The 1153433-nt window shown below is 43.2% G+C and overlaps 1 protein-coding gene across 4 annotated transcripts; it reads left to right on the forward strand.

The window, feature by feature from the left end:
* Positions 1-402135: 402135 nt before the first annotated feature.
* fstl5 (follistatin-like 5) lies at positions 402136-955964 on the forward strand. Of its 4 annotated transcripts, none has more exons than XM_080193441.1 (16): positions 402136-402439; positions 442872-443010; positions 478186-478219; positions 561825-562073; positions 746778-746974; positions 769347-769467; positions 801481-801647; positions 832819-832939; positions 858634-858795; positions 874915-875049; positions 892597-892623; positions 898752-898870; positions 918406-918555; positions 943642-943749; positions 947167-947291; positions 954176-955964. In XM_080193441.1, the coding sequence occupies exons 1-16, from the start codon at positions 402390-402392 to the stop codon at positions 954876-954878; spliced, it is 2607 nt and encodes an 868-aa protein (XP_080049567.1). In that variant the 5' UTR covers positions 402136-402389; the 3' UTR covers positions 954879-955964. The 4 variants fall into 4 exon arrangements, with proteins under 4 accessions (XP_080049567.1, XP_080049574.1, XP_080049580.1 ...); XM_080193454.1 differs by having other exon boundaries at positions 402149-402170; XM_080193460.1 differs by lacking the exon at positions 402136-402439 and adding an exon at positions 403806-403850.
* The last annotated feature ends 197469 nt before the right edge of the window (positions 955965-1153433 follow it).

Below are 1153433 nucleotides of genomic sequence, written 5' to 3' on the forward strand. Positions count from 1 at the left end.
TAAATCTCCACAACGCCCTAGCATTAACTGAGTAAGTCCTGCCCTGGCTCAATTGACCAAAATGCATCATCTCACACTTACTTAAATTAAACTCTATCTGCCATTCTTTAACCCACTGGCCCAATTGATCAAGATCTGTTGTAATCCTAGATAACCTTCTTCACTGTCTACTATGCCACCAATCTTGGTGTCATCTGCAAACTTACTAACCAGGCCTCCTAAATTCTCATCCTAAATCATTAATATAAATGACAAATAACAATGGACCCAGCACTGATCCCTGAGGCACACCGCTTGTCACATGCCTCCAGTTTGAAAAACAACCCTCTGCAACCATCCACTGTCTTCTGTCATCAAGCCATTTTAGTATCCTTTTGGCTATCTCATCCTGGATCCTGTGAAATTTAACTTTATGAAACAACCTACAATGATGAGAGAACAAAATATTGCAAAATGCCCAAATCATAAGTTACATTAGTGGGATTTCCTATTGCAATTGTTTCCGACCCCACCAGTGATATAAGGGGCTCCCACAATGCTGTATTGGGAATCTTACCATAATACATTAACACCTCATTTCCACGCCTTCTTGCAGTACTTAACCAAGGCCTGCCCATAATGGTGTGACGTCATGATGGTCACATTTCTGAAATGTTTTTAAACTAGGAACATGGTAAGCTCACCTCCAAGATGAGTTTAGCAGTGGGTGCATTTTTATGTGGGGCCTTTGAATGAAACAAGGGGCAAATGCCGGCAGTTTACATGACAGGCGGGTTGCCAAAGCTATGGCTACTCTGTCAAGCTGAGTGAGGAAAGGATAATGTCGGCTCTTGTCCATTCTGGTGCTGAGTCATAGAAATGTAGAAAATAGGAGGAGTTTGAGGGACAGGTCCTCAGTTTGATGGCCAGCACAGTAGTCATTGCATGTTAAGATGTAGCTATCAAATGTGAATGGGCATAGGGACAACCCTTGGAGATGAAAGCTCGTTGTTAACTCTCTCTCCCTTTTCTTTTGCAGTAATTAGCAGGAGGGAGAGATGGAGCCTGGCGGACTGGCCATCATTCTTCTCGGGCAATGAGAGAAAAGAAGATATCAACGGAGATGTCCGGCTCTCCAGATACAGGAGGAAGGAGTTTCAGGGCCTGCTCCACTGCCAGAGGAGGGAGCCCAGTGAGTGGTTGCTCAAAGGCACCTGTATGAACTGCCTGAGGAGGAGATGGAGGAGATGGAGGCACATTTCCTTGGATGAGGAGGATGCCAAGGTGGATGACAGAGAGGAGGCCCTGGATGGCGAAGAGGTCAGCCATAAGGCAGCCACAGTGGGCAGTGGTAGAAGAGCACAAGATGTGCTCATGGATGGTGATGATGTGAACCACTGAGCATGATCACCTGCCTTCTGTGAGCACTGCTTCCCTGTCTGACAGTTGACAGCACTGATAAAGCTCCTATCATTGAGAGGGAGAAGTCGTCCTTATTTCCGGTGTTGCAGGAGAATGATGATGACTTACGCTGGGCATTTGTTCCTCAAAGAGCTCCTGTGAATGTCTGACTCATATCTGGTTGAAGGCTGGGTCATTGACATGGCAATCTCACGTAGAGAGTTTCATTTTTCCAAACCTATGATCCTCTTAGTGACCTCTGTCCTTGAGATTCATTGTCGCCAGGGGCTGAGGCTAATGTTTTATGCGGGTGAGTAGCAAGGCAATATGTGCAGGGAGCACACATTGACAATGACCAGGTTGACGGATGGTGGCCCTGTAAATTATGGGGGATGTGTTCATTATCGCTGAGAAACAGACATGACTGCTGTGTTCTTTCGCTGTGAGACAATGCCACCAATATGTAGGCAACCTTGCAGAGAGCAGATGGAGGAAGCTCTAAACTGAGCATCCTGCCTTTCTGTGGAACAATAATGTAGTTGAGATGTGCTTTTTCCCAAAATAGGGAATCTGAATGTATCTTACAACAGGTAACCAGGATCAGAATTGACTTTATTGCAAGTAGGACAGAGAACCAGAGGTCTCAATCATTCCTCAGGCACTTGGTGTTTTGTAGAGTTTGTTAGGGTATGCTACAAGCCTTGATCATACAAGATCAAAACATCATTATCATTGTAAGAGCTCAAAATTGAAATAATAGTTGTCCTCTCCATTTCAAAGCAGAATGCCTGTCAATGAATGGAGGGAAGCAGATCCTCAGATTTTATTTTACCTTTTAAAAGCAGGCCATATCTTATCACTGTCGGAACTGTCCGGACATTTAAATGTCATTGCCAAACATGAAAATGTGAGTTTACAAACACATTTTCTACACTTTTGAATGCATTATACATTCACAGTGTATTCAAGTGCACGTCAATATTTATACAATAGCGGTCAGTGTAATAGTTACACTGTAATTGTTAGGATGTTACTGTGGATCTGCAGTCATAGGTAGGCCAGACCAAGGAAGGATGGCAGATTTCCTTCCCCAAAGAGCATTAGTGACATGGTGGCACAGTGGCTAGCACTGCTGCCTCACAGCTCCAGGGATCTGTGTTCGATTCCTGGCTTGGGTCACTGTCTGCAGAATTTGCATGTTCTCCCTGTGTCTGCGTGGGTTTCCTCCAGGTGCTCCGGTTTCCTCCCACACTCCAAAGATGTGTGGGTTAAGTTGATTGGCCATGTTAATTGCTCCTTTGTGTCCCAGGATGCATAGATTAGCGGGATAAATATGTGGGCCGAAGGGGATAAGGGCCTGGGTGGGATTGTTTCAGTGCAGACTCAATGGGCTGAATGGCCTGGTTCTGCACTACAGGATTTCTATGATTCTATGATGGGGTTTTACGACAATTGACAATGGTTTCATGGTCATTATTAGATTTTTAATTCCAGATTTTTACTGAATTTAAATTTCACCATCTGCCATAGTAGGATTCAAACCCAGGTCCCCAGAGGATTATCCTGAGTCTCTGAATTACCAGTCCAGTGACAATACCACTAATCATCATTTCACGGCCTATGAGAAATTCACATGAAATGATACAGGGATTGAAAAGGCAGAGAAAAATATCCAGCAGAAAAAAAACTAATTTCAGTGCATTGCAAGTTTCACTCCTCCACTGGGAGATGAGAATCTGACCCGATGGGTAGAATTGTACCATCCCACCCATGGCGGGTTTGGTGGAGAGTGGGAGTGGAGAATCTAGTCAGAGCCAGAAATTCAGAAATCCACCAGTGTAAAATCATATGGCAGTTCTCCCAATGGTGAGTTAATGGCATGTTGGTTTTCCCACTGGCTACTGGCATGAACGTTATTTGCATTAATTTCCATCTCACAAAGTCATTAAATTAACAGCCCGCTGACATCCACTGCCGATACAAACCAGTTCTTACCTCCATCTCCATGCTGAACTGATCTTCATGGCTGATTGGATCAAGGAACAGACTTCTTATTGAAGCCTCTATCATTTTCCTCTCGATTCTAAACTATTAGCGGGGTTTTCAACAAGGTAGCAATTAGACTCAGGAAACCAATGTCATTTATATTAATGATTTGGATGTGAATATAGGAAGCATGGTTAGTAAGTTTGCAGATGACACCAGGAATGATGTCACCAAGACAATAAAGAAGGTTATGTCGGATTGCAATGGGATCTTGATCAATTGGGCCAATGGGCTGATGAATAGCAGTTGGAGTTTAATTTAATGTGAGGTGATACATTTTGTTGAACTGGGGCAGGACTTACTCAGTTAATGGTAGGGGACTGGGGAGAGTTACAGAACGAAGAGATCTAAGGATACAGGTTCATTGCTCCTTGAAAGTGGAGTCACAGGTGGACAGAGTGGTGAAGAAGGCATTCAGCATGCTTGGTTTCATTGATCAGAATATTGAATGGAGAAGTTGGGACGTCTTGATGAAGTTGTACAAGACATTAGTAAGGCCACACTTGGGATACTATGTCCAGTTCTGGTCACCCTATTAGAGAAAGGATGTTATTAAACTAGAAAGAGTGCAGAAGAGATTTACTAGGATGCTACTGGGACTTGATGGATTGAGTTATAAGGAGAGGCTGGAAAGTCTAGAACTTTTTCCTCTGGAGCGTAGAATGCTTAGGGGTGATCTTATAGAGGTCTATCAAGTAATGAGGGGCATAGATCAGCTAGAAAGTCAATATCTTTTCTCAAAGGTAGGTGAGTCTAAAACTAGGGAGCATAGGTTTAAGGTGAGAGGGGAGAGATACAAAAGTATCCAGGGAGGCAATTTTTTCACACAGAGGGTGGTGAGTATCTGGAACAAGCTGCCAGAGGTAGTAGTAGAGGCAGATATAATTTTGTCATTTAAAAAGCGTTTAGACAGTTACATGGGTAAGATGGGTATAGAGGGAAATGGGCCAAATGCAGACAATTGGGACTAGCTTTGGGGTTTTTTATAAAAAGGATGGCATGGACAAGTTGGGCCAAAGCGTCTGTTTCCATGCTGTAAACCTCTATGACTCTACTACAAAAGATATAACTTTTATTGGGAGAAGTTATTTTGATGGCCACAGTACAGAATACCTGGGCCTCTCGGACAAGTTCTGAAGTTATCAGTAAAAACAGAATAGTTATGCATTTTCTTTATCAGATTTCCCACCCTTCATTAGTTTAGAATTAATTTCATTTAGTATAAACTCATCTCCAAGCTCTGTGGCCTGGGCCTCGGCACCTCCCTCTGCGACTGGATCCTGAACTTCCTGACTCACAGACCACAATCAGTAACAATAGACCACAACACCTCCTCCACAATCATCCTCAACACCGGCGCCCCACAACGCTGTGTTCTCAGCCCCTACTATACTCCTTATACACCTATGACTGTGCGGCCAAATCCCTCTCCAATTCGATTTTCCATAGGGGGGGTCGGATCTCAAACAATGACGAGACAGAGTGAAGGAATGAGATAGAGAATCTGATGAACTGGTGCAGCAACAATAAAGTTTTCCTCAATGTCAACAAAACAAAGGAAATTGTCACCAACTTCAGGAAGCATAAAGGAGAACAAGCCCCTATCTAATTCAATGGGGACAAAGTGGAAAGGGTTGACAGCTTCAAGTTTTTAGGTTTCCAGATCTAGACAACATGTCCTGGTCCCTCCATGCCGATATTATAGTTAAGGAAGTCCACCAACGCCTCTACTTTCTCAGAAGACTAAGAAAATTTGGCATGTCAGCTACAACTCACTAACTTTTACAGATGCAATACTGAAAGCATTCTCTCTGCTGCTGTTGAATGGACTTTTGAATGGGCTTAGCTTGCATTAAGTCGATCTTTCCCTACCTCCTAACTATGACTGTAACACTACATTCTGCACTTTCTTGTTTCCTTCCCTATGAATGGTATGTTTTGTCTGTATAGTGAGCAGCGAAACAGACAATATTTTTCACTGGATGTTAATACATGTGACCATAATAAATCAAATAAAATCAAAAACATGTGTGTAAGCTATCCTCATTTTAAGAATCATTTAACTCTTTATTGTTGGCTCTGTCAATGTCTCTATGCTGTCTAAAACCTAAGAGAAATGTAAAATATTTATTTTCATGGACGTTCGGCCATGAAGGCAGATGGGCTGGGGTGAGTGATATGAGTGTGCTTGACTGATTTAAGTATGAACCAGGACCTTTGAACCTACCAGCTGATGATGGGCGGACATATCAGCTGCCAGGTGACTCAGAAGAGATATTTAATGAGGCTCCAAGTGTAGCATCTGGTGTGGGATTCTGCTATGCTCGCCAGTGAGAAAGACATCACCATAGCTCCTTGTCATTGCACTGAGGGTTGAATTCTCCTGCTCTGCCCGTGCAGGACCAATGCCTGTGAAAGGAGAGTGCCAATGTCTCAACAGGATCCCTTACCCAAAAGAAGCTCAGATCTGTAAATTGGCGTAACAGTGCAAAAACCTATCTAAATCCCTGCTCGGTTTGAGGTGAGATTCTGAGAACGTGAACTCAATGAATACACCAATATTAGTGGGCAACATGGTGGCACAGTGGTTAGCACTGTTGCCTCACAGTGCCAGGGAACTGAGTTCAATTCCCAGCTTGGATCACTGTCTGAGTGGAGTTTGCACTTGCTCCCCAGGTCTGTGTGGGTTTCCTCCAGGTGCTCAGGTTTTCTCCCACAGTCCAAAGATGTGTGGGTTTGGTGAATTGGCCATGCTAAATTACTCCTTAGTGTCAGAGGGATGAACTAAGGTAAATGCATGGGGTTAGTGGGTAGGTTTGTGGCTCATGCAGACTTGATGGGCATGAAGGGATTCTATGATTCTATGATTTGCAAAGATTGAATTAACAGAATAGAATAATTCTTTGTGTACAATTTGGTCTCTCATGGGCATCATGACATTTAGTTTATCTCCCTAGACAAAATTCTGTAAGGTTTCTCCATTATCCCCAAAAGCATTTAAAGGAAACGTTCTAATTTTTTACCACCTCCGCTTACTTCTCCATTATTAAATCACAGCATGCTGTTCCATGGAGTATATCATCATTGTATATTTATCCTCATAGCTCCCAAGAGCATTCTTGACTGTGTAGAACGCTTGTTATTAGAGTTAATTGATAAGGCATTAGACATTCTTATTAGAATTTTATATGCAATATCACTGGATAAAGTATTCTTCTAATCATGTCCGTTGACACCTACTATAATTTCACATTTATTATTTGATGGAAGTAAGGAAACCTCTTGTGTTTTTGTCTATTCTGTAATGTGTTCTATGTCGATAATGCCATGTGTTAGGTAGATCCTATGCACTGCATCACATCTAGCCATCTAGCCCTTTGAGTCTGCCCTGCCATTCAATAAGATCATGGCTGATCTGAAGTGGATCACAGTGAAGTTTATAACAGAAAACACAAATGAAATGACTATTTTTCAAATGACCAATACATTAAGATTGTTTCAATGAGATTTTATTTAACCGATTTTATTTTTGTATTCTTCATGCAATTCGTTCAATTATCATTGGTAAAATTAGCAAAAGTAAAGGTTTCTTCCAGCTGATTTGGGATCAGTGAATTCATTATTGGCTTGAAATTCCATGACATGTTTGAAGGGACAAAAGAGCAGTCGGATAGGGTGAGCCATCCCTCTGCTGCTTCACAATACAGCTGATCTTGCCCAAGTCCATCCAAAGGGATGAGTCATTATAGTATCTGAATACGCATTTATGCCTATTGATGTGTGACTGCAGTACCTAGCCTGCTGAGGTAAAGGTACTCAGAGTGGCAACCTGCACTTTTAGAGCCCTGAAGCTACTGTAAAATTCCCTGACTCCAGATCTCTGGACAGAACTCTCCTAAAAAATTCTAAGTGCTGAATTTGCTTAAAAACTGGAATAATTCATATTGTTTGGCATGGTAGCACAGTGGTTAGCACTGCTGCTTCACAGCTCCAGGAACATGGGTTTGATTCCCAGCTCAGGTCACTGTCTGTGTGAAGTTTGCACATTCTCCTCGTGTCTGCGTGGGTTTCCTCCGGGTGCTCTGGTTTCCTCCCACAGTCCAAAGATGTGTGGGTTAGGTTGATTGGCCATGTTAAAATTGCCCCTCGGTGTCCTGAGATGTGTATGTTAAAGGGATTAGCGGGTAAATATGTAGGGATATGGGGGGTAAGGCCTAGGAGGGATTGTGATCAGTGCAGACTCAATGGGTCAGATGGCCTCTTTCTGCACTGTAAGGTTTCTATGATTCTGTGGTGTTTTCAGTGGAAGTTCAGACTAGAATTTCCCACACACAGTACACTGCAGAGGCCATTGGCATGAATAGCATTATAAAATCAGTGGGCGGGGCCTATTCCCATCCGGGAGGCTGAAACCAGTGTGGGGCTACTGTCAGCCTCCTAATTGTTGGCCAGCTGGCCGATCCCCTGGGGGACCCCAATTGCTGCCCTTCACCTCAGCAGGGTTGGGCCACTACTCTCCGAAAATGGAGACTTAGTGTAATCCCTACTGGAGTGAAACGCTCTGGTAGGCGGGAGAGTCTAGCAGGCTGGAGAATTCAGTCCTGGGCCCATTAATAGCATTTAAATCATATTTGAAATATGATTTAAATGCCTGTGCCACCTCCCCACTGATGTTCTGCGCCAGAAATCAGGTGCTGGGGGATGCTAGCAAGGCGCAAACTCTCGCGGAATCCCGCACATCTCCCCCCGCTCCCACCCCCGCCATTATTCTCCCAGCCCACTGCGCTAATATTAGTGCAGTGGGATGGGAGAATCACGGCCTATATTTACATTCTACATGGGACTAGCAGGGTGGCTCTTCTAAGAGGTGGTGCAGTCATGATGGGATCTCACTGGAACAATGGAGGTTGCAGGGTGACCTGATAGAAGTCTACAAGATTATGAGGGACATGGACAGCTCAGCTGCAGAGCAATTCCAGCACCTTGTTTTTATACAGAAAATTAACCTCTTCTTTTATGAACTCAAAACCTCACCAAATGCTCATGCAACCAGAGTTTCTGTGCTGTATGTTAAAAGGTAATGCACTGCTGGAAATAAATGAATTGTAAATAAATATTTTAAGCATAAATTGTAAAAACCAAGCTGCTCACCACAGTTGATAATAGAAAATTTTACAAAGCTATTTTAATGTTAGTCACTTCTGACTAGACAGCAAATCTTTGGAGATTTTCATCAACCGTTTAAATGTTGAAATAAATATCAGTTCAATTCATCATTAGGTTATTTCACAAACATCTTCAAACACATTTTGCTATTCAGGATTTGAGTGTTAAGAGGGCAGATTAAATAATTCAGTTTGTAAACTGAATAATTATTAAAATTTCTCTTGATTTGTTTCCCTCAAATTTTAACCATTTTAGATCTTTATTATATATTTTTTGTTATTAATGTGTCATGCCCTTTGTTGTTCCAAAACTTCACTCATTCAATTATATCTTTTCACAAGAGCCTTCACTGGTGCTCTTCAGTCACCCACAAATTATCTTGTTCTCTTCCAGTTGGGGAACACTACAGCGGTCATAGGCATTTGGCCTCCGATCTTCGGGTAAGCATTCTCCAAGGCGGCCTTCACGACACACAACAGTGCAGAGTCGCTGAGCAGAGACTGAGAGCCAAGTTCTGCACACATGAGGACGGCCTCAAACAGGATCTTGGGTTCATGTCACAATATCTGTAACCTCCATGACTTGCCTGGACTTGTAAAATTACACTAACTGTCCTGTCTGGAGACAATACACATCTCTTTAACTTGTGCTTAAAGTTCTCTCCACTCACATTGTCTGTATCTTTAAGACTTGATTACCTGTATAGACTCGCATTCCAAACGTTATTTTGTAAATTAAGTTTGTAACTTTATATGCCCTGTTTGTAAATATAACTCCACTCACCTAATGAAGGGGCAGTGCTTTGAAAGCTAGTGGCTTTTGCTATCAAATAAACCTGTTGGACTTTAACCTGGTGTTGTGAGACTTCTTACAGTGATTGCCCCAGTCCATTGCCAGCATCTCCACATCAGGTATTGCAGAATGCAGGGCAGATTGAAAATCTGGGCCAGAATTTTTCCAGCCGTTCACACCGGTAGGGTTTTCTGGCTCTGCTGCAGTGAATGGAGATTTGGTTAAGTGCCAAATTCTCTGTCATTGCTGGCAGCAGCAGTGGGGCATGAATGGCTGTAAAATTCAGGCCCTGGAGTCATGTTCACCACCGCTGGTACATCACAATTTTAACTTGGCTCTTTAAAATCATGGAAGATCCTTTGAGGCTTCAACACAGCTGCAAAGATCATGAAAGAAGAGTCAGGCTAAATATAAAATACACAATTAATATGACCAAACTCACCTCCTCCTCTCCCCTCTCTGCCCCTCCCTTCCCTTACCCTTCTCCCACTGTCTCCTCTCCCTATGCCTCCTCACATCCATCCATTCCTCCCTCATTTACTTTCTTGTTTACAGAGACAACAGAACCTTTGTGCTAAAATAAAAAAAATTGATCATTGTATAAAGAGCAAAAATATATTTTAATGCAAAAAATTTGAAAAGATGAGACAATTAAAAGAAATGTCATAAGGTAGCTGCTAAAGTTAAATGTTCAGTTAAATGTTAACATGGTATCAAAATTTTGTATTGAGAACGTTATTTTTGTTAATAGATGTTTTCCATTCAACTTTGCAAATTTTCACTAATGCTTTATTAAAACATTAAAACAAAACATTTTAATATGAAATTAGAGAAATGCATTTATTAAAACATCAAAACAGAACAGTTAAATATGAGGGAATTATAAATGAAGAAGAATACTAAGGATACATGTGGTGACTTAGATTTTCCATGGCTCGAAATGTGAACTCTCTTTTGCTCAACCTCATGTAATAAGGTCTTCTTCCCAATTACATTTTCAGTTTCCAAATTCTAAATGAAAACATACAAACATTGATGAGCATATAAAGTTATATAATAATTTAATGCAGATTTAAATAATAGCTTCACAGATTTAAAACCATAACAAAGCTGATATTAATTTATACAGATTAAATGATCATCTTCAATCATAAAAATATTAAAATTACACTTTTAATGAGCCAACAACAATAGCTCAAAAGAAATAACAAGAAAACCCCAAAAGGGACAATAAGGGTGGTCTCCAAAGCCATGTGACATCAGCTCATGGTGACTCATCCCAGGTATGTCTTCTGCCATTGGTAGACTCTGGCCCAATGATGTGTCCTCGGAGCAACTATTCTCTGTGGTGCAGCATCTGGCACCACAACAGGTCCAGCCATCCCCTCCTCCTCACTGTTCTGCTGCCTTTGGGAAACAGAAAGTTGGTGCTGACATTGTCTCTCCTGCATCACAGCTAGAAGGATTACTGTCAATTTAGCTGGCTTCATTTGAGTATCTCTCCACTAACTGCATGAGAAGAAAGAAAATGAGTGACCATTGAAGAATCCTGTCCATGTCCTGACCCATTGCCCATCCAACCATGCGAGCATCCGAGGCTGGCACCGGAGGGATCTTTTTCTAATTGGAGGTCTGTGACTGGTGGTGTTCCGCAGGGCTCTGTACTGGGACCTCTGCTGTTTGTGATATATATATAAATGATTTGGAAGAAGATGTAGCTGGTCTGATTAGTAAGTTTGCGGATGACACAAAGATTGCTGGAGTTGCAGATAGTGATGAACATTGTCAGAGAATGCAACAAGATATAGATAGGCTGGAAAATTGGGTGGAGAAATGGCAGATGGATTTAATCCGGATAAATGTGAAGTGATATATTTTGGTAGATCTAATGCAGGGGGGAGCTATACAATAAATGGCAGAACCATCAGGAGGATAGACAAATAGAAAGATTTTGGTGTGCAAGTCTGCAGACACTTAAAGGTGGCAACACGGGTGGAAAATGTGGTGAAGAAGGCATATGGCATGCTTGCCTATATTAGACCAGGCAAAGAGTATAAAAGTTGGCATATGATGTTGCAGTTATATAGAACGTTGGTTAGGCCACATTTGGAATACAGCGTCCAGTTCTGGTTGCCACACTACCAGAAGGATGTGGAGGCTTTGGAGAGAGTGCAGAAAAGGATGTTGCCTCGTATGGAAGATCTTAGCTATGAGTTGAGATCGAGTAAGCTAAGGTTGTTCTCCCTGGAAAGACGGAGGTTGAGGGGCAACCTAATAGAAGTTTATAAAATTATGAAGGGCATAGATAGGGTGAACAGTTGGAGGCTTTTTCCCAGGTCGGAAATGATAAACAGAAGGGGTCACAAGTTCAAGGTAAGGTTAGGGGTGGGGAGTGGCGAGGTTCAATACTGATATGCAGGGGACGTATTTTACACAGAAGGTGCTGGGGACCTGGAATGCACTACCAAGCAAGGTGGTTGAGACAGACACGCTAGGATCATTTAAGACTTATCTAGATAGCCACATGAACAGACTGAGAATAGAGGGAAACATCAGATGGTCTAGTTAGGAACACATGATCGGTGCAGGTTTGGAGGCCAAAGGGCCTGTTCCTGTGCTGTTTTGTTCTTTGTTCTTAATGAGCCAGCGCTCAATCGTTTGGGCTGTCTCCCCTTTATGACTTTGCCAGAAAAGGCTCGCGCCAGCGAGGAATAGATATGCTCCCCATGAATGGGAAGCAGTCAATTTGGCCTTGCTGGTGGAACCGGATGCCATTGACGCTCCACCAGGGAGGCCAAGGGCAAGAGGGAGTGCCCATTTGGCAGTGCCAGGTTGGCAGTGCCATCCTTGCACCTGGTCAATGCCGGTCTGGCACTTGAGCAATGCCGACCAGGCAGTGCTGAGCACAGGGCTAATGGGGTGGGGGGGGGGCAATGTTGGTGGGGCCAGTAGGTGCTGTGCTGGCCTCTCTGTCTCAAGACTGGGCTACCATACATAACTCCTGGCTAGCATTTCTGTCTTTGAAATCTCAGTGTGGCTATGGTGTAATTTCATAAATATTGGCAGGGTACCAACCTGGTAGTGCCAGCCTGTGACAGGGCAGTGCCGGAGGTATTGCCAGGGCATTGCCTGGCTATGCCCCTCTTGCCAAGGGGCTATACTCACCTCTAAACCCAGAGGGGCATCCCCATGACAGACTCACATCTGGATGAACCTGTTCACGTCAGTGAGGTTTGGAAATACACCTCCGGCTCAATAAACAGCGAGGGCTGTTTTTAATAACATGTTAATGTATTGAAATGTATTGAAATCAGGGCATGAACCTGATTATGTCACTAGCAAGTGGGTGGTGAAATTCAGAATTCATAATCTCGCCGGCGAGATTCAAGATCTCTAGTTTTGCCGGATTCTGAGAACCTGCCACTACTCCCACGGACTGTGAGTGTGGGCTTTCCTAGTACTTTCCTGGTTCCCTCATCACTGCTCCCAGGGACCTCACCAATACAATGAAAATTAAATTCATGTATCCTTCTTCACCTTCTACAAGATCAATGGCATTTCCCATTTTTCTGGATAAACAGAAACAGAACAGACCTGGTGACCTGATTATGAAATGATTTATTGTCCGAGATCATTTTCCACTTGAATGTCTTTTCCTGAGCTTTGCTGATTTATTTGTCTCATGTGAATATGATTCTTTTTAAAAAATGTTAGTTGACAGGAATGTTTCCATTTAGCGGAATTTAATTCATTAAAGTCACTTCATGTTTGCATCCAATTCCTAACCTCTGGTTGTTTAACTATGTCAATCACTAATTAAGATTATAAATCTATTTGAAGAGTAATGGCTGTAACTGCTTTAAATATAAAGGCTGCAATTTCAGAGAAATTAATTATTCAATAACTACTCCCTCCAGTTCATTGATATATTTCCCCAGTAAAAGGCAGGCTATGTTTTCAAATGAATTTTCTTACCAATATTTGAAAATAATTATAATTTAATAGTCTTCAATGAGTTTAGCTGCCTGCAGGCATAGACAATGCTTATATTGTATCCACAACTTAAAAAGCTAATTGTCAGATTTGTGGTAACTTCATAATATGTAGTAAGCAGATAAAACTTAGGTTTTTAACCAAGGTAAGAAGCTCCAAGAATATCATTGGATCCAGATTTATGTTTTTAAACAAGAACCTTGTTGTTTTTTGGTATCTCGGTTGTAGTACAATGGACTATGTTAATGTGTGATGTACAATACTGTTCCCAGATCAAAATCAGGCTTGCTGGCAAACACATTCAGTGGCCCACTTTCAAACTGTCTCACAGTGGTGTATTCTAATAAACTCTCCAGCAGAGGATCAGAACACTCAGATCTAAGTAACAGTGTTCAGGGTTAATTCCACAAGTCCAGTAAATTTTTGGCTTATGATAAAAGGTGGTTGTATTGAACAAATTGGTTTTATTTCTTTTTATTTTAGGAACCACTTGTATCTGAATCTTAAAGCTATGTACCATGTCACTCCAGAATGTTCATAAATGGAACCTTTTGGCTACTGTTTCGATTATGATATTTAAGTCACAGGAGCTTAAATTGCAAAGCAAACATAATTTAATCTGACAATATTATAATTGATGATTGACAAGTGACCAAGCAACTTAGCCAGTCTCCATGGCAACTTGAAGTTTCAGACTGATGCCTTTGCCCTTTCTTAGGTACATGTGCTGCTTATAAAGTTAAACATGTCTCTTAATGGATTTCTCAGAGACTAGCAGAATAAATTTGTCACTTCAATGACAGCTGCTTAAAAATGTTTGAGAATTGTTGAGAATCACGCTCGACAATCACCAGGTAGGAGTGTTCTCTTCCTGCTGGGGGACACTTCAGCAATCATGGGCATTCAGCCTCTGATCTTCGGGCAAGCGTTCTCCAAGGTGGCCTTCACGACACACAATGCAGAATCACTGAGCAAAAACTGATAGCCAAGTTCTGCACACATGACCATACCTCAACCAGGATTTTGGTTCAAGTCACACTATCTGTAATCCCCATGACTGCCTGGGCTTGCAAAATCTCACTAACTGTCCTGGCTGGAAACAATACAAATCTCTTTAACATGTGCTTAACCCTCTCTCCACTCACATTTGTCTTTACCTTTAAGAGTTGATTACCTGTAAAGACTCGCATTCCAACCATTATCTTGTAAATTGAGTTTGTGCCTTTATATGTCCTGTTTGTGAACAGAACTCCCAGTCACTTGATGAAGGAGCAGTTCTCCAAAAACTTGTGGCTTGTGCTACCAAATAAACCTGTTGGACTTTAACCTGGTGTTGTGAGACTTCTTACTGTGCTTACCACAGTCCGACTCCAGCATCCCCACATCTATGCAGAAATATCAGTCTTCCTTCACATACAGGGAGCTATCGAGTGCACCCATATCACCATAAGAACACATAGTCATCAGTCATAAACCTTCATAAACAGAAACACCTTCCAATCCTTTAATATCCACTTGTTGTGGGACCACAACAAGGTATGTGCATGTTATCATGTTATCCTGGAAGCTGCCATGGTTCTTTTATCTAAGGAATTTGCAGCTCCCTCAGATTTTTCAGATGCCAACATAGGTCAATGTTTGACTGAGAATAGAACCATGGAATCCCTACAATGTAGAAGGAGGCCATTTGGCCCCCCAAAAGGGCATCTTGCCCAGACCCATTCCCCCCTGCCCTATCCCCACACATTTACCAGGTTAATTCACCTAAATTGCACATTTTTAGATTCTCAGTTGAAACCGGAGCACCCGGAGGAAACCCATGCAGACACGGGGAGAAAACATAGATAGTCACCCAAAGTCAGAATTGAACCCAGGTCCCTGGCGCTGTGAGGCAGCAGTGCTAACCAAAGTGCCGCCATGCCATCCAGTAGGGGAGGTGGAGATGAATAATGACCTCACAAGCAGAATCTGAAAGGCATGATAATTACAGCCATGTGCTAACCTATTTGAGCAGGCTATTGGCATTTAAGTGTTTCAACTGTCCTAAAGGATATGATTGCATCTTCCTGCCACGATGTTCAGGATAGCTGTTGTGTGCTGCATTGTCTAGGTCAGCACAGTGGCCTAGAATCAGAGAGGACATAAGCCAGCCCATAGTTATATATCTGAGAGTATGGAGGCCTTGTCCAGACTAATGGAGAAGACACACAGGAGAAGCGAGAGGGTGACGATGGAAGACGAGCTAAGGGGAAGGTCCAAGCAGCCATGGCAGATTCCCTTCAGAAGGGGCAATTGCCAAAACTTCTTAATACAGAGAAGATTCTCGTAGGGACTTAATTTGAAAATGGGAGCTTTTTGCACTTATTTTTTGGCAAGTCACAGACAGCACTTTTTCGATGTTTAGTGCAATAAAAGGGCTGCCGGGTGATTATCGCCAGAATGAGTCCTCCAGGCATATGACTTGCCCAAAGTGGCCAGTGCTGTATGGCATTAACAATAGAGAGCTGCATATAAACTCGAACGATGGACTCACAGTCAGTCACACCAGACACCATGCTTCATAGAGGGGGAGCAGGGCCGTCTGATGGACGCCACGGAGGCACAGAGGATTGGTGCCCAATGTTGGAAGAAGTTAATTTTTTTGTAATTCATTCGTGGGACACAGGCATCACAGGCTAGCCAGCATTTATTGCACATCCTTAGTTGCCCTTGAGAAGGTAGTAGTGAGCTACTACAGTAAACAAGGAGGTCAAGGACAATATAAAGACAAAATCTAAGACATTGCAAAGACCAGTGTCAGGTTGGAAGATTGGGAAACTTTCAAACATAAACAACAGGATACTAAACAAAAACGAAAAGAGCTCAGGTAAATTATGAAAGAAAACTAATGCAAAATATCAAGAAGAATAGCAAAAGTTGCTATAGGTATATAAAAGGGAAAAGAGTCGCTAGGTCCTTTAGAAGATGAGAACAGAGAGTTGATAGTAGGGAACAGTGAAATGGCAGAGATGCTAAATCAATACTTTGCCTCAGTTTTCATGGAGGAGGACACTAGTAGCATTCCTACAGGAACGGGAAAGTCAGAGGTAGTAGAGTAGAACTTAAAACAATCAACAATCAACGATAGGAAAAATTTACTCAGTGAACTATTGGGATTGAGGGCAGATAAGTCACTTGGGCATGATGGCCTACATCTTAGGTTATTAAAAGAAGTGGCAGTGTAGATAGTGGATCCATTGGTTATAATATCCCAAAATTCCCTGGACAACAGGAAAGGTTCCAATAGATTGGAAAATTGCTAATATAACGCCCTTATTTAAAAAGGGAGGGTGGCAAAACGTGAGAAATTACAGACCAGTTAGTTTAATATCTGTTGTCTAGAAAATGTTAAAGTCAATTATCAAGGAAGAAATATCAGGACATTTGGAAAGTCAAAATACTATCCATCAGAGTCAGCATGGTTTTATGAAAGGCAAATTATGTTTGACTAATTTGCTAGAGTTCTTTGAAGATGTAACAAGCAAAGTGAATAATGGGGATCCTGTAGATGTGGTATATCTGGACTTCAGGAAGGCGTTTGATAAAATGTCACCCAAAAATTTAATTCACAAGATTAGGTCACATGGGATTAGGGATAATTTCTTAACTTGGATAGATGACTGGCTGGTGGACAGGAGACAGAGTCAGGATAAACATTTTTTTTCTGGATGACAAGAAGTAACTAGTGGGGTGCCACAGGGTTTGGTCCTTGGGCCTAGCTATTTACAATCTATGACTTGGATACAGGGATATAAGGTTCTATAGCCAAATTTGCAGATAACACAGAAATAGACAGGACAGTAAATTGCAGTGAGGAAATAAGAACCTTATAAATGCATGTAGATAGGTTAGAAGAGTGGGCCAAAATGTGGCAGATGGAGTTTAACATGGAGAAGTGTGAGGTCATGCATTTTGGTCACAAAAATAGGAAGTTGACTTATTATCTAAATGGGGAGAAACTTCGAGCTGCTCCAGTGCAGAGGAATCTGGGTGTCCTCATTCATAAGTCACAGAAAACTAGCATGCAGGTACAGCAGATAAAATGAAAGCGAACGGAGTATTGGCATTTATAGCTAAAGGAATAGAATATAAGGAAGTATTGTTGCAACTATACAAGGCATTGGTGAGACCGCACCTGGACTATTGTGCACAGTTTTGGTCCCCATATTTGAAGAAAGATGTCGTGGCATTGGAGCCAGTTCGGAGGAGGTTCACAGGATTGATTCCAGAAATGAGCTGTTTGGTGTATGAAGAGAGATTGAACAATTTAGGCCTATACTCTCTGGAATTTAGAAGAATGAGGGGAGATCAAATTGAGGTACTCAAGATGATAAAAGATATGGATAAAGTGAACATGGAGTGGATGCTTCCACTGGTGGGGCATTCTAGGATGAGAGGTCTTAGGATAAGAGATAGCAAATTTAAAACAGAGTTGGGGAGAAACTATTTCTCCTATAGGGTTGTGGATCTGTGGAAAATGCTACCCCAAAATCTGGTGGATACTGGGACAGTGAATAAATTTAAGGGGGAGTTACAGATTTTTAATTGGTAATGGTTTGAAAGGTTATGGGGAGAAGGCAGGAAAATTGGGATGAGGAGCATATCAGCCATGATCGAATGGTGGAGCGGAGTTGATGGGCCAAATGGCCTAATTCTGCTTCTATATCTTATGAACTTATGAATAGTCCATGTGTGTGGTTAACCCACAATGCCACTCAGAAGGGAATTCCAGCATTTTAACCCAGTGACTGCAAGGGAACGGCGATATATTTCCAAGTCAGGATGGTGAGCGGCTTGGAGCAGAACTTGCGGGTGATGGTATTTCTATGTATTTGCTGCCATCTCCTTCTAAATGCAATCAAAGAACAAAGAAAATTACAGCACCGGGACACGCCTTTCAGCCCTCCAAGCCTGTACCAACCCTGCTGCTCAACTGAATTAAAACTCTCTCCCCTTCCGGGGGTCATACCCCTTCATTCCCACCCTACTCATGTACTTGTCAAGACATCCCTTAAAAGTCACTATCATATCATCAGTGAACATCCACACTTCTGCCATTGATGAAGAGGTTCAATTCTGGCTTCGCATAACTATCTGTGTGGAGTTTGCACATTCTCCCCGTGTCTGTGTGGGTTTCCTCCGTGCTTTGGTTTTGTCCCTCAGTTCAAAGGTGTGCAGGTTGGGCTGACTGGCCATGGTAAATTGCCGCTTAGTGGCAAGGGGATTAGCAGGGTAAATTCATGGGGTTACAGAGATAGGGCCTGTGTGGGATTGATGTTGGTGCATCCTTGATGGGCTGAACAGCCTCCTCCTGCGCTGTAGGGATTCTATGATTCCATGAAGCAGCTGAATATGGTTGGGCCAAGGTTCCTACTCTGAGGGACTCCTGCAGGTAAGTCCTGGAGCTGAAATGACTGACCGCCCCCCACACTCCTGACACAAACACCACCATCTTCCTATGTACCAGGCATGACTCCAACTAGCATAGAGTTTGCCCCCTGATACCCACTGATTCCAATTTTTCTGAATGATCTCCCCCGGGTAGGAAGGGTGAGTGTCTATTTCATCCTGACATCAGTCCCGTCTATCGCACCTGCAATACTGATTCAACCCTTGACACCCTGCGGGCATCCAGCACCCAACAGTCTAGCACGTTCCTCCAACCCCTCAGGCATCTCCTGTCATAACCCCTCCCAGCTGAGGCACAGCCCTATCAGACCGCATCTAACAAACGCCACCCCCGACACTCAAGGCCCTTCCAGTCTTTCAACACTCTCTTCTGTCCCCACAGGATCAATGGTCCTGTAACAGGAGGGAGCAGGTAGAAACAGGAGGTGGGGTCCTCGAGCTGTGTTTCCTCATTCCCTTTGAGGAGTGTGCATTTGATCTGTTGGGGGAGGGCAAGGAAAGAACAGTGAGTGACATCGAGGTCGGAGTGTGACCAGGAAATGAACAACTGCAAAACTTTCAATCATATGACATATCTCAAGTTAGTGGCATGCTGCCCACTTACCTGTCCCTCCCTTGCACTGCACCCTGATGCATCTGACACTCTCCCCTCGCCCCCTGCTCACCACACGCCTCTCCCGCTGAGACACCCATGGCAGCTCGGACAAAACCTCAAAGGGAGGCCCTGAGATCTCAACGACTTCTCCCTGCCACCTTCCAATGCACTTCCTTGCATAAATCACAGAGGGTGTCCTGTCTGCTGTCCAGTCATGGTGACTGCACCAACTACTCCCCGACTTTCACTCAGTGACATCTCCCTGCATCCCTCTGATTTGCCTATTTTGCTATTATTTCTAACAAATCTCTGCATTCCTTTAAAAGTTAAGCAGTTTTCTGGTTCTACCATTGGGTTACTTATATTCCTGCATCTATCCAATTTTTTTAAATTTTCACCATGCGTGCATCTTGCGAGATTTGACCTAATTCTTAACTATTTAGAACACAAATGAAACTCCCATCTAATTAATTTACCAACAATTGAAGTATGTCTAATTTTTCTATCATTTTCTGGACTTTATTTGGTGTAATTTTCAATTTTGGCACAGAGGTTAAGGCGGGGGGTGGTGGAATCTCAGATCAGTGAGTGGCCAAATATACAACCTGCCTCATTTTCTTTTCTATTGAATTCAGTGGAAAGTAAAATTGGGTGGGTGTATGATTGGCGGCTAATCTGATATCACGCATTTTGCAGCCAGGTTAAAAATCAAAGGTCCTTATAATAAGGGTGGCACGGTGGCACAGTGGTCGGCACTGCTGCCTCACAGTGCCAAGGACCCAGGTTTGATTCCGGGCTTGGGTCACTGTCTGTGTGGACTTTGCACATTTTCTCTGTGTCTGCGTGGGTTTCCTCTGGTTTCCTCCCACGATCCAAACACGTGCGTATTATGTGACCATGCTGAATTAGTGTCAGTGGGAACTCCCATTCACCTGATGAAGGGGCAGTGCTCTGAAAGCTCGTGCTACCAAATAAACCTGTTGGACTTTAACCTGGTGTTGTGAGGCTTCTTACTGTGTTTACACCAATCCAACGCCGGCATTTCCACATCTTGAGTACCATGACCAGCACACTGAGTTTATGCTGGTGAAGAGCACCATCTTCTGGTCAAGCACTGCATTGTTGAGGTAATTCAATAAACTTACAAATAACAATTTGTCTCTACATTGCACCCTGTATGCATCTATCTTTTGGTGTGCAATACAAAAATAAGAGATGGAAGCAAGTATGGCACCCTGAAAATATAACAAAATCGAAGTTAATTAGAATTCAATGGTTGGGGGCTGGAAATCTCCACTGGTAGGAATCACACCTAGCGTAACAGATGATGGCCATGATTGGAAACAAATCATCTCACTCTCAGGACATCACTGCAAGAGTTCTTCCAGTTAGTTTTCTTGGTCTAACCATATTTAGTTGCTTCATATGCTTCCCTCCATCATAAAGTCAGAAGTGGCCATACTTACTCATGATTTCACAGCATTCAATACTATTTGAGATTCCTCAGATACTGAAGCAGTCTGTGTCCATTTGCAATGAGAGCTGGACAACATTCAGACTTGGCTGACAAGTGACAAGCAACATTAAGTTTTATGTTTGTGTCATAAGTAGGCTTACTTGTGACACAAACTACAATGAAGTTACTGTGAAAATCCCCTAGTTGCCACACTCCAGCTCCTGTTCAGCTCCACTAAGAGAGAATTTAGCATGGCCAATGCACTTCACCAGCATGTCTTTCGAACTGTGGGAGTAAACGGTGTACCCGGGGAAAACCCAACATGGACATGGGGAGAATGTGTAGACTCCACACAGACAGTGACCCAAGGTCGGAATTGAAATAGGGTGCCTGGTGCTGTGAGGCAGCAGTGTTAACCACTGTGCCACTGTTCCACCCCACATAAGTGCCAGGCAATGGCTATCTCTAGGAGGAAAGAATCTAATCTCTTGGCATTCAGCATCATTTCCATCTTTGAATATCCTACCAACAACATCCTGGTAAATGGAGTGGTATTCATCATTGACCATAATACTTGACCACATTATTACTGTGGCTACAACAGCAGGTTTGGAATTCTGCAATGTAATTCACCTCCGGACTCTGCAAAGCCTGCTCACCATAGACAAGGCACACGTCAGGAGTGTTATGTTTTTCTCTTTGACCTAACTTTAAATGTGAAGTCACAATCACACCCATTTATCACTACATCTAACTTTGCAGTCTACCCCATTTGTTACCTAAAAGAGAGAATTTCAGGTAGTGTATTTTGAAGTTGAGCTTCATTTATAATTGATCTTCAAATATTGACTATATTTTATCTGGATTTTTGAAATGGTCATTGGAACATGTTCAATCTCTGGAGGTAGTCACTGCAGATAGTCAATTTTAATTTTTTAGTTTGTTTATGTGGTTCTGAAATATTGAGATCCAAATGCACAGCTCTATATATTTTTGGAACCAGGTAAACTCAGATATAAGATCAGCTGTGTTCCAATTGATTAGTCATAGAGTCAGAGACATTTGCAGCATGAAAACAGGCCCTTTGGCTCACCTTATCCACGTGGCCCTTTTTTTTAAACCGCTAAGCTAGTCCCAATTGCCCACATTTGGCCCATATCCCTCTATACCCATCTTTCCTATGTAACTGTTTAAATGCTTTTTAAAAGACAAAATTGTACCTGCCTCTACTACTACCTCCGGCAGTTTCAGTCAGTCACCACCTTCTGTGTGAAAAGAATTGCCCTTCTGGATGCTTTTGATTGTAAAGAAAATGGTCATTTTTTAGCTTTGTCAAATTTTTGACGCTATCTGGAAGTGTCGGACAGGCTAAAATGACTTTTCCTAATTTGATTTGATTTATTATTGTCACATGTATTAGTACACAATGAAAAGTATTGTTTATTGCATGTCATATAGACAAAGCATACCGATCATAAAGAAGGAAAGGAGGCAGTACAGAACGTAGTGTTATATCATAGCGAGAATGTAAAGATCAACTTGTTGTGAGCTAGGTCCATTCAAAAATCTGATGGTAGCAGGGAAGAAGTTATTCTTGAGTCAGTTGGTATGTGACCACAGCCTTTTGTATCTTTTTCCCAATGGAAGAAGCTGGAAGAGAGTATGTCCGGGGTGCATGGGGTCTTTAATTATGCGGGCTGCTTTGCCAAGACAGCGGAAAGTATAGATAGAGTCAATGGATGGGAGGCTGGTTTTCATGATGGATTGGGCTACATTCATGACCTTTTATTGATTCTTGCGGACTTGGGCAGAGCAGGAGCCATACCAAGCTGTGATACAATCAGAAAGAATGCTTTCTGTGATACATCAGTAAAAGTTAGTGAGATTCATATCTGACATGCCAAATTTCCTCAGTCTTCTGGGAAAGTAGAGGCTTTGGTGGGCTTTCTTAACTATAGTGTCAGCATGGGGGGGGACCAAGGCAGGTTGTTGGTGATCTGGACACATAAAAACTTGAAGGTCTCAACCATTTCTACTTTGTCCCCACTGATGTAGACAGGGACATGTTCTCCACCAAGCTTCCTGAAGATTATCTAAGTTCTAAGATTAATTTAGCTCGGAGTTCCATACCTTCGGTGACTTAGAATCATAGAATCTATGGCACAAAGACAGGCCCTTTGGCCCAAACTGGTCCATGCTGACCAAAATGTCCACCTAAGCTAATCCCATTTGCTTGCATTTGGCCCATATCCTCCTAAATCTTTCCTATCCATGTATCTGTCCAATTGCCTTTTAAATGTTGTCAATATCTCTGCCTAACCGCTTCCTCTGGTAGCTCATTCTACATATGTACCACCCTCTGTGTAAAAAAAGTTGCTCCTCAGGTTCCCATTTATTCTTTCCCCTCTTAACTTAAACGTATGTCTTCTAACTCTCAATTCCTCAACCCTGGGAAAAAGACTGAGTGCATTCACCTTATCCATGCCTCTCATGATCTTATACACCTCTATAAGGTCACCCCTCAGTCTCCTATGCTCCAAAGAAAAATGTTCTAGTCTGTCTAATTTCTCCCTAGAGCTTAGTCCCCTGAGTCTTGGCAGCATCCTTGTAAATCTCTTCTGCACTCTCTCCAGTTCAGTAAGACTTTTGCTATAGCAAGGCAACCAAACACAAAACTCCAGGTGCGGCCTCACCAATGTCCTGTACAATTGTAACATAATTTCCCAATTCCTATACTCAGTGCCCTTACTGATGAAGGCCAGCATGCCAAAAGCCTTCTTCACTGCCCTATCTACCTGTGACTCCACCTTTAGAGAACCGTGTCCCTCTGTTCCACGATACTCCTTAACGTCCTACCATTCACCATGAAAGTCCGACCTTGATTTGGCTTTCCAAAATGCAACACCTCACACTTACCTTCATTGAACTCCATTTGCCATTTCTCAGTCCACTTCCCCAGCTGATCAAGATCCTGCTGCAATTTTTGATAACCTTCCTCATTGTCTACAGTACCACATAGAACATAGAACATAGAACATAGAACATTACAGCGCAGAACAGGCCCTTCGGCCCACGATGTTGCGCCGACCAGTTACAAAAACAATGACCCACTAGCCTATACCAATCCCTTTTCGTCCATAAACCTATCCAGAGATCTCTTAAACGCCCCCAAACTAGACGCATTTACAACTGCAGCAGGCAGGGCATTCCAATCTTACTGATCATTCAATAAGTTACTGTACATACCGTGCATTCTCATCCAAACCATTGATATAATAACAAACAGCAATGGGCCCAGCACTGACCCCTGAGGCACATCACTAGTCACAGCCTCCAGTCCCAAAAGCATCCTTCCACGATTACACTCTGCTTCCTACCATCAAACCAATTGTATATCCAATTTGCCAGCTCTCTCTGGATCCCATGTGACCTAACCTTGCAAAGCAGCCTATCATGTGGAACTTTGTCAAAGGCCATATAGACTATGTCTGCCGCTTTGCCCTCTATCAAATTTGTAAGGCATGATCTCCCATACACAAAACTGTGCTGACTACTCTTAATCAAACCCTGTCTTTCCAAATGCCTGTACGCCTTATCCCTCAGAATTCTCTCAAGTAACTTAGCACAGATGTCAGACTTAACGGTCCATAATTTCCAGGTTTTTTAGAAAAGGGCACAACATTTGCTACCCTCTGATCTCCTGGGTAATTCACCCATGGCTAACGATGATGCAAATATCTCAGTCAGGGCTCCTGCAATTTCTTCTCTAGCCTCACACAGTGTTCTTGGATATGCCTGGTCAAGGCCCGGAGATTTATCCACCTTCGTACATTTTAATACGTCTATCAGCTCCTCTATTGTAATGCAAATTGTCTGCAATATATCGCCACTAACTTTCTCTCCCAAGCCTTCATGTCTTTCTCCACGGTAAACACAGAGATGAAATGTTACTGAGAACCTCGACCATCTCATGCGGTTCCATGCATATATGGCCACTTTGGTCATTGAGGGGTCCAAATCTATCTCTAGTTATTCTTTTTCCTTTAATGTATTTAAAGAATACCTTTGGATTTGCCTTAATCCTCTCAGCCAAATCTTTCTCATGCCCCTTTTTTGCCCTCCTAATTTCCTTCTTGAGAACACTCCTGTATCCCCTGTACACCTCCAGGGAATCCCTTGATTCCAGATGCTTGTATCTGAGCCATACCTCCTTTTTCCTGGCCAAAACCTCAATATGTTTTGTCATCCAGGATTCCCTACTCCTGCCAGCCTTGCCCTTCACCCTAACAGGAACAGATCTTCCCTGAACTCTAGCTATTTCAATTTTAAAGGTGTCCCACTTGCTAGAGATCCCTTTGCCCTCAAACATGCTACTCCAAATCAACCCTTGAATGTAGAGTTACAGCTATAGCTAGGGTGTAATGAAAGATCAACTTAGTGCAAGGTAGGTCCATTCAAAAGTCTGATGGTAGCAGGGAAGAAATTGTTTTTGAGTCGGTTGGTACGTGACCTCAGACTTTTGTATTCTTTTCCCAATGGAAGAAGGTGGAACAGAGTATGTCTGGGATGTGTGGGGCCCTAAATTATGCTGGCTTCTTTTCCGATCACACCATCTAAGACTTCCTTCTCCACCAAGATGTTAATTGTTGTCGGCACCGTGCACTATTTGCCAATTGTCAGAATGGGAGACAAGAAGTTTCTCAATAATAATAGAAAATAAAGGGAAAAAGAGAGGGAAAAATTTAAATATTTAGAGCAGAGGTGGATAGATTCTTTCTACTCAAGGAGGGGATAGGTTATTGGGCTAAGTGGGATGCAGATTTGATGTTGCTATCAAGGTAGCCATGATTTTGTTAAATGGGCTCACAGGGCTGAATGGCCTGCTCCGGCTCCTTGTTTTCATGTTTGTATGTTTGTTTCTTAACATTCTAAGGCAGCATGGTGGCACAGTGGTAGGGTGGCACAGTGGAAGAGTAGTTAACACTGCTGCCCACGGGGCCAGGGACCCAGATTCAATTGTCAGCTTGGGTCACTGTCTCTGCAGAGTCTGCACGTTCTACCTGAGTCTGCATGGGTTCCCTCCAGGTACTCTGGTTTCCTCCCACACTCCAAACGACATTCTGGTTAGGAACATTGGCCATGCTAAATTGTCCCTCATAATACCTGACCAAATGCGGCATGTGGCGACTAGGGGATTTTCACAGTAACTTCATTGCAGTGTTAACATAAAACCTACCTGTGACACTAATAAATAAACTTTAAAATAATATAACTTTTTCCAAGAAGTTTACAAATCCTGGCAGATCCTCATCATTCAATTTCCTCTGACATTTCTCACAGCCTGCGGAATAGTGTTGTTAACAATCACACCATCTGACTTCCTTCTCCACCAAGGTGTTAACTGTTCCAGGCACCCTGCACTATTTGTAGATTGTCATGGTGGAAGACAAGAGGTTTCCCAATAATAATCTTGATTTCAGACAAAGCTCGGCCTGTACTGTGCTATATTGTTCTATGTTCTTATTAGAAAATTAGGGGAAAAAGAGAGGGAGCAATTTAAAACAATTGCAATTAGAAGAGGAAAATCACCAGGTAAGCTAATGCAACTAAAAGCTGCCAGTGTCCTGAATGTGATGATTCCAATGCTAAGGTTTTAAAAGAAGTGGCTGCACAGATAGCAGATCCATTGGTTACAATTTTCAACATTTCTTAGATTGTGCAAGGAAACCCACAAATATCATAGAATCCCTACAGTGCAAAAGGAGGCCATTCAGCCCATCGAGCTTGCACCAAAACAATCCCACACAGGCCCTATCCTCGTAACCCCACCTACTTACGCTGCTAATCCCCTGACACTAATGGGCAATTTAGCATGGCCAATGAACGTAACCTCCACATTTCTGGACTGTGGGAGGAAACCAAAGCATTCAGAGGAAACCCACAGAGAAACGGGGAGAATGTGCAAACTCCACACAGACAGGCTGGATTTGAAAGTCGGTCCCTGGCGCTATGAGTCAGCAGTACTAACTACTGTGCCACTAGGCATATAATACATCTATTCGAGGAAGGGGGAGACAGAAAGTGGGGAACTGTAGGCCACATAATCTCACATCTGTCATTGGGAAAATACTGGAATCTGTCACCAAGGAAGTAGTAACAGGACATTTAGAAAATCACAGTACAATCAGGCAGAAACAACATAAAGTTATTTGAAGATGTGGTAAGTATGGTAGGTAAAGGGGAACAAGTAGCTGTAATGTATTTGGAATTCCATATGGCATTCGATAAGGTGCGACATAAAGCATTACATGATGTTTGGGATGAAATATTAAAATGAATAAGGGATTAACTAACTAACAGGAAACAGAGAGTCAGAATAGATGAGTCATTTTTGGTTGGCAGACGATGGATGCGATCTTACCAAAACAATTCTAAGGGCACAATCTCAGCAAAAAAAATACTCTTGCCATAAAAATCTGAAAACTGGAGTGTTTCAGGTCAGTTTATTTTTTGAGAGCTCAGCCGTGTAACCTTCTCACACTCCGTCAATATTTTTTGACAGTCGGGAGATTCACACAAATGGGAGAAGAGGGGGTGGGGGGTTTGTAGTGTGTAGTGGGGGTGGGGGAGGGTGGGGCACTGAGCATGTGCCAATGAAGCCGGATTCAGAGCGCTCAGGCGGCATTCCGCACTGGGAGACCTCCTGCCAGCAGCCCCCCACATTGATGTTGCACCCCTGCTCCTCCATCATTGGCAGCAGTGTAACCACTCCCCATAGCAACAGTATCACTTGGACTTCAGGACCCTCCCAATGAGTCCCCTGTCATCACCCCCTCCACAGCCTCCACTGCATACCCTCCATCTGCTGATCATCCCCCATCTGCCGATCAGCCTCCGCCCCACAGACTCCCCTTGCAGAGATCCCCCGCTTGTATGCTCCCTGCAGAGCTCCTCATGGCATACTCCCCTTGCAGAGATCCCCCACTTGTATGCTCCCTGCAGAGCTCCTCATGGCATACTCCACTTGCAGAGATCCCCCACTTGCATGCTTCCTGCACAGTTCACCACATTGCGAACCCCCTCCTGCAAAGCTCCCCCGTTGCCTACCCCCTGCAGAGCTTCCCCCTGCACACCTCCCTCCGTCTGTCAAGCCCCACCCCTTCAGAACTGCCCCGGCACATGTATGATGAGCTGTGAGCACTGCCAGGCTGGTGCTGTGAGGCAGCAGTGCCTTGATCCCTTTAGCTCCAAGAGCTATATTCAATTACTTATTGACACCACATAATGTTTTGATCTCAGCTACTTTCTGTGGTAATAAATTCCACAGATTCATCACTCTCTGGGTGAAGAAATTTCTCCTCACCTCAGTCCTAAAAGCCTCTTATCTGCAAATAGTGGCATGGTTACACAGTGCTTAACACTGCTGCCTAACAGCGCCAAGGACAATTCTGGCCTTGGGTGTCTGTGTGGAGTTTATACATTCTCCTCATGCCTGCAGGGGTTTCCTCCAAGTGTTCCAGTTTCCTCCCTCAGTCCAAAGGTTTGCAGGTTAGGTGGATGGCCATGGTAAATTGCCCCTTATTGTTTAAAGATGTGTAAGTCTGATTGACTGTCCATGGTAAATGTGTGGGTTACAGGGAGAGGGCCTGTGTAAGACACTATGTTAGAGAGTCAGTGTAGACTTGATAATCCGAATGGCCTCTTCTGCAAGGGATTCTATAATTCCATGACCTCGGGGTCCTTGTGCATGAGTCGCAAAAACCCAGCCTGCAAGTGCAGCAGGTGGTCAGGAAGGCGAATGGGATGCTGGCCTTCATAGCGAGGGGGATTGAATATAAAAGTAGGGAGGTCTTGCTGCAGCTGTATAGGGCATTGGTGAGGCCGCAGCTGGAGTACTGTGTGCAGTTTTGGGCGCCGCACCTGCGCAAGGATATTTTGGCCCTGGAGGGAGTGCAGAGGAGGTTTACTAGGCTGATACCGGAGTTGAGGGGGTTGAGCTATGAGGAGAGGCTGAATAAACTAGGCTTGTACTCGTTAGAGTTTAGAAGAATGAGGGGAGATCTCATTGAGACGTATAAGATGATGAATGGGATGGATAGGATAGAGGTGGAAAGACTCTTCCCGCTCAAAAAAGACAGTAGGACTAGGGGGCACAGCCTCAAGATAAAGGGGGGGCGGTTCAGAACGGAGTTGAGGAGGAACTTCTTCACTCAAAGGGTGGTGAATCTCTGGAATTCTCTGCCCGTTGAAGTGGTGGAGGCTGCCTCGCTAAATATTTTTAAGAAGCGGGTTGATGGGTTTTTGATAAGAGAGGGGATTAAGGGTTATGGGGAGAGGGCGGGAAAGTGGAACTGAGCCACGACAGATCAGCCATGATCTTATTGAATGGCGGGGCAGGCTCGAAGGGCTAGATGGCCTACTCCTGCTCCTATTTCTTATGTTCTTATGTTCTTATGACCCCTAGTTCTGGACTGCCACACCATCAGGAACATTGATTCTGAATCTACCATTTCTAGTCCTGTTAGAATTTTATAAATTTCTATCACATCCCCTCTCACTCTTCTAAGCTCTAATGAATATAATCCTAATCATAGAGTCATAGAGTCATAGAGATTTACAGCATGGGAACAGGCCCTTCAGCTCAACTTGTCCATGCTGCCCTTTATTTTAAAATCCCAAAGCTAGTCCCAATTGCCCGCACATGGCCCATATCCCTCTATACCTATGTCTAAATGCTTTTTAAAAGACAAAATTGTACCCGCCTCTACTAATGTATCTCGCAGCTTGTTCCAGACACTAACCACCCTCTGTGTGAAAAAAATTGACCCTCTGGATACTTTTGTATCTCTCCCTACTCACCTTAAACCTATGCCTTCCAGTTTTAGACCCCCCTACCTTTGGGAAAAGATATTGACTATCCAGCTGATCTATATCCCTCATTATTTCATAGGTCTCTATAAGATCATCCCTCAGTGTTCTACGCTCCAGAGAAAAAAGTCCCAATCTATCCGACCTTTCCTTATAACTCAATCCATCAAGCCCTGGTAGCATTCTAGTAAATCTTTTTTGCACTCTTTCTAGTTTAATCATATCCTTTCTACAATAGGGTGACCAGAACTGTACACAGTTTTCCAAGTGTGGCCTTACTAATAGAACATAGAACATAGAACATAGAACATTACAGCGCAGAACAGGCCCTTCGGCCCATGATGTTGCGCCGACCAGTTACAAAAACAATGACCCACTAGCCTATACCAATCCCTTTTCGTCCATAAACCTATCCAGAGATCTCTTAAACGCCCCCAAACTAGGCGCATTTACAACCGCAGCAGGCAGGGCATTCCAATCCCTCACCACCCGCTGGGTAAAGAACCTACCCCTGACATCCGTCCTGTAGCTACCCCCCCTTAATTTAAAGCCATGCCCCCTCGTGCTAGCTTTCTCCATCCGAGGAAAAAGGCTATCACTATCCACCCTATCTAAACCTCTAATCATCTTATATGTTTCAATAAGATCCCCTCTTAGCCGCCTTCTTTCCAACGAAAACAACCCTAAATCCCTCAGTCTCTCCTCATAGGACCTCCCCACCATACCAGGCAACATCCTAGTAAACCTCCTCTGCACCCTCTCCAACGCCTCCACATCCTTCTTGTAATGCGGGGACCAGAACTGCACACAGTACTCCAAGTGCGGCCGCACTAGAGTACAACTTGTACAACTCCAACAAGACATCCCAACTCCTGTATTCAATGTACTGACCAATGAAACCAAGCATGCTGAATGCCTTCTTCACCACTCTGTCCATCTGTGACTCCACTTTCAAGGAGCTTTGAATCTGTATCCCTAGGCCTCTTTGTTCTGTAACTCTCCCTACTGCCCTACCATTAACTGAGTAAGTCGTGTCCTGGTTCAATTTACCAAAATGCATCACCTCGCATTTATCTAAATTAAACTCCATCTGCCATTTGTCAGCCCACTGGCCCAACTGATCTAGATCCCATTGCAATCGGAAATAACTTTCTTCACTGTCCACTATGCCACCAATCTTGGTGTCATTTGCAACTTACTAACCATGCCCCCTATATTCTCATCCAAATCATTAATATAAATGACAAATAACAGTGGCCCAGCGCTGATCCCTGAGGCACACCGCTAGTCACAGGCCTCCAGTTTGAAAAACAACTCTCTACAACCACACTTTGGCTTCTGTCAAGAAGCCAATTTTGTATCCATTTAGATGCCTCACCCTGGATCCCGTGAGATTTAACCTTTTGTAACAACCTACAATGTGGTACCTTGTCAAAAGTCCATGTAGGCAGCATCAACTGCACTGCCCCCATCTACTTACTTGGTACCCCTTCAAAAAACTCAATCAAATTTGTGAGACATGATTTTCCACACACAAAGCTATGCTGGCTGTTCCTAATCAGTCCTTGTGTCTTTAATTGCCTGTCGATCCTTTCTCTCAAAATACCTTCCCACAACTTACCACCACAGATGTGAGGCTCACTAGTCTGTAGCTCCCAGGCTTTTCCCTGCAGCCCTTTTTAAACAAAGGCACAACATTTGCCACTCTCTAATCTTCAGGCACTTCACCTCTGATTATCAATGATTCAAATATCTCTGCTAAACGACCCACAATTTCTTCCCCAGCATCCCACAATGTCTTGGAATACACTCCATCAGATCCCGGGGATTTATATACCTTGATGCGTTTTAAGACTTCCAGCACCTCTTTCTCTGTAATATGTACTCTCCTCAAGTCACGACTATTTATTTCCCTAAGTTCTCTAATATCAGTAAATACTGATGAGAAATATTCATTTAGGATCTCACCCATCTCTTGTGGATCCGCACATAGATGACCTTGTTGATCCTGAAGAGGCCCTATTCTCTCCCTTGTTACTCTTTTGCCCTTTATGTATTTGTATCATGTAGAAGCTGCTTGGATTCTCCTTTGCTTTATCGGCCAAAACAATCTCGTGTTTTCTTTTTGTCTTCCTGATTTCTCTCTTAACTCTACTCCTACACCCCCTATACTCTTCAAGGGATGCCAGACCTTGCATCCCAGGAATCAGACTGGTAAACCTCCACAGCAGGAACATCCTTCCTCAGACAAGGATACCAAAACTGCACACAATACTTCAGGTGTGGCCTCAACAACACCCTGTATACTTGCAGTAAAATATCCCTATCCCTATTCTCAAATTTTCTTGCTATGTAAGTCAACATGCCACTTGCCTTCTCTACTGCCTGCTGTACCTTTGCACTTACTTTCAGTGACTGATGCACGAGGACACCAAAGCCTCACTAAGTATTCACTTCTCTCAATTTAGACCCATTCAAATAATAATCTGCCTTCCCATTTTTGCTACCTGGATACATTGGATTTTTTAGCATTTCTTTACTATAACATTACAAATTAATTCTGCTTCATTACATATTTTGGATCTAATTGGTTCCACAATCTATTGTTCAAAGAAATGTTGCAAAAATATTCTGCAAACTCATCATCTAGACCACTTTTGCCAGTTTGCTTGCCTTTATGCACACCACTATACTGCTGTGAGAGCTTAGCCTTTCTGATTGGATTTCTAAACCTCCCTTCACCTCACTCAACTACCAGCACTACCCCTCCCCCTACCCCTCCGATGGTTGAAAACTCTATCTACAATCTAGTAGTGTGGTAAAATTAGTTTTACAAGATGTGGGAGTCATTGGCTAGGCCAGTATATATTGCCCTTCTATAGTTGCCTTTGAGAAGGTGGTGGTGAGCTGCCTTCTTGAACCGCTGCAGTCCCTAGGTGTAGGTACACCCAGAGTGCTGTTAGGGAGAGACTTGCAGGACTTTGACCCAGTGACAGTGAAGGGATGGTGATATATTCCTGTGTCAGGATTGAAACTGGCTTGAAGGGAAACTTCCATGTATGGTGTTGTCAGGCATCTGCTACTCTTATCCTTCTAGGTGGTCATGGTCATGGTTTGGAAGGTGTTGCCCAAGGAACATTGGTAGCAACAATGGCTTCATCGAATAATCTAATAATGCAGTGCATCTTGTAGTTGGTACACATGGTTGCCACTGTTTGTCAGTCATGGAAAGAGTGAACGCTTTTTGAAGGGGTAGCAATCAAGTAAGCTGCTTTGTCCTGGATGGCATCAAGTTTCTTGAATGTTGTTGGAGATGCATTCATCCAGGCAAATGGAGAGTATTCTGTTACAAAACTGACTAATGCCTTGGAAATGGTGATCAGTCTTTGAGGGATCAGGATGTGAGTTACTGACCACAGGATGCCTAACCTTTGACCTGTTCTGGTAGCTACAGTATTTATATGGCTAGTCCCATTTCATTTCTGATCAATGATAACCCCAGGATGTTGAAAGTGGGGGGATTTAGTCAGGGCAATGCCAAGGGGGATTGTTAGATTCTCTTTTATTGATGATCAGCAGCAGGATCTGTAACAACAGGTGACGCCTTACACTGCAGGAGCAGAAACTGCAGCTCCCTTTTCCAAAGTCACATACAGCTGCCCATGACAAAGCAAAAGGACACATAGCTCCAGCCGGAAGAAGAGGATCCACACATTAAAACGGTGTCAGCTTTTTCAAAATGATGGAAAAACAGCGGTTTAATAATCTCAGGCATTTCTGGCAGGTTGCTGCTGTGAAGGTCATCGCAGCTCTCAATGTCCTCAGTTCACAGCCTAAAAAATGTGTGGGTTATGTTGATTGGCCATGCTAAATTGCCACTTTGTGTCAGGGCCAAGACGTAGGGTTACAAGGATTGGGCCTGAGTGGGATTGTTGTCGGTGCCGGCTCAATGGGTCAGATGGCCTCCTTCTGCACTGTAGGCATTCTGTGATTCTGATTCCTCATGACCTGTTGTTAACATCTCAAGGACCTCTCAATCTGCTGCCTGTTAATGCCTATCCCAGGTGACCAATGTTTTGTTTGCCAAGGCTGCTATTTACCTTTGTCATGCATGAAGCAATTACACAGAGCTGGACTCCCATTGGCACAGCAAGCCACATGAGACAATCAATGTGCCCTCAGATCAGTCTGGAATCTTCATCAGTTACATATATTTTGCTTCCTTAATGTTCAGATTATTTGTGATCACTGGAAGATTATCACACATGACTCTGTTAGGTACCCTGGAAGCTGCCATGATTCATTCATTCTATGGCAGTCACATCTCCTGCAGGTTTTCACTTCTGCAGCTTTTTACTCCTGCACACAGAGGCGGCTGCCTTCGGGAGACCAGGGCTAACCTCTGATGACCTGACTGGCCTGTCCTGCAAAGAACTCCCCAGTGAACCAGAGGAGAGGTAACAAGAGCCACAAGATGATCACTGAGCAAGTGTTGTGTTATTGAAGATGCAATTCACATGTTTTGACAGATCTGGAAGTTACCTTCACGTTATACCAATAAGGGTCTCCAGAAAAATTATAAATAATTTTTGGCCTAGCCAGCCACATCCACATCCCATCATTGGAGCTGTAGGGAGACAAAGGTTCTGTCGGCAGAAACGTTCATGGGGGAAGTAGAGGAGGACACAGTTGTGGTCATGGTGCCTGCAGCCACACACCTGGCTGCCCGAGAAATCCATGGTAGCGTCATCCAGGCACGCTTTCTTTATTGAGCGTGTGAGGGTAGCTGACCTCAGAAACCCTGTGGTAATCCCTTCTCAACACAATTAATTTCTGTAGTCTGTAAGGAGTTGTGAAAGTCCCTTTCAGAGTTTCAGTTAAATTCAAAGCCTTACTCTGGATATAACAGATTAGAGACAAGGACAAGTGTACCGTTAAAATAACAGCTTTATTAAATAATGATAATAATGACAATTATAATTGATAATACATTTTTTAAAATGAGAAAGCAAAAAGGAAGAAAGATAACCACACTGTGGCATGCTGGTTAGCACTGCTGCCTCACAGCATCAGGGACTTGGGTTCAATTCTGGTCTCAGGTGATTAGCTGTACATTCTCCTCGTGTCTGCACGTGTTTCCTCCGGGTGCTTCAATTCCCCCGACATGCCAAAGAGGTGCAGGTTAGGAGGATTAGCCATGCTAAATTGCCCCTTCGTGACAGGGGATTAGCAGGATAAATCTGGCTTGCCTGCAGAAGGCAGAGAGTGGCTGTGGATGGGTCTTTTTCTGCATGGGGGTCGGTCACCAGTGGAGTGCCCCAGGGATCTGTTCTGGGACCCTTGCTGTTTGTCATTTTCATAAATGACCTGGATGAGGAAGTGGAGGGATGGGTTGGTAAGTTCACCGACGACATGAAGGTTGGTGGTGTTGTGGATAATCTGGAGGGATGTCAGAAGTTGCAGCGTGACATAGATAGGATGCAAGACTGGGCGGAGAAGTGGCAGATGGACTTCAACCCAGATAAATGTGTCCATTTTGACAAGTCCTATGGGATGAAGAAGTATAATATCAGGGTAGAGCTCTTAGCAGTGTCGAGGATCAGAAGGACCTTGGGGTCCGGGTCCATAGGACTCTTAAATCGGCCTCGCAGGTGGAGGATGTGGTCAGGAATGCATATGGTGTACTGGCCCTCATTAATCGAGGGATTGAGTTTAGGAGTCGGGAGGTAATGCTGCAGCTTTATAAGACCCTAGTCAGACCCCACTTGGAGTACTGTGCGCAGTTCTGGTCGCCTCAGTATAGGAAGGGTGTGGAAGCTATTGAAAGGGTGCAGAGGAGACTTACAAGGATGTTGCCTGGATTGGGTGGCATGCCTTATGAGGATAGGTTGAAGGAGCTAGGTCTTTTCTCCCTGGAGAGGCAAAGGACGAGAGGCGACCTGATAGAGGTTTATAAGATGTTGAGAGGTATAGATAGGGTGGATTCTCAGAGGCTATTTCCCAGGGCTGAAGTGGTTGCTACAAGAGGACACAGGTTTAAGGTGCTCGGGAGTAGGTGCAGAGGAGATGTCAGGGGTAAGTTTTTCACTCAGAGGGTGGTGGGTGAGTGGAATCGGCTGCCGTCGGTGGTGGTGGAGGCGAACTCGTTGGGGTCTTTTAAGAGACTTCTGGATGAGTACATGGGATTTAATGGGATTGAGGGTTATAGACAGGCCTGGTAGGTATGGATATGATCAGCACAACTTGTGGGCCGAAGGGCCTGTTTGTTCTGCAGTGTTCTATGTTCTAATACATGGGATTATGGGAATAAGGCCTGTGTGGGATTGTTGTTGGTGCAGGCTGGATGGACTGAATGGCTTCCTCCTGCACTGTACGGATTCTATGATTCTATGAACTTTATTGAAAGGGGGAAGTATTGTATCTGAAAAAAAGAAAGCAGAGGTGTGTTTAAACACAATAAATAATCATAATTTGGTCTCTGACACATCAGCTCCCCAAATTGGTACACAGATCACTGCCTCATGCACACAGATTGCTGAGTATTTCCAAAGGTGGGTACTATGGTCAGGCACTCTATTCCTGGCCTTTCCTCCTGTCTTCTAGACTATTTCACTATGGCTACAGCATCAACTCTGTGGAGCAACACCCCTTTTAAGGCAATCATCTGGCTGCATTCCAGCCTTTTGACGCTTAGTAGTCTTTCCAAAGACAAATCTAAGCTCTTACCAGTGCTTCTCACAGGTCTGCAAGGCCAGACAGACTTTGCAATATCCAAGCTGTTAATACAGCCGTTGATGTTATGTCTGTTAATTAAACATCATCTTCTAATGCTTCAGGAGACCCCCAGAAAAGATTACACATTGTAGTACTTGTTCTGTTGTTCTAGGATCACAGAGTGCAGTAGAACAGTATCTCTGATCACAATAAAAAGCAGCTCATTTTATTATTCCAGCTTCAGAAAGTAGTAAAACAAAATATTTAGTCTAAACACCAGCTGTGTTGGCCAGTACAGAAAGCAAACAAGGTCTCGCAAATAGGTCACGACTAATTATTATTGATTAATGAGAAGACAATAATAGTTGGGCTGAGATCAAGAGCAACCAAGTAAGAAAATACAAAATGACTTTAAAAATTCATTATAGGCTTAAAACCAAAGTGGAGCAGAAATAAAATGCAACATTTCAAAAATTAGTAGCTGCTGTCCTCAGGCCTACAAATCAACAAACCAACCATTACATTCACATCCTTTACTTCTCATTAAAGCTGATTATACCATTCACCAGGGTGAATGGGAATGTCAACAAAATAGAGAACAGGCAGAATTTCACACGCCACAGCATGCTCAGGAGGCAGATTTAGAAAAGGCTGTGAATCCCGATCCAACCCGAGAGCAATTGAAAACCACAATATTAAATTGGCTGACCACGTAAATAAATTGCAGTTACATTGAGCCACAGTGTTCTAAGGGGGCAGATGTGTGGCAGCCCATCACCATCCACTGCCCCCCACCCCCTCCACCTGCCCCATGTCCAATGGTGGCCCACAGCAAAGTTTAAAGGCAGCATGAAGGCCCCTGAGGAATCATGGCCTGCAGAATGGGGAACACTGGTAGATACAAATTTGTTCGAATTTTTTGAGGAGGTGACCAGGTCCCCAACCAGAAAGAATGCACGGTGGTACAGTAGTAAGCACTGCTGCCTCACAGCACCAGGGACCCAGATTTGATTCCCAACTTGGGTCAGTGTCTGTATGGAGTTTGCACATTCGACCCATGTCTGTGTGGGTTTTCTCCGGGTGCTCCAGTTTCCCCCCCCAGTCTGAAAAATGTGCTGGTTAGGTTCATTGGCCACGCTAAATTTTCCCTCAGTGTACCTGAACAGGCGCCAGAGTGGGACGACCAAGGAATTTTCACAGTAACTTCATTACAGTGTTGATTTTAGCTGACTTGTAACAAATAAATAAACTTTAACTTTAAAAGAATGCTTTCTATCTGTAAAAGTTGGTGAGAGTTGGAGCTGACATGCCAAATTTCCATCATCTTCTGAGAAAGCTTTGGTGAGCTTTCTTAATTACATGTCGGCAGTGGGGGACCAGGACAGGTTGTTGGTGATCCGGATACCTAAAAACTTGAAGCTTTTGACCATTTACGCTTCATCCTCATTGGCATAGACAGGGGCATGTTTTTCACGCTTCCTGAAGTCAATGACAATCTCCTTCTTTTTGTAGACATTGAGGGAGGGATTATTGTTGTCGCACCAGTTCACCTGATTCGCTATCTCATTCCTGTACTCTGTCTCCTCATTGTTTATGATCCAATCCACTATGGTGGTGTCATCAGCAAACTTGAAAATCATGTTAGAGAGGAATTTGGCCACAAAGTCACAGGTGTATAAGGTGTATGTGGGGGGCTGAGATCACACAGCCTTGTGGGGCACTGGTGTTGAGGATGATCATGGAGGAGTTGGTGTTGCCTTTCCTTCCTGATTATCATCTTCGGGTTAGGAAGTTCAGAATCTAGTCACAGAAGGAGGAGTCGTGGCCCAGGCCACGTGGTTTGGAGACGAGTTTCGTAGGAATGATGGTGTTAAAAGCTGAGCTGTAGTCAATAAATAGTCTGACGTAGATGGCTTTGTTATTTAGGTGCTCCAGGGTTGAATGCAGGGCCAGGGAGTTGACATCTGCTGTGGACCTGTTGCAGCAGTGGGAGAACTGTAGTGGATCCAGGCAATCCAGAATGCTGAAGTTGACTTGTGCCATGACTAACCACTTCATAATGGTGGATGTCAGAGCCACCTGACAATAGTCATTAATGCACAATGCTTGGCTTTTCTTTGGTACTGGGCTGATGGTCATATTCTTGAAGCAGTTAGGGACTTCAGATTGTTGTAAAGAGAGGTTGAAGATGTTTGCGAATACCCCCACCTGCACAGGTTCTGAGTGCCCCTCCGGAAACTCTATTCTGGCCAGTTGCTTTCCGTGGGTTAATCTTTGAGAAGACTGACATTTGCAAGGGTGACCTCAGATGCAGGTTCATCCAAGGCTTTCAGGTGGAGGGTATGGTCTCACTGACCTCTTGCTCAAAATGTGCGTATATTGTACTGAGCTCATCAGGGAGGGGTGTGTTGGAGCCGGTGATTTTACATGTCTTCATCCTGTAGCCTGTTATGTCTTACAGACCTTGCCATAGTCAGCAGAGGCCTGTGTGACTAGCCTGGGACTCTATCTTGGTCCTGTACTGTCTTTTAGCATTTTTGATGGATCTTTCGAGGAATTGAGTTTAGGAGTCGAGAAATAATGTTGCAGCAATATAGGACCCTGGTCAGATCCCACTTGGAGTACTGTGCTCAGTTCTGGTCGCCTCATTGCGGGAAAGATGTTGAAGCCATAAGAAAGGGTGCAGAGGAGATTTACAAGGATGTTGCCTGGATTGGGGAGCATGCCTTATAAGGATAAGGTTGAGGGAGCCCAACCTTTTCTCCTTGGAGAGACGAAGGATGAGGGGTGATCTGATAGAGGATTATAAGATATTGAGAGATGTTGATCAAGTGGATAGTCAGAGGCTTTTTCCAAGGGCTGAAATAGTTGTCACAAGAGGACACAGGTTTAAGGTGCTGAGAAGTAGGTACAGAGAAGAGGTCAGGGGTGAGTTTTTCACTCAGAGAGTGGTGGGTGCATGGAATGGGCTGTCAGCAATGGTGGTGGAGGCAGATTCGATAGGGTCCTTTAAGAGACTTTTAGATAAGTACATGGAACTTAGTAAGATAGAGGGTTGTAGATAAGCCTAGTAATCCCTAAGGTAGGGATATGTTCAGCACAACTTTGTGGGCTGAAGGGCCTGTATTGTTGCTGTAGTTCTTCTATGTTCTCTATGTTTTATGTTTTCTTAGATCATATCTGCTTTCTTGTATAGTAAGAAGACCGACAACACCAGATTAAGGTCCAACAAATTTATTTGGTAGCACAAGCTACTAGCTTTCAGAGCACTGCTCCTTCATCAGGTGAGTGGGAGTTCTGTTCACAAACAGGGCATATAAAGACACAAACTCAATTTACAAAATAATGGCTGGAATATGAGTCTTTACAGGTAATCAAGTCTTAAAGGTACAGACAATGTGAGTGGAGAGAGCATTAAGCACAGGTTAAAGAGATGTGTATTGTCTTCAGCCAGAACAGTTAGTGAGATTTTGCAAGCCCAGGCAAGTCATGGGGGTTACACTTAGTGGGACATTAATCCAAGATCGCAGTTGAGGCTGTCCTCATGTGTGCAGAACTTGGCTATCAGTTTCTGCTCAGCGATTCTGCGTTGTCGTGTGTCATGAAGGATCGCAACAGACACCTCCAGACCTAGATTTCAGCAAGCAGTGGGTATACCTGTTTGTGAACAAAGAACAAAGAACAACACAGCACGGGAAACAGGCCCTTCGGCCCAACGAGCCCGCGCCGCCGTCCTACTATCTCAGTGACCTATTCATGATTTTAGTCTACGCCTAACGTGCGAGGATCAGGGAGGTCCAATTTAGGGACAATTTAGTACCCAATCAATCAGCCTAAAAGCACATCTTTGGGGGATGTGGGAGGAAACCGGAGCACCCGGAGGAAACCCACGCAACCACGGGGAGAACGTGCAAACTCCCACAGACACAGGCCCAAATCCATGTGTCCGCACAGCAACAGAGATAGTCTCTGAACTGTCATGTTGCCCTCGAGATGGTCCAGTTTAAGCACACTAACGACATGAAGCAATAGGCAACTCCCGAAGCAACATCCAAGAGCAGCCCACTACAACCTGCCGCCTGCATGCCCCTTGCTGGACTTAAATGCCTGTGGAGACAAAAAAATTCATTATTAAACAGGCAAAGACTAGCATTCCTGAGGCAAAACGTATTCCCAAGCCTACAATGTTCAGTAAGGCCTACTATATCCCCCTATATGTAGCCCGCTCATATGGCTGTCTAAGTGACTCTTAAACAACCCTAGCGTGCCTGCTTCCACCACCTTACTCGGCAGTGCATTCCACACCCCCACTACCCTTTGCGTGAAAAACTGCCCTCTAATATTTGTCTTATACCTAGCCCCCCTCACCCTAAGCCTGTGACCCCTCGTTCTATCCATTTCTTGTAGCGGAAAAAGCTTACCACCATTTACTCTATCTATCCCCTTCATAATCTTATAAACCCCTATTAGATCCCCCCTCAGCCGACGTCTCTCAAGGGAAAACAGCCCAAGTTCATTCAATCTTTCCTCGTAAGACAGCCCTTCCATACCAGGCAACATCCTGGTAAATCTCCTCTGCACTCTCTCCAGGATCTCTACATCCTTCCGGTAGTACGGCGACCAGAACTGGACGCAGTACTCCAAGTGAGGCCTAACCAACGTTCTATACAACTGCAACATCAGACTCCTACTCTTATATTCTATACCTCTTCCTATGAAGGCTAACATACCATACGCTTTCCTCATCACATTCTGCACCTGTACCGACACCTTCAGGGACTTGTGCACTTGCACCCCCAGGTCTCTCTGCGTATCTATACTCCGGATAGTTCTACCTTTTATCGTATAACTCCCCTCCACATTATTCCTGTTCATCCATGGTTTCTAGTTGGGAAACAAGCAGATTTGCTTCTTTGGCAATCAGTCTTCTACACACTTACTAATGAAGTCAGTTGCTATAGTGGTATACTCATTCAGGCTGGTCACAGAGTTTTTAAATACTGAGCAGTCCACTGACTCAAAGTCCCGTAAGAGATCATCCGATTCCTCAGGCCAACGTTGTACGACTTTCTTTGAAGGATTCTCCCGCTTCAGTTTTTGCTCGTAAACTGGAAGCAAGAGCACAGTGTTGTGGTCTGATGTGCCAAAGTGTGGATGGGCAGTAGAGCAGTAGGCATGTTTGATATTTGTGTAGCAGTGGTTCAGGATATTTGGACCCCTGGTGGAACATGAGATGTGTTGGTGGTAACTTGATGATATGCTCTTGAGCTTGGCCTGATTGAAGTCCCCTGCCACAATGAAAAAGGCCTCAGGTTATTTTGTCTCAAGGCTATTTGTAGCATCATATATTTCATCCAGCATGATGTTCAAGACCACATGGGATGGGATGTAAACTGTTGTCAGGATAACGGAGATAAACTCTCGTGGAAGATACTAAGGGTGGCATTTTAGCATCAGGTATTCTAGGTCTGGCGGAGCAGAAACTCGCCAGTGTTGCTATGTCTACCACAAAGTGTCAATTATGGAGCAGACCCCACCTCCCCAAGCCTTGCTTGAGGCCAATCTATGGTCTATTTAATGAATTGAGAAGCCCTCTGGTTGTAGGGCACAGTCTGGTGACATAGGAGTGAGCCAAGCCTCCATGAAACAGAGCACACAGCAGTCCCTCAGTTCTCTTTGGAAAGTGAGTCTGGTTTTAAGTTCATCTAGCTTGTTTTCCAGAGATTGGACATTTGGAAGGAGTAAACTGGGGATGGGAGGATCCTTGGAACCATATTATTTCACTCTCACCTACAGGCCTGCATGTTTTCCACACTACCTGGAGTGACTGCTTCTTTTTGAGGTTGGGCGAGAGTAGTTTGCGGTGTAAAGGATATAGTTGTATCCAATGAGGTTCTTCACCCTGTTCTGTGTTTGGATGGAGGATTTATTGCCTTGCTTGTGGTTCCTGTGTCGGTAGATGCTCACATGCTCGCTGGACATCATGCTCGCTGGTGCAGATGGTGGAGATAAGGAGGGCTCAGAGATTCAGCCGTCGGAGACCACAACCGTGCTGAGCGTCTGGATTTGTCCACAAGGCGGCAAAAGCTGAATGTACAGCAGGATATGTGGAGAAATCTAGCAGATTTCTCCACATATCTGAGGGTCGAAGCTATATCTAACTCTTTCTTGAAAACATACAATTTTTTGGACCGAACTTTCTATGGTAATGAATTGCACAGGCTTACCACTCTCTGGGTGAGGAAATTTCTCCTCATCTCTTTCCTAAAAAATTCATCCCGCATCGTTAGACTATGACCCATGGTTCTGGACACTTCCACCATCGGAAACATCCTTCCTGCAACTACCCTGTCTGGTCCTGTTAGAATTTTATAAGATTCTGTGAGATTCCCCCTTCATTCTTCTAAACTCGGATGAATATAATCCTAACTGATTCAATCTCTCCTCATGCACCAGTGCTGCCGTCCCAGGAATCAGTCAGGTAAACCTTTCTGCATTCCCTCTGGAGCAAGAACATCCTTCCTCAGATAAGGAGACCAAAACCGCACTCAATATTCCACGTTCAGCCTCACTAAGACGCTGTATAATTGCACTGAGACATCCCTGCTCCTGTACTTGAATCCTCTCGCTATGAAGGGAAACATACCATTACTTCTTCTGCACCTGCATGCTTACCTTCAACGACTGGTGTACGAAGATACCCAGATCTCATTCCATATTCGCCTCTCTTACTTTATGGCCATTCAGATAGTAATCTGCCTTTCTGTTTTTTTTTACTGAACTGGATAACCTCACATTTATCCACAATTATACTGCATCTGCCACGTATTTCCCCACTCACCTAGCTTGTCCAAATCACACTAACGCATCTCTGCATCCACCTCAGAGCTACCCTCCCACTGAACTTTGTGTCATCTGAAAATTTGGAGATATTACATTTAGTTCCCTCATCTAAGTCACTAATATACCTTGTGACTAGCTGGGGTCCTAGCACTGATCCCTGTGGTACGCAACTGGTCACTGTCTACCTGCGAAAAATGATCCATTTATTCCAACACTTTGTGTCCTGTTTGCCAAACAGTTTTCTATCTATCTCAATACACTATCTCATCTGTTTTAATTTTACACGCTGATCTCTTATGTGGGATTTTGTCAAAAACCTTCTGAAAGTCCAAATAAACCATATCAACTGGCTCCCCCTCATCAACTCTACTAGTTACCTTGAAGAATTCCAGTAGATTTGTCAAGCATGATTTTCCTTTTGTAAATCCATGTTGATTCAGTCTGATTTTACCATTGTTTACCAGGTTGTCTGCTATAAAATCTTTGACAATGCATATTAAAATTTTCCCTAGTAGCAACATCAGGCTGACTAGTCTGTAATTCTCTGTTTCTCCCTACTTCCCTTTTTGAGTACTGGACTTACATTACCAACCCTCCAATCTGTAGGAACTGTTCCAGAGTCTATAGCATTTTGAAAGATGACCACCAATGCATCCTTAAATAATCTGGGCTGTTGACTATCAGGCCCTCAGGACTAATCAGACTTCAATCCCACCAATTTCCCCAACACCATTTCTCTGCTAAGACTGATTTTCTTTAGATCCTCTCTCTCACTAAACTCTGTGTTCCCCAACACTTCTGATGTTATTTGTATCCTCCTTTGTGAAGACAAAACCAATGTATGTACTTCATTAATCAGCTTTTACTTTGTCCCCATTATAAATTTCCATTTCTGATGGTAAGGGACATTTGTCTTTCTCTCTTCACATATCTACAGCCTTTACAGTCAGATTTTATGTTCTCTGCTGGAAAATAGACATCAAAGGAGTTGTTTAGTGATTATTAGCAGGGAATCAGCAGATGGGCTGAGGGCACAGACCGACAATTGGAAATTTATCATAGCTATTATTGAAACATGCCTTTTCGGATATAATAGGAAGGGGGAAACACAATACAGTTAAAAAAGACGAGTTCAGGTATGAGGAGAGATAATAGGTGAGGAGGGAACTTCGAATGAAGCCACATAGATTAAACTTATCACTATGTAAGTGGCAATCATAGGAGAGCATAAAACCATAAACAGTCCTAAACGGATCCAAACACGGGATGATAAAGAAGCAAATCTGTGGGCATATTGCTGAGAAGTGCAAAAACATTGGATGGAATTTACTAACAAGAATGAGGCTGGAAGTGAATGCCTGTTCATTTATCAGAAGCCATCATGTATCCAAATGATGAAGTAAATTGTAAGTGCAGTGGGTATCTGTCATTATGCAGTGAGGGCAGGCAGGAAATGTCTGCCTCCATCACCGACTGGTTCAATTTCAAGTTTGGGGTGGGCTATAAACATAAGAACATAAGAACATAAGAAATAGGAGCGGGAATAGGCCATCTAGCCCTTTGAGCCTGCCCCGCCATTCAATAAGATCGTGGCTGATCTGAAGTGGCTCATCCACTTTTCTGCTTTCTCCCCATAACCCTTAATTCCCCTGTCTGTCAGAAACCTATCTACCTGTGACTTAAATATATTTAGCGAGGTAGCCTCCACCACTTCAATGGGCAGAGAATTCCAGAGATTCACCACCCTTTGAGTGAAGAAGTTCCTCCTCAACTCTGATCTAAACTGCCCCCACCCTTATTTTGAGGCTGTGCCCTCTAGTCCTGCTATCCTTTCTAAGCGGGAAGAATCTCTCTACCTCTACTCTATCTATCCCCTTCATTATCTTATGTGTCTCTATAAGATCCCCCCTCAGCCTTCTAAACTCCAGCGAGTACAGACCCAGTCTATTCGGTCTCTCTTCATAGTCTCTCTTCATCTCCGGTATCAGCCTGGTGAACCTCCTCTGCATTCCCTCCAAGGCCAATATATCCTTCCATAAGTGCGGCGACCAAAACTGCACACAGTACCCCAGCTGCGGCCTCACCAGTGCCCTGTACAGTTGCAGCAAGACCTCCCTACTTTTATATTCTATCCCCCTCGCTATAAAGGCCAACATTCCATTCGCCTTCTTGATCACCTGCTGCACCTGCAGACTGGGTTTTTGCTATTCGTACACAAGGACCCCCAGGCCCCTCTGCACCATAGCATGCTGCAGCTTTTCGCCTTTTAAATAATAATCCCTCCTACTATTATTTCTGCCAAAGTGGATAACCTCACACTTGCTAACATTATACTCCATCTGCCAGGTCCTTGCCCACTCGCTCAGACTATCCAGATCTCTCTGCAGACTTTCCACACCCTCCATGCAATTTGCTTTTCCACTCATCTTCGTGTCACCAGCAAATTTCGTTACCCTACACTCAGCCCCTTCCTCCAGATCACCTATATAAATGGTAAATAGCTGAGGCCCCAGCACCGATCCCTGCGGCACTCCACTAGTCATCAACTGCCAACCAGAATAGCACCCATTGATTCCAACTCTCTGCTTCCTGTTAGACAACCAATCCTCTATCCACGCTGATGCCTTACCCCCAACTCTGTGCACCCTAACCTTTTGTAGCAACCTTTTGTGAGGCACCTTATCAAATGCCTTTTGGAAATCTAAAAACACCACATCCACCGGTTCCCCTCTGTCTACCACAGTAGTGACATCTTCAGAGAAATCCAATAAATTTGTTAAACATGACTTCCCCTTAATGAATCCATGCTGCATCTGCTCTATCAAACCATTCTTTTCTAGGTGCCTCGCTATTTCTTCTTTGATGTTGGATTCAAGCATTTTTCCAACTACAGACATTAAACTAACTGGCCTATAATTCCCTGCCTTTTGTCTGCTACCTTTTTTAAACAGTGGCGTAACATTAGCAGTTTTCCAATCTTCCAGCACTTCCCCGGAGTCCAGTGAATTTTGATAAATAAATACTAAGGCATCCGCTATCACCTCAGCCATGTCTTTTAGAACCCTGGGATGCATTCCATCTGGTCCTGGGGACTTGTCCACCATCAGTCCCATTAGTCTATCAAGCACTACCTCTCTAGTGACAGTAATCGCATTCAGGATCTCAACTCCTACCATCCTTCTATCTTTAATATCCAGCAAACTAATTGTGCCCTCCTCCATGAAGACCGAGGCAAAAAACTTATTTAAAGCCATTTCCTCATCGCCTACTGCTAAATCCCCCCTCTCGTCCTCCTAGGGTCCAACATTCACTCTAGCCAGTCTCCTCTTCTTTATATATTTGTAAAAACTTTTACTGTCATTTTTTAAATTTAGAGCTAGTTTAGCTTCATAGTCTATGTTTCTTTTCTTTATCACCTTCTTAGTCATTCTTTGTTGATATTTAAATCTTTCCCAATTTTCTAATTGCCCACGATTTTTAGCCACTCTGAACGCATCAGCTTTTAATTTAATACTCTCCTTTATTTCCTTCGATAACCACAGCTGGTTATCCCTTCTCCTACATTCCTTCTTTACCATCGAAATATATTTCTGCTGAGCACCAAAAAAGATCTCCTTAAAAATCCTCCACTGTTCCTCAGCCGTCCTACCAACCAATCTGCGCCCCCAATCTACATTCGCCAATTCCTCTCTCATCCTATCATACTCCCCTCTGTTCAAACAGAGGACACAGGTTCGGGACCCTATTTTCTGATCCTCCATCTGCATCAAAAATTCAACCATACAATGATCACTCGTCCCAAGAGGATCCCTCACAACAAGATCCCTAATTCTACCTGCCTCTTTACACGCCACCAGATCTAAGATAGCTCGCTCCTTCGTAGGTTCCGTCACACACTGTTCAAGGAAGCTATCCCGACAGCATTCCAAGATCTCTTGCTCAAGCCCACCGCGTCCGACTTGGGTCATCCAATCAATATGCAGATTAAAATCCCCCATAATTATTGTCGTTCCATTTCTGCACGCATCATTTATTTGCTTGTTTATAGCCCGCCCCACCTCCAAGTTATTATTTGGGGGCTTATAGACCACAGCCACCAGCGTCTTCCTCCCCTTACTGTTCCTTATCTCCACCCACAGCGATTCCACGTTCTGCTCTTTGGCGCCTATATCTTCCCTTACTATCGCCCTGATATTATCCTTAATTAACAGAGCTACCCCACCCCTTTTTCCTCCTGTCTATCCTTCCTAAACACTTGACACCCCTGGACATTCAGCTCCTAGTCCCTGTCACCCTGCAACCACGTTTCCGTAATGGCCACCAGATCATATCCATTAGTGCTGATTTGCACCATCATTTGTGCTGATTTGCACCATCATTTGTGCTGATTTGCGCCACTGAAAGGCCCACCTCTTCAAGCATCTGTTTCTGCAAATAGAAAGAAGCAATGCAGCCTGCGAGAAGTGATCATTCACCCACAGGCTGCGTGTTGGAGCTCTTCATTTCCAGACAGCCTTGTTTACTGGATTCAGTTTGCTTCATATCAGAGATAGATAAATGCTGGAAACAAGCTTCTGAGGGGTGAAAGGCTTCAGGCACATTTTAGGTCAATGTTAATTGAACATTTAGTAATTAAAAAGCTGCCTGACATTAAGTATAAAGACGTAAGTGGTATCTCAATACAGTAACATGGATTTTTTTAACTGCATTTGCTACCTGATTGCCTGTAGGTGGCATACTTTCCGTACAAATAAATCTGTTTTGTAAAAATATGTATATCTGGCTCATGTACAGATCATTGTATAATAATTGATTTCTTCCATGGAAATTGCTGAAGGACAATTTTTATATAAATTATACCTCATTCTTCCTGGGATTGTTCTCTGGTTGTTTCTGACTTAAATTCTTTTATCTTCCTCTCTCTCTCCATATCCCCATTAATATTGAATGCCTGGCATTTTCCATCAGAGCTATTTGAGCTAGGCCTCTGAAAATCTCTCCTGTATTTATGTTTGTCCTCTCCTCCATTGTCTCTCTTTTTCTCTCAGTGTAAACAACGCTTACTTGTTTCTATTCCTTACTATTTAACTGCCTCTGTCTCCAATTATATTTCATCTGCCACTTTTTAAAATCCTTTTCCTCTCTCTTGTGGTCTCAGATCTTGCCAACTCCTTGCCAAGATTTTGCCAAGTGCTTACGAATGCACCTAATTACCTGCTTTCTGTTTGTCTCTCACACCAGTTTTAATACTGATATTTTTCAGTCTGTACTGTTAAGAAAAGGGCCAGCTATTATAAGTCATTCAGCCAGAAGTTATAACATGGGCAGAGGACAAAACAGTCAAAGCTGCAGGAAGAGGGGCAAAGACCATACAGGGATTCGATACAACAGATAAGAGTGAAAAAGAAATTGGACCCAGGACCAAGGATCAGCCTTCTTATGGTGCTTCTTCAGGGGAATTAACTTCAGTGAAGATGTTACTTTCTTCACCTCAGCAAAGGGAGCAACTTGTAGACCCCAAGAGAAGCGCAGGAAAGCAGAAAAGGCTCGTATTCGTACTTTTATCATGATAATAAGTTATCTCAAAGTGCTTCCCAGCCTTTGAAGTATTTTTGAAGTGTAGCCAATGTAGAAAGTAAATTTCTGCATTATAAGATTCCACAAGTCAATGTTCAGATATCCTGTTTTAGTGTGACTGAAGATTAAATGGTGGATAGGGAACCAGGAAATTTAATTGTTGTTTTAAAAAAGTAGTGCCCTGGTATATTTGACATCCACCATTCTCCAGACACTGTACTGAAATGTCAGGCTTAAACATGTACTCTGGCCTGTGGGCCATTTAGCGAAGGTGGGCAATCTTTCGGAATGCTTTGAGGAAGTTGTGTCACATTCCACATGATCCACTGTGACCCTAAAGGAAGTTGTCCTTGGACCACAGTACCATCTCATTCATCTGAAAACTGCATGGGGTTATGGGGATAGAGCCTGGGTGGGATTGTGGTTGATGTAGACTTGATGGGCCAAATGGCCTCCTTCTGCATTGTAGAAATTTTATGATTCTATGTGCAGGTTAAGTGGATTGGCCATGCTAAATTGCCTGTTACTGTCAGGGGTACCAGCAAGGGTAAATCATCTCATTCATTCGAAAACCTCAGCTAAAAATCGATCACTTCAGAGCCTTCTGTCACAATTGAAAAAGCAATGATTGGAAGGATACTTTGAATAGAAACCATAGGAAACCACAATGGTTTGAAACAGTAAGAACATTGACCAATTTGATATCAGCAAGTTTTTATTAAAATCACAGGGAGTGCAAAACTGATTTGAAGCAAGTCTGAATGGGGGAATGTCAAGATGATCTTGAAATGTGACCCCTCGTTTTGCTACATATCAACTTGATTTATTGCCAGAAGTGTATTATAACAGCAAATCACTTTTTCTGTAGCCTCAGATCTTGCCGACTGCTTGCCAAGGTTTTGCCAAGTGCTTACTAATGCACATAATTAGCACTTCTTTTGCTTTGTGACAGGAAGCCGGAGCACCCGGAGGAAACCCATGCAGACATGGGGAGAATGTGCAGCCCCACACAGACGGTCACCCAAGGCCAGAATTGAACCCAGATTCCTGGCACTGTGAGGCAGCAGTACAGACCACTGTGCCACTGTGCTGCCCTGTGCTGTGCAGCTGGCACATCTCAAATGTCAGAACAGAAAAGTAAAGCCTTTGAAAGAGTAGCCAAAGTCCTGTGCAACCACACCTGCAGCTGAGGAGGTGTGGGGGCCTGTGGGTAGGAACCAGAGAACATCTTTCATTACTGTTCAGATCCTCCTCCTTAGAAGCAGAAGACCTCATGGATTTCTGAGGCTCAATGTACAAAAGTGAAATTTATGAAGAATTTTAACATCCATAAAATGCTTCAAAGAAATTTTGAGGAAAATTTAACAAAACTTTAAGAATGTCCAAGCTAACATTGATTTAAAATAATACGAATACATTTGCCCAGTGGTTTGATCTGTGCAGCATTTCTAGCCCATCACAAACATGTCTCAATAGCTCTTTCCATCAGAGACTATGGAGCAGAAAATGAGGGAACTGAAGCCCTGCAGCAAGCTGCAACCAGCTGCCATAATTTCTACGTAATTGGGTAGGGACGTGGGGACACATTGATTTAGATGTCTGCCCAAGAAGCCTGAGGAAAATCTGCTGTCATTGTTGGGTAGAAGCCGGTCAGTGACTCTAATTACCTCACCCCACAATTTTCCAATGTTGGATGCTCCAGAAACATGCAAAAATAAAAGCAAACCCCGGACTTTCATGTTAACACATCAGCATCTGTGAAATTACAGACTGCAACTAGAGAGAAAGAATCTTAAAAAAACACTTCTGCTGCTATTCCCATGTGTCAGGAAAACAGTTGCAGGAACTTGCCACCAAATGCAGAACAGCTGTAACCTGTCTTATATGAATAGGTTATTTGGCCCAGCTGAAGTACAATACAACACTTGTAGAAACACGAGTCTATAAAACATAACCTTATGCCCCTGACAGTTTATTCTCCCATTCATACATGTGAATTACCAGAAATAATGAAACAACATTAAATATTTAAACTAAAGGGGCAGCACAGTGGTACAGGGGTGGCGCAGTGGTTAGCACTGCCACCTCATGCGCCAGGGACCAGATTAAATTCCAGCTTTGGGTGACTGTCTGTGTGGAGTTTGCACATTCATAGAATCAGAAAATCAAAGGATCCTACAGTGCAGAAGGAGGCCATTCGGCCCATCAAGTCTGCACCGACCACAATCCCATCCAAGCCTATCCCCATAACCCCATGCATTTACCCTCACTGATCCCCCTGACAGTAAAGGGCAATTTAGTATGGTCAATCCATTAACCTGCACAAAGAATCATAAAATCTCTATAAAGCAGGAGGCTATTTGGCCCATCGAGTCTGCATCAATCTCAATCCCACCCAGGTTCTATATCCATAATCCCATGCATTTACCTTAGCTAGTTCCTGTGACACTAAGGGGCAACTAGGATGGCCAATCCACCTAACCCTCACATCTTTGGACTATGGGAGAAAAACAGAACACCCAGAGGAAACCCACACAGTCACCTGAGGCTGGAATTGAACCTGGGACCCTGGCACTGTGAGGCAGCAATGCTAATCACTATGCCATTGTACTGCCCTTTGAACATCTTTGGATTTTCTTCCTGTGTTTGCGTGGGATTCCTCCGGGTGTTCTGGTTTCCTCCCACAGTCCAAAAATGCACAGGTTACGTGGATTGGCCATGTTAAATTGCCCTTACTGTCCAAAGATGTGTAGGTTAGATGGATTAACCGTGGGAAATATGCAGAGTTACGGAGATGGAGCAGAGGGGAGGGGTGCTTTTTTTGAGAGCTAGTGCAGACTTGATGGGCCGTATGATGTCTTTCTGCACTATAGGGATTCTATGATCATATGAAACATAGTATTATGGTACAATACACCTGTTATAATATGCCAGTTATAGTTAGAACATAGAACATAGAACATTACAGCGCAGAACAGGCCCTTCGGCCCACGATGTTGCGCCGACCAGTTAAAAAGCAATGACCCTCTAACCTAAACCAAACCCTTTCCATCCATAAACCTATCCACGGATCTCTTAAACGCCCCCAAACTAGGCGCATTTACAACTGCAGCAGGCAGGGCATTCCAATCCCTCACCACCCTCTGGGTAAAGAACCTCCCCCTGACATCCGTCCTATAACTACCACCCCTTAATTTAAAGCCATGCCCCCTCGTGCTAGCTTTCTCCATCCGAGGAAAAAGGCTATCACTGTCCACCCTATCTAAACCTCTAATCATCTTATATGTTTCAATAAGGTCCCCTCTTAGCCGCCTTCTTTCTAACGAAAACAACCTCAAATCCCTCAGTCTCTCCTCATAGGACCTCCCCTCCATACCAGGCAACATCCTGGTAAACCTCCTCTGCACCCTCTCCAAAGCCTCCACATCCTTCCTATAATGTGGGGACCAGAATTTAATCATAAATTCACCACAAAAGGTATATGGCCAAAATTTTACCTTTCAGCCCACTATGGGAACCGAAGTGCGCAAAAGGTGGTCCTGTTGACGTCAAGCAGTTTCTGGTTTCTGGTTTCAGTGCAAGTGAGGCTGGAAAATCCCACCCTATTTACCATTACCCAGTCAACCTCCCTGCTGATCGTACCTGTCGTGGCTAAACAGACTGCTTGGCTAAGATGTGAATCATCCTTTTGCAACAATTTTAACCCTTTTCTTTCCAAAGTGGATAGGATGTTATATTGACAAAACCATACTGCCCTATCAATGTCAAAGTGATTCAATAATGAGGCATCAAATACTTTGTTCAAACTTCCAATTGGCTGATAGCTCTCAGCAGACAGGACTTCCAATCGGAGTGTTTGATCCTGGGGAAAGCCCTCCGCTGCCCTTTTAATTCATGAGTGACCTTTATCTCATCAAGTTTTCTGGAAAAGAGACAGTGAGAGTCCAGTTGCCTCCATTAAATACAGCCCAGGCTATGTGCTCAGATACCACCCAGGAAATGGCAGAGTACCATTTCACTCTGAGTACTTGCGAGTTAAGTGTGAGAGATTAGGAGAATTTGAAGAGAATTAACCTTAAATATTTTTCTTAAATCCAACACTAACAACTGGTAACTTTATTGGTTTACACATTGCTGGTGGAAATTTGAAAAACTTTCAGACCTAAAGAAGGTGAAAACAAGATTCCTTAGTGGGATTAGCCAGATGATTAATTTAGGGCAGTTAGATCAGGCTGTTTTTATATACAAACAGGGGAGACTGAGACTATAAAAACAAACTGGAGTGCCATTTTAGTCTGACTGTTGAGGAGTTCAGGTAATTATGGGAGTTCAGGAACGCGGAGGAAGGGGGGTCTCGTTTTCTTTATTGTGTTCACGGGTCAGTGAGGACAGTTGCCAACCAAGGCAGGAAAAGTGAACAACTCTGTGTGAAATCATAGAAAAGTGACTGGTAGATGAATCTTTCTCTCTTCTAACTTTCTGACTTTGGAAGTGAAGGCTAGCTGGGAAAACAGAAATTGCAGAAAGTATTGGTATAAATAAAACAAATATAAGCAAGGCTTGGGAATTATTTGATTTATTTCCTTTTAAAAAGTATTCTAAAGTTTTTAAACTTAAAACGGTTTAGTCATGGTAGGAGAGCTCGAAGTCATGGTAGATTTAGTCTCCTTGCTCCATGGCACGTTTACAGTGCCGGGGGCCATTGTATTGGTACAGGAATTGTGTCCAGCTGAAGCTCTAGAAGCTCAGGTTTTTGAGCTGGAACAGCGGCTAGGGACACTGTAGAGCATCATGGGTCTGAGAGCATTGTGGTAAGTACACTTAGGAAGGTGATCACACCACAGCTGAAGGGTCCTGATGCTGGTGAGGTGTATTCACAGACATCTTTAACCTCTCTTTACAACAGTCTGAGGTCTCTAGCTGCTTCAAGAAGACGATCATCATCCCTGTACCTAAGGAAAACCAAGCAGCGTGCTTCACTAACAATCAGCCTTTGGCTCTGACATTCATCATTATGAAGTGCTTTAAAAGGCTAGTCATGGCACAAATCAATTCCAGCCTCCAGGACTACCTGGATCCACTATAGTTTGCCTATTGCTGCAACAGATCCATAGCAGATGTCATCTCTCTGGTCCTGCACTCAACTCTGGAACACCTATGATTATCTATTTCCTCTGTACATATAAAGCAAAAGGAGGCATAAATATATTTGTTTATTGACAGTTTTTAGATGTTATAGCCCATTGCCTTTGCAATCACTGAGGGGTGAAACCATCGAACGACAGTTACACCATGCAGAGTGCATGGTTTTCTGTACTGGATCTAAATTATTGATGGTCCATCTGGTTGAATAGCTTCTACAAGTCTCAACCACAATTTTGATTAAAAGTATAAGTCAGTCAAAAATATTACTGTCTTACAAGTGTCCTCAGGCATTTAGAAGATAAGAGTGAGGATGAACTATCAGTCACCTTTACTAGTGAGGCAGTGCTCACAGCAGCAAAGTGGAAAAGGAGAGGAGCAATATGCTTTGATCATAAACATCAGTTTACAGCTCAGGGGAACATAATCGTTGCCTTTAATCCCCTAGAAGATAAATCTAACTCTATGCTCCACTGTTCTGCTTTGTTATCTTAGCGAAGAGCTCACGTTTAGCTCTGTAGTTTTATGTTGCAGCATTTCTGGATGACTTTTGCACAACAAATCAATGTTATACCAGGATGTAATGCCATATTTACTCTTCCAGTAACGTAAAATCACAGCAACAATCCCCGAAAGACAGCTGTATCATATCTTTATTCACCAGTGTCTCCTCTGCTAATGGGTTTGTTACTCACTGGAATAGCATTGTGTTGATGTCAGTGTTACAGCTGTAGAGAATGCAATGCCCAGAAAACAATGCAAGTCACAGAGGTTGGGTCCTGATTCCCATTATTCAGTATGGAGATTTACAATAAATCTCCAGCTTTATTGGATTTATGGAGACTTAAATGCATTCTCAAATGCACCCCAAACAACCCACACCTAAATTATCTGAAAGAGCCACCAGAGCCTAATTCATCTCACATTTGTGGAGTCAGGGAGTCATTACTATATACTAAGGTCACATTGAGTCAAGTTCTGCTCTATATTTGTCCCAAATAATTACGGCTACAAAGGTGATCAAAGGTGAACTAGCTAGATGGATACAGAACTGGCTTGGCCATAGTAGACAGAGGGTAGCAGTGGTGGGATATTTTTCAGATTGGAGGTCTGTGATTAGTGGTGTTCTGCAGGGCTCTGTACTGGGACCTCTGCTGTTTGTGATATATATAAATGATTTGGAAGAAGATGTAACTGGTCTGATTAATAAGTTTGCAGACAACACAAAGATTGCTGGGGTTGCGGATAGTAATGAGCATTGTCAAAGAATACAACAGGATATAGATAGGCTGGAAAATTGGGCGGAGAAATGGCAGATGGAATTTAATCCAGATAAATGCGAAGTGATGCATTTTGGTAGATCTAATGCAGGGGGGAGCAATACAATAAATGGCAAAACCATCAGGTGTGTAGACACACAGAGGGATCTGGGTGTGCAAGTCCACAGATCCTTAAAGATGGCAACACAGGTGGAAAAGGTGGTGAAGAAGGCATATGGCATGCTTACCTTTATTGGATGGGACATAGAGTATAAAAGTTGGCGTATGATGTTGCAGTTATATAGAGCGTTGGTTAGGCCACATTTGGAATACTGCATCCAGTTCTGGTCGCCACACTACCAGAAGGACATGGAGGCTTTGGAGAGAATGCAGAAAAGGTTTACCAGGATGTTGCCTGGTATGGAGGAGGGTCTTAGCTGTGAGGTGAGATTGAGTAAACTAGAGTTGTTCTCCCTGGAAAGACGGAGGTTGAGGGACGATCTAATAGAAGTTTATAAAATTATGGAGGACATACTTAGGAGGCTTTTTCCCAGGTCAGAAATGACAAACACAAGAGGTCACAAGTTCAAGGTAAGGAGGGGCAAGGTTCAATACGCATATGCAGGGGACGTATTTTACACAGAGGGTGATGGGGACCTGGAATGCACTACCAAGCAAGGTGGTTGAGGTAGGCATGCTAGAATAATTTAAGACTTACCTAGATAGCCACATGAACAGACTGGGAATAGAGGGAAACAAACGGATAGTCTAGTTAGGAACACATGATCGGTGCAGGGTTGGAGGGCGGAAGAGCCTGTTCCTGTGCTGTATTGTTCTTGGTTCTTTGTACATTCCCACTGAGTGTCCCTGATGAGGGAGCCTGCAGTGTCCATGGCACTATTGAGGCCTTCCATGCCCTTTGGGCACCACTGGGACTGGAGTGCATTATTGAAGCTTTTAATCACCTTTTGATTCAACGTTTTAAGTTTCATTTGTGATTTGTTATGTTTCAGGTGGTTTAAGGTACGACCCTTTTTATTTTGTCCTTCAGTTTATTTCAATTAGTTTATTTGGTTAAACTCAAAAGAGGTAGGAGTTGTAGAAATATTGCTGGGATACAAACCATTCTGAAAATGGCATTTTGTGCATTATTATCTGAGGATTGACACTGCTTGGCCTGTATATCAATATGCTCAGTATTTTATGTTCATATTCTTTCAAATTCAGTAAGCCTTGCTCAAAGTACAATTACAAAGTACAAAGTACTCCACATCAAAGTACAATGTTGCATCGGAAGCATGAATTTCCAAATAGAAATAATTCTTCTGTCATGAACAAGAGGAGAATGAGGATATGGAAGAGGGTGAAGTGGCAGTTCCTAGTGTCAGACTTTAACTTGGAATAAAATCCCTGTGAAAGAAAGGCACTAAAATTAATATGGACATGGGAATAGGCAAGTGTGCCCTGAGGCTAACATGCAATAAGCATGCAACATTGCAGATCTGAGGATTTTAAAAAAGAGCCCATATTTCACAACTGAAGCTAGTGAGTGAGCATGATAAAAACATGCACGATACAGTTTCCTGGTGATTTCTTACAGACCTATTGCAGCACTGAAAGCTGTTTGCAAATGACTAGAATTTGTAGTAGCAGAAAGCCAGTGATGTATGGCTGTATGGAGACGAAAGGCTGTCTCTCCAAATGCTTCCCAGGATATTTTACTGGGTGCAATAAGGGTCAAGAGGGGGCTATTCTTTCCCAGTGGGCAACAAAGCCTGCTGCCGGCACTGAAAAGTCTGGGTGGAGGAAGCAGAAAAGGTGACTTGCAGGAGCGTGACAGTGCGACACTGGGCGCAATTCTCCCAACTTGGTTCAAAGTGCTGATGCCAGCAGGAAGCACGACATTTTCCCCCACCCGAATCATGCTGATTTCCCAACTCCACTGGTACCTGATTCGCTGGAGTTGGGAATCAGCTTGTATCCCTCTATAGGTGAGTCCTTTCTTCAGCACCCACTTTCATTCCAACCAGCAACAAAGCAACAGAAGAGCTGCCCCCTAGATTCCTGGATGCAGTCATGGACCAGATGCTTGATCCCATGGAGGGAGGAGGGTCTCCCTATTTCCAAGGTAGTCCCTGCCAACGTGGTGTCCGAGACCTGGGGTGTGGTAGCAGAATCAGTAAGCTCCAGCAGCATCACCAAGAGAATTAATCTTCAATGCTGCAGGAAGATATGAGTTGCAAGGATAAGTACCCAAATGTCTACACCTGGCATCATTCCCTTCCCTAACCTCTGGCAACTCATCTTAAACCTTTATAACATTCAAACACCTGAACTACAAGCATCCCCCTCCCCAGCAATCCCCATCACAAAGCTTATGAAGATGGCGCAATACCCACACATGCCACCTGCTGTGTCCCACCCACCCATGCCTGCCATGGCACTGACTCCCAATGTCATCTTTCTGTCCCTGTAGGACAAGATAGTCTAAAACAGGGTTGAGTGTGAGAAGAGGGCAGGGCATGCCTGAGCTATGCACCCTCACCCCCTTTGAGGAAAGGGCACTGGACAGCACAGGGGAGGCCCCAGAGCAAGATGTGGCAGAATGCAAGGTTGGAATGCTCTGACGAAGTGAGAGTCCAATGCACCTTTATCCACATGATTTATCCCAAACGAGTCTATCGTTTTCCATGTTGTCGAAACTCCCAAATGCTAACCCCATGTCCATTCTCTTCCAGGATCTCAATCCAATAAGGCTAGGCCATCAAGGGTCACAGCCTCCTGTCAACCTCTCAGAGCACCCTGGACCATAAGCCTGGGGAGGACATCAAATTTTCAGCACTGCTTTCGCCAGCATCACCACCAGCGCGGATACATTCACTGCGATGGGACAAGTTGGTGGACAGGCTTTTGAGGCACTCTCTGGTGAACACTACACAGGTGATGATGCACATCAGATAGAGGCAGGAACTTCCCAAGGGAGCAGGTAGTTGGAGGTCTGCTGGCTCCCACAAAACAACTGCCCCCAAGCTAGGTGTTGAGTCTCTGGAAAATGCTATCCCATCACTGTTTGTGATGCAAAAGCAGAGCCAGATATTACAGGAAGGACTTTCAGCAATAGTCCTGCACATGCAAAGTCAGCTGGAGGAATCAGGAAGCCTTTTCACACAGGAGATGGTGCCGGCATTATGTGGCACCCAGGCCAACATTGCAAGTCTAGCATCTACAGTGGTAAGACTGGGCAATGTATGGACAGCAGGGCCCAGTTACACATGGACATGTCGCAGACACAGGAGGACATTGCTGAGGTGCTCCAGAGTTTGGCCTAGTTGCAGAGGGCAATGGCTGAGGGCATCAATGAGATGATACAATCACTGAAGGATGTGTCTCAGTCACAGAGATTCATAGCTGAGGGCATCAACTGCATGGCCCACTCGCAGAGAGAGATGACCCAGTCACACAGGGCAATTTACAACTGTGGACCTCCAGGATTGACAGGCCCAGATGCTGTTGAGTTTTTGGAGTTCACTCCAGCTGCCCCTCCATCCAATGTGCTTCTAGCACCCTAAATGAGGAGGAAGAACTGGACCCTATCCTGGGGCCTTCCACCACACTGTTCCTGGGCTGGCTCATCTGGTTCTGGGTCAAGCCTGGGTTGGCCCTGGCACTCTCATCACTGCTGCTCTGCCTCAGCAGCAATCAGCACAATTAAATCTAGTTAGCCTGGCTGGAATCTGGTATTCATCTTCAATCTGTGAGGAAGTGGAAAGGAAACAGAGAGAGACTGTCAGCAAAGTCATCCATCCAATACTCCTCAAGTCATCCCTAATCCCACCATTATCCAATATATAAAATCTGACCAACCCTCACCATTCCCGCTGCTACAGGATAAAGGTTACTCGCATTCCAACCATTATTTTGTAAATTGAGTTTGTGTCTTTATATGCCTTGTTTGTGAACAGAATTCCTACCTACCTGACGGTGGGGCAGCGCTCCAGAAGCTAGTGGCGTTTCCTACCAAATAAACCTGTTGGACTTTAACCTGGTGTTGTGAGACTTCTTACTGTGTTTACCCCAGTCCAACGCCGGCATCTCCACATCGTGAAGGAGGATGACAGGTGTATGATCTGGAGTGACCATCGCATCATCTTCTCCCTGGGTAGTTGCCACATTCCAAACTTCTGCACAGCCACAGTATGAGCTGGCATCTTCACATCGAATGGCAGACCACTATTTGAGAACCACCACCAACACAGGCCTGTGAATCTGACCATTAAATCCAGTGTCACAAATGGTTTCACATCCTGACTAGATCAGGAAAGGTCAGCAGTTATCCACGTTTCCCTCCATCAAGGAATGCACTATGTTTTGTCAAGAATTCACACTATTCTGCACCCCCATTTCACTTTCATTAAAAGCCATTGTATGATTATTTACCACTCTCTCATCTTCACTCTATTCATTTGCATCACACTTACTCCCTCCACCACTTCTAATCACCCCAATCCACATTTAACCCATCATCTCATTCTACTCTACCCATTCCCTGAAATGGCTTATAAATATGTTCCTCAATGGCCTATCTGTCCCAAATGGCATTGTCACCATCATAGAAGGCGCACATGCCTCAAGGCCATGCCTAAGTCTGTCATGCTACACTTAAACTCACTGTGCTCTCTCTCTCTCCACTGCTTCCTCTATCCCACTGTGTTCTCTTTCTTCCCCCCGCCCCTCCACCATTGCTCCCTCTACCTTACTGTGCTCACTGTCCAGTGTACCCGCTATCTCACTGTGTTCTCTCTCTCTCTCTCTCCACTGCTCCCTCTACCTCATTGTGCTCTCTCCATCCACTGCTCCCTCCATTTCACTGTGCTCTCTCTCTAAAGTCTGTTCCCTCTATCTCGCTGTGCTTTCTCTCTGTCCACTGCTCCCTCTATCTCGCTATGCTCTCTCTCTCCACCCACTATTCCCTCCATCTCACTGTGCTCTCTCTCTCTCTCCACTGCTCCCTCTATCTCATTGTGCTCTCTCCATCCACTGCTCCCTCCATCTCACTGTGCTCTCTCTGTCTCTCTCTCTCTTTCCCCACTGCTCCTTCTATCTCACTGAGCTCTCTCTCTCCCCTCTGCTCCCTCTATCAGGTTTAAGTCCAACCAGTTCATTTGATAGTAATCCCACAAGCTTTCGGAAACTTCCTCTATCTCACTGTGTTCTTCGTCAGATGTGTGGAAGGTTCTGATCAGAGAAAGGCATATAAAGACACATACAGTTTACAGATTACTGATTAGAATGCAAGTCTTTGCAGCTAACCTGCTATTCAAGTCCTAAAGATGCAGACAATTTGAGTGGAGAGAGCATTAGCATAGGTTAAAGAGATGTGTTGTCTCCAGACAGGACAGTAAGTGAGATTTTGCAAACCCAGGCAAGTCACGGGGGTTACAGATAGTGCGACATGAACCCAAGATCCCCGTTGAGGCCATCCTCACGTGTGCGGAACTTGGCTATCAGTCTCTGCTCGGCGATTCTGCGCTGTCGTGTGTCATGAAGACCGCCTTGGAGAATGCTTACCCGAAGATCAGAAGCCGAATGCCCGTGACCACTGAAGTGTTCGCCAACAAGAAGGGAACAGTCTTGCCTGGTGATTGTCGAGCGATGTTCATTCATCCGTTGTCATACCATCTGCATGGCCTCCCCAATGTACCATGCTGAGTACATTGGATATCCTTTCCTGCAGCGTATTAGGTAGACAACGTTGGCCAAGTTGCAAGAGTATTTATCGTGTACTCATCAATCGACAGTTCCGACACGCCACAGTGAAATATTGCACCAACCTCCTCAGAAGACAAACATGGGCCACAGTGGACTGAGTACCCTTCGTCATCCCGTACTTCCCTGGAGTGGAGAAGCTACGACATCTTTGCCGGAGTTTTCAACATGTCTTCGATGAAGACGAAGATCTCGCCAGGGCTATCCCCACACCCCCACTTCTTGCCTTCAAACAACCACACAACCTCAAACAGACCACTGTTCACAGCAAACTACCCAGCCTTCAGGAGAACAGTGACCACAATACCACACAACCCTGCCACAGGAACCGCTGCAAGACATGCCGGATCATCGACATGGATGACATCATCACACGTGAGAATACCATCCACCAGGTACATGGTAAATACTCTTGCAACTCGGCCAACATTGTCTACCTGATACGTTGCAAGAAAGGATGTCCCGAAGCATGGTACATTGGGGAGGCCATGCAGACGCTACGACAACGGATGAATGAACATCGCTCAACAATCACCAGGCAAGACTGTTCCCTTCCTGTTGGCGAACACTTCAGTGGTCACGGGCATTCAGCCTCTGACCTTCGGGTAAGCATTCTCCAAGGTGGCCTTCACGACACATGACAGCGCAGAGTTGCTGATCAGAAACTGATAGCCAAGTTCCGCACACATGAGGACAGCCTCAACCAGGATCTTGGGTTCAAGTCACATTATCTGTAACCCCCATGACTTGCCTGGGTTTGCAAAACCTCACTTATTGTACTGTCTGGAGACAATACACATCTCTTTAACCTAATGCTCTCTCCACTCACATTGTCTGCATCTTTAAGACTTGAATAGCAGGTTAGCTTGTAAAGACTCGCATTCTAATCAGTATTCTATAAACTGTGTGTGCTGTTATATGCTCTGTCTGAGATCAGAACTCTCCACTCACCTGACGAAGGGGCAAACCCTGAAAGCTTGTTGGTTTACTATCAAATAAACTGGTTGGACTTTAACCTGGTGTTGTGAGACTTCTTACTTTGTTAAAGAATACAGACAGTAGCAATGGAAGCGTGTTTTTCAGAATGGAGATCTGTAACTATGGTGTTCCACAGGTATCAGTGCTGGCACCCCTGTTGTTTGTAGCATATATAAATGATCTGGAGGAAAATGTGGGTGGCCTGATTAGTAAGTCTGCGGATGATACAAAGATTGCTGGTATTGCCAGGAATTGTCAGATGATACAACAGGATGTAGACAGATTGGACACAGAATGACAGATGGAGTTTAATTCAGACAAATGCTAATAAGTGATGTATTTTGGAGGATCAAATTTAGGTCTGAATTATACTGTAAATGGCAGAACTCTTAGGAACATTAACATATGGAGGGATCTGGGTGTGCAGGTCTACAGATCCCTAAAAGTGGCGACATAGATGATTAAGAAAGCATATGGCATGCTACCTTCATCAGTCAGAGCACTGAGTACAGGAGTTATTTAACACCTTAGTTAGGCCTCATTTGGAGAATTGCCTGCAGTTCTGGTCATAACACTACCAGAAGGACATGGAAGCTTTGCAGAGAGTATATAGAAGGTTCGCTAGGATGTTGCCTGGTTGTGAGGTTGTTGGCTGTGAGGAGAGGTTGAATAAACTTGGATTGTTTTCATTGGAAATTGGGAGGCTGAGGGGAGTCCTGACAGAGGCCTACAAAATTATGAGAAGCATAGACAGGGTGGATAATCAGAGGCTTTTTCCAAGGATGGAAGTGTCAATTACAAGGGGGCACAGGTTCAAGATGACAGGGAGATGTTTAAGGGAGATATACAGGCAAAGTTTTTCACACAAAGAGTGGTGGGAGCCTTGAACGTGCTGCCAGAGGAGGTGGTGAAAGCAAACATTTGAGAGGCATCTGGATGGGTACATGGTTAGGGAGAGAATAGAGGGATATGGACCAAGTAAGGGCAGAAGGTTTCTTCTTTAGTTTAATTAGGGCATCATAATCAGCACAGGCTTGGAGGGCCTATGTTCCTGTGCTGTACTTCTCTTTCTTCTTTGTTCTTCATTCTATGTACATCCTTTATCTCACTGTGCTCTCTCTCTCTCCATTGCTCCCTCTATCTCATGTGCTCTGTCTCCCTATTGATCCCTCTGTCTCACTCTGCTCTCTTTCTCTCCATTACTCCCTCCATCTCTCTGCTCCATCTTTCTCGTTGTGTTCTTGGATGTCCTGTTGATTTTCATTCTGACACAATATTTGCTGCTCTCTGTGTTAAGAACTGTATCTGTGGCTGGCAGTGTTATTTTTGGTGACTTTTTAAAATGTTAAACTGGTAAATGCTGTTCATAATTTTAACATGAATGTCGTGATTTACACATAGTGGTGGAATAATGTTTATGCTTTACATCAGTAATTAAATGGCTCAGTCGCCTTGTGGCAATTCCCTCACAGTCAGTTAACTGGTAAACCAGAAGCATTTGCATGCACCTTTAACTAATTGATTTAGCTTCAACTGGTGCAACTGACACCACACATTAAATTACACATGCAAAGAAGTAACAGATGGAGAGCGGGAATAAAATGAGAAACTGGCAAATTGGTAGTTAGCAGCAGGTTGCTCTAAGCTTTCAGCCTTCATTGAGCAAGTCATCTAATGAAGGCCTCTATCTCTCTTTTGGTTGTGTTATCAGCCTCGCTGTATTATGCCTGATTGGATTATCACTCTCTTTGCTAACTGCACAATTCTGGCCATTAAAGGTTATTCTATTGAACTCGCTTCTCTCTCCAGTGAAGATTGCTCCTGAGATTGTCAGAAAATTACTGTAACATATTTGAGCAACAGGGATGAGCACTAAAATTATTAAGTAATGTGTTTTCATTAAATAAATTTGGAATTTTTGATCTGATTGAGGTAGACTTACATTCTGGTGTGCAATCCCTTGGAGAAAAATGCCCTGATAATAAATGAATTGACTTTTATTTCATCAGTCTCTTTTCAATTTCATGCTAAAGTACTCCCAGACATTCATTATTGTTTAATCATCATTATCTCAGGTTGCCTGATGTGCAAGAGACAAGAAATCACGTCCAGAAGCAAATTTTCAATGTGAGATGTTTCTAAATGAGAAGTCTGCCTTAATACACAAATTTCATTCCATTTTATGATGTTGGCAAAGATAACAATAATTGCATCATTTACAAGCTACTTCTGCTCAACTTTTAGAATAACAAATTCAGCAAAAAAAACTAAAAATGCATATGTTCCAATGTGCAGGAAAATGGAGTCTTTGGAGTCACCTTTTGGGCCACGATATCTAGATCATCAGCAGCAGGTGTGTAGCAGAGTTCCTGAGGCAGTGGAACCTCCTGGACTGCAGTCGGAGGCATCCATCACCCTCATGAGCTCCACATTTTCCCAGGGGCTCAACCATATGAGTTCTGACCAAGAGAGATTGGCCAAACTCATGGAGAAGCATTTCCAACAGCAGTCAAAATGGATGCAAGAGCAGTGACTCAGCCAGGAAAGGGTGCAAGCTTTCCTCAGTAGTCTGGGTCCGACTGCTTAGGGTAAGAGCACTGACACCCATGGTATACGTGAAGAGCTGTGTACCCTCAACATGATGGTTACACTATTGTCAGTGGAAAACAATGGAACACTATAATGCACCAAAAACCAACCCCATTGGTGGGTCGCTGAGAGGTGGGGGAGTGGCGTTGTTAGTTAAGGATTGCATCATAGCAGTGCAGAGGGAGGGAGGTATAGAGGATATAGGAATCGAGTCGCTTTGGGTGGAGTTGAGGAATAGGAAGGGAGATGTTACTATGTTGGGTGTGTACTGCAGACCGCCCAACAGCCCGAGGGCTGTGGAAGAAGGGATAAGCAGGGATATTCTAGATAAGTGCAGGAAGAATAGGGTGGTGGTAGTGGGAGATTTTAATCTCCCCGGGGTAGACTGGAAGGTGCCGAGATCAGAGGGTGCTGATGGGGAGGAATTTGTACAGTGTGTAATGGAAGGATCCCTGGAGCAGTATGTGGATAGCCCGACCAGAGAGGGGGCTATACTGGACTTGGTTCTGGGGAATGAGCCTGGGCAGGTGGTTGACGTTGAAGTAGGAGAGCAGGTGGCTAACAGTGACCACAACTCTGTCTGGTTTAAGATATTAATGGATAAAGATGAAGCCTGTCCTAAGGGGAGGGTGTTAAACTGGGGGAGGGCTAGATACAACCGGATTAGGCAGGATCTTAAAGATACGGACTGGGGTAAGCTGTTTGATGGCAGGTCGACGCTGGGTATGTGGGAGTCTCTCAAGGGAAAACTAAAATCTTTGCAGGAAAGACACCTGCCGGTCAAGAGGAAGGATGGGAAGGGTAGGATTAGAGAGCCGTGGGTAACTAGGGATATTGAGGACCTGGTCAGGAGGAAGAGGGAGGCGTACATTAGATCTAGGCATTTGAGGACAGAGATAGCGTTAGAAGAATACAGAGAATGTAGGAGAGAACTTAAAAGGGGCATCAGAAAGGCAAAAAGGGGCCACGAAATGGCTTTGGCAGGTAGGATTAAAGAAAATCCTAAGGCATTTTACTCCTATGTTAGAAATAAAAGGATGGTTAGAGGGAAGATTGGTCCTCTCAGGGACAGAGGAGGGGAACTATGCTTGGAGCCTGGGGGAATGGGGGAGATCCTGAATGAATACTTTGCGTCGGTATTCACGCAGGAGAGGGGCCTGATGTCTGGTGCTGTGCTTGAGGAGTTTGAGGATCCGTTGAGGGATATAGTCATCACGAGGGAAGAGGTGTTGGGACTTTTAGACAGTATAAAGACGGATAAATCTCCGGGGCCTGATGGCATCTATCCCAGGCTGCTAAGGGAGGTAAGGGATGAAATTGCTGGGCCTCTGACGCAAATCTTTGTCTCTTCTTTGGACACAGGTGAGGTCCCAGAGGATTGGCGGATTGCAAATGTAGTACCGTTGTTTAAGAAGGGTCAGAGGGATAACCCAGGGAATTATAGGCCGGTGAGCTTGACTTCAGTTATAGGCAAGCTAATGGAGAGGATCCTCAAGGATAGGATGTATGAACATCTGGAGCGCTGCAATCTGATCAGGGATACGCAGCATGGCTTCGTTACAGGGAGGTCGTGCCTTACGAATCTAGTGGAATTTTTTGAAGAGGTGACAAAAACGGTTGACGAAGGACAAGCCGTTGATGTCGTCTATATGGATTTCAGTAAGGCGTTTGACAAGGTCCCTCATGGTAGGCTGATAGAAAAGGTGAAGGCTCATGGGATACAAGGCCAGGTATGTAGATGGGTGGAGAACTGGCTTGGGAGGAGGAGACAGCGAGTAGTAGTGGAAGGCTCCTTTTCCAATTGGAGGTCTGTCACCAGTGGTGTGCCGCAGGGCTCAGTACTAGGACCTCTTCTATTTGTGGTATATATTAATGACTTGGAAGAGGGGGTAGGTGGTGTGATCAGCAAATTTGCTGATGACACTAAGATGGTTGGATTGGCGGGTACTGAGGAGCAGTGCCTGGCAATGCAACAGGACATAGACAGGCTGGTAGATTGGGCAGATAGATGGCAAATGGAATTTAATCCAGAGAAATGCGAGGTGATGCACTTTGGCCGGAATAATGTGGAGGGGAGTTATACGATAAAAGGTAGAACTATCCGGAGTATAGATACGCAGAGAGACCTGGGGGTGCAAGTGCACAAGTCCCTGAAGGTGTCGGCGCAGGTGCAGAATGTGATGAGGAAAGCGTATGGTATGTTAGCCTTCATAGGAAGAGGTATAGAATATAAGAGTAGGAGTCTGATGTTGCAGTTGTATAGAACGTTGGTTAGGCCTCACTTGGAGTACTGCGTCTAGTTCTGGTCGCCGTACTACTGGAAGGATGTAGAGATCCTGGAGAGAGTACAGAGGAGATTTACCAGGATGCTGCCTGGTATGGAAGGGCTGTCTTACGAGGAAAGATTGAATGAACTTGGGCTGTTTTCCCTTGAGAGACGTCGGCTGAGGGGGGATCTAATAGAGGTTTATAAGATTATGAAGGGGATAGATAGAGTAAATGGTGGTAAGCTTTTTCCGCTATTAGAAATGGATAGAACGAGGGGTCACGGGCTTAGGGTAAGGGGGGCTAGGTATAAGACAAATATTAGAGGGCAGTTTTTCACACAAAGGGTAGTGGGGGTGTGGAATGCACTGCCGAGTAAGGTGGTGGAAGCAGGCACGCTAGGGTTGTTTAAGAGTCACTTAGACAGCCACATGAGCGGGCTACATATAGGGGGATATAGCAGGCCTTACTAAACATTGTAGGCTTGGGAATACGTTTTGCCTCAGGGATGTTACAGTCTTTGCCTGTTTAATAATGAATTTTTTTGTCTCCACAGGCATTTAAGTCCAGCAAGGGGCATGCATGCGGCAGGTTGTAGTGGGCTGCTCTTGGACGTTGCTTCGGGAGTTGCCTATTGCTTCATGTCGTTAGTGTGCTTAAACTGGACCATCTCGAGGGCAACATGACAGCTCAGAGACTATCTCTGTTACTGTGCGGACACGTGGATTTGGGCCTGTGTCTGTGGGAGTTTGCACGTTCTCCCCGTGGTTGCGCGGGTTTCCTCCGGGTGCTCCGGTTTCCTCCCACATCCTCAAAGATGTGCTTTTAGGCTGATTGATTGGGTACTAAATTGTCCCTAAATTGGACCTCCCTGATCCTCGCACATTAGGCGTAGACTAAAATCATGAATAGGTCACTGAGACAGTGGGACGGCGGCGTGGGCTCGTTGGGCCGAAGGGCCTGTTTCCCGTGCTGTGTTGTTCTTTGTTCTTTGTTCATTAACCCTATTTGAGGAGCTTCTCAGAACCCTCATCTTCTTCTACCTCCCAGCTCCTTGTAACCAATAATAACCAACTTTTTAGTGGAGAGACTCTGAGTGTAACTTTAGTCTGCTCCCATTTTGTGTGCCCAATTTCATAAAATTTGTTGTCCGATAACAGAGACTTGGATGGAGAGATGGCAGATGGACTTTAAACTAGAAAGGATGGGGGGAGGGAATTGTGATGGGGGAGACTGGGACGGAGGAGGTTAGCTCCCAGGTAGGAGAGGACTGCAGGCAGTATGAGAGGGAGGTTAGACAGGGAGTGGAGAAGGGTAATGCCCAGACTGAGGGGCTGAAGTGCATATATTTTAATGCCAGGAGTGTAGTGAATAAGGTAGATGAGCTTAGGGCGTGGATTGCTGCTTGGGAATGTGATGTGGTGGCCATTACGGAGACTTGGATGTCTCGGGGACAGGACTGGGTACTTCAGGTGCCGGGATTCAGATGCTTCAGGAAGGACAGGGAGGGTGGCAGAAGAGGTGGTGGAGTGGCACTGTTGATCAGGGACAGTGTCATGGCTGCAGAGAAGGAGGATGCCATGGAGGGACTATCTACAGAGTCACTGTGGGTGGAAGTTAGGAACAGCAAAGGGTCGAAAACTTTGCTGGGTGTATTCTATAGGCCGCCCAATAGTGACAGGGAAGTTGAGGTGCAAATAGGGAAACAGATTCTTGAGAGATGTAGTAATAACAGAGTTGTCGTGATGGGAGACTTCAATTTCCCAAACATCGACTGGAATATCCCTAGGGTAAGGGGTTTGGATGGGGAGGAGTTTGTTAGGTGTGTTCAGGAAGGTTTCCTGACACAGTACGTGGATAAGCCCACGAGGGGAGAGGCTGTACTTGACCTGGTACTGGCGAATGAACCAGGACAGGTGATGGATCTCTCGGTAGGAGAGCATCTTGGGAATGGTGATCATAATTCTATCTCCTTCACAATTGCATTGGAACGAGATAGGATCAGGCAGGCTAGGAAGGTGTTTGTCTGGAGTAAGGGGAAATACGAAGAAGTCAGGAAGTTACTTGGACAAATAAACTGGAAGGAGGCGTTCTTAGGGAAAAGTACCAAAGGAAGGTGACAGATATTCAAGGAATGTTTGTCTGGAGCTCTGCATGACAACGTTCCGATGAGACAAGGGGGTTTTGGTAGGTTGAGGGAACCGTGGTGCACGAAGGCTGTGGTGAACCTAGTCAGGAGGAAAAGGAAGGTGTACAAAAGGTTCAGGGAACTAGGAGATGTTAAGGATCTTGAGGAGTATAAGGACTGTAGAAGAGAGCTTAAAAGGGAAATTAGGAGAGCCAGAGGGGTCATGAGAAGACCTTGGCGAGTAAGATTAAGGAGAATCCCAAGGCCTTCTATAAATATGTGAAAGGTAAAAGGATGAGAAGAGAAGGGATAGGACCTATAAAAGGTGAAGGGGGAAAGGTCTGTGTGGAACCAGAAGAAATGGCAGAGGTGCTTAATGAGTACTTTGCCTCAGTATTCACAGTGGAAACTGATCTGGGAGATTTTGCTAAGGATTTGCAGCAGATGGAAAAGATTGAGTATGCGGATATTAGGGAGGAGGATGTGTTAGAACTTTTGAATTCTATCAAGATAGATAAGTCGTCGGGACCAGATGGGATGTACCCCAGGATACTGTGGGAGGCGAGGGAAATGATTGCAGAGCCCCTGGCGATGATCTTTGCATCGTCAATGGAGACGGGAGAGGTTCCGGAAGATTGGAGGATTGCGGATGTAGTTCCTATTTTCAAGAAAGGGAACAGAGATAGCCCAGGAAATTACCAACCGGTGAGTCTGACCTCAGTGGTCGGTAAGCTGATGGAGAGGCTTCTGAGGGATAAGATTTACGAGCATTTGGAGAGGTTTGACATGATCAGAAATAGTCAGCATGGTTTTGTCAAGGGCAGGTCGTGCCTTACGAGCCTAGTTGAGTTCTTCGAAAATGTGACTGAACACATTGACGAAGGAAGTGCAGTGGACGTGGTGTACATGGACTTCAGCAAGGTGTTTGATAAGGTCCCCCATGCAAGACTTCTTGAGAAGGTGAGAGGACATGGGATCCAAGGGCCTTTGGCCTTGTGGATCCAGAACTGGCTTGCCTGCAGAAGGCAGAGAGTGGTTGTGGGTGGGTCTTTTTCGGCATGGAGGTCAGTCACCGGTGGAGTGCCCCAGGGATCTGTTCTAGGACCCTTGCTGTTTGTCATTTTCATAAATGACCTAGATGAGGAAGTGGAGGGATGGGTAAGTAAGTTCGCTGATGACACGAAGGTCGGTGGTGTTGTGGATGGTCTGGAAGGATGTCAGAAGTTGCAGCAGGACATAAATAGGATGCAGGACTGGGCAGAGAAGTGGCAGATGGACTTCAACGCGGATAAATGCGTAGTCGTCCATTTTGGCAGAACCAATGGGATGAACGAGTACACTATTAAGGGCAGGAGTCTTAGTAGTGTTGAAGAGCAGAAGGATCTTGGGGTCCGGGTCCACAGGACTCTTAAATCGGCCTCACAGGTGGAGGATGTGGTCAAGAAGGCGTATGGTGTACTGGCCTTCATTAATCGAGGGATTGAGTTTAGGAATCGGGAGGTAATGCTGCAACTTTATAAGACCCTTGTCAGGCCTCATTTGGAGTACTGTGCACAGTTCTGGTCGCCTCACTATAGGAAGGACGTAGAAGCTATTGAAAGGGTACAGAGGAGATTTACAAGGATGTTGCCTGGACTGGGAGGCATGCCTTATGAAGTTAGGTTGAGGGAGCTGCGACTCTTCTCCCTGGAGAGACGAAGGTTGAGAGGCGACCTGATAGAAGTTTATAAAATGTTGAGAGGAATAGATAGGGTGGATTCTCAGAGGCTATTTCCCCGGGTTGAGATGGTCGCTACGAGAGGACACAGGTTTAAGGTGCGGGGAGGAAAGTACAGAAGTGATGTTAGGGGTAAGTTTTTCACTCAGAGGGTGGTGAGTGAATGGAATCGGCTGCCGTCAGTGGTGGTGGAGGCGAACTCGCTGGGGTCTTTTAAAAGACTTCTGGATGAGTATATGGGATTTAATGGGATTGGGGGTTATAGATAGGTCTATAGATTGGTAGGTGTTGATGTGATCGGCGCAACTCGTGGGCCAAAGGGCCTATTTGTGCTGTAGTGTTCTATGTTCCATGTTCTATGTACATCTCTTTTAAATCTTGCCCCTTGCACCTTAAACCTATGCCCCCTAGTAATTGACTCTTCCTCTGGGAAAAAGTTTTTGATTATCTACTGTGTCTATGCCTCTCATAATCTTGTAGACTTCTATCAGGTCGCCCCTCAACCTCCGTCGCTCCAGTGAGAACAAACCAAGTTTCTCCAACCTCTCCTCAAAGTTAATGCCCACTATACCAGGCAACATCCTGGTAAATCTTTTCAGTACCCTCTCCAAAGCCTCCGCATCCTTCTGGTAGTGTGGTGACCAGAATTGAACACTATATTCCAAGTGCGACCTAACTCAGCTTCTATAAAGCATCAACACGATTTGCCAATTTTTAAACTCAATACCCCGGCTGATGAAGGCAAGCATGTCATATGCCTTCTTGACTATCTTCTCCACCTGCATTGCCACTTTCAGTGACATGTATACCTGTACACCCAGATCCCTTTGCCTATCAATACTCCTAAGGGTTCTGTCATTTACTGTATATTTCCTTTCTGTATTAGACTTTCCAAAATGCATTACCTCACATTTGTCTGGATTAAACTCCATCTGCCATCTCTCCATCCAAGTCTCTGTTATCGGACAACAAATTTTATGAAATTGGGCACACAAAATGGGAGCAGACTAAAGTTACACTCAGAGTCTCTCCACTAAAAATCACAAAGTAACAGACACCGATCAGTAGGCAAAAGTGTGCTTTTAGAATGCAAATGAGGGCTAGCACATAAACTGAAAAACACATCCCCACCCTATCAAAATTAGCACTTCTAAAACAGTAAAACAACCCATGGAGACACCTAAAATTAGCACAGTTAAGGAAACGTCCCTGGCCCTTCAAACCTCTTTTGAGATCCATGACACACCTATGGTTCAAACCCCAGAGATTCTAGACCATTGATAACCAACCAGACAAAAACAATTAACACACACTTAAAACAATTGCTCCAACACTCAAAAACATCAAAACAGGATGGCTGAAGTCAAATACTGTAAATAAAGGATTAGCATTTGAATCGCGTACTACACCGAAGTTCAGGTATAACTGTAGCCCGTTGTGGGGAAGTCTTTGGTGTGCTTTCGGGACAGTCCGATTGTATGCCCTGACTGTGCTTCTCCGTCGACGTAAAAGAAAATAAAGCTGTGCCGCTATTGAACTACACCCTGAGTCCGTAGTGGTCGTTTCGCCCACTTGCGCTAACATCTCCAACTGACATATATCCTGCTGTATCCTCTGATGGTCCTCATCATTATGTGCAAATCCACCAATCTTTGTATCGTCCGCAAACTTACTTATCAATCCAGGTGCATTTTCCTCCAAATCATTTATATATATTACAAACAGCAAAAGTCCCACCATTGATCCCTGAGGAACACCACTTGTCACAGCCCTTCATTCAGAAACATACCTTTCTAATGCTACCCTCTGTCTTCTTTGATAGAACCAGTTTTGTATCCACCTTGCCAGCTCACCTCTGATCCCAAGTGACTTCACCTTCTGCACCAGTTTGCCATGAGGGACCTTGTTAAAGGCCTTACTGAAGTCCACATAGACAACATCCACTGCCCTACCCTCATCAATCATCTTCGTCACTTCCTCACTTCCTCAAAAGACTTGATCAAGTTAGTGAGACACGACCTCCCCTTCACAAAACCATGTTGACTCTCATTAATACGTCCACTTATTCCAAATGGAATAAATCCTATCTCGAAGAATCCTCTCCAATAATTTCCCTACCACTGATATAATGCTCACAGGTGCTAATCATGCCTTGGATCTGGCAGACTCCTCCTTCCCAAGCCTGTGGACATTTTCGCCTCCAACTATAGCTGTGTGGTGATCACCAGAAAGTGCCCCACTAACCTGTCCCACAGACGTGACTGTATCTGTGCTGGTGGTTGTTGCATATAATGCTCGTGTCAACTGAGAATTGGTTTCCTCTGATGTTTCCTCAGAGCTTTATTCTGTTGTCCGAGGTGTCAACGGGGATCTCAGTGGGGGCCATGCAGGAGACTACAACTTCTGATGGCCCAGCCTCATTGGGATCGTTTCTTACAACAAAGGATATATGGTTCAGTGCAAGGCATAGACGAGTATCTGTGCAGATCGCAACTTATTGAGAAAGGTCATATGAATGAAGGTTCCATGATGAACCTTAACTTGGCTGTTCACCATGGCTCTGTTCTTGGCCTCTCCCAAAATCCCCAGTGCTCACTCCTTGAATGAGTTGAGGAGAAGCAGCTCAGGAAATCCACTTCATAGAACATAGAACATAGAACATTACAGCGCAGAACAGGCCCTTCGGCCCACGATGTTGCGCCGACCAGTTAAAAAACAATGACCCACTAACCTAAACCAATCCCTTTTCGTCCATAAACCTATCCTCGGATCTCTTAAACGCCCCCAAACTAGGCGCATTTACAACCGCAGCAGGCAGGGCATTCCAATCCCTCACCACCCTCTGGGTAAAGAACCTACCCCTGACTTCCAATCTTCTCCCCCTCCCTCCTGCTATAGATCACCTTCTTCCGGGAACAAGAGGGAGGATTGAATGCCTGATGGATGGAAGAGTGTGGGATGGCAGGGGTGGCAATCGGGTGGCAATCATCGGGGTTGGAGAAAGTTGGTAGGGAATCGGAAAGTGCTGGAAGGTTGGTCAAGATCTGCATCAGCGTGGACATTTCTGGCATTATAGACGGGACTGATGACTTTCTGAAAGCAGATCTGCCTTAGCAGTCATCCACCTACCTAGCCAGAACTCTACCAAACATTCCACATGATGACCATCCTTGCCAGAATAAACAGGAATGTATCCTCCATTCTCTGGATTGAACCTTGCTAGCTAAATCAAATATAAAGCTGCTGACAGACTTGTTTGATGAATTCTATTGCTTGTAAGTGACATATTGTGGCAAGCTGATGCAAGTTGAACAGCACAGTGACACAGTGGTTGGCATTGCTGACTCACAGCGCCAGGTTCCCAAGTTCGAATCCCGACTTGGGCCATTGTCTGTGTAGAGTTTGCACATTCTCCCTGTATCTAAATGGGTTTCATCCGGCTGCTCCGGTTTCCTCCCATAGTCCAAAGATGTGCAGGTTAGGTCAAACAGCCATGCTAAATTGCCCCTTAGTGTTAGGGGGTGCTAGCTAGGGTAAGTGCATGGGGTTATGGGGATAGAGCCCAGGTGGAATTATGGTCAGTGCAGACTCGATGGGTCAAGTGGCTTCTTTTTGCACTGTAGGATTCTATGTTCCTTGTGTCGTGACTAAAAGTATGTTCTCAGTGTAAAAGTTCAAGTACCCTCATGATGCATCACACAGTCACTGTTGGATCTGAGTCATTTCATCAGTGTGCATTTATTATACAGATCGTGAGGAAAGGAGACTGGAATAAACTTTCTGCTTTATTCTGAGAACTTTAATATCAACCTGAGCCATCAAAGTAAGCAGAGTCTCTGTGTAATCTCCCCAACAAACTATGGCATATATCAGACAATACAAAGCTGAATCATCATGTCCTGGAGCAAGAGTTCAACGCACAAACCTCCAAATCCATCAGTAAAGCTGACCTGATATTGCGCTTTAATTAGAGGTGATGTTTCTCTTAGTTTGTTCTCTACAAAATGAAAAGCAGAGAAACTATCTGCTCTGACAAACAACCTTTTCTTTATCATGAAAAAAGGAAGCAAGGCCCCCTCAGCATAAAACCATAACCCATTAGTTTAAGAAAATAGAAAATTCTGCAAACATTTAGGAGTGCAGACAACAGCACCTGTCATTTTGTTATCTGTAGTTCAGCAATATTACTGAAGACTAATGCTTCTGAACTTGCCGTGCCTACAGCTAAGTGTTCCAGTCCAGCTATAGCACTGGCATCTACCCGGCAATGTGCAAAATTGCCCAGGTATGTCCTCTATTTAGAAACAGGACAAATTCAACCCAGCCAATTATCTCCCCATCAGTCTACTCTTGATCATCAGTAAAGTAATGGAAGGGTTCAGTAACAGTGCTCTCAAGCAGCACCTGCTCAGCAATAACCTGCTAATGGATGCTCAATTTGGGTTCCACTAGGACCACTCAATTGTTAACCACATTTCAAGCTTCATTCAAACATGAACAAGAGCGATGACTACTGCGAAAGTGACTGCTCTTGATATCAAAGCAGCATTTAGCACAGGGTGGCATCAATGAATCCTAGCAAAACTGGAGTACAGGAGTGAATGAGAATTATGGGGAAAACCCTCTACTCGTCATATCTGCCACAAATGAAGGTGGTAGTGGTTGCCAGAGGTCAGTCATCTCAGCTCCAGGACATCACTGTAGGAGTTCTTCAGGTTATTGTCCTTGGCCCAATCATCTTCAGCTGTTTCATCAATGACTTTCCTTCCATCATATTAAAAATGGGGATGATGACTAAGAACCGTTTGTAACTCCTCAGGTATCGAAACAGTCTGTGTTCAAATGTAGCAAGACCTGAACAATATTCAGGCTTGGGTGACAAGTGGCAAGTAACATTCATGCCACACTAATGCCAAGCAAGGACCATTCTTTCCTTCTCCCTTATGTACTCTAGCTAGAGTTTCCCAGACTAGCTAGGGTAATTGCATTGGTTATGAGGATAGGGCCTGCTTGGGATTGTGGTCAGTGCAGACTTGATGGGCTGAATGGCCTCCTTCTGCATTGTAGGATTCTATGTTCTATGGACGGTATGTTTTGACTGTATAGTGTGCAAGAAACAATACTTTTCACTTCCCCAACATGTGACTATAATACATCAAATCATATCCACAAAAAGAGAGGATCTAACCATTTCAGCTTGATGTTCAACGGCATTGTCAATGTTGAATCCCCCACTATCAACATCCTGTAGGGTTATCATTGACCAGAAGCTGAACTGGATCAGCCATAGAAATATTGTGGCTACAGGAGTTGGTCAGAGGCTAGGAATCCAGTGGTGAGTAACTCACCTCCTGACTCCTTAAAGCCTGTTTACAATCTACAAGGCACAAGTCATGAGTGTGATGGAATACTCTCCACTTGCCTGGATGGGTGCAGCTCAGACAACACTCATAAAGCTTGACAGCATCCAGGACAAAGCTTGGTTGGCATCGCAACCACAAACATTCACTCCCTCAACCACCAATGCACAATAGCAGCAGTGTGTGCCATTTATAAGATGCAGCTTTATAAAACTTTGTTGAGGCTGCATTTAGAGTATTATGTTCAATTCTGGAAGCCACATTACAGGAAGGATCCGGAGGCTTTGGAGAGGGTGCAGATGAGGTTTACTAGGACACTGCCTGGATTAGAGGGTATGAGCTCTTAGGAGAGACAAACTAAGGTTGTTTTCTCTGGAGCAACTGAGGCTGAGGGAAGACCTAATAGAAGTCTATAAAATTACGAGAGGGATAGATACATTGCCGGTCAGAATCTTTTTCCCCAGAATTAAAATATGTAATACTAGTTAAAAGCAAATTACTGTGGATGCTGGAACCTGAAGCCAACAGAGAAAATGCTAGAAAATCTCAGCAGGTTTGACAGCATCTGTAAGCACCTGAGCTACGACAAAGGGTCATTTAAACTCGAAACGCCAGCTCTTTTCTCTGCTTGCAAATGCTGTCAGGCTTGCTGAGATTTTCCAGCATTTTCTCTTTTGGTAATATGAGAGTGGCATGCACTATAAGGTAAGAGGGGGAAAATTTAAAGGAGATGTGCAGACAAATTTTTTATACAGAGATTGGTAGATGTCTGGAACACGCTGTCGGGGTGGTGGTAGAAGCAAATACAATAGGGGTGTTTAAGGGACTTTTAGATAAGTACATGAATATGTAAAGAATAGAGAGATATGGACCAAAGACAGACAGAATTTGGAATCATATTCAGTACAACATCATGGGCCTAAGGGCATGTACCTATGCTGTACTGTCCTATGTTCTATGTTCTAACTCATCAAGGCCCTTGGGGCTGCAATCATCTAGATTGAAGATAAGTGGCAGTATGTGCAGGTGGGACATGAGGAAGAACTTTTTATGCGGGGAATTTGCTGCCCAAGTTGGTAGTGGAGGCAGAGACCCTAAACTCTTTTAAAAATTACTTTAAGTGCTCTAATGCACAGGGCTATGGGCCAAGTGTAGGACAAGATGGGCTGAATGGCCTTCTTTTAGACACTAGATACATGGAAATACCACCACTGGAAATTCCCGTCCAAGCCACTCATCATCCTGACTTGAAAATATATTTCTGTTCCCTCACTTTCACTGGATCAAAATCCTGAAACTCACTCTCTAACAGTACTGTGGAGGCTTTGGAGAGGATGCAGATGAAGTTTGCCTGAATTCAACCTGATGGCTAGAGCTTCATGAGTGGATAGAAATCCACGGGAATTCTAAGGTGTTGAGGGGAGTTTTGCTGGCTCATTTTAAATTAGAGGGTATGAGATATAAGGAGAGGCTGGACAAACCAGGGTTGCTTTCTCTGGAGTGGCTGAGGCTGAGGGAAGACTTGATAGAAGTCTATAAAATTATGAAAGGCATAGAGGGCGTTGCCAGTCAGAATCTTTTTCCCAGAGTTAAAATATTTAATACTGGAGGGGCATGCACTGAAGGTGAGGGAGGGAAAGTTCAAAGGAGTTGTAAGGGGCAAGTTTTTTTACATAGAGAAGCACACACCCCACGAATGAATAAGGGATAATGAAGAAGGAGCAACATTCTGAAAGCTTGTGCTACCAAATAAACCTGTTGGAGTTTAACTTAGTGTTGTGACACTTTTTACTGTGAATAAAAAAACCCAGAGGATATCTTCTCCCGATGGTCATGCCACTCATTAACTTTCTATCCAAGTTCCTACTGACACCTTTTACTAGTTTTAACTATAATTTAAAATGAGCCAGCAAAACTCCCCTCAACACCTGAGAATTCCCATGGATTTCTATCCAGTCATGAAGCTCTAGCCATCAGGTCAAATATACATGAATTATTATTTCATGAGGTAGATTAATTCCACTCAAGTATAAAAATTATTATTCTTTGAATGGTAATCCTCCACGTCGCATAATTCCTGCTCTCTCAGTAATGTAAGGATGTGTGTGATACATTTTAATGTGTGTATTTTCATAAATCAACAGATGTCTTTGCACCTCTAATTTAGGGAATACTATTGTCATATTATTTACATTTTCACTCGTTTATATATCAGCCCCCTCCCCCTCACAATAGTTTGTAGATTGTGGTGTACAAGTTGAACTTGGCTTCGAAAATTTTTCCGAAAAGGGGCGGAGTTTAAAATGTGAACCGCCAATAACGTTATGGAATCATAGAGGTTTACAGCATGGAAACAGGCCCTTCGTCCCAACTTGTCCATGCTGCCTTTTTTTTAAAATCCCTAAACTAATTCCAATTGCCCGAATTTGGCCCATATCCCTCTATACCCATGTAACTATCTAAATGTTTTTTAAAAGACAAAATTGTACCCGCCTCTACTACCTCTGGCAGCTTGTTCCAGACACTCACCACCTTCTGTATGTGAAAACATTGCCCTTCTGGACGCTTTAGTATCCCTCCCCTCTCACCTTAAACCTATGCCCTCTAGTTTTAGACTCCCCTACCTTTGGGAAAATATATTGACAGTCTAGATGAACTGGGCCCTTCATTATTTTATAGACCTCTATAAGATCACCCCTCAGCCTCCTATACTCCAGAGGAAAAAGTCCCAGTCTGTCCAGCCTCTCCTTATAACTCAATCCATCAAGTCCAGGTGATCCTGATAAATCTTTTCTGCACTCTTTCTAGTTTAATAATATCCTTTCTATCAATAGGGTGATCAGAATTGCACACAGAATTCCAAGTGTGACCTTACCAATGTCTTGTACAATGTTGGTGTAGAAGGATCTATTTCTGTCTTTAGTTGTTATGTACATTCTCCTCTGTATGGTGTGCCTTATAATCCTACACATCCTCTTGGTAACACTGCTTGAGGAATAGGTGTATTTTACTGCAATTGTAAGGCCACACCTAGAATATATGACAGACCTGTCATCCCAGGAATCAGCCTGGTAAACCTTTGCTGTATTCCCTCTACAGCAAGGACATATTTCCTCTGATAAGGACACCAAAACTACACAATATTCCAGGCATGGACTTACCAATGCCCCATTCAATTGTAGCAAAACATCCCTATTTCTATGTTCAAATCCTTTTGCTATGAAGACCAACATACCATTTGCCTTCTTTACTGCCTGCTATACCTGTGCACTTTCAGCGACTGATGCACAAGGATACCATGGTGTCTCTAAGTATTCACTTCTATCAATTTACACCCATTCAAGTAATAATCTGTTTTCCTATTATTTCTACCAAAGTGGATAACCTCACATTTATCCACATTATACTGCATCTGCCATGCATATGCCCAGCCACACACTCAGCCTGTCCAAACCACGTTGAAGTATCTCTGCATTCTCCTGACAGATCAGTCTCCCACCCAACTTTGTATCATTTACAAATTTGGAGATAGTACATTAAGTTCCCTCCTCCAAATCATGAATATAATATGAACAGTTGGGGTCCAAGCACAGATCCCTACTAGTCACTGATTGCCAATCAGAAAAATCAGACTCAGAAAAACACTTTGCTTCCTATCTGCTAACCAGCTTTCTATCCATCTCAAGACATATCTTGTAATCCCATGTGCTTTAACTTTACATGATAGTCATGTGAAATGTGAGACCTTGTCGAAAGCCTTCTAAAAGTCTAAATAAAACAAATCTGCTGGTTCTCCTCAGTCAACTCTACTAGTTGTATCTTCAAAGAATTCCAATAGATTCATCAAGCACGATTTCTCTTCTGTAAATCCATGTTGACTTTGTCCGATTATACCACTGCTTTCCAAATGTTGAGTTATAAAATTCTCGATAATGAATTCTAGCAACTTCTCCAGTACTGATATTAGGCTCGCTTGGCTAAAGTTCCCTGTTTTCCTCTACCTTCCTTTTTGAATAACAGGCACTCTCCAATCTGTAGGATTAGTCCAGACCCCAAAGAATTTTGGAAAATAACCACCAATGGATCTACTGTTTCCAAGGCCTTAAGTTTCCTCAAGTTCTCTGGGATGAAGATTATCATGATCCGGATATCTATCCACCTTCTGTCTCACCAATTTCTCTAAAACTATTTTTCTATTTATGCTGATTTTCTTCAGCTCTTCACTAAAACTTGTTTCTCTCAGAACTTCTGGTACATTGTTTCAGTCTTCACAAAGGAAGACATGAGTAATGTATGAATTTAGCTCACCAGCCATTAGCAATTAATACCAAAATTCAATTTGCCTTTGTTATTACCTGCTGCACTTGCATACTAAATGTCATGCACAAGAGCATCCGGATCCATCTGCATCAAAGCATTTTGAAGTTTCTCTCCATTTAGTTAATAAGTTGCCTTTTTATCGTTCTGACCAAAATTTATCCATATTAAATTCCTTGTGCCAAATTTTGGCCACTCACCTATATCTATTTGTAAATTTCTTATTTCCTCATCGTAACTTGCACACTTTTAGTGTCATATGCAAGTTTGGCTATGGTACCTATTATCCCTGCGTCCAATTAATACAGATTGTAAATAGTTGGGACCCAAGGACTGAACCCTGTGGCACCCCACTAGTTACATCTTGTCAACCAGAAAAAGAACTATTTATTTCCACCTCTGTTTTCTGTTGACTACTCCTCTAGCCAAGCTAATAAATTACCCCCAACTCCATGGGATCTTACATTGTGTATTCACGTGTTGTATGTAATTCTCTGACAAAGCTATGATTGGAATGTGTATCAGACAGAAACCTTTCTAAACTTCTGTAAATTGGCTTGACCCCATGGTAACTAGTTCCCAGTTTTGAGCACCAGGAGAATGTGAGGGGGAGGATTAAGTGAGGTGGGAGACATAGAGATCTGGAAAGGATAAGCATCAGGGCCCCTGTCTCTGCCAAGCCACAGCAGAGTAAGAAGTCTCACAACACCAGGTCCAAAAGGTTTATTTGGTAGCACAAGCTTTCGGAGCGTTGCTCTTTCCTCAGGTGAGAGAAAAAAGTTGTGTTCACAAACAGGACAAACATAGATACAGACTCAATTTACAAGATAATGGTTGGAATGCGAGTTTTTGAAGGTAATCAAGCCTTTACAGGTACAGACAATGCGTGTGGAGAGAGGGTTAAGCACAGGTTAAAAAGCTGTGTACTGTCTCCAGCCAGGACAGTTAGTGAGACTTTGCAAGCCCAGACAAGTTGTGGGGGTTATAGATAGTGTGACTTAAACCCAAGATCCCAGTTGAGGCCTCACGTGTGCAGAACCTGGCTATCGGTTTTTGCTCGGCTATTCTGCGTTGTTGTGTGTTGTGAAGGCCGCTTTGGAGAACGCTTACCTGAAGATCAGAGGCTGAATGCCCGTGACTGCTGAAGTGTTCCCTGACTGGAAGTGAACACTCCTGCCTGGTGATTGTCAAGCAGTGTTCATTCATCAGTTGTTGTAGCATCTACATTGACAAGACAATGTACTAAGCCTCGGAACATCCTCTCCTGCAGCGTATCAGCCAAGTTGCAAGAGCATATACTGTGTACCTGGTGGATGGTGCTCTCATGTGAGATGATGGCATCTGTGTCGATGATCTGGCATGTCTTGCAGAGGTTGCTGTAGCAGGGTTGTGTGGTGTTGTGGTCACTGTTCTCCTGAAGGCTGGGTAAAGTGCAGTTGTTTGAAGACAAGAAGTAGGTATGAGGATGGCCTTGGTGAGATGTTTGTCTTCATCGATGACATGTTGAAGGCTCCGGAGAAGATGTCGTAGCTTCTCCGCTCCTGGGAAGTACCAGATGACGAAGGGTACTCTGTCCACCGTGTCCCGTGTTTGTTTTCTGAGGAGGTCAGTGCGGTTTTTCACTGTGGTGCGTCAGAACCGTCAATTGATGAGTCGAGTGCCATATCCTGTTCATATGAGGGTATCTTTCAGCATCTGTAAGTGTCTGTCGTGATCCTCCTCATCTGAGCAGGTCCTGTGTATGTGGAGGGCTTGTCCGTAGGGGATGGCTTCTTTAAATGTGTTTAGGGTGGAAGTCAGATGTGGATATGTCGCTTGACTCATCCATCAGCGGTTCTGGTACATTGGCAAGGCGATGCAGACGCTACAACAATGGATGAGTGAACACCGCTCAACAATCACCAGGCAGGAGTGCTCTCTTCCTGTTGGGGAACATTTCAGCAGTTACAGGCATTCAGCCTCTGCTTACCCGAAGATCATTCTCCAAGGCGGCCTTCACAACACATGACAATGCAGAATCGCTGAGCAAAAACCGATAGCCAAGTTCCACACACATGCAGACAGCCTCAACCGGGATCTTGGGTTCGTGTCACACTATCTATAACCCCTACAACTTGCCTGGGCTTGCAAAATCTTGCTAACTGTACTGGCTGGAGACAATACACATTTCCTTAACCTGTGCTTAACCCTCTCTCCACTTACATTGCCTGTACCTGAAAAGACTTGATTACCTGTAAGGACTCGCATTCCATCCATTATCTTGTAAATTGAGTCTGTGTCAAATGTGTGCCCTGTCTGTGAACACAACTCTTCACCCACCTGAGGAATCAGTAACACTCTGAAAGCTTGTGCAACCAAATAAACCTGATGTTGTGAGATTTCTTATTGTGCTTACCCCAGTCCAATGCCGGCATCTCCACATCATTGCTACAGCTGCCCAAGGAGAAAGAGAGTGAATAACAGTAGTGTTGATGAAGAAACATTGTTGTTTGATATGCCACCTGCAGCCACAAGTCCAGATTCACAAAGAGACCAGTATAGAGTCAAGGTCTGCACTTGATGAAATACTAGGCATGAATATGCTGCAGCCAAGTCAGGGGAAAGGGTAGTTCATGTGCCAGTTCATTGGAGGGCAGGGTCACTCAGTACTCAGATGAGAACTGTGATAAGGTGACTCACAGGAAAACACTAATGCATGTGCAACATCGAGATGCTTAGTGCATTGATAGGCCTGCTATCCAGTCACTGTCAAAGAGCATGATGATCTGATCTTTAAAAACCTGTGATTGGCAGGGAAAACCCTCCTCCTTCTCCAATGGCCCCCCCTCCCCCCCCCCTTTTGTAGAGTTTCCTCCCTCTACAGACTGAGCTCCAGTTGTTGGTTGGGCTGTAGGCCTAGAGGCACTACTTTTCAAAATACCTAAATATACAGAACTAATTGATAAATGAATGCACAGCATTAAACAACAAAGTACAGGAGAAACTAAATCAAAGTCATTACTGATAAAATAATTTACAGCTGTGGAAAGTTCTTATTGGAGGTAGACCGTGGTGAGTGAACTCAAACTTGTGATAATCTGTGGGCTAGATGAAATGGGAAATGACTCGTGCCTTACCTCATTAATGTCACTAGCCACCAGCCTGCTATTGCCGCATATCAGAGTGTCAAGCCCGATAACAATCTTCTGGTATTTGTTGCTAGAGGCATAGATTCCTCATCATCAGGGCACTTGGAAAATGACACCTAATCATTCCACAACTTGTCAAGTCTCAAAGCAGAACCATTCTCATATCCTCCATCTTTGATTCTTCTGTAAAACACTTGCTGTGAAAAATAGATACATTTAATAACAAAAGTTTGGGAAAAGTTAGAACATGTTGGAATCTATCATAAAAGGCAACAGGATACTTAGAAAATATCACCAGGATTAGACAAAACCAACATGGATTTACAAAATTAAATCACGTTTGACAAACCTACTGACGTTTTTTGAGGATGTAATTGTAGAATGGATAAAGGTGAAACAGTGGACGTGCTGTGTTTAGATTTTCAGAGAGCTTTTGATAAAGTCCCACGTCAGAGGTTAATGTGCAAAATTAAAGAGCGTAATATTGGGGAAAATATATTAGCATGCATTGAGAATTGGTTAGAAGATAGGAAGCAGAGTGGGAATAATTGGATCTTTTTCCTAATGGGAGACAGTAACTAGTGAGGTACAACAGGGTCAGTGCTTGGACCCCAGCTGTTCATGATACACATCAGTGATTTCGATGATAGAACCAAAAGTAATATTTCCACATTTGCTGATGACACAAGCTCAGTGGGAATGTCAGTGGCGAGGAAGGTGTTACAAGGCTCCAAGGTGGTAAAGACAAGTTGAGTGAGTGGCAGGTGCAATGTGATGTGGATATGTGTGAAATTGTCAACTTCAATGGAGAAACAGAATGGAAGAGTATTATTTAAATGATAATAAATTTGGAAACATTGATGTATAAATATCAGTCGCTGAAAATAAACATGCAGATTCAGCAAGCAGTTAGAAACCAAATGATATGTTGGCCTTCATTGAAAGTGGGCTTGAGTACAGGGGCAAGGATTTCTTACTGCAGCTGTACAGGGTCTTGGTGAGACCACACTTGGAGTATTGTGTGCAGTTTTGGTGTCATTATCTAAGAAAGTGTAGACCATGTGGTTACATGGTGACATTGCTACAAAAAGGATCACATGACAGGAGCATGGGAATTTTCTCTGGAGTGCAGATAGAGCATAAGAACTAGGAGCAGGAGTAGGCCATCTAGCCCCTCGAGCCTGTTCCGCCACTCAATAAGATCATGCTGATCTCTTTGGCGACTCAGCTCCACTTACCCGCCCACTCACCAAAACCTTTAACTCCTTTACTGTTCAAACATTTATCTATCCTTGCCTTAAAAAAAATTCAATGAGGGAGCCTCAACTGCTTCACTGGGCAAGGGAATTCCACAGATTCACAACCCTTTGTGTGAAGAAGTTCTGCCTCAACTCAGTCCTAAATCTGCTTCCCCTTATTTTGAGGCTATGCCTCTTAGTTCTGGTGTCATCTGCCGGTGGAAACAACTTCCCTGCTTCTATCCTATCTATTGCCTTCATAATCTTATATGTTTCTGTAAGATCTCCCCTCATTCTTCTGAGTATTGCCCCAGTCTACTCAGTCTCTCCTCATAAGCCAACCCTCTCAACTCTGGAATCAACCTAGTGAATCTTCTCTGCACTCCCTCCAGTACCAGTATATCCGTTCTCAAGTAAGGAGACCAAAGCTGTACACAGTCCTCCAGGTGTGGCCTCACCAGCACCTTATATAGCTGCAACATAAAAACAATGAGGTTAAACTCCATCCTTCTGGCAATAAAGGACAAAAACTAATTTTCCTTCTTAACTACTTGCTGCACCTGCAAACCAACTCCTTGAGATTCCTGCACAAGGACACCCAGGTCCCTCTGCACAGCAACATATTGCAATTTTTCAATCATTTAAGTAATACAGCACAAGCTAGTGAATAAAAGTGTTTTTGTTACAAGACTTTGTTGTCAGTGTTTGGGAACTCAGCACTTCTACTGAAAGGATATATTTGTTTTAGAGGGAGTACAGTGAAGGTTCACCAAACTGATTGCTAAAATGGCAGAATGGTCCTGTGAGGAGAGATTGGGTCAACTGGGCATGTATTCACTGGAATTTAGAAGAATGAGAGGGGATCTCATTGAAACATTTACAATTTTGACAGGGCGATACAGACTGCTTGTAGGGATGTTGTTTCCTGTGACTAGGAGGAGTCTAGAATGAGAGTTCACAGTTTCAGGAAATAGGGTTGCAACTTATGACTAGGAAGAGGAGAAATTTCTTCACTGAGGGTGGTGATCTTATGGAATTTCTTACCACAGAAAGCTGTGGAGACCAAGTTATTGAGTATATTTAAGAGGAAATGTATAGATTTTTTAGTCTATAGGCATCAAGGGGTATGGGATTTAGATAGAGAATCTGCCATGAGCCAGCTGAATGGTGGAACAGGTTGAAACAACTAAATGGCCTATTGCTGTTCCTATTTTCTATATTTGACAGTGTGAGAGGGAGGTTAGACAGGTGATGGAGAAGGGAAGCACCCAGACGAAGGGTCTGTGGTATGTCTATTGTAACGCCAGGAGTGTAGTGAATAAAGTGGATGAGCTTAGGGCGTGGATTGCCACTTGGAAATGTGATGTGGTGGCCATTACGGAGACTTGGATGTCTCACGGACAGGACTGGGTACTTCAGGTGCCGGGATTCAGATGTTTCAGGAAAGACAGGGAGGGAGGCAAAAGAGAGGTCAGAGTGTCACTGTTGATCAGGGACAGTGTCATGGCTGTAGAGAAGGTGGAAGCTGTGGAGGGACTGTCTACGGAGTCTCTGTGGGTGGAAGTTAGGAACAGCAAAGGGTCGATAACTTTGCTGGGTGTTTTCTATAGGGCGCCCAATAGTGACAGGGAAGTTGAGGTGCAGATAGGGAAACAGATCCTAGAGAGATGTAATAATAACAGAGTTGTCGTGATGGGAGACTTTAATTTCCCAAACATCGACTGGAATATCCCTAGGGTAGGGGGTTTGGATGGGGAGGAATTTGTTAGGAGTGTTCAGGAGGGGTTCCTGACACAGCACGCGGATAAGCCTACGAGAGGAGAGGCTGTACTTGACCTGGTGCTGGCTAATGAACCAGGACAGGTGTCGGATCTCTCGGTGGGAGAGCATTTTGGGGATGGCGATCATAATTCTATCCTTCTGCTCCTCAACACTGAACATTAATGTGAACGTTAAGAAAGAAGATGTGTTGGAACTTTTAAATTCTATCAAGATAGATAAGTTGCCAGGACCGGACAGGACGTACCCCAGTGGGGAGGTGAGGGAAGAGATTGCAGAGCCCCTGGCGATGATCTTTGCGTTGTCGATGGAGATGGGAGAGGTTGCGGAGGATTGCGGATGTGGTTCCTATTTTCAAGGAAGGGAACAGGGATAGCCCGGGAAATTACCGACCGGTGAGTCTAACCTTAGTGGTTGGTAAGTTGATGGAAAGGATACTGAGGGACAGGATTTATGAACATTTAGAGAAGTTTAGTATGATCAGAAATAGTCAGCACAGCTTTGTCAAGGGCAGGTCATGCCTTACGAGCCTGGTTGAATTCTTTTGTCAATGTGTTCAGTCTCATTTTCAAGGAAGAGCGGTGGATGTGGTTTACATGGACTTCAGCAAGGCGTTTGATAAGGTCCCCATGCAAGACTTCACGATAAAGTGAGAGGGCATGGGATCCAAGGGGCTTTGGCCTCGTGGATCCAGAACTGGCTTGCCTGCAGAAGGCAGGGAGTGGTTGTGGATGGGTCTTTTTCTGAATGGAGGTCGGTCACCAGTGGAGTGCCCCAGGGATCTGTTCTAGGACCCTTGCTGTTTGTCATTTTCATAAATGACCTGGATGAGGAAGTGGAGGGATGGGTTAGTAAGTTTGCCGACGATATGAAGGTTGGTGGTGTTGTGGATAGTCTGGAGGGATGTCAGAAGTTGCAGCGAGACATAGATAGGATGCAAGACTGGGCAGAGAAGTGGCAGATGGACTTCAACGTGGATAAATGTGTAGTGGTCCATTTTGGCAGGTCCAATGGGATGAAGGAGTACATATCAAGGGAAGGACTCTTAGCAGTGTTGAGGAGCAGAAGGACCTTGGGGCCCAGGCCCATAGGACTCTTAAATCGGCCTTGCAGGTGAAGGATGTGGTCAAGAAGTCGTACGGTGTACTCGCCTTCATTAATCGAGGGATTGAGTTTAGGAGTCAGGAGGTAATGCTGCAACTTTATAAGACCCTTACTAGACCCTTCTTGGAGTACTGTGCGCAGTTCTGGTCGCCTCATAAGAAACATAAGAAATAGGAGCAGTAGGCCATCTAGCCCTTCGAGCCTGCCCCACCTCACTCCAAGAAGGATGTGGAAGCTATTGAGAGGGTGCAGAGGAGATTTACAAGGATGTTGCCTGGATTGGGAGGCATGCCTTATGAGGATAGGTTGAGGGAGCTAGGTCTTTTCTCCCTGGAGAGACGAAGGTTGAGAGGTGACCTGATAGAGGTTTATAAAATGTTGAGTGGAATAGATAGGATGGATTCTCAGAGGCTATTTCCCAGGGCTGAAATGGTTGTTACGAGAGGACACAGGTTTAAAGGTGCTGGGGATCAGGTGCAGACGGGATGTCAGGGGTAAGTTTTTCACTCAGAGGGTGGTGAGTGAGTGGAATCGGCTGCCGTCGGTGGTGGTAGAGGTGAACTCGCTGGGGTCTTTTAAGAGACTTCTGGATGAGTACATGAGATTTAATGGGATTGAGAGTTACAGATAGACCTAGTAGGTATGGATATGATCAGCGCAACTTGTGGGTCAAAGGGCCTGTTTGTGCAGTAGTGTTCTATGTTCTATATTTCTATGAAATAAAAAGCTGACACAGTTCGAACACAGTGCCAGGAATATTCTCATGTCTCAAATGCAACGTTCACCAGTTGAATGGAAAGCTGACTTTGGATCATTCTGGAAAGACAGCAGAATTCTATGCCGAGTAAATCATTATGTGCGAGGAACACAACAGCCATCATGTTCACTTCCTGCAGCCAATGTCAGCAGGAGAGCTATAAACTAGCAACCTCAAAAAGCATCATGCTTGGGAACATTGAGTAGAATGCATTTGCTTAAAGCTAATGACAGTATATGCAGGCAAGCTGTCACAGTCTTTCAATAAACTAAGATAGAAACTGAATATTGTTAGACTCTGCAAAGTTTGTGTGGAAAGTAATGGCAAGTCAAGCATGGGAAGGACTGCCTAACGTAGAAGTGTCTGCAGGTAAGATACAGAGTGGGGAACAATCAACCCTCTATTTAATGACTGGTAAAGTGGATGCATTGTTATATAAAGTGGGTATGAGGCGATTTCCCTGTTCAGTTCACCAGAACTCTCTTCACAAGACAACTTTTAACTTTGGTCAAAATTTGGCAAATATGTCCAAAGTTGTGTGCAGTATTTAGGAGATCAAGTAAAGGATTTAGAAGCGAACTTATTATGAACAAACTTGACAAGGTAAACTATTCCACAGCACCATGTACCCAGGTAGATAAAGAACAAAGAAAACTACAGCACAGGTACAGGCCCTTCAGCCTCCAAGCCTGCACCGACCGTGCTACCCGACTGAACTAAAAACCCCTTCTGGAGACCATATCCCTCCATTCCCATCCAATTCATGTATTTGTCAAGATGCCCCTTAAAAGTGACTATCATTTCTGCTTCCATTACTCCCCTGGCAGTGAACTCAAGGCACCCACCACTCTGTAAAAAATCTGTCTCGTATATCTACACCACCAGAAGGACATGGAAGCTTTGGAGACAGTGCAAAGAAGGTTCACCAGCATGTTGCCTGGTTGTGAGAGTGTTGGCTATGAGCAGAGGTTGAATAAATTAGGATTGTTTTCACTGAAAAGATAGAGGCTGAGGGATGACCTGATAGAGGTCTACAAAATTATGAGAGGCATAGACAGGGTGGGTAGTCAGGGCCTTTTCCAAGGGTGGAAGTGTCAGTTACAAGGGGACACAGGTTCAAGGTGAAAGGAGGAAGGTTTAAGGGAGATGTGCAGTGGACGTTTTTCGTGCAGAGTGGTGGATGCCAGAGGAGGTGGTGGAAGCAGGTATATTAGTAACATTTAAGAGGCATCTGGATGGGCACATGAATAGGGAGAGAATAGATGAGTCATTGCAGAAGTTTTTTTTTCGTTTTGTTTGGTCATCATGATTGGCACATGCTTGGAGGGCTGAAGGGCCTGCTCCTGTGTTGTACTTTTGTTTTTTGGCCCATCATGAAGAACTAGATGCTGCTTGCTTGGCAACAAGTGATACTCATTGTATATCTGGCTGATGGCACCCCTATACCATCCGAACACATTTGGCCAATGCTTCCACAGTGACAGCCATGCAATCACCAAAAAAGTTCTGGAGCAAAGTATTGTCATCCTGAAACAGTAGTTGAGCTGAATGAACAGTTCAGGAGGGAATGCTGGAGCATTCATCGGAGCACATCTCCGTGATTGCACATCCTCCACAGCTTTGTATTGTGAAGGCGCCAGCTTTGCACCAGACTTTCACGTTCACCTAGGGAAGGGGAGGAAGGAGATGGCAAGAGAGCAATGAGGAGGAGGATAGTGAGAGGCATCTGGCATCCCTTCTCTCAAACAGTCTGTCCATGAATGGATATTCCTGACACTTCATTCCCAAACCACAGTTGATGCACAATTTCTCATCTTTCCTTCCATCAATCACGGACCATCAGAATGTCCTTTTGGCTAAAATCCTGAAATAAAATCCAAAGTAAAAGATTCTATACTAACTTTATTTAGCAACACCGTCAATAATAAAAATCTTGGCTATTCAATTTGTACATTTCATTAGTTTCTGGGTGCCTTTACCTGTCCTAGTGCTTATGTGCAGTAATATCACAGTGGCTGCAGCATAGCTGGCTTATCAGTGGGAAGAGATAATCTTGCAGGATGACCTCAAGTAGCTCAGAGCCTTAACAGAGGCCCAGTCTCAGACTGCTCCACCTTGGTGTCAGTGGCATTAGTCTGGGCTGGTTGACTGAATGGCAACAGCAAGAACATAAGAGCAGAATGGCAGTACTGGTATCACTAAGAGAGGACAGCAGATTCATACACTGTGGATCACTGACACTCCCTGCAGGGCAGCAACCCTAGGCAACTTGCTGGAGCACAGCTTGCTGGACCTCAGAGTCCTTTGAGCACTGGTATGGTCACAGCCTACCAAGCACCAAGCAAGGCTTTCATGATAACAAACATTCAGGATTCAGGAGCTGAATCTGAGCTTTCACTGCAGCACTCAAACATGGCTTCTGCTTGTGCTGCAACAGAAATGGAAACATTGGCCATAAGATACCACATGTTTGGATCTGTAAGTCCTGCCATTAAGTTGTTCCACGTTTCACACTGAAACAGATGGGCTCCAAGTTCTTCATTTACTTGCCTTAAACTTTTGGCCTTTATGGGAAGAATACAAGCTATAATTCACCTTTAAAGAATCTCAGAATATGTATCACTTGACAATTAAACTCACAATAAACTGTAATGAATGAAAAGATACGAATCATAGAACATTCATACATTCATCAGTCATCAAATATCTTATTATTTTCTAACCCTAGTATTACACAGTCAAGGAAACTGAGATGTAATTAAGTATCTCTAAATTCGGAGAATCATACACAGAAATGTCATTTCCCCCATGACTCTGTGAAAGACCTATCTATTCTTTCCTCACGCATTTGTTTTTTTTTGTATGTGGGAAAACTTCTATTTCTTGCTGTTTTATTTCATGGCTTGTAACAACAGAACTTCAACTCATATGCATAAACTTTTACTGCCGGTCTTGGCCTTTCCTTCATATCTTTGCTTGCTCTCCCAAGAAACAATAATTGACTTTAACTTTGTCTATCTGATAATCCTTTACAGACTGTGGATAAGAACCTTTAACATCTACACAGGATACCCCAATGACAGCATTCTGTTACCTGAGTGGAATTGCTTTCCCAAGCACATTCCAGTAAACTCTTCCTTTCTGCTGCCTCCCTTGATTGCCTATCCTTGCACAGGTATATCTCCAATTTACCAGCCTGCAAAAAAAAATTCAAATATTCCTCCTAAAAACGTCCATGGTAACACATTCTCTAGTTCTCAGCTTTATTCAAATCTAAATAAAGTGCTCTCAGCCTGACACTAACCAACATTGATGCATGCAGAGATAATCTAATCCTCTCAATCTGTGCCCATTTTTCCTGCAAGTTAATTTTGAATCACTCCAGTTTCTGCCCCCACTCCAAATCAGAAACAGCCGTAATCAAAATCACATATGTCATCCTCTGCGACATTAATATCTCTCTTTGTAATGTCAGATTGGTTGTCATTAAATGCAGGGCCTAAGAACTGTTCTTGGCCTTGTAATAATCTTGCTAAGGCCATTTGTCCATCACCAACATCCTTTATTTAAAATGAGCATGAAGTCCACTTCTGTGGCTATAGTGTACAAGTCAAGCTGATCTCAATGGAGCCAGTGAACCCCACTACTTCTTCCGAATGGCCGAGTCTTTACTCTCTTGATAGGTGAGCTTGTACTCTGCAAGGCCCAGTGGAAGATCTATTGATGATCCCCCATGGCCATCGTAACATCCCTGTGCTCTCAAATCCATTTCCTCCCCATACCTCCACCACAGGAGGGCCTGTTCCACCTCTTGGAGATTAACCTAGGTTGCTTGAAGGCAGGACCGGATTGGGGGTATGAAGCGGATCGGAGACCTTCTTTTTCCAAGGGAGGACCATGAAACCACGTGCGGCACGGTAGCACAGTGTTAGCACTGCTGCTTCGCAGCTCTGGGGACCTGGGTTCAATTCCTGGCTTGGGTCACTGTGTGTGGAGTTTGCACATTCTCCCTGTGTCTGCGTGGGTGGGTTTCCTTCAGGTGCTCCAGTTTCCTCCCACGGTCCAAAAGTGTGTGAGTTAGGTTGATTGGCCATGCTAAAAATCACCTCTTGGAATCCTGAGATGCTTAGGTTAGAGGGATGAGCTGGTAAATATGTAGGGATATGCCCCTGTGGGAGGGCCGGGGTGGGATTATGGTCAGTGCACACTCGATGGTCTGTATTGTAGTGTTTCTATGATTCTAAGCCATAGACATTGATTCTTCCTGAAGTCTCACTTCAGTTAGGCTGCTGGCCTCTTCTGCTTCCATTTCAGAATCTGTGTCCTCATCACCGGAAAGGGCAGACCTCGGGTTAACTTCTACCTGTGGCTTGGTGCTGATTGTGGTTGACTCCGTGGCTGGTAGTGAGGACTGCACTGGTGCACATTCCCTACTCCTGAGATGGTCCAGGTACTTGCTTATAAGACACAGGCTTCATTTTTCTGTTACGATGTTGCAGACCCAACTGAGACTGTCCTGAAGTTCCTCACATGGATCAGGCCATTGGTTTTAAGTACTCTTTCTGCTCTTGCAGAATCATATTTCTTCTCCAGTCTCTCTTATTGGGACTTCCCCACCCCCCAGGTTTAGGAACAGTAAACTTAATCTTGTTCAAGGTGCCATCCATTAACAATTCTACTGGAGTGATGACTGTCATTGTGTGAGTCCGAAAGACGTGCTGGTTATGTGCATTGGCCGTGCTAAATTCTCCCTCAGTGTACCCAAACAGGCACCAGAGTGTGGCATCTAGGGGATGTTCACATTAACTTCATTGCAGTGTTAATATAAGCTGGCTTGTGACTAATAAGTAAAACATTATACTTTATCTTTGGACACTAAGGGGCAATTTACCATGGCTAATCCATCCATCCTGCACATCTTTAGACTGAGAGGAAACCAGAGCACCTGCAGGAAACCCATGCAGACACAGGGAGAATGTGCGAACTCCGCACACGCACACACACACACACACACACACACACACACACAGTCACCTGAGGCTGGCATCAGGCCCGGATCCTTGGTGCTGTGAGGCAGCAGTGCTAATCACTGTGCCACCATGTTATCCTTAACTTCCTGGTGATGCCGCTCAGGCTCCAACACTAAGGAATTCTGTGATATTTTGCTGATATCATCACTCTCAGTTGAGGGATGTATGTTGCATGATGCCTCTACCCCCAATCAGAGAACACTGCTGTCTGACATCCCCTGTAGTTCCTGAACTCCTTTTTCTACATTCTCTTTTGATAGAGTTCCCTATTGATACAAAAGATTCCCCTGAATACATTTTAAGAAATCCACCCCCTATAAACCCCCAACACTACGACTATCCCAATTTATGTTGGAGAAGTTGAAATCTCCCAGTAATATTATCTGATCATTATTCTTACACACCTCAGCGAACTGTCTACGTATCTACTCCTCTATTTTCTGCCGACTCTTTGAGGGGCTTATAATACACTTCTAGCAATGTGGCTGCCCTTTTCTATTCCTAACTTCTACCCAAAAAGCCTTGTTTGAAGACCCTTCCATGGAAGGCATGGTGGCACAATGGTTAGAACTGCTGCCTCACAGCGCCAGGGACTTGGGTTCAATTCCAGCCTTGGGTGATTGTGTGGAGTTTGCATGTTCTCCATGTGTGTGTGTGGGTTTCCTCTGGGTCCTCCAGTTTCCTCCCACAGTCCAAAGATGTACAAGTTGGGTGAATTGTCCATGCTAAATTGCACCTGAGTGCCTGTAAAATAGATGGATTAGCCATGGTAAATGTGTGGCATTGCGCTGGGTAAAACACTTTGTCAGAGAGTCAGCGCAGACTCAAATGGGCCTAATGTTCTTCTTTAGCACTGTAGGGATTCTGTGATGTCATCTCTCCTATTGCATTAATTGATTCCTTAATTTTTAGTACCACACCACCTCCTTTTTCATACCTCTGCTGTCTCACCTAAAGATCCTGTACCTCTGAATGTTGAGTTGCCAGTCCTGCCCTTCCATCAATGATGTTTCTATGATGACAATTGTATCACACTTCCATGCCCTTAACCCAACAGTCTTACCCGTTAAACACCTAGCATTAAAGTAAAAACCATCTAACCTTACCTTGACACTCAACATAGCTGAACTCACCACTTGTTTCCTTCACTAAACATGAAGTGTCTCATTTTATTAATGTTCTGTGTCCTTGCCCCCTGCCAGACTAGCTTAAAACCCTCCGAACAGCACTAACAAACCTATCCACAAGGAGGTTAGCCTCAATTTGATTCAGGTGTAGATTGTCCCATTTGTACACACCCCACCTTCCACAGGAACGGTCCCAGTGATCCAGGAATCTTAAACCTCCCTCCTGTACTAACTTCTGATTCACACATTCATCTGTCCTCTTTTCCTATTTCTATACTCGCTAGCACATGGCACCGGGAGTAATCCAGAGATTACAACTATTGAGATCCTGCTTTTTAACATACTGCCTAACTCCTGCATTCTTGCTGGAGGACTTCATTTTCCACTTTGCCTATATCACTGATACCAACATATAACATGACTTCTAACTCATTATCCATCCCTTTCAGGATGCCCAGGTAGCTGCTGTGGAGCTGCCTTGGGAAGCTGAGAAACTGTATAAACAAAATGAGTTTAAAGAAATGCTGTAAACTGTGTCTACACTGTAAATTCAACCCCTGAACAGCAGATTTCATTGGGCCTCAGCCCCTAAATGTCTTCTTTGACATGTCGAGATATTTCATCCCATCCTGGAATGTGTTTGTTGCAAAGATATAAAGGGGAGTTAAGGTTAAGGTTTATTAGTGTCACAAGCAGGCTCACACTAACAATGTAATGAAGTTACTGTGAAAATTCCCTAGTCACCACGGGAGTCAGTTCACATACATTGAGAGAAAATTTAGCAAGGCCAATGCACCTAACCAGCATGTCTTTCAAACTATGGGAGGCAACCGAAGTACTAGGAGGAAACCCACACAGACATGGGGAGAATGTGCAGATTCTGCACAGACAGTGACCTAAGCCAGGTCCCTGGCGCTGTCAGGCAGCAGTGCTAACCATTGTGCCACCATGCTGCCCATCTGCCAACCATAACAGTGGACAGGCCACAAAATCATTACTAATTGCCTCCTTAATAGGCTTAATTGCCCATTTGTCAGTGGGTGTACTTCAGACTCTCGCATGTGCCCACCAGCCATAGCGTTGCACCCACTCAATATAAAATTCTGGCCTTGAAGTGGGATTAGGCCCCTTATTTGCTTGTGAAAGGATTTCCCATCTCTTTTAGGACTGAGCCCTGAATGACCATTTTTATTCTTTTCCGAATGCAATATCCAGCAGGTGATGGTGTACAAGTGTGAGTACATGTCACAGCTGCCATATTAAGGGTTTAAAAAGTCAGTTACTGTCTGAAAAGCAAGCGCTGTATAGCTGAATTTGCATATACATTTGTCGTATGATGTTCACAGAATTATATGTATGCCTTGTGAATAGAATTTAATGTACCACGGCTAGCTAGGACTTGGATTACTTCATATACATTATGTCAGGTTTACCGTATAAAGTACAGAGAAGATATGTTCTCTTAAGTTAAAGCTTGTTAATTATTTTGAATCCCAAGATTATATTCTCAGCTCTGTCCTTCTGCTGTTTATCTGATGTTTTATATTACAAGGAATTTTCATAACTTCCACCAATTTTTTACCATTTCTGCTGATGCAGAACCAGAACCACGCAGAATACTAGACTGCTGGCATACAATTACACAAGAATTTACACAATATTGATTCCTTTCCAAGAATGGATTAGAGAACAAAAATCAATGTTCTCTTCAGAATAAACAATGTCAAATAATACCAATTTTTTAAAAATCTATTCTTCCAGAAAATCTAATTTTTGAGGGCACAAGCAAATAAGGGAAGTTCCATCTTTCAATTCTCAAATTATCTTTATTGGAAAATGGATGAAAAATGTATTTAGTTTTATTTGTATATAAAAATATAATATAGTAATAATGTGGAGATGCCAGCCACTCACCTGCTGAAGGAGCAGCTCTCTGAAAGCTTGTGATTCCAAATAAACTTTTGAGTTTAACCTGGTGTTGTGAGACTTCTTACTGATATAACTGTATTTTATGGGGTGCTATTGAAACACTTCCTTATTTCTGTATCTGAGAGAAATTGGTATCATATATATTTTCATCTAATTTTGTTAAATTTTATGGGGCAAATTTTCATGTATCTAATATCATCAGGTGTGAAGGAGGACATTACACACCCATTACCTGTCCAGTAGCATGAATACAAAACTAAACTAGTTTCTTGCTTGGGCCTCATTTGAAAACCAAGCTGAGTTAACAATGCAGAACCATGCTGACAAACACAATCAGGGAGTGGCCATGAATCTTTTGTGTCTTTTCTGTGATTTCAGAGTGAAAAAGCAGCTTCAATGATGGAGAAAATGGATGGAATGGTCAGAAGCACAAAGAGTTTGATGGGACTCAGATGTTTCTAATTCCCAGTCTGCGCTTCTTTGGCTCTACCATCAGTGGCTATATGTGGTGTAAACATAGGATCTAACCACCCCTAGGCAAAAATAACAGCACCTATTATATATATATATTGCTTCAAAGATATAACGAGCAAAGTGGATAATGGGGACCCTGTACATGTAATATATCTGGACTTCTGGAAGGTATTTGGTAAGGTGCTGCACAAAAGGTTAAATCACAAGGTTAGATCGCATGGAATAGGGATAACTTAAAATTAACATTTATTTATTAGTCACAAGTAGACTTACATTTGTTAGTGTCACAAGTAGGCTTACACTAACAATGTAATGAAGTTACTGTGAAAATTCCCTCGTCACCACGGGTGTCAGTTCACATACATTGAGAGAAAATTTAGCCAATGCACCTAGCCAGCATGTCTTTCAAACTATGGGAGGCAACTGAAGTACTAGATTTATTAGTCACAAGTAGATTTACATAAAGAAAAAAACTAGTAAAAAGTTAGCTTTAAAAAAAATCGCTCTACTCACCCACAAGCTGTCCTCTCGCAAATCGTTGCCTCTCTTCAGTGCTCCCATGGAACGATGAGGTCGAATCCCCGAGGTGAGTAAACTTTTAAATGTTAAAAAAAAAACTCTACCCGAGTGTCTTTACAACTGCTTCCGGTATAAAATTTAAAGAAAAAAAAACTAGTAAAAAGTTAGCTTTAAAAAAAAATCGCTCTACTCATCCATAAGCTCTCCTCTTGCAAATCGCTACCTCTCTTCAGTGCTCCCAAGGAACAATAATTATACCTTTTTCTTATCAGCTTGCATGACTTTAGTAATACAAACAGTGGTACATCGAACAAAACAAATTCTGTGACCTTGGTTCTATGACTTCTTCATGCCTTGTTTTCTGTAATAAACAGTCCTGTGACTCCTTCATCCCTGACCGTATCTAATGTCTCATATGTTATAGCTCAGTATATGGAGTCAACCTTGTTAAGTTAGGCTTTCCTGGTGTTAATCATGTCTCACTCAGGCTGTGCAAAGTCAACCTTATCAAGACAGACTGAGGCCAAGCATTTGGCCTTCTCTGGTTGTAGTCATTTCTTTGTTCAGAGTCAGTTTTACAGGGGTCTGGCATTTTGAAGTGGCTTGGTCTAGTTTTCCTTATTTCATACTAAATACTTGACCATTTTTCCCATCATGCCACTGTTTCATTCGTACACTATCACAAAGGCAGGGGAATCTAAAACTAGAGGGCACAGCTTTAAGGTGAGAGGGGAGAGTCCAGAGGGGCAATTTTTTCACACACAGGAGGTGTTAAGTGTCTGGAACAAGCTGCCAGAGGTAGAACTAGAGATGAGTACAATTTTGTTTTTTAAAAAGCGTTTAGTCAATTACGTGGGTAAGATGGGTATAGAGGGATATGGGGCAACATGGACAAGTTGGGCCAAAGGGCCTGTTTCCATGCTGTTAACCTCTAAGACTCTATGACTCCTCTATGAATGGAGTTCAGAAGTATAAGAAATCTAATCATTTTGACTTGTAAACCACATCAACTTGTATATCAAAAATTACAATAATTCCATCTATGTTGCAAATATGCAGCTTTACAAATACATGTTACTGCAATCCTGGATGCTACTGCTGGTTGTACTGCAAAATTCCTCCCGATTAGTTTATATTTTGTGAAATTCCAGAATGCAGTCAAAAATTGCTGGGCAGGTAATATTTTGGAAAGCTACATTAATTTTTGCAAATACGGCATCCCCATGTGATACATGCCTCAGTAATATAATTGTGTTTCTCATTCTGCACCTTATCTAAGGACATTTTCTGCACCAAATATTCTGCACATATTTGGTGATCTTAGATTGGGGCACTGACTGAGAAACATTGTAAGAATGCATGGTCAAATCTGGGGTGGGCTGGGGGTATGGTTGGGTTTGCACATTCTGCTGGATGGTTATCAGGACAGAACTTTGGCAGAAAATATTTTAGCCATGTTGCAAAACACTAGGTTTGTCTTATTTCTGTGCCTTAAAGCCACTCCAAAAGTGGTTCAAAGGAAAATTAAATGCAATGAATGTTCAAGGAATTGTTAAATGACTTAGATTAGTGGCAGTGTGGTTAGCACAAATGCTTCACAGCGCCAGGGATCCAAGTTCAATTTCAGCCGTGTGTGATTCTGTGTGGAGTTTGCACATTCTTCCTTTTGTGTGGGTTTCTCCCGGGTGATCCGCTTTCCTCCCAGAGTGCAAAGATGTGCAGGTGAGGTGCCTGACCATAGTTGGGCATTGCCAGTGTGCCAGAGGAAGTGAAGCCTGAGTGGGGCCTACGATGGAGGGAACAATGAGAGGTTGTTCATGCAGGGGATGTCATGCCACTGTAGAATGTGAGGGGGGCTATGCAGGGGGGTCATGCAGGGGAAATCATGCAGGCGTGTAACATGAAGGGGAATCATGAAGGAATAGAGCATGAAGGGGTCATGATGGGGATCCTATTGGGAGGGCCCAATGTCCCAATGCCAGTGATTCATGTCAGGGACAGAATAGAGAAACATGGGGAGGTCCCAGTGCCTGTGGGGGGAGGGAAAGTTTTCCCAATGCATTGAGATCAGGACACCTTCCAAAACCCCAGTCACTTTGCAGGCAGGTTCGCTGATGTGTTTAGGCCCTGCCCCTCCCAGAACCAGCGCACAACTCAGTCTCCCAAAAAGTGACCAAGTGTGGGACAATTGCAGTCCGGACCATGCCTGGGTCAATTATCTTGCCATTATGAAATTTGGGAAAATCACACCATTGAATTTCCATTTCTCTGATCAGTGCTTCCTTCAACTGTGGTTTTCTCTGAAAACTTAGCCCAGCTGAATTTGCTTTTTAGTCTGCAGTTATATAATAAATGGTCTTGAGTTCAGACCTTGGTATCAACTGCAGTACATTGTTTATTCCAGCTTCATTAAGCTAGGTATAACATTGCATTACAAAAGCAAAATACAATAGTTAACTGCAATAATTATTTTAAAGCACATTAAATATTGTGCATGAGGTTACTGTTGGATTTTTATGTTATACATTTCCAGATTGCTGCAATGTTAGCTAATTATATTGTCTATGAAGTAGATAAACCCTCAGCTTGGTATTGCATCTACTCTAACTTTTCACAAAATGCTGGTGGGAAACAGGCACAGAAAATTGACTGTGTAAATGTCACTTGTAACAGCATCTAAAATTAACTAACATAACAAGCATTCGATTATGTTTTTCTAATTAGTTTGCTCATTCCGCAAGAGGTCACAATTAATCTCCTAGGGTAGGATGGGTTCAGTATTGGAGCAGCTGCTGTAAACAGCGATGACAGAAGTGAGGTATCTGATGTACATGTCCCTGTGGCAGGGCCTGTAATTTTTCATGCTGAAGAGCTCTTCTTTTATTATCCCAATTAGCTCCTGTCTGATTTTTAACAGCTTCAGCTGATATGCGAGATCTGCTCACTCTTCTGTCTTTTGTCACCTAATAGTGTCACAGATGGCAACTCTTCGTGAGTTCTTTTCCGTGTTTGAAGTGCAGTAATTGGAAGAAGTGTGTAAAATCACAAATATTTAACTCTTCAAGGGCTACCCCACTAAAAATTAGGATTATCATTTTTTCCCCCAGATCACTAAGGTAATTGCAAACGAGGGTGGCTATTTTACTTACTTGTTTCAAGTTTCCAGCTGGCTCAGATATATTGATCCCATTGCTTTAATCATTCAGCTTTTCACATTTTCCATGAAGAAAATGCTTATTGACATCAGTTTCAAACTTTCTAGTTACAAAGTTTGCCTTTAATTTCTTGGAATCATAGTCATAGAGTCATGTAGTGCAGAAAAGGCCTTTCAGCCCATTGAGACTGCACCAGCAATCATTACCACTAAAGAGGCACTAATCCCATTTTCCTGCACTTGTCCCATATCCTTCAGTGTTGTGTTATTTCAAGTGCTCAATCAAAGACTTTACAAACATTGTAAGGTTCCAGGCCTCAACTACCTTCTCAGGTAGTACATTCCAGATTCCCACCACCCTCTGAATGAATTTTCTTTTAAATCCCTCTGAATTTCTCCTACCCCTTATCCTAAAACAATGCCCCCTTGTGATTTACCCCTCAACCAAGAGGCTCCCTACTCACTCTGAACATACCCCTCAATCGTATACACTTCAATCACATACCCCCTCAGCCTTCTCTGATCTAAAGAAACAATCCAAGACCTATCCAATCTCTCCTTAAAGCCCAAATGCTCCATCCCAGGAAACATCCTAGTGAATCTCCTCTGTACCCCCTCTATAGGGCAACTACATTCTTTATAAAGATAGTTAACCAGAACTGTACACAGTACTCCAGTTGTGGCATAACCAGTGTTTTATACAGCTCCTACATAAACCTCTTTGCCCTTATACTCTATGCCAGGACCGATAAAGTAAATATTTCATGTGCCTTCTCAATTAACCTATTCACCTGCTCTGCTGCCTTCAGCGGGCAGTATGGTGGCACAGTTGTTAGCACTGCTGCTGCACAGTGCCAGAGACCTAGGTTCAATTCCAGTCTCGGGTCACAGTCTGTGTGAAATTTGTACATTTTCCCAGTGTCTGCGTGGATTTCCTGCATGTACTCCAGTTTCCTCCCACAGACCAAAGATGTGCAGGTTAGGTTGATTGGCCATGCTAAATTGACTCTAGAATCATAGAATTCCTAAAGTGCAGAAGGCGGCCATTCGGCCCATTGAGTCTGCACTGACAACAATCCCACCCAGGCCCTATCTTTGTAACCATATATCTTTCCCCTGCTAATCCCCCTGACTCTAGCGGATAACTTAGCATGGCGAGGTAGAAGTGGGGGCTGATTGTGTGTCTGACTGATGGGTCTAAGGTAGAAGGGGAACTGATTGTGGGTATGAGGCAGAAGGGAAGCCTGAAGGAGGGGGACCTGATTGGGGATGTGATGGGGATGGGGAAGGGGAAGTCGAGCTGAGTGGGGGCCTGATGAGGGTGGGGGCAGGTAGTGTCACTTTCATGCCTGTGAGGCATGGGAGAGGGGATGTGCATGAGGGTCACCCATTATTTGGATGGTGGAAGGGAGGATGCCCCTCTTTGAGGTGGGGTTGGTGATGATCCCTGGTCAGCAAGGGGGAGAGGGAAATCACTATTTCATTTTCTGTGCGGAGAGGGGTTTGTCTCTAATTGCAGAGATTGGAGCGGCTTTTTTTAAGGGACACCCCCAAACTCTGAATAGCAGGGATGGCCAGCAGGTTCCATGAGATGGCTTTATTTGCATCTTTCAGGTGGGTGAATCCCACCTTACAGACACTTCCAGGGCCAGTGGGAAACTCCGTGTTTTTCCACTGGCATAGCCACTTAGCCTGAAATAGAGTGGAGGAGCAGAGGGATCTAGGTGTATGTGTACATAGATCCCTGAAAGTTGGGAATCAAGTAGATAAGGTTGTTAAGAAGGCGTACGGTGTCTTGGCGTTTATTGGTAGGGGGATTGAATTTAGGAGTCGCAGCGTCATGTTGCAACTGTACACAACTCTGGTGCGGCCGCACTTGGAGTACTGTGTGCAGTTCTGGTCCCCACATTACAGGAAGGATGTGGAGGCTTTGGAGAGGGTGCAGAGGAGGTTTACCAGGATGTTGCCTGGTATGCAGGGGAGGTCCTATGAGGAGAGACTGAGGGATTTGGGGTTGTTTTCACTGGAAAGAAGGCGGCTAAGAGGGGATCTTATAGAAACATATAAGATGATTAGAGGTTTAGATAGGGTGGATGGTGATAGTCTATTTCCTCGGATGGAGAAAGCTAGCATGAGGGGGCATGGCTTTAAATTAAGGGGGGGTAGTTATAGGACGGATGTCAGGGGTTGGTTCTTTACCCAGAGGGTGGTGAGGGACTGGAATGCCCTGCCTGCTGCAGTTGTAAATGCGCCTAGTTTGGGGGCGTTTAAGAGATTGGTGGATAGGTTTATGGACAAAAAGGGATTGGTTTAGATTAGTGGGTCAATTTTTTTTTTAGAAATAAGACTGGTCGGCGCAACATTGTGGGCCGAAGGGCCTGTTCCGCGCTGTAATGTTCTATGTTCTATGTTCTATGTTAACAGGGGAATTCTGCCCTAAGTGAAACCATTTACACACTAAAATGTGCCTCTGCGCCCAATAAAAATTTGGACATTTGTGTCCCTTCTTAGTTAATGTCCAACACTTTAGTACAGATTTCAGTTGTTCGTTATATTAGAAACTGGTGAGAAGTTTGTGAAACTTGGAAAAGAACAAGGAGCAGTTTTTCAAAAACTGAGTGCAAATTGACCTTTAGATAAAATGCCTGAATTTACTTTTCATTGTTGTAAACAATGAAGGGGGACAGTGGCACAAAAGGTTAGACTGCTGTCTCACAGCGCCAGGAATACGGGTTTGATTCCCAACTTGGGTCACTATCTGTGTGGAGTCTGCACATTCTCCTGTATCTGTATGGGTTTCCTCTGGATGCTCCTGTTTCCTCCAGTAGTCCAAAAGTGTGCAGATTAGGTTGACTGGCCAAGCTAAATTGAGCCTAGTGTTGTATGGTTAGTAGGGTAAATAAATAGAGTTATGGGGATTGTGGTCGGTGCAGACTCAATGTGCTGAATGCCCTCCTTCTGCACTGTAGGGATTCTATGATTTTATAAAATGCTGAATCTGCATCACCACTTTGTCCCAGTTGGCAAGTTAAAAATACACTCCATAATCTCTTCTCTTTCTATTCATCCCTCATTAATTGCCATTATTGCCTGCTGTTCGTCATCACTCAGTGTTTCCCTGGCAATGCCACATTTACAGATTGTTTATTTCTAGCAAACAATCTGTAACTTTGTTAGGCCTTGTTGTGAGAGGTAGCTAACGTGCTGCTAACTATTTCTCTGCATCTGTGAAAGGTTTGCTTTTCCTTGTTTTGCAAGAGCATCAAATGGAAGATTAGGATTAGGTCATTGCCTGTATTCATTTTTTACTGCATTATCATCAGCCGAAATACTTTCGTATTGGTACGTATGGAAATGTTGTAGTAGCATATAGTGCAAAATGTGGAACACATGATCAATATAGAACATTCCAGTTGGATTTTGCAACGACACAACTTCAAAGATAGCACTTTTGAGAGTCTTCCTCCCTTTTGATTGCAGAATGCTCATTTCCCATGATATTAACAGGTTTGATTGAGAGGGTTCACCATCTGTTCCACTGTTTTTTTCTACTATTATTATTGCAAGCATGAGAGGTCTAAATTAAGATAAGCTAATTTGTCCTATTGAAAATAATTCATGACTAAAGTCTAGTCTCCATTGAATCATAATATAAAATCTATGTCCTTTATCTCCAGACAAGATGGCATGATAAGATTTAAATTCAGCCATTTATGAGGCTACAGTCCTCTGTTTAACATTTGATCTAACCTCCTTTGCTGATGTTGTATATTGTCTTGTCTCAGTGCTTCATTTTGGATCATGAAATGTCTGAACCTCTTTCTAAATCTTCTCAATAGCCAAGCATAAGATTGATTGCGAAAAAATATTGGAAAGACTGACGCTTACCTGTATTTATTCTTTATCCTTCAAAAACCTATTGAAGACAAGTTTCAAATTTCTGCTCATGTGACCCAAAGTAATTTTCACCAACAAAGCTCTACAGTGAGATTGCACATTTGTGAAACGATCCTGTTAGAGAACTGAAGCTTTCTGTGCTGAGTTTTAGGCATTGGCTGCTCATGCTAATCCCTCTATTCCTATGACGGTGACAAAGTTAAATAAATCCCTGTTCATTCTTCCTGACCTGCCTGCAACCTTTGACAAGGTTGGTCACACCATTTTCCTCTAATGTCTCTATACTGTTGTCTAGCTGAGTGGGGCTTCACTCACTTGATTCCATTCTTTTTTAATTAATTATAGCTAGAGAATCACCTGCTGTTGCCTCTCTCGTTGCTGTTGCACCATTACCCCCAGATTAAGTTTTTTTTTAAATGTTGAGTGTCACAAGTAGGCTTACATTAACAATGAAGTCACTGTGAAAATCCCCTAGTCACTATACTCTGCACCTGTTTGTGTAGACTGAGGGAGAATTTAGTATGGCCAATGTATCTAACCAGGATGGCTTTTGGACTGTAGGAGGAAACAGGAGCATCCAGAGGTAACATATACAGACACAGGGAGAACATGCAGACTCGACACGGATGGTGACCCAAGCCAGGAATCGAATCTGGGGTCACTGGGAGGCAGCAATGCTAACCACTTTCCACCATGTCATCCAAGGATCTACCTACTGTTGCTTATCTACATGCTGCCTCTTGGTGACATCATTTGAAAAGTGTTAACTTCCAAATGTACATTGACAAACCTAGCTCTACCTCCAGTCAATAAATAGGAGCCTGACATAGGTGTCCTTGTTATCTGGATGTTCCAGGGTTGAGTGTAGGGCCAGGGACTTGGCATCTGCTGTAGTAGGTGAACTGTAGTGGATCCAGGTAGTTTAAGGTCTATACAGTCTTGGAAACTAAGTTTGTTTGATCCCTCCAACAATTGGCACTTTGAATAGAGTTCTGCACTGGACAATTGGTGCCTGTGGTCTCAGATCACGTGTTTAATTTACCACCTAGTGAAGGAAGAGATCCCATAAGTCATTGGCCAGCTGTGAGTTGCAGTATCAATGGCCTAACCATGCGGCTAGGTTCAAGTCCACATCTGGGCATGGAGCCATGAAGGCAAATTCTGCATGCCTGGGCATAGTTGTGAAGGAGAATTCCTTGAGCCTGGACATATAGCCATGAAGGAGACTACTGAATCAAAGGAGGATTCTGCATGCCTGGACCTAGAGCTACAATGGAGAATTCTGCTGACTGGTCAAGAAAGTAGAAATGACCAAGAGTGATAAGGTCACTGTGGGGGACACAAAATGGGGGTCTGAGAAATCCATACAGACCATAGTAAAAAATAAGGATATAATTTGGAAGCCCTGGCCACTGAACAAAAATTTGGATGGGTCAAACCAAGTACAAATGAGAAAGGAGAAATGATAGCCATGGTAAAGTGTAAAAGAGCAACATGTAGCAAGAGTTGCAGCTGTAATATGTGCACAGGAGAACAATAGACCACACAGAATTTAGGGTCAATAGCACTAACAGCACCAAACTCAGGCAAGGACAATGATGACTGAGACAGTTCAGAGGAAGAATGAACATGATGATTATACATTCCTGTCTGAGGAGAAGTGTGAGTCAAACTGTATCTCCTTTGAATTGCAAGGAAAGGAGTTGGCCACACAGATGCAAGAGCCCTTTACGGCAGTTGATTTTAAATGAATTACACTGCTTAAAATGGCAAAATAATAATAGCCCTTTGGTTGACCCATGGGCCTCTGTTTGTCCAACTTATCCCAATGATATTCACTTACTGTTGAAGGCAAAGATCCATGTCAGTTTGGCCAGGCATGCTATAACCATAAAGATCGCACATGGATTACCCCAGTGTAGCAGGGGAGATACGGATGCCTGCTTTATGGCCTTAAGCAGTACAAAATGGCCTGGGAAGGGGAAGTCCAAACTGGATGTTGATCATCCTGGCTAAACAAGGACAAAACAACATGTAGGGAATTATGCAGAGAAATTGATGTACAAGCACCATTCAGGGGTAGCTTTCCCAAATCAACATGGTGAAATTTTCTTAAATGTTGGCCTATGAGATGGGGTCCCATTTGGAAATAATTACAATCAGATTCTAACCTGGGCTTTGAAGACAATTGAGTGCCCTCAAAAGGGGAAGGGAGAGATCTCTAGATATTTGTCTGCCTCCTAACACATGTCAATGCACAGGTACCAGGCCTTAATTTCTACAATTGGTATGAACTTACCCTTAACACAAGGCAACTAAAATTTGGGGAGTGAAGGTTAGAATTCTTGTGGCAAAATTGATTGAAGGCACTTTGTAAAAATTCCAATTTAAATGTGCAAGATTGCTAAAGATCTATTAGGAATGGATTGTTTTAACTGTTGTAGCCACCAAATCAAATGGCAGAAATTATATTCAGTAGATCAATGGGGAAGGAAAATATGGCACTCTGTAAAACCTATTGATTCAATCATCATAGCCTGTAAACAAAAGGGGATGTGGGGAATAAGCAGGAGAGGTTTGGACAAAACAGAAGATTGTGGGAGGTTGAAGGTGCTGCCTGTTACAATTGAGGACACATTCACCCCATAGGCTGTCCCATGAAGTATGGGACAATAAATGTGTTAGTCATAGAACATAAGAACATAAGAAATAGGAGCAGGAGTGGGCCATCTAGCCCTTCGAGCCTGCCCCGCCATTCAAAAAGATCATGGCTGATCTGAAGTGGCTCAGTTCCACTTTCCCGCTTTCTCCCCATAACCCTTAATTCCCTTGCCTACCAAAAACTTATCTACCCGCGTCTTAAATATATATAGCGAGGTAGCCTCCACCACTTCAACAGGCAGAGAATTCCAGAGATTCACCACCCTTTGAGTGAAGAAGTTCCTCTTTAACTCTGTTCTAAACTGCGCCCCCCCCCCCCCCCCAGCTTATCTTGAGGCTGTGCCCTCTAGTCCTGCTGTCCTTTGAGCGGAAAGAACCTCTCCACCTCTACCCTATCCAACCCTTTCATCATCTTACACGTCTCAATAAGATCCCCCCTCATCCTTCTAAACTCTAACGAGTACAAGCCCAGTCTATTCAGCCTCTCTTCATAGCTTGACCCCCTCAACTCCGGTATCAGCCTAGTGAACCTCCTCTGCACTCCTTCCAAGGCCAAAATATCTTTGCGCAAGTGCGGCGACCAAAACTGCACACAGTACTCCAGCAGCGGCCTCACCAGTGCCCTGTACAGTTGTAGCAAGACCTCCCTACTTTTATATTCAATCCCCCTCGCTATGAAGGCCAGCATCCCATTCGCTTTCCTGACCACCTGCTGCACCTGTAGGCTGGGTTTTTGCAACTCATGCACAAGGACTGCAGAAGCAGGGAATAATGAGTGATCCACTAATTCTGACTTGAACAGTGTGGAAATCAGATGGATCGTACCAGCTGACCACTAGAATAAATATGCTGTCAAAGGGTAGCACTGCTGCCTCAGCACCGGCTACCTGGGTTCAATTCCCAGCTTGAGTCACTGTCCCAAGTTTGCACATTTTCCCCATGTCTACATGGGTTTCCTCCAGGAGTTCTGGTTTTCTCCCACAGTTCAAAGATGTGCACAGTCTCTCAACATCAGGTTTGTTTGGTATCACAAGCTTTTGGAGCACTGCGCCAAAAGCTTGTGATACCAAATAAGGTGTGGGATAGAAGGAAATTTGGCCAATTGGATAAGTAACTGGCTGTATCATAGGAGATGGAGGGTGGTAGTGGAGGGAAAATTTTCAGACTGGAGGCCAGTTACCAGCAGTGTACCACAAGGATCAGTGCTGGGTCCTCTGCTTTTTGTGATTTTTATTAATGACTTGGAAGAAGGGGCTGAAGGGTGGGTTAGTAAATCTGCTGATAATACCAAGATTGGTGGAGTAGTGGATGAGGTGGAGGGCTCATGCAGGTTGTAAAGGCACATTGATAGGATGCAGAGCTGGGCAGAAAAGTGGCAGATGGAGTTTAACCCTGAGAAGTGCGAGGTGATTCATTTTGGTAGGACAAACTTGAATGTGGGTTACAGGATCAACAGCAGGGTTCTAAGGAACGTGGAGGAGCAGAGAGATCTTGGGGTTCATATCCACAATCTCTGAAAGGTTGCCACTCAAGTGGATAGAGCTGTGAAGAAGGCTTATAGTGTGTTGGTGTTTATTAACAGGGGGTTTGAGTTTAAGAGCCATGAGGTTATGCTGCAACTATACCAGACATTGGTGAGACCACACTTAGAAAATTGTGTTCAGTTCTGGTCACCTCACTATGAGGATGTGGAAGCATTGGAGAGAGTGCAGAGGAATTTACCAGGATGCTGCCTGGTTTGGAGGGTAGGTCTTATGAGGAAAGGTTGAGGGAGCTGGGGCTTTTCTCTTTAGAGCAGAGGAGGATGAGAGGGGACTTAGAGGTTTATAAGATGAGGGGGATTGATCATCTCTGCACGTGCACTCTATTTCCTCACGTGGATGTAGCTGTTATTAGGGGGCATAACTATAAGGTTCATGGTGGGAGATAGGAGGGATGTCTGAGGTAGATTCTTCACCCAGAGATTGGTTGGGGTGTGGAATGCACTGCCTGCTGTGATAGTGGAGTCAGACACTTTAGGAATATTCAAGCAGTTATTGGATAGGCACATAGAGCATTCCAGAATTATAAGGAGTGCGATAGCTTGATCTTGGGATTGGACATAGCTCAACACAACATTGAGGGCCAAAGGGCCTGTACTGTGCTGTAATGTTTTATGTTCTAAACCTGTTGGATTTTAACCTGGTGTTAAGATTTTTTATTGTCTTAGTCCAACACTTGCATCTCCACATATCAGTCCAAAAATGTGCCAGTTAGGTTGATGGGGAGTTGGGCCTAGGTGGGATTATCATCAGTGCAGGCTTGATGGGTCAAATTGTCTCCTCCTGCATTGTAGGGATTTGATGAATGTCCCATCATGCAAATCCAAGCAGAATGTTTTCAGTACAAGACATTGCTAATGTGTTCTGGTTATTCCTGGTGTATGGACAAATAGTCACTTACAGTAGGGAAAACAGTACACCTGGGACAGATTACCCCAAGGGCTTTAACAGTCCAGTTACGTTCCACCAGTATGTGGTCCACACAGCATCCAAGATTGATCTGAGTGTGACCTATAGTCCTGTATTGCAGTAGGTTGATGACATCTTGATATCCTCAAGAGGAGATAAAGACCACATGATCACCCTTACCTGAACTTCAGCAACAATACTGCAAGCTGGCCTAAAGATCAATCCAAGAGGTACATTTGTGACAAGACAAGCTTATGTACTGAAGCTACCACATTAATCAGGGAGAGAAGAATGTCCCATGGTGGGTGCAGGAAGAGAGAGGAGACTATCCCCTCAGGGGGAGAGAGCAATTTGAGATGCAAAACCTTAGACTATAATGGAGGTCAGGAAAGCTTTAGGGTTATAAACAGCTGTAGGAACTTCGTGGAAAACTATTCAGAACTCACAGCCTTTGCAAGAACTTACCTGGGGAGGTAGGTAGTCTGGAATGAGTGGAGTGGAGGCCAAAACAGGATGTTGCCTTTGAGTTGCCAGACTTGATTAAACCATTCCACTTGCATTACAACAATGGAAGGGGACACTATACTGCAGCAGTTTGTCAAACACGACAATACAGCCATGACTAATTCCTTGATGAGAAGGAGTCCCATGGTTGGCAGGACTATACCAGTGCACACAGACATTGGATTGTGCCTCATGGACAGTAGAAGTATCAACCAGTAACACCAGTGGGACTTGTACACGATTCCCTCACTTAGTACATTTATACTTGAAAGCAGGCAGATTGAGGGGAGGCTGTTGAGCCAAGAGGGAAAGTGTATTATTCCTGGTAGATAAACATATACATTTAGTGAAGGATTCAGCTCTCAACTAGACAGCCATGCCAGTTGGGGTGTGGAAAATCACAATTGTTCAGAGGAAGTTGAAGAAGGCAAAAGGAGCAGGGGAACAGGACCATTGGAAGGAGATGTGATAGAATTGTATCTAGAACGTGATCGGGTAGTGGATAAAAGAAACAAACAAACAGTCAGCTCAAGTTTTTTCTATTTGCTTTATTGTCACACTGTGCACTATCTAGACAAAGTATACATTCATGAATGAGAGGGTGCAGAATGTAGTGTTAGTTATAGCTTTGTTAGTCTTAACAGAAGACCATAACATAGGAGCAGAATTAGGCCATTCAGACCATAGGATCTGCTCCACCATTCAACCCACCTTTGATCCCCTTACCAATAATGAATCAGTCTCAAACACACTCAGTGACCTGGCCTCCACAGCCTTCTTTGACAATAAATCCATAGATTCACCACCCTCTGGGTGAAGAAATTCCTCACCTTGGTTCTAAAGGGTTGTACCTTTACTGAAGCTACACCCTCAAACCTTAGTCTTATCTACTAATAGAAACATTTTCCCCCACCCCATCCAGGTCTTTAGGTATTTGGCAAGTTTCAATGAGGATTGAACTAGGATAACCAGTTCCCAGCCCTGATTCCTTTGCAGCCACATCTGATGTGCACCACATGTACCTGGCGATTTCAATCTCAATGACTTTATTTCATATATGGCACACATTCAAATGCAACATCCTCAGTCCCCCCTTCTCAGCTGTGCCTGAAGTTAGATTCTTAATACTCTCCAAACATTGTCCTGTTTATTCTGGAAATATTAATAACTTCTTCCAAGCTCTCCATCCTTTGAACATTTTAGTTTTCCATGCAGTGGAACCACCCCCCCACAGACAGAACTTTTCCAAATATAACTTCTATAAACCACGAGAATTAAATTTGAAACTATAAGTGATAAAGTGATTCAATATTCACCCAACTTCACTACTTAAAAATCAACACATTTCCTGATGTCCTCTACAACTACAGTAGGACAAGACCACTCCTGGGATTTAAAAGTTAGAAAGGGAAGGAGTAAAAGCAGAAAGCAACTCTTTCTCCTCGGCACCAAGTTCCCATTCAACTCCAAATTTCCAACAGCCTTAGCCTTCACTCTAGCTGTTATTTCATTCCCACTAGTTATCCACAATCTCACTGGTCATTCACTTGCTAAAACCCCTGCCTTTAATACAGCTGAAATAAGCTGATTTGACTTGCACACCAGTTAAAATTCCTAAGTGTTCTCACTTATTGAGGCCCTAATCAGGCTTTAGTTAATTGACAGATAGCTGCCACTGAGCTAACTGGGTCAGCTGCTTATTGACCATTATTGACATTTAAACTAATCGACTGAATTTAAGGAGAAAAGCAGAAACACATATCAATACCAATAATTACCCACTCAGCTCCACAGTTCTCGCGGGTCGGTCTTGCGGGTCGAACCAACAAGCTTAAATTACGATTGGACAAAGAAAAAGGGGGCAGCTCCCCAAAAGGAGGGGGAACGGCCCGAACAGAAACAAAAAGTACAAAGGAAACTTAAGATGAGTCAAATCAAAATGTGATTATCGGGGTCTATAAGGCACCTCAGCACCTGCGGTGCCCAACGGGCACGGAAGGCCTCAACTGTGCCCGCGGACACCGCGTGCTCCCTCTCCAGGGACACCCGGCCACAAACGTAGCCACAGTAGAGGGGCAGGCAGTTGGGACAGACAGCCCCGTCGATCGCCCGCTGCCTGGACCTGTTGATGGACTCAGCTCCACATTTCCAATAGCCTTACCCCTCACAATGACTGTGGTCTCACTCCAGATGAGGTCTCTCTCCCGCTGGTCATATGCAAGCTCTCTAGTCCATTGCAACTAGCTAAGAGAGGGTAAACATCCATATTAAAAGTCGATACACTTTTGCTGTCGGGCATGACTATTTGATAGCTTAGGCTAAACAAGGATACATAACCTCCACAGATGGACAAGTGCAAAACAATGATCACACAGATGGGGCGGCTAAAGCCCTCACAGAACAAGGCCTGGGATTGCGAGAGGAAGGAGTGAAGCCAATACAAATAAGATTCAGATAGTGTAGAGAAAATCCAACAAGCAGCAGAAGTAGAGGAAGCAAGGGAATGGGAGTAGGATTCTGATAATTTTTGGAAAAAAAATGTATGGTAGCATATTAATGTATAAGACAGACCCTACTGAAAGTTTATCATGAGTTAGCACTCATGGAATTGAAGAGATAAAATGATCAAACAAATGAACAGGAGATGGTCATGGAAAGGAATGGGAAGAGAGTTAGCTAAACACTGGGCACAGACTATGTGCTGCTGGCAATGTGAGACAGGGAAAACCACCAAGATAAGCATGGGCATCAGCCTAGACCACAGGGACTGTAGGGACAATTACAGATGAAATGTTGTCTCTATTTTCTCTCCACAGATGCTGCGGACCTGCTGAGATTTTCCAGCATTTTCTGTTTTTGTTTCAGATTCCAGTATCTTCAGTATTTTGCATCTATCTGACAGACTTTACTGGATCGCTCTCAAAGTCAAAGAAGTATTGCTTACTGCTAATAGATAAACTCACCCAGTGGTACAATTCCCCTGCAGGGACTGCTCAGCTGGAACAATGGCTAGGATACTAGCAAAGGAAGTGATACTGCAGTCAGACTCAGATCAAAGCACTCACTTTGCAGGGAAAGTAATGAAACAGGCTATGCCGTCTGGGAATCAAGCAGTGGTTCCACATTCCATACCAACCACAAAGCACAGGAATGGTAGAAAGGACAGGCGGGACTCTTAAGAACTGCTTGACAAAAGTCCTAGCAGAAACTGGACATGGTTGGGTAAAAGTCTGAAAAGACAAATACTGCAGATGCTGGAATCTGAAACAAAAATGCTAGAAAATCTCAGCAGGTCTAACAGCATCTGTGGGGACAGAATAGATCCAACATTTTGATTCTAGGTGACCTTTCATCAGGACAAAGGATCTTACCTGCTTTATTAGTGAAGATGTGAGCCACTCCTACAGAATTAACAGGACTGATGCTCTTTGCGTTAGAGAGTGAGCCATGACACTCCAGAGGACATAGTGATTGGGGGGTGCACATCTTTGCAACATGAGAGCATTTAATTTTATCAGCTGCCTAATTGAACAACTGCATTGCCCATAGCGGGTTATGCAGAGGATTAACAATTGGGAAAAGAAGAGTACACCAAGGCTGGAGATAAAGTAATGGTCAAGGTACTTCCCAAAAGGACAAGTTTACAGACCCAACGGATGAGGCTTTATGTGGTAATTGTAGCAAGAAACACTTGTGTTCTGGTTGATATGAAAGGTTTGCTGAAGTGGAAACACTACATATGCGGCTGAAATCGTATAAGGAATCTAAAAGAACTAACAACCACCCGACAAGTAGGGATCAATGTTAATGTCTTAATAGGTTCCTTCTTTCTTTGGTGATGCTCACTAAAACATGGGAGTGCTGACCATATACATGGACAGGGATACCTGCTTACACCCAGGGCAATACATACAGCTACCCTAGGAGGAACAGGAGAATGGATTAAGAAACCTAACATTTGGATTTTGGACCAAGTGACCCCCGCCAGCCATCAAATGCAGGTAATCATACCATCAGGGAGGAAAAACCATGTCACAACATACTGTTTTAGTGTCCTTTGAAAAAACCTGGAGTGCCAATTAAAATCAAAGACCTAAGTTGAGTGGACTAATACAGAATGGAAATCTGGTAACATAAAACGTTTTCTAAAGGGACTAAAAGGGTCAATAGTTCACAACACCCTCTGAGCTGGGACTAAAAGCAGAAGAAGACTCAGGGGTATATCTAGTTATCAAAAGGATATATGATACATACATAAGATTGGGCATGTGGTGTTACATGTAACATAATAATCAAGGTGTATATTCAGTCCATATTTAAATTTAACAGAGGGATGGGCCAATCTTTCTCACTTTGTATGAGAACCTGGATTTGAAGGCCAGTAATGTCAAGAATACTCTAGACATGTAATAGACTCGATTGTGTTGACGTTCAATGTCATAATATTAGTACTTGTGGAAATCAAAGGCCTACCCATTGTCCTCAATTGGTTGAAGTCGCCCTGGGACTTAGGATTGGGAAACCTAAAACTTTGTTACATGATGTAACATCAGTGTCTTTAGAAGTAATATTTTTAGCTAATTAGAAGTTCTACAGTCTGTCACAACCATCCCAATGCTATTAAGTGGGTCAAAATCCAACTACAGGAAACCATTGATTATTATTTCAGAACAGCCCCAGAGTGAAGGCTACAAAGTCAAAAATAAAAGAGGCAGTTTAGGAGGCATTGGGGGACTATTTGACAATACTAAATCAGCAGTAAATTCAGTACAACTATCTGAAATAAACAGCTATTTCTCCTGTGTCATCATTGAAGTCACGAAAGGAACCTAGGGGACTGAGTGTGCATTGGCTGCCAGAAGTGTACAGGGAGAGGAGCTCTTGCATGCCTTGAACAAAGTAACTGCAGGAAAAATAAACACCACTGAAGCCCAAACAATGGGAAGAACATGTGATAACCTTGCTAGAGACTCAATTGATAGTGTTCAGGCTGACAATCGGGACTATCACATGTCACTCATTCACCTCCCTGTACAAATTGAATCTTCATAATATACACAAAGACAGACATGAACTTGTGGTCACCAGACCAAGCACAGGTCAATAGAGGGAGCAATAAAATTTATTATGGTAGTCTCACAAGAAAACCCAAGGGGAACTTTTAAAAATTGTTATAGATGTGAATCATTGGAAACAGAGGTTTACTGGACTGGATCAGAGGGATACAAAGAGCTGGTGAATGCTGTTCGGAATCAGTGCATTATGGAATGTGTGCCTGTCTGACCAATGAACCATTGACAAATAACAGCAAGATACTAGTTGTTGACCTGCAATTAGAAGAAGCTTTTAAAGCTATACAGGTAGTTTCAACTCAGTGGTGTTTCATCATGCCACTTATGGAGAAATGGAGATAATTTCAGGAGGCTTACTCTGAAAGTAATCATAGCTTCTGTCTGCAAGTAACAGACTCTTTAATAGTGGGAGAATTTCACCTTGTTGTAAAAATCAGCCTGTTTTAACCCTTATACGATGGACAAATAACTTTGAGCAGACGTCTTATTAGTACAAACAATATTTATTTAAACCCACACAATCAATAATCACCCAACCGACCAACAATAAGTTATCTTACAGAAAATACTAGAATTCAAGTACAATACAAGACCTTGACTTAACTGCGTGTGACTGACAAATACCCAAACAGATACTGGCCTTTATCTGTGTGCTGGTCTTGGTAGTTGTCTGCGTAGTCTGGTCCTTTAGTCTGGTGTGGTACCCTGGCTCTGATCCTCTTTCTTTCCTCCCTTCTCAGGTGTGGTGGCTCTCCGTCATTGTAGCTTGTTCGTGGGGTCAGAGAGAGAGAGAGATTCCTGGTTGTGCAGCATCCTTTATACCCCGTTCGGTTTCACGCCCTTTTTTTGGCCATTGCCAATCAGGACTTGATCACCCTGATCGATAAGAGTCCAATCAGGTGCTACCACACCGATCTCTGGGTGTGTCCCTGGCGGCCATGCCTGTAGGTGTTGTAGGCACATAGGCCACATACCTTCCTCCTGAATAAGGATTCACGGTGCCTTTACGTCTGGCACACAACCCAGTGTGATCAGAAAGTCTCTTTCATCCTGGAGATGGCCCATATCCTGTGTATTCATTCATCAGGGTTGCAGCCTGTTTGTCTCTGTCTTTAAACTGCAGCCTGTCGGTTTAGTTTCTTGCCTGGTTATCCCAGAGTGCTTTACAAAACGCCATTTTAGATGGCCTGTTTGGCTACAACCTCCTGACAAGAACATCAGGTTACCTATTTGGGGCTTGGTGGGGTGATTCACTGTACATTGATGAAACCCATGATGTGGAGATGCCGGTGTTGGACTGGAGTAAGCACAGTAAGAAGTCTGTCAACACCAGGTTAAAGTCCTACAGGTTTATTTGGCAGCATTAGTTTTCGAAGCCTCAACGGATGAATGGACACCACTTAACAATCACCAGGCAAGACTGTTCCCTTCCTGTTGGGGAACACTTCAGCGGTCATGGGCATTCGGCCTCTGATCTTCAGGTAAGCATTCTCCAAGGCGGCCTTCACAAGTCACTGAGCAGAGACTGATAGCCAAATTCCGCACACATGAGGATGACCTGAACCAGAATCTTAGGTTCATGTCATACTATCTGTAACCCCCACGACTTGCCTGGGCTTGCAAAATCTCACTAACTGTCCTGTTTGGAGACAATACACATCTCTTTAAACCTATGCTTAACCCTCTCTCCACTCACATTGTCTGTACCTTTAAGACTTGATTACCTATAAAGATTTGCATTCCAACCATTATTTTGTAAATTGAGTTTGTGTCTTTTATATGCCCTGTTTGTGAACAGAACTCCCACTTATCTGACAAAGAAGCAGCACTCTGAAAGCTAGTGGATTTTGCTACCAAATAAACTTGTTGGACTTTAACCTGGTGTTGTGAGACTTCTTATTATTGTTGGTTGTAACATTGTAAACCTTTCCTTTAATCTAACACTATCCTTAATTTCGTAAGTGAGCCATGGATGTGCCCCACTTGCAGAGCTTTTGTTCTTCGAATGCTTCAATATTTTTGAACATTTTGAATTGTTTCTTTAAATGTTTGCCACTGTTCATTTACCCCCCCCCCCACACTTTTTATTCTACTTATCTAATTAACATATGCCAGTTTTCCTCTCATTCCTATGTAATTGGCTTTGTTTAAGTTCAAGACTTTTTGTTTGAGATTCAAAAATGGCATTATCAAATTTAACATTGATTTGAATGGTATTATGATCACTATTTGCCATTGAATCTTTTATTCCACCCTCCTAAAGTTACAACACATAAGTCATTGGCCAGCAGGATTAAGGAAAGTCCCAAGGCATTTTATACATAAAGAGCAAAAGGGTAGCCAGGGAGAGGGACAGCCACTCAAGGACAGGGAGCGAATCTATGCGTGGAGCCAGAGGAAATGGGTGAAGAATTAAATGAGTACTTTGCATCAGTGTTCACCAAAGAGAAGGACTTGCTGGATGATGAGTCTGGGAAAGGATGTGTAGATAGTTTGAGTCATGTTGAGATCGAAAAGAAGGAGGTATTGGGGTTCTTGAGAAACATTATGGTAGACAAATCCGCAGGGATATACCCCAGAATACTGAGAGGCAAGGGAGAAAATTGCTGGGGCCTTGAGAGAATTTTTTTTATCCTAATTTACAAGGATGTTGCCTGGACTGGGAGGCATGCCTTATGAAGTTAGGTTGAGGGAGCTGGGACTCTTTTCCCTGGAGAGACGAAGGTTGAGAGGCGACCTGATAGAAGTTTATAAAATGTTGAGAGGAATAGATAGGGTGGATTCTCAGAGGCTATTTCCCCGGGTTGAAATGGTCGCTACGAGAGGACACAGATTGAAGGTGCAGGGAGGCAAGTACAGAAGTGATGTTGGGGTAAGTTTTTCACTCAGAGGGTGGTGAGTGAATGGAATCGGCTGCCGTCAGTGGTGGTGGAGGCAAACTCGCTGGGGTCTTTTAAAAGACTTCTGGATGAGTATATGGGATTTAATGGGATTGGGGGTTATATATAGGTCTATGGATTGGTAGGTGTTGATGTGATCGGCGCAACTCGTGGGCCTAAGGGCCTGTTTGTGCTGTAGTGTTCTATGTTCTAATTGGCTACAGGGGAGGTACACACAGTAAGAAGTCTCACAACACCAGGTTAAAATCTAACAGGTTTATTTGGTAGCAAATGCCACTAGCTTTTGGGGCTCTGCCCCTTCATCAGGTGACTCACCTGACGAAGGGACAAAGCCCCGAAAGCTAGTGGCATTTGCTACCAAATAAGCCTGTTGGGCTTTAACTTGGTGTTGTGAGACTTCTTGCTGTGTTTATCCCATTCAATCACTGGCATCTCCACATCTTGACTACAGGTGAGGTCCCAGAGGATTGGAGATTAGCCAATGTTATTCCTTTGCTTAAGAAGGGTAGCAAGAATAATTCAAGTAACTACAAGCCAGTGAGCCTTACGTCAGTGATAGGGAAATAATTGGAGAGGATTCTTCAAGACAGGATTTACTCCCACTTGGAAATAAATGGATGTATTAGAACATAGAACACTACAGCACAAACAGGCCCTTTGGCCCACGAGTTACGCCGATCACATCAACACCTACCAATCCATAGACCTATCTATAACCCCCAATCCCACTAAATGCCATATACTCATCCAGAAGTCTTTTAAAAGACCCCAGCGAGTTCGCCTCCACCACCATGGTATTAATGAGGGGCAACATGGTTTTCTAAAGGAAAGGTCATGATCGTGTTTTTCAAGGAAGTATTGAAGATGATTGCAGGTAGGGCAGTGGATGTTGTCTACATGGACTTCAGTAAGGCCTTTGACAAGGTCCCAGTTGGCAGGCTGGTGCAGAAGGTGAAGTCACACGGGCTCAGAGGTGAGCTGGCAAGGTGTATGCAGAACTGGTTCAGTCATAGACAGAAGGTAGCAGTGGAAGGGCGGGTTTCTGAATGAAAGGCTGGGACGAATCCTCAGGGATCAGTGCTGAAACCTTTGCTGTTTGTAGTATTTATATAAATGATTTGGAGGAAAATGTATCTGGTTTGATTTGTAAGCTTGCAGACGGCACGAAGGTTGGTGGAGTTACAGATAGTGATAAGGACCATCAGAGTTTACAGCAGGATATAGATCGGTTAGAGACTTGGGCAGAGAGATAGCAGTTTAATTCAGACAAATATGAGATAATGCATTTTGGAAGGTCTAATGCAGATGGGAAATATACAGTAAATGGCAGAATCTTTAAGAGTATTGATAGGGTGATGGATCTGGGTGTATAGGCACACAAGTCACTAAAAGTCGCAATGCAGGTGGAGAAGGCTTTCATCAGAAGGGGCATTGAGTTTGAAAATTGGCAAGTCATGTTGCAGCTTTATACAACCTTAGTTAGGTTGCACTTGAAATATAGTGTTCAATTCTAATTGCCACAGTACCAGAAGGATATGGAGATTTTGGAGAGGGTAGAGAAAACATTTAACAGGATGTTGCCTGGTATGGAGGGCATTACATGTGAGGAGAGGTTGGAGAAACTTGATTTGTTCTCACTGGAATGATGGAGGTTGAAGTGCAACCTAAAGAAATCTACAAGATTGAGGGGCATGGACAGAGTGAATAGTCTGAAGCTTTTTCCCAGGGTGGAAGAGTCAATTACTAGGGGCCATAGGTTTTAAGATGTGAGGAGCAAAGTTTAATGGAGATGTACGAGGCAAGTTTTTTTTATAGAGGGTGGTGGGTGCCTGGAACCCACTGTCAGTGGAGGTACTGGAAGCTGATACGATGGTGACTTTTAGAAGCATCTTGACAAATACATGAATAGGATGGTAATGGAGTGATATGGTCTCTGGAAGGGTAGGAGGTTTTAGTTCAGTCAAGCAGCATAGTCAGTGCAGGTTTGGAGAGCTGGAGGGCCTGTTCCTGTGCTGTAATTTTCTTTAGTCTTTTGTTCTATAACAGATTTGCCATCCGAATTTGGCATCTGTTTTGGACTTGCTCAAGGAAGGATGTGTACATCCCATACCTTTTGAGCACTCTGCCTTCTTTAAAACCTGCATGTTTTGCTTCCTGGCTGCTCAAAACCATTGCAAGTACCTGTGCACAGGAATAGGAAAACCTGACAGAGTGGAAACTGTTTTATTAGCATCAAGTGGTTACTTTCACTATAAAACAGAAAATGCTGGAATATCTCAGCAGGTCCAACAGCATCTATGGAGAGAGAATAGAGCTAATGTTTTGACCCTTCTCTTTTCACAGATGCTATCAGACCTGTTGATATTTTTCAGCATTTTCTGTTTTTGTTTCAGATTCCACAGTAATTTGCTTTTACATTACTCTTGGCTATTGACTTTCAGCAACTCTAGTAGCTCACAGTTTGTTTGAGTAGACTTTGATTAGTTCAATTGCCAGTTAACAATAATTACCTCAATGGAGATCAGGGCTGCAATTCTCCCATCCAACTGCACCAACCTTTTCAGCGCAATGAGCCGGGAGGATCCTATGTGGCTGCTTGCGCCTCCCAGTGTGGGATTTCCAGTGGTGTCTGCTCCATGCTGGGACTGAAGTCTCCGTGCCCACTAGCATCTCAAACCTCACCAGAGTATTTCATTCTAGTGGATATTACACTTGGTCGCCACTTTCGGAGCTAGCAGCCTGATCTAGCTAGAGTGAAGTGGGGGCAATTGGGCTTCACCCACCCCTCCTCCCCAAGGGTCAGGTGGGAGGTGCCCGCTGAGCACTGCCTCTTGTTCAGTGCCGAGGGCATTAGGCTAGCACTGCCAGGATGTCAAAGTGCCAATGCCCAAAGGACACCTTGGCACTGCCCATCAAGCATGGGGTAGTGGGCCGGGGGCCCCATTGCCACGCTGCAGTCAGGATCTCTGGGGGAAGGAGGGAGGCCAGCGATCGGGGATTGGGGGGGTGGGGTTGGAGGACAAGCAGCCTGATGGGAAGTTTGGCACTGGTTGGTAGGGTGGGGGTTAGCACTGAGGGGGTGAGTAACTGTCAGGGTTGGGCCTGGGATGATCAGGGTCCAGCGACTGTGCCATGAGGGATTGGAGAGCCAGTGTTGTGGGGGTCATGAGGGTGGGCAGCCATCGAGCTGGCCAGTAATCGGGAGGCCAAAAACACACTAATTTCAGCCTCTTCAGTGAGAATAGGGAATTTAATGATATTCATGCTGGTGGCCTTTTCAGTGTTCGGTGTGGGAGACTGTTTTCTGAACTCCCACTGAAGTATAAATTATCATAGAATCCCTACAGTACAGAGAGAGGCCATTCGGCCCATTAAGTCTGCAACGATCCAAATCCCACTCAGGCCCTATTCCTTTCATCCCACATATTTATCCTATTAATCTCCTGATTCTAAGGGTCAGTTTAGCATGGCCAATCAACCTAACCTGCACAGTTTTAGACTGTGGGAGGAAACCAGAGCACCCAGAGGAAACCCACACAGACAAAGGAGAATGTGTAAACTCTTCACAGACAGTGACCTGGGGCCGGCATGGAACCTGAGTCCCTGGCGCTGTGAGGCAGCAGTGCTAACCACCGTGCCACCTAGTTTTACTTCAGTTTTCATGAGAATTTGACACTTAGAATTTTTCTGGGTGAATTCCACCCCAGTTGCTCCACAGCAACTAACAGTGGCATCCATTTCCAGCAATGGCGATCAAAATGTTCCATTGGTCATAGTGCAAGTTGAGAAGACAAAGTACTAGAGCCAAGAATTCAAATTCCTGCCACAACAGTTCACACTCTTGCATTTCTGAATGCTAAAAAATGCACAACATACTCAAGGGGCTGAATAGCTTACTCCAATCCTCATGTTCCTAAAAATAAGGAGGCATAAATCGCTGGATAGTGATTCCCTACGAAGCACTGTCAAAGACAAGCAAATACCATAACATGAAAACACGGATACATGTAGTGACTGCATGGGAGAAAAATAGGATTTCAAAATTGAAAATGCATGCAAATATCACTGTCTGCTTTCATAAAGCAGCTGGAGATCATTGACTGTTACAAGTATTAATCACTATTCTAACATGTACATTTCAGCTGCTTTCTTCACTTTAGGGAGCAAAAACATTTTCAGATATCATATGACAGTGATCCACTTGTTGAATTGTATTATGGCAGCATTTAATATATATGCAAATCAATATTGCTCTATCACCATCTCATCTCATCTCTACTTCCATACCTCACTTTCCTTACCTGAGTCAATTACACCTGCTGTTCAAGTCTAGACATGATGTGGAGAGACCAGCGTTGGACTGGGGTAAACACAGTAAGAAGTCTCAACACCAGGTTAAAGTCCAACAGGTTTATTTGGCAGCAAAAGCCACTAGCTTTCAGAGCGCTTGCTGACCCTTTGTCAGGTGAGTGGGAGTTCTATTATTATTTTATAAATTGAGTTTGTGTCTTTATATGCCCTGCTTGTGAATACAACTCCCACTCACCTGATGAAGGGGCAGCAAGTGCTCCAAAAGCTAGAGGCTTTTCTACCAAATAAACCTGTTGGACTTTAACCTGGTGTTGTGAGACTTCTTACCAAGTCTAGACATCTGGGGAAAAAACTAACTTAATTACTGCAAGTGTCAGTAGCTGCTCTTCAAAATAAGAACATAAGAACATAAGAAATAGCAGCAGGAGTAGGCCATCTAGCCCCTCGAGCCTGCCCCGCCATTCAATAAGATCATGGCTGATCTGTCGTGGCTCAGTTCCACATTCCCGCCCTCTCCCCATAACCCTTAATCCCCTTGCCTATCAAAAACCTATCAACCCACGTCTTAAAAATATTGAGCGAGGCAGCCCCCACCACTTCAACAGGCAGAGAATTCCAGAGATTCACCACCCTTTGAGTGAAGAAGTTCCTCCTCAACTCAGTTATAAACCGCGCCCCCTCCCTTGTCCTGAGGCTGTGCCCTCTAGTCCTACTGTCCTTTCTGAGCAGGAAGAGCCTCTCCACCTCTATCCTATCCATCCCATTCAACATCTTATACGTCTCAATGAGATCTCCCCTCATCCTTCTAAATACTAACGAGTACAAGCCTAGTTTATTCAGCCTCTCCTCATAGTTCAAAATACTCAGCTTTGAAGAATATCACTTTAGTGGAACATAAGACAGCATAGAAAACGATGTAGCTATAGTAGCCCACAGCTCCTCTGGTGTCCAGTTTTATTCAGAAAGCTGATACCACCTTACTTAACTGTTTAATATTCTTGAAGCTCAAATAAAAAATTCTATCTGAATGTATTATGTAATTTTTCATTTAAATGTAGTTTTAACTACACGGTCTAGATCTCCCAATTCAATGTCATTTAATATAAATTACCCAATAATTCAATTTTAGCACACTTTTCTACTTTACATTGCGTAATTCAAATGATTGATTAAGTGGAGAGAAGTTGTTGGTGTGTGCATGTGGTTTTGCCAGGGGAGTGCGCTTTCCTATGGAAAGCCAGTGATTAATACTTGAACTATTGACTGCATGCACATAGATGTTTTGCAACCACCAAGGAATGTATAGCTGCACTTGCGTCTTTGTTCTTTAAAATGTCAATTACTAGGGGACATAGGTTTAAGGGAGAAGAGGGAAAGTTTAAAGATGTGAGTGGCAGGTTTTTCACACACTGGAATGTGCTGCCAGAGTGAGTGGTAAAAGCAGATGCACTAATAACGTTCAAGAGGCATCTTAACAGATACATGAATAGGCAGGGAATAGAGTGATATGGAGGCAAAAGGTCTTTAGTTTCGAAAGGTGGCATGTGTCAGTGCAGGTTTGGTTGGCCAGAAAGGCTTGTTCCTGTACTCTTTGTTTTTTCTGGTTACGCACAGATCACTAAGTCGCAGAATTCCTGCTATCCTGAAATCAGTTATGATGCTTCACCCAGGGTCAGCTATTTTAGCAACCTTCAAGCCACTATGTCAAACCAGAGAGTGGTTGCATGGTGACAAGGTCTACCATTGTACACATGGCTAATGACTCCTCTCTGCCATCCAAACATACATAGGCAGGTCTCCAGTAATCAGAGCCATGTTGTAACTAAGAATGTCATAAGGCAAACCATCAGTATCTTGAAACAATAGTTCCACTGCCTGAGCTGCTCAAGGGAAGCCTTCTAGCACTCGATAGAGTATCTCTCCTGAGTCTTGGTCATCCTGTGTGCGTTATAGTGATCATCAGGGCACCACCTTCGCCAGCAGACCTTTTGTTGGTGGGTTCTCAAGATGGCTGGGGAATGTCAGAAATTTCAGACAATACAAGACTTACGAAGTCATTGTTTCAGTTTAAAAATATGACCTTTATTTTGACCAGCAATCGCTAAGAAAATTATCAAAGAGTCCTAGGCCTCTCCGGGCCAAACATTTCCAATAAGCTCTGATGTATACAGTTCAAGATAGATCAATTATACACCTTTTTATCAATTGCCCTGGTCTTTCATTAGCTTTAAATCAATCATCCTCAATATAGTTGCAGCAGGACATAGATAGGATGCAGGACTGGGCGGAGAAGTGGCAGATGGACTTCAACGCGGATAAATGCGTAGTCGTCCATTTTGGCAGAACCAACGGGATGAACGAGTACACTATCAAGGGCAGAAGTCTGAGTAGTGTTGAAGAGCAGAAGGATCTTGGGGTTCGGGTCCACAGGACTCTTAAATCGGCCTCGCAGGTGGAGGAGGTGGTCAAGAAGGCGTATGGTGTACTGGCCTTCATTAATCGAGGGATTGAGTTTAGGAGTCGGGAGGTAATGCTGCAACTTTATAAGACCCTTGTCAGGCCTCATTTAGAGTATTGTGTGCAGTTCTGGTCGCCTCACTATAGGAAAGATGTAGAAGCTATTGAGAGGGTACAGAGGAGATTTACAAGGATGTTGCCTGGACTGGGAGGCATGCCTTATGAAGTTCGGTTGAGGGAGCTGGGACTCTTTTCCCTGGAGAGACGAAGGTTGAGAGGCGACCTGATAGAAGTTTACAAAATGTTGAGAGGAATAGATAGGGTGGACTCTCAGAGGCTATTTCCCCGGGTTGAAATGGTTGCTACGAGAGGACACAGATTTAAGGTGCAGGGAGGGAAGTTCAGAAGTGATGTTAGGGGTAAGTTTTTCACTCAGAGGGTGGTGAGTGAATGGAATCGGCTGCCGTCAGTGGTGGTGGAGGCGAACTCGCTGGGGTCTTTTAAAAGACTTCTGGATGAGTATATGGGGTTTAATGAGATTGAGGGTTATAGATAGGTCTGTAGGTTGGTAGGTGTTGATGTGATCGGCGCAACTCGTGGGCCGAAGGGCCTGTCTGTGCTGTAGTGTTCTATGTTCTATGTTCTATACATAAATCCTTGCCATATATTTAGCCAATCGCATCTTGCCCTCTGGCATAAAGTTATTTCATTTGTCTATAAAATCCAGATGTATCTTCCCATTTTGGCAAACTCAACATTCTGTATCCCTTAGTGACCAGACAACTGGCCACTAAGTTCCCTCCAGATTACTGTCAAGTCAGGCTAACATATGATTCCATGTTTGGGCATACATCCATCTTATTTGGAGAGTGAATATACCCTATTCATAAAGTTTGATTAAGTGTTCTGAACGTTCTTACCATTGGAAACTCTACTGATAAAACTTGCATATCCCCAAGGTTTCAATATTCTCTTTGAATATGGCTTTGTCTTACTACCCTTTACCATGATGCTTTACAGCAGTCTACCTTTGGCTAAAGTGAACTATAATTCATAAAAATACATTCAAAATATCAACACGTGTTTTAAATCATAATCACTTGTTTAAATTTCTTACTGCATTTTATATGTGTGTAAATTACTTCCTTGTTAGTTCATAAGTCTGTTTTAAAATCATGTAACTCAATGTTGGTACAGTTATCGGTGTCTTAATGTCTATTGGTTTAAAAATCTTTACTAGCCTATTAAGATTTTTTCCCCTTACACTTTTGTTGATCAATTCAGGAAAAGGAGGAAGAGAGAGATGAGAAAGAACTGTTTGTGAGCTCTGTTCTGCATCTAATTCCCCTGAAGAAATCTTCTGATCAACATTGTTCCATACTGCCCAACCTTTCTATCCCTCCATGGGCCTGACAACTTCCCAACAGTAGTACTGAAGATTTGTTTCCAGCCAAATCCCTGACAGAGCTGTTTCAGTACAGCTGCGACACTAGGCTCTATCTGGCAATGTGGAAAATTGTTTGAGTTTGTCCTGTCCAGGAAAAGCAGGACAAATCTAATCTGGCTAATTATCTCCCCTCCTCAATCTATTGTTGATCATCATCAACGTGGAACTTACAATAAGCTGCTCACTGATACTCAGTTGGATTCCACCAGAGTCACTTAGCTCAGAAAGTCCTTAGTCCAAATATGAATTTAAGAATAAGAGTGAGTGTGACTGTCTTGACATCAAGGAAGCATTTGAGCAAAGTTGACATCAAAGGGGCCGAGCAAAATTGAAATCAAAAGGAATCGGGGATAATATTTGTTCCTGAGTCATACCAATCCCAAAAGAAGAATGTTGCAGTTGTTGGATTAATGAGACCCTTTATAAGACCCTTGTCAGGCCTCATTTGTGCGCGGTTCTGGTCGCCTCACTATAGGAAGGACGTAGAAGCTATTGAAAGGGTGCAGAGGAGATTTACAAGGATGTTGCCTGGACTGGGAGGCATGCCTTATGAAGTTAGGTTGAGGGAGCTGGGACTCTTTTCCCTGGAGAGACGAAGGTTGAGAGGCGACCTGATAGAAGTTTATAAAATGTTGAGAGGAATAGATAGGTGGATTCTCAGAGGCTATTTCCCAGGGTTGAAATGGTCACTACGAGAGGACACAGATTGAAGGTGCGGGGAGGCAAGTACAGAAGTGATGTTAGGGGTAAGTTTTTCACTCAGAGGGTGGTGAGTGAATGGAATCGGCTGCCGTCAGTGTGGTAGAGGCGAACTCGCTGGGGTCTTTTAAAAGACTTCTGGATGAGTATATGGAATGTAATGGGATTGGGGATTATAGATAGGTCTATAGATTGGTAGGTGTTGATGTGATCGGCGCAACTCATGGGCCTAAGGGCCTGTTTGTGCTGTAGTGTTCTATGTTCTATGTTCTAATGAATCATGTTAATCCCAAGACATCACTACAGGAGCTCCTGAGGGTAGTGCCCTACCCCAATCTTTAGCTGCTTTATCAGTGACTTTTTCTCCATCATAATGTTAGAAGTTGGGGTGTTCACTGATAATGCAGAACATTCAATACCATTTCCATATCCTCAGATACTGAAACAAACACATACGCAGCAAGATGGGGACAACGTTCACCTTGGGCTGAAAAGTGGCAAAAAATATTAGATCATAGATCATAGAATAAATCATACAATCATACAGTGCAGAAAGAGGCCCTTCAGCCCATCGAGTCTGCACCGACCACAATATCCCCCAGGCCCTACCCCCATATCCCTACATATTTTACCCACTAATCCCCCTAACCTATGCTTCTCAAGACAATAAGGGGCAATTTTAGCATGGCCAATCAACCTAACCGCACATCTTTGGACTGTGGGAGGAAACTGGAGCACCCAGAGGAAACCCACACAGACACGAGGAGAATGTGCAAACTCCACACAGTCTTACAAGTGCCAGGCAATAACCATTTCCAACAAGAGAGAATTCAATCATCTTCCCTTGATGTTCGCTGCATTACCATCACTGAATCCCCCATTATCAAGATCCTGAAGGCTATCATTGACTACAAACTGAACTGGACCAGCCATATAAATACTTTGGCTTCAAGAGTATGTCAGTAGCTGGGAATACTCTGACAAGTAGTTCACCTTGTGGTTTCCCAAACCATGTCCACCATCTACATGACACAAGTCTGGAGTGTAACAGAATACTCTCCACTTGTTTGGATGCATGCAGCTCAAACAACACTTAAGGAACTTGACAGCATCTAGGATAAAGCACTTGATTGACAACCTCAACCAGCAAATTAAACATTCGCTACCAATGCACAGTGACAACAGTGTGTATCAAATACAAGAATACAGCAACTTGCCAAGAGTCCTACAACAGCATCTTCCAAGTCCACAATTCTTATATCTACAAGAGGGATACAGACACACCACCTGTAAGTTCCCCTCCAAGCCATACACCATCCTGACTTGGAAATATATTCCAATTTCATCATTGTCACGGGGTAAAAATCTTGCAACTCCTTTCGTAACAGCACTATGGATGTTCCTAAGACACAGACTGCAGTGGTTCTAGTTGGTAGCTCACCGTCACCTTCTCAAGGGCAATTGGGAATGGGAAACATTTTTTAACAACGCTCACATGAAATAATAATAAAGTTTTTTTTGTGTTTCATGTCTTTCCATTTACATTTGTATTTACATTTGCTATTAGAATATTTTCCATGCTTGGCCTTAGAATATATGAACATGGCATGAGGAAACTATTAGAATTCCAAAAGACTAAGAGCACATTAACAGCAAATCTAGTCTGCATACAGTTGCTTATCATTATCGGATGAGAAAATTATAAGCACTTATATTTTAATACTGCTGATAGTAAATGGTCTGAGGCGTGATGAGTGTAATTATACTTGTTAAGCTATCTGTTAATAATGAAAGTTAAACTATAATTATCTGAATTCCTAAATACCATACTTACAATGTATTGGTGGCCTAATAATTCAAGCACTTGAATACATTATTCTGATGAATGTGTTTCATCCTCAGACGTACCTGTCACTCAAGTATGGTTACATTGGTGACTGAATTTAGTCTGCGTCGAGATCTTAATATTAAATTCAGCTAGATATGTGAAAATGAGGTATGTCACTTAATTCTGTTTGAAGTAGCTAAATATAAAGCAGTGAATGCATGAACCAAGGTTTTTGGTCATGTTAATTAACCTCACCCCACTGATGCTGATCTGCAAACTGATTCTTGGATACAATTTCTTAAAGAAATTTTCGATTTTCAATTCTCTCTCGTAAGTATGGTAAATCATAAAGTAAGCCTCAAAAATCAAGTGAATCAAGCCAAAAACAATGGAATTATTTAAAAGCAAAATGCTGAGGATGCGGGAATCGGAAACAAAATCAGAAAATGCTCCACAGCATCCGTGGAGAGAGGATAGAGCCAACTTTTCAAGCATGGATGATCCTTCATCAGAGCAGAAGACAAGGAAAATAGGACAAGATTTATACTGTCTTCAGCTCTGGCATAGGGGTCAGCCAGACTCAACGGATTTATTGCCTGAGTGGTGGGAGACAAGTGCTGTGGGATGTGACCAAGTCTCCCCATGTTATCTCAGTATGAAAAGGCTTCCAGTCAACAACAGTTTTTAAAAAATAATTACTCTTCACTGCTGTTGAGGACATTATTTAACACCTGCTAAAGTATTCGTGTCACAAATGATTCTTATGGTGGCATTTTTGAAGTTTGTTTTCTTGAAAATTCTGCTTTATAAACATTATAGAAATACAATTCTGCTTGCACATTAAACCTGTTGGAAAAAAACAGAAGCTTTAAATTTTCTCTCTCAACTATTTATGCATAAACGTGCAAGAAAAGCATTTCCTTTAAATATTGTGTGTTAAAGAGATAAGCAGCCAGTAATTCTTCTGCTATTGGTGCTTTCTCAGGGTGTCTTCAAATTGCTGTTCCTTTCTCTCATCTGAAAACCAGGCTGTTGATAGTTGAAAAGCTGGTTTCATGTTTGTCCATCTCTTAGATTCCCAATGATGCAATTTTCGGGCAGTATGTAAATCAGCATGTTGATATGTTTTGAGAAAGAATACTTAAATGTGCAAACTGACATAAACTCCCAATTACAAATTTGAATGATAAATGCACAGAATGTGAGCAGCACACTCTCTGTACAGGGAGTCAGCAGTCAAACCAACAATCCTTAAATGAGAAGAGACTCAAGACAAATGCCAACATTTTATTTCCTTTTGTTTTTGTGGGGTCACAGAAGGCAAAACAAAATTACTCCAGCCTGCTGTTGGTTTGAGCTAGGTCTCTTCTGGGATAAAGTCATCATCCTCAAGCCTAGACCTGACATATCAGCCAACTCCAGGGAGGAACTGGCCGACTTCTTGTCCATTTGCAGCTGGCTGCAGCTTTCCGTTGTAGGCAGACTGAGCAGTCGCACTGCTGCTTGCTGGAGGAGACATGAAGCAGAAAGTAGCTGACACCTCCTGACACCAGTTTCTGGCAGAGACTGACTCCAGTCTTAAAAGAAAAGAAATCCCTTCTGTTTTTTTAAGTGGTAGCATGTTGAGAATATGTGCAAATTTAATGTTCAGTGGTATGCTGCTCTGTGTAGATTGGTTTAAATAATACAGGGCACTTAGCAGCTATATTGAAGCCTGTCAAGAAAGGCATGAGTGTTTGTAATGTTTGGAATTGTGCACAGTAGGAGATATTTGTGAGTAGATGGTAGCACAACATGTGGCTGGTGCTAGAAGCCTTCTTTGCTTCTGCTTAAAATAAATTGCCAGAGAGCAGAAGAGAGTATATGACTGAAGCTTGTTCTGCATTAACAAGAAGCTGGAATAGGAGCAAGAAACCTGGAAGAAGTGAAGAAAATGGATTTTTAATACTGTATGAAATGATAAATGAAGACAGGAAATAGGCAGATCTAATAGAGACAACAACATTATAAAATCATTATTGTTGTCTATGCATACATAGTAGGAGAGGCAGCATCACTGACTGCTGAGTATTTATTCTGGTCTCCAACAGAGTGAAGGATTTAATGTCCTTAGGGGGACTATCTAAAACCTATTTTTGGTACACAAAACCTAACCATTTTGCCGGTCAACCACAAGTGAGCTCAATAGAAATGATGCAGAAATGGATTTTGTATTTCAGTGCAACATTGCTCTGTCATGGTAAACTTCCATAATTGTTGTTATTGTTGTTTGATTTGCACCATATCCTCCTGTAAAGAGCTTTTAGATAACTGCAATTTTCACATGATAACACAGAGAGTGTATAATACATTTAAGAAATGTATTGCATTGTCATCCACATATGCAGCTTTTAAAGCCAATGAAGAATTGCCTGTATCTGATTGCTAGCCTCATAATTAAAACCACATTTTCACTATATAAACCAAAGCTAAAACATATAAAACTCTGCTGCACTTGCAGTCTACAACCCAATTCCAAAATGGGTGTAATGGCAGAATGAGAAAATGTGGAATGAAAACCACCAAAGAATCCAAATCAACTTATATTTATATAGCACCTTTGATGTAACTAAAGGTTCTGCACATGCCTGTTGCACCCTGTTGAAACACTATAATTAGACCCCAACCTACTTGTGCCAGAGCTGTCTCACAGAAATGCCCTCCATTGCCCTTTGCCACTGCATGGAGAGGTTTCTCGAATGGTCAGATACTGCACAATTTTCACTTCCTTGCCCTTGTCCATTACCCAGATACGCCTTGGCATGCCTTGTTACTGTCCAGTAGTAGAGGTCCCCAGTGGAGATCTCTCGACTGTAGAGTCCTCCCCCCAACATCAGGTAGCTGGTGTGGAGGGTGTTGCACACAGCACTTCCATATAACTGTAGATTGCACCCATTTCACAGACTCCCAAGAAATCTGCCCTTTTTGTGATCTTGTGAAGTCTACAGACCATGCTGTTACAGAGAGTTTTAAACTGCACTCCGCTTTCAGTTATTTAAAAACCCTTTTGTCACAGTTTTGTTCACACTTCAGCCCCACACTCCTAGTCTATGGTCACCTGGAGTAGAGAGGAACGGGGAAGGAGGACGACCTCCTTGTGAACCTGCTTTTGGGCCTCACCATCATCAGGTCTAGGCAGTGGCTGATCGAGGAGGTCATAGAACTGACCACATTCTACCCTCTACCACAGCAATATTCATGGCTGGATGTCCCTGGAGAGGGAGCATGTGGTGTTCAGGGGCACCGTCAACATCTTCTGTGCCTGTTGGGACTGCTTTTCTTTAATTTAGTTTAATTGTTTAACTCAAAAGACTGGGAGTGTGGGCTGCCTAAATCACAGTAGGAACAACAGCATATCATTTTTTATTTTCCCAAGTTTTCCTCTTGCTAATGGTCTGTTTGTTGGCACCATCCCTTTTGCATTAACATTTTTGCAATATCTATATTTTGTCTACATGCTGTGGTATAGATGCTGGTTTGTGCAACTTGTTGACATTGTTGCAGGGCAAGGTGCCAAAATTTGACCCTAATTTTGTTTCTTCACCATTCAATATAACAAAGTTGAAGCAGCTTGTATTCTACTAAATACCCACTCATTTTTAAATTTTCAATATTTTGAATAAAATCTGCTCCTGCTGTTGCTTCCTCCAGCTTCTAGGGCTCACTCACAAACTCTTCCTTTCTTGTTGTTATACTTATTTCCATTTTATAATTCTGCTGCTATTTTGTTTGTTCAAAGATCCAGCCACTGCCATAATCATTTATTTATTTAATTCTCCTTCAGTATTATTTTCCTTCCTGGCCCATTGTTGCTTATTTCATTCGATGGTTCCTATATATTTCATCCTGTGGTTCAAATATTATTGATTCAGCTTTTTGTTTCACATTATTTATTTAATTCATGGTTTCCATGAATTTTGTTGCTTAAGGACAAAACTCCTTAATCATTCAATTACTGGCTCAATGTTATTCTTTAAATTCAGGACCACTATATCATTTTGTTCAGTCTGTGGCTCTAATATTATTTATTTTACTCTGTGGTTCTGAAATTATTTAGTTAATTTTTCATCCCCTGTATTAATTTAATTCCAGCCTCCAAAATTATTTAATTAACTCCCAGACTTTTTCTCACTTTGCAGTTCAAAGTTTGTTTATTTAATAAATCTGTGCTATATTTGCTAGGATTGCCTAGACTTTTTAGACAGTGGTGAATGAACAGTACCAGCTGTTTATTAAATTTATACTTGCCCCCAGACACTCTGAGATATTACACAAGGATTTGCTATGATTTGAACATGATTGGCACAGAGACAAGCAAATGATTTGGTACCTGTGTGAAGAGATCTAGCAACTATACATCTCCTTAACCAATTAGTTTGAGGAATCCTCAGCCTGAACCAGGAAGTAACAATTTGTATATTGAATTCAATGTGAAATCATGTCTGAAAATGGAACAAAGAGAAGGAAAGGAAAATGGTATTAAGAGCTGGAGCAAAGAGACAAAAAGATGAAGTAGAACAGAAGCTTTTATATGTCACAGACCTCTGCATACAAGTGAGGTGACGGTGTGCTCCCAGGCAGTAAATTACATCCAGTTTGATGTGGGCTAGGCCCAGCAGGAAGCCCAGGCTGCAGGCTTTGCTGCCATCATCAGGATGCCCCATGTGCAGAGGGCTATTGATGGAATGCGCGTTGCCCTGCGAGCCCTGTACGATCAAAGGATGCCCTTCATTATTGGAAGGTGACTACCGATGAACATCATGCACGTGTGTGCACGGCACTCAGGCAGCATGCATGACAGTTACATCATGCACAGCTCAGACATCCCCAGGATCTTTGTGGACTACCTCAGGCTGCTGGAGTGGCTCACTGGGGACAGGGAGGTGAAACAATGGCTGCCCGCTGATGTCATGGCTGATGAGGCGTGAGACTGAGGCAGAGACCGACTACAGTGCCACCAAGTCCATTATCAAGAGGTGCTTCAAGCTGCTACAGTTGCATTGCCTGAACGACTCTGGCAGTGTCCTCCAGCACATCCCCCTGACAGTCTCCCACATCATTGTGGTCTGCTGTGTACTCCACAACCTGGCACTGCTGTGGGGAGACATCTTAGAGATGGAGGAGAGGGACAAGGGATATGTTGAGAATAAGACTGAGGAAGAGTCAGAGGATGGAGAACAGGCTGTGGCAAGTATCCAGCAGGTCACGAAAGTGAGGGAAGCCCTCACTGCCACTAGGATGCATGGGGTCCAACAACCCTAACCACCACCACCTGTCATCACCACTTGTCCATGCTTACTCCTCTGGGGCCTTCTAGCCCAACTCTCAACCATTGCCCACACCCCCCCACTGTGGGTCCCATTGACATCACACTAGGGTGACGGGCCTGGGTTGGCTATGTTAGGAGGATGATGGCAACTTGTTATGCAGTACACTGTGATGCTGCCCTGGTGCCACACACATCTGACTCCTACCTGTTCTCCGACTTCACACTGGTGCCCCTGCCCACATCTAATTAAGGGTCAGGCATGCAACCATGGGGCCCAAAAGGCGGAGCTGCTGGACTGAGCTCCAAAAACCTCTACGTCACCTGGCTCTACTAGTCCTGGAGCCCATCAATAAAACAGAAATCATAAAATGCTAGAAAATCTCATCAGGTCTGATGGCATCTGTGGGGAGAGAATGGAGCCAAAATTTCGAGTCTAGATGACCCTTCATCAGAGCTGATGTTGGATCTATTCTCCCCTGACAGATGCTGTCAGACCTGCTGAGGTTTTCCAGCATCTTCAGCTTTTATTTCCAATTCCAGCATCTGCATATTTTGCTTTTATCTTAGTGTTTGCCACCTGATGTCCGAGCCCTCAGCGATGGCCTTCTAAGTCTGGACAATCTCTGAAGCCCTTCCCTCAGTGATAGCCCTCCGAAACTGGGCCAAGCTCTTGAGTTCCACAGCCAAAGTGCACTGTGGCTGGACCATGCTCTCAAAGCCCACAGCTATGGTTCTCTGTGTATCAAACATGCTCTTGAGGCCCTCAGCCATTGTTCTCAACAACTTGGCCATACCTTGGGCACTGCCATCCACGCTGACCATTTACCTCAGTCCAAAGCCGGCACCTCCACATCTTGACCATTTCTTGCCCCCGTCTTTCCATTGCAATCACCAACCCTAGCTGTGTTGGCCTGGGTGCCACTCAATGGTCGTTTCACCTCCATCATCTAAAGGCTGCAGGATTCCTCCAAACAGCGTTGCAGTTTCTGGGACGTTACTGACACCCTCCTTGCAGTCATCGGCTCTGCCTCTATCTCTAGCAACTTTAGGAGAACTGATCCCAGCAGCTCGGCAGCTGGCTCGGGCTAGCTGATTCCTTGGCTCCAGCAGACCTCCAAACGCCCGAGCCCTCGGACATTCCTGCCTGAATCTGATATGCATCAATGTGATGCTCACCAGAAAGTGTCCCAGCATCCTCAATGCTAAAGTGTCCCATCATAGTGACAACATCGGGGCTGGTGGATGGTACGAGTGATGCCATGTCGACAGATAGATCCTTTCCGTGGAGCTTTCTTCAAAGCTTTCCTCCAAGGCTTCTTCGGAACTTTCCTCCAGGGTGTCAACGGGGATCGCAGCAGGAGTCTCAGCGGGGTGATGACTTCTGACAGCCCGGCATCATTAGGCACTGCAACACAAGACATATGTTTCAGTGCAAGGGAGGGACAGCTATCTGGCAGATTGCAACTTACTTGAGATATGTCGTATGAATGAGAGTTTTGTGGCTCCTCATTTCAGCAGCACATGCCAACCTGGCTGTCAGTCATAGATCTCTCCTCAACTTCTTTGGCCAGCTCCATGGTACACTCTCGATGGGAGTTAGGAGACGCAGCTCAGGGACCCCATAATCCACTTCCCCTCCTGTGGATCATCTTCTTCCGTGAGAGCGAAAATGAGGGATTGAAAGCCTGATGGTTGGAAAGGCGCGGGGTGTCAGGTGTGAAGGCAATCGTATGCTTTATGTCGGCAGCATACGTTGGCAGGCAGGACTGCCATGGAAGTAGGAGGAAGGTGCTAGGGTATCGGGTGCTGGAAGGCTGTGGGTGTCAGGAAGTGGATCGACATGGACATTCCAGGCATGACAGATGAGACTGGTGCCAAGATGGGATGGACAATCACCCTTGCTGCTGGAAGGAGTTTCTGTGTCAATGCGAGGCACTCACTGCTGCTGCCACCACTTCCCAGGCCACATTGCCAACCTAATCCCTGGGCCTTCAGCCATCTAGGAGGAAGAAGATGGCCCTCCTCTCCTTCATTGTGTCCAGCAGCCAATCCAGCTCTCCCTCTGTAAACTATGGAGATGCTGAAATGCAGTGCTGTCTTCCTGGCATGACTGACTGTGTGTGCATCATTTGTGTTTGAACGCAGCTTGCCTTTGTTCAGGATGCACAGCTGCAGCCCCTCTGGGCAAGTCATGTGCACAGAGACTGCATAGCGATTTACATGGAGGCTCTTGGGAGGGATTGGAAGGGGTCTTCCCACACCTACAGCTTCCTAGAGAGAGAAAGGGGAATCCCTTCTGCTAATGGAGTGCTGCCGTGATTGGAAGCCTTCAGCTGTTCAGAGGACATGTAGACTAAAGTGACCAGGTAACTTCAAAGTTTTTAGAGTCCACAGACCAGAATAAAGACTTTGCTCAGTCAGATTCTTGAAATCACCATGCCAGGACTGATTTTCTGGCTTCCCAGAGCTAGAAGGGCAGGCTAGTCACTAGATCCCTATCCTAGGCCAAGCTTAAGCCCTTGCCCCCAGCTCAAGCCCACCCAATCCCCAAGACCCTTGGGAGATGCTCCCTCTGCAGCCTGGTAGCAGCAGAGAGCATATGAGCATTGCACTTACTTGACCCCCTCAGGGTCCAATGTGACAGGTCCACAATTGTCAGGCCCTGCACCACTGTGCAGATCTCATTGAGGAAGTGAGATGGCGGGAGGTGGTTAAATTAAGCTTCCAGCTCATTAATTGAATGCAAATTGACTAACATGCATAATGAGTGCCAGCAGAGCAAGCTAGGAGACTCACAAATGGCTTGACACCCAGGAGGAATCCTGATTTGGTGCTCATGCTGGATTCAATGGGCCATCAGGATTCCCGGCTGTGGCTAGCAGACCTGGAGAATCCTACCCATATGTCCAGAACCTACCTTCTCATCTCCTTATCATTTGCCATCGAATTAATGGTAATGTTATTTATACACAAATGTTAAAGCTATTTCAGGCAGGAGCAGATCCACAGTTGAATGCAGGAATTCACATCTGTATAAGTATATTTCGTAATGTAATCAGTTTTATTTACTCTTAGTCAACTTCTCTCTGTCACTGAAAATGAACATAGCTATGGTACCTCATTCCTTCAAGTTTTAATTGTTGATGGCAATTTTGCAAATATTACATTTATTTTTTCCTCTTCTGTTCTCACTTTTTTCTTTCTCACTCTCAATCTAATCTTTCTTTCTCTCTCTTTGTTCTCTTTCTGAATCTTACTGGACATTGAATTCATCCACTCTAGTTTATATTTCCGTTTCAATTCTTGTGAAGTTAAAATCATTATACTTGGTTATGGAGATATGCAGTTGTTTGCCCTGTTTTCCTTCCTTTTCACACTTTGAACAACTTGCAGTCCAAAATATCATTGCAACTAAATAGGCAGCACAGCAAACTGCTTCAATGTTACTCTCCAGTTTTTAGTCAGAGGTTTTTATCATGCTTTAATTGTGAATAATATTTTTCCGACATGTGAAGACCCACATTATCGCTGAAGCACTTTTTAATAAAGCTGCAATGGTGACATGAATAGCCATTACCCCCTAGGCCACTTCATCCTTTTAGGAGTTGAACAGACATGCTTTATGTCTACGTTTAAAGTTTATTCATTATTAGTGTCATTAGCCGTCTTACATTAACACTGAAATGAAGTTACTGTGAAAATTCTCTAGTCACCTGTTCAAGTAAACTGAGGAAGAATTTGGCATGACCAATGCACCTAACCAGGGTGTCTTTCAGACTGTCGAAGAAAACATGCCCCTGTATACACCAATGGGGACAAAGCAGTAATGGTCGAGGGCTTCAAGTTTTTAGGTGTCCAGATCACCAACAACCTGTCCTGGTCCCCCCATGCCAACACTATAGTAAAGAAAGTCCACCAACTTTCTCAGAAAACTAAAGAAATTTGGTATGTAAGCTACGACTATCACCAATGTTTACAGATGCACCATTGAAAGCATTCTTTCTGGTTGTATCACATCTTAGTATGGCTCCTACTCTGCCCAAGACTGCAAGAAACTACAAAAGATCGTGAATGTCACCCAATCCATCATACAAACCAGCCTCCTATCCATTGACCCTGTCTACACTTTCACTTCCTTGCAAAATCAGCCAACATAATTATCCCATGTACCCTGGATATTCTCTCTTCCACCTTCTTCCATCAGGAAAAAGATACGGAAGTCTGAGGTCATGTACCAATCGACTCAAGAACTGCTTAGTTCCTGCTGTCATCAGACTTTTGAATGGACCTACCTTGCACTAAGTTGACCTTTCTCTACACCCGAGCTATGATTGTAACGCTACATTCTGCACTCTCTCCTTTCTTTCTCTATGAACGATTAGCTTTGTCCGTATAGTGAGCTAAAAACAATACTTTTGTTTCGGATGGCACGGTTTGATTGGACTGGTCCAACAGCGCGGGCAGTTGGAGCCGGTTGGAGGGCTTGGGTTGGTCAGACCAATCTGAAGACACGGTCAGGTCGGACTGCTCCGATGTGCGGGCCGGGTGGGAACGGTCCGAGGGCGTGGGCCGGGCGGGGTTGGGTCCGAGGGCGCAGGCCGGGCAGGGGTGGGTCTGAGGGCGCGGGCCGGGTAGTGGTGGGTCTGAGGGCACGGGCTGGGTGGGAACGGTCCGAGGGCACGGGCCGGGCAGGGGCGGTCCGAGGGCGCGGGCCGGGTGGGGGCGGTCCGAAGGTGTGGGCCGGGTGGGGGCGGTCCGAGGGCGTGGGCCGGGTGGGGGCGGTCCGAGGGTGTGGGCCAGGTGGGGGCGGTCCGAGGGCGTGGGCCAGGTGGGGATGGGTCCGAGGGTGTGGGCCGGGCAGGGGCGGTCCGAGGGCGCGGGCCGGGTGGGGGCGGTCCGAGGGTGTGGGCCGGGTGGGGGCGGTCCGAGGGTGTGGGCCAGGTGGGGATGGGTCCGAGGGTGTGGGCCGGGTGGGGGCGGTCCGAGGGCGTGGGCCAGGTGGGGATGGGTCCGATAGCATGCGCTGATCAGCAGGTCCAAGGGTACATGTCGGTCAGTCCGGTCCAATGGCGCAGTTTGGTCTGAATCGTTCCGACGGGGCGGGTACGTCAGAACAGTCTGACGGCGCGGGTTAGTCGGACAGTTCCTTCTGCGCAGGTCCATTGGACGGGTCCAACAGTGCAGGTCACTCAGCCGGGTCTGATGGCAGAAGCCATTTGAACCAGGGCAAAGGCGCCGATCAAATGGCGCAGGTCAGTCGGACCAGTCCAATGGGGCAGATCCGTTGGAACAGTGCGAAGTGTGGGTCATTCGGACCAGATCCGATGGCGCGAGCCATTTGGACTGGAGCAATGGCACGGGCTAATTAGACCGGTCCTACTGCGTGGGCCAGTTGGACCATACAGAGACATGGGTCGGTCGGACAGGTCAGATGGGTCCGATGGTGTCGGTCCAACCAGTCCGACGATGCGGGTCAGTCAGGCCGTGCGTTTCTGTCAGACAGGTCCGACAGCACGGGTCAGCCAGACCGGTCTGATGGTGCAGTTTGGCTGGACCGGCCTGACGCCGCGAATGAAGTCAATGACAATCTCCTTTGTTTTGTTGACATTGAAAGAGAGATTATTGTCGCTGCACCAGTTCACCAGAATCTCTATCTCATTCCTGTACTCTGTCTCATCATTGTTTGAGTTCTGACCCTCCTCAGTGGTGCCGTCAGCAAACTTGAAAATCGAATTAGAGGGGAATTTGGCCACACAGTCATGTATGTATAAGGAGTACAGTAGGGGGCTAAGAACACAGCCTTGTGGGTCATCAGTGTTGAGGGTGATGTGTGTGTGGGCTTCGGTGTGGATGGGGAAGATGTCAAGTTTTGAGACAGATGCTTCACATGCTGCGCCCAATAAAAAGGCAGTTACTTTTGCTCTTCATGGTGGTGCCCCTGGATACAAGTTGGAGTGGCCACTGGAGAACTCTGACCTTTGTACTGTAAATTCTGTTCATGTAATAGATAGCTGCAACAACCTTTAACTGCATTCACTTTGTGTAACCAGCAGCTATTGTTGTGTGCACTGTAATGTTGCCATGCTAACCTATCCTCTGGGCACCCAGCGACACCAGTCATTTGAAAGTTACTGACTTCTAAAGAACATCACGCAGTTCAACACAACAGTACAGTTCACTGCAGTATCTCTCACTTCAACTCAAGATAGTTTTCTCACCAACAACAGGTATTTTGATGCATTCTCCTTCAGAAGATGCTGCACATTTACCCCGAGTAACACCACCAAAGCCAGAAGGTTTGAATGCTCCTTGATGATCACAGGTATCTGATTGGTGATGCAGGCCAAGACAAATTGTGTTAATTGTTACGCAATTCTCATACTACCGTGCTTATTCTAGGCAAACTGTTTTATCCTCTTCCACACAAACAGCACCTTCACTTCACGATCAGTACATCTTACAAAGCTAATGTTTAGGAAAGCCATGACCACCACAGATCCTGACTTATGTACTTTCTTTATCTTTAGTCCCTCTTGGAAATCCTAGCTACTAGTTGTATCGCCCATTCTGGAATAATGTCCAGGTTTACCGAGCAAAATCTATTGTCTGTTTCTAATTTACAATAAAGGCACATTCTTACAATCATGCCCAATTCTGATTTGCTGATGTAAGTTTTAGGAATGCCTTAATAGATAAAGAGGAAGGTACCAGGCCGTACCATCATAAATTCACTTAAGATTCCTTTGTAAGTGAATAAGGCAATTAAGAGCAGTAATTTATCTTCCCTAAAAATCCTTTGTCAGTTTTATGAGTAATTAAGAAAAGCCCTATTGATAGCTTGTGCATGGTATAAATGAAGCCTGTCAAGCTTGTGTTGCTCATGTCTGAAGGCTTCTGGGTAAAGGTGGTGTCCATGAAACTCTGTTCTTTGTCTCAAATTTATAGTATAATGTAAATGTTCCTGTACATCCTTTTGGGTGGGTATGGTCTCATTGTTTGACATTTCAGGCTGCAGTGGAATTTTGTTCATGGCAGAGTGTGGCCTGTAGGAATTTCTCCACTCACCCTACCATGGCAGAGAGTCTCCTAAATGGCAGGCAACCATCTTTTAAAAGATTAAAAAACTGTTTACAAAAAGTTGTTGCACATCTTCCCCAAACTCTTCCTGACCTGGTCACGACTCAATGGAGAAAATATGTTGTTTTTAAGGTTCACAAAATGCCTCAGAGCAGAAGGAGGTAGCACGTGAGAGGAAATACAAAACTGCTACACTTGTCCATGAGGGTGACCCCAAAGTCAGTGGTGTGCATACAGGGTAGTAAAGTCATCTCAACTGTGAAAAGGTTACACAAAAATAACATGGAGTCAGGAAATTTCTGAATTTTTTTCTGGTTTTCCCAACTCCTTATCACTGAATCTGAGTTATGTCAGATATCCTCACTGAATTATAAACCAGGATTAATAAACTAGATTTAAATGATGTACAGGAAACAAATAAAGATTTAGAAAGATAAATGTGATTAAGACAGTGAGAGATAAAAGAGATATACAGAGAAAGCAAAAGAAAAATATCTAGTATTTAATATGTTCCTGATTCCATCTTCAGACATAAATCTGGCCTATGAAGAGTAATCTGATTTTAACTCTTTTTATCCATCTTTGCTCCAAATCCTTTAAAACCCCAAACTTAACAAAACTTTAATCTGTATTTTGCAGTCAGCAATGAAACAGTGCCATTCGTGTTTACTGTCCTTTAAGAAATCCAAAGAATTTTAATAGATTGTAATGTGCTTAAAGTAGTGAGAGATAAAAATGCTAAAGGAAAGGGATTAAACTCTTATTAAAAATAAATTAAATTTCAATGCTGGGGGATTGTTTGGCATTTATGGCTGTAAAAATTAACTTACAACTGAATGTACCAGCTGTAATTTTTCTTTTGCTGTATTTATTGGGTGACCAGTGTGTAGCTAACAATGCTAATACAGCTACAACACTGGCAGCTATCTACCTGACAATGTGGAAAATTGCTAAGGTGTGTCCTGTCCAAAAAGTCAGAACAAATCGAACTGTGCCAATCAGTTTACTCTTAACCATCAGAAAAGTGATGGAAGAGGTGCTATCAAATGACGCTTACTCATGTGTTCATTGATGTTCAGCTTGGGTTCCTCCAAGGCCACTCAATTCCAGTTATATATTTGGTCCAAGCATTGACAGAAGAACTGAACTCAAGAAGTAATGTGAGAACAACTGTCCTAGACATCAAGGCAGCATTTGACTTGGTGTTGTATCAAGTAGCCCTAACAAGACTATAATCAATGAGAATCTCTCCACTGGCTAGAATCATACATAGCAAAAAGGAAGATGGTTGTGATTGTTGGAGGTCAATTATCTTGGTTCCATGACATCACTGCAGGAGTTCCTCCAGATAGGCCCAACCATCTTCACCAACAAATTCATTTGAAGGATCCTGGTTTATAATTCCTTATAATTCAGTTCAGCTTCTGTCATAAGGTCAGAAGTGGCGATGTTTGCCGATGACCGCACAATGTTCAGTACAATTTGTGACTCCGTAGATACCAAAGCAGTCCATGTTCTAATGCAGCTTGAACAACATTCAGACTTGAGCTGACAAGTGGCAAGTAACACTTGCACCACACATGGGCAAGGTCAGATCCAACAAAAGAGGATCTGAGTGTTTCAATCAATATTGATTGATCTAATGACAGTACCATCACTGAAATCAATATCCTCAGGGTTGCGATTGATCAGAAATTTAACAGACCAGCCATATAAATACTGTGTCTACAACAGGTCAGAGGATGCAAATTGTGCAGCCAATAACCTCACGTCCTGATTCACAAATTTTTAAACTGACTTCCTAAGCATTTTCCCATTTAGAAAATAGTTTTTTTCCCATTTAGAAAATAGTCTAAGCCTCCATTCCTCTTTCCAAAATGTATATCCTCACACTTTTCCACATTGTATTCCATCTGCCATTTTTTTGCCCACTTTCCTAATCTGTCCAAGTCCTTCTGCAGCCCACACCCTGCCCCTGCCCCGCTTCCTCAATATTACCTGTCCCTCTACATATCTTAGTATTATCTGCAAATTTAGTAACAGCGCCTTCAATTTCTTCCTCCACATGTATATTGTGAAAGGTTGTGGTCTCAGCACTGACTTCTGAGGCACACCACCAGCTGCCATCTTGAAAAAGACCCCTTTTTCCACACACATATCTGCCTGTTCTGCGCTGTAATGTTCTATGTTCTATGTTCTGCCAGTCAGCCAAATCCATGCCAAGATCGTACCCTTAACACCATGGGCATTTAACTTATTTAACTGTCTCCTATGTGGCACCTTGTCAAAGGCCTTCCGGAAATCTAAATGAATCATGTCCACTGGTTCTCCTTTATCTAATTTCCTTGTTACCTCCCCAAAGAAGCCTAACAGATTTGTCAGAATGACCTTCCATTGACAAAGCAGTGCTGACTCAGTCCTATTTTATCATGCATTTCCAAATATTCTGCAATCTAATCCTTAAAAATTAACTAATTTTTTGGAGTTCTATGCAGTAACATAGATACAATGCTGCCACTGTGACAACAGCCATTCATTTTTATGGTTCTGGAAGCTTTCATTCTGCCACAAGGCATTTGTGCAATATTAATAAGGACCTGTTATTACGTGTATGGTGGATGTCCTGTACTTAGAGTTCCAGAAAGCATTCTTCTGGAGGGCAACTAGGAATGGGCAATAAAAGCTGACCTAACCAGTGACACCCACATTTTGTAAAATGAATTAAAACAAAATTGATAAGGTGCTACATCAAAGATAGTTACGGGAAATGAAAGCTCACGGTTTAGGGCTTAATATATTGACATGGATATATTGACAAGATTGGGCTAGCTAACATAAAGCAGATGCTTTTTGAGGAACATCACTTTTGAATAGAATTTTCATAAACATTCTAGCTATAACTCCAGTGGAATTTCACTGGAACCCCAGCAGAAATAATACAAATGGCATTCTCTGTCAATTATATCAATCTTTTATCTATAGCTATCAAAATTTAGAATCCATAGAATCCTACATGCAGAAAGAGGCCCTTCAGCCCATCAAGTCTGTACCAACCACAATCCCACCCAAGTCCTATCCCCATAATCTCAAGCATCCCATTTACCCTCGCTAATCCCCCTGACACTAAGGGGCAATTTAGCATGACCAATCCACCTAACCCACACATCTTTGGACTGCGGGAGGAAACAGGAGCACCCAGAGGCAACCCACACAAATGCAGGAAGAATGTGCAAACTCCACACAATGATCCCTAGTGCTGTGAGGAAGCAGTGTTAACCACTGTACCACCATGCTGCCACTGTGACAGCAGCCCTCCATTTTCATGATTCTGGATGACTTCAGGCTGCTGCAAGACATTTTTGTAACATTAATAAGGATCTGTTATTGTGTATATGGTGCAGGTGATGAATACTCACTTTCTTAAAGTAACCAAATTTCTGCATGTGCTCCCTTAGGCAGCAGAGGCACAGAACAAGGTGGCAGGACTCCTCAGGTTTCAACATACCACAATGACACATGCATGTACTGAGGGAACTAGTAAACATTCATTGACAGACATGCACAAAAAGAATTGCTATTCGCAGACTGTCAGTGTGTCTATGGCACGAGCCAGGCCTTGTTCACAGTTACCCCATCAAGGGACATCAGAAATCATATTGTGCAGGGCATCGTCATTAACCATTGCAGCAGGATCCCAAGTTAACTTCTTCTACATATCTCTTTGGACCAGTAAAGATTTCCCAGGTTTCCCCACCAGCTTGAAGTCTGAACAAACTGGTTTTCAGACTTCCTTACATTCATTAATAACCCAAACCACAAGACAAATGACTAGATATTTCAGGGCAAATGTTTCATTTATTGCATGTTAAGTTGGTGGAATGTTGTGCATGTGTGAAGGTATGGCTGATATTTTTATACTGGTGAATTGAGGCTAATTAAAATAATATTGTTATAATTCCCATGGGGATCCATAACCAACCAAATTTACTGAACCACCCTCAAAGAAAGAAACTTATTAAGCAAAATTTAATTTAACACAAACTAGGATCAACATGAATTAAACATAATCTACAGACAAATCACAATCTATAAATTAACTGCAATGTCCTGGAGTTTTAGGCTTTCGAGTCTGCCTGTATAACCATTTTCAACCACAATGTTCTTGCAATCCTGTATCCTCCTGGTGCCAAACTCCATTCTCTTTCCTTCAAGGAATTAGTTGATTCTCCACAGACAGAAGCATCTGTGTAAACATGACTTTACCTGTGAAATATTTCACACAATCATGCATATATTTCTGGAACCTTCACAATTCTCAGCTCCTATTAGTCATGGTAATGTGGTAACCAGAACTGCCTCCCCACTCAAACTCTCCTTTCTTCTCTGTGCAGTCTCCATATTTTATCTTCCGTCCTGTTGGTATTCCTTCCAAGTCAAGGGTCCCAGGGTCACATGGAACAGTATTTGTCATTCTCTAGAAAGTATAGTTGACTCCTTTACAGTGAGACAAACTTTCAAAAGTATGGCGGTGGGTGGTTCTCGCAACTCGATTCACATTGGCCAGAATGACATGAAATCGTATCTACTTGCATTCTTGGAACCTCATTAATTATGCATGAAAGAGTGTTTCTCCAAATCACCAGATGGGTAGGGAACTGATTTGTCTGCCCGCCTGCCATCAGGTTTGAAAGTCCATGCACCATATTTAATCGCCAGTACAACACACACACACACACACACCACTCTCTCTCCAATCGATCTGTTCTCAGGAGACTGGCTACAATGCCTGGAAGCCAGAAGTAGAAGGCTGAAGAAGAAGGCAGCACGTTGATTTAGCCATTAGGCCCTTGAAGCCTTAATCCATCAAGCCTGGGTGCAGAGGCTATCCTCTACCTGTGGGATGGCTCCAAGAAGCACCCGAATGTTCCCTCTCCAGGCTGAGAGGCCATTGCCCAGGAGGTCAGTGCACCCAGCAACCAAGCCCAGCACATAGGGCAGGAAGCAGATGAATGATCTCAACCACTCTGCAAGGGTAAGTCCTTAGCTCAATCCACTATCAAACTCTCAGCATGTCATCATGTACCCAAATGGTTACTCTCTTTAGAGAACTCACACATCCATTACTGGGGGACACATATCAACAATCACTTTCTCAAGGGCACTTTCACACCTGTCATGTTGCTCACATGCCATGCCCTGGCCCTTCCGGGGTTGGTTCACCACACATAAAGGATGTTAATTTGATCCAACTTCTGCTCCATCCCCTCTGATCACATGCCTTTGTTACATATTCATGCAAGCCAAGCTGACACGCACCAAGCAAAAATGAGCCCAGACCAGGGGAGAGACAGTAGAGAATTTGCAGAAGCTGCAGCCAGAGAGGACAGGGATTGTTCTTGGGGTGATGTGAAGATTGACCTTCCCCAACACCTAATACAGATCACAACCCTATCATTTCTTCAGATTAAAGTGCACGATGGAGGGATCTGTTTCTGTCTGATGGTGTGACTCCAACGTGCAAGTTCCTCAAGGTCACCATGGGAAGGTTAGCAACCATTATGGAAACCTTGGTCCAACAGGTTTTTCTGAATTTGCACTCAGCCCTGAACTCCATGGCCACAGACCCTGGTGGCATGATCAGAATGTACACAACATGGGGACAAGGCATCTTGATTCCCTCCATAGAATCACAGAATCGATACAGTGCAGAAAGAGATTATACAGCCCATCAAGTCTGCACCTACTCTTAGAAAGAGCATCCCATCCAGGCCCTCTTCACCACCATGTCTAATCCACCTAACCTACACATCTTTGGACACTAAGGGACAATTTAGCATGGCAAGTTCATCTAACTTGCACAATTTTGGACTATGGGAGGAAACCCACACACACTTGGGAGAATGTGCAAACTCAACACAGATAGTGACCCGAGGCCGGAATGGAATACAAGTTCCTGGCACTCTGAGGCAGCAGTGCTAACCAGTTTGCCACTATGCCACCCTTCAGATGCCTCATCTCCTGCAGGAGTCATGCATGCCTTTGGCCCCCACAGGGAGGATGAACTCAACCAGACACCCTGGGGCCTCCACTGAGGACACTCAAAATTGTGAGGCACAACGTGACCACTCAGAGGCCCTTCTGCCTATATCCTGCACGAAAGGAGATGTTAGGGGTAAGTTTTTCACTCAGAGGGTGGTGAGTGAGTGGAATCGGCTGCCGTCGGTGGTGGTAGAGGTGAACTCGCTGGGGTCTTTTAAAAGACTTCTGGATGTGAACATGGGACTTAATGGGATTGGGAGTTATAGATAGTTCTATATCCTGGTAGGCTATGGATATGATCGGCACAACTTGTGGGCCGAAGGGCCTGTTTGTGCTGTAGTGTTCTATGTTCTAATTCCAGCAGCACAGACTCCCGAGGACAATTCTTCCCTTGACCACTAGACCCATATCAGGCTGGGCCAACCCGAGTCTCGGGCCACCAGAGGATGTCTTCACAGGCATCAGGATGTAGCAGTTAGCAGGCTGCTTCAGCCCTGTTGCAAATTGTGGGGCTGCACCAAGGTGTAGTGATAAGGTTAGGAAAGTTAAAACATTTTGATATTTCATGGTTGTGCTGTCACTGTGAATTAATTGCATTTATTGAAATTCATTGGATTGATATAAATATTTGGTCAATTGTGATTTGGTATCATCTTTTGAATCATCTTATCTTGAGGTTTAGCCAACCTTAAGATCATAAGCTGTAGGAACAGAAGTAGCCTCCGCCATTCAATAAACTCATGACTAATCTAATATAATCCTCAACTCCACTTTTCTGCCTAATTCCCATTAGCCATGATTCCTTTACTGACTGTAAATCTGCCTTAAACATACTTAACAATCCAATCTCTATAGCCCCTTGCAGTAAAGATCCTGGGATACAACCCTGGGATCCAGGGAACTTTAAGGACTTTAGTAACATTAGCTTCCCTAGAACTTTTTCTTTAGTGAAAGTTATTGTATTTATTTCATTCCTCCCCCCCCCTCACCATTTTTCCCCTTGATTATTAAATATTTTTGGAATTTATGGAGCAGCATGGTGTTACAGTGGTTAGCACTGCTGCCTCACAGTGTGCAAAGATATGTAGGTTAGGGAAATTATCTACGGTAAATGTGAAGGGTTATGGGAGTAGAGCGGGGGAGTGGACTTGGGTAATATACTCTCAGAGAGTCAGTGCAGACTTGATGGGCCAAATTGCCTCCTTTTGCACTGTAGGGGTTCTATGATTCTCTTTTATGATTCATTTCTTCTACCATGAAGACTGACACAAGTCAGTCCTTAACTCCTCTGCCTTTTCCTTGTTCATGATTATTATTTCCACAGTCACATTCTCTAAAGGCCTATGTTCATGTTGGCCTCTCTCTTTTTTGTGTATTTAAAGAAGCTCTTGCTGTCCATTTTTAATTTAACTTGCTAGGTTACCCTTATAGTTTATCTTTGCCCTCCTTATTATCTTTTTGGTCATCTTTTGTTGTCATGTGACAGTGTCCAATTATAAATATGGCCATTCATTTGATGTCAACCTCAGTGCAGTTGTCTCTGTGTGTTGTCAGGACAGTGTGTTTAAATCTTTATTAGGAGTGTATGAGGGGTAGGTTTTGAACCCATATTGTTGAAGGAACAGAAATTGTTGAGGGCAGTTCATCAGCAATGATACTCTAACTACCTTTATTCTTAGTCCATACCCAAGGCTTTAGGATGTGATCCTTAGTTTGGCCTGCATCTCATTCATAGCAGTGTTTGCATCATTAGATGACGTCAGAAGCCTTGTCTCACATCACAGTCATTGCTCAATGGAATTGATGTTAACATAGTGAGCGCATTAGCAGGTTACTGCTGACCAAAGCTAAGATCGTGTCCTAGCGAGTCATGACATCAGAACGTTCAAGCATGAAATTCTCTTAGTGACAGTTTGATTGTGTCCTGATATGACTGGAGATAGCTTGGAAGGCTCGGGGAAATGTATCCACATTATCTCATTTAACTTTATCTAGAACCTGTCAGCTATTGAAATATCACACATCTCCCACTTCTTCCTTCCTTAATGACATTAGCACAATCATTCTGTCTCTCGCCAGTCTCTTGGACTTTCTAGACTTCTACATATTCATTCTTCCAAGGAATCAGAATTGTTATGATGCAGAAGGAGACCATTTAGCCCATTCTATCTGCACCAGCTCTTGAAATGAGTAGCATGACTTGTGCTATTGTCTTGCCTTTTTCCCATACTCCTGCATATTGTTGCTGTTCAAGTAATCATCTCTCATTCTCCTCCAGTTCACCACCTTGAAAAGGCTCACTTCTTTGCATAGCCATATACACTGGTGTGCTGGGATCCTCCATCATTGAGGATGGGAATACGGAGTCTCCTATTCCAGTCAGTTGTTTTAATTGTCCACGACTGGATGTGGCAGAACTGCAGAGCTTGGATCTGATCTGTTGATTGCGTCTATCTCATCTGTCTGGCATGTATATAATCCTATGGTTGTAGTTTCACTGTTAGTGCTGCTCTTAGTCTGCACTTTTCATTGAACCAGGTTGATCATCTGGCTTGATGGTGAAGGTAGAGTGGACGGATATGACAGGTTATGAGGTTACAGATTGTGGTTGTACAGAATTCTGCGGCTGATGGCCCACAGCGGCTTAGGTGTCAAGTTTTCAATTGCTAGAACTCTTCAAAATCTATCCCATTTAACACAGTAGTATGCCACACAACACAATATCCTCAATGTGAATACAGGACACTGTTCCCAAAAGGGATATGTAGTGATCAGTCCTACCAATACTAGCATGGGCAGATGTGCCTGTGAGAGCTAGATTGTGAGGATGAGTTTTTCCCTCTTGTTGGCTTGCTAACCACCTGCCACAGAACAGTTTAACAGGCATGTACTTCAGGACTCAGCCAGCTCAGTCAGTAGTGACACTAAGGGTCATAATGTTGTGGGTTTGGAGTCATATGTAGGCCATGCCAGGTGAGGATGGCAGAATTCCATACAGGGTGTCAGTGAACCAGATGGATTTTTATGACAACCAACAATGTCTTTATGGTCACCATTACTGAGAACAATTTTTATTTCGAGATTAATTGAATTCAAATTCCAACAGCTGCCATGGTGGTATTTGACCTCTGGATTATTCATCCAATGATGTTACCATTACGCCACAACATCCCCTGTTGATGACAACAGTTCTGCCATTTATAACGGCAGCTCTTTGCTTCGGCAGTGGGTGGCCTCCTCCTGTAACCCTCTAGGAAAATTACCTCGTCATCACCAATAACCCATGACCTCAAGCATCATCATCCAGATTGATTAACCCCATCCAGTGGTCAACAAGTTAGATTCTGCAGATACAATAGCAACACTTAAGAAGCATTATAATACATGAATACATGATACATGAACAGGCAGGGAATAGAGGGATACAGACCACATAGAAGCAAAAATTTTTTAGTTTAGAAAAGTGTCATGTGTCAGTACAAGCTGGGTAGGTAGGAGGGTCTGTTCTTGTGCTGAACTGTATGTTGTGTTTGAAAGAGCCCCTTAAAGAGGAAAATAAACATGCAGGTGGAGAGATTTAGGGAAGGAATTGCAGAATTCTGGCTCTCAGCAGCGAATGATGGAGCAATGACAATGATAGATGTGCAAGGGCCAAAATTAAAGGAGTACATCAGTCTTGTGGGGCTAAAGGAGGCTACAGAGACAAGATAGGCAGGGGCGAGGTGATGGAAGGATCTGAAATAATGATGCAAGCTTTATCATTTTAATTTCATGTAAAGAAGGTAATGGATCACACAAATCTTAATACATCTTAATGTGTGCTATTCTCACAGATATGGATGATAATTGGTCTCTCTGGCCTCTAGTATTTAAAAGCTTTTCAATGAGTGTTTCCTCTTTAGGATGTAGTTAATCAATGTAACATCTGGGATTTTGCCAGAATACTAAATGGAAGGTGGCTCATAAGTAAATCAGGCTTCATTTCGTCCAACTTCAATTTTTTTTCTACCCCAATAAATTCTTCATCTCATCAACTTACATTCTCAGGCTGGGGGCATTTCTGATTTTTCTAATACTGGTTCTGATATCTGCAGTATGTGACATCGGTTCTGTGCAAAATGGGCACCATCCGAGGCTACCACCTAATTGTTCAGCTTGGGGCATTGCTGTGTACCACTGCCACATATGATCTGGATCCTGACTGACCCCAGGTGTCAGAGAGTCGACTCTGTGAGTATTGTGATCATAGTGCCTTTTCTCACTTAAACAGCATTCCCTGAGGGCACTACTCACATTGCTTTTGAGTTTGGGCTGCAAAAGAGTCTTGACCGCAGGAATTGTGGTCTTGTTGCACCTGGAGAGTAGTCACTGTGCTGACAAGGGCAGACCATATCATGGCATGTTCCGCAGGCTGAGGAGTGCAGCGTAGTATTCTGTGCAATCCTGGCCTCATTTCTCTAAAAGATGTTTGGCTGAACAAACTACCCATTCCACCTAGCCATTGGTATAAAGGGCCACTCATGATGTGCTCAAAGTCCTATGTGTGTGCAAAGTTTCTGAATTTAATGGAGATCAGTTGGCGAACATTGTCTGTCATTAGTTTGTATGGAATATCATGAGTGGCAAAATGTCTCAAGTTTGATGGTGACTGTTTTACTTGTCATGTTTGCTAGCAGTCAACTTCAAATGACCCAGAATATGAGTTGACAAAGATTAAATGTTGCTTACTGTTCCATTCAAAAATTTCAACCGCTGTGAATGACATGGGAGATACAGGGCCTCATGTAGGTGCACGGTTCTTTAGTTTGATGCAGCTTGAATGCATTGCATGGTACACATCTGGAGATGGGAAACATGCAGTAAATGGCAGAACCCTTGACAGGCAGAGGGATCTAGGTGTACAGGTACACAGGTCACTGACAGTGGCAACGCAGGTGGAGAAGTAGTCAAGAAGGCAAATGGCACGTTGGCCTTCATCGGCCGGGCGTACAGTTTAAAAATTGGCAAGTTATGTTGCAGCTTTATAGAACCTTAGTTAGGCCGCACTTGGACTATAATGTTCAATTCTGGTCGCCACACTACTAGAAGATGTGGAGGCTTTGGAGAGAGTACAATGAAGATGTTGCCTGGTATGGAGGGCATTAGCTATGAGTAGAGGTTGGAGAAACTTGAATGACAGTGGTTGAGAGGCGACCTGATAGAAGTCTACAATATTCTAAGGGGTATGGATAGAGTGGGTAGTCAGAAGCTTTTTCCCAAGGTGGAAGAGAATTACCAGGGGGCTTAGGTTTAAGATGTGAGGGGCAAGGTTTAAAGGAGATGTACGAGGCAAGTTTTTTTTTTACAGAGGGTGGTGGGTGCCTGGAACTCGCTGCCAGGGGAGGTAGCGGAAGCAGATATGATAGTGACTTTTAAGGGGTGTCTTGATAAATACATGAATAGGATGGGAATAGAGGAATATGGTCCCAGGAATGGAAGGGGATTTTAATTCAGACAGGCAGCATGATCAGTGCAAGCTTGGAAGGCCGAAGGGTTTGTTCCTGTACTGTAATTTTCTTTGTTCTTTGTCTTCCCTCTCCATATTGGCATATATGGAGGTCCAGTATAGTGATTCCTTGCTCCTGTATAATGATTCCTTGGCCCTGTATCTAGTTGCTTCCAACCTGGTTGAAACTGGCCACACAATATTAGTCCATCATGATGAATTGTAAAGTTGTTTGCATGTGAGCGCTGCCTGTCAAGCATCCTTAAGCTTCTGGATTCTACAAGAGAACAGCACTGACACTGTCATCTTCCTCATAATCTTCCTGTAGTGGGTAGGAAGGCTTTCAGCTGAGGCTGTAATGTTGTAACTTTAGCACCATGAGCTGCAGTTGTGCAGACACAATGTGAAGAAAGCATCTGTTTTGGGATAGTTATGAGTGGTTGATGATCAGGTTTAACACTTACAGGACAACCAAATATAAAATCATGAAATTTCTGACAAGTGAAGACTAGAGTGAAGAGTTACTTTTTGCTCTGATCAGTATCAGTGAGGACTCATAATGCAAAGACTATTAGTCTGCCATTCTGATACAGACTGTGCCAATCCATGCATGGAGGGGTCTGCTAGTATGAGTACAGGTGCTCGAACATCAAAGGCCATTGGGTCTAAGAGTCCATCGGCAAACAATTGCTCCACTCCGCTCCATGCACCATTAGAAGACCTCACTGCCAGCCAATTGAAATCTGATAAAGCGCGGAGTGAAAATGATCCAACATTCATGTCTCTGGTACGCAGGTAAATTTTGAAAACTCTTCATCAAGTATAATCTGCCAGAACCCACACTTGCACCCAGAATGCAGAAAACCTTGGGTATGTCCACTATCATCTATTCCACTGTCTTTATAGGATGATGAGGTCTGAGCAGTGCTTTGTTCAAGTGAACTGGGTCAATGCATATCCTGACTGCCATTTTTCTTTACTGCAGCTCATTTTGTGGCTTTGGCTATGTTATGACACATTGTGTCCTCATCCAATGCTCATTGACTACTTTCTGCTTCATGACTATTGGTATTCCTCCCAGAGCACAAACTGTTGGTGGTTTCCAGTCATCTAGCCTTGTGAGGTATATTACTGGCAGCTTACCAAGGACATCATAATTGATCAGGTCTTTGTACTCATTGTGTTGCAGAGCATTACCTCTGGACCAAGTTGGATGAGCTCCAACATGATGCTGTCTCAATGATCTTACGTTCTAGTTGCCTTGAAACTGGGCAGTGTGCAGTGGAGAGTGACCACACCTTTCTCCTGGATGGTTTATCCACCATGGGTCATGAGGTCCACCTGGGTATTAGGGTCTGGTGCTGCATATGGATCTGGTTGCATTCATCTGGGCAATACATTACACATTGCTCCAGCATCTTACAAACTTACAATTTTGCATTGTGAGAAGTCCTGTTCAGGCTGATGAAGATCTCACCCTTTTCTGTGACAGTGTTGACACTCTCACAGTAATGTGTTGTTGGAGGCTCAATGGGTTGGTTGCTCTGGCTGAGCTCCAGTTCATCCGCTTTGCTGATGCTTCCAACCTTGGAGGACTGACCAGCTGAAATGTGGCTCTTGTCAAACTGTGATTTGGATCTGCAGTGTTTTGCAAAGTGATTCCACTCACCACATATATTACTGTGTTTACCGTATGCCAAATGTGTTGCTCGTTCTGAATGTGACGACTACCACAGTTGGGGCAGGGCATACCCTGTACCACAAAAACTTCAGTTTCTCTCTTAAACTCCTTGCTGCTTTTCCAGGCCGTTTGTTTAGCATGCAAATACTAATGGTTGATTAAAGTGTTAAATCTTTCTCCCTCAGCAGCTGCTTGTGAGCTATGTCACTTTGGACCCCACAGACGTAATTCATCCCTAATTCATCAACAACAGTGTCAAACGCATATTTCTTCCCTGAAGTTTTCAAAGTTAGAACCATAGAACTATAGAATCCCCACAGTGCAGACAAGGCCATTTGGCCCATCAAGTCTGCACTGACTCTCTGACAGAGTATCTTACACAGGCCCTCTCTTCCACCTGTAACACCACACATTTACCATGGCTAATCCATCTAGCTTACACATCTTGGGACACTAAGGGACAATTTAATATGGCCAGTCCACATAACCTGCACATCTTTGAACTGTCAGAGGAAACCCACGCAGACACAGGGAGAAAATGCAAACGCCTCACAACTCTTTGGCACTGTGAGGCCCTTGGGCTACCCCAAAAACGACAGCATCTAACAAGTTGTCATTTATAACTGTATTGATGTACTCTGCCCGTGCTCCAAGAAGAACGTTCGCGCATCAGACACATCTTACGTAATTGTGTCATCACATGACCACATGGTCTACATCAAGTGAGTTCAGACATATGTTGTGGTTCCTTATTTTGATGACATAAAAATAATTTTCATCTGCTTGAGTATTTCAGTTACTTAAGTTTGCACTTTTTTCAAGCTATGAAACATTTAATGGTTTCATTTGCCATTGAACCTTCTTGTTGATTCATCATGGCCTGCTTGCAAAGTGAACTCTATCATTCCCCAGGCTCTGGAACTTGATAGCAATATGGAAATATATAGCAACTGGTAAATGTAAGTCATTTCATTATTTTATAACTTATCATCAGCTAAATATTTGAAGATAAACTGTTGTCCAATGACAAGTAATAAAATTGAATAGCTGAGAAAGCAATTTTCAACACATTATTTGCAGCCAAAATGTAATGGATTGCTGTGTTTTTAACATTGTGTATGGCCCTAGACATTTGTATAGATTTACAAGGCTTAACATCAAGAGGATATGTAGAATATTTTTGCAAATGATCAGTCACAGGAAATTCTTTGGACTTTAAACATACAAAGGAGTTTTTTTAAACATTCAGAAGTGCTTGTGGAACACTTCACATGTCATCATTTCTAAAACTGAAAAATACTAATTATCCAATTAATTTTATTGACTAAGGTTTAAGCAATAAATTCAAAACCATTTCCAATTAGTAAGTTCACCTAAGTCCTATTTTCTTGACTTAGATGGTTTTTTCTGCACAAAAGTTAAAGTTTATTTATTAGTCAAAGTAAGGCTTACATTAATACTGCAATGAAGTTACTGTGACATTTCCCAAGTCGCCACACTACAGCACCTGTTTGGGTCAATGCACCTAATCAGCACATCTTTCAGACTAAGGGAGGAAACCCATGCAGACACAGGAGGGAATAAGCAAACTCCACACAGATAGTGACCCAAGCCAAGAATCAAACCTGGGTCCTTTGCGCTGTGAGGCAACAATGTTAACCACTGTGCCACCTGACTATTTCCTGGCCATAATTTGTTATTCTGTCTGATGTTGCTAACACAAAGTATATTTCTCCTTATTCACATAGTGCTCCAACCTTTTCCTCTTGTATTTTTTTTTGTTTTGTTTTCATACTGTTATGGACACATACAGTTTTAAATATAAAATACCCAGCAATAAACCACAGGTTATTTCTTGACAAACCTGCAGTAATGTTGTTACCAGCAGTAACCCTTTTATGTGAAGATAGTCAGACATCAAGACCAAAAGAACACTAGAAAACCACTGACTGAGAAAGCTATCTGACAAAAGGAATAAAATATAACATCAACAACATAAAAACTAAGACTACTGTGAATACAGTAATTGATTCAATGGGGGCAATTTTAACTCTGGAGCCAATTGGGAAGTGGGGATGGAGGAATGGATTATTATAATAATATTATGATAATAATCCATTTTACAGTCATTCCTACCAAAATGGATAACCTCACATTACCAACGTTGTACTCCATCTGTCAGACCCTCGCCCAATCACTTAGACTATCTATGTCCTTTTGCAGACTTTCAGCATCCTCTGCACACTTTGCTCTGTCACTCATCTTAGTGTCATCTGTGAATTTTGACACGCTACACTTGGTCCCCAACTCCAAATCATCTATGTAAATTGTAAACAATTACCGTCCTAACACTGAACCCTGAGGCACACCACTAGTCATTGATTGCCCACTAGAAGAACACCCATTTACCCTCACTCTTTGCTTTCTGTTAGTGAACCAATCCTCTATCCATGCTAATATGTTACCTTGACGCCATTCACCTTTATCTTGTGTAGCACTCTTTGGTGCGGCACCTTGTCAAGAACCATTAGAGATAGTCAACACGGTTTTGTGGAGGGTAGGTCGTGCCTCACAAACCTTATTGAGTTCTTTGAGAAGGTGACCAAAGAGGTGGATAAGGGTAAAGCAGTTGACGTGGTGTATATGGATTTTAGCAAAGCATTTGATAAGGTTTCCCATGGTAAGCTACTGCAGAAAATATGGATGAATGGGATTGAGGGTGATTTAGCAGTTTGGTTCAAGAATTGGCCAGCTGATAGAAGACAGAGGGTGGTGGTTGATGGGAAATATTCAACCTGGAGTTCAGTCACTAGTGGTGTACCGCAGGAATCTGTTTTGGGGCCACTGCCGTTAGTCATTTTTATAAATGACCTAGATGAGCGTGTAGAAGGATGGATTAGTAAATTTGCAGATGACACTAAAGACGGAGGAGTTGTTGAAGATGAGGATGGATGTTACAGTTTGCAGAGGGACATAGATAAGCTGCAGAGCTGGGCCGAGAGGTGGCAAATGGAGTTTAATGCGGAAAAGTGTGAGGTGGTTCACTTTGGAAAGAGTAACAGGATTACAGAATATAGGGCTAATGGAAGGACTCTTGGTAGTGTCGATGAGCAGAGAGATCTCAGTGTACATGTGCATAGCTCCCTGAAAGTTGGCACCCAGGTTGTTAGGAAGGCATACGGTGTGTTAGCTTTTATTGGTAGAGGGATTGAATTTCGCAGCCAAGAGATGATGTTGCAACTGTACAAAACTCTGGTGCGGCCACACTTGGAGTATTGCGTACAGTTCTGGTCGCCATATTATGAGAAAGATGTGGAAGCATTAGAAAGGGTGCAGAGGAGGTTTACCAGGATGTTGCCTGGTATGGTGGGAAGGTCTTATGAGGAAAGGCTTAGGGACTTGAGGTTGTTTTCATTAGAGAGAAGAAGGTTAAGAGGTGACCTAATTGAGGCATACAAAATGATCAGAGGATTAGATAGGGTGGACAGTGAGAGCCTTTTTCCTCAGATGGTGATGGCTAACACAAGGGGACATAGCTTTAAATTGAGGAGTGATAATTATAGGACGGATATCAGAGGTTTTTTACTCAGAGGGTACTAAGGGTGTGGAATGCCCTGCCTGCAGCAGTTGTGGACTCACCAACTTTAAGGGTGTTCAAATGGACATTGGATAGGCATATGGATAACATTGGAATAGTTTAGATTAGAGGGTCATTAGATTGGTTCCACTGGTCGGCGCAACATCGAGGGCCAAAGGGTCTGTACTGCACTGTAATGTTATATGTTTTATGTTCAATATCATCCAAGACAAAGCAACCCACTTGACTGGCACATCTACAAACATTCAGTTCGTCCGCCACCAACGCTCAGTAGCAGCTGTGCATACTACCTACAAGGTACACTGCAGCACTTCACCAAAGATCCTTAGACAGCACCTCCCAAACCACGACCACTTCTATTGAGGACAAGGGCAACAGATACATGGGAATACCACTACCTGCAAGTTCCCCTTCAAGCCAATCACCATCCTGACTTGGAAGTATACCGCTGTTCCTTCGCAGTCGCTGGGTCAAAATCCTGGAATACTCTCCCTAATGGCATTGTGGATCAACCCACAGAACATCGACTGCAACGGTTCAAGAAGGCAGGCCACCAGCACTTCTCAAGAGCAACTGGGGATGAACAATAAATGCTGGCCAGCCAGCGATGCCCGTGTCTCACAAATGAATATTTTTTTAAAAACTGATGAGTAAAAGGAGTGGACTGACACATGGAAGTGTGGTATTGTTACCATCACAAAAACAAGGTTGAGGGAAGGGCAGGATTGGTAACTCAACGCTCGAGGTTATAGAATCGTTAGGTGAGACATGGTGGCACAGTGGCTAACACTGCTGCCTCAAAGCCAAAGGGTTCAATTCCAACCTCGGTTGACTATGTGGGGGCTATTTATTCTCCCAGTGTCCTGAGTGCTCTGGTTTCCTCCCACACGCCGAAGATGAGCAGATTCAGTGGATTGGTCATGCTAAATTGTCCCTTGGTGGCCCACGATGTGTAGGTTAGATGGATTAGACATGATAAATGTGCGTAATAACAGGGATGAGGCAGGGGAGATACACTATCAGAGAGATAGTATGGGCTCAATGGGCCAAATGGCCTCTTCTGCACTGTAGGGAATCTATGAATCTATGACAGGAGGGGGCGTAAAGAGAGATGTGGTCTAGCATTATTAATGAAGGAGTCAATTACTGCAGTAAGGAGAGATGATGCCCTGATTCTCCCAAAAAAAAATTGAATGCCCAATGGATGGGAAAATGGAAGTATTTCCCGCCTGTTTTTTGGGGATACTTACCTGAATGAATCTCTGACACTTTGTGCATCACAGAGCACCTCAGGGAGATTCTGCTGGAAAGTAGGGGAGTGGGGCCTCATCCCCCTCGAGAGGCCAGAATACGCATGCTGAGCAGTCCACGACACATAAGTTGATCTGTCAGCATGCGCACTAGCCATCTTTTTGACAGTCTCCCGATATCTTCCCAGTTCTCCCCTTCCCGATCACTGCCCACGCCCTCCTGATCGCTGGCCTCCCAACCCCCACCTCCAATCACCGGCCTTCCTTCCGACAGCCCCCCCGCCCCGATCATTGGCCTACCAGACTCCCCATCCCTGGGACGACCTCTTCAGGGACAGCTCTGATCACCTCCTCACACCCTCCCCCACTGATCACATTGCAGCAGGTCCTGTCCCCAACACGATAACCCCACCCCTCAAGCATGTCCCGCCTCCCTCTGGCCTTCCCCATTGTGGGCAGTGTCAGGATACACCTTGAGCACCACCAGGGTGCACTCCCCCCCACCCCCCACCCCACGTCTGACCTCCCAGGGAGGCTCAATGGCCTCTGCCCTCACCAGCAGGGTGAGTATGCCCATTCCCCGTTGGTTTGGAACAGTTGTAAATCCCGTAAATGGGAACCTCTCCCAGCAGAGGGGGAGAACGGTCCTGAGACTACTGTCCCACACCCATTAATCAGATTGAATTTGAAATTTCAATATGCTAATCAGCTCTGCGCTAATTTTCAGCGCAGAGCTGTTTATGTGAAAAATAAAGAGTCTAGGAGACTTGTAAGTCCTGCTAAAGGCTTCCTGCTGATGTCTCCCAGCCTGTTGTCATACTTGAGCAGCTCAGTGGGCTGGGAGAATCCTACCCGATATCTTGGAAGGCTCTTAGAACATCGAAAAACTACAGCACAAACAGGCCCTTCGGCCCACAAGTTGCACTGAACATATCCCTACCTACTAGGCTTATCTATAACCCTCTATCTTACTAAATCCCATGTACTCATCCAAAAGTCTCTTAAAAGACCCGATCGAATCCGCCTCCACCACCACCACTGCAGCCAATTCCACGCGCTCACCACCCTCTGAGTGAAAAACTTACCCCTGACATCTCCTCTGTACCTACTCCCCAGCACCTTAAACCTGTGTCCTCTCGTAGCAACCATTCCAGCCCTTGGGAAAAGCCTCTGAGAATCCACCCGATCTATACCTCTCAACATCTTATACACCTCTGTCAGATCACCTCTCATCCTTCGTCTCTCTAAAGAGAAAAGATAGAGCTCTCTCAACCTATCCTAGGGCATGCCACCCAATCCAGGCAACATTCTCATAAATCTCCTCTGCACCCTTTCTATGGTTTCCACATCCTTCCTGTAATGAGGTGACCAGAACTGTGCACAGTACTCCAAGTAGGGTCTGACCGGGGTCTTATACAGCTGCAGCTAAATCTCCCGACTCCTAAACTCAATACTTCGATTGATGAAGGCCAGTACACCATACGCTTTCTTAACCACATCCTCTACCTGCAAAGCTGATTTGAGCGTCCTATGCACCCGGACCCCAAGACCCTTCTGATCTACCACACTGCCAAGAGTCTTACCCTTAATATTATATTCTGTCATCCTATTTGACCTGCCAAAATGAACCACCACATACTTGTCTGGGTTGAAGTCCATCTGCCACTTCTCCGCCCAGTCGTGCATCCTATCAATGACTCATTGCAACTTCTGATATCCCTCCAAACTATCCATAACATCTCCAACCTTGTGTCATCTTCAAATGACGCTTTACGGATAGAACTTAGGAATGTTAAGAAAGCAGCCACATTGAGTGTATTCTAGGGCCCCAAGAGTAAACGGGAAATAGAGGAGCTGATATGTAAACAGTTCAAAAAGTTGGGTAAGATATCAGGTAGGGGATTTCAACTTCTCCAATATAAATAGATGTAATCATTGTGTAAAATGTTTAGAGGGGGTAGATTTCTACTCAGCAGATTTTTTTGTATCGATATGTAGAAGGCGCAAAAAAGGAATGATGCAGTACTGGATCTGGTTCTGGGAAACAAAGTCATATAAGTGTTTCAATATGGCAGTGGGGGAGCATTTTAGAGATAGCGACCATAACACAGCATGGTTCAAATTTGTTATGGACAAGGAAAAAGATACCCAGCAAAAGAGGGCTTTGGTTTGCGGAAATGCAGACTTTATTAAAATAAGATGGAATCTGGCCAAAGTTGACTGGGAACAGTTCCTTGTGGGAAAGTCTACAGCGGAGCAGTGGGGGGCATTCAAAAAGGAAATGGGGAGAGTACACGTTCAGCATGGTCCCAAGACATGGAAATGTTGGAACAATAAGTTCAGAGAACCCTGGATGTTTCGGATAATTCAGGACTGGATAAGAAGAGAAAGTCTTTTAGCAAGTCCAGATGGGGGCAAGTCAGCTGCAACCCAAGAGATCATAGAATCCCTACAGTGCATAAAAAGTCCCTTCAGCCCATTGAGTCTATACTGACCACAATCCCACTCAGGTCCTATCCCAGTAACCCTGCTAATCCCCTGACACTAGAATCAACTTAGCACAGCCAATCAACCTAAGCTGCAAATCTTTGGGCTGTGGGAAGAAACCAAAGCACCCGGAGGAAACCCATATAGATACAGGGAGTACATGCAAAGTCCACACAGACTGTGATCCAAGGCCGGAATTGAACCTGAGTCCCTGGCGCTGTGAGGCAGCAATGCTAACCACTGTGCCACCCAATTGAGAGGAATATAGGAAGTGCAAGTGGGAACTTATGAAAGAAATTAGAAGAGTAAATAGGAGGCATGATAAAGGACTTGCAAACAGGATTAGGGAGAATCCTAAAATATTCTATAAATGCATTAAAGGGAAGAGCTTAACCATGTAGCCATTAGAGCCGATTAGCGATTAGGGGCCAATGTGTTTGTGAAACCACAGGACATTGGGTGTTAAATGAATACTTTGCTTCTGTTTTCAATCAGGAAAAGGAGAACCTAGGTACAGAATTAATGAAAAGGGACTGTGAGGAACTTGCACAATTTGACATAGGAAATAGGGAGGTATTGGAGGCTCTGATGGGTTTAAAAATGAATAAATCCCTAGACCCAGATGAATTGCACCCTAGGCTGCTGTGGGAGATGAGGAAGGAAATTGTAGGGCTCTGGCACAAATTTTTAATTCCTCTCTGTCCACGGGGGAAATGATGGAGGACTGAAAGATGGCTAATGTCATTCTACTTTTTAAAAAGGCTGGTAGAGATGAACCAGGAAATTACAGACTGGTGAGTCCCACATCAGTGGTAGAGACTCTTGGAGAAAATTCTGAAGGAAGAATTAATATCCACGTGAAAAGGCATGAGTTGATTACAGATAATCGGCATGGCTTTGTCAGAAGAAGGTCCTGTCTAACAAATCTGAATTTCCACAAATGTGACCCATCTCATGTGGATGTGTAGTTTGTATGAATTTTAGCAAAGCCTTTGACAAGGTCCCACATGGAAGACTGATTGAGAAGGTTGAAAGAAATGGAATTCAGGGAAACTTGGCAAAATGAATCCAAAACTACTTGATAATAGGACACAAAACGGTGGTAGTAGAAGGCTGTTTGAGTGACTAATGGCTGGTGTCCAGTGGCATACCACAAGGTTCAGTTTGGAGTCTGTTGTTGTTTGGTATGGGGTGGCACAGTGGCACTGCTGCCTTACAGCATCAGGGACCTGGGTTCAATTCCTGGCTTGGGCCACTGTCTGCGCAGAGTCAGCGTGTTCTCCCCGCGTCTGCATGGGTTTCACAGCAGCACAGTGGTTAGCACAGTGGTTAGCAATGGGCGGCATGGTAGCACAGTGGTTAGCACTGCTGCTTCACAGCTCCATGGTCCTGGGTTCAATTCCGGGCTTGGGTCACTGTCTGTGTGGAGTTTGCACCTTCTCCTTGTGTCTGCGTGGGTTTCCTCTGGGTGCTCCAGTTTCCTCCCACAGTCCAAAGATGTGCGGGTTAGGTTGATTGGCCATGCTAAGAAATTGCCCCTTAGTGTCCACGGATGCATAGGTTAGAGGGATTAGTGGGTATAATGTGTAGGGACATGAGGGTAGGGCCTGGGTGGGATTGTGTAAGGTGCAGACTTGATGGGCCAAAGGGCCTCTTTCTGCACTGTAGGGTTCTATGATTCTGTGTCTGCATGGGTTTGCTCCAGTTTCCTCCTACAGTCCGAAAGACAAGTTAGGTGGATTGACCATGCTAAATTCTCCTTCAGTGTACCCGAATAGACGTCGGAGTGTGGCAACTAGAGGATTCTCACAGTAACTTCATTGCAGTGTTAATGTAAGCCTACTTGTAACACTAACAAATAAACTTTATGTGATAAAGATGACAATGTGGGGAGAATGATAAGCAAGGTTGCAGATTAGTAGGGTGGTTTCTAATGAAGAAGGTTGTACGTAGAACATAGAACATAGAACATTACAGTGCAGAACAGGCCCTTCGGCCCACGATGTTGCGCCGACCAGTTTTTTTAAAAAAAACACTGACCCACTAATCTAAACCAATCCCTTTTCGTCCATAAACCTATCCATAGATCTCTTAAACGCCCCCAAACTAGGCGCATTTACAACCGCAGCAGGCAGGGCATTCCAATCCCTCACCACCCTCTGGGTAAAGAACCTACCCCTGACATCCGTCCTATAACTACCACCCCTTAATTTAAAGCCATGCCCCCTCGTGCTAGCATTCTCCATCCGAGGAAAAAGGCTATCACTATCCACCCTATCTAAACCTCTAATCATCTTATATGTTTCAATAAGATCCCCTCTTAGCCTCCTTCTTTCCAGCGAAAACAACCCCAAATCCCTCAGTCTCTCCTCATATGACCTCCCCTCCATACCAGGCAACATCCTGGTAAACCTCCTCTGCACCCTCTCCAAAGCCTCAACGTCCTTCCTGTAATGTGGGGACCAGAACTGCACACAGTACTCCAAGTGCGGCCGCACCAGAGCTGTGTACAGTTGCAACATGACGCTGCGACTCCTAAATTCAATCCCCCTACCAATAAACGCCAAGACACCGTATGCCTTCTTAACTACCTTATCTACTTGATTCCCAACCTTCAGGGATCTATGTACACATACACCTAGATCCCTCTGCTCCTCCACACTATTCAAAGTCCTCCCGTTAGCCCTATACTGAACACATCTGTTACTCCTACCGAAATGAATTACCTCACACTTCTCCACATTAAACTCCATCCGCCACCTCGCGGCCCAGCTCTGCAACCTATCTAAGTCACCCTGCAAACTATGACACCCTTCCTCACAATCTACCACACCACCGACTTTGGTGTCATCAGCAAACTTACTAATCCACCCAACTATACCCTCATCCAGATCATTAATAAAAATTACAAACAGCAGTGGCCCCAAAACAGATCCCTGAGGCACACCACTCGTAACCGAACTCCATGACGAATATTCACCATCAACCACCACCCTCTGTCTCCTATCTGCCAGCCAATTCCTGATCCAAGTACCTAGATTACCCCCAATCCCATACATCTGCATTTTCTGCAGAAGCCCACCATGGTGAACCTTATCAAACGCCTTACTAAAATCCATATATACCACGTCAACTGCCTTACCCCTATCCACCTCTTTGGTCACTTTCTCAAAGAACTCAATAAGGTTAGTAAGGCACGACCTACCTGCTACAAAACCATGCTGACTGTCTCTAATCAATTCATTACTCTCCAAATAACTATAAATCCTATCCCTAATAATTTTTTCTAAAACCTTGCCCACAACAGAAGTAAGACTCACCGGTCTATAATTCCCGGGGAAGTCTCTGTTTCCCTTCTTAAACAATGGGACAACATTGGTGTAGAGGGCAGGGATTTCGGTTCCTAGATCACTGGGACCTCTTTAGGGGTAGGTGGGACCTGTATAGTAAGGACGGGTGGCACTTAAATACCAGGGGGACTAATATCTTGGCGGGAAGACTGGCTAAGGCTACCGGGGGGACTTTAAACTAGAAAGGATGGGGGGAGGGAACTGTGATGGGGAAACTGGGACGGAGGAGGTTCGCTCCCAGGTAGGGGAGGACCGCAGGCAGTATGGGAGGGAGGTTAGACAGGCGATGGAGATGGAAAATGCCCAGACTGAGGGGCTGAAGTGTATATATTTTAATGCAAGGAGTGTAGTGAATAAGGTAGATGAGCTTAGGGCGTGGATTACTGTTTGGGATTGTGATGTGGTGGCCATTACGGAGACTTGGATGTCTCAGGGACAGGACTGGGTACTTCAGGTGCCAGGCTTCAGGTGCTTCAGGAAGGACAGGGAGGGTGGCAGAAGGGGTGGTGGAGTGGCACTGTTGATCAGGGACAGTGTCATGGCTGCAGAGAAAGAGGATGTCGTGGAGGGACTGTCTACAGAATCTCTGTGGGTGGAAGTTACAAACAGCAAAGGGTCGAAAACTTTGCTGGGTGTATTCTATAGGCCGCCCAATAGTGACAGGGAAGTTGAAGTGCAAATAGGAAAACAGATTCTGGAGAGATGTTTTAACAACAGAGTTGTCGTGATGGGAGACTTCAATTTCCCAAACATCGACTGGAATATCCCTAGGGTAAGGAGTTTGGATGGGGAGGAGTTTGTTAGGTGTGTTCAGGAAGGTTTCCTGACACAGTATGTGGATAAGCCTACGAGGGGAGAGGCTGTACTTGACCTGGTACTGGCGAATGAACCAGGGCAGGTGATGGATCTTTCGGTAGGAGAGCATCTTGGAAATGGTGACCATAATTCTATCTCCTTCACAATTGCGTTGGAACGAGATAGGATCAGGCAGGCTAGGAAGGTGTTTGTCTGGAGTAAGGGGAGATACGAAGAAGTCAGGAAGTTACTTGGACAAATAAACTGGAAGGAGGCGTTCTTAGGGAAAAGTACCGAAGGTAGGTGGCAGATATTCAAGGAATGTGTGTCTGGAGCTCTGAATGACAACGTTCCAATGAGACAAGGGGGTTTTGGTAGGCCGCGGGAACCGTGGTGCACAAAGGCTGTGTTGAACCTAGTCAGGAGGAAAAGGAAGGTGTACAAGAGGTTCAGGGAATTAGGAGAGGCTAAAGATCTTGAGGAGTATAAGGACTGTAGGAAGGAACTTAAAAGGGAAATTAGGAGAGCCAGAAGGGGTCATGAGAAGACCTTGGCGGGTAAGATTAAGGAGAATCCCAAGGCCTTCTATAAATATGTGAAAGGTAAAAGGATAAGAAGAGAAGGGATAGGACCTATAAAAGGTGAGGGGGGAAAGGTTTGTGTGGAACCAGAAGAAATGGCAGAGGTGCTTAACGAGTACTTTGCCTCAGTATTCACAGTGGAAGCCGATCTGGGAGATTTTGTTATGGATTTCCAGCAGATGGAAAGGATTGAGTACGTGAATATTAAGGAGGAGGATGTGTTGGAACTTTTGAATTCCATCAAGGTAGATAAGTTGCCGGGACCAGATGGGATGTACCCCAGGATACTGTGGGAGGCGAGGGAAGAGATTGCAGAGCCCCTGGCGATGATCTTTGCGTCGTCAATGGAGACAGGAGAGGTTCCGGAGGATTGGAGGATTGCGGATGTAGTTCCTATTTTCAAGAAAGGGAACAGAGATAGCCCGGGAAATTACCGACCGGTGAGTCTGACCTCAGTGGTTGGTAAGCTGATGGAGAGGCTTCTGAGGGACAAGATTTACGAACATTTGGAGAGGTTTGACATGATCAGGAATAGTCAGCATGGATTTGTCAAGGGCAGGTCGTGCCTTACAAGCCTAGTTGAGTTCTTCGATAATGTGACTGAACACATTGACGAAGGAAGTGCCGTGGACGTAGTGTACATGGACTTCAGCAAGGCGTTTGATAAGGTCCCCCATGCAAGACTTCTTGAGAAGGTGAGAGGCCATGGGATCCAAGGGCCTTTGGCCTTGTGGATCCAGAACTGGCTTGCCTGCAGAAGGCAGAGAGTGGTTGTGGATGGGGCTTTTTCTGAATGGAGGTCAGTCACCAGCGGAGTGCCTCAAGGATCTGTTCTGGGACCCTTGTTGTTTGTCATTTTCATAAATGACCTGGATGAGGAAGTGGAGGGATGGGTAAGTAAGTTCGCTGATGACACGAAGGTCGGTGGTGTTGTGGATGATCTGGAAGGATGGCAAAAGTTGCAGCAGGACATAGATAGGATGCAGGACTGGGCGGAGAAGTGGCAGATGGACTTCAACGCAGATAAATGTGTAGTTGTCCATTTTGGCAGAACCAACGGGATGAACGAGTACACTATCAAGGGCAGAAGTCTGAGTAGTGTTGAAGAGCAGAAGGATCTTGGGGTCCGGGTCCACAGGACTCTTAAATCGGCCTCGCAGGTGGAGGAGGTGGTCAAGAAGGCGTATGGTGTACTGGCCTTCATTAATCGAGGGATTGAGTTTAGGAGTCGGGAGGTAATGCTGCAACTTTATAAGACCCTTGTCAGGCCTCATTTAGAGTATTGTGCGCAGTTCTGGTCGCCTCACTATAGGAAAGATGTAGAAGCTATTGAGAGGGTACAGAGGAGATTTACAAGGATGTTGCCTGGACTGGGAGGCATGCCTTATGAAGTTAGGTTGAGGGAGCTGGGACTCTTTTCCCTGGAGAGACGTAGGTTGAGAGGCGACCTGATAGAAGTTTACAAAATGTTGAGAGGAATAGATAGGGTGGACTCTCAGAGGCTATTTCCCCAGGTTGAAATGGTTGCTACGAGAGGACACAGATTTAAGGTGCGGGGAGGGAGGTTCAGAAGTGATGTTAGGGGTAAGTTTTTCACTCAGAGGGTGGTGAGTGAATGGAATCGGCTGCCGTCAGTGGTGGTGGAGGCGAACTCGCTGGGGTCTTTTAAAAGACTTCTGGATGAGTATATGGGGTTTAATGAGATTGAGGGTTATAGATAGGTCTGTAGGTTGGTAGGTGTTGATGTGATCGGCACAACTCGTGGGCCGAAGGGCCTGTTTGTGCTGTAGTGTTCTATGTTCTATGTTCTATGTTCTATTCGCTGTCCTCCAATCTTCCGGTACTATACCAGAGACCAACGATGACCTGAAGATCAGAGCCAGAGGCTCTGCAATCACCTCTCTAGCCTCCCAGAGAATCCTAGGGTAAATCCCATCCGGACCAGGGGACTTATCTATTTTCAAGCCCTCTAGAATATCCAGCACATCCCCGATTTCAACTGCAATACTTTCTATTTTACACCCCTGCACCCCAGTGTCCTCCACAACTACATTCATGTCCCCCTGCGTGAACACCGAAGAGAAATATTGGTTCAATGCCTCTCCAATCTCTTCCGGTTCCACACACAACTTCCCTCTACTGTCTATAATTGGCCCTAATCTTGCCCTAACCAACCTTCTGTTCTTGACATACCTATAGAACGCCTTAGGATTCTCCTTAATCCTATCAGCCAAAGTCATCTCATGTCCTCTTTTAGCCCTTCTTAACTCCCTCTTCAACTCCCTCCTAGCCAATCTAAAGCTTTCTAATGCACTACCTGAGCCCTCAAGCCTCATCCGAACATAAGCCTCCTTTTTCTTCCTAACCAATGAATCAACTTTTTTAGTACACCACGGTTCCCTAGCCCTACCAAATCCTCCTTGCCTGACAGGGACATACCTATTACAGACCCGCAGTAGCTGTTCCTTGAAAAAATTCCACATTTCGGACGTTCCCAGTCCCTGTAATCTCATAGTCCAACCTATGCTTCCTAATTCTCTCCTAATAGCCTCATAATTACCCTTCCCCCAGCTAAAACTACTTACCCGAGGTTCATGCCTATCCCTATCCATCACTAAGGTGAACGTAACCGAATTGTGGTCACTATCACCAAAATGCACACCAACTTCCAAGTCTAGCACCTGGTCTGGCTCATTACCCAGCACCAAATCCAATATAGCCTCACCTCTAGTTGGCCTATCAACATACTGAGTCAATAAACCTTCCTGCACACTTTGAACAAAAACTGACCCCTCTAACGAGCTAGAGCTATAGCAATTCCAATCAATATTAGTAAAGTTAAAATCCCCCATAACAATTACCCTATTACTTTCACTCCTAACCAGGATCGTCTCCGCAATCCTTTCCTCAACCTCTCTAGAACTTTTTGGAGGTCTATAAAAGACTCCCAGCAGGGTGACCTCTCCTCTCCTATTTCTAATCTCCGCCCATACTACCTCAACAGACAAGTCCTCATCAAACTTCCTCTCTGACACTGTAATACAGTCCTTGACCAATAATGCTACTCCACCCCCCCTTCTACCTCCTTCTCTACTCCGACTAAAGCATTTGTACCCCGGGACCTGCAACATCCATTCCTGACCCTGCTTTATCCATGTCTCTGAAATAGCCACAACATCAAAGTCCCAGGTACTGATCCACGCTGCAAGTTCATCCACTTTATTGCGAATACTCCTCGCATTAAAGTATACGCATTTCAAACCCTGCTCCGCCCCACCCCCACAATGCTGTGCATTGCAGTCCCCAACTATGCCCCCCTCACTTTCACCCCCTCTACTCAGGATCCCACCCCGCCTCTGAATCAGTTTAAACCACTCCGCATAGCCTTAGCAAATTTACCCCCCAGGATATTTGTTCCCCTCTGGTTCAGGTGTAAACCATCACTCTTATAGAGGTCCCACCTTCCCCAGAATGAGCCCCAATTGCTCAAGTACTTGAACCCCTCCCTCCTGCACCATCCCCTCAGCCACAAGTTCAAACTTTCCCTCTCTCTATTCCTCTCTAAACTATCCCTTGGCACAGGCAAGAGTCCAGAGATAACCACTCTGTCTGACTTGCCCTTTAGTTTCCACCCCAACTCCATGAATCTCTGCTTAATATCTGCTTAATTGTAGGCTGTAGGAAGATAAAGATGGGTTGTCAGACGGACAGACCAGTGGCATTAATGAATGGTAGGACACTGGGAAGCTCAGAGGAACAGATGTACTTATTCACAGATTCCTGCAGGCAGCAGAGCAGGTGAATAGGAATGTTAAGAAGGCATATGGGACATTTGCTTTTATCAGTCATGGCATAGAGTATAACAGCAAGGAGGTAATATTGGAGCTGTAGAGAACATTGGTCAGGCCACAGCTGGAGTACAGTGTGCAGTTCTAGGTATCTCACTGTAGGAAAGATGTGATTGCAATACAGGAGGTTCACCAGGAGATTGCCTGTGAATGAGAGTTGAGCTATAACGAGAGACTGGATAGGCTTGGATTGTTTTCTATAACACAGAGAAGGCCGAGGGAGGGGACATGGTTGAACTGTATAAGATTGTGAGGGTTTTGGACAGGGTGAGTAGGAAGCAGCTGTTTCCCTTGGTTGAAGGGTCAATCACAAGGGGGCAGAGTTTCAGGGTGAAGGACAGGAGGTTCAGAGGGGAATTGAGAAAATAAAAGTCACTCAGAGGGAATCTGGAATGTACTGTCTGGGAAGGTGGTGGAGGCCTGAAACTTTATAAACCTTAAAAAATATTTGGATGGGCACTTGAAATATCATAACATTCAAGGATATGGGATGAGTGCTGGAAAATGGGATTAGTACGACATTAGTGGTAGTTATTGTCGATGCAGGCTCGATGAGTCAAAAGGCTTTTTCTGTGCTGTGCAACTATGACTCTGTGAGGCCCATGGAAGGACTGGTGTTGGTTGGACCATTCCTCCTGGCCCCAAAACAGTCATTTTTAAAACTTATCTGAATATCCCAGAGAGACCTCGCTTTAAGAGCTGTTATTCCAGCCAGCTCCAAATCCAGTCACATTGACAGGTGCTCATTTGCATGTGATATTTCAACAACTGGCATAGGACTGATACAAATCATGAAATAAAGCTGCTATTTGTTTCAGGTCTGTATGAACATTGAGTCTGCAGACCGGAGATGTTTCTTTTTATAATGTTATTTCCTAAGCACCATGCTTATCATTAAGAACAGAAGATACAGAACATGCAGTTCAGATGATTCTTCGAAATAACTTAGTGAGCTATGGCATTATCTGGATCACCTGATTAAAGTGCAGTTTTCTCGTTTTTCAAATTATGTCCATTATTCTCTATTTGTTATAAAAATGTTTTCTGTTTATTTCTATTTCTGCTTCAGTAGACTGCAGATGTTTTTAACTGAATTTAAATTTAGCACAGGCATTCAGATCTCAATATGCAAACCTTATTTCCAGAAGATAAATCTGGACTTCCATAAGCCATTTTGTTTGGTACTTCAGCATTCTCTCATTTCTCATCATAAGTGAATTTGTAGTAGCCAGAAAATAACCCATACCAATCTGATGAAGGTGGAAGGAGTCACTTGATCCAAATTACTTCCTTAGCAAATGAAATTCTGATCTTTAATTTCAATCTGGCTTCACCTCAGATGATCTTTGGCACGATCAATAATTTACAATACAGGAAGTTACAGTCCAGATTCCCTCACAGTGGGCTGGATTTTCACGAGCCAGGTCGAATCAGCGGAGGTGAGAAAATGGCAGGCTGTACCCTGATCCGGAATTTCCACTCCCATTCTCGGGCTTTCAGCAGCAGTTTGGAAGAGGGTGAGATATGAAGCACACATGCAGCCGTAATGAATTAGCCAGGCCATTAAAATGGTCAGGATATAGTCAAAGACTCCCTCTTGGAGGCAGTCTTCGCACTACAAATACCTGATTGCACCCAGGGGCCCTGGTACTTATTTGGAACACAATCATCAGATTTAGGCTCAGGGATAACATAGAACATAGAACATAGAACATTACAGCGCAGAACAGGCCCTTCGGCCCACGATGTTGCGCCGACCAGTTACAAAAACAATGACCCACTAGCCTATACCAATCCCTTTTCGTCCATAAACCTATCCAGAGATCTCTTAAACGCCCCCAAACTAGACGCATCTACAACTGCAGCAGGCAGGGCATTCCAATCCCTCACCACCCGCTGGGTAAAGAACCTACCCCTGACATCCGTCCTGTAGCTACCCCCCCTTAATTTAAAGTCATGCCCCCTCGTGCTAGCTTTCTCCATCCGAGGAAAAAGGCTATCACTATCCACCCTATCTAAACCCCTAATCATCTTATATGTTTCAATAAGATCCCCTCTTAGCCGCCTTCTTCCCAACGAAAACAACCCTAGATCCCTCAGTCTCTCCTCATAGGACCTCCCCACCATACCAGGCAACATCCTAGTAAACCTCCTCTGCACCCTCTCCAACGCCTCCACATCCTTCTTGTAATGCGGGGACCAGAACTGCACACAGTACTCCAAGTGCGGCCGCACTAGAGTAGTGTACAGTTGCAACATTACACTGCGACTCCTAAATTCAATCCCCTTACCAATAAACGCCAAGACACCGTACGCCTTCTTGACAACCTTATCTACTTGATAAAAACGGTACTCTTCTGGCTGACATGACTGACCAACAGCTCTCCCAGGTGTGACTGCCATCCATGGGCAAATGGAAGTCTCACTGCTGTCAATCAATGCTCAATTGGGTGTAAAATGGCAACAGGCCTGTCGGAATTGGCAACTCTCAGGTTGTCATCCTGAAAATTCAGGACGAAATTTTTACAGAAGTAACTTTTTTATTCCTCTCTGCCAAAACTTTAAATTTAGTTTGTTAAAAATCATTAGCTTTAATATGAATAAATATGTCATATTGATTACATATATCAATGCTACGTTAATTAGTGTCCTGGGATGTGTAGGTTGGAGGGATTAGCGGGTAATGTGTGGGGATATGGGGATAGGGCCTGGGTGTGATTGTGGTCTGTGTAGACTCGATGGGCTGAAGGGCCTGTTTCTGCACTGTAGGGTTCTATGTTCTATGTGTCCTATGTTAATCTCTCTCTGGCTACCATTTTACACATTCTGTCTCTTTATTTTTCTCTGTCTCTTTCCTTTCTGGTCCATCTCATGATGTTTCTCCTCAATTCTCTCTTACGTACACTGTTTTTGAAAAATATTTCAGTGGCAGTGTTGCTGCAGCCAGTTATATTAGGCCAGTGTGATACCACAGTTCCTCCCACACATGACTCCCACACTTTGTCAGCCAAACAGTTCAGTAAAATATTTCAGCAATCAGAGTATTTTGTTTCCTGAAACAGAGTAGGCACCAGTTTTTCTGAAATATTGCAAGACTTCAGCAAGCAGCATGCTTTTGCTCTCTGTAAGATCATAAAATTTGTGTCGATATTTAATTCATTTTGAAGGTTCATTCTAATGCAGGTTTTGAAATGTTCAGCTAATAATGTATGTATAATATATAATATAATAATATATAATATAATATAATAAGGTATGCCCCTGTCAGGCAAGGAGGAATTGGTAGGGCTAGGGAACCGTGGTGCACTAAAAAAGTTGATTCGTTGGTTAAAAAGAAAAAGGAGGCTTATGTTCGGATGAGACTTGAGGGCTCAGGTAGTGCACTAGAAAACTTTAGATTGGCTAGGAGGGAGTTGAAGAGTGAGTTGAGAAGGGCTAAAAGAGGACATGAGAAGACTTTGGCTGATAGGATTAAGGAGAATCCTAAGGCGTTCTATAGGTATGTCAAGAACAGAAGGTTGGTTAGGGCAAGATTAGGGCCAGTTATAGACAGCAGAGGGAAGTTATGTGTGGAACCGGAAGAGATTGGAGAGGCATTGAACCAATATTTCTCTTCGGTGTTCACGCAGGGGGACAAGAATATAGCTGAGGAGGACACTGGGTTGCAGGGGAGTAGAATAGACAGTATTACAGTTGATAAGGAAGATGTGCTGGATATTCTTGAGGGATTGAAAATAGATAAGTCCCCTGGTCTGGATGGGATTTACCCTAGGATTCTCTGGGAGGCAAGAGAAGTGATTGCAGAGCCTCTGGCTCTGATCTTCAGGTCGTTGTTGGCCTCTGGTATAGTACCGGAAGATTGGAGGTTAGCGAATGTTGTCCCATTGTTTAAGAAGGGGAACAGAGACTTCCCCGGGAATTATAGACCGGTGAGTCTCACTTCTGTTGTGGGCAAGGTTTTAGAAAAAATTATTAGGGATAGGATTTATAGTTATTTGGAGAGTAATGAATTGATTGGAGATAGTCAGCATGGTTTTGTAGCGGGTAGGTCGTGCCTTACTAACCTTATTGAGTTTTTGGAAAAAGTGACCAAAGAGGTGGATGGGGGTAAGGCAGTTGACGTGGTATATATGGATTTTAGTAAGGCGTTTGATAAGGTTCACCATGGTAGGCTTCTGCAGAAAATGCAGATGTATGGGATTGAGGGTAATCTAGGAAATTGGATCAGGAATTGGCTAGCAGATAGGAGACAGAGGGTGGTGGTTGATGGTAAATATTCGTCATGGAGTTCGGTTACGAGTGGTGTGCCTCAGGGATCTGTTTTGGGGCCACTGCTGTTTGTAATTTTTATTAATGATCTGGATGAGGGTATAGTTGGGTGGATTAGTAAATTTGCTGATGACACCAAAGTCGGAGGTGTGGTAGATAGTGAGGAAGGGTGTCATAGTTTGCAGGGAGACTTAGACAGGTTGCAGATGGAGTTTAATGCAGTTCTGGTCCCCACATTACAGGAAGGATGTGGAGGCTTTGGAGAGGGTGCAGAGGAGGTTTACCAGGATGTTGCCTGGTATGGAGGGGAGGTCCTATGAGGAGAGACTGAGGGATTTGGGGTTGTTTTCGCTGGAAAGAAGGCGGCTAAGAGGGGATCTTATTGAAACATATAAGATGATTAGAGGTTTAGATAGGGTGGACAGTGATAGCCTTTTTCCTCGGATGGAGAAAGCTAGCACGAGGGGGCATGGCTTTAAATTAAGGGGTGGTAGTTATAGGACGGATGTCAGGGGTAGGTTCTTTACACAAAGGGTGGTGAGGGATTGGAATGCCCTGCCTGCTGCGGTTGTAAATGCACCTAGCTTGGGGGCGTTTAAGAGATCCGTGGATAGGTTTATGGACGAAAAGGGATTGGTTTAGGTTAGCGGGTCATTGTTTTTTAACTGGTCGGCGCAACATCGTGGGCCGAAGGGCCTGTTCTGCGCTGTAATGTTCTATGTTCTATGTTCTATAACTAATTGCAGTGTTTTACATTGCATGAAAAAAGCGGTTGTGTTCCCTGTAGAAGTGCTGTGTTCCCAAAGATTGGCAAACAAGGACTTGTAACTGTTATGTTTTGTGTGGCTGGTGTTTACAATCATTAAGAGAGGCTTACGACCTTGTTAGCAAAAGGAAGGTACTTGTTGAATAGAGAAACTTAGATACAAGAGGTTTATGCAGCACGAAGGCTACCCTGGGACAGAGATTCAGCTGAGAGAAGACTTCACCCTCTGATGTGAACACTCACTCTCGGTTTCCACTGGTGATATATGTTGTCTTAAAGAGACAAACGCCACATACACAACAGTAACAAACAATACTTTATTTACTAGCTGAGCAACTAATACATGCTAATAATTTGCCTGCACTCCAGGAAGAAATCTCACCTCCGTCATGTGCGCACAAGTTTCCATGTCGATTAGGGCTTTGGATGCAAAGGGTATTGCGTTGCCATTTTGGAAAGAGACTATGCCAATTCTGTGCTTGGAAGCATCTGCTCATGACCAGAGATGAGATTTCTTCCCGGAGCGCAGGCAAATTATTCGCATGGAATAGGTGCTCAGCTCGTAAATAAAGTATTGTTTGTTACTGTTGTGTGTATAGTGTCTGTCTCTTTAAGACAGTACAGCACATCGAATGGAAACCAAGAGCGGGTGTTCACACCAGAGGGTGGATTCTTCTGTCAGCTGAATCTACTGGAAGCATGGAGTAAGCATTAGGGCTCTGTCCCATGGCAGCCTTCATGCTGCATAAATCTTCTGTACCTATAAGTACAAGTACTTGAACATCCAAGTATTGTAGCACCAGTGGGGCTGACAGTGCCTGTTTGAGTATGTTAAAGATCACTGTGTGGTGCTCCAACCAACACCATTCAACATCCTGGTGGAGAAGCTAACGTCCAGAGACCTCACTGTAACAAGGATTGAATTTAGAAAGATAGTTTGTACCAAGCTAGTGCTGTAAAGTGTGCTTATCCATGGTGATGGTGTAGTGTAGCCATTGTGTTAAATGCATGCCTGTCGAGCATTATATTCTTCGTCAGAAGGAAATGTTTTCAAACTTTTTTTAGAATTATTTCAGGGTCTTTTTTCTCCTCCATTTGAAAAAGAAATGGTACAAACTTATTGATGTTCTTGGAGCCCGCTAGATTTAGTAAGGTGTAAGCTTGTACCTTTTTTTGACTTGTCAGATAAAACGAAGGAGATAGTCATCAACTACAGAAAGTGTAGCCGAGGACACGCCCCATCAACGAGATGAAGTGGAAAGGTTGAGAGTTTCGAGATGTCCAGATCACTAACAATCGGTCCCTCCATGCTGACGCTATTGTTAAGGAAATTAAGAAATCTATTTTCTCAGGGGGGCGAAGGAAATTTGGCATGCCCACTACAAATCTCACCAATATTTACAGATGCACCATATCCTTTCTGGATGTATTGCAGCTTGGTATGGCTCCTGCTCCGACCAAGACCACAAGAACTAGAAAAGATCGTGAATGTGGCCCAGTCCGTCACGCAAACCAGCCTCCCACCCATTGACACCATCTACACTTCCTGCTGCCTCAGAAAAGTAATCAGCAAAATCAAGGACCTCACGCATCCTAGACATACTCTCTTCTTTTATCAGGAAAAAGACACAAAAGTCAGTTCATGTCCAACTCAAGAACAGCTTCTTCCCTGCTGCCATCAGACTTTTTAATTAAACCTACCTTATATTCATTTGATCATTCTCTAAACACTAGCTATGACACTACATTCTACACCCTCTCCTTTCCTGCTCCCCTACACACCTTATGAACGGTCATGTTTTCTCACAAGAAACAATACTTTTCACTGTAATACATGTGACAATAATAAATCAAATCAAGTAATCCAGCACCACAGTAAATATACTTCTCCTTTTAAAATTTGGCTCAACTGTCCACAATGTTTTCATCATAGAATAGAAACATAGAAACGTAGAAGAGTACAGCACAGTACAAGCCCTTCAGCCCTCCATGTTGTGCTGAGCTATGTCCAAATGACCGCTCAGTCTAGATTCTCCACACACCAATTGTGATGTATGCCCTAAGACCTATCCTCCAAAGAGCACAGTGGTTTCTCCCTATTTCACAATGTTCATGGGGAGGTTAAGGAAACAGACCACGCACAAAGAGGAAGGAAGTATACATTTTCACATTCATCATGTTTCATTTCAAGAGCCATTTTGATAGTGATTTGGGAACAGGTTAGATGCTTGCTTGTACTTACAGAAAAGGAACGGTGCTGCAAAGTGCAACTATAAACAAGGGGAGAAATACAACGTAATGTTAAATCAGTCTTGCGGTTTAATGGGGACACAGTAGCATAGTGATTAGTAAGGCTGTCTCTCAATGTCAGGGACCCAGGTTTGATTCTAGCCTGGGTGACTTGTCTGTGTGGAGTTTGCACGTGTCTACATGGGTTTTCTCCGGGTGCTCTGATTTCCTCCCACAGTCCAAAGATGTGCAGGTTAGGCCATTCTTAATTGCCTCTTAGTGCCCCAAGCTGTGTAAATTAGGGTAGATTAGTGGGGTAAATATGTACGGTTATGGGATAGGATAGTGGGTGGGTCACAGTAAGATATTCTGTTGGAGAATCGGTACAGACTCCCTGGGCCAAATGACCTCCTTCTGCACTGTAGGGATTCTATGATTCTATTGTTGTGATGCCTATAGGGAATCTGGGAAACACATTTTTTAATGGCAAAATTCAAGGGCATTGGTATAAAATTGATCTCGTGGTATTGCTAATTGATGAACTAAAAATGGTGTCTCATTTTCTTGAATGTAGGTCTATGATATTGTAAGATTTTACTAACTCTGCTAATTTTTGGAATTCTCAATATCCTGTATGCATTTTAATCTGTAACCACAGTTTAAAATTAAATGATTCACTTTTGACTTTTTGCTGGGCAATTGACAGTCAATGTTATTATGGAACAGAAAGAAACAAAAATTTTTTTATTGTTTTATGATGAAGCTCTTTTAATTTTTGAGCTAAATTTGTCTTAATGGCCAAATACAATTCAGTGTTTGTTTTTAAATCAATTTGAAGGAATAGCTAAAACATTGTGAACTTAAGATGACACTATGTTTAAGTAAACCATACAGTGTTTTAATTGATCTGTGGGGGGCACAGGTTCAAGGTGAGGGCAGGGGGAATTTTAAGAGAAATGTGCAGAAGTTTTTCATGCATAGAGTGGTGAGTGCCTGGAACGTGCTGCCAGAGGATGTGGTAGAAGAAGGCACATTAGCAACATTTAGGAGGCATCTGGATGGGTACTTGAATAGGAGGGGGGAATAGAGGGATACAGAACGAGTAAGGGCAGAAGGTTTTTTTTTAGTTTAATTAGGGCATCATGAATGGCATACGCTTGAAAGATTAAACGACCCATTGTTGTGCTGCACTTCTCTTTGTTTTTATGTAAAATCTTGCTTAATAAATTCTACTTGATTCATAAACATGAGTTACTCATGCCTAGCAAGTCAAGCACAACTGAAAACCTTAGTGGTAGAAATTACAAGTTCAGACCTGAAGAATTCATTTTAATTAATCACAGAATCCCTACAGTGTAGGAGGAGACCATTAGGCCCATCGAGTCTGCATCAACTCTGCCAGAGCATCCTTCCCAGGCTCTATCCCCATAACCTAGCATATTTATCCTGCTAATTCCTCTGACCTGCACATCTTTGGAGCTTGGTAGGAAACTGGAGTACCCAAAGGGAACCCATGCAGATGTGGCGAGAACATGCAAACTCCACACAGTCACCCAAGGCAGGAATCGAACCCAGGTTCCCCGTACTTTGAGGCAGCAGTGCAAATCACTGTGCCGCTATTCCTGCACAGGCACAGTTATGTACTTCAAAACCGTAAACCATACAGTACCTCAATTTTGATACAATACTGAGGGAGTGCTGCATTATCAGAAACTACTTATTCTGGTCATTACTAATCCCATGGTAGCATTTGGAAAATGAGTTTTGTCCAATAAATTGACCAACTTATCCCCTCAGTCAATACAGTCAAAACAATCATTGATTAACTGATCACCATTGTTTGTGGGTTATTGATGAATGCAAAGTGGTTGCTGCATTCTCCACTATATAACACTATATAACTTTCAAAGTCATTCATTTGTGATGTTTCAACATAAGATAAATTTAAAATTGTTCTTGCTTCAATAACTGTTTTTGGTTTCTTACTAATCTATAAATGTCTTTGTGTCATTATGCTCTGACTCTCATTGTCTCTTTGTATAGCAACAACATGTATTTTTTATTTGAGGTGCCTGTTCCCAGCTCATTTACTCCTTCATCAATGTCATTCTTTTTCTAAAGTGCTACATCCTTCAACCTTCTCTTTCTTGTTGCATGTATCCCAATGTATACAACTTGTATATATCCATTGACCATAGAGTTGTAGAATCACAAATGTTTACAGCATGGAAATAGGCTCTTTGATCTAACTTATCTATGCCATTCTTTTTTTAACCACTAAGCTAGTCCTAATTGTCTGCATTTGGTCCATATCCTTCTATATCCATCTTACCCATGTAACTGTCTAAATGCATTTTAAACGACAAAAGTGTACCTGCCTCTACTACCACCTTTGGCAGCTTGTTCCAGACACTCGCCACCCTCTGTATGAAAAAAATGCCCATGAACCTTCTATTTCTTGCCTTAAGGGCATGTAGCAAAATGAAAGCCAACATGAGGTGTTATGGTGCCAGTGCTGATCATCAGGTTCGACATTGTGTCTCATTCATCTTGAGGCTTGTATGTTTAAATGTGAACCATTTTATTTTTAATCTATAACTATTAACAAGTTCAAGTTAATGTCATGGTGCTGCTTTTCCATGTGGGGTGCTTCTTTCTAAAGTGTTCTCTCTCAGTCTCTTACCATATAACTTGATACATCATAGCATGGGTGCTGCAATTCTCTAGACTCTTTTCAACTCTGGCTCTGCCAAATACCTGAGTCATTTAGTATCTCACCCATTTCTTCTAAGATAATAAGAACATAAGAACTAGGAGCAGGAGTAGGCCATCTGGCCCTTTAAGCCTGCTCCACCATTCAATGAGATCACGGCTGATCTTTTCATGGACTCAGCTCCACTTATCCGCCCCCTCACCATAACAATGAAATAGTAGTTTTGATCCACCAACCTCTGTGTTACGTGCCCAGCATGTTTCTGCTGCACCACTCTGCTTCACTAAGTCAAACCTGCTCTGCTGCACCACGCTGGTTCCATGCATAGATTCCCTGGCTACCCGCTTGCTGATTACATACGTAAAAAAATGCCTTAGGTTTTTTCTTAATCCTGTTTGCCAAGGACTTTTCATGACCCCTTTTTGCCCTCCTAACTCCTTCCTTAAGTTCCTGCCTACTTTCTTTATATTCTTCATGGGCTTCATCTGCCTTTTAGACCTTATGAATGCCTTCCTTTTCCTTTTTGACAAGGCTCATAATATTTCTCATTATCCAAGGTTCCCAATACTTGCCACATTTATCCTTCATCCTCACAGGTACATGCGGTCCTGAATTCCAATCAACTGACATTTGAAAGACTCCCACATGTCGGATGTTGACTTACCCTCAAACAGCCTCTTTCAATCCAAACTCCTCAGATCCTGACTAATGTTGTTGCAGTAATGTTGTCTTCCCCCAATTTAACACTTTCACCCGAGGGCCACTCTTGTCCTTATCCACAAGCATCTTAAAACTTAAGGAATTATGATCACTGTTCCCATGAATAGAGTTTGCATGTTCTCCCAGTGTCTATGTGGATTTCTTTTGGGTGCTCCAGTTTCCTCCCATACTCAAAGGTGTGAAGCTTAGGTCAATTGGCTAGGTTAGAAGGATTAGTGGGTAAATATGTAGGGATATGGGGATAGGGCCTGGGTGGGATTGTGGTCGGTGCAGACTCGATGGGCTGAATGGCCTCTTTCTGTTCTGTAGGGTTTTTATGACGATTGTGTGATTCTATGTTAAATTGCCCTTAGTGCTGGGGGATTAACAGGATAAATACATGGGGCTATAGGATAGGACCTACGTGGGATTGCTGTCAGTCCAGGCTCAATGGCCTGAATGGCCTTCTTCTGCACTGTAGGGATTCTATGATTCTGTGTGTATCTCATTTAGCCCCATTCATGTTAAGGATTAGAACTTGTAATTGTTTCCTCAGTCAAGATATTTTCACTAGATATGTCAAAAGCTTGATTTCATTAAGTGTTACCTTTTCTAGATGAATGATTGAGTAGGACTCTGGTTCAGCTATACTACTTTCAGAGCCTTTTCAAATAGGGTTGATCAAGCATTTTTATTGAACCAGTGTAGGGTGAAGACAAGTGAAAGTTTTGCCCAGAATATATCCATTAATAAAGAATGTGAGCTAGGGGTTTGAAAGCCATTAGATACCATAATACTCCAACCATAAGTGAAACACACAATTCACTGCATTGTAAATGTCCACAACACAGTAAGTTATAAATCCAGAAATGGATTTTAGATGTTTGCAAAATTTGTTTCTTTATTGCGCAGCAGAGGACTGAATTTTACCAAGAATAAAAGTGGCAATTGCTAATTGTCATAGTTTGGCTCAGCAAATTGCAAACTGAACTGAAACATGTTCAAAGTTCAGGAAATATCAGTGGGAAATTATTTGGATGTTAGTTGGACCATAATGTAATGCAAGATTCTAAGACAATATAGGTAATTTTATAGCCATTTTATTAATATATTTCAGCATTGTTTATTTACATGTCAATTTATTTAATTTCAGATGGCAGGAGGAAGACATAGGGCTTGAGGAAAGGATTTTGAATCTGGACGTATTCTATCTGGGAAATCCTACACAATTGGGAAAGCAGTGTTGGAACTGATGCCAGTTAGTACAGGGGATTTAAGGACTGGTCATATCAGAGATGGGGGGAAAACGGGTGATTTAGACATTACAGGTGTCTAATTGCATGATATAAGTTTGTTGGGCCTGAGGGAAAGACACTTGCATTTCTCTATGGACAAGTAATGAAATAAAAGCAATTACATTATAAATATTGCCCTTTTACCTGCCGGAATTCCCAAGTCCCAGGAAATGTACTGGATGAGCTCAAAATCCAGTTAAAATGGAGGGAAGCAGCCTCCTTAAAATTTTTCAATAACTCACCCACTTCCCAAGAGCAGATTGGTTGTCTTCACTTCCTTCTTGCCCATAACAACCTCTTTATACTTTTAAATAGATGGATTGGGTGTGGGATTCAGATTTACAAAATGCTTATCTACCTGAAAGTTGAAATTCTGCTTAGTTCAATGGTTTCAACAAGAACATGTCAAAATGAGTTACAGCAAAATTGTTTCAGAAATTTGATTGTTTACTTTGTTACTTTCTAACTATCTATCTAAGATCTTACTATCTGTTACTTTCTAAATAATGGCTTTGAAAAAAATTGAGCAACTTAATTTCTATTGGCTGTTGGATATTGGTTGTTGTTTTTCTTATCTGTCCAGCAGAATGGAACTGATTTTCACTGGATGCATTTAACAGAAAGACTTGTGCATTTTTTTAATACCTTCACAATATTAAGGTATTTTACAACAGTTAAGTACTTCTAAAGTGTCATCATCATTGTAATGTAAGAAACATAGTAGCCAATATGCACACAGCAAGTTGGATATTTGAGCTAATCACAAGGCTATGTTAACACATTGTGGATGGCTGAGCAAAACATGATTTTCTTGCCATATAGATGAGTGACATCTGAGACAAAGCATTATTGGGAGTTGTGTTATCTCAGGCATGTTCTAGGTGTAAGGTTTTCAATTCAGTGATGGAAGTGTGGGAAAAACAATAAAAAAAATTGTAGCTATCTTCTTCAACTGTGCATGTTTGTGAAGATTAATCGCTACTTTAGCTGGTCCGCGATATAATAGCAAATGAAATTTTATTTTCAATGGAGTGTTCTTTATGTTCAATTACAGTACTGTTGTCTACAAGGAGGAAGAAGCAGATTTTTATCATCCATTGACTATGAGTGGCTGATAAATCTAGCCCAAAGCCACAATATAAATTTGCAGAGAGCCCTACTACCAGTGGGAGATCATATTGAATACATCATTCTGAAACAAAGAAACTGTGATGTATTTTTATTCAGGTGCAAATACTCAGTCAACAAAGAATGCATGCAGAACAAAAATGTTTGCCTCACGTAATTGTAAGTGGTCTAATGTTGCCTAAGTGCTAATGGTTACAATGAAGTTGCTGATTTGACTCTCCAATTGGAAAACTCAGTTTTTAACAATTGCTTTAATTAGTTCCAGACCTGTTATTCCACAATAAAACTTGCTGCACCATTCACAAGCAGAGTTATATAGACAAAAACAAAGCTTAGAATATGCTGTTCCTTCACCTCAAAATAACATTTTCCATTGTTATAATATTTTTGTTAAATTGTCATATTTTTATTAAATATAACACTGATTATTACATTTGCTCTCTGGAGTTTTCAGACACTGTCAGTTCGGGCTGCAATTGAAACTTAAATGCCATCATCTAAGTTAATTGTAGAAAGGATATGCTTCACAAGACATCCTATCTACTGCAGATCAGCCTTTATGGAATCTTTGCTTAAATATTTTAATTTATTTTAAAATGTATCATGACGCATGATCTTTATGCAATATAATATCTTCCCCCACAAACCATGAATGCAACAATTTTTTTGGGAAGTTTTAGGGGAAGTGATGTAATCCTTTCAAGATTAAATTATTATTATGGACGAAATTGTCCTGTTCCACCCACCACAGGAATCCTAGTGTGTGGGACACAGGCTACGCAGAGATCCATTGACCTCAGGTGGGATTTTCCATCTTTGTGGTGAGTGCGGCTGGGAAATCCTGCACCCAGTGTCTAAGAATGGAGAGTTTACTAATATGTGGAAATGTGAATTATTAATATTTATTTTATTAAGGAGCAGAGAAATCATTCTTGCACTGAATTACTGACAGTAATTTAATACAATAGTAAAATACCAATCTTATGCTTTGTGTTTCTGTTTAATTTATTTCTTAGAACTACATACCAGATGTTTCCGTTTTCCTTATTTTCACTTTGTCTTATTAATATTCAACAATATTAACTATTACATATATTATTATACTCTCTTGATACTATAAAAGTCAAAACTCATACTAAAGGTGTGTTTCAAACTTTTACAAATGAAAGAGGGGATTAAGTTAAACAGTTCTGATTATTTCTCTCACTTCTTGTCCATAAACAGAAAGTGTTTTTGATTTCTCTCTGGTGACATATTTTCAGTAAGAAGTCTCACAACACCAGGTTAAAGTCCAACAGTTTTATTTGCTAGCAAAAGCCACTAGCTTCCAGAGCATTGCTCCTTCATCAGGTGAGTGGGATTTCACTCTTCTGGTGAAGTCCCACTCACCTGATGAAGGAGCAGCACTCTGAAAGCTAGTGGTTTTTGCTACCAAATAAAACTGTTGGACTTTAACCTGGTGTTGTGAGACTTCTTACTGTGTTTATCCCAGTCCAACGCTGGCATCTCCACATCATGACATATTTTCCCAAGCCCTTCAGTTTTGAGTGGTCCAATTATCTCGTAAGACTCCACAGCAAACTTTGTAAAATAAGAGGGTTGGATTTTATACACACAAAATATGGGAAGGGATTTTCCAAAGCCTGCCCCTTTTTCATTTGTACAGAGGGATAAGTGAAAGAAGGAGGTACAGGGCAAGACCACAATAAAAATAACAGTTATGGTTATCTAGCATCAAAATTGGTGTATTTCTTTCAGAGGGTAGCAAGCTGACTGTCGCAGGGTGATCCATTTTTCCAGAAGCAAGAATCCTATGATGGAAAAAGGCACACACAGATGAATTAGTCTCAAAAGACACCAATATAGGAATACTCATATCCCAGCAATCTAAAATACAGATGAGGGCCAGACAATTTATCTGGGCAGAACTCTTTCAGCTGCTACCTGTTCAGTGATAAAATAGTAGACTGCATGAGTTCAGTTCCACACAGCAAGATTGCAGGTTCTAGCAGCTAGGGGAGGTCATGTGACATACCTCTCAGATCTTCTCCTGGGTTTGGACAAAGGATGCATTTCCCCAGGTCTGGAATTTTGAGAGACATAATAGAAGATTCAGGGTCCCTTTTATACTTGTGACCAGACCTTCTCTATGGCCATAACTCTGCTCTAATAAAGGGTATCAGTACATTTCTTTGGAATTTAATTTTCTGCAGTCATGGGGGCATTAGTGGTTCTTTAGAGTTAGCTACTGAAGGTTAAAAACTCTTCTGGTACGAATCATGGCTGGTCAGGCATGTCCGGGCAAAGGCTGTGTCCATTTCTAAAAGAATATAATAATTTATAAATGATGTTGATGTAGATACATATTTTCCTTCCTGACTTCTAGACGGGAAACAAGGGAGGCACAAATATGACTTTCGTGAGCCTTCTCCTAATATTTCAGTCTCTTAATTAAAAAGTGATATAAGCTTGTCTGTTTGTGTCTAGTTATTTTTCACTTTATCATCAGCTGCCCTATGACTTGCGACAGTCGTGTTCACTGCATATCCATAAGATTGTATATTGGATGACATGGCAAAAACCATGAAACACAACTAAGTATATAGAACCAGAGACAAAAGATAAGATAACCAAATCTACGACTCCTTGGATGACAAGGGAGATGGATAATATGATGAAACAAAAAAAGATTCTTAGCAGAATTCTCCCATAGCCCCGTCAGCAGGTTCAATGGCAGGTGAAAGTTGGGATGGGAGGAATTTGGTGGGAATGCAAAAGTCGGTTTCACATCAACATGAATTTCCCATGGTATCTGCTGATGATAGCTGCCTTGGTGGATCGGGAAACCCACCGGAAGCTGGCATGAAACTGATTGGTATCCTACTAATGGGAAGGCCAGACCAGAATCTTCTGACACACCTGATTGTCTATGATGCCAGTAGGAAAACACACTGATGCAAAACAAGTCTGGAACAATGTGATGTGAGTTTGGGGTGTACACTAAGGTATCAGATGAAGGGCAATCTGTTTTGTCCCACTGGTGGATTTGCACGAAGAAACTTTTGCAAGATGGGATGTATAAAGCAAAAACCAGATTAGTAGCCTGTGGATATGAGGAACGCTTGGAGAGGAGAGACATTCACTCACAACAGAGAAAGTGACACTGATTTTTTTTTTCATCATTCTAGCATCTAATAATTAAAGGCAGCATTTCTGCAGCGCAAAACATTTCAAAGAAAAGTTTTTTTGAGGCTGTCCAAGGAAACAGGTAATACACAGGGACAATTATGAAGATTAAGCAAATGCTTATACAGATTAAGTGATGCATCAAGGGATTGGTATTTCTCTGTACATTCTGTATTGCTGAAGACTGGCTGTATCCAGTTAAAAGCCGCTCCAGTAATGTTCTACTGGATGTCTGAAGGACAAGAAATGGGTGAGATCCTAAATTAATATTCTGATCAATATTTGCTGTTGAGAAAAGCATGGATGTTTGGGAACTTGGGGAAATAAATAGTGATGTCATGAGGTGTGTACATATTACAGAGAAGGAAGTTGGAAGTCTTAAAGCTCATGAAGGTAGATAAATCCCCAGGACCTGATGAAGTGTATCCCAGGACATTGTGGGAGGCTAGGGAGGGAACTGCAGGTTCCTTAACAAAGATATTTGAATCATCAATAGTCACAGATGACGTTCCTGAAGATTGGAGGGCCGCAAATGTTGTCCCTTCGTTTAAAAAGGGCTGCAGAGAAAAGCCTGGGAACTACAGGCCAGTGAGCCTCACATCTGTGGTGGGTAAGTTGTTGGAAGGTATTTTAAGAGACAGGATCTACAGGCATTTACAGATGCAGGAACTGATTAGGGACAGTCAGCGTGGCTTTGTGAGTGGAAGATCATGTCTCACAAATTTGATTGAGTTTTTTGAAGGGGTAACCAAGAAGGTAGATGAGGACAGTGCAGTATATGTTGTCGACATGGGCTTTAGCAAGGCCTTTGACAAGGTAACTCATGGTAGGTTGTTGCACAAGGTTAAATCTCACGGGATTCAGAGTGAAGTATCTAAATGGAAACAAAATTAGCTTGATGACAGAAGCCAGAGGGTGATTGTAGAGGGTTATTTCTCAAACTGGAGGCTTGTGACCAGCAGTGTGCCTCAGGGATCAGTGCTGGGTCCACTGTTATTTGTCATTTATATTAATGATTTGAATCATTTGGAGTTACATTAATGATTTGGATATTCATAGCTCCTTGAAAGTGGAGTCACAGGTGGACAGTGGTGAAGAAGACATTCGGCATGCTTGGTTTCAACAGTCAGAGTATTGAATACAGGAATTGGGACGTTTTGTTGAAGTTGTACAAGACGTTGATAAGGCCACACTTGGAATACTGTGTGCAGTTCTGGTCACCCTATTATAGAAAGGCTGTTATTAAACTAGAAAGAGCGCAGAAAAGATTTACTAGGATGCTATCGGGACTTGGATTATAAGGAGTGGCTGGATAGACTGGGACTTTTCTCTCTGGAGTGTAGGAGACTGAGGGGTGATCTTTTAGATAGTTACGTGGGTAAGATGTGACAGAGGGATATGGGCCAAATGCAGGCAATTGGAACTAGCTTAGGGGTTTTAAAAAAAGTGCGGCATGGACAAGTTGGGCCGATTCTATGACTTATAGGATTTAGTGTGAGGGAGAAATTGAAGGAAATCAATAGTAGTAGAGAGATGGTGTTGGGGAAATTGATGGGATTGAAGGACAATAAATCCCCAGACTTGATAATCTACATCCCAGATTACTTAAGTAAGTGGCTTGAGAAATGGTGGATAGATTGGTGGTCATCTCCCAAGATCCTATAGACCCTGGAACAGTTCCTGGAGAATAGCTAATGTAACCTCAGTATTTAAAAATTGAGGTAGAGAGAAAACAGGGAATTAAAGACCAGTCAACCTGAAATAACAAAGAACAAAGAACAACACAGCACGGGAAACAGGCCCTTCGGCCCAACGAGCCCGCGCCACCATTTTAACATTATGAGTCCCCTCTCCACCCATGACACTCGTCTATGCTTATGGCATTTCACATTGAGGGAAGACTAATTTAGGGACAATTTGTTACACCAATCAGCCTAAGAGCACATCTTTGGGGTGTGAGAGGAAACCGGAGCGCCCGGAGAAAATCCACGCAAGCATGGGGAGAATGCGCAAACTCCCGCAGACACTGGCCCAAATCCATGTATCTGCACATCAAACAGTGATAGTCACTGAGCTGTCATGTTGCCCAGCATCTGGTCCAGTTTAAGCGTACACTAATGGCGTGGAGTACTAGGCTATTCTCGAAACAACCAAGAGCAGCCCTCGTACAAACCATCACGTGTATGCCCCTTGTTGGACAACAAGGCAGAAAGAAGCACCTGTGGATTAAAAGAGAAAAACATTAGTATCATCCACATCCTTATACACACATTCAAGGGAATCCCCAAGTGAAACAAGTGAGCCTGAAAATATGTTGGAAGGTCCATAGGAATAATTAGGACATAGCGCGTGAGGGAAATTTTAGAATCCATTATTGAAGATTTTACATCATAGCACCTGATAAACAATTGTAGAATCAGAAAGAATCAACATGGATTTATGAAAGGGAAATCATGCTTGACAAATCTACTGAAATTCCTTGAGGACGTAACTAGCAGAATTGACGAGGGAAGCTCTCATCAACCAGATAAACAAGATGTGGTTTATTTGGACTGTCAGAAGACTTTCGGCAAGGTCTCACATAAGAGATTAACATGTAAAATAGAAGTGCATAGGACTGGGTATGGTAAACTGAGATGGCTAGAAAACTGGTTGGCAGACAGGAAATAAAGAGTAGGAATAAACAGGTCTTTTTCCAAATGGCAGGCAGTGACTAGTGGGGTATCCCAGCTATTCACAATATATATTAATGATTCAGATGAAGCACCTGAATTTAATATCCCCAAATTTGCTGATGACAAAAGCTGGGCGGGAGAGTGAGCTGCGAAGAGGAAGTAGAAATGCTTCAGTGTGGTTTGGACAAGTTGAGTGAATGGGCAAATGCAAAATAGATGCAATGTAATGTGGATAAATGTCAGGTTATCCACAAGGAAGCTTTGTTCCAGTAATGGCACCCCGCATGACCACGCCTTGCCCCTCCTCCATCCCCCTGCAGCCTCCCCATCCATCCCCTTGACTTGACTGCTTGCTATGAGATCATTTGGCCAGGCACTGGAATCCTAAATGCCAAAATTTATTTTCCACAATGTTATATTACATTCCTGTGATACTCATCACACCTAATGTTCATTGAGGAAACTATTTGACAGGAACCTGAGACTTCTCATATGTGAGCCTGCCAATGCCAGGACTGCGAGCTCCTGCAATTTGTCTCACTGCCAAGACCTAATTATTGTTCTGGGCAATTAATATGCTTGAAACAAGGAGTTTTATTAATGTCATTACTCAATAATGTCACATAAATGCAATTAACTGTTTCCCTCTCCTGATTCCCTGCATTAACATTGAAAGGCTCCTGATCTGTCTCAGATGTTCATCTATTTTCATTTGGGAGGTGTCAACCCAGTGAAGCTACAACACAGGACTAGAATCATAGAAGCCCCGCAGTGCAGTAGGTGGCCATTCGGCCTGTTGAGCCTACAATGACTCTCCAACAGATCATCTTACCCAGACCCTATCCCTGTAACAGTCACATATTTATCCCAGCAGCAAGTAATCAACAGAGTTAAGCAATTCCACAATGAACGGATACGATCTAAGCTCTGCAGTCCTGCCAGCATGGTTTTCAGGGAGTAGGAGGGCAACTCTTGATCTCCAGGCTAGTGCCGAGGAGGACAGCAGGACACCAACCAACCAAAGTAAAAACAGAGACCAGGGCACGCCAGACAAAGCTAGCAGCAGCAGATGCAGTCGTTGAGGCTTGAGGCCTAGTCACATGAGCAACAGCTGAGAACTGAGCACTCGGAAGGCACCAACATGGTTTTCAGGCAGCAACTGGGTGTCTCAGCCAGAGGCTAGTGCTGAGTGTAAGAGGGCTGGCCAGCAACCAGGCTGCTGAGAGCAGAGGCCAGGGCAGATAACCGGCAACAGCCAGGCAGCCAGTGAGTCACCAGTACATTGAAGGGAACAGCTCCAGGGGCAACCCAATCCCCAGGCCAAGGCTGTGGAGGGCTGTGCACACGAGAGTGAGGTCATGCCACAGCCAGGCGGTCTGAGCCAGCCATGAGGCAAGGTCACTGAGGTCAGCAAGGGCAACTTGACCCCCCACGGCAGAGGAGGGCAAAGAAGTCTGCTCTTTCTGAATATTCGTATTCATTGAAATCAAGACAGATCTGTCAATATGAAGCAACATTATGAATCTGGCAGTCAAAAATGCAGGAAGTTGAAGGTAAGGCAAGCAGACGAAGCTAGGCAAAAAGACAATATGGCACTTCATTTTAAAACATTTATTTTTTGTTAGTTTATTTTAAAGTTTATTTATTAGTGTCACAAGTAGGCTTACATTAACAGTGTAATGAAGTTATTTTGAAAAATCCCCAAGTTGCCACACACCGGCACCTGTTCATGTACACTGAGGGAGAATTTAGCACGGTCAAAGCATCTAACCAGTGTTATCGGACAACAAATTTTATGAAATTGGGCACCCAATATGGAAGCAGGCTAAAATTACACTCAGAGCCTCTCCACTAAAAATCACAAAGTAACAGACACTAATCAGTAGGCAAGAGCATGCTTTTAGAATGCAAATGAGAGCTAGCACACAAGGGAAGCTGGACAGGATGGCACCTACAGGAACTAAATTAAAAAACACACCCCCACCCCACCAAATCAGCACTTCTAAACCAGTCAAACAACCTATGGAGACACCTAAAAATTAGCATAGCTAAGGAAGCATCCCTGGCCCCTCAACCTCTTTGAGAATAATCACACACCCATTGTTCAAACCCCAGAAATTCTAGATCATTAATAACCAGTCAGACAAAAACGATTAACACACACTTAAAACAATCGTTCTAACACTCGAAAACATTGAGACAGGATGGCTAAAGTCAAATACTGTAAATAAAGTATTTGTATTTGAACCACATACTACACCGAAGTTCATGTATAACTATAGCCCGTTGCAGCGGACCTTTGGAGTGCTTTCAGGACAGTCCGATTGTATGTCCTGACTGCACCTCCGTCGTCGTAGAAGAAAGTAAAGCTGTGCCATCGTTGAACTACACCCTGAGTCCGTTGTGGTCGTTTCGCCCACTCGCGCTAACACCAGTATGTTTTTCAGAGGAAACCAGAGCACCCGGAGGAAACCCATGCAGACATGGGGAGAACGTACAGGCTCCAAACAGAAAGTGATCCAAGCCAGGAATCGAACTCGGGTCCCTGGCACTGAAAGGTTAGTCATAGCACGAATCAATTCCAGCCTCCCGGATGACCTGGATCCACTACAGTTTGCCTACCACCACAACAGATCCACAGCAAATGCTATTTCCCTGCCTCTGGAACATCTAGATAACAAGGACACCTATGTCAGACTCCTATTTATTGACGACAGCTCAGCCTTCAACACTATTACTCCCACAAAACTCATCTCCAAACTCTTTGGCATGGGCCTTGGTACCTCCCTCTGCAACTGGATCCTGAGTTTCCTAACTCACAGACCACAATCAGTGAGGATAGGCAACAACACCTCCTCCATAATTATCATCAACACCGTGCCCCACAAAGCTGTGTTCTCAGCCCCCTACTATACTCCTTATACACCATGCGAGATGATGCATTTTGGTAGCTTGAACCAGGGCAGGACTTACTCAGTTAATGGTAGGGCATTGAGGACAGTTACAGAACAAAGAGATCTAGGTGTACTAGAGATACATAGCTCTGTGAAAGTGGAGTCACAGGTGGACAGAGTGGTGAAGAAGACATTCAGCATGCTTGGTTTCATCAGTCAGAACATTGAATACAGGAGTTGGGATGTCTTGCTGAAGCTGTACAAGGCATTGGTAAGGTCACACGTGGAATACTGTGTACAGTTCTGGTCACCCTATTACAGAAAGGATATTATTAAACTAGAAGGAGTACAGAAAAGATTTACTAGGATACTTAATGGTTTGAGTTATAAGGAGCGCCTGGATAGACTGGGACATTTTCTCTGTATTGTAGAAAGCTGAGAGGTGATCTTATAGAGGTCTATAAAATAATAAGGGGCACTGATCGGCTTGATAGTCAATATCTTTTCCCAAAGGTAAGGAAGAATAAAAATAGAGGGCATATGTTTAAGATGAGAGGGGAGAAATACAAAAATTTCCAGAGGGGCAATTTTTTTCACACAGAGGGTGGTGTGTGTCGGGAATAAGCTGGTAGTAGTAGAGGCGGGTAAAATTTTATATTTTAGAAAACATTTAGACAGTTACATGGGTAACATGGGTATAGAGGGATATGGGCCAAATATGAACAATTAGGATTAGTTTAGGGGTTTCTAAAAAAAAAGGCAGCTGAAACAAGTTGGACTGAAGGGCCTGTTTCCATGCTGTAAACCTCTATGACTCTATGACTATGTGGTCAAATGCCCCTCCAATTCAATTTTCAACTTTGCTGATGACACCACCGTAGTGGGTTGGATCTCAACCAATGACGTGACAGAGTACAGGAATGATACAGAGAACCTGGTGAATTGATGCAGCAACAATAATCTCTCTCTCAATGTCAACAAAATGAAGGAGATTGTCATCAACTTCAGGAAGCGAAAAGGAGAATATGCCCCTGTATACGTCAATTGAGACAGAGTAGAAAGGGTCGAGAGCTTCAAGATTTTCGGTGTGCAGATCACCAACAACCTGTCCTGGTACCCCCATGCCGACACTGTAGTTAAGAAAGCCCATCAACACCTCTACTTTCTTAGAAGACTAAGGAAATTTGGCATGTCAGCTATGACTCTCACCAACTTTTACAGATGCACTATAGAAAGCATTCTGGTTGTATCACAGCTTGGTATGGCTCCTGCTCTGCCCAAGATTGCAAGGAACTACAAATGATTGTTCTAGCCTAATCCATCACGCAAATCAACCTCCCATCCATTGACTCTGTCTACACTTCCCACTGCTTGGCAAAGCAACAAACATAATTAAGGACCTCTCGCACTCTGGGCATTCTCACTTCCACCTCCTTCCTTCAGGAAAAGATACAAAAGTCTGAGGTCACATACCAACTGACTCATGAACAGCTTCTTTCCTGTTGCTGTCAGAGTTTTGAATGGACTTACCTTGCATTAAGATGATCTTTCTCTACACCCTAGTTATGACTGTAATAGTGCATTCGGCACTTTCTCGTTTCCTTCTCTAGGAACGGTATGTTTTTTCTGTATAGCACGCAAGAAACAATACTTTTCACTGTATGTTAATACATGTGACAATAATAAATCAAATCAAATTAAGCAGCAGTGCTAAGCACTGTGTAAATAGTGCCCAAACTCCAGATTCATCCACCAAACATCCACCAAAAATTTTGGTGACTTTGTCTGATGCCTTCAACTTGCCAATTTCTGGAGACAACACATCACCTGGAGAACTTGAACCAGAAGTGAACTGTGAAATGTGAATGGAACTACAAAGTACTTGGACTCTGGATTATCAGACTATCAATCCAGAAGCTCAGCTAATCAAAGAATCATAGAATCCCAACAGTGCAAAGGAGACCATTCGGCCCTTCGAGCCTATATCAATGATTTCATGATGTGGAGATGCCGGTGTTGGACTGGGGTAAAACAGAAAGAGAACTCCCACCCACCTGACAAAGCAACAACATTTTCTGAAAGCTTGGGGCATTTGCTACAAATAAACTTGTTGGACTTTAAGCTGGTGTTGTGAGAATTCTTTCTGTTCAATGGTTTCACCCAGGCCCTATTCCTGTAACCCCACATATTTACACTGCTCATCCCCCCAACACTAATGAACAAGTTATCAAGGCTAATCCACCTAATTCACACATCTTTGGAGCGTGGGAGGAAACCAGAGCACCCAGAGGAAACCCATGCAGACACGGGAAGAATATGCAAACTCCACACATTCACTGACCCAAGCTAGGAATTGTACCCGGGACCTTGGCATTGTGAGGCAGCAGTGCTAAACGCTGTGCCACTGTGCCTCATGTTCTGAGGACCCAGGTTCAAATCCCACCACAACAGATAGTAGAATTTGAATTCAATAAAAAAACCTGGAATTAAGAATCTACTGATGACCACAAAATTGATTGTCAGAAAAGCCCATCTGGTTCATTTATGAACTTTAGGGAAGAAAATCTGCCGTTCTTTCCTGGTCTGGCTGACATGTGACTCTAGAGCCATAGCAAGGGCAACTAGGGATGGACAATAAATGCTGGCCAGCCAGCAATGCTTACGTCCCACCAGTAAATAAAAACAATACTGTTCAAGCTCATTCTTCTACAGCTTAAGTGAGAAAAAAAACCTACCCTGAAGACATTGCCTTTTGGCCAAAATCTGTTCCACTGAGTTTGATTGAATATTTCATAATAAATAGACAAAAGAACATAGGCAGTATGGAAAATTTGAGAAAAGAATTTGAGATTCAAGGCCAAAAGCATTTTAAAAACCTTCATGAGTCCCATTTTCTGAAGGTGAAGAGAAATGGCATGACAGAAAAGAGAAATTGATTTTTTCAGAAAACTCTAAAGCAGTCTACTGTTATGTATCCAAATATTAATACCACCAGTAAATCGCTGCAAAATGTTGATACAACTTATAGAATGCTTCACAATCGTTAGTTTTAGTTAGAAGTTTTGTCATGGAAATTCAAAATGATTATATCTTAGTGAAAGCAGAGGCTTAACAAAGAACACATGTCACTCACATGATGAGAAGGGTTCAAGACGCAATAAGTTATTTTTTGAGGAAACGAGATACAATGAAATCACTTTAAAAGGGAAAGAGAAGATCAATGTTGAGACTTTCAGTGTTATTTGTGACACAATAATAGTGCAATTGCAGAGTAGAAGTGAAGCTGTGAAGAAAATTGTTGATTTATTTTGAGCGTTGTTCAACAGAAATTTGGATGAGAATGCTCAGAGCCGCTGCAGTGAGAAATTAACTGAATCCTACCTGGAGGACACAGACAAATCTTTTTGAAGATGAACTGAAACAATTCATTCATGTCTTTGATAATGATGAGCTTTGAGATGACCAGCTGATTTGTGCAGATTTGTACCTGATGATTTGCAAGTAACCTTTCAAAATGTGGGAATCATTCTGAAAATGTTTTAACAATACCTGTCACAAAGGCTTTCAGTGAACACTCCTTCTTTGTACTGAAAGGAGTGAAACATTATTCGCGAAGTACGATGAGTCAGGAGCATTTGACGAGTTCAGCAATTTTGATGATTGAAAATGCATCCTTAAAGATTTTACCGACAATTATATAATTGATGATTTTGTGAAGAAAGAAAGGAAGTAAAGCTACCTAAATGGCCCTGGATTAGATGCAGTTGATAAGCAAAGAAAACCTAAAAAAACTGTTCCATTACCATCTTCTCCAGTTTAAACCTGATCTTCAAAAGAGAACCGAACTGGTGTGACATAATGCTCATGAACACCAGCAGACAGTTAAAACAAGTAAGAAACTGCTATTCACTATCACTCTCTGTTCTGGCCTTCAGAAAATCTCTTCTGGACAACAAACAGAATCCTGCCCAATAGTTGCCAGCAAAGCCATTGACATTGACCTTGAACTGGACACTCCACTTCACTTCACTGGAATATTTGCTCCTGTACTGACCTTTCCTGGCTCATTCTGTCCTGAACTGCCCTTATGTTGTGCTGCAGTCATACCACAAAATCATAGAGTGCAGAAGAGGCCTTTTGGCCCATTGGATCTGCATTGATATGTGAGAACTTCCTAATCTACCTATTTAATCCATTTACCAGCACTTGGCTTACAGCCTTGAATGTTATGACACGCGAAGTGCTCATGCAGGTACTTTTTAAAGGATGTGAGGCAACTTGCCTCCACCAACCGCCCAAGCAGTGCAATCCAGATCATCACCACCCTCTGCACCCTTCCAGTGCAATCACATCCTTCTGGTAATGTAGCAACCAGAACTGCACATTCCAGCTGTGGCCTCACCAAAGTTACATACGACATCAAAATTACCTCACTGCTTTTGTAATCTATGCTTTGATTGATAAAGGCAAGTGTTCCATGTGTCTTTTTCACCACCCCACATACATGCCCTTCTACTTTCAGAGATCTATGAACAAACATGCTAATGCCTTTTTGTTTCACAGAACTTCCTAGTGACGTTCATTGCCATTCATTGAGTACTTCCTTGTCAAATTACTCTTTCCAAAGTGTATCACCTCACAATTTTCAGGATTAAATTCCATCTGCCACTTATCTGCCCATTTGACCAGCCTGTCTATATTTTCTTGTAGCTCATAGCACTCAACCTCACTGTTAACCACCCAGCCAATCTTTGTGTCATCCACAATCTTATCAGTCCTACCCCCACATAGCCATCTATGTCATGTATATAAAAAACAAATAATAGGGGATTCAGCATGGAACCCTGTCGTACGTCACTGGACATTGGCTTCCAGTCACTAAGGCAGCGTTCATTCACCACCCTCTGTCTCCTACAGCTTAGCTAATTTTGAATGAACCTTAGCAATTTACCCTGTATGCCATGCGCATTTGCCTTCTTTATAAGTCTTCATGTGTGAGCTTATCAAAGGCTTTGCTGAAATCCCTGTAAACTATACCAACAGCACTATCCTCATCTATACACTTGGTCACACCCTCAAAAGCTTTATTCAAATTTGTTAGGCATGACCTCCCTCTGATGAAACCATGCTGATTATCCCTGATCAAGCCTTGCCTCTCCAATTGGAGATAGATTCACTCTTGAGAATTTCCTCCAATAGTTTCCAAACCACTGATGTGAGACTCACTGGTGTGTAGTTCCCTGGTTTATCTCTATAACATTCCTTAAATAGTGGAAACACATTGACTGTTCTCCAGTCCTCTGCCAGAGAGGAATTAAAAATTTGAATCAAAGCCCCTGCAATCTCCTCCCATGCCTTCCACAGCAACTTGGGACACAATTAGTCTGGATTTGGAGATTTGTCCATGTTTAACCCTGTTTAACACCTCCTTTTCACTTCATACATCAATTTGCTCAAGAACCTCGTACTCTCTCTCCCTGAATTCCATATCTTCATCCTCATTCTCTTGGGTGATGATAGATGTGAAGTATTTGTTCAATACGTTTCCAATGTCCTCTAGCTGCATCCATAAATTGCCAGCTTGGTCCCTAATAGACATGACTCATTCCCTGATTATCCTTATCCCATTATACTTATAGAATATAATGGAATGTTCCCTATCTTTACCAGCCAGACCTTTCCCATATCCCTTATTTTATCTTATTTGAGGAAGGATGTGTGGCAGTGGAGGCAGTTCAGAGGATGATTCCCAGATTGATTCCAAGGATGAAAGGGTAGACGTATAAGGAGAGATTAAACAGTTTGCCCTTATACTCATTGGAGTATGGAAGGAAGAGAGGGGATCTGATTGAGGTGTATAAAATTTTAAAAGAGATTGATAAAATAAATGTAGACCAAAAGTTAAAGATTATTTATTAGTCCAAGGTTTATATTAATACTGCAATGAAATTATTGTGAAATTCTCCTCACTGCCACAATCCAGTGTCTGTACAGGTCAATGCAACTCACTAGCAATCTTTAAAAATGTAGGAGGAAACCAGAGCACCCACAGAAAACCCACACAGACACAGGAAGAATGTGCAAACTCCACACAGACAGTGACCAAAGCCAAAAATTGAACCCAGATCTCTGGTGCTGTGAAGCAGCAGTGCTAACCACTGTGCCACCATGCCCTCTTCTGGGGTAATCTAGAATAAGAAGGAACAGGTACAGGTTGAGAGGCTATACATTTGAAACTATGATAAGGAATTATTTCTTGCTGAGGATGGTGAATTTATGGAATTCGCTGCCCCATAGTGGAATCTGAATTGTTTAATGGTTTCAAAAAGTAGATATGTCTCTAATTAAAAAAAGATAAGGGGGTATGGGGAACCAGTGGGGAGATGGATTTGAGACCAGGGAGACATCAGTCATGATCCAATTGAGAGGCGCAGCAGGCTCAAAGGTCTGAATTTGCCTACTTCCGCTCCTAATTCCTATGTTCCATGAGGTCAATGCCACTTGTCACAACCCTCCATTCAGAAACACAGCCTTCCACTGCTTTTCCATGACTGAGCCAGTTCTGCATCCATCCTTTTTACCTCTGATCCTGTGCGACTCCACCTTCTGTACTAGTCTGCTGTGAAGGACCTTGTCAAAGGCCTTATAGAAGCCTATGTAAACAGCATCAACTTCCCTGTCCTTATCACTCATCTTCGTCACTTCCTCGAAATAATCGACCAGGTTAGTGAGACATGACCTCCCCTTCACAAAAAGCTTTATAGAACCTTAGTTAGGCCGGACTTGGATTATAGCATTCAATTCTGGTTGCCAAACTATCAAAATATGTGGAGGCTTTGGAGAGAGCACAGAAAAGATTTATCAGGATGTTACCTGGTGTGGAAGGCATTAGCTATAAGGAGAGGCTGGAGAGACTTGGTTTGTTCTCACTGGAACAAAGGAGGTTGAGGGGTGATCTGACAGAAGTCTATAATATTATGAGGGGCATGGACAAAGTGGATAGCCAGAAGACTGAAAGAGTCAATTACAAGGGGCATAGATTTAAGGTGTGAGGGGCAAGGTTTAAAGGGGATGTATGAAACAAGCTTTTTTTTTTAACACAGAGGGTGGTGGATGCCTGGAGAGGTAGTGGAAACAGATACAATAGTGACTGGACAAATACATGAATAGGATGGGAATAGAGGAATATAGTTCCCAGTAGGGTAGAGGGCTTTAGTTCAGACAGGCAGCAGGGTCAGTACAGGCTTGGAGGGCCGAAGGGCCTGTTCCTGTGCTGTAGTTTTCTTTGTTCTTTGTACAAAATTTTTCAAAAGTGTAAAAAATTTTTCCTCATGCTTCCTCTGGCTCTTTCGCAGTCAACTTTAATCTGTGTACATTGTTATAACTCTGTTAGACTATTTGGAAATAATCTCACTTTACTTGGTTTACTGAAATCTTTATCAATTTAAGCATCAGCATCAAATTTTCTCTTTGCCTTTTTCCCTCTGAAAAGAATAACATTGGCCTGTCCCGTCTAACCCTGTAACTGTAATCCCACATCCCTAAAACCATTATCGTACATGCTTTTTCCAAAGTCTCCATGTCCTTCCTGGGCTGTAGTGCCAGGATTTGGATACAATGGGCTAGAAATTCACCTGTTAACAGAGCCTTGAGCGGTCTTACAGCACTTTCTGCTTGCTGTGCAGACAGTGTGTCATTTTTGACAAAGGGAATACACAGCTTCTGCATGCAGAGGAAAGCCTTGAATGACGCTACCCTAATTTCACACAAATTAATTCACAGAAATGGCATCCAGATGTGCCATTCCACAATTTGCAACCAGAGTGATTTTAACTGAGTTGGTGGAAGCTCTGGCCAGGTTTGTGAATTTTTTTTTAGCCAGTTTCTGAATGTAGCAAAGGAAGAGAGAGAACTACCTGAGCGAGGTATGGGACATTGTGGTGCATCCTGGTCTGCAACATTACCAGGACAAGGAACCGAGAAGGCAGGGAGGCAAAGTTCTCAAGGAGGTAGAGAGAGGAGGAAGAGAAGAAGAAAGAGAGGCAATATTCCAGATCCTGTGTAAGCAGACAGACTGAGAGAGAACAAATTGAACGGCTTCACCTTCAAATGATCAAGGGTCAGTTTAACTCAGTTGGCCAGACAGTGATACAGGGAAACGCCAACAGCATGGGTTCAATTCCTGTACCGGCTGAGGTAATTCACAAAGGCCTCACTTCTCAACTGAGATGTGGTGATCTTCAGGTTAAATCACCATCAGTCACAGCCTATGGTATTCTGGGGCTTTGGCAATTTCACTAATAATTAGATAATCTGCTTTTGTGATGTTTATTGAGGACAAACATTGGACACCAGGCATAATTGCTGTATTTTGTGAAATCATGTCCGAGGATCACATTTGAGCAAAAGCACCTTCAGCAGTGCAGCACTTGACTGAAATGGAAACCTTGGTCATGATTCTCCCATTGCGACCCACAACTTTTCTGATGGGTCCAGGCACGTCACCGGCCTTGTACCGAGATTTGTGCATGCACCGGGAATGCATCTCCCAGTGCCGGTGAACAGTCGCTGATCAGACCACACTGGAAACCAGTGGGAAGGCAGGTAAGTAATTTGAATCTTTTTTAAAAAATGTTTTAAATACGCTTAGCAGTTCATTATCGGGAACTTTCAGGTCCCAGAGAACAAAGAACAAAGAAAATTACAGCACAGGAACAGGCCTTCCGCCCGTCCAAGCCTGCACCGACCAAGCTGCCTCACTTAACTAAAACCCCCTACGCTTTCAGGGACCATATCATATCCCTGTACTCCCATCTCATTCATGCACTTGTCAAGACGCCCCTTAAAAGTTACTACTGTATCCGCTTCCACTACCTCCCCCTGCAATAAGTTCCAGGCACCCACCACCACCCTCTGTGTAAAAAATCTGCTTTGTACATCTCTTTTAAAACTTGCCCCTTGCATCTTATACCCATGCCCCCTAGTAATTGACTCTTCCACCCCTGGGAAAATGCTTCTGACTATCCACTCTGTCCATTCCTCTCATAATCTTGTAGACTTCTATCAGATCTCCGCTTAACCTCCGTCGCTCCAGTGAGAACAAACCACGTTTCTCCAACTTCTCCTAATAGCTAATGCCCCCCATACCAAGCAACATCCTGGTAAATCTTTTCTGTACCTGCTCCAAAGCCTCCCTGTTCTTCTGGTAGCGTGGCAACCAGAATAGAACACTGTATTCCAAGTGCGGCCTCACTAAGGCTCTCTAAAGCATCAACATGACTCGACAATTTTTAAACTCAATACCCCAGCTGATGAAGGCAAGCATTCCATATGCCTTCTTGACTGCCTTCTCCTCCCGCATTGCCACTTTCAGTGAGCTGTATACTTGTACACCCAAATCCCTTTGCCTATCAATACTCTTAGGGGTTCTGCCATTTACTGTATATTTCCTATCTGTATTAGATCTTCCAAAATGCATTACCTCACATTTACCCAAATTAAACTCCATCTGCCATCTCTCCTCCAACTGATCTATGTCCTGCTGTATCCTCTGATGGTCCTCATCACTATCTGCAAATCCATCAACCTTTGTGTCTTCTACAAACTTACTAATAAATCCAGTTACATTTTCCTCCAGATCATTTATATATATTACAAACAGCAAAGGTCCCAGCACTGATCCCTGAGAAACAACACTTGTCACAGCCCTCCATTCAGAAACGCACCCTTCCACTGCTACTCTCTGTCACCAGTTTTGTATCCACCTTGCCAGCTCACCTCTGATCCCATGCGACTTCACCTTCTGCACCAGTCTGCCACGAGGGACATTGTCAAAGGCCTTACGGAAGTCCATGTAGACAACATGCACTGCCCTATCCTCATCCATCATCTTTGTCACTTCCTCGAAAAACTCGATCAAGTTTGGGAGACCTGACGTCCCCTTCACAAAACCATGTTGCCTCTCACTAATACGTCCACTTATTTCCAAGTGGGAATAAATCCTGTCTCGAAGAATCTGCTCCAATAATTTCCCTACCAGTGATGTAAGCTCACCATCTTGGAATTACCTGGATTATTCTTGCTACCCTTCTTAAACAAAGGAACACCGTTAGCTATTCTCTAACCCTCGGGACCTCCCCTGTAGCCAGTGAAAATACAAAGATTTCTTTCAAGGCCCCAGCAATTTCCTCCTTTGCCTCTCTCAGTATTCTGGGGTATATCCCATCAGGTCCTAGAGACTTGTCTACCTTGATGTTTCTCAAGAACCCCAATACCTCCTCCTTTTTGATCTCAATATGACTCAAACTATCTATACATTCTTTCCCAGATTCGTCATCCACCAAGTCCTCCTCTTGGTGAATACTGATGCAAAGTATTAATTTAATACCTTGCCCATTTCCTCTGACTCCACATATATATTCCCTCCCCTGTCCTTCAGTGGGCCAACCCTCTCCCTGGCTACCCTCTTGCTCTTTACATACATATAAAAAGCCTTGGGATTTTCCTTAATCCTGCTGGCCAATGCTTCTTTGTGGCCTTTCTTAGCCCTCCTTACTCCTTGCTTCAGTTTCTTTCTACTTTTTGCATTCCACACTTACTTTATGTGTTTCCAGCCTCCTAGCTTTGACAAATGCTTCCTTTCTCTCTTTGACTAGGCTCACAATATCTCTCGTTATCCAAGGTTCCCAAAACTTGACATACTTATTCTTCATCCTTACAGGAATATGCCAGTCCTGAATCCCTATCAACTTACACTTGAAAGCCTCCCACATGCCAGATGTTGATTTGCCCTCAAACATCTGCCCCCCAACCTACATTCTTCAGTTCCTGCCTAATATTGTTGTAATTAGCCTTCCCCAATTTAGCATCTTAACTTGAGGACTACACTTATCTTTATCCATCAGTACCTTAAAGCTTACTGCATTGCTGTTATTGTTCCTGAACTGCTCCCCTACTGAAACATCAACCATCTGGCCGGGCTCATTCCCCAATACCAGGTCCAGTATGGCCCCTTCCCTAGTTGGACTATCTATATAATGTTTCAGGAAGACCTCCTAGATGCTCCTTACAAACTCTGCCCAATCCATGCCCTAGTACTAAGTGAGTCCCAGCCAATATAGGGGAAATTAAAATCTCCCACCACAAAAACCCTGTTACTTTTATACCTTGCCAAAATCTGCCTACACATCTGTTCCTTAATCTCCCGCTGGCAGTTGTGTGGCCTATGGTAAACCCCCAACATTGTGACTATAGCCTTCTTATTCCTGAGCTCTACCCATATTGCCTCGCTGTATGAGCCCTCCGAGGTGTCCTCCCGGAGTATAGCTGTGATATTCTCCTTAACCAGTAGTGCAGCTCTCCCATCCCTTTTACATCCCCCTCTATCACACCTGAAACATCTATATTTTGGAAAGTTGAGCTGGCAATCCTATCCTTCCCTTAACCAAGTCTCAAAATTTGACAACAACATCATAGTTTCTAGTACTAATCCAAGCTCTAGGTTCATCTGCCTTTCCTGTTACACTTCTCGCACTGAAACAAATGCACTTCAGTTCATCACACCCTCTCTGATTTGCAATCCCACCTTGTCTGTTGTTTCTCTGACTCTTACTGGCCCTACTCTCTCATTCCCCTTCAGCTAATTCACCTTTGCTTTGAATCCCAGCCCTCTGTCAAATTAGATTAAACCCTCCTGTGTGACACTAGCAAACCTCCCTCCCAGAATATTTGTGCCCCTCTTGTACAGGTCCCATCTGCCTCAGAAGAGACCCCAATGGTCCAGATATCTGAAACCCTCCCTCCTACACCAGCTGTTTAGCCACGTGTTGAGCTGTACGATCTGCGTATTCCCAGCCTCACTAGCATATGGCACAGGGAGTAATCCTGAGATTACAACCCTAGTGTCCTGCTTTTTAACTTTCCACTTGACTCCCTAAACAGCTGCTGCAGGACCTCATCACGCTTCCCCTGCCTATGTCATTAGTACCAATATGTACCAATACGTACCACAACCTCTAGCTGTTCACCCTCTCCCTTCAAAATGCTTTCTGTCCATTCAGAGATATCCTGGACCCTGGCACCAGGGAGACAACATACCATCCTGAAGTCTCTTTCACGTCCACAGAAATGCTTATCTGTACCCCTACCTATAGCGTCACCTATAACTATTGCTCTAGTCCTCTTTGACCCTCCCTGCTTAACAACAGAGCCAGCTGTGGTATTACTGCTTTGGCTGCTGCTTCTGGTATCCCCAGATAGCCCATCTCCCCCAACAGTATCCAAAATGGTATACTTGTTAGAGAGGGGGATGACCATAGGGAATTCCTGCACTGACTGCCTGCCCCTTCTGGCAGTCACCCATCTATCTTGAGATCCAGATCTTCTGCTTCCCATTTCTTGGTAAATGTTGCTAGTTCGACTTCTCCCAGAATGCACCAGTGAAATCCCTCTGCTTCGTCTACTGGTCCCGATTGAATCTCCCACCCCGCCAGGAGTACTTCATTCTGGTGGGGTTCAGACTAGCTCCACATGTTTGAGGAACTAGTGGGAGACCCCACTGGAATGAATGGGGAGCAATCAGTGTCCCCCCAGGGGGTCGAGCAGTGGGTGCGTGGTGCCCCTGGGCATGGGCACCTTGGCAGTGCCAGCCGGTGTTCCTTGGTACTCCCCAAAGAGCAAAGTACCCACTGGGCATTGGACAATGCCAAGGAAGTGATGCCTATTTTGGTCAGGGTTTGGGGCAATTGGTGGGGCTGGGGTCTGGGATGGAGGGAGGGCAGTGACTGAGGGAGTGGGAGGGAAAATCGTCACTGCTGGGGAGGGAGATAGGCTGTTCATTGGGGTGCTTCAGGACAGGGAGGAATCAGGGCTGGCCCAGGAGTTGCTGTGGGAGCCACGATCAGGCTGTGGGGGTGGGGGAGGGAACTGGAGAGGCAGCACCGTGATCGGGTTGGCCAGCAAATGGGGAGTCTGACAGAGCGGGACCACTGCGCATGCGCAGAGTTCCAGAACCGTGGATAGGCCCCACCCTCCCTGGATTTTTAATGATATTCGTGACTGGGATCTCTGCAGAGCACAGAGTGCGGAAATTCAGGTGAGAAGCTGAACTGACAAAACAGACAGGATTTACAGCAATTCAGCACTTTTGGGAGAATCGCAGCTTTTGATTTTTGTGCTCAAGGTCTGGAGAGGGACTGGAGCCCAGAACCTTTTGACTTTCAGAAGTGAGAGTGTTTCCAGCTGGGCTACCTTAACACTGTGAAATAAATTTGAAATGCTGAGCTGAGTGCTAATCTAAAAGTAAACCTTATACACATATGCTATTCTTTCAGAAGCCAAATCTTCTGCATTAAATCAAGGTAGTCTTCAGTCTGCTTTTGTAGTCTCAATTTGCAGTTTTTATTTAAGATGCAAGTAGATCAGAAATAATGTTTGCATAATCATAAAATCATTGCCATATTAAATAGTATAAAATATTCAAGCCTGGGAATGATTAACAATTTCCACATTTCATTTGTGTGGTTTGAATGTTTTCAACTATTTAATGTCTATTCCAGGAATTTGAGTGGATATTGGTAATTTCAAAAAGCAATGTTAATAACCAAAAACAAATTCAATACAAAACATTAGAACAAAGCTGCTGATTTTTATTGAGTGGGAAGGATAACTGCTGCACAATGGGGTCGCAGGTGGGCACCAGTCAAAAATTCTTACATTAATCATGATCCCAATGTGTTTCAGCAGTCCTTCTGTTGAAAATATATGATCATGTACTAGGATTATAGAACATACAGAACATATAATTGCATATTAGGATTATAGATCCATAAAATTTCTGTAAATGGCCCAATGCGTTCAGGCATTTTGTTTAGCACTACAACAATTTCCCAGGGAAAAAAAATTGGTGGATAATTGAAGAAAATATGAAGATCAGCTCTAAATGTGTTATTATTTGTTTAAGTTGGGGCAGTCAAATGTGGCTCTCTCAGTAATATTTTCAAACAATCATAGAATCTCTACAGTACAGAAGAAGCCATTCAGCCCATCAATTCTGTACCAACTTTCTGACAGAGAACTTACCCAAGCCTTCTCCTCAACCTATCCCTACATCCCCACACATTTCCCATGGCTAATCCATCTAACATACACATCTTTGGACACTAAGGGGCAATTAGCATGGCCAATCAATCTAACCTGCACATCTTTGGACTGTGGGAGGAAACTGTAGCAGTCGGATGAAACTCATGCAGACACAGGGAGAAAGTGCAAACTTCAAGGCTAGAATTGAACTCGAGTCCCTGGAGCTTGCTAACCAGCGATGCTAACCAGCCATGCCATCATATTTGGTAATAGAAACAGCAAGGGCATAATTTCTGACTATCAGATTCAAAAGTATTTAAATGGTTTGCAAAGGTGATCAAGCACCAATGAGAAACAGCGTACCACTTTTATCTCTTCAATTGGCTGCCACTGAAGATTAACTTCCCCAGTCATCCGTGACATCAATAATCGCAGCTAGACATCACAACAGATATTAGACCCTTGAGTTTTATAACCATATGATGTATTCCTTGTGGGCAAATGATCGAAGCGTTCCTGAAAATACAGCTGAAAAAGAGGTGAAGTTAGAAGTGCTGAGATGGGATAATGGCTAGGATTTCCCCCAAAAAATGAATAAGTGTCATAATGGTGAGAAAACTGGAGCGATTCATGCCGGACCAGACCACAGTAGTCCTAGACTTAGTGCATTGAACGAACCCCTACGTGAATCATGCCAATTTGGAATCCCAGGTGTGTGACTCGTCCGAACTGGCTCGCAGCTGCCCGCTGTTAACAGGAGGGAGCATTTAAATGCTTCCTCTGCAGTCACAGCCAGTCATTCCAGGAGTATGGCAATAAGGGGAGCAGCTCCATACTTCACAGAGGCAGACCTCGAAAGTCTTCTAGATTTAGCAGTGAAGAGGCGGGCCACCCTGTACTCCAGAGGGTAGACAACACAGGAGCAAGGAGGCAAATGCAGTGGCTATGGCACTGGCATCCAATTCTGCAAGAAAATGAATAACCTAATTTGAGCTGCAAGAGTGAGTGAGCACCTATCTCCTCCTAGCATCAGTCCCATCTGTCACACCCGGAATGTCCACATCATTCCACTCCCTCACACTCCCAGCCTTCCGGCACCAAACAATCCCACCCCTGCCCCCCCACCCCTCCCTTTCCCCACGCCAAATGTGTAATTCTAAGTGCAGCACATACAATTTGCATTATATGTGCTTTGTGGTTCCTGACACATAAGTGGCAGTGTTGCCTTTTTCCTGACCTGCCATTGAGAATGAAGATCTTCTAATAAAATTCCACCCATGTATTCTGTTCACTGCACTTGGGCCAATATATGCACTGATGATACATAATATACATTATTACAGTGTACTGTCAAAACACATGTGATATATGACCTATGGTCCAGTCCCTGTAGTATTGCACTGTGACTGGATGATCAGCCTTGTAATTTCTGCTGATCAAGTAACTAAAGAGGTGTTAGTATTATACAAGAGCCAATTAATGTTACTAATTTCATTACTGTTGGCAAAAATAGCATTAACATTGTGTCTTTATTTGCTGACATTTCTGATTTAACATCTATTAGTTTAAACTCATTTGTCAGTTCCTGACATTTAGTGAAGTGGCTTCCCACTTAGATTTTATAAATGATTCATTTCTGCTCAGATAGAATCCCCATTGATATGATGCTCTCAATGTCCATCTCCATCCATTAATAATCACGTGTTAGTACGATCCTTTGTGACTGTCCTTCAACTTTTTCGTTATAAAAATTGATCTTTTGGTATTGTCATATTTTTGCTGTGCGTAGGAATCTAGGAAAAGCACAAGCTTTCTTTGTTCAAACAATAAAGACACGGCATATTACACCAGCAGTGTATTGTTCAGTTTGGTTTATGTTTGTGAAAGGCTCATTACTTTATGAAAGATTAATAAATGTAAGTGATGAGGCCTTCCTCATGAATAAAACAAACTTATGATATTGCATTTTGTTTATTACAATTAACATTATTTCTTATGTGCTTAATTCTTTAACCCATCCATTTTTTTTGCCTTGTTTTGATCTAATAATTCAAAAGGATATGGCTTGCAATGTAATACACAAGAATCAATTTGTTTCACTGTATACCAATACGCGTGACAATAATAAATCAAATCAAATTTTTTAAGATCTATCATTTTACTGCTGTATCCTGACTTTAGTGTCATTGGCATAAATCTTCGGGTCTCCAGATCGTGGGAGACTGGACATACAATGAAAGAATAAGGACTCTGCAGAAGTCCTGATACATGGCCTTATGTGGGAATTGCCCAAAAAATTTAGACTGAATCCTTGCTGCCCAGGACAGAGTGTCTCCCACCCTGAGACAGGAGAGATCTCTATGACTTAATAATTCCAAGGAAATGTTAGACAGATTAAAACTTGATCTAACAGCTAGTTAATTCCAGAACCCACTATCCCTTCCGTCCCAACACCCACCCACCACCAGACCTGACTAACTCCCTGCTATCCAACTATTCCCAGTAAAAAGTCTCACAACACCAGGTTAGAGTCTAACCAGTTTATTTGATTGTAATCCCACAAGCTTTCAGAAATGGTGTCCCTTTGTCAGGCGTGTGGAATCTGAACCCTTAGGCAAAGGGATCTGGGTGTACAGGTACTAAGGTCACAGAAAGTGGCAATGCAGGTGGAGAAGGTAGTCAAGAAGGCATATGGCATTCTTGCCTTCTGTATTAGACCTTCCAAAATTACCTCACATTTATCCTGATTAAGCTCCATCTGCCATTTCTCCGCCCAAGTCCCCAACTGATCGGCGTGGGCTCGTTGGGCCGAAGGGCCTGTTTCCCATGCTGTGTTGTTCTTTGTGTTGTTCTTTGTTCTTTGATCTATATCCTGCTATATCCTCTGATGGTCCTCATCGCTATCCGCAAATCCACCAACCTTTGTGTTGTCCACAAATTTACTAATCAACCAGTTACATTTTCCTCCAAATCATTTATATATATTACAAACAGCAAAGGTCCCAGCACTGATCCCTGAGGAACACCACATGTCACAGCCCTCCATTCAGAAACGCAGCCTTCCACAGCTACCCTCTGTCTTCTTTGAGGAGAATGGAGGATTTCATGGAGGATTTTAATCTACATATCAATAGGTCAAATCAGGTCAGTCAAGGCAGCCTTGAGGAGGAGTTCATAGAATGTATCCATGATAGCTTCCTTGAACAGTCTGTAATGGAACATACAAGGAAGCAAGCTATCCTAGATCTGGTCCTGTATAATGAGACAGGAATAATTAATTATCTTGCAGTTAGGGATCCTCTCAGAAGAAGCGATCACAGTATGGTTGAATTTAAATACAGATGGAGCATGAGAAGGTAAAATCCAATCCCAATGTCTTGTGCTTAAACAAAGGAGACTACAAAAGGATGAGGGAGGTGTTGGCTGACGTAGACTGGGAGCAAAAGCTTGACAGTGGGACAACTGAGGAACAGTGGAGGACTTTCAAAACAATCTTTCATAGTGTTCAGCAAAAGTATATACCAGTGATAAGGAAGGACTGTAGAAAAAGAGATAATCAGGCATGAATATCTAAGCAAACAAAGGAGGATATCAAATTGAAGAAAATGGCAAAGATTAGTGGGAACCTAGAAGATTGGTAAATCTTTAAAGGTCAACATAAAGCCATGAAAAAGCTATAAAGAAAAGTAAAATGGATTATGAGAGTAAATTAGCTCAGAATATAGAAACAGATAGCAAAGTTTTCTACAAATATATAAAATGGAAAAGAATGGCTAAAGTAAACATTGGTCCTTTAGAGGATGAGAAGGGGGTTGTAATAACTGGAAATGAGAAAATGGCTGAGGCATTGAACAGGTATTTTGTATCAGTCTTCACACTGGAAGACACAAATAACATACCAAAAATTGATGACAGGAAGGCTATGGCAGGTGAGGACCTAAAAACTATCATCATGAAAGAGGTAGTTTTGGGCAAATTAATGGGGCTAAAGACAGACAAGTCTCCTGGTCCTGATGGAATGCCTCCCAAGGTACTAAAAGAGATGGCGGGAGAAACAGCAAATGCACTAGTGGTAATTTAACAAAATTTGCTGGACCCAGGGGTGATTCCCGCAGATTGGAAAACAGCATATGTGATGCCATTGTTTTAAAAAAAGGTAGACAAAAGGCGGGTAACTATAGGCCGGTTAGCTTAACTTCTATTGCAGGGAAAATGCTTGAATCTATCATCAAGGAAGAAATAGCGAGACATCTGGATATAAATTTTCCCATTGGTAGTTCACAGAATGGGTTCATGAAGGGTAGGTCCTGTTTGACTAATTTGGTGGAATGCTTTGAGAACATTACATGTGCAGTGGATAATACGGAACTTGTGGATGTGGTGTATCTGGATTTCCAGAAGGCATTTGACAAGGTGCCGCACCAAAGACTGCTACATAAGATAAAGGTGCACGGTGTTACTGGTAATATATTAGCATGGATAGAGGATTGGTTAACTAACAGAAAGCAAAAAGTGGGGGTAAATGGATGTTTTCCTGGTTGGTGATCAGTGACTAGTGGTGTGTCTCAGGGATCAGTGTTAGGACAGACATTTTTTACAATTTACTGAGATGGTTTGGAATTGGGAACCAAGTGTAGCGTGTCAAATTTTGCAGATGACGCAAAGATGAGTGGCAGAACAAAGTGTGCAGAGGATGCTGAAAGTCTGCAAAGAGATTTAGATAGTCTAAGTGAGTGGCCGAGGGTCTGGCAGATGGAGTACAATGTTGGTAAATGTGAGGTCATCCATTTTGGTAGGAATAACAGCAAAATGGATTATTATTTAAATGGTAAAAAATTGCAGCATGCTGCTGTGCTGAGGGACCTGAGTGTCCTTGTGCAAGAATCACAAGGAGTTGGTTTGCAGATGCAGCAGGTAATTAAGAAGGCAAATGGAATTTTGTCCTTTATTGCGAGAGGGATGGAGTTTAAAAACTGTGAGGTTATAATGCAGCTGTATAAGGTGCTGGTGAGGCCACACCTGGAGTACTGTGTGCATTCTTGGTCTCCTTACTTGAGAAAGGATATACTGACACTGGAGAGGATGCAGAAGAGATTCACTAAGTTGATTCCAGAGTTGAGAAACCTGGTTTATGAGGAGACACTGAGTTGACTGGGGCTATACACATTGGAATTCAGAAGAATGTGGGGAGATCTTATAGAAACATATATGATTATGAAGGGAATAGACAAGATAGAAGCAAGGAAGTTGTTTCCACTGGCATGTGAAACTAGAACTAGGGGGCATGGCCTCAAAATAAGGGGAAGCAGATTTAGAGCTGAGTTGAGGCAGAACTTCTTCACACAAATGGTTGTGAATCTGAGGAAATCCCTGCCCAGTGAAGCAGTTGAGGCTAACTCATGCATGTTTTTAAGGCAAGGATAGATAAATTTTTGAACAGTAAAGGTATTAAGGGTTATGTTGAGCGGACGGGTAAGTGGAACTGAGTCCATAAGAAGATCAGCCATGACCTTATTAAATGACAGAGCAGGCTTGAGGGGCCAGATGGCCTACTCCTGCTCCTAGTTCTTATGTTCACTCACTCATTATCCACTGACACAGCTCACCCTCTAACCTGCCCATCTCACCAGCCAACTCAACCCCAACCTATCCATTCACCTATTCATGCATTTGTGCATTTACGCTTGGTATTAAAATACTGGACTTTTAAATACTAACCAGAATATGGTGCTGATGCAGTAAAATGGACGCATTCTGCGCTGTAATGTTCTATGTTCTATGTTCTATCCTCTTTTGGTGTTTCCAGGAGATGTTGTACTGTACATTGGCCTTGCTAAATTCTCCCTCAGTGTACCCAAAAAGGCACTGGAGTGTGATGACTAGGGGATTTTCACAGTAACTTCATTGCAGTGTTAATGTAAGCCTACTTGTGACACTATTAAATAAATTTTAAACTTTTAAACATTTCTTCTTCAGTCAAAATTAGAAGATTGAAGTAAGAAGAAGGAAAGAAATGCACAGTAGCATCAGTTTGGGAAAATCTTTGCAGGTTGTAGCAATGTGTGCAGCATTGCCACTCATTGGAAGGCCAGAGTTATTGATCATACATCACTGGGCTGTGACATTTTCCCATTTGTCAAAGAGAATTGCAACCACTTGAACCCCTATGCACTTCAACATAATTTCAATGTGATTAACAAATGGAAACAGGTGTCAGACCAGAGTGTGGGAGGGGAATGGAGGGGGAAGTCGAGTGGTTTCTAACCTTTACAGTAACATGACACACTTCAATGAAACATAACAATTCCATGGCGCACCCACTTTTATTCAGCGAAATCAATTACTCATTAACATCATATATACTTACATTTACTTTGGTTTCTGTCTTAATAGACAGTCGGCTGTCTTGGCAGTAGGAAGTTTCACATTGGTAAGGTGAGGGAGGAAGCTTAAGTCTGCCAGGGAAGCCGGCTGCAAACTGTTAGGCAGGTGTCCTCATCTCCCATATAAAATGCGCAAATCTACACAGTATGAGAGATCCGGCAACACTCCTACACATGGACATTGCACCTCGCCCCACATCTTCCCCACAGACTCCCCCTGATCACCACTCCTCCGCAGACCCCTTCCCCAATTACCTCTCCCCACAGAAACCCCCCATCACCATCTCCCATAGATGTCCCCCAACAGCCCCCCTCACTTGCCACACCCTCCAACAAACACCTCTCACAGACCTCCCCTCATACACTTCCCCAGAGATGGCCTCCCCCACCAACCAACAAAATCGGAAAGTCAAATGAGCCCAGACAAAACAGCCAGAGCTCACTAAACATGCAAATAAAAAAAGTGGTGATGAATATTTAAATCAATCTCATGAATCAGCCTTGTGCCCTTCCCAGTGCAAGGCTGATTAAGTCACAAAAATATGGTCTGGGAAGATTGTGACCGGCTGGATACTGAGTGGGATGCGGATTTTTTTCTTTCCTGCTGAAATTTCCTGCCCTGTTACATTACTCGACCAGGGCAGCAGGGTGGGAGTTTGTTTTACAATGACTTTCAAATTTTGTACAAAATTTTATGGCACACTTGGGACAGGCTTGAAGGAGTTATACATATTTTTTGTCGCCTAAGTCCTTCTTTTACATTTTTAATTATACCCCCATTAATTAATTAATGTCTTTCTTCACCAGGGAATAAAACATTAGGCAGGCTGTTGGATGCAAGGGGATTTCTAGAAAAGCTAGACATTCTAACATAATTAGGGGCCCTAAAATAGTGGTGCTTTGTCCCACACTCCTCAATGTGCAGCCTGCTGCATCTTTTCTAGATGTAGAAAACAAAAACTAGCTGATTTTAAAGATCTTCATTCTATGTGCAACCAGAAATACTGCTAAACCACTGGGGTTTGGACTTCTTATAGTCACACCCAACTCTTCCTCCAGCCCCCAACATCCCAGAGTTAAAAATGCTTATATTTATGGATATGTTGGAACAATTCTCCCAAAGAATCCCTAAGTGTGTCTCTGGCGAGAAACATCATGTAATTTCCACCAATTGGGTTGGTATGAACCCGATTGCAAACAGTCCACACTTAGATTTTTTTGAAACTTGGAGGTATTTGTGCCATGAATGAGCTGTGTGGGATCTAAAGACGCTGACAAAGACAGCTCCTCAGAGATCGCCCTTTTCAAAGGGCGCCCAATTTCAGAATACTGCTAGAGACCCTCCCCACTTTTCATTGGCAAGGACCCACACAACTGCCAGCATCAGATATTCCCCTCCCCAAAATCACCAGCATAGCACCCACCACCCCACCCCCAGTCTCATCTAATCGCTGGCATCAATATCCCCCCACATCACTGTGGGATCACCGAACGCCCTACCCCATTCAGGCCCAATCCCTTGGCATGCTAACAGTTCCAAGCTGGCAGTGTTGTGCCAAGAGCAGTGCCAGGGAACTGTCCAGCTATGTGCTTGACCATCCAGGGTTACAATGGCCACCTGACATGGTCACTATGTGTAAACAGGGAATTCTACAGTGGCTGCAAGAACATCCTCATTGAGGAACATTTGCTCTCTGGTGTCTGAATGGTGCCAGTTGCTTGTTATTGATTAGTACCAGCCTCCAGTAAAGGCATGTTGTCCCAGCATGAGAGGTGAAAAAAAAATCCCATTTAAAAATAAATGAACTCAGCCTGTATATCTGGTGATTTCTCAGAAGCAGTGTGAAAAATTGACCAGGTATGGCCTGTATAGAAAAAGCAGGATAAATTCAACCCAGCCAATTACCGCCCCATCAGTCTACTCTCAATCATCAGTAAAGTGATGGAAGGAGGCATCGACAATGCTATCAAGCGGCACCTGCTGAGCAATAACCTGCTCAGTGATGCCTAGTTTGGATTTCACCAGGGTCATTCAGCTCCTGACTTCATTACAGCTTTGGTTCAAACATGAACAAAAAAGTGGAATTCTAGAGGTGAGGTGAGAGTGACAGCCCTTTATATCTAGGCTGCATTCAGCCAAGCGTGGCATAAGGAGCCCTAGCAAAACTGGAATCATAGGGTATTAGGGGGCAAGCTCTAAACTGGTTAGAGTCATACCCGGCACGTTAGCAGATAGTTGTGGTTGTGGAGGGTCAGTCATCTCAGCTCCAGGACATCTATACAGCAGTCTCTCAGGGTAACGTGCTAGGCCCAACCATCTTCAGCTACTTCATCAATGAACTTCCTCCATCATAAAGTCAGAAGTGGAGATATACGCCAATGATTGCACAATGCTCAGCACTCAGCTCCTCAGGTACTGAAGCAACACATGTTCAAATGCAACAAGATCTGGACAATATCCAGGCTTGGGCTGACAAGCAGTAAGTAACATTCGCACCTCACAAATGCCAGGTAATTACCATCACCAATAAGAGACATTCTAACCATTGCCCCTTGACATTCAATGATGCTACCATCACTGAATCCCCACTGTCATCATCTTTGGGGTTACCATTTAACAGAAACTCATCTGGACTCACCATATAAACTCTGGCTATAAGAGCAAGTCAAAGTCCAGGAATACTGTGGCGAGTAACTCACCTCCTGACTCCCCAAAGCCTGTCCACCCTGCTACATTGGTCAAGTAGTGTAACAGGGCAGGAAATTTCAGCAGTAAAGAAAAAAATCTATAAGACACAAGTCAGGAGTGTGATTGAATACTCCCTACTTGCCTGGATGGTTGCAGTTCCAACAACATTCAAGAAGCTTGACACTATCCAGGACAAAGCAGCCAGCTTGATTGGCATCACTTTCACAAACATTCAATCCCTCCAGCACCCACACTCAGTAGTTGCAGTGTGTACAATCTACAACAAAGAAGCACCAAGGGATTGATTAAGAAGGGGAAAATACAGTACGAAAGTAAGCTTGCAGGGAACATAAAGACTGACACTAAGATTTCTGTAGATATGGGACGAGAAAGAGATTGATGAAGACACATGTAGGTCAGCTGCAAAACCGGGGGAACGTATAACAGGGGACAAAGAAATGGCCGAACAACTGAATACATTCTGTCTTCACAAAAGAGGACACAAATCAGATGCCAGAAATGTTGGAGAATGCAAGATTTAGTGTGATGGAAGAACTGAGGGAGATCAGCATTAATAGAGAAATGGTCCTGGGAAAATTGATGGCATTAAAGGTGGATAAATGTCCAGGGCCTGATAATCTACATCCCAGAGTACTTCAGGAAGTAGCTCTAGGAATAGTGGGTGCATTGGTTGTCACTTTCCAGGATTCTACAGACTCAGGAACAATCCCTGCAGATTGGAGGGTAGCTAATGTTTAAAAAGAGAGGTAGAGGGAAAACAGGGAATTATAGACCAATAAGCTTAACATCATAGTGGGGAAAATTCTCGAGTCCATTATCAAGGACTCAATAGCAGTACTCTTAGAAAGTAGTGGCAGGACCAGACAGAGTCAGAATGAATTTATGAAGGGGAAATCATGCTTGACAAATCTGTTGGAATTTCATGAAGCTGTAACTAGTAGAGTTGATGAGGGGGAGTGTGTCAATGTGGTATATCTGGACTTTCAGAAAGTTGTATGACAAAAGAGAACATGTAAGATTAGGGGATCGGTGCAGGGACCCCAGCCATTCACAATATATATTAATGATTTGGATAAGGGAACAAAATGTAACATCTCAAAGTTTGCAGATGATACCAAGTTGGGTGGGAGGGTGAACTGTGACAAGGATGCAGAGATCCTTCTGAATGATCTGGACAGATTGAGTGAGTAGGCAAATCAATGGCAGATGCAGTATACTTTGGATAAATGTGAGGTTAGAAGGCAGATTACTACCTGAATGGCTGTAAATTAGGAGAGAGGTGTGTGCAAGGAGTGGGTGTCCTTGTGCACCAGTCATTGCAGGTAAGCATGCAGGTGCAGCAGGCAGTAAGGAAGGCAAATGGCACGTTGGCCTTCATTGCAAGAGGTTTCTAGTACAGAAGCAGGGATATATTGTTGCAATTATATAGGGCCTTGGTGAGGCCACACCGAGAGTATTGTATGCAGTTTTGGGCTCCTTTTCTGAGGAAGGATGTTCTTGCTCTCAAGGGAGTGCAGCTAAGATTTACCAGGCTGATTCCAGGGTTGGCTGGACTGATGTATGAGGAAAGATTGACTAGGTTAGGATTGTTTTCGCTGAAGTTCAGATGAATGAGGGGGGATCTCATAGAGACTTATAAAATTCAACAGGACTAGACAGGGTAGATGCAGGGAGGGTATTCCCAATGGTGGGGGAGTCCAAAACCAGGGGTCACAGTCTGAGGATTCAGACCATTTAGGACGGAGGTAATTCCTTACCGCAGGAAATAGTTGATGCCGAAACATTGAATGTACTCAAGAGGTGGCTGGATAAAGCACTTGGGGCAAATTGGATCAAAGGTTATGGGGAAAAAGCAGAATTAGGCTATTGAGTTGGATGATCAGCCATGATCATAATGAATGGAGCAGGCTCAAAGGGCCAAATGGCCTCCTCCTAATCCTATCTTCAATGTTTCTATGTAAGATGCATGGCAGCAATTCACCAAAAGTCCTTAGACAGCACCTTCCAAACCCATGACCACTTCCATCTAGAAGGACAAGCACAGCTGATACATGGTAACGCCACCACCTGCAAGATCCTTTCCAAGCTACTCACCATCCTGAATTGGAAATATGTTACTGTTCCTTTGCATTTTCTGGGTCAAAATCCTGGATCATATTTGGATCAGGTTCTCACTCGTTCTGGTGGAATAGGGCAAGGGTTGTTTAATGCTGGCACAAATCCCATTTCAGGTCTCTCGCCAAGTTCACTGACCCAGTGCGATTTGTGCCTAGGGCTAACAGGGCCAGAAAATTGCCCATGTTTTGCTAATTAAGAACCGCTTCAGTATCTGTTCAGCACAAATTATGGAATATAGTAACTTCCTGGCATTAAAGTCCATACTGAAGCTAAAGTCACCTGCATCTTCATGGATTTCTCAGTTTTACATTAATGGGCATTTCAACTTCTAAGGCAAATTCCATTAAAGTATGATCATGCACTTCCAAAAAGTGCATTCCACCCAAAAAAAACTGTTTAAAGCATCAGAATAAATTTTCACACATTAAATCCCAACTTCAGCAGCACCCTATATAAATAGTGCTTTTGATTCACTTCAAAGGAGAATTTGCACGTAAGAAAGGCTTCTTCAGATTCAGAGTTCAGACTTGTAAATCATTTCAAACCAGATAATATAGCTGTTGAAAATTATTCTTCAGGAACTCCATTTACACAACAGAAACTCGAACCTGTCAATTACATTTGTACACAGCACAATTCATTTATGTTTTAAACTAGAATAATTACAGATTGACTATTTAGTCCCAGCACCTTTTTACACCTTCTTGGCCTGCTGCCAAATTGCAAAATTAAAAAACAAGAAACAGGAGAACAGCATATAATGTGCATTTTCTATTCGTTGTGGACTTACCTTCTAACAGGAAGCTCCAAAATCATCTCTTTCTCGGGGAGAAAGTGCAGAAGAATCCATCAAATTGAGAAACGGCTAAAAGGATGCAATTCCCATAATTGCAGATGAAACACTGTTAAAATACACAATTGGGAAGGTAATCTCAAAATCGGCAGGCTGCAGCCGTTTAAATTATTCACAGTTGTTGTTAAATTGGCCATGATGACAAGAGTAGATTGCCTGCCAGGGCTTTTGGTCAGGTTTCAGGGAACTTGGGGTTTCAATAAAGGTGGAAGCAGGTCTGTCTTCTGGAAAATTGAGAATGTGAAAATCCAGTCCCTATGCTGCAAATCACATTGGCTGAATGCAGTGCTGTCGAGCACCTGAGCTTCATGTGATGCTGTCAAGTACCGACATTTGATCAATTTATTGTCTAGTCACTTAAAAGACTGAACACACAAGCTTGCATAACTAGAGACACTACAAACACAAAACAATTGTTTGTCAAAGCATCAGGCACCTGGTTTTAATTCTGGCTTTGGGTGACTGTGTTTTTGTACGTTTTTCCCAGATTTGCCTGGGTTTCCTCCAGGTGCTCCAGTTTCCTCCCACAATCCAAGGATGTACAAGTTAGATGGTTTGGCCATGCTAATTTGCCCCTTGGATGTGTAGGTTAGATGGATTATCCGTGGTAAATGATAGGGCAGGTTGGTGGGCTCTGTCAGAGAGTCAGTGGGCCAAATGGCCTCTTCTGCACTGTAGAGATTCTATGATAATTCTGAAGCATGAAAAAAACTCACTAAGCCTCAAAACCTTTACCCAGTTAGTCTCAAGTGCAATCCCAGCACTCAACGTATTATATTGTATTGTGGAAAATATTCAAGAGGATACGTTCTCTACGAAACCACCTTTGAATTTTAAAGCCTGTGAAAGCTGGAAAATGATCTCAAGTTCTATATTCTGAATGGAATGTTGTAAATGTCTTGGAAATGTCTGATTTATATATCAGACCTTTAGTCACAAGCATATTTTTTAAAAAAGACTAAACAAATCTGGGGGCCACAATTATGCAAAGGACAATTTTGATTTCAAAGATATAAAGCTTTATTTGGTTTCTTCACAATCCTTTCTTCAGACGCTGGCAAACAAGTGTGCCCTTATGTTGTGTAAAATCCCCACAGATATCAGAATTAACTCACTAACTGGGTCCGCACCAGAGATCGTCAAATGAAGCAATAATGAAAACTTTATTGCTTTACAAAAAGAAATCTCCCTGAGGTCAGCCGGTGTTTTTCCAAGACAGGTAGATTGATAATTAGATTTTTCTTAATATTGAACATCTGGACAATTTGCCACATGAAATGCGGCTGAAAACCAGCTGAATGGTGATTTATGGCTAACTAAGAACAGCAGGTGTACAGCTTGGTTCCCAGGCTCCCATCCTTCAAGAGATAATGGAGGTCACAGGGTTGGGGATTGCAGCAAAACAAGTCTTGGCAACTTGATGCAGTGTACCTTGGGGATGTGAGATGTATAGCCTCAAGGGTAGCAATCAAATACTTTCATTTGAAGGAATTATTGCTCTGCTGGCGGCGCAAAGGGCATTTGAAAATAATTTCCAATAGGACTTGGAGACGAGGTGGTCCACGCGCGTCACACTTTGAAAGTTCTCACAGGTTGAAAACCACTGGCCTTGTCAAAGAATGAGTTTTCAGAGGGCAAGAAGAAATAGAAAGAGGAAAGCAGATTCAAGAGGGGAGTTTCTGAATGTGGGGCCAAGATTGCTAAAGGCTCAACTACAAATGGTGCAGCAAAAAGATGGATACAGACAGAATCAATGATTGTCAGCACTCGTTGGTCTAGCCATTATCCACTCACATTTTAAGCTTTTTTCTTTGTGTTTTTCTAGTTAATAACAATTAGATTGTTTTATTTCTTCCTGCTGATTTTGGATTGTAACTTTACCGTAAGCTGCAATGATTTCTATATCACATGTATCCCATGTGATAGTTTGGCTTTCATAATAAACATTTACAACATGTTCATTATTGAAGTCACAGTCTGCTTTAAAATTTGGCAATTTTGAATAGATCATGGAAATGGTGCTACCACATATTCAGTAAGGACAACACAGTTATTAGTCCTGCTGCTTCAAAGCCTGAGGACCCAGGTTCAATTCCAGCCTCGGATTACTGTGTGGAGTTTGCACATTCTCCCTGTGTCTACATGGGTTTCCTCCGGATGCTCCAGTTTCCTCCCACACTTCAAAGGTTTGCAGGTTAGGTTGATTAGCAATGCTAAATTGTCTCTTAGTTTCAGGGGATTAGCAGGATAAATATATGAAGTTATGGGTACAAGGCCCAGGTGGAATTGTTGTCAGTGCAGGTTCACAGGGCTGAATAGCCTCCTTCTGTTTTGTAGGTGTTCTATGATTCTAAAATTACTAAAATCTGAGGAATTATGGTACTCTGTTTCAATTTGTAGTAAGAAGTCTCACAACACCAGGTTAAAGTCCAACCAGTTTATATGACAGTAAACCCACAAGCTTTCGGAAACGCTGTTCCTTCGTCAGGTGTGTGGAAAGTTCTGATCAGAGAAGGGCATATAAAGGCACACACAGTTTACAGAATACTGATTAGAATGTGAGTCTTTACAGCTATTCAAGTCTTAACGGTGCAGACAATGTGAGTGGAGATAGCATTAAGCATAGGTTAAAGAGATGTGTGTTGTCTCTAGACAGGACAGTAAGTGAGATGTTGCAAGTTCAGGCAAGTCATGGGGGTTACAGATAGGGTGACATGAACCCAAGATCCTGGTTGAGGCCGTCCTCATGTGAGCGGAACTTGGCTATCAGTCTCTGCTCAGCGACTCTGCACTGTCGTGTGTTGTGAAGGCTGCCTTGGAGAATGCCGGCATCTCCACATCAATTTGTAGTGTCAGTTCAGATCAGTATTTTAATGTCTCTAGTGATTGGAGCTCTTTTGGTTGTGAAAATTTATTTCTTGGAATAGTTAGGGACCTGTCACACTGAGAATTATGCAAGAGTTAACTCTGGACAATGTAAATAAAATGCTGCAAATGCTGGAAATCTGAAGTAAAAACAAAATGCTTGAAAAACTCAAACAACATTAGTGCAGAGAGACAGAATGGTGATACTGTGCAGAATTTCACAAGCGATAAAAAACAAGAATCTCACTGGCAAGATCTTTTTTCAGTGGCGTAATGAGATTCCAGTCCTCATTTAAATCAATTATAATAAATATTACACCACATCCATCCTCCACATTGGCAATCTGGTGCTTTGCTGATAGGAAGTCACATCAGCAAGGATTACAAAAGATTTTTAAAAGCAGCAACATAGCAGAAGGAACTTGCCAGGGAAGCACAAATAAGACAAGCTCCCGGGGGACAGTGACTTGCATGGGCAGTACCCTGGCAGTGGCCCATAGCACTGTCCTTCTGGGGAATTCCACTGGGGCAGAGGAACTTTCCTTGTGCATGTGGGGGATTTTTGTGTATGTGGGGGTGAGTTCCTGCATTTTCTTTTAAATCAGAGATCATGTCAGCAAAGTTTACAACAGGTTCACACAGATGTAAACTTGTCGTAGGATTACCCCCGGGGATGTAAAGGTGGGGGAGAGGAACATGGTCAAGTAATGCCCAGACATTGCCCCCTGGGCACAGGTTGGCATTTCTGGGGAGAAACAGGCACAGGGAATCGTTGTACTGACTGCTTCTTACCCCTTATAACGGTCGTCCAAGAATCCTAATTTCTAGGAGGAACAACTTCTTGTAGTTTTTTCCTATAACTGTTTCTGCCTCTCAAATGATCCTGAGTTCATCCAGTTCCAGCTCCAGATCCCTAACATGGACTTCAAGGGGCTGGAATTGGGTGCACTTCCTGCAGGTGTACTCAGCTGGGACACTAATGGAGTCTCTCACCTCAAATATCCCACAGGAGGAATATTGCATTGCCTGCACTGCCATCCTTGCTAACTTCCCTTACTAAGAAGAGAATGAGAAAAGAAGAAAAGAAAGAAAAAAGCTTACCTGATCTCACACCAAGTTTTTTTTAGGTTAGAGGAGGGGGGAGGATGGCAGACATGTGTAATGTCTTAGGTTGCCTCACCATTCAAATTTACTGGGCAAAAACAAAAACCTTCCCAGATCTCTTTACATCCTGCTTCCAGTTCTCTACTCCTGGTTGCTCTGGAAAAATGCCAAAAAAAAGTAAGTTAAGAAGGGAGGCACAGTAGCACAGTGGTTAGCACTGCTGCTTCACAGCTCTAGGGATTTGGGTTCAAATCCCGGCTCAGGTCACTGTCTGCGTGGAGTTTGCAAATTCTCCTCATGTCTGCGTGGGTTTCCTCCGGGTGCTCCGGTTTCCTCCCAAACCAAATCCTCACAGTCCAAAGATGTGCGGGTTAGGTTGATTGGCCATGCTAAAATTGTCCCTTGGTGTCCTGGGATGTGTAGGTTAGAGGGATTAGCGGGTAAATGTGTAGGGATATGGGGGGGGGGGGGTAGGGCGTGGGTGGGATTGTGGTCAGTGCAGACTCGATGGGCCGAAGGGCCTGTTTCTGCACTGTAGGGTTCTATGTTCTAATCAACACTCTTACCAGCTCTCCTTGCAAGAATCACCTCTCTGCCTGCTCCACTGGAACAATGAGGTCCCTACTTCTACCAGTCTTGCCCTCCACTCTGAGAAGAATGTGCTTACCCTGAACCCTAGTTCTTTTGAAAGCTTTTAAGAGCCTCCCATTTACCAGACATCCCTTTGCCTTCCCAAAGACTCCCCTAATTGAAAGTTCCTACCTGATACCATCAAAATTGGCCTTGCCCCAGTTTAGAATTTTAACTTTTGAGCCAAACTTATCATTTTCCATAGCTATCTTAAAACTAATGAAATTGTGGTCACTAGTCCCAAAGTGATCCCTCACCAACACATCTGTTACCTGCCCATCCTTATTTCCCAAGAGAAGGTCAAGTTTGTCCTCTCTCTAGTTGGGCCACCCACACACTGAGTGACAAATTTCTCCTGAATACATTCAACAAGTTTCTCTCCATTCAACCCTCTAATATTATGGCTGTCCCAGTCAATGTTGGGAAAGCTAATATCCCCTACTATTACCACCCTATTTTTCTTGGAGCTAGCTGCATTATCCTTACGTATTTGCGTTTCAATTTCCCATCGACTATTTGGGGGCCTATAGTACAACTCTATTAAAGTGATTTCCCCCTTCTTATTTCTCAGTTCTACCCATATAGATTCAGTGGGCAAACCCTTGGAAATGTCCTCTCTCAGTACTGCCGTGATGTTTTCCTTAATCAAAAGTGCAACTCCCCCTCCTCTCTTGCCTCCAGCAACTGTACCCTGGAACATTGAGCTGCTGGCCCTGTCCTTCCCTTAGCCATGTTTCAGTAATTGCTATAATACCACAGTCCTATGTACCCATCCATGCCCTGAATTCATCTGCATTGCTTATCAGGCCTCTTGCATTGAAATAAATGCAGTTTAATCTGGACTTCCCTTGCTCTCTGTCTTGTTTTTGCCTGCTCTGTCTACACTATGATTACTGACACTGCCTTTACTACTTAATGTGCTCTCTTTAACTTCTGTGCTGTCCTTCTCTTTTGTTTATTTAAAGTCTGCGCAAAGACAGACTGAACAATCTGGAATAAAGTAGGCCTATTCCACGAACTGAGTGGGTTTAATAATACCTCCTTGCTCCAGTCTCTTAATTTCTGTTTGCAGTTATGCCTTTAAAGCAAACAGTACCATGTGGACCTTGAAAAATTGCAAATACTGCATCCTTTTTGTTCCAAGCCCTTCTCAGAACACTTCTCTGGCCATTCACACTGGTAGGATTCTCTAACCTCACTGACAGCAGCAGATTTTGCAGCAGCGCAGCATGACACCAATGAGAAATCCCATTGACAGCAGTGGGCTGGGTATAGGGGAATATGGACTAAATGCCGGCAGCTGGGACTAGCTTAGAGGTAAAAACTGGGTGGCATGGACAACTTGGGCTTAAGGGCCTGTTTCCATGCTGTAAACCCCTATGACTGTATGACCAGAGAGTCTCATCACCAGCAAATAGTACACCACTTATGCCATTGAGAAACTGGGAGGCTAAAGTAAAATCCTCCAATATTTGCAGGTTCACAAATTATATCAAAATATAATTGCCACATACACTTGTAGCATCAAGTTAACAATATGACTTAATGTTGTCACATGAACAACTGGTTTGGAATATAGCAAGCGTCCATTAGTGCAGCAGAGATTCTTATTGTGAGTTTGCATTGGGGCAAACTGCTGAAGAACAGATTGCAGAGAAACTCAACTATGCCTAACCTCGAAATATCTGCCAGGGGTAGAAAACTCTCTCCCTAACAGCACTGTGGATGTACAAAATACAAATGTGAAATAAACTTCTCATATCAAGGATGCAGCATAATGTGTAGCGCATTGAATTCACAATATGGTTTATCAAAGGGTAAAATAACGTAAACTTATGTCTATGATTTCTGAAATGATGAATTGCACATCTGAATCTTGTGCTATGACATTGCAGAGTCATATCTACATAATTTCTCATAAGAGAGAAAAAATAATCAACTGTAGAGGCACTGTGGTCTGATTTTTCACCTTTAATGGTCGATCATCAAGCAGTTTTAAAAAAGATTGATCTATTTATCCAGGGATGAAAAGACTAACTGAGGGAAAAACAATTAATACTAAAGAAGAAGTGTAAAAATTACCAATTGTGAGATGTTTTTTGCTATCAGTACTACAAAACTATTGCCCGTTATTTTTGAAAATATGATTTTTCAACAACTGACTGTAAATTTTACAATGTGACCTGAGACAGAGCGAACTGTTTAAAAATACTTACCTGATGAAGAAGCAGCACTCTGAAAGCTTGTGCTACCAAATAAACCTGTTAGACTTTAACCTGGTGCTGTGAGACTACTTACTGTGGCTACCCCAGTCCAACACTAGCAATTCTACATCTTAAAAATACAAGATCACATTCCACGGTGAAAGCAAGAAATCAGCAAATTAACCTCAGGGAGTAAGAAGAGAGACATTTCCAGAAATCCAGGAACTCATCAAAACTTGTCATTGTCCAAAGAGGAAACATTAAGAATGCAAAGTACTGGACCTTGAAACAATGGCTGCCATAGACAATCCTATTACACCTAGTATCATTCATAAGAATACAAGAATATAAGAAAATTCACTTTCTGTTAACCAGGCCATTTTCATTTCTCTAGGAGCACAGAGATGATCATATTTGCAATATTCAGTAGGTTCAGCAGCATCTGTGGAGAGAAACCACCAACATATCAGGTTGATGACTTTAAGGAGCTGCACGGTGGCACAGTGGTTAGCACTGCTACCACATGGCGCCAGGGATCCAGGTTCAATTCCAGTTTCAGGTCATTGTCTGTGTGGAGTTTGCATGCTCTCCCTGTGTCTGCATGAGTTTCCTCTGGGTGCTCCGGTTTCCTCCCACAGTTCAAAAATGTGCAGGTTAGGTTGATTTGGCCACGCTAAATTGCCCCTTAGTGTCAAGGGGTTAACAGGGTAAATATGTGGGATTATGGGGATTGGGCCTGGATGGGCATTGGCTTGATGGGCCAAATGACCACCTTCTGCATTGTAGAGATTATATGATTATCTTTGTTAGAAATTTAGGATAAAACATCATGATTAAATGTTAGTGACCTGAAATGTTAACTCTGTTTCTCTCTCTTACTGCCTAATCTGTTGATTATTTCCATCATTTCCTACTTCTATTGTACATTTCCAGCATTAACTTTATTTATTTTTTGCAATTATGCTTCAATATTGTCACACATCAGGATAATAACTTGCATTATATGTGCGCCAGAAATTTAGAACAAAATTACATATTTCCTGGCTTATGGGAAATATTATTTTCTCACCTTGTTAGCTGGAATTGTAGGTCAGATATGACAAACAGCTGCAAGAAGATTCTGCAAATGTCTTTCAGATCATTTTTGCTTTATTTCCTTACTTATTGTTCTGTTGTATGTATGGCCTTAATATATTACGAATCATGTAAATATTTGATTAAGTCTTACGTTGATGGACTGAAGCCATGACACAAGAGAAAGGAATGCTCAGGCATTCAGATAAACTGACGACGCATTATCTCTAAAGTGATGTTAATGATTATTTTTAGGATCCTTTCAATGATGCCAATGAGACTTTGTCATCTCCAAGGAGCAGAGCAATTGTGAAAAAAGCCAAGTCCATCTTGTTTCATTTCTATTATTCTATGATACAATGTCTATCTATAAGTGTACAATTGTTTCCACTGGCAGGAGGAGGGGCCAGTATGCATAGGGCACAAATTAAAAATAATTAGCAAATAATCCAAAATAGAAATATGAGATATTTTTTGACATGCTAAATTGTTACAAGATCAAATATTTTGCATGCAACACTGATGGAAGCAAATTCAATATTCACTTGGAAGTGGGAGTACATGAAAAGTAGGAATTTTCAGGGTTGTTTGCAAAAGAATAAAGAAGTGGAAATAATTGGATCAATTTTACAAAGCATTTGATACTGATGCTACACGGACATGATGGAACAAATAATCTTTTTCCATAAAGTACCAGTCTTTGTTTTTTTTAAATATGCCCAGATATGATGTGAGGCAAACTTCAGTGGTGGAAATTTTTCGAACCACAGGTCTAAAAGCATCTATTCTTTCCACCCAAGCATGTCACATTTCAAATTATTCATGTATTCAGAAAGTACTAGCTTATGTGCCCATGATTCTGGTGCTTTTTTTAAGTTATTAATATCGGCATGTGCACTCCCAAAGCCAACATTTATTGACTATCCCTATTGCCTTTGGGAAAGTGATGGGGAATTTTCTGCTTGAAACACTATAATCTATGTGGTGAAGTTAATCTCACAATGCTGCTTGGTAATATTTTGACTCAGTATCAATAAAGGAATGATGGTATATTTATAACTCTGAGTGATTGTTTAAAACCCTATTATTTATTTATTTTATTATTAGGGCGACACAATGGATAGCACTGTTGCCTCACAGCACCAGGCACCTGGGTTTGATTCCCAGCTTGGGTTACTATCTGATCAGAGACCGCACATTCTCCTCATGTCTGCATGGGTTTCCTCCCGCAGTCCGAAAGATGTGGTGGTTAGTGCATTGGCTATGCTAAATTTGCCCTCAGTGTATCCAAATAGGCACCGGAGTGTGGCAACTGGGGGATTTTCACAATAACTTCAATGCGGTTTTAATATAAGTCTACTTGTGACTAATAAGTAAACTTTACTTTTACTTTATTCTTTCATAGAATGTGAATATCACAGAAAGTCCACTCTTTTGAATCACTGTAATCCATGTGGTCTAGGTTCACCCTCAGTACTTTACAGAAGAAGTTCCAGGGTTTTACTCAATGACAATGAATACATGATGTTATACTAGCGTATCAAACGGTGCGTGACCTGATGAGGAGCTTGCAGATGGTGGTATTCAAGAGTCGTAGATAACATGCCAAATTTCCTTAGTCTTCTGAGAAGTTGAGGCTTTGGTGGGCTTTCTTAACTATGGTGTCAGCATGAGGGGATGAGGACCAGATTGTTGGCGATCTGGACACCTAAAAACTTGAAGCTTAGTTTGACTTTGTGAGCTACCACAGACCAATGCAGTAGGGAGACAGTTTCCAGTCAAAAAGACATATCTTCCAGCCACCTAAGGATTCTAGGAGATTCGCCCTGGCATGGGCCAGTGGAAGAAGAATCATCAAAATAGGTGTTAAAATTTCTCCAAAAATTGAGGAAAGTGCCTGGGGATGGTCACTTAAATTTACTATTCGGTGAAATAGGGATAAGGAAAGCCAATGAAATCTAGGAGTCACCTTGAACTGTTTGCCACAAAGACTGTAATTCTGGGGCCAAAGTCCACGACCCAACTCTGACAAACTCAATGACTTGAGTCTGACCTCTAACTGCCACAATGATCTTGCTCTGTTTCAAGTTGCATTCTAGTGACGCCAAGGTTTTCACATTGATCCCTATTATTCTCAGTGCTGTTAGGGTTCCATTGGGACATATTCAGTTTAATGTTGAATTAACCTGATCTAATGGGACTCTGTCCCCAATTCTATGGATTTATCTCATCTGACGTGTGAACTAACATTAATAATTTCTGCAGGGATTCTCCAAATTTCCCATCATAACTTTTGTGAAAGATTAGTCAAAACAACGCAAGTGGCTATTTACATAAGTTTGTCCAGATTCCAATTGCTTTTAAATTGCAGCAGAAGTTTTAGGAAATACGATAAAAATTATACACCATAGATCTCAGATGTTAGCTGATATATCACATTCTACCCAGAATTATGGCAAACGGTTCAAGGTTACTCCTAGATTCTATTGGCTTTCCTTATCCCTGTTTCACCAAGTAGTAACTTTAAGTGATCATCTCCATGCACTTTCCTCAGTTTTTGGAGAAGTTTTAACACCTATTCTGATGATTTTTCTTCCATTGGGCCATGCCAGGGCGAATCTGCCAGAATCCTCAGATGGCTGAAGGATTTGGAAATTGTCTCCCTATTGCATTTGTCTGTGGTAGCTCACAAAGTCAAAATAATCTTTTCTCTTTGCTGACTACACAAACCGCATTGATTTATAGGAAAGCCCATAAATAGATGTCAGAAATGTCTTACAGTGCTCGTTTCCCCTTCGCACCATGCAGGCAATAACCTTGCATTCAGATAGAATTGTTGATTTAGCTATCCTTGATCCCAACCCGCTTTCACCTTATATATAAATGGGCAGTTTACTGCACAAACTTTCATAAGCCCTTACCTGCGTACTCAAAGACTGCTGCTATTGTTTCAACCAAGAAGACTTTGCAATATCTTCTCAGTTAAACAAATCTAAGTCTTTCTTTCATCCTTAACAATCAAACCACCTAGATTTACTGTCAGACAGCAATGTCAGGTTACATGACCCTGATCATTTATCGAAAATGTAAAGATGCAAAGGAAAACATAATCTAATGAACCTCACAATTATGTCAGCCATAATGCAAGTACAGCATAGCAAGTGACACTGTCAAATATATGTTTGTCTGTAAGAGTAAAAATTCAATGCAGTGATTTCCAATTACAGTCCAGTTACATTTGCTAACCTCAGCTGAAAACTTTGCAGCACTAAATGAAAATGTGAAAAAAGCTTCTTTGCTCAGCATGATCCTCATCACACATTAATCCACGGTGTTAGAAGCACCTTCATGTAATGTAGCTCATACAGCATAGGCTACTGGTAGCTTTGAAGTGCCAACTGGTCTCTTATCAAGTCATATTTTGTCTTACATCCATCCCACAATGGGCATGTCCACAGAGTGAACACTAATAACTGAATATTGCTGAAAAAATGAATGTTATCAAAGCTTTCCATCTTGCACTCATCAGGACAATCCAAGAATGCCAATGTCAAGGAAAACAACAATTTTATACTGTATGAGAAGAGAGTGTTTTTCACAATCTGTCTCTGTCTTAGAAAAACATTCCTTGCAGCTGCTGTTACGAAAAGCTTGCTTGCCTGCATTGTGTATGCTTCAGGAATGCAGTCAATTTTTACCTAACCTTTAACCTTCTGATTCTATATGTAGCCAAGTTAGTAGAGTTAGTTGCATAGGCAAAACTATCTTAAAATTAAGTATTTGCACGGACTGAAGAAAACAATGCTAAATATACATAGGATCTCTCAGTGACATTATAACTTCTTAATATTACATGACCTAGTGCTAAGTTGATGTGTTCCCCTCCCCTGGGTTATACATCAGAGATGGACGCGATCAGCTGTGTTCTGTGCCCATGGCCTATGACGCTCTTGATGGGCATCCCCGCTGGAGGACTGGGACCTGGAGGGCCCTGGCCAACTTTCCATACTGCCACCTGTTCATCCCACTGCCCTCGAGATGCATGGATGTCAGGAGAGGGGAATCAAAGGCTTTGCGATGACAAAAAGTCCTGGCATCGGCGCCAGTCCTTCCTCCTCTCTCTGGGTGTCAATGGGCCCCTGGATCACTTCTTGGGATGACAGAGCAGCTGGACTGATCTTCAGAAGTCGTGGCATCACCTGGCCCTGCTGGTCCTGGAGGTCACACCCCATGGTGTGCGAGCCCTTGTCGATGGCCCTCTGAGCCTGGGTCAAGCCCTCAATGCCTGTAGCAAGTGCCTTCCAAGGCTGAGCCTAGCTTTGCAGCCCTTCAGCAATTACCTGCTGTGACTGGGCCAGACTCTCGAGGCCTGCAACCATGGCCCACTGTGTCTCCAGAATATCTCAAGCCCCTTAGCTATAGCCTGCTATGATTCAAGAATGCTCCTGAGGCCCATAGCTGTGGCTTACTGTGACTTGGCCATGCCTTGGATTCTGTCACTTATGGCAACCATTTCCTACCCAGGCTTTCCACTGCGGATGCGACCTTTGCAGTGTTGACCTGGATGTCATGCAATGCCAGCACCGCGTCCTGCACCTGAAGGCTGTGGGACTCCTCCCATAAGCCTTGCAGCTGCTGTAATGTTGCTGACTGCTGTTCCTGCAATCCCCAGCTCTGCTGATGCATCTCCAGCAGCTTGGTGAGAACTAATCCCAGCGGCCTGGCGCCTGGCTTGGGGCCAGCTGAATCCTTGCCTCCGGCAGACCTCCATGTGCCTGAGACCTTGAAGGTTCCTGCCTCCACCCAATGTACATCAACGGCTGCATCATGAACACCAAAGAGTGACCCAAACACACCACTAACTTGTCCCACTGTGGTGATCGTAACTGCGCTGGCGGACTGTGTGGTGGAAACCTGTGTCAATTGACTGGTGCTCACTTTTCAGGATTCCTCAGGGCTTTCCTCCGAGGTTTCCTCCCAGTTGTCGTGGGACATTTTGGCAGGAGCAGCCTGGGAGCGGGGAGGGTGGGGGGATCAGGGTCATTTCCTGCTGCTCTGTGTCGAGTAGTGTCAAGGATCAGAAGGACCTTGGGGTCCGGGTCCATAGGACTCTTAAATCGGCCTCGCAGGTGGAGGATGTGGTCAAGAAGGCGTATGGTGCACAAGCCTTCATTAATCGAGGAATTGAGTTTAGGAGTCGGGAGATAATGCTGCAGCTTTATAAGACCTTAGTCAGACCCCTCTTGGAGTACTGTGCGCAGTTCTGGTCGTCTCATTACAAGATAGATGTGGAAGCTATTGAAAGGGTGCAGAGGAGACTTACAAGGATGTTGCCTGGATTGGGTGGCATGCCTTATGAGGATAGGTTGAGGGAGCTAGGTCTTTTCTCCCTGGTGAGACGAAGGGTGAGAGGTGACCTGATAGAGGTTTATAAGATGTTGAGAGGCATAGATAGGATGGATTCATGGAGGCTATTTCCCAGGGCTGAAATGGTCGCTACGAGAGGACACAGGTTTAAGGTGCTGGGGAGTAGGTACAGAGGAGATGTCAGGGCTAAGTTTTTCACTCAGAGGGTGGTGGGTGAGTGGAATCGGCTGCCGTCGGTGGTGGTGGAGGCAAATTCATTGGGGTCTTTTAAGAGACTTCTGGATGAGTACATGGGATTTAATGGGATTGAGGGTTATAGGCAGGCCTGGTAGGTAGGGAAATGAATCAGTGCAACTTGTGGGCTGAAGGGCCTGTTTGTGCTGTAGTGTTCTATGTTCTATGATGGTCACACACTGAGCATTCCACAAGTGGAACTCTTAATGAAGGGCACCCTGATCATATGGGGCATACAGGATGACATACATGCCATTGATAGGCCCTTGCACATGGGACATTTCAGCAATGGCGCTGAAACCTGTGGCCTCAGCTTCCTGTTGGGCCAGACCCACAAAGTGGTCTGCCCAGGATTACAGGACATCCATCTCCTCATACGTACAGTTGTTTATAGAGGACTGGGAAATGTCACAGAGGTCACCGGTAGAGGCCTGGAAGGACCCAGTAGTGTAGAGGTTGAGGGCCACTGTGACCTTCATAGCCACCAGGAGCAGGTGTCCTCCCGCCACAGGAGATGCCAGGTCTGCAAGGAGCTGGCACAGATACCACAATGTCTCTAGAAGTGGCTGATATAGCACTTGGGGCAAATGGGATCAAAGGTTATGGGAAGAAAGCAGGATTAGGCTATTGAATGGCTATTGGATGACCAACCATGATCGTGATGCAGGTTCAGAGGGCCAAATGGCTGTGGCACACAGCATGCAGCAGCCCACTGAAGAACATGTGGGTCCTGTAGAGGTGGACCCTGCTCTGGTCCCTCCCTTCAGGCTGTGAGAAGCCACATCCTGGCCAGACTGGTGGGCCCCGTCCTTTCGCTACGGCCCCTGGTCTGTGCTGACCTTGCCATGGCCAGAGGTCTCTGTCCTCTGCCACATAAGCCACAAGTATAACTGCCGCGATTGGGGGTGGGGGGTGGAGGGGGTGGTGAGAAAGAAGAGTGAGAGCAAAAAAGAACTGTGCTGCAAAGTTAAATTAATGTATAAATTTATCACAGAACTAAAACTCAGTGATTGGTATGAGTAGTTCGGATTCACCATTATTTTTGTTGTATTCCTCAGAATTCACAGCATGTGCATCTTGAGGATCCTGTCTCTCTGTATTGAGATTGATTACATGATGATACAAAGTCACACTGGAGCACTTATAACTCTTATTGGACGTTCCTGTGATTCATTCACATTACTCTTTCCAATTCTGGAATCTGCTGCAATAGACAGATGTGTTAAAGGTGCTTCCATCCTCATTTCACCTGTCTTGTATTGAGGCCTGCATCTAATAGGAAGATCATTTCACAATCTATCAAACATTGGGTTTTCTATTCTTTGTGTCAGCACAGAATCTCAAACAATTAAGAGAATAAAAATAAATGACTTGCAGAACTATTGTGTGAAATTAACGTGCACACACTGGAGCTTTACTCATTTGCAGTGAGTTACTGATTCACACATTTGAACCTCCATTGCTAAGTGCCCCTTCCTTTCGCTGGGCTATAAGATATATACGGTATGTACTTGTGATTACAGTTAAATTAAAATGGTCAGTAGAAATACATTAATGTATGGCAAATTCATAACTTGAGTCACAATGAGTGATCACACTACATGTTAAAGTGCAGACTATGGGAGCTGGAAGTCATTACTTCCTACAACATACTATAGGGGAACACAAAGACAATTCATGCAGCTGACAAGGTGATTTACAGCATATAGGTTTCTAGTAGAATTTTGCTACATTATTATGCTGAGAATGTACGTTTGTCCAGCAGAGAAATATACCAGTATCCTATGTTATCTATCTTCTGCTTTAGTTCAAGAGAGTATGGTGGTGCTTCAGTTTAGAAACCTAACTGTTTTTGGGGTTGAGTGAGGGACACGTGTAAGAGTCAAATTGAAAATCATAGGCCGATGCTCAGCTATAAGGAAGTCATCTGCTTCAGATAGCAAAGCCTGCTGGACAAAGCAATAATGGGAACTGCACTCACAGAGTAAAGGTCCGAGATAAGGTAATCCACATTATGGATTGAAAAATCGAGACTACATTCATTCTGGAATCACTGATATACTGGAAATGATAGATAGATGCATCGACCTGATAATCTACTGTATTTATATAAGTAAAGAAAAATAGCTTGACAAAACAAATATCAGTTTATCATGGAAATTTTAAGCTTCAAAATAGAGGAAATTCTTGAACAGCTTCATTTCTATTTGTATTTTATGATTAGATAGCAAAATCATTTTTATCAAATTGGCTTTAAGTTGCAGAAAGCACCATCTGTTTCCAGGAAAACAGAGTATCGAGGAAATAAATAATTTGTATTTATATAGTGTTTTCATCATCTCCTCAGGCTGCACCACAGCACTTCAAAGCCATTGTGCAATCTGGAGTGAAGTTCCACAAACAACAATGAAATAAATGTCCAGTTTAATTTTTGTTTGTGACATTGACTGAGAGAATTCCTCAGCTGTCCTTTAATTAGTGCCATGTGTTGACATAACTTGACTGAACCTGTTCTGTTTCCCACAATTCTTCTGTCACCGCTTTCTCTCCCTCCCAAGACCACAACAGTCCTCACGCTCCATCCCACCAGCCTCTCCATTCATTGGATCACCCTCCACCATTTCTGGTATGGAAATTATTGGAGAGGATTCTTTGAGACAGGATTTATTCCCACTTGGAAATAACTGGACGTATTACTGAGAGGCAACATGGTTTTGTGAAGGAGAGGTCGTGTCTCACGAACTTGATCGAGTTTTTCGAGGACGTGACAAAGATGATGGATGAGGGTAGGGCAGTGGACGTTGTCTACATGGACTTCAGTAAGGCCTTTGACAAGGTCCCTCATGGCAGGTTGGTGCAAAAGGTGAAGTTGCATGGGATCAGAGGTGAGCTGGCAAGGTGGATACAAAACTGACTCGGTCAAAGAAGACAGTGGAAGAGTGTGTTTCTGAATGGAGAGCTGTGACAAGTGGTGTTCATCAGGGATCAGTGTTGGGACCTTTGCTGTATACATATGTTATATATATATAAAATGATTTGGAAGATAATGTAACTGAATTGGTTAGTAAGTTTATGGAAGACAAAAATTGATGGATTTGCAGATAGCGATGAGGATCATCAGAGGGTACAGAGCAGTTGGAGACTTGGGCAGATGGAGTTTAATCTGGACAGTCTAGGTCTGGAAGGTCTAATGCAGATAGGAAATGTACAGTAAATATACAGTAAATGGCAGAACCCTTAAGAGTATTGATAGGCAAAGGGATCTGGATGTACAGGAACACAGGTCACTGAAAGTGGCAATGCAGCTGGAGAAGGTAGTCAAGAAGGCATATGGCATACTTGCCTTCATTGGTCAGGGCATTGAGTTTAAAAATTGGCAAGTTGCAGCTTTTTAGGACCTTAGTTAGGCCGCACTTGGAATATAGTGTTCAATTCTGGCCGCCACACTACCAGAAGGATGGACAGGGTACAGAAAAGATTTACCAGGATGTTGCCTGGTATGCAGGGCATTAGCTATGAGGAGAGATTGAGGAAACTTGGTTTGTTCTCACTGGAATGCTGGAGGTTGAGGGGCAACCTGATAGAAGTCTACAAGATTATTAGAGGCATGTACAGAGTGAATAGTCAGAAGCTGTCTCCCAGAGTTAAAGGGTCAATTACTAGGGGGCACAGGTTTAAGGTGTGAAGGGCAAGGTCTAAAGGAGATGTTTTTTACACAGAGGGTGTTGGTGCCCAAAACTCAACGCCAGGGGCAGTAGTGGGAGCGGATACGATAGTGGCTTTTAAGGGGCATCTTGACAAATACATGAACAGGATAGGGATAGACGGATACGGTCCCCAGAAGGTTAGGGGGTTTTACTTTAATTAGGCAGCATGGTCGGTGCAGTCTTGGAGGGCGGAAGGGCCTGTTCCTGTGCTGTAATTTTCTTTGTTCGTTATACTCCTTGGGGTTTAGAAGAATGTGGGGTGACTTTATTCAAACATATAAGATCTTGAGAGAGCTTGACAGGGTAGATGGTGAGACGCTTTTACTAGTGGGAGAGTCTCGAACAAGGGGATATGGCTACGTAATAAAAGGTCGGTCATTTAAAACAGAGGTGTATAGATTTTTCTTCTCGCAGATGGTGGTGAATCGCAGGAATTCTCTGTCCCAAAGGGTGATGGAAGTTGGATCATTAGAAGTATCCAATGTGAAGGCGAATAAATATTTGATAGATTGAGGAATAAAGGGCTAGGGAAAATCGCACAGAAAAGGAGTTGAGGCCGGCATCGATCAGCTGTGATTGTATCGAATAGCGGGGCAAATTTGAAGAGCCGAGTGACCTACCCATGGATAGGAGCAGGAGGGGGAGGAGGCCGTTTGGCCCTTCACGCCTGCTCTACTGTTCATCACGATCATGGCTGATTGTCCAACTCAAAGCCTAATCCTGCTTTTTCCCCATAACCTTTGATCCTGTTTTATTTCTTGTGTTTGTGTATTCTCATTGTTGTCCAGGGAAGTTTCCCAATGAAAGACAAGGAGTTGGGCTGTAAGGCTGACCTGCTGCACGCTCCAATTTACTTAATTAAATGTCATACTAAGGGCCATTTTCCAGGGCCAGCAACATTTTGCCAATGACAGAATGCCCTGCCAATCACCACCTTCATAGTGGTAGCCTCCTTATGCAGCCTGGAACCCATCAAAGCTAAAAGTTCATTCACCTAAAGAAAGAATCATGGAAATGAAAGACAGCCCCTGCACCCCTGAGTGGTTTCTCCTCCATTCTGCAGAGCTAGCCACTAAATTTTAATTTTGATATGCTGATCCATTGAGGAATACTGCCTGCTCTAACCGCTGGGGCGCCTGAGGCTTCAGAGCAGCTGGCCTTATGTTTGGGCCAATTACATACAGTTCAACATCCTTGGTTGTTAATTAGGACACTGCTGTATTCAAATCACTGAGCCTGTCCTACTGCCAACAAGTGTGGTTCAGAAAATGTTGTTAGCCTGTCATTGGGGTTCCTAAGCCCAAGGTAAATTCAGCCCATCTATTTCAGTGCTCTCCAGGAAGGCCTTCCATCCCATATTGCAAGCTCTTTCATCAGTTTATCCAAAGCTCTAACGCTCATATGCTGATTTGCAACGATTTCCATGTTCCCATCACCTCTGTATTCACTAACCAACATTGGTTCCTGGTCAAAGCAGTTGCCTCACATTTAAAACTCTCATCCTTGTTTTCAATCTATTCATGGCCTCGTCCCTCTCTGTTTCTCCAGTCCTGCAAACTATCTAAATATCAGCATTCCTCCAAATCTGCTCTCTTGTGCAGATTGCATTTGTCCCAGCATTGGCAACCAGATTTACATCTGACACCAGTGGCAATCTAGCATGGCCAATCAACCTGATCCACACATCTTTGGACCATGGTAGGAAACCAGAGTACCCAGAGGAAATCCTCACGTACACAGGGACAATGTGCAAACTCCACACAGATAGTAGTTCAAGCCAGGAATCAAACCCAGGTCCCTGGCGCTGTGAAGCAGCAGTGCTAACCACTGTGCCACCAGCAAGTGACAGGCTCCAGACTGCACAGAAAGGCCACCTCTACGAAGCTGGTGATCGGATTGGTGGGGGGGGTGGGGGGGCGGTTGGGGAGTGCGGGTGTGGAAGTCTGTCATTAGCAAAATGTTGGTGGCCCTGAAAAATGGCCCTTAATAGGACATTTAATTAAGTAAATTGGTGCATGGAATTTTGTTAACTCCCTCCTTTTAGATACTTAGAAACTATCTCTGTGATAAGTCACCTGTCCAGATATGGCCTTACGTGGCGCTATACAAATCTAAGTTGTACTGGTGTTTTTCAAAATATTTTTCCTTTGGTCACTAAAACATCCAGTGCATTGAACGACTGGGAAAATGAAACATTTCTGCAATTTTTCCTAGAACTCTATGGTTATTACTTGAAAGTATTGTCACGGTGTTTTTCATTTGCTCATAGGATGTGAACAATGCTGGGAAGTCCAACATTTATTGCAAAGCTAACTGCCCTTGAAAATGTTGTGGAGGGGTGGGCACAATAAGAAGTCTCACAACATCAGGTTAAGGTCCAACAGGTTTACTTGGTATCATAAGCTTTCAGAGTGCTGTTCCTTCATCAGGTGAGCAGAGAGTTGGGTTCACAAACATGGCATATATAGACAAAGGCACAATGGCAAGATAATGGTTAGAATGCCAGTCTTAACAGGTAATCAAGTCTCTACATGTACAGACAATGTGAGTGTAGCGAAGGATAATCATAGTTAAAGAGGTATGAATTGTCTCAAGCCAGAACAATTTTGCAAGCCCAGGCCAAATGGTCAGGGTTACATGTAGTGTGACATGAAGCGAAGATCCTGGTTGAGGCCATTCTCATGTGTGCCGAACTTGGGCATCAGTTTCTGCTCAGCGATTTTGCTTTGTGTGTCTTGAAGGCTACCTTGGAGAACGCTTCCCTAAAGATCAGAGGCTGAATGCCTCGTACAAGGAACCCCCAGCTTCTGTTGCAACACTACTGACTTTTTACAAAAACTGAGCACCCATGGACCAGATAAGCTGGGAACACTCTTCGTCACAATGGATGTTTTGGCATCCAGGATCCCCCATGACGACACATTGCCGCAACATCCTTAGTACTCAACATCGACAACTGTCAATCTCTACAGCTCATCTGCTTCATCCTGGACAACAACGTCTTCACCTTCAATAACCAGTTCTTCATCCAGACACATGGAACAGCCTCAATACGCCAATATCTTTATGCATAAGTTCGAACAAGGCCTCTTCACGCACAGGACGTTCAACTGACACTATACACTAGAACCATTGATGACATTTTCTCCCTTTGGACTCACGGCGAAGAATCACTGAAACAATTACATGATGTCATCAATAAGTTCCTTCCCACCATTAGACCCCTCTCCAGAATCGGTTATATTCTTGGATACATGTACCTCCATCAAGGGCAATCATTTTAGCATTTCACTGTACTGCAAGCCCACAGATAATCTCACAATGTTCCACTTCTCCAGCTTCCACCTTAAACACGTTAAAGAGGCCATCCCTTATGGACAAGCCTCCATATACACAGGATCTGCTCAGATGAGAAGGAACAACAACAGACACCTACAGATGCTGAAAGATGCCCTTGCAGCAACAGGAAATGGCACTCAACTCATTTACTGACAGTTCCAACGTGCCACAGTGAAAAACTGCACTGGCCTCCTCAGAAGACAAACACGGGACACAACCAACAGAGTACCCTTCATAGTCCTGTACTTTCCCAGGGCAGAGAAACGATGATATCTTCTTCGGAGCCTTCAACATGTCATCAGTGAAGATGAACATCTCACAAAGTCCATCCTCACATCCCAACTACTTTCCTTCAAACAACCGCGCAACTTCAAACAGGTTATTGTTCGCAGCAAACTACTCAGCCTTCAGGAGAACAGTGACCACGAAACCACACAACCCTGCCACAGAAATCTTTGCAAGACATGCTGGATTGTCAACATGGAAACCACCATCGCACAAAGAACAAAGAAAATAACAGCACAGGAACAGGCTCTTCGCCCTCCAAGCCTGCACTAACCATCTGCCCAACTTAACTAAAACTCCCTACCCTTCCAGGACCATAGCCCTCTATTCATAGAACATAGAACATAGAACACTACAGCACAAACAGGCCCTTCGGCCCACGAGTTGCGCCGATCACATCAACACCTACCAACCTACAGACCTATCTATAACCCTCAATCTCATTAAACCCCATATACTCATCCAGAAGTCTTTTAAAAGACCCCAGCGAGTTCGCCTCCACCACCACTGACGGCAGCCGATTCCATTCACTCACCACCCTCTGAGTGAAAAACTTACCCCTAACATCACTTCTGAACTTCCCTCCTTGCACCTTAAATCTGTGTCCTCTCGTAGCAACCATTTCAACCCGGGGAAATAGCCTCTGAGAGTCCACCCTATCTATTCCTCTCAACATTTTGTAAACTTCTATCAGGTCGCCTCTCAACCTTCGTCTCTCCAGGGAAAAGAGTCCCAGCTCCCTCAACCTAACTTCATAAGGCATGCCTCCCAGTCCAGGCAACATCCTTGTAAATCTCCTCTGTACCCTCTCAATAGCTTCTACATCTTTCCTATAGTGAGGTGACCAGAACTGCGCACAATACTCTAAATGAGGCCTGCCATACGCCTTCTTGACCACCTCCTCCACCTGCAAGGCCGATTTAAGAGTCCTGTGGACCCGTACCCCGAGATCCTTCTGCTCTTCAACACTACTCAGACTTCTGCCCTTGATAGTGTACTCGTTCATCCCGTTGGTTCTGCCAAAATGGACGCCTACACATTTATCCGCGTTGAAGTCCATCTGCCACTTCTCTGCCCAGTCCTGCATCCTATCTATGTCCTGCTGCAACTTTTGCCATCCTTCCAGACCATCCACAACACCACCGACCTTAGTGTCATCAGCGAACTTACTTACCCATCCCTCCACTTCCTCATCCAGGTCATTTATGAAAATGACAAACAACAAGGGTCCCAGAACAGATCCTTGAGGCACTCCGCTGGTGACTGACCTCCATTCAGAAAAAGCCCCATCCACAACCACTCTCTGCCTTCTGCAGGCAAGCCAATTCTGGATCCACAAGGCCAAAGGCCCTTGGATCCCATGGCCTCTCACCTTCTCAAGAAGTCTTGCATGGGGGACCTTATCAAACGCCTTGCTGAAGTCCATGTACACTACGTCCACGGCACTTCCTTCGTCAATGTGTTCAGTCACATTATCGAAGAACTCAACTAGGCTTGTAAGGCACGACCTGCCCTTGACAAATCCATGCTGACTATTCCTGATCATGTCAAACCTCTCCAAATGTTCGTAAATCTTGTCCCTCAGAAGCCTCTCCATCAGCTTACCAACTACTGAGGTCAGACTCACCGGTCGGTAATTTCCCGGGCTATCTCTGTTCCCTTTCTTGAAAATAGGAACTACATCCGCAATCCTCCAATCCTCCGGAACCTCTCCCGTCTCCATTGACGACGCAAAGATCATCGCCAGGGGCTCTGCAATCTCTTCCCTCGCCTCCCACAGTATCCTGGGGTACATCCCATCTGGTCCAGGCGACTTATCTACCTCGATAGAATTCAAAAGTTCCAACACATCCTCCTCCTTAATATTCACGTACTCAATCTTTTCCATCTGCTGCAAATCCATAACAAAATCTCCCAGATCAGCTTCCACTGTGAATACTGAGGCGAAGTACTCGTTAAGCACCTCTGCCATTTCTTCTGGTTCCACACAAACCTTTCCCCCCTCACCTTTTATAGGTCCTATCCCTTCTCTTCTTATCCTTTTACCTTTCACATATTTATAGAAGGCCTTGGGATTCTCCTTAATCTTACCCGCCAAGGTCTTCTCATGACCCCTTCTGGCTCTCCTAATTTCCCTTTTAAGTTCCTTCCTACAGTCCTTATACTCCTCAAGATCTTTAACCTCTCCTAATTCCCTGAACCTCTTATACACCTTCCCTTTCCTCCTGACTAGGTTCAACACAGCCTTTGTGCACCACGGTTCCCGCGGCCTACCAAAACCCCCTTGTCTCATCGGAACGTTGTCATTCAGAGCTCCAGACACACATTCCTTGAATATCTGCCACCTTCCTTCGGTACTTTTCCCTAAGAACGCCTCCTTCCAGTTTATTTGTCCAAGTATCTTCCTGACTTCTTCGTATCTCCCCTTACCCCAGACAAACACCTTCCTAGCCTGCCTGATCCTATCTCGTTCCAATGCAATTGTGAAGGAGATAGAATTATGGTCACCATTTCCAAGATGGTCTCCTACCGAAAGATCCATCACCTGCCCTGGTTCATTCGCCAGTACCAGGTCAAGTACAGCCTCTCCCCTCGTAGGCTTATCCACATACTGTGTCAGGAAACCTTCCTGAACACACCTAACAAACTCCTCCCCATCCAAACCCCTTACCCTAGGGATATTCCAGTCGATGTTTGGGAAATTGAAGTCTCCCATCACGACAACTCTGTTATTAAAACATCTCTCCAGAATCTGTTTCCCTATTTGCACTTCAACTTCCCTGTCACTATTGGGCAGCCTATAGAATACACCCAGCAAAGTTTTCGACCCTTTGCTGTTTGTAACTTCCACCCACAGAGATTCTGTAGACAGTCCCTCCACAACATCCTCTTTCTCTGCAGCCATGACACTGTCCCTGATCAACAGTGCCACTCCACCACCCCTTCTGCCACCCTCCCTGTCCTTCCTGAAGCACCTGAAGCCTGGCACCTGAAGTACCCAGTCCTGTCCCCGAGACATCCAAGTCTCCGTAATGGCCACTACATCACAATCCCAAACAGCAATCCACGCCCTAAGCTCATCTACCTTATTCACTACACTCCTTGCATTAAAATATATACACTTCAGCCCCTCAGTCTGGGCATTTCCCATCTCCACCGCCTGTCTAACCTCCCTCCCATACTGCCTGCGGTCCTCCCCTACCTGGGAGTGAACCTCCTCCGTCCCAGTCTCCCCATCACAGTTCCCTCCCCCCATCCTTTCTAGTTTAAAGTCCCCCCGGTAGCCTTAGCCAGTCTTGCCGCCAAGATATTAGTCCCCCTGGTATTTAAGTGCCACCCGTCCTTACTATACAGGTCCCACCTACCCCTACCTCCTATTCATGTATTTGTCACGATCCCCTTAAAAGTCACTATTATATCCACTTCCACCACATGTAAGAACACCATCCACCAGGTACACGGTACATACTCATGTGACTCGGCCAACCTTGTCTAACTCATATGCTACAGAATAGAATATCGCAAGGCATGGTACATCAGTGAGACCATGCAGACGCTACAACAATCAATGAAAGGACACCACACTACAGTCACGAGGCAGGAGTGTCCCCTTCCTGTCAGGGAACACTTCAGCAGTCAAGGGCATTCAGCCTCCAGTCTTCAGGCAAGCGTTCCCCAAGGCGGCCTTCGAGACATACAACATAAAATTGGCAAGTGGAAATGGAAAGCCAAGTTCTGCACACACGAGGACGGCCTCAACCGGGATCTTGGGTTCATGTCACACTATGTGTTACCCCACCATTTGGCCTGGGCTTGCAAAATCCTACAAGCTGTCCTGACTTGAGACAATTCACGCCACTTTAACCTGTGATTATCTTTTCTCCACTCGCATTGTCTATACCTGTAGAGACTTGATTACCTATTAAGACTGGTATTCCAACCATTATCTTGCAATTGTGCCTTTGTTTATATATGCCATGTTTGTGAACTCAACTCACCATTTACCTGATGAAGGAGCAGCGCTCCAACAGCTTGCTATACCAAGTAAACCTGTTGGACTTTAGTGTTGGACTTTGGTGTTGTGAGACTTCTTATTGTGCCCTCGAAAAGGAAGAGATGGTCCATCTTCTTGAAGTGCTACAATCAATCTGGTTTATAGAGTCATAGAATCATTGAGGTTTATAGCATGGAAACGGGGCCTTCAGCCCAACTTGTCCATGCCGCCCTTTTTTTAAAACCCCTAAGTTAATCCCAATTGCCTGCATTTGGCCCATATCCCTCTATACCCATCTTACCCATATAACTGTCTAAATGCTTTTTAAAATACAAAATTGTACTCATCTCTACTACTCCTACTATGGCAGCTTGCTCTAGACACTTACCACTCTCTGTGTGAAAAAATTGACCCTCTGAACACTTTTGTATCTCTACCCTCTCACCTTAAACCTATGCCCTTTAGTTTTAGACTTCCCTACCTTTGGGAAAAGGTATTGACTATCTAGCTGATCTTTGCCCTTCATTATTTCATGGACCTCTATAAGATCACCCACATCCGTCTACGCTCCAGAGAAATACATTCCCAGTCTATCCAGCCTCTCTTTATAACATAAATCATCAAGTCCCAGTAACAACCTAGTAAATCTTTTCTACACTTTTTCTAGTTTAATATCCTTTCTATAAAGGGTGACCAGAACTGCACACAGTATTCCAAGTGTGGCCTCACCAATGCCTTGTACATGACGTCCCAACTCCTGTATTCAATGTTTTGACCAATGAAACCAAGCATGCTGAATGCCTTCTTCACCACCCTGTCCACCTGTGACTCCACTCTCAAGGAGCTATGGACATGCTTGTTCTGTAACTTTCTCCAATGCCCTATCATTAACTGAGTAAGTCCTGCCCTGGTTCAATCTACCAAAATGCATCACCTTGCATTTATCTAAATTAAGCTCCATCTGCCATTTGTCAGCCCACTGACCCAAAGATGAAAAGAACAAAGAACAATACAAACAAGAACAGACCCATCGGCCCTCCAAGCCTGTGCTGCTCATGCTTCCAACTAGACCATCCATTTGTATCCCTCTATTCCCACTCTGTTCATGTGGCTATCTAGATAAGTCTTAAACGATCCCAGCACGTCCATCTCAACCACCTTGCTCGGTAGTGCATTCCAGGCTCCCACCACCCTCTGTGTAAAATGTGTCCTCCACATTCTGTATCGAACCTTGCCTCCCTTACTTTGAACTTGTGACTCCTTGTGTTTGTCATTTCCGATCTGGGAAAAAACTTCCAACTATTTGCCCTATCTATGCCCTTCATAATTTTATAAACTGCTATTAGGTCGCCTCTCAACCACTGTCTTTCCAGGGAAAACAACCCTAGCTTACTCAATCTCACCTCATAGCTAAGACCCTCCATACCTGGAAACATCCTGGTCAACTTTTTCTGCACTCTCTCCAAAGCCTCCATGTCCTTCTGGTAGTGTGGTGACCAGAACTGATTGCAGTGTTCCAAATGTGGCCTAACCAACGTTCTATATAACTGCAACATCATATGCCAACTTTTATACTCTATGCCCCATCCAATAAAGGCAAGCATGCCATATGCCTTCTTCACCACCTTTTCCACCTGTGTTACCACCTTGATCAAATTGATCAAGATCCCATTGCAATCATAGATAATCTTCTTCACTGTCCACTATGCCATCAATGTTGGTGTCATCTGCAAATTTACTAACCATGCCTTTTATATTCTCATCCAAATCATTAATATAAATGACAGAAAACAGTGAACCCAGCACTGATCCATGAGACACACTGCTCGCTGGTCATAGGCCTCCAGTTTAGGCACATCCACATTGTTGTTAGGAATGAATTTTAACCCAATGTCTGTAAAGGAATGGGGATATTATCAGAGGAAGATGGTGTGTGAATTAAAAGGAGATTTACAGATGGAGGTCTTCTCAAAGGTGAGTGGTAATTGCCCTTCTACGATAAGGTCTGGGATTTGGAAGATGCTGTCAGTGGCCAGGTGCTCAGAAGATTGAAATGTTCTGAACAAGTGCAGAAAATAATCAGAAAGAGTAATGGAATGCTGGCCTTTATACATAGAACAATAGAATACAAGAAGTTGCCTTTCAATCTTGGTTAGAACGTACTGAAATTCTAGGTACTACATGTTAGGAAGCTAAGGAAATGTTCAGAAGCTTTGGGATACAGCACATATTTACCAGAGTAATACTTGGACTTCAAGATTTAAATTACAAGGAGTGATTATACAAACTGAGGTTAAGCACTGATTGGATCAAAGCTTCATAACATTAAAGCAAACAGATAGGGAAGCTTCATTGAGAAGTTTAAATCAGGAGATGTGAGATGGGATTTTCTAGCGCACATCCAAAGATCGGAAATTCACACCTGAGGTCAGCAGACCTTTAAATGATCCACCAAATTTTCTGTCCTGCCTGCTGTGAGTCCCGTGATAGGTGGGACAGGAAAATTCCACTAATGGTCAAAAAAATCAGAGCCAGATCTTTTGGGAGTGCATCACTGGTACACACAATAGCTAATAAAAGTTTAGAACCTTATTCTAAAATTGTTGTTAGTTTTTTTGTTGATAAAGGTATCAAGAGATATGAGGCATAATTTTAAAATTATTCATGGGATGTTGGCTTCAATAACAAGGTCAGCATTCATTGCCCATCCCTTAGTACCTTTGAGAAGGTGGTGATGAGTTGATCTTGAACCGCTGCAGAACATGTGGTGTAGGTACACCCACAGTGCTGTTAGGGAGAGTGCTCCAGGATTTGCACTCAGTCACAGTGAAGGAATGGTAATATGTTTACAGATCACATTGATGAGTGACTTGAGAGGAGCTTTCAGCTGAGGATGTTCTCACGTATCTGCTGTTGGAGGTGCCTTGATAAGCTGTTGCAGTGCATCTTATAGATGATCCACGCTACTGCCACTATGCATCAGTGGTGGAGTGAGTGAATGTTTGTGCAGGCTGCTTATCCTGGATGGTGTCAAGCTTCTTGAGTGCTGTTGAAGCTGCACTCATCCAGGCAAGTGAAATGCATTCCTTCACAATCCTAACTTGTGCCTTGTAAATGGTGGATAGGCTTTGGGGAGCCAGGAGGTGAGTTACTCACTGCAAGATTCCTCGCCTTTGCCCTGTTTTTTGTAGCCACTAGCTTTATATCGCTAGTTCAATCAATTTCTGGTCAATGCTTACACCCAGAATGTTGATAGTGGGGGATTCAGCGGTGGTATTGCCGATGACTATCACAGGATGATGATTAGATTATTTCTTGTTGGAAATGGTTGCCTGGCACTTGTATGGAGTTAAATCACAGATTAGCTATGATCTCTCTGAATGGTGGAACAAGCTCATGTAGCTTCACAACCTACTCCTGTTCCAATATTCCTATTCTCTTTCCTAAATTTCTCAAAAATAATGACGTTCATCATGGTGTGAGTCAGTGAATCAGGTTTATTATGCAATAGTTTAAAATGCAGCCTGTATCCAGCCAGGCTTCCCCTTGGAAGGACATTGTTGTCGAATTGATCCTTTAATTACATATTTGGATTCAACCACAATGTTCCTATGTAATGCTGGCATTATCAGATTTAGCGTTCTCAATGCCTACAATATGTAAAAGCTAAGAACAATAAACTAAATGAAATTGTTTTAAAAGCTTGCTGTTTGTAGTTAGAATGATGTATTACCATACATAATGAGAACACAATTTTTCTGGTAGGTTCTGGTAATTTCTTAACCTACAAGAGCAAAGATCATCTGCAGAGGGAACATTTTGATAGACATTACTCCACCTATTTACAATTGTTTTAGAAAAACAATACAAAATCTTGACTAAATGAAAATGAAACAAATGCCAAAGAAACCACGGCTGATCTGACATTGTTGGAAGTCTGAGTGGTTCTTATAACGGCATTAGTTCAAGAAAAGCTCACAAGACAGCATGATAAAACAAAAATTGCAGTACTGATTAACATTACAGGGAAAAAGAAGATTTTAGCTGGGAGGAGGAAATGAGGAAGATGGGTTTCCCAAATACCATGTAACTTTTAAACTTTTCTTTTCTGTTGAATTCCTGCAAATAGGCACAGCAATAGCCGGCCTTTCAGAGGAAAGCTTTCGTTACAAGGCTGAAGTCTATAATCACAAGTGTCTATATTGATTGCAAAAAAAAACCTGGCAGAAGGTGGAACAGATGTCTTCTGGTCACAGGGAAAGACACCATTTCCAGAGGATCCCAATCGTGGAGGGACTCCATTGTAGACACAAAGGTCTGGTGGTGGTTTGGGGTAACAAATGATGGTTTGGGATGGAGCCAAATGGCTGGATGGCTGAACTGTTGTTGTAGGGCAGTCTCCTATTATTGTTGGTGGGAGAACAGTTTGGGGGAGTTTACTACTCAACTTCTTGTAGCTTCTTGTACCTAGATAAACATTTCTGTTCCTTCTGGCCCATAAGCAGTGCTGCAAAAGCACTCAGTTTCCTACTTTTGAGCTGTTGGATTTACCAAAGCCTAGGAAATCCAGCTGACATGAGTTAAAAGTAGAATGACTGTTGAAAGGTTGGCGTGCAGCCTAATTACTAGTATTTAAACAGCCTATCCACTTTGATTCACATGGGGTTCCTGTTTCACAGTTTTAGCTTTTTAACCCCAGGCACAACTCCCAAACCCCAAAGTTTTGGCAATTAAGATCCAACACTTCTTACTTCCACATATGTTGTCCTTATATTTGTAACCAAGCAACAACACTGAAATAATGCAGATGTTTAGATTATAAGGCTGCCAGATTATACTGCCAATGATTTTGGGCAAGGGACGATCAAGGGCTGCGCCTCTGGCATCTTATACACATATAAACATTTCAATCAATCTGCCCTGAATACAACCAGTATATTGAGGAATATACCTTGACTTGACTCCTACCTGTCGTCCACTTATAAAGCCTTGGACACTCCTGCCAAACAGGTAGGTCAGTTGAAAAATACTTACAGGAATGTGGAACAGAAGCTTCATGATCTCCCTTGCTCCATTGCAGTATGAAAGCTGTTGCTGGCTGCCACTTTCTCCATTCCCAATTACTTCTCCCTCTCCCAAGAGCTGATAGCCAGGGGCACTGAAGCAACCCACAATCTGCTAAGTCTAAATCTTCTGATCGGGTTTGGAGCTACTGCATCAAACCCTGATCAGAGTAGAAGCCACCCACTTGGGACACATAAAAAAGGTCAGACTTCTGATCCCCAATGCAGAAAAACTCGCTCAGAGCAGAAATTGACTCAGAGCAGCGGAGAGAACAAAAGAAGAAACTCCTGCCTTGGTGCCTTTTTATGACATTTTTTAAGTCAGTGGAGTTGCTAGGTGGGTATGATTGTAGGTGGGTGAGGCAGCTAGGAGGGTTGGGGTAGTTGGGACAGGACGGGTTTCTAATCCGTTTTGGTTGAGAGATAGTCGGGTGGTAGGGGTTTATCAGGTCAGGTTGGAAGGGTGTTTGGGTTAGGTCAGGGTGGGAGAGCTGTGGGGTTGGCGAGGTTAGTTGAAGTGATTAAAGGGATAGTCGAGCAGGCAGAGGAGGTAGTCAGAGGGTTGATGTTCGTGATTGCGGGTCATTACTGTACTTATCCAAGAGTTAGACTAGGATTTTTGCGTCTAACATTTCTTGGATAACTGTTCAGGTAAGTCGCACAAAACTGTCTCCAATTCTAAGAGTTACAGACTTTTTGAAAGGGAAATTGTTCATCCAAAGTTTGAACTTCCTGGGCAGTTCTTATGGAATCAGAACTCTAACTGGGTCCCAACATGCATCTTGGGTCATACTCCCTGTCTCTGATGTTCCAGACAGCAGATTAATCAGTGATATGCTTGGGAGTACCAAGCAATCATTCATAATTTAATGGGGGCTGAGGTGCGTCATTGAATAAGTCTTGGGTATATCGATTCCTGCACAGGGATTGTTTTGTATCACAATATGTACTGACAGGTCAGCACAAATCAACTCAAGGCCTTACTTCCTGTCACAAACTGGTAATTTATTTAACTGGGACTTTTAGAGGTGCTCCTGTAATGATATAAACCAATTTCAATATTAAGATGATATAAATGGCAAATGTGATCGTCTAGTAGAGGGAAAATATTCTTATTCAGAAGGTTAATTATTTCACATTTATTGTAGAAAATTATTTTCAGTTCCACAGATGAAAATGACCAAGTGTAATTTAGGGTAATTATTTTTGAGAATTGAGTAATTTCACATTAAATATTTTCTCAGTTAAGGTTTTCAGTAAATGACTTGGAATTGCTTGATCAAATTGAAGATACTTAGAGCAAAACCTGTGTCTCTGACAAAGCAAGCTATTCAGAAGAGAAATACATTATTTCATAGATAAATAATCAGATAAGAAATGGTAACAGTAGAAAGGGATAATTTAAATTCATTGGTCATTGGAGAAGTATAGATTTTCAATCTGCATGCTCATTATTACATATTTCACATGTTGATGGTATTCCCAACCACCATCCACATACAAATGCACATATAGATACCAAGGAATTTTGTAATGTGGTTTTCTCTCCTCCCTATCCTAAAGATAGTGACTCATGCTAAGGTACAGTCTGACAGATATCAGCCACTCAGTACTCACTCAGGTGGCCAGACAGATCCTGGACTGTGTGTGTATTCTAATATGGTGTGCATATGACACAACTGCCTTCATATGATGATCATCTTTATGTGGGGTTTTGCACATTCTACCCATGTCAGTGTGGGTTTCCTTTGGGAGGTCTGGTTTCCTCCTGCAGTGATGTGTAGATTCGGGGAATTGGTGGGATAAATGCTTGGGGATATAGGGATAGGGCCTGGATGAGGTGCTCTGTCAGAGAGTCAATGCAGACTCAATAGGCTGAAAGGCCTCCTTCTGCACTGTAGGGATTCAATTCTATGAAATGTCTGTGCACCTTGCGGAAAAGATCACTGGATGTTAATTAGAAGTGCAGTTGCAGAACAAGTCATGGCCCTTCACTGAGGCTAATTGTAACACCCACTCCAATGCTCTCCTGAGATCAGCTAATTCAGTATGAACCAAGGACTCTTTCTGGTCAGCCTCAGTTTCATATGAAATGGTGCACTTACAAACTGAGTAATCTTGACAGCTTCTTTCTGCTGATTCTCATACATCTCTTCAACCTGTGAAATTTAAAATTGAGGTTGAACCACTTCCAGGTAGTACATTCCAGGCTCAAAATACTCACTGTGTGAAAAAGTTTTCCTCACGTCACATTGGCCTCTTTTGCAAATCACTTTAAATCTGTGCCCCCTCGTTCTTGATCCTTTCATGAGGAGAAACAATTTCTCCTTATCCACTCTTCTGCTCTGTTGAGCCCCCTCATGATTTTGAACATCTCTATTAAATCTCCTCTTAGCCTTCAGCTCTCCAAGGAGCACAATCTCAACCCCTCCAATCCATTAACACTTCTGCTTCACAGTCCAGGGACCCAGGTTCAATTCCAGCCTTGGGTGAAGTTTGTCTTCATGGGTCTCCTCCCACATTCCGAAGATGTGCAGGTTAGGAGGATTGGCCATGCTAAATTGTCCCTTTGTGTCAAGGGGATTAATGGGGTAAATATGTGGGGTTATGGGAATAGAGCCTGGGTGACATTGCTGTTGGTGCAGGCTTGATGGGCTGAATGGCCCCTTTCTGAACTGTAGGGATTCTGTGATTCTGTGATTGTATGCAATTGAAGCAGCTAGAAAACAAAGATTATTTTGATGATGTTGAATGGGAGATCAAAACACAAATAATCAAAGGTTATTTAGTCAACTATGTAGTAAAGCATTCAAAAAAGCCAGATCTGTCAGAACTGTTGGAATTAGCAAGATCATTCTCACTTTCGGGGTCCAGATCTACTGAAGTTCAGGCTGCCAACAGTATTGGTGCGCTCCAAGTTCAACTCCTATGAACATTGCTTTTCATTCATGGCTTTTGCTACTAAATAAACCTGTTGGACTTTAGCTTGGTGATGTGAGACTTCTTACTGTGTTTTATTCATGTGCCAGGGAAATACCAGCACAGAATTGCAACTTGTGCAAGCAATGTTTTCCACAGAAGCAGTGCTTATCCTGGACAGAATTTCCTGCTACTGACAAACAGTATAAAGGTTGTGAAAAACTCAACTACTTTGCTTGTGTTTTTCACTAATCAGTGAATCCAACGACAAAAATTCTAAGGGTGCCACATGCATGATCCACAACAAAAACATGAGAGATGACAACCAATATAGCAGTGAATGACCCTGAATATATTCCAATGCACTTTTTGAGATACAGCAACCAGCCACATATGACAGAAGTTTGCACATTCTCCCCATGTTTGCATGGGCTTTCTCCCATAGTCCAGGTTAGATGGATTGCCCATGATAGATGTGTGGGTTTACAGGAATGGAGAGAAGGGAAGGGGAGGTGTTGGGCTTGAATAAGATACCCTGTCAGAGAGTTGGTGTAGACTCAATGGGCAGAATGGCCTCTTCTGCACTGTGGGAATTTTTGATTTTCTGGTTCTATGGCCACTGACTTCTTAGAAAAAGATGTTCTCATAGATGCAGAAAAATCTGTGAGCTTGCAACAATCTCTGCAATCCAAAAGATACAAATGTTTGCCCTTACAACAGTGACAAGATACTGAAAATTTTCAGGACTTTTGAAACACCAGTTTTATTCAAAAACACGAGAATGAATGCTCTGTTTATGACACGCCATATTAGTTTCCAGAACATGTCTGCACAGCTAATCATGTAAGTGATTCCTGTGCAAACCATTAACATTCCTGAATCATATCCTGACTGAGCTATTGGGGTCTGCAAGCTGCATATAGCCCCAGTCATGTAACAATGGCGATGAATACTGTTTCGTATCAGGAAGCACAGAAAAAAGGAACTTCAGCCCCTATGTGACCTTGACATTATAGAGAAAGTTGGGGATGAGCCTACTGCTTAAGTCTCACCTTTCACACTGAACCACCTAGAAGAACATGGACAGCAGTGCATGAGAACAACACCATTTGCAAGTTCCTTTCCAACTCACACCATGGTTTACCACCACTTTTTCAAGAGCAATTAGGGACAGATAATAAATGGTGGCCTTTCCAGTGGCAGACACATCCCATGACCGAATATTTAAAAAAAAGTCATCAAAAAACCCAAGACCAAGAACCAGTTCCAAAGATGAAGTGATATTGCACCAAACCATGTAGTACAATGAGAAAGGCATTTGACATTGATGATCTATTTTATAGAGAAAGTGAATGACGCTAAACATTTTGCTGAATTTGACCTCAATACAGCCTACCACAAGTTGACCTTGCAGAAGAATTGAAGTATCGTACAGTATTCTCTGCTCACAACGGACTTTGCTGATGAAAGAGATTCAGTTTAGGGTTGAATTGACAGCTAAGGTACTTCAGCACATGATTTGGACAACAATTAAAGGACATGGAGGCACTCTGAGTTTCGATGATGACATTCTCATTTACTCGAGTGATGCTGACATGCAAGCCCTCAAAGTGTGAGAGAAACCCCAAAGAAATCACAGAAACCCTACAGCATGGAAAGAGGCCATTCAGCCCATCAAATCTGCACCAACCATAATCCCACCCAGGCCCTATCCCCATATCCCTTTACGTGGAGAAAAACTGCAGCAGGCGACGGTGCAGAGGGACCTCGGGGTCCTTGTGCATGAGTTGCAAAAACCCAGCTTGCAGGTGCAGCAGGTGGTCAGGAAGGCGAATGGGATGCTGGCCTTCATCGCGAGGGGGATTGAATATAAAAGTAGGGAGGTCTTGCTGCGGCTGTATAGGGCATTGGTGAGGCCGCAGCTGGAGTACTGTGTGCAGTTTTGGGCGCCGTACTTACGCAGGGATATTTTGGCCTTGGAGGGAGTGCAGAGGAGGTTTACTAGGCTGATGCCGGAGTTGAGGGGGTTGAGCTATGAGGAGAGGCTGAGGGATTTGGGGTTGTTTTCACTGGAAAGAAGGCGGCTAAGAGGGGATCTTATAGAAACATATAAGATGATTAGAGGTTTAGATAGGGTGGATGGTGATAGCCTGTTTCCTCGGATGGAGAAATCTAGCACGAGGGGGCATGGCTTTAAATTAAGGGGGGGTAGTTATAGGACGGATGTCAGGGGCAGGTTCTTTACCCAGAGGGTGGTGAGGGACTGGAATGCCCTGCCTGCTGCAGTTGTAAATGCGCCTAGTTTGGGGGCGTTTAAGAGATTGGTGGATAGGTTTATGGACGAAAAAGGAGTGGTTTAGATTAGTGGGTCAATGTTTTTTTTTTAAAAATAAGACTGGTCGGCGCAACATTGTGGGCCGAAGGGCCTGTTCCGCGCTGTAATGTTCTATGTTCTATGTTCTATGTTCTAAATTAGGCTTGTACTCGTTAGAGTTTAGAAGAATGAGGGGAGATCTCATTGAGACGTATAAGATGATGAATGGGATGGATAGGATAGAGGTGGAGAGACTCTTCCCGCTCAGAAAGGATAGTAGGACTAGGGGGCACAGCCTCAAGATAAAAGGGGGGCGGTTTAGAACAGAGTTGAAGAGGAACTTCTTCACTCAAAGGGTGGTGAATCTCTGGAATTCTCTGCCCGTTGAAGTGGTGGAGGCTACCTCGCTAAATATTTTTAAGACGCGGGTGGATGGGTTTTTGATAAGAGAGGGGATTAAGGGTTATGGGGAGAGGGCGGGAATGTGGAACTGAGCCACGACAGATCAGCCATGATCTTATTGAATGGCGGGGCAGGTTCGAAGGGCTAGTTGGCCTACTCCTGCTCCTATTTCTTATGTTCTTATGTTCTTATTCCCTCTAATCTACGCAGCTCAGGACACTAAGGGCAATTTTAGCATGGCCAATCAACCTGACCCGCATATCTTTGAACTGTGGGAGGAAACCGGACCACCCGGAGGAAACCCACGCAGACACAAGGAGAATGTGCAAACTCCACACAGACAGTGACCCAAGCCGGGAATTGAACCCAGGTCTCTGGAGCTGTGAAGCATCAGTGCTAACCACTGTGCTACCATGCCACCCAAAGGGACGTACCTGTTCAATGAAATCTTCATCATGTCTTTAAATGTGAGAGAATATCATCTGATCCACAGAAAATCCCAAGATATTGCAAATGCAGCAGATAGTATAAATGTGCAGGAACACGGGACTCTGCTTGGATCCATCATACCCATCTTCCCCCATTGCAAAAAAGAGTGCTGTTCCAAACTCCCCCCAAGGTAGTGAGTGCATTGGGCTGTTCCATGCCCTCCCAATAGTGGGTTCAATGGAATGTTCCATCAACCCTCCCCCACCCTCCAAAGTGGGGTATGATGGAGTGTTCCAGTTCCATCACCTATTGGGTGGACTGAGTTCCTCCCAATCTCAGTCAATCTCAATAACACTGGTCTGTCCATGATCCACAACAGGAAAGCCGTTATATTATTATCTACATTCCATACCTCTAGACAGGGAGGCTGAATGTTTACCATTTAATTGTGTGTGTGAGCCTCACTCCAATACCTGCCTGTTTGGGTTGCAACCTGAGGTGCTGGGCCAGATGAGGGCTGAACTGTCCACTACCCGGCTCTGAACTTGAGAGAACTGTTACTGAAACTGTGGCACTGGAAAGGCTTCCTCCATTGGCTGACTATGGAGAAAACACTTGATAATTGTTGGTGATAAGTTCTTTAACTCTCTCTGACTCGAGTGAGTGCAGGAATTTAACTTCCTGTATTGGGCCTTGATCTCAGAGGGGAGGGAATAGAAGGGGAAATGTTCCACAATGAAAAAAAATTCCATTACATTACTGTGTCTTATAGCAAAAAGCCATTTGCATGTAGATTGTTAATAAACTGGGTGAGCAGTTCTCTCATAAGTATGAGTAAATCTCTCTGGAAACGTGAATACACCCCTTTGAGTGGGTCAGTAGATGGCATTATGTGTGTGTGTGTTAGTGGATCTTACTGTGTTTGGATGGGTCAGTAGATGCCTCTGAGTGGATTGGCCAGCAGATGTCTCTGAATGGGTTGGCCAGTAGATTCCTCTAAGTGGGCGGACCAGAAGATCCCTCTGGGTGGGTAGACCAGTAGGTCCCTCTAAGTGGGTGGATCAGTGAATGGATGAGTCAATGGATCCGTCTGGGTGGATGGGTCAATGGGTCCCTATAGGCGGATGGGTTAATAGAACCCTCCGGGTGGATGGCTCAATAGATCCCTCTGGGCGGATGGGTCAATGGATTCCACTGGATGGATGGGTCAGTAGATCCCTCTGGGTGGGTGGGGTAGATGATTTTGTGTCTCTGTGGAAGGTTGATTAGATTATCTCATGCCTGGGTAGACAGGAGAATGTATCACCCCATCGGATATGAGGCTGAGTAAATTACTCTGCATCTGGATAGGACAGTGAGTAGATCCCTCTGCTGCCTGGGTGATGGGTTCACTTTCCAAACAAATCAAATTGGAATCGATCACATCTATCAGTCTGAGGACACACAGCTCACCTGGGCCCAGAGGCTGCTAGGGCTATAAGAGCTGAAACAATAGGAATAGGAATGGAGCTCAGGGCCCACTGAGTCTTCTCAGCCAGTCAGTACAATCACAGCTAATCACCGGGCTCACTGTCAAGCTCATTTCCATCAGAGGGTGTGTAGCTTCTGAATGTTTGTAGCTTTTAATCTGTAAGGATCACATTGAGGGCAATGAGATGACTAGTTAGAGAGTTGCTGTGAAGTTGAGGTTTTAACAGCAATTTTTTTTTAAAGAGCCAAAAGGGTGTATTTTTGCTGTGTGCATGTGTGTTAGTGAATCAGAGTCAGAGTGAGGTTTGAATTGGGCAGGTTATCAAAATATTACAGCACACGCTGTGAGCAGGATCCCAGAGCCTGAAACAATCTTTAGATCAGTCTGTCAATGAGGGGGAGACGAGGTCAGGGAGACCACAAGTTCATGCAGTGCTCAAGGGAGAGCTAATTGATAACCACACAGTGACTCTAGAGAGTGGGTTATACATTATCATGTGATTGATAGCAGCAGCTGATTCTGAAACCATGTCTGCTGTATAATACAGTAAGTTATGTGGTGAAGCAGTCAGAGACAACCCTCTGCAACACCATGGTGTTTGGGTCAATGCGGGAGGATAGGTCAGTGGAAGAATGCAACTTCAAAGTCATTTACGAATATTCCTCCCATTTACCAGTGACTGCTATCAAAACATTCACCCATTAACTTAACCTTTATCTTGATTTGTAAATGTAAATGTAGGGTGAAAATATTAAATGAAAGAATGAGGTGGATGAATTGGGAGGGAATATATAGAAGCATAGACCTCCTCAGTGACAATGCTATTTTTGCGCAGTTGCCTTTGGGAATAGATTGCAATTCAGTTGTAGCGTCAGTGGCTGGTTGGGACAAAGAGATAAGTTTCCCACACCTATTGCGGTCAAGCTCCCAGAATCACTCCATGGTGATACAATGGTTAGCACTGATGTCCCACAGCGTCAAGAACCTGAGTTCAGTTCCCAGTTTAGGTCACTGTCTCTGTGGAGCTGTACATTCTTCCCATGTCTGCAAGGATTTCCTCTGGGTGCTCTGGTTGCCTCCCACAGTCCAAAGATGTGTGGATTAGATTGATTGGCCATGATAAATTGCTCCTTATTGTCAGGGTAAATACATGGAGTTGTAGGGGCTGGGTTAGGGTTATAACCTCCTATTAGTTTTGAAAGACAATTGCCAGAATTCTCCTGTCTTGTCACAGGAGTGGATGTGACAAAAAATTTGGTGGACCGTTCAAAGGCCTGTTGAGCTGGGGTGAATTTCTGGTCTTGGGGTGCACGCGGCTAGTGAATTCCACTCAGTTTCTTTTATCTAAGTGTTCAGGATAAAACCTGGATACAATTCCATAGGAGTAACCTGTTTTAAATGAATTCTTTCACCTGTTATCTGCCTTCAGATGTTCATTACACGAGACACTTAATTGATTTCTGAAGAGGTTAGAAGATTACAGGAACAAGGAAATAGGAAAATCTTTATCCAATCCTGACCTATCAGGAGACATTTCAGAAAGGAGACAGTTGCATGTCACAATTTTAACTATCTGAAAGGAATCCATTTATTCTTCAAATGAGATCTGCTTGGACTTCAAAGGGAAGACAAAAATATAATTAGGTAGCAGCCCTATATTTTTGTGTCCCATACTTACATTACCTGTTCTTTGTGAGGCAATTAAAGAGGGGCTCCAGGGAATTGTTGTTCACATGGCATATAATGAGAGCCTGAAATGGAAGCTATTGAAAAAAGCTGCTAAAGTTTCGAGCTCTTTATTGTTTTTGGTGTTGTATAAGTGTTGTATAAATCAAATACTGTTGGCTACTCGCTCTATTATTTTCCTGCATTAGTTTCTTGCAGATCGATTGGAATAATTTAAATTGAAAGCAACCATCTGGTTTAGTTATATTTGTTATATGTGTTTCAGAGTTGTCAAGTTTGTGTGCAACACATATTAACTTGGGTGCATAATCCTGTTACGCAAAAGTAATTGTTAATCCAATGTATGTACCAAATGCACAGTTGCTTGCTAAGATTTTCAAAATTGCCATCTATTAATTCATCAGATCTTTGATTTGTAGAGTTAATTGGTAGTGTTGAATATAATGGGGGCAATTCTCCTAAAAAAAAATTTCTAAATGTAAAATTTGCAGGAAAACTGGGGTAATTCGTGCTTTTTTTTTCACTGGGAGTTCACTTTAGAACTAGAGAGGATGCGATATTGGTTCTCCTATTGGGAAATAGTTAGGGCAGGTGATGGGTGTGATTGTGAGGGAACACTTTGGATCCAGTGATCATAATGCCATTAGTTTCAACCTGATCATGGATAAGGATAGGTCTGGTCCTTGGGTTGAAGTTCTGAACTGGAAGAAGGACAATTTTGATGAAATGAGAAGGGATCTGGGAAGTGTGGATTGGCACAGACTGTTCTCTGGTAAGGATGTGAATGGAAAGGAGAAATTTTGAGAGTGCAGAGTTTGTATGTTCCTGTCAGGATTAAAGGCAAAGTAAATAGGAATAAGGAACCTTGGTTCTTGAGGGAGATTGTAACACTGATGAAGAGGAAGAGAGGAATGTACAAGCAGCAAGGAACAGATCAGATGCCCGAGGAGTATAAAAAGTACAAGAAGCTACTTAAGAGGGAAATCAGGAGGGCTAAAAGAAGACATGAGGTTGCTTTGGCAGGCAGAATGAAGGAAAATCCAAAGAGCTTCTGTAGGTATGTTAGGAGCAAAAGGATAGTGAGGGATAAAATTTGTCCTCTTGAAGACCAGAGTGGCAGACTGTGTATGGAACCAAAAGAGATGGGGGAGATACTAAATGGGTTTTTTGCATCTGTATTTACTGAGGAAACGACCCTATCCACTTTTAGGGAATTCTGTACCTGTATTCCCAGATCCATCTGTTCAACTGCATTCTTCAGAGTCCTACCATTTACTCTGCACGTTCTTCTTTGGTTTGTCCTTCCAAGATGCAATACCTCACATTTGTCTACATTATATTCCATTTGCCATTTTTCAGCCCATTTTTCTAGTTGGTCCAAATCCCTTTGCAAGTTTGAAAACCTTCCTCACTGTTCACTACACCTCCAATCTTTGTATCATCAGCAAATTTGCTGATCCAATTTACCACATTATCATCCAGATCATTGATATAGATGACAAACAACAACGGACCCAACACCACAATGGCATTGTGGGTCAACCCACAGAATGTGGATTGCAGTGATTCAAGAAAGCAGCTCACCATCACCTTCTCAAGGGGAACAAGGATGGGCAGTAAATGTTGGCCAGCCAGCGACGCCCATGTACCACAAATGAATTAAAAAGAAACACCTGATCACTACCTCAAACAAATCAGGTTTGTTAGACATGACCTCTCTCTGATGAAGCCATGCTGACTATCTCTGATCAAACCTTGCCTCTCCAGGTGGAAATAGATTTTCTCCTTCAGAAGTATCTCTAATAGTTTCCCTACCACTGACGTGAGACTCAGTGGTCTGTAGTTCTCTGATTTATCTCTACAACCCTTCTTAAATTGAGGAAACACATTAATTGTTCTCCAATCATCTGGCACTCTCCCCGTGGTCAGAGAGGAATTGTAAATTTGGGTCAGAGTCCCTGCAATCTCCTCCCTTGTCTCTTGGGTTATGAGGAAAGATTGAGCAAATTGGGGCTGTTTTCCCTTGAAAGACGGCGACTGAGGGGGGATCTAATAGAGGTATATAAGATTATGAAGGGTATAGATAGAGTAAACAGAGGTAAGCTATTTCCTATGTTAGAGACACACAGTACGAGGGGCCATGGGCTTAAGGTGAGGGGGGAGAGGTATAACACATATGTTAGAGGGAGGCTTTTCACACAGAAAGTAGTGGGGGTATGGAATGCTCTGCCAAGTAAGGTGGTGGAGGCAGGCATGCTGGAGTTGTTTAAGAGTAACTTAGACAGGCACATGAGTGGGTTGGAGATGGGAGGATATCGGAGATTGTTTTAAATAAGGTTTATTAGCATTGGGATGTCCCTGGTAATGTTAAAGGATGTGGTATGATAATAATGTTTTTTCTGTTTTCATTCACAGGTTTTAAGTCGGTCCGCCTTGTTGCCCAACGAGGGGCATACACGCGATGGGTTGTACTTGGGCTGCTCTTGAATGTTCGAGAGTAGCCTAGTGCTTCATGTCGTTAGTGCGTGCTTAAACTGGACCAGATGCTGGGCAACACGACAGCTCAGTGACTATCACTGTTTGCTGTGCAGACACATGGATTTGGGCCAGTGTCTGTGGGAGTTTGCGCATTCTCCCCGTGCTTGCGTGGGTTTTCTCCGGATGCTCTGGTTTTCTCCCACACCTCAAAGATGCGCTATTAGGCTGATTGGAAGTAATAAATTGTCCCTAAATTAGTTTCCGTCAATGTGGATTGCCATAAAACAATGGATAAGGGTCATGGGTGGAGGGGGATACTGGTAATGTTAAAATGGCGGCGCGGGCTCGTTGGGCCAAAGGGCCTGTTTCCTGGGCTGTTTTTGTTCTTTGTTCTTTGTCTCCCACGGCCTTGTGCACAATTCATCCAGACTTGGTGATTTATCACTTTTAAGGTTACTAACAACTCCAAAACCTTGTCCTTCTATATGTCAATTTGTTCAAGAAGCTTTCCCTGAATTCCAAATCTTCATCCTCATTCTCTTGGGTGAAGTCGGTTGTGATGTATTCATTCAACCTACTGACTCCTCTGGCTCCACCCACAGATTGCCCCCTTGGTCGCCAATGGGCTTTACTCTTTCCCTGGTTATCTTCTTCACATTGATATGTCCCTATCAAATCTTCATGCAATCTCCTTTGCTCCAACAAGATCAATACAATCTTGTCCAGCTTCACCTTGGAACTAAAATCCCTTAACCTCAGAACCATTTTGATTAAACTTTCATGCACCCTCCCAAGGATGCTTACGTTTTTTCTACAGCATGGTGACCAGAACAGGATGCAGTATTCTGATTGTAGCCTAACTAGAGCATTTGTTTTGTAAATTCCTTCACTTTTGTCCTCGACACCTCTTGTTATGAAACCCAAAATCTTAATTGTTCTGTCAATAGGTCCTGTCATTTTCAAAAAAACTGTGCATATCAATCCCATGCCACTCTGACCTGACACAGTTTTTAGAATTGTGCCATTTACATTGTCTCTCCCTATCCCTTCTCCCAAAATGCATTACCTCACACTTCTCTCTATTAATTCTATCTCTGACACTTGTGTGCCCGTTCTACTAACCTATCTATGCCCTGTTTCAATCAATTAGTATCATCCTCACTGTCAAAAGCTACTCTTTATTCTAATTTTCAAATCATTTCAATATTACAAATAAAAAGTGATTCTGGCACTGAACCTTGCTGCTTCCCTTCAGTCTGCAGTCTGAAAAATTACCATTTACTACAATTTGCTGTTTTCTGTTGGTAAGCAAATATTTAATTCAAGTGGACACTGACTGTCCTATTCCATGGGCCACAGTTTATTCACCAGCTTTAATTTTGGTATTTTGTCAATAATTCTTAAAATCTTTGTGGACAAAATCCACTATGTTCCCTTCATACAACTTCTCTGTTACTTCACCAAAAGGCAGCATGGTGGCACAATGGTTAGCATCAGGGTGGCATGGTGGCACAATGGTTAACACTGCTGCTTCACAGCTTCAGGAACCTGAGTTGGACTCCCATCTTGGCTCAGTGTCTGTGTGAAGTTTGCATGTTCTCCACGTGTCTGCGTGGGTTTCCTCTGGGTGCTCTGGTTTCGTCCTACGGTGCGGGTTAGGTGCATTAGCCATGCAAAATTGTCCCTTAGTTTGCAGGATGTGTAGGTTACAGGAATTAGTGGGGTAAATATGTGGAGTTATGGGGATAGGGCCTAGATGGGATTGATGTCAGTGTAGGCTTGATGGACCGAATGGCTTCCTTCTGCACTGTAGGGACTCTATGAAAAATGCAGTTAGATTAGTTAAGCACAATCTGCTTGATCTATCAGTGTTGGCTCTCCTTAATTAACTCAAAGCTTTCTGAGTGCTGTTGATTTGTTTTCCCTGATTGTTTTTAAAACTTTACTCATGACTGATGTAAATCCCAAGGCCTTTAAAAATGTGGGTGAGAGCGGATTCTGGGATCCCTGCCCCCATTCCTAGCTCCAGCAATTTTGAAGAGTATGGGTAGAGAGCCTGCACCTTGTATACCTGATCTGGCTGGTTCTTTTATGGGAGTAGACATCTCATATCCCTTTGTCCCTATAATTTTCATAGAACCAGGCCAGCTTATCAAGGATTCTTGGTTTACCATGTGTTTTTCTTCTGCTTACTATCAAACAAACATCAGTGCACCAATCATGAACCACAGTCTAGACTTGAAAGATATGTTGAAAAGATCTTGCATATCACACATCCCTACCCTGAATGTGCCTTCATGACCCCCATCCCTACCCTCATTGCCCCTAGCTCAAACATTACAGTTCTGAAGGCAGGTCATGAACTCCCAGACACTAGGGTAATACAAAGAACAGTACAACACAGGAAACAGGCCTTTCGGCCCTCCAAGCCTGTGCCGCTCATTGGTCCAACTAGACCATTTGTTTGTATCCCTCCATTCCCAGTCTACTCATGTGACTATCCAGATAAGTCTTAAATGATGCCAGCGTGTCTGCCTCCACCACGCTACTTGGCAGTGCATTCCAGGCCCCCACCACCCTCTGTGTAAAAAACGTCCCTCTGAGTTATACCTCACCCTTCTCACCTTCAGCCTGTGACCCCTCATGATACACAGATAGAGTAATCTCTCTAGATGTAGGCTGCTCCTTAGTTAGGTATGCTCCTTATGATCTGCATCGCTGGTGCCAAAGGAACAGCCCTCACATGGGTCCAGTCGTTGGATTACTTGGGCTGAGATTTTCCAAATGACTGGCCTTGGTCACAGGTGGGGGCAGGGCTGGGGGCTGGGGCTGGTTAGCAGAATGATACAGGCATCACTGCGCCTGTCGGTATGAGAGACCAACCCAATTCACCGACCTCCTCACAGACAGGAGCTGAAGGTGGTGCTGTTAGTCAGCATCTGGCCTTTAAATGACAGATGTCAGGGCATGCAGCCATCAAGTGAGAGTGGGGAGGCAACAAATTACATTTAATGTATTACTTAGGTGCTCATATACTAACATAAGTGATTAAGAAGTATAAGTGCCTAATATCACTAACGATGTCATACTATAATTTCTTTACATTCCTAGCCTTAATGCTATGTCTTGATGTGACCCCAAGGTCCATGACTGAAGTGGAGGTGGCTTTCTGTCTACCAGGTTTTATTGTCTGAGATATCCTCTGGAGGACCAGGACTGGAAGGCCCTGGCCTGCATTCAGGCTGTGCAGATGCCAGCGTTGGACTGGGGTAAACACAGTAAGAAGTCTCACAACACCAGGTTAAAGTCCAGCAGGTTTATTTGGTAGCTTTCAGTGTTGGACTTGAACCTGGTGTTGTGAGACTTCTTACTGCATTCAGGCAGCATGGGTGTGGTAGTGCCATTCTCCTCAGTGTGAGGGCTGGAGCTGTGTCAGTCACAGGAAGAGGGGAATCAGAGGAGCTAAACAGCTCCAGGTTCTCCTGGATGGAAGGCCCCAGGCTAACCACCAGCTGATCCTCTTCCCTATGGGTTCCTCCATGGGATAGAGGGGCAGCTGGAGTGAGATCCAGAAGCTCATCATCCTCTGGTGCTGGCAATCGTGGATACTCAAGTGCATGCACCATGCTATTGATGCCTGAACCATGGAGTTCATAATCTTAACCATGCAGTGAACATCCCCACCATGGAATGAATGTCCTGCACCAAGATCTCCAGGGTGGATGCCACCCTCACAGTGTTGGCCTGGTTGTCTCAGATTGCCAACACCATCTCCCTCTCCAGGAACGTCTAGCTCCAAATGTAGCCGCAGTCGGGTCAGCCAACCTCCTTGGTCACCTGCTGTCTAGCCCTGTTGATGGATCAAGGGGGCACAGGTGAAAGTTAGGTTTCATAGAATCAAAGAACCCCACAGTGCAGAGAGAGGTCCTTCGGCCCATCGAGTCTGCACTGAACACAATCCCACCCAGGCCCTACCCCCATATCCCTTCATATTTTACCCACTAATCCCCCTAACCTATGCATCTCAGGACACTAAGGGACAATTTTTTAGCATGGTCAATCAACCTAACCTGCATATCTTTGGACTGTGGGAGGAAACCAGAGTAAGAACATAAAGAACATAAGAAATAGGAGCAGGAGTAGGCCATCTAGCCCTTCGAGCCTGCCCCGCCATTCAATAAGATCATGGCTGATCTGTCGCTGCTCAGTTCCACTTTCCCGCCCTCTCCCCATAACCCTTAATCCCCTCTCCTATCAAAAACCCATCAACCCGCGTCTTAAAAATATGTAGCGAGGCAGCCTCCACCACTTCAACGGGCAGAGAATTCCAGAGATTCACCACCCTTTGAGTGAAGAAGTTCCTCCTCAACTCTGTTCTAAACCGCCCCCCTTTTATCTTGAGGCTGTGCCTCCCAGTCCTACTGTCTTTTTTGAGCGGGAAGAGTCTTTCCACCTCTATCCTATCCATCCCATTCATCATCTTATACGTCTCAATGAGATCTCCCCTCATTCTTCTAAACCCTAACGAGTACAAGCCCAGTTTATTCAGCCTCTCCTCATAGCTCAACCCCCTCAACTCCGGTATAAGCCTAGTAAACCTCCTCTGCACTCCCTCCAAGGCCAAAATATCTTTGCGCAGGTGCGGCGCCCAAAACTGCACACAGTACTCCAGCTGCGGCCTCACCAATGCCCTATACAGCTGCAGCAAGACCTCCCTACTTTTATATTCAATCCCCCTCGCTATGAAGGCCAGCATCCCATTCGCCTTCCTGACCACCTGCTGCACCTGCAAGCTGGGTATTTGCGACTCATGCACAAGGACCCCGAGGTCCCTCTGCACCGTCGCCTGCTGCAGTTTTTTGCCCCGTAAGTAATAGTCCTTCCTACCATTCTTCCTTCCAAAGTGGACCACCTCACACTTGCCAACATTAAATTCCATTTGCCATTTCCTGGCCCATTCGCCCAGCCTATCTAGATCCTTCTGCAGACTCTCCACACCCTCCGCACAATTTGCCATTCCCCCAATCTTGGTGTCATCAGCAAATTTCGACACTCTACACTCGGTTCCCTCCTCCAGATCATCTATATAAATGGTAAAAAGCTGAGGCCCCAGCACCGACCCCTGGGGCACTCCACTAGTCACCATCCGCCAATCCGAATAGCACCCGTTGACCCCCACTCTCTGCCTCCTATTTGACAACCAATCCTCTATCCACGCTAACACCCTACCCCCAACTCCATGTCCCTCGACCTTCTGCAATAACCTCTTGTGAGGCACTTTGTCAAACGCCTTCTGAAAATCTAGAAAGACCACATCCACCGGCTCTCCTCTATCCACCGCCCTAGGCACATCCTCATAGAACTCCAGTAAATTTGTCAGACACAACTTCCCTTTAATGAAACCGTGCTGCGTCTGCTCTATCAAGCAATTCCCTTCAAGATGCCTCGCAATTTCCTCCTTAATGACAGATTCTAACATTTTACCTACCACAGACGTTAAACTAACCGGCCTATAATTCCCCGCCTTTTGCCTGGCACCCTTCTTAAACAACGGCGTAACATTAGCCGTTTTCCAATCATCCGGCACTTCCCCGGAATCCAGCGACGTTTGGAAAATAACCACCAAGGCATCCACTATAACCTCCGCCATTTCTTTCAGAACCCTCGGATGCATTCCATCCAGTCCTGGGGACTTGTCCACAATCAGCCCCTCCAGTCTGTCGAGCACCGCCTCTCTAGTAATAGTAATGTCATTAAGACCCTCCAGTCCTACCACCTTTCCATCGCTAACACCCGGCAAATTATTCACGTCCTCCTCCGTGAAGACAGAAACAAAAAAGTTATTCAATACCTTAGCCATATCCCCATCCCCTACCACTAAGTCCCCCTTCTCATCCTCTAAAGGACCAACATTCACCCTAGCCAGCCTCTTCCTTTTTATATATTTATAAAAACTCTTGCTATCCTTTTTTATATTAAGCGCTAGCCCAGCTTCATAGTTTCTCCTACCCTTCTTTATCAACTTCTTTGTCAATCTTTGTTGACATTTAAACCTCTCTCAATCCTCTTCTTGCCCACTACTCTTAGCTACTCTAAATTCCTCCGCTTTTAGTTTAACACTTTCCTTCACCTCCTTCGTTATCCACGGCTTATTACCTCTCCTCCTACTGTCCTTTTTGACCATCGGAATAAATTTCCGCTGAGCACCAAGAAAGATCTCCTTAAAGATCCTCCACTGCTCCTCAACAGACCCTCCCTCCAACGCGCTCCCCCAGTCCACATTCGCCATTTCTTCTCTCATCCTACCATACTCCCCTCTATTCAAACAAAGGACGCGTGTCCGGGAACCCACTTTCTCCTCCTCCATCTGCACCAGAAACTCCACCATACAGTGACCACTCTCCCCAAGAGGATCCTTCACCACAAGGTCCCTAATTCTACCCGCCTCATTACATAGCACCAGATCCAAGATAGCTCGCTCCCTCGTCGGCTCCAACACACAGTGTTCGAGGAAACTATCCCAGCAGCATTCCAAGAACTCTTCCTCGAGCCCCCCACGTCCAACATGGGTCAACCAATCAATATGCAGATTGAAATCCCCCATAACTACGGCCGTCCCATTCCTGCACGCCGCACTTATTTGCGCGTTAACAGCCCGCCCCACCTCCAGATCATTATTCGGAGGCCTATAGACGACACCCACCAGCGTCTTCCTCCCTTTGCTGTTCCTAATCTCCACCCACAACGATTCCACCCTCTGCTCCTTGGCTCCAATATCATCCCTTGCTACCACCGTGATACTATCCTTAATCAGCAGATCTACGCCCCCCCCTCTTCCCTCCTGCCTATCCTTCCTAAACACTTGATAACCCTGTACATTCAGCTCCCAGTCCTTGTCACCCTGCAGCCACGTCTCTGTAATGGCCACCAGATCGTATCCATTTGTGTCGATCTGCGCCACCAGCTCATCCACTTTATTCCGAATGCTTCGTGCATTCAGGTAAAGTGCTTTCATCCCAGCCTTCACCTGGACCCTATTTGCCGCAACGCCACCAACTATACTCACGCCCCCTACTCCCTCTATTATTGGGACATCCTCGGCCTCTTCCCTTACATGTACACTCTCCTTAACTTTAGACCTCGTACCATCACCTACCCTCGCACCCTCCCCCCCCCAATTAGTTTAAAGCCCTGTCTACAGTCCTCTTTACTCGATTTGCCAGCACTCTGGTCCCAGCACAGTTCAGACCAACCCCATCCCGCCCAAACAGGTCCCACCTACCCCAATACTGGTGCCAATGCCCCATAAATTCAAACGCATTCCTCCCACACCAATCCCTGAGCCACCCATTCACTTCCTTAATCCTGTCAACCCTACGCCCGTCTGCACACGGTTCAGGCAGTAGCCCAGAGATAACCACCTTGTCGGTTCTACTTTTTAACTCCATTCCAAGCTTTTCATACTCCCTCCCCAGATCCCCAGTCTGCATTTTGCTTACGTCGCCGGCACCCACATGAACCACAACGACCAGATTCTCACCCTCCCACTCCAGGTTCCTCTGCAGCCCAGCTGCGACATCCCGGACCCGAGCACCAGGCAGACAACACACCCTTCTGTGCACTTTGTCATTGTGGCAAAGGACAGTGTCAATACCCTTCACCCCACCATCCCCAATTACTACTACGTTCCTTTTCCCTTTCTCTTTGCCTATGTCCTGCTGCAACACTGTACCATGTGCAGTTTGCTCACCAACCTCACCTGCCTCGTTCTCGTCCAGGCTGGAAGCAAGAACCTCAAACCTGTTATGCAGATTAAGAGGCTGAGGCCTCCGCTCCTCACCCCCCTTCCTCCTCCCAGCAGCCCCCTCTTGTCCCTGACCCTTAGAGTTAGCCAGTCCAGGAGGGGTGGATGTCACTTGCACCCCATTGACAATGGCACCCTCTCTCCCCCTGATGAGCCTCAGTGTCTGTAGCTCAGAGGCCAGTACCCGGAGGAAACCCACAAAGACACAAGGAGAATGTGCAAACTCCACACAGATAGTGACCCAAGCCGGGAATCGAACCCAGGTCCCTGGAGCTGTGAAGCAGCAGTGCTAACCACTGTGCTACCGTGCCGCCAAGAGGCATTGTTGAGAATCATGTACACCTGTTTTAATGCACTGTTAAATATCTGCACTTAATGTTATTGTACTGTTAGTTTCACCAATAAATATTATTGCGCCATACAACTGTGACTAATCTGTCTGTGATACACCTCCCACAGGGATAACTGAACCTCAACTGTCCCCAGAGAAGCTCAGAGTGTTGTTCTGCACAGAAGAGGCCCTTTGGCTTAGTGAGTTTGTGATCCCCAACTCCCAGACTCCTGTCTGGCCTGGAATTCCAAGCATTAATCCTAAAGTGTACCCAGTAGCGGGTGCCACGTAAGCCCACTGTCATACAGCCTGGCATGGCCTCCCGAGCACCTACCGGGCCCTAGGGCTGTCTCCTACCCTCACTGAGATGTAGGCCCAGGCACCAGTGCGTGGTCATAGAACAGGTAAGATGTATGTGGCACCGGGGCTGCAACACAGTGTGTCAAATTGTGAGTTGTCTTCACCCTGATGTGATGCCAATGGGACCCATGGTGTGGACAAGTGTTTGTGTTTGCAGGTTCCTGGGGAGACGGGATGGGCATTGGAGGTGGTAGATCATACGGCCCTTAGTCGTAGAACCTTGTAGCAATGAGGGCCTTCTTCGCCACCCTGCCGTGTCAGACCTATCTGCTGCATGTTCTCCATCCTCCAGCTCCTCCTCAGCTTCCTCCACCTCCTCATGGACTCCTTCCTCCTCAGGTGCATCTTTGGCACACCCTCCTCCTTCTTCAGGAAGTTTCCCCACTACTGTGCCAGATTGTGAAGCATACAGTTGACCACTACAATGTGGGATACGGATCAGGGGGCTGTACTGGAGAACCCCGTAAAAAGTCTGACAACACCAGGTTTTAGTCCAACCGATTTATTTGAGAAGAATTATCAATTATCAAATAATAATTATCAAATAAATCGGTTGGACTAAAACCTGGTGTTGTCAGACTTTTTACTGTGTTTACGCCAGTCCAACGCCGGCATTCCCACATCTGGAGAACCCCGCCAGAGCGGTCCAGACAGCAGAACTGCATCTCAGGAGTCCAATGCACCGCTCGACATTAGAACAGGTGTCAGCGCGGGCCTCATTCTAACTGGTCTCTGCCTGGGCCTCAGGCCTCCATACTGATGTCATCAACCAAGTCCTTAGCGGGTAGCCTTTGTCCCCCAAGAGCCATTCCTGCAGTCTGAGCTGGTCTTTGAAGACCCCGGAGATATCAGAGCACTGCAGGACGAAGCTATCATGTGTTCTGCTGGATAGGGTGCACACATGTATATGATGTCCATTCTGTGGTTACATACAAATTGCACATTCAAGGAGTGGAATCCCTTTCTGTTGAGGAACTGCAGTGCCTGACTTCTTGGGGACAGGAAAGTGACATGTGTAGAATCAATTGCCCTCTGCATGTTTGGCATGCTGGTGATGGCAGCAAAGCCTGCAGCTTGGGCTTGCTGCTGGGCCTGGCCCACAGAAAAATTGATGTATTGGCCTGCCCGGGCAAGTGTCAGACTTGTGAATCAAGAACAGGGAATTCTCAGAGAGGTCCCTGCTGGCCGCCTGGAAGCACCCGGTTGCCTAGAATTTGAGGGCTGCCATAACCTTCACCACAACCAGAAGTGGGTATCCACCTGTCTCAACAGGTGCCAGGTCTGTGAAGACTTGAGACCTGTGCTGTATCACCTCCTCACTGAGCCGGAGCCTGTGGAATCTGGCGGCTCTGTGAAGGACATGTGTGTCCTGAACTGCCAGACCCCCTGTCTCTGTCTCCTCTGTGGCTTGACCCCGCCCCGACCCCCGCCCACCCCTCCACCTCGGGCTGATGGATGCCTGCCTGCCTCATGTCCCTGACCAGCACCACCTTGTCCTCCTGCTGCAGCCTCAGACCCGGGCTGGCCCTCCTCCTCCACAGCAGCCATGAGAATGTCTGCCAGGTCATTGGCTCCATGCCAAAATCTATCTTTGCTGTAGGGACATCATGGGGTTGGGGTTGGAGGCGGGGACGGGGGTGGTGAGTGCAAGAGAGAGAGAGAGACAGTCCATGATGTCATAGAGGTTTACAGCATGGAAACAGGCCCTTCAGCCCAACTTGTCCATGCCACCCTTTTCTTTTAACATAAGCTAGTCCAATTGCCTGCATTTATCCCATATCCCTCCATACCCATTTTAGCCATATAACTGTCTAAACATTTTTTAAAAGGCAAAATTATAACTGCCTCTATTACTATCTCTGGCAGCTTGTTCCAGACACTCACCACCCTCAGTATGAAAAAATTACCCCTCTGGTCCTTTTCTCCATCGAAGGACCACAACTCCCTCCCATGTCCCCATGAGTCTGGATGGTGGCACCCTGACACCACTCTCAGTGCCATGCACCACTTCAACGGATTAGTGACTGTCATTGCACCCTCACCATGGGGGGCAAGGAGAGCATATGGGTGACTATGTGAGGATCCCCATAAAGAACCCCTGAAGCATAGACGTGGATGCACCCACTTGGATGTCTGTGCAATGACTTCCAGGAATGGCTTGCAGTACACACACAGGAGAGGGGAAGCCTTCTGACTGTCACAGGATGGGTTCTGATCAAGGGCAGCACTGTAGAGTCCATGCAGTGTGATGAGCTGTGTTAATACCTGCCGAGCTCCCTTGGTTGGAGCAGCAGCTGACAGACCTGATTCTGTTTACTGTTAGAGGGAGCTGGAGTGGGATATCAGCAGTCAGCCAGAGAGCAGATCGGTGACAGGGTAACCATGGTGATATCAGTGGGGTTGGGGGTAGACTTCATATGCAACCCCTTGAGTGTCATCAGTGGGCAGGGGGAATGTATACAACACGAACCCCAAGTCAGTGATGACCCCCAAGCATTGGAATCCCAGGCTGGCACAATCCCCCCAGCCGCTGCACCCATACAGGTCCCCTACCCCACCCTGCACCATGGCCATGGTTCAGACCCCCTTCCTGCACCCCAGAGGTTGCTGCTCAGTGATGCTCACCTCCTCACTCGCTTTCGTCACTGCTGCATCTGAAACTCACTTATATAGAGCAGTTATAATTCTCACTGGTGTGACGTCTGACCAACGAGATGGTTAATGTAAGTGAGGGGGGAACGATTGCGTGTTGCACTCACTAATAATATTGAAATGCATTCACTTGTATGCTAATACTCATCTCACCCATTTTGGATGCAAAGCTGTTCACACCTGGAAGAAGTGGCTGGTAAGAAGGGAATCCTATCACTTCACCATGCCCAACAGAAGGGGAGGGGGTGGATAACGCGGTTGTAAGATCACACACATGGTGGCTGGAAGTTTACCACCTTCCCCACCATGGGAATCGGAGCGGGCAAGGGATAGACAACGGGAAGGTCCATTGACCTCAGGTGAGATTTTACGATTTTGGGATGAGCGAGACCATAAAATCTCAGTGTCATAACAGCAAGACCATAGCAGTGTGTCATGCCCATCTCTCAGGCTGTGTATCAGCATCCTACACCCTAGAACCTTCCTCCAACCTCTCTGGCACACCCCCCATTACAACCCCTGCCTTTTGAGGCACGGTGCCAATATAGCCGCTCCATTTCCCCCATCCCCGACACCCCACGCCTTCCAACGAATATACTATCAATATCTCCTTTCTGTCCCTGTAGGAGAAGATGGCCCATAACAGAAGGAGGAAACTGAAGATGAGGTCCTCGAGCTGCATCTCCCAACTCCCTTTGAGGAGCGTGTGATGGAGCTGTCAGGGGAGGCCAGTGAGAGATCCATGACTGACAGCCAGGCTGGCGCGCACCACTGAAGCAAAGAGCCACAAAATCTTAATTGATACGACCTATCTCCAGTAAGTTGCAATCTGCTCAGAAGTTTGTCCCTCCCTTACACTGAACCATGTGTCTTCTTTTGCAGGAGAAGATCTTAATGAGGCCAGACCTTCAGGAGCTGGCCTCCCCTCATGCGACACTCCAGAGGAAGGGTCCGAGGAAACCTCAGAGGAAATGGGATCAGAGGTGACCTGGCAAGGTGGAAACAAAACTGGCGCGGTCAAAGATGACAGAGGGTAGCTGTGGAAGAGTGCATTTCTGAATGGAGGGCTGTGACAAGTGGTGTTCCTCGGAGATCAGTGCTGGGACCTTTGCTGTTTGTAATATATATAAATGATTTGGAGGAAAATGTAACTGGATTGATTAGTAAGTTTGCAGACGATACAAAGTTTGGTGGATTTGCACATAGCGAGGAGGACCATAAGAGGATACAGTAGGATGTAGATCAGTTGGAGACTTGGGCGGAGAGATGGCAGATGGAGTTTAATCCGGACAAATGTGAGGTAATGCATTTTGGAAGGTCTAATTAGAGATAGGAAATATACAGTAAATGACCGAACCCTTAAGAATATTGATTGGCAAAGAGATCTGAGTGTACAGGTACACAAGTCACTGAAAGTGGCAATGCAGGTGGAGAAGGTAGTCAAGAAGGCATACAGCATGCTTGCATTCATCGGCCAGGGCATTGAGTTTAAAAATTAGCAAGTCATGTTGTAGCTTTATAGAACCTTAGTTAGGCCCCATTTGGAATATAGTGTTCAATTCTGGTCATCATACTACCAAAAGGATATGGAGGCTTTGGAGAGGGTACAGAAAAGATTTACCAGGATGTTGCCTGGTATGGAGGGCATTAGCTATGAAGATTGTGAAAGGCATGGACAGACTGGATAGTCAGAAGCATGGACATCTGGTGCAATGTCTTCCAGGAATAGCTTGCAGTTCAGACAGATGGTGGAGAAGGACTCTCATAATTACCACAGGATGTGGGGCCATTGTATGGAGCACTGCAGAGACCATGCAGTGTGAAGGACCATGTTAACCCCTGCTGGACTCCCTTGATTGGAGTAGATGCCATACCCAGTGCTTATCACTCTTAGTGGGGCCTGGGATGGGATGTCAGCAGGTAGCTAGGGAGCCTGTCCTGTAGACAGATGGCAGGGCCACCAGTTTGACATAAGTAGGGTTCTGATTCACCTCATGTGAAACCCCTCGGGGGTCACTCAGCGGCCATGGCCAGGGGAAATGCGCGTCCTAAGTCACTGGCAACCCCCAACCTGAGGACTCCTATACCAGCATGAGCACCCTTCCCCCACCCACCCCTCCCCTGCAGCGCCCCCCCCCCCCCCCCCCCGCCCCCCCCCACCACCATTGCCCACACCAATGCAAGCCCGTTCTACCCAATAACATACCATGGCAGAGCCTAACATCGCCTTCCCCCCACCCCATGCTCATACAAAGAACAAAGAACAACACAGCACAGGAAACAGGCCCTTTGGCCCAACAAGCCCGTGCCGCCATTTTAACATTGTGAGTGCCCTCTTCTACCTATGACCTTCGTCTATGCCTATTCGATAAGGTTCACCATGGTAGGCTTATGCAGAAAATGCAGATGTATGGGATTGTGGGTAATCTAGGAAGTTGGATCAGGAATTGGCTATCAGATAGGAGACAGAGGGTGGTGGTGGATGGTAAATATTCATCATGGAGTGCAGTTACGAGTGGTGTGCCTCAGGGATCTGTTTTGGGGCCACTGTTGTTTGTAATTTTTATTAATGATCTGGATGAGGGTATAGTTGGGTGGATTAGTAAATTTGCTGATGACACCAAAGTTGGAGGTGTGGTAGATTGTGAGGAAGGGTGTCATAGTCTGCAGGGAGACTTAGATAGGTTGCAGAGCTGGGCCGAGAGGTGGCGGATGGAATTTAATGCGGAGAAGTGTGAGGTAATTCACTTTGGTAGGAGCAACAGATGTGTCGAGTATAGGGCTAACGGGAGGACTTTGAATAGTGTGGATGAACAGAGGGATCTAGGTGTGTGTGTACATAGATCCCTGAAAGTTGGGAATCAAGTAGATAAGGTTGTCAAGAAGGCGTACGGTGTCTTGGCGTTTATTGGTAGGGGGATTGAATTTAGGAGTCGCAGTGTAATGTTGCAACTGTACACTACTCTAGTGCGGCCGCACTTGGAGTACTGTGTGCAGTTCTGGTCCCCGCATTACAAGAAGGATGTGGAGGCGTTGGAGAGGGTGCAGAGGAGGTTTACTAGGATGTTGCCTGGTATGGTGGGGAGGTCCTATGAGGAGAGACTGAGGGATCTAGGGTTGTTTTCGTTGGGAAGAAGGCGGCTAAGAGGGGATCTTATTGAAACATATAAGATGATTAGGGGTTTAGATAGGGTGGATAGTGATAGCCTTTTTCCTCGGATGGAGAAAGCTAGCACGAGGGGGCATGACTTTAAATTAAGGGGGGGTAGCTACAGGACGGATGTCAGGGGTAGGTTCTTTACCCAGCGGGTGGTGAGGGATTGGAATGCCCTGCCTGCTGCAGTTGTAGATGCGTCTAGTTTGGGGGCGTTTAAGAGATCTCTGGATAGGTTTATGGACGAAAAGGGATTGGTATAGGCTAGTGGGTCATTGTTTTTGTAACTGGTCGGCGCAACATCGTGGGCCGAAGGGCCTGTTCTGCGCTGTAATGTTCTATGTTCTATGTTCTATGTTCTATTGGACTCCACAATAAAGGAATTATAACCAGATTGAGGGATGCCTAATTTAGGGACAATTTGTTAACACCAATCGGCCTAAGACCACGTTTTTAGGGTGTGGGAGGAAACCGGAACACCCAGAGAAAACCCACGCAAGCACGGGGAGAATGTGCAAACTCCCACAGACACCGGCCCAAATCCATTTATCTGCACAGCAAACAGTGATAGTCACTGAGCTGTCATGTTGCCCGTCAGCTGGTCCAGTTTAAGCACACACTAACAACGCGAAGCACTAGGCACATACTCTGGAGGTTGCTAATAAGTGGAATTCACCTCATTCTCCTTTGCTGCTGCTGCTCCTGAGCCAGACTTTTATTGTGCAGCAGCGATTCGCACCAGACTGATGTCTCGCTGAGCAGTTGGGAAACATATGTGTTGAGCTCGCAATGATACTGAACTCCAGTCAAATTCATGCAAAAAAATTTGTGCCCTTGCTGGGTGCCATTAAATTGTGGAAGATAGTAAATTGTTTCGCACCAGGCACGAAATAGATTTTTAGCATCACATGCTATTTTCCCAGCTGCCACACCTGGCAATCAGCATGGCGAGGTGGCAAGATCGCGCAGTAAGTGTCCAGACAGCGAGAATACGAGAGTGATCCATGCTGGTGTCTCAGGCACACTCTGCACTGCAATTGTCCCATATTGAGTTGCTTTTTGAGAGAGTGATGAGTTTTGCACTGATACTGGATTCTCTCCGTGCACTGGGAGGCCCCTCCCTCTCCCCATGGAGCTCAGGAGCCCCATTGCTTTCAGCCACATGTTCCCCCATGCTCTCCCTGACACATGTTGCCGGCATTGGGGCCCACCTGATGGGTCTCCTTGCCTGACCCCCAGCATGGCCTCCACATCATGATCTCTGACATGCTCCCCCATTGTGACCCCTAATATAATCCACCCCTACACCAACCCTCTGCCTGATTCCCCATCATATTCTCTTCATAGCCCCCACTCAGGCCCCACCCACTTGGTACTGCCTTTGACACTCTGGCAGTGCCCAATTCACTGGTCTCCAAGCCCTGGTGTAGCCAACACACCTGTAGAGACCAGTAGTGATTCTTGCCACCTCACACCTTAATAGTGAAGAAGTCACAGTAAGCTATAGATGGTCAGAAGATCCCGGGAGCTGGGAGAATCGGGTAGAATGGGCTAAGCATATTTAAATACTTCTTTAAATATGGGCACAACCCAATTTGTGCCAGTGGATCAGGATGGGGATGATTGCATACTATTTTGCACTGGAAGCAAAGCTGATTTTTAGGAGTGCACATTATTTTTCAGACGCAGATCGCTCCTTCATGTCCAGACTGTAATTCAACTCAAGGGAAAAAAGAAAACCAAAGGTGGAAAATTTGAAGATGACATCAAGCAGGTAAGTTAGAGATGTTTAAGGCATAAATGGGCAGAGTTGGCAAAGGCTCAAAAGTGGAAGCTAACTATTAACGTTACAATGTTTTCATGCCAAGTTTCAAAATTATGATGCACAAAACAACCAACCATCCTCTTGTGAGCAATTGTGCAAGCGTTTTATAACATATTTGAAAAGGAAGAAATTCATTTGTGTTAATGCACCATTGAAGGTGCTGACAATACAAATTAATTAACTTCTTGGCATTGCACCAGTTTCTAAATTCAGTATCTCAACAGTTGTGCTGATGCAAAGTGGGATTTAAATTAAGCACATTAAGCTGATCGATCTAACTGGATAGGGCACAAGGGATTCTTGTGGAAGGTTGTTGAAGATTTGTTTTCATTTTATTTAAATAGGTTGCCTGTAGTTTAGACGCATTTCAGCTGCAGCTGTCAGTCTTCATGATAATACAAATCCTTTGCATCATACCAGCAATTCTAGCTCTAGGAAAGTCAGCAGAGAGAGATTTCAGGCTCTGTACAATAATAAAAGGAAGGGGAATGATCAGTCAACAGAAATAGTCAGCATGGCTTTGTCAGAGGGAGGTCATACCTAACAAATTTGATAGAATTTTTCAAAAATGTGATCAAATGTGTGGACGAGGGAAGTTCGGTTTATATGTAGTTTTATATGGATTTTAGCAAAGTCTTTGACAAGGCCCCATATGGGAGACTGATTGAGAAGGTAAACTTCAGGGAAACTTGATGAGATGGATCTGAAACTGGCTTAGTAATAGGACTCAAAGGATGGTGGTAGAAGTCTGTTTGAGTGACTGGAGACCAGTATTCAGTGGGGTACCACAAATGTTCAGTGCTGGGCCCCTTATTTTTTTGTTATATACAGAAGTGATATAGATGAAAATGTAGGGGAATGATCAGCAAGTTTGCAGATGACACTGAGATTGGTAGGGTGGTTAATAGTGAAGAAGTTACAGTAAGATATAGATGGGTTGATCAGATGCACAGAGCAATGACAGATGGTATTTAACACTGTTAAGTGCAAAGTGATATACTTCAGAAGAAGTAATAAAACTGATCCCTGGTCTTGAATAAGTACAAGGACTTATCCCTGGTGAATAGAGTAGTTAAGAAATATGTGACACTAGCTTTTATCGGTTGTGGCATAGAGCATAAGAGCAAGGAGGTTATGTTAGAGCTGTTGAGAACATTGGTTAGGCCACAGCTGCAGTACTATATGCAATTCTGATCACTTCACTATAGGGAGGATGTGATTGCATTGCGTCGGAGGGGTGGGGGTACAGAGAAGATTCACAGGCTGTTGCCTCAGGTCGAGCATTTGAACTATAAGAAGAGACTGAATCGGCTTGGACTATTTCCTTTAGAGCAGAGAAGGCTTGAGGGGGGAGCATAATTGAAGTATATAAGATTATGACGGGTTTGGACAGGGTGAATAGAATGAAACTGTTCCTCTTGGTTGAGAGGTTAATCACAAGGGGGCATATTGTTTTTGGGTGAGGAGTGGGAGATTCAAAGAGGATTTGAGAAAAAACTTCTTCACTCAGAGAGTGGTGGGAATCTGGAATGCACTGCCTGGAAAGGTAGTAGTGGCCAGAAACTTTACAACCTTTAAAAAGTATTTGGATGAGCGCTTAAAATACCATAATATTCAAGGATATGGGAAAACATGCAGGAAAATGGAATTAATGTGACTTTAGTGTGAGTGATTGCTGGTGCAGACTTGATGGGCTGAAGGGCCTTTTCTGCACTGTATGGCTATGACTCTATGACTAAAAGTAACTGTGAGAATATCAGTGTTCATTTTTAATGAAGAGTAAACAGGGCAGCAATTCTACCTACCTACAGTTAAACGTAGAGTGGCCCCAAACCTCCAGAAGCTGCTTGGCACCAGTATCTCATCAAGAGACTTACTTGATGTCCCACTTTGAGAAAAGCCTGCATTTTTATTTCATTTTGTGCAAAGTCTCTTTCAGACCAAAGTGGATTGGAAAGTATTGTGAAAGAGCGTTCCTCGGTTTCCTGATTATGATACCATGCCCATGTGATTTGTGGTTGCCTTGGTGATGAAAATCTAATAAATAAAAGGTGAATAGAAATATAATTGTGGTGGGATGTGGTCAGCCTGTGTTTTCAACTTCAAAGTTCAGAATACACTGAGAATTTGTATGAGGCAAGTTTGGATAATGAGGGAGGTTTTAAATTAAAAGGAAGCATATGTAGTGTATAGGAAGTTAGAATTGGACAGGGCCCATGAGGCACTTAAGGAAAGCAGGAAAGAACTCAAGCAGGGAATTAGGAAAGGAAGAAGGGGTATGAACTGATCACGGCAAGAAGGGTTAAGAAGAATCCCAAGGCATTTTATACATGCATTAAAAACAAGAGGGTAACTCACTAGCTACTGGAGAGATCCCAGAGGACTGGTGAATAGCTGATATTGTTCCTCTGTTTAAGAAAGGAAAAAGGGATAATCCAGGAAATTATAGATCAGTGAGTATCACATTGGTGGTTGGAAGATACTTAGGGATAGGATTTACGCGCATTTGGAAAAGCATAGCCTATTAAGGGAAAGTCAGCACAGCTTTGTGTTGGCCAGATCATGTCTTACTAACTTGATTTTTTTTCAAGGAGGTGACAAAGATGAAGGTAGATGAAGATGAAGGTGACAAAGATGTTGCGTAATGGATTTCAGTAAGGCTTTTGACAAGGGCCCCATGGTAAGCTTATCCAGAAGATTAAGAAGCGTGGGATCCAGAGTGATTGGCTGCTTGGATTCAGAATTGGCTTGCCTATAGAAGTCAAATAGTAGTGGTGAAAGGGTGTTTTTGAGGTGCTGCACTTGGGAGGTCAAATATTAAGGGTAAGTATGTAGTTAATGGCAAGACCCAGAACAGCATTGATACATCAGGGTTTTGAGGTTCAAGTCCATAGCTCCCTGAATGTGGCCAAACAAGTAGATAGGTTGGTAAAGAAGACATACACCAGGCTTGTTTTAATTGGTCAGGGCATTGAGTACAAGAGTCAGGATGTTATGTTGCAGCTTTATAAAGCTTTGGTTAGACACACTTGACGGGGTATTGTATTCAATTCGGATAGCCACATGACAGGAAGGATGTGGAGGCTTTGGAGAGAGTGCAGAAGAGGTTTACCAGGATGCTGTCTGGATTAGAAAGCTATGAGGATAGGCTAGACAAGCTAGGGTTGTTTTCTCTGAAGTAGTGGAGGCTGAGGGGAGACCTGATAGGATTCTATAAAATGAAGTAAGGCTTGACAGTCAGAATCTTTTCCCCAGAGTTGAAATATCTAATACTAGGGGACATGCATTTAAGGTGAGGAGGGAAAGTTCAAAGGAGATGTGAGGGGCAAGTTTTTTACTCAGAAAGTAGTAGGTGTATGAAAAGTTTTTATTTTTATTTTATTTGTTAGCCACAAGTTGACTTACATTAACACTGCAAAGAAGAAACGTGCTGCCAGGGGTGGTGGTGCAGGCAGATACGATAGGGATGTTTAAGGGGCTTTTAGATAAGCACACGGATATACAAGGAATAGAGGGATATGGACCAAGGGCAGACAGAAGGGATTAGTTAATTTGGTGTCATGTTTGGCACAACATTGTAGGCCAAAGGGCCTGTTCCTGTGCTGTTCTATGTTGGCTTCAAATAGAACAATTTTCCATTTGAAAGCCTTTAAACATATTGTGATAGTAAAGCAGGTTTCTGAAAATAGTGCAAAGATTGTGTTACTGCGTGTGTTATACAGTTGGAAAGAATGGAGAGCTGAGCCAGGAAGGGCAAAAGATTATGGATTGGACAAGGCCTACTGCTGTTGCGTCTTTTTTTCCAAAGCTCAACAGATCATTTAAAGAGACTGGAAAGGTGCTGTCTAGATCCTGTATATCATCAGTACTGTCATAAGTCGAGTGAGAGAGGGCTCATGGATGGGCACATTTTCAGCAATAATCATTTGGACATCAAATAGGTATGTCCCTGTCAGGCATGGAGGATTTGGTAGATCTAGGGAACCGTGGTGCACTAAAAGAGTTGAGTCGATGGTTAAAAAGAAAAAGGAGGCTTATGTTCGGATGAGATTGGAGGGCTCAGATAGTGCACTAGAAAGCTTTAGATTGGCTAGGAGGGAGTTGAAGAGTGAGTTGAGAAGGGCTAAAAGAGGACATGAGAAGACTTTGGCTGATAGGATTAAGGAGAATCCTAAGGCGTTCTATAGGTATGTCAAGAACAGAAGGTTGGTCAGGGCAAGATTAGGGCCAGTTACAGACAGCAGGGGGAAGTTGTGTGTGGAACCGGAGGAGATTGGAGAAGTATTGAACCAATATTTCTCTTCGGTGTTCACGCAGGGGGACATGAATATAGCTGAGGAGGACATTGGGTTGCAGGGGTGTAAAATAGACAGTATTACGGTTGATAAGGGGGATGTGCTGGAAATTCTTGAGGGGCTGAAAATAGATAAGTCCCCTGGTCCGGATGGGATCTACCCTAGGATTCTCTGGGAGGCTAGAGAGGTGATTGTAGAGCCTCTGGCTCAGATCTTCAGGTCGTCATTGGTCTCTGGTGTAGTCCCGGAGGATTGGAGGATAGCGAATGTTGTCCCATTGTTTAAGAAGGGGAACAGAGACTTTGCCGGGAATTATATACCGGTGAGTCTTACTTCTGTTGTGGGCAAGGTTTTAGAAAAAATTATTAGGGATAGGATTTATAGTTATTTGGAGTGTAATGAATTGATTAGAAATAGTCAGCATGGTTTTGTAGCGGGTAGGTCGTGCCTTACTAACCTTATTGAGTTTTTTGAGAAGGTGACCAAAGAGGTGGATGGGGGCAAGGCAGTTGACGTGGTATATATGGATTTTAGTAAGGCATTCGATAAGGTTCACCATGGTAGGCTTCTGCAGAAAATGCAGATGTATGGGATTGTGGGTAATCTAGGAAGTTGGATCAGGAATTGGCTATCAGATAGGAGACAGAGGGTGGTGGTTGATGGTAAATATTCATCATGGAGTTCAGTTACGAGTGGTGTGCCTCAGGGATCTGTTTTGGGGCCACTGTTGTTTGTAATTTTTATTAATGATCTGGATGAGGGTATAGTTGGGTGGATTAGTAAATTTGCTGATGACACCAAAGTTGGAGGTGTGGTAGATTGTGAGGAAGGGTGTCATAGTCTGCAGGGAGACTTAGATAGGTTGCAGAGCTGGGCCGAGAGGTGGCGGATGGAATTTAATGCGGAGAAGTGTGAGGTAATTCACTTTGGTAGGAGCAACAGATGTGTCGAGTATAGGGCTAACGGGAGGACTTTGAATAGTGTGGATGAACAGAGGGATCTAGGTGTATGTGTACATAGATCCCTGAAAGTTGGGAATCAAGTAGATAAGGTTGTTAAGAAGGCGTACGGTGTCTTGGCGTTTATTGGTAGGGGGATTGAATTTAGGAGTCGCAGCGTCATGTTGCAACTGTACACTACTCTAGTGCGGCCGCACTTGGAGTATTGTGTGCAGTTCTGGTCCCCGCATTACAAGAAGGATGTGGAGGCGTTGGAGAGGGTGCAGAGGAGGTTTACTAGGATGTTGCCTGGTATGGTGGGGAGGTCCTATGAGGAGAGACTGAGGGATTTAGGGTTGTTTTCGTTGGAAAGAAGGCGGCTAAGAGGGGATCTTATTGAAACATATAAGATGATTAGAGGTTTAGATAGGGTGGATAGTGATAGCCTTTTTCCTCGGATGGAGAAAGCTAGCACGAGGGGGCATGGCTTTAAATTAAGGGGGGGTAGCTACAGGACGGATGTCAGGGGTAGGTTCTTTACCCAGCGGGTGGTGAGGGATTGGAATGCCCTGCCTGCTGCAGTTGTAAATGCGTCTAGTTTGGGGGCGTTTAAGAGATCTATGGATAGGTTTATGGACGAAAAGGGATTGGTATAGGCTAGTGGGTCATTGTTTTTGTAACTGGTCGGCGCAACATCGTGGGCCGAAGGGCCTGTTCTGCGCTGTAATGTTCTATGTTCTGTGTTCTAAATGTAATTCAGCTTCTGGTGAATGTGAGGGCCAAAACAATGAGTGGGAAGCAAGTGATCCTTTACAGTAGAGGCCAAGTTGGGAATAACGCGAAACTTCATGTGGTGCCACATTTGTGGAGGAAATAATAAGTGCTTGTGATCAGGTGATGTATATATTTGTTGCATAGACTCTTTAAAATGACTAAGCTCGCTGGGAAAACTGGCTTCAGAACAAACAGGCACCATTGCACATGGGGTCCACATCTCTCAGCGAATTGGAAGACCAGCCCCCCGACGGACATCAAACCCCCTTCCCATCATCAGCAGCATGTTGTTTGTTCTCCCACACCAACATGGATCGCTGGCATTGGGGCATCAGGACCCTTCCAATAAGTTCCTTGATGTACCCCCTCCAAACGCCCCTGCACACGCCCACAGCATAGCCCCTCCCTTGCATAGCCCCCCCTTGCATAGCTCCACTTTGCAGAGGTCTTCCTCAGTGCATGGCACTCCTTGCAGCCTCCCTATCCCCCCTCCCACTCCTTAAGCTGCTGTCATTGTGCATACCACCATCCCCTAGGTCTTAGCCCCATCCCCACTTAGGCCACACCCCAGTACTGCCCCGGCATACTTATGGTGCCCAACCAGGCACTGAAGGTAGCTATTTAGGGACTGATGGCTGGCACTGCCAGCTTCAATGGCCTCTGATTCCCCTCAGTGGGGCTATTAGGCCTGGTCTTCGCTGGTGGAAATCAGCAATGGTTCTTACTGTCATGACTGGGAAAAGAAACAGCCATCCTGGACATGCTAATAAGACTGAAATGTGGTCAATCCCATGCAGATCAGCTTCATGCTCTTTGCAGGCACGAAGCTGATCCTGTCAGAGAAACAGCGCCTGGAAAAGTGCGTCCGATGTCAAAACGGTTTGCACCTGGCCTTAATCTTGAGTTCTTTTTAAAAATTATTGTGAGCTTTCTGTACATTTTTAGCTGTCCTAATCCAGATTGATGAGAATTATTCAATCTGGTTAAGTAGATAAACAATTGCTTGCCCTTTTCACGCAGGTGCTAGATTTCCTGTAGATAGTGCAATGAAAAGAACTATCAGAGCAAGTTCCAGTGCGAGGGCCCATGGGAACATATAAGCAATAAAAGGTCTTGTTCATTCACTGCTGGCTATAAAATCCAATAATTTTAAAATTTTTAGAAATATTTCTATCAACCTTCATTTGAATCGTCAATAAACGCATCTCAAAATTTCATAATTTTTAATAGGCTTCACCATGTATTAAAACAGTGCTCTCCCCCATGCTTCTGAGGTGCTTATATCTTCCTGGACTATGGTTCCACAAGAACTGATTCTTCTCTGTTATCTTGCCCAGCTGGCATTCCTCATGTCGATAGCCAGAAAAGCATTTGCAGACCACAGAACTATTGGTGCATCATAATAGAATTCACTTCTGTCCTCATTCACAAGCAATCAATAGTACAAATTCTGGAATCTTTAATCCTTAATCCAGGAGTGCTAAATTCAATATAGGAAAAATACTCCAGGTATTAGAATCTGAAACAAAAACAGAAAAATGCTGGAAGATATCAGCAGATCTGACAGCATCAGTGGTGAGAGAATAGAGCCAAATAGGGCCAAGGGCCTGTTTCCTGTGCTGTACTGTTCAATGTTTTGAGTTAGCCTGCTTGTGTATCCCAGTTAAGCATTACCATTACAAGCTAGGTCATGACAGATTTATTTTACTCTTATTGTTCTAATTTGACCAGATCATATCTTTTTGTTAGTGCCTAATTAGAATGTCAGTCGTGCATGGGAAAGTCTGACAATTGGCTGGATCGAACACTACAGGAAACATTTAACTTTGCATTCATCTTTCACATGGTCCGGCACTAAAATGCAGCAGAAATCTTTCTAAACCATTGAGCTTGGTCTATTATGCAGTACCTAGACTATGGCATTTCTTAGCATTATCTTCAATTAATAATTTGATTTTTTTATTGATTCCCCGAATACTCAAAGTGCTTTGTTTTCACTATATTCTGAATATTATTCTGTGCCTTTCTTTGTCATTACTTCAGGCCTTTCATTTTAAGTTAATTTGGTGTCAAGTTCTTTTCAAATATATGAATTTAACTCAATGGATCTCATATTTTTAAGCTATCTGTTCTTTTGTAGTGCGTGAAAGGAATTTCAATGAATGACTACTGTGGTATCTACTGAGTGAAAACATCTTATAAACTTATTTCTTTTTATTTAATAATCATTCAATTTTGAAGAAACTTCTTTGGTGGAATTTTCACAAAAGAATTCTTGTCACATAAGTCTGAAAACTGGAGAGTTTACTCCAATTTTTTCAGCGAGCTACCACATGCAATTTTCCCACACTGTCAACTTTTTTGGCAGTAAGGAATTTCATACTAGTAGGGTGGGGGCGGCGGAGCCTAAGCTCCGGTTTTTAGACTGAAACTCTTCAGTTTTCAGACTGTTGTGACGCTTAGGGGGCTACCAGCAAGGCCATCACATTTGGTCTCCATTGGTGGAGATCAGCTGTGATCCTCGCTAGTAAGAACCTCCATCGGTGAGGTTGGAGAGCATTCGGAGCTCACTCAACTTATTTAAATCAGGTGATAAATATTTAAATAAGCCTGGTGCCCTTTCCCAGTGTAAGGTTGATCAAAGAACGAAGAACAAAGAACAACCCAGCACGGGAAACAGGCCCTTCGGCCCAACGAGCCCGCGCCGCCACATCACCCTACACCTATTCTACCCTGCGTATGTACAAATAGAACCCCTGACTTAGCCAGATTCAGGGGAGAATAGTGTCAATTTGGTAAAACCAATCAGCCTAAGAGCACATCTTTGGGGTGTGGGAGGAAACCGGAGCGCCCGGAGGAAACCCACGCATCCACAGGGAGAATGCACAAACTCCCACAGACACAGGGTCAAATCCATGTACCTGCACAGCTAGCAGTGCTAGTCACTGAGCTGTTGCGGCGTCCGTCTACCGGTCCAGGATCAAGCACACACACCGACACGAAGTACTAGGCCACTCCCGGAACCTCCAAGAGCAGCCCACGCACGACCCACCGTGTGCATGCCCCTCTTTTGACAACGAGGTGGACCTCCACCTGCGGAATAAAAAGACAAAAACGTTAATCACAAGCCTGCCTTTCCAGTGTCTCCCGAGGTTCTAACCCTTATTTAATAACCCCTACCATAACCCTCCATCCTCGTTTCACTCATGTGCCTATCTAACTGAACCTTAAACGAGTCCAACGTTCCCGCCTCCACCACCCTACTCGGTAGCGCGTTCCATACCCCCACAACTCTCTGCGTAAAGAACCTTCCTCTCATATCCAAATTATACCTCTCCCCCCTCACCCTTAAATCATGTCCTCTTGTATTTGTAACCAATCTAGGGAGCAGTCTCTCACTATTGACTCTGTCTATTCCCTTCAGTATTACATTACACATTATCCCTTCACATTACAAAAAGTGGCCAAAGGAAGATTGCAACCTGCTCGACGCTAATCTGATGTTTTTGGTTCATGTTCAAATTTCCCACCAGTGAAAGTAGAAGGATGGCACAATTATACGATAATATCTGATGTGTGGCACACTCTATTTAGTAAGTATTTGGGAAAAGGAATCAACAGTCAGTCCTTGTATTTTGTTGTGTAAAGGAAGTCAAAGTTTAGGCATTCAGATATTTTGGTCTCGATGTTGGAATTTTTCTTAATTTTCTAATCAAAGTAATTTCCCATCAAATTTCAGGTAAAATCCAACTTCCAATGCCTTCCTGTTTTTCATTTAAATTATTCATTTTCAAACATGATGCAAGTTGCTAACCTAGCTTTCGAGCTCACTTGCTCTCTTAATCATCTAATGGATAAAGGCACTCACTAGAATAACACTATCTAATACAGATCGAAAGGGCCAAATAAATGCAAGTGAGAGTCAGCACTACAACTGGGCAATGAGAGAAAAGCAGAGAAAATGGATAGATCAAAACCGCAGGTGCAATATTTTCTATTTCCTGTGTTTGGTTCTGTGTAAGAAGCAAGGACACTGTCACATAGAAGACCTGTCCACGGAGAAAGCAATTTACTATTTTTGTATGTCAACATGCAGCAGACACTGACCAACAGTTTAATAACGATAATATTTCTATAGCATCTTTAATACAATGAAACATCTCAAAGTGCTTCACAGCAACAATATAAAACAAAATATTTTATTGAGCCACATAAGAAGGTATTAATTTAGATGAGCAAAAGCTTAATTGAATAGCTGGTTTTAAGAACTATCTTCAAGGAGGAAAGCAAAGTAAAGGCGAACAGGTGTAGGGAGGTATTCCCAAGCTTAGGGTTTAGGCAACTGAAGGCACAGCCACAAAAGATAGAATAATCATTGATACAGTTAAAGCCGGACTCAAAAAACAGGAAATGCTGAAAAATCTCAGCAGGTCTTGACAGTATCTGTGGAGTGAAAATAGAGCCAATGTTTCAAGTCTAGATGACCCTTCGCCCCAGCTCTGACAAGATTATGAGGGCATCTCCACATCAAGATTATGAGGGGCATGGACAGCGTGGATAGTCAGAAGCTTTATCCCAGGGTGAAAGAGTCAATTACTAGGGGGCGTAGGTTTAAGGTGTGAGAGGCAAGGCTTAAAGAGATGTACGAGGCAAGTTTTTTTACACAGAGGGTGGTGGGTGCCTAGAACTCACTGCCCAGGAGAGGTAGTGGAGGCAGATACGTTAGTGACTTTTAAGGGGTGTGTGGACAAATACATGGATAGGATGGAAATAGAGGGATATAGTTCCTGGAAGGGTAGGCGTATTAGTTCAGAAGAGCAGCATGGTCGGTGATTCTCCCAATGCGGCTTGAATCATCCACAATTCTCATCAACAATTTATTTACTCCCCAATAGTTAGTTGCTGCTTGGAGAAGTAAGTAGTCACATTGCTAGCCACCAAAATATTATCTAGTCTCTTTATTGAGTGTTTGGAACCAACTTAATCGGTTGTCAAGGCCTTAATCATCCATGGGGTTACCATTCCTGGTACATACTTTAACTCTTTTACCAATGTGGTACCTTGCGCTAAAGGCAAGCTAAACCATGCCAGAGCTCAAGACTTAACTTGACTTAAACAACTGGTGCTACATCAGAGGTAATGGTTCCCCAATGGTTCTACAGTTTCTATATCCTTACTGCGATATCATTAATTAATTTCAACTGATAGCTTGCATTTTAATTTAATTTTTTTTCCATATTGCTGCCAGATAAGCCAAATAAAACTGCAATTCTGAACACTTGACCTTTAAAATGTTGCATGTTTAACCGCACATAATGAGATCAGAATTATGAATCTATTTCTGTGGGTTTAACTTCCAATGATGGACAGAGTTAATCTTTCAAACCCGAAGTAGCTTTTTCAAAACAATATAAAATGAATATCATCTGAAATATTGATATTCAAAAATATTCTGAAGGCTACCATATTGTCGAATGGAATAAACCCATAATTTGGACATGTCATGATAGCAAAGTGATTAGCGATGGCTATTATCACTGTGTAGAACCTTAGCAGCTGCTGCCATCTGCACAAATACAGTTAAGCATGGAAAACTGGAAACTGCTGCTAGTGATACCCTGCTGCTCTACGAGATGAGTTGTTCCAGTCCTCACTGATGAAATGGCTGATTAGCATAGGTCACCTCATAAACACTGCCAGTGATGTTTGGGGCATTATCCAGGCCCGTGAGCCAATCCCAGTTGTGATGCTATCTGTCACCAGACAGTTGTTTCCTGCACTAAAACTGACAGGCTTTGTGAAACTGATCAAATTCCGTTCAGCCATTCGCAATTCCCGCAGTTTGATTCACAAATCGCAATGGTCCGGAGAATCGGGAGTCAATAGGAGAGTGAGTTTTGCGGTGGTTACAAAACCCATCGCAACCCTCCCAGGCCTGAGTGGGTGGGAACCTGATGCTTTTTCAAATTTATACATTTAAATATAATTGGCAGGCTTGCAGTCCGAATCAAATGGCCCTTGCTATTCACCTGCTACCCCAGTGGGTCTGTACTGGGTAGGTTTTGGTACAGGCCCTCACAAGCAAGGACCTGGCATGCTGGGCTGAGGAAGCACCACCACCTCTCACTTCCTCTTAAACCACAGCCTGTCAATCAGGACTAGACTCTGTCTATATTGTGGTCAGGATCAATGGGATATTTGAGGTGCAGTCAACCATGAAGGGAAATCAAATCAGTCTTCTCGAATGTCAACCCATGGAAAGCGACTGGTCCAGGTGGGGTACCCAGACAAGTACTCAGATCCTGCATGGACCAGTTGATGGGGATAGTCACAGACATCTTTAACCTCCCCTTACACTGATCTGAGATGCCTACCTGTACCAAAGAAAAGCCAAGCAGTGTGCCTTAATGACTATTGCCTGTGGCTCTTATATCCATCATCATGAAGTGCTTCAAAAGATTAGTCATGGGACGAATTAATTCCAGCCTCCCAGATTGCCTGAACCACAGAATCATAGAATTCTACAGTACATTTCTGCTCTGTGGACAGTTCTGGTCACCCTATTATAGAAAGGATATTATTAAACTAGAAAGAGTGCAGAAAAGATTTACTAGGGTGCTACCTGGGCTTGATGGTTTGAGTTATAAGGAGAGGCTGGATAGTCAGGGACTTTTTTCTGTGGAGCATGGAGGGTTGAGGGGTGTTCTTATAGAGGTCTATAAAATAACGAGGGGCGTAGATCAGTTTGATAGTCAATATTTTTTCCCAAAGGTAGAAGAGTCGAAAACTAGCGGGGAGAGGGGAGAGACACAAATGTGTCTAAAGGGGCAATTTTCTCACACAAAGGGTGGTGAGTGTCTGGAACAAGATGTCAGAGGTAGTAGTAGAGGCAGGTACAATATTGTCTTTTAAAAAGCATTTAGACAGTTACAGGGTAAAATAGGTAAAGAGGGATATGGGCTAAATGTGGGCAATTGGGATGAGCTTAGTGGTTTAAAGAAGAGGACAGCATGAACAAGTTGGGCCAAAGGGCCTGTTTCTATGCTGTAAACCTCTATGACTTTATGCAGAAGGAGGAGATTTGGCCCACCAAGTCTACACTGACAACAATCCCACCCAAGCCTTATCCCCATAACCCCATGCATTTACCCTAGCTAGCCCCCGACACTAAGGAACAATTTAGCATGGCCAATCTACCCGACCCACACATCTTTGGACTGCAGATCACCTATCACTGCAACAGGTCCACAGCAGATGCTATCTCCCTGGCCCTACATTCAACCCTGGAACACCTGGGTAACAAAGACACTTATGTCAGACTCCTATTTATCGACTACAGCTCAACCCCTTGGAGGGCCGAAGGGCCTGTTCCTGTGCTATACCATTATTCCCACAAAATTCATCACCAAACTCCGTGGCCTAGGGCTGGGCTCCTTCCTCTGCAACTGGATCCAAGACTTCCTAACCCACAGAACGCAGTCAGTAAGGATAGGCAACCACACCTCCTCCATGGTTATCCTCAAATCCAGTGGCCTGCAAGGCTGTGTTCTTAGCCCTTATTATACTCCTGTGACTGCGTAGCCAAATTCCCCTCCAACTCAATTTTCAAGTTTGCTGATGACACCACCATATTTGGTCGGATCTCAAACAATGATGAGTCAGACTACAGGAAAGGGATACAGAATCTGGTGAATTGGTACAACGACAATAATCTCTCCCTCAATATTAGTAAAATGAAGGAGATAGTCATCGACTTCAGGAAACTTAGTGGAGGACATGCCCCTGTCTACATCAATGGAGATGAAGTGGAAATAGTCAACAGCTTCAAGTTTCCAGATGTCCAGATCAAAAACAACCTTTCCTGGTCCTTCCATGCCGATGCTATAGACAAGAAAGCCCATCAATGCCTCTATTTCCTCAGCTAAGGAAATTCAGCATGTCCATTACAACTCCCACCAACATTTACGGATGCACCATAGAAAGCATTCTTTCTGGTTGTATCATAGCTTGATATGGCCCCTGCTCTGTCCAAGGCCACAAGAAATACAAAGGGTTGTGATAAAGCCCAGTCTATGATGCACACCAGCATCCCATCCTTGACTCTTCTCTGCTCTTCCTGCTGCCTCAGAAAAGCAGCCAACCTAATCAAGGACTCCATACATCCCGGGCATACTCTCTTCCACCTTCTTCCATCAGGAAAAAGGTACAAAAATCTGAGGGCAAATACCAACCAAGTCAAGAACAGCTCTTTCCCTGCTGCCAGACCTGTGAATAGACCTACCTCATATTAATTTGATTTTTCTCTTCACCCTAACTATGACTATAACATACATACATACTCTCTCTTTTCCTTCTCTATGATTGGTGACTGGGCGAGGGGTGGGGGGGTGGGGTTGGCGGTGTGGGGAGGAGGGGTGGTGCGCGGACATGGATGTTAAATTTACGTAGCTACTTCAGAATTTCCAAGCTGACAGGCAAGAATGCAGAAACCGATCACAATACTGCCTGTGATCACTATGGTGTGGAGATGCCGGTGTTGGACTGGGGTAAATACAGTAAGAAGTTTCACAACAACAGGTTAAAGTCCAACAGGTTTATTTGGTAGCAAAAGCCACCAGCTTTCGGAGTGCTGCCTCTTCATCAGGTGAGTGGGAGTTCTGTTCACAAACAGGGCATATAAAGACACAAACTCAATTTGCAAAATAATGGTTGGAACGTGAGTCTTTACAGGTAATCAAATCTTAAAGATACAGACAATGTGAGTGGAGAGAGCGTTAAGCATAGGTTAGAGAGATGTGTATTGTCTCCAGACAAGATAGTTAGTGAGATTTTGCAAGCCCAGGCAAGTTGTAGGAGTTACCGATAGTGTGACATGAACCCAAGATCACTGATAGCCAAATTCCGCACAAATGAGGACGGCGTCAACCGGGATCTTGGGTTCATGTCACACTATCTATAACCCCCACAACTTGCCTGGACTTGCAAAATCTCACTAACTGTCCTGGCTGGAGACAATATACGTCTATTTAGCCTATGCTTAACGCTCTCTCCACTCACGTCGTCTGTACCTTTCAGACTTGATTACCTGTAAAGACTCGCATTCCAACCATTATTTTGTAAATTGAGTTTGTGTCTTTATATGCCCTGTTCGTGAACAGAACTCCCACTTACCCAATGAAGAGGCAGCAGTCCGAAAGCTGGTGGCTTGTGCTACCAAATAAACCTGTTGGACTTTAACCTGGTGTTGTGTGACTGCTTACTATAATCACCATGCCAGGGTTAGAAGGGACAATCCAGCTACGACACCCCTACCCCATTAGAGAGTGGCAAGTTCAAGCCCTTGCCCACTCAATCCCCAAGTCCCCTGAGGGATCCTTTCTCTGCAAGCCTGGTAGCAGCAGAGGGGCAAATGGCCACTGGACCCACCCTCCTTGAGTCCTTTGGGGTCCAAGGCCAGGGTATCAGTGCTAGGATGCAACAGGTCAGCACACTGTTGGCACCAAGTGCTTGGTCTGAAGGGAGGCTGAGTGGGGTCTGAGGGCTGAGCAGGGCTGTGTGAAGACATAAGAACATTAGAACGTAAGAAATAGGAGCAGGAGTAGGCCATCTAGCCCTTCGAGCCTGCCCCGCCATTCAATAAGATCATGGCTGATCTGTCGCTGCTCAGTTCCACTTTCCCGCTTTCTCCCCATAACCCTTAATCCCCTCTCTTATCAAAAACCCATCAACCTGCGTCTTAAAAATATTTAGCGAGGCAGCCTCCACCACTTCAATGGGCAGAGAATTCCAGAGATTCACCACCCTTTGAGTGAAGAAGTTCCGGAAGGGGCCTGAGGGGGGCCTGAGGAGGAAGGAGGGCCTGAGTGGCGGTCTGAGAAGAAGGGGCCCAAGTGAGGTGGTGAGGCGCTTAGGGTTGGGTCATCCTCATGCCTACATTGCGTGTGGGGATTGGGGAGGGGGTTACCTATTATATTTCAGTGGCGGAGGTTGCCCCTCTATGGTGAAGGGTTGGTGGAGCTCTCCTACTCAGTGTGGGAGGTACATGGTAAAGAGTTCAGAGATTGGGTCGTGCTTTAAGAATGGCAGTCCTGTCTCATAACAATGGGACTGATTGGCCAGTTACCCGACATGAATAAGTTCGTATCTGTCAGGTGGGAGAATCCCAGCTGATTGACACTGCTGACACCAAAGGGAAATCCTCCAGGCTTTGAGTGGCGAATGTTGTTCCTCTTCAAGAAAGGAAATAGAAATGATCCTGGTAACTATAGGCCATTTAGTCTTACTTCGGTGGTTAGAACATAGAACATAGAACATAGAACATAGAACACTACAGCGTTGGTAAGTTAATGGAAAGGGTCCTGAGAGATAGGACTTATGACTATTAGGAAAGATGAGGAGAGGCTGAATAAACTAGGCTTGTACTCGTTAGAGTTTAGAAGAATGAGGGGAGATCTCATTGAGACGTATAAGATGATGAATGGGATGGATAGGATAGAGGTGGAAAGACTCTTCCCGCTCAAAAAAGACAGTAGGACTAGGGGGCACAGCCTCAAGATAAAGGGGGGGCGGTTCAGAACGGAGTTGAGGAGGAACTTCTTCACTCAAAGGGTGGTGAATCTCTGGAATTCTCTGCCCGTTGAAGTGGTGGAGGCTGCCTCGCTAAATATTTTTAAGAAGCGGGTTGATGGGTTTTTGATAAGAGAGGGGATTAAGGGTTATGGGGAGAGGGCGGGAAAGTGGAACTGAGCCACGACAGATCAGCCATGATCTTATTGAATGGCGGGGCAGGCTCGAAGGGCCAGATGGCCTACTCCTGCTCCTATTTCTTATGTTCTTATTATGTTCTTAAGATGCAGTTTAATCCGGGATAGTCAGAAGGGATTACCTTTGTGAGACCTAAGTCCTGCCTCACAAATTTGATTGAATTCTTTGAGGAGGTAAGCGTGTAGATGAAGGTAGAGCAGTTGATGTTGTATACATGGATTTGAGTAAGGCGTTTGATAAGGTTCCCCATGGTAGGCTCATGAAGAAGGTAAGGAGGTGTGGAAAAGAAGGAAATTTGGCCGATTGGATAAGTAACTGGCTGTCTCATAGAAGTCATGATGTGGATATGCCGGCGTTGGACTGGTGTTGTCAGACTTTTTACTGTGTCTCATAGAAGACAGAGGGTGGTGTGGATGGAAAAGTTTCAGACTGGAGGCCAGTTACCAGTGGTGTACCACAGGGATCAGTGCTGGGTCCTCTTCTTTTTGTGATTTTTATCAATGACTTGGAAGAAGGAGCTGAAGGTTGGGTTAGTAAATCTGCTGATGACACCAGGATTGGTGGAGTAGTGGATGAGGTGGAGGGCTCATGCAGGCTTCAAAGAGATGTTGATAGAATCCAGAACTGGGCCAAAAAAATGGCAGGTGGAGTTTAACCCTGATAAGTGCGAGGTGATTCATTTTGGTAGGACAAACTTGAATGCAGATTCCAGGGTCAACAGCAGGGTTCTGAGGAATGTGGCGGAACAGAGAGATCTTGGGGTTCATATCCACAGATCTCTGGAGGTTGCCACTTAAGTGGATAGAGCCATGAAGAAGGCTTATCGTGTGTTAGCATTTATTAACAGGGGGTTTGAGTTTAAGAGCCGTGGGGTTATGGTGTAACTATACTGGACGTTGGTGAGACCACTTTTGGAATATTGTGGTCAGTTCTGATCACCTCACTATAAGAAGGATGTGGAAGCATTGGAGAGAGTGCAGAGGGGATTCATCAGGATGCTGCCTGGTTTGGAGGGTAGGTCTTATAAGGGAAGGTTGAGGGAGCTGGGGCTTTTCTCTTTGGGGTGGAGGAGGATGAAAGGCAACTTAATAGAGATTTATAAGATGATGGGGGGGATAGATAGAGTGGATGTGCAGAGACTATTTCTTCGGGTGGATGTAGTTGTTACTAGGGGGCATAACTTCTGCACTGTTGGATTCTATGATTCTGGCTATCAATACTGAATGTTGGCAAGGCACTAGGACCAGATGAGTTGCTTCCCAGGATATCAAAGTAAGGGGGAATAGAAATTGCAGGGGGTGCTGTCCATAAACTTCAAGTCTTCTCTAGGTTGAGGAAGAAGACTAGAAAGTTGCAATTATTATGCCCAGGTTCAAAAAAGATTGCACACATAGCTTCAGTAGTTACAGACCAATCATTTTAACATCAGTAGTGAGCAAGCTTCTCGAAACAATTATTCAGGATAGAATTAATAGATACATAGAAATATATAGAACCTTAGTTAGGCCGCAGTTGGAATATAGTGTTCAATTCTGGTCACCTCACTACCAGAAGGATGTGGAGGCTTTGGAGAGGGTACAGAAAAGATTTAGCAGGATGTTGCTTGGTATGGAGGGCATTAGCTATGAGGAGAGGTTGGAGAAACTCGGTTTCTTCTCACTGGAGCGACAGAGGCTAAGGTGTGACCTGATAGAAATCTACAAGATTGAGAGGCATGAACAGAGTGGATAGTCAGAAACTTTTTCCCAGGGTGGAAGAGTCAATTACGAGGAGGCACAGGTTTAAGGGGCAAGGTTTGAAGGAGATGTACGAGGCATATCCATTACACAGAGGGTGGTGGGTACCTGGAACTCGTTGCCGGGGGAAGTCGTGGAAGCAGATACGACAGTGACTTTTAAGGGGTCTTGACAAATACATGAATAGGATGGGAATAGAGGATATGGGTATGGAGGGATATAGGGTAGGGGGTTTTAATTAGGTAGGGTAGCATGGTCAATGCAGGCTTGGAGGGCCAAAAGGCCTATTCCTGCGCTGTAATTTTCTTTGTCCTTTGTTCTTTGTGGGTTGATTCAGAAGAGCCAGCATGGATTTCGAAAGGGGAAACTTGTCTGAGTTTTTTGTGGAAGTGACAATGAGTGTAACGCTGTTGATTTTTGGACTTTTGATACAGTGCCATGCAACAGACTTGAAAAAAAGTTATAGATCATGGAATAAAAGAGACAATATCAACATGTATATAAAATTAGCTGAATAATAGGAGGCAGAAAATAATGATAATTGGATATTTTTCAGGCTGGAAGAAGTTTTGTAGTAGTGTTCCTCAAAAGTCAATATTGGGGCCTTTACTTTTCCTGATATATTTCAGTAATCTAGATCTTGGTGTGCAGGGGACAATTTCAAAGTTTGCTGACTTTACTAACAGATGACACAAAACTTAGAACTATTGTACCTGTAAAGAGGATAATGCAGAACTTCAAAAAGACCTAAATAGGTGGCAGTTTAAAGTTCAATTTGGAGAAGTGTGAGGGGATTTCAGTAGGAAGAATATGGAGAGACAGCTGCCATCATGTGTTTACTATGCCATAGAGTCCCGACAGTGCAGAAAGAGGCCATTCAGCTCATTGAGTGTGCGCGAGTAACAATTCCACCCAGGCCCCATTCCTGGAACCCCACATATTTACCCTGCAAATCTCTGACACAAAGGGGCAATTGAACATGGTCAATCAACCTAACCTGCACATCTTTGGACTGTGGGAGGAAACCAGAACACCTGGAGGAAACCCATGCAGACATGGGGAGAATGTGCATATTCCATAGCCTGAGGCTGGAAGTGAACCCTGGTGGTATGAGGCATTAGTATTAATCATGTGCCACTGTGCTGCCCCGTTTATTGTTATATGTCACTGTTATATTTGGAAATGGACAATATATATTCCAAGCCTCCTGAAGTATCATATGGATACATAAAAATATAGGAGCAGGAGGAAACCAAATAGCTCATTGAGCCTACTCCACTATTTAGTATGATCATGACTGAACGTGCATTTCAATGGCTTTGTCCCCACACTATCCCCATATTCCTTCGTCATTGATACTCAAACATAGAAACGAAGAAAATAGGAGCAGAATGAGGCCATTCAGCCCATTAAGGTTGCTCCGTCACTCATTAGGATCATGACTCGTCATCCAACTCAATAGCTTGATTCTGCTTTCCCCCATATCCTTTGATCCCCTTTACCTCAAGTGCTATTTCTAACTGCTTCTTGAAACTATTCAATGTTGTGGCCTCAACTACTTTCCATGGTGGTGAATTCAATAGGGTGAAGAAATTTCTCCTCAGCTCTGTTCTGTATGATCTACCCTGTATCCTCAGAACGCCTGGTTCTAAACATCCCCACTATCCCCACAAGAACATCTTTCTTGCATCTATCCTTTCTAGTCATGTTAGAATTTTATAGGTTTCTACAAAATTCTCTCATCCATCTGAAAGCCAGCAAATACAATTCTAACCGACTCAATCTCACTTCTTATGTCCATCCCACCATCTCAGAAATCAGTCTGGGATACCGTCTCAGCACTCCCTCTTGTGTAGGAACATATATGGAGACCAAAACTGTATAAGATTTTCCAAATGAGACCTCACCAAGGCCCTGTATAACTGTATCAAGACATCCCTGCTCCTGTGCTCGAATCCCCTCACTATGAAGGCCAAGATACCATTTGCCTTTTTTAACTGTCTGCTGCACCTACATACTTCAGTGACTAGTGTAAGAGGACGCCCAGTCTCGCTGCACATTCTTAATGTATGACCGTTCAGATAGTAATCTGCCTTCCTATTTTTGCTAACAAAGTGGATACCCTCAAATTTATCGAAATTATATTGCATCTACCAATCATTTGTCCAAATCACACTGAAGGCCACTGTATCCTTCTCACACCTCACCCTCTCATCCAGTTTTATCATCAGCAACTTGGGAAAAATTCATTAGGTTCTCTCATCCAAATCATACAGTGCAGAAGAGGCCATTTGGCCAATCGTACTGCACCAATACATGAGAAACACCCGACCTCCTGCCTGATCTCATTTAAAAAGTAAGAAGTCTGACAACACCAGGTTTAAGTCCAACCGATTTATTTGATAGTAAACTCACAAGCTTTTGAGTTTGCCTCTTTGCCATCATGATCTCATTTACCAGCACTTGACCCATAGCCTTGAATGTTACAGTGCTAAATGCTCATCCAGATTCTTTTTAAAATATGTGAGGCAACCTGCCTCTACATCCCTGCCAGGTAATGCATTCCAGATTGTCATCATCCTCTGAGCAAAAAGGTTTTTCCTCACATCGCCCCTAAACCACCTGCCCCTCACCTTGAGCCTATGCCTCTCGTGACTCATCCTTCAACTCAGGGGAACAGCTGCTCTTTATCCACTCTGTCCATGTCCCTCATAATCTTGTACATCTCAATCAGGTTGCTCCTCAGTCTTCTCTGCTCCAGTGAAAACAACCTAAGCCTATCCAACCTCTCTTCATATGTTCCATCCCAGGCAGCATCCTGATAAATCACCTTTTCACCCCCTACAGTGCAATCACATTCTTCCTATAATGTGGTGACCAGAACTGCACACAGTACTCTAACTGTAGCCTCACCAAAGTTCTATACAACTCTAATATGATTTTATCAATCGAAGCATAAATTACAAAAGCAGTGAAGTCAAGTGTGTCTCCTGCCTTTTTCACTACCCTAGTAACATGCCCTCCTGCCTTCAAGATCTGTGGACAAACACAACTTCTAGTGTCACGCTGTTCATTGGAAGGAGTAATTTGACAAGGAAGTATTCAAAGTTATCACCCCACACTTTTCACAGTTAAATTCCATCTGCCCATCTGACCATTCTGTCCATATCTTCTTGTAACCCAAGACACTCAGCCTCACTATTAACCACCCAGCCAATCTTTGCATCAAACTTACTAATCCTACCCTCTTACATATGTCATTTATATAAGTGACAAATAATAGGTATGCCACTAGACACTGGCTTCCTGTCACTAAAGTAACCTTCTGTCATCACCCTCTGTCTCCTACAACTAAGCCAATTTTGGAGCCACTTTATCAAATTACTCTGTATCCCATGAGCATTTACTTTCTTTACAATGCCCTTATAAAACGGACTATTGAGTATAAAGCCTTTATACATCGGAGTATCGAGTATAAAAGTTGGAGTGTTATGGTAAGGTTATATAAGGCATTGGTGAGGCTGAATTTAGAGAATTGTGTACAGTTTTGGTCACCTAGTTACAGGAAGGATGTAAATAAGGTTGAAAGAGTGCGGAGAAGGTTCACAAGGATGTTGCCGGGACTTGAGAAGCTGAGCTACAGGGAGAGATTGAATAGGTTAGGACATTATTCCCTGGAGTGTAGAAGAATGAGGGGAGATTTGATAGAGGTGTATAAGATTTTGATGGGTATAGATTGAGTGAATGCAAGCAAGCTTTTTCCACTGAGGCTAGGGGAGAAAAAAACCAGAGGGCATGGGTTAAGGGTGAAAGGAGAAAAGTTTAAAGGGAATATTAGGGGAGGCTTCTTCACGCTGAGAGTAGTGGGAGTGTGGAATGAGCTGCCGGATAAAGTGGTAAATGCGGGATCACTTTTAACATTTAAGAAAAACTTGGACAGGTTCATGGATGTGAGGGGTGTGGAGGGATTTGGTTCAAATGCAGGTCAGTGGGACAAGGCAAAAAAATGGTTTGGCACAGACAAGAAAGGCCAAAAGGCCTGTTTCTGAGCTGTAATTTTCTATGGTTCTATGGTAATTCTCGCATGTAGGACCTTGCTGTAATCCACATAAACTATATCAACTGCACTACCCTCATCTAAACACCTGATTACCACCTCAAAAAATTCAATCAAATTTGTTAGGCATGACCTCCCTCTGATGAAGCCATGCCGACTATCCTTAATCAAGCCTTGCCCCTCCAAATGGAGATGGACATTCTCCTGCAGAAGTCTCTCCAATAGTTTCTCCTGACACTGACATGAGACTTGCTGGTCTGTAGTTCCCTGGCTTATCTCTCAAACCCTTCTTAATTAGCAGAACCATATTTACTGTTCTGCAGTCCTCTAGCATCTCATCTGTGATGTGGAGATGCCAACATTGGAGTGAGGTAAACACAGTGAGAACCCTCACAACACCCGGTTAAAGTCCAACAGGTTTATTTGTTGCAAAAGCCACTAGCTTTCGGAGCGCTTGCTGTCCTTTCGTCAAGTGAGTGGGAGTTCTCTTCACAAACAGGGCACGTAAAGACACAAACTCAATTTACAAAATGCGAGTCTTTACAGGTGGTCAAGCCTTAAAGGTACAGACAATCTTAGTGGAGAGAGCGTTAAGCACAGTTTAAAGAGATGTGTATTGTCTCCGGACAGTATCAGTGAGATTTTGCAAGTCCAGGCAAGTCATGGGGGTTACAGATAGTGTGACATGAAACCAAGATCCCAGCTGAGGCCGCCTTCATGTGTGCGGAACTTGGCTATCAGTCTCTGCTCAGTGAATCTGCGCTGTCACAGAACATAGAACATAGAACATTACAGCGCAGAACAGGCCCTTCGGCCCACGATGTTGCGCCGACCAGTTAAAAAGCAATGACCCTCTAACCTAAACCAAACCCTTTCCATCCATAAACCTATCCACGGATCTCTTAAATGCCCCCAAACTAGGCACATTTACAACTGCAGCAGGCAGGGCATTCCAATCCCTCACCACCCTCTGGGTAAAGAACCTACCCCTGACATCCGTCCTATAACTACCACCCCTTAATTTAAAGCTATGCCCCCTCGTGCTAGCTTTCTCCATCTGAGGAAAAAGGCTATCACTGTCCATGTGTCATGTGTCATGAAGGCCGCCTTGGAGAATGCTGAATGCCTGTGACCACTGAAGTGTTCCCCAACAGGAAGAGAACAGACTTGCCTGGTGTTTGTTGAGCGGTGTTCATTCATCCATTGTTGTAGCATCTACATGGTCTCCCCAGTGTACCATGCCTCGGGACATGCTGTCCTGCAGTGTATCAGATAGACAATGTTGGCCAAGTTGCAAGAGTATGTACCTTATACCTGGTGAATGGTATTCTCATGTGAGATGATGGCATCCGTGTCGATGATCCAGCATGTCTTGCAGAGGTTCCTGTGGCAGGGTTGTGTGGTGTCGTGGTCACTGTTCTCCTGAAGGCTGGATAGTTTGCTGTGGACAAGGGTCCATTTGAGGTTGTGTGGTTGTTTGAAGGCAAGAAGTGGGGGTATGGGGATGGCCTTGGTGAGATGTTCACCTTCATCAATGAAGACTCTGGAAAAGATGTCGTGGCTTCTCTGCTCCAGAGAAGTACTGGATGACGAAAAATACTCTGTCCCTCGTGTCCCATGTTTGTGTTCTGAGGAGGTCAATGCGGTTTTTCGCTGTGGTGTGTCGAATCAATCAACAGTTCCGATGCACCACAGTGAAAAATGACATCGACCTGCAGGAAAGGATGTCCCGAAGCATGGTACACTGGGGAGACCATGCAGACGCTACGACAACAGATGAATGAACACTGCTCGACAATCACCAGGCAAGACTGTTCTCTTCCTGTTGGGGAACACTTCAACAGTCATGGGCATTCGGCCTCTGATCTTCAGGTAAGTGTTCTCCAAGGCAGCCTTCACAACACACGACAGCGCAGAATCGCTGAGCAGAGACTGATAGCCAAGTTCCGCACACATGAGCACAGCCTCAACCGGGACCCTGGGTTCATGTCACAGTATCTCTGACCTGGGAAAAAGCTTCCCACTGTTCACCCTATTTATGCCCTTCACAATTTTATACACCTCTTTTAGGTCACCCCTCATCCTCTGTCTTTCCAGGGAGAACAACCCCAGTTTGCCCAATCTCTCCTCATAGCTAAGACCCTCCATACCAGGCAACATCCTGGTAAACCTTTTCTGTACTCTCTCCAAAGCCTCCAAGTCCTTCTGGTAGTGTGGCAACCAGAACTGGATGCAGTATTCCAAATGTGGCCTAACCAACATTCTATATAGCTGCAACATCATTTGTCAACCATGTGCATCATATGTCATGATAGAGACTTTGGTACAAAGGTGTTGTTAAATTAACAATACATCAACATGTCCATTGGTACAGCTACAGATTGCTCCATTATGAATAGAGAGATGTACAAAAGTAAATTCAATGATCCAGTTCGAGCTGATGTGCCAGTTCAATTGAAAACCTACTGTAGTGTGTACAAATAAAGTGCAATGCCCAGTATTATAGTGGAGAGTCCTTTCAGTCACCCAAGAGCAAAATTTTGTGGATGTTGGAAATCTGAAATTAGAAAATGCTGGAAATAATCAGCAAGTCTGACTATGTGTGGAGAGAGAAACAGAGCTAATGTTTCGGGTTGTGGCTTCTCTTTGGTCTTCACTCTGGAAAAGGAGAACATAGGCACAGAATTCAGGAAAAAGGACTGAGGAATTTGCACAGTTTGATATAAGAAATGGGGAATTATTGGAGGCTCTGACAGGCTTAAAAGTGGATGAATTGCATCCTAGGCAGCTGTGGGAGCTGAGGCAGGAAATTGCAGGGGCTGTGACACATTTTCAGTGGTAGGGAAACTTGGGAGAGAGAGGCATGGGTTAATTAGGGATAGTCAGCATGGATTTGTCAGAGGGAAGTCATGCCCAACAAATTTGTTAGAATGTTTTGAAAATGTGATCAAGTGTGTGGATGAGGGAAGGTCAGTTGATTTAGTTTAATATGGATTTTAGCACAGCTTTTGACAAGATACCACATGGGAGTCTAATTGAAAAGTTGAAAGCATGTGGAATTCAACAAGATTTAATGAGCGCGGTATTATAGCACAGTGGTTGCACTGCTGCTTCATAGCTCCAGGAACCTGGGTTCAATTTCTGACTTAGGTCACTGTCTGTATGGAGTTTGCCCATTCTCCTCATGTCTGCGCGGGTTTCCCCTGGATGCTCTGGTTTTCTCCCATAGTTCAAAGATTAGGTTGATTGGCCATGCTAAAATTGCTCCTTAGTGTCCGGAAATGCGTAGCTTAGAAGGATGAGTGGGTAAATGTGTAGGGATATCGGGGTAAGGCCTGTGTGGAATTGTGGTTGGTGCAGACTCGAGGGGCCAGATGGCCTCTTTCTGCACTGTAGGGTTTCTATGATTCTAGATGGATCAGAAACTGGCTTAGTAATAGGACACACAGTGCAATGGTAGGCTGTTTGAGGGACTGGAAGCCAGTGTCAGTGGTGTATCACAAGGATCAGTACTGCAACCCTTATTGTTTGTTTTTTACATAAGTGTTGAAAATATGAGTAGAATGTTAAGCAAGTTTGCAGATGACAGATGGGCAGAGCAATGGCAGATGGTATTTAGTGCAAAGTGATACACTTTGGAAGAGAAATAAGACAAGGAAGCATTTAATGAATGACAGGACAATAGGAAGCTCAGAGGAACAGATGGATCTTGGAGGTACTTGTTCATGGATCCCTGAAGTCTGCAGAGCGCATGAATAGGTTAATCAAGAAGACATAAGGGACAGTTGCTTTTATCAGTTGTGGCATAGAGCAAGAAGATACAGTTCTACAGAGCATTGGTTAGGCCACAGCTGAAGTACTATGTGCAGCTCTAGTTACCTCACTATTAGAAGGATGTGAGAGCATCAGAGGGGTTACAGAGGAAGTTCACCAGGATGTTGCTTAGAATTGAGCATTTGAGCTATAAGGAGATACTGAATGGGCGTGGATTGTTTTTTCTACAGCAGAGAAGGGGAACAGACATGATTGAGGTATATAACTTTGAGGCGTATGGACAGGGTGAATAGGAAGCAGCTAATTAACAAAAACATGACATTTTCATTCAGAAGATGGCAGGAGTCTCGAATGCACTGCTTGGAAAGGTAGTGGAGTCCAGAAACCATACAACCTTTCAAAAATATTTGGATGAGCACTTGAAATATCATAACATTCAAGGGTGTCGCTAGCTTGGCCAGCATTTATTGCCCCTGAACTGAGTGGCTTGCAAACCATTTCAGAGGGCAATAAAGAGTCAACCACATTACTGTGGGTCTGGAGTCACATGTAAGCCAAACCAGGTAAGGACGAAAGGTGAGTGAAGCAAAAGGGTTTTTTTTTCACAACAATCAATCATGCTTTCAGGGTCATCATTCGACTTTCCAGATTTTTATTGAATTCAAATTTTAACATCTGCCATGGTGGGATTTGAACCTGAGTTCCCAGAGCATTACCTGGGTCCCTGGATTACTAGTCCAGTGATCATATCACTATACAACTGCCTTCCCCATATTTTGTGGGAACCTTCAGGAAGGGATACTTCCCCCAGCACATATTTGGGGAATACCCCAAATATGATGCCCCAAGGCTTGGAAGTTACAGGCCTGCTTCCTTCCTCTTCCAATGCTCTAAATGCAGAGCGGCAGCGGGTTGCCTGCCAATGAGCCCAGCATGCTAGTTTACAAGGGGCAACCTCCCTTGCCTCCAACCTCCCAGGGAGTGGAGGGGGAGGGTCAGGATGCATGTTCTCTGTTAGTGGGGAACGGTCGTAAATCTGCTGGAGTAAACCACACTCAGGAGCGGGAGGGAGAAGGAGATAGGAGTAGAGGTGGGATGTTAACAGGCCTGTAGATTACTGTATACGGCCCACTAATATTGAGATTCTAATTTCCATATTGTGCTAATTGCACTGAAAAGAAGCACCTGGGAGATGCCGGTCATGAACCTCACTGTCTCCCGACCCAGATTCTCAACATAAACTTCTGAAAATGAGACTGCAAGATTTAGAATTTAACTGTTAGCTGAGTTTTTCTGTTGAAGGTAGGCAAGTGCTGGATCCTGGAGGTGAGTGCCTTTACACCTATGCCTGGATCTCCTCAAGAAGGCATTCAATAAGCTAAGCACTGCCCCAGTCTTCCCTCCTGAGATTTCCCATTCCAAGTTCACCAAAGCCCCTAATCTCCTACCAACCCACCCCACTACCACCAATTCAGGCCTCTAATTTGTCTCATCGCACCCAAGCCCCTCCCCCTGATTGCCCATTAGCCTGACCAACCATCACCAGACTTTGATTCTCCTGCCTCCACTTCAGTAACTCTGGGATCACCCCTTCGCCCTTCCCCTATTGTTCTCTTTCCCACCAACTCACCCCCACCCCCTATATATTGACCGCTTTAACATGCCCACCATAATTGAATTTGCAACCTCTTTTGATAGTCTTCAGGGATAAACTACTATTGCGACCTCTTTCCTTACCTCCTTGCCAGTGGAGCTTCATACTGGTGAGAATCACAGTCGGTCTCCATCAGCAGAGGATGGGGCTGTACCAGGGGGTGGGTGGCAGTCGATGGTCTCTTTGCAATAGCGCCCTAAGCTTCACAGGGCAAGCTTAGGCTCACCCCATACGGGTGAAAATTGCATCGGGGCTCTCTTTTGCACTGAATGCTGTAAAGATTGCAACTTGTGCCTCAACCAAAAAAAAAGGGGCTCTTCTCCCATTTTCTCACTCCTTTGGCACTTGGGGTGCAATCTTACAAAAAATCCTATGTATGTTTTGTGCTAAATTTATTATTTATAATCACCATTCAAGGTAACTGGTATTTTAGTAAATCATGTATATTGTTTCAAACCATTTTAATGTGCTTATTGTACTAAATCTTGTAAGATAGTAACTTCAGAATTTTATCATTGTCTTCAATATGTATGTTATTCATGTACAGAGAATGAAACAGCTGAGGTTTATTTGCTTAGATAACATTACAATATCAGAGCAGTGAAACTGGATCAGCAACAACGTTAACGTGTTCACAATTTTTCATTAAAACCTCTCATAATTTCATAAAGTTGGGGATATAATTATCATGCTGTTATTGATGACCCATTCACAAATTATGCTAATTGAATATAATCTGTTAAGTAAATTAATTAGATCTTTTTCTACTGAAAAATCTGTGATCTAACTTTATAAAGTGGGGTAATTAAACTAATTAAGGCAAGGAGAACTTACCTGCCTGGGAGCAGTGCTAATTAGATTGTTTCTGGAACAATAGATTGAATTCTTTAAAAAGAAAGCACAGTAGATCAAATATATACATAAAAATGGAGAGTATAATTTAATGCTATTTTGATAGATAAAATGTAAATTGCATATAATCTACAGGAGCAAATGTCATCTGCAAAACATCCAATTGTCATCTAATTGCTTTAAACTCCAAGTCTGTTTTATTAAATAAAATTCAGTGCATAAACAGGGCTATTAATAATGTTTTTCTTGCACAATACTGATTTAGATTTTAGGCTAATATAAGCTATAGCTTATTAAATGTCTTTAGATAATCTGTCAAAGGTAAGAAATCTGTTTAAAAATGAAGGATGTGCAAAAGATCAGGGTAGCCAAGAAGGTGAAACAAGGCTTTACCTGATTTGATTTATTGTCACATGTATTAGCATACAGTGAAAAGTATTGCTTCTTGCACGCTATATAGACAGAGCATACTGTTCACAGAGAAGGAAAAGAGAGAATGCAGAATGTAGTGTTACAGTCTAGGGTGTGGAGAAAGATCAACTTAATGCAAGGTAGGTCCATTCAAAAGTCTGATGACAGCAGGGAAGAAGCTGTTCTTGAGTCAGTTGATACATGTCCTCAAACTTTGTATCTATTACCTGACAGAAGGTGGAAGAGAGCATGTCCGAGGTACGTAGGGTTCTTAATTATGCTGGCTGCTTTGCTGAGGCAACGGGAAGTGTAGACCGAGTCATTGGATGGGAGGCTGGTTTTCATGATGGATTGAGCTATATTCACAACTTTTTGTAGTTTCTTGCAGTCTTGCACAGAGTAGGAGTCATACCAAGCTGTGATGCAACCAGAAAGAATGCTTTCTATGATGCATCTGTAAAAGTTGGCGAGAGTCATAGCTGACATGCCAAATTTCCTTAGTCTTCTGAGGAAGTAGAGACATTGGTGGGCTTTCTTAACTATAGTGTCGGCATGTGGGAACCAGGACAGGTTGTTGGAATTATATAGAATTCTACAGTGCAGAAGAAAAGAAATTTTATCTATCAAAATTCTGCCCATCAACTCTACACCGACCACAATCCCACCAGGCCCTATCCCCATAACCCCATGCATTTACCCTAGCTAGTCCGTCTGACACAAGGGGCAATTTAGCACGGCCAATCCACCTAACCTGCATATCTTTGGACTGTGGAGGAAACCGGAGCACCTGGAGGAAATTCACGCAGACATGGGGAGAACGTGCAAGCTCCACACAGACGAGCCGGGAATCGAACCCAGGTCTCTGGCACTGTGAGGCAGCAGTGCTAACCATTGTGCCACCGTGCCACCCGAATTTGGCATGGTGGCATAGTGGTTAGCCTCTCGACACTTTGTACTTCATGCCCGTTGATGTAGGCAGGGGCATGCTCTCTTCTACACGTCCTGAAGTCAATGACAATCTCCATCGTTCTGTTGACATTGAGGGAGAGATTTTTGTCGCCACACCAGTTCACCAGACTCTCTGTCTCGTCATTGTTTGAGATCTGTCCCACTATGGTGGTGTCATCAGCAAATTTGAAAATTGAATTGGAGGGAAATTTGGATGCACAGTTATAGATGTATAAGAAATATAGTAGGGTGCTGAGAACACAGCCTTGTGGGCCACCAGTGTTGAGGATGATTGTAGAGAAAGTATTGTTGCCTATCCTTACTGATTGTGGTTAAGAGAGTTAAGAAGTTCAGGATCCAATCGCAGAGGGAGGAGCTGAGACCCAGGCCATGTAGTTTGGAGATGCATTCTGTGGGAATAAGGCTGAGCTGTAGTCAATAAGTAGGAGTCTGACATAGGTTCCTTGTTATCTAGGTGTTCCAGGGTTGAGTGCAGAGCCGGGGAGATGGCATCTACTGTGGACCAGTTGCGGCAGTAGGCAAACTGGAGTGGATCCAGGTAATCTGGAGGCTAGAACTGATTTGTGCCATTACTAACCATTCAAAGAACTTCATAATGTTGGATGTCAGAGCCACTGGACGATAGTCATTGAGACACACTGCTTGGTTTTTCTCAGGTACCGGGATGATGGCCATTCTCTTAAAGCAGATAGGGGCCTCACATTGTTGTAAAGAGAGGTTGAAGATGTCTGCGAATACCCCAGCCAGCTGATCCATACAGGATCTGAGTGCTCATCTTGGTACCTATCCAGGCCAGTCACTTTCCATGAATTGCCCTTCAAGAAAGCTGCTCTGACATCTGCAATAGTGAGCCCAGATACAGGTTCATTCTGGTTCTTTTTGATGCAGTTTTTCAAAGCCATCTTGGCCTTTTGGCTAAAATTAAGTACAAGATCAACCCAAGATGAGGTTCAATGTCTTGGCCTTGGCCTTACCCTCACCCTCACTCTCGGCCTTGGCCTCGCCCTTGGCCTCGCCTTCCGAGACTATGATTGAATCTAATTTGAGTTGGCATGTTTGATTAGAAAGAAAGTACCGAAAAGGAAAAAAAATGAAAGAATCGATTCAGAAATATACATAAACACTGGTGACTAAAGCAAATAAGAGGCTATTCTGTGATGAATAGCTCCCCTCCTACCTTCCCCAAAGGCTGCTTGCTACAAGGCACAAGTGAGGAATTTTCATTCTATGCCCATTGGAGACTAGAGGCAAGGGAGAAAATCTTGTTAAAACATAATGTATTCTGAGTGAACTAAGCAATGTAGGTGCTGAGAGAATGTTTCCCCTCTTGGGGAAATCTGGAACCAATGGGCACACATTGAAAATGAGGGGTTGCCCACTTAAGATGGAGGTGAAGAGAACTTCTGAGAGGTCAGTCTTGTTTGAATTTCTGTCCCACAGTGAGGCTGTGTCACTATTCAAGGCTGAGTTGTACAGATTTTTGATTGACTAGGGAGTCCAAGGTTAAAGGCAGACAGAAGAGTGAAGTTAAATCCAGTAACAGATCAGCCATGATATAATTAAATGGCAGAGCAGGTTCGAGGGGTCAAATGTTTCACTACCACTCATGTTTCTTATGATCTTACGATCCATTGGACAACTTGTTCACTGTCCTAATCCCCCCTGTAGTCTTCATTTTAACTTGATTTTTTGAGTAGATGGCAATTGCATCTGGCAGAAGCCAGCTGGTGCCTTTTTTGATATACAGGTCAAGTTTGCAATTACCTCTTTGGCAAACTGCTGTTATAACCTGAGTGGAGTGCAGCTGCAAGGTAAGTAAAATCAAGGAGATTTATATAATACAGAGCATAGTCTTTATGAAGGTTTTAATTATCAGTTTACTTAGCCTCCATTAAGAAGAGACAGAATATTTAGCTGTCTCAAGGTGCAAAAATTATTCTGATGGCTAAGATTTAAGGAGTAATTTAATGACTTCATGCCCCTGGCAAACATCCTTGCCCACAGGGAGTATTAGTGAAAATTTGGACAAGATATCCATATAACTTTCCAATGATTAATTTAAATCATGCTAATTACCTTTAGTATTCTCCATCAGTCTGCAGATCCAGGATAATGAATAGCTTCAGTGTAGACACACAAGAACCTAGAACTTAAATGGTACTATACGTAAGCCTCCAATATGGTGAACAAAAAGCACAAGCTCATTATTAATTGGAAGCATGGTGCCTAACATAAATTTGGTGTGAAGAGTTTCTACCTGAAGTGGATGTTATTTGGCAAATAATTTGAGGCCCCAAGTATATAATTGGTTTGATCTGATGCAACTGGAGTCAGCTACATTTGAGAAAAGCACATGTCATTTGCTTTTAAAGGAACCATTGTAAACCTCCTCCAAAAAGGCAGTTCTGTTAAAATACTTATCTGAACACAAAGCTGATAGGAGCAGGAGTGCTTCTCCAACTTACAGATATCATTTTGAAGCCCTAGAACAATATCACGAGTGTTGTCTTTAAAAGATCTTTTGAATCTAGTGGAAGGACAAAAGAGCAAACATAAGCATCCTCCAATATGAGAGTCTCACATCGGCTGTGTAAGACAGGTCATTCATGTGAGGCACAAAGGAATTGCTTCAAGATGAATTTCAAAGTCTCTGCGAAGGTCTGATCCATTAACATCAAAACATGGGAAGCAGACACCCAATCGCAACGAAAATGATCAAAAATGGTGTCAAGGCTGTCCAATTATTAAGATCCACCCACTCCTGGCAGACCGGGAAAATAAAAATCCAGGCCCATATGTGGGACTACAAAAGAACTTTCTGGGAAGTCAGGCCACTCACCTGTACCAAATTCGAGTAACAAATAAGATCAGCATTGTTTACATGGAATAATCTTTTGAAATATGAATAAAAGGACATTGGCTAGATTTCCCAGCCCATCCCATCAGTGGGATCTTCTGGTCTGCCAAAGGCAAACTCCTGCAGTGTGTTCTCTGGTGGTGCAATCAGCAAGCAATGCAAATGGGCATTGACTTTGGGACTGGGAGATCCCACGTGTCAGCTGCCTCCACCACTGGAAAACCTGCTGTGGTTGGGGGATGTTAAAGGAGAAGGAAGGTGGAATATCTCAGCCTACATCTCTAATATGAGACAATTGGCCCAATAGTGGTTATTGAAATTACAAAAACATTCTGTATACAACCATTGGTCATCACCAAGCAACTTGCTGATGAAGAGGCTTTGTATGCTGCACCAGAGTTTCACTAGCACCTAGATTGAGAAAGGAAAAGCAATTGGGAAAGGGATTAGGAAATAAATATTGACCAAGGGGAGGAATCCAGAATTGCAACAGAATCTCGATCAATTGGGCCAGTAGGCCAGAATGGCAGGTGGAGTTTAATTTAGATGAGTGCGAGGTGATGCATTCTAATCGAATGAATGAGGACTTACTCACTTAGGATATTGGGGCAAGCCATAGAACCAAGATCTAGGCACACATGTTCATAACTCCTTGAAAACGGGGTCACAGATGGACAGAGTGGTGAAGAAGGCATTCAGCATGCTTGGTTTCATTGGTCAGAACATTGAATGCAGGAGTTGGGACATCTTGTTAAAGTTGTACGAAACATTGGTAAAGCCACACACTTGGAATACTGTGCAATTCTGGACACCCTAATACAGAAAGGATATTATTAAACTAGAAAGCATGCAGAAAAGATTTACTAGGATGCTACATGACTTGATGGATTGAGTTATAAGGAGAGGCTGGATAGACTGGGACTTTTTTCTCTGGAGCGTAGGAGACTTGGGGATGATCTAGTAGAGGTCTATAAAATAATGAGGGGCATAGATCAGCTAGATAGTCAATATCTTTTCCCAAAGGTAGGGGAGTCTAAAACTAGAGGGCATAAGTTTAAGGTGTGAGGGGAGAGATACAAAAGGGTTCAGAGGACCAATTCTTACACAGAGGGTGGTGAGTGTCTGGAACAAGCTGCCAGAGGTGGTAGTAGAGGCAGGTACAATTTTGTCTTTTAAAAGCATTTAGTAGTTACATGGGAAGATGGGTATATATGGATTTGGGCCAACCGTAGGCAATTGGTACTACTTAGTGGTTTAAAGAAAAAGGCAGCATGGACAAGTTGGGCCAAAGGGCCTGTTTTCATGGTGTAAACCTCTATAACAATCAAAAATTTGGCTCAGCATATGTGTGAGAGAAGAACAATTTGGTGGTGGCTTTCATGGTGTCCAGCTGTACCCACGTTTTTTGGAGTTAGACAATTGGCATTCCCTCATGTCAAGGATGAATTTTTTTCTTGCTGACGGCTGATGGAAGCATTATCTGAGAGTTTGCAGATGACTAAGGGGCCCGATCCTAACCTGCAGGCTCTCCTACAGGGGGGATGTTGCTTTTTAGCTGGTAGAGGCTATGCCAGATTGTTGACTCAGGAAGATGTCCTTTTTTCTGTGTTTGTTGCCATTCTCTTTCAGAGGCTGCAGGGATCCCAGAAGTCAGAATTCCTCCAAATGCTGCAGAATTCCACAAGGTTCATGAAACATCACCAATTAATTTCCTGGCCAAAAGCCACCCTAACTGACACACTTAGCTTCTGTTGAGACAGCTAGCCAGTATTGAAGATGCAGGACCAGTTGGTCCGTATCATGGTCGTGAACTGTGGTAAGGTCATCTTGATGTTGTGGCAAGGTATTTAACCTCACTGGTGGGTGTGGGGAGATGTCGACCCTGGAGGAATGCAATCTATCCTCACAGAAAAGAAGCATGATCAATTATGGGGATAAAGCATGGATCTTGGGATGGGGGGGCGGTCAATCAAGGGTGCATCCATGGCATTGATGATCTTAAGGTCCTGGAGAGTGATTGGAAGCATGTTGAGTGGCATTGGAGATCTGCATGGGCCAAATTCAGAGGAGAGTCAGATACCATGGTCTTTCTATGCCTTTGCTGCTTTTTGTCCTTCTCAGTATTAGGCTTGCCTGATGAAGGACAGTGCTCCGAAAGCTAGTGTTACCAAACAAACCTGTTGGACTTTAACCTGGTGTTGTGAAACTTCTTTCAGTATTAGAGGTAATGGGACATTGTCAAGGTGAGCTTGATGAGTTGCCACTTTACATTTAGTACATTTTGCAACCATGGTGTAGCATTATGGAGATGGTGCATTTCATTTGCAACTAAATCACGTAATCTGAAAGCTGGAAATATTAATTCAAAACAGAAAATTATGGAAATACTCAATCAGTCTGGTAGAATATGTACCAAGAGGAACACAGTTAATGAGTGGCAATCACTCTTTGTGTCAAGTACTGTTGAGGTGTTTAATTTTTCAGAAGTTTCTGACAATTATGGAAAGGGATTGAGAGCACCAAACTGGTGATTGACTTGATCCAGATTACTTAACCCCTGTTCTTACAGTCTGATACCATTAAAGCTGATTCAGTTAAAGTTCTGAACAATGCACATACACTCAATTTATCCAAAACACTATATTGGAGGATATTGGAAATCTGAAATAAAAACAGGAAATGCAAATCTGCAGCTTTGGCAGAATTTGTGGAGAAACAGAGTTATACTAATTGAATGTGTTTTGCCTCAAGGCAGGTCTTTGCTTTGTTGTCTTATGTGTCATCCTGAACTGTTTTTCTTGGTTGTTTTTGTCACTGGTGGTTTTCTTTCTACACTGGAGGTGTGGGGTTGGGGATGGGTAGGCAGGGCCAGGAAGTAGGTCCCAAGTCTGCCTCCGAAGTTGATCCACGCTATTGATATCATTCTGAACCCACACTCGGCATCTAGCTAACTAGCCCCCAGAAACAGAACTAATGGGTAGAATTTTCACCTCATTGATGGCTAACATGAGCTGGGATTGTTTTGATGTCAGAAACCTTTCTCCAGTGCAGAACTAAGTTAAAGTCCTGATTTTCATGTGGAGCAGCCATTAATTAATTTAGAAACAGGTTTCCTGTTCAATTGGAGCCAGCGTAGGGTGAGCGGAAGTAGGTCAGATGAAGTGGGGGACAGATTTAGACACCTCACAGCAGCTATCATTGAGGGTGCTAGTTATCCTAAGGGGGAAATTTGCTGATTGTACCAAAGTCTTTCACAACACCACAATGAGGTGGGAGTCAAAGAAGGGCAGGAGCCTTGACACCAAGGGAAGGGCCTGACCTTAAATCCTCAGAGACACAAAATCCAGGCCAAACTGGAGTTAATGTTGGAGACCATGAGGGAAAGAAAGCTGTGGGTGATGAAAGTTGGTCACTCTCAATGGTTGAATTCATGCACTTTTAGCCCTGGACCAAGGTGGTATACATGAGCTGATGGACTCCTCCATCGTCAGCTAATGACATTGTACTGCCTCAAGAAACTCACAACACGTTGGAGAACATGTTCTGCTGGTCTAAGTAAAGCCTCCTTTTTTATGACTCCTGAGTTTCTGCATCTGTGTCCAGCTGAGCTGTGTCTGTCCTCTCTCCTCCATGAGCAACTTGAACAGCTGTCCCTACCTCTGACAGTTCCTTTAGCAAGCTCATGGTCCTCACTCAGTGTCCCCAATCTAAAGGCGGGTGAGGACCCTGGTGAACAATTTGCTTGTAAAGTATGTTGGTAGTTTTTCCGAGCTTTGCTGGTCAACTTGGCATGTTGATGGAAAGGAAGAAGGACCTCTTGGGTGACACCTGCACTGTGATAAGTGCGAGGTGATTCATTTTGGTAGGACAAATTTGAATGCAGATTACAGAGTTAACGGCAGGATTCTGAGGAATGTGAGAGATCTTGGGGTTCATATCCACAAATCTCTGAAGGTTGCCACTCAAGTGGATAGAGCCATGAGGAAAGCCTATAATGTGTTAGCATTTATTAATAGGGGGTTTGAGTTTAACAGCTGTGGGGTTATGCTGTAACTGTACAGGACCTTGGTGAGACCACATTTGGAATATTGTGCGCAGTTCTAGTCACTCACTATAAAAAGCATGTGGAAGCATTGGAGACAGTGCAGAGGAGATTTACCAGGATGCTGCCTAGTTTGGAAGATAGGTCGTATAAGGAAAGGTTGAGGGAGCTAGTTCTTTTCTCTTCAGAGCAGAGGAGGATGAGAGGCAACTTAATAGAGGTTTATAAGATGATGAGGGGGATAGATAGAGTGGATGTTCAGAGACTATTTCCTCGGGTGGATGTAGCTGTTACTAGGGGGCATAGCTATAAGGTTCATGGTGGAAGATATAGGAGGGATGTCCGAGGTAGATTCTTCACTCAGAGGGTGGTTGGGCTGTGGAATGGAGTGCCTGCTGTGATAGTGGAGTCGGACACTTTAGGAACTTTCAAGTGGTTACTGGATAGGCACATGGAACACAGCAGAATGATAGGGAGTGGGATAGTTTGATCTTGGTTTTGCACAAAGCTCAGCACAACATCAAGGGCCGAAGGACCTGTACTGTGTTGTACTGTTCTATGTTCTATGTTCTAACCTGGTGTTGTGAGGCTTCTTACTGTGCTGACCCCAGTCCAACGCTGGCATCTCCACATCTTGAATAATTAAATCGTAACATCCTTACTTTTAGGTTCAATTCCTCTTATGATAAAGATTAGCATTCAATTAGCCTTCCTGATTACATGCTGAACCTGCATATAAATGTCTTGTGACTTGTAGTTAACACCTAGATCCCGCTGCACTGCAGAATTCTATAGTCATTCTCCATTTAAGTAATACTGTTTTTTATTCTACTTGCTAAAATGAAGAACTTCACATTTCCCCACATGATATTACTTCTGCCAGATTTTTGCCCACTTCCTCAACCTATCTATATTCATCTGTAAACTCTGTCTTCACAGCATACTTTCAAATGTCTTTGTGTTGTCATCAAATTTAGTTACCAAGCTATCACTCCCCTTATCCAAGACATTGATGTAAATTGTAAAAGTTGAGGCCCCAGCACAAACCTTTGTCACATCCTGTAAATCAGATAAAGACCTATTTATACAAACATTGTTTTCTGCCAGCCAATCAACCTTCAATCCAAGCTAATATGCTACCCCTACATCATGAGGATTTTCTTTTGCAATAATCTTTTGATGCAGCATTTTATCAAATGCTTTCCAAGCAAAGTACATCTACAGGCTTCCCTCTGTACGTAGCACATGTTACACCTTCAAACAACTCTAATAAATAGGTTATTATGATTTCACTTTCACAAAACTGTGATTCTTCCTAATTACCTTCAGCTTGTCTAAGTACCCAGCAATAACCTCTTTAAAAATCAACTCTGAAACCTTCCCTATAACAGATGTCAAGCTAACTGGACTACAATTCCCTGATTTCTGCCTCCATCTCTTCTCGAACAGTAAGAAGTCTCACAACAGCAAGTTAAAGTCTGACAGTTTATTTGGCAACATAAGCTTGTACTCATCAGAGTCCAGAAGGCTGAGGGGTGATCTTATAGAAACATATAAGATAATGAAGGGGCTAGATAGGGTAGAGGCAGAGAGATTCTTTCCACTTAGAAAGGAAACAAGAACTAGAAGAAACAGCCTCAAAATAAGGGGGGGGTCAGTTTAGAACAGAGTTGAGGAGGAACTTCTTCTCTCAGGGGGTAGTGAATCTCTGGAATTCTCTGCCCATTGAAGTGGTGGAGGCTACCTTGTTGAATAGGTTTAAGTCACAGGTAGATAGATTTCTGATCAATAAGGGAATTAAGGCTTATGGGGAGTAGGCAGGTAAGTGGAACTGAACCACTACAAGGTCAGCCATGATCTTATTGAATGGCGGGGCAGGCTCGAGGGGCTAGGTGGCCTACTCCTGCTCCTATTTCTTATGTTCTTATGTTCTTATGAGCTTTCGGAGTACTAAGTGGACTCACCTGATGAAGGGGCAATGCTCCAAAAGCTCGTGCTATCAAATAAACCTGTTGGACTTTAACCTGGTGTTGTGAGACTTCTTACTGTGCCCACTCCAGTCCAATGCCAGCATCTCCACATCATGGCTCCCTTCTTGAACAGAGAGTTAAATTTGCTAATTTCCAGTCTGATGGAATCTTTCTATAGTCTAATTTTGGAAAATCAACACAATCTTTCGGCCATCTCTTTCAAGACAGTGGGATGAAGTCCATCAGGACCCAAAAACTTATTTGCCCACAGCAGTGTAGCTCCTCTAGTGATTGTAATTTCATCAAGTTCTCCTTTCCCTTCCAGCTTCCAATTTACAGCTATTATTGCAATGTTTCTTGAATCCAAAGTGAGGACAGAAGCAAAATATTTGTTCATTTCATCCACCATCTCCCTATTATCCTCTGAGATCCCCATTCTCACTGTCTAGGACCAGCACACTCTATACTACATATTTCCTATTTAAAATATCTGTAGAAATTCCTCTTATCCATTTTTACATTTCCAGCCATGTTACGCTTACTTTGCCCTAATTGTGGTTACTGTTAAGGGGCCTGTAGACCACTCCCACTAGTTACTTCCTTCTCCCCCTATTCCTCATCTCCACCAGTGGAAAGATGATGGCCTAAAGGTATTGTTGCTAGACTATTAATCCAGAAACTTAGCAAATATTCTGGGTACCATAGGTCAAATCCCACCATGACAGATGGTGGGATTTGAATTCAATAAAAAATCTGGCAATAAGAATCTACTGAAGCCATTGTCGATTGTCAGAAAAACCCATCTGGTTCACTACTGTCCATTAAGGAAGAAAATTTGCTGTCCTTACCTGGTGTGGTCTACATGACTCCAGAACCACAGCTATGTGACTGACTCTCAACTGCCCTCAGGCAATTAGGGATGGGCAATAAATGCTGGCCAGCCAACAACGTCCATGTCCCAGGAATGAATAAAAAAAAACAAACCAATTCCATATCCTGATCTTCTGAAACAAGGTCATCTCTAACTATTATGCCAATGCAATCCTTGATTAAAAGTGCTACCCCTCCATTTACTTAGCTTCTTCTTCTTCTTGGATGTCATATACCCTTGAATATTCAAGACCCAATCTTTTCATCCTGCGACCATGTCTCCATAATGGGTATCAGATCATATTTACTTTCGTGTGTGCTAACAATTTGTTTACTTTGTTGTGAATGCTACTCACATTTAGATAAAAAGCCTTTCTTTACTCATTTTATTATTTTTGTAACATTTGTCTTGATTTTTTTAAACGCATTCTTAGGTTTTTTTTTCTCTGTCTATTCCTATCATATTTCAAACCTCTTTTCTTCTCTTTTATCATCTCCACTCTTTAACATACCCAATCTTTCCACATTTGGTCCCTTGCCCTCACTGTTTAGTTTAAAATGCTACTTCACTAGTTGTGGTGGTGGCATGGTGGCACAGTGGTTAGCACTGATGCCCCCCACCCCCCGCAGCACCCCAGGCTCAATTCCAATCTCAGGTCGCTGTCTGTGTAGAGTTGCTCCCCACGTCTGTTGGGGTTTCCTTCAGATGCTCTAATTTCCTCCCACAGTCCAAAGATGTACAGGTTAGGTTGAATGGCCATGCTAAATTGATCCTTCTGTCAGGCAGATTAGCAGGGTAAACGAGTGTTATGGGAATAGGGCCTGGGTGGGATTGTCATGGTCGGTGTAGACTTGATGGGCTGAAATGGCCTCCTTCTATAGTGTAGGGATTCTATGATTCTATAGTTATGCATTTTGCAAGAATACTCGTCCCAGCATAGCTCCAATAGACCATCCGTATAGTGCAGCCCCCGCTTTCTCCAGTCATGGTATCAATGTTCCACAGACAGGAACCCAGTTCTCCCACACAGCCATGTACCCTCTGCCATTTTGCACATGGCTCCAGAATTTATAAACTGTGAGGTTTTGATTAGTAATTTAGTGCTCAGCTACTCAAAATCTCTATGCAGATAGCTTTCCTAATTCTCTCTAAAGTTGTTGGTACCTACATGGGCCACAACAATGGGATCCTCCTCCTTCCACTGCAAGTTTCTCTCCAGCCCAGAGCAGACATCTGGAATCTAACTCTATGCTGAGAGAACAGCAGCAAAGTCCCTCACTTATACTATCTCCTATTACCACTGCAGTCCTTTTTGCTGTCCACAATTGAATGGCTTCCTGTACCATGGTGCCACGAGCAATCTGTTCATACACTCTGCAGCTTCACTTCCATCCAGACAAATTGAGAGGACCTCAGGCCTGTTGGATAATTACAGGGGCTGACATTTGGCTCTTGGGTCTCCTTACCTGCCTCACTCACTCACTATCACATCCTCTTGTCCCAGACCACTGACAAGATCAGAAGACCCTATCCTAAGAGGTGTAACTGCTTCCTGATACAAAGCATTCAAGTAACTTTCTCCTTCTCTGATGTACCAATGTCTGAAGCTCAGCTCTCAGCTCAATGACTCTGAGCCAAACTTCCTCAAGCCACAAACACTGCAGAAGTGTTTGTCCAGGATCACAATGTTCTCTAGAAGATGCCATCCTTAATGTGCTTTAAATAATTTCTTAATTAAATTATTTACTTATGGTGCTTTTTAATATATTTTACAACCTTTACCATTAAGTTGTATGGTAAATCTTCAGGATAGAGTGGAACTTACTCAAGTACCAGAATCGCACCAAACAGTTAACTCCTTTCCCTGTAACAGAGTAAGAACCAATTCTAAATGGTGAGAAAGATAGAAAATGTGAAGGAAAATTAACACCTCATTCCCTTCCCCTTTACTGACCCCCCCACACTTAGCAAAGTCCAAGCCATCATTCAGTTTACTTGTTACATTCTCCTCCAATTCTTCTAAACTCCAAAAAATATAAGTGTTCATTTACTCAGCCTTCCATCAGCCAACCCCCCCCATCCCAAAAACCAATTTCATGAATCTTTGTTGTACCACCCCCAATGCTCATGTATTCTTTCTTCAATGTAGAGACCAAAACTGCACACAGTATTCCAAACAGACTGACAGATAACCATTTACTTAGGCTGACAGATGGCACGGTATCACAGTGGTTAGCACTGCTGCTTCACAGCTCCAGGGTCCTGGGTTCAATTCCCGGCTTGGGTAACTGCCTGTGTGGAGTTTACACATTTTCCTTGTGTCTGCGTGGGTTCCCTCCGGGTGCTCTGGTTTCCTCCCACAGTCCAAAGATGTGTGGGTTAGGTTGATTGGCCATGCTAAAATTGTCCCTTAGTGTCCTGAGATGCATAGGTTAGAGGGATTAGTGGGTAACTATGTAGGGATATGGGGGTAGGGCCTGGGTGGGATTGTGGTTGGGATTGTACCATGCCTCGATGTCCCAAGGCATGGTACATTGGCGAGACCATGCAGACATTATAACAACAGATGAATGAACACTACCTGACAATCACCAGGCAGGATTGCTCTCTTCCTGTCAGAACACTTCAGCAGTCACAGGCATTCAGCTTCTGATCTTCGGGTAAGTGTTCTCCAAGGTGGCCTTTGAGATGCACAACAGTGCAGAATCGCTGAGCAAAAACTGATAGCCAAGTTCTGCATCCATGAGGATAGCCTCAGCCGGGACCTTGGGTTCATGTTACACTATCTGTAAAATCTCACTATCTCTCCTGGCTGGAGACAATTCACACCTCTTTCACCTGTGCTTAACCCTCTCTCCACTCACATTGTCTGTACTCGCATTCCAACCATTATCTTGCAAATTGGGTCTGTGTCTATGTATGCCCTGTTTGTGAATACAACTCTTCACTCACCTGAAGAAGGAGCGACACTCCAAAAACTTGTGCCACCAAATAAACCTGTTGGACTTTAACCTGGTATTGTGAGACTTCTTACTCTACATACCCCCAGTCCAATGCCGGCATCTCCACATCATGGGGAACCTAGAACCAGGGACAAATTTCAGGATAGGGGGTAGACTAGTTAGGGCTGAGATGAGGTAAAGTTTTTCATTCAAAAGGTAGCGAACCTTTGGAATTCTCCACCGCAGAAGACTGTGGAGGCGAAGTCACTGAACATATTCAAGAAAGAGAGAGATTTCTTTTGAGAGATTTCAAGAAAGAGAGATCTTAATGGCATCAAGGAGTATGGGGAGAAAGCAGGAATATAGCAATGCACGAGGATCAGCCATCTGCATCCTGAATGGTGGAGCAGGCTCAAAGGGCTAAATGGCTTACTCCTGCTCCTAATTTCTATGTTTCTATATATTTCCAGCTGCCCTAAACCCAGCCTGAAAGACAAGCTAAAAGAGATTGATAAATGGGACTAATAAAGAAAGTGACAACTCTGACAGACTGGATTAATGATGTGGAGTCTGGATTAACACATTAAGAAGTTTCACAACACCAGGTTAAAGTCCAACAGTTTATTTGGTAGCAAAAGCCACTAGCTTTCGGAGAGCTTGCTGCCCCTTCGTCAGGTGATGGGAGTTCTATTCACAAACATGGCATATAAAGACACAAACTCAATTTACAAAATAATGATTGGAATGCAAATCTTTCCAGATAATCAAGTCTTAAAAGGTACAGACAATGTAAGTGGAGAGAGCTTTTAGCACAGGTTAAAGAGATAAGTATTGTCTCCAGACAGGACAGTTAGTGAGATTTTGCAAGTCCAGGCAAGTCATGGGGTTTCACTTAGTGTGACATGAACCCAAGATCCCGGTTGAGGCTGTCCTCATGTATGCGGGACTTGGCTATCAGTCTCTGCTCAGTGACTCTGCGCTGCCGTGTGTCGAGAAAGCCACCTTGGAGAACGCTTACCCAAAGATCAGAGACCAATTGCCCGTGACCACTGAAGTGTTCCCCAACAGGGAGAGAACAGTCTTGACTGGTGATTGTCGAATGGTGTTCATTTATCCGTTGTCGTAGCGTACACATGGTCTCTCCAGTGTACCATCCCTCGGGACATCCTTTCCTGCAATGTACCAGGTAGACAACTTTGGCCGAGTTGCAAGAGTATGTACCGTATACTTGGTGTATGGTGTTCTCTCGTGAGATGATGACATCTGTGTTGATGATCCGGCACGTCTTGCAGAGGTTGCTGTGGCAGGGTTGTGTGGTGTCGTGGTCACTGTTCTCCTGAAAGCTGAGTAGTTTGCAGCGGACAATGGTCTGTTTGAGATTGTGCGGTTGTTTGAAGGCAAGAAGTGGGAGTGTGGGGGTGGCCTTGGTGAGACATTCATCTTCATCAATGACATGTTGAAGGCTCCGGAGAAGATGTCATAGTTTGTCCGCTCTGGGGAAGTACTGGATGATGAAGGGTACTCTGTCCACTGTGTCCCGTGTTTATCTTCTGAGGAGGTCGATGCGGTTTTTCACTGTGGCGTGTCGGAAAAGTCAATCGATGAGTCGAGTGTCATATCCTGTTCTTGTGAGGGCATCTTTCAACGTCAGGAGGTGTCTGTTGTGATCCTCCTCATCTGAGCAGATCTTCGGGTAAGCGTTCTCCAAGGCTGCCTTCACGACACAAGACAGCGCAGAGTTGCTGAGCAGAGACTGATAGCCAAGTTCCGCACACATGAGGATGGCCTCAACTGGGATCTTGGATTCATGTCACACTATCTGTAACCCCCACGACTTGGCTGGACTTGCAAAATCTCACGAACTGTCCTGTCTGGAGACAATATACACCTCTTTAACCTGTACTTCACCCTCTCTCCACTCACATTGTCTGTACTTTAAGACTTACCTGTAAAGACTCGCATTCCAAACACTATTTCGTAAATTGAGTTAATGTCTTGCCCTGTTTTTGAATAGAATTCCCACCCACCTGATGAAGGGGCAGCAAGTGCTCCAAAAGCTGGTGGCTTTTACTACCAAATAAACCTATTGGACTTTAACCTGGTGTTGTGAGACTTCTTACTGTGTTTACCCCAGTAATCTCCAGCATCTCCACATCAAGACTGGACTAACAGCATGGTAACAGTGAAACTAGAAAGCTGAGATTGTGCACACATCCAAAGAACTTCAGTAAAGCTTTGAGGAGATCTCACTGTCACGTGGCAACTATTGAAAAAATTTTGCCAGAACCTATCAAGTCTTTACTACTGTGGATGCAAAGGCAAATGAAGTTGAATGAAAGCAGCAGTTTCTTAATTATGCTCTGGACACCATTTGGGAGAGGTCCGCATAGTTGCACATGCTCTTTAGCATTTCTGCTGCTCTAGAAGAGTATAATCAGAGATAGTCACTAATCTTTCAAGAGTGAACATTAGTGCAAAGAAAATTACAGCACACAAACAGGCTTTTTGGTCCTCAAGCCTGTACCAACCATGGTGCCCATCTGAACTAAAACCCCCTATCCTTCCAGTGACCATATCCATCTATTCCCACCTATTCATGTACTTGTCAAGACACCCCTTAAAAGTCATTATCGTATCTGCTTCCACTACCTCCCCTGGCAGTGAGTTCTAGGCGCCTGCCACCCTCTGTGTAAAAAAAAACTTTCCTTGTATAACTCCTTTAAACCTTGCCTCTCGCACCTTAAACCTCTGCCCCCTAGTAATTGACTCTTCCAGCTTAGGCAAAACTTCTGACTATTTACTCTGTCCATGCCCCTCATAATATTGTAGACTTCTATCAGGTCGCCCCTCAACCTCTGTCGTTCCAGTGAGAACAAATAAGTTTCTCCAACCTCTCCTTGTAGCTAATGCCCTCCACACCAGGCAACATCCTGGTAAATATTTTCTGTACCCTCTCCAGAGTCTCCACATCCTTTTGCTAGTGTGGCAACCAGAATTGAGCACTATATCCCAAGTGCAGCCTGACTAAGCTTCTATAAAGCTGCAACATGACTTGCTAATTTTTGTGAAGACAAGCACGGTGGCACAGTGAGATCCATAATGGAGCCATGAGAGATTGATTGAACAAGCAACTTCTCTGTGGGTGGCACAGTAAGTAGCACTGCTGCCTCAGTGCCAGGAACATGAGTTCAAGTCCAGCTTCAGGTCACTGTCTGTGTGGAGTTTGCACATTCATCCCATGTCTACATGACTGATCAAATTCTTTCCCAATAGAAGGTAAACTTTTAATACTGAATATTTATTAACTTACTTCCTTGAATTTGATTCAACTCCTTTCTAATGCTATTATCGACCCACCTTCTTTCACTGGCAAGTTTCAGAAAGCTGATGAATCAAAGATGTGTTATTAATTGCACAGTGGCTACACTGCTGCCTCATAGCTCAAAGGACCTGAGTTTAATTCTTGGTTTGGATCACTGTCTATAAGGAGTTTGCACATTCTTCCTGTGTCTGCATGGGTTCCCTCCAGGCGGTCCAGTTTCCTCCCACAATCCAAAGATGCATGGGTTAGGTTGATTGGCCATACTAAATTGTCTCTTCGTGTCCTGGGATGTATAGGTTAGAGGGATTCGTGGAGTAAATGTGTGGTATTGTGGAGATAGGGCCTGGGGTGCGATTGCTTTTGGTACTGACCTGATGGGCCGAATGGTCGCATTCTGCACTGTAAGATTCCATGATTCTATTTCATATGCATTCTTGACCACTTTCTGTCCTGCATGGTGCACAGGCCCTTGAACAGTAACCATATGTTAGGACGGGGTATGAAGGAAGTAATAAAGGGAGGTTGTCAAAAAGGTATCATGATAATCACGGGGATTTTAACCTACATATAACCTGAACAAAACAGGTGGACAGAGGTAGACTAGGTGAGGAGTTCATCAATGTTTTCTGGATAGTTTCTGAGAACAGCATATTCTGAAGCCAACCAGAGAACAGACTAAACTATTATACAATGAGGTAAGATTAATTAATGACCTATTAGTGAAGGCAGTGATCAAAATATGGTAGAATTTAAAATTGAAGAGAAGAGTGGGCTAGAACTAGTTCTTTAAATTAAGTCAGTTATCAGACATGGAAGTGGAGTTAGTATTGAGGACCAGATCAGAAATTCCAAAGTATTTGATGGAATTAGACTAAAAACCAACAATTTTTGATTTTTGGCATTAATATGAGGATAAGGTGTTTTACTTCAGGTGTGATTCTATTGACCCACTAGGAAGCTTTTATTATTTGATTTACTACTATCACATGTATTGGGATCCAGTGAAAAGTATTTCTCTTGCATTATGCAGAAAAAAACCGTTCCTAGAGTACTTTGGGAAGGAGAAAAGGAGAGAATGTAAAATACAGTGATACAGTCATAGCTAGGGCACAGAGAAAGATCAATTTGATCTGCAATAGGTCCATTCAAAAGTCTGAAGTCAGCAGGAAAGAGACTGTTCTTGAGTTGGTTGGTACAAGACATCAGACTTTTGTATCTTTTTTTCCAATGGAAGAAGGTGAAAGGGAGTGTGTCCAGGGTGTTGGCTGTTTTCCCGAGCCAGTGGGAAGTGTAGATGGAGTCAGTGGATGGGAGGCTGGTTTATGTGCTGGACTGAGCTACTTTAGTCAGTTTCTTGCTGCCTTGGTCAGAACAGGGGACATACCAAACTGTGATACATCGGAAAGGATGCATTCTATGGTGCAGAAATAAAAATTGTTGAGACATGCCAAATTTCCTTAGCCTTGTGACAAAGTAGAGGCATTGGTGGACTTTCTTAACTGTAGTGCCGATGTGGAGGGACCAGGACAGGTTAATGGTGATCTGGACCCATACAAACCTGAAGGTCTCAATCATTTCCACTTCATCACCGTTTATGGAGTCAGGGCATATTCTCCACAAAACTCCCTGAAGTCGATGTCTATCTCCTTTGTTTTGCTAACATTGAGGGAGAGGTCACTGCCATCACATCATTTTGCCAGATTCTCTACCTCCTTCCTGTATTCCATCTCATTGTTTAAGATCCAACACACTATGGTGTCATCAGCATACTTGAAAATTGAGTCGGAGCGGAATTTGACCACACAGTCGTAAGGCCTGAAGGATACCGCCTTCCGGGGCACTGATGTTGAGGATAATCATAGGCGAGGTGTTTTTGCCTATTCCCACTGAGTGTGGTCTGTGGGTTAGGAAGTCTAGGATCCAGTTGTAGAGGGAGCAGCTGAGCCTTAGACCATGGAATTTGGAGGTGAGTTTTGTTGGGGTAAGGGCATTGAAGGCTGAGCTGTAATCAATGAAAAGGAGCTAACATAAGTGTCCTTGTTATCCAGGTGTTCCAGTGTTGAGGGTAGGGCCAGGGAGATGGAGTCTGCTGTAGACCTTTTGCAGCAGTAGATGAACTAGCGTGGACCCAGGCAATCTGGGAGACTGGAGTTTACGCTTGATATTAAAACAAACTTTAATTAATAATACTGTTTAACTATAACAAAAAAAAAGGTGATGTAACTTTTATCAATTGAAGTGCTTAAACATGAGAAAATACAATTCTTAACTGCTAGCCTATCTCTATTAGTTCTAATAATATTGGAGCAATTTTCCTCATAGCCTTAAACTCCTCTTCAGAATCAGTTAGCAGAATTATCACAGGCTTACATGGGTTGCCAGTCCCCAAGTCACTTAACACCTCTAGAGAGATACGATTTTCTAGCAGGCCTCAGACTTCAATCTTCAGAGAGAGTGAGAGACAAATAGAAGAGCTGCCACTCCTTCCAAATCCAAACTGAAAGTGCTTGCTTTCTCCCTCTAAACCTAGCTTCTCCCATTAGCAAATGATGCATTCTTGTCACTCAATCTAATTAAACCAGACTCTGAAACCCCAGTGGACAACCCAAACAAAGCTCAGATTATAACAAACACTCTCATATCTAGGATCAATTATGCTTCTACATTCTCAACATGTGGGTTGTCTGGAACAGACAAATCACCGCTATAATCGGAGTTGAAGTTTAAAACATTCCTTTCGCAAGAAATATGATGTAAACAAATATCTTTAAGGCACAATATTGTCACACCATCTAAAGTGAACTGAGAAATTAAATTAAAGATTAGGTCAATAGAATTGTAGTGGCAAACAGTTAAGGGTTATTTCAGAATATGCATTTCAAAACTAAAGACAAAATTCCAAAGAGGGGACGCTGTGCTCTGGGTCTAAATAGCAAGCTTAAAGAAAAAGCATACAATTGGCAAAGATGAGAATAGATCAGAAGATTGTACAGAACGTAACAATCAGCAAAGAATGACAAAGATCAACAAGGAGGGAAAAATAGAGTATAAGGGAAATCTAGCTAGAAATATAGAAGTAGGGAGTAAGAATTTTGGAAGATATTTAAAAAGGAAAAGAGTTAACAATGTGAGGGTTTCTCCTGTAGAATGTGAGTCTGGGGAATAATCATGGAAAATAAGGAGATAGTAGGTGAACTGAACAAGTACCTTGCATCGGTCAGAGGATATAAGATGATATAACTAACATCAACATACAGAGGATTTAGGTAACATCCCAGAAACAGTTGCAAATCGGGAAGTGGGAAGGAGGAACTCAGGAAAATTACTTTCACTAGGGAAGTGGTATTGAGCAAATTATTGAAGCTGCATTTTAACAAGTCCCTGGGTCCTGATGGATTATTGTCAGTAATTCTGCTGATAATCCATTGAGCTGGAATTTCGCCAAGAATGGGAAATGGGAGTCTTCAACATTCCTAACTTCCTAAAATGCTGCCAGTCAGAAGTGGGAGGTGGTGGTGGAAATAGGATTGGGCCTTTGGTTGATTCAAATATAGATAGGTTTGCCACACAATTAACAGTCATAAGAGCAGGAACAACAGTGATCAACTTCAGTGCAAGCCTGATTAAAACACCAGAGCAGCCATTACCACAGCTACCATTTGAGTGTTGAGTATACACAATGAATAAAGGTAGAGGCTGGGAACCAACAGCCTGGAATTCAGACACTGACCTCTAGGACATGCTGGAGACTGTGAGGAAAAGGAGGGAGGTTCTCATCTCAGAGATTGGTAGAAGGAAGCCAACCAAACAATCAAACATGCCTTGGTAAAAGTTACTGCCATTGTGAGTCCAGAAGCATCATGAAGAGAAGATTCATCCAGCGCAATGAAAGGTTCAATGACCTTTGAAAAGATGAATGCAAATAGGACTGTCAACCTTGAGTAGATGACCAGTCGAGGATCCTTTATGCATGCTACTCCTGAACATGGGAGAGTGTATGCTCACAACAATTACTGATCCCTCAGAATAGCACACAGCCAGAGTGCTGTTCAGGGCCATCATCACCAAGACATGCAGCTTTGAGTGAATTTGAACAGCTATCACTAGTCATAGAGCACCACAATACCATACTAATTTTTCTTTTGTCCTTGCAGAAGAAACAGGCACACAAGAGCTGCAAAAGGGTTCTAACAGATAGAGGCATAATCTTCCATTTTTTGATTTGATTTAGTATTGTCATATGTATTCTTTGTTCTTTGTATTAGTATACAGTGAAAAGCATTACTTCTTGTGCGCTATACAGACAAAGCATACCAAACATAAGGAAGGAAAAGGCAGAGTGCAGATAGTAGTGTTACAGTCATAGCTAAGGTATAGAGAAAGATCAACTTAATGCGAGGTAGGTCCGTTCAAAAGTCTGATGGCAGCAGGGAAGAAGCTATCCTTGAGTCAGTTGGTACATGTCTTCAGGCTCTTTTTGTATCTTTTTCCCAATGGAAGAAGGTGGAAGAGAGTATGTCCGGAGTGCATGGGGTCCTTGATTATTTTCCGATGCAGCAGGAAGTGTAGATAGTATCAATGGATGGAAGGCTGATTTGAGTGATGGACTGGGGTTCATTCACAACCCCTTTAAGTTTATTGCAATCTTTGACAGAACAGGAGCCATACCAAGCTGTGATACGACTGGAAAGAATGCTTTCTATGGTGCTTCTGTAGAAGTTAGTGAGAGTTATAAGGGATATGCCAAATTTCCTTAGTCTCCTGAGAAAGGAAAGGTGTTGGTGGTTTCCTTAACTATTGTGGCCACATGGAGGGACCATCACAGGTTGTTGGTGATCTGGATACCTTAAAACTTGAAGCTCTCGACCATTCCTACTTCGTCCCCATTGATGTAGACAGAGGCATACCCTCCACTATGCTTCCTGAAGTCAATGATAATCTCCTTCATTTTGTTGACATTGAGGAAGAGATTATTGTCACCGCACCAGTTCACCTAGTTTTCTATCCCTTTCTTGTACTGCGTCTCATCATTGTTTGAGATCTGACCCACAACGGTGGTGTCATCAGCAAACTTGAAAATCGAGCTGGGGGGGTATTTGGCCATCCAATCAAAGGCAGCATGGTTGGTGCAGGTTTGGAGGACCGAAGGGCCTGTTCCTGTGCTGTAATTTTCTTTGTTCTTTGTTTTTTTCTTTGTTGATGAGGAGTACAGTAAGGGTCTGAGGACTCAGCCTTGCAGAACACCAATGTTGAGGATAATCGTGGAGGAGGTGTTGTTGCCTATTCTTACTGACTGCGGTCTGTGGGTTAGGAACTCTAGGATCCAGTTGCAGTGGGAGGAGCCAAGGCCCGGGCCACGAAGTTTGGAGCTGAGAGTCACAGGAATAATGGTGTTAAAGATTGAGCTGTTGTCTATGAATAAGATTCTGAAATAGTTGTCTTTGTTATCTAGGTGTTCCAGAGTTAAGCGTAGGGCCAGGGAGATGGCATCTGCTGTGGACCTGTTGCTGTGATAGGTGAACTGTAGTGGATCCAGGCAGCCTGAGAGGCAGGAATTGATCTGTGCCATGACTAACCTTTCAAAGCATTTCATAATGATGGATGTCAGAGCCACCGGACAAATATTCATTAAAGCATGGCTTTTTTTTGGAATCAGGATAATTGTTGCCTTCTTGAAGTAGGTAGGGTATCAGGCTGGTATAAAGAGAGGTTAAAGATGTCTGCAAATATCCCCACCAGCTAGTCTACACAGGATCTAAGTGCTGCAGATGAGTACCCCATAAGACCCTGAGACATAGGAGCAGAACTAGGCCACTCGGCCGATCGGGTATGCTCTGCCATTCAATCGTGGCTCACATTTTTCTCATCCTCATTCTCCTGCCTTTTTCCCATAACTCTTGATCACCTCATTAACCAAGAACCTATCTATCTCTGTCTTAAAGACACTCAATGACCTGGCATTCACAGCCTTCTGTGGCAAAGAGTTCAATAGGTTCACCACTCTCTGGCTGAAGAAATTCCTCCTCATCTCTGTTTTAAAGGGTCATCCCTTAAGCCTGAGATTGTGCCCTCTGGTTCTGATTTTCCTACTAATGGAAACATCCTCTCCATGTCCACTCTATCAAGGCCTCAGAGTATCTTGTAAGTTTCAATAAGATCCTCCCTCATAGTCTATGCCTCCATTCCTCCTTCCAAAGTGCATAACCTCACACTTCTCTATGGCAAGCCTCAGGTGGTTAGGGGTAAGAGATTGGGCCTCGTGATTGGGGACTCCACAGTTATGGGGATGGATAGGAGAGTTGGAGGTAAGGGTAGGGACTCTGGGCTGGTGTGTTGCCTACCAGGGGCTGGGGTCCAGGATGTATCGGACAGAGTATTCAGGACTCTTAGGGGAGAGGGAGATCAACCCCAAGTTATAGTTCATGTGGGGACACATGACATAGGGAGATTAAGGGAAGGGGATATTAAGCAAAGATTTATGGAGTTGGGGTGGAAACTAAAGGCGAAGTCAGAAAGAATAGTTATATCTGGACTCTTGCCTGTGCCACGGGATAGTTTAGAGAGGAATAGGGAGAGGGAAAGTTTGAACTCGTGGCTGAGGGGATGGTGCAGGAGGGAGGGGTTCAGGTACTTGAGCAATTGGGGCTCATTCTGGGGAAGGTGGGACCTCTATAAGAGGGATGGTCTACACCTGAACCAGAGGGGAATCAATATCCTGGGGGGTAAATTTGCAAAAGCGATGCAGGAAGGTTTAAACTGATTCGGAGGGGGGGAGGGATAGTGAGGAAAGGGGGTGAAAGTGGGGGGGGCATAGTTGGGGAATGCAAGGCACGGCATAGTGGGGGTGGGGCGGAGCAGGGTTTGAAATGCGTGTACTTTAATGCGAGGAGTATTCGCAATAAAGTGGATGAACTTGCAGCGTGGATCAGTACCTGGGACTTTGATGTTGTGGCCATTTCTGAGACATGGATAGAGCAGGGTCAGGAATGGATGTTGCAGGTTCCGGGGTACAAATGCTTTAGTCGGAGTAGAGAAGAAGGTAGAAGGGGGGGTGGGGTAGCATTACTAGTCAAGGACTGTATCACAGTGTCGGAGAGAAAGTTTGATGAGGACTTGTCAGTTGAGGTAGTATGGGCGGAGATTAGAAATAGGAGAGGAGAGGTCACCCTGTTGGGAGTCTTTTATAGACCTCCTAAAAGTTCTAGAGAGGTTGAGGAAAGGATTGCGGAGACAATCCTGGTTAGGAGTGAAAGTAATAGGGTAATTGTTATGGGGGACTTTAACTTTACGAATATTGATTGGAGTTGCTATAGTTCTAGCTCGCTAGAGGGGTCAGTGTTTGTACAAAGCGTGCAGGAAGGTTTTTTGTCTCAGTATGTAGACAGGCCAACTAGAGGTGAGGCTATATTGGATTTGGTGCTGGGAAATGAGCCAGACCAGGTGCTAGACTTGGAAGTTGGTGTGCATTTTGGTGATAGTGACCACAATTCGGTTACGTTCACCTTAGTGATGGGAAGAGATAGGCATGAACCTCGGGTCAGCAATTTTAGCTGGGGTAAGGGCAATTATGAGGCTATCAGGAGTGAATTAGGAAGCATGGATTGGATTAGGGGATTACAGGGACTGGGAACGTCTGAAATGTGGAGTTTTTTCAAGGAGCAGCTACTGCGAGTCCTTGATAGGTATGTCCCTGTCAGGCATGGTGGATTTGGTAGATCTAGGGAACCGTGGTGCACTAAAAGAGTTGAGTCGATGGTTAAAAAGAAAAAGGAGGCTTATGTTCGGATGAGATTGGAGGGCTCAGATAGTGCACTAGAAAGCTTTAGATTGGCTAGGAGGGAGTTGAAGAGTGAGTTGAGAAGGGCTAAAAGAGGACATGAGAAGACTTTGGCTGATAGGAATAAGGAGAATCCTAAGGCGTTCTATAGGTATGTCAAGAACAGAAGGTTGGTCAGGGCAAGATTAGGGCCAGTTACAGACAGCAGGGGGAAGTTGTGCGTGGAACCGGAGGAGATTGGAGAAGTATTGAACCAATATTTCTCTTCGGTGTTCACGCAGGGGGACATGAATATAGCTGAGGAGGACATTGGGTTGCAGGGGTGTAAAATAGACAGTATTACGGTTGATAAAGAGGATGTGCTGGAAATTCTTGAGGGGCTGAAAATAGATAAGTCCCCTGGTCCGGATGGGATCTACCCTAGGATTCTCTGGGAGGCTAGAGAGGTGATTGCAGAGCCTCTGGCTCAGATCTTCAGGTCGTCATTGGTCTCTGGTGTAGTCCCGGAGGATTGGAGGATAGCGAATGTTGTCCCATTGTTTAAGAAGGGGAACAGAGACTTTGCCGGGAATTATAGACCGGTGAGTCTTACTTCTGTTGTGGGCAAGGTTTTAGAAAAAATTATTAGGGATAGGATTTATAGTTATTTGGAGTGTAATGAATTGATTAGAAATAGTCAGCATGGTTTTGTAGCGGGTAGGTCGTGCCTTACTAACCTTATTGAGTTTTTTGAGAAGGTGACCAAAGAGGTGGATGGGGGCAAGGCAGTTGACGTGGTATACATGGATTTTAGTAAGGCATTCGATAAGGTTCACCATGGTAGGCTTCTGCAGAAAATGCAGATGTATGGGATTGTGGGTAATCTAGGAAGTTGGATCAGGAATTGGCTATCAGATAGGAGACAGAGGGTGGTGGTGGATGGTAAATATTCATCATGGAGTTCAGTTACGAGTGGTGTGCCTCAGGGATCTGTTTTGGGGCCACTGTTGTTTGTAATTTTTATTAATGATCTGGATGAGGGTATAGTTGGGTGGATTAGTAAATTTGCTGATGACACCAAAGTTGGAGGTGTGGTAGATTGTGAGGAAGGGTGTCATAGTCTGCAGGGAGACTTAGATAGGTTGCAGAGCTGGGCCGAGAGGTGGCGGATGGAATTTAATGCGGAGAAGTGTGAGGTAATTCACTTTGGTAGGAGCAACAGATGTGTCGAGTATAGGGCTAACGGGAGGACTTTGAATAGTGTGGATGAACAGAGGGATCTAGGTGTGTGTGTACATAGATCCCTGAAAGTTGGGAATCAAGTAGATAAGGTTGTTAAGAAGGCGTACGGTGTCTTGGCGTTTATTGGTAGGGGGATTGAATTTAGGAGTCGCAGTGTAATGTTGCAACTGTACACTACTCTAGTGCGGCCTCACTTGGAGTACTGTGTGCAGTTCTGGTCCCCGCATTACAAGAAGAATGTGGAGGCGTTGGAGAGGGTGCAGAGGAGGTTTACTAGGATGTTGCCTGGTATGGTGGGGAGGTCCTATGAGGAGAGACTGAGGGATTTAGGGTTGTTTTCGTTGGAAAGAAGGCGGCTAAGAGGGGATCTTATTGAAACATATAAGATGATTAGAGGTTTAGATAGGGTGGATAGTGATAGCCTTTTTCCTCGGATGGAGAAAGCTAGCACGAGGGGGCATGGCTTTAAATTAAGGGGGGGTAGCTACAGGACGGATGTCAGGGGTAGGTTCTTTACCCAGCGGGTGGTGAGGGATTGGAATGCCCTGCCTGCTGCAGTTGTAAATGCGTCTAGTTTGGGGGCGTTTAAGAGATCTCTGGATAGGTTTATGGATGAAAAGGGATTGGTATAGGCTAGTGGGTCATTGTTTTTGTAACTGGTCGGCGCAACATCGTGGGCCGAAGGGCCTGTTCTGCGCTGTAATGTTCTATGTTCTATATGTTCTATCAGCGCTTCTTTGCCCACTCTCCTAGCCTGTCCAACTCATTCTTCAGCCCCCCTGCTTCCTCAGTACTACCTGTCCCTCTACATTCTTTGCATCATTTGCAAACTTAGCAACAGAACTTTCAGTTCCTTCTTCTAAATCATTAATGTATACTGTGAAAAGTTGTGGTCCAAGCACCGAAACCTGTGCAGTACCTGTGCAGTCAATGGAAATGAGGCTCTACGTAGACAAACAACAGATGTGTTCTCAGATTATATTTTCCCGAGGCCAGGCAGAGTCATAGATAGACTGACAAAGGAGCCACCTAGATGACATGCACCACCATGGTGTCGAGCTTTGAGCACATAAGCTCCTCAGTGGAGAAAGTAGTCAACCTAATGGCCATTGAATTGGCCATGATGGACTGGGAAACATGACAGGCATCTAAAGAGTGAATAGGTGAACTCCAGAAGTTGTTTGGCACAATAGTGGTTAGGGAATTGCAGCCGAACTATAGCTTACAAGGGAAATTAGAGATAGCATTAGATTAAATAAAGGATACAAATTGACAAGAAAAAGCACTGGGCCAGAGGATTGGGAGCAGTTTGAAATTCAGCAAAAGTAGATCAAGGGATTGATTAAGAAGGGAAAAATAGAATATGAAAGTAAGCTAGTGGGGAACATAAAAACTGACTGTAAAGAGAAAAAGCTTGTCATAAAAGAATGTCAGAACAGTCAGAAATGGGAGAATTCATAATGGCGAATAAAGAAATGGCTGACAAATTAAATTCGTACTTTGCTTCAGTCTTCACAAAGAGCGACGTGAACAATGTACACCATTAGTCACCAGCTGCCACACTTTCTGCCTTCTGCCAGCCAGCCAGTCCTCTATCCATGCCAGGATCTTACCCTTAATACCATGGGCTCTTATTTAACAATCCTCTATGCTGCACCTTGTCGAAGGCCTTCTGGAAGTCTAAATGAATCATGTCCACTGGTTCTCCTTTATCTAAATTCCTTGTTATCTCCTCAAAGAACTCTAACAGATTGGTCAGATGTGACCTCCCCTTGATGAACCGTGCTGACTCAGTCCTATTTCATCATGCACTTCCAAGTGCTCTGCAATCTCATCTTTAATAATGGACTCTAAAATCTTGCCAATTTCCTGTCTGACGCCTCTCCCCCTTCTTAAATAGTGCTGTTACATTAGCTACTTTACTGACAATGTATTGGGAATTTGGGGTGGCATAGTGGTTAGCACTGCTGTCTCACAGCACCAGGGATCTGGGTTCAATTCTGGCCTTGGGTCATTGTATGGAGTTTGCACATTCTCTCCGTGTCTGTGTGAATTTCCTCCAGGTGCTCCAGTTTACTCACACAGTCCAAAGATGTGCAGGTTAGGTTGATTTGGTCATGCTAAATTGACCCTTGTGTCAGGGGATTCGGAGGGTAAATATGTGAGATTATGAGAATAGGGCCTGGGTGGAATTGTGGTCAGTGCGGACTCGATGAACCAAATGGCCTCTTCCTGCACTGTAGGGATTCTGTAATTCTATGATTTAACATTTCATTAGTTGAGACATGACACAATAGACAAATTTAATGCATGATGGTTTGTCTTTCCCAAGGATTCAAGGACTTCTGGCATCTTCCCTTGATTAGTCAAGAGCTGAATTTCAAGGAACCATGTCCTTCAATGTTTTAGCTAAGCCAATTTAATTTTAACATGTGAATAGCTTTAAGGCTTCAGGTGTTGCGAATCCTATTCCAAACAATAACTTCCAGTCAACCTTAATTTGTGAAGCAATAAACTTCACAGCTGTCTGCTAAGTGTTTTCTCTCTTTCTCTATCTATTAAAGCAATTACTTTAGCCCTAGAAATCAGAGTGATCAGCAGGGTATATACATGGGGCTACAGAGATGTAGCCTGGTTGTCAACAAAGAACAAAAAAAATTACAACACAATTACGGGTGGATAGTCAGAAGCTTTTTACCAGGGTGGAAGAGTCAATTACTAGGGGGCACAAGTTTAAGGTGCGAGGGGAAAGGTTTGAAGGAGATGAACGAGGCAGATTTTTTGCACAGAGAGTAGTGGGTGCCTGGAACTCGTTGCTGGGGGACGTAGTGGAAGCGGATATGGTAGAGACTTTTAAGGGACATCTTGACAAGTACATGAATAGAATGGGAATAGAGGGATATGGTCCCCTGCAGGGTAGGGGGTTTTAGTTAAGTTGGGCAGCATGGTCAGTGCAGGCTTGGAGGGCTGAAGGGCCTGTTCCTGTGCTGTAATTTTCTTTGTTTTTTGTTCTTTTCCCCACGCACCTTAAATCTATGTCCCCTAGTACATTACTTTTCTACCCTAGGAAAGAGCATCTGACTATCCACTCTGTCAGGCCTCTCATAATCTTGTAGTCCTCAGGTCACCCCTCAACCTCTGTTGTTCCAGTGAGAACAAACCGAGTTTACCCAACCTCTCCTCATAGCTAATACCCTCCAGACCAGGGAACATCTGGTGAACCTCTTCTGTACCCTCTCCAAAGCATCCACATTCTTCTGGCGGTGTGGTGACCAGAATTGTACGCAATATTCTGAATGAGGCCTCACTCAGGCCTGACCTGCCAATTTTTATACTCAATACCCCAACCGATAAAGTAAGCATGCCATATGCTTTCTTGATGGCCTCATCCACATGTTGCCACTTTCAGTTATCGATGGACATGTACACCCAGAGCTCTTTGCCTGTCTATATTCCTAAGGGTTCTACCATTTATTGTATAATTCCTACATGCATTGGGTCTTCCAAATGCATTATCTCACTTCTGTGCTTATTAAACTCCATTTGTCATTTTTCCACCCTCTTGCTATATCCTCTGACAATCCTCTTCACTATTCGCAACTCTACCAGTGCAGGCTTGATGGGCTGAATGGCCTCCTGCACTGTAGAGTTTCTATGATAACCACCTATGTGCCACCGGCACAGCAGATCAGTTCACTCTATGGTGATGCTTGCATTCTGCCAAGAGTAGTGCAAATTTCCTTTATGTATAGTGATCTCACATGTGGCACTCCATAAAAACTAAAAGCAGGAGTAGGCCATTTGGCCCTTCACACCTGCTCTGCCATTCATTTTGATCATGTCTGATCATTGGATTCAATATCCTGATCCCCCGCCTTCCTCTCATATCCCTTGATCCCTTTAGCCCCTTAGCCCCAAGAGCCATATCTAATTTCTTCTTAAAATCAGACAATGTTTTAGCCTCAGCTGCATTCGGTGGTAGTGAATTCCACACATTCGCCACTCTCTGCGTGAAGAAATTCACCTCAGTTCTAAAAGGTTTACCTCTTATCCTCAAACTATGACCCCCTAATTCTAGACTTCCCCACCACTGGGTCCATTCTTTTTGAATCTACCCTGTCTAACCCTAATGGATTTTATGTTTCTGAAATCCCCTCTGACTCTTCTAAACTCCAGTGAATATAATCTTAAATGACTTAATCTGTCCTCATATGACAGACCTGCCACCCCAGGAATCAACCAGGTAAACCTTTTCTGTATTCCATCATTAACAAGGACATCCTTCCTCAGATAAGGACACCAAAACTGCATACAATACTCCAGGTGTGGCCTCACCATTGCCCTGTACAATTGCAGTAAAACACCTCTATTCCTATACTCATCCTTTCACTATGAAGGCCAACATACCATTTGCGTTCTTTACTGCCTGCTGTACCTGCGTGCTTTCTTTCAGTGACTGATGTATGAGGACTCTAAGGTCTCATTTCATATCCACCTCTCTCAAGTAATCTGTCTTCCTATTATTGCTACCAAAATGGTTAACCTCACATTTATCCACATAATACTGTATCTGCCATACAGATGCCCACATAACGTGGAGATGCAGCATTGGACTGGAGTAAGCACAGTAAGAAGTCTCACAACACCAGGTTAAAGTCCAACAAGTTTATTTGGTAGCACAAGCCACTAGCTTTCAGACATTCTCCTTCATCAGGTGAGTGGTAGTCACGTTCACAAACAGGATATATAAAGACACATACTCAGCCTCTTCAAATCACGCTTAGGCATTTTTGCATCCTCCTCACAGCTCACCCTCCCATCCATCTTTGTATCATTTGCAAACTTGGAGATAATACTTTCAGTTGCCTTTTCCAAATTATTAATACATAATGCAAACAGTTGGTGCTCTAGCACAGATCCCTACAAAACCCCACTAGTCACTGACTGCCAATCAGAAAAAGACCCAATTATGCCAACTCTTTGCTGCCTAGTTGCTAACCAGCTTTCTATCCACCTCAAGACATTACCTCCAATCCCATGTGGTTTAAATTTATGTAAAAGCCTGTTATGTGAGACCTTGTCTAAAGCTTTCTAAAAGTCTTAATAAACCACATCCATTGGTTCTACTGGGCCAACTGTACTAGTTACATCCTCAAAGAATTCCAGTTGATTCGTCAAGTATGATTTCCCTTTTGTAAATCTGTGCTGACTTTGTCTCATTTATACCACTGTCTTCCAAATGCTGTGTTATGAAATCCTTGACAATAGAATCAAACAGCTTCCCTAGGACAGACTTTAGGCTCACTGGTCTGTATTTCCCTGTTTTCTCTCTACCTCCTTTTTTGAACAGCAGGTTACATTAGCTGTTCTCCAATCCGTAAGAACCATTTCAGAGTCCAAAGAATTTTGGAAAATAACCATCATTGCATCTAATGTTTCCAGGGCCACTTCCTTAAATTCCCTGGGATGAAGATTATCAGGACCAGGAGATTTATCCACCTTCAATCCCATCAACTTCCCCATAACCATTTCTCTACTAATGCTGATTTCCTTCAGCTTCTTACTAAAACTTTTTCAGAACTTCTGGTACATTGTTCACGTCGCTCTTTGTGAAGACTGAAGCAAAGTACGAATTTAATTTGTCAGCCATTTCTTTATTCGCCATTATGAATTCTCCCATTTCTGACTGTTCTGACATTCTTTAATGTCAAGCTTTTTCTCTTTACAGTCAGTTTTTATGTTCCCCACTAGCTTACTTTCATATTCTATTTTTCCCTTCTTAATCAATCCCTTGATCTACTTTTGCTGAATTTCAAACTGCTCCCAATCCTCTGGCCCAGTGCTTTTTCTTGTCAATTTGTATCCTTTATTTAATCTAATGCTATCTCTAATTTCCCTTGTAAGCTATAGTTCGGCTGCAATTCCCTAACCACTATTGTGCCAAACAACTTCTGGAGTTCACCTATTCACTCTTTAGATGCCTGTCATGTTTCCCAGTCCATCATGGCCAATTCAATGGCCATTAGGTTGACTACTTTCTCCACTGAGGAGCTTATGTGCTCAAAGCTCTACACCATGGTGGTGCATGTCATCTAGGTGGCTCCTTTGTCAGTCTATCTATGACTCTGCCTGGCCTCGGGAAAATATAATCTGAGAACACATCTGTTGTTTGTCTACGTAGAGCCTCATTTCCATTGACTGCACAGGTACTGCATCTGTTTCCAACTGCGCAGGGCTAGACTCTCCTTCTCCTCTGAAGGGGGTTGCCCTTTGCTGCCTCTGTCATACAAGTGAAACTTCACAGAGCGCCACACTATCTAAAAGTGTGTGAGGACCTACACTGATGGAGATTGTGCTTATAATGTGTGACTGTGCTTTGCCAGTTCCTTCATGCTCATGGGGTCACAGAGGGAGTGGAAAAGGAGAAGCTTTCTTGGATTTGATGTCTGCACGAGTAGGAGGCACAAAAAGGGGTGACAAGAGCTATCTTAGAAGAACAGAGTCTCTGCGATGCTGAAGCTACCCAATGCAATTCAAGGTCTGGCATTCAGTTGGACATGGTGGAGTTGCATGATACCTTATAATGAGCACATTTCTTTTTGTAATCCTACTCCACTGTGAATCGATAAAATCCTTATAGTGTAGATGGAGGTCATTGGGCCATCAAGTTGCACCAACCCACTGAAAGAGAGAGCCCTCCCCTTCGCTGCAACGCCATGCATTTACCATGGCTAATCCATCTTTCCTACATATCTTTGGATAATAGGGGGCAATTTAGCATGGCCAAATTTGGACACGAAGGAGCAATTTAGCATGGTAGAGTCATAGATTGATTGACAGAGGAGCCACCTAGATGACATGCACCACTATGGCATAGAGCTTTGAGCACATAAGGTCCTCCATGGAGAAAATAGTCAACCTAATGGCCATTGAATTGGCCATGATGGACTGGTGCAGAGTTGATGGCCCAAATGGCCTCCATCTACACTATAGGGATTCTATGGATTCACAGTGGAGTAGGATTACAAAAAGAAATGTGCTTATTACAAGGTACCATGCAACTCCACCATGTCCAACTGTATACCAGACCTTGAGTTGCATTGGGTAGCTTCAGCATCACAGAGACTCTGCTCTTCTAACATAGCTCTCATCACCTCATTTTGTGCTTCCTACTTGTGCAGACATCAAATCCAAGAAAGCTTCTCCTTTTCCATTTCTTTGGAGCGTGGAAGGAAACCAGAGCATCCAGAGGAAACCCTGCAGACATGGGGAAAATGTGCAAGTTCCACATAGCCAACCAAGGCTGAAATTGAACTCTAGTCCCTGGCGGTGTGAGGAACCAGTGCTAACCACTGTGCCACCATGCCACCTGGGATCTGTAGGAATCATAATAATCTGTAGAAATGTGTGGGGTTATGGACTGAAAGAAGGACCTTTTTGGGATGATATTACAGAGACCTGGTGCAGAATTGATGGGCCAGATAGCCACTTTCTGCACTGTGGAGATTCTATGGTTCTATGGTATCCTGTCGGGGCCTTTTCTGTCATTATGCTTGGATGAAAGAGAGCTTGGTATGACACTCATGCAAGGACAAAAGAGAGCTTGATATGACACTCTTCACAAACAAAGACAGAAATGAAAGAGAAAAGTGGAAAGCAAAAGTAGAAGGCAGTGGAAACAAGGACTAGTGGTAAATAAGGCAATCATACAAAAAAGTGTTAAAATGTTAAAAAGACACGTCTAAAGGCACTGTATCTGAATGCACAAAGCATTCACATTAAGTCACATTAAATAGGTGAAATAACAACTCAAGTCAGTATGATATGATTGTGATTACAGAGACAGTGGGTGACCATGGCTGGGAACTGAATATCCAAAGGTGTTTCAAAAGGACAGACAGAAGGAGAAAAGAGTGGAGATGGTGGTGTTAGTTCAGGATGAAATTGGTGCAATCATTCAACTGGGTAAGACGGCCAAGGAAATCAGGAATAAAGGAGAGAGGATTTTAATCAACAGCAAAGAGTGAGAAGACATTAGAATGAACATCTTAATTTGAATTTGTGAATAATTATGAAGGAACCAGTTGTGCATTTCCAATAGTCCTTTTTTTTTAAATAAAGCTGAGGTGAACTGAGATGTCTCACACACCAGATAAACTTCAAACATATTCACATCTATTGAGGCCCTAATCAGGTTTCAGGTGATTGACAGTTATAATCAGAGGCTATTAAAGAATTAGTAGTCTAACGTGATTATTGAATAGAGGTTTTCAAATCCAAAGATTTTCATACCCAAAGATTTCAAATCTTTGGGTTTCATGGATCAGGGATGATGTTAACAAAAAAAATTCTGAGTATTGAATGAGTGTGGAAATGGGAGAGAATCATGCCCATTTTTTGGGCAAGCTCCCAGACAACTGCACAGCACTTAGGAAAAGAAATAAGGCAAAGTGTGATTCTCGCTTAGGGGGAGTAATAGACGGAGTTTATTCTGGCTGGGAAACCAGTTGAAGACTGTTAAGTGTGCTACTGCACATGCACCCAATTTGTCAGTCCACTGTGTATACAGTGTACTGAGAGATCTGTCACTCCCCCCACCTATCCCCAGCCAAATATTGCATCCACACACACACAAACACACACACACACACACACAGATGGATAAATTGATAGCACAAATTGCACCAGTACAGCCTTTAGTTTGGTGTTGGAAAGACAAAGTGCTAACCTGAGTGCCAGCACCTGCCTTTCCACTCCAACACTGCTCCATCCATTGCTTCAGTCAAATGAACAGTCACAGTCATGGCTGTCATAGTGCAGTTAAATTAGGTCAACACTTTTCACAGAGGCCTCCATTCCCATCCCTACCGGCCCTCCAGACAATTAATAGCCCACAGATGTAAAAAGTAGAGTCTGTTTCCCGACCCCAGAAGAAAATCAGCCCATAGCATCCCCAGGGGAGAAAGGAAGTGCTCAGTGCTTACTTGGGATCCCCTTTAGTCTGGATGAGAAATGTGAACAGGATAAGAGGCCAAATGGATAGAAGGACAAGGAGATTAACATGAAGTTATTGATTATGTGATATTCCAGTTTCTTCCACTTTCCTGTTCTTTTACGTTTGGTGTGATTGAGTCACCATAACATGCGCTGAGTAGGTGAGCTTTGGGATCATTTCTATTGTCATCAATCGTCGTCTGGTGCTTCCCCAGAGCGGGGAGTTGCATTGTCTTCTCCAGGGTCTTCGGCATGTCGTTGATGGGGCCAGGCATATCGCCGGGGCTGTCCCCACGCCCCTACTTCTTGCCTTCAAACAATCGGGAGACAATGAAATTGGGAGACAATGCCATAGTGGTAATGGCGCTGGATTAGTAATCTACAGACAAACCCTGGAGTCCTGGGTTCAAATCCCACCATGGCAGATGGTAAAATTTGAATGGAATAAAATCTAGAATTAAGGCAAAACTATAAGGTTCATGGTGGGAGATATTGGAGGGACGTCCGAGGTAGATTCTTCACTCAGGGAGTGGTTGGGGAGTGAAATATACTACCTGCTATGATAGTGGAGTTGGACACTTTAGGAACTTTCCAGTGGTTATTGGATAGGCACATGGAGCACACCAGAATGATAGGGAGTGGGATAGCTTGATCTTAGGTTTGGACATAGCTCAGCACAACAATGAGGGCCGAAGGGCCTGTACTGTGCTGTACTGTTCTATGTTTCTATTATTTCTATTTTGCACATTGACAGCAATTGAAAAAAGGTGTTATTTAGATTACATTTTTCCCAGCTGCAGTCCATGTTCAGGATGATCTATGTTGCACTATCTGTTCCAAAGAATTTTTCCTTGAATAAATGTCATGTTGAACTGAAAGAAGCTATTTGAATTTACAGAATAAAACTTCACTGCATATATTTACACTGCAGTTAACTGTTTGAATCCAAACCTCAAGTCAAGACTTGATCAGACTCTGAAATGGATGGAGACTCCTTTGCGAAGAAGTCTCACTCCACTTGATCCATGAGTCACATTGTGCTTTCACTTTGGATTTACATAACGCAAGTTTAATGTCAGTGTCAAGCGGAAATTGCTTTGAAAAGACATTAGATTTGTGAATGTACCCTCTGTTTTGTTTTGGACTTCAATAAATAGTTTTGCAGTCAGCAGTGTATATCTATTCATTTGCGTAATCAACATTTGTTACTATATATTAGCATATGTAAAGATTTAAATAATGTTAACTAACTTCTGATTGGATGTCTCATTTCATTGCTGCCAGTAGGTTAAAGTGCTATTTATCAGAAATTGAAGTAGTTTGGTCCATGAATGCAAATACTCATCCAACAATAACAATGCCATCAACTCAGAAAATCACCTCATGGGTTGCTGTGAGTTTAGCTTAGACTGTTTAATTAAATCAACCAGCACACAGATTTGTAAATCAGCACTTTTATTTCTCAGTTTGTAAAGGTTCTGCACAAACAGTCCTGATCCAAGCATAAATTTTCTCATAAACTAATCATGAATTTAACAGGATTCAGCCGTATAAGTAAATTTTATCAATATATGTACTGAAACAGATGGATAATACATCAAATACTCTATCAATTAACTATCTACTTGTTGTCAATGGGGGCTTAATTCTGTGTTGAGATTCTGGCTTAGTGCCATCATAATCACTAAACCATTTAGGGAACATCCTAACTTGAGTAGTATCATTTACTACTGCAAATCAAAGAGGTAATATTGTTGAAAGGAAAGAAGGTGTTAAATGGGTGCTGTATTAATAAATCACAACAGATTGAAATACCAATTTAGTACACAATGTTTGAATTTATCAATGATTATAATTTGAATATACAGCCACGCACTAAACAGAAACCTGTAAATTTAGCACTGGTGCTGAATAGATGCAGTTTTTATGGAGCAGTATATATTAACTCCTTGCACCTACTTCTACTGAAGGTGTGGGCTGCTCCCACTGAATCGTTGAGGTAGGTTTAGGATGATTTGGACAAAAGGAGAGGGTGCATAGATTCTCAGTCAAAATTACTGGTGAACCTGAGGGAGAGGGTCCATCTATGGAAAGAATACCACGCTCTGCTTGCTACCTTTTCCTGCCCCTCTGTCCAGCAGCAGCTGATTTGCTTGGTCTCTTGTGCTTCTCATACAGACCAAACAAGATTTTTTAAAAATATATTTGTTTAGGTATCGCTGACTAGGCCAGCATTTATTGTCCGTCCCTAATTGCCTTTGAACTGAATGCCTTGCTAGGCCATTTCAGAGAGCATTTAAGAGTCAATCACATTGCTGAGGATCTGGAGTCATATATAAGCCAGACCAGAATGGCAGATTTCCTCCCCTAAAGGACGTTAGTGAACCAGATGGGATTTTACAACAATCGACAATGGTTTCATGGTCATCATTAGATTTAAAATTCCAGATTATTATCGAATTCAAATTTCACCATCTGCCATGATGGGCTTTGGATCCAGGTCCCCAGAGCGTTACCCTCAGTTTCTGAATTACTTGTCCAGTGACCGTATCACTGTGCCATTGCCTCCCATGTCTAAGATTCCCTTTCTTTCTGAGGATCCTATAGGCCTGATTATCCTTCTGGGGTCAGGAAACAGGATACTCAGTGGATGGAGGGCAGGTGGGAATGGGAATGGAAGAAGAGCTGTGTGAAAAGTGCTGACCAATTCAACTACGTTGTGATAGCCATGACTGTGGTTGCAGTTTGACTGAAGCAACAGAGCAGAAGTGTTGGGGAGAAAAGACAGTGTGCTAGCACTCAGGATTAGGTAGCACCTCGTTTTGCTGATGCCAAACTCAAGGTCGTACTGATGCAATTTGTGCTATCAGTTTATCCACCTCATTACAAATGCTGTTGTGTTTTCAGATAAACAACTTTCATATCTGTCTTTTTACCATTTTCCCACTTCTGTTCTATTTGCTAGTGCACTCTTAAATTTGCATGCCCTTCTTGTCATAGAATCATAGAATGCCTACGGTGCAGAAGGAGGCCATTGAGCCCGCACCGACTACAATTCCACGCAGGCCCTATTCCCGTTTCCCCACATATTTATCCTCCTAATCCCCCTGACATTAAGGGGCAATTTATCATGGCCAATCAACCTAACCCGCACATCTTTGGACTGTGGGAGGAAAGCTGAGCACCTGGAGGAAACCCACACAGACACGGGGAGAATGTGCAAACTCCGCACAGGCAGTGACCTGAGGCCAGAATTGAACCTGGGTCCCTGGTGCTGGGAAATAGCAGTGCTAACCACTGTGCCACCGTGCTGCCCTGTACTCTGGTTATCTGTATTGTTTTCTCACTAACTTTTTAAATCTCCATGCTTGTGAACCCTCCTCCTTCTCTATGGCCAGGTTTATAGGATTTACCGGGATGTTGGTCCCAATGTGATTTAAGGGAAATCCGTTCCATTGATAGAGCTCCCACTTTTTCCAGTAACCCTTCATTCCATACCAGGCCAAGAGCCATGTGTTCAATTCTCTGATCTTATTTGTGCTGTGTGAACTTGTTTGTGGCTCAGGTAATAATCCAGGGATTGATTATTGCCTTTGTAGTGTCACTTGTTAATTTAGTTCCCTTCTGCTTACTCTTTCTTAGCAGAAGCTCTTTCTTATGCTATTGGTTCCTACCTGGACCATGACAACTGGATTCTTCCTCACCTTGGGCTAGATTTATGCTACGAAGGAAGGTAACTCAAGTTGGAAAATTTCCCAACTCAACAGATCTGCCTTGATATTAAGGGCCCTGTCAGATGCAATTTTGTCTCTGGGAAGGCAGATGTAGCATCAAGCCAGGCCCACCAATCTGGAGGCAGAATGGAGGTGGCAAATGGGGTGGTGCTAAGGTGAGAACGTTAGAAGACCCGTGTCAGAACTGCTGGACTTAATTCCTATTGTTTTAGCAGCTATTATACCCTCCAGCTCTCAGCCCCCATTGATTCTCAAAGCCACCTCCATATCCACTCAGCTCGTATCCATTATAGACAGACAAAGAACAAAGAACAACCCAGCACAGGAAACAGGCCCTTCGGCCCAACGAGCCCGCGCCACCGCATCCTCCTACACCTACCCCGCCCTGTGTGTATGTGAGTGGAACCCCTAATGTAGCCAGATTCAGGGGAGAATAGTGTCAATTTGGTATACCAATCAGCCTAAGAGCACATCACCCACCAATCCGAACCGGAAATACATCGCTGTTCCTCCATTGTCGCCGGGCTAAAATCCGGGAATTCCCGCTTATATCGGATGCAGCATATGACATGATATGAGAATGCCAGTGCGAGTGTGCAGATATGATTTATTACCTGTAGAGTAATTAACATGCAGAAGTGCTTGATGAACCTCTCCTGAAGGACAGGCCTCAGACTTGCTCAGCTACTGGACAACAGATAATACAACGGTTAAAAGGCTAGAAGAGTGTATCACTTTTTGCAAGTCATTAAGACATGCTCCACCTCATTGTAATAACTTTATTGAGGCCCACAAGGCCCACACTCTTGGAATATGAACTTCCTGTTTCAATCATAGCAGCAAGAAAACAGAGTCTTCCGTGATGGTCAGCCTGTCACGCTGGGCAGGGCCTAAAGAGGGTAGGCTGATTAGGGGAAAGGGAAGCTACAACTCTGCAATTATGATTTGGGGGAAGCCGGGAATGTTGTACACTCTGCAACAAACAACTGGGGCGGGATACACTCTGCAACCAGCAACTGGCCGGTCCATGTGGGGCATCTGTCTGGCAAAGTGGGGGAGCGGTGGGGTTGTAATCGACCACGAGGGCAACAGTAGTGTGGGAGGGAGGCCTAGTGAAGACCAGCCTTAACTGGGGGAGGCAGTGACTGATGCAATGGTGCCCTGAACTGCAAGCTGACGGTTTTCAGCAAGCTTATGCCCTGCCCCCTCCCCTAGTCGGCAGGAAACAGGTCTTGCATTATTTTTTCAGTGTGAGGTAAGATTCGATTATTAACTCACCCACAAAAAGTGTGATTCTCTCATTTTCAGGCTTGTTCAGACTTAGAATTTTTTGGTAAGATTGCCGCCTGTAATCTTATTCACCCATACCAATTTGCTCATGGCTCAGGTAATATCCTAGTGATTGTTGCTTTTAAGGTACTAATTTTAGGCCAACAATGCCTTAGCTAGCTACAGAGGGACCGGTGGTTACACTTCTATAGAATCCAGTCCAGAAGGAGGCTATTTGGCCACTGAGTCTGTACCAACTCTGAAAGAGCACCTTAACCAAGCTCACCACCATGCACTATACATGTAATCCCTCACATTTACAATGGGCAATCCAGTTAACCTGCAGATCTTTGGATAGTAGGAAGAAAAGTACCCTCTTTACTCAGAGGGTAGTAAGGGCATGGAATGCCCTGCTGGCAACAGTTGTGGACTCGCCAACTTTAAGGGCATTCAAATGGTCATTGGATAGACATATGGATAATATTGGAATAGTTTAGGTTAGAGGGTCATTAGATTGGTTCCACTGGTCAGTGCAACTTCAAGGGCTGAGGGACCTGTACTGTGCTGTAATTTTCTATGTTCTATGTTCTAAACTGGAGCATCCAGAGGAAAGCTATGCAGACATGAGGAGAATGACCGAACTCTTACACAGTCAGCCAAGGCCAGAATTGAACCTGGGTCCCTGGCGCTGTGAGGCAAAAATGCTACCCATAAATCAGAGTGGGGAATGTGGGCTTATAAATTGTGTAAGGGTTGGACCAATCTATGCCTGAAGAATGATTGTTCACCTATTGACACCCTAGCCCCTTTAACTGGACAATCATTCAAAATATGTTCCACACTAATGTGTGGGATGGCACAGTGGTTAGTACTGCTGCCTCACAGTGCCAGAGGTACGGGTTCAATTCCAGCCTCAGGTCACTGTCTGTGTGGAAGCCATGATGTGGAGATGCTGGCGTTGGACTGGGGTAGGCATAGTAAGTTTAAAGTCCAACAGGTTTATTTGGTATCATGAGCTTTTGGAGTGCTGCTCCTTCATCAGGTGAGTCATCTGTTAAAGGCATCTCCTCATTATGGCGACTACCACATAGTGGCTCATAGTGGAGAGAATCTCCAAGAAGATCGCGCGTATCGACATTAAACTCACCTGATGGAGGAGCAGTGCTCTTGATACCAAATAAACCCATTGGACTTTAAACTGGTGTTGTGAGACTTCTGTCTGTGTGGAGTTCGCACATTCTCCCTGTGTCTGTGTGAGTTTCCTCCAGGTGCTCCGGTTTCCTCCCACAGTCCAAAGATGTGCTGGTTAGGTTGATTGGCCATGCTAAATTGACCCTCGTGTCAGGGGTTTAGCAAGGTAAATATGGGGGGTTATGGGATTGTGGCCTGGGTGGGATTGTTGTTGATGTAGACTCGATGAGCCAAATGGTCTTCTTCTGCACTGTAAGGATTTTATGATTATCCGGGAACATGTCACTATTAATTACACCTCCCCAACTACAAGCAGAGCATTGGCAATGGTAGGACGCAAGCAACAATGCATTGTCTGCCGAGCTTACACTGTTCCTGATTTCCATTCCCATTGGTATTTCAAGAATTTTAAGCAGATCATTTTACATTTCTCATTTCTGCATACAAATCTTGCTATGGCTTTACTCCACTCGTATTTTACAACCTTCTGCAACTTTATGAACCTTCATAATCCAAAATCTATTTGACTAACTCTGATCATTTGTTCATCCCTCCACATAAACCAACCAACTTTTGCCTCATGATCACCAGTTGTGCTCTTCAACCACTTTGGATTTCCCATCCTAAACAGCACTCTCCATTTTTCTCGCCTCCTTTAAGACACTTATCAAAACTCAATTATTTGACAAAACCTTTGGTAAGTCCTCTTAATATCATAAGCAAAAAGAGAAAATCCTGGAACCCGTTCTGATACATGTTCTTTGGCTCTGCATTAATTTTGTATTTTGTCTTTGTGGGGAACCTTAGGGTGTTTTTACACATTGAAATTGCCGTATAAATGTGCAACATTATTGTTGTAGTCAGGTAGTCTCCAGATATCTGTTTTTGTGATGTTGTTTGAGAGATAAATATTGACCACAACACCCAGTTCTTCAAAATATTGCAATGTAATCTTTCACAACCACCTGAGAGGACAGATCAGGCCTTGGTTTAATATCTTACCCAATAAACATTGTTTTTCACAGTGCAGCACTCCTTCAGGACTGCATTGAAATGTCAGCCTAGATTAGATGTTGAGGTCTCTGGAATTGATTGTGAAACTACAGCCTTCTGGTTCAGAGAAATAAGTGCTATCCATTCAAAAAATAAAGTAACAAGGATGTTCTGTTTGAATCTGAAGCAATACTACATCACAAGCTATCAAACAGATAAAGTCACAATTCAATTCATGGGGAGCAAAGGTTTTTGTCTTTGGAACATGGTGGAAAGGAATTTGTCACAAAGTGCTTTGAAAGGGAAGGTTGGAAAATTTCATTGATATCCTTTTCCAATAAGTAAATCTTCAACGCCAGACTCTTAAGTGGCAAGGAAAATCCATGCACACCTCCTAAGATACTCACAATCTGGCCAAATGGGTCATATGTTGATAGGTTGAGGGAGCTAGGTCTTTTCTCCCTGGAGAGATGAAGGATGAGAGGTGATCTGATAGAGGTTTATAAGATGTTGAGAGGTACAGATTGGGTGGATTCTCGGAGGCTATTTCCCAGGGCTGAAATGGTCGCTACGAGAGGACACAGGTTTAAGGTGCTGGGGAGTAGGTACAGAGGAGATGTCAGGGGTAAGTTTTTCACTCAGAGGGTGGTGAGTGAGTGGAATCGCTGCCGTTGGTGGTGGTGGAAGCGAACTCGCTGGGGTCTTTTAAGAGACTTCTGGATGAGTTTATGGGATTTAATGGGATTGAGGGTTATAGATAGGCCTAGTAGGTTGGGATATGATTGGGGCAACTTGTGGGCCAAAGTGCCTGTTTGTGCTGTAGTGACCCTGTTCTATGACCCTCTGAGCACATATCCTTTAAAGGGGCATGTTACCATAGGAACATATTCAAAGTTAGAATTTTCTTCTTTATATTGAATTTCTGTTTGCTATCACTTTACACTCAGTTAGTCTTCCTGATGACTTCATTTCCAGCAAATCCAACTTCTGGAATCATGTAAAAATGAGCCCCTGAAAACATGTTCTGTTTTCACACATTCAGGGTAGTTGTATGGGTATTTCCTTCTTCATGCTGTTGTTTGAATGTTGACAATTTGACAGAGAAATTTGTAATGTACTGCCATTCATTCATGGTTGAGTGGAAAACTGCATGATATCAAATGAATTCCAATTCTGACAAACAGTGGCAAGAAAAGGCTTGCGGTAATTTGAATCAAACATTCAAAATGGACACTGAGTGGATCCACTTTTGTTCTAATCGCCCTGAGATAGGTCAGCAAAATATGAATGTTAATTTACAAGTAATTGACTATGTGGTAGACCAGAAGCAGTAAATGATTTCAAACTTGGAAGGCTGGATGGGGCAAAGTAATGCATATTATATAATGCATATTATACAATTGTTTTTTCATTATTATTTACTTTGTTGTCAGTTAGTCTTTTTTAAATTTGGTGCAAAAATGCTGTGGGAATAAGAATTAGGATGTAAGTCAAGTACAGAAGGATCATATCAGTTGTAATTTATATGCTAAATTCCAGTGCAACTGACTGCTGATGAAATGCATCCCACCCCAAAGTACTTCATGTGTGCAAAACAGGACAATGAGATCAATGTCTCAGTTCATCATTTACAGCAGAATGGCTTAACTTTAGCTATATTCTGGTAATATTATTTGTACGCACCAAACTAGAAAGTAGTCTAGTTCACACGCTTTGTATCTCTACAAATATCAGCTTTGACTGAAAAATTAGATTAATCCTCTGTTGTGCAGCTAGAAGATAATTCTGGAAAGATGCTTTCAGCAATTTCAGACAGGTGAAGTCAATTTGATTTACTTCTTTCTGCCTCAAAGACCTTATCATGGGTCTGACAATGAGCATTCTCATATATGTCCTTATATTGAAGGGTAGACAGGAAACAGAGAGAGAAATAAAAGGTATGCAGTGTAAGCATACACTAAAGGAGAAGACAACCAATAATTTTTTAAGAGCATCTTTAAAACACAGTAAAGGACTGCTGAAGGCGACATGGGAGAACCTCTGCCTCATTTTCAAATTGGCTTCCATACATTGAGTCATAGAGGTTTACAGCGTGGAAATTGGTCCTTCGGTCCAACTTGTCCATTCCTTCCCTTCTTTTTAACCCCTAAGCTAGTCCCAATTGCTCATGTTTGGCCCATATCCCGCTATACACATATAACCCATGTAAACGTCTAAACATTTTTAAAAGACAAATTGTACCCGCCTCTACTATTACCTCTGGCAGCTTGTTCTAGGCACTCACCACCCTCTGTGTGAAAAAATTGCACCTCTAGACCCTTTTGTATCTGTCCCCTCTCATCTTAAACCTAGTTTTAGACTCCTCTACCTTTGGGAAAAGATATTGACTATCTAGCTGATCTATGCCTCTCATTATTTTATAGGCCTCTACAAGATCACCCCTAAGCTTTCTATGCTCCAGCGGAAAACGTCCCAGTCTATCTACCCTCTCCTTATAACTCAAACCGGTGGGAAAGTTTGTATAGAACCGATAGAAATAGAAAAGGTGCTCAATGAATACTTTACTTCGGTATTCAGAGTGGAAAAAGACCTGGGTGGTTGTAGTGCAGGCTTGCGGCAGTCTGAAAAGCTTGAGTGTGTGGACATTAAGAAAGTGGATGTGTTGGAGCTTTTGAATAGCATCAAGATAGATAAGTCACCGGGACCAGATGGGACGTACCCCAGGTTACTGTGGGAGGCAAGTGAAGAGGTTACAGAGTCTCTGGCGATGATCTTTGCATCATCGATGGAGACGGGAGAGGTTCTGGAGGATTGGAAGATTGTGGATGTGGTTCCTATATTCAAGAAAGGGAATAGAGATAGCCCAGGAAATTATCGACCGGTGAGTCTAACCTCAGTGGTTGGTAAGTTAATGGAGAAGATCCTGAGGGACAGGATTTATGAACATTTAGAGAAGTATAGTAGTCAGCACAGCTTTGTTAAAGGCAGACCTTGTCTAACGAGCCTGGTTGAGTTCTTTGAAAATGTGACTAAACATATTGACGAGGAAAGAACGGTGGATGTGGTTTATGTGGACTTCAGCAAGGCGTTCAATAAGGTCCCCCATGTAAGGCTTATTGAGAAAGTGAGGGGGAATGGGATCCAAGGGGACATTGCTTTGTGGATTCAGAACTGGCTTGCCCGCAGAAGGCAGAGAGTAGTTGCAGATGGGTCTTTTTCTGCATGGAGGTCGGTCACCAGTGGAGTGCCACAAGGTTCTGTTCTGGGACCTTTGCTGTTTGTGATTTTTATAAATGACCTGGACGAGGAAGTGGAGGGATGGGTTGGTAAGTTTTCCAATGACATGAAGGTCAGAGGTGTTGTGGATAGTTTGGAGGGATGTCAGAAGTTGCAGCATGACATAGATAGGATGCAAGACTGGACGGAGAAGTGGCAGATGGACTTCAATCCAGATAAATGTGTAGTGGTACATTTTGGCAGATCAAATTGGATGAAGGAATATAATATTAAGGGTAAGACTCTTAGCAGTGTGGAAGATCAGAAGGATCTTGGGGTCCGTGTTCATAGGACTCTCAAATCGGTTTTGCTGATAGAGGATGTGGTTAAGAAGGCGTATGGTGTACTGGCCTTCATCAATCGAGGAATTGAGTTTAGGAGTCGGGAGATTTAGCTGCAGCTGTTTAAGACCCTTGTCAGACCCCACTTGGAGTACTGTGCTCAGTTCTGGTCACCTCATTACAGGAAGGATGTGGAAGCCATTGAAAGGGTGCAGAGGAGATTTACAAGGATGTTGCCTGGATTGGGTGGCATGCCTTATGAGGATAGGTTGAGCGAGCTCGATCTTTTCTCCTAAGAGCAACGAAGGGTGAGAGGGGACCTGATAGAGGTGTATAAGATGATGACAGGTATTGATTAGGTTGACTCTCAGAGGCTTTTCCCCAGGGCTGAAATGGCTGCTACGAGACGACACAGGTTTAAGGTGCTGGGGAGTAGGTACAGAGGAGATGTCAGGGGTAAGTTTATCACTCAGAGGGTGGTGGGTGAATGGAATCGGCTGCCGTCGGTGGTGGTGGAGGCAAATTCGATAGGGTCTTTTAAGAGACTTCTGGATGAGTACATGGGACTTAATAGGATTGAGGGTTATAGGTAAGCCTAGTAGGTAGAGATATGATCAGCGCAACTTGTGAGCCAAAAGGCCTGTTTGTGCTGTAGTTTTTCAATGATTCTATGAAACCATCTAGTAAATCCTTTTTGCACTCTTTCTAGATTCATTAAATCATTTTTATAATAGGGTAATACATCTTCTCAAAGAAGAGCATGGAGCAGATTTACAGCAGAATACTGAAATTATTGCAAAGTGTTCAAATTTGTGTTTTCTATTATCACCATGCCCATTCCTCGTTCCCCTGAAGCTTTCTTAAATGTAACCTGGTGCTTTGATGAGGTGCTATCTGAGAGCTATCAATGCTGTTCGGATGTGCTGTTGTATCCTGAATCTGTTGGGATTGTGCTGGCCTTTGTTTCAGAGGTTTACATCCTAGAAGAGTGCTCCATAGGCAGCTCATTCGTGGAGTTGGAGGGAGGAAAAGTGATGGTTTACATCCTAGAAGAGTGCTTCATAGGCAGGTGTATAGCTCTGGTGTGGCAAACATGCCTGGTCAGAGTTTCCAGGGGGCTGGCTAGGAATGTCACTGGAACATCCATTAAAAGAGACATCCTGGAGGTGAATTTGAGGAATGGCACATGCACTGAGTGCTGCTAGTTGAAACTGTGTTCCAGTTAATTAGTTGGGAGATATGATTTCCATCCTGTGAACTCCTATTATTCTTTACATATGATCCTCCATGGCCTAAAGTCCAGTGGTCAAAACATTGGCGCTGGTGTGGAAGTCTGGCTGTCAGGGGGATTTCTATTCCTCTGTGGGACATGGGCCTCACTGACTGGCCAACATTTATTGCCCATCCCTAGTTCCCAGAAAGCTGTTGAGAGTCAACCACATTGCTGTGGCTCTGGAGTCACATGTAGGCTAGACCAGGTAAAGATAGCAGATTTCCCTACAGGACATTAATGAACAAGATGGGCTTTTCCGACAATTGACAATGGTTTCTTGGTCATTAGTAGATTCTTAATTCCAGATTTTTTTACTGAATTCAAATTCCACCATCTGCCTTGGCAGGATTTGAACCCGGGTCCCTAGAATGTTAGCTAAATTTCTGGATTAATAATACCACTTGGCCATCGCTTCCTCTGTTTGCAGGTTTCTGTAGCAAATTTCACACAGTTTGCATTATTTTGAGTCCTTCTCAAATATTTTGCTGGAATGGTATTGACTGCATGTGAGTTTTGTGATAATCTGGCAGCATTTTAGAGCAGAACCACAGGCTCAGAAACTATGACTGACTCCAGACTTCTGTGGAATTTCTCCTCCCCATTGTCAGAACACACTTTCACCCCTGGATGCAACAGAGACCAAGAAAATAATAAAAGGTATGACACATAGAAAGCAAAGAGAGCAGGTCACGTACCATGGCTGCTCTGATGAGATAGTTAAATTTCCTTCTGCGCTTCAAAGAACTCCTAAGACCAAGGCAGTGCTGTCACTACCATGATAACTGCTGTTCCATAAAGTATGCATTACATTTTTCAAGGATTGATGTTCCACGACCTCAGCTTGTTGCTTGTGCCCCATTGCTTCATTATGATGACTTGCTGCCATCTGAGAGAGAAAATTAAGATCAGTAAAATGTAAAAGTAAAGATTGTAGGCCTGCTTTCTAAATCAATCATAAAAAGATCAATACTCAGAGGAAGCAGGAATGGAAAATTGCAGGGCTGTCTAACTTTTCATCCATTTATTTGAATGGGTCAAATATTAGGGCTGCGGGTTCCCAATTTTACAATTGCTGGCCCTTGCTGAAAGCAATCAATTGGAAACGAAGCCCTGGTATCACTAAAGAATCATAAAAATGACAATTATGTAATCTGGTTTACAATCCATGAGTTCAGGTATCTTGTTTAAAAAGTTTGGTTCAACTAGAACTAGTGAGCTTGCACACAAACTGGGAGAGACTTCATCTGGAGTGAGACACAGTGAGTGTGGGGTTATCAGGAAGTTGGAGCTGAGTGAGAATTCGGTGCAGAGGGGAAAGAGGCATCTTTTCCTTTTTGCTTTCTAACTTTTAAATCCTAGGAATGGTCTTGACCTGCTCCACGCGGGAGGCCGGGAACATTTCCAGTGCCCACAGCCCACAAGTGTGCAGGAAATGTCTCCAGTTGCAGCTCCTGAAAGCCAGCATTTTGGAGCTTGAGTGGCGGCTGGGGACACTGTGGAACTGGAGGGTATTGTGGATAGCTTGTATAGAGAGGTAGTCACACTGCAGTCTAATATTACCCAGACAGGAAATGAATGGGTGACCATCAGGTAGAGCAAAAGGGTGAGGCAGACACTGCAGGAATCCCCTGTGGCCATTCTCTTGAAAAACAGATTCTGGATACTGTTGAGTGGAATGGCCTCTCAGAGGAAAATAGCAACAGCCAAATCCATTGCACTACAATTGATTCTGTTTCAAAGTGGAGAAGTAAAAAGTGTGAGAATGCAATAGTGAAAGGGGATTCAATTGTAAAGGGAATAGATAGGTGTTTGTTGCAAATGAGACTCCAGGATACTATGTTGCCTCCCTGATGCTAGAGTCAAGGATGTCTCAGAGCAGTTGCAGGACATTCTGAAAGGGGAGGGTGAACAGCCAGTGGTCATGGTACACATTGATATAAAGAACATAGGCTTAAAAAAAAGGATAAGATCCTAAGAGTAGAATAGGAAGCAAACTGAAAAATCAGACTTCAAAGGTAATGATCTCAGGATTTGCAGATGATACAAGATGAATGGGAGGGTGAGCTGTGAGAAGGATACAGAGATGCTTTAGCATGACTTGGACAGGCTGAGTGAGTGGGCTTATGCATTATAATTTGAACAAATGTGAGGTTATCCATTTTGGTGGCAATAATCAAAAGGCAGCTCATCATTTGAATGGGTGTAAGTTGAGAGAGGTGGATTCTCAATGGGACCTTTGTGTCCTTGTGCATCAGTCACTGAAAGTATGCATACAAGTACAACAGGCAGTAAAGAAGGCAAGTGATATGTTGGACTTCAGAGTGAGAGGATTTAAGTATATGAATAGAAATGTTTTACTATAGTTGTATATAGCATTGGTAAGGCCACACCTGGAGTATTGTGTGCAGTTTTGCTGTCCTTATCTGAGGAAAGATGTCCTTGCTATAGAAGGAGAACAGTGAAGGTTTGCCAGGCTGATTCCTGGGTTGGCAGGTCTGTCAGGTAGGATTATATTCATTGGAGTTTAGAAGAGTGAGAGGTAATCTCACAGAAACTTGTAAACATTCTAATAGGGTTAGATAGGATAGGTTCAGAAAGAATGTTCCTGATGGATATGGACCAAGGCCAGGCAGAAGGAATTATTTAATTTGGTATCATGGCTGGCACAGCATTGTGGGTCAAAAACCCTGTTTCTATGCTGTACTGTTCCATGTTTTATGTTCTTTGGTGGAGGAGTCCAGAACTAGGGATCATAGTTTGAGAATATGGTGTATAAATTTGAGGACAGAGGTGAGGTGAAACTTCTTCATCCAGAGAATGGTAAACCTGTGGAATTCACTATCACAGAGAGTAGGTAAGGCCAAAATGTTGCAAGTATTCAAGAAGAAATTAGATATAGTTGTTGGGGCTAAAGGCAGTCAGGATATTGAGTGATGATCAGCCATGATCAAAATGAATGACGGAGCATGTCTGAGGGCTGAATGGCCGACTCCTGCTTCTAGTTTCTATGTTTCTATATTTCATTCATAAAATTTATGAAATCTTATGAGCAGCACGATGGCTTAGAGGTTAGGACTGCTGCCTCAGAGCGCCAGGGACCTGGGTCCAATTCCAGGCTTGTTCACTGCCTGCGTGGAGTCCGTACGTTCTCCCCGTGTCAACATGGGTTTCCTCCGGCTACTCTGCTTTCCTTCCACAGTCCAAAGATGTGCAGATTAGGTTGATTGACCATGCTAAATTGCCCATAGTGTCCTGGGATGTGTAGATTATAAGGATTAGTGGGGGAGATGTGTGAGGCTGGGGGGATAGGGTCTGGGGTGGGATGGTTGTCAGTGCAGATTTGATGGGCCAAATGGCCTCCTTCTGCATTGTAGGGGTTCTTAAAAAAAAATCACCTGAACCTACTTGGCAACTGTGCATTTCAGTGTGTCATCCAAAAAGGTACTTTTTATAGTTGTCCCTTTCTGAACCAATGAGAAATAGTTTTAGATGTGCAAAATGTTCTATCGTTGTTGCATTTTCTAGCTACATCCAGAATATTGGAAAGTAATTAAGTGAATGTTCACAAATTAAGAATCAAGGCTAAATTTGAATATATAAGAGTATTGGTATTTCTTTCATTACAAACGTCAGTAAATGTCCTCAGAAGGTTCTCAATGCAGAAATATCCTTTCTGTGACACATTATTGATTAACAGTCTGATTGTAATTACAATTGATTTATGAACACCACAGAACCTGTATTGAATGTAATGTGATGTTGTCAGGTATAATAGTTGGTACCAAATCCTCTGAAACATTCAGCCATCATAGGTTTTAGAGTTTGTAATTCAAATTGTTCATCCATTTATGACAGCTTAAGCTTTTGTCCCAGGCATTTTTATTTATTCTGTGTTTAGCATTATCATTTCGTAAATTATTGATGATAAAGGTGTTCTTTTCACCCACACGGGATCAGCTATGCTCATTTTATATATTTCTCGCAAATGTTTAGAAGTGTTTACGAACAAAAAAGAAGGTTCAGCATTATTTTGTTGCAATGTCATGTGGACAGTTAATTTTAAATATGTATTCCAACTGATAGGAGAACAACTGTAGTGTATGGTATATATTAGTTGTCAGCACTGGCTCAGTAGCAGTACTCTCTTGTGTAAAATATAAAACAGAATTGTGTGCTCAAGATTTCAGCATGCAAAATAGGCTAGTATTCTGTACAGTGCTGAATAAGTTTTTACTCTACTGAAAGTGGCCTCTTAAGATTTTTAATCAAATTCCCCCTTTTACATATAAAAGATCCCATGGCCAATATTTTTTTCACCAGAAACAGAATACCTGGCCACTTATTCATTGATGTTTATAGAACTTTACTATGGGCAAAATTGGTTGCAGTACAAAGGCCACACTTCAGAAATATTTCATGACTGTGCAGTGTTTTGGGACATCCTGAGACACTATATCAACATAAACTCATTTTTACTTAATTTAAAGGTATTGGTTATGTGCTATTGAGTGTTGTGATTTAAGATTCAAGTCATATAGCATAAGTTAGGCTTTAACTTTACCAGGCCAGGTAAGTTAATGCAAATAATGAACAGTAATATAGAATTGAGTTATGGTAGGTTTATTAGGGCAGAATAAAATGTGATCAAAGATTTTGTTCTATATTTTATGGAAACTTGCATGAAGAAAGACTGACCATCAAATGAAAACAGTAAGAAGTCTGACAACACCAGGTTTAAGTCCAACCAATTTATTTTATAGTAAACTCGCAAGCTTGTGGGGTTTGCCCCTTCGTCAGGTGAATGGAGAGTTCTGGCCTCAGACAGAGCATATAAAAGCACAGACAGTTTACAGATTACTGATTAGAATGCGAGTCTTTACACCTAACCTGCTATTCAAGTCTTAAAGAGGCCAACAATGTGAGTGGAAGGAGCATTAAGCCCAGGTTAAAGAGATGTGTATTGTCTCCAGATAGTACAGTAAGTGAGACAGTACAGACTTCTTACTGTATTTACCCCAGTCCAACGCCGGCATCTCCACATCATCAAATGAAAAAGCAGGAGAGAATGCACTCAGTAATTTGATGGCAGGATTAGCCTTAGGGAATGTTTTATTTGGCTATGGTTTACATCTACATGGATTGAGAAATCAATGTTGTGGAACCCAGCTTGCAAAACAAAGCTCCATTTGTTGATTTCACTATGTGCTTTGAATACTAAACATAATTCAGTTGCATTTGAGCATTTGAGTCCATTTTATTTTGTCTACTTGTTCTTCTAAAGGCTTTGTTTACCTTGGTGCACTGGGAGGCGAAGACAGCCAGAGCCAAGGATACTTTCACAAACTCTCAAAGATGTTACCTTACTCTGCTGAAAGGTTATGCAAATTTTACATCATCTCAGATTTTGCCTATTTCCATGCCAAGTGCGTGATCAAGCTTGTTGCACCAGTGATAAGACAGGGATGAAAGCAAATCTTGCTTGTCTGCAGGAAAACACTCTATGTAACCAATTCATGAATACCAATAGAATTGGAATATATTTTGGAGAGATTGCGTCCATCACCATTATAAAAATTGAGTAGAAAATTAGAAGCAGAGCAATTCAAGTGCAGTGAGGTCTGTGTTTGATTCTGAGACCTGAACTCCCCTAAGCAAATTGCCTTATCAGGTTGATGGCTTTGCTAATTTACTACTATATTTATTAGAGACCACCTTTGATTGTAGTTTTAATTGTTTTAATTGAACTTTAAATCTACATTCCATAGGGAACTCTCTGGTTCTAGAGCAGTAAATTCTCTTCCCTCCAGTGCCACAAGTTGCAGTCCAGCTTTCAGGTTTGATCACTTTGTTTTATCTCAAGACCCTTTAACGTGACAAGCAAATAAATCATAGTTAGATTACAATTCCCAATAGATGCCATCGTATGTGTATTTCTGAAAACCAGAACTAGTCACCTCATTTCTGTGAAACAGCTAAGAGGATTGAGATGTAAATATCAAAGTTGCCCTGAAGCATTGCCATATGAAAACTTATGATTGGAAAGGAAGAAAAGTGCAAATGATAAGTACTTATTCAGCCTAGAGCAATTGGAAATAACGAAATCAGCTACTAATGTCTCTTCTATACTGATACATTTCTTCATATCTTAGAAGCAAACATCTTGTGCATATGTTGTTTTATAAAATACTCTCAATACAAAGCTTTGGTCGACAAGACCTCTTATAGTGAACTTTCCATCTTGTCTGAGTTATCTGGGATTCTTGTGAAAATTTCAGTTGTCCTCTCTCTTGAACAGCATAAATTCCACCTCCCCCCTCCTCAAAAAATGAAAAAGCTGCTTTCGTGAAAATAATAAACACAGCCACAAAAATGTTGAAGTTCAGTCCTAATTTCTCAAATAGAATCTGTACAATGTTAATATTTCATTCTCCTTCTTCCCCAGACCCTCAGAATTGAGGATCATTTACTTACACTATGATCTATGAATTCTGAGGTGGCTAATGAGTTCAATTCATGATCTATGCCACATGTAGGGCAATATGATGCTTGAAGGATTAGGGTTGTTTGGACATTTTGTGCATTCCCTCCGATATCTTGACTTCACCCCTACATATTCCCAATGAATTCTTTTTCTGAGATGGCCATAGGCTGAACTGGCACATGGCACAGTAAGATGTCCTGTTGGAGAGTTGGTGCAGACTTACTGGGCCAAATGGCCTCCATCTGCACTGTAGGGATTCTGTGATTCTATAAGCTCTCTGACTGAGGTTGGAATGGTTTTTGAATAAAAGACCACATAGTTTGAGCAGTTTCTTGGCTGTTTTGTAGATTATCCCCATGCCTGTCGGTAATTTGCTGTGAGGTGAGCTGCAGTAAGGGAGAATGGGGTGGAAGTTGGCACAATGTCATATCTTTGTTTGACCCGTTTTCACTAAGTTTGGATTTATTGTGGTTCCACTGGCGAGGATCAGTTTGCATGTCATCATGCAATAGGCAGAGGATGCTGAGAAATTGAGTAGACAGCCACATCTGAGGAGAATACTCTATATGCCAATGATGGATAGTCTTCAGCTCTTTCAGAACACAAAAGATTCCGAATGCAGTCCATGAGATATTGCTCATGTGCAGGGTTGCCGCATTCTGCTGGTTAAGTCCACATGTTTTTTTTTCCTACCAGTATGATCAAACTGGTATGTACGTAAAGCAAGAGCATGTGAAGTGAGGTGCCTACTAATTACACCCAAAACTGACCGTGAGAACCACGTTTCCAATTTAAGGGTAAATATTTTTTCTGTTTTTACCATTTGAAGTTGTTAGCTCTATTAGTATATGAACAATTAAGCATTTTCTATAACTTTATGAAATATTTGACGTATTAAATTTTTTCAATTTTATTCATGAGGTCACAGAGAGTGAACATGCCCAATTTCAATCTTGTGACCCACTGAGATGAAGGAGAGCCACTCATGCCACCCACTCATGGCCTAGGTTACTCATTACTGATACAAGCCTTTGCGGATGACAGAGTCAAAAGCCTTTGTGAGGACAACATGGCCATATAATGTGGTTTGCGCTGTTTTTCTTGCACTTCCTTCAATTTGTCACGCAGTGAAGATTATGGACAGAATTTTCTGCCATGGCAGGTTTTCCCACAGCTGAGGTGGCGGGCTATTGGTTTCCAGAAGGATTTTCCAGTCTTGCTGAAGTTAATGGTAATTTGCATGGCTCACCAGCCTTGCCACTGGGCAACCTGCTAGGGAGCATCGATTTAGTGCGATCCTACCAGCAGAAAGGATTGGAAAATCTTGCCCCACATTGCCTCGCAATGGGTGAAAACCGCATTCTGCGTTTGGAAGGAGCTTCTCAACCATAGCGAGGAGATGGTTGAGGAGGATCCTATCTCCTGATTCCTGCGACAGACAGCAGGGCTACTCCTAAGTTACCACAATCTTCTTGAACATAAGCATGATCTCAGCTGGCTCTACTGTAGGACCTGGATTCTGTCTCTCTCTTGCTGATCTTCTGTGATATCTCGGGTCAGTTGACTATCTTTGCCTCATCACTGCAATGATTGGCAGACTTCAATCTCCTACTGATCCTGTTTGCTTGATTTTATTTCAGCTTCAGACTGTTCCTTTGCCCGTATATCATCATGCATAGATTGAGCTAATATTTCATGAAAGAACTCTGGCCTCCAATTGTCTTGAATCACCCTTGCCAATAGACCAAGGCTTCACCCTACCGAGACCGTGTAGCATTCAGCTTGCAGCAACCGCCCCACGTTAAAAAATATCACGCACAAGTGTCTTCCAGCCACCAAATTCCATCTGCGACCTGGCACATCAGGAGCCTTGTGGGTAATAACAACAGTGACACCCTGTTGTCAAAATGTCATCAAGGCTCAGGAACTTAGCTGCCTTGACATTGACACTGCTGCTGTAAGTGAGATATGCACTTACAGCAGCAACATCAACGTCATTGGAAAAACCCAACTGAAAACATGGTGACGGGAACACCACTTCCTGGCAGGTCTTTTCAGAAGAGCAACAATATCTCCATGATGTGGGCTTTGCCAAAATCAGCTTGTTTGGTGCTTCAGCGACTCTCCATGTAACATAAACAAGTGCCTCTTGGATACCTGGCTCTCTGAAATGAGGGATTATCAGCACATAAGCTTATGTACTTTAGGCAATAGATGACGCCAAGGAGGAATGTGAATAACTCTTAGCTCAAGCCCCATCAGACAATAATCTGATCCCCCTTGGAGATATGAATGCCAGTCAGGAAGGACTCGAGTTTCTGGAAGAGTATGGTAGTTAAGAATAGGGAAAGCAAATGGAACATAATCTTTGACATTGAGCTTTGACAAAGGGTAATCTGTACTCAACGTCAGCTCTTTTCTCTCCTTACAGAAGCTGCCAGACCTGCTGAAATTTTCCAGCCTGTCCTTTAGGCTGCAGCCTGCTGTTTTAGTTCTTACCCAATTGCTTTATAAATTGCCATTTTAGGTGGCCATTTTGGCCACATGACTCAGGGGGCCAGAAAGTGCCTGTGTGAATGCAGAGCTCATTCTTTCTGTAAATGGTTGCACATCCCCTGAGATGAAAGCATTGAGGCTTGGAGCGATGTGGCCACATTCCCTCATGTAACTTTACTCTTCCTGGAACCTGTCAGCAATGAAGGTATCACAGGCGTATCACCCACATCTTCCTTCCTCTATGGCATGATCATGCTCATACTGACTCTCAGCAACCTCCTGAGCTTCCTGGGATTCTGGATCTTAATCCTCCAATGAGTTTTCATTCTCCTTTCATTCCCCTGGCAAGGGATCACCTCTTTACATTGCCAGACTGTGAAGCTACAGCACACTGCATTGATGTGGGAAACCCCATTAGGAGTGTATTGCAAAAGCACACCTTCAGAAGCCCTATGGTCTGCTCTGTAAAGAAGTATGTGGAGCAGTTTTGCGTCTGTCCTCGGAATGACTCTTAAGGGTGATGCAAACAGCACTTGAGAAGTTAACTATTATTCCCAAGCAGCAATCCCTGCAGATGTACTGGCCCCACAAAAACCCCAAGGAAGGCATCTTCCAGGATACCGTGAACAGACGTGCAATAGGTGCTTCCAATGATCACACACCAATTATGCATTGATGGAATGGTAGCCCTTGCCTCCCCCCACCCCCCCATATCCTTTGGTCCCCTTTGCCTCAAGTGCTGTATCTAATTGCTTCTTGAAAACACACAATGTTTTGGCCTCAACTACTTTCTGTGGTGGTGAATTCCATAGGTTGACCACTCTCTAGGTGAAGAAGTTTCTCCTCATCTCTGTCCTAAGCAGTTTACCTATATTCTCAGATGATCCTGCTGGAAGGCTATCTCCTGGAGTGAGGGTAGAATGCCTCTGATCCATTCCATCCATCGGAGGATCCTCTCTGAGAAGTGAGGTGCTAGCTTCTTGGCTGTCATCCCCTGCCGATGCTGGGGAGCTGTATACATAGGTCTCCCCAGTGCTTGCAGCAGTTTAGTTGTTGCAGGGCAGGTGAATCAGAGGGAACATACCACAGGTGTGGCATGATTCTTGCAGGTGTAAAATTTATTACTAATGAGGCATAAGATTCGGTCCGAAATCACGGCATCGCCGTTAGCAGGAATCGTTCTGTTTTTTAACGCCAGAAGCAACACTGCCATTTTTTGTTAAGATTTTGCAGTTAGTCTCCAGAATAGTAGCTTCTACCTATTAATTTAGTTTAAACTTCACCATACTGGGATTTGAACTCAGGATTCCTAATCTATTAATATTAACGCTAGACCATCATATCCCCCCTCATCAAAAAGAGTTAATTTTACTCATATCACTTTGTGGAGTTTAAGAAAGATAGCTATCATTATCATTGATGTTAACAATAGTGAAGCAAGAGGGTTGGAAAAACTGGAAATGATCTGATTGACACTAGTGATTTCCATATTTTAATAGGTATTAAGGAATTCAATTGTGCATATTCATGTTTTAATTGACATTGATTGTGATGCTTAAATTTGAATTCATTTCAACATCACATTACACATTTTCAAAATTAGGGTGTAATGTGCTAATGAAGTGATAGCTAATACCAATTGAGTGGATATCATGCCATTGTTTTTTGAACCTGGGAATAAAATTTAATTTTTTTAATGACAGCTCATGTGACACGAAAGGATAGAAAATCGCTCCACTGAAAAGTCTTCAGTCCAATATGTAAGAGAAGCATTAAAAGTAATTGAGAGCACGGCAATACAGAAATAGCTAGAAAAGATTATGAATTGCCTTCAGCAAAATAGGGATAGAACTGACTTTTAAAAATTCAAACATCTTTTCCAAAGTTCATTTAGAGTCATAAAGTCATAGAGGGTTACAGCATGAAACAATCGGGCCCAATTTGTCCATGCCTCCATTTTTTTTACCCCTAAGCTAATCCCAATTGCCTGCATTTGGCCCATATCCCTCTATATCCATCTTATCCATGTAACTGTCTAAATGCTTTTTAAAAGACAAAATTATATTTGCTTCTACTACTGCCTCTGGCATTTGGTAACATAAACTCATATAGTACCTTAAATGTAGAAAAACCTCACAAGAATTTCAGTCATATGAACAAACATTTGTCACTGGACCATTGACAAAGGTATCAAGACAGGTAGTTAAAACTTAGTCAGAGATATGTTTTAAAGAGTATCTTGAAGCTAGAAACAAGTGGGCTGCAGAAATTTAGGGAGTGACATCCAGAGTGTAGGATAGGTAGCTGAAAGCACAACCACAATGGTGGAGAGATGTAAATTAGGTTAAAGGGACCAGAAATGGAGTAATATGAGGATTTCAGCGTTTTCAGAGCTGGATGAGGTTTTCAACATGGAAAGTCTTTAAAAACTATTCCTTTGACACCCCCCTCCCCCCAGCTCTTCATGACTCCCTTCATTCCCCCCTCTTTATGGCTTTCCTCAGGGCCCACCCCTTTGGCACTGTCAGGATGCCATGTGACATCGCAAGGCTGGCATTGTCAGGATGCCATATAGTACTACCAAGCTGGCACTGCCAGGGTGCCAGGTGGGCACTGCCCAGCGATATCCCCAATCACCCAGACACTTCAATGGCCCTCCATACCTCCCCCTCTCCCCCCAGATCTCCATTCCATTTCCCCTTCCCTTCAGACTTCCCCTCAGATCCTCCAGTCAGACTCACCTCCCCCCTCAGTCCCCCACTCCGGCTCCTCTTTCCCCCTCAGACCCTCCATTCCGCTCCCTTTCCCCACAGATCCCCACTTGCTCCACAGACTCCCCCACTCACCGTCCCTTTAGGCCAAGCATCTTGGCAGTGCAATCAGTGCACTGACCCCTGGCACTGACACATCTGGCATCTCGGGCATTCAAGGAAGTAGGTCCAGTGAACATGTATTCCTCTGCTGCTGCCAGGCCACAGAGGAAGGATTCCTCAAGAGTCCTTCGGGTTGGATGAGCAAAAGGTTTACCTTGCCATTCTCTGCCCAGATGGAGGTGTTGTGGTTGGCCTGCCCCCTCTAACCATAGTAAAAAGTCTGACAACACCAGGTTTTAGTCCAACCTATTTATTTGATAATATACTCACAAGCTTTCGGGGTTAGCCCCTTCGTCATTCACCTGACGAAGGGGCTAACCCCGAAAGCTTGTGAGTATATTATCAAATAAATAGGTTGGACTAAAACCTGGTGTTGTCAGACTTTTTATTGTGTTTACGCCAGTCCAACGCCGGCATACCCACATCATGCCCTCTAACCATGGCAGACCTGAAGATCACCCCTGTCCTAAATCATGTGATCAATATTTGCATTCCTGCCTCCCAGCTGTGCAAATTCCGAAGTGGCCAGGGCACTTTAATCTCCATGCCCCATGATCACTGGCAGGATTTTCAAAGAATCATAGAATCTACAATGCAGAAGGGGGCCATTTGGCCCATCGAGCCTGCACCGACAACAATCCCACTCAGGTCCTAGCCCTGTTACTCTATATGTTTACGCTCCTAATCCATCTGACACTAAGGGGCAATTTAGTATGACCATTCAACCTAACCCGCACATCTTTGGACTGTGGGATGAAACCGGAGCACCCGGAGGAAACCCATGCAGACACAAGGAAAATATGCAAAATCCACACAGACAGTGACCTGAAGCCAGAATTGAACCTGGGTCCCTGGCACTGTGAGACAGCAATGCTGACCACTGTGCCACCGTGCCTTAGGGGATGATTCACCCAAAAAATTCTAAGTGCTGAATTGGTGGGGAAAATGGTGTAATTCACAATTGTTTTTTCAGTGGGAGTTCAGACTCTGATCTCCCATATTCTGTGCAATGCAGAGGTCACAATTGGGAATTTCATTAAAAGCTCAGCAGTAGGGCCACTTCATGCCAGATTCTGTCAGTTCTGAAACTCTGCAAATACGCACTAGCCCCTAACTCTTTGCTGGCCAGCCCGGGAGCCCTGCAGTGTTTCCATCCAGCCTTCCCCATGGCCGATCGCAGTCCGCACAAGCATTCTCGGGCTGGCTACCCCACCTTCCCCCCGCATCCGGGAGCACTCTAAGCTCCAGCGCTCCGTCCAGTAGTGACAATCATCCCACTCCAGCAGACCACCCCAACCCCACCCCCCAGCCCGCCCTGATCACTGGCTTCCCTCCAATCCTGACTGGATCCAAATGGCAGCAGGACTGTCCACCATCCCCAGTGATCGCCCCTAGGCCATGCTCCCAATAGGCCCCCAACCCCGACTGAACCCACCTAAAAATTAGCAGGTCAGAATGAGAGAATTTCCGACCCCCCGACCCCCCTCCAAATCATTGCAGGACTATATTTTGCAACAGAGATTTTCCTTTCTCTTTGCTAAAAGCTGCAGGGGTGAGCAGACCCCATCCTCCAGAAATCAGTTGAGCTGGCAGTTCACTCTTTTATGAGGCACTGCACATTGAATTTGTTACAAATTAAAGGCTTAAAGTGCTGTGGAGAGGGTAACAATGATTTTGGCTTGCTGGGTAGACTCAACAACTTCAAATCAAAGCTGTGTGCGTACATTGGCGCTGAGTGCACAGCAATGCAGAATATGAGATGCCAATTGTAAAGGAGGAGAAGATAGTAAAAGAGTTTTGGACTATGATTGGTAGATAGGAATGAATCTGGCTGGATACTGGAAGAGAGATAGAGAGGAGTGTGATGTGGCCAACTGTGCCTGCATGTATTATAATGTAAAGATGCTCAGCAGAGCAAGGGTTAACACGGAACTAGAGTGTGACACCATCCATGGATGTATGCAGCCACACCATAAAATCCATGCAGTGCAGAAGGAGGCCATTTGGCCCAATGAGTTTACACTGACTTTTTAACAGAGTGTCTCAACTAAGGCCCTCTCCCCACCCTATTCCCATAACCTATTTACCATGGTCAGTCCACCTAACCTGCAGAGCTTTGGACTGTGGGAATAAACTGGAGTACCTGGAGGAAACCCATGGAAACATGGGAGGAATGTTCAAACTCCATACAGTCACCCAAGACCAGAATTGAACCTTGGTTTCTGGTGCTGTGAGGCAGCAATGTTAACCATTGTGCCACCATACTGCTCACATAGTGAGAGACATCAGAGAATAGTCTAGAAACATCACTCTGCAAGCCATAAGCCTACATGGTGGTGCACTCCCATGTATGATCATACCTTGATAGTTAAATAGTTAATGCCTTCCAATCAAGAGTTCATGTTTGTGCACATAAGGCTCAAGACCTCATCAATGATCCACCACCACTGCAGCATGAAGCACTCGTATTATGTTCATATTACGACACAGTGTCAGAACAAGATATGGCAATAGTACAATAGTGATCAACAGTGGCAGCTAAATGCAGGAGCACAGAACACTATTCAAGGTATAGAAAATCTGAAGCCTAACTAGAGTGACATGCACCTAAGAAGAAAATTTGCCACTTCATGAGTAATGTTAAAGAACCTGGGCAGTTACAAAATAGGGAAGCAAAATAGATAACATTGCAAGATCTTGGTATGAGAATCCACAAGAAGTGTGAGCAAAATGCAAAAAAGCAGCTGTACTTATATTTTAGAACAGGTAGCAGTCCCAAAAGGCTCAGTAGATTGCAGAAACTAAGACAACTGCAGTTTAAAAAATTACCGTAAATAAAGCAATTGAGAAGAAAAAATACTTGCTAAAAGGTTGGTTAAATGGAGAAACCCTGCAGCTTGAAAAAAAAACCAATGGCAAGAAGTGTTGTGAAAATTAAGTAAAAATAACAAAGAATGGCTGCAGACCCGAAAGAGAAGAAACAGAAAGACTAATACTTCAAATTAAAAAGTAGCTCATCACTGGCTGAGAAGTTCCCCAAAATGCAGAGAAAAAAAGAGAACGACCTGCAGGATTGATGTCTCATGGCTTTCAAAATAGCATGCACCTACTGGATCACTTGGAATGCAGGACATTCAAGGCACAAAAGAGCTTACAAAGCAACTACGATCTCGGAGAAAGTCAGGGCCACAAAACTGTCAGGCTGCCAACAGCTCCAAGTCTGCAGAGATTGAGAGAGTCAGAGATCACTGGTTTGTTTTGGAAATGGAGGTATTCTGAGTTTGCAAGCTTTGATGAAAGGAATGGGCCTTGATCAAACCACTGGTTTGCTTTGGAAGTGGAGATATTCTGAGTTTGCAAGCTTTGATGAGAGGAATGGGCCTTGATCAAACCATGAGCCCACCAGGCCTCTCAAAGCATGGGGAAAAGTCCAGAGGCACAATCACAGTTGCTGGCATTCTGAATGACAAAATTGGTGAGAGTGTGACAGCTCTGAATGCCACAGACATTCAGGAGGTAACAAAATTTAAAGCGGCAACAAATGGCTATGAATAAGAACACTGGAAGACATCTCAGTTAGAGGGCAACTCTCAGAAAAGGTGCATAGCCAACAGAAGACACAGAAGGTGGGCAATAAAAAGCTCCAAAAGGAGGGCAAAAAACGACCCTAGAAGTAGGACAATGATTAACTCCAGAAGGAAGTCAATGAACGACCTCACGAGGGTAACGAATGACCCCAGAAGGAGGGCAACAAATGACCCCAGAAGGAGGGCAACAAATGACCCCAAAAGGATTGCAATGAATGACCCCAAAAAGGGGGCAATAAATTACGCCAAAAGGAGGGCAACTCCCCAGAGGAGGAGTTTCAAATTATGGGAAACAGAAAAAGATGCTGAATTGAAATGCTGGAAAGAATAATAACCAAATATCAACTTGTCTTTCAAAAAAAACCTTTAAAATGTGAGTTCTAAATTACAAAATAAGAATTGAAGAAAGTAACAGCGGAAAAGTTTTTGAAAAAGTAAGAGTGATGGGATGATTTTTTAAAAAATGTTTATTCTTAAGGTTACAAAACCAAAGTGTAGAGTTGAACTGGGCAAGCCAGAATCCATCTTCTTGCTTGTTTGAAAAAACAAATTCCAACTGAATCTAATTCATGGTTCTTACAAGAAGAACAAACAAGATCCAAGCTGATAAGATAAGGGGCATTGCATCCTACCCTGAGTTTGATCTGATGCTTGCTTTTGTCCAAAAGGCCAGAAAAGGGATGTGAAGATATATGTCTGCGTGCTGTACAATATAAAGATGCTCAATAGAACAATGGATAACATGGGACTAGAGACTGGCGGCACCCATGGTGTGATACATGCATTCACACAGTAAGAGACTTTCGGAGAACAGTCTAGAAGCAACACTAGTGGCTAGGCATGACCATATCTTAGAACTGTAAATAGATAGTGCTGACCAGTAAAGTGTTTGTGTTTCAGCATATAAGTCTCAAGATCTTATCGATGAGTTGCAGCCACTGAAGCATAAAGAATCAATATTATGTACATTTTCTAACAAGTTCCGTCCTATCTTGCTGGACAATGGAAGCGTGGTGTTGAGGAGGGTGGTGTGGTCAACTGTGTCAAAAGCTGTAGAAAGGTCGAGGAAGGATAATTTCCCAAGCTTATTCATATAGACTGTTAATGTTGACTTGATATGAGCTATTTCAATGATGTGGCAGGGTCAGAACCTGATTGCAGGACTTCAGATGTGATTCTTCTTATTTCATAGTAGCTTTAACTTAAAAAGACAGTCAGACAAAATCTGAAATCAACATGCACCATATGTGGGAGACTATAAATTGATTGTGTGAAACTGAAAGTGAGTGAAACTGGTCATGGTGGCACAGCGGTTAGCGCTGTTGCCTCACAACACCAGCGACCCGGTTCGATTCCCAGCTTGGGTCACTGTGTGAAGTTTGTACATTCTCCCTTTGTGTGCTTGATTTCCTGACAGTGATCCAGTTTCCTCCCACTGTCCAGAGATGTGCAGGATTGACCATGCTAAATTGTCCCTTTGTGTCAGGTGGACTAGCTAGGGTAAATACATGGGGTTATGGGATAGGGGCTGGCTAGGATTGTGATCAATGCAGACCCAATTGGCTGAATGACTTCCTTCTGCCCTGAACGATTCCATGATTCTATGAAACCATTTATCAGGATGTCTTTATGGAAGTCATTGACTGCAAGTATGTTTACTTATTAATGCTATACTTTAACTGAAGAAATGCCTGTAGCAGTCAGCAATCTATGGCATTCATGGAGAAATGTGCATGTGTGAGGACCAGATGATTAACAACTCTGCAGTTTTCCATGACATTGGGCTGAAGAAGGTGCTGATAATTCACATCTTATGGCTTTGAATTTTTTGATAACGATCTCTTCTTTCTCTTCTAAACACGGGCGTCAGCTGCAGGATTCCTGCTGAAGGATTCAATGTAGGTTCAGTTATGAAAATGATATCTATCCTGTTCTTTGTTTAGTCTCTTATGGCTCCTTCAGCTGATTTAACAGTCAGTTCAAATATTGGCAATTAGTATGCTGTGGAAATAAAGTTGCAGATCTGCAAAAGTGTGTATTTGTCTTTTAATTTCTATTTAACAAGCACATTACAAACAAAACACTTCAATACACAATCTGTACTTTAAGATATATTACACTTGCTTATTCCCAGGAGCATTTTGTGAAACATGAGAAAACTTAACACTTGCTCCAGTAACACAGCTATATATATATTAACACTATGACTCAGTGGTAATTAATGTATTATTATGTCAACCTTTGAAATGACAATAATTGAGTTATTTTTCTTTAATTCAGCAATCATTTCTTTTAACAATAATGATAATGCACTGTCAGTGTTGAATACAGAGTGTACATCTGTGCTGCAGTGGAAACCAAGACACTGGACACCATCATGGTTCAGTTCCCCAATGACATAAGAACATAAGAAATAGGAGCAGGAGTAGGCCGTCTAGCCCTTCGAGCCTGCCCCGCCATTCAATAAGATCATGGCTGATCTGAAGTGGCTCAGTTCCACTTTCCCGCTTTCTCCCCATAACCCTTAATTCCCCTGTCTATCAGAAACCTATCTACCCATGTCTTAAATATATTTAGCGAGGTAGCCTCCACCACTTCAACGGGCAGAGAATTCCAGAGATTCACCATCCTTTGAGTGAAGAAGTTCCTCCTCAACTCCGTTCTAAACTGCCCCTCCCCCTTATCTTGAGGCTGTGCCCTCTAGTCCTGCTGTCCTTTCTGAGCAGGAAGAATCTCTCTACCTCTACCCTATCCATCCCCTTCATTATCTTATACGTCTCTATAAGATCCCCCCTCATCCTTCTAAACTCCAACGAGTACAAACCCAGTCTATTCAGCCTCTCTTCATAGTTCAACCCCCTCATCTCCGGTATCAGCCTAGTGAACCTCCTCTGCACTCCCTCCAAGGCCAAAATATCCTTGCGCAAGTGCGGCAACCAAAACTGCACACAGTACTCCAGCTGCGGCCTCACCAGTGCCCTGTACAGTTGCAGCAAGACCTCCCTACTTTTATATTCAATCCCCCTCGCTATGAAGGCATGCTGCCATAGAGTCGGGCACACACATCCAAAATAGAAGGTGTGGGTCCCGTGTTCTGAGCAATGCTCTAAAAATGTAGACTTTTCCATAATTTTTAATAGTTACAGCGAGTAGTCTGGTAGGATTGCCAATGCTCCTCGTGTCTCATTGCTCATCAGTGTTTTCATTTTTAGCACACCCCCCATCCCCCGTACCTCTGTAGGAAAAGTCATCTGCAAACTTCCCCTCCAGCGAGCTAAAGGGGAACTTCTTCACACACATGGTTGTGAATCTGTGGAATTCTCTGCCCAGTGAAGCAGTTGAGGCTACCTCACTGAATGTTTTTAAGGCAAGGATAGGTAAATTTTTGAACAGTAAAGGAATCAAGGGTTATGGTGAGCTGGCAGGTAAGTGGAGCTGAGTCCACAAAAAGATCAGCCATGATCTTATTGAATGGCGGAGCAGGCTCAAGGGGCCAGATGGCCTACTTTTGCTCCTAGTTCTTATGTTCATGGATAATCAACGTCCACCAATCACTAGTGAGGGTCATCCTTGGGGAGCAGAAGTCTGAGCTCCTGTACACAACTCTTTGGTTGTTACACCCATTGGTGATACTATTATTGGGTATACCCATAGGATGTCATCCTCAAATTTGTTGGCAATTGGTGGGGTGAACCACATATATCCGGGGTATTGTAGGCTCATATTCTGATCTTCAGTTGGTGTGGCATCTGTGGTTAGGTCCTTCTGTGTCCATTCTGAGATGAGGGATGTGATTTTACCGTTGCGTTGCGCCCATTTTTGGGTGCAAAAACTGAGTAAAGTGAGGCAGATAGTGCGATCTGCGTCAGTTCCCTCTTTACCAAGGCCTAAAAATGGCCGCGATGGGGACCATGCCTGAAACCGGCACGACGACCATTTAAATGCATTTGCACGCATTTAAATTGAATTAATGGGCTGCATGCCCAATTTTACCAGCGCTTCCCCCTTTATAACCGCATTCGCCCATCCAGAATCAGTGCGAAGCAGGCATGCTCCATACCAGTCCGATTTGGGTGCTCTGCCAGTGGGGGTTAGAACCATAGAACACCACAGCACAGAAACAGGCCCTTTGGCCTTTCTTGGCTGTGCCGAACCATTTTTTTGCCTAGTCCTACTGACCTGCATCTGTTCCATATCCCTCCACACCCCTCTCATCCATGTACCTGTCCAAGTTTTTCTTAAATGTTAAAAGTGAGCCCGCATTCACCACTTCATCTGGCAGCTCAATAGAAAAGGAGGTAGTGAGGAGATAAGTACCGAGTGTCCGATGGCTCTCTGCTTGAGATCGGTAATGGGGGGAGTTGGTTGGAAGGTGAGTGCGACGGCTGTCTGCTTGAGATCGGTGAGGTGGGGATGTGAAAGGGGGACGGGGGGGTTCACTGCCACTCTGCTTGTGATCATTAGTGGGAAAGGGGGGGGTCTTCTGTCACTTCCTTCGATCAGTAGGGGGGAGGAGCCTGCAGTAGATCTGGGTGGCAGGGGTTTGGGGTATGAGGGGGTCAGTAATATTGTGAGTGCCAGGGGCAGACATAATCTGGCTCAGGAGGGATGTGGCAGGGGAGCGGCATTTTATCATATTTTCTTTGAGTATGCGCAGTTGGAGGCGCCAATCGGAGATTCAGAGTTTCAGGCACGTTAAGCCCCATCCACAAGCTTGTGCGCTGATATTTTTGCAGGCAGAGTATGGGGGGTCTGAGAAAGTCGGATCTGAAACAGTCCCGGTTTCAAGTTCACCCAGCACTTAGAATCAATATGCTAAAATAGGATCTGAGGAATCTTAGATAGCAAAAAAGTATGTAACTCATTCTGGGCAAGATTCTTATTAAATACCTGATTCTCTTTTCATTTTCTTTACTAGAATGTCATATGACTCCCTCTTTCTATATAAAAAAAGAAATAAGTAAATGTAATAATAAAGGCCCAATAGTGTCACACGAAGATTGGTCGGCAATTAGTGTTTAAAGGGGTTGAGCAGGGCAAGAAGTTTGCAGATCATGTGCACAGGAAGTGTATGATGTCAAGTGAATTTCCACAGGATAGTGGCGGGAAAAATTTATTCCAGGTTGTCTCAAATAATAAAAGATGGGGATGGTGTGTAACAATTATTTTAACCAGTAAAAAAAAATCTGTCAAGTGATGAAAAAAATGTGTCCTAGTTGTCAGGGGACTATGGTGCAGTATGACAATAGATTCTTCATCCCTCAACCAAACTGTGGTGTGTTGGAAAGATTCTGGTGCAGTATAATGTGCGCAGATAAGCCCTTTTCAATTGGATGATGCGTCGAGTGGGTGGATAAAGCAATTTGGACTGTGATGTCCTGATTCCTCCGAGTGGAGGAAACCTACTGGACAGTCTTTGGCTGCCAGGTATCCACTGCGTTACCACCTCTGGTAATGAGCGCCAGATCAAGCAGCGTCTCAATACCAGGGGAATCATCTGAGGTAACATTTTCTGGTGCCCCAGAGTCCCTTTGGTCAAGGCCCCCTTAGAAAGGGCCTTCCTCCTGACATCTGGTGAATCGGAGCTGGGGCCATATGCGCTGGAATTGATTCTGGATGCATTGAGTGAAAGGTATAATGGTTTGTTGGGCCAGTCTTTCGAGGGGCATGGGTCGTGGTCCATCGTTGGGGAACAGCTGAGATGGTTGTGTGGGGTATTTGAGTGGTGCCCTACAGTGCTGAGCTGAGTTGGGTTGTTGGGAGTTATAACACTATGCTTCTGGGGGTCTGGGCCTCTAGGCTTGGCTCTGTACGATTCTCGGTGTCAGGTTGGGCATATGCCCTGTGTGGGCTTGTGGTTCCCTGTATCGGCAATCAGCAGGGGTGTATGAGTGTTCCGGGTTTGCTGGTCCCCTAAAGTTGAGTTACAGTCCCAGACAAAATGGTTGATCTGGCCACAGTTGTAACACTGCGCTTGTGGAGATGGGGATCTGGTGTTGGCTTTGTCTTGTTCCCTGTATCTGGGATTGGGAATGTTCTGGGGTTCTGCACGGGGCTGTGGTTCTGTGTATTGATGATTGGCAGGGGTATATGGGGGTGGGTATCCTGAGTTTCCTAATACTCTGTTTCCACCTCCCCCTTTGTTATGCTAAACCAGGGCTGGATCTGGGTGGGTCAGTTTCATCTTTCCATGGACTTGGGGGTGTCTGTTTGTCTGACTTCCCGTCCCCACACGCGAGTCATTTTGCGGATGGCCCAGGCTTCTGTATGTGTATTATCATCGGGCTCAAAATTCCGACTCCCCTCGATGGCATATGCTATCAGGGTCCGGATCCAGTGGTGTGCGTTTAATTGAACTCAATTTAATTGGCTGAAAACCACAACAAATTGGTTGCATAGGCCGTCGGGTGCTCCCCTCCTTCACCTCCCCCCACTCTTTTGTTGGCAGTTGTTTAACCCTCTTAGTGGATCATTCATATTGTAGCCTATGGCAGCCAGAACAGCTGCCTTCATGTCTGGGAGGGTTCCCCTGGCTACATCTGGGGTTCGGGTAGGGTGGAACAGATGGTGGGACCTAAACATCACACAATAAGTTTAACCCCTTCTGCCTCCTCTAGGCTGTTTAAAACAAAATATTGGGTGATCTGGTCAAAGAGAGCATTTGGATCCCCGGAGGATTTGAATACTCTGATTGCTTTAGCTATGTCAGTGAGTTGATAGAATCATAGAATCCCCACAGTGCAGAAAGAGGCCATTCGGCCCATTAGGTCGTGGTGTATGGAGTTACATAAGTTACATTATGGTTCTGTCCATCCTGTCATTGGTGGTGACCGGCTTCATTGGTATGGAAACCGGATTAATGACTGGAGTTATCAGGATAGGAATCGGACTAGAAGCTGAGACTTGAGTTTTCTGGGATGGAGGCCAGTTTAGATGGTGCTGTTGATTCCATTACCTGGAACGGAGGTGGAGCAGTGGCACAAGTTGTTGCATCATGCCAGACATCCTCTTCTAATTCCCCCCACTCTGCCTTTGGGTCACTGTCTCTGGTTTCAGTGGTGTTTGCACACATTACAGCACACATCACACCCCTTTTCATGGCTAGTTGTGATTTTAAATCTTCAATCTTGCACAGGCATTTGGAGTGGTCTGTTGTGCAGGCACCTGTTTGGTGAAAAACTTATACTGCAGCTACTGGTCACTGCATTTACATTTAACTTCCTCTACCTGTTGCAACACGGCTTGTCTCTCACTGACAGTGCGCTGTGCCTTTTGGTAGACTTTATCACATTGATCCTGGTACTGGTGCATGTGTATCATATTAATCTGGTTCCTTTCCTCTTGTGTGCCTCTCTTCACTTCCAATTGTTGTATGCATGTGGTAGTACTCATTAAGTCCTGCTTTATTTGGGTTACCTGGGCTTCTCTGTCCCTTTAGTTAGAAACCGGAAGTCGTCACTAGGACGCTTACCGGTAGTTGTAGTTTTTTTTTCGGGTTTATAAGCACCTACCTCTGTGAACTGGCCTCATTGTTCCTGAGGAGCAGTATCCAGAGGCAGCGATTTTTGGACGTGTGAAGAGGCAGCAAAAAAGGTGCATTTTTCTGTTTATTTTGTTTAACTGTTTATTTCTAGTTTAAGTCGCGAGTTTTTCGGCGGTTTTTTTTAAATTAGTTAGAAACCGGAAGTCGTCACTAGGACGCTTACCGGTAGCTGTAGTTTTTTTTTCTTGAGCCCCTAATCCTATAAATTAGCGCAGAGAGGATACCCGATCCTCTACACTGGTAGAGAATCCCACCCTCCAACCTCCTCTAACCTAAGTTATAAGTGTGGGAAAGTTTTTTTTTCTGCTGGTAATTGTGTCAGGGATGGCAGTTCAGGCAGTGTGCTGCATCTCCTGTGGGATGTATGTGGTGAGGGACTCCAGTAGTGTTTCAGGGGATTTTACTTGTAAGAAGTGTGTTAGATTGAAGCTTCTGGAGGAGCGTGTAAAGGAGCTGGAGGTGGAATTAGAGGAACTCCGCATAATTCGGGAGGCAGAGGTGGACATTGATAGGAGTTATAAGGAGATAGTCACTCCTAGAAATCAGTCTTGGGTCACTGCCAAGAGGAGGGGAAAGAAGCAAGTGAGGTGACAATCCCCTGAGGCTGTTCCCCTCCAAAATAGGTTTTCGGTCCTGGAGGCTACAGTTGAGGAGGAATCAACTGGGGATAGCCAAAGGGAGCAGGTCTCTGGGGGTGAGCCTATTGTAAAAGCTCAGGTGGTTAGGGCATGCAAAAGATTGGGACTCGTGATTGGGGACTCCACAGTTAAGGGGACAGATAGGCGAGTCAGAGGTAATGGTAGGGACTCAGGGCTGGTGTGTTGCCTACCAGGGGCTGGGGTCCGGGATGTATCAGAGAGGATATTCAAGACTCTTAGGGGAGAGGGAGATCAACCCCAAGTTATAATTCATGTGGGGACACATGACATAGGGAGGCTAAGGGAAGGGGATATTAAGCAAAGATTTATGGAGTTGGGGTGGAAACTAAAGATAGAGTGGTTATCTCTGGACTCTTGCCTGTGCCACGGGATAGTTTAGAGAGGAATAGAGAGAGGGAAAGTTTGAACTTGTGGCTGAGGGGATGGTGCAGGAGGGAGGGGTTCAAGTACTTGAGCAATTGGGGCTCATTCTGGGGAAGGTGGGACCTCTATAAGAGTGATGGTTTACACCTGAACCGGAGGGGAACAAATATCCTGGGGGGTAAATTTGTGAAGGCTATGCGGAGTGGTTTAAACTGATTCAGAGGGGGGGTGGGATCCTGAGTAGAGGGGGTGAAAGTGAGGGGGGCATAGATGGGGACTGCAATGCACGGCATTGTGGGGGTGGGGCGGAGCAGGGTTTGAAATGCGTATACTTTAATGCGAGGAGTATTCGCAATAAAGTGGATGAACTTGCAGCGTGGACCAGTACCTGGGACTTTGATGTTGTGACCATTTCAGAGACATGGATAGAGCAGGGGCAGGAATGGATGTTGCAGGTCCCGGGGTACAAATGCTTTAGTCGGAGTAGAGAAGGAGGTAGAAGGGGGGGTGGGGTAGCATTATTGGTCAAGGACTGTATCACAGTGTCAGAGAGGAAGTTTGATGAGGACTTGTCTGTTGAGGTAGTATGGGCGGAGATTAGAAATAGGAGAGGAGAGGTCACCCTGCTGGGAGTCTTTTATAGATCTCCAAAAAGTTCTAGAGAGGTTGAGGAAAGGATTGCGGAGACGATCCTGGTTAGGAGTGAAAGTAATAGGGTAATTGTTATGGGGGACTTTAACTTTACTAATATTGATTGGAATTGCTATAGCTCTAGCTCGTTAGAGGGATCAGTTTTTGTTCAAAGTGTGCAGGAAGGTTTTTTGACTCAGTATGTAGATAGGCCAACTAGAGGTGAGGCTACATTGGATTTGGTGCTGGGTAATGAGCCAGACCAGGTGCTAGACTTGGAAGTTGGTGTGCATTTTGATGATAGTGACCACAATTCGGTTACGTTCACCTTAGTGATGGAAAGGGATAGGCATGAACCTCGGGTCAGTAGTTTCAGCTGGGGGAAGGGTAATTATGAGGCTATTAGGAGAGAATTAGGAAGCATAGGTTGGACCAGGAGATTACAGGGACTGGGAACGTCCGAAATGTGGAGTTTTTTCAAGGAGCAGCTACTGCGGGTCTGTAATAGGTATGTCCCTGTCAGGCAAGGAGGATTTGGTAGGGCTAGGGAACCGTGGTGTACTAAAAAAGTTGATTCGTTGGTTAGGAAGAAAAAGGAGGCTTATGTTCGGATGAGGCTTGAGGGCTCAGGTAGTGCATTAGAAAGCTTTAGATTGGCTAGGAGGGAGTTGAAGAGGGAGTTAAGAAGGGCTGAAAGAGGACATGAGATGACTTTGGCTGATAGGATTAAGGAGAATCCTAAGGCGTTCTATAGGTATGTCAAGAACAGAAGGTTGGTTAGGGCAAGATTAGGGCCAGTTACAGACAGTAGAGGGAAGTTGTGTGTGGAACCGGAAGAGATTGGAGAGGCATTGAACCAATATTTCTCTTCGGTGTTCACGCAGGGGGACATGAATGTAGCTGAGGAGGACACTGGGGTGCAGGGGTGTAAAATAGACAGTATTGCAGTTGTTACCGGGGATGTGCTGGATATTCTAGAGGGCTTGAAAATAGATAAGTCCCCTGGTCCGGACGGGATTTACCCTAGGATTCTCTGGGAGGCTAGAGAGGTGATTGCAGAGCCTCTGGTTCTGATCTTCAGGTCGTCATTGGTCTCTGGTATAGTACCAGAAGATTGGAGGACAGCGAATGTTGTCCCATTGTTTAAGAAGGGGAACAGAGACTTCCCCGGGAATTATAGACCGGCGAGTCTTACTTCTGTTGTGGGCAAGGTTTTAGAAAGAATTATTAGGGATAGGATTTATAGTTATTTGGAGAGTAATGAATTGATTGGAGATAGTCAGCATGGTTTTGTAGCAGGTAGGTCGTGCCTTACTAACCTTATTGAGTTCTTTGAGAAAGTGACCAAAGAGGTGGATAGGGGTAAGGCAGTTGACGTGGTATATATGGATTTTAGTAAGGCGTTTGATAAGGTTCACCATGGGAGGCTTCTGCTGAAAATGCAGATGTATGGGATTGGGGGTAATCTAGGTACTTGGATCAGGAATTGGCTTGCAGATAGGAGACAGAGGGTGGTGGTTGATGGTAAATATTCGTCATGGAGTTCGGTTACGAGTGGTGTGCCTCAGGGATCTGTTTTGGGGCCACTGCTGTTTGTAATTTTTATTAATGATCTGGATGAGGGTATAGTTGGGTGGATTAGTAAGTTTGCTGATGACACCAAAGTCGGAGGTGTGGTAGATTGTGAGGAAGGGTGTCATAGTTTGCAGGGTGACTTAGACAGGTTGCAGAACTGGGCCGCGAGGTGGCGGATGGAGTTTAATGTGGAGAAGTGTGAGGTAATTCATTTCGGTAGGAGTAACAGATGTGTTGAGTATAGGGCTAACGGGAGGACTTTGAATAGTGTGGATGAGCAGAGGGATCTAGGTGTATGTGTACATAGATCCCTGAAAGTTGGGAATCAAGTAGATAAGGTAGTTAAGAAGGCATATGGTGTCTTGGCGTTTATTGGTAGGGGGATTGAATTTAGGAGTCGCAGTGTCATGTTGCAACTGTACACAACTCTGGTGCGGCCGCACTTGGAGTACTGTGTGCAGTTCTGGTCCCCACATTACAGGAAGGACGTTGAGGCTTTGGAGAGGGTGCAGAGGAGGTTTACCAGGATGTTGCCTGGTATGGAGGGGAGGTCATATGAGGAGAGACTGAGGGATTTGGGGTTGTTTTCGCTGGAAAGAAGGAGGCTAAGAGGGGATCTTATTGAAAAGTATAAGATGATTAGAGGTTTAGATAGGGTGGATAGTGATAGCCTTTTTCCTCGGATGGAGAAAGCTAGCACGAGGGGGCATGGCTTTAAATTAAGGGGGGGTAGTTATAGGACGGATGTCAGGGGTTGGTTCTTTACCCAGAGGGTGGTGAGGGACTGGAATGCCCTGCCTGCTGCAGTTGTAAATGCGCCTAGTTTGGGGGCGTTTAAGAGATCTGTGGATAGGTTTATGGACGAAAAGGGATTGGTTTAGATTAGTGGGTCAGTGTTTTTTTTTAAAAAACTGGTCGGCGCAACATCGTGGGCCGAAGGGCCTGTTCTGCGCTGTAATGTTCTATGTTCTATGTTCTATGTTTTAGTCCAAATAATCTCCGCCTCTCCACTACAGAGCTGTTCCAGACAACTGGTAATATCAATCACTTTACTAAGCTTGGAAGCCCTTTTACCCACTTCCTTATGGGCATGACTCTAACAATTCTCTCCCTGGGATCCCAGATCTGGTTTCAGGGCATCACCCCACAGCGCCTCCCTCCATGGCATACAAAGAACAAAGAACAAAAACAGCCCGGGAAACAGGCCCTTCGGCCCAACGAGCCCGTGCCGCCATCTCAACACCACCAGTGCCCCTCTCCACCCACGACCCCTGTCTAATGTTTTATGGCCATCCAGATTGAGGGTATCTGATTTCGGGACAATTTATTCCTGCCAATCAGCCTAACAGCACATCTTTGGGGTGTGGGAGGAAACCGGAGCACCCGGAGGAAACCCACGCAAGCACGGGGAGAATGCGCAAACTCCCACAGACACCGGCCCAAATCCATGTGTCTGCACAGCAAACAGTGATAGTCACTGAGTTGTCGTGTTGCCCAGTATCTGGTCCAGTTTAGGCACACACTAACGACATGAAGCACTAGGCCAATCTCGAACAACCAAGAGCAGCCCCAGTACGACCCATCGTGTGTATGCCCCTCGTTGGATACGAGGCAGACCAACTTAAAACCTGTGAATGAAAAGAGAAAAAACATTATTATCATACCATATCCAATTACATTACCAGGGACGCCCCAATGCTAATGACCCTTATTTAAAACAATCTCCTATATCCACCCATCTCCAACCCAGTCATGTGCCTGTCTAAGTTACTCTTAAATGACTCTAGCGTGTTTGCCTCCACCACCTTACTTGGCAGAGCATTCCATACCCCCACTACCCTCTGCGTGAAAAACCTCCCTCTAATATCTGTGTTGTACCTCTCCCCACTCACCTTAAGTCCATGGCCCCTTGTCCTATGTGTCTCTACCATAGGAAATAGCTTACCTCCGTTTACTCTATCTATACCCTTCATAATCTTATATATCTCTATTAGATCCCCCCTCAGTCGGCGTCTTTCAAGGGAAAAGAGCCCCAATTTCTTCAATCTTTCCTCATACCCCAGTCCTTCCATACCAGGCAACATCCTGGTAAACCTCCTCTGCACTCTCTCCAGAGTCTCCACGTCCTTCCGGTAGTAAGCCGACCAGAACTGGATGCAGTACTCCAAATGCGGCCTAACCAATGTTCTGTACAATTGCAACATTAGACTCCAGCTCTTATATGCTATACCCCTTCCTATAAAGGCTAACATACCATAGGCCTTCTTCACCACACTCTCCACTTGTACTGCCACCTTCAAAGACTTGTGCACTTGCACCCCCAGGTCTCGCTGCGATTCTATACTCCTTACGGGCTTTCCCTTTACCATATAACTCCCCCCTATATTATTCCGGCCAAAATGCATCACCTCACATTTATCCGGATTAAACTCCATTTGCCATGTATCTGCCCAATCAACCAGCCTATCAATATCCCGTTGTATTGCCAGACACTGCTCCTCACTGCCCGCCAATCCAGCCATCTTGGTGTCATCAGCAAATTTGCTGATCACACCACCTACTCCCTTTTCCAAATCATTTATATATACTACAAAGAGAAGAGGTCCCAGTACTGAGCCCTGCGGCACACCACTAGTGACAGACCTCCAGCTAGAAAAGGACCCCTCCACTACTACTCTCTGACTCCTCTTTGCAAGCCAGTTCTCTACCCATCTAGATACCTGGCCACGTATCCCATGAGCTTTAATCATGAGCGTCCCTTAATTGACTTCCCTCTCTAAACTCCTCCAGTTCTTCACCTCCATCTCCTTTCTCTTTAAGAGAATCACACTTCAGTGGAAATCTCTGAGGGAAGCACCAACCTGGCATTAGAAGCATCACACACATTGTTCATCAGCGCAGAAACACACACATGGGCAGGTGGACTTAACAGGCAAGTTTCGGGGTCACTTTCTGGGTCATTTATTGATCATTTGTGGTCAAATAAATACGGAGGACTTCCTCCTATTTGGCATGACTGGCCATGATTGATTTTAATATGCCCTTTTTTTGTTTCATCATATGGGTATGGGTAAGGGATCGGGTAGGGTTCTGGTTTTCATCACACTTCGTCCTGTAGATTTTATCCAAACTCCGTTACTATCCTGGTTCTAACTACACACTTCATCCACTTTGTGTTACAGACACCGGGTTTATGGCCCAATTTACTGTTGAATCTGTATTAGTCCTTCACTCACTTAAGGCTAGCCATCACATGGGGCAACCTGCTCTCTTAATTCAGGCTCAGATGGAGGATACAAGGTTGGTGGGTTCAAATTCGGAGCAATGTGGTACTTCTTATTGAAATCTCATCTGGGGTGCCAAATGTTGTACTTATAAAACCTTAGATACTTTTGACCAGTTTACTTACTCAGAAGTTTTACCCCCCCAGTGCCCTTATTTGCAAGATAGACAAAGGACAAACACAAATAAAGACTCAATAGGTTTATTAATAATAATACTATTAACCCTTAAATTATCCACATAAAACAAGAGGATACCCCAGATTCAAATATACTATTCGCAAAGATGGTTTGGCTAAACTGCAGGCCCGATTCTATGAGTCTCTGGTTCATCGTCATGGAGGTGAGCCTCGATGGAGGTGAGTCTTCCTTCCTTTCTTCTCTGGTCAGTCTTCCCCGTTGAGTCTTCATTGCTGATGTGTCTGAGATGTGTATCTTTATCGCCCTGCCTGTCTTTCCAGAAACTTCTCTATCTTCCAGCCAATGAAGTTCCAGGAGGTGGTCCCAATATCCAGTGGGTTTCTTGATGTCTGCCTGACAAGACACTGGGGCCCGCTCCCAGGTATCCATCTCCATGGTGTTGCTTACACATAACCTGGTACCAATAAGATAACTGCAGGAACTTGAGGTGACAGAAAGGCTGGCCCAATCTGGGCTTCATTACAGGAGTAAGGAGAAACAACATCTTAGAAGGGTTTTCAAATAAATCCATATGGGTAGAATTTAAAAATCAAAAAGCAGAAATCCTATTGCTTGGCGGCGCGGGCTCGTTGGGCCGAAGGACCTGTTTCCCATGCTGTGTTGTTCTTTGACTGTCCTACAGGACCCCTTGCAGTCTTAGAGAAATAGAAGAGCAGATATGTAAGCAGGTGAGGTGGATTGGCAGAGCTAAATAACCCCTTCGTGTCTAAAGATGTGTGGGTCTGTGGATTAGCCACGGTAAATGCACAGTGATATGAGAATAGAGCAGAGGGCAGGCCTAGGTGAGATGCCAGTCTGGACAGTTAATGCAGTTTTGATGGGTTAAATGGTCTCTTTCTGTACTGTATAGGGATTAATTTCAAAGAGGTATAAAACTAATTAGGTAGTGATAGTGGGAAATTTCAATTTGCCCAACATTAACTCGAGTAGCTACAGTATTTAGAGGGAGCAGAATTTATTTATTTTTTATTCATTCGCGGAACATGAGCATCACTGGCTGGCCAGCATTTATTGCCCATCCCTAGTTGCCCTTGAGAAGGTGGTGGTGAGCTGCCTTCTTGAAACACTGCAGTCCACGTACTCTGGATTTTTTAAAAAATCATGCGTGGGACATGGACATTGCTGGTTGGCCAGCATTTTATTTCTCATCCTTATTGCCCAAGAGCAGTTGTGAGTCAACCACTTTGCTGTAGGTTTGGAATTAGGCCAGACCAGGCAGATTTCCTTCCCATAAGGACATTAGTGAACCAAATGGTTTTTTCAATCAATAACAATCAACAATTGTTTCATGGTCTTCAGTAGATTCTTAATTCCAGATTTTTTAATTAAATTCAAATTCTATCATCTGCCATGATGTGATTCAAACCCAGGTTCCCAGAATATTAGCTGAGTTTCTGGATTAATAGTCTAGCAAAAATATCACTAAGCCATCGCCTCCCCCACGGGTTGACCCACAATGCCGTTAGGGAGGGAATTGCTGAATTTTGACCCAGTGACTACGAAGAAACAGCGGTATAGTTCCACATCAGGTGGTGAGTGGCTTGGAGGGGATTTTGCAGTTAATGGTATTCCAATGTATCTTGTCCTTCTGGATGGAAGTGGTTGTGAGTTTGGAAGGTACTGTCTAAAGACCTTTGGTGAAGTTCTGCAGTGCATCTTGTAGATATTATACTCCACTGTTACTGAGCACCGGTGGTAGAGGGAGTGGATGTTTGTGGAAATGGTGCCAATAAAGCAGGCTGCTTTGTCTTGGAAAGTGTTCAGGTTTCTTGAGTGTTGTCGGCACTGCACCCATCCAGGCAAGTGGGAAATATTCTATCACACTCCTGACTTGTCCTTTGGGGAGTCAGGAGGTGAGTTACTCGCCACAGTATTTTGAGCCTTTAACCTGCTCTTTATGGCCACTGTGTTTATGTGGTGGATCCAGTTGAGTTTCTAGTCAATAGTAACTCCAAGGATGTTGACAGTGGAGGATTCAGTGATGGTAACACCACTGAATGTCAAGACGTAGTGGTTAGATTGCCTCTTCTTGGTGGTGGTCATTGCCTGGTATTTATGTGACGCGAATATTACTTGCTATCTCTCAGCCCAATCCTGGATATTGTCTAGAACTTGTTGCATTTGAACATGCACTGCTTCAGTGTCTGAGGAATCATGAATCGTGCTGAACATTGTGCAATCACTGGCAAGTATCCCCACTTCTGACCTTATGAAGGAGGGAAGGTCATTGATGATGCAACTGAAGATGTTTGGGTGTAGGACACTACCTTGAGGACTCCTGCAGAGATGTATCTCCTGGAGTTGAGATGACTGAGCCTCCACAAACACAACAATCATCCGATGTGCCAGGTATGACTTCAACCAGTGGGTTTAAAGCAGTAGGTAGAAGATGGGTGACACTAAGCCGGGTGACAGTGTGTGCTGTGAGTAGGATACTCGACTTGGATAGCTGGCTGAGTGGGCAAATACTTGGCCATGTGGATAAATGTGAGGTTATCCACTTTGGTGGCAAAAACAGGAAGAAAGATTATTATCTGAATGGTGGCAATTTAGGAAAAAGGGAAGTGCAACATGAACTGTGTGGAATAGTTGCTGAAGGTTGGCATAGTGAATGCATGCTTGCCTTCATAGCAAGAGAATTTAATCATCGGAGTAAATATGTCTTGGTGCAGTTATACAGGGCTTGGTGAGGAAGGACATTCTTGTTATTGAGGGAGTCCAATGAAGGTTCACCAGACTGATTCCTGAAATGGCAGGACTGACATATGAAGAGAGACTGGATCAATTGGGTTTGTCCTTACTGGAATTTACGTGAATGAGAGGGCAGCACGATGGCACAGTGGTTAGCACTGCTGCCCCACAGCGCCAGGATCTCAGGTTCAGTTCCAGCCTTGGGTCACTGCCTGTGTGGAATTTGCACCTTCTCCCTATGTCTGCATGGGTTTCCTCCGGGTGCTCCAGTTTCCTCCCACACTCCAAAGATGTGTGGGTTAGTTTGATCGGCCATACTTAATTGACTGTAGTGACAGGGGATTAGCAGGGTAAATATGTGGGGTTACGGCAATAGGGCCTGGGTGGGATTATGGTCGTTGCAAACTTGATGGGCCGAATGGCTTCCTTCTGCGCTGTAGGGTTTCTATGATCTCATAGAAACATAAAATTTACCTTTATCTTATGCAGCAACCTTTTGTGAGGCACCTTATCAAATGCCTTCTGGAAATCCAAATATACCACATCCACCGGCTCCCCTCTGTCAACCGCACTCATTATATCTTCATAAAAGTCCAGTAAATTCATCAAACATGACTTTCCCTTCATGAATCCATGTTGCGTCTGCTTGACTGAACCATTCTTTTCCAGGTGTCCTGCTATTTTTTCCTTAATGATAAATTCCAGCATTTTCCCAACTACGGACATTAAGCTAACCGGGCTGTAGTTACCCGCCTTTTGTCTACCTCCCTTTTTAAACAGTGGCGATACATTAGCTGTTTTCCAATCCACTGGCACCTCCCCAGAGTCCAGTGAATTTTGATAAATTACAACTAATGCATCTGCTATTACTTCTGCCATTTCTTTTAGTACCCTGATCAGGCCAATTCAGCACGGAATGTCCTGGCACATATTGGGCAGATTTGTGTAGGCACTGTAGTTGTTGCGCTGGTGGCTCTGGACTTGTGCAGCTCACACTTAAGTTGTGTTTCAGCAATGCACCTTACTTTGTAAGCTTGACAGCCCTTGTGAATGAGGCAGCGCCAGGTAGGGCAGTTTTGTGCCAGCATTTCCCAGGTCGCGTCTATGTCAAGAGACTTCAGGGAGGCCTTGAGTGTGTCTTTGTAACATTTCCTCTGCCCTCCGTGTGAGCAGCTTCCAGCAGAGAGTTCCCCAAAAAGAAGCTGCTTGGGTATGCACTCGTCTGGCATACGGATGACATGACCTGCCCACCGGGTCTGTGCTCTCATCAGCAGCGTGTGGACTGATGGTAGACTTGCTCTAGAGAGAACTTCAATGTACTTTGTCTTGCCATCTGATGCGTCATATTCTGCGTAGACAAGTCATGTGGAAATGATTGAGCTGTCTTGCATGCCTTCGATACACAGTCCACGTTTCACGGGCGTACAGGAGGGTAGTGAGTACCGCGGTGCTGTAGACCTTCAGTTTTGTTGCTGGGCTGATTCCTTGACATTCCCATACAGTGGAGCGCAGTCTACCGAAAGCAGAACTTGCCTTTGCTATTCTACAGTTAACTTCTGTATCAATAGTCACTGCTTGGGAGAGGGTGTTGCCAAGATAAGTGAACTGGTCCACTGCCTGTAGTTTCTGCCCTTTGATTGTGATTATGGGTTCTGTGTAGATGCATGAGGGGCAGGCTGGTCCATGACTTCGGTCTTTTTAATGTTGATGGTGAGTCCAAAGTTGTCACAAGCTATGGGAAATTTGTCCATATTGATATGCATCTCTGGCAAAGAGAAAGTCTCTGAGAACAGTCTCTTTCACTTTGGTAATAGCTTGAAGTCTCCTCAGGTTGAAGAACTTCCCATCCACGCTTACTTGAAGCTGATTCCAGCAACACTGTTCTGGAAGGCATCATTCAGCATGCTGAACAGTGTGGGTGTGAGCACACAGCCCTGTTTGATGCCATTGGTGACTGGGAATGTCTTAGAGGATTCTCCACCGTCCAGTACTCTGGCCATCATGCCATCATGGAACTGGCGTACCATCTGAATGAATTTGGGGGGGGCAGCCAAACTTTGACATGATCCTCCACAGGCCTTGTCGGCTGACAGTGTCGAAGGCTTTCCCGAGGTCAAAGGTTGTGTAGAGCTCACAATTCTGCTCCTGACACTTCTCCTGAAGATGGCGCACAGCAAAAATCATGTCAATAGTCCCGCGACCTTTCCAGAAGCCACACTGTGACTCTGGAAGCAGGCCCAGCTCCAGATGAGTGACCAAACAATTTAGCAGGACTTTTGTCAGGGTTTTTCCTGTGATGGAGAACAGCGAGCTTCCTCGGTGGTTGTCACATACTTGCAGATTGCCCTTCCTCTTGTAGAGGTGTGTGATGGAAGCATCTTTAAGTTCCTGAGGAATGGATCCTTGCTTCCAAAAGGACTGGAACAACTCAGTGAGCTTCTCAATAAGTACAGGACCAGCAGTTTTAGAATCATAGAAACCCTACAGTACAGAAAGGCCATTTAGCCCATCGAGTCTGCACCGACCACAATCCCACCCAGGCCCTACCCCCATATCCCTACATATTTTGCCCACTAATCCCTCTAACCTATGCACCTCAGGACATTAAGGGGCAATTTTAGCACAGCCAATCAACCTAACACACATATCTTTGGACTGTGGGAGGAAACCGGAGCATCCAGAGGAAACCCATGTAAAGAATGTACAAACTCCACACAAGGAGAATGTGCAAACTCCACACAGACAGTGGCCCAAGCCGGGAATCGAACCCAGGTCCCTGGAGCTGTGAAGCAGCAGTGCTAACGACTGTGCTACTGTGCCGCCCCTATTTTGTAGATCTCTGCGAGTATGGCATCTGCCCCTGGGGCTTTGCCACTGGATAGCTTGCTGGCAGCTTTTGTGATTTCAGCTACTACCGATGGGTCATCCATCGTGCTGTTGATATTGACCTGGGGAATCCTGTTTATCACCTCATCGTTAAGAGATGACAGTCGGTTGAGGATGGCTTCAAAGTGTTCAGCCCATCTCTGCAGGATCTGAGCCCTCTCTGTAATGAGAGTTGTACCATCTGTACTCAGGAGGAGGGAGCTCCTGAGAGATTGAGGTCCGTAGAGAGTGTTGAGGGCTTCACAGAACCATTTCAAATCATTTCTGTCAGTATCCCTGTACTTTATCTGCGTTGGCGTTCAGCCAGGCATCCTGCATTTTACGCAGTTTATTCTGGACTATCCTGCAAACACTGATAAAGGGGCTTTTTCTTGGTAGGTGACACCTGAACTGAAGGAGGATTAGCATCCCGGTGGGGAAATTTGTTGGAGTCATTTGGGAAGGGTTAAACCTGTTTGGCAGGGACCTGGGATCCAAAATAGTAGGAAGACAGAAGAGGAGGTTGAGAACAGCAGGCAAGTTAAGGAGAGCGTGTTAAATAATAAAGGCAGTGTCAGTAATCCTAGTACTAGACATGACATAGAGGAGAACTCCTGAATGCGAGGAATGACCTGGTTAATCTTACTCTGGGAATTGGGCTGATGGAATATATCACTGACCACCTGATGAACAGAGATGAAGACAGAAAGGTCCACAGGGAAAGCAGCAAAGAAAGGCCAAGGAAAGAACGATGACTGGTTACAACACCAGAGCAAAGAGAGATTAGGCAAGAGCAGGGCAGTGAGCAAGGGAAGTCGAGAATTAAAGTTAGAAATAATCGTAGAACCCTACAGTGCAGAAAGAGGCCCTTCGAGTCTGCACCAACCACAATCCCACCCAGGCCCATATCCCTACATATTTTATCCGCTAATCCCTCCAACCTACGCATCTAAGGGAAAATTTTAGCAAGGCCAATCAACCTAACCCACACATCTTTGGACTGTGGGAGGAAATCGGAGCACCCAGAGGAAACCCGCACACACACAAGGAGAATGTGCAAACTCCACACAGACAGTGACCCAAGCCAGGAATTGAACCCAGGTCCCTAGAGCTGTGAAAGCAGCAGTGCTAACCACTGTGCTACGGTGCCACCCTAATCTGGATTAAGTCTAGATTATACTGCATTTATTTGGATGCAAGAGCCATAATTCTTACAAATAGAGTCATTGAGATTTACAGCATGAAAACAGGCTCTTTGGCCCAACTTGTCCATGTCACCCCTTTTTTTAACCCCTAAACTAGTCCCAATTGCCAGCATTTGACCCATATCCCTCTATACCCATCTTAACCATGTAACTGCCTAAACACTTTTTAAAAGGCAAAATTGTTTTCCCTTTTACTACTCACCATCCTTGTGTGAAACAATTGCTTCCCTGGACCCTTTTTGTATCTCTCCCCTCTCACCTTAAACCTATGTCCTCTAAATCCTATCAAAGTGATTTTCCCCTTCTTATTTCTCAGTTCAACCCATATGGACTCAGTGGATGAACACTCAGATATTTCCCCTCTCAATACTGCCATGATATTTTCCTCAATCAACAGTACAACTCCTCTCCTTTCTTACCTCCTGCTCTATCTTTCCTATAGCATCTGTACCCTGGAACATTGAGCTGCCAATCTTGTCCTTCCCTTAGCCATGTTTCAGTAATTGCTATAATATCCCAATCCCATGTACCTATCCATACCTTGAGTACATCTTCCTTGCCTGTCAGGCTCTTGCACTGAAATAAATGCAGTTTAATCTGGACTTCGCTTGCTCTCTGGCTTGCTTCTGCCTGATCTGTCTAGTACTAGGTTAACTGACACTGCCGTTACTATTTAATGTGGTCTCTTTAACTTCTGTGCTCTCCTCAACCTTCTCTTCTGTCTCCTATTGCTTTGGGTCCCATTTCCTCTACCAAACTAGTTTAAACCTTCCCGAGTGGCTCTGGCAAATCTCCCACCAGGGTATTAGTTCCCCTCTAGTTCAGGTTTAACCTGTCCCTCTTGAATAGGTCACCTCTTACCTAGAAAAGATCCGAATGATCATCAAATCTAAATCCCTGCCCCCTGCATTAGCTCTCAAGCCACACATTCATACATCTAATCTTTCTATTCCTACTCTCACTAGCACGGAGCACTGGTAGTAGTCCAGAAATTACTAACTTTGAGGTTCTGCACTTTAGCTTTCTGCCTAACTTTCTATATTCACACTTCAGGACCTCATCCCTTTTCCTACCTATGTCATTGGTACCAATAAGTCCAATGACTTCTGGCTGCTCACCTCCCCAAAATCCAAAGAGCTTCTACAAATATATAAAATTCAAGAGAGCAACTAGGGAAAGAACAGGACCGCTTAAGAATCAACAAGGTGACCAATGTGCAGATCCACAAGAGATAGGTGAGATCCTAAATGAATATTTCTCATCAGTATTTGAGAAAAGCTTGGATGTTAAGGAACTTGGGGAAATAGTGATATCTTGAAGAGTGTGCACATTACAGAGTAGGAGGTGCTGAAAGTCTTAAAGCTCATCAAGATAGATAAATCCCTGGAACCTGATTAATTGTATCCTAGGGTGTTGTGAGAGGCTAGGGAGAAAATTGTGGGTCCCCTAGCAGATATATTTGAATCATCGATAGCTACAGGTGAGGTGCCTAAAGATTGAAGGGTGACAAATGTTGTGCTTTTTGTTCAAAAAGGGCTGCAGGGCAAAGCCTGGGAACTACAGGCCAGTGAGCCTAATGTCTGAAGTGTGTAAGTCATTAGGACGTATTCTGAGAGACAGGAATTACAGGCGTTTAAAGAGGCAAAGACTGATTAGGGACAGTCAGCATGATTTTGTGAGTAAAAAAGTCATATCTCATGAATTTGGTAGTGTTTTTTGAAGGGGCAATCAAGAAGGTATATGAGGGCAGTGCAGTCAACATTGTCTACATGTACTGCTTGGTAGGTTGCTGCATAACGTTAGATCTCACAGGATCCCGGGTGAGGTAGCCATGTATTGAGTAGCATATTTTTCTTCAAACATTTTTTTATTCAGATTATGTTTTTACCCTTTTCTGATCTTTCCCCTTCAGAAATAAATTTTGCTGGGATATCTAGTTCTCTTGAACAGTCGCACAGCCTGGATATTGGGCAGGACCTTGTCTATGGTGACATGTCCTAGTAGCCTGCTATGTTTCTCCTTGCAGATGGCAAACAGCAGTTGGCAGAGAATGAAACATGTGCTCTTGTTGTCCAAGGCATGAAGCCCACCAGCTGCCAGGTCTTAGCAGTCAGGTAAATAGATGGCGTTGTTCGGAAGTTTACTTCCAGTCACAATGAAAGTCCAAGTCAGGATGGTTTGTGGCTTGAAGGGGAATTTGAAGGTGATGATGTATCTGCTGCCCCTGTCCTTCTAGGTGGTTGAGTTCACTTGATTTGAAGGTGTAGTCAAGAGCCTTTGTGAGTTGGTGAGTTGCAAACTTTCTATACATGTTATATATGTTACGCACATTATATACTAAATTTAATTCCATTGGACTCTTATTTTGCAACGGTGCCACATTTACTTGACTACTGGGCTGGCAGAGAATGATCAGAAGGAAGGGGTTATATGCCACCTGAAATGCCAGGGCTAAGGGAAATTCTTGGGAAAATATCTAAATTAGCAGGAAGATTTGCTTATTTTTCCATTATAACATGTAAGAAACTGTATTGATACCCTCCAGAGTGCTTTGATGCCTAATGATCAAACTTAATACTTATAATGATCACTTTTAAATATAAATAATTTCACATTTGAATGTTTTTCAGTGAATTGATGACTCCTGGAGCAGAAGGATTAGGATTTTAATTGGATGCTTATTTGATGACTGTACAAAATACATATGGCAATAATAAATCAAATTTAATCAGTGTCTTCAATCCTGAGCTGAGTTTTCTATTACAGAATGCCTAATTGATACTGCAGTGAATAAATTATACATGTTATGAATTCTCTGACTATTTGTATCTCAGCTTCAAAAGGGAACGTAGTCAAGTTTTATTCATTAAACGTTCCCTGCTTGGGTTCTATAAAACATTCTTGAAGCACAAACCAACTGAATACATAAAAGAACAGCACCAACCACCCCAGGATCAGTCATTCATTTTCCTTAATATCAGAAGTTGTTTTTATTTGTGGAATATTTCTTGTGAGAGTTTGCAAAGTTGCAGGTTTTGAATTGAAGTCCATACAATCACAATCAACACAATACCTACAAGATAAAAGCAAATTACTGTGGATGTTGGAATCACAGACAAAAACAGAAAATGTTGGAAAGTTTCAGCAGCTCAGACAGCATCTGTCGTGAGAGTGCAGAACATTTCAAGTCTGGGTGACCCTTCGTTAGAGCTTAAGACAATTAAAAATAGGATGAAATCCTTCCCCCACCCATCTTTACCACAACAGTAGAAATCTTATCCTATTTTCAATTGTCTGACTCTGATGAAGGTCATGATGTGGAGATGCCAGCGTTGGACTGGGGTAAAACAGAAAGAAATCCTACAACACCAGCTTAAAGTCCAACAAGTTTATTTGTAGCAAAAGCCGCAAGCTTTTGGAATAGGCTGTCCCTTCGTCAAGTGGCTGGAACTGGTGGGATTTCTTTCTGATGAAAGGTCATCATGACTCAAAACATTAGCTCTGTTCTCTCCAAAGATGCTGTCAGACACGCTGAGATTTTCTGTTTTTGTTACCTACAAGAGTTGGCTGTTCAAGATAACTTAAAATGCACTCTACAGAGTTCTTCAATTATTACAAACCATTGTCTCAAAATATAACACAAATGTTTGGGGTGCTACATGACAGTAACAAGTTATATTTTGTAGGCTAAATAGGTAAGAAATTTGAGGAAAATAATGAATCAAAAATCCCTTTTTAAATTCCAGAATCCATACAAATTAAAAGCACTTAATTTAAAGACCAAAAGAATTAACCAGATTTCTACTCATGGTTACGTGTTGTCTTCTGAATGCCTGTGTTGTATCCAGTGTTCTTGTGGTCCTGCCTGCTGTACAATGTCTATATCCACGTCACCAGCCCAACCAATCCTGTGTGAATGTTCCATTGATGGACAGTATCACAGACCAACAGAAAGTTGAAACATCAAGTCAATGGAGCATGAAGCCCATCGAGCTTGCACAAACCACAATCCCATCCAGGCCTTACTCTCGTAACCCCACATTTTTACCCTGCCAATCCCCTGACACTAGGGTCAATTCAGCATGGCCAGTCAACCTAACCCACACATCTTTGGACAATGGGAGAAAACCCAAGCACCTGGAGGAAACCCACGCAGACCCAAGGAAAATGTGTAAACTCCATACAAACAGTGACCCAAGGCCAGAATTGAACCTGGGTTCCTAGTACTGTTGGCAGCAGTGCTAATCACTGCACCACAGTGCTGTCCCTTGATTGGTCTTGGATCATATCTAGCTTCTTGAGTGTTCCATTCATGTCAGAAGTAGATATTCCATGAATTTAGGCTTGTGGATAATAGGAGTGCTTTGAGGGGCCGGGCCATGAAATATTCATCAATCACAGGGCACTTGACTTCTTCTCTGTTCTTATAGCCACAGTGTTGATATGGTTGGGGCAATAAGACCTAACCAGTGGAAACGCCCAAGCTATTAATGGTGATGGACTAAATAATGGTGCAATTGAAGGTCGGAGGAAATTGGCTGGACTTCTTCATGTTTGAAATGATTATTGCCAGACCCAATGTAGTGCAAATATTATTCACCACTTGTCAGCTCCAGCCTTGATGTTGTGGACCATCCTGGTTGTTGTGGGCCATCATTATTAAAAGGGTTATGAGTGGAGCTGAGTAGTGTGAAATCACCAGCAAAGAATCCATTCATGATTGTATGATGAAAGGAAAATCATTGATATAGTAGCTAAGAATGAAAAGATTGGCAGTTATAGGACCACAAGAATTAGTTTCCAATAACCAAAATATTTTCCCATGTATCATGAGCCTCATGTTTGTGGTTGGAAAACTACTAGAAAAGATTCTGGAGAAGAGAATCTATCTCCATTTGGAGAGGCAAGGTTTGATCACAGATATGATGTGGAGATGCCGGCATTGGACTAGGGTAAACACAGTAAGAAGTCTCACAACACGAGACCAACAGGTTTATTTGGTAGCAAACACCACTAGCTTTTGGAGCATTGCTCTTTCATCAGGAGAGTGGGAGTTCTATTCACAAACAGGGCATATAAAGACACAAACTCAATTTACAGAATAATGTTTGGAATGCTCATATTTACAGCTAATCAAGTCTTAAAGGTACAGACAATGTGAGTGGAGAGAGCATTAAGTACAAGTTAAAGAGATGTGTATTGTCTCCAGACAGGACAGTTAGTGAGATTTTGCAAGTCCAGGCAAATCGTGGGTGTTACAGATAGTGTGACATGAACCCAAGATCCCAGTTGAGGCCGTCCTCATGTGTGCAGAACTTGGCTATCAGTCTCTGCTCAGTGACTCTGTGCTGTTGTGTGTCATGAAGGCCGCCTTGGAGAACACTTACCCAAAGATCAGAGGCCAAATGCCTGTGACTGCTGAAATGTTCCCCAACAGGAAGAGAACAGTCTTGCCTGGTGATTTTCGAACAGTGTTCATTCATCCGTTGTCATAGCATCTGCATGGTCTCCCCGATGTACCTTGCCTCGGGACATCCTTTCCTGCAGAATATCAGGTAGACAATGTTGCAGGAGTATGTAGCTTGTACCTGGTGGATGGTGTTCTCACGTGAGATGATGGCATCTGTGTCGATGATCCGGCATGTCTTGCAGAGGTTGCTGTGGCAGGGTTGTGTGGTGTCGTGGTCACCGTTCTCCTGAAGGCTGGGTAGTTTGCTGCGGACAATGGTTTATTTGAGTTTGTTTGAAGGCAAGAAGTGGGGGTGTGGGGATGACCTTGGCGAGGTGTTCGTCTTCATCAATGATATGCTGAAGGCTCCAGTACTGGACAACAAAGGATACTCCGTCCACCGTGTCCTGTGTTTGTCTTCTGAGGAGGTCGGTGCGGTTTTTCACTGTGGCACGTCAGGATTGTCGATCGATGACTCGAGCACCATATCCTGTTCTTATGAGGGCATCTTCCAGCGTCTGGAGGTGTCTGTTGCGATCCTCCTCATCTGAGCAGATCCTCTATATATGGAAACACGCACTTCAATCAACTGGTCTTTAAAAGCCTCTCACATGCTAGACTCCCAATCCACAGTTCCTGTCTAATTTGGATGTATTTGGTTTTCGCCCAATTAAGCACCCTCATTCGAGGGCCACTCCTCTTGTCATCCATGACTACCCAAAATCATATGGAATTATGGTTGCTAAGCCCAAAGTGCTGCCCCACTGAAATATTGATTACTTGGCACGGCTCATTCCCCAATACCTAGTCTAGTATGGGCCCCTCCCTGTTGGATTGTCAACATCAAAAAGCCCTCCTGGACACATCTAACACATTGTTCTCCATTTAAGCCCCTGGCTGTAAAAGGTCCCAGTCAATATGGGAGAAGTTGAAGTCACCCATCACAACTGCTCTGCTATTTTCACATGTTTTTAGTATCTGACTACACATCAACTCTTCTGTCTCCTGTGGGCTGTTGAGTCGTCTATTGTACATAAGAACTAGGATCAGGAGTAAACCATTTGATCCCTCAAGCCTCTCCACTATTCAATAAGATCATGGCTGATCTTTTCATGGACCCAGCTCACTTAACCACCTGATTACCATAACCCATTTTTCCTTTATTGTTCAAAACTCTATCTCTGCCTTAAAAACATTCAACCAGTTGGCCTCAACTGCTTCACTGGGCAGGGAATTCCACAGATTCACAACCCTTTGGGTGAAGATGTTTCTCCTCAACTCAGTCCTAAAAATGCTCTCCTTTATTTTGTGCCTATGCCGCCTAGTTCTAGTTTCACCCGAGTGTCAAAACAACCTCCCTGCTCCTATCTTATCTATTCCCTTCATAAAGTTATATGTCTCTAAAACATCTCCCCTCATTCTTCTAAATTCCAATGAGTATGGTCCCAGTCTACTCAGTCTCTCCTCATAAGCCAACCCTCTCAACTTCAAAATCAATCTAATGAATCTCTTCTGCACCCTCTCCAGTGCCAGTTTATCCTGTCTCGTAAGGAGACCAAAACTGTACACAGTACTCCAGGTGAGGCTTTACCAATACTGTATATGGCTGCAACTTAACCTCACTGTTTTTAAACTACATCCCTCTAGCAATGAAGGTTAAAATTCCACTTGCCTTCTTAAATAGCTGCTTCCCTGCAAACCAACTTTTTGTGATTCATGCACAAGGACATCCAGGTGCTTGTGCATGCTGCAGTTTTTTACCTTTAAATAATAGTTCATTTTGCTATTATTCCTACCAAAATGGATGATCTCACATCGTAAATTGTACACTCCCAACATTTTGATTTCACCCTTCCTATTCCTGAGCTCCACCCTTAACATCTTACTGCAAGATCCCTCCAATGTGTCCTCCCTCAACATAGCTTGATGTGCTCCCTAATCAGCAATGCAACTCCACCACCCGTTTTGTTTTCCCTTCTGTTCTGGCTACAACAGTGAAATCACAGAATGTTAATCTGCCAGTCCTGTATCTCCTTTAACCATGTCTCCATAACGTTATTACGGTGGCTGCAGTAGGTCTGGCTGCATTTATGGAGAAGAAACAAGTGTTAGCATTTCAGTTCTCATTCGATAAAAATCCATGACCTGAATGTTAACTCTGTTTCTCTCACCACAGATATAGTCGGACCTTCTGAATTTTTCCAGCATTTTCAGAGTTTTTTTGTATATATTGGAAAGGTCAAAGGATTTGGCCTTTCCAAACATAGTCCTGCAGAATCAGTCGTTGGTCAGATTCATGACTGTACATCAAAGGACACAGGAATATCATCCTGCATGCTCACATGAGTTCCCTCATGTTGGGTCATGAGGCTACTCACCTCACTTCAGCCTCACCATCCAGAAAGGAGTGAGGCTGCTGTGATGCCCTACCAGCTCTCGAGCCTCCCTCTACATGGCCATCAGGGTGGTTAAAAACAGAGCTCAGCCATCTGTTCAAGCCCTTTCCTTTGCGTCTTTTGCAGAAGAATGGCAGATGAATATGTGTCACCCCACAAGAACACTGTCTAAGTGACTGCCAATCTAATTGCTGCCTTTGAGACTATTGGCATGTTTGTGGCATTAGAGCACTCTGGAGCCACTGTATAAGGGAAGCTAGTGCAAGAATATGCTGTTTGCAGAATGCAGACATTTCAAGGATGTGAAGACATTACAGAAATAGCAACAAGTATGGTTCTAGGAACTGTTTTTCTTGAAGAAGAAATGCTTGAGAGTGATTTGATAGTGGTATTCAAAATTATGGAGACTCTGGCACAGAGTAGATTGTTCTCATCAGTGCAAGGATCGAGGACCAGTGGGCACAGATTTAAAGTATTTAGAAAACAGAATTTAAGTATCGCTATATAAAAAAAAATTCAGTTTTTTGCTTTGTACTCATCAGCACACTACATAGGAATACTAATATAAGGGAAAACAGCAATTTATAATATATGAGAACAAAGTGCCAATTGGTAGAGTCATTGCCATGGAGAATATACCAGGTGACTTACAGTTAACCACCAAGCATTGTTTGAAATTTAAACCAGGCAGCTTGACTCTGATCAATGTTCTGCCCTGACAAATATTTTTTGTCAGAGTAATTTTAACACAGAGGGTTATTTAGTAGAGATATGGCTTTTTGATTTGATTTATTATTGTCACATGTATTGGTATACAGTGAAAAGTATTGTTTCTTGTGCACTATACAGAGAAAGCATACCATTTATAAACAAGGGAAGGATTTTTGCGCAGAATATAGAATTAGTCATAGCTGGGTGTAGAGAAAGATAACTTAATGTCAGGGCAGCATGGTGGCATAGTGCACTGCTGCCTCACAGCGCCAGGATCCCAGGTTCAATGCCGGCCTCAGGTCACTCTCTGTGTGGAGTTTGCATTTTCTCTCCGACTCTGCGTGGTTTCCTCCAGGTGCTCCAGTTTCCTCCCACAGTCCAAAGATGGGCAGGTTAGGTCGATTGTCCATGCTAAATTGACCCTCGTGTCGGGGGAGTAAATGCGTGGGGTTATGGGAATTGCAGCCTGGATGGGATTGTAGTTGGTAAAAACTTGACAAGCCAGATGGCCTCCTTCTTTACTCTAGGGATTCTATGATTCTATGAAAGATAGTGGGCAGTCAATGACGGACAGTTAAAGGGCTAATAGATGAATTCCATAAGTTGTTTAGGGGCAGTACGCTGCCACAGTGGTTAACATTGCTGTCTCACAGCACCAGGGAGCTAGGTTCAATTCCCGGCTTGGGTCAGTGTTTGTGTGGAGTTTGCACATTCTCCCCATGTCTGCATGGGTTTCTTCCAGGTACTCGGGTTTCCTCCCACAGCCCAAAGATGTGCGGGTTAGATTGATTGGCCATGCTAAATTGCCCTTAGTGTCAGGGAGACAAGCTACAGTAAATGCATGGGGTTATGAAGATAGGGCCTGCATGGGATTGTGGTCGGTGCAAATGCAATGGACCTAATAGCCTCCTGCTGCACTGAAGGAGATGTTCTCCATTATGGGTTGAATGGTACACAGTATTCCAAGTGTGGCCTTACCAATGTCTCGTACAACTTCAACAAGATGATTCAACTCCTGTATTCAATGTTCTGACCAATGAAACCAAGCATGCTGAATGCCACCTTCACCACTCTGTCCACCTGTGACTCTCCTTTCAAGGAGCTATGAGCATGTATCCCAAGATCTCTTTGTTCTGTAACTCTCCCCAACACCCTGCCTTTAACTGAGTAAGTCCTGCCCTGGTTCAATCTATCAAAATGCATTACCTTGCATTTGTCTAACTTAAACTCCAGCTGCCATTCATCAACTCACTGGCCCAATTGAACATGATTCCCTTGAAATTGGAGATAATCTTCCTCATTGTCCACCGTGCCACCAATCTTGGTGTCATCTGCAAACTTACTAACCGTGCCCGCTATTTTCTCATCCAAATCATTAATATAAATGACAGATAAAGTGGGCCCAGCACTGATCCCTGAGGCACACCGCTGGACACAGGTCTTCAGTTTGAAAAACAACTCTCTACAACCACCCTCTGTCAAGAAACCAATTTTGTATCCATTTAGCAACGTCACCCTGGATCTTTAACCTAATGCAACAACCTACCATGTGACACCTTGTCAAAGGCCTTGCTAAGGTCCATGTAGACAACATCAACTGCGCTGCCCTCATCTACCTTCTTGGTTACACTTCAAAAAATTCAATCAAATTTGTGAGACATGATTTTCCACTCACAAAGCCATGCTGACTGTCCCTAATCAGTCCTTGCATCTCTAAATGCCTGTAGATCCTGTCTCTCAAAATACCTTCTAACAACTTACCCACCTCTGATTGAGGCTCAGTGGCCTGTAATTCCCAAGCTTTTCACTGACCAGCTTTTGTAGCCTCACATGAAAGGTAAAAAGTACATCATTGACAATTACAGCTGTCTGCTGAGATAGCCATTTCTTGAACTTTAGGGAGTGTGGAGTCAGATTCAGCACTTGGTGAGTCACTGGGCATGAATGGGCTGTAGCTAGATCATGGGGAAGGACTGTTTGTATGCAAGTTCAAAGGAGGCCAGATGATTTCTGCTACAGAGTACTCAGATAAAGACTCTGCCTATAGGATGGTCATGCACACCAAAATGTTTGGAGTGTTGGAGGCCTGCCGCAGTGCCACTTTTCATTGTCAAATAAAATGGCAGAATCCTCTTCCAACTTGGCTGAGTGCTTCACGCAGAGCTTGGAGCCCATCATTCTCAGAGTGAAAGTGGTGGCCAACTCCACGATGGCAAGTCCAAAGACAGAACTGTTGTTTCAGGGCACTGATGATTTATTCCACAACATTCCAGGTTGCTGCATGACACTCATTATAGACAATCTGTCTTCATGTTGTCAGGTCATGGACGGAGTCATTAACCTGGTGCAGAGAGACTATTTCTTCTTATTCAGCAGCCAACCTTTGGCTGTCTGTGATGAGTCAAATTGCAGATATGGTTGATGGATACAGAATGAACATGTTGTGATTGCTGCCTCAACAGTAGGTGTTCTGGGCAGAGACCATAATTTTACAAGACTGAGCAAGGACAGAAAGGTGAGACAGGAGTAGATGGCAGTGGCCTTCCACTCTATTCCCTGTGCAGTTCTCTGCAAGAGCAATTACCTATTCCCATACCCTCTACTTTTCCCTGCAGCAATTTCTTTCTCTTCAGATTTCTAATTCCCTTTGAAAGCCATGAGTGAATCTGCTTCCATGCACTCTCAGGCAGTGCATTGCAAATCCTAAACATTTTTTGATTTGATTTGATGTATTATTGTCACATTCATTGGTATAAAGTGAAAAATATTGTTTCTTGCACTCTACACAAAGCCATTCATAGAGACAGAGAGAGTGCAGACTGTAGTGTTACAGTCATAGCTAGAGTGTAGAGAAAGATCAACTTAATGGGAGATAGGTCCATTCAAAAGTCTGATGGTAGCAGGGAAGAAGCTGTTCTTGAGTTGGTTGGTACATGTCCTCAGGCTTCTGTATCTTTTCCCAACAGAAGAAGGTGGAAGAGAGAATGTCCAAGATGTGTGGCTTCTTAATTATGCTGGCCACTTTTCTGAGGCAGCAGGAGGTATAGACAGCATCAATGGGTGCAAGGCTGATTTGAGTGATGGACTGAGCTTCGTTCAAGGCCCTTTGTAGTTTCTTGCGGTCTTGGACAGAGCAGGAGCTGTAACAAGCTGTGATACAACCAGAAAGAATGCTTTCTATGTTGCATCTGTAAAAGTTGTTGAGAGTCATAGTAGACATGAAAATTTCTTTAGTCTTCCGAAGTAGAGGCATTGTTGGGCTTTCTTTATGTAACATCGGCATGACGGCACCAGGAAAGGTTATTGGTGATCCAGGCACCTAAAAACTTGAAGCTCTTATTCATGTCTGCTTCATCAACATTGATGCAGACAGGGGCATGTCCTCCACTACGCTTCCTGAAGTTGATCACTATCTCCTTCATTTTGTTGGCATTTAGGGAAGAGATTATTGTCTTTGTACCAGTTTGCCATATTCTCTACCTCATTCCTGTAATCCATCTCTTCATTGTTTGAGATCTGACCCACTGTGGTGATGTCATCAGCAAACTTGAAAATCAAGTTGGAGAGGAATTTGGCCACTCAGTCAGAAGTGTGTCGTAAGGGGATGAGTACACAGCACCATTGTTGAGGAGAATTGTGGAGGAGGTGTTGTTGCCTATCCTTACTGATTGTAGTCTGTAGGTTAGGAAGTTCAGGATCCAATCAGAGGGAGGAGCCAAGCCCTAAGCTATGTAGTTTAGAGACGAGTTTCATAAGAATAATGCTGTTAAAGGCTGAGTTGTAGTCGATAAATAGGAGTCTGACGTCGGTGTCTTTGTTATCTAGGTGCTCAATGAGTGAGTGCAAGGCCACAGTGATAGCGATGACTTACTATATAAAAAGACATGTCACTCTTTGTTCATTTGTGATCACTCGAATTATTGTCCTCGGGTTCTCAATCCTTCTACCAATGGGGACAGTTCCTCCATATCTACTCTGTCCAGATCCCTCATGATTTTGATTACCATCAAATCCTCGGTCCACCTCTCTACTCAGGACAATCACAATTTCTCCAATCTACCCACATAAAAGTTTCACATCCATGGAAACATTTTCAATTTTTTTTCTGAACCCTCTCCAATACCTTTGCAACCACCCTCGAAGGTGGTGCCTAGATTGAACAGAATACTCCAGCTGAGACCTTTATCATCAAAATTCAAGACCACTCCCTTGAAAAGTTTTTCAAAAGTCCTAATATATTCTAGAAATCCAGCACCAATAAAATTAACTAAAAACATCTCACCAAGAAACTGGGTTAGCTTTTCAATAGCACTCCTGTTTGGAACAGGGGGTTCCTTGTGCAGCTGAATGATTTAGATATTTAAATTCTAAAATGACAAATCAAGCACCAAATCAGTGTGTCTGTCTGACATCATGATCCACCCACGCTACATGCAACTGGCGCAAGCATAACATATTGGTGCCATCCTCTTCTTCGTTAGGGCTGACCACAGAAAGCTGCATCTAAAGTGTGGCCAGAAGTGTTCCATAACTCCAGTACTAGCGATGCCACCAAGTGGTCAGTGCCCTCTCTGGGTAGTTACTTTGCTGGAGTGAAAGCATGGCTATCTTTAATGGCTAAATGTTTTACGATTTTAAAAAATGAGTATACTTTATCAGCATGTGTCAGATTCAAAGATGGGGAATCCTCTGGCCCAGTTGATAGGCTGCAGAGTCGGAAGAGGAAAAGCTGGGGGAGAGACTGCCTTCGCTCACGCCCCTCAGCAGGTGGAATATACTCTGCGGCTCCATTGGTTGGATGTAAATGTAGTTGACGGGGTGGGGCGAGGTGGCAGCGCTGGGAGCTGTTCATTTACTGAGTGCTTTTTGTATCGAGGTAGGGAAAGCGGTGTCTGCTGGAGCTTACTGTTCATCCAGGGCGCACCGGATAGCGGGCAGTAGGCAACTCATTGCCGGTGCACTACATTTCCGATAGGAATTACTGCTGCCTTATTCTCCACTCCGCTTCTTTCATTTACATGCGGAGCTGTTTTATTTCTCTTTTTGTTTCGGCTCGACAGACAAATTAAGTTCCCGCGTTATTTTTTTCCCGTTAATGTTGAGACCCTTAAGCTGTGAAAAAATTGCATTGCCCCCTAACAACAGGTAAGACGATTATATAAATCCATTGGGGAGAGAGGCGGAGCAGTGATTACTGAAAGGGTCATGTTACAGATACATGATAGCAGGTTTTTAAAGTACCTCGTTCAAGATTTATAAGAAATAAAAAGCGACTAATGCTGTTCAAAAAAATCTGTAAAAGGGAAAAAACAGGCTGGACCATGATTAAATTCAGTAAATGTAATGTTCTAACTAATGAAAGAAAAATAGCTGTTAACTATCATAGCAATAACAGACGATGCCTAACGTTTTGAGCAGTAATACCCTGATGTAACTGGAAATCTGTCACGTAGTGTAAGACTTATAGACCAAGTTAAAAGTGATTAATCTGGGCAGTTTCCGCGACATTAAATTAAAATGAATATATTCTGCAGGTGCCCTGAGTTTGACCGACGCTTTCTCTCCACATTACACGTGATCTGAAATGGGTATTGTTAAATTGCTGTTCGGTGAAGGACAACTTGTATATTCTGGATTTTGGAGGATAGTTTGAGGCTTTCGCCTCGCACCTTACAAGGCGCTCCAGAGTCAACAACTGTTAGTGAAACATTTCAGATATATAAAGCTTCATGGCAATTCCGCTTTTCCCTCTGGTTTGGTCGCGCTCTGTTTTTTGTTAGAAAATGGAGAAGTCTTAACTTGCGCGACATTATGAGCACGGGGGGGGGGCGAATGCAGGCCAGCATTTGGCAGCTGTGGGAGAGTCTGGCTGTGTTACTGAGCGCTGTGGTGTGGGATGAAGCTCAGCCTCAATTTACATGTGAATCAGCTGAGCTTTTTAGCCATTGACCCGAGCTTTCGAGGGAATATATTAAAGCCGACCAAGTGTCTCGCAACGCTCTGTAATGAGATTCATCGTAACTGCCGCCAATGATCCTTCTGGCGGTTATTTTACCCCATTTTACAAGTGGTTGCCTGGCGATGTTCACATTTTTGCTAACAAAGTACTTTAAAGCTTCAAAGCTATTTTAAAATTACAATACATACAGCAAAAAGGAAAAAAAAATTGAACTTCATAGAATTTCGAGCATGTGCTGAAGATGTGCTATAATTTGGATTTTGTTTTAGCGCTGAATACTTTTGTATGGATGCATTTGGGAAGGGATTGTTTGCGAAATTGAGGTCAGGGATATGCTTCCTAATGTAATACTTTCGGAAACGTGGAGAAAACATCTGTTTTTCTTAGACGTACATAGCTCGAGTGTTTCCGAAATAGTAAACTCCCATATAAGACAATTGTCTGCGAACCGCCTAGTTTTGCAAAAGCTATATCAAAATTGCACATAGCAGCAGTGTTCAGAATGGGATTTACATGCTGTGCGCTATCTCCATGACAAACGCGATGAAATGGCGTGTGTACGTGTGGTAGAGGTTTCCAAGGATCTTACTGGAAACTGTAATTGGGGTGATTTTCTTCTGATATCATCGCCCACCAATAGCAAGTAATTCAAACTGACCGGCTTGTCAGAAGTTAATATTTTGTACATATTTTCAGCTCTCTAATTGTATGTGAATGTTTAAGGCAATTTATATAACTTGAAATAATGATGCTGGAAGCACTCAACATGACAAACGGCATCTCTGGAGAGAGATAAGAACTGAGTTAATGTGCCATATCCTGTGACCTTTAGTCGGAATTGGAAAATGTTAGTGATGTAACAGGTTTTAAACAAGTCCCGAGTCATAGCGGGTGGGGGAGGAAAGAGCAAAAGGAAAACTTTGATCGGGGAAAAAGGCAAGAGAGAACAAATGACAGAGGAGTGGCGTAATGATACAAAAGGTTGAGCTAAAGAAGCTGTATATGGTAACAGCAGAATCAATACCAGCACTTAATGTGTGTAAAAAAAAAGGCTGTGGTTATGATCGGAAATTATAGAACTTGAGTTTGGAATGCTGTAAAAGTGATTGAAGACTAGCTGCAGTTCTCAAGCTGCTTTTGTGTTACTGGGACAAGATAGGTTGAGCCTAGAGTGTGGCAGAAAATTAAAATGGCAAGTGACCAGGATCTCAAGATTATGCTTGTGGATTGATTTCAACAAAGTAATCACCTGATTTAGGTTTGGCCCCCCTAATATAGGGGAGACTGTTGTGAGCAGCAAATGCAGTATACCAAATTGAAAAATCATCTACATCTCAAATCATAACCTGTGATGCTGTTGAACTGCTATTTCAAACTTGCATTGTTTTGCTTCAATTTTTAACATCTGTAATTTTATTCTCTAAATTATTTGTAAAAATAAAAAGGCAAATACAAATGTTAATTCAAAAAAATTGACCTAATTATCACTTAAATTACATTTTAATCCATAAGTGAGTGGTCAAAACTATTGTACCTTTATTGTTTGGGCCCATGGAGGGTGGCAAGGGAGCAGGTGTTATGTATCCTCACTTCAGTGGAAAGATGCTGCAGGCAAGGGACTGGGACTTGTGGGAGAATGTACCATGAAACCATGGTGGCAACAGCCCCTTTGAAATACTGAAAGAGATTGGAAGAAATAGTATATTTTTGGTAATTATAAATTCCTACAAAAAAACTAAATGCATCTGAAAAGTTTACCAGGTGGATGGTGGGACTGAAATGAGGAAAGATTGACTAGGTTAGGATTGTTTTCACTGGCGTTCAGACAAATGAAAGAGGATCTCATAGAGACTTATAAAATTCTAATAGGCCTAGACAAGGTAGATGTATGGAGGATATTCCTGATGGTGGGGGAGTTCAGAACTAGGGGTTACAGTGAGGATTCAGGGTAGATCACTTAGGACAGAGGTAAGAAAACACTTCTTCATCCAAAGAATGGGCATCAACTACTTCCAATCATTGAATATTAATTTTAATATTTAATTTAAGCTTTGTGTCGCTATATCATATAACGTGACAGAAGGAGGAACTTTGTCGCTATGATCTTATTGAATATATTCAAGTGGCTGGATATAGCACTTGGGGCAAATGGGATTGAAGATTATGGGGGGGGAAGCAGGATTAGGCTATTGAATTGGGTGATTGGCCATGATCATACTGAAAGGCAGAGCAGGCTCGAAGGGCCAAATGGCATCTCCTGCTCCTATCTTCTATGAAATATGTTCTTGTGTAAAAAGTTCAGAAATAGAATCAGCAGCCTAGTTTTAGTTACACAACCGTTGCTTTCCATGGATTTCCTAATCGGCAATGCTTCTCATACCATTGCAAATACTTGAAAATAATTAAAACCAAATGGCAATTTGTGACTATAATAAAATAAGGTACAATAGTTTTGACCACTCACTTATGGATTAAAATGTAATTTGGTCATAACTTTTTTGAATTATCATTTGTATTTGCCTTTTAATTTTTACAAATAATTTAGAGAATAAAATTACAAATGGTAAAAATTGAAGCAAAACAATGCAAGTTTGAAATAGCGGTTCATCAGCATCACAGGTTATGATTTGAGGTGTAGATGCTGTGCCAGAAAAATATCTGAATTTGCCTAATTTTGAGTTTAATTTGTTATGCTTTGTGTTGCTATTATCATATAATGTGACAGAAGGAGGAACTTTGCTGTGACCTTCTTTCTGTGCCAGGAAGAGACCATTCTTTTTGACAATAATTATATTTTCTCTTCCAAGAGAATCACTGACCTGTGCATTGTGCAAAAAAACTGAAGAACTGTGGTGATACACTGTTGACCTGAGAGCTTCATAATGTCACAGTGCCAGAAGCTGAAGGCATTGATACACATTCAAGGTCACTTTCTATACTCCTGAAGCAATGGCTTACCTTGGAGTGTTGTAATGTTAAACTGTTGGATTTAAATTCAAATGTTTAGCAGAGTAAAAAGGGCTGACAAGTAAAGGAAATGCAAAAAAGCACATACTAATGCAGTGACGATCTATGGGTGAATTGTGCTACAAAACTAAGGTATTATTTAAGATGATTATTCAGTAGTGTGCAATGCTTGAACTGTGTCTACTCTGTCCCAGAACAACAACAGTAATTACATACATTTTAGTTGCCATTGGGAATTTATGTCCAATGACAGCTGACATCACTGCTAAAATCAAATACTGCAGGAGTTCACTTGGGGTTTGGAGATTCCCTAGAGGACTGAAGATGATTTCAAAATTTCAACAAAATAGAAATTGTTGATGTGATAACAGCCCAATCAAAATTGGAGTTGGGACGTGCAGTAGCTGATATGCCTTGTTAACTAAACGATGCTGTCAAATAAGTGAATCATGGCCAGGCTCTCCCTTATTTTCAAAGGGTTTGGTTGAAATGTGAAGAGAAAGAGAACACGTCAAACTGGTCCAATTATGTGACATGGCAGTGATTGGTGTTTGGATGGGAAATTCTGGAGAGGGCTGTCTAGGGCACTTAAGATTATCCTTAAGTTTTTTTTTATCTTGTGTTTTCTGTAAAGCAGCAGCTGGCATGTGCTGGATGATTATAGTCATTACATGAACATCCAACATTTGGAATAGCATTTTCCATTTTTCTTTATTTCAATAGGAAAACATTAGTCAAGGCAGGGCTTGTTACTATTGCTGTGCAACTGAATTGTATTAGACTAAATTATTAATACAGGTACATGTCTGTAATTGCAAGTCGGAATGAATTTACACAGGAACATAAGAGCAGGAGTAGGCCATTCAGCCCCTTGAGCCTGCTCTTCCATTCAATTAGATCATGGCTAGTCTACCTCAATGCCATCTGCTGACACTTTCTTCTATCCTTTTGTCGTTAGTAAATAGAAATCTGTCACCTTCTGCTTTGATCATTTTGAACATGGTCAATGATTTAGCCTCCATGGCTGAGTCATTTAGCATGCTCAGACTGCCAAAAATTCACCATCTTCTGACTGAAGAAATTCCTCCTCTTGGTCCTAAATAGACTCCCTTTTATTCTGAGACTGTGCCCCATTGGTCTGGAACTCCCCTGGCAACTAAAGGAAACATCCTTCCTGCATCCATCCTGTTGAGCTCTCTAAGCATTTTGTGTACTTCAGTGAGATAATGTCTCATAGAACATAGAATACTACAGCACAAACAGGCCCTTCGGCCCACGAGTTGCGCCGATCACATCAACACCTACCAATCTATAGACCTATCTATAACCCCCAATCCCATTAAACCCCATATACTCATCCAGAAGTCTTTTAAAAGACCCCAGCGAGTTCGCCTCCACCACCACTGACGGCAGCCGATTCCACTCACTCACCACCCTCTGAGTGAAAAACTTACCCCTAACATCACTTCTGTACTTTCCTCCCTGCACCCTAAATCTGTGTCCTCTCGTAGTGACCATTTCAACCCGGGGAAATAGCCTCTGAGAATCCACCCTATCCCTCTCAACGTTTTATAAACTTCTATCGGGTCGCCTCTCAACCTTCGTCTCTCCAGGGAGAAGAATCGCAGCTCCCTCAACCTAACTTCATAAGGCATGCCTCCCAGTCCAGGCAACATCCTTGTAAATCTCCTCTGTACCCTTTCAATAGCTTCTACGTCTCATTCTTCTAAACACTAGAGAATACAGACTCAGTCTTAATTGCTCCTCGTATGACCTTCCATCATCCCAGAGATTAGTCTGAACCTTTATTGCACTCCCTCTGTGGCCAGTGTATTTTTCCTTGGGTAAGGATATCAAAACTGCACACTACTAAATGTGGTCTAATTTCTCTGCGTTACTGTTTTTTCCTATCAAAGTGGATAACGCTGCATTTTTCCACATTTATATTCCATCTGACGTGTTCTTGTCCACTCACTTTAGCCGGACTAAATCTCCTTGAAGCTTCTTTGCAGCCATCTCACAAATCACAAACCCACCTAATTCTGTGTCATCAGCAAAACTTGGAAATACTAAATTTGGATGTGGGGAGCAAATAATTGATTTGTGAATACTTAGGGTCTAAACATTGATACTTTCAGTACCACAGTACTGCCACAGGATGAGCCGTTTATCCCTAGTCTGTTTTCTTCTGTCAGCTAACCTTCAAGGGATTGCCAGTACGTTACCCCCAATCCCATATTTTCTAATTTTGCTTACTAACCCATTGTGTGGGATCTTATTGAAAGCCTTCTAAAGATCCAAAACTGAAAAACCTGTAAGTGTCTACAATATCATTAGAAATAAGAATTGTGTTCACTGTCATATCAGAAAAGGGGAAGGATAGCAAACAAATTAAGTAAAATGAAAGACAAGAATAAATATATTTTTGTAGCTAGTTTAAACAACATCTTATGTGATGGGTGTCCATTTTTTATAACATGGGAGAAATAAAGTTGAAACCTTATAGATTTAATACCTAGTGCAATGGTAGGATCATTTCCAGATAATCAACCCTCCAAGTAGCAGGCTTCCAGATGTTCTTTACAAGGGGCAGTTGATTACGAGCTCACCTCATAGATTGGCATCCAATTAGGGGGAGAAGGTGGAATGAAGCACCAGAAGCTTAAGAGAAAGATCAGTGTTTTAAAGGAAATCAACAGCAGTCACAATGGCAGAACTGGACAGCATGGTTTGCTCACTGAAAAAAGAGAAGGCTGGCCTCCAGCTTTGTGGGTGTGCTTTTGGGGGAGAGTTTGTAAGTGGAGCTAGGTGTTTTTTTTCCCAAGGGATGACAGATGGAAGAAAGACAACTTCTCAATGTACTTGGCTGGAGGTCACAGAGGAGATGAGCAGCCGGAGTGTGGTGCGAAAGAGATGGATCTGGTGCGGGAAACAATTCAATGAGCTCTTGAGCTGCAATTTCAAAATTGCATGCTAGTTGAACCCTATATTCAAATGCTCTTGCACATTTGGTGTTCTGGGACTTCATTAAGTTACAATAAAGCAAAAAAAACCCCTCTGGCCCTCATCCCTCAAACTTCCACCCCACCCCACATACATACACTCACTCCCCATATCCTGTCCATGCCAACTTATGCCTCCCATTCACGCCCATGGCTTGTCATACCCTCATGCCAGTCCATGCCCCCACTCACCCCCATAGCTCTTTGCAGTTCTTATAATAACTTTATGCCAAGTCATGCCCCTTCTCAATCTCATGCCCTGTTATGTTATGTATGCTTGCTTGAGTTCATCCATTCATTTCTCTTGAAACAGTTGCACCCAAGAAAAGCATCGTTTGATTGACAGCCTTTGCTCTCTCATCTCTACCCTAATTTCACAATGCTTTTTTACCATATTACATGATTTCAAGGGTTTGTGGTTTCTGTTATTGATACTTCAAAGGATCCAACTAACACTATTGCCTAGTAGTGCAATTACTTTCTTTAATATATGGAAAATTATGAATAGTTCTTCAAAAGCTTTATTTAACACAAGTGGTCACTGACTCGATCAAATTTATGTGGTGGGGGGAGGGTTGGAGGCTCAGTGGGCATGAAAGTGCCATAGCTTTGTATAAGGCATAAGGGAGAGAACTTTCCTTGGGAAGAGGACTGAGGGTTAGGGAGGGAACTCTTTGGGATATAAAGAGTAATGGTTGAACTTGCCTTTTTAAAAGGCCTCTGTGCAGATTAGCTTTCAATTCCTGTGAAAGTCTGAACTACACTTTAAACATCAGGCTGACTCCATGTCATTGCAGAGATGTAGGACATGCCTTCCTCCACAATGGAGCCAGTTAGGTCAGGAATGTCCTAGTGCAGGTTTTTGACAAATAACCTGCACCCTTTAAAGGCACTCTCAAAATTCAGACAGTCTGGGAATGAGACTAGGAACCCAGGATTTGGGACCCAGCCCAATTATCAGTGGGCTCCTGAGTCATCCTGAACATTCAGTCTGTAATGTGGAAGCCTATTGTTGAATAGTGGTTCAGGCAGTCCTGCCTTGCCTGTAAAATAACAAACACTTGTTTACATTTTAAATTCATCCTTTGAATGCACAATCCAATACTTAAAGTGCTTGAAGAGCTGAATGGCCTGCTTCTTCTGTGGTTTCCAAACCACAAAGTAGCTGAGGCCAAAGCTTTCTGATTTAAAGAAGAAATTAGATATAACTCTTGGGGCTAAAGGAATCAAGGGACATGAGGAGGAGGGGGGAACCAGGATATTGAATTCCATGATTACAATGGTGGAGCAGACTCGAAGGGCCTACTCCTGCTTCTAGGTTCTATATTTACTCTGCTGTGCAGCTGTGAGCTGGTAGCGATTTAAAAATCTTTGGCCATCCTCACTGCCACTGAAATATCCAACACTTAAGATGACAGATGCCATGAAAAATATGGCAGTGAATGCATTTCTCTAATTTGTGTTGTCACAAATATCCATGTATGGCCAGGCGATTGAATACAGTGCTAAGCCCCAGGATGTAGAAGAGGTGGCATCTTGGTTAGCACTGCTGCCTCAGCAGCAGGGACTGGGGTTCAATTCTAGCCTCGGATCACTCTAAGAACTTTGCACATTCTCCCATGTCTGCATGGGTTTCATCTGGGTGCTCAGGTTTCCTTCCACAGTCCAAAGATGTGTGGGTTAGGTTGATTGGCTTTGCTAAATTGCCCCTTTGGGGTCAGGGGATTGGCATAGTAAATATATGGAGTTTTGGGGATAGGATCGGGGTGGAATTGTTGTCAGTGCTGGTTTGATGGATTGAATGGCCTCCTACTCTGTAGGAATTTTGTGATCCTAGAAATAGAATGAAGCTAAACACGTGAAAAACAATGTTGAGTAATTTTTCACCCCTGCCCATACAGAATCCAGTGAAAAATCAAGTGGATACGAAGAAAATTCAGGCTTATATTTTCCAGTAATTACTTTAACAGCTTTATAGATTGTAATTTAATTTTTGTAACTAGTTTTGTGAACACGAAAGCTTGGCAATTCAGCCTTTTAATACTCTTCACATCGGCATTAAACATTATACACAAACGTTCTTTGAGAAGCAAGGTGGTGTTCACAGTACATTGCACCATTAATGAGGAACATGCTGTCAGTATATTATGTTTGGCAAACTCGTGTGCATTCTCGTTAAGCATGTTTAAGTCCATACACTGAGGAAATTCAGTGCATCTGAAAAGCATTAATCCATTTAAAAAGCCTTTGTTAAAATAGAAGCCTCAGAATTTAATATGAACAGAATAAACATTACCTATTTTGAACCATTGGTTCAGTTTATAAGATTGAAAACACGTATGTACAGAAGCAAATGAAAAAAGGCATAATTTGTTTTTTTTTGTAATGGCACAAACTTTTCAGTATCTTATACTTTGGTAGTGAAAAACGTTCAGTCAGCATCTACTATAAGCTTGTTCTTGCTTTAAAGGAAGTATTACAAACCCTATATTCTATCATTATATATGTTATCACATGTGAATACCCACTTCTCATCAATGCTCTTCAGTCTTAACTAATTATGTTACTGCTGTTTTCAGTTCCCTCAATTTCTCAACTGGTCAACTGTTCAATTTCTGCCCATTTAAAGATAACTTTTCTATCCTTTTTTAAATCAGCTTGTATTGACCTTAAGCACTACAAGCAACCCCTCATCTTTCTGTACTTAAGTTTTTTTCCAAAGTACATCTTTACAATAAATCAGATTACTGACCCAGGAATAAATTGTTTTGAATACTAATTAACAAATTTAATGTACCACCTATTTACAGATCTACTTATGGTGCATTCGTAGAACTGATGTTTTACAGTGATCTGTAGGATTGAAAAACACATTAAACATGTAACAACTATAGTTCATTTGAAATTTCAGTTTTACAATCTATCAGTAAACACTGGAGAAAACAAAATAATAAATTATACAAGAAACGTTTTACAAGTATCATAAACACTGGTTTATTACAGAGAAACAATTTCCTGGCAATCAGGTGCCGATCAGTTCTTGATAAACCTTTTTAATACTAGTACTGGATAATCAGTTCCCTTGGGTAAATATCATATGCATGTTGACATACAGTATGAAATAGATGATGGCACAAAACTGAACAAAGAAAATAACTTAACAATACACATGGTTCCAATTATATCAAAGACTGATATTTCCAAGCTCAGGCACTTGTTACAAAATGCTTGAATTTTCTACGCAACGTCATTTGATCCAGTGAATTAGGCACTAACTTGGGGTCCTGTACAATTCTCCAGAGATAATGGTCCCCACATTACAGGAAGGATGTGGAGGCTTTGGAGAGGGTGCAGAGGAGGTTTACCAGGATGTTGCCTGGTATGGAGGGGAGGTCCTATGAGGAGAGACTGAGGGATTTGGGGTTGTTTTCGCTGGAAAGAAGGCGGCTAAGAGGGGATCTTATTGAAACATATAAGATGATTAGAGGTTTAGATAGGGTGGACAGTGATAGCCTTTTTCCTCGGATGGAGAAAGCTAGCACGAGGGGGCATGGCTTTAAATTAAGGGGGGGTAGTTATAGGACGGATGTCAGGGGTAGGTTCTTTACCCAGAGGGTGGTGAGGGATTGGAATGCCCTGCCTGCTGCGGTTGTAAATGCGCCTAGTTTGGGGGCGTTTGAGATCCGTGGATAGGTTTATGGACGGAAAGGGATTGGTTTAGGTTAGTGGGTCATTGTTTTTTAACTGGTCGGTGCAACATCGTGGGCCGAAGGGCCTGTTCTGCGCTGTAATGTTCTATGTTCTATATTGCCTCATGGAACAAACATAGAATATAGAACATTACAGCGCAGAACAGGCCCTTCGGCCCTCGAAGTTGCGCCGACCAATTAAGAAAAAAGCAATGACCCTCTAACCTAAACCAATCCCTTTCCATCTATAAACCTATCCACAGACCTCTTAAACGCCCCCAAACTTGGCACATCTACAACTGCAGCAGGCAGGGCATTCCATTCCCTCACCACCCTCTGGGTAAAGAACCTACCTCTGACATCCATCCTATAACTACCACCCCTTAATTTAAAGCTATGTCCCCTCATGCTAGCTCTCTCCATCCGAGGAAAAAGGCTATCACTGTCCACCCTATCTAAACCTCTAATCATCTTGTACGTTTCAATAAGGTCTCCTCTTAGCTGCCGCCTTTCTAACGAAAACAACCTCAAATCCCTCAGTCTCTCCTCATAGGACCTTCCCTCCATACCAGGCAACATCCTGGTAAACCTCCTCTGCACCCTCTCCAATGCCTCCACATCCTTCCTATAATGTGGGGACCAGAACGGCACACAAATACTCCAAGTGCGGCCGCACCAGAGTTTTGTACAGCTGCAACATGTCGTTGCGGCTCCTAAATTCAATCCCCCTACCAATAAACGCCAAGACACCGTATGCCTTCCTAACAACCCTATCGACTTGATTTCCAACTTTCAGGGATCTATGCACATATACACCTAGATCCCTCCGTTCATCAACACAATTCAGAGTCCTGCCGTTAGCCCTATACTCTACACATCTGTTATTCCTGCCAAAGTGAATTACCTCACACTTTTCCGCATTAAATGCCATCTGCCACCTCTCGGCCCAGCTCTGCAACTTGTCCAAGTCTCTCTGTAAACTATGACACCCCTCTTCACTATCTACCACTCCTCCGACTTTGCTGTCATCAGCAAATTTACTAATCCATCCTTCTATACTCTCATCCAGATCATTTATAAAAATTACAAACAGCAGTGGCCCCAAAACAGATCCCTGAGGCACACCACTTGTAACTGAACTCCATGACGAATACTTTCCATCAACCACCACCTTCTGTCTTCTATCAGCTAGAGTTCTCATGACTGAGAACTCATGTGAAATCTGTTGCTAAGTTGCAGAAATTAGCTAAATATTGCAAATCTTGACTGCCTCTTAATGAAATGTTGCAAGACAGATTGGCATGTGGCATAAATGGCCTAACCACCCAAAAGAAGCAGAACCCAGTTTGGATTTGAGCTGTTGAAATATGGACTCAGGAACTGTAATGGGCATTACATAGCAATGCCCTCCAATTAGGGGCAGAGACCTTGTGTCCTTAATGGAGAGTGCCTGTATAAATCATTTAAAGGCCCCCTTCCAATAATAGGAACACTAAAGTCACCGTGATACAGTCAAGGAAAGATACTGATGACAATAAATATTAGATAACATGCTCCAGAAAGGTGCAGTTGCAAGATGGAACCTTTAGAAATAAAAGGCACCACAATGGTCTCAGTAACCTACAGGCAGCAATTAGCTCATTTCCTATTTGTTGTACAGGGGCACAACTAAGCCTTATGGGGAGAATTTGGCTTTGGCAGTTCCAGCTGAACTGGTTGGAGATCTTCATGCTAGGAATGGAGACTGTACAAATTATTAGTTCTGGAGCTTTTCAGACCTGGGAAAAATGAAAAGTCGAGGCCAAGATCTACGATGACAGCAATGCTACATCTAGGTATTTCAGAATCAGACCTATCCCTTCCTCCATGCTGAAGAAGATGGAAGCTGAACTAGGGTGCCTTGGAAAGCTTGGAGACCTAATTCAACTTACAGAATTGTGCCACCCTCATGTTTTCTGCTCTTAAGTCCAACAAATCTGTTTGTCTTTATGGGGACTATAAACTGAATGTCAATCAGGTCTCCAAACTCAGATACCTCATGCTGCAGTTTGAAGAGTTGTATGTTAACAGGTGGTCGAATGGGCCAATATTGTAACTTGTCCAATTCAAGCTGAAAATGGACATGTTCTCCCAGAAATGACACGATTGACTTACAAGGGAGCCTATGAGTATACTTTCCTCTTGGCGTCTGTCATCTTCCAAACAGTTATGGAGAACATCCTTCAAGGACTGTCAAAGGTAGTAGTATACTTAGATGATGCCTTGGTCACAGAGGCTTCAGAGCAAGAACACCTGACCATTATAGGAGTCTTGATGGCATTTTCCAAAATTGGAGTTCACTTTAAGAGGTAGCGATGCATTTTTCAGGTAGCTGAAGTAACCAATCTTGACTAGTGATTAGTTAACAAGTGGTTGCATCCAGCACAGGATAGGATAAAGGCAGCAAGGAAGCACCAACAACAAAGAATGAGTGTTAAAATCCTCCCTGGGATTTGTAAATTATCTTGGAAATTTGTTCCTAATTTGATTTGTGCTGGCCCCCGAGTATAAAAATATCAAAGATGGTCCTGGGAAGCTTCACAGGCAGAGGTTTTTTAAGTTAAACATCAGTTATTATCATCTATTGGCCCATTCGACCTTAAAGACCCTGTGATTCTTCCCCATGTGGCATTGGTATGGTGCTGTCATAGAGCTTCATCTTATTTTTCCAGCAATCATGTGTGCCTCTAGGATTCTTTCAGATGTGGAGCGAAGGTATTCCCAAATTAAGAAAGAAGGGTTGGCAGCTATATTTGGTAAGAAGTCGACCCATCTATGGTCGACTGATTTTTATAGTTTTATAGTTACAATCACAAACCCTTACTTGGGCTCTTTGAAAGAGGGTGAGCCAATTTCTTCCATTGTATCTGAGCAGAGATAATGCTGGGTGTTGTTATTGATGGCCTATCTATATCTTCTAGAATATAGCCCTAGGACCCAGATAACTACTGCTGACAATGTCGCCTCCCATTGCCCACAAGCCTAGCTCCTTTACCAGCATGGGAAGAGATTCTGATCACTCTGAACTTTTTGGAGATGTCATTACTGTCAGCAAGGCAGATTAAAGCCTGGTCCCAAAAAAATCCAACCTTATCCAAAATAAGGCACATGATCCACACTGGATTCCAAGGACAACCTTGCAAGGAAACCACACCTCATCATTAAAAAGCTGAGAGCAGGATCATTCTTTGGGGGTCCCAAGTAATTATTCCATCCCCAGGATAACATTCAACATCAAGTGTCATTATTGTGGGAACCTATAAAGGGGCCCACAAACATCTGTGGCTTTCCAGGCCACTCCCATGGATGTAGAAGGATGAGGGTGGAGTTTTTGATTTTCCTGGCACAGGTCACATGGCTTCACCAGGTCAAGACCAGGCCACCACATGTAACTCCTAGCCAGTATCTTCAATTTTGAAATGCCCAGATGGCCATGTAGTTCATTATGTAAAATAGTTATAGGTGGGCTTATGTTAACACTGCAATGTTGGTGGGGAGGCATGGGGGCACAGTGGTTAGCATTGCTGCCTCACAGCACCAGGGACCTGGATTTGATTCCTGGCTTGGGACTCTGTCTGTGCAGAATCTATGTTCTCCCTGTGTCTGCTTGAGTTTCCTCCCACAGTCCAAAGAGGGTTAGGTGCATTGGCCATGCTAAATTCTCCCTGAAAAGGTGCCAGAGTGTGGCAACTAGGAAATGTTCACAGTAACTTTATTCCAGTGTTAACATAAGCCTACCTATAACCATTTTTTACCTAATGAACTACATGGCCATTTGAGTTTCAAAATTGAAGATACTGGCTAGGAGTTACATGTGGTGGCCTGGTCTTGACCTGGTGGAGCAATGTGACCTGTACCAGGAAAATCAAAAACTCCACCCTTCTACATCCATGGGAGTGGCCTGGAAAGCCATAGATGTTTGTGGGCCCCTTTATAGGTTCCATGTTTTTAATCATGGATGTACATTCCAAGTGGTTGGAGGTAGACCGCATGAGCTCCATGATTTTTCAGACTGCAATCGAGAATTACAACAAAGCTTCAGTACACATGTAATGCCTGAAGTCCTGCCTTCTAATAAAAGGATAGTCTTTACTAATCCTGACTCCCAGGAACTTGGCTGTCCGATGGTATCCAAGTCCAAACATCACAGGTGATTCCACTTCAAAAGTACTGATTCACAAAGTGCTTTTGAGGCTTCTGATAGTCATAAAGTGTGACATAAATGCACATCTTTCTTTCCATCAATCCAACTTTACTGGGATAATACTGGTTTTCATGGCATTGTCACTCGAACATAAATGAATCTTAATGGCCTAGCAGCTGTGATATTTAGCCCAGGACAACAAACCATATTTGGTGTCAGTTAGTGTTGCCTGTGTGTCTCTAATGTTTATATTTTGCCTTAAGTTGCTGAAAATGTGAGTTGTAATTAGCTGGGCAACCCCTCGGAGGACTTTGAGAGCCCAAGTCAACAAGCCAAATTACTGTGTGTTTTCTTGAACTCAGCAGATTGAAGAACTGGGAATTTAACAGGCCTGAGCAAGGAATTACAAATTCCAATGGTGAATTCAGTGTCAGGTGAGGTACTGAAAGGGAACTAGAGAGGGAAAGAAAACTTGGATTAAAAATATGTAAAATAAACATACATGAAACATAATTAATCTTTTTAAAAACAAGAAACTGCAGATGCTGGACATGCGAAATAAAAACAAAATTCTGGAAAAACTCAAGGCCTTGCAACAGCAATGGAGTGAGAAGCAGAGTTAACATTTTGAGTCTGTATGACTCTTCAGAGCTATCTGTGCATGTATCAACGTTTGAGTTCAAACTGCCTTCAGAGAGCGTAATTGATGTTCTGTAAAAGCTTGGTTTTTTTTGTGATTTAAATAGGTCTTAGAGCTTCAGTGAAATATGAAATTGCTCAAAATAAAGCCAAGTACAGTAGATGAAAGGGCTGAAGTACTAACTCAATAGTTGGACTTTTGTATTCACTGTAATAGCTTAATGAAAATTATGATCTGAAGTCACTTTCTAAAATAAACTTTATCAAATGTAAACCTCTTGATTCTGGTTCTGTTTCAAATAAATTCTGCATACTTTTTTCAAAGTTCAGAACAATCGTGGTAGCCGTTGTTCTCTTCTGTAGGATTACATTTCTTTTGGACTTTGGGTTTTTTCATTTGTGATTCACTGCTACGTTTGTAGTATATGCAACCAGTTGTCACTGGAGGAATCGGGTGCATGTAGTCTGACTAATAGCATTTGTTCCTAACTTCACTGATGCAGGAAAATTTGAGCCAGTGCAATTCAAGTTACCAAACCTTTGCACGTAGCAAATGTAGTTTTCAGATTAACTCAGTTGGATGGACAGCTGATTTGTGATGCGGAGCAGCGCCAGCAGCATGGTTTCAATTCCTGTACCAGCTGAGATTATTCATGAAAGCTCAGCCTTGTCCCTTGCCTGAGCTGTGGTAAATCTCAGGTTAAATCACCACCAGTAGCTCTTCCTAAAGGGGAGAACAGCCTCCTGTGGTCATCTGGGACGATGGCTTTACACAGTTTGGTTTATAAATGAAGTTAAGTTCGATAGTAGGCCATTATGTGACAAAGGCAACAGCTAATTAATATGGAGGCCAAATTCTGTCATTTATAATGTACACATTTATAATGTAAAGGCTTCATAAACTTATGTTGCTCTCTCAATCCTGGTCTCAAACTCTTTTTCTCAACATTACTCTCTACTTTGCTCTCCACTCCTTACCTGCTGTCTTCCCTTCAAACCTATTATTCTCAGAGACCTCGGTGTACAATGACAAAACCTATAATGAATGTTGATGTAGAAATTTATAATAGCATTATGTGAAAACAACAGGCAAATGACAGAGACAAGCAGTATATGCTTAGTAATATAGTTGTCTACATAAGTAGTTTATAACTTTCTATTGCCAAGAGGTCACCTACTTTATCTAAGACAGGGCTAATGCACTGAATGAGAGTCAGCATATTTGACATCTGTTTTCAGAATTGATTAAGTTATTGCAGAATAGTAGGTCCAAGTCAAACTTCACACTAAGTAAAAAGTTATAATATTGCTCATGTATTTTTCTTTATAATTGTGCATTTCTCAGAATTTTGTAATCCCAAATTCAATTAAATATTTCTTCTTTGGAGTTCTAAAATGGAAGTAATTTGATCACTGGAATGTCTAGAATAAGTGGGACATAATGGTAGTTTTTGCATAGATGCAGGAGTCATGGTTCCCTTTCTATATTATAATTGGTTCAGTACAGATTGTTTAGATTTATGTCTGAAGCTGTTTAATAATGCTTTCCTTTGGAGAATGAGCATAACGTGGTGTAACACTCATTTTGAGTGTGATTACATATCCATTGCTTATAATGGAGAAATGAGAAAAATACTGATCATCCAGTGTAATGTTTAATGTTAAACAAATACGTAACAGAACACAGAACCCTACAGTGCAGAAACAGGACCATCGGCCCAAAGAATTTACAATACACGCTGAGAAACTAATTTCAAATACAAGTTTGTTAATCTGGAATAGAAGTGGTGAGAATTGGGGCAGCCCAACTCACTTTCTGTTTTATTCGTAGAATCCCTGCAGTACAGAAAGAGGCCTTTGGCCCATCGAGTCTGCACTGACCACAATCCCACCCAGGCCCTACCCCCATATTTCTACATGTTTACCAGCTAATCCCCCTAACCCATACATCTCAGGACACTTGAGGGCAATTTTAGCATGACCAATCAACTTAACTCCCACATCTTTTGACTGTGGGAGGAAACCCACACAGACACGAGAATGTGCAAACTCCACACAGACCCAAGCCAGGAATTGAACCCAGGTCCCTGGAGTTGTGAAGCGGTGGTGCTAACCACTGTGCTACCGTGCCACCCACTTAATCACGAGAGAGGCCATGTCAATATCCCAGCATCAGCAAAACGAGCAAGTTAGAGGGCAGGATTCCTACCAACTGATGGAATGGCAATTAGTATAATTAATGTGCCAATTGACACCCATTAGCCCTGAGCCTACTGCATTGATTTGATTTTTTTTTATTATTGTCACATGTATTATACAGTGAAAAGCATTTTCTTGCGTGCTATATACACAAAGCATACCATTCATAGAGAAGGAAAGGCAAGCATGCAGACTGTAGTGTTAGTCATAGCTAGGGTGTAGAGAACGATCGAGTTAACGTAAGAAAGTCCATTCAAAAGTCTGGTAGCACAGAAGAAGCTGTTCTTGGGTCGGTTGGTACATGACTTCAGACGTTTTGCATCTTTTTCCTGACGGAAGAAGGTGGAAGAGAAATCATAGAACCCTACAGTGCAGAAAGAGGCCCTTCGGCCCATCGAGTCTGCACCGAACACAATCCCACCCAGGCCCTACCCCCATATCCCTACATATTATACCCACTAATCCCTCTAACGTACGCATCCCTGGATACTAAGAGGCAATTTCTTAGCATGGCCAATCAACCTAACCTGCACATCTTTGGACTGCGGGAGGAAACTGGAGTACCCAGAGGAAACCCATGCAGACACAAGGAGAATGTGCAAACTCCACACAGACCGTGGCCTGAGGTGGGAATTGAACTCGGGACCCTGGAGCTGTGAAGCAGCAGTGCTAACCACTGTGCTACCATGCTGCCCATACCCTCTATGTCTGAGGGATGGGGGATCTTTAATTATGCTGGCTGCTTTTTCAAGGCAGCAGGAAGTGTAGGCAGTCAATGGATGGAAGGCTGGTTTGTGTGATGGATTGGGCTACATTCATGATCTTCAGTTTCTTCTGGTCTTTGGCAAAGTAGTGGCTCAGAATAAGTGGGCATGACAGGCTTTCCCACACTTCCCAATGGCAGCCCAGCAAACACTGGCAGAGTTGTCAGTGATGACTTATGGGTAATATAGGGGAAATTTCTTGTCGTGAAACACTCGGTGCCTGATCGTGGGACCTGGCATCAGGAAGGTAGGAATGCTGAAAGCTACCTCCTCGCCCTTGCTTTGGACCTCACCTCCCACTATCCATCTCTAGTAACTCCCACCCCATGATCCCCAACCCACCCTCCTTCACCATTTTTTTTCCTGGTGTCCTGTTTTGAACTTAGTTGCAGCTTTTCATTGTATAATACATGTGACAATAAATCAATGCCAGCAAAGCAGAGGCCTGTTTCCACTGATGCTGTCAGCAATGAGGAGTCTCTGGTCTCTGACTAGCAGGCAGGTCTCGGTATATTCCTAATGGGCCATGGATCTTGGCTATGTAACTGATGTGTTGCTTGCCTGTATGCCAACTGATAGGTCTGCCATTGCTGTTGCCTACTGAGTTCTAAATCCAATTCATTGTGAAGTTTAGTGGATATTTCTGAAATTAGTATTGAATGATTTCATCAGTAATGAATTAAAATTGTTGTTTTTGTTTTCTTGATTTAGTAGAGAAGTGCACTGTATGGTGTATTGAGCCCTCACTCTCTTGTTATTGGCATAGGGATCCTTAGCCAGACAGCACTTATTGTGTCAATTATGGGAAACCATCTAGTTATTCTCAGGTGGCTCTCTGAATTGTGGCAAGTAGTTTCTATTTGCCTTTAGTGCTGCTGAGGACTTCAATCCTTGGAATCATCCTGCATGATTCTCCTCCATCTTCAAGATGGGATATTTGTATTCCTCGTTTGCAGCAGAGTTTCCCACTTTCAGGTTGTCCTGAATTGACTTAGTCGCAGTATGAGATGACCTCCACTGCAGTGCACAAGTTCTCCCAGCAAATAGACATCAACTAGATATCCCAATAGAGGGGTGTCCTGTTAAGCTATCTCCTTTCACCATTAAGCTTGTTTGGTTTAAGAAAAATGTAAGTTTTCATCAATAATGAACAAAATTTTTAAATGTCAACATGTCAAATTAATTTAACTGGTAGCATTTTGCTTCTAGGTCAAAAGTTTCCAAGCCTCTCACCAGGAGTTGAGTGCATAACCTAGGCCAGTGGCTTTCAGATTTCCTAAGTATTGGGTTCTCAGTAAATATGAACAGCTTCCCACAATCTCCAACACAGAGTTGATAAACTGAGGAAAATACTAGCAAATTTAAACCATAAAATTTTTGTACAGCCAAAAAACTGGTAAATCAACAAATACAAAAGACTGCTCTGAATTTGAGGCGGATTTATTCTAGTGTGTAAATAACCCAGCCCCAGATCTGAAATATGATGTCATCCTTTGGGAGCTCCTACCTAATCCCAGTATGAAATACTATGACTCAAAGTGAGAACAAAGACAATTACCAATATGAGCTTGAGAATGCTGAATTATCATTGGTGCCACTCTTTGGATGAAGCATTAAACTAAAGTTTTCTGTTTTGGTAGTGGACATTAAAGATCCACATAGTGGATTTCCTTAAGCTGCATTTTCCTACCTGATGTTCTTCCTTCTCCCAAAGGATTTTTATCCTTATTTGTGATTAGAAAATACATACGTTTCTCTCCTCTACCACTGCTGTAGTACTGAGCCACAGACGTTTTGCCATCCCCATCTCTAGAGGTGGGCACCTTGATGAAGTTATCATTTGCCATGGTCTGGATTGATTAACAACTGTCACAGTGCCCAAGATCAATGTCAAAACACATCATAAACATCTCTTTAGCAAACATTAATCCTGCTCAGCAATGAAAAAAACACATCTCAATGCAGCAGTTCAGCTTTGATCAATAATTTGGTAATCTACTATACTAATTATGAAATATCTTTCATATTTTCTCCTGTTTGTATTCATGGTTTTTGACCTGTTGATTGTGATGTGTTTTTAAGTGGTTAGTGGAGTTCTACAGAGCAAATAGAAAAAGAAAACACTTTGCAAGCAGGTACCACAGAATTTTCCCAAAAAAACTAGGAATTTTAAGGAAAAAAATTGAAGTGGTGAACCAGCAAGAAAATGAGTTTCATTCTCGCTTTTTGGGTGCATTTTGAAAAGACAATCGTTTCTCACTTAGTGCAAAAAAAGTACCAAGGTGGAATTCTAACTAACAAGGTGTGAGGGGGATGGGGCATTATGCAGAGTGTTGGGAGATCTCCTGCCACCTTCCATCACCCCACTTCAAATTGTGTAAGTTCTTCACAGCCCCTCTTCCTGAATTCTGCACCTACATTCTCCTCTCTCTCCTCCATCCACCCATCCAACATCCCCATGGACATTGGGAGCACTCTCCTCTTTCTCTTTTCCGTTCCTTCCTCACCTCCCCCCCCAAAAAAAAACACTGATCAACCCCTGTGCCAGTTTCCTTCATCCATAAGCTGTAAGGACATCACCATCCCCACACTGCTGATTGTTGCCCTGTTTTTCTTCTCCTCCTCCTCCCTGCAGAGTACCCTCCTTCCCCAGTCGCCACCCCTTCTGCACTTGTGAACTTAGATTGGGGAGAATCCTAAGAGACTTTATAAATACATCAAAGGTAGGAGGTTAACCAGGGAAAGTAGGGCCTGTTATTGACCATGGAGGCATCTGTGAAACTGCAGGATATTGAAAGGGTGTTAAATTCATACTTCCTTTTCCATCTTCAGTCTGGAAAAGAAGAATGTAGGTGCAGAATTCAGGGAGAGGGATTTTGAGGAATTTGCACAGTTTGATGTAGGAAATAGGGAGAAATTGGAGCTTCTGATGGGCTTAAAAATGAGCAGATCCCAGGATGGTGGGCAGTGAGACAAGGAATTAAGTACTGGGGCTCTGACACACATTTTTGATTTCTCTCTGCCCATGAGGAAAGTGCTGGAGGATGACCAAGTGGTCATTCACTTTTCAAGAAAGGTGATAGAGATGAACCAGGAAATTATAGACCAGTCTATAATCAGTGGTCGGGAAACTGGAGAAAATCCTGAAGGAGAGGATTACTATCCACTTGGAAAGGCATGAGTTAATTAGGGATAGTCAGCATGGCTTTGTCATGCTTAACAACTTTTTGGAAATGTGATTAAGTGTATGGAAGAGGAAAGTTCAGTTATGTAGTTTACATGGATTTTAGCACAGCTTTAGACAGGGTAGCACATGGGGAAACTGAAAAGGTTAAAGCACATGGAATTCAGGGAAACTTGGCTAGATGGATTAGATACTGGCTGAGTAATAGGGCTGAAGGGGTAGTGGTAGAAGCAGTTTGAGATTTAACACTGGTATTCAAAGAAAATTACAGCACTGGAACAGGCCCTTCAGCCCTCTAGGCCTGCACTGACCGTGCTGCCTGACTTAACTAAAACCCCCTACCCTTCTGGGGACCATACCCCTCTTCCCATTCTAGCCATGTATTTGTCAAGATGCCCCTTAAAAGTTACTACCATATTTGTTTCCACTGTCTCCCCTGGCAACAAGTTCCAGGGACACACTTTTTAAAAAAAATCTGTCTCGTACATCTCCTTTAAACTTTGCCCCTCACATCTTAAAGCTGTACCCCCTAGTTATTGAACCATTGTACCACAAGGATCAGTACTAGGGCACTTATTGTTTATCTACACAAATTATATAGGTGATGTGGAGGGAATAGAACATAGAATAGTATAGCACAGGACAGGCCCTTCGGCCCTCAGTTGTGCCAAGCTTTGTCCAAAACCAAGATCAAGCTATCCCACTCCTTATAATTCTGGTGTACTCTGTGCCTATCCAATAACTGCTTGAAAGTTCCTAAAGTGTCTGACTCCACTGTCACAGCAGGCAGTGCATTCCACACCCCAACCACACTGAGTAAAGAACTTACCTCAGACACCCCTCCTGTATCTCCCACGATGAATCTTATAGTTATGCCCCCTAGTAACAGCTACATCCACCCGAGGAAATAGTCTCTGCACGTCCACTCTATTTATCCCCCTCGTCGTCTTATAAACCTCCTTAAGTTGCCTCATCCTCCTCCGCTCTAAGGAGAAAAGCCCCAGCTCCCTCAACCTTTCCTCATAAGACTTACCGCCCCCCAACCAGGCAGCATCCTGGTAAATCTCCTCTGCACTTACTCGACGCTTCCACATCCTTCCTGTAGCGAGGTGACCAGAACTACATACAATATTCCAAATGTGGTCTCACCAAGGTCCTGTACAGTTGCAGCATAACCCCACAGCTCTTAAACTCAAACCCCTGTTAATAAACGTGAACGTACTATAGGCCTTCACGGCTCTATCTGAAATCAGTAGAACGAGAAACAGTATTGCGTACCATCCAGGAGGGCAAAGAACAGAAATCCCATGTTGTCTTGTTTTGTTGCAGTGTCTTTCTCATTCCTTTTAGCGTTCGGTTTATGTGCTCTACGATTCCACTGAATTGTACACGGTAGGCGATGTGGAATTTCTGCTTGATGCCAAACATAGCCATAACGTTCTGCATCACCTGCCTGGTGAAATGTGTCCCTTGGTTGGACTCTATGCTGCAGGGAAGATCCCATCATGTAAACGCCTGCTGGGCTAATATCATTGTGGTGGCCTTAGCTGTGTTAAATCTAGTGGGGAATGCCTCAACACATTTGTGTCCATTATTACCAGGACATGTTTAAATCCATTCCTGTGTGGCAGTAGTGGGCTGATGTAATCAATTTGGAGATTTGTACAGGGGCCTCCTACTGGGCATGTGTGTCTTAACTCTGCTTTTCTGGCATTCCTACATGATTGTTTTGGGCACAAATTACACAGTTGAGGATATAATGGGTGACACCATCGTGCAGTTTGGCCCTCCAGCAATTCTTTTAATCGCTCGATTGTTGTCTCTATGCCCTGATGTCCATGTCTGTATGTTAGTAGTAAATAAACTGACTTCTGTCTTGGGTAGGGCCCCTATGTACGTACATGTCTGCTTTAATATCAAACCATCCTGAATCTGTATTTTGTCCTTCCATTTCTCATATGGGGCTGGGTAGACTCCTTCTAAAACTTGTTTTAGGGAACCGTCAGTGTGCTGCGCCTGGAGCAGGTCAGCTATATTAGTTTGGCAGGTGGTCACAGTCTTTACTTGCTGTCCTACAGGTGGCTGCCAAAACTGTCCTGTACGAGCACCAGCCTTGGCTAGTTGGGGAGGGTGATGGCTTTTAACTTTAATTCCACATAAACACCTTTCAGTAGCCTTCAGAACATATTTTAATACAGGGACTGACGGTAGGGGCTTTCCGTCCGCAGAGATGAAGCCTCTGGCTGCCCATAACAGTAGGAACTCAGGCTGTTGTACACATACATGCTAATGGAGTATAGGTTGGTGGGAAATAAATCTGGGTGACTCACTAAGTATGCAACTGTTAGGCAGCTTGAGCACTCAAATGGCTGGGTAGTTTGAGAGTGAGTTCTATTAGTGGCTGTCCCTATTGCATTTCCATATAAATGCCACATCCTGTGATTCTGGTCCCATTCTCTACGGTGGATGAACCATCTATGTAAATTCTCATGGCTGAGTCTGTCCATTGGGTGGCTGTTTGTTTTGCCCCCTGCTTCGGAATAAACAGACCTGTGGGGTCCTTTGTGGCTATAACCTGACACTTACGTGGATCTCCCCATAAATTATCTGCCAGAAACATGGGCAATTTAGTTCGCTTTATGATGTCCCTACCCTGCAATAGCAGTGTTCAGTGGGCAGCACAGATGTGACTTACTGAGCTGTCTTTAAGATGGCAAAAGCTGGGTTGGGGTGTGTTCAGTGAGAACGGTTATTGGGTTCAGTCCAGTGATATAGGTGAAATGCTGCACAGCCCAAAATACTGTGAGTAGGCGTCGTTCACACCCAGAGAAGCCTTGTTCGACTGGGTCCAATATTGGTGAGGTGAGGCATAGGGCACTGGGTGTGGTCTATCATGTCTTTCTTGTAATACTGCCGAAAGTTGTGGTCGATGGCTGCAGTCTCTCAGACGTAGGGTAGATCTGGGTCGGGGATTAGTAAGGCTGTGGAAGAGCGCTCTTTATATTGGTTCCTGCAGCTATGTGCTGCACAGTCCATTTCCAGGTCGTGTTTTTCTTTAGCAATTCGGACAGTGGGGCTGCTTTGGTGGTGAAGCCATCTTTATGGTTCCGACATAAAGATCGGTGGCCACTCACCACCGATCTTTCCTGGGAGGTACACTATGGAATCTATTTTTTTTGATCTCCTCCTTCCTGTGGGTAATCCGTATTCCTAGGTATATAACCTTGGATTGCAAAATTTGGGTCTTTTTTGGGTTGACTTTGCAGCCCAAGGAGTGGAGCAGTGCAAGTAAGACATCTAGCAATGTTACATGTTCCTCTTTGTTATCCGTAACAATAAATCGTTTACATATTGGACCAAGCAGTGATGATTAGCAGTGATCCAGTCATCAGGGAGGTGCTTCGAAGAAACAATGGCGTGTTTGTACAGCATAAGCATGATTGTGGCCAAATACCTAGGGTGTTAATTGAAGCGCTGGACCTGAAACCACAGAGACAATATAGTTTTCCCAGACAGCCGGAGGGGGAGGTGGCCAAAGTAATTTCAGCAAGGGGTGTTGACATGGGTGGCATCCACAAACAATGCGCCGATCTGACCTGTGACTATCAGGAATAAGGTTACCCCACTCACGATTCCCACATTAGCTACTGAAGTCCAATCAGGTGCTGCCACACCAATCCCTGGGTGTGTCCTCAATGATATGGAGATGCCGGCGTTGGGCTGGAGTGAACAGAGTTAGAAGTCTCAACACCAGGTTCAAGTCCAACAGGTTTGGTAACACAAACCAGTAGCTTTTGGAGCACTTGCTGCTACTCCAGCAGGTGAATAGGAGTTCTATTCACAAACAGGGTATATAAAGACAAACTCAAATTACAAAATGATTGGAATGTGTGTCTTCATAGGTAAATGAATTTTAAAGGTACAGACAATGTGAGTGGAGAGTGTTATGCATAAGATGTGTATTGTCTCCAGCCAGGACAGTTGGTGAGATTTTGCAAGTTGTGGGGATTACAGATAAGTGTGACACTAACCCAAGATCCCAGTTGAGGCTGTCCTCGTGTGGGACATAGAAAAACTACAGCACAAACAGGCCCTTTGGCCCACAAGTTGCGCTGATCATATCCTTACCTATAACCCTCGTTACTACTAAATCCCATGTACTCATCCAGAAGTCTCTTAAAAGACCCTAACGAATTTGCCTCCACCACCACTGACAGCCAATTCCACTCACTCACCACCCTCAGTGAAAAACTTTCCCCTAACATCTCTGTACCTATTCCCGTGCACCTTAAAACTGTGACCTCTCATAGTGACCATTTCAGCCCTGGGAAATAGCCTCTGAGAATCCACTCAATCTATACCTCTCAACATCTTATAAACCTCTATCAGGTCACCTCTCATCCTTCGTCTCTCCAGGGAGGAAAGACCGAGCTCCCTCAACCTATCCTCGTAAGGCATGCCACCCAATCCAGGCAACATCCTTGTAAATCTCCTCTGCACCCTTTCAATAGCTTCCACATCTCTCTTGTAATGAGGCGACCAGAACTGAGCACAGTACTCCAAGAGGGGCCTGACTAAGGTCTTATAAAACTGCAGCATTATCTCCTGACTCCTAAACTCAATCCCTCGATTGATGAAGGCCAGTACGTCATACGCCTTCTTGACCACATCCTGTACCTGCGAAGCCGATTGAGTCCTATGGACCCGGCCCCCAAGGTCCTTCTGATCCTTGGCTATCAGTCTCTCCTCGGTGACTCTGTGCTGTCATGTGTCGTGAAGGCTGCCTTGGAGAACGCTTTCCTGAAGATTGGAGGTGGAATGCCTGTGACTGCTGAAGTGTTCCCAACAGGAAGAGAACAGTCTTGCCTGGTGATTGTCGAGCGGTGTTCGTTCATCCATTGTCGTAGCGTCTGCATGGTCTCCCCAATGTACCTGTTGGACTTTAAGCTGGTGTTGTGAGACTTTTTACTATGGGTCCTCAATGGCCATGTTTGCAGGTGCTGGGGGCACGTAGGACATACCTCCATCCCACATTATGGGTTAAGGTGCCCCTATGTCATTAAATAACCCAGTTTGACCAGAAAGTGTCCTTTGTCCTGGAGATGGCTCACATCCTGTATATTCAGTCATCTGATCTGCAGCCTGTTTATCTGTCTTTTAGGCTGCAGCTTGCTGTTTTAGTTCTTGTCCAATTGTCTCAGAGTGCTCTATAAATTGTCATTTTTAGGTGGCCTGTTTGGCCACAACCACATGGAAACAGGCTCTTCGGCCCAACTTGTCCATGCTGCCCTTTTTTAACCTCTAAGCTACTCCAATTGCTCCATTTGGCCCATGTAAATGTCTAAATGCTTTTAGAAAGACAAAATTATACCTGTCTCTACTACTACCTCTGGCAGCTTGTTTCAGATACTCACTGTTTTCTGTGGGGGGGAAAAAAATTGTCGCTCTGGACCCTTTTGTATCTCTCCCCTCTCACCTTTAAACGTATACCCTCTAGTTTTAGACTCCTACCTTTGGGAAAAGGTATTGACTACCTAGCTTATCTATACCCCTCATTATTTTAACACCTTTAAGGTTGCCCCTCGGCCTTCTATGCTATAGAGAGAAAAGTCTCAGTCTATCCAGCACCACCTCTAATCCAAACCAAGTCCCAGTAGCATCCTGGTAAATCTCTTCTGCGCTCTTTCTGGTTTAATAATACCCTTTCATAATTTAGGGTGACCAGAATTATACACAGTATTCAGAGTGTGGCCTTAACAATATCTTGTATAACTTCAAGACGTCCCAACTCCTGTATTCAGTATTCTGACTGATGAAGCCAAGCCTGCTGAATGCCACCTTCACCACTCTGTCCATCTATGACTCGACTTTCAAGGAGCTATGAACCTCTACCCCTAGATCTTTGTTCTGTAACTTTTCCCAATGCCCTATCATTAACTAAGTCCTGCCCTGGTTCAATCTAACAAAATGTATCACCTCGCATTTATCTAAATTAAATTCCATCTGCCATTCACCCACTGGCCCAATTGATCAAGATCCCATTGCAATCTGAGATAACCTCCTTCACTGTCCACTATGCCACCAATCTTGGTGTCATCTGCAAACTTGCTAACCATGCCTCCTATATTCTCATCAAAATCATTAATATAAATGACAAATAACAGTGGATCCAGCACCGATCCCCGAGGCACACCACTGATGACAGGTCTCCAGTTTGAAAAACAACTACCTACACCACACTTTGGCTTCTACCATCAAGCCAATTTTGTATCCAATTAGCTACCTCATCCTGGATCCTGAGAGATTTAACCTTGTGCAACGATCTATCATGCGGTATCTTGTCAAAAGCTTTGCTGAAGTCCATGCAGACAAAACTGCACTGCCCTTATCTACCTTCTTGATTACCCCTTCAAAAAGCACTGCACTGGTCATAGCCCCACACCTATCAGGCCACGTCCCTTGGTACACTTATGGTGCCTAACCAGGCACTGCCGGATGGGTATTGTCCAACCAAGTTCCTGACCCTCTGGGAGCTTCACTGGCCTCCGATTCACTCTGGTGAGGTGGTATGTATCTGAGATACCAGGAGGTGCTGTGTGGATCCTTTAATGTCATGCTGATTGTGACATTAATATGCTAATCGTCATCTTGCCCAGAAAGGGTGCAAATCTGATCCTGCTGGCAGGACAGGGCCTGGACCATTACATGTGGCATCAAACAGGGTGGTGAACCCAATTTCTCACTTTACATTCAATCTTACTGATTGCTGAATTATCTGAAACCATTCTGGTAAATCCGTTCAAAGGTTAAGTTCAGAGAAGCTTGTGAAACAAAGGAGGTTGTGGGAAGATTTGATAAATGTAGAAAAGACTGCGACAGATGAAGTGCTGTCCTGATTAACTGATCACGCAGGGACTAGGGGTCGAGAGCAGTTGCTACAGAGAAGTGGGGAAAGAAATTTTTAAGCAGCAAGTGGTAATGACTCAGAGCCTACAAATATGGTGGAAGTGAAGATAATCAACGATTTGAAAAGCAAACTGGAATTGGCATTTAAAGGAAATAAACTTGCAGGATTATGGTATTAGGTGGGGGAATGGGACTATAGCTGGAATGGACTTGGTGGGGTAGATGTCCTCTTCCAGCATTGTAATGACTATTACCTTGGCTGCAAGTTTGAAAATTGATTCCACTATCCCAACCTACTGCTGAGTTGTTTTCTTGCCAACTTGTTTATTATTTAAGAAGAGCTATGAATTATGGAAACTTCTGTGGTTCAATGTCAGATTTTGTTTAATAACTCTTTAAAGGTACTTTTTAAATCCAAGCTGTTGTTGATATTAATCATATTTGACGTGCAATTTTCATATCCAGTTGTGACTTATTAGGCCTATAAATACTTGTGCTGCATACAAGGTACCCTTGACATTTCATGGAGTTTGTCACTTGTCGAATATTGGAACTGATTTTCTTTCTCTTCGAAATTATTACATGTAAAACATTTCATTTTAACCCCTTGGTAAATTACTGTTTCCTCAAGAATGAGGGGGAGAGTCGAAAGGTAAATTTTTCTTTTGTCATAGTAATCTTGAAAAACTTGAAGAAAACACTGTTTGTATCCATGGAAAGATATCTTTTCTACTGTCTTCCTCCAAAGATTGGGAAGTGAATACTCATCATTATTTTTATTCCACATTACCACCCTAACAGTAATGTACAATTGACAGGCAATCCACTCCACCAGATTATCTCCCATGTGGCTGTAAATGATAAAATACAGTAAAAAGTCTGACAACACCAGGTTTTAGTCCAACCTATTTATTTGATAATATACTCGCAAGCTTTCGGGGTTAGCCCCTTCGTCAGGTGAAGGGGCTAACCCCGAAAGCTTGCGAGTATATTATCAAATAAATAGGTTGGACTAAAACCTGGTGTTGTCAGACTTTTTACTGTGTTTACGCCAGTCCAACGCCAGCATACCCACATAATGATAAAATAACCAGAAGCCCAAAGATTCAGGATGATTCTTTGGAATGTTCTGATATGGATTTGAGCTAATATTCATGGGAAAATACTTGCCTTCACCCCATTAGCAATAATCTAGTGGAATATATTGCCTGTCCATTGTAGAATCTGCCTGGTTTCCAAACTAGATTACTACCTGTGCAGTGTGAAGGAATAGCATAGGAATCATTTTAGCTCAATTCTACATCGGCAAGGTAGCACAGTATTAGCACTGCTGTCTCATAGCACCAGGGACCCAAGTTCCATTCTGGCTTGGGTCACTGTCTGTGCAGAGACTGCACATTCTCCCTGTGTTTGCATGGGTTTCTTCTGAGTGCTCTGGTTTCTTCCCACAGTTTGAAGGACGTGCTGGTTAGATGTATTGGCCGTGCTAAATTCTCCTTCAGTATGCCCAGACTGTGTAGTGACCACGGAGTTTTCCCGTAACTTCATTGCTGTGTTAATGTAACCTATTTGTGCAACGATTAACCATCTTGGCTATGGGCATTAGTACTGTAATATTCATTCAGTGAGCCATTGAATTTGATTTTTTAAAAATTATAACCCCATTAAATCTTTGGTCTGAACATGTAGAACAGCTGTATGAGAAACAATTGAAATTTTGATATTGATTTATTATTGTCACGTATTAACATACAATGAAAAGTTATTGTTTGCGCTATACAGACAAAACATACCATTCATAGAGTGCAGAATGTAGTGTTACAGTTATAGCTTGGATGTAGAGAAAGATCAACTTAATGCAAGGTAACTCCATTTAAATGTCTGACAGCAGCAAGGAAGAAACTGTTCTTGAGTTGGTTGGTACGTGACTTCACAATTTTTTGTATCGTTCTCTCCCACCTTTTTTTATCAGGAAAAGGTCCAGGGAGTATGGAGTCCTTAGTTATGCTGGTTGCTTTGCTGAGGCAGCGGGAAATGTAGACTCCCAATGGATGAGAGGCTGGTTTGCGTGATGTGTTATGTTCACAACCTTTTGTAGTTCCTCTTGGTCTTGGGCAAAGCAGGAACCATACCAAGCTGTGATACAACCAGAAAGAATGCTTTCTATGGTGCATCTGTGAAAGTTGGTGAGTCATAGCTGACATGCTAAATTTCCTTAGTCTTCTGAGAAAGCAGAAGCTTTGGTGGGCTTTCTTAACTATAGTGTGGGCATGGAGGGACCCATGGTTGTTGGTGATCTGGACACCTAAAAACTTGAAGCTCTTGACCTTTTTCTACTTTGTTCCTATTGATATAGACAGCAGCTTGTTCTCCTTTTGCATTTCCTGAAGTTGATGATTTCCTTTGTTTTATTGACATTGAGGGAGAGATTATTGTCACTGCACCAGTTCAGCAGATTCTCTATCTCATTCCTGTACTCAGTCTCATCATTGTTTGAGATCTGACTCACTATGGTGATGTCATCAACAAATTTGAAAATTGATTGGAGGGGAATTTAGCTGCGCAGTCATAGGTGTATAAGGGGTATAGCAGGGGGCTGAGAACACAGCTTTGTGGGGCACCAGTGTTGAGGATTATCATGGAGGTGGTGGTGTTGTTGTTGCCAATCCTTACTGATTGAGTGTTAGGAAGGACAAGATCCAGTCACAGAGGGAGGTGCTGATGCCCAGGCCCCTGAGTTTGGTGATGAGAATAATAGTGTTGAAGGCTGACCTATAGTCAATAAATAGATGTCTGATATAACTTCAAATACCTTTTTTTTTTAAAGTTGTGCTTTTATTTGCATTCTGTTTTGCACATTGATTCTTTTCTCCATACAAATTCTAACTGTTCTGTTGTTCATTTCCTGCACTTTCTGTTCAATTGCTGGACCTGTGGGATTACATAAACATATCCCCAATCCCTGCTGTTGAATAAAATGTGCAAATTGAAGACCAATTCAGTCCAATTGTTATATTTGGAATAATGGGCAGATAATTTTAAATGTTTAATAGAGTAAAAATATAAACACTGACACAGAATCACTGCTTAATTGTTATCCTGATGTGATGTTGAGAACTGAATCAGTTATTAATGACTTTTATGTCACCTACTTGACTTAGATTGTTGCTGATGTATTATAGGGTCATTAAGTAATAAAATCATTATGGCAAAGAAAGAGGCCATTTAACTTGTTGATCCTATATACCTGATCTCTAGAGCAATCCAACCAGTCTCATTGTCCCACTCTCATTACCAATTTGAGGATGATGTCGAGTCAGAGTTGTGACTTTCTGCTAGGAGTCTTCATGCCATTTGGACAGGCTGATTCTCAAACCACAGATCTTTGGGCACATGGGACAGGACATCTCAGAAGGTACTGGGATCTGAAGTACAGGGCTTTCTTCCTGTTAGCTCCTTCTCTGCTGCTGATCTGCCTTATTATTTTGAACCAAAGCATGATGCAACTTCATTGAAAAGTTGCATCACCAAAATAAACAATTGGTAATATGTTTTTCTCTGTCATTAATGTCAATGCTGCCATGCCTCAAGGAGAACTTGAGTGTCTTTAATGCGTTTTCTTTGTCCTCCCTGGAAGTGGTGGCCACTTAGCTGAGAAAACAGGACCTGGCAGGGAGAGGCCGTTCAGCCATCCTGACAGTGTCCAGTCTATTGTAGTTGGTTTTGCAAGAGTTTTGTCAGAATGCTTGGAGTTGGATTCAATAAGGCCATGACGTTTGGTCCTCCTAAATCTGGCAGATGCAACAGAGGCATTGCTGTTGGAATCCCTCTTGCGCTCGTGTGTTGCTGATACAAAGTCCTGGTGTAATTGCAGTACAACAGTGTGGTGACAACTGCTCTGTATACTAGGACCTTTGACTTGCAGAGGTCTTTGGTGTCAAATACACTTTGAAGCTTATAGAAGTCTGAGCTGGCACAGCTGATCTGGTGTTGAATCTCCTTGTTAGGGGTGGCATTTGAGAGAAGTGGCTAGCAAAGTGTGGAAAGTTCTCTATTTTTCAGAGTGTCTCTTTCAATGTGTTTGGGAGATAAAATATCTGGCTGACCAAGTCACAGGCCATTGTGCTGCCATGGGGCAACGCAATGGTTAGCACTGCTGCCTCTCGGCTCCAAAGACCTGGGTTCAAATTCCTGGCTTGGGTCACTGTCTATCTGGAGTTTGCATGTTCTCCCTGTGTTTGTGTGGGTTTCTTCCCATAGTCCAAAGATTTGTGGGTTAGGTGCATTGGCCAGGCTAAATTGCCCCTTTAGTGTTCCTGGATGCATAGGTTAGAGGTTTTGGTGAGGTAAATATGTGGGGTGATGGATATAGGATGTGGGTGGATTATGGTTGGTGCAGACTCAATGGGCCATATGGCAGCCTCCTGCACAGTAGGGATTCTATGAAGGTTGTGTTGATATGGATTTTGCTTTGGCAACATTCAAGGGCAGGGCAAGTCTTTTGTGTGCAGAATTGAAATCAAGAGTGACCAGCAAGTCTAATGCAGAGTGAATAACAACACTGCATTCTTCTGCATAATGCAGATCATGTATATCCATGGAGGCCTTGCTTAGGGAGCTAAGACATTTGATCTTTCTCCTCCTTTGAATTTTTGGGTCTTACAATGTTTTGGTGCTAGGTCAACATTCTTCACCAATAGAAGAAATCAATGATCTGTTCAGCAGGCACCAGTCCTGCACATGGATTTAGTGATATATACATTCTTTTGACTCTTACGATGACCTAAATCCAGGAGGTGCCAGTGCTTTGATGTAAGATGCCTCCATGTAGCTTTGTATTTGTCCTTCTGATGGAAAGTAGTTGAGGATATTCTGAGCAGACTTTGTCAGCAGGAGGACATTGTTTGCATTGTCTTTCTCCACCCTGCTTTTCCCAGTGGTTTTTCTTTCGACTTCAGAGTCATAGTCAACCCTGGCATCAAAGAGCCTTGAAGGATGACTATTTTGAGATGGCAGTGAGGACTTGAGCAATGTCAGATTAGAACTTTTCCTGAACATCCAAATCCAAGAAGGGTCAGAGCATACGCGTTGATTATGCTGGTATATTGATTACAGCTTATCAATTGAAATGTCATGAGCCTTTCATTTGATGCAATTGGGAGTTCTGGCAGTACATCTCAGATTTGCCTATTCGACATGGCAAATCAACTCCATGGACACGAGGGTCATTTTCACTTTTTCCTCTCCAATAGATGGTTTTTCCCTTGCTTGTTCCTTCAGCAGTCACATCTCAAGAAGATGGGTCTCATTCAGGGTGCACTGTCAGTTTGGAGTTGTCTTAACTCACATTATGATTGCAGTTCTTCATTTCTAGACAGTCAGTCCTGAGGTCATCCATGAGTGCTCTAAAGTTCCAAGTTGCAGAATTTAGAGTTTCTTTCATTGATCATGAAGATGGTGATCCCACAGGGTATGATTTTCCCCAGCCAGGAAAAGGTGGGATGGACTATTTTTAGGGCAGCTTTACTGGTTGGGAGCAAGCTAGTACAGAGAATATCTTGAGAACTGCTCAGATGCAAACGCATCCAATCATGGCTGTCCAACCATCTTCATGCCTAATGTGTAGTGCTACTGTAGCTCGCACTACTGTCTCACAGTGCCAGGGATCTGGGTTTGATTCTGGCCTTGGGTGGCTGCGTGACATTTGCAAGATCTCTCCATGTCTACATGGATTTCCTCCAGGTGCTCCAGTTTCCTCCCACAGTGCGAAACTGCAGGTTAGGTGGATTGGCCCTGATCAATGTGTGGGATTATGGGGATCGGGTGAGGTGGGCCTGATAAGATGCTCATTTGGAGATATGGTGCTGATTCAACGGCCGCCTCCTGCACTGTAGGGATTCTATGGATTCTTGACTAGGGACTGCCACTTTCACACTGTGAACCTTCCATCAATCCTCCATTGCTGCAGGACTTGGCAAATGAACCCGAAACCTACAAATGACTTAATGATTAATGTGGGAACCTTGGGGCACTGTCATTGCCCATGTAATCTTGATGGGTGAATGGTCAAATTTTGGTAATACAAAATAACCGGGACCATCACGCCACTAGTGAAAAGCATAATTTTCCCTTGTCTTTTATGTAGCTGAGGACTTTTTGGCTGCACTTTGGCATTTCCTCCCTGACTTTGCTTCTGGTGAGGACATTGTGTCAAAGAGCTCCCAACAGCATAATTCAAGGGATTGTCAAAGTGCACAAGTTTCTCCTCCATGTTGTGCTATTGAGTTGAGGAACAGAGTGAGTGCAGATTAACGTGGTTGCAGGGATGGTGTAGGAGAGAGGGTTTCATTTACTTGGATAATTGGAGCACGTTCTGGGGAAGGTGGGACCTGTACAAACAGGATGGTTTGCACCTGAACCAGACTGGCAGTAATATCTTGGGAGGGAAATTTACGTTGGCTCTTCTGGGGGGGTTTAAACCAATTTGTCAGGGGATTGGGAAATGAGATGTAGTCCGTAAGCCAGTGTTGAGGGTTGCGAGGTACTGAGGAAGGTATCAAGGTCGCAGGAGTGTACAGACAGGGTGGTGGGTTGAAGTGTATCTACTTCAATGCAAGGAGCATCAGGAATAAGGTAGGTGAACTTGGAATGTGGATTGGTACTTGGGACTATGATGTTGTGGCCATTACGGAGACATGGTTAGAACAGAGACAGGAATGGTTGGCAGTTCCAGGGTATAGATGTTTCAGTAGGAGTAAGGAAGGAGTAGCATTGTTAATCAAGGATAGTTTAATGGCTGCTGAAAGGCATTTTGAGGGCGATCTGCCTACTGAGATAATATGGGCTGAAGTTAGAAATAGGAAAGGATCGGTCAAGTTGGGAGTTTTCTGTAGGCCCCCAAATAGTAATGGAGATGTGGAGGAGGAAATGGCAAAAGAGATTATGGATAGGTGTGGAGGTCACAGGGTAGTTATGGGTGACTTTAACTTTCTAAATATTAATTGGAGCCTTTTACAGGTTGAATAGTTTGGATGGGACACATTTTGTACAGTGTCAGGAAACCCTCCTGCATACACAATGTGGATAAGCCAACAAGGCCACATTGGACTTGGTACTGGGTAATGAACCGGGCCAAGTATTAGATTTGTTTGTGGATGAGCACTTTGGAGATAGTGACCACAATTCGGTGTCCTTCATTATTGCAATGGAGAGGGATAGGGTCACACGGCAGGACAAGGTTTATAATTGGGGCAGGGATAACTATGATGCGATAAGGCAAGAATTAAGGAGCATAGGATGGGAACAGAAACTGTCAGGTATGGGCACAAATGAAAAGTGGAGCGTTTTCAAGGAACTGCATGTCCTTGATAAGTATGTCCCTGGCAGACAGGGAGGAAATGGCTGACTGAGAACACCATGGTTCACAAAGGAGGTTGAATGTCTTGTTAAGAGGAAAAAGCATATGCAAGGATGAAAAAACAAGGTTCACTTGAGAGTCACAAGGTAGCTAGGAATGAGTTAAAGGGCTTAGAGCTAGGAGGGGGCATGAGAAGTCCTTGGTGGGTCAGATAAAAGAAAACCCCAAGGCTTTTTACTCATGAGAAAGAGTGACCAGGGTGAGATTAGGGCCAGTGAAGGATAGTAGTGGGAACTTGTGCACGGAGTCAGAAGAGATGGATAAGGCGTTGAATGAATACTTTAATGCTCACTAAGGAGAGGGGCCATGTTTTTTGAGGATGAGTGCATGATACAGGCTGATAGGATGGAGGAAGTAGATGTTCTGAGGAAAGATGTATTAGCAATTTTGAAAAACCTGAGGGTGGATAAGTCCCCTGGGCCAGATGGGATACATCCTGGGATACTTTGGGAGGCAAGGGATGAGATTGCAGAGCCTTTAACTTTGATCTTTGGGTCCTCACTGTCCACAGGGATTGTCATGATGTGGGTATGCCGGCGTTGGACTGGCGTAAACACAGTAAAAAGTCTGACAACACCAGGTTTTAGTCCAACCTATTTATTTGATAATATACTCGCAAGCTTTCGAGGGGTTACCCTCTTCGTCAGGTGAATGGAGAGTTCTGGCCTCAGACAGAGCATATAAAGCACAGACAGTTTAGAGATTACTGATTAAAATGCGAATCCTTACACCTAACCTGCTGTTCAAGACCTGAAGTGGCTGATAATGTGAGTGGTAGGAGCACTGATCACAGTTTAAAGAGATGTGTATTGTCTCCAGACAGTACAGTAAGTGAGGTTTTGCAAACCCAGGCAAGTCACGGGGGTTACAGATAGTGCGACATGAACCCAAGATCCCTGTTGAGACCGTCCTCATGTGTGCGGAACTTGGCTATCAGTCTCTGCTCAGCGACTCTGCGCTGTCGTGTGTTGTGAAGGCCGCCTTGGAGAATGCTTACCCGAAGGTCAGAGGCTGAATGCCCGTGACCACTGAAGTGTTCGCCAACAGGAAGGGAACAGTCTTGCCTGGTGACTGTCGAGCGATGTTCATTCATCCGTTGTCGTAGCAATACACATCTCTTTAAACTGTGATCAGTGCTCCTACCACTCACATTATCAGCCACTTCAGGTCTTGAACAGCAGGTTAGGTGTAAGGATTCGCATTTTAATCAGTAATCTCTAAACTGTCTGTGCTTTATATGCTCTGTCTGAGGCCAGAACTCTCCATTCACCTGACGAAGAGGGTAACCCCTCGAAAGCTTGCGAGTATATTATCAAATAAATAGGTTGGACTAAAACCTGGTGTTGTCAGACTTTTCACAGGGATTGTGCCAGAGGACTGGAAAGTAGTGAATGTTGTTCCTGTCCAAGAAAGGAAATAGAAATTACCCTGGTAATTATAGGCCTGTTAGTCTTTGGTAAGTTAATGGAAAGGGTCCTGAGAGATAGGATTTATGACCATTTGGAAAGATGCAGTTTAATCTGGGTTGGTCAGCACGGTTTCATGAGGGGTAAGTCCTGCCTTTCAAATTTGAATTCTTTTGAGGAGATAACTAAGTGTGTAAACGAAGATAGAGCAGTTGATGTCGTGTACATAGATTTTATAAGGTGCTTGATAAGGTTCCCCATTGTAGCCTCACGAAGAAGATAAGGAGATGTGGGATAGAAGGCAATTTGGTCGATTGGATAAGTAACTGGCTATCTCCTAGACAGAGGATGATGGTGGAAGGTAAATTGGCAGACTGGAAGCCAGTTACCAGCAGTGTACCGCAGGGATCAGTGCTGGGTCCTCTGCTATTTGTGATTTTTGTTTTATCAATGACTTGGAAGAAGGGGCTGAAGGGTGGGTTAGTAAATTTGCTGATGACACCAAGATTGGTTGAGTAGTGGATGAGGTGGAGGGCTCTTGCAGGCTGCAAAGAGACATTGATAGGATGCAAAGCTGGGCCGAAAAGTGGCAGATGGAGTTTAACCCTAAGTGCGAGGTGATTCATTTTGGTAGGACAAACTTGAATGTGGATTATAGGGTCAACAGCAGTGTTCTGAGGAATAAAGAACAAAGAACAACCCAGCACGGGAAACAGGCCCTTCGGCCCAACGAGCCCGCGCCGCTGCATCCTCCTAAACCTATTCTACCCTGCGTGTCTGCGAATGGAACCCCTAACTTAGCCAGATTCAGGGGAGAATAGTGTCAATTTAGTAAATCAATCAGCCTAAGAGCACATCTTTGGGGTGTGGGAGGAAACCGGAGCGCCCGGAGGAAACCCACACAACCACAGGGAGAATGCACAAACTCCCACAGACACAGGCCCAAATCCACGTATCTAGCAGTGCTAGTCACCGAGCTGTTGCGGCGCCCGTCTACCGGTCCACGATCAAGCACACACACCGACACGAAGTACTAGGCCACTCCCGGAACCTCCGAGAGCAGCCCACGCATGACCCACCGTGTTCATGCCCCTCGTTTGACAACGAGGTGGACCTCCACCTGCGGAATAAAAAGACAAAAACGTTAACTTACAAGTCTGCATTTCCGGTGCCTCCCGAGGTTCTGACCTTATTTAATAGCCCCTACTATAACCCTCCATCCTCGTTTCACTCATGTGTCTGTCTAACTGAACCTTAAACGAGTCCAACGTTCCTGCCTCCACCATAGCGCGTTCCATACCCCCACAACTCTCTGTGTAAAGAACCTTCCTGTCACATCCAAATTATACCTCTCCCCCCTCACCCTTAAATCATGACCTCTCGTATTTGTACCCAGTCTAGGGAGCACTATTGACTCTATCTATTCCCTTCAGTATCTTATATACCTCTATCATGTCTCCCCTCAATCTCCGCCTTTCCAAGGAGAAAAGTTCCAGTTTCTCCAACCTTTCCTCGTACCCCAGCCCCTCTATGCCAGGCAACATCCTGGTAAAAATGTGGAGGAACAGAGATCTGGGGGTTCATGGCCACTGATCTGAATGTTGCAACTCAGTGGATAGAGCCGTGAAGAAGGCTTAGTGTGTTAGCGTTTATTAACAGGGGGTTTGAGTTTAAGAGCCGTGGGGTTATGCTGTAACTATACCGGACATTGGTGAGACCACATTTGGAATATTGTGTTCAGTGCTGGTCACCTCACTATAAAAAGGACGTGGAAGCATTGGAGAGAGTGCAGAGGAGATTTACCAGGATGCTGCCTGGTTTGGAGGGTAGGTCTTATGAGGAAAGGCTGAGGGAGCTGGGGCTTTTCTCTTTAGAGCGAAGGAGGATGAGAGGTGACTTAATAGAGGTTTATAAGATGATGAGGGGTTATAGATGGAGTGGACATGCAGAGACTATTTCCTCGGGTGGATGTAGCTGTTACTAGGGGGCATAACTATAAGGTTCATGATGGGAGATATAGGAAGGATGTCTGAGGTAGATTCTTTACTTAGAATTTGGTTGGGATGTGGAATGCACTGCCTGCTGTGACAGTGGAATTGGACACCTTTAGGAACTTTCAAGCGGTTATTGGATAGGCACATGGAGCACACCTGAATGATGGGGAGAGTGGGATAGCTTGATCTTGGGTTTAGATGTAGCTTGGCATAACATTGAGGGCCGAAGGGCCTGTACCATGTTTTACTGTTCCATGTTCTAAGATGGAATCTTCCCAATCTATCTTCTTAGCCTAATAAGTTTGTTTCTGTCAAGCGCCTGTTCAATTTCTAAGAAATCATTCATCATCTCCACTTCCACTGCCTTATGGTACCAGACAATTACCACTCACTGTGTAAATAGATCTTCCTTAGATGCTACCCCCTATCTGTTGTCTAAAATCTTGCCACCTAGTTCTTCAACTGTAATTATTTTGTCTTATTTAAATCTGTGAAAATCTTGTACACCTCTGTTAAATTTACCTTCAGCCTCTTGTATTCCAAAGTTAACAGTTTTTGTTGCTAAAATTCCTCAACCAAGGCACCAGTCTGCTTAATCCCCTCTTCCACCCTCCCAAGCATCCTCATACGATCCTAAATAAAGTGTGCTGACACTTGCCACTTATCAATCGAAGCAGGGAAATCATGATGGAGTTGTATGGAACTTTGAGGCTGCAGCTGGAGTACTGTATGCAGTTCTGGTTGCCACATTATAGGAAAGATGTGATTGCGCTGGAGGATGTGCATGAGAGATTCACCAGGATGCTATCCAGAATGGAACATTTATGAGGAGAGGTTGGGTGGGATTAGGTGGTTTTCATTGGAGCAGGGAAGAGTGAGGGGTGTCCTGATCAAGATGTACAAAGTTGAGGGATATAAATGGAGTTGATGAGCAGCTGTTCCCCATTGTTGAAGGGTCAGTCACAAGGGGACATAACCTCAAGGTTAGGAGGAGGAGATTTAGCAGGGGACATGAGGAAAAACAGAGTGAAGATGGTCTGGAATGTGCTGCCTGGCAGGGTAGTGGAGGCAAATTGCCTCACGTTCTTTAAAAAGTATCTGGATGACCACTTGGAGTATGGGCCATGTGCTGGATTAGGTGGGAGTTTAGTGCAGATCTGGGCCGAAGGGCCTCTCCTTTGCTGTATGATTCTGATTTATTAAATAGTCAGTCACTTCACAACTGTGATAAACAACTGGTTCATATTTATTTATTTTTTTTCTTTCAGGCACAGGTCAATGATGACATCAGAGTGCTGGTCATTACTTTTATTGCTTAGCATTTTTTTGCTGAGCACAGAGGGATGGCCAACCAAAGAAGGATATGCTGCGAAACACTATCCACCATCGGTGCGATTGCGACATAAGGTATTAGCTATTTTTACTTTTCCCAAATCCATAACTTGGTCAAGAAATTATCTTGTGTTTTAAATTCCAGAGTGACATGAATTGTAAATTGACAATATTGTTTGAGTCCTGCAGCAAATAAAATTTAGTGCAAGTGGCACTGTGGTGAAATTACACCATTGTACAATAGGCTACTAGATTAACATACACCTTTGCAGTGGCTGTGAAATCTTAGGTGCAATTTTCCTGGCTCGCTTAGTAATGCATCAAGCTGGAAAATATCAGCGGGAGGCCTGTAGTGAGATTAGCAACCAGAGTCCAGCTGATCATGACTTTCCCAGGTCAATTTTTTCAGCATAATCAGCCTCGTGCCAGAAATCACTGCAAGGCTGATTAAAATATTGACGACATTTCCATATCATTAGGAGGCAGGCAGTGTGCGGTGGGGGTGGGCGGCAGTGGTCAGGAAAGCTATCAGGAGGCTGGCCATGGGGAAAGGCCAATGTGCACGTGCCAATCCCACCCCCCCCCCCCCCCCCCCCCCCGACAGATCGGCTTGTGCATAATGGCCCACTCAGCGCACTGATGCCAGAACTTGTGGAACATCCATACAATTATATTACTGCTAAATATATTGTGGTACCACAAATAAGCTATTGTTCGCATGAACACTGACATTTTTGTTTTGTCAAGTACATTACTTTGTAACTGACATACTTGCCTTTGGTTTTTGAAAATGGATTCAGCATGTCCATACACAAATCCCATTTACAAAAGGATGCAAACTACAAAGTGTCAGTCTTGTATAGCCACATTATAGAGATGTGCAACAAATAAACCTAAATATTTTTAAAATTATTCATGGCATGTGCACATCATTGGCTGGGCCCACGCCTAATTGTTCTTCAACTGGCCATTTGAGTGTATTTAAGTGTCAACCAGGCCTAGAGTCACGTGCAGATAAAATTGAAGATCTCCTTTCCAAAAAAAAAATTTGTGAACCAGGAAGGTTTTTATGACAATCGACATAATTTCATGGTCCTCATTTTTATTGAATTCAGGGGTGGAATTCTCTCAAAAAATTAAGTGTTATAGTGGAGTGATTCATGCTGGTGTCTCAGACACGTTCCACACGGCAATCTTGCCACACTCGGGTCAATTTTTTTGGAGAGTTGTGAGTTTCACGCCAGTCCTAGGGCAGGAGAGATTTTTCCCTCCATCTGCACCCCCATGGACATCAGGACCCCTTCCACTGACATCATGTTTTTTCTCTCCCCCCCCCCCCCCCACGCCCTCCAATGGCATGGGTCACCATTATTCCAATGGCTCCCCCTGCTGGACTCCTGACACTCTCCCATCATTGCCTGCTGAATAGCTCCCACTCAGCCCCACCTGCTTAGCACTGCCCTGGCACATTGACTGTACCCAACAAGTGGCCACTGCCAGGAAGCCTGATGGTCACTGTCAGAATGTCTAGTGGCTATTGCCTCTGAGCCCCCCCAGCATAACCATTGTGCCAGGTGATTCCTGCCATTCTCGCACTGTACAAAGAAAGAACAACACAGCATGGGAAACAGGCCCTTCGGCCCAACGAGCCCGCGCTGCCATTTTAACATTGAGTGCCCTCTTCTACCTATGACCTTTGTCTACGCCTATTGGGGAAAATTGAGGGAAGACTAATTTAGGGACAATTTGTTACACCAGTCAGCCTAAGAGCACATTTTTGGGGTGTGGGAGGAAACCGGAGCACCCCAGAGAAAACCCTTGCAAGCACGGGAAGAATGCGCAAACTCCTGCAGACACTGGCCCAAATCCATGTATCTGCACAGCAAACAGTGATAGTCACTGAGCTGTCATGTTGCCCATCACATGGTCCAGTTTAAGCATACACTAACGACATGAAGCGCTAGGCAAGTCTCAAAGCAACATCCAAGAGCAGCCCTTGCATGACCCACCAGGTGTATGCCCCTTGTTGGACAACAAGGCGGACTGAATCACCTGTGGATTAAAAGAAAAGACATCAATAAACATGCACAACTTATACAGACATTTATGGAATCCTCAGAAGTAAGACAAGTAAGCCATAAAATATGTTGGAAGGTCCATAGGAATCAGTTGATTCCCGGGGACGTACCAAGGTTCTTGATCTTTATTTAGAACAGTCTCCTGTGTCCCTCCATCTCTCTAGTCCGCTCATTTGCCTATCTAAATAAACCTTAAACAACTCTAGCATGCCTGCCTCCACCACCCTACTTGGCAGTGCATTCCAGGCCCCCACAACCCTCTGTGTGGAAAAACTTCCCTCTAACCTCCGAGTTTACCTCAGCCCCCTTGCCCTAAGCCTGTGGCCCCTCGTAATTTTTGTATCCAACCTAGGAAAAAGCTTACCACTGTTCACTCTATCTATATCCTTCATAATCTTATACACCTCTATTAGATCTCCCCTCATTCTCCGCCTTTCTAAGGAGAACAGTCCCAATTTGCCCTATCTCTCCTCATAACTCAGTCCTTCCATACCAGGCAGCATCCTGGTAAACCTCCTCTGCACTCTCTCCAGGGTCTCCACGTCCTTCCAGTAGTAAGGCGACCAGAACTGGACACAGTACTCCAAATGCGGGCAAACCAACGTTCTATACAACTGCAACATTAGATGCCAGCTTTTATATTCTTATACCCCTCCCTACAAAGGCAAGCATACCATAGGCCTTCTTCGTCACCTTCTCCACCTGTACTGCCACCTTCAAGGACTTGAGCACTCGCACCTCCAGGTCCTTCTGCGTGTCTATACTCTTAATAGGCCTACCATTTATCGTGTAACTCCCCCCACATTATTTCTTCCAAAATGCATCACCTTGCATTTATCTGGATTAAATTCCATTTGCCATTTCTCTGCCCAATATACCAGCCTATCTATATCCTGCTGTATTGCCTGACACTCGCTATCAGCAAGTCCAGCCGTCTTGTGTCATCTGCAAACTTGCTGATCACACCACTTACTCCCTCTTCCAAGTCATTTGTGTATATTACAAATAGCAAAGGTCCCAATACTGAGCCCTGCGACACACCACTAGTTACAGACCTCCAGCTAGAAAAAGACCCTTCCACTACTACTGTCTCCTGTTACTAATGATGTGGATGTGCCGGCCATCTAGACACCTGTCCTTGTATCCCATTAGCCTTAACCTTTTCCACCAACCTACCATGAGGGACTTTGTCAAAAGCCTTACTGAAATCCATATAGGTGACATCCACGGCTCGTCCTTCGCTGGCCGTTTTTGTCACTCAAAAAATTCTACCAGATTCGTAAGGCACGACCTCCCCTTAAAGCTATGCTGCGTATCCCTAATCAAATTGCCACGCTCTAAATGCGTATACGTACTATCCCTAAAAATCCTTTCCAACAACTTCCCTACCACTGACATCAAACTCACCAGCCTATAATTACCTGGGTTATCCCTTCTACCCTTTTTAAACAATGGTACCACGTTTGCTATCCTCCAGTCCTCTGGGACCTCACCTGTGTCCAAAGAAGAGACAAAGATTTGCATCAGAGGCCCAGCAATTTCATCTCTTGTCTTCCTAAGCAGCCTAGGATAAATGCCATCAGGCCCTGGAGGTTTATCAGTTTTAATACTACCTAAAAACCCTAACGCTTCCTCCCTCGTAATAGATATTTCCTCCACCAGGTCTCCAACTCCCTCCAAGACCAGTCCCTCTCTGTGAATACCGACACAAAGTATTCATTCAGGATCTCCCCCATTCCCTCGGACTCTAGGCATTGTTCCCCTCTTCTGTCCCTAAGAGGACTAATCTTTCCTCTAACCACCCTTTTTGTTCCTAACATAGGAGTAAAATGTCTTTGGATTTTCTTTAATCCTGTCTGCCAAGACCATTTCATGCCCCCTTTTCACTCTTTTAACTCCCTGTTTGATCTCCCTCCTGTAGGCTGGAGATTGCATGCATTGGGAGTTGAATAGGGGTATATACTTAAATACTACTTTAAATATGCTGATTTGACCTTGTGTCCTTTCTTGGCATGATCCAGTTTATGCCAACAGAAAGGAACTGGGAGGATTGTAAACTTTTTAGTGTTTGGTGTAAAGCCAGTTTTTAGGCCTGCATTCTGTTCTCTGGGATCAGCGTAATCTGCCCTGCAAAGACAGAAAATCACCTCCCAAATTTCACCATCTGCAGTGGTGGGATTTGAACCCAAGTTCTCTTCATTACGTTGAATCTCTGGTCCAGTGATAATCCCATTATGTCACCACCTATCTTTAAAAAGCCCACTAAAAGATTGCAAATGTTGGAGGAGCCAGGTTTATAGCAAAAGTCATAAATTATTATATCTGACAACCACAGCTGTAGAATTAAAGGGATATGGTACAAACGTCCTATAAAAATACAAATCGAGAAGCAACATTTTTCTAGGCATGCACAAATGGCTGGTTATTTAATAAACTGAGTTCTGAAAGGAGAATGGTCTTGGATTAATAGCTCATTGATTCAAGGAAAAATTTGTTGGAAAAGTGCTGGAATCCATCATCAAAGAAGAAATAGCGAGGCACCTAGAGAAGAATTGTTTGATAGAGCAGACGTAGCATGGATTCATTAAGGGGAAGTCATGTTTGACAAATTTATTGGAATTCTGAGGATGTGACTAGTGTGGCAGACAGGGGAACCGGTGGATGTGGTGTTTCTCGATTTTTTTTTTTCAGAAGGCGTTTGATAAGGTGCTGCACAAAAGGTTGCTTCAGAAGGTTAGGGTGCACTGAGTTGGGGGTAAGGTGTTAGCGTGGATAGAGGATTGGCTGTCAGAGAGTTGGTATCAATGGGTGCTATTCTGGTTGGCAGTTGATGACTAGTGGAGTGCCGCAGGGATCGGTGCTGGGGCCTCAGCTATTTACCATTTATATAGATGATCTGGAGGAGGGGGCTGAGTGTAGGGTGTCAAAATTTGCTGATGACACAAAGATGATTGGAAAAGCACATTGTGCAGAGGGTGTAGAAAGTCTGCAGAGGGATCGAGATTGGCTGAGCGAGTGGGCGAGGACCTGGCAGATAGAGTACAATGTTAGCAAGTGTGAGGTTATCCACTTTGGCAGGAATAATAGTAAGAGGGATTAGTATTTAAAGGGTGAAAAGCTGCAGCATGCTATGGTGCAGAGGGACCTGGGGGTCCTTGTGCATGAGTCGCAACAACCCAGTCTGCTGGTGCAGCAGGTGATCAGGAAGGCGAATGGGATGCTGGCCTTTATAGCGAGGAGGATAGAATATAAAAGCAAGGAGGTTTTGCTGCAATTGTACAGGGTACTGGTGAGGCTGCAGCTGGAGTACCGTGTGCTGTTTTGGTCACTGCACTTGCGCAAGGATATTTTGGCCTTGGAGGGAGTGCAGAGGAGGTTCACTAGGCTGATACTGGAGATGAGGGGGTTGGACTATGAAGAGAGACTAAATAGACTGGGTCTGTACTTGCTGGAGTTTAGAAGGATGAGGGGGGTTCTTATAGAGACATATAAGATAATGAAGGGGATGGATAGGGTAGAGGTAGAGATTCTTTCTGCTCAAAGGACAGCAGGACTAGAGGGCACAGCCTCAAGATAAGGGGGGGATGCAGTTTAGATCAGAGTTGAGGAGTAACTTCTTCACTCAGTGGTGAATCTCTGGAATTCTCTGCTCATTGAAGTGGTGGAGGCTACCTCACTAAATATATTTGAGTCACGGGTAGATAGGTTTTTGGTAGGCAAAGGAATTAAGGGTTATGGGGAGGAAGCGGGAAAGTGGAAGTGATCCACTTCAGATCAGCCATGATCTTATTGAATGGCGGGGCAGGCTCGAAGGGCTAGATGGCCTACTCCTGCTCCTACTACTTATGTTCTTGTGGACCTGTTGCTGATATATTAAAGTGCAAACTGATTGCAAATTAAATGCAAGAACCAGATTTATTAATTGAATTTATATCCTACCAGCTGTTTTGGTTAGATTTGAACACATGACCCCAGAGTATTAGCCTGGATTACCTGTTCCAGCACATTACCACTACCCCTTGTTGCAGTTAAACCTTGAAATTGAATCCTACCTGAAAATTGGTTCACAGGAACCCGCAGATAAATACACAAAGAACTGCAGATCAAGCTTCTTGCTGAACTTCATTCTTCCACCTGGAGAACCTTTTTGTAAGGAATTCATCCATCGCAAAAAGAAACAGAAATAGATCTGGTCCCAGGAGCCTGAGTGTGTCACAAGTCTGAAGCAACAAAGTGAGAAGCCTGGCTGCCCATCCAAAGCCTTGTCTGCCCCAGTGTAAAATCACCTTGTGATCTGGGCAGCAGGAACCCAGATGGAATCCTGTCTCTCTGATTTCATGCTCACTCACCAAATCGCCACCACCCCCCCCCATAAAAACCTGTTGGTGGGAAGTGTAAAATTTCGGCCAAAGACCTCAGGAAAAGTATAGAACATAGAACAGTACAGCACAATACAGGCCCTTCAGCCCTCAATGTTGTGCCGAGCTATGTCCAAACCCAAGATCAAGCTATCCCTATCATTCTGGCGTGCTCCATGTGCCTATCAAATAATAGCTTGAAACTTCCTGAAGTGTCCAACTCCACTACCACAGCAGGCAGTCCATTCCACACCCCAACCACAGTGAAGAATCTACCTCAGACATCTGTCCTCTATCTCCCACTATGAACCTTTTATAGTTGTGTCCCCTACTAACAGCTACATCCACCTGAGGAAATAGTCTCTGCACAGCCACTCTCTCTATCCCTCATCTTATAAACCTCTAAGTCGCCTCTCATCCTCCTCTGCTCTAAAGAGAAAAGCCCCAGCTCCCTCAACCTTTCCTCATAAGACCTATCCTCCAAACCAGGCAGCATCCTGGTAACTCTCCTCTGCACTCTCTCCAATGCTTCCACATGCTTTTATAGTGAGGTGACCAGAACTCCTCACAATATTCCAAATGTGGTCTCACCAACGTCCAGTATAGTTGCAGCATAACCCCACGGCTCTTAAACTCAAACCCCCTGTTGATAATCGCTAACACACTATAAGCCTTCTTCATGGCTCTGTCCACTTGAGTAAAAACATGAGATCTGTGGATATGAAACCCCAAGATCTCTCTTCCTCCACATTCCTCAGAACCCTGTAATGTGCATTCAAGTTTGCCCTACCAAAAATGAATCACCTCAAACTTACCAGGGTTAAACTCCATCTGCCACTTTTCGGCCCAGCTCTGCATCCTATCAATGTCTCTTTGCAGCCTGCAAGAGCCCTCCACCTCATCCACTACTCAACCAACCTTCGGTGTCATCAGTAAATTTACTAACCCACCCTTCAGCCCCCTCTTCCAAGTCATTGATAAAAATCACAAGTAGCAGAGGACCCAGCACTGACCCCTGTGGTACACCACTGGTAACTGGCCTCCAGTCTGCAAATTTACTTTCCACCACTATCCTTTGTCTTCGGTGGATAAGGAACTAGCCGTCTCAATCAGCCAAATTTCCTTCTATCCCACACCACCTTATCTTCATGAGCCTACCATGAGAAACCTTATCAAATGCCTTACTACAATCCATGTATACGACATCAACTGCTCTACCTTCATCCATACACTTAGTTACCACCTCAATGAATTCTATCAAATTTGTGAGGCAGGACTTAACCCTTACGAAACCGTGCTGACTATCCCGGATTAAACTGAATCTTTCCAAATGGTCATAAATCCTATCTCTCGGGATCCTTTCCATTAACTTACTAACCACTGAAGTAAGACTAACTGGCCTATAATTACCAGGGTCATTCCTATTTCCTTTCTTGAAGAGGAACAACATTTGCCTCTGGCACAATCCCTGTGTTGTTGGTAGTCATGATGTGGATTAACATAATGCAACAATCGAATAACAATTGAGTAACAAGTTCCATCCCACCATCAGACTCACCACGGACTGTTCTCTGGAATCAGTTACGTTCTTGGACATGTGCATCTCCAAGAATGGTCACCTCAGCACCTTGCTGTACCACAAGCCCACAGATAACCTCACGATGCTCCACTTATCCAGCTTCCACCCTAAACACACTAAAGAAGCTATCCCCTATAGACAATCCCTCCATATACACAGGATCTGCTCAGATGAGGATTACAACAGACACCTCCCCACGCTGAAAGACACCCTTATAAGAACAGGAAATGGCGCTCCACTCACCAATCGACAGTTCCGACGCGCCACAGCGAAAAACTGCACCAATATCCTCAGAAGACGGACACCGTGGACAAGTACCCTTCGCCGTCCAGTACTTCCTCGGAGCAGAGAAGCTACGACATCTTTGGAGTCTTCAACATGTCATTGAAGATGAACATCTTGCTAAGGTCATCCCCACACCCCTACTTCTTGCCTTCAAACAACCGCACAACCTCAAACAGATCACTGTCCGCAGCAAACTACCCAGCCTTCAGGAGAACAGTGACCACAACACCACATAACCCTGCCACAACAACCTCTACAAGACATGCTGGATCATCGACATGGATGCCATCATCTCACATGAGAATACCATCCACCAGGTACACAGCACATACTCTTGCAACTCGGCCAACATTGTCTACCTGATGCACTGCGAGAAAGGATGTCCAGAGACATGATACACTGGGGAGACGTGCAGATGCTACGAAACAGATGAATGAACACTGCTCGGCAATCACCAGGCAACACTGTTCCCTTCCTGTTGGCGAGCACTTCAGTGGTCATGGGCATTCGGCCTCTGATCTTTGGGTAAATGTTCTCCAAGGCAGCCTTCACGGCATACAACAGCGCAGAGCTGCTGAGCAGAGACTGATAGCCGAGTTCTGCACACGAGAATGGCCTCAACCAGGATCTTGGGTTCATGTCACACTATCTGTAACCCCCTATGACTTGCCTGGGCTTGCAGCATCTCACTTATTGTCCTGTCTGGAGACAATACACTTCTCTCTAACCTGTGCTTAATGCTATCTCCACTCACGTTGTCCGCATCTTTTTAAGAATTGATTAGCTGTAAAGACTCCCATTCTAATCAGTATTCTGTAAAGTGTGTGTGACTTTATATGCACTGTATGTGACCAGAACACTCCACTCACCTGACGAAGGGGCAGACCCCGAAAGCTAGTGGTTTACTGTCAAATAAACTTGTTGGACTTTAACCTGGTGTTATGAGACTTCTTACTGTGACAATCCCTGTGGACAGTGAGGACCCAAAGATCAAAGCTAAAGCTGCAATCTTATTTCTTGCTTCCTGAAGTATCCTAGGATGTATCCCATCTGGCTCAGGGGACTTATCAACCCTCGGATTTTTCAAAATTGCTAATACAAGTAGATGTTCTGAGGGAAGATGTATCTTCTCAACCTATATCATGCACTCATCCTCAAACATGGCCCCTCTCCTTAGTGAACACTGAAGAAAAGTATCCATTCAACGCCTCACCTATCTCTTCTGACTCCATGCACAAGTTCCCACTGCTATCCTTGACTGGCCTTATAAGATCAGCCTTATAAATAGATATAACAGGATCAGAATCTGAACTGAAGTGTTTGGCATAAATAACATGGACCTAAATGGTCCATTGGTCCAGGTGAATATCTGTTTGAAGGAATCATTCAAGCAGAAAATTATCATACACTTTGTTCCCCAACCCACAGACTCTATCTTTCTACCTGGTCGCACTAAGACTAAATCGGACTTTTTGTTTTCAACTTTACCACCTTATTTGACCCTGAGTTAACCTTTGAACACATCAAGTCCATCAGCAAGACTGTCTAATTCCATCTCTAACATCACCTGCCTCCACACTCATCCAAAACTTTGCCTCTAGATTTGACTATTCAAATTCCCTCCTAGCCAGCATCTGAAAATATACCCAATAAACATCAAAGTTTGCCTGCATACAATCTTCTGTTCATTCATCACCCCTGACCTATATAGACTCCCAGACTGATGATGATTCGATTTAAAAGTTCTGATCCTTATTTTCAAATTCCTCTTTGGTTTGTCTGTAATCTCTGGCCCCAAAAGTCCTCTGCGATCTCCACACTCATCCAATTCTGATCTCTTGCGCAAAGTGTATATTGGTCATGGCCACTTTGTGGCCATCGCTTTCAGCTACCTGGGTCCTAAGATCTGGAATTCCATCCCTAAATTCTCAAATTCCCTCCCTAAGTCTCTCAAGCTCTCTAGCCCTTCCTTTTACAACATACAGAGGGTGATTCACAGAAACCCTGCAGTGCAGAAAGAGGCCATTCAGCCCATTGAGTCTGCACCAAGCACAATTCCACCCAGGCCCTACCCCCATATCCCTACATATTTTACCCACTAATTCCTCTAACCTACGCATCTCAGGACACTAAGGACAATTTTAGCATAGCCAATCAACCTAACCCACACATCTTTGGACTGTGGGAGAAAACCAGAGCATCTGGAGGAAACCCATGCAGACAAGGGGAGAGCATGCAAACTCCACACAGACAGTGACCCAAGCCAGGAATCAAACCCAAGTCCCTGGAGCTGTGAAGTAGCAGTGCTAACCACTGTGCTAACGTGCTGCCCCATTGCAACCCACTAATTTTTTGGTGTCAGATTGGGAGACATGCATGTGCCAGTTCACAGGATTTGTGCGTGCATTCCTGACGCATGTGTCTCCCATATCCAGAGAGCAGGCGTGGTTGAGACCATGTTGGAAACCAGTAGGAATACCAGGTAAGCCCATTTTTAACTGTGGCTATCGGACCCGAGATTGAATTCTCCGGGCCCAATAGCATCTCTCACCTCATCAGGAGTATTTCACTCTGGGATTTAGAATAGCTCCCCATTTTTGGGGAACCAGTGGGAGACCCTGCTGGAGTGAAGGGTGGGGAGAGGCAGGGGATTGCACCCCTAGCCATGGGCAACCTAGCAGTGTCAGCCTGTGCCCAGGGGAAAAGTACCCATGCCCCAGGCCATCTTGGTACTGTCCACCAGGCATTGGGCAGTGCCAAGGGAGTGGGGCCTACAGGGGTGGGCAGGGCTTAAGGAGTGATCGGTGGGGGCGGGATGTCCTGTTGTCACTCTGCATGTGGATTGGTTGGGGTTGAAGGAAGGCCAAGGATTGAGTGGCCTGGGGGATGTGGTTTGCAGGGGGTGGGGGGGAGGAGGTCAGCCTCCCGTGGGCGTGGTCAGGGCTGTCTCAGGAATGCTTGTGGGGGCCATGATGTAGGCAGAAAGCAGCACTATGGGGCTGGCTAGCAAACCCCTGAGCTTTTATTCACGATTGACCACTGCATTACACAGGGTATGGGAGATTCAAATCTAAACTGTCACTTGAAAACACAATTGTGAATTACACCATTTTTCATGCCAATTCAGCACTTTGAATTTTTTTTGGGAGAACTGCCCCCACAGCGGGAGTAAGGTTGGTGAGCAACAAGCCAACTTGTGAAAATGTGATAGTAATAACAAAAATTCAAGCATAAAAAAAATGAAACTATATGCTTAATGTTCAAGGAAGCAAAAGACATTTTTTTTCAAATTCTTAGTGTAAAAAGGGGGAGAAAAATGGGAGCTTTTCTCACCATTTTCTTTTCAGCGAGATAAGTAATGGTAATTTTTGGCATTCTGCAATACAGAGTGTGATAATCTCATCAGTAGGCGAAGTGGAGTCTCAGCCCACTCCACCTTCCCACAATCATGGCACCAAACAGTGTTCCTCTTGTTGATCGTGGCTGTCATCAACATCCTTCCCCTTGATCGTGGTCCAACCTACTTTGTTGCCAGGCTGTCAACTACCCCCCTCCCCATGCCACTACGGAGCTTCACAAATGCATCAAACCCCCCAACATGGCAACACATCCCATTAGACCCAATTCTTCTCACCCATCTCTTTGGCATTCTTAATGGGTAGGATGAGGATGCCAGCCCTGCCCCTGACTACACAGGGGTTTTAATGGCAGCACAGTGGCTAGCACTGCTGCCTTTTAGCATCAGGGACCTGAGTTCAATTCCTGGCCTTGGATCACTGTCTGTGTGGAGTTTGTACATTCTCCCCACGTCTGCATGAGTTTCCTCCCAGGTGCTCCGGTTTCCTCCTGCAGTCCAAAGATGCGTGGGTTAGGTAGATTGGCTTTGCTAAATTGCCCCTTAGTTCCCCCTGACGTTGGCTAGGATAATGCATGGGGTTATGGGGGTAGGGCCTAGATGGGATTGTGGTCGGTGCACACATGATGGGCAGAGTGGCCTCCTCCTGCACTGTAGGATTCTATGATTCGAGAACCTGGAAATACTGAGCAGATGTGGCAGCATTTATGTAAAGAGAAACAAAGTTAAGATATTGGATCAATGAACTTTTCAGTATTTTGCTTTATTAGATGAAGGAAAGATATTTTTTCCCCCAAACTGATGATATACAGACTAGGAGATATTGATGGTTTTGGGGAGGAGTTACAGTGGGGGATGTGAGGAAGAATATTTTTACATGGATTGGTAATAACCTGAAACTTGCTGTCTGAGGTTAGTGGAAGTGGAGATGGTCAAGAATTTCAACAGGAATTTGGATAGGCACTTGAAATACATCGGAATAGAGTGGTGGAATGGGACTGACCAGATTGCTCTTCAAAGGCTGTACAAGCTTAAGATGAACACACAATTCTGTGGATGCTGGAATCTGAAACAAAAACAGAAAAATGGTAGAAAATGTCAGCAGCTCTGACCTCCTCTGTGTCAGATATCATCTCCACAGAAGCTGTCAGACCTGCTGAGATTTTCCAGCATTTTTTTGTCTGTTTTGACTATGAATCCGATGGGTTGAATTGCCTCCTTCTTTGCTGTTATGGCACCATGGGTTGGAGTTTTGGTCTGAGCAGTGCAGGTGGGAACTAACCGTCTAGATGCCTGTTCCATCCCACCTCCAGGAAGCAGGATGAGTGGATGTGGGGTAGATTGCAGGCTATCTGCCTATATACAGTAGGTAGCAGACCAGATGAAAGAAATTACTGCTGATGCTAGAATCTAAAACATGAACAGAACATGCTGGAAAATCTCAGCAGGTCTGACAGGAAAAAGAACAGAACTAATGTTTTGAGTGTGGATGACCCTTTGCCAGAAGGGAGCGTGATCTCAGAGATAGTGGGGGAGGAATGCAGGATTAATTGGGGGGCTGATGGCAGAGAATAAGAGGTTGGGATGATCAGGGCTGTGGGATAGGGATGCCAGGAATTATTGGGATCTGTCAGGGCAGGAAGGCCATTCTGTGGTAAAGGGGGAGATTTATTTTTTTCCAGTTTTTTTTTAAAAAAAAAGTGCCGTGATCTCAGTGAAGTTGATTTCCAGCTCGAAGAGTCCTTGCCAGACTGGTGGTGCAAACCATACTCACTTTTTTTTTGGCAGTTAGTGACAAGGTCCGGAGAGAAAACAAACCAGTGGAGCTGGATAGTTCTATGCCAGTTTTCTCTCTAGCACTGACACTTGAATTCCTCCCAGGTTGTTATTGTAACATGCTGTATACCATCACTAAAACAGAAGGGCAGTTTCACTTGGCCTGTGACAGAACACAGCCTACACAGCTCTGCTGCTGCATATACATTATTTAAATGAGGCACATATGTTCACTTATCCATTATGAGAAATTGGTGCCTTTTGTATCATTATAAATTCAAGTTTCTCCATTTGTTTTTGTGCCCTTTTATTTATCTTTCATTGCAGCCTGCTGTCACTTTCAAGCTGGAAGAGCTCTGTTTATTCCTCCTTACATATGAAGGATGGTCACACGTGAGATACGGCAGGCTTGACAGCACCAGCAAAACCATATTCCTGTGAGGGTCAGAATCCACAGTGCGGAGTCGGGGCCTGAGGGAAGCAATTAACAGTGGCAGATAAATACCATGTGTATGTGGTGAAAGCCAAGGGGCACAATTATTACCACCTTGCTGTTCCAAGGAATCTCAGCCACTGCAGTGGGGTGGGGTGGTGGGCTTATGTGAGTGCAGAGCTTTGGGGAGCTCGTGCTGCTCTTGGTGTTCTGTGGTCGGAGCCGCTTCTGATTTGGGGCTATCGTTGCCCTCTAGCCACTGAGCAACCCATAAGGAGTTTCATACGAGGTCAACCCCTCGAATCATAGAACCCTGCAGTACAGAAAGAGGGCCTTCGACCCATCGAGTCTGCACTGACCACAAACCCACCCAGGCCCTACCCCCATATCCTGATATATTTTACTTGCTAATCCCTCTAACCTCCGCATCTCAGGACACCAAGGGGCAATTTCAGCATAGCCAATCAACCTAACCCGCACATCTTTGGATTGTGGGAGGAAACCGGAGCACCCAGAGGAAACCCCATGCGGATACGAGGTGTCCGTGCAAACTCCACACAGACAGTGACCTGAGCCGGGAATCGAACCCCGGTCCCTGGAGCTGTGAAACAGCAGTGCTAACCGCTGTGTTACCGAGCTGCCCACTAATGTCACACTGGCTACTCTGTCATCCATCTGCTGGACAGGTTGTGTGGTTTATTGCTGATATTCCATCCCAGCCCCCACTAACAGTAACAAAAACCAGATCTGGCAGCTAACGGCCCAATCAGTGGAACCCTCCAGGTTAGCATGGCTCCTCACACTGCATGGACTCCATAATGCTCCCTACAATGGCCACTCATTTTGTTATAGTCACACGGGTGTTTCTCACATCTGTCTGAACTGAAAGTCATCCCTGAAAGCCACTGCACCAGGTGTATATGCTCCAAAGGTTCCCAATGGGAACACACCTATACTCCATACATCGTGGCGAGGATGTATCAATGGTTAGCAGTCCACTGAGGTGGTGCATGGTGTTGGTGTCAGGTTATCAGACTCATGGAGATGCCGGTTGCTGGGAGTGAGTGAAGAACCCCGGATGGACAACTTTATCGACAGTGTCAAATCTCTCTCTCTCTACCACACACCCACCTACCCCCCCACAGAGCAACAATAGATTTCACGTTGTAGCCAGCAGAGCTGCAGTTGTATTTGTGGCTGCTGTGGGCGAGGAGAATTGAAATGCCTGCCCTCAGCAAAGCAACCCAGGCTTGAGGCCACAACATGAGGACAGGTGGCTATCAGCTGGGCCAGGACATGGCCACCCATTGGCCTGAGAAGGGCTCGAGGTCAGCAGAGGTGGAGACCCAGGGGGCTATCTTACCAAGGAAAAATTTCTAAATGCCCGATGAGTTGAAACTGGAGAGTTTTTTTAGCAACAGAAAAATTCAAATCTTATCATGCTTCTAGATAAAAATGAGTCATTGTAATTCTCGCCGACTGTGGGAGGAGTGTAGATGGAACCTATTTAGGCAGGGAAGGCAACTGATGACTGCTAGAGAACGCATGTGCCTGATCTCCAATGCACTACATATGATAGTACACAGTGCACTTGGAGATCGTCACTGCCCCGTGTATCTCACGCCCATTTCAGCCAATCACTATCCCCATTTACACCATGGCGATCCCCAATTGCAGACTGCGCAGCTTCCCACACATTGCCTCCATTTCTTGCCCTGCCCCCTCTCCTTAGCCTCCCTCCTTGGCACTGCTTGGTATTCAATGGGCAGTATCTGGTTGCCTAGTGGTCAGCGCCAGGCTGGCACTACCTCAGGGGCAGTGACAACCCCCTGCCCACCTGGGTGACCTCAATGGCCTTCAGTCCCACTGATGACACCATCATGTCTGGTCCCCATTACTGGGGGACCACATGTGATCCTCAACGGTGATGACCTATAGCAGTGAGGCTATTAAGGCAAGAGAGACTGGACAACTAGGACCCGGCTCACGAACAATATTTAAATTTGGAGTTAAATACTAAAATTAGACTTGCACCCTCCCTGGGCACGAGGTTGATTACGCTGGAAATTCAGTGCTGGCATCATCCCGAGAAGTGCGAACCCATTGGGATTGAAAACCTGATGACTGGAAGGATGCAGGATGTCTGGGTTGGGGGCAATCAGGTGGCATGTATTGCCACAGTGTTATGATGGGGGTGCCAGAGGGGTTGGAAAAAGATGCTGGAAGCCAGCAGGGTGTCAGGAAGTGGATCGACATGGATGTTCCAGGCATAATGCACAGGACTGTTGCCAGGACGGGATGGACACTCATCCTTGCTGCCCAAACAAGATTGTTCATTTCCTTGTGGCACTGCCCGCCAGTCCTCCGTAACAATGCATGGACACTGATGCCCAGTGCCACTGCTTCCTAGGCCACATTGCCAGCCCGATCCCTGGATCTTCGACCATCTTAGCGGAAGCAAATGGCCCTCCTCTCCTCCAGCATCCAACTCTCCCTCGGTGAAGCATGGAGCTGCTGTACATGGTGCCATCTTCCTGGCATGCTTGTTTATGAGTTTATCATTAGTGTTTAAATGCAGCACCCCCTTGTTAACAGTACACTGCTGCTGCCACCCTGGGTGAGTCACACGCCTGGAGACTCCATGATGTTGCGATTTCCATGCAGGTTCTTTCATTGCACTGAGTGTCGAAAGATTGCAATGTAGAGCGTGCCTGACTCAGTTAACCCCATTTTTTTTCACCATTATGACACTTAAAAAGCTTGGGAGATAATTCTGCCCGAGAACTGATATTTAATCTTTTTGGTTCAGCAGGTGTTTCAGTGAAACGTCACAGTGAATCCTAATCTGGATTCTGGCCAATAAATGGCAAAAAATCTCTAAGGTTTACTGGGACAATGGTCATCTCCTGAAGTATAACTAGATTATGAAGAAATAACCGCAGAGAATGCTTAGCAATCATAGATGAAAGCAAACGATTTAGTGAAATGAGGTCCCTGGGATTTAGAGATAAGATTAAGACAGAAGCTGCTTGTCAGCTTCTTTCATCAGCTGCAGTGATCAGCTCAGATGGGCCTCAGTGCTGCAACGTTTCTCTCCCGGAGGAGTAATGAGCAACTGCCACACAGTGCAGATCTCATCATATCACTCTGTACTATTGCAGAATCTCTGTCTCCATCTCCTGCTTCTGAAATATTCTGCCAAGGAGCTCTCTTGATCTAGGTCAGATGAAGATTTTCATCTCACATCCATCATTTGAGCATGGTGTTCAGGGCACAGAAAGAGAATGACACAATTATTCTGGCTACATAAAGTACAATCAGAAAAAGTATTGGTAGACTGACATGCAGTGTCAATTTTCCCATTTTTATGTGCCATAGATGTCGGCATATAAATCAACCTTTGAAGAAGTCTCAAAAAGGTCCCTCCAAAAACAGGGATCAATTTATATGCCAAGTATGAAAGTGAAACACTGGTATAAGTGTGGAAGGTACCATCTTGAAATATCATCTGCATCTGACATAAAGAATGGGCATCTTTTAAAATCCTACACACTTTTGTAACATAGCCCACAAAACCTGCTTTGAGCTAGAATGAGGGAACTGTGAAGGAAGGCAATGGTGCAGTACGAATGTTGCTAGATTGACTACCAATTCAGAGATTCGGGGTTCTGGGGACCCAGGTTTCATTTCCATCTGGGCAGATAGTGAAATTTGAATTCAAACAAAAAAGTCTAGAATTAGAAGTCTAATGATGACCATGAAACCATTCCTGACTCTTATAAAAACCTATCTGGTTCACTAATGTCGTTTAGGGAAGGAAACGGACTATCCTTACCTAGCCTGGCCGACATGTGGCTCCAGAGCCGCAGCAGTGCACTCTCTGAAATGCATTCAGCTTAAGGGTCATTGTGAACAGCAATGAATGCTGGCCCAGCCAGCAGTGCCCACATCCCATGAAGGAAAAGAAAGTAAAATATGCATTTGTGGGGATAGAAATGGAGGGTGATGAGTGTGTGGGCATCCGCATGGCAGATGCTGCATAATGTGGATAAATGTGAGATTATCCACTTTGGTAGCAATAAGAAGACAGATTATTACTTGAATGGGTATAAATTGTGAGAAGTGGATATGCTGTGAGACTTTGAAGTCCTCATGCATCACTAAGCATGCAGGTATAGCAGGCATTAAAGAAGGTAAATGGTATGTTGGCCTTCATAACGAGAGGATTTGAGTATAGGAATACGGTTGTTTTGCTGCAATTGTATAGGGTGTTGGTGAGGCCATACCTGGAGTATTATGTGCAGTTTTGGTATCCTTCTATTAAAGAGGATGCCCGTGCTACAGAGAGAATACAACAAAGATTTACAAGGTTGATTCCTGGGTGACAGGTCTGTCATTTGAGGAAACACGAAGTTGGTTAGGATTATATTCACTGGAGTTTAGAAGAGTGAGGGGGAATCTCATAGAACCTTGAAATTCTGACAGGTGGGGGAATCCAGAACTTGGGGTCATTGTTTGAGGATAAAGGATAAAACTGAGGTGGGGAAAAATTTCTTCACCCAGATACAGATGAAAGTTGGAATTCATTACCACAGGATGTAACTGAGGCCAAAATGTGTGATTTCAAGAAGAAATTAGATATAGCCCTTGGGGGCTAAAGAGATCAAGGGACGTGGGAGAAAGGGGGGCTGATTGATCAGCCATGATCAAAATGAATAGTGGAGCAGGCTCGAAGGGTAGAATGGCCTACTCCCCCCGGTTTTACTTTCTATGGATGGCATTTGAAAAGGGGGAACTGCAATTTATGCTGCAATTTACAGTAAAATCAATTACATACTGAGGGGGCAATTCTCCCAGCTCATGTGATGCTGTGGCAGTACAATGGGTCAGAAGACATCAGCAGAGGCCCTTTAGTGGGCTCTCCGCTGGGCGCCATGGTCTCTGTATGTCTCTGGGGACAGGATTTGTGGAGTGGCCAGAGACTTCAGATAAAAGCTGAATGAATACACTAGGGCTAGGTGAACAACTGGAGAGGGGAAACTCCACCACCGTCACCCAACCATGAAATTGACATCTCATCCCTGCTGGGGTACTTCAAAGGGGACTGCTCACACCAGCAGCTTTTGACAACGAGCAAGTGAAATCCTTGCTGCAGAATGATTTTTGATTTAAAATCATGTTAGCTGTCCAAGGGGCGTTACCTGGCCACTTCAGAATTTTTGTAGTTGACAGGAAGCAATGAAGATGCTGAACACAGCTGCCAGAAGTCATCATGCCAGGGGTAGAAGTGGCAGGCTATCCATAAGACCATCATCCTGGGGGGTGGGGGTTCAGTCCCTTCCCCTCAGCCCAAGCCAGCCAACCTCCTGGACCCTTAAGGGCATGTTCCCTCTGCAGCCAGTCAGTGGCAGAGGGCAAATGGGCATTGACTTGTGTCCTTGACCCCCTCTCCCCCACACTTGGGGCCTAGTGCACCAGGCCAGATTGTTAGTGCCAAGAGAGAACCATTGGCACTGCCAAGACATGTCACCTGAGGGTGGGCTTGAGTAGGGGTCTTAGGGGCAGGGAGCCTGTGGGAGTCTGATGGGGAAGTGGGCTAAGTGGAGCTCTGGGGGGGGGGTGGGGGTGCTGAGTCTAAGTGAGCATCTTATAGGGGAGGAGGCCGAGAGGAGATCTGAGGAAAGGGAGTCACTAATTTCCAATAAAAAAGACCCCACTTATGCCAACTGTTTGCTTCCTATCTGCTAACCAGCTTTCTATCCATTTTGGGTCACTGTCTGTGTGGAGTTTGCACATTCTCCCTGTGTCTGCGTGAGTTTTCCTCCCACTGTCCAAAGTTGTGTGGGTTAGGTTGATTGGCCATGCTAAACTGACCCTAATGTCAGGGGATTAGCAAGATAAATATGTGGGGTTACAGGGATAGGGCCTGGGTGGGATTGTGGTTGGTGCAGATCTAATGGGCTGAATGGGCCGCCTCCTCTCCTGGCAGTGAGTTCCAGGCACCCACCCCTCCGTGTAAAAAAAAACCCACCACCTTTAAACCTTGTCCCTCTCTCCTTAGTCTTATGTCCCCTATTACTTGACTCTTCCACCCTGGGAAGAAGCTTCTGACTATCCACTCTGCCCATGCCCCTATAATCTTGTAGACTTCTATCAGGTAACCCCTCAACATCCGTCGTTTCAGTGAGAACAAACCAATTTCCTCCAACCTCTCCTCATAGCTAATGCCCTCCATACCAGGTAACATCCTGGTAAAACTTTTCTGTACCCTCTCCAAAGCCTCCACATTCTTCTGGTAATGTGGCGACCAGAATCGAACACTACATTTCAAGTGCTCCTAACTAACGGAGTTTAGGAGGAACTTCTTCACTCAAAGGGTGGTGAATCTCTGGAATTCTCTGCCCGTTGAAGTGGTGGAGGCTGCCTCGCTAAATATTTTTAAGACGTGGGTTGATGGGTTTTTGATAAGCGAGGGGATTAAGGGTTATGGGGAGAGGGCGGGCAAGTGGAACTGAGCCACGACAGATCAGCCATGATCTTATTGAATGGCGGGGCAGGCTCGAAGGGCTAGATGGCCTACTCCTGCTCCTATTTCTTATGTTCTTATGTTCTTAACGTGCTATAAAGCTGCACTCAGTGAGGATACAAAGGTTTCTCTCAAGGCCCCAGGAATTTCATCCCTTGCCCCTCAGTATTCTGGGATATATTCCATCAGATCGCCAATACAGCAACCTTTTTGATCTCAACATGACTCAAACTATCTACACACCCTTCCCCAGAATCATCATCCACCAAGTCCTTCTCTTTGGTGAATGGTGATGCAAAGTATTCATTTAATACTTCACCCATTTCCTCTGGCTCCACGCATAGATTCCCCCCCCTGTCCCTGAGTGGGCCAACTTTCCCCCTGCCTACCCTTTTGTTCTTTATATATGTACAAAAGGCCTTGGGACTTTTCTTAATCCTGCTGACCAATGACTTTTCGTGACCCCCTTTTAGCCCTCCTGACTTCTTGCTCATGTTTCTTTCTACTTTCCTTGTATTCCACACTTGCTTTGTGTGTTCCCAACCTTGACAAATACTTTCTTTTTCTCTTTGACTAGGTTCACAAGATCTCTCATTATCCAAGGTTCCTGAAACTTGCCATCCTTTTCGGGAATGTGCCGGTCCTGAATTCCTATCAACTTATACTTGAAAGCCTGATGCTGATTTGTCCCCAATCTACATTCTTCAGTTCCTGCCCAATATTGTTGTAATTAGTTTTCCCACAATCTGGCACCTTCACTTGAGGACTACCTTAAAGCTGACTGAACTGGGCTCACTGTTTCCCAGCTGCTCCCCTGGTGAAATATCAACCATCTGGCCTGGCTCCTTTCCCAATACCAGGTCCAGTATGGCTCCTTCCCTAGTTGGACTATCTTCATACTGTTTCGAGAAGCCCTCCTGGATACTCCTTAAGAACTCTGCCCCATTCATGCACCTAGCAATAATTGAGTCCCAGTCAATATAAGGGAAGTTAAAATCTCCCACCACAACAACCCTGTTACTTTTACACCTTGCCAAAATCTGTCTACATATCTGTTCCTCTAAATGCCACTGGCTAATGGACAGCCTATAGTAAACCCCCAATATTTGTGACTACACCTTCCTATTCCTGAGTACCCATATTGCCTCGCTGTAGGTGCTCTCCCGCAGTACAGCTGTGATATTCTCCGTAACCAGTACTACCCCATCCCTTTTACATCCCCCTCTATTCCGCCAGAACCATCTGTATCCTGGAATGTTAAGCTGCCAATTCTGCCCTTCCCTGAAGCAAGTCTCTGTAATGGCAACAACATCAACATGGTTCCTAGTACTAATCCAAGCTCTAAGCTCATCTGCCTTACCTGTTACACTTCTCACATTGAAAGAAATGCACTTCAGTCCACCAGACCCTTTTTCATTAGCAATCACACCCTGACTGCTCTTTCTGAGTTTTACTGGCCTCTGGTTCCTCTTCAGTTAATTCACTTTTGCTTTGATTCCCACCTCCCTGCCAAATTAGTTTAAATCCTCCCATGTGACACTAACAAACCTCTGGATCAGAATATTTGTGCTGTTCCAGTTTAGATGCAACCCATCCTTCTTGTCCAGGTCCCACCTGCCCCAGAAGAGATCCCAATGGTCCAGATATCTGAAACCCTCTCTTCTACACCAGCTGTTTAGTCATCTGTTGAGCTGTACTATCTTTCTATTTCTAACCTCAGTGGCACGTGGCGCAGGGAGCAATCCTGAGATTACAACCCTCGAAGTCCTGCTTTTTAACTTTCTACCTAACTCCCTAAACTGCTACTGCAGGAGCTCATCACTCTTCCGACCAATATGTATCACGACCACTGGCTGTTCACCCTCTTCATTCAGAATGCTTTGTCTGTTCAGAAACCCTGGGCCCTGGCACCAGCAAGGCGATATACCATCCTGGAGTCTTTTACGTCCACAGAAGCGCCTATTTGCATCCCTAATTATAGAGTCCCCTTTAACTATTGCTCTGGTGCTCTTTGTCCTTCCCTGCTTAACAGTGGTGCCACTGCTCTGGTTGCGGCTGTTATCCCCTGATAGGGGATTTCCCCCCAACAGTATGCATAACAGTATACTTGTTAGAGAGGGGACGACCACCAGGGATTTGTGCACTGACTGCCTACCCCTTCCAGCGGTCACCCATCTATCTGCCTGCATCTTGGGTGAGACCACACTGTATCCTGTCCCCAGAAATGGTTGCTGATGTTCAGTCAACTGAATTTTTAAGACAGAGGCTTCTAGAGTTTGAAACATAGAAACAGAGAGAGGAGTGGGAGGCCATTTGGCCCTTCAAGCCTGCTCTGCCATCGTGAAGATCATGGCTGATCATCCAACTCAATAGCCTAATCCTGCTTTTTCCCATAATGTTGACCCCATTTGCCCCAAGTGCTACATCCAGCTGCCTCTTTAACAAAGAACAACACAGCACAGGAAACAGGCCCTTCGGCCCAATGAGCCCGCGCCGCCATCTTAACAAAGCATCTTCCTACACCTACCTTGACCCGTGCGTATGCGTATGGTACCCCCATTGGAAACCAGATTCAGGGGAGAATAATTTAGGGACAATTTGTTACACTAATCAGCCTAAGAGCACATCTTAGAGGTGTGGGAGGAAACCGGAGCACCCGGAGGAAACCCACGCAACCACAGCGAGAATGCGCAAACTCCCACAGACACTGGCCCAAATCCATGTATCTGCACAGCTAGCAGTGATAGTCACTGAGCTGTTGTGGTGCCCATCTGCTGGTCCAGTTTTAAGCACACACAACGACGCGAAGTACTAGGCCACTCTCGAAACATCCAAGAGCAGCCCACGCACAACCCACCGTGTGCATGCCCCTCGTTAGACAACAAGGTGGACTGACACACCTGCGGAGTGAAAGAGACAAAACATCAACACATGAATGCATTCAAAGTTTTGGCATCAACTACTCCCTGTGGTAATGAATTCCACAGGCTCACCACTGTTTTGGTGAAGCAATGTCTCCTCACCTCTGTCCTAAGTGGTCTGAATCCTCAGACTGTAACCCCTGGTTGTGGACACCACACGCCCCCCCACCCCCCCACCCCACAACACACACAGTTGGGAACATCCTTCCTGCATCTATACTGTCTAGACCTGTTAGAAGTTTTAAGTCTCTGAGATGCCCCCTCAAAAAAAATGCACTTCAGTCCACCAGACCCTCTGATTAGCAACCACACCCTGCCTGCTCTGGTTCAGATATAAACCATCCCACTTCTACAGGTCATACCTTCCCCAGAAATGGTCTGTGTGGTTCAGAAATCTAAAACCCTCCCTCCTGCACCAACTCTTAAGCCATGCATTCATCTGCACTATTCTCCTATTTTGGTGCTCACTAGCGCACGGCAATGGGAATAATCCAGAGATTACAACCCGAGAGATCCTGCTTTTTAGTCTTAACTCGCTGAATTTTTGATACAAGACCTCATCCCTCTTTCTATCTATATCATTGGTACCAACATGTACCATGACCTCTGCCTCATCACCCTTTTCCTTCAGGATGTCCTGCAGCTGCCAGTGACATCACAGAACCTAAGGAGGCAACATACCATCCTGGAATCACATAGGCCACAGCAGCACCTCTGTATCCCTGATTATAGAATCCCCTATTACTATTGCCCTGCCTCTCTCCTCCCCCTCCTGTATAGACAGGTTGCTTGTATTGCCAGAAGTTTGGCTGTGTCTGCACTCCCTGGAGGAACCAGCACCTTCATCAGCCTCCAAAATAGAATACTGATTTGTGAGCAATACCCCAGGGGACTCCTGAACTACCTGCCTACATCGCTTGAGCTGCCTGGTGGTCACCCATTCCCTTTCTTCCTGAAGTTCCTTCAGCTGCAGTGTGATCACCTTCCTAAATGTGCTGTCCACAATGGTCTCAGTCTCGCAGATGCTCCACAGTGTCGGTAGCTGCCGTTCCAGCTCCGAAACATGAAATTCCAGGAGCTGCAGTTAGACACACTTCCTGCACACTTGCTGGCTCTGGCATTGGAAATGTGCTTAATCTCCCACATGGAGCAAGAGAAGTAAACAGCTTTGCACTTTACTGTTATGACTAAATGTGTTTAAGTTTTAAAAAGTTTGAGACTTTTTTTTAAAAAGAAATACATTGAATAATTCCCTACCCTTGTTTAAACAATTAGTTGCAATTTAATATGATTTGGAAATACCCACCAGGACTTCCCATCAGTCGTGTCCGTTGGCCTCGCGTCACTTCTGACCTGTAATGTCTGATCATCTCCTGCCCCCACTGGACCTGTGGAGATAGCAAGGGCCACAAGAAACCCTTCACTCCTTCTCTTCTCTAAACTCCAACTACCTCAGCTCCTAGTTCTCACTTTTTTGCAGGTTTGCATTTTGTTAGCGAGAATGATCCCAGGATAGCTTGACATATGAAGAGTGTTTAAGGACCCGATAGAGTTTAGAAGGATGTGGGCGAGGATCTCGTTGAAACTTACAGAATACTGAAAGGCCTGGCTAGAGTGGATGTGGGGAAGATGTTTCATTCGTAGGAGAGACTAGGATCCAAGGGCACTGCCCCCGAGTAACAGGGTGACCCTTTAAAACTGAAAGGAGGAATTTCTTCAGCTAGTAGGTGGTGAATTTATGAAATTCATTGCCACAGAAGGCTGTGGAAGCCAGGACAGTGATTATTTAAGACAGAGATGGTTCTTTGGTTGGTAAGGGGATCAAAGGTTAAGGGGAAAAGGCAAGAGAATGGGTTGAAAACACATTGGACATGATTGAATGGCGGACAGCCAAATGGCCTAATTCTGCTGCTATATCTTATGGTCTTGTAGCATGGTTAGTTACTAGCTGAAGGTCTGCTGTTTGATACCATGTACCAGTCATTGGGATTGTACAACCTACATATCCAGTATCACACAAGCACTGAGATTGATGTACCATATTGCTCACTGTATTATTTAGAATGCCTTTTTGACTTCACAGCGGCATCTTGTTATTGAAGAATCCTACTCGTGCTACTCCTACACAATAGCATGTGTAATTGCTAGCTTCACAAGCTGTTCAAATTTTTGTGGCACCTTACCCTTCTGCTGTCATTTGCCTGGCTTGATTTTAATTCCACCAGTTACCATGGCAATCTTTGAACCAGTGTTCCCAGAGCATTAGTCTGGGTTTCTCGATTTCTTCCAATGACATTACCACTTCACCACCACCCCTGTGAGACAATGGACAGAATTAGCATGCTGGGTCAGCAGGTAAATGGAGGAACATTAAATTGGCCGCAAATGCACCCTGCCTTTTACAACAATTGGGACAAAGTACAAGAGAACTGAACTGGGCCTTTTAACTAGCCTGCCTTGGTACTCGCTGGCACCTATGGTTGGCTACGTTCTGCTTCCAGGGATGGTGGACCGGACTATATCTTGCACTCAATCCTCAGAGTGAAAATCACACATTTTAGAGTATTTTTTACCAAAGTGAATTGGATAATTTCCCAGCTCAAGCTATTCACTTTGATTGCCAAAATAATGAAAAAGATTTGTGCTTCATTGAGAACGGAGAAGATCATCAATATATTTCACCTTTGTAACTGACTAGAGATGGTCTTTCAAGAGAAGTGGTTTCCTTTTGCAAGCTGGAATCTGAATCATGAATTGGCTTCTGAAATTGTTTGACTCAGCCCATTGCGTCTGCACCAATGCTCCAAAAGGGCATCCTACCCAGACCCACGCCCCACCCTATCCCCATAACCCTGTGCATTTACCACGGCCAATCCACCTAACCGGCACATCTTCGTTGTGTGTAGCCATTCCAAAGGATTTGGATATTGGCTGGAATTCTCCAACTTTGCCCACGGCTGAGATTCTCTACCCCCACTGCAGCTGAGCCTGTGAGGGGAGGTGTTTTCTGTTCTCGTTGGCAGCAGTGGTGGTGCATACAACATCTGAGAATTCTATTGCAATGTTGTGAACCGTGCACTTACTGCAGGTGTTATTTTTATGACTTCTGTGACTTTTTGTGACTCACATCTGTGGTGGGTAAATTGTTGGAAGGTATTTTGAGAGACAGGATTTGCAGGCATTTAGAGATGCAAGGATTGATTAGGGACAGTCAGCATGGCCTTGTGTGGAAAATCATGACAAATTTGAGTTTTTTGAAGGGGTAACCAAGAAGGTAGATGATGGCAGTGCAGTTGATATTGTCCATATGGACGTTCGCAAGACCTTTGACAAGGTAGTGCATGGTAGGTTGTTGCATAAAGTTAAATCTTACGGACTCCAGGGTGAGGTATCTAAATGGATACAAAATTGGCTTCTTGACAGAAGCCAGAGGGTAGTTGTAGAGAGTTGTTTTTCAAACTGGAGGCCTGTGACCAGAGGTGTGCCTCAGGGATCAGTGCTGGTTCCACTGTTACTTGTCATTTATATTAACCGCATGGTGGTTGTTGCATAAGGTTAAATCTCACAGGATCCAAGGTGAGGTAGCTAAATGGATACAAAATTTGTTTGAAGATAGAAGCCAGAGGGTGGTTGTAGAGGGTTGTTTTTCAAACTGGAGGCCTGTGATAAACTTACCTGCTGAAGGAGCAGTGCTCCGAAAGCTAGCGATGTGCCTCAGGGATTGGTGCTGGGTCCACGGTTTAATTGTCATTTATATTAATGATTTGGATGAGAATATAGGGGGCACGGTTAGTAAGTTTGCAGAAGACACCAAGGTTGGTAGCATAGTGCACAGTGAGGAAGGTTATCTCCAATTGCAACGGGATCTTGATCAATTGGGCCAGTGGGCTGATGAATGGCAGATGGAGTTTAATTTAGATGAATGCGAGTGATGAATTTTTGTAGATTGAACCACGGCAGGACTTATTCAGTTAGTGGTAGGGCATTGGGGAGAGTTATAGAACAAAGAGATCTAGGGGTACATGTTCATGGCTCCTCGAAAGTGGCGTCACAGGTGGACGGAGTGCTGTAGAAGGCATTCAGCATGCTTGGTTTCATCGGTCAGAACATTGAATACAGGAGTTGGGATGTCTTGTTGAAGTTGTACAGGACATTGGTAAGGCCACACTTGGAATACTGTGTGCAGTTCTGGTCACCTTAATATAGAAAGGATATCATTAAACTAGAAAGAGTGCAGAAAAGATTTACTAGGATGCTCCTGGGACTTGATGGATTGAGTTACAAGGAGAGGCTGAATAGGCAGGGACTTATTTCTCTAGAGCGTAGGAGGCTGACGGGTGACCTTATAGAGGTCTATAAAATAATGAGGGGCTTAGACAAGGTAGGTAGTCAATATCTAATCCTGAAGGTAGGGGAATCTAAAACTAGGGAGCATAGGTTTAAGGTGAGAAGGGAAAGATACAAAAGTGTCCAGAGGGGCAATTTTTTTTTACAGAGAGGGTGGTGAGTGTCTGGAACAAGCTGCCAGAGGTCGTAGTAGAGGTGGGTACAATTTCATCTTTTAAAAAGCATTTAGATAGTTACATGGGTAGAACAGGTATAGAGGGATATGGGCCAAATGCGGGCAATTGGGATCAGCTCGGGGGTTTTAATCAATAAAAAGGACGGCATGAACAAGTTGGGCCGAAGGACCTGTTTCCATGCTGTAAACCTCTATGACTCGTAACTATGAAAGCTGACTTTTGACCAAGAGTGTTGCATAGAACATTTAGAAAATGTACAGCACAGAAGGAGGCTATTCGACCCTGTTGTTTCTGAGCCAGCTCTGAAAGCATTCTCAAAAATTTGTCTAACTCACCTGTTCTTTTTTCATTACCCTGAAAACATTCTTTGAAACCATTAAGTTACAGAACAGAAGGAGGCCATACAGCACACCCTGTCCATGCCGGCCTGAGGTCCCCTTCCTAATTCCACCTTCATGTGCTTGGCTGATAGCCCTGTAACTTAGAGCACTTAAGGTACAGATCCAGGTACTTTTTAAGAGTTTAAGGCTTCTGCCTCCACCATCAACTTGGACAGAAAATTCCAGACACCATTATCCTCTACATCTTCCACTTACCTTGAATCTAAGTCCTCTGGTTCTACAATTCTCCACCTAGAGAAAAAAATATCCTATACACTCCATCTTCTCCATTCATAGTTTTATCAAGTCACCCCTCAGCCTTCTTTGTTCTAACAAAAATAACCCCAACCCATCTAATCTCTCCTTATACACATTTCTAACCCTGACAACATTCTTCTAAACCTCCTCTGCACTCTCTACAGAGTATTATGTCCTTCCGTAAATTGGTGACCAGGACTGCAGTGAATTCCAGGTGTGGCCTCACCAGTCTTTTACACAATTCCAACATTGTATTCCAACTTTAGTATTCTAAACATCTGTCAGTGAAGGAGAGCATTCCATATGTCACCTTTACAACCTCGTCTACTCAAATTACCATTAGGGACGTGTGGTGTTGTACACCAAAATCTCTCATTTCATTTAGCCCCTTAGTATATTCCCATTTATTGTGTATTGCTGATGATACCAAGTTGGGTGGGAGGGTGAACTGTGACAAGGATGCAGAGATTCTTCAGAATGAGCTAGACAGGTTGGATGAGTGGGCAAATCGATGGCAGATGGCATTGATTGGATAAGTTTTTCACTTTGGGAGCAAAAACAAGAAAGCAGATTACTACCTGAATGGCTGTAAAGGTAAAGGTGAATTAACTGAAGGGGAACTAGAAAGTAGGGCTAGTAAGACTGAGAGAAAGAGCAGGCAGGGTGAGGTTGCTAATCAGAGGGTCTGGTGGAGTGAGGTGCATTTGTTTCAATGTGAGAAGCGTAACAGGTAAGGCAGATGTACTCAGAGCTTGGATTAGTACTAGTATGTTGATGTTGTTGCTATTACAGAGACTTAGTTAAGGGAAGGACAGGATTGGCAGCTTAATGTTCCAGGATATAGATGTGTCAGGCGGGATAGAGCGGGATGTAAAAGGGATGGGGGAGTTGCGCTACTGGCTATGGAGAATATCATAGCTGTACTGCAGGAGGACACCTGTGAGGACTCATACAGCGAGGCAATTATGGATAGAGCTCAGAAATAGGAAGAGTGTAGTCACAATGTTGGGGGTTTACTATAGATTACCCAACAGCTAACAGGAGATAGAGGAACAGATATGTAGGCAGATTTTGGCAAGGTATAAAAATAACAGGGTTGTTATTGTGGGAGATTTTAACTTCCCCTATATTAACTGGGACTCACAGTGCTAGGGCTGTGGATTGGGCGGAGTTTGTAAGGAATATCCAGGAGGGCTTCTCGAGACAGTATGTATATAGTCCAACTAGAGAAGGGACCTTACTGGATCTGGTATTAGGAAAGGAGCCCGGCCAGGTGGTCGACATTTCAGTAGGGGAGCAGCTTGGGAACAGTAAGCTCAATTCAGTAAGCTTCAGCGTACTGATGGGTAAAGACAAGTGTAGTCCTCAAGTGAAGGTGCTAAACTGGGGAAGGCTAATTACAACAATATTAAGCAGGAACTGAAGAATGTAGATTTGGGGCAGATGTTTGAGGGCAAATCAACATCTGCCACAAGGGAGGCTTTCAAGTGTAAGTTGATAGAATTTCAGGACTGGCACATTCCTGTAAGGATGAAGGATAAGCATGGCAAGTTTCAAGAACCTTGGTTAATGAGAGATATTGTGAACCTAGTCAAAGAGAAAAAGGAAGTATTTGTCAAGGCTAGGAGGCTGGGAACACACAAGGCAAATGTGGAATACAAGGAAAGACGAAAGAACCTTGAGCAAGGGGTCATGAAAGATCATTGGCCAGCAGGATTAAGGAAAATCAAGGCTCTTTATACATATGTAAAGAACAAGAGAGTAACCAGGGGAGGGTTGGCCCATTCAAGGACACGGGAGGGAGTCTGTGTGGAGCCAGAGGAAATGGGTGAGGTATTAAATGAATACTTTGCATCACTATTCACCAAAGAGAAGGACTTGGTGGATGATGAGTTCGGGGAAGGATGTGTCGATAGTTTTAGCCATGTTAATCAAAAAGGAGGTGGTATTGGGGTTCTTGAGAAACATTAAGGTAGACAAGGCCTAATGGGATATACCCCAGGACATTGAGAGAGGTAAGGGAGGAACTTGCTGGGGCCTTGAGAGAAATCTTTCTATGCTTACTGGCTACAGGGGAGGTCCCAGAAGATTGGAGAATAGCCATTGTTGCTCCTTTGTTTAAGAAGGGTAGCAAGAATGATCCAGGTAATTACAGGCCAGTGAGTCTTATATTAGTGGTAGGGAAATTATTGGAGAAGATTCTTCGAGACAGGGTTTATTCCCATTTGGGAATAAGTGGACGTATTAGTGAGCATCATCATGGTTTTATGAAGGGGAGGTTGTGTCCCACTAACTTGATTGAGTTTTTTGAGGAAGTGACAAAAATGATTGAGGATAAGGCAGTTAATGTTATCTTCATGGACTTCAGTAACGCCTTTGACAAGGCCCTCATGGCAGGTTGCTATAGAAGGTGAAGTCGCATGAGATCAGAAGTGAGTTGGCAAGATGGACACAGAACTGGCTTGGTCATAGAAGACAGAGTGTAACAGTAGAAAGGTGTGTTTCCTAATCAAGGACTGTGACAAGTGGTATAAATGATTTGGAGGAAAATGTAACTGGTTTAATTAGTAAGTTTGCAGACAGCACAAAGGTTGGTGGAATTGCAGATAGCAATGAGGACAATCAGAATAGAGTAGGATATAAATTGGTTGGAGACTTGAGCAGAGAGATGGCAGATGGTGTTTAATCCAGCCAAATGTGAGGTAGTACATTTTGTGATGCCTAATAAAGATAGGAAATATACAGTAAACTGCAGAAGCCCTAAGAGTATTGATAGGCAGAGGGATCTGGTTGTAGAGATACACAGGTCACTGAAAGTGGCAACGCAGATGGATAAAGTAGTCAAAAAGGCATATGGCATGCTTGCCTTCATCATCAGCCGCGGCACTGAGTTTAAAAATTGGCAAGTCATCTTGCAGCTTTATAGAATCTTGGTTAGGCTGCGTTTGGAATATAGTGTTCCATTCTGGTTGCCACACTACCGGAAGGATGTGGAGGCTTTGGAGAGGGTACAAAAAAAGATGTTGCCTGATATGGAGGGCATTAACTATGAGGAATGGTTGGAGAAACTTGGTTTGTTCTCAGTGGAACGACAGATTGAGGGGCAACCTGATAGAAGTTTACAAGATAGAGAGGCATGGACAGAGTGGGTAGTCAGAAGCTTTTTCCCCAGGTTGGAAGAGTCAGTTACTAGGGGGCATGGGTTTAAGATGCGAGGGGCAAGGTTTAAAGGAGATAAACGAGGCAATTTTTTTTTTTTACAGGTGGTGGTGGGTGCCTGGAACTTGCTGCCATGGGAGTTGGTGGAAGCAGATACAATAGTGACTTTTGAGAGGCGTCTGGACAAATACATGAATAGGATGAGAATCGAGGGATATGGTCCCCGGAAGGTTTAGGTTCAGTCTGGCGGCATGGTCGGTGCATGCCTAGGGGGCCAAAGGGGCTGTTTCTGTGCTGTAATTTTCTTTGTAGTTCATGTTCTTTATTAAATGTATTCAAGAGGCAGCTGGATATAGCACTTGGGGTAAATGGGATCGAAGGTCATGGGGAAGAAAACAGGATTAGGCTGTTGAGTTGGATGATCAGCCATAATCGTAATGAATGGTAGAACAGGCTGAAAGGAACAAATGGCCTCCTCCTGCTCCTATATTCTATGTTTCTATGTATTTTCTATATCTATTTGACCTCCCTAAATGCATTACCTCACTCTTCACTATGTTAACATCCATTTGCCACTCAGTCTCGCTCTTTCTCTGTCTCGTTCTTTTACCTTTCCGGCTCCATTCTTAGTCTTACTCAATCTTTATCTTCCCAGCTCCGTGCTAGGTCTCTTTTTTCCCTCTTTCTTTTATCTTCCTGGTTCTGTTGTCAGTATTTTTTCTCTCATTCTTTTATCACCTGGCTCCTCTCTCTCTTATCTCCTTAGCCCCGCTCTCAGTGTCTATTTTTTCTGTTTTTTGTTTGTCCGGCCCCACACTCAGTATCGTTTTTCTCTCTCACTTTTATCTCCCAGGTCTACTCTCAAGCTCAACCTTTCATAGAAACAGAAGATAGGGGTAGGAGGAGGCCATTCAGCCCTTTGAGCCTGCTCCGCCGTTCATTATGACCATGGCTGATCATCCAACTCAATAGCCTAATCCTACTTTTTCCCCATCGCCTATGATCCCATTCACCCCAAGTGCAATATCCAGCTGCCTCTTAAATACATTCAATGTTTTGGCATCAACTACTTCCTGTGGTAATGAATTTCACAGGTTCACCACTCTTCGGGTGAAGAAATGTCTCCTCACCGCTGTCCTAATTGGTCTAGCCTGAATCCTCAGACTGCAACGCTTGGTCTGGACTCTCTTGTTTTTTTTCTCTCCCCCTTTTATCTCTTGGGCTTTGCCTCTGCCTCCCAGATTTGATAATGAAATAGTGTTGTAGGGAGCTGAATTAATATCATTCAAGATGTTGGGAGGAATCTTTTCTAATTGCTGTTTGAGTGGAGCAAGCCAGGATGGAGAATCAATAAATACAGAGGGAATGGAAGTCCTGGAAAATTCTTGACCATTCATTTATCCTGCACAGTAGTTGATAGCTGATCACCCATTGTCCCATGTCCCCTGTCCAACCCTCCACCCTTGTCACATTCAAAGGTTAATGTAAATGGAGAGCGGAGAACATTGCTTCAGTTAATCTGATTTCTTTCTATTTGCATCATCAATGCCCTGAATACCCTCTAGGACTCCACCATCAACACCACTGTCCCTCTGAAACATCTCCCTCTTTCCAGACATCTCCCCCTTCTCTCTCCCCAACCTTCCCCCAATCATCTACATCCCTTGTCCAGACTTTGTGCCAACCAATCTAATGAGCCCACTTTCAGCCTTCCTCTGTTTCCCTTGTACAAAATGACACTCAATATGAATGAAGTAATGTGTGGTCCCCAAGAAGGAGAAAGCAACACCTATAGATTTCAAATTCATGGAAGGGTGAAGCTCATCAGGGGCAAGCCACTTATATGCAGTTGTAAAATTGAATATTCTAAATTCTCACTGGCAGAAAAGTTAATTTTTAAGGACAAAATTTATTTTGGTGAGGTGGTCTTTCAATGAACATGCATGAGATGCTAATACATGCAAATGGATTGTTCATTGGGGAGCTTGACCCACCTTTAACCCACCTTAAAAAATTGGGAAAAGAAAAGTCCAACAATTTATCTATCCCATTGTTAGGGAATAGATTTTTTTTGTTTCCTACAAAATTAAACCCATCATTATTATTGCTGCTTTGCATGAGTGTATAATTCCACCCAGATTCAGAGAACAGGGGGCGTTTAAACTTGTTGTTCGGGGTGTAAGCTGTTCGCTGTGTGACATCCTAACCTAGGGTTTAAGTTTGAGCTTCTCTTAGCCCTGCTAATTGGTTGCCCTCCCACTAGATGGTTTCTGATCAGTCAGTGGATACTAGAAATGGTGAGGGCAGGAGCAAAGATTCACCTACTTTCCATTCTGCCTCTCTAGCCTCACTGAAAAACATAAAACCCAGACAAAGAACAAAGAAAATTACAGCCCAGGAACAGGCCCTCCAAGCCTGCACTGACCATGCTGCCTGACTTAATTAAAACCCTCTCCCTTCCAGGGGCCATATCCCTCAAGTCCCATCCTATTCAGATATTTGTCAAGATGCCCCTTAAAAGTCACTATCGTATCCACTTCCACTACCTCCTCCAGCAACGAGTTCCAGGCACCCACTACTCTCTGCGTAAAAAATCATTCTTGTATATCTCTTTTAAACCTTGCCACTCACATTTTAAAGCCTTGTCCCCTAATAATTGACTCTTCCACCCTGGGAAAACACTTCTGACTATCCACTCTGTCAATTCTTCTCATAATCTTGTAGACTTCTATCAGGTCATCCCTCAACCTCTGTCATTCCAGACAGAACAAATCAAGTTTCTCCTCATAGCTAATGCCCTCCATACCAGGCAACATCCTGGTAAACCTTTTCTGTACCCTCTCCAAAGCTCCACATCCTTCTGGTAGTGTGGTGACCAGAATTGAACACAGTACTCCAAGTGTGGCCTAACTAAGATTCTATAAAGCTGCAACATAACTTGCCAATTTTTAAACTCAGTGTCCTGGCTGATGAAAGCAAGCATGTCATATGCCTTCTTGACCACCTTCTCCACCTGCATTGCCACAGTAACGTGTGTACCTGTACACTCAGATCTGTTTGCCTATCGATACTCTTAAGAGTTCTGTATTTTCCCTATCTGCATTAGACCTTCCCCCAAAATGCATACTTGTGTAATAAATAGACTCTAGTCACAGCAGAGTCAAAACAGTGGCACCACTTTTAATGTTTCTCTTGTTCTTAATCCTAATTAACCCTGACTGTTCTAAAATTTGAAAATTTATCATCATCTGCTTTAGAAGGGAACACAACTTTAAAAGAAAATCATTTACAACATGACTTCAAAAGTTGGAAGTAAAATCAATCAAATGGCAGAGATTTCCAGGTTGATTGATTTTATATCTTAGATATACACTGATCAATCTGATGTTTTGATACACAAATATGGTGTTGTGATAGAGGATTAGCCAAAATCACACTGGCCAAATTAGGCTCCAAAGCCAGATGGCCTACTCCTGCTCCTATTTTCTATGTTTCTATGAGAGATGTTAGTCAATGAGTCTTGTAAGGTTTAAATATGCATTTTTAATACACAAAAATAAATTCAGTATGTGAAAGCTCTATCATTTTACTTAAAATTTTATTCCTTGTTTTATTACAGCAAGATGGAAACCCAGACAACATAAGACTGAAAGGTGAGTTTACTTGTGGATTTCTGGATTTTACAGACTTGGAGAGAGAGTTGATACTGATGTATACAATAGCTTCTTTGCCATGTTGTGGTTCAGGTCCAAAACGCCAACGTATTTTATGAAGCATGTCTGAATCATAAGTTTTGCATTTTGAATTTGGTGAGAATAAGCATGAGATGTTTCACTTCAGGTGTAATTCAAGTAAGCTACTAGGAAGCTTTTATCAAACAAAGTTTATTTAAGAATTTGTCAACATGTAAGACAATTAGCAAGAACCTCAATATAGATTGTAATTGATAATGGAAAACCCTCAATGAATATCTTTAATGTGTTCCAATTAAAACAAAAACTCAGACAACACAAAACCCTTTTCACAGGTTTAACACAGCACAGATTAATGCTCACTTGTTACTGGGATTGAAGCAGTTAGTTGAATTCTACAGTCCAATGCTCTTGAGACTCTCAACAGTCTGAATACAAGACAGCTTTCCAAAGCACCAGAGACACTTTGGTCCAGCCCCCAACAATAGATTTTTTTTTACTCCAGGAAAGCTTTCAGCTAAACAGCAGAATTTCCCAGAACCAGGAAGAGAGAAGAGAGATTGCTTTCAGTCGATGTCCATCCCTTTCTGAACTAAAACTCAAACCTGCAGCTCAGAACTGAAAATGAAAAAACCTTCTTGACACCTGACCTGCCAACCAGTTTTTTATTCCTCTCCTAATGATGCAGAGTGAATTTAAAAAAAACAAAGTTGAAAACAAATAAACCCCAGTGAAGCAGCATAAAAGGGCATCTGGTAGCCAATCCAGCAACAATGACATCTCTGAAGCTGTGAACTGCAGAAATCATGTTTTTTTTAAAAAACAACTTTTCTTAAAGGTCATCCATTTCGATAGGAATAACAGCAAAATGGACTATTATTTAAATGGTAAAAAATTGCAGCATGCTGCTGTGCAGAGGGACCTGGATGTCCTTGTACAGGAATCTCAAGGAGTTTGTTTGCAGGTAATTAAGAAGCCAAATGGAATTTTGTCCTTCAGTGTTAGAGGGATGGAGTTTAAGAACAGCAAGGTTATGTTACGGCTGTATAAAGGTGCTGGTGAGGCTACACCTGGAGTACTGTGTATAGTTTTGGTCTCCTTACTTGAGAAAGGAAATACTGACACTGGAAGGGTTGCAGAGGAGATTAACTAGGTTGATTCTGGAATTCAGAGGGTTGGCTTATGAGGAGAGACTGACTAGACTAAGGCTATACTCATTGGAATTCAGAAGAATGAGGGGAGATCTTATTGAAACATAAAATTATGAAGGGAATAGATAATATAGAAGCAGGGAAGTTGTTTCCACTAGAACTAAGGGGCATAGCCTCAAAGTAAGGGGAAACAGATTTAGGACTGAGTTGAGGAGGAACTTCTTTACACAAAGGGTTGTGATTCTGGAATTCATTGCCCAGTGAAGCAGTTGAGGCTACCTCATTGAATGTTTTTAAGGCAAGGATAGATACATTTTTGAATAGTAAAGGAATTAAGTGTTATGGTGAGCGGGCAGGTAAGTGGAACTGAGTCCACAAAAAGATCAGCCATGATCTTATTGAATGGGAGAGCAGGCTCAAGGGGCCAGATGGCTCTTAGTTCTTATGTTTTTATGAAACAAATGTCACAGCTATCAGTTTGCTTTGTAGTTATGCAGGAGTTAACATGAAAAAGTGATCATCGAAGCACATCAGTTCATCAATAACTTAATGGAATTGAAAATCTGGTAGGTTTTATAATGGGCAGGCAATCTGCTCTGCTAGTTTTCCAGATAAGGTGAGATTCATTCCTGTAAACAATATGGAAAATAAGAGATCTAATTGCGTTCAAGAAGCCATGAACCTCTCAGTATTAAGTATTTTGAATACTTAACCAGTATAACATTTTGTTTTCTTAAAATGGTGTTCTTCTGTGGCTCACTGAGAACAGCCCATGTTTGTGCAGGGGATGGAGCAAGTTCCTGCTAGTTTTGAGATGCTACTTTAAATCAAGTTGCCTAATCCCTGTTTATTTAGATTCACAGCACAAGTTTTTCAGTTCCTTTCTTGCTATACTGTGAATAAAGACTAGCAAAAGAATCTGTGGGTTTATTTCATATGTAAAATCTTTTCATTGGGGACATGTGATCCAAATTATTTAGGGCATCGCAGACAATTACTAAAGCTTAATGAAGCATTATACTGCAGATAAAATTTGCTGCTTATTTCACTTTAATTTTTTCAATCCTATTTTTATAAAATGTTGACCAAGGAACTCACTAAATTCCTTAAATCATTTACCAAAAAAACCATATGCAGTTAGTATTTTGAAGAACTAAAAGCAGGATCCAGGATTGTGGTAATATAATACAGGCAGAGAGACACATGGAGTGAAATTTCTTCTCCAACAGAATTATTCCATGATGTCAAGAAATCTGGAGTGATCCGCGCTGCTCCATCAAGTGCACTCCGGACTGCAATTGTCCCACACTCAGTTACTTTTTTGGAGTGTGGCAAGTTACACATCAGTTCTAGGTGTGGAGGGGCATGGCCTAAACATGCCAGTGGTCTGGTTTGCAAAGCGCCTGGACACCTTTCACAAGGGTGCCCTAGTGTCTCAGTGCATTGAGGCCCCCTCCCTCCCATAGATATCGGCAACCATAAATCATCGGCGGCATGTTCCCTCACCCCCTCCCTGACAGAGGTTCCTGGTGGGTCTGCCTGCCTAAACCACAATATGCCCCCCCCCATCATGTTTCATACTCCATCCCAGAAAGAAGCCCACTGCAAGACCCCCCCCCCCCCAACAAACAGGACCCACCCCTGGCACATTGCCAGCATGTCCAGTGGACACTAACCAGCCATACCCCAAATATTGGGTGGGCTTCAAGTCCCCCAACATGGACATAGTTCCTGGTCTCTGCTTGTGGAGAGCAGTAGTGATTCTCCCTGTTCTCGCACTGCACCCAAAGGTTGGAAGATCCCAGGAACTGAGGAATGTGGCATTGAACAACTTATCCATATTTAATGCTACTTTAAGTATGCTAATTGGGATCCAGTTTGCATCATTAGAAAGGGACCAAGATGATTGCAAACTGTTTGGCACCAGGCACTGACCTGAAATTCAGGCCCACACACTAGTTTCCTGGATTAGCGCAATTTGCACCACATGTGGTGAGGTCAGAAAATTGTCCCCATGATTATGTCACTGCTGCCAAGTGCACGTTATCATTTATATTGTACTTACTGTGTGTTGTTAAAATATTTCCCTATACTTAAAGCTCTCAAAGAAATATAAATTACATACAAATTCACAATACAGCCTGAGGAAGAATGCACATTTAATACCCTAGATGTAGCAGTGCATCCCACCCTGCAACCTATCTGCCCTCCTCTGCCCCATTATAAAGGTTTCAGTATTTATGTATTGGGGTAGTAAGATTCAGATATTTATTTACAGCAGTGGACAAGAAAGACATAAAGGAGTTAATTTTCTGGTTCTGAAGGTCATTAGATGCTGGCAATGCATATTGGAAAAAATCACAGATGCACACTTGCAGTTTTCCAATATGCCACAACAAGTGTGCAAATGTTTTCCGTTGTGAGACTGTAATTAGAAAACTATTTTTTCACAAACCAATGAGAAAACATATAGGTCTGTATTTAATGATCACAAATGTGGCAGAGTCCTGCTGTTTCCAGGAGCCCCAATGAGATTAAATCCTAATTCCAGGGTATAGCTGGTGGCCTGTTCATGTAGCATGCCCTCACCACTGGTAGAACACCAGCAGCATCAGAATGTGGCGCTTCACAGCAGTGCATTTATGCTCCACATAAGCCTCCTCCTACCTATTTCACTCTCCCTGAGCATGTTGCTCAAAAATTTGTTTTCAAAACATTCAAGGGAGATGTACCCAGTAGACATTATCCCTCATTGTAACAGCACAACTGCCAAACAAGATCAAAATACAAGTGCTCTGAATGTAAATGAGACATCTTGCTACTGAGAATATTTTTTGGATTTAAGTGTGAAGCGTACATGTAATTGTAAAACTGTATACAGAATTATTTTGTTTCTGCCTCTGAGGTGAGTGCATATATTTTGTATTTTATCAAAATTTATTCACTTATTTTAACTCAGTTGCTATTATTAATTATGCAAAGGAAAAATGTTGGTTTTCAGAAGTATGAATAATTATTTTACAAAGCTGAAATGTCTTTAAATCATGAAGAAGCAAGCCACAAAACCAATTGACGATCAAGTTTCCATAATATTGTGCACTCTGCGTAAAATGAGTTGTTATTTGTCTGAAAAAACTTAAAGCTTATGGATACAGATTTTTTACTTTCAGATTGTTGGAGCGTAAAATGTGTCTTTATTGCAGGGTATAATGTATTAGTTTTCAATAACATAAACTTTGAGGAAAATATTAAGGACCTGAGTATATGGTAGTCTGTTAAATTATGACTGTTAAGGGAAAGGGATAGGCTGTGAATTCAGTGCTGAATTGTTGCTATCTTGTCTCCAGCAAAAACAATAGCCTATAATATGGCAGCTACAAATTTATAGAAGAGGTAAATACTCATGAAGGGCAAATAGGTCTGTAGAACTAATTTAAATATGAAGCATTTAAACATAAACTATGCCCATGAAAGTGAGGGTGAACAGCTCAAGCTGTGAATTTACTTGAAACACACGTATACAGATGCACACACATTCACTCCCACATGCACATCAACAAATGCATTGCTTATCAACACACTGTGGCAGATGAAATTTAATGTAAGGAAATGTGAAGTGATACATTTTATTCAGAAGAAAGGGGAGAAGGGGATAAAATAAAGGGTACAATTTTCAAGGAAATGTGGGAGCAGAGGGAGCTAGGTGCATATGTCCATGAACCATTGAAGGTGACCAGACTGGTTGAGAAATCAGTTAATAAATTATACTGAATCCTGTGTTTTGAACATTGTGATGCACACAGTACAAAAGCAAGTTTTAAAAAATACTGGTTCAGCCTCAGCAGGAAGAATGTGAAGATTTTAAAAATGATGCAATTAAGATGTACAGGAATTATTATGAGGATCAGGTTCCCAGGGCCTGATGGGATATATTCCAGATTACTGAGAGGCAAGGGAGGAAATTGCTGGGGCCTTGAGAGAAATCTTTATATCCTCACCGGCTGCAGGGGAGGTCCCAGAGGATTGGAGAATAGCCAATGTTATTCCTTTGTTTAAGAAGGGTAGCAAGAATAATCCAGGTAATTACAGGCCAGTGAGCCTTACATCAGTGATAGGGAAATTATTGGAGAGGATTCTTCAATACAGCATTTATTCCCACTTGGAAGTAAGTGGATGTATTAGTGAGAGGCAACACAGTTTTCTGAAGAGTAGATCGTGTCTCACAAACTTAATCAAGTTTTTCGAGGAAGTGACAAAGATGATTGAGAGTAGGGCAGTGGATGTTGTCTACATGGACTTTAGTAAGGCCTTTGACAAGGTCCCTCATGGCAGACTGGTGCAGAAGGCGAAGTTGCATGGTGAATACAGAACTGCCTCAGTCATAGTAGACACAGAGGGTAGCAGTGGAAGAGTGCATTTCTGAATGGAGGGCTGTGACAAGTGGCTTTCCTCAGGGATCTGTGCTGGGACCTTTGCTGTTTGTAATATATAGAAATGATTGAGGAAAATGTAACTGGTTTGATTAGTAAGTTTGCTGACGATACAAAGGTTGGTGGAATTGTGGGTAGCGATGAAGACCATCAGAGGATACAGCAGGATATAGATCAGTTGAAAACTTGGGCAGAGAGATGGCAGATGGAGTTTAATCTGGATAAGTGTGAAGTAATGCATTTTGGAAGGCTTAATACAGATAAGAAATATACAGTAAATAGCAGAACCCTTAAGAGTATTGATAGGCAAAGGGACCTGGGTGTATTGGTGCAAAATGGCAATACAGGTGGAGAAGGTAGTCAAGAAGGCATATGGCATGTTTGCCTTCATTGGCTGGGGCATATCCCAGGAAGTCTATGATTCTTGAAGCCATGGTACTCCCAGTGCTCAGTTGAGTATGTCCTAAGGGTCGTAAAGCTAACAGTCCCCACTGCTGTCCCAGACAGCACTTTCCAGACCCTTGCCACCTGCTGGGAGCATACTGTCTCCTCCAATCCCCCGAGACCTTGTCTTGCACCCTAAAATTGTACTTCATGGAAGCCCTCAACAAAGGGGAATAGCCACTCCCTACACATCCTTCCTACACCCCTTATGAATCCATGTAACCACCCCATCCATGCACCCGACCGCTTCTCCCAACAAGATGCCCTCGTTTTCAAATCCATCCAGCATGAACTCCCCCTGCCAAAGCCACGATGCCCATCTTAAAGCAACCCATGCCTCCTGAAGTGGCCTCACACCCTCCTTCAGAATCTTTGCCAACAGTGTCCCCACCGTTGACATGCGACTCACTTGTTTGTAATCCTCTGGTTCATTCCCCACCAGCCTCCTTCCCTGTAGCTTTTTACAGTCTTGGACAGAGCAGGAGCCATATCAAGATATGATACAACCAGAAAGAATGGTTGCTGTGGTGCATCTGTAAAAGTTGGGAAGAGTTGTCATGGACATGCCAAATCTCCTTTGCCTCCTGAGAAAGTAGAAGTATTGGTGGGCTTTTTTAACTATATTGTCGGCATGGAGGAACCAGGACAGATTGTTGGTGATCTGGACACCTAGAAACCGGAAGCTCACGGCCATTTCCACTTCATCCATGTTAACATAGAACATAGAACACTACAGCACAAACAGGCCCTTCGGCCCACAAGTTGCACCACTCACATCTATACCTACCAAGCCATAGAATTATCTGTACCTTCCAATGCCATTAAATCCCATGTACTCATCCAGAAGTCTTTTAAAAGACCCCAGCGAGTTCACCTCTACCACCACCGATGGCAGCCGATTCCACTCACTCACCACCCTCTGAGTGAAAAACTTACCCCTAACGTCTCCTCTGTACTTGCTTCCCAGCATCTTAAACCTGTAATGGTGTTGATGTAGACAGACACATGTCCTCCACTACCCTTCCTGAAGCCAATGACTATCTCCTTCGTTTTGTTGACATTGAGGGAGAGATTATTATCATTGCACAAGTTCACCAGATTCTCTGTCTTTGAACTCTGTCTCATCATTGTTTGAGATCTGACCCACTACAGTGGTGTCAACAGCGAACTTGGAAAATTGAATTGGAGGGGAATTTTGCCAGTCATGGGTATATAAGGAGTATAGTAAGGAGCTGAGGACATGGGCTTGGGGGACACCAGTGTTGAGGATAATAGTGGAGAACATGTTGTTGCCTATCCTTGATAATTGCAGTCTGTGGTTAGGAGATCTATGATCCAGCTGCAGAGGGAGGAGCTGAGCCCCAGGCCACAGGGTTTGGAGATGAGTTTTGTAGGAATAATGGTGTTGAAGGCTGAGTTGTAGTCAACATATAGGAGTCTGATATAGGTGTCTTTGTTGACTAGGAGCTCCAAGTTTTGTAAATCCAGTGATTCGTCACTGAGTCCAAAGAAAGAAAATTTCATCGATGTGTCTAGTGTATAGCGTCAGTTGAAAGTCCTGTGCAGTGAAGGGGTCTTGTTCAAATTTGCATATGAAGGTGTTGGCATTCTCAGATGCAAATTTGGTCCCAATGCCTCTTCTGTGTGTCTGGATGGAGACCTGGTTGTTGAAGGTGAAGATGATGTGGTCCAGGATAAAGCGGATGAGTTGTAAAATTGCGTCTGGAGATTGGTGTTGAGTAGTGAGGCAGTTGCAGCAATGCCATCGTGGGAGATGCTGGTGTAGAGTGCTCAGACATCCATTGTGACAAGGAGTGTTCCTGGTTCAATTAGTTGATTCAATTCAATAGATGCTGAGCTTCTGTAAGAAGTCGGTAGTGTCATGACAGAAGCTGGGGGTTCCTTGTACGATGAGTTTCAAGATACCCTTGACATACCCAGAGAGGCTCTCACACAGGGTCCCATTGCCTGATACGATGGGACAGCCGGATATGTCGGCCTTGTGCATTTTCGGGAAGCAGTCGAGATCACTAATGCAGGGAATACGTGGGATGAGAGCATGTAGGGTGCTCTCAAGGCCTTGATCAGTCTGAGTTGGCGGTTGTGTCCTTTGGTCAGATCTGCAAGTAACTGTCTGAAGTGTTCCTGGTTGTTCAGTTGTTGGTACCCTTCTTTGCAGTAGTCCATTCTGTTCAGTATGATGGTGGCTCTTCCTTTGCTAGTTTGATGACAATGTTGGGGTTGGTCTTGAGAGCACAGATGGCGTGTTGTGCTTGGGTGATGAGGACGTTTGGGGCTTCCTTGAGCGCAGCTGATGAACTTGGTATTGCCGCATCTGATGGTTTGAGCATACATGTTGAGTCTAGGGCAGCAGACTTCTGGAGGGGTCCAATTTGACTCTCTCCTCTTCGGTTGCTGCTCCACAGATCTGTCGGCTGTTCCAGTTCATTGGCTATCTCATTTGGGTTCAGTGGAAGAACTCCCAGAGCCTCATCTGCCTGTTGAGTTCCTCTGTTTCTGCTGCGAGACTGATGGGGTCCATTTTGGTGGCGACGCAGAAATTGAGTCCATGGCTGAAAACTTTGATTTCATCTGGTTGAAGGATGTAGTCTGACAAGTTGACGATGCAGTGGTATGTTTTCTAGTGTGGTATGGGGTAGGCTTGGTTGCTGCTGGTTGTGATGTCAAGTTTCTCGTGTTTCCTGTTTTTGGTGTGCATGTTAATGGCGTAGTTCTCTTGTCTGCTTGGCAGTGTCTCACAGCTAGTCTCCTGCGTCCTGAACGCAAGTTGAGAATGTGGACAATGGATGAATGGACACCACTCGACAATCACCAGGCAGAGTGTTCCCTTCCTGTTGGAGAACACTTCAGCAGTCAAGGGCATTCAGCCTCTGATCTTCGGGTAAGTGTCCTCCAAAGCAGCCTTCAAGACACATGTCAACACGGAATTGCCAAGCAGAAACTGATAGCCAAGTTCAACATGCATGAGGACTGCCTCAATTGGGATCTTGGGTTCATGTTAGGCTACATGTAACCCCCACCATTTGGTCAAGCTTGCAAAACCGTAACTGTCCTGGCTTGAAACAATTCACTCCTTTATAACCTGTGCTTAACCCTCTCTCCACTCATAGTCTATACCTGTAACGACTTGATTACCTGTTAAGACTCATGTTCCAACTTTATCTTGCAATTGAGTCTGTCTATATATGCCATGTTTGTGAACCTAACTCTCCACTTGCCTGATGAAGGAGCAGCACTCCGAAAGCTTGTGATACCAAATAAACTGGTTGGACTTCGAACATAGAACATTACAGCGCAGTACAGGCCCTTCGGCCCTCGATGTTGTGCCGACCAGTGGAACCAATCTAATGACCTTCTAACCTAAACTATTCCAATGTTATCCATATGCCTATCCACTGACCATTTCAACCTGACTTCAACCTGGTGTTGAGGCTTCTCACTGTGCCCACCCCAGTCCAACACTGGCATCTCCACATGTTTATCAATTGAGGCATAGGTTACAAAAGCAGGTATTATTTGGCTTTTAATTTTAACACCTTGCAAGCATTCCGGTTTAATGGGACAAACAAGAACAGTAATCGACTCTAATTCATTCAACTCTTCATTTAACAATTCAGGTACCAACCCAAACAGTTGCAACTCATTAGCTCTTTTACTGAAAAGTAACTCTGTACTGAACATTAACCTTCAGTTGAATTTTAACTCTTAACTGCATATTAACTTCAACTGAACATTAATTCAATTATTTAACTGGAAATAGATATTATTGAGTTTAAGAAACACCTTGGTCAAAAGATACTCCCAATGTTGAATTTCCTGCCTTCTCTGAGCAGAATTCCATCAGGGCTATGGTTAGTCAGTATAGAGTTGTCACTGACAAACAAAAGACTGCAGTGACTTTTATCCACAGATTTTCCCTTGCTTCCAGAAGATCCTCTGTCATCCAACCAGAAACCGATCACATAGCTGGATCATCCAATGAAATTACTTGTGAACAGTGCCATTATGCTTGCTTCAAACTGCATGTTCCACATACAACAGCAATATAATTTGAGGCCACAATGCCTGAATCAATATAAACATCTTCCCTTATTTAACCAGCACAGGAAGCTTCAGATCACAGTTCCCAGACCAGATACCTGGCCCAAAGCAACTTTACAATTGGCATCTGGTTTTAATTATATGTTGACCAAAACTCCCAGCATGCTTAAATCTCAGCCAGAATAGCCATTTTAAAACCACGATTGCCATCATTGTTGTAGCCATTCTTTGCATCTACACAGGGAAGTCATGTTGGAGTTGTAAGAACTTTCGTGAGACCACAGCTAGAGTACTGCATGCAGTTTTGGTTGTCACATTATAGGAAGTATGTGATTGCACTGGAGATTCACCAGGATGTTGCCTGGGATGGAAAGGAACAAAGAGAGGTTGGATAGACTTGGGTTACACTGAGCGTTGACCTGATTGAGATGTACAAGATTATAGGGAGCATGGAGAAAGTGAATGCGGAGCAATGTACCCCCTAGTTAAAAGTTCAGTCATGCAGGGACACAAGTTCAAAGGAGATTGGCTCCATGGAAAACAAACTGAGCCTATGTGTACAAAGTTATGAGGCATAGACAGGGTAAATTATAAGAAACTTTTCCCCATGGCAGAGGTATCTAACACAGAGGTGTCTAACACATCTTGAGAAGAATTGTTTGATAGAGCAGACGCAGCACGGTTTCGTTAAGGGGAAGTTGTGTCTGACGAATTTATTGGAGTTCTATGAGGATGTGTCTAGTGCGGTGGATAGAGGAGAACTGGTGGATGTGGTGTTTCGATTTTCAGAAGGCGTTTGATAAGGTGCCGCACAGAAGGTTGTTATAGAAGGTTAGGGGGCATGGAGTTGGGGGTAGGGTGTTAGCGTGGATAGGGGATTGGCTGTCAAATAGGAGGCAGAGAGTGGGTGTCAATGGGTGCTATTTGGATTGGCGGTTGGTGACTAGTGAGTGCCCCAGGGATCGGTGCTGGGGCCTCAGCTATTTACCATTTATATAGATGATCTGGAGGAGGGAACCAGTGTAAGGTGTCGAAATTTGCTGATGACACAAAGATAGGTGGAACGGCAAATTGTGTGGAGGGTGTGGAAAGTCTGCAGAGGGATCTAGATAGGCTGAGCGAGTGGGCGAGGACCTGGCAGATGAAATACAATGTTGGCAAGTGTGAGGTTATCCACTTTGTAGGTATAATGGTAGAAAGGACTACCACTTACAGGGCGAAAAGCTGCAGCATGCTACGGTGCAGAGGGACCTGGGGGTCCTTGTGCATGAGTTGCAAAAACCCAGCCTACAGGTGCAGCAGGTGGTCAGGAAGGCAAATGGGATGCTGGCCTTCATAGTGAGGGGGATTGAATATAAAAGTAGGGAGGTCTTGCTGCAACTGTACAGGGCACTGGTGAGGCCGCAGCTGGAGTACTGTGTGCAGTTTTGGTCGCCGTACTTACGCAAGGATATTTTGGCCTTGGAGGGAGTGCAGAGGACGTTCACTAGGCTGATACCGGAGTTGAGGGGGTTGAGCTATGAGGAGAGGCTGAATGGACTGGGCTTGTACTTGTTGGAGTTTAGAAGGATGAGGGGAGATCTCATTGAGACATATAAGATGATGAAAGGGATGGATAGGGTAGAGGTGGAGAGGTTCTTCCCGCTCAGAAAGGATAGCAGGACTAGAGGGCACAGCCTCAAGATAAGGGGGGGGCGCAGTTTAGAACGGAGTTGAGGAGGAACTTCTTCACTCAAAGGGTGGTGAATCTCTGGAATTCTCTGCCCGTTGAAGTGGTTGGGGCTACCTTGCTAAATATATTTAAGACGCGGGTAGATAGGTTTTTGGTAGGCAAGGGGATTAAGGGTTATGGGGAGAAAGCAGGAAAGTGGAACTGAACCACTTCAGATCAGCCATGATCTTATTGAATGGCGGGGCAGGCTCGAAGGGCTTGATGGCCCACTCCTGCTCCTATTTCTTATGCTCTTATGTTCTTATACAAGAGGGCAAAGGATGAGATGGAGTGTAAGTGGGTAAGAAGAGATCTGAGGAAAAGAATTTTCACCCAGAGGGTGGTGGAAATATGGAATGCACTGCCTGATAAGGTGGTGGCGGCAGATACACATACAACATTGAACAAACATCTGGACAAGCCGTTAAATCACCAAGGCATAGAAACACAGCGCAGAAGAGGCCCTGTGGCCCACTGAGACATCACGCCAATGAAAATCACTACTGCAGTAGGGGGGACTAAGTGTGGGTTTCCTCAGGTGCTCTGATTTCCTCCCAGAGTCCAAAGATGTTGATTGGCAATGCAAAATTACCCCTTAGTGCTGGGAAGCTAGCAGGTTAAATATGTGGGGTGAAGGGGTTAGGGCCTGGATGGGATTGTTGTTGGTGCAGGCCCAATGGGCTGATAGGCCATCTCCTTCACTGTAGAGATTCTGTAATCCTGTATGTGATCTAATATTTATCTACATTGAAATTAATTTGACACAGTTTTGCTCATTCACTTGATAGATTAATATCAATTGTAATTTTATGTTTCAATCTCAAAAGTTTACTGTCTGTGTTGTTTGAAAATTTGGATATGTGCCTTTCTCTTTCACGATATAAATCATTCAAAACTATGATGTGTGTGATGAAGCCCCAACACTGGTCCTTGAGAAACCACCATAGTTGAAGTGCTTTTAAGTGAATGTTAGGCAATACAACAGCCAACTTTGAAACAGCAAGCTTCTCACAATGAAACAACAACAAATAAATATCAAGGTACTCTGTACTTCATGCTCTGGGTTTAATATTAGATCAGAAAATCAGTACTCTATCAGTTCAGTGCCTTCTTGGTATTGCACTGCAGTTCTAATCTACTGTGTGCTCAATCAAATCTCTGGAATGATGCCTAGACCCAATTTTCAGAGGTGGGGATTTTATGTTTGGCTGTAGTTTCCATTTCCTCCGGATAAATGTTGAAGGCAAACAGGCCCCTGTTCTGATGGAATGCCTGAAGTGTCTGCACAGTGAAAGTTGCTGGGCTTCCCACATGGTGTCGGCCCCTGTTGTGAAAGACATGAAAAATGGCTCGTTGCCTATTCTACTGTGGTGGCATCAGGTCGCTTAGGCAAGCACATATGGCATTGCTCCAAGTTGTAAATCTCCTGGTTGCCTTCCTACCAAACAACCACCAAGAGAGTGTAAAAATCAGCCCAGAGATAAAAAATGAACCAAGACGAACATGACTTGAGTACAGTAACACTTTCCATTGTAGTCTGCATAAACAATTCACTGGTACAGCACATTCATTTACCCCTCTCTTTCTGCATGAAAGAATTATCAGTTTCAGGACTGGAGATAATTTTCCATTTTCCAGACTATTTAGATAATGTAGTCAATCTCTTTAACTAACTGAGACACCCACACATTTGAACTTTCCTCACTTCTTAATTGTCTCGACCTTGTCCAATGAAATGTTTCTCTGCAAGCCTCAACTTAACCCTGTCAACTTTTAAAATTCCTTCTGTCTCGTTCTTGTTCCAAATTTAACTGACAATCTCAGTTTAAGATTTGTAGAAACCAATATCTTAGACCAGCAAAAAAAAACTGACTTCAGATTATTTTTTCACACAACAGAAAAATTGGTGATTTTTCAAAATGGAAGGCTGAGAGCATTTTTTTGGAAATGTTTAAAGTATATTTTTAAAATATCCTGTGCTTTCTAGTGAAATATTTATTTTGCTACTCGATGATTAGAAGAGATTTCCAAGAGAATTTTTTGTAGCACTTTTTCACATCTCTCAGAATGACACAAGCTTAACATTTACCTGGTTATGGGAACAGAAAAATTGGGCTTGGTTTAAATAGATGATTGTACAATCACATGAGTGTGAAGCTGCATTTTCAGGAAGTGTAGCTCAGACTGTAATCCTATCTCCAATCTGTGCTTTATAAGAAAAATAGCTCATCTTAAAGGACAATGCAATGCTTTCTCAGTACCACACAGAAATGTCATCAAGATTATGTTGTCAAATCCTGGAGTATAACTTAACCTCACAAACTTAGTATGCAGACGTCAGCTTGCCACCAACTGAGGCAAATTAACACATTTATTACAAACTCATTTTACAAAAATCTGTGCGATAAATTAAATTACTGATTTTATAAAATTATTTTGGAAACGTTGCAAGTATTTTAATCTGACAATTAGCAAGTGGTCAAATTGAAGCAACCAGTAAAAGTTTAGCTGGAATATTGCACATGCTAAGCAGGTTTTTTTTAGTATGTTGTTAGATGCAATGCTTTAGTGATAGTGAACACTTCATTGCAGTTTAAATTGGGTGTATTGTGTTTAAACATACAATGGCTGGAATTTTATGTCCCGCCTGCCATGGGAATTGGAGCAGGTGAAGGGCTGTCCATAGAATAGTCCGTTGAGATTTTACAGTTTCAGGACAAGGAAAGCCTTAAAATCCTACCCAGTGTTTCCAGTAACTTAGTGTAAAAATGAAATACTGTTTTACAAAAAAGACACTTAATTGCTGTCTTAATTAGTATATGCTTTTATTATGTTTTGTGCGGAATTATTGCAGCTGTAATATGGGCTATGAAGAGCTAAGTTATGGTTATTATCCCTGTGGACTTACATTAATTGAAGCGCCGATGAAACTTTGTCTATGTATTTCCATAATGCAAGAAGAGAAAGAGAAACATCTGTGATATGATAGAATAAACATAATCCAATTCACATTTGTTTAAAATGTATCAATGGAAACACTGAATGAAAGGATTTTTAAGGGAAGTGGCCATCACTAGCTCGGCCAGCATTCATTGCCCCACCCCTAATGCCTTTGAGAAGTTGGTGGTGAGCTGCTGCCTTAAAACACTACAGTAGATATAGCCACAGTACAACAAGGAAGGAGTTCCAGGAATTTGACCCAGCAGCAGTGAAGGCAAGGTGATATATTTCCAAGTCAAGATGGTGAATGACTTGGAGGAGAACTTCCAGTGTTCCCAAACATCATCTGCTTGTCCTTCTCAGTGCTAGCAGTTATGGGTTTGGGAGGTCTAAAGAGCCTTGGTGAGTTCTTGCAGTGCACCTTGCAGTGCACCTTGATGGCTGCTACTGTTCATTGGAAGTGGAAGAAGTGAATGAATATTTAAGGAAGGAGTGCCCATCAAGCAGACTGATTTGTCTTGAGTTTTGTTGGAGCTGCACTCATTCGGGCAAGAGGAGGGTATTCCAATGCACTCCTAACTTGTGCCTTGTAGTTGGTGGTCAGGATTTGAGTTACTTGCTGCAGGACTCTTGGGGTGGGATTTTCCAGCCAAGCTCTCCCCAAAACCAGAAAATCCTATCTGAGGTCAATGGGTCTTTGCATGGTCTGCCCCCCGCCCACTGATTCCTATGGCAGGTCTCTGACTTCTGTTTGTAGACACAGTATTTATACGGCTAGCTTAGTTCAGTTTCTGGTCAATGGTAAGCCTTGAATGTTGATAGTGTGGAGCAAGTCGGGGAGATAATGGCATAGTGGTAATTTCACCGACTAATGCCTCGGGAACATGGGTTCAAATCCCTCTGTGGCAGTTTGTGGAATTTAAATTGAATTAATTAAATCTGGAATAAATAAAGCTAGTCTCAATAATGGTGACCACAAAACTATTATCAATTATTGTAAAAAATCCGTCTGGTTCATTTATGTGCTTTAGGGAAGGAGATTCAAGATTCACTCTAAGTGGCAGAAGGATTAAAGGGGACATAAGGAAAAACTATTTTATGCAGAAGGCAGTGGGTGTCTGAAATTTGCTATCTGAGTTGGTGATGGAGGCAGAGACCCTCAGCTTGTTTAAAAAGTACTTGGATCTGCATCTTAAATGCTGTAAGTTGCAGGGCCATAGGCTGGATGCAGGAAGATGAGGTTGGAAAGGGCACCTGGGTGTCTTTGGGATGGTATGGACAAGATGGGACAAATGGCCCCCTTCTATGCTGTATCGTTTCAATGATTCTATGGCTAGAGAATGGGGCTAGCTGGGTAGCTCTTTTGGGAGCTAGTGGTATTGTTGTCATCACAGGCTGTATGGGCTGAATGGTCTCCTTCGAGTGATATAAAATTCAAGGATAACTTTGAAGCTGGAATTCTTGGGTTGGATCTCAATGACGAGACCAAGTACAGGAATGAAATAGAGAATCTGGTGAACTGGTTCAGCAACAATAATCTCTCCCTCAATGGCGGCAAAACAAAGGAGATTGTCATCGACTTCAGGAAGCATAGTGGGGAACATGTCCCTATCTACATCAACGGGGACAAAGTCGAAATTGAATAGAATCATAGAATGTCTGTGGTCAAGAACTTCGGGTTTTTAGGTATCCTAATCACCAGCAACCTGTCATGGTCCCTCCATGCTGACACTATAATTAAGAAAGCCCACCAATGTCTCAGAAGACTAAGGAAATTTGGCATGTCAGCTATGAATCCCACCTACTTTTACAGATGCGCCATAGAAAGCATTCTTTCTGGTTATATCGCAGCCTGGTATGGCTCCTGCTCTTCCCAAGACAGCAAGAAATTCCAAAAGGTTGTGAATATAGCCCAATCCATCACACAAACTAGCCTCCCATCCATTGACTCTGTCTCCCGCTGCCTCGGCAAAGCAGCCAGCATAATTAAGGGGCCCCAAGCATCCCGGACATTCTCTCTTCCACCTTCTTGCGTAGGGAAAAAGATTAAAAGTCTAAGGTCACTTACCAGCCAACTCGAACAGCTTCTTCCTTGCTGCCATTAGATTTTTAAATGGACCTACCTTGCATTGAGTCAATCTTTTTCGACACCTTAGCTATGATGTAACATTGCATTCTGCACTCTCTCCATTCCTTCTCCAAGAATGGTATGCTTTGTCTGTATAGCATGCAAGAAGAAATACTTCTCATTGTATACTAATTGTGACAAATCAAATGTACATATCTCTTTGCACATTTCACATTGAATATTGGCCTTCTTCTGTACTGGAAGGATTCATTCTGCCCATTGAGCCTGCACCAACAACAATCCCATCCAAGCCCTATCCCCATAGCCTGACATATTTATCCTGCTACGCCACCTGACACTAAAGGACAATTTTAGCATGGCCAATCCACCTAACACACACATCTTTGGACAGTGGGAGGAAACCCATGCAGACATGGGGAGAATGTGCAAACTCCATATGGACAGTTACCCAAGGCTGGAATTGAACCCTGGTTGCTGGCGCTGTGAGGCATCAGTGCTAACTACTGTGCCTCCATGCTGCCACTAACTTGAAATGCCAGATTTATTGAAGCTGGCCACAAGTACATTTTAATATTGAGAAATTGAAATGTCTTCCAGAGTCCAAGACATGGTCCACTTTATAATGTAAGTGTCATTGCATGACCCTTAAACAATGTAACAGAACCCACATTTGACACCACCTGACTGGATCAGGGGATCAAAAATTGGAGTGAATAATGAAGTGAACGGGTCCTACTGGTGTGCCTCAGGGGTCGGTGCTGGGACCACAACTTTTCACAATATACATTAGTTCCTTCTTCCAAACTGTTAAAGGCGCTGTTGCTAAGTTTGCAGATGATACAAAGATATGTAGAGGGACAGGTAGTATTGAGGAAGCAGGGGGCTGCAGAAGGACCTGGGCAGGTTAGGAGAGTGGGCAAAGAAGTGGCAGATGGAATACAATAATGGAAAAGTGTGAAGTTATTTTGGAAGGAGGAATGGAGGCATAGACTATTTTCTAAATGGGAAAATGCTCAGGAAATGAGAAACACAAAAGGACTTGGGAATCATTGTTCAAGATTCTCTTAAGGCTAACGTGCAGGTTCAGTCAGCAGTTAGGAAGGCAAATGTAATGTTAGCATTCATGTCAAGGGGGCTAGAATACAAGAGCAGGGATATACTTCTGAGGCTATATAAGGCTGTGGTCAGGCTTCATCTGGGGAATGTGCTGACCTTGGAAAGGGTTCAGAGGAGGTTCACAAGAATGATCCCTGGAATGAAGAGCTTGTCGTATGAGGTTGAGGACTCTGGGTCTGTACTCAGAGTTTAGAAGGATGTGTGTGGGGTGGGGGGGATCTTATTGAAACTTGCAGGGTACTGCGAGGCCTGGATAGAGTGGATGTGGAGAGGATGTTTCCGTGAGTAGGAAAAACTAGAACCAGAAGTCACAACCTCAGGCTAAAAGGACAATCCTTCAAAACAGATGGAGGAATTTCTTCAACCAAGGAGTGGTGAATCTGTGGAACTCTTTGCCACAGAAGTCTGTGGAGGTCAGGTCATTGAATGTCATTAAGATAGAGATAGAGAGGTTCTTGCTCAGGGGTTGTGGGGAAAAGGCAGGAGACTGGGGATGAGAGAAATATCAGCCATGATTTGAGTCTGCTCTGCCACTCAATGGGCTAAGTGGACTAATTCTGCTTTCTATTTGTTAGTTTGCCATTATTGAACATAGGAGCATTGCAATAGAAGTATTCAGCACCTCAAGTCTGCTTTTCTGATTAGTTAGGTTATGGCTAGTTTTCCACTTAAGGCATTTTGTTGCACTATCCCATAAACCTTTAACTTTATTATCCAGAAACCTATCAATCTTTGTCTTGAATAAATACAATGATTTAGTTTCCACAGCCTGCTGAGGTAAAGAATTCCAAAGGTTCACCACTCTATGATTTAAAAAATGCCTTAGTTCTAAATAGCTTTGTTCTGAGACAGTGGGGGGAGTTCTCTGGCTTCCCAGTCATGTCTTTCTTGGCAGCAGAAAGTGGCACACTGTTTGCTGGCTGCAGGACACTCCAGTCCAACAGCTGTCAATGAGATTTCCTATTGGTATCATCACATGCCACTGCAAAACCCACAGGAGGGAGTACGCTGCCAGGGGGACCAAAGAAACCCATTGGTAGGAATGACTAGAGAATTCCCCACCATATTTCTTGGTTCTCCCTGCATCTAACCTGTTGAGCCCTACTAGAACTTTGTACATTTCAATGAGTTCATCTCTCATTCATCTAAACTCCAGAGAATACAGGCCCACTGTCTTTAATCTTTCCTCGCAGGACCATCCACCACCCCATTGATTAGCCTGATAAACCTTTGTTACACTCCCTCTGCGACGAGTATATCCTTTCTTGAATAAGGAGACCAAAATACTTCAGGCGTGGTCTCACCAAGGCTGTATGCAGCTGCAGCAAGACATTCTTATTGCTGTACTCAAATCCTCTTACAATAAAGACTATCAAACCATTCTCCTTTTAATTGATTGTTGAACCTACGTATTGACTTTCAGTAATTAATGAACAAGGACAGCAAGATCCCTCTACATTTTAACACTTCCCAGCTTCTCTGCATTTAATTTTCATATCAAAATGGATAACTTCACATTTGTCCCCATTTTATGCTATCTGACATGTTCTTGCTCACTCACTTATCCTGTCTAAATCTTTTGAAGCCTCTTTTCATTCACCTGACAAATCACATTCCCACTAAATTCTCTGCCATCAGCAAACTTGTAAATATTACACGTTTTCCCCGCATCCAAATCATTGATATAAATTGTGCAAAACTGGAGCCTAAGCATTGATCCTTGTGGTACCCCACTATTCATATGCTGCCAACTTAAGAATGACCCATGTATTCCCACATTCTATTTTCTATCTGTTAATCAAATAGAACATAGAACATAGAACATAGAACATTACAGCGCAGAACAGGCCCTTCGGCCCACGATGTTGCGCCGACCAGTTACAAAAACAATGACCCACTAGCCTATACCAATCCCTTTTCGTCCATAAACCTATCCAGAGATCTCTTAAACGCCCCCAAACTAGACGCATTTACAACTGCAGCAGGCAGGGCATTCCAATCCCTCACCACCCGCTGGGTAAAGAACCTACCCCTGACATCCGTCCTGTAGCTACCCCCCCTTAATTTAAAGCCATGCCCCCTCGTGCTAGCTTTCTCCATCCGAGGAAAAAGGCTATCACTATCCACCCTATCTAAACCTCTAATCATCTTATATGTTTCAATAAGATCCCCTCTTAGCCGCCTTCTTTCCAACGAAAACAACCCTAAATCCCTCAGTCTCTCCTCATAGGACCTCCCCACCATACCAGGCAACATCCTAGTAAACCTCCTCTGCACCCTCTCCAACGCCTCCACATCCTTCTTGTAATGCGGGGACCAGAACTGCACACAGTACTCCAAGTGCGGCCGCACTAGAGTAGTGTACAGTTGCAACATTACACTGCGACTCCTAAATTCAATCCCCCTACCAATAAACGACAAGACACCGTACGCCTTCTTAACAACCTTATCTACTTGATTCCCAACTTTCAGGGATCTATGTACACACACACCTAGATCCCTCTGTTCATCCACACTATTCAAAGTCCTCCCGTTAGCCCTATACTCGACACATCTGTTGCTCCTACCAAAGTGAATTACCTCACACTTCTCCGCATTAAATTCCATCCGCCACCTCTCGGCCCAGCTCTGCAACCTATCTAAGTCTCCCTGCAGACTATGACACCCTTCCTCACAATCTACCACACCTCCAACTTTGGTGTCATCAGCAAATTTACTAATCCACCCAACTATACCCTCATCCAGATCATTAATAAAAATTACAAACAACAGTGGCCCCAAAACAGATCCCTGAGGCACACCACTCGTAACTGTACTCCATGATGAATATTTACCATCCACCACCACCCTCTGTCTCGTATCTGATAGCCAATTCCTGATCCAACTTCCTAGATTACCCACAATCCCATACATCTGCATTTTCTGCAGAAGCCTACCATGGTGAACCTTATCGAACGCCTTACTAAAATCCATGTATACCACGTCAACTGCCTTGCCCCCATCCACCTCTTTGGTCACCTTCTCAATCCTCAATCCATGATAGTATATCACCCCCCCAATGCCATGTGTTCTAACATTACTTGCTAACCTCTTGTGTGGAGCACTACTTGAAGTCCTCTGAAAATCTAAATACACTGAAATTTAGCAAAGTGTTAATCATTAGTGCTAAAGCAGCACAGAGAAAATTAGCGTCCTGTTGTTCACAAACGTAGATTCTAGACATGGTATTGAATAATAGTTTGATTGGCATGTGCTGATTTTTCCATTCCCTTGTCTGAATATATACTTACCAATTGTTTCTGATGAACAGCTGCAGCTTGCATCCATTCAGTCAGCTCAGATCAGGAATTGAATCTAGAACTTTCTTATCTTTGTGGCTTGGTACCACTGCAACTGCCACCTTTATTCAATAGGCCATAAAATTACATTTTTTGAACTTCTTTGCAGTGTTCAATTGATACTTTTAAAAAATTCTAATCATAGAGTAAGAAATTGGGATAGAATGAATTGGTAAATTCACATCAATTTATGCTATTTCATTGAAGTATAATTTGTAAGCTACTTCATACATTCAAATATGTTTTTTCTTTGAACGGCCATTGCTATCATATACTTGATATGAAACCACACGTTTAGCAGAGGTGTCAATTCCTGTTAGTGTTTGCATAATAATGAAAGACTAATATTAAAGTGAGAGTACAAATTAAAGCTTGCTAAGATGCCTGTCATGTACAATTACAGTGAAACTCTTTTAAAAGCATCCATTTTATTTCTGTAGGTGAAAGTGAGAAGACAGGGCAGCACATTGTGATAAAGGGTGAACCTAGCTGCCGGGTACAATTAGCCTTAATCTTTTATATCTCTCAGGTGACTGCTGTGCAAATAGTTTTGACCTCTAAGCTAGAGCAGTGCTGACAAATTTAAACTCGTGCTATCTTTAACAGCTGGTTATTACCTGCATTAATGTTGGCAGTTACTGAAATGAAGGTTCTTTCTCTAACATCCAATTATCTTGCATTTGTAAACAACACAGTTTGGCTCTGAAACACAACAAAATCATAGAACCTCTACAGTACAGAAATCCCACCGAGGCCCTGTTCACATAACCTTCATTAACCCTTAATTTCTCTGTCACTAAGGTCAATTTAACACGGCCAATCAACCTAATCTGCATATCTTTGAACTGTGGGAGAAAACCAGAGCACCTGGAGGATGCCCATGCAGACACAGTGAGAAAGTGCAAACTCCACACAGTGACCCAAGGCTGAAATTGAACCTGGCACCCTGGCGCTGTGAGGCAGCAATGCTAACCATTATGTCACTGTGCCATCCTAAGATTCAGGGTAGCCAATGAGGTTAAACAGAAGCTTTATCTGATGCATCTCTGTCTTTGGCTAAAATGAAGTGTTAGATCAAGCCTGGGGTTGGGTGCAATGCTTCATCTTGCCAGCTTGGGTGGGCCATGAATAGGATTCACTTTGAATTGAGTTTTTTGGTTAAAATAAAAGTACCAAAAAAAACACAACAGGATAGAACATAGAAAAACTACAGCACAAACAGGCCCTTCGGCCCACAAGTTGTGCCAATCAAATCCTTACCTACTAGGCTTACCTATAACCCTCAATCCTATTAAGTCCCATGTACTCATCCAGAAGTCTCCTAAAAGACCCTATCGAATTTGCCTCCACCACCACCGACGGCAGGACTCACCCACTACCCTCTGAAAAACTTACCCCTGACATCTCCTCTGTACCTACTACCCAGCACCTTAAACCTGTGTCCTCTCGTAGCGACCATTTCAGCCCTGGGAAAAAGCCTCTGAGAATCCACCCGATCTATACCTCTCAACATCTTATACACCTCTGTCAGGTCATCTCTCATCCTTCGTCTCTCCAGGGAGAAAAGACCGAGCTCCTTCAACCTATCCTCATCAGGCATGCCACCCAATCCAGGCAACATCCTTGTAAATCTCCTCCACACCCTTTCAATAGTTTCCACATCCCTCCTGTAATGCGGCGACCAGAACTGAGCACAATACTCCAAGTGGAGTCTGACTAGAGTCTTATAAAGCTGCAGCATTATTTCCCGACTCCTAAACTCAGTCCCTCCTTTGATGAAGGCCAGTACACCATAAGCCTTCTTAACGATATCCTCTACCTGCAACGTCGATTTAAGAGTCCTATGGACTCGGACCCCAAGGTCCTTCTGCTCCTCAATACTGCTAAGAGTCCTTCCCTTGATATTATACTCCTTCACCCCATTGGGCCTGTCAAAATGGACCACTACACATTTATCTGGGTTGAAGTCCATCTGCCACTTCTCCGCCCAGTCTTGCATCCTATCTGTGTCACGCTGCAACTTCTGACATCCCTCCAAACTATCCACAACACCACCAACCTTCATGTCATCAGCAAACTTACCAACCCATCCCTCCACTTCCTCATCCAGGTCATTTATGAAAATTACAAACAGCAAGGGTCCCAGAACAGATCCCAGGGGCACTCCACTGGTGACCGACCTCCGTGCAGAAAAAGACCTATCTACAACCACTCTCTGCCTTCTGCGGGCAAGCCAGTTCTGGATCCATAAGGCACTAGTCCCTTGGATCCCATGCCCTCTCACCTTCTCAAGAAGTCTTGCATGGGGGACCTTATCGAACACCTTGCTGAAGTCCATATAAACTACATCTACTGATTTTCCTTTGTCAATGTGTTTAGTCACATTTTCAAAGAATGTTTTCAAGGATGTTTAACGATTTTGAGAACATCCAAAAAATTAATTCATTTAGATCTAATACCTCGCTTGATCTCTGCATTTGGCTTCCTGGCTATTTTGTCCTATCTACCACAATTCACTATGCAATATGGTGTTCAAGAGCACATTTGCACATGAAATTACTGGGCATGCTTTCATTTTTCCTGATCTTCAGGAGCTCAGTGCTGCTTCCTGGATTACCAATCACCCCCAACTGTAAATTTAAAGTTTATATATTAGTGTTACAAGTAGGCTTACATTAACACTGCAATGAGGTTACTGTGGAAATTTCCTAGTCTCCACACTCTGGTAGTAGAGTGATGGCGATTTTACCATGGCCAGTGCATCTAACCAGCACATCTTTCGGACTGCAGGAGAAAACCAGAGCACCAGGAGAAAACTCATGTAGACATGGGGAGAATGTGCAGATTCTGCATCAACAGTGACTCAGCAGAGAATTGAAAGCAGATCTGAGGCGCTGTGAGGCAGCAGTGGTTACCACTGTGCTGCCACTGTTCTGTCCATTTGCACCAATCTGGAGACCTCACTCGTCATTTTGGTCTCTACTTCTACACGCTGTTCCAACAGAGCAACAAACTTGTTACAGAAGGTGTACCCAATCCCTACTCTGTAGTACTGGATCTAGTACTGGTAAAAGTTCTGCCATTTATAAAAATGACCAGAAATTCTGAAAAATGTGTCTTTACTGTTTTCTGGTGGATCCTACTGGTGTTACAGCAGCATTGTACAAGATAATCATTGTACTTTTTAAAATTTAATTCTGAAAATGAATTTCTAATACCCAATTATTTTTGCAAGAGCCCCATGACACGAATCCTGGACCTTCAATAATTGGTTAACTACAAAGAAGTCCTTTCTGAACAGCCAATTTTGCACAGTGTATACATGTTTGGAATTGTCCCTGTCCAAATACACATTGCTGAACTTGTGTATATTGAAGAAAGGCTACAGGAAGCAATATTATTCCCCCATTTTGTGCAAGTTCATCTACAGATTAATTATTTCATTTAAATTCCTAAATCCAATACATTTCTTCACCTTGCCCATAAACGTGTATGCAGCTCCCCTGATATCTTCCTCCAAGTTAATAAACTGATCGCTATGGCAACTTGCCGAAAAATAAAAAATCTAACCACCCATTCTTATCCCACTTTCCAGCACCTCGGATGCAGATCCAGGATCCTTTTAAATAAGTTGAGTTTCTGGCTCCACAAGGCAGAGAATTCCAGACACCATGATGTTCTGCTGAAGGTTTCTCCGTGTCCCCTCTAATCTGTGAATCCTTCCACCAGTTACCTTAAATCTGTGCCTCCTAGTATCTGATCCCCTCCGCGATGGGAAACAAGTCTCTCCTGTCAGTCCTTCGTAATTTTGTACATCAGAATTAAGTAACCACTCAGCCTCCTCTGTTTGAAGGAAAATAATGGTAGTCTATCTCATCTTTCTTCATAGCTGCAATTTTCAAGCCTAGGCAACATTCTTATCAATCCTTTCTGTACTCTCTGCAGATCAATTATGTCCTTCCTGAAATGTGGCAACTAGAACTGTACAGAATGTTCCAGCCTAACAGTATTTTACAAAGTTGCATTACATTCCTGCTTTTGTATTCTATGCTTCATTTAATAGAAAAGCATCCCAAATGCTTTCTCGACCACTTGTCCTGCCACCTTCAAGGACTTGTGGCCATGCATTTTAAAATCTTACTTCCTCAATCCCCTCTCAATTGTAGCCAATTTTTCAGTCATCTGCAAATTTCCCAATCATGCCTCCCACACTTAAGTCCACATCATTAATATATACCACAAACAGCAAGGGCCCCAACACTGGGTCCTCTGGAATGCCATGGAAACTGTTTTCTGTTCATAAAAAAAATCCGGCAATCATTACCTTTTGCTTCCCATCACTCAGTCAATTTTGGATCCAACTATAGAAACCTTAGAAAAGTTATAACACAGAAGGAGGCCATTTGGACCTTCTTGTCCATGCCAGCCCAATGATACTCAAGTACCTTTTCTAATCCCACCTTCCTGTACCAGGCCCATAGTCCTGTAGCTTACAGCACTAAGGTGCAGACCCACTGATCTTTTAAGATTTTAAGGTCTCTGTCTCCACCATGGTAAACAATTTTTGTCCTGTCTACTATCTCTTCCCCTCAATTTTGTACACCTCTATCAACTCATATCATCTTTGCTCCAAGCAAAATAACTCCGACCTATCTAGTCTCTTGTTATAGCTACACTTTTCTAACCCTGGCAACACTTGTCAACCTCCTCTGTACTCTCTTCAGAGCATTACATCCTTCCTTTAAATTGGTGACCAGAACTGAATACTACTCCAGTTGTGGGCTTGCCTGTTTTATACAATTCCAACATGATATTATTTTTATATTCTATATCTTTGCCATGAAGGAGAGCATTCCATATGACCTCTTTACAACTTTGTCTACTTGAACTGCTACCTTTAGGAATCTGTATACATGTATGCCAAGATCTCTCACTTCATCCACCCTCTTGGTATATTCTCATTTATTGTGTATTCCCCATAACTGTTTGACTTCACACTTCTCTGTATTAAAATCCATCTGCCACTTTACTGCCCACTCCACCAACACATCAATATTGTTTTGTAGATCATAGCTATCCTCTACACTAACCACTACTTGGCACCCCACCCCCCAATGTCAAGGTCCAAATCATTAATATGTAACACAAACAGCAAGGGTCCCAACACCAAACCCTGTAGAACACCACTTGAAACAACTTTCCATTTGCAAGGGCATCCATCGAACATTACCCTTTGTTTCCTATTACCAAGCCATTTTTGATCTAGTTTGCCACATTATATCCCATGGGCTTTTACTCTTTTGACCAATCTGCCCTGTGAGACCTGTCAAACACCTTGCTAAAATCCATGCACACAACATCCACTATACGCCCTTCATCAACACTTCTTGTCACTTCCTCAAAAAAATCCACCAAGTTTGTGAGGCGTATTAAATCAGTGCCAGATGGAATTTACTCCTTAAAAATGTGATGAGATTCTTTGGAAGGAGTAATCTGATAAAGTATTCAATGAACACCTGACACTCAGAAGTTCTATGGAACAAAGGAACTTTGGCATGTTTGTCCGTAGATCTCTTAAGGCATGTTACTAGATTGGTGAAAAAGTTACATTCTCGAAGAATTCCAGTAGATTTGTCGAGCATAATTTCCCTTTCATACATCCGTGCTGACTCTCAATTCTGCCACTGTTTTACAAGTTTTGCCATAAAGTCTTTGGTAATGGATTCTAGAATTTTCTCACTACTGACATCAGGCTATAAGTCTATAATTCCCTGTTTTCCCTCTGCCTCCCTTATTAATTAGTGGGATTATATTATATAGCCTCCAATATGCAGGAACTTTTCCAGAGTCTATACAATCTTGGAAGATGATCACCAATGCATATACTGTTTCTCAGGTCACTTCCTTAAGTACATGGATGTAAATGATCAGGCCCTGGGGATTTATCAGCCCTCAATCCAGTTAGTTTCCCTAACAACGGGGGCGATTCTCCCAAAAAAATTCAAATTTGTGGGGAAACTGGGGTAATTCATGCTGATTTTTTCAGTGGGAGTTCACGCTAGAATCTTCCACATTCTGTGCAATGCAGAGGCCACCAGCATGCATATTATTAGATTTTAGGGCATGGGGCCTATTCACTCTGGAGAGAAGTGTCATCCTCTTATTTTGGCCACCAGGATCCTTGCAGTGCTGTCCATCTCATGGCTCGCCCCAATCTCCAGGCTGCCCCCAGCAGACCCTCCAACTGATCAACCCTCCCCCTCACCCAGCCCCTATGCAGAGTGGCAGTAGGCCAAGCCTCCTTGGCACTACTCTGTGCCTGTTGGGAAGTGCCATGGTCTCCCTGAGCACAGGCATTTTCTGCTTTGGGCAGTGCCAGGAGGCCAAGGTTGGCACTGCCAGGTTGCCCATGGTCATGAGGCATGATTCCCCCCCTCCCCCTGCCACCCGATCCTCTGGGTTCCCTGATTGCACCCCTTCACTCCAGCAGTGTAAGGCTGCTAACCCCTGAAAGTGACAAGCTACTTGTAAGTAAACTACCATTTAAATACTAGCCCCACCTCCCAACCAATTTCCGGCGCCATGCAGATGCCTCTGGATTTCTGTGCCTAGGAGGCCCGTGGCACGACCACTCGCAGGAATCCCGCAATTCGGCCAACGCGCGATTCCCCAACGTTTCTCTTCTAATATTAATTTCCTTCAGTTCCTCCCCCTCTCTAAACCTTGTGTCCCCTGATATTTCTGATATCTTATTTATGCCCTCCTCGATGAATATAGAACCTGGATGACCACAAGTCTCCAAACATTGATGCTATTCTCTCTCCACAGATGCTGTGAGACCTGCTGGGATTTTCCAACATTCTCTATTTTTGTTAATGACTTATACTCTAAAGGTCACCTCTTGCAGTCTCCCAGGGCTACGTCCAGCCTGATCTATGGGTGATGCATCATTTATTGCTCTCTTGTGGACAGAGGACAGGAGAGACCCCTTGGACTCCATCTCGGATGTGGTCAATCCTCAAATGTGAGCCCAAAGGAAATTGGGCTCACAATCTGCACCCAGAACCCTGCCAAAATTTGTGAAAATCGTGGGTGAAGTCAGACAGCATTTCAGGGTGCAGTTCATGGAACGACCTTGCTCATATTTCGGGACTCGAAGATAAAAGATTGGCACACTGTCTGTCTTAATTTAAAATACCACCACTTCAGTCCAGGGAACAATCCCTGACTTCAATGAGCTTTCATGTATAATTGCTAAATATTGTCACCATTTATTTTAGCACCATTGGGTGAAGCTTTTAGAGTGAGCAACCTGACTTTAGTATTACTCAATGCATTTTCCATTTTTTAGCATCAGCTCCATGCTGCAGCATTGGTAACTGCATAATCTTCAACAATAACTGATATAAAACAACAATTTTAAACCCCAGCTCTATCCTGGGACTTTAGTCAAACTTACCTGGCAGAATAGTTCAATGGGCCTATTTTTCTGATTCCTAAAGTAGCTAAACAAGAATAGCATCATAACCTAGCCAATCTCCTCTTCTCCGCTTTAGTTAATTTGTTAGCAGACTTTGTTTATCTTGAGTGAAATGTCTAACCTTACTCGTAAGGGATGTTCACCTTGTACTTGGTAAAATATTTCTAATGTAGTTTAATTTGTTTTGGAAATCACCATTTAGCAACCATATGCCCTGGTTGGCAGAGAGGAAACAAAAAGCAGGAACTAATGGGTCCTTTTCAAATTAGCAGGCAATAACTAGTGGGGTGCCACAGGGATCAGTGCTGTGACCCCAACTGATCACAATATTTTTAATGATTTGGATGAGGGAACAAAATGTAACATCTCAAAGTTTGCAGACGATAACAAGTTACGTGGGAGGGTGAATATGACGAGGATGTAGAGATCCTTCAGAATGATCTGGACTGGTTGAGTGAGTGGGCTAATCAGTGGCAGATGCAGTATAATTTGGATAAATGTGAGGTTTGGAAGCAGAAACAAGAATGCAGATTGCAGATACAGCAGGCGGTAAAAAAGGCAAATGACATGTTGGTCTTCATTGTGGGAGGTTTTGAGTACAAGAGCAGGGATGCATTGTTACAACACCTCCTCCTGCTCCAACTTCTATGTTTTTATGCCCTCCTTTTGACTTTAAGAACCTATGTGACCTGTTTTTGTAAAAGATTGGTTTAAGACTGTTCAATTTCCCATCAGTGTTGCAATTTCCTCTCCCTGGTAGGATTCCAGTCATTTTAATCAGACTGCTTACCATTTTTGTAAATGTAATCTTGATGATCTGACACTCATTACATTTTCATCAGCATTAAAGCTTGGTTAATCAAGCTGAATCGAACAACATTAAGGTTACTGTTGCCAAGGTGTTCTGTCAAATGGACATATAACACTATACCTAGGTCACTACAAGAAATTAGGTGCAGGACACAATTTTCATAAATAATTTCTCTAATATCAATGTAATGAAGCAAATATTAATAACAATTACAAATGTTTCAGTCCTACCTGTTGATTAGGAAATGCAAATCTCAAATCATATTCCACTTATGACATGAAGCATGGTTGACGCACAACTTTGTCATCAGCCCATCTATAGTATCACAGAAAGGCAGCACAGTGGTATGCAGTCAGGAGAGTGTTGCCTTGGTAGTCCTTAACATCAGCTTTGGACCCCATGAAGTCTCATGGCTCAGGTTAAACATGGGTGAGGAAACCTCTCACTGGTTCCCACGTACCATCCTCCTTTGACTGAAAAGTCAGTACTCCAGGAAGCATTGAGGGTGGCAAGGGTGCAAAATGTACTCTGGGTGGGTGATTTCAATCAAGAATAGCAGCATCACTGATTGAGCTGGTCGGGTCGTTGTAATAAGTCTTCAGAGGCAGAAATCTGTTCACCAAAATCCCTTCATTTACAAACTCTAACAGCAGTGGTAACAGTTAGCAGTCTACCTGTAGGATTGTCAGAGGAACTGACACTCCCAGTTAAATACAAGGCAAAGACTTCCTGATTGGCTCATCAATTGGACACTTAATCAAGGACAGTTTTTTTTTGTGTCCCACCAAATAAATGAAATCAACTTAACTTAGGGCAACTCAGAAGGGACAGCTCCCTAAAAGGAGAGGAACAACTCTGCAAGAGGTGCAGGAACGCAAATTGAATACAGTTGTCCGGACAAGGGGCAGCTCTGCTGCACTTCACTCCCAAGGCGAAAGGGTGCCATCATGGACCCATTAACTTTAATGAGACACTCTGCAGCAGAGTACAGTAATCGGATCCGGGTGACAAAATGCGTCCCAAATCTGAATGTCCGCAGAGTTCCAAGCAGGTATTCATGATCCACCCTGTTGAACACCTTGTCCTGATCAAAGGACACGAAGGCGCTCGACAGACCAGCCCTCTAGGAATGATTAATCAGGTCGTGGACCAGATGGAGGTTGTCATGAATGGAATGGCCCAGGACCGTGTAGGACTGGTCAGGGTAGATCATGTGGTCCAGCACAGAGCCAAGGCATGTTGACGTTGCTCTGGCAAAGATTTTATATTCTGTGCTGAGGAGAGAGACCGGGTGCTAGTTTTTCAGAAGGCAGCGAGCTCCCTTCTTGGGCAGCAGGACAATGACAGCCTTACGCCAAGAAAGGAGCTTCTTCCTGGTTGCAAGATTCTTCCCCAGGACATCCCAGAATGCTCTGAAGAACTCCATGGTCAGCCCATCTGGTCCAGGGCTTTCCCCCTCGAGACGCTGCCAAGGGCTTTGGTCAGCTCCCCCAGGCTTATAGGGGTGTCAAGCCTGCTGGCGCCCTCCGGGCTGGCCTGCGGCAGGTCCTCCCACAAAACTCTGTGGGCATCCTCATTGGATGGATCTGTAGAGAAAATGGCAGTGCATTGGTGTCGGCAGTAGCCCTGATGCCCTCCTGATCCGAGACGGGGAACCTGTCGTCAGCCAGCACTGTAAGGAGCAGCTGACAGGTCGCCTGTCTTCCTTCCAGTGAGTAGAAGGAGTGGGAGCCATGGTCCAGGTCCACACGCAACTGGAGCCGTGACCTCACATACGCAACACGAGATCTGACGAATTGTAGATTCCACAGTGTGCCCTTCTTCTCCACGTTCTCCAGCCGCAGAGCCGTGTCTGCATCGGGCTGACTAAAGAGTGACTCCAGGTCAAAAGTTTCCCACTCCAACTCCTCAACCCTGGATTTCTGCCTCTTTGTCGACCTCTCACGTACTCCTGACAGAAGGTACGGATGTAAGTCTTGCCCACATCCCGCCATAGCCTCAAGGAAGGGAAGCCTCCTCCCTGCTTCCTTGTCTAGCCGGCCCAGAAACAACGAAGCGAGTCCAGGAACCACCCGTCCTCTAGCAACAGGCTGTTGTACAGGAGTTGTCCAGGTTGTTGTATACAAGTGCCATTCCACAGACCGCAGCCCCCGCGCCCCCCCCCCCCCGGGCGCTAGACGGAACAAATGCCGCCCATACCATGTGGTGGTCCAAGCACGGCACCTGCTGCATGGGAGCGGATGGAATGTAAGGTGGTCGAGTCTGGACACTCTGGCTCCAGGCCTTACATATGTAAAGATTCCAGGATGGAGATGTCTCCAGACCTCCACCAAGTCATGTGTCCCACAACTTCACCGCCAGGGTGCACTGTCAAGACCCAATGTGGTCCCAAGCCTCGAGGGTGCAGTTGAAATCCTCCCCCCACCCGAGGATGATGTGTTCACCCCTTTTGGTGCTGAGATGAGTGGACACTTCCTCGTAGAAGGTCATTTGCTCTGGTCCAGTGGTCAAGGCAGATATTCAGGAAGTGAATGAACATACCCCCCTCAGTTGATGGATTGAGAAGGGGCATGGAGGTGTCTTCTTTCCCCAACCTGAGTGACTGGGGTAGTGATGGGGGTTCCATTCCTTTTTCTTCTTTTTCAGGGTCTTCTGGCCATGCGGACGCTCCTCTCCCTCCATGCCTCCCCCTGGCAACTGCCAGTGTGGCCTCCCCATGTGCCAAGTTGGATCGGCGCCACCCCAGACCTGATCTCCCCCTGTAAGATGAAGATGGGGGAGGAGGCGCTCCATGGGGAAAAGGGGACATTCGAAAGAATGACCCTCTGGGAATGACCTCCAGGCTTGGGTTGACAAGTGGCAAGTAACATTCACGCCACACAAATGCCAGGCAATAACCATCACCAATAAGAGACACTCTAATCTCCGCCCCTTGACATTCAATGGTATTACCATCACTAAATCCTCCACTATCAACATCCTTGAGGTTACCATTGACCAGAAAACCAAATGGACTCACTGCATAAATACAGTGACTACAAGAGCAGGTCAGAAACTAGGAATACTGCAGTAAGTAACTCACCTCCTGACTCCCGAAAGCCTATGAGTACAGCTCCAACAACACTCGAGAAGCTTGACACCATCCAGGACAAAGCAGCTACTTGATTGACATCACATCTACAAACATCCACTCTCTCCACCACCGATGCTCAGTAGCAGCAGTGTGTACTATCTATAAGGTGCACTGCAGCAATTCATCAAACATCCTGAGACAGCACCTTCCAAACTCACAACCACAACCATCTCAAAGAACAAGGGCAGCAGATGCATGGGAACACCACCACCTGCAAGTTCCCCTCCAAGTCACTCATCGTCCTGACTTGGAAATATATCACCATTCCTTTGCAGTTGCTGGGTCAAAATCCTGGAATTCCTTCCCTAATGGCATAATGGGTCAAACTACAGTACATGGACTGTAACGATTTCAAGAAGGCAGCTCATCACCACCTTCTCAATGGCAACAAGGGATGGGCAATAAATGCTGGCCAGCCAGCGACACCCATGAAAGAATTTTTAAAAAAATCAGAATTGAGAGTATATAGCCCACTGCAATTTAACATTGGGAGCAACATTAATTTATTTAAGGCAAGACTTCCACACCTTTCTGAGTACAGGTTTTGTATTGGCTCTATTCTTTCTCCACAGATGCTGTCAGATCTGCTGAGATTTTCCAGCATTTTCTGTTTTTGTTCCAGTCTGTGTGTTACTTCCCACTCACTTGGCCCCTCTTCCATGTGGGAAATATACCAGTAGTATGTTAGTTAAACCTGCTTGTTAAAATCATTGTCATAAGTTGCCACAAGTGGGAACCTTAATATAACCAATGGCTTCCTGCCATAAGGTTTAAAATCTACTTCACTGTATTTTCCTTTGCAGGCATGCATATGGTATGATCAATATGAAAGAAGTATTAATTATGGGAGAATGAGAAACTTTATACTTAAGACTACAGAAATCAGAGGAGACCTTAGACTACAACTTGTACTATAATTACACTTATTGGCCCAAACACGGAGATGCTAAGGGACAGCAACCAAACATTTTATATTAAAACACTTCCTTTAAATGAAACAGATATTTTTAATGTTCTGAAAAAAAAATGTTAAAGCAATTTTGGTCATATAAAATTAAACAGGCTTCCAGGGGCAAGCTGCTGGTTCCTTTTATGGCTAGTACAATACTAGTAATACAAAATTAGCAAAACACTGCAGATGCTGGAAATCTGAAATAAAAACAAAATATACTGGATAAACTCAGCAGATCTGGCAGTATCTGTGGAGAGGAACAAAGAAAAGTACAGCACAGGAACAAGCCTTTTGGCTGTCCAAACCTGTGCCAATCATGATGGCCGAACCAAATTGAAAACAAAACCTTTTGCCCTTACTCAGACCATATTCCTCTATTTCCTCCCTATTTATACACCCATCCAAAAAGTGCTTCTTAAATGTTGCCAATGTGCCTGCTTCCATCGCCATTTCTGGCAGCACATTCCAGGCACTCAATACTCTCTGCATGAAAAACCTACCCCCACATATCTCCCTTAACATTTCCCCCTGTCACTTTGAACATATGCTCCCTTGTAATTGACCATTCCACCCTCGGAAAAACCCTTTGACTGTCCACCCTGTTTATGCCTCTCATAATTTTGCAGACCTCTATTACGTCTCCCCTCAGCCTCCGTCTTTCCAGTGTAACCAATCCTAGTTTATTCAACCTCCCCTGAAATTCAACACCCTCGAGATCAGCAACATCCTGGTGAGGTTTCTTTTGCATTCTCTCCAAAGCTTCCATGCCTTTCTGATCGTGTGACAACCAGAACTGCAAGCAATATTTCAAATGCGGCCTAACCACGATTTTATTTTGCTGCAACGTGATTTGCCAACTCTTGGACTCAAACCGTATTCCTCTATTTCCTCCCTATTCATGTACCCATCCAAAAAATGTTTCTTAAATGTTGCCAATGTGCCTGCTTCTACCACCATCTCTGGCAGCGCATTCCAGGCACTCAACACTCTCTGCGTGAAAAACCCAGTTGATGAAGGCAAGCATGTCATATGCCTTCTTAATCACTTTGGCCACCTGCATTGCCACTTTTGGGGAACTGTGGACCTGCATGCCAGATCCCTCTCTATATGTTAATGTTTCTAACGGTCCTGTCATTTAGAGTCATCGAGGTTTACAACATGGAAACAGGCCTTTAGCCCAACTTGTCCATGCCGCCCTTTTTTTTAAACCCCTAAGCTAATCCCAATTGCCCGCATTTGGCCCATATCCCTCCATACCCATCTTATCCATGTAACTGTCTAAACGCTTTTTAAAAGTCAACATTGTACCCACCTTGACTACTATCTCTGGCAGCTTGTTCCAGATACTCACTCTGTGTGAAAAAATTGCCCCTCTGAACACTTTTGTATCTCCCCCCTCTCACTTTAAACTTATGCCCTCTATTTTAGACTCCTACTTTTGGGAAAAGATATTGACTATCTAGATGATCTGTGTCATTCATTATTTTATAGACCTCTATACGATCACACCCTCAGCCTCCTACGCTCCGGAGAAAAAAGCCCCATTCTATCCAGCGTCTCCTTATAACTCAATCCATCAAGACCCAATAGCGTCCTAGTAAATCTTTTCTGCACTGTTTTTCCAGTTTAATAATATCCTTTCTATATTGGATGACCAGAACCGCACACAGTATTCCAAGTGTGGCCTTACCAATGTTTTGTACAACTTCAACTAGACGTCCCAATTCCTGTACTCAGTGTTCTGACCAATGAAACCAAGCATGCCAAATGCCTTCTTCACCATTCTGTCCACCTGTGACTCCACTTTCAAGGACCTATGAACATGTACCCTTAGATCTCTTTGTTCTGTAACTCTACCCAGCGCCCTACAATTAGCTGAGTAAATCCTGTCCTGGTTTAATCTGCCAAAATGCATCATCTTCACTCAGAGGGTGGTGGGTAAGTGGAATCAGCTGCTGTCAGTGGTAGTGGAGGTGAACTTGGGGTCTTTTAAGAGACTTCTGGATCAGTACGTGGGACTTAATGAGATTGAGGGTTATAGATAGGCTTAGTAGGTAGGGATATGATCAGTGCAATTTGTGGGCCGAAGCACCTGTTTGTGCTGTAGTTTTCTATGTTCTATCTTGTATTTGTCTAAATTAAACACCAGCTGCCATTCGTCAGCCCACTGGCCCAATTGGTCAAGATCCCGTTGCAATCAAAGATTGCTTCACTGTCCAATATGCCACCAATCTTAGTGCCATCTGTAAACTTATTAACCCATGCCTCCTATATTCTATCCAAATCATTAATATAAATGACAAATAACAGTGAACCCAGCACTGATCCCTGAGGCACACTGCTGGTCACCGCCTCCAGTTTGAAAAAATCCTCTACAATCACCCTCTGGCTTCTGTGAAGCAGCCAACTATGTACCCATTTAGATAACTCATCCTGGATCGCGTGAGATTTAACCTTATGCATAATACTAACCTTGCTGTATAATTCACACCTAACTCTCATCAGAGAAGCCATTAAGGCGTGAGTCTGGATGATTCCTGTGCTCACTAATATTATTAAAATTTGGATTTAAGAATTTATGCCCTTCCCAGACACGAGGCTGATCATGCCAGCAATCCAATGCTGATATCATCTCTAGAGACGAGAAACTGGATGTGAATTCTGTTTTTTGTCTTTGTCACAATCTTAGCAGTTCACCATGCCAATCAACCAGTGTGATAAGCTTATAAGATTGCACCCATAGCTAATGTTTTCATACCATATGAATCTTCTTCAGAGCAGGAGAGGGGTAGAAATATAATGAATAGTTGGAAAGTGAGGTGGAGCAGGTGGGTAGGAATAGTAGGTTACAGCTAAGGGGAGATTGACAGACGTGTCATGGAACAAGTGTTAATTGTAACATTAAGGACTGAAGAACTCTAGTAGTGGCATGAAGCTAAGATAGCGAAGTGCAGGTGGACAGAGTGGTGAAGAAAGCATTCAGTATGCTTGATTTCATTTGTCAGAACATTGAATACAGGAGTTGGGATGTCTTGTTGAGCAAAGAACAGAGAAAATTACAGCACAGGAACAGGCCCTTCGGCCCTCCAAGCCTGCACTGATCATGCTGCCCAACTTAATTAAAACCCCCTACCCTTCCAGGCACCATATTCTCATCCTATTCATGTACTTGTCAAGACACCCTTTAAAAGTCACTACTGTATCCAGTTCCACTACTCCCCTGTCAACTAATTCCAAGCACCCACTACTCTCTGTGTAAAAAAAAATGACCCTCGTACATCTCCTTTAAACCTTGTCCCTCGCAATTTAAACCTGTGTCCCCAAGTAATTGACTCTTCCACCCTGGGAAAAAGCCTCTGATTATCCACTCTGTCCATGCCTCTCATAATCTTGTAGACTTCTATCAGGTCTCCCCTCAACCTCCGTCACTCCAGTGAGAACAAACCAAGTTTCTCCAACCTCTCCTCGTAGCTAATGCCCTCCATAGCAGGCAATATCCTGGTATATCTTTTCTGTACCCTCTCCAAAGCCTCATCATCCTTCTGGTAGTGTGGCAACCAGAATTGAACAAGTGTGGCCTAACTAAGTTTCTATAAAGCTGCAACATGACTTGCCAATTTTTAAATTCAATACCCCAGCCAATGAAGGTAAGCATGCCATATGCCTTCTTGACTACCTTATAAGAAAGATGTGGAAGCATTGGAAAGGGTGCAGAGGAGGTTTACCAGGATGTTGCCTGGTATGGTGGGAAGGTCTAATGAGGAAAGGCTGAGGGACTTGAGGTTATTTTCATTAGAGAGAAGGTTAAGAGGTGACCTAATTGAGGCATACAAGATGATCAGAGGGTTAGATAGGGTGGACAGTGAGTGCCTTTTACCTCGGATTGTGATGGCTAACACAAGGGGACATAAATTAAATTAAGGGGTGGTAATTATAGGACGGATGTCAGAGGTAGGTTCTTTACTCAGAGGGTAGTAAGGGCGTGGAATGCCCTGCCTGCAACAGTTATGGACTCACCAACTTTAAGAGCATTCAAATGGTCAGTGGATAGGCATATGGATAACATTGGAATAGTTTAGGTTAGAGGGTCATTAGATTGGTTTCACTGGTCAGCGCAACATCGAGGGCCGAACGGCCTGTACTGCACTGTAATGTTCTATGTTCTATCTATGATCTGTTTTTGTACCATGTAATTTTAAGGTCTTTGTATCCAGGGAAAGTTTAACTGTAAATAATCATGTCAGCTTTGTCAACATAAACTGAATTCTAGAATGTGGATTTTTTTAAAAATTGATGCTTGGCAACAAGTACTGTTCAAGGTTTAACATAGAACATAGAACATTACAGCGCAGAACAGGCCCTTCGGCCCACGATGTTGCGCCGACCAGTTACGAAACAATGACCCACTAACCTAAACCAATCCCTTCTCGTCCATAAACCTATCCACCAATCTCTTAAACGCCCCCAAACTAGGCGCATTTACAACTGCAGCAGGCAGGGCATTCCAATCCCTCACCACCCTCTGGGTAAAGAACCTACCCCTGACATCCGTCCTATAACTACCACCCCTTAATTTAAAGCCATGCCCCCTCGTGCTAGCTTTCTCCATCAGAGGAAAAAGGCTATCACTATCCACCCTATCTAAACCTCTAATCATCTTACATGTTTCAATAAGATCCCCTCTTAGCCGCCTTCTTTCCAGCGAAAACAACCCCAAATCCCTCAGCCTCTCCTCATAGGACCTCCCCTCCATACCAGGCAACATCCTGGTAAACCTCCTCTGCACCCTCTCCAAAGCCTCCACATCCTTCCTATAATGTGGGGACCAGAACTGCACACAGTACTCCAAGTGCGGCCGCACCAGAGTTGTGTACAACAAGAGTTTATGACTAGAATATAAAAGTTCTGTCATCTTAAGAGGACGGGTGAAAAACAAATACCTTTTGCAATGTGACAGTCGGATCTAAAGTTTGTTTGCAAAAGCTGTTTTAATATTGGACAAACTGGTATCAGCAATGAGGTCGTGATCAAATAACAACACCAAAGGAAACTTACTATACTTGTTAAGCTGAATACTTAAAGTAAAAATGGTAAACATACAACGAGAAAGATTAATATACATGATATATTAATAATTAAACACAATCTTTTCTCTGAAATCATTTCTTGTTCCCAAAATATACCCATGTTCCTTAAACTCGTCAAGACACCCTTTTCCCAAACAGCATCCAGTACAATAAATCAATAATCATCCTGCTAATAGTTATCACGTAATATAAATTACCAAGTCAGGAAAACGTCTTTTCCTGGCTCAGCAAAGGCACAAAACTATCTTTTTGAGGAGAATATCTGCAACCTACCACAGCTTTAAGTGTTCCATGGGGCAGTCTGATTATTTGAAGGAAAACTGGCCTCCTCCCTCAATGAAAGTGCTAGCAGTTATATTGTTCAATTTCTTTGATATTCCACTCTCTAGATTGGGTTCTCAAATTCCCTGGGGGTGATTCTCCCGGCCTGCTGTGCCGCTTGAGTAGCACAGCGAGCTGGGAGGTAACAGTCGGGTGCCTGTAGTGGGATTCCCCCGAGTCTCCCAGGCCATTTTATTTTACAACATAATCAGCTTCACGCCAGAAATCAGCACGAGGCTGATTACAATATGGAAAAATCAATTTCCATGTCATTAGCAAGCCAGGGATGGTATTTCCCAGGCTTGCTAATGCTCTCCCCTCACCAGTGGGGATTAAAACTGGTCCCCATAAACAGGGACTAGGCATGATCACTCCACTGGTGTGGACAGATATCATTGAAGGCCCCCTCCCCCCACAGGAGATTGAGGCAGGGGGTGCCCCTTGGGGCAGTGACAGCCTGGCACCATGGCATTGCTAGCCTGTCTCCCTAGCGCTGCCCACTAAGCTCTGGGGAAGGGAGGCAACTGGACAATTGGGGCTGGACGTAGGGAGTATAGAGACTGCACGTGGGTTGGGGGGTGGTTGCGGCTGGCCATGGGGGGGGTGGCTAGTGATTGGGACTGACCCGGTTGGGAGGTGTTGGGAAGGCTGGCAATCGGAGTAGGGTCGGGAGACCAGCAATGTCAGGGCTAGTGCAAATGTGCTGATCTCCGCACTGACAGATCAGTGCTGATTCCAGTGGGTTCAGGCTCCACCCCTCCTACACTGGAGTGAATCGCATTGGGGACACTTTGTGCACAGAGTCCCAGAGATTCATTCCCCCCAGTTTGCTGAACAAAAAGGGAGGGAAAGACTCCCATATTCCCACTTGTTTGGTACTAAGTTTTTTTGTGAGAATCACCCTCCTTGTCTTTAGAAATTATCACTGATCTCTGGTGAACAGTTTTTGTTTGTTGCTACAGTTGTCATCTCAATTTCTCTAGATACCTGCTAATCATGTTACTTGTTATTTTGTTTTCATGCCAAGTTCAACTGTTAGCCTTGTTAATTTTCCAAAGTTCAACAACTATGTTTCCTCTCCTCCTGATCATCACGGTGTCCCTTGGGCCACACTGTTGAAATAACTGCCATGACATATCAAAGATTCCAAACCAAAGTATTCTGATTTCTATACAGTAATCACTGAATCACTTTTTCCATTCCCTCAGTGCCTGTTTTCTGTGTACCTTTTCCTGTCTGAATGCACATAAGCAGTGTCACTCAAGCTATAGAATCATAAAATCACTACAATGCAGCAAGGCCATTTGGCCCATCAAGTTTGCACCTACTCTCTTGCAGAGTATATTATCCAGGCCCTCTTCCCTGCCTATCCCCATAACCACGCACATTTCCCATGGCTAATCTATTGAGCCTATACATCTAAGGGGCAATTTAGCATGGCCAATCCATGAAATCTTTGGACTGTGGGAGGAAACTGGAGCACCCAGAGGAAATCCGTGCAGACATGGGGACAGACAGTCACCCAAGGCTGGAATTGAACCTGGGTCCTTGGCACTGTGAGGCAGCAGTGTTAACCACTGTGCCAGCATGCTACCTAGTGGCTTGATTGATGGAAGACAGGGAGCTTAAGTGAGGGAGACTGCAGATAGTCTTGACCTTGATTAGTGTTCATGCTGATTCAAACTGCATCACCTTAGCTTGGGGTGCAGTGGTTCTAGATTGGTTGACTGATTGAAAACATCAAGAGGATAGTCAGAGGACTATGCGGCGTGGGCTCGTTGGGCCGAAGGGCCTGTTTCCCGTGCCGGGTTGTTCTTTGTTCTTTGACAATTGAGAGAGAACAGTTACTTTGTCACAGCCATACCCATGGAGCAGTGCCTCAGCAGTTTTAGGAATGTGTTGGACGCTGCAAGCTCCATTTCGTATTCATAGCTCAAATGCACTGCAGCAATTCACCAAGGCCTCTTCGTCAGCACCTTCCAAACCCATGACCTCTTGTACTTTGATAGACAAGGACAGAAGATGTATGGGAACACCACAACCTGCAAGTTTCCCTCACACACCATCCTGATTTGAAACTATATTATCATTCCTTCACTGTTGATGGGTCAAAATCCTAGAAGTCCCTTCCTAACAGCACAGTGGGTGTAACTACTCCACATAGATTGCAGCAGTCCACCACTGACTTCTTGAGACCTATTAGGAATGGACAACAAATGCTGACCCAGCCATCCCATTAAAACAATTAAACAAAAAGTTAGCACAGAAAGAGAAAGTTAGAAGATGTACAGGAAGGCACCAATCAGTGGGTGCAAAAGGAGCTCCATAACTCCACAGGAACACGTATATATATATATCAAAACTTTATTTTTGGTGACTGGCACTGGCATGAGCAACCTAACCAAAATCTGAGTGGAGCAAGCCCAATGCTAGCTTCCCTCAGTTGTGATAAATTTTGTGAGCAGCCCTTCAAATAGGCATTAGGCCTACCATTACGATAAGCGTAACTGGAACCTGGCTAGCATTTATCCATGGCCAATACCAATATCAATATCAGCGCAGGTGGTTAAGGTGCTCAAGAAGGTACACAGCATGCTTGCCTTTATCAGCAGGGAGATTGAGTATAAAAGTTGGCAAGTTATGTTTAAAATTTAGTTCGGCTACATTTGGAATATTACGTGCAGTTCTGGTTGCCATGCTACCAGAAGGATGTGGATGTTTTGCAGAGAGTGCAAAGAAGATTTACTGGGATATTGTCTTGTCTGGAGGGTTTTAGGTATGAGAAGAGGTTGGATAAATTCATTTTCATTGGAAAGACGGAAGTTAAGGGGCGACCTGCTAGAAGTCTACAAAATTATGAGAGGCATATATAGGGTGGATAGTCAGAGGCTTTTCCCCTGGATAGAACAGACTACAAGAGGACACAGGTTTATGGTGAGAGGTGGTACCTTCAGTGGAGATGTGCGGGAGAAGTTTTTCAGATAGAGGGTCATGGGTGCCTGGAATGCGCTGACAGTGCAGGTGATGGAAGCAGGCACGTTAGCGACATTCAAGATGGATCTTGATAGACACATGAATAGAGGGATAGAGACCACGTATCAGCACATGCATGGTAGGCCGAAGGGCCTGTTCCTGTGCTGTATCGTTCTTTGTTACAGCGTTATTTCCTGGTGAGTTTCTAGAATCATAGAATCCCCACCGTGCTGAAGGAGGCCATATGGGCCATTGAGCCTGCGCTGACAACAATGGGACCCAGGCCCTATGCCATAACCTCATTTATTTACTCTGATTATTCCCCCTGAAAGCTGTACATCTTTGAAATGAGGGAGAAAACTGGAGCATCCGCAGGAAACCCACACAATCACAGAGAGAATGTGCAAACTCAGCATGGACAGTCACACAAGCATGGATCACGTGTGCTTGTGGGCCGAAGGGTCTGTTCCTGTGCTATATTGTATTGTTCTTTGTTCTATGTTGGAAAAAGCCAATGGGGCACAATTTGCACTTTGCTGGTACCATCCTTCAAATGAGATGTTAAACCAAGACCCTTGGTCTGAAATTCCAATGGGGTTTTGCTGTTCCCCACTGTGACCCTGAGAAGAAAAGCATTTCCCAAGGGGATTCTTATACTTAGATACCCATCTCTGTCTCTAGAAAGATTTTGGAATTTTTTGGGTTGTTCTTGAGAAAACTGTTCCAAAATTGACTAATTGATCTGCTTTTATTTTGCATTTTATTATCTTGTTTGCTATGAATTGATACCCATGCTTCAAAAGTGATTTGTTGGATGTAAAATCCATTTCAGATGTAAAGATGCGATAACTGCACCAAGTTATTGTAGAAAAGGATAATGGGAACCGAATGGCTTACTCATGCTCCTAATTTATATGTTCAAAGGGCATAAGGGTTGAATAGGGATTGGGGCCACGATCAGATTAGCCATGACCTATCAAATGGCAGAGCAGGCTTGAGGGGCTGAATGGCCTACTTCGGCTCCTAATTCGTACATTCATATGTTCGTGTTGAAGAGCACAGGGAATCAGCTGCCATTACAATATTAAATTTCCATGTTTAATGACACATCAGCCATAATTATAACCTAGCCCATCAAAGTCATTGCTGGGGGGGAGGGCAGGGTGTTGGGTGCATTAGAATGGAGTTTCTTATTTCAATTTTGATGTGCCAGAAGGGTTTGCTGTGTTCTGCTCATTTTTAATAAATTGCCAAATTATCTTGCAAGGCAACGTACCTCTGAGAATAGCTTTTTGCATATAACATTCATCCATTTACTAAAAGTTGGACTTAATTAATTTTATGCTCAACATATGCATTTTCTAGCATAGATAATGGCCCTTCTTTCCTCTGATGAACTGTTGAATCTGTTATGTCCTCTAATCAGGCCACTGTTCACAGTTGGTTTAGTTAAGATTCCGAAAGCACATGCAAAGTAGAGTTACACTGCTGAATTTCAAGTCTTTACATGGGTCATAAGGGTATGTTAGAGTTTGACTAATTAATGGTTGCTACATTATGATCAATGAGATGAACCAGGGAACTTACGTTTCTCACTTTGATTTCCTTAGTTAGTTGGTGGTTGGACCATTAATGTTCTCCTCTTGTTTCCTTACAGAGAAAAATCTTCATTGTCATTATTTTACTCAAAAGTATTGAACTATTATGAGGAGGGGTTAATGTTCAATGAAAATATTTTTACTCCAACATTAAAATTCATCACTTCTTTATGCATGCAGACCTAGGTTGTGGGGAAAATTTTAACTTCCATTTCCCTCCTTAACTGGCAGAAATAGGGTGGGGTGATTAAAATAGAGAAGACAAGTTACCTACTCTATATTAAGACATTGCACTTCTAAAATGTTTCTTTTTTGAGGTTTATGAGGTGCTTGTCTAAGTAAGACAGAAGTCTTGTAAAATTATGCAAATTGAGGTCCCTTATCACATCAATACTCTGATACTATTCTAACCCATTTCCTAACTACTGATTGCCCTGGAAAGCCCAAACACTTTAGTGCCCACACTTACCTTGGCCATTCAGAAGTCTGACAGCAGCAGGGAAGAAGCTGTTCTTGAGTCGGTTGGTACGCGACCTGAGACTTTTGTATCTTTTTCCTGACAGAAGAAGGTGGAAGAGAGCATGTCCGGGGTGCATGGGGTCCTTAATTATGCTGGCTGCTTTGCCGAAGCAGCGGGAAGTGTAGACGGAGTCAATGGATGGGAGGCTGATTTGTGTGATGGATTGGGCTACATTCATGAACTTTTGTAGTTCCTTGCGTTCTTGGGCAGAGCAGGAGCCATACCAAGCTGTGATACAACCAGAAAGAATACTTTCTATGGTGCATCTATAAAAGTTGGTGAGAGTTGTAACTAACATGCCAAATTTCCTGAGTCTTCTGAGAAATTAGAGGCATTGGTAGACTTTTTTAACTATGGTGTCAGCATGGGGGGACCAGGACAGGCTTTTAGCGATCTGGACACCTAAAAACTTGAAGCTGTTGACCTTTTCTACTTCATTCCCATTGATATAGACAGGGGCATATTCTCCTTTATGCTTCCTAAAGTCGTTGACTTTCTCCTTCGTTTTGTTGACATTGTTGACATTGAGGGAGAGATTATTGTTGCTGCATCAGTTCACCAGATTCTCTATCTCATTCCTATACTCTGTCTTGTCGTCGTTTGAGATCTGACCCACTACAGTGATGTCATCAGCAAACTTGAAAATTGAATTGGAGGGGAATTTGCCCGTTATATCATATTTCAAAGTTTATTCATTCTCTAAATGTACTTCTTAGTAAAAAATAACTTTGATTTGTGTAACAATATAGCTAGTTAAATTATCAGAGTACTTCCACAAATTTATGTATCAGACCTTGTCAGGATCCTTGAAGTACCCTATCATGTTTCTCTGCAAACCAACAGTTAATTGAAGTGCAAGTCAACCGCGAAAGAAAAACATGAATTTTTGTAGATTAATTTTATATGTTAATTTTGGTCTTTGGTTTTGACTACTGTTTCAAAATTACAGTTTAATTATGCATGTTTTCTTTCCCTTGTGATGGGAAGGATTGTTTATATGCACAATAAATGTCATATATTTAATGTGTTTCATAATTATAATAAATATCAGCAATGTAGCTCACTGGAATTTATTATATATTATTTGATGTTCTTTCCGTTTGCGCTCCTTATTTCCTGCTGTACCTGCATATTAGTTTTCTGCAATTTCATGCAAGAGGACACTGAGATCCCTCTGCACCAAAGCACTCCGAAATATCTCTCCATTTAGTTTGCCTTTATATTTTTCCTCTCACTCATCCACATTAAACGGCATCTGCCAAATTTTGCCCAGTTAGTTAACCTATCCATACTCATTTGTAAATTTCTTATTTTATTAATGCAACTTACTATCCCACATATTTTGGTGCCATCTACAAATTTGGCTAAAGAACTACAATCCCTGCATCCAAGCCATTAATCTAAATTGTAACTAGCTGGACCAGAGACCAAATCCTGTGGCACCAGTTACATCCTAGTAACCAGAAAAAGATGCATTTATCCCGACTCGCCGGTTTCTGTTGGTTAGTCCATCCAAGCTAATAATCCCAATCCCATGTGAACTAACCTTGTGTAGCTCCTTATCAAATGCCTCCTGGAAATTCAGATATACTACATTTATAAGATCCCCAGTATCCACCTTGCTTGTTACATCTTCAAAGAACTCAAGCAAATTAGTCAAACATGATTTACTGTTTATAAAACCATTCTGACACTGATGGATTACATTTTGATTTTCTAAATATCCTGTTGTTACTTCCTTAAAAAGGGAGAGAAGCTAAATGTAGGGAACAATAGGCCAATTAGTTTAACATCTGTCACTGGGATCCATTATTGAGTAAGGGAGATCCATTAGTGGTCATTTTCCAAATTATTTTGGATTCTGGACTGGTTCCTACTTATTGGAGGGTTTGAATAGCAAGCCTGTTATTCAAAAAGGGAGGTAGGGAGAAAACAGGAAATTATAGATCAGTGAGCCTAACATCAGGACTGGGGAAGTCCATTATTAAGGATTTCATAGCTCAGCATTTGGAAAGAATCACAGAAACATAGAATTCCTACAGTGCAGAAAAAGGCCATTTGGTCCATCGAGTCTGTGCTGACCACAATCCCACCCAGCCCCTATCCCTGTAACCCCACCTATTTGCCCTGCTAATCCCATTAAGGGGAAATTCAGCATGTCCAATCAATCTAATTCACACATCTTTGGACTGTGGGAGGAAACTGGAGCACCTGGAGGAAACACGCACAGACAGGAGACTGTGCAAACTCCACACGGACAGTGATCCAAGCCAGGAATTGAACCCAGGTCCCTGGTGTTGTGAGGCAGCAGTGCTAACCACTGTGCCAACATGTTGCCTTTAATATTGCAATTGCACTGGAAGGGCCCGATTTTACCATTGTGTCACACCCATTTTTGGGCACGAAAACATGGTAAAGTCGGGTGTCAGGCCATTAACACAACCCATGCCCACGTTCATACAGATGACCACTTTACCAAGACCCAGGAATATCCGCCATCCGATTCGCGCCTGAAACGGGCGCAACGGTGATTTAAATGCATTCACATGAATTTAAATTGAATTAATGAACTCCCGCCCAACTTTATTAGCATTTCCCCCCCTTACCACAGCGTTCGCCAATTCGGAATCGCGCCGAAATGAATATGCTGAATAAGAGTCTCAATCGGATGCTCCAGCTGCTGAAGAGGCGAGTTTAGCGCTTCCAATGGCTCGCTAACTCAGATCAGCAGTGGGAGGGGAGAGAGGAGGGCCAGTCATTGTCTGGTTGGTGGGGGGGGAGGCGACCGTTGTCTGGTTGGGGGGGATCTCGTCTGTTTGGGGGGGGAGGCGATTGTTGTCTGGTTGGGGGAGGAGGCGATCGTTGTCTGGTTGTGGGGGGGAAGGTGATCGTTGTCTGGTTGTGGGGGGGAAGGTGATCGTTGTCTGGTTGGGGGGGGGAAGGTGATCGTTATCTGGTTGGGGAGCGAGGTGATTGTTGTCTGGTTGCGGGGGGGAGGTGATCATTGTTTGGTTGGGGGAGGAGGCGATCGTTGTCTGGTTGGGGGAGGAGGCGATCGTTGTCTGGTTGTGGGGGGGAAGGCGATTGTTGTCTGGTTGTGGGGGGGAAGGCGATCGTTGTCTGGTTGGGGGAGGAGGCGATCGTTGTCTGGTTGGGGGAGGAGGCGATCGTTGTCTGGTTGTGGGGGGGAAGGCGATTGTTGTCTGGTTGTGGGGGGGAAGGCGATTGTTGTCTGGTTGTGGGGGGGAAGGCGATCGTTGTCTGGTTGGGGGAGGAGGCGATCGTTGTCTGGTTGTGGGGGGGAAGGCGATCGTTGTCTGGTTGGGGGGGGGAGCGATCGTTATCTGGTTGGGGAGCGAGGTGATTGTTGTCTGGTTGGGGGGGGGAGGTGATCATTGTTTGGTTGCGGGCACGTGATTGTTGTCTGGTTGTGGGGGGAGGCAATCGTTACCTGGTTGGGAGGGGCGAGGCAATCGTTGTCCAGTTGGGGGGGTGGCAATCATTGTCTGGCTGGGGGGAGGCGATCGTTGTCTGGTTGGGGGGAGGTGATTGTTGTTTGGTTGGGGGGAGGCAATCATTGTCTGGCTGGGGGGAGGCGATCGTTGTCTGGATGGGGGGGAGTTGATTGTTGTCTGGTTGGGGGGGAGGTGATTGTTGTTTGGTTGTGGGGGAGGTGATTGTTGTCTGGTTGGGGGGGAGGTGATTGTTGTTTGGTTGTGGGGGAGGTGATTGTTGTTTGGTTGGGGGGGAGGTGATTGTTGTTTGGTTGGGGGGAGGTGATTGTTGTTTGGTTGGGGGGGAGGTGATTGTTGTTTGGTTGTGGGGGAGGTGATTGTTGTTTGGTTGTGGGGGAGGTGATTGTTGTTTGGTTGTGGGGAGGTGATTGTTGTTTGGTTGTGGGGAGGTGATTGTTGTTTGGTTGGGGGGGAGGTGATTGTTGTCTGGTTGGGGGGGAGGTGATTGTTGTTTGGTTGGGGGGGGAGGGAGGTGATTGTTGTTTGGTTGGGGGGAGGTGATTGTTGTTTGGTTGGGGGGGAGGTGATTGTTGTTTGGTTGGGGGGGAGTTGATTGTTGTTTGGTTGGGGGGGAGGTGATTGTTCTCTGGTTGGGGGGGAGGTGATTGTTGTTTGGTTGGGGGGGGGAGGGAGGTGATTGTTGTTTGGTTGGGGGGAGGTGATTGTTGTTTGGTTGGGGGGGAGGTGATTGTTGTCTGGTTGGGGGGGAGGTGATTGTTGTTTGGTTGGGGGGGAGGTGATTGTTGTTTGGTTGGGGGGGAGTTGATTGTTGTTTGGTTGTGGGGGAGGTGATTGTTGTCTGGTTGGGGGGGAGGGGATTGTTGTCTGGTTGGGGGGGAGGTGATTGTTGTTTGGTTGTGGGGAGGTGATTGTTGTTTGGTTGGGGGGAGGTGATTGTTGTTTGGTTGGGGGGGGAGGTGATTGTTGTTTGGTTGGGGGGAGGTGATTGTTGTTTGGTTGGGGGGGAGGTGATTGTTGTTTGGTTGTGGGGGAGGTGATTGTTGTTTGGTTGGGGGGAGGTGATTGTTGTCTGGTTGTGGGGGAGGTGATTGTTGTTTGGTTGTGGGGGAGGTGATTGTTGTTTGGTTGTGGGGGAGGTGATTGTTGTTTGGTTGTGGGGGAGGTGATTGTTGTTTGGTTGGGGGGAGGTGATTGTTGTCTGGTTGTGGGGGAGGTGATTGTTGTTTGGTTGGGGGGAGGTGATTGTTGTCTGGTTGTGGGGGAGGTGATTGTTGTTTGGTTGGGGGGGAGGTGATTGTTGTCTGGTTGGGGGGGAGGTGATTGTTGTTTGGTTGGGGGGGGGAGGGAGGTGATTGTTGTTTGGTTGGGGGGGAGGTGATTGTTGTCTGGTTGGGGGGGAGGTGATTGTTGTTTGGTTGGGGGGGAGGTGATTGTTGTCTGGTTGGGGGGGAGGTGATTGTTGTTTGGTTGGGGGGGGGAGGGAGGTGATTGTTGTTTGGTTGGGGGGAGGTGATTGTTGTTTGGTTGTGGGGGAGGTGATTGTTGTCTGGTTGGGGGGGAGGTGATTGTTGTTTGGTTGTGGGGGAGGTGATTGTTGTTTGGTTGTGGGGGAGGTGATTGTTGTTTGGTTGGGGGGAGGTGATTGTTGTCTGGTTGTGGGGGAGGTGATTGTTGTTTGGTTGGGGGGAGGTGATTGTTGTCTGGTTGGGGGGGAGGTGATTGTTGTTTGGTTGGGGGGAGGTGATTGTTGTTTGGTTGGGGGGAGGTGATTGTTGTTTGGTTGTGGGGAGGTGATTGTTGTTTGGTTGTGGGGAGGTGATTGTTGTTTGGTTGGGGGGGAGGTGATTGTTGTTTGGTTGGGGGGGAGGTGATTGTTGTTTGGTTGGGGGGAGGTGATTGTTGTTTGGTTGGGGGGGGAGGTGATTGTTGTTTGGTTGGGGGGGGAGGTGATTGTTGTTTGGTTGGGGGGAGGTGATTGTTGTTTGGTTGGGGGGGAGGTGATTGTTGTTTGGTTGTGGGGAGGTGATTGTTGTTTGGTTGGGGGGAGGTGATTGTTGTTTGGTTGGGGGGAGGTGATTGTTGTCTGGTTGTGGGGGAGGTGATTGTTGTTTGGTTGGGGGGGAGGTGATTGTTGTTTGGTTGGGGGGGAGGTGATTGTTGTTTGGTTGGGGGGGAGGTGATTGTTGTTTGGTTGTGGGGAGGTGATTGTTGTTTGGTTGGGGGGGGAGGGAGGTGATTGTTGTCTGGTTGTGGGGAGGGGGGGTGCGGGAAGGAGGCGATTGTTGTCCTGTTGGGGCTGGGGGAAGGAGGGAGGTGATTGCTGTCTGGTACGGGGGAGGGGCAATCATTGTCTGGTACGGGGGAGGGGCAATCATTGTCTGGTACGGGGGAGGGGCAATCATTGTCTAGTTGTGGGGGAGGGGGCGACCGTTGTCTGGTTGGGGGGTGGAATGGAGGCCAGATCATTCTCTGGTGAGCGGGTGGGGAGGGAGGAGGTGGCGGGTCAGCTGTACCTTTGGGAGGGGAGAGGGCAGTGAGGCCAGATCATTCTTTTGGCAGGGTGGCAGGAGTGGAGTGAGGTCAGATCATTCTCTTGGGGCTGAGGAGGCGGGTAAGATGGATCTTTGGTGGACGGGGGAGGGAGCAGGTAGGGGGGTCCGTTGCCACTTTGTGGGCAATTGGTGTGGGGGAATGTGGCAGGGAGTCGCGATTGGGGGGGATAAGGGGAACAGTGATATCTGTGGGGGCCATCACTCCCGCTTTTCATTCCTGGGCCACTTCCTCCGCTTTTTGCGACCCAGGAGCGATTTGATACGGGCGCGCTTTTTCAATTTTTTTTCTAACTGCGAATGTGCAGTTCAGAACTCCAATCATTTTGGGCATGCTAAGCCCCGCCCACAGTGCAGTTTGGACTTGCGATTTTTTTTTCAGGCTGAGTGCAAATGGGGGCACCTGAGAACAGATTTCCAAGCCGGATCTGAATTGCACCCAGATTCAGCACTTAGAATGAAAAAGGTAAAATCAGGCCCGAAGTGTGCCAATTAATACCAAGACACAAATTCCTAGGATATAAACACTGGAGTAAAAATAAACTAGACTTTTTTTTAAATCCCACCATGGCACATGATGAAGTTCTGAAAAGCAGTGATATAATTATACAAATTCAGCATGGATTTACAATGGGGGAAATCATGTTTGATGAATATTTTGGAATTCTTTGAGGATGTAACTAATAGAGTTGACCAAGGAGAACCAGTGGAGGTGGTCTATTTAGACTTTAAGAAGGCTTTCGACAAGGTCTCACAAAGCAAACTACTATGTGAATAAAGTTCAACTGCTCGGATTGCGAGTAATGACTAAAGATGGATCGAAAGCTAGTTATCAGACAGAAAGCAAAGAGTTGGCATAAATAGGTCTTTTTCCGATTTTCAGGCAGTGACTAGTGGGGTACTAGGACTCAGAGAGAGCTTGGTGTCCTCATGCATCAGTCACTGAAAGTAAGCACGCAGGTACAACAGGTAGTAAAGAGGGCAAATGATAAGTTGGCCTTCATAGCGAGAGGATAAATAGAGTGATTAAGGGAATATTTTACTGTAATTGGACAGGGAGCTGGTGAGGCCACACCTAGAGTCTGCAGTTTTGGTGTCCTTATCTGAGGGAATGCAGCAAAGACTTATCAGGCTGATTCCTGTGATGGCATGTCTGTTATCCAAGGAGAGACTAAGTCGGTTAGCATTATATTCATTGGAGTTTAGAAGAGTGAGAGGAGATCTCATAAAACTTGCAAAATTCTGATACGATTAGACAGGATAGATTTAGAAAGAATGTCCCTGATGGTGGGGGAGTTCAGAGCTCGGGGTCATAGTTTGAGGATAAGGGGTAAACCTTTTGGGGCTGAGTTGAGGAGAAATTTCTTCACCCAAAGAGTGGTGGATGTGTGGAATTCACTCCAGCAGAAATTAGGTAAGGGCAAAATGTTGTGTGATTTAAAGAAGAAATTAGATATAGCTCTTGGGGCGAAAAGGATCAAGAGATATTGGGGGAAAGTGGGATCAGGATATTGAATTAGATGATCAGCTATGATCAAAATGAATGGTAGACCAGGCTTGAAGGCCTACTCCTACACCGATTAGCTATATTTCAAGTAAGACGCAAACTCCACACAGACAATCTTCCAAGGCCGGAATCGAACTCCGGTCCCTGACACTGTAAGGCAGGTGAGCTAACAACTTGTAAACGTCACTGATCGATCTTTCCTCATAAGACAACTCCTTTATCACAGGAATCAGCTAGGTAAACCTCTCTAAAGCACTGTAATTATATCCCTCCTTAAGGGGACCAAAAGTGTACACAGTACTTTGGGTGCAGTATTATCAATGCCTTATCAGCTGTGGCAAGATTTCCCTATTTTGATATTCCACCCCCATGGAAATAATTGCCTTTGTTAGCTCCACTTGGCAGGGAACTTTTAACCACAATGTGAGGGCAAGGACCAGTTCTTTAACAATTAGATAATAAAACCAGACAGGTAACAGAAACGACAAAATCAAATGTTTCCTTTTCTTTCATCAAATGACTCATTTCTTTCATATTTTGTTTGCTCTGTGAACAGTTCACTACTTTGGCAGTTTGATGTTTTTGTTAGCAGTTACTGGCTTACTAATTGCTTCTCCTTTTAAAAATGTTTCATAACACAATCGATGCCCAAATCACAACCCACATGGCTCTTGTTTTTTGACAAACAGAATGCAATCTGCTGCATCTTGTTAAGTGACTAAGCTGTGCCAAATTCAACTTCACACACATTTGTTTCAGTGTGTGATTGGTGATTCACTAACCATCTAGGAAGCTCAATAAAAATAACATCCAGTGCCTAGGTGTATTTTAAATACATTTTTCCATGGTTAAAAGGAATGAGAAGACATTAAAGATTTCATTCCTACCTCTGAATTCACACAAACCACCTGAACCAAGAGAAATGTATACAATTTTATTCATATTCCCAATTAAAAGTTCTAATTTGCCATTTTCAATCATCCTGACTTCACAAAGATATTGGGTCCACGGCAAAGAATGCTAGCTTTTTTGATTGACATCCAGTCAGGTGGTTCTGACATGCATCAGTGCTTCGAAAGGCTAATCATGACACAAATAAGTTCCAGCCTCCCAGACTGTCCGGATCCGCTACAGTTGTCTACCGCTGCAACAGGTCCACGTCTCTCTGGCAGTGCACTCAACCCTGGAACACCTAGATAACAAAGACTCCTCTGCCAGTCTCCTACTTATTGACTACAGCTCAGCCTTCAACACCATTATTCCTACGAAACGCATCTCCAAACTCGGGAAATAAGATATAACCGACTCAAAAACAGCTTCTTCCCTGTTGCCAGCAGACTTTTGAATGAACCTACCTTGCATTAAATTGATCTTTCCCTGTATCCTAGCTATAACTGTAACAGTACATTCTGCACTCTCCATTTTCCTTCTCTGAATGATATGCTTTGTGCAGCGAGCAAGAAACAATACTTTTCACTGTATGCTAATACATGTGACAATAAATCAAATCAAAGCAGTGTTTCTTTGGCATGAAGGAGGGAAATTCAGCAATAAAACATCCAGCATGGGTAGATTGTGTTTATAACCTGATTAAAAAATAAACTCCTTGATCTCCAGCCTTCTTCACTTCATAGCTTTCCAAAGCCTAAAATATTCAACCTGGAACCCAAATTGTCCTTACTTGGGGAATGATATCCAACAAGCAGGATTTCAACAGCCACCCACAAAACTCTTATTAAGTTGTTTGAACTACAAAACTTCCCTGTGAAGACCATGGACAAGTTGGGATGGTACAAGTGAGTTCATTGAATTTGGCTGCCGGTAGTTTTCTAATGACAGTTTAGTTCCATTAGACATTCAGTCGAGATTCTGAGCAGCAAAATAATTCATTGCTATCATTTTTTTTATTGAGTCATTCAAGGGATGTGGGTGTCACTGGCTTGTCCATCCCTAATTGCCCTTAGAAGGTCGTGATAAGCCATCTTAAACTGCTGCAGTCTGTGTGGACTGTCCATGTTATCTTTCAATTGACTTTGCAATACCCAACTTATCCCTCTAATTCCATTTGGATTTTAGATACACTAATGAAGCCATTGTAAAACACTTTTAAGAATAATAGTGTAGAATTACTTCAGAGACTTCCTGATCTCTTTCAATGGAAGATTAGCAAAACCTAAAAGAAATAGAGAACCTCCATGTAAATTACAGGCCAATGAACACAGGGTTCCTGCTGGTTCTTTGGTCATTCTGGAGCACTTATTGGACTGCTGGTTAAACATCAGTAAAGGTAATTGTAGCTAGCACCATTGATGTTAAGAGATCAGAAGGATAAATGTACAAAATGAAGCTCAGTAAAGAGAATCAGAAAATAGAGTTGAGAAAGGTTGGACAACAAGGAGTCATGGATCATCAGTGTGAAGAACACAAAAACTTGAGCAGTGGGCTTTTGACAGGCAGGAGGTGGTTGTGGAGAGTAAATAATAAAACATGCGAAGCACTTCCACAGGGTTGAATAATATTGTTGATGCAAACAGCAAGTTCTGCACCCAGAAATCAGCAGAGTTTCATCTTCCAGATCTGCTGTGGGAATGCAGAGGTGGGGACAATTTTGTCTTTTAAAAAGCATCTAGACAGTTACATGGGTAAGATGGTATAGAAGGATATAGCCAAATGCGGGCAATTGGGATTAGCTTAGTGATTTAAAAAAAAGGGTGGCATGGACAAGTTGGGCTGAAGCAACATATAAAAAGCATTTGGATCAATATGGATAAGAAAAAGATTAGAGGGATATGGGCCCAACACAGGCAATTAAGAATAGCAGAGAGGGCACCATGGTCAGCATGGACCTGTTGGGCTGAAGCTATATCTCTATAGCTCTATGACTAGCTCATGCCACCCACTGACAAGAAGGCCAGTCACACTCATGCTGCATGGGAGGAGCTGGCCAAAGAGGCCAACAATGAGAAAGGAATGGTCATACTGCAGAAAAGGTCCAATAATGTCACGAATTCAGCCAGCATGAGTATGGCATCAGCATGACTAATCTTGGTCCAGTGGTCTTGCTAGTAAATGCAAGCTGTAAATGAGGTTTGCTGCTCATCAAAGGTAGTATGATTCCACAAAGGCACAATTGTCTCAGGTCATCCCTTTGTTCATTTTAAGCAATAGTCTAGTTACAGGCAGATAGTTTGCAAGATCAACTCATGATGCATGAGCATGGCATGCGTTGATCTAATAATGACACGATATACGTTCGAACATACAAATGTATGAATTATGAAATGTAATTTCAACCCCACATTTCTGTCCTCCCCCACAATATTTAAACAGTGATCCCTGATTTTAGATTCTCCAACAAGAGGAAACATCCTATAACATCAACCATGTCAGTATCCCTCAGAATCTTAAAATTTTAAATAAGTCTTGCTCTTCCAAGCTCCAGTGGATGCAGACCTAACCTGTCCAACCTTCCTCTTAATACAATCCACCCATTCCTGGTGTTAATCTAGTTAACTTTTTCTAACTGCTTATAACACATTTACATCTTTTTTCATATGTGGGCTTACCAATGCACTATACAACTGATGCATAACCTCACTACTTTTGTAATCAATTCCCTTCACAATAAATAGAACATATAGAACATAGAACACTACAGCACAAACAGGCCCTTCGGCCCACAAGTTGCGCCGATCACATCGATACCTACCAAGCCATAGAACTATTTGTAACCCCTAATCCCATTAAATCCCATATACTCATCCAGAAGTCTTTTAAAAGATCCCAGCGAGTTCGCCTCTACCACCACTGACGGCAGCTGATTCCACTTACTCACCACCCTCTGAGTGAAAAACTTACCCCTAACATCTCTTCTGTACTTGCTTCCTAGCACCTTAAACCTCTCGTGGCAACCATTTCAGCCCTGGGAAATAGCCTCCGAGAATCCACCCTATCTATTCCTCTCAACATTTTATAAACCTCTATCAGGTCACCTCTCAACCTTCGTCTCTCCAGGGAGAAGAGACCCAGCTCCCTCAACCTATCCTCATAAGGCATGCCTCCCAATCCAGGCAACATCCTTGTAAATCTCCTCTGCACCCTCTCAATAGCTTCCACATCCTTCCTGTAGTGAGGCGACCAGAACTGCGCACAGTACTCCAAGTGGGGTCTGACAAGGGGCTTATAAAGTTGCAGCATTACCTCCCGACTCCTAAACTCAATCCCTCGATTAATGAAGGCCAGTACACCATATGCCTTCTTGACCACATCCTCCACCTGCGAGGCTGATTTAAGAGTCCTATGGACCCGGACCCCAAGATCCTTCAGCTCCTCAGCACTGCTAAGACTCCTACCCATGATAATGTACTCCTTCATCCCAGTGATCCTGCCAAAATGGACCACTGCACATTTATCGCGTTGAAGTCCATCTGCCACTTCTCTGCCCAGTCTTGCATCCTATCTATGTCACGCTGCAACTTCTGACATTCCTCCAGACTATCCACAACACCACCAACCTTTGTGTCATCGGCGAACTTACTAACCCATCCCTCCACTTCCTCATCCAGGTCATTTATGAAAATGACAAACAGCAAGGGTCCTAGAACAGATCCCTGGGGCACTCCACTGGTGACTGACCTCCATGCAGAAAAAGACCCATCCACAACCACTCTCTGCCTTCTGGAGGCAAGCCAGTTCTGGATCCACAAGGCCAAAGCCCCTTGGATCCCATGCCCTCTCACCTTCTCAAGAAGTCTTGCATGGGGACCTTATCAAACACCTTGCTGAAGTCCATGTAAACCACATCCACCGCTCCTCCTTTGTCAATGTGTTCAGTCACATTTTCAAAGAACTCAACTAGGCTCATAAGGCACAACCTGCCCTTGACAAAGCCGTGCTGACTATCCCTGATCATTCTAAACCTCTCCAAATGCTCATAAGTCTTGTCCCTCAGAATCCTCTTCATCAACTTACCAACCACTGAGGTCAGACTCACCGGTCGGTAATTTCCGGGGCTATCCCTGTTCCCTTTCTTGAAAATAGGAACCACATCCGCAATCCTCCGGAACCTCTCCCATCTCCATCGACAACGCAAAGATCATCGCCAGGGGCTCTGCAATCACTTCCCTCGCCTCCCACAATAACCTGGGGTACATCCCATTCGGTCCCGGTGACTTATCTATCTTGATAGAATTTAAAAGTTACAACACATCCACTTTCTTAACATCGACAAGAAATGATAACTTTCCATTAGTTTTCTAATTACCTGCTGTACCTGCCTTTTGTGATTCATGCATTAGGACACACAGATCTCTCAAGCCCTTGCAATTTTTCACCATTTAGATAATAAACTTACTTTTCTTTCATCCTGCTAAAATGGACAATATTATATTTGTCCACATTATACTCCATTTGCAGATGTTTGCCCACTTCAACGTCTCTATGTTCCTTTGTAGCCTCCTTACATAATCTTCTGAATTTATTTTCCTACCTATCTTTTTTATTCATCCAAATAATCCCAGCACTGATCTCTGTACAAATCCACTTTCCAACCAGAAAAATACCATTTTATTCAATGATAAATTGGTTAAACATGATTTTCCTCTCACAAAACTATGGTGATAGTAATTTCCCTGAGTTCCCCTTTTCCTTCTATTTCCAGATGTATAGATTGTGAGGCTGCACACATCTTCCTCACTTTCCTCCTCTTCTGATGGCTTCTGGTGGAGATTGCTCAATCACAGAATCCCTACAGTGCAGAAGGAGACCATTTGGCCCATCAAGTCCACACCAACCAGAGTCCCTCCCAGCCCCTATCCTCATAGCCCCACATAACTACCCTGCTAGTCCCCCTGACACTAAGTGGCAATTTAGAATGTCTAATTATCCTAACCTGCACATCTTTGAAGTGTACAGGAAACCAGAGCACTGGGAGGAAACTGGAGCACCCTGCGGAAATCCATGCAGACACAGGAAGAATGTGCAAATTCCACACAGACAGTGACCCAAGCTGGGAATCAAACCCAGGTCCTTGGTGCTGTGAGGCAGCAGTGCTAACCACTGTGCCACGATGCCACCCTATCAGTACCTGCTTTTGAAATCAATACCACTTTTACAAGGAGGTTCCAGCCACTGCAGTGTGTCATGCTGAATCTAACAGTTATGTAACTTGAGGTATTTTATTGTATCTTGGAGGCCAGCACTGTACAAACAATTGAAGGTCAACCACAAATTGTGAAAACATAAGTACATTCATAAATTTTCCTGTGGCTTGGACCAGTCCTTTAATTTGAGACAGGAATAGGTCAGTTAATATATCCAGGATTGCCACTTTTTCAGGCTTCACTCTCGAGCAGGAATTTTACCAGCACCCACTCCCAAGGCTTGTAAGATACCGCCCAAGGCCCAAAGGAGCCTATCCTGTGAGCCTCGCCAGCCCCAGTAAAATTCCGGCCTCTGTGCTTCTCTAGCCTCAATCTGAATCATTTGGCAGTAGACTGGTTCTCCTGCAGCAGTATGTCTATTTGCTCAGCTGCTGGAAAGGAAACCAAAGAAAAAGTTGACAATGCGATCTTGCCATATAACACAGTGTGACGTTAGTGGAGTTTTAAGAAATTTTTTTTGTCAAGTTCTCTGTAACTCTAAGCTTTGATTTTATCTCACTGTTGCCAGGTTGTTTATTACAAGTTATTTTATTGCTGCTTAAATGGGACTTTGTTTATTTTTACTCTGGTGCCGCAGATACTTTCTGGGATTTGTTTTATGACCTTACGTTGTAAGAGGGAAGATTGATTGACATGTCAAAGTCAATTGGTTCTTCCCCATAAAAACCTAATGTTTAATTTTCAGTTTTATTTCAGAAGTGGGTGGACATCAAGCTAGTTTTGGAAATTCTGCTGTTCACTGGAAGCAAGGTTCCTGGCCTCTCTGAAGTGGACAATTTTCAGTGGGTAGTTGGCTTGACTGGAACTCCCTGGTGTTTGGGAAGCTGTTCTGACTCCAAGCTTATCTATGTGTAAATCAAAAGAGTTGTAGCATTCAACCAGAGGACTAAATTCCAGCATCACATGAACATTTGTAGTTTCTGTGATAAACATGTGGAAAGGGTTTTTACTTATGGGATGTTTGTTTGATTGGGACATTTCCTATACTCATTAAGGGTTATACAATGTCATTGTTTTTCAGTAATTGGTAAAAGTTATTGTTAATTTTCTTTCTATACATGTTAACTGTATACTTAAATATATTTTGTTTGATAAAAGCTCCTTAGTGGGTCAGTGGAAACGTACCTGAAGTGAAATATCTCATGCTAGCCAAATTCAAAGTGCAAAACTTATGATCCAGGCAGACTTCATAAAACACTTTGGAGTTTCTGACCTGAATTATAACACCCAGAAAGACCCCTGCATATCCAACCTTGTTGGGTTCTTCAGCTGCTTTCAGTCTCCCCCGCCTTCTATTTAATATTTTGCCATTGCTTCAAAAAGACAATGTTGTCGAGGAGAACACTGCGGTACAGGCTGTTAGACTAGATGGGATTGAGGTTCATAAGGAGGAGGTGTTAGTAATTCTGGAAAGTTTGAAAATAGATAAGTCCCCTAGGCCAGATGGGATTTATCCTAGGATTCTCTGGGAGGCTGGGGAGGGGATCGCAGAGTCTTTGTCTTTGATCTTTAGGTTGTCATTGTCTACAGGTATAGTGCTAGAAGACTGGAGGATAGCAAATGTTGTCCCCTTGTTCAAGAAGGGGAGTAGCGACAACCCTGGTAATTATAGACCCGTGAGCCTTACTTCTGTTGTGGGCAAAGTTTTGGAAAGGATTATAAGAGATAGGATTTATAATCATCTAGAAAGAGATAATTTGATTAGGGACAGTCAACAGGGTTTTGTGAAGGGTAGGTCGTGCCTCACAAACCTTACTGAGTTCTTTGAGAAGGTGACCAAAGAGTGGATGAGGGTAAAGCAGTTGATGTGGTGTATATGGATTTCAATCAAGCATTTGATAAGGTGCCCCACAGTAAGCTGTTGCAGAAAATACGGAGGCATGGGATTGAGGGTGATTTAGCGGTTTGGATCAGAAATTGACTAGCTGTAAGAAGACAGAGGATGGTGGTTGATGGGAAATGTTTATCCTGGAGTTCAGTTACTAGATCACAAGCATCTGTTTTAGGGCCATTGCTGTTTGTCATTTTTATAAGTGATCTGGATGAGGGTGTAGAAGGATGGGTTAGTAAATTTGCTGACAACACTAAAGTCGGTGGAGTTGTGGACAGTGCAGAAGGATGTTGCAGATTACGAAGGGACATGGATAAGCTGTAGAGCTGGGCTGAGAGGTGGCAAATCGACTTTAATGTGGAAAAGTGTGAAGTGATTCACTTTGTAAGGAGTAACAGGAATACAGAGTACTGGGCTAATGGTAAGATACTTGGTAGTTTGGATGAGCAGAGAGATCTCACAGTCCATGTGCATAGATCACTGAAAGTTGGCACCCAGGTTGATAGAGTTGTTAAGAAGGCATAGGGTGTGTTAGCTTTTATTGGTAGTGGGATTGAGTTTCGGAGCTATGAGGTTATGTTACAGTTGTACAAAACTCTAGTGTGGCCACATTTGGAGTATTACGTACAGTTCTGGTCGCTGCATTATAGGAAGGATGTGGAAGCATTGGAAAGGGTGCAGAGGAGATCTACCAAGATGTTACTGGTATGGTGGGAAGGTCTTATGAGGAATGGCTGAGGGATTGAGACTGTTTTCGTTAGAGAGAAGGTTAACAGGTGACTTAATAGAGGCATACAAGATGATCAGAGGATTAGATAGGGTGGACAGTGAGAGCCTTTTCCCTCGGATGATGATGGCTAGCATGAGGGGACATAGCTTTAAATTGAGGGGTGATAGATATATATAGATGTCAGAGGTAGGTTCTTTACTCAGAAAGTAGTAAGGGCATGGAATGCCCTGCCTGCAGCAGTAGTGGACTTGCCAACATTAAGGACATTTAAATGGTCATTGGATAAGCATATGGATGACATTGGAATAGTGTAGGTTAGATGGGCTTTAGATTGTTTTCACAGGTCAGCGCAACTTCAGGGGCCAAAGGGCCTGTACTGCGCTGTAATGTTCTATGTTTTATGTTAACTGCGTAAAGCAACTTGAGAACACCAGACATCCAAAGCCTTGCAGGGCATCAAAAATTATAAAAGTGACAATCATCTTATCTTAGAAACATGAGAAATCCTTGGCGGGTTGGATGAATGAAAACCCCAAGGCGTTTTACTCTAATGTGAGAAACAAAAGAATGACCAGGGTGAGGTTAGGGCCAGTGAAGGATAGTAGTGGGAATTTGTGCATGGATTTAGAAGAGATAGGTGAGGCGTCGGATGAATACTTTCCTTCAGTGTTCCCTAAGGAGAGGGGCCATGTTTTTGAGGAGGAGTGCATGATACAGGCTGATAGGATGGAGGAGGTAGATGTTCTGAGGGAAGATGTATTAGGAATTTTGAAAAACCTGAGGGTTGATAAGTCCCCTGGGCCAGATGGGATACATCCTAGGATCTTTGGGAGGCAAGGGATGAGATTGCGGAGCCTTTAGCTTTGATCTTTGGGTCCTCACTGTCCATGGGGATTGTCATGATGTGGGTATGCCGGCGTTGGACTGGCGTAAACACAGTAAAAAGTCTGACAACACCAGGTTTTAGTCCAACCTATTTATTTGATAATATACTCACAAGCTTTCTAAACTGTCTGTGCTTTATATGCTCTGTCTGAGGCCAGAACTCTCCATTCACCTGACGAAGGAGCTAACCCCGAAAGCTTGTGAGTATATTATCAAATAAATAGGTTGGACTAAAACCTGGTGTTGTCAGACTTTTTACCATGGGGATTGTGCCAGAGGACTGGAGAGTGGCGAATGTTGTTCCTCTTTTCAAGGAAGGAAATAGGAATGACCTGGTCATTGTAGGCCAGTTAGTCTTACTTCGGTGGTGGGTAAGCTAACAGAAAGAGTCCTGAGAGATAGGATTTATGACCATTTGGAAAGATGCAGTTTAATCAGGGATAGTAAGCACGGTTTTGTGCAGGTAGGTCCTGCCTCACAAATTTGATTGAATTCTTTGAGGAGGTAACTAACTGTGTAGACGAAGGTAGGGCAGTTGATATCGTATACATGAATTTTAGTAAGGCGTTTGATAAGGTTCCCCTTGCTAGGTTCATGAAGAAAGTAAGGAGGTGTGGAGTAGAAGGAAATTTAGCCGATTAGACAAGTAACTGACTGTCTCATAGAAGCCAGATGGTGGTGGTGGAGGGAAAATTTTCAGACTGGAGGCCAGTTACCAGCAGTGTACCACAGGGTCCTCTGCTATTTGTGATATTTATCAATGTCTTGGAAGAGGGGGCTGAAGGGTGGGTTAGTAAATTTGCTGATGACACTCAGATTGGTGGAGTGGTGGATGAGGTGGAGGGCTCTTGTACAATGCAGAGCTGGGCCAAAAAGTGGCAGATGGAGTTTAACCCTGATACGTGCGAGGTGATTCATTTTGGTAGGACAAACTACTTGAATGAGCATTACAGGGCCAATGGCAGGGTTCTAAGGAATATGGAGGAACAGAGAGATAGAACATAGAACATAGAACACTACAGCACAAACAGGCCCTTCGGCCCACAAGTTGCGCCGACCACATCACCTACCAACCTACAGACCTATCTATAACCCTCAATCTCATTAAACCCCAGATCTTGGGGTTCATATCCACAAATCTCTGAAGGTTGCCACTCAAGTGAAGCTGTGAAGAAGGATTATAACGTGTTAGCGTTTATAAATAGGGGGTTTGAGTTTAAGAGCTGTGGGGCTATGCTGCAACTATACTGGTTCGTATAGTTGGTGAGACCACATTTGGAATATTGTGTGCAGTTCTGGTCACCTCACTATAAGAAGGATGTGGAAGCATTGGAGAGAGGAGACTTACCAGGATGCTGCCTGGTTTGGAGGGTAATCTTATGAGAAAAGGTTAAGGAAGCTGGGGCTTTTTAGAGCGGAGGGGGATGAGAGGCGACTTAATAGAGGTTTATAAGATGATGAGAGGGATTGATTGAGTGGACGTGCAGAGACTATTTCCTCAGGTGAATGTAGCTGTTACTAGGAGGCATAACTATAAGGTTCATGGTGGGGGGTATAGGAGGGATGTCCGAGGTAGATTCTTTACTCAGAGAGTAGTTGGGGTGTGGAATGCACTGCCTGCCTAGATAGTGGAGTTGGACACTTCAGGAACTTTCAAGCGGTTATTGGATAGGCACATGGAACACACCAGAATGATAGGGAGTGAGATAGCTTGATCTTGGGTTTGGACATAGCTTGGCACAACATCGAGGGCCGAAGGGCCTGTACAATGCTGTACTGTTCTATGTGTCATGGTTATTGTTCCAACCAGTGACTAATGAATCTGAACTGCGCATTGTTATGTATAAGTTCATGACAGCAATTGCAAATATTGGGTTCCACAACTTGCTTTGCATTAATAGTATCATTGAATGATACCTGTGATGATAATGCAGGCATGCCATTGTATTGTAAAAATTCTGCGCAGTACAAGGGTTAATGGGACTGAGAACAGTGCCACCATGGTATGATGTTTAGAGTCACATGTTATGTTACTCAAAGAGAAAGCTCTGGGAGCCTACATGCATGGAGAAGCAGCAACATGCATGACAGTAACTGGGATCAGTATATAAAGACTGACAATAAATGGTTCATGTGTAAATATACAAGCGTCAACGTCTCATCAATGAGACACCTAAAGAATCAATATAACAACAATATCTGTCGCTTGGAAATAAAATATTATTTGGTAGCGCATACTATATTTCTCAAAGTTATCTAGGAATGAAGTCATCCACAAAGAAGAGACTGAAAGTGTGAAGAACACAAAAATAATAAGCTTTATCAGCATCGTAGCAAGACAGTTTACCAATGCATTGGTTTCCAACAAGCTGAAAAATAAGCTGGATGTAGGCCAAGTTGAAATCTCTTTCACCAGCTATTAATTTCCAGTCAGCTGATAGATTCCTTAAAAATAAAGTCATGAGAGTAGCATAATGACCATATGAAAGCATTTGACTGGTTCTGGCATTGAAATCACTGCAGGATTTACAACAGTGAAACTTAGCAACATCTCAAATGTCAATTAGGGAACAGAGATGTTCAGTAACAAACTGACAGATTGGTTCAGATTAGCAGATGAGGTGTGGTATGGTTTCCTCTTTTGCATTCGTTTATTCCCAGAACCTATTCACCAACACCCAAGCACCTAAATGCAATTAACATAATTGATATACTGCTGACAATTCTTCATGATACTACTCACTGAGGTCAAAGAAAATGCCAATGTTAACCAACAACAATTGTAACATGGAAAAAGGCTAAATACATGCTTGATGACAAACAGTAAAACATTATCAGAGTTAAAATAAAAGAGGATGATCTAACCAAGTGTAACTTCAAATCTTTAGGCACTATTATCAATGCAGAAAAGCAAATACTATAAGATCTAAATGTGATAATTGCATATTCTTGAACATTGTTGGTAATAGAAACATAGAAAAACTACAGCACAATACAGGCCCTTTGGCCCGCAAAGTTGTGCCGAACATGTCCCTACCTTAGAGATTACTAGGCTTACCTATAACCCTCTAACTTATTAAGTTCCATGTACATATCTAAAAGTCTCTTAAAAGACCCTAAGAATCTGCCTCCATCACCATTGCTGGCAGCCCATTCCACGCACCCACCACTGTGAAGAAAATCACAAGCTCGTGTATTCAATTGTATTCAATGTTGCCAAGCTTTTGGCTGATGGAAGTTAGAATCATCATAGAATCCCTACAGTGCAGAAGAAGACCATTCGGCCCATCAAACCTGCACTGACGTCAATCCCACCCGGGCCCTATCTCTGCAACCCCATGTATTTATCCTGCTAATCCCCCTGACATTAATGGGCAACTTAGCACAGCCAATCCACCTAACCTTCTTTGGACATGAAGGGGCAATTTAGTATGGCCAATCCACCTAACACACATACCTTTGACTCTTTGCTTCTGGGTTCAAAAAATGAAAAGCATTGATATCTTATGACATTTATTCATAGGAAGGTCTTACACAGAGTGCAAGGTGATGCACTTTGGAACAAGTAACAAGACAAGTAAATACTTAATGGCAAGACATGAGGAAGCTCAGAGGAATAGTGAATCTTGGGGTATTTATTGACAGATCCCCGAAGGCAGCAGAGCAAGTGAACAGGGTAGCTAAGAAGGCATATAGGATATTTGCTTTCATCAGTCCTGGCATAGATGTAAGAAAAAAATCTGATAATGACCCATGAAACCATGTCAAATGTCGTAAAACCTAGTTCACTAATATCAGTTAGGGAAATCTATTGTCCTTACCTTGTCTTGCCTACATGTGACTCCGGATCAATGGCGATGTGGTTGACTCTTAAATTGCCTCTGAAAAGGCTGAACAAACCACTTAGTTCAAGGGTAATAAATGCTGTCCCAACCAGCACACCTGAGCGAATAAAAAAAAAGACTAATTAAGCCAATTAGCCAGAGAGACATGCCTGGACTTTAATTTGCCAACAATTTAAAGGTTAAAATACTGACAATTTTCCCAGCCTGCTGCACAGTTCTAGCAGCGCAGTGTACTGGGAGACTTAAGTGGAGACGTGTAGCGAGCTTCCCTCTGGACACCATAGCCTCCATGCGTCTCCAGCCACTGGATTTCTGGTGTCATTGGAAATCGGCACAGAGCTGAATAAGTTATTTCAAATGCTGCTTTTAATTTCATTAGCGGGTCCAGGACTGAAGTCTCCAGGCTTGCTAGTGTATCCACTTATAGGGCATTCTGGTGCGCTCCAGGCACCCACCACCAACCGTGTGAAAAACATTCGCCCCATGTCTCCCCTAAACTTACCACCTCTCATCTTAAACTTGCGCCCTCTTGTAGTCGACTCTTCTATCCTGGGAAAAAGCCTCTGACTGTTCATCCTATCTTTGGCTCTCATGATTTTGTGGACCTCTATCAGGTCGCCCCTCAGCCTCCGTCTTTCCAGTGAAAACAATCTGAGTTTATCCAACCTTTCCTCCAAACCCAGGCAACACCCTGGTAAATCTTCTTGGCACCCTCTCCAAAGCGTCCATGTTGTTGTGGTAGTGTGATGATCAGAACTGCATGCAATATTCCAGTGCAGCCTAATTAAAGTTTCATACAGCTGTAACTCTTGTATTTGATGCCCCAGCTGAAGAAGGCAAGCATGCTGTATTCCTTCTTGACCACCTTATCCATTTGTGTTGCCACTTTCAGGTATCCCTCTGTATGTCAATGCTCCTAAAATTTCTGCCATTTACTGTATAATTTGCACCTGAATTAGATCTTCCAAATTGCATCACCTTGCATTTATCTGGATTAAACTCCATCTGCCATTTCTCTGCCCAGTCTGCAGTCTGTCTATATTTTGAACATAGAACATAGAACATAGAACACTACAGCACAAACAGGCCCTTCGGCCCACAAGTTGCGCCGATCACATCACCTACCAACCTACAGACCTATCTATAACCCTCAATCTCATTAAACCCCATATACTCATCCAGAAGTCTTTTAAAAGACCCCAGCGAGTTCGCCTCCACCACCACTGACGGCAGCCGATTCCATTCACTCACCACCCTCTGAGTGAAAAACTTACCCCTAACATCACTTCTGAACCTCCCTCCCCGCACCTTAAATCTGTGTCCTCTCGTAGCGACCATTTCAACCCGGGGAAATAGCCTCTGAGAGTCCACCCTATCTATTCCTCTCAACATTTTGTAAACTTCTATCAGGTCGCCTCTCAACCTTCGTCTCTCCAGGGAAAAGAGTCCCAGCTCCCTCAACCTAACTTCATAAGGCATGCCTCCCAGTCCAGGCAACATCCTTGTAAATCTCCTCTGCACCCTTTCAATAGCTTCTACATCTTTCCTATAGTGAGGCGACCAGAATTGCGCACAATACTCCAAATGAGGCCTGACAAGGGTCTTATAAAGTTCCAGCATTACCTCCCGACTCCTAAACTCAATCCCTCGATTAATGAAGGCCAGTACACCATACGCCTTCTTGACCACCTCCTCCACCTGCGAGGCCGATTTAAGAGTCCTGTGGACCCTGACCCCAAGATCCTTCTGCTCCTCAACACTACTCAGACTTCTGCCCTTGATAGTGTACTCGTTCATATATATCCCATTTTGCTCTGACATTTCTTGTCATTATCTGCAACTTCACCAATTTTGTGTCATCTGAAAACTCACTAATTAGTACATTTTTCTCCAGCTCATATAAAACAAACAACGAAGGTCCCAGCACTGATCCCTGTGGAACACGACTAGTTACTGATTTCCATTCTGAAAAACATCTTACTGCTGCTACTCTCAGTCTTCAATGACCAAGCCAGTTCTGTATCCATCTAGCCAACACATCTCGGATCCTATGAGACTTCACCTTACTAGCCTGCGATGAGCGACTTTGTCAAGTGCCATGCAGATAACATCACTGCCTTTTCCTTATCAATCATTCTTGTCACCGCTTCAAAAAACTTACCTGCACAAGACCATGCTGCTTATCACTAATAAGTCCATTCACTTCCAAATGCGAATAAATCCTGTCTTTCAGTATCTTCTCCAACAGCTTCACCACTACTGATGTCAGCTTCATCAGCTTATAATTACCTGGATTATCTGTTTCCTTTCTTAAACAAAGGAACAACATTTGCCATTCTCCAATTCACTGGAACCTTGCCTGTGGCCAAAACAGATGCAAAGATATCTATTAAGGCCCCAGCTATTTCCTTCCTTGCCTCCCACAGTGTATATTTTGGGATATATCCTATCCAGACTGTCTATCTTAATACATTTTAAGACACTCAACACTTCCTCCTTCATTATATTGACCTGCCTGAGAATTTTCTGTATTACTTCCCGAACCTCAACATCCCCCATGTCCCTAATTTGGCTGAATACCAATGCAAAGTACTCATTAAGGATCTCACCCATTCCTCTGACTTCACACTTAGCCTCCCTCCTTTATCCTTGAGTGAGCCTACTCTTTCCCTAGCTTCCCTCTTGCTCCTAATATATGCATAAAATGCCTTGAGATTCTACTTAACTCTGTTGGCCAAGGACATTTTATGGTCCCTTTTTAGCCCTTCTAACTCTTAGTTTGAACTTCTTCCCTCTTTCTCTGTACTATTCAAGGACATGTCAGTTTTAGCTGCAAAGAGCTAACGTATGCTTCCTTTTTTTTCTTGACCAAGCTGACAATTTCCTATTATCCAAGGTTTATGAATCTTGCCATTTCTGGTCTTTCAATTTCACAGGAACATGCCTGTCCTACACTCTAATCAATTGTCTTTAAAAGACACCCACATGTGGATTTACCCTGAAACAGTTATGCCCAATCCCGATGGGACAGCACGCCACTGTTCTATGAGGCACTGCTGCCTCATAGTGCCAGGGCTTGGGTTTGATTTCCAGCTTGGGTCACTGTGTGAACCTGTGTGCGTTTTCTCTAGGTGCTCCAGTTTCCCCCCACGCTCCTAAAGATGTGCTGGTTAGGTGCATTGGCTATTTTAAATTCTCCCTCCATGTACTCATAGTGCGAGGTGATTCATTTTGGTAGGACAAACTTGAATGTGGATTACAGGGTCAATGGCAGGGTTCTGAGGAATGTGGAGGAACAGAGAGATTTTGGGGGTCTTATCCATAGATCTCTGAAGGTTGCCACTCAAGTGGATGGAGCTGTGAAGGAGGCTTATAGTGTGTTAGCGTTTATTAATAGGGAGTTTGAGTTTGACTCATGGGGTTATGCTGCAACAATACAGGACCTTGGTGAGACCACATTTGGAACAGTGTGTGCAGTTCTGGTCACCTCACCATAAGGAGGATGTGGAAGCATTGGAGAGAGTGTAGAAGAGATTTACTAGGATGCTGCCTGGTTTGGAGGGTAGGTCTTATGAGGAAAGGTTGAAGGAGCTGGGGCTTTTCTCTTTAGAGCGGAGGAGGATGAGAGGCGGCTTAATAGAAGTTTATAAAATGATGAGGGGGCTATTTAGAGTGGACCTTCAGAGACTATTTCCTTGGATGAATGTAGCTGTTACCGGGGGCATAAGTATGAGGTTCATGTTGGGAGATATAGGAGGGATGTCTGAGGTAGATTCTTTACTCAGAGAGTGGTTGGGGCGTGGAATGGACTGCCTGCTGTGATAGTGGAGTTGGACACTTTAGGAACTTTCAAGTGGTTACTGGATAGGCACATGGAACACACCAGAATGATAGGGAGTGGGATAGCTTGATCTTGGGTTCGGACATTGCTTGGCACAACATCGAGGGCCAAAGGGCCTGTACTGTACTGTTCTATGTTCTATGTATATGAACAGATGTTGCAGTGTGGCGACTAAGGGATTTTCACAGTAACTTCATTGCAGTGCAACTCTAATAAATAATCTTTAATCCACCTGAGGATCACTCGTCTTTACCCATAAGTATCAGAATAACTTACAGAATAATGGTCACTGTTCCCAAGATGCTCCCCCACTGATTCTTTGATCACCTGGCTGGGTTGATTTCCCCAGTACCAGGTCCAGTAAGGTCCTCTCATTGGACAATCGGCATATTGTTTCAAAAACCCATCACAGAACCATAGAAAATTAAAGCTCTGAAACAGGCCTTTTGGCCTTTCTTGTCTGTGCCAAACCATTTTTTGCCTAGTCCCACTGACCTGCACTTGGATCATATCCCTCCACACCCCTCTCATCCATGAACCCGTCCAAGTTTTTCTTAAATGTTAAAAGTGATCCCGCATTTACCACCTTATCCGGCAGCTCATTCCACACCCCCACCACTCTCTGCATGAAGAAGCCTGCCCTAATATTCCCTTTAAACTTTTCTCCTTTCACCCTTAACCCATGCCCTCTGGCTTTTTTCTCCCCTAGCTTCAGTGGAAAAAGCCTGCTTGCATTCACTCTATCTATACCCATCAAAATCTTATACACCTCTATCAAATCTCCCCTCATTCTTCTACGCTCCAGGGTATAAAGCCCTAACCTATTCAATCTCTCTCTGTAACTCAGCTTCTCAAATCCCGGCAACATCCTTGTGAACCTTCTCTGCACTCTTTCAACCTTATTAACATCCTTCCTGTAACTAGGTGACCAAAACTGTATACAATTCTCTAAATTCAGCCTCATCAATGCCTTATACAACCGTACCATAACACTCCAACTTTTATACTCGATACTCCGATTTATAAAGGCCAATCCTTGGACTATGAAGAGAGACTAAATAGACTGGGTCTGTACTCGTTGGAGTTTAGAAGGATGAGGGGGGATCTTATAGAGACGTATAAGATAATGAAAGGGATGGATAGGGTAGAGGTAGAGAGATTCTTCCCGCTCAGAAAGGACAGCAGGACTAGAGGGCACAGCCTCAAGATAAGAGGGGGGGGGCCAGTTTAGAACGGAGTTGAGGAGGAACTTCTTCACTCAAAGGGTGGTGAATCTCTGGAACTCTCTGCCTGTTGAAGTGGTGGAGGCTACCTTGCTAAATATATTTAAGACATGGGTAGATAGGTTTTTGGTAGACAAGGAAATTAAGCGTTATGGGGAGAAAGCGGGAAAGTGGAACTGAGCCACTTCAGATCAGCCATGATCTTATATGGCGGGGCAGGCTCGAAGGGCCAGATGGCCTACTCCTGCTCCTACTTCTTATGTTCTTATGTTCTTATCCTGTACACACCTAACAAATTGCTCCCCATCTAAAGCGCTGGCACGAAAGGAGTCCCAATCAATATGGGAGAAGTTAAAATCACCCATCACAACAACCCTGTTAATTTCACATCTTCCAGAATCTGACTACATATCTGTTACTCTCTGCTGGCAGCTGGGAGGTCTGTGGTACAATCCCAGTATTCTGATTGCACTCTCCTGTTCCTGAAATCTACTTACAATGCCTCGCTGCAAGATCCCTCCAAGGTGTCCTTCCTCAGCACAGGTAATTCCTAAGCAACTCCCCCACCTCTTTTGCTCTCTTCTCTGTCTCATGTAAAAAATTGATATCCAGGGATGTTAAGCTGCCAAACCTGTCCCTCCTTCAGCCATCCAATACCTTCATAATGCAGGCACTAATTTCATTCATTTTACCTGTTGTACTTCTTGCACTGAAGCAAATACAGTCCAAGCCTCCAGCCCTGCTGAGCTCAGTGACCTCTCCCTGATTGCTCTTCCCCTTAATATATTTGCCTTAGCCTCAAGCTGTTCCCAGTCTCTGTGCTTAACTGACCTGCCACTCCGGTTCCCATCCTGCTGCCACATTAGTTTAAACCATCTTGAGCAATACCAGCAAATCACCCAGCCAGGATATTGGTGGCTGTACAGTTTGGGTGCAACCCATCTTTCTTGTACAGGTCTCCATTTTCCTGAAAGGCATCTCAATGATCCACATATCTGAAGCCCTCCCCGCTACACCAGCTCTTTAGCCACATGATCAACTGTACCATCTCTCGCATACTCCTGAGAGTAATCCTGAGATTACTATCCTAGAGGTCCTGCTTTTTAGATTACTCCCTAACTCTCTGAATTGTCGTTGCAGGACATTGTCACTCTATTTGCCTATGTCATTTGAGCCAACGTGAACAATGTTTGTTCTCCCATTTCAGAGAAATGTATCCGCTCACAGACATCCATAACCCTGGCACCTGGGAGGCAATATACCATCATGAAGTCACTTTTGTGACCACAGGAGTGCCTCTCTGTGCCCCTCTCTAGCAAATCTCCAATTACAGCTGATCTACTTTGCTTTGTCCCGCTCCTGTGTACAGCAGAGCCATCTGTGGTGCCACTGCTCTAACGTGTTGCTGCTGCTATCACCTGATGGGCCATCCCTCTCATCAATATCCAAAATTAAATATTTGATGGGGGAAAGTCACAGCGGGCTCATAGACTGACTACCTGACCTGTCTAGCAGTCACCCTTCTATCTTCCTGTTCCTGGGGTGTGACCACATCCCTTTAACTTCTATCTATGATGTTCTCTGCCATTTGAGTGCTCATTAATGTCGCCAACTGCTGCTCAAACTGATCCACTCACCTGGTGAGCAGCTGAAGCTGGGTACATTTCATGCCGATGTAATTATCAGGGAAGCTCTCAGCATGGTGGACCCCAACGAACTAACATGTCTAACCTTCTATTTGATATCAAAGAACAAAGAAGATCACAGTGCAGGAACAGCCCCTTCGGCCTTCCAAGCCTGTACCGACCAGGCTACCTGACTTAACTAAAACCCGCTACCCTTCCAGGGACCATATCCCTCTATTCCCATTCTATGCATGTATTTGTCAAGATGCCCCTTAAACATTCGTATCTACTTCCACTACCTCCCTCAGCAACGAGTTACAGGCACCCACTACCCTCTGCATAAAAAACCTGCCTCATACATCTCCTTTAAGCCTTGCCCTTCGCATCTTAAACCTGTGCCCCCCAGTGATTGACTCTTCCACTCTGGGAAAAAGCTTCTGACTATCCACTCTGTCCAAGCCTCTCATCATCTTGTAGACTTCTACCAGGTCACCCCTCAAACTCCGTTGTTCCAGTAAGAACAAACCAAGTTTCTCTAACCTCTCATAGCTGCTATCCTCTATGCTGGCAACATCCTGGTAAATCTTTTCTGTACCCTCTCCAAAGCCTCCACATCCTCCTGGTAGTGTGGCGGCCAAAATGGAACACTATATTCCCAGTGCGGCCGAACTAAGATTCTATAAAGCTGCAAGATGACTTGCCAATTTTTAAACTGAATGCTGTGGCTGATGAAAGCAAGCATGCCATATGCCTTTTTGACTACCTTCTGCACCTGCATTGCCATTTTCAGTGACCTGTGTACTTGTACAGTCAGGTCCCTTTGCCTATCAATACTCTTAAGAGTTCTGCCATTTACTATATCTTTCTTTTCTGTATTAGACCTTCCAAAATTGTCCGGATTAAACTCCATCTGCCACCTCTCCCCCCAGATCTCCAACTGATCTATATCCTGCTGTATCTTCTGATGGTCCTCATCACTATCTGCAAATCCACCAATCTTTGTGTTGTCCACAAACTTACTAATCCATCTAGTTACATTTTCCTCCAAATCATTTATGTATATTAGAAACGGCAAAGGTCCTAGCACTGACCCCTGAGGAATGTCACTCGTCACAGCCCTCCATTCAGAAACACACTCTTCCACTGCTACTCTCTGTCTCCTTTGAACAAGTAAGAAGTCTCATAACACCAGGTTAAAGTCCAACAGGTTTGTCTTCTTTGACTGAGCCAGTTTTGTATCCACGTAGCCAGCTCACCTCTAATCACTTTCTTCACCAGTTGCCGTGAGGGATCTTGTCAAAGGCCTTACTAATGTCCATGTAGACAACATCCATTGCTCTACCCTCATCAATCATCTTCGTCACTTCTTCAAAAAATCAATCATGTTAATGAGACAACAGCCTCCCTTCACAAAACCATGTTGCCTCTCACTAATACATCCACTGATTTCCAAGTGGGAATAATTCCTTGAAGAATTCTCTCCATTAATTTCCCTTCCACTGATGTAAGGCTCACCAGCCTGTAATTACCTGGATTATTCTTGCTACCCTCCTTAAACAAAGGAACAACATTGGCTATTCTCCAATCCTCTGGGACTACCCCTGTAGCCAATGAGGATACAAAGATTTCTCTCAAGGCCCCAGCAATTTCCTCCCTTGTCTCTTTCAGTATTCTGGCATATATCCCATCAGGCCCTGTGGACTTATCTACCTTAATGTTTCTCAAGAACTCCAATACCTCTTCCTTTTTGACCTCAACATGACTGAAACTATCTACATGCCCTTTCCCAGATTCATTAACCACCAAGTCTTTCTCTTTGGTGAATGCTGACGCAAGGGTCATTTAATACCTCGCCCATTTCCTTTGGCTCCACGCATAGATTCCCCCCCTTGTCCTTGAGTGGGCCAACCCTCTTCCTGGCTATCATCTGGCTCTTTATTTATCTATAAAAAGCCTTGGGATTTTCTTTAATCCTGTGGCCAAGGCGTTTTCATGACTCCTTTTAGCACTCCTTACTCCTTGTTTAAGTTTCTTTCTACTTTCTTTGTATTCTACACTTGCTTCATGTGTTCCAGCTTCCCAGCTTTGGCAAATGCTTCCTATTTTCTCTTTGACTAGATTCAAATATCCCTTGTTACCCAAGGTTTCCAAAACTTGCCATGCTTATCCTTCATCCTTACAGGAATGTGCCGGTCTTGAATCCCTATCAACTTACACTTGAAAGCCTCCCACATGCCAGATATTGATTTGCCCTCAAACATCTACCCCCAATCTACATTCTTCAGTTCCTGCCGAATATTGTCGTAATTAGCCTTCCCCAATTTAGCATTTTAACTTGAGGACTACACTTACCTTTATCATTCAGTATCTTAAAGCTTACTGAATTGTAGTCACTGTTCCCGAACTGCTCCCTACTGAAACATCGACCACCTGGCCGAGCTCATTCCCTAATACCAGGTCCAGTATGGCCCCTTTCCTAGTTGAACTATCTACATACTGTTTCAAGAAGCCCGAGATATCCTCCTAGCAATGTAAAATACCGATGAAATCTGATGAGTCAGACATTTTGGTTTCCTGATTTATCTGTATTCATAAGAACCCAGGAGGAAACTGGCATCTATTCGATTATCCAGGTGCCAATTCTAAATGTAAACTAATCTTATACCCAAGGCAGACCCACAACTTCCACTCTCTCGAAAATCAGAAATTGATCTGATTCTTTTATGAATAGTTTACCTGTATCAGTGCTTAGTGTACTGGTGGCTAGGTATTCAACAGATGATTCTAAGCATAAGATAAATGATTCTAATGACACATTTGCTTGTAACTTGCGACATAGCTTTCGACTTCATTTTCTAATTATGCAGAAGAAATGGGTCTCAGACTTTGAGATCCAAGGACTGAGAGGGACAGATAATACGGCCACAGATAATTGCAAAGATAAGTGCCCTTCATTTTCAAGGCATCCTACTAAATATTCATTCCCGCTGTAGGCTTCTCATATCCAGGCACAAACACACGAAAGTTCAGGTCTCTTCTGTCTGACTTGTGTACATATAAGCATGGGAAGAGAAAAAAAGCAGCTTGCTTTTTTTTATCTTAATCAAAAAAGTTATTGATTCACAAACTCATTAGTGAAGTTGGTGAATCTTTGATCCTGAGATTACAGAACTGAATTCTGAAAGAACTGGCCTAAATGTTCACTTGCTTAGGGCCTCTATTCAAACAGAGGCCAAGCTCAACAATGTCACATTCTTACACTCAAGTAGTTACTCTGTATGTCAACCATTCACAATTTGTTTCCTTTGTTATAATTATATACACTGGCTGAAAAGATAAATTAATTAGTACAATAATCATAGCAAGTAAAACAAAAAAAAACTTCTCACTGCTTTTCTGGCTGCTTTGTTTTCACCAACTTTCTCACAATTCCTTGCGCTTTCCCACTGTGGAGAACACAGTGTTGTTGCCTCCTTCTGTTTGTGTTTGAGAGATAGATCTTATTTACACATATGCTGGATGATGTAGATCATCTATTGTTTTCATATCTAACCAGCCAGCTTATTTCCAGAAATTTTGGTCTTGAAGAACAAACAACCTTTTATTTTAATCTGAACATTGAGTTAGTGGATCCACAATCCAACCCCAGGGAAAGAACGTGCCAGATTAACAGGACTCAAAACGTGCAGCTGATTGGACATCAAACAGTAACATCACTGTCAGAAACACTGGTAAACCCCATACTCCCTCTTAGGAAGCCACGCTGTGGCTATCCCTGATCAAGCTTGCCTCTCGAAGTGGAGATAGATGCTTTCCTTCAGAAGTTTCTCTAAATAGTTTCCCTACCACTGACATGAGATTCACTGTTGTGTAGTTCCCTGGTTTATCCCTACAACATTCTTTAAAAAGTATCTGGATGAACACTTGGCACATCATAACATTCAGGGCTGGGGGCCAAGTGCTGGCAGATGAGACTAGATGGGAGTTCAGGTGTTTCTAGTGTTTCTAGAGTTCATATGGTTTCCTTTTATTTTGTCTGTGCTGCCTTCCGGAGAAGCAGTGACACCCTGGCAATGACATCCTGGCAGGGTGCCAGGGTAGTGATGTCAATCTCGTCTATGGCTGAAAGCAACTTTCAGAGCACATATGCCATTCCAGTTTAACAGGTTGAAAAAGACCACTCAAAAAAAAAAGAACCAAAGATTTCAGAGCAAAGCTCAAGCCTATTTTTAAAAATTACAGTTAGACTAACACCTGGCAGGTGGGATTAGGAGGGCTGAAGGACCTCTTCTGCGCTGGTTCTATGATTCAATGAGATGTAAAAGAATAATTACTCTTCCACTTAGTTCATATGGATATTCAGGTTAATTAATGCCTGTATGGAAAGAGTGCACAGAGGAGCATTATACAAATCCACTGTAAGGCCCATTTTAACTCCCAAAGAAGATAGCAAACCCCTGACTGTATGGAATTTCACCTTCTCCCTGTGTCTGCATGATGCTCCAGTTTCCTCCCACAGAACAAAGATGTGTGGGTTAGGTGGATTGGCCATGTTAAATTGTGCTTTCGTGTCAGGGGAATAGCAGGGTAAATATGTGTGGTTAAGTGATTAGGGCCTAGGTGGGATTGCTGTCAGTGCAGGTTCCTCAGGCCGAATGGCCTCCTGTACTGTAGGTATTCTATGATTCTAACCATTGCCAGAAAGGATGGTGAAGCAGATTCAATAATAACATTCAAAAAGAAGAGAAATATTTACAAATGAAAAAAAATCAGAGCTAAGAGAAAGTGCAGTGAGACTACCTCGATAAGTCATTCATAAAGACAGTAAAAGCTGTGGGCTATTTCTTGATTCAAGGATGGCACCTACTCAAGATTGCAAGTTTCTGTCTGTGGTCTTCATGAGACTGAACAAGCCAATTCTCAATTCACAGATTTTTGGCCACATGGTAGATGATGACCCATGAGGTAGTGGGATTCAAAGTTCAGAATGGTTTCCTTTTATTTTGTCTGTGCTGCCTTCAGGAGAAGCAGTGACACCCTGGCAATGATATCCTGGCAGGGTGCCAGGGTAGTGATGCCAACCATGTCTATGGCTGAAAGCAACTTCCAGAGCACATATGCCATTCCAGTTTAACAGGTTGAAGAAGACCACTCAAAAAAAAATGAACCAAAGATTTCAGAGCATAACTCAAGCCTATTTAAAAAAAACTACGGTTAGACTAATACCTGGCACATGGGATTAGGTGGGAGTTCAGGTGTCTAATGTGTTGGTGCGGACTCGAAGGACTTCTTCTGCACTGTGTGGTTCTATGATTCTATGAGGTGCAAAAGAATAATTGTTCTTTCGCTTAGTTCATATGGATAGTCATTGGTTGATTAATGCCTGAATGGAAAGAGTGCACAAAGGAACATTGTACAAATCCACTGTAAGGCCCATTTTAACTCCCAAAGAAGATAGCAAACCCGTGACTGTGTGGAGTTTGTACCTTCTTCCTGTGTCTGTGTGGGTTTCCCGCGGGTGGTCCAGGAAAACAAGAATAGACACTGGAGATCAAAGAGAAAACTGTGTTAAATAAACTCTGCAGTTAGAAAAGAGGAAATGTTTCAGATTTAATCAACCATGAAAGGAAAGAAAAACAAACCAAGCTGCTTGCTGCTTGGTGTGAAAATTGTCTGGATCTGTCAATTAGAATAGTAATCTAAGGTGAAATTGAATGTAAACAAAGCATTTCAAAGCCTTTTAGCTTTCTGGAAAGGCTCAGAGACTAGCAAAAACTCTAGTATTTAAAAAAATGGGACTGAGTTGTCAGCTGTGCTGAAAAGAAGGTTCGGCTCACACCTGGGATATCTGAGAGAGAGCAAAGAATTCCCCATGGCAAAAGTGACATCTCCTGTCAGTCAGAGGACTTCAAAGCATCTGTGACACCTGGTGACCAAGGGGAATCCCTTCTGTAGAATGAAGCATTTGATTTTGATGGCTTTCAGGTGTCCAGGGGACATGGATATTAAAGTGACCAGGCTGCTTCAAAGGTTTCACAGTGCACGGACAGGAGTGAAGGATCTAACCCTTGCTTTTTGCCACTCAAAAGCCATTTTGCAACTTGGTAGCTGAGACTGGAGATCTATGGTTTCCTGGAAGCTGAACCATTTAAAGCGTGAAATTGCAGTCCTGTTAAAAAGGAATACCTAGTTCTTATTTTGTTGTAAGTTTGCCATCCATAGCAGTTTACACTTGCACTAAAGTTCCGCTATAAATTACTTGCATTAAAGATAACCTGTAAAACAGTAGGTGCCAACTATTTTAAAAATGAAAGGACAATTTTCAGCACAGTTGGCTGAACTCATCTGATAAACAGCTGACAGATAGGACTACAGTAAATTATTCATGTGCACTTTAGCGAATGCACAAAGATTCTTTTAATAGATTTTGATCTGATTCTGCTGGATAATAATACATGAATGCTTCGCACACTGATCTGAAAATTTTCTCAGCACCATTCTAACAGAGGAATTAACACTTTTACTTACTAACCATTCAAACACAATTGTCTCATAACACACATTTAATTCCAGAAATCCACATGTAAAGAGAAGTAGCCAGCCAACTCTCAGACCTGCTCCACCTTTAATTAGATCATGACTGATCTGTATCTTCCCTTCTGTATCTTACCTGTATTTTACCTTTTTTGACTTTGTAAACCATGCCTTTGCCAAACAAATTCTATTCATCACAGTTTTGAATTTTTTAATTGACACTGCTACTACAGTTTTTTAAATACATAGTGGAGGGGGAGAAGAAATCAATACATTGATTAACTTGCTTTCCTCCTGTAATTAATACTGCTTTCATTTTCACTCTGTTTAAAATAAGAGAGCACAAAATAAAGACACACGTAATGAGTTTATTCTTAGACTTGCTAATTACTTGTTAATAATAGCCCTTTATTACCAAGGTTCCTGCTATGCCACAGGAAGGAATACACTGCACTTTGACCCTGTTCCAAACCCATGGTGGAGTATGTTCACAAACCAGATCTGACAGTCTGACTACCCAATTCAAACTCTGAAGTGCCACCCTAATTGTAATGGCCGAAGTCTTATTTTTTTTAAAATAGAGATTTTTACAGGGAGCGTAAGTATCCCCGATTAGAAGATAACTTATCCCCTTTAGAATTGATTATCTTTATTTCATTGTGTTGCTGGATCCTTTCTTAGGTCCACAAAAGCACTTTTGCTGTTTTCAGCAGCCTTGGCTTTCATTGAGCCTAAGGAGGACATACTGACCTCAATTCTCATGGTAGCCCATGGATACCCCCAAACAGACCTTGCAGGAGAGAAGAGAAAGGCAGAATATTTGTCAACCCCATTAAACCAAATTTGGTTCCACTCCAAACTTCTGTCCTTACTCCTAAAACTTGGGCCATCAAGCAGCTTTTCACTTTGCCTCAGTACAACTAAATATGTTTACATCCCATTCAGAACAGAAGTAAATCCTAAAGAAAATAAAGGCAAGATCAGTGCAGTAATTACTGATGAAAAGTAATTAGCGGTATTTTTAGAACTGTGTGGTCATTTTTCCCTTGTTAATTCCATTCCTGCTGAGAAACTAAGCTGTTTGCTACATATATATTTAGTGTGCTTCTTTAAAGTAATGGGCTTTTTTAAAAACCTACTTGAATAAAATCGTATTAAATATTACACTAAGATAGAAAATCTAATTCACATGCTAAAGTACAATTTGCATACAGAACATCCTTCAGGAATATAAGAAAAATAGGGAAAATTTAAAAACTTTTAGATTAGGACTGATTTTCAATGGAAGAAAACATAGAAACTATTGTCTTGAAATTCCATTGAGCCATTGGCAACACTAACTGTGTTCCTGATGAAGGCAATATCCAGCACTGAGATCATGAAAAATGATCAAGGATGCTGTGACAACAGGCTGGGATTCAGCCAATAAGTTGGAAAGTGTCTCGGAGTGAGTTGACTCTCAGAGAGATGCAATGGATGACTCACACACGTCTACGAGTGGAGACCCTGGCACAAACACAAAGGACAATGAATTTCAAGGAGGAAGAAAATCACAGAACTTCAATGAGACTGACCTTCAGATACTCCTGGAAAAAAAGCAAAAGAAGAGAAAGGTTGCTGGGTGCACATGGGAGAAAAGACAAGGAGATACCTCACATGCTGCCATATTCATCTTCAGACTATTGCTGGAAAACGTTTAATATTTACTGAGATCATAGAGTCATAAAGGTTTACTCATGGAAACAGGCCTTTCGGCCCAACTTGTCCATGCCGCCTTTTTTATTAAATCCCTAAGCTAGTCCCAACTACCTGCATTTGGCCCCTATCCCTCTATACACATCTTAGTCATGTAACTGTCTAAACACTTCTTAAAAGACAAAATTGTATCTGCCTCTGCTACAACCTCTGGCAACTTGTTCCAGATACTCACCACCCTCTTTGTGAAAAAATTGCCCCTCTGGGCCCTTTTGTATCTCTCCCCTCTCACCTTAAACCTACACCCTCTAGTTTTAAACTACTCTACCTTTGGGAAAAGATATTGACTATCTATGCGCCTCATTATTTTATAGACCTCTATTAAATCACTACTAAGTCCCCTGCACTCCAGGGAAAAGAGTTCCAATCTATCCAGCCTTTCCTTATAACTCAAACCATCAAGTCCCGCTAGCATCCTAGTAAATCTTTTCTGCACTCTTTCTAATAATTTATTATATCCTTTCTATAATAGAGTGACCAGAACTGTACACTGTATTCCAAGTGTGGCCTTACCAATGTCTTGTACAACTTCAACAAGATGTCCTAACTCCTATATTCAGTTTTCTGACCAATGAAACCAAGCATGCTGAATGCCTTCTTCACCACTCTGTCCACCTGTGACTTCACTTTCAAGGAGCTATGAACATGTACCCCTAGATCTCTTTGTTCTGTAACTCTTTCCAGCACCCTACCATTAACTGAGTAAGTCCTGCCCTGTTCAATCTACCAAAATGCAGCACCTTGCATTTATCTAAATTAAACTCCAACTGCCATTCGTCAGCCCACTGGCCCAGTTGATGAAGATCCTGTTGCAATTCGAGATAACCTTCTTCACTGTCCACTTTGCCACCAGCAAGGTAACAGAGCAGCTACTGTCCCCTCAACCTCCAAAAGGAAGGTTTGGAGAAATAACTATTCACAATGCTATAGTTTCCGTTATTGTACAGTTCTATTTTGTCCCTGTTATTATGAAGATTTATCAGTTTCCCCTGTCCATATTTTCTCAAGCTGTGATCATCTTTTTCAATACCTGGGTAGTAATCTAAAAATCAGGAGGATTATATAAGGATAATCACATCTTCTCAGCCAGATTACCACACAGGTAATGTTGTTGAAAATCGCATCAAGTCCATGGACTTTGCCCAAGGAGGGGGTCTTAGTTCAGTTGGGCAGTGTGGTCGGTGCAGGCTTGGAGGGCTGTAGGGCCTGTTCCTGTGCTGCAATTTTCTTTGTCCTTTTAATTTTGTCCTGTCATTAATAATGGATCCTAGTGACAGATGTTAAACTAAGACCCCCTCCCTTCCCATCGTATTCATGTCCAGGCTCCCCTTAAAACTCACTATCGTATCACTATCTCCCCGGCAGTAAGTTCCAGGCACCCACCACCCTCTATGTAAAAAAATTGCCTCGTACATCTCTTTTAAACCTATGCCCCCTCGTAATTCACTCTTTCCACCCTGGGAAAAAACTTCTGACTATCTGCTCTGTCCATGTCCCTCATAATCTTGTGGACTTCTATCAGGTCGCCCCTTAACCTCCATCATTCCAGTGAGAACAAACCAAATTTCTCCAACCTCACCTCATAGCTAATGCCTTCCATACCAGGAAATATCCTGGTAAATCTTTTCTATACCTTTTCCAGAGCCTCCATATCTTTCTGGTCGTGTGGCGACCAGAATTGAACACTATACTTAGAGTGTCAAAATATAATCCATCAGAGTTAGAATGGTTTTATAATGGCTAAATTATATTTGATAATTTGCTTGAGTTCTTTGAAGATATAACAAACAAGGTAGATAATGTGGATCCTATACATTAATATATCTGGATTTTCAGGAGGTTTTGGAAAATTGGTGGAATTGAAGATGGATAAACCTCTGAGCAATTTTTAGACTGCCAAGGTTAGAAGGGGCAGTCCAGCCTCAACATCCCTGTCCCGGCAGAGAGCAGCAAAGTCAACCCCATGCCCCCAACCTGAGCCCACCCAACCCAAAATCCTTGAGGGATCTTTTTTCTGCAGTGTGATAGCAGCTGAGGAACAAATGACCAGTCAACCTGCCTCCTTAAGCACCGCCCCCTCCCCGGGATTCAAGACACCATATCAGGGTGTCAGTACCAGTGGGCAGTGCACTGTTGGTATTGCTATGGTTTGTGGCCTGAAAGGAGACCGAGTGTGGGATCTGAGAGGGAAAGGGAGCTGAGGTTGGGTCTGAGGGGGAGGGTGGCTGAGTGAGTGGTCTGAAAGGGAAGGGAATGTTAAGTTCGCCCATATGTTCTCATTAATGCATAAGCATTGTGTACATTAAAAGCAGTGGATTAATTTTTGCTGATGTTTTAAAAATCATTCAAAGGAATAATTTAGTTCAGCACTCAACAGCACACATATCCTGTTCAGTGTTAAAGTTTTAAAACTTATTTGGAGTTTATTTAGTACCAATGGAAAACATACAGGTTCATTGCTTACTGCCTTTGAACATTACTGGCGTATATAAGACATTACATTTGAGTAGTGAGATCCAGTGTGGAAACAGAAAAGCAACAGTTCACAGGAGCAGAAGCTTCTACTCTGGTGGTGAACTTGGAGAAGAAACTTTAATCTTCATACGGACAGGCAAACCAATTAAGCAAAAGTCACTTGGAGTTCATAGATTCACAGACTTTTAGAGTCATAGAGTCTTACAGTATGGAAACATCCCAACTTGCCTATGCTACTTGCCTATTTTTTGAACCACTAAGCTGGTCCCAATTACATGTGTTTGGCCATATCCCTCTATATCCATCTTACCCGTGTAACTATCTAAATGCTTTTTGAAAGACAAAATTGTACCCGCCTCTACTATTACCTCGGTCGGTTGTTCCAGACACTCATCACTCTCTGTGTGAAAAAAATTGCCCCTCTGGATCCTTTTGTATCTCTCTCCTTTCACTAATACCTATGCCCTCTAATTTCGACTCCCCTACTTTTGGGAAAAGATGTTGACAATCTAGTTGAACTATGGCCCTTGTCATTTTATAGACCTCTATTAGACCACCACTAAGTCTCCTACGCTCCAGGGAAAAGAGTCCTAGTCTATCCAGCCTCTCCTTATAACTCAAATCCTAGTAAATCTTTTCTGCACTCTCTTTAGTTTAATAATATCCTTTCTATGATAGGGTGACCAGAACTGTACACAATATTCCAAGTGTGGCCTCACAAATGTTGCTGAAGCTTTTCATTTTGTTGATTGGTTGGCAAGTTGGCCCTGATTGGTTGATGCTTTCATTGTGATTAACAAGCTGTAAATTGAAAAAAAAAATCTGCTTTCTATTATGCAGGTAAGCTGCAGGTCTGTCAAAAGTATAGCTATCTATGTTATTTATCAACTGGCTAGGTGATATAACTTACAATTGCATTCATTTCATACAAACACCCAAGATAACGATAGATCTGGATCTTGTTACTTTTCAGTGTACTATGGTCAGGATGGCCATTTTGGACCCTGTGAAAACAAGTATTGTGGGCTTGGCCGACACTGTATTGTTAACAAGGAGACAGGACAGGCAGACTGCGCATGTATGGAGCGCTGCAAACCCAATTACAAACCTGTGTGCGGTTCTGATGGGGAACTTTATGAAAATCACTGTGAACTTCATCGTGCTGCTTGCCTGAAGAAACAAAAAATTTCAATTGTCCATAATGAAGACTGCTTTTTCAAAGGTAAGATTCAAAATAATAATTTGCAAAATAATGTTTCTTGTTTCAGATAAAAAAGAAGTTCCATTTGGCCTCTGATTTCAGTTGGTATCAGAGTGTGACTGAGCAAAACTTTGGTAATTAAAATAAGTGGAAATGAATTTCTTGTAATGTACTATTCAAGATTAATTGTTTGTTTTTGTAAGATTATATGAAGATTTTCCAGGCCATGTTTCTGGCTTAGAGAAATTAAGATCATATTTCTTCTGAAAAAATGTAAATAAGTTAGGTCACAGGTTGAAGTATGAACAAAAAGATAATTTGAGAGTTTACATTAGTTCACTGTTTACTATCATAAACATAATTTTTTGATTTTTTTTGTCTGTAACTGGATGTGAACTCTTATTTTATATAGCAACAACCACACCAACTTTCATTTCTGTGGGGCCATTTATATAGGAAACCATCCCAAGATATTTTGCTGGACTCTTGTGTTTAAATCCCTTCCTGACCTCTCCTCCCTACCCACTAACTCCTTTCAACAAAACACATTATGAATTATCTTTTCCTCTGACTCCAGCTGTTTGTGCAGCTTCCTTTGTCTCTTCATTGGCAGCAACGCCTTCCTTTCCTAAACCTCTCCATCTCCCTTTTTTAAGAAGCTCTTGATAACACTTCTCTGATTAAGCTTTTGTCACACCTGATAATTATTTCATGAATTCTAAGTCTACATTTTTGACAGTGCCACTGTGGAGTACAATGTTTGTCCATGTTAAAGAGAGTATATCAAGATGGGTGTTGTTCATCCATCGTCGTCGATGATGACCTCGATACCATTAGTCATTTTGAGGCTGGATGCAGTGTGTCCGAAAATGACTGATCAGGTCAATTTGGGCATGGAATGTCCTGGCACATATTGGACAGACTTGTGTAGGCACTGTAGTTGTTGCACTAGTGGCTCTGGACTTGCGCAGCTCATGCTTAAGTTGTGTTTCAGCAATGCACCTTGCTTTGTAAGCTTGACACCTTTGCGGATGAGGCAGTGCCATGTAGGGCGGTTTTGTGCCAGTGTTTCCCAGGTGGTCGTGTCAATGTCGAGCGATTTCAGGGAGGCCTTGAGTGTGTCTTTGTAACATTTCTTCTGCCCTCCATGCAAGCATCTACCAGCAGAGAGTTCCCCAAAGCGGAGCTGCTTGGGTATGCGCTCGTCTGGCATATGGATGACATGACCTGCCCACCGGGTCTGTGCTCTCATCAGCAGTGTGTGGACTGATGGTAGACTTGCTCTTGACAGAACTTCAGTGCCTGGTACTTTGTCTTGCCATCTGATGCGCAATATTCTGCGGACAAGTCACGTGGAAATGATTGCACCATCTTGCATGCTTTCAATACACAGTCCATGTTTCACAGGCATACAGGAGGGTAGTGAGTACCATGGCGCTGAGACCTTCAGTTTTGTTGCTGGGCTGATTCCTTGCATTCCCATACAGTGGAGCGCAGTCTACCGAAAGCAGAACTTGCCTTTGCTACTCTGCAATTATCTTCTGTATCAATAGTCACTGCTTGGGAGAGGGTGCTGCCAAGATAAGTGAACTGCCCTTTGATTGTGATTATGGGTTCTGTGTACGGTGCATGAGGAGCAGGCTGGTGCATGACTTCGGTCTTTTTAATGTTGATGGTGAGTCCAAAGTTGTCACAAGCTGTGAAAAATTTGTCTATACTGACTTGCATCTCTGGCTCTGAGCCAGTAAAAAGTCTGACAACACCAGGTTTTAGTCCAACCGATTTATTTGATGGTAAACTCACAAGCTAGTATACAGATCGCAATCATCGGCAAAGGGGAAGTCTCTCAGAACAGTCTCCTTCACTTTGGTAATAGCTTGAAGTCTCATAGAACATAGAACATTACAGCGCAGAACAGGCCCTTCGGCCCACGATGTTGTGCCGACCAATTAAAAAAGCAATGACCCTCTAACCTAAACCAATCCCTTTCCATCCATAAACCTATCCACGGATCTCTTAAACGCCCCCAAACTAGGCGCATCTACAACTGCAGCAGGCAGGGCATTCCAATCCCTCACCACCCTCTGGGTAAAGAACATACCTCTGACATCCGTCTTATATCCGCCACCCCTTAATTTAAAGCTATGCCCCCTCGTGCTAGCTCTCTCCATCCGAGGAAAAAGGCTATCACTGTCCACCCTGTCAAACCTCTAATCACCTTATATGTTTCAATAAGGTCCCCTCTTAGCCGCCTTCTTTCTAACAAAAACAACCCCAAATCCCTCAGTCTCTCCTCATAGGACCTTCCCTCCATACCAGGCAACATCCTGGTAAACCTCCTCTGCACCCTCTCCAATGCCTCCACATCCTTCCTATAATGTGGGGACCAGAACTGCACACAATACTCCAGGTGCGGACGCACCAGAGTTTTGTACAGTTGCAAAATGACGTTGCGGCTCCTAAATTCAATCCCCCTACCAATAAACGCCAAGACACCGTATGCCTTCCTAACTACCTTATCGACTTGATTCCCAACTTTCAGGGATCTATGTACACATACACGTAGATCCCTCTGTTCATCAACACTATTCAGAGTCCTACCGTTAGCCCTATACTCTACACATCTGTTATTCCTGCCAAAGTGAATTACCTCACACTTTTCCGCATTAAACTCCATCTGCCACCTCTCGGCCCAGCTCTGCAACTTGTCCAAGTCTCTCTGTAAACTATGACACCCCTCTTCACTATCTACCACTCCTCCAACTTTGGTGTCATCAGCAAATTTACTGATCCACCCAACTATACCCTCATCCAGATCATTTATAAAAATTACAAACAGCAGTGGCCCCAAAACAGATCCCTGAGGCACACCACTCGTAACCGAACTCCATGACGAATACTTTCCATCAACCACCACCCTCTGTCTCCTATCTGCTAGCCAATTCCTGATCCAATTAACTAAATCACCCCCAATCCCATACATCTGCATTTTCTGCAGAAGCCTTCCATGGTGAACCTTATCAAACGCCTTACTAAAGTCCATATATACCACGTCAGCTGCCTTACCCCCATCCACCTCTTTGGTCACTTTCTCAAAAAACTCAATAAGGTTAGTAAGGCACGACCTACCCTCCACAAAACCATGCTGACTATCTCCAATCAATTCATTACTCTCTAAATAACTATAAATCCTATCCCTAATAATTTTTTCTCAGGTTGAAGAGCTTCCATCCACTCTGTACTTGAGGCTGATTCCAGCAACACTGTCCTGGAAGGCATCATTCAGCATGGCAGTAAACATCATGCTGAACAGTGTGGGTGCGAGCACACAGCCCTGTTTGACACCATTGGTGACTGGGAATGCCTCAGAGGATTCTCTGCCATCCAGTACTCTGGCCAACGTGCCATCGTGGAACTGGCGCACCATCTGAATGGATTTGGGGGGGCAGCCGAACTTTGACATGATCCTCCACAGGCCTCGTCGGCTGACAGTGTTGAAGGCTTTCGCGAGGTCAACAAAGGTTGTGTAGAGCTCGCAATTCTGCTCCTGACACTTCTCCTGAAGTTGACGCGCAGCAAAAATCATGTCAATGGTCCTGCGAGCTTTGCGGAAGCCACACTGTGACTCTGGAAGCAGGCCTAGCTCCAGATGAGTGACCAGATGATTTAGTAGGACTCTTGCAAGGGTTTTTCCTGTGATGGAGAGCAGCGAGATTCCTCGCTGGTTGTTTCATATTTGTCAATTGCCCTTCCTCTTGTAGAGGTGTACGATGGAAGCATCTTTAAGTTCTTGAGGAATGGATCCTTGCTTCCAAAAGGACTGGAACAACTCAATGAGTTTCTCAATAAGTGCAGGACCAGCAGCTTTTTAGATCTCTGTGGGTATGGCATCTGCCCCTGGGGCTTTGCCACTGGATAGCTGGCTACTACCAGTGGGTCATCCATAGCACTGTTGATATCAACCTGGGGAATCCTGTTTATTGCCTACTTGTTAACAGATGACGGTTGGTTGAGGGTGGCTTCAAAGTGTTCAGCCCATCTCTGCAGGATCTGAGCCCTCTCTGTAATGAGAGTTGTACCATCTGTACTCGGGAGGGGGGAGCTCTCAAGAGATTGAGGTCCATAGAGAGTGTTGAGGGCTTCATAGAACCGTTTCAAGTTGTTTCTGTCAGCGTATCCTTGTATTTCATCTGCCTTGGCCCTCAGCCAGGCATCCTGCATTTTACGCAGTTCATTCTGGATTGTCTTGCGAGCACTGGTAAAAGCATTTTTCTTGGCAGCTGATGATGGGTCGTTCTGATAGGCCCGATGAAGACGGTACTTTTCAACGAGTAAAGCCTGTATCTCCTCATCATTCTCATCAAACCAATCATGCTGCTTGTGGGTAGAGGGCCCGAGTGTCTTCAGTGCAGGTGAATGAACAGCATCCCTGAAGTGTTCCCAGTTCTCCGCAGTGCTGCCAGTGAGATGTAGGTCAGCAAGCTTGATTTCTGAGTCTTCAGCCAGTGCTGAAGCTATGCTGGGGTTCTTTAGCTTGGCCGCATTGATTCTTCTCATAACCTTGCTTCCCTGTGGTCGCTTCTTGGGTCTGATGCGGAGCCTCATTTTGGAGACAATGAGCCTGTGATCTGTCCAACAGTCAGCACCACACATGGCCTTGGTCACTCTGACATCCTGTCTGTCTTTTCTCCTGACAATGACATAGTCGATAAGATGTCAGTGCTTAGAGTGGGGGTGCATCCAAGAGGTCTTGTTACAGGTGGGCAGATAGAAGGTTGTGTTGGTGATGAGGACGTTGTGTGCTGCACAGGTCTTCATTAAGAGTAGGCCATTACTGTTACATTTGCCCACTCCATGCCTTCCAATGACTCCCTGTCAAATTGCAGAGTCACACCCTACTCTTGTATTGAAATCGCCAAGCAAGATCAGCTTGTCGGTACTGCTCACTGCTGACAGTAGGGCATCTAAGTTCTTTAGAACTTGTCTTTCATCTCGTCCGGGTTGTTCATTGTGGGGGCATAGGCGCTGATCAGGGTGGTTTGACTTCTGTTCTGTAGCAGAAGCTGTGATGTCATAAGCCGGTCATTCACATCCTTGGGTCGACCTGCAAGTTTCCAAACAAGGTGACTCCTGACGGCGAATCCAACCCCAGCATCACGACACTCATCACTGCCGTGACTGCTCCAGAGCAAAGTGTATCCACCTCCTGTTTCAGTCAATTGACCTATGTTAGAACATAGAAAAACTACAGCACAAACAGGCCCTTCGGCCCACAAGTTGCACCGATCATATCCCTACCTACTAGGCTTACCTATAACCCTCAATCCTATTAAGTCCCATGTCCTCATCCAGAAGTCTCTTAAAACACCCTATCGAGTTTGCCTCCACCGCCACCGATGGCAGCCGATTCTACTCACCCACCACCCTCTGAGTGAGAAACTTACCCCTGACATCTCCTCTGTACCTACTCCCGAGCATCTTAAACCTGTGTCCTCTCGTAGCAACCATTTCAGCCCTGGGAAAAAGCCTCTGAGAGTCCACCCGATCTATACCTCTCAACATCTTATATACCTCTATCAGGTCACCTCTCATCCTTCGTCTCTCCAAGGAGAAAAGACCGAGCTCCCTCAACCTATCTTCATAAGGCATGCCACCCAATCCAGGTAACATCCTTGTAAATCTCCTCTGCACCCTTTCAATAGCTTCCACATCCCTACTGTAATGAGGCGACAAGGACTGCGCACAATACTCCAAGTGGGGTCTGACTAGGGTCTTATAAAGCCGCAGCATTATCTCCCGACTCCTAAACTCAATTCCTCGATTGATTGATGTTGGCAAGACGAGTTTCACTCAGACTGTAATGTCAATGTTGTATCTTGCAAGCTGTCTGGCAACTAAGGCTATTCTTCTCTCTGGTCTGTCTGCTGTAGGGTTGTCCAAAAGTGTGCGCACGTTCCAAGTGCCAGTGGTGAGCGGTGTCACCTTGTGTTTTACTTTGTTTGTTCAACCACAAGATGGGATCCCCGCCAGCCGCGGTAAACTGGTCAGGGTGTATTGAAGCAGGCAATGTTTAGGGCACCTTTTCTAGCCCCTTCCTCATTCTGTGGAGGTGAGCAGTGCGTTCCTGAAGAGCTCTGCTCAGTCGCCCAGGTAGACGTCAACTTTCACTGCTGCTTCAGTCAGTGGAAAATGACCTTCAGACCTGAGCTGCCTGTGTGCAGGTCTGTGACTACTGCTCTCAGTGTATCCGCACCTGCTGCTTTGTTGCTCACCCACAGACACAGGACTTCAAAGGTTGAACAGGACGACGATAATGGTGACGGTGTCGAGACTAGCGCTTGATTTGGATTAAAGTGAGGGAGAGTTGCGCAGCATCAGCCTCACTCTCTCTTCCCGATTCCCATCTGGATCCAGTGACAAGACAAGAGTCAAGACGGCTGGAGATGGGACTAGATGCAGTGGATGACCAGGACATCTTTCTCACCGAGGGTTGAGACCCATCAGCTACCCTCACCTGGTTTAGCCGGCTTGTCGAAGCCATTACCCAGGGTGTGGCCGCTGTTGCATGCAAACAGCTACAGGGAGCCACAGGTGAGAGCTAAGTGCCAGGTGGGGAGAAAGGGTGGACAAACCATCCTGAAAAGGACGTGACATGTTCCCCCACCAGAGGTATGACCCCTCCCTGATGCCCCATACACACCCATATCAAGATAAGTTATTGTTGGAGGCATTTTTTTTGAAGAAGTAAATGTAAAACTGAGGTTATATAAGTCTTATGATCCCACTTATTGTGCCATAATTGTGCCTGCTGATAGGTCCAATTCTGACCCTCACTAGATTTTAAAGGGGCATCTCATTACTTAGGCCTTGTTATCCACCTATCAGGAAAGGCTTTCCAACCCTCACAACCCCAACTCCAATCTTAGCAATGTATAAAATAAGCCAGGGTGCTAATTAAGGATCATTTAAAAAGTTTTTTGTTCTTTGGGGTACAAGTTGCTTGCTTCAGTCAGAGAGAACTGGGTGTCCTTGCAGAAAGTTAATATGAAGGTGCAGCAGGTAATAAGGAAGGCAAATTGAATTTTGGCATTTATTGCTAATGAGCTAGAGTATAAAAGTAGGGAAGTATTGTGCAACTGTATGGGGCATTGGTGAGACTGCATCTGGAGTACAGTGCACAGTTTTGATCCTCTCACTTGAGGAAGGATGTAAATACATTAGAGAGATTGGGCAGTTTAGCCTATACTTGCTGGAGTTTAGAAGAAGAATGAGAGGAAATCTAATAAAGTTATATAAGATGCTAAAGGGCATTGACAGATGTAGGGCAGACTTTTCATAGTTTCATATAGCCATAGTTTTAGGCTAAGGGGTGGCAGGTTTAAAACAAAAATGAGGAGGAATTACTTCACCCAGAGTCGTGTATCTGTGGAATTCTCTATACCACAGTGTCGTGGATGCCAGAACATTAAACAAGTTTAAGGAGGATCAGTTTTAATTAGCCAAGGGATCAGGGGTTATGGGGCAGGAAGGTGAGATGAGGATGAGATTAGATCAGCCACGATCATATTGAATGGTGGAGCAGGCTCGAGAGACGGAATTGCCTATGTTTGCTCCTAATTCTTATGTTCTTATGTCAGCCTAGCCCTTGGTCCAGATTTGTGCCTGTGTACTCGCCAGTGTACCTCACCTTGGTTGGTGTTATCAGTGACTCAGACTATAATCCCAATGGAACTTTTGACTATGCTAGAGACCCTGGAGCCTTTACAATGCTTCATTTTTTTCAGTCTCTTAAAAGACCACTGCAGAACATCAAGAATGGCAGATGTAACCTGGTTTGTCTTGTTACTTTTGAGGTCCAGCCAGGCCCTCAGTGATGTTTTGCTGCAGAATCATAGAATTTAGGGACTTCTATTTATATTGTGTTTTCAGCTACTTAACTGCCACAATAATGGTAGGACATAACACAAGATTGGATTTGGTGCAAAGGGGAACAGCAGCAATGTTTTTTAATAAACAGTGCCTTGATAGAGAAATCTGAAGCAGAGTATGAATGATGATCTCAATAATTTAGTGATTATCATTGCAGTATCTGTTATACTGCATTGCTGTCCTTACTACATTTCTAATTAAAAATGAAAGAGTGACAATTACTGCTTTAAAAGGAATGTTTCCCGATATAACATCAGAATTATGCCGACCGATTGTCAGAAACTCCAAAGAGATTCCTGGTCGTAAAAATCACAATCATTACCTGACATGATTCTAATCTTCTTAAATAAAATCCAAATTGGATCGCACTTATTTTTTTCCTAATAAAAATCAGTTCAAGAGATGCATCCCCATCCTGTACTCAGTACTGTACACAACACAATGTCACAGGTGCAGTGACACAAATCACCAGTTTGCTTCTTAAGAAGCTTTCGGAGTTTTTCCTCGAATTTAGGTGGACATTCATTTATGATCCATCACCCAGAGCAATTTGTGAATTTGTAGTGGAAATTGGTACAAACTAAAGGTTCGTAGGCATTTAAAATTGTGCTTGTAAGGTTGATTCAGTTGTGTGGATGCTGTTTCAGAAAACTATAGCACTATTGTACACAACTCTGGTGCGGCCGCACTTGGAGTATTGTGTGCAGTTCTGGTCCCCACATTATAGGAAGGGTGTGGAGGCTTTGGAGAGGGTGCAGAGGAGGTTTACCAGGATGTTGCCTGGTAGGAGGGGAGGTCCTATGAGGAGAGACTGAGGGATTTGGGGTTGTTTTCGCTAGAAAGAAGGCGGCTAAGAGGGGATCTTATTGAAACATATAAGATGATTAGAGGTTTAGATAGGGTGGATAGTGACAGCCTTTTTCCTCGGATGGAGGAAGCTAGCACGAGGGGGCATGGCTTTAAATTAAGGGGGTTAGTTATAGGATGGATGTCAGGGATAGGTTCTTTACCCAGAGGGTGGTGAGGGATTGGAATGCCCTGCCTGCTGCAGTTGTAAATGCGCCTAGTTTGGGGGCGTTTAAGAGATCCGTGGATAGGTTTATGGATGAAAAGGGATTGGTTTAGGTTAGAGGGTCATTGTTTTTTAACTGGTCGGCGCAATATCGTGGGCCGAAGGGCCTGTTCTGCACTGTAATGTTTTATGTTCTATGTTCTATTGAAAATGTTTTTTCAATTTTTCTCTTTAATAAGCACAAACATATTTTGTTACTTGAAGCTTATTCTGGTTTACTGTAGCAAAGACAAAGCAAATCACGGTCTTGCAACTGATTCTTAGCAACTCTTTCTGATTGCCGCATCAATGCTGCAAGACAACACAGTCTTTTACTGTTAGCAGTGGAGAGCAGCTGAAATCCGCACACGCCAAATTACAGATACAGTTTATCAATCAGATACTTTCGACCAGCTCACTTACTCAAAAGTTTACCCTGGTGCCCTTATTTGCGAGATAGACAAAGGACAAACACAAGTAAAGGTTCAATCAGTTTATTAATAATAACACTATTAACCCTTAAATTACCCACATAAAACAAGAGGATACCCCAAATTCAAGTATACTACCCGCAGCAATCGTTTAGCTAAACTGCAGGCTTGATTCTTTAAGCCCCTCCGGTCCATCATCACAAAGGCGAGTCTCGATGGCAGCTTCTTCCCTCCTTCTTTGGTCAGTCTTTATTTTAAAAATATACTTTATTCATAAAAAAGCTCTTAAATAAACCATTGCAAAATGACATATCCAACAATTACAAACAGTACAAAAAAAGTCATTTTTACAGTTCTATATGATGCTTATTTACTCATTACATTTATTACATTTCAATATTTGAAACGATATACATCCATCAGATTTTACTGTGTGCTGTTGTTTTTCAGATTAGCACATAGTTACACAGGCTGAGGGTGTTCTACAGTTACCAGGCCCTCGGTCTGCCTCAGTTGAAAGGCTTTACACAGTGGCCTTTCCCTATTGTGTCTTTGCAGCGGCTGCCCCAAGCTTGAGTGCGTTCCTCAGCACGTCCTGGACCTTGGAATGTGCTGGTCTGCAACACTCGGTCGAGGACAAATTTTTCAACTGGAAGATCGGCAAGTTTTGGGCGGACCAAAGTGCGTCCATCACTGACTTCCAGATGGTCAAGGTCGCTTCCCTTGTTGAGTCCTCATTGCTGGTGTGTCTGAGAAGAGTATTTTTATCCCTTTGCTTGCCTGCCTTTCTAGAAACTTCTCTGGTTTCCAGCCAGTGAAATCCCCGGAGGGTTCCTAATACCCAGTAGGTTTCTTGATGTCTGCATGACAGGCCACCGGGGCCCGCCAGTGCTGCTGAGGCTCTTGAATAGTCAAAATCCGTTATCTTGATGACCTGCTTTCATTACTAACTCACATAGTGTATGTCACAATCAGAAGTTCATTAAAGGACAGAACAAGCATGATTTACTGCTTTATTCACTCATTATATGCTGATAGCAATGAAGAGCTATTGCTTTTTCTTGCCAATTTGTATGTTCTTCCTTGAATCTGATATTATCTCTAATTTCCTTTCTAAGCCATGGTTTGGCCACAATTCCCTTATCACTCGTGCACCAAACAGGAGTCACCAGGGTCTCCCTTTTAAATTTGTTCAAACTATTGTCACTGTCCAAAATGAGGTGATGCAGATCAGCGTGATTTATGGCATCATATTGTGTGTTTAGAAATGAAATGGAAAATGCTTTTTCAAAAACTTATGGCAGGATCTTGAGCCCATCCTCTTTGTTAGTGGAAATAATGGCACAGGCTCAAAATGCAGAGAGTTTGGAGAAGTGTGATTCTCACTGGCGAACTTGTATTTTTCCTAAATGCTAGTCATTCAGTCAGCTCAGCTAACTGGCTAGTTCTGCTGGTTATCATCACCCATATTTTAATATATCTCCTGAAATACATTTCAAACATGAATGGATGAAGACCCAAATTTATGATCAACAATTGTTGCCTGCCTTTACTATCCATGTATTGGTGCATATTAAGTGTATTGGACTTGAAAATCAGTTTATGACTTTTCACTTTCATCCTTCTCAACTAATCCCACCATAGCATTTGGTGGAATTTAAATTAAATTAAGGATGAATTCAGTTAACTAAAATATGGAATTGGAAGCTATTCTGAGTTAAAACTATCATTGATTGTCTTAGAAACCTATCTGGTTCAATAGAAATCTGCGATCTCTACTGGGTGTTGTCTCAGACTTACAGCAGCTATGAAATGACCGAGGAAGCCAATCAATGTGCCAATCTGTTCCAGAAAATTCAAAGGGGAAGGAAACTAAATCAACCACCTGACATCAGAAATGACAATGGTACACCCAGCCCAGCTAATCCTGCAAAGTCCTCCTGGGAGCATGTATCAAAATTGACCAGTCAAGCTACAGCCTGACCTAGTCATAGTCACTGTCCCAGATACCACCATCATTGTCCCTGGGGTACTTCATAGAATCCCTACAGTGCAGAAGGAGGCCAATTTGGTCCATTGGGTGTGCACCAACTCTCTCTGACAGACAGCCTTTCCAGGGACCCTTTCCCCCACCCTATCCCTGTAACCAATTTAACATGGCTAATCTATCTAACTTACACATCTTGGGGCACCAAGGGATAATTTACTATGTCAATCCACCTAATCTGCACATTTTTGGTCTGCAGGATGAAACCTATTGACATGGGGAGAATGTGCAAATTGCATACAGACGTTCACCCAAGGCCAAAATTGAGCCCAGGTTGCTGGCGCAGTAAGGCAGCTGTGCTAACCATTGTGCCGGCATACTGCCCATTGGCAGGAGAGACCCACCATGTGTGACAACGCAGTGAAACACAGAGGGAGGTGTCATGGGATTCCTTAAAATTGACACTGACCCCATGAAGTGTCAAAACATTGGGTCAGATGTGGGCAAGGAAACTTGATGCTGATTGCCATGTTGATGAATCAGTATTCCATGTTGACACCACTTTGAAAAAACACTGAGGATGGAATTTACTCTGGGTGTAGAACTTCAATGTAGCAGCACTTCTGACTGAGCTGGGCAATTCCTGAAAGGAATATCTGCCAGAAAGAACAGAAAGCAGTTGGGGAGGGACCCACAAGAGGGAAAAACTTATTTGACTTTGTCTTCACCAATCTACCCATCTCAGATGCGTAATCATATCGGTACAAGTGTCTATAACACAGTTGTTGTGAAGACAAAGTGCTCCATCTATCTCTGTTTCTATAACCTGGCAATTTCTTTGCAAAAAGATTATTAGAATCAATTTTGTCACATGGCTCATGAGTCTTATTATTCTATGATCTGAACACACTTGAGCTTTTGGTTTCTTTGGGAGCTTAATGAACTTATTGAGCACAATGAACACTGACTGCATAATATCCTTAGCAAGGAATCCTGTTCTGTAAATTTTGTAATGGAGGCTTGTCAGTATCCCAGTGCTAAGTTACTGTGACCAGTCTGTAGAAATAGACATAGATGATAGCCAGTCAGGATTCTGAATAAAGAAAGGAATAAGAGAGTTCTTGGTGGCAAGGCTGCAAAGGCAAGTGAGCTCAGACAATTGAGCGCCGGGCTCGCTAATGCCATGCAAATAAACATTTCAATAAATTTGAATAATGTACTCAGCCTCTTGCCGGAAATGGGTGCGAAGCTGATTGCATCAGAAATCCGATGCCAGTAAGAACGTGAGGGCTGAGAAATTGGGTGCGATCCTCATTTCTCGGCTCTCGCGAGATTTTATCAGCTCACTCCACCCATCGATGGGCAGGACAAACCGATAAAATCACAGCCCTAGGGTCATAGTCAGAAAAGGCCATTTGGCCCATTGAGTCTGCACTGACAATGACTAGCACTAAAGCCACACTAACCCTTTCCCAGCGCTTGTACCATATGAATGTTGTGAAGTTTCAAGTGCTCGTTCAAATACTTCTTATCAGTTGTAAGTTTTGGGCCTTCACTACCTTCCCAGATAGTGCATTCCAGATTCTCGCTGCCCTTTATGTAGAGGATCATTGAATCCTACAGTACAGAAGGAGGCCATTTGGCCCATCAAGTCTGCACCGATCACAATCCCATCCAGCCCAAACCCCGTGTATTTACCCTAGCTAGTCTCCCTGACAATAAAGGGCAACTTAGCATCGCCAATCCACCTACCCTGCACATTTTTGGACTGTGGGAAGAAACCAGAGCACCCAAAGGAAACCCACGCAAACGTGGGGAGAGCATGCAGACTCCGCACAGTGACCCAAGCCGAGAATCGAATCTGGTCCCTGGCGCTGAGAGGTAACAGTTCTAACCACTGTTCTGCCCTGTGTAAAAAAAACTTGTCTCCCATATTTCCTTTAAACTTTCCCACTTTTACCTTAAACCTACGTCCCCTAATAATTCACATTTCTACCCTGGGAAAAATCATTCTATCCATGCCGCTCATAATTTTGTAAACTTCTACCAGGTTGCCCCTCAGCCTCCACATTCAAGTGAAAATAAACTAAATTTGCCTAATGTCACCTCATGGCTAATACTCTCCACACCAGACAACATCTTTTCTGTACCCTCCCCAAAGTCTCCACATTCTTCTGGTAGTGTGGTGATCAGAACTGTACACAATATGGCACAGCTAAAGTTCAAATAGTATGTGAGTGGGTGCCCTTCCTTGTTGGAGCTGCAAACTGTGTGGGAGGCAGCCACAACAGAGGGCCAGTACTGGGTGCAATAATGAGGTCCTGGAGTCCTGCTTTGGGAGGGCCTAGGCTTCATGGGCAGTGTGAGGGGTATCAGTGATGGAGAGCTATCCTGCCTCATGAGGCATAGAGACCCTCTCACTTGGGTTAATGAAACTGACAACACTCACTCTGTCAATAGTGTGAGGTTGGAGGAGATTATTTACAGGAAGTTTAAATTCACTTCTCTGTGAAATGATTGTCAGGTATAGCAGTGAGAGTGTGTTGATTGCTTTTATGCAAGGCTGCTTAACTGCACAGCGTTGATTACCCCAAAGAATGAGACTGCCCTCTAGGGAATTGCTTCAAAAGCTAATTGCATATCTCCCCAGATTCAGCTGTGTCTCATCAAGGTGACTGTTGTTGCCAGGGTGACTAACTGACAATCTTTTGAGGGGTTCAGCATGTCAGTTTAATATCCAGAGGTGGATCTAGTTGCATGTTCTGGAGAACAAGGTCGATCCTTTGAAACACCAAACCCCAAAAATGTACATACATCTTTCAATTCAAGCCATAGCAGTACTTAGCTCACACTGTGAACAACCCCCAAGCAAGATAAGATGGTAAAAGCTGGCACCATTACCCTGTTCAATATCATGCCTGACACCATTTTTGAGGTGCCCTGTCAGGATGCAGACCTTGTTGTTTTGTCTCATAGAACCCCTACAGGGCAAAAGGAGGCCATTCGGCCCATTGGGCATGCATTAATCCTCCAACAGAGCATCTTACCCAGGCCCTAGCTCCATAACTTCACGTATTTACCCCACTAATCCCCCTGACCTATACGTCTTGGGACACTAAGGGGCAATTTAGCATGAATAGTCCACCTAACCTGCACATTTTTGAACTGTGGGAGGAAACCAGAACACTCAGGGGAAACCCACATAGACATGGGGAAAACATGCAAACACCACATAGTCAGTGACCCAAGGCTGGAATTGAACCTGTGAGGCAGCAGTGCTAACCATTGTGCCACCATCATGCAATCTCTCTGATACACTTCAGTGCTATGCAAGGTTGGGACTTGCATTCTTTAGCAGGGTGGTGGTGGGGTAGGGGGTGCGGTCTGCAGTCAGATGCCAGGAGACACTAGAAGCTTGGCACTATTCATTGTGTTGGAATATAGAGGGAGTTATGTATAGGAGTGGCGATAGCCTCATGGTATTATCGCTCAACTATTAATCCAGAAACTTAGTTAATGTTCTGGGGACCTGCGTTTGAATCCTGCCACGTCAGATGGTGGAATTTGAATTCAATAAAAAATATCTGGAATTAAGAATCTACAGATGACCATGAAACCATTGTCGATTGCCAGAAAAACCCATCTGGTTCACTAATGACCTTCAGGGAAGGAAATCTGCTGTCTTTACCTGTTCTGACCTACATGTGACTCCAGAACCACAGCAATGTGGTTGACTCCTAACTGCCATCTGAAATGGCCTAGCAAACGACTCAGCTGTAACAATTGCTATGAAGTATCAATAAAGAAATAAAACCAGACAGACTACCTGGCATCGACCTAGGCATCATAAAAAACAATGGCAAAACAAACAGCCCTGTCATCCTGACTAACTTCTGGGATCTAGGCCAAAATTGGGAGAGCTGCCTCACAGACTAGTCAAGCAACAGCCTGACATAGTCATTGTCAAGGAATCATACCTTATAGCTAACACCCGTATTACCATCCCTGGATACATCCTGTCCCACCGGCAGGACAGACCCAGCAGAGGTGATGGCACAGTAGTATACAGTTGGGAAGAAGTTGCCATGGGAGTCCTTAACATTGACTTTGGACCCCATGAACTCTCATGGCTTCAAGGTTAAACATGGACAAGGAAACCTCTTACGGGTTATCACTTCCCATCCTCCTTTGGCTGATGAATCAGTATTCCTCCATGTTGAACAACACTTAGAGGAAGTACTGAGGGTGGCAAAGGTGCACAATGTACTCTGGATGGGGGATTTCAATATCCACCATCAAGAGTGGCTCGGCAGCAGCACTAATGATTGAGCTGGTTGGGTTCTAAAGGATATAACTGCTAGACTGGGTCTGCAGCAGATGGCGAAGGAACCAACAAGAGGAAAAAACATACTTGACCTCATCCTTACCAATCTGCCGCCTGCAGATGCATCTGTCCATGACACCATCAGTAAGAGTGATCACTGCACAGTCCTTATGGAGACGAAATCCCACTTTCACATTAAGAATTACCTCCTTCATGTGTGGCACTATCAGCGTGCTAATTGGGACAGACTTCGAACAGATCTAGCACTCAAGACTGGGCATTCATGAGGTGCTGAGGGCCATCCACAGCAGTGGATTTGCACTCCAGCACAATCTGCAACCTTGTGGCCCAGCATATCCCCGACTCAGCCCATTACCATCAAGCCAGGGGATCAGCCCTGGTTCAGTGGAGAGTGCAGGAGGGCATGCCAGGAGCAGTGCCAGGCATACCTAAAAATGAGGTGTCAACCTGGTGAAACCGCCAAAGAGGACTGCTTGCATGCCAAACGGGAAAAACTGCAAGCAATAGACAGAGCTAAGCGATACCACAACCAACAGATCAGATCGAAGCTCTGCAGTCCTTCCAGATCCAGTCGAGAATGGTGGTGGACGATTAAGCAACTCACTTGGGGGGGTGGGGTGCTCCACAAATGTTCCCATACTCAGTGATGGAGGAGCCCAGCACATCAGTGCAAAAGATAAGTATTCGCAGCAATCTTCAGCCAGAAGTGCTGTATGGATGATCCATCTCGGCTTCCTTCAGTGGTCCCCAAGCATTTCAGATGCCAGTCTCCAGCCAATTCGATTCACTCCATGTGATATCAAGAAATGGTTGGAGGCACTGGCTACTGCAAAGGCAATGGGCCCTGATAACATTCTGGCAATTGTACTGAAGACTTGTGCTCCAAAACTTGCTGTCCCCCTAGCCAAGCCCTCCCCAACAATGTGAAAATTTGCCCTACTATGGCCTGTACACAAAAAGCAGGACAAATCCAACCCAGCCAATTACCACCCCATCAGTCTACCCTCAATCATCAGTAAAGTAATGGAGGGAGGCATTGACAATGCTATCAAGCAGCACCTGCTCAGCAATAACCTGCACAATGATGCCCAGTTTGGGCTTTACCAGGGTCAATCAGCTCCTGACCTCATTACAACCTTGGTTCAAACATGGAGCTGAATTCCAGAGGTTAAGTGAGAGTAACTGCCCTTGACATCAAAGTAGCATTTGACTGAGTGTGACATCAAGGAGCTCTAGCAAATCTTGAATCAATGGGTATCAGGGGACAAACTCTCTACTGGTTGGAGTCAAACCTGGTACATAGAAAGATGGTTGTGATTGTTGTCTCAGTCAGTCATTTCAGCTCCAGGACATCTCTGCAGGAGTCCCCCAGGATAGCGTCCTAGGCCCAACCATCTTCATGTACTTCATCAATGACTTTCCCTCCCTCATGAGGTCAGAAGTGGGGATGTTCGCCAATGATTGCACAATGTTCAGCATCATTCATGACTCCTCAGACACTGAAACAGTCCATGTTCAAATGCAACAAGATCCGGACAATATCCAGGCTTGGGCTGTCAAGTGGCAAGTAACATTTGCACCACACAAATGCCAGGCAATGACCATTGCCAATAACAGACATTCTAACCACCGTTCCTTGACATTCAATGGTGTAACCATCACTGAATCCCCCACTGTCAATATCCTTGGCATTGCCTTTGACCAGAGACTCAGCTGGGCTCATCACATAAACAGAGTAAGACCACTCAATGCGCATTATGCGCAGTGGCTACAAGAGCAAGTCAGAGGTTAGGAATATTGCGGCAAGTAACTGACCTCCTGACTCCGCAGAACCTATCCACCATCTACAAGGTACAAGTTAGGAATGGGTTGGAATACTCCCCACTTGCCTGGATGAATACACCTCCAACAACACTCAAGAAGCTTGACACCATCCAGGACAAAGCAGCCCACATGATTATTACCACATCTACAAACATTCAATCCCTCCACCACCGTCACTCACTAGCAGCAGTGTGTATTATCTGCAAGATGCACTGCAGCAATTCACCAAAGATCCTGAGACAGCACCCACAGCCACTTCCATTTAATAGGACAAGGGAGGCAGGTACATGGGAACACCTGCAAATTACCCTCCAAGCCACTCACCATCCTGACTTGGAAATATATCACTGTTGCTTCACAGTCGCTGGGTCAAAATCCTGGAATTCCCTCCCTAACAACATTGCAAGTTAATCCTCAGAACGTGGGCTGCAGTGATTCAAGAAGGCAGCTCACCACCACCTTCTCAAGGGAACGAGGGATAGGCGATAAATGCTGGCCAGCCAGCGACATCCATGCCCCACAAATGAATAAAAATAATGTGAGGGATGGTGTGAGGAGAGCAGAAATTCACAGGTAACGGGAGGCACTTGGGTGGAAGTCACGGCTGTGTGGAGCGATGAGGATCAGGGCTCTGTTAGGACTCCTCAGTGCTCGCTGTGGCGTTCTCACTCTTTCAGTGCATGATTCATAAGAATCATGGAGCCTATTGAGTTGGTGTTTCTACTGGTCAAGATTGACCAGAAGAAGAGACAACAATGTATTGCTGTGTATGGCCAGGACTAGCAGCCTACAGGGAGCAGGATGAGACATGGAGGAGCAATGTCAGAAACAGTACCAGCCAAAAATCTTCTGAAGCCAATAATATTACTACCTTCAGTGGTTTGAGCTGCAGTGCTGGAGATGACTGTGCCTGTCCCGGGGACAGTGGACCACCTTTGCCATATACTGCATGAGCTGACTCCTCATGCAACTGGAGAATACCCAATGTTTGTGGCCCTTAAAGTTACAGCTGCTCTGAACTTTCATGCTCTATTTTGCAGCACAGGGGAGATCAGCAGCATCGCCCAGATTGCCACTCACAAACGTATCAGGAACGTGACCAATGCTCTGTATGCAATGGCTAAAATATTTACCAACTTTGATTGGGACCAGGTGAGTCAGGACACCAGGACAGTGGGCTTCACCCACCTAGCAGGGATGTCACAGACGCAAGGTCTGATAGATTCCTCCAAGTGGCTCTGAAGTCACCATGGTGGTATTCAGGAACTGTAAGGGTCCCTCTGGTCCAGCCTGTCTGCGACCACACAATGTGCATTATGCAGATGTGTGCCCTTTTTCCTGGCGAGCACCCATGACAGTTTACAACTCTTTACGATCGTCTGAGGTCTCTATCTGCTTCAATGAGATGACCATCATCCCAGTACCAAAGAAAAGCCAAGCAGCGTGCCTCAATGATATCTATCATTATGAAATGCTTCGAAAGGCTAGTCAAAGCACAAATCAATTCCAGCCTCCCAGAGTGCCTGGATCCACTACATTTCGCCTACTGTGCAACAGGTCCACTGCAGAAGTCATCTCCCTAGCCCTACACTCAACCCTGGAACACCTAGATAACGAAGACACCTATGTCAGACTCCTATTTATTGACTACAGCTCAGTCTTTAACACCATTATTCCTACAAAACTCATCTCCAAACTCTGTAGCCTGGGCCTTGGCTCCTCCCTCTATGACTGGATCCTGAACAACTTAACCCACAGACCACAATCAGTAAGGATAGGCAATAACACTCCTCCAAGATAATCCTCAGCACCGGTGTCCCACAAGGCTGCGTACGCAGCCCACTACAATACTCCTTGTACACATATGACTGTGTGGCAAAATTCTCCTCCAACTTAATTTTCAAGTTTGCTGGTGACACCATCATAGTGGGTCAGATCTCAAACAATGACGAGACAGAGTACAGGAATGAGATAGAAAATCTGGAGAACTGGTGCGGTGACAATAATCTCTCCCTCAATGTCAACAAAACAAAGGAGATTGTCATCGACTTCAGGAAGCGTAGAGGAGAACATGCCCCTGCCTACATCAACAGGGACAAAGTTGAAAGAGTCGAGAGTTTCAAGTTTTTAGCTGAAAAGGTCACCAACAACCTGTCTGGGTCCCCCCACGCTGACACCATAGTTAAGAAAGCCGACCAACGCCTCTATTTTCTCAGAAGACTAAGGAAATTTGGCATCTCAACTACGACTTTCACCAACTTTTACAGATGCACCATAAAAAGCATTCTTTCTGGCTGTATCACAGCTTGGTGTAGCTCCTGCTCTGCCCAAGACTGCAAGAAACTACAAAAAATGTGAATGTAGTCCATCATGCAAACCAGCCTCCCATCCATTGACTCTGTCTGCACTTCCTGCTGCCTCGGAAAATCAGCCAGCATAATTAAGGACCTCATGCACTCCAGACATTCTCTCTTCTACCTTCTCCCATCGTGAAAAAGATACAAAAATCTGAGGTCAAGTACCAACCGACTCAAGAACAGCTTCTTCCCTACTGCCATCAGACTTTTGAATGGACTTACCTTGCATTAAGTTGATCTTTCTGTACACCCTACCTATGACTGTAACACTACATTCTCCATTCTCGTTTCCTTCTCTATGAATGGTATGCTTTGTCTGTATGGCACACAAGAAACAATACTTTTCACTATATACAAATGGATGTGACAATAATAAATCAAATCAAATCAGTTACGTCGCAAACCCCAGCTGTCTTTGAGAACAAGTGGCAGCTGGAGTGATGGCTCCTTGGGGATAAGGAGCTGACTGATGGCGCCAGTGCGGAGGCCACGAACATCAGTGGAGACTTGATACAAGTTCCCTGAATGTCTCGGACAATTCAAGACTGGATGAGGAAGAAGGCTATTATCGAGTCCAAAGTGTGTAATTCAGCTACAACGGTAGAGGAATATGGAAAGTGCAAGAGGGAACTAAAGAAAGCAATTGGAAGAGCAAAAAGAGGCCATAAGAAAGGGTTTGTGAACAGAATTAGGGAGAATACTAAGATATTTTATAAATACATTTTAAGGAAGAGGTTAACAAGGGTGAGAATAGGGCCTATTAGTGACCAAGGGGGCAATCTGTGTTTGAAGCTGCAAGATATTGGAAAGTGTTACATTAATACTTCTTTTATGTCTTCACTCAGGAAAAGGAGAATGTCGGAACAAAATTCAGGAAAAGGGACTGTGAGGAACTTGCACAATTTGATATAGGAAATAGGGAGGTATTGGAGGTTCTGAGGTTAAAAATAGACAAATCTCCATTCCTGGGTGAATTGCATCCCAGGCTGCTGTGGAAGGCAAGGCAGGAAATTGCAGGGGCTTGACAGAAATTTTTAATTCCTCTCTGTCCATGGGGGAAGTGCCAGAGGACTGGAGAACAGCTCATGTGGCTCCACTTTTCAAGAAGGGTGGTAGAGATGAACCAGAAAATTACGGACTGGTGAGTCTCATGTCAGGGCAACAGAAACTATTGGAGAAAATTCTGAAGGAGAGAATTAATATCCACTTGGAAATGCACGGGTTGATTAGTGGTAGTCAGCATGGCTTTATCAGAGGGAGGTCATGTCGAACACATTTGTTAGAAGTTTTCAGAAATATGATCGTGTGTGGATAAGGGAAGTTCAGTTCTGTGGTTTATATGGATTTTAGCAAAACTTTTGACAAGGTTCCACATGAGAGATTCAGTGAAAAGGTAAATAATGTAAATTCAAGGAAGCTCAGTGAGCTGGATCAGAAACTGGCTTAACAATAGGACTCAAAGGGTGGTGGTAGAAGACTATTCAAGGATGCCGGTGTCCTGTGGTGTTGTGGTGTACTCAGTGTTGAGTCCTTTATTGTTGTTATACATAAATGATATGGATGAAAATGTGTATGTGTCTGTTTGGGGAGTGGGGGGAGGATGTGGATGATGAGCTTTTTTGCAGACGACACCAAGATTGGTAGGGTAGTTAATAGTGAAGAAGGTTATAGGTTATAGATAGATACAGATGGGTTGGTCAGATGGGCAGAGCAGTGGCAGATGGTATTTACTGCTGTTAAGTATGAGATGATGTAGTTTAGAAGAACAAATAAGGGAGTATTTAGGGAATGGCAGGACAACACTGAGAAGCTCAGAGAGTTTCAGTGGTGCTGACGAGAAACCCTGCCATTGAAAATAATCGTGAAGGAAACATCCCAAAATCCCAAATGGTTGAGGAGAGACATATTTCTAATGCATGGAAAACGCTGCTTTGTATGATGTTAATGAAATCTGATGCAATGATATCACTAACTGAATCATTAAACCTTCATCTTAAATTAATTTTGGAAAAGAATTGAAAATAATTTTTAAGTGTAACATGTAGATCTTGAATTTTATTACATAACTGCCCATGAATTATGTAGTCAGACATATTTGTGATGAATAAGAAGTTCTCTCTTCTCTTTCTTTAACTGATTATTGCACAGTAGCTTTCGCTAGGTGACGTCGCTGAGATCAGTTCTCCCAAAGCTGATGGAGATGCAGAAGCAGAGCTGGGGATTGCAGGAGGGGCTGTCAGCAACATTCCAGCAACAAGGCTGTTTGGTGGAGTTCCATAGTCTTCAAGCACAGGAGGTGGTGCTAGCATTGCATGGCACCCAGGTCAACACTGCAGGGGTGGCAACCACAGTGGAAAGCCTGGGGCAGGAAAGGGTGGCCATGGATGTTAGGGTACCATGAGTCACTGGGGACCATGGCTGATAGCCTCGGGAGCATGCTCATGACACAGAGGGCATTGACACCATAGCCCAATCATAGCAGCCCATGGCTGTGGGTTTTGAGAGTATGGTCCAGTCACAGCGGGCATAGGTGGAGGAGTTCCAGAGCTTGGTCCAGTCACAAGGGCTATCGCTGAGGGACCCCAGAGCTTGGTCCAGACTCAGAGGACCATTGTTGTGGGCTCACACATTATGTCTCAATGTTGAGCCTCCAATGGTGGCAAAACCAGGTGATGGCATGGCTGCATCCATGACATCTGAAAGTCAGTCCTGATCCCCATTGGACACCCAACAAGCGCATCACAAACCACAGGGAGTGGATCAAAGCTGACCGCCTCCACCTCTGATGTGCATCCTGGGCATTCACCTAGATGTAGTGGTGGGCCACGTAAGGTTGAAAAGCTGTAGGATCACCAAGAGGACACATGTGAAGACAGAGACCGTAGTTAGTGAGAAGTTAATTGACTCTGCAGATAACTACTATTAAATGTTATTGCATCCCACAGCTGTGTCTCATCTATAATCCACCTCCCACAGGGATATCTGCACCCCGACCTTAACCACAGAGGCTTAGAGCCGCCTTCAGCATGGAAAAGGCCCTTCGGCCCATAGAGTGCACACTGACGATACCCATTAACAATTGTTGTACGATCCCTAGTTCCCAGCCTCTGTGTGCCAGACCCGTGACTGCTGTGGTACTCCAAACACTCATCCATTAGAGTTGCGGAGATACCAGCCCCTGCGGGACTGAGAAGACTGGGCTTCTCTGCTCCAATCCTTGCTGGCCCCCTGAGCAGTCCCAGCAATGGAGATCATTTCGTCCCCCAGTAACAGACAGCTTGGGGTGGTATCTTAATCACCCACTGGACACTAGACCTGACCCACCTCACACACGCACAACCACCCCCCACCTCCGGGGCAATGGGCCACACAGTAATGCCGCTAAACCTAGCTCAGATGTGAGCCCAGGAACTAGTATGCAGTCAGAGAACAGGAGGAGTCAGATTCCTATTCCACCAGGGCAGTATTACAGTGTGCCACAGAGTGAGTCATCATCACCCTGCTGCTTGGACCATTAACTCATTCATACAGTCAATCATAGTCCACCATCATTCTGGTGTGATGGCAATAAGACCCATATCAGGGAGCATGGACAGGGGTTGGAGGGGAGGGTTGTGGGGGTGGTGGTGAGAGGGAGGGCTCCATGGGAGAAGTAGGGGGAAATGGGTGGAGGATTTTATGGGGGTGGGGGAGGGGGAGGAGATGTACAGGTTTGGGTTGGAGCTGTAGCATACCACGCCTCCTAGATGATAAAATGTGCAGTGATGAGGGTGTCACTTGCTGTCCTGCTCTGCCAGACCCCTGCCAGCGCCTGTCCTCCATTTTCTAGCTCGTCCTTGGCCTTGTCCTCCATATCCTTCTGCTGCGCTGCCTCCTCAAGGGCATCTGCTTGGTTCTCTCCCCCTTCAGCCAGGATGTGGCCCCACTGCTGCGCATGTGTGTGGAGCACACAGCAGAACCACAATGTGAGAGACTCTCTGCAATGTAGGGCACCACCAGAGCAGTCCAGGCAGTGGGATTGGGTAGCAGCATGGACCTCATTGTAGCAGGTTTCCATCTCAGTCTCCAGCCTTTGCACTGACGTCATCAGTCATGACTTCAGCAGGTAACCCTTGGCCATACGATCGATCTCAGTAGCCTGGGATGGTCCTCGAAGACCCAGAGATGTCTGAACTCCGCAGGATATAGCTTTCATGCACATTTTCTGGGTGATGTGTGCATACCTAGAACCATCATCACAGAATCCCTACAGTGCAGAAGGAGGCCATTTGGCTCTCACAGCAATATGCCCAGGCCCTTTCCGTGCAACCCCACATATTTACCCTGTCAATTGCCAACACGAAGGGGCAATTTACCAGGCCAATCAACTTAACCTGCACATTATTGGACTGCAGAAGAAGCCGAAGCATTTGGAGGAAACCCACGCAGACATGGGGAGAATGTGCAAACTCCACATAGACAGACACTCAAGGCCATAATTGAACCTGGTACTGTGAGGCAGCAGTGCTAACGACTGTGCCACTATGCTGCCAACTGCTTGATGTTAAGCTGATCGTCACACATAATTTGCATAATTTGTGTTAGTGGATCCCCTTATGATTAATAAAGAGCATTTCCTGACTCCATAGGGCTCGCTGGTTGACTTGCATGCCATCGATAGCCCCTGCACATGGGGCATTCCAGTGATTGTGGCTTAGCCTGGGCTTCCTTGCCCACATCAAAATTAATGTAAACATAGAAATACAGGCACAATACAGGCTCTTCGGCCCACAAAGTTGTGCCGAACATGTCCCGACCTTAGAGATTACTAGGCTTACCTATGCCCTCTATCTTACTAAGTTCCTTGTACTTATCTAAAAGTCTCTTAAAAGACCCTATCGAATCCACCTCCACCATCGTTACCGGCAGCCCATTCCACGCACCCACCACTCTCTGAGTGAAAAACTTACCCCTGACATCTCCTTTGTACCTACTCCCCAGCACCTTAAACCTGTGTCCTCTTGTGGCAACTATTTCAGCCCTGGGAAAAAGCCTCTGACTGTCCACTTGACCAATACCTGTTAACATCTTATACACCTCTATCAGGTCACCCCTCATCCTTTGTCTCTCCAGGGAGAAAAGGCCGAGCTCCCTCAGGTTATCCTCATAAGACATGCTCCCCAATCCAGGCAACATCCTTGTAAATCTCCTCTGCACCCTTTCTATGGCTTCCACATCCTTCCTGTAATGAGGCGACTAGAACTGAGCTCAGTACTCCAAGTAGGGTCTGACCAGGGTCATATATAGCTGCAACATTATCTCCTGACTGCTAAACTCAATTCCTCGATTGATGAAGGCCAGTACACCATACGCCTTCTTAACCACAGCTTCAACCTGCGCAGCTGCTTTGAACGTCCCATGAACTCAGACCCCAAGATCCTTCTGACCTTCCACACTGCCAACAGTCCTACCATTAACATTATATTCTGCCATCCTATCTGACCTGCCAAAATGAACCATTTCACACTTATCTCAGTTGCCTGTCCAGGCGTACAGGGCATCCATCACCTCGCAAGTGCACTTGTGTGCTGACAACTGAGATGCTGCAGAAGTCACTGCTGGAAGGACACGGAAGCATAAAAATTGAGTGTCACATGACCTTCAAGGCTACTGCATGTGGGTGCCCTCCTGCCCCCTGAAGTGCCAGATCCACAAGGTGCTGCACTGTTTCCCTGCTGAGATGCATATTGCAGCAGCACATGGCGTCCGATAGCCCATCAAAGAACAAAGAAAATTACAGCACAGGAACAGGCCCTTCACCCCTCCAAGCCTGCATCGACCATGCTGCCCAACTTAACTAAAATTCTCTCCCCTTCCAGGGACCATATCATTCCATTCCCATTCTATTCATGTGTTTGTCAAGACACCCCTTAAAAGTCACTATCGTTTCGGCTTCCAGTTCCCGTTTCTTGGTAGCTGTTGCTGGTCTGACTTCTCCCAGAATGGACCAGTGAAGTCCCTCAGCTGCCTCTGCCAGATGCTGTAACTCTTGTTTATCACTGGAGTGGTTCTTTTCCTTCCCACTTCTTAATAGATGTTGCTGGTCTGACTTCTCCCAGATTGCACCAGTGAAGTCCCTCAGCTGCCTCTACCAGATGCTGTAGCTCCTGTTTATCATTGGAGGGGTTATGGAGTCATAGAGGTTTACAGCATGGAAACAGGCCCTTTGGCCCAACTTGTCCATGCTGCCCTTTTTTTAAAACCCCTAAACTAATCCCAATTGCCCACATTTGGCTTGTATCCCTCTATACCCATCGTACCCATGTAACTATCTCAATGCTTTTTAAAAGATAAAATTGTACCCACCTCTACTACTACCTCTGGCAACTTGTTCCAGACACTCACCATCCCCTTTGGGCACTTTTGTATCTCTCCCCTCTCACCTTAAACCTATGCCCTTGAGTTTGAGACTCCTCTACCTTTGGGAAAAGGTATTGACTATCTACCTTGTCTATGCCCCTCATTGTTTTATAGACCTCTATAGGTCACCCCTCAGCCTCCTTATATTCAGCCTCTCCTTATAACTCAATCTATCAAGCACTGGTAGCATCCTAATAAATCTTTTCTGCACCTTTTCTAGTTTAATAATATCCTTTCTATAATAGGGTGACCAGAATTGCACACAGTATTCCAAGTGTGGTCTTACCAATCAACGAGACTTCCCAACTCCTGCATCCAATGTTCTGGTTGATGAAACCAAGCATGCTGAATGCCTTCTTCACCACTCTGTCCATCTGTGACTCAACTTTCAAGGAGCTATGAACATGTACCCCTAGATCTCTTTGTTCTGTAACTCTCCCCAGTGCCCTACCATTAACTCAGTAAGTGCTGCCCTGGTTCAATGTACCAAAATGCATATCTGGAGTAAGAAGCCTGAAGCTATCAGGCAGGAAATTAGACGAGTAAATTGGAAGGAGGTATTCTCAGGGAAAAGTACCGAAGTAAGGTGGCAGATTTTCAAGGAATGTTTGTCTGGAGTTCTGCACAACAATGTTCCGATGAGACAGGGAAGTTTTGGTAGGTTACGGGAACCATGGTCATGAAAGTTGTAATGAACCTAGTCAAAAAGAAGAGGAAAGCGTTCAAAAGGTTCAGAGAGCTCGGCGATGTTAGAGATCCAGAGGAGTATACGGCTTGTAGGAAGGAACTTAAGAAGGAAATTAGGAGAGCCAGAAGGTGTCATGAGAAGGCCTTGGCAGGATTAGGAGATTAAGGAGAATCATAAGGCATTCTACAAATACGTGAAGAATAAAAGGATGAGATGTGAAGGAATAGGACCTGTAAAATGTGAAGGTGGGAAAGTTCGTACAGAACCGGTAGAAATAGCAGAGGTGCTTAATGAATACTTTACCTCAGCTATCCAATGGAATCTACAAACAGGAGAAATTCCATATTAAGACCTTCACATAATAGTCATTACATTGACCAATCAATGGCGGATAATAGGTATTTGTACAGCTGTAGCAGAATAAGAATTTGCCTTCAATAGAGCAATATGATTTAAAGGAAAAAGATCTGGATGGTTGTACTGCAGGCTTGCGGCAGACTGAAAAGATTGAGTATGTGGACATTAAGAAAGAGGATGTATTGGAAATTTTGAATAGCATCAAGATAGATAAGTCACCGGGACCAGATGGGATGTACCCCAGGTTAATGTGGGAGGTGAGGGAAGAGATTGCAGAGCCTCTGGCGATGATCTTTGCAACATCGATGGAGACGGGAGAGGTTCCAGAGGATTGAAGGATTGCGGATGTGGTTCCTATATTCAAGAAAGGGAATACGTATAGCCCAGAAAATTACGGACCGATGAGTCTAACCTCAGTGGTTGGTAAGCTGATGGAGAAGATCCTGAGGGACAGGATTTATGAACATTTAGAGAAGTTTAGTATGCTTAAAAGGAGTCAACACGACTTTGTCAAAGGCAGATCGTGCCTTACAAGCCTGGTTGAGTTCTTCGAAAATGTGACTAAACACATTGACGAAGAAAGAGCAGTAGATGTGGTTTATGCGGACTTCAGCAAGGCGTTCGATAAGGTCCTCCATGCAAGACTTCTTGAGAAAGTGAGAGGGCAAGGGATCCAAGGGGCTGTTGATCCAGCCTTGTGGATCCAGAACTGGCTTGCCCACAGAAGGCAGAGAGTGGTTGTGGATGGGTCTTTTTCTGCATGGAGGTCGGTCACCAGTGGAGTGCCCCAGGATCCATTCTGGGACCCTTGCTGTTTGTAATTTTCATAAATGACCTGGATGAGGAAGTGGAGGGATGGGGTGGTAAGTTTGCCGACGACACGAAGGTTGGTGGTGTTGTGGATAGCCTGGAGGGATGTCAGAAGTTGCACTGAAGTTGAAACTGTGCTCCAGTTTCCATCTACAGTCCAAAGATGTGTAGAATGGTTGCATTGGCCATGCTAAATTGCTTTAGTGTCAGAAGGCCTAGCAAGGTAATTACATGGGTTAAGGTGATGGGGCCTGGATAGGATTGTTGTCGGTGCAGTTTCAATGGGCTGAATGGCCTTCTTCTCCACTGTAGGGATTCTATGATTATATTAATGGCATCCTTGAAATCAAAGAGATACAAAGCATTTGGCTCCATCACATGCAAGAAGCCATGATAGTCATTATTTATGCCATTTTCAATTTTGAACACAATTGTTCAAAAATATATTTTGCTGACCCTCTTTCAGGTTCAGAAACCATTTCTTTTTCAGATACAAGTGCTTTTTTAGACTGAAACCCTCTACAGTATGCCTTACCAGAGACAAAAAAAAATTTATCATTTGTTTATCAAACACCACGCTAAAAAAAAGTTCAAATTGTAGAAATCACATTGTGCTACATTATTAAAAAGCTAACACATGGATGTTAAATTTCTTTATCTGCTCTTTTAAAAGACTAACCCATATGTTTTATTGCAATCATTGCTAATATGCGTGTATTGACCAGTGAAGGTTGACTTGAGGTAAGCTCCTTGCAGATTTCTCAACACATCAAGGAAAGGGAATTCATTTCATAGAATCATAGAAATCCTACAGTACAGAAAAAGGTCATTCAACCCATCGAGTCTGCACTGGCCACAATCCCACCCAGGCCCTACCCTCATATCCCTACGTATTTACCCACTAATCCCTCTAACCTATGCATCTCAGGACACTAAGGGGCAATTTTAGCATGGCCAATCAACCTAACCCACATGTCTTTGGACCGTGGGAGGAAACCAGAGCACTGGAGGAAACCCAAGCAGACACAAGGAGAATGTGCAAACTCCACACAGTGACCCAAGCCGGGAATTGAACTCAGGTCCCTGGAGCTGTGAAGCAGCAGTGCTAACCTCTGTGCTACCGTGACTGCTCCATTCTGGCTAATCTGTTTTACGTATAAGAATTCCTACAGTTCCACACACTGTAAGATTGGTCTTACATTTGACAAGGTACTGGATGGTAGACTTTTCATATGAGATCCAGGCAGAACTAGCCAACTGTATACAAAATTGGCTTGCTGGTAGGATGATGTGAAGATGCCGGCATTGGACAGGGATAACCACAGTAAGAAGTCTCACAACACCAGGTTAAAGTCCAAGAGGTTTATTTGGTAACAAAAGCCACTATCTTTCAGAGCGCTGCCCCTTCGTCAGGTGAGTGGGAGTTCTATTCACAAACAGGGCATATAAAGTCACAAACTCAATTTACAAAATAATGGTTGGAATCATATCTTCAAGATACAGACAGTGTGAGTGGAGAGAGCATTAAGCACAGGGTAAAGAGATGTGTATTGTCTCCAGACAGGACAGTTAGTGAGATTTTGTAAGTCCAGGCAAGTCGTGGGGTCTCAGTTAATGTGACATGAACCCGAGATCCCGGTTGAGGCCATCCTCAGGATGTGGAACTTAGCTATCAGTCTCTGCTCAGCAATTCTGCCCTGTCATGTGTTGTGAAGACTGGAGACAATGGCTAATGGCTTTTGCTACCAAATAAACCTGTTGGACTTTAACCTGTGTTGTGAGACTTCTTGCTGCTAGGAGACAGAGGGTGCCGATAGAGGGTTGTTTTTCAGGCTGGAGGCCTGTAACCAGTGGTGTGCTGCAGGGATCGGTGCTCGGTCCACCTTTGTTTGTCATATATATATATATAAATGATTTGGATGAGAATATAGGAGGCATAGTTAGTAAGTTAGTGGATTACACCAAAATTGGTGATGTAGCGGACAGTGAAGGAAGTTATCTAAGACGACAACGGGATCTTGATCAACTAGGCCAGTGGGCTGAAGAATGGGAGATGGAGTTTAATTCAGCCTTTTGGAAGATAAATCAAGGCAGGACTTACATAGTTAATGTTAGGGCCTTGGGAATGTTGTCAGATAGAGACCCATGAGATAATGGCTACCCCAGTCAGATCATTTTCTGCTCCATATTGCACAAACTCATGAACGGGACTAAGGCTGTCACTTTTGGTCCGGATAAGTACCCGGTCTACCTCAGATTACCTGGGAAGGGTATGATATCTTAAACCTTTGAGCAACAGGTGAAGATAACTGTTGGACTGTGTAACCATGTAGCAGCAACATGAGTGGTGTTTGTCACTAGCAAATTGATGCTGTCAAGCCAAAAATGTTCTGCTTCCCACGAGTGGTACATGAATTACAGTGCCACTGTGATGCTAGCTATGTTAGCTGCACATCCCAAAGACTGGCAGATTTTATCAAACAACATGTCCCTTCCACCATCTGCAACAGGCAAAGTGCTGATCATACCCAACTGGCTCGTGCTTGCAAAGCTCAAAACACAACGTGCAATATTAGATGTAATTCTGTGATTGGACAACATTTGCTAAATAATCTTGAGTATGCTAAAATTACACTGACAATGAATTTAAGATTGTCAAGCTAACAGTGTACACCTTTGCGTGTACTAGAAACTACATTTATTAATACACAGGGCCCTATTGTTTGGCGCTAAAAAGAACATTACACCTGCTTCAGCTAAAAAAAAGTGATAACCATTCGCTGGTTCATTCTTCGGAGGAATGCCTTGACCAGTGTTAAGCTGTGTAGTTTTATTATTCATTAATTCTTGGTACTTAACTGTCACTCACAATTAACTGGTGCATTCTCCACGGCAACACCTTTGCCAATCCACTTGCCAGTGAATCAGCACGCTTCCCTCATACAGTATAACATTGTTTTTTCCCCTGACATTAGTATTATCACAACTGTCCTGAGGAGTGCAAGGCAGAAAGCTTGAACAAAATGTAATTTTTCAGCAGTACTCAAGAAGTATCACTGCTGGATCTTGCTACGCTATTGTAAAATGATTTTGCACATTTGGAAAGAATCATAGAATCCCTACAGTGCAGAAGGAGGCCATTTGGCTACGTGTGCACCGACCACAATCCCACGCAGGCCCTCCACCCGCAATCCTACACATTTACCCTGCTAATCCCCCTGACATTAGAGTCAATTTAGCATGGCCAATCAACCTAACCTGCACATCTTTGGACTGTGGGAGGAATACAATAGAAGTCTGACAACACCAGGTTTAAGTCCAACCGATTTATTTGACAGTAAACTCACTGTGTTTACCCTAGTCCAACGCCAGCATCTCCACATCTATGGGAGGGAACCAGAGCACCTGGAAGAAACCCATGCAGACACAGGGAGAACATGCAAACTCCACATAGCCAGTGACCCAAGGCTGGAATCGAATCCAGGTCCCTGGCGCTTAGAGCCAGCAGTACTAACCACTATGCCACCATTCCACCCAGAAGATAATTGCTTGTAATTCAGCACCAACCAGGACTGAATTGTCAGTCTCACAATGAATGACTACAATGTCTACTGTGTCTAGGAATTGGTCATCTGAAATCACGTTAAGATGCATGATGGTAACAGAGTACTGACTCCTTCACTGTTGATCCAGTTTGTGTGAATCTGTTCTGGCACACTTTAAATGAAAAGCTCTCAGAATTGAAGTATTCAAGCCTACCTCGGGTTGTTTATGCCCCTTAGTCCACAGAGGCATACATAATATATTCAGCAGCAGATTCGCTAGCCTTCTGCTGCCTCCTCATACTTAGTGTGAATGACTCCCAGTGATTTTCTCATGAAACTACCGAAAAATAGAGAGGGTAATATAAACAGCAGCAACATGCTGCTGTTCACTGAAAAGTAGATGTTGATGCTTGGATCATGCAGGTGGCTCTCTGCAATACTCTCTGGTTTGCATCTCACTAATCATTGTGGTCTCCTTACACAATCTGGCTCTTGAGAGAGGGGATGCCCTAACAGAGGATGATTTAATATGGTAACCTGCATCTTCTGATAATGGGCTTCAGAATGTGCCTGAGGACAAAGAGGAAGAGCCAAGCCAGTCATCAGCAGAACCTTGTGCACAAAAGGCTTTGGAAGCAGAGAAATATGGGAATCTCTTACAGCACAATATTTTATCTAGAAACGTGAAATTAATTAAATGCAAACATCTTTTCCTGGCTCATCTCATTTTTGGATGCCCTCAGCATCAACACCAGGGCTGACTGTGCATGTGCTAAGGGGGAGACACAATGAGGCCTTTCAGAGGAAAATCTCCCTTGATAGCTGTCAGTCAACCCAAATTCAAAACAGGGAACCACACACATGAAATACAACTAAAACTACAACACCTTCAATTTATACTGATTATAATCAATTATCTTTAAATTTTAAAAAATGATCATGCATAAACAGTAACCCATGTGATGTGAATCCACGTGTGACTGATGTGTTTTTTTGGTTCTCTTATGAGTGCTATGGCATGGTGCCCTCCCCTCAATGTCAGTCTTGTGCTGGAAAGAGACCGCTGACGCTGATGTCCCTTTGACTCAGATGACCTTGGTGAGCATTCTCCAATTGCCTGAGGTCTTCAGGGCCCTGATGTGATGGTGTCTCCTGCAAATCTGTGGGAGTAGTGGGTAGTAGTGACTATTTGTGGTAGACAGATAGAGGAGACGCTATGCCCTTCAGTAGTACTCTGAGAGAGGTGCCTCCCAATAGCGACAGCAGCTGATCATCCACCTTCGTAAGGTCTACTTGACCCTCCCCGTTGTCCAGAGAGGAACCAGGACCTGATTGCAAACTCAGAAAGCTTGTTCCCACTTTTGTTGGCTCTGTGCAGCCGAGCTCAGAGACGCGATGAGGTGAGGTTGTAAGATTGGAAATGATGGTGAAAAGGGAATTGCACTCATTTTCCCATCTCACTAGCTAAATTTACAAGCATGATGAGGAACATGCTCAAATTTGCATGCATCTCAGCAATGAAATGTAGATCAGAATGTAAATCCAGTATTCCACCAGTAAGTTGTTGGGTCTGGCCCTACAATGGTCACCAGTCTTTCAATGGAGGAAACCACAAGTGCTGAAGAAAGAGTGATCACAGTGTTCATGACTTTGAATGGATTCCTTTACTGTCACTGCACAATCCCTCTGGAATTGCTGCTACTTCTCCACATACCTTTTGCTGCACGTCCAGCACCTGTTGCCAAATGGACGACTCCAGAGGCTTGTCATCAGCTTCGGGCTCGACATTTAGGTTTCCTGCAGCACTCCTTGGAGTGTCACAGGCCTGCATTATCTCAGTCTCTGACAGTTGGTCCTGTAATGTGCTCACATCATAATCCTTTTAGATGATGTACACATATCCACCATGTTGCATGTAGCTCCTCTGATGTATATGCTGTGCATGGGTGTGATGATGCACTTTTGAGACTCCTTCCTCCTCCACATCAGTTTTAAGTGGGTCCCTCAGGGACTGCTGTTTCTGAAATTTCACTGATGGTGGAAACAAACAAGGATTATGAAGGGCTCCACGAACATTTAAGCTGACTTCAGAGACATACACTTCCTACTCTTGTCACAAAGAATGCTAACTTGGTCTCACCTCACCCCCTTCAAGATTGAAACAGATTCATGAAATGCATAAAGCTGCCAAAGCCACTCGCATCAATATTCTTTCCCAATTTTCTCTGACCCAGCACAATCTTTCAGGAGAGACCTGTGGGCCCATAGCCATCCTTAAGCCGCTTCATGGCCTACGTTGCTGCACCCTTGGTTTCTGAACAATTCTCTTATGTCTTCCTCCAAAGGAGTCACGATTGCCAGGTCTGACACACTTCCAAGATGTTCACTTCCATGATCTCTCATAGACATTATGTGCCCTCTTCTTCTGAAAAGAAAAAAGAAAATTGCCAGGAATTTTCTGCAGAAAAGTCATGTTATATGAGTGCCCAAAATATGCATTCCAACATCCACCTCTTTACAATGATCCTTGCATACTATCAAATCTTTGACTTCAGACATCCCTGGTACCATTCATGTGATGTGGCTGCTTCTTTCTACTTTCTGAATGTGGCCCAGACACTAGGCAGTCCCACACTTGATACACATCGTCCCCTCCCATATAGGTCCACACACAAAAATTTTGGACGTTCGCCCTTGCCAAACTTAAGAGGTCATTCAACCAGTTTCTTTGGATGATGCCATGATTGTTGACTTCCTCTGCCGCTTCCACCTAGGCTTTTTAGTATGGTGAGGAAGTCTCTTCATGCCAGTATGAGGAGCTCCTGCCAATCACTCAGAGCCTGGAGAAGAATTCATGAAGAGTGATCTTGTAACAATAGGGTGTCCATGTTCTGAGTCCCTCCAATTGCCCTGACGGTTGCAAGAAGTGGTGAGGAGTCAAAGCATACAGTGCAGGAAATAGGTATTCTTTCAGCTTCTGTGGAGAAGCAGAGTTAAGGAGGATAGGGTATCACATTTTCCTGACATTTCTCATTCAGAAGGGAATGGATCAGGGAGTGCTCAGACGTTCTTTCCTGCAGGTAGGAATCCAGAATGGAAAAACATGCTCTCACCTGCTGCTGCTCCACCTCTTCAGTGTCCCTTATGAATTCTGCCTCTTTCAGAGTGCTGTCACCAAATATAGATTTCTTCTGAAGCCTCCACCAACGTAATACGAGTGCCTTGTTATACAGTGGTCTTGACTGGCTTCCAATTCACAGTCTCATCCCTCTTCCACCAAATGTACTGCCTTTAGGCGGGAAGTTTTCTATTTTCCCAACTCTAATTAGCTAACCAGCACTGGATTCACCGTGGTGAAATAATGGGCATGGGAGCGAGCACCTCATCACCTCTCTCACTCTGCCGGAGATCAAAGAATCTAGCCTCAATCTTTTAATTTTTGTGCAACTTGTCCTGGTCACCTGAAAAGGTGGGAGTATGGTCGGGCAGGAAGGGGAGAAGATGTTGGTCCGCCAGAAAGAATTCTTCAGTTGTTGGCAATAAAATAAAGCAAGACTTACTCAAATTTATAAATCAAAGAAAAGGGTTTAATAAAGAAACTTTATTACTCCAAAACTTGAGGCTTCACCCTGAGCCATTCCAAATTCTCACACTCCAGCAGCTTCTCATTTATATTGATTCAACTATATCATTTTGTCATTGGTTACGTAGTTTACTGGGTCAGCTGACCCCTACAGCATGTTACTATTGGTCACACTACTACAGAGCCAATGTTATCAATGATTACATTCTAATAGAAGAAGCGGCAGCAACTGAGAGAAAAATCGAGGCAGCAACTGTGTGGCAGAAATGCAAAACAACGAAGAGGGAAAAGATAAAGAAAATATGGGGGTGACGTGATTACAGATTTAAAAAGAACACTGATGTTGATGTTGTCTACATGGACTTTAGCAGGGCCTTTGATAGGTACCACATGGTAGGTTGTTGCATAAGGTTAAATCTCACAGGATCTAAGGTGAGGTAGGTAAATGGATACAAAATTGAAGATAGAAGCCAGAGAGTGGTTGTAGAGGGTTGTTTTTCAAACTGGAGGCTTGTGACAGACTTACCTGACGAAGGAGCCGTGCTTCGAAAGCTAGCGATGTGCCTCAGGGATCGGTGCTGGGTCCACTGTTTGTTTGTAATTTATATTAATGATTTGGATGAGAATTTAGGAGGCATGGTTAGTAAGACTGCAGGTGACACCAAGATTGGTGGCATAGTAGACAGTGAAGAAGGTTATCTTGGACTGCAGCGGGATCTTGATCAATTGGGCCAGTGGGCTGATGGATGGCAGATGGAGTTTAATTTGGATAAATGCGAGGTGATGCATTTTGGTAGATTGAACCAGGGCAGGACTTACTCAGTTAATGGTAGGGCATTGGGAAGAGTTACAGAACAAAGAGATCTAGGGGTACAGGTTCATAGCTCCTTTAAAATAGAAGCATATGTGGACAGAATGGTGAAGAAGGCATTCAGCATGCTTGGTTTCATTGGTCAGAACATTGAATGCAGGAATTGGGACATCTTGTTGAAGTTGTATAAGACATTGGTAGGGCCATACATGGAATACTGTCTACAGTTCTAGTCACCCTATTATAGGAAGGATATTATTAAACGAGAAAGAATGCAGAAAAGATTTATTAGGATGCTATCAGGACATGATGGTTTGAGTTATAAAGAGAGGCTGGGTAGACTGGGACTTTTTTTCTGAAACGTAAGAGGCTGAGGGGTGATCTTATAGAGGTCTCTTTAATAATGAAGGGCATAGATCAGCTAGATAATCAATATCTTTTCCCAAAGGTAGGGGAGTCTAAAACTAGAGAGCATAGGTTTAAGGTGAGAGGGGAGAGTACCAAAAGGGTCCAGAGGGGCAATTTTTTCATAGAGAGGGTGATGAGTGTCTGGAACAAGCTGCCAGAGGTAGTAGAGGAGGCAGATACAATTTTGTCTGTTAAAAAAGGTAGTTACATGAGTAAGATGGGTATGGAGGGAGATGGGCCAAATGTGGGCAATTGGAACTAACTTAGAGGTTTAAAAAAATAGAGTGGCATGGACAAGTCGGGCCGAAGGGCCTGTTTCCATACTGTAAACCTCTATGACTCTATATATTTAGTTAGGGAAATACATTTTCTGCATCTGAATTCTAGCAAGTTTGCAAAGCTTGATATGAAATTGTAGTGCAATTAAACAAAACAGAATGGAGGCTGTTGCAATAGCTGTTGCCAAATATCTTTTGTCACTGGCAAAAGAGCTGGTATTATTGCTATCACTTTAAAACATTTTTTGAAGCCTTTTGTCTCACCAGACACAGAAGAATACAGTTTTCTATTTTTAGTTTGATTTAGTGACAATACAGTTCAAATCCTTGAATTTCCTATTCACTATTTTTCATCTACGCTGTCGGCATATGATGATGTGAAATAGGTTAAACTACAAAGAAAAAAATGCCTTTGTATAAAGTACGTTAGGCATTATGTACATTATGTTCATCTCTTTATTAACTTTCTTCTGTTCATTGGGTAAATGTTAGTTGCCCAGCCATTAGTCAATTTTCTTTATCTTATTTAGGAGTTTAATATCTGTTTTTCTTCAATAAAAGTAAAGAGAAAGTGAAAGTAAAACAGGTATCAATAGAAAAGTTTAATAAACATTTAAAAACAATTTTAGCAAAAGGGAAAGCATGGCAACAAAATAAAGAAAACCAAATCAACCTGTTATCAGCAAGATGTGAGAAAGGAATGAGGTAATAGCTTGGTCAAAAAACATCAGTGGAGCAGGTCTAGCAATAAATCCAAACTGTACAAAATTTAGCATGCACGCATTGCAATGTTCAGGGTCCAGAAAATAATTTTGAAACATTAGAAACAGTTATGTAAGAGGCTTTTCAGTTGACAAAGTTTAAAAACAGACTATACCAGATCTGGAGAAATTGATCAGGATGTAAACTAAACAGTTGGGTCCAATTTTTTGCTATGACAGAGAGGCTGTACATTGTGGCGAATTTCCCAGAAATAGCTTGCCTCTGAACCCAGCATTTCACATCTTTGTGAGGGTGAGACTGGAGTCAAGCTGGGGTTTAGCCCTGCACGATTTGCAGAGGCAGCTGACCATTTAAGTCATCAGCTGTCTGCATTAAGTGGAATTTTGGAAGGCCAGAAGTGTGAAACTTGGAGTGTGCAGATTAAAACAGGTAGGAGGAAGTCTGAATTTGAGGGATTCTTGTGGATTGCAAAGGTAAGGTATTTCTAATGATAGTATCCCAGGACACCTTTATGAGGAGTAAGACATCCTATGGGAGAGATAAGCCATCATTTGGCATTATTAACATTAAATCTGTTAAGATTTGCACAAACTCATTGAAACTGCTAAGCTATCAAAAAACTGGCCAGTTGTCAAGGAGCTACAAGGGACTCTCCACTTGTCAAGTAATCTCCAGTTGGCAAAGAACTCTCCATCTGTCAAAGAATCTGTCACAATAACTATGTATCTGTCAAGGACCTATCCAGTTGTGAAGGAACTAACCAGGGGTGGCACGGTAGCACAGTGGTTAGCACTGCTGCTTCACAGCTCCAGGGACCTGGGTTTGATTCCCAGTTTGGGTCATTATCTGTGTGGAGTTTGCACATTCTCCTCGTGTCTGCATGGGTTTCCTCTGGGTGCTCTGATTTCCTCTGACAGTCCAAAGATGTGCAGGTTAGGTTGATTGGCCATGCTAAAATTGCTCCTTAGTGTCCTGAGATGCGTAGATTAGAGGGATTAGTGGGTAAAATATGTAGGGATATGGGGGTAGGGCCTGGGTGGGATTGTGGTCGGTACAGACTCGATGGGCCAAATGGCCTCTTTCTGCATTGCAGGGTTTCTCTGACTCTGTCAAGGCACCTTCCAGCTGTCAAAGATCTGTCAAGTCACCAAAGAACTGTCCAGCTCTCAAGGAACTATCAAGGGACTGTTTAATCTCTCAGAGCTGTCGACAAAGTGTCCGATGATGTGAGGTGGGTTGACATGGATTAGTTAAGAGCCAAGAGAGGTGGATATGGGCTGTGGGTGGGCTTTGGGGCTCAAAAGTTGCCTTGGGGCTGGGTTGGAGGCATGGCTGGGGCATCAGGCATGTGTGGAAGGTTAAGGAATGAGGACTGAAAGGGTTTTTTTTGTTTTAATCTTTTATTTATAAAAGCAGTGGCACTGTACAGTGGAAGGCCTTTCACCCTTTCTATCTTTTCACTGGACAGCCTCTGCACTCATTCCAGGGTTGCCTGCCCAGATTCAAATTTCAACCTGCTCCTACATGCCTTTCCAATCAAAAATCAGACCTTCAGGCAGAAATTGTTAAAGATTAGATTGGCAGAGCCCAGAATTCTCCCGGCTCTGTGCACTCAACCAAGAAATGAAAATCTAAACTGTAAAATTGAAAGCTTCACCCATAACATGTAACGGAAACTTTGTTAGGTAAGTGGTTTATTAATCCCACTTTGAGGTAAGAAAGGGGAAAGGTGCAATGTTGGTGAAGTATGCTGTGCAGAGGACTAATCTGTGCAAAGAAAGGACTCAGACAAAGTCAATATGGTTAAGGACCAAAAATACAGACAAAGGATTATTATATCTGTGAATTTGTACCATACATAACCTGATTCTGGGAGCAAAATTGTAGAGTAAATCTACTGAAGATTTTGATTACACTCAATGATTGGGACAGAGAGGATACTTTTCATGCAGCAGAGGATTCCTAGATGCAATGATATAGAAATATGTCTGGTAGATCAGCGAATTATACTTAGCAACTTGGAATATAGAAATTAGATTGTGCCCACCAACTATTCCTTGCATCGGCTTGTGTAGTCCTGAGATATACCAAAATGGACCTTGGGTTTTACTTACATGAGACCGATGGTTGCGGTGGGGGGTCGGGGGGCGGCGGGGGGCGGGGGGGGTGGTGGGGCTGCGGGTTCAGACAGTAAAGTGATTGGAAGCCATCACGAGGGAGAAAGGCAAGTGAATGAGCAGCTAAAAGAAATCAGGAGGAAAGTGCAAGTGAGAAAATAATAGTGATTTAGACTTGGGGGAGGGTGAAAAACAGGTAAGGGGATGGATGTGATGGAGGGCAAGTGAGGGGGGTTGAGAAGATTGAGGCTGGGAATGGTCAAGAGAGGAGGATGGAGTTGAGTTGGGGTGGAAGTGATTGAGAGTGTAGAAGAGTGGTGAGTCATCTATTGAAGCTTTGCAGACTATAATGATATGTGTGGTTATGTTGACTGACTAGTGTTTCATGATTGGTTTAATCATTTATCATTTGTGAAAGTCCTATTGAATAAAACACAACCAGCATAGTTTATGTAGAATGACAAGATGTAAGCATTATGCTCAATAACATTGTTTGAACATATTGAGTGAAATCTTACCAAGAGATGGCAGTGTTTTTTTCTGGTGAGAAAACCAACATGTTTCTCAACAGAGAAACCAATTGATTTTCTCTCCAGATTCTACTGTATTCTGCCAAAAAAAAGGGGCATAGAGGTGAGCAGAGCTTAAACACAGTTGTCGGAGATTAGGATACTACCTTTAAAGGGACCCTGAACACAATGCCAATAAACCTGCCCCCACCCCACCCAAATCCAATCAGATCACACATTCTGTTTGACCATATAACCATCAATGATCTTCAGTCCTTGCGCTCTTCCCCTCCCATGATCATTGGTCCCTTTTCCCTCCTCCCACCCCATCCCCAAGGAATCATCAGCCCTTCCTCTCTCCCGCTTCCCCATGATCACTGGCCCCTTTCACTCTTCCCCCTTCATCAGTCCCTTCTCTCTCCCCAGCTTGACACGATCCTCAACTCCTTCTCTCTTACCCCGCCCTCTTCCCCCACAATAATCAGCCCCTTCTCTCTCCCCACCTCGCTGCAATCATCAGTCCCTTCTCTCTCCACTCCCATGATCATCTGCCCCTTCCCCACATCCCCCACAATCATCAGCCCCTTATCTCCCTTTCACTCCCTCTTACCCCCAACCAGCTGAGGCTATCCATCATTCCCTGCTCACTGGCCCACAAGCATAGCTGTACTATCCTACTCCTGCCCCCCCCCCATGAGGCTACAATTGGGGTCTGTCCCTTGGCACAGGCTGGTACTGCCAGGTTGGCATGGCATTACTGACCTTTGCCCATGGGCATTGCTAAGGCCATGTTTCTCATTTCCCAGGGATTATATTTATCTTTGTGTCCCCAGGAAGACATCACATTGGCGTGATTGAAGATCTGGCCAAGGGGTCAAGATTCAGCAGGGTGGTGGGTTAATAATACTGAAGTGCATGCAATCAAACTCACTATGGCCATAAACCTGATGATGTCACCAGTGAGGGGCAGGGAAGATCCAAAGCCACATTCCACTGCCAAGAACTGCAACTTCCAGATCTCGAGTCCCCGCCAGCATCCCAGCAAATGTAGGCAAATGTAGGCTCAAGATTTTGCCCTACGTTGAGACCATATTAAAAACATACCTGACTTAAGGCTTACCAACATTTTGCAGTTAGTATTTCTGTCCCTCAGGTGTTCAAAATACAAAGTCTTCATTTTAATTGATCAGTGTGACTCTCTACAGCCATCTCTACAGGTTATCATAGTTGTATCAATGGAAATGGGCCAGCCATTGAGATAGCCTTTGTGGAAATAAATATAAAGGCTTCTTGTCAGCAATGCACCTTCTATTTTCAAATAAGCAGCAGCCACCAAGGACAGCCAATCTGATAGTGAATGTTTATCTAATGCCATATTGTATACCCTCAGGGAAAGTACTTAGATGACTTTGAACCAGAATTAGAATGCAAAGAAGACAGCAGCAGAAACACATTGTAGAAGGTTAAATGGCTATTGTCTTTGATGTTAATGGATAGAGCTGACTAGCATTTCTTTTTAGGAAATGCAAACTAACTTGGAAGGAAATGACATAAAATGGCAATGTCAGTTGTCTTTTCTTTCTGGCATTTTGAAAAAGATGGATTCTTTTGCGTTCATACAAATATCCTCACTGTGAATAAAATCAAAAATGTTCGTCAAGATGAGTTGCATTAAGCTTTGTATTTTTTAATGAATTTGATATTTCTTCATTTGAACTGCAAATATAAAGGAATATTGTTTCTATCTTAAGCAAACGACTCTTCAGAAGATTATGATTCTTTGGTCTTTTGGATAATGGGCATATGCATTCCATCCATAGATACGTCAACTTAAAATATTGTCAGTTGTCAAAATAGAAGACTTTCCCAAAAAATTTCTAAGGGGGTGATCTTACCAAAAAGTCCTATATGCTGAATAAGCATGAAAATGGCATAGAATCTCATTTGCTTTTTGGGCAAAGATCCAGACGCTATCTTATGATAGAGAAATGAAACGGTTCCAAGTGTGATTCCTGCCAGTAGGAGGAGTGTGCAGAGCTTATTTTTGCAGGGAAGTTTTATGCTTGAGAAGTTGGAGCAGGCCAAACTCCACTGGACATCGCACCCAACCCCACCCCGCCACCATTGATTGTCCCACCTCCCAGACATGTCCTTCCTAATCGCTTCCCCCCCCCCCCCGCCCGCCGATCGCAGCCCCAGCGTATCTCAGCCCCCAATTTCAAGCCTCAGTCGATCGACGATGCAGCGTTTTCCCTCCCCAGGTCCTGCCCCCCCACCCTCTCCCATCATGGGCCAGCACCTTAGGCCCTGCCCCTTTGGCACTGGCAAGATCCCTAGCTGGAAGTGTCAGGACAGTATGATAGCACTGCTAGATTGACACTGCCAAAGGGCCACTGCCCATCCCTGCCCCTGACCGCTAGAGGGACCTCAGTGGTCTCCAAACACCTGGTGAGGCCATCATGTTAGAGCCCTGTCGGTGGGGACCATATATGATCCTTACCGGTGAGGTTGTTATGGCAAGTGAGCCCAGATAATTATTTCTGGGACTCACTAATTAAACTAAAATAAGCAAATTAATATTTAAATCAGCCTTGCAGCCAGGAAGGGCAGGAGGCTGATTTTGCCAACACAACAGGGGTGGCACAATGGTTAGCACTGCTGCCTCACAGCACCAGGGACCCGGGTTCAATTCCCGGCTTAGATCACTGTCTGTGTGGAGTTTGCATGCTCTCCCAATGTCTGCATGGGTTTCCTCCGGGTGCCCCGGGTTTCCTCCCACCGTCCAAAGATGTGTGGGTTAGACGCATTGGCCATTGCTAAATTGCTCCTTGTTGTCAGGGGGCTAGCTGGGGTAAATGCATAGGATTATGGGTGATATTGTGGTTGGTACAGACTCAATGGGCCGAATGGCCTCTTCTACACTGTAGGCTTCTATGACTATAACAGGACCGATAACATTGCAAGTGGACCTAGTCTTTGTGCCTCCCGATCTTAGCAGCTTATCTTGTCAGTGAACAAGCCCCCAAGTATCATAATGGTGAAAAAAATGGAGTGAACCACACTGGTCTCTCAGGCACGCTCCACATTGCAACTTATCGACATTCAGTCACATTTTTGAGGAGTGGTAAGTTTTGTGCCAGTACTAAGCCCAAATCACACTGGTGAGCCAACTGCAGGGAGCTTGGGCACTGTTTCACAAGAGCTTCCCAATCTCACAGTGCAATGGGAGAGCCCCACCACCCACCATAGACATTAGGACCCCCCCACCTCATCAGCAGCATGATCCCCACCCCCCCACCCCAGTACATTGTCCTCCCTATGGGTGGCTCTGCTGGAATCCTGACATCCCCCCTCCCCTCCACCCCACCATCATGACCCTCTCCATGACCCACCCCTGCATGGCCCCCTCACATAGCCCTCTTATAATGCCCCCCCCAACTCCCAGCACTGCTGCTGGCACACTAGTGCAACCTGGATGGTAACTGCCTGAATGCCTAGTTGCCATTACTGGGGTATCTGGTGACTGCTGCCAGGGTGCACGATGGGCATTGGGTAGGCACTGCCTAATGAGCATTGACCAATCATCACCCCAACCACCTGTGGGGCTTCAATGGCTTCCAAGCCTGCCAGCCTGACAATCGCACCAGGTCTGTGCTAGTGGGGAAATGCACTGATTCTTGCCATTAAGGCACTCTGCCCAAAGGCCAGAAGATTTGTGTGCTGGGTTTTGAATGGGCTATGCATATTTAAATGCTACTTTAAATATGCTAATTGGCTTCAGCCCTTTCTGGGTGCAAAGTGATTCGTGCCATTGGAACAGGGCCAGGAACATAGCAACCCATTTGGTACTGGGTGCGAATCAGATTTTTAGCGACGCATGCTGATTTCATGGCTCACATGTTGGTTTGCCAGGCATGGCAAGGTGGTAAAATTGCACCTGAAAATCCACCTTGATGCAATGCATCCAAGGTTACTTGGAGAATAAAGGGTAGAAATTACAGAGGTTCTGGGTACACTGTTTTCAGTCCTCATTAGTTATGGAAGTAGAACCAAAGAACTGAGCGTTGAAAATTTTACATCCCCGTTTATCCCATTTGAGATGGAAAGGAAAATACCTACGTCAGCTGGGTTACTCTGTAAAAGTATCACTTTTTTTTTGAAAATGGGCTAACCATGACCCATACCAGTGGAATCTCCAACTTTTAGACAAGCCAGCAGGATTTGTTATGTTTAAAAAAAATACTGATGCCCCTTCCCAGAGTTACACAAAGCTTCTTTGCATTTTTACAGAAAAATTCTGGCCACCAAAGAACATAGAACAATTCAGCACAGGAAAAGACCCTTTGGCCCACCAAGCTTATGTGGTTTCTATCCTACTGTTCACATCCAGTTCATGTGTCTATCAAGATATGCCTTCAATGTTGCTAACGTGCCAACTTCCCCCACCTCGACTAAAAGTGCACCCTCTGTGTGAAAAACGTTTCCTACACCTCTCTGTACTTACCCCCTTTCATCTTAAACCTGAGCCCTCTTGTAGTTGGCATTTCCATCCTGGGCTGGGAGCCATTCAGCGAGCAGGGAATAATTAGCTGGTTGTGGGAAGGGAGAGGAAGAGAAGGGGATTGTGGGGGACATGAGGAAGGGCCAGCTGATTGCAGGGAATGGAGAGAGAAGAAACTAATAATTGCAGCGAGGTGCAGAGAGAAAAGGGGCTGATGATTGTGGGGAAACTTCTGACTGTCCACCCTACCGCTGCCTCTCATCATTTTGTAGACCTGTCAGGTCACCCCCTCAACCTCCATTCTGTCACTGAAAACAATCTGTGTTTATCCAACTTCTCATACCTAAAAGTCTCCAGACCAGGCAACATCCTGGTAAACCTTCTTTGTACTCTCTCCAAAGCATCTATGTCCTTCTGGTAGTGTGGCAACCAGAACTGCACACAATTTTCCAAATGCTGCCTAACTAAAGTTTTATACAGCTGTAACGTAAGTTATCAACTTTTATACTCAATGCCCCTACCGACGAAGGCAAGTATCCTGTATGCCTTCTTGACCACCTTATCTACTTGTATTGCCACTTTCAGGGATCTGTGGACCAGATCCCTCTGTATGTCAATGTTCCTAAGGGTTCTATCATTTGCTGTATAATTCGCATCTGAATCTAATCTTCCAAAATGCATCGCCTTGCATTTGTCCAGATTAAATTCCATCTGCCATTTCTCTGTCCAAATCTGCAATCATCTGTATCCTGCTGTATTCTTTGACAATACTTGTCACTATTTGCAACTTTGCCAATTTTTGTGTCATCTGCAAACTTACTAATCAGATCACCTACATTTTCCTCTGGCTCATTTATTACAAACACTAAAGGTCCCAGGACTGATCCCTGTGGAATACCACTAGTTACTGATCTCCATTCTGAAAAGTACCTTCCACCACTACTCTCTGTCTTCTACGACCAAGCCAGTTCTGTATCCATCTAGCCAGCACACACCAGATCCCATATGATAGTTAATGGCTGCAAGATTCCAAAATTAATCGTAGAGCCTATGGCGCGGAGACAGGCCCTTTGGCCCAAACTGGTCCATCAGACTTCACCTTTTGTACCACGCTGCTAGAGGGACCTTGTCAAGTGGCTTTCGAAAGTCCACATAGACAAAATCCACTGCCTTTTCCCCAGCAACTATTCTTGTCACCTCCTCAAAAAATTCAATCAGGTTGGTGGGATATGATCTTCCCCATGCTGCATGTCACTAACAAGTTCATTCAGTTCGAAATGTGAATAAATCCTGTCTCAGTATCGTCTCTCACAATTTCCCCACTTCTAACATCAGGCTCTGTGTCTCTATGCATCCGTCTAGGCACTGTAATCCCCATTGGGTCAGGATTATGTACAGATTAGTCACAGTTGTGGGCTTCAGAAACATTTATTGGTGATATCCAACAGTGAAATAACATTAATTGCTGATATTTAACAGTACAAGACATTTGTACTGTTAAATAGACAAGACAGTTATAACAGTGCCTGTTAACCTAACCCTAGCCAATGCAGTCCTTCATATGTGTCCTCTTGGTGACCTTACAACCTCTTAATCTTGCGTAGTCTACCACTTTATCAAGGTGTCCCCTGATGATGCACATCAGAGGTGGAGATGGTCAGCTGTGTTCCATGGTCTGTGATGCCCTTGGCAGGTGTGCCCTGGGGGGGGGGGGCAAATGCTGGGGGGGGATGGCATAACTAGCTTTCAGGTGGCATGGATGAAGCCATGCCAGCCTGTTGATCCAGCTACCTGTGAGACGCTCCAGTTTCAGGAAGGAGGAATCGGAATGCCTGGCAACAGCCAGCGTCTCCAGGTGGAAGGTCACTGCATGGGCTCCAGTGCTTGTCCTCCCTCAGAGCCACTCCATGTGACTGTGGAGCAGCTGAAGTGAGCTTCAGAACCTTCTGCATCACCTGGCTGTGATGTGGAAATGCTGGTGTTGGACTGGGGTAAGCACAGTAAGAAGTCTCACAACACCAGGTAAAAGTCCAACAGGTTTATTTGGTAGCACAAGCCACAAGCTTTCGGAGCACTACCTCTTCATCAGGTGAGTGGGAGTTCTGTTCACGAACAGGCCATATATAGCTAGAAGCTTAATTTACAAGATAATGGTTGGAATGCAAGTTTTTACAGGCAATCAAGTTTAAAGGTAAACTTAAATGTGAGTGGAGACAGAGTTAAGCACAGGTGAAAGAGATGTGTATTGTCTCCAGCCAGGACAATTAATAAGATTTTACAAGCCCAGACAAGTCATGGGGGTTACAGATAGTGTGGCATGAGCCCAAGATCCTGGCTGTCGTCATGTGTGCAGAACTTGACTTTCCATTTTTGCGCAGTGATTCTGCATTGTCATGTGTTGTGAAGGCCGCCTTGGAAAAAGCTTACCTGAAGATCAGAGGTCGAATGCCCGTGACCACTCAAGTGTTCCCCAACAGGAAGAGAACACTCTTACCTGGTGATTGTCGAGCGCTGTTCATTCATCCATTGTCGTAGCATCTGCATGGTCTCCCCAATGTACCAAGCCTCGGGACATTCTTTGCTGCAACGTATCAGGTAGACAACATTGGCCGAGTTGCAAGAGTATGTATCGCATACCTGGTGGATGGTGTCCTCACGTGAGATGATGGCATCCATGTCGATGATCCAGCACGTCTTGCAGAGGTTGCTGTGGCAGCGTTGTGTGGTGTCGTGGCCACTGTTCTCCTGAAGGCTGGGTAGTTTGCTGCTTGAGGTTGTGTGATTGTTTGAAGGCAAGAAATGGAGGTGTAGGGATGGCCTTGGCGAGACGTTCGTCTTCATCGGTGATGTACTGAAGGCTCTGAAGAAGATGTCATAGCTTCTCCACTGCGAGGAAGTACTGGACGATGAAGGGTACTCTGTCCACCATGTCTATGTTTGTCTTCTGAGGAGGTCAGTGTGGTTTTTCGCTGTGGTGTGATGGAACTGTTGATCGATGAGTCGATCCATATCCTGTTCTTATGAGGGCATCTTTCAGCACCTGGAGGTATCTGTTACAATCCTCCTCATCTGAGCAGATCCTGTGTATACAGAGGGCTTGTCAGTAGGTGATGACTTCTTTAACATGTTTAAGGTGGAAGCTGGAGAAGTAGAGCATTGTGAGGTTGTCTGTGGACTTGCGGTACAGTGAAGTACTGAGGTGACGGTCCTTGATGGAGATACATGTGTCCAAGAGCGCAACTGATTCCGGAGAGTAGTCCATGGTAAGTCTTACGGTAGGATGGGACTTGTTGATATCATAGTTGTTTCAGTGATTGTTCGCCATGAGTCCAAAGGAAGAAAATGTCATCGATGTATCTAGTGTATAGAATCGGTTGAAGGTTCTGTGCAGTGAAGAGGTCTTGTTCGAACCAGTACATAAAGATGTTGGCATATTGAGGTGTGAATTTGGTCCCCATGGCTGTTCTGTGTGTCTGGATGAAGAACTGGTTGTTGAAGATGAAGACATTGTGGTCCAGGATGAAGCAGATGAGTTGTAAAATTGCATCTGGAGATTGGCAGTTGTCGGCGTTGAGTACTGAGGCAGTTGCAGCAATGCCATCGTCATCCCTCATGAAAGATGCCCTCATAAGAACAGGATATGGCGCTCGACAGTTCTGATGCGCCACAGTGAAAAACTGCATTGACCTCCTGAGAAGGCAAACATGGGACACGGTGGACAGATTACCCTTTGTTGTCCAGTACTTCCCCAGAGTGGAGAAACTACGACATCTTCTCCAGAGCCTTCAAAACGTAATTGATGAAAACGAACATCTCATCAAGGCCATCTCCACACCCTCACTCCTTGCCTCAAACAGCCACATAACCTCAAACAGACCACTGTCAGTAGCAAACTGCCCAGCCTTCAGGAGAACAGTGACCACAACACCACACAACCCTGCCACAGCAACCTCTGCAAGATATGCCGGATCATGGACACAGATGCCATCATCTCACATACCCTTGGTACATACCCTTGCAACTCAGCCAACGTTGTCTACTGATACATTGCCGGAAAGGATGTCCCAGTACATGGGAGAAGGAAATGTCCATGGTACATTGGGGAGACCATGCAGATGCTATGACAATGGATGAATGAACAGCGCTCAACAATCACCAGATAGAACTGCTCTCTTCCTGTTGGCAAACACTTCAGCAGTCATGGGCATTCAGCATCTGATCTTTGGGTAAGCGTTCTAAGGCAGCCTTCACAACACACGACAATGCAGAATCGCTGAGCAGAGACTGATAGCCAAGTTCCACACACATGAGGACGGCCTCAACCAGGATCTTGGGTTCATGTCACACTATCCGTAACCTCCACAACTTGCCTGGGCTTGCAAAATCTCACTAACTATCCTGGCTGGAGACAATATACCTGTGCTTAACCCTCTCTGTACTCACATTGTCTGTACCTTTAAAACTTGATTACCTGTAAAGACTCGCATTCCAACCATTTTCTTGTAAACTGAGCTTATATCTATATATGGCCTGTTTGTGAACAGAACTCTCACTCACCTGATGAAGAGGCAGTGCTCTGAAAGCTTGTGGCTTGTGCTACCAAATAAACCTTTTGGACTTTCACTTGGTGTTGTGAGACTTCTTATTGTGCTGACCTGGCTGTGCCAGTCCTGGTGTGCGAGTGCTCTGTAATGGCCCTCTGAGACTGGGCCAAGCTCTGAAGTCCTTCAGTGACAGTGCTCTTTTACCAGGCCTTCAGTGTTAGCTGTCTGAGACTGGGTAAAGCTCAGGAACTCCTCAGCAACAGCATCCTGAGACCTGGACGTGATCCAGGGCCCCTCAATGCTAACCTTCTGAAACTGGACCAAGCTCCTCCAAATAGTTTTGCGGTTGCTGCAGTGTTACTGACAACCTCTCCTTCATTCCCCAACTCTGCAGATGCATCTCCAGCAGCTTGGGGCCTGGCACCATGTGCTGCGGTCTTGGATGTTCCCGCCTCCACCTCATGAGCATCTAGCGTTGTGTTGTGTGCACCAGTAATTGACCCAGAAGCCTCATCACTAACATGTCCCACCATGGTGACCCAATGGTGCTGCTGGATTGTGTGGTTGATACTTGAGTCGAGTGAATTGTGCTAGACCCAGGAGGATTCCTTAGGGCCTGCCTCCAAGGTATCGTCACCACTGTCAGCCGGCGTCGCAGCAGAATAAGCGGCAGTGGGTGAGGGCGGGGGCAGTGCATCAGGGACATTTCCTGCAACAAAGAGCACATGGGTTCAGTGGAAGGGCGTATGTGTCTGGGCAGCATGCCACTTATTTGAGATATGTCAGATGAATGAAGGTTTTGTAGATGCTTCCTTCCATGCCACATGCCAACCTGGTTGTTAGTTACTATTCTTTTATGGCCTCCCCTGCCAGCTGTGATACGCACTCCTCAAAGAGAATGAGGAGACGCAGTTCAAGGACCCCACCTTCGGCTTTTCCTTCTCCCAGCGATTATAGGACATAGAACAGTACAGTACAGGCCCTTCAGCCTTCGATGTTGTGCTGAACTATGTCCAATCCCAAGATCAAGCTACCCCATTCCCTATCATTCTGGTGTGCTCTGGTGCTATGTAATGAGGCGGGTAGAATTAGGGACCTTGTGGTGAAGGATCCTCTTGGGGAGAGTGATCATTGTATGGTGGAGTTTCTGGTGCAGATGGAGGAGGAGAAAGTGGGTTCCCGGACACGCGTCCTTTGTTTGAATAGAGGGGAGTACGGTAGGATGAGAGAAGAATTGGCGAATGTGGACTGGGGGAGTGCATTGGAGGGAGGGTCTGCTGAGGAGCAGTGGAGGATCTTTAAGGAGATCTTTCTTGGTGCTCAGCAGAAATTTATTCCGATGGTCAAAAAGGACTGTAGGAGGAGAGGTAATAAGCCGTGGATAACGAAGGAGGTGAAGGAAAGTGTTAAACTAAAAGCGGAGGAATTTAGAGTAGCTAAGAGTAGTGGGCGAGAAGAGGATTGGGAGAGGTTTAAATGTCAACAAAGATTGACAAAGAAGTTGATAAAGAAGGGTAGGAGAAACTATGAAGCTGGGCTCGCGCTTAATATAAAAAAGGATAGCAAGAGTTTTTATAAATATATAAAAAGGAAGAGGCTAGCTAGGGTGAATGTTGGTCCTTTAGAGGATGAGAAAGGGGACCTAGTGGTAGGGGATGGGGATATGGCTAAGGTATTGAATAACTTTTTTGTTTCTGTCTTCACGGAGGAGGACGTGAATAATTTGCCGGGTGTTAGCGATGGAAAGGTGGTAGGACTGGAGGGTCTTAATGACATTACTGTTACTAGAGAGGCGGTGCTCGACAGACTGGAGGGGCTGATTGTGGACAAGTCCCCAGGACCGGATGGAATGCATCCGAGGGTTCTGAAAGAAATGGCGGAGGTGATAGTGGATGCCTTGGTGGTTATTTTCCAGACGTCGCTGGATTCCGGGGAAGTGCCGGATGATTGGAAAACGGCTAATGTTACGCCGTTGTTTAAGAAGGGTGCCAGGCAAAAGGCGGGGAATTATAGGCCGGTTAGTTTAACGTCTGTGGTAGGTAAAATGTTAGAATCTGTCATTAAGGAGGAAATTGCGAGGCATCTTGAAGGAAATTGCTTGATAGAGCAGACGCAGCACGGTTTCATTAAAGGGAAGTCGTGTCTGACAAATTTACTGGAGTTCTATGAGGATGTGTCTAGGGCGGTGGATAGAGGAGAGCCGGTGGATGTGGTCTTTCTAGATTTTCAGAAGGCGTTTGACAAAGTACCTCACAAGAGGTTATTGCAGAAGGTCGAGGGACATGGAGTTGGGGGTAGGGTGTTAGCGTGGATAGAGGATTGGTTGTCAAATAGGAGGCAGAGAGTGGGGGTCAACGGGTGCCATTCGGATTGGCGGATGGTGACTAGTGGAGTGCCCCAGGGGTCAGTGCTGGGGCCTCAGCTTTTTACCATTTATATAGATGATCTGGAGGAGGGAACCGAGTGTAGGGTGTCGAAATTTGCTGATGACACCAAGATTGGGGGAACGGCAAATTGTGCGGAGGGTGTGGAGAGTCTGCAGAAGGATCTAGATAGGCTGGGCGAATGGGCCAGGAAATGGCAAATGGAATTTAATGTTGGCAAGTGTGAGGTGGTCCACTTTGGTAGGAAGAATGGTAGGAAGGACTATTACTTACGGGGCGAAAAACTGCAGCAGGCGACGGTGCAGAGGGACCTCGGGGTCCTTGTGCATGAGTCGCAAAAACCCAGCTTGCAGGTGCAGCAGGTGGTCAGGAAGGCAAATGGGATGCTGGCCTTCGTAGCGAGGGGGATTGAATATAAAAGTAGGGAGGTCTTGCTGCAGCTGTATAGGGCATTGGTGAGGCCGCAGCTGGAGTACTGTGTGCGGTTTTGGGCGCCGCACCTGCGCAAAGATATTTTGGCCTTGGAGGGAGTGCAGAGGAGGTTTACTAGGCTGATACCGGAGTTGAGGGGGTTGAGCTATGAGGAGAGGCTGAATAAACTAGGCTTGTACTCAGGGGAGATCTCATTGAGACGTATAAGATGATGAATGGGATGGATAGGATAGAGGTGGAAAGACTCTTCCCGCTCAAAAAAGACAGTAGGACTAGGGGGCACAGCCTCAAGATAAAAGGGGGGCGGTTTAGAACGGAGTTGAGGAGGAACTTCTTCACTCAAAGGGTGGTGAATCTCTGGAATTCTCTGCCTGTTGAAGTGGTGGAGGCTGCCTCGCTAAATATTTTTAAGACGCGGGTTGATGGGTTTTTGATAGGAGAGGGGATTAAGGGTTATGGGGAGAGGGCAGGAAAGTGGAACTGAGCAGCAACAGATCAGCCATGATCTTATTGAATGGCGGGGCAGGCTCGAAGGGCTAGATGGCCTACTCCTGCTCCTATTTCTTATGTTCTTATGTTCTTATGTGTGCCTATCCAATAACTGCTTGAAAGTTTCTAAAGTGTCCAATTCCACTATCACAGCAGGCAGTGCATTCCACACCCAAACACTCTCTGGGTGAAGAATCTACCTCGGACATCCCTCCTGTATCTCCCATCATGAACCTTATAGTTATGACCCCTAGTAATAGCTACATCCATCCGAGGAAATAGTCTCTGCACGTCCACTCTATCAATCCCTTTCATCATCTTATAAACCTTTATTAAGTCACCTGTCATCCTCCTTCACTCTAAAGAGAAAAGCTCCAACTCCCTCAACCTTTCCTCATAAGATCTACCCTCCAAACCAGGCAGCATCCTGGTAAATCTCCTCTGCACTCTCTCCAATGCTTCCACATCCTTCTTATAGTGAGGTGACCAGAACTGAATTCAAGATTCCAAATGTGGTCTCACCAAGGTCGGTATATTTGCAGCATAACCCCATGGTTAACGGGAGGACTTTGAATAGTGTGGATGAACAGAGGGATCTAGGTGTGTGTGTACATAGATCCCTGAAAGTTGGGAATCAAGTAGATAAGGTTGTTAAGAAGGCGTACGGTGTCTTGGCGTTTATTGGTAGGGGGATTGAATTTAGGAGTCGCAGCGTCATGTTGCAACTGTACACTACTCTAGTGCGGCCGCACTTGGAGTACTGTGTGCAGTTCTGGTCCCCGCATTACAAGAAGGATGTGGAGGCGTTGGAGAGGGTGCAGAGGAGGTTTACTAGGATGTTGCCTGGTATGGTGGGGAGGTCCTATGAGGAGAGACTGAGGGATTTAGGGTTGTTTTCGTTGGAAAGAAGGCGGCTAAGAGGGGATCTTATTGAAACATATAAGATGATTAGAGGTTTAGATAGGGTGGATAGTGATAGCCTTTTTCCTCGGATGGAGAAAGCTAGCACGAGGGGGCATGGCTTTAAATTAAGGGGGGGTAGCTACAGGACGGATGTCAGGGGTAGGTTCTTTACCCAGCGGGTGGTGAGGGATTGGAATGCCCTGCCTGCTGCAGTTGTAAATGCGTCTAGTTTGGGGGCGTTTAAGAGATCTCTGGATAGGTTTATGGACGAAAAGGGATTGGTATAGGCTAGTGGGTCATTGTTTTTGTAACTGGTCGGCGCAACATCGTGGGCCGAAGGGCCTGTTCTGCGCTGTAATGTTCTATGTTCTATGTTCTATGTTCTATGGCTCTTAAACTCAAACATGGGAGGAGGACTTGGACCAACTGATGGAAGCCAGTGTTATGGGTGATTATCGAGTTCAGAACTGACCATTTCTGACACCTGATAAATCCTAGGGAGGGGGTAGATGGATAGGTGCTTGACCCCAAAGGCCTCAGGGACAATGTGGCCTATGGTGCAGGTGCCAGCCCAATTGACGGGGAGTGTCTTATATGCTGCATCCCCAGAAAGCCAGAATGAGCCATTGTGAACAAGGCTCAGATACCAGTATATGGGGTTTCGGCAATAAATTGCACATGGATCTAGGTGCGGCCTCACCAGTACCTTGTACAACTGCAGCAAGACCTTCCTGCTTTTATATTCCATCCCCCTCCTGATAAAGGCCAACATTCCATTCGCCTTCTTGATCACCTGCTGCACCTGCAGACTGAGTTTTTGTAATTTATGCACAAGGACCCCCAGGTCCCTCTGCACTGTAGCATGTTGTAATTTTTCACCATTTAAATAATAGTCCATTTTACTATTATTCCTTCCAAAGTGGATAACCTCACACTTGCCAACATTATGCTCCATCTGCCAGATCCTTGCCCACTCACTTAGCCTATCCAAATCTCCCTGCAGACTTTCTGTGTCCTCCACGCAATTTGCTTTTCCACTCATCTTTGTGTCATCCACAAACTTTGTTACCCCACACTCGGTCCCCTCCCCTTTTTGCCAACATAGGTAAACTCATGTACATGCAGGCAAGCCAGTGCAGGAGTGAAGAACAGCGGGGAGCATTGGGCCCACAGCCATGTATCTCATTCCAACTGGGGAGTTTCAGATTGTAAACAAATAACATCTGACAAACCTGGTAACTGGATTGGGATGGCAGCCTAATAACAAAGAGGAATTACTTGCCCATATGGATCAGCCACAGCTGCTCATGCAGCACAATCTGCCCAATCATTACCTTGAGAAATAAAGTAATTATCATCAGTGTTAGCAACACATCTAATAGCAGCGATATAAGACAGAAGTTGGATGGCCAAAAGGAGATTATCAATCAATTGATTGTGTCTGACCGGGCCCCAGAAGAAGTAAGGAAGTCGCGGAGTTTACAGAACTGCCGGAATTCATGAGCGAAACTAAAAGCATAGTTAGTGTAGATTTTAACTGATTGGCCGGAGGCAATGATGTACGCATGAAAAAGGGCAAACAGTTCAGCAACTCGAGCAGAACAAGATGGTAGAAGTCTGGCAATTTGACAACAGACGGGAGGTTGCAAACAGCGTTTCTGGTCTGGAGATCTCCATTTGGCGCTCAGGTATGGGAGCTGTCAAAAAATGGACAAGGTCGGAATTATGTAATGGGTAGTCCTGGTTGGGATAGGGTAGACAAGTGGACAACTCTTTCACAATCATGAGAGTTACCGTCGTCATCCATGGGCAGGAAAGTCGCGGGGCTAAGAATAGTGCAGCGGACAATGGTCAAGGATGGGTCACCCGGAAGTGCGGTTTCATAGCTGGTTACTCACCAGGCCTTCATCCGAATTAGAGTCCCAGGGGACATTTTCAATGGCTGAGGGAAGGGCAAGTTCTTGGGGAGAACAGCTGATTCCAGCATAATTGGGAATCCATAAATATACCGATATCTGCAGTTGATAAAATCTATGCATTAAAAAAGGAGAAAGTAACTGATGAGAAGTGACAGACAAGACGCTAAGACAATAACAGTGGGAAGCCACTCTGAACTTCTGACATCATCTAATATGCACTATGGCAGGTGAAGTTCGTTCCAATTAACATCATACAGTTTTGTTGTGGATCCTGGATGATCTCAGGTCAATCCACTACAAGTGCCACATTGAAATCTGTGGCTTAATATCATACACATTCCTATGCCAGAAAGTAAACATTTTTTATATATATAGTATATATATTTATAAATAATCAAGAAAATTGGCAATTAGGGTTACCATTAGTGTCCTAGTGGCAGTAGCTTATTTTAACATTTAAAACAGAAAATATAACACAATCTACTTGCTTTGTAATACAAATTGGCATCATCTATAATTGGAATTGTAACATGACTGTGGCAAAGTACCAAAGTAAATCACAAGATTCAATTAAATTAACATATGGCAATAGTGTAAAATGGGCAATCATAGTTCACCACCTGTTACACGTCCTTCCTGACTCTGCCATCTGAGAGAGGTGTAAAATGAGCAGCAGATCCAAAATCACACATTCTAAGCAAATGACAAAAGTCAAAATTGCTCCCAATCTTTCAATACTGAATACCAAAAGAAATTTAAAAATGACTGTCCGAGATATCTGTACGTACCATGTTATCACATTTGTATGGAGTTCCTCATTATTTCATTGTGTTTGATTACATAAATTATTTTCATGAATTAACAAATGCACTAAAATAATGCATGAATAAACTTATGTTTGTTACAATTATCACTGAAAGCAATTTCATCCCATCGTGACAACTCAATTAATTATCAGGACAAAAACACAAACATCCAGTAAGCCACCAGGGTAGTCTTTAACAGAATATTGAAGTTCAATCATTGACGTCATTTATGTTTTGGAACATTGAGTGAAAAGGAAGAATTTACATTGTACTTTTTTAGGCCTCAGGATGCCTCAAGCTACTTGGGAGGCATGATGGCACAATGGTTAGCACTGCTGCCTCAAAACGCCACGGACTGGGGTTCAATTCCTGGCTTGGGTCACTGTCTTTGTGGAGTCTGTACTTTCTCCCTCTATATATTTACAATAAAGTCTGAATTGGATTTAAATTTCCCTATCATAAGTTCTGTTGCTGTTTGTCTTTACAAATATTAAAATCTATGCTAAAGAGAACAATGAGCATAGTGAAATCCCAGCAGGGTTACATAGCGAGCAGTTTATGAAATTTTAAAACAACTCTCAAAATCGCAATCGATGGATTGTATCAGAAACCTCCTCCCCCAAACGACTGCAGATTTTTATACTTCATAATTGTTAAAGCATGGTCATTTCTGTAATAGCAATCATCAACATTTGTTCACACAAGAATCTCAAAGCGTTTCCCAATTGGCAGAAACATTTGGTTATCCCAGGTTACTGTTAGAAAAGAAAAAATCCAACAGACGTAGGCCCCCCACTCAAGTTACAAAATGGTGACTGAAAAGAAAAATGATACCACTCCTAAAATTGGTGAACGATGGGCACGAATCGAAGATCGATGAAAAATGCAGGAAGCATCTCAGTTAGGCCCCTGGCAGCTCAAAAGATAAACCAAAGCCACCCAAGAGCTGGAAAACAAAGACTGTGAGAGGGCAACAGCGTCACCCCAACATTAAGGAGAGGACAAAACTTGAAGGATAAAATTGCATGCATCAAGTGCAACTTTCCCAAATAAAAACATAATTTTTAAATTATAATTTCATAAACCCTACAAAGTTACTGTGAAAATCTTAATTGGCAAAGGACTCTGGACAAATCAGATTCCAAAACAATACTGGTGCTGATAACACCAAGGTCACAGGTATTGGGATAATTTTCAGAAAAAAATGCATTCTGTTTAGATTGATCAAAACAAACATAAAAGTACTATCTCTGTGTTAATCTGACAGTTAAAAATGGCAGATACAGGTTATCATTCAAAGGATCTGGAGGGGATCAATAAATATACACACATAAAGGGACTCCTAAGAACTGATTTTGGCATATCGAACTATTTGACCGAAGGAATGCACACGCTGTCCTGTGTAAACTACTGAGGTAAGCCATGACAAGGGAGACAAGGGAGGTTCGAGTCCCCTTTTTGGGGTTCAGTTGACTCGGTACAATCAATAGTAGGCACTAAGAGTTAAATTAAAACAACACAGGCCTATATAATACACTGCAAAATAACTAAAACTAACAAGGTCATGAAGACTGTGCTTTTTTTTCACTTCTGATCATGTTAAGAACCACACATAGCGTGCTTGAAAGTTAATCGTCGCAAAGAACAAAGAAAATTACAGCACAGGAACAGGCCATTCAGCCCTCCAAGCCTGTACCAACCATGCTGCCCAACTGAACTAAAACTTCCTACCCTTCCAGGGATCATATTCCACTCTTCCCATCTTATGTATTTGTCAAGATGCCCCTTAAAACTCACTATTGTACCCGCTTCCACTACATCCAGGCACCCACTACTCTCTGTGTAAAGAATCTGCCTCATACATCTCCTTTAAACCTTGCCCCTGCACCTGAAATCTGTTCCCCCTAATAAATGACTCTTCCACCCTGGGAAAAAGCTTTAGACTATCCACCCTGTCCATGCTTCTCATAATCGGACTTCTATCAGGTCGCCCCTCAACCTTTCTTGTTCCAGCGAGAACAAACCAAGTTTCTCCAACCTCTCCTCAAAGCTAATGCCCTCCATACCAGGCAACATCCTGGTAAATCTTTTCTGTACCCTGTCCAAAGCCTCCACATCCTTCTGGTAGTGTGGCGACCAGAATTGAACACTATATTCCAAGTGCAGCCTAACTAAGGTTCTCTAAAGCTGCAACATGACTTGCCAATTTTTAAACTCAATGCCCCGGTCAATGAAGGCAAGCATGCCGTGTGCCTTCTTGACTTACCTTCTCCACCTGCATTGCCACTTTCAGTGACCTGTATAGCTATACACCCAGATGTTCAATTCTGGTCCCCACACTACCAGAAGGATGTGGAGGCTTTGGAGAGGGTACAGAAAAGATTCACCAGGATGTTGCCTGGTATGGAGGACTTGGGGAGAGACTGGAGAAACTTAATTTGTTCTCACTGGAACGATGAAGGTTGAGGGCGACCTGATAGAAGTCTACAAGATTATGAGAAGCATGGACAGAGTGGATAGTCAAAAGCTTTTTCCCAGGGAGGAAGAATCAATTACTAGAGGGCATAAGTTTAAGGTGCAAGTGCAAGGCATGAAGGGGATGGACGAGGCAAATCTTCTACACAGAGGGTGGTGGGTGCCTGGAATTCGTTGCCAGGGGAGGTAGTGGAAGCGTATACAACAGTCACTTTTAAGGGGCGTTTTGACAAATGCATGAGTAGGATGGGAATAGAAGGATATGGTCCGCAGGAGGGTAGGGGGTTTTAGTTAAGACAGGCAACATGCTTGGTGTACACTTGGAGGGCTGAAGAACCTGTTCCTGTGCTGTTAGTCTCTTTGTTCTTTGAAACAAAAACACAAAGATCCTCCATCCCCCACCCTCACATCTGCTTTACCCCCAAACACTCACAATGTGCAACGTGTGTGTCTTTATGCCATCCCATCCATCTCCAATGCCAAGCACTGCACTTCCACCTCCCCCATGCCATACTCTGCCCTTCCATCCATCGTATCATCCTCTAAATGCCAACCTCAGCCTTTCCTCCCACTCCTCAAGCCCCTCATACCCTCCAGTGCCAAGTTCTACACTTCCACCCATCCTTACTGGTTTCACATACCCCCTATGCCAAACTTTGGCACCTGCATGCTCATTGGCCCACTATACATTCTTTTAGAAACTGTGAACACCGTATTATATTGTGGAATGTGTAAAAAGAACCTTTGAAATAATATAATCCCTTTCCCTTGTGCCTGAAAGAAAACGGGTCTGGAGAATAGATCAAGTCAGATTTGGAATATTTCTCCTGGGCCAAGGAGGAGTTGGACTGGTCCTCAAGTGTTCACTTGAATACTTTGACCTCCTGCCAGCTCATGCAACACCTTCCCAAAGATGATTTTCACGCCAACTGACCAGCAGCAATGCAGGAGCTGCAAGCAAGCTGTGGCAGGATGATCATCTGACTCCACAGCTCAAAGGCTGCATGTACCTGTGTGTGTGGTAGTCTCATCACCCACAAACAGCTGTGTGTTGTGTAGCTCAAATACAAGATGCATTCCCTGGTTGGGAAATCGAGAACCAGGAGACACAGTCTCAGGATATGTGGTAGACCATTAAGGACCGAGATGAGGAAAAGTTTCTTCATTCAAAGGGTAGTGAATCTGTGAAATTCTCTACCACTGAAGGTTGTGGAGGCCAAGTCACTGAATGTATTCAAGAAGGAGATAGATATTTTTTAGAATTTAATGGCATCAAGGGGAGAAATCGGGAGTTTGACATTGAGATCGAGAATCAGCCTTGATTATATTGAATGGCAGAGCAGACCTGAAGGACCGATCGGTCTATGCTTGCTCCCAGTTTCTATGTTTTTAAACTTACCTGTCACATCTAGATTCTAGATAAATAAACAGTTTTACTGTCAACAGTATTGGAATTTTTGCAGTATTAGAGCATACTTACTGCATCAACCCTGAAACCTCTTTAAGGAATTGACCAGCTTGTTTAAAAAATTTAAAACGTTAATCATTCATTCGATAAATGTGTGAAGGACCATTATAAATCCAATATTGTGAACTCCTATACAAATCAAAACAGGATGGGGAGGGAAGCTATTGTGGAGGGCAGCCTCTGCTAAATGAAGGCCTTATGACCCTCTTGACAGGAAAGAGTGGTTCAGATGCACTCATTTGGGTGGTGCAGTGCCAAAACACCCTTTGCACCTGGAAAAGCTGGGCAGAATCTAGAACCCAAGCTCGCTGTCTGCAAGATTGCCAGCAAGGGGTCAAGATGTGCCGAAACCCAGATGTTGCGGATCTTGGAGGTGTGAACCTGATTTACATACATTTAAATTAAAATTCCATATTATTAAACACTGTTCCCTGCCTGATATTGAGCCCCCACCCTGTATTGTTGGCACAGTTTACAAGTTTCATCCAGATGTGAACCTGTCATGAGCATCCCCCAGGGGCATGAAACTGAATATAGCTTCTTGGGAGAAGAACATGGACAGCCAATGTTGGCAGTTTGGCACTGCCAGGATGGCACGATGGCCATTCTAAAGTGCCAACCCTTGCCGGGACAATGCTGGGCAAACCCCAGTGGAAGCCTCATGTGGGAATGAGAGGGATTCATTTATATGTGATGGTGGCAAGGAGCGGATGTGGGAGCTGCGGATGCCAGCAATGACTGTTGGAAAGAGAAGGGGGTGTGGGTGCTGGCATTGACATAAGAACATAAGGACATAAGAAATAGGAGCAGGAGTAGGCCATCTAGCCCTTCGAGCCTGCCCCGCCATTCAATAAGATCATGGCTGATCTGTCGTGGCTCAGTTCCACCTTCCCGCCCTCTCCCCATAACCCTTAATCCCCTCTCTTATCAAAAACCCATCAACCCGCGTCTTAAAAATATTTAGCGAGGCAGCCTCCACCACCTCAACGGGCAGAGAATTCCAGAGATTCACCACCCTTTGAGTGAAGAAGTTCCTCCTCAACTCCGTTCTAAACCGTCCCCCCTTCATCTTGAGGCTGTGCCCCCTAGTCCTACTGTCTTTTTTGAGCGGGAAGAGTCTCTCCACCTCTATCCTATCCATCCCATTCATCATCTTATACGTCTCAATGAGATCTCCCCTCATTCTTCTAAACTCCAACGAGTACAAGCCTAGTTTATTCAGCCTCTCCTCATAGCTCAACCCCCTCAACTCCGGTATCAGCCTAGTAAACCTCCTCTGCACTCCCTCCAAGGCCAAAATATCTTTGTGCAGGTGCGGCGCCCAAAACTGCACACAGTACTCCAGCTGCGGCCTCACCAATGCCCTATACAGCTGCAGCAAGACCTCCCTACTTTTATATTCAATCCCCCTCGCTATGAAGGCCAGCATCCCATTCGCCTTCCTGACCACCTGCTGCACCTGCAGGCTGGGTTTTTGCGACTCATGCACAAGGACCCCGAGGTCCCTCTGCACCGTCGCCTGCTGCAGTTTTTCGCCACGTAAGTAATAGTCCTTCCTACCATTATTCCTACCAAAGTGGACCACCTCACACTTGCCAACATTAAATTCCATTTGCCATTTCCTGGCCCATTCGCCCAGCCTATCTAGATCCTTCTGCAGACTCTCCACACCCTGTTGGGTGGGGGAGGGTCGGGACGGAGTTACCCCTTGTTCAGGCATGGGGTCAGCACTGATTGTCGCACTGGGGGAAGAGTGTGATTTTCAGGGGAAAAGCAGTGGGCTGCCGGCACTGATTGCTGGGGGTACGCAAGAGATGCTGACGGGGTGGGGTTGAGGGGGAGCTCCTGAGATCTTTGTGGGGAGGCTTATTCATTTTGTTCTGCCCTTTAAGCATGGCTAGCTGATCTCAGTGCAGCTGACTTTGCAGCTGACATGGTTATTCCCCTTCACCATTTCATGAAGGCATGATACTTACCCAGTTGTGTGTTTTTTGACAGAGAGTGTGGTTAAGACCTGACGAGAAAACCGATCTGTTTCTCTGGAGAGAAGCACACTATTTTTCTCATTGGAACCAAATTCTGGTAAGATCACCCCCAGAGTCACAAATTCCCAACAGTGCAGAAAGAGGCCATTCTGCCTATCAAGTCATAGAAACATAGAAGATAGGAGCAGAAAGTGGCCATTTACCTCTTCGAGCCTGCTCGGTCATGATAATGGTTGATCATCCATCTCAATAACCTAATCCTACTTCTTCCCCATAGCATCTGATCCCCTTCGCTCCAAGTGCTATATCCAGCTGTCTCTTGAATACATTCAATGTTTTGGCATCATTTACTTCCTGTGGTAATGAATTCCACAGGCTCACCAGTCTTTGGGTGAAGAAATGTCTCCTCACCGCTGTCCTAAATGGTCTAACCCTGAATCCTCAGACTGTGATCCCCTGGTTGTAGACTCCCCCACCATCAGGAATACCCTCTCTGCATCTACCCTGTCTAGTCCTGTTAGAATTTTATAAGTCTCTATGAGATCCCCCCCTCATTCCCTGAACTTTAGCAAAAACAATTCTAACCTAGTCAATCTCTCCTCGTACATCAGTCCCGCCATTCCCAGAATCAGCCTGGTAAACTTTGCTGCATTCCCTCAAGGCCAAGAACATTCATCCTCAGAAAATGAGACCAAAACTTCACTCAATACTCGAAGTGTGGCCTCACCAACGCCCTGTATAATTGCAACAACATTTCCCTGCTCCTGTACTCAAAACCTCTCACAATGAAGGCCAACATGCCATTTGCCTTCTTCACTGTCTGCTGCACCTGCATGCTTACCTTCAGTGACTGGTGTACAAGGACACCCAGGTCCTGCTGCACATTCCCCTCCCCAAATTTATAGCCATTCAGATAGTAATCTGCTTTCTTGTTTCTGCTTCCAAAGTGAATAACCTCTCACTTATCCAAATTGTACTGCATCCGCCACTGATTTGCCCACTCGCCCAACCTGTCCAGATCATTCTGAAGGATCTCTGCATCCTCGTCCTAGTTCACCCTCCCACTCAACTTAGTATCATCAGCAAATGTAGAGATGTTACATTTTGTTCCCTTATCCAAATTATGAATATATATTCTGAACAGCTGGGGTTCCAGCACTGTGGCATCCTACTAGTTACTGCCTGCCAATTTGAAAAGGACCTGTTCATTCCTACTATTTGTTTCCTCTCTGCCAACCAGTTTTCTATCCATCTTAATGCACTTCCCCAATCCTATGCATTTTTAATCTTGTATGATAATCTCTTGTGCGGGACTTTGTCAAAGCTTTCTGATGGCTACACCAAGGCCTGAACCTACACCAACGCCCAAGTCTACACCAGCTCATTGGTGTAAGTTCGGGCAGGCACAATGGCACAGTGGTTAGCACTGCTGCCTGACAGCGCCAGGGACCCAGTTCAATTCCAGTCTCAGGTCACTGTCTGTGTGGAGTTTGCACATTCTCTCCATGTCTGCATGGGTTTCCTCCGGATGCTCCGGTTTCCTCCCACACTCCAAAGATGTGCTGGTTAGGTTGATTGGCCGTGCTAAATTGACCATAGTGTCAGGGGATTAACAGTGGGTAAACATGTGGGGTTATGGGAGTAGGGCCTGGGTGGGATTGTGGTTGGTGCAGACTCGATGAGCCAAATGGCCTCCTTCTGTATTGTAAGGATTCTATGATCCTGTTCTATGATTGACAAAGCATCCCACCCAGGCTCTATTCCCTACTGCACTAATACTCCTAACCTACACATCTGGGGATATTAAGGGGCAAGTTAGCATGACCAACATACCCAACTGCACATCTTTGGACTCAATGAGAAAACTGGAACACCTGGAGGAAACCAATGTAGACATGGGGGATATGGAACCTGTCCAGATATTCTAGATATGGAAATTCCACACAGTCAACTAAGGCTGGAAGTGATCCCAGGTTTCTAATGCTGTGAGGCAGCACTGTGCCACCTGCTGAATATAACGTGGAACAACCTCCTTCATAGGCATGGAGCCTTCCTTTTTCAATCTGTTTGTGTATATGTATATGTCAGCTGATTGAATAAACTGATGCATTCAAGCCAAAGAAGAAAGTTTTTTCTTGTGCCTTGCTTCATAGCAAAGCTGTGAAAAGCCACCTTTTGATCAATCACAGTTGTTTAGAATATCAGCAAACATAAAGGAAAATATCCAGAGCAAAAATGTGTCTTTGCATTTTCTAAGAACAAATATATATTTTTAAAATTCACAATTTACAGAGAAGGAGGTGCTGGAAGTCTTAAAGTGCATCAAAGTAGAGCATCAAAGAACTTGGTGAAATTACAAAGGTCATGATGTGGAGATGTTGGCGTTGGACTGGGGTAAACACAGTAAGAAGTTTCACAACACCAGGTTAAAATCCAACAGGTTTATTTGGTAGCAAATGCCACTAGCTTTCGGGGCTCTGCCCCTTTGTCAGGTGAATGGGGAGTTCTGATCACAAACAGGGAATATAAAGGCATACACTCAGTTTACAGAATACTGTTTAGAATGCGAGTCTTTACAGCTAATCAAGTCTTAGAGGTGCAGTCAATGTGAGTGGAGATAGCATTAAGCATAGGTTAAAGAGCTGTGTATTGTCTCCAGACAGGACAGTACATGAGATGTTGCAAGCCCAGACAAATCATGGGGGTTACAGATAGTGTGACATGAACCCAAGATCCCGGTTGAGGCCATCCTCATATGTGCGGAATTTGGCTATCAGTCTCTGCTCAGTGACTCTGTGCTGTTGTGTGTTGTGGTGGCTGCCTTGGAGAATGCTCGCCTTAAGATAAGAGGCCAAATGCCCGTGACCGCTACGACAACAGGTGAATGAACACTGCTCAACAATCACCAGGCAAGACTGTTCTCTTCCTGCTGGTGAACACCTCAGCGGTCACGGGCCAGACCAGTCAGCTTGACCACTATGGTGGAAAGTTGCTGGAGTCAATCATTAAGGAGGAGGTGACTAAGCATCTGGAAAAGCAAAGCACAATTCACCAATGTCAACATGATTTTTTGAAGGGCAAGTCTTGTTTGACAAACAAAAAACAAAGAAAATTACAACACAGGAACAGGCCCTTTGGCCCTCCAAGCCTGCACAGACCAAAACTGCTAGAGTTCTTGGAATCCTGTGGATGTGATTTATCTGGACTTCCAGAAGCCATCTGATAAGGTGCTACACAAGAGACTGATTCAAAAGGTTAGATCCCAAAGGGTCAGTGGTAGAGTAGTGGCTTGAATGGAGGATTGGCTGACCAACAGAAAACAGAGGGTTGGGATAAATGGCTCCTTCTCCACTTGGTGATCTGTAACTAGTGGGGTTCCGCAGGATTCAGTCCTTAGACCGCAACTATTTACAATCTATATCAATGATCTACAGGCAGGGACAGAGTGTAACGTAATGAAATTTGCTGATGACATGAAAATAGGTGGGAAAGCAGGCCGTGTTGAGGAGATAAAAAGTTTACAAATGGATATTGACAGGCTAGGCGAATGGGCCAAAATCTGGCAGTTCGAATTTAATGTGCATAAATGCGAGGTTATCCATTTTGGCTGCAAAAGTAAAAAGTTACTATTTAAATGGGAGGGGGATCTGGGTGTCCTTGTGCATGAGTCTCAGAAAGTGGGTATGCAGGTGCAGAATGCTAGAAAGAAGGCAAACTGAATCTTGGCATTTATTGCAAAAGATCTAGAGTAGCAAAGTAAAGAAGTGTTGTTACAATTGTATGAGGCATTGAAATCATAGAAATCATAGAAACCCTACAGTGCAGAAAGAGGCCATTTGGCCCATTGAATCTGCACCGACTACAATCCCACCCAGGCCCTACCCCCCCATAGCCCTACATATTTACCCACTAATCCCTCAAACCTATGCACCTCAGGACACTAAGGGGCAATTTTAGCATGGCCAATCAACCTAACTCGCACATCTTTGGCATTGGTGAGACCACACTTAGTGTATTCAGTTTTGATCACCTTCTTTATGGAAGGATGGCACTGGTGGCACTGGCGGCAATTCAGAGGAGGTCCCCTAGATTGATTCCAGGTATGAAGGGGCTGTCATGTGAGGAGTGATTGAGTAGCTTGGGCTTTACTCGCTGGATTACAGAACAATGAGGGGGGATTTGTTTGCACTATATACTCGATGGGACTGATCAAGTAAATGTTAACCCTTCTAGAACAGTTTAGGACAAGAATAAGAGGGAGGAGATTCAAGACAGAGATACAAAGAAGCTAATTCTCACAGTGTTGTGAATCTGTGGAACGGCCCAAGAGTACAGTGGATGCAGAATCAATCAATGGGTTCAAGAAAGGGATAGAAAATTATTTGATCAAAAGTGGGATAAAGGGCAATGGGGAAAAGGCAGTAAAGATGAATTAGATGAGATGGAGATCAGCCATGATCAGACAGAATGGTGGAACAAACTCAAAGGATTGAATTGCTTATTCTCACTCCTAATTCCTATATTCCTAGTCTTACTCTTCCATTCTTCCCATGTAGAAACATAGAATCATACAATGAGCTCTTTGGCTCATTGAGTCTGCACTGTCACATTAAAAACACCTGAACTCCCACCTAATACCATCTGCCAGTACTTGGCCCATAGCCCAAAATATTATGACATGCCAAGTGCTCATCCAGATACTTCTTAAAGGATGTGAGGCAGCCCACCTCTACCATTCTCCCAGGTGACGGTTTAGAATGCACTGCATAAAGTACAATAAATATTTTCTGCTCCTTTTCCTTTAAGACAGAACTTTAAAAAGATAACTACCAAAATCTTGCTGCCGTTCATGACAGTGGGATCTTACAGTCCTGCTGACGGCCCACCCATGCCGTGGGTTTCCTGGAGGGGGCTGCATTCAGTGAGAAATCCAATTCGCAATGGCAGGACTACAAGATCCTGCTGCCAGCGAGTGGCACACCCAGTGTCTCCAAACATGTCAGGGAGAGGGAGAAAAACCCCACCAATGTTTCAAGTCATTGAAACATTTTCTTTGGCATCTGCAGTATTTTTAAAAAAACCTACTTCCTGCATTGATTTATTAGAATGAAACAAAACATTGAAGAGTTATAAAATTACTTTGTCACATTGGTGATTAAAAGTTCAAAGTTGAAGTATTTCTGAATTGCATAACAGTGGTAGATGATGACTTAGAATTAAAATGTAAAAGAAGTCTGAAATGTCAACATTGTAAACAAAATGGGGACAAAGGCTCCTTGGAAAAACTAATAACCGTACGATTTTATTTTAATTGACGACATGATTCATTCTATTTAATGCTTTATCAAATTTTCTTTTTAAGTGGTTTATACCAAAGTAATAATTCTGTGCAGAGTATGTTATCTTAAAGAAACGCTGTATAGTCATAGAGGTTTACAGCATTGCAGTTTGTCCATGCCACCAGTTTTTACAATAAACCTAGTCCCAATTGCCCACATTTGGCCTACCTCTATTACTGCCTCTGGCAGCTTGTTCCAGACACTCACCACCTCCTGATCCCTTTGAATCTTTCCCCTCTCACATTGAACCTATGCCCTTTAGTTTTAGACTCCCTTACCTTTAGGAAAAGATGTTGACCATCTAACTGATCTATGCTCCTCATTATTTCATAGACCTCTATAAGATCACCCCTAAGCCTCCTACGGCCCAGGAAAAAAAAGTCCCAGTCTATACAGTCTCTCCTTATAACCCAAATCATCAAATCCCGGTAGCATCCTAGTAAATCTTTTCTGCAGTCTTTCTAGCTTAATAATATCTTTCCTCTAATGGGGTGACCTGAACTGTAAGCAGTGCAGTGCATTATCTAAATTAGACTCCATCTGCCATTTATCGGCCCACTGATCCAGTTGATCAAGATCCTGTTGCAATCCGAGATAACCTTCACTGTCCACTATGCCACCAACCATCTGCAAACTTACTAACCATGCCTCCTAAATTCTCATCCAAATCGTTAATATAAATAACAATTAACAGTGGACCCAGCACCAATCCGTGAGGCACACCATTGGTCATAGCCCTCCAGTTTGAAAAACAACCCTTTACAGCCACCTTCTTCTAATGTCAAGCCAATTTTGTAACCAAATGGCTACCTGGATTCCGTGAGATTTAGCCTTGTGCAACAACCTACCATGCGCTACCTTGTCAAAGGCCTTGCTAAAGCCCCTGTAGACAACATTAACTACACTGCCCTCATCTACTTCTTGGTTACCCCTTCAAAAAACTCAATCAAATTCATGAGACATAATTTTCCATTCACAAAGCCATGCTGACTGTCCATCATTAGTCCTTGCCTCTCTAAATGCCTGTAGATCCTGTCTCGCAGAATACCTTCTAACAACTTACCTACTACAAATGTTAGGCTCACTAATCTGCAGTAGAACTCTCCATTCACCTGACGAAGAGGGAGTCCCCTCGAAAGCTTGTGAGTTTACTATCAAATAAATCGGTTGGACTAAAACCTGATGTTGTCAGACTTTTTACTGTATTTCTGAGTTTCCCATTGTTACCCCACCATTTCCATCCTCTAAAGGGCCAACATCTAATTTCACTATTCTCTTCCTCTTTATATACTTACAGAAAGTTTTGGTGTCAGTGTCTATGTTTTCAGCTATCTTCCTTTCATAATCCATTTTAGCATTTTTGACATTGCATTTGTTGGTGTTTGAAGTTCTCCCGATCCTCCATACTGCCACTAACTTTTACAGCCCTCGTTTTCGCCTTTATGTTATCCTTGATTTCCTTATTAAGGCATGGACAATTTTTCACTCTTTTGCAATTCCTCTTCCTCTCACAAATGTACCTTATATAGAACATAGAACATTACAGCGCAGAACAGGCCCTTCGGCCCACGATGTTGCGCCGACCAGTTAAAAAGCAATGACCTTCTAACCTAAACCAAACCCTTTCCATCCATAAACCTATCCACGGATCTCTTAAACGCCCCCAAACTAGGCGCATTTACAACTGCAGCAGGCAGGGCATTCCAATCCCTCACCACCCTCTGGGTAAAGAACCTACCCCTGACATCCGTCCTATAACTACCACCCCTTAATTTAAAGCCATGCCCCCTCGTGCTAGCTTTCTCCATCCGAGGAAAAAGGCTATCACTGTCCACCCTATCTAAACCTCTAATCATCTTATATGTTTCAATAAGGTCCCCTCGTGGCCGTAGGACTGAGGCACACCACTCGTAACTGAACTCCATGACGAATACTTACCATCAACCACCACCCCCTGTCTCCTATCCGCCAGCCAATTCCTGATCCAATTTCCTAAATCACCCTCAATCCCACACATCTGCATTTTCTGCAGAAGCCTTCCATGGTGAACCTTATCAAATGCCTTACTAAAGTCCATATATACCACTATATATCCTTATATATATCCTTATATATATATATATCCTTAGGTGAGATGTCTTTACTATCTCTCTAAACAACTACCACTTGGGCCAACTCTTTCCTGAGGCCTGCATAATTACCCTTGCCTAATGCTAAATTCGAGTATGTGACTCTGTCCTTTCACTTCCAATCCGAAATTCCATCATGTTGTGATCACTCTTTCCAAGTGAATCCTTAACTACAAGAGCATTAATCAACCCTTCCTCATTAGATAATTCCAGGTCTAAAGTAGCCAGTTCTCTGGTTAGCTCCATACTCTAACGAACAGTCCCTCATACAGTCTGTGAGCCCTTCCTCAAGGCTACCTTTGCCAAGGTGGTTAATCCAGTATGGACGTCACAAAAGGTTGGTGGATTTGCGGATAGTGATAAGGATAATCAAATAATATAACAGGATATAGATCGGCTGGAGACTTGAGCGGAGAGATGGCATTTGTTGTTAAATCCAGACAAGTGTGAGGTAATACATTTTGGGAGGTCTAACATAGATAGAAAATATACATTAAATGGCAGAATCCTTCAGAGTATTGATAGGCAGAGGGATCTGAGTGTATAGGTGCACAGGTCACTGAAAGTGGCAATGGAGAAGGTAGTCAAGAAGGCATACGGCATGCTTGCCTTCATCGGCCGGGGCATTGAGTTTAAAAATTGGCAAGCCATGTTGCAGCTTTATAGAACCTTAGTTAGGCCGCACTTGGAATATAGTGGTCAACTTTGGTCGCCACACTATCAGAAGTATGCGGAGGCTTTGGAGAGGATACAGAAAAGATTTACCAGGATATCGCCTTGTATGGATGGCATTAACTATGAGGAGAGGTTGGAGAAATTTGGTTTGTTCTCACTGGAACGACAGAGATTGAGGGGCGACCTGATAGAAGTCTACAAAATTATGAGAACATGAACAGACTGGATAGTCAGAAGCTTTTTCCAGGGTGGAAGAGTCAATTACTAAGGGGCATAAGTTTAAGGTGCGAGGGGCAAGCTTTAAAGGAGATGGAAGAGGCAAGTTTTTTTACACAGAGGGTGATGGGTGTCTGGAACTCGCTGCCGGGGGAGGTAGTGGAAGCAGACGCGATAGTGACTTTTAAGGGACATTGTGACGAATACATGAATAGGATGGGAACAGTGGGATACGGTCCCCGGAAGCGTAGGGGGTTTTAGTTCAATTGGGCAGTATGGTCGCTTAGAGGGCCGTAGGGCCTGTTCCAGTGCTGTAATTTTCTTTGTTCATCAATATGCATGTTAAAGTCACTCTTAATTATCATTGTGCCTTTTTCAGAAGCCTCCTCCTTTCCTGATTTATACAATGCCCTATTTCTAAAGTACTGTTCAGGGCCTGTAAAATACTCCTAGCAATGTGTTTCTCTCCTTGCTTCTTATTTCTACCCAGGCTGACTCAACATTTTGGTCTCCAGTGCCACTATCATTTCTGACTACAGCTTTGATGTCATTCTTAACCAATAGAGAAATTCCACCTCCTACTCCTTGTCTTCTGTCTTTCTGGAAGACTGAATATCCTTGGACATTGAATTTCCAGCCCTGATTCTCTTGTAATCATGTTTCAGTAATCCCCACCAGGTCATGCCCATTTGCCCCAATTGTGCTGTCAGCTCATCAACTTTGTTCTGAATACTGTGTGCATTTAGGTATATGGTCTTGCAATAAGTCTCCCTGATTTGTCTTTCTCTCTCTCCGTCCTTATTTGTAACATTGAGCCTTATCTCCAACCCTTGCTCCAGATTTTGGTGTACACACTAGGGTGTTAAAGGCGGCGACAGCTGAGATAGTGGATGCATTATGATAACAGTAATCAATTCACAGCCAGATGACACTCTAATTTCAAGAAATTAATGTTTAAAGACGCAACATATGACACAATAAACATCTTCTGCGTAACCAAATGTACCTGAAAACAGCAAAGAGATACGAATAATTGTTGATTCTTAAGGGAAGCATCATTTAAAGGACAGGTATATTACAAGTCCCCTGAGAAGAACATTGAACTATGAATATTTGACTACTTTTAAAGCAGAGGTTTTATTGCTCAAATACTTCTAAACAGTTCTACTTTTGCCAGCCTAAAGTTTAACATTTTCATGTTCATTTTAATAGTGAATATGCTTGTCTGCTCTAACAGGTTGGGTTGACAGGATTTTGAATGTGGAGAAGAAGAGAAACCTAGTATGGATGTGGAGAATAACAGTGTCAGTAAATGAAGAGTGCTAGTTCCACAATAAGCTCCTACATTTTATTCAAGGCAGAACCGAACAATTGTACTTACAGGAAAAGGAATTATTCTTTTCATGTAGTAGGAAAGTGCTGTAAGTTTTCTTCAATAGTTGTCAAGAAGGGTTAGGCTACTTTGCATCAACTGCCTGCAAGTAAACCATATTGTAAAAGTGGACGGGGAAGATGGTACTAAACATGGCTTCTGTCACTAATGTCTAAAACTAACTGAGTTCAACAACAAGGACTGTACTGCAGCAACAAAATCACTTAAATTCAGTAAGCCAAACTCAGAGCCCTCCCTGAACAATAAGGAACCACACTAAAACTGTAAAGAAGAGGACATACTACTATAATGTTTTTATCAAAGCTATTTCGCACTGTTGGCAAGGGGGTTAATAAGATTGTTCTAATGGTTAATATGGAAAGACACTTTTTTTTTGGATTGGGCAGCACAGTGGTTAGCACTGTTGCCTCACAGCGCTAGGGATCTGGATTCAAATCCTAGCTTGTGTAACTGTCCGTGCAGAGTCCGCACACTCTCCCCATGTTTGCGTGGGTTTCCTCTACATGCTCCGGTTCCCTTCCAAAGTCCGAAAGACATGCTGGCTAGATGCATTGACCATGCTAAATTCTCCCTTAGTGTACCCAGATAGGTGCTGGAATGTGGCAACTGGGGGTATTTCATAGTAGCTTCATTGCAGGGTTAATGTAAGCCTTCTTGTGACACTAGTAAATAAACTTAAAACATAAACTATCGAGTCTGCACCAACTCTCTGACAGAAGAGAGTCCAAGCTCACCCCCTGCCCTCGCCCTGTAACCCCATACATACATCCTGCTAATCCTCCTAACCACATCTTGGGACATGAAGAGGCAATTTACCAGAGGGAATCTACTTAACCTGCACATTTTTGGACTGTGGGAGGAAACTAGAGCATCCAGAGGAAACCCATGCAGTCACTAGGAGAATGTATAAATTCCACACAGACAGTAACCCAAGGCGAGAATTGAACCTGGGTCACTGATGCTGTGTGTGCTAACCACAATACCACTGCATCGCCCTTGTTCTCTGACTGACTGTTCTTCAGAGCAGCTCAGCTGACATCAAGAACTCTACATACTGGGAAATTGTGTGTTGGGGGACAGTGTTGGGTGGTGAACGCCAATCTGCACAGGGTGACCAAATAGAAGGGTATCCAATGACTGCTTAGTGGGCTCAGTGTGGCACGCTCCCAAATACCAGTAGCAGTGGGAGGGGATCCTTAAATGGCCATTAATTAGCCACTTTAACAGCCTCAATTGGCCCAAGAGCACATCATTTATGCCACCCATTGATAAAATTCCAGTAGAGATTGGTAGCTGAGAAGCTACCACCCACTCCCCTACCAGCAAATGTCTGTCAGCCCACAGCCCACCAGTTCCTGGTGGCAGGACATGTGCAAGTGTTTAGTGATGCTCTCTCTTTTTTATTATTTAATGATGCTTTCTATCCATGATGACTTCTTTACGAAATCATTCTGGAAATATTCAGCTATGGTGCGCTGGTCGAGCTAAATATCATAGTGCTACATGCTATGATTTTACAGACAGCTAGAATTCCAAAGGTTCCATTTCCAAACCCAAATACAAGGTCATTCTGGCTCCTGCATCTTGTTAAATAACAAGCACATTAAGTCAACTCACATTAAAATTACATTGTTTTGGTCAAACCTGACTTCTCTGTTACAGAATACAGTTCTGTCATTTCTGCTTGTCTCCAGTATGATGGTGCATCATTGTCAGTTTCTGACAGCACTTATCAAATGTTTGAAACAGCCAATTTTTATGAATAGCACATGAAGTCAATTCAACCATCAGCACAATTTAATTTCATCAGTCTCCAAACTTTAATTGTATCATTCAGCATATTAATGCTGATTTAATTCCAATATATTGAACATTAAATGTCAGTTACTAAATCTCTGCTCTATACAGTTAGGTGTGAAATTTCATCAAGTGCATGTATCAAATTAGCATGAATTATCTTACTGTACTGCATGCTTTACTTTGTGTCTTTTTTAAAAATTTGCTGATGATACTTAATTTGGAGGAGTGGCAAACAGCCACTGTAAGTGCAAGTTTGGAGAACCGAAGGGCCTGTTCCTGTGCTGTAATTTTCTTTGTTCTAACAGTGAGGATGATACTAATCAACTCAGCAGATATAATTAGGTTAGTAGAATGGATAGACAAGTGTCAGGTGATGCACTTCACTCTGTGCGGAGTCTGCATGTTCTCCACATGCCTGCGTGGGTTTCCTCCGGGTGCTCTAGTTTCTTCCCACAGTCCAAAACCCTCAGTGTACCCAAACAGGCACCAGAGTGTGGTGACTAGGGGATTTTAACTTAATTGCAGTGTTAATGTAAGCCTACTTGTGACACTAATAAATAAACTTTAAACCAAAGGATAAGGAGATATAATATTGACTGGAATGTTCTGGTTGTTCCCGGTGGCGGGATGCATACAATGGGAAACCCCGTCAACGACGGGACCAGAAGATCCCACTGCCAGCCAATGGTGGGCCGCTTCTGCCTTCGCAAAATACAGGAGGCAGTGGCATAGTGGAGGTGCTGAGGGACATGGAGGCTTATATACAGATATCTGTAAAAGTGGCATGACTTATTGAGAGGACAGTTGTAGAGTCATAGAGATTTACCTCATGGAAACAGGCCCTTTGGCCCAACTTATCCATGCCGCCTTTTTTTTAAACCCCTAAATTAATCCCAATTGCCTGCATTTGGCCCATATCCCTCTATACACATCTGACCAATGTAACTATCTAAATGCTTTTTAAAAGACAAAATTGTACCCGCCTCTACTACTATCTCTGACAGCTTGTTCCAGACACTCACCACCCTCTGTGTGAAAAAAATTGCCCCTCTGGATAGTTTTTTATCTCTCCCCTCTCACTTTAAACCTATGCTCTCTAGTTTTAGACTCCCCTACCTTCGGGAAACGGTATTGACTATCTACCTTATCTATGTCCATCATTATTTTATAGACCTCTATAAGATCACCTCTCAGCCTCCTATGCTCCAGAGGAAAATGTCCCAGTCTATCCAGCCTCTCCTTAAAACTCAATCCATCAAGTCCTGGTAGCATCCTAGTAAATCTCTTTTGCATTTTTTCTAGTTTAATAATATCCTTTCTATAATAGGGTGACTAGAACTGCACACAGTATTCCAAGTGTGGTCTTACCAATGTCTTGTACAACTTCAACAAGATGTTATATCTTCTGTATTCAATGTTCTGACTAATGAACCCAAGCATGCCAAATGCCTTCTTCAACATTCTGTCCAATATTCTACATATAGCCTCACCTAGGCCCTATATAATTGCAGCAAGACATCCCTGTTCCTGTACTCGAATCCTTCACTATGAAGACTAACATACCAATTGTCTTCTTTATCACCTGCTGCACCTGCATGCTTACTTTCAGTGACTGGTGTACCAGGACATTCAGAACTCATTGCACATTTTCCTCTTAATTTATAGCCATTCAGATAATAAACTGTCTTTCTGTTTTGCGTTATCAGACCACAATGGAGAGTCTCATGCTCATGACTCTCACATTCCATCTGCCATGCTCCTAATGACTCACTTAGCCTGTCTGACTTCCCTTGAGAACTCTTTGCATCCTACTCACGTCAGGACGCCAGCAGAACTGACAATGACTTGACTGCAAATGCTGAGGAGGTAGCATTCTAAGAGGATTCAAAACTGGGTAGTAAATTCTTGCTGGGTACTTGATGTGGCTACACATTCACAAGTTTTGTCTATCTCCTGTTTGAAAATTTCAGAAGTAAGTATTTTCTCTGAAGGTCTGTGTTCATTTGTAGATTTTGGCTTCAATTTTGCACATTTTCTGAAGATTACATTCTTACAGTAAAGACTCCTCCTCCTTAGGTTTTGAGCCTGCATGCAGGTGTCAAATTTCAAGCTTCTATGCATGAATCAAAAGAAAATTTCCTGCATTTATCTAGAGCCATTCATTGCATGGGAAGCTGTCAGCCAACATAAATTTTCTCTGAATTGGACTAGTGTCCAGAGAGTGGGCTTACTGTCCAATTAAGGCAGGTGCTCCTGAGGCCGGAAGGCTTTCTGTTGGCTCAGAGGGAAGTGCAGCTTGCAATTTCAAATAAGAGAGAACATCATGTTGAGGTTGGAAGTCCTGTATAATTGCAGCTAAGGCCAGACAGGTCGGGAGCGTCGCATAGCCTGCTTCTTGGAGACTAATGCTTGAGCATTGACCCCCAAGAATGCTGATGAGAGGCATCCCCAGGTAGCTTGCCTATTCTCAAATGCCTTAAGGATCTTCGAGGTGATTGGAAAATCCCCAACTTCCCAATAGCCCTTTAATTCACTACCCTCTGCTTCCAGGAACGTGACTTGAGAGGTAGATAGTGCTGGAAAACTAGTGTGCTGACTGGCAACAAAATTGACCATCATGGCTTGTTCCATATGTGGTCAAAAATCCTGACTAAATAGGTTAAAGGTATAGAGAAGCAAAGGGAAAGGTTTACAGTCCCTCACCAGTGGGTTGGGAGGCAGAGGCTACTAAAATTCTCCGGGTGGCCTTCCTGCTGCCACCTGCGAGCTTCTGACCTCTGTGATTTTACATGACGCAGACAAGACTCATGGTCCACCTTTGTCCCAAATTAAGGTCTTAATTTGCCAATAATTAGCCACTTGACACAGTGGCACAGTGGCAAGCACTGCTGCCTCACAGCGCCAAAGACCTAGGTTTGATTCCCAGCTTGGGTCACTAGCTGTGCAGAATCTGCAGATTCTCCCCATGTCAAAGAACAAAGAACAATACAGCACAGGAAACAGGCCCTTTGGCCCTCCAAGCCTGCGCCACTCATGCTTCCAACTAGACCATTCATTTGTATCCCTCCCTTCCCAGTCTGTTCATGTGGCTATCCAGATAAGTCTTAAACGATTCCAGCATGTCCACCTCTACCACCTTGCTTGACAGTGCATTCCAGGCCCCCACCACCCTCTGTGTAAAATATGTCCCTCTGACATCTGTGTTAAACCTTGCCCCCCTCACCTTGAACTTGTGACCCCTTGTGTTCATCTGCAGGGGTTTCCTTCCACATCTGAAAAACGTGATGGCATTGGCCATGTTAAATTCTCCCTCAATGTACTTGAATAGGTGCCAGAGTGTGGCACTAGGGGTTTTTCACAGTAATTTCACTGCAGTGTTAATGTAAGCTAACTTATGACACTAATAAATAAACTTTAAATTTTAAGAGCCATTTCCCACCTCATCCCAATTTGGATATTGACAGATGACATTTAGCAGTGGGGGAAGCCCGGAAGTTATGCTTAGGCCTTTGAAAGGAAGGGAAGGAACCTCCCTCTTTCCACATTGGGTTCTCCCCCACATGGTCTGCTCCCCACAGAACCCCTCCCTCAATATACGATTCAGCCCATAATCTCAGTTGCACACCACACATATCACCTCTTCATCTCTGCATGTGTTCATGTTAGAGCTGGAATTTATGATTTGAGATTGTTGGGAAGTGGCAGGCCCATGACAGAAACGGAAATGGACCAAATACAGATGTTGAAAGAGCCAGCTCCATTTCAAATATCTTAACCTGGTGCTTCCAATGCAAACAGTGATTCATCGATAAAGAGTTAAACCTTCTGACCACTTTAAACAACTCTTTGTCAAAGGACTCAGCACTCTTTTTTTCCAATTTAGTGTTCTCCCCACCATGGTCTGCTCCCCACAGGACCTTTGACAAAGGCTTTGGCAAAAGGTCATCTGGACTCGAAACGTCAGCTCTTTTCTCTCCTTACAGATGCTGCCAGAGCTGCTGAGATTTTCCAGCATTTTCTCTTTTGGTTTCAGATTCAAGCATCCACAGTAATTTGCTTTTAATCCTGTTATAATACTTGGATGCCATTGCATAGTCCATAAATATCCAAATAAACAGATTTTTGAAGGTGGCTGTCCGAAGGACTTGCAAAAGGATTAAGCAGTTAAACTTCAGCCACAAGCTCGTAAAATTCCCAAACTAAACAAAGAAACATCGGAAGTTCTATCTCAATTAGACATAAAAGGAATGGAAAAAATGATGTATTTATTAATATATTGTCTATTTTCATGATCTGAAAATACTTTTTATCCATAACATTTTCACTCAAACGGCAGTGAATCTCTGGAATTCTCTGCCCATTGAAGTGGTGGAGGCTACCTTGTTGAATATATTTAAGTCACAGGTAGATAGATTCCTGATAGACCAGGGAATTAAGTGTTATGGGGAGAAAGCGGGAATGTGGAACTGAAGCACTTCAGATCAGCCATGATCTTATTGAATGGCGGGGCAGGCTCGAAGGGCTAGATGGCCTATTCCTGCTCCTATTTCTTATGTTCTTATGTAACATGAACTTTTATTAATTCACCTGAAGACTTTTCCACATTTACATTTACAATTTACCAGTTAGCAGAACAATGTAGCAAATAAAAATAAATTTAATTTCAAAATACGTTAACAAGAACTCAATACTTAAAACCCAAATATTCCCACTGAGGCTGAACTTCACACACGACTGGACTTACACAGTCCACTGATTTTTCACAGATCAATACTGAATTGATGAAAACTAAAGACCACGAATACAAATTCAGTTTAAGAATTCAGCATTTCCAGTTTGTTATAAAGTAGCACTGTTTTCGAAACATAGGAAATAGGAGTAGGAGGAGGCCATTCAGCCCATTGACTCTGCTCTACTATTCATTACAATCAAGGGGGAATCATCCAACTCAATAGTTTGATCCTGCCTTCCCTCCCATATCCTTTGATCCGCCCCACCTCAAGTGCTATATCTATCCGCTTCTTGAAAACATTCAATGTTTTGGCCTCAGTTACTTTCTTGGTGGCAGATACGATAGGCTGACCATTCTCTGGATGAAGAAATTTCTCTTCATCTCTGTCTGAAGCAATCTACCCTATATCCTCAGACTGTGTCCTTTGGTTCTGGACACCCCCACCATTGGGAACATCCTTCTTGCATCTACCCCATCTAGTCCTGTTAGAATTTTATAGGTTTCTATGTCAGATTCCTATTTATTGATTACAGCTCAGCCTTCAACACCATTATTCCTACAAAACTCACCTTCAAACTCCGTGGCCCGGGCCTCGACTTCTCCCTCTGCGACCGGATCCTGAACTTCCTAACCCACAGACCACAATCAGTAAGGATAGGCACAATCAACCTCAACACCGATGCCCAACAAGGCTGTGTTCTCAGCCCCTTACTAGACTCCTTATACACTGATGACTGTGGGCCAAATTCCCCTCCAACTTGATTTTCAAGTTTGCTGATTACATCACTGTAGTGGGTCGAATCTCGAACAATGACGAGACAGAGTATAGGAATGAGGTAGAGAATCTGGTGAACTCGTGCAGTGACAATAATCTCTTCCTCAATGTCAACAAAACGATGGAGATTGTCATTGATTTCTGGAAGCGTAATGGAGAACATGCCCCTGTCTACATCAATGGGGACGAAGTAGAAAGGGTCAAGGTCTTCAAGTTTTCAGCTGTCTAGATCACCAACAACCTGTCCCAGTCTCCCCATATAGCTAAGAATGCCCACCAATATCTCTACTTTCTCAGAAGACAAAGGAAATTTGGCATGTCAGCTACAACTCTCACCAGCTTTTACAGATGCACCATAGAAATCATTCTTTCTGGTTGTATCACAGCTTAGTATGGCTCCTGCTCTGTCCAAGACCTTAGGAAAGTACAAAAGGTTGTGAATGTAGCCCACACTTGTGTGAACCTGTAGTTCACACAAACCAGCCTCCCATCCACTGACTCTGTCTCCACTTCCTGCTGCCTCAGCAAAGCAGCCAGTATAATAAGGACTCCATGCACGCCAGACATTCTCTCTTCCACCTTCTTCCATCGAGAAAAAGATGTAAAAGTCTGAGGTCATGTACTAACCAACTCAAGAACAGCTTCTTCCCTGCTGCTGTCAGACTCTTGAATGGACCTATCTTGAATTAAGTTGATCTTTCTCTACATCCAGCTATGACTGTAACAGTATACTCTGCGTGCTCTTGTTTCCTTCTCTATGAATGATATGCTTTGTAGAGCATGCAAGAAACAATACTTTTCACTGTATACTAATAGATGTGACAAAAATAAATCAAATCAAATGATCCTCCCCTTATTCTTCTGAACTCCAGCAAATACAACCTAACCAACTCAATATCTCCATATATTGTCAGTCCCGTTCCAGGAATCAGTTGGTAAACATTCTTTTCACTCCCTCTAGAACAAGAACATCCTTCCTCAGATAAGGAGTCCACGACACACAATATTCCAGGTGTTGCCTCCCCAAGGCTCTGTGTAATTGCATCAAGACATCCAAGCTCCTGTACTCAAATCCTTTCACTATGAAGGCCAACATACCATTTGCCTTTTTTACTGTCTGCTGCTCCTGCACGCTTATCTTCAGTGACTGGTGTATGAGAATACCCAGGTTTCGTTGCAAATTCCCTTTTCCTAATTTATATCCATTGAGATGGTAAAGTGCTTTCCCGTTTTGCTACCAAAGTGGATAACCTTACATTTATCTAAATGATACCACAGTATTCGCCCGCTCATTCAACTTCTCCAAATCTCTGCATCCACCTCACAATTCACCCTCCTACTCAGCTTTCAGTTTTGCTCTATATGTTCAATGTTCAAATCTGCATCAGGAACAATACTCGAGATTTTCAGGAACAAGAGGGGTTGGGTTGGGTGGGCCAACCAAAAGTCCATTGAGTTTAAGTGGGGTTGGACAAGTGGGTGGGTGGGGCTCTAAATTCCCAGCGGTGAGCTGGACTGGAAATTCCCAGCAGTGAGCGAGTGGATGGAACCAGATGATCCTGGCAGTGGGTAGGGTTGGAAAATCCCAGTGGTATGCAGGGTGGGGTCAGATATTTCCAGCAGTTGGGGGCGGGGGGGGGCGGTGGGGTGGCGATGGGGGTGTGCAGAACATCCCAGTGGTATGCAGACAGGTAGAGTCAGATATTCCCAGCAGTGAGCAAGCTGGCAGAGCCGGAAAACAGCGATGAGCGGGCTGGCTGAGCTGGAAAATCCAGCGGTGAGCACGCTGGCTGTGCTGGAAAATTCTAGCAGTGAACAGACTGGCCGGGTCAGAAAAATTCCAGCTAAGGTCCCTGGACTGAATCAGATCATAGCATTGTGATTTGAGCAGTTTTTCCTTTTTCTTGCTTTGTAATGGTGCAACAGCTGCCTTGTTGCTTTCAGCTTCTCAAACAATATTTATGATATGTCAGAGTGTGTATTATATCATATATAGTTACTTTCCGTTGCGCCAGTGTATTTCTGATAACTGAAAATTATTGTTATCACAATGGTATTTTATTCTACATTATAATAATGCTGTATTTAAATACATTTTTACATTGGTCTTATAAAATCTATTATAATAATGCTATGAGCTCAACTTTTCAATCATTATTTATTGATTTTATACACTTACATGTGTGATTCAATCAGATTAGTGTTTAAATCAGTTCACAGGGAATTTCTGAACATCAAGTTGAAAAGTATAAACGTGAGGGCAAGATATTTAATTAAGTTTTGTACCTAAATAATATGTGTCCAGCAGTTCAAAATTGGAGATGAGCAATGAAATCCCATTTGATACAATTTTCATGTGGTACTGTAAACTGATGAAAGACCTGCCCATCTAATCCAAATAGAAATGGCTATAAATTGGAAAGCTCCCATGATCTGCATGGGGATCACGAAGCACAATTAACTTGAACTCACTGGTTGCAATGCAGACAATCTCAGCAACTTCTTGCTGCCCTCTCATTTAAATAATCTCTGGTTTGATTAGTAAGTTTGCGGACAACACAAAGATTGGTGGATTTGTGAATAACGATGAGAACCATCAGAGAATACAATAGGATATAGATTGGTTGGAGACTTGAGTGGAGAATGGCAGATGGAGTTTAATCCAGACAAATGTGAGGTAATGCATTTTGGAAGGTCTAATACAGACAGGAAATATACAGTAAATGCAGAACCCTTCAGCGTATTGATAGGCAAAGGGATCTGGGTGTACAGGTACACAGGTCACTGATGTGGCAATGCAGGTGGAGAAGATAATCAAGGAGGTATACAGCATGCTTGCCTTCATCGGTCGGGGCATTGCAGCTTTGTAGAACCTTAGTTAGGCTGCACTTGGATTATAGTGTTCTATTCTGGTCGCCACACTACCAGAGGCTTTAGAGAGGGTACAGAAAAGATTTACCAGGATGTTGCCTGGTATGGAGGGCATTAGCTATGAGGAGAGGTTGGAGAAACTTGGTTTGTTCACTCTGGAACGATGGAGGTTGAGGGGTGACCTGATAGAAGTCTACAAGATCATGAGAGACATGGACAGAGTGGATAGTCAGAAGCTTTTTCCCAGGGTGGAAGAGTCAATTACTAGGGGGCATAGGTTTAAGGTGCAAGAGGCAAGGTTTAAAGGAGATGGACGAGGAAGATTTTTTACGCAGAGGCTGGTGGGTGCCTGGAACTCGTAGTGGAAACGGATACAGTAGTGACTTTTAAGGGGTGCCTTGACAAATACGTGAATAGGATGAGAACAGAGGGATATAATCCCCAGAAGGGTAGGGGGTTTTAGTTCAGTCAGGCAACATGGTCGGTGCAGGCTTGGAGGGCCAAAGGGCCTGTTCCTGTGCTGTAATTTTCTTTGTTCTTTGTTCATCCAGCCATAATGCAACTGGCTGGTGTTGCAGCTTCCATTACACAGCAACTGCTTTCCATTATCTGAATACTGTAATGGAGACTATGGCTGCTACTCTAACAAGGTTTATATTGCAAGCTCAAACCGCTGTTAGCATACAGTGCTCAAAGTGATTTGCAGGGTGCTATGGCAGTTCAGTGATCTAGCCTTCAGCAGATCTAAGAATCCTGAAGTAGTGTTCTGAGGGAGTGATAGTGGATTCATGGAATATGAACCTGCATCCAGACAAATGTGAGGTAATGCATTTTGGAATGTCTAATACAGATAGGAAATATACAGTAAATGGCAGAACTCTAAAGATTATTGATAGGCAAATGAATCTGGGTATACAGGTACACAGCTCACTGAGAGTGGCAATGCAGGTGGAGAAGGTAGTCAAGAAGGCATACGGTGTGCTTGCCTTCATCAGCTCGGGTACTGAGTTTAAAAATAGGCAATTCATGTTGCAGCTTTATAGAACCTTAATTAGGCTGCACTTGGAATATAGTGTTCAATTTTGGTCGCCACACTACCAGAAGGATGTGGAGGTTTTGGAGAGGGTACAGAAAAGATTTACCAGGATGTTGCCTGGTTTGAAGGGCATTAGCTATGAGGAAAGCTTAGAGAAACTTGGTTTGTTCTCACTGGAACAACGGAGGTTGAGGGGCGACCTGTTAGAAGTTCATAAGATTATGAGAAGCACGGACAGAGTGGATAGTCAAAAGCTTTTTCCCAGGGTGGAAGAGTCAATTACTATGGAGCACAGGTTTAAGGTGCGAAGGGGCAAAGTTTAATGGAGATGTATGAGGCAGATTTTTTGCACAGACAGTAGTGGGTGCCTGGACCTCATTGCCAGGGGAGGTAGTGGAAGTGGATACGGTAGTGTGTTTTAAGGGGCACCTTGACAAATACATGAATAGGATGGGAATAGAGGGATATGGTCCCTGGAAGGGTAAGGGGTTTTAGTTCAGTCAGGCAGCATGGTCAGTGCAAGCTTGGAGGCTGAAGGGCCTGTTCCTGTTCTGTAATTTTCTTTGTTCTTTGCTGTCCTCTCAAAATAACAGCATCCCTCCCCCTCCCTGCCCTGCCACTCCAGCACTGTCCTTGCTGTTGCCTTTCAACCAGCCAACCTAGATTACTGCTGTCTATGCTGTACAAACAAGGTCATTTGCTGTCTTCCCACTGAATACAGTAAGAAATCTCTCAACTCCAGGTTAAAGTCCAACAGGTTTATTTGGTAGCAAAAGCTACTAGCTTTCGGAGTGCTGGCTGCCCCTTCGTCAGGTGAGTGGGAGTTCTAATCACAAACAGGCCATATAAAGACACAAACTCAATTTACAGCATAATGATTAGCTGTAAAGAACCGCATTCCAATCAAGTCTTAAAGGTACAGACAGTGTGAGTGGAGAAAGCATTAAGCACAGGTTAAAGAGATGTTATTGTCTCCAGAGAGGACAGTTAGTGAGATTTTGAAAGTTCAGGCAAGTTGTGGGGGTTACAGATAATGACATGAACCCAAGATCCCGGTTGAGGCTGTCCCCATGACATTCGGCCTCTGATCTTCAGGTAAACATTCTCCAAGGCAGCCTTCACGACACACGACAGTACAAAGTCACTGAGCAGAGACTGATAGCCAAGTTTCGCACACATGAGGACGGCCTCAACTCGGATCTTGGGTTCATGTCACACTATCTGTAAATTTGCTTGGACTTGCAAAATGTCACTAACTCCAGTCTGGAGACAACACACATCTCTTTAGTCTGTGCTTAATGGTCTCTCTACTCACATAGTCTGTACTTTAAGACTTGATTAGCTGTAAAGAATCGTAGTCCAATCATTGTTTTGTAATTTGAGTTTGTGTCTTTATACAAAGAACAACACAGCACGGGAAACAGGCCCTTCGGCCCAACAAGCCCGCGCCACCATTTTAACATTATGAGTGCCCTCCTCTACCTATGACCTTTGGCTACGCCTATTGGGGAAGATTGAGGGAGGACTAATTTAGGGATAATTTGTTACACCAATCAGCCTAAGAGTACATCTTTGTGGTGTGGGAGGAAACCAGAGCACCCGGAGAAAACCCACGCAATCACAGGGAAAATGTGCAGACTGCCGCAGACACTAGCCCAAATCCATGTATCTGCATAGCAAACAGCGATAGTCACTGAGCTGTCGTGCTGCCTGTCAGATGGTCCAGTTTAAGCATACACTAACAACGTGAAGCACTAGACAACTCTCGAAGCAACATCCAAGAGCAGCCCTCGCACGACCCACTGCATGTATGCCTCTTGTTGGACAACAAGGCAGACCGAATCACCTGTGAAGTAAAAGAAAAGACATCAATAAACATGCAAAACTTAGACAGACATTTATGGAATCCCCAGAAGCTCAGAAGTAAGATAAGTGAGCCGTGAAATATGTTGTAAGGTCCATAGGAACCAATTGATTCCCAGGGACGTCCCAAGGCTCTTGATCTTTATTTAGGGCCTGTTTGTGATTAGAACTCCCACTCACCTGATGAAGGAGTAGCCAGCACTCTGAAAGCTAGTGGCTTTTGCTACCAAATAAACCTGTTGGACTTTAAACCTGATGTTGTGAGACTTCTTACTGTGTTTACCCCAGTCCAACGCTGGCATCTCCACATCATGATTTGCACCGAATATCCAGCATTGCTGTATCCATTGGAGTAGCACAAGGACAGTGAGAGACAAATGAAAGAGTAAGGGTGATTAGGGGACTTCTGTACACCATTTGTCTGATTTTATGTATTTATTTTTTAATGTTACTTTATGGTGGTTTTTATTTTTACATTGTAGCCAAATGAATGCTGTGATGCTCAGTGATAGAGGGAAGTTCATGCTGATGAATGGGGAATTGGTTACGAGTATTGCATTTGGAAAAGTTCCTCATGGACAGCTCTGACAGAAAGGGGCTGAGTAGCTTATCTCCTCTCTTCCTTTTCTTCCACCTCTTCCTCATGCTTGTGCTCCTCAGCTGCGTATAGTACATTCACTAACTGCAAGACCTACTCCTTCCTGATGGCAAGGCTATACAGCAGACTGGCCTGAATTTTGATACCTCGTCTGCCAAGTCTTGTGCCTCTCCATCCTCTCTTGAGCGGAACAGGCAATGGGCATCATTTTTCCATATGTGGTTAGTTTTGCTCTTATCCATTCCCTGCAGCAGCATGACTCTCATTGTATGTGTATTGTGAACATGTGTACAGATTACACACAAGTCTCTAGCCATGTTATCAGTATATAAACCTTGTCTCTGAATAATCATCCTTTGGTTTGAAATAGTGACTCAGTGGACTGCTGGAAAATGAAGACTGTTTCATGATTCTCTGCCTGTGGTCACAAACCAAATGGATTTTGAGAGAATAGAATCCTTTCTGATTCTAATATATGGCTGAGTTGACATTCAGCACCTGAAAACAACTTTTGTGCAGACAGTGATACACTGCGCCATGGGAGGCCTGCAATCTTAGCAAACCTGCACGTTTGCTCTGCCTGCTTGTCTCTGGAAAAAGAGTATTAAATGTAGTTATTTCCATTTGAAATCAGAACCTCCATGACCTCCCTGATGTGTCAATGGAAGGCAATATGCAAGATGTGGAAGTATCTCCAGCTCAACCTGAAAGGAGTCAGGTGTATAAATTTTCATCCTTCACCTTCACAGCCACTGATAATGCTATCAGCTGTGAGGTTGCTGTTGTGATTCCTTCACGTGACGGGCTGCAGTTAAGGCATTCTTACTAAAGGGCAGACATCTAATTCATTATTCCTTACTGAGGTTCAGCTGGCAGATTTGCTCCCTGAACCTCCTGATAATATGACTTTTTTCCCCTCTTCTTCTCTAATCCACAGCTTGTCTGCTTTGTGTAGCCTTCCACTCATTCTCTCAGGCATGTGGGATTTCAAGTTGAAGGTCTTCAGCTGTAGCCATGTCTGGGAGAAACTGGTTAACTGGAAACTCGTTGCAATCAGTACAAAATTCTTCAGCACCTGAATTTCATTCTTTGTCTACTTTAGAAACTTCAATAAGCTATAGATTGAATCAAATATTTGTAAAATTGCGGCAACAGTCAAAGGAAATCATCCAGCAAATTGTAAGTAGTTGGTGATCCTTTTAAATAGTGTGTGTGTATGTGTGTGTGTGTGTGTGTGTGTGTGTGTATCGGGTGGGGTATGTGTATCAGATGAGGTGTGTGTGTGCAGAGATGGTTACTGCTGCCAAATGCATGTTTAGCCATGTGATGTTGAGAAGACTTTAGCAGGAGCGTTGTGTTTCAAAGTGAAACAGCTAGCATCAAACCAGAATTCCTTTTGGTTGACATTGTTATCTGCTCGCCCTACACATTATTCACCTTCATATCTGCACCAATTTGATAATTCATTGCAGAAGGCAGCATAATGGCACAGTGGTTAGCGCTGCTGCCTTACAGTGCCAAAGACCAGGGTTCGATTCCTGCTTTAGGTGACTGTGTGGAGTTTGCAAGTTCTCTCCATGTCTATGTGGGTTTTCTCCGGATGCTCTGGTTTCCTCCCACAGTCCAAAGATGTGTGGGTTAGGTTGACTGGCTGTGCAAAATTGCTGCTTTGTGTCAGATGGATTAGTAGGATAAATACATGAGGTTATGGGGATAGGGTGGGATTGTTGTCAGTGCAGGCTTCATGGGCTGAATGACCTTCATCTGCACTGTAGGGATTCTATGAAGTGTGCAATGCAATGTGGCTGCCACTTTACAAAAAATGAGGACAAAAAATTGCTAATGAACAGAATTTTCCCTCAAGACTCCTTAAATATATAAGATAGGCTCCTACACTAAGGAACTTTGGATCGCTGACAATTGTTTTGTGACTTCTTCAAGCTTATACAATCTCATTCTCACAGGTCCTAATTCCAAAGAGAATAGCCCCCTTAATTTCTACGAATTGGCTGGCAATTTTCCCCACACCAACATTATTCTAACCCAGTCGAAATCAAATGAAACTCAACTCGTGTTAAGTGACAAGTGGTCCTCAAAATTGATTGTGCCATATCTTCTGGGCAGTCAGATGCACCTACCAATTGAAACAATGGGCTACAACTAAAAGGAATGGCACTTTCAAGAAAACATAACATAGTAAGTTACTTCCACAATAACTTAAGGGACCCGAAAAAAGCAATGTAGATTCAACATAAATTCAAATTTGAACATAAAGAGCTTAGTTTCTTGACCCGTTGCCCTAGCAAATGTGCAATTACCCAATGTAAAGTTCAGGAAAAAGATTTGGGTTTCTGGCATATTTATTTTGCATCAAGACTTGGTGGCTTTATTGGGAAATTGGGGTTGGTTGGAGCTGAATTAGTTTAATAGGTGCCTACTATCACAGAACCATGGAATCCATACAGTGTAGAGGAGCACATTTGGCCCATCGAGTCTCTGACAGTGTATCTTACCCAGCCCTGCGCCTGTAACCCCACACATTTCCCATGGCTAATCCATCTAACTTACACACCTTAGGACATTAAGGGGCAATTTAGCATCGACAATCCACCTAACCTGCACATCTTTGGACTGTGACAAGAAACTGGAGGAAACCCATGCAGACATGGGGCAATACATGCAAACTCCATGCAGACAGTCAGCCAAGGCTGGAATTGAACCTGGGTCCCTGGAGCTGTAAGTCAGCAGTGCTAACTACTGTGCACTTTTTAGGTATGTGCCTCCTGGGAGCATTTAACTGTGTTCCTGGCACCAGTTTGGACATGTATAAGCACTCTGCCACATCTGCGGAGGGAAAACAGCACAACCTCTGACTTTCGCCTCTGTAGCAACACCTGACTCTGTACCTGCCTCAGCTCATCAGCTGACCCAGACTGTCATCACAGGAAAATGTGATTGGAAGAATTTTGGTATAGGTAAGACACTTGTGATGTAGCATCCCGTGACATGATTGTTGCCATTTTGGAGCAAATCCTAGGAATGGCATTCAACCTCACTCAAAGCAACGGTAATTCTTTCAGAAAACTCTGTAGTACAGTTTTGTGTAAAGAATATTTATATTCATGTTATTTTCCTTGCTGGGTGAAGTTGAAGCCTGGAATGCTCACCCCTGTGCTGTTCCTTACTCTGCAATACCATTTTAACTTTAGTACCCCAGGCATGTCCTCTGTGGATCTTTACATTGGGTAAAGCAGAGAAACCATTTTAAATGCAGTCAGAGAAGCATGTGCTGCAAGTAAAATTGCTTTCCTTGGCTCAGGGGGCTGTTAGGACGAAAGGGTGAAGGATATGCCTTTCAGGAGCCTGACTCTGCAACATCCTGATTAATTTTGGAGACCCAAGTGTGGCTCTTCTTCAGCTTTGCAGCAGCGGAAGGAAAAAAATTTTAAAGTTGGTAACAGAGGCATTTACTGCAATTGAGGCAGAGGCCATGTTAAAATCATCAAATGAGCCTTTTGCTGCAGTCCTTAACTCAAGATCCTCTTTGGCAAAAAATTGTGAGATCTTCTTAGAGGATAGGGGAAATCCGGACTCTGCACTCATCTGATTAATTTTGGAAGTCTGAATGTGACCTTTGTATTAGTTGGAAACAGTTATACGAATCGAAAGTCATTTGAGATTGTTTTTTGGCTTGTGATCTAATGTTACAATCCTTTTTACATGAGCCAAAAGTGCCCTGCTAGTGGTGGTAGTGAGTCTTCTATTGCTAAGGAAACAAGAAAAACAATGGACGTTATCCCGTGAATCAGCAATATTGTCAATATCACTGAGGGTATTATAGGCATGCCAAAATTCTCTGGCTGATAGCACATTCTCACCATCTGTTGGGATGAAATTGCATGTTTTAAAACTTTGAGGCCAGAGAATGAGCAGCTGATCTTGGCAGAGTGCTTGGACTACCTCCTACCATGGTGAGGACAATTCGTGGTAATGCTGACAAAAATCAAACTAAGTGCATCAAGTGTTCTGCCTTGAAGTGTTGGCAGGGTGATGTAGACTAGAAGCAGAGTCATGGAGCATATGGGAAAACTGTTGGCAATCTTGATTGAAGACAAAAACCAGCTCAAGGTGCCTCTTAGTTTTAAGGTCATCCAAGAAAAGCTTGGTTAATGACTTGCAGAGTGAATAGGGTGAGAGTTCACAGTGAAAAATATTTAGTGCTAGGCTTGAGTGTTAATAAACATTTCTAACTTCATAACAGTAAGCAACTGGTAATGTAATTTGTGCTGACAGTCAAGAGAGTGATAAATTCCCTGTCTATTTGAAGAAATGATGTGGAGATGCCAGCGTTGGGCTGGAGTAAACACAGTAAGAAGTCTCACAACACCAGGTTAAAGTCCAACAGGTTTATTTGGTAGCACAAGCCACTAGCTTTCAGAGCACCGCTCCTTTATCAGGTGAGTGGGAGTTTTGTTTACATATAAAATCACAAACTCAATTTACAAAATAATGGTTGGAATTTGAGTCTTTTCAGACAATCAAGTCTTAAAGATACAGTCAATGTGAGTGAAGAAAGGGTTAAGCACAGGTTAAAGAGATGTATATTGTCTCCAGCCAGAACAGTTAGTGAGATTTTGCAAGCCCAGCAAGTCGTGAGGGTTACAGATAGTGTGACTTGAACCAAAATCCCGGTTGAGGCTATCCTCACGTGTGCGGAACTTGGCTATCAGTTTTTGCTCAGCAACGCTGCATTGTCGTGTGTTGTGAAGGCCGCCTTGGAGAACACTTACCGTTCCCTTACCTAACAATCAGAGGTCGAATGTCCGTGACTGCTGAAGTGTTCCCCAACAGGAAGAGCACACTCTTGCCTGGTGATTGTCAAGCGGTGTTCATTCATCCAACGTCATAGCATCTGCATGGTCTCCCCACACATGAAGACGGCCTCAACCTATCTGTATCTGTAACCCCCATGACTTGCCTGGCTAACTGTCCTGGCTGAGACAATACACATATCTTTAACCTGTGCTTAACTCTCTCTCCATTCACATTGTCTATCCATGATTGTTGCCATTTTGTCCAATTTACAAAAGTTGACTTTGACCAGATCCTTCCCCCAATCCAAAGCCATTTTTACAGGGCATCTTTCCCCTTGTCCATAACAAATTTGAATTGTATCGTGTTGTGAGTGCTATCGCTAAAATTCTCCCCCACTGCCACATTGAACACCTGTCTGGCTTCGTTCTCCACAAGCAGATCCAGCACTACGCCATCCCTTGATGGGCCTTCCACATGTTGATACAGAAACTCTGCTGAATATATTTCCAGAAATTACTGCTTATGATGACTATCCCAAGTTATGTTGGGAAGATGGAGATCCTCTAGTTTAATTACTCTTATTATTCTTACACATCTAGAACAAAGTATTGCGCAGAAACAGGTTCTTCAGCTCTCCAAGCCTGTGTGGATAATGACACCCTAACTAAACAAAAAAAACTTCTGCCCTTACACATTCCGTATCCCTCTGTTCCCTTCCTATTCATGTACCCATCCAGATGCCTCTTAAATGTTGCTAATGTGCCTCCTTCCATCATTTCCTCTGGCAGTGTGTTCCATGTACCCACCACTATCTGTGTGAAAACTTCCCCCGCATATTTCCCTTAAACTTTCCTCCTCTCACCTTGAACCTGTGCCCCCTTGTAATTTACACTTCCATCCTGGGAAAAAGCTTCTGACGATCCACACTCTCATAATTTTGTAGACCTCTATCGTGGCTCCTCTCAGCCTCCATCTTTCCAGTGAAAACAATGCTAGTTTATTCAACTTCTGCTCAGTCAACACCCTTGAGACCAGGCAACATCCACAACCTTCGGGTATTATCACGGCCAGAACTGTAGACAATACTCCAAATGTGGCCTAACCAAGGTTTTATATAGCTCCATCATGATTTCCCAACTCTTGTATTCAATGCTGCAGTCCATGAAGACAAGCAGCGGTCACCTTAGCCATCTATGTTTCCACTTTCAGGTAACTATGGACCTGTATGCCCAGATCCCTCTGTATGTTAATATTCCTAAAGATTCTGCCATTTACAGTGTAATTCGTACCTCTGTGAGCTGTCTATGTATTTGCTCTTCTATTTCCCACTGACTCTTTGGGGGCCTGTAACACACTCCTAATAATGTGGCTGCCCCTTAACATTCCATAGTTTTACCCACAAAGCCTTGTTTGAAGACCCTTCCAAGATATCATCTCTCCTTATTGCAGTAATTGACCTTTGATTAATAGTGCTATACCACCTCCCTTTATACACCCTCCTCTATCTTGCCTAAAGACCCTATATCCTAGACTAGTGAGTTGTTGGTCTACCCTTCCCTCAATCATATTCTGTGATGGCGACAATGTCACACTTCCATGTGTCAAATGCTAACCACTGTGCCATCTTTCGACCCACTGCACTCAGTCTGATTTGCTTTCTTTGCTGTAGCATGATCTGTCTCCTCCTCTGCTAGACTTGTTGAAACTCCTCCCAACAGCACTAGCGAATCTTCCGGCAAGGATGTTGGCCCCACTGTAGTTCAGGTGCAGAATGTCCCATTTGTACACCTTCCCCAGAAACAGTCCCAGTGATCCAGAAAGTATTTCCTCTTGCACCAACTCTTGAGCCACTGTCCTATTTTCCTATTTCTATACTCACTAGCACTTGGTACCAGAAGTAATCCAGAGATTACAACCATTGAGGTTGTAATCTTTTAAGCTCTGGAACTCTTGATGCAAGACCTCAATGTAAGCCTACATGTGACACTAATTAGTAAATAAATATTCCTCATTTTGTCCACATCATCCATACCAACACATACTACGACCTCTAATTCATCTTCCTCCCCTGCAGCCAGTGACATCTTTGACCATGGCACCAGAGAGACAACACACTATCCTAGAGTCACGTCTTTGACCACAGAAAAGTCTGTCTGTCTCTCTGATGAAAGAATCCACGCTCACTATTGCTCTACCTTTCCCACATGTACAGCCAAGCCTTGTGTGTGAAGCTTGGCTGTGACTGCATGCTTCTCAGGTACCAGTGCCCTCATCAGCTTCCAAAATGGAATACTGGTTAGTGAATGGGACCCCAGGGGACTCCTGCACTACCTGCCTGTTCTTTCTGGACTCTAGTGATTACCCATTCCCTTCTTTCCTCTAGTTCTTTAAGCTGTGGTGTGACCAACTCTGTCTCCAGGGGCTGTTCAGTTTCCAAACCATGGAGCTCCATTTACCGCAGCTAGGAGCACTTTGTGCACTGGCATCGTCCAGGACTCCCACATATGACAAGCCACACATGCTGCTCAGCTATCTTCACCTGATAGGTCTTAAATGTAAAATTAACGTCATGGATATAACAAATCTAGATACTAGTATAAATAATACTTTCCCAATAAATAGCGTTTCTCTGAGCTTCAGCTATCTAAACAGTCTCTGATATTGGTTATTTGCCAGCCTGTCAGCTTACCCTTTTCCTGTGACATCAGTCTTTGATTTTCGTTTCAAATTCCATTGTTTGGTGGCTGTCCATTGAAGTGTGTCCCTCGCAGACCAGGAGCGCTCCGCCATCCAAAGGGGGATCATTAAAGTGATGTCTGGGGGTGCATGGGATATTATTGTGCCATATCTGTATATCTGTATGTGTCAAGCTTGGGTGGTTGCTTGAAGGGTGTGGGTTGGGGGCAGCCACTGAGTGAGCATAGGGGGTTGAGGAGATGTGGGAGTGGGAGCTATTCCTGGGCAAGTTGCCATTGGGGTACAGTGATGAGGTGTTATGTTTCTGCACCGTAAGGAGAGGACACTTAAAGCTGAGAGGATAAATGATGCTACTAACATATGTCAAACTCTCAGACTTTTTATTACTTGGATGTCAGTGTGAGGGGGAGACCGACCAATTTGCTGACATCATCGCTGACAGGAGATGGAGGGAGCACCCGTAGTGAGCTTCCGACCTTTATATGACATATGTCAAGGCATGTAGCAATTATATCAGAGTGCAGAGGCACAAAGAGGGTGCAACAAGTAACATTTAATATATTACATAGGTGCTCAAATAGTGAGCGAGGTAGATTGGCCATGCTAAATTGCCGTTTAGTGTCCCAAGATGTGGTTAGGTGGATTACCATGATAGATATGTGGGATTGTAAGGGTAGGGCGGGGGAAGGTGACCCTGGCAAAGATACTCTGTCAGAGTGTCGGTGTGAATCTGATGGCCAAGTAGCCTCCTTCTGCACTGTAGAGATTCTATGTTTGTATTTACAATATATATTAATGACTTGGATGAGGGAAGTGAATGTATTTTTGGTAAGTTTGCATACGACACAAAAATAGGTAGAAAGGCAAATGGTGAGGGCGAGCTGCTGGTGAGAATTGCAATGGACCCACTTAGGTTCCCAACCATAAGGGGAATAATTATGCAAACTACAATTGAATTCAGGAGTTGGCACGTCTTGAAGTTGTGCAAGACATTGGTAAGGCCATACTTGGAACATGCCTCTACTTTCTCAGAAGACTTAAGGAAATTTGGTATGTCCACTACGACTCTCGCCAACTTTTACAGATGCACCATAGAAAGCATTCTTTCTGGTTATATCATAGCCTGTATGACTCCTGCTCTATCCAACACCACAAGAAACTGCAAAGGGTCGTGAACGAAGCCCAGTCCATCACTCAAACCAGCCTCCCACCCACTGACACTGTCTACACTTCCTGCTGCCTCGGAAAAGCAGCCAGCATAATTAAGGACCCCACACACCTTGGACATATTCTCTTCTACCTTCTTCTGTCAGGAAAGAGATACCAAAAGTCTGAGGACCCATACCAACTGACTCAAAGACAACTTCTTTCCTGCTGACTTTTGAATGGACCTACCATATATTAAGCTGATCTTTCTCTTATGCCCTAGCTGTGACTATAACACTACATTCTGCACTCTCTTCTTTCCTTCTCTATACTTTGCCTGTATAATGCGTACCAAACAGTACTATTCACTGAATACCAATACATGTGACAATAATAAAACTGTGTACAGTTCTGGTCACCCTACTATATTTAAACAAAAGAGAGTGCAGAAAAGATTTACTCGGATGCCAGTGGAACTTGATGGTTTGAGTTAGAAGGAGAGGCTGGATACACTGGGACCTTTTTCCCAGGAGCATAGGAGGCTTAGGGGTGATCTTATAGAGACCTACAAAATAATGTGGTAGATAATAATAAGGTAGATTGTCAACATATTTTCCCAAAGGTAGAGGAGTCTAAAACTAGAGTGTGAGAGAGGTGATGCGAAAGGATCTAGAGGGGCAATTCTTTTCACACGTAGAGTGGTGAGTGTCTGGAACGAGCTGCCAGAGATAGTAGTGAAGGCAGGTACAATTTTGCTTTAATAAAACATTTGGACAGTCCCATGGGTAAGATTGGTATAGAGGGATATGGGCCAAACGCTGGCACAAATTGGGACTAGCTTAATGGTAAAAACTGGGTGACATGGACAATTTGGGCCAAAGTACCTGTTTCCATGCTGTAAGCTTCTATGACTCTAATTGACAAGTTTTATGGGCAATTCATTGGCTCCCACCATCTCTCACTTTTGGTGGTGGCTGTACTTATGAACATCTGTACTTATGAGCAAGCTGATTTCTGCAATTCTACGGGAGGGTGGGGCGGGGGGGCGGGGTGCGGGGTGGTGGGGGGGGGGGAGTGCTGCTTTTTGGAACAAATTAAAGTATTATCATCTCCAAATTGAAAAAAGGTGGAAGTGTCACATTCTTTAACTTTCTTTCAGTCTGATCAAGGGACCCTAAATAGCAATAGTTAATTAGTTAAGTAGCCATATACAGTTGACATATGTCCACTATCCAACACCATTAAAAGAGTCTATCAGTACACTCATTATTGGGCTCAAAATTTCTGTGACCAAATCTGCCTTTGTGGTCCTTATCCTCATCACTGGCAGTTCCTACATGTTCTGTTTTGTGAGTGGCTTCAAAGACACAGGCCAGGATTCTCCTGGCCCCCTGCGCCGCTGGAGTAGTGCAGTGGATGAGGAGACATCAACACCAGGCCTGTATCGGGACTCACGACCAGTGTCCAGCCAATCACAAATCTCCCAGGCTATGTTTTTAGATGTAATTGGCCCCGTGCCAGAAATCGGCAAGGAGCTGATTACTATATTGAAATTGCCACCAGTGGGATCTAGGCATGTGCACCTTGCTGGAGGGGACAGAGGCCATTGAGGCACCCCAGGAGGTCGGGGACAAGGGGGTGACCCTCGATGAGTGCCAACTTGAAACACTGATAGTACCCACCTGGCAGATGGGCATGGCCTACTGGGGCTGATCATTGGGGTGGGGGGGAACCCACTGCACACTTTGCAATGGGATTGGTGGGGTTGGGAGGTGGGAGGTGACCGGGATTGCACATGGAGAAGCGAACCGGGGCTGGCCCTGGTGGAGGATGGACAACTGGGGCTGGCCCTGTTGATTAGAGGCAGGATGTGTATTTGTTGGGAAGCTGGTGATTGGGAGAAGAGGGCCAGCGATCAGGAGACCAGCAATGGGGGCTGGTGCGCATGTGCCACTGGCCTGTTCACCATGCTGATTCTGGCCTTTCCAGAAAGAAGTAGAGCACAGAGATTTGTTCCACTATGTACGCCCATAAAAGGGTGAGAAATTGTCTTGTTTTCCTGCCTGTTGTGCATTTAGTTTTTTTTGAGTGAATCCCGGCCATAGTTTCATCTTTTGAGACACTTCACTATGGAGTGAGATAGGGAAATCACATTGAAAACAGTGACTCACCATCCCTTTATCATTTGTTTGGATTAATCATCTTTTATCACCCTCCCACATGTATGTTCTATCTCCATTATCAAACCGGTTATAGCCAGTTTCAACATCAAGTCCATTATTGGTGTAACTGTCTCTGTATAGGGATTTTGTGTACCATTTGATCAAACACACAGCTGAGCCACCATTGAATCCTCTACTCTGGGTGCATTCCAATTTGAATTGAAAAAGTGGCGGGGAATGATTGTTTCCCAAAATTTTTTTTAAAGATGTTACCATCTGATCAAAGTGGGGCTTTCTGTTCCCTTAAATTGTATTTTCATCATTACCAGAAGACTATCCATCTGATAGGCACACACAATCATAGATCGTTGTCCAACAATTTAAAGGCCAATTCCACATCAAGAATCTCCAATTTAAATTTCATTTATCTGTTACTGCCATTACTGAATTCCATAATATATTCCTCCATGGACTGGTTTTCTTGTCTTCTAATCCTATCAAAAATAATCCATCCTTCATAATTTTCCAAAAACACATTTTTCTGATAAAACTTGTCTAGATATTGCAACAGGAGCTGTAACCCTTCTTAATTTAAGGCATCTGCAGTCCAGTCAGAAAACATTTTGCTCAGCTGGAAGCGAGAGAGCAAAGACCGTACCTTGCTTTTTCCTCAGTATTGTAGTAAGAAGGGTTCACGTTTCCATTTTGGCCTTCCATTGCTGGTATGACTCACATCCGAAAAGACAATGGAACAATCAAATGATGTAAGTTTGCTTTTACCTTGTGCCACTGTTGTGTCCTCAGTTTGTAGCACCTCTTCAAGCCTTACAAAAAAATCACCAAGCTACGATAGGTTTTCCATCATTCATCTGGCAGTAAGAATACTCCAGTAGCAAGCAATTTAAAAAAAAATTAAACTTCACAAAGTAAATCAAAGCAAAGGTTTAACAAAGAAACTTTATTTCACCACCATTTGAGCCATGCTCTGAGCCACAAATGTTCCCCACAATCCCCATCTGCTTTCTATTTATACCAGGTCAGCTGGTCAACTGACCACCACAGCCTGTAACTATTAGTTACATTATAACAGCTGTGTGGGAGTCAGAGTGAGGAAGGGTGATAAATGGAGGGAAATCTTGCTAAAATTATATTGAGAACTGGGGGAACTACATGGGGAACTGCAGCAACTGTTTATTCCTGTCTGGCACAAAAGCAAAATGGGTAAGAGGGCCAATCCACAGCTTACAAAGGAAATTAGAGTATCTGAGAGTACTAGAAGCATATAGATTGGCCAAGAAAAATAATCGGTCAGAGGATTGGGAGCAGTTTAGAATTCAGCAAAGAAGGACCAAGGGATTGATTAAGAAGGGGAAAACACAGTATGAAAGTAAGCTTGCATAAAGAGTTTCTATACATATGTGAAGAGAAAGAGGCTGGTGAAGACAAATATGTAAGTCCCCTATAGACAGAAATGGGGACATGTATAATAGGGGACAAAGAAATAACCAAACAACTGAATATATATACTTTGGTTCTGTCTTCACAAAAGAGGACACAAATCAGATGCCAGAAATGTTGGAGAATGCGAGATTTAGTGAGAGGGAAGAGGGAACTGAGGGAGATCAGCATTAGTAGAGAAATGGTACTAGGAAAGTTGATGGGATTGAAGGCGGATAAATCCCCAGGGCCTGATAATCTACATCCCAGAGTACTTAAGGAAGTGGCTCTAGAAACATTGGATGTATTGTTGGTCATCTTCCAGGATTCTATAGACTCTGGAACAGCAGATTGGAGGGTAGCAAATGTCAGTCCAATATTCAGAAAGGGAATAGAGAGAAAACAGGGAATTATAGCTTAGCATCAGTAGTGGAGAAAATTTTCAAATCTATTATCAAGGACTTTATAGTGGAGCCTTCAGAAAGCAGTGGTAGGATCAGACAGGGTCAGCATGGATTAATGAAGGGGAAATCATGCTTGATAAATCTGTTGGAATTCTTTGAAGATGTGACTAGTAGAGTTGACAAGGAGGAACCAGTAGATGTGGTATATTTGGAATTTCACAAAGCGTTTGACAAATTCCCACACAAGAGATTATCGTATGAGATATCGTACATGGGATTGGAGGAAATATCAGAAAACTGATTGGCAGAGAGGAAACAAAGAGTAGGAAAAAATGGGTGCTTTTTCAAATTGGCGGGCAGTAACTAGTGGGGTGCCACAGGGATCAGTGCTGGAACCCCAGCTATTCACAATATATATTAATGATTTGGACATGGGAACAAAATGTAACATCTCCAAAGAGGTTGGAAAAACTTGGTTTGTACTCACTGGAACTACGGAGATTGAGGGGAGACCTGATAGAAGTATATAAGATTACGAGGGGCATGAGCAGAGTGAATAGTCAGAAGCATTTTTCAGGGTGGAAGAGTCAATTACTAGGGGGCACAGACTTAAGGTGCAAGGGACAAGGTTTAAAGGAAATGTACAAGGCAGATTTTTTACACAGAAAATAGTGGGTGCCTGGAACTCATTGCCGGGAGAGGTAGTGGAAGTGAATATGGTAATGACTTTTAAGGGGCATCTTGACAAATACATGAATAGGATGAGAATAGAGGGATATGGTCTCTGAAAGGGTAGGGGGTTTTAGTTAAGTCGGGCGGCATGGTCATTGCAGGCTTGGAGGGCCGAAGGGCAATTCCTGTACTGTAATTTTTTTTGTTCTTTGTTTACAGATGATACCAAGTTGGGTGGGAGGGTGAACTGTGACGAGGATATAGCAATCCTTCAGAATGTTCTGAACAGGTTGGGTGAGTGGGTTAATCAATGGCAGATGCAGTATAATTTGGATAAGTGTGAGATTATTCACTTTGGAAGCAAAGGTGACCTTATAGAAATATGTAAGATTATGAAGTGAATGGATAAGTTAGAAGCAGGGGAGGTTGTTTCCACTGACGAGTGAAACTAGAACTAGGGGGCATAGCCTCAAAATAAGGGGAAGCAGATTTAGGATTGAGTTGTGGAGGAACTTCTTCATAAAAAAAGGGTTGTGAATCTGTGGAATTTCCTGCCCAGTGAAGCAGTTGAGGCTACCTCATTGAATGTTTTTAAGGCGAGGATAGATAAATTTTTGAACAGTAAAGGAATTAAGGGTTATAGTGAGCGGGTAGGTAAGTGGAGCTGAGTCCGCAAAAAGATCAGCCATAATCTTATTGAATGGCAGAGCAGGCTCAAGGGGCCACATGGCCTACTCCTGCTCCTAGTTCTTATGTTCTTATTAAGAACAAGAAGGAAGATTACTACCTGAATGACTGTAAATTGGGAGAGGGGAGTGTGCAGCGGGACATGGGTGTCCTTGTGCACCAGTCACTGAAGGTAAGCATGCAGGTGCAGCGGGGGATAAGGAAGGCAAATGGCATGTTGGCCTTCATTGCGAGAGGTTTCGAGGACAAGAGCAGGGATGTGTTGTTGCACTATACAGAACCAAACCTAGATTATTGTGTGCAGTTCTGGTCGCCTTTTCTAAGGAAGGATGGTCTTGCTCTCGAGGGAGTGCAGCGAAGGCTTACCAAGTTGATTCTGGGGATGGCGGGATTGATGTATGAGGAGAGATTGACTAGATTAGAATTGGTTTCACTGGAGTTTAGATCAATGATGAGGGATCTCATAGACACTTATAAAATTTCAACAGGTCTAGACAGGATAGATGCAGAGATAATGTTCCCCATGCTGGGAGAGTCCAGAACCAGGAGTCCCAGTCTGAGGTTTCAGGATTGACGATATAGGATGGAGGTGAGGAGACATTTCTTCACCCAAAGAGAGGTGAGCATGTGGAATTCATTACCGCAGGAAGTAGTTGATGCCAAAATATTGATGCGTTCAAGGGGTCGCTGGATATAGTATTTAGGGCAAATAAGATCAAAGGTTATGGGGAAAAAGCAGTATTAGGCTACTGAGTTGGATGATTGGCCATGATTTTAATGAATGGCGGAGCAAGCTCAAAGGGCCAAATGGCCTGCTCCTGCTCCTATCTTCTATGTTTCTATGAGGCATATATGATTCTCAGGGGCTTGACAAGATTGATGGTGAGAGGATGTTTCTTCTTGTGGGAGAGTCTGGGATCAGACGGCATAATCTCAGAATAAGGGGTATCCCATTTAAGACTGAGATGAGGAGGATTTCTTTCACTCAGTGGATAGTGAATTTGTGAAATTCTTTACTGCAGAGGGCTGTAGAGGCTTCATCATGGCCAGATAACGGCCAATGTTGTTCCTTTGTTTAAAAAGGCAGAGATAATCCAGATAATTAAGACTGGTGAGCCTGACATCAGTGATGGGGAAGCTGTTGGAGAATATTCTGAGAGACAAGATTTATTTGCATATGGAAGTGGATGGACTGATTATTCAGCAGCATGGTTTTGTGTGGGGAAGGTTATGTCCCACCAACTTGATTGTTTTTTGAGGAGGTGACAAGAATGATTGATGATGGAAAGGCAATGGAAGTTGTCTACATGGGCTTTACTAAGATATTTGCCAAGTCCTACATGACAGGCTGATGAAAACAGTAATATCTCACAAGATCCAGGGTGTGCTGACTGGATGGATATAGAACTGGCTTGGTCATAGAACACAGTGTGTAGTGGTGGATGGCTGCTTTTCAGGAATGGAGATCAGTAACTAGTGGTGTTCCACAGGGATCAGTGCTGGAACCTTTGCTGTTTGTAATATATATAAATGATCTGGAGGAAAACATTGGTGGTCTAATTAATAATTTTTGCAGATGACACAAAAATTGGTAGAACTGCAGATGGTGACAAGAATTGTCAAAGGATACAGCAGGATATAGACAGATTGGGCAAACTGGGGTTGTTCTCCCTAGAAAGACAGAAGATAAGGGGTGACCTAATGGAGGCGTATAAAATTATGAAGGGCATACATAGGGTGAACAGTGGGAAGCTTTTTCCCAGGTTGGAGGTGATGAACACAAGGGGTCACAAGTTCAAGGTGAGGGAGGCAAGGTTCAACACAGATGTCAAGGGGGACATATTTTACACAGAAGGTGGTGGGGGCCTGGAATGCACTGCTAAGCAAGGTGGTTGAGGCAGACACGCTGGGATCGTTTAAGACTTATCTAGATAGCCACATGAACAGACTGAGAATAGGGGGATACAAATGAATGGTCTAGTTGGGTGCATGAGCAGCACAGGCTTGGAGAGCCGAAGGGCCTGTTCCTGTGCTGTATTGTTCTTTGTTTTTTGTTCTATTGCAGACTGAGGCAGAGAAATGGCAGATGGAGTTTAATCCAGAGAAATGCAAGGGGATGCATTTTGGAAGATCTAATTCAGGTGCAAATTATACAGCAAATGGCTGAACCCTTAGGAGCACTAACATACAGAGGGATACCTGAAAGTGGCAACACAGGTGTAAAAGATGGTCAAGAAGCCATACAGCATGCTTGACTTCTTCAGCCAGGGCATCGAGTATAAAAGTTGGCAAGTAATGTTACTGCTATATAAAATTTTAGTCAGGTCGCATTTGGAGTATCGCAAATATTCTGGTCGTCACACTATTGGAAGAATATGGACGCTTTGGAGAGAGCGCAAAGAAGGTTTGTTGACAAAGAAGGATGTTGACAAAGGGTCATCTGAACTCGAAACATCAGCTGTTTTCTCTTCTTACAGATACTGCCAGATTGCTGAGATTTCCAGCATTTTCTCTTTTGGTTACCAGGAAGTTGCCTTGTCTGGAAGGATTTATGTATGAGAAGAGAATGTGTTCATTGGAAGGGTGGAGGCTAAGGGGCAAACAGATAGAAGTTTACAAAATGATGAGAGGCTTAGATAGAGTGGATAGTCAGAGGCTTTTTCCCAGGGTGAAAGGGTTGACTACAAGGTTTAAGGTGAGAGTCGGTAAATTTAGGGAAAATGTGCAGGCAAAGCTTTTCATACAAAGGGTGCTGGGTGCTGGGAATGCATTGCCAGTGGAAGTGGTGGAAGCAGGCACATTAGCAACATTCAAGATGTATCTTGATAGACGCATGAATGGGAGGTGAACAGAGGGATAGAAACTGCATGTTGGAGTAGGTTTGGTGGGCCAAGTGTTCTTGTCCCTGTACTGTTCACAGGCATGGCATGAAACTTGTACAATTTACCATACCCCCACCCACCCCCGCCCCACATCTCCCTGATGACTCCAGCAGAATTCTCTCTGATTTTCTCGCTGAAACTCACGCTTAGCAAAAAATGATAAATTCCACCCATAAAAATAGAAAACTGAACTTTTATTTAAAAATCAATCTGTAGCATAACATACACAATCATTTTTTATAAAGGGCCCGATTTTACCATTGCGTCGTGCCCAGGCATGAAAACTTGATAAAGTCGAGGGTGAGGCCATTAATGTGATCTGTGCCTGCATCCATGCAGACGCCCACATCACCAAGACCCGAAAATGGCCGCAATCTGAACCGTGCCTGAAATGGGTGTAACAGCGATTTAAATACATTTTTGCATGCATTTAAATTGAATTAATGGGCTACCCGCCCAACCTTACCAGCATTTCCCCTTTTACCATCGTGTTCGCCTGTTCAGATTCAGCATGAAACAGATATGCTCAACAAAGGTCTGTTTTGAGCGCTCCAGTTTCTGAAGAGGTAAGTTCAGAGTTTTCAACGGCTCTCTGATTCAGATCGTGGTGGAGGAGGCGAAGTGGCAGGGCTCAGGCGGGTCAGATCATTCTCTAGTGGGGGGGGGGGAGGGAGGAGGAGGTGGGTCAGATGTATCTCTGATGGTGGGAGGGAGGCCAGATCATTTTCTAGTTGGAGGTGGGGGAGGGGGGCCCAATCATTCTGTGGTTGTGGGAGGGGGAAACCCAATCAATCATTCTCTGGTTTGGGGGAGGTGGGGGTGGGGGGGAGGCCAGGTGGATCTCTAGTGGAGGGGGGTTTCGGGGGCTCCACTGCCACTCTGCATGCAATCAGTGGGGGGGAAACGAAGCAGAGGGTCATGATCAGTCTGGGTAGTGGGGGGGTGGTAGGTGGATAAGTTGTGTTGTGGGGGTGCGGTGATATCTGTGGAGGGGCCATCGCTCCTGCTGTTTGCTCCTGAGCCGCTTTATTTGCTTTTGCGGCCTGGGAGCGATGTGACAGGGTGCATTTTTCAGTTTTGTTTTTCACTGTGCACGCACAGTTCAAAGGTCCATTCGGAGCTGCAGTGTTTCAGGGGTGATAAAGCCCCACCACGGCACGATTCAGATTCACATTTATTTTCAGGCTAAGTGCATATGGGGGCACCTAAGAACAGGTTTCCAATCAAATCTGCATTGCGCTCAGATTCAGCACTTAGAATCAAAATGGTAAAATTGGACCCATAGTGTCAGAAGTAAAATCAACTTGCTTAGGTGTATTTGATATACACAGAGCATTGGAAACCTATCTAAAGGTATAAATCAACAAATCAGTTGATTTGGGAGGTTAATTTTACAATTTAAACTAATGCCATGCTTTGCTTCTCTAGAGTCAGACCACTAGAAAGGAAAATCTAATTCCTGTTGTGTGATGCAGTTGTTGTAAATTCAACAATCCTTGAAGCTTTCAAATCAAACCCTCTCAGTAAATTACAGAAATGTCAGACACAGACATGATTGAGAATTTTTTCTATCATTATACCTCGCATTACTACACACATTAGAGTGATGTTTTAGGTCAGCACTTTGGTAATGGCTCACATAATTCATTTCAAACGGTAGGGCACTGCATGAGACTAAAAGGTGAATTGCCTAACAAAAAAGGAGGTATACAAAAATGACACAAGTAGAAAGCTGAATGCAACAATTGACATGGCTTTTCAAGTCTTTTCCGCATAATTTCAGACAGAGAAAAATGTGATTTCATTTTGGAGGATCTTACCTTGAGGCACCAATAAAAAAAATGACAGGCTGTTCCAATGCAGTGACAACTCATGCAATCTCTCCCATTGTAAGCAGAGCTGAAATGATGGTGCAAGTAATGGAAGAGAGATTGCTTTCACAAAGAAGGAGTTGTATTATTATGGGGCCTGTCTTTCTCTCATGTGTGTGCACAATAAATTACTTTGAATTGCAGTGATTGCTGGAATTGCAGCAGCCATTTTACACACAGGATCCCACCCACAGCAATGAGAGGACTGATCTCATGACTGATCTCATCTCAATGAGAGGAATTTGTTTTGATGGTGTTGATTAAGATGGGAATTAATACCAGGATAGTGGAAAAACTGGTTGCTTACCTTTGAATAATGCCATTCCAATCAGCTTTGGGAAGTTACTCCCTCAATTATTGCACTATAGTTGCAACCTAAATGATGTACTGAAAAGCTGCAATGGGGCTTGAAGCTCTGACCATCCGACTCACTCACTTTGGGAGGAAAAACATAGGCCCGAATTCTGCCCTTGATCATTGCCAAGCACCTTTATTAGAAAATGTAGGTATGTTATTGTCAGATGAGGTAATCCTTGAACACCTTATTTTGATTCATACACGAAAAATGGCATAAGGTCCCAGACTATGTTTAGACTCCATTGACCAATAGCACAGCACTTTAGTTGATAAGGAAGTAAAATTCTCTGGAACTTTCTCCCCAAACCCTTTCTCTTTATTACTTCTCTATCTACCTTTATAAGCCTCCTCAAAATCCACCCTTTTAGATGGCATGGTTAGCACTCACAGCACCAGGAACCTCAGTTCAATTCCAGCCTTGGGTACTGTGTGGCGTTTACACAAGTCCTCATATCTGTGTGGATTTCCTCCGGGTGCTCTGGTTTTTCCAACAACGTAATAAGCAGTCTCACAACACCAGGTTAAAGTCCAACAAGTTTATTCGGTAGCAAAAGCCACTAGCTTTCGGGCCTCTGACCCTTCGTCAGGTGAGTGGAAAGTTTTGATCACAAACAGGGGATGTGCACAACCAGAGGTGTGCAGGTTAGGTGGATTGGCTGTGCTAAATTGCCCCTTCGTGTCCAAAGATATAGGTTAGATTGATTAGCAAAGTAAATATGTTGGGTTACGGGGATAGGGTGGGGGAGAGGACCTGGGTAAGATACTCAGTCAGAGTCAGTGCAGACTCGATGGTCCAAATGACCTCTTCTGCATGGTAGGGATTCATGATTTTATAAATTATTGTTGTTACTGCTTGGTGTTTATTTCTTCTCTGTGAAATAAAAAAATTCCTGCCCAAGATGAACAGGGAAGCTTACGGAATAAAAATATCTGTTACTAATTCTAAAACGTGGAATAATTTCGTAAATTTCATTATTGGGTTTGGGAATTTGGGAAATGGCAATGATTTTCTGTGCATTAAAGTAAATAATTGGGAAATAGTGAAATGGATTTCTAATAAGTGCTCCCAGTGTGGAATTTGCAAAGTTAGCACTGGTATTATCAAGTTCATGTTTGTTGATGATTCCCTTTTTTCCCCATGTAGACATTGCCAAATTTAGCCTCACTGTATAGATGGAAGCCTTGGAAAATGATATACATTAATAAATCATATGCAGAAGAATGAAAATAGCAAACAGTGCAGTGTACACATTGAGCATTGTGCTCAATTATTCTGATGTGACAATGTTGAAAAGGAAAATGTGAACTTTAATGAGGTGATCTCAGCAGGGAGTTCCAGAAATTTCACTGGAACCATCTTGTCTTACACGAGGTTTCATTGAAGGTCAACATTAAAGGACTTTACATCTTAGAAACTCTTTTAACTTATGCCATCATAGATTACAGCATGGAAACAGGATCTTCGGCCCAACTTGTCCATGCTGTCCTTTTTTTAACCTCTAAGCTAATCCCAATTGCCACAATTTGTTCCATATCCCTCTATACACATCTTAATCAAGTAACTATCTAAATGCTTTTTAAAAGACAAAATTGTACCCACCTATGCCACTACCTCCAGCAGCTTGTTCTAGACATCACCATCTTCTATATGAAGAAATTGTTCCTCTGGACACTTTTGCATCTCTCCTCTCTCACCTTAAATGTCTGCCCTCTAGTTTTAGACTCCCCTACCTTTGGGAAAAGATATTGACCATCTAGCTGATCTGTGCCCTTCATTATTGTATAGATCTCTGTAAGATCAGCCCTCAGCTTTCTGTGCTCCACAGAAAAAAGTCCCAGTCTATCCAGCCTCTCCTTATAACTCAAACCATCAAGTCCCGGTAGCACCCTATAAATCTTTTCTGCACTCTTTCTAGTTTAATAATATCTTTTCTATAATCGGGTGACCAGAACTGCACACGGTATTCCAAATGTGGCCTTACCAAGTCTTGTACAACTCTTGTACAATAAGACGTCTCAACTCCTGTATTCAGTGTTCTGACCGATGAACCCAAGCATGCCAAATGTCTTCTTCATTACCCTGTCCACCTGTGACTCCACTTTCAAGGAGCTATGAACATGTACCCTTTGTTCTGTAACTCTCCCCAACGACCTACCATTAACTGAGTAAGTCCCACCCTGGTTCAATCTGCTTACTTAATTCACTTCTCTTCTAACTGATATAAAAGTTTCTCTAAATTAGTAATTGCTATGCACCACTAAAGCACTCACCAATGTCAAATAATAACTTGTAATTTTGTTATACAAAATTTGATCTCTGCAGAACTTACTCATTTTTTAATGACTGGATTTCCCATTAAAAGAAAGATTTGAATTTATAGCACTTTTCTTAAGCAACAAATGTCACAAAGTTTCAATGAAGTACTTCTAAAGTGTAGTTAGTCACTGTAATTTTGTATTGGGTGTGGTTTATGAAAATACATGCCTGTGTGGATCAAAATTATAGATGAACTAATGCCTCTTCTGTGAGCCAAGTTCCGCACACATGAGGACGGTCTCAACAGGGATCTTGGGTTCATGTCGCACTATCTGTAACCCCCATGACTTGCCTGGGTTTGCAAAACCTCACTTACTGTACTGTCTGGAGACAATACACATCTCTTTAAACTGTGATCAGTGCTCCTTCCACTCACATTATCAGCCACTTCAGGTCTTGAACAGCAGGTTAGGTGTAAGGATTCGCATTTTAATCAGTAATCTCTAAACTGTCTGTGCTTTATATGCTCTGTCTGAGGCCAGAACTCTCCATTCACCTGACGAAGGGGGTAACCCCGAAAGCTAGTGAGTATATTATCAAATAAATAGGTTGGACTAAAACCTGGTGTTGTCAGACTTTTTACTGTGTTTATATTTTATGCCCTAAATGCCTTCTTTCCTCGATTATAATAATACATTTTGGTCTTTAGAGCATGTTGTTTCATAGAACACAGAACATTACAGCGCAGTACAGGCCCTTCAGCCCTCGATGTTGCGCCGACCAGTGGAACCAATCTAATGACCCTCTAACCTAAACTATTCCAATATTGTCCATATGCCTATCCACTGACCATTTGAACGCCCTTAAAGTTGGCGAGTCTACAACTGCTGCAGGCAGGGCATTCCACACCCTTACTACCCTCTGAGTAAAGAGTATTTCATAATAGGTCTTACTAACCTTTATTTGAAATGCTGTTTATAAATGTTGAGTTCATTTATTATCTCATGGCATAATTATGTTCATTTTAACTGTTGCCTGTTTGTCAGGAAAGCAAGGCTGCCAGTCAGAACAATCTCTAACACTGATGATAATCTAATCGCACCTTGTTACAGATCACAGCTGAGAATGATGATACTGTGAAGTAGATAGTTTTAAATGTCAGTACTACACAACTCCATAACACTGCACACAGATTTGATTATGTAAGTTTTGTAAGCATGTTGTTTTTATTCAATGTCAAATATTTCTGCCGTGATACTAATCTCTTAATTTCGCACTGCATCTGCTGACACAAATATCAATAACATTTATGGAGAATCTTCAAATGCAATAAGTGGGGAATAAAAAAGGAGGGGTAGTCGCATTAATAGTTAAAGAATCAATTATAGTTGTGAGAAAGGATGACATACTGAACGAGTCAACAAACAGAGCTCTCTGGATTGAGCTTAGAAATAAAAAAAGGGACAGTCATACTACTGGGAATATACTATGGAATCCCAAATAGAAGAACAAATATATAGGCAAATTTCTGCCTGGGAGAACAAGAGGGTTAGAATCCCTACAGTGCGGGAGGCCATTCAGCCCATCAAGTCTGCACTGACCACTATCCCATTCAGTCCCCATCCCCATAACTTCACGTATTTACCCTGCTGCATCACCTGACACTAAGGGGCAAATTAGCATGGCCAATCAACCTAACCCGCACATCTTTGGACTGTGGGAGGAAACCAGGGCACCTGGAGGAAACCCACACTGATATAAGGAGAATATGCAGACAGTGGCCCAAGGCCAGAATTGAACCCAGGTCCCTGGCATTGTGAGGCAGCAGTGCTAACCACTGTGCCACCCATGATAGTAGGAGACTTGAACTATCCCCATATCAACTGGGCTTCAAACAAGATAGGGTGCACTGAGGGAGAAGAATTCATGCAGTATGTCCAGATTTTTTTTTCAACCAATTACTGACAAACCCAACCAGAGGAGATGCAATTCTAGACCTACTGTTGGGGAACAAACAAGGGCAAGTGGATGAAGTGATAGTTGGTGGCCATATCGGGGATAGTGATCACAATTCAGTTAGATTTAGCATTACCATGGAAAAGATAGAGATAAAGCAGGAAAAATGTTTTGAACTAGGGAAGGCAAATTTTGCAGGAATAAAAAGGGCTGAGCACTGCTAGGGGATAGATCTGTGAAAAACCATTGGGAAGCACAAAAAAGAGAGATTCTAAATGTACAACAAAGATATGTTCCCTCCACAAATAAGAGTGGTACTGCCAAACATAGATTCCCCCTGAATACAGGAGATGATAAAACAGAAAAATAAAGTGTTCAATAGGCACAAAGAACTGCAGACAGCAAGGATGAATATACGAATTGCAGGGGCAAAGTGAAAAAAAGGAAATAAGGAAATCAAGGAGGGCATGAAACGTTAAAGAAAATCCGAAGATTATTTACCAATATATTAATGGTAAAAGGTTAGTCAGGGAAAAAGTGAGACCTATTAGAGATCAAGAAAGGAACTTACGCATGGATGCAGAGGCTGTGGGAAGGATTTTAACTTAATATTTTGTCTCCGTGTTTACGAAGGGAAGGGATATTGCAGATATAGTAGTCCAGAAGGAACAATGTGAGATAATGGGACAGATAATCATAAAGATAGAGGAAGTACTCAAAGGGTTGCTAAATCGCCATGGCCAGATGGCCATGGTTCTGGAGGCTGCTGGAGGAAGTCAGGGATGAGGTGGCAGATGCTCTGAGAATGATCTTCCAATCCCCGACAGATACAGGTGAGGTGCTGAAGGACTGGAGAAATGCAAACAAAGTCCCTTTGTTTAAAAGGGAATCAAAAGAAATGCCAAACAATTATAGGCCAATTAGTTTTACAAAGGTGGCGGGCAAATTAGTGGAATCGATCTTGAGAATTAGGATTAACTGTCACATAGAAAAGATGAACTTGTCAGGGGTGGTCAGCATGGATTTGTTAAAGGAAGGTCTTGTCACACAAACCTGATTGATTTCTTTGAGAAGAAGGGCTGATGAAGATAGTGCAGTGGATGTTGTGTACATGGATTTTAGCAAGGCAGTTGACAAGGTCCCACGTGGCAGATTGGTCAAAAAAGTGCACCTTTCGGATTATGAGAGGGAATCGGAGCACCCAGAGGAAATCTATGCAGACATGGGAAGAACGTGCAGACTCCACACAGTCAGTATCCCAAGCCGGGAATAGAACTCGGGTCCCTGGCGCTTTGAGGCAGCAGTGCTAACCACTACACCACTGTGTTACCGCCCTCTGTGTAAAAAAAAACTTGACCCTCACATTTCCTTTAAATCATAGAATCAAAGAGTCCCTACAGTACAGAAGGCAGCCATTTGGCCCATTGCATCTGCACCGACAACAATTCCACCCAGGCCCAATCCCTACGTACTTACCTTGCTAATTCCCTGACACAAATGGGCAGTTTAGCATGGCCAACTAACCTAACATGTACATTTTTGTAGTGTGGGAGATAACCGGAACACCTGGAGGAAACCCACACTGACTCCACACAGGCCCTGGCACTGTGAGGCAGAAGTGCTAACCATTTGCCACTGTGCTGCCCAAATGTATACCCTTTTACCTTAAATCTATGTCCCCTAGTTTTAGACATTTCTACCCTGGGAAAAAGACACTAGCTATCCATTCTGACCATGCCTCTCATAATATTGTAAACTTCTATCAGGTCACCCATCAGCCTACAACATTCAAGTGAAAACAAACCTAGCTTGTCCAATCTCTCCTCATAGCTAATACTCTCCAAACCAGGCAACATCCTTATAAAGCTTCTCTGTACCCACTCCTCCACATCCTTCTGGTAGTGTGGTGACCAGAACTGTACTAAATAAATGTGGTCTAAATGTGGTTCTACATAGTTACAACATAACTTGCCAACTTTTATACTCTATGTCCTGACTGATGAATGTTACATGCCCTCTTAGCCACAGTATCCACTTGTGTTGCCACTTTCAGGGAATTGTGGACGTGTATGCCTACATCCATCTGTATGTTACTGCTTCCAAGGGTTCTGCCATTTGCTGTATACTTCCCCCCTGCATTAGACTTTACAAAATGCATCACCTCGCAGTTATCTGGATTAAATTCCATCTGCCATTTCAAGTAAGAGGAAACAAAGTGTAAAGGTCGATGAACAACCAGGTGCTCCCACCTCCTGCATCTGGCCCATAGCCCTGTAGCTTACAGCACTTGAAGGTTATCTCCAATTGCAACAGGATCTTGATCAGTTGGGCAAGTGGGTTGATGAATGGCAGATGGAGTTTAGACAAATGCAAGATGATGCATTTTGGTAGCTTGAACCAGGGCAGGACTTACTCAGTTAATGGTAGGGTGTTGGGGAGAGGATACCCTGTGCCCCCCCATGTCCAAATCGTTAATGTATAACAGAAACACCAAGGGAGTCCTTACACCAACCCTGTGCAACACCATTTGAAATAATTTTACAGCTGTGCGGAAGGATTGGATAGGCTAGGGTTACTTTCCCTGGAACAAAGAAGTCTGAGGGGTTATTTGAAAGAGGTTTACAAAATTAGGAGGGGAAGTGACAGAGTGGACAGGATAAAATTGTTTCCCTTGGTGGAGAATTCTAGAACCGGGGGACATAGATTCAATAGGTGTGGAGGGTCACAAGGAAGAACTTTTTTACGCAGAGGGTAGTGGCTATTTGGAATTCACTGTCTGAGTTGGTAGTGGAGGCAGAGATCTTAAACTCTTTTAAAAAGTACCTTAAGTGCTGTAAGCTACAGGGCTATGGGCCAGGTGCAAGAGGTGGGATTAGAAAAAGCATATAGGTATCCTCAGGCTAGCATGGACAAGATGAGCTGAATGGCCTCCTTCTGTGCTGTAACTTTTCTATGGTTCTATGGTGGGTGGAAAAGCAATGCTTACTGTGTCTGCATCACATAACGGGCTGGAGAGGTACCAATTAACATCCTGTAACAAATGTATATATATTAGTCTCTTTGAATGAAAGTGACATCTTTCATATAAAGAGCTGGCAAGACAGGCAGTCATCATCATCATTAAAAATAGAACAGTAATAAACAGTAACAGTAACTTTAATACAAATTTTAAAAAGTTAAATATAATTTTTAGCAGAATTTATACTTGATTTGTGCAAAGCTAAAATGGAGTGTGGGCAGTGATACAACATGTAAGAGCTACTCAGAGTGCTTAATAACCTATTGTTGATATTAGTCCTTGGTCACCAGTCATTGGGACCCAGCATTTCTACATGGTGTCAGGAGTTGGCAGTATGGCACAAGGACTTCACTTGTAAATAATGAAAATATTGTGGACAACTGGACAAAGTTTGAAAAAGAGTGGCACATTTACTGTGGTGCTGGTGTATCGGACAAATCTAAGAAGGTTCAGACATTCACTTTACTGAACTTAGCAGATCCGATGCAATCAAGAAATTTGAATCTCTTTTTGTCCCAAATGCAGCAGGACCAAGAGGACTCTTTGATACTGTTAAAAAAGTTTGAGAACATTTGTTCGCCAGTAAAGAACATCATACTTAATTGACACAGTTTTAATACTAGCAACCAAAGATTGAATGAATTAATTCAGCTTTAAACCATGACTCTAAAAATTGTGGTGTTTGGCACCCTTACTGACGAGTTTGTTGGGGAATGGTTTGCTTGTGGGGCCTATAGTGACCTTGTCCACGAACAGCTTCTTCATGAGAAAGATCGAATATTGCAATCAGCATGAGCACGCAGAGAAAAGCAAAAAGGTGAAAAACAGAAGTTTTTGGAGTATTGAGCACGTCCTGCCACAACTGCAACAGCTATCACCCACAGAACAGAACTGTATGATCTACGCTTGGTAAATGTTGCAATCAATGTGGCAAATGGAAACATTTTGTGAAATGTTGCAGGTCTAAACCACAGCAGCTTTCCTATGCCACCAGCCATGTCACAGCTGATCTCTCCCTCACCAGACTCGGAGCAAGAAGAAGGTAATGAATTGGAGCTCAATCAGAGCAACCAAACCCATGAGCATCCAACAACCGTTAAGTGTCAGAGTGTTGAAACCATTACTAAGAAGGGTGAGAGTGGGGAGAGCACGGTGACAGCGCCAGGGATCCGGGTTCAATTCCAGACTTGGGTTACTGTCTGCGGAATCTGCATATTCTTCCTCTATCTGTGTGAGTTTCCTCTGGGTGCTCCAGTTCCCTCCTACAGCCCAAAAGACATGCTGGCTAGGTGCAATCCTCTTAACAATCCGCAAGGTCTATGTGTGGATCCACAAGAGATAGATGAGATCCTAAATTAATATTTCTCAATGGTATTTACTGTTGAGAAAGGCATGGTTATTAGGGAACTTGGGGAAATAAATGGAGATGTGTACATATTACAGAGAAGGAGGTGCCAGAAATCTTAAAGTGCATCAAGTTAGATAAATTCCTGGGACCTGATGAAGTTTATCCCAGGACATAGTGGGAGGCAAAAGGTCTTCAGTCAAGAAAAGCACCATGTGTGGGCGAAGGCTTGATGGGCCAAAGGGTCTGTTCCTGTGCCGTACTGTTGTTTGTTCTGTATAGCTGAAATGCTCCAACCCAGGCAACTTCCTGGTGAATCTCCTCTGCACCTTCTCTCATAGAATTATTTATTTCCTCTAATGTGGTGATCAGTATTCCAGCTGTGGCCTAATCAGCACCTTATACAGCTCCATTATAACCTCTCTGCTCTTATATTCAGTGCCTCAGTTAATAAAAGCAAGTATCCTAAATGCCTTCTTAACCATGTTATCTACCGGCTGCTGCTGTCCTGCTGTCTTCAGAGATCTATGGACGTACAGACCAAGGTCCCACTGATCCTCTGTAATTCCCAGGGTCCGACCATTCATTGTATATTCCCTTGCCTTGCATTACCTCACACTTTTCAGGACTATCTATCCAGAGGCTTTGCTCCTCATGATTTACAACACCTCCAAGAGTGGGGAGAAAATTTGTTTAGGCTTATTTTTGAGCCCAAAACTGCTGCACAATCGCAACATGCCCGTAGGAAACCAGAAATGCTTTCAAAATTGGGCCTTCAGCTTAATCTGAATTGTTCTGTTGAGTTGTGGATGCCTGATGCGTCCCCCAAATGAGCTTGCTACTTTCCTTTAGGTCAATTCAGGTTAGCTGTGCCACTGACAACAGATCTCAAGTAAGATCTGGGCAGCTTAGAAGACAATAGGAAAAGGGAGTTGGTAGCAAATAGGGTTTGGCAGTGGTCTGTAGTTCTGGTAATTATTGGCATAGGCAACACAATGGCATAGTGGTTAGCACTGCTGCCTCACAACTCCAGGGACCTGGGTTCAATTCCTGGCGTGGATCACTATGTGCATTATCCGTAAGTTCTCCCTGTGTCTGCATGGGTTTCTTTTGGGTGTTCTGGTTTCCTTCCACAATCCGAAACATGTGTTAATCAGGTGCATTGGCCATTCTAAATTCTCTCTCAGTGTACCCAAACTGGCACCAGAGTGTGGCGACTAGGGGATTTTCATAGTAACTTCATTGCAGTATTAATGTAAGCCTACTTGTGACACTATGAAGTAAACTTTAAAAAAGATAGCGTTCTTGACCAGACCCAGGCAACACAGGTGAATTGATGTATTATTTCAGCTGCATTTTGCCTAACTTGGAAGCATTTGAAGCAGCTTAAATTACAAATGTTGGGGGGTAAAATTGGGCCTGGTCACACCTAATTTTTGGACAGATGCCTTAAGATTCCACATGCACACAGTTTTGACACAAAATTCACCTGACGCCATAGTTGCAAGATTGGCATTAACATCTGCTGGAAATAAGCAGAGTGGATAAGTCATGATTTCAGTCAGTGTACAAAACTGATTCAATGTCATCACTGCCATTTTGGAGCTCCACCCTGTATCTCAGTGGTGTGCTGCCGCAGTCCCAATCAGCTTCCATCTGCTGCAGTCTCATCAGGCATGAACACTGGTGTGAGAGCACAATGCTTGGCACTCGCAATCTCTATTTACCTCATTCAGCACCACCCCCCACCCCCTCCACTGCTCCATTCCTCACCATCCCAGATATCGCTTTGCAAACTCCAGTTAACAGTGTTAAGGCTGCGGAAAGGATACAATTGTAGCTGGTTACCGCCATTTGCAGCAGCCTGACTCGCTTATACTGAAGGCTGTGGAAGCTATGATTAAGCCGAGGGAGGAGGGTATACGCAGTAAGCGATGGGGGGAGTGAGATATTGGAGGGAGATTCCGTTGAACGGGGAGATACCACTGCAAGGGATAGGATTCCATAAGGCTCCTTGATTACATCACAGCATAGAAGCGAGACGGGGTTATTTGGTCCAGTAACTTCATGATAGAATGGGACTTGCAAGAGTCTTTCACTCACAAAAGGCCAAGTGTATGTAGCCCAAGAAATGTTCAAGACTGCCATCAGTATCACCCAACCAGAGAGGGCACTTATTCTTGGGCTTATGGCTGGATTCAGGAGAAAACCTGTCAGAATATCATTCATGGGCATTGCACAGGCAAGCCATGATGCTGCCAGACACCATACAGCAAGCTATCAGGAAGGGTAACAGAATGTTAGCATCTATTGCAAGAGGATTTGGGTACAGGAGTTGTGAGGTCTTGTTTCAATTGCATACAAGCTTGGTAAGACCGCAAGTAGTGCGTGCAGTTTTGGTCCCCTTACCTCAGAAAGAATATTATTGCCAAAGAGGGAGCGCAGCAAATGTTCATCAGACTTGTTCTGGGGATGGTGGGACTGTCCAATGATGAGAGATTGAGCAAACTGGGCCTGTCTAGTATATGTGACATTTATGAGTAATTGATTCAGCTGAAAAAAAGTGGGAGTGCTGTCGAATTGTTTGTCTTATTGAAGTGTGTTGTGTTACTGAAAAGGTTCTGAACCACGACTCTAACTTATGTTGTCTTAGAATTGAACACAGCTTAATGGTATGAAAGAAGTCTCCATCCATGTTATCATCGACTCACTGATTGGTCACTGGCTGGCTGTTGCTTGAATTCCAGAAGTTGGGGTACTTTTCCATATTTGCTTAAAGTACAGAAAATCTTTGGCTGATCCCTTTTGGCAACTTTAAAACTTGTGCATATTTATATATATTTTGCTGTTTTATATTAATTTCTGCAGATATAAAGACTCACGTTTTGTCTTGGGTAATAAGTAAATCATCAACATATTTGGCAAAATAGATTGCCACAAAGCCTCTTGTCACTTGCCTCAATTTGCTGCCAAATCTGCTGTGAACAGGCCTTTTTGTGAAAAAAAGATGTGAACTGTCATAATTGAGAATGGAATCTATTTATCAAACTTGGCATCCGGGCCGTTATCAGACTACCAGAGGGCATATTGCAGGAAAAATGTTGTGAAACATTTAGTGAGAAAATGTCCAAATTGTAGAGCCTGTACAGAAGTAATTTTTCACCCTTGTTTGATTACCAGTTTATTGTGTCTTAGAATAGAACAGAATCCCTAAAGTGCAGAAAAAATCCATGTGGCCCATTGAGTCGGAACTGATTCCAAAAGAGCATCCCACTCAGACCCTCCCCTCAGCCAGTAACCTCACTCATTTACCACCGAAAATCCACCTAACCTATGCATCTTGGACACTAAGGAGCAATTTTGCATGACCAATCCACCTAACCTGCACACCTTTGTAGTGTCGGAGGAAAACAGAGCACCCAGAGAAAATCCGCGCAAATACAGAGAGAATGTGCAAACTCCATACAGATAGCCACCCAAAGCTGGAATCGAACCCAAGTCCCTGACACTGTTAGATACAGCAGTGCTAACCACTAAACCACCATGCTGTCCAGATGTAATTCTCAGATTAACTATCAAGATTTTACAAGCATTTGTCCATTAATAGAGAAAACAGACACTAAAATGGAACTGCATACAATTTAGAAGGTGGATTGACATGAGTTGGAATCTAACTTATAGATTGCCATCTTAACTGAAGGATGCAGCAACAGATAGAGTCATTCTGTCAGATAGATTGTCAATTCAGTTTCCAACCATGGGTTTATTATTGTTAGTCAATTATTTTGCCCCAGAACCTGCCTTCTTGCGGTGAGTGCCAAGAATTGGAATTTTTCTCTTCACCATTCAGCAATGATCTCTAAGGTGCATGGGTGCAAAGCCACACAGCAATCAAGAAAGTATTGTGCAGAAAACAGACAGGCTATGGATAATAAACAGCATTTAGCTAGTTACATGGGTACAATGGGTATAGACGGAATAGGGGCCAAATGCGGGCAATTGGGATTAGTTTAGGGGATTAAGAAAAAAGGGCAGCATGGACAAGTTGGGCCGAAGAGCCTGTTTCCATGCTTGTAAACCCCTGTGACTCAATGACTGTAAAAGATTGTGGGAATCTGGAATGCAATGCTTTGGAAGACAGAGGCCGGAAACCTTACAACCTTTAAGAAGTATTTGGATGAGCACTTGAAACATCATAGCATTTGGCACAGCCAAGAAGGGCCAAAGCCTGTTTCTGTGCTGTAATGTTCTATGGTTCTTTGGTTCATTCAAGATTATAGGACAAATGCTGGAAAATGGGATTAGCACAACTTTAGTGATGGTTATTGTCAATGCAGACTCAATCAGCTGAAGGACCTTTTCTGTGCTGCATGACTTTATAACTCTAAAAAACTATTTCTAATCTTTATCCTTGATATTTACCTAGCACTATTTTGTGGGATCCATTTCTGATCCTTGTATTGGTTCCTGTATGAAGCCTTCTTCTCGCACCTTTTTTGGGGTGTGGAATGCACTGCCTGCTGTGATAGTGGAGTCGGACACTTTAGGAACTTTCAAGCGGTTATTGGATAGGCACATGGAGCACACCAGAATGATAGAGAGTGAGATAGCTTGATCTTGGGTTTGGACATAGCTCGGCACAACATTGAGGGCCGAAGAGCCTGTACTGTGCTGTACTGTTCTATGTTTCTATATGTTTACCTTCCCCGGTCCATCTCCATGTCTTGCTCTTTGGGACACCTTCTCTGTTATGGCACTCCTTTTCAGGTCATGAATAATCCATAGCAAGAATAATCCAGGTAATTACAGGCCGGTGAGCCTTACATCAGTGGTAGGGAAATTATTGGAGAGGGTTCTTCGAGACAGGATTTATTCCCATTTGGAAATAAGTGGACATATTAGTGAGTGGCAACATGATTTTGTGAAGGGCAGGTTGTGTCTCACAAACTTGATTGGGTTTTTTGAGGAAGTGACAAAGATGATTGGTGTGGGTAGGGCAGTGGATGTTGTCTACATGGACTTCAGTAAGGTCTTTGACAAGGTCCCTCATGGCAGACTGGTGCAGAAGATGAAGTCGCATGGGATTAGAGGTGACCTGGCAAGGTGGATACAAAACTGACTCAGTCAAAGAAGACAGAGGGTAGCAGAGGAAGGGTGCGTTTCTGAATGGAGAGCTGTGAAAAGTGATGTTCCTCAGGGATCAGTGCTGGAAGCTTTGCTGTTTTAATATATATAAATGATTTGGAGAAAAATGTAACTGGTTTGATTAGTAAGTTTCAGACGACACAAAGGTCAGTGGATTTGCAGTTGGCGATAAGGATCATCAGGAGACTTGGGTGGAGAGATGGCAGATGGAGTTTAATCCAGACAAATGTGAGGTACTGCATTTTGGAAGGTCTAATACAGATAGAAAATATACAGAAAAAAGCAGAACTCTTAAGAGTATTGATAAGCAAAGGGATCTGGATGTACAGGTACACAGGTCACTGAAAGTGGCAATGCAGGTGGAGAAAGTAGTCAAGACATATGGCATGCTTGCCTTCATTGGCCGGAATATTGAGTTTAAAAATTGACAAGTCATTTTGCAGCTTTATAGGATCTTAGTTAGGCCTCACTTGGAATATCGTTTTCAATTCTGGTCTCCACACTACCAGAAGGATGTGGAGGCTTTGGAGAGGGTACAGAAAAGATTTACCAGGATGTTGCCTGGTATGGAGGACATTAGCTATGAAGAAAGGTTAGAGAAAGTTGGTTTGTTTCCTTCTGTGCAGCTACTTAGGGCTGGTTTCCAGATCTGACAAAAATAAAAATACAGCATAGGTGCACATTCTTTATCTGTCACACATATAGAAACTCCAAGGCCAGCTGGGAACTATGCTTCACAGCCTCCAAACTTCCAATGTCCAACTCCATTTCCTTGGGGATTCGTCACAATTCCTTCTTTTATTTTAGAGACATAACATCGCTTAATGTTATTTAGACCAGTTTTATGTCCCTGGTAAACACCAAAGTGAAATTAATTTGTTAGTATTTCTGCTATCCATTGTTACTTGGGGTGTTATCCCGCCCATTCCTTAATGGCCTTATTCCCATCACAACCTCCTTTTTTTTAATTAATATATCTGTAAAATATTTTACTGTTCTTTTTATGATCCTTAATAATTTAATTCCATAGTTCCTTTGTACCTTCCTAATTTTTTTTAAGTTCTCTTAACTCTTTTATCACCCACTTCCCTGTTATCTATGGACTTAATACCTTTTTGCTTGCTCTCAGTCTCACTCTTTAGGCAGGATTTTCCGGCTGTGCTCACCCCAAAACCAGAAAATCCCGCCCGAGATCAACATGGTCAACATATCAACATATGCATGGTCCACTTCCCCACCCACTACAATTCCCATGGTGGATGGGATAGGAAAATTCCCCCTTCTATGTCTCTATTCATCCATGGAGTTACATTCGTGTTTTGTTTGTTGTTTCCTTTCGATGGAAAATTTTTCACATGTTGAATGCAATTTTAAATGTTTCCCACTGTTATTCTACATTTTTGTTCACCAATATTGTTGCCTATTTTAGTTTTCAAAGTTCTTAGCTTCTCAAAATCAGCTGTTTTCCAAACTATTAACCTAATTTTGTCATATTTACACTCTTCATCATCTTAGTACAGCACAGTAAAAAAGCGTATTAAAGAAGCACAGTAATAAAGCACTTCTTAAAGCATATTATGTTATGATCATCTTTACCCAGATGTTCCCTGAATTTTACTTCTTTTAGTGATTAGCACTGCTGCTTCACAGCTCCAGGGACCTGGGTTCGCTTCCCCACTTGGGTCATTGTCTGTGTGGAGTATGCACATTCTCCTCATGTCTGTGTGGGTTTCCTCCAGGTGCTCCAGTTTCCTCCCACAGTCCAAAGGTGTGCGGGTTAGTTTGATTGGCCATGCTAAAAATTGCCCCTTAGATGCATAGGTTAGAGGAATTAACGGGTAAATATGTAGGGATATGGGGGTAGGGCCTGGGTGGGATTGTGGTCGGTGCAGACTCGATGGGCTGAATAGCCTCCTTCTGCACTGTAGGGTTTCTATGATTTCTATGATCTACTCCAGTTCATTGGAAAAATACGAGATCAACAGCAAATCATCCATTGTTGGACTTTTTCCAATTTTGACTTAGAATGGATTCTTTAACCTTTCAGAAATGGTGTTAGGAAATACTTCTGCACAGAAAGCTTGATAGAGCTTTGAAATTTTCTTGCACAATTGATGTTGATTCAATTGTCAATTTTAAATCTGTGATTGATAGATATTAAAGATATAGGGTTGAGGTTGGCACATGAATGCTGAAACAGCCTGGGGCAGCCCCTCAGCAATCTTAATAATCATTTGGAAAACAGCTTACTGGACTTTTGGAAGAGCCTGCAAGACCCTTTGAGTTGATCACAATCATGATGGCAGCAGTGTGAGTCTGTGTGATATCAAGCTCGGATTGCATGGCAGCAAGCATGAATCACATGGCTTTAATCTAATCTTCTAGAGCAATACTCAGACACTGACTTCTGTTACTGCTGCAAGAGAAGCTGAGACATCCCTTACCTGTCACTGCATGGTGGGTGGGGCAGCAAATGCCATCATGTCGTTGGCCAGCAGTTCCACTCTGAAAATGATGGGTTCTAAGCTCTGCACTCGCCTGGCTGCAGCCCAGTCATGATTGGTGACTAACCACTTGCTGATCCCAACCCTGAACTATCCTCTGGTAGTAGAGCTGGTGGCTGTATTTGTCAGATCTGATGCTTCTTCTTCAGAGGTTTTGTTTTGCTCTTGCCATTCATGAATAGCCTGTACTGGCTGGCCAAGTAGCAAACCTTGGATCTCTGGAAGGAAGATTTGGAATGAGGAAACCATGGGATTCATGGTTCATTTTAGCTTCTATTTTGTATCTGTTAGCACGATGGGGGTAAGATGGGATTTGTGAAGATGCATTAGGCAGGAACATACCACATACTGAAAGTAGCATAGGATGCACTGGCCTCAGCCACAGCTGACCACATGACGCTGAGTACCTTCCCATTCTCAAGGAGCCTCTCATGGCTCTCTTTGAAAAGCAGAAAATTTCTCCACAGCATCCTGGTCAAAATCACTAAGCAGATTTGCCTGTGCCAAAATCACTAAGCAGACTTTTTGATCATTAACTCCCTGCTATTTGCTGGACATGAATGTGTACCAATTAGATATTGGATTTTATGTATTACAAAATCAAGTGTACGATAGACATGCTGTGCTTGGTTGAAGTCATTAGGTTACATTTCAGCTTCATTTGAAGCAATTTTTTAAAGCAGCATCTCGGCCTTTTGGCTAAGATGCAAATGAGAACTATGCCTACTCCAATCAGCTTGGACCATGTAGATCAAGCTCAAGACAGGAGGTGAGAGCCCTGTCTTGTCAGCTTGGATCGGGAATGTCTCAACTTGTTGAGACTCTGAATTGGACTTGATTTGATTAAATTGGAATAAAAACAAACAAAAAGAAGTGACTCTATTGCAAAAGTACTTTGATATTTGTTAGGCGTTTTGGGACATCCTGAGGTAAGGAAAGAATCTGTATAAATGCAAGTCTTTTTTTTTCCTTTTTTATGCTCCTCAAGTTCATCTGTCTTTACCCTTTAGGTACTCAGTGATCTGAAGCAAATTCTATTTGCATTTTAAAATTCCAGCAGTCTTTCTTTTATCAGCCGTAATTGCTTGACAAAGGCTTGGTAACTGTTGCTGCCTACTAAAAGCATAAGGCTGACAATCAGGCATACTAGCTATGTGTGATAGGATCATTTGAACAGAAAACACTATAGGTTGTAATGTAGCAAAGCAAAAGCACCTGGCAATTGTTACTTGCAGCCATTTTTATCAAATCTGCAGTCCAAGGATCAGCTTCAAATATAGATACAAAATGAAAAGACAAAGTATAAAAAATCTAGAACCACTGCACAACTGCCATTTATAATTTCATTATTTTTAATGTATATTTTCATTTCTGTGGTATGCCTAACTTTGACTTTATCTCATCCATATTGTTTTGAAAACCTTTACCTAATTTTAATGACTTCCTGGCTTGACTTGACACATTTGACACATTGTTCACTAGTCTTTGTCTCACTCCAGTCTGTCTGCCTGCCTGACAACCTTTCACTCATGCAAAACCACACTCATCCAGCCCTGCACTAAGACCCAATTTTTATGCAGTAGGAAGGGCTCTGCACCTTATCACTGGAACCCTGAATCCAAAAGTCCCGCCTTCCAACTCTGCCACACATCATTTTCTGCAGGAGTGGTGGAAACAGGGTGAGGTTGGAGTTTGCACATGCACCTTTCCTGAAGGCAATGGCAAATTTAAAAATACAATTGTGTTCACTTGGAAGCAATTTTCATTGGAGAGAGTTCTGGAAAATGACTTTATGGCTTTATACTTTTGTAGGAATAGTCTCAACCTGCTGGACTGCTTTAGAAATGTCAGGTAGCCAGCCCCAAGAGCTCAGATACCTTTCTGGAAACCTTTAAAATTTTAGACCTAGACCTGCAAAAAAATCAAACACAGCTGACACTCAGTGGAGTTGGAGGGTGGGACCTGTGGCCTTGTTGGGTAGAAGGTGGCAATGGAAGGGGCAGGTTCATGTAGCCATGGCAAATACTTTACAAGAGGGGTAATCACCAGAGTCTGTTTGAGAGACAATTCCCCTTGGCTTTTCGAAATGTTGGCAATCACCTCAGCCAGTCCCCAGTGACAATTAATAATTCTTTAACATGAAAGGCAAACTTTGAGAATGCATATCCCCAACAAAAGAGAAAAGCAATACATACTGAAAGTCACTATCATCAACATGGCTGAAACCAGGACCATCATAACCCTTGGCCTCAACACACTTCACCTTCAGAAGCTGGACTGTACCCAAAAAATAGGCGAGAAGCTGCCAATGAGTGTAGAAAACACTACATTGTGCCTAGTCAAACCATGCCCACCATGCCAAGAGTACCAGTAAAAAACAGTGTTTTTCATCTGCAGCCTTCAGATATGATTGCATATATACTAGCAATACTAATGTTGTGCAGGATGGTGCATTTGTATGAACAACTCATTGTCTTACCTTAAAAATTATCCATCCGCTATCAACATCCAGAGTCAGGATTATGTGACATCTGCCACATGCAGTATGCCCTACAAGTGGTGTTCCTGTGAACCCATGGCCTCTATCACTTTGACGGCAAAGGCTTTAAATGCGATGGAAAAACCATGGAGGCATAATTCCTTGTAGCATATATGTCATTTCGATGTGGGGATTTCACTTTAGTCACTCAGCAATAATCATATTCGGATGACTGCCTTTGACACAGCACTCATACTTGAAGTGCAACGGATAAATTGGATTTGAGTGTGATCATTGATCTTCCTTAAACACAACGATTAATGGACAGGAAATGCTGCAAGGAGCACCTCAATTCATAACAGTTAGTGCCTTTCACTACCGGATGCATGGGCACAGACTTAGTCCTGGTGATGCCAATCAGCGATAAACTTTGGTATGCAGTGTTTATTGCCAATAGTAAGAACCTTCCCCATTTTGAAAACATTCTTATTGATAGTATTAGTGTACAAAAGCAGAACCAGACATTTTTAGTTACAGTGATGTATATTTACAATGTGCTTAATTGTGATGTATGCAAATGATCTGAAATGAAACAAAAGTGAACCAGTGGCGAATGAGGTGACACAGCTCACTGTACTCCTAAACTTGTTGCCTTGAAGGACATGAAGGTGGGATGGTTACTTCGTGCTTTATGACAATGATGAGTGCAGAGCTGGCTTCATTGTGCTAAGACCTATTTAGGGACCTAGTTCAGATTGCGACCTCTGCATTTCCGCAGGGGCAGCTGTTACAACTAAGGCAAATGAAGAAAACAAGGGCTCTAGTGGAGAGGCTGGGGAGTTAGAAGAATATGAGGATGCTGAGATGTTCTCTGAACTTTCACTGTCCTATTAACTTACACGTGCATAGGTTGGCTTTCAGATGGAATAGCTGGCAATGGCTACTGGGACAGAGCAGTCATTCATTCCCGTGACAATTATACCACCATTGCAAATGGCCGGTTATGGGAACATAGCTCCTCATGTCATAGAATTCTACAGTGCAGAAGGTGGCCATTTGACCCATTGAACTGGTTCTGACAACAATCCCACCCAGGCACTGACCCCTTAAGCTCACATATTTACCCTGACAGTAAGGGGCAATTTAGCTGGGCCAATCAACCCAACTCACACAGCCTTGGACTGTGGGAGGAAACTGGAGCATCTGGAGGAAACCCAAGCAGACATGAGGAGAATTGCAAACTCCACACAGTCACTCATGGTCAGAATTGAACCTGGATCCCTGGCGCTGAGAGGCAGCAATGCCAAACACTGTGCTGCTCATATATTGCATGGATATCAGTGTTTAGTCAGAGATTGAGTCTTGCACCCTTTGCAGGAGTTAACACAGCTCTCACAAACATGGACTGCACGTCTGTTCATGAGAATGGCCATGCTGACATGACTGGAGCTCAGGTAGTTGAGTTTTTGAGACAGCTTTTTTGAATGGGAGGTTGGGGCCCCTGCTGCCATGCCACCCACATGGTAGCACAGTGGTTAGCACTGCTGCTTCACAGCTCCAGGAATCTGGGTTCGATTCCCAGCTTGGGTCACTATCTGTGGAGTTTGCATATTCTCCTTGTGTCTGCATGGGTTTCCTCCGGATGCTCCAGGTTCTTTCCACAGTCCAAAGATGTGCGGGTTAGGTTGATTGGCCATGCTAAAAATTGTCCCTTAGTGTCCTGAGATATGTGGGTTAGAAGGATTAGCGGGTAAAATATGTAGGGATATGAGGGTAGGGCCTGGGTGGGATTGTGGCTGGTGCAGACTCGATGGGCCGAATGGCCTCTTTCTGCATTGTAGGGTTTCTATGATTTATATTTCTATGATGAAACCCAGAACCCAGGCCGCAGTTGAGTGATAGCTGCAGGGCACACACAAAGTGGGGATAGCAAGGGAAGGGGTTGTAGAACAGTTGGCATCAAGGGCAGGGGCCCCATAGCCTTGAATGTGCCAAGTATTCATCCAGTACTTTTTAAAGAATGTGAAGCGTCATGCCTCTACCATCTTCCCAGGCAGTGCATTCCAGACTGTCACCACCCTCTGAGTAAAAAGGTTTTTCCTCAAATCCCACCGCCCCCCCCGCCACTTTTAACTTGTGGCCTCTTGTAACTGACCCTTCAACTAAGGGTATTTCCTCATAATTTTGAACACCTCAATCAGGTCGCCCCTCAGTCTTCTCTGCTCCAGAGAAAACAACTCAAGCCTATCCAACCTGTTTATAACTTAAATGTTCCATCCCAGGCAACATCCTGTGAATCTCCTCTGCATCCCTTCCAGTGCAATCACATCCTTCCCATAATGTGGCAGCACACAGTGCTCCAGCTGTGTCCTCCCCAAAGTTCTATACAACTCCATCATGATTTCTCTGTTTTTGTAATCTACACCCAGATAAAGGTGAGTGTGCCAAATGCCTTTTCCACCACCCTATTAACCTGCCTTTCCATTTTCAGGGATCTCTGGACAAGCACACCAAGTTGCTTTGTTCTTCGGTACTCCCCAGCATTAGTTCTTTCATAGTATACTTCATTGTCAAATTACTCCTTCCAAAGTGAACTTTTCAGGTTAAATTCCGTCTGCCACTTACCCACCCATTTGACCACCTTGTCTATATCTTCTTGTAACCCAAGACACTTAACCTCACTGTTAACCACCCTGCCAATCTTTGTGCCAATGGTAAACTTATTGATCCTACCCACCCCACATAGTCATCTATGTAATTTATATAAGTGATGAATAATAGGGGTTCCAGCACTGATCCCTGTGGTATGCTACTGGTCACTGGCCTCCATTCACTGAAGCAGCCATCTGTCATCACCGTCTGTATCCTACCACTAAGCCAATTATGAATCCACTTGATCAGATCATCCCATGTACATTTGCCTTCTTAATAAGTCTCCCATGTGGGATTTTGTCAGAGGATTTGCTGAAATCCATGTGAACTACATCAATCGCACTACTCTCATCTACACACTTGGTTACATGCATTGCTTAGCAAAGTAGAGGAGGCTGGAAACCTTACAATGTTTAAAAAGTATTTGGATGAGTACTTGAAACATCACAGCATTCAAGATTATGGGACAAGTGCTGGAAAATGGGATTAGTGCAAGTTTAGTGATAGTTATTATTACTGCAGACTCAATGGGCTCTATATGACTCTATGACTCTGGCATCACCCCAAGGAGGGTTGGAAGATTATGAGCAGAGCCTCTGCAGCTTCTACCTCTACCTCCCTCAGGTGCATGCCATTGGTCCTGGTAACTTATCAATATGAAGTAAATCAGCCTTTCTTATAGTTCCTCTTCATGACTATTTAGCCAATCTATTGCCTCAACTATGTTTTTTTATCTATTTGTAAAGCTATGTACAAAATATTCATTTATACTTCAGATTGTCATGCATATTGTCTCTTTGGATAAATTCCCTTTTCAGGCCCCAATAGGCCCTACCATCCCCTTTTACTATTTATATGCCGAGAGACAACTTTGAATGATCTGTTGTGTTAGATTGGCAGTCTTATACTCTATACCAGCCTTTTTTTTTCATGTTTGACCTTCAGTTTGCCTGGTTCTCAATCTGACATCTGTCAAATACCGTCCTTTTTTTTCTGCTTCATCTTATGGTACTCAAAACATCCCCATTGATCTGTCTTGACTGCCATTCTTTGACCTTAACTTGCCTGGGACCATTCAAACACCTCTGAAATTGGCCCTCCCCCAAATAAGTATTTTTACTCAACATTGCATCTTGTCTTTTCCATGGCTAACCTAAATCTTATGAAGCTATGTTGACTTTTCTTTAAATGTTCCCTCATTGACACTTGTTGTCTCATTCCTCAGAACTAGCTCCTTGCTCATTTGGACAGAAATATATTTATCAAGCAAATGCTTCTTAGAATGCATATTAAGAAACCTTTTGAGAAAATGCTGGAAAATCTCAACAGGCCTGGTAGTATGTGTAAGGAGAGAAGAGAGCTGATGTTTCAAGCCCAAATGACCCTTTGTCAAAGCTTTAATGTCACTTTGGAAGCAAAAACAAGAAATCAGATTACTACCTGAATGGAATACCTAGAGTATTGTTGCAATTATACAGGGCATTGGTAAGGCTGCACCAGAGTATTGTGTGCAGTTTTGATCTCCTTTTCTGAGGAAGTACGTTCTTGCTCTCAGGGAAGTGCAGTGAAGTTTTACCAGGCTAATTCTAGAGATGGCAGGACTAGTGTATAAGAGAGATTGACTTGGTTAAGACTGTTTTTGTTGGAGTTCAGACATATGAGGGGGGAATTTCATAGAGACTTATAAAATTCTAACAGGATCAGACAGGCTGGATGCAGGGAGGATATTCCCGATAAAGGCAAATTACTGCGGATGTTGGAACCTGAAAGCAAAAGAGAAAATCTCAGCAGGTCTGGCAGCATCTGTGAGGAGAGAATAGAGCTGACGTTTCAAGTACAGATGATACTTTGTCAAAGGATATTCCCAATGGTGGGGGAGTCCAGAACCAGGGGTCACAGTCTGAGGATTCAGGGTAGACCATTTAGGACAGAGGTGAGGAGACATTTCCTCACCCAAAGAGTGGTGAGCCTGTAGAATTCGTTACCACAGGAAATAGTTGATGCCAAACATTGAATGTATTTAAGAGGTGGCTGGATGTAGGACTTGGGGCGAATGGGATCGAAGGTTATTGGGAAAAGGCAGGATTAGGCTATTGAGTTGGATGATCAGCCATGATCTTAATGAATGATAGAGCAGGCTCGAAGGGCCAATGGTCTACTCATGCTCCTATCTTCTACCTTTCTATGGCTGTAAATTGGGAGACAGGAATGTGCAGTGGCACCTGGGTCTTCTTGTGCACCAGTCATTGAGGGTAAGCATGCAGATGCAGCAGGCAGCAAAGAATGATATGTTGGCCTTCATTGCAAAAGGTTTTAAGTACAGGAGCAGGGATGTGTTTTTGCCCTCACACAGGACCTTGGTGATGTCAGACCTAGAGAGAGTATTGCGTGCAGTTTTGTTTTCCTTGGCATGGATGTTAGGGAACTTGGGAAACAAACATATAACAGAGAAGGAGGTGTTGAAAGTCTTAAAGCACATCAAGGTAGATAAATCCCCGAGACCTGATGAAGTGTATCCCAGGATGTTGTGGGAGGCTAGGGAGGAAATTGCAGGTCCCCTAGCCGAGATATTTGAATCATCGACAGCCATAGATGAGGTGCCTGAAGATTGGAGGGTGGCAAATGATGTGTCTTTTTTTAAAAAGGGCTATAGGGAAAATCCTGGGAATTACAGGCCGGTGAGCATCTGTAGACATCTGTAGTGGACAACTTGTTAGGAGGTATTCTGAGAGGATCTACAGGCATTTTGAGGGGCAAAGACTGATTAGGGACAGTCAGCATGGCTGTATGACTGGAAAATAGTGTTTTTTGAAGTGGTAACCAAGAAGATAGATGAGGACAGTACAGTCAACATTGTCTACATGGACTTTAAGAAGGCCTTTGACAGGTACCACATAGTAGGTTGTTGCATAAGATGAAATCTCATCCAGGAGATCCAGGATAAAGTAGCCAAATGGATATAAAATTGGCTTGATGAAGAAGGTTATCTAGGATTGCAACAGGATCTTGATCAATTGGGCCAGTAGGCTAATGAATAACAGATGGAGTTTAAGTTAGATAAATGCGAGGTGATGCATTTTGGTAAATCAACCTGGGCAAAACTTACTCAATTAATGGTAGGGCATTGCGGAGAGTTATAGAACAAAGAGATCGAGGGGTACATGTTCATAGCTTATTGAAAGTGAGGTCACAGGTGGTCAGTGTGGTGAAGAAGGCATTCAGAATGCTTATAAATAAGTATTCAGCATGCTGACCAATAAAACCAATAATTTTATTGGCCAGAACATTGAATACAGGAATTGGGATGTGTTGTTAAAGCTGTACAAGACATTGGTAAGGCCACACTTGGAATACTGTGTATAGGTTTGGTCACCCTATTATAAAAGGATATTATTAAACTAGAAAGAGTGCAGACAAGATTTACTAGGCTGCTACCTGAGCTTGATGGTTTGAGTTATGAGGAGAGGCTGGATAGACAGGGACTTTTTTCTCTGGAACATAGAAGGCTGAGGAATGATCATATAGAGGTCTATAAAATAATGAGGGGCATAGATCAGCTAGATTGTCAACATCTTTTTCCAAAGGTAGGAGAGTCTAAAACTAGAGGACATAGGTTTAAGGAGAGAGGGGAGAGATACAAAAAGGTCCAGAGGGGCAATTTTTTCACACACTGGGTGGTGAGTGTCTGGAACAAACTGCCAGAGGTAGGTACAATTTTATCTTTTAAAAAGTGTTTGGACAGTAACATGAGTAAGATGGGTATAGAGGGGTATGGACCAAACGTGGGCAATTGGGACTTGCTTAGCCATTAAAAATAAAAGGCAGCATGGATAAGTTGGGCCGAAGGGCCTATTTCCATGCTATAACCCTCTATTACTATATGATTCCTTTTCTGAGGAAGGATGTTCTTGCTCTCGATGGAATGCAGTGAAGGTTTACCAGGCTGATTCCGGGGATGGCAGGACTGATGTATGAGGAGAGATTGTTTTCACTGAAGTGCAGACTAATGAGGGGAGATTTCATAGAGACTTATAAAATTCCAACAGGACTAGACAGGGTACATGCAGGAAGGATAATCCCGATGGTGGGAGAGTCCAGAACCAGGGGGTCACAGTCTGAGGATTCAGGGTAGACCACTTAGGTTCCGAATGCCTTCTTCACCATGCTGCCCACCTGTGATCTCACTTTCAATGAGCTGTGAACATATATCCCTCGATCTCTTTGTTCTACAACTCTCCCCAAGCATGCTGAATGTCTTCTTCATCACACTGTCCACCTGTGATCTCACTTTCAATGAGCTGTGATCAAATAGGAGGCAGAGAGTGGGGGTCAATGGGTGCTATTCGGATTGGTGGTTGGTGACTAGTGGGGTGCCCCAGGGGTCGGTGCTGGGGCCTCAGCTATTTACCATTTATATAGATGATCTGGAGGAGGGAACCGAGTGCAGGGTGTCGAAATTTGCTGATGACACCAAGATTGGGGGAAAGGCAAATTGTGCGGAGGATGTGGAGAGTCTGCAGAAGGATCTAGATAGGCTGGGCGAATGGGCCAGGAAATGGCAAATGGAATTTAATGTTGGCAAGTGTGAGGTGGTCCACTTTGGTAGGAAGAATGGTAGGAAGGACTATTACTTACGTGGCGAAAAACTGCAGCAGGCGACGGTGCAGAGGGACCTCGGGGTCCTTGTGCATGAGTCGCAAAAACCCAGCTTGCAGGTGCAGCAGGTGGTCAGGAAGGCGAATGGGATGCTGGCCTTCATAGCGAGGGGGATTGAATATAAAAGTAGGGAGGTCTTGCTGCAGCTGTATAGGGCATTGGTGAGGCCGCAGCTGGAGTACTGTGTGCAGTTTTGGGCGCCGCACCTGCGCAAGGATATTTTGGCCCTGGAGGGAGTGCAGAGGAGGTTTACTAGGCTGATACCGGAGTTGAGGGGATTGAGCTATGAGGAGAGGCTGAATAAACTAGGCTTGTACTCGTTAGAGTTTAGAAGAATGAGGGGAGATCTCATTGAGACGTATAAGATGATGAATGGGATGGATAGGATAGAGGTGGAGAGACTCTTCCCGCTCAAAAAAGACAGTAGGACTAGGGGGCACAGCCTCAAGATAAAGGGGAGGCGGTTTAGAACGGAGTTGAGGAGGAACTTCTTCACTCAAAGGGTGGTGAATCTCTGGAATTCTCTGCCCGTTGAAGTGGTGGAGGCTGCCTCGCTAAATATTTTTAAGAAGCGGGTTGATGGGTTCTTGATAAGAGAGGGGATTAAGGGTTATGGGGAGAGGGCGGGAAAGTGGAACTGAGCCACGACAGATCAGCCATGATCTTATTGAATGGCGGGGCAGGCTCGAAGGGCTAGATGGCCTACTCCTGCTCCTATTTCTTATGTTCTTATGTTCTTATGATCTCTTTGTTCTATAACTCTCCCCAAGCATGCTGAATGTCTTCTTCATCACACTGTCCACCTGTGGTCTCACTTTCAATGAGCTATGAACATGTACCCTTCAATCTCTTTGTTCTATAACTCTCCCCAATGCCCAACCATTAACTGAGTAATTCCTGCCCTGGTTCAATTTAGGATGGCGTTGAGGAGACATTTCTTTACCCAAATAGTAGTGAGCCTAGGAAATTCATTACCACAGGAAGTAGTTGATGCCAAAACATCGAATGTATTCAAGAGGCGGCACTTGGAGCAAATGAGATCAAAGGTTATTGGAAGAAAGCAGGATTAGATTATTGAGTTGGACAATCAGCCATGATCGTGGTGAATAGGGGAGCAGACTTGAAGAGCCGAATGACCTCCTCCTGCTCCTCTCTTCTATGTATCTGTGACAATACAACCTTTAATTTAGCCCAATCAATTTAAAGCAGGCACTCAGCTACCAAGAACCTATAAAATTTGAATTTGATGGTGTTGACAACATCAGACCAATCTTTTTGTAAGAAAATTGATATGTCGTCACAGGTATAAAAGAGAGTGCAGGGGAAAAAACAGGAGAACAACAGAAGTGCAGCCACCTCTCAAGCTCTGAGAGGGAAACAGCAGCCCTCAATTCTGCCAACTTCAGATATCTCTTACAGAACACACCATCTAACTCGCAAAAGGCACCAAATCAGTAAGAACTTACAGATGGAGAAATCAACAGAGGAACGCCAAAAGATTCCAAAGCCATAATCCTGGTTGTATTTTTGAGAGTGACATAATTCTATGATTTTTTTGTTTAATGACTGGGTATTGCATTTACTTAAATAGCATTCCATTAGAATCTTATTGCATTCAGTATGTTTTTTTTAGTTAAAGTTCCCTATTAGTTAAATAAATAAATTGTTAAAGGGAGCACCAGGTATTTCTGTTAGTGGTGTGTTTCCATGTATATCTGCCCTTATGATTCTTGATGGAAGAAGATGCTGGTTCAGAAGATGCTGTTGAAATGCTGTTAAGAGCATCTTGACAAATACATGAATAAGCAGGGAATAGAGGGTTAGGGACCGCTTGAGGCAAAAGGCCTTTAGTTTAGAAAGGCATCATTGTCAGCACTGGCTTGGTGGGTTGAATGACATGTTCCTGTGCTGTACTGTTCTTTGTTTTATGAGCCTTAGTAGGTTGCTGCAGCATGTCTTGTAAATGGTAATGTGTTGTTGGAGCTGCTTTTGTCCAGGGAAGTGGAGATGCCTAGAGATCAATTCAAACTGCTGTACATAATGGACAGGTCAGAGGCTGGGAATGGCTGTTATATATTGTTAAGTTTTCCAAGTATGCATATTTCCATGTACCCAATGAAATAGGAGCAGGGGCTAAAGAACTTGAAAGACAGTGATACAACATATCTTCCACCTGGAAAGTGTGGAGTTTAAAGTCAAAAGATGGCAGTGACATTAAAGTTGGAATATATGCCTGAATTTACTCATTGCAATAGGAAAACATAATGAAAACATTTTAAGAAACAGATTCATCCTATTTAATTGGCTGCTTTTCTGTGGAACTTGAGAATAGCTAATGTGGTTCTACTATTTAAGAAAGATTGTAGAGATAAACCAGGGAATTACAGACCAGTAAGTTTCATGTCAGTGGTAGGGAAACTAATGGAGAAACTTCTGAAGGAGAGCATCCATCTTCACTTGGAGAAGCAAGGCTTGATCAGGGATAGTCAGCAGTCTTTGTCAGAGGGAGGTCATGCCTCACAAATTTTGTTGATTTTTTTTGAGGAGGTGATAGGGTGTGTAGATAAGGGTAGTGCAATTAATGTAGTTCAAACATTGAATAGTACAGCACTGGAACAGGCCCTTTGGCCCACAAATTGTGCTGAACATGACACCAAATTAAAATTGTCCTGTTTGCCCTTGGTCCATATCCCTCTGTTCCTTGCATATGCATGTGCATCAAGTCCATTCTACACCCCTATCGTATCTGCCTGCACCACTACACCTGGCAGTAGACACCTACCACTCTCTATGTAACAAAATTTGCCTCTCACATTTCCGTTGAAATTTCCCCCCTCACCTTAAGTGCACGCCCCCTTGTGTTAGACATTTCAATTCTGGGAAAAAGATTCTGACTATCAACACGATCTATGCCTCTTATAATTTTATAGATTTCCATCAGGTCTCCCCTCAGCCTCCATCGCTACAAAGAAAACAACCCTAGTTTGTCCAGTCTCTTCTTATAGCTCTTATCCTGTAATCCAGGCAGCATCCTGGTAAACCTCTTCTGGACCTTTTCCAAAGCACCCCCCCCCCCATCCTTCCTGTAATTTGGCAACCAGAATTGATCGCAATACTCAATCAATACTCAATATGCAATAAAGTGCAACCTAACCAAAGTTTTACAAAGCTGCAGCATCCTGACTCTTGTACTCAATGCCCTGGCCAATAAAGGCACGCATGCTATATGCCTTTTTTACCACCCTATCTACTTGTGTGGCCACTTTTTTTGAGGTATGGATTTGAATCCCAAGATCCCTCTATATATCTGTATGGTTGGAAGCACTGAATATTACAAAGGCAATGGGCCCTGATAACATTTTAGCAATAGTACTGAAGACTTGTGTTCTAGAACTTGCTCCTCCCCCAGCTAATTTCTTCCAGTGCAGTTACAACATTTACCTGACAATGTGGGAAATTGCTCAGCTATGTCCTGTACACAAAAAGCAGGACAAATACAACCTGGCCAATTACCACCTGATCAGTCTACTCTCAATTATCAGTAAAGTGATGGAAGGAGTCATTGACAATGCTATCAAGCAGCACCTGCTCAGCAATAACCTGCTCAGTGACACCCAATTTGTCGAGGTCACTCAGCTTTTGACCTCATTTCAGCCTTGGTTCAAACATGGAAGAAAGAGCTGAATTCCAGAGGTGAGGTGAGAGTGACACCCCTTGTTATTAAAGCCACATTTGACCAAGTATGGCATCAAGGAGCCCTAGTAAAACTGGAACCAATAGGTATCGGGGGCAAACTCTCCGCTGGTTGGAGTCATACCTGGTACATAGAAAGATGGTTTTGTTGTGAAGTGTCAGTCATCTCAGCCCCAGGACACCTCTGCAGGACTCCATCAGGGTAAGGGCCTAGGCCCAACCATTTTCAGCTGTTTCTTCAATGACCTTCACTCTGCCATAAGGTCAGAAGTGTGGATGTTCACCAATGATTCCACAGTGTTCAGCACCATTCGTGACTCCTTAGATACTGAAGCAGTCCATGTTCAAATGCAACAAGATCTGACAATATCCAGGCTTGGGCTGACAAGTGGCAAGTAATATTTGTGCCACACAAATGGCATGCAATGACCATCACCAATAAGCGACACTCTAATCATCGTCCCTTGACATTCAATAGTGTTTCCATCACTGAATACCCCACTGTCAGCCTCTTTGGGGTTACATTGATGAAACTCAACTGAACTCACCACCTAAACACTTCCTTAATCCCCAATGCCTATCCACCACCTACAAGGCATAAATCAGGAGTGTGATGGAGTACTGCCCACTTGTCTGGGTGGGTGCAGCTCCAACAACATTCAAGAAGCTTAACACCATCCAGGACAAAGCAGCCAGCTTGACTGGCATCATATCTACGACATCCACCCCTTCCATCACCAAAGCTCAGAAGCAGCAGTGTGTTCTATCTACAATATGCACTGCAACAATTCACCAAAGACCTTTAGATAGCACCTTCTAAACCCAAGCCCACTTCCATCTGGAAGGACAAGGGCAACAGATGCATGGGAACACCACCATCTGCAAGTTCCCCTCCAAGCCACTCACTCTCCTGACTTGGAAATATATCGCCGTTCCTTCGCAGACGCTGGGTCAAAATACTGGAATTCCTTCCCTAACGGCATTGTGGGTCAACCCACAACACATGGACTGCAGCGATTCAAGAAGGCAGCTCACTACCACTTTCCCAAGGGCAAGTAGGAATGGGCAATAAATGCTGGCCAGCCAGTGATGCCTATGTTCCACAAATGAATAAATGAAACATCAATGCTGTTCATGGTCCTGGCATTAACTGTATACTTATCCTTAACATTTGATCTCCTAAATGCAGCTCCTCACACTTGCCTGGATTAAGTGGCATCTGCCATTTCACCGCCCATATCTGAATCCCTCTGTATCCTTTGGCAACTTTCTATACTATCCACTGACCTATCTTTGTGTTGTCTACAAACTTAGTAACCCACCCATCTTTCACCCACATTATTTACATACATCACAAACAGCAGTGATCCCAGTACGGATCCCTGCAGAACACCACTAGTAACGGACTTCCAGCCAGAAAAACATTCTTCCATCACTGATTTATATGGAGTTCAGCATAGCCTTTGACAAGGTCCCACATGGGAGATTTGTAAAGAAGGCACATGGGATGCAGGGCAATTTGATAAAATGTGTTCAAAATTGGCTCAGTTGTAGGAAATAGAGGGTGATGACAGAAGGCTGTTTTAGGAACCAGTGTCCAGTGGCACATCACAGGGATCTGTGTTGTGTCCCTGTTATTTTTCCTTTATATAAAAGACATAGATGACTATGTAAGAAGGTAGGATTGGTAAATTTGCGGATGATGCAAAGATTGGCCAGGTGGTAAACAGTGAGGTTGAGTGTCTTGAGCTACAAGAAGACATTGATGGAATGGTCAAATGGGCAGATTAGTCCCAGATGGAATTTAATCCTGAAAAATGTAAGGTGATGCACTTTTGGAAGGAGTAATTTGACAAGGAAGTATTCAGTGAATGGCATGACACTAGGAAATTCTGTGGGACAAAGGAACTTTGGCATGTTCGTCCATAGATCTCTGAAGACGGAAGGGCATGTAAGTAGGATGGTGAAAAAGACATATGGGAAACTTGCCATCATCAATTGTGGCATAGATCACAAAACCAAATCATGTTGGCGTTGTATAGAGCTTGAGAGTGGAACAGTTTGAGGACCATATGCAATTCTGGCCACCACATTGTCGGAGGAATGTGATTGCACTGGAAGGGATGCAGAGGAGATTCACTAGGACGTTGCCTCAGATGAACATTTGTGTTATGAAGGGAGTTTGGATAGGCTTGGGTTGTTTTAGTTGGAGCCGAGAAGACTGAGGGCGCCTCATTGAGCTGTGCAAGATTATGAGGGGCATGGACACAGTGGATAGGGAGCAGCTGTTCCCCTTAGTTTAAAGGGCGGCACGGTAGCACAGTAGTTAGTACTGTTGCTTCACAGCACCAGCGACCTGGGTTCGATTCCTGGCTTGAGTCACTGTCTGTGTGGAGTTTGCACATTCTCTTCATGTCTGCGTCAGTTTCCTCCAGGTGCTCCAGTTTCCTCCCATAGCCCAAAAATGTGCGGGTTAAGTTGATTGGCCATGCTAAAATTGCCCCTTAGTGTCCTGAGAGGCATATGTTAAAGGGATTAACGGGTAAATATGTAGGGATATGGGGGTAGGGCCTGGGTGGGATTGTGGTTGGTGCAGACTTGATGGGCCAGATGGCTTCTTTCTGCACTGTAGGGTTTCTGTGATTTCTATAAAGGTTAGTCATGGGGGGACATCAGTTCAAGGTAAAGGACAGAAGATTTGGGGGGATATGAGAAAAAGCTTTTTTACTCAGAAGATGGTGATGGTCTGGAATGCGCTACCTGGGAGGGTGGTAGAGGCAGGTTGCCTCACATCCTTTAACAATACCTGTATGAGTATTTGGCACGTTCAAGGCTATAGGCTGTTGTGGGAAAATCACCAGTCGGAGTCAGATTTAAAAATTCAACATGCAGTTTATCGGACAAAGCTTTTGGGAGAAGCCCTGGGATCTCCGCAGTGCTCGCAGTCACCTTCTCAACTTTAAAATGGCAGTTGAGCTTCTTTTATATATTTTCAAATAATGGACAAGTACGGACATTAGCAGTTAGTACATCGTTATACATTTTGGAGAGTAGACAAGTACGGACATTAGCAGCTAGCACATTGTTATACATTTATGCCCTTCTTTCAACGACTGATCTTGTTAACAAAACTCATTGTTTTGGTTCTGCCTTATCTGGGCCTCTAGGTCTGATTTATTTCCCGTAGTAATTAGACACAAACAGGATTTAACTTGTTGTACACTGTCTGTGCCTAAGTCAGCACATCTTAATGTCTTTTCACAGAGTCCATTTTAATAGAACATAGAACATAGAACATTACAGCGCAGAACAGGCCCTTCGGCCCACGATGTTGCGCCGACCAGTTACAAAAACAATGACCCACTAGCCTATACCAATCCCTTTTCGTCCATAAACCTATCCAGAGATCTCTTAAACGCCCCCAAACTAGACGCATTTACAACTGCAGCAGGCAGGGCATTCCAATCCCTCACCACCCGCTGGGTAAAGAACCTACCCCTGACATCCGTCCTGTAGCTACCCCCCCTTAATTTAAAGCCATGCCCCCTCGTGCTAGCTTTCTCCATCCGAGGAAAAAGGCTATCACTATCCACCCTATCTAAACCTCTAATCATCTTATATGTTTCAATAAGATCCCCTCTTAGCCGCCTTCTTTCCAACGAAAACAACCCTAAATCCCTCAGTCTCTCCTCATAGGACCTCCCCACCATACCAGGCACCATCCTAGTAAACCTCCTCTGCACCCTCTCCAACGCCTCCACATCCTTCTTGTAATGCGGGGACCAGAACTGCACACAGTACTCCAAGTGCGGCCGCACTAGAGTAGTGTACAGTTGCATTTTGTGCCAGGTAACCATCTTGTATCTTTTAATTTTGGGTTTACTCCAACAATTCCCTCTTTTGGTGAGGTTTATGCTCTAATAGTCCGATAGACCAACAATAGCAGCATCATCGGTCCAGCAATTGATATGCCTGACCCGTAGCCAACAGGTCACACGTTCACAGGTAGACTTCCACCTTTTCGCCCTTTCCTTCATTGTCGTCGTCTTTCTCTGTGTCTTCAGGTGTTCCCATCAGATGTTCTTCTTCGGTGACCACACTGCTCCTGGCACAATCCGAGCCATCATAACTTTACAGCAGACATTAAGACATCCAACAATCAGGCAACAGACAATTATTATTACAACAAGAATAATCAATCCATGCATTAAAGAAGACCCCCAGGATCTCCCAATATTCCCCTTCTTGGTGCCTTGTCTAAAGTCATTGAGCTGCTTTCTTATGTCATTAATGACGTGGGTGATGTTGTAGGATTCAGCTGAAACATGCGTTATACTTTTGTTTCCTATAATTGTACATACTCCCCTCAGTTGGGCTAACTGATAATCTACGGCATAGCAGGTCTGCTGCTCATACAATCTTAATTCAGCCAGTTCTTGGTTGACGACCTCCAGTGCCTTTGATGTGCTGTTTCCCAGGCTGGTTAATCCACAGATAAGATGGTTTCTATTTTTGGCACTAATTACTCCTGCTGCTCCCCCACAAACAGGGCCCCAATAAACCCATATTTGAGTGACGATCCCAGTGTGACCGGGACCTCCCAGTCGGCACAGAATTCCTTGCTGATGGCCCAGGTCACTATCTTTCTTTGGGTATGCCCTTTTTGAGGGCATGGAACTGTGAGTGGTCCTATTGTTCCTACTGCAAAGAGGATCGGGAGTGTTGGTGTTGCTATCGTGGAAGTACGATTGAGTAGGAACACAAATCCCTTCTTGGCTCGGAAATGTTTAATATCCTGGTTATTGGTCTGTACGAACTGTATATATCGCTAATTGCTCGGTTCACTTGACTTTCTGCCTGACCCTACCAACTGATAAGTATCAAACGGGTATGTCCATTCAGCTGAGCTAACATGAGTCCCATTACACTGACCACAAATGAGTTGCCTCCCCACGGTCACATTCAGGCATCTTTGCTCATTACAAGTACAAGTAAGCTGGCCTCTGTTTACCTGACAGTGTTGATGGGCACACTGCATCTGTATACAGGAAACATTATTGGGGACCAATGCATACACATGTCCCTTTCCCTGCCCGGAGAATCAAAGCGGATAGCTTGCATCATCTGAGCATACTCTTCCTCCCACTCCCTGGAGTGCCCTGCACACAGGATCTGCAGAGTTTATTAGTTCCACACATCATCCCTGTATACCCCTTTTATATTTGCCTGTTTGTCCTTTACAGGGCGCATCTGAGGCATCCGCCGTATATAAGTCATGGGGGGTCCACCCAGGCATGGCCACAAATAGGGCCTCTACAGATTGGGCTAGCAGGTAACACATGGTTCGATTACCGTGTACGTGTACATGAGCTTTGTGGAATAAGTTATCTTCTAGTCCTGTCAATCTTACAACCGTGACAACATAGAGTGATGCAATTATATATGCTATCTTGGACCTGTTCGCAACAGGCAAGTATTAATCTTATTACTCTATATTTACAACTTCCCAAAGGCTGCATTACCAACCCGAACGTGTCAGTTAATCTTGCTTGTAGTCGTCCCCTGTTTTGGGGAAAGCACTCTGGTCACTTTATGGCTTACTTGTTAATATTACTCATTTGTTTCTTTGTATAATTTTAGCTGGGTCCAATGTTTCCATACACCTTTCTCCCTTATGTCCAGACAGGCACAGGTATCTCCACAAATCTAATCTCATATGGCCCGTTCCATTTTGGTGCAAATCCTGGTTTTTCAGGTAATGTTTTTACCACGGCGCGACTTCCCACTTTGGGACGTCAGGGAGCATTTCAAGCTCTCTCTGTGAGTCTCTTTCTTCCTGACTATCCCTTACTAATTTACACATCCCTTTTAGTTGGGTGCTTGATTCCAAAACATATTGTTTAATTTTGTCTTTTAGTGGGTCTACATTGGCCCCACCTGTTATGATGCTTTCTGGTAATTGCATCACCCTTTCTGTCATCGGTTCATAAGGGGCTAATCCAGTTATCTGGTTTGTGGTAGCTTTTAACCTCATTAATATAGTCGGTAGTACTTCTGTCCACATTTCTCCTGACATTTGTATAGCCTTGGCCAGGGCATTCTTACAGGTAGTGTGCCACCATTCCAGAACTCTGCAGGTGATAATGGATGTGGAATTTTTGTTTGATTCCCATCAGTTGGCACACTGTTTTTACCACCTTTCCGGTGAAGTGTGTCCCTTGATCTGAATCAATTTGTATGGGTATTCCCCATCTAGGGATTACCTCCTCTGTCGATATTCTAGCCACTGTGGTAGCAGTACAATTTCTGGTAGGGAATGCTTCTACCCACCTGGTAAATTGGCCTATTGACAACCAAACAATAGATTTTGCGGTGAGATTGTGATAGTGGCCCTGTGAAATCTATTTGCAGATGTCCCCAGGGCCTCTTTGGTCGGGGCTGGTGTCCCATCTTAATTTTTATGGGTCGACCGGGGTTGTATTGCGTGCATGTTACGCATCGGTGACAATGTCGGGCTATGTCCCTTCCATTCCTTTCCATCACCATTCTTTTCCTATACTAGTTGCCATGGTCTCTCTTCCTGCATGTGAGAGTCTATGGTGTAGTTCCAAGAGGGTGTTTTGTATGCACTCCGGTGCCATTACCTTGTCATTTCGTCTTCAAACGTTTTCAGTTCTTCTGCTCGCTGCTTGTGCTTTCCACTTTCCCTTTTCCTTTTTCGAGGTATCTTCATGTAATTCCTGAATATTTTTGTCTCCTGTCAGGCCCTTTTCTGCTATTGGCAGCTTGCCAACTGCTTCCTGCTCTAATGCTAACTGCGCTGCTCTTTCTGTGGCTTGGTTCCCTTTGTAATTTAACCAATCGGGGTTATCCCTTTCTGGTTCCTTCTGATGTGTTTTGATTGTTATTACTGCTGCTTCTCAGGGTTTTTCGCTAGCCTTTAGTAATTCCTTGATCCTTTGTTGGTGTTTAATAGGGGTTCCTCCCGTAGTCACAAACCCCCTCCTACCCCATGCCATCATATAATCATGTATTACCCCAAATGCGTACCTGCTATCGGTATATATATTTACCCTCTTTCCTTCGGACAATTCTAGTGCATTTGTGAGTGCCACTAGTTCTGCCACCTGCACAGACAGACTTCCATCAATTCTTTCTGACTTTACCATTTCCAATCTGTCATTTACTACTGCCCACCCTGTCCGGGGTGATCCTTCCATGTATTTATGTGAGCCATTAACAAAAAGGGCCTCTTCAGCTGTTGCTAAAGGTACATCCTTTACTCTACCTTCTTTTATATCCATATCTACGTCTCCACAGTTATGTGGTCTCCTGTATCCAAGATTCCTTCTGCTGGGTTATCTTCTGTGTCTCATACTATTATAACTGATTTGCTGGGAGGTAGGAGGACGGCTTCCCATTTAGCCCTTCTCATGTTCTAGATGGACCTTAACTTTCCTGTATTTAGCATTTCTATCAAGGTATGTTTGGTGTGGAGGATTATATTTCTTGTCATTACTATTGGTTCGCTAATCTTTATGGTCCAGGCAGCACAATCTAAAGCAACTATGTACCTTGGCACTCTGGTTACTACCAGCCCTTCTGCTGTTGAAGAGACCCGTGGGTCTCTCTATTTATCGCCATGATCTTGCTTTACTACTGCAGAGTAGAACCTCCCATCATTGTTACGGTGTATGTGTAAATCTTAATTAGAATTTGGTAGTCCCACTCTGGGGGCTGATATCAGTTCTGCCTTTAACATATTATAGGCCTCTTCTTGCTCAGGTCCCCATTCTTCAGAGTTTAAAGCTGGCTTTTCCCCTTTAACTAGCCTCTATACAGATTCTGCCAATTTTACGAATTCCAGGATAAAACTTTGGCTATAATTGAACAGTCCCAGCACCTTCCTGACTCCTCTTACGGTGACAGATCGCGGTATTTGTTGTACCGCCTTCTTTCGGTCTATTGGCATCTCTTTAAGCCCTTGTGATATCAAGTGTCCTCGGTACAGGACTTGTGCTTTCCCGATTTGTGCCTTTTTAGGGCTCATCTTTAACCCTGTGGCTTTCAATTCATTTAACACTTGATGTGGTGTTCCCTGATGTCCTGATTTAGAGTCTGAGGCTACTAATATATCATCCACATACTGCAGAATCGTGCTACCCTCTGGTAGTTCTACCCTGTTCAGGATGTCACTCATTACTCGATGGAAGATGGTGGGGCTATTGTGGAATCCCTGCAGTAGGCACGTCCAAGTGTACTGTTTGTCTCCCACCACGAAGGCAGAGTTGTCTTGAGCTTTGGGATCCAAGGGTAGGGATCAGAATCCATTGGCTATATCTAATATGGTAAAGAGTTTATGCTCCGGTGAGAGTCCATTCAGGATTGTTGAGGGGTTTGCTACAATGGGGTGCAATTTGGACGTGACTTTATTGAGGGCGGTGTAGTCTGTTGTGAGTCTGTAACTTCTGTCAGGTTTGCTCACTGGCTAAGTAGGAGAATTAGTGGTATTCGTAGTTCCCCTCAGGATTTCCTTCTCCTCTAACCCTTTAACTATTTCTACTACAGCTCCCTTTGCTTCCGGTTTTATCGGTATTGTTGGTGGGGCTTATGCTGTGGTCTGGGCACATTTATCAGGTCAGTTTTGATCAGGCCAGTGTCTAATTTCGTCTCGGCCCATACTCCGGGGACGGAGGCACAGATGGTTCCAAACCCCTTTGTTTCTAGTCGCCAATCTCTGGTGGTAGCTGTGGCCACCTTGATAGTCTCAAGGTGACTTGTGAGTTTTCCTATTCCAGTTTTCTGGCCGTCCTGTTTTAGTCAGATTAGCTGTTCCTTCCCACAGTTAATCAAAATTTCATACTCCTTCATTAAATCATTTCCCATTATTGTATCTTCATTATTTTTACATACTTAGAATTTCATAGGTATATATAAATTATTTATTTCTACTAACGTGGTCTCACTCAGGGTGTTTAGTTCCCTCCTATCCCTATTAGTTAAATCATCCTACTTGTAGTGGGTAAGGGAAGGTCGGTGACAGATTCACCTGTGTCCACCAGCATCTCACATTGCCTGCCCCCTACTAGTGCAGACACATAGATCTTTCCCTCCATCTTACCCTTACGGATGTAGCTGCAGGCCGTCAGTCTTGCTGGTCTTGGAGGTTCCTTATTTCCTTCAATTCTGCTCTGGACATGGATCAGGGTGGGAGTCTCTCATGTTTGTCCCAACATATTGCTTCTGTGTGTCCATTTTTATTACAATAATTACAATGTCTCCCACTGTATCCAAACGTATTTTCTTTCCTTGAGACCTGGCACTCCTCTGCAAAGTGGCCTTGTCGGCCACAATTGTGACAGGTCAGTTTGGGCTTAGTTCTGCTCCCGTTACCGTAGGCAGCTACTCTTTCCTGTTTTATCTTCATCTGAAATTTCTCCTCTAATACTCATTTGATCTTCTCTAATTCCCTTACTCTGGATTCTAATTTTTTAATTTTATCCTTATCTTCGTTCCACTTTTTAGTGGAAGTGGCTACTTGTTCAATAGTCCAGCTAACTGATGTACTAATAATACCCCTGCCTTTTTTGTTTTGTCTCTCTTTTCCCCAGCCAACCCTTTGTATCTTTTTAATCAACATGTGTCTGTCTATCATATATTTATCAATAAAGGAACCCACAGGTCTCCACTTAGCTTCTTTACCTGCCATCTTGCAGACTTCTACGCCCCGGCCACGATTACCTCCTCAGCAATGTATTTCCTCCACCGGAGTCCAGCTCTAGGTCAAGGTGATCAGTTCCTTACCGCACCGCTTTACAACGTGACAGACAACTACACAAACATTTGTGCAAACAGGTGGCAAACTCTGCGTTTGTTTACCACTACAAAGTTTGATGCTAAATGACCTTTATCACTTGTGCTTCACGATCCTAAGTGCCTTGGTGCCTCTACACTCACTTCAGGGTCCTGACCTTCACATGGGGGATTTCCCCTCTTAACAACCAGTCTAAGGCTGTGCATTTGAGACAGGCACTTCTTTGTCCTTAGTCGATCAGCACAAGCAATCAATTCCTATTTCCATCTGATAGCCCCATAAATTCCCCTAATTTTCACCCATTTTTAACTGCATTGTTGGCTCAGTCTGACTCCCATAGTTCAATAATCTCTCCTCCAGTTCGCCGATCAAGGCCAACCGATCAACTCACCAGCAGTGAGATCCTGCCCAACCAAGTCAGTTTGTTGTGGGAAAATCACCACTCAGAGTCAGATTTAAAGATTCAACATGCAGTTTATCGGACAAAGCTTTGGGAGAAGTGCTGGGCTCTCCGCAATGCTTGCAGTCACCTTCTCAACTTTAAAATGGCAGCTGAGCTTCTTTTATACATGTTTAAATAGTGGACAAGTACGGACATTAGCAGTTAAGCACGTCATTATACATTTCGGAGAGTAGACAAGTACAGACATTAGCAATTAGCACATCATTATACATTTATGCCCTTCTTTCATCAACTGATCTTGTTAACAAAACTCATTGTTTTGGTTCTGCCTTATCTCAAGCTAAGGTGATCATCTGGGCCTCAAGGTCTGATTTATTTCCTATAGTAATTAGACACAAACAGGATTTAACTCGTTGTGCCTAAGTCTTAATGTCTTTTCAGAGTCCATTTTGTGCCAGGTAAATCTTGTATCTTTTAATTTTGGGTTTATTCCAATGAGGCCAAGTGTAGTAAATGGGATGAAATGAGAATTCAGGTGCCTCTCGTGTCGGTGCAGACTCGATGGACCAAAGGGCCTCTTCTGCACTGTATAATTTTATGATTCTATGATTCTATTCTAACGGTAATGTTAGGAAATCTCTTTAATCTGTCAGAGACTAAACACAATAATTCCAGAAATTCAGATGAGTTAAGGTACTGTAAGAAGAATGAAAAGATACATTTTACTGATAAACCAAAAGCCAATTTTTTTTTGTTAATATCCAATTCAATCCAACCAAAGTCCAATTCAAAGTCTCAGCAAGTGAGGCATTCCAGATCGAAGCTGAGAAGACAGGCTCACCGCTTCCTGTCTTGGGCTTGATCTACGTGATCTAAGCTGATTGGAGCAGGCATTGCACCTCCTCCAAGACTTGATATCATTTAGATCTTAGCCAAAAGGCCAAGATGCCACTTTTAAAAATTGCTTCAAAAGAAGCTTCACTATAACCTCATGACTTCAACCAAATGCAGGACAACAAAACTAACTTGATCTTAGCCAAAAGGCCGAGAACTGATAACCAAAAGCCAAATACTGCAGTTGCTGGTAATAAAAGTGAAGTGCTGGAAATACTCAAAAGATTTGGCAATATATTTGCAGAGAGAAACAAAATTAACATTTCAGGTTATGACCTTTCAAGAGCACAGATGATGAAAGGTTCAGATAAAAGATCATAACCTGAACTCTGTCCCTTTCCACAGGCACTGGCACATCTGCTGAGTATTTCCAGCATTTTCTGTTTTTAGTTTACAGATAAGCCTTTTGTTTCTGTCATGTCCAATGAAGAAGCCTTGTCAATACAAAACATGTTAACAGATTAAATACACACAGGTGATCTCTTGTTAATTGCTTAAATCATTTACAATCACTTGTTCTCTGATCATGCCATATGTTCCATTTGAAAGAATTGTATTTGCATTTCCAAAATATCTATTGAAGAGATTGCAAGAGTCACATTGGAATGAATAAATCATTATGATCTCTTGCAACATGTCTGTTCCCATTATTGATGTTAAAGGGGGTTTGTCTACCTCAAGACTCAAAGACTATCTTTATTTCTTACAGTTTCTGCTGATTATGTGTATTAAGAGTCAGAAATGGGTGATAGCTAATTGACAACTTTTTAAAGCAAGCTTGTTTTTTATTGAATTCTGTGAAAATTCACGGCTGGTGCATCAGCAACTGTAATTATAGATCAACATTTTAGAATGCAACTTTTTTCAGCACTCCATCTTCTATTACAGATTTTCATCATTCACGATATTTTTGTCAGAGCATATCTCAGCCAAAAATTAAATTGAGTGTGATGCTTTATAATCAGATCCACTTTCACTATGTAGTGATTTCATATGAGTACATTTGTGGAGAGAGAATGTAGGGAATGTGACTGCACAGCCTATGGGTTCTTGAGTCAAAGAGTTGGCATAAATAGGCATTTTTCTGATTGGCAGGCAGTGATTAGTGGGGTACCACAGGGATCTGTTCTAGGACCCCAACTGTTCACATGATATTTTAATGATTTGGAAGCGGGAACTCCAAATTTGCCGATAATACAAAGTTGGGTGGGAGGATGAGCTGGAAGGAGATGCAAAGATGCTTCAGTGTGATTTGGATAGGCTGAGTATTTGGACATATGCATGGCAGGGGCAGTATAATGTGGATAAATGTGAAATTTGATAGCAAAGATAGAAAGGTAAATTGAGATAGGTGGATACTCAGTGAGATCTTGGTGTCCTTGTGCATCAGTCACTGAAAGTGAGCGGAAAACAAGATAAATGGTATGTTGGTCTTCATAACAACAGGATTTGACTATAGGAACAGGGATGTTAAACTGGAATTGTGTTGATGAAGCCAGCCATACCTGGGGTATTGTGTGCAGTTCTGGTGTCCTCATCTGAGGAAGAATGTCCTTGCTATAGAGGGAGTGCAGCAAAGGTTTACTAGGCTGATTCCTGGGATGGCAGGTCAGTCACATGAGGAGAGACTTAGTCGGTTAAGGTTGTATTTATTGGAGTTGAGAAGGGTGAGAGGGGATCTCATAGAAATTTATGACATTCTAACAGGATTCGACAGGTTAGGTTCAGAAAGAATATTCAGAAAGAATGTTCTGGTCGCCTCACTATAGGAAGGATGTGGAAGCTATTGAAAGGGTGCAGAGGAGATTTACAAGGATGTTTTTTCTTCCTCGGATGGAGAAAGCTAGCACGAAGGGGCATAGCTTTAAATTAAGGGGTGGTAGTTATAGGACAGATGTCAGGGGTAGATTCTTTACCCAGAGGGTGGTGAGGGATTGGAATGCCCTGCCTGCTGCAGTTGTAAATGCGCCTAGTTTGGGGGCGTTTAAGAGATCCGTGGATAGGTTTATGGATGGAAAGGGATTGGTTTAGGTTAGAGGGTCATTGCTTTTTAACTGGTCGGCGCAACATCGTGGGCCGAAGGGCCTGTTCTGCACTGTAATGTTCTATGTTCTATGTTACCTGGATTGGGAGGCATGCCTTATGAAGATAGGTTGAGGAGGCTGGGACTCTTCTCCCTGGAGAGACGAAGGTTGAGAGGCGACCTGATAGGGGTTTATAAGATGTTGAGAGGAATAGATAGGGTGTATTCTCGGAGGCTATTTCCCAGGGCTGAAATGGTCACTACGAGAGGACACAGATTTAAGGTGCAGGGAAACAAGTACAGAGGAGATGTTAGGGGTAAGTTTTTCACTCAGAGGGTGGTGAGTGAATGGAGTCGGCTGCCGTCGGTGGCGGTGGAGGCAAACTCGCTGGGGTCTTTTAAAAGACTTCTGGATGAGTATATGGGATCTAATGGGATTGGGGGTTATAGATAGGTCTATGGCTTAGTAGGTATACAAGTGATCGGCGCAACTAGTGGGCCGAAGGGCCTGTTTGTGCTGTAGTGTTTATATGTTCTATGTTCCCGATGGTGGTGGTGTCCAGAACTAGGGGTCATTGTTTGAGGATAAGGGGTAAACCTTTTAGAACTGATGTGAGGAGAAATTTCTTCACTTAGAGAGTGATGAAGCTGTGGCATTTACTACCATAGAAAGCAGTTGAGGCAAAAACATTATGTGATTTCAAGAAATTAGATAAAAGAACAAAGAAAATTACAGCACAGGAATAGGCCCTTTGGCCCTCCATGCCCGCACCAACCATGCTGCCCGACTGAACTAAAACCTCTTACTCTTCTGGGGACCATATCTCTCTATTACCTTCTTATTCATGTATTTGTCAAGGTGCCCCTTAAAAGTCACGGTCATATCTGCTTCCACTACGTCCCCCAGCAGTGAGTTCCAGGCACCTACCACTCTCTGTGTGAAAAACCTGCTTCGTACATCTCATAGCGTCCCTACAGTGCAGAAGGAGGCCATTTGAGCCATCGAGTCTGCACCGACCACAATCCCAGCCAGGCCCTATTCCTGTAATTCCTCATATTTACCCTGCTAATCCCCTGACACTAGGGTCAATTTAGTATGGCCAATCAACCTAACCCGCACATCTTTTGGACTGTGGGAGGAAACTGGAGCACCCAAAGGAAACCCATGCAGACACGAGAGAATGTGCAAACTCCAGATGGACAGTGACTCAAGGCCGGAATTGAACTTGGGTCCCTGGCACTGTGAGGCAGCAGTGCTAACCACTGTGCCATCATGCCACCATCTTCTTTTGATCTTGCCCCTCGCACTTTAAACCTATGCCCCCTTGTAATTGACTTTTCCACCCTGGGAAAAAGCTTCTGATTATCCACTCTGTCCATACCTCTCTTAATCGTGTAGACTTCTATCAGGACATCCCTCAACTTCCATTGTTCCAGTAGTATAAACTAAGTTTCTCCAACCTCTTCTCATAGCTAATGCCCTCCAAAGCAGACAACATCCTGGTGAATCTTTTCTGTACCCAAAGCCTCCACATCCTTCTGGTAATATTGAAGTGCCACCTAACTAAGGTGCTCCAAAGCTGCAACATGACTTGCCAATTTTTAAATTCAATGCCCTAGCCGATGAAGGCAAACGTAACGTTTGTCTCCTTGACTGCCTTTTCCACCTGCATTGCCATTTTCAGTGACCTGTACACCCAGATCCTCCTGCCTACTCGTAAGGGTTCTAACATTTACTGCATATTTCCCATCTGCATTAGACCTTTCAAAATGCATTATTTCACATTTGTCCAGATTAAACTCCATCTGCCATCTCTCCGCCCAATCTCCAACTGATTTATAACCTGTTGTATCCTCTGATGATTCTCATCACTATCCGCAAATCCACCAACCTATGCGTCGTCTGCAAACTTACTAATCAAACCAGTTACATTTTCCTCCAAATTATATATATATATGACAAACAGCAAAGGTCCCAGCACCGATCCCTGAGAAATATCACTCGTCACAGCCCTCCATTCAGAAACACAGGAAATAGGTTTTCTATGACCGAGTGAGTTCTGTATCCATCTTGCCAGCTCTGATCCCATGCGACTTCACCTTCTATACCAGTCTGCCATGAGGGACCTTGTCAAAGGCCTTACTGTAGCCCATGTAAACAACATCCACTGTCATATCCTCATCAAACATCTTTGTCACTTCCTCAAAAAACTCGATCAAGTTAGTGAGACATAGTCCCACAAAGACTGATGGATCAGTGAGGTTATGTGGGGACTTTAAGGTCACCATGAACCTGAAGGTTCATTTTAGTGGCCTGGCTGGGGAAAATTTGTTTTACAAAAGTGAACCTTTCACAAGCGTTTCTGCAAGTCGGGAATTATCATCCAAAACGGATTGTTTCATTACAAGTGGCTACCCTTTGGAATGGCTCCAGCCATTTTTCAGAGGGCAACAGACCAAATTCTAAGTGGCCTGCCTGGGGTCAATGTTACTTGGATGACCTACTGATCACAGGTGCCACCAACGAAGAACATTTATGGAACCTGGAAGAAATGCAGAAGAGGCTACAGGAACATAGTCTGCAAATTAGGAAGAAAAATGCAGATCTCTCAAGGATTCAGTTAAGTATCTTGGTCACATCATTGATAGTGAAGGTTGCATAAGGCACTGAAGAAACTTGGAGCTATTGTGAAGGGGCCTAGACTGGAAAATGTGTCCCAGTTGAGGTCTTTGCTGGGACTCAGCAAATCTTATTTCAAATTTGTGCTGGATTTGGTGATGATATTGAAGCCTTTGCATCGACTACTGATGAAAGGTTAGACATGGCATAGGAGGCATTAAAGGAGGCAGAAGTTGTGGTACACTTTAACCCAAAATCATTTCTTCAATTGGCCTGTGACGCATGTCAGATGGTGTGGGAGCGGTTGTATCCCACATCATGACAAATGGGGAAGATCAACCCATCACTTCTGCATCTTGGTCCCTCTATAAGATGGAGGAAAATTATGCTCAAATAGAGAGGAGACACTTGATATCATTTTTGGACTTGTGAAGTTTCACCAATTCCAGTATGGCCGAAAATATGTCTACTGACAGACCACAGGCCACTCACCACAATGTTGGGACTCTATTCAGGCATTCTGACAATGGCTGCATTGAAGCACAAAGGTGGACATTGATCTTGTTAGGAAATTCGTATGAGATCCATTATTGTCAGTGGCAGATGCGTTATCAAGATTGCCCTTGCCAAGGAACAGGGAAATTCTGAGGGAACTGCAAAGATAATGTATTTTTCACAAGAGAATAAAGTCTCGACTACAGCTGTGAATGTTAAGCAAGCCACTAGAAAAAATCCCATACTGAGTTGAGTGAAAGGCTTCGTCTAGAAGGGAACAACTCATCACAAGAAGGACACAGAATTGAGGCCCTATTTAAGCTGACTGTGGAAAATGTTGTTCCAGGACAGTTGTTTGTTATGAGGTATCCAGGTCATTATTCTACCTATTTTGTGGAGGAAGGTGTTGGAGCAGCTGCGCCAAGAGCACCCAGGTGTAGTACGGATGAAAGAGGTGGCCAGGAGTTATGTCTGGTGACCAAATATTGATATTAGCATAGGAGGGAAGGTAGGAGCAGGTGCAGCATGCTCCCAAATTCGGAAATTCCCCCAAGTGTCACCAATGCATCCTTGGGTATGGCCAAAAGGATCTTGGAAACACGTCCATATTGATTTTGCTGGGCCGGTGGAAAACTGCCCGTTATTGGTGGCTGTATTATGGCATAAGTTCCCTGCCATAAGTGGCCAAAGGTGATATGCATGAGGTCAGCTACTATAGAGGTGACCCTGGATAGGATCGGTGACATGTTCATCAGGTTTGGTTATTGGGAGCAAGTGGTAAGCAACAACAGGCTGCAATTTGTGTCACAGGAATTAGTAGAGTATATGGCATGTCAAGTCTGCACCATATTATTGAGTAACGAATGGTCTAGCGGACCAATTCATGCAGTTGGTAAAACACTCCTTGGACACTTCAAGAGGGAAGGGTCATTGAGACAAAGAGTGAACCAGTTTCTAAATGTGTATCAGAACATCCCGCACGCAATGACAAAATGCCCCCCTGCAATGTTGATGCTTGGAAGACAATTACAGACAATATTTGATTTACTGAGGCCAAGACTAGGAGAGTATTGGAAAGCCATCAAGAGATGCGCGCTAAACATGCAAAATTAAGAACTTTTCAAAAAGACAAAGTAGTTCTAGCTAGGAAATATCCTCTGGTAGAGAAGTGGATTCTGGCAGTAATATTAGCCAAGACCGGACCACTGTCCTATACCATGGAAATGAGAGACATGTGGTTGGCACAGACATATGGACCATGGAGACTTTCCAGCCAGATCCAGCAGAGGTACCTGAAAAAGGAAGCCTGCGGCTCATGCCCGTATCTTCGTCTGATGAGCTGGGAACACCAGTACTGTTGTAACTGGAAGAATGCCCGAGGACAGACTCATCGGAGCCAAGATTGTTGGAGAGGGACCTAAGCCTCTTCCAGATCCCAGGAAACCATTGGCCTCCAGACCAATTGATGATGTTAATATAACATGAGCATTTGGGTAGGAGGCCAAATGAATATTTATTACAATTTGTAATGTGTAAATTCATGATTGTGTATGTTATGTGTAAATAGTTAACCGATATTTCTGTATAGGGGATTGATATTTAGAGGGGATGAGAGTTATGTACACAGGGCATAGCCCCTTTAAGAGGATGGGTCAGATGATTTGGGGTGGTGGTTCCTGCCTGGGAATCCCCCTTACAAGCAGTTGAGGGCTGGAGTGCGAGGAGAGCGGGATGTCCAATAAACCCTTGTTTGTTCATGTTGGCTTGTCTCCATGTGAGTTCTCAGGAACGACCTCCCCTCTGGTGGCCTCCGTCCGAACAACAGCCTTCTAACACAGAAATGAGAATGCTGCCACTGAACCCAGATCTGCTAGTCTCCATATGATTAGTGACAGAACTATGTCTCCAAGGTACTCTACTGGACCCTTTGGAAGTCCCAATGCATTGACTGTGTGGAACTTGCCTAGAAACTTCCCAGGATCCTCACAGACAGTTCTGAGTTACTTATCTGGATGGTTACCCGGGAAGGTTGGTGGAAAGCTAGATATCCCTGTTCACACTGTCAGCGGCTGGACATGCTACATAACAAAATGACAGTTAGCTGGGAGTCACTCAGCAGTGCTGTTATTAACTTGACTTCCAGCGGCATTTACAAATCTTGGTGAGGAATTGACTATTTGGTATTTATTTTTCATTGTAGGCAATTTCAAATTCAACCACTTTATGTTGATTTGGAATCACATCTCGGTTAGGACACACCAGGAAAGGCAAAGCATTATTTTTTTCACACACATTAATAGTAGTTTCATGACATCATTACTCAGACAAGCTTTCAAATCCAGATGTATTGATTAATTGAATTTAAATTCCACCAGCTGTCATGGTGGGATTTTCCATATTCCCAGAACATTAACCTGGGCCTCTGGATTATTACCATTATACCACAATCTCCTTCTATGATGCAGTGAAAAGCATTTAGAATCATTTTCTGTTCGGAGCATCACAGTAAACAGAAAGAACACTCTTATTAGATAATAACAAAATGGATTCAATCCTCAGTTTCCCTATCTGTTTATTATTTTTAGTTTTTTTACATAACCTCTTAGCACTCGCTTTCTTGAAAAAAATTATTCCATGTATTGTTCCAATTTATACCACAATTGAGTACAAATGATAGAATCCCTACGTTGCAGAAGGAGGCCAATCAGCCCATCAAGCCTGTATCAACAATCTGATGTGGAAATGCCGGCGTTGGACTGGGGTAGTGGCGTTTGCTATCAAATAAACCTGTTGGACTTTAACCTGGTTGTGAGACTTCTTACCAACAATCTGACCCAGTCCCTATCCCTGTAATTCTACATATTTGCCTGCTAACCCCCCGACACTAACGGGTAATTTAGCATGGCCGATCCACCTAACCCTGCACATCTTTGGACTGTGAGAGGAAATTGAAGCACCTACAGAAAACCCACACAGACACAGAGAGAATATGCAAACTCCACACAGTCACCCCAGGCCGGAATTGAACCTGGGTCTCTGGCACTGTGAGGCATCAGTGCTAACCACTGTGCCACCCTTAAATCAGGACTTACAACACAACCTTAGCTTTGTCCCATTTGTAACACTTCAGTCTTGCAATCAGAAGATTGAAGCTTCATTCCATCGACAACAACTCATAATTAAGATTGACACTTGGCACAGTCCCTTCCATTGAGATGTTAATGAGTCTGCTAGCTTGGATAGCTGTTTAAATCATGGTTTTATTTGAAGAAAAGTGGAGGAGTTGTCCTGATATCCTGATCAACATTTACCTCACAGAAATGATCATAAAAACGATCATATCTAATCACTGTTCTTGTCAACAACGCACTACTTTTTTCTCAATACTTTAATGGAATTTCTTGCCCATTATCGTAACAAGTTTGGAGGCAGGAAGATATTTAATTGAAGAGGAGCGTGGCGTGCAAGTATCTGCTGCCTTCGCCAAAATTAAGTCAAGGTGGGAAGATCTGTGTTTGAAGGTTTCACGCAGCCACCGATGGAGGCCCTTAAATGGGCAATGAATTTCCTCCTCCTGCTGCTGATGTTAACCCAATGGCAGACAGGACTGTCGCCAATCGGGGAGCATGACAAGCTAACCTGTGCGTCCTCCTGGTGAGGGTGATAGCATCCTCTCATTCAAATACACTCGATGCTTGATCAAGTGATTGGCATCAGGAAAGACAGGGAGAACAGCTGAGAGCCATCCATCTTGATGACTCCGTCTCTCCCTCAACTCCGATTCCACGAAACCCCTCCTCCCATGATGTCCTGCTTGGGTCATTCCTTAACCCTGGACCCCTGGTGGGCGTTGTTCCAGCAGTAGACAGTGCTGGTGAGCTGCCGCCCACTGATTGGCCAGCAGTCCTGCCGAACGCGGTTTCTACTCTGGGTCCTAGATCTGCATGTGTCCCATCAGCTCTCCGTAAAATCCATCACAACATATTTCATTGACTGCAAAGTGCTTTGGCCTGTACTGAAAAAGTGAATGGTGCTCCATAAATATGAAAACAATTTTTCCCAGGGTTAGGAATTCCTTTCTCCTTATGTCTCCTGTCTTTGAACACTAAATTGGCATCGTTGCAATATTTCCTAATCTGCACCATTTCATTGTTGTCTGTTATATCCTGGAGTGTGCACCTTGGCTCTTCACTATGGTTTTTCTGATTCAGAGAATGGAGCAATTAAATTTTAGTGAAGTCGTGCTCTTTAATTTTTTTATGAATTATTTTGCTTCAGGCCTCTGTTTTAGGAAGGTGCTATACAATTATTTGAAATGGAAGGGAGATTGTTTCATCAAGCCAATTTTTTTGTTCATTTATAGGATGTGAGTGTTCTGACAAGAGCAGCATTTGTTGCCCATTCTTAATTGACTTGAGTAAGTAGTGATGAGCTGCCTTTTTGAACTACTGCAGTCCATGTGGTTGAGTCACACATTTTTGACCCAGAGGAACTGAAGGAGTAATGATATGGCTCCAAAGCAGACTAGAGTGTGACTTGGAAGGGAACTTGCCAGTGATGGTGTTCCTGTAAATGCTGCCATTAACAATCTTAAGAAGTAGAGATAGTTAGTTTGAAAAGTGCTGTTGAAGGAGGCATGGTATGATGCTGCTGTGCATCTTGTAGATAGGAAACACTGCTGTCATTGTCTGTAGATGATGGAAGGAATGAATATTTGAGATGCTGGATAGGATGCTAATGAAGTGAGCTGCTTTGTGCATTGCTTGGAAGATGGCCAGCTTCATTGGAGTTGCATTCATCTAGGCAAGTGGAGAGTATTCCATCATATTGCTGACTTGTGTCTTGTTGATGGTAGACATACTGTGGAGAATCAGGAGGTGATTTACACGTTGCAGAATTCCCAGCCTCTTGTAGCCACAGTATTTATAGCTGGTCCAGTTAAGTTTCTGTACAACTGTAACCACCCAATATGTTTATGTTGAGGATTCAGTGATAGTAATACCTTTGGATGTCAAGAGGATTGGCATTAAATTCTTTCTTGTTGCAGATGGTCATTTCCCCATCATTTGTGTGCCAGGAATGTTACTTGCTGCTAATCAACCCAGGCCTGTTTGTTTCCCTGGTTTTGCTTTATGTGGACACAGACATATTCAATACCTGAAGTGGTCCCGAATAGTACTGAAAATAGTGCAATGATCAGTGAACATCACAACCTTTGACTTCATGATGAAGAGCTAGCCATTGATGAAACAGCTGACAATGACTAGGTCTAGGACACAACCTTCAGGAACTCCTTCAGTGAGGTCCTGGGGCTGAGCTGAAAAGAACCACAATCATCTTTCTTTGTGCTATGAATGATTCCAGTGTCTGGAAAGTTTCACCTCCTCTTCCGATTCTTATTGATTTCAATTTTGTAAGTGACCCTATTAGAATGCTGCTGAGTATAATTGAGAAGTTTGTGTAGGTATACATAACCAGTGATAACACTGCCAGTGACATCTTCCATTGCTTTTCTGGTGATTGTAAATGGTGGAAGCAGAGTCTTTGAATATTTTAAAGATAAAAGTGGATAGATCCTTGGTAAGTAATGGGGTAATAGGTTGTCGGGGTAGACGAGATACAGAATTGAGATTACGATTGCAGACCAGGTTTGAGGGGTTTAATGGCCTACTTCTGCTCCTTGTTTGTATGACCCTATTTCTCTCTGCAGAGATGCCTCCAGGCATGCTGAGCATTTCCAATATTTTGTTTCCATTTAAATGGGAACAAAAATAACCCTTTTGCCTGCCCTTCAAACAGCACTCAGACCTTTAGTGAGCCCCTCATTCTCCTTCAGCAAGAAACCTACGGTAGCTGCTTGAGATCAGCTTTGATCCAACTTTAATCAGGACTGTCTAAAATTTACATATGAAAAACACATTAGCAACTTGCTGTACAGGCAAAAACATTGTCAATCAATAAATCGATTGTTTTAAAAGATAAGTAATTACTAAAAATGATCATTAAAAGTGCCAAGCAGCACAGCTAACCAGTAAAACATTTTTGCAAGCATTTTTGCTTCAGAAACAGAGCTAGAGAGAGACAGACAAGACCCCAAGTCCTGGCCACCAGGGAAGGGGAGGGAAGTAAGTCTGAATGAAGGAGTTAGGTTTAATTAACACTGACCTTGCATTCATCACTGGTGGCACAGACCCCAATGTGCCTGGTGTGTTGTGTGTGGTTGTACTGCAGAAATATAAATCTCATTGATAAAAGGCTTTTTCCATTTTATCACGCCTATCTTTTTTTAGGGTAATTTTAGCAGTAAAATGTAGCAAGTGCTTGAAACACATTGGAAGACTGATGGCGACCTCTGATTATGAAAGTGATTGTGGTGACTCACAGTTGACAGGGTATCACTGTCTTGCCACACATTGTTCTATGGTTTTCATAGATTAAACCGACTGTTTTTCTCAGCAAATTCTGGACCAATGTGTTTGAAAGTATTACATGTTTGTGCATGTAACAACATTAAACTACATTTATGGAACGGATGCGCTCTAGCAAAGAGAAAGACTTGCTTTTGCTATGATACCAGTAGAGAGTAATAATGTTGAAATGGAAATTTGAATTTACACAATAGCTGAAAAGGATAATAGGAAGGGGGGAGTTCTCCAGCACCTCAGTCACCTGTTTCTCGGCGGTGAGAGATGACGTGCTGTTCATTGGTTATGGGGTCTCTGGTCCTGCCACTGTGGGTCACCCAATGCTGCCGCAAGACCCAGGAGGGAGAAATGTGGGAGAGGGTGCATTGCAAGCATGACCAGAGAATCCTGCCAGTGTGAACAGCTGGAGAATTCCAACACTGGACAGTAATTCTGTAGATAAATTATGCTTCAAACTACTTTCCTTTTACATTTATCACACATTGCATTCTCCATAGTCCTTGTAGCAAAACAGTGCATAGTTGCTTCCATTTTCCAATGTGTTCAGATTTTTGTGTTTCACTGAGTAGTAACTTCCAGTGACCACCTCCAGGCACTCCCTGCTGTTTACAGAATTTTCTAAACATGCAACGAGCAGCAAAATCCACTCCAGTGGTGGTTCTTAATGATTTGCAAATCTCCTGGATTCCTGGCTATGGAGTTAGTTTCTTCAAATAGAAAAAATGCCCCTCCCACATTGGCTCTCACAGGTCATCTGTCGCCTCTTTTCTCTTTTGACCCTATCAACTGCTGTTTTTCCCCTCACATTTTCTGCTGCCCCTGATTTTGTCTTTTGTATCCAACTTGCATGTTGGTCTGCTGGTCCTTTTGACTTGACAAGGATTATTGCCGAGCAGAATTTGGAATAGATCCTCCACCCCCTTCATTTTAACCTAAGTTTAACGACGCAATGTAGAACATGGTAAACTCCTTTTTGTAACAAATTTACATAGTATGATTCATAACCATGTGACATCGCTAACCACTTTTCAGAAGTACTTATATGGGTGTAAGATGGATGGAAGAAATAGTTCATAAGCAATAAAGGGAATTTAAAAGGAAACCTGCCAAGATTATTTTACTGTAATTTCTTGGCCACCTGTCCATAACTTTTAATTATCTTTAAGTAATAAACAAACCAATGGTGTTTACCAGTGATTATTTATTATTTCAAATATCTCCTTGGATCTCAAGATTTGTCAGATTTGTAACATGCCTCACTTACTACTTCTCACATACATCATGTAAATTGCTGAAACAGATTATTTCTTGCTAGCCATAACCACATACTTATTTGTTACATTTTTTTGTAAATGCATCAATATCTTGTGCAGCATTTTATTTAGAAAATACTTAAACCATTTCTACTACACTGGGACCCACCACTGAATCACATCTGGCCTTGAAAATTGTATATAATTATCTGAGTAAGTTGATTAAAATAACAAGATGGTAAACTAATTGAATAAAATGACTAGCACATTTAATCACATACTGCTGTATTCCAATTTTTTTTCATCATTGCAAATTCATATCAGTGGAAGAAATCCCATTTGTACTGTCAACAAATGAATTAACAGCAATTTAAAATACTCTAAGTAAAATGCTGTGCAAGAATCCAGGAAATTATAGGCTGGTGAGCCTGACGTCGCGTAGCTTTTGGATAAGATATTGAGGGGCAGGATTTAAGAAAATGGACTAATTAATGATGGGCAGCATGGTTTTGTACAGGGAAGTTGTCTCACCAACTTGATTAAGTTTTTTGAAGAGGTGCAAAGGTAATTGATGAGGGAAGGGCTGTGTTTATATGGACAAGGCATGTAAAGTGTTTGACTAGGTCCCACATATCAGACTAGTACAAAAACTAAAATCACGTGGAATTTGGGGTGGGCTGGCTAGATGGATGCAGAACTGGCTTGGTCATAGACAGAGGGTAACGGTGTAAGGGTATTTTTCAGAATGGAGATCTGTGAGCTAGTGGTGTTCTGCAGGAATCAGTGCTGGGAACGCTATTGTTTGTTGTATATATCAGTGATCTGGCGGAAAATGTGGGTGATCTGATTTGTAATTTGCTGATGATACAAAGATTAGTGGAGTTGTTGATAGTGCCAGGGATTCAGAGGATACAACAAGATGTAGACTGGAGACTTGGACACAGAAGTGACAGATGGAATTTAATCTGATAAATGCGAAATGATGCATTTTAGAGGATCAGATGTGGGTGTGAATTACATGAGGTGGGGCACCTGAGATGACAACTACTGTTGAGAAAACTCAGATAATACAAGACTCAGAAAGGCTGCATTTTCTATATAAAGACTTATTAAATGAGCGGCCACCAGGAAACCACTAAAGAGTTAAGTGACTCTGGCACAGAGTGACAGAACTTTCCGATGATTCAAAAACAGATCATAGAAACCCTACAGTACAGAAAGAGGCCATTCGGCCCATCGAGTCTGCACCAACCACAATCCCACCCAGGCCCTACCCACATATCCCTACATATTTTACCCACTAATCCCTCTAACCTAAGCATCACACTAAGGGGCAATTTTAGCATGGCCAATCAACCTAACCCACACATCTTTGGACTGTAAGAGGAAACCGGAGCACCCGAAGGAAACCCACACAGACACGAGGAGAATGTGCAAACTCCACACAGTGATCCAAGCCAGGAATCGAACCCAGGTTCCTGAGCTGTGAAGCAGCAGTGCTAACCACTGTGCTACCGTGCCACCCCGATGAATTATAGATTTTTCTTATCTTTCCTGCCCAACAATAACTTTAAATCAATCATCCTCAAGATATATAAATCAACAATAATACCTGCCAAATACTTTGGCCAATCGTATTCTGCTCCTCAAAATAATGGTATTTTACTAGTCCGTGAAATCCAGAAGCTAACTCCTGTCTTGGCGGACCTCCACACCCTGATTGCCTAGAAAGCTAAGACGCTTAGCCCAGAGTTTAAATTACATTTTCATGGGTTCCCTTAAATTTCACTGTCTAACCAGACAGTCTCGTGACACCACATCTGGGCGCCAGTCCATCTTATCTAAACAGTGAATTAGCCCTATTCATCAATTATGATGAAGCGTTCTAATTGTTCTTCCATCTGAAACTTTAGCTGATAAAACTTGCATATTTCCAAGGTTCAAATATTTTCTTGAAATATGACTTTGCCCTAATGACTTTTACCATGATGCTTTTTGACCAAAGTGAACAATATTCCTTAAAATCAATTATAACACATTTTAAATATCAGCACTTATGTTTCACAATCGTGATCACTTATTTGAATCAATTACTGCATCTCATCTGTGTAAATTGCTTCTTGTTAGTTTATTTTTAAAATCATTGAACTGAATGCTGCTAATTCTGTCAGTGCCTTAATGTGTACCGATTTAAAAATCTCATGAATCTTATTACCCCACTTCATTCTGTAAATGGCAGAACCCTTAGGAACATTAACATACCGGGGCATCTGGGCTTTAAGGGCCACTGTTCCTTAAAAGTGGCACCACAAGTGGCTAAGGTGATTAAGAAGGCACATGACATGCTTGTCTTCATCGGCTGCGACATTAGAGTCCCAGAGTTGGCAGACCATGTTGCAGCTATATAGAACCTTGGTTAAGCCACATTTAGAATATAGCATGCACTCTACCACTCACCACTCTACCAGAAGGATGTGGAAGATTTGGAGAGAGTGTAAAGAAGGTTCACCAGGATGTTGCCTGGTGTCGGGGGTGTTGGCTACGAAGAGAGGTTGAATAAACCAGGATTATTTTCACGGGAAAGACTGAGGCTGAGGGGACACCTGAAAGAAATCTGAAAGAAAATTATGAGAGCCATGGTCAGGGTAGATAATCAGAGGCTTTTTCCCAGGGTGCAAGTGTCAATTACAAGGGGCCACAAGTTCAAGGTGAGGGGAAAAGTTTAAGGGAGATGCACAGAAGTAATTTTTGATGGAAAGAGTGTTGTGTGCTGAAACGCACTGCCAGAGGAGGTGATGGAAGCAAGCACATGAGCAACATTTAAGAGGCGTCTGGATAGGTACGTAAATAGAACGATACAGACCAAGTAAGAGCAGGAGTTTTTTTTTAAGCTTAGTTAGGGCATCATGGGCAGCACAGGCTTGGAGGCCCTTTTTTTTAAACCCCTAAACTAGTGCCCACATTTGGCCCATATCCCTCTATATCCATCTTACCCATGTAACTATTTAAACACTTTTTAAAAGACAAAATTGTACCTACTATCTCTGGCAGTTTGTTCCAGATATTCACCACCCTCTGTGTGAAAAAATTGCCCTTCTGGACCCTTTTGTATCTCTGCCCTCTCACCTTAAACCTATGCCCTCTAGTTTTAGACTCCCCTACCTTTGGGAAAAGATATTGACTATCTATCTGATCTATGTGCCTCATTACTTTATAGGCCTTTATAAGAACACCCCTCAGCCCCTTATGCTCCAGAGAAAGAAGCCCTAGACTATCCAACCTCTCCTTGTAACTAAAACCATCAAGTCCCGGTAGCATCCTAGTAAATCTTTTCTGCACTCTTTCTAGTTTATTAATACCCTTTCTATAATAGTGTGACAAGAACTGTACACAGTATTCCAAGTGTGGCCTTACCAATGTCTTATGCCTTCTTCACCACTCCATCCACCTGTGACTCCACTTTCAAGGAGCTATGAACCTGTACCCCTGGATCTCTTTGTTCTGCAACTGTCCCCAGTGTCCTACAATTAACTGAGTAAATCCTGCCCTGGTCCAATCTACCAAAATGCATCACTTTGCATTTATCGAAATTAAATTCCATCTGCCATTCGTCAGCCCAATTGATCAAGATCCCATTGCAATCCGACTTCCCTGACTTCCCTGCTTTTGTAATCTGTGCCTTGATTGATAAAGGCAAGTGTCCCATATGTTTTTTTCACCACCTCATGAACATGCTCTTCGATCTTTGGAGATCTATGGACAAACACAAAGGTCCCTCCTTTCTGCAGAATGTCTTATGTCATGCCATTCATTGACTACTTTCTCGTCAAATTACTCCTTCCAAGGTGTATCACATCACACTTTTCAGGGTTAAATTCCATCTGCCACTTCTATGCCCATTAGACCATCCTTTCTATATGTTCTTGTAGCCCAGGATAGTCAATCCCACTCGTAACCACCCAGCCAATCTTCTTGTCATCCAAAACTTGCTCAAAGACGAATTATAGGGCACCCATCTCAGATCTCTGGACAGTGGCTCCCAGTCACTAAAGCAGCCTTCTGTCATCATCCTCTGTCTCCTAGAACTGAGCCAATTTTGAATCTACTTTATCAATTACCCAGTATCACACATGCATTTACTTTCTTTATAAAGCCTCATCAAGAGCTTTACGGAAATCCATATAAACTACATCAGCTGCACCACCCTCAGCTATACACCTGGACACCTCCTCAAAAAATTCAATCAACTTTGTTAGGCATGACCTCCCTCTAATCAAGCCTTGCCTTTCGAAGTGGAGATAGATGATCTCCTTCAAAATTTTCTCCAATACTTTCTGTACCACTGATGTGAGCCTCACTGATCTGTAGTCCCCTGGCTTATCTCTACAAGCCCTTTTTAATTGTGGAACCACATTAGCTGTTCTCCAGTCCTCTGGAGAACCTCTCCCATGGCCAGAGAGGAATTAAAAATTTGGGATAGCAATCTCCTCCATTGCCTCCCACAGAAACTTGGAACACAATTCATCAGATTTGTCCACTTTTAAGTCTGCCAAAACGTCCAATACTTCCCTATGTCAATTTGCTTAAGGACCTTGCCGTGTATGTCCCTGAATTCCATACATTTATCCTCATTCTCTCAGGTGAAGATAGATGTGAAGTATTTGTTCAAAACTCTGCCACTGTCCTCTGGCTCCACCCACAGATTGCACCTTTGGTCCCTATTGCGCCATACTCTTTCCCCAGTTATCTTCTTCCCATTGTACCACTTATAGAATATCTTGGGATTTTCCCTACTTTTACCAGCCAAAGCTTTCTCTTAGTTTTCCTAATTGCTTTCTTAAGCTCCACCCTGCATTTTCTGTACTTCACTAATGCCTCTGCAGATTTGCTCCCCTTATATCTGCTAAAACTTTTTCTTTTTGTTCTCATTGTATCCTGAATATCTTTCGTCATCCATGGTTCTCTGGACTTGTTACTTCTTCCTATTATCCCAGAAGGAACATGCTGCGCTTGTATCCTCCCCATTTCCTTTCTGAATGCCCCCACTGCTCTTCTGTAGGTTTACTCACGAGTAGCTGTTCCTAGTCTACCTTGGCCTCATCCTGCTTTATTTTATTAAATTCTGCTCTCTCTCTCTCAAACTTTTTTTGCAACTTGTTTAATTCTTTGTACGATGTTATGATTGTTATCACTAAAATGCTCCCCATTACCACCTCAACCAGCAGTCTGGCTTCATTCACCAGAATTAGGTTTGAACTCCTACATCTTGGCCTAAAATTTGCTCCTGTACACATTTTAGAAAATCCACTTCATCCAGGCCCTTAACACTATGTCTATCCCAGTTATTTTTGGGAATGTTGAAATCACCTACTATATTACCCTATTATTATTTTTACATACCTCAAATTATGCACATATTTGCTCCTCAACTTTCCGCTGACTCTCTGAGGGTCTATATTAAACACCTAGCCCCTTTTGTAGTCCTAAGCTCTACCCACAAAGCTTCATTCAATACCCTTCCAAGATATTATCTCTCCTTATTGCAGCAATTGATTGCTTAAGAAACAATACAATGTCTCCTCCTCTTTTACCCCTCCCCTGTCTTGCTTGTTGATTCTATATCGGAATGTTGAGTTGCCAATCCTGCCCCTTGCTCAACCACGTCTCTGTGATGACTTCGAGAGCATAATTCCACGTGTCAGTCATTGCCCTTATCTGTTTTACCTGCAGTACTTCAGGCATTCAAGTAGAGGCCATCCAGACTTGCCTTACTCCCTTGAAACTTAATTTAGCCATACTCCCTCCCACTGACTTGATTGTTTTACTGTACGATGCTGTGTCTTTATTCTGCCGTGGCTCACTTTCTATCTAAGTGGAGCAATTAACCTATTTACTTTAAACAGCTAACATGTACAACAAGACAGTCAAGGAAAGAACTTCAGATAAATGCATTGAAAACCATTATGTAATAATGTTCGACGTGTAAATGCAGTCTGTGTCTCCTCCCCCTGCCAAATTAGTTTAATTTTCTCCCACCAGCACTAGAAAAACATTCTGCAAGGATGTTAGTCCTGCTCAGGTTCAGATGTAGACTGTCTCACTTGTCCAGGTCCCACCCCTTCCCCAGAAATGGTCCCAGTGATTCAGGAATCTAAAACGTGGATAATCTATTATCTGTTATTTATGCAATACTGCTGAAATGTTTGAGAAAGAAGTATTTTTTGTTTAGCTTCTGCTTGATTATTGTTTCTTCAAAGAATTCCAAATTGTGCCAGGTCAATTGAGCGCCTGCAAGAGATGTGACTCATTTGTTGGAGTATTTTTCACTAGGAAAGTGGGGAAATCTGGATCACCCCTGATTTATTGTAACTCTTCCAACTAGAAAGTGGCAGGTATGGGTCAGAACTTCATGTTTCATTGGCTTCAGTTTGTTCAGGATATAAATTGGAGCTAAACCCTCCACTTTCCTGATAAACATGCAGGAAACGATAGAGAAATGTAACAAGCCTGCTCCGCCTATGCATTGGAGTGAGACAGAATAATCATCAATAAAACGAGGAGAGATGAAATGATGCCAGTCAGTAGAGAGTAATATTGGGTGAGATGGAAGTCCATCATTATTATAATGTTAGACATGTAAGTCATGAATACACGATTACATATACTCCAGATGCTGGAATCTGAAGCAAAAGCAGAAAAAGCTGGAAAACTTCAGCAGATCTGACAGCGTCTGTGGGAAATACATCCTTGTTTTGAGTCTAGATGACCCCTCATAAGGGATCTAGCATCAAAACGTTGGCTCTATTCTCGCTCCACAGATGCTATCAGACCTGTTGAGATTTTCCAGCAGTTTCTGTTTTTGAATAAGAATGTATACTTCAGCTCAGCAAGTCTGCTTCTTCCACATAGGTTGCATTTACACGTCCAACGTTATTACATAATGGTTTTCAATGCATTTATCTGAAGTTCTTTCCTTGACTGTCTTGTTGTACATGTTATCTGTTTAAAGTAAATAGGTTAATTGCTCCACTTAGATGGAAAGTGAGCCATAAAGTTTTTATATGTGGCATGCCACAGCCTTAACTGTGGCCTTAACTGTCTATAAATTTAAGTGCATCAAGAAAGCAATATGTTTCTATGTTGACTCCCCTCCTATTCATGAAATCATTGACTCTTCCTGGGAAAAGCTCTGACCTGAAAATTAATCATTCTGAATAATATATAGTATCCATTAACCAATTCTGCTTTCTCATAGATAAAATTTACTTTTCCCCAACAGAACAAGGATCGTTATGTTTCAAGAAATATTTCATTATCTGTGCCTGTAAAATGTTCAATCTCATACTTAACTGGATATTTATCAATCATGTCTTGAATATTAATTTTCTGTCACATCATTTCGTTTTCCTGGGATCCACGTTACTTTCTAATCATTCTGCCATAACTTGCTATTATGCTAGAATGATATTGCTATTTATCTCTATTTATAGTATATTATTAGTTGAGTAAAAGTGTTAACTCACTTCAAGTATGACGACATAGTGGTTAGCACTGCTGCTTTACAGTGCGAGGGACCTGGGTTTAATTCCAGCCTTGGCCACTGTCTGTGTGGAGTTTGCATGTTCTCCCTGTGTTTGCGTGGATTTCCTCCATGTACTCTGGTTACCTCCCACACTCCAAAGATGTGCAGGTTAGGTTGATTAGCCATGCTAAATTGCCCCTTAGTGCCAGGGTGAATACATGAAGTTACAAGCCTAGGACCTGGGATTAAGTGGGACAGCTGTCGGTGTAAGATAGGGTTGAATGGCCTCCTTTTGCACTGTAGGGATTCTGTGATCCTTTGCTAAAATAGTGGACAGATGAATATCATACACACATGTTATTTAACCTCCATAAACTTAAGCTAATCAAAACTCTACTACCCATTTTCTAAGTTTGACCAACTTTCATTCATCTTGATTTTAAAATTCTAATCCTTACTTTCAAATATTTCCAGTGTCTTGACCCTTCCCGTTCCTATAAACTGCTCCAACCCTTAGCGCTCTTTAGTTTAGAATGGCGTCATGTGTGGACATGATGTGGGTATGCCGGCGTTATGTGTGGACACAGGCTAGGTGGGCCGATCGGTCTGCTGTACTGTTCTTTGTTGTTCTTTATATCTGTGCTGCTCCAATTTTGACCTCTTGTGCATCCTCAATTTTAATTACTCCACAATAATACAATATTGCAGACCAAAGAGAAAATGCTAGAAAATCTCAGCAGGTCTGGCAGCATCTGTAAGGAGATAAAAGAGTTGATGTTTTGAGTCTAGGTGACCCTTTGTCAATGAAAAGAAGTGAGAGTGAGAAGAATAGAAAGTGAGAGTTATTTATATCGCAGAGTGGGAGAACGAAAGATGAGTCATTGCCATAAAAAAGGGGAAAAGACTGCTAATGGCAATCCATAGAGAGAAAAAGGGTGTGAATGGCCAAACGGCAGAGAAGCTAAAATCAGAGGGTAAGCGGTGACAGATGAAGATGTCGGGGGGAGGGGGGCATAGGTGGAAGAGAAGTAAAATTTAGAAAAGGGGAAGCAAAGGGGGGGATAAAGTAGGGGGAAAGGGTGGGAGGGGTTGAAAAATGAAGAAAGATAATAAAGAAATAAAAGGTAGAGATGGTAAAAAATTAAATAAAGTATTGTGGATGCTGGAATCTAAAACAAGAACAGAGGATGCTGGAAAAACATAGCAGATTTGTCAGCATTTATCAGGAGAGAAACAGAGTTATCTCTTCAAGTCCACAGACTGTTCTTCATTGGCTCCACCATTAGCAGCTAGGTCTTCAGTTATGGTCCTAAAATCTTGAATTTCTTTCCTGAGCTTTGTTTCAGTCAACCTGCCTTAATATATCCTTATGTGACTTTGTCATATTTAGTTAATACTTCTGTGAAGCATTTTTTGCTACAAAAAAGGCACTATCTAAATGTACATTGTTGCTTTTGTAACCTCATCCCCATTGGAAATTAAAACTTACTCGAAATCAACAAATTGGGATAAGATCATAGTAGAACAAAAGTAACATTTTGGTACAGCTTCTCATGTTGAAGGCTTCTCTCATATTAAATATTATTGGGCCACATTTTGCAGGATGGGTTCTTTAACAAGATTGTGCAATGCCCTCTAGAGCCGAGAGTCATGTAAATCGGGGAAAATTTTATCTTGACTCCAATGTTTGCAACCCAATAAAGCTTACACTTTGTAAAGTGTAACAGGGTGGTTTGTAACATTTGATAACAGCAAAACTGTCCCTGGAAAAAATAATTTTACACCTGTGATGTGCTGATTAATTGTTCATTTTTAATATTTTTAAAAATAATAATTAAAACATTTTAAAAGTGATTTATTTTACTTCTGGATGTGACTGGATACTTTTACAGCTGAATGACATCAGTCAGTTCTGGGAATGTTTTGGAAAGGGCTCTGCAGTGCCACATGGCACTGTGATAGAGATGAAATCTTCCCTAAGGTGATAAATGTTAGGCTAACTGGCCTGTAGTTTCCTGCTTTCTTTCTCCTTCCTCTTTGAATAAAGGAGTTACACTAGTATTCTATAACCTATCCCCAATTTAGGAAACTATGGAAAATTAAAACCAATATGTGATCTATCTCATTAGCCATTTATTTCAAAACCTTGGGGTGAAGTCCACCTTGACCCAGAATTTGTCAGCACACAGACAATATTTGCTCAATACCACTTCTCTGGTGGTTATAATTTTCTTGAGTTCCCTCCCTCCCTTCCATTTCCTGATTTACAGCTACTTTTGGGATGTTACTTATGTTCTCTATAATGACGACCGATGCAAAATGACTGTATAGTTCATCTGCTATCTCCTGATTTACCATTATTAATTCTCCAGACTCACCCTCTATAGGACCAACACTTATTTGATTAACTTATCTTTTCAAAACATCTATAGGAACTATTACTACCTGCCTTTACATTTCTAATAACTTTTTCTCTTACTCTCATTGTTCCATTCTTATTCCTTTGTGTTCTGATGATCTTATGTTTCATTCTGATCTTTTAATCATCCTTTGCTGCTTTTAGATTCTGTCCAATTTTCTGACCTGCCGCTCATGTTTACACAATTATATGCTTTTTCTTTACGTTTGTTACAATATTTACCTTTCTAGTTAACTACATATGGTGTAACTTTCCTTTCTCATGGAATATATCTATTCTGAGGATTCTGAAATAGTCTTTTAAATGTTTGCCACTCTTAATCTAATTTGCCATTCACTTTAGCCAGCTCAGATTTCTTGCCCTCATATTTGACCTTACTTAACTTTAAAAGACTAGTCTTAGACCTACTCTTCCTGAAATTGAATGTAAAGTTCATTTATATTATGACTGTTGCTACCTTCATTATGAGGTTGTTGATAACCCTATCATGTTGCACAATACTAGGTCTGCACTCTGGTTGGTGCTAGAATATGCTGTTCAAAGAGACTATTCTGAAAACTTTGTAAATTCCTCATCTAGGCTATCATTGCTCATCTGATTTTGCTAATCTATATGTTGATTAAATCTAGTTTGCTCCCCTTCTCTGCACAGTTACAGTACTTTTCATACTTGGAGTAATTCTGTGCATCACTCTCAAACTGGAACTCAGCAGAAACATCTCATCAGGAAATAGTTACTTAAAGATACCTGAACAATATTTGCTTTTAATGGATTTCCGTTAAAAAAATGAAGTAACAGCTTTTTTTGGAATAAATAAAACCAATCTACATCTTATAATGACGATTTGCAGTGGTACAGTGGATAGATCCTCACAAAGCTTCTGTGAAAGTCGGACTGCTGCCTAGCTGATGGCAGCTTGCTTGCTCTCAATAAACAGGTCATATAGCAACATCACCACTCCTGATCCGATGGCATCCTCTGTAAACTATACACTTGAGGTACCTCTGTAAGCTGAGGCAGATAGAATGTTGCACAAGCCACAGCTGAAAGGCACGGAGTGACTGGAAGGAGTGATGACAACCATGTACATTGTGTGAATAATCATCATTCCCTGCAAGCTACAGGCATGACTGATACCTGTTGGAAACCTTGTACAAAGCACAGGGAAGAAGCCCTGCACTGAGCACCCTGAAATTATCTTCTGCATTTTCATTTCAGGACACAGATCATTAGAACAAGGAGACATAGCATTAAGGGCGGCACGGTAGCACAGTGGTTAGCACAGTTGCTTCACAGCTCCAGGGACCTGGGTTCGATTCCCAGCTCAGGTCACTGTCTGTGTGGAGTTTGCACATTCTCCTCATGTCTGCATGGGTTTACTCCGGGTGCTTCGGTTTCCTCCCACAGTCCAAAGATGTGCAGGTTAGGTAGATTGGCCATGCTAAATTGCCCCTTAGTGTCCTGAAATGCGTAGATTAGAGGGATTAGTGGATAAAATATATGGGGGTAGGGCCTGGGTGGGATTGTGGTCGGTGCAGACTCGATGGGCCAAAGGGCCTCTATCTGCATGTAGGGTTCTATGATTCTAAAGCAAGGGTGCAGTTAGTGAGAGCATGGGCAGAATATTACCAAAAAGTGGCAAAGTGTCAGGGCCCAGCTGAAAACCAGTGCACTTCTCTCCAGAGACACAGGCCGGTTTTCTCACTAGACCTTGGTCAAAAAGAGACAGCTGTGAGGGCTGAGACCTTAGCATGCTGGTAAAACTGGCAAACAGGAGCACCCCATTCAGATACAAAACCCCACCCACACCCCATCATGATGGTTTCAGGGACTCGCCTGTCTCCTCGGTGGGTGGCGGCCTTGTACCTGCACCCCCACCCCCCCCCCCCCCCCCCCCCCAACCCCAATCGGCAGCAGCATTGCGCCTACTCCCCCGGTTGATGGAGGCACTGTGCCCGCCCACCCTCACTCCCTGGTTGGCAGCAGCGTCGCTCATGCTCCCCCCATGTCGGTGGTGGCATTGTGCCCATCCCCCTGGTTGGTGGAGGCATTGCACCCGTGGCCCAGTTGGCGGTGGTGTGCCACCTGCACCACCCCCCCCACCGCCCCCACCCCCCGTTCGTACCCTCCCACCACCATCACCACCTCCCCTCCAGTGAATGTGTCAAGCCCCCTTACCCAGTGACGGAGTGGCGCCTTTCCCCGATGAAGGTGTGGCAGCCGCCCCCCCTTCCCAGTAAAGGCATGGCACAACCCCCTCCCTTGCAGTGAAGGCGTGGCGCAACCCCCTCTCCCTTCCTGGAGAAGGTGTGGTGCTGCACCGCTCCCTGGAGAAGGCGTGGCGCTGCCCACCCTCCCCGGTGAAGGCGTGGCGCTGCTCCCCCTTCCCCAGTGAAGGCACAGCACCGCCCGCCCCCTCTCCCTGATCCGTGGTGGCATTTCCTCCCTCATTCGTTGACTGCTCTCTGTAATCGCTCTACACTTATATGTTCGCCTGCACCATGACACTTCCACTTGGGTCTGGTCGTGGCACTGCTCACAGACACAACTGGGCACTGCCAGTTTGAAAGTGTGATAACCTGGCAATGACAGCTTGTGGCAGGCGGCAGTGCCAAGGCACTATTCACTAGGGCTCTCCCCTGCCCCGCCATGTTCCTCATGACAGGTTCAGGTCTTTGTGAGCCTGTTGTAGACCTTGTTGACGTGGTAAGTAACGGAAATTTAACGTAGGCGAAAGTTCTGGCGTTTAATGACATTCAAATTTATTGAAATATGTTGAAATCATTACGGACATAAACCTGAATACTTCGTTGATGAGGAGTGGTGAAAATCGACAATATGACCTTGCCAGCCAGATTCATGATTTGCGGGTTTTGCGGAATCTTGAGCCCTTGCCGCCAATTCTGCGTACGAAGAGCGCTGCATCAAGATCACCTCCATTATTTACAGAGGTGAATGTCATGCACAAATGCATAATACTCATGCCAGACTGTGCAACTAGAGCTTCTTAACCTTTCTAACCCTGCCGTTAAAACTTGGTGCATCCCCATCATCCACAGTGGGGGCAAAAGAACAAAGAACAAAAAAAAGAACAAAAACAGCCCGGGAAACAGGCCCTTTGGCCCAACGAGCCCGTGCCACCATTTTAACGTTACCAGTCCCCCCTCCACCCTTGACCTTTATCTATGCTTATGGCATTCCACACTGAGGGAAACTAATTTAGGGACAATTTATTACCTCCAATCAGCCTAATAGCACATCTTTGGGGTGTGGGAGGAAACCGGAGCATCCGGAGAAAACCCACGCAAGCACAGGGAGAATGCGCAAACTCCCACAGACACTGGCCCAAATCCATGTGTCTGCACAGCAAACAGTGATAGTCACTGAGCTGTCGTGTTGCCCAGCATCTGGTCCAGTTTAAGCACACACTAATGACATGAAGCCCTAGGCCAATCTCGAACAACCAAAAGCAGCCCAAATACAACCCATCGCATGTATGCCCCTCGTTGGACAACAAGGCGGACCGACTTTAAACCTGTGAATTAAAAGAGAAAAATATTAGTATCATACCACATCCTTTTACATTACCAGGGACGTCCCAATGCTAATGAACCTTATTTAAAACAATCTCCTATATCCTCCCATCTCCAACCCACTCATGTGCCTGTCTAAGTAATTCTTAAACAACTCCAGCGTGCCTGCCTCCACCACCTTGCTTGGCAGAGCATTCCATACCCCCACTACCCTTTGTGTGAAAAACCTCCCTCTAATATCCGCGTTATACCTCTCCCCCCTCACCTTAAGCCCATGGCCCCTCGTACTGTGTGCCTCTAACATAGGAAATAGCTTACCTCTGTTTACTCTATCTATACCCTTCATAATCTTATATACCTCTATTAGATTCCCCCTCAGTCACCGTCTTTCAAGGGAAAACAGCCCCAATTTGCTCAATCTTTCCTCATAACCCAGTCCTTCCATACCAGGCAACATCTTGGTAAACCTCCTCTGCACTCTCTCCAGGGTCTCCACGTCCTTCCGGTAGTAAGGCGACCAGAACTGGACGCAGTACTCTAAATGCGGCCTAACCAACGTTCTATACAACTGCAACATTAGACTCCAGCTCTTATACTCTATACCCCTTCCTATAAAGGCTAACGTACCATAAGCTTTCTTCACAACCTTCTCCACTTGTACTGCCACCTTCAAAGACTTGTGCACTTGCACCCCCAGGTCCCGCTGCGTTTCTATACTCTTTATAGGCTTACCCTTTATTATATAACTCCCCCCTACAGCTGTAAACATTGTTATAAACAGCTTTGGTGCGTGTCTTCTGAGGGGCTGAGTCCTCAATGGCCCTGGCCTTCTATCAGGTGCTGCTATGTGGTAGTGCCACTCTCCTCAGCCTGTGGAGCTGAAGCGGTCACAGGAGTCAGGGTTTCAGATGGGCAGAACATTTCTGGAGTCATCTAGGCAGATTGCCTCAGTGTGTGCACCTCCCGATGGGTGTCTAAGGGCCTCAATCTTTGGAATTAAGTGAGCTCGATAAGCCCCACAGTCCTCAGGTTTCCAGCACCATGAATTGCATATCCTTCAGTTTTGCAGGACAGATGTCTTAGAGTCAGAGAGATTTATAGCATGGAAACAGGCCCTTCGGCCCAACTTCTCCATGCCGCCCATTTTTTTTAAACCCCTAAGCTAATCCCAATTGCCAGCATTTGGCCCATATCCCTCTATACCCACTGTACCTATGTAACTATCTAAATGCTTTTTAAAAGATAAAATTGTTCCTGCCTCTACTACTACCTCTGGCAGCTTGTTCCAGACACCACTCTCTGTGTGAAAAAGTTGCCCCTGGACACTTTTGTATCTCTTGCCTCTCACCTTAAAGCTGTACCCTCTAGTTTTAGACTCCTCTACCTTCGGGAAAAGTTATTGACTATCTACCTTGTCTATGCGCCTCATTATTTTATAGACCTCCATAAGATCACCCCTTAGCCTCCTGTGTTCCAGAGGAAAAAGGTTCCAGTCTATCCAGCCTCTCCTTATAACTCAATCCATCAAGTCCCAGTAGCACCCTAGTAAATCTTTTTTGCACTCTTTCTAGTTTAATAATATTCTTTCTATAATAGGATGACCAGAATTGTACACAGTATTCCAAGTGTGGCCTTACCAACGTCTTGTACAACTTCAACAAGATGTCCCAACTCCTGTATTCAGTGTTCTGACCAATGAAACCAAGCATGCTGAATGCCTTCTTCACCACTCTGTCCACCTGTGACTCCACTTTCAAGGAGCTATGAACATGTACTCCTAGATCTCATTGTTCTGTAACTCTCCCCAATGCCCTACCATTTACTGAGTAAGTTCTGCCCTGGTTCAATCTACCAAAATGCATCACCTCGCATTTGTCTAAATTGAATTCCGTCTGCCATTCGTCAGCCCACTGGCCCAATTGATCCCGTTGCAATTGAACATAACTTTCTTCACCGTCCAGTATGCCACCAATTTTGGTGTCATCTGCAAACTTACTAACCAGGCCTCCTATATTCTCATCCAAATCATTAATATGAATGACAAATAACAGTGGACCCAGCACTGATCCCTGAGGCACACCGCTGGTTACAGGCCTTCAGTTTGAAAAACAACTCTCTGCAACTATCCTCAGAAGCCAATTTTGTATCCATTTACATACCTCATCCTGGATCCCATGAGATTTAACATTATGCAACAACCTACCATGCACTACCTTGTCAAAGGCCTTGCTAAAGTTGATGTAGACAACATCAATTGCACTGCCTTCAGAAAATTCAATTAAATTTGTGAGACATGATTTTCCATTCACAAAGCCAAGCTGACTGACCCTAATCAGTCCTTGCATCTCTAAATGCCTGTAGACCCTGTCTCTCAAAATACCTTCCAACAATTTACCCACCACAGATGTGAGGCTCACTGGCCTGTAGTTCCCAGGCTTTTCCCTGCAGCCCTTTTTAAACAAAGGCACAACATCTGCCACGCTCCAATCTTCAGGAACCTCACCCATGACTATTGATGACTCAAATATCTCAGCTAGGGGACCCACAATTTCCTCTCTAGCCTCCCATAATGTTCTGGGATACACTTCATCAGGTCCTTGATGCGCTTTAAGACTTCCAGCACCTCCTTCTCTGTAACATGGACACTCCTCAAGACATCACTATTTATTTCCAAATTCCCTAACATCCATGCTTTTCTCAACAGTAAATACTGATGAGAAACATTAATTTAAGCTCTCCCCCATCTCTTGTGAATCTGCACATAGATGACCTAGTTGATCCTTAAGAGGCCCTACTCTCTCCCTTGTTACTCTTTTGCTCTTTATGTATTACCTTTTGCCCTACATGTTGGTTCATGGTCAATCCTTTTAATGGGGATAAGGAATTAAGTTTATAGCATAAAGTAAGGTAGTTATGGTTAGCTGTAAGAGAAAACATAGTGAATGCATAAGGTTCCAGTTCCCTGTCTTTTGATTCTGCTGGCCCATAGTGTCCAGGCTGTGGGGTGTCATACCTGGGTGGGAGGGCCCTAAAGATGTGCTGGGGAACAGCCCCCTCTGCAAGTTCCAGGATTGTCTGGCATTGCCCTGGAAATCCAAATTTCTTTTGGGCAATTGTCCGATATTGGAAACCATCTGTAATTATGATTTAAATTATAAACTTAGGATGGTTCCGACTGCCCAGGGAAAGTTAGAAGAATTAAAACCCCTTGTAACTCCTGGATAAATAGTTATTAACCCTTCCAACATAACACAGGTTCCCCCCCGCCCACCAACCTCAGCCCTCCATGGGACTGCTCCTGACCACTTGACCCCCCACCCCTCCCCGGGTCTTCATTGATCACCTACTTACTAGCCACTCTGACCATCTGACCAATTGAATCTCCAACTGGTCCCCTCACTGGCAACTCAACACCACTGACTACCCCACATAGAATGCCCCAGAGAGGTTATTCCACAAAGGATATCCCACAGAAGTCAGAAGGCCAACATGACTCTATATTGTGACTTCATGTGGAAACAAAAGTAGTTAAGTGCTATAAAGTAAGTAATTCTATTGAATTAAATGAGACCATAACTGTATACAGTAGGATGAAAGCCAATTTTAGACTGACTGTGTGGGCTATGAACTTTACAGAAAGTTTCATTCGTGAAGGAACAGTTATAGTCAGGCTGAGCATGAACTTGACTTATGAGAATGATAAAAATCAGACTGTGAGCAGTTGAAAATTGGAGGGATGGGTATCTGATGTAATTTTTAAGCAAGTTTGTGAGAACTCTACCCTCCTATTTTGGGCATCATGCTGCTCTATATACAAATTAGGATTCTACTTCAGTAACGTGAATCTGCTTACAATTCTCAGCTATAAATGGATGAAATGGACACCACACACTGCCAATTTGTAACAGGTGAATAACGGAACCAATGGTCCTTTTAAGGGAAATAAGCTGATGGCTGCTAAAAAGTAGGCCTTCAATATACTTGGCCTGACTTCCTGGGAGCAGTCCAAGCCTCCAAAATACTGACTTGCTAGCTGATTAAACATGGGAGTTGGTTAATTGTCCATTATCCAACAAGACTTCCTAAAGATTGTCCATTTGGTGTTTGCTGATCATTGGTGGCATTTAAATGAGTCCAGGTCCAAAATGCAGTGGCCAATCTACTTTCCTTATCCCTGTTTTATGTGGATGTTACATTTCTTCACCATAGAGGTTTATAACTTCTCATACAAAAAAAATCAAATAAATTACTATCAATAAATCTCAGTTTGGATCATGCTTTATGGTAGAGGACCTTCAAAATTCATTTGATAAAGTGCCATGTAAGAGGCTTGTCAGCAATGCCTTGGAATAAAACAGTCAGGTTTTGTGAATAAAGTTTGACTTTGAAAGAGAGATGGGAAGTAGTGATGAATGGTTGTTTTTTAGACATGGGGGAAGGAACAGAGTGAGGCTTCCCAGAGTTTGGTGTTAAGATCCCTCCTTTCCGTGATATGTATTGAGTGTTTATGGCACAATTTCAAGAACAGCCAATACATAAAACTACATAAAACTTAGAAGTATTGTGAACTGTGAGAAGGATAGTAATAAATTTCAAGGCCAAATTTTTCAGGATGATGTGTGCTCAAACCCTGCCTTCCAAGCAGTCAATGGGGAATACATCTCCATCATCCCCAACAGGTTCGATGCCACTTACTAATGAGTGTTGATTGGAAGAAGGCAGCAGCTTTCGAGTCATTTCCAGAACAGTGCTTTCAGTGGCCATTAAATGGCCTCTTAAACATCTTAATTTGGGCAAGGGTGGGCTTCCCATCTTGGATCCTCTCTGCCAGTGTAAAGTGATGACCGGAATGAGTTTGGCAGTATCTTGGAGGGAATCCTTCCATGTAATTTCACCTTCCGCTCAGAGCAGTTAAATCTGCTGGGCAGAGGAATATAAAATTCAGGTCCAAGAGGACTTAGGATGGTGGAATGAATGGTGAATGAGGAAATGCAAAAATAAATTAAAGGGTGGAATTCTAAAATGGATGCAGGAGCAAATGGACCTGAGGATATATTTGCATAAGCCAGTCAAGGCTCTTTGTAAAAGTGGTTAATAAAGCATAGAAGACTCTGGACTTTATAAATTGGGATAGAGAGTAATGTGCAAAGTATTCAGTTCCCCATTTCAGCCAAAATAATCCTTATTTATGGCACCATACCAATGGTTAGCCTTTAGCATATTCAATCATCGGAAATGATTTGGGTTACTAAAGCTGTTACAAGCAATCTGAAGTTTACAAATCAAGTGGCCCCAGCAGTGCAGCAGGCAAAAAATGTTTTACGAACACTGAATACACGATGTTTAAGAGCACCAAGGAGAATGCTGGGAAGATACACAAGTGCAGCTTGGGACCAGGGCTGAAGGTCACTGTTGCCATCGTTGTGCGGCAGGGATGGAGGGTTGCTCTGAGGTTTTAGCTTCCCTTCATCTCAGGTGGCCTCTTGCTCCAAAGGAATGCGTTAGTTGCCAAGCAGGCATCACTTCCTGGTCCCTTCATGCTGGGCTTGTGATTAAACGTTAGCTGAGTGGGTGCCCTTCCTTGTTGGGAGCTGCAAACTGGATGAACAAAGAACAATACAGCACAGGAACAGGCCCTTGAGCCTTCCAAGCCTGTACAGATCATGTGTTCCTAAGTAGACCATCCGTTAGTATCCCTCTATTCCTATTCTGTCCATGTGGCTATCTAGATAAGTCCTAAATGATCTTAGCGTGTCTGCCTCAACCACCTTGCTTGGTAGTGCGTTCCAGGCCCCTACCACCCTCAATGTAAAATACAATCCCCGCATATCTTTATTGAACTTTGCCCCCTTACCTTGGAACTTGTGAACCCTTGAGTTTGTCATTTCCAACCTGGGAAATAGCTTCCAACTGTTCACCCTATCTATGCCCTTCATAATTTTATAAACTTCTATTAGGTCACCCCTCAACCTCTGTCTTTCCAGGGAGAACAACTCTAGTTTACTCAATCTCACGTCATAGCTAAGTCCCTCCATGCTAGGCAACATCCTGGGTAAACCTTTTCTACAGTCTCTCCAAAGCCTCCACTTCCTTCTGGTAGTGTGGCGACCAGAATTGGACGCAGTATTCCAAATGTGGTCTAACCAATGTTCTATATAACTGCAACATCAAATGCCAACTTTTATACTCTGTGTCCCGTCCAATAAAGGCAAGCATGCCATATGCCTTCTTCACCACCCTTTCCACCTGAGTTACCACCTTTAAGGATCTGTGGACTTGCACACCCAGATCCCTCTGTGTGTCTATATCCCTGATGGTTTTGTCATTTGTTGTATAGCACCTCCCCTCTGCATTCGATCTACCAGAATGCATCACTTCACATTTATCCGGATTAAATTCCATCTGCTATTCCTCCGCCCAATTTTCCAGCCTATCTGTATCCTGCTGTATTCTCTGGCAATGTTCATCACTATCCGCAACTCCAGCAATCTTTGTGATGTCTGCAAACTTACTAATCAGACCAGCTACATTTTCTTCCAAATCACTTATATAGATCACAAACAGCAGAGGTCCCAGTACAGAGTCCTGTGGAACACCACCAGTCACAGACCTCCAATCAGAAAAATACCCCACCACTGCTACCCTCTGTCTTCTATGGCCAAGTCAGTTCTGAATCCATCTAGCTATTCATCCTTGATCCCGTGTGATTTAATCTTTTGCACCAGTCTGCCATGAGGGACCTTGTCAAATGCTTTACTAAAATCCATGTGGAAGACATTCACAGCCCTTCCTTCATCAATCATTTTTGTCACCTCCTCAAAAAACTCAACCAAATTTGTGAGGCATGACCTCCCTCGCACAAAACCATGCTGTCTATCGCTAATGAAGCTATTCTGTTCTAAATGTGTATAGATCCTATCTCTAAGAACTTCTCCAACAATTTTCCTATCCTGGACGTCATGCTCATTGGCCTATAATTATCCAGGTTATCCTTGCTACCCTTCTTAAATAATGGGACCACATTTGCTATCCTCCAATCCTCTGGGACCTCACCTGTGTCGACCGAAGAAACAAAGATTTCGGTTAGAGGCCGAGCAATTTCATCTCTTGTCTCCCTCAATAATCTAGGGCAGGTGCCATCTGGTCCTGGGGATTTGTTCACCTTAATGCTTCCCAAAACACCTAACGCTTCCTCCCTTGTAATTGCGATTTGTTCTAATGGGCTTTTGTTAGACCATTTAGGTCGGTGGTGAGGAGACATTTCTTCACCCGAAGAGTGGTGCACCTGTGGAATTCATTATCACTGGAAGTAATTGATGCCAAAACATTGAATGTATTCAAAAGGCAGCACTTGGGATGAACGGGATCAAAGATTATGGGGGAAGAAGCAAGATTAGACTACTGAACTGGCCATGATCGTAATGAAATGTATCAATTCTAGTCTCTTAGACTGTCTGATCCACCACTGTTTGCCTACCGCCGCAACAGGTCCACAGCAGATGCCATCTCCCTGGTGCAACACTTAACCCTGAAACACCTAGATAACAAGGACACTTAAGTTAGACTCCTATTTATTGACTACAGCTCCATGAGAACTCTCCATTCACCTGACGAAGAGGGAGTCCCCTCGAAAGCTTGTGAGTTTACTATCAAATAAATCAGTTGGACTAAAACCTGGTGTTGTCAGACTTTTTACTGTGTTTACTCCAGTCCAACGCCAGCACATCCACATCACAACTCCACTATCACAGTTAGCAGTCTGTTCCACACCCCAAACTCTCTCTGAGTGAAGAATCTACCTCGGACATCCCTCCTATATCTCCCACCATAGTGGGAGATATAGGATGCTTCATATACTCCTTATACACCCATGACTGTGTGGCTAAGTTCCCCTCCAACTTGATTTTCAAGTTTGCTGGTGACACCACCGTAGTGGGACAGATCTCAGACAATGATGAGAGAGAGTACAGGAATGAGATAGAAAATCTGGTGAACTGGTGCAGCGACAATAATCTCTCCCTCAGTGTCAGCAAAACGAAAGAGATTATCATCGACTTCAGGAAGCGTAGAGGAGAACATGCCCCGTCTACAACAACGGGGACGAAGTAGAAAGGGTCGAGAGCTTCAAGATTTTAGATGTCCAGATCACCAACTTGCCCTGGTCCCCCATGCCAACATTATAGTTAAGAAAGCCCACCAACACCTCTACTTTCTCAGAAGACTAAGGAAACTTGGCAGGTCAGCCAAAATTGTCATCAACTTTTACAGAAGCATTCATAGAAAGCACAGAGTCGCTGAGCAGAAACTGATAGCCAAATTCCGCACATGTGATTATGGCCTCAACCAGGATCTTGGGTTCATGTCACACTATCTGTAACTCCCATGACTTGCCTGAACTTGCAACATCTCACTTACTGTTCTGTCTGTAGACAATACACATCTCTTTAACCTGTGCTTAATGCTATCTCTGCTCACATAGTCTGCGTCTTTAAGACTTGATTAGCTGTCAGGACTCGCATTCTAATCAGTATTCTGTAAACTGTGTGTGCCTTAAAATGCCCTGTTTGTGATCAGAACTCCACACTCACCTGAGGAAGGAACAGTGTTCCAAAAGCTAGTGTCGTTTACTACTGAATAAACCTGTTGGACTTATTAATGTGCTTCCACTTTTCAGGAACGGTGATAGAGATGAACCAGGAAATTACAGAACGGTGTTAGTGGTAGGGCAGAAAATTCTGAAGGAGGGAATTAATATCCACTTGGAAAGGCGCAAGTTAATTGGGGTAGTCAGCATGGCTTTGTCAGAGAGAGGTCATGCTTAACAAATTAGTTCGGACTTTTCAAAAATGTGATCGGTGTGGAAGAGGGCAGTTCAGTTGATGTAGTTTATATGAATTTTAGCAAAGCCTTTGACAAGGTCCCACATGGGAGACTGATTTGAGAAGGTTAGAGGTTCCAGCAAGTAGATAAGATGTGTGGTGTGAGTTTCAGGAGAGACTTATGAGAGGCTGATGGTTTGAGGGGCTCATTAATGAGTATTGAGCAGGAGAAGTACTATACTTACGTCACTAAGTGAAAAGTTTTCCACATAACTTGGTGAACTTCTTTGGCCTCCCATCAGATACCAATTTGTCTTCACCTTACAACTTGCCCACTCAAGTCTCCATTTAAATGCAATTGGATGTTGATGTAATGGAGCCATGATTTACACAAATTCATGGCTCTTGCCAGCTTTCTATGGTTGTTTTAGTCACTCAGCTCCAATGAAATGTTAAAATAATGCCCAGAAAGATAAGAACATAAGAAATAGGAGCAGGAGTAGGCCATCTAGCCCTTCGAGCCTGCCCCACCATTCAATAAGATCATGGCTGATCTGTCGTGGCTCAGTTCCACATTCCCGCCCTCTCCCCATAACCCTTAGTCCCCTCTCTTATCAAAAACCCATCAACCCGCGTCTTAAAAATATTTAGCGAGGCAGCCTCCACCACTTCAACAGGCAGAGAATTCCAGAGATTCACCGCCCTTTGAGTGAAGAAGTTCCTCCTCAACTCCGTTCTAAACCGCCCCCCCTTTATCTTGAAGCTGTGCCCCCTAGTCCTACTATCCTTTCTGAGCGGGAAGAGTCTCTCCACCTCTATCCTATCCATCCCATTCATCATCTTATACGTCTCAATGAGATCTCCCCTCATTCTTCTAAACTCTAACGAGTACAAGCCTAGTTTATTCAGCCTCTCCTCATAGCTCAACCCCCTCAACTCCGGCATCAGCCTAGTAAACCTCCTGTGCACTCCCTCCAAGGCCAAAATATCCTTGCGTAAGTGCGGCGACCAAAACTGCACACAGTACTCCAGCTGCGGCCTCACCAATGCCCTATACAGCTGCAGCAAGACCTCCCTACTTTTATATTCAATCCCCCTCGCTATGAAGGCCAGCATCCCATTTGCCTTCCTGACCACCTGCTGCACCTGCAGGCTGGGTTTTTGCGATTCATGCACAAGGATCCCGAGGTCCCTCTGCACCGTCGCCTGCTGCAGTTTTTCTCCACGTAAGTAATAATCCTTCCTACCATTATTCCTACCAAAGTGGACCACCTCGCACTTGCCAACATTAAATTCCATTTGCCAGTTTCTGGCCCATTCGCCCAGCCTATCTAGATCCTTCTGCAGACTCTCCACACCCTCCGCGCAATTTGCCGTTCCCCCAATCTTGGTGTCATCAGCAAATTTCGACACCATACACTCGGTTCTCTCCTCCAGATCATCTATATAAATGGTAAATAGCTGAGGCCCCAGCACCGACCCCTGGGGCACTCCACTAGTCACCAACCGCCAATCCGAATAGCACCCATTAACCCCCACTCTCTGCCTCCTCTTTGACAACCAATCCTCTATCCAGATGGGCAGAGCAGTGGCTGATAACCCTGATAAGTGCAAAGTGATGCACTTTGGAAGAAGAAACAAGCAAGGCAATACTTAAGAAAAACAACATTCTGATGGGGCTGGACAAGCTAGTTGTAAGACAAATGTTCCCGATGTTGGGGAAGTCCAGAGGTAGGGATCATAGTCTAAGAATAAGGGGTAAGCCATTCAGGACTGAGATGAGGAAGAACTTCTTTACTCAGAGTTGTGAACTTGTGGAATTTTCTACCACAGAAAGCTGTTGGGGCCAATTTGTTAAATATGTGGCTAAAGGGCTCAAAGGTTTGGAGAGAAAGTGGGGGTGGGATACCAGAACACCTGGAGTAAATTCACGGAAAGAGCTTGCAAAACTCCACACAAGCATTCACCGAAGGCCAAAATTGAACCCCAAATCCCTGGTACTATGAGGCAGCAGTGGTAACCACTCTGCAACCATCTGAGGATCACCACAAGTCTGGTGAGGGGCAGAATGGAGAAGGCAGCGCCTTCATGAATAACAGCAGCCAGTATGGGAATTGAATCCACGCTGTTGGCGTCACGCTGCATCACGAATCAGCTGACCCAAGTAATTTTCATGTCACAGAAAAATAGTTTTATAGATACGTGAAGAGAAAGAGGCTGATGAAGATAAAGGGGGGATGAATAGTAGGGGTCAAAGAAAAGGCCGAGCAACTGAATACGTACTTTGGCGTTCTCTTCACAAAACAGAACATAAATTAGATGCCGGAAATGTTGAAAAATGCAAGATTTAGTGAGAGGGAAGAACTGAAGGTTATCAATATTAGTAGAGAAATGGTGCTGGGAAAACTGATGGCAATGAAGGCAAATAAATCCCCAGGGCCTGATAATCTATATCCCAGAGTACTTATGGAAGTGGCTCTAGAAATAGTGGATGTATTGGTGGTCATCTTCCAGGATTCTATAGACTCAGGGACATTCCCTGCAGATTGGAGAGTAACAAATGTCACTCCAATATTCAAAAAGGGAGGTAGAGAGAAAACAGGGAATCATAGACCAGTAAACTACATCAGTAATGGGGAAAATTCTCAAATCCGTTATCAAGGGTTTTATAGCAGAGCATTTAGAAATCAGTGGCAGGATCAGACAGGGGCAGCATGGATTTATGAAGGGGAAATCATGCTTGACAAATCCGATGGAATTCTTTGAAGATGTAACTAGTAGAGTTGACAAGCGGGAGCCAGTAGATGTGTTATATTTCGACTTTAAGAAAGTGTTTGATAAAGTTCTGCACAAGGGATTAACGTCTAAGATTAAAGCGCATGGGATTGGGGGAAGTGTATTGAGATGGATAGAAAACTGATTGGCAGAGAGGAAACAAAGAGTAGGAATTAATGGGTGCTTTTCAATTGGCAGGCAGTAACTATTGGGGTGCCACAAGGATTGGTACTGATCCCAGCTATTAATATGAATGATTTGGATGAGGGAACAAAATGTAACAAGTCAAAGTTTACAGATGATACCATTTTGGGTGGGAGGGTGAACTGTGGTGAGGATGTTGAGATCCTTCAGAATGATCTGGACAGGTTGTGTGAGGGGCAAATCGATGGCACATGCAGTATAATTTGGATAAGTGTGAGGTTATTCACTTTGGAAGCAATAACAAAAAGGCAGATTACTACCTGAATGGCTGTAAATTGGGAGAGAGTAGTGTGCAGCAGGACCTTGTGCACCAGTCACTGAAGGTAAGCATGCAGATGTAGCAAGCGGTAAAGAAGGCATGTTGGCCTTCATTGCGAGAGGTTTTGAGTACAAGAGCAAGGATGTGTTGTTGCAATTATACAGGGCTTTGGTGAGGCCACTCCGAGAGTATTGTGTGCAGCCTTGGTCTCATTTTTGAGGAAGGATGTTCTTGCTCTCTAGGGAGTGCAATCAAGATTTACCAGGCTGATTCCAGGGATGGCGGGAGTGATATTTAAGGATAGATTGGAGTAGGTTAGGATTGTTTTTGCTGGAGTTCAGACAAATGAGGGGATCTCATAAAATTCTTATAAAATTCTAACAGGACTAGAAATGGTACATGCAGGGAGGATATTCCCAAAGGTGGGGGAGTCTAGAACCCGGGCCACAGTCTGAGGATTCAGGGTAGACTATTTAGGATGGACGTGAGGAGACATTTCTGCACGTAATGAGTGGAGAGCCTGTGGAATTCATTACCACAGGAAGTAGTTGATGCCAAAACATTGATTGTATTCAAGAGGCGGCTGGATTGTGGAGGGATATGGTGGATATAGTTCAGGTGCAGGTCAGTGGGACTAGGCAGAAAAATGGTTCGGCACAGCCAAGAAGGGCCAAAAGGCCTGTTTTTGTGCTGTAATGTTCTATGGTTCTATGGATCTATATAGCACCTGGGGTGAATGGGATGAAAGGTTATGGGGAAAAAGCAGGATTAGGCTATTAATGGATGGATGTTCAGCCATGATCATAATGAATGGCAGAATGGGCTTGAGGGGCCAAATGGCCTCCTATCGTCTATGTTTCTAATCAGCAATTGTGATTTTTATTTTGAAATGTTGATATCCTTTGGAACTGACCATTCCTAAATTTCAGTATTTCTTTTGTTCCAGGTGACAAGTGTAAATTGATTGAATACAGCAAACTGAAAAACATGCTTCTCAATCTCCAGAATCAAAAATACATCCGACAACGAAATAACAAAGAGAATGAAGACAAAATGTCTCTCAAAAAGTTGCTGGTGGATAATATGTTCAAATATTTTGATTCAAATGATGATGGACATGTTGACAGCAATGAATTGGCTCAGGTGAGTAAAAGCATCCAGGAGAATGAAATCAATAATTGTTGTGAACTTGTCTGACAGGTATAAATTTAAAGAATTATAGCAAACAACAGAAATCGTTCTCTTCTTTGAGAATGGTTACTGGTTCAAGAGAACTCAATCTGACTCTCAATTTAATGGTGAATCTGAACAATAACATTTTACCATTCTCATCACTTACACTGTTCAGTTACCACAGATAGCCAACGTATTGGGCAAATACCACTAACCATTTGCCAGAAGCAAAAGAGTCCACCATTCATTATAATCATGGCTGTTCATCAAATTCAATATCCTGATTCACCCCTTCCTCCCCCCCATACCTCTTGATCCCTTTAGTCCCAAGAGCTATATCTAATTTCTTCTTGAAATCCCACAACGTTTTGGCCTCAACTACTTTTTGTGGTAGCGAATTCCACATATTCTCCACTCCCCACATGTTCCACATATTCTCCACATATTCTCCTCACCTCACTTCTAAAACGTTTACCCCTTATCCTTAAACTACAACCCCTAGTTCTGGACTCCCCGACAATGGGGAACGTTCTTTCTGAATCTGCCTTGTCTAACCCTGTTAGAATTTTATAACTTAAATGAGATCCCTTCTCATTTTTCTAAACTCCTGTGAATATAACCCTAACTGACTTAGTCTCTCCTCCTCATATAAAGAACCTGTCATCCCAGGAATCAGCCTGGTAAACCTTCGCTATATTTCGTTATAGCACAAACATCTTTCCTCAGATGAGGACACCAAAACTGCACACAATACTCCTGGTATGGCCTCACCTGTACAATTGCAGTAAAATGTACCTATTCCTATACTCAAATCCACTTGCTATGAAGACCAACATACCATTTGCCTTCTTCACTGCCTGCTGTACACGTGCACTTACTTTCAGTGACTGATGCACGAGGACACCCAGGTCTCTCAATCTATATCTATTCAAGTAATAGTGTCTTCCCATTATTGGTGCCAAAGTGCATAACCTCATATTTCTCCGCATTCTACTGCATTTGCCATGCATATGGCAAAAACTCAACCTATCCAAATCACCCTGAAGCATCTCTGAATCCTCCTCACAGCTCATCCACCCACCCAACTTTGTATCAGCTGCAAATGTGGAGATAATTTGTTTAATTCCCTCTTCCAGATCATTAATATATAATGTGAACAGTTGGGGTCGTAGCACAGATCCCTGTGGTACCCCACTAGTCACTGCCTCCCAATCAGATAAAGACCAGCTTTCAAACCATTTCATGACATTACTGAGGTGCTTTAAACGGAGGTGGAGACATCCTACTGACTGCTGTTGTCTGAGATGACCTTGGCATGTGTCGTGTGGAGGGCCAGGTCCTGGGGAGACCCAGCCTGCCTTTGGGGCCCTGTTGTGTTGTAGTGCCCCCCTCTTCAGCCTTCAGAGCTGATGTGGTCACAGGTAGAGTTAACCACTTCTGGGGTCACCTGGGTGGATAGCCCTGGGATGTGCATCAGCTGATCCTCCTCCCTATAGGTGCCTGTGGGCCTCTTGTTGCTTCCTTGAGATGAGAGAGGCAGTTAGAATGAGCTCAAGAAGCCCCAGATCTTCTGGCATTAACACTGGTGGATAACAGCAAGTGCTCCTACCATGAAGTGCAGCTCTTTCAGCAGTGTAGGATAGATGTTTACCCAGCGCCCGGAAGCCAGATTTGATTCCCGGCTTGGGTCACTGTCTGTGGGGTTTTCACATTCTTCCCATGTCTGTGTGGGTTTCCTCTGGGCGCTCCAGTTTGTCCCACTGTCCTAAGATGTGCTGGTTAGGTGGATTGGCTATGCTAAATTCTCCCTCTGTGTACCCAAACAGATGCCGGAGTGTGGCGACTAGAGGATCTTCACAGTAACTTCATTACAGTGTTAATGTAAGCTTACTTGCGTCTAATTAATAAACTTTACTTTTAAGTCTACAACCAAGGTCTCTACTGCAGCTGCTATCCTAGCACCGTTGACATTGATGCTTTGGCCTGTTGGCACAATCACCTTAAATGAAGGTGAATAGTCTCCTCCATTGAGCATTTCAATCTTAGGAGTGCAACCAATATCCTTCCTGATTTTCCCAACTTGTCCTTCGAGCTCCAGCACATGCTTAGTGGGCCAAAGTTCCTATGCTGTGCTGTTCTTTGTTCTTTATATGACCAAATTCAGTGGTCGTCATCTTACTTAGACTCAACAGATTCATGGTCTCCTGCAATCCTCTGAGTGTCAATACCCTGGGATGTCCCTGCCTCCACTGCTGTGAATTTGACATTGTGATGCGCTCACCAGATTGTAATCCTGAGGCTACTCTAGTACTAGGTTCCTCCCAAGTGTGTGTCTCTACACTGGTGGAGCATGTGGATGAAAGCTGTGACAGGTCTTCAATGTTGGGATCTGTAAGTTCCTCCTCTGTGCTGGTATCAGAGCTGCAGTAGAAGATCTGGCTCATTTTCCCCCTTAGCTGCTTTCCAGATATGTCTGCAAAAGAAAGGGAAGTATGTGGCAGCAGTGTGAGAAACGGGAGACATGATGATAAGGATGCCTGGCATGTGTAGATGGTGAGTGCCCATAGAGGGGATGAGGGCACAGCCCACGGGGAAAATGAAGGTGTGTACAGTAGAGTGAGGGGTGTTGTCCATTGAGCTGACATTGAATGAATTCCTGGTGAATGTGTCATGGATCTGTGAGTGTGTGAGTTGCAAATAATGAGAGGAGTGACTTACCCTGGTGGATTGGAGGAGACCATTCATCCTCTTTCGCCACTGGAAGGCTGTCTTCTGCTGTAGGGCATTGGCACTGACCAGTGTCATTGCCTCCCACCCTGCATTGGTCGCCTTGAATCCAGGTCTTCACCCAGAGTGTGGGTTTAGTACATCTGTATTTCACCCAGTTAAATCCAGCTGATGCTCAAGGGGGGAGATGTTGGTGAATTTTGGGACAGGATGCTTTTTCGATTTGGCAACCATGACTTCCCAGCAGCTTCCATGGACTTGAAGTGCGCTAGCTGTGTGCAGGGGTGGCCTTTAAATATGGTGCCTGGATCACTGAAACATTGTATGCCAAATCTCGAATCAGAGGCCACCTGCTCGTGAATCAGTGTGGAACCTGTGCCTGCAAATTTCTTTGACTAAATGCCCTACAAGATGGCTGGAAAAGCCACCGTTGCTGTCAGCGGGTTAAATGCCACTTTCATAGAATTCCTACAGTGCACAAGGAGGCTATTTGGCCCATTGAGCCTGTGCTAACAACAATCCCACCAAGGGCCCTGTCACCCAACGTATTCATGCTGCTAATCCCTCTGACACTAAGGGTCAATTTAGTATAGAACATAGAACGTTGCAGCACAGTACAGGCCCTTCAGCCATCGATGGCCAATTAACCTAACTTGCACATCAACCTGATCAGAACACCGGGAGACAACCCATGCAAATACGGGGAGAATATGCAAACTCCACAATCGCCTGAGGCCAGAATTGAACCCAGGTCTCTGGTGCAGTGAGGCAGCAATGCTAACTACTCTGCCACTGTCCCTATATGAAATTGGACTATGCCAATTTCTTCGACAATTCCGCCCATGGAATTGAGGCAAATAAGAATGTAAGGACTAGAAATAGGAATAGGTCATCTGGCCCCTCGAGCCTGCTTCGCCATTCAATAAGATCATGGCTGATCTTTTTGTGGACTCAGCTCCACTTACCTGCCCACTCACCATAACCCTTAATCCCTTTACCGTTCAAAAATTTATCTATCCTTGCCTTAAAAACATTCAATGAGGTAGCCTTAACTGCTTCACTGGGCAGAGAATTCCACAGATTCACAACCCTTTCTGTGAAGAAGTTCCTCCTCAACTCAGTCCTAAATTTGCCTCCCCTTATTTTGAGGCTATGCCCCCTAGTTCTAGTTTCACCTGCCAGTGGAAACAACTTCCCTGCTTCTATCTTATCTATTTCCTTCATAATGTTTCTATATGATCTCCCCTCATTCCTCTGAATTCCAACGAGTATAACACCAGTCTACTAAGTCTCTCCTCATAAGCCAACCCTCTCAACTCTGGAATCAACCTAGGGAATCTCCTCTGCATTCCCTCCAGTGCCAGTATTTCCTTTCTCAAGTAAGGAGAACAAATTATTGATCTGGTTACAAAACTGAGACACAGAGCACCGTGAACAGTTTCAGAATAAAATCAAAGTGGTTATGGAATACTGGCCTTCTAATGGAGAGTGCAAAATAAAAAGAGTCATGCTTCTAGATTGATATCTAAACTCCAAGGGTTAATATATAAGAAAGATTGTACAAACCAGGTTTGCAGTGCCTGAAATTTACAATGTTAAGGAGTGATTTTGACCTAAGTTTTCAAGATTTTAAAGGGAACAGATTGATTAGAGAGAAAATATTTCATTGGTTGGAGGTACTAGGACCAAGGAGCAGTCCAAAATTTGAATCCTTTCAAGAATGAAATTCAGAAACACTTCTGCACAAAAAGGATGGTCAAACTTTTAACTTTTATTTTTCACAACGTAATTGGTGCTTTTTCAGTTGTTCTTTTTAAGTCAGAAATTGGTAAGTTTTTGTTAATCAGTGGTTTTAAGGAATATGGCAAAAGCCTGGTGTTAAATGGGAGTCATGATGTGAATATGCCGGTGCTGGGCTGGGGTAAACATAGGAAGAAGTCTCACAACCCCAGGTTAAAGTCCAACAGGTTTATTTGGTAGCAAAATCCACTAGCTTTCGGAGTGCTGCTCCTTTGTCAGGTAAGTGGGAGTTCTGTTCACAAACAGGGCATATAAAGACACAAACTCAATTTACAAAATAATGGTTGGAATGCGAATCTCTATAGGTAATCAAGTCTTGAAGATACAGACAATGTGAGTGGAGAGAGCATTAAGCACAGGTTAAAGAGATGTGTATTGTCTCCAGACAGGACAGTTAGTGAGGTTTTGCAACTCCAGGCAAGTCGTGGGGGTTACAGATAATGTGACATGAGCCCAAGATCCCGGTTGAGGCCGTCCTCATGTGTGCGGAACTTGGCTATCAGTCTCTGCTCAGTGACTCTGCATTGTCATGTACTGTGAAGGCTGCCTTGGAGAACATTTCCCCGAAGATCAGAGGCCGAATGCCTGTGACTACTGAAGTGTTCCCCAAGAGGAAGAGAACACTCTTGCCTGTTGATCATCGAGTGGTGTTCATTCATCCATTGTTGTAGCGTCTGCATGGTCTCCCTAACGTACCATACTTCGGGACATTCTTTCCTGCAGTGTTTCAGGTAGACAGAGGGGAACCGGTGGATGTGGTGTTTTTAGATTTCCAAAAGGCGTTTGATAAGGTGCCTCACAAAAGGTTGCTACAGGTTAGGGTGCACGGAGTTGGGGGTAAGCTGTTAGCATGGATAAAGGATTGGCTGTCTAATAGGAAGCAAAAAGTTGGTATCAATGGGTGCTATTCTGGTTGGCGGTTGGTGACTAGTGGAGTGCCGCAGGGATTGGTGCTGGGGCCTCAACTGTTTACCATTTATATAGATGATCTGGAGGAGGGGGCTGAGTGTAGGGTGACAAAATTTGCTGATGACACAAAGGTGAGTGGAAAAGCAAATTGCGTGGAGGGTGTGGAAAGTCTGCAGAGGGATCTGGATAGGCTGAGCGAGTGGACGAGGACCTGGCAGATGGTGTCTAATGTTAGCAAGTGTGAGGTTATCCACTTTGGTAGAAATACTAGTCGGAGGGATTACTATTTAAAAGACAAAAAGCTGCAACATGCTGCGGTGCAGAGGGACCTGGGGGTCCTTATGCACGAGTCGCAAAAACCCAGTCTGCAGGTGCAGCAGGTGATCAAGAAGGTGAATGGAATGTTGGCCTTTATAGCGAGGGGGATAGAATATAAAAGCAGGGAGGTCTTGCTGCAACTGTACAGGGCACTGGTGAGGCCGCAGCTGGAGTACTGTGTGCAGTTTTGGTCACCGCACTTGCGGAAGGATATATTGGCCTTGGAGGGAGTGCAGAGAAGGTTCACTAGGCTGATACTGGAGATGAGGGGGTTAGCCTATGAAGAGAGACTGAATAGACTGGGTCTGTACTCGTTGGAGTTTAGAAGGATGAGGGGGGTTCTTATGGAGACGTATAAGATAATGAAGGGGATAGATAGAGTAGAGGTAGAGAGATTCTTCCCGCTTAGAAAGGATAGCAGGACTAGAGGGCACAGCCTCAAGATAAGGGTGGGGGCAGTTTAGATCAGAGTTGAGGAGGAACTTCTTCACTCAAAGAGTGGTGAATCTCTGGAATTCTCTGCCCATTGAAGTGGTGGAGGCTACCTCGCTAAATATATTTAAGTCATGGATAGATTGGTTTCTGATAGACAAGGGAATTAAGGGTTATGGGAAGACAGCAGGAAAGTGGAACTGAGCCACTTCAGATCAGCCATGATCTTATTGAATGGCGGGGCAGGCTCATGGGGCTAGATGGCCTACTCCTGCTCCTATTTCTTATGTTCTTATGTGATGACGTTGGCCGAGTTTCAAGAGTATGTACCGTGTACCTGGTGGATGGTGTTCTCACATGAGATGATAACATCCATGTCAATGATCTGGCACGTTTTGCAGAGGTTGCTGTGGCAGGACTGTGTGGTGTTGTGGTCCCTGTTCTCCTGAAGGCTGGATAGTTTGCTGCGGACAATGGCCTGTTTGACGTTGTGCGGTTGTTTGAAGGCAAGAAGTGGGGGTGTAGGAATGGCCTTGGCGAGATGTTTGTCTTCATCAATGACATGTTGAAGACTCCGGAGAAGATATCATAGCTTCATTACTCCAGGGACGATGAAGGGGACTCTGTCCACCACTTCCCGTGTTTGTCTTCTGAGGACGTAGGTGCAGTTTTTCGCTGTGGCGCATCGGAACTGTTGCTCGATCAGCCGAGCACCATATCCTGTTCTTATAAGGGCATCTTTCAGCGTCTGTAGGTATTTGTTGCGATCCTCCTCATCTGAGCAGGTATGGGAGGGCTTCTCCATACGGGATGGCCTCTTTAACATATTTAGGGTGGAAGCTGAAGAAGTGGAGCATCATGAGGTTATCCGTGAGCTTGTGGTACAATGAAGTGCTGAGGTGACCGTCCTTGATGGAGATGCGTGTGTCCAAGAATGCAACCAATTCCGGACTTGATTACCTATAAAGGTTTGCATTCCAACCATTATTTTGTAAATTAAGTTGTGTCTTTATATGCCCTGTTTGTGAACAGAACTCCCACTTACCTGTTGAAGGAGCAGCGCTCCAAAAGGTAGTGGCTTTTGCTACCAAATAAACCTGTTGGACTTTAACCTGGTGTTGTGAGACTTCTTACTGTGTTAAATGGGAGATCAGCCATGTTCTCATTGAATCACGAAACAAGCTTGAGGGACTGTTTGGCCTACTCCTTTACCTACACAAAGAAGAAAGAACAATACAACACAGGTACAAGCCCTTCAGCCTACTGAATCTGCACCGATAAGATAATTTCTATCTGTCTGCTTGCCTCCTATTCATGTGTCTATCAAGATATGCCTTGAACGTTGCCAACATGCCTGATTCCACCACCTCCACTGGCACTGCATTCCAGACACCACCACCCTCTGTGGGAAAAACTTTCCCTGCACATCTCTCCTAAACTTAACCCCTCTCACCTTATACCTATGCCCTCTTTAGTTGACCTTTTCATCCTGGGAAAAAGCCTCTGACTATCCAAGTTATCTATGCCTCTCATAAGTTTGTAGACTTCTATCAGGCTGCCCCTCAGCCTCCATCTTTCAAGTGAAAACAATCTGAATTTATTCAACCTCTCCTCATACCTAAAATCCTCCAGATCAGGCAACATCGTGCTAAAACTTCCTTGCACCGAAACATCCACCTCCTTCTGGTAGTGTGGCGACCAGAATCATAGAACCCTTACAGTGCAGAAGAAGGCAATTCGGCCCACCAAGCCTGCACCGACAACAATCCCACCCAGGCCCTATCTTCATAACCTGATGTACTTACACTACTAATCCTCCTGACACTAAGCGGCAATTTTTGCATGGCCAATCAACCTAACCTGCACATCTTTGGACTGTGGGAGGAAACACCATGAGTGGTGTTGTCCATTGTGTTGGCATTGAGTGAACTCTGTGAATGTGAGAGTTGAGAATGATGAGACGAGTGGAATGGAGACGATTGTTCATCCTCTTTCACCATGCAGAAGGTGCAAGTTCCACACAGACAATGACCTGCGGTCAGAATTGAACCCAGATCTCTGGTGCTGTAAGGCAGCTAACAACTGTGCCACCATGCTGCAATATTCCAAATGCAGCCTAACTGAAGTTTTATACAGCTGAAACATAACTTGCCAACTCTTAGACTCAATGCCCCAGCTGATGAAGGCAAGCATGCAGTTTGCCTTCTTTTTGATTTTTGATCAATCACCTTTTTGATTTGATTTGATTTATTATTGTCACATTATTAACATACAGTGAAAAGTATTGTTTCTTGCATGCTATACAGACAAAACATACCATTCAAAGTGAAAGAAACGAGAGAGTGCAGAATGTAGTGTTACAGTCATAGCTAAAATGTAGAGAAAAATCAACTTAATGCAAAGTAAGTCCGTTCAAAAGTCTGACGGCAGCACAGAAGAAGCTGTTCTTTCTGGTTGGTATGTGACCTCAGACTTTTGTATCCTTCTTCCGAAGGATACAAAAGGAAGAAAGAATGTCCGGGGTGCATGGGGTCCTTAATTATGCTGGCTGCTTTGCTGAGGCAGTGGGAAGTATAGACAGAATCAATGGCTGGGAGGCTGATTTGCATGACGGATTGGCCTACATTCACAACCTTTAGTAGTGCCTTGCGGTTTTGGGCAAAGCAGGAACCATACCAAGCTGTGATACAACCAGAAAGATTACTTTCTGTGGTGCATCTGTAAAAGTTGGTGAGAGTCGTAGCTGACATGCCAAATTTCCTCATCTGACATCTGCAATGATGACCCCAGATAAGGTTCTCCCAGGGTGGAGGGCATGCTGTAGCCAGGACTGAGGCGTTCAAGTCAGACAACACTGACCTACACAAGAAAGCCAGATACAATCAAAGATGCCAATAGACAATACTGAACCAAGATAGAACTTAACCCAGACCTTGAGTTGCCAGTTTCAGGGATCCGCCGACCTGTATGCCCAGATCCCTCTGTATGTTTGTGCTCTTAAGGGTTCTACCATTTACTATATAATTTGCACCTGAATCTGATCTTTCAAAATGCATCACCTCACATTTGCCCGGATTAAACTTCATTGGCATTCCTGCCCAAATCTGCAATCTATCTATATCCTGTTGTGTCCTTTGACAACCCTCATCATTTGCTACAACTCCAATTTTTGTGTCATCCAGAATCAGACCACCTACATTTTCCTCCATCTCATTTATATATATTACAAACCACAAAGGTCCTAGCATTGATCTCTGTAGAATACCACTAGTTACTGATCTCCATTCTGAAAAGCATCTTTCCATCACTATGATCTTCTATGACCAAGATAAATATCTTCTCTATCCATCTTGCTAGCACACACAGGATCCCATGTGACTTTACTTTTGATATCAGCTTCCATAAGGAATCTTGTCAGATACCTTCCTTGTATACAACATACGTTTCCTTTCCCTCATCAGCCATTCTTGTCATCTCCTCAAAAAACTCAGTCAAGTTGATGAGACATAACCTTCCCTGCACAAAACCACGCTACCTGTCACTAACAAGTCCATTCGCTTCAAAATGTGAATAAATCCTATCTCTCAGTATCTTCTCCAACAGCTTCTCCACTATTGACATCATACTCAGTGGCTTGTAACTACCTGGATTATCTGTTTTATTTCTTAATCAAAGGAATGACACTGGTCATTCTCCAGTCCTCTGAAACTTTGCCTGTGGCCAAAGAGGATGCAAAGATTAAGGCCCCAGCTATTTCCACCCTTGCCTCCCACAGTATCTTGAGATAGATCCCATCTGGCCCTGGGGATTTGTCTACTTTAGTGTATTTTAAGACATCCAACATTTCCTCCTTCATTATATTGACCTGCCCAAGAGTATTCAGACACCCTTCCCTAACTTCAGTGTCCTTCATGTCCCTCTTTTTGTGAATATCAATGCAAAGTACTCATTAAGAACCTCACTCACTTCATCCAACCTCCCTTTTTTATCCTTGAGTGAGCCTACTCTTTCACTAGCTACCCTCTTGCTCCAATATATGTATAAATGCCTTGGGATTCTCCTTAACCCTGCTGGTCAAGGACATTTCATTTTGTTTCTTGTTTCTTGCAGTAGGAATGTGCTAGAGACAGGCAGAGTCAGGACCAATAGCTTTGCAAACTTTTATGCAGTCAGTTCAATAATCCATAATTGACATGCTGTGTTTTGGGATTTATCAACAGTGCTTGCACTGTAGAAGTGAAAAATAAAATTTGCCGCCTTAATGAATTTGAGCTGCTAACAGGTCCCAGATTACTTGCTTTCTCTTTAACAGTTATTTATTAATTTTCAAATCTCTAACCATGAAATGCTCTTATAATAGAACAGATTATCTTCTATGAGCGCTATTAGCAGGGCAGTGTTCTGCTCTATTTTTAAAAATGTCCACACTCCACATAGGGATAAATGCAAGATTGAACATAATGAAAATTTTAAGCAGCTAAAAGGCTTTCAAACTCTCTGATCCATGTAGGCTACGCTTTAAAAGCGCCCTGATAATTTTTGAACTTTTCCTTTGAAAGCAATTGCCTGATCTTTTTATTGTTTGCACAACAAATCTTTAATTGATTATTTTAAAGTCAAAGTAAGCACCTTGCTAAAGTCAGATGAAATTTTAATTTGTTAATGAATTTGATAAACTGGTTTCATATTATTTACATGGTAGTCATTTCTATTGCTTTTTAAAACAATGCAACTAGTGCATTTGGTACATTGATGCATGTAAGTTTAATAATAACTTAATTAAGAAAAGGCATAGTGGAAAATCATTTATGACCTAACAATGACATTAGCAAGAAAGTTGAAGTTTAATCTCTAACAATGTATTTAGGTTCATAAAAAATAACAGGAGGTTATTCAGTCCATTCATAGAATCATAGAATGTCTACAGTGCAGAAGGAGGCCTTTTGACCATCAAGTCTGCACCAAATCCCTGACAATAGCTTACCCAGGCCATTGTGTCCGTGCCATCCAGCCTAATTCCATTTTACAATTTCTAATCTGTTGCCTTCAAGATTACATTATTGTAAATGCATAATTAATTGTTTTTAAAATACTATTCTTTTAAGCAGTGTGTTCCCAATCTCCACCAGCATTTCTAAGTATGTTCAAAAATATATTACCAAACTGAATGCAGGAGTGAACATTATGAAAATATTAAGCAGCTTTCAAAACAAATTTCTCTTCAAATACCATCTAAACGTCTGTTAACCTAAATATGTAGAATTATAGAATTCTACAGTGCGGAAGGAAGCCATTCAGCCCATCAAGTTTTCACCGTCCACAATCCTACCCAGGTCCTATTACCATGACCCCATGCATTTACCCTGGCTAGTCCCCCCTGACACAACGGAGCAATTTAGCATAACCAATCAATATAACCCACACATCTTTGGACTGTGGAGGGGGAAATCAGAGCACATGGAGGAAACTCACGGGGAGAATGTGCAAACTCCACACAGCCAGTGACCAAGCCAGGAATCAAACCCGACTTGCCCTTGGTTATGGAAATTAGGGAAGCAGAGACATCCTGTTTAGGCCCATCATAATTTTATTCACTTCAATTAAATTTTCCAGTGGCCTTATCTGTTCCAAAGCAAGCACAATGAGCCTATCCAGTCATCCCTTGTCACTAAAATTCTCCAGTCCAGGCAACATCCTTATGAATCTCCTCTGTATCCTCTCACATCTGAAAGCACATCTTTCCTACTGTGTGGTGACCAGAAATACCCACAGTGCTCCTGCTGTGGCCTAACCAATGCTTTATTCAGCTTCAGCATAACCCATTTACCAATGCTTTATATGGCCTCAGCTAAAAAGGCAAGATCCCCCTTTGCCTTCTTGACATTTTATCTACCTTTAGTGTCATAAGTTTGAATTTTTTGGTCAGTGAGGAGACAAAAGTGGCTGTGGTATCTGCTTTCACCCATGAGCAGTGGGAGAACGTGATTGCATGATGCACCAGCTAGGCATGGGAAGCAGGTTGCCACTGCTGGATACTCAGCTCCATGCTTTACAGATGGCGGCCTGCAGGCTCACATGTAGTAAGCGCCCAGCATGACATCCTAATGCTGTGTGATGGAAGGAGGAGGGTGCACCACCAGACCAAGAGGGCATTATTTGCTTGTTGGTGAGCAGACTGAACTGCAGATGGGGCTGAACCATGCACTGAAGGTGCAAATGGGTTGAAATGCTCAGAAATATCTTACCAAATTGAAGACACCAAGGAATAAGTTAAGCTCTGCAAAGAAGCTCACAGGAAGCACAGAAGATTGTCAAAGATGAGTATGATAACTCAGTGAGCTTTGCACATGAGCAGTGGCAGAGACCTCATCCTGAATGAGACACAACCAGAGTGAGTGTAGGTACTGGAAATTTGAAACACAGTAGGAATTTGGTGCAGAGGAGAAAGAGGTACTTTTTTCTTTTTTTTTCTTTGCTTTCTAACTTCTGAAATTTTCAGAGTGGGGTTACCCTACTGCAGCAGTAGAGGCTACAAGAGAGAGAACTGACTGGTGAGTAGTGGATAAGGTTGGGTAAGTATTTACTCCTTTAATTGCTTATAGTTTATAAGGGACTTTTGTGGTTTATAATTTGTAAGGACTTTATTCTGTAATAATGAGGACAAGGGAAGAATCCTAGAGTAACTGATATAATTTGTTATTAAGTATCTTTCAAAGATTTAATTTAAAGGGATAAGTCATGGCGGGAGAGTTCAAAATTGTAGTGTGCTCCTCAAGGCCCATGTGGGAAGCAGGAATTTCCAGCGTCTATGGCCAGCATATGTGCAGAAAACGTCTCCAGCTGCAGCTCCTGAGTTTCAGAGCTGGAGCAGTGGCTGGGGACACAATGGAGCATCCGCGAAGGGGGTAGTATGTATGAATAGGTGGTCACAAAGGTTCAGGCTCCTGAGGAAGGAAGGGAATGGGCGACCACCAGGCAGAGCAAAAAGACAAGGCAGACAGTGCAGGAATCTCCAGTGGCCATTCCCCTAAAAAACACTTTGGATACTTTTAAAGGGAATAGCATCTCAAGGGAAAGCATCAATAGCCAAATTAATTTTACCATGGTTGGTTATGCTGCACAGGGGAAGAGTAAAAAGTCTAGCAGTGTATTTCTGTGGCCACAAATAAGACTCTAACATGGTATTTTTCCCCTCAAGTCAAGGATGTGCTGGAGCATTTACAGGACATTCTGTAGGGGGGAGGGTGAACAGCCAGTGGTTGTGGTACACTTTAGTACAAATTACACAGGTAAAAGAAGGGATGAGGTCCTAAAAGCTAAATATAGGGAATTAGGAAGTAATGTGAAAAGCAGGATGTCAAAGGTACAAATCTCAGGATTATTACCATTGCCACGCGCTAGTCACAGAGTAGAAACAGCAGGATACATGGCAGAAAAGATGGCGTAAGGAGGAGGAGGTTCAGATTCCCAGGACATTGGGACTGGTTCTGGGGAGTATAAACTGGAAGGGTTACATCTGGGCAGGACTGGAGCCGATGTCCTAGGGGGAGCCGTTTCATGGAATCATAGAATCATACAGGGCAGAAGAGGCTTTTTGGCCCATTGAGTCTGCATTGACATTATGAAACACCTGATCTCCCATCTAATCTCATTTACAAGCACTTGGCCCGTAGCCTTGAATGTTATGACATTTAAAGGATGTGAGGCAACTTGTTTCTGCCACTGTCTGGGTAAAAATGTTTTTCTTCACACCTCCCCCAAACCTTCTGCCCTTCACCTTGAACCTATGCCCCCTTGTGACAAATCTTTCAACTAAGGAGAACGGCTGCTTCTGATCCAATCTGTCCATGTCCCTCATAATCTTGTACACCTCAATCAGTCATGCCTCAGTCTTCTTTGCTCCAATGAAAACAATCCAAGCCTACCCAACCTCTCTTCATATGTTCCATCCCAGGTGGCATCCCAATGAATCTCCTCTACTTCCCTTCCAATGCAATCACATCTTTCCTGTAATGTGGTGACCAGAACTGCACACAGTACTCTAGCTGTAGCCTCACCAAAGTTCTATAAAACTCCAAATGACTTCCCTGCTTCTGTAATCTATGCTGGATTGATAAAGGCAAGAGTCCCATAAGCCTTTTTTACCATCCTACTAACTGCCCTTTGGTCTTTGTAGATATATGGACAAACACTCCAAGGTCCCTTTGTTCCACTGAACTTCTTAGTGTACATATTGATCAATGAATAAATGTCAAACATCAAATTATTCCTTCCAAAAGTCTTAGCACCTTTCATTTTTCAGGGTTAAATTCCATCTGCTACTTCTCTGTCCATTTGACCATCTATATTTTATTGTGGTCCAAAACACTCAACCTCACTGTAAAGTAAATGGCAGAACCATCAGGAGCATAGACACACAGAGAGACCTGGGAATACAGGTCCACAGATCCTTAAAAGGATGTGGTGGCTTTGGACGGAGTACAGAAAAGGTTTATCAGGATGTTGCCTGGTATGGAAGGTATGAGGAGATATTGAATGAACTGGGGTTGTTCTCCCTGGAAAGACGGAGGCTGAGGGGGACATATAGAAATTTATAAAAATATGAGGGGCATGGATAAGGTGAACAGTTGGAAGCTTTATCCCAGGGTAGAGCTGACAATCACAAGGGGGCACAAGGTAAGGAGGGAAAGATTCAATAAAGATGCGCGGGGGAGGTTTTTTACACTGGGCCTGGAATGCACTGCCAAGTGAGCTGGTTGAGCAGATATGTTAGTGACATTTAAAACTTACCTGGATAGGCAAATGAACAGATGTTCATGAATAGAGGGACACAGGTGGTTGGTTGGTCTAGGTAGGACAACATGATCGGCGCAGGCTTGGTGGACCAAAGGTCCTGTTCCTGTGTTGTACTGTTCTTTGGTCAGGTTGTTAACAGTGAGAACAATCTTTATGTCACTACAAATGTACTAATCTTACCCCTCATTTAGTCATCTATGTTTTTATATAAATGACAAATAATAGGGGACCCAACACAGATTTTATGTTACACCAGTGACTTCCAATCACTAAAGCAGCCTTCTGTCATCACGCTCTGTCCTCTCTCAATGAGCCAATTTTGAATCCACTTTACCAAATTACGATGTATCCAATGTGCACGTGCATTTCCTTCTTTATAAATCTTCCATATGGGACCTTGTCAAAGACTTTGCTTAAATCACCTGGTCACATCCTCAAAAATACCAGTCAAATTTGTTAGGCATAAACCTCCCTCTGACAAAGCCATGCTGTCCATTGCTGATCAAGCCTTGTCTCTCCACTTGGAGATAGATGCTCTCCTTCAGAACTTTCTCCAGTTGTTTCCCTACCACTGATGTGAGACTCACTGGTCTGTAGTTCTCTGGCTTATCTCTACAACCCTTCTTAAATAGTGGACCACATTAGCTGTTTTCCAGTCCTCTAGCACCTCTCCCGTGTGGGAAGTGACAGACCAGTGAGTCTCACATCAGTGGTAGGGAAACAACTGGAGAAAGTTCTGGAGAGCATCTATCTCACCTTCCACACACAAAGAACAAAGAACAACATAGCACGGGAAACAGGCCCTTTGGCCCAACGAGCCCGCGCCACACCTGACGAAGGAACACCGTTTCTGAAAACTTGTGGGATTACTATCAAATAAACTGCTTGGAATTTAACATGGTGTTGTGAGACTTCTTCCTGTGTTTACCCCAGTCCAACGCCGGCATCTCTACATCACCTGTCCCGTGGCCAGAGAGGAATTAAAAATTTGGGTCAGCGCCCCTGCAATTTCCTCCTTTGCCTTTCACGTCAGCCTGGGGCACAATTCAACTGGACCTGAAGATTTTTAAGCCTACCAACGTGTCCAGTCCTATGTTAATTTACTGAAGAACCTTGCAGTATCTCCCTCTGAATTCCATACCTTCATCCTCATTTCTTGCATGAAGATGAATGTGAAGTATTCGTTCAACACTCCACCAGTATCTTCTGGCTGCATCCACAGATTGCCCCCTTCGCCCCTATTGGGCCCTACACTTTCCCTGGTTATCCGCCTTGTATTGATATACTTAAGGAATACTTTGTGATTTTCCCTATTTTTGCTAGCCGGGGTTTCTCATATCCTGTCTTTGCTTTCCTAATAGCTTTCTTAAGCTCCACCCTGCATTTTCTGTACTTCATATTGCCTCTGCTGATTTTCACCCCTTATCCCTCCTAAAAGCCTTTCTTTTCCTTCTCATCCTATCCTGAATATCTCCGGTTAGCCGTGTTTTTCTGGGCTTGTTACACCTTCCTATCATTCTGGCGGGAATGTGCTGGCTTAAACCCTCCCCATTTTCTTTCTGAATGCTCCCCACTGTTCTCCTATAGATTTCCCCACTAGTAGCTGTCCCCAGTCTACTTTGGCCAGATCGTGCCTTACTTTCCTGCTCTCCCCAATCCAAAATTTTGTTTTTGAAACTTGTCTATTTCTTTGTCACAACTACCTCAACCAGCAGTCTGGCTTCATTCCCCAGCATTCCCTAACACTGTTCCTTCCCTTGTTGGACCCTCTACATATTGGGCTGAATGGTTCCCCTGTAAAAATTTCAAGAAATCCACTTGAATCAAACCATTAACATTACGTCTATCACAGTTAATATTGGGAACATTAAAATCACCCATTATAATTACCCTATTGTTATTATTTTTACACACATCCGCAAATTGTGCATAGGTGTATATGTGCATAGATCCCTGAAAGTTGGAAATCAAGTCGATAAGGTTGTTAGGAAGGCATACGGTGTCTTGGCGTTTATTGGTAGGGGGATTGAAGTTAGGAGCCGCAACATCCTGTTGCAACTGTACAAAACTCTGGTGCGGCCGCACTTGGTGTATTGTGTACAGTTCTGGTCCCCACATTACACAAAGGATGCGGAGGCATTGGAGAGGGTGCAGAGGAGGTTTACCAGGATGTTGCCTGGTATGGAGGGAAGGTCCTATGAGGAGAGACTGAGGGATTTGGGGTTGTTTTCGTTGGAAAGAAGGCGACTAAGAGGAGACCTTATTGAAACATACAAGATGATTAGAGGTTTAGATAGGGTGGACAGTGATAGCCTTTTTCCTCGGATGGACAAAGCTAGCACGAGGGGACATAGCTTTAAATTAAGGGGTGGTAGTTATAGGACGGATGTCAGAGGTAGGTTCTTTACCCAGAGGGTGGTGGGGGAATGGAATGCCCTGCCTGCTGCAGTTGTAGATGCACCTAGTTTGGGGACGTTTAAGAGGTCCATGGATAGGTTTATGATTGGAAAGGGATTGGTTTAGGTTAGAGGGTCATTGCTTTTTTCTTAATTGGTCGGCGCAACATCGTGGGCCGAAGGGCCTGTTCTGCGCTGTAATGTTCTATGTTTCTATATATATTTGCCCTTCCATTTCCTGCCATCTATCCGGGGATTTTATAGAGTGGTTGGGGAGTTTGCTGGAGTTTAGAAAAATGAGGCAGAACCTAATAGATACCTGTAAATTTTAAACTGGATTAGACAGGGTGACGCAGGAAGATTGTTCCCAATGGTGGGGTGTGCAGAACCAGAGTTGAAGTCTTAAGAATACAGGATAAATAATAAGTGGTAGAGCAGCTTGAAGGGCCAAATGGCCTATATCTGCTCCTAATTTCTATGTTCTTTCTATGTCTACACCAAACTTTCACAAACCAAACCACCTATCTGTCTGTGCTGCTGTTCCTTTTATCCCACCCTTGGGCGACAGTTCAGCAGACACGAATTGGACGCTGCCATGTTACCTGTGTGCCAATCCAAAAACCACTCCATTGCTCCTTTAATGAGCTTAACTGGATTTTTAATTGGTGACAGCTGTGCAGCTGACCAACACTCACCGACCAAAATCTAGCACGACTGCCCAATAACATCGGGATGCATTGCCATGTTTTTTCACTTAATTTCCTGGCATGTAAAATTCTGGCCATAGCACCGAATTTTTGCAGACTTGGGAAGACAAATCTTTAAAAATGGTATAGGACAAAGAACAAAGAAAATTACAGCATAGGTTCAGGCCCTTCTGCCCTCCAAGTCTGCACCAATCATGCTGCCCGACTGAACTAAAATCCCTATGCTTCTGGGGACTATATCCCTCTTTTTCCATCCTAGTCATGTATTTGTCAAGACCCCTTAAAAATCACTGTAATATCTGCTTCCACTACCTCCTCCAGCAATGAGTTCCAGGCACCCACCACCCTCTGTTTAAAAAAAAACTTGCCTCGTACATCTCCTTTAAACCTTGCCCCTTGCACCTTTAACCTATGCCCCTCAATTGACCTTCCATCCTGGGGAAAAGCTTCCGACTATCCACACTATCCATGCCCCTCATAATCTTGTAGACTTCTATCAGGTCACCCTTCAACCTCCATCATTCCAGTGAGAACAAACCAGGTTTCTCCAACCTCTCCTCATAGCTAATGCCCTCCATACCAGGCAACATCCTGGTAAATCTTTTCTGTAGCTTCTCCAAAGCCTCCACATCCTTCTGGTAGTGTGGCGATCAGAATTGAACATTATATTCTAAGTACGGCCTAACTAAAGTTCTATAAAGTTGTAGCATGACTTACCAATTTTTAAACTCAATGCCCAAGTCGATAAAGGCAAGCCTTCTTGACTATCTTCTGTAACTTCTTCCTTTTTGGATATTCCTTCTTGACTACCTTCTCCACCTGCGTTGCCACTTTCAGTGACCTGTGTACCTGTACACCCAGATCCCTCTACCTATCAATACTCTTAAGTGTTCTGCCATTTACTGTACATTTCCTGTCTATATTAGGTCTTCCAAAATGCATTATGTCACATTTGCCCAGATTGCAGTATGCGCCATCCAGGAATGGGAGACATACAGGCAAGCGCTTTGTTCCAGTGCAATTAACTCTGCACCAGAAATTGACATGGAGCTGTTTATCATATGGAAATGTCATTAAAATTGACATTTCCATGTGATTAGCGGGCCCTGAACAGTATTCTCTGGGCCCGCTAGTGTTTTCCCCTGCCCTGCTGGGCATGATTCCCACCAGTGAGATTTACAACTGCCCCCCATTAACGGGTAACAAGTGATCTCACCCTACTGGTGAGGCCACTGAGGCTCCTAAGGGAGGTCAGGGGTGAGAAGGGCAGTGCCAGCCTGGCACTCCACAAGGAGCAAACGGGCCCTGCCCATCGGGCACCTTGGCACTGGGTGGGACCAGAGGGAACATGTCATAGTGGATGGGTAGGGCCTACTGGGGGTGTGGTCGGTTGGGGGGAATGCTGCTACCACTCTGCAAGTGAGATCAGTGGGGGAGGGAGGGAGGAGGACGATCAGGGCTGGCCATGTTGGTTGGAGGTGTGAGGGGCGCAGGGGGTGATCAGGTTTGGTTGGGGTGGAGGGTTTCGGGCTGGATGGGGGAGGGGTGGGGGAGGGGGTGCAAGATTGGGACTGGGCGTAAGGGGTCTGGTAGGCCAGCAATGAGCGAGTGGTAGCTTTTATGGAAGGCCAGTGATTGGATCTCCGCTCTGACAGACTGGTGCATGCACTGTTGCCTGCTCAGTGCAATGCTGCCAGCTTCTTGGGTGGGAATAGGACACACCCACTGTTCTTTGGAGCTGATGATGCTGATTGCTGAAGACTGTCAGAGATTCATTCAGACAAGTACACCCAGAAAACAGGTGGGAAATACTCTCATTTTCCCACCTGTTGAGCACTTAGTTTTGTTTTGGGAGAATTCTGGACCAGATATGGAAGTCCCATCCCAATTTCTGATATTCACCTTTTTCTAGTAGGGAAAGTGACTGATGCATGATTCCTCGGGTGGAAACCCAAATTCAGCAGAGCCATTTGACACTGATTCTATGTTCAAACAGATCCTAGTTTGGCTGTTCCAAAGACCTCAGCCTTCAGTCTGGCGTTCATCAGTATAATAGACATAAAAATCTTGAAATGCCATTAAGCTCCATTTAAGTGTAATGAGCTGGAGGTTAAATCCCCTGCTCTTTAAACTTGGGAAAGAAACAGACTTCTATGTCAACAAAAGTTAGAAAAAACACCATCTGCTCAATTCCTTTGATTAAATTAGATTTGTTTACTTAGTTACTGTGGAGGACTTGTGTTGCAGTGTAGTGTTCCTGCCTCTGAGGCAGAAGCTTTGGGTTCAAAGCCCATCCCAGGACTTAATGGCCAAGGACAGTGTGTTCATAATGCAACCAAACAGGTTGATTATCAGCCTGTAAATTCTTCCAACATATGCCAATGGCAGCTGATAAAAGCAAGAAAAATTCCTGGTCAGCCATGTAATGGAAATAAATTAGATGCTCTGCTGCCAGTGTCCATAACTCCACACTACAATATGCATGTAAAAGTGCATGTCGCTAATATTGTGATCTCTGATATATTTATTGCTTACATTTACATTCAGTTTTGTTATCAGTAAATTGCTAATTCCAACTGTTATAATTGATCAGCAAATGTGGTTTGGTTAATAATATTGCTAAATTATAAAGTCCAGAGTTGATATAATTTTTCAGTAAACTGAATACCAGTAGTAAGGTTGTTAAGAAGGCATACGGTGTCTTGGCGTTTATTGGTAGGGGGATTGAATTTAGGAGTCGCAGCGTCATGATGCAACTGTACACAACTCTGGTGCGGCCGCACTTGGAGTATTGTGTGCAGTTCTGGTCCCCACATTACAGGAAGGATGTAGAGGCTTTGGAGAGGGTGCAGAGGAGGTTTACCAGGATGTTGCCTGGTATGGAGGGGAGATCCTATGAGGAGAGACTGAGAGATTTGGGGTTGTTTTCGCTGGAAAGAAGGCGGCTAAGAGGGGACCTTATTGAAACATATAAGATGATTAGAGGTTTAGACAGGGTGGATAGTGATAGCCTTTTTCCTAGGATGGAGAAAGCTAGCACGAGGGGGCACGGCTTTAAATTAAGGGGGGGTAGGACTGATGTCAGGGGTAGGTTCTTTACCCAGAGGGTGGTGAGGGACTGGAATGCCCTGCCAGCTGCAGTTGTAAATGCGCCTAGTTTGGGGGCGTTTAAGAGATCTGTGGATAGGTTTATGGACAAAATGGGATTGGTTTAGATTAGTGGGTTAGTGTTGTTTTTTTTAAAAGCTGGTCGGCGCAACATCGTGGGCCGAAGGGCCTGTTCTGCGCTGTAATGTTCTATGTTCTATGTTCTATGTTCTATGTTCTATGTTCTAATACCAGATTATCGATCTGTACTTACGAAAAAGTACATCAGGAGTAAGTATGACGCTCAGCTGCAATGCTTCTCCTTTTCCAACATGTCAAAGTTTGTTCAGAAATAGGGACAATTTGAATGAAGTGTTAGGAAGTCACTAGTCCAGCCCAGACATCAATGGTCAGATTGGGGAGGGGGAAAATCAGACAGGAGAAAGAGCAGCATTCATTATGCAACATACTTTTGAAGATGCGCAAATGTAAATTGAAGTTTTAAATACAATGTGGCAAATTTATACATAAACCAACAGTGTTTGTTTAATGAATATTAAATAAAATGTACAGAGAAATGACTATTTTTGTTGAAATTGTAATGTTCGTTGGATGGAAATATGTGTATCTCAGGATTTTTGTTACTGGAGGATAACTTTATGCAGTCTAATGGAGTGTCGCAGAGAGTTGTAAGTGATAGGATTGTGAGTCTAACAAATTACATTTCAGAAAAAAGGAAGATAGTGTGAGTGTAATAAAATTTGATAGTGATAGCAGAAGCTGTAAGAAATGCATCTTGGAGACTACATCCTCAGGCTTTATGTATTATAAACATGGATGTGACACAGAGCCAAGGACAAATATTTGTCTGGGAGAAAGTCATACAGACAGCATTACAGAATGTTAGCACAGCTGTAGAGCAAATTTATTTTTATGATTTTGATGCTGCTTTAAATCATATTATCTAATGTTCTCAGTGCCTCCTTTTCCAGAAATTACATTAGCTCCTTCAATGAATATTGCAGGAGATTTTTAATTCTGCTGCTGCTTCTTTTAAAAGACTGTTTCTTTCATCTATTGTAATTTTACTTTTCAGTGGGAGTATGTAACTTAGATTGTACCTTTTATGTGATGATTAATAATATATCATTGTATTTTTTCTTTTATCAGGTAATTAAACAGGATAGACTTGGGAAGGAGCTCTCTCAGTGCTCATTATTTGATCTACTGAAATATGATGACTATAATGGTGACAAGCATCTAACACAGGAGGAGTTCTACAGAGCATTTCGTAAGTCTACATAGATAGACTAAATAACTGAATGCTACTTACATAATTAAGATGCATTGTTTAACTTCCAGTATCTTGAGAAATAATGATCACTGAAATATTTTAATTCCACATTACTTCGTAAGGGAGATTTCTGAAATATAACACCCTGTCTCTACTTGCATACAGTAGAACTGTGCGGTTGACAGAGGGGAACCGGTGGATGTGGTGTTTTTAGATTTCCAAAAGGTGTTTGATAAGGTGCCTCACAAAAGATTGCTACAGAAGGTTAGGGTGCACAGAGTTGGGGGTAAGGTGTTAGCGTGGATAGAGGATTGGCTGTCTAATAGGAAGCAGAGAGTTGGTATCAATGGGTGCTATTCTGGTTGGCAGTTGGTGACTAGTGGAGTGCCGCAGGGATCGGTGCTGGGGCCTCAACTATTTACCATTTATATAGATGAGCTGGAGGAGGGGGCTGAGTGTAGGATGAAGAAATTTGCTGATGACACGAAGATGAGTGTAAAAGCAAATCACATGGAGGGTGTGGAAAGTCTGCAGAGGGATCTGGATAGTCTGAGCGAGTGGGCGAGGACCTGGCAGATGGAGTCTAATGTTAGCAAGTGTGAGGTTATCCACTTTGGCAGAAATAATAGTAGGAGGGATTACTATTTAAAAGGCGAAAAGCTGCAGCATGCTACGGTGCAGAGGGACCTGGGGGTCCTTGTGCATGAGTCGCAAAAACCCAGTCTGCAGGTGCAGCAGGTGATCAAGAAGGTGAATGGAATGTTGGCCTTTATAGCGAGGGGGATAGAATATAAAAGTAGGGAGGTCTTGCTGCAACTGTACAGGGCACTGGTGAGGCCGCAGCTGGAGTACTGTGTGCAGTTTTGGTCGCCGCACTTGCGGAAGGATATATTGGCCTTGGAGGGAGTGCAGAGAAGGTTCACTAGGCTGATACTGGAGATGAGGCGGTTGGCCTATGAAGAGAGACTAGATAGACTGGGTCTGTACTTGTCGGAGTTTAGAAGGATAAGGGGGGATCTTATAGAGACGTATAAGATAATGAAGGGGATGGATAGGGTAGAGGTAAAGAGATTCTTCCCGCTTAGAAAGGATATCTAGAGGGCACAGCCTCAAGATAAGTGGGGGGCAGTTTAGATCAGAGTTGAGGAGGAACTTCTTCACTCAAAGGGTGGTGAATCTCTGGAATTCTCTGCCCGTTGAAGTGGTGGAGGCTACCTCGCTAAATATATTTAATTCACAGGTAGATAGGTTTCTGATAGACAGGGGAATTAAGGGTTATGGGGAGAAAGTGGGAAAGTGGAACTGATCCATTTCAGATCAGCCGTGATCTTATTGAATGGCGGGGCAGGCTCGAAGGGCTAGATGGCCTCCTCCTGCTCCTATTTCTTATGTTCTTAAAATGTCATGCCAATCAACAAATATTTGGTAATGAACAGAAGGATTCAACTTGCCAATTAACACCATTCAATCAGCCACAGAAATGACAATAAAAGTTTATTTGATTCTAATTCTGCAATCTCAGCTATATTTCATACTAGCAGAACGATGAGCTGGCCTTGTCTAGTGCTGCAAGGCTTGTTGTAAATATAATTTCTAAACACTTTCAAGCAAATTGAGCCATATAAAAGAGTGAAGTGATATGGGATACAAAATATTTCAACCTTCCAGCATTTGGAGGGCTTCTGTTTAAAATTAATGGGGTTCATCCACTTAAATGTTAGTGGCTCATTTTGAATATGGGGTTACAGGGATAGGGCAGGGGAGAGGGCCTGGGTTAGATGCTCTTTGTCAGAGAGTCGGTGCAGACTTTATGGGCCTAATGGCCTCTTCTGCTTCGTCGGGATTCTATAATTTTATTTTATGAGATGAAAAATGTTGAAGACTTTTTAAAGATGTGAAATCAATGTTGAAAGTATTCTAAAAGGCAAAAGCAATTTGCCTTTTGAATGAATGAACAGAAAATTCAAAATGGAAGTATGAAGAGAATGGCCTTAATTTTCCTGGCTTAACAAATGGCACTTGGAAGAAAGTACCCCACACAGTTGGATTTTGGTCCCATGGGGGTTGAGAGGGGTGGAGAGGGATCCCAGTCACGTGATGAAGAAGCAGCGCCTCGAAAGCTAGTAGTTTTTGCTACCAGATGAATCTGTTGGACTTTAACCTGGTGTTGTGAGACTTCTTACTGTGTTTACCCCAGTCCAATGCCAGCATCTCCACTTCATTGGTCAGAACATTGAAGTCATGATGTGGCGATGCCAGCGTTGGACTGGGGTAAACACAATAAGAAGTCTCACAACACCATGTTAAAGTCCAACAGGTTTATTTGGTAGCAAAAGCCACTAGCTTTCAGAGTGCTGCTTCTTTGTAAGGTGAGTGGGAGTTCTGTTCAGAAACAGGGCATATAAAGACACAAGCTCAATTTACAAAATAATGGTTGGAATGCAAGTCTTTACAGGTAATCAAGTCTTAAAGGTACAGACAATGTGAGTGGAGAGAGCGTTATGCACAGATTAAAGAGGTGTGTATTGTCTCCAGACAGGACAGTTAGTGAGATTTTGCAAGCCCAGGCAAGTCATGGGAGTTACAGATAGTGTGACATTGATGTATCTAATGTATAGTATTGGTTGAAGGTCCTTTAACCAATGCTATACATTACATACATCGATGACATTTTCTTCCTTTGGACTCATGGTGAACAATCACTGAAGCAACTATATGATGACATCAACAAATTCCATCCCACCATCAGACTCACCATGGACTACTCTCCGGAATCGGTTGCATTCTTGGACGCATCTCCATCAAGGACGGTCACCTCAGCACTTCACTGTACTGCAAGCCCACGGATAACCTCTCGAAACTCCACTTCTCCACTTCTCCAGCTTCCACCCTAAACATGTTAAAGAAGCCATCCCCTACGGACACGCCCTCCGTATACACAGGGTCTGCTCAGATGAGGAAGATTGTAACAAGACATCTCCAGGCCCTGAAAGATGCCCTCATAAGAACAGGATATGGCGCTCGACTGATCGATCAACAGTTCCGACGCGCCACAGCGAAAAACTGCACCGACCTCCTCAGAAGACAAACACGGGACACGGTGGACAGAGTACCCTTTGTCGTACTGTACTTGCCCGGAGTGAAGAAGCTACGACATCTTCTCCGGAGCCTTCAACGTGTCATTGATGAAGACGAACATCTTGTCGAGGCCACCCCTACACCCCCACTTCTTGCCTTCAAACAATCCCACAACTTCAAACAGACCATTGTCCGCAGCAAACTACCCAGCTTTCAAGAGAACAGTGACCACGACACCACACAACGCTGCCACAGCAACCTCTGCAAGACATGCCAGATCATCAACACGGATGCCATCATCTCACGTGAGAACACCATCCACCAGGTACACTGTACGTACTCTTGCAGCTAGGCCAATGTTGTCAACTGATACACTGCAGGAAAGGATGTCTCGAGGCATGAAACATTGGGGAGACCATGCAGATTCTACGACAACGGATGAATGAACACCGCTCGACAGTCACCAGGCAAGAGTGTTCTCTTCCTGTTGGGGAACATTTCAGCGGTCACAGGCATTCAGCCACTGATCTTTGGGTAAGCTTTCTCCAAGGTGTCCATCACGACACACGACAGTGCAGAGTCGCTGAGCAGAAACTGATCACCAAGTTCCACACACATGAGGATGGCCTCAACTGGGTTCATGTCACACTATCTATAACCCCCATGACTTGCCTGGGCTTGCAAAATCTCACTAACTGTCCTGGCTGGAGACAATGCACACATCTTTAACCTGTGCTTAACACTCTCTCCACTCACATTGTCTGTACTTTAAGACTTGATTACCTGTAAAGACTCACATTCCAACCATTATTTTGTAAATTGAGTTTGTGTCTTTACATGCCTTGTTTGTGAACAGAACTCCCACTTACCTGACGAAAGAGCAGCGCTCCGAAAGCTAATGGCTTTTGCTACCAAATAAACCTGTTGGACTTTAATCTGGTATTGTGAGACTTCTTACAGAACATTGAATACAGGAGTTGGGACATCTTGTTGAAGTCACACTTGGAATACTGTGTACAGTTCTGGTCACCCTATTATAGAAAGGATATTATTAAACTAGAAAGAGTGCAGAAAATATTTACTAGGATGCTACCAGGACTTGATTGTTTGAATTATAAGGAGAGACTGGATAGAGACTACGGGGTGGTCTAATAGAGGTCTGCAAAATAACAAGAGGCATTGATCAGCTAGACAGTCAATATCTTTCCCCAAAGGTAAGGGAGTTTAAAACTGCATAGCTTTAAGGTGAGAGGGGAGAAATGCAAAAGAGTGCAGAGGGGCAATTTTTTCACACAGAGTGGTGAGTGTCTGGAACAAGAAGCCAGAGGTATTAGTAGAGGTGGGTATAATTTTGTATTTTAAAAAGTGTTTAGACAGTTACATGGGTAAGATGGATATAGACAGACATGGGCCAAATGCAGGCAATTGGGACTGGCTTAGGGGTTTAAATAAAAGGGTGGCATGGATACAAGTTGGGCCGAAGGGCCTGTTTCCATGCTGTAAACCTCTATGATCTCCATGGCTTTAGGATAGAAAAGTCAAGTTTGATTTTGATTTGATTTATTATTGTCACATGTATTAACATACAGTGAAAAGTATTGTTTCTTGCACGCTACATAGACAAATCATAGAGAAGGAAATGAGAGAGTGCAGAGTGTTGTGTTACAGTCATAGCTAGGGTGTAGTGAAAGATCAACTTAATGCAAGGTGAGTCCATTCAAAAGTCTGACAGCAGAAGGGAAGAAGCTGTTCTTGAGTCAGTTGGTACGTGACCTCAGACTTTTGTATCTTTCACCCGACAGAAGAAGGTGGAAGAGAGAATGTCTGGGGTGTGTGGGGTCCTTAATTATGCTGGCTGCTTTGCCGAGGCAGCGGGAAGTGTAGATAGAGTCAATGGATGGGAGGCTGGTTTGCGTGATTACATGCTACATTCACGACCTTTTGTAGTTCCTTGCAATCTTGGGCAGAGCAGGAGCCATACCAAGCTGTGATACCAGCAAAAAGAATGCTTTCTATGGTGCATCTGTAAAAGTTGGTGAGAATCGTAGCTGACATGCCAAATTTCTTTCGTCTTCTAAGAAAGTAGAGGCATTGCTGGGCTTTTTTAACTATATTGTCAGCATGGGGGGACCAGGACAGGTTGTTGGGGATCTGCACACCTAAAAACTTGAAGTTCTTGACCCTTTCTACTTCATCCTGATGTAGACAGGGGCATGTTCTTTATGATTCTGAAGTCGATGACAAATCTCCTTCATTTTGTTGACATTGACGGAGAGATTATTGTTGCCGCACCAGTTCACCAGATTCTCGATCTCATTCCTTGGGGATAAAGGTTTAAGGTGCATGGGGAAATGTTTAGAGGAGATGTGCGAGGCAAGTTTTTTACACAGAAGATGGTGAATGTCTGGAACGCACTGCCTGGGGGTGTGTGGAAGCAGGTATGATCGTGGCATTTAAGGTGTAACTAGACGAATCATGAATAGGATGGGAATGGAAGGATACAGACTCTTATGTGCATACGTTTTAGTTTAGGCAGACATCACGATTGGTGCAGGCTTGGATGGCTGACAGGCCTGTTCCTGTGCTGTACTTTCCTTTGTTCTCTGTGGGATTGAAGCAGTTCAGACAAGGTTCGCTAGGTTGATTCCTGGAGTGAGGGGTCTAATGCGGGAAGGGTGAGCATTTTGAGTCATTTTCATTGGAGTTTGAAGAGTGATATTCTGTCAGGGCTTGTCAGGGTAAATCCTGAGAGAATGTTTCTGCTTGTGGGGCAATCCAGAAATGAACATAGAACATAGAACATTACAGCGCAGAACAGGCCCTTCGGCCCACGATGTTGCGCCGACCAGTTACAAAAACAATGACCCACTAGCCTTTTCGTCCATAAACCTATCCACAGATCTCTTAAACGCCCCCAAACTAGGCGCATTTACAACTGCAGCAGGCAGGGCATTCCAATCCCTCACCACCCGCTGGGTAAAGAACCTACCCCTGACATCCGTCCTGTAGCTACCCCCCCTTAATTTAAAGCCATGCCCCCTCGTGCTAGCTTTCTCCATCCGAGGAAAAAGGCTATCACTATCCACCCTATCTAAACCTCTAATCATCTTATATGTTTCAATAAGATCCCCTCTTAGCCGCCTTCTTTCCAACGAAAACAACCCTAAATCCCTCAGTCTCTCCTCATAGGACCTCCCCTCCATACCAGGCAACATCCTGGTAAACCTCCTCTGCACCCTCTCCAAAGCCTCCACACCCTTCTTGTAATGTGGGGACCAGAACTGCACACAGTACTCCAAGTGCGGCCGCACCAGAGTTGTGTACAGTTGCAACATGACGCTGCGACTCCTAAATTCAATCCCCCTACCAATAAACGCCAAGACACTGTACGCCTTCTTAACAACCTAACAAATGAGGGCATCATTTCAAAGGATCAGATTTTTACCGAATCATAGAGATTCCAATTCCAATGGGAGCGCAGAATCAGAAGCTGAGATTCATGCTTAAGGCTGAACAAAAGTTCATAGGGAAGTATTCACAAAATCCCAACCAAAATGCTCTTATTCCCCACCCTAGCTGCATAAAACAGCAGCCTTGATATCCCAACAAGAATGAGCCAGAGAAAAAGGGATAAGAGTGGACTGAGAAAATGGCAGCCAGTTACATTCTTCACAAAATGGCGGACGACTGGCTTATCCCACCCTTCACAAAATGGCACCCCAGTCTGATCAAACTGACCAACACAAAATGATGTCTTATTTAACCCACACTCCACGAGATGGTGGCATTGTTGTCTCACAGTGCCAGGGACCCATGTTCGATTCCCGGCTTGGGTCATTGTCTGTGTGGAGTTTGCATGTTCTCCCCATGTCTGCAAGGGTTGCCTCGCAGTGCTCCGGTTTCCTTCTACAGTCCAAAGATGTGCGGATTAGGTGCATTGGCTTTGCTAAATTGCCCTTTAGAATCCCAGTATGATAGAGGAATTAGCTGAGTGAATGCGTGGGGTTATGGGGATAGGGCCTGGGTAAGATTGTTGTTGGTGCAGACTCGATGGGCTGTATGGCCTCTTTCTGCACTCTAGGGATTCTGTGATTCTAAGTATTCACCCATTCTGAATTGTGTCATCCAGTTTAGAGGAGGGTGCATTGTGAGCCGGGAGTAAAATACACAACACAGTGGAGGGTGATTGGATAGAAAGTATGCAGAAGGGGAATGTGGTTCAGGAAGAGAAGAGAGGGCCTGTGAGCAAATGTAAGAGTTATAGGATGGATGCAGTGAGGGTCTGTCAACCATGGTTGGGAGAATCCTGAGTTGAGGAAAAAGGATGATATGTTGAAAGCGTAGTTTGGAAGGTGGTGGCATCCGAACAGGTGTGACAGAGAAGCTGGAAGAATTGGATAGTGTTCTTGCAGAGAATAGATTGAGAGGAAGTGTGAACAGGTACTATGAGAGTTGGAGGGCTCATACTAGATATTGGTTCACAGTATATTCCTAGAGAAATTTGAGTAGAACAAAGGAGGTTTTGGAAATGGACCATGTGAAAGTGAGAAATGACGGCAGGTATGGTAATAAAGTACTTCCCAGTTTGGGGTGAGAGCAAGAAATGACCCTGATGTAGCCATCAATGTACCTGAGAAAGATGTGAGAGGGCAGCTGAGCAGGCCTGGAACAAAGAATGTTCATGTATCTCACAAAACAACAGGTGTAGCTAGGCCCCACATGAGTTCACCCCTTTTTTCATAGATTCATAAAAACCCCTACAGTGCAGAAGGAGGCCATTCAGCCCATTGTGTTTGTGCCAACAACTATCCCACACAGGCCCTATCCCCATAGCCCTGCGTATTTATCCTGCTAGTCCCCCTGACACAAAGGGGCAATTTACCATGGCCAATCCACATAACCTGCACATCTTTGGACAGTGGGAGAAATCCAGAGCACTCAGAGGAAACCCACACAAATACGGGGAGAATATGCATACTTCACACAGACTGTCACCTGAGGCCAGAATTGAACCCAGGTCCCTGGGGCTGTGAGACAGCAGTGCTAACCACCCGTGCCACCCTATAAGAAATGAGTGGAGTCAGAGTTGAAGCTGCTCAACATAAACAGAAGTGCAGCTGGGTGGGCAGTATTGGTGATGGGAACTGGTTTGGCCTCCATTTGAGGAAGAAGGAGTCCATTCTAATGTGCATAGTGGTTTAGAGAAATGAGACATCCTTTATGAAAAGGAAATGGTTAAGATCAGAAATCTGGAAATTGACAAAGTGTGGCAGAACAATTATAGATGAAGATTGAAAGTTACTGAATAGGAGGAGAAGAAGTGGACTTGCGAGAGGAAGAAATTAGTGCCGTGGCATCAGAATGTGTTTTGCTACATTGTCAACAACTTGAAACTGTGAAATTCATAATTAAATTCACAATCTGCATTTTTGCATTACAAGGTGAATTTAGTGAAGTGATTATTATCTTAATGTGACAATGGCATTATATTACCAACGTTAAATAAAGTGAAATCAGTATTTTATCAAATGATTTGATTGGAGTCACTCTACAATCAATATGACCTGTTTAAAGTTAGTTTCAGAAGACCATCTCCTTTAACGAGGTGGAGTAAAAATCTTTTCTAATGAAGGCAACATCCAGCTGAGCAGAGTGGAAAGGAAGAGAGAGGATTATAGGTTTCCACAGTAACTATCAACTCCACTGTAACAGAGAATTTATGTGATTCATTAATGAAAATCTGCCTTTGTACCCTCATTGACCTAGTGTTTGCAGCCTATTTAGGTCACCATCTGTCAGCAGAAGACTCTAACTGAGGCTATGAGAGCTTTAAGACCATTCACTATTTTGCGTATTTATTTTGACAAGTAGTGATTGCAGACTGCAGTGATGTTGTTTCCCTGGATCTGAGTTCTAATTGAAGGTTTGCATCTTTGGGTGTTTTTTTCAGTCATTTTGTTAAAGTCAATTGCATTCATTTAGATTGGCTGAAGTGGGCTTTGGAGTGTGTTCAATTGGGGTTTTCTGGTGATAAATGGTGCCCTAAATTGGCTGTTCAGATTATGTTCATTATGTTGATGAGTAGATGATTCCAGAACACGCTGAAAGCATTCAATTTCTGCAAGATTGACACTAATTGTTTCCACTAACAAGTATTAATAAATACCAGAAGGCTTTGGAGAGAGTACAGAAAAAAAATTACCAGGATGTTACCTGATATAGAGGACATTAGCTATGAGAAGAGGTTGGAAAAACTTGATTTGTTCTCACTGGAACGATGGAGGTTGAGGGACGACCTGATAGAAGTTTGCAAGATTATGAGGAGCATGGACAGAGTGAATAATCAGGAGCTTTTTCCTAGCGTGGAAGTCAATTACCAGGGGGCACAGATTTAAGGTGCGAGGGGCAAGGTTTAAAGGAGATGTACAAAACAAGTCTTTTACGCAGAATGGGTGCCTGGACCTCACTGCCAGGAGAGGCACTGGAAGCAAATAGATAGTAACTTTTAAGGGGCGTCTTGACAAATACGTGACTAGGATAGGAGTAAAGGGATATGGTCCCTGGAAGGGTAGGGTTTTTTAGTTCAGTCAGGCAGCATGGTCGATGCAAGCTTCGAAGGGCCTGAAAGGGCGTGTTCCTTTGCTGTAATTTTCTTTGTTCTTTGCAAATCATAGAAATCCTACAGTGCAGAAATAAGTCATTATCTATCGAGTCTGCACTGACAACAATCCCACCTAGGCCTTATCCCCATTACTACACATATTTACCCTCTAATCCCTCTAACCCATGCTTCCCAGGAAACTAAGGGGCAATTTAGCATGGCCAATTTACCTAACCTGCACATCTTTGGACAGTGGAAGGAAACTGGAGGAAACCCAAGCAGACATGGGGAAAATGTGCAAAATCCACACAGTGACCCAGGCTGGGAATCGAACCCAAGTCACTGGAGCTGTGAGTTAGCTAATCACTGTGCCACTGTGCTGCATCAAAACTTGATTGTGGACAAAAAAATTAAGGTAAAAGCTTGGAGTTCAACCCCTTGCATCAAGAGTAGATTAACACTGGGCCAAATGGCTTGGGAGCACAGTGATTAGTACTGCTGCCTCACAGCTCCAGGGACCCGGGTTCAATTCTGACCTTGGGTGACTGTGTGGAGTTTGCACATTCTCCCCATGTCTGCGTGGGTTTCTTTGAGTGCTCATGTTTCCTCCCATAGTCCAAAGATGAGCAGGTTAGGTGGATATACCATTCTAAATTGCCTCTTAGTGTCCCAAGATTGGTTAGGGGGATTAGCCATGGCAAATGTGGGGATAGGGTGGCAGGAAGAGGGCCTGGGTCAAATGCTCTATTGGTGCAGACTTGATGGACCAAATAGCCTCTGCCACACTGTAGGGATTCTATGATTTTAAGTAGTCGTGAACTGAGCATCATCATTTATAGGCGCAGTTCCATCAAGCCTATCACTTCTGCAAACTCTCTAAATGCATGTATGTCATGCAAACATTTTCGGCTTGGTGTCTGCACATGCAGCCTAAACTAATCTCTGCATCCAGTTCCTATCATGAGTTCTGCCCTGACTCCTATTGATGCTGTTCTGAATGATTAAGGGACTGCACAGTGTAGATAAGAAATCACTTCAGATCAGGTAGCACTGCTGAGGAAGGAGTGGGGAACTGTGCTGCAGAGAGCAAGGTAGATGAAAAGGAAGAAAGAGGAATTATAACATCACATTTTCAAAACCAAACCACTTATTTGGCAACAAATTTTCTTTGGCACACATGGATGGAAAAAGGTTAATCAAATATTTTATTCTTAACAGTTTAACTCTACCTTAGAAATTCTCAGTTAGATTTTGCTTTGATCGACAACTTAAATTTTCTGCCTTTAAGCTACTATCTTTCAATTGCACTTCCTGTAGCTTCTGTTTTGTCAGTTAAGTTTCAAGGAAAGAACAGATAGAGTTACTTGATTTCCTGAAAGATGTAGTTTGCATTTTTAATTTGCTTTATTTTTCAGCTGCACTTCTATTGTCAGTTTCTTATCTGCTTACCTATCATTTAATAATGTTGTATGCAGGTCAGTAATACCTCCTATTGCATAGTGACATTTTGTAATGGTAAGGTATACAAGGTATAATAAGGTCATGGTAGTTTAAGGCATATCAAGCATATTTTCATTCCAACATAAAAATGCCATGAAGAAAAGATCATTAATGGTATTTTCAATAGAAGATAGGCCTAATTCAGTTTGAAGATCCAGTGGAATGCAGTAAAACACAAAAGTTTTTTTCTGACTGTTTCAAATATACCAATAAGAATATGTGTACAAGATGAAAATTTATTATACGTTTTAGCCATTATATTGTTAACTTCATATACCTAACATAGAACATCATGGGCCCTTGATGTTGTGCTGAGCTTTGTCTGAAACCAAGATCAAGCTATTTCACTCCTTATCATACTGGTGTGCTCCGTTTGCCTATCCAATAACCACTTGAAAGTTCCCAAAGTGTCCAACTCCACTATCACAGCAGGCAGCCCATTCCACAACCCTACCACTTTCTAGTAAAGAACCTACCTTGGACATCCCTCCTATATCTCCCACCATGAAACTTATAGTTATGCCCCCTGGTAACAGCTACATCCACCCGAAGAAGTAGTCTCTGAATGTCCACTCTATCTATCCTCCTCATCATCTTATAAACCTCTATTAAGTCACGTCTGATCCTCCTCTGCTCTAAAGAGAAAAGCCCCAGCTCCCTCAACCTTTCCTCATAAGACCTACCCTCCAAACCAGGCAGCATCCTGGTAAATCTCCTCTGCACACTCTCCAATGCTTCCACATCCTTCTAACAGTGAGGTGACTAGAACTGCTCACAATATTCCAAATGTGGTCTTACCAAGGTCCTGTACAGTTACAGCATTACCCCACGGCTCTTAAACTCAAACCCCCTGTTAATAAACGCTAACACACTATAAGCCTTTTCATGGCTCTGTCCACATGAATGGCAACCTTCAGAGATCTGTGGATATGAACCCTAAGATCTCTCTGTTCCTCCACATTCCTCAGAACCCTGTAATCTGTCCTACCAAAATGAATCACCTCACACGTATCAGGGTTAAACTCCATATGCCACATTGTGGCCCAGCTCTGCATCCTATTAATGTCTCTTTGCAGCCTACAACAGCCTGCCACCTCATCCATTACTCAACCAATCTTGGTGTCATCAGCAAATTTACTGACCCACCCTTCAGCCCCCTCGTCCAAGTCATTAATAAAAATCACAAATAGCAGAGGACCCAGCACTGATCCCTGTGCTACACCGCTGATAACTGGTCTCCAGTTTTAAAATTTTCCATCCACCATCACCCTGTGCCTTCTATGAGATAGCCAGTTACTTATCCAATCGGCCAAATTTCCTTCTATCCCACACCTTCTTACTTTCTTCATGAGCCTAACATGGGGAACCTTATCGAACGCCTTACTAAAATCCATGCGTACAACATCAACCTTCATCTACACACTTAGTTACCGCTTCCAGATAATTATCATGTTATCTAAAAAAAAATTGATAAAGAAAAGTTTGAAAATGGTATTTACTAGTTCTCAATGCTACACACAATGTGATAAATTTTCACTTCCACTGCCCATGTAGTAATCAGGTGAAACAGATTTTAGAGCCCATTGTGGAGCCTGTTTGAGATTTATTCCATTGTATGATATCAGGTTGGCATTTGTCCTAACAAATTTCTGCCTAGATAGTGAAAACAAATGACTTGCATTGCGCAGTGTGAATGACAATCGGACTGGAAATCTAGAAGGTGCACATATAGATGATCTCTTCAAAACAAAAAATGGAAATAAAATAGATTTTAAGAGTTTGAAATGTTCGAGTTGCATTCTAGATTTACCTTTTAATGCATAACTCATGTTGAGCCTGGTCATTATTGTCTTTAAATTCATAATGCAATAAGATATTGGAGCAGAATTACACAATTTGACCCATCAAGTCTGCACAGCTATTCAATCATGGCTGATAAATTCCTCAACCCCATTTACTCGCCTTTTCCCCAAACCTTTGACCCCCTTACCAATTACCTTATCTCTTTCTTAAATGATAATTAAATAATTAAAATTTAAGTATTTTGATATCTCTTAGTTCGAGCTGTCCAATTAATTCCACTCTACAGTTCTTTCCCCATCCCCTGAAGTAAATTACCTTGGAAAGATATTATCCAATTCTCTACTGAATGTTACTGCTGAATCGACTTTCATGCATTGAATTCCAGATTATATCAACTTCCTGTGTAAAAGAAAATGTTTCCTTATGTTATTAATATTTCCTTATGGGTCTTTTGCCAATCACTTTATATCTGTGTTTATTTCAAATTCTTCTGCCATTAGAAACAGTTTGTCCTAACTTGCTCAATGAAAAAAATATTCACGATTTTGAGCATCTGTCCCACAGGGTGGCACAGTGGTTAGCAATGCTGCTTCACAGCGCCAGGGCCCCAGGTTCGATTCCCAGCTTGGGTCACTGTCTATTCGAAACCTGTCTGTTTGGAACTAGTTGTCATGTTTAGGTACATTGTTAAAGTTCCAAGACAGTAACTGGGTTAGTGAATGGATGAATGGATGAGTAGTTTGGTGGTTGTTAGAAATAGTCAGGTGCAAAGTTTATTTATTAGTGTCACGAGTAGGCTTATATTAATACTGCAATGAAGTTACTGTGAAAATAGCGCCTATTCGGGTACACTTCCCGTGTCTACGCGTGTTTCCTCCGGGTGCTCCAGTTTCCTCCCACAGTCCAAAATACGTGCTGATTAGGTGCATTGGCCATGCTGAATTCTCCCTCAGTGTACCCGAATAGGTGCTATTTTCACAGTAACTTCATTGCAGTATTAACATAAGCCTACTTGTGACACTAATAAATAAATTTTGCACCTGATTACTTCTAACAACCACCAAACTACTCATCCACTCATCCATTCACTAACCCAGTTACTGCCTTGGAACTTTAACAATGTACCTAAATATGACAACTAGTGCCATATAAAGGTGGCTTGCTCTCTCCTTCCTTTGACTCTTCTGCATTCATTGGATTTACTCCAGAGAGGCTACCTTGATCCATTTCTGCTTCTACCAGGATTGGAAGCCCCAGCTGAAAATAGGCAGTTTTGTCAGGGTGCATGAAAACTGTGCAGGCAGCAGTAATGCACTCAGCATTGTCAATGACAGCAAGGTCTGGGCTATTATTTCAATATAATTACCTTGCAGGCAAGTGAGTGTTTCACAATGTATTTACATTTTCCTATCACACTAATATTTTCACACATAAATTACTTCCTCTCATAGTGAATTGCACCATTGCATTCTCTGCTGGTCAGCTATCTAAGGAGCTTTCCAACTTCAGTGATTTTCCCTTGAAATTTAATAAAAGTGGGGTCACAGATGATTAGCAGCACACCAATCGAAAATCTGTTTGCACATTGTTTTGAGTTTCTCGATATTATAATTTTTAACAAATGGCAATGGTGGAGACAAAAGAACCTGAATGTGCTATTGTGGAAATATCACATTTTTATCAGTTACATATAAAGCCCTTGTCTCCCTGTGGGCTATTGATCTGAGTCCTGATAACATTGTGACAGGTCATTTACCCATGAACATTATCAGGCTGATTGCTCTTATAGACAGTGCAAGGTAGTCTCTTTTAGTTTGTCATTTAGCAATAAGATATTTTGCAGCATTGCCAAGTTAGTGGTTACTTACTGTCCTGTCTGGAGACAATACACATTTCTTTAACCTATGCTTAATGCTATCTCCACTCACATTGTCTGCACCTTTCAGACTTGAATAGCATATTAGCTGTAAAGACTCGCATTCCAATCAGTATTCTGTAAACTGTATATGCCTTATATGTCCTGTTTCTGATCAGAACTTTCCACTGAAGGAACAGCATTCTGGAAGCTTGTGGCGTTTACTATCAAATAAGCCTGTTGGACTTTAGCCTGGTGTTGTGAGATCTCTAACTGAATGTGCACAATACAGGGGAAGCCGTTGGGATCATGGATTGGGAACACGAAGTTCAAATATGAAGTGTGCAGAAATGTAGTGTCAGTTCAGACAGTAAGTTCAGTAGTGAACGTGATTACAGGAAGAGATCAAGAACTATTGAAAGAACACCCCACAACAAGAGGGAAAGATCAAGTAGTGGTAGTTCAGAACAAGATATTAGGTGGGATAGGGGCTTGATAAGGCCTCGGCATATGGTAATACTAGTAGTACTAGGGGTAGATTTTATGAGGTTTTGGTAGATGAAAAATTGATAAAAGATGCTAAACAGCAAGAAGTGCATAGTTGGAGTGAATTTGGGGCATATACATGGCGGTACCAAATAGGGGGCAAAGTTCACTCTCACAGATGGATTTGCATGGAAAAGATGCTTCCTGGTGGAATTTATGAGACAATGGCCAGGCTTGTGGCAAGGGGATTTGAAGAAAATTTAGAAGATAAGAATGGATTCATCCACTGCAGGAAAAATTGTTTTAAAGATGATCTTGGTTCTGTTAGCTACAAAGGCCTGGGAATGCAAATCCATAGATATTAAGGCTGCCTTTTTGTAGGGACATCAACTTCAGAGAGACATTTTTCTCCATCCTGCTGAAGAGGTAGCTAACACAAAAGAGCTATTCTGGGAGTTGAATAAATATGCTTATGGGCTAAATGATGCTTCTAGAGTTTGGTATTTTTTGGTAAGGTTGGTTTTGTTAAAGTTAGACTGTTGCTAGTTGGAAGCAGATCCTGCAATGTTTTACTGGCACTATGGAGGAAAGTCTTCTGCTTTTTATGATGCACGTCAATGATTTTTTGTGGGGTGGTTTTGAACCCATTGTGATTTCTGGGCTGAGAAAGGGATTCAAGGTTGGAAGCCAGGCTTCAGGGGCTTTCAAGTATAATGAGCTGGAAATTGGACAGACTGAGTCAATTTTATTTGGAGAGTATCAGCCCAATTGCAATTATGGTTGGGCTTCACAAAATGGCGGGATGGTTTCTAAGACGGAAAAGGAAGAATTCCAAAATTTACTTGGGCAACTGAATTAGCTGGCAGACAGACCAGACTGGATGCCAGTATTGATGTCCTAGAATTGAGTATAAAAATGAATGATCCAACAGTGCAACACATACAAATAAAACGTTGGCCAAACTAAAAATGCAAGAGTGTGTTTTAAGGATTTTAGGTGATCTTAGGCACCTGAAACTCATGGTTTATAGTGATGCATTTTATGCCAATTTGTGTGATGGGTTTTCAAATGTAATATAATCTTTGTTTTGGGGAAAGTGGTAAATATTGCCCTCTTGTGTGGAAAACAAATAGGAGACTGATAAAAAGTACATTGGTCACTCAGATACTAAGGGCTCAATTTTACTAGTTTCATTCTAAGTGCTGAATAAGAACAAAGAACAACACAGCACAGGAAATAGGCTCTTTGGCCCAACGAGCCCATGCCGCCATTTTAACAATGCGCTTTTCCTCCTCCACCCTTGACCCATGTCTATGCTTATGGTACCCCCATTGGAAACCAGATTAAGGGGAGAATAATTTAGGGACAATTTGTTACACCGATCAGCTTAAAAGCACATCTTTGGGGTGTGGGAGGAAACCGGAGCACCCGGAGGAAACCCACGCAACCACAGGGAGAATGCGCAAACTCCCACAGACACCGGCCCAAATCCATGTATCTGCACAGCTAGCAGTGATAGTCACTGAGCTGTTGTGGTGCTCATCTGCTGGTCCAGTTTAAGTGTACACAAATGACGCAAAGTACTAGGCTACTCTCGAATCATCCAAGAGCAGCCCACGCACGACCCACCGCGTGTACGCCCCTCATTAGACAACAAGGTGGACCGACGCACCTCAGATCCAATTTGGATTTAGCCTGAAAACAAATCACGAGCCTGAATTGCGCTGTGGGCGGCGTTTATCATGCCTGAAACGATTGGAGCTTTGAACTGTGTATGGCCACTATTTGAAAAACACACTGCTGTCACATCGCTCCCGGGCCGCAAAAAAGAGATAAAGTGGCCCAGGAGTGAAAAGCAGGAGTGATGGCCCCCACAGACATCGCTCCACCCCAACCCCACAACATAACTACCCCCCCCCCTTACCCACCCACCCAGCTACCCAGACCAATCGCGACTCTCTGCCCCCTTCCCCACTGATCATCTGCAGACTGGCAGTGTTCCCCCGTCCTGCTCTTCCCTCCCACCCCACCACCAACCAGAGAACGATCTGGCCCCCTTCTGTCCTCCCCCCCCCACCCCCAACCAGACAACAATCTGGCCTCCCTTTACCTCCCTCCTGACCAGAAAATGATCTGTTCTCCCTCCCAGCCCCCCTCCTCCCCCACCCTCCCTTAGGATGCATCTGACCTGTCTCCGCCTCCCCAACCAGTAAAAAAATCAGGCCTCCCTTGATGCCCATTCCCCTCCCCCCACCTCCCCCACCCCCAACCAGAGAACGATCTGGCCAGTCTCCCTCCCTCCCCTCACCTCCAGTCGTTGGAAGCTCTAAACTCCTCAGAAGCTGGAGCGCCTGAAATAGACCTTTATTAAACAGGTCTGTTTCGCGTTGAATCTGAATGTGCGAATGCGATGGTAAAGACGGAAATGCTGGTAAAGTTGGGCGGGCAGCCTATTAATTCAATTTAAATCCACACAAATGTATTTGAATCGCTGTTGCGATTTGGGCACGATTTGGATCGCAGCTGTTTTCGGGTCTTGGTAAAGGGACGTCTGCACAGATGCGGATGCAGATCGCGTTAATGGCCTCACACCTGACTTTACCACATTTTCGTGCCCGAAAACAAATGTGACGGAATGGTAAAATCGGGCCCTAAGTCTTGTAGAGGGAGTGGATATGGCTCTTTTCATATCCCAGTTACTGACAAAAATTTTGGGATTGGGGGTACCCATTGAGCGTCACATTGACAATAAGTCATTTTGGGAAAATGTGCACTCCACAATGAGTGTAAATGACAGAAGGTTGTGTATAGATATAGCCAGCTTAAAGCAAATGTTGGACAACAATGAAATATAAAAAATAAAATGTGTTGGTAGTGGTTAAAAATTGTTCAATTGCTTTACTGCATTGTGTGCAGTTTTGGCCTCCTTCTCTAAGGAAGGATGTTCTTGCTCTCAAGGGAGTGCAGCGAAGTTTTAACCAGGCTGATTCTGGGGATGGCGGGACTGATGTATGAGGAGAGGTTGACTAGGTTAGGATTGTTTTCATTGGAGTTCAGACAAATGAGGGGGAAATCTCATAGAGACTTATAAAATTTTAACAGGACGAGACAGGGTAGATGCACCATTCCAGATGGCGGGGGAGTCCAGAACCAAGGGTCACAGTCTGAGGATTCAGGGTAGACCATTTAGGATGGAGTGAGGAGACGTTTCTTCACCCAAAGAGTGGTAAGCCTGTGGAATTCATTACCATGAAGTAGTTGATACCAAAACATTGAATGTATTCCAGAGGTGGCTACATATAGCACCTGGGGTGAATGGGGTCAAAGGTTATGGGGAACAAACAGGATTAGGCCATGGATGATCAGCCATGATCTTAATAAATGATGAAGCAGGCTCAAAGGGCCAAATGGCCTCCTCCTGCTCCTTTCTTCTAGGTTTCTATGTTCTAAAATGTTTATCCCTTATCCTCAAACTATGACTCCCCGATCATCAGGAACATTCTTTCTGAATCTACCCTGTTAGAATTTTATATGTTTCTATGAGAGCCCCCCTCACTCTTCTAAACACCAATGAATATAATCCTAACTGATTTAGTGTCTCCACATATGACAGACCTGTTGTCCCAGGAATCGGCTAGGTAAACCTTCGCTGCACTCCCTCTAGAGCAAGAGCATCCTTCCTCAGAAAAGGAGGCCAAAACTGCACACAATATTCCAGGTGTGGCTTTACTAAAGCCCTGTATAACTGCAGGTATCCCTGCTCCTGTACACGAATCCTTTTGCTGTGAAGGCCAACATACCATCTGCCTTCTTTACTGCCTGCTGCACCTGCATGCTTACCTTCAGTGACTGGTCTATGAGGGCACCCAGGTTTAGGCTATTGAGTTGGATGATCAACCATGATCGTAATAAATGGCGGAGCAGGCTTGAAGGGCCAACTGGTCTCCTCCTCGTCCTATCTTCTATGTTTTTATGTTCACAAGTTCAAAGAAACTTTTGGACAACATTATTTACCGTTCATAAAAGCATGTTGACTTGGTTTGATTATATTCAGCTTTCATAGAATCATAGAATCCTTACAATGCAGAAGGCTGCCTGCACTGACAACAATCCCCTGCAAGCCCTATCCCTGTAACTTCATGTGTTCACCCTGCTAATCTCTAAACACTAAGGGACAATTTATCTGGCCAATCTACCTAACATCTTTGGAGCATCAGAGGAAACTGGATCACCTAAAGAGCACCCACGCAGACATGTGCAAACTCCACTCAGTCACTCACCCGAGGCCGGAATTGAACACAATCCAAAGATGTGCGGGGTTAGGTTGATTGGCCATGCTAAAAATTGCCCCTTAGTGTCCTGAGATGCGTAGGTTAGCGGGATTAGCGGGTAAATGTGTAGGGATATGGGGGTCGGGCCTGGGTGGGATTGTGGTTGGTGCAGACTCGATGGGCCCAGTGGCCTCTTTCTGCACTGTAGGGTTTCTATGATTCTATGACTCTGGGCCTGCTGCCTAAACAATTAGCTATTTCCACTTTGATTATTGACTCCAGCATTTTGCCAATAATAGATGTTAAACTAACTGGCCGAAAGTTCCCTCTGTTCTGTCTTTCTCCCTTTTTGAACAAGGGCATCACATTGGAAGTTTCCAATCTTCTGGTATTCTCCTAGAATTCAAGAAGGTCCAAAAAATTTCAACCAGAGGCTCCATTATGTTTGACTGTACTGGCTAACTTTATTTGCTGTGTGTCGATCCATCAGGGTCTGGCAATATATCAACAATTCACTACTTGCATGTCTCAGGCCAGAAGCATATGCTCATAATCCATTTAATCCTTGTTGCCAATGTAAAGATGCACCCTACAGATTTTATCAGAAACACAAAAGGTATTTATTAGCAAGGAAAATTTGTACAGAGGCTGGCCGCTGCCTGACTGTCCCAGTCCCTATATGTCTTCTGCATTCCTTCAGATTGTCTTCTACCTCGACCCCTTGGAATGATTATCCACTGTCAACCTAATTGGTCCCTCAAACCAGATGACCCTCTTCTGCTGTGTTGCCTATAAAGGGACAATCACCACACTTACCACATGATGAACTTATGGAATTCTCTACCACAAGAGACTGTGGAGACCAAATCACTGAATATAATTAAAGAAGGAAATAGGTAGATTTCTAGACTCTAAAGGTATCAAAGGTTATGAGAAGAGCATCAGAATATGGTGTTGAGAGGAACAGCCATGAGCTTGTTGAATGGATGAGCAGGGTCAAGGGCGGAATGGCCTATTCCTACTCCAGCTCCTAATTTCTATGTTTTTATGACTTGGAGGAAGTGTGGTTGATTAAATGTACATAAGGGACATGTGAAGTATCACAGATAGCATGTTTAGAGTTGGTCTCATGGCAGGCAGGAGTGAATGAATGACCACCAGGCAAAGCAAGAGAGCTAGCAGACAGTGCAGGAATATGCTGTACCATTCTGGATACTATTGCGGGGAATGGCCTTTCAGGCGAAAATACAAACAGCCAAATCCATTGACCATGGGTGGTCCTACTGCAGAGGGGAGGAGTAAAAAGTGTGGGAATGCAATAGTTATAGGGGATTCAATTGTAAGGAGAATAGATAGGCATTTCTGTGGCTGCATCAAGACTCCAGAATGGTATGTTGCCTCCCTGGTGCTAGGATCAAGGATGTCTCTGAAGTGGGGAGGGCAAATAGCCAGTGGTCATAGTATAGTTTGGTACAAACACAGATAAAAAAAAGGAATGAGGTCCTAAAAGCAGAATATAGAGAGCTAGGAAGCAAGCTGAAAAGTAGACTTCAAAGGCAGTGATCTCAGGTTTACTACTTGTGCCACGTGCTAGTCAGAGCAAAAACAGGATGTTGCATAGGATGAATATGTAGTTGAAAACTTGGTGACGCAGGCAGGTTTCAGATTCCTAAAGCATTGGAACCGGTTCTGGGGAGGTGGGATAGGTTACACTTGGGCGAGATCGAGACTTGGTGGGGTACTTCTCAAATGGTTGGGGAGAACTTAAATTAACATGGCATGGGAATGGGAAGCTTTGCAAGGATTCAGAGCAGGGGGAATTAAGAACAAGAGGAAAAGAGGAAGGAAAGTGATAAGCAGAGAAATCAGTTAAGGACTGAGTAAAAAAAAAGGAAAGGGAAAAGAAACATCAAATGTGCGCAGCTTTATGTTTTCTGCCTGAACGCTCAGAGCATTTGAAACAAAATGGATGAATTAGTTGCACAGATAGATGTAAAAGGGATATGATATAGTTGGCATTATGAGATGTGGCTTCAAGGTGAGCAAAAGTGAGAACCAAACACTGAGGGTTCTTCAGTGCTTAGAAAGGACAGACAGAAAGAAAAAGTTAGTGAAGTTGTATTGTTGATTAAAAAGTATATTGATATCATATTGAGGAAAGATATCAGAATAGATAATGTGGAGTCTGTATGTGTCAAGTTAAGAAACAACAAGGGACAAAAAACATTGTTGGGATGGTATACAGACCACCAAAGTGTTGTGATAATGTCGGAAAAAGCATTAGACAAGAAATCAGAGATGCATGTGTTAAAGGAACATTTGTGATTATGGGTGACTTTAATCTGCACATAGTTTGGGAGAGTCAATACAGGAGGAATTTCTGGAGTGCATACAGGATGGCAATATGTTGAGGAAGCAACAAGGGAGCAGGCCATCTTGGGTTAGTTGTGACAGAACCCTTGGGGGAGGGTGACCATAATATGGTAGAATGCTTTGTAAAAGGTGGATAATAATGTAGTTGATTCTGAGACCAGGGCCTGAATCTCAATAAAGTTAACTACGATGGTATGAGGTATGAATTGGCCATGATGGACTGGAAAACATTACTGAAAGGAAAGACAGTGGACAGGCAATGGCAGGTATTTGAAGAACGAATAGGTGAACTCCAGAAGTTGTTTATTCCTGTTTGGCACAATATAGGAAAGGGAATTGTGGCCAAACCATGGCTTACAGATTCAAGGAAGAAGCATACAAATTGGCAAGAAAAAGCAATAGGCCTGAGGATTAGGAGCAGTTTAAAATTCAGCAAAGGAGGACCAAGGGATTGATTAAGAAGGAAAAAATTGAGTATGAAAGTAAGCTACCAGGGAAAATAAAAGCTGATTATAAAAGTAATATGTAAAGAGAAAAAGATTGACAAAAACTAATGTAGGCCCCTTATAGTCAGAAACAAGAGAATTTATAATGGGAAATAAAGAAACGGCTGAGGAATTAAACTTTTATTTTGCTTCAGTCTTCACAAAGTAAGACATGAATAATGTACCAGAAGTGCGAAGAGAAACATGTTTTAGTGAGGAGTGGAAGGAAGTCAGCATTAGTAAAGAAATGATTTTGGAGAAATTGATGGGATTGAAGGTGGATAAATCTCCAGGTCCTGATAATCTTCATCTCAGAGTATTTAAGGAAGCGGCCCTGGAAATAATAGATCCGTTGGTAGTTATTTTTCAAAATTTTTTGGACTCTGGAATAGTTCCTACAGATTGAAGGGTAGCTAGTGTTCAAAATGTGTGATAGGGAGAAAACAGTGAACTATAGACCAATGAGCCTAACATCAGCACTAGGGAAGTTGCTATCAAGGATTTCAGAACTCAGCATTTGGAAGGCAGTATAATCAGACAAAATCAACATGGGGTTACAAACATGGTTGATGAATTATTGGAATTTTTTGAGGATGTAACTAGTAGAGTTGACCAAGGAGAACCAGTGGATGTGGCTTATTAGACTTTCAGAAGGCTTTTGACATAGTCTCACACAACAGACTACTATGTAAAGTTCAAGCACATGGGATTGCAGGTAAAGTCTTGAAATGGATAGAAAGCTGGTTAGCAGATTGGAAGCAAAGAATTAGCATAATCGGGCCTTTTTCTGATTGGCAGTCAGTAACATAGGCGTTTCACAGGGATCTGTGCTAGGACCCCAACTGTTCACATTATTAATGATTTAGAATAAGGAACAATGCATTATCTCCAAATTTGCAGATGATACAAAGTTTGGTGGGAGGGTGAGCTGTGAGGAGGATTGAGGCGGCACTGTAGTTAGCACTGCTGCCTCAACGCCAGGGACCCAGATTCGATTCCCAGCTTGGATCACTGTCTGTGTGGAGCTTGCACATTCTCCCTGTGTCTGTGTGGGTTTCCTTTGGGTGCTCCATTTTTCCCCACAGTCCAAAGATGTGCAGGTTAGGTGAATCGGCCATGCTAAATTATCCCTTAGTGTCAGGGGAACTAGCCAGGGTAAATGCATGGGGTTAAGCGGATAAGGCTTGGCTGGGATTGTGGTCGGCGCAGACTCGATGGGCTGTAGGATCCTATGATTCTATGCAGTGATGTTTCAGCATGATTTGGACAGGCTGAGTATGTGGGCATCTGCATGGCAGTATAATGTGGATAAATGTGAGGTTATCCACTTTGGTAGCAATAATAGGAAGACAGATTATTACTGGAATGATTGTAAATTCATAGAATCTCTACAATGCAGAAGGAGGCCATTCGGCTCATTGATTCTGCACTGACCTCAATCCCACCGAGATTTTATTCCCATAACCTCACATATTTACACTGTTAATCCCCTAATACAAGGGTCAATTTAGCATGGCCAATGAATCTGACATGTACATCTTTAGACTGTGACCATAAGAACATAAGAACATAAGAACATAAGAAATAGGGGCAGGAGTAGGCCATCTGGCCCTTCGAGCCTGCCCCGCCATTCAATAAGATCATGGCTGATCTGTCGTGGCTCAGTTCCACTTTCCGGCCCTCTCCCCATAACCCTTAATCCCCTCTCTTATCAAAAACCCATCAACCCGCTTCTTGAAAATATTTAGCGAGGCAGCCTCCACCACTTCAACGGGCAGAGAATTCCAGAGATTCACCACCCTTTGAGTGAAGAAGTTCCTCCTCAACTCCGTTCTAAAACGCCTCCCCTTTATCTTGAGGCTGTGCCCCCTAGTCCTACTGTCTTTTTTGAGCGGGAAGAGTCTCTCCACCTCTATCCTATCCATCCCATTCATCATCTTATACGTCTCAATGAGATCTCCCCTCATTCTTCTAAACTCTAACGAGTACAAGCCTAGTTTATTCAGCCTCTCCTCATAGCTCAACCCCCTCAACTCCGGTATCAGCCTAGTAAACCTCCTCTGCACTCCCTCCAAGGCCAAAACATCTTTGCGCAGGTGCGGCGCCCAAAACTGCACACAGTACTCCAACTGCGGCCTCACCAATGCCCTATACAGCTGCAGCAAGACCTCCCTACTTTTATATTCAATCCCCCTCGCTATGAAGGCCAGCATCCCATTCGCCTTCCTGACCACCTGCTGCACCTGCAAGCTGGGTTTTTGCGACTCATGCACAAGGACCCCGAGGTCCCTCTGCACCGTCGCCTGCTGCAGTTTTTCGCCATGTAAGAAATAGTCCTTCCTACCATTATTCCTACCAAAGTGGACCACCTCACACTTGCCAACATTAAATTCCATTTGCCATTTCCTGGCCCATTCGCCCAGCCTATCTAGATCCTTCTGCAGACTCTCCACACCCTCCGCACAATTTGCCGTTCCCCCAATCTTTGTGTCATCCGCAAATTTCGACACCATACACTCGGTTCCCTCCTCCAGATCATCTATATAAATGGTAAAAAGTTTCTGCCAAGCATCTTGTAAACACGGCTGCTATTGTTCGTCGGTGGTGGGGGGCATTGAATGTTTGCAGAAGGGATAGCAATCAAGTGGGTTGGATGGTGTCCCAGCTTGCCCAGTGTTGTTGGAACTGCACTCATCCAGACAAATGGAGAGTATTCCATCACACTCCTAACTGGTGCCTTGTGGACAGTTTTGGGGCTTGGGCTTGTCATGAGGTCAGCAGGATTCCTAGTCTGATTGCTCTTGTAGCCGCAGTATTTATACAGCTAGTTCAGTTTCAGTATGTCAATAGAGGTGGTTCAGCAATGGGAATGCCATTGAATATCAAGGAGCAACCAGAAACCAGAACACCTAGAGGAAACCCATGCAGACATGGGCAGAATGAGCAAATTTCACACAGACAATGACCCGAGGCTGGAATTGAACCCAGGTCTCTGGCACAGTGAAGCAGCAATGCTAAGCACTGCACCACCATGCCACCCGATATTCTACAAGACCTTGGAATCCTCTTGCATCAGTCGCTGAAAATGAGGGTGCAGGTGCAGGAGGCTGAAATGAAGGCAAATGGTATGTTGGTTTTCATAGTTTTTTCTGATTTGATTTATTATTGTCATATGTATGAGTATACAGTGAAAAGTATTGTTTCTTGCATGCCATACAAACAAAAGCATACCATTTGTACAGAAAGAAAGGGGCGAGTGCAGAATGTAGTGTTAGTCATAGTTAGGGTGTAGAGAAAGATCAACTTAGTGCGAGGTAGGTCCATTCAAAAGTTTGATGACCACAGGGAAAAACTGTTCTTGAGTCGGTTGGTCGGTTCGTGGACCTCAGACTTTTATATCTTTTTCCCAATGGAAGAAGGTGGAAGAGAATATGTCCAGGGTCCAGGGTAATGATTGGGAAGAGGGAACTGAATGTATTATCTCCAAATTTGCAAATGTTAGGAAGTTGGGTGGGAGGGTGAACTATGGGGAGGATACAGAGATGCTTCAGCTGTGATTTGGACAAACTGAGTGTGTGGGCTTATTCCTGTAACACAACATATTTACCCTGCTAATCTCCAGCAATAGGGTCAATTTAGCATGGCCAATCAACCTAACACACACATCTTTAAACTGTCAGAGGAAACCAGAGACTTGGAGGAAATCCACGCAGACACAGTGAGAATGTATAAACTCCACACAGACAGTGACCCAAGGTGGGATGTTTTCTGAGGCAGCGGGAAGTGTAGATGGAGTCAATGAAGATGGAGGCTGGTTTGCATAATGGATTGGGCTACATTCATAACCTTTTGTAGTTTCTTGAGTAGAGCAGGAATGATACCAAACTGTGATACAAGCAGAAAGAATATTTTCTATGGTGCAACGGTAAAAATTAATGAGTCGTAACTGACGTGCCAAATTTCCTTAGTCTTCTGAGGAAGTAGAGGCATTGGTGGGCTTTCTTAACTATAGTGTCAGCATGAGGGGACCAGGACAGGTTGTTGGTGATCTGGACACCTAAAAACTTGAAGCTCTCAATCATTTCTACTTTGTCCCCATTGATGTAGAGAGAGGCATGTTCTCCAGTATGCTTCCTGAAGTCGATAACAATCTCCTTCGTTTTGTTGACACTGAGGGAGAGATTATTGCCAGTTCACCAGATTCTCTATCTCATTCCTGTATTCTGTCTCATCATAAGAACATAAGAAATAGGAACAGGAGTAGGCTATCTAGCCCCTCGAGCCTGCCCTGCCATTCAATAAGATCACGGCTGATCTGAAAGTGGTTCATTTCCACTTACCCGCCTGCTCTCCATAACCCTTAATTCCCTTATTGATCAGAAATCTATCGACCTGTGACTTAAACATATTCAACGAGGTAGCCTCCACCGCTTCAATGGGCAGAGAATTCCAGAGATTCACTACCCTCTGAGAGAAGAAGTTCCTCCTCAACTCTGTTCTAAACTGACTCCCCTTTATTTTGAGGCTGTGTCCTCTAGTTCTTGTTTCCTTTCTAAGTGAAAAGAATCTCTCTGCCTCTACCCTATCTAGCCCCTTCATTATCTTATATGTTTCTATAAGATCACCCCTTAGCCTTCTAAACTCCAATGAATACAGGCCCAATCTACTCAATCTCTCCTCATAAGCTAACCCCCTCATCTCCGATATCAACCTGGTGAATCTTCTCTGTACTCCCTCCAAGGCCAATATATCCTTTCGCAAATAAGGGGACCAAAATTGCACACAGTATTCTAGTTGTAGCCTCATCAGTACCTTGTACAACTGCAGCAAGACCTCCCTGCTTTTATATTCCATCCCCCTCGCAATAAAGGCCAACATTCCATTCGCCTTCTTGATCACCTGCTGCACCTGCAGACTGAGTTTTTGCGATTTATGCACAAGGACCCCCAGATCCCTCTGCACAGTAGCATGTTGTAATTTTTCACCATTTAAATAATAGTCCATTTTACTATTATTCCTTCCAAGGTGGATAACATCACACTTGCCAACATTATACTCCATCTGCCAGGTCCTCACCCACTCACTCAGCCTATCCAAATCTCTCTGCAGACTTTCCGCGCCCTCCACACAATTTGCTTTCCCACTCATCTTTGTGTCATCAGCAAACTTTGTTACCCTACACTTGGTCCCCTCCTCCAGATCGTCTACGTATATGGTAAACAGTTGAGGCCCTAGCACTGATCCCTGCAGCACGCCACTAGTCACCAACTGCCAACTAGGAAAGCACCCACTTATTTCAACTCTCTGCTTCCTGTTAGATAGCCAATCCTCAATCCACACTAACACTTTGCCCCCAACTCTGTGTACCTTAATCTTCTGCAGCAACCTTTTGTGAGGCACCTTATCGAATGCCTTTGGAAATCTAAAAACACCACATCTACTGGTTCCCCTCTGTCAACCACACTTGTTACATCTTCATAAAAATCCAGTATATTCATCAAACATGACTTTCCCTTCATGAATCCATGCTGCATCTGCTTGATCAAACCATTCTTTTCCAGGTGTCCTGTTATTTATTCTTTAATGATGGATTCCAGCATTTTCCCGACTACGGACATTAAGCTAACCGGCCTGTAGTTAACTGCCTTTTGTCTATCTCCTTTTTTAAACAGCGGTGTAACATTAGCTATTTTCCAATCAGCCGGCACTTCCCCAGAGTCCGGTGAATTTTGATAAATTACTACAAACGCATCTGCTATTACATCTGCCATTTCTTTCAATACCCAGAGATGCTTTCCATCTGGGCCCGGGGACTTGTCTACCTTTAGTCCCATTAGTCTACCAAGCACTACCTCTTTAGTAATAGTAATCAATTTAAGGACCTCATTCCCGACAGTCCCACGACCGTTAATGTTCGGTAAGCTATTTGTGTCCTCTACTGTGAAGACCGACACAAAAAACTTGTTTAAGGCCTTGGCCATTTCCTCGTTTCTGATTATTAACTCCCCCTTCTTGTTTTCTAAGGGTCCAACATTTACTTTAGCCACTCTTCTCCTTTTTATATATTTGTAAAAACTTTTACTATCAGTTTTTACATTTTGCACTAGCTTAGTTTCATAATCTATCTTTCCTTTCTTTATCACTTTCTTAGTCGTTCTTTGTTGTCATTGTTTGAGATTTGACCCACTACAGTGGTGTCGTTGTCAGACTTGAAAATTGAGTTGATGGAAAATTTGGCCACATAGTCATAGGTGGATAATGAGTATAGTAGGTGGCTGAGGAACAGCCTTGTGGGGCACCGGTGCTGCGGATGATTGTGGAGGAAAGTGTTGTTGCCCATCCTTACTGATTGTGGTCTAAGGGTTCAGAGTCCAGTCGCAGAGGGATGAGCTGAGCCCAGGCTACAGAGTTGGGAGATATAGTGAGAGGAGTTGAGTATAGAGATAGAGATATTTTGCTGCAATTGTATTGAGCCATAGAGAAACTTACACCATGGAAGCAGGCCCTTCGGCCCAATTTGTCCATGCTGCCTGGTTCTTACCATTAAGCTAGTTCCAATTTCCCACGTTTGGCCCATGTCCCTCTATACCAATTTTGTGCATGTAAGTGTCTAAATGCTTTTTAAAGGACAAAATTGTACCTGCCTCTACTCCCTCTGGCAGCTTGTTTCAGAGATTCATCTCCATCTGTGTAAAAAATATAGGGTGTTGGTGAGGCCACACCTGGATTGTTGCAAAGAACAAAGACCAAAAACAGCCTGGGAAACAGGGCCTTCAGCCCAACGAGCCCGCGCCGCCATTTTAACATTACCAGTCCCCCCCTCCACCCATGACCCTTATCTATTGTTTTATGGCCATCTACATTGAGGGAAAATAATTTAGGGACAATTTATTACTGCCAATCAGCCTAATAGCACATCTTTGGGGTGTGGGAGGAAACTGGAGCACCCGGAGAAAACCCACGCAAGCACGGGGAGAATGCGCAAACTCCCACAGACACCGGCCCAAATCCATGTGTCTGCACAGCAATCAGCGATAGTCACTGAGCTGTCGTCTTGTCCAGTTTAAGCACACACTAACGACATGAAGCACTAGGCCAATCTCAAACAATCAAGAGCAGCCCAAGTACAACCCATCGCGTGTATGCCCCTCATTGGACAACAAGGCGGACCGACTTAAAACCTGTGAATGAAAAGAGAAAAAACATTATTATCATGCCTTATCCATTTACCTTACCTGGGACGCCCCAATGCTAATGAACCTTATTTAAAACAATCTCCTATATCCACCCATCTCCAACCCACTCATGTGCCTGTCTAAGTTACTCTTAAACAACTCTAGCGTGCTTGCCTCCACCACCTTGCTTGGCAGAGCATTCCATACCCCCAGTACCCTCTGTGTGAAAAACCTCCCTCTAATATCTGTGTTATAACTCTCCCCCCTCACCTTAAGCCCATGGCCCCTCGTACAATGTGTCTCTAACATAGGAAATAGCTTACCTCTGTTTACCCTATCTATACCCTTCATAATCTTATATACCTCTATTAGATCCCCCCTCAGTCGCCGTCTTTCAAGGGAAAACAGCCCCAATTTGTTCAATATTTCCTCATAACCCAGTCCTTCCATACCAGGCAACATCTTGGTAAACCTCCTCTGCACTGCCTCCAGAGTCTCCGCTTCCTTCCGGTAATAAGGCGACCAGAACTGGATGCAGTACTCCAAATGCGGCCTAACCAACGTTCTATACAACTGCAACATTAGACTCCAGCTCTTATACTCTATACCCCTTCCTATAAAGGCTAACATACCATAGGCTTTCTTCACAACCTTCTCCACTTGTACTGCCACCTTCAAAGACTTGTGCACTTGCACCCCCAGGTCTCGCTGTGTTTCTATACTCCTTACGGGCTTACCCTTTATCATATAACTCCCCCCTACATTATTCTGGCCAAAATGCATCACCTCACATTTATCCCAATTAAACTCCATTTGCCATATATCTGCCCAATATACCAGCCTATCAATATCCCATTGTATTGCCAGACACTGCTCCTCACTGCCCGCCAATCCAGCCATCTTGCTGTCATCAGCAAATTTGCTGATCACACCGCTTACTCCCTCTTCCAAGTCATTTATACATACTACAAAGAGAAGAGGTCCCAGTACTGAGCCCAGCGGCACACCACTAGTGACAGACCTCCAGCTAGAAAAGGACCCTTCCACTACTACTCTCTGTCTCCTCTTTGCAAGCCAGTTCTCCACCCATCTAGATACCTAGCCACATATCCCATGAGCCTTAATCTTTTCTACCAACCTACCATGAGGGCAGTTTTGGTGTCTTTGTCTGAAGAAGGATGCCCTTGCTATAGAGGGAGTACAGTGAAGGTTTCCCAGCCGATTTCTGGAATGGCAGGTCTGTCATATGAGGAGAGACTAAGTTGGTTAGGATTATATTCACTGGAGTTTAGAAGAGTAAGAAAGGATCTAATAGAAAGTTATAAAATTCTAACACAGTTAGACAGGGTAGATTCAGAAAGAATGTTTCCAATGATGGGAAAGTCCAGACCTAGGAGTCATAGTTTGAGGGTAACCTTTTAAAACTGAGCTGAAGAGAAATTTCTTCATCCAGAGGATGGTGAATGTGTGGACTTCACTGCCACAGGAAGTAGTTAAGGCCAAAATGTTGTTTGATGTCAAGAAAAAATCAGATATAGTTCTTGGGGCTAAAGGGATCAGGGATCTGCAGGGAAGGACGGGGGGGTGGGGGGATCAGGATATTGAATTTGATAGTCAGCCATGATCAAAATGAAAGGCAGAGCAGGCTCAAAGGGCTGAATGGCCACTCCTGCCTCTAGTTTCTGTTTCTATAAATAAATACATTTTAATTATTGAATATGAAGATATTTTCTGTTGCAACTGTCTCAAAGCAAGAGTGTGAAAAAGTAAATGTTAATTATTATGTTTGATTGGAGGAATTTATACCCTATAACTTCTGTCAAAATATTGTACTTGAGTATAATCTATGTTTATTAAAATAATTCTTTACAGTGTAGTATCAACTTACGTCACTGGTAAAATATATCTAGAATTTTAAGCAACTCTGAATATTTAAAATGTGTTCTTCTAGTTAATTTTCTCACTCCTCCACAACTCATTGCCAAAGCAATATGCTTTGACAAATGATATTAATCCACCAAAATTTTGAAAAGATCTCATAGAGTCATAGAGGTTTACAGCATGGAAACAGGCCCTTTGGTCCAACTTGTCCATGCTGCCCTTTTTTTTAATGACTAAGCTCGTCCCAATTGCCAGCGATTGGCCCAAATTACTTGATACCATTCTTACTTATATGTCTTTCTAAATGCTTTTTAAAAGACAAATTTTACCCGCCTTTACTACAACGTCTTGAAAGTTTAAATTGTTGAAAGCTGACCGCTCTATTTTGAAGGTTTTTGTTGATGCGTTGCCTGCAAGGGAAAATTTTGAAAATCGTTGACAATTTTGATTTTGTGTGGGCAGAGTATGTTAATTAACCTCAAATAATGTATCATTCTCCCAGAGGTGATTCAGCTGAGTTTGGCAGAAGATCAAAAAATGATGATGACCACGGCAACAGTGGGACAAAGTGCAGTCTTAACATGCTCAATTCAAGGAATCCTGAGACCCCCAATAATTTGGAAACGCAATAACATTATTCTCAACAATTTGGATCTTGAAGATATCAGTGTAAGTAATATATTGGAGATAAATGTTTCTTTACTTTGTAAAAGATTAAACTTCCATCACAATTTTACTGCCCTTTCAATTACAGTTATCCAGCCATGGAGAAAATTTCCTTTACGTGCTTTTGGACCACTTCCCTGGTACACACCCCACAATCTTACGCTCTTTATTGATGGTTTGTTGATGTGGGTACCAAGCAAGTGAAGCTACGAGTGTGCTTTTATGAGGTATTAAATGAGTACTTTGCATCAGTATTCACCAAAGAAGAGCTTGGTGGATGATGAGTCTGGGAATGGCTGTGTCGATAGTTTGAATCATGTTGCGATCAAAAAGGAGGTATTGGAGTCCTTGACAAACATGAAGGTAGACAAGTCCTTATATCAGGGTAGGGAAATTATTGGAGAGGATTTTTCGAGACAGGATTTACTCCCACTTGGAAAGAAGTGGGTGTATTAGCGAGAAGCAACATGGTTTTGTGAAGCGGAGCTCGTGTCTCACTAACTTGATCGAGTTTTTCGAAGAAGTGACGAAGATGATTGATGAGGTTGGAGAAACTTAGTTTGTTCTCACTGGAACAACGGATGTTGAAGGGTGACCTGATAGCTGTCTACAAGGTTATGAGGAGAATGGACAGCATGAATAGTCAGAAGTTTTTTCCCAGGTGGAAGAGTCAATTACTAGGGGGCATAGGTTTTAAGTGTAAGGAGCAAAGTTTAAAGAAGATTTACAAGGCAAATTTTTTACACGGAGGGTGGTGAATGCCTGGAACTTGCTGCCTCGGGAGGTAGTGGAAGCAGATACGATAGTGACTTTTAAGGGGTGTGTTGACAAATACATGAAGAGGATGGGAATGGAGGGATATGGTCACCAGAAGAGGAACATGGTTGGTGCAGGCTTGGAGGGCCAAAGAGCAGTTCCTGTGCTGTAATTTTCTTTGTTCTTTGTTTTGTAAAATTGAAATTTACTTCAATTCTTACTATTCAATTATAATTAGAACTATTCATTGCAATTGAAAATGCGAATTGGTTTGTTGTACAGTACTTCCACTGTTCACCATGCCCTCGATCGCGGAATTATGGTTCGCAACTCTCAAACTTCACTCATCCATGATTCACAGTATTAAACTGCTTTCCAGTGCAGCATGACACATGCGATATTTCATGGTACTTTCCTGTAAATGTGTTTTGCAAGTTTCTTCCGGAGAAAATCTTCCCCTCATGTTAAATAGTGCTAATTTTTCCATAAACATTGCAACTTTGAATTGGAATCATATTGCCACTCTGGTCCTAGCTTCCGACCTGGAAATCCAGTCCTTCCAACTCAGGTCAGGCAGGAACTGTTTAGGGCAATGCCTTCCTGTGAGCCCTTCAGTTGAGTGCTGCACAGTCAAATGTAAGCAAGCCACACCCTCTCTTTTCAGAGAATTATATCCTGATTGCAGAAGGAGGCCATTCCCTGCCCCCCATCCCCCATTCCCCCCTCCAAACCTATACATCTTGGGACACTAAGGGATAATTTGCAGGCTAACTAACCTAACCTGCACAACTTTGGACTGTGGAAGAAACTGGAGCATCTGAAGGAAACCCGCACAGACATGGGGAGAATGTTCAAACTCCACACAGACAGTTACCCAAGGTGGGAATGGAACCCGGGTCCCTGGTGCTGTGAGACAGCAGTGCTAATGACAGTGCCGCTTTACAGGACTAGCTGCTGTAAAGCAAGTAAGGTCCAGCTGCTTTCAAGCCAGGATGAAGGTAAGTTTGTAAGTTAAGCGGGTAGGATTGGTGGGGTTCAGTTGTGGGAATTATGTAGGGTTGGGCAGTCAGTTGCTGTCAGTCCGTGGGAGATCCAGTTGAGAAATGGGGTCAGTTGATCAGGAGGTGAGGGTCTGGTGGTTTGGGGTGAAAGTTGGGGGGTTCAGTGGGAGGTTGGTCAGAGAAGATGATTTGATTTATTATTGTCACGTGTAGTAGCATACAGTGAAAAGTGTTGTTTCTTGCATGCTATAGAGACAAAGCATACTGTTCATAGAGAAGAAAAGGAGATTGTGCAGAGTGTTACAGTCATAACTGGAATGTAGAGAAAAATCAACTTAGTGCAAGAAGGGTCCATTCAAAAGTCTCATGGCAGCGGGGAAGAAGCTGTTCTTGAGTCGGTTGGTATGTGACCTCAAACTTTCGTAGGTAGAAGAGAGTATGTTCAGGGTGCTGACGTTACAAATATGGATAGGCTCCTGGTTTTGACAGGAATTTAATTTGTGGACAAATACCTTATATGATCAAATGTCACAAAAATTGTTTAGGGAAATGTTCTGTCCTCACGGCTTTTATGACACAAATGGGTCTGATAAAACAGACTGTAGCAGATACACTGCTAACTGTACAATGAGATCGTACAGGCACAAGCCAGCTCCGGGAATATGGGAGAAGATTGGGATCCAGAAATTGTGAGATTGGAAATCTCTTCAATATCTGTAACAGGAATAAGGACATGTAGAGTGGTAACAGAAAAATGAGCCCCAGAAATGCCCGGGGTATGATTAATCCATGTTTTCGATGTGACTCTAAATTTCATTATGCCCTCAACTGTCTGAAATGATCAAATAGAGTGTTTGAAGCTACACATGACATGGAAGAATCGGAAAAGGAAAAAGACAGTGACTATAAAGAAGGCATTGACTTAATAATAAGAAGTTTTACTCCTGTAATGAAAGTTTTGGTTGCAGAGTCCTTAAATTGTGATGTGATGGACAGTTGTACATCTGCCCTGTGTGGAATTAATCTGGATTCTTTAAATACTGAAAATCAGGACAAGGTTAAAGAATTTCCACAAGTTTCTGGTTTGGGGGTAATAATAACCTGAAGCCATTGAAAAGCGTGGTGATCTCTTGTAATATTGCCGGAGTGAATCATTTCCTTAGCACAGATGTGAGATACCTTCTGAGTGGACTGTCGATGAAGAAAGCATACATGAAAATGGATATGGCAACAGTTTTTGGTAAAACAGTGGACTTACAATTTACACGGTCAGGACCCTATTGTACTCCATTATTGACAAATAATTTTTCAGATAAAGAGGAAGTGCTTTAGCATCCAGAAATGGGACTTTAGCCGATTGTGTTAAAGCTGCAATGACATTTTGCGCACCTGTCTCCTTGAAGGCTGCAAAATTAATTAAAAGTTGCAAGGGTAAGAGATAGGCTTGCACGGAAAAGGTGCTTCCTGATGGAACTTATAAGGCAAAGACCAGGCTTGTGCCAAGGGGATTTGGAGAAAATTTAGAAGGCCAGGATTTAAGGGTGGATTCATCTATGGCAAGAAAGGTTATTTTAAAGATCTTCTTGGCTCTGTTAACTACAAAGGCCTGGGAATGCAAATCTATAGATGTTAAAGTTGCCTTTTTGCAGGGGTTTCAGCTTCAGACATACATTTTTCTACGTCCTCCTGAAGAGGCAGCTATCACAGAAAGGGTACTCAGGAAGTCAAATAAATGTGTATATGGGCTAAATGATGCATCTAGAGTTTGGTATTTTTCAAGAAGGTTGGCTTTGTTAACTGTTCCTGTTAAAACAGACGTTATTAAGGATATCTTTCTGTGAATGCATGTTTTCTTTTCTTCAAGAAATATAAATAAAAAAAGGAAGGCGAAATAGAGTGTGTTTTCTGTTTTCTATTTTTCTGTGGGAACAATATTCATTTTTTTTCTCCAAGGAAGGGGACACTGTTAGGAATAAGTTAACAGGCCCTCCAATTAAGTCCTTATTTAATGTCAATTGTTCAGTAGAAATCAATGGAAGGTTCTGATCAGAGATCTTCCACACACCTGACGAAGGGACACCGTTTCCGAAGGCTTGTGAGATTACTATCAAATAAACAGGTTGGACTTTAACCTGGTGCTGTGAGACTTCTTACTGTGTTTACCCCAGTCCAACACTCGCATCTCTACATCATGACTTGCACAAGATACACAGGGCTAGAACGCAGTTGGAATAATCAGAAACAAAATACTGTATATGCTGGTAACCTGAAATAAAAGAAGAAAATGTTGGAAAAACCCTGTAGGTCTGGCAGCATCTGTGGAGAGAGATATGGAGTTAACAATTTGAGTTAATATGACTCCTTCAGAGCAAAAGGGTATGATCTAGTGGCCCTGTTCACCAGGAGTGCAAGTCCCATTGTGGCTGCAATGAGAATGTAATGTAGTGTAATGGCTGCAGTGCTCAATCTCATGAGCGGCCAAAAGCAGAATTTGCGCTGGTGAGATCTCAGTTTGAGATCTTCTTCATTGCCCACTGATGATGTGATCACGTTCATGCAATTGCTTGGCCAGAACCTGATTTCCATGAATTTAAATAATATAGAACATACAGCACAAACAGGCCCTTCGGCCCACAAGTTGTACCGATCATATCCATACCTACCAGGCCTATCTATAATTCTCAATCCCATTAAATCCCACGTACTCATCCAGAAGTCTCTTAAAAGACCCCAGCGAGTTCTCCTCTACCACTACTGACAGCAGCCGATTCCACTCACTCACTACCCTCTGAGTGAAAAACTTACCCCTGACATCTCCTCTGTACTTGCTCCCCAGCACCTTAAACCTGTGTCCTCTCGTAGCGACCACTTCAGCCCTGGGAAATAGCCTCCGAGAATCCACCCTCTCTATACCTCTCAACATCTTATAAACCTCTATCAGGTCACCTCTCAACCTTCGTCTCTCCAGGGAGAAGAGACCTAGCTCCCTCAACCTACCTTCATAAGGCATGTCTCCCAATCCAGGCAACATCCTCGTATATTTCCTCTGCACCCTCTCAATAGTTTCCACATCCTTCTCGTAGTGAGGCGACTAGAGCTGCACACAGTACTCCAAGTGGGGTCTGACAGGGTCTTATAATCATTATATAATTAAATATAACGTAATTAAAGGGCTTTGCACTGCAGCGTCCGCCTACAACATATCATAGAATCATAGAACCCTACAGTGCAGAAAGAGGCCCTTCAGCCCATCAAGTCTGCACCGAACACAATTCCACCCAGGCCCTTCCCCCATATCCCTACATATTATATGCACTAATCCTTCTAACCTACACATCTCAGGACACTAAGGGGCAATTTTTTAGCATGGCCAATCAACCTAACCCGCACATCTTTGGACTGTGGGAGGAAACTGGAGAACCCGGAGGAAACCCATGCAGACACACAGAGAACATGCAAACTCCACACAGACAGTGACCCGAGCCGGGAATCGAACCCAGGACCCTGGAGCTGTGAAGTAGCAGTGCTAACCACCCTCACTTTTTCAAAAGCAAAAACCAGTTGTGGTGATCACCCCAAAGGCATGGAGGTGCCTGTGAGCCCAGGAGGTTGCGGGGCAAGGCTGAGCGTTTCCCCTGGCAGTGCCAAGGAAGCTCTGGCAGGAAGGTAACCTCCAACCACTGGGCATGGTGGCACACTGCTGCCTCACAGCAGGGGAAAGGGGGGGCAGGGGAAAGGGAAGGAAGGAGAGTGCCCAAAATCCTGTGAGGAGGGAGAAGCCTCCAATGTTTGTGGTGGTGGGGGTGTGCCCTGAAATTGGCATTGTGGTTGAGTGGAGGGGCCCCAGCTGGGGGATCCCAATCTTTATGGGAGCCTTAAATCTAACTGAGATTGGGCCATTCTTTAAAAGGGTGGCCCAATCTCAGAATCCTGGCTTTGCATGTGTGTTTAGGCCCCCTCCCCTTCTCCAGCTGGCTATGTGATCTTCACCAGCACTTTGAAATTGCAGCGTGATGTTAAAAACAGCTGTGAAGCCTGCAAGTTTCACAAAGTTTTTCATACCTGATCCAACACTATACAATTCTGAGAAAATTCCATCCAAGAGCAGGAGAAATATGATGGATTATTTACTGTTTAAGCAAGGGTGAAGCAGTTGGCGTAAAATAGAAGGTCATAGATAGTTGTGAGCTAGGAGAGATTGCACAAAGATGTTTTGAGCCTGAGAAAAGTTAAATGCTTGGCCATGATTGCATGCTGCAGCCACTAATGGTGTTTCCCACCATGGAATGTCTAGAAAGTCATTTCAAATTTTTGCATGCCATTATAAGGACTCCTTGCCAGAATCAACTCCCAGTACTGGCTCATTATGCACATCAGCGTGCAATTAGAATGACGTATCTATCTGATGAATGAGCTGGTGCAGGAAACAGGCTTTGCACCGTTCACCTCATCATTGGCATAGGCACAGTCGACATCCTCTCTGGCCAGCTCTGTGGCATGGTTTTCGAACTCCATGAGGACCTTGATGTCAAGTATTTCACACCTGGTCAGGTAACTCCATGAGGTCTTGCAACCTGTTCTTGGGGTGGGGATTTCTTCAGTGCCAATCCAGCCTGGTCAGTTGAGCTGGGTGGGTAGAGTGTTTGCCCATAAAACAATGCTACTTAGAGCCTCATTCCTTGTAAAGGGGTGGGAGGGGTGCTGGAGTGTTTGTTGAAGTTGGGGAATAATTATGCAGTGACCCTTTTCAGCCAAATCCAAGGTTAAGACTCAACTTTTGGTGTCAGTGCTGGCAGCTAGTCCCTCAGAGGCAAGGGCCAAGGAGCTCCCATTTCAGCAGGTTACCCAGCTCCTGCATGTATGGTCTCTTCAGCTCTTACCCTTACTAGCACCCACTTCACTGTCTAATGTCTACATCTGGATATGATGAAAAAACTTAAGTGCCTCCTAAAAGAGTTTCCCATCAGGGGAAGGCAACTTGGGCTGATGGCCAGCTGCGAATCTAGTGGGTAAGAGCTCATTCCTGGAATCACCTAATTTGGAGATGAGGCAGGAATTGATATCAGTGAGTGTGAGAATGCTACAGGCGATATCCTTCAACAATGGCTGCTCCCAGGTAAAGATGGCCAATGGGTCAGTGTAAAAAAAAGGAAAAAACCCTCTCTCTATTCCCTCGCATGGTAGGTTGTTGCATAACGTTAAATCTCATGGGATCCAGGGTGAGGTATCTAAGTGGATACAAAATTGACTTCTTGACAGAAGGGGGTGGTTGTTTTTCAAACTGGAAACCTGTGACCAGCGGTGTGCCTCAGAGATCAGTGCTGGGTCCCCTGTTATTTGTCATTTATATTAATGATTTGGATGAGAATCTGGGAGGCATGGTAAATAAGTTTGCAGATGACACCAAGATTGGTGGTGTAATGGATAGTGAAGAGAGTTATCTCTGATTGCAACAGGATCTTGATTAATTGGGCCAGTGGGCTGATGAATGGCAGATGGAGTTTCATTTAGATAAATGTGAGGTGATGCATTTTGATAGATTGAACCAGGGTGGGACTTACTCAGTTAATGGTAGGGCACTGGGGAGAGTTACAGAACAAATAGATCAAGGGGTACGTGTTCATAGCTCCTTGAAAGCTGAGTCACAGGTGGACAGAGTAGTGAAGAAGTCATTTAGCGTGCTTGGTTTCATTGGTCAAAACATTGAGTACAGGATTTGGGACATCTTGTTGAAATTGTACAAGGCCACTCTTGGAGTACTGTGTACAGGTCTGGTTACCCTATTATAGAAAAGATATGATTAAACTAGAGAGAGTGGAGAAAAAATTTAAGATGCTACCATTAGGTTTGAGTTATAAGGAGAGGCTGGATAGACTGGGACTTTTTTTTCTCTGATGTGGGGTGATCTTATGGAGGTCTATAAAATAATGAGGAGTGAAGATCAGATAGATAGTCAACATCTTTTCCCAAAGGTAGGGGAGTCTAAAACTAGAGGGCATAGGTTTAAGGTGAGCGGGAGAGATACAAAAGTGTCTAGAGAGGCAGTTTTTTCACACAGAGGGTGGTGAGTATCTGGAACAAGCTGCCAGAGGTAGAAGTGAAGGGGATACAATTTTGTCCTTTAAAAAGCATTTAAACAGTTACATGGATAAGATGGTTATAGAGTGAAATGGGCCAAATGCGGGCAATTGGGATTAGCTTAGGGAATTAAAAAAAAGGGCTGTATGGACAAGTTGGGCCGAAGGGCCTGTTTCCATGCTGTAAACCTCTGTGACCTCACAAGTTTATTTTGGATATAGCAATGGAACCAGTGGAGCTTGAGTCATTCTCATCACTGCATGGAGGGGAAGAGACTCCAGCTTCAATGTGCACTGAGGCTGAATCATTGCCCCAACAGGACCAAGACCACAAGTCATGATCAGTACCTGACTGCTCAAAGGCAACAAAGACAGCCAAGAGTGTACTATCATATGATGTCCTTTATGGAGCTCTGAGACCGTGTGCCATCTGAGACTTAGGCTTATGAGGGAGACAGTGAGGCTCTCCAACAGAGCATCTTACCCAGATCCTCCCTATCCCCTAATCTACACATCATGGATACTAAGGGGCAATTTAGTATGAACAGTCTACCTAACCTGCACATTTTTGAACTATGGGAGGAAACCAGGTCACCTGGAGAAAACCCACCCAGACAAGGAGAACAAGCAAACTCCACACAGGCAGTGGCCCAAGGCTGAAATCGAACCCGAGTTCCTGGTGCTGTGAGGCAGCCGTGCCACCCATTATGTCATTATGCTACTCAGTCTCCCATGTGGGCTTGGTGACCTGACTTGAGTGTCTCCTGCCCACCTACGGGTAGATTGTAGTCCTTTTCTCCTCCACGACATCCAACAATAATTTGAAGGCCTGGTCCATAAAGCAGGGATGTGGGTATGCCGGCGTTGGACTGGCGTAAACACAGTAAAAAGTCTGACAACACCAGGTTTTAGTCCAACCTATTTATTTGATAATATACTCACAAGCTTTCGGGGTTAGTCCCTTCGTCGACGAAGCAGGGAGCAGACTTCATTACTGCCGTCCTCTTGGTTTGGCTATCAGCAAGTGCTGTGGAGCCATTTAAATTATTAAACTGTTCAAATGATCACTGAGGCGGGTGAATCAGACACATCACACTATGGACATGGTGGTTTTCTTGCAGGGAGATTTTTTTGTTTCAAAGTGCTTAACAGTTGTGGTCCAGATGGTGCCAAGGGCCAGGCAAAAATCACAATGGGTTTTGTGCCTAACTTTGCAAAAGTTCCACACAGGAAGTTGGGTGGCCAGGAGTGGTGGTGACGGGGTGATTTGTGGAGTTAACTAGGTGTTGGTCAAGGGTTTTATCTGTTTAACATTTGCTAGCTAATGATCAAGGTAAGTTGTGTGGATCTGTCCCACATCTGTGTCAGAGACTTTCGAGGAGGATCTTGGCAACAAGGAATTTCCCATCAAAAGTTTAAACTTCCCACATAGCACTATGCATCAGGATTTCTGCAGGATCCTGACATTCATCTGTCATACATCCAGTCTCTGACAATCTTGAGACTGGATGATATATGTCATTAAAGCATATATTAGGATTTCACCACGCTGAAGCAATTTCCCCTTCTATTTTGCTGTTGCGGGGGGAACAAACATTGTTCTTCAATGGTTGTCATTTTCACTAATATAATGCAGTGTTCCAGTTTATTAGATAAGAATGCACAAGTTGTAATATGCCGATATTGAGAGTAGCTTCAGTTTACACTAATTTAGTTTTCAATACTGTATCAAATGTAACAAATTTCAGACACAAAAGAGTATTAAAATTGATCCAAGGTCATTAGATCAAATCACAACTGCCAATTGTACAAAATTAAGTGTTAATTGGCACCTACATATTTGTTATATAGAAACATATAATTTTCAATATATGGGATTTCTGATTCAGACTCATGTTGAATGTGCTCAGTGTTATAGCTTCTCGCTTGCTGTAGAGTAAAAAAGACGAGTTCTGCTTCATAAAATACCTTTATTTCTTTGATCCAACTTCACACAATTCTCCACCAACAAAATGTGACCCCTTTATGTATCAGTGACTTCTATTGAATAATTTACATCCAATCAGGACTTAATTGGAAGGTCTGTTAACCCATTCCTAACACTCAGTAGTTAAATCACCTTCAAAAGAGATTTATCATTTTGATGAATTTTTGAGCTTCCCAATTCTTAAGGAAACTAGAAACAAATGGAGAGAGATAATGGTCCGAATATTCCGCTGTCCAGAGCAGTAAAACCCGTACTCAGCGGACACGAGAGAAATTCTGGCACAAACATAGATGCTGTAATTGTCTGGGAAATTTTTGATTTCCACTACCTGAGAAACTCTGCAAATATCCCCAACATTGAGCTCAGTGTCAGAAACTAGGGACTTACCTGGGTAATTACCCTGGAAATATTATATTGGTTAACCCTGGTCTAACTCAGAGATTAATTAGCATAACTGAACTGAGCACCACAACCAACCCCACCAATCACCACCTCGACTTAATTACCCTTCAAACCTGAGTGCACCAATCACCCATTTACTCACTCATTCATCGATCCACCCACTCTCCCATTCACTCTCTCTCTCACACACACACAAACCCACTCTTCTGCTTACTCACTCACTCATACACTGACCTCCCCATTTAATCACCTACTCATTTATCATTCAGTCAGCCACATTTTCTCACACAATCACCAAATCAATCACTCACCTACCTACATACTCTCTTATTCACGCATTCACTCACGCAGGGAGTCAGCAGCCTGGTTTTATCGCAAGACTATTAATCCAGAAACTCGACTAATGTTCAAATCCCATCACAGCAGATGGTGGAATTTGAATTCAATAAGAAATAGTCAGAATTAAGAATCTGCTGAAGACCATAAAACCATTGTTGATTGAAGGAAGAACCCATCTAGTTCAGTAATGTCCTTTGTGGAAGGAAATTTGCCATCCTTACCTGGTCTGGCCTGCATCTGACTTCACAGCCACAGTAATGTGGTTGACTCCCAACTGCCCTCGAGCAAGTAAGGATGGACAATAAATGCTCGCCAGCCAGCATTGCCCATATCCCATGAATGAATACAAAAAAGTTTCCCACACCCTCACCCTACCCACTTGCTCATTCACTCACTCGCCCACCCACTTTCTCACTCATCCTAATCACTTACCCATCTACCACTCACTCATCATACCCTTACCCACTCACTTGTTCACTCAATCACCCACCCAATTTCTTACACTCTTACAATTATACTCACTCATCCACTGACATCCACTCACCCACTGACACGCACTCAGTCACCCACTTGTTCATCCATTCACTTACCCACTGACACTCACTCACTCACTGACATTCACCCAGTTACTTATCCATTCACTTGCTCATCCATTCTCTAAATCGTATTATCATGGGTCTGCCTTGCAACAACAGTAACAAAAATTTAACAAGGAATGATGGATATGATCTTCCCAATATCAGGCAATATCAGGTATCAGACTAGTGACAGAACTAACAAGCATTGCGAATTGCGATCTTTCCAAGTAATGGGATTAGTAGGCATCCAGACAGAATCAGGCATAAATGGCCCTGTCATCAGAAAACAGCTTGCCTGGATGACTGAGAGATCAGTGGAGGTATACTGATGCTAATTTCAGAAGTCATGGAATGTGAGAGATGCAGTCAACCCAAACGCATAGAAGGCAAATCAAAGAGGACCAGGGGATTAATTACCAGCACTGCAAAAGCTGAGAGGCCAGTTTAACATCTAAAAAGTATTATACCCAAGGTAATGCAGAGATCATCATAAAGGCAGTTTAAACATTTTCGCTGGACCAGGAAAAGACGTTTCCCAGACCTCATTGTTCATCTTGTATGGTGTGATAACCAGAAGCTGGATTTGACTTATAAGTTTATCTGATTTGGATCTTGTTTAGGAACAGGAAACTCTTAAGAAGCTCAAGGATTGTACATATATTCTGGAACAGAAGTAATTTCCATGCAAACTGTGTGTGTATTTAGTAATTTGTATATTCAATTGTCTTAGTGTTATATTCCTATTCGTGTATTTGTCTTTAATTTAATAAATAGTCTTTAGTAATTATTACACAGTGAGTGCAATAGTTAATTTCACTGGGGTAATCATGTGACTGCTCATACCATTCCAAAACTAAAACTATACACCATCATGAAGCGGTGTTTCAAGTTGAGACGCCTTGGCAGATAACATCCACATGTTTCATAACAATACTCATTAATTACAGACTTGAGATTTCTAAAAAATTGACCTGAATTAGTGCCATAAAAACGGGCCATGCCCTAACCTTCCTTCAACTCTGTCGGCTGGATTCAACCCAGAGAAGTTGCACTGCCCATTTCTACTGCACCCAAGATTGGCAACTATGACTGAAAATGGACAATTCCATCTATGTACCCAGCATTGCCACTGACTGGAAGCTATGGGCCATTAATTTGGATCCTATACAGATACATACACATATGAATTATATTCCTGCAGTGCTAGTGGCTAAAACTGGCACTTGTGGAGAAACAAAGGCCCACGGTTGAAAGCTTTCCAACTAATTATTAAAATAACACTCCTTTCCAGCACCTCTACAAAAACAGGCAGATTACTACTCAGTTCTCCAAAAAAGATTTGCAGATTACCGCACTGACAATTTACAAAGACTTCTGGAGGTAATCACTGTTCCTTGAATGAAAGGATGGTGAGCCATCTGCTGTGAAGGTATGGTTTGTACAAGTATCACAGGGCAGTGACATTGCATCAAGGACACATGTTACTCATCTGCAAAGAGCAATGCATCTTGTCACATCTGTTGATTAAATCAAAGAATGTTGTAGTGAGAAAATCAAGCTTCACTATCTCAGAGATAATTGAGTATTGATTGTGTTAATTTTGAGAGCTAAACAATAAACTCATGAGAGTTTCTGGAAAAGAACAGAAGGAATGAAGGATAAGGCTCAGAAAAAACGATGGCAATGTAGAGAGGAATGATACTGAGAAAATTGGGACCTCGGCCTGTGGTCAAATTTGAAATTGACTCTATGTTGGAGAATGCAAATAAAAGCGATGGACAGCCAACGAGCAAAAACTAAAACCAACTTGATGAATTTACTGTTACTTCTCTTTCATTCCCTGCTGGTGCTGCTACAGAATGGGCAAGTCCCAGATGGAACACTGGCTCAAAAGACTAACCTTTTTTTTAGAAAACAGTTGCAGGACTTTTTAACAACAAAAAATTATTAAATGCATAAAGTTTGACCAAAATACAACACTTCTTCTTCACTCCCACTCATCTTCATATCATAAGTGATTGGGGTCATCTTACTGGCTTGTCAAGCCGGTTGATAGGCTGGGAGCCAGTAAGATCATACAAGAGGCAGGAAGTTGGGTTTGTGCCTGGTTTCTTGCCCCTTGTGATCTTACCTGCCCCTGATTTCTGCCCTAGGAAGGGTGAGAGGCTGATTTAAATATTAAAATTTGAATTTCCATATGATTAATGAGCCCAGGATGCAATTGACCAGGCTCATTTGTCTTATCGGCCTCCCCAGTGAAGGTCCTCACCTATCAGGATCATGTATGGTCCCCATCTACGGTGACTTGACGTGATTATCTCGCTGGTAGGACTGGAGACCATTGAGGCCCTCAAGGCGGTCAGGGGCAAGGGAGAGCACTGGAATCTATACCTATTTCTAATATGTAACAATCCAATTATGGATCACTTAAAACTATCACTCTTTCCTACAGTTGTCAAACTGTAAGTATTGCCTGAGCAAGCACAGTGTAATCATATTACAGGGAAATGGCCTGCATTTATACTCATACAATAACAAGGAAATATAATCTTTGGACTCTGCAAGAGGGTTGGTTTTCTTTCTTGTCCTCTCTCCACATTAGATACTAAGCAAGTTCAGTAGCCAGATGGTGCATTGCAGCTTTGAACATCATAGAATGCCCAAATGTCCTGCCCAAATTGTACCCACCTCTCCGATACTTCTGGCAGCTTGTTCCAGACATCACCACTCTCTGTGTGAAAAAATTGCCTGTCTGGACACTTTTGTATCTCTCCCCTCTCATCTTAAACCTATGCCCTCCAGTTTTAGACTCCACTATCTTCGAGAAAAAATATTGACTATCTAGCTGATCTGTGCCCCTCATTATTTTATAGACCTCTATAAGATCACCCCTCAGCCTTCTACACTGCAGAGAAAAAAGTTGCGGTCTATCCGGCGTCTCCCTATAACTTAAGCCATCAAGTCCCGGTAACATCCTAGTAAATCTTTTCTGCACTTTTTCTAGTTTAATAATATCCTTTCTATAATAGGGTGACCAGAACTGTACACAGTACTCCAAGTGTGGCCTTACCAATGTCTTGCAGTACTTCAACAAGAAGGTTGCAGGTAATATTTGCATAGGTGCAATCACTACGACCAGAAGGTAGATTTCTGGAAGACACCTTCCTTCTTCGTGTGAAGGCAAGTACCCAGGTGAGGGCTACACAGTGGTGAAGGTGATTGGTGGTTGCAGGTAACATTTGCATAGACGCAGGCACTGCAACCAGAAGATGGTTTCCTACGAGAAGAAGCAGTTAAACCCCAAACATTAGTTCAGTATTTCCCCTCCCTATCTTCTCTTGGCTAAGATCAGGCATAGTATCAACATGCTATATTTGGTTGAAGTCATTAGGTTACATTTCAGCTTCATTTGAAGCAAATTTTTAAAGCAGCATCTTGGCCAAGATGCAAACTAGATCAAGTCTTGGAGACAGAGCTACATCTACTCCAAATAGCTTGAATCATGTAGGTCAAGCCCAAGGCAGGAAGTGAGAGCCCTGTCTTTCAATACTATACTTGATCTTAACTAGAAGTCCAAAAACAAAAAAAAACTGAAATAACATTTGGGGTTTAACTAGCTCTTCACAATAGCTACTCCATAAACCATCTTCTGGTCACAGTGATTGCACTTATGCAAATGTTAACTGCAACCGCCAATCATCTTTGCCATTCTGCAGCCCTCACCTGGGTACTTGCCTTCACATGAAGAAAGAAGGTGTCTCCCGGAAATCTACCTTCTGTTCACAGTGATTGCACCTATGCAAATATTACCTGCAACCACCAATCACCTTTGCTGCTCTGCTGCCCTCACCTGGATTATTATGAAAATCATAAACTGAACTTTCTTTCAACAGAGTCAGGTGTGTTAAGATGGATTTTCATCTTCATCACTGAGATGGTATGCATCTCCAGGGTGAAATGCAAAAAAGAAATGGAGCAGGGAGTGCCTTGTATTTCCTCATTACTGAACCCGAAAGCATTTTTTTCCTTTGAGATTCCGTTCTGATTTCCAAATCAGACTCGAAACATTACCTCTATCTTTTCTTGACAGATGCTGTCAGACCTGCTGAGATTATCCAACATTTTTGTTTCAAATTCATGTCCTGAGTAATTTGCTTTTATATTAAAATGAGTCTGTCCTACAGTTGTTCATGCCTGTAAAACTTTATGTGATTTCTCTGTAGGTAAAAAATGCCTTCAGCAAATAAACATTCACTTCAGAATCACCAATGAAAGAAGTGATCAAAAGCAGTCATATTTATAGACAGAAAACGTTGCCATCATGAAGCAGCAGTTATGAAAAAAAATAACTGCAACAGGCAGTCAGGAGTATTATGTGACAACTGGTTCTGTCATAGTTCATAGGCACTTATGCCTATGAACCAGTTATGAACCACTAGTTAAGTTATAACCAGTGTCATTCAGGGAGATATGTTCCTTTGCTGTTTTTAGCATTTTTCTTTGCTGTTCCTTTGCCTGTTCCTTTGCTGTTTTTTTGCATTCTCAGCAAAAGACCATTTTTTGTGTAGACCAGTAATCCTGTCACTCAAAATCATAGATTGAGATACTAGCTACTTACTAGAATTCTAGAACAAAACAGAATCAAGAAATAAAGGTCTTCCCTTCAAAAGATCATCTACAGTATGGGATTACAGTAATGAAGTTTGAAGAGAGGCTGAGTCGGTTGGTATTATATTATTGAATAGGGTGGGTGGGGTGGAATCTCATAGATACCAATAAAATTCTAACAGTACCAGATAGAGTAGATACAGAAAGGATGTTCGCAATGGTTGGGGAGCCCAATACCAGCGCTCACTGTGTGAGGATACAGGGTAAACCTTTTAGGGTTGAGATGAGAAGAAACTTCACCCAGCGACTGGTGAACCTGTGGAATTCATGATCACAAAAAGCAGTTGAGGCCAGAATATGACATGTTTTCAAGAAGGAGTTATATATAGCTATTGGGACTAAAGGGAGCAAAGCATATGGGGTAAAGTGGGAACAGGTTACTGAGTTGGATGATCAACCATGATCATAATGAATGGTGAAGCACCATTGAGGTGCTGAATGGCTTATTGCTGCTCCTATTTTCTATGTTTCTAAAACTTTCTGCAATTTAGTTCAGTTTTGTGACAGATAGTAGGGTCTTCACATGCAAGCTTAACTAATCAGATTTGCAGCCATACTTCAGTGAAGTATGTTGTTTGCTCAGTAGGTTTCACAAAGAGATTATGAGTCTTGTATAGTTGAACACAGGTGTTTTGTGTTAACACATTACTTACGTACAGAGTATAGCTTAAGTTATGAACTAACTTAGTGCTTGCTTCCATGCAGGTCTTTGTTCACAGCCTACCACTCCTCTGAATGTGACCAGAATGAGACCTAAAGAATCGTCAAGTCTCCAGACCATCTGTCTTTATAAGTCAAAGACTTGAGGGGCCGAAAGAAGGGGTGGCACAACTGTAATAAAAAATATGACAGACCCAACTGTCTGTCACAAAGCTGAACTAAATTGCAGGAAGTTTTAGAAACATAGAAAATAGAAGCAGGTGTAGGTTATTCAGCACTTAGATGTTGCAGGTCTTCTTTCAGCCCCTACATCCCTCTAGTCTCAAATCATGTGTTTCTTTGCATAATATGATGGGCAGTGCTGTTTCCTGTCCCACATTAACCCTTACTTACTCTTACGCAAAATTTCCCTCCCACCTCCCCCAAATCTATACCTAACGCTTTTATTACATTTGTGCTACCCCTTCTTTCCTGTCCCTCTAGTCACTTTATAAAATCAGATGGTCTGGAGACTTGACAATTCTTTCAGATCTCATTCTGCTCATCTGTAGAAGAGTGGTAGGCTCTGTTAATTTGGGAAACCTATGTTAACTCGGAGTTTAACTTGTAGTCCATGTTTCAGGCACTTGGTTGTCTTCTTTTAATTCACTCAAGTGTATAGGGGGCAGCACAGTGCATCACAGTGCCAGCAACCGGGGTTCGATTCCTGGCTTGAGTGCTTGTCTGGGTGGAGTCTATATGTTCTCCCCATGTTCTGCATGGGTTTCCCCAGGTGCCCCAGTTTCCTTTCACAGTCTGAAAGACGTGCTGATTAGGTGCATCAGCCATGCTAAACTCTCCCTCAGTATACCCGAAAAGGCACTGGAGTAGGGTGACAAGGGGGTTTTCACATTAACTTCAATACAGTGTTAATGTAAGCCTAATATGACACTAATAAATAAACTAAATTAAAAAGAACTAAACTGGTAGGAAGGCTCCTCTTGAAGGGGGAGGCTCTTTCCATTCATCCTAATCATATCTACCCATATATGAATAAGATATGACCACAGTTGGTCATCATTTCTCCAGACAATGGTGCCTTCTCTTTGAGTCCCTGATCTATACCTTGTTCCCTTTGTGTAACTATGGCAGGCTTCCAGCTTGGTACCTTCCATTGTAGTGAAAGCCTAATGTTGTCCTGAATGCTTTGATATTCATTGGTTGCATGCCCTGGGATTAGCTTATGTGGCAGCATTAGGAATTAGGTGCAGAGTTTCTTCCGCTCTTCAGGAGCTCTGAAATTGCAGTATGGTGGATCTATGCGTTAAAAGTACTGTTGGAAATTCATCATTTTTTCTCAGAAGAGCTTTATTAGTGGAGAGTTCCTTTTCACCTCATTGTTCAATTGTGGTTATATTGGTGTGCTATTTGACTGTTTAAAGCTGTACCTGATGGCAAATTGGATGAAGTATTCACTTATGAATCACAAACCGTTATCGAACACCACCAGGCCTATGCTGGCATGGCTCAGGTACATTTTCTTCAAGATTCTCACGACCACCTCAGTGGTCATTGTGTGCAATTGATTTATCTCAATCCATTGGGAGAAGTAGTAAACCATGATGAGGAAGGACTTGCTATTAAGGACAAATTAATCAATTCACAACCATTCTCATGGCTTGTTAAGGGACTGTTTTGGCTGGTGCAGCTTACACAGCTTACACATTTCTTCAAAGGCCCTTGATATACCTGGCCATCATATTACATATAGGACATGTGATGTGCACTTTATAATGCCTTGGTGAATCTTTTGGAGGATCTCCAGCTGAACAACATAGAACATAGAACATTACAGCGCGGAACAGGCCCTTCGGCCCACAATGTTGCGCCGACCAGTCTTATTTTTTAAAAAAAAAACATTGACCCACTAATCTAAACCAATCCCTTTTCGTCCATAAACCTATCCACCAATCTCTTAAACGCCCCCAAACTAGGCGCATTTACAACTGCAGCAGGCAGGACATTCCAATCCCTCACCACCCTCTGGGTAAAGAACCTGCCCCTGACATCCGTCCTATAACTACCCCCCCTTAATTTAAAGCCATGCCCCCTCGTGCTAGCTTTCTCCATCCGAGGAAACAGGCTATCACCATCCACCCTATCTAAACCTCTAATCATCTTATATGTTTCTATAAGATCCCCTCTTAGCCGCCTTCTTTCCAGTGAAAACAACCCCAAATCCCTCAGTCTCTCCTCATAGGACCTCCCCTGCATACCAGGCAACATCCTGGTAAACCTCCTCTGCACCCTCTCCAAAGCCTCCACATCCTTCCTGTAATGTGGGGACCAGAACTGCACACAGTACTCCAAGTGCGGCCGCACCAGAGTTGTGTACAGTTGCAACATGACGCTGCGACTCCTAAATTCAATCCCCCTACCAATAAACGCCAAGACACCGTACGCCTTCTTAACAACCTTATCTACTTGATTCCCAACTTTCAGGGATCTATGTACACATACACCTAGATCCCTCTGCTCCTCCACTCTATTCAAAGTCCTCCCGTTAGCCCTATACTCAACACATCTGTTATTCCTACCGAAATGGATTACCTCACACTTCTCCGCATTAAACTCCATCCGCCACCTCGCGGCCCAGCTCTGCTGAAGGGAAATTGCAAAGACTAACAGCTCATTGTGTACCAACAGATCATCTATCATGATGAAATTTCTGCTGTTCATACTCTGCCGTTTGACCATTGCTGTAGGCACCTTTGTCAAGTAACAGCAGATGTGAACACACTCCTCATCTCACATCCACTCTTAGCGGATCTGCTGACATTTCCCTGAAGTTGCTAAAAGTTGTATTCTCACCAATTGGGAATACAGCTTAAGCTCCACAACTACTTTGACATCATGGGCGAGCCGGTAAAATCGCACATGAGTCAAGAAATCAGGATCACGCCGGATTTCTAGGGTCTTTCGATTTTACAAGAGCCAAGTTTCTGGTGAAATCCCTGGGCAAGAGACTGAATAATTTATTTAAATATATTTAAATCTTCATTAGTATGTGTTTAGTGAACTTGACACTCAATGGTCCAGGCTCATTTGACTTCATGGTTTCGCTGACAAAAGTTCTCTCTGGCGAGAAAAACAGCTACACCCATGAACGGGGAACAGTTTTATTGGCCTCACCGGTGGAACCAGAGGCTATTGAGATTCTCCAGGGAGGCTGAGAACAGTGTGGGGGTGGCTTTTTTGGCAGTGCCTGTCTGGCACTTTGACACTGCCAGCCTGGCACCAGTATACTACCCACTGAGAGGGGCCTATGAGGAGTGAGGCCTGAAGGAGGCAGGACCTATAGAGGTGGGGCACGAAGAGGGTGGCCCAATCGGGGGGGAGGGGGTGTCACTCTGCAGCAGGATCAGATCGGGAGGGAGGTGCACAATCAGTCTGGGCAACGGGGGCTTGATGTCTGTGCGTCAGCCGTGGGCCACCATAATTGTGGTTGGGGGGGGGTAGTTTGCAAGGCTGCCTGTAGCACTGGGGCTGGATAGCTCTCTCTCTATCTGTCAGAGCCCTGTTGCTGAAATTGCTCATGTCCAACATCAGAAGCCTGCACATGCCCAATAACACCCTTTGCAAGTTGGCTGCCAATTTAAGATCAGCCCACTGCCTGCAGCAGGTGAAGTCGCATGGGATCAGAGGTGAGCCCATATTTTCAATAACTAACTGCATAAGATTGGGCGTGAAAACTCACTCAAAAAATGGATCAGGAATTCTCCCATTTTCACACCAGTTCACATTTAGAATCAATCTAGTAAAATTTTGCCCCATGTGTTGCAAGAACGTTGACCATGTCTCCGGATAGTATATCTTCAGTCATCTTTCCCTTAAACATATATCCTTTCATATGTGACTCTCGTGAGAAGCAAATGGAATCTCTGAATTCCTGAGGGACATCTGTGCAAGTTCCTTTCATCTAACAATGAGATCAGTGGTTTGTGATCCATTTCAGTGGTGACTTTCAGACTTGCAAAATAAAGCATCGATAGGATAATGGATGACCACCTCCTTAACCTCTGTCCGGTCCTGAGATGGTTCAATGCAAACAGGCTCGATGAAGATATCTACATTGTTAATACCCACATCATTCTTGTTAGTGGCAATGTTTGCCAGAGTTCCCGTTCCCATATTCTGGGCTTGATAGGTCTTGTTGTAGAAGGTATATCATCATCTGCTGGATGGGTCGTCCAGACAGGCTCTTCTACAATACGTTCATTATCATCAACTACTGTGGTGGCTGACTCATTTGGTCTAGGTCCAGAGTGCACCACCAAATAGTGCTGGTAGCATGTTTTGGGTCTCAAGACCGCCTCTTCCGTTTGTGCGGAGACAGATTTTGTCACGAGTTTTGTGTAGCATAGCTTTTTAAACTGTTCCCAGAGAGCGGCTACATACTCAAATGAGGGGCTGTTGGTAATCCGGGATGCAACCTATCCGGACTCCTCCTTTTCAGGTGGAATGTTCATTTTTGCGGTGAACTTCAATTCTGGACTTCGCAAATCTCTTCACGAATTGCAGATCTCCGGTCTTCACGTGGTTTTTTACAAAGTCGTTTGGCCCTTGGCAGCAGGTTACCAGCGGGGCCAGCGAGGAGGCACGATGACACTGTGATCAATAAAAACACGCCAAAACGGTTACAGCGATAACTACCCAGAGTTGACTCTCCAGTGAGACCCTTCAAAGAGAGTCACACTTATCCCCGCCACACAACTTCTCTCCAGCTCAAGTGACTATGACACCTTTTTCAAGAACAGTATCACAGATCCCTATCTGACAGTCCTCTTGATGCAGAACATACTGGTCTGTGACATCCATCCAATTGCTCCTGAAGTAAAACTGCCCCGAAGCCTGTGAATAAGACTTCTATGATGTAACCCTGTATTGGCCAGGGATGGGTTACAATGAGCCAGGCTATTGAACAAAGAAGAAAGAACAACACAGCACGGGAAACAGGCCCTTTGGCCCAATGAGCCTGCGCCGCCATTTTAACAATGTGCTTTTCCTCCTCCACCCTTGACCCATGTCTATGCTTGTGGCACCCCCATTGGAAACCAGATTAAGGGGAGAATAATTTAGGAACAATTCATTACACCAATCAGCCTAAGAGCACATCTTTGGGGTGTGGGAGGAAACCGGAGCACCCGGAGAAAATCCACGCAACGACAGGGAGAATGTGCAAACTCCCACAGATAGTGGCCCAAATCCATGTATCTGCACAGCAAACAGTGATAGTCACTGAGCTGTTGTGGTGCCCATCTGCTGGTCCAGTTTAAGCGTACACAAACGACGCAAAGTACTAGGCCACTCTCGAATCATCCAAGAGCAGCCCACACACGACCCACCATGTGTACGCCCCTCATTAGACAACAAGCTCTGATCCTTATTTAAATCAGTCCCCTATAACCCTCCATCCCTATTTTGCTCATGTGTCTATCTAAGTAAACCTTAAACAAGCCCAGCGTGCCTGCCTCCACCACCTTATTTGGCAGTGCATTCCATACCCCCACGACCCTCTGTGTGAAAAACCTCCCTCTAGCATCCAAATTATAGCTCGCCGCCCTCACCTTAAGCCCGTGGCCCCTCGTGATATTTGTTTCCAATCTAGGAAAAAGCCTGCTACTGTTTACTCTACCTATACCCTTCATTATCTTGTACACCTCTATTAGATTCCCCCCTCAATCTCCGTCTTTCTAAGGAAAAGAGCCCCAATTTACCCAATCTTTCCTCACAACCCAGTCCTTCCATACCAGGCAGCATCCTGGTAAACCTCCTCTGCACTCTCTCCAGGGTCTCCACGTCCTTCCGGTAGTAAGGTGACCAGAACTGGACGCAGTACGCCAAATGCGCTCCAACCAATGTTCTATACAACTGCGGCATTAGACGCCAGCTCTTGTACTCTTTACCCGTTCCTATAAAGGCTAGCATATCATAAGCTTTCTTCGCAACCTTCTCCACCTGTGTTGCCACCTTCAAAGGCTTGTAGACTTGTACTACCAGGCCCCTCTGCATTTCTATACTCTTAATATCCTTTATCATATAACTCCCCTCTACATTTTTCCTTCCAAAATGCATCACTTCGCATTTATCAGGATTAAATTCCATCTGCCATTTATCTGCCCAATATACCAGCCTATCGATATCCTGCTGTGTTGCCTGACATTCCTCCTCACTGTCCGCCAATCCTGCCATCTTTGTGTCATCTGCAAACTTGCTGATCACACCGCGTACGCCCTCTTCCAAGTCATTTATATATATTACGAATAGAGGAGGTCCCAGGACTGAGTCCTGCGGCACACCACTGGTGACAGACCTCCAGCTAGAAAAGGACCCTTCCACTACTACTTTCTGCCTCCTGTTACCTAGCCAGTTCTCAATCCATCTAGATACCTGGCCTTGTATTCCATGAGCCTTAACCTTTTCAACCAACCTACCATGAGGGACTTTGTCAAACGCCTTACTGAAATCCATATAGATGACATCAACAGCTCATCCTTCATCGACCGTTTTTGTCACCTCGTCAAAAAATCCTACCAGATTCGTAAGGCAAGACCTCCCTTTAACAAAGCCATCCCTAATCAGATCGCAACGCTCCAAATGCGTATACATCCTATCCCTAAGAATTTTTTCCAAAAACTTTCCTACCACTGACATCAAACTCACCGGCCTATAATTACCAGGGTTATCCCTACCACCATTTTTAAACAGCGGTACCACATTCGCTATCCGCCAGTCCTCTGGGACCTCACCTGTTTCCAAAGAAGAGACAAAGATTTACGTCAGAGGCCCAGCAATCTCATCTCTCACCTCCCTAAGCAGCCTGTGCCCTTCCCATTGAAATGTTCCCCATCCTTCCTGTACAGGTGCCCTTCTCTCATAAATGCTTCCCAATAATCGACAAAAGTAAAGCCCTCTGCCTTGCACCAATCCCTCAGCCACGCATTCAGCTGCAGGATCTCATTATTCCTAGCCCTACTGTTACTAGGCAGTAGCCCAGAGAATGCCACCCTGGAGGCCCTGCTCTTCAGCCTGGCCCCCAACTCCCTGAATTGCCTACGTACATCCCCCCCATGCTTCCTTCCTATGTCCTTCTCTTACAATTACGTCAGCCTGGGTCCCTTCACCCTTCAAAATTCCCTCTATCCTCTCTGATACGTCCTGTACCCCTGCTCCAGGGAGGCAGACTACCATCCTGGAGTCTCACTTTTGTCCACAGAGCCACCTATGTATTCCTTTAACTCTCCCATCCCCCACCACTAACTCATTGTCAGCCCCCTCCCTTCCCTCTGAGGCATTCTGGTCCTCTTGTCTTACCTTTTGTACCCCTGTTGATGCCTTTTGGGCAACCACTGGGGTAGCCTTTGGACCAGGACTCTTCTTTTTCCCCTTCCTAACGGTAACCTGCCTGTTCCCCCCCCACCGCCTCCCCCCACCCCCACCGGCAGGCTCTGGGATCTCCACTTGACCATGGTTCATATCCATTATTGCCTCGTTCTCCCTGACCAGAAATACATCCTCTAAACGCAGCTCTAATTGCCTGACCCGGGCCCTCAGACACTGCAGCTGTAAACACTTGATGCAGATGTGGACCTTCGGGAGACATATGGCACCTAATGCAGCTGAAGCCTCTCCCCATAGACCCTGCCATGTACCTGACCACCCTTGGAATTATGAATACAGAAATGGAAAACAGGAAAGATGGAACCAGTAACTCATCTTGCCTAAGCCTGCTCTCGCCTAAGCCCAGTGAGCTCTCACTCTGCTCCCTCCTCACTCCGCTGCCCACTCCTGACGCTGCCCGCTGTCTACTTTTCCCTTCTTTTTATACTCCTGCTCTCCCTTCCTGGCTACCCCCGCGCGTAACTTCCGCTACGGTAAGAAAAAACGAACAAAAACGCCACGAATCAGAAATACAGAGAAGAAGTTCCAAAGAAAATCAACCACTCACCACAGCCACCAGCACTCTCCAGGTACACTGCTCCAGAGAACAATGAGGTGGATCCACGGGTGAGTACCTGATTTATATTCCCGCTCTCCCTTCCCAACTACCCCCGCGCCTAACTTCCGCTACAGTAAGAAAAAACAAACAAAAACCCCGCAAACCGGAAATACAGAGAAGTTCCAAAGAAAATCAACCACTCACCACAGCCACTAGCACTCTCCAGGTACACTGCTATTGGGTAAGAGCAGTATGGCTTTGATGTGCCCAAATGTTTTTTTTCCTAATGCACATCCCAGAACCACACCCAGCCTTTTTGAGAAAGTATTACAGGGGTTCTATAACCTCCACCAGGTTGGGTAGAAATTTTGCCAATAGATTGACCATACCCAAAAATCTTTGGAGTTCTGGAATAGATGATGGAGTTGGAAACTTGATAGATTTTGTTTTTTGTGTATCCGTTACAGTGCCACTACTGCTGACAATATGTTCTAAGAACCGAATAGAACATGGAACAAAGAAAATTACAGCAGAGAAACAGGCCCTTTGGCCCTCCAAGCCTGCACCGACCATGCTGCCTGACTGAACTAAAACTCCCTATCCGTCTGGAGACCATTTCCCTCTATTCCCAGTCTATTCATGTATTTGTCCAGACACCCCTTAAAACTCATTATTGTACCTACTTCCACCACCTCCCCCGGCAGTGAGTTCCAGGCACCCACCACCGTCTGTGTAAAACACTTGCCTCATACATCACCTTGCCCCTCGCACCTTAAACCTATGCCCTCTAGACTTTGGGACAAAGCTTTTGACTATCCACTCTGTCCATGCCCCTCATAATCTTACAAAATCTCTATCAGGTCGCCCCTCAACTTCCATCATCCAGTGAGAACAAACCAAGTTTCTCCAACCTCTCTTCATAGCTAATGCCCTCCATACCAGACAACATCCTGGTAAATCTTTTCTGTACCCCCTCCACATCCTTCTGGTAGTGTGGCGACCAGAATTGAACACTATATTCCAAGTATGGCCTAACTAAGGCCCTATAAAGCTGCAAAATGACTTGCCAATTTTTAAACTTAGTGCTCCAACCAATGAAGGCAAGCATGCCATTTGCCTTCTTGACTACCTTCTCCACCTGTGTTGCCACTATCAGTGACCTATGTAGCTGTACATCCAGATCCTTCTGCCTGTCAATACTCTTAAGGGTTCTGCCATTTGCTGTATATTTCCTATTTGTATTAGACCTTCCAAAATGTTTTACCTCACATTTGTCCAGATTAAACTCCATCTGCCATCTCTCTGCCCAAGTCTCCAACTGATCTATATCCTGCTGTATCCTCTGATGGTCCTCATCACTATCTGCAAATCCACCAACCTTTGTGTCGCCTGCAAACTTACTAATCAAACCAGTTACATTTTCCTCCAAATCATTTATATGTACACTACAAACAGCAAAGGTCCTAGCATTGATCCCTGAGGAATGCCACTTGTCACAGCCCTATATTCAGAAACACACCCTTCCACTGCTACCCTCTGACCGAGCTAGTTCTGTGTTCATCTTGCCAAGCTCACCTCTGATTCCTTGCAATTTCGTCTTCTGTACCAATCTGCCATAACAGACCTTGTCAAAGGCCTTACTAAAGTCCATGTAGACAACATCCACTGCCCTACCCTCATCAATCATCTTTGTCACTTTCTCGAAAAATCGATCAAGTTAGTGAGACACGACCTCCCCTTCACAAAACCATGTTGCCTCTCGCTAATACATCCATTTATTTCGAAGTGTGAGTAAATCCTGCCTCAAAGAATCTTTTCCAATAATTTCCCTACCACTGACATAAGGCTCACTGGCCTGCAATTACCTGGATTTCCTTGCTACCCTTCTTAAAGGAACAACATTAGCTATTCTCTAGTCCTCTGGAACCTCCCCTGTAGCCAGTGAGGATACAAAGATTTCTTTCAAGGCCCCAGCAATTTCCTCCCTTGTCTCACTCAGAATTCTGGAGTATATTCCATCAGGCCCTGGGGACTTGTCTACCTTAATGTTTCTCAAGACACCCTATACCTCCTCCTTTTTGATCTCAACATGACTCAAACTATCTACACATCCTTCCCCAGACTCATCATCCACCAAGTCCTTTTTTTTTGGTGAATACTGATGCAAAATAGTCATTTAACACCTCGCCCATTTCTTCTGGCTCCATGCATAGATTCCTCCAACCCTCTCTCTTGCTACCCTCTTGCTCTTTACATATATATAAAAAGCCTTGGGATTTTCCTTAATCCTACTGGCCAGTGACTTTTTGTGACTCCTTTTAGCCCTCCTTATTCCTTGCTTAATCATAAAATCATAAAAACCCTACAGTGCAGCAAGAGGCCATTTGGCGCATTGAGTCTGCACTGACCACAATCCCACCCGGCCCCTACCCCCAAATCCCTACATATTTACCCGCTAATCCCTCTAACCTACACACCTCAAGACTCTAAGGGGAAATTTCTTTTAGTATGGCCAATCAACTTAACCTGCACATCTTTAGACCTAGAAATGAACAGATGAACTTAAGTCTGAAGTTTCTTTCTACTTTCCTTGTATTCCACACTTGTTTTGTGTGTTCCCAGCCTCCTAGCCTTGGACTAATGCTTCCTTTTTCTATTTGACTGGGCTCGCAATATCTCTCGTTATCCAAGGTTCCTGAAATTTGCCATTCTTATCCTTCATCTTTACAGGAATGTGCCAGTCCTTAATTCCTATCAGCTTACACTTGAAAGCCTCCCACATGCCAGATGTTGATTTGCCCTCAAACATCAGCCCCAAATCTACACTCTTCAGTTCCTCCCTAATATTGTTGTAATTAGCTTTCTCCCAATTTAGCACCTTCACTTGAGGACTACACTTACCTTAACCATCAGTAACTTAAAACTTACTGAATTGTGGTCACTGTTTCCTGAACTGAAAGGTCGACCAGGCTTGTTCCCCAATACCAGGCCCAGTACGGCCCCTTCCCTAGTTGGACTATCGACATACTGTTTCAAGAACCCCTCCTGGATGTTCCTTAGAAACTCTGCCCCATTCATCCCCAAGCACCAAGCATGTCCCAGTCAATATAGCGGAAATTGAAATGTTCCACCACAACAATCCTCTTACTTTTACACCAAAATCTGCCTACATATCTGTTCCTCTATCTCCTACTAGCCTTTGGGCAGCCTGTAGTAAACCCTCAACATTGTGACTATACCTTCCTATCTCTAAGCTCTACCCATATTGCCTCACTGTAAGAGCCCTCCGAGGTGTCCTCCTGCAGAACAGCTCCTTAACTAGCCATGCAACTCCACCACCCTCTATCCCACCTGAAACATCTGTATCCTGGAACATTAAGCTGCCAATCCTGTCCTGCCCTTAACCAAGTGTCTTTAATAGCAACAACATCATAGTTCCAAGTATTAATCCAAGCTCTAAGTTCATCTGCCTTACTTGTTACACTTCTCACATTGAAACAAATGCACTTCAGTCCACCAGACCCTCTTTCATTAGCAATCACACCCTGACTGCTCTTTCTGAGTTTTACTGGCCCTACTCTCTGGTCCCTCCTCAGTTAATTCACTTTTGCTTTGATTCCCACCTCTCTGCCAAATTAGTTTAAATCCTTCCACGTAACACTAGCAAACATCCCGATCAGAATATTTGTGCCCTTCCAGTTTAGATGCAATCCATCCTTCTTGTATAGGTCCCATCTGCCCCCGAAGAGATCCCAATGGTCCAGATATCTGAAACCCTCCTACACCGGCTGCTTAGTCATGTGTTGAATTGTACTATTTTCCTATTTCTAGCCTCACTGGTACGTGGCACAGGGAACAATTCTGAGATTACAACCCTTTTTAGTTTTCTACCTAACTCCTAAACTGCTGCTGCAGGTCCTCATCACTCTTCCTACCTATTTCGTTAGTACCAATGTGTGTCACAATCACTGGCTGTTCACACACTCTCTTCAGAGTGCTTTCCACCCGCTCAGAGACACCCTGGGCCCTGGCACCAGGGAGGCAACATACCATCCTAGGGACTTCTTTCCCGTCCACAGAAGCGCCTATTTGCATCCCTAATTATACAGTCCCCTATAACTATTGCTCTGGTGTTCTTTGTTCCTCCCTGCTTAACAGCAGAGCCAGCCATGGTGCCACTGCTCTGGTTGCTGCTGTTATCCCCGATAGGTCATTTTCCTCCAACAGTATCCAGAACAGTATACTTGTTAGACAGGGGTTGACCACCGGGGATTCGTGCACTGACTGCCTACCCCTTCCAACAGTCACCCATCTATCTGCCTGCACCTCGGGTGAGACCACACTGCATCTTGTCCCCAAAAATGGTTGCTGATGTTCAGTCAATTGAATTTTTAAGGCTAATAGAGTTTTAAACATAGCAATGTAGAAGAGAGGAACGGGAGCAGGCCATTTGGCCCTTCGAGCCTGCTACACCATTCATTAAGGTCATGACTGATCATCCAACTCAATAGCCTAATCCTGCTTTTTCCCCATAATGTTTGATCCCATTTGCCCAAGTGCAATATCCAGCTGCCTCTTGAATACATTCAATGTTTTGGCATCAGCTACTTCCTGTGGTAATGAATTCCACAGGCTTAGCACTCTTTGGGTGAAGAAATGTCTCCTCACCTTTGTCCTAAATTGTCTATCCTGAATCCTCAGACTGTGACCCCTAGTTCTGGACTCCACCACCATTGGGAACATCCTCCCTGCATCTATCCTGTCTGGACTGTTAGAATTTTACATGTCTCTATGAGATGCCCCCTCAAAGTCTGAACTCTAGCGAAAACAATCCTAACCGAGTCGATCTTTTTTCATGCATCAGTCCTGTCATCCCCCAGATTCAGCCTGGTATACCTTCGCTGCACTCCCTCAAGAACAAGAGCATCCTTCCACAGAAAACTGCACACAATACTCTAGGTGTGGCCTCACCAAGGCTCTGTATACTTGGAACAACACATTCCTGCTCCTGTACTTGAAGCCTTTCACAATGAAGGCCAACATGCCATTTGCCTTCTTTACTGCCTGCTGCACCTGCATGCTTACCTTCAGTGACTAGTGCACAGGACACCCAGGTCCTGCTGCACACTCCCCTCTCCCAATTTACAGGCATTCAGGTAGTAATCTGTCTTCTTGTTTTTGCTTCCAACATGAATAACCTCACATTCACCCAAATTATACTGCATCGGCCATTGATTATTATTACTTAAGGATTTCAAGGGTGTAGCTGTGTAGCCCTTTGAGGAGAGGTGTTTCTAGAGGGCCATGTAATCGGCGAGGACTCTCTGGATCGTACCAGTGGGAAGCTGAGCCATTCGGCAGGAGAGTGTATATCACGGGTTGAGGAGGGATCACAGTTGGGGTCACAAAGTTGAATGGAGCAGATGCACTGTAATTTAGTCTGAACTTGTGTATATGTATTCTTTATTTGGCAATAAAAAGCCTTATCTTCGAAATAGAGTTGTGGTATAGATCAGCCATGGTCTAGTAGGATGGCTCGTGGGCTGAATTTCTATGTGCCAAAAATTGCAAATAATAATCGGCTGCTTTATTTGTATATCTCTGAAATGGAGAAAAAGAGATTTTCTTGTTATTAAATTCTTCTTATTAAAAAAAGGATGGCTACTTTTTTTCATCTGTATTTTATTGATTGAATTTGTATATTTCTTGTGACAACCCTTGGATCTAGAAATAGTTTTGATGAAACAGATAACATAATATTAAAACAAAATATGTTTTCCAAATGTGTAAAAGATTTACTCTCAACTTTACAGTCCCTTTTATCTCCTGCTTCTGTGCCAGTGATATATATTTGCCTTACAGAACATTAAACATTCACAACTCCTACTTGTCTTTTAAAATTGAAATGAAAATGATCACTATTTTCATAGCCACCAACGTTTCTGACAGCGATAAATATACAGCATCATTGAGCCTTTTTCAAAACTTTAAATTTTGCCATTACCTTATTTATTGGAATAGAACAGAATAGAATCCCTTCGGTGCTGAAAAAGTCATTAGGCGCATCAAACCAGCATCAACAACAATCCCATCCAGGCCATATCTCTGTAACCCCACATATTTATCCTACTAAAGTCCTTGACGCAAAGGAGCAGTTTGAGCATGGTTTAATTATTATGAAAATAGTTATCTCAACAGTGCAGAAAAAGACCATTTGGCCCATTGAGCCTGCACCGACCTTCTGAAAGAGCATCCTACCTAGACCCTCCCCTGTGCCCTATTCCTGTAACCCCATGCATTCATCATTAGTAATCCACCTAATTTACCCATCTTTTGACAGCAAGGGGCAATTTAGCATGGCCAATCCACCTAACTTGCACAATTTCTGACTGTGAGAAAAAACTGGAGCACCCAGAGGAAACCCACACACAGGGAGCATGAGCAAACTTCATATAGACAGTCACCCAAGGCCGGAATTGAATCTGTGTCCCTGGCGCTGTGAGGTAGCAGTGCTAACCATTTTGCCACTGTGTTACTCTTAATAATAAACTGCTTATCTGTGTTTTGCGTGCTCAATAAAATCTCTTGATATTTTTCAAATAACGTCAATTTGTATCAGGAATTTTTTAGACTTTTATTTGATTGTACAATACATGTAATTTCATAAAGTACAAACAGGTGATGTTTATTTAAACAATTTCCACTAAAATGTTGATTTTACTCAACAGGATTTTGGAGATGATGGTTCACTGTATATAACCAAGGTTACGACAACTCACATGGGAAACTACAGTTGTCACGCAGATGGCTATGAAAAGCTCTACCAGACTCATATCCTGCAAGTGAATGGTAAAAGTAATCTATCAGTATAAATACTAACAATTATTCATTTCCCATGGTTTAACTCAGCACTTTAATGCTCCTTTCTTCCCAACATTGTTTTTGTTTGCCTTTTTAATCTTGTTTCATGCAGTAGTTTATTCAAGAATAGTGTGGCCTGAAAATGCAACTGCCAACAGAAGCTAAGGAACAAGGCTGGAGACATCTTTAACTGTAGGGTATTGAAAATATCAACATTGCTATATGTCACACAATTTTACATCGGTGAAATGTGATTGGTCTGAAATAGGGTGCAATTTTCAACTACTCAACATCCAATTCCCAGAAAAGAATAGCAATTTAAATTCGCCAGGGGCTCCTTGGGGTCCAATACCAAAACATTGAATATATTGAATGTAGTCAAGAGACGGGTAGATACAGCACTTGGGGCGAATGGAATCAAAAGTTATGGGGAAAAAGGCTTAGGCTATTGAGTTGGACAATCAGCCATGATTGTAATGAATGGTGGAGCAGGCTCAAAGAGCCAAATGGCCTCCTCCTGCTCCTATCTTCTATGTTTCTATATCCTTTTAGTGCTTATCACCTGCCTAATGCAATTTTTGGGTAGATTTGGAAATGAATGAACAGTCCGGATGCTTTTTTTGTGGCAGGAAGTTGCTTAAGTATGCAAACCTACACTGGTTGTCGTGTCAGATCCCTGTTACAATTTTCAATCCATAATTCTGTTCATTTGTACCAGGCACTAAGCAGAGTAGCCAGACGTCACTTAAGAGATCACTAGAAGACATTCATATATTTGTTAGTTATTATATTTGTGAAGTCCGCAAAAGGTTTCTGATCAAAATGGGACCCCCACCTGGATCACCCACAGAACTGAGGCAGGTGCCAGCAAGCACAATATGGAATCTGCCTAATTTTCCAATTGCCAACAATTAGCATTAGCAGATGATTTGTTTTGACATCACAGCTCACGAGTTCAGATGAGTGGAAGCTTTAGAAAGGTTGCCAGCTACTCCGCTGAGTTCATGTCCATTAAGGCTAGAAGCCAAAGATCACCCCTACGGTTTAAGATCTGAATCATTGAAGTGATGGTGTTCTTTTGAATGTGATTGGCTGAAGTTCTGGGACATAGAGTTCTTAAAATGTACGCAGGAAAACTTCTTGGGTCAGTTATGTAGAGGATCCAACAAAGGAAGGAGCTGTGCTGGACCTAATTCTGGGGAATGAAGCCAGACAGGTGGTTGGTGTGTTGATGGGGGAGCATTTTGATGATAAAGATCACAACATGGTTCAATTAAAATTTGTTATGTACAAAGAAATTGACAAGTTGCAGAAAAAGGTTTTGGATTTGGGGATTAAGCAGGAGCTGGCCAAGGTAGACTAGAATGAGTTTCTTGGAAAATCTACAGAAGAGCAGCGTTGGGTTGGGGGGTGGGGGGGAGATAGAGAGGTGTTCAAAGATGAAATGGGGAGGGTGTAGGCCCAACATATTCCCTCTAGGGTAATAAGAAGGTATAACAAACCCAGAGAACCATGGATGACCAGAGTCATCCAGCATGCAAACAGAAGGAAAAGAGAGGCTTTTAACAAGTATAAGGGGAGTAAGTCTGCGGAGGCATTAATGGAGTACAGAAAGTGCAATATGGAGCATAAGAAAACAGATTGGAGAGCAAAGAGGGGATATGAGAAAGCTCTGGCTGGTAGGAAAATCCTAAGATATTCTATAAGCATATCAATGGGAAGAGGATAACCAGGGAAAGAGCAGGACTTATCAGGGACCGGGGGAAATCTGTGGGTGGAGTCAGAGGACATTAGTAGGGTGTTAAACAAATATTTTGCATCTATCTTCACCCCTGAGAATGAGGAGGTAGTTATGGAACTGGGGGGAAGAGACTGAGGCTCTAGATAAAATTATCATAGGGAGTGACAAGGTATTAGAGGTCTTGGCAGACTTAAAAGTGGACAAATCTCTAAGTCCGGATGAATTGTGTCCCAGGCTGAGACAAGGGAGAAAATTGCAGGGGCTTGGACCCAAATTTGTAATTCCCCCTTGGCCATTGGGGAGGTGCCAGAGGATTGGAGAATAGCTAATGTGGTCCCACTATTTAAGAAAAGTTGTAGCGACAAGCCAGGTAACAACAGACCAGTAAGTCTCACATCTGTGGTTGAGAAACTATTAGAGAAGATTCTGAAGGAGAGAATCCATCTCCATTTGGAGAGGCAAGGTTTGATCAGCAATAGTCAGCGTGGTTTTGTCAGTGGGAGGTCATGCCTAACAAACATGATTGAATTTTTTGAGCAAGTAATGAACTGTGTGGATGAGAGTAGTGTGGTTGATGTAGTTTATGTGGATTTCAGCAAAGCATTTGACAAAGTCCACATTTGCGACTTATTAGGAAGCCACGTGGGATACATGGTGATCTGATAAGGTGGATCCATAATTGGCTTAGTGGTAGGGGACAGAGGATGGTGACATATGGCTGCTTTCGTTACTGGAGGCCAGTGACCAGTGGCGAATCACAGGGATCCATGCTGGTCCCTTATTGTTCATCCCTTATGTAACTGACATGGATGACAGTAGGGGATAGTATCAGTAGATTTGCTGATGACATAAAGATTGGCCGAGTGGTTGAGTGACATAGACGAGATGGTCAAAAGGGCAGATAAGTGGCAGATAAAAAGTCTGACACTGGGAACTTCCAATGATCAAAGGGATCTTGGCATGTTTGTCCATATATCTCTGAAGGCAGAAAAGCAGGTTAATAGGATGGTGAAAAAGACATATGGCATACTCACCTTTATCAATCAGGATTATAAAAACAGAGAGGTCATGATGGACTTGAATAGAACCTTACTGAGACCACAGCTGGAGAACTGTGTGCAGTTCTGGTCGGCACATTTTAGGGAGGACGTGAACTCATTGGAGCGGTGCAGAGGAGATTTACCAGGATGCTGCCTGGGATGGAGCAAGTTATGAAGAGAAGTGGTTAGGGGGAATTTGAGGAAAACATTTTTACTCAGAGGGAGGTGACGGTCTGGAATAAACTGCCTGGGAGAATGGTGGAGGTGGGATGCCTCACATCCTTTAAAAAGTACCTAGATGAGTACTTAGCATGCCATAATGTTCAAGGCTGTGGGCCAAGTGCTGGCAAGTGGGATTACATGGGTAGGTCAGGGCATTTTGTTGGGCTGAATGGCCTCTTCTGCACTGTGGTATTCTGTGATGACAGATAGAGATACATATATTCTTGGACACAAATAATCTTTTCTTAATTTACTGAATTAAAGATCTATTGTTGTGTATTGATGATTGCCTTTTGTACATATCACAGTTGAATGTGGCCCAATATCATGTTTTGCTAATATTTCTGAAATAATAGAATCATAGGGCATGATGTTACCTGCTATTCATGCTACGCTTCTGCTGCAACGATGTCAGAGAATTTGGCGGCGGGACGGGAAAATCCTGTTGGCATCATCCCTACAGTTCAAGAGGAGGCAATTTGGCCCATTGAACCTGCACCAACAACAATCCCACCCAGGCCCTATCTCCATAACTTCATGTATTTACCCTGTTAATCTCCCAATGATAAGAGTCAATTTAGCATGGCCAATCAACCTAACCTGTATATCTTTCGACTGTGAGAGGAAAACAGAGTACTTGGGGCAAATCCATGCAGGCATGGGGAGAATGTACAAACTTGACACAGATAGATCTGTGGCCAGAATTAAACCCGGTTCCCTGGAGCTATGAGGCAGCAGTGCTAACCATTGTTTCATTATGCTGCTCAAATGAATGAAGATTCCCTTTCCATAATCCTTTCACTAAAATGGAACGTGAATAATTTAATGAATGGAATCTTCAAGCAAATCTTCAATCTTCAATCTTTGTTTGCAGACTGCATTTAACATAGAAACATAGAACAGTACAGCACAGTACAGGCCCTTCAGCCTTCAATGTTGTGCCAAGCTATGTCCAAACCCCAAGTCAAGCTTTCCCATTCCCTATCGTTCCAGTGTGCTCAATGTGCCTACCCAATAACTGCTTGAAAGTTCCTAAAGTGTCCGACTCCACTATCACAGCAGGCAGTGCATTCCACACCCCAACCACCCTCTGAGTGAAGAATCTACCTCAGATATCCCTCCTATATCTCCCACCATAAACCTTATAGTTAAGCCCCCTAACTAACAGCTACATCCATCTGAGGAAATAGTCTCTGCACATCCACTCTATCTATCCCCCTCATCATCTTATAAACCTCTAAAAGACCTACCCTCCAAACCAGGCAGCATCCTGGTAAATCTCCTCTGCACTCTCTCCAATGCTTCCACATCCTTCTTATAGTGAGATGACCAGAACTGAACACAATATTCCAAATGTGGTCTCACCAAGGTCCGGTATAGTTACAGCTTAACCCCACGGCTCTTAAACTCAAACCCCCTGTTAATAAACGCTATAAGTCTTCTTCACAGCTCTATCCACTTGAGTGGCAAGCTTCAGAGATCTGTGGATATGAGCCCCAAGATCTCTCTGTTCCTCCACATTCCTCAGAACCCTGCCGTTGACCCTGTAATCCACATTCAAGTTTGTCCTACCAAAATGAATTACCTCGCACTTATCAGGGTTAACTCCATCTGCCACTTTTCGGCCCAGCTCTGCATCCTATCAATGTCTCTTTGCAGCCTGCAAGAGACCACTATCTCATCCACCGCTCCACCAATCTTGGTGTCATCAGCAAATTTACTAACCTATCCGTCAACCCCCTCTTCTAAATCATTGATAAAAATCACAAATAGCAGAGGACCCAGCACTGATCCCTGTGGTACACCACTGGTAACTGGTCTCCAGTCTGAAAATTTTCTGTCCACCACCACCCGCTGTCTTCTATGAGACAGAGTAAGAAGTCTCACAACGCCAGGGTGTTGTGAGACTTCTTACTGTGTTTACTCCAGTCCAACAGCAGCATGGGACAGCCAGTAACTTATCCAATTGGCCAAATTTCCTTCTATCCCATGCCTCCTTACCTTCTTCATGAGCCTACCATGGGGAACCTTATCAAACGCCTTACTAAAATCCATGTATACGACATCAACTGCTCTACCTTCATCTAGACACTTAGTTACCTCCTCAATGAATTCAATCAAATTTGTGAGGCAGGACTTGCCTCTCACGAAACCACGCTGACTATCCCGGATTAAACTGCGTCTTTCCAAATGGTCATAAATTCTATCTCTCAGGATCCTTTCCATTAACTTACCAATCTCACCCTGGTCATTCTTTTATTTCTCACATAAGAATAAAAGCCTTGAGGTTTTCCTTTATCCGACCCACCAAGGACTTCTCATGCCCCCTCCTAGCTCTCCTAAGCCCTTTCTTTAACTCATTCCTAGCTACTTTGTAACACTCAAGCAACCCAACTGAACCTTATTTTTCCATCCTTGTAAAAGCTTCCTTTTCCCTCTTAACAAGACATTCAACCTCCTTTGTGAACCATGGTTCCCTCACTCGGCCATTTCCTCCCTGCCTGCCAGGGACGTACCTATCAAGAACACGCAGTATGTGTTCCTTGAAAAAGCTCCACTTTTGATTTGTGCCCATACCTGACAGTTTCTGTTCCCATCTTATGCTCCCTAATTTTTGCCTAATCGCATCATAATTACCCCTGCCCCAATTATAAAGCTTGCCCTGCCATGTGACCCTATCCCTCTTCATCGCAATAATGAAGGACACCGAATTGTGGTCACTATGTCAACAGTGCTCTCCCACAAACAAATCTAACACTTGGCCCAGTTCATTACCCAGTACCAAGTCCAATATGGCCCCACCTCTTGTCGGCTTATCCACATATTGTGTCAGGAAACTCTCCTGCACACACTGTACAAGAAGTGCCCCATCGAAACTATTCAACCTATAAAGGTTCCAATCAATATTTGGATAGTTAATGTCACCCATGATAACTATCCTGTGACCTCCACACCTATCCATAATCTGCTTTGCCATTTCCTCCTCCACATCTCTGTTACTATTTGGGGGCCTATAGAAAACTCCTAACAACGTGACCGATCCTTTCTTATTTCTAACTTCAACCCATATTATCTCAGTAGGCAGATCGCCCTCGAAATGCCTTTCAGCAGTTGTTAAACTATCCTTGATTAACAATGCTACTCCTCCATCTCTTTTACCGCCTTCCCTACTCATACTGAAACATCTATACCCTGGAACTGCCAACAACTATTCCTGTCCCTGTTCTAACCATTTCTTCGTAATGGCCACAGCATCATTGTCCCAAGTGCCAATCCACGCTCCAAGTTCACCTACATTATTCCTGATACTTCTTGCATTGAAGTAGATACACTACCATCAACCCCCATCCTGTCTGCCTGTACACTCCTGCGACCTTGATACCTTCCTCAGTACCGCACGACCCTCAACTTATGGACTACATCTCATTTTCCCATCCTCCTGACAAATTAGTTTAAACGCACCCCCCCCCCCCCCACCCCCGGAAGAGCCATAGCAAATTTCCCTCCCAAGATATTACTGCCAGTCTGGTTCAGGTGCAAACCACCCTGTTTGTACAGGTCCCACCTTCCCCAGAATGTGCTCCAATTATCCAAGTAAATGAAACCTTCTCTCCTACACCATCACTGCAACCACATGTTAAGCTGCACTCTCTCACTGTTCCTCAACTCACTAGCACATGGCACCGACAACAAACCAGAGATAACAACATGCTTTATCCTGGCTCTCAATTTTGTAGCTCCCTAAATTCCTGTTTTAAATCCCCATCCCTTCTCCTACCTATGTCGTTGGTATCGATGTGCACCACGACCTGCGACTGATCCCCCTCCCCTTAAGGATCTTGAAAACCGAGACATCACGGACTCTTGCACCCGGGAGGTAACATACCATCCGTGAGTCTCTTTTGCTGCCGCAGAACCTCCTATCTGTCCATCTGTCAAGTCCCCAATAACTATTGCTCTCCTGCTCTCCTCCCTTCCCTTCTAAGGCACAGAGACGGACTCAGTGTTGGAGGTCCATTCACTCTGGCTTACCACCGGTAGGTCGTCCCCCTCAACAGTATCCAACGTGGTATACTTGTTGCTGAGGGGAACAACCACAGCACTGGCTGCTTCCTCCCAGCCCCTCTCACCGTCACCCATCTATTTTCATTTTTCAGAATATTCAAATCCCTGAAGCTTTTATCTATGATCATCTCTGCCTCCCGAATGATCTAAAGTTCATCCAGCTCCAGCTCCAGTTCCCTAACGTGGTTTTTGAGGAGCTGGAGATGGGTGCACTTCCCACAGGTGAAATCAGCAGGGACGCTAACAGCATCCCTCACCTCAAACATCCTGCAGGAGGAACATTGCACTGCTTTCACTGCCATTCCCTGTAGATAAAAAGAAAGAAGGATCTTGCCTGATATTCCCTTAGGTTAGAGGAATAAGTGAAAAAAAGAAGAAAGCTTACCTGCTCTCACTCTAAGCCTTTTTTTTAAGGTGGGGAGGAAGGATGGGAGACTCTAGAAGTGTAGAGCCTCAGGTTTCCTGCCTGTTCAAATTTATTGGGGAAAGAAAAACCTTCCCAAGTCTCACTGGGGCCTACTTCTGGTTTTACACTCCCAGCTTAGAAAAAAAAACTCCAAAAAAAGTAAGGTAAAAATCCCTCTTACTGACAAGCTCTCTTCACTGAATCACCACTCCAACTGCTCCTCTGGAAACAGAGGTTGAACCCTCTAAGGTAAGTACCGTTTAAAGGAAAAGAAACCTTCCCAGGCATGACACTGAAATCTAGTTGTATTAAAAATAATATGGAAGTTCTAATTTTCTAGACAATTCTGATTCCTGTCCTGTTAGGGAAACCTCCAAAGCCAATGCCTCTATGAATTGAAATGTGATTTTTATTCTTGAAACATGTGCATTTCAATATTTTCTACATTTCTCTTTGAACAAAACCACTAATCCAAGGCACTTATTATGATTTATCTAATTCAGTCTTCGTAACTGTTCCTTGATATTCAAAAATCTTTAGTTATATTTATTTTTCAATCAAAATTATGTATTTTGCATTCTGTCATGGATGTGAACATTGTTGGCAATGCCACTATTTAATGTTGATCATTAATTGTCCTTGGGAAGGTGGTGGTGAGCCACATTCTTGAATCACTGCTATCCATGTGGTTTAGATAACTTACTGTGCTGTTCCAGAATTCAACAATAGTGAAGGAGTGGCGATATATTTTAAAATTGGGGTAGTGTGTAGCTTGGAAGAGAACTTGCAAGATAGTAGTATAACCATATATTGGCTACTTTGTCATTCATGATGGTAGAGGTCGTGAGGTTGGAAAATGTTATTGAAGGAGGCTTGGCGAGTTGTTGCAGTGCATCTTGTATATCTGTTGCAGATAGTAGGGGGAGTGCTAAAGAAAGTGAAATGTGTAATGATCAAGTGGGTTGTTTTGTCCTGCGTGGTGTTCTTGATTGTTGTTAGAGCTGCACTCATTCAAGCAAGGAGAGTATTCCAGCACATTACTACAGCACAGGAACAGGCACTTCAGCCCATGTTGTGTCATTTTTATGTTGTGTCGAATATGACGCCAAATTAAACCAATCACTTCTGCCTGTCCTTGGCCCATATTCCTAAATTCCTTGCATATACGTGTGCTTATATTTTAGGGCCTCTTAAATACCCTTATCTTATCTGCTTCCACCACCAACCCTGCCAGCACATTCCAGACACGTACCACTCTCTATACCCCTCGCATCTTCTTTGAACTTCCCCTCTCACTTTAAGTGCTCCCCAGTATTAGACATTTCAACTCCAGGGAAACAAATCTAACCCTTTCTAAGCCTCTCATAGTTTTATTGACTTCTATCATGTCCCTCCTCAGCCCCTGCTGCTCCAGAGAAAACAATCCTAGTTGTCCAGCCTCTCCGTATAGCTCATACACTCTAATCAGGCAGCATGCTAATAAACCTTTTTGCACCCTCTCCAAAGCATCCATATCCCCCCTCTAATGTGGCAATCTGAATTGAACGCAATATTCCATTCAGTGCAGCCTAATCTATAAAGCTGCAACATGACATCCTGACTCTTGTGTTCAATGCACCGACCATTAAAGGCAAGCATGCCATGCATCTTCTTTACCAACCTATCTACTTGTGTGGCCACTTTCAGGGAGCTATTAACTTGAACCCAAGATTCCTCTGTGCAAGAATGTAGTTCAGGGTCCTGTATACTTGCCCTTAACATTTGATCTCCCAAAGTGCAGCATCTCACACTTGTCCGGATTAAACTTCATCTCCATTTCTCTACCCATATCTGCAACCTGCTGAATCCATAATTCCATCTATTTTTGAATCATCTGCAAATTTACTAACCCATCCATCTACTTTTCATACATCACAAACATCAGAGGCCCCACTACAGACCCCTATAGAATACCACTAGTCTCAGACCCCCAGCCGAAAAACACCCTTCCACCCTGAAGCCAATTCTGAACCCAAGCAGCCAAGTCACCTTGGATCCCATGCATCTTAATCTTCTGGATGAGCCTACCGTGAAAGATCTTGTCAAAAATGTTGCTAAAATCAATGTAAACAACATCCACTGCTCTACCTTCATCGATCACCTTCCTCACTTCCTCAAAAAAATCAATCAAGTTTGTAACACTTGCTCTTCCCCATACAAAGCCATGCTGACTTTTCCCTAATTAGGCCATGCTTTTCCAAATGTGCGTGAATCATATCCCGAAGAATACTCTCCATTGTCTTCCCAACCACTGATGTGAGACTCACCTTTTGATAATTTCCTGTATTATGTCTTTTTCATTTATTGACCAGAGGAACAACATTAGCTACTTGCCAGTTCTCTGGGACCTCTCCAGTGCCTAGTGAGCATACAAAGGTCTTCGTCAGGGTTCTAGCAATCTCCCCTCTTGCCTCTCTCAATAACCTGGGCTAAATCCCATCAGGCCCTGGGAACTTATCCACCTTAATGCTCTTCAAGTGATCCAACACCCCTTCTTTCTTGATCTCAAAATGCCCTAGCATATTAGCATGCCCCACACTAAACTCACTATCCTCCACGTCCTTCTCCTTGTTGAACACAGACAGTATTCATTTAGGAATTTGCCCACATCCTCTGCCTCCAAGCACAATTTCCCTCCTTTACTTTTGAGCAGTCCTGCTCTATTTCTAGCTATCCTCTCATTTCTAATATATGTGTAAAATATCTTGGGATTCTCTTTAACCCTACTTGCCAAGGTCATTTCATGGCCCCTCCTTGCTGTCCTAATTCCCTGCTTGAGTTCTTTCCTGCTGTCTTTATGTACCTCATGGGCCCTGCTCAATTTTAGCTTCTTAAGCCTTACATATGCTTCTTTTTCCCTTTTCACTAAAAACACAACCTCCCTCATTACCCAAAGGTGAGTTATCTTACCATCTTTGTCCTTCATCCTTATTGGAATATGCTGACCCTGTATTCTGGTCAGTCCATCTATAAAAAAACTTCCATGTGTCAGACATGGACTAGCTCGATATCAGCTGCTCCCAATTAACTTTCCCTTGCTCCTGCCTAATACGGTCATAATTTTCCCTCCCATAATTTAGTACCTTCCTGCAACGTCCTGACTTATCCTTATTCATAGCTACTTTAAAACTTAAGGAGTCGTGATCACTGTTTTCAAAATACTCTCCCACTGAAAAGTCAGTCACCTGGCCAGGCTCATTTTCAAATACAAGGTCCAGTATGTCTCCTCCTCTAGTTGGAGTAGCCACATATTGTTTCAAGAAACCCTCTTGAATGCACCTAATAAATTCTGCTCTGTCTAAGCCTCTTGCTTTAAATAAGTTCTAGCCAATATTGGGGAAGTTAAAGTCACCCACCTGTTTCCATAATGTGTTTACATATTTGTTCCTCAATGTTCCAGTTGTTGCTGGGAGATCTATTGTAGAATCCCATCAGACTGACTGCACCCTACCTATTTTTGAGCTGTACCCATATTACCTCACTGAGCCCTCCAGTATGTCCTATCTGGATGCAGATGTGACATCCTCCCTGATTATTAATGCAACTTCTCAACCTCTTTCACCTCCCTCTCTATCATTTCTAAAACATCAAAACCCTGGAATGTTAAGCAGCCAGTCCTGTCCCCCCTCAACCAAGTCTCTGTATGTCCACAACATCATAGTCCCCAATACTGATCCAGGCTCTAAGCTCATCTGCATTGAAATAAGCACACTTCAGCCCATCAGTCCCACTATGTTTATTAACCTGTTCCTGCCTGTCCTTCCTTCCAGACTCATTGGTCCTAACATCTAGCTTTCCTGAATCCCTCCACTTGCTGAGCTGCTGCTCTGGTTCCCAGCCCTTGCCGCTCTAATTTAAACTCTCCTGGGTAGCGCTAGTGAATTCAGGAGATAGTTTGGTCACCATAGAACTTGCCTAGCCTTTGGCCTGGTCTTGTAGGTAGAGTATTTATATCACAGAATCATAGAAACCCTACAGTGCAGAAAGAGGCCATTTGGCCCATTGAATCTGCACCGACCACAATCCCACTCAGGCCCTACCCTATAGCCCTATAAATTTACCCACTAATCCCTCTCATCTACACATCTCAGGATACTAAGGAGCAATTTTAGTGTGGCCAATCAACCTAACCCACACACCCTTGGATGGTGGGAGGAAACCAGTACACCCAGAGGAAACCCACTCAGACTCAAGGAGGGTGTGCAGACTTTATATGGTAGAATTAATTTTCTGGTCAATGGTAACTTCCTGGATGTCGTTTGAATATCAATATTCTGTCATTGAATATTTATTTTCCAATCATAAAGTTCTAAATTGCATTGGCAAAATAATTTACAAAGCTTCTGAGCTACAAAGCAACAAAATATGACTATTAAGCAAAAGTCGATGTAAGTGTTTTTTGGTGTAGTTAGCCAATAGACAAAAGGAATGCACGTTTAGGGTAGAAGCTGGAGAAGTGGAGCATCATGAGGTTATCCGTGGGCTTACGGTAAACTGAAGTGCTAAGGTGACTATCCTTGATGGAGATGCATGTGTCCAAGAATGCAACCGATGCTGGAGAGTCTGACGGTGGAATGGATCTTGTTGATGTCATTATATAGTTGTTTCAGTGATTGTTCACCATGAATCCAAAGGAAGAAAATGTCATCGATGTATCCAGTGTATAGCATTGGTTGAAGGTCCTATGCTGTGAAGAGGTCACGTTCAAACCTGTGCATGAAAATGTTGGCATATTGAGGTGCGAATTTGGTCCCCATGGCTGTTCTGTGAGTCTGGATGAAGAATTGATTGTTAAAGTGCCGAGACTCCATTGTGATGAGGAGTGATCCTGGTTCAACCGCTCCATGTGTGCTGAGTTTCTGGAGGAAGTCCATAGTGTCGCGAAAAAAGCTGGGGGTTCTTTGTACAATGGGTTTCAGGATGCCCTCGATGTAGCCGGAGAGGTTGTCGCACAGGGTCCCATTGCACAATACAATGGGATGGCCAGGTTTGTGCAAATTGCACAGGCCTTCAAGACACTCTAGTTCAGTTTCCATCTTATCCAGAATGGAATAAGCAACCGGTCTGGCTCTGAAATACCTAGATGTAGCATCAGGGTCAAAGTAAATCTTGGCTTTGCCTCCTTTTACTTTTCTCTTGAAAAACTCAAGGGTATCTACTAATAACTTTGTACATTCCCCCCAAACCTAGCCTAAAGTTCTCCAACCAGTTCAGTCAGATCTGCTGGAGCCAATCTCTCCCCATAAGGCTTGGTTCATGCCCCCACTCAACAATGAGTGGGAGATGATTGTTGCCGATAGGCTACTGGGACCATTATGGTGCCTTTTATTTGTAAAAGCTCTCCCATATAGTTAGTTAGTCTGGCCTTCATGCCTTCCAACCTCAGGAGTTGGATATCTAATTGAAAGTGCTATTAGGCTTTTTATGCGTATATAAGGAGGAAGAGGATAACTAAGGAAAGGTTGGGTCCATTCAAGGACAGTGGAGGGTATTTGTGTGTGGAGCCAGATGAAGTGGGTGAGATCCTTAACGAGTACTTTGCAGCAGTATTCGTAAAGGAGAACGATGTGGTAGATGGTGAGTATAGAAAGGAGGATGTTGACATTCTCAGACATGTTGAAATAAAAAGGGAAGAGGTGTTTTGAAAAACATCAAGGTAAACAAATTCCCATGCCCAGATAGGGTCTATCCCTGAATACTGAGAGAGGCAAGGAAAGAAATTGCTGAGGCCTTGGTCAAAACCTTTGTATCTTTTTTAGCCACGGGTGAAGATTGGAGAGTAGCTAACATTTTTCCTCTGTTTAAAAAAGGCAGAAGAGACAATCCAGGAAATTACAGGCCTGTGAGCCTTACACCAGTGGTGGGTAAAGATTCTTAGGGACAGGATATACTCGCATCTGGAAGATAACTGGCTTATTAGCGATAGGCAGCATGGTTTTGTCACTGGGAGGTTATATTTCACAAACTTACTTGAGCTCTTTGAAAAAGTGACAAAAAGAATTGACCAGGGAATCCGTGGATGTTATGTACATGGATTTTAGTCAAGCTTTCGATAAGACTCCTCATAGCAGGCTGATACAGAAGGTGAAGTCATATGGAATCCAAGGTGAGATGGTGAGATGGATACAAACTGCCTTGGGTATAGAAAACAGAGAGTAGTAGTGGAAGGTTACTTTTCTAACTAGAGGTCTGTGACAAGCAGTGTTCCACAAGGATCATTGCTGGGACCTCTGTTGTTTGTAATTTCTATAAATGATTTGGAGGAAAACGTAGGTGGTTTGATTAGCAAATTCGCAGACTGGGGTGGGGCGGGGTGGTAGCAGATAATGACGAGGATTGTCAGAGGATACAGCAGGATATAAATCAGCTGGAGACCTGGGCCAAAAGATGGCAGTTGGAATTTAACCTGGACAATGTGAGGTGATGCAATTTGAAAGGTGTACCACAGAAAGAAAGTATACAGTAAAATGGTAGAGCCCTTAGAAATATTAGCATGCAGAAGGATCTAAGCATGCAGATCCACAGTTCCCTGAAAGTGGCAATTTAGTTGGACAAAGTGGTCAAGAAGGCGTTTGGCATGCTGGCCTTTATCAGTTGAGTATAGGAATTGGAAAGTCATGTTACAGCTGTATAAGACTTCGTTTGGATCACATTTGGAGTATTGTGTACAATTCTGGTCACCAAACTACCGGAAGCATGTTGATGCATTGGAAAGGGTGCAGAAGATATTTACGGATGTTGCCTGGTTTAGAGGATATGGACTATGAAGAAAGGTTGAACAAATGTGGATTGTTTTCATTGGAGAGCCAGAGGATGAGGGGGGACCTGATAGAGGGTTACAAGATTATGACAGGCTTGAATAGAGTGGATAGTAAGAGTCTTTTCCCAGGGTCGAAGGATCAATTACTCAGGGTCATAGGTTGAAAGTGAGAGGGGGAAAGTTTAAACAATGACCCAGTGCCTCACAGCGCCAGGGGACCCAGGTTGAATTCCTGCCTTGGGTGGCTGTCTGTGTGGAGTTTGCACATTTTCTCCATGTCTGTATGGGTTTCCTCTGGGTGCACCGGAGGAGTGGTGGAAGCAGGTTCTATAACAATGTTCAAGAGGCATCTGGATAGGTACATGAATAGGCAAGGAATAGAGGGATATGGACCGTGTAGAGGCAAGAAAATATTAGATTAGAGAGGCATCTGTGATGGCACAGGCTTGGTGGGCCGAAGGGCTTGTTCCTATGCTTTGATCTTATTCTTTGTCTGTACTCTGACAACAGAGATTGCACTGTGCCACCTTTATCTTCAAGGGATGGCAATTTACTGTAATTCCACCATTACTGCGGAAACTTTCATTGTAATAACACAATTCAGTCCCTGTCTCTGAAAGAGGGGATACCTGCAAGCTTCACTCAGATACAGGCCTCAGCCTTCTTCCTCTGAAACTTCATTGTGAATCTCTCCCACTGGCAAAAATCCATCATCTAGCAACTGCATCTTTCTGAAGTATGTTCTCTGATACTTTTGGGTCGTCACTATCTTTCCTTGACTGTCTGGTTAGGGTTCCTATATCGAAAGGGACCCTTTAGCATCTAATTTACATAAGCACTCTCCTTTATGGACTGATTACATGAAGTCCCTTCCCCTTAATTAGAGAACAATGCTGCCTGATGCCTCTTGCAGCTTCTGGGCCTTTTTTTCCGCATTCTCAAGTGATGGGCTATTTCAGTAACTTTTTAAAGTCCAAATTGGGCACTGCCAACAACTTCTTTTGGATGATTAGGTCATTTATGCTCCCCACCAATCTGCCTTGCGACTTTTTATTGAGAGGCAATCCAAACTAGTAATATTCAGCTCATTCACTAGGGCGGCATGGTGGCACAGCACCAAGGCCCTGTTTGATTCCTGGCTTGGGTCACTGCGGAGTTTGCAGGTTCTCCCATATCTGCGTGGGTTTCGTCTGATACTCCAGTTTCCTCTCACAGTCCAAAGATGTGCTGGTTAGGTAAATTGACCATGCTAAATTGCCCCTTAGTATCAGGGGACTAGGTAGGGCTGAGGTGGGATTGTGGTTGGTGCAGACTTGATGGGCTGAATGGTTCCTTCTGCACTGCCAGATTCTATGATATTCTATGAATTTTGCAACCTAGCCAAAAACTAAGCAACAGACTCTCCAGGTGTTCTCCCAGTCATGTTGAAGTGACATCTCTGGATAATAACAGGGGGCTTTGGATTATACTGGTTTTGCACCAAGTCTCCCAGCTCATTTAAAGTTATTGAGTTGGGGGCATCAGGATAGGTCAGGCTTCTTATCAGATTGAAAGTTGGGGCCTCATTGCTGCCAACAATATCACTTTTTGTTTTTCGTCTCCTTGGATGTTCTTAGCATGGAAGAAGTAATGCATGCACTCAGATTGGGTCCAGTCTTTCCTCCTTGTGTCACTGGGCTCAAGTTTCCTGAAAAGAGGCATAATGGCTTTTTCTTACCGGAAAAGATTCTTGACAAATGGAGGTTGTCCAGAAGGAAAGATGGAAGAAAAAATTTCTCTTCATCGGCATATATTAATTCAACCCCAAACACCAGTTTCCCAACACCAACGCTCTTTATTGTACATCAAAAGAAAGACGAGTCTCCATTTTCAAAGCTTATTGAAAGATCTGAACAATGAGCTATCATTCAACTGTACAGCACACTGCAAGAACAAATTTCCTGCTAAGATAAATGATAAGGCTTCAGGCTTTAACATAACAATACTAGGCAAAGTGGATGACTCCTTAAAATGCCTTTGCAGAGGGCTGGGAAGTTTCAAAGGTATAAAATTTGAGCATAATGGCAACCTTCTTTGCCACTGTTAGTGGAGAGGTCACTATCCCTAATGGTATTCATTAATAGGATGATATAACTTATTCATAGCCTCTTCAGACATGCCTCCTCTCTCAGTTCTGATGTACCTACTGGTGAGTTCTGTGATTCCTGTGACCACTGTGCTCCTAAATTGGCATCTGTTCCTGCTACAGTACTGTTGCAGACTTTGATGTCAGCCTTTCAATTGATCATAATATTGATCCTTCGAGTAATCAGGTAAGTCAGAGGGGCCTCTTAAACAGCTATTTTAATGCAAGCTGTAGCACACTATACACATCTCTGTAGCTAGCCAGAGTAGCATACAGACATAGGGATTATAGTTTTCAAAATCGATTCCAAATAATTTGCATAAACCAATTGCAATTACTTTATATTTGTTTCAAAGAACAAAGAAAATTACAGCACAGGAACAGGCCCTTCAGCCCTCCAAGCCTGCACCGACCATGCTGCCCAACTTAATTAAACCCCCTACCCTTCAAGGGACCATATCCCTCTATTCCTATTCTATTCATGTATTTGTCCGCCTCCACTACCTCTCCTTGCAACAGGTTCCAGGTACCCAATACTCTCTGTGTATAAAAAAAATTACCTTGTGCGTCTTCTTTAAATCTTGTCCCTTGCATCTTAAATCTATGCCCCCTAGTAATTGACTCTTCCACCCTGGGAAAAAGCTTCTGACTATCCACTTGTCCATGTCACTTGTCCAGTGAGAACAAACCAAGTTTCTCTAACCTCTCCTTATAGCTAATGCCCTCAATATCAGGCAACATTCTAGTAAATCTTTTCTGTATCCTCTCCAAAGCCTCCACATCCTTCTGGTAGTGTGGCGACCAGAATTGAACACTATATTCCAAATGCGGTCTAACCAAGGTTCTATAAAGCTGCGACATGACCTGCCAATTATTAAACTCAATGCCCTGGCACTGGAAATTGGAAGCTTTTTCCCAGGGCAGAAATGACAATTGCAAGGGGCACAAGTTCAAGGTAAGGGGGAAAGGTTGAGTGGAGATGTGCGGGGAAATTTTTTTACACAAGGTGGTCATGGCCTGGAATGCACTGGTGGCCTGTTGGGATGTTGAGGTAGATACATTGGCGACATTTAAGACTTACCTGGATAGACACATGAACAGATGAGGAATAGAACATAGAACATAGAACATAGAACATTACAGCGCAGAACAGGCCCTTCGGCCCACGATGTTGCGCCGACCAGTTACAAAACAATGACCCACTAACCTAAACCAATCCCTTCTCGTCCATAAATCTATCCACGGATCTCTTAAACGCCCCCAAACTAGGCGCATTTAAAACTGCAGCAGGCAGGGCATTCCAATCCCTCACCACCCTCTGGGTAAAGAACCTACCCCTGACATCCGTCCTATAACTACCACCCCTTAATTTAAAGCCATGCCCCCTCGTGCTAGATTTCTCCATCAGAGGAAAAAGGCTATTACTATCCACCCTATCTAAACCTCTAATCATCTTATATGTTTCAATAAGATCCCCTCTTAGCCGCCTTCTTTCCAGCGAAAACAACCCCAAATCCCTCAGCCTCTCCTCATAGGACCTCCCCTCCATACCAGGCAACATCCTGGTAAACCTCCTCTGCACCCTCTCCAAAGCCTCCACATCCTTCCTATAATGTGGGGACCAGAACTGCACACAGTACTCCAAGTGCGGCCGCACCAGAGTTGTGTACAGTTGCAACATGACGCTGCGACTCCTAAATTCAATCCCCCTACCAATAAACGCCAAGACACCGTATGCCTTCTTAACAACCTTATCTACTTGACTCCCAACTTTCAGGGATCTATGTACACATACACCTAGATCCCTCTGCTCATCCACACTATTCAAAGTCCTCCCGTTAGCCCTATACTCGACACAGGGAGGATGTGCAAACTGCACATAGTCAGACACCCAAAGCCAGAATTAGATGGGTCCCTGGCACTGTGAAGCAGCAGTGCTAATCAGTGTGCCACCATGCCACCCTTTGTCATCCAAAGTTAAATGATGAACCTCTCTTAACACATCCAAAATTTCCCAAAAAGCCAAATTTTGGTGATTGCTTCAGAATGGGCCTAATTTGTCCATGAGCATCAGTTTTTCAGTTGCTGATCATGGAACTTTCTCAGTAGTTACAGTGAGTGATTGTCTCCCTCTACCAGATGATTTTATTATAGTATGGAATTGTGCTACCAGAACAGCTGTCTCCATCTTACAACCACTAGAGGAATCTCTATCTTCCTGAGTTACCCTTCCTAATGAACTTGGTGGATGATGAGTCTGGGAAAGGATGTGTAGATAGTTTGAGTCATGTTAAGACCAAAAAGGAGGAGGTATTGGGGTTCTTGAGAAACATCAAGGTAGACAAGTCTCCATGGTCTGATGGGATATACCCCAGAATACTGAGAGAGGCAAGAGAGGAAATCGCTGGGGCATTGAGAGAAATCTTTGTATCCTCACTGGTTACTAGCAAGGTCCCAGAAGATTGGAGAATAGCCAGTGTTGTTCCTTTGTTTAAGAAGGATAGCAAGAATAATCCAGGTTGGATACAGGCTGTTGAGCCTTACATCAGTGGTAGGGAAATTATTGGATAGGATTCTTCGAGACAGGATTTATTCCCACTTGGGAATAAGTGAACGTATTAGTGAGAGGGAACATGGTTTTGTGATTGGGAGGTTGTGTCTCACGAACTTGATCAAGTTTTTCGAGGAAGTGACGAAGATGATTGATGAGGATAGGGCAGTGGATATTCATAGAATCATAGAACCCTACAGTGCAGAAAGAGGCCCTTTGGCCCATTGAGTCTGCACTGACCACAATCCCACCCAGACTCTACCCCCATATCCCTACATATTTTACCCGCTAATCCCTCTAACCTAAGCATCTCAGGACAACTAAGGGGCAATTTTAGCATGGCCAATCAACCTAACGCGCAGATCTTTGGACTGTGGGAGGAAACCGGAGTACCCAGTGGAAACCCATGCAGACACAAGGATAATGTGCAATCTCCACACAGTGACCCAAGCCAGGAATTGAACCCAGGTCACTGGAGCTGTGAAGTAGCAGTGCTAACCACTGTGCTACCGTGCCACCCATGGACTACATGGACTTCAGTAAGGTCTTTGACAAGGTCCCTCATGGCAGACTGGTGCAGAAAGTGAAGTTGCATGGGATCAGAGGTGAGCTGGCAAGTTGGATACAAAACTGGCTCGGTCAGGCTTGTGGGTTTACTATCAAATAAACTGGCTGGACTTTAACCTGGTGTTGTGAGACTTCTTACTGTGTTTACTCCAGTCCAATGCTGGCATCTCTGCATCGGTCAGAGAGTAGCAGTGGAAGGTTGCATTTTCTGAAGGCGGTGCTGTGACAAATGGTGTTCCTCAGAGATCAGTGCTCAGACCTTTGCTGTTTATAATATACATAAATGATTTTGAGGAAACTGTAACTGGATTTATTAGTAGGTTTGCGGACACACAAAAGTTGGTGGGTTTCAGATAGCAATGAGGACCATCAGAGGATACAGCAGGGTATAGATCAGTTGGACACTTGGGCAGAGAGACGGCAGATGGAGTTTAATCCAAACAAATGTGAGGTAATGCATTTTGGAAGGTCTAATACAGACAGGAAATATACAGTTAGTGGCAGGAGTATTAATAGATAGAGATCTGGGTGTACAGTTACACAGGTCACTGAAAGTGGCAATGCAGGTGGAGAAGGTAGTCAAGAAGGCATTCGGCATGCTTGCCTTCATCGGCCGGCGTATTGAGTTTAAAAATTGGCAAGTCATGTTGACGCTTTATAGAACCTTAGTTAGATCACATTTGTTCAATTCTAGTCGTCACACTACCAAAAGGGTGTGGAGGCTTTGGAAAGGGTACAGAAAAGATTCACCAGGATGAGGCCTGGGAGGGCATTAGCTATGAGAAGATGTTGGAGAAACTTGGTTCGTTCTCACTGGAGCAACAGAAGTTGAGGGGAGACCTGATCGAAGTCTACAAGATTATAACAGGCATGGGTAGAGTGGATAGTCAGAAGCTTTTTCCCAGGGTGGAAGAGTCAATTACTAGGGGGCACAGGTTTAATGTGCAAGAGGCAAGTTTTAAAAGAGATGTAAGAGGCAGATTTTTTACGCAGAGAGTGGGTGCCTGGAACCTGTTGCTGGGGGGGTAGTGGCAGAGGATACAGTAGTGATTTTTAAGAGGCGTCTTGACAAGTACATGAATGAGATGGGAATAGAGGGATATGGTCCCCAGAAGGGTAGGGGGTTTTAGTTCAGTCGGGCAGCATGGCTGGTGCAGGCTTGGAGGGCTGTTGTACTTTGTTCTTGTTCTTTGAATCTTCCCTCCTCATCTGACTCCTCTCAGATTGAGGGATACAATGAACTTGTTACCATGCTTCCTGTGGGCACACTCCTGGAGCATTCTCGAACAGAATGGTGTTTTACGGTGTCTGTCAACTGCCTTTCTGGAGACAATTTCTCATCATCATAGTGAGAATCACGGAGGCCAGTTCAGGTTTTTGTTTAGTCTGGGCTTTCCACCAGAATTTTGGCATCATATCCTCTTCTATCGTTTTCCTAATTTTTTTTTGGGCTCCATTACCACTGTTTGTGTTAACGAATCGCCTCGCCCAGGTCAAATCGTTATTTTCTGCCATATTCTCCAAAACCACACGAGGGCGGTCTAACCCTTCTAATCTCACTATATTTTGGCAATTTCTCATGACCAATTTTCCCTGTCTTGTTTGCCCCTTTGTTTCCTAATTTTGTTTTCTATCTGCTTTCCCATCCAACTCCACAGACCCGTCTCTAGGAATTCCTCTAGGTTAAAGGGCCTTTCATGTATCGGTGCAGACTTGACAGACTTGACTCTTCTGCATTATCGGAGTCTATAATTGTGTGAAAGCCCTCAGCCTCCCTTACCTTCGAACTGTTTCTCACTGGGGATCCCTTACTGAGGTTTCCAACCCAATAACTCAGAAACACTTCACTTTCTCGCCCCTTTCAATTTGTTCTAGCCTCTTACGTTATTGGTGCGTGGCCTTCTCGCCCCCCCTCCCAAAGCACCACCACGGCTCTCTTGGCTCTGCTCACAGACCAGTAGTGAAATTACGTTATCACCTTTTCCCTGCCCTTTGCGACCCCAATCATTCATTCGGATAGGTCAGCTAACGGATCCGATGACTTGATGTGTTACCCCTTCTCATTAACTCGGGTGGTAAAGGTATCCTTAGGAGGCACATCTCGCTGTCAGATTCCAGTGACTCTATCCCGTCACTTAAACTCCTATACCACACCACTTCTGTCTTTACAGTTATAAACCCTAGGTTATCATTCATCCAAACTCTCTCACTATGATTTAGTGGGTCTGTTGTTTTATCCATTTACTCTTCTCCGTGTCTTTACCAAAAGCATCTTGAAGAATTTTCCTGGAGGTAGAGCAGGCAGCTCCTGTTTTTCAGGTTCTGGAGGTGGATTTGGCACAACTTCCTCATTCATTTCTGTAGCCATAAATTCATGGGCTGCCTTGTCTATCGGTGGTTTAAATATGTGATACAGTTTTGGATCCACAACTGTTAGTCGGGTATCCCAGGTGACCAGTACTGCCTAAACTTTAGAAAATACAAGACTCACGGAGCCAGTGTCTCTGTCTTAAAGATGTAACTTAACCAGCAGCTGCCAGAAGAACATCAAAGGATCAGGTCATCTCTGAGATTGAGCTGCTAGACCTCTCCGATGAAATCTGATGTATACATTTCAACTCCTGTCACGGCTGACCCCGCTTCTCGTGTTGGCTAGTGACCTCAGATGCCAGCCCAAAGTTCAAATGAACGTTCTCATGAGTAAAGTCATTGCCAAATCAAATTAACACATGACTCCAGGTGCATCCATCTTGTCTGGGTTGTGATTAAACTATATTCATGAAATGTGATTAAGTGTCCTACATGTTCGCTCTGTCTGAAACTTTATTGATAAATCTTGCATGTTCCCAAGGAATATGTATTCTCTTGGAATATGACTTATCCTAATGCCTTTTTACCATGACTCTTTGCAGCAAATTGCTATTGGCTAAAATGAAGAGTACATGTTAAACAATACATTAATACCTTCAAAATATCAGCATATGTGTCTTATAAACATAATCATTTGTTTAAAACTCTGACTGCATTCACGTGCGTGTAAACTATTCTCTTGTTAGCTTATAAACTTGTTTTAAAAGTCATTTGACTTAATGCTGGTAGTTCTGTCAGTGCCTTAATGTGTAAATCATAGAATCATAGAATCCTTACAGTGTAGGCCCATCGAGTCTGCACCGGCCACAATCCCACCCAAGGCCTATCCCCGTAACTCCATGTATTTATCCTGTTAATCCCGTGGCACTAAGGATCAATTTATCATGACCAATCTGCCTAACCTCCCCATCTTTGGAGTGTGGGAGAAAACTGGAGCAGCCAGAGGAAACCCACACAGACACGGGGAGAATGTGCAAACTCCACGCAGTCACCCAAGGCAGGAACTGAACATAAGAACATAAGAAATAGGAGCAGGAGTAGGCCATCTAGCCCTTCGAGCCTGCCCTGCCATTCAATAAGATCATGGCTGATCTGAAGTGGATCAGTTCCACTTTTCCGCTTTCTCCCCATAACCCTTAATTCCCTTGTCTATCCGAAACCTATCTACCTGTGACTTAAATATATTTAGCGAGGTAGCCTCCACCACTTCAACAGGCAGAGAATTCCAGAGATTCACCACCCTTTGAGTGAAGAAGTTCCTCCTCAACTCCGTTCTAAACTGCCCCCCACTTATCTTGAGGCTGTGCCCTCTAGTCCTACTGTCCTTTCTGAGTGGGAAGAATCTCTCTACCTCTACCCTATCCATCCCTTTCATTATCTTATACGTCTCTATAAGATTCCCCCCTCATCCTTCTAAACTCCAACGAGTACAGACCTAGTCCATTCAGTCTCCCTTCATAGTCTAACCCCCTCATCTCCGGTATCAGCCTAGTGAACCTCCTCTGCACTCCCTCCAAGGCCAAAATATCCTTGCGCAAGTGTGGCGACCAAAACTGCACACAGTACTCCAGCTGCGGCCTCACCAGTGCCCTGTACAGTTGCAGCAAGACCCCCCTGCTTTTATATTCTATCCCCCTCGCTATAAAGGCCAGCATCCCATTCGCCTTCTTGATCACCTGCTGCACCTGCAGACTGGATTTTTGCGAGTCATGCACAAGGACCCCCAGGTCCCTCTGCACCATAGCATGCTGCAGCTTTTCGCCCTTTAAATAGTAATCACTCCTACTATTATTTCTGCCAAAGTGGATAACCTCACACTTGCTAACATCTGCCAGGTCCTCGCCCACTCGCTCAGCCTATCCAGATCTCTCTGCAGACTTTCCACACCCTCCGCGCAATTTGCTTTTCCACTCATCTTTGTGTCATCAGCAAATTTCGTTACCCTACACTCAGCCCCTTCCTCCAGATCAACTATATAAATGGTAAATAGCTGAGGCCCCAGCACCGATCCCTGTAGTACTCCACTAGTCACCAACCGCCAATCAGAATAGCACCCATTGATACCAACTCTCTGCCTCTTATTAGACAACCAATCCTCTATCCGCGCTAACACCTTACCCCAACTCCATGCCCCCTAACTTTCTGAAGCAAACTTTTGTGCGGCACCTTATCAAACACCTTTTGAAAATCGAGAAACACATCCACCGGTTCCCCTCTGTCTACCGCACTAGTCACATCCTCATAGAAATCCAATAAATTCATCAAACACGACTTCCCCTTAACGAATCCGTGCTGCGTCTGCTGTATCAAACCATTCCTTTCTAGATGCCTCGCTATTTCTTCTTTGATGACGGATTCAAGCATTTTTCCAGCTACAGACGTTAAACTAACCAGCCTATAATTCCCTGCCTTTTGCCTGCTACCTTTTTTAAACAGCGGTGTAACATTAGCCGTTTTCCAATCTTCCGGCACTTCCCCAGAATCCAGCGAATTTTGGTAAATAATCAGTAAGGCATCCACTATCACCTCTGCATTCCATCCGGTCCTGGGGACTTGTCCACCATCAGTCCCGTTAGTCTATCAAGCACTACCTCTCTAGTGATAGTAATCGCATTCAGGCCCTCAACTCTTACCATCCTTCTATCTTTAATATCTGGCAAACTATTCACATCCTCCTCTGTGAAGACTGAGGCAAAAAACTCCGCCATTTCCTCATCTCCCACCACTAAATCCCCCCTCTCATCCTCTAAGGGTCCAACATTCACTCTAGCCAGCCTCCTCTTCTTTATATATTTGTAAAAACTCTTACTGTCCTTTTTTATATTTAGTGCTAGTTTAGCTTCATAGTCTAACTTTATCAACTTCTTAGTCATTCTTTGTTGATTTTTAAACCTCTCCCAATCTTCTGCTCGCCCACTACTTTGAGCCACTCTAAATGCATCAGCTTTAATTTAATACTCTCCTTTATTTCCTTCAATAACCACGGCTGGTTATCCCTTCTCCTACATTCCTTCTTTACCATCGGAATATATTTCTGCTGAGCACCGAAAAAGATCTCCTTAAAGATCCTCCACTGTTCCTCAGCCGTCCTACCAACCAATCTGCGCCCCCAACCTACATTTGCCAATTCCTCTCTCATCCTATCATTCTCCCCTCTGTTCAAACAGAGGACACAGGTTCGGGACCCTACTTTCTCATCCTCCATCTGCATCAAAAACTCAACCATACTATGATTGCTCGTCCCAAGAGGATCCCTCACAACAAGATCCCTAATTCTTCCTGCCTCGTTACACAACACCAGATCTAAGATAGCTCGCTCCCTCGTTGGTTCCGTCACACACTGTTCAAGGAAACTATCCCTGGGTCCCTGGCGCTGTGAGGCAGCAGTGCTAACTGTCTAATGTTTAAACAATCTTAGGGTTCCCACTTACAGCCTGCATTTCACACTGAAGGCCTGTACTCTTTCCATTAGATCTAGGTCTATGCTGTCCCTTGTTGGACTTTCTATATATTGACATAAAAAGCCCTGCTGAATACATTTCAAGAAATCTGCCCCTCTAAGCTCTTTATACAATGACTACCCCAATTAGTGCTCTGACTGCTCTAAGAAGCCTAGTACCTTGTTTACCTGTATATTATTAGGTAGCAAGTAATAGAAATAATTAAGTTTTCCAAGATTTGTTTTGATTGTCCTGTGTATGGCATTTTGACTGAATACATCTATCCTTGAGAGAGGTTGAAATAGTCATCTTAATGCTACCATTCACCAACTTGTTTTTTTCTATTTCACATGCAGTTCCTCCAGTTATTAGGGTGTATCCAGAGAGTCAGGCTCGTGAACCAGGAGTAACTGCCAGTCTCAGGTGTCATGCTGAAGGCATTCCAAATCCTTTGATTAATTGGTTGAAAAATGGCATTGACATTATGCCCAAACTATCAAAACAGCTGACTCTACAAGGTAATATGTTACTTGTACCTATGACATTATTAAAGAGGTGTTTTTTGTATGAACCTATATAAAAAAAATTTAGTTATTAGAAGAAATTGTTTCATCTAGAGCAGCTAACTGCAATTCTTAAAAATGTGCTGTTTTACACTGATCCAACAGAGAATTCAGACATAGCTTCATAAGCATCCTTTTGTTGTTTGTTTAAGTTTTCTGATGAGCCTATCCCATTAATGTTGATAGTCTTGTAGAAAGGGGCTTTTCTCATGTACAATCAGTAAGTGGTGCACAAGCAGTAAGAGAGACCTCATTCTGAGTGAATATATTTGGGAATTTGTATCAAAGTGAGAAATCGGTGTGTAGTGGAGGATGAGGTGCTATTTTGTTTATTTTAAATCTAATGTTTTCAGTCTTCAGAAAGTGATATTGCCCTGGTATTGCCCTGAGTACTTCAGCTGTTGTGAGACAGCAGGGAGAGAGAAAACAACCCACAATGACGTCACAGGTAACTGGAAAGTTGATTGGCCAGTAGGGAGTCAATTAAGTGGCAGTGTGCGAAAAACTAGCCCCTAGAATAAGGGAAAGTTGGAGCCTGTATATTAAGGTACTGTAAGTAATCCAAAATAAAATCGAGTTAATGCAAGAGAAGTAAAGTTTTATAGATTCCCTATGGTGCAGAAGGCAGCCATTCAGACCATTGAGACTGTACTGACTCACCAACAGTGTATTTTGTTACCCCCCTGTAACCGCATGTATTTAACCCACTAATCCCCTGACCTATACATTTTTGGGACCAAAGGAGCAATTAGCATGGCTTATCCATCTAACCTGCCCTCTTTGGACTGTGGGAGGAAACTGGAACACCTGGAGGAAACTCATGCAGAGATGGGGAGAACATGCAAAGTCCACACAGAGAGTCACCCATTGCTGGTACCTCAGTATCACCAAAGCTCAGGCGTGACAGGGCAGCTCAGTCAAGTGGAATGAATGTCCTGTAGTATGTGCAAAGTCATGGATACTACCGGTGTCCTAAAGGACCATATGTACAGGAAGTGCTGCTAGCTGCAGAAACCTGAGCTCCGGGTTTCAGAACTCAAGTAGTGGCTGAATGCACAGGGGCTGAGGGCTGAAGGCACAGGAGCTGAATGCACAGGGACTGAAAACTGCAGACACAGGGTCATGAAGACTCCAGTACTGTAGGCTCCAGAGCTAAAGGTTGAAGAATCAGGGCTGAAGGCACAGGGGCTTAAAGCGGAAGATGCAGTAGCTGAGGTCACCGTGTTTGAGTTCACAGGAGTTGAATGCAGAGGGCTGAAGGCTGAGGGCACAGGGACTTGAGGCTGAAGGTATAAATGGTGACAGCACAGAGGCTGAAGGCACAGGAGTTGAAGGCATCGTGGCTGAAGTATTGGGTCAAAGGCTGAAGGCGCAGCGGTTAAGGGAAATGGCACCAGGGCTGAAGGTGGAAAGCAGAGAGATGGCACATGAGCTAAATGAACAGGGGCAAAGTGTTAAGACACAGGATTAAAGGCTGAAGGCACAGGAGTTAAAGACACAGGAGCTGAAGATAGATGGTACAGGGGTTGAAGGCACCCTAAGCAGAGCTGAAGGCAGAAAATGGCATCATGGCTGAAGTCACAGAGGCTGAAGGCTGAAAACACAGGAAATTAAGGCTGAAGGGGCTGACGGCACAGGGCCAACAGCACAGGACCTGAATGTACATGGCCTGAAGACACCAAGACAAAGGTTGAAGACATAGTGGCTAAAGCCACAAGGGCTGAAGGCAGAAACATGGGGCTGACAGCACCCGGGTTGAAGGTGGAAAGCAGATGGATGAAAGGTGAAGGCACATGGGCTGAATGCACAGGAGCTGACAGCACAGGGACTAGGACTGACGGCACAGGGTCTGAAGGCTGAAAGCACAGGGGCTGATGGCACCAAAGTTGAAAGCACAGGCTGAAGAGCAAAGACACGAGCAGATGGCATAAGAGCAGATGGTGCAAAAGCTGATGGCACCTGCATGGAGACTGAAGGTTGAAGGCAGAGGGACTAAATTGTGGAAGGCACGTGGGCTGAAGGCACTGGTGCTGAAAGTTGAAGTCATGGACTGAAGGCACCGGAGGTGAAGGCACAGCGGCTGAGGGTTGAAGGTACAGGGGCTGAGGGTTGAAGGTACAGGGGCTGAGGGTTGAAGGTACGGGGGCTGAGGGTTGAAGGTATGGGGGCTGAGGGTTGAAGGTATAGGGGCTGAGGGTTGAAGGTACGGGGGCTGAGGGTTGAAGGTATAGGGGCTGAGGGTTGAAGGTACAGGGGCTGAGGGTTGAAGGTATAGGGGCTGAGGGTTGAAGGTATTGGGGCTGAGACAGAGAGGCTTATGGCACAGGGGCTGAAAGCACAGGTAGTGATGGCAGAGGTGCTTACAGCACATGCATAAAGGCACAGGAGTTGAAGGTGCAAGTGCTGTAAGTGGAAGGCACAGGAGGTGAAGGCTAAAAGGCACAAGGACTAAAGACAGAAGGCATAGGGGTTAATGGCACCAAAGCTGAAAGCTTAATGCACAGGAACTGAATGTGCAGGGATTGAAGGCACAGGAGCTCAAGGTGGTTGTCACTGGGGCTGAAGGCTTAAGGTACGGGCAGAAAACAAAGGGACTGAAGGAGCAAAGGCAAAGGTTGAAAGCACCGGGTGGCTGAAAACTGAAGACGTAGACTGAAGGCATCAGTGCTGTAGGCCCCAGAGCTGACAGTTGAAGACATCAGAGCAGAAGGCACAGAGGCTTAAAGTGAAAGGTGCAGTGGATGAGGTCACCGTGTTTTACTTCACAGGGGTTAGAAACATAGAAAAACTACACACAAACAGGCCCTTCAGCCCACAAGTTGCACCAAACATGTCCCTGCCTACTAGGCTTACCTATAACACTCTATCTTACTAAGTTCCATGTTCTTATCCAAAAGTCTCTTAAAAGACCCTATTGAATCTTCCTCCACCACCACTGCTCGCAGCTGATTCCACACACCCACCACCCTCTGAATGAAAAACTTACCCCTGACATCTCCTCTGTACCTACTCCCCAACACCCTAAACCTGTGTCCTCTTGTGGCAACCATTTCAGCCCTGGGAAAAAGCCTCTGAGAATCCACTCAATCAATACCTCTCAACATCTTATATACCTCTATCATGTCACCCATCATTCTTCGTCTCTCCAAGAAGAAAAGACCAAGCTCTCTCAACCTATCCTCATAAGGCATGCCATCCAATCCAGGCAACATCCTTGTAAATCTCCTCTGCACCCTTTCTATCGCTTTCACATCCTTTCTGTAATGAGGCAACCAGAACTGAGCACAGTTATCCAAGAGGGGTTTGACCAGGGTCTTATACAGCTGCAGCATTATCTCCCAACTCCTAAACTCAATTCCTCAATAGATGAATGCCAATACACCATACACCTTCTTAACCATAGCCTCTACCTGCGAAGCTCCTTCTGATCTTCCACACTGCCAAGAGTCTTATCCTTAATATTAAATTCTGTCATCCTATTTGACCTGCCAAAATGAATCACCATACACTTATCTGGGTTGATGTCAATCTGCCACTTCTTCACCCAATCTTGCATCCTACCAATGTCTCGTTGCAACTTCTGACATCCCTCCACACTATCCACAATATCTCCAACCTTTGTGTCATCAGCAAAGTTACCAACCCATCCCCCCACTTCCTCATCCAAGTCATCTATAAAAATCACAAACAGCAAGGGTCCCAGAACAGATCCCTGGGGCACTCCACTGGTGACCGACCTCCATGCAGAAAAAGACCCATCTACAACCACTCTTTGCCTTCTGTGGGCAAGCCAGTTCTGAATCCACAATGCAATGTTCCCTTGGATCCCTTGTCCCCTCACTTTCTCAATCAGCCTTGCATGGGACACCTTGTCAAACACCTTGCTGAAGTCCATATAACCTACACCTACTGCTCTTCCTTCGTCACATTAGACACATTCTCAAAAATGGGTTGAGTGCACAGTACTCAGGACACCGGGACTTAGGGCTGAAGGTACAGTGCTGACGGCACAAAGGCAGATTGCATGGGCTGAAGAGTGAATACATCGGTACAGACGGTACTGGGCTGCGAGCAAAAGAAACTGAAGACAGGTCAAAGGCTGAAGGCACAGGGGTTAAGGGAAAAGGCACCATGGCTGAAGGTGAAAAGGGACTAAAGGAGAAAACACATGAGCCAAAGAAACAGTCTGAAGGCACAGACTGAAGACATCAATGCTGTAAGGACAAAAGGCTGAAGGCACAGGGACAAAAGGCAGACAGCACAAGGATTAAAAGCACAGGCACTGAAGGCATAAGAACTGAAGCCACAGGAGCTTGAAGGCATAGTACATAGAGAGCATGGAACTGGGGGAGATAGCACAGCTGCAGTTGAAGGCTTAAGCCACAGAGGCGAAGACATAGGAGCTGAAGGTGGATGGCACAGGGGCTGAAGGCAGCATAAGCAGAGCTGAAGGCAGAAGATGGCACCTGTTCTGAAGGTACAGAGATTGAAGACTGAAAACACAGGGACTTAAGACTGATGGCACAGGGCCAACAGCACAAGGCTTGAATGCACATGCGCTGAAGCCATTAGTGCAAAGATTGAAAGCACATGAACTGAAGGCAGAACACACGGGGCTGACGGCCCCAGGGCTGAAGATGGAAAGCAGATGGAGGAAAGGTGAAGGCACAGGGGCTGAAGGCACAGGAGCTAAGACTGATGGCACAAGATCTGAATGCTGACAGCACAGAGGCTGATGGCACAGAGGCTAAGGAGTGAAGGCACAGGGGCAGATGGCACAAGAACAGGCGACGCACAAGCTGACGGCACTGGGGTGAAGGCTGAAGAACAGTGGCTGAAGCTTGAAGGCACAGCAGATGAGGGACTAAATTGCAGAAGGCAAATTGGCTGAAAGCACAGATGCTGAAGGCTGATGACACAGCAGATGAAGGCTGAAGTCACAGGGGCTGATGGCATTGGGGTTGAAACTGAAGATATGGACTGAAAGCACAGGGGCTGAAGGAACGGGGGCTGAAGGCAGGAGGTGCAATGTCTGAAGGCACAGAAGCTAAAGGCACACAGGCTGAATGAAGGCTGAAGGCACCGGGGCATATGGCACAGGTGCTGACAGCAGAGGTACTGCTGGCACAAGGCAGAAAGGCATAGAGGCTGAATGTTCAGGAGCTCAAGGTGCAGCAGGTGAAGGCTTAATAAGCAGAGCTGAAGGCTGAAAATGCTACAGGGTCTGAGAACTGAACGTACAGGGTGAAGGAGGAGCAGCTGAAGGCAGTGTCTGAATGCAGGAGGTATAGGGACTTAGGGCAGTCAGCACAGGGGCTGACAAGTGACAAGGGCTGATATTACAGGCTGAAGAGTGAAGGCACAGCAGCAGATATCACTGAGGCAGACAGCACAGCAGCTGGTGCCTAGGGGCTTATGGCTTAAGGCACAGGGCTGAACGCACCAGGATGACAGCTCTAGGGACTGCAAGCTGAAATCCCAGCAGCGGAAGGCACAAAGGCTGGAAGCACAGTGACTAAAGGTGGAAGGCACAAGAGCCTAAGGTAAAAGGCACAGGGGCTGAAGGCACCATAAGCAGAACTGAAGGCAGAAGATGACACTGGTCCTAAAGGCATCAGGGTGACAGCTATAGGCCTAGGGCCTGCGAGCTGAAATTCCAGCAGCGGAAGGCATAAAGGCAGAAGACACACAGACTGAAGGCGGAAGGCACAGGAGCTGAAGGCTGAAGAAGGCACAGGGGCTGAAGGCTGAAGAAGGCACAGGGGCTGAAAGCACAAGAGCTGAAGGCACAGGGGCTGAAGGCTAAACAAAGAACAAAGAAAATTACAGCACAAGAACAGGCCCTTCATCCCTCCAAGCCTGCGCCGACCCTGCTGCCTGACTCAACTAAAACCCCCTACGCTTCCAGGGACCATATCCCTCTATTCCCATCTCATTCATGTACTTGTCAAGACACCCCTTAAAAGTCACTACCGTATCCGCTTCCACTATCTCCCCCAGCAACAGGTTCCAGGCACCCTGTAAAAAACCTGCCTTGTAAATCTCTTTTAAACCTTGCCACTTGCACCTTAAACCTGTGCCCCCTAGTAATTAACTCTTCCACCCTGGGAGAAAGCTTCTGACTATCCACTCTGTCCAGGCCTCTCATAATCTTGTAGACTTCTATCAGGCCTCACCTCAACCTCCGTCGCTCCAGTGAGAACAAACCAAGTTTCTCCAATCTCTCCTCATAGCTAATACCCTCCGTAACAAGCAACATCCTGGTAAATCTTTTCTGTACCCTCTCCAAAGCCTCCACATCCTTCTGGTAGTGTGGCAACCAGAATTGAACACTATATTCCAAGTGCAGCCTAACTAAGGTTCTATAAAGCTGCAGCATGACTCGCCAATTTTTAAACTCAACAACTTGGCCAATGAAGGCAAGCATGCTGTATGCCTTCTTGACTGCCTTCTCCACCTGCATTGCCACTTCCAGTAACCTGTGTACCTGTACACCCAGATCCGTTTGCCTATCAATACTCTTGAGGGTTCTGCCATTTACTGTATATTTCCTATCTGTATTAGACCTCCCAAAATGCATTATCTCACATTTGTCCAGATTAAACTCCATCTGCCATCCCTCCACCCAAGTCTCCAACTGATCTATATCCTGCTGTATCCTCTGATGGTCCTCAACGCTATCTGCAAATCCACCAACCTTTGTTCGTTCGCAAATTTACTAATCAATCCAGTTACCTTTTCCCTCCAAATCATTTATATATATCTTACAAACAGCAAAGTTCCCAGCACTGATCCCTGAAGAACAACACTTATCACAGCCCTCCATTCAGAAATGCACCCTTCCACTGCTACCCTCTATCTTCATTGACCAAGCCAACTTTGTATCCACCTTGCGAGCTCACCCTCTGATCCTATGCGACTTCATCTTCTGCACCAGTCTGCCATGAGGGACCTTGTCAAAGGCCTTACTGAAGTCCATGTAGACAACATCCACTGCCCTACCCTCATCCATCATCTTTGTCACTTCCTTGAAAAACTCGATCAAATTTGTGAGACACAAAAACCATGTTCCCTCTCACTAATACGTTCACTTATTTCCAAGTGGAAATAAATCCTGCCTCAAAGAATTGTCTCCAATAATTTCCCTACCGCTGATGTAAGGCTCACTGGCCTGTAATTACCTGGATTATTCTTGCTTCTTTTCTTAAACAAAGAAACAGCATTGGCTATTCTTCAATCCTCTGGGACCTCCCTTGTAGCCAGTGAGCATACAAATATTTCTCTCAAGGCTCAGCAATTTCTTCTCTTGTCTCTCTCAGTATTCTGGGGTATATCCCATCAGGTCTTGAAGACTTGTCTACCTTGATGTTTCTCAAGAACCCTCCTTTCTGAACTCAAGAGGCAACGGGAACTAAAGACACAGGGGCTGACAGCACGGGCTGAAGGTTGAAGTCACAGGAGTAGATGGCACTGGGACAGAGTACGGGCTGATGGCAGAAGGGCTGACGGCTGAAGGCACAGGAACTGAAGGCAGAAGGCACTGGAGCTAAATGCAAGGGGCTGAAGACACAGAGGCTCTAGGTAGAATGCACCAGTGCTGAACACTGAAGGCACCAGGGCTGGAGGCACTGGGTTGAATGCACAGGGGCTAAGACTGAGGCACATGGTCTGAAGACTAAGGGCACAGGATCTGAATGCACAGGGGTTGATAGCACATAGTCTCAAAGCAGGGACTGAAGAAAGAAAGCACAAGCAAATGGCTCAAGCGCTGATGGCACAAGGGCTGAAGGCATAGGGGCTGAAGTTGATGGTACCAGAGCTGAAGGTATCGGGGTGAAGGCTGAAGGCACGGGCTGAAGGTTGAAGGCAGAGGGACCAAATTGCAGAAGGCACATGGGCTGAAGGAATAGGTGCAGAAGGCTGACGACACAGCAGCTGAATGCACTGGGGCTGAAGGCACAGAGGGATGAAAGCATGTAGTCTGAAGGCATGGTGCCTGATGACATGGAGGCACGGGGGCAGATGGCAATTAGGGCAGACAGCACAGGAACTAAAGGCACAGGGACTGCTGCTTAAACGCAGAGGGGCTCAAAGTGGAAGACACAGGGGCTGATGACACAAGGGCTGAAGACACCAGGATCTGATTTGATTTGATTTATTATTGCCTGCATTCACATACAGTGAAAAGTATTGTCTCTTGTATGCTATACGAAGCATACCATTCATAGAGAAGGAAATGAGACAGTGCAGAATGTAGTGTTACAGTCATAGCTCGGGTGTAGAGAAAGATCAATTTACTGCAAGGTAAGTCCATTCATAAGTCTGACAGCAGCAGGGAAGAAGCTGTTCTTGAGTTGATTGGTACATGATGTCAGATTTTTGTATCTTTTTCTAGATGAAAGAAGGTGGAAGAAAGAATATCCGGATGGGTGGGGCCTTTAATTATGCTGGCTGCATTGCTGAGGCAGCGGGAAGTGTAGACAGAGTCAATGGATGGGAGGCTGGTTTGTGTGATAGATTAGGCTACATTCACGACATTTTGTAGTTCCTTGCGGTCTTGGGTAGAGCAGGAGCCATACCAAGCTGTGATACTACCAGAAAGAATGCTATCTATAGTGCATCTGTAAACATTGGTGAGAGTTGTAGTTGACATGCCAAATTTCCTTAGTCTTCTGAGAAAGTAGAGACGTTGGTGGGCTTTCTTAACTATAATGTCAGGGCATGGGGGGACCGCGACAGATTGTTGGTGATCTGGACACCTAAAAACTTGAAGCTCTCAACCCATTCTACTTTGTCCCCATTGGTGTAGATGGGCATGTTCTTCACACTTTCTGAAGTCAATGACAATCTACTTCATTTTGTTGACGTTGAGGGAGAGATTGTTGTCGCTGCAGCAGTTCACCAGATTCTCTATCTCATTCCTGTACTCTGTCTCGTCATTGCTTGAGATCCGACCCACTACGGTGGTGTTGTCAGCAAAATCGAATGGGAGGGGAATTTGGCCACACATTCATAGGTGTATAAGGAGTATAATAGGGGGCTGAGAACACAGCTTTGTGGGGCATCGATGTTGAGAATGATTATGGAGGAGATGTTGTTGCCTATCCTTACTGATTGTAGTCTATGAGTTAGAAAATTCAGGATTCAGTTGCAGAGGGAGGTGCCGAGGCCCAGGCTATGGAGTTTGGAGATAAGTTTCTTGGGAACAATGGTGTTGAAGGCTGAGCTGTGGTCAATGATTAGGAGTCTGACATAGGTGTCCTTGTTACCCAGGGATTCCAGGGTTGAGTGCAGGGCCAGGGAGATGGCATCTGCTGTGGACCTGTTGCGGTGGTGGACAAACTGTAGTGGATCCAGGTAGCTCAGAAGGCTGGAATTGATTCGTGCCATAACTAGCCTTTCAAAGCACTTCATAATGATGGATGTCAGAGCCACCGGCCGATAGTCATTAAGGCATGCTGCTTGGTTTTTCTTAGGTACAGGGATGATGGTCGAAGGCATAGTGGCTGAAAGCCACAGGGGCAGAACTCACAGAGGATGAAAGCTGAAGACAGAAGGGCTGACAGCACAGGCTGAAGAATGAATGAACAGGGGCAGAAGGCACTTGGCAGACAGTCCAGTGGCTGAAGGCAAAGGGGCTGAAGGCACCAGTGGTGAAACTTGAGATAAGATTAAAGGCTGGAGACACAGGGCTGAAGGCTGAAGGCACAAGGATATAGGGCAGATGGCATAGAGCAGGTGGAACGGGCAGAGATAGCACAGCGCCTGACAACGTAAGGGCTGAAGGCATTATAAGCAGAACTGAAGGCTGAAGAAAACACAGGGGCTGATGACTTAAGACACACGGACTGAAGGCATCATAAGCATTTGCTGAAGGCTGAAGAAAAGTGCAGGTGCTGATGACTTAAGGCACAGGGGCTGAAGACATGGGCTGAAGGCATCATAAGCCGAGCTGAAGGCTGATGAAGGCACAGGGTCTGAAGGCAAAGAGGATGAAGTCTGAAGGCATGGAGACTGTAGGCTCAGTGTTTTAGTGCTGACGGCACAGGGGCAGATGGCACTGGGACAGATAGCACAGGGGCTGACAGCAGAGGGGCTGATGGCATAAGACACAGACTCTGAAGGAGCAGAAACTGAAGGCGGAAGATACTGGAGTTAAATGCACAAGGACTGATAGCTTCAGGCACAGGGCTGAAGACATGGGGGCCCAAGGTGGAAGGCACCAGGGCTGAAGACTGAAGGAACAGGGGCTGACTGCACAGGGGCTGGCAGCAGGGGCTAATATTGACACCACCAGGTCTGAAAACTGAGGGCAAGGGATCTAAGACTAATGGTGTTCCAGAGGGATAAGTGCTGTGCCTCTGTTGTTTGTCATATATATAAAAATGATCTGAAGAAAAATGTAGGGGGTCTGATTAATAAGTTTGCAGATGACATGATGATTGCTGGAGTTGCTGATAGTGCCAGTGATTGTCAGAGAATACAACAGGATATATATAGATAGATTGGACAGTTCGACACAGCAATGACAGATGGCATTTAATCCGGACAAATGTGAGGTGATGCATTTTGGAGGATCAAATTTTGTATGAAATATTCTGTAAATGGCAAAATCCTTAGGAACATTAACATGTAGAGGGATCTGGTTGTGCAGGTCCAAGTGGCAACACAGCTAGCCAAGATGATTAAGAAAGCATTTGGAATGCTTCCCTTCATCAGCCAGGGCATTGAGTCCAAGAGTTGGGAAATTATGTTGCAGCTATATAAAACTTAGATTAGGCCGCATTTGGAGTATTGTGTGTAGTTCTGGACATCATACTATTGGAAGGATGTGAAAGCTTTGGACAGAGTGGTAAATAGGTTCACCAGGATGTTGTCTGGCCTCGAGGGTGTTGGTTATGAGGAGAGGTTCAGATCAGCCATGATCTTATTGAATGGCGGGGCAGGCTCGAAGGGCTAGATGGCCTACTCCTGCTCCTATTTCTTATGTTCTCAGGTTGAATAAACTTGGATTGTTTTCACTGGAAAGAAGGAAGCTAGGATAAAACCTGTTAGAGGTCTACAAAATTATGAGAGGCATAGACAGGGTGGATAGTCAGATGCTTTTATCTCGGGTGGAAGTGTCAATTACAAGGGGGCAAAGGTTCAAGATGAAAGGGGGAAGTTTAAGGTAGATGTGTGGGAGAAGTTTTTCATGCAGAGAGGGGTGGGTGCCTGGAACAGAGAAGATGATGGAAGAAGGCACATTAGCAATATTTAAGAGGCATCTGGATAGGTACATGAATAGGGAGGGAATGGGGGGGATTTGGACCAAGTAAGAGCTGAGGGTTTTTTTTAGTTTAGTTAGGGCATCATGATCAGCACATGCTTGGAGGCTGAAGGGCCTGCTTTTGTAGTTTTTTTTGCTCTTTATTCTTTGAATGCTGAAGGCACATGGGCTCACAGCACAAGCTGAAGAATGAAAGCACAAGGGCAGGTGGCACTGGGGCACAAAGCACAGCGACTGATGGCACAGGGGCTGAAAGCTAAGGCACATTGGCTGAAGGCAGAAGGCACAGGGCTGAGGGCTGAAGGCACAGCAGCTGAAGACACAAGAAATGAGAGCAAAAGGTATAGGGGCTGAAGGCACAGCAGCTGATGGCACAGGCGAAAGTATGAATGCACAGGGCAGACAGCACTGATTTAGTCAGCCCAAGTGCTGGTGGCACAGGGGCTGAAGGTGGAAGGCACAAGGACTGATTGCTTAAGCTACAGGGGCTGAAGACACAGGGGCTCAAGATGGAATGCACATGGGCTAAAAGCTCAAGGCACCAGGCCTGAAGGTGCAGAAGCAGGAATTGATGGAAGTGTGTTAGCATGGATTGAAAACTGGCTGTCAGATAGACAACAGAGAGTTGGAATAAATGAGTCCTTTTCAGAGTGGAAAGTGTAATGGTCTTAACAAGGCCCACGAGGTGGACCTCTTTGAGTATGAGCTCCTTGTTTAAGGCAGAAATAGATGGGCCAATCAGGGAACATGCCTCTGTAGAATGTCAGGGTTATTGGCACTCCAGTTTTGGACTCTCTGAGGAAGTACCTTTCAGAGTGTTACTGACTGTGTAAATAAATGGTGTAAATTAATGGTGGCACACTGCTGCCTCACAGTGCCAGGGACCTGGGTTTGATTCCCAGCTTGGATCACAGTGCAAAATTTGCACATTCTCCTCATGTCTGTATGGGTTTCTTCTGGGTTCTCCGGCTTCCTCCTACAGCCTGAAAGATGTGCTGGTTAGATGCATTGGCCATGCTAAATTCTCCCTCAATATATCCAAACAGGTGCTGGAGTGTGGCAAGTGTGGGGATTTTCACAGTAACTTCATTGCAGTGTTAATGTAAGCCTACTTGTGACAAATAAATAAACTTAAATCTAAGTTTGGTGACGGGACGTTGGCCTCTAAGGAGTTCTTTCAGAAAGATGTAACTAGTGATGTTCCGCAGGGATCAGTTCTTGGCCCACAATTGTTCATTATTTACATTGACATCCTGGAGGAAGGAACAGAATGTAAGGTTTCCAAATTTGCCAATGATACAAAGACAGGTGGAAGAGCATGTTGCGATGAGGATATTGTGATCCTGCAATGGAATATATAGGTAGATTTGGTGATTGGATGAAAACCATGCACTTTGGTAGGAGAAATCAAATGGCAAATTATTACCTAAAGGAAAAAGGCTACAAGTGAATAAGAAGGCAAAAGGAATTTTGGTCTTTATTGCAACGAGGTTGGAATTTAAAAATAGGAAGGTTTTGTTGTGATTGTGCAAAGTGTTGGTGAGGCCTTACCTGGAATACTCTGTACAGTTTTAGTCCCCTTATCTTAAAAAGGATATAGTAACATTGGAGATAGTCCAAGGGAGATTCACCAGGCTAAGTGAGATGAGATCGTTGTCATATCAAGAAAGTCTAAATAATCTAGGTCTGTATTCCTTGGAGTTTAGAAGAGTGAGGGATGACCTTATTCAAACATATAAGATCCTGAGGGGCTTGACACGATAGACAGTGAGATGTTTTCATTCGTGGGAGAGTATCGAACAAAGCGACATATAAACAGCTGGTCACTGAAAACTGAAGTGTGTAGAAACTTATTCTTGCAGAATATCTGGAATTCTCTGCCCCTAAGAGTAGTGGAGGCTGAACCATTAGAAATATTTAAAGTGGAGGTGGATAAACGTTTGATAGATCAAGGAAGGGAAGGCTTTGGGTAAATGAGACAGAAAAGGAGTTAAGGTCAGCATAGATCAACCATGATCATATTGAATGGTGGGGGCAGGCTTGAACGGCCTGGTGGCCTATTCCTGTTTCTATTTCTTGTGTTAAAAATTGCATGGCAGAATTGAGAGAAATGCAGGGAAATATCCTTGGCAACAAATCTCACACCACTGAAAGCACCAGAAAACCTTAACAAATCAATTGTCTCTTTTATGGACTGCTGGAATCCAAACCAGCTGCTGCAATTAGTTACATGAAAATACTGTGTACTTCAAATAAATTAAGTATAACTCAATTGTTGCAGAGTATTCCTGAGATGTGATGAGGTGTGGTTTATTTGGATTTTCAGAAGGATTTTGACTAGTTCCCATATTGGTACGTAAAATTAAAGTGCATGAGATTGGGAGTAGCGTATTGAAATAGATATGAAATGATTTGACAGACAGAAAAGAAAGAATAGGAATTATGAGAGGCTTAGACAGGATGGATAGTCAAAGGCTTTTTCTCAGGGTGGAAGTGTCAATTATAAGGAGGCACAGGCTCAAGGTGAGAGAGGGAAGTTTAAGGGAGATATTTTTATCAATGGCTTGGAAGAGGCGGCTGAAGGGTGGGCTAGTAAATTTGCTGATGACACCAAGATTGATGGAGTAATGGATGAGGTGGAGGGCTCTTGCAGCCTGCAAAGAGACATTGATAGGATGCAGAGCTGGGCAGAAAAGTGGCAGATGGAGTTAACCCTGATAAGTGCGAGATGATTCATTTTGGTAGGACAAACTTGAATGTGGATTACAGGGTCAACAGCAGGGTTCTGAAGAATGTGGAGATCTCTCTGATCTTGGGGTTCATATCCACAGATCTCTGAAGGTTGACACTCAAGTGGATAGAGCCGTGAAGAAGGCTTATAGTTTGTCAGCGTTTACTAACAGGGGGTTTGAGTTTAAGAGCCGTGGGGTTATGCTGCAACTATACCGGACTTTGGTGAGACCACATTTGGAATATTGTGAGGAGTTCTGGTCACCTCACTATAAAAGCATGTGGAAGCATTGGAGAGAGTGCAGAGGAGATTTACCAAGATGCTGCCTGGTTTGAGGAAAGATTGAGGGAGCTGGGGCTTTTTGCTTTAGAGCAGAGGAGAATGAGAGGCAACATAATAGAGGTTTATAAGATGATGAAGGGGATAGATAGAGTGGATGTGCAGAGACTATTTCCTCAGATGGATGTAGCTGTTAGTTAGGGGGCATAACTATAAGGTTCATGGTGGCGGATATAGGAGGGATGTCCGACGTAGATTCTTTATTCAGAGAGTGGTTGGGGTGTGGAATGCACTGCCTGCTGTGATAGTGGAGTCGGACACTTTAGGAACTTTCAAGCGGTTATTGGATAGGCACATGGAGAATGATAGGGAATGGGATAGCTTGATCTTGGGTTTTGGATAAAGCTCTGCACAACATCAAGGGCCGAAGAGCCTATACTGTGCTGTACTGTTCTATGTTTCATCTGCCTTACCTGCTTCACTTCTCGCATTGAAACAGGTGCACCTCAGTCCACCAGACCGTCTTTGATTAGCAACCACACCCTGCCTGCTCTTTCTCTGAGTCATACAGGCCCTACTCTCTGGTTCCCCTTCAGTTAATTCACCCTTGTTTTGTTTCCCATCCCCCTGCCAAACTAGTTTAAATCTTCCCATGTGACACTAGCAAATCCCCCAGCCAGAATATTTATGCCTTTCCAGTTTAGATGCAACCTGTCCTTCTTGTACAGGTCCCGCCTGCCCCTGAAGACACCACACTGGTCTAGATGTTTGAAACCCTCCCTCCTACACCAGCTGTTTAGCCACGTGTAGAGCTGAACTATCTTCCTATTCCTAGCCTCAGTGGCACGTGGCATAGGAAGTAATCCTGAGATTACAACCTTTAAGGCCCTGCTTTTTAACTTTCTACCTAACTCCCTAAACTGCTGCTGCAAGACCTCATCACTTTTCCTGCCTATGTCATTAATATCAATATGTACTATGACCTCTGGCTGTTCACCCTCTCCCTTTAGAATGCTTTCTGCCCATTCAGAGACATCCTGGACCCCGGCACCAGCAAGACAACATATCATCCTGGAGTCTCTTTCACGTCCACAGAAGCACCTGTCTACACCCCTAACAGTAGAGTCCCCTATAACTATTGCTCTAGTGCTCTTTGTCCCTCTTTGTTTAAGCTATCCATGGTGCCACTGCTCTGGCCGCTGCTGCTATTATCCCCTGATAGGCCATCTCCCCCAACAGTATCCAAAATGGTTTCCTTGTTAGAGGTGGGGACAATTACAAGGGATTCCTGCACTGACTGCCTGTCCCTTCTAACGGTCACCCATCTATCAGCCTGCACCTTGGGTGTGACCATGTCTCTAAAACTCCTACTTACGACATTTCCTTTCACCTTCATGCTCCGAAGTGCATCTAACTGCTGCTCCAATCTATCCATGGGTTCTGTAAGGAGCTGCAATTGGGTGCACTTCCTGCAGATGTAGTCAGCCGAAACTTGGAAACATCACGGATCTCCCACATCTCACAAGTGCAGCACTTAACCAGATAGGTTTTAAGCATTATATCTAATTCCTCCTTGAAAACAAACAAAGGAAATGGGGGGAAAACAGAAACAGTTGGGTGATTAGCCATAATTATAATGAATGGCGAAGCAGGCTCTAAGGACTGAATTACCTACTCCTGCTCCTATTTTCTATGTTTCTATAAATCCTTCTGCTCCTTTTTAATTTGATTGTTGATTTTCTACAATGTCAGTGGTGAAAAAGGGGATATAACATATTAATTTGTATTTTTTTAGCAAATGGCAGTGGAGTACATATTAGCAATGTGCGTTATGAAGATACTGGTGCTTATACTTGCATTGCCAAGAATGATGCAGGAGTCGATGAAGATATCTCATCTCTTTTTGTGGAAGATTCAGCCAGAAAGACACGTACGTAAAACCTTTAGAAACATTTTTGTGATTCATTTTATCAACATCAATTTTCAGGGTTTTGAAGAATATGAAAGGATGCTGTGAAATATGAGGAATTTGCACAGAGTTAATTAAAATTTCTTCACAACGTTAAGAACTTGAGCACAATATCAAAACTTCATGCCAATTTGCATGATGTGCTATGAGCTATTAATGAATGGAACACGAAACTGAGGCCCTGTCTAAAAATCCCATGGCAAGATTGAGAACAGAGCAGGGAATTATTCTCATGTTATTGGCAACAAACTTCTCACCACTGAAATCATCAAAAAAAATTAACAGACAAATTGATTGTTTATTTTATGAACTGTGGGAAATCCTGGATTGTGCCAAATAGCTACTGCAATTAGTTACATGAAAACATTCACTGGGCCTCAGAACATTCACATTAGGGGAGTGATATTGTCAGAGAATCAGGGTAAGGCTCTCGGGACCTGGGTTCAATTCCCACTATGGCAGATGCTGCAATTTGAATACAATAAAAATTAATAATCTAGAATTATAAGTCTAATGACGAACATAAAACCATTATCAATTGTTGTGAAAACCTATCTGGTTCGCTAATGTCCTTCAGGGAAGAAAACCTGCAACCCTTACCTGGTCTGGCCTACATGTGACTGAATCCTTTAAATGCCCTCTGAAATGGCCTAATTGACAACCCAGTTCAAGGGTAATTAGAGATGGCCAATAAATGCCAGCCCAATCAGTGATGCCCACATCCCCTAAATAAATTAAAAACAATTCTATGAATTGTTGTGGAAGATTTTCTGAGATGGAATTGATGATAAATCAATCTCAAATGTGAAGGAAGTTGGCTCCTCAGAAATTTTTTTTACATTTGTTCATACAATATACTATCCAGACAAATTTGGAGGCAGGAGACATTTGTTCAGATGGGAAGGTTGTTGGGACCCAGCTGCTTTCCCACTTTTGCCCTAAGTCCAGCAACAAAGACTCATGGATGATATCCCCGCCCCCAACCTCATCACCAATTGAGGCTCCTATTTGGGTATCTAATCCCTACTTAAGGGCTTCAACTGTTGCTGCAGAAGGAAAAATCATCACACTTAAAGCCTGAAAAGCAAAGCCTGAGGAGCAAATCCTTTGACTTTGCTTGTGGGTTCTTGGTTGGGGAAAGCATGGGACAGCTCAGTTAAAGGCATTCAATTTCTAATGCCATCAGGAAGGAGGTGTTAGCACGAGTGGGCGAAATGACCACTACGGACTCAGGGTGAAGTTCAATAACGGCACAGCTTTATTTTCTTTTACGTCGACAGAGAAGCACAGTCAGGACATATTGGACATATTGGACATATCGGACAAATCGGACTGTCCTGAAAGCGCTCTGCCCGTCCCTCTCAGCGGGCTATAGTTATACCTGAACTTCGGTGCAGTATGCGATTCAAATGCTAATACTTTGTTTACAGTATTCAAACTTAGCCATCCTGTCTCAATGTTTTCAAGTGTTGAGGAAATTGTTTTAAGTGTGTGTTAATTGTTTTGTCAGATTGGTTATTAATAGTCTAGAATCTCTGGAGTTTGAACCATGGGTGTGTCATTGATCTCAAAAGAGGTTTGAGGGGCCAGGAACGTTTCCTTAGCTATACTAATTTTCGGTGTCTCCATGGGTTGTTTGACTGTTTTAGAAGTGCTGATTTTGATGGGGTGGGGATTTAGTTCCTGTAGGTGCCATCCTGTCCAGCTTCCCTTGTGTGCTAGCCCTCATTTGCATTCTAAAAGCATGCTCTTGCCTGTTAATCTGTGTCTGTTGCTTTGTGATTTTTAGTGGGGAGGCTCTGAGTGCAACTTTAGACTGCTTCCATATTGTGTGCCCAATTTCATAAAATTCGTTGTCCGATAACAGAGGTTTGGGTGCACTAAGAGCTGGCCCCCTAGTCGTCACAGGCAACTCATCTCCCAGCCCCTACAACCCCCATTATGTTCTCATTCGCCTGTAGCCCATGGTGCTTCACTGATTCTGGGCGCCTGGTGGATTCATTACAGACAGCTGCCTTCACTCCTGCTAATGCTGCCTGCCATGGACACTCACTGGGGCCTTTAAATGCCCATTGCTCCAAAAGTTTATTTAGTAGTGTCAGAAGTAGGTTTACATTCACACTTCAATGGAACTACTGTGAAAATCCCTTTATTGCCACACTCCAGCACCTGTTCATGTAGACTGAGGGGGAATTTAGCATAAACAATGTACCTAACCAGCACGTCTTTCAGACTGGCGGGAAGAAACTGGAGCATCCAGAGTTTACCCATGCAGACACGGGGAAAACATGCAGACTCACACAGTCAGTGACCCAAGCCGGGAATTGAACCCAGGTTTCTGGCGCTATGAAGCAGTAGTGCCACCATGTCGCCTATATCGGGATAGGATTTCCATCCCCTGCCACTGTCCCATTTAAATCTCTAACCAGTATTTAATACATCAAGCTTTCCTCATTGGAGTCATTGGAGTCATCAAGGGGCACTTGTTGGTTCTTCAGCTAGCCAGCTAGACCCCTGTTATCTGGATTAAATGCCTCCAAATGTATGAGTAAAGACAGTTCATCTTGCCTTTGCAGGCCTAATGCAATGAATGAAGAGATGTATGATTGGAGAAATACACATGGAGTACAGCTGACTTCAAAATGTATTTTAAGTTTCTTTGTTCAAACAATGCAGAAGAAAACTCCAAAATAACTCCATCTTTAGAAGACTTTCAAATGATGTTTGTTTACTTAAACAATGATGTTGATGAGCTACCCAAGGTGACTAATACTGTCAAGAAAACTCAGACAAGACTCATAGAGTCAGCATTTTCTGTATAAAGATGTAACTTTATTAAATCAGCGGCCACCAAGAGATCGTCAGAGGGTTAAGTGACTATGGCACAGAGTGTCAGAACCTCTCCAGTGAATCTAACAATTCATTCAAAAAGCAAATCAATTATAGATTTTTCTTATCAATCATTTCCACCTTACAATAAGTTTAAATCAATCATCTTCAAGATACACAAATCAACATTCACATTCCACTCCTCAACATAATGATATGTTATTAGTCCATGAAATCCGGAAGCTAACTCCTGTCTTGGCTGACCTCCACACCCTGGTTGCCGAGAAGCCTACGACACTTAGCCCAGAGATAAAATTACATTCTCACAGGCTCCCTTAAAGATCACTGTCTAACCAGACAGTTGTGTGAGAGACATCTAGACACTGGTACACCTCGTCTAAACAGTGAATTAGCCCTATTCATCAATTATGATGAAGTGTTCTAACTGTTCTTCCATCTGATACTTTAGCTGATAAAACTTGCATATTTCCAAGGTTCAAATATTCTCTTGAAATATGACTTTGCCTGAATTACTTTTACCATAATGCCTCGTGGTAAAATGCTTTCAACCAAAGTGAACAGGATTCCTTAAAATCAATAATAACACATTTAAAATTTCATCATTTATGTTTTACAATCATAATTACTTACCTGAATCAATTACTGCATACATGTAAATTGCTCCTTGTTAGCTTTATTTTAAAGTCATTTAACTGAATACTGCTAACTTTGCCAGTATGTTCAATGTCTACTGGTTGAAAATTTCACTAAACTTATTTTACCCCACTTCAGGTCACTATCAAAATCTCGTCATAATTATGTCCACTTAAAAATCTCAGACATTTATGGAAACAAATCATTTTGCCACTTGAAGATGCTGCAATTGTCTGTCATTGCGACCTCAAACAAATAGGTATAATATTTAAAGATAAATAATTTTATTAAACTATGGACAGAATAGGTAGTGACACAGTGGTTAGCACTGCTGCTCCACAGCACCAGGGACCCAAGTTTGATACCTGGCTTGGGTCAGAGTATAAAGTTTGCACGTTCTCCCCATGTCTACATGGGTTTCCTCTGGGTGTTCCGGTTTCCTCCCACAGTCTGGAAGACGTATTGGTTTGGTACATTGACCGTGCTAAATTCTCCATCAGTGTACCTGAACAGGCACCAGAATGTGGCGACTAGGGAATTTTCACAGTAAATTCATTGTAGTATTAATGTTAGCCTATATGTGACACTAATAAATTAACATGTTGATCCAGTCCACTTCAGCTAACTCTATCCTTATTTCCTTATAATTTCCTTTATTTTTGTTAAACACAGTTCTTTCCAACTCAAGATCCTCACTCTCAAACATAATATTAAATTCTATCCTAGGGGATATTTTACTCTGCGTTTATGAAATCTGTCCCAATATCCATTACTAGATCCAAGATATTCCATTTCCTTGTTGGCTGCCTGATATATTGCTCTAGAAAACTATCCCTAATATACTCTATGAACTTGCTGTCTTAGCTACCCTTTCCAATTTGATTAACCCAATCAACATGAAGATTAAAGTCACCCACAATTATTGCTCTATTCTTTTTATTTGCTGATTCATACCCTTTCTGATAGTGTGGCTACTGCTTAGGGGCCAATACATTACTCTTACCAGTGTCTTCTTTCCCTTGCTGTTTTTTTACCTCCAGCCAAATGGACTGTACATCATTTGAGCCTAGATTGTCTCACAACTGACCTAATTTCATCTCTTATTAACAGTGCTACCCGACCACCTTTTCCTTCCTTCATGTCTTTCCGTAAGGACAAATATCCCTGGATATTATGTTCTGTATTTTGATCTCCATTTAGCCATAGAATCATAGCATCATACAACCCTTTCGCCCATCAAGTCTGCACCAGCAATAACTACCACTAATGGTATGCTAATCCCATTTTCCTGCACTTGTCTCCTATCGTTGAATGTCGTTGCCCTAATAGCTATCCACTTACCTTGATTTGCACCATCAGTTCATCTTATTCTGAATGTTTTGTGCATTAAGATAATAAGTTTTCAGGCTTGCCTTTTTGCCATTTTTAATCACCCTAACTTTTCTTTGTTATAGCCCTATTCGCCTCTTGTGCTTGATTGCACTGTCTGTTGTCTTTGTTTTTGCATTTTACTGTTCTTAATTTTATTACTACCTTTCTCTTTCCTTTAGAGGGGCTAAAAAGAGGTCATTAAATGTCCTTCACAGGCAGGATTAAGGGACTCGCAAGGCGTTTTATGCATATATTAAGAACAAGAGGGTAGCTAGAGAAACAGTTGGTCCACTTAAGGACAAAGCAGGGAAATTATTTGTAGAGCCAAAGGAAGTGGGTGAGATCCTTAATGAGCACTTTGCATTGGTATTCACAAAGGAGAGGGACACGTTGATTGCAGCTCTGTCTGCAAACACTCTTCTGTTTATCACCCAAGAAAGGGTGAATTAAAGTGGGGAGCAGGAGCCACTGAGGCCCTGCTGCAAATTGCAAACTGCTATTTCTACTTTTGGATTTTTTTTGCAGCTGGCGGTTTATGAGGGGCATGTTGGGACTTGCAGTTCAACCTGGAACCATCTTGTAGTGTTTTTACTGAGTCAAGTGTGAATTGGTTTAGGATGAGGGGGCAGTCCAGGGAAGAACTCCTGTGTCATAAAAACTGCAACTGTCAGATCAACCTGGGGACACTATGCTGTTTCTTTTTTCACCCAACCAAGGGTGAACTAAAGTGAAGAAGAAGAATTGCAATTTGCAACTGGTCTGGGAACCCCTTTGCTGCTTCTGTTCGTCCAGTTAAGAGTGAAGTAAGGTGAAAAGCAATCCATGTAAGAATTCTGGTAGATGGAACAGCTTAATATGTGGACCAAGAAATAGCACTCCAGGCTGGAGGAAATGGGCAAGCCCACAGGCACTGGCCCTGGCAAAATGGCAGGAGGCAAAACAAAATCGAAAAGTGGGACCACAGGGGCAGAGGGGAGGTCTCTACTGCGCTCTCCTGGAGGGATCCCTCACCAGACCATGCTGAGCGAAAAACAGGGAAAGCTATTATGGAGATCATGCAAAGATTGGACAGTAAGTTGCACCGGTGGGCCACTGAGTTGCAGGCCAAGATAGACGAGCTGAGAGAGGAGCTCAGATCATCTGTTAAATCTCTCCACAGTGTCACGGTCGCCCATGAGAACTGCTTGAAGAAGCTTGAGGACGCAAAGGTATTTTGTGGAAACACTATCTCTGAGCTGAAGAGTCAAATTATGCATTTGACATCGGAGGTTAAGTCCCTAAGGGAGAAATGTGATGAGACGGAAGGATGCCAAAGATGCAGTAACATCCGTCTGATAGGCCTTCTGGAGGGAATCAAGGGCCTAATATCACAGACTTTGTTGCCCGGCTATTGAAGAACGTGCTGGAATTTGAGGATGAGTCGCTTCTGAATTGTGCACCAGAGGGCAAAGCCCAGACTGGGAAAAAATCCTCGACCCATTATTTGTACATTATACCTCAGTATGAGACAGAATCCTGCGGCAAGCAGTATAGGCTACCACTCTGAGGAAACAGGAAAATAAGCTGTTGATATTTCCAGATTTTATCCCAGTGGTAGCACCTCTGATGTCAAATGAGTAATTTGGCTCTTCAGCTCAGAGAGTGTTTCCACAAAATACTTTTGAGTCCTCAAGCTTCTTCAAGCAGTTCTCATGGGCGACCTTTGCTAATGTCAAATGACTTCTGCATGACTGTCCTGGAGTCAGGTTTGGGCTTCGTTTTCCAGCCTGCTTGAGGATTACTCTCAGTATTGGAGCCGAGCACAAGTTCACATATCCGGCGGCAGCAATGAAATTTGTGGAGCAGACTTTTGAATCGGGTGATCACACAACAGATGTAAGCTGACATTTGATTTTTTATGAACCTGCATGCTGTACCTGGAACGAATTGTCGGCCAGGAAAGGGTTTTGTGACTGTTAGGTTAAGTGTTTAGTATTTCTACAGACCTTTTCAGGTTATAGCATCATAGTGACTGCGATGAGAATGGAGGTGGAGATTGTGTCCCTTGAGGAGTACTGTGAAGGTACCGCGATAAGAAAGCACAGGCACTCTGTTTGGGAGGGTGTGTACAGGGGTGCTGGGGGGGGACACTGTGTTTTGGTCTGTGTGAGTACTTTTGTGTCTTTGCTATATCTTCTTTTCTCTGTGGGCGTAGTTTGGCTTCTTTCAAGCCCACCTTGTCTTTCTCATCTTAGTTCCCCGCAGCTGGTTGGGAAGATGGCATTTTGGGGCCTGGCATGTGGTATCTGCCAATATCAGCAGCTGGGGGAAGACTGTCCAGTGAGAAGGGATATCAGTCTGCTGTTAGGAATGTGGGGTGCTGGCTAGGAGGTCCTTACGCTGTGACCTCGGAGCAATCAAGTTCACTAGCTAGAATGTCAGGGGATTAAATCATCCAGTTAAGCACAGTGAGATATTTCAACATCTTCGACAATTGGGTACCCAAATTGAATTCCTCCAAGGGACCCACTTGCCAGTGGACTATTTTAGGCTCCGTAGAGGATGGTGGTGGTGGGGGTGGGGGCAGGGGCGGTGGGGGGGGGGGGGGGGGGGGGGCGGTGTCAATGCCTTTACTCAATGCCTTTACTTTGTTTCACACAAAGCCGCGGGGCGTCGCAATCCACATCCACAAGTCCCTTGGTAGTAGCCAATGCCATTTCTGACTCAAACTGCCAATACGTCATGGCACGGGTAAATTATATGGGATATCCCTCATGTTAGGCAATGTCTATGCCCCAAACTGGAATTGTGAGCTTTTTCTGGTCATTTTTCGCACTACTTCCAGATTTGAATTCACATCGGTTGATATTGGGCAGAGATTTCAACTGTTGGTTGAATCCTGTCCTGGATCGCTCCTCCCCCAGGACTATTGTGTCTTCCAAGTCAGCAGAAATTATTAAATTGTTTCTCACGAAAGACATGATGTCGGACCCATGGAGGTTTCTTAACCCCACTGGTAGGGAATTTTTTTTTCCACCCGTCTACCAAACGTATTCACATATAGATTACTTTTTGATAGATAATAAGCTGTGTGCTCATCCAAAATCATTGTAATCTCGGACCATGCTCCCTTGACAATGGTCTTAGTAGTAGGGAGGAGGGTGGACCCACATACGCCTTGACGAGTTAATACTTGTCTGCTCTCTGATGATGAATTTGTTAGATTTCTGTTAACCCAGGTCGATGATCTCTTAGAATTTAATGATGCTCCGAGAGCCTCAGCAGCTATCTTATGAGAGACATTGAAGGCTTATTTAAGTGGCCAGATCATATCTTATTCAGCACTCAAGACAAAGCGGAGAAGTGGGAGGTTATTGGAGTTGTTGGGGCATATCGCCCAAGTTAATGCCACGTACACTGTGGCCCTGTCCCCTGAGGTATATAAGGAGCATTTACTACTACAGCAGAATTGAGACCTTGTCCTCACGTCAGGCAGAAGAGATGCTGTTCAAATCCAAGTGTACACAATATGAGCATGGGGACAAGGCAAGCAAGCTACTCTCTGTCAACTCTCTGCCAAAAGTCTAATGCCACAAATGTAGACTCCAAATGGGGTCTCTACTGACCCACAGCAGATAAGTGAACTGTTTAGGGACTTTTACTCAACCCTCTGCAGCTTGGAGAATACAACCAGTGTGGTGGACTTTCAGGAGTTCTTTGGGCACTTAATCTCACTATGGTGGACAGGGGAGAGGCCACAGCACTGGAGTAACCAATTGCCGTTGAAGAAATTGTTAGGACAGCTAGAACTATGCTAAGTGGGAAATGTCCGGGACCAGATCAGTACCATCGTCGAATTCTACAAAAATTTTATGTATAGGTTGGTTCCCCTGCTGTTGCATATACTCAATGAATCATATGAGTTCCGCTCTCTCCCGCAGACTTTGAGGCAAGCGACAGTTTTGTTTACCCTTAAAAAAGAATAAGAACCCGCAAACCTGCAGCTCTTAAAGACTGATCTCATTGCTGAATGTGGATCTCAAACTGATCTCTAAGATTCTGGCCATTCCCTTGGAGGACATTCTGCCCTCTATCATCTTGCCTAACCAGACTGAGTGCATTAAAAAAAGACATGTAGGTGTCAAATATTCGGCAGCTGTTTAACATTATGTATGTGCCTGCTACCTCCATGCTACCAGGGATGTTAATCTCTCTGGACACTGAAAAAGCGTTTGATCAGATGGAATGGGATTATTTATTTTATGTTCTTGGGAGCTTCAGGTTTGGCCCAAAGCTCATCTCCTGGATCAAATCAGGACAAATGATATGCATTCAGCTTTTTTCCCTTTGTCCCATGGCACTAGGCAAGGGTGCCCTCTCTCCCCCATTATTTGCTATTGCTCCTGCTGCAGTTTTTCACAACAGCAAACAAGTGGTGGGGATTTGTCAGGAGGGAATCGAGCGACGAGTATCGCTGTAAGCGGACAACCTACTATTGTATGTTGGCAACCCATCCAGCTCAATTCCCAAAGTCTTATCTATACTGGAGAGGCTTGGTCGTATTTCGGGGTACAAGCTTAACTTAAATAAGTGTGAGCTTCTTCCTTTGAATGCAGCGGCTTGTAGCCTCCCTTTCCACACCCTGTCTTTCAAGGTTGACTTACTTGGGATTGCAAGTGACTAGCAAATTTAGTGGGCTTTTTGGAGCTAACTTTGCTTCACTCATGGGGCGGACAGGACAGGACCTCAAACGTTGGTTCGTCTTCCCGTTATTGTTAGTGGGCCGTTTCAATGTGGTGAAGATGAACATACTACATGTTAGAATAATCCAAAATCGGTCTGATTTGCCTTGAATCGATAATACAATCAGCTTTAATTATTCATCAGACTTTTGCGTTGGGTCTTCACCTATCTTCTTTTCTTCTTCTTTTTGGGCCTTCATCTATCTTCTAAATTGTAAATTCTTTTGGTGAAATGTGTTTTTTCTTTCTTTGATATATCCAGGTTGTTTCCTGGGCTGTTTTGTTAACTCTCATGCATAAAATAAATCTCTTGTAGCATTACATTGCATTTCAGAGTTGTTGGAGTATTTCATAATAGGTTAGAGAAATTTCAGATAATCAGGGAATTAAGACACTAATAAAACTACCAGCACTGAGTGAAATGACCTCAGACCATGCTCACAGTCTAACAGGGGAACTGTCTGCATGAAGACAGTATGAAAACAGAGATTTAAGTAAGTATGAGATAGGAACAAGTATTTTCTGATTTAGACATGTATATTGGCTGTATTTTTAAAGTATCATAGAATCCCTGCAGTATCATAGAAAGTGCAGAAGGAGGCCATTTAACACATCAAGCCTGCACCAACAACAATCCCACCCAAACTCTATTCCTGTAACACATTTATCCTACTAACCCCTCCCAACGACTAAGGGGCTATTTAGCATGGTCAACCTAACCTGCACATCTTTGAACCGTGGGAAGAAACCAGACCACCCGAAGGAAACCCACACAGACATGGGGAGAACATACAAACTCAGTGACCCAAACCGGAAATCGAATCTGGGTCCCTGGTGTCATGAGACAGCAGTGCTAACCGCTGTGTCACCATGCCATCCTGAAAATGACTTGCACAGGTTTAAGGATAAAAACCGACCCCCACCCCACTCCTGGCTGCAATTATTGGATCTGTGTATTAATGCCAAATGGGACAGCTTGCGGAATGTAACAACTTTGGGAACAATCTTAACCAGTACGGGAATTGAACCCACACTATTGGTGTTGCTCTGCATCACAAACTAGCTATCTAGCCAACTGAACTAAACTGACCCCCTGAAATGTAATTGTACACTTGACAAAGCAGGCTGGTGCAAGGCATCATAGGACTTAACAGACAAATCACACTCTTTGGAACAACGAAACCATTGAACGTGTATAGTTTTATCAACAAAAGTTATGAACAATACAAAAACTTACGAACCCCAAAGCCATTTCATGAATAGGGCTGTTCAATTGAACCCTGAACTCTGAAATGCAATGTAATGCAACAAGAGATTTATTTTATGCATATGAGTTACTTTGTGTTGCAATTGGTGCAGAAACGGAACGGCGATAATTATGGGGGTTTTAACCTGCATATTGATTGGTTGACTCAAGTCGGACGCGATGGACTTGAGGAAGAGTTCTTGGAATGCTGTCAGGATAGTTTCCTTGAACAGTATGTTACGGAACCTACGAGAGAGCCTTACTAACCTTATTGAGTTCTTTGAGAAGGTGACCAAAGAGGTGGATAGGGGTAAGGCAGTAGACGTGGTATTTTAGTAAGGCGTTTGATAAGGTTCACCATGGCATGCTTCTGCAGAAAATGCAGATGTATGGGATTGGTGGTAATTTAGGTACTTGGATCAGGAATTGGTTAGCAGATAGGAGACAGAGGGTGGTGGTTGATGGTAATTATTCATCATGGAGTTCGGTTACGAGTGGTGTGCCTCAGGGATCTGTTTTGGGGCCACTGCTGTTTGTAATCTTTATTAACGATCTGGATGAGGGTATAGTTGGGTGGATTAGTAAGTTTGCTGATGACACCAAAGTCGGAGGTGTGGTAGATTGTGAGGAAGGGTGTCGAAGTTTGCAGGGTGACTTGGACAGGTTGCAGAGCTGGGCCGCGAGGTGGCGGATGGAGTTTAATGCGGAGAAGTGTGAGGTAATCCATTTCGGTAGGAATAACAGATGTGTTGAGTATAGGGCTAACGGGAGGACTTTGAATAGAGTGGAGGAGCAGAGGGATCTAGGTGTATGTGTACATAGATCCCTGAAAGTTGGGAATCAAGTAGATAAGGTTGTTAAGAAGGCGTACGGTGTCTTGGCGTTTATTGGTAGGGGGATTGAATTTAGGAGTCGCAGCGTCATGTTGCAACTGTACACAACTCTGGTGCGGCCGCACTTGGAGTACTGTGTGCAGTTCTGGTCCCCACATTACAGGAAGGATGTGGAGGCTTTGGAGAGGGTGCAGAGGAGGTTTACTAGGATGTTGCCTGGTATGCAGGGGAGGTCCTATGAGGAGAGACTGAGGGATTTGGGGTTGTTTTCACTGGAAAGAAGGCGGCTAAGAGGGGATCTTATAGAAACATATAAGATGATTAGAGGTTTAGATAGGGTGGATGGTGATAGCCTGTTTCCTCGGATGGAGAAAGCTAGCACGAGGGGGCATGGCTTTAAATTAAGGGGGGGTAGTTATAGGACGGATGTCAGGGGCAGGTTCTTTACCCAGAGGGTGGTGAGGGACTGGAATGCCCTGCCTGCTGCAGTTGTAAATGCGCCTAGTTTGGGGGCGTTTAAGAGATTGGTGGATAGGTTTATGGACGAAAAGGGATTGGTTTAGATTAGTGGGTCAATGTTTTTTTTTAAAAATAAGACTGGTCGGCGCAACATTGTGGGCCGAAGGGCCTGTTCCGCGCTGTAATGTTCTATGTTCTATGTTCTATGTTTTTTTATCTTAGATCTGGTACTGTGTAATGAGGCAGGTAGAATTAGGGATCTTCTTGTGAGAGATCCTCTTGCAACGAGTGATCATTGCCCCAAAATTTCTGATGCAGATGGAGGATGAGAAAGCAGAGTCCCAAACCTGTGACCTCTGTTTGAACAGAGGGGAGTATGATAAGATGAGGGTGGAATTGGCGAATGTAGATCAGGGGCACAGATTGGTTGGTAGGACAGCTGAGGAACAGTGGAGGATTTTTAAGGAGATCTTTTTCAGTACTCAGAGAAATATATTCCGATGGTAAAGAAGGACTGTAAGAAAAGGGATAACCAGCCGTGGTTATCGAAGGAAATAAAGGAGAGTATTAAATTAAAAGCCGATGCGTACAGAGCGGCTAAAATAGTGGGGAATTAGAAGATTGGGAAAGATTTGAAAAACAACAAAGAATGACTAAGAAAGCAATAAAGAAAGGAAAGCTAGAGTATGAAGCTAAACTAGCTATAAATATAAAAAGTGATCGTAAAAGTTTTTACAGATATATAAAGAAGAGTCTGGCTAGAGTGAATGTTGGACCCTTGGAGGACGAGAGGGGGGATTTAGCGGTGGGTAATGAGGAAATGTCTGAGACTTTAAATCAGTATTTTGTGTCAGTCTTCACGGAGGAGGACACAAATAGCTTACCGAATATTAAAGATAGAGGGATGGTAGGAGATGAGGCCCTTAATACAATTACTGTCACTAGAGAGGTAGTGCTTGGTAGACTAATGGGACTGAAGGTAGACAAGTCCCTGGGAGCGGATGGAATGCATCCCAGGATTCTGAAAGAAATGGCAGATGTAACAGCAGATGCCTTAGTAATTATTTATCAAAATGCGTTGAACTCTAGGGAAGTGTCGGGGGACTGGAAAACAACTAATGTTACACCGCTGTTTAAAAAAGGTAGCAGACAAAAGGCAGGGAATTATAGGCCGGTTAGCTTAACGTCCGTAGTTGGAAAAATGCTAGAATCCATCATCAAAGAAGAATTAGCAAGACACCTAGAAGAGAACGGTTTGATCAAGCAGACACAGCAAGGATTTGTGAAGGGGAAGTTGTGTTTAACGAATTTATTGGATTTCTATGAGGATGTGACTCGTGCGGTAGACAGAGGAGAACCGGTGGATGTAGTGTTTTTAGATTTCCAGAAGGCATTCGATAAGATGCCTCACAAAAGGTTACTGCAGAAGGTTAGAGTACACGGAATTGGGGGTAAAGTGTTAGCGTGGATTGAGGATTGGTTATCTAACAGGAAGCAGAGAGTTAGAATCAATGGGTGCTTTTCTGGTTGGCAGTTGGTGACTAGTGGAGTGCCACAGGGATCAGTTCTGGGCCCTCAACTGTTTACCATTTACATAGACGAACTGGAGGAGAGGGCCGAGTGTAGGGTAACAAAATTTGCTGATGACACAAAGATGAGTGGAAAAGCGAATTGTGTGGAGGGCGCGGAAAGTCTGCAGAGAGATCTGGATAGGCTGGGTGAGTGGGCAAGGACCTGGCAGATGGAATATAACGTTAGCAAATGTGAGGTTATCCTCTTTGGTAGAAATAATAGTAGGACGGATTATTATTTAAAGGGTGAAAAGCTGCAGCATGCTACAGTGCAGAGGGACCTGGGGGTCCTTGTGCACGAATCGCAAAAACTCAGTCTACAGGTGCAGCAGGTGATCAAGAAGGCGAATGGAATGTTGGCCTTTATAGCGAGGGGGTTAGAATATAAAAGCAGGAAGGCCTTGCTGCAACTGTACAAGGCACTGGTGAGGCAGCAACTGGAGTACTGTGTGCAGTTTTGGTCCCCTTATTTGCGAAAGGATATACTGGCCTTGGAGGGAGTACAGAGAAGGTTCACCAGGCTGGTACCAGAGTTGAGAGGGTTAGCTTATGAAAAGAGATTGACTAGACTGGGCCTGTACTCATTATAGTTTAGAAGGCTGAGGGGGGGATCTTATAGAGACACATAACATAATGAAGGGGCTAGATAGGGTAGCGGTAGAGAGATTCTTCCCGCTTAGAAACGATAACAGGACTAGAGGGCACAGCCTCAAAATAAGGGGTGGGGGCATTTTAGAATGGAGTTGAGGAGGAACTTCTTCACTCAAAGGGTGGTGAATCTCTGGAATTGTCTACCCATTGAAGTGGTGGAGGGTACCTCGTTGAATACATTTAAGTCACGGGTAGATAGGTTTTTGATAGACAGGGGGATTAAGGGTTATGGGGAGAAAGTGGGAAAATGGAACTGATCCACTTCAGATCAGCCATGATCTTATTGAATGGCGGGGTAGGCTCGAAGGGCGAGATGGCCTACTCCTGCTTCTATTTCTGATGTTCTTATGTTCTTACGTAAGTTGTCTTGATAAGACAGTTCTTCTCAGACGTGAGAATGTCAGATATCTGGTTCAGCCATTGACAGGAATGAGAATTGGTGGAAATAGTAACTTTATCCTTTGTAGCTCAGCATCTTTGTTTGCTAAACGACATGGGGAAGAAGCATCCAGATTCTACAGACCAATAAAATCCCACGATGTCACAGTATCCTGATAGAAGTCTACAAGATTACCTGATAGAAGTCTATAAGATTATGAGGGGCATGGACAGAGTGGATAGTCAGAAGCTTTTTCCCAGGGTGGAAGAGTCAATTTACTAAGGGCATAGGTTTAAGGTGCGAGGGGTAAAGTTTAAAGGAGATGTATGAGGCATTTTTTTTTACACAGAGGGTGGTAGGTGCCTGGAACTCACTGCCAGGGAAGGTAGTGGAACAGATACGATAGTGAGTTTTCAGGAACATCTGGACGGGAATAGAGGGATATGGTACCCGGAAGTGTAGGGGGTTTTAGTTCAGTCGGACAGAATGGTCAGTGCAGACTTTGTTGTTTGATAGAATTCAATTGGCTAAGGTGTATGACAACTGTTAACGATGATTGCTTTGTACTCATTAAGACTGGTTCATAAACACCAGAGAGTGGGAAAAGCAAACTTGAGAAATGTGTCATTGTTTTGATGGATATATTGTAACCTCAGAGTGGTATTGGAATGCTCAAGGCCTTCTCTTCTAGTAGCGTTGCCCAATGCTAATCTCTCCCTTTGATCGTTGGTCAAATAAAGATATGTCTTTAACCAGGACACTGGCTTTGTGAGCCTTTGTATTAGCTGAAGTTTCGGTATTACTTAGGGGACGATTATAAACGGGCTCAACTGATGGTAAAGTGGTAAAGCGCTTAGTGCGATTGGTGCCGGTTTTCACGACCGGTGCCATCTTACAAGCGCAGGATTTCGGGCACGGTCAGCCTCTCACCGGAAATAGGCAAGAGGCAGGCTAATGCATGCAAATTTATTTTAATACTGTTTTACATCTGCTAAGCGAGCCTGGTGCACATCACCTGGGGGAGCTGAGGGCAAGGTGGGGTGTCCCTTAGGCAGTGCTATGCTGGCAGTGCCACCCTGGCACCTGGGCAATGCCAGGAGACAGCACCAAGAAGTGGGGCCAGTGAGGGTGGAGCCAGTGGGGGAGGGACAGTGGGAGGTGGGATAGGCCCATGGGTAAGTGGGCCCAGTGGAGGGAGAGCTGTGGGTGGGAAGGCCCATGGGTAAGATGGCCCAATGGGGGAGAGGCTAGTGGGAGGGGTAATGGGGGGAGTGGGCCCATTGCCACTCTACAGTGGTCAGTGAGGAAGGGAGAGGGAGCCCCCGCCAGCCTGCAGTGATCGGTGGGGGGAGAGCAGCGGGTCCATGATTGGCGGGAGGTGGGTGGCGGGTCCACGATTGCTAGGGGGAGGGCAGTGGGTCCACAATCGGTGGCGCTGGGCAGCGGGTCCATGATCGGCGGGGGGTGGGCAACGGGTCTGCAATCGGTGGGGAGAGGGCAGTGGGTCCACGATTGGTCTGGGCAGCAGGTTGGGTTCGGCGGAGGCTATATATCGGGTCGCAGCCCCCTGCTATTTTGCAAGGGGGGAGTTGCTTTAGGCTCCCTCTTTGTCTGTCCGATCCCTGCTACTACTAATTCGCAATTGCAGCATCAGCACTACCTCCCTCTGTATGGTTTCATGCACATTAACCCCTCCCCCAAAGGCTTCTGCAGCAAGCAACAGACTTGTTCAAAATTATGCAGGTGAAGTTCATACGGGGGGGGTGTGGGGGGGCCTGAAGACACACCCAAAAGACAGATCTGAAACCCTCCCAGTTTCAAGTCCACCCCAGCACTTTAGAAAAAAGTGGTAAAATTGCCCCCACTGACTTTGAAAAGACCCCACAACAGGAGTGTGGAAAGTGCTATTCAGCATTTGTATCAACTGAGATCATAATATCATAGCATCCCTGCAGTGCAGAGGAGGCCATTCGGCCCATCAAATCTGCACCAACTTTCTGATAGAGTATCATACCCAGGCCCTCTACACTCTCCGCATAACCCCATACATTTCCCATGGCTAATTCATCTAAACTTGGTGTCCCTTGGGACACCAAGGGGCAATTTAACATGACCAATCCACCTAACTTGCATATCTTTGGACTGAGAGTGAAAACCAGAGCACCAGGAGGAAATCCATGCCGACAATGTGCAAACTCCACACACATCCAAGCTCGGAATTGAACTTGGACCCCTGGAAGTATGAGGCAACAGTGCAAACCACTGTGCCCACCATGAGATTGGATTCCATATTTAATATATGGACCTTTTATTCAGTGACACTGCATACATTTGGCTAACCATTATTTAGATCATTTAAATTATATTTCCACCAAATGTGTTGTAATTTAAATTGAATGTTGGCTGTTATCATTTTGGACTGAAGGTGAGTCACCTTACTCACAGAAATTGCATGGAGTATTTGCATGTGTCTGAGAGTTTTTCTTAATCTTGTAATATTTTAAACAAGCTATTAAAATGAATCATCAATATATTTTCAAAGAGCACTGATATTATAACAAAGAGCTGCTCTCTGTGGAATCTCAGCATCCTTTATATTCTTTTTGGGATTTTCCTCACTGTTCGAAATGCTTTTGAACGCTTTACAAAAACTTCCTGCATGATTTATTTTTGCTTTTCTTGTGGAAAGTTATCATTGATACCCTACACCATCAATTTGTGGCCTTTTGGTTTGTTCTTGAAATTAATATTTTTGCAGATATTTATTCATATTCTTGTTTTTTTGATGCTGCAGTTGCAAACATACTGTGGCGAGAGGAAGGTACTGAAGCAAGTCTTTGTCTTGTAGTCATTGTGTGCTTGTCATCTTTTGATTACACAATAGTTGTTAAAATGTATTTATCATAATTATTGTTCTGAATGTTTTCTGTATCCAAACTTTTAAATGTGTTGTTAGTCAGTAGTAAAGTGATATTGGTATTATCTTTAATAGCAAGTACATAACTACTCGTTGTCAAAGCAGTAGACCTAGAAAATTCTAAAGAGAATGTTTAATTGTTATCAGCACAGTTACAATTTATTGTACACTAGGTTAGATTTAGCCATTGCAAAGAATATGTTTTAAATTTACTGCAAGTTTACTTACTGAATCTTTGAAACTAATCTTTGAATTAATAAGAAAAATGAAGGAAATGCACAGCAGATCAGCCAATTGCGTTACTGAAGAAAGAAATGCTGCCAAAATATTGGTAGGATGTCTGGCTATGTTTAGAGTAGATGAGGCCCAGATGGCTGATGCTGAGATTGCTAAAGGAAGTGGGAGTGGAGCAAATGGAAGAGCCTGCCATATTCTTAATCTTCCCTAGACATAGAACAAGTGATCGAGGATTGGAAAATGTCAGAGCATCCCTCGTAACTAAAGACTGGTGAATAGGTTTTACCTGCAATTATCAGGGAAATTAATTTACAGGCACTTTGCAAGATTTGAGTTCATTGAGAGCCAACGTGAACTTGTAAAAAAACAGATCACATTTGATTATTCTAGTTAAATTTTTTGATAATGTAACAGAAAAGGTCGATGAAGGGGATGCACTGAATATTATCTCTATAGACTTTTAGAAAGTGTCTGACGAAATACTGTATAAATTGCTGGTTAATAAAATAGAGGCAAGTGGAATAGTAGGATTAATGTCAGCTTGGAATAAATATTGGCTTAAGGATGAAAAGCTGCGAGTCATTGCAAATAATTGTTTTTTAAACTGGAGGATGGTAGACAGGGATCAGGAAGAAAATTTCAAAATTTTTCTATTATACCAAACTTAAGAGGTGGGGTAGATAGTGAGGGTGATACCAGTCAATTGCAACAAGGCATAGATTGACCAGGAGAGTGAGTAGAAAATGTTAGATTGAATTTAATTCAATGAAGTGAGAAGCAAAAAAAAAATTCATATACAGTACTGAAGAGTGCGTGGTGTGCAGGGATAAATGGTTCCATGTGCTTTGATAGTGACAAGACATTTTGAGAGAAGAATAATATGAGATATTCATAACTTCTTTTATTCATTCATGGGAGATGAGTGTGGCTGGATATCCAGCATGAAATGCTCATCACTAGTTGCCCTTGGAGGCAGTTGAGAGTCAACCACAATGATGTGGCTCTGGAGTCACATGTAAGCCAGACCAGTTAAAGATAGCAGATTTCCTTCCCTAAAGGACATTAGTGAACTAGATGGTTTTCCCAACAATCAATAATGTTCATCAGTAGATTCTTAATTCCAGATATTTTTTATTGAATTCAAATTCTGCCATCTGCCGTGGCGGGATTCAATCCTGGATCCCCAGAACATTGGCTAAGTTTCTGGATTTCAAGAAGCCATCACCTCTCCATATTGAGGTGTTCAGTACAAAAGCAGTGAAGTTATGCTGAACATAAGAACATAAGAAATAGGAGCAGGAGTAGGCCATCTAGCCCTTCGAGCCTGCCCCGCCATTCAATAAGATCATGGCTGATCTGAAGTGGATCAGTTCCACTTTCCCGCTTTCTCCCCATAACCCTTAATTCCCTTGTCTGTCAAAAACCTATCCACCCGTGACTTAAATATATTTAGCGAGGTAGCCTCCACCACTTCAACGGGCAAAGAATTCCAGACATTCACCACCCTTTGAGTGAAGAAGTTCCTCCTCAACTCCATTCTAAACTGCGGCCCCCCTTTATCTTGAGGGGGGGAGGGCGCCCTCTAGTCCTGCTGTCCTTTCTGAGCAGGAAGAATCTCTCTACCTCTACCCTATCCATCCCCTTCATTATCTTATACGTCTCTATAAGATTCCCCCCTCATCCTTCTAAACTCCAACGAGTACAGACCCATTCTATTTAGTCTCTCTTCATAGTCCAACCCCCTCATCTCCGGTGAACCTCCTTTGCACTCCCTCCAAGGCCAAAATATCCTTGCGCAAGTGCGGCGACCAAAACTGCACACAGTACTCCAGCTGCGGCCTCACCAGTACCCTGTACAGTTGCAGCAAGACCCCCCTGCTTTTATATTCTATCCCCCTCGCTATAAAGGCCAGCATCCCATTCGCCTTCTTGATCACCTGCTGCACCTGCAGACAGGGTTTTTGCGAGTCATGCACAAGGACCCCCAGGTCCCTCTGCACCATAGCATGCTGCAGCTTTTCGCCCTTTAAATAGTAATCCCTCCTACTATTATTCCTGCCAAAGTGGATAATACACTTGCTAACATTGTACTCCATCTGCCAGGTCCTCGCCCACTCGCTCAGCCTATCCAGGTCCCTCTGCAGACTTTCCACACCCTCCACACAATTTGCTTTTCCACTCATCTTCGTGTCATCAGCAAATTTCGTCACCCTACACTCAGCACCCTCCTCCAGATCATCGATATAAATGGTAAATAGCTGAGGCCCCAGCACCGATCCCTGCGGCACTCCACTAGTCACCAACATTGTTATAAAGGTCTAGTTATGCTATATTTAGAGTATGGTGCCGAGTTCTAATCATCATCAGGAAGTGTCTGATGTTCCTTGAGAGAACATAAGAACATAAATAGGAGCAGGAGTAGGCCATCTAGCCCCTCGAGCCTGCCCCGCCATTCAATAAGATCATGGCTGATCTGTTGTGTCTCAGTTCCATATTCCCGCCCTCTCCCCATAACCCTTAATCCCCTTGCCTATCAAAAACCTATCAACCCGCGTCTTAAAAATATTTAGCGAGGCAGCCTCCACCACTTCAACGGGCAGAGAATTCCAGAGATTCACCACCCTTTGAGTGAAAAAGTCCCTCCTCAACTCCGTTCTAAACCGCCCCCCCTTTATCTTGAGGCTGTGCCCTCTAGTCCTACTGTCCTTTCTGAGCGGGAAGAGTCTCTCCACCTCTATCCTATCCATCCCATTCATCATCTTATATGTCTCAATGAGATCTCCCCTCATTCTTCTAAACTCTAACAAGTACAAGCCTAGTTTATCCAGCCTCTCCTCATAGCTCAACCCCCTCAACTCCGGAATCAGCCTAGTAAACCTCCTCTGCACTCCCTCCAAGGGCAAAATATCCCTGCGTAAGTGCGGCGACCAAAACTGCACACAGTACTCCAGCTGTGGCCTCACCAGTGCCCTATACAGCTGCAGCAAAACTTCCCTACTTTTATATTCAATCCCCCTCGCTATGAAGGCCAGCATCCCATTTGCCTTCCTGACCACCTGCTGCACCTGCAGGCTGGGTTTTTGCGACTCATGCACAAGGACCCCGAGGTCCCTCTGCACCGCCGCCTGCTGCAGTTTTTCACCATGTCCTTCCTACCATTATTCCTACCAAAGTGGACAACCTCACACTTGCCAACATTAAATTCCATTTGCCAGTTCCTGGCCAATTCGCCCAGCCTATCTAGATCTTTCTGCAGACTCTCCACACCCTCCGCACAATTTGCCGTTCCACCAATCTTGGTGTCATCAGCAAATTTCGACACCATACACTTGGTTCCCTCCTCCAGATCATCTATATAAATGGTAAATAGCTGAGGCCCCAGCACCGACCCCTGGGGCACTCTACTAGTCACCATCCGCCAATCCGAATAGCACCCATTGACCCCCACTCTCTGCCTCCTATTTGACAGCCAATCCTCTATCCACGCTAACACCCTACCCCCAAATCCATGCCCCCTGACCTTCTGTAATAACCTCTTGTGAGGCACCTTGTCAAACGCCTTCTGAAAATCAAGAAACACCACATCCACCGGCTCTCCTCTATCCACTGCCCTAGACACATCCTCATAGAACTCCAATAAATTCGTCAGACACGACTTCCCCTTAACGAAACCATGCTGCGTCTGCTCTATCAAACAATTCTCCTCAAGATGCCTCGCTATTTTCTCCTTGATCACGGATTCTAACATTTTACCTACAACAGACATTAAACTAACCGGCCTATAATTCCCTGCCTTTTGCCTGCCACCCTTCTTAAACAACGGCGTAACATTAGCCATTTTCCAATCTTTTGGCACTTCCCCGGAATCCAGCGACGTTTGGAAAGTAATCACCAAGGCATCCACTATCACCTCTGCCATTTCTTTCAGAACCCTTGGATGCATTCCATCCGGTCCTGGGGACTTGTCCACAATCAGTCCCTCCAGTCTGTTGAGCACCGCCTCTCTAGTAACAATAATGTCATTCAGACAATAATGTCACTCCACTCCTACCATCTTTCCATCGCTAACACCCGGCAAATTATTCACGTCCTCCTCCGTGAAGACCAAAACAAATAAGTTATTCAAGGCCTCAGCCATTTCCCCATCCCCTACCACTAAGTCCCCCCTCTCATCCTCTAAGGGTCCAACGTTCACCCTAGCCAACCTCTACCAGAATTGTCCAGGAATGAGGATTTTTGGCTTCAAGATTAGGTTGGAGAAACAGGTCTTGTTTGGAACAAAGGACATTGAATGGAGTTTTGACAGAGATGCACAAAATTATGATAGGTGTAGATAAATTAGCAAAATAAATGGCTCTAACATTCATAAACAAAGCAGCCTGTTTGTTTTGCACCCCATCCACAGACATTCAGTCCTTCTACCAACTATGTACAATAGCAGTACTATCTACAAGATGCTCTCCAAGAACTTCTTAGACAGTGCCTACCTCTAAAAAGAACAAGAGCAGCAGATATATTGGAACACATGGTGAGTGGTGTCACCATCCTGACTTGAAACTATATCACCATTCCTTCGCAAGCTGCTAGGTCAAAATCCTGGAACTCTCTTCCAAACAGCACTATGGGTGTATCTACACCTCATGGACTGTAGTGGTTCAAGAAAGCAGTTCACCACTGGCTTCTCAAGGACACTTAGGGATGGGAAGTAAATGCTAGCCTAGCCAATGTTGTCTACATCCTTGAATGTATAAAGCTAGCTGGCTGATGGTACAAACACTAAGGGATACAAGTTTTAAGATTTTAGCAAGAAATGCAGGAAGGAATGCGTGAAAAATGCCTTCAAGGGTGGTGCAAGTAGAAATGATTTCAAAAGTGCAGATACTTCAGAAAAAATATACAGCGCTGCAGAACTAGAGCAGGGATTGATTGGATTGCTCCACAGAATGTTGAATTACTTCCTTCCACACCATAATGACTCTCGTGGCTGAATTTTCATTGACTGCTAGGGTTGGGTTTGGAGGTGGGCATTTTTGCAGATGCAGAATTTATTGGGGTTGGTAAAGCTACCTAGCAGAAGATTGTGGATAGCTGATTAGGATTGTTAAGATTCTTGAGATTGTGAAGACAAGAGGCACCCTGCCTGCCTGCCTGCCTGAGTGGAAGAGTTGCCACAGGCTGCCCTACAGAAGGATATCCACCCTTCCACCCACTATGTGAACTGATTGTTGAACCCTTACAAAATAAATATTAAAACATGTTGGAGAGTACCACCATGTTGAAGCAACCTCTCAGTTACTTGCGTTTCATTAAAAACTACTGCATCTCTCAAACTGGAAAGCCTCTGGCCCTCCACCTTTGATAGCCCAGCACCCTTAATTGGACAAGAGAACCTATCTCTAGGCAAAATGAGGGATGTAGCTGTGAAAATGGTAATAAATGACTGTTCCCTTCACTTGGTTCCAATCCCAAGACTTTTTGACCTCTTTGAAAGGGAATGTTCAGTTAACTGGGATGTCGGGTGGGATTTTAAAACCTCGCTCATCCTGAAACCATAAAATCTCGTCTAAGGTCAATGGACCTTTCCATGGTCTGCCCCTCACCTGCTTCAATTCCCATGACGGGTGGAGCAGTAAAATTTTGACCTCGAACTGAAATGTTTACCAACCTTTCCCTTTTACATGCTGGCTGACTTCCTGTACATTTCCAGTATTATCTGTTCTGATTTTAAATTCATACACTTGCAATGTCTCAATTTCTGTCTTCAAACATGCCTTTTTGCTTTTGTTTTTGGCTAGGATTGGGAGTAGGAAACATGTTTTATATTTTTTATGAGGATGGAATCAAAGTTATTCAACCAATAGAATGTGAGATTCAGAGGCACATTAAATGCTCAGAGAAAATCCTAGGATATCAGGTGAGCACACTTGTGGAATTGTAGTCATTCTGATTTATTTATGTTGTTGTCATAATTAAAGCATGTCACTGGTTCCTGTAGCTAATCCTGTATCCGATTTACTGGAACTGAATTTAATCCTGTGCAAGTGGATGGGTTTTGAGTGATTTCAAATTTTGCATCATATATCTTCAAATTGTAACAGCTGTGCCATGACAGAAGTGGTCAGAATTCTACAATGTCTTACATCCTGCCACCACTGCCAGTGATAATAGAGACTTTGGCGCTCAGCCAAATCTTTATTCACAGCAGTGGGATCAGATAATCCCAGCTGTGGATGAGGTTAGAGAATACTGCCAGCATCTTCTAAATAACTACTTTTAAATATTAGCCCTGTTGTGCCTGCTGCACAAGTCTGTTTTAACCCTTATACAGTGGACAAAGAATCACGAGTAGACACCTTGTTAGTACCGTAATATTTATTCACACAAACAATTATTGGTCACCCACACAATCAGTACTAAGTTATCTTACAGAATACTAAAGTTCAAGTCCAATACTAGACCTTGACAACTTTTGCATGACTGGCAAGTAACCAGGCAGTAACCATTAATCCTGCCTTAATCTGCATGTTGGTCTTCACAGTCCCCTGCATAGTCTGGTCTGATACTCTGGCTCTGGTCTTTCTTGCTTCTTTGGTGTGGTGGCTCTCCTCATGCTGGTCATTGCTGGCATTGATCACCATTGTTGTCATTCGTTCATTGGGGGGTAGAGAGAGAAATTCTTCTGTTCTGCAGCACCTTTTATGCCTCATTGGTTTTGCACCCTTTTTGATTATTGCAATTGATCAGGGCTTGATCACCCTGGTCAATAAAGTCCAATCAAGTGCTGCCACACCGATCTCTGGGTGTGTACCCAACAGCCATGCCTGTAGGTGCTAAAGGCACATAGGTCACATACTTCTCTCCCAGATAAGGGGTTAAGGCGCCCCTGTGTCTGGTAAACAACTCGGTTTGACCATAAAGTGTCCATTGTCCTTGGGATGGCCTATATCCTCTGTATTTCAAGTCTGCAGCTTCAGCCTGTCTATCACTGTCCAATTTCTTTTAAATGCTGCCGCCCTGTCTGTTTCTGTACTTGTCTAATTATCCCAACATGCTTTTGTAAATCGCCATCTAAGGTGGTTTGTTTGGTCCCATCTTGTTATGAGCCTGCCTTTGTTAGCATGGTCTATTAGCAGTTAGCCTAAATGGAGTTTAATGTAATGCTTTCCTCAGCAAAATTTTAGTTACAATGTAAATTTCAAAATTAAATGTTACAGATTGAGTTTACAAGATCACTAAAATTCAGTCTCATGATATTCATGCTTTTAATTCATTTCTGAAATTTGGCCTTCATTGGCAGTGCCAGCATTTACTACCTAGCTATAGTTGCTCTGAGAAGATGGTGAGGCTTCTCAAACACTACTAGTCTTAATGCAGCTGAACCTCGTGCCTTTTCAGTCGACAATTAAGAGTCAGTTGGTAAGGATACATGACTGAGTAGGAGTGGCAGGTTTATTTTTCCACAGGGCACTCATGATCCTGTCACATTTTAACAACAATCTGACAGATTCATGAGGCCAGATTTTTCCCTTTGAATTGAGATCCCAATCAGGTAATTTCCCAACATTGCAATCCTGAAGGAAATTCCTCAAGATTTTAGATTTCCAGAGTCCAAGTCAGGAATGCTGCCTCCTGAAGCAGGCCCAAGGTGGCAATAGAGGCATGTGGGTGGCCAGGCAGGCTAGTCAGAAGGCCTTCCCCAGTTTGCTGGTTCATCATCCCAGTTCTATATAAGGTGTATATAATTGTTAGACCCTGCCAACACTCATCCCTCACACTCCTCGCCCTTCCCCATCATCCTTCATGCCCCCTTTGTCCCTTCAATGCCCCCTTTTAGCCAAATAAATTTCCCCTTTCCTCCTCCAACCTCATGCCACTTTCATACCTCTTCCATCATCCCATGTCCCTCCATATAGCTTTTCCATCACTCCCCATGCATTCCCCATACTCATTCTCCCAGCAATGCACTATCGGCAAAAAGGAGTGACCAATGGCAAGACTTTGCAAAGGCCCTGAAGATGACACAATAAACAAAAATGCTTTGAAATTATTGTTTGCAAAAACATTGTTCTTCTTCCCCATATCCCTTCCATTCCACCACAAATCCCTCCTGCCCCCCATCCTCACAATTCACATCCCCTCATATGCCTCATTCCTCCTCATATCTTCGCCATACCTATTTCCTCTCATATTCTCACCATGCCCATTCCTCCTCATATTCTCATGCCCCCTCATATCTGCACCATTTGCATTCTCCCTCTACCCTTGCCCTCTCTGTTACCCCCATGTATTCTCTGCATCCACACTCCAGTATACAATATATTGAACCTTTGGCAAGTCTGACAAATCATTCAGATGTTGCTGAAATTGACTCAATAAGCAAAGAAGCTTTCAAAATCTAGTCTGAAGAAAACTTACAATCTTTCAACCTCAAAAATATGCTAATCCACCAATACCTAATCTAAAATTTACGATCTTACTATCTCAAAAATATGTTAATCTACCCAGCCATTCATGGTATCAGTGAAATAAGGGACATTAGAGTAAAGGAACAAGGGGGTGGAAGGGATATTGGAGCAAGGGAAGGGCAATTGAAGAATCATGGCACAGTGATTGGATGTGCAGAAGGAATATGAGTAACTTTGACAAGACATTTTAAACTTAACTAGGTGCCTGAAATGCATTTCCTGGCAGCATAAATCCAGGATAAGATTGTTCCCACCCCCTGTCAGTTGTAGGCACATTTTCCACTGTCAAATGTCACAAATTTAATTATGATAAGTTTACATCTCATTATTGTGGCCACATGTTGGAATCATTATCCATGTCAAATTTAAACCTTGCATTGGTACGATTTCAGAACAGCAAGATTTACAACTGGTTTTAAAAGTAAAGTAGGGTTTATTTATGAGTCACAAGTAAGCTTACATTAACACTGCAATGAAGTTACTGTGAAAATCCCCTAGCCGTCACACTCTGCTGCCTGTTCAAGTACACTGGGAGAGAACTTAGCATGGCCAGTCCACTGAACCAGCGCATCTTTGGACTGTGGGAGGAAGCCAGAGTACCCAGAACAAACCCATGCAGATACAGGGAGAACGTGCAAACTGCAGACACAAAGTGACCCAAGCCAGGAGTTGAACCTGCATCCCTGGAGCAGTGAGGCAGCTGTGCTAACCACTGTATCAGGTGTGCACTTGGCAACCTGAACTTTGAGAGGAATGCAAATATGAGTGCACATAACTTAGTGCAGCTCCCACGAGAATCCCAATTCAAGGAAGTGGCTCCATCGATTTAAGGGGGGGTTGGGTGGGCAGTAGGGTTGCAGGCAAGTCTCCACAGCAACTTCTTTGTGGCTACCTTGTGACAGACAACAGTGCGAGGAGTGGGAGTCCAAAGTCATGGCAGCACAGATTGAAGGTTGCATACAAATACATGGTGGAGCAAAGGTTGGGGGTGAAGGAAACGGCTTGGAAAATTGAGGAACTTCTCAAAGAATTTGCAATTGAGATCATTTAGCTTGTATTCAATTGACATGCACGGAGCCAAGCTATTAAGTGTCCCCGCTCAAGCAGTCAGAGCGTCAGTGGTTAATGATCAAATTTAACCCCGCATGCGCAGTCTTCCAAACCCAATATGAGTGCTATGGGTTCAGTAGAACCATTGGGCAACTGAGTCAGCTTGAAAATACACCCCCTCAGAAAGTTGGCACTGACCAAGGAGTGCACCCCTAGTCCTATGTTAAAGCACAAATTGACAAGTGCCACTCATGGTTCAAGCAAAATGCAAGTTATTGGATTGTAGGTTAGGACAATGCTTCTGCCTGAGATGAGAGCTCAGACTGCAGTCAAGTGGCCTAAGCTGTGGCACTTGTTCATGTGGTCAGTGGTAGAGTCAGGTAGAGTCAACCATCACGTGAACTAAACACTGGTGCAGGACTCTGTGCATGACTTTTGAGAGGCAGCAACAGATGATGATTTGATAAAGAGGGGGCCGAGCAGACAAATGGTGATTGTCATGTCCCTCTCTTTGATACTGCATTAAGGAGACCATCAGGAAATTGGAGCTTCATGACCTTGAGGCCTGCCTCATTGCTTATAATGTGGAAATGCTGGTGTTGAACTGGGGTCAGCACAGTAAGAAGTCTCACAACACCAGGTTAAAGTCCAATAGGTTTATTTGGTAGCACAAGCCATAGGCTTTCGGAGCACTGCCTCTTCTTCAGGTGAATGGGAGCTCTGTTCACAAACAGGGCACATATAGCCACAAACATAATTTACAAGATAATGGTTGGAATGCGAGTCTTTACAGGTAATCAAGTATTAAAGGTACAGACAATGTGAGTGGAGAGAGGGTTAAGCACAGGTTATTGTCTCCAGCCAGAAGACGAACACCCACTGCACTGACAACAATTCACTCACTACACTGACAATACACGCATTGCCCTTTCAGCAATACACCCCCTGCACTGACAATACATGCACGACACTGACAGCAGTACACGCACTGCCTGACAACAATACACACACTACTACACTGACAATTCAGTGTATTCAAGGCCATCCCCACATCCCTACTTCTTACCTTCAAATAACCGCACAACCTCAAACAGACCATTCCTTCAGGAGAACAGTGACCACAACACCACACAACCCTGTCATAGCAACCTCTGCAACACCCACATGGATCTCATGTGAGAACACCATCCACCAGGTACACGGTACATACTCTTGCAACTTGGCCAACATTGTCTACCTAATACACTGCAGGAAAGGATGAACCAAGGTATGGTACATTAGGAAGACCATGCAGACGCTACGACAACGGATGAATGAACACTGCTGGACAATCACCAGGCAGAAATGTCCTGTTCCTGTTGGGGAACACTTCAGCAGTCATGGGCATTCAGCCTCTGGTCTTCGTGTGAGCATTCTCCAAGGCAACCTTCGCAAGTTCCGCACACATGAGGACAGCCTCATCGGGATCTTGGGTTCATGTCACACTCTCCGTAACCCCCACGACTTGCCTGGGCTTGTGCAAAATCTCACTAAGCTATGGCTTGTGCTGCCAAATAAACCTGTTGGATTTTAACCTGGTATTGTGAGACTTTTTCATTGCTTATAGGCAGGAGAGAAGACGAAGAAGAATGTGATGATGATGCTTGGCTCAGCAAAGGCAGGAGGAAAACCCTTGAGCAAGGGGTGGTAGGCCCTCCTCTTCTCCCAAAGGATGAACCCCAGAGAGCTCTCACTTGTACTTTAATCAATAGAGCCAGATTCTACAGACAACACTTGTTATCCCTCAAGATGACAGATAAATCAGTGTTGCTGAAAACTGTGCATGTCCAGGGAACTGGTCAGTGACAACTGCTACCTGCTGCAGGATTTGGCACCACAGGCCCTTGGATGGCATCTGCTGCCACTGTCTGTGAAAGTCACTGAGGTGCTCAATTATTCATAGAATCACTACAGTGCAGAAGAGGCCATTTGGCCCATCAAGTACCAATTCTCTGACAGAGTATTTTACCTAGGCTCTCTATCTCCACCCTATCCCCATAACCCCTGTTAGGAAGCAGGTCCAAGGTGTTTTGTGAAGTTAGCCTAGACCCTAAAGTTTTACATTTGATTTTGTCATCTGTGAGCTTAAGGTGTTTCATTCCAGGTATGATTTAAGTGACCCTCTAGAACATAGAACATAGAACATAGAACATTACAGCGCAGAACAGGCCCTTCGGCCCACGATGTTGCGCCGACCAGTTACAAAAACAATGACCCACTAGCCTATACCAATCCCTTTTCGTCCATAAACCTATCCAGAGATCTCTTAAACGCCCCCAAACTAGACGCATCTACAACTGCAGCAGGCAGGGCATTCCAATCCCTCACCACCCGCTGGGTAAAGAACCTACCCCTGACATCCGTCCTGTAGCTACCCCCCCTTAATTTAAAGCCATGCCCCCTCGTGCTAGCTTTCTCCATCCGAGGAAAAAGGCTATCACTATCCACCCTATCTAAACCCCTAATCATCTTATATGTTTCAATAAGATCCCCTCTTAGCCGCCTTCTTCCCAACGAAAACAACCCTAGATCCCTCAGTCTCTCCTCATAGGACCTCCCCACCATACCAGGCAACATCCTAGTAAACCTCCTCTGCACCCTCTCCAACGCCTCCACATCCTTCTTGTAATGCGGGGACCAGAACTGCACACAGTACTCCAAGTGCGGCCGCACTAGAGTAGTGTACAGTTGCAACATTACACTGCGACTCCTAAATTCAATCCCCCTACCAATAAACGCCAAGACACCGTACGCCTTCTTGACAACCTTATCTACTTGATTCCCAACTTTCAGGGATCTATGTACACACACACCTAGATCCCTCTGTTCATCCACACTATTCAAAGTCCTCCCGTTAGCCCTATACTCGACACATCTGTTGCTCCTACCAAAGTGAATTACCTCACACTTCTCCGCATTAAATTCCATCCGCCACCTCTCGGCCCAGCTCTGCAACCTATCTAAGTCTCCCTGCAGACTATGACACCCTTCCTCACAATCTACCACACCTCCAACTTTGGTGTCATCAGCAAATTTACTAATCCACCCAACTATACCCTCATCCAGATCATTAATAAAAATTACAAACAACAGTGGCCCCAAAACAGATCCCTGAGGCACACCACTCGTAACTGCACTCCATGATGAATATTTACCATCCACCACCACCCTCTGTCTCCTATCTGATAGCCAATTCCTGATCCAACTTCCTAGATTACCCACAATCCCATACATCTGCATTTTCTGCAGAAGCCTACCATGGTGAACCTTATCGAACGCCTTACTAAAATCCATGTATACCACGTCAACTGCCTTACCCCCATCCACCTCTTTGGTCACCTTCTCAAAAAACTCAATAAGGTTAGTAAGGCACGACCTACCTGCTACAAAACCATGCTGACTATTTCTAATCAATTCATTACACTCCAAATAACTATAAATCCTATCCCTAATAATTTTTTCTAAAACCTTGCCCACAACAGAAGTAAGACTCACCGGTCTATAATTCCCGGCAAAGTCTCTGTTCCCCTTCTTAAACAATGGGACAACATTCGCTATCCTCCAATCCTCCGGGACTACACCAGAGACCAATGACGACCTGAAGATCTGAGCCAGAGGCTCTGCAATCACCTCTCTAGCCTCCCAGAGAATCCTAGGGTAGATCCCATCCGGACCAGGGGACTTATCTATTTTCAGCCCCTCAAGAATTTCCAGCTCTAGGAAGCTTTTATCTAACAAAGTTTATTTAAGTGCACAATTAGAATATAACAAAAACAGCAAAACTTTTGCCAATTACAAGACTCAAACTTGACACAGTTTAATTCCAGCAGCGTTTATGAAGTTAAAGCAATGTCCCACAGATATACTCCCTTCATCAAACTTAGCACAAAAACAAGTGTGCTCATGTGTTGTTGGCTTTGTAACAGTTATAGACAGAAATCCAGGTCATCAGTTTCAGAGAAGGATATACCCGCAAAACAACTGAACTTCAGAGAGGTAAACCCAGTTTCTGGCAGCTTCCAAAAACAGCTACCCAGGCAACAGAATCTCCAACTCCAGAGAGGGGGGAAAGACACTGCTGTTTCTCTCAGCTTCAAGCAGCTTCTGAAAAATGAAATGAAAAGTGAACGTCTCTGTGAAAATAGCTGTCACAGCCACATGAACTGACTTGTTAATCATCCCCAATCAATCTGCCATCCAGGGCAACACTGAAACAACAGAACACTGCATGAGTTCAGATTAAAATCAACATGTTGTCAATTATACTGCTTTAATAAAAACAAAGGATACTGGCTACAGACTACTTAATGTCAACAAAATCCCAGGGACTGCTAAAATACCCTGCAGAGAAATACGATTAAAATACATTTCTTAAAGGCACAGTATTGTTACATCCTACACATTTACAATGACTAATCCACCTATCCTACACACCTTGAGACATTAATGAGCAATTTATCATGGTCAATCCACCTACTCTGCACATAGAGTCATAGAGGGTTACAGCATGGAAACAGGCCCTTTGGCCCAACTTGTCTATGCCGCCCTTTTTTTTGAAACCTAATTGCCAGCATTTGGCCCATATCCCTCAATGTATCGACGTAACTATCTTAATGCTTTTTAAAAGACAAAACTATACCCGTCTCTACTACTACCTCCGGCAGCTTGTTCCAAACATTCACCACCCTCTGTGTGAAAAAAAATACCCCTCTGGACACTTCTGTATATCTCCCCTCTCACCTTAAACCTATGCCCTCTAGTTTTAGACTCCCCTACCTTTGGGAAAAGATATTGACTAGCTGATCTGTGCCCTTTTTATTTTGTGGACCTCTATATGGTCACCCCTCAGCCTCCTACACTCCAGAGAAAAAAGTCCCAGTCTATCCAGCCTCTCCTTATAACTCAATCTATCAAGCCTTAGCATCCTAGCAAATCTTTTCTGCACTCTTTCTAGTTTAATAATATCCTTTCTATAGTAGGGTGACCAGAATTGCACACAGTATTCCAAGTGTGGCCTTACCAATGTCTTGTACAACTTCAACAAGACGTTCCAACTCCTGTATTCAGTGTTCTGACTGATGAAATCAAGCATGATGAATGCCTTCTTCACCACTCTGTCCACCTGTGACTCCACTTTCAAGGAGCTATGAACACGTACCCCTAGATCTCTTTGTTCTGTAACTCTCTCCAGTGCCCTACCATTAATTGAGTAAGTCCTCCCTAGTTCAACCTACCAAAATGCATTTGTCTAAATTAAACTCCATCTGCCATTTGTCAGCCCACTGGCCCAATTGATCAAGATCCCATTGTAATTGGAGATAACTTTCTTCACTGTCCATTATGCCACCAATCTGCAAACTTACTAACCATGCCTCCTATATTCTGATCCAAATCATTAATATAAATGACAAATAACAGTGGACCCAGCACAGAGCCCTGAAGCACGCCGTTGATCACAGGCCTCCAGTTTGAAAAACAACCCTCTACAACCACCCTCTGGCTTCTGTCAAGAAGGCAACTTTATATCCATTTAGATACCTCACCCTGGATCCCATGAGATTTAACCTTATGCAACAACATAACATGCAGTACCTTGTCAAAGGCTTTGCTAAATGTCTATGTGGACAACATCAACTGCACTGCCCTAACCTACCTTCTTGGTTACCCCTTCAAAAAACGCAATCAAATTTGTGAGACATGATTTTCCACTCAAAGCCATGCTGACTGTCCCTAATCAGTCCTTGCATCTCTAAATGCCTGTAGATCCTGTCTCTCATAATACCTTCCAACAATTTACCCACCACAGATGTGAGGCTCACTGGCCTGTGGTTCCCAGGCTTTTCCCTACAGCCCTTTTTAAACAAAGGCACAACATCTGCCACACTCCAATCTTCAGGAACCTCACCCATGACTATCAATGACTCAAATATCTCAGCTAGGGGACCCACAATTTCCTCCGTAGCCTCCCACATCTTCGGACTGTGGGAGCAAACTAGAGCACCTGGGGGAAACCCACGTAGGTGACATCTTCCAGGGCTCCACAGGTGACTTCTGTGAGATCTTGCAAGCCTCCACACACTCATGCATCCAGGCACAGAAGACACAGAGCTTTGTGCAGTTTGACCAGGATCAGGCAAGCCAAGGAGCAAGAGCACTTGGATCTGCGCAGATCAGTGGTTTTCCATTGATGCAGCGTGCCATCAGCTGCACTTACAAAGAACAAAGAACCAAAGAACAAAACAGCCCGGGAAACAGGCCCTTCGGCCCAACAAGCCCGCGCCGCCATTTTAACATTACGAGTCCCCCCTCCACCCATGACCCTTATCTATGCTTATGGCATTCCACATTGAGGGAAAACTAATTTAGGGACAATTTATTACACCAATCAGCCTAAGAGCACATCTTTGGGGTGTGGGAGGAAACTGGAGCACCCGGAGAAAACCCACGCAAGCACAGGGAGAATGCGCAAACTCCCACAGACACTGGCCCAAATCCATGTGTCTGCACAGCAAACAGTGATAGTCACTGAGCTGTCGTGTTGCCCAGCATCTGGTCCAGTTTAAGCGTACACTAACGACATGAAGTACTAGGCCAATCTCGAAACAACCAAGAGCAGCCCTTGTACGACTCATCGTGTGTATGCCCCTCGTTGGACAAAAAGGCGGACCAAAGTACCTGTGAATTAAAAGAGTTTAATTAGTATCATCCCGATCCTTATACATTACCAGGGACGTCCCAATGCTAATGAACCATATTTAAAACAATCTCCTCTGTCCCTCCATCTCCAACCCAGTCATGTGCCTGTCTAAGTTACTCTTAAACAACTCCAGCGTGCCTGCCTCTACCACCTTGCTTGGCAGAGCATTCCACACCCCCACTACCCTCTGTGTGAAAAACCTCCCTCTAACATCCATGTTATACCTCCCCCCCCTCACCCTAAGCCCATGGCCCCTCGTAATGTGCGTTTCTAACATAGGAAATAGCTTACCACTGCTTACTCTATCTATACCCTTCATAATCTTATACACCTCTACCGGATCTCCCCTCAGTCGCCTTCTTTCAAGGGAAAACAGCCCCAATTTGCTCAATCTTTCCTCATAACCCAGTCCTTCCATACCAGGCAGCATCCTAGTAAACCTCCTCTGCACTCTCTCCAGGGTCTCCACGTCTTTCCGGTAGTAAGGTGACCAGAACTGGACGCAGTACTCCAAATCCCACCCATAGCAAATAGCAAACGCATCTTGATGGTCTGTGCATGATTCCCAGAGAGTACCCATGAGTACACATTATCTGCCAATCTCAATACCTGACATCATCCAGGGTCCACAGAGCCTGCAGGATTGGATCCTCAGAGACACTGAGGATGCAGCTGATGACACCTTTGTGGAAGCCACAAACTGCAGCAGAGAAAAGGTACAGTGAAGTTTATGCTGTAACTTGCACTTTGAAGGAGCAAGCCTTGACATGCTGAAAATGAGATTCCTTTGTCCACCAGTCTGGTGGAGCCCTGGAATACAATCACGCATCATCGCTGCCTGCTGCCCCCTAAGCAACCTGGTGCTGCAACAGGGCCGTGAGGCCATCACAGTGTCTAGGAAAGGCAAGCACTCTTGGGACGTGCCCATTGCTGCTAGAGTCATGGAAGACAATGATGACATGCAGTGAGGACGCTCCATATGCTATGCCCTATGGTCTGTGATGGCCTTGCCAGATGTCATCTGGAGAGTCAAGATGTAGAGAGCTCTGGCCTGCCTTTGGGCACTGCTGTGTGCAGTGCCAGCCTCCTCGGCCTATGGAGCTGCAGCTGGAGGGGGTCAGAGGAAATTCATTGGGGCTGGAAGTCACCATGATGGATGGCCCCAGATTATGCAGCAGCTAATCCTCCTTTCTGTGGTGCCTGAGGGTCTCTGGCTGCCTCCTTGAAAGTGAGCCACAGCTAGAGTGCATTCTAGATGCCCTGCCCCTTCTCTGGCATCATCACTATGGATGCCAGCAAGTGGCTCAACCATGGAATGCAGGACACCACCACCCTACCATATTGATCTCAGTGCATTGGCATGTCAGCATTAACACCTCAGCCTAAAGGCAGATGGAATTCTTCTGCAACCTGAGAAGTATCAATTATATCACTCCCTAGTGTTCCTAAGCTTTTTGTTGCAGCTCCAGCAACTGAGGGTTGACCAAGTCCAAAGGTTCCTCACCTTATTTGGACTCAGCAGATTCCTGGCCTGGTGTTCCCCAACTTGGAGGGAGGGTGGCGACAAGGCAAGCTACTCAATAGGAATACCATGATTCAACAAAGGGCAACAGATCGTGGTCAGGGTGGCATGGTGGCACAATAGCTAGCACTGCTGCCTCACAGTTCCAGGGACCCGGGTTCAGTTCTGGCCTCAGGTCACTGTCTATGGGGAGTTTGCACATTTTCCCCATGTCCATGTGGATTTCCTCTGGGTACTCCGGTTTCCTCCCACAATCCAAAAATGTGCAGGTTATGTTGATTGGCCATACTAAATTGACCTGGTGTCAGGGGGTTGGCAGGATAAATATGTGGGGTTATTGGAATAGGGTCTGGGTGGGATTGTGGTCAGCATAGACTCAGTGGCCAGATGGCTTCCTTCTGCACTGTAGGATTCTACAATGTGCAGCAGATGATCTAGTTTTTGTTAGAGACTTTGGAGTTGGAGCAACATGACTACCTGAGAGAATCGTAGCAAGGTCTGTGCCTGTGTCTTATTTGGTGGACCCAAAAGGGTGAGAGGTGCAAAAACATGTGAGCTACACAAGAAGGAGAGAAGCTGCAGTCCTGACAGCAGACAAGTGGATCCCATGGTTATTACCAATGTTCGCCATCAGAGTAGAAATGTGGGAACCAGTTGCTTCAGAAGAGCTACTTTCAAGGGAATTGGAGAGGGTGTTGACCTTTAAATAATCATCTTCTGTTAGTGACACCTTAAAAAGAAACTATAGCACTCCAAAAAGAAGAGGTCCTTGATAGAAGGGCAAATTCAAGACTCACCAAGACATCAGAACATCAAGAGTACAGCAGATGCAAGTTGAGATAAAGATCTGAAGTCCAGGTAGCAACGAGCATGGACTTCAAGCAACATGCAGCACCAGCAAAGCAACAATAGGTCGCAGCAGAATCATGGAATCACCACAACCACTCCCTGAACGAGTTCACAGTGCTGAAGACTCACAACAGGTCCAGAAATTGAACTACTGGAGAAAAAAAAATCACAAGATATTGAACTGCTTCAGGCCTCTCCACAAAGGCCAGGTCAGTACACGATTTTATGCATTCGGATCATTGATGACATAATAACAAGATAGAGGATTTGTGGGATTTCACCTTCTTTTGAACATGTTCTGCAAGCTTTTGCCTAATATTTCAGTCTCTGTAGAAACTTAATCATTGAGAGAGTTAAATTTACCAAGAGAAAACAAAGCCCCAGTGAAAACATAGATTCATTTATCTGTTTAGGCTCTCAGGGAAGTGCAATTATAGAATCTTAAAGGATGAGCTGATTTGTAACAAAATTGAAGTTAGGGACCTAGCCAAAGCATTATCTCTTCCAGATAGGAGTGGATTTAACACTGGTAAAAGCCATGAGGCACACTTGTGAGGCACACAAATTCAGAAACAGAATCGGGCATTTGTTCACATGGAAGGAGAGGTTCCATGGAGAAAAACGAGTGGAATTATTCAGTTTGTAGGCCACATCAGAGAGTGCACAACAAAATAGGCAAAAGCATGGCAACCACCATCTTGAAACGTCTTTGGTTTAGTGGGGGAGGGAGGGGCAGAGTGCCACAACTGTGGGAAAAGAGACTACTTAACACTATTTGTCATTCATAAACCTGTACAAAGAGAGAGAAAATATGAAAGCACAGCCAATTGCAAGAAATAGAAACAAGCAAAGCAAGTAACCCCTCTAGGGGAGGTAAATGACGCTGAAAACAAATACTGGAATGTTAAACTTAATATAGATGGACATCTCACAGAGTTTGTTAGTTTATCAGACAAAGTGAAATGGCTCAAACAGATTACACTGAAATTAAGGCCAACTCATGGCAAAGCTGAATTATAAAGACCAAGAAATCCTTGAACCTCTCTTAGAGACATAGGTACAAAGTACAGAAGAGACCTTTCAGCCCATTGATTCTGCACTAACACAAGCTATACTAAATATACACTAATTCCACTTTTCAGGACTTGGTCCATTACCTTGAATGTTGTGACATTTCAAGTGCCCATCCATGTATCTTTTAAAGGTTGTGAGGTTTCCTGCCTCTACTACTCTCCCAGACAATGCACTCCAGACTCCCGACAAATTCATTGAGCACTCCTTTGTCTGGTTACTCATTCCAAAGTGCAACACTTCACACTTTTCAAAGTTAAATATCTTTCTATAACCTATGACGTTCGTCTTCGCTATTAACCACCCTAAAAAGTGACAAAGCCCATGAAGCGTATATATCGAAGGAGGAAGTGTTGGATGCAATCCTAAATTGCATTAAAGGTAGACAAGTCTCTGGGGCCAGATGGGATCTATCCCAGGTTACTGTGGGAAGCAAGGGAAGAAATAGCTAGGGTCTTAATAGATATCTTCACATCCTCTTTGACCACAGGCAAGGTTCCAGAGGACAGGAGGGTAACCAGTGTTATTCCCTTGTTTAAGAAATCCAGGCATAATCCAGGAAATTATAGGCTGCTGAGCCTGACATCAGCTTTTGGAGAAGGTACTGAGGGGCAGGATATATTTGGAAGAACATTGACAAGTTAGTCAGAAGCAGCATTGCCTTATACAGAGAAGGTCATAGCTCATCAATTTGATTGAGTTTTTTGAAGAGCTGACAAAGATAATTGGTGAGGGAATGCCTGTGGATGTAGCTTATATGGACTTTAGTAAGATGTTTGACAAGATCCCACACGGCAGACTGGTAAAAAAACTAAAATCACATGGGACTCAGGGTGGCTAGATGGCTACAGATCTGGCTTGGCCATAGAAGACAGAGAGTAGCAGTGAAAGGATGTTTTTCACAATGGAGATTTGTAGCTAGTGATCTTCTGCAGGGTTCAATGCTGGGATCTCTGTTGTTTGGAGTATATATAAATGATCTGGAGGAAAATGTGGGTGGCCTGATTAGTAAGTTTGAGGATGACACAAAGATTAGTGGAGTTGCAAATAGTGTCCTAGATTGTCAAAGGACACAAGAGATTGTGACTTGGGCACAGAAATGGCAGATGGGGTTTAATGCAGACAAATGTGAGGTGATGCATTTTGGAGGATCAAATTTATGCATGAATTATATCAGAAATAGAACCACAGAACACTACAGCACAGAAACAGGCCCTCGGCCCTTCCTGGCTGTGCCGAATCATTTTTCTGCCTAGTCCCACTGACCTGCAGCTGGACCATATCCCTCCACACCCCTCACATCCATGTACCTGTCCAAGTTTTTCTTAAATGATAAAAGTGAGCCCCCATTTACCACTTCATCTGGCAGCTCATTCCACACTCCCACCACTCCCTGTGTGAAGAACCCCCCCCAATATTCCCTTTAAACTTTTCCTCCTTCACCCTTAACCCGTGTCCTCCAGTTTTTTTCTCCACTAGCCTCAATAGGAAAAGCCTGCTTTCATTCACTCTATCCATACCCATCATAATTTTATACACCTCTATCAAATCTCCCCTCATTCTTCTATGCTCCAGGGAATAAAGTCCTACTCTATTCAACTGTTCTTTGAACTCAGTTTCTCTAATCCCGGCAACATCCTTGTAAACCTTCTCTTCCTCTTTGCATTCTTCAACCTGCACTCTTTCAACCGTATTAATGTCCTTCCTGTAATTAGGTGACCAAAACTGCACACAGTACTGTAAATTTGGCCTCACACTGTCTTATACAACCTCACCACAACATTCCAACTCTTATGCTCAATACTTTGATTTATAAAGGCCAATGATCCAAAAGCATTCTTTATGACCCTATCTACCTGTGACACCACTTTTAGGGAATTATGTATCTGTATTCCCAGATCCCTCTGTTCTACTACACTCTTCAGTGTCCTACCATTTACCTTGTATGTTCTACCTTGGTTTGTCCTACCTTGGTTTGTCCTTCCAAAGTGCAATACCTCACACTTGTCTGCATTAAACTCCATCTGCCATTTTTCAGCCCATTTCTCTAGCTGGTCCAAATCCCTCTGCAAGCTTTGAAAACCTTCCTCACTGTCCACTAGACCTCCAATCTTTGTATCATCAGCAAATTTGCTGATCCAATTTACCACATTATCATCCAGGCCATTGATATAGATGACAAACAACAATGGATGCAGTGCTGATCCCTGTGGAATACCACAGGCCTCCACTCAAAGAAGCAATCCTCCACTACCACTCTCTGGCTTCTTCCATTGAGCCAATGTCTAATCCAATTTACTATCTCTCCATGTATACCTAACGACTGAACATTCCTAACTAACCTCCCATGCGGGACCTTGTCAAAGGCCTTATTGAAATCCACGTAGACATCCACTGCCTTCCCTTCATCCACTTTCCTGGTAACCTCCTCAAAAAACTCCAATAGATTTGTTAAACATGACCTACTATGCACAAAACTATGTTGACTCTCCCTAATAAGTCTCTGTCCATCCAAGTACTTGTAGATCCTATCTCTTAGTATTCTTTCCAATAATTTACCTACCACTGACGTCAAACTGACCAGCCTATAATTTTGCACATTACTTTTTGAGCCTTTTTAAATAACGGAACAACATGAGCTATCTTCCAAACATCCGGCACCTTACCCGTGGACACTGACATTTTAAATATACCTGCCAGGGCCCCTGCAATTTCAACACTGGTCTCCTCCAAGGTCCGAGGGAATACCCTGTCCAGTACCGGGGATTTATCTACTCTGATTTGCCTTAAGGCAGCAAGCACCTCCTCCCCTTTAATCTGTATAGGTTCCATGACCTCCTTACTTGCTTGCCTTATTTCCATAGACTCCATGCCAATTTCCTTAGTAAATACAGATGCAAAAAAACCATTTAATATCTCCCCCATTTCTTTTGGTTCCACATAAAGCCAACCACTCCGATCTTCAATAGGACCAATTTTATCCCTTACTATCCTTTTGCTCTTAATAGCAGACCCCTTAGGAACATTAATGTACAGAGGGATCTGGGTGTGCAGGTCCACAGTTCCCTAAAAGTGGCAACACAGGTGGCCAAGGTGATCAAGAAGGCATGTAGCGTGCTTGCGTTCATTGACCGGAGCATTGAATACAAGAGTTGGCAAATCATGTTGCAGCTATATAAAACCTTGGTTAGGCTGCATTTGGAGTATTGCGTGCAGTTCTGGTCACCACACTATCTGAATGACTTCAGAGTGAGTGAAAAGAAGGTTCACCAAGATGATTTGATTTGATTTATTACTGTCACATGTATAGTGAAAAGTGTTGTTTCTTGTGTGCTATACAGGGAAGGAAAGGCGAGAGTGCAGAATGTAGTGTTACAGTCATAGCTAGGGTTTAGAGAAAAGTCAACTTAATGCGAGGTAGATCCATTCAAAAGTCTGATGGCAACAGGGGAGAAGCTGTTTTTGAATCAGTTGGTACATGATCTCAAACTTTTGTATCTTTTTCACAATGGAAGAAGGTGGAAGAGAGACCCCAGGATGTGTGGGGTCCTTGATTATGCTGGCTGCTTTTCCGAGGCAACGGGAAGTGCAGACAGTGCCAATGAATGGGAGGCTGCTTTAAGTGATGGACTGGGTTTCATTCACGACTCTTTGTAGTTTCTTGCAGTCTTGGACAGAGCAGGAGCCATACCAAGCTGTGATGCAACTGCAAAGAAAGCTTTCTATGGTGCATTTGTAGAATTTGATGAGCATTGTAGCAGACACACCAAATTTCCTTAGTCTCCTGAGAAGGTAGAGGCATTGGTGGGCTTTCTTAACAATAGGAGTCTGACATAGGTGTTATCAAGGTGTTCCAAGGTTGAGTGTTGGGCCAGGGTGATGGCATCTGCTGTGGACCTGTTGCAGCGATAAGCAAACTGTAGAGGATCCAGGGAGTCTGGGAGGCATGAATTGATTTATGCCATGACTAACCTTTTGAAGCACTTTGTAATGATGGATGTCAGAGCCACTGCATGATAGTCATTAAGACACGCTGCCTGGCTTTTATTTGGAATCAAGATGATGGTCGTCTTCTTGAAACAGGTAGGGACCTCAAATTGGTGTAAAGAGAAGTTGAAGATGTCTGCGAATACCCCCTGGTAGCTGGTCCACGCAGACTTGAGTGCTTTTCTGGGTACCCTATCTGGGCCAGTTACTTTCCGTGTGTTGACTTTTGAGAAGGCTGCTCTGAAGTCGGGAATGGTGACCTTGGATACAGGACATCCGAGGCTTCCGGGATGGAGGGCATGATCTCACTGACATCATGCTCAAAACGGGCATAGAATGCATTGATCTCACCGAGGAGGGGTGCATTGGAGCCACCTGCCTTCATCTTGTAGCCCGTGATAACTTACAGACTTTGCCATAGTCAGCGGGAGTCTGTGTGGCTAACCTGGGATTCGAGTTTGGTCCAGTACTGTCTTTGATGGATCTCCATAGATCAGATCTGGCTTTCTTGTATAGCCAAGATGTAGAGATGCCGGCATTGGTCTGGGGTAAATACAGTAAGAAGTCTCACAACACCAGGTTAAAGTCCAACAGGTTTATTTTGTAGTAAAATCCACTAGCTTTCGGAGCGCTTGCTCCTTCATCAGGTAAGTGGGAGTTCGACTCACAAACAGGGCATATAAACACACAAACTCAATTTACAAAATAATGGTTGGAATGCGAGTCTTTACATGTAATCAAGTCCCAAAGGTACAGACAATGTGAGTGGAGAGAGGGTTAATCACAGATTAAAGAGTTATGTATTGTCTCTAGACAGGATAGTTAGTGAGATTTTGCAAGCCCAGGCAAGTCATGGGGGTTACAGATAATGCGACATTAACCCAAGATCCCGGTTGAGGCCGTCCTTATGTCTGCAGAACTTGGCTATCAGGCCCTGCTCAGCGACTCTGTGCTGTCGTATCGTGAAGGCTGCCTTGGAGAATGCTTAACGGAAGATCAGAGGCCGAATGCCCGTGACCGCTGAAGTGTTCCCCAACAGGAAGAGAACACTCTTGCCTGGTGATTGTCGAGTGGCGTTCATTCATCCGCTGTCGTAGCGTCAAACAAACAAACGTCAGGATTCTTAGTAGCAGATTTATTTTGGTGTTTTAGTTAGTGCACTCAGTATCTGAGTGAGAGACCTGATATCAGGATATGGTGGGCAGGGATAGGGGGCAGCGAATGTCCTTGGTGGCAGATCCTTCCCCCTCAATCTCCCCATGATGCACTCCATCATGCCATCACTCACCTGTGTCTCAGTCCCTCAGCAACCTTAAGCTTCAGGTACCAGCAATAGTGATGGTGCCGATCAGTGAAGAGCTGCCAGCCGCTAATCAATTCCATTTCCAGTGTCATTAATCTCTGACTAGGCTATGCTGCCCAGTTGAGTGCCTGATTGGCATTTAATTCAGCAGGCCTACTTTGAAAAGAGTGACACAGGCCTCTCACCAGCTCTCTAGCTAGTGTTGAGACAACAAGTACAGTATATTCCACTCAGTTTGTCAGTTCAGGTGCAACAAGGATGATATGCCTTAATAGGCATGAGATCTGAAAGAACATAAAAATGTATCTGCTGATATTTGTCTGCTGCCTGAACACTTTCTAAACTTCATCATTTGATAAGTTTACTTTGGTTTTCCTGTTGTCATGTCAAAACAGTTTCTTATTTCACCTTTATTATTAATTTTACATGATTACTGTGAATCTTTTCTCCCCACATTGATTCATAGGATGAAGTCTGCCCCAAAGTTGAGGGTGAAGCAGTCCAGCGGTGTGTTTGGGCTACGGCTGTGAACATCAAAGACAAGTACATCTATGTGGCGCAGCCAAAGCTGCACAGAGTGCTGATTGTTGATATTCAGTCTCAGAAAGCAGTTCAGGTCTTTATTGCTTTTTTTTACATTCTCTTCCATTACATTTACAGTCCATTAAAAATATGAATAAAAATATATTTTGTCACTTAATATGTAAACATAGTTTACAAAGTCAGTAGTACTTGAGTTTGCATGAAACTTCGTTGGAATAATTAATGATTTTTCTTTCTGATTTTGACACTATTCAAACGTATTATGAAGTTGACCTGCAGCTTGGAGTATCATATAAAAATATTTTTGAGCTTACCGAATACAGGTGCATAGATTTTCATATGCAAGTAAATTGTATAATTACATAATTGTGTTTATGCAAAATCTTATTCACAGTTATTTTGTTTAAAGTCAACTATGCTATAAGTGCTATACTTGCTGTTTTCTTTATTCTCTTTGAGGAATATCTTGTTTAAGTATTGAGTGCTGATGAAATTAGTGGTTTGAAAACCTTCACCAGAATAATCTTTTATTTGAGTCAAATTCTTTTGTTTGTGATTCCAACACAGTTGTTAACAATTCATTTTAAATTAAAATAAATTGAATTAATTAAAATAATACTGTCACCTTGCAGGATTTCTGAATGTATCTCAATGGGAACATCTTGATGTAATATGTGCTAAAAAAATTCTATTATCCGATTAGATATATCTTCCAAGGTGCTAGATCCACAGAGTAGCAACAGTACGAAATGTAGGTTCAGATCCAGAGTGTTTTAAGCAATGGGATGTATTTTAGATATCCCATTGAGCTTTCAGACCTTTTGGGCAGAAACCCCACTGAAATGTAAGATCATGGTGGACAGGGAAGTGGAAGTGATTACTGCTGGATAGCAGGTTGGTTGAACATGTGTGATCTTGCGCGGTTTAGTTTATTATTTATGCATCCATGCAGAGCCCAACAAATCTTGTGGTGGGGAGGGGAAGCATTTAACTAGCCTTTGCTCTTTACTCTGAGCTCTAACTCCCTTCTTACTAAATCTGACAGTTACCTTTTTTGGCCCTCGGCCTAATCCTTCCTGTCTTTTTCCTTTTGAACTTCTGTAATATCTTGGAAAGATTGGTGGCCACCAAGTGGAGTAACTAAAGCACTGTTTATTAACAAGAATAACTATACGCAGAGAGTGAGAAGATACTGCCAATTGCTTCAACCCCATTCCCCAGACTGCCTTGGAGAGCCTGCACTTAGCTTCAGGATTTGTGCACTTTGGCCCAATTGGCCAAACAGGTCATATGACCCTCTGAAATCTTACTCCTTAAATGGCTCACTACGACATCACCCCAGTTCATCCCTTATCAACACATATCAACAGATACCATATATGAATTCTTTAACATAGTCCATTATAAAGTTAGTCTGGCAGGGGTTTTCCTCTCCTTTTAGGAGCGACACAGCTCAACAGGAAATGCCTCAACAGCAAGTGTAGATTTGGTTTGATTTTCAGAAATTGGACTTCCAACTTGTAAAGGTGCATCAGTGCAGATCACTTCACCAATTCCCATTCCCTGGCCTCCCTGTGTGGGTTTGGTTACCATCTTCCTCGGTTGTAGCCAACCTGCATAGCCTCTTCAACTTCACATGGCCTACCTGTGTGGATTTGGCCCATTAGCCCACTGGCATTACTCTGCCTCCCAGAATCATAGAATCATACAGTGCGGAAGAGGCCCTTTGGCCTATCAAATCTGCAGTGACACATGAGAAACACCGGACCTCCCACCTAAATCCATTTACCAGCACTTGGCTCATAACCTTGGATGTTGTGATGATCCAAGTGCTCAAGTGCTTGAAGGATGTGAGGCAACTACTATCCTCTCAGGCAGCACACTCCAGACTGTCACCATGCTCTGAGTGAAAAAAATTTCCCCATATCCTCCCTAAACCTCAACTGAACCTCAACTTGTGACTGACCCTTAAACTAAGGGGAACAGCTGTTCCTTATCCATTCTGTCCATACCTCATAATCTTGTACACCTCGATCAGGTCACTGCTCAGTTTTTTTCTGCTCCAATGTAAATAACTCAAGCCTATCCACTTAAATGTTCCATCCCAGGCAGCATCCTGGTGAATCTCTTCTGCACCCTCTCCAGTACAATTACACCCTTCCAATAGTTGATGAAAAGAACTGCTCACAGAACTATTGCTATGGCCGAAGTAAAGTTCTATACAGTTCTAACATGACTTCCCTGCTTTTGTAATCTATGACTGAATTGATAAAGGCAAGTGTCCCATATGCCTTTTTCACCACCTGACTAACATACCCTTCCATCTTCAGAGATCTATAGACAAAAACGCCAAGAACCCTTTGTTCTGCTAAACTTTCTAGTGTCACGCTGTTCGTAGAATACTTCCTCGTCAAATTATTCCTTCCAAAGTATATCATATCACATTTTTCAGGGTTAAATTCCATCTGCCACTTATCTGACCATTTGACCATCCCACATATAACTTCTTGTAGCCCAAGACACACTGTTAACAACCTGACCAATCTTTGTGTCTTTTGCAAACTTACTAATCCTATCTTCCACAAAGTCAACTATAAGAAATCTCAACACCAGGTTAAAATCCAACAGGTTTGTTTGGAATCACGAGCTTTCAGAGTGCTGTTCCTTCAGTTTAGGTTAATTTACAAACACAGCATATATAGGCAAAGACACAATTGCAACATAATTGCAGATTAGACTGTGAAGAATCGCTGAAATGTGAGTCTTTACATGTAATTAAGGCTTTACAGGTACAAACTGTGTGTGATTGTGTGTGTGGAGAGAGTTCGTAGAATTTTGTAAACCCAAGCACTATGGTAGACGTTAAAGTAGTGTGACATGAACCCAAGATCTCAGTTGAGGCTGTCCTCATGCATGCAGAACTTGGCTATCAGTTTCTGCTCGGCAATGCTGCGTTGTCATGCATCTTGAAGGCTGCCTTAGAGAATGCTTACCCTAAGGTCTCTTCCAGTCAGGGAGCACTTCATAGTCAAGGGCATTCAGCCTCCAATCTCAGATGTCTTTCCTAGTTAATAGTGGCACCCACCTTGGAGGCCCAGGTCTTAACAGAACCCACAGTTTCTGCTAGATTTGCATTTGAATCTGGAATTAGAGGGAGGTGTCATCAAAGACCAACAGGCATGCTGCAGGTTTCATCCCAGGAAACTCCAACAGTCATTCCACCTCCCATCTGAGAGTGACCCAGTCACCACTAAGGATGTCCAGGGAGAGTGCACCTGCATCTGTGCAGGAGACCGTTAGCAAGCCAAGGATTTCTAGGCTAAAGGCAAAATGTAGTTGTTGCTGGAATCTGAAACAGAAACAAAAAATGTTGGAAAATCATGTTGGCCATCATGACAGCATCGGTGGATAGAGAGTAGCGCCAATGTTTTGAATCAGGATGACCCTCCATCACAGCCTTCTAGGCCTTGGACCACCAGAAGGTATCAGCCAAGATCATCTCAGTTAACAGGGCATAGCAGCTAACAGGCTACTGTTAGTGCGAGTGGGTGAAACGACCACTAGGGACTCAGGGTGAAGTTCAATAACGGCACAGCTTTATTTTCTTTTTACGTCAACGGAGAAGCACAGTCAGGACATACAATCGGACTGTCCCGAAAGTGCTCTAAAGACTCCCCCACAAAGGGCTACAGTTATACCTGAACTTCGCGTTTCAGATGCTAATCCTTCATTTACAGTATTTGACTTCAGCCGTCCTGTTTCGATGTTTTCGAGTGTTGGAGCAATTGTTTTAAGTGTGTGTTAATCGTTTTTGTCTGGTTGGTTATCAATGATCTGGAATCTCTGGGGTTTGAACCATAGGTGTGTTATTGGTCTCAAGAGTTTTGAGGGGCCAGGGACGCTTCCTTAACTGTGTTAATTTTAGGTGTCTCCATGGGTTGTTTGACTGGTTTAGAAGTGCTGATTTTGATGGGGTGGAGATGTGTTCTTTAATTTAGTTCCTGTAGGTGCCATCCTGTCCAATTTCCCTTATGTGCTAGCCCTCATTTGCATTCTAAAAGCATGCTCAGTGTCTGTTACTTTGTGATTTTAGTGGAGGGCTCTGAGGATAGCTTTTGTTTGCTTCCATTTTGTGTGCCCAATTTCATAAAATTTGTTGTCCGACAACTGTTCCCCCCTGTCGGTCGGGAGCGGGCTTGTTCCGCCTCCCTCAGACCAATTTCCTTAACAAATTTTATGTCCAGCGCTCCCTGCATTTGCACACTGCACTCGTACAGTTTAGGGGAGCCCCGGGTTTGTCAAATTAGGTATATGCGGGAGAAGTCTTCCCGATTTGTTAATTGTCTCATATTGCCAATCATTCTGATTAGTTCCCTCCTAGTTTTAGTTTTCTTGCGCTGGCAGTATGTGTAGCACATTATGACCTCCCAGGATATTGCCAGTATGAGTTGGATGGCAACCAGTATGTGCGAGACTATCCGGATCCAGGAGTGAATGTCTACACTTAGACCCCAGTCCCACACCCTCTGAACCCAGCTCTGTAAGGCTGACTCTGTGTCATGCTCTAGGGTTTTGATATGTGATTGTAACTGGTGGTATAATCGAACAGAGCGTCCCACTTTGAGACGGAGCTCTCTCAGTACTTCTGCTAAGTGTGGGATGGAAGCCTATTCTGGCTCTCGGTAATATTTGAGGTCGTCGCTCAATGGGTCCGTGGCATTCAGTGTCAGGATCTGTCTACTTCGGATGTTGGTGATGTGGACCTGGCCAATAGTGACCGGTCGGCGAGGGGTGAAGCAGAAGTTTGGGCTGGGGATCGGGCATGTCAGCCTGTTGTATACGAAGGATGTTCTTGTTGTGGCTACACAATACCTGCCTCGTCCTCCATATCCTGCCCGGGCAAAGTGTGGATCTGTGGGTGTAATTTCTAGGGTACAGCCCTGCGTACTATTAAACCCACATTCAGCTGTCTCTCCTTGTCTTAGTGGGTGAGGGCAAATGGTTATCTCTCCCCTGTGTTTGCATCCTGAGAGGGAGGTACTGAACATCACGCCATGCCTTGAGATGGCCGTGACTTCAGTTATATGGTAGCGGAGGGAGGTATTGCCTCTGACAACACCGATGTTTTCAATCTGGAAGATAGGGAATGGTCCCGAGTCTGGTGTAACTATTGGAATCAATAGGACCATCCCTACTCCCGTACTCTCGCTAACCTCGCAGTCGGGGATCACTGGATATACCCGTGTCATTCCTTTCAAGGTTCGGCTATCCAGCACCCACTTCTGATCTGCGAGTTGTGCTAGCCGGGTGCAGCCAATCCAATCGGGCACCTCCCCCCTGTGTACCTGGTCCAAACTATGCCTTAATTGACCTATCATCCACTGACTGTATGCATGGCACAGCTGTCCCTTGTTGTACCCGGGCAGTATTCGCTCTCTCTCTATCTATAACACGGTTAACGGTACGGGCGTGCTTCCATCTAGTTGAGTATGGGCACCCCTCTCCCCCAAAACAGCCTGCTCGGCTTGTTGGGCTAGTGACCGTTGCAGGATATCTTTCATCGCTCCCTTCAACTGTTCTTGAGTCCCTGGATGTCAATTGAGTTAACCACACTGGATCCGGTGTTTATCCCTATGAGGATGTCATTGACTATACCCCTTTTGCTTCTGTGTGTGTGTGTGTGTTGTCTCTGTAGTGTGTTGCTCCCATCGCATCGATAGCCCGCTTTATAGTTTCTCTGCCCAGCATTTGGTATATACCTTGTGTCTGTTCTGAACAGTATCCCGGCACCTGGATCCCTGAGATATCGATCAGAACAGACACAATTTTGTGTTTCACATTGTCATATACAATTTCTCCCTCGTTCCGTAACACCAGTCCTCCCTCCGGCCCCCCGCTCAGCAAGGGGCAGGATAAGATTTCGGGCATCGTGGTCGTGGGGGCATATGTTGTAGGAAGTGCAAAACATACATATAGTGAGACTACTGGAGCCTCAACTAGTCCATAGTACCCTCAAATATCAGTGTCCGGTTTCAAAATGTCTCTTTGTGGCTTGATCCGTGGGTCTTCGGGAAGGGCGCAGATCGTCCCAAAGGTGCACCCAGAGTCACTCAGCCAGTCTGGCCGTTGGATACATGTTTGGGTCTTATCCAATGTGCAGGTGAAGCAGATCACATCGAGACCTGGGTGGACTTGTAACCATGAATTGGAATATATTCTGTTGTTCTCGGGGAATGGTGCTGCCGGCATGCACAACGCCTCAGACGTATTGAATATTATTCCGTGGGATTGTTGATAGGTGGTGTGCCCCTGGATGGCGAACCTTGACAAGAAGACCATGGATAGGGCCATCCTCAAAGTGGTTAACATTATCCTGGAGAGGGGTAAGAAGGGTACACAAAGCCTGGTGGCCGCCAGGTATTAGAATGTTAGAATTAATTAATCTCTATAAACTGGTCTACTTAGGCATGTCTCTACATATATATACATATTAGAGCCATAGCTGAGGTGTGGCTCTCCTCCGTCCAAGAGATGAAGGTTGTTAATTTGATCTCCGCTGTGTGGATAGAGGCGGTTAGTTATGGGTCGATACGAGGCCTGTTTATATCGACGGACTATTCTTGTCTTTACAGTCGGTCTGTCCTGTCTCCCCTCCCCCCTGCCGGGGTGGTATGCCTTTAGCTGTGACCAGTGTTTCCAGCGGCCTTTCCCTTTGATGTCAACACAGGCACATGTGAAGTGTGTCCCTTGGTCGGAGTCTAGTTGTAGTGGGACTCCCCACCTCGGGATGAATTTGTATGCTAGGATGCGGGCTACAGTGGTGGCTTCGCAATCCCGAGTTGGGAATGCTTCCACCCAGCAGGTGATCGATTAAGACTAAACAATATTTCTTCCCTCGGCTAGTGGGTAGGGGGCCTATGAAGTCGATCTGGAGGTTTTCCCAGGGTCCCTTTGGTCGGGGTTGGTGGACCAGTTTGACTCTCAGGGGTTGGCCGGGGTTGTGCTGGGCGCATATGATACAGCGCTGGCAATGTTTGGCTACATCCCGTCCCATCCCTGGCCACCACCAATCAGCTGATAGTCAGGCCAGGGTCCCATTCCGACCGGAATGGTCAGGCTCGTGGTGGAGTCGGAGTAGTTTGGTGTGTATAAATGAGGGGGTGGCTACTTGGTGCCCTTTGCGCCACACTCCATCTTTGTCCCTGGACGCCCCTGCCTGTTCCCACTGTGTCACCTCATCTAGGCTGGTATTACCCTGCTGTTTATAAATATCCACTTCCTCCAAGGGTGCTGTTGTGGTAGCGGCTATGTGCGGGAGGGCTTCCCCAGCTGCAGCCTTGGCCACAGCATCTGCTATTTGGTTCCCCTTCTGTTCTGCTGTCTTTACCCTCTGGTGGGCTTTTATCAATTACGGTTGCTTCTGAGGGCAGCCTGGCTGCAGCTACCAGGTCTCGAATTATATTTTCATGCTTTATGCAGCCCCCCGCTGTGGTGACGGCCTTTTCCAGGCCGTCATGTAATCGTGGACCACCCCGAATGCATATTTGTTGTCAGTATATGCATTTACTGTCTTTTCCCTTCCCGTCTTTAGGGCTTCCGTGAGGGCTATGAGTTCGGCCATTTGGGTGGTGTCTTTTGCTATCAGTGTCCCCTCTTGGTCTACTACTGCCCAGCCTATGCGATATTGTCCCTCTACTTGTCTTCGGGACCCGTCTATATACAGTGTGAAGTCAGGGTTATCTAGGGGTTGGTCATTAATCCCTTCCTCCACTTCAGTGTCTGGGTTAATCGGGCAGTAGTGCAGACTTCCCTCTGATAGGAGTCCCTCAGCAGGGTTCTTCCTGGTGTCTTGCACTATTTGGACCGACCAGTCTCGGGGGAGGAGTACCGATTCCCAATTGGCCCTTCGGGCGTCCGGCTCCAGAGCCGGCCTGTGTTCAGGAGCTCGACGATAGTGTGTTTTGTGTGTAAAATGATTTGTCCTGACATAGTGATTGGTTCGCATGCCCTGACTGCCCAGGCGGCGCAATCTAGAGCCGCCACACATTCGTGCAGTCCCTTGGCTACCGGGGACTGTCGGATAGAATAATATGCCACCGGCCGCATGATACCCCCGTATTCTTGGGTTACCATGGAGCTATAAAATCCCTTTCCTGAGTCATAAAAGAGGTGGAAGGGTTTAGTTATGTTAGGCAGACGTAGGGCTGGGGCTGCTAATACTTCTGATTTTACGCGGGTGTATGCTACCTCCTGTTCGGGTCCCCACTCGATCATTTCTGCTCCTGGCTTTCCCTCTTTGATCAGCCGCTGAATTGGTTCGGTTAGGGATACGAACTGGTCAATGAAATTCCGGCAGTAGTTAGAGTCTCATAACTCTGCACACCGCTTTGACTGTGTTTGGACGGGGCGTATTTACAATCGCAGTCTTCCGATTGGAGGGGAGGGCTTTCTTTCCTTGGCTTATGTTGTGTCCTAAATACCGGACCTCAATCTGTGCCTTGGTTGGGTTGATTTTAAACCTGCAGCCTGCAAGGCACGTAGGATTGTGGACAGGGCTCCTATGTGTCCCGTGAGGTTGGTGGAGGCTGTAACGATGCCATCCACATATTGGAGGAAGGTACTTCCATATGGGGACAGATCACAGTCCTCAAGGGCTTCACTCATAACTCAGTGGAAAATGTTGGGGCTGTTGTGGAACCCTTGGGGGAGGCGTGTCCATGTGTACTGTTTCCCTCCACAGGTAAAGGCGAACCTTCCCTGGGAGTCCATGTGAAGCGGGATGGACCAGAATCCATTTGCTATGTCTAACACGGAGAAAATACCATGTTCAGGTCGGAGTCTGTTAAAAATAGTGGATGGACTCGCAACTATGGGGTGTTCTTTCAGGGTTAGTTTAGGGCAGTGTAGTCTATGGTCAGTCAGTAACTTCTGTCTGGCTTACGAACTGGCCGCATCGGAGAGTTGGTATTGGACACTGGGTCTTAAGATATCCTGGGCAACCAAAGCCTGAGCAATTTCCTCAGTGGCTTGTAGTGCCTCGGGCTTTATGGGGTATTGTTTGTGGGGAGTGTGGACTGGCCCATGTATGTGTAGGGGAGGGATTCTTACGAGGTTGCAGTCTTGTTTTTCCTTGAACACCCAGTATCCCTGAATCCCACATATATGTATATTATTTAAATTCTATACCTTTTAAGCACAATCATGGCCATTGATTATACTCAAAAGGCTAAGAAATTCCAAGAATCTATTTCAATTTAATCCAATCCAATTTCCAAATTTTATTTAAACTTTGTGTCAAACCCCACTGTTGTAAAATCACAATTAGGGGAAGAGCATTAAAACATTAATAAAACAACAAACAAAAACATTGATACAGCCTCTTTACCAAACACACACATGAAAGCTTTCAACATGCATTCCACATTACCTTCATCAGGTTTTTAATTAGATTCTTATTTTGTCTGCTAGATAACAGGTGAGGGACCCTTCTGGTCCCCATTCAAAGGTGGTACTGTTGCTATCCAGGTTGCTTTCCTTTACTAGGGTCAGCAGTGTACCAACCCTGGCTCTAATGCTTTCACAGATACTTGTGTATGTATCTCTGATTGGCTTACGGTCTCGTGTTCCCACTGTTAGTACATTTGTACCTTCAGTGACAACCCACAGAGCCCAGCCTGCATGTAGCGGGGAGATTGCCACTCTCAGAGGCAGGTGAGCTCTGTACAGCCTCTCCGCAGGGGCCGCAGAGTACGGAGAGACTACTGACTACAGTGACCAGGGCCACTAGCTCCTACCCAAACTCCTATCGACTCTCAGAGGGCAGCTGTTTCCTTATCTCCCAGGGTGTCACCCGGACCTGGGTGCGGACTGGTGTGTAGTCGACTGCAGGTCAGAGTCCCCCGATGTGTAGTCATTTTTTCACGCTGCCAGAGGTCTCCTGCTTGTAGTGGTCGAGGCACTCACAGAGGCTCCAGACTCAGTAGCGCCCGGATATGTAGCAAATTCCTCGCGGATTTTGCCCCCAGTGGCCCGATCTCTCGTGCCTGCAGAGGTCCTCACCGACTTGCAGCGCCCGGACATGCACCGAACTCCGAGAGTCCGATCCCAGTGGCCCGAAACCTTGGACGTCCTCCTTAACCTTAAATCCCAGGGTGCTGTCCCTGAACCTTAAATCCCAGAGTAATATTCCTACCCTGTAATACCTGTTCTGTCGGGTCCCCTAGTGGGCAGTCAGTCTGTGGTCGGGCTTGTCGGGGGTCAGCGGAATGTAAAAATAACACAATGAATCACAGTTCGTGATCCCAGCCGCCCACCCAAAAAGAAACTTAAACCCACGTTACCGCTATGCAGCTACTGAACAGACCCTGTTCACAAGTTCAGATCGCGGCAGCCGTGAAACACCGTTCTGACACTGGGACACTAATATTCCGCGGGTTTGATGAAATGAGTAAAGATACTCACCCAGTGCCAGGAGACGGCATTCCTGCGACGGTCGCGATCCTGGACGAGCCCCCAAATGTTAGTGCGAGTGGGCGAAACGACCACTCCGGACCCAGGGTGTAGTTCAATAACGGCACAGCTTTATTTTCTTTTTATGTCAACGGAGAAGCACAGTCAGGACATACAGTCGGACTGTCCCGAAAGCACACTAAAGACTCCCCCACAACGGGCTACAGTTATACCTGAACTTCGTGTTTCAAATGCTAATCCTTTATTTACAGTATTTGACTTCAGCCATCCTGTTTTGATGTTTTTGAGTGTTGGAGCAATTGTTTTAAGTGTGTGTTAATTGTTTTTGTCTGGTTGGTTATCAATGGTCTAGAATCTCTGGGGTTTGAACCATAGGTGTGTTATTGATCTCAAGAGTTTTGAGGGGCCAGGGACGTTTCCTTAACTGTGTTAATTTTAGGTGTCTCCATGGGTTGTTTGACTGGTTTAGAAGTGCTGATTTTGATGGGGTGGGGATGTGTTCTTTAATTTAGTTCCTGTAGGTGCCATCCTGTCCAATTTCCCTTATGTGCTAGCCCTCATTTGCATTCTAAAAGCATGCTCAGTGTCTGTTACTTTGTGATTTTAGTGGAGGGCTCTGAGGATAGCTTTTGTTTGCTTCCATTTTGTGTGCCCAATTTCATAAAATTTGTTGTCCGATAACACTGCCTCCACCTCAGCTGCTGATGTTAGGGCTGCATCTAGAAAGAATGGTAAGCAAAGAAAGATTGAGAAGTATTGAAGGCACACAGGTAGCACAGCTGTACACTGATGGTTTATAGTCTGCACATTTGATGGTTTATAGTCTGCACATTTATAAATATGTCTTGAATGTAACATTTTGCAAGTCACTATGCTAATCGTTGCTTCGATGTCCTTAGTCAATCAAGGCTCAGAATCCATTCAGGAATCTCAATTGATGCAAGTTCTCCCACATTATTACCAGAGTGATTAGGCTATAATTCCAGATGTGTAAGATAAAGCACTAGCCAATATGTGAACTGGCCCTTCCTCAGGTCAGCTATTTCTCATAGCTCACAATTTTGTGGCTTTGGGTGATCTGTTTATTGAGCTCATCGCATCTCCTATTGCTGCTGTGCTGTTGCCATGACTACACTTGGGAACTTAAATTAGCGACACATGTGCCAAGGTTAATTGAACCTGTGGAATTGCCTGCCCAATGAAGCAGTTGAGGCTACTTCATTGAATGTTTTTAAGGCAAGGATAAATAAATTTTTGAAGAGTAAAGGAATTAAGGGCGATGGTGAGCAGGTGGATAAGTGGAGCTGAGTCCACAGAAAGATCAGCCATGATCTTATTGAATGGCAGAGCAGGCTCAAGGGGCCAGATGACATACTCCTGCTCCTAGTTCTTATGCTTTTATGTAAGTGCGAGTTCAGGGGTGAGAGATGAGCTGGAATTCTCCAAAAAAAAGTTATGTTGAATTCGTAGGAAAACTGGAGTAATAATGGTTTTTTAGTGGGAGTTCACACTACAATCTCCCACACTGTGCACTGCAGAAGCCACCACATCATTCGATTTCAGGGGGCAGCACCTATTCCCACCTGGGAGGCTGAAACTAGCGGGTCTCTGCGTATGCACAATGACTCCACACTGTCAGCCTCCCATTTGCTGAGCAGCTCAATTGCTGGCCAGCCCAGGATCCCCACAGAGCTGCTCTCCCCAACACTCCCACGGCCCTATTGCACCACCCCACCATTCCCGGGCCAGCCCAACGCCCGCTCCCCAGCCCCCACTGCAGTGCCAACCCTTCAACAGGCAGAAATCCACACCCCCCCAGCCCACTCTGATCTTCTCTCCCCTCTATCACTGAACTGCTGCCCCAACCAATCTCAGTGCAAAGTGGCAGGGGGATACCCCTCCACCAATTGCTATCTCAGCCCTATCTCCATTAATGCCCCTTGACATTGCCTGATACCTGATTGGCAGTGCCAAGGTGCCTGCTGGGCATTGACAGTTTGCCCCTTAGGCAGTACTGGGGGCACTGGCTAGCACTGCCAGGCTGCCCATGCCCAGAGGGCACCACCCCCCACCGCCTGATTGCCCATCCTTATTCCAGTGGGATCATCCCGATAGTTCCCCGCAAGTGGGGACATACTGTAAACCCCACTAGAGGGAAACAATCTGGCGGGGTGGGGGGGAGGCTAGCGGGTCGGAAATTTCAGTTCCCGGCCCACTAATTATATTTAAATTATATTAAAAACAGATTAAAATTACTTACCTGTCTTCCTGCCAGTTTCCAGCACAGATCTGACGGCACCAGAATTCTGGCACTCAGAGATGCGCTTGTATATATGATTCCCGCATGTGCCCAGCCGTGAGATTCTCTGACCCTGCTGCACTAGGAAATTAGCACAGCAAGATGGGAGAATCAACCCCACTGTCTTTGCAACAAATGAAATCCTGGGACTTCCCAAACTGTCTGTCCTTGGTGATATGTCAGTGTGACCATTTAGCTGAATGAGGCAAGTTGTTGTTGTTTGTCCATCATCGTCGATAAGGACCTCGACACCATTAGTCATTTTTGAGGCTGGTTGTGGTGTGTCTGAAGATGATTGATCAGGCCAGTTTGGGCATGGAATGTCCTGGCACATATTGGACAGATTTGTGTAGACACTGTAGTTGTTGCACTGGTGGCTTTGGACTTGTGTGGCTCACGCTTAAGTTGTGTTTCAGCAATGCACCTTACTTTGTAGATGTGTGGATGAGGCAGCGCCAGGTAGGGCAGTTTTGTGCCACTGTTTCCCAGGTGGCTGTGTCTATGTCAAGCGACTGCAGGAAGGCCTTGAGTGTGTCTTTGTAACGTTTCTTCATTACATGCGAGCTTCTTCCAGCAGAGAGTTCCCCAAAAAGGAGCTGGTTGGGTATGCACTCGTCCGGCATACGGATGACATAACCTGCCCACTGGGTCTGCGCTCTCATCAGCAGTGTGTAGACTGATGGTAGTCTTGCACCAGAGAGAACTTCAATGTCTAGTACTTTGTCTTGCCATCTAATGCGTATATTCTGCAATGATCAGTCATGTGGAAATGTTTGAGCTATCTTACATACTTTCGATACACAGTCCACGTTTCACAGGCATACAGGAGGGTAGTGAGTACCACGATGCTGTAGACCTTCAGTTTTGTTGCTGGGCTGATTCCTCGACATTCCCATACAGTGGAGCGCAGTCTACCGAAAGCAGAACTTGCCTTTGCTGTTCTACAGTTAACTTCTGTATCAATAGTCACTGTTTGAGAGAGGGTGCTTGCAAGATAAGTGAACTTATCCACTGCCTGAGTTTCTGCCCTTTGATTGTGTTTATGGGTTCTGTGTACGGTGCATGAGGAGCAGGCTGGTGTATGACTTCAGTCTTTTTAATATTGATGGTGAGTCCAAAGTTGTCACAAGCCATGGAAAATTTGTCCATACTGACTTGCATCTCTGGCTCTGAGCCAGTATACAGGGTGCAGTCATTGGCAAAGAAGAAATCTCTCAGAACAGTCTCCTTCACTTTGGTAATAGCTTGAAGTCTCCTCAGGTTGAGGAGCTTCCCATCCACTCTGTACTTGAGGCTGATTCCAGCAACACTGTCCTGGAAGGCATCATTCAGCATGGCAGTAAACATCATGCTGAACAGTGTGGTGCGAGCACACAGCCATATTTGACACCATTGGTGACTGGGAATACCTCAGAAGATTCTCCGCCGTCCAGTACTCTGGCCATCATGCCATCATGGAACTGGCGTGCCATCTGAATGAATTTGGAGGGGCAGCCGAACTTTGACATGATCCTCCACAGGCCTTGTCGGCTGACAGTGTCAAAGGGGTTCACGCGATCGAAAAAGGTTGTGTAGAGCTCACAATTCTGCTCCTGACACTTCTGAAGTTGGCACACGGCAAAAGTCATGTCAATAGTCCCATGGCCTTTGCGGAAGCCACACTGTGACTCTGGAAGAAGGCCCAGCTCCAGATGAGTGCCCAGACAATTTAGCAGGACTGTTGTGAGGGTTTTTCCTGCGATGGAGAGCAGCGAAATTCCTCAGTGATTGTTGCATACTTGCTGATTGCCCTTCCTCTTTGTAGAAGTGTATGATGGAAGCATCTTTAAGTTCCTGAGGAATGGACCCTTGCTTTCAAAAGGGCTGGAACAACTCAGTGAGCTTCTCGATAAGTGCAGGACCAGCAGCTTTGTAGTTCTGTGGGTATGGCGTCTGCCCCTGGGGCTTTGCCACTGGATAGCTGGCTGACAGCTTTCGTGACTGCACTACTACCGGTGGGTCATCCATGGCGCTGTTGATATCGACCTGGGGAATCCTGTTTATCGTCTCATCATTAATAGATGATGGTCGGTCGAGGGTGGCTTCAAAGTGTTCAGCCCATCTCTGCAGGATCTGAGCCCTCTCCGTAATGAGAGTTGTACCATCTATACTCAGGAGGGGGGATCTTCCAAGAGATTGAGGTCCGTGGAGAGTGTTGAGGGCTTCATAGAACCATTTCAAGTCATTTCTGTCAGCGTATCCCTGTATTTTATCTGCCTTGGCCCTCAGCCAGGCATCCTGCATTTTTCGCAGTTTATTCTGGACTGTCCTGCGAGCACTGGTAAAGGCGTTTTTCTTGACAGCTGATGATGGGTCGTTCTGATAGGCCCGATGAAGACAGTGCTTTTCAACAAGTAGAGCCTGTATCTCCTCATCACTCTCATCAAACCAATCATGCTGCTTGCGGGTAGAGGGCCCGAGTGTCTTCAGTGCAGGTGAATGAACAGCATCCTTGAAGCTTTCCCAGTAGTCTTCAGCACTTCCTGTGAGGTGTAGGTCAACAAACTTGATTTCTAAGTCTTCAGCCAGTACTGGAGCTATGCTGGGGTTCTTTAGCTTGGCCGCATTGATTCTTCTCATAACCTTGCTTCCCTGTGGTCGCCTCTTGGGTCTGATGAGGTGCCTCATTTTGGAGACAATGAGCCTGTGATCTGTCCAACAGTCAGCACCACACATGGCCTTGGTTACTCTGACATCCTGTCTGTCTTTTCTCCTGACAATGACATAGTCGAGAAGATGCCAATGCTTAGAGCGGGTGTGCCTCCACGGGTAGGCAGACGGAAGGTTGTGTTGGTGATCAGGAGGTCGTGTGCTGCACAGGTCTTCATTAACAGTACGCCGTTACAGTTAGACTTGCCCACTCCATGCCTCCCAATGACTCCCTGCCAGGTTGCAGAGTCACACCCTACTCTTGCATTGAAATCGCCAAGCAAGGTCAGCTTGTCGTTACTGCTGATAGTAGGGTATCTAGTTCTTCATAGAACTTGTCTTTCATCACGTCTGGGTTATTCACAGTGGGGGCATAGGCGCTGATCAGGGTGGCTTGACTTCTGTTCTGTAGCGGAAGCTGTAATGTCATAAGCTGGTCGTTCGCACCCTTGGAGAGACTAGCAAGTTTCCAAACAAGGTGACTCCTGACAGTGAATCCAACTCCAGCATCACAACGCTCATCGCTGCCGCGACCGCTCCAGAAAAAAGTGCAAATGGAGTTGCAGCAGACACATTAGTCTTGCTTGTAGGGGCAGTTTGAGTTTAGGATGTGAGACGTGTGCATGATTCTGGCTGAAGCCAATTTTCACATGGAAAGTGTTTGTCCTGCTAGCTCATTCTCAAGGGTGTTAGTAAACCTTGAGTAAAGGATTAGCACTCAGATTGAGTTGGAATCCATTGCTTTATAGGGCTCTTAATAAATTAGAAGAGAGTCTAGACTGGGATCATGTGATGGGCCATCTCAAAGACTGTGATGCTATCAATGTAATTCATAGTCAGCTCTATCAGGCCTCTGCAAGGTCCATGAATGAAACATTTCCACCTTGGCTGGTGTATTGAAATGATGGCTCATGGTTCCACATTAATGCTATGGCTACCTAGGAAAAAGACTATTCAGCGTTGCAAGGTCCTGAGTGGGTGCAACAGTGAGGATTGTCCTCAATGAGGATACTACAAACAAATCTTGAAATCTCAGCATGATAAAGATGTCAAGGGTTCTAGGTTTACGATGTGCAAGTAATGAGCAAGTGCAAGAAACAGTGACAAGGGTACATGTGGTGTTCTAATGCTGATGCTTCCTGTTGACCCACCCATCTGGTTATGCCTGAAAGCGTTACTGTTTGGTCCTTCCCTCTTTGGGAGCAGGGTGAGAGGAGTGCATTTCTGGTGAAATGTGGCATCCATCTGCTGATGAGCTGCCATGCGCTTTAACTTTGTGAGGGCAGAGGTGAAATCGCTATTCTAGTTAAAGTTGCCTCAGGTCAATGCAAAAGCAGAGTGCTGTTCAGGAGCTGCAGCAGCCATATTTAGCATAATCAAATGATCAAACCAACATCAAGATGAATACTGATATTTAATTAACTTTCAGAAATCTTCAACACCAGCAACATCGGATACCCACCAAACTATGCAGCCACAGTACTCTGTGGAAGCTGGCAAATTTGAGTTACCACAACTACCCATGATCAGGCCAATAGTCACAGCTGCACTTGCCCCTCCTTGGGAGCATCTTGAACTTCTTGGAGTTCAACTCACCGTTGCTGCTTGGCCACAGGTCCTCCTAGCCCTGAACCTGGCCTTCTTTTCCTCATTTGTATGATAGCTAGAGCAAAGCAAGGTTGCCGGCAGCCTGAATCCTCAATGTTCTTTGAATCAATGGACAAATCAACTTAATAGATTTATTGAGGATGTCCTTAACAAATTTCTATCCACCTCCAAGTTGGCAGTCCAGTGCTCAACCTGTGGCCTGGCATCCACCTACAAGAACGCAAGAAATAGAAGCAGGAGTAGGCCACCAGGTCCTTCAAGTCTGTCCCACCTGCACAATCATGGCTGATCTGTGCCAGCCTCAGCTCTTTTTCTGTGCCATTTTCACATAGCCCTCGCCGTTCCTTGATCTATTAAATATTTATCTACTTCCACTTTAAATACTTCTAATGATCCAGCCTCCACTAACTTTTGAGACAGAAAATTCCAGAGATTCACCACCCTTTATAAGAAGAAATTTCTATGCACCTCAGTTTTAAATGACCAGCCCTTTATCCCCTTGTTCGAGACTCTCCTACTAGTGAAAGCACCTCACCATTTACCCTGTCAAGTTCCCTCAGAATCTTATACATTTAAATTACTCTTCTAAACTCCAAGAAATACAGGAAGGTTGTCCTTTCTTAATAGGACAACCTTCGCATCCCAGGAATTAGCCTGGTGAATCTCCTTTGGACTGCCTCCAGTGTTACTACATCCCTTTTAAGGCAAGGGGATCAAAACTGTATGCTGTATTACAGGTTTGGTCTCACCAACACTCTGTACAATTGTAACAAAACCTCCCTACTTTGAAACTCTAACCATTTTGCAATAAAAAGCCAAAATGCCATTTGCTTTCTCAACTACTTGTTGGATCTGCTTGCTAGCTTTTGTGACTCGTGCACGAGAACACCAAGGTCCATCTGTACTTCACTCACTTGCAGTCTCTCCATTTAGATAATAATCTACCATTTGATTGCTCCTACCAAAGTGCATGACCTCATATTTCCCCAAATTAAACTCCATTTGCCAGGTTTTCGCCCAGTATCTATATCCTGTTGCAGAATCTCAGTATCCTCTTAACTCTTAACTTTATAAGACCCTTGTCAGACCCCACTTGGAGCACTGTGCGCAGTTCTGGTCACCTCACTACAGGAAGGATGTGGAAGCTATTGAGAGGGTGCAAAAGAGATTGACAAGGATGTTGCCTGGATTGGGAGGCATGCCTTATGAAGGTAGGTTGAGGGAGCTAGGTCTCTTCTCTCTGGAGAGACAAAGGTTGAGAGGCGACCTGATAGAGGTTTATAAAATGTTGAGAGGAATAGATAGGGTGGATTCTCGGAGGCTATTTCACAGGGCTGAAATGGTTGCTACGAGAGGACGCAGGTTTAAGGTGCTGGGGAGCAAGTACAGAGGAGATGTTAGGGGTAAGTTTTTCACTCAGAGGGTGGTGAGTGAGTGGAATCGGCTGCCATCGGTAGTGGTAGAGGCGAACTCGCTGGGGTCTTTTAAAAGACTTCTGGATGAGTACATGGGATTTAATGGGATTGGGAATTACAGACAGTTCTGTGGCCTGGTAGGTATGGGTATGATCAGCGGAATCTGTGGGCCGAAGGGCCTGTTTGTGCTGTAGTGTTCTATGTTCTATCTTTGTATCATTAGTAAATTTGAATCCCTTACATTATGTTCCTTTCTCCAGATTAGTGAACAATTGCAAGCCAAGAGCTGATTCCTGCGATACTCCACTTGTTATGTCTTTCAACTCAGAAATTAACCCATTTATTATAAGTCCCTGTTTTCTTTCTGATAACAAGTCTTCAATCCATGCTAGCATGCATTCTCTAATTCCATGGATTTTTACTTTATGCATCAACCTCTAAATCAGCACCTTGACAAATGCCTTGTCAAACTTAAATACACTACATCTACAGGTTCCCCTCTATCTATTCTCTCTGATACACCTGCAAAGAATTTGAGCAAATTTGTCAAACATGATTTACCTTTCATAAAGCCATGTTGACTAGGTTTGATTATATTCAGTTTTCCTAAATGATTAACAATTTCCTCTTTTATTATTGATTTCAGCATCTTGCTAATAAACTAACCGGCCTATAGTTCTCTCTGTCTTTCTCCCTTTTTGAATAAAGGATTCACATTGGATGTTTTCCAATCTTCTGGACATTTAGCGAGTTATAAAAAATTTCAACAAATGGGAAGTGCAACCACTTCCATTAAAACTCTAGTATGCAGTTCATCAGGTCCTGGTGACTTTAGCCCCTTGAGTTCCTCTAATACTCTATCCCTGGTGATTGGGATTATTGTAAGTTTGACCATGCTATTTGAAATCAGCCCATCTGATGACTCAGGATTATTTGCAATGTCTTCCATGGAGAAGATTGATGCAAAAATTTATTTAGCATATTCACCATTTTGTTATTTGGTGTTATCAATTTACCCGCCTTGTTCAGTGAGGTCCCACATTTACCTGCTAAATTCTACTTATATATCCATAGAAACTATTTTTGTTTGTGTTAATGCTGTCTGCAAGGTTTCTCGCAAAATTAATTTTGCCCCTTCATATGAGCTTTTGCTGCTGGATCCTAAAAACTTCCCAATCTTCTGATCTACCATTATCTCTTGCTACTTTGTATATCTTGCATTTCAATTTAACATTATCCTTGACCTCCTGTGTTACCACAAGAACATAAGAACTAAGAGCAGGAGTAGAATATCTGGCCCCTCGAGCTTGCTCCATCATTCAATAAGATCATGGCTGATCTTTTCATGGACTCAGCTCCACGTACCTGCCCACTCACCATAAATCTTAATTTCTCTGCTGTTTAAAATTCTATCCATCTTTGCCTTCAAACCATAGATTTTGCCTCGATAGGGAGCATATCTCTGAGCATTTTGGACCAGCTGTTTGAATATCTGCCACTGTTCACTACTGACTTGTATCTTAGCTTGTATACCCAGTTCACCTTAAACAACTCTCCCTCATACCATAATAACTGCCCTTATTTAAGTTTATGACACTGGTTATGGACCTTTGGCATTATTAAGCCATTTAGAACATAAGAACATAAGAAATAGGAGCAGGAGTAGGCCATCCAGCCCTTCGAGCCTGCCCCGCCATTCAATAAGATCATGGCTGATCTGTCGTGTCTCAGTTCCACTTTCCCGCCCTCTCCCCATAACCCTTAATCCCCTCTCCTATCAAAAACCCATCAACCCGCGTCTTAAAAATATTTAGCGAGGCAGCCTCCACCACTTCAACGGGCAGAGAATTCCAGAGATTCACCACCCTTTGAGTGAAGAACTTCCTCCTCAACTCCGTTCTAATTCGCCCCCCTTTTATCTTGAGGCTGTGCCCCCTAGTCCTATTGTCTTTTTTGAGCGGGAAGAGTCTTTCCACCTCTATCCTATCCATCCCATTCATCATCTTATACGTCTCAATGAGATCTCCTCTCATTCTTCTAAACTCTAACGAGTACAAGCCCAGTTTATTCAGCCTCTCCTCATAGCTCAACCCCCTCAACTCCAGTATCAGCCTAGTAAACCTCCTCTGCACTCCCTCCAAGGCCAAAATATCTTTGCGCAGGTGCGGCGCCCAAAAATGCACACAGTACTCCAGTTGCGGCCTCACCAATGCCCTATACAGCTGCAGCAAGACCTCCCTACTTTTATATTCAATCCCCCTCGCTATGAAGGCCAGCATCCCATTCGCCTTCCTGACCACCTGCTGCACCTGCAAGCTGGGTTTTTGCGACTCATGCACAAGGACCCCGAGGTCCCTCTGCACCATCGCCTGCTGCAGTTTTTCGCCCCGTAAGTAATAGTCCTTCCTACCATTCTTCCTACCAAAGTGGACCACCTCACACTTGCCAACATTAAATTCCATTTGCCATTTCCTGGCCCATTCGCCCAGCCTATCTAGATCCTTCTGCAGACTCTCCACACCCTCCGCACAATTTGCCGTTCCCCCAATCTTGGTGTCATCAGCAAATTTCGACACTCTACACTCGGTTCCCTCCTCCAGATCATCTATATAAATGGTAAAAAGCTGAGGCCCCAGCACCGACCCCTGGGGCACTCCACTAGTCACCATCCGCCAATCCGAATAGCACCCGTTGACCCCCACTCTCTGCCTCCTATTTGACAACCAATCCTCTATCCACGCTAACACCCTACCCCCAACTCCATGTCCCTCGACCTTCTGCAATAACCTCTTGTGAGGCACTTTGTCAAACGCCTTCTGAAAATCTAGAAAGACCACATCCACCGGCTCTCCTCTATCCACCGCCCTAGACACATCCTCATAGAACTCCAGTAAATTTGTCAGACACGACTTCCCTTTAATGAAACCGTGCTGCGTCTGCTCTATCAAGCAATTCCCTTCAAGATGCCTCGCAATTTCCTCCTTAATGACAGATTCTAACATTTTACCTACCACAGACGTTAAACTAACCGGCCTATAATTCCCCGCCTTTTGCCTGGCACCCTTCTTAAACAACGGCGTAACATTTGGCCCATCGAGTCATTCGATCATGGCTGATATATTTCTCAACCCCCTTTTCTCTGTAACCTTTGATCCCTTTACCAATCAAGAACTTGCCTTTCTCTGTCTTAAATGCACTCAGTGACAACCTTCTGTGGCATGAATTCCATAGATTCACCACCCTCTGGCTGAAGAAATTCCTCTCATCTTGGTGTCTGAGGCTGTACACTCAGATCCTAAGTCTCTCCTACTAATGGAAACATATTCCCCACATTCACACTATCCAGACCTTTCAGCACTCTGTAAGTTTCAATTAGATCCCCCCATCATGCTTCTAAACGCCATAGAGTACAGACCCAAAGTCCTCAAACGCTCCTCATTCATCAGGCTTTTCATTCTTGGGATCATTCTTGTGAACCTTGTTTGGACCCTTTCCAAGGCCAGCACAGTCTTCCTTAGATAGAGGGCCCAAAATTGCCCTCAATATTCCAAATGCGGTCTGACATATGCCTTACATAGCTTCAGTCGTACATCCCTGTTTTTGTGTTCTAGTCTTCTTGAAATGAATGGTAGCATTGCATTTGCTCAACCTTAAGAGAATCCTGAACTGAGATTCCCAAGTCCCTTTGTGCCTCCGCTTTCTGAATTGTATCCCCATTTAAAAAATAGTTAACGCCTCTAATCTTCCTCCCAAAGTGCATAACATGTTGTTTTCTATCCGCCAAATCTTTGCTCACTTTCTTAACCTATCCAAGCCCTTCTGCAGCCTCCCCACCTCCTCAATACTACCTGTGCCTCCATCTGTCTTTGTATCATCTGCAAACATAGCCACAATGTCTTCATCTAGATCATTGATATATAAAGTGAAAAGGCGTGATCCTAACCTCGTTAGTCACAGGCTGCCATCTTGAAAAGGACTCCTTTATCCACACACTCTACCTTCTGCTAGTCAGCCAGCCAATCTTCTATCCATGCTAGTATCTTGCCTCTATTACCATGGGCTCATATCTTACTCAGCAGCCTTATGGAATTCCAAGTAGATAACATCCACTGCCTCTCCTTTGTCTAACCTGCTCATTACTCATTCACTCAGAGGGTGGTGAGTGAATGGAATCGGCTGCCGTCAGTGGTGGTGGAGGCGAACTCGCTGGAGTCTTTTAAAAGACTTCTGGATGAGTATATGGGATTTAATGGGATTGGGGGTCATAGATAGGTCTATGGATTGGTAGGAGTTGATGTGATCGGCGCAACTTGTGGGCCGAAGGGCCTGTTTGTGCTGTAGTGTCTATGTTCTATGTTCTATTACCTCCTCAAAAAATTCTAGCAGGCTTTTTCAGACATGACCTCCCTTTGATGAAACCATGCTGACTTCACCCTATTTTGTCATGTACTTCTGAAATCTCATTTCCTAATATTCTCTTATTAATGGACTTTTAAAGTTTACCAATGACTGAGGTCAGGCTTGCTGGCCTGTAATTTACCATCATTTGCCTCCTTTCCTTCTTAAACAAGGGTGTTAATTTAGCAATTTTCAAGTGCTCTGGGATCCTCCCTGATTCTAGTGATCACTGAAAGATCACCACTAATACCTCCACAAATCTCTTCAGCTATCTCCTTCAGAACTCTAGGATGTAGTCTATCTGATCCAGGTGATTTTTTCACGTTCTGATCTTGCAGCTTCCCTAACACCTTCTCCTCAGTAATGGCCACCATACTCACCTCTGTCCCCTGAGTCTGTTGAATTTTTTGTGTGTTACTGGTGTCTTCCACTGTGAAGGCTGGTGCAGAGTCCTGGTCCTCTGCTGCCCATGAGTATTTCTCCAGCATCATTTTCCTGCAGTCCAATGTCCATTCGTGCCTCTCTCTTACCCTTTATACATCTGAAAAAACTTTTTATTGAAGTCTTTCCTCTCTCCCTGCACTCTTTATTGAAGTCTACTCTCTCCAATCTCTTTACTGAGGTCTTACCTATCCCCCACGCTCTTTATTGAAGTCTGGCCTCTTTCCCCACACTTATTACTGCAGTCTCGCTTCCCTCTGCCCGTTCTCTTTATTGAAGTCTCGCCACTTTCTTGATGCTCTTTATTGAAATTTTGTCTCCCTCCAATGCTCGTTATTGAAATTCCATCTCCTTCCCTGTGCTTTTTATTGAAATCTCGCCTCTCTTCCCACACTCTTTATTGAAACATCATCTCTCTTCCCGTGTGCTTTTTTTGAAGTCTCACTACTGATTTTAAGTCTCTTCTCTCTGCACTCTTTACTGAAGTCTTGCCTCTCTCTCTCCCCACTCTCTTTAATGAAGTCTCACCTTTTTCTCCATGTTCCTTGTTTGAAGTCTTGCCTCTCCCCATGCTCTTTATTGAAGTCTTGTCTCAGTGCATGCTTTACTGAAGTCTTGCCTCTCTTTCCATGCTCTTTACTGAAGCGTTGTCTCCTGTGTGCTTTCTTGAAGACTCTGTGCTCTTTACTGAAATCTTGTCTGTTTCTCCAGGCTCTTCATTGAAGTCTCACCTCTCTCCCCATGGTATTAAGTGGGAGTTTAGGTGTTTCTAATGTGTTGGTGCGGGCTCAATGGGTAGAATAATTCTGCACTATATGCATCTGTGATCACCAAACTGAGTGGTCTATTCTTTGATCTGTAGAGCTGCCCTCCAGTAACGGCTTCCCAGCCGCAACAGTGCCAATTGCCCTCAGCAACTCCACCTGCCAAATCCCAAGTTAACACAACCTACTTAACACTCAACTCCAACAATGGCCACTGCTGACTGAAGCTGCTGACTGTTGGCCCTCTGGTTGGACTGGCAGGTTTTGGGGGCAGGCCATCATCCTTAATAGGGATGGCAGTCCTGGTGTCAACCACTGCTCTTTACAGAAGTTTCGCCTCTCAGTAAATGCCATGGATCCTGCTGCCAACTGAATCAGTTTTGCCACTGCTTTTGGTCCTGGCACTGAAACTTCTGCTACCGCTGAAAAATTCAATCTATGTATTTCAGATGCAAGTTTGACAAAGGGTTTTTTTCCACCTTCAGTGTACAATGCAGATTAAGCACTGGGAATAATTGCATAATGAAATCATAGAACAGAATCATAGAATCCCTACAGTGCAGAAGGAGGCAATTCAGCCCATCAAGCCTCTATTGACAACAATCCCACTTATTAACACCACATATTTACCCTGCTAGCCCCCCCTAACAGCAAGGGGCAATTTAGCATGCCCAATCAACCTAAACCCCCTGACACTGCTCCCTATGTACCACTGCCCCAATGCTGCACCATATCTTCCCGACACAATTCAGCATTGCTCCGATATTTTTCAGCAACACAGCCACCAAAAACAATTTTCAGTGCTCCTCTCACTTTAGCCACTCACGTCGTCGGATCCCTTGCATCCTGTCTTAATGATGGTGTGGCTTCACTTCAGTCCTCCTATTCTGCTTGTCACTGGCAAGTCAGAGGTAGGACCAGAAAGTAAAATCGAGGTTAGCTGAGGGCACTCCTGCTGACTGCAAGACTTTGTCACTTCTCTAATACGTTGTTATAGACCCTGGAAATGATTTTTATTTATTTTTGATTTAGAGTTTATGCAGCAGCCCTTTATTTGATTCTTTTCTCCACTGCAGGTTGTAGCCACTGATCCAGTTCCAGTGAAACTTCATTATGATAAATCACATGATCAAGTCTGGGTTCTTAGTTGGGGTGATAATGAGAAAAGCTCACCGACACTGCAGGTAAGTATGTTCATTTACAGTATTTAATTAGTTGTACCCTTAACAATAAATGTTGAACACAGTTATTACAAATTAATATTCTAGCACTTCAAATTTTAATAGGAGACTGTGCCAGTCAAAGAAAATTGCAGGTAAAGTTAATACACATTTGCTACAATACTGTTTTCTGTAACTACACAGTTTTAAAGAAATATTTAAAATGCAAAATTAGTGCTCTTACCTGCAGTTGATGTGCAAAACATTGAGTATTTTTATTCTTTCACAAAATATGGATGTCACAGGCTGGGACAATATGTTTATTGTCTATTTCCAATAATCTTCTTGAAACACTGCAATCTGTTTTATTATTACTGCCCTTTGGTTTCTTGAGATCCAAAACCCAAGGTCAAACTCCTCTTTCAATGTTTGACCTGGTTAACTCAATGGCGTGCACATCATGGCCACAGATTTCTTGCTCCTGATTCGGTTGGAAGCAGAGGTAGAATGGCAGAAGGAATGGCCTTCACATGGCATGGCTGGAGCTCCTAATTCTTTCTGATATTTTCTACCAAGAGCAGGAGAGGAAGCGCAAGTCCAAACAGTTCTGTTCCTTTTTAGAAATAAGTTTACATTGTGGTGGGTGCATTAAGAGCCCATCGCCAGATGTTTACAGATTTAGTGGGAGGTGGCCAGGATTCAGCAGCTGTCATTTTCAACACAAGCTACATGGAGGCATGAAGAGTTTTAAAAGCTGAGTAATTTTTGTGGAATTTTATTTGAAGTTCTCAGTTCAGAGATCCACTAGGATTAGCAGTTCTGAGGTAAAATTTAGGAGATGTATGGTACTTGGATGAATTCAGTTTTTAAATGCGTCCAGCAAAAAACCGCAACCTAAAGAACAGATGGGGGTGGAGAAAGCATAAGAGACCCAGCAGTTAGTCAAAAACAAGATTTATTTATCATACCAAGATTACCTACATAGAAACACAGAAGAGGCCATTTGGCCCTTTGAGCCTGTTCCACCATTCATTACTATCATGGTTGATCATCCAACTCAATAGCCTAATCCTGTTTTCTCCCCATAATCTTTGATCCCTTCACCCCGAGTGCTATATCTAGCTGCCTCTTGAATACAGTCAATGTTTTGGCATCAACTACTTCCTGTGGTAATGAATTCCACAGGCTCACCACTCTTTGGGTGAAGAAATGACTCCTCACTTCTGTCCTAAATGGCCTACCCCAAATTCTCAGCCCAGGCTCCCAATGCTCCATCCCACTACTGCTCAAGAAAGGAGAGGTGCTCAAGAACAGAGTATTAGTCAACGCAAACTGCAAAGATCTCCATAACAGAGACAGTGCAAGTGTCAGCAGAGCCCCAATCTGGCACAGTGTAGGAAAGGTCATCTGACAGTTAAAGGTCAACAAGTTGGAATCCCTACTAAAGCATTAAAACATGACAAAGTTTTATTGGCATGAATATATTATCTCATTTATTTAGAAAGAGGAGAACATGCCAGGGGATCACATTACACGACGCTGTAATTGTGATCTCCTTCAAGAAAGGTGACAAGTCCAACTGCAGTAACTACAGTGGAATTTCCCTGTTGTCAACCATAAGAAAGGTCATCATAAGAGTCCTCCTTAATCCCTGTGGCTGAAGAGTTCCTTCCAGAATCACAGTGTGGATTCCATTCATGAACAGGGCACAATGAACATGAGCTGCACCATGTGGCAACAAGAGAAATGCAGGGAACAACAGCAACTTCTTTCCATGATCTTCTTTGACACTGTGAACCTTGAGAGACTATAAAACATCCTCTTCGGTTTCAGCTGCCCCTAAACATTTGTCTGTTCATGATGACATGTAAGGCTTGATCCTAACCAATGGATCCACGGAAGACCCAATTCACATTCAGACTAGGGTCAAGTAAGGCCTGTGTCATCACACTGACAGAAAAACTAAGTGATTCCTTCGCTGTTTTCTTTTGCCATGCCTGGCACTCACCCATTCCCTTTCTGCCTGTGTACTATTTTCCTGTGATATGACTACGTCACTGTCCATGCTTTTACAAAAATCACATTCTTGCCGATGCTCCACAGTGAATCCAATCACAATTTCAGGTCCAAAACACAGATTTTGAGTCGCTGCAGCTGGAGACACTTCCTGCTCATCTGGTCACCCTGGACTTCCCACACCGTACAAGAGAAACATTGCATCTGACCAAGCTGCTCTTATGTAACTTATACTTAAATCATTCCTGTTACTTATACTTGCTCTAGTTTAGGGTAGGTTAAGGACAGTAGAAATATTTACCAGGTCGTACTTACCAAGACCGCTGCTCTTCTTTCTGAGGAATGGTAGAAAAGGATCACCTCACTCCTTCTCACTGAACACCCTCAGTTACCAAACTCCAACTTTCACACTCTCCTACTGTCCAGAAGCATATTTCAGTGTGAACTTTAAAAGAGCCTACTTTTATATTCAACTAAATCAGGTTCTGGAATCCAGTTTAAGCCAGTTATCTAATTAACTGTAGTTGCAGTATCAGCCCTGTTTTAAAGCTGGACTAAACTTCATTTTTATAAAGCTTTCTAATTATATATTATCAACAAACATAATGGAAAATAAAATCTCATGATCTTTTAAAATCAGCAACAAATTCCATTCCTTCAAAGTTGAATAACAAATATGAATAATTCGACAGGACAAAGATTGTGCAGCTTTTTAAACTACAAAGATTATTAAAAGTCTGTTTGAATATTGCTGAAAGGGGAGGCATGTTAGCAAAACTTTTCATCTTACACTCTTCAGGACAAACGCAAGAATGTCAAATTTCAAATGATTAGAACAATTTATACAACAAGAGAAAAGGGTGTAATTCTTTGAAATTTGGCATTCTTGCATTTGCTCTCATGCAACACCAAGTACTGTGCTACCAAAAGTTTTTTTTTGTATTCATTCATGGGACATGGGTGATACTAGTTGGCCAGCCATCATTGTCCTAGTTGCCTTTGGAGGGCAGCTGATAGTCAACCACATTGCTGAGGCTCTGGGGTCACATGTAGATGGCTGGGTAAGAATGGCAGGTTTCCTTCCTAAAGTGAACGACTTGGGTTTTTCTGACAATCAACAATGGTTTCATGGTTATCATAGGTTCTTAATTCCAGATATTTTTCATTGAATTTAAATTCCACCATCTGCCATGGTGAAATTCAAACCCAGGATCCCAGGGCATTAGCTGAGTTTCTGGGTTAATAGCCTATAGTTCAGTAGTTTGTTAAGTATTACTTCAACAGCACTGTTTCTAAAAAAAGCCTACACACTATAATAAATTGCATGTTTCTTTGTAGTTAATCACAATTTGTCATTTTAAGAACATTCATAAAATTTAATCTGCATTAGATAAATTTTCTACTTCACTAAATTTTTCTGTGCAGGTAATTAATCAGGCCAGTGGGAGTGCAGCCCATCACACCATCCATACCCAACCAGTCGGCAAGCAGTTTGACAGGGTGGATGATTTTTTCATTCCATCTACAACCCTTGTCATTAACCACATCAGGTAGGTGTGCAAACGATAACAGGAGCAATTTCACTCTTAGTTTAAACGTTCTGTGGGAGGGGAAGTAAAAAAATCCGAAGGTTGCAGAAACAATAATTTTACTATGGCAATAATACTGTAAAGATTCCTGATTTTCTTTTAATATCTCCCAGTTAATTAGCATGAGATTCAGTTCACTTTAAATTTATTGCAACATATGTAATTTTATTTGTTTTTCTGCGTGAAAATGTATGTAGACAAGTTAGAAAATGCAGCAGCAGATAGCTAATTTCACATCAAATCCAGAAGAGGGATGGTGAGCAATGCTATTTTTACAATGTAGATTGTATTAAATCTAAAATTGGCTCCTGCCCCACAATCTGTTTACCCAATGTCAATGAAAATCGATAAATTTTGGCCTTCAACCAAGCATTGCCTTGTCAATAGTTCCAGTGTGAAGCAGTGGTAAAGACTTGTATCTACAAAAAATACAAAAAAACTGCGTTTAAACGTTTAATCTGTCATACATCTGAAAAAAGGAAATTTCAGAGATGATTTGGTTGGTAAAGCCCTAAAGGATTCTCATTGTGACCAATGGTGTACACATTCAACAACATTTCAGTTGTTCATTTTTACAGACTGGAGACAGGTAAAATTGAAGTATCATTGATAGCTGCTTGCTACCAGGTATCACGCATGACTGTCATACCTTTGTAACTGGGGTATCATATTCTGTTAAACAGTCTTATAAAGATCTCAGCAGGACATTTGCAGTTACACTAAATTCTGTCCCTTGATTAATATACAACTAATGATTATGACTATAATGAATCAAAAAGTATGATTTCTTCAGCATGATATTTGGAAATTATCAATTAATTTTGAAAGAAGATGCCTCATTTTTTTAAATATTGAGGACAGAATCATAATTATATTTCAGAATAATTCTAATTGAAAGCATACCTGCTTCATCTCCTACCTTGGCAGCGTAGAAACTTTCAAGCTCCCCAGCGTGGCTTGGAGGCTTCCCCATAGATATGCTCAGGAATCCCTCCCAGAACTTCACAGATAAAGGATTGCACAGCAATTACCCAGAAGTGCAAACTTTCTCTGGGCAGTTGTGTTGTGCTGTGCAACATCCGAAAATGCGATTTAAATTATAAACTTCTGATGTTCAAAAGTTGACAGTTGCTCAGAAAAAGTGAGAAGAAATAAAAGTTCTTTAAACTTCTGGGTAGCTATTATAAAGGTTCAAGGCTAACCCTAGCTCTCCCAACAGCCCTGACCTCCAATGGATTCCCCTCTACCCCACCTGCTCTGCAGGCCCTACTCTCACCCCCACACCCGCTTGAGACCTGATGCAGCCCCCCATTCCCTGCATACACAATGCGCCCTGATCTGACTGCCCACCCTGACCCAACCCCAACCCAACCCTTCCCTCCCGTGGTGCGATTCCCCCGATCCCCTTCTGGTTCAACATCCACTCCATCCCCCTTCCCAAAGACCAACCCACGCAAGGTCCCATCCCCATCTCCTTCAAGATCCATGCCTCCAACACACCCCGCTACCCCTGGCCTGTCAACCTTAATAGTGCTTTAAATGTATCTATTTTATGGCAGCTGGGCTGTTAAAATGAGGACTTACCACCTTCACTTTGATGGAACTAAAATTTGACTCAGGACCTGACTCTGAGTCTTAGACCAGTCAGGACCAGTCTAAGGCTCTGCATTCAGGTCACAGTCCCCTCTGGAGCTGTTGGTTCAAATCCCACTCCTGTTATTTTTTTCACAGAGTGAGTGTCTGGAACATACTGCCAGAGGAGGGTACAATTTTGTCTTTTAAAAAACATTTTGAAAGTTACATGGGTAAGATATGCACCCAAATGCAGGCAATTAGGATTATCTTAGTAGTTATAAAAAGGATGGCATGGACAAGTTGGACCAAAGGGCCTACTTCCATACAGTAAACCTCGATGACTCTATGCCCTTAAGCAGTCAGGTACTCAGCCTGAGTTGAAATGTTGGGCAAAACAGCCAAAAAAAGTAATTTACTATAAGTAATTGCGCAGCAAGTGGCAGTCCAATGCTAATGCCACTCCAAGGAAGTTACAGCTCAATAAGTACTCTTTAATGCTCATGGCTAAAGATTATCCTGAACTTCATGCAAGTTTTTCTGTGAAGCTAAATGGCATGATGACATAACATCACCAGGGACCCAGGTTCGATTCTAGCCTTGAGTGACTGTGTGGAGTTTCCATGTTCTCTGTACCTACGTGGTTTTCTCTGGTAGTCCAGCTTTCTCCCACAGTCTCAAAGACACTGTAAGATGTGCAGATTAAGTGGCCATGCTAAATTGCCTTTTAGTGTCCAAGGATGTGTAGGTTCAGTGGATTCTCCATAGTAAATGCACGGGGTTATGAAGGTAGGGCGAACAGGAGAGCCTGGGTAAGATGCTCTTTCAGTACAGACTTGATGGGCTGAATGACCTTTGTCTCCACTGTAGGGATATATAGTTTTATGGTACTAATAGGACCTGTACATATTTAAATTTAAAGCTGTCTGATTCTGTTCCCACCATCCGTAAATTTCCCAAATAATGGGAGATAGTCTGTGCATCCATCTGACAGGACTCTCCACAATTAATTGCCTAACTCATATATAATTATTCATACAAAAAAGTCAATATTTTAGTCACAAGGTGATTAAATACATGTGATGTGATTACTAGTTTGCTACCTGCTAGGACTTAAAAGCAATCAGGTCTAACTGGTCAAAAATAAAAGAATGGAGTTGTGAAACTGGGTGAGGCCAACAACTTGCAATGGGCATGCAACAAATTAGCATCAGTTTTTCACTGTTTAATTTTTTATTTTCCATTTTGTGTGTGTGTCCGTGTGTGTGTGTGTGTCCGTGTATGTGTCCATGTGTGTCCGTGTGTGTGTGTGTGTGTGTGTGACTGTGTGTCCATATGTGTGTGTGTGTGTGTAACTGTGTGTCTGTGTGTGTGCATGTGTGTCTGTGTCCATGTCCATGTCTGTGTCCATATCCATGTGTGTGTCTTTCTCTGTGTGTATGTGTCTGTGTGTGTGTGTGTCTGTCCATGTGTGTGTGTGTGTCTGTCCATGTGTGTGTGTCCGTGCGTATTTGTCAGTGTGTGTGTGTGTCCATGAGTGTGTCTGTGTCCGTGTGCGTGTATCTATGTCCGTATGTGTGTGTCCGTGTGTGAGTGTGTCCGTATGTGTGTGTGTGTGTGACTGTGTGTGTCTGTGTGTGTGTCTGTGTGTGTGCATGTGTGTCCATGTCCATATCTGTGTCCATATCCGTGTGTGTGTCTGTCTCTGTGTGTATGTGTCTGTGTGTGTGTGTGTCTGTCCATGTGTGTGTGTGTCTGTCTGTCTGTCCATGTGTGTGTGTCCGTGCGTATGTGTCAGTGTGTGTGTCCATGAGTATGTCTGTGTCCGTGTGTGTGTGTCCGTATGTGTGTGTGTGTGCATGTCCGTATGTGCGTGCATGTCTGTGTGTGTGCACATCCACGTGTGTATGCATGTCCATGTGTGTGCGCGTGCCCATGTGTGAGCGCATGTGTCTGTGTGTGCGCATGTGCATCTGTGTGCATGTCCTGCAGATGTTCCAGCTTCCTCCCACCGTTCAAAGGATCGTTCGATTGGTTGTACTCATCAAATCAGCTGCTGCTTTATCACCAGTTGAGATGATACTGACCAAACTGAAATCCTGTTGCAGCTGGACTGACTGAATCCCATCTCATCGCCAATTTGTGATGGGAGTGTCACAATGTTTTTTTGTTGTAGTTAAAACTATGATTCCCCTCAAGTAGCCAGACAAAGCTGTTTAAGATGATTCATTAAAGACTGTAGATTGCACAATGTTCAGCGACCTTCAAGGCTCCTCAGATACTGAAGCAGTTCATTAAGAGACATCTGAATTACTATGATTACCCAGCTTTTCAGCCTCTTCCTTAACCCCCTACACTCATTTGGCAGGATCTCATCCCTCTATCTACCAATGTCATTGGTACCAATGTGCACAACAACCTCTGGCTGCTCACCCTCTCCCTAAACATTTCATGCAATCACTCAGAGACATCCTTGACCCTGGCAACACACTATCCCTGGAGTCTTGAACACGGCCACAGAAATACCCATCTGTGCCCTAACTGGCAAGTCTGCTATCACGATGGACTTTGCCTGACCCTGTGGATCCAGTTTGCTGCTGTCATACTCCCCTGAGAGACTATACCCTCAAGAGTATGTTAGAGAGGGGAATAGCCACAGGAGACTCCTGCACTACCCACCTACCTCTCTTGGCGATCACCCAACTACCTGTTGCAACCTGCGGTGTGACCACCTCCTTGTAACTAGTATCTATCTCGCTGTCTGCTCACAACTGCGTGATCTGTGAGGAGCTGCAGCCATATACTTCTTGCACACAAGGTCATCTTTATCAACTACTCCCTGATCTCCCATATCTAGCAGGAGAAGCACACAACTGGCCTAACTGCCATCTCTGCCTCTTTGCATTAAGAAAGATTTAAAAAATCTTACATTACCTTTAACTTGCTCGCCTTTCTCACCAATGCCCGGTATTCACCTAATCTTACATTTATACCAACCAGGAACAGATAGCTGCTGGACCTTGTGGGAAGGTATTAAACTGAAGGAGGGCAAATTATGACAATATTATGCAAGGAGCAGTTGATTTCGGGCAAGCCCACATTTGACATGAACAGTGTTCAGGACCAGCATGTTTCAATAAGGAGCAAGTTAAGGAACCCTTAGATAACGAGAGAGGTTGTGAAGCATATGTAAGGTTTTGGAAGCTAAAATCGGACAGGGCTCATGGGGAATATAAAGAAAACAGGAAAGAACTCTACCGGGGAGAGCAAGGAGGAGCCATAAAATGTCCTTGGCAAATAGGGTTAAAGAGAATCCCAAGGCATTTTATACGTACATTAAAAACAAGATGATAACTAGGGAGAGAGTGGGACCACTCAAGGATAAAGGAGGGAACTTGTGCTTGGAGGCAGAGGATGTGGGCGAGATCCTAAATGAATGCTTTGTGTCTGTATTCACCAAGGAGAAGGACATGGAGGATAGTGAGATTAGTGTGGAGCATCCTAATATGAGGTCAAGAAAGCAGTGGTGTTCAGTCTCTTGAAGAGCATTAAGGTCCACAGGGCCCAATGGTATCTACCCCAGGTTAGCGAGAGAGGAGATTGCTGGGGCCCTGACAAAGATCATTAGCTACCCAGAGGGCTGGCGAGCAACTAATGTTATTCCTCTGTTCAAGAAAAGAAATTGGGATCATCTAAATATATAGACTCACATCGGTAGTTGGGAAGCTATTGGAAAGGATTCTTAAGGATAGGATTTACGTGCATTTAGAAAAGCATGGCCTAATTAGGAAAAGTCTGCGTGGTTCATGCCTTACTAACTTGATTGATTTTTTTTGAGAAGGTGATCAATAACGGTAGAGCAGTGGATGTTGTGTCTGTGCATTTTTGTAAGGCTTTTGACTCGGTCTGTCATGGGAAGCTCATCCAGAAGATTAAGATGCATGGGATCCACAGTGACGTGGCCTCTAGGATTCAGAATTGGCTTGCCGATAGAAGTCAGAAAGTAGTGCTAGAAGGGTATTCTTCTGGCTAGAGGTCCGTGACTTGCAGTGTTCTGAAGGGTTCATATTGGGACATCTGCTGTTTGTGATACATACATATAAATGACTTGGATGAAGACATAGATGGGTGTATTAATAAGTTTGCAGATGACACAAAGGTAGTTGGAGTTGTGGATAGTTGTCGAAGATTGTCAAAACATACAGAGGAATATTGAGGAGTTGTATATGGATGGAGAAATGGTAGATGGAGTTTATTCTGGGCAAGTCTGAGACACTGCATTTTGGGGGATCAAATGTTATTGCATCAAATGCATTGATGTACAGAGGGATCTTGGGGTTCATGTCCATAGAAAGGGACCATAGAAGTAGGTGCAAGTAGATATGTTAAGAAGGCACATTGCACTCTTGCCTTCATTGGTCGGGACATTGAGTACAGAATCAGGATGTCATGTTGCATATAACTTTGGTTAGACTACACTTAGAATATTGCGTTCAATTCTGGTTGCCACATTAGATGTGAAAGCTTTGGAGAGGGTGCAGGGTGCTTGCAAAGATTAGAGGGCATGAGCTGTAAGGAAAGAGTTACAAACTAGAGTTGTTTTCTCTGAAGTGGTGGAAGCAGAGGGGAGACCTGATAGAATTCTATAAAATTATGAGAAGCATAGATCGGGTTGACAGTCAGAATCTTTTTCCCAGTGTTGAAATGTTTAATACTAGTGGGCCTGCACCTCAAGTGAGAGGGGTAAAGCTCACAAGAGATGTGAGGGGCAGTTTTTTTACAGCGGGTGGTAGGTGTCTGGAACACCCTGCCGGGGGTGGTGGTGCAGGCTGATATGATAGATTGTTTAGATAAGCACATGAATATGCAAGTAATGGGGGGATATGGACCAAGGGCAGGCGGAAGAGATTAGTTAATTAAGGATTAATTTGGCATCATGTTGGCACAGTATCATGAGCCAAAGAACCTGTTCCTGTGCTGTACTATTCTATGTGACCAAAGTTAACTATGTGCTGTGAAACAACACATTGATAACTCGTAATAAAACTATTGTTCTAAAACATGTTTGTGGTCTTTTGAGTGATTTTGTGGTTAGGAAGAAAATTCATAGTTCGCTGCTTTACAGCTTTTGTTATGCACTTTATTAATAGCATAAATGCAGTTTTCTCAAATGCAAGTCAGTGTCTTTGTATTTTTCTGCTACTGTTTCCCTAATATGTGTTACTTTTGGAAGCACTGAACATTTTCACTACTCTATGCCCTTTTATTTGTAGGTTTGGATTTATCCTTCACAAAGGTGAACCAGCCCTTCACAAAATTGAGCTTGAGACAATGACATACGTTAAGACCATCAGTTTGAAAGACTATAATTGTGTCCCACTATCACTGGCCTATACTCACCTTGGTGGATACTACTTTGTTCATTGCAATGCTGGCAGTACAGGTGCAACTGAACCACAAATCATAGTTGACAGTGTCACTGATTCTGTAATTGGCTACAATGGTGATATATCAGGTGTTCCTTACGTTTCTCCAGATGGACATTACTTGGTCAGTATAGATGATCAAAAGGGTCTCATGAGAGTTCAGTCCTTCACCATCCAAGGGAAAATCCTGGAATCTTTTGAGATTCATACAAACCTTCATATCACTGATGCCACCTTTCAGCCCTCTTTCACTGAAGCCAACCAGTACAATGTCTTCGCCAGCTCCAGTGTGCAAACGGATGTGCTTTTTGTGGAACTCTCCACTGGGAAAGTGAAGATGGTGAAAAGTCTGAAAGAACCCATGAAGACAGAAGAATGGCCATGGAACAGTAAAAACAGAGTGATTGTAGGCAGTGGCTTATTTGGCCAGTATCTTATGACCCCATCAAAAGAATCTTTGTTCATTCTGGATGGAAGGCTTAATAAATTAAATTGTGAGATTACCGAAGTGGAAAAAGGCAACACAATAATTTGGGTTGGTGAAGTGTAAAAGGCTAAATTACTTGCCTAATCCCTGATATTCCTGCACTTACTCTACACTTTGTGTTACACCAATTTTGTTCTTTTATCCACCACAAAAGATAACTAATTAAACATAAAACTAGTTTGCAGACATAAAGAGCAGGAACTCTCAACTACATAACCATAGATACTAATTGGAATTTTCTCATTTCTGAGTGTGATTAACACTGCAACTATTATTTGAACGTAATTTCTATAGCTACACAGCTATACAGACTGCTGCAGGGAATTGTTGAAGATATAATGAAAGAGATGCTTTTACCCTCTTTTCCCACTTTTGCTTTCAAATTGGATTCCAAAATCAAAAATGTTCTCACTTAATCTTTTAAATCCAGAATTATTTGTGCCTTGTGTTTCCAGGAAGAGCGTTAATCCCATTTTGGCTACATATTGTAACACAGAAAAAAGCTGTTCCAATATATGTATGACACTGTTAACGCTGAAACCACTGATTAATTCAATAGCACTGCAAGTAGTGATGTCTCCGATATCAGTTTATTGGTCATGGAATGAAGTAACCAGTTCCTCTTCCTCAGCAGATGTATTGATGCAAAACCAGCCTATTAACATTTTTTCAGCAACATATTCGGACTCTGTCAATAAATTTGTAGCTAAATGTGGCTGAGGCAATTTAGGGCGTGCTCCAATAAAATGTGATAATATTTTTAGATTTTCTTTGCTTCACTTTTTCTGGACTGACACCCTATTCAACTAGCTGTGTCTTGTGAACAGGATTTTATACCTATGATCATGTACGTGTATAGCAACTGTTAGAATCTGTGATTGTCAGCTATTAGTTGGGAAGTATGGGATGTGGGAAGAATCTGCCCAACAACTGTGCAGCTGACTAATAAAATGTTTGGGTTTGTAGTAACTGAATGACTTTTTTTTACCAGTAATATTCTATCTCGTGCGATCTACAATGTGAAATGTCTCTTAAATAATTATCTGTCCACACATTGTTCTGTGTCATGTAATGGATATCCTAATTTCTGAATGTTGTATATGTAGAAATTTGCTTGACACTCGAGGCAAATAAAAATCTTACATTTTACGTTTTGAGTCTGAATCTGCTGAAAACTTTAATGCAAGTGCTGTGAAACAAGTGAAAGTTGGAAATGTTCTGAAGAGGCTCAAATTATTGATCCGCAGTACTCAACACCCAAAAACTAAGACAGCATGCTGCATGAACAACGTCTGGGAACTTGGTTGGCAATGCACTGCTGCTTCGCCTTCTACACTTTGCATGAGATTTTCCAGCTGCCCTGCGATGTATTTGTCAGTGGTCTTTCAGCCCGCACCCACACCTCTGAGAAACGTAGTGTCAGGGGACTGGAAGATCCTGGAAGGGCTGGAAATTTTCATCTCCTCATTTTGCACAAGAAAGCCATGTAATTTCCAGGGAAGTTATGACAGCAGTGTGAACAAAGTGTGAAAATGATTTTCTCAATGCCATTGAGTCTATTTGGCCAAATATCTGATATTGCAGCAGTTGCATATTTCGATGATTGAAACATTGTGAGTAAATCCACATTTGTTTCAAAAGTTTCTCTCAATGCCATTGAAACATTTTTGCCAAATGCTGATATTGCGGCAAAGTGCATATCTGGATGAGTAAAGCATTTTTGAGTAAATCCACATTCGCTTCCAAACATTTTCTTAATGCCATTGAGTTTGTTATTGCAACAAAATGCATATTTCGATCAGTTAAGCTTTCTCTGTAATCCAGAATTGTTTCCAACGTTTCACTCAATGCCACAAAGCATTCTTGGCCAAAAAGTTGACATTGTGGCAAAGTGCATATCTGGAAAAGTTAAGTATTTTGAGTAAATCCACATTTGTTTCCAAAGATATTGTCGCTGCCAATGAACTGTTATCGCCAAAAATCTGATATTGCTGCTGCAAAGTGCATATCTGGTAAGCATTTTGAGTAAATCCACATTCGATTCGAAAGATTTTCTTGATTCCAATGAACTTTTATCACCAAAAATCTGATACTGTGGCAAAATGAAATGGCGGCAAAATGCACATCTCATATGAGCACACCTCATATTTCAAAAGTGCATGTTAAGTAAATCCACATTTGATTCGAAATATTGTCTCAATGCCATTGATTCTATTTTGGCAAAAATTTGATACTATGACAAAATGCATATCTCGATGAGTTAAGCAGTTTGAGCAAATCTATATTTGATTCCAAAGTTTTTCTCAATGCCACTATTTGGCCAAAAAGCTGATATTTTGGCAACAAGCATATCTTGGTGAGCTAAGCTTTTTGATTAAATTCACATTTGATTCCAAAGATTTTCTCAACGCCAATGAGCTTTTTTCTCCAAAAATCTGATATTTTGGCAACGTACGTGTCACGATGAATTAAGCACAATGAGTAAATTCGTATTTGATTCAAAATATATTCTCAATGCTAAAGAGCCTTTGTTGTCAAAAATGTTGCGGTGAAATGCATATCTCAATGAGTTAATAAGCAAATTGAATAAATCTACATTTGATTCGAATGATTGAGACCAATGCCATTGATTCTATTTTGGCATAAACATGATATTGCAGCAAAGTGCATATCTTAATGAGTTGAACAGTTTCAGTAAATCCACATTTGATTCCAAAGAATTTCTGAATGTCAATCAGTCTATTTTGCCAAAAGTCTGATTTTGCAGCAAGTTGCATAACTGAATGAGTTAAGCATTTTTAGTAAATCCAGAATTAATTCCAAAGATTTCCTCAACGCCAATGAGGTTTTATCGTCAAAAATTTGATAATGTGACAAACTGGATATCTCGATGAGTTAAGCATTTTCAGTAAATCCACATTTGATTCAGAAGATTTTTTTGATGGCGATGACACTTTATTGCCAAAAATCCGATAGTGCAGCAAAGTGCATATCTCGATGCATTTTGAGTATCTCCACATTTTATTCCAAAGATTTTCTCAACGCCAATGAACTTTCATTGCCAAAAAGCTGATACTTCGGCAACTTCCATAGCTGGATGAGGTAAGCATTTTGAGGATCTCCAAATTTAATTCCAAAGATTTCCTCAATGCCAATGAACCTTTATCGCCAAAAATCTAATATTGCGGTAAAGTGCATGTCTTGATGAGTTAAGTATTTGGAATATCTCCATATTTGATTCCGAAGATGTTCTCAATGCCAGTGAACGTTAGTTGCCAAAAAACTGATATTTTGGCCAGTTCCATAGGTGGATGAGGTAAGCATTTTGAGTAAATCCTGATTTGATTCTCAATATTTTGTCAAAGCCATTAACTCTATTTGGACAAAAAGCTCATAGTGGGGAATGAGCATATCTCAATAAGTCAATGACTTTGAGTAAAGAACATTTGATTCCAAAGATTTTCTGAATGCAAGTGAGTCTATTTTGCCAATAATCAGATGTTGTGACAAGTTGCACATTTTGATAAGTTCAGCATTTTGGGCAAATTTACATTCAATTCAAATATTTTCTTAATGCCAATGAGTCTGTTTTGCCAAAAATCTGATATTTTGGTACAGTGCATATCTCGATGAGTTAAACATTTTGAGTATTTTGATGTTTGATTCCAACCATTTTCTCGATGCCAATGACACTCCAGTGCCAAAAATCTGATATTGCAGCAAAGTGCACGTCTCGATGAGTTAAGCATTTTGAGTAAATCCACATTTAATTCTAAATATTTCCTCAATGCAAATGAACCTTTATCGCCAAAAATCTGATATTGCGGTAAAGCGCATATCTCAATGAATGAAGTATTTTGAGTACCTCAGTATTTGATTCCAAAGATTTTTTCAACACCAATGAACTTTTACTGCCAAAAACCTGATATTTCAGCCAGTTCCATAGCTGGATGAGGTAAGCATTTTGGATAAATCCACGTTTGATTCTAAATATTTTAGAACATAAGAAATAGGAGCAGGAGTAGGCCAACTAGCCCTTCGAGCCTGCCCCGCCATTCAATAAGATCATGGCTGATCTGTCTTGGCTCAGTTCCACATTCCCGCCCTCTCCCCATAACCCTTAATTCCCTCTCTTATCAAAAACCCATCAACCCGCGTCTTAAAAATATTTAGCGAGGTAGCCTCCACCACTTCAACGGGCAGAGAATTCCAGAGATTCACCACTCTTTGATTGAAGAAGTTCCTCCTCAACTCCGTTCTAAACCGCCCCCCCCCCACCTTTATCTTGAGGCTGTGCCCCCTAGTCCTACTATCCTTTCTGAGCGGGAAGAGTCTCTCCACCTCTATCCTATCCATCCCATTCATCATCTTATATGTCTCAATGAGATCTCCCCTCATTCTTCTAAACTCTAACAAGTACAAGCCTAATTTATTCAGCCTCTCCTCATAGCTCAACCCCCTCAACTCCAGCATCAGCCTAGTAAACCTCCTCTGCACTCCCTCCAAGGCCAAAATATCCTTACGTAAGTACGGCGCCCAAAACTGCACACAGTACTCCAGCTGCGGCCTCACCAATGCCCTATACAGCCGCAGCAAGACCTCCCTACTTTTATATTCAATCCCCCTCGCTATGAAGGCCAGCATCCCATTCGCCTTCCTGACCACCTGCTGCACCTGCAAGCTGGGTTTTTGCGACTCATGCACAAGGACCCCGAGGTCCCTCTGCACCGTCGCCTGCTGCAGTTTTTCTCCACGTAAGTAATAATCCTTCCTACCATTATTCCTACCAAAGTGGACCACCTCACACTTGCCAACATTAAATTCCATCTGCCATTTCCTGGCCCATTCGCCCAGCCTATCTAGATCCTTCTGTAGACTCTCACCACCCCCCGCACAATTTGCCTTTCCACCAATTTTGGTGTCATCAGCAAATTTCGACACCCTACACTCGGTTCCCTCCTCCAGATCATCTATATAAATGGTAAATAGCTGAGGCCCCAGCACCGACCCCTGGGGCACTCCACTAGTCACCATCCGCCAATCCGAATAGCACCCATTGACCCCCACTCTCTGCCTCCTATTTGACAACCAGTCCTCTATCCACGCTAACACCCTACCCCCAACTCCATGCCCCCTTACCTTCTGCAATAACCTCTTGTGAGGTACCTTGTCAAACGCCTTCTGAAAATCAAGAAAGACCACATCCACTGGCTCTCCTCTATCCACCACCCTAGACACATCCTCATAGAACTCCAGTAAATTTGTCAGACATGACTTCCCTTTAACGAAACCGTGCTGCGTCTGCTCTATCAAGCAGTTCCCCTCAAGATGCCTCGCTATTTCCTCCTTGATGACGGATTCTAACATTTTACCTCCAACAGACGTTAAACTAACAGGCCTATAATTCCCCGCCTTTTGCCTGGCACCCTTCTTAAACAACGGCGTAACATTAGCCGTTTTCCAATCTTCCAGCACTTCCCCAGAATCCAGCGACGTCTGGAAAATAACCACCAAGGCATCCACTATAACCTCCGCCATTTCTTTCAGGACCCTCGGATGCATTCCATCTAGTCCTGGGGACTTGTCCACAATCAGCCCCCTCCAGTCTGCCGAGCACCACCTCTCTAGTAACAGTAATGTCATTGAGACCCTCCAGTCCTGCCACCTTTCCATCTCTAACACCCGGCAAATTATTCACGTCCTCCTCCGTGAAGACCGAAACAAAAAAGTTCTTCAAGACCTCAGCCATTTCCCCATCCCCTACCACTAAGTCCCCCTTCTCATCCTCTAAGGGACCAACGTTCACCCTAGCCAGCCTCTTCCTTTTTATATATTTATAAAAACTCTTGCTATCCTTTTTTATATTAAGCGCTAGCCCAGCTTCATAGTTTCTCCTACCCTTCTTTATCAACTTCTTTGTCAATCTTTGTTGACATTTAAACCTCTCCCAATCCTCTTCTCGCCCACTACTCTTAGCTACTCTAAACGCCTCCGCTTTCCTTCACCTCCTTCGTTATCCACGGCTTATTACCTCTCCTCCTACGGTCCTTTTTGACCATCGGAATAAAAATCTGCTGAGCACCAAGAAAGATCTCCTTAAAGATCCTCCACTGCTCCTCAGCAGACCTACCTTCCAACGTGCTTCCCCAGTCCACATTCGCCAATTCTTCTCTCATCCCACCGTACCCCACTCTGTTCAAACAAAGGACGCGTGTCCGGGAACCCACTTTCTCCTCCTCCATCTGCACCAGAAACTCCACCAGACAATGATCACTCTCCCCAAAAGGATCCTTCACTGCAAGTTCCCTAATTCTACCCGCCTCATTACATAACACCAGATCCAAGATAGCTCGCTCCCTCGTCGGCTCCAACACACACTGTTCCAGGAAACTATCCCCGCAGCATTCCAAGAACTCTTCCTCGAGCCCACCGCGCCCAACATGGGTCGACCAATCAATGTGCAGATTGAAATCCCCCATAACTACAGCCGTCCCATTCCTGCACGCCGCACTTATTTGCGCGTTAACAGCCCGCCCCACCTCCAGATCATTATTCGGGGGCCTATAGACGACACCCACCAGCATCTTCCTCCCTTTGCTGTTCCTAATCTCTACCCACAACGATTCCACATTCTGCTCCTTGGCTCCAATATCATCCCTTGCTACCACCCTGATGCTATCCTTAATCAGCAGAGCTACGCACCCCCCCTTTTCCCTCCCACCTATCCTTCCTAAACACTTGATACCCCTGGACATTCAGCTCCCAGTCCCTGTCACCTTGCAGCCACGTCTCTGTAATGGCCACCAGATCATATCCATTTGTGTTGATCTGCGCCACCAACTCATCCACTTTATTCCTAATGCTTCGCGCATTCAGATAAAGCGCCTTCATCCCAGCCTTCACCTGGACCTTATTTGCCGGAACGCCACCAACCATACTCATGCCCCTTACTCCCTCTATCCTTACCTGTACCGTCTCCTTAACTTTAGACCCCATAATGTCACCTACCCTCACACCCTCCCCCCGCCTAATTAGTTTAAAGCCCTGTCTACAGCCCTCTTTACACGATTCGCTAGCACTCTGGTCCCAGCACGGTTCAGACCAACCCCATCCCGCCCGAACAGGTCCCACCTACCCCAATACTGGTGCCAATGCCCCATAAATTCAAACCCATTCCTCCCACACCAATCCCTGAGCCACCCATTCACTTCCTTAATCCTGTCAACCCTACGCCCGTCTGCACTCGGTTCAGACAGTAGCCCAGAGATGACCACCTTGTCGGTTCTACTTTTTAATTCCATTCCCAGCTTTTCATACTCCCTCCCCAGATCCTCAGTTCGCACTTTGCCTACGTTGTCGGCACCCACATGAACCACGATGACCGGATTCTCACCCTCCCACTCCAGGTTCCTCTGCAGCCCAGATGCAACATCCCAGACCCGAGCACCAGACTCTATTTGGACAAAAAGCTGATATTGCAGCAAAGTGAATAGCATTTTGAGTTGGTTGCAGGGCGACCAGGACCAGGAACTGAATATCCAGGGGTATCAGGCGTTTGGGAAGGATAGACAGGAGGAAAAAGGAGGTGGGGTAACACTGTTAATGAAGGCTAATATCAGGGTGGTAGTAAGGGAAGATATAGGCTCCAAAGTGCAAAACGTGGAATCGTTGTGGGTGGAGATAAAGAATAGTAAGGGGAGAAAGACACTGGTGGGTGTGGTCTATAGGCCCCCAAATAATAACTTTGAGGTGGGGTGGGCTGTAAACAAACAAATAATTGATGCGTGCAGAAACGGAACGGCGATAATAATGGGGGATTATAATCTGCATATTGATTGGTTGACACAAGTCAGTGGGCTTGAGAAAGAGTTCTTGCAATGCTGTCGGGATAGTTTCCTTGAACAGTGTGTGACGGAACCTACGAGGGAGCGAGCTACCTTAGATCTGGTACTGTGTAACAAGGCAGGTAGAATTAGGGATCTTCTTGTGAGGGATCCTCTTGGGATGAGTGATCATAGTATGATTGAATTTCTGATGCAGATGGAGCATGAGAAAGTAGGGTCCCGAACCTGTGTCCTCTGTTTGAGCAGAGGGGAGTATGATAAGATGAGGGCGGAATTGGCGAATGTAGACTGGGGGCGCAGATTGGTTGGTAGGACGGCTGAGGAACAGTGGAGGATTTTTAAGGTGATCTTTTTTGGTATTCAGCAGAAATATATTCTGATGGTAAAGGAGGACAGTAAGAGAAGAGATAACCAGCCATGGTTATCGAAGGAAATAAAGGACAGTATTAAATTAAAAGCTGATGCGTTCAGAGCGGCTAAAAATAGTGGGCGATTAGAAGATTGGGAAAGATTTAAAAAACAACAAGAAGTGACTAAGAAAGCGATAAAGAAAGGAAAGATAGAGTATGAAGCTAAACTAGTTCTAAATATAAAAAATGATAGTAAAAGTTTTTACAAATATATAAAGAAGAAGAGACTGGCTAGAGTGAATATTGGACCCTTGGAGGACGAGAGGGGGGATTTAGCGGTGGGTAACGAGGAAATGGCTGAAGCCTTAAATAAGTTTTTTGTGTCGGTCTTCACGGAGGAGGACACAAATAGCTTGCCAAATATTAAAGATAGAAGGATGGTAGGCGATGAGGTCCTTAATGCAATTACTGTCACTAGAGAGGTAGTGCTTGATAGACTAACGGGACTGAGGGTAGACAAGTCCCCAGGACCGGATGGAATGCATCCCAGGGTTCTGAAAGACATGACAGAGGTGACAGTGGATGCCTTAGTAATTATTTATCAAAATTTGCTGGACTCTGGGGACATGCCGGAAGATTGGAAAACGGCTAATGTTACGCCGCTGTTTAAAAAAGGTAGCAGACAAAAGGCAGGGAATTATAGGCGGGTTAGCTTAACGTCTGTAGTTGGAAAAATGCTAGAATCCATCATCAAAGAAGAACTAGCAAGACACCTAGACAAGAATGGTTTGATCAAGCAGGCACAGCACGGATTCGTGAAGGGAAAGTCGTGTATAACGAATTCATTGGATTTCTATGAGGATGTGACTAGTGCGGTAGACAGAGGGGAACCGGTGGATGTGGTGTTTTTACATTTCCAGAAGGCGTTTGATAAGGTGCCTCACAAAAGGTTGCTGCAAAAGGTTAGGGTGCACGGAGTTGGGGGTAAGGTGTTCGCATGGATTGAGGATTGGTTGTCTAACAGGAAGCAGAGAGTTGGAATCAATGGGTGCTATTCTGATTGGCGGTTGGTGACGAGTGGGGTGCTGCAGGGATTGGTGCTGGGGCCTCAACTGTTTACCATTTACATAAACGATCTGGAGGAGGGGGCTGAGTGTAGGGTAACAAAATTTGCTGATGACACAAAGATGAGTGGAAAAGCAAATTGCGTGGAGGGTGCGGAAAGTCTACAGAGAGATCTGGATAGGCTGAGTGAGTGGACGAGGACCTGGCAGATGGAGTATAATGTTAGCAACTGTGAGATTATCCACTTTGGTAGAAATAATAGTAGGAGGGCAAAAAGCTGCAGCATGCTACAGTGAGAGGGACCTGGGGGTCCTTGTGCACGAATCACAAAAACCCCGTGTGCGGGTGCAGCAGGTGATCAAGAAGGTGAATGGAATGTTGGCCTTTATAGTGAGTGGGATAGAATATAAAAGTAGGGAGGTCTTGCTGCAACTGTACAGGGCACTGGTGAGGCCACAGTACTGGAGTACTGTGTGCAGTTTTGGTCACCGCATTTGCAAAAGGATATATTGGCCTTGGAGGGAATACAGAGAAGGTTCACCAGGCTGATACTGGAGATGAGGGGGTTAGCCTATGAAGAGAGATTGAATAGACTGGGCCTGTACTCGTTATTACTGATATTGCTGCAGAGTGCCTATCTGGGAGAGTTAAGCATTTTGGGTATTTCTGGTTTTGGTTCTGAAGACTTTCTCAATGCCTATATTTGGAAAACCCTGATATTGCGGCAATGTGCTTATCTCAAAGAGTTCAGCGTTTTGCGTGTTTCCACTTGGATAGTAAAGATATTGACAAAACCGTTGACTGTATTTGACCAAATTGTTGATATTCCTGCAAAGTGCATATCTGGGAGAGTTCAGCACTTTGGTACCCCATTCATTCGAGTGTGAAGATTTTCTCTTTACCAATGACTGTTTGTTTCCTGATACTTTGCCCAAGTGCTTATCTTGATGAGTTCATCGTTTTGAAGATATCCACTTTGATAGTAAACATATTGTCAATACCATTGACTCTATTTGGCCAAAATACTGATATTGTTGCACACTGCACATCTGGCAGAGTTGAGCAATTTCGGTATCTCTAGTTTTGGTTCTGAAGACTTTCTCAATGCTTACATTTGGCAAAACCTGATATTGCGGCATAGTGCTTATCTCAAGGAGTTCAGCGTTTTGAGTTTATCCCCTTGGATAGTAAAGATATTGTCAAAGTTGTGAACTCTATTTGACCAAATTGTTGATATTCCTGCAACGTGCACATCTGGGAGAGGTAAGCATTTTGGTATCCGACTGATTCGACTGTGAAGATTTTCTCTTTACCAATGACTGTTTGTTTCTCAGCATCTGATATTTCGCCAATGTGCTTATCTTGATCAGTTCAGCATTTTGAGGAAATCCACAGTGGAGAATAAATGTGATGCCAAAGCCATCGATTCAATTTGGCCAAAAACAGGATATTGCGGCAAAGTGCTTATCTCAAAGAGTTCAGCGTTTTGAGGTTATCCACTTGGATGGGAACGATATTGTCAAAGTTGTTGACTCTATTTGACCAAATTGTTGATATTCCTGCAAAGTGCATATCTGGGAGAGGTAAGCATTTTGGTATCCCACTCATTCGACTGCGAAGATTTTCTCTTTACCAATGACTGCTTGTTTCCTGGTAGTTCGCCCAACAGCTTATCTTGATGAGTTCATCCTTTTGAAGATATCCACATTGATAGTATTGTCAATACCGTTGACTCTATTTGGCCAAACTACTGATATTGCTGCAAAGTGCCAATCTGGGAGAGTTAAGCATCTTGGGTATTTCTGGTTTTGGTTCTGACGACTTTCTCAATGCCTCTCTTTGGAAAATCCTGATGTTGCGGCAAAGTGCTTATCTCAAAGAGTTCAGCATTTTGAGTATATCCACTTGGATATTAAAGATATTGACAAGCCGCTAACTGTATTTGACCAAATTGTTGATATTCCTGCAAAGTGCATATCTGGGAGAGGTACGCATTTTGGTATCACACTCATGCGACTGCGAAGATTTTCTCTTTACCAATGACTGCTTGTTTCCTGGTAGTTCGCCCAACTGCTTATCTTGATGAGTTCATCGTTTTGAAGATATCCACGTTGATAGTATTGTCAATACCATTGACTCTATTTGGCCAAAGTACTGATATTGTTGCACGCTGCATATCTGGGAGAGTTTCGCAATTTGGGTATCTCTAGTTTTGGTTCTGAAGACTTTCTCAATGTTGACATTTGGCAAAACCTGATATTGCGGCAAAGTGCTTATCTCAAGGAGTTCAGCGTTTTGAGGTTATCCACTTGGATGGGAAAGATATTTCTCAAAGTTGTTGACTCTATTTGACCAAATTGTTGATATTCCTGCAAAGTGCATATCTGGGAGAGGTAAGCATTTTGGTATCCCACTCATTCGACTGTGAAGATTTTCTCTTTACCAATGACTGCTTGTTTCCTGGTAGTTCGCCCAACAGCTTATCTTGATGAGTTCATCCTTTTGAAGATATCCACGTTGATAGTATTGTCAATATTGTTGACTCTATTTGGCCAAACTACTGATATTGCTGCAAAGTGCCTATCTGGGAGAGTTAAGCATCTTGGGTATTTCTGGTTTTGGTTCTGACGACTTTCTCAATGCATATATTTGGAAAATCCTGATATTGCGTCAATGTGCTTATCTCAAAGAGCTCAGCGTTTTGAGTATATCCACTTGGATAGCAAAGATATTGACAAGCCGTTGACTGTATTTGACCAAATTGTTGATATTCCTGCAAAGTGCATGTCTGGGAGAGGTAAGCATTTTGGTATCACACTGATTCGACTGCGAAGATTTTCTCTTTACCAATGACTGTTTGTTTCTCAACATATGATATCTCGCCAATGTGCTTGTCTCGATGAGTTCTGCATTTTGAGGAAATCCACAGTGGCGAATAAATGTGATGCCAAAGCCGTCGATTCCATTTGGCCAAAAATCTGATATTACGGCAAAGTGCATACCTGGATGAGTTGAAGCACTGTCCCCAATCCACATTTGACTCCACACTCTTCCTGATTTCCAATGCGTTAGTCCTGCCGAAAATCAGAAGTAGTGTCAATGTCAGTATCTGATTGAGGGAAGCATTTTGGGTAAACCTGCCTTCGTTCCAAAGATGTCATGAATGCCACTCAATCTCTTCTGCTAAGCGTCTAAAATTTTGCCAACTTGCATAGCTGGATGTGTTCAGCATTTTGAGTAAATCCAGAATTCATTCCTATATTTCCGTCAATAATATTCAGCTTTCATGTACAAAACATGATATTTCGGATTGAAGTGCATATCTGGACGAGGTAACCATGTTGGCTATGTCTCCATTTGGTTCCGAAGGCTGTCTCAACACAAAAGTTTGGAAATCATTGATATTGCGGCAAAGTGCTGATCTCGATGAGTTCAGCGTTTTGAGTAGATCCGCTTTGATGGCAAAGATATGGTGAAAGCCATTGACTCTATCTGGCCAAAATACTGATATTGCTGCAAAGTGCATATCTGGGGGTGTGAAGTATTTTGGGTATTTCTGGTTTTGGTTCTGAAGACTTTCTCAATGCCTCTCTTTGGAAAATCCTGATGTTGCGGCAAAGTGCTTATCTCAAAGAGTTCAGCATTTTGAGTATATCCACTTGGATATTAAAGATATTGACAAGCCGTTGACTGTATTTGACCAAATTGTTGATATTCCTGCAAAGTGCATATCTGGGAGAGGTAAGCATTTTGGTATCCCACTCATTCGACTGCGAAGATCAATGACTGCTTGACTTTACCAATGACTTTACCAATGACTGCTTGTTTCCTGGTAGTTCGCCCAACTGCTTATCTTGATGAGTTCATCGTTTTGAAGATATCCACGTTGATAGTATTGTCAATACCATTGACTCTATTTGGCCAAAATACTGATATTGTTGCACGCTGCATATCTGGGAGAGTTTAGCAATTTGGGTATCTCTAGTTTTGGTTCTGAAGACTTTCTCAATGCTGACATTTGGCAAAACCTGATATTGCGGCAAAGTGCTAATCTCAAAGAGTTCAGCATTTTGAGGTTATCCTCCTGGATGGGAAAGCTATTGTCAAAGTTGTTGACTCTATTTGACCAAATTGTTGATATTCCTGCAAAGTGCACATCTGGGAGAGGTAAGCATTTTGGTATCCCACTGTTCTGACTGCGAAGATTTTCTCTTTACCAATGACTGTTTGTTTCTCAACATATGATATCTCGCCAATGTGCTTGTCTCGATGAGTTCAGCATTTTGAGGAAATCCACAGTGGAGAATAAATGTGATGCCAAAGCCGTTGATTCCATTTGGCCAAAAACCTGATATTGCGGCAAAGTGCATACCTGGATGAGTTTAAGCACTGTCCCCCATCCACATTTGACTCCACACTCTTCCTGATTACCAATGAGTTAGTACTGCCGAAAATCAGAAGTAGTGTCCATATCAGTATCTGAAGGAGGGAAGCATTTTGGGTAACTTGTCTTCATTCCAAAGATGTCGTGAATACCACTCAATCTCTTCTGCCAAACGTCTGAAATTTTGTCAACTTGCATAGCTGGACGTGTTCAGCATTTTGAGTAAATCCAGAATTCATTCCTATGTCTCCGTCAAAAATATTCAGCTTTCATGTCCCAAACAGCGATATTTCGGATTGGAGTGCATATCTGGACTCATTAACCATGTTGGCTATGTGTACATTTGGTTCCGAACGCGGTCTCAACACAAAAGTTTCGAAATACCTGATATTGCGGAAAAGTGCTGATCTCGACGAGTTCAGTGTTTTGAGTAGATCCGCTTTGATGGTAAAGTTATGGCGAAAGCCATTGACTCTATTTGGCCAAAATACTGATATTGCTGCAAAGTGCCTATCTGGGAGAGTTAAGCATCTTGGGTATTTCTGGTTTTGGTTCTGACGACTTTCTCAATGCCTATATTTGGAAAATCCTGATATTGCATCAATGTGCTTATCTCAAAGAGTTCAGCGTTTTGAGTGTTTCCACTTGGATAGTAAAGATATTGACAAAACCGTTCACGTATTTGACCAAATTGTTGATATTCCTGCAAAGTGCATATCTGGTAGAGGTAAGCATTATGGTATGCCACTCACTCGACTGCGAAGATTTTCTCTTTACCAATGACTGTTGTTTCCTGATAGTTCGCCCAAGTGCTTATCTAGATGAGTTCAGCGTTTTGAAGATATCCACGTTGATAGTGTAGATATTGTCAATACCATTGAGTCTATTTGGCCAAAATACTGATACTGTTGCACACTGCATATCTGGGAGAGTTTAGCTTTTTGGGTATCTCTAGTTTTGGTTCTGAAGACTTTCTCAATGCCTATATTTGGAACATCCTGATATTGCGGCAATGTGCAAGAATTCAGCGTTTTGAGTGTTTCCACTTGGATAGTGAAGTTATAGACCAAACCGTTGACTGTATTTGACCAAATAGTTAATATTCCTGCAAAGTGTATAACTGGGAGATGTAAGCATTTTGGTATCCCACCCATTCAACTAAGAAGATTTTCTCTTGACCAGTGACTACTTGTTTCATGACACTTCGCCCAAGTGCTTATCTTGATGAGTTCATCGTTTTGAAGATATCCACGCTGACATTGTTGTCAATGCCATTGACTGTATTTGGCCAAAATACTGATATTGTTGCACACTGCATATCTGGGAGAGTTTCGCAATTTGGGTATTTCTGATTTTGATTCAGAAGACTTTCTCAATGCCGATTCTCGGAAAATCCTGATATTGCGGCAATGTGCTTATCTCAAAGAGTTCAGCGTTCTGAGTGTCTCCACTTGGATTGTGAAGATATTGACAAAACCGTTGACTGTACGTGACCAAATTGTTGATTTTCTTGCAAAGTGCATATCTGGGAGAGGTAAATAAATGTTGAGAATAAATGTTATGCCAAAGCCATCGCCTCCATTTGCCCAAAAACCTGATATTGCGGCAAAGTGCATACCTGGATGAGTTTAAGCACTGTCCCCAATCAACATTTGTCTCCACACTCTTCCTGATTACCAATGAGTTAGTCCTGCCTTAAATCAGAAGTAGTGTCGATATCAGTATCTGAAGGAAGGAAGCACTTTTGGTAACCTGTCTTCGTTCCAAAAATGTCGTGAATACCACTCAATCTCTTCTGCCAAACGTCTGAAATTTTGCCAACTTGCATAGCTGGACGTGTTCAGCATTTTGAGTAAATGCAGAATTCATTCCTATATTTCCGACAATAATATTCAGCTTTCATGTCCAAAACAGTGATATTTCGGATTCAACTGCATATCTGGACTCGATAACCATGTTGGCTATCTGTACATTTGGTTCCGATGGCTCTCTCAATGCAAACGTTTTGAAATAACTGATATTGCGGCAAAGTGCTGATCTTGACGAGTTCAGCGTTTTGAGTAGATCCGCTTTGATGGTAAAGATATGGTGAAAGCCATTGACTCTATTTGGCCAAAATACTGATATTGCTGCAAAGTGCCGATCTGGGAGAGTTAAGCATCTTGGGTATTTCTGGTTTTGGTTCTGACGACTTTCTCAATGCCTATATTTGGAAACTCCTGATATTGCGTCAATGTGCTCATGTCAAAGAGTTCAGCGTTTTGAGTATATCCACTTGGATAGCAAAGATATTGACAAGCCGTTGACTGTATTTGACCAAATTGTTGATATTCCTGCAAAGTGCATATCTGGGAGAGGTAAGCATTTTGGTATCCCACTCATTCAACTGCGAAGATTTTCTCTGTACCAATGACTGCTTGTTTCCGGGTAGTTCGCCCAACTGCTTATCTTGATGAGTTCATCCTTTTGAAGATATCCACGTTGATAGTATTGTCAATACCATCGACTCTATTTGGCCAAAATACTGGTTTTGCTGCAAAGTGCCAATCTGGGAGAGTTAAGCATCTTGGGTATTTCTGGTTTTGGTTCTGACGACTTTCTCAATGCCTACATTTGGCAAAACCTGATATTGTGGAAAAGAGCTTATCTCAAAGAGTTCAGCGTTTTGAGGTTATCCACTTGGATGGGAAAGATATTGTCAAAGTTGTTGACTCTATTTGACCAAATTGTTGATATTCCTGCAAAGTGCACACCTGGGAGAGGTAAACATTTTGGTATCACACTGATTCGACTGCGAAGATTTTCTCTTTACCAATGACTGTTTGTTTCTCAACATATGTTATCTCACCAATGTGCTTATCTCGATGAGTTTAGCATTTTGAGGAAATCCACAGTTGCGAATTCATGTTATGCCAAAGCCGTCGATTCCATTTGGCCAAAAACCTGATATTGCGGCAAAGTGCACACCTGGATGAGTTTAAGCATTTTCCCCATCCACATTTGACTCCACACTCTTCCTGAATACCAATGAGGTGGTCCTGCCGAAAATCAGAAGTAGTGTCAATGTCAGTATCTGAATGAGAGAAGCATTTTGGGTAAACCAGTCTTCGTTGCGGAGATGTCGTGAATACCACTCAATCTCTTCTGCCAAACGTCTGAAATTTTGGCAACTTGCATAGCTGGACGTGTTCAGCATTTTGAGTAAATCCAGAATTCATTCCTATATCTCCATCAATAATATTGAGCTTTCATGTCCAAAACGGTGATATTTCGGATTGGAGTGCATATCTGGACTCATTAACCATGTTGGCTATGTGTACATTTGGTTCTGAAGGCTGTCTCAATGCAAAAGTTTCGACTTGCCTGATATTGCGGCAAAGTGCTGATCTCGACGAGTTCAGTGTTTAGAGTAGATCCGCTTTGATGGTAAAGATATGGTGAAAGCCATTGACTCTATTTGGCCAAAATACTGATATTGCTGCAAAGTGCCTATCTGGGAGAGTTAAGCATCTTCGGTATTTCTGGTTTTGGTTCTGATGACTTTCTCAATGCCTATATTTGGAACATCCTGATATTGCGTCAATGTGCTTATCTCAAAGACTTCCGCGTTTTCAGTGTTTCCACTTGGATAGTAAAGATATTGACAAAACCGTTCACGTATTTGACCAAATTGTTGATATTCCTGCAAAGTGCATATCTGGTAGAGGTAAGCATTTTGGTATGCCACTCATTTGACTGCGAAGATTTTCTCTTTACCAATGACTGTTGTTTCCTGATAGATCGCCCAAGTGCTTATCTAGATGAGTTCAGCGTTTTGAAGATATCCACGTTGATAGTGTAGATATTGTCAATACCATTGACTCTATTTGGCCAAAATACTGATATTGTTGCACACTGCATATCTGGGAGAGTTTAGCTGTTCGGGTAACTCTAGTTTTGGTTCTGAAGACTTTCTCAATGTCTATATTCGGAACATCCTGATATAGCGGCAATGTGCAAGAATTCAGCGTTTTGAGTGTTTCCACTTGGATAGTGAAGATATAGACCAAACCGTTGACTGTATTTGACCAAATTGTTAATATTCCTGCAAAGTGTATATCTGGGAGATGTAAGCATTTTGGTATCCCACCCATTCAACTAAGAAGATTTTCTCTTTACCAATGACTGCTTGTTTCATGACACTTCGCCCAAGTGCTTATCTTGATGAGTTCATCGTTCTGAAGATATCCACGCTGATATTGTTGTCAATGCCATTGACTGTATTTGGCCAAAATACTGATATTGTTGCACACTGCATATCTGGGAGAGTTTCGCAATTTGGGTATTTCTGGTTTTGGTTCTGAAGACTTTCTCAATGCCGATTCTCGGAAAATCCTGATATTGCGGCAATGTGCTTATCTCAAAGAGTTCAGCGTTTTGAGTGTTTCCACTTGGAGAGTGAAGATATTGACAAAACCGTTGACTGTATGTGACCAAATTGTTGATTTTCTTGCAAAGTGCATATCTGGGAGAGGTAAATAAATGTTGAGAATAAATGTTATGCCAAAGCCATCGCCTCCATTGGCCCAAAAACCTGATATTGCGGCAAAGTGCATACCTGGATCAGTTGAAGCACTGTCCCCAATCCACATTTGACTCCACACTCTTCCTGATTACCAATGAGTTAGTACTGCCGAAAATCAGAAGTAGTGTCGATATCAGTATCTGAAGGAAGGAAGCATTTTTGGTAACCTGTCTTCGTTCCAAAGATGTCGTGAATACCACTCAATCTCTTCTGCCAAACGTCTGAAATTTTGCCAACTTGCATAGCTGGACGTGTTCAGCATTTTGAGGAAATCCAGAATTCATTCCTATATTTCCGTCAATAATATTCAGCTTTCATGTCTCAAAACTGTGATATTTCGGATTGAAGTGCATAGCTTGGACGAGTTAACCATGTTGGCTATGTCTACATTTGGTTCCGAAGGCTGTCTCAACACAAAAGTTTGGAAATCATTGATATTGCGGCAAAGTGCTGATCTCGATGAGTTCAAAATTTTGAGTAGATCCACTTTGATGGTAAAGATATGGTGAAAGCCATTGACTCTATCTGGCCAAAATACTGATAATGCTGCAAAGTGCCGATCTGGGGGAGTGAAGTATTTTGGGTATTTCTGGTTTTGGTTCTGAAGACGTTCTCAATGCCTATATTTGGAAAATCCTGATGTTGCGGCAAAGTGCTAAGCTCAAAGAGTTCAGCGTTTTGAGTATATCCACTTGGATATTAAAGATATTGACAAGCCGTTGACTGTATTTGACCAAATTGTTGATATTTCTGCAAAGTGCATACCTGGGAGAGGTAAGCATTTTGGTATCCCACTCATTCGACTGCGAAGATTTTCTCTTTACCAATCACTGCTTGTTTCCTGGTAGTTCGCCCAACTGTTTATCTTGATGAGTTCATCGTTTTGAAGATATCCACGTGGATAGTATTGTCAATACCATTGACTCTATTTGGCCAACATACTGATATTGTTGCACACTGCATATCTGGGAGAGTTTCGCAATTTGGGGATCTCTAGTTTTGGTCCTGAAGACTTTCTCAATGCTGACATTTGGCACAACCTGATATTGCGGCAAAGTGCTTTTCTCAAAGAGGTAAGCATTTTGGTATCCCACTCATGTGAGTGTAAAGATTTTCTCTTTACCAATGACTGCTTGTTTCCTGGTAGTTCGCCCAAGTGCTTATCTTGATGAGTTCATCGTTTTGAAGATATCCACGCTGATATTTTTGTCAATGCCATTGACTCCATTTGGCCAAAATACTGATATTGTTGCACACTGCATATCTGGGAGAGTTTAGCAATTTGGGTATTTCTGGTTTTGGATCTGAAGACTTTCTCAATGCCGATACTTGGAAAATCCTGATGTTGCGGCAATGTGCTTATCTCAAAGAGTTCAGCGTTTTGAGTGTTTCCACTTGGATAGTGAAGATATTGACAAAACCGTTGACTGTATGTGACCAAATTGTTGACTTTCTTGCAAAGTGCATATGTGGGAGAGGTAAATAAATGTTGAGAATAAATGTTATGCCGAAGCCATCGCCTCCATTGGCCCAAAAACCTGATATTGCGGCAAAGTGCATACCTGGATGAGTTTAAGCACTGTCCCCAATCCACTTTTGACTCCACACTCTTCCTGATTTCCAGTGAGTTAGTACTGCCGAAAATCAGACGTAGTGTCCATATCAGTATCTGAAGGAGGGAAGCATTTTGGGTAACCTGTCTTCGTTCCAAAGATGTCGTGAATACCACTCAATCTCTTCTGCCAAACGTCTGAAATTTTGCCAACTTGCATAGCTGGACGTGTTCAGCATTTTGAGGAAATCCAGAATTCATTCCTATATTTCCGACAATAATATTCAGCTTTCATTCCAAAACAGTCATATTTCGGATTCAACTGCATATCTGGACGAGTTAACCTTGTTGTCTATGTCTACATTTGGTTCCGAAGGCTGTCTCAACACAAAAGTTTTGAAATCATTGATCTTGCGGCAAAGTGCTGATCTCGATGAGTTCAGCGTTTTGAGTAGATCCGCTTTGATGGTAAAGATATGGTGAAAGCCATTGACTCTATCTGGCCAAAATACTGATATTGCTGCAAAGTGCCTATCTGGGAGAATTGAGCATCTTGGGTATTTCTGGTTTTGGTTCTGACGACTTTCTCAATGCCTACATTTGGAAAATCCTGATATTTCGTCAATGTGCTTATCGCAAAGAGTTCAGCGTTTTGAGTATATCCACTTGGATAGCAAAGATATTGACAAGCCGTTGACTGTATTTGACCAAATTGTTGATATTCCTGCAAAGTGCATATCTGGGAGAGGTAAGCATTTTGGCATCCCACTCATGCGACTGCGAAGATTTTCTCTTTACGAATGACTGCTTGTTTGCTTTAGTTCGCCCAAGTGCTTAACTTGATGAGTTCATCGTTTTGAAGATATCCACGCTGATATTGTTGTCAATGCCATTGACGCCATTTGGCCAAAATACTGATATTGTTGCACACTGCATATCTGGGAGAGCTTAGCAATTTGGGTATTTCTGCTTTTGGTTCTGAAGACTTTCTCAATGCCGATACTTGGAAAATCCTCATATTGCGGCAATGTGCTTATCTCAAAGAGTTCAGCGTTTTGAGTGTTTCCACTTGGATAGTGAAGATATTGACAAAACCGTTGACTGTATGTGACCAAATTGTTGATTTTCTTGCAAAGTGCATATCTGGGAGAAGTAAATAAATATTGAGAATAAATGTTATGCTGAAGCCATCGCCTCCATTTGCCCAAAAACCTGATATTGCGGCAAAGTGCATACCTGGATGAGATTAAGCACTGTCCCCAATCCACTTTGACTACACACTCTTCCTGATTTCCAATGAGTTAGTGCTGCCGAAAATCAGAAGTAGTGTCCATGTCAGTATCTGAAGGAGGGAAGCATTTTGGGTAACCTGTCTTCGTTCCAAAGATGTCGTGAATACCACTCAATCTCTTCTGCCAAACGTCTGAAATTTTGCCAACTTGCATAGCTGGACGCGTTCAGCATTTTGAGGAAATCCAGAATTCATTTCTATATTTCTGACATTAATATTCAGCTTTCATTCCAAAACAGTGATATTTCGGATTCAACTGCATATCTGGACGAGTTAACCTTGTTGTCTATGTCTACATTTGGTTCCGAAGGCTGTCTCAACACAAAAGTTTTGAAATCATTGGTCTTGCGGCAAAGTGCTGATCACGATGAGTTCAGCGTTTTGAGTAGATCCGCTTTGATAGTAAAGATATGGTGAAAGCCATTGACTCGATCTGGCCAAAATACTGATATTGCTGCAAAGTGCCTATCTGGGAGAGTTGAGCATCTTGGGTATTTCTGGTTTTGCTTCTGACGACTTTCTCAATGCCTACATTTGGAAAATCCTGATATTTCGTCAATGTGCTTATCTCAAAGAGTTCAGCGTTTTGAGTATATCCACTTGGATAGCAAAGATATTGACAAGCCGTTGACTGTATGTGACCAAATTGTTGATATTCCTGCAAAGTGCATATCTGGGAGAGGTAAGCATTTTGGTATCCCACTCATGCAACTGCGAAGATTTTCTCTTTACCAATGACTGCTTGTTTGCTGGTAGTTCGCCCAAGTGCTTAACTTGATGAGTTCATCGTTTTGAAGATATCCACGCTGATATTGTTGTCAATGCCATTGACTCCATTTGGCCAAAATACTGATATTGTTGCACACTGCATATCTGGGAGAGTTAAGCAATTTGGGTATTTCTGGTTTCGGTTCTGAAGACTTTCTCAATGCCGATACTTGGAAAATCCTGATATTGCAGCAATGTGCTTATCTCAAAGAGTTCAGCGTTTTGAGTGTTTCCACTTGGATAGTGAAGATACTGAAAATACCGTTGACTTTATGTGACCAAATTGTTGATATTCTTGCAAAGTGCATATCTGGGAGAGGTAAATAATAGTTGCGAATAAATGTTATGCCAAAGCCATCGCCTCCATTTGGCCAAAAACATGTTATTGCGGCAAAGTGCATACCTGGATGAGTTTAAGCACTGTCCCCAATCCACATTTGATCCACACTCTTCCTGCTATCCAATGAGTTAGTACTGCCGAAAATCAGAAGTAATGTCCATACCAGTATCTGAAGGAGGGAAGCATTTTGGGTAACCTGTCTTCGTTCCAAAGATGTCGTGAATTCCACTCAATCTCTTCTGCCAAACGTCTGAAATTTTGCCAACTTGCATAGCTGGACGTGTTCAGCATTTTGAGGAAATCCAGAATTCATTCCTATATTTCCGACAATAATATTCAGCTTTCATTCCAAAACAGTCATATTTCGGATTCAACTGCATATCTGGACAAGTTAACCTTGTTGTCTATGTCTACATTTGTTTCCGAAGGCTGTCTCAACACAAAAGTTTGGAAATCATTGACCTTGCGGCAAAGTGCTGATCTCGATGAGTTCAGCGTTTTGAGTAGATCCGCTTTGATGGTAAAGATATGGTGAAAGCCATTGACTCTATCTGGCCAAAATACTGATATTGCTGCAAAGTGCCTATCTGGGAGAATTGAGCATCTTGGGTATTTCTGGTTTTGGTTCTGACGACTTTCTCAATGCCTACATTTGGAAAATCCTGATATTTCGTCAATGTGCTTATCTCAAAGAGTTCAGCGTTTTGAGTATATCCACTTGGATAGCAAAGATATTGACAAGCCGTTGACTGTATTTGACCAAATTGTTGATATTCCTGCAAAGTGCATATCTGGGAGAGGTAAGCATTTTGGTATCCCACTCATGCGACTGCGAAGATTTTCTCTTTACCAATAAGAACATAAGAACATAAGAAATAGGAGCAGGAGTAGGCCATCCAGCCCTTCGAGCCTGCTCCGCCATTCAATAAGATCATGGCTGATCTGTTGCTGCTCAGTTCCACTTTCCCGCCCTCTCCCCATAACCCTTAATCCCCTCTCCTATCAAAAACCCATCAACCCGCGTCTTAAAAATATTTAGCGAGGCAGCCTCCACCACTTCAACGGGCAGAGAATTCCAGAGATTCACCACCCTTTGAGTGAAGAACTTCCTCCTCAACTCCGTTCTAATTCGCCCCCCTTTTATCTTGAGGCTGTGCCCCCTAGTCCTATTGTCTTTTTTGAGCGGGAAGAGTCTTTCCACCTCTATCCTATCCATCCCATTCATCATCTTATACGTCTCAATGAGATCTCCTCTCATTCTTCTAAACTCTAACGAGTACAAGCCCAGTTTATTCAGCCTCTCCTCATAGCTCAACCCCCTCAACTCCAGTATCAGCCTAGTAAACCTCCTCTGCACTCCCTCCAAGGCCAAAATATCTTTGCGCAGGTGCGGCGCCCAAAAATGCACACAGTACTCCAGTTGCGGCCTCACCAATGCCCTATACAGCTGCAGCAAGACCTCCCTACTTTTATATTCAATCCCCCTCGCTATGAAGGCCAGCATCCCATTCGCCTTCCTGACCACCTGCTGCACCTGCAAGCTGGGTTTTTGCGACTCATGCACAAGGACCCCGAGGTCCCTCTGCACCGTCGCCTGCTGCAGTTTTTCGCCCCGTAAGTAATAGTCCTTCCTACCATTTTTCCTACCAAAGTGGACCACCTCACACTTGCCAGCATTAAATTCCATTTGCCATTTCCTGGCCCATTCACCCAGCCTATCTAGATCCTTCTGCAGACTCTCCACACCCTCCGCACAATTTGCCGTTCCCCCAATCTTGGTGTCATCAGCAAATTTCGACACTCTACACTCAGTTCCCTCCTCCAGATCATCTATATAAATGGTAAACAGCTGAGGCCCCAGCACCGACCCCTGGGGCACTCCACTAGTCACCATCCGCCAATCCGAATAGCACCCGTTGACCCCCACTCTCTGCCTCCTATTTGACAACCAATCCTCTATCCACGCTAACACCCTACCCCCAACTCCATGTCCCTCGACCTTCTGCAATAACCTCTTGTGAGGCACTTTGTCAAACGCCTTCTGAAAATCTAGAAAGACCACATCCACCGGCTCTCCTCTATCCACCGCCCTAGACACATCCTCATAGAACTCCAGTAAATTTGTCAGACACGACTTCCCTTTAATGAAACCGTGCTGCGTCTGCTCTATCAAGCAATTCCCTTCAAGATGCCTTGCAATTTCCTCCTTAATGACAGATTCTAACATTTTACCTACCACAGACGTTAAACTAACCGGCCTATAATTCCCCGCCTTTTGCCTGGCACCCTTCTTAAACAACGGCGTAACATTAGCCGTTTTCCAATCATCCGGCACTTCCCCGGAATCCAGCGACGTTTGGAAAATAACCACCAAGGCATCCACTATCACCTCCACCATTTCTTTCAGAACCCTCAGATGCATTCCATCCGGTCCTGGGGACTTGTCCACAATCAGCCCCTCCAGTCTGTTGAGCACTGCCTTTCTAGTAACAGTAATGTCATTAAGACCCTCCAGTCCTACCACCTTTCTATCGCTAACACCCGGCAAATTATTCACGTCCTCCTCCGTGAAGACAGAAACAAAAAAGTTATTCAATACCTTAGCCATATCCCCATCCCCTACCACTAGGTCCCCTTTCTCATCCTCTAAAGGACCAACATTCACCCTAGCCAGCCTCTTCCTTTTTATATACTTATAAAAACTCTTGCTATCCTTTTTTATATTAAGCGCTAGCCCAGCTTCATAGTTTCTCCTACCCTTCCTTATCAACTTCTTTGTCAATCTTTGTTGACATTTAAACCTCTCCCAATCCTCTTCTCGCCCACTACTCTTAGCTACTCTAAATTCCTCCGCTTTTAGTTTAACACTTTCCTTCACCTTCTTTGTTATCCACGGCTTATTACCTCTCCTCCTACTATCCTTTTTGACCATTGGAATAAATTTCCGTTGAGCACCAAGAAAGATCTCCTTAAAGATCCTCCACTGCTCCTCAACAGACCCTCCCTCCAACGCGCTATCCCAGTCCACATTCGCCAATTCTTCTCTCATCCTACCGTATTTCCCTCTATTCAAAAAAAGGACGCGTGTCCGGGAACCCACTTTCTCCTCCTCCATCTGCACCAGAAACTCCACCGTACAATGATCACTCTCCCCAAGAGGATCCTTCACCACAAGGTCCCTAATTCTACGCGCTTCATTACATAACACCAGATCCAAGATAGCTCGCTCCTTCGTCGGCTCCAACACACACTGTTCGAGGAAACTATCCCGGCAGCATTCCAAGAACTCTTCCTCGAGCCCCCCACGTCCAACATGGGTCGACCAATCAATATGCAGATTGAAATCCCCCATAACCACAGCCGTCCCATTCCTGCACGCCGCACTTATTTGCGCGTTAACAGCCCGCCCCATCTCCAGATCATTATTCGGGGGCCTATAGACGACACCCACCAGCGTCTTCCTCCCTTTGCTGTTCCTAATCTCCACCCACAACGATTCCACCCTCTGCTCCTTGGCTCCAATATCATCCCTTGCTACCACCGTGATGCTATCCTTAATCAGTAGAGCTACGCCCCCCCCTTTTCCCTCCTGCCTATCCTTCCTAAACACTTGATAGCCCTGTACATTCAGCTCCCAGTCCCTGTCACCCTGCAGCCACGTCTCTGTAATGGCCACCAGATCGTATCCATTTGTGTCGATCTGTGCCATCAGCTCATCCACTTTATTCCGAATGCTTCGTGCATTCAGATAAAGTGCTTTCATCCCAACCTTCACCTGGACCCTATTTGCCGCAACACCACCAACTATACTCACGCCCCCTACTCCCTCTATTATTGGGACATCCTCGGCCTCTTCCCTTACATGTACACTCTCCTTAACTTTAGACCTCGTAAGGTCACCTACCCTCACACCCTCCCCCCCCCCTAATTAGTTTGAAGCCCTGTCTACAGTCCTCTTTACTCGATTCGCCAGCACTCTGGTCCCAGCACGGTTCAGACCAACCCCATCCCTCCCGAACAGGTCCCACCTACCCCAATACTGGTGCCAATGCCCCATAAATTCAAACCCATTCCTCCCACACCAATCCCTGAGCCACCCATTCACTTCCTTAATCCTGTCAACCCTACGCCCATCTGCACACGGTTCAGGCAGTAGCCCAGAGATAACCACCTTGTCGGTTCTACTTTTTAATTCCATTCCAAGCTTTTCATACTCCCTCCCCAGATCCTCAGTCTGCATTTTGCTTACGTCGCCGGCACCCACATGTACCACAACGACCGGATTCTCACCCTCCCACTCCAGGTTCCTCTGCAGCCCAGCTGCGACATCCCGTACCCGAGCACCAGGCAGACAACACACCCTTCTGTGCACTTTGTCATTGTGACAAAGGACAGTGTCAATACCCTTCACCCCACTATCCCCAATAACTACTACGTTCCTTTTCCCTTTCTCTTTGCCTATGTCCTGCTGCAACACTGTACCGTGTGCAGCTTGCTCACCAACCTCACCTGCCTCGTTCTCGTCCAACTTGGAAGCAAGAACCTCAAACCTGTTATGCAGATTAAGAGGCTGAGGCCTCCGTTCCTCACCCCCCTTCCTCTTCCCAGTAGCCCCCTCTTGTCCCTGACCCTTAGAGTTAGCCAGTCTAGGGGGGGTGGATGTCACTTGCACCCCATTGACAATGGCACCCTCTCTCCCCTTGATGAGCCTCAGTGTCTGTAGCTCAGAGGCCAGCTCATTTAGCCTGAGCTGGAGCTCCTCCAGCAACCTGCACTTACTGCAGACATGGTCACTGGGATGAACCCTAGGGTCCACCAGTTCCCACATCATACAGAAACCACACATCACATGCCCCTCCATTATTCACTGTAGTAGTTTTGAAAAAAATTTTTTTTTTGTTTTTTTGTTTTTCAAACGAACTCACCTGGCCTTTTTTCTTTCAAGCCCTTTTTGATATTAAGCCCTAGTAGCTCACTCTGCTTCCCTCTCACTCCGCTGCCCGCTCAGACACTGCCCGCTGTCTACACCAGGCCTCCTTTTAAACCTGGCGCTGATTTAAATCTGATGGCCCACAACTGCCTGCTAACCACTCCCTCAGAATTCTTAAAGCAGTAAATACAATAAATAAATGCTTTAAACAGTTCTAGAAAGAACAAAGTGCTTTAAACTTATTTTAAACAGGTTTTTAACAGGTAAAATCTTAGCTCTCTCTCTGCTCCTTCACTCGTCTGCTCCAGCAAACAATGACTGCTTGTTTCCTGGTAGTTCGCCCAAGTGCTTGACTTGATGAGTTTATCGTTTTGAAGATATCCACGCTGATATTGTTGTCAATGCCATTGACTCCATTTGGCCAAAATACTGATATTGTGGCACACTGCATATCTGGGAGAGTTTAGCAATTTGGGAATCTCTAGTTTTGGTTCTGAAGACTTTCTCAATGTTGACATTTGGCAAAACCTGATATTGCGGCAATGTGCTTATCTCAAAGAGTTCAGCGTTTTGAGGTTATCCACTTGGATGGGAAAGATATTGTCAAAGTTTGTATTTGTCCAAATTGTTGATATTCCTGCAAAGTGCATATCTGGGAGAGGTAAGCATTATGGTATGCCACTCATTCGACTGCGAAGACTTTCTCTTTACCAATGACTGTTGTTTCCTGATAGTTCGCCCAAGTGCTTATCTAATGAGTTCAGCGTTTTGAGATATCCACGTTGATAGTGTAGATATTGTCAATACCATTGACTGTATTTGAAGAAGTAGTGTCAGAAGTAGTTTCCATATCAGTATCTGATAGAGGGAAGCATTTTGGGTGACCTGTCTTCGTTCCAAAGATGTCGTGAATACCACTCAATCTCTTCTGCCAAACGTCTGAAATTTTGCCAACTTGCATAGCTGGACGTGTTCAGCATTTTGAGGAAATCCAGAATTCATTCCTATATTTCCGACAATAATATTCAGCTTTCAGCTTTCAGCTAATATTCAGATTTCCTCCAACTTGCTGATCTCATCGAGAGAAGTACTAAGCAACTTTCTCATTTCATTGAGAGACACACATTGGCAGAATATCAGCCAAATGGCATTCACTGCTCGAAGGTATTCAGAGAAACTTTGGAACCGATTGTGGATTTCTTACAACTTGTTGAACTCTTGGAGATAAGGACTTTACCACTTTCTGATTTCATTGAGATACTCACAAAGACAGAATATCAGCCAAATGGCATTCACTGCTCGAAGGTATTCCGAGAAACTTTGGAACCCATTGGGGATTTCTTCCAATTTGCTGAACTCAATGAGATAAACACTTTACCACTTTCTCATTTCATTGTCATACACACATTGGCAGAATATCAGCCAAATGGCATTCACTACTCGAAGGCATTCAGTGAATCTTTGGAACTTATTGGGGATTTCTTACAACGTCCTGAACTCAATGAGATAAGGGCTTTACCACTTTCTCTTTTCATTGAGATAAACACATTGGCAGAATATCAGCCGAATTGCATTCACTGCTCGAAGGTATTCAGAGAAATTTTATAAGAACATAAGAACATAAGAAATAGGAGCAGGAGTAGGCCATCTAGCCCTTCGAGCCTGCCCCGCCATTCAATAAGATCATGGCTGATCTGTCGTGGCTCAGTTCCACTTTCCCGCCCTCTCCCCATAACCCTTAATCCCCTCTCTTATCAAGAACCCATCAACCCGCTTCTTAAAAATATTTAGCGAGGCAGCCTCCACCACTTCAACGGGCAGAGAATTGCAGAGATTCACCACCCTTTGAGTGAAGAACTTCCTCCTCAACTCCGTTCTAAACCGCCTCCCCTTTATCTTGAGGCTGTGCCCCCTAGTCCTACTGTCTTTTTTGAGCGGGAAGAGTCTCTCCACCTCTATCCTATCCATCCCATTCATCATCTTATACGTCTCAATGAGATCTCCCCTCATTCTTCTAAACTCTAACGAGTACAAGCCTAGTTTATTCAGCCTCTCCTCATAGCTCAATCCCCTCAACTCCGGTATCAGCCTAGTAAACCTCCTCTGCACTCCCTCCAAGGCCAAAATATCTTTGCGCAGGTGCGGCGCCCAAAACTGCACACAGTACTCCAGCTGCGGCCTCACCAATGCCCTATACAGCTGCAGCAAGACCTCCCTACTTTTATATTCAATCCCCCTCGCTATGAAGGCCAGCATCCCATTCGCCTTCCTGACCACCTGCTGCACCTGCAAGCTGGGTTTTTGCGATTCATGCACAAGGACCCCGAGGTCCCTCTGCACCGTCGCCTGCTGCAGTTTTTCGCCACGTAAGTAATAGTCCTTCCTACCATTCTTCCTACCAAAGTGGACCACCTCACACTTGCCAACATTAAATTCCATTTGCCATTTCCTGGCCCATTCGCCCAACCTATCTAGATCCTTCTGCAGACTCTCCACACCCTCCGCACAATTTGCCTTTCCCCCAATCTTGGTGTCATCAGCAAATTTCGACACCCTGCACTCGGTTCCCTCCTCCAGATCATCTATATAAATGGTAAACAGCTGAGGCCCCAGCACCGACCCCTGGGGCACCCCACTAGTCACCAACCGCCAATCCAAATAGCACCCGTTGACCCCCACTCTCTGCCTCCTATTTGACAACCAATCCTCTATCCACGCTAACACCCTACCCCCAACTCCATGTCCCCTGACCTTCTGCAATAACCTCTTGTGAGGTACCTTGTCAAACGCCTTCTGAAAATCCAGAAAGACCACATCCACCGGCTCTCCTCTATCCACTGCCCTAGACACATCCTCATAGAACTCCAGTAAATTTGTCAGACACGACTTCCCTTTAATGAAACCGTGTTGCGTCTGCCCTATCAAGCAATTCCCTTCAAGATGCCTCGCAATTTCCTCCTTAATGACGGATTCTAACATTTTACCTACCACAGACGTTAAACTAACAGGCCTATAATTCCCCGCCTTTTGCCTGGCACCCTTCTTAAACAACGGCGTAACATTAGCCGTTTTCCAATCTTGCGGCACTTCCCCGGAATCCAGCGACGTCTGGAAAATAACCACCAAGGCATCCACTATAACCTCCGCCATTTCTTTCAGAACCCTCGGATGCATTCCATCCGGTCCTGGGGACTTGTCCACAATCAGCCCCCTCCAGTCTGTCGAGCACCACCTCTCTAGTAACAGTAATGTCATTAAGACCCTCCAGTCCTACCACCTTTCCATCGTTAACACCCGGCAAATTATTCACGTCCTCCTCCGTGAAGACAGAAACAAAAAAGTTATTCAAGACCTTAGCCATATCCCCATCCCCTACCACTAGCTCCCCTTTCTCATCCTCTAAAGGACCAACGTTCACCCTAGCCAGCCTCTTCCTTTTTATATATTTATAAAAACTCTTGCTATCCTTTTTTATATTAAGTGCTAGCCCAGCTTCATAGCTTCTCCTACCCTCCTTAATCAACTTCTTTGACAATCTTTGTTGACATTTATACCTTTCCCAATCCTCTTCTCGCCCACGGCTCTTTGCTACTCTAAATTCCTCCGCTTTTAATTTAACACTTTCCTTCACCTCCTTCGTTATCCACGGCTTATTACCGCTCCTCCTACTGTCCTTTTTGACCATCGGAATTTTGGAACCTATTGTGGATTTCCTCCAACTTGCTGAACTCACAGAGACAAACACATGACGACATTCTCATTTCATTGAGATACACACATTGGCAGAATATCAGCCAAATGTTTTTCACTGCTCGAAGGTATTCAGAGAAACTTTGGAACCTATTGTGGATTTCCTCCAAATTGCTAATCTCATCGAGATCATCCAAATGGCATACTGTTATTTCTGGTATTCAGAGAAACTTTGGAACATATTGTGGATTTCCTCCAACGTGCTGATCCCATGGAGATAAGCACTATACAACTTTCTCATTTCATTGAGAAAAACACATTGGCAGAATATCAGCCCAATTGCATTCACTGTTCGAAGGTATTCAGAGAAACTTGGGAACATATTGTGGATTTCCTCCAACATGCTGATCTCATCGAGATAAGCACTTCACCACTTTCTCATTTGATTGAGAGACACACATTGGCAGAATATCAGCCAAATGGCATTCACTGCTCGAAGGCATTGCGAGAAACTTTGGAACCTATTGTGGATTTCTTCCAATTTGCTGAACTGAATGAGATAAACACTTTACCAGTTTCTCATTCCATTGTGATACACACGCTCGCAGAATATCAGCCAAATGGCATTCACTCCTCCAAGGCATTCAGTGAATCTTTGGAACCTATTGGGGTTTTCTTACAACTTGCTGAATTCATTGAGATAAGGACTTTACCACTTTCCCATTCCATCGAGATAAAGACATTGGCAGAATATCAGCCACCTTGCATTCGTTGCTGGAAGGAATTCAGAGAATCCTTGGAACCTATTGTGGATTTCCCCCAACTTGCTGAACTCACAGAGACAAACACTTGACGACATTCTCATTTCATTGAGATACACACATTGGCAGAATATCAGCCAAATGTTTTTCCCTGCTCGAAGGTTTTCAGAGAAACTTTGGAACCTATTGTGCATTTCCTCCAAATTGCTAATCTCATCGAGATCATCCAAATGGCATACTGTTATCTCTGGTATTCAGAGAAACTTTGGAACATATTATGGATTTCCTCCAACGTGCTGATCTCATTGAGATAAGCACTGTACAACTTTATCATTTCATTGAGATACACACATTGGCAGAATACCAGCCAAACTGCATTCACTGCTCGAAGGTATTCAGAGAAACTTTGGAACCGATTGCGGATTTCTTCCAACGAGCTGAATTCATCGAGATAAGAACATTACCACTATCTCATTTCATTGAGATACACACAGTGGCAGAATGTCAGCCAAATGGCATTCGCTGCTGGAAGGAATTCAGAGAATCCTTGGAACCTATTGTGGATTTCTTGCAACTTGTTGAACTCATGGAGACAAGGACTTTACGACTTTCTCACTTCATTGAGATACACACATTGGCAGCATAACAGCCAAATGGCATTCACTGCTCGATGGTGTTCACAGAAACATTGGATCATATTGTGGATTTCCTCCAACTTGTTGATCTCATCGAGAGAAGTACTATACAACTTTCTCATTTCATTGAGATACACATATTGGCAGAATATCAGCCAAATTGCATTCACTGCCCGAAGGTATTCAGAGAAACTTTGGAACCTATTGCGAAATTCTTCCAACTTGCAGAATTCATCCAGATCAGAACTTTACCACCATCGCATTTCATTCAGATACACACATTGGCAGAATATCAGCCAAATGGCATTCACTGCTCGAAGGCATTCAGTGAATCTTTGGAACCTATTGGGGATTTCTTACAACTTGCTGAACTGAATGAGATAAACACTTTACCACTTTCTCATTTCATTGTGATACACACACTAGCAGAATATCAGCCAAATGGCATTCACTACTCCAAGGCATTCAGTGAATCTTTGGAACCTATCGGGGTTTTCTTACAACTTGCTGAACTCATTGAGATAAGGACTTTGCCACTTTCTCATTCCATCGAGATAAACACATTGGCAGAATATCAGCCAAATGGCATTCGTTGCTGGAAGGAATTCAGAGAATCCTTGGAACCTATTGTGGATTTCCCCCAACTTGCTGAACTCATCGAGACAAACACTTTACGACTTTCTCATTTCATTGAGATACACACATTGGCAGAATAACAGCCCAATGGCATTCACTGCTCGACGGTATTCAGAGAAACTTTGGAACCTATTGCGGATTTCTTCCAACTTGCTGAATTCATCGAGATAAGAACTTTACCACTGTCTCATTTCATTGAGATGCACACACTGGCAGAGTATCAGACAAATTGCATTCACTGCTCGAAGGTATTCAGAAAAACTTTGGAACCTATTGCGGATTTCTTCCAACTTGCTGAATTCATCGAGTTAAGAACTTTATCAGTATTCCATTTCATTGAGATACACACAGTGGCAGAATATCAGACAAATGGCATTCACTGCTTTAAGGAATTCCGAGAATCCTTGGAACCTATTGTGGATTTCCCCCAAATTGCTGAACTCATGGAGACAAGGACTTTACGACTTTCTCATTTCATTGAGATACACACATTGGCAGAATAACAGCCAAATGGCATTCACTGCTCGATGGTATTCAGAGAAACTTTGCAACCGATTGTCGATTTCTTGCAACTTGCTGAATTCATCAAGATAAGAACTTTACCACTATCTCATTTCATTGACATACACACAGAGGCAGAATGTCAGCGAAGTAGCATTCGCTGCTGGAAGGAATTCAGAGAATCCTTGGAACCTATTGTGGATTTCCCCCAACTTGCTGAACTCACGGAGACGAGGACTTTACGAAATTCTCATTTCATTGAGATACACACATTGGCAGAATAACAGCCAAATGGCATTCACTACTCGATGGTATACAGAGAAACTTTGGAACCGATTCTGGACTTCTTGCAACTTGCTGAATTCGTCGAGATATGAACTTTACCGCTATCTCATTTCATTGAGATACACACACTGGTAGAATATCAGACCAATGGCATTCACTGCTCGAAGGTATTCAGAGAAACTTTGGAACCTATTGCGGATTTCTTCCAACTTGCTGAATTCATTGAGATAATAACTTTACCACTATCTCATTTCATTGAGATACACACAGTGGCAGAATGTCAGCCAAATGGCATTCGCTGCTGGAAGGAATTCAGAGAATCCTTGGAACCTATTGTGGATTTCCCCCAACTTGCTGAACTCATGGAGACAAGGACTTAACGACTTTCTCATTTCATTGAGATACACACATTGGCAGAATAACAGCCAAATGGCATTCACTGCTCGATGGTATTCAGAGAAACTTTGGAACCGATTGTGGACTTCTTGCAACTCGCTGAATTCATCGAGATATGAACTTTACCACTATCTCATTTCATTGAGATACACACACTGGCAGAATATCAGACCAATGGCATTCACTGCTCGAAGGTATTCAGAGAAACTTTGGAACCTATTGCGGATTTCTTCCAACTTGCTGAATTCATTGAGATAATAACTTTACCACTATCTCATTTCACTGAGATACACACAGTGGCAGAATGTCAGCCAAATGGCATTCGCTGCTGGAAGGAATTCACAGAATCCTTGGAACCTATTGTGGATTTCCCCCAACTTGCTGAACTCATGGAGACAAGGACTGTACGACTTTCTCATTTCATTGAGATACACACATTGGCAGAATAACAGCCAAATCACTGCTCGATGGTATTCAGAGAAACATTGGATCATGTTGTGGATTTCCTCCAACTTGCTGATCTCATCGAGAGAAGAACTATACAACTTTCTCATTTCATTAAGATACACACATTGGCAGAATATCAGCCAAATTGCATTCACTGCTCGAAGGTATTCAGAGAAACTTTGGAACCTATTGCGAATTTCTTCTAACTTGCAGAATTCATCCAGATCAGAACTTTACCACTATCTCATTTCATTGAGATACACACATTGGCAGAATATCAGCCAAATGGCATTCACTGCTCGAAGGTATTCAGAGAAACTTTGGAACCTATTGGGGTTTTCTTACAACTTGCTGATCTCATTGAGATAAGGACTTTACCACTTTCTCATTCCATCGAGATACACACATTGGCAGAATATCAGCTTAATGGCATTCGTTGCTGGAAGGAATTCAGAGAAAATTTGGAACCGATTGTGGATTTCCACCAACTTGCTGATCTCACCGAGACAAACACTTTACGACATTCTCATTTCATTGAGATACACACATTGGCAGAATATCAGCCCAATGGCATTCACTGCTCGAAGGTATTCCGAGAAACTTTGGAACCCATTGTGGATTTCTTCCAATTTGCTGAACTCAACGAGATAAACACTTTACCACTTTCTCATTTCATTGTGATACACGCATTAGCAGAATATCAGCCAAATGGCATTCACTACTCCAAGGCATTCAGTGAATCTTTGGAACCTATTGGGGTTTTCTTACAACTTGCTGAACTCATTGAGATAAGGACTTTACCACCTTCTCATTGCATTGAGATAAACACATTGCAGAATATCAGCCAAATGGCATTCGTTGCTGGAAGGAATTCAGAGAACCCTTGGAATCTATTGTGGATTTCCCCCAACTTGCTGAACTCATCGAGACAAATACTTTACTGCTTTCTCATTTCATTGAGAGACACACATTGGCAGAATAACAGCCAAATGGCATTCACTGCTCGAAGGTATTCCGAGAATCTTTGGAAACTATTGTGGATTTCCTCCAAATTGCTAATTTCATCGAGATCATCCAAATGGCATACTCTTATCTCTGGTATTCAGAGAAACTTTGGAACATATTGTGGATTTCCTCCAACTTGCTGATCTCATCGAGAAAAGCAATCTACAACTATCTCATTTCATTGAGATACACACATTGGCAGAATACCAGCCAAATTGCATTCACTGCTCGAAGGTATTCAGAGAAACTTTGGAACCTATTGCGGATTTCTACAAACTTGCTGAATTCATCGAGATAAGAACTTTACCACTATCTCATTTCATTGAGATACACACAGTGGCAGTACGTCAGCCAAATGGCATTCGCTGCTGGAAGGAATTCAGAGAATCCTTGGAACCTATTGTAGATTTCCCCCAACTTGCTGAACTCATGGAGACAAGGACTTTACGACTTTCTCATTTCATTGAGATACACACATTGGCAGAATAACAGCCAAATGGCATTCACTGCTCGATGGTATTCACAGAAACATTGGATCATATTGTGGATTTCCTCCAACTTGCTGATCTCAACGAGAGAAGTACTAGACAACTTTCTCGTTTCATTGAGATACACACATTGGCAGAATATCAGCCAAATGGCATTCACTGCTCGAAGGTATTCAGAGAAACTTTGGAACCTATTGTGGATTTCCTCCAACTTGCTGAACTCACAGAGACAAACCCTTGACGACATTCTCATTTCATTGAGATACACACATTGGCAGAATATCAGCCAAATGTTTTTCACTGCTCGATTGTATTCAGAGAAACTTTGGAACATATTGTGGATTTTCTCCAACGTGCTGATCTCATCGAGATAAGCATTATACAACTTTCTCATTTCATTGAGATACACACATTGGCAGAATATCAGCCCAATTGCATTCACTGCTCGAAGGTATTCAGAGAAACTTGGGAACATATTGTGGATTTCCTCCAACATGCTGACCTCATCGCGATAAGCACTATACAACTTTCTCATTTCATTGAGAGACACACATTGGCAGAAAATCAGCCAAATGGCATTCACTGTTCGAAGGCATTCAGTGAATCTTTGGAACCTATTGGGCATTTCTTACAACTTGCTGAACTCATTGAGATAAACACTTTACCACTTTCTCATTTCATTGTGATACACACATTGGCAGAATAGCAGCCAAATGGCATTCACACTCAAAGGCATTCAGTGAATCTTTGGAACCTATTGGGCATTTCTTCCAACTTGCTGAACTCAATGAGATAAGGACTTCACCACTTTCTCATTTGATTGAGATAAACACGTTGGCAGAATATCAGCCAAATGGCGTTCACTGCTCTAAGGCATTGCGAGAAACTTTGGAACCTATTGTGGATTTCTTCCAATTTGCTGAACTCAATGAGATAAACACTTTACCACTTTCTCATTTCATTGTGATACACACACTAGCAGAATATCAGCCAAATGGCATTCACTACTCCAAGGCATACAGTGAATCTTTGGAACCTATTGGGGTTTTCTTACAACTTGCTGATCTCACTGAGATAAGGACTTTACCACTTTCTCATTCCATCGAGATTCACACATTGGCAGAATATCAGCCAAATGGCATTCGTTGCTGGAAGGAATTCAGAGAATATTTGGAACTTATTGTGGATTTCCCCCAACTTGCTGATCTCACCGAGACAAACACTTTACGACATTCTCATTTCATGGAGATACACACATTGGCAGAATATCAGCCAAATGGCGTTCACTGCTCGAAGGTATTCCGAGAAACTTTGGAACCCATTGTGGATTTCTTCCAATTTGCTGAACTCAACGAGATAAACACTTTACCACTTTCTCATTTCACTGTGATACACACATTAGCAGAATATCAGCCACATGGCATTCACTACTCCAAGGCATTCAGTGAATCTTTGGAACCTATTGGGGTTTTCTTACAACTTGCTGAACTCATTGAGATAAGGACTTTACCACCTTCTCATTGCATTGAGATAAACACATTGCAGAATATCAGCCAAATGGCATTCGTTGCTGGAAGGAATTCAGAGAATCCTTGGAACCTATTGTGGATTTCCCCCAACTTGCTGAACTCATCGAGACAAATACTTTACTGCTTTCTCATTTCATTCAGATACACACATTGGCAGAATAACAGCCAAATGGCATTCACTGCTCGAAGGTATTCAGAGAATCTTTGGAAACTATTGTGGATTTCCTCCAAATTGCTAATCTCATCGAGATCATCCAAATGGCATACTCTTATCTCTGGTATTCAGAGAAACTGTGGAACATATTGTGGATTCCCTCCAACTTGCTGATCTCAACGAGAAAAGCACTCTACAAATTTCTCATTTCATTGAGATGCACACATTGGCAGAATACCAGCCAAATTGCATTCACTGCTCGAAGGTATTCAGAGAAACTTTGGAACCTATTGCGAATTTCTTCCAACTTGCAGAATTCATCCAGATCAGAACTTTACCACTATCACATTTCTTTGAGATACACACATTGGCAGAATGTCAGCCAAATGGCATTCGCTGCTGGAAGGTATTCAGAGAAACTTTGGAACCGATTGTGGATTTCTTGCAACTTGTTGAACTCATGGAGATAAGGACTTTACCACTTTCTCATTTCATTGAGATACACACATAGACACAATATCAGCCCAATGGCATTCACTGCTCGACGGTATTCAGAGAAAATTTGGAACCTATTGTGGATTTCCCCCAACTTGCTGATCTCATCGAGACAAACACTTTACGACATTCTCATTTCATGGAGATACACACATTGGCAAAATATCAGCCCAATGGCATTCACTGCTCGAAGGAATTCCGAGAAACTTTGGAACCCATTGTGGATTTCTTCCAATTTGCTGAACTCAACGAGATAAACACTTTACCACTTTCTCATTTCATTGTGATACACACATTAGCAGAATGTCAGCCAAATGGCATTCACTACTCCAAGGCATTCAGTGAATCTTTGGAACCTATTGGGGTTTTCTTACAACTTGCGGAACTCATTGAGATAAGGACTTTACCACCTTCTCATTGCATTGAGATAAACACATTGCAGAATATCAGCCAAATGGCATTCGTTGCTGGAAGGAATTCAGAGAATCCTTGGAACCTATTGTGGATTTCCCCCAACTTGCTGAACTCATCGAGACAAATACTTTGCTGCTTTCTCATTTCATTGAGATACACACATTGGCAGAATATCAGCCGAATTGCATTCACTGCTCGAAGGTATTCAGAGAAACTTTGGAACCTATCATGGATTTCCTCCAACTTGCTGAACTCTCAGAGACAAACCCTTGACGACATTCTCATTTCATTGAGATACACACATTGGCAGAATATCAGCCAAATGGCATTCACTGCTCGAAGGTATTCAGAGAAACTTGGGAACATATTGTGGATTTCCTCCAACATGCTGACCTCATCGAGATAAGCACTATACAACTTTCTCATTTCATTGAGAGACACACAATGGCAGAATATCAGCCAAATGGCATTCACTGCTCGAAGGCATTCAGTGAATCTTTGGAACCTATTGGGCATTTCTTACAACTTGCTGAACTCATTGAGATAAACACTTTACCACTTTCTCATTTCATTGTGATACACACATTGGCAGAATATCAGCCAAATGGCATTCACTACTTGAAGGCATTCAGTGAATCTTTGGAACCTATTGGGCATTTCTTCCAACTTGCTGAACTCAACGAGATAAGGACTTCACCACTTTCTCATTTGATTGAGATAAACACGTTGGCAGAATATCAGCCAAATGGCGTTCACTGCTCTAAGGCATTGCGAGAAACTTTGGAACCTATTGTGGATTTCTTCCAATTTGCTGAACTGAAAGAGATAAACACTTTACCACTTTCTCATTTCATTGTGATACACACACTAGCAGAATATCAGCCAAATGGCATTCACTACTCCAAGGCATTCAGTGAATCTTTGGAACCTATTGGGGTTTTCTTACAACTTGCTGATCTCATTGAGATAAGGACTTTACCACTTTCTCATTCCATCGAGATTCACACATTGGCAGAATATCAGCCAAATGGCATTCGTTGCTGGAAGGAATTCAGAGAAAATTTGGAACCTATTGTGGATTTCCCCCAACTTGCTGATCTCACCGAGACAAACACTTTACACATTCTCATTTCATGGAGATACACACACTGGCAGAATATCAGACCAATGGCATTCACTGCTCGAAGGTATTCAGCGAAACTTTGGAACCTATTGCGGATTTCTTCCAACTTGCTGAATTCATCGAGATAAGAACTTTACCACTATCTCATTTCATTGAGATACACACAGTGGCAGAACGTCAGCCAAATGGCATTCGCTGCTGGAAGGAATTCAGAGAATCCTTGGAACCTATTGTGGATTTCCCCCAACTTGCTGAACTCATGGATACAAGGTCTTTACGACTTTCTCATTTCATTGAGATACACACTTTGGCAGAATAACAGACAAATCACTGCTCGATGGTATTCAAAGAAACATTGAATCATGTCGTGGATTTCCTCCAACTTGCTGATCTCTTCGAGAGAAGTACTATACAACTTTCTCATTTCATTAAGATACACACATTGGCAGAATATCAGCCAAATTGCATTCACTGCTCGAAAATATTCAGAGAAACTTTGGAACCTATTGCGAATTTCTTCTAACTTGCAGAATTCATCCAGATCAGAACTTTACCACTATCTCATTTCATTGAGATACACACATTGGCAGAATATCAGCCAAATGGCATTCACTGCTCGAAGGTATTCAGAGAAACTTTGGAACCGATTGTGGATTTCTTGCAGCTTGTTGAACTCATGGAGATAAGGACTTTACCTCTTTCTCATTTCATTAAGATAAACACATTGGCAGAATATCAGCCGAATTGGATTCACTGCTCGAAGGTATTCAGAGAAACTTTCGAACCTATTGTGGATTTCCTCCAACTTGCTGAACTCACAGAGACAAACACTTCACGACATTCTCATTTCATTGAGATACACACATTGGCAGAATATCAGCCAAATGTTTTTCACTGCTCGATTGTATTCAGAGAAACTTTGGAAGATATTGTGGATTTTCTCCAACTTGCTGATCTCATCGAGATAAGCACCATACAACTTTCTCATTTCATTGAGATACACACATTGGCAGAATATCAGCCAAATGGCATTCACTGCTCGAAGGCATTCAGTGAATCTTTGGAACCTATTGGGCATTTCTTCCAACTTGCTGAACTCAATGAGATAAGGACTTCACCACTTTCTCATTTGATTGAGATAAACACGTTGGCAGAATATCAGCCAAATGGCGTTCACTGCTCTAAGGCATTGCGAGAAACATTGGAACCTATTGTGGATTTCTTCCAATTTACTGAACTGAATGAGATAAACACTTTACCACTTTCTCATTTCATTGTGATACACACATTGGCAGAATATCAGCCCAATTGCATTCACTGCTCGAAGGTATTCAGAGAAACTTGGGAACATATTGTGGATTTCCTCCAACATGCTGACCTCATCGAGATAAGCACTATACAACTTTCTCATTTCATTGAGAGACACACAATGGCAGAATATCAGCCAAATGGCATTCACTGCTCGAAGGCATTCAGTGAATCTTTGGAACCTATTGGGCATTTCTTACAACTTGCTGAACTCATTGAGATAAACACTTTACCACTTTCTCATTTCATTGTGATACTCACATTGGCAGAATATCAGCCAAATGGCATTCACTACTCGAAGACATTCAGTGAATCTTTGGAACCTATTGGGCATTTCGTCCAACTTGCTGAACTCAATGAGATAAGGACTTCACCACTTTCTCATTTGATTGAGACAAACACGTTGGTAGAATATCAGCCAAATGGCGTTCACTGCTCTAAGGCATTGCGAGAAACTTTGGAACCTATTGTGGATTTCTTCCAATTTGCTGAACTGAAAGAGATAAACACTTTACCACTTTCTCATTTCATTGTGATACACACACTAGCAGAATATCAGCCAAATGGCATTCACTACTCCAAGGCATTCAGTGAATCTTTGGAACCTATTGGGGTTTTCTTACAACTTGCTGATCTCATTGAGATAAGGACTTTACCACTTTCTCATTCCATCGAGATAAACACATTGCGGAATATCAGCCAAATGGCATTCGTTGCTGGAAGGAATTCAGAGAATCCTTGGAACCTAGTGTGGATTTCCCCCAACTTGCTGAACTCATCGAGACAAATACTTTACTGCTTTCTCATTTCATTCAAAGACACACATTGGCAGAATAACAGCCAAATGGCATTCACTGCTCGAAGGTATTCAGAGAATCTTTGGAAACTATTCTGGATTTCCTCCAAATTGCTAATCTCATCGAGATCATCCAAATGGCATACTCTTATCTCTGGTATTCAGAGAAACTTTGGAACATATTGTGGATTTCCTCCAACTTGCTGATCTCATCGAGAAAAGCACTCTACAACTTTCTCATTTCATTGAGGTACACACATTGGCAGAATACCAGCCAAATTGCATTCACTGCTCCAAGCTATTCAGAGAAACTTTGGGACCTATTGCGGATTTCTACCAACTTGCTGAATTCATCGAGATAAGAACTTTACCACTATCTCATTTCATTGAGATACACACAGTGGCAGAATGTCAGCCAAATGGCATTCGCTGCTGGAAGGAATTCAGAGAATCCTTGGAACCTATTGTGGATTTCCCCCAAACTTGCTGAGCTCATGGAGACAAGGACTTTACGACTTTCTCATTTCATTGAGATACACACTTTGGCAGAATAACACCCAAATGGCATTCACTGCTCGATGGTATTCACAGAAACATTGGATCATATTGTGGATTTCCTCCAACTTGCTGATCTCATCGAGAGAAGTACTATACAACTTTCTCATTTCATTGAGATACACACATTGGCAGAATATCAGCCAAATTGCATTCACTGCTCGAAGGGATTCAGAGAAACTTTGGAACCTATTGCGAATTTCTTCCAACTTGCAGAATTCATCCAGATCAGAACTTTACCACTATCTCATTTCATTGAGATACACACATTGGCAGAATATCAGCCAAATGGCATTCACTGCTCGAAGGTATTCAGAGAAACTTTGGAACCGATTGTGGATTTCTTGCAACTTGTTGAACTCATGGAGATAAGGACTTTACCACTTTCTCATTTCATTGAGATACACACATTGGCAGAATATCAGCCAAATGGCATTCACTACTCGAAGGTATTCAGTGAATCTTTGGAACCCATTGTGGATTTCTTCCAATTCGCTGAACTCAACGAGATAAACACTTTACCACTTTCTCATTTCATTGTGATACACACATTGGCAGAATATCAGCCAAATGGCATTCACTACTCGAAGACATTCAGTGAATCTTTGGAACCTATTGGGGATTTCTTACAACTTCCTGAACTCAATGAGATAAGGACTTTACCTCTTTCTCTTTTCATTGAGATAAACACATTGGCAGAATATCAGCCGAATTGTATTCACTGCTCGAAGGTACTCAGAGAAACTTTGGAACCTATTGTGGATTTCCTCCAACTTGCTGAACTCACAGAGACAAACACTTGACGACATTCTCATTTCATTGAGATACACACATTGGCAGAATATCAGCCAAATGTTTTACACTGCTCGATTGTATTCAGAGAAACTTTGGAACATATTGTGGATTTTCTCCAACTTGCTGATCTCATCGAGATAAGCACCATACAACTTTCTCATTTCATTGAGATACACACATTGGCAGAATATCAGCCAAATGGCATTCACTTCTCGAAGGCATTCAGTGAATCTTTGGAACCTATTGGGCATTTCTTACAACTTGCTGAACTCATTGAGATAAACACTTTACCACTTTCTCATTTCATTGTGATACACACATTGGCAGAATATCAGCCAAATGGCGTTCACTGCTCTAAGGCATTGCGAGAAACTTTGGAACCTATTGTGGATTTCTTCCAATTTGCTGAACTGAATGAGATAAACACTTTACCACTTCCTCATTTCATTGTGATACACACACTAGCAGAATATCAGCCAAATGGCATTCACTACTCCAAGGCATTCAGTGACTCTTTGGAACCTATTGGGGTTTTCTTACAACTTGCTGAACTCATTGAGATAAACACTTTACCACTTTCTCATTTCATTGTGATACACACATTGGCAGAATATCAGCCAAATGGCATTCACTACTCGAAGGCATTCAGTGAATCTTTGGAACCTATTGGGCATTTCTTACAACTTGCTGAACTCAATGAGATAAGGACTTCACCTCTTTCTCATTTGATTGAGATAAACACGTTGGCAGAATATCAGCCAAATGGCGTTCACTGCTCTAAGGCATTGCGAGATATTTTGGAACCTATTGTGGATTTCTTCCAATTTGCTGAACTGAATGGGATAAACACTTTACCACTTTCTCATTTCATTGTGATACACACACTAGCAGAATATCCGCCAAATGGCATTCACTACTCCAAGGCATTCAGTGAATCTTTGGAACCTATTGGGGTTTTCTTACAACTTGCTGTTCTCATTGAGATAAGGACTTTACCACTTTCTCATTCCATCGAGATACACACATTGGCAGAATATCAGCCAAATGGCATTCACTACTCGAAGACATTCAGTGAATCTTTGGAACCTATTGGGGATTTCTTACATCTTCCTGAACTCAATGAGATAAGGGCTTTACCACTTTCTCTTTTCATTGAGATGAACACATTGGCAGAATATCAGCCGAATTCCATTCACTGCTCGAAGGTATTCAGAGAAACTTTGGAACCTATTGTGGATTTCCTCCAACTTGCTGAACGCACAGAGACAAACCCTTGACGACATTCTCATTTCATTGAGATACACACATTGGCAGAATATCAGCCCAATTGCATTCACTGCTCGAAGGCATTCAGTGAATCTTTGGAACCTATTGGGGTTTTCTTACAACTTGCTGAACTCATTGAGATAAACACTTTACCACTTTCTCATTTCATTGTGATACACACATTGGCAGAATATCAGCCAAATTGCATTCACTGCTCGAAGGCATTCAGTGAATCTTTGGAACCTATTGGGGTTTTCTTACAACTTGCTGAACTCATTGAGATAAACACTTTACCACTTTCTCATTTCATTGTGATACACACATTGGTAGAATATCAGCCCAATGGCATTCACTGCTCGAAGATATTCCGAGAAACTTTGGAACCCATTGTGGATTTCTTCCAATTCGCTGAACTCAACGAGATAAACACTTTACCACTTTCTCATTTCATTGTGATACACACACTAGCAGAATATCCGCCAAATGGCATTCACTACTCCAAGGCATTCAGTGAATCTTTGGAACCTATTGGGGTTTTCTTACAACTTGCTGATCTCATTGAGATAAGGACTTTACCACTTTCTCATTCCATCGAGATACACACATTGGCAGAATATCAGCCAAATGGCATTCGTTGCTGGAAAGAATTCAGAGTAAATTTGGAACTTATTGTGGATTTCCCCCAACTTGCTGATCTCACCGAGACAAACACTTTACGACATTCTCATTTCAGGGAGATACACGCATTGGCACAATATCAGCCCAATGGCATTCACTGCTCGAAGGTATTCCGAGAAACTTTGGAACCCATTGGGGATTTCTTCCAATTTGCTGAACTCAACGACATAAACACTTTACCACTTTCTCATTTCATTTTGATACACACATTAGCAGAATATCAGCCAAATGGCATTTACTACTCCAAGGCATTCAGTGAATCTTTGGAACCTATTGGGGTTTTCTTACAACTTGCTGAACTCATTGAGATAAGGACTTTACCACTTTCTCATTCCATCCAGAGAATCCTTGGAACCTATTGTGGATTTCCCCCAACTTGCTGGACTCATCCAGACAAATACTTCACTGCTTTCTCATTTCATTGAGATACACACATTGGCAGAATAACAGCCAAATGGCATTCACAGTTCGAAGGTATTCAGAGAAACTTTGGAACCTATTGCGGATTTCTACCAACTTGCTGAATTCATCGAGGTAAGAACTTTACCACTATCTCATTTCATTAAGATACACACAGTGGCAGAATAACAGCCAAATGGCATTCACTGCTCGATGGTATTCACAGAAACATTGGATCATATTGTGGATTTCCTCCAACTTGCTGATCTCATCGAGAGAAGTACTAGACACCTTTCTCATTTCATTGAGATGAACACATTGGCAGAATATCAGCCAAATTGCATTCACTGCTCGAAGGTATTCAGAGAAACTTTGGAACCTATTGCGAATTTCTTCCATCTTGCAGGATTCATCCAGTTCAGAACTTTACCACTATCTCATTTCATTGAGATACACACATTGGCAGAATATCAGCCAAATGGCATTCACTGCTCGAAGGTATTCAGAGAAACTTTGGAACCGATTGTGGATTTCTTGCAACTTGTTGAACTCATGGAGATAAGGACTTTACCACTTTCTCATTTCATTGAGATACACACATAGACAGAATATCAGCCCAATGGCATTCACTGCTCGACGGTATTCAGAGAAACTTTGGAACTTATTGTGGATTTCCCCCAACTTGCTGATCTCACCGAGACAAACACTTTACGACATTCTCATATCATGGAGATACACGCATTGGCACAATATCAGCCCAATGGCATTCACTGCTCGAAGGTATTCCGAGAAACTTTGGAACCCATTGTGGATTTCTTCCAATTCGCTGAACTCAACGAGAAAAACACTTTACCACTTTCTCATTTCATTGTGATACACACATTGGCAGAATATCAGCCAAATGGCATTCACTACTCGAAGACATTCAGTGAATCTTTGGAACCTATTGGGGATTTCTTACAACTTCCTGAACTCAATGAGATAAGGGCTTTACCACTTTCTCTTTTCATTGAGATAAACACATTGGCAGAATATCAGCCGAATTCCATTCACTGCTCGAAGGTATTCAGAGAAATTTTGGAACCTATTGTGGATTTCCTCCAACTTGCTGAACGCACAGAGACAAACCCTTGACGACATTCTCATTTCATTGAGATACACACATTGGCAGAATATCAGCCCAATTGCATTCACTGCTCGAAGGTATTCAGAGAAACTTGGGAACATATTGTGGATTTCCTCCAACATGCTGACCTCATCGAGATAAGCACTATACAACTTTCTCATTTCATTGAGAGACACACATTGGCAGAATATCAGCCATATTGCATTCACTGCTCGAAGGCATTCAGTGACTCTTTGGAACCTATTGGGGTTTTCTTACAACTTGCTGAACTCATTGAGATAAACACTTTACCAATTTCTCATTTCATTGTGATACACACATTGGCAGAATATCAGCCAAATGGCATTCACTACTCGAAGGCATTCAGTGAATCTTTGGAACCTACTGGGCATTTCTTACAACTTGCTGAACTCAATGAGATAAGGACTTCACCTCTTTCTCATTTGATTGAGATAAACACATTGGCAGAATATCAGCCAAATGGCGTTCACTGCTCTAAGGCATTGCGAGAAATTTTGGAACCTATTGTGGATTTCTTCCAATTTGCTGAACTGAATGGGATAAACACTTTACCACTTTCTCATTTCATTGTGATACACACACTAGCAGAATATCCGCCAAATGGCATTCACTACTCCAAGGCATTCAGTGAATCTTTGGAACCTATTGGGGTTTTCTTACAACTTGCTGATCTCATTGAGATAAGGACTTTACCACTTTCTCATTCCATCGAGATACACACATTGGCAGAATATCAGCCAAATGGCATTCACTACTCGAAGACATTCAGTGAATCTTTGGAACCTATTGGGGATTTCTTACAACTTCCTGAACTCAATGAGATAAGGGCTTTACCACTTTCTCTTTTCATTGAGATGAACACATTGGCAGAATATCAGCCGAATTCCATTCACTGCTCGAAGGTATTCAGAGAAACTTTGGAACCTATTGTGGATTTCCTCCAACTTGCTGAACGCACAGAGACATACCCTTGACGACATTCTCATTTCATTGAGATACACACATTGGCAGAATATCAGCCCAATTGCATTCACTGCTCGAAGGCATTCAGTGAATCTTTGGAACCTATTGGGGTTTTCTTACAACTTGCTGAACTCATTGAGATAAACACTTTACCACTTTCTCATTTCATTGTGATACACACATTGGCAGAATATCAGCCAAATTGCATTCACTGCTCGAAGGCATTCAGTGAATCTTTGGAACCTATTGAGGTTTTCTTACAACTTGCTGAACTCATTGAGATAAACACTTTACCACTTTCTCATTTCATTGTGATACACACATTGGTAGAATATCAGCCCAATGGCATTCACTGCTCGAAGATATTCCGAGAAACTTTGGAACCCATTGTGGATTTCTTCCAATTCGCTGAACTCAACGAGATAAACACTTTACCACTTTCTCATTTCATTGTGATACACACACTAGCAGAATATCCGCCAAATGGCATTCACTACTCCAAGGCATTCAGTGAATCTTTGGAACCTATTGGGGTTTTCTTACAACTTGCTGATCTCATTGAGATAAGGACTTTACCACTTTCTCATTCCATCGAGATACACACATTGGCAGAATATCAGCCAAATGGCATTCGTTGCTGGAAAGAATTCAGAGTAAATTTGGAACTTATTGTGGATTTCCCCCAACTTGCTGATCTCACCGAGACAAACACTTTACGACATTCTCATTTCAGGGAGATACACGCATTGGCACAATATCAGCCCAATGGCATTCACTGCTCGAAGGTATTCCGAGAAACTTTGGAACCCATTGTGGATTTCTTCCAATTTGCTGAACTCAACGAGATAAACACTTTACCACTTTCTCATTTCATTGTGATACACACATTAGCAGAATATCAGCCAAATGGCATTTACTACTCCAAGGCATTCAGTGAATCTTTGGAACCTATTGGGGTTTTCTTACAACTTGCTGAACTCATTGAGATAAGGACTTTACCACTTTCTCATTCCATCCAGAGAATCCTTGGAACCTATTGTGGATTTCCCCCAACTTGCTGGACTCATCCAGACAAATACTTTACTGCTTTCTCATTTCATTGAGATACACACATTGGCAGAATAACAGCCAAATGGCATTCACTGCTCGAAGGTATTCAGAGAATCTTTGGAAACTATTGTGGATTTCCTCCAAATTGCTAATCTCATCGACATCATCCAAATGGCATACTCTTATCTCTGGTATTCAGAGAAACTGTGGATCATATTGTGGATTTCCTCCAACTTGCTGATCTCATCGAGAAAAGCACTCTACAACTTTCTCATTTCATTGAGATACACACATTGGCAGAATACCAGCCAAATTGCATTCACAGTTCGAAGGTATTCAGAGAAACTTTGGAACCTATTGCGGATATCTACCAACTTGCTGAATTCATCGAGATAAGAACTTTACCACTATCTCATTTCATTAAGATACACACAGTGGCAGAATGTCAGCCAAATGGCATTCGCTGCAGGAAGGAATTCAGAGAATCCTTGGAACCTATTGTGGATTTCCCCCAAATTGCTGAACTCATGGAGACAAGGACTTTACGACTTTCTCATTTCATTGAGATTCACACATTGGCAGAATAACAGCCAAATGGCATTCACTGCTCGATGGTATTCACAGAAACATTGGATCATATTGTGGATTTCCTCCAACTTGCTGATCTCATCGAGAGAAGTACTATACACCTTTCTCATATCATTGAGATAAACACATTGGCAGAATATCAGCCAAATTGCATTCACTGCTCGAAGGTATTCAGAGAAACTTTGGAACCTATTGCGAATTTCTTCCATCTTGAAGGATTCATCCAGTTCAGAACTTTACCACTATCTCATTTCATTGAGATACACACATTGGCAGAATATCAGCCAAATGGCATTCACTGCTCGAAGGTATTCAGAGAAACTTTGGAACCGATTGTGGATTTCTTGCAACTTGTTGAACTCAGGGAGATAAGGACTTTACCAATTTCTCATTTCATTGAGATACACACATAGACAGAATATCAGCCCAATCGCATTCACTGCTCGACGGTATTCAGAGAAACTTTGGAACCTATTGTGGATTTCCCCCAACGTGCTGATCGCACCGAGACAAAAACTTTGCGACATTCTCATTTCATGGAGATACACACATTGGCAGAATATCAGCCCAATGGAATTCACTGCTCGAAGGTATTCCGAGAAACTTTGGAACCCATTGTGGATTTCTTCCAATTCGCTGAACTCAACGAGATAAACACTTTACCACTTTCTCATTTCATTGTGATACACACATTGGCAGAATATCAGCCAAATGGCATTCACTACTCGAAGGCATTCAGTGAATCTTTGGAACCTATTGGGGATTTCTTACAACTTCCTGAACTCAATGAGATAAGGGCTTTACCACTTTCTCTTTTCATTGAGATAAACACATTGGCAGAATATCAGCCGAATTGCATTCACTGCTCGAAGGTATTCAGACAAACTTTGGAACCTATTGCGGATTTCCTCCAACTTGCTGAACTCACAGAGACAAACCCTTGACGACATTCTCACTTCATTGAGATACACACATTGGCAGAATATCAGCCAAATGTTTTTCACTGCTCGATGGTATTCAGAGAAACTTTGGAACATATTGTGGATTTTCTCCAACTTGCTGATCTGATCGAGATATGCACTATACAACATTCTCATTTCATTGAGATACACACATTGGCAGAATATCAGCCCAATTGCATTCACTGCTCGAAGGTATTCAGAGAAACTTGGGAACATATTGTGGATTTCCTCCAACATGCTGACCACATCGAGATAAGCACAATACAACTTTCTCAATTCATTGAGAGACACACATTGGCAGAATATCAGCCAAATTGCATTCACTGCTCTAAGGCATTGCGAGAAACTTTGGAACCTATTGTGGATTTCTTCCAATTTGCTGAACTGAATGGGATAAACACTTTACCACTTTGTCATTTCATTGTGATACACACACTAGCAGAATATCCGCCAAATGGCATTCACTACTCCAAGGCATTCAGTGAATCTTTGGAACCTATTGGGGTTTTCTTAAAACTTGCTGATCTCATTGAGATAAGGACTTTACCACTTTCTCATTCCATCGAGATACACACATTGGCAGAATATCAGCCAAATGGCATTCGTTGCTGGAAAGAATTCAGAGTAAATTTGGAACCTCTTGTGGATTTCCCCCAACTTGCTGATCTCACCGAGACAAACACTTTACGACATTCTCATTTCATGGAGATACACGCATTGGCACAATATCAGCCCAATGGCATTCACTGCTCGAAGGTATTCCGAGAAACTTTGGAACCCATTGTGGATTTCTTCCAATTTGCTGAACTCAACGAGATAAACACTTTACCACTTTCTCATTTCATTGTGATACACACATTAGCAGAATATCAGCCAAATGGCATTTACTACTCCAAGGCATTCAGTGAATCTTTGGAACCTATCGGGGTTTTCTTACAACTTGCTGATCTCATTGAGATAAGGACTTTACCACTTTCTCATTCCATCCAGAGAATCCTTGGAACCTATTGTGGATTTCCCCCAACTTGCTGGACTCATCCAGACAAATACTTTACTGCTTTCTCATTTCATTGAGATACACACATTGGCAGAATAACAGCCAAATGGCATTCACTGCTCGAAGGTATTCAGAGAATCTTTGGAAACTATTGTGGATTTCCTCCAAATTGCTAATCTCATCGACATCATCCAAATGGCATACTCTTATCTCTGGTATTCAGAGAAACTTTGGATCATATTGTGGATTTCCTCCAACTTGCTGATCTCATCGAGAAAAGCACTCTACAACTTTCTCATTTCATTGAGATACACACATTGGCAGAATACCAGCCAAATTGCATTCACAGTTCGAAGGTATTCAGAGAAACTTTGGAACCTATTGCGGATTTCTACCAACTTGCTGAATTCATCGAGATAAGAACTTTACCACAATCTCATTTCATTAAGATACACACAGTGGCAGAATGTCAGCCAAATGGCATTCGCTGCAGGAAGGAATTCAGAGAATCCTTGGAACCTATTGTGGATTTCCCCCAACTTGCTGAACTCATGGAGACAAGGACTTTACGACTTTCTCATTTCATTGAGATTCACACATTGGCAGAATAACAGCCAAATGGCATTCACTGCTCGATGGTATTCACAGAAACATTGGATCATATTGTGGATTTCCTCCAACTTGCTGATCTCATCGAGAGAAGTACTATACACCTTTCTCATTTCATTGAGATAAACACATTGGCAGAATATCAGCCAAATTGCATTCACTGCTCGAAGGTATTCAGAGAAACTTTGGAACCTATTGCGAATTTCTTCCATCTTGCAGGATTCATCCAGTTCAGAACTTTACCACTATCTCATTTCATTGAGATACACACATTGGCAGAATATCAGCCAAATGGCATTCACTGCTCGAAGGTATTCAGAGAAACTTTGGAACCGATTGTGGATTTCTTGCAACTTGTTGAACTCATGGAGATAAGGACTTTACCACTTTCTCATTTCATTGAGATACACACATAGACAGAATATCAGCCCAATGGCATTCACTGCTCGACGGTATTCAGAGAACCTTTGGAACCTATTGTGGATTTCCCCCAACGTGCTGATCGCACCGAGACAAAAACTTTGCGACATTCTCATTTCATGGACATACACGCATTGGCAGAATATCAGCCAAATGGCATTCGTTGCTGGAAGGAATTCAGAGTAAATTTGGAACTTATTGTGGATTTCCCCCAACTTGCTGATCTCACCGAGACAAACACTTTACGACATTCTCATATCATGGAGATACACGCATTGGCAGAATATCAGCCCAATGGCATTCACTGCTCGAAGGTATTCCGAGAAACTTTGGAACCCATTGTGGATTTCTTCCAATTCGCTGAACTCAACGAGATAAACACTTTACCACTTTCTCATTTCATTGTGATACACACATTGGCAGAATATCAGCCAAATGGCATTCACTACTCGAAGACATTCAGTGAATCTTTGGAACCTATTGGGGATTTCTTACAACTTCCGGAACTCAATGAGATAAGGGCTTTACCACTTTCTCTTTTCATTGAGATAAACACATTGGCAGAATATCAGCCGAATTCCATTCACTGCTCGAAGGTATTCAGAGAAACTTTGGAACCTATTGTGGATTTCCTCCAACTTGCTGAACGCACAGAGACAAACCCTTGACGACATTCTCATTTCATTGAGATACACACATTGGCAGAATATCAGCCCAATTGCATTCACTGCTCTAAGGTATTCAGAGAAACTTGGGAACATATTGTGGATTTCCTCCAACATGCTGACCTCATCGAGATAAGCACTATACAACTTTCTCATTTCATTGAGAGACACACATTGGCAGAATGTCAGCCATATTGCATTCACTGCTCGAAGCCATTCAGTGAATCTTTGGAACCTATTGGGGTTTTCTTACAACTTGCTGAACTCATTGAGATAAACACTTTACCACTTTCTCATTTCATTGTGATACACACATTGGCAGAATATCAGCCAAATGGCATTCACTACTCGAAGGCATTCAGTGAATCTTTGGAACCTATTGGGCATTTCTTACAACTTGCTGAACTCAATGAGATAAGGACTTCACCTCTTTCTCATTTGATTGAGATAAACACGTTGGCAGAATATCAGCCAAATGGCGTTCACTGCTCTAAGGCATTGCGAGAAACTTTGGAACCTATTGTGGATTTCTTCCAATTTGCTGAACTGAATGGGATAAACACTTTACCACTTTCTCATTTCATTGTGATACACACACTAGCAGAATATCCGCCAAATGGCATTCACTACTCCAAGGCATTCAGTGAATCTTTGGAACCTATTGGGGTTCTCTTACAACTTGCTGAACTCATTGAGATAAGGACTTTACCACTTTCTCATTCCATCCAGAGAATCCTTGGAACCTATTGTGGATTTCCCCCAACTTGCTGGACTCATCCAGACAAATACTTTACTGCTTTCTCATTTCATTGAGATACACACATTGGCAGAATAACCGCCAAATGGCATTCACTGCTCGAAGGTATTCAGAGAATCTTTGGAAACTATTGTGGAGTTCCTCCAAATTGCTAATCTCATCGACATCATCCAAATGGCATACTCTTATCTCTGGTATTCAGAGAAACTGTGGATCATATTGTGGATTTCCTCCAACTTGCTGATCTCATCGAGAAAAGCACTCTACAACTTTCTCATTTCATTGAGATACACACATTGGCAGAATACCAGCCAAATTGCATTCACAGTTCGAAGGTATTCAGAGAAACTTTGGAACCTATTGCGGATTTCTACCAACTTGCTGAATTCATCGAGATAAGAACTTTACCACTATCTCATTTCATTAAGATACACACAGTGGCAGAATGTCAGCCAAATGGCATTCGCTGCTGGAAGGAATTCAGAGAATCCTTGGAACCTATTGTGGATTTCCCCCAACTTGCTGAACTCATGGAGAGAAGGACTTTACGACTTTCTCATTTCATTGAGATTCACACATTGGCAGAATATCGGCCAAATGGCATTCACTGCTCGAAGGTATTCAGAGAAACTTTGGAACCTATTGCGAATTTCTTCCATCTTGCAGGATTCATCCAGTTCAGAACTTTACCGCTATCTCATTTCATTGAGATACACACATTGGCAGAATATCAGCCAAATGGCATTCACTGCTCGAAGGTATTCAGAGAAACTTTGGAACCGATTGTGGATTTCTTGCAACTTGTTGAACTCATGGAGATAAGGACTTTACCACTTTCTCATTTCATTGAGATACACACATAGACAGAATATCAGCCCAATGGCATTCACTGCTCGACGGTATTCAGAGAAACTTTGGAACCTATTGTGGATTTCCCCCAACGTGCTGATCGCACCGAGACAAAAACTTTGCGACATTCTCATTTCATGGACATACACGCATTGGCAGAATATCAGCCAAATGGCATTCGTTGCTGGAAGGAATTCAGAGTAAATTTGGAACTTATTGTGGATTTCCCCCAACTTGCTGATCTCACCGAGACAAACACTTTACGACATTCTCATATCATGGAGATACACGCATTGGCACAGTATCAGCCCAATGGCATTCACTGCTCGAAGGTATTCCGAGAAACTTTGGAACCCATTGTGGATTTCTTCCAATTCGCTGAACTCAACGAGAAAAACACTTTACCACTTTCTCATTTCATTGTGATACACACATTGGCAGAATATCAGCCAAATGGAATTCACTACTCGAAGACATTCAGTGAATCTTTGGAACCTATTGGGGATTTCTTACAACTTCCTGAACTCAATGAGATAAGGGCTTTACCACTTTCTCTTTTCATTGAGATAAACACATTGGCAGAATATCAGCCGAATTCCATTCACTGCACGAAGGTATTCAGAGAAACTTTGGAACCTATTGTGGATTTCCTCCAACTTGCTGAACGCACAGAGACAAACCCTTGACGACATTCTCATTTCATTGAGATACACACATTGGCAGAATATCAGCCCAATTGCATTCACTGCTCGAAGGTATTCAGAGAAACTTGGGAACATATTGTGCATTTCCTCCAACATGCTGACCTCATCGAGATAAGCACTATACAACTTTCTCATTTCATTGAGAGACACACATTGGCAGAATATCAGCCATATTGCATTCACTGCTCAAAGGCATTCAGTGAATCTTTGGAACCTATTGGGGTTTTCTTACAACTTGCTGAACTCATTGAGATAAACACTTTACCACTTTCTCATTTCATTGTGATACACACATTGGCAGAATATCAGCCAAATGGCATTCACTACTCGAAGGCATTCAGTGAATCTTTGGAACCTATTGGGCATTTCTTACAACTTGCTGAACTCAATGAGATAAAGACTTCACCTCTTTCTCATTTGATTGAGATAAACACGTTGGCAGAATATCAGCCAAATGGCGTTCACTGCTCTAAGGCATTGCGAGAAATTTTGGAACCTATTGTGGATTTCTTCCAATTTGCTGAACGGAATGGGATAAACACTTTACCACTTTCTCATTTCATTGTGATACACACATTAGCAGAATATCCGCCAAATGGCATTAACTACTCCAAGGCATTCAGTGAATCTTTGGAACCTATTGGGGATTTCTTCCAATTTGCTGAACTGAATGGGATAAACACTTTACCACTTTGTCATTTCATTGTGATACACACACTAGCAGAATATCCGCCAAATGGCATTCACTACTCCAAGGCATTCAGTGAATCTTTGGAACCTATTGGGGTTTTCTTAAAACTTGCTGATCTCATTGAGATAAGGACTTTACCACTTTCTCATTCCATCGAGATACACACATTGGCAGAATATCAGCCAAATGGCATTCGTTGCTGGAAAGAATTCAGAGTAAATTTGGAACCTCTTGTGGATTTCCCCCAACTTGCTGATCTCACCGAGACAAACACTTTACGACATTCTCATTTCATGGAGATACACGCATTGGCACAATATCAGCCCAATGGCATTCACTGCTCGAAGGTATTCCGAGAAACTTTGGAACCCATTGTGGATTTCTTCCAATTTGCTGAACTCAACGAGATAAACACTTTACCACTTTCTCATTTCATTGTGATACACACATTAGCAGAATATCAGCCAAATGGCATTTACTACTCCAAGGCATTCAGTGAATCTTTGGAACCTATCGGGGTTTTCTTACAACTTGCTGATCTCATTGAGATAAGGACTTTACCACTTTCTCATTCCATCCAGAGAATCCTTGGAACCTATTGTGGATTTCCCCCAACTTGCTGGACTCATCCAGACAAATACTTTACTGCTTTCTCATTTCATTGAGATACACACATTGGCAGAATAACAGCCAAATGGCATTCACTGCTCGAAGGTATTCAGAGAATCTTTGGAAACTATTGTGGATTTCCTCCAAATTGCTAATCTCATCGACATCATCCAAATGGCATACTCTTATCTCTGGTATTCAGAGAAACTTTGGATCATATTGTGGATTTCCTCCAACTTGCTGATCTCATCGAGAAAAGCACTCTACAACTTTCTCATTTCATTGAGATACACACATTGGCAGAATACCAGCCAAATTGCATTCACAGTTCGAAGGTATTCAGAGAAACTTTGGAACCTATTGCGGATTTCTACCAACTTGCTGAATTCATCGAGATAAGAACTTTACCACAATCTCATTTCATTAAGATACACACAGTGGCAGAATGTCAGCCAAATGGCATTCGCTGCAGGAAGGAATTCAGAGAATCCTTGGAACCTATTGTGGATTTCCCCCAACTTGCTGAACTCATGGAGACAAGGACTTTACGACTTTCTCATTTCATTGAGATTCACACATTGGCAGAATAACAGCCAAATGGCATTCACTGCTCGATGGTATTCACAGAAACATTGGATCATATTGTGGATTTCCTCCAACTTGCTGATCTCATCGAGAGAAGTACTATACACCTTTCTCATTTCATTGAGATAAACACATTGGCAGAATATCAGCCAAATTGCATTCACTGCTCGAAGGTATTCAGAGAAACTTTGGAACCTATTGCGAATTTCTTCCATCTTGCAGGATTCATCCAGTTCAGAACTTTACCACTATCTCATTTCATTGAGATACACACATTGGCAGAATATCAGCCAAATGGCATTCACTGCTCGAAGGTATTCAGAGAAACTTTGGAACCGATTGTGGATTTCTTGCAACTTGTTGAACTCATGGAGATAAGGACTTTACCACTTTCTCATTTCATTGAGATACACACATAGACAGAATATCAGCCCAATGGCATTCACTGCTCGACGGTATTCAGAGAACCTTTGGAACCTATTGTGGATTTCCCCCAACGTGCTGATCGCACCGAGACAAAAACTTTGCGACATTCTCATTTCATGGACATACACGCATTGGCAGAATATCAGCCAAATGGCATTCGTTGCTGGAAGGAATTCAGAGTAAATTTGGAACTTATTGTGGATTTCCCCCAACTTGCTGATCTCACCGAGACAAACACTTTACGACATTCTCATATCATGGAGATACACGCATTGGCAGAATATCAGCCCAATGGCATTCACTGCTCGAAGGTATTCCGAGAAACTTTGGAACCCATTGTGGATTTCTTCCAATTCGCTGAACTCAACGAGATAAACACTTTACCACTTTCTCATTTCATTGTGATACACACATTGGCAGAATATCAGCCAAATGGCATTCACTACTCGAAGACATTCAGTGAATCTTTGGAACCTATTGGGGATTTCTTACAACTTCCGGAACTCAATGAGATAAGGGCTTTACCACTTTCTCTTTTCATTGAGATAAACACATTGGCAGAATATCAGCCGAATTCCATTCACTGCTCGAAGGTATTCAGAGAAACTTTGGAACCTATTGTGGATTTCCTCCAACTTGCTGAACGCACAGAGACAAACCCTTGACGACATTCTCATTTCATTGAGATACACACATTGGCAGAATATCAGCCCAATTGCATTCACTGCTCTAAGGTATTCAGAGAAACTTGGGAACATATTGTGGATTTCCTCCAACATGCTGACCTCATCGAGATAAGCACTATACAACTTTCTCATTTCATTGAGAGACACACATTGGCAGAATGTCAGCCATATTGCATTCACTGCTCGAAGCCATTCAGTGAATCTTTGGAACCTATTGGGGTTTTCTTACAACTTGCTGAACTCATTGAGATAAACACTTTACCACTTTCTCATTTCATTGTGATACACACATTGGCAGAATATCAGCCAAATGGCATTCACTACTCGAAGGCATTCAGTGAATCTTTGGAACCTATTGGGCATTTCTTACAACTTGCTGAACTCAATGAGATAAGGACTTCACCTCTTTCTCATTTGATTGAGATAAACACGTTGGCAGAATATCAGCCAAATGGCGTTCACTGCTCTAAGGCATTGCGAGAAACTTTGGAACCTATTGTGGATTTCTTCCAATTTGCTGAACTGAATGGGATAAACACTTTACCACTTTCTCATTTCATTGTGATACACACACTAGCAGAATATCCGCCAAATGGCATTCACTACTCCAAGGCATTCAGTGAATCTTTGGAACCTATTGGGGTTCTCTTACAACTTGCTGAACTCATTGAGATAAGGACTTTACCACTTTCTCATTCCATCCAGAGAATCCTTGGAACCTATTGTGGATTTCCCCCAACTTGCTGGACTCATCCAGACAAATACTTTACTGCTTTCTCATTTCATTGAGATACACACATTGGCAGAATAACCGCCAAATGGCATTCACTGCTCGAAGGTATTCAGAGAATCTTTGGAAACTATTGTGGAGTTCCTCCAAATTGCTAATCTCATCGACATCATCCAAATGGCATACTCTTATCTCTGGTATTCAGAGAAACTGTGGATCATATTGTGGATTTCCTCCAACTTGCTGATCTCATCGAGAAAAGCACTCTACAACTTTCTCATTTCATTGAGATACACACATTGGCAGAATACCAGCCAAATTGCATTCACAGTTCGAAGGTATTCAGAGAAACTTTGGAACCTATTGCGGATTTCTACCAACTTGCTGAATTCATCGAGATAAGAACTTTACCACTATCTCATTTCATTAAGATACACACAGTGGCAGAATGTCAGCCAAATGGCATTCGCTGCTGGAAGGAATTCAGAGAATCCTTGGAACCTATTGTGGATTTCCCCCAACTTGCTGAACTCATGGAGAGAAGGACTTTACGACTTTCTCATTTCATTGAGATTCACACATTGGCAGAATATCGGCCAAATGGCATTCACTGCTCGAAGGTATTCAGAGAAACTTTGGAACCTATTGCGAATTTCTTCCATCTTGCAGGATTCATCCAGTTCAGAACTTTACCGCTATCTCATTTCATTGAGATACACACATTGGCAGAATATCAGCCAAATGGCATTCACTGCTCGAAGGTATTCAGAGAAACTTTGGAACCGATTGTGGATTTCTTGCAACTTGTTGAACTCATGGAGATAAGGACTTTACCACTTTCTCATTTCATTGAGATACACACATAGACAGAATATCAGCCCAATGGCATTCACTGCTCGACGGTATTCAGAGAAACTTTGGAACCTATTGTGGATTTCCCCCAACGTGCTGATCGCACCGAGACAAAAACTTTGCGACATTCTCATTTCATGGACATACACGCATTGGCAGAATATCAGCCAAATGGCATTCGTTGCTGGAAGGAATTCAGAGTAAATTTGGAACTTATTGTGGATTTCCCCCAACTTGCTGATCTCACCGAGACAAACACTTTACGACATTCTCATATCATGGAGATACACGCATTGGCACAGTATCAGCCCAATGGCATTCACTGCTCGAAGGTATTCCGAGAAACTTTGGAACCCATTGTGGATTTCTTCCAATTCGCTGAACTCAACGAGAAAAACACTTTACCACTTTCTCATTTCATTGTGATACACACATTGGCAGAATATCAGCCAAATGGAATTCACTACTCGAAGACATTCAGTGAATCTTTGGAACCTATTGGGGATTTCTTACAACTTCCTGAACTCAATGAGATAAGGGCTTTACCACTTTCTCTTTTCATTGAGATAAACACATTGGCAGAATATCAGCCGAATTCCATTCACTGCACGAAGGTATTCAGAGAAACTTTGGAACCTATTGTGGATTTCCTCCAACTTGCTGAACGCACAGAGACAAACCCTTGACGACATTCTCATTTCATTGAGATACACACATTGGCAGAATATCAGCCCAATTGCATTCACTGCTCGAAGGTATTCAGAGAAACTTGGGAACATATTGTGCATTTCCTCCAACATGCTGACCTCATCGAGATAAGCACTATACAACTTTCTCATTTCATTGAGAGACACACATTGGCAGAATATCAGCCATATTGCATTCACTGCTCAAAGGCATTCAGTGAATCTTTGGAACCTATTGGGGTTTTCTTACAACTTGCTGAACTCATTGAGATAAACACTTTACCACTTTCTCATTTCATTGTGATACACACATTGGCAGAATATCAGCCAAATGGCATTCACTACTCGAAGGCATTCAGTGAATCTTTGGAACCTATTGGGCATTTCTTACAACTTGCTGAACTCAATGAGATAAAGACTTCACCTCTTTCTCATTTGATTGAGATAAACACGTTGGCAGAATATCAGCCAAATGGCGTTCACTGCTCTAAGGCATTGCGAGAAATTTTGGAACCTATTGTGGATTTCTTCCAATTTGCTGAACGGAATGGGATAAACACTTTACCACTTTCTCATTTCATTGTGATACACACATTAGCAGAATATCCGCCAAATGGCATTAACTACTCCAAGGCATTCAGTGAATCTTTGGAACCTATTGGGGTTTTCTTACAACTTGCTGATCTCATTGAGATAAGGACTTTACCACTTTCTCATTCCATCGAGATACACACATTGGCAGAATATCAGCCAAATGGCATTCACTACTCGAAGACATTCAGTGAATCTTTGGAACCTATTGGGGATTTCTTACAACTTCCTGAACTCAATGAGATGAGGGCTTTACCACTTTCTCTTTTCATTGAGATAAACACATTGGCAGAATATCAGCCGAATTCCATTCACTGCACGAAGGTATTCAGAGAAACTTTGGAACCTATTGTGGATTTCCTCCAACTTGCTGAACGCACAGAGACAAACCCTTGACGACATTCTCATTTCATTGAGATACACACATTGGCAGAATATCAGCCCAATTGCATTCACTGCTCGAAGGTATTCAGAGAAACTTGGGAACATATTGTGGATTTCCTCCAACATGCTGACCTCATCGAGATAAGCACTATACAACTTTCTCATTTCATTGAGAGACGCACATTGGCAGAATATCAGCCAAATTGCATTCACTGCTCGAAGGCATTCAGTGAATCTTTGAACCTATTGGGGATTTCTTACAACTTGCTGAACTCATTGAGATAAACACTTTACCACTTTCTCATTTCATTGAGATAAACAAATTGGCAGAATATCAGCCGAATTCCATTCACTGCTCGAAGGTATTCAGAGAAACTTTGGAACCTATTGTGGATTTCCTCCAACTTGCTGAACGCACAGAGACAAACCCTTGACGACATTCTCATTTCATTGAGATACACACATTGGCAGAATATCAGCCCAATTGCATTCACTGCTCGAAGGCATTCAGAGAAACTTGGGAACATATTGTGGATTTCCTCCAACATGCTGACCTCATCGAGATAAGCACTATACAACTTTCTCATTTCATTGAGAGACACACATTGGCAGAATATCAGCCAAATTGCATTCACTGCTCGAAGGCATTCAGTGAATCTTTGGAACCTATTGGGGTTTTCTTACAACTTGCTGAACTCATTGAGATAAACACTTTACCACTTTCTCATTTCATTGTGATACACACATTGGCAGAATATCAGCCAAATGGCATTCACTACTCGAAGGCATTCAGTGAATCTTTGCAACCTATTGGGCATTTCTTACAACTTGCTTAACTCAATGAGATAATGAATTCACCACTTTCTCATTTGATTGAGATAAACACGTTGGCAGAATATCAGCCCAATGGCGTTCACTGCTCTAAGGCATTGCGAGAAACTTTGGAACCTATTGTGGATTTCTTCCAATTTGCTGAACTGAATGGGATAAACACTTTACCACTTTCTCATTTCATTGTGATCCACACACTAGCAGAATATCCGCCAAATGGCATTCACTACTCCAAGGCATTCAGTGAATCTTTGGAACCTATTGGGGTTTTCTTACAACTTGCTGATCTCATTGAGATAAGGACTTTACCACTTTCTCATTCCATCGAGATACACACATTGGCAGAATATCAGCCAAATGGCATTCGTTGCTGGAAAGAATTCAGAGTAAATTTGGAATCTCTTGTGGATTTCCCCCAACTTGCTGATCTCACCGAGACAAACACTTTACGACATTCTCATTTCATGGAGATACACGCATTGGCACAATATCAGCCCAATGGCATTCACTGCTCGAAGGTATTCCGAGAAACTTTGGAACCCATTGGGGATTTCTTCCAATTTGCTGAACTCAACGACATAAACACTTTACCACTTTCTCATTTCATTGTGATACACACATTAGCAGAATATCAGCCAAATGGCATTTACTACTCCAAGGCATTCAGTGAATCTTTGGAACCTATTGGGGTTTTCTTACAACTTGCTGAACTCATTGAGATAAGGACTTTACCACTTTCTCATTCCATCCAGAGAATCCTTGGAACCTATTGTGGATTTCCCCCAACTTGCTGGACTCATCCAGACAAATACTTTACTGCTTTCTCATTTCATTGAGATACACACATTGGCAGAATAACAGCCAAATGGCATTCACTGCTCGAAGGTATTCAGAGAATCTTTGGAAACTATTGTGGAGTTCCTCCAAATTGCTAATCTCATCGACATCATCCAAATGGCATACTCTTATCTCTGGTATTCAGAGAAACTTTGGATCATATTGTGGATTTCCTCCAACTTGCTGATCTCATCGAGAAAAGCACTCTACAACTTTCTCATTTCACTGAGATACACACATTGGCAGAATACCAGCCAAATTGCATTCACAGTTCGAAGGTATTCAGAGAAACTTTGGAACCTATTGCGGATTTCTACCAACTTGCTGAATTCATCGAGATAAGAACTTTACCACTATCTCATTTCATTAAGATACACACAGTGGCAGAATGTCAGCCAAATGGCATTCGCTGCTGGAAGGAATTCAGAGAATCCTTGGAACCTATTGTGGATTTCCCCCAACTTGCTGAACTCATGGAGACAAGGACTTTACGACTTTCTCATTTCATTGAGATTCACACATTGGCAGAATATCAGCCAAATGGCATTCACTGCTCAAAGGTATTCAGAGAAACTTTGGAACCTATTGCGAATTTCTTCCATCTTGCAGGATTCATCCAGTTCAGAACTTTACCACTATCTCATTTCATTGAGATACACACATTGGCAGAATATCAGCCAAATGGCATTCACTGCTCGAAGGTATTCAGAGAAACTTTGGAACCGATTGTGGATTTCTTGCAACTTGTTGAACTCATGGAGATAAGGACTTTACCACTTTCTCATTTCATTGAGATACACACATAGACAGAATATCAGCCCAATGGCATTCACTGCTCGACGGTATTCAGAGAAACTTTGGAACCTATTGTGGATTTCCCCCAACGTGCTGATCGCACCGAGACAAAAACTTTGCGACATTCTCATTTCATGGACATACACGCATTGGCAGAATATCAGCCAAATGGCATTCGTTGCTGGAAGGAATTCAGAGTAAATTTGGAACTTATTGTGGATTTCCCCCAACTTGCTGATCTCACCGAGACAAACACTTTACGACATTCTCATATCATGGAGATACACGCATTGGCACAGTATCAGCCCAATGGCATTCACTGCTCGAAGGTATTCCGAGAAACTTTGGAACCCATTGCGGATTTCTTCCAATTCGCTGAACTCAACGAGAAAAACACTTTACCACTTTCTCATTTCATTGTGATACACACATTGGCAGAATATCAGCCAAATGGCATTCACTACTCGAAGACATTCAGTGAATCTTTGGAACCTATTGGGGATTTCTTACAACTTGCTGAACTCAATGAGATAAGAGTTTTACCACTTTCTCTTTTCATTCAGATAAACACATTGGCAGAATATCAGCCGAATTCCATTCACTGCTCGAAGGTATTCAGAGAAATTTTGGAACCTATTGTGGATTTCCTCCAACTTGCTGAATGCAAAGAGACAAACTCTTGACGACATTCTCATTTCATTGAGATACACACATTGGCAGAATATCAGCCCAATTGCATTCACTGCTCGAAGGTATTCAGAGAAACTTGGGAACATATTGTGGATTTCCTCCAACATGCTGACCTCATCGAGATAAGCACTATACAACTTTCTCATTTCATTGAGAGACACACATTGGCAGAATATCAGCCATATTGCATTCACTGCTCGAAGGCATTCAGTGAATCTTTGGAACCTATTGTGGATTTCTTCCAATTTGCTGAACTGAATGGGATAAACACTTTACCACTTTCTCATTTCATTGCGATACACACACTAGCAGAATATCCGCCAAATGGCATTCACTACTCCAAGGCATTCAGTGAATCTTTGGAACCTATTGGGGTTTTCTTACAACTTGCTGATCTCATTGAGATAAGGACTTTACCACTTTCTCATTCCATCGAGATACACACATTGGCAGAATATCAGCCAAATGGCATTCACTACTCGAAGACATTCAGTGAATCTTTGGAACCTATTGGGGATTTCTTACAACTTCCTGAACTCAATGAGATAAGGGCTTTACCAGTTTCTCTTTTCATTGAGATAAACACATTGGCAGAATATCAGCCGAATTCCATTCACTGCTCGAAGGTATTCAGAGAAACTTTGGAACCTATTGTGGATTTCCTCCAACTTGCTGAACGCACAGAGACAAACCCTTGACGACATTCTCATTTCATTGAGATACACACATTGGCAGAATATCAGCCCAATTGCATTCACTGCTCGAAGGCATTCAGTGAATCTTTGGAACCTATTGGGGTTTTCTTACAACTTGCTGAACTCATTGAGATAAACACTTTACCACTTTCTCATTTCATTGTGATACGCACATTGGCAGAATATCAGCCAAATTGCATTCACTGCTCGAAGATATTCCGAGAAACTTTGGAACCCATTGTGGATTTCTTCCAATTCGCTGAACTCAACGAGATAAACACTTTACCACTTTCTCATTTCATTGTGATACACACACTAGCAGAATATCCGCCAAATGGCATTCACTACTCCAAGGCATTCAGTGAATCTTTGGAACCTATTGGGGTTTTCTTACAACTTGCTGATCTCATTGAGATAAGGACTTTACCACTTTCTCATTCCATCGAGATACACACATTGGCAGAATATCAGCCAAATGGCATTCGTTGCTGGAAAGAATTCAGAGTAAATTTGGAACTTATTGTGGATTTCCCCCAACTTGCTGATCTCACCGAGACAAACACTTTACGACATTCTCATTTCAGGGAGATACACGCATTGGCACAATATCAGCCCAATGGCATTCATTGCTCGAAGGTATTCCGAGAAACTTTGGAACCCATTGGGGATTTCTTCCAATTTGCTGAACTCAACGAGATAAACACTTTACCACTTTCTCATTTCATTGTGATACACACATTAGCAGAATATCAGCCAAATGGCATTTACTACTCCAAGGCATTCAGTGAATCTTTGGAACCTATTGGGGTTTTCTTACAACTTGCTGAACTCATTGAGATAAGGACTTTACCACTTTCTCATTCCATCCAGAGAATCCTTGGAACCTATTGTGGATTTCCCCCAACTTGCTGGACTCATCCAGACAAATACTTTACTGCTTTCTCATTTCATTGAGATACACACATTGGCAGAATAACAGCCAAATGGCATTCACTGCTCGAAGGTATTCAGAGAATCTTTGGAAACTATTGTGGATTTCCTCCAAATTGCTAATCTCATCGACATCAACCAAATGGCATACTCTTATCTCTGGTATTCAGAGAAACTTTGGATCATATTGTGGATTTCCTCCAACTTGCTGATCTCATCGAGAAAAGCACTCTACAACTTTCTCATTTCATTGAGGTACACACATTGGCAGAATACCAGCCAAATTGCATTCACAGTTCGAAGGTATTCAGAGAAACTTTGGAACCTATTGCGGATTTCTACCAACTTGCTGAATTCATCGAGATAAGAACTTTACCACTATCTCATTTCATGAAGATACACACAGTGGCAGAATGTCAGCCAAATGGCATTCGCTGCAGGAAGGAATTCAGACAATCCTTGGAACCTATTGTGGATTTCCCCCAACTTGCTGAACTCATGGAGACAAGGACTTTACGACTTTCTCATTTCATTGAGATTCACACATTGGCAGAATAACAGCCAAATGGCATTCACTGCTCGATGGTATTCACAGAAACATTGGATCATATTGTGGATTTCCTCCAACTTGCTGATCTCATCGAGAGAAGTACTATACACCTTTCTCATTTCATTGAGATAAACACATTGGCAGAATATCAGCCAAATTGCATTCACTGCTCGAAGGTATTCAGAGAAACTTTGGAACCTATTGCGAATTTCTTCCATCTTGCAGGATTCATCCAGTTCAGAACTTTACCACTATCTCATTTCATTGAGATACACACATTGGCAGAATATCAGCCAAATGGCATTCACTGCTCGAAGGTATTCAGAGAAACTTTGGAACCGATTGTGGATTTCTTGCAACTTGTTGAACTCATGGAGATAAGGACTTTACCACTTTCTCATTTCATTGAGATACACACATTGGCAGAATATCAGCCCAATGGCATTCACTGCTCGACGGTATTCAGAGAAACTTTGGAACCTATTGTGGATTTCCCCCAACGTGCTGATCGCACCGAGACAAAAACTTTGCGACATTCTCATTTCATGGAGATACACACATTGGCAGAATATCAGCCCAATGGAATTCACTGCTCGAAGGTATTCCGAGAAACTTTGGAACCCATTGTGGATTTCTTCCAATTCGCTGAACTCAACGAGATAAACACTTTACCACTTTCTCATTTCATTGTGATACACACATTGGCAGAATATCAGCCAAATGGCATTCACTACTCGAAGGCATTCAGTGAATCTTTGGAACCTATTGGGGATTTCTTACAACTTCCTGAACTCAATGAGATAAGGGCTTTACCACTTTCTCTTTTCATTGAGATAAACACATTGGCAATATATTAGCCGAATTGCATTCACTGCTCGAAGGTATTCAGACAAACTTTGGAACCTATTGCGGATTTCCTCCAACTTGCTGAACTCACAGAGACAAACCCTTGACGACATTCTCATTTCATTGAGATACACACATTGGCAGAATATCAGCCAAATGTTTTTCACTGCTCGATGGTATTCAGAGAAACTTTGGAACATATTGTGGATTTTCTCCAACTTGCTGATCTGATCGAGATATGCACTATACAACTTTCTCATTTCATTGAGATACACACATTGGCAGAATATCAGCCCAATTCCATTCACTGCTCGAAGGTATTCAGAGAAACTTGGGAACATATTGTGGATTTCCTCCAACATGCTGACCTCATCGAGATAAGCACTATACAACTTTCTCATTTCATTGAGAGACACACATTGGCAGAATATCAGCCATATTGCATTCACTGCTCGAAGGCATTCAGTGAATCTTTGGAACCTATTGGGGTTTTCTTACAACTTGCTGAACTCATTGAGATGAACACTTTACCACTTTCTCATTTCATTGTGATACACACATTGGCAGAATATCAGCCAAATGGCATTCACTACTCGAAGGCATTCAGTGAATCTTTGGAACCTATTGGGCATTTCTGACAACTTGCTGAGCTCAATGAGATAAGGACTTCACCTCTTTCTCATTTGATTGAGATAAACACATTGGCAGAATATCAGCCAAATGGCGTTCACTGCTCTAAGGCATTGCGAGAAATTTTGGAACCTATTGTGGATTTCTTCCAATTTGCTGAACTGAATGGGATAAACACTTTACCACTTTCTCATTTCATTGTGATACACACACTAGCAGAATATCCGCCAAATGGCATTCACTACTCCAAGGCATTCAGTGAATCTTTGGAACCGATTGGGGTTTTCTTACAACTTGCTGATCTCATTGAGATAAGGACTTTACCACTTTCTCATTCCATCGAGATACACACATTGGCAGAATATCAGCCAAATGGCATTCACTACTCGAAGACATTCAGTGAATCTTTGGAACCTATTGGGGATTTCTTACAACTTCCTGAACTCAATGAGATAAGGGCTTTACCACTTTCTCTTTTCATTGAGATAAACACATTGGCAGAATATCAGCCGAATTCCATTCACTGCTCGAAGGTATTCAGAGAAACTTTGGAACCTATTGTGGATTGCCTCCAACTTGCTGAACGCACAGAGACAAACCCTTGACGACATTCTCATTTCATTGAGATACACACATTGGCAGAATATCAGCCCAATTGCATTCACTGCTCGAAGGTATTCAGAGAAACTTGGGAACATATTGTGGATTTCCTCCAACATGCTGACCTCATCGAGATAAGCACTATACAACTTTCTCATTTCATTGAGAGACACACATTGGCAGAATATCAGCCAAATTGCATTCACTGCTCGAAGGCATTCAGTGAATCTTTGGAACCTATTGGGGTTTTCTTACAACTTGCTGAACTCATTGAGATAAACACTTTACCACTTTCTCATTTCATTGTGATACACACATTGGTAGAATATCAGCCCAATGGCATTCACTGCTCGAAGATATTCCGAGAAACTTTGGAACCCATTGTGGATTTCTTCCAATTCGCTGAACTCAACGAGATAAACACTTTACCACTTTCTCATTTCATTGTGATACACACACTAGCAGAATATCCGCCAAATGGCATTCACTACTCCAAGGCATTCAGTGAATCTTTGGAACCTATTGGGGTTTTCTTACAACTTGCTGATCTCATTGAGATAAGGACTTTACCACTTTCTCATTCCATCGAGATACACACATTGGCAGAATATCAGCCAAATGGCATTCGTTGCTGGAAAGAATTCAGAGTAAATTTGGAACTTATTGTGGATTTCCCCCAACTTGCTGATCTCACCGAGACAAACACTTTACGACATTCTCATTTCAGGGAGATACACGCATTGGCACAATATCAGCCCAATGGCATTCATTGCTCGAAGGTATTCCGAGAAACTTTGGAACCCATTGGGGATTTCTTCCAATTTGCTGAACTCAACGAGATAAACACTTTACCACTTTCTCATTTCATTGTGATACACACATTAGCAGAATATCAGCCAAATGGCATTTACTACTCCAAGGCATTCAGTGAATCTTTGGAACCTATTGGGGTTTTCTTACAACTTGCTGAACTCATTGAGATAAGGACTTTACTACTTTCTCATTCCATCCAGAGAATCCTTGGAACCTATTGTGGATTTCCCCCAACTTGCTGGACTCATCCAGACAAATACTTTACTGCTTTCTCATTTCATTGAGATACACACATTGGCAGAATAACAGCCAAATGGCATTCACTGCTCGAAGGTATTCAGAGAATCTTTGGAAACTATTGTGGATTTCCTCCAAATTGCTAATCTCATCGACATCATCCAAATGGCATACTCTTATCTCTGGTATTCAGAGAAACTTTGGATCATATTGTGGATTTCCTCCAACTTGCTGATCTCATCGAGAAAAGCACTCTACAACTTTCTCATTTCATTGAGGTACACACATTGGCAGAATACCAGCCAAATTGCATTCACAGTTCGAAGGTATTCAGAGAAACTTTGGAACCTATTGCGGATTTCTACCAACTTGCTGAATTCATCGAGATAAGAACTTTACCACTATCTCATTTCATGAAGATACACACAGTGGCAGAATGTCAGCCAAATGGCATTCGCTGCAGGAAGGAATTCAGACAATCCTTGGAACCTATTGTGGATTTCCCCCAACTTGCTGAACTCATGGAGACAAGGACTTTACGACTTTCTCATTTCATTGAGATTCACACATTGGCAGAATAACAGCCAAATGGCATTCACTGCTCGATGGTATTCACAGAAACATTGGATCATATTGTGGATTTCCTCCAACTTGCTGATCTCATCGAGAGAAGTACTATACACCTTTCTCATTTCATTGAGATAAACACATTGGCAGAATATCAGCCAAATTGCATTCACTGCTCGAAGGTATTCAGAGAAACTTTGGAACCTATTGCGAATTTCTTCCATCTTGCAGGATTCATCCAGTTCAGAACTTTACCACTATCTCATTTCATTGAGATACACACATTGGCAGAATATCAGCCAAATGGCATTCACTGCTCGAAGGTATTCAGAGAAACTTTGGAACCGATTGTGGATTTCTTGCAACTTGTTGAACTCATGGAGATAAGGACTTTACCACTTTCTCATTTCATTGAGATACACACATTGGCAGAATATCAGCCCAATGGCATTCACTGCTCGACGGTATTCAGAGAAACATTGGAACCTATTGTGGATTTCCCCCAACGTGCTGATCGCACCGAGACAAAAACTTTGCGACATTCTCATTTCATGGAGATACACACATTGGCAGAATATCAGCCCAATGGAATTCACTGCTCGAAGGTATTCCGAGAAACTTTGGAACCCATTGTGGATTTCTTCCAATTCGCTGAACTCAACGAGATAAACACTTTACCACTTTCTCATTTCATTGTGATACACACATTGGCAGAATATCAGCCAAATGGCATTCACTACTCGAAGGCATTCAGTGAATCTTTGGAACCTATTGGGGATTTCTTACAACTTCCTGAACTCAATGAGATAAGGGCTTTACCACTTTCTCTTTTCATTGAGATAAACACATTGGCAATATATTAGCCGAATTGCATTCACTGCTCGAAGGTATTCAGACAAACTTTGGAACCTATTGCGGATTTCCTCCAACTTGCTGAACTCACAGAGACAAACCCTTGACGACATTCTCATTTCATTGAGATACACACATTGGCAGAATATCAGCCAAATGTTTTTCACTGCTCGATGGTATTCAGAGAAACTTTGGAACATATTGTGGATTTTCTCCAACTTGCTGATCTGATCGAGATATGCACTATACAACTTTCTCATTTCATTGAGATACACACATTGGCAGAATATCAGCCCAATTCCATTCACTGCTCGAAGGTATTCAGAGAAACTTGGGAACATATTGTGGATTTCCTCCAACATGCTGACCTCATCGAGATAAGCACTATACAACTTTCTCATTTCATTGAGAGACACACATTGGCAGAATATCAGCCATATTGCATTCACTGCTCGAAGGCATTCAGTGAATCTTTGGAACCTATTGGGGTTTTCTTACAACTTGCTGAACTCATTGAGATGAACACTTTACCACTTTCTCATTTCATTGTGATACACACATTGGCAGAATATCAGCCAAATGGCATTCACTACTCGAAGGCATTCAGTGAATCTTTGGAACCTATTGGGCATTTCTGACAACTTGCTGAGCTCAATGAGATAAGGACTTCACCTCTTTCTCATTTGATTGAGATAAACACATTGGCAGAATATCAGCCAAATGGCGTTCACTGCTCTAAGGCATTGCGAGAAATTTTGGAACCTATTGTGGATTTCTTCCAATTTGCTGAACTGAATGGGATAAACACTTTACCACTTTCTCATTTCATTGTGATACACACACTAGCAGAATATCCGCCAAATGGCATTCACTACTCCAAGGCATTCAGTGAATCTTTGGAACCGATTGGGGTTTTCTTACAACTTGCTGATCTCATTGAGATAAGGACTTTACCACTTTCTCATTCCATCGAGATACACACATTGGCAGAATATCAGCCAAATGGCATTCACTACTCGAAGACATTCAGTGAATCTTTGGAACCTATTGGGGATTTCTTACAACTTCCTGAACTCAATGAGATAAGGGCTTTACCACTTTCTCTTTTCATTGAGATAAACACATTGGCAGAATATCAGCCGAATTCCATTCACTGCTCGAAGGTATTCAGAGAAACTTTGGAACCTATTGTGGATTGCCTCCAACTTGCTGAACGCACAGAGACAAACGCTTGACGACATTCTCATTTCATTGAGATACACACATTGGCAGAATATCAGCCCAATTGCATTCACTGCTCGAAGGTATTCAGAGAAACTTGGGAACATATTGTGGATTTCCTCCAACATGCTGACCTCATCGAGATAAGCACTATACAACTTTCTCATTTCATTGAGAGACACACATTGGCAGAATATCAGCCAAATTGCATTCACTGCTCGAAGGCATTCAGTGAATCTTTGGAACCTATTGGGGTTTTCTTACAACTTGCTGAACTCATTGAGATAAACACTTTACCACTTTCTCATTTCATTGTGATACACACATTGGTAGAATATCAGCCCAATGGCATTCACTGCTCGAAGATATTCCGAGAAACTTTGGAACCCATTGTGGATTTCTTCCAATTCGCTGAACTCAACGAGATAAACACTTTACCACTTTCTCATTTCATTGTGATACACACACTAGCAGAATATCCGCCAAATGGCATTCACTACTCCAAGGCATTCAGTGAATCTTTGGAACCTGTTGGGGTTTTCTTACAACTTGCTGATCTCATTGAGATAAGGACTTTACCACTTTCTCATTCCATCGAGATACACACATTGGCAGAATATCAGCCAAATGGCATTCGTTGCTGGAAAGAATTCAGAGTAAATTTGGAACTTATTGTGGATTTCCCCCAACTTGCTGATCTCACCGAGACAAACACTTTACGACATTCTCATTTCAGGGAGATACACGCATTGGCACAATATCAGCCCAATGGCATTCACTGCTCGAAGGTATTCCGAGAAACTTTAGAACCATTGGGGATTTCTTCCAATTTGCTGAACTCAACGAGATAAACACTTTACCACTTTCTCATTTCATTGTGATACACACATTAGCAGAATATCAGCCAAATGGCATTTACTACTCCAAGGCATTCAGTGAATCTTTGGAACCTATTGGGGTTTTCTTACAACTTGCTGAACTCATTGAGATAAGGACTTTACCACTTTCTCATTCCATCCAGAGAATCCTTGGAACCTATTGTGGATTTCCCCCAACTTGCTGGACTCATCCAGACAAATACTTTACTGCTTTCTCATTTCATTGAGATACACACATTGGCAGAATAACAGCCAAATGGCATTCACTGCTCGAAGGTATTCAGAGAATCTTTGGAAACTATTGTGGATTTCCTCCAAATTGCTAATCTCATCGACATCATCCAAATGGCATACTCTTATCTCTGGTATTCAGAGAAACTTTGGATCATATTGTGGATTTCCTCCAACTTGCTGATCTCATCGAGAAAAGCACTCTACAACTTTCTCATTTCATTGAGATACACACATTGGCAGAATACCAGCCAAATTGCATTCACAGTTCGAAGGTATTCAGAGAAACTTTGGAACCTATTGCGGATTTCTACCAACTTGCTGAATTCATCGAGATAAGAACTTTACCACTATCTCATTTCATTAAGATACACACAGTGGCAGAATGTCAGCCAAATGGCATTCGCTGCTGGAAGGAATTCAGAGAATCCTTGGAACCTATTGTGGATTTCCCCCAACTTGCTGAACTCATGGAGACAAGGACTTTACGACTTTCTCATTTCATTGAGATTCACACATTGGCAGAATATCAGCCAAATGGCATTCACTGCTCAAAGGTATTCAGAGAAACTTTGGAACCTATTGCGAATTTCTTCCATCTTGCTGGATTCATCCAGTTCCGAACTTTACCGCTATCTCATTTCATTGAGATACACACATTGGCAGAATATCAGCCAAATGGCATTTACTGCTCGAAGGTATTCAGAGAAACTTTGGAACCGATTGTGGATTTCTTGCAACTTGTTGAACTCATGGAGATAAGGACTTTACCACTATCTCATTTCATTAAGATACACACAGTGGCAGAATGTCAGCCAAATGGCATTCGCTGCTGGAAGGAATTCAGAGAATCCTTGGAACCTATTGTGGATTTCCCCCAACTTGCTGAACTCATGGAGACAAGGACTTTACGACTTTCTCATTTCATTGAGATTCACACATTGGCAGAATAACAGCCAAATGGCATTCACTGCTCGATGGTATTCACAGAAACATTGGATCATATTGTGGATTTCCTCCAACTTGCTGATCTCATCGAGAGAAGTACTATACAACTTTCTCATTTCATTGAGATACACACATTTTCAGAATATCAGCCAAATTGCATTCACTGCTCGAAGGTATTCAGAGAAACTTTGGAACCTATTGCGAATTTCTTCCATCTTGCAGGATTCATCCAGTTCAGAACTTTACCACTATCTCATTTCATTGAGATACACACTTTGGCAGAATATCAGCCAAATGGCATTCACTGCTCGAAGGTAGTCAGAGAAACTTTGGAACCGATTGTGGATTTCTTGCAACTTGTTGAACTCATGGAGATAAGGACTTTACCACTTTCTCATTTCATTGAGATACACACATAGACAGAATATCAGCCCAATGGCATTCACTGCTCGACGGTATTCAGAGAAACTTTGGAACCTATTGTAGATTTCCCCCAACGTGCTGATCGCACCGAGACAAAAACTTTGCGACATTCTCATTTCATGGAGATACACACATTGGCAGAATATCAGCCCAATGGAATTCACTGCTCGAAGGTATTCCGAGAAACTTTGGAACCCATTGTGGATTTCTTCCAATTCGCTGAACTCAACGAGATAAACACTTTACCACTTTCTCATTTCATTGTGATACACACATTGGCAGATTATCAGCCAAATGGCATTCACTACTCGAAGACATTCAGTGAATCTTTGGAACCTATTGGGGATTTCTTACAACTTCCTGAACTCAATGAGATAAGGGCTTTACCACTTTCTCTTTCCATTGAGATAAACACATTGGCAGAATATCAGCCGAATTCCATTCACTGCTCGAAGGTATTCAGAGAAACTTTGGAACCTATGGCGGATTTCCTCCAACTTGCTGAACTCACAGAGACAAACCCTTGACGACATTCTCATTTCATTGAGATACACACATTGGCAGAATATCAGCCAAATGTTTTTCACTGCTCGATGGTATTCAGAGAAACTTTGGAACATATTGTGGATTTTCTCCAACTTGCTGATCTGATCGAGATATGCACTATACAACTTTCTCATTTCATTGAGATACACACATTGGCAGAATATCAGCCCAATTGCATTCACTGCTCGAAGGTATTCAGAGAAACTTGGGAACATATTGTGGATTTCCTCCAACATGCTGACCTCATCGAGATAAGCACTATACAACTTTCTCATTTCATTGAGAGACACACATTGGCAGAATATCAGCCAAATTGCATTCACTGCTCGAAGGCATTCAGTGAATCTTTGGAACCTATTGGGGTTTTCTGACAATTTGCTGAACTCATTGAGATAAACACTTTACCACTTTCTCATTTCATTGTGATACACACATTGGCAGAATATCAGCCAAATGGCATTCACTACTCGAAGGCATTCAGTGAATCTTTGCAACCTATTGGGCATTTCTTACAACTTGCTGAACTCAATGAGATAAGGACTTCACCACTTTCTCATTTGATTGAGAGAAACACGTTGGCAGAATATCAGCCAAATGGCGTTCACTGCTCTAAGGCATAGCGAGAAACTTTGGAACCTATTGTGGATTTCTTCCAATTTGCTGAACTGAATGGGATAAACACTTTACCACTTTCTCATTTCATTGTGATACACACACTAGCAAGAATATCCGCCAAATGGCATTCACTACTCCAAGGCATTCAGTGAATCTTTGGAACCTATTGGGGTTTTCTTACAACTTGCTGATCTCATTGAGATAAGGACTTTACCACTTTCTCATTCCATCGAGATACACACATTGGCAGAATATCAGCCAAATGGCATTCGTTGCTGGAAAGAATTCAGAGTAAATTTGGAACCTCTTGTGGATTTCCCCCTACTTGCTGATCTCACCGAGACAAACACTTTACGACATTCTCATTTCATGGAGATACACGCATTGGCACAATATCAGCCCAATGGCATTCACTGCTCGAAGGTATTCCGAGAAACTTTGGAACCCATTGGGGATTTCTTCCAATTTGCTGAACTCAACGAGATAAACACTTTACCACTTTCTCATTTCATTGTGATACACACATTAGCAGAATATCAGCCAAATGGCATTTACTACTCCAAGGCATTCAGTGAATCTTTGGAACCTATTGGGGTTTTCTTACAACTTGCTGAACTCATTGAGATAAGGACTTTACCACTTTCTCATTCCATCCAGAGAATCCTTGGAACCTATTGTGGATTTCCCCCAACTTGCTGGACTCATCCAGACAAATACTTTACTGCTTTCTCATGTCATTGAGATACACACATTGGCAGAATAACAGCCAAATGGCATTCACTGCTCGAAGGTATTCAGAGAATCTTTGGAAACTATTGTGGATTTCCTCCAAATTGCTAATCTCATCGACATCATCCAAATGGCATACTCTTATCTCTGGTATTCAGAGAAACTTTGGATCATATTGTGGATTTCCTCCAACTTGCTGATCTCATCGAGAAAAGCACTCTACAACTTTCTCATTTCATTGAGGTACACACATTGGCAGAATACCAGCCAAATTGCATTCACAGTTCGAAGGTATTCAGAGAAACTTTGGAACCTATTGCGGATTTCTACCAACTTGCTGAATTCATCGAGATAAGAACTTTACCACTATCTCATTTCATGAAGATACACACAGTGGCAGAATGTCAGCCAAATGGCATTCGCTGCAGGAAGGAATTCAGACAATCCTTGGAACCTATTGTGGATTTCCCCCAACTTGCTGAACTCATGGAGACAAGGACTTTACGACTTTCTCATTTCATTGAGATTCACACATTGGCAGAATAACAGCCAAATGGCATTCACTGCTCGATGGTATTCACAGAAACATTGGATCATATTGTGGATTTCCTCCAACTTGCTGATCTCATGGAGAGAAGTACTATACACCTTTCTCATTTCATTGAGATAAACACATTGGCAGAATATCAGCCAAATTGCATTCACTGCTCGAAGGTATTCAGAGAAACTTTGGAACCTATTGCGAATTTCTTCCATCTTGCAGGATTCATCCAGTTCAGAACTTTACCACTATCTCATTTCATTGAGATACACACATTGGCAGAATATCAGCCAAATGGCATTCACTGCTCGAAGGTATTCAGAGAAACTTTGGAACCGATTGTGGATTTCTTGCAACTTGTTGAACTCATGGAGATAAGGACTTTACCACTTTCTCTTTTCATTGAGATACACACATTGGCAGAATATCAGCCCAATGGCATTCACTGCTCGACGGTATTCAGAGAAACTTTGGAACCTATTGTGGATTTCCCCCAACGTGCTGATCGCACCGAGACAAAAACTTTGCGACATTCTCATTTCATGGAGATACACACATTGGCAGAATATCAGCCCAATGGAATTCACTGCTCGAAGGTATTCCGAGAAACTTTGGAACCCATTGTGGATTTCTTCCAATTCGCTGAACTCAACGAGATAAACACTTTACCACTTTCTCATTTCATTGTGATACACACATTGGCAGAATATCAGCCAAATGGCATTCACTACTCGAAGGCATTCAGTGAATCTTTGGAACCTATTGGGGATTTCTTACAACTTCCTGAACTCAATGAGATAAGGGCTTTACCACTTTCTCTTTTCATTGAGATAAACACATTGGCAATATATTAGCCGAATTGCATTCACTGCTCGAAGGTATTCAGACAAACTTTGGAACCTATTGCGGATTTCCTCCAACTTGCTGAACTCACAGAGACAAACCCTTGACGACATTCTCATTTCATTGAGATACACACATTGGCAGAATATCAGCCAAATGTTTTTCACTGCTCGATGGTATTCAGAGAAACTTTGGAACATATTGTGGATTTTCTCCAACTTGCTGATCTGATCGAGATATGCACTATACAACTTTCTCATTTCATTGAGATACACACATTGGCAGAATATCAGCCCAATTCCATTCACTGCTCGAAGGTATTCAGAGAAACTTGGGAACATATTGTGGATTTCCTCCAACATGCTGACCTCATCGAGATAAGCACTATACAACTTTCTCATTTCATTGAGAGACACACATTGGCAGAATATCAGCCATATTGCATTCACTGCTCGAAGGCATTCAGTGAATCTTTGGAACCTATTGGGGTTTTCTTACAACTTGCTGAACTCATTGAGATGAACACTTTACCACTTTCTCATTTCATTGTGATACACACATTGGCAGAATATCAGCCAAATGGCATTCACTACTCGAAGGCATTCAGTGAATCTTTGGAACCTATTGGGCATTTCTGACAACTTGCTGAGCTCAATGAGATAAGGACTTCACCTCTTTCTCATTTGATTGAGATAAACACATTGGCAGAATATCAGCCAAATGGCGTTCACTGCTCTAAGGCATTGCGAGAAATTTTGGAACCTATTGTGGATTTCTTCCAATTTGCTGAACTGAATGGGATAAACACTTTACCACTTTCTCATTTCATTGTGATACACACACTAGCAGAATATCCGCCAAATGGCATTCACTACTCCAAGGCATTCAGTGAATCTTTGGAACCGATTGGGGTTTTCTTACAACTTGCTGATCTCATTGAGATAAGGACTTTACCACTTTCTCATTCCATCGAGATACACACATTGGCAGAATATCAGCCAAATGGCATTCACTACTCGAAGACATTCAGTGAATCTTTGGAACCTATTGGGGATTTCTTACAACTTCCTGAACTCAATGAGATAAGGGCTTTACCACTTTCTCTTTTCATTGAGATAAACACATTGGCAGAATATCAGCCGAATTCCATTCACTGCTCGAAGGTATTCAGAGAAACTTTGGAACCTATTGTGGATTGCCTCCAACTTGCTGAACGCACAGAGACAAACCCTTGACGACATTCTCATTTCATTGAGATACACACATTGGCAGAATATCAGCCCAATTGCATTCACTGCTCGAAGGTATTCAGAGAAACTTGGGAACATATTGTGGATTTCCTCCAACATGCTGACCTCATCGAGATAAGCACTATACAACTTTCTCATTTCATTGAGAGACACACATTGGCAGAATATCAGCCAAATTGCATTCACTGCTCGAAGGCATTCAGTGAATCTTTGGAACCTATTGGGGTTTTCTTACAACTTGCTGAACTCATTGAGATAAACACTTTACCACTTTCTCATTTCATTGTGATACACACATTGGTAGAATATCAGCCCAATGGCATTCACTGCTCGAAGATATTCCGAGAAACTTTGGAACCCATTGTGGATTTCTTCCAATTCGCTGAACTCAACGAGATAAACACTTTACCACTTTCTCATTTCATTGTGATACACACACTAGCAGAATATCCGCCAAATGGCATTCACTACTCCAAGGCATTCAGTGAATCTTTGGAACCTATTGGGGTTTTCTTACAACTGGCTGATCTCATTGAGATAAGGACTTTACCACTTTCTCATTCCATCGAGATACACACATTGGCAGAATATCAGCCAAATGGCATTCGTTGCTGGAAAGAATTCAGAGTAAATTTGGAACTTATTGTGGATTTCCCCCAACTTGCTGATCTCACCGAGACAAACACTTTACGACATTCTCATTTCAGGGAGATACACGCATTGGCACAATATCAGCCCAATGGCATTCACTGCTCGAAGGTATTCCGAGAAACTTTAGAACCATTGGGGATTTCTTCCAATTTGCTGAACTCAACGAGATAAACACTTTACCACTTTCTCATTTCATTGTGATACACACATTAGCAGAATATCAGCCAAATGGCATTTACTACTCCAAGGCATTCAGTGAATCTTTGGAACCTATTGGGGGTTTCTTACAACTTGCTGAACTCATTGAGATAAGGACTTTACCACTTTCTCATTCCATCCAGAGAATCCTTGGAACCTATTGTGGATTTCCCCCAACTTGCTGGACTCATCCAGACAAATACTTTACTGCTTTCTCATTTCATTGAGATACACACATTGGCAGAATAACAGCCAAATGGCATTCACTGCTCGAAGGCATTCAGTGAATCTTTGGAACCTATTGGGCATTTCTTACAACTTGCTGAACTCAAAGAGATAAGGACTTCACCACTTTCTCATTTGATTGATATAAACACGTTGGCAGAATATCAGCCAAATGGCGTTCACTGCTCTAATGCATTGCGAGAAACTTTGGAACCTATTGTGGATTTCTTCCAATTTGCTGAACTGAATGAGATAAAAACTTTACCACTTTCTCATTTCATTGTGATACACACACTAGCAGGATATCCGCCAAACGGCATTCACTACTCCAAGGGATTCAGTGAATCTTTGGAACCTATTGGGGTTTTCTTACAACTTCCTGAACTCAATGAGATAAGGACTTCACCACTTTCTCATTTGATTGAGAGAAACACGTTGGCAGAATATCAGCCAAATGGCGTTCACTGCTCTAATGCATTGCGAGAAACTTTGGAACCTATTGTGGATTTGTTCCAATTTGCTGAACTCAACGAGATAAACACTTTACCACTTTCTCATTTCATTGTGATACACACATTAGCAAAATATCAGCCAAATGGCATTCACTACTCCAAGGCATTCAGTGAATCTTTGGAACCTATTGGGGTTATCTTACAACTTGCTGAACTTATTGAGATAAGGACTTTACCACCTTCTCATTGCATTGAGATAAACACATTGCAGAATATCAGCAAAATGGCATTCGTTGCTGGAAGGAATTCAGAGAATCCTTGGAACATATTGTGGATTTCCCCCAACTTGCTGAACTCATCGAGACAAATACTTCACTGCTTTCTCATTTCATTGAGATACACACATTGGCAGAGTAACAGCCAAACGGCATTCACTGCTCGAAGGTATTCAGAGAATCTTTGGAAACTATTGTGGATTTCCTCCAAATTGCTAATCTCATCGAGATCATCCAAATGGCATACTCTTATCTCTGGTATTCAGAGAAACTTTGGAGCATATTGTGGATTTCCTCCAACTTGCTGATCTCATCGAGAAAAGCACTCTACAACTTTCTCATTCCATTGAGATACACACATAGGTAGAATACCAGCCAAATTGCATTCACTGCTCGAAGGTATTCAGAGAAACTTTGCGGATTTCTACCAACTTGCTGAATTCATCGAGATAAGAACTTTACCACTATCTCATTTCATTGAGATACACACAGTGGCAGAATGTCAGCCAAATGGCATTCGCTGCTGGAAGGAATTCAGAGAATCCTTGGAACCTATTGTGGATTTCCCCCAACTTGCTGAACTCATGGAGACAAGGACTTTACGACATTCTCATTTCATTGAGATACACACATTGGCAGAATAACAGCCAAATGGCATTCACTGCTCGACGGTATTCACAGAAACATTGGATCATATTGTGGATTTCCTCCAACTTGCTGATCTCATCGAGAGAAGTACTATACAACTTTCTCATTTCATTGAGATACACACATTTTCAGAATATCAGCCAAATTGCATTCACTGCTCGAAGGTATTCAGAGAAACTTTGGAACCTATTGCGAATTTCTTCGAACTTGCAGGATTCATCCAGATCAGAACTTTACCACTATCTCATTTCATTGAGATACACACATTGGGAGAATATCAGCCAAATGTCTTTCACTGCTCGAAGGTATTCAGAGAAACTTTGGAACCGATTGTGGATTTCTTCCAATTTGCTGAACTCATGGAGATAAGGACTTTACCACTTTCTCATTTCATCGTGATACACACATTGGCAGAATATCAGCCAAATGGCATTCACTACTCGAAGGCATTCAGTGAATCTTTGGAACCTATAGGGAATTTCTTACAACTTCCTGAACACAATGACATAAGGGTTTTACCACTTTCTCTGTTCATTGAGATAAACACATTGGCAGAATATCAGCCGAATTCCATTCACAGCTCGAAGGTATTCAGAGAAACTTGGGAACATATTGTGGATTTCCTCCAACATGCTGACCTCATCGAGATAAGCACTATACAACTTTCTCATTTCATTGAGAGACACACATTGGCAGAATATCAGCCAAATGGCATTCACTGCTCGAAGGCATTCAGTGAATCTTTGGAACCTATTGGGCATTTCTTACAACTTGCTGAACTCAATGAGATAAGGACTTCACCACTTTCTCATTTGATTGATATAAACACGTTGGCAGAATATCAGCCAAATGGCGTTCACTGCTCTAATGCATTGCGAGAAACTTTGGAACCTATTGTGGATTTCTTCCAATTTGCTGAACTGAATGAGATAAAAACGTTACCACTTTCTCATTTCATTGTGATACACACACTAGCAGAATATCCGCCAAATGGCATTCACTACTCCAAGGCATTCAGTGAATCTTTGGAACCTATTGGGGTTTTCTTACAACTTGCTGATCTCATTGAGATAAGGACCTTACCACTTTCTCATTCCATCGAGATACACACATTGGCAGAATATCAGCCAAATGGCATTCGTTGCTGGAAGGAATTCAGAGAAAATTTGGAACCTATTGTGGATTTCCCCCAACTTGCTGATTTCACCGAGACAAACACTTTACGACATTCTCATTTCATGGAGATACACGCATTGGCACAATATCAGCCCAATGGCATTCACTGCTCGAAGGTATTCCGAGAAACTTTGGAACCCATTGTGGATTTCTTCCAATTTGCTGAACTCAACGAGATAAACACTTTACTACTTTCTCATTTCATTGTGATACACACATTAGCAATATATCAGCCAAATGGCATTCACTACTCCAAGGCATTCAGTGTATCTTTGGAACCTATTGGGGTTTTCTTACAACTTGCTGAACTCATTGAGATAAGGACTTTACTACCTTCTCATTGCATTGAGATAAACACATTGCAGAATATCAGCAAAATGGCATTCGTTGCTGGAAGGAATTCAGAGAATCCTTGGAACCTATTGAGGATTTCCCCCAACTTGCTGAACTCATCGAGAGAAATACTTCACTGCTTTCTCATTTCATTGAGATACAAACATTGGCAGAGTAACAGCCAAACGGCATTCACTGCTCGAAGGTATTCAGAGAATCTTTGGAAACTATTGTGGATTTCCTCCAAATTGCTAATCTCATCGACATCATCCAAATGGCATACTCTTATCTCTGGTATTCAGAGAAACTTTGGAGCATATTGTGGATTTCCTCCAACATGCTGACCTCATCGAGATAAGCACTATACAACTTTCTCATTTCATTGAGAGACACACATTGGCAGAATATCAGCCAAATGGCATTCACTGCTCGAAGGCATTCAGTGAATCTTTGGAACCTATTGGGCATTTCTTACAACTCGCTGAACTCAAAGAGATAAGGACTTCACCACTTTCTCATTTGATTGATATAAACACGTTGGCAGAATATCAGCCAAATGGCGTTCACTGCTCTAATGCATTGCGAGAAACTTTGGAACCTATTGTGGAATTCTTCCAACTAGCAGGATTCATCCAGATCAGAACTTTCCCACTATCTCATTTCATTGAGATACACACATTGGCAGAATATCAGCCAAATGGCTTTCACTGCTCGAAGGTATTCAGAGAAACTTTGGATCCTATTGCGAATTTCTTCCAACTAGCAGGATTCATCCAGATCAGAACTTTCCCACTATCTCATTTCATTGAGATACACACATTGGCAGAATATCAGCCAAATGGCTTTCACTGCTCGAAGGTATTCAGAGAAACTTTGGAACCGATTGTGGATTTCTTCCAATTTGCTGAACTCATGGAGATAAGGACTTTACCACTTTCTCATTTCATAGTGATGCACACATTGGCAGAATATCAGCCAAATGGCATTCACTACTCGAAGGCATTCAGTGAATCTTTTGAACCTATAGGGAATTTCTTACAACTTCCTGAACACAATGACATAAGGGCTTTACCACTTTCTCTGTTCATTGAGATAAACACATTGGCAGAAAATCAGCCGAATTCCATTGACTGCTCGAAGGTATTCAGAGAAACTTGGGAACATATTGTGGATTTCCGCCAACATGCTGACCTCATCGAGATAAGCACTATACAACTTTCTCATTTCATTGAGAGACACACATTGGCAGAATATCAGCCAAATGGCATTCACTGCTCGAAGGCATTCAGTGAATCTTTGGAACCTATTGGGCATTTCTTACAACTTGCTGAACTCAAAGAGATAAGGACTTCACCACTTTCTCATTTGAATGATATAAACACGTTGGCAGAATATCAGCCAAATGGCGTTCACTGCTCTAATGCATTGCGAGAAACTTTGGAACCTATTGTGGATTTGTTCCAATTTGCTGAACTCAACAAGATAAACACTTTACCACTTTCTCATTTCATTGCGATACACACATTAGCAAAATATCAGCCAAATGGCATTCACTACTCCAAGGCATTCAGTGAATCTTTGGAACCTATTGGGGTTTTCTTACAACTTGCTGAACTCATTGAGATAAGGACTTTACCACCTTCTCATTGCATTGAGATAAACACATTGCAGAATATCAGCAAAATGGCATTCGTTGCTGGAAGGAATTCAGAGAATCCTTGGAACATATTGTGGATTTCCCCCAACTTGCTGAACTCATCGAGACAAATGCTTCACTGCTTTCTCATTTCATTGAGATACACACATTGGCAGAGTAACAGCCAAACGGCATTCACTGCTCGAAGGTATTCAGAGAATCTTTGGGAACTATTGTGGATTTCCTCCAAATTGCTAATCTCATCGAGATCATCCAAATGGCATACTCTTATCTCTGGTATTCAGAGAAACTTTGGAGCTTATTGTGGATTTCCTCCAGCTTGCTGATGTCATCGAGAAAAGCACTCTATAACTTTCTCATTCCATTGAGATACACACATTGGTAGAATACTAGCCAAATTGCATTCACTGCTCGAAGGTATTCAGAGAAACTTTGCGGATTTCTACCAACTTGCTGAATTCATCGAGATAAGAACTTTACCACTATCTCATTTCATTGAGATACACACAGTGGCAGAATGTCAGCCAAATGGCATTCGCTGCTGGAAGGAATTCAGAGAATCCTTGGAACCTATTGTGGATTTCCCCCAACTTGCTGAACTCATGGAGACAAGGACTTTACGACATTCTCATTTCATTGAGATACACACATTGGCTACAGCCAAATGGCATTCACTGCTCGACGGTATTCACAGAAACATTGGATCATATTGTGGATTTCCTCCAACTTGCTGATCTCATCGAGAGAAGTACTATACAACTTTCTCATTTCATTGAGATACACACATTTTCAGAATATCAGCCAAATTGCATTCACTGCTCGAAGGTATTCAGAGAAACTTTGGAACCTATTGCGAATTTCTTCGAACTTGCAGGATTCATCCACATCAGAACTTTACCACTATCTCATTTCATTGAGATACACACATTGGCAGAATATCAGCCAAATGTCTTTCACTGCTCGAAGGTATTCAGAGAAACTTTGGAACCGATTGTGGATTTCTTCCAATTTGCTGAACTCATGGAGATAAGGACTTTACCACTTTCTCATTTCATCGTGATACACACATTGGCAGAATATCAGCCAAATGGCATTCACTACTCGAAGGCATTCAGTGAATCTTTGGAACCTATAGGGAATTTCTTACAACTTCCTGAACACAATGACATAAGGGTTTTACCACTTTCTCTGTTCATTGAGATAAACACATTGGCAGAATATCAGCCGAATTCCATTCACAGCTCGAAGGTATTCAGAGAAACTTGGGAACATATTGTGGATTTCCTCCAACATGCTGACCTCATCGAGATAAGCACTATACAACTTTCTCATTTCATTGAGAGACACACATTGGCAGAATATCAGCCAAATGGCATTCACTGCTCGAAGGCATTCAGTGAATCTTTGGAACCTATTGGGCATTTCTTACAACTTGCTGAACTCAATGAGATAAGGACTTCACCACTTTCTCATTTGATTGATATAAACACGTTGGCAGAATATCAGCCAAATGGCATTCACTGCTCTAATGCATTGCGAGAAACTTTGGAACCTATTGTGGATTTCTTCCAATTTGCTGAACTGAATGAGATAAAAACTTTACCACTTTCTCATTTCATTGTGATACACACACTAGCAGAATATCCGCCAAATGGCATTCACTACTCCAAGGCATTCAGTGAATCTTTGGAACCTATTGGGGTTTTCTTACAACTTGCTGATCTCATTGAGATAGGGACCTTACCACTTTCTCATTCCATCGAGATACACACATTGGCAGAATATCAGCCAAATGGCATTCGTTGCTGGAAGGAATTCAGAGAAAATTTAGAACGTATTGTGGATTTCTCCCAACTTGCTGATTTCACCGAGACAAACACTTTACGACATTCTCATTTCATGGAGATACACGCATTGGCACAATATCAGCCCAATGGCATTCACTGCTCGAAGGTATCCGAGAAACTTTGGAACCCATTGTGGATTTCTTCCAATTTGCTGAACTCAACGAGATAAACACTTTACCACTTTCTCATTTCATTGTGATACACACATTAGCAATATATCAGCCAAACGGCATTCACTACTCCAAGGCATTCAGTGTATCTTTGGAACCTATTGGGGTTTTCTTACAACTTGCTGAACTCATTGAGATAAGGACTTCACCACTTTCTCATTTGATTGATATAAACACGTTGGCAGAATATCAACCAAATGGCGTTCACTGCTCTAATGCATTGCGAGACACTTTGGAACCTATTGTGGATTTGTTCCAATTTGCTGAACTCAACAAGATAAACACTTTACCACTTTCTCATTTCATTGTGATACACACATTAGCAAAATATCAGCCAAATGGCATTCACTACTCCAAGGCATTCAGTGAATCTTTGGAACCTATTGGGGTTTTCTTACAACTTGCTGAACTCATTGAGATAAGGACTTTACTACCTTCTCATTGCATTGAGATAAACACATTGCAGAATATCAGCAAAATGGCATTCGTTGCTGGAAGGAATTCAGAGAAACTTTGGAACCGATTGTGGATTTCTTGCAACTTGTTGAACTCATGGAGATAAGGACTTTACCACTTTCTCATTTCATAGTGATACACACATTGGCAGAATATCAGCCAAATGGCATTCACTACTCGAAGGCATTCAGTGAATCTTTGGAACCTATAGGGAATTTCTTACAACTTCCTGAACACAATGACATAAGGGCTTTACCACTTTCTCTGTTCATTGAGATAAACACATTGGCAGAATATCAGCCGAATTCCATTCACTGCTCGAAGGTATTCAGAGAAACTTGGGAACATATTGTGGATTTCCTCCAACATGCTGACCTCATCGAGATAAGCACTACACAACTTTCTCATTTCATTGAGAGACACACATTGGCAGAATATCAGCCAAATGGCATTCACTGCTCGAAGGCATTCAGTGAATCTTTGGAACCTATTGGGAATTTCTTACAAATTGCTGAACTCAATGAGATAAGGACTTCACCACTTTCTCATTTGATTGATATAAACACGTTGGCAGAATGTCAGCCAAATGGCGTTCACTGCTCTAATGCATTGCGAGAAACTTTGGAACCTATTGTGGATTTCTTCCAATTTGCTGAACTGAATGAGATAAAAACTTTACCACTTTCTCATTTCATTGTGATACACACACTAGCAGAATATCCGCCAAATGGCATTCACTACTCCAAGGCATTCAGTGAATCTTTGGAACCTATTGGGGTTTTCTTACAACTTGCTGATCTCATTGAGATAAGGACTTTACCACTTTCTCATTCCATCGAGATACACACATTGGCAGAATATCAGCCAAATGGCATTCGTTGCTGGAAGCAATTCAGACAAAATTTAGAACCTATTGTGGATTTCCCCCAACTTGCTGATCTCACCGAGACAAACACTTTACGACATTCTCATTTCATGGAGATACACGCATAGGCACAATATCAGCCCAATGGCATTCACTGCTCGAAGGTATTCCGAGAATCTTTGGAACCCATTGTGGATTTCTTCCAATTTGCTGAACTCAACCAGATAAACACTTTACCACTTTCTCATTTCATTGTGATACACACATTAGCAAAATATCAGCCAAATGGCATTCACTACTCCAAGGCATTCAGTGAATCTTTGGAACCTATTGGGGTTTTCTTACAACTTGCTGAACTCATTGAGATAAGGACTTTACCACCTTCTCATTGCATTGAGATAAACACATTGCAGAATATCAGCAAAATGGCATTCGTTGCTGGAAGGAATTCAGAGAATCCTTGGAACCTATTGTGGATTTCCCCCAGCTTGCTGAACTCATCAAGACAAATACTTCACTGCTTTCTCATTTCATTGAGATACACACTTTGGCAGAGTAACAGCCAAACGGCATTCACTGCTCGAAGGTATTCAGAGAATCTTTGGAAACTATTGTGGATTTCCTCCAAATTGCTAATCTCATCGAGATCATCCAAATGGCATACTCTTATCTCTGGTATTCAGAGAAACTTTGGAGCATATTGTGGATTTCCTCCAACTTGCTGATCTCATCGAGAAAAGCACTCTACAACTTTCTCATTCCATTGAGATACACACATTGGTAGAATACCAGCCAAATTGCATTCACTGCTCGAAGGAATTCAGAGAAACTTTGCGGATTTCTACCAACTTGCTGAATTCATCGAGATAAGAACTTTACCACTATCTCATTTCATTGAGATACACACAGTGGCAGAATGTCAGCCAAATGGCATTCGCTGCTGGAAGGAATTCAGAGAATCCTTGGAACCTATTGTGGATTTCCCCCAACTTGCTGAACTCATGGAGACAAAGACTTTACGACATTCTCATTTCATTGAGATACACACATTGGCAGAATGACAGCCAAATGGCATTCACTGCTCGACGGTATTCACAGAAACATTGGATCATATTGTGGATTTCCTCCAACTTGCTGATCTCATCGAGAGAAGTACTATACAACTTTCTCATTTCATTGAGATACACACATTGGCAGAATATCAGCCAAATTGCATTCACTGCTCGAAGGTATTCAGAGAAACTTTGGAACCTATTGCGAATTTCTTCCAACTTGCAGGATTCATCCAGATCAGAACTTTCCCACTATCTCATTTCATTGAGATACACACATTGGCAGAATATCAGCCAAATGGCTTTCACTGCTCGAAGGTATTCAGAGAAACTTTGGAACCGATTGTGGATTTCTTCCAATTTGCTGAACTCATGGAGATAAGGACTTTACCACTTTCTCATTTCATAGTGATACACACATTGGCAGAATATCAGCCAAATGGCATTCACTACTCGAAGGCATTCAGTGAATCTTTGGAACCTATAGGGAATTTCTTACAACTTCCTGAACACAATGACATAAGGGCTTTACCACTTTCTCTGTTCATTGAGATAAACACATTGGCAGAATATCAGCCGAATTCCATTCGCTGCTCGAAGGCATTCAGAGAAACTTGGGAACATATTGTGGATTTCCTCCAACATGCTGACCTCAACGAGATAAGCACTATACAACTTTCTCATTTCATTGAGAGACACACATTGGCAGAATATCAGCCAAATGGCATTCACTGCTCGAAGGCATTCAGTGAATCTTTGGAACCTATTGGGCATTTCTTACAACTTGCTGAACTCAATGAGATAAGGACTTCACCACTTTCTCATTTGATTGATATAAACACGTTGGCAGAATATCAGCCAAATGCCGTTCACTGCTCTAATGCATTGCGAGAAACTTTGGAACCTATTGTGGATTTCTTCCAATTTGCTGAACTGAATGAGATAAAAACTTTACCACTTTCTCATTTCATTGTGATACACACACTAGCAGAATATCCGCCAAACGGCATTCACTACTCCAAGGGATTCAGTGCATCTATGGAACCTATTGGGGTTTTCTTACAACTTGCTGAACTCAATGAGATAAGGACTTCACCACTTTCTCATTTGATTGATATAAACACTTTGGCAGAATATCAGCCAAATGGCGTTCACTGCTCTAAGGCATTGCGAGAAACTTTGGAACCTATTGTGGATTTCTTCCAATTTGCTGAACTAAATGAGATAAAAACTTTAGCACTTTCTCATTTCATTGTGATACACACACTAGCAGAATATCCGCCAAACGGCATTCACTACTCCAAGGGATTCAGTGAATCTTTGGAACGTATTGGGGTTTTCTTACAACTTGCTGAACTCAATGAGATAAGGACTTCGCCACTTTCTCATTTGATTGATATAAACACGTTGGCAGAATATCAGCCAAATGGCGTTCACTGCTCTAATGCATTGCGAGACACTTTGGAACCTATTGTGGATTTGTTCCAATTTGCTGAACTCAACGAGATAAACACTTTACCACTTTCTCATTTCATTGTGATACACACATTAGCAAAATATCAGCCAAATGGCATTCACTACTCCAAGGCATTCAGTGAATCTTTGGAACGTATTGGGGTTTTCTTACAACTTGCTGAACTCATTGAGATAAGGACTTTACCACCTTCTCATTGCATTGAGATAAACACATTGCAGAATATCAGCAAAATGGCATTCGTTGCTGGAAGGAATTCAGAGAATCCTTGGAACCTATTGTGGATTTCCTCCAACTTGCTGAACTCATCGAGACAAATACTTCACTGCTTTCTCATTTCATTGAGATACACACATTGGCAGAGTAACAGCCAAACGGCATTCACTGCTCGTAGGAATTCAGAGAATATTTGGAAACTATTGTGGATTTCCTCCAAATTGCTAATCTCATCGAGATCATCCAAATGGCATACTCTTATCTCTGGTATTCAGAGAAACTTTGGAGCATATTGTGGATTTCCTCCAACTTGCTGATCTCATCGAGAAAAGCCCTCTACAACTTTCTCATTCCATTGAGATACACACATTGGTAGAATATCAGCCAAATTGCATTCACTGCTCGAAGGTATTCAGAGAAACTTTGCGGATTTCTACCAACTTGCTGAATTCATCGAGATAAGAACTTTACCACTATCTCATTTCATTGAGATACACACAGTGGCAGAATGTCAGCCAAATGGCATTCGCTGCTGGAAGGAATTCAGAGAATCCTTGGAACCTATTGTGGATTTCCCCCAACTTGCTGAACTCATGGAGACAAAGACTTTACGACGTTCTCATTTCATTGAGATACACACATTGGCAGAATAACAGCCAAGTGGCATTCACTGCTCGACGGTATTCACAGAAACATTGGATCATATTGTGGATTTCCTCCAACTTGCTGATCTCATCGAGAGAAGTACTATACAACTTTCTCATTTCATGGAGATACACACATTGGCAGAATATCAGCCAAATTGCATTCACTGCTCGAAGGTATGCAGAGAAACTTTGGAACCTATTGCGAATTTCTTCCAACTTGCAGGATTCATCCAGATCAGAACTTTCCCACTATCTCATTTCATTGAGATACACACATTGGCAGAATATCAGCCAAATGGCTTTCACTGCTCGAAGGTATTCAGAGAAACTTTGGAACCGATTGTGGATTTCTTGCAACTTGTTGAACTCATGGAGATAAGGACTTTACCACTTTCTCATTTCATGGAGATACACACATTGGCAGAATATCAGCCAAATGGCATTCACTACTCGAAGGCATTCAGTGAATCTTTTGAACCTATAGGGAATTTCTTACAACTTCCTGAACACAATGACATAAGGGCTTTACCACTTTCTCTGTTCATTGAGATAAACACATTGGCAGAATATCAGCCGAATTCCATTCACTGCTCGAAGGTATTCAGAGAAACTTGGGAACATATTGTGCACTTCCTCCAACATGCTGACCTCATCGAGATAAGCACTATACAACTTTCTCATTTCATTGAGAGACACACATTGGCAGAATATCAGCCAAATGGCATTCACTGCTCGAAGGCATTCAGTGAATCTTTGGAACCTATTGGGCATTTCTTACAAATTGCTGAACTCAATGAGATAAGGACTTCACCACTTTCTCATTTGATTGATATAAACACGTTGGCAGAATGTCAGCCAAATGGCGTTCACTGCTCTAATGCATTGCGAGAAACTTTGGAACCTATTGTGGATTTCTTCCAATTTGCTGAACTGAATGAGATAAAAACTTTACCACTTTCTCATTTCATTGTGATACACACACTAGCAGAATATCCGCCAAATGGCATTCACTACTCCAAGGCATTCAGTGAATCTTTGGAACCTATTGGTTTTTTCTTACAACTTGCTGATCTCATTGAGATAAGGACTTTACCACTTTCTCATTCCATCGAGATACACACATTGGCAGAATATCAGCCAAATGGCATTCGTTGCTGGAAGGAATTCAGACAAAATTTGGAACCTATTGGGGATTTCCCCCAACTTGCTGATCTCACCGAGACAAACACTTTACGACATTCTCATTTCATGGAGATACACGCATTGGCTCAATATCAGCCCAATGGCATTCACTGCTCGAAGGTATTCCGAGAATCTTTGGAACCCATTGTGGATTTCTTCCAATTTGCTGAACTCAACGAGATAAACACTTTACCACTTTCTCATTTCATTGTGATACACACATTAGCAAAATATCAGCCAAATGGCATTCACTACTCCAAGGCATTCAGTGAATCTTTGGAACCTATTGGGGTTTTCTTACAACTTGCTGAACTCATTGAGATAAGGACTTTACCACCTTCTCATTGCATTGAGATAAACACATTGCAGAATATCAGCAAAATGGCATTCGTTGCTGGAAGGAATTCAGAGAATCCTCGGAACCTATTGTGGATTTCCTCCAACTTGCTGAACTCATCGAGACAAATACTTCACTGCTTTCTCATTTCATTGAGATACACACATTGGCAGAGTAACAGCCAAACGGCATTCACTGCTCGTAGGAATTCAGAGAATATTTGGAAACTATTGTGGATTTCCTCCAAATTGCTAATCTCATCGAGATCATCCAAATGGCATACTCTTATCTCTGGTATTCAGAGAAACTTTGGAGCATATTGTGGATTTCCTCCAACTTGCTGATCTCATCGAGAAAAGCCCTCTACAACTTTCTCATTCCATTGAGATACACACATTGGTAGAATACCAGCCAAATTGCATTCACTGCTCGAAGGTATTCAGAGAAACTTTGCGGATTTCTACCAACTTGCTGAATTCATCGAGATAAGAACTTTACCACTATCTCATTTTATTGAGATACACACAGTGGCAGAATGTCAGCCAAATGGCATTCGCTGCTGGAAGGAATTCAGAGAATCCTTGGAACCTATAGTGGATTTCCCCCAACTTGCTGAACTCATGGAGACAAGAACTTTACGACATTCTCATTTCATTGAGATACACACATTGGCAGAATAACAGCCAAATGGCATTCACTGCTCGACGGTATTCACAGAAACATTGGATCATATTGTGGATTTCCTCCAACTTGCTGATCTCATCGAGAGAAGTACTATACAACTTTCTCATTTCATGGAGATACACACATTGGCAGAATATCAGCCAAATTGCATTCACTGCTCGAAGGTATTCAGAGAAACTTTGGAACCTATTGCGAATTTCTTCCAACTTGCAGGATTCATCCAGATCAGAACTTTACCACTATCTCATTTCATTGAGATACACACATTGGCAGAATATCAGCCAAATGGCTTTCACTGCTCGAAGGTATTCAGAGAAACTTTGGAACCGATTGTGGATTTCTTCCAATTTGCTGAACTCATGGAGATAAGGACTTTACCACTTTCTCATTTCATAGTGATACACACATTGGCAGAATATCAGCCAAATGGCATTCACTACTCGAAGGCATTCAGTGAATCTTTGGAACCTATAGGGAATTTCTTACAACTTCCTGAACACAATGACATAAGGGCTTTACCACTTTCTCTGTTCATTGAGATAAACACATTGGCAGAATATCAGCCGAATTCCATTCACTGCTCGAAGGTATTCAGAGAAACTTGGGAACATATTGTGGATTTCCTCCAACATGCTGACCTCATCGAGATAAGCACTATACAACTTTCTCATTTCATTGAGAGACACACATTGGCAGAATATCAGCCAAATGGCATTCACTGCTCGAAGGCATTCAGTGAATCTTTGGAACCTATTGGGCATTTCTTACAACTTGCTGAACTCAATGAGATAAGGACTTCACCACTTTCTCATTTGATTGATATAAACACGTTGGCAGAATATCAGCCAAATGGCATTCACTGCTCTAATGCATTGCGAGAAACTTTGGAACCTATTGTGGATTTCTTCCAATTTGCTGAACTGAATGAGATAAAAACTTTACCACTTTCTCATTTCATTGTGATACACACACTAGCAGAATATCCGCCAAACGGCATTCACTACTCCAAGGGATTCAGTGAATCTTTGGAACCTATTGGGGTTTTCTTACAACTTGCTGATCTCATTGAGATAAGGACTTTACCACTTTCTCATTCCATCGAGATACACACATTGGCAGAATATCAGCCAAATGGCATTCGTTGCTGGAAGGAATTCAGAGAAAATTTGGAACCTATTGTGGATTTCTCCCAACTTGCTGATTTCACCGAGACAAACACTTTACGACATTCTCATTTCATGGAGATACACGCATTGGCACAATATCAGCCCAATGGCATTCACTGCTCGAAGGTATCCGAGAAACTTTGGAACCCATTGTGGATTTCTTCCAATTTGCTGAACTCAACGAGATAAACACTTTACCACTTTCTCATTTCAATGTGATACACACATTAGCAATATATCAGCCAAATGGCATTCACTACTCCAAGGCATTCAGTGTATCTTTGGAACCTATTGGGGTTTTCTTACAACTTGCTGAACTCATTGAGATAAGGACTTTACTACCTTCTCATTGCATTGAGATAAACACATTGCAGAATATCAGCAAAATGGCATTCGTTGCTGGAAGGAATTCAGAGAAACTTTGGAACCGATTGTGGATTTCTTGCAACTTGTTGAACTCATGGAGATAAGGACTTTACCACTTTCTCATTTCATAGTGATACACACATTGGCAGAATATCAGCCAAATGGCATTCACTACTCGAAGGCATTCAGTGAATCTTTTGAACCTATAGGGAATTTCTTACAACTTCCTGAACACAATGACATAAGGGCTTTACCACTTTCTCTGTTCATTGAGATAAACACATTGGCAGAATATCAGCCGAATTCCATTCACTGCTCGAAGGTATTCAGAGAAACTTGGGAACATATTGTGGATTTCCTCCAACATGCTGACCTCATCGAGATAAGCACTATACAACTTTCTCATTTCATTGAGATACACACATTGGTAGAATACCAGCCAAATGGCATTCACTGCTCGAAGGTATTCAGAGAAACTTTGCGGATTTCTACCAACTTGCTGAATTCATCGAGATAAGAACTTTACCACTATCTCATTTCATTGAGATACACACAGTGGCAGAATGTCAGCCAAATGGCATTCGCTGCTGGAAGGAATTCAGAGAATCCTTGGAACCTATAGTGGATTTCCCCCAACTTGCTGAACTCATGGAGACAAGAACTTTACGACATTCTCATTTCATTGAGATACACACATTGGCAGAATAACAGCCAAATGGCATTCACTGCTCGACGGTATTCACAGAAACATTGGATCATATTGTGGATTTCCTCCAACTTGCTGATCTCATCGAGAGAAGTACTATACAACTTTCTCATTTCATGGAGATACACACATTGGCAGAATATCAGCCAAATTGCATTCACTGCTCGAAGGTATTCAGAGAAACTTTGGAACCTATTGCGAATTTCTTCCAACTTGCAGGATTCATCCAGATCAGAACTTTACCGCTATCTCATTTCATTGAGATACACACATTGGCAGAATATCAGCCAAATGGCTTTCACTGCTCGAAGGTATTCAGAGAAACTTTGGAACCGATTGTGGATTTCTTCCAATTTGCTGAACTCATGGAGATAAGGACTTTACCACTTTCTCATTTCATAGTGATACACACATTGGCAGAATATCAGCCAAATGGCTTTCACTACTCGAAGGCATTCAGTGAATCTTTGGAACCTATAGGGAATTTCTTACAACTTCCTGAACACAATGACATAAGGGCTTTACCACTTTCTCTGTTCATTGAGATAAACACATTGGCAGAATATCAGCCGAATTCCATTCACTGCTCGAAGGTATTCAGAGAAACTTGGGAACATATTGTGGATTTCCTCCAACATGCTGACCTCATCGAGATAAGCACTATACAACTTTCTCATTTCATTGAGAGACACACATTGGCAGAATATCAGCCAAATGGCATTCACTGCTCGAAGGCATTCAGTGAATCTTTGGAACCTATTGGGCATTTCTTACAACTTGCTGAACTCAATGAGATAAGGACTTCACCACTTTCTCATTTGATTGATATAAACACGTTGGCAGAATATCAGCCAAATGGCATTCACTGCTCTAATGCATTGCGAGAAACTTTGGAACCTATTGTGGATTTCTTCCAATTTGCTGAACTGAATGAGATAAAAACTTTACCACTTTCTCATTTCATTGTGATACACACACTAGCAGAATATCCGCCAAACGGCATTCACTACTCCAAGGGATTCAGTGAATCTTTGGAACCTATTGGGGTTTTCTTACAACTTGCTGATCTCATTGAGATAAGGACTTTACCACTTTCTCATTCCATCGAGATACACACATTGGCAGAATATCAGCCAAATGGCATTCGTTGCTGGAAGGAATTCAGAGAAAATTTGGAACCTATTGTGGATTTCTCCCAACTTGCTGATTTCACCGAGACAAACACTTTACGACATTCTCATTTCATGGAGATACACGCATTGGCACAATATCAGCCCAATGGCATTCACTGCTCGAAGGTATCCGAGAAACTTTGGAACCCATTGTGGATTTCTTCCAATTTGCTGAACTCAACGAGATAAACACTTTACCACTTTCTCATTTCAATGTGATACACACATTAGCAATATATCAGCCAAATGGCATTCACTACTCCAAGGCATTCAGTGTATCTTTGGAACCTATTGGGGTTTTCTTACAACTTGCTGAACTCATTGAGATAAGGACTTTACTACCTTCTCATTGCATTGAGATAAACACATTGCAGAATATCAGCAAAATGGCATTCGTTGCTGGAAGGAATTCAGAGAAACTTTGGAACCGATTGTGGATTTCTTGCAACTTGTTGAACTCATGGAGATAAGGACTTTACCACTTTCTCATTTCATAGTGATACACACATTGGCAGAATATCAGCCAAATGGCATTCACTACTCGAAGGCATTCAGTGAATCTTTTGAACCTATAGGGAATTTCTTACAACTTCCTGAACACAATGACATAAGGGCTTTACCACTTTCTCTGTTCATTGAGATAAACACATTGGCAGAATATCAGCCGAATTCCATTCACTGCTCGAAGGTATTCAGAGAAACTTGGGAACATATTGTGGATTTCCTCCAACATGCTGACCTCATCGAGATAAGCACTATACAACTTTCTCATTTCATTGAGATACACACATTGGTAGAATACCAGCCAAATGGCATTCACTGCTCGAAGGTATTCAGAGAAACTTTGCGGATTTCTACCAACTTGCTGAATTCATCGAGATAAGAACTTTACCACTATCTCATTTCATTGAGATACACACAGTGGCAGAATGTCAGCCAAATGGCATTCGCTGCTGGAAGGAATTCAGAGAATCCTTGGAACCTATAGTGGATTTCCCCCAACTTGCTGAACTCATGGAGACAAGAACTTTACGACATTCTCATTTCATTGAGATACACACATTGGCAGAATAACAGCCAAATGGCATTCACTGCTCGACGGTATTCACAGAAACATTGGATCATATTGTGGATTTCCTCCAACTTGCTGATCTCATCGAGAGAAGTACTATACAACTTTCTCATTTCATGGAGATACACACATTGGCAGAATATCAGCCAAATTGCATTCACTGCTCGAAGGTATTCAGAGAAACTTTGGAACCTATTGCGAATTTCTTCCAACTTGCAGGATTCATCCAGATCAGAACTTTACCGCTATCTCATTTCATTGAGATACACACATTGGCAGAATATCAGCCAAATGGCTTTCACTGCTCGAAGGTATTCAGAGAAACTTTGGAACCGATTGTGGATTTCTTCCAATTTGCTGAACTCATGGAGATAAGGACTTTACCACTTTCTCATTTCATAGTGATACACACATTGGCAGAATATCAGCCAAATGGCTTTCACTACTCGAAGGCATTCAGTGAATCTTTGGAACCTATAGGGAATTTCTTACAACTTCCTGAACACAATGACATAAGGGCTTTACCACTTTCTCTGTTCATTGAGATAAACACATTGGCAGAATATCAGCCGAATTCCATTCACTGCTCGAAGGTATTCAGAGAAACTTGGGAACATATTGTGGATTTCCTCCAACATGCTGACCTCATCGAGATAAGCACTATACAACTTTCTCATTTCATTGAGAGACACACATTGGCAGAATATCAGCCAAATGGCATTCACTGCTCGAAGGCATTCAGTGAATCTTTGGAACCTATTGGGCATTTCTTACAAATTGCTGAACTCAATGAGATAAGGACTTCACCACTTTCTCATTTGATTGATATAAACACGTTGGCAGAATATCAGCCAAATGGCGTTCACTGCTCTAATGCATTGCGAGAAACTTTGGAACCTATTGTGGATTTCTTCCAATTTGCTGAACTGAATGAGATAAAAACTTTACCACTATCTCATTTCATTGTGATACACACTCTAGCAGAATATCCGCCAAACGGCATTCACTACTCCAAGGGATTCAGTGAATCTTTGGAACCTATTGGGGTTTTCTTACAACTTGCTGATCTCATTGAGATAAGGACTTTACCACTTTCTCATTCCATCGAGATACACACATTGGCAGAATATCAGCCAAATGGCATTCGTTGCTGGAAGGAATTCAGACAAAATTTGGAACCTATTGTGGATTTCCCCCAACTTGCTGATCTCACCGAGACAAACACTTTACGACATTCTCATTTCATGGAGATACACGCATTGGCTCAATATCAGCCCAATGGCATTCACTGCTCGAAGGTATTCCGAGAATCTTTGGAACCCCTTGTGGATTTCTTCCAATTTGCTGAACTCAACGAGATAAACACTTTACCACTTTCTCATTTCATTGTGATACACACATTAGCAAAATATCAGCCAAATGGCATTCACTACTCCAAGGCATTCAGTGAATCTTTGGAACCTATTGGGGTTTTCTTACAACTTGCTGAACTCATTGAGATAAGGACTTTACCACCTTCTCATTGCATTGAGATAAACACATTGCAGAATATCAGCAAAATGGCATTCGTTGCTGGAAGGAATTCAGAGAATCCTTGGAACCTATTGTGGATTTCCCCCAACTTGCTGAACTCATCGAGACAAATACTTCACTGCTTTCTCATTTCATTGAGATACACACATTGGCAGAGTAACAGCCAAACGGCATTCACTGCTCGTAGGAATTCAGAGAATATTTGGAAACTATTGTGGATTTCCTCCAAATTGCTAATCTCATCGAGATCATCCAAATGGCATACTCTTATCTCTGGTATTCAGAGAAACTTTGGAGCATATTGTGGATTTCCTCCAACTTGCTGATCTCATCGAGAAAAGCCCTCTACAACTTTCTCATTCCATTGAGATACACACATTGGTAGAATACCAGCCAAATTGCATTCACTGCTCGAAGGTATTCAGAGAAACTTTGCGGATTTCTACCAACTTGCTGAATTCATCGAGATAAGAACTTTACCACTATCTCATTTTATTGAGATACACACAGTGGCAGAATGTTAGCCAAATGGCATTCGCTGCTGGAAGGAATTCAGAGAATCCTTGGAACCTATAGTGGATTTCCCCCAACTTGCTGAACTCATGGAGACAAGAACTTTACGACATTCTCATTTCATTGAGATACACACATTGGCAGAATAACAGCCAAATGGCATTCACTGCTCGACGGTATTCACAGAAACATTGGATCATATTGTGAATTTCCTCCAACTTGCTGATCTCATCGAGAGAAGTACTATACAACTTTCTCATTTCATTGAGATACACACATTGGCAGAATATCAGCCAAATTGCATTCACTGCTCGAAGGTATTCAGAGAAACTTTGGAACCTATTGCGAATTTCTTCCAACTTGCAGGATTCATCCAGATCAGAACTTTACCACTATCTCATTTCATTGAGATACACACATTGGCAGAATATCAGCCAAATGGCTTTCACTGCTCGAAGGTATTCAGAGAAACTTTGGAACCGATTGTGGATTTCTTCCAATTTGCTGAACTCATGGAGATAAGGACTTTACCACTTTCTCATTTCATAGTGATACACACATTGGCAGAATATCAGCCAAATGGCATTCACTACTCGAAGGCATTCAGTGAATCTTTGGAACCTATAGGGAATTTCTTACAACTTCCTGAACACAATGACATAAGGGCTTTACCACTTTCTCTGTTCATTGAGATAAACACATTGGCAGAATATCAGCCGAATTCCATTCACTGCTCGAAGGTATTCAGAGAAACTTGGGAACATATTGTGGATTTCCTCAAACATGCTGACCTCATCGAGATAAGCACTATACAACTTTCTCATTTCATTGAGAGACACACATTGGCAGAATATCAGCCAAATGGCATTCACTGCTCGAAGGCATTCAGTGAATCTTTGGAACCTATTGGGCATTTCTTACAAATTGCTGAACTCAATGAGATAAGGACTTCACCACTTTCTCATTTGATTGATATAAACACGTTGGCAGAATGTCAGCCAAATGGCGTTCACTGCTCTAATGCATTGCGAGAAACTTTGGAACCTATTGTGGATTTCTTCCAATTTGCTGAACTGAATGAGATAAAAACTTTACCACTTTCTCATTTCATTGTGATACACACACTAGCAGAATATCCGCCAAACGGCATTCACTACTCCAAGGGATTCAGTGAATCTTTGGAACCTATTGGGGTTTTCTTACAACTTGCTGATCTCATTGAGATAAGGACTTTACCACTTTCTCATTCCATCGAGATACACACATTGGCAGAATATCAGCCAAATGGCATTCGTTGCTGGAAGGAATTCAGACAAAATTTGGAACCTATTGTGGATTTCCCCCAAATTGCTGATCTCACCGAGACAAACACTTTACGACATTCTCATTTCATGGAGATACACGCATTGGCTCAATATCAGCCCAATGGCATTCACTGCTCGAAGGTATTCCGAGAATCTTTGGAACCCCTTGTGGATTTCTTCCAATTTGCTGAACTCAACGAGATAAACACTTTACCACTTTCTCATTTCATTGTGATACACACATTAGCAAAATATCAGCCAAATGGCATTCACTACTCCAAGGCATTCAGTGAATCTTTGGAACCTATTGGGGTTTTCTTACAACTTGCTGAACTCATTGAGATAAGGACTTTACCACCTTCTCATTGCATTGAGATAAACACATTGCAGAATATCAGCAAAATGGCATTCGTTGCTGGAAGGAATTCAGAGAATCCTTGGAACCTATTGTGGATTTCCTCCAACTTGCTGAACTCATCGAGACAAATACTTCACTGCTTTCTCATTTCATTGAGATACACACATTGGCAGAGTAACAGCCAAACGGCATTCACTGCTCGTAGGAATTCAGAGAATATTTGGAAACTATTGTGGATTTCCTCCAAATTGCTAATCTCATCGAGATCATCCAAATGGCATACTCTTATCTCTGGTATTCAGAGAAACTTTGGAGCATATTGTGGATTTCCTCCAACTTGCTGATCTCATCGAGAAAAGCCCTCTACAACTTTCTCATTCCATTGAGATACACACATTGGTAGAATACCAGCCAAATTGCATTCACTGCTCGAAGGTATTCAGAGAAACTTTGCGGATTTCTACCAACTTGCTGAATTCATCGAGATAAGAACTTTACCACTATCTCATTTCATTGAGATACACACAGTGGCAGAATGTCAGCCAAATGGCATTCGCTGCTGGAAGGAATTCAGAGAATCCTTGGAACCTATAGTGGATTTCCCCCAACTTGCTGAACTCATGGAGACAAGAACTTTACGACATTCTCATTTCATTGAGATACACACATTGGCAGAATAACAGCCAAATGGCATTCACTGCTCGACGGTATTCACAGAAACATTGGATCATATTGTGGATTTCCTCCAACTTGCTGATCTCATCGAGAGAAGTACTATACAACTTTCTCATTTCATGGAGATACACACATTGGCAGAATATCAGCCAAATTGCATTCACTGCTCGAAGGTATTCAGAGAAACTTTGGAACCTATTGCGAATTTCTTCCAACTTGCAGGATTCATCCAGATCAGAACTTTACCGCTATCTCATTTCATTGAGATACACACATTGGCAGAATATCAGCCAAATGGCTTTCACTGCTCGAAGGTATTCAGAGAAACTTTGGAACCGATTGTGGATTTCTTCCAATTTGCTGAACTCATGGAGATAAGGACTTTACCACTTTCTCATTTCATAGTGATACACACATTGGCAGAATATCAGCCAAATGGCTTTCACTACTCGAAGGCATTCAGTGAATCTTTGGAACCTATAGGGAATTTCTTACAACTTCCTGAACACAATGACATAAGGGCTTTACCACTTTCTCTGTTCATTGAGATAAACACATTGGCAGAATATCAGCCGAATTCCATTCACTGCTCGAAGGTATTCAGAGAAACTTGGGAACATATTGTGGATTTCCTCCAACATGCTGACCTCATCGAGATAAGCACTATACAACTTTCTCATTTCATTGAGAGACACACATTGGCAGAATATCAGCCAAATGGCATTCACTGCTCGAAGGCATTCAGTGAATCTTTGGAACCTATTGGGCATTTCTTACAAATTGCTGAACTGAATGAGATAAGGACTTCACCACTTTCTCATTTGATTGATATAAACACGTTGGCAGAATATCAGCCAAATGGCGTTCACTGCTCTAATGCATTGCGAGAAACTTTGGAACCTATTGTGGATTTCTTCCAATTTGCTGAACTGAATGAGATAAAAACTTTACCACTTTCTCATTTCATTGTGATACACACTCTAGCAGAATATCCGCCAAACGGCATTCACTACTCCAAGGGATTCAGTGAATCTTTGGAACCTATTGGGGTTTTCTTACAACTTGCTGATCTCATTGAGATAAGGACTTTACCACTTTCTCATTCCATCGAGATACACACATTGGCAGAATATCAGCCAAATGGCATTCGTTGCTGGAAGGAATTCAGACAAAATTTGGAACCTATTGTGGATTTCCCCCAAATTGCTGATCTCACCGAGACAACCACTTTACGACATTCTCATTTCATGGAGATACACGCATTGGCTCAATATCAGCCCAATGGCATTCACTGCTCGAAGGTATTCCGAGAATCTTTGGAACCCCTTGTGGATTTCTTCCAATTTGCTGAACTCAACGAGATAAACACTTTACCACTTTCTCATTTCATTGTGATACACACATTAGCAAAATATCAGCCAAATGGCATTCACTACTCCAAGGCATTCAGTGAATCTTTGGAACCTATTGGGGTTTTCTTACAACTTGCTGAACTCATTGAGATAAGGACTTTACCACCTTCTCATTGCATTGAGATAAACACATTGCAGAATATCAGCAAAATGGCATTCGTTGCTGGAAGGAATTCAGAGAATCCTTGGAACCTATTGTGGATTTCCTCCAACTTGCTGAACTCATCGAGACAAATACTTCACTGCTTTCTCATTTCATTGAGATACACACATTGGCAGAGTAACAGCCAAACGGCATTCACTGCTCGTAGGAATTCAGAGAATATTTGGAAACTATTGTGGATTTCCTCCAAATTGCTAATCTCATCGAGATCATCCAAATGGCATACTCTTATCTCTGGTATTCAGAGAAACTTTGGAGCATATTGTGGATTTCCTCCAACTTGCTGATCTCATCGAGAAAAGCCCTCTACAACTTTCTCATTCCATTGAGATACACACATTGGTAGAATACCAGCCAAATTGCATTCACTGCTCGAAGGTATTCAGAGAAACTTTGCGGATTTCTACCAACTTGCTGAATTCATCGAGATAAGAACTTTACCACTATCTCATTTCATTGAGATACACACAGTGGCAGAATGTCAGCCAAATGGCATTCGCTGCTGGAAGGAATTCAGAGAATCCTTGGAACCTATAGTGGATTTCCCCCAACTTGCTGAACTCATGGAGACAAGAACTTTACGACATTCTCATTTCATTGAGATACACACATTGGCAGAATAACAGCCAAATGGCATTCACTGCTCGACGGTATTCACAGAAACATTGGATCATATTGTGGATTTCCTCCAACTTGCTGATCTCATCGAGAGAAGTACTATACAACTTTCTCATTTCATGGAGATACACACATTGGCAGAATATCAGCCAAATTGCATTCACTGCTCGAAGGTATTCAGAGAAACTTTGGAACCTATTGCGAATTTCTTCCAACTTGCAGGATTCATCCAGATCAGAACTTTCCCACTATCTCATTTCATTGAGATACACACATTGGCAGAATATCAGCCAAATGGCTTTCACTGCTCGAAGGTATTCAGAGAAACTTTGGAACCGATTGTGGATTTCTTCCAATTTGCTGAACTCATGGAGATAAGGACTTTACCACTTTCTCATTTCATAGTGATACACACATTGGCAGAATATCAGCCAAATGGCATTCACTACTCGAAGGCATTCAGTGAATCTTTGGAACCTATAGGGAATTTCTTACAACTTCCTGAACACAATGACATAAGGGCTTTACCACTTTCTCTGTTCATTGAGATAAACACATTGGCAGAATATCAGCCGAATTCCATTCACTGCTCGAAGGTATTCAGAGAAACTTGGGAACATATTGTGGATTTCCTCCAACATGCTGACCTCATCGAGATAAGCACTATACAACTTTCTCATTTCATTGAGAGACACACATTGGCAGAATATCAGCCAAATGGCATTCACTGCTCGAAGGCATTCAGTGAATCTTTGGAACCTATTGGGCATTTCTTACAAATTGCTGAACTCAATGAGATAAGGACTTCACCACTTTCTCATTTGATTGATATAAACACGTTGGCAGAATATCAGCCAAATGGCGTTCACTGCTCTAATGCATTGCGAGAAACTTTGGAACCTATTGTGGATTTCTTCCAATTTGCTCAACTGAATGAGATAAAAACTTTACCACTTTCTCATTTCATTGTGATACACACACTAGCAGAATATCCGCCAAACGGCATTCACTACTCCAAGGGATTCAGTGAATCTTTGGAACCTATTGGGGTTTTCTTACAACTTGCTGATCTCATTGAGATAAGGACTTTACCACTTTCTCATTCCATCGAGATACACACATTGGCAGAATATCAGCCAAATGGCATTCGTTGCTGGAAGGAATTCAGACAAAATTTGGAACCTATTGTGGATTTCCCCCAACTTGCTGATCTCACCGAGACAAACACTTTACGACATTCTCATTTCATGGAGATACACGCATTGGCTCAATATCAGCCCAATGGCATTCACTGCTCGAAGGTATTCCGAGAATCTTTGGAACCCCTTGTGGATTTCTTCCAATTTGCTGAACTCAACGAGATAAACACTTTACCACTTTCTCATTTCATTGTGATACACACATTAGCAAAATATCAGCCAAATGGCATTCACTACTCCAAGGCATTCAGTGAATCTTTGGAACCTATTGGGGTTTTCTTACAACTTGCTGAACTCATTGAGATAAGGACTTTACCACCTTCTCATTGCATTGAGATAAACACATTGCAGAATATCAGCAAAATGGCATTCGTTGCTGGAAGGAATTCAGAGAATCCTTGGAACCTATTGTGGATTTCCCCCAACTTGCTGAACTCATCGAGACAAATACTTCACTGCTTTCTCATTTCATTGAGATACACACATTGGCAGAGTAACAGCCAAACGGCATTCACTGCTCGAAGGTATTCAGAGAATCTTTGGAAACGATTGTGGATTTCCTCCAAATTGCTAATCTCATCGAGATCATCCAAATGGCATACTCTTATCTCTGGTATTCAGAGAAACTTTGGAGCATATTGTGGATTTCCTCCAACTTGCTGATCTCATCGAGAAAAGCACTCTACAACTTTCTCATTCCATTGAGATACACACATTGGTAGAATACCAGCCAAATTGCATTCACTGCTCGAAGGTATTCAGAGAAACTTTGCGGATTTCTACCAACTTGCTGAATTCATCGAGATAAGAACTTTACCACTATCTCATTTCATTGAGATACACACAGTGGCAGAATGTCAGCCAAATGGCATTCGCTGCTGGAAGGAATTCAGAGAATCCTTGGAACCTATAGTGGATTTCCCCCAACTTGCTGAACTCATGGAGACAAGAACTTTACGACATTCTCATTTCATTGAGATACACACATTGGCAGAATAACAGCCAAATGGCATTCACTGCTCGACGGTATTCACAGAAACATTGGATCATATTGTGGATTTCCTCCAACTTGCTGATCTCATCGAGAGAAGTACTATACAACTTTCTCATTTCATTGAGATACACACATTGGCAGAATATCAGCCAAATTGCATTCACTGCTCGAAGGTATTCAGAGAAACTTTGGAACCTATTGCGAATTTCTTCCAACTTGCAGGATTCATCCAGATCAGAACTTTACCACTATCTCATTTCATTGAGATACACACATTGGCAGAATATCAGCCAAATGGCTTTCACTGTTCGAAGGTATTCAGAGAAACTTTGGAACCGATTGTGGATTTCTTCCAATTTGCTGAACTCATGGAGATAAGGACTTTACCACTTTCTCATTTCATAGTGATACACACATTGGCAGAATATCAGCCAAATGGCATTCACTACTCGAAGGCATTCAGTGAATCTTTGGAACCTATAGGGAATTTCTTACAACTTCCTGAACACAATGACATAAGGGCTTTACCACTTTCTCTGTTCATTGAGATAAACACATTGGCAGAATATCAGCCGAATTCCATTCACTGCTCGAAGGTATTCAGAGAAACTTGGGAACATATTGTGGATTTCCTCCAACATGCTGACCTCATCGAGATAAGCACTATACAACTTTCTCATTTCATTGAGAGACACACATTGGCAGAATATCAGCCAAATGGCATTCACTGCTCGAAGGCATTCAGTGAATCTTTGGAACCTATTGGGCATTTCTTACAAATTGCTGAACTCAATGAGATAAGGACTTCACCACTTTCTCATTTGATTGATATAAACACGTTGGCAGAATATCAGCCAAATGGCGTTCACTGCTCTAATGCATTGCGAGAAACTTTGGAACCTATTGTGGATTTCTTCCAATTTGCTGAACTGAATGAGATAAAAACTTTACAACTTTCTCATTTCATTGTGATACACACACTAGCAGAATATCCGCCAAACGGCATTCACTACTCCAAGGGATTCAGTGAATCTTTGGAACCTATTGGGGTTTTCTTACAACTTGCTGATCTCATTGAGATAAGGACTTTACCACTTTCTCATTCCATCGAGATACACACATTGGCAGAATATCAGCCAAATGGCATTCGTTGCTGGAAGGAATTCAGACAAAATTTGGAACCTATTGTGGATTTCCCCCAACTTGCTGATCTCACCGAGACAACCACTTTACGACATTCTCATTTCATGGAGATACACGCATTGGCTCAATATCAGCCCAATGGCATTCACTGCTCGAAGGTATTCCGAGAATCTTTGGAACCCCTTGTGGATTTCTTCCAATTTGCTGAACTCAACGAGATAAACACTTTACCACTTTCTCATTTCATTGTGATACACACATTAGCAAAATATCAGCCAAATGGCATTCACTACTCCAAGGCATTCAGTGAATCTTTGGAACCTATTGGGGTTTTCTTACAACTTGCTGAACTCATTGAGATAAGGACTTTACCACCTTCTCATTGCATTGAGATAAACACATTGCAGAATATCAGCAAAATGGCATTCGTTGCTGGAAGGAATTCAGAGAATCCTTGGAACCTATTGTGGATTTCCTCCAACTTGCTGAACTCATCGAGACAAATACTTCACTGCTTTCTCATTTCATTGAGATACAAACATTGGCAGAGTAACAGCCAAACGGCATTCACTGCTCGTAGGAATTCAGAGAATATTTGGAAACTATTGTGGATTTCCTCCAAATTGCTAATCTCATCGAGATCATCCAAATGGCATACTCTTATCTCTGGTATTCAGAGAAACTTTGGAGCATATTGTGGATTTCCTCCAACTTGCTGATCTCATCGAGAAAAGCCCTCTACAACTTTCTCATTCCATTGAGATACACACATTGGTAGAATACCAGCCAAATTGCATTCACTGCTCGAAGGTATTCAGAGAAACTTTGCGGATTTCTACCAACTTGCTGAATTCATCGAGATAAGAACTTTACCACTATCTCATTTCATTGAGATACACACAGTGGCAGAATGTCAGCCAAATGGCATTCGCTGCTGGAAGGAATTCAGAGAATCCTTGGAACCTATAGTGGATTTCCCCCAACTTGCTGAACTCATGGAGACAAGAACTTTACGACATTCTCATTTCATTGAGATACACACATTGGCAGAATAACAGCCAAATGGCATTCACTGCTCGACGGTATTCACAGAAACATTGGATCATATTGTGGATTTCCTCCAACTTGCTGATCTCATCGAGAGAAGTACTATACAACTTTCTCATTTCATTGAGATACACACATTGGCAGAATATCAGCCAAATTGCATTCACTGCTCGAAGGTATTCAGAGAAACTTTGGAACCTATTGCGAATTTCTTCCAACTTGCAGGATTCATCCAGATCACAACTTTACCGCTATCTCATTTCATTGAGATACACACATTGGCAGAATATCAGCCAAATGGCTTTCACTGTTCGAAGGTATTCAGAGAAACTTTGGAACCGATTGTGGATTTCTTCCAATTTGCTGAACTCATGGAGATAAGGACTTTACCACTTTCTCATTTCATAGTGATACACACATTGGCAGAATATCAGCCAAATGGCATTCACTACTCGAAGGCATTCAGTGAATCTTTGGAACCTATAGGGAATTTCTTACAACTTCCTGAACACAATGACATAAGGGCTTTACCACTTTCTCTGTTCATTGAGATAAACACATTGGCAGAATATCAGCCGAATTCCATTCACTGCTCGAAGGTATTCAGAGAAACTTGGGAACATATTGTGGATTTCCTCCAACATGCTGACCTCATCGAGATAAGCACTATACAACTTTCTCATTTCATTGAGAGACACACATTGGCAGAATATCAGCCAAATGGCATTCACTGCTCGAAGGCATTCAGTGAATCTTTGGAACCTATTGGGCATTTCTTACAAATTGCTGAACTCAATGAGATAAGGACTGCACCACTTTCTCATTTGATTGATATAAACACGTTGGCAGAATATCAGCCAAATGGCGTTCACTGCTCTAATGCATTGCGAGAAACTTTGGAACCTATTGTGGATTTCTTCCAATTTGCTGAACTGAATGAGATAAAAACTTTACCACTTTCTCATTTCATTGTGATACACACACTAGCAGAATATCCGCCAAACGGCATTCACTACTCCAAGGGATTCAGTGAATCTTTGGAACCTATTGGGGTTTTCTTACAACTTGCTGATCTCATTGAGATAAGGACTTTACCACTTTCTCATTCCATCGAGATACACACATTGGCAGAATATCAGCCAAATGGCATTCGTTGCTGGAAGGAATTCAGACAAAATTTGGAACCTATTGTGGATTTCCCCCAACTTGCTGATCTCACCGAGACAAACACTTTACGACATTCTCATTTCATGGAGATACACGCATTGGCTCAATATCAGCCCAATGGCATTCACTGCTCGAAGGTATTCCGAGAATCTTTGGAACCCCTTGTGGATTTCTTCCAATTTGCTGAACTCAACGAGATAAACACTTTACCACTTTCTCATTTCATTGTGATACACACATTAGCAAAATATCAGCCAAATGGCATTCACTACTCCAAGGCATTCAGTGAATCTTTGGAACCTATTGGGGTTTTCTTACAACTTGCTGAACTCATTGAGATAAGGACTTTACCACCTTCTCATTGCATTGAGATAAACACATTGCAGAATATCAGCAAAATGGCATTCGTTGCTGGAAGGAATTCAGAGAATCCTTGGAACCTATTGTGGATTTCCCCCAACTTGCTGAACTCATCGAGACAAATACTTCACTGCTTTCTCATTTCATTGAGATACACACATTGGCAGAGTAACAGCCAAACGGCATTCACTGCTCGTAGGAATTCAGAGAATATTTGGAAACTATTGTGGATTTCCTCCAAATTGCTAATCTCATCGAGATCATCCAAATGGCATACTCTTATCTCTGGTATTCAGAGAAACTTTGGAGAATATTGTGGATTTCCTCCAACTTGCTGATCTCATCGAGAAAAGCCCTCTACAACTTTCTCATTCCATTGAGATACACACATTGGTAGAATACCAGCCAAATTGCATTCACTGCTCGAAGGTATTCAGAGAAACTTTGCGGATTTCTACCAACTTGCTGAATTCATCGAGATAAGAACTTTACCACTATCTCATTTCATTGAGATACACACAGTGGCAGAATGTCAGCCAAATGGCATTCGCTGCTGGAAGGAATTCAGAGAATCCTTGGAACCTATAGTGGATTTCCCCCAACTTGCTGAACTCATGGAGACAAGAACTTTACGACATTCTCATTTCATTGAGATACACACATTGGCAGAATAACAGCCAAATGGCATTCACTGCTCGACGGTATTCACAGAAACATTGGATCATATTGTGGATTTCCTCCAACTTGCTGATCTCATCGAGAGAAGTACTATACAACTTTCTCATTTCATTGAGATACACACATTGGCAGAATATCAGCCAAATTGCATTCACTGCTCGAAGGTATTCAGAGAAACTTTGGAACCTATTGCGAATTTCTTCCAACTTGCAGGATTCATCCAGATCAGAACTTTACCACTATCTCATTTCATTGAGATACACACATTGGCAGAATATCAGCCAAATGGCTTTCACTGCTCGAAGGTATTCAGAGAAACTTTGGAACCGATTGTGGATTTCTTCCAATTTGCTGAACTCATGGAGATAAGGACTTTACCACTTTCTCATTTCATAGTGATACACACATTGGCAGAATATCAGCCAAATGGCATTCACTACTCGAAGGCATTCAGTGAATCTTTGGAACCTATAGGGAATTTCTTACAACTTCCTGAACACAATGACATAAGGGCTTTACCACTTTCTCTGTTCATTGAGATAAACACATTGGCAGAATATCAGCCGAATTCCATTCACTGCTCGAAGGTATTCAGAGAAACTTGGGAACATATTGTGGATTTCCTCCAACATGCTGACCTCATCGAGATAAGCACTATACAACTTTCTCATTTCATTGAGAGACACACATTGGCAGAATATCAGCCAAATGGCATTCACTGCTCGAAGGCATTCAGTGAATCTTTGGAACCTATTGGGCATTTCTTACAAATTGCTGAACTCAATGAGATAAGGACTTCACCACTTTCTCATTTGATTGACATAAACACGTTGGCAGAATGTCAGCCAAATGGCGTTCACTGCTCTAATGCATTGCGAGAAACTTTGGAACCTATTGTGGATTTCTTCCAATTTGCTGAACTGAATGAGATAAAAACTTTACCACTTTCTCATTTCATTGTGATACACACACTAGCAGAATATCCGCCAAACGGCATTCACTACTCCAAGGGATTCAGTGAATCTTTGGAACCTATTGGGGTTTTCTTACAACTTGCTGATCTCATTGAGATAAGGACTTTACCACTTTCTCATTCCATCGAGATACACACATTGGCAGAATATCAGCCAAATGGCATTCGTTGCTGGAAGGAATTCAGACAAAATTTGGAACCTATTGTGGATTTCCCCCAAATTGCTGATCTCACCGAGACAAACACTTTACGACATTCTCATTTCATGGAGATACACGCATTGGCTCAATATCAGCCCAATGGCATTCACTGCTCGAAGGTATTCCGAGAATCTTTGGAACCCCTTGTGGATTTCTTCCAATTTGCTGAACTCAACGAGATAAACACTTTACCACTTTCTCATTTCATTGTGATACACACATTAGCAAAATATCAGCCAAATGGCATTCACTACTCCAAGGCATTCAGTGAATCTTTGGAACCTATTGGGGTTTTCTTACAACTTGCTGAACTCATTGAGATAAGGACTTTACCACCTTCTCATTGCATTGAGATAAACACATTGCAGAATATCAGCAAAATGGCATTCGTTGCTGGAAGGAATTCAGAGAATCCTTGGAACCTATTGTGGATTTCCTCCAACTTGCTGAACTCATCGAGACAAATACTTCACTGCTTTCTCATTTCATTGAGATACACACATTGGCAGAGTAACAGCCAAACGGCATTCACTGCTCGTAGGAATTCAGAGAATATTTGGAAACTATTGTGGATTTCCTCCAAATTGCTAATCTCATCGAGATCATCCAAATGGCATACTCTTATCTCTGGTATTCAGAGAAACTTTGGAGCATATTGTGGATTTCCTCCAACTTGCTGATCTCATCGAGAAAAGCCCTCTACAACTTTCTCATTCCATTGAGATACACACATTGGTAGAATACCAGCCAAATTGCATTCACTGCTCGAAGGTATTCAGAGAAACTTTGCGGATTTCTACCAACTTGCTGAATTCATCGAGATAAGAACTTTACCACTATCTCATTTCATTGAGATACACACAGTGGCAGAATGTCAGCCAAATGGCATTCGCTGCTGGAAGGAATTCAGAGAATCCTTGGAACCTATAGTGGATTTCCCCCAACTTGCTGAACTCATGGAGACAAGAACTTTACGACATTCTCATTTCATTGAGATACACACATTGGCAGAATAACAGCCAAATGGCATTCACTGCTCGACGGTATTCACAGAAACATTGGATCATATTGTGGATTTCCTCCAACTTGCTGATCTCATCGAGAGAAGTACTATACAACTTTCTCATTTCATTGAGATACACACATTGGCAGAATATCAGCCAAATTGCATTCACTGCTCGAAGGTATTCAGAGAAACTTTGGAACCTATTGCGAATTTCTTCCAACTTGCAGGATTCATCCAGATCACAACTTTACCGCTATCTCATTTCATTGAGATACACACATTGGCAGAATATCAGCCAAATGGCTTTCACTGCTCGAAGGTATTCAGAGAAACTTTGGAACCGATTGTGGATTTCTTCCAATTTGCTGAACTCATGGAGATAAGGACTTTACCACTTTCTCATTTCATAGTGATACACACATTGGCAGAATATCAGCCAAATGGCATTCACTACTCGAAGGCATTCAGTGAATCTTTGGAACCTATAGGGAATTTCTTACAACTTCCTGAACACAATGACATAAGGGCTTTACCACTTTCTCTGTTCATTGAGATAAACACATTGGCAGAATATCAGCCGAATTCCATTCACTGCTCGAAGGTATTCAGAGAAACTTGGGAACATATTGTGGATTTCCTCCAACATGCTGACCTCATCGAGATAAGCACTATACAACTTTCTCATTTCATTGAGAGACACACATTGGCAGAATATCAGCCAAATGGCATTCACTGCTCGAAGGCATTCAGTGAATCTTTGGAACCTATTGGGCATTTCTTACAAATTGCTGAACTCAATGAGATAAGGACTGCACCACTTTCTCATTTGATTGATATAAACACGTTGGCAGAATATCAGCCAAATGGCGTTCACTGCTCTAATGCATTGCGAGAAACTTTGGAACCTATTGTGGATTTCTTCCAATTTGCTGAACTGAATGAGATAAAAACTTTACCACTTTCTCATTTCATTGTGATACACACACTAGCAGAATATCCGCCAAACGGCATTCACTACTCCAAGGGATTCAGTGAATCTTTGGAACCTATTGGGGTTTTCTTACAACTTGCTGATCTCATTGAGATAAGGACTTTACCACTTTCTCATTCCATCGAGATACACACATTGGCAGAATATCAGCCAAATGGCATTCGTTGCTGGAAGGAATTCAGACAAAATTTGGAACCTATTGTGGATTTCCCCCAACTTGCTGATCTCACCGAGACAAACACTTTACGACATTCTCATTTCATGGAGATACACGCATTGGCTCAATATCAGCCCAATGGCATTCACTGCTCGAAGGTATTCCGAGAATCTTTGGAACCCCTTGTGGATTTCTTCCAATTTGCTGAACTCAACGAGATAAACACTTTACCACTTTCTCATTTCATTGTGATACACACATTAGCAAAATATCAGCCAAATGGCATTCACTACTCCAAGGCATTCAGTGAATCTTTGGAACCTATTGGGGTTTTCTTACAACTTGCTGAACTCATTGAGATAAGGACTTTACCACCTTCTCATTGCATTGAGATAAACACATTGCAGAATATCAGCAAAATGGCATTCGTTGCTGGAAGGAATTCAGAGAATCCTTGGAACCTATTGTGGATTTCCCCCAACTTGCTGAACTCATCGAGACAAATACTTCACTGCTTTCTCATTTCATTGAGATACACACATTGGCAGAGTAACAGCCAAACGGCATTCACTGCTCGTAGGAATTCAGAGAATATTTGGAAACGATTGTGGATTTCCTCCAAATTGCTAATCTCATCGAGATCATCCAAATGGCATACTCTTATCTCTGGTATTCAGAGAAACTTTGGAGCATATTGTGGATTTCCTCCAACTTGCTGATCTCATCGAGAAAAGCCCTCTACAACTTTCTCATTCCATTGAGATACACACATTGGTAGAATACCAGCCAAATTGCATTCACTGCTCGAAGGTATTCAGAGAAACTTTGCGGATTTCTACCAACTTGCTGAATTCATCGAGATAAGAACTTTACCACTATCTCATTTTATTGAGATACACACAGTGGCAGAATGTCAGCCAAATGGCATTCGCTGCTCGACGGTATTCACAGAAACATTGGATCATATTGTGGATTTCCTCCAACTTGCTGATCTCATCGAGAGAAGTACTATACAACTTTCTCATTTCATTGAGATACACACATTGGCAGAATATCAGCCAAATTGCATTCACTGCTCGAAGGTATTCAGAGAAACTTTGGAACCCATTGTGGATTTCTTCCAATTTGCTGAACTCAACCAGATAAACACTTTACCACTTTCTCATTTCATTGTGATACACACATTAGCAAAATATCAGCCAAATGGCATTCACTACTCCAAGGCATTCAGTGAATCTTTGGAACCTATTGGGGTTTTCTTACAACTTGCTGAACTCATTGAGATAAGGACTTTACCACCTTCTCATTGCATTGAGATAAACACATTGCAGAATATCAGCAAAATGGCATTCGTTGCTGGAAGGAATTCAGAGAATCCTTGGAATCTATTGTGGATTTCCTCCAACTTGCTGAACTCATCGAGACAAATACTTCACTGCTTTCTCATTTCATTGAGATACACACATTGGCAGAGTAACAGCCAAACGGCATTCACTGCTCGTAGGAATTCAGAGAATATTTGGAAACTATTGTGGATTTCCTCCAAATTGCTAATCTCATCGAGATCATCCAAATGGCATACTCTTATCTCTGGTATTCAGAGAAACTTTGGAGCATATTGTGGATTTCCTCCAACTTGCTGATCTCATCGAGAAAAGCCCTCTACAACTTTCTCATTCCATTGAGATACACACATTGGTAGAATACCAGCCAAATTGCATTCACTGCTCGAAGGTATTCAGAGAAACTTTGCGGATTTCTACCAACTTGCTGAATTCATCGAGATAAGAACTTTACCACTATCTCATTTCATTGAGATACACACAGTGGCAGAATGTCAGCCAAATGGCATTCGCTGCTGGAAGGAATTCAGAGAATCCTTGGAACCTATTGTGGATTTCCCCCAACTTGCTGAACTCATGGAGACAAGAACTTTACGACATTCTCATTTCATTGAGATACACACATTGGCAGAATAACAGCCAAATGGCATTCACTGCTCGACGGTATTCACAGAAACATTGGATCATATTGTGGATTTCCTCCAACTTGCTGATCTCATCGAGAGAAGTACTATACAACTTTCTCATTTCATGGAGATACACACATTGGCAGAATATCAGCCAAATTGCATTCACTGCTCGAAGGTATTCAGAGAAACTTTGGAACCTATTGCGAATTTCTTCCAACTTGCAGGATTCATCCAGATCAGAACTTTACCACTATCTCATTTCATTGAGATACACACATTGGCAGAATATCAGCCAAATGGCTTTCACTGCTCGAAGGTATTCAGAGAAACTTTGGAACCGATTGTGGATTTCTTCCAATTTGCTGAACTCATGGAGATAAGGACTTTACCACTTTCTCATTTCATAGTGATACACACATTGGCAGAATATCAGCCAAATGGCATTCACTACTCGAAGGCATTCAGTGAATCTTTGGAACCTATAGGGAATTTCTTACAACTTCCTGAACACAATGACATAAGGGCTTTACCACTTTCTCTGTTCATTGAGATAAACACATTGGCAGAATATCAGCCGAATTCCATTCACTGCTCGAAGGTATTCAGAGAAACTTGGGAACATATTGTGGATTTCCTCCAACATGCTGACCTCATCGAGATAAGCACTATACAACTTTCTCATTTCATTGAGAGACACACATTGGCAGAATATCAGCCAAATGGCATTCACTGCTCGAAGGCATTCAGTGAATCTTTGGAACCTATTGGGCATTTCTTACAAATTGCTGAACTCAATGAGATAAGGACTTCACCACTTTCTCATTTGATTGATATAAACACGTTGGCAGAATGTCAGCCAAATGGCGTTCACTGCTCTAATGCATTGCGAGAAACTTTGGAACCTATTGTGGATTTCTTCCAATTTGCTGAACTGAATGAGATAAAAACTTTACCACTTTCTCATTTCATTGTGATACACACACTAGCAGAATATCCGCCAAACGGCATTCACTACTCCAAGGGATTCAGTGAATCTTTGGAACCTATTGGGGTTTTCTTACAACTTGCTGATCTCATTGAGATAAGGACTTTACCACTTTCTCATTCCATCGAGATACACACATTGGCAGAATATCAGCCAAATGGCATTCGTTGCTGGAAGGAATTCAGACAAAATTTGGAACCTATTGTGGATTTCCCCCAAATTGCTGATCTCACCGAGACAAACACTTTACGACATTCTCATTTCATGGAGATACACGCATTGGCTCAATATCAGCCCAATGGCATTCACTGCTCGAAGGTATTCCGAGAATCTTTGGAACCCCTTGTGGGTTTCTTCCAATTTGCTGAACTCAACGAGATAAACACTTTACCACTTTCTCATTTCATTGTGATACACACATTAGCAAAATATCAGCCAAATGGCATTCACTACTCCAAGGCATTCAGTGAATCTTTGGAACCTATTGGGGTTTTCTTACAACTTGCTGAACTCATTGAGATAAGGACTTTACCACCTTCTCATTGCATTGAGATAAACACATTGCAGAATATCAGCAAAATGGCATTCGTTGCTGGAAGGAATTCAGAGAATCCTTGGAACCTATTGTGGATTTCCTCCAACTTGCTGAACTCATCGAGACAAATACTTCACTGCTTTCTCATTTCATTGAGATACACACATTGGCAGAGTAACAGCCAAACGGCATTCACTGCTCGTAGGAATTCAGAGAATATTTGGAAACTATTGTGGATTTCCTCCAAATTGCTAATCTCATCGAGATCATCCAAATGGCATACTCTTATCTCTGGTATTCAGAGAAACTTTGGAGCATATTGTGGATTTCCTCCAACTTGCTGATCTCATCGAGAAAAGCCCTCTACAACTTTCTCATTCCATTGAGATACACACATTGGTAGAATACCAGCCAAATTGCATTCACTGCTCGAAGGTATTCAGAGAAACTTTGCGGATTTCTACCAACTTGCTGAATTCATCGAGATAAGAACTTTACCACTATCTCATTTCATTGAGATACACACAGTGGCAGAATGTCAGCCAAATGGCATTCGCTGCTGGAAGGAATTCAGAGAATCCTTGGAACCTATTGTGGATTTCCCCCAACTTGCTGAACTCATGGAGACAAGAACTTTACGACATTCTCATTTCATTGAGATACACACATTGGCAGAATAACAGCCAAATGGCATTCACTGCTCGACGGTATTCACAGAAACATTGGATCATATTGTGGATTTCCTCCAACTTGCTGATCTCATCGAGAGAAGTACTATACAACTTTCTCATTTCATTGAGATACACACATTGGCAGAATATCAGCCAAATTGCATTCACTGCTCGAAGGTATTCAGAGAAACTTTGGAACCTATTGCGAATTTCTTCCAACTTGCAGGATTCATCCAGATCAGAACTTTACCACTATCTCATTTCATTGAGATACACACATTGGCAGAATATCAGCCAAATGGCTTTCACTGCTCGAAGGTATTCAGAGAAACTTTGGAACCGATTGTGGATTTCTTCCAATTTGCTGAACTCATGGAGATAAGGACTTTACCACTTTCTCATTTCATAGTGATACACACATTGGCAGAATATCAGCCAAATGGCATTCACTACTCGAAGGCATTCAGTGAATCTTTGGAACCTATAGGGAATTTCTTACAACTTCCTGAACACAATGACATAAGGGCTTTACCACTTTCTCTGTTCATTGAGATAAACACATTGGCAGAATATCAGCCGAATTCCATTCACTGCTCGAAGGTATTCAGAGAAACTTGGGAACATATTGTGGATTTCCTCCAACATGCTGACCTCATCGAGATAAGCACTATACAACTTTCTCATTTCATTGAGAGACACACATTGGCAGAATATCAGCCAAATGGCATTCACTGCTCGAAGGCATTCAGTGAATCTTTGGAACCTATTGGGCATTTCTTACAAATTGCTGAACTCAATGAGATAAGGACTTCACCACTTTCTCATTTGATTGATATAAACACGTTGGCAGAATATCAGCCAAATGGCGTTCACTGCTCTAATGCATTGCGAGAAACTTTGGAACCTATTGTGGATTTCTTCCAATTTGCTGAACTGAATGAGATAAAAACTTTACAACTTTCTCATTTCATTGTGATACACACACTAGCAGAATATCCGCCAAACGGCATTCACTACTCCAAGGGATTCAGTGAATCTTTGGAACCTATTGGGGTTTTCTTACAACTTGCTGATCTCATTGAGATAAGGACTTTACCACTTTCTCATTCCATCGAGATACACACATTGGCAGAATATCAGCCAAATGGCATTCGTTGCTGGAAGGAATTCAGACAAAATTTGGAACCTATTGTGGATTTCCCCCAACTTGCTGATCTCACCGAGACAACCACTTTACGACATTCTCATTTCATGGAGATACACGCATTGGCTCAATATCAGCCCAATGGCATTCACTGCTCGAAGGTATTCCGAGAATCTTTGGAACCCCTTGTGGATTTCTTCCAATTTGCTGAACTCAACCAGATAAACACTTTACCACTTTCTCATTTCATTGTGATACACACATTAGCAAAATATCAGCCAAATGGCATTCACTACTCCAAGGCATTCAGTGAATCTTTGGAACCTATTGGGGTTTTCTTACAACTTGCTGAACTCATTGAGATAAGGACTTTACCACCTTCTCATTGCATTGAGATAAACACATTGCAGAATATCAGCAAAATGGCATTCGTTGCTGGAAGGAATTCAGAGAATCCTTGGAACCTATTGTGGATTTCCTCCAACTTGCTGAACTCATCGAGACAAATACTTCACTGCTTTCTCATTTCATTGAGATACACACATTGGCAGAGTAACAGCCAAACGGCATTCACTGCTCGTAGGAATTCAGAGAATATTTGGAAACTATTGTGGATTTCCTCCAAATTGCTAATCTCATCGAGATCATCCAAATGGCATACTCTTATCTCTGGTATTCAGAGAAACTTTGGAGCATATTGTGGATTTCCTCCAACTTGCTGATCTCATCGAGAAAAGCCCTCTACAACTTTCTCATTCCATTGAGATACACACATTGGTAGAATACCAGCCAAATTGCATTCACTGCTCGAAGGTATTCAGAGAAACTTTGCGGATTTCTACCAACTTGCTGAATTCATCGAGATAAGAACTTTACCACTATCTCATTTCATTGAGATACACACAGTGGCAGAATGTCAGCCAAATGGCATTCGCTGCTGGAAGGAATTCAGAGAATCCTTGGAACCTATTGTGGATTTCCCCCAACTTGTGAACTCATGGAGACAAGAACTTTACGACATTCTCATTTCATTGAGATACACACATTGGCAGAATAACAGCCAAATGGCATTCACTGCTCGACGGTATTCACAGAAACATTGGATCATATTGTGGATTTCCTCCAACTTGCTGATCTCATCGAGAGAAGTACTATACAACTTTCTCATTTCATCGAGATACACACATTGGTAGAATATCAGCCAAATTGCATTCACTGCTCGAAGGTATTCAGAGAAACTTTGGAACCTATTGGGGTTTTCTTACAACTTGCTGAACTCAATGAGATAAGGACTTCACCACTTTCTCATTTGATTGATATAAACACGTTGGCAGAATATCAGCCAAATGGCGTTCACTGCTCTAAGGCATTGCGAGAAACTTTGGAACCTATTGTGGATTTCTTCCAATTTGCTGAACTAAATGAGATAAAAACTTTACCACTTTCTCATTTCATTGTGATACACACACTAGCAGAATATCCGCCAAACGGCATTCACTACTCCAAGGGATTCAGTGAATCTTTGGAACCTATTGGGGTTTTCTTACAACTTGCTGAACTCAATGAGATAAGGACTTCACCACTTTCTCATTTGATTGATATAAACACGTTGGCAGAATATCAGCCAAATGGCGTTCACTGCTCTAATGCATTGCGAGAAACTTTGGAACCTATTGTGGATTTCTTCCAATTTGCTGAACTCAACGAGATAAACACTTTACCACTTTCTCATTTCATTGCGATACACACATTAGCAAAATATCAGCCAAATGGCATTCACTACTCCAAGGCATTCAGTGAATCTTTGGAACCTATTGGGGTTTTCTTACAACTTGCTGAACTCATTGAGATAAGGACTTTACCGCCTTCTCATTGCATTGAGATAAACACATTGCAGAATATCAGCAAAATGGCATTCGTTGCTGTAAGGAATTCAGAGAATCCTTGGAACCTATTGTGGATTTCCTCCAACTTGCTGAACTCATCGAGACAAATACTTCACTGCTTTCTCATTTCATTGAGATACACACATTGGCAGAATATCAGCCAAATGGCTTTCACTGCTCGAAGGTATTCAGAGAAACTTTGGAACCGATTGTGGATTTCTTGCAACTTGTTGAACTCATGGAGATAAGGACTTTACCACTTTCTCATTTCATGGAGATACACACATTGGCAGAATATCAGCCAAATGGCATTCACTACTCGAAGGCATTCAGTGAATCTTTGGAACCTATAGGGAATTTCTTACAACTTCCAGAACACAATGACATAAGGGCTTTACCACTTTCTCTGTTCATTGAGATAAACACATTGGCAGAATATCCGCCGAATTCCATTCACTGCTCGAAGGTATTCAGAGAAACTTGGGAACATATTGTGGATTTCCTCCAACATGCTGACCTCATCGAGATAAGCACTATACAACTTTCTCATTTCATTGAGAGACACACATTGGCAGAATATCAGCCAAATGGCATTCACTGCTCGAAGGCATTCAGTGAATCTTTGGAACCTATTGGGCATTTCTTACAAATTGCTGAACTCAATGAGATAAGGACTTCACCACTTTCTCATTTGATTGATATAAACACGTTGGCAGAATATCAGCCAAATGGCGTTCACTGCTCTAATGCATTGCGAGAAACTTTGGAACCTATTGTGGATTTCTTCCAATTTGCTGAACTCAACGAGATAAACACTTTACCACTTTCTCATTTCATTGTGATACACACATTAGCAAAATATCAGCCAAATGGCATTCACTACTCCAAGGCATTCAGTGAATCTTTGGAACCTATTGGGGTTTTCTTACAACTTGCTGAACTCATTGAGATAAGGACTTTACCACCTTCTCATTGCATTGAGATAAACACATTGCAGAATATCAGCAAAATGGCATTCGTTGCTGGAAGGAATTCAGAGAATCCTTGGAACCTATTGTGGATTTCCTCCAACTTGCTGAACTCATCGAGACAAATACTTCACTGCTTTCTCATTTCATTGAGATACAAACATTGGCAGAGTAACAGCCAAACGGCATTCACTGCTCGTAGGAATTCAGAGAATATTTGGAAACTATTGTGGATTTCCTCCAAATTGCTAATCTCATCGAGATCATCCAAATGGCATACTCTTATCTCTGGTATTCAGAGAAACTTTGGAGCATATTGTGGATTTCCTCCAACTTGCTGATCTCATCGAGAAAAGCCCTCTACAACTTTCTCATTCCATTGAGATACACACATTGGTAGAATACCAGCCAAATTGCATTCACTGCTCGAAGGTATTCAGAGAAACTTTGCGGATTTCTACCAACTTGCTGAATTCATCGAGATAAGAACTTTACCACTATCTCATTTTATTGAGATACACACAGTGGCAGAATGTCAGCCAAATGGCATTCGCTGCTGGAAGGAATTCAGAGAATCCTTGGAACCTATAGTGGATTTCCCCCAACTTGCTGAACTCATGGAGACAAGAACTTTACGACATTCTCATTTCATTGAGATACACACATTGGCAGAATAACAGCCAAATGGCATTCACTGCTCGACGGTATTCACAGAAACATTGGATCATATTGTGGATTTCCTCCAACTTGCTGATCTCATCGAGAGAAGTACTATACAACTTTCTCATTTCATTGAGATACACACATTGGCAGAATATCAGCCAAATTGCATTCACTGCTCGAAGGTATTCAGAGAAACTTTGGAACCTATTGCGAATTTCTTCCAACTTGCAGGATTCATCCAGATCAGAACTTTACCACTATCTCATTTCATTGAGATACACACATTGGCAGAATATCAGCCAAATGGCTTTCACTGCTCGAAGGTATTCAGAGAAACTTTGGAACCGATTGTGGATTTCTTCCAATTTGCTGAACTCATGGAGATAAGGACTTTACCACTTTCTCATTTCATAGTGATACACACATTGGCAGAATATCAGCCAAATGGCATTCACTACTCGAAGGCATTCAGTGAATCTTTGGAACCTATAGGGAATTTCTTACAACTTCCTGAACACAATGACATAAGGGCTTTACCACTTTCTCTGTTCATTGAGATAAACACATTGGCAGAATATCAGCCGAATTCCATTCACTGCTCGAAGGTATTCAGAGAAACTTGGGAACATATTGTGGATTTCCTCCAACATGCTGACCTCATCGAGATAAGCACTATACAACTTTCTCATTTCATTGAGAGACACACATTGGCAGAATATCAGCCAAATGGCATTCACTGCTCGAAGGCATTCAGTGAATCTTTGGAACCTATTGGGCATTTCTTACAAATTGCTGAACTCAATGAGATAAGGACTTCACCACTTTCTCATTTGATTGATATAAACACGTTGGCAGAATATCAGCCAAATGGCGTTCACTGCTCTAATGCATTGCGAGAAACTTTGGAACCTATTGTGGATTTCTTCCAATTTGCTGAACTGAATGAGATAAAAACTTTACCACTTTCTCATTTCATTGTGATACACACACTAGCAGAATATCCGCCAAACGGCATTCACTACTCCAAGGGATTCAGTGAATCTTTGGAACCTATTGGGGTTTTCTTACAACTTGCTGATCTCATTGAGATAAGGACTTTACCACTTTCTCATTCCATCGAGATACACACATTGGCAGAATATCAGCCAAATGGCATTCGTTGCTGGAAGGAATTCAGACAAAATTTGGAACCTATTGTGGATTTCCCCCAACTTGCTGATCTCACCGAGACAAAACACTTTACGACATTCTCATTTCATGGAGATACACGCATTGGCTCAATATCAGCCCAATGGCATTCACTGCTCGAAGGTATTCCGAGAATCTTTGGAACCCCTTGTGGATTTCTTCCAATTTGCTGAACTCAACGAGATAAACACTTTACCACTTTCTCATTTCATTGTGATACACACATTAGCAAAATATCAGCCAAATGGCATTCACTACTCCAAGGCATTCAGTGAATCTTTGGAACCTATTGGGGTTTTCTTACAACTTGCTGAACTCATTGAGATAAGGACTTTACCACCTTCTCATTGCATTGAGATAAACACATTGCAGAATATCAGCAAAATGGCATTCGTTGCTGGAAGGAATTCAGAGAATCCTTGGAACCTATTGTGGATTTCCTCCAACTTGCTGAACTCATCGAGACAAATACTTCACTGCTTTCTCATTTCATTGAGATACACACATTGGCAGAGTAACAGCCAAACGGCATTCACTGCTCGTAGGAATTCAGAGAATATTTGGAAACTATTGTGGATTTCCTCCAAATTGCTAATCTCATCGAGATCATCCAAATGGCATACTCTTATCTCTGGTATTCAGAGAAACTTTGGAGCATATTGTGGATTTCCTCCAACTTGCTGATCTCATCGAGAAAAGCCCTCTACAACTTTCTCATTCCATTGAGATACACACATTGGTAGAATACCAGCCAAATTGCATTCACTGCTCGAAGGTATTCAGAGAAACTTTGCGGATTTCTACCAACTTGCTGAATTCATCGAGATAAGAACTTTACCACTATCTCATTTCATTGAGATACACACAGTGGCAGAATGTCAGCCAAATGGCATTCGCTGCTGGAAGGAATTCAGAGAATCCTTGGAACCTATTGTGGATTTCCCCCAACTTGTGAACTCATGGAGACAAGAACTTTACGACATTCTCATTTCATTGAGATACACACATTGGCAGAATAACAGCCAAATGGCATTCACTGCTCGACGGTATTCACAGAAACATTGGATCATATTGTGGATTTCCTCCAACTTGCTGATCTCATCGAGAAAAGCACTCTACAACTTTCTCATTCCATTGAGATACACACATTGGTAGAATACCAGCCAAATTGCATTCACTGCTCGAAGGTATTCAGAGAAACTTCGCGGATTTCTACCAACTTGCTGAATTCATCGAGATAAGAACTTTACCACTATCTCATTTCATTGAGATACACACAGTGGCAGAATGTCAGCCAAATGGCATTCGCTGCTGGAAGGAATTCAGAGAATCCTTGGAACCTATAGTGGATTTCCCCCAACTTGCTGAACTCATGGAGACAAGAACTTTACGACATTCTCATTTCATTGAGATACACACATTGGCAGAATAACAGCCAAATGGCATTCACTGCTCGACGGTATTCACAGAAACATTGGATCATATTGTGGATTTCCTCCAACTTGCTGATCTCATCGAGAGAAGTACTATACAACTTTCTCATTTCATTGAGATACACACATTGGCAGAATATCAGCCAAATTGCATTCACTGCTCGAAGGTATTCAGAGAAACTTTGGAACCTATTGCGAATTTCTTCCAACTTGCAGGATTCATCCAGATCAGAACTTTACCACTATCTCATTTCATTGAGATACACACATTGGCAGAATATCAGCCAAATGGCTTTCACTGCTCGAAGGTATTCAGAGAAACTTTGGAACCGATTGTGGATTTCTTCCAATTTGCTGAACTCATGGAGATAAGGACTTTACCACTTTCTCATTTCATAGTGATACACACATTGGCAGAATATCAGCCAAATGGCATTCACTACTCGAAGGCATTCAGTGAATCTTTGGAACCTATAGGGAATTTCTTACAACTTCCTGAACACAATGACATAAGGGCTTTACCACTTTCTCTGTTCATTGAGATAAACACATTGGCAGAATATCAGCCGAATTCCATTCACTGCTCGAAGGTATTCAGAGAAACTTGGGAACATATTGTGGATTTCCTCCAACATGCTGACCTCATCGAGATAAGCACTATACAACTTTCTCATTTCATTGAGAGACACACATTGGCAGAATATCAGCCAAATGGCATTCACTGCTCGAAGGCATTCAGTGAATCTTTGGAACCTATTGGGCATTTCTTACAAATTGCTGAACTCAATGAGATAAGGACTTCACCACTTTCTCATTTGATTGATATAAACACGTTGGCAGAATATCAGCCAAATGGCGTTCACTGCTCTAATGCATTGCGAGAAACTTTGGAACCTATTGTGGATTTCTTCCAATTTGCTCAACTGAATGAGATAAAAACTTTACCACTTTCTCATTTCATTGTGATACACACACTAGCAGAATATCCGCCAAACGGCATTCACTACTCCAAGGGATTCAGTGAATCTTTGGAACCTATTGGGGTTTTCTTACAACTTGCTGATCTCATTGAGATAAGGACTTTACCACTTTCTCATTCCATCGAGATACACACATTGGCAGAATATCAGCCAAATGGCATTCGTTGCTGGAAGGAATTCAGACAAAATTTGGAACCTATTGTGGATTTCCCCCAACTTGCTGATCTCACCGAGACAAACACTTTACGACATTCTCATTTCATGGAGATACACGCATTGGCTCAATATCAGCCCAATGGCATTCACTGCTCGAAGGTATTCCGAGAATCTTTGGAACCCCTTGTGGATTTCTTCCAATTTGCTGAACTCAACGAGATAAACACTTTACCACTTTCTCATTTCATTGTGATACACACATTAGCAAAATATCAGCCAAATGGCATTCACTACTCCAAGGCATTCAGTGAATCTTTGGAACCTATTGGGGTTTTCTTACAACTTGCTGAACTCATTGAGATAAGGACTTTACCACCTTCTCATTGCATTGAGATAAACACATTGCAGAATATCAGCAAAATGGCATTCGTTGCTGGAAGGAATTCAGAGAATCCTTGGAACCTATTGTGGATTTCCCCCAACTTGCTGAACTCATCGAGACAAATACTTCACTGCTTTCTCATTTCATTGAGATACACACATTGGCAGAGTAACAGCCAAACGGCATTCACTGCTGGAAGGTATTCAGAGAATCTTTGGAAACGATTGTGGATTTCCTCCAAATTGCTAATCTCATCGAGATCATCCAAATGGCATACTCTTATCTCTGGTATTCAGAGAAACTTTGGAGCATATTGTGGATTTCCTCCAACTTGCTGATCTCATCGAGAAAAGCACTCTACAACTTTCTCATTCCATTGAGATACACACATTGGTAGAATACCAGCCAAATTGCATTCACTGCTCGAAGGTATTCAGAGAAACTTTGCGGATTTCTACCAACTTGCTGAATTCATCGAGATAAGAACTTTACCACTATCTCATTTCATTGAGATACACACAGTGGCAGAATGTCAGCCAAATGGCATTCGCTGCTGGAAGGAATTCAGAGAATCCTTGGAACCTATTGTGGATTTCCCCCAACTTGCTGAACTCATGGAGACAAGGACTTTACGACATTCTCATTTCATTGAGATACACACATTGGCAGAATAACAGCCAAATGGCATTCACTGCTCGACGGTATTCACAGAAACATTGGATCATATTGTGGATTTCCTCCAACTTGCTGATCTCATCGAGAGAAGTACTATACAACTTTCTCATTTCATGGAGATACACACATTGGCAGAATATCAGCCAAATTGCATTCACTGCTCGAAGGTATTCAGAGAAACTTTGGAACCTATTGCGAATTTCTTCCAACTTGCAGGATTCATCCAGATCAGAACTTTACCACTATCTCATTTCATTGAGATACACACATTGGCAGAATATCAGCCAAATGGCTTTCACTGCTCGAAGGTATTCAGAGAAACTTTGGAACCGATTGTGGATTTCTTCCAATTTGCTGAACTCATGGAGATAAGGACTTTACCACTTTCTCATTTCATAGTGATACACACATTGGCAGAATATCAGCCAAATGGCATTCACTACTCGAAGGCATTCAGTGAATCTTTGGAACCTATAGGGAATTTCTTACAACTTCCTGAACACAATGACATAAGGGCTTTACCACTTTCTCTGTTCATTGAGATAAACACATTGGCAGAATATCAGCCGAATTCCATTCACTGCTCGAAGGTATTCAGAGAAACTTGGGAACATATTGTGGATTTCCTCCAACATGCTGACCTCATCGAGATAAGCACTATACAACTTTCTCATTTCATTGAGAGACACACATTGGCAGAATATCAGCCAAATGGCATTCACTGCTCGAAGGCATTCAGTGAATCTTTGGAACCTATTGGGCATTTCTTACAAATTGCTGAACTCAATGAGATAAGGACTTCACCACTTTCTCATTTGATTGATATAAACACGTTGGCAGAATGTCAGCCAAATGGCGTTCACTGCTCTAATGCATTGCGAGAAACTTTGGAACCTATTGTGGATTTCTTCCAATTTGCTGAACTGAATGAGATAAAAACTTTACCACTTTCTCATTTCATTGTGATACACACACTAGCAGAATATCCGCCAAACGGCATTCACTACTCCAAGGGATTCAGTGAATCTTTGGAACCTATTGGGGTTTTCTTACAACTTGCTGATCTCATTGAGATAAGGACTTTACCACTTTCTCATTCCATCGAGATACACACATTGGCAGAATATCAGCCAAATGGCATTCGTTGCTGGAAGGAATTCAGACAAAATTTGGAACCTATTGTGGATTTCCCCCAACTTGCTGATCTCACCGAGACAAAACACTTTACGACATTCTCATTTCATGGAGATACACGCATTGGCTCAATATCAGCCCAATGGCATTCACTGCTCGAAGGTATTCCGAGAATCTTTGGAACCCCTTGTGGATTTCTTCCAATTTGCTGAACTCAACGAGATAAACACTTTACCACTTTCTCATTTCATTGTGATACACACATTAGCAAAATATCAGCCAAATGGCATTCACTACTCCAAGGCATTCAGTGAATCTTTGGAACCTATTGGGGTTTTCTTACAACTTGCTGAACTCATTGAGATAAGGACTTTACCACCTTCTCATTGCATTGAGATAAACACATTGCAGAATATCAGCAAAATGGCATTCGTTGCTGGAAGGAATTCAGAGAATCCTTGGAACCTATTGTGGATTTCCTCCAACTTGCTGAACTCATCGAGACAAATACTTCACTGCTTTCTCATTTCATTGAGATACACACATTGGCAGAGTAACAGCCAAACGGCATTCACTGCTCGTAGGAATTCAGAGAATATTTGGAAACTATTGTGGATTTCCTCCAAATTGCTAATCTCATCGAGATCATCCAAATGGCATACTCTTATCTCTGGTATTCAGAGAAACTTTGGAGCATATTGTGGATTTCCTCCAACTTGCTGATCTCATCGAGAAAAGCCCTCTACAACTTTCTCATTCCATTGAGATACACACATTGGTAGAATACCAGCCAAATTGCATTCACTGCTCGAAGGTATTCAGAGAAACTTTGCGGATTTCTACCAACTTGCTGAATTCATCGAGATAAGAACTTTACCACTATCTCATTTCATTGAGATACACACAGTGGCAGAATGTCAGCCAAATGGCATTCGCTGCTGGAAGGAATTCAGAGAATCCTTGGAACCTATAGTGGATTTCCCCCAACTTGCTGAACTCATGGAGACAAGAACTTTACGACATTCTCATTTCATTGAGATACACACATTGGCAGAATAACAGCCAAATGGCATTCACTGCTCGACGGTATTCACAGAAACATTGGATCATATTGTGGATTTCCTCCAACTTGCTGATCTCATCGAGAGAAGTACTATACAACTTTCTCATTTCATGGAGATACACACATTGGCAGAATATCAGCCAAATTGCATTCACTGCTCGAAGGTATTCAGAGAAACTTTGGAACCTATTGCGAATTTCTTCCAACTTGCAGGATTCATCCAGATCAGAACTTTACCGCTATCTCATTTCATTGAGATACACACATTGGCAGAATATCAGCCAAATGGCTTTCACTGCTCGAAGGTATTCAGAGAAACTTTGGAACCGATTGTGGATTTCTTCCAATTTGCTGAACTCATGGAGATAAGGACTTTACCACTTTCTCATTTCATAGTGATACACACATTGGCAGAATATCAGCCAAATGGCATTCACTACTCGAAGGCATTCAGTGAATCTTTGGAACCTATAGGGAATTTCTTACAACTTCCTGAACACAATGACATAAGGGCTTTACCACTTTCTCTGTTCATTGAGATAAACACATTGGCAGAATATCAGCCGAATTCCATTCACTGCTCGAAGGTATTCAGAGAAACTTGGGAACATATTGTGGATTTCCTCCAACATGCTGACCTCATCGAGATAAGCACTATACAACTTTCTCATTTCATTGAGAGACACACATTGGCAGAATATCAGCCAAATGGCATTCACTGCTCGAAGGCATTCAGTGAATCTTTGGAACCTATTGGGCATTTCTTACAAATTGCTGAACTCAATGAGATAAGGACTTCACCACTTTCTCATTTGATTGATATAAACACGTTGGCAGAATATCAGCCAAATGGCGTTCACTGCTCTAATGCATTGCGAGAAACTTTGGAACCTATTGTGGATTTCTTCCAATTTGCTGAACTGAATGAGATAAAAACTTTACCACTTTCTCATTTCATTGTGATACACACACTAGCAGAATATCCGCCAAACGGCATTCACTACTCCAAGGGATTCAGTGAATCTTTGGAACCTATTGGGGTTTTCTTACAACTTGCTGATCTCATTGAGATAAGGACTTTACCACTTTCTCATTCCATCGAGATACACACATTGGCAGAATATCAGCCAAATGCCATTCGTTGCTGGAAGGAATTCAGACAAAATTTGGAACCTATTGTGGATTTCCCCCAACTTGCTGATCTCACCGAGACAAAACACTTTACGACATTCTCATTTCATGGAGATACACGCATTGGCTCAATATCAGCCCAATGGCATTCACTGCTCGAAGGTATTCCGAGAATCTTTGGAACCCCTTGTGGATTTCTTCCAATTTGCTGAACTCAACGAGATAAACACTTTACCACTTTCTCATTTCATTGTGATACACACATTAGCAAAATATCAGCCAAATGGCATTCACTACTCCAAGGCATTCAGTGAATCTTTGGAACCTATTGGGGTTTTCTTACAACTTGCTGAACTCATTGAGATAAGGACTTTACCACCTTCTCATTGCATTGAGATAAACACATTGCAGAATATCAGCAAAATGGCATTCGTTGCTGGAAGGAATTCAGAGAATCCTTGGAACCTATTGTGGATTTCCTCCAACTTGCTGAACTCATCGAGACAAATACTTCACTGCTTTCTCATTTCATTGAGATACACACATTGGCAGAGTAACAGCCAAACGGCATTCACTGCTCGTAGGAATTCAGAGAATATTTGGAAACTATTGTGGATTTCCTCCAAATTGCTAATCTCATCGAGATCATCCAAATGGCATACTCTTATCTCTGGTATTCAGAGAAACTTTGGAGCATATTGTGGATTTCCTCCAACTTGCTGATCTCATCGAGAAAAGCCCTCTACAACTTTCTCATTCCATTGAGATACACACATTGGTAGAATACCAGCCAAATTGCATTCACTGCTCGAAGGTATTCAGAGAAACTTTGCGGATTTCTACCAACTTGCTGAATTCATCGAGATAAGAACTTTACCACTATCTCATTTCATTGAGATACACACAGTGGCAGAATGTCAGCCAAATGGCATTCGCTGCTGGAAGGAATTCAGAGAATCCTTGGAACCTATAGTGGATTTCCCCCAACTTGCTGAACTCATGGAGACAAGAACTTTACGACATTCTCATTTCATTGAGATACACACATTGGCAGAATAACAGCCAAATGGCATTCACTGCTCGACGGTATTCACAGAAACATTGGATCATATTGTGGATTTCCTCCAACTTGCTGATCTCATCGAGAGAAGTACTATACAACTTTCTCATTTCATGGAGATACACACATTGGCAGAATATCAGCCAAATTGCATTCACTGCTCGAAGGTATTCAGAGAAACTTTGGAACCTATTGCGAATTTCTTCCAACTTGCAGGATTCATCCAGATCAGAACTTTACCGCTATCTCATTTCATTGAGATACACACATTGGCAGAATATCAGCCAAATGGCTTTCACTGCTCGAAGGTATTCAGAGAAACTTTGGAACCGATTGTGGATTTCTTCCAATTTGCTGAACTCATGGAGATAAGGACTTTACCACTTTCTCATTTCATAGTGATACACACATTGGCAGAATATCAGCCAAATGGCATTCACTACTCGAAGGCATTCAGTGAATCTTTGGAACCTATAGGGAATTTCTTACAACTTCCTGAACACAATGACATAAGGGCTTTACCACTTTCTCTGTTCATTGAGATAAACACATTGGCAGAATATCAGCCGAATTCCATTCACTGCTCGAAGGTATTCAGAGAAACTTGGGAACATATTGTGGATTTCCTCCAACATGCTGACCTCATCGAGATAAGCACTATACAACTTTCTCATTTCATTGAGAGACACACATTGGCAGAATATCAGCCAAATGGCATTCACTGCTCGAAGGCATTCAGTGAATCTTTGGAACCTATTGGGCATTTCTTACAAATTGCTGAACTCAATGAGATAAGGACTTCACCACTTTCTCATTTGATTGATATAAACACGTTGGCAGAATATCAGCCAAATGGCGTTCACTGCTCTAATGCATTGCGAGAAACTTTGGAACCTATTGTGGATTTCTTCCAATTTGCTCAACTGAATGAGATAAAAATTTTACCACTTTCTCATTTCATTGTGATACACACACTAGCAGAATATCCGCCAAACGGCATTCACTACTCCAAGGGATTCAGTGAATCTTTGGAACCTATTGGGGTTTTCTTACAACTTGCTGATCTCATTGAGATAAGGACTTTACCACTTTCTCATTCCATCGAGATACACACATTGGCAGAATATCAGCCAAATGGCATTCGTTGCTGGAAGGAATTCAGACAAAATTTGGAACCTATTGTGGATTTCCCCCAACTTGCTGATCTCACCGAGACAAACACTTTACGACATTCTCATTTCATGGAGATACACGCATTGGCTCAATATCAGCCCAATGGCATTCACTGCTCGAAGGTATTCCGAGAATCTTTGGAACCCCTTGTGGATTTCTTCCAATTTGCTGAACTCAACGAGATAAACACTTTACCACTTTCTCATTTCATTGTGATACACACATTAGCAAAATATCAGCCAAATGGCATTCACTACTCCAAGGCATTCAGTGAATCTTTGGAACCTATTGGGGTTTTCTTACAACTTGCTGAACTCATTGAGATAAGGACTTTACCACCTTCTCATTGCATTGAGATAAACACATTGCAGAATATCAGCAAAATGGCATTCGTTGCTGGAAGGAATTCAGAGAATCCTTGGAACCTATTGTGGATTTCCCCCAACTTGCTGAACTCATCGAGACAAATACTTCACTGCTTTCTCATTTCATTGAGATACACACATTGGCAGAGTAACAGCCAAACGGCATTCACTGCTGGAAGGTATTCAGAGAATCTTTGGAAACGATTGTGGATTTCCTCCAAATTGCTAATCTCATCGAGATCATCCAAATGGCATACTCTTATCTCTGGTATTCAGAGAAACTTTGGAGCATATTGTGGATTTCCTCCAACTTGCTGATCTCATCGAGAAAAGCACTCTACAACTTTCTCATTCCATTGAGATACACACATTGGTAGAATACCAGCCAAATTGCATTCACTGCTCGAAGGTATTCAGAGAAACTTTGCGGATTTCTACCAACTTGCTGAATTCATCGAGATAAGAACTTTACCACTATCTCATTTCATTGAGATACACACAGTGGCAGAATGTCAGCCAAATGGCATTCGCTGCTGGAAGGAATTCAGAGAATCCTTGGAACCTATTGTGGATTTCCCCCAACTTGCTGAACTCATGGAGACAAGGACTTTACGACATTCTCATTTCATTGAGATACACACATTGGCAGAATAACAGCCAAATGGCATTCACTGCTCGACGGTATTCACAGAAACATTGGATCATATTGTGGATTTCCTCCAACTTGCTGATCTCATCGAGAGAAGTACTATACAACTTTCTCATTTCATGGAGATACACACATTGGCAGAATATCAGCCAAATTGCATTCACTGCTCGAAGGTATTCAGAGAAACTTTGGAACCTATTGCGAATTTCTTCCAACTTGCAGGATTCATCCAGATCAGAACTTTACCACTATCTCATTTCATTGAGATACACACATTGGCAGAATATCAGCCAAATGGCTTTCACTGCTCGAAGGTATTCAGAGAAACTTTGGAACCGATTGTGGATTTCTTCCAATTTGCTGAACTCATGGAGATAAGGACTTTACCACTTTCTCATTTCATAGTGATACACACATTGGCAGAATATCAGCCAAATGGCATTCACTACTCGAAGGCATTCAGTGAATCTTTGGAACCTATAGGGAATTTCTTACAACTTCCTGAACACAATGACATAAGGGCTTTACCACTTTCTCTGTTCATTGAGATAAACACATTGGCAGAATATCAGCCGAATTCCATTCACTGCTCGAAGGTATTCAGAGAAACTTGGGAACATATTGTGGATTTCCTCCAACATGCTGACCTCATCGAGATAAGCACTATACAACTTTCTCATTTCATTGAGAGACACACATTGGCAGAATATCAGCCAAATGGCATTCACTGCTCGAAGGCATTCAGTGAATCTTTGGAACCTATTGGGCATTTCTTACAAATTGCTGAACTCAATGAGATAAGGACTTCACCACTTTCTCATTTGATTGATATAAACACGTTGGCAGAATGTCAGCCAAATGGCGTTCACTGCTCTAATGCATTGCGAGAAACTTTGGAACCTATTGTGGATTTCTTCCAATTTGCTGAACTGAATGAGATAAAAACTTTACCACTTTCTCATTTCATTGTGATACACACACTAGCAGAATATCCGCCAAACGGCATTCACTACTCCAAGGCATTCAGTGAATCTTTGGAACCTATTGGGGTTTTCTTACAACTTGCTGATCTCATTGAGATAAGGACTTTACCACTTTCTCATTCCATCGAGATACACACATTGGCAGAATATCAGCCAAATGGCATTCGTTGCTGGAAGGAATTCAGACAAAATTTGGAACCTATTGTGGATTTCCCCCAAATTGCTGATCTCACCGAGACAAACACTTTACGACATTCTCATTTCATGGAGATACACGCATTGGCTCAATATCAGCCCAATGGCATTCACTGCTCGAAGGTATTCCGAGAATCTTTGGAACCCCTTGTGGATTTCTTCCAATTTGCTGAACTCAACGAGATAAACACTTTACCACTTTCTCATTTCATTGTGATACACACATTAGCAAAATATCAGCCAAATGGCATTCACTACTCCAAGGCATTCAGTGAATCTTTGGAACCTATTGGGGTTTTCTTACAACTTGCTGAACTCATTGAGATAAGGACTTTACCACCTTCTCATTGCATTGAGATAAACACATTGCAGAATATCAGCAAAATGGCATTCGTTGCTGGAAGGAATTCAGAGAATCCTCGGAACCTATTGTGGATTTCCTCCAACTTGCTGAACTCATCGAGACAAATACTTCACTGCTTTCTCATTTCATTGAGATACACACATTGGCAGAGTAACAGCCAAACGGCATTCACTGCTCGTAGGAATTCAGAGAATATTTGGAAACTATTGTGGATTTCCTCCAAATTGCTAATCTCATCGAGATCATCCAAATGGCATACTCTTATCTCTGGTATTCAGAGAAACTTTGGAGCATATTGTGGATTTCCTCCAACTTGCTGATCTCATCGAGAAAAGCCCTCTACAACTTTCTCATTCCATTGAGATACACACATTGGTAGAATACCAGCCAAATTGCATTCACTGCTCGAAGGTATTCAGAGAAACTTTGCGGATTTCTACCAACTTGCTGAATTCATCGAGATAAGAACTTTACCACTATCTCATTTCATTGAGATACACACAGTGGCAGAATGTCAGCCAAATGGCATTCGCTGCTGGAAGGAATTCAGAGAATCCTTGGAACCTATAGTGGATTTCCCCCAACTTGCTGAACTCATGGAGACAAGAACTTTACGACATTCTCATTTCATTGAGATACACACATTGGCAGAATAACAGCCAAATGGCATTCACTGCTCGACGGTATTCACAGAAACATTGGATCATATTGTGGATTTCCTCCAACTTGCTGATCTCATCGAGAGAAGTACTATACAACTTTCTCATTTCATGGAGATACACACATTGGCAGAATATCAGCCAAATTGCATTCACTGCTCGAAGGTATTCAGAGAAACTTTGGAACCTATTGCGAATTTCTTCCAACTTGCAGGATTCATCCAGATCAGAACTTTACCACTATCTCATTTCATTGAGATACACACATTGGCAGAATATCAGCCAAATGGCTTTCACTGCTCGAAGGTATTCAGAGAAACTTTGGAACCGATTGTGGATTTCTTCCAATTTGCTGAACTCATGGAGATAAGGACTTTACCACTTTCTCATTTCATAGTGATACACACATTGGCAGAATATCAGCCAAATGGCATTCACTACTCGAAGGCATTCAGTGAATCTTTGGAACCTATAGGGAATTTCTTACAACTTCCTGAACACAATGACATAAGGGCTTTACCACTTTCTCTGTTCATTGAGATAAACACATTGGCAGAATATCAGCCGAATTCCATTCACTGCTCGAAGGTATTCAGAGAAACTTGGGAACATATTGTGGATTTCCTCCAACATGCTGACCTCATCGAGATAAGCACTATACAACTTTCTCATTTCATTGAGAGACACACATTGGCAGAATATCAGCCAAATGGCATTCACTGCTCGAAGGCATTCAGTGAATCTTTGGAACCTATTGGGCATTTCTTACAAATTGCTGAACTCAATGAGATAAGGACTTCACCACTTTCTCATTTGATTGATATAAACACGTTGGCAGAATATCAGCCAAATGGCGTTCACTGCTCTAATGCATTGCGAGAAACTTTGGAACCTATTGTGGATTTCTTCCAATTTGCTGAACTGAATGAGATAAAAACTTTACCACTTTCTCATTTCATTGTGATACACACACTAGCAGAATATCCGCCAAACGGCATTCACTACTCCAAGGGATTCAGTGAATCTTTGGAACCTATTGGGGTTTTCTTACAACTTGCTGATCTCATTGAGATAAGGACTTTACCACTTTCTCATTCCATCGAGATACACACATTGGCAGAATATCAGCCAAATGGCATTCGTTGCTGGAAGGAATTCAGACAAAATTTGGAACCTATTGTGGATTTCCCCCAACTTGCTGATCTCACCGAGACAAACACTTTACGACATTCTCATTTCATGGAGATACACGCATTGGCTCAATATCAGCCCAATGGCATTCACTGCTCGAAGGTATTCCGAGAATCTTTGGAACCCCTTGTGGATTTCTTCCAATTTGCTGAACTCAACGAGATAAACACTTTACCACTTTCTCATTTCATTGTGATACACACATTAGCAAAATATCAGCCAAATGGCATTCACTACTCCAAGGCATTCAGTGAATCTTTGGAACCTATTGGGGTTTTCTTACAACTTGCTGAACTCATTGAGATAAGGACTTTACCACCTTCTCATTGCATTGAGATAAACACATTGCAGAATATCAGCAAAATGGCATTCGTTGCTGGAAGGAATTCAGAGAATCCTTGGAACCTATTGTGGATTTCCCCCAACTTGCTGAACTCATCGAGACAAATACTTCACTGCTTTCTCATTTCATTGAGATACACACATTGGCAGAGTAACAGCCAAACGGCATTCACTGCTGGAAGGTATTCAGAGAATCTTTGGAAACGATTGTGGATTTCCTCCAAATTGCTAATCTCATCGAGATCATCCAAATGGCATACTCTTATCTCTGGTATTCAGAGAAACTTTGGAGCATATTGTGGATTTCCTCCAACTTGCTGATCTCATCAAGAAAAGCACTCTACAACTTTCTCATTCCATTGAGATACACACATTGGTAGAATACCAGCCAAATTGCATTCACTGCTCGAAGGTATTCAGAGAAACTTTGCGGATTTCTACCAACTTGCTGAATTCATCGAGATAAGAACTTTACCACTATCTCATTTCATTGAGATACACACAGTGGCAGAATGTCAGCCAAATGGCATTCGCTGCTGGAAGGAATTCAGAGAATCCTTGGAACCTATTGTGGATTTCCCCCAACTTGCTGAACTCATGGAGACAAGGACTTTACGACATTCTCATTTCATTGAGATACACACATTGGCAGAATAACAGCCAAATGGCATTCACTGCTCGACGGTATTCACAGAAACATTGGATCATATTGTGGATTTCCTCCAACTTGCTGATCTCATCGAGAGAAGTACTATACAACTTTCTCATTTCATGGAGATACACACATTGGCAGAATATCAGCCAAATTGCATTCACTGCTCGAAGGTATTCAGAGAAACTTTGGAACCTATTGCGAATTTCTTCCAACTTGCAGGATTCATCCAGATCAGAACTTTACCACTATCTCATTTCATTGAGATACACACATTGGCAGAATATCAGCCAAATGGCTTTCACTGCTCGAAGGTATTCAGAGAAACTTTGGAACCGATTGTGGATTTCTTCCAATTTGCTGAACTCATGGAGATAAGGACTTTACCACTTTCTCATTTCATAGTGATACACACATTGGCAGAATATCAGCCAAATGGCATTCACTACTCGAAGGCATTCAGTGAATCTTTGGAACCTATAGGGAATTTCTTACAACTTCCTGAACACAATGACATAAGGGCTTTACCACTTTCTCTGTTCATTGAGATAAACACATTGGCAGAATATCAGCCGAATTCCATTCACTGCTCGAAGGTATTCAGAGAAACTTGGGAACATATTGTGGATTTCCTCCAACATGCTGACCTCATCGAGATAAGCACTATACAACTTTCTCATTTCATTGAGAGACACACATTGGCAGAATATCAGCCAAATGGCATTCACTGCTCGAAGGCATTCAGTGAATCTTTGGAACCTATTGGGCATTTCTTACAAATTGCTGAACTCAATGAGATAAGGACTTCACCACTTTCTCATTTGATTGATATAAACACGTTGGCAGAATGTCAGCCAAATGGCGTTCACTGCTCTAATGCATTGCGAGAAACTTTGGAACCTATTGTGGATTTCTTCCAATTTGCTGAACTGAATGAGATAAAAACTTTACCACTTTCTCATTTCATTGTGATACACACACTAGCAGAATATCCGCCAAACGGCATTCACTACTCCAAGGGATTCAGTGAATCTTTGGAACCTATTGGGGTTTTCTTACAACTTGCTGATCTCATTGAGATAAGGACTTTACCACTTTCTCATTCCATCGAGATACACACATTGGCAGAATATCAGCCAAATGGCATTCGTTGCTGGAAGGAATTCAGACAAAATTTGGAACCTATTGTGGATTTCCCCCAAATTGCTGATCTCACCGAGACAAACACTTTACGACATTCTCATTTCATGGAGATACACGCATTGGCTCAATATCAGCCCAATGGCATTCACTGCTCGAAGGTATTCCGAGAATCTTTGGAACCCCTTGTGGATTTCTTCCAATTTGCTGAACTCAACGAGATAAACACTTTACCACTTTCTCATTTCATTGTGATACACACATTAGCAAAATATCAGCCAAATGGCATTCACTACTCCAAGGCATTCAGTGAATCTTTGGAACCTATTGGGGTTTTCTTACAACTTGCTGAACTCATTGAGATAAGGACTTTACCACCTTCTCATTGCATTGAGATAAACACATTGCAGAATATCAGCAAAATGGCATTCGTTGCTGGAAGGAATTCAGAGAATCCTCGGAACCTATTGTGGATTTCCTCCAACTTGCTGAACTCATCGAGACAAATACTTCACTGCTTTCTCATTTCATTGAGATACACACATTGGCAGAGTAACAGCCAAACGGCATTCACTGCTCGTAGGAATTCAGAGAATATTTGGAAACTATTGTGGATTTCCTCCAAATTGCTAATCTCATCGAGATCATCCAAATGGCATACTCTTATCTCTGGTATTCAGAGAAACTTTGGAGCATATTGTGGATTTCCTCCAACTTGCTGATCTCATCGAGAAAAGCCCTCTACAACTTTCTCATTCCATTGAGATACACACATTGGTAGAATACCAGCCAAATTGCATTCACTGCTCGAAGGTATTCAGAGAAACTTTGCGGATTTCTACCAACTTGCTGAATTCATCGAGATAAGAACTTTACCACTATCTCATTTCATTGAGATACACACAGTGGCAGAATGTCAGCCAAATGGCATTCGCTGCTGGAAGGAATTCAGAGAATCCTTGGAACCTATAGTGGATTTCCCCCAACTTGCTGAACTCATGGAGACAAGAACTTTACGACATTCTCATTTCATTGAGATACACACATTGGCAGAATAACAGCCAAATGGCATTCACTGCTCGACGGTATTCACAGAAACATTGGATCATATTGTGGATTTCCTCCAACTTGCTGATCTCATCGAGAGAAGTACTATACAACTTTCTCATTTCATGGAGATACACACATTGGCAGAATATCAGCCAAATTGCATTCACTGCTCGAAGGTATTCAGAGAAACTTTGGAACCTATTGCGAATTTCTTCCAACTTGCAGGATTCATCCAGATCAGAACTTTACCACTATCTCATTTCATTGAGATACACACATTGGCAGAATATCAGCCAAATGGCTTTCACTGCTCGAAGGTATTCAGAGAAACTTTGGAACCGATTGTGGATTTCTTCCAATTTGCTGAACTCATGGAGATAAGGACTTTACCACTTTCTCATTTCATAGTGATACACACATTGGCAGAATATCAGCCAAATGGCATTCACTACTCGAAGGCATTCAGTGAATCTTTGGAACCTATAGGGAATTTCTTACAACTTCCTGAACACAATGACATAAGGGCTTTACCACTTTCTCTGTTCATTGAGATAAACACATTGGCAGAATATCAGCCGAATTCCATTCACTGCTCGAAGGTATTCAGAGAAACTTGGGAACATATTGTGGATTTCCTCCAACATGCTGACCTCATCGAGATAAGCACTATACAACTTTCTCATTTCATTGAGAGACACACATTGGCAGAATATCAGCCAAATGGCATTCACTGCTCGAAGGCATTCAGTGAATCTTTGGAACCTATTGGGCATTTCTTACAAATTGCTGAACTCAATGAGATAAGGACTTCACCACTTTCTCATTTGATTGATATAAACACGTTGGCAGAATATCAGCCAAATGGCGTTCACTGCTCTAATGCATTGCGAGAAACTTTGGAACCTATTGTGGATTTCTTCCAATTTGCTGAACTGAATGAGATAAAAACTTTACCACTTTCTCATTTCATTGTGATACACACACTAGCAGAATATCCGCCAAACGGCATTCACTACTCCAAGGGATTCAGTGAATCTTTGGAACCTATTGGGGTTTTCTTACAACTTGCTGATCTCATTGAGATAAGGACTTTACCACTTTCTCATTCCATCGAGATACACACATTGGCAGAATATCAGCCAAATGGCATTCGTTGCTGGAAGGAATTCAGACAAAATTTGGAACCTATTGTGGATTTCCCCCAACTTGCTGATCTCACCGAGACAAACACTTTACGACATTCTCATTTCATGGAGATACACGCATTGGCTCAATATCAGCCCAATGGCATTCACTGCTCGAAGGTATTCCGAGAATCTTTGGAACCCCTTGTGGATTTCTTCCAATTTGCTGAACTCAACGAGATAAACACTTTACCACTTTCTCATTTCATTGTGATACACACATTAGCAAAATATCAGCCAAATGGCATTCACTACTCCAAGGCATTCAGTGAATCTTTGGAACCTATTGGGGTTTTCTTACAACTTGCTGAACTCATTGAGATAAGGACTTTACCACCTTCTCATTGCATTGAGATAAACACATTGCAGAATATCAGCAAAATGGCATTCGTTGCTGGAAGGAATTCAGAGAATCCTTGGAACCTATTGTGGATTTCCCCCAACTTGCTGAACTCATCGAGACAAATACTTCACTGCTTTCTCATTTCATTGAGATACACACATTGGCAGAGTAACAGCCAAACGGCATTCACTGCTGGAAGGTATTCAGAGAATCTTTGGAAACGATTGTGGATTTCCTCCAAATTGCTAATCTCATCGAGATCATCCAAATGGCATACTCTTATCTCTGGTATTCAGAGAAACTTTGGAGCATATTGTGGATTTCCTCCAACTTGCTGATCTCATCAAGAAAAGCACTCTACAACTTTCTCATTCCATTGAGATACACACATTGGTAGAATACCAGCCAAATTGCATTCACTGCTCGAAGGTATTCAGAGAAACTTTGCGGATTTCTACCAACTTGCTGAATTCATCGAGATAAGAACTTTACCACTATCTCATTTCATTGAGATACACACAGTGGCAGAATGTCAGCCAAATGGCATTCGCTGCTGGAAGGAATTCAGAGAATCCTTGGAACCTATTGTGGATTTCCCCCAACTTGCTGAACTCATGGAGACAAGGACTTTACGACATTCTCATTTCATTGAGATACACACATTGGCAGAATAACAGCCAAATGGCATTCACTGCTCGACGGTATTCACAGAAACATTGGATCATATTGTGGATTTCCTCCAACTTGCTGATCTCATCGAGAGAAGTACTATACAACTTTCTCATTTCATGGAGATACACACATTGGCAGAATATCAGCCAAATTGCATTCACTGCTCGAAGGTATTCAGAGAAACTTTGGAACCTATTGCGAATTTCTTCCAACTTGCAGGATTCATCCAGATCAGAACTTTACCACTATCTCATTTCATTGAGATACACACATTGGCAGAATATCAGCCAAATGGCTTTCACTGCTCGAAGGTATTCAGAGAAACTTTGGAACCGATTGTGGATTTCTTCCAATTTGCTGAACTCATGGAGATAAGGACTTTACCACTTTCTCATTTCATAGTGATACACACATTGGCAGAATATCAGCCAAATGGCATTCACTACTCGAAGGCATTCAGTGAATCTTTGGAACCTATAGGGAATTTCTTACAACTTCCTGAACACAATGACATAAGGGCTTTACCACTTTCTCTGTTCATTGAGATAAACACATTGGCAGAATATCAGCCGAATTCCATTCACTGCTCGAAGGTATTCAGAGAAACTTGGGAACATATTGTGGATTTCCTCCAACATGCTGACCTCATCGAGATAAGCACTATACAACTTTCTCATTTCATTGAGAGACACACATTGGCAGAATATCAGCCAAATGGCATTCACTGCTCGAAGGCATTCAGTGAATCTTTGGAACCTATTGGGCATTTCTTACAAATTGCTGAACTCAATGAGATAAGGACTTCACCACTTTCTCATTTGATTGATATAAACACGTTGGCAGAATGTCAGCCAAATGGCGTTCACTGCTCTAATGCATTGCGAGAAACTTTGGAACCTATTGTGGATTTCTTCCAATTTGCTGAACTGAATGAGATAAAAACTTTACCACTTTCTCATTTCATTGTGATACACACACTAGCAGAATATCCGCCAAACGGCATTCACTACTCCAAGGGATTCAGTGAATCTTTGGAACCTATTGGGGTTTTCTTACAACTTGCTGATCTCATTGAGATAAGGACTTTACCACTTTCTCATTCCATCGAGATACACACATTGGCAGAATATCAGCCAAATGGCATTCGTTGCTGGAAGGAATTCAGACAAAATTTGGAACCTATTGTGGATTTCCCCCAAATTGCTGATCTCACCGAGACAAACACTTTACGACATTCTCATTTCATGGAGATACACGCATTGGCTCAATATCAGCCCAATGGCATTCACTGCTCGAAGGTATTCCGAGAATCTTTGGAACCCCTTGTGGATTTCTTCCAATTTGCTGAACTCAACGAGATAAACACTTTACCACTTTCTCATTTCATTGTGATACACACATTAGCAAAATATCAGCCAAATGGCATTCACTACTCCAAGGCATTCAGTGAATCTTTGGAACCTATTGGGGTTTTCTTACAACTTGCTGAACTCATTGAGATAAGGACTTTACCACCTTCTCATTGCATTGAGATAAACACATTGCAGAATATCAGCAAAATGGCATTCGTTGCTGGAAGGAATTCAGAGAATCCTCGGAACCTATTGTGGATTTCCTCCAACTTGCTGAACTCATCGAGACAAATACTTCACTGCTTTCTCATTTCATTGAGATACACACATTGGCAGAGTAACAGCCAAACGGCATTCACTGCTCGTAGGAATTCAGAGAATATTTGGAAACTATTGTGGATTTCCTCCAAATTGCTAATCTCATCGAGATCATCCAAATGGCATACTCTTATCTCTGGTATTCAGAGAAACTTTGGAGCATATTGTGGATTTCCTCCAACTTGCTGATCTCATCGAGAAAAGCCCTCTACAACTTTCTCATTCCATTGAGATACACACATTGGTAGAATACCAGCCAAATTGCATTCACTGCTCGAAGGTATTCAGAGAAACTTTGCGGATTTCTACCAACTTGCTGAATTCATCGAGATAAGAACTTTACCACTATCTCATTTCATTGAGATACACACAGTGGCAGAATGTCAGCCAAATGGCATTCGCTGCTGGAAGGAATTCAGAGAATCCTTGGAACCTATAGTGGATTTCCCCCAACTTGCTGAACTCATGGAGACAAGAACTTTACGACATTCTCATTTCATTGAGATACACACATTGGCAGAATAACAGCCAAATGGCATTCACTGCTCGACGGTATTCACAGAAACATTGGATCATATTGTGGATTTCCTCCAACTTGCTGATCTCATCGAGAGAAGTACTATACAACTTTCTCATTTCATTGAGATACACACATTGGCAGAATATCAGCCAAATTGCATTCACTGCTCGAAGGTATTCAGAGAAACTTTGGAACCTATTGCGAATTTCTTCCAACTTGCAGGATTCATCCAGATCAGAACTTTACCACTATCTCATTTCATTGAGATACACACATTGGCAGAATATCAGCCAAATGGCTTTCACTGCTCGAAGGTATTCAGAGAAACTTTGGAACCGATTGTGGATTTCCTCCAATTTGCTGAACTCATGGAGATAAGGACTTTACCACTTTCTCATTTCATAGTGATACACACATTGGCAGAATATCAGCCAAATGGCATTCACTACTCGAAGGCATTCAGTGAATCTTTGGAACCTATAGGGAATTTCTTACAACTTCCTGAACACAATGACATAAGGGCTTTACCACTTTCTCTGTTCATTGAGATAAACACATTGGCAGAATATCAGCCGAATTCCATTCACTGCTCGAAGGTATTCAGAGAAACTTGGGAACATATTGTGGATTTCCTCCAACATGCTGACCTCATCGAGATAAGCACTATACAACTTTCTCATTTCATTGAGAGACACACATTGGCAGAATATCAGCCAAATGGCATTCACTGCTCGAAGGCATTCAGTGAATCTTTGGAACCTATTGGGCATTTCTTACAAATTGCTGAACTCAATGAGATAAGGACTTCACCACTTTCTCATTTGATTGATATAAACACGTTGGCAGAATATCAGCCAAATGGCGTTCACTGCTCTAATGCATTGCGAGAAACTTTGGAACCTATTGTGGATTTCTTCCAATTTGCTCAACTGAATGAGATAAAAACTTTACCACTTTCTCATTTCATTGTGATACACACACTAGCAGAATATCCGCCAAACGGCATTCACTACTCCAAGGGATTCAGTGAATCTTTGGAACCTATTGGGGTTTTCTTACAACTTGCTGATCTCATTGAGATAAGGACTTTACCACTTTCTCATTCCATCGAGATACACACATTGGCAGAATATCAGCCAAATGGCATTCGTTGCTGGAAGGAATTCAGACAAAATTTGGAACCTATTGTGGATTTCCCCCAACTTGCTGATCTCACCGAGACAAACACTTTACGACATTCTCATTTCATGGAGATACACGCATTGGCTCAATATCAGCCCAATGGCATTCACTGCTCGAAGGTATTCCGAGAATCTTTGGAACCCCTTGTGGATTTCTTCCAATTTGCTGAACTCAACGAGATAAACACTTTACCACTTTCTCATTTCATTGTGATACACACATTAGCAAAATATCAGCCAAATGGCATTCACTACTCCAAGGCATTCAGTGAATCTTTGGAACCTATTGGGGTTTTCTTACAACTTGCTGAACTCATTGAGATAAGGACTTTACCACCTTCTCATTGCATTGAGATAAACACATTGCAGAATATCAGCAAAATGGCATTCGTTGCTGGAAGGAATTCAGAGAATCCTTGGAACCTATTGTGGATTTCCCCCAACTTGCTCAACTCATCGAGACAAATACTTCACTGCTTTCTCATTTCATTGAGATACACACATTGGCAGAGTAACAGCCAAACGGCATTCACTGCTCGAAGGTATTCAGAGAATCTTTGGAAACGATTGTGGATTTCCTCCAAATTGCTAATCTCATCGAGATCATCCAAATGGCATACTCTTATCTCTGGTATTCAGAGAAACTTTGGAGCATATTGTGGATTTCCTCCAACTTGCTGATCTCATCGAGAAAAGCACTCTACAACTTTCTCATTCCATTGAGATACACACATTGGTAGAATACCAGCCAAATTGCATTCACTGCTCGAAGGTATTCAGAGAAACTTCGCGGATTTCTACCAACTTGCTGAATTCATCGAGATAAGAACTTTACCACTATCTCATTTCATTGAGATACACACAGTGGCAGAATGTCAGCCAAATGGCATTCGCTGCTGGAAGGAATTCAGAGAATCCTTGGAACCTATTGTGGATTTCCCCCAACTTGCTGAACTCATGGAGACAAGAACTTTACGACATTCTCATTTCATTGAGATACACACATTGGCAGAATAACAGCCAAATGGCATTCACTGCTCGACGGTATTCACAGAAACATTGGATCATATTGTGGATTTCCTCCAACTTGCTGATCTCATCGAGAGAAGTACTATACAACTTTCTCATTTCATTGAGATACACACATTGGCAGAATATCAGCCAAATTGCATTCACTGCTCGAAGGTATTCAGAGAAACTTTGGAACCTATTGCGAATTTCTTCCAACTTGCAGGATTCATCCAGATCAGAACTTTACCACTATCTCATTTCATTGAGATACACACATTGGCAGAATATCAGCCAAATGGCTTTCACTGCTCGAAGGTATTCAGAGAAACTTTGGAACCGATTGTGGATTTCTTCCAATTTGCTGAACTCATGGAGATAAGGACTTTACCACTTTCTCATTTCATAGTGATACACACATTGGCAGAATATCAGCCAAATGGCATTCACTACTCGAAGGCATTCAGTGAATCTTTGGAACCTATAGGGAATTTCTTACAACTTCCTGAACACAATGACATAAGGGCTTTACCACTTTCTCTGTTCATTGAGATAAACACATTGGCAGAATATCAGCCGAATTCCATTCACTGCTCGAAGGTATTCAGAGAAACTTGGGAACATATTGTGGATTTCCTCCAACATGCTGACCTCATCGAGATAAGCACTATACAACTTTCTCATTTCATTGAGAGACACACATTGGCAGAATATCAGCCAAATGGCATTCACTGCTCGAAGGCATTCAGTGAATCTTTGGAACCTATTGGGCATTTCTTACAAATTGCTGAACTCAATGAGATAAGGACTTCACCACTTTCTCATTTGATTGATATAAACACGTTGGCAGAATATCAGCCAAATGGCGTTCACTGCTCTAATGCATTGCGAGAAACTTTGGAACCTATTGTGGATTTCTTCCAATTTGCTGAACTGAATGAGATAAAAACTTTACAACTTTCTCATTTCATTGTGATACACACACTAGCAGAATATCCGCCAAACGGCATTCACTACTCCAAGGGATTCAGTGAATCTTTGGAACCTATTGGGGTTTTCTTACAACTTGCTGATCTCATTGAGATAAGGACTTTACCACTTTCTCATTCCATCGAGATACACACATTGGCAGAATATCAGCCAAATGGCATTCGTTGCTGGAAGGAATTCAGACAAAATTTGGAACCTATTGTGGATTTCCCCCAACTTGCTGATCTCACCGAGACAACCACTTTACGACATTCTCATTTCATGGAGATACACGCATTGGCTCAATATCAGCCCAATGGCATTCACTGCTCGAAGGTATTCCGAGAATCTTTGGAACCCCTTGTGGATTTCTTCCAATTTGCTGAACTCAACCAGATAAACACTTTACCACTTTCTCATTTCATTGTGATACACACATTAGCAAAATATCAGCCAAATGGCATTCACTACTCCAAGGCATTCAGTGAATCTTTGGAACCTATTGGGGTTTTCTTACAACTTGCTGAACTCATTGAGATAAGGGCTTTACCACCTTCTCATTGCATTGAGATAAACACATTGCAGAATATCAGCAAAATGGCATTCGTTGCTGGAAGGAATTCAGAGAATCCTTGGAACCTATTGTGGATTTCCTCCAACTTGCTGAACTCATCGAGACAAATACTTCACTGCTTTCTCATTTCATTGAGATACACACATTGGCAGAGTAACAGCCAAACGGCATTCACTGCTCGTAGGAATTCAGAGAATATTTGGAAACTATTGTGGATTTCCTCCAAATTGCTAATCTCATCGAGATCATCCAAATGGCATACTCTTATCTCTGGTATTCAGAGAAACTTTGGAGCATATTGTGGATTTCCTCCAACTTGCTGATCTCATCGAGAAAAGCCCTCTACAACTTTCTCATTCCATTGAGATACACACATTGGTAGAATACCAGCCAAATTGCATTCACTGCTCGAAGGTATTCAGAGAAACTTTGCGGATTTCTACCAACTTGCTGAATTCATCGAGATAAGAACTTTACCACTATCTCATTTCATTGAGATACACACAGTGGCAGAATGTCAGCCAAATGGCATTCGCTGCTGGAAGGAATTCAGAGAATCCTTGGAACCTATTGTGGATTTCCCCCAACTTGTGAACTCATGGAGACAAGAACTTTACGACATTCTCATTTCATTGAGATACACACATTGGCAGAATAACAGCCAAATGGCATTCACTGCTCGACGGTATTCACAGAAACATTGGATCATATTGTGGATTTCCTCCAACTTGCTGATCTCATCGAGAGAAGTACTATACAACTTTCTCATTTCATCGAGATACACACATTGGTAGAATATCAGCCAAATTGCATTCACTGCTCGAAGGTATTCAGAGAAACTTTGGAACCTATTGGGGTTTTCTTACAACTTGCTGAACTCAATGAGATAAGGACTTCACCACTTTCTCATTTGATTGATATAAACACGTTGGCAGAATATCAGCCAAATGGCGTTCACTGCTCTAAGGCATTGCGAGAAACTTTGGAACCTATTGTGGATTTCTTCCAATTTGCTGAACTAAATGAGATAAAAACTTTACCACTTTCTCATTTCATTGTGATACACACACTAGCAGAATATCCGCCAAACGGCATTCACTACTCCAAGGGATTCAGTGAATCTTTGGAACCTATTGGGGTTTTCTTACAACTTGCTGAACTCAATGAGATAAGGACTTCACCACTTTCTCATTTGATTGATATAAACACGTTGGCAGAATATCAGCCAAATGGCGTTCACTGCTCTAATGCATTGCGAGAAACTTTGGAACCTATTGTGGATTTCTTCCAATTTGCTGAACTCAACGAGATAAACACTTTACCACTTTCTCATTTCATTGCGATACACACATTAGCAAAATATCAGCCAAATGGCATTCACTACTCCAAGGCATTCAGTGAATCTTTGGAACCTATTGGGGTTTTCTTACAACTTGCTGAACTCATTGAGATAAGGACTTTACCACCTTCTCATTACATTGAGATAAACACATTGCAGAATATCAGCAAAATGGCATTCGTTGCTGGAAGGAATTCAGAGAATCCTTGGAACCTATTGTGGATTTCCTCCAACTTGCTGAACTCATCGAGACAAATACTTCACTGCTTTCTCATTTCATTGAGATACACACATTGGCAGAATATCAGCCAAATGGCTTTCACTGCTCGAAGGTATTCAGAGAAACTTTGGAACCGATTGTGGATTTCTTGCAACTTGTTGAACTCATGGAGATAAGGACTTTACCACTTTCTCATTTCATGGAGATACACACATCGGCAGAATATCAGCCAAATGGCATTCACTACTCGAAGGCATTCAGTGAATCTTTTGAACCTATAGGGAATTTCTTACAACTTCCTGAACACAATGACATAAGGGCTTTACCACTTTCTCTGTTCATTGAGATAAACACATTGCAGAATATCCGCCGAATTCCATTCACTGCTCGAAGGTATTCAAAGAAACTTGGGAACATATTGTGGATTTCCTCCAACATGCTGACCTCATCGAGATAAGCACTATACAACTTTCTCATTTCATTGAGAGACACACATTGGCAGAATATCAGCCAAATGGCATTCACTGCTCGAAGGCATTCAGTGAATCTTTGGAACCTATTGGGCATTTCTTACAAATTGCTGAACTCAATGAGATAAGGACTTCACCACTTTCTCATTTGATTGATATAAACACGTTGGCAGAATATCAGCCAAATGGCGTTCACTGCTCTAATGCATTGCGAGAAACTTTGGAACCTATTGTGGATTTCTTCCAATTTGCTGAACTCAACGAGATAAACACTTTACCACTTTCTCATTTCATTGTGATACACACATTAGCAAAATATCAGCCAAATGGCATTCACTACTCCAAGGCATTCAGTGAATCTTTGGAACCTATTGGGGTTTTCTTACAACTTGCTGAACTCATTGAGATAAGGACTTTACCACCTTCTCATTGCATTGAGATAAACACATTGCAGAATATCAGCAAAATGGCATTCGTTGCTGGAAGGAATTCAGAGAATCCTTGGAACCTATTGTGGATTTCCTCCAACTTGCTGAACTCATCGAGACAAATACTTCACTGCTTTCTCATTTCATTGAGATACAAACATTGGCAGAGTAACAGCCAAACGGCATTCACTGCTCGTAGGAATTCAGAGAATATTTGGAAACTATTGTGGATTTCCTCCAAATTGCTAATCTCATCGAGATCATCCAAATGGCATACTCTTATCTCTGGTATTCAGAGAAACTTTGGAGCATATTGTGGATTTCCTCCAACTTGCTGATCTCATCGCGAAAAGCCCTCTACAACTTTCTCATTCCATTGAGATACACACATTGGTAGAATACCAGCCAAATTGCATTCACTGCTCGAAGGTATTCAGAGAAACTTTGCGGATTTCTACCAACTTGCTGAATTCATCGAGATAAGAACTTTACCACTATCTCATTTCATTGAGATACACACAGTGGCAGAATGTCAGCCAAATGGCATTCGCTGCTGGAAGGAATTCAGAGAATCCTTGGAACCTATAGTGGATTTCCCCCAACTTGCTGAACTCATGGAGACAAGAACTTTACGACATTCTCATTTCATTGAGATACACACATTGGCAGAATAACAGCCAAATGGCATTCACTGCTCGACGGTATTCACAGAAACATTGGATCATATTGTGGATTTCCTCCAACTTGCTGATCTCATCGAGAGAAGTACTATACAACTTTCTCATTTCATTGAGATACACACATTGGCAGAATATCAGCCAAATTGCATTCACTGCTCGAAGGTATTCAGAGAAACTTTGGAACCTATTGCGAATTTCTTCCAACTTGCAGGATTCATCCAGATCAGAACTTTACCACTATCTCATTTCATTGAGATACACACATTGGCAGAATATCAGCCAAATGGCTTTCACTGCTCGAAGGTATTCAGAGAAACTTTGGAACCGATTGTGGATTTCTTCCAATTTGCTGAACTCATGGAGATAAGGACTTTACCACTTTCTCATTTCATAGTGATACACACATTGGCAGAATATCAGCCAAATGGCATTCACTACTCGAAGGCATTCAGTGAATCTTTGGAACCTATAGGGAATTTCTTACAACTTCCTGAACACAATGACATAAGGGCTTTACCACTTTCTCTGTTCATTGAGATAAACACATTGGCAGAATATCAGCCGAATTCCATTCACTGCTCGAAGGTATTCAGAGAAACTTGGGAACATATTGTGGATTTCCTCCAACATGCTGACCTCATCGAGATAAGCACTATACAACTTTCTCATTTCATTGAGAGACACACATTGGCAGAATATCAGCCAAATGGCATTCACTGCTCGAAGGCATTCAGTGAATCTTTGGAACCTATTGGGCATTTCTTACAACTTGCTGAACTCAATGAGATAAGGACTTCACCACTTTCTCATTTGATTGATATAAACACGTTGGCAGAATATCAGCCAAATGGCGTTCACTGCTCTAATGCATTGCGAGAAACTTTGGAACCTATTGTGGATTTCTTCCAATTTGCTGAACTGAATGAGATAAAAACTTTACCACTTTCTCATTTCATTGTGATACACACACTAGCAGAATATCCGCCAAACGGCATTCACTACTCCAAGGGATTCAGTGAATCTTTGGAACCTATTGGGGTTTTCTTACAACTTGCTGAACTCATTGAGATAAGGACTTTACCACCTTCTCATTGCATTGAGATAAACACATTGCAGAATATCAGCAAAATGGCATTCGTTGCTGGAAGGAATTCAGAGAATCCTTGGAACCTATTGTGGATTTCCCCCAACTTGCTGAACTCATCGAGACAAATACTTCACTGCTTTCTCATTTCATTGAGATACACACATTGGCAGAGTAACAGCCAAACGGCATTCACTGCTCGAAGGTATTCAGAGAATCTTTGGAAACGATTGTGGATTTCCTCCAAATTGCTAATCTCATCGAGATCATCCAAATGGCATACTCTTATCTCTGGTATTCAGAGAAACTTTGGAGCATATTGTGGATTTCCTCCAACTTGCTGATCTCATCGAGAAAAGCACTCTACAACTTTCTCATTCCATTGAGATACACACATTGGTAGAATACCAGCCAAATTGCATTCACTGCTCGAAGGTATTCAGAGAAACTTTGCGGATTTCTACCAACTTGCTGAATTCATCGAGATAAGAACTTTACCACTATCTCATTTCATTGAGATACACACAGTGGCAGAATGTCAGCCAAATGGCATTCGCTGCTGGAAGGAATTCAGAGAATCCTTGGAACCTATTGTGGATTTCCCCCAACTTGCTGAACTCATGGAGACAAGGACTTTACGACATTCTCATTTCATTGAGATACACACATTGGCAGAATAACAGCCAAATGGCATTCACTGCTCGACGGTATTCACAGAAACATTGGATCATATTGTGGATTTCCTCCAACTTGCTGATCTCATCGAGAGAAGTACTATACAACTTTCTCATTTCATGGAGATACACACATTGGCAGAATATCAGCCAAATTGCATTCACTTCTCGAAGGTATTCAGAGAAACTTTGGAACCTATTGCGAATTTCTTCCAACATGCAGGATTCATCCAGATCAGAACTTTCCCACTATCTCATTTCATTGAGATACACACATTGGCAGAATATCAGCCAAATGGCTTTCACTGCTCGAAGGTATTCAGAGAAACTTTGGAACCGATTGTGGATTTCTTCCAATTTGCTGAACTCATGGAGATAAGGACTTTACCACTTTCTCATTTCATAGTGATACACACATTGGCAGAATATCAGCCAAATGGCATTCACTACTCGAAGGCATTCAGTGAATCTTTGGAACCTATAGGGAATTTCTTACAACTTCCTGAACACAATGATTTAAGGGCTTTACCACTTTCTCTGTTTATTGAGATAAACACATTGGCAGAATATCAGCCGAATTCCATTCACTGCTCAAAGGTATTCAGAGAAACTTGGGAACATATTGTGGATTTCCTCCAACATGCTGACCTCATCGAGATAAGCACTATACAACTTTCTCATTTCATTGAGAGACACACATTGGCAGAATATCAGCCAAATGGCATTCACTGCTCGAAGGCATTCAGTGAATCTTTGGAACCTATTGGGCATTTCTTACAACTTGCGGAACTCAATGAGATAAGGACTTCACCACTTTCTCATTTGATTGATATAAACACGTTGGCAGAATATCAGCCAAATGGCGTTCACTGCTCTAATGCATTGCGAAAAACTTTGGAACCTATTGTGGATTTCTTCCAATTGGATGAACTGAATGAGATAAAAACTTTACCACTTTCTCATTTCATTGTGATACACACACTAGCAGAATATCCGCCAAACGGCATTCACTACTCCAAGGGATTCAGTGAATCTTTGGAACCTATTAGGGTTTTCTTACAACTTGCTGAACTCAATGAGATAAGGACTTCACCACTTTCTCATTTGATTGATATAAACACGTTGGCAGAATATCAGCCAAATGGCGTTCACTGCTCTAATGCATTGCGACAAACTTTGGAACCCCTTGTGGATTTCTTCCAATTTGCTGAACTCAACGAGATAAACACTATACCACTTTCTCATTTCATTGTGATACACACATTAGCAAAATATCAGCCAAATGGCATTCACTACTCCAAGGCATTCAGTGAATCTTTGGAACCTATTGGGGTTTTCTTACAACTTGCTGAACTCATTGAGATAAGGACTTTACCACCTTCTCATTGCATTGAGATAAACACATTGCAGAATATCAGCAAAATGGCATTCGTTGCTGGAAGGAATTCAGAGAATCCTTGGAATCTATTGTGGATTTCCTCCAACTTGCTGAACTCATCGAGACAAATACGTCACTGCTTTCTCATTTCATTGAGATGCACACATTGGCAGAGTAACACCCAAACGGCATTCACTGCTCGAAGGCATTCAGTGAATCTTTTGAACCTATAGGGAATTTCTTACAACTTCCTGAACACAATGACATAAGGGCTTTACCACTTTCTCTGTTCATTGAGATAAACACATTGGCAGAATATCAGCCGAATTCCATTCACTGCTCGAAGGTATTCAGAGAAACTTGGGAACATATTGTGGATTTCCTCCAACATGCTGACCTCATCGAGATAAGCACTGTACAACTTTCTCATTTCATTGAGAGACACACATTGGCAGAATATCAGCCAAATGGCATTCACTGCTCGAAGGCATTCAGTGAATCTTTGGAACCTATTGGGCATTTCTTACAAATTGCTGAACTCAATGAGATAAGGACTTCACCACTTTCTCATTTGATTGATATAAACACGTTGGCAGAATGTCAGCCAAATGGCGTTCACTGCTCTAATGCATTGCGAGAAACTTTGGAACCTATTGTGGATTTCTTCCAATTTGCTCAACTGAATGAGATAAAAACTTTACCACTTTCTCATTTCATTGTGATACACACACTAGCAGAATATCCGCCAAATGGCATTCACTACTCCAAGGCATTCAGTGAATCTTTGGAACCTATTGGGGTTTTCTTACAACTTGCTGATCTCATTGAGATAAGGACTTTACCACTTTCTCATTCCATCGAGATACACACATTGGCAGAATATCAGCCAAATGGCATTCGTTGCTGGAAGGAATTCAGACAAAATTTGGAACCTATTGTGGATTTCCCCCAACTTGCTGATCTCACCGAGACAAACACTTTACGACATTCTCATTTCATGGAGATACACGCATTGGCTCAATATCAGCCCAATGGCATTCACTGCTCGAAGGTATTCCGAGAATCTTTGGAACCCATTGTGGATTTCTTCCAATTTGCTGAACTCAACCAGATAAACACTTTACCACTTTCTCATTTCATTGTGATACACACATTAGCAAAATATCAGCCAAATGGCATTCACTACTCCAAGGCATTCAGTGAATCTTTGGAACCTATTGGGGTTTTCTTACAACTTGCTGAACTCATTGAGATAAGGACTTTACCACCTTCTCATTGCATTGAGATAAACACATTGCAGAATATCAGCAAAATGGCATTCGTTGCTGGAAGGAATTCAGAGAATCCTTGGAATCTATTGTGGATTTCCTCCAACTTGCTGAACTCATCGAGACAAATACTTCACTGCTTTCTCATTTCATTGAGATACAAACATTGGCAGAGTAACAGCCAAACGGCATTCACTGCTCGTAGGAATTCAGAGAATATTTGGAAACTATTGTGGATTTCCTCCAAATTGCTAATCTCATCGAGATCATCCAAATGGCATACTCTTATCTCTGGTATTCAGAGAAACTTTGGAGCATATTGTGGATTTCCTCCAACTTGCTGATCTCATCGAGAAAAGCCCTCTACAACTTTCTCATTCCATTGAGATACACACATTGGTAGAATACCAGCCAAATTGCATTCACTGCTCGAAGGTATTCAGAGAAACTTTGCGGATTTCTACCAACTTGCTGAATTCATCGAGATAAGAACTTTACCACTATCTCATTTCATTGAGATACACACAGTGGCAGAATGTCAGCCAAATGGCATTCGCTGCTGGAAGGAATTCAGAGAATCCTTGGAACCTATAGTGGATTTCCCCCAACTTGCTGAACTCATGGAGACAAGAACTTTACGACATTCTCATTTCATTGAGATACACACATTGGCAGAATAACAGCCAAATGGCATTCACTGCTCGACGGTATTCACAGAAACATTGGATCATATTGTGGATTTCCTCCAACTTGCTGATCTCATCGAGAGAAGTACTATACAACTTTCTCATTTCATGGAGATACACACATTGGCAGAATATCAGCCAAATTGCATTCACTGCTCGAAGGTATTCAGAGAAACTTTGGAACCTATTGCGAATTTCTTCCAACTTGCAGGATTCATCCAGATCAGAACTTTACCACTATCTCATTTCATTGAGATACACACATTGGCAGAATATCAGCCAAATGGCTTTCACTGCTCGAAGGTATTCAGAGAAACTTTGGAACCGATTGTGGATTTCTTCCAATTTGCTGAACTCATGGAGATAAGGACTTTACCACTTTCTCATTTCATAGTGATACACACATTGGCAGAATATCAGCCAAATGGCATTCACTACTCGAAGGCATTCAGTGAATCTTTGGAACCTATAGGGAATTTCTTACAACTTCCTGAACACAATGACATAAGGGCTTTACCACTTTCTCTGTTCATTGAGATAAACACATTGGCAGAATATCAGCCGAATTCCATTCACTGCTCGAAGGTATTCAGAGAAACTTGGGAACATATTGTGGATTTCCTCCAACATGCTGACCTCATCGAGATAAGCACTATACAACTTTCTCATTTCATTGAGAGACACACATTGGCAGAATATCAGCCAAATGGCATTCACTGCTCGAAGGCATTCAGTGAATCTTTGGAACCTATTGGGCATTTCTTACAACTTGCTGAACTCAATGAGATAAGGACTTCACCACTTTCTCATTTGATTGATATAAACACGTTGGCAGAATATCAGCCAAATGGCGTTCACTGCTCTAATGCATTGCGAGAAACTTTGGAACCTATTGTGGATTTCTTCCAATTTGCTGAACTGAATGAGATAAAAACTTTACCACTTTCTCATTTCATTGTGATACACACACTAGCAGAATATCCGCCAAACGGCATTCACTACTCCAAGGGATTCAGTGAATCTTTGGAACCTATTGGGGTTTTCTTACAACTTGCTGAACTCATTGAGATAAGGACTTTACCACCTTCTCATTGCATTGAGATAAACACATTGCAGAATATCAGCAAAATGGCATTCGTTGCTGGAAGGAATTCAGAGAATCCTTGGAACCTATTGTGGATTTCCCCCAACTTGCTGAACTCATCGAGACAAATACTTCACTGCTTTCTCATTTCATTGAGATACACACATTGGCAGAGTAACAGCCAAACGGCATTCACTGCTCGAAGGTATTCAGAGAATCTTTGGAAACGATTGTGGATTTCCTCCAAATTGCTAATCTCATCGAGATCATCCAAATGGCATACTCTTATCTCTGGTATTCAGAGAAACTTTGGAGCATATTGTGGATTTCCTCCAACTTGCTGATCTCATCGAGAAAAGCACTCTACAACTTTCTCATTCCATTGAGATACACACATTGGTAGAATACCAGCCAAATTGCATTCACTGCTCGAAGGTATTCAGAGAAACTTTGCGGATTTCTACCAACTTGCTGAATTCATCGAGATAAGAACTTTACCACTATCTCATTTCATTGAGATACACACAGTGGCAGAATGTCAGCCAAATGGCATTCGCTGCTGGAAGGAATTCAGAGAATCCTTGGAACCTATTGTGGATTTCCCCCAACTTGCTGAACTCATGGAGACAAGGACTTTACGACATTCTCATTTCATTGAGATACACACATTGGCAGAATAACAGCCAAATGGCATTCACTGCTCGACGGTATTCACAGAAACATTGGATCATATTGTGGATTTCCTCCAACTTGCTGATCTCATCGAGAGAAGTACTATACAACTTTCTCATTTCATGGAGATACACACATTGGCAGAATATCAGCCAAATTGCATTCACTTCTCGAAGGTATTCAGAGAAACTTTGGAACCTATTGCGAATTTCTTCCAACATGCAGGATTCATCCAGATCAGAACTTTCCCACTATCTCATTTCATTGAGATACACACATTGGCAGAATATCAGCCAAATGGCTTTCACTGCTCGAAGGTATTCAGAGAAACTTTGGAACCGATTGTGGATTTCTTCCAATTTGCTGAACTCATGGAGATAAGGACTTTACCACTTTCTCATTTCATAGTGATACACACATTGGCAGAATATCAGCCAAATGGCATTCACTACTCGAAGGCATTCAGTGAATCTTTGGAACCTATAGGGAATTTCTTACAACTTCCTGAACACAATGATTTAAGGGCTTTACCACTTTCTCTGTTTATTGAGATAAACACATTGGCAGAATATCAGCCGAATTCCATTCACTGCTCAAAGGTATTCAGAGAAACTTGGGAACATATTGTGGATTTCCTCCAACATGCTGACCTCATCGAGATAAGCACTATACAACTTTCTCATTTCATTGAGAGACACACATTGGCAGAATATCAGCCAAATGGCATTCACTGCTCGAAGGCATTCAGTGAATCTTTGGAACCTATTGGGCATTTCTTACAACTTGCGGAACTCAATGAGATAAGGACTTCACCACTTTCTCATTTGATTGATATAAACACGTTGGCAGAATATCAGCCAAATGGCGTTCACTGCTCTAATGCATTGCGAAAAACTTTGGAACCTATTGTGGATTTCTTCCAATTGGATGAACTGAATGAGATAAAAACTTTACCACTTTCTCATTTCATTGTGATACACACACTAGCAGAATATCCGCCAAACGGCATTCACTACTCCAAGGGATTCAGTGAATCTTTGGAACCTATTAGGGTTTTCTTACAACTTGCTGAACTCAATGAGATAAGGACTTCACCACTTTCTCATTTGATTGATATAAACACATTGGCAGAATATCAGCCAAATGGCATTCGTTGCTGGAAGGAATTCAGACAAAATTTGGAACCTATTGTGGATTTCCCCCAACTTGCTGATCTCACCGAGACAAACACTTTACGACATTCTCATTTCATGGAGATACACGCATTGGCTCAATATCAGCCCAATGGCATTCACTGCTCGAAGGTATTCCGAGAATCTTTGGAACCCATTGTGGATTTCTTCCAATTTGCTGAACTCAACCAGATAAACACTTTACCACTTTCTCATTTCATTGTGATACACACATTAGCAAAATATCAGCCAAATGGCATTCACTACTCCAAGGCATTCAGTGAATCTTTGGAACCTATTGGGGTTTTCTTACAACTTGCTGAACTCATTGAGATAAGGACTTTACCACCTTCTCATTGCATTGAGATAAACACATTGCAGAATATCAGCAAAATGGCATTCGTTGCTGGAAGGAATTCAGAGAATCCTTGGAATCTATTGTGGATTTCCTCCAACTTGCTGAACTCATCGAGACAAATACTTCACTGCTTTCTCATTTCATTGAGATACAAACATTGGCAGAGTAACAGCCAAACGGCATTCACTGCTCGTAGGAATTCAGAGAATATTTGGAAACTATTGTGGATTTCCTCCAAATTGCTAATCTCATCGAGATCATCCAAATGGCATACTCTTATCTCTGGTATTCAGAGAAACTTTGGAGCATATTGTGGATTTCCTCCAACTTGCTGATCTCATCGAGAAAAGCCCTCTACAACTTTCTCATTCCATTGAGATACACACATTGGTAGAATACCAGCCAAATTGCATTCACTGCTCGAAGGTATTCAGAGAAACTTTGCGGATTTCTACCAACTTGCTGAATTCATCGAGATAAGAACTTTACCACTATCTCATTTCATTGAGATACACACAGTGGCAGAATGTCAGCCAAATGGCATTCGCTGCTGGAAGGAATTCAGAGAATCCTTGGAACCTATAGTGGATTTCCCCCAACTTGCTGAACTCATGGAGACAAGAACTTTACGACATTCTCATTTCATTGAGATACACACATTGGCAGAATAACAGCCAAATGGCATTCACTGCTCGACGGTATTCACAGAAACATTGGATCATATTGTGGATTTCCTCCAACTTGCTGATCTCATCGAGAGAAGTACTATACAACTTTCTCATTTCATGGAGATACACACATTGGCAGAATATCAGCCAAATTGCATTCACTGCTCGAAGGTATTCAGAGAAACTTTGGAACCTATTGCGAATTTCTTCCAACTTGCAGGATTCATCCAGATCAGAACTTTACCACTATCTCATTTCATTGAGATACACACATTGGCAGAATATCAGCCAAATGGCTTTCACTGCTCGAAGGTATTCAGAGAAACTTTGGAACCGATTGTGGATTTCTTCCAATTTGCTGAACTCATGGAGATAAGGACTTTACCACTTTCTCATTTCATAGTGATACACACATTGGCAGAATATCAGCCAAATGGCATTCACTACTCGAAGGCATTCAGTGAATCTTTGGAACCTATAGGGAATTTCTTACAACTTCCTGAACACAATGACATAAGGGCTTTACCACTTTCTCTGTTCATTGAGATAAACACATTGGCAGAATATCAGCCGAATTCCATTCACTGCTCGAAGGTATTCAGAGAAACTTGGGAACATATTGTGGATTTCCTCCAACATGCTGACCTCATCGAGATAAGCACTATACAACTTTCTCATTTCATTGAGAGACACACATTGGCAGAATATCAGCCAAATGGCATTCACTGCTCGAAGGCATTCAGTGAATCTTTGGAACCTATTGGGCATTTCTTACAACTTGCTGAACTCAATGAGATAAGGACTTCACCACTTTCTCATTTGATTGATATAAACACGTTGGCAGAATATCAGCCAAATGGCGTTCACTGCTCTAATGCATTGCGAGAAACTTTGGAACCTATTGTGGATTTCTTCCAATTTGCTGAACTGAATGAGATAAAAACTTTACCACTTTCTCATTTCATTGTGATACACACACTAGCAGAATATCCGCCAAACGGCATTCACTACTCCAAGGGATTCAGTGAATCTTTGGAACCTATTGGGGTTTTCTTACAACTTGCTGAACTCATTGAGATAAGGACTTTACCACCTTCTCATTGCATTGAGATAAACACATTGCAGAATATCAGCAAAATGGCATTCGTTGCTGGAAGGAATTCAGAGAATCCTTGGAACCTATTGTGGATTTCCCCCAACTTGCTGAACTCATCGAGACAAATACTTCACTGCTTTCTCATTTCATTGAGATACACACATTGGCAGAGTAACAGCCAAACGGCATTCACTGCTCGAAGGTATTCAGAGAATCTTTGGAAACGATTGTGGATTTCCTCCAAATTGCTAATCTCATCGAGATCATCCAAATGGCATACTCTTATCTCTGGTATTCAGAGAAACTTTGGAGCATATTGTGGATTTCCTCCAACTTGCTGATCTCATCGAGAAAAGCACTCTACAACTTTCTCATTCCATTGAGATACACACATTGGTAGAATACCAGCCAAATTGCATTCACTGCTCGAAGGTATTCAGAGAAACTTTGCGGATTTCTACCAACTTGCTGAATTCATCGAGATAAGAACTTTACCACTATCTCATTTCATTGAGATACACACAGTGGCAGAATGTCAGCCAAATGGCATTCGCTGCTGGAAGGAATTCAGAGAATCCTTGGAACCTATTGTGGATTTCCCCCAACTTGCTGAACTCATGGAGACAAGGACTTTACGACATTCTCATTTCATTGAGATACACACATTGGCAGAATAACAGCCAAATGGCATTCACTGCTCGACGGTATTCACAGAAACATTGGATCATATTGTGGATTTCCTCCAACTTGCTGATCTCATCGAGAGAAGTACTATACAACTTTCTCATTTCATGGAGATACACACATTGGCAGAATATCAGCCAAATTGCATTCACTTCTCGAAGGTATTCAGAGAAACTTTGGAACCTATTGCGAATTTCTTCCAACATGCAGGATTCATCCAGATCAGAACTTTCCCACTATCTCATTTCATTGAGATACACACATTGGCAGAATATCAGCCAAATGGCTTTCACTGCTCGAAGGTATTCAGAGAAACTTTGGAACCGATTGTGGATTTCTTCCAATTTGCAGGATTCATCCAGATCAGAACTTTCCCACTTTCTCATTTCATAGTGATACACACATTGGCAGAATATCAGCCAAATGGCATTCACTACTCGAAGGCATTCAGTGAATCTTTGGAACCTATAGGGAATTTCTTACAACTTCCTGAACACAATGATTTAAGGGCTTTACCACTTTCTCTGTTTATTGAGATAAACACATTGGCAGAATATCAGCCGAATTCCATTCACTGCTCGAAGGTATTCAGAGAAACTTGGGAACATATTGTGGATTTCCTCCAACATGCTGACCTCATCGAGATAAGCACTATACAACTTTCTCATTTCATTGAGAGACACACATTGGCAGAATATCAGCCAAATGGCATTCACTGCTCGAAGGCATTCAGTGAATCTTTGGAACCTATTGGGCATTTCTTACAACTTGCGGAACTCAATGAGATAAGGACTTCACCACTTTCTCATTTGATTGATATAAACACGTTGGCAGAATATCAGCCAAATGGCGTTCACTGCTCTAATGCATTGCGAAAAACTTTGGAACCTATTGTGGATTTCTTCCAATTGGATGAACTGAATGAGATAAAAACTTTTCCACTTTCTCATTTCATTGTGATACACACACTAGCAGAATATCCGCCAAACGGCATTCACTACTCCAAGGGATTCAGTGAATCTTTGGAACCTATTAGGGTTTTCTTACAACTTGCTGAACTCAATGAGATAAGGACTTCACCACTTTCTCATTTGATTGATATAAACACGTTGGCAGAATATCAGCCAAATGGCGTTCACTGCTCTAATGCATTGCGAGAAACTTTGGAACCCCTTGTGGATTTCTTCCAATTTGCTGAACTCAACGAGATAAACACTATACCACTTTCTCATTTCATTGTGATACACACATTAGCAAAATATCAGCCAAATGGCATTCACTACTCCAAGGCATTCAGTGAATCTTTGGAACCTATTGGGGTTTTCTTACAACTTGCTGAACTCATTGAGATAAGGACTTTACCACCTTCTCATTGCATTGAGATAAACACATTGCAGAATATCAGCAAAATGGCATTCGTTGCTGGAAGGAATTCAGAGAATCCTTGGAATCTATTGTGGATTTCCTCCAACTTGCTGAACTCATCGAGACAAATACGTCACTGCTTTCTCATTTCATTGAGATGCACACATGGGCAGAGTAACACCCAAACGGCATTCACTGCTCGAAGGCATTCAGTGAATCTTTTGAACCTATAGGGAATTTCTTACAACTTCCTGAACACAATGACATAAGGGCTTTACCACTTTCTCTGTTCATTGAGATAAACACATTGGCAGAATATCAGCCGAATTCCATTCACTGCTCGAAGGTATTCAGAGAAACTTGGGAACATATTGTGGATTTCCTCCAACATGCTGACCTCATCGAGATAAGCACTGTACAACTTTCTCATTTCATTGAGAGACACACATTGGCAGAATATCAGCCAAATGGCACTCACTGCTCGAAGGCATTCAGTGAATCTTTGGAACCTATTGGGCATTTCTTACAAATTGCTGAACTCAATGAGATAAGGACTTCACCACTTTCTCATTTGATTGATATAAACACGTTGGCAGAATGTCAGCCAAATGGCGTTCACTGCTCTAATGCATTGCGAGAAACTTTGGAACCTATTGTGGATTTCTTCCAATTTGCTGAACTGAATGAGATAAAAACTTTACCACTTTCTCATTTCATTGTGATACACACACTAGCAGAATATCCGCCAAATGGCATTCACTACTCCAAGGCATTCAGTGAATCTTTGGAACCTATTGGGGTTTTCTTACAACTTGCTGATCTCATTGAGATAAGGACTTTACCACTTTCTCATTCCATCGAGATACACACATTGGCAGAATATCAGCCAAATGGCATTCGTTGCTGGAAGGAATTCAGACAAAATTTGGAACCTATTGTGGATTTCCCCCAACTTGCTGATCTCACCGAGACAAACACTTTACGACATTCTCATTTCATGGAGATACACGCATTGGCTCAATATCAGCCCAATGGCATTCACTGCTCGAAGGTATTCCGAGAATCTTTGGAACCCATTGTGGAGTTCTTCCAATTTGCTGAACTCAACCAGATAAACACTTTACCACTTTCTCATTTCATTGTGATACACACATTAGCAAAATATCAGCCAAATGGCATTCACTACTCCAAGGCATTCAGTGAATCTTTGGAACCTATTGGGGTTTTCTTACAACTTGCTGAACTCATTGAGATAAGGACTTTACCACCTTCTCATTGCATTGAGATAAACACATTGCAGAATATCAGCAAAATGGCATTCGTTGCTGGAAGGAATTCAGAGAATCCTTGGAATCTATTGTGGATTTCCTCCAACTTGCTGAACTCATCGAGACAAATACTTCACTGCTTTCTCATTTCATTGAGATACACACATTGGCAGAGTAACAGCCAAACGGCATTCACTGCTCGTAGGAATTCAGAGAATATTTGGAAACTATTGTGGATTTCCTCCAAATTGCTAATCTCATCGAGATCATCCAAATGGCATACTCTTATCTCTGGTATTCAGAGAAACTTTGGAGCATATTGTGGATTTCCTCCAACTTGCTGATCTCATCGAGAAAAGCCCTCTACAACTTTCTCATTCCATTGAGATACACACATTGGTAGAATACCAGCCAAATTGCATTCACTGCTCGAAGGTATTCAGAGAAACTTTGCGGATTTCTACCAACTTGCTGAATTCATCCAGATAAGAACTTTACCACTATCTCATTTCATTGAGATACACACAGTGGCAGAATGTCAGCCAAATGGCATTCGCTGCTGGAAGGAATTCAGAGAATCCTTGGAACCTATAGTGGATTTCCCCCAACTTGCTGAACTCATGGAGACAAGAACTTTACGACATTCTCATTTCATTGAGATACACACATTGGCAGAATAACAGCCAAATGGCATTCACTGCTCGACGGTATTCACAGAAACATTGGATCATATTGTGGATTTCCTCCAACTTGCTGATCTCATCGAGAGAAGTACTATACAACTTTCTCATTTCATGGAGATACACACATTGGCAGAATATCAGCCAAATTGCATTCACTGCTCGAAGGTATTCAGAGAAACTTTGGAACCTATTGCGAATTTCTTCCAACTTGCAGGATTCATCCAGATCAGAACTTTCCCACTATCTCATTTCATTGAGATACACACATTGGCAGAATATCAGCCAAATGGCTTTCACTGCTCGAAGGTATTCAGAGAAACTTTGGAACCGATTGTGGATTTCTTCCAATTTGCTGAACTCATGGAGATAAGGACTTTACCACTTTCTCATTTCATAGTGATACACACATTGGCAGAATATCAGCCAAATGGCATTCACTACTCGAAGGCATTCAGTGAATCTTTGGAACCTATAGGGAATTTCTTACAACTTCCTGAACACAATGACATAAGGGCTTTACCACTTTCTCTGTTCATTGAGATAAACACATTGGCAGAATATCAGCCGAATTCCATTCACTGCTCGAAGGTATTCAGAGAAACTTGGGAACATATTGTGGATTTCCTCCAACATGCTGACCTCATCGAGAAAAGCACTATACAACTTTCTCATTTCATTGAGAGACACACATTGGCAGAATATCAGCCAAATGGCATTCACTGCTCGAAGGCATTCAGTGAATCTTTGGAACCTATTGGGCATTTCTTACAACTTGCTGAACTCAATGAGATAAGGACTTCACCACTTTCTCATTTGATTGATATAAACACGTTGGCAGAATATCAGCCAAATGGCGTTCACTGCTCTAATGCATTGCGAGAAACTTTGGAACCTATTGTGGATTTCTTCCAATTTGCTGAACTGAATGAGATAAAAACTTTACCACTTTCTCATTTCATTGTGATACACACACTAGCAGAATATCCGCCAAACGGCATTCACTACTCCAAGGGATTCAGTGAATCTTTGGAACCTATTGGGGTTTTCTTACAACTTGCTGATCTCATTGAGATAAGGACTTTACCACTTTCTCATTCCATCGAGATACACACATTGGCAGAATATCAGCCAAATGGCATTCGTTGCTGGAAGGAATTCAGACAAAATTTGGAACCTATTGTGGATTTCCCCCAACTTGCTGATCTCACCGAGACAAACACTTTACGACATTCTCATTTCATGGAGATACACGCATTGGCTCAATATCAGCCCAATGGCATTCACTGCTCGAAGGTATTCCGAGAATCTTTGGAACCCCTTGTGGATTTCTTCCAATTTGCTGAACTCAACGAGATAAACACTTTACCACTTTCTCATTTCATTGTGATACACACATTAGCAAAATATCAGCCAAATGGCATTCACTACTCCAAGGCATTCAGTGAATCTTTGGAACCTATTGGGGTTTTCTTACAACTTGCTGAACTCATTGAGATAAGGACTTTACCACCTTCTCATTGCATTGAGATAAACACATTGCAGAATATCAGCAAAATGGCATTCGTTGCTGGAAGGAATTCAGAGAATCCTTGGAACCTATTGTGGATTTCCCCCAACTTGCTGAACTCATCGAGACAAATACTTCACTGCTTTCTCATTTCATTGAGATACACACATTGGCAGAGTAACAGCCAAACGGCATTCACTGCTCGTAGGAATTCAGAGAATATTTGGAAACTATTGTGGATTTCCTCCAAATTGCTAATCTCATCGAGATCATCCAAATGGCATACTCTTATCTCTGGTATTCAGAGAAACTTTGGAGCATATTGTGGATTTCCTCCAACTTGCTGATCTCATCGAGAAAAGCACTCTACAACTTTCTCATTCCATTGAGATACACACATTGGTAGAATACCAGCCAAATTGCATTCACTGCTCGAAGGTATTCAGAGAAACTTTGCGGATTTCTACCAACTTGCTGAATTCATCGAGATAAGAACTTTACCACTATCTCATTTCATTGAGATACACACAGTGGCAGAATGTCAGCCAAATGGCATTCGCTGCTGGAAGGAATTCAGAGAATCCTTGGAACCTATTGTGGATTTCCCCCAACTTGCTGAACTCATGGAGACAAGGACTTTACGACATTCTCATTTCATTGAGATACACACATTGGCAGAATAACAGCCAAATGGCATTCACTGCTCGACGGTATTCACAGAAATATTGGATCATATTGTGGATTTCCTCCAACTTGCTGATCTCATCGAGAGAAGTACTATACAACTTTCTCATTTCATGGAGATACACACATTGGCAGAATATCAGCCAAATTGCATTCACTGCTCGAAGGTATTCAGAGAAACTTTGGAACCTATTGCGAATTTCTTCCAACATGCAGGATTCATCCAGATCAGAACTTTCCCACTATCTCATTTCATTGAGATACACACATTGGCAGAATATCAGCCAAATGGCTTTCACTGCTCGAAGGTATTCAGAGAAACTTTGGAACCGATTGTGGATTTCTTCCAATTTGCTGAACTCATGGAGATAAGGACTTTACCACTTTCTCATTTCATAGTGATACACACATTGGCAGAATATCAGCCAAATGGCATTCACTACTCGAAGGCATTCAGTGAATCTTTGGAACCTATAGGGAATTTCTTACAACTTCCTGAACACAATGATTTAAGGGCTTTACCACTTTCTCTGTTCATTGAGATAAACACATTGGCAGAATATCAGCCGAATTCCATTCACTGCTCGAAGGTATTCAGAGAAACTTGGGAACATATTGTGGATTTCCTCCAACATGCTGACCTCATCGAGATAAGCACTATACAACTTTCTCATTTCATTGAGAGACACACATTGGCAGAATATCAGCCAAATGGCATTCACTGCTCGAAGGCATTCAGTGAATCTTTGGAACCTATTGGGCATTTCTTACAACGTGCGGAACTCAATGAGATAAGGACTTCACCACTTTCTCATTTGATTGATATAAACACGTTGGCAGAATATCAACCAAATGGCGTTCACTGCTCTAATGCATTGCGAGAAACTTTGGAACCTATTGTGGATTTCTTCCAATTGGCTGAACTGAATGAGATAAAAACTTTACCACTTTCTCATTTCATTGTGATACACACACTAGCAGAATATCCGCCAAACGGCATTCACTACTCCAAGGGATTCAGTGAATCTTTGGAACCTATTAGGGTTTTCTTACAACTTGCTAAACTCAATGAAATAAGGACTTCACCACTTTCTCATTTGATTGATATACACACGTTGGCAGAATATCAGCCAAATGGCGTTCACTGCTCTAATGCATTGCGAGAAACTTTGGAACCTATTGTGGATTTCTTCCAATTTGCTGAACTCAACGAGATAAACACTATACCACTTTCTCATTTCATTGTGATACACACATTAGCAAAATATCAGCCAAATGGCATTCACTACTCCAAGGCATTCAGTGAATCTTTGGAACCTATTGGGGTTTTCTTACAACTTGCTGAACTCATTGAGATAAGGACTTTACCACCTTCTCATTGCATTGATATAAACACATTGCAGAATATCAGCAAAATGGCATTCGTTGCTGGAAGGAATTCAGAGAATCCTTGGAATCTATTGTGGATTTCCTCCAACTTGCTGAACTCATCGAGACAAATACTTCAGTGCTTTCTCATTTCATTGAGATACACACATTGGCAGAGTAATACCCAAACGGCATTCACTGCTCGTAGGAATTCAGAGAATATTTGGAAACTATTGTGGATTTCCTCCAAATTGCTAATCTCATCGAGATCATCCAAATGGCATACTCTTATCTCTGGTATTCAGAGAAACTTTGGAGCATATTGTGGATTTCCTCCAACTTGCTGATCTCATCGAGAAAAGCCCTCTACAACTTTCTCATTCCATTGAGATACACACATTGGTAGAATACCAGCCAAATTGCATTCACTGCTCGAAGGTATTCAGAGAAACTTTGCGGATTTCTACCAACTTGCTGAATTCATCGAGATAAGAACTTTACCACTATCTCATTTCTATGAGATACACACAGTGGCAGAATGTCAGCCAAATGGCATTCGCTGCTGGAAGGAATTCAGAGAATCCTTGGAACCTATAGTGGATTTCCCCCAACTTGCTGAACTCATGGAGACAAGAACTTCACGACATTCTCATTTCATTGAGATACACACATTGGCAGAATAACAGCCAAATGGCATTCACTGCTCGACGGTATTCACAGAAACATTGGATCATATTGTGGATTTCCTCCAACTTGTTGATCTCATCGAGAGAAGTACTATACAACTTTCTCATTTCATGGAGATACACACATTGGCAGAATATCAGCCAAATTGCATTCACTGCTCGAAGGTATTCAGAGAAACTTTGGAACCTATTGCGAATTTCTTCCAACTTGCAGGATTCATCCAGATCAGAACTTTCCCACTATCTCATTTCATTGAGATACACACATTAGCAAAATATCAGCCAAATGGCATTCACTACTCCAAGGGATTCAGTGAATCTTTGGAACCTATTGGGGTTTTCTTACAACTTGCTGAACTCATTGAGATAAGGACTTTACCACCTTCTCATTGCATTGAGATAAACACATTGCAGAATATCAGCAAAATGGCATTCGTTGCTGGAAGGAATTCAGAGAATCCTTGGAACCTATTGTGGATTTCCTCCAACTTGCTGAACTCATCGAGACAAATACTTCACTGCTTTCTCATTTCATTGAGATACACACATTGGCAGAGTAACAGCCAAACGGCATTCACTGCTCGTAGGAATTCAGAGAATATTTGGAAACTATTGTGGATTTCCTCCAAATTGCTAATCTCATCGAGATCATCCAAATGGCATACTCTTATCTCTGGTATTCAGAGAAACTTTGGAGCATATTGTGGATTTCCTCCAACTTGCTGATCTCATCGAGAAAAGCCCTCTACAACTTTCTCATTCCATTGAGATACACACATTGGTAGAATACCAGCCAAATTGCATTCACTGCTCGAAGGTATTCAGAGAAACTTTGCGGATTTCTACCAACTTGCTGAATTCATCGAGATAAGAACTTTACCACTATCTCATTTCATTGAGATACACACAGTGGCAGAATGTCAGCCAAATGGCATTCGCTGCTGGAAGGAATTCAGAGAATCCTTGGAACCTATTGTGGATTTCCCCCAACTTGTGAACTCATGGAGACAAGAACTTTACGACATTCTCATTTCATTGAGATACACACATTGGCAGAATAACAGCCAAATGGCATTCACTGCTCGACGGTATTCACAGAAACATTGGATCATATTGTGGATTTCCTCCAACTTGCTGATCTCATCGAGAGAAGTACTATACAACTTTCTCATTTCATCGAGATACACACATTGGTAGAATATCAGCCAAATTGCATTCACTGCTCGAAGGTATTCAGAGAAACTTTGGAACCTATTGGGGTTTTCTTACAACTTGCTGAACTCAATGAGATAAGGACTTCACCACTTTCTCATTTGATTGATATAAACACGTTGGCAGAATATCAGCCAAATGGCGTTCACTGCTCTAAGGCATTGCGAGAAACTTTGGAACCTATTGTGGATTTCTTCCAATTTGCTGAACTAAATGAGATAAAAACTTTACCACTTTCTCATTTCATTGTGATACACACACTAGCAGAATATCCGCCAAACGGCATTCACTACTCCAAGGGATTCAGTGAATCTTTGGAACCTATTGGGGTTTTCTTACAACTTGCTGAACTCAATGAGATAAGGACTTCACCACTTTCTCATTTGATTGATATAAACACGTTGGCAGAATATCAGCCAAATGGCGTTCACTGCTCGAATGCATTGCGAGAAACTTTGGAACCTATTGTGGATTTCTTCCAATTTGCTGAACTCAACGAGATAAACACTTTACCACTTTCTCATTTCATTGCGATACACACATTAGCAAAATATCAGCCAAATGGCATTCACTACTCCAAGGCATTCAGTGAATCTTTGGAACCTATTGGGGTTTTCTTACAACTTGCTGAACTCATTGAGATAAGGACTTTACCACCTTCTCATTGCATTGAGATAAACACATTGCAGAATATCAGCAAAATGGCATTCGTTGCTGGAAGGAATTCAGAGAATCCTTGGAACCTATTGTGGATTTCCTCCAACTTGCTGAACTCATCGAGACAAATACTTCACTGCTTTCTCATTTCATTGAGATACACACATTGGCAGAATATCAGCCAAATGGCTTTCACTGCTCGAAGGTATTCAGAGAAACTTTGGAACCGATTGTGGATTTCTTGCAACTTGTTGAACTCATGGAGATAAGGACTTTACCACTTTCTCATTTCATGGAGATACACACATCGGCAGAATATCAGCCAAATGGCATTCACTACTCGAAGGCATTCAGTGTATCTTTTGAACCTATAGGGAATTTCTTACAACTTCCTGAACACAATGACATAAGGGCTTTACCACTTTCTCTGTTCATTGAGATAAACACATTGGCAGAATATCAGCCGAATTCCATTCACTGCTCGAAGGTATTCAGAGAAACTTGGGAACATATTGTGGATTTCCTCCAACATGCTGACCTCATCGAGATAAGCACTATACAACTTTCTCATTTCATTGAGAGACACACATTGGCAGAATATCAGCCAAATGGCATTCACTGCTCGAAGGCATTCAGTGAATCTTTGGAACCTATTGGGCATTTCTTACAAATTGCTGAACTCAATGAGATAAGGACTTCACCACTTTCTCATTTGATTGATATAAACACGTTGGCAGAATATCAGCCAAATGGCGTTCACTGCTCTAATGCATTGCGAGAAACTTTGGAACCTATTGTGGATTTCTTCCAATTTGCTGAACTCAACGAGATAAACACTTTACCACTTTCTCATTTCATTGTGATACACACATTAGCAAAATATCAGCCAAATGGCATTCACTACTCCAAGGCATTCAGTGAATCTTTGGAACCTATTGGGGTTTTCTTACAACTTGCTGAACTCATTGAGATAAGGACTTTACCACCTTCTCATTGCATTGAGATAAACACATTGCAGAATATCAGCAAAATGGCATTCGTTGCTGGAAGGAATTCAGAGAATCCTTGGAACCTATTGTGGATTTCCTCCAACTTGCTGAACTCATCGAGACAAATACTTCACTGCTTTCTCATTTCATTGAGATACAAACATTGGCAGAGTAACAGCCAAACGGCATTCACTGCTCGTAGGAATTCAGAGAATATTTGGAAACTATTGTGGATTTCCTCCAAATTGCTAATCTCATCGAGATCATCCAAATGGCATACTCTTATCTCTGGTATTCAGAGAAACTTTGGAGCATATTGTGGATTTCCTCCAACTTGCTGATCTCATCGCGAAAAGCCCTCTACAACTTTCTCATTCCATTGAGATACACACATTGGTAGAATACCAGCCAAATTGCATTCACTGCTCGAAGGTATTCAGAGAAACTTTGCGGATTTCTACCAACTTGCTGAATTCATCGAGATAAGAACTTTACCACTATCTCATTTCATTGAGATACACACAGTGGCAGAATGTCAGCCAAATGGCATTCGCTGCTGGAAGGAATTCAGAGAATCCTTGGAACCTATAGTGGATTTCCCCCAACTTGCTGAACTCATGGAGACAAGAACTTTACGACATTCTCATTTCATTGAGATACACACATTGGCAGAATAACAGCCAAATGGCATTCACTGCTCGACGGTATTCACAGAAACATTGGATCATATTGTGGATTTCCTCCAACTTGCTGATCTCATCGAGAGAAGTACTATACAACTTTCTCATTTCATTGAGATACACACATTGGCAGAATATCAGCCAAATTGCATTCACTGCTCGAAGGTATTCAGAGAAACTTTGGAACCTATTGCGAATTTCTTCCAACTTGCAGGATTCATCCAGATCAGAACTTTACCACTATCTCATTTCATTGAGATACACACATTGGCAGAATATCAGCCAAATGGCTTTCACTGCTCGAAGGTATTCAGAGAAACTTTGGAACCGATTGTGGATTTCTTCCAATTTGCTGAACTCATGGAGATAAGGACTTTACCACTTTCTCATTTCATAGTGATACACACATTGGCAGAATATCAGCCAAATGGCATTCACTACTCGAAGGCATTCAGTGAATCTTTGGAACCTATAGGGAATTTCTTACAACTTCCTGAACACAATGACATAAGGGCTTTACCACTTTCTCTGTTCATTGAGATAAACACATTGGCAGAATATCAGCCGAATTCCATTCACTGCTCGAAGGTATTCAGAGAAACTTGGGAACATATTGTGGATTTCCTCCAACATGCTGACCTCATCGAGATAAGCACTATACAACTTTCTCATTTCATTGAGAGACACACATTGGCAGAATATCAGCCAAATGGCATTCACTGCTCGAAGGCATTCAGTGAATCTTTGGAACCTATTGGGCATTTCTCACAACTTGCTGAACTCAATGAGATAAGGACTTCACCACTTTCTCATTTGATTGATATAAACACGTTGGCAGAATATCAGCCAAATGGCGTTCACTGCTCTAATGCATTGCGAGAAACTTTGGAACCTATTGTGGATTTCTTCCAATTTGCTGAACTGAATGAGATAAAAACTTTACCACTTTCTCATTTCATTGTGATACACACACTAGCAGAATATCCGCCAAACGGCATTCACTACTCCAAGGGATTCAGTGAATCTTTGGAACCTATTGGGGTTTTCTTACAACTTGCTGAACTCATTGAGATAAGGACTTTACCACCTTCTCATTGCATTGAGATAAACACATTGCAGAATATCAGCAAAATGGCATTCGTTGCTGGAAGGAATTCAGAGAATCCTTGGAACCTATTGTGGATTTCCCCCAACTTGCTGAACTCATCGAGACAAATACTTCACTGCTTTCTCATTTCATTGAGATACACACATTGGCAGAGTAACAGCCAAACGGCATTCACTGCTCGAAGGTATTCAGAGAATCTTTGGAAACGATTGTGGATTTCCTCCAAATTGCTAATCTCATCGAGATCATCCAAATGGCATACTCTTATCTCTGGTATTCAGAGAAACTTTGGAGCATATTGTGGATTTCCTCCAACTTGCTGATCTCATCGAGAAAAGCACTCTACAACTTTCTCATTCCATTGAGATACACACATTGGTAGAATACCAGCCAAATTGCATTCACTGCTCGAAGGTATTCAGAGAAACTTTGCGGATTTCTACCAACTTGCTGAATTCATCGAGATAAGAACTTTACCACTATCTCATTTCATTGAGATACACACAGTGGCAGAATGTCAGCCAAATGGCATTCGCTGCTGGAAGGAATTCAGAGAATCCTTGGAACCTATTGTGGATTTCCCCCAACTTGCTGAACTCATGGAGACAAGGACTTTACGACATTCTCATTTCATTGAGATACACACATTGGCAGAATAACAGCCAAATGGCATTCACTGCTCGACGGTATTCACAGAAACATTGGATCATATTGTGGATTTCCTCCAACTTGCTGATCTCATCGAGAGAAGTACTATACAACTTTCTCATTTCATGGAGATACACACATTGGCAGAATATCAGCCAAATTGCATTCACTTCTCGAAGGTATTCAGAGAAACTTTGGAACCTATTGCGAATTTCTTCCAACATGCAGGATTCATCCAGATCAGAACTTTCCCACTATCTCATTTCATTGAGATACACACATTGGCAGAATATCAGCCAAATGGCTTTCACTGCTCGAAGGTATTCAGAGAAACTTTGGAACCGATTGTGGATTTCTTCCAATTTGCTGAACTCATGGAGATAAGGACTTTACCACTTTCTCATTTCATAGTGATACACACATTGGCAGAATATCAGCCAAATGGCATTCACTACTCGAAGGCATTCAGTGAATCTTTGGAACCTATAGGGAATTTCTTACAACTTCCTGAACACAATGATTTAAAAGCTTTACCACTTTCTCTGTTTATTGAGATAAACACATTGGCAGAATATCAGCCGAATTCCATTCACTGCTCGAAGGTATTCAGAGAAACTTGGGAACATATTGTGGATTTCCTCCAACATGCTGACCTCATCGAGATAAGCACTATACAACTTTCTCATTTCATTGAGAGACACACATTGGCAGAATATCAGCCAAATGGCATTCACTGCTCGAAGGCATTCAGTGAATCTTTGGAACCTATTGGGCATTTCTTACAAATTGCTGAACTCAATGAGATAAGGACTTCACCACTTTCTCATTTGATTGATATAAACACGTTGGCAGAATATCAGCCAAATGGCGTTCACTGCTCTAATGCATTGCGAGAAACTTTGGAACCTATTGTGGATTTCTTCCAATTTGCTGAACTCAACGAGATAAACACTTTACCACTTTCTCATTTCATTGTGATACACACATTAGCAAAATATCAGCCAAATGGCATTCACTACTCCAAGGCATTCAGTGAATCTTTGGAACCTATTGGGGTTTTCTTACAACTTGCTGAACTCATTGAGATAAGGACTTTACCACCTTCTCATTGCATTGAGATAAACACATTGCAGAATATCAGCAAAATGGCATTCGTTGCTGGAAGGAATTCAGAGAATCCTTGGAACCTATTGTGGATTTCCTCCAACTTGCTGAACTCATCGAGACAAATACTTCACTGCTTTCTCATTTCATTGAGATACAAACATTGGCAGAGTAACAGCCAAACGGCATTCACTGCTCGTAGGAATTCAGAGAATATTTGGAAACTATTGTGGATTTCCTCCAAATTGCTAATCTCATCGAGATCATCCAAATGGCATACTCTTATCTCTGGTATTCAGAGAAACTTTGGAGCATATTGTGGATTTCCTCCAACTTGCTGATCTCATCGCGAAAAGCCCTCTACAACTTTCTCATTCCATTGAGATACACACATTGGTAGAATACCAGCCAAATTGCATTCACTGCTCGAAGGTATTCAGAGAAACTTTGCGGATTTCTACCAACTTGCTGAATTCATCGAGATAAGAACTTTACCACTATCTCATTTCATTGAGATACACACAGTGGCAGAATGTCAGCCAAATGGCATTCGCTGCTGGAAGGAATTCAGAGAATCCTTGGAACCTATAGTGGATTTCCCCCAACTTGCTGAACTCATGGAGACAAGAACTTTACGACATTCTCATTTCATTGAGATACACACATTGGCAGAATAACAGCCAAATGGCATTCACTGCTCGACGGTATTCACAGAAACATTGGATCATATTGTGGATTTCCTCCAACTTGCTGATCTCATCGAGAGAAGTACTATACAACTTTCTCATTTCATTGAGATACACACATTGGCAGAATATCAGCCAAATTGCATTCACTGCTCGAAGGTATTCAGAGAAACTTTGGAACCTATTGCGAATTTCTTCCAACTTGCAGGATTCATCCAGATCAGAACTTTACCACTATCTCATTTCATTGAGATACACACATTGGCAGAATATCAGCCAAATGGCTTTCACTGCTCGAAGGTATTCAGAGAAACTTTGGAACCGATTGTGGATTTCTTCCAATTTGCTGAACTCATGGAGATAAGGACTTTACCACTTTCTCATTTCATAGTGATACACACATTGGCAGAATATCAGCCAAATGGCATTCACTACTCGAAGGCATTCAGTGAATCTTTGGAACCTATAGGGAATTTCTTACAACTTCCTGAACACAATGACATAAGGGCTTTACCACTTTCTCTGTTCATTGAGATAAACACATTGGCAGAATATCAGCCGAATTCCATTCACTGCTCGAAGGTATTCGGAGAAACTTGGGAACATATTGTGGATTTCCTCCAACATGCTGACCTCATCGAGATAAGCACTATACAACTTTCTCATTTCATTGAGAGACACACATTGGCAGAATATCAGCCAAATGGCATTCACTGCTCGAAGGCATTCAGTGAATCTTTGGAACCTATTGGGCATTTCTTACAACTTGCTGAACTCAATGAGATAAGGACTTCACCACTTTCTCATTTGATTGATATAAACACGTTGGCAGAATATCAGCCAAATGGCGTTCACTGCTCTAATGCATTGCGAGAAACTTTGGAACCTATTGTGGATTTCTTCCAATTTGCTGAACTGAATGAGATAAAAACTTTACCACTTTCTCATTTCATTGTGATACACACACTAGCAGAATATCCGCCAAACGGCATTCACTACTCCAAGGGATTCAGTGAATCTTTGGAACCTATTGGGGTTTTCTTACAACTTGCTGAACTCATTGAGATAAGGACTTTACCACCTTCTCATTGCATTGAGATAAACACATTGCAGAATATCAGCAAAATGGCATTCGTTGCTGGAAGGAATTCAGAGAATCCTTGGAACCTATTGTGGATTTCCTCCAACTTGCTGAACTCATCGAGACAAATACTTCACTGCTTTCTCATTTCATTGAGATACACACATTGGCAGAGTAACAGCCAAACGGCATTCACTGCTCGAAGGTATTCAGAGAATCTTTGGAAACGATTGTGGATTTCCTCCAAATTGCTAATCTCATCGAGATCATCCAAATGGCATACTCTTATCTCTGGTATTCAGAGAAACTTTGGAGCATATTGTGGATTTCCTCCAACTTGCTGATCTCATCGAGAAAAGCACTCTACAACTTTCTCATTCCATTGAGATACACACATTGGTAGAATACCAGCCAAATTGCATTCACTGCTCGAAGGTATTCAGAGAAACTTTGCGGATTTCTACCAACTTGCTGAATTCATCGAGATAAGAACTTTACCACTATCTCATTTCATTGAGATACACACAGTGGCAGAATGTCAGCCAAATGGCATTCGCTGCTGGAAGGAATTCAGAGAATCCTTGGAACCTATTGTGGATTTCCCCCAACTTGCTGAACTCATGGAGACAAGGACTTTACGACATTCTCATTTCATTGAGATACACACATTGGCAGAATAACAGCCAAATGGCATTCACTGCTCGACGGTATTCACAGAAACATTGGATCATATTGTGGATTTCCTCCAACTTGCTGATCTCATCGAGAGAAGTACTATACAACTTTCTCATTTCATGGAGATACACACATTGGCAGAATATCAGCCAAATTGCATTCACTTCTCGAAGGTATTCAGAGAAACTTTGGAACCTATTGCGAATTTCTTCCAACATGCAGGATTCATCCAGATCAGAACTTTCCCACTATCTCATTTCATTGAGATACACACATTGGCAGAATATCAGCCAAATGGCTTTCACTGCTCGAAGGTATTCAGAGAAACTTTGGAACCGATTGTGGATTTCTTCCAATTTGCTGAACTCATGGAGATAAGGACTTTACCACTTTCTCATTTCATAGTGATACACACATTGGCAGAATATCAGCCAAATGGCATTCACTACTCGAAGGCATTCAGTGAATCTTTGGAACCTATAGGGAATTTCTTACAACTTCCTGAACACAATGATTTAAGGGCTTTACCACTTTCTCTGTTTATTGAGATAAACACATTGGCAGAATATCAGCCGAATTCCATTCACTGCTCGAAGGTATTCAGAGAAACTTGGGAACATATTGTGGATTTCCTCCAACATGCTGACCTCATCGAGATAAGCACTATACAACTTTCTCATTTCATTGAGAGACACACATTGGCAGAATATCAGCCAAATGGCATTCACTGCTCGAAGGCATTCAGTGAATCTTTGGAACCTATTGGGCATTTCTTACAACTTGCGGAACTCAATGAGATAAGGACTTCACCACTTTCTCATTTGATTGATATAAACACGTTGGCAGAATATCAGCCAAATGGCGTTCACTGCTCTAATGCATTGCGAAAAACTTTGGAACCTATTGTGGATTTCTTCCAATTGGATGAACTGAATGAGATAAAAACTTTACCACTTTCTCATTTCATTGTGATACACACACTAGCAGAATATCCGCCAAATGGCATTCACTACTCCAAGGGATTCAGTGAATCTTTGGAACCTATTAGGGTTTTCTTACAACTTGCTGAACTCAATGAGATAAGGACTTCACCACTTTCTCATTTGATTGATATAAACACGTTGGCAGAATATCAGCCAAATGGCGTTCACTGCTCTAATGCATTGCGAGAAACTTTGGAACCCCTTGTGGATTTCTTCCAATTTGCTGAACTCAACGAGATAAACACTATACCACTTTCTCATTTCATTGTGATACACACATTAGCAAAATATCAGCCAAATGGCATTCACTACTCCAAGGCATTCAGTGAATCTTTGGAACCTATTGGGGTTTTCTTACAACTTGCTGAACTCATTGAGATAAGGACTTTACCACCTTCTCATTGCATTGAGATAAACACATTGCAGAATATCAGCAAAATGGCATTCGTTGCTGGAAGGAATTCAGAGAATCCTTGGAATCTATTGTGGATTTCCTCCAACTTGCTGAACTCATCGAGACAAATACGTCACTGCTTTCTCATTTCATTGAGATGCACACATTGGCAGAGTAACACCCAAACGGCATTCACTGCTCGAAGGCATTCAGTGAATCTTTTGAACCTATAGGGAATTTCTTACAACTTCCTGAACACAATGACATAAGGGCTTTACCACTTTCTCTGTTCATTGAGATAAACACATTGGCAGAATATCAGCCGAATTCCATTCACTGCTCGAAGGTATTCAGAGAAACTTGGGAACATATTGTGGATTTCCTCCAACATGCTGACCTCATCGAGATAAGCACTGTACAACTTTCTCATTTCATTGAGAGACACACATTGGCAGAATATCAGCCAAATGGCATTCACTGCTCGAAGGCATTCAGTGAATCTTTGGAACCTATTGGGCATTTCTTACAAATTGCTGAACTCAATGAGATAAGGACTTCACCACTTTCTCATTTGATTGATATAAACACGTTGGCAGAATGTCAGCCAAATGGCGTTCACTGCTCTAATGCATTGCGAGAAACTTTGGAACCTATTGTGGATTTCTTCCAATTTGCTGAACTGAATGAGATAAAAACTTTACCACTTTCTCATTTCATTGTGATACACACACTAGCAGAATATCCGCCAAATGGCATTCACTACTCCAAGGCATTCAGTGAATCTTTGGAACCTATTGGGGTTTTCTTACAACTTGCTGATCTCATTGAGATAAGGACTTTACCACTTTCTCATTCCATCGAGATACACACATTGGCAGAATATCAGCCAAATGGCATTCGTTGCTGGAAGGAATTCAGACAAAATTTGGAACCTATTGTGGATTTCCCCCAACTTGCTGATCTCACCGAGACAAACACTTTACGACATTCTCATTTCATGGAGATACACGCATTGGCTCAATATCAGCCCAATGGCATTCACTGCTCGAAGGTATTCCGAGAATCTTTGGAACCCATTGTGGATTTCTTCCAATTTGCTGAACTCAACCAGATAAACACTTTACCACTTTCTCATTTCATTGTGATACACACATTAGCAAAATATCAGCCAAATGGCATTCACTACTCCAAGGCATTCAGTGAATCTTTGGAACCTATTGGGGTTTTCTTACAACTTGCTGAACTCATTGAGATAAGGACTTTACCACCTTCTCATTGCATTGAGATAAACACATTGCAGAATATCAGCAAAATGGCATTCGTTGCTGGAAGGAATTCAGAGAATCCTTGGAACCTATTGTGGATTTCCTCCAACTTGCTGAACTCATCGAGACAAATACTTCACTGCTTTCTCATTTCATTGAGATACACACATTGGCAGAGTAACAGCCAAACGGCATTCACTGCTCGTAGGAATTCAGAGAATATTTGGAAACTATTGTGGATTTCCTCCAAATTGCTAATCTCATCGAGATCATCCAAATGGCATACTCTTATCTCTGGTATTCAGAGAAACTTTGGAGCATATTGTGGATTTCCTCCAACTTGCTGATCTCATCGAGAAAAGCCCTCTACAACTTTCTCATTCCATTGAGATACACACATTGGTAGAATACCAGCCAAATTGCATTCACTGCTCGAAGGTATTCAGAGAAACTTTGCGGATTTCTACCAACTTGCTGAATTCATCGAGATAAGAACTTTACCACTATCTCATTTCATTGAGATACACACAGTGGCAGAATGTCAGCCAAATGGCATTCGCTGCTGGAAGGAATTCAGAGAATCCTTGGAACCTATAGTGGATTTCCCCCAACTTGCTGAACTCATGGAGACAAGAACTTTACGACATTCTCATTTCATTGAGATACACACATTGGCAGAATAACAGCCAAATGGCATTCACTGCTCGACGGTATTCACAGAAACATTGGATCATATTGTGGATTTCCTCCAACTTGCTGATCTCATCGAGAGAAGTACTATACAACTTTCTCATTTCATGGAGATACACACATTGGCAGAATATCAGCCAAATTGCATTCACTGCTCGAAGGTATTCAGAGAAACTTTGGAACCTATTGCGAATTTCTTCCAACTTGCAGGATTCATCCAGATCAGAACTTTACCACTATCTCATTTCATTGAGATACACACATTGGCAGAATATCAGCCAAATGGCTTTCACTGCTCGAAGGTATTCAGAGAAACTTTGGAACCGATTGTGGATTTCTTCCAATTTGCTGAACTCATGGAGATAAGGACTTTACCACTTTCTCATTTCATAGTGATACACACATTGGCAGAATATCAGCCAAATGGCATTCACTACTCGAAGGCATTCAGTGAATCTTTGGAACCTATAGGGAATTTCTTACAACTTCCTGAACACAATGACATAAGGGCTTTACCACTTTCTCTGTTCATTGAGATAAACACATTGGCAGAATATCAGCCGAATTCCATTCACTGCTCGAAGGTATTCAGAGAAACTTGGGAACATATTGTGGATTTCCTCCAACATGCTGACCTCATCGAGAAAAGCACTATACAACTTTCTCATTTCATTGAGAGACACACATTGGCAGAATATCAGCCAAATGGCATTCACTGCTCGAAGGCATTCAGTGAATCTTTGGAACCTATTGGGCATTTCTTACAACTTGCTGAACTCAATGAGATAAGGACTTCACCACTTTCTCATTTGATTGATATAAACACGTTGGCAGAATATCAGCCAAATGGCGTTCACTGCTCTAATGCATTGCGAGAAACTTTGGAACCTATTGTGGATTTCTTCCAATTTGCTGAACTGAATGAGATAAAAACTTTACCACTTTCTCATTTCATTGTGATACACACACTAGCAGAATATCCGCCAAACGGCATTCACTACTCCAAGGGATTCAGTGAATCTTTGGAACCTATTGGGGTTTTCTTACAACTTGCTGATCTCATTGAGATAAGGACTTTACCACTTTCTCATTCCATCGAGATACACACATTGGCAGAATATCAGCCAAATGGCATTCGTTGCTGGAAGGAATTCAGACAAAATTTGGAACCTATTGTGGATTTCCCCCAACTTGCTGATCTCACCGAGACAAACACTTTACGACATTCTCATTTCATGGAGATACACGCATTGGCTCAATATCAGCCCAATGGCATTCACTGCTCGAAGGTATTCCGAGAATCTTTGGAACCCCTTGTGGATTTCTTCCAATTTGCTGAACTCAACGAGATAAACACTTTACCACTTTCTCATTTCATTGTGATACACACATTAGCAAAATATCAGCCAAATGGCATTCACTACTCCAAGGCATTCAGTGAATCTTTGGAACCTATTGGGGTTTTCTTACAACTTGCTGAACTCATTGAGATAAGGACTTTACCACCTTCTCATTGCATTGAGATAAACACATTGCAGAATATCAGCAAAATGGCATTCGTTGCTGGAAGGAATTCAGAGAATCCTTGGAACCTATTGTGGATTTCCCCCAACTTGCTGAACTCATCGAGACAAATACTTCACTGCTTTCTCATTTCATTGAGATACACACATTGGCAGAGTAACAGCCAAACGGCATTCACTGCTCGTAGGAATTCAGAGAATATTTGGAAACTATTGTGGATTTCCTCCAAATTGCTAATCTCATCGAGATCATCCAAATGGCATACTCTTATCTCTGGTATTCAGAGAAACTTTGGAGCATATTGTGGATTTCCTCCAACTTGCTGATCTCATCGAGAAAAGCACTCTACAACTTTCTCATTCCATTGAGATACACACATTGGTAGAATACCAGCCAAATTGCATTCACTGCTCGAAGGTATTCAGAGAAACTTTGCGGATTTCTACCAACTTGCTGAATTCATCGAGATAAGAACTTTACCACTATCTCATTTCATTGAGATACACACAGTGGCAGAATGTCAGCCAAATGGCATTCGCTGCTGGAAGGAATTCAGAGAATCCTTGGAACCTATTGTGGATTTCCCCCAACTTGCTGAACTCATGGAGACAAGGACTTTACGACATTCTCATTTCATTGAGATACACACATTGGCAGAATAACAGCCAAATGGCATTCACTGCTCGACGGTATTCACAGAAACATTGGATCATATTGTGGATTTCCTCCAACTTGCTGATCTCATCGAGAGAAGTACTATACAACTTTCTCATTTCATGGAGATACACACATTGGCAGAATATCAGCCAAATTGCATTCACTGCTCGAAGGTATTCAGAGAAACTTTGGAACCTATTGCGAATTTCTTCCAACATGCAGGATTCATCCAGATCAGAACTTTCCCACTATCTCATTTCATTGAGATACACACATTGGCAGAATATCAGCCAAATGGCTTTCACTGCTCGAAGGTATTCAGAGAAACTTTGGAACCGATTGTGGATTTCTTCCAATTTGCTGAACTCATGGAGATAAGGACTTTACCACTTTCTCATTTCATAGTGATACACACATTGGCAGAATATCAGCCAAATGGCATTCACTACTCGAAGGCATTCAGTGAATCTTTGGAACCTATAGGGAATTTCTTACAACTTCCTGAACACAATGATTTAAGGGCTTTACCACTTTCTCTGTTCATTGAGATAAACACATTGGCAGAATATCAGCCGAATTCCATTCACTGCTCGAAGGTATTCAGAGAAACTTGGGAACATATTGTGGATTTCCTCCAACATGCTGACCTCATCGAGATAAGCACTATACAACTTTCTCATTTCATTGAGAGACACACATTGGCAGAATATCAGCCAAATGGCATTCACTGCTCGAAGGCATTCAGTGAATCTTTGGAACCTATTGGGCATTTCTTACAACTTGCGGAACTCAATGAGATAAGGACTTCACCACTTTCTCATTTGATTGATATAAACACGTTGGCAGAATATCAGCCAAATGGCGTTCACTGCTCTAATGCATTGCGAGAAACTTTGGAACCTATTGTGGATTTCTTCCAATTGGCTGAACTGAATGAGATAAAAACTTTACCACTTTCTCATTTCATTGTGATACACACACTAGCAGAATATCCGCCAAACGGCATTCACTACTCCAAGGGATTCAGTGAATCTTTGGAACCTATTAGGGTTTTCTTACAACTTGCTAAACTCAATGAAATAAGGACTTCACCACTTTCTCATTTGATTGATATACACACGTTGGCAGAATATCAGCCAAATGGCGTTCACTGCTCTAATGCATTGCGAGAAACTTTGGAACCTATTGTGGATTTCTTCCAATTTGCTGAACTCAACGAGATAAACACTATACCACTTTCTCATTTCATTGTGATACACACATTAGCAAAATATCAGCCAAATGGCATTCACTACTCCAAGGCATTCAGTGAATCTTTGGAACCTATTGGGGTTTTCTTACAACTTGCTGAACTCATTGAGATAAGGACTTTACCACCTTCTCATTGCATTGATATAAACACATTGCAGAATATCAGCAAAATGGCATTCGTTGCTGGAAGGAATTCAGAGAATCCTTGGAATCTATTGTGGATTTCCTCCAACTTGCTGAACTCATCGAGACAAATACTTCAGTGCTTTCTCATTTCATTGAGATACACACATTGGCAGAGTAATACCCAAACGGCATTCACTGCTCGTAGGAATTCAGAGAATATTTGGAAACTATTGTGGATTTCCTCCAAATTGCTAATCTCATCGAGATCATCCAAATGGCATACTCTTATCTCTGGTATTCAGAGAAACTTTGGAGCATATTGTGGATTTCCTCCAACTTGCTGATCTCATCGAGAAAAGCCCTCTACAACTTTCTCATTCCATTGAGATACACACATTGGTAGAATACCAGCCAAATTACATTCACTGCTCGAAGGTATTCAGAGAAACTTTGCGGATTTCTACCAACTTGCTGAATTCATCGAGATAAGAACTTTACCACTATCTCATTTCTATGAGATACACACAGTGGCAGAATGTCAGCCAAATGGCATTCGCTGCTGGAAGGAATTCAGAGAATCCTTGGAACCTATAGTGGATTTCCCCCAACTTGCTGAACTCATGGAGACAAGAACTTCACGACATTCTCATTTCATTGAGATACACACATTGGCAGAATAACAGCCAAATGGCATTCACTGCTCGACGGTATTCACAGAAACATTGGATCATATTGTGGATTTCCTCCAACTTGTTGATCTCATCGAGAGAAGTACTATACAACTTTCTCATTTCATGGAGATACACACATTGGCAGAATATCAGCCAAATTGCATTCACTGCTCGAAGGTATTCAGAGAAACTTTGGAACCTATTGCGAATTTCTTCCAACTTGCAGGATTCATCCAGATCAGAACTTTCCCACTATCTCATTTCATTGAGATACACACATTGGCAGAATATCAGCCAAATGGCTTTCACTGCTCGAAGGTATTCAGAGAAACTTTGGAACCGATTGTGGATTTCTTGCAACTTGTTGAACTCATGGAGATAAGGACTTTACCACTTTCTCATTTCATGGAGATACACACATTGGCAGAATATCAGCCAAATGGCATTCACTACTCGAAGGCATTCAGTGAATCTTTTGAACCTATAGGGAATTTCTTACAACTTCCTGAACACAATGACATAAGGGCTTTACCACTTTCTCTGTTCATTGAGATAAACACATTGGCAGAATATCAGCCGAATTCCATTCACTGCTCGAAGGTATTCAGAGAAACTTGGGAACATATTGTGGATTTCCTCCAACATGCTGACCTCATCGAGATAAGCACTATACAACTTTCTCATTTCATTGAGAGACACACATTGGCAGAATATCAGCCAAATGGCATTCACTGCTCGAAGGCATTCAGTGAATCTTTGGAACCTATTGGGCATTTCTTACAAATTGCTGAACTCAATGAGATAAGGACTTCACCACTTTCTCATTTGATTGATATAAACACGTTGGCAGAATGTCAGCCAAATGGCGTTCACTGCTCTAATGCATTGCGAGAAACTTTGGAACCTATTGTGGATTTCTTCCAATTTGCTGAACTGAATGAGATAAAAACTTTACCACTTTCTCATTTCATTGTGATACACACACTAGCAGAATATCCGCCAAATGGCATTCACTACTCCAAGGGATTCAGTGAATCTTTGGAACCTATTGGGGTTTTCTTACAACTTGCTGATCTCATTGAGATAAGGACTTTACCACTTTCTCATTCCATCGAGATACACACATTGGCAGAATATCAGCCAAATGGCATTCGTTGCTGGAAGGAATTCAGACAAAATTTGGAACCTATTGTGGATTTCCCCCAACTTGCTGATCTCACCGAGACAAACACTTTACGACATTCTCATTTCATGGAGATACACGCATTGGCTCAATATCAGCCCAATGGCATTCACTGCTCGAAGGTATTCCGAGAATCTTTGGAACCCATTGTGGATTTCTTCCAATTTGCTGAACTCAACCAGATAAACACTTTACCACTTTCTCATTTCATTGTGATACACACATTAGCAAAATATCAGCCAAATGGCATTCACTACTCCAAGGCATTCAGTGAATCTTTGGAACCTATTGGGGTTTTCTTACAACTTGCTGAACTCATTGAGATAAGGACTTTACCACCTTCTCATTGCATTGAGATAAACACATTGCAGAATATCAGCAAAATGGCATTCGTTGCTGGAAGGAATTCAGAGAATCCTTGGAACCTATTGTGGATTTCCCCAACTTGCTGAACTCATCGAGACAAATACTTCACTGCTTTCTCATTTCATTGAGATACACACATTGGCAGAGTAACAGCCAAACGGCATTCACTGCTCGAAGGTATTCAGAGAATCTTTGGAAACTATTGTGGATTTCCTCCAAATTGCTAATCTCATCGAGATCATCCAAATGGCATACTCTTATCTCTGGTATTCAGAGAAACTTTGGAGCATATTGTGGATTTCCTCCAACTTGCTGATCTCATCGAGAAAAGCCCTCTACAACTTTCTCATTCCATTGAGATACACACATTGGTAGAATACCAGCCAAATTGCATTCACTGCTCGAAGGTATTCAGAGAAACTTTGCGGATTTCTACCAACTTGCTGAATTCATCGAGATAAGAACTTTACCACTATCTCATTTCATTGAGATACACACAGTGGCAGAATGTCAGCCAAATGGCATTCGCTGCTGGAAGGAATTCAGAGAATCCTTGGAACCTATTGTGGATTTCCCCCAACTTGCTGAACTCATGGAGACAAGGACTTTACGACATTCTCATTTCATTGAGATACACACATTGGCAGAATAACAGCCAAATGGCATTCACTGCTCGACGGTATTCACAGAAACATTGGATCATATTGTGGATTTCCTCCAACTTGCTGATCTCATCGAGAGAAGTACTATACAACTTTCTCATTTCATTGAGATACACACATTTTCAGAATATCAGCCAAATTGCATTCACTGCTCGAAGGTATTCAGAGAAACTTTGGAACCTATTGCGAATTTCTTCCAACTTGCAGGATTCATCCAGATCAGAACTTTCCCACTATCTCATTTCATTGAGATACACACATTGGCAGAATATCAGCCAAATGGCTTTCACTGCTCGAAGGTATTCAGAGAAACTTTGGAACCGATTGTGGATTTCTTCCAATTTGCTGAACTCATGGAGATAAGGACTTTACCACTTTCTCATTTCATAGTGATACACACATTGGCAGAATATCAGCCAAATGGCATTCACTACTCGAAGGCATTCAGTGAATCTTTGGAACCTATAGGGAATTTCTTACAACTTCCTGAACACAATGATTTAAGGGCTTTACCACTTTCTCTGTTCATTGAGATAAACACATTGGCAGAATATCAGCCGAATTCCATTCACTGCTCGAAGGTATTCAGAGAAACTTGGGAACATATTGTGGATTTCCTCCAACATGCTGACCTCATCGAGATAAGCACTATACAACTTTCTCATTTCATTGAGAGACACACATTGGCAGAATATCAGCCAAATGGCATTCACTGCTCGAAGGCATTCAGTGAATCTTTGGAACCTATTGGGCATTTCTTACAACTTGCTGAACTCAATGAGATAAGGACTTCACCACTTTCTCATTTGATTGATATAAACACGTTGGCAGAATATCAGCCAAATGGCGTTCACTGCTCTAATGCATTGCGAGAAACTTTGGAACCTATTGTGGATTTCTTCCAATTTGCTGAACTGAATGAGATAAAAACTTTACCACTTTCTCATTTCATTGTGATACACACAGTAGCAGAATATCCGCCAAACGGCATTCACTACTCAAAGGGATTCAGTGAATCTTTGGAACCTACTGGGGTTTTCTTACAACTTGCTGAACTCAATGAGATAAGGACTTCACCACTTTCTCATTTGATTGATATAAACACGATGGCAGAATATCAGCCAAATGGCGTTCACTGCTCTAATGCATTGCGAGAAACTTTGGAACCTATTGTGGATTTCTTCCAATTTGCTGAACTCAACGAGATAAACACTATACCACTTTCTCATTTCATTGTGATACACACATTAGCAAAATATCAGCCAAATGGCATTCACTACTCCAAGGCATTCAATGAATCTTTGGAACCTATTGGGGTTTTCTTACAACTTGCTGAACTCATTGAGATAAGGACTTTACCACCTTCTCATTGCATTGAGATAAACACATTGCAGAATATCAGCAAAATGGCATTCGTTGCTGGAAGGAATTCAGAGAATCCTTGGAACCTATTGTGGATTTCCTCCAACTTGCTGAACTCATCGAGACAAATACTTCACTGCTTTCTCATTTCATTGAGATACACACATTGGCAGAGTAACAGCCAAACGGCATTCACTGCTCGAAGGTATTCAGAGAATATTTGGAAACTATTGTGGATTTCCTCCAAATTGCTAATCTCATCGAGATCATCCAAATGGCATACTCTTATCTCACGTATTCAGAGAAACTTTGGAGCATATTGTGGATTTCCTCCAACTTGCTGATCTCATCGAGAAAAGCCCTCTACAACTTTCTCATTCCATTGAGATACACACATTGGTAGAATACCAGCCAAATTGCATTCACTGCTCGAAGGTATTCAGAGAAACTTTGCGGATTTCTACCAACTTGCTGAATTCATCGAGATAAGAACTTTACCACTATCTCATTTCATTGAGATACACACAGTGGCAGAATGTCAGCCAAATGGCATTCGCTGCTGGAAGGAATTCAGAGAATCCTTGGAACCTATAGTGGATTTCCCCCAACTTGCTGAACTCATGGAGACAAGAACTTTACGACATTCTCATTTCATTGAGATACACACATTGGCAGAATAACAGCCAAATGGCATTCACTGCTCGACGGTATTCACAGAAACATTGGATCATATTGTGGATTTCCTCCAACTTGCTGATCTCATCGAGAGAAGTACTATACAACTTTCTCATTTCATTGAGATACACACATTGGCAGAATATCAGCCAAATTGCATTCACTGCTCGAAGGTATTCAGAGAAACTTTGGAACCTATTGCGAATTTCTTCCAACTTGCAGGATTCATCCAGATCACAACTTTACCACTATCTCATTTCATTGAGATACACACATTGGCAGAATATCAGCCAAATGGCTTTCACTGCTCGAAGGTATTCAGAGAAACTTTGGAACCGATTGTGGATTTCTTGCAACTTGTTGAACTCATGGAGATAAGGACTTTACCTCTTTCTCATTTCATGGAGATACACAGATTGGCAGAATATCAGCCAAATGGCATTCACTACTCGAAGGCATTCAGTGAATCTTTGGAACCTATAGGGAATTTCTTACAACTTCCTGAACACAATGACATAAGGGCTTTACCACTTTCTCTGTTCATTGAGATAAACACATTGGCAGAATATCAGCCGAATTCCATTCACTGCTCGAAGGTATTCAGAGAAACTTGGGAACATATTGTGGATTTCCTCCAACATGCTGACCTCATCGAGATAAGCACTATACAACTTTCTCATTTCATTGAGAGACACACATTGGCAGAATATCAGCCAAATGGCATTCACTGCTCGAAGGCATTCAGTGAATCTTTGGAACCTATTGGGCATTTCTTACAAATTGCTGAACTCAATGAGATAAGGACTTCACCACTTTCTCATTTGATTGATATAAACACGTTGGCAGAATGTCAGCCAAATGGCGTTCACTGCTCTAATGCATTGCGAGAAACTTTGGAACCTATAGTGGATTTCTTCCAATTTGCTGAACTGAATGAGATAAAAACTTTACCACTTTCTCATTTCATTGTGATACACACACTAGCAGAATATCCGCCAAACGGCATTCACTACTCCAAGGGATTCAGTGAATCTTTGGAACCTATTGGGGTTTTCTTACAACTTGCTGAACTCAATGAGATAAGGACTTTACCACCTTCTCATTGCATTGAGATAAACACATTGCAGAATATCAGCAAAATGGCATTCGTTGCTGGAAGGAATTCAGAGAATCCTTGGAACCTATTGTGGATTTCCTCCAACTTGCTGAACTCATCGAGACAAATACTTCACTGCTTTCTCATTTCATTGAGATACACACATTGGCAGAGTAACAGCCAAACGGCATTCACTGCTCGTAGGAATTCAGAGAATATTTGGAAACTATTGTGGATTTCCTCCAAATTGCTAATCTCATCGAGATCATCCAAATGGCATACTCTTATCTCTGGTATTCAGAGAAACTTTGGAGCATATTGTGGATTTCCTCCAACTTGCTGATCTCATCGAGAAAAGCCCTCTACAACTTTCTCATTCCATTGAGATACACACATTGGTAGAATACCAGCCAAATTGCATTCACTGCTCGAAGGTATTCAGAGAAACTTTGCGGATTTCTACCAACTTGCTGAATTCATCGAGATAAGAACTTTACCACTATCTCATTTCATTGAGATACACACAGTGGCAGAATGTCAGCCAAATGGCATTCGCTGCTGGAAGGAATTCAGAGAATCCTTGGAACCTATAGTGGATTTCCCCCAACTTGCTGAACTCATGGAGACAAGAACTTCACGACATTCTCATTTCATTGAGATACACACATTGGCAGAATAACAGCCAAATGGCATTCACTGCTCGACGGTATTCACAGAAACATTGGATCATATTGTGGATTTCCTCCAACTTGCTGATCTCATCGAGAGAAGTACTATACAACTTTCTCATTTCATGGAGATACACACATTGGCAGAATATCAGCCAAATTGCATTCACTGCTCGAAGGTATTCAGAGAAACTTTGGAACCTATTGCGAATTTCTTCCAACTTGCAGGATTCATCCAGATCAGAACTTTCCCACTATCTCATTTCATTGAGATACACACATTGGCAGAATATCAGCCAAATGGCTTTCACTGCTCGAAGGTATTCAGAGAAACTTTGGAACCGATTGTGGATTTCTTGCAACTTGTTGAACTCATGGAGATAAGGACTTTACCTCTTTCTCATTTCATGGAGATACACAGATTGGCAGAATATCAGCCAAATGGCATTCACTACTCGAAGGCATTCAGTGAATCTTTGGAACCTATAGGGAATTTCTTACAACTTCCTGAACACAATGACATAAGGGCTTTACCACTTTCTCTGTTCATTGAGATAAACACATTGGCAGAATATCAGCCGAATTCCATTCACTGCTCGAAGGTATTCAGAGAAACTTGGGAACATATTGTGGATTTCCTCCAACATGCTGACCTCATCGAGATAAGCACTATACAACTTTCTCATTTCATTGAGAGACACACATTGGCAGAATATCAGCCAAATGGCATTCACTGCTCGAAGGCATTCAGTGAATCTTTGGAACCTATTGGGCATTTCTTACAAATTGCTGAACTCAATGAGATAAGGACTTCACCACTTTCTCATTTGATTGATATAAACACGTTGGCAGAATGTCAGCCAAATGGCGTTCACTGCTCTAATGCATTGCGAGAAACTTTGGAACCTATTGTGGATTTCTTCCAATTTGCTGAACTGAATGAGATAAAAACTTTACCACTTTCTCATTTCATTGTGATACACACACTAGCAGAATATCCGCCAAATGGCATTCACTACTCCAAGGGATTCAGTGAATCTTTGGAACCTATTGGGGTTTTCTTACAACTTGCTGATCTCATTGAGATAAGGACTTTACCACTTTCTCATTCCATCGAGATACACACATTGGCAGAATATCAGCCAAATGGCATTCGTTGCTGGAAGGAATTCAGACAAAATTTGGAACCTATTGTGGATTTCCCCCAACTTGCTGATCTCACCGAGACAAACACTTTACGACATTCTCATTTCATGGAGATACACGCATTGGCTCAATATCAGCCCAATGGCATTCACTGCTCGAAGGTATTCCGAGAATCTTTGGAACCCCTTGTGGATTTCTTCCAATTTGCTGAACTCAACGAGATAAACACTTTACCACTTTCTCATTTCATTGTGATACACACATTAGCAAAATATCAGCCAAATGGCATTCACTACTCCAAGGCATTCAGTGAATCTTTGGAACCTATTGGGGTTTTCTTACAACTTGCTGAACTCATTGAGATAAGGACTTTACCACCTTCTCATTGCATTGAGATAAACACATTGCAGAATATCAGCAAAATGGCATTCGTTGCTGGAAGGAATTCAGAGAATCCTTGGAACCTATTGTGGATTTCCTCCAACTTGCTGAACTCATCGAGACAACTACTTCACTGCTTTCTCATTTCATTGAGATACACACATTGGCAGAGTAACAGCCAAACAGCATTCACTGCTCGTAGGAATTCAGAGTATATTTGGAAACTATTGTGGATTTCCTCCAAATTGCTAATCTCATCGAGATCATCCAAATGGCATACTCTTATCTCTGGTATTCAGAGAAACTTTGGAGCATATTGTGGATTTCCTCCAACTTGCTGATCTCATCGAGAAAAGCACTCTACAACTTTCTCATTCCATTGAGATACACACATTGGTAGAATACCAGCCAAATTGCATTCACTGCTCGAAGGTATTCAGAGAAACTTTGCGGATTTCTACCAACTTGCTGAATTCATCGAGATAAGAACTTTACCACTATCTCATTTCATTGAGATACACACAGTGGCAGAATGTCAGCCAAATGGCATTCGCTGCTGGAAGGAATTCAGAGAATCCTTGGAACCTATTGTGGATTTCCCCCAACTTGCTGAACTCATGGAGACAAGGACTTTACGACATTCTCATTTCATTGAGATACACACATTGGCAGAATAACAGCCAAATGGCATTCACTGCTCGACGGTATTCACAGAAACATTGGATCATATTGTGGATTTCCTCCAACTTGCTGATCTCATCGAGAGAAGTACTATACAACTTTCTCATTTCATTGAGATACACACATTTTCAGAATATCAGCCAAATTGCATTCACTGCTCGAAGGTATTCAGAGAAACTTTGGAACCTATTGCGAATTTCTTCCAACTTGCAGGATTCATCCAGATCAGAACTTTCCCACTATCTCATTTCATTGAGATACACACATTGGCAGAATATCAGCCAAATGGCTTTCACTGCTCGAAGGTATTCAGAGAAACTTTGGAACCGATTGTGGATTTCTTCCAATTTGCTGAACTCATGGAGATAAGGACTTTACCACTTTCTCATTTCATAGTGATACACACATTGGCAGAATATCAGCCAAATGGCATTCACTACTCGAAGGCATTCAGTGAATCTTTGGAACCTATAGGGAATTTCTTACAACTTCCTGAACACAATGATTTAAGGGCTTTACCACTTTCTCTGTTCATTGAGATAAACACATTGGCAGAATATCAGCCGAATTCCATTCACTGCTCGAAGGTATTCAGAGAAACTTGGGAACATATTGTGGATTTCCTCCAACATGCTGACCTCATCGAGATAAGCACTATACAACTTTCTCATTTCATTGAGAGACACACATTGGCTTAATATCAGCCAAATGGCATTCACTGCTCGAAGGCATTCAGTGAATCTTTGGAACCTATTGGGAATTTCTTACAAATTGCTGAACTCAATGAGATAAGGACTTCACCACTTTCTCATTTGATTGATATAAACACGTTGGCAGAATGTCAGCCAAATGGCGTTCACTGCTCTAATGCATTGCGAGAAACTTTGGAACCTATTGTGGATTTCTTCCAATTTGCTGAACTGAATGAGATAAAAACTTTACCACTTTCTCATTTCATTGTGATACACACACTAGCAGAATATCCGCCAAACGGCATTCACTACTCCAAGGGATTCAGTGAATCTTTGGAACCTATTAGGGTTTTCTTACAACTTGCTGAACTCAATGAGATAAGGACTTCACCACTTTCTCATTTGATTGATATAAACACGTTGGCAGAATATCAGCCAAATGGCGTTCACTGCTCTAATGCATTGCGAGAAACTTTGGAACCTATTGTGGATTTCTTCCAATTTGCTGAACTCAACGAGATAAACACTATACCACTTTCTCATTTCATTGTGATACACACATTAGCAAAATATCAGCCAAATGGCATTCACTACTCCAAGGCATTCAGTGAATCTTTGGAACCTATTGGGGTTTTCTTACAACTTGCTGAACTCATTGAGATAAGGACTTTACCACCTTCTCATTGCATTGAGATAAACACATTGCAGAATATCAGCAAAATGGCATTCGTTGCTGGAAGGAATTCAGAGAATCCTTGGAATCTATTGTGGATTTCCTCCAACTTGCTGAACTCATCGAGACAAATACGTCACTGCTTTCTCATTTCATTGAGATGCACACATTGGCAGAGTAACACCCAAACGGCATTCACTGCTCGTAGGAATTCAGAGAATATTTGGAAACTATTGTGGATTTCCTCCAAATTGCTAATCTCATCGAGATCATCCAAATGGCATACTCTTATCTCTGGTATTCAGAGAAACTTTGGAGCATATTGTGGATTTCCTCCAACTTGCTGATCTCATCGAGAAAAGCCCTCTACAACTTTCTCATTCCATTGAGATACACACATTGGTAGAATACCAGCCAAATTGCATTCACTGCTCGAAGGTATTCAGAGAAACTTTGCGGATTTCTACCAACTTGCTGAATTCATCGAGATAAGAACTTTACCACTATCTCATTTCTTTGAGATACACACAGTGGCAGAATGTCAGCCAAATGGCATTCGCTGCTGGAAGGAATTCAGAGAATCCTTGGAACCTATAGTGGATTTCCCCCAACTTGCTGAACTCATGGAGACAAGAACTTCACGACATTCTCATTTCATTGAGATACACACATTGGCAGAATAACAGCCAAATGGCATTCACTGCTCGACGGTATTCACAGAAACATTGGATCATATTGTGGATTTCCTCCAACTTGTTGATCTCATCGAGAGAAGTACTATACAACTTTCTCATTTCATGGAGATACACACATTGGCAGAATATCAGCCAAATTGCATTCACTGCTCGAAGGTATTCAGAGAAACTTTGGAACCTATTGCGAATTTCTTCCAACTTGCAGGATTCATCCAGATCAGAACTTTCCCACTATCTCATTTCATTGAGATACACACATTGGCAGAATATCAGCCAAATGGCTTTCACTGCTCGAAGGTATTCAGAGAAACTTTGGAACCGATTGTGGATTTCTTGCAACGTGTTGAACTCATGGAGATAAGGACTTTACCACTTTCTCATTTCATGGAGATACACACATTGGCAGAATATCAGCCAAATGGCATTCACTACTCGAAGGCATTCAGTGAATCTTTTGAACCTATAGGGAATTTCTTACAACTTCCTGAACACAA

This window comes from Carcharhinus amblyrhynchos, chromosome 1, assembly GCF_965287045.1.
Source record: "Carcharhinus amblyrhynchos chromosome 1, sCarAmb.v2.hapA, whole genome shotgun sequence".
In the NCBI taxonomy this organism is placed as follows: domain Eukaryota; kingdom Metazoa; phylum Chordata; class Chondrichthyes; order Carcharhiniformes; family Carcharhinidae; genus Carcharhinus; species Carcharhinus amblyrhynchos.

What these genes read in the sequence shown, in the direction of transcription:
- fstl5 (XM_080193441.1), top strand. Translation starts at nt 402,390, where the DNA reads ATGTTGAGACCCTTAAGCTGTGAAAAAATTGCATTGCCCCCTAACAAC. An exon ending in CATACTGTGGCGAGAGGAAG is followed by an intron (nt 892,624 to 898,751) that starts GTACTGAAGCAA and finishes GTTTTTGGCTAG; the next exon opens with GATTGGGAGTAGGAAACATG. An exon ending in CTTGTCATTAACCACATCAG is followed by an intron (nt 947,292 to 954,175) that starts GTAGGTGTGCAA and finishes TTTTATTTGTAG; the next exon opens with GTTTGGATTTATCCTTCACA.